We start from the raw sequence: 955,434 nt of genomic DNA on the forward strand, positions 1-955,434 counted from the left end.
GGATGCCCTAAACAAAGGTTACAAATGGGAAATGTGGCCCACACAGTGTTTTTAATTTTCCAACATTTAAAAATTGGAGGATTTCACATTTAAATATTCCAGATCTCTCTCGGAAAATCTGAAAGACCAGCCTCACGTGATTCACAGGCACGGGACGCGGGCTGGTGCCGAGCAGCTGCGCCTCCTTTAGGTAAAGGCACCATTTTCCAGCCTCCACAGTTTCCAGCTGGCCGGCTGCCTCACTCACACCACCCGGCTCCTGTCTGAGGCGGCTTCTGAGTTGGCTCCCCTGACTCTAAAATTTGCTCTGGGATAAGCAAGAGCAGCAGAAAGCTACGTATTGAGAGAGTATGACATTGGCCGCCTTTGAGGATGGAATCGCTCCTGGACGTGACATTATTCACCCACATCGAAGAACGCTGGTAAGAAACCCACGGAGTGGAGCCGACTGCTGTGCTCACGGTAAGGCTATGCTGAGGCTCTGGGCCTCTACGTTACATGGTTTCTTCTCTATGAAGGCACATGGGAGAAATCTCTCACGGCCTCGGCACCAGGATCGCTGTAGGGGTGTTTCTCTTGAAGGTCAGCTGTATGTGTGGACCACGTGGATGCCGCCGTGCAGGACTGTCCCTGTGCTCAGCACCAAGCTCGCCTCTCAGAAGCACTCACCCGTGGCCTGCCTTGGGGGCTTCCCTTAGGAATGGCTCCATTTTACTTCTTAGTCTTGTTTTACTCTTTTTCCTACTTTTATCTTAGTATAAGGCTTGCATCTTTTGAGAGTAGGACCTTCAATCTTTGTTAGAATAAGGCAGTTTCTGTACCCTCCATATACCTGATTATAGCACCTCCTAAAATGTGTTGTACTTATCTTTTAGATATTCGTTTCCTTTACTAGATGATGAAGATGGGACTGCATTTTATTATCACCGTGTCACTAATACCTAGCCCAGGGACTTGCACATAGTTGGCATTTAACAGGTGTTTGGAGGATGAGATTAGAGCTATTGGAGAACTAGCACAGCAGGGATCCACGGAACACGTGGAGCAGGGGTTCACAAGGCAGAACTCAGACCAGAGGGATGGAAGGGATCAGTTGGTGTGTTCTGTTGTCCTCTCTGACTTAAGGAACATTCCACTACTCTGGTTATAATATCACCTAAGTATATTGAGTTTGGAGAATTCACAAGGGTTTTCTGGCAGGGTAGAGAGAAGATTGGCTTTGGAGCTGACTTAGGAGTTTGAAACCCAAGAATGTGTATGTTTCTTTTCTAAATGATTGTGGGGATTCTGCTTAACCTTTCTGAGCCTCATGTAGTTTTTGGTTCCAGTGGATCTTTAACTACCTTATCATTTTACACTGTAAGTGAACCCTTACATGGGCACACCTCAGGATAGAAATCTGAGAATACCTATCATAAAGCAGATATACATAGACATATTAAAACTTATTAAATAATTTTATTCTTTTCTCCTTTATATTACTAACAGTAGCCCAGTGTTCAGCATTTTAGAAAACCTGAAGAAATAAAAAAATTGGGGGTTTACCCAAGCATGTATAAAAATATATATTCAGATAAGCAAATATCTGCTCATTACACTGCCCAACTTTAAGAGTGCCCAAAATAAATAAATAAAATACCTGCCAGTCAAATGAGAGGGCTAGATGGTTTTGCTAAAATTCATCTTAACATCTTTAACTGACCAACATGTACTAATGAAAGGCAAGTTAAAGTTACAGCCGGTTAGTCTGAAAGAGAACATTGTGGGGCCACTGTGTATTCCTTAAGCAGAATCTGCTTTGTGCTAAGAACACAGCTCGGTTTCAACAGTAAGCAGCAAAAAAGTTCAAGAAAATTTCCAACTTTTCTAATAACCGCCTTATAAAAGAAAGGAAAAATACAGAAAATATTACCACCTTATAACAATGGCCATGAAAATCGGAATTGTAAGTTTACAAAGCTTGGATAACAAAAGCCAACACAGTAAGATCCTTGGTTAGTTAACTCTGATTTTTAAAAATCTACAAAACATAAAATATTTGCTTGCTGGTACAACAGATTTAACCCACGAGCAATCACCTGAACTATCTTTTCCTCAAGTACTTTAACAGTGCAAAACGTCAGCTGTCTCAGCTCACACATTCGGTCACTGAAGGCTGAAGATGAACCATATCAGGGAGGTGTCGCTGCCAAGGAAAATGCAGAGCAGCCCCAAAATACAGTGATTCACTCCTATGCCAGCGTCTCAAAGGGAGAGAGGCAGTTTCTTATAGAAGAGGTGAAATAAGTAATTCAAAATGTCCATAAGCTAACATAAGATACAGTATTGAACCTTTTGACACAAAAACAAAGAATAATTATATTGCTATTTGGAACAGTATTCAACGTGGACGAGGAGATCCCGGTGTTCGGTGGCTGGATACTGTATATTGCACTTGGGACATTCCACCAGGCTTTCGTTTAGTGCAGCAGTGGGACTTTTTGGTGAGGCAGCTTTTACTCTGTTTTCAGACTCTCCTTGGAAAGTGACTAATGGCTCTGTGAAGGCAAGCTCACGAAGCTGCTTCTGAAAAATAAATGTATAGGAGTTAGTTATGAATTACCCAAATTACCCAACAAGTACTAGGGTTGGCTGTTTACACGGATAGGCTTTATTAAAATACTTAGAGCCAAACATAAAGGTAGCACATTACCCGTGTGCAAGGCTGACAAAAATTGGCTAGTTTTGTAAAAGGGCAAGTTCAGCAACAAAAAAAAATAACATAGAATTAAGAGTAGCAAAAAATGTTAGCAGATCAAACAGGTTACACACAGGAATGATGAAAATATTGCATCTTCGTGACTTTCCTTTTTCATATTTTTCCCCCTGAGGAACTTAGAATAGTTGATAAAACTTAAAAATGAATATTTTACGGCATACTCTAAAGATGATAGACAGCAGGGACACAAAGAAAAGTACAGGAAAATGAGGAATTATTTTGTATACCCTCCAGCTTCCTATACTATGAAAAAGAGTAACAGAAGTAAGTTATAAATTTCAATTTCAAATAATATAAATGGTCAAAATCAATGACGTACCAAAGAACAGAGTCAAAATATATTTTGTCTTTTATTCATAAAGAAGCTACAAATGATTTTTTTAACAATTATTTTTTTCTCTTTCAAAAACTGAGGAATTGTAACATTTCACCATCTGCAAATATTCTGCAGTACTAGGATCATGTATAAGAGATGTGCTAATGGGACACACACACACACACACACACACACACACACGGGTCCTAACAGGTTTGGTCCAAAAGCTTATTAGATGAAAATAGTAAGTCAAAATCACTTCCTCATAGAAAAAAATCTTATGTTTATGTTTTAAAAGATTATGTGTTCAAGGTAACCCACAAAATGTGCTTAGCTCAATATGCCTAAAACAGTGTATTAACAGGAATAATCCATTATCACTAAAAATGGCATTTCTTTCTTTCTTTTTTAAACAGAAAAACATAGTTTCAGTTCAGGATTTACAACTGCGCTCCCTACCCCCACTGTCCCCCAGGGCAGCCCTGTGTCATGCCTCTAGAATCCCATGTTGGGGTGGGCAGAGATGATCCCAGGTAGCACTACGGCTGGCATGATGCAGAGGCACACAGTGGCCCTCTTTCCAGTGCTCTGACTCGATGCTTCACATGAAGCAGGGGTTCTGCCTACCGATTTGAGAAACAGCTGTTCTTAAGCTATATCCTCCTAGTTTGGGAACTGGTTTGATAAATCAATGGAAAAATGGCAGCAAGAGAAAGAAGAAAATAAGTTTTAGTTTAACGATTCCCAACTCACCAAGGATTCCAACTGTGTTATTTGATTTCTTGCTTTTCGGAGCTCCTTAAGAATTACGTGCAGTTGGTGCCGCATATTTTGACGGTCAAGTTTTTCATTTTCAAAGTCTAATGTACATGCATGCATCTGGAACAAATGCCCAGGGCAAGACAGTTATGGGTTAATAGATACTGTCCAGTTCTCTTGACTAGATGCTTGAATGTTTTTATTAGCACAAGAGGCAAGCATTTGTGCCCTCACAGCAAGAAATCATCCGAATACACTGAGATGTTGATCAATGAAGAAGCTACAGTTGAGGCTTTGGTTTATCCAAGGAACGAGCCAATGCTTGAAGTATAGGTGAGTGAGGAGGAGCTTAAGAAGTTGCTGGTTGGAATTTCTTCTCCCCATCCCCCTTTCTGTGGGGAAGGGGAAGAAAGGAAAGAGGTGGCTATTCCCTGGTTTGGAATACACTAAAAATCTCTGGTCTGTATTCTGAGAATGAATGGTATCTCTCTGAGTTCTACTTGAAGTTATAAGATCCTGCTGGGGGATCCTGCTAGGCTAGAGTAGGGACTACAGAAGCCATGTGGGGAAGAATAAAATTTGCCAAGGCCAACATCACCCTGTCGAAACAACTGCCATCCCGGCTCAGAGAATCTGGTTTAGCTTATAGACAGGAATATATGACTAACAGACAGTCACTTAAGTTTTTGTTGTTGTTCAAGTTTATTAAAAATATCTTTCAGGGGGCACCTGGGTGGCACAGCGGTTAAGCGTCTGCCTTAGGCTCAGGGCGTGATCCCGGCGTTATGGGATCGAGCCCCACATCAGGCTCCTCCACTGGAAGCCTGCTTCTTCCTCTCCCACTCCCCCTGCTTGTGTCCCCTCTCTCGCTGGCTGTCTCTCTCTCTGTCAAATAAATAAATAAAATCTTTAAAAAAAAAATATCTTTCAGGGGCACCTGGCTGGCTCAGTTGGTTAAGCGTCCTACTCTTGACTTTGGCTCCGGTCATTATCTCAGGTTTGTGAGATTGAGCCCTGCATGGAACATGGGCTTGGAGCCTGCTTAAGATTCTCTCTCTCTCTCCCTTTGCTCCTACCTCCAACCCCCAAGCTCAGTTGGTTCCACTCTAAAAAAAAATTTTTTTTTTATGACTTTCAAGTGTTTCTTCACAGAATAGTGTAAACATGAGGAAACATTCCATTTCCTAGCAAGTTCATTCAAATATAGCAGCAACCCCAATAGGTACCTGTTGTTCCAGCAGAGCTACCCTTGTTTGTTCCTCTTGATGCTTTAGCAGAGACGTGTAAAGAAACTGGACCTGTCAGATGTAAACAGAGCCAACACTGTCATATCCGATCTTTCACTGCGTGAGCTGGGATGCAGGAGAGGCTCACCAATCTCACATCTCTATTCGGGACCACACCTGCTCCGGCTGAGTCACTGCAGCTGCCTGTCCGATGGCTATCTATACACGCAGCTGAGCAGTCCCACCCTGGCTGAGAGTTCCCTGGGGCACAGACTGCACGTCGATGAACAGCACCCAACTCTGCAGCGCACACCCCCACTTTCCTGTAAGTTCTGACATCCACTAATATTTCTGAGTAGGATAACAAAGTGCCTTGCCTGCCTTGCCCGCAGAGGTGGGAAAAAATTCCCGACCACTTCTGCTTAATCTTTTGTAAATACCACTGCTCGCACCTGTAAGCAGAAGCCAGGGTGGTAAAGACTAACAAGGCAAATGTTACAGACAGCTTTTTAATCCCTCTCTCAACTTTTGGATGATGTTTAAAAATTACTTCCTGTTCTAATAGTAGCAATAACTAACATCTACCCAGCCCTTGACTTTAAAGCACTTTCACATTCTCCCAGTTGACCTTCCCAAAAGCCCCAGGAGGTAAAAAGAGACTGTGGTTACTAATTTGACACATCAGTGACCTGCAAGTCAGAGAAGGTAGCTGATTTTCCTAAGGCCACACATCCTGAACTAGAGACCAGGTGTGAACCCCTAAATAATGTTTTTTCCATTATTCCATGCTGCCAAGCAAGATTTAAATTAACGGTTTCTGCTGAAGTAGCATGCAATCCTAATCATTCTGCCTCAGGAGCTCCACCATCACTGACAATGAGGAGAGTGAGAGCACGGAAGGCACTGCGTGAAATCGCTGGAGCACGCGATCGTTGTGATCCAGGCGCCAGCCCGGGGACCAGCACTGACTCCCCGCTTAGCTGCACACCTTCTGGCTTCTCACACACATCTGCCTCCTCACGGAGAGCCTTTGTGTACGTGAGCTCCTCCACAGCTTCCCAGTCGCTCACCTCACTGGTTCCTTCTTGCCAAAAGGCCTTTGTCCAAGTACCATCTCCAGCCCCCAATTTCTCCATGTCATGTTACCCTGCTTTATTTTCTTGAATTTACTTGGTTATTTAGGTACTGTCTTATGGTCTGTTTCCATTCTAAAGAAGAGTCCCATGGTAGGCCAGGAACTTGTTTTGTTCCCTGCTGGTTCCCTAGTGGTTAAAATAGTCCCTGACACTGGTAAGTACCCTGACAATTTTGAATTTGGAATCATGGAATGTTTTACTGGTTAGGCTCACCTGAGATAAGAGCTCTTCAGATCTCTTCTTCTCTTCTTCAAGTTTTTCCCTAGCAATATCATTCTCTTCCTTGAGCCTTTGTATTTTCTCTGTTTTCTGCCTATCATCTTCCAGATGTTGTACATCTGCCTTTCTTTGTGAACACAAGAGTTTATTTAAATCTTGAACTTCTTTTTGGGTTTCTTCATATTTTCTTCGAAATTCACTAAGTTCAAAACTCAACTGAGTTATGGTCTGTCGTTCAACCTCAAGATCTTTTTTTGCATTTGCCAAAAGATGGTTGTAATATTTTTGCTTTTCTTCTTGAAGATAACCTATGACAAACACATCGGGGCACAACACACACTTTATATGATAGATAGTATTCCTGAGAAGTTAAAACTAAACACATTTCTATAAGATCTTACAAAATGAAGAGTCAAGAGATAGGGCTGATATTTGATGGAACAAGAAAAAGTTCAGGTATATTATTTGAAGTTAACCTAATAAATAGAAGAACTGGAAACAGTAATATAGCTATTCTATGGGAAGGGAAAGTAATGTCTAAAGAAGATAAATCAACAAATGGAGACATAAGCTCGTTATTTATATATATAATTACCAAAATTAAAAACAAAAATGTTATGAGTACTTGCCCTGATGGGATGGGGAAAGAGCCATTAAGATGGGAAGGAGAGGGAGGGGCAGGCCCTTCTGTACTACTATTAAATTACTTTAACAAGAGCTTATATTACTTTGATAAAAGACATACAGACACAGAACACTGTATCGTGAAAGAAATAAATTACTTAGCCCACCACTAAAATCTTACTTTTATGTGTAATATTCTTATAAAGGCATTACAATAAAGTAATTTTGTCCCCAATTCTTTTTATGTTTTCCTTTTTACCATTAGCTCCATTTTAAATATTCAAATGTGAAGCTCCAAGATTACGAGGCTGCCTTTCTTTGGCCTTCTCTTTATATAATTCAAAATTCAAAGCTTCAGTCCCATTAGTGCTGTCGGTCTTTTAACAAGTGCTTTGTATGGGGGTTTCTCTTCTTAGCTCATCACCTAGAACTGCTGAACCTATTTCCCCATCTGTAAAATGAGAATAGTGACCCCTCTTGCCCCACCTCTTAGGGTTCTTGTGAAACTCAATGCCAGGGAAGCTGCAAAGCATTTAGCAAAAAGATTTCATCCTCCCTAGGAGCCTTATTTTCAGTTCTGTGGGAGATTCGAAAGACTGAAGAATCATCTATAAGATGTATTCTTTCTCCTGGGAGTGATACGAATGTGTGAAAGGAAGCAGAGTAAAAAGATAATCAGTGACAAGGTCAACTCTAGGAGAAATGAAGTTGGAGAAGATCTTTGAAGGTGGGGAAGGACATGCATGAAGGAGAAAATTTAATGTGCCTTCAGAACTGCCAGAGATCCATTACCCTGTGCCTCTGTCCCCTTTTTTCAGAAAGCAATGAGAAAACAGACTTGCTAACATGGTCTTTCTTACTTCAGAGTTATAAGACTTGCTTAATTCACTTTCTAACACATTTATAAAAATCTAAAGTTGATGAATCTCTCCTTTTGGAAAATGTCAGGCAGGCCTACCCCAAAAGAACGTTTTTATACCAGTACCTTCTGATTCAGCCTTTTTTGTCTGCTGTGGGAGTGAATGAGCAGCTGTTTCTGATTTCTGTTCCAACTCAAAGATCTTGGCTAAAAGTCCTTTTACGTAGGCCTCCCGCTGCTGATCATACACAAGCCACTGCTGATTTTTCTCCAGAGCCTCAAAATGAAAATGAAAGCAAATCATTAATAAAATAAAAAACCAAAACCTTAAAATGGATAAGGGAGCTCCAGTGATGTAGCCTTTCCCAGTACAAAGAAATTCTCATGGGTCGTATAGAACTCTAGACCACCACTACATGGCTCACAACCCGGAGATCCATTCTGACATCAGGCTCCTTCAGAGCACCTAACACCACGGCAAAGTCAAGTTTCCATGGGGTCAAGTTCATTTGTCTGCCATCTCCTATACACAACTTGCTTTGCGTCTGTCCGTGTCGTTCACCGTAAACTAGAAGACCTCTGTGGCAGATGTGGACGTGTGCTGCTCCAAACAGAGATTTCCGCCCAATCCACAATGCTGCTCAGGAGCTCCCCATGCAGACAGGGACATAGTCAGACTTGCAGCTTGGTCTGCTGGTGCTCCCGCCCAGTCCTGCCACTTTCCTTCTCCTTCACAGATGCTGCTCCCCCATAACCTGAACTCCAAACTCCATCTCATGGCTGCTTCTCAGAGAATCAAACTTAAAGAGCCGCCCCCCTCTTTATCACCAATTCTTATCCTTTACATCTCTTACAACTCAAGTAAAAATCCTACACTGTGATCACTCACTTGGTTTGCATGGGGGCTTATGAACTTGACATATATATCTCTATGTATTTTTAAAAATTATTTTACCAAACATCTTCAGCTTTTTATCTGTGGTTACTATGTTTTTCAAATAGTAAGTTCCTTGAAGTGGCAGACCGTGCTCTTCTGGGAGGATTCCTGGCTTTGTATATAATATGTGCTCCAGAAATCACTTGGAAGATAGGATAACATCAATAAAGTAGGCAGTGTCTAGTTAAGTTAGCTGGTAGCAGGGAAACTGATTCACTTTACTGTTACTGCTAACATCAGTTTTTCATTTGGGCTGTATCTTTCCCTCAAGAAACTAGACATGCTCTGATAGCCTTACCTGGCCACCTAGGCTGAGTTTGAAAACCTGATACCACCTGATCTGTGGCAAGACACTGGCAAATCCTCACATAAGAAGCTACGTTAACTTTAGTGGATAAAACAAGGTGGCATATGTGGACAAAGGTATGTAGGTTTATGAGGTGATGTATTATTATCAACCAGGACAAATTCATATTTCCTCTGATTCTCGTCTCACTGTTCTTAACCACTTGATCCTTGGAAATTCAGTGAAAGGCAAAGCCAAAGGAGTCTGCCAGGACAGCCCAGTATCTCCAGCAATCAGCCCAGTATCTCCAGCAATCCCCCCTTGCCCCTTACCCTAGTTTTGTTACTGAAAGTGGGGCACAGATTCAAGTTGAAAGCTAGCAAAAAAGACAGTTGTCTGGTGGTGCTGGGGGAAAAGCCTAGAAATTCTTACATACCAACACCATGGCAATGAGATAATAAGTCTTCTCTCCTTTCTAACCTGGAAGTTCAGTCTAAGGAGATGGGACTGTCCCTTTCTTGTTCTTTGTTCCTGAGAGCCTGGGGAAGTAAGTCTTAATTACCATTTGTGTAGAGAGGCCATGTACATCTAAACCTGATGTCACACATGTAAAATGTTACGGACGAAGCGTCCCACAAGGAGGCCCACATAGTGACGTGAATACCCCTTCACGATAGCCACGCTCATTTGTACGGAGTCCTTGGCCCTGGCACCTGTGCTATGACCGTCTGCCCCCACAGGAATGCCTACTTGAGCAATGTTTCACTGCTGGGTCTTGGTAAATCCTGGTTTTGGATTAAGAGAAAAAAGAAAAAAATGTCTCCATTTTCTTCTCGACAATACAGATCCTCAGTTGGAAGGTGATTTCCCCACTATGAGAGTAAGAGGACACACAGGCTGTCACCAAAAGCTTTAGGTGAATTAATACAATGATCACTCTGTTTTGGGGGGAAAAATAACTACTCTTAATAAGTTCAGTTCAACCTCTCCCTTGGTCCTCCAAAGTGCTAAATAGTTTTAATTATATTAGTAACAGAATTTTTGAAAGCTTCATGACACCACTTGCTAAAACTGAAGCCATGTTCCCTTAGGCTAACATTAAAATGGTCCACAATCTGCCTCTTCCTACCTCTTCAGGTTACAGCCTGGCCATTTCTGGCCTCCACTGCCACCTTGCTGTCCACACAACTATACACACCCTCTGTGCCCAGAATGCCTTAGAACTCCTCCCTGTATCACCTGTCCACTTAAATCCCACCTTTTCATCAAGTTCCAGTGCATCCAAGCTTGTCTTTCAAGCCTCCTCACCATAAGTGCCCTCACCAAGCTCCTCTCCTCTGTAAGCCAACAGTAATTTTAATGTCATTCAATCTATTTTGCATCTTGCACTCATGACCTTGATTGTGTCCTGATGATAGTTCTCATCTGAACTAGATCATGAGCCCCTGGACAGCTGGGCCCAGGCTTGTTTAGATTTTGTATAGTTCCATTCATGTGTTTGACTTTTCCATAGCAAGTAGCTGCTTGATAAACAGGAACAATGGTGATGACAGGGAGTGGAGAAAACAATGGTTGCCAGAATCAGCAAGCACCCATGCAGGTCTTTAGCCCCAAACTGAAGTTTGAGAGTATTCAGGAAGGGAGAAATGGCATGAAAGAATCTAGAAGTTCCTTATACACAGTAGAACAATTAGAATGATTCAGAAAGAATCAAACACTCTCAAAAAGCTATCACTCATAAACTAAGGAATAGATGAAAATGAATTTCAAACCCTTTTGTAACAGAACTAACATACTATTTCTATGATTTTAACAAGTGCATAATATGTACCCCTTATGTCATAATTCATCCTAGACCTGTTGAAATCTATTATCATCAATGGTTGAAGTGGCAGCCAGGATGTATAATTTCATATCCTTCTGGGGTGCCAAAAAAAGATGGTACAAACATAAAGTTCTTGACAAAAAAGTTGCCTGGTCAAAGTGGACTGAAGTAAAACATACATACTGGAATACATTTTCAAAAGTGCTTAATTATTTTTGAATCACCCTGCATTTGTTGAAAATGTACTGAAAAAGGAGGGACTCTCCTCCCCCACAAGCTGGCATCTCACCCCAGAGGGTGAGGTGTGAAAAGTGGTAAGGAACATACTGGACATTTTCAGTTGTATACAAGGCATCTTCTTTTAGGGTAAGAATTTCTATCTGTTAAAGATATAAATGGCTGAGCTTCGAGTCTGAAAAGATCTGTCTATATAAAAACTCTTTAAATCTAGAGAGTTCCTCTAACCTTTGGTAGGCTCTTTCCATGAGCATCGTGCAAACTCATGAGCATCTAGGCATGGGGCTTAAAGAATTGTCTGTGTCTGTTTTCTGTAGAACTAAGAAATGGATTAGAGAGACAAAGGCAGCCTCTGGAATCAAAGATTTAGTCCAGGGCCCTCCAGTCACTTGGCCACACACTTTTCTCTCTGTACCCGTCAGGCAGTTATAACATGAGTCCTCCTCACAGAACTTAAGAGTTCATTTGTAAGGTGGAGATAATAATGTACATCTGCTCTGTATTATATACTCAAATTTAGTCGCCAAAAGAGGTAGTGTTGTAGGACTCAGAAAACATACACATATCCAAATATCTATAAATCATATGTGTTAGATGGTAAAGATACCTAATTTTATATCTAATTTTAAATTTGTCCATCTTTAAGAAACATTTCAATATAAATAATTCAAGTCAACAATGGATGGTAATGAAATTTTCTTCTTTTAAATAAACCTGTCCATACATTACTTAAGTATGAAAAACAGAACTCTGGGATGGTTGAAGATTTGAGGGGCAATATTCTGAAAGGCCAGGTGATGGCGATGTTACTTCAGTAAAGTAGTCAACATTTCTTTTCCTCCAGGTCTCTTCTCACTGATTTCTGCATTTGTTTTCTTCTCTAACCAGTATCAATAATAAATGGATTTGATCCATCAATAAATGCTGATATTAGTTTTGCATCTTTAGCGTCATCATTGTATTGTTATCTCTTGAAGCCTTGTGTCCTCTACACATCTGTTAGGCATGCATTTAACATTTCCACTCAAGTTACCGATAAGAATATGGAACAGAAGTGGGCAAAAGTGAAGTTCTGTGGAATGCTACTAAAGCTCTTCCTCCTGGCTTCACTGGGATCTGTTTTATGTTTCTTGGGCAAAAACTGTAACACCGGTTAAAATGTTAGCCTATACCGGAGGAATAAAAAATGCAGGTCAATTGACGAAACTGGAATATGGATGGTAGATTACAAAGAAGTAGAGCGTCCATGTTAAATTTATTAAAGTTGCTATCTGGGGTCACCTGGGTAGCTCAGTCATTTAAGCGTCTGCCTTAGGCTCAGGTCTGATCTCAGGATCAAGCCCTGTGTCAGGCTTCCTCCCCCATGCTTCTCCCTCTGCTCCTATCCCCACTCATGCTCTCCCCCCCCCCAATAATTAAATAAAATCTTAAAAAAAAAAGTTGCTATCTCTACCGTAATCATATAAGAGAATATCTCATTCTGGGGAATATATACTGAAGTATATAGGTTTAAAGGGCTGTAATATATGCAACTCACTCTCAAATGGCTCAGAAAAAAAATATTATGTGGGACGGAGCAGGGTGGGGGACTGAAAGAGAGGTGTAAAATGGAGCAAAATGTTAGCAATGTTTGAATTTTAGTAAAGAGTATATGGGTGTTCTACATACCATTTTCATTCTTATAACTTTTCTGTAAATTTGAATTTTTTCCAAATAGAATAATATTTATCTTCCCTAAATTCTGTTTAAAAATTAGATTTTCAAAATTAAGAGCAAGAAATGCCTATTTCAACTGCCTCTTAGCATATCTGGTTTGCAAGTTAATAACGCTGTACAATGTTTACAGTACCAACTCCATGTAATTATTTCAAAATGTCAGTCAGACGTAAATGGTAGCTGAGGAATGATACAGCTAGGCCTTAAGAAAGGTAAACATGAGTTTTTAGGGCTTATTTTAGCATAGCAAATACTGATTCTTAAAATAGGTGGGCAAAGTGCTCCAGGAAGCTTTGTGGGAGCTTGGAGGAAGGTGAGGGACTGGAACTGCCGAGCTCTCAAAGCAGGATAATGTGGCAGCGCCTGTGCTCAGAGGAGTGACAGGTTGCTTTCCCTGCTCCCTAGTCTTCTCCTGGGCTCACAGACAACCAGAGCTAAACCATCTCTTGCTCCTCAAATGTGTAAGTTAATGAGGCAGCTGGGAACGTATTGGAAATGCAGAATCTCAGGCCTACCCTGACCAATGAATCAGTATCTGCATTTGATGAAGATCCCCTAGGCTTATATGCACATGAGAGTCTGGGAGGCCTTGCTCAGCCTAGACCATTTGAAGGTGAGTTGGGTTAAATTTTACTCCACTTATCTAAAAGCCTTTCTAAAGTAAACAGAGCAGGGGCACACAATGTGATCCTTAAGTAAGCCGGGAAGATAAGATAGATAAAAGATTGGGTATACATGGGTAACATTTCAAAGTTACTTTCATACAAAGAATTGTCATTATCTAAAAATAAATTTAACGATATTTGAAGCAGTTGATGCTGAGAAGCCTAAAATTATATATAAGTTTAAGACAATAGCATATATTTTCAGGTACTAATAAAATTCAAATGTTCTAGACACTGGGCATATAGCAGTGAAAAAAACACAGACACCCTTCCCTCATTAAACATATACCAATGTAAGACTCATATAATAAAGTAAATTTGTAATATATTTATTTGTAATATATAATAAACAAAGCAGAACATATTGTAAGTTTAACAGTAATAATGTGATGAGGAGAAAAGTTACAAAGCAGGAAAAGGTAATAGGAATTGTCCGGGAGCTATAATTTTAGAAAAGGTGGCTAGGTAACCCTCTGGCCTCAGCCCCACTCCCCACACCCCTCCCACCCAAGAAAGTGACAATTGAGTATTATATGATGAAGTGAAGAAGCGGGTCATGAAGATATCTGCGGGGAACAGGATGCCAGGCAGAGGGAACAGGAAGAAAAGGCAGTGTATTGAAGGAATAGCCAGAAAGCCACCAAGGCTGGAGTAAATAAGGGGCAAAGCAGGAGGTGTGTAGTAAATTACTTATAGATACACGCATCTGGTAGGTACTGATACACACGAAATGATAAAGGTCAGTGTATATACAACACAAAGAACTTACTTTGAAAGATTTTTAAAAATTATGTTTCTTCTTTCTTAGTTACCTATAAGTGAATTACTTTGATAAGACTACTATAGTACCCCATGATACAGACACGCAACAGATTTAAATTCTTTTGAAGATCAAATAGATAGACCTCAAGACACACTTGCTAGATGAAATAAAACAGGAATCTTAAGAGCAACTTAGAGCAGGGTAGACTTGCCAGTAATATTTCTGGAATCAAAACACCTACCTACTGGCCTAATAATTAACTCCAGAATTTTATACTCTGTGTATCTGATATTAAAACTTGAAAATATCCACTGAATAATAGTCCTATGTCCTCAGTTTATTCAGTTCTCAATGAAACACATCAAGCTATTTAAGACATAAGTTTGAAATAATATAGCCTTACCAAATATCTAGAATAACCTCATACCAAATTCTACAGAAAAGAAGTACTGAGTATGAAAGAATGTGTTTCCTTTTCAAACTACGAAAGCAAATCCTGGTTCCAAGGGAAGAATTTCAAATGAATGAGTACATCTTGCATGGATAAACAAAAAGAGAAGAAACTATAAATTAAATTACACCATAATAATACAATAAGATTTAGGTGAAGAAGGAATGTTGCTGAGCTATTTGGGTGATTTCTAGGGCTTTCTCACCTAATGAGACCATGACTAGAGGAACTAGCCCTCTTGAATGCCTAGAAAGAGACTTATAGGTAGTAACCTACGGAGATGATCTCAAACCATTCAGTTCTCCATCTCCTCAACGGACTGTTCTCAAGTCACAGCATCAACTCTGTCAATTTCCATGAAATTTCAGAATGAATGAATGAATCTTCTCTTCCTATAACTTAATAAAAGGAGAGGGGCACAGGGGTGGCTCAGGTCATGATCGCAGAGTCATGAGATCAAGTCCCACATCGAGCTCTGCGCTAAGCATAGAGTCGGCTTGTCCTGCTCCCTCTGCTCCTCCTCATGCTCTCTCTCTGTCTCTCTCAAATAAATAAATAAAATCTTTAAAAAAATAAAAATAAAAGGAAAATGAACTTACATCTTTCAGCTGTATTTCCATTTCATGAATATCACTCATTGATGAGTTGAAGCAGCTAGTAGCCACTGTCTGAAATAAACCAATATTAGTTAATATCATAAATTTAACAAGAGAAGTTTCCTCATTATATCTGGGTTTATTACAAATTGTATCCGAAAGGAAAAAAATCTGGGTTTAAAGAAATGACAAGTACCTGTGATAAGCGAAGTGTGCTGGCTTTGCTTTCAAGTTCAGCAAGCCTTGCGGTTGTAGCAGACAACTGTTTTTTCAATACATCTGTCTCTTCAGACAAGGCTTTCAACAGCTGTTCCCTCCTTTCGCCTTCCTTCGTTTTCTCCTCCAGCTGTTCAAGCAATGCAGTATTACTGTACTTGGCTTTCAGCTGCTCTCTGAGTCTCTGTATTTCTTTGTCTTTCTCTGTGAGGTGATAAGCATTCTTTTCCCTCTCAGCTTCCAGGACTCGAATTTTCTAGATATAAACTAAGAAAAATCTTAGAGCAAAGCCAAGTCAAACATGAAAATAAACAACATACAACAAGTATTTATGAAGGGTTTATTATATATCAAGTCAGCACTATACTAGACACTAGGGCCAAAAAGAAAATGAAGCCAAGGTCCTACGCTCAGAGAGCTCACTGAGAGGTAAACCAATACATTAATGCAGTATGATAAGTGCTATAGTTAAGGTATATATAAAATGGGACACAGACACAGAAAGGAGAAACCAACTCTGTCAAGAGTGGTAAAAGAAAGCGAAAGAAAACCTGGCTCTCACATGAGTATCTGATAATCATCCTTCCATCATACTAGTTGTAATCATCTTAAAGTCTAAAAGTAGTCATACAAGAGAGACATGCTCATTAATCAACCTGAAGCAACAGAACTTAAAAATTACAGAACGTTACAGCTGGACAAAAATGCATTCACTAACTAGGTTTTTTGTTGTTGTTGTTAATAAATGATTTAGTATCAAATGTAAAAGATGATCTTCAAAGGACTGTTCACATTTTCAAGGATTTAAAAGATAAAGAAGGCATGCTTGTTAAGCTGCTGACATAAGGAAGAAAGCAGCTCTGGAGAGCCAATTAAAAGTTAACAGAATGCCTTTACATGCTAACATGGTAAAAACAACATAAAACTACAAACTCGCTTGGGGGTGGAGGGGAGAAGCAGTTGTTCAAATATAAAATGGGGAAACTGAGTTAGATGACCCTGTGAAAATGATGAGGGGATTTTAGTTGCCTCGAGCCTAAGATAAGGCGGTAGTATGAACCGTTAAAAAAAGAAAGAAAAAAGTCCATATAATTTTAGGCTTTTGGAGAGTACAGCATCCAGATTACTAGAAATAATAGTGCCATTTCAACCTGTGTTTGCCACCGTGCACAATATTGGGTGCATAATTCAGAAGGAATATGAACACGTCACAAAGTGTTCAGGAAAGTAACCAGGATGATAAGAAGCTAGAAACATTGAAGAGTATGGGGCTGGTCTACAGAAAAGTAAGAGAAAGCAAGATTTCCTCGAATATCTGAAAAGTTGTCATATAGATAAAAAATAGACTTCTATGCAGCTGTAATAGGTACAGTTAGAACAAACAGGTAGAAGTTAGAGGAAGTTTAATTTTAATTGATTATAAAGGAACAAAGTTTTGACAACCAGTGCTTGTCAAAAGTGGAAAGAACTGGAAAGAGATCTCTCAGGGAAGCTATTAGATGCCATCACCAGATTGCAAAATAATCTTTATGTCTAAAAATTGGTGATAGATCACTTCTCAATGCTTGAACAAGTATTTACCTCAATATATGCTGTTAATAAATCATTCAGTTTTGTAATGTGCCTATAAAATAAAATTTAAAGAAATCCAATGATACTATTTAATACAGGTCATTTATTTTCTAACTATGAGCAATAAAAGAACTTTTGCAAAATTAAATTAAATTAATGATTAAATTGTAAATCTACTAAGTTCCTAAGTGCTGTATTGACTCTGCCATAACAAACTGTAAATTAGAGAATCCGAAATAGAGTTTAACAGAATGCAAAATGTCAATATATGTAATGATTTTACCTCAAAAGATCTGAAAACAAAGATTACTTGGAAATCAACCAATATATATATAATGAAACGGGTTTTTAAGCACTCACGTTAAAATCTGAACTCCATTAAACACTTAGAAATTATTAAATTTGATTTTTTACATTTAGTGAATGAACAGAAAAGCTAAATTATATCATTATTGGGAAAATACTTTCTCATCTCCTACAGTAAAGCTTATTACAATTTTAAAAGGTTTTTAAGGCCACTCACCTCCAAAAGTCTATGTCTGTCTTTATCAGTCAACTTTCCTTTTCCGCTTGTGATTTCATCCACTGATGTTTTCAAGGCTGCAATTTCTCCCCTAAATTTTTCTAATGCAGTTTCTGATTTGGAGTTACTAGGCTTTGATCCCCATTTGCCTTTAATTAAACCTTTGGGACTTCTGGAAGACATTTCTGAAACTGTAAAAAAAAAAAAAAAAAAAAAAAGTGATGGGTAGTAAGGAGGGCACGTATTGCATGGTGCACTGGGTGTTACACGCAACTAATGAATCATGGAACTTTACATCGAAAACCAGGGATGTACTGTATGGTGACTAACATAATTTAATAAAAAAATATTATTAAAAAAACCCAAAAACAACAATTATACTTTATTAGTCTAAGTTTAAAAGGTCAAATCTCAGGCTTGAAAAGGTCTAGTAACCTATTTACTAAATAGAAGAACATTACTATCTCAATAGCAGTGATATAGCCAAACCAGTGGGATACAGGAGAGGGACTGGGAAAGGCTTCTGGCTTGCTAATATCAATATTTATTTTTTAATCTGGATGATAGAAACATGGGGAGAATTCACCCTTTAAAAATATTTCAACTTATCTTGACACACACTGAGTAATGTACAGAATTGCTGAATCACTGTATTGTACACCTGTAACTAATATAACATTGTATGTTAACCATACTGGTTTTAAAACAAAAATGTTTTAAAATATGTTAACTTGGATGCTTATGTTTTGTGCAGGGTTCTGTATGTGTATCATACTTCAATGAGAAAGTTTTGTTTAAAAAAAGGGATCAATGATTAAACTATTAAGGCTGAATGAAACAGATCACAAAGACATATTTTATGCAGGAATAAAAAGCTAGTGGTAAATGATATAATTCTGAGAACAGAGGCACTGAAATGTCATTACCTGACATGATATGTCCTGTTTTAGAAGATAGATATAGTTTAAATCTATGTAAATAGTCAGCTGAGAGAGTCCAGTACGCAAAAGTGAGAATACAAGATCAGGAAAAAGAGGCACAATACTCAAAAATTAAGAATAAGAGGCCAAATTAAGGAGAAGCTTAAAATCTGCTAACAGTATTAGTTAACAGTTTAGAAGAAGTGTGTATTAACTCCAGGACCAAAATATATAGTGAAACATACTGTGTATATAATAAAAGTAGCTTTAATTAGGGAGATTAAAGCATTTCCACCTTATGGATCCCAAGATAGAATAATGTTGGTGACTGAGGAATTTAGAGGAATATGAGACTATTCATGCATTCAAAAAATATTGGAAGATCTAATTTACCAGGCAGCACAATAGGTGCTGGGTATAAACTGGCAAAGAAAAAAAAAGAGAGAAAGAGAGAAAGAAACAAAAGAAAAAGAGACATGTTCCCTTACATAATGGAACTTTCAGTCTAGTAAAGGGGGCAAGAAATAACAAAGACACAAATTCTCAAGTTGTAAAGATTCTCAAGGTGTAAAGTTAAAACTATGTAGAAAATGAAAAGTAGTGATAAGTGATTCCAGTAAAAATTGAGAAGACCTACTTTGATAAGGTGGTAGGGGAAGGCCTCTGCAGAAGTGACTTTTAGGGTCATCCTGTATGAAATCAGAGAGCCTGAAAACACTAGAGTTATGTAAACTGAGTTGAACAGACCATCTAGCAAAAGGCTCGTCCTGGATTTTTGCCCATTCAAGGTGACAGACTAAGATAACTAGTAAATCAATTAAGGCTAATGCAAGGTTATGGTATCTTGAGAACCTGCTGCCACAGGAAGTTCTTCCCTATATGGTTCTGTTAATAACACATTTTTGACTTGGTATAATGGGTTGATAAGACAGAAGACTACTTTTCAGCCAAGTCACTGAAACACAGAATGGTGGAACTATATAGGTCAGTAGAACTGGAAGGAACCTATGGACACTTGCTTCCTCACCTCTGGACAGAACTCTTCCAATGAATGACTCTCTTGTTTCTAGCTTCTGGACTACACCCTGCTGGGATCTCCCAGCTCCCCACCACTTAGTCCTACCAACCTCCTTTCCCTGTTTTTTCTATTCCCGTCAGGCTGATAGTCACAAGGTTCACACTGCTCAAACTTTGACCCACTCCATCTTCTTCAGGAAGCCTTCCCTCTGTATAAGCTAATATGCCATAGGACACAACTGTTTACTCCCACCCTACATCCGCTTTTTTAATTTGTTCAACAGTTGTTTCAGGGGCCGAAACTTGAGTTATTTTTGTCACTCACAGCACCTAACAGCAGCTGCTCAATATACATTTATTGATTGGCCAAAGTGATCTTAGACATGTTGGACGGGAGGTGACCAAACTGGGATCCAACAACCTACACAAGGTATGGATTGCAGGCCACATCGTTGCCAAGTTGAGGCAAATCTTAAAAAAACGAAGCGCCTGGGTGGCACAGTCGGTGGTTACAGCTCAGGTGGTGATCTCAGAGTCCTGAGATGGAGCCCCAAATCAGCTGCATGCCGGCAGGGCTGCTGAAGATTCTCTCTCCTTCTCCCTCTGCCCCTCCCTCTTGTGCATGGGCTCTCCCTCTCTCTCAAAATAAATAAATCTTAAAAAAAAAAAAAAAAAGGTCTTACAAAAACCCTCACATAGGAGCTACCTGGGCAAACAGGGAGGCAAAGAAAATCTGCAAAATGAGGCACTTTTTTTCACCTCTAAAATGAAGATGTTTGTAGAATAGACATGAACGTGCTTGCTAATCGGCAAAATGATGTTCTCACGAAAGACCTTGGCCAAGTCACTTGGCCTCTCCGCGCCAAAAAAAAACGGAAAGAGGATAATAATACCCACCGCAAAGCTGAAAGGAAGGATCGACACGCCGATGGTCGTGAGGCTCCCAAGTTTGTGCCAGGCACGAAGTAAGGGCCAGGAAAAAGGGACATATATCAGAGCGGGCAGAGATTGAGTCCAAGCCGCTGATCCCGCCTCCCTCGCCGTCCGATCTGGCCTCGGGGCTGCGGGTCCTGGCCGCCCTTGTCACCCTCGGCTGTCGCCTCCCCACCGCCAGCCGGCACCTGAGGCGAAGCCCGGCGTTCGCGTCAGCTTAGTCACACCCTGCGGTACGGGCGCCGCTTCCGGGAGTTTGAATCCCGCGGCTGCGGGGCGGGGCACGTCACTGCCGGCGGGGGCGCGGCCGGCAGGAAGGGGGCGCGTTACGTGCGGCGGGCTCGCGGCTCCCCGATTGGCTGCGACCCCCAAGGGGGCGGGGTCTAGAACTTGGACGCAAGGGGGGACGGAGGTGGGTCTGAGGGAGCTGTGGCAGAGGCGGGACCGAGGACGAAACTCTTTTCCCTGGGTCGGCAGTCCTATTCTGGGGCTTTCCCTGGGCTTTTCTGAAGATTCAGACCTCAGGCTCGGTGTTTCTTTGTAAGGAGCTGATTTGTGTTTGTCTGCTTTGGGGATGAAGCACATTACTGTGTTCAGTGAGCTAAACCCACTAACTGAACTCGGACTAACTCGTTATCCCTGGGCATACTTTGCCCTTCTAGGTACCAGTTTTGCCCGTTATAGAATGGGAGACTGCATTCCCTAAGGGAGGACAGCCCGTCTTCCCATTGGGCTGAACCTTTCTCCTGCCAAAAGTCAGGGGTGGAGTGCTGGGGAGTGTAGCAGGTGGGTGAACTGATAGGCACGCCCAGACTGAACTCAGATTATGAGTCCTAGAGGAGACTAGGCAGACGCTTGCTTCAGATTGCTGCCCTCTGGCTTGATGTCTACAGGTCAAGTCTGGGTCATGCTTAGCCACTTTAGGGGCTTTATTGCTAAAACGAAGAGGCAAGAGTGTTTGAAAGAGCCTAACCTTTCTCTCTTAGACGAAGTGTAAACTTACCCTCTGGTAAATTTACTTACTAAAAGGATACAGTAGCAAAACGTCCTAGGAAAGCAGTGTTAACTGCTATGGTTAACTCTAGATTAGGACTGCTTTTAGCTCCTGACTGTCTCTTACTGGATGTGTGATCTTAAATAAGTTATTTAACCTCCCTGAGCCTGGGCTTCCTCATCTGTAAAACAATGCGAATAGTATCTACCCTATAGAATAGATGTAAGAATTACATGGGAGAATCTGTGTAAAATGCTTGCCATTTAGTAAATGCTCAACTGACATTAGCCATTATTACACAAGAAGCAACAAACCCCTAACATAAAAATATTTATGTAACTAAATAAAATGGATGAGAAGCTGTGTAGAGAATTTTAAAGAATTTTTTTTTTTTAAACACAGGAAGATAACGTTTGGATCCTGCTTCGAAGGAACTCACAGTTCTGATGGAAAAGTGAATAGAATTGGGCTCTTTCACATCTGTTGTGTTGAAGTATAAGATGGGATTGGGGTGGGAGGATGTCATGGCAAAAGACAACAGTGAATGTTATGCATTGCCCACAGTTGAGGCAAGGGCAAAATTAGTTTCCATAGAAATTTGCAAAAATTCTTAGAGTGACAGAGAAAGAAATCACCTCACTCAGTTTTGAGCCAAATGGGGAGTAAAGAAGGGAGGGAGCTGGGGGGACTGTGTGAAGAGGGCTGGCACCCGGCACACCGGTAGCTTGGTGCCTGGTGCCTGGGCCTGCTGGGCCAGACACCGCAATTACACATCTGCTCCCAGGCCCCTCTCTTCTGGTGGGAACTCCCCCTGTGACTGGGGACCCCTGAGGAAGAAGAGCAGGCAGAAGGCTCATTGGCCCCATGGCTTGTTTAATTTTGTAATTGTCATTATTAGACCTGAAAAGTCAATGTTTGCTCTTAGCAGATAGGTGCTGCCAGGCATGAAGTGTGAGGAGCTGTAGTTTGTGTAAGGCCTCACAAAATTGCTAGTACTTTGATGTTGACAGCTTAGTCTGAGGGATCATAGGGCAAGGACTCAAACAGAAATGTAACAGCCAAGCAGACTGGATCTTTATTTCAGCAGGTTAGCTCGTTTTCATCCCAGTAGGAAAATCTTGAGAAACCAAAACAGTACCAAAAGCTTGCTGAATGTGTTCAGCCATCATAAAAGGAAATAGTGGAGCTGTTCTGCATGAATATAATCAACACCTTTGAAAGATTAGGTCTTCCAAAAGGATGCTGATGAATGGCCGGAGCCTCACCAGCAGATACATCTGTGTTTTCCAATACAGCTTTCTGCAGTGATGGAAAACTTCCTTCTGCTCTGTCCAATATGTAGCACCAGCCGCGTATGTGGCAACTGTGATTGAGGAACTGAATTTTTAATATTATTTAATTGTAATTTAAAAACTGGTAGTTGATTCAGTTATTGGAAAACTTTTAAGTATGTTTGGAACAACTTGGCTATGCAAACCTTTTTTTTCAACTGTAAATTTTATGAAATCTACATACAGATGTATTTCTAATGAAAATTTTGTTTCTGAATTGAGCTGTGTGAAATACACAGCAGATTTCAAAGACTAAGAATTTTAAAAAAGAACGTAAAGTACTTCACTAGTACTTTTTTAAAATTATTACATGCTGAGATGGTAATATTACAGATATATTGGGCAAAATAAAATATATTAAAATTAATCTCACTATGACTGTTTTTTACTTTCTTTACTTTAGAAAATTCAAAATGATAAATGTGGCCTCTGTTACATTCCTATTCGACTGACACATACTGACACTTCAGTATGCACACAATAAATGTTCTTTAAATGCAGGAAGAGAAGGACCAAGTAAATTCTTGCCTCCTTCCAATCCAATTTCCCTTCAGTAGGGATTTTTTTGGAATAATGCAGATCTAATCATGTCACACATTCCCCAACACAAACAGTAAAAACATTTTATTGGCCCACCTTTGTTCTTGGCATAAAACAACAAACAAATCCCCAATTTGTTTTCTCAGGCTTAGCAGGGCTAGACTGACCTCCCCAGCCTGGTCTCAAACCAGCCACACTAGACACCTTTGATTCCTTGACCAGGCAGCATTTTTCCTGCCTCAGGGCCTTTTCACAAGACTTTTCCCATCTTTATGCTCCCACTATTATCTCTTTTCCCTTTCAGATCTCTGCTTGATCCTCACTGCCTCAGGGAAGGCGTCCGGCCTGCCAGAGAAGGGGATTTCCTCTCTTTACAGCCTACTTCTTCAAAGCATTCACTGTAGTTATAATTCCACATTTCTTAGTCATTCTTTGTTTTAAGGAATTTTTATATATTTTTAAAGATTTTATTTATTTATTTGACAGAGAGAGCACAAGCAGGCAGAGGGAGAGTGAGAAGCAGGCTCCCTGCTGAGCAGAGCCCTGGGCTCCATCCCAAGACTCTGGGATCATGACCTGAGCTGAAGACAGCTGCTTAACCGACTGAGCCACCCAGGCGCCTCTGTAAGTGATTCTTTGATTGGTGTCCTTTTCCTTCACTAGACTGCAAACTCCTTGAGGAATTTGTCTGATTTCACTCACCACTATATCCTCAGCACCCACCATCACAGTGCTTGAACAAATTAGAAAGTTAATAAATATTTGCCCTATGAATGAATGAATGAATGAATGAATGAATGAACGAACTGATCTGGCCATCCTCTGCCCTAGACTACTGTAGAGAAATAGATAAATTCTTTACTCTCCTCCTTTTTGTAATCAATATTCATTAACAGGTACAAAAAGCCTCATTTTTGAGCCCAGCACCTTCTCAGCGTCCACCCACTGCTCTTTCCTGGATTAGAAGAGTTCATGCATGGTCAGCCAGGAAGCGCTGCATTCTAAATCGGTAAATAAGGAGACACCCTTAGCATTTAGCTGAGATCAAAGCAGCCCTAACAGTAAGTAACATGTTTGAAAGCCATTTCCTGGCCAGGTTGGGCAGATTGTTCCTGCTGACGAATCTCATTTAGGAGAGTTGGTTCTCAGTTCGTGGTACATTCTGTTTGAAGAGAGCAGCTCCTTGGGCACTGACTGCTCTGCCTGTTTTAGCTCCTTTTAAATTAATTTTCAATCTGTGGGGTTATTAAAATGTTTCATTTGTATCAAGAGTATTGGTATGTAATACAATCATTTTGCTTCCGGGCTGAAGAATGCATCTCTAGTAAGTCCCCACTGCCACTAAGGCATGGTGTTAAGGAGGTGGGGGTGTGGGTCTAGAGGCAGACTGCCTGTGTTCACACCCTGGTTCCACTCACTGTGAGAACTTGGGCACTGCTTAACCAAATTAGGCCTCAGTTTCCTCATCTGTAAAACGGGGGTGATAAAATAGTACTTATCCCATAGGATAGGGCAGTGGAAGGATTAAATGAGACAAAATAAAATGCTTAGGGTAGCATCTGGCACATAGTGAGCAATCATTAGATGTTAGCTGTTATTAACAGAACAAAGAAGCCTCTCTGAGCAGGTGCCCACCTAGGCTCACTGCTCCACTGTTTCACCTCACACGTGATGTTCCGCCAACATCGAATGGCTTGAAATTTCTAATGCTCACCACGTGTATTTGTTTAATTCTATTTCAGATCATACATATGTCGATTTAACCGTTAACACACACATCCCTGACTTAACAATTTTTCAGCTTTACGGTGGTGCAAAAGCGATATGCATTCAGTAAAAACCATGCTTTGAATTGTGATCTTTTCCCAGGCTGGCACTATCCGGTACCATCCTCTTTCATGAAGCTGGGCAGCCGCAGTGAGTTGCAGCTCCCAGTCATCCACACCATCCCAAGGGCCAGCAACCCATACAACTTACAGCCATTCTGCTCCCACATAACTGTTCTGCTTTTCACTATCAGTACTGTATCCAAGAAATTTCATGAGATAGCCAACACTTTGTGTTAAGTGATTTTGCTCAACTATATGCTCATGTAAGTGTTCTGAGCATGTTTGAGGTGGGCTAGGCTAAGCTATGATGTCTGGTAGGCTAGGTATATTAAATGCATTTATGGTATTTCATGTATAAAATATAAATATCAACTTAGGATATTTTCAGCTTAGGATGGGTTTATTGAGATGTAACTACACTGTAAGTTAAGGAAGATCTGTACTCAGTCCAGCTGCCACCTCCTCCAGGAGCCTACCCTGCTTGCCCTCACCTGAGCTTTTAGACAACTATCTTCTTTGTCTCCCTCTATCATTGCACTCACCCAGATGGGCTATAATTATCTGTGAATTTCTTGCAGAGAGGACATGTGTCTTATTCATCTTTGTAGTTGGCATTGTGCTTGGCACCAAATAGACTTCTACTAGCTGTTAGCTGAATACAGACACATGTCCATGCATAAATGAAGACTCTTACAGAAGGATGATTAGGAGGCATTTGTTGATGAGGAATTGTTTTTTTACATAAAAGTGAGCACAAGGCTTAAAATGATTCCACTTTTCCCTGGTCTTTTTTTTTTTTTCCCTAGGTTTATTTTAGAATACGTTCATAGTGAGTTGGAGAAGTTCGGATTCATTCCTATTTTGTGTTTAGCTCCTCAATTGCCTTGAATAATGACAATATAATGGTGCCAAGTGTTATAAAATACCTTGTCCCCTCCTGCCCCCCATGTAGACTTAGTCACTGCCAGGTGCTTTTTTAAAGAAACAAAATTTAAATATACTATATATTAAGTTATTTAGAAGTCACATTTACTGCTATGCAAAACTCTATAATTAAACTACCAAAAATAGTATTTTTGTTCTAAAAATCATTTTAGTTATCAACTGAAATAATTCTTTAAGAAGTATTTCAGGAGAGAGTCGTAACAATGGACCTCTGTGCATGCCAGTTTGCCGTTAGGTAATACCTAAGATTCTGAACTCTGTTATTGGAATAAGATATTATGACTTTATCTTCATTTCTCTTTCACTAACCTCTCTTTCCAATCCTATTACTTGGCTCCTCGCATCAAGATTTTCCGCTAAGACTCCCCTCTCTTCTATTTCTTTTTCTCTGCCCAAAGCAGTAAATGATAGACACGTGAGACCTGGCATGTGGTCCCCACTAGCTGTAGAGTTCTGCCAGGTCAGAACTTGGGCTTATTCTCCACTGAAGTGCCAGCACAGACCCCCCAACCCCCCAGAAACATAGAAACAGACCCACACACATCTACCCATCTCTTTTATGACCTATATTTGGAGATAGGACAAACTTTTCATGAATGGTATTGGAGCAATTGGATATTCATATTTGAAAAAAATGAAATGTGACCTCTGACCTTGAACATGACACATAATCAATTACAAGTGTACTATAAATCTAAATGTGCACGATGAGGGGCGCCTGGGTGGTGCTGTCAGTTAAGTGTCCGACTCTTGGTTTTGGGTCAGGTTGTGATCTCAGGGTCATGAGACTCTGCGCTCGTGGCAGAGTCTGCTTAAGGAGTCTCTCTCTCTCTCTTCCTCTGCCCCTCCCCTCCACCCCCAAATAAATAAATAAATAAATAAATAAATAAATAATCTTAAAAAAATAAATGTGCAAGATGAAACAAAATGCTTCTAGCAGATAATATTGAAGAATATCTTCATGATCCCAGGGTAGGAAAGGATTTCTTAATATGAAAAATATATTAATCATAAAAGAAATACTGATAAATTCAATTGTATTAAAATTACAACCCACAAGGGACATAACAGCTCCTGTAAATTAGTAAGAAAAACACAGAGAACTCAATAGGAAAGTTGGCAAAAGATTTGAACAAGCACTTCACAAATTAGGACAGGTAAATATGAAAAGGTATTCAACCTCATTAGTAACCTGAAAAATGCAAATTAAAGCTCCAGTGAAATATTATTTATAAGCTCACCAGATGGGCAAACATGGAAAAATCTAATACTGCCACCTACATGAGCAGGAGTTCTCACACACTGCTCATGAAACTTTAAATAGTACAACAGCCAGGGAAAACAATTTTTGAATTACCCACTAATTCTGTAGAAATGCATATGCCCTTTGATACAACAATTCCATTCATAGGTTAGATCCTAAATGTGTTCATGCACATTTGTAGCAGGAAACATGCACAAGCATGTTCACAGTAGCCCTGTTTGTAATAGACCCGAACTCTGGATAATCCAATGTCCATCAAAAGTAGAGTGGATTAATAAAATGAATGAAATGAAATGCTAAATAGCAAAGAGTAAACAAAGTAGTTACATGGATGGCTCTCAAAATGTAATGTTGAAGAAAATAAGCCAAATACAAAACAATTCATACTATATGATTCCATTTCTACGAAGGTCATAATATATCAAAGAATTCTTTCTGTATGAATATAGGTATGTGTGTATTACATACATAGATTTGTATATGTTTGTATACAAAGTTTGTAATATATAAGATAATTCATATTCTCATATAAAGGTCATAATCAAAGGGGTAAACACTATAAAGAAAAGAACAGAAATTATTACCATAAAAATCAAGATAGTGGTTACCTCTGGGCAGAAGGAGGTGGATATGACATATAGGATAAATAAGGGGTTTCTGGACTGCGGGCAATGTTCTCTATCCTGACCTAGATGTTCGTTTGTTAAATGGTCACATTTATGTTCTATGAATTTTTCTGTAATATATTTCACAATGAAAAGGAGAAATAAAAACCAGCCAAACAAAATAACCATAATTTTGCCTATATTCCACCAAAATATAAACTATTTAGTCTGTGTGTCTAAATATATTTAGTCTAATATAGTCTCTTTGTCAATAATGTATATAGCATTGTTCATTGGTTGTTTATATAAGCAGTTGAGAAGCTCACTGAGACAGAATTCCTGTAGATAAACCAAGCTTTTTCAATGCACTTGAAGTGTTTGCTTACAAATGGTCTTTTCGGGTGTGTGTTCAAAAGTAGAAGGAACCCTGTGCTCTTTTGCCCTAAGTTTTTGGCCTTTTCTTCTGAAACAGTGAGATCCTGATTTAAAGCCAACTTGCATTAGAGGAAATGCTATGAAATCACATCCCAGCATGAAAGTCTGGCTGTGTACGTGTGTGCCTTAGTGCGTGCTCTGTGCCAAGGCCCCACACTAAGACCTTTATCTTATGACAACTCTACCTTCACCCTTACCTCATAGATGAGATAACTGCAGAAGGATGGGGGGAGTGGTTAGAAACTTGCAAGGTGACATAGCTCAGAAATGGTGAAGCAGGGATCCGTACTCAGGTCTGGCAGGCTACTAACCCCAGGCATCCTCTAGGAATCTTACTCGTGGTCAGACTACACCGACTAACAAACCCTCAGGGGCACTAGATTGTTTGTTTGACCAGACTGTAGTCAGCTCCTCTGAACCTTCCCCTGGGCCCATCTGTGCACTTCCTTGTAAAAGTCTGTTTAACCAGAACCCCCCACCCTCCGTATCTGATCACTCTTGATTCCTGATGGGGTTTCTCATCCTCCCCAGTCACCCAACTAATGTCTGGTCATCCTGATCTACCTTCAGCAAGAATCCTGTTAGGTCTGTTTAACCAAAACCACCATTCCCCCTGATGTTTCTTCCTAATAATTTCGCATCCACTGGCCCCCACACTGCCTATAAATTCCCGCTTGCCCACGCTGTACTCGGAGTTGAGCCCAATCTCTCTCCTCCACTACAAAATTCATTGCAGTGGTCCCTATAGCTATCGCGATGGTCTCCTTCCTTTGAATAAAGTCTTACCATGCTTTAACAAGTGTCCCTGGATTTTTTTTTCTTTAGCAAAGGAAGGGAAGACACTGCTGGGGGTTAGCTCTGAAAAAGTGGAGAGCCACTTCTCCATTTCCATTGAAGACTGTTAGCACGTTTTGATGGACCAGGAAAACCTAAGTGCCCAGCTGTCAGCGCTTAAGGATTTTTGAAGAAATCCCATGCTGAATTCTTTTGTAAACCAAAAGATCAGCCCCCAATCCACCAATTTTGCAAATCCATGTATTACGGCCTCGGGATTGGATTTACTTGCAATAAACTCAGTTATTCCTCTGCCATCCAACAGGGGGCACCCTTTAACTGATTTTTTTTTTTAAACACTTCTAAATCGTTGCTGAGTGGGTGTGTTCGACAGCATGAGAGAAGAAACAGCAAAAATTAAAAAAAATTAAAAAATTAAAAACTTAAGTGAAGCTTTAAAACTCCATGAAGCTCAGAAAAGAATGAAAAGGGATAGTGGAAACCCAATCAATTCGGTTTCACGATTTTTTGCTAAAAGGCAGCAGCGTCGTGGTGGTCTTCTGACCTGGCCGCATTTATTAGCGCCAACCCACTTCGGTTTCATTTGTTGCACATAATTATTTTTAGTTGAGGTTTGGTCCTTTTCGCTTCCACATTTCCCAATTCATAAACGGGTGCCTGCGGCACTGCGGGGGCCCCGGGAGTTGGGGTGTCAGTTTACACGTAGCCTTCGGTACACAATCCGTCAGAGATCCACCCATTTGCCTTTCCCCCTGCGCTCCGAACTGAAGAGATCTGCCTTCCCCCTTCCCCCTCCTCCCTCCCCTCCCCTCCCCCTGCGGTGTGGTGCGGCGCTCCCAGAGCCCCAGCGCAGACTCTGCTCAACTCCGTTTGCTGGAACTTGCTTTCCGCCCAGGAAGAGCCATGCTTCGGGTGATAGTGGAATCTGCCAGCAATATCCCTAAAACGAAATTTGGGAAACCGGATCCTATTGTTTCTGTGGTTTTTAAGGGTAAGGAAAGTTTTCTTCTTTTTCTCAGGTCCTGTTGTGGAATGTGAAGTCTCGTGGGTCACACTCTGACAGTCTGCCTTTAGTCGACAGATACAGCGAAGCCTCTCTGGCTTTTGCTAGTGTGTTACCTGTGCAGGTGAGGGGAGAGGACCCATTTCCGTGGAAGGCATTACATTTTCCCCAGGGTTTTAGACTCATGGAATGAGTGGATGTTTTAACTCTAATAATGTGATTTCTGTAAACCCATGTAGGGAAAAATTTGTTGATCCCTAAGTTTTAAGTTTCAGAAAGGCCCGTGTTGGTTCAAAGTAAGTTTCAGCAGTCTTGTATGCATTTTTATTGTCTCTGCTTTCGAGAAATGGATGACAGAGGAAAAAGTGTAGTTAAGTTGTTCCAGGTACCATTATTCCATAAAACAGCCCACTCACTGCCGCTTCTTCGCCGACTTCTGGGAGCTGGGGTGAAATTACTTCGGATTAGTTTGCTTTCATGTTGTTTTGTCCTGTTTTGTAATTGTTCTTCATCTCTCCAAACTTGGAGAGTGTGTGTTCCATACTTTTGTGTGTGTCCCATAGCTTTTAAATTGCTCATAGAGGAAAGATCTCTGAATAAAGCAAGTCTGTAGTTTGGGCATCTGCTTAGGTCTTGCTGAATAACCTTGGGCAAGTGACCTCATTTCTCAGGATGTCTGTTCTCTTTTCTGTAAAATCAGTGAGGAGGGTTTAGATTAGATCATCTTTACAAGGCCTACCATAATTCCAAAAGTTTATTCTTTTATGACACTGGATTACAGTGGAGGGGGACAGGAGTGGCTAGAGTGACGGCTTACTCCCAGGCATTGTAAGTGACTCCAGTTTTGCTTGGGGTGATGTGTCTAAATCTGAGTTTAGGAGCTTTATCATTTTCTGGTTGTCCAAGGTCACTGATAAGATTGCCAGCTCACTTCTTGGCAGGAGGGAGGAGAGCCAGAGGGGAAGACAGAGAAAGTAGGAGCCTTGATGGGCACAGGGTTCCTGACCACGCCTTTGACCACACCTCGAGCATTTCTCTCTTCCTCCAGGAACCAACTACTTCTGCCTTCCAGTTTCTGGTTTATCTATGCCTTTCTCCTTTCTTTAGTCTGTTTTATCTCTCTATTTCTCTTATCAAACCTTTCTCTATAAGGATGAGCAAGAAAATGAAACAAATGAAACCCAAAGCTGTCAAATGGTTTAGTTTAAAAAAAAAAAGAGAGAGAGAGAGAGATTAGAAGGCAAAAGTTCAATTCTTAAAAGGCAATGTGATTTGAGAATCTGGTTGGTGAATATCATGTAGTCATGTTACGACAGTGTTCACTTGCACGTATTAGTTGCTTTTAAGTCTTTTGTTTTTCCTTGAAGTAATTGCGTAATAGGGACATAACATGAAAAGTTTGTACCTTCACCATTGACATGTAAAGACATGTAAAAATATATTGGGTTCAGCCTGGTGATGTCATTATTTAAGGCAAGTCATACAGATTATAGAGGAATAGAATTTAACACTGGATTGAAATCTGACTTATATTTTGTCTTCCTTGTATATGCAGCATTGGTCAAACTTTTAAATGACTAAAAATATGCTTGAGGCTATCAACATAAGCACTCAGTGGAAAGTGGAAAACTTCAGATAAATTGGACAAATGTAGTCTGTCCAAACAATTATATTTACTAGATCCTTTAAACTTGAGTCTCTTTTCCAGTCTCCTTTGGTTCTGCAAACTAGGTGGTAGAGTCAGTCAGTCATTCATCTGACAAGCAACCTGACAGCAGAAACAACTCTGAGCTCAGAGTAGGAAGGCCCAGACTCTGGCTGATATTTCCTAAATGACCCAGATTTACCACCCAGGCCTCCAGTTTCTGAGCTGTGGAATGATGGGCACTGATCTCCTTGAGGTTCCTTCTGGCTGTCAGGTTCCATGTGTTGCTCTCATCAAGATGTGGAAGGCAGAGCCTCAGGTACTGGAGCAGATGCAATAACAGAAATGGCCTATTTCTTCCTCTCAGTCTCTTTCATAAACTCTGGTGAAGGCAGACCCTTTCAGGTATGCCTCCCAGTTTTGACACTGTGTATAATTAAGTAACATTAAGTGCTGACAGAACTCAGGATGCTTATTACAGTGATATGTCCACCTGAGGGAGCAGGGAGTAGAGCTAGATGGGCTTCACAGTGTGGTGTTCCGGGGTGAAGTGTGGAGAAGAAGAGGGAAAAGCCCTAAGAGAAGATCAAAGAAAGCCCCCATGTTTACCGAAATGTGTAAAATTCTGACCCGTGAGTACATAAAATGGCAAGGTCAGGGCAAAAACCAATTCTCCTCCAACTCCAAGATGGTAGGAAGGATGTCCAGGTGATGGGTGTTAGGGGTGATGACTGACTGTATAGACCCCAAGGCCCCGTGAGACTGTAGTTACGCTGTAGTAGAGAATGTGCTGCACTGCCAACCAACTGGTTTAGAGTTGACCTCAGTCTTTTGTGTTACAGCCTCTCCTGAGGTTGACTACCGAACTTCTTAGGACCTGGTAGGAGCCAGGAGGATTTGGGAGTTACCGGAGTCCTTGAGAGAATGTCATGGATGTTTCGCAGTGCAGGAGTAGGTTATGAAAACAATGAAGCTTATTTGATTTTTCACATCGTTAGGGTGCACCAGCTTCTGGAAGTTATCCCTGAATCTTCAGGCCAGAGCATCTGCAGGCCAGAGGTGGCCATTCTCTCGAGTTCCATGCAGAGAGCCAGGCTATGAAGCTGAATCTGGCTAAGATTAGATGGGATGGATGCCTAAGGCTTCTCTCAACTCCAAGACTTCATGATTCCCCCAATATAACAAGCTTAAACATTTTTTTAAAAATAATATTTAAGACTTTTTTAATTAAAAAAAGAATGTAATGTAAAAACAAAACAAAAATGCAGAAGGGATTATACAACTCAAAAGTAAAAATCCTCACCACATTCCTCCTATTCTTTCTTTCTGGCCTTTCTTACTACCTAGGAATAACTAGTCAGAACAGTTTGATTTGAATTCTTCTTGACTTTTTGCTATAGACATGGAAGTTGTTGCAACACCTCCCTGTTAGCCGTGTTCCTGCTGCAGTGGATACTCTTACAGTGCATATCTTTGTGAGTGTGTGGATTTCTGAAGGACAGATTCTCTTTTTTGTTGTCGTTGTCTTTTTGTGTTGTGGCGTTGTTTTTGGTTTTTTGGTTTTTTTCTTTTTTCTCTTAAAGATGGTTTTGCTGGTTATTGCCATGTATTCTATTTTCCCTTTGGCTCATCTCTTGCTTTGGTGTCAAATGTTGTAGCATTAGACTGATGGGGAGGAAATTTTCTTGCAGTCCTTAATATTGCTATGCTTTTACAATGTGACAACATTGCGTTCATATGAAACATCCAGCTCCTAGGGTGCATAATTGTTGCAATGATCGCATTTTTCTCATTCCATCCTTATGATATTGTCCATTTCATTAGCCAGAATTTTCTGTTCTGGTCTTGTGTAGATCATTGTCTTGTGAAATGGCTATTATCCAAATGGTCACCAAATAATTGTCACATTATTACCTATCTTTCCAGATGCCTGTTATGTCATTTGGACATGTTTTTGGAGTGAATTTCTAGAGATTTCTAGGACGTCCTTTCAAAGAGCTTAATCAATTTTGTAGTCTTAAGGAAATCGCTTGACCACTCTGAGAACCCTTTCTCTTTCTTCTTCTGAAAAATGGAGTTTTAATGGCTTATCTGAAGGGGAGTAGATCTGTAGAGATACCCCAAGGCTGGGATTTATGCAATAGAGAATTTTCTGACTATTTTAAGCAAAAAAAGCAGTTTGCTATTTGAAAATTTGCAGTTAAATTTTTTAAAATAACCTTTTAAATAAGCAGAAAAGCTATGAAATTCCATGTAAGAAGAATGAAGTATGATGGGGGAAAGATCCAGTGGGTCTCATTCGCTGTCATCTGTGAAGGCAGCTGGGAAGCAGTCCACATGGTAACTTGGTTTACCCAGATACGGCATAGGACTACTCAAGAAGATTCCCACAGGTTCAGCTGACAATCATGCCATGCTGGTACTCCCATAGAACCACTGTCCTGCGTTTACTAAACACTCAAGAAAGCAGAACTGTTAAATCTGCTGAGTCATTTCCCTCATTTCCGGGAGTGCAGAGCTTGGAGAATCACACCTAAGGAAGGTGGCCCCACTCTGTTGAATGAAGCATGGGATCTCTCAGAGGTATACTTAACCAAAGGCACATTTTACAGGCTCTCAGTCATTTACAAAACGACAAATGCCTTTTAAAAATGAATTAATGTGGTTTTTTCTTCCCCTCTCCTACAACATCTCTTACTTACATGCATGCCCTCAAGGCATGCCCGAAGTTGCTGGTTTGTCTGGTTTAGGTTTACTGGTGAGTTTCTCCAACCCCATGGGATTCAGCCCTGCCAAAAAGGAATGATATTTTTATATCCTCTGCAGCCCCTACCATATCATCGATGTTGAATACACACTTTATATGTTGACCATGGAAGCAAGAGCTGGCAGGAGATTTGAGACAACTTAGTGCAATAAAGTCATTGATTCTTGGTCCTGAAAGGGACCATCAGAAGTCTGCCAATCTCCCTTCTTTCAGGAAGAATTAAACTTAATATTCCCTAAGGTGCTTTGTGGATGAAGCTTGGCAAAGGGTCACTTCACACATTCCTTTTTTTTTTTTTAAGTTTATTTGTTTAAGTAATCTCTACACCCAACGTGGGGCTCGAACTCATGACCCTGAGATCAAGAGTCACATGCTCTTCCAATTGAGCCAGCCAGGCAGCTCTGCACATTCCTGAACACTGAGCATAATCAATTCCTAGCACGTGTTACCCAGGGGCAGATCAGTGGTGTAGTAATTTTTGCATTCCTGATGCAGCAAGGAAAATGTGAAGCTGTTAAGCTTTTAAGGTGAAAATTCATACATGAACTATTCAGTGGCCTATAATGCATAATGCATGTGCCATGACATGGTAATGATCGCCTGTCCTTGGTGTAGTTTCTATTGAACAATTGTCCTGTTGAGTAGGGGTGTGCTGTGAGTGGCTCTGAACACTCAGAAACAGCTGCTTGGACAACTGGCACCTTAAGATTTATCAGCCAACTTAGCATTAGGTGTTTGGTTGCAAAGCCTATTGTGCATTAGTGTGCAAAGGCCCTGGGCTTTGGAGCCAGGGAGGCCTGAATAAAAATCCCCCATTTCCCATCCTTTTTTTCCTATGTGTTCATGGGCAAATGAATTAAAATTTTCAGCTTCGGTGTTCTTAACAACATCTACTACTTTATAGGGTTGTCTGAGGATTAAATGAATATACATGTGAAATTGCACATGGGAACCCTAAATTTCTTTCCCCATTTGATAGCATTTGCTTTTATGGAGATCTGTAAGTACCAGAAAGTGTGTGAGAAATAAGCCTAGAAAAATATACATAGCATGGTTTGGTCTTCTAGGCCTAGGAAATCACTGAGTTAGAACACAAGCATGAGATACAAACCAGAAGATGTATGGAATTGCAATGTGAGAGCAGACAGAAGAGGAATAAGCTCTGTGGGGAAGTATCACTTGACTCGGTCTTAAAGGATGAGGAGATTGGATGGAAAAAATGAGAAGACATGCCAGGCTTCAAAACAGCACAGAAAGGCTAGGGAGCCATGGGCTTGTGTGGTGAGGTGGACAGAGGGTAACCAGTGTGGTTAGGGATTGCACTTTACTCGTAAACCAGTGGGGAGACACTAGGCAGCATTGTGGAAGACAGATTAGTACTAGTGAGGGTGACTAATGAGAGGTTTACTGGTTGAGGCAGATGCTTTGCAGGGCAGAGGGAGTTCATCCCAGGGCTAGAATGAGAAGGAAGGAACTCACATAAAAGATATTGAGAAAGCAGTCTGACTGAATTAAATAAGAAAACCACACTGGGCAGGCTCATTGGGCCATCCTTCCTCATACTCTTCTGTGAAATGGGCCTCAGGCTGCCCTCCTCCCAGCTGGAGTGTTCACTCTGTAGGTGAGTACAGGGCTGGGTGGGGTGGCACTGCAGGAGGCCAGTATGAGAACCTGAGCTACCTGAGACAGGAGGGAGGGTGCCCATGAAGAGAGAGAAGAAAGGCATAGAAGTAGAAAGTGAAAGGGAAGACAAATTTTGCTGTTTTCCCAAAGGCCACCGGGGAGTGTTTCTAACCAAGCTGAGCTGTGGTCTCATTCACATAAGGTCCTTCTCTCCCTACCTGGTTGGCCTGTCGGAAAGATGAGGTGTCATGGCCAGGAACTGCTTAATTGTAAGGAATACATCCCCACAAGCTTGCTCAAGTAAAGTGTGGTTTTGTCTTTTTGTTTTTGCCCCAAAGCTAGAGAGAAATCTCCCAGAATCTAAATTATGGTCTTCACAGGAGACAGAATTGTGTCAAGCAGGGTGGCGTTCGCTGTCTCTCCCCCAGGGACTATGGGACCTCATACTTCCCTTCCTCCCTGCACATGATGTCCATTTTCTCTTTGCACACTGGCTGCCTTCACAGAATCTCTTACTCCTACTTCTCTGTAATTGACAGCATGCATGGGGCTTTGGGTTACTATGGAGATGACTTGGTCCAGATTCTGTATCTCCTACAGCCTCGGTGTCTCTTCTTTGAGGAAAAGATACCAGTTGGCTCAGTTTTGGTCAGGTGTTCACCTGGTCCAATCAGCTGTGCCAAGGGATACAGACACACAAGACAGGTATCCCAGATGCCTCTACTACACAAGCTGAGCTTTGAGGGCCTAGACGTTGAACTACCTGGCCCACCTCCCTCCAGCTGGGGCATTTGATGCTTTGCCATCTTTAAGTTGCTATCTGACCAACCCCACTCCATCCTCTTCTTTCTGTAATCAACACAATACATGGAAAGTGATGAGTTTTGGACTGGGGAGACTAAGTTTCACTCTTGGATTTGTCATTGGGAACTAAATATTTTTGATCATATTTATTATCTAAATATTTCTGAGCCTTTATTTCTTCATCTATAAAACAAGGAGAATGATACATACCTCACAGGGACATTGTAAGGATCAACAATGATAAAATATCTAAAACACTATCATAGTGTCTGACACATAATACAGATCTTCCTCGACTTATGATGGGGTTACATCCCAATAAACCCATCATAAGTTGAAAATGCATTCAGTACACCTCAGCTACGAAACACCATAGCTTAGCTGAGCCTACCTTGAACATACTTAGATCACTTATATTAGCCTACACCATCTGGACAAAAGCATCTACCACAAAGCCTGTTTTATAATAAAGTATTGAATATCTCATGTAATTTATTGAATACTGTGCTGAAAGCAAAAAACAGAATGGCTGTCTGGGTGCAGAATGGTTGTAAGTGTATCAGTTGTTTGCCCTTGTGATTTTGTGTGTGCCTGGCAGCTGTGGCTCCCTGCCCCTGCCCAGCACCATGAGAGCACCATACCGCAGAGCGCTAGCCCGGGGAAACATCCAAATTCAGATTTCAAAGTGCATTTCTACTGAATGCGTATTGCTTTTGCACCATCATAAAGTTGAAAAAATTAAGTCGTGCCATCCCAAGTCAGGGACCATCTGTAGTTGTACAGCAAACACTCACTTCCTCCCCTTTTTATGTCCCCACTCCCTCTCCCACTGCTGGGGTGGGGCATACAAAACCCTGGGGGCCATCGGAGGGGTGGCCCAGGCTTAGATGAGAAATGGGACGCTTGGTAGCTGTGGGCGTACAAGCAGGTGGAAGGCAGAGCCAATGTCTGATTCGTCTGTGGGGACGCGCTGTAACCCCTCGACCGGGCTCATGATAGGTTCTTTGTTGTTGCTGTTGTTTTAATTATGGCTGAATGTAGACAGCATACACACGACCACTGTAATCATGTTTAAATGTACAGTTCCGTAGCATTAAGTACATTCATGTCCTTGTACTATCAGCACCGTCTTCAGCCCCCAGAACTTTTCATCTTCCCAAACTGAAACTCCGTACTCATTACATAATAATTCCTCATCCCCCACTGCCCCCACCCACAGCCCCTGGCAACTATCATTCTATTTTCTGTCTCTGTGAATTTGACTCTCTGGGTACCTCATTTGAGTGAAATCATTCGATATTTGTCTGTTTGTGGCTGGCTTATTTTACTTGGCCCTAATGTCCTCAAGGTTCATCTTTGTTGTAGCCAGGTGTCAGAATTTTTTCTCTTCTTTTTTTTTTTTTTTTAAGATTTTATTTATTTGAGAGAGAGCTAGCAAGAGAGAGCACGGGCCAGTGGGAGGGGCAGAGGGAGAGGGAGAAGGCAGCTCCCTGCTGAGCAGAGAGCCCAACGTGGGACTCAATCCCAGGACCCCAGAATCATGACCTGACCCAGAGGCAGACACCTAACCAACTGAGCCACCCAGGCGCCCCAGAAGTTTTTCTCTTCATAAGGCTGTATGTGTATGCCACATTTAGCTTATCCATTCATTCATCAATGGGCACTTGGGTTACTTCACCTTTTGGCTATTATGAGTAATACTGTTTTTGAGTTTCTGCTCTCAACTCTTTGGGGCATAAAAGCCCAAAGTAGAATTTCTGGGTCATGTGGCAATTCTATGTTTAATGTTTTGAGCCACCACTACGCTGTTTTCCATACTGACTGCATGATTTTACTAACATTCCCACCGGCAGTGTACAGGGTTCCAATGTCTCCACATCCTCACTGAACACTTACTTTCTGGTTTTGTTTTGTTTTGTTTTGTTTCCACAATGGTCATCCTAATGGATGTGAACATTGTAGATTCTTAGCAAATCCCTGTTGACTTGAATTTTCAACTTACACTTACCTCAGGAACTCAGAGTGAGGCTCTCTGCAGTGTAGTCTGCAGCCTCAGTGGCCAGCAGCAAGGCAGCCGTTCCATGATGAGAAGCCTGCCTGGCAGGGGCCCAGCAGCAGCCTGAGAGAGGCTGATGGCCTGTTAGCCAGTGGAGCTCTGGCTCTGTGATGTCTGCGTGGCCGAGGTCATGCCAAGAGCTATAGCAGAGCGGAAGGCAGATGGGAAATAGCCTTGGTCTCCTGAAGTGCCAGGCCTTCTGGTTGGTCTGGGCTCCCCAGGGCAGGGCTGGAAACAGAGGTCCTAACAGGTCCCTCCATATAAGTCTCTCCTAACATCCTATACTCCTTGGTGGCTCCTGTCGGAACACACAATTATGTATTGCTGGCTTACTTGACTTCTGTCTGCCACCTCCATCAGACAGTAAGCTTCATGAGGTCAGGGACGATCTCTTTCCCCAGCACCTAGCTTAGTGCTTGGCAGGTAGTAGATGAGCGATAATAAGTAGTTATCGAATGAATGGCTCTAGCTTCTCACCTCATTCACTCTGGTCGTGTTACCAGACCAAAGTGGGTCCCCTCCTTAGTGCATTATAGACAAAGACTACACCGTGTGGAGTTGCCTCTCAGTGTCATCTGCATTTGTACAAATAAGGAGATCATGGGAATAATTGCAAAGGCATGGGAGGCTCCTTTTATTAGGGCTTGGGATGAATATTCAGAGGGGGATTTTATCGTTAGAGTGAAGCTAAGCACTTTCTGGTTCATCTGCATACAGATCCTCAAATGTTTCTTTTCCTGTTTCAGCAATTCGTTCGTTAGCTTCTAAAAGGTGAAATTGACAGGCAGAAACTTCTGGGAGTTTCCTGAGCTCAGGAAGTCAGTCCTGAGTTCAGGGGGTCTATAGTGAATTCAAGGGCCAAGGGGTCTCCATGTGATAGTCAGGGTCTCACAGTCCAAAGGGACCAGATGGGACCAAACGGGACTGGATCCCTCTGCCCACAAACTACAAAACTGATCTTGAATACATAAGACTTCAGAGTTTCCACAGGCTGTTTGGGATCCATTAAGTTGCACCACAAAGGAAGCTGGAAGGCAGAGGAGCCCCAGTCCACCTCTGATGGTGACAGGAGGACTTTGGTCTTATTAATGGCAAGAAACTTGTCTGAATCTCAGTCTTCCCAGCTGAAAAGTGGGAATAAGACCTACCTCTGAAGGTTTTAAAAGTCAAATAAGATGATGTATTTAAGGTACTTAGACTAAAAATAGATGTTTACTGGGGGCACCCGGCTGGCTTAGTTGGAAGAATGTGCAACTCTTGATCTCAGGGTTGTGAGTTTGAGCCCCACACTGGGCGTAGAGGTTACGAAAAATAAATAAATAAACTTAAAAAAATAGATGTTTACTCTGCTTATCTCTTGATGTTTGGCTCTCTTTGCATGTGGCAAAGTGAAAAATTAGTGGTCTAGGTTAGGGACTAAGGAAGTAAGAAGTTTGCAAATCAAGCGAGGACAGCTGATGCCAGACTTCTATGCTCTCCTTTCCCAAGTGAAGCTGCAGATACAGAAAACAGGTCTAGGTTGGGTGCACATTTTGTCAAAACAACTAGTCTGTGTGGTGATACTAAACAGTTTTACTAATTTTTATTTACTCCATCACTTATTTGTGTGCTCAACTCAAATTTAGATCAGAGCTGTCTCCGGAAGCATTCCAGGATGGTGGAGATGCTTGAGATCTGCCCTGTTCACGATGGTAGCCATGAGCCACATGTGGCTGCTGATGTCTGAAATGTGGCCAGTGTGACTTGAGGAACTGAATTTTTAATATTTTCTAGTTTTCATTACTTTAGATGTGCACAGCCACGTGCGGTTATTATAGAGCACAGATAGCGGGAGGACAGCCGCCACGGTGAGGAGTCCAGGACCCTGTCACTCACTGCTGCCTGGCGTCTTTGTACCTCAGTTGTCCATCTACGGAACGGGCAGGGTAACGGTCCCCACCTCAGAGGGTAGCTGTGATGATCAGCATGAGTAAAAGGGAAGCACATACGTAGAAAATGCTGTAAGCATTCATGGCTACATAGGTCTTCTGGAGATTCTAGCTTGGGGGGCGAGGGGGACCGCCTGAGTACCAACCACTTGCTATACCACCACCACTTATTAAACCCTGACACTATGCCCACACCTGTGCCTGTTGTCTTATTTAATCCTCATGGGCATTTTTAGGGAGTAGGTCTTACTATCATCTTCATTTTACACATGGAGAAACTGAGGCAGGGAACAGTCAGGATTCAGCTCAGGACTGTCTGATTCCAGAGTGTCCATGTGCATTCCCTGATGTCAGCATGGGTAAAGAGGTAACACAGAGCCTCTGCCTAAAAGAGGTTAAGTCAAGGGGTGCCTGGGTAGCGCAGTCCTTAAGCGTCTGCCTTGGGCTCAGGGCGTGATCCCGGTGTTATGGGATCGAGCCCCACATCAGGCTCCTCCACTGGAAGCCTGCTTCTTCCTCTCCCACTCCCCCTGCTTGTGTTCCCTATGTGGCTGGCTGTCTCTCTGTCAAATAAATAAATAAAATCTTAAAAAAAAAAAAAAGAGGTTAAGTCAAATCACGAACGCTCTCTTTCTGCTCTGAGTGGATTGAGTTGTTCAGTGTGTAGCGATCCTTTGGACCCAGCCTGAGAGAGAAAGAGCATGTACCAAGAACACAAAAACAAAAAAAAAAGAAGAGAAACAAAACCCGGCCTTCCAGGGGTGAGTTTCCACAGGGTAATGAAAGCCTTTATGACTTGCCGTGACTCAGAAGCTCAGAGCTGACATAGCTTGGCAGTGAATCATTCCTCTGATAATCGAGTTGGAGCCATTTTATTAGTGGGGACTAAAACTCTAACGTGTTACATGAAAAGTATTAAAAATCTAATAATTGAGTGGCAGGGGAGACTCCATTACCTCACCTCCGCTCCCCCTCTGGTTTATTACCTTCATCATCTTTTACATCCCAATAGCACAACTTACACTTTTTTTTTTAAATCCTTTTCCCTTATCTCCCTTTCATGTTTAAAAAATAAAAAATTTTTTTTGCTTACATCTCTTCATGGTCGGAAATCACTGGCTGGACAGTCCCGGTCTCCTTCCCTTCTTTTGTTTGCTGTTGTGTCTCCCTACTGCTTCTCACAAACATAAATTCATTCAACAAATATCAATCAAGAGTGGGCTCTGTCAGGCTGTGCGCTCAGCGCTGCAGATCAGGTCAGGAACTAGCCAGACTTGCCCCTGCCCACATGCAGCACACAGTCCAGCTGTAAATCCAGCGAGAGGTCAGTGAATTCGGAGTTCAGTGAGTTTAAACTCCTGGAAAGTTTGAACTTTTTTTTTTAATTTCATCATTTGCAGACTGTATTGATGATGAGAGCTAGTAAGTGCACCAGGTGCTTCATATATATATTTATTCACTTAATTCTCATCAAAAAATGAAGTCCCTCTTTCTGCAGTTGAAGTCCCTCTCTTTATGGGTTTGGGAAGGGCAGGTTGCCTTAGTCAGGTCCTGAGGCAGGTTCCAGGCAGAGCTGGGACACACCCGCCCACCATGTCAGGGGCTGGGCCTGGGCCACGTGTACTGTCGGCCCACCTGGGGTAATGCACATACACAGGCTCAGGGCTCAGACCCCCGTGGCTGGCATCCAGGCTCTATCTCCTTCCCGTTGTGTTTCCTTGGGCAATTTCAGCCCTGGGGACATCTAGCCAGAGCAGTGCCAGGGCCTGGGGCATTGGTGCTTGTGGGCCTGACACCTTTGGCCTCAGAAGCCTCCTCTGGGGCTCTAAATGCCCTCTGGGTTATCCCAGTGCGCTGGACATGTTGGGGTGGCTTCCGCCATGTGACAGGGCTTGAGGAAGGGGCCTCCCTCCAGGGCACTAACAGTGTGAAAAGCCCTTTCCTGGGCTTGATCAAATCCGTCCTTCACAACAAGTCTGGCGGGGGTCCAAGGCATGGACTGTTTATACTCATTTATCAGATGAGATAGAGCTTCAGAGAGGTCAGGAGTGGTCAAAGCTGGTCAGGCAGGACGAGGCGAGGAGAGACTAGAACCCCAGGGCTGAGTCGAAGATCCGTGCACTTTCCCACTGCTATGTGCGTGTCTGGCTTTCTCTGTGCTTGGCATCTCTCGGTTAAGTCTATACCCATCCCATCCCGGACACTCCCAGTTCCCAGCTCTGCCTGGTACCTGTGGCAACTGAGCAGCCGAGCTCGCTGAAGAGCCCAGAGGTCAAAGCCATCCCCAGTATAGGCAGGAGAATGGGGGACAGTGGATTAAACTGCTGGTGATGGCAAAAATCCCATTTAAAGAGATTATTTACTCTGGAACACTGGGATCTGAGGCTCGGCTAGAAGTTTGTTGCCTAGAAGGGATGGAATTGAATTTTCAAGATTTTTACTCAGTGTTTTGTGCTGATTTTCAAAATGCTTTTCTGTGACTATTTTGTTTTCTGTTGATACTATCACTTGGAATCAGGGAGGGCAGAGGAACTGCATCCTCTTCATGTTGTCTGATGGAGGTAGTTTATGATCCTGATTCTGATCCAACACAAGGGGGTGTTGCCTGTGTCCTAGACACTCTCACGTTTTCTCGTCTGATCCTCAATGCACCTGGGCAGGGTGGGCTTCTTCATCCTCTTTTATCGGGTACTCAGGCCTTGAGAGGCCCTTCTGGAACTCTAGGAGCTTTCCATCTCCTCAGGCTGGGTTGGAAGTGAGTTTGCCAAGTACCAGCCTTCATTCATTCTCTAGGGAATTGTCCCAGAAGCATACCAGGTGAGGAAGGAGAGGTTAAAAGGCTGGGAGCCAGAACACCGGCATGCAAATTCTGGCTTTGTTTCCTACTAGCAGGTGACCTTGAACAAGCTACTTAGTTTTATTGCACCTCAGAATAAGGATAATAATAGGAAGGGTAACATACACCAAGCCCTTAGAAGAGTGCTTGGCAGACTGTGAGCCCTATGAATGGTAGCTCTTATTCCTGGGTATTAGGGACCAGTATTTATTAATGAAGAAATGTGGATACAGAGTTGGGTAACTGGCTCAAAGTCGCACAGCTGGTAAGTGGTGAAAACATAGCAGGTCACCTGGCATCCTCGGCCCTCCGTGGAGGTTAAGAGCACAGGTTTGGAAATGAGGCAGACATGGCGCTGCAGCTCTGCTCTGCCACTTACTGGCTGTGTGATCTTGGGCAAATCATCAACATCACTGGAACTCAGTTTTCTCATCTGTAAAATGGCAATACTAACACCTCCATTGTAAGGATTAGACATGAATGGGTTTGAAGTGCCTGGGGCCTGGGTGGCTCAGTTGGTTAAGCACCGAGTCTTGGTTTCGCTCAGGTCATGATCTCATGGGTCATGGGATGGAGCTGCGTTGGGCTGTGCACGCAGCAGGAAGTCTGCTTGAGATTCTCTCTCTCTGCGCCCCCAATAGATGCATACATCTTAAAAAAAAAAAAAAAAGATGGAAAAAAATAAGGTGCCTGGCACAGAGTAGATGCTCACATGCAAAATAAATGGAGGACTGCAAGAGTCACGTGATTCGGTTCTCCACCGAGGCAGCCAGTCCAGGTGCCTGTCCTACCTGGTGTCCCTCCACCAGCAGCCCTGACAGTTGGTGGAGCTGGAACACAACCATCCCCAGGGTCAGCTGTTAGGAGTGGATTCTGTAGGGGTTGTTCAGAGTGACTGGGCTTCACCGCAGTTCCCTTGGAGGATTTGGTTTTGATTCAAGAACTTGTTTGCCTGTACGGGCATCTCCAGAGGCCAGTGGGGCCTGGGGTCTGGAAAGCAGAGAAGTAACCCTGTGTGCCTTTTTCTTTGGGCGTTTCTGTTTATCAGAGCTATCAGTGACTTTTTCAGAAATGTACAGAACAGCCTTGCTTTGTATCATAGTTGCCATTTGGCCAAAATGCCTTTCCCAGAACCCGTTTGACAACATAAAATGGAGCGGTAGGGCAGCCAGGGTTGGAAAGCAAGAAGTCAGAGACGGACCTTTAGCCAGGTAGAACTGGATGGGCCACCTGTCCCTGTGCTCCCCCCAGGTCCCTCTAAGTCCTGAGGGTGGAGGAGTCTCCTGGTGGCCCTGCCCTGGCCTTTGCTGCCCTCTGGTTACTGTGGAAATTCTCCAAGATGCTGGTGGCTGCCAGGCTGAATGCCAGGGAGGAGCAGTCACTGCCCAGATGCCAGCTTGCCCCAGACCTCGGAGGTCTGGCACAGAGCCAGGGGAGAGAACTGCTCCAGCAGGGCTGAGCCTAGTGTAACTGGGTTCTTGCTACGGTGACTGGGCCCTGCCCTCCAGGGAGGCTCCACAGCCTGGGAAAGCCCCTGGGGCACACAAGGGGTCCTAGGGTCCTGCCCAGGTGCCGCAGTAAAAAAAATAATAGCTCCTGTTAGTTCAGTGCTTCCTGTGTGCTGGGCCTTGTGCTGAGCACCTTGTATTCATTTTCTCACTTACTCATTAAAGCAACCCTAGTAATAATACTTCCATGAGCTTATGAAGTTAAATTCACTCAAATCATGGAGAAATTACTCTGAGGGGAATAACGATAATAATAAAATACAGTTCCAGCCTTCAAGGAGTCACTGTCTGGTCTTAATCCTCCTGTTACTTCCATGAGCACCTGGCATTGCTTTTTATATTAAGGTTCTCCAGAGAAGTGGAATGCATAGGGTGTGTGTGTGTGCGCGCGTGTGTTGAGACCGAGAAATTGAGAGACTTATTTTAAGGAATTGGCTCATGTGATTATAAGGGCTGGCAAGTCTGACATTTGTGGGGCAGGCCAGCAGGCCGGAACCTCGGGCAGGATTTCTATGGCACAGTCTTGAGGCAGAATTCCATCTTCCCTAGGAAACCTCAGTTCTGATGGTGTGGATGAGACACACGCACATCACAGAGCACAATCTCTTTTATTTAAAGGTGATTGATTGCAAATGTTAATCACATCTATCAAATACCTTCACAGCAACATCTAGACTCGAGTTTGACCAAACAGGTGGCACATAGCCTTGCCAAGTGACATGTAAAATGAGCCACCACACGGGCCCTCTCAGCATGGAGGTAGCCAGTCCAGTCCTAGGAGGTCTGGGGATCTCTGGAGCCTTATCCCTAAGGGTCCAGCACGCTGTGTGGCAGGCGCACAGCAAAGGAAATGGCTCTGTGCAAGAGGGCGTGGTGGCTTGGCAAGGAATGTTTGTTCACTTCTCTGGAAACTTCATTCAGAGGTTGGCATGCAGGTTAATTACTGCAGTGGTGACCTTCAGTGAACAGAGAGAGAAGCAGGCAGGCTTGACTTATCAAAAAACAGGAAATGTCCCAGAGAATGCCTTGAGTCATGGTCTGGAGTGTTCTGTGCATTTGAGTCAGTTGTTCTGTTCTGGGCTGAAAGCATTTAATTCCTGTCCATAGGAGGAAACAGTCATCTTCATAAAATTAGAGATGAGAGCAGGGGGAGGTAGGTGATGTGGAGAAAGGGAAAAGAGCTTCCCGTGATTTCATCTGATGTTTAGCACCCGCAATTTAGACTTTTTTTTTAAAAGTGGTGGAATTGAATAATTGAATAATATAAATGTGTGACTATGGCTGCTGATAAAAGCATTTATTTACTTTTGTTTTTTGGCTGACATATTTATATGAGCGTAGACTTTCAATAGCATGTAATGTACACACATTTTGATAAAAATGAGAGCCTCCTTTTTAGGAGTTGAGCTGAGTTTCTCCAGAAGGGGAGGAGCTAATGGTAGCGATGTCATCATTACTTATTAACTAGGGAGCTAGGAGGAACAGCTGTTGAATGCGCGGGCTATAGAATCAGACTTGTTCTGAGTTGGAGCATTTCTGCCTGGCTCTGTGATCTTGGGCAAATTACCTAAGCATTCTGGGCTCAGTTTGCTCATCTGCAGATTAGGGATAATTTACCTCTTGGGCTTGCTGGCAAGGTTAAATGAAATGACGTATGTGCAGGGTTTAGCACGGGCCTGGCTGAGAGAGAGTGACCCCCTCAAGGGTAGGACCATCGGTACCAGCGCAAGTGCCGGGAGCAGCCACAGGTTCCACTGGAGCAGTCCCACCTGGTCTGTGGTCACCTGGCATCTGCAGGCAGTCGGCCGCTTCCCTTTGTTCTCAATACACAATGGAATCCTGCGTTCAGGAACATGTATGAGAAGAGTTATTGCACAACTTGGTTTTCCTTGTGGGATTATGAACCTCTTGAAGTTATGAAGCCCAATGTCTAACACCCTCTTTGCTAAGTGGCTTGTATCAGCCAAAGGAAGCTTGGCTTAGCTTGGCTTTCACGGCCTCACAGGGCGACCATCACCTTCCCACACAGCCTGGTTGCTTCTCCTCCCTTCCATGTCCTCTTCATTCCAGACACTTGGGCTGTGCAGTGTCCCCAGACATAAGTGTTCTCTCCCCTGTCGCAGATCCACCCACCCTATTGCCCCCACCTGGAATGACCTTTTCATCCCAAATCCACCTTTTCAATTCATCCTTGTTTTCCAATCCCCAGCTGCCTCTGCTTCCTCTGTGAGGGCTTATCTGGTGCCCCCAGGTTGAAGTCACCTCCCGTTTTCATGTGTACCACCTCTGGTGGCAACTGCAGCCTTCTCCTGTATCAGTCACCTGTGGCCGCCTCTTCCTCCGTGCTGGAGCGCCTGAGCGCAGGCGCTTCGTATCTCCCACAGTGTCCAGCTCGGTGCCTGGCCAGTGAGATTTCAAAAATGTGTGTTGGATAGAAGAATGAGAAAACTCACTAATGTTAGTGGAAGAACTCTCTGAGTGGAGCATTTGCATGGGCTGAGCTACGAGGTCCCTTTGCCTGACCAGGGCAGGCATTATTCCCATTATTCACCCTCTGACAGGAGGAAGCTCCGACATGAGAATGAAGCAGGCGAGAACATGGTGGGCTTTTTGCTGTTTGCTGAAAACATATGTCAGGATTCGTTTGGCTCTTGCATTCAATAGCCCATGAACTTCATATGTGAAATGTTTGGAGACCGAGAACTATCGTGTTTGTACTCTTCTGTTTCTCCAGTTCCCAACACATAGTAGGTGCTTAATAAATGCTTGAAGATGAATGAGTGAACAAGTGACCCTCCCTTTTTCACACCCCTCACCTCTGACTCTGGAACAGTCCTGCCCCTGTTGGGGAAGGGGAGGAGCATCTGTAGTAGCGGCTCGGCACCAAGACCCCTGTGCAGCATTTCTTCTCATATGCTGATTCCCAGGTCAGTAACCAGGCTGGGGATTCAACTCCAGTGAGCAAGTACTGGCTTTTTCCACAGGCTCTCTGGAGCCCTTGTCCCTGCCTTCGCTCCTTGCCTGGAATCTTGGGGACTTCGGAGACTGAAGTTTTGCTTCGGTACTGTCCTTCAGTGACCCAAGTCCTGCCTCAAGCCCCCGGGTCCAATTTCCGTAAATTATTTGCTGCTTTCTCCTTGCTTTACTTACTTGCTGTGACCTCTTGCAATTTCCCGTCTTTTCTCTCGAAGGTCTGCTGTGATCCCAGGGTCCAGATTCACTCTTTCCTGACTGAGTTCTCCAACCACCCAGCCCTGGTTGTGGCAGCAAGGGTGGTGGTGAGCTAGAGGGATAGGAATGGTACCATTTCATGTTGTACAAAGCAGGAATTCCTAACTTTTGTGAAGGCCACAAACTCATTTGAGAATCTGATGAGATCAATAAACCATCTCCCCAGAAAAACTCACAGATGTCACATTTTGTGTGTTGGAGCAAATAGCCTTAGAGAGTCTTCAGGATACTCTCACACCTGACCTTGGACTTTCCTGTGGCCATTGCTCTGGATGTCAAGCCCATCACCCATCTATGTTTATGCGTTGTCTTCATCCAGTGCTTCCGACAGCTCCCAGTGAGGCACTGTGCTGCGCTGGTGAACACGCACCGAGTTTGGGAGCCAAGGAGACATAGGTTCACATTCTTTTTTATTAGCTGTGTGACCTGAGGCAAGTTAAGCAGCTTCTCTCAATTCTTTGGCTGTAAAATGGGGATGAGAATGTTAACGTTGCAAGGTTGCTGTAAGGATTTAGAGACGCTGCAGTAGAATGCACATCCGGGCCCCTGTAGATGATTATTTAGAGGGAGCTGCTACCATTGTGGAAAGAAGACATTTGTCCAGTTCTGTCAGTTTAAACTTCCCTTGGCTCCTCTTTCTCTCAAGAGGACTTGCTTAGGGGCGCCTGGGTGGCACAGTCGTTAAGCTTCTGCCTTCGGCTCAGGGCGTGATCCCGGCGTTCCGGGATTGAGTCCCACATTGGGCTCTTCCGCTGGGAGCCTGCTTCTTCCTCTCCCACTCCCCTGCTGTGTTCCCTCTCTCGCTGGCTGTCTCTCTGTCACATAAATAAATAAAATCTTCAAAAAAAAAAAAAAAAAAAAAAAGAGGACTTGCTTATACTGTAACCAGAGAGGAAAACTGAGAGGTTTCCATCAGAAGGCAGGAGGGCTGAGTAGGAGCAAATGGCAATGTGGAGGGGACAGTTTAGCCTCTCGGTGGTGTCGGAAGCAGATCCGTGGAGGGGCTCTGTAGACCACCTGGAAAGACCACAGTTAGAACTAATCAGTACGGGTCCAGGCGTGAGCCGATGAGCAGAGTCATGGTGAAGTCTGGAAGGGGAAGCCGGCTGGGCTCTGGGAGCCACTCAAGTGGAAAAGTTAATGCTTAGCAGAGTGAGGTGGTGATTCATGGCTTTACTATGCTGAGGTCTTGGAAGAATGAGGTGGTTAGTCCCACAAAGGGCCTGTGTTGGGAGCCTTAGGAATATGACATTCAGCTGAACAAAAGCCACTACCTTCTACATTGCACTGCAGTAGAGGGGAAACTGGGGAAGGTTCCAAGTGTGGCCACCAATGAGAGGCTGCCTGGTGGGTTTAAAAGCTATCCCTGCCGCTTGCTAACTGGGTCACTCTGAGTATGTCACTTCTCAGTTTCCTGAGCTTCTAAAAGGGGATGAAAATTATACATATCTCCTAGGGTTTTTAAAGAGATTAGATGATGTGAGATCATAGAAAATATATACATTGGTCTCGGCCCCCTTCCCCCACCCCCTTCCTGGCACTGAGCTAAAACCCTTATAAATTCCTACGTGATAGGAGCAGGGGCATCTTTTGTTCTAATGAGGTGACTCTGGGTGGTCTCCTGGATGGCTCCTGGGTGGAGACCCGTCACCAGGAAGATGAAGCCATGATGAGAAGCGTGGGATTACGGTCCCGCCCACCATTCCTGGAGAAAGGGGCTGGAAATAGAGTTAATAATTAATCTTGCCCTCGTGGGGAAGCCTCCATAAAAATCCCAAAAGTATGGGGCTCTGAGAGCTTCCAGATGGGTGAACGCATGCGTGTACTAGGAGGCTGAGGCACTCCCACTGCTGGGGCCAGAAGCTCCCAGACCTTACCCTATGTATCTCTTCATCTGGCTGCTCATCAGTACCCTCTATCACCTCCTTTAAGAAACTGGTCAACATAAATAACCTTGTCCCTGAGTTCTGTGAGCCGCTCTAGCAAATTAATTGAACCCGATGAGGGAGTTATGGGAACCTCAGATTCATAGCCTGCTAGGTCAGAAGCACAGGGGACACCCTGGACTTGCTCTTGTCATATTAACCCTTAACCTGCGGGATCTGACGATGTCTCCAGGTAGATAGTGTCAGCATTGAGTGAAACTGTAAAACACCCAACTGGTGTCACAGAAAATTGCTTGTGTCACAAGTGTTGTGAATGTTCTTTGTGAAGGTAAAGGAGAAACAGAAGGAAAACTGTTTTGGTTTGGTTTGTTTTTTTTTCCTGAAAACAGATGAACTCGTGCTTACAAAGCATTTTGTACTCAAACACTAGCTTTTATTTTGATAAGTATTTGGGAACTTAGAGACCCAACAGATGCCTCTGCTCTTTGGACTTCTCTAAGGAAACTTTAAGCACCAGCTGGATTAACATTTATTCATCCAGGAAGGTGACATAACATTTATTCATCATAAATAAAATAAATAACATAAATAACATTTATTCATCCAGTCTCAGATACAGAGAAAGAAACCTGTAATCTTCAGGAAAGGTGAGCCTGAAGTAAGGGAGACCCTACATTTTCCGCAGGTCCTAGAAAGTGTCCATCTACTAATTACCTTGTGCCAAGGCCTCTGGGAGGGAGTCCAGCCCAGTCTTGGAGCTGTGGGGTGTTACCACATGCAGAGGTGGCATGGGCCTCAGCGTGGAAATTGCAGGTTATATTGGATCCAGTGCCAAGTATTAGCTCGGAAGAATTAGCTAAGAATTTCTCAGCTCCTTTGAATTTCAGTAGCCGCATCTCTAAAATGGCGACAACTGCTTGTCAATGGTTAGCTTTGTTGTCTTCTTTCTGCAACAAGCGGGAGACACACAGGCCCTGGGTAACCTTGGTCTGTGGGAGCTGGTGAGGGAGAGACAGGGGATCACAGCATTTCCATGATTTTGAGTCCCTCATCCCTAACATCTTGTAGATCTGGGCATGGGAGAAACATTTTAGGCCAAAAAAAAAGCCATTCAGTTTGGAAAACTTTGACTCAGGTAGCCCCGACTCTAGGCAAATGAGTGGGGAAATGTGGGCACACAGTTGGCCCTCAGGGGAACACTCTTTGAATGGACGAATGAATGGTACATGTTCTAGGAATATTTTTAATTAATTGATATCTCTTATTTTTATTTGCAGATGAGAAAAAGAAAACAAAGAAAGTTGACAATGAACTCAACCCATTCTGGAATGAGGTAACTTCATATTTTTTTTTAACGTTGTTTCAATGGTTAAGCTACATCTGATTGTCCTATCTTCGGTCAAAGGTTAACTTTTCCCTTTGGAAGAAGAATCTTGGCATTGTACCCCCACCCCTCCATCTCCCTTTGCGGCCATGGAGACAGCAGAACCGTTCAAGGAGACGTACCACAAGGATGTCTCCTGTATGGTTGTGTGGAGAGCGAAGGCTGGACAGGGAGTGGGAGGGCTGGGTTCGAACCTGGAGCAGCCTTGAGCTTGCTGAGTGACGTTGGTCCAGTTATGTTGCATGTTGGAGGCGCATATGTAGGGCAGGGGGTGGGGATTAGATCATTTCCGGAGTTCCAGAGGGAAAGCTCCATATTTAAAAACCTGTCTGCATGTAACTAATCAAGAGCCATTACTCTGGCTGAGCAATGACATTTATTGTTTTTTCTGTTTTGATAAAGTAATATATCCTTAATGTAGACATTTTGAAAGCTTCCGATCAATGTAAAAAAATTTACCTTTGTACCCACCCACTATCCAGAAGCAACTACTCTTAACATCTGGGATATATCAATATATGTTTATTGAATAAATATATTTAATAAAATATGTGTTGAAATTAGCAAAGTAGCATCGTATAGCACATATGGCTTCTTATCCTGTTTTTTCTTACTTTATATTCTAGGCATACCATATCATTCCATTCAGAAGTATTTTTAATACTATACAATATTCTATAGAAGGGATATAATAAATTTATTTCCCCCACTGTTGATTTTATATCTGTTTTATAAACAGTTCAGTGTTGAATATATTTACAGATATGTGAAATTTTTAATTCTTTCCACTGAATAGATTTTCCTATGCTGATTAATTTTTTAAAAGATGATCATTAGCCCATTACTTTTTCCAAAAGCCAGTGAAACCTTCCTGGATAAGCACAGTGATAAATGTCTTTGTTATTGTCACTGAGTCACCAGGCTGTGAAGACTTCCCCTCACCAACTGCATATTTCTCCCCATGACTAGTTGCAATGTTTCTGTAAGTAAAGACTTTACCTTTTCATTTAATGAGGTGAAGATGGAATACCTTTTTAATGCCTTTCTGAGAAGCAGAAAGTTGAGAGGCAATTCTCCTTCTTTGCAATTTCACTGGAACCCAGAACACAGCCGGCTGGACTGCCCGCTCTGTGAAACCAAGAGGCCAGTCTGGTTGGTCCCTGTGAACACTGTGGATCCTAGCATCTTGTACAGAGCTCCAAGAATAAAACAAATGGAAAAAATGTATACATACACATTTAATGCTTCAGGTTTTGAGTAATCCTAACATGCTTCATTATATTTGGTCAATCCATGTGGCCGATGGCAGAGAGGCATATGGTCATGTGAGCAGACATGTCCTCTGCAGGGCATCACCCATCTCGCCCCATTTTGTTTCCAACATGTATTTTTTTTAATTGCAAATGTATTTATCAAGTAAACTTCCCAGTTGTAGTTTTATAACTGAAATCTAACCCAAATGAAATGCCAACCCCAGACCCATTGGGGTTAGCATTCTAAAATGAGGTCTGACACATTCTCCATCTACTCCAAACCCATTACAAGGAGAATCAAATCATCAGTAGACACTGCTTTATTTAATTCATATATTACATAATCGATCAAAGGCATCAATGGTGTTATATTGATTTTTTTTTATGTTTGCCATTAGATAGCAGTTTATTGCATTAAGACTAAGGTCTCATCTGACTACAAATTGATCATGGTGGGACTTAAAATAAAGTGCTGATGCATTTTAGAAAATGTTTTTTTAGGTTATTCATCTCTTTGATAATAATATGATTAGGAAGAGCAAGTAATTTAAAAACAACCAGTGAAAAAAAGCATTCATTTTATTTTATTCTTCTAACCCATTGTGGTGGGCACTAAGTAAATTCTCTGACTATGAGATGGATTTGGTCACTTGTCCATAGTCACAGAGCCTAGAAAATGGGAAGCCAGAAGTCACCCCCAGGTCCTCTGAGGCTTAGTCTGGCTTGCCTTCCCATAGCCCTCAGCAGCCTTCAGGTTTGGAATTTGGTCACTTCTAACTATAGAATTGAATAATTCAAAAGATTGTCAGAGGTGAAGATAATAACCCGACATTTAGAATCAGGTATGTCTTGTTATACTCCCCAATCTTTTTAACAGCTTTTTTTTTTTATAAACTTTCTGTGGACAGATTTTGGAGTTTGACTTGAGGGGTATACCACTGGACTTTTCATCTTCCCTTACAATTATTGTGAAAGATTTTGAGACAATTGGACAAAATAAGTAAGTTGATTTCACCTATTTTTCTCATTTTACATATTATCTTACTGTTGTTTATTTTGTTGAAGGACATATCATTAATAACATTTTTGTGATATTTCCAATATAATTGTGCTTCAATTCCATGTCCCACCCCCACCCCCCACAACCTTCTAAGCCAATATCAGATGTGATTAACTGATCACAGTGCCTTTTCTCAAACTTCTGTACAGTGGTCCCCTCTTACCTGCAGTTTCAGTTACCCATGGTCAACTGAGGTCCAGAAGCAGATGATCCTCCTTCTGAAATATTGTCAGAAAGTCAGCAGTAGCCTAACACTACGTCACAATGCTTACATTGTTGACCTCACTTCATCTCATCATGTAGGCATTTTGTCATCTCACATCATCATGAGAAGGATGAATTATAAGTAGATATTTTGAGAGGGAAACCATATTCACATAACTTTTACAGTATATTGTTGTAATTGTTCTGTTTTATTGTTAGTTATGGTTGTTAATCTCTATGTCTAATTTATAAATTAAACTCTATCATAGTTATGTATATATGTATGGAAAAAAGCATAGTATATAGTATCCACAGTTTTAGGCATCCCCTAGGGGTCTTGGCACATATCCCTATGGATAAAGGGGGGGACTACTGTTTTCCTAAGAGGCTGCAGACACTAATCCACCGTTAATATATCCAATTTGGCACCTCCTGTGAAACCTTTCTTACATTCCTGAAACATCGTTAACTGCATATAATCACTTCCTACCTCTGGTGTTTTTTTCTGAGCTGTAGCTATATTAGACATAAGGAAAATCATTTCTTCTTCTGATTATGTGTGACCATACATATCTCATTCAAGTTCTACTTGCAGCCCCACTTCCATTTTAATGTCTTATTGGCCTTTTAAACGCAACTTAGATCCCTGTCACTTCTACCAGTTTCAAATAGGGAAGGGTCATGATGGTGCCTGTGGTAGCACCGAGGGTTGTCCCCTGATTAAAGCTGGGGGACATCTGAAACAGGTCTCTATGGGACAGAAAGACCTCAGTAAATTCACCCCAGTCCTTGATCTGGATTTTGGCCTTATAGCCTCAGAAGCCAGCCTTAGGTTACCAGTTCAAACTAACCAAGCTTACACGAAGCTGATGCTTAAAGCCAGGTTACTTACTTGTTATTTTCAAGGGGAAATAAATGCCTGGTGGGAGGGCATCTTGATCAGTGAATTCTCCTTTGTGTCTTCCTGCATGGAAAGCCAAATTACTCTATATCCTTGATTATAAGATGTCATTAACCATAAGATATATTATTAAATTAGTAAGAAGTTTGGGGGTGAGGAAGAAACCTGGTATTAAATGTCCATATCAGTGTAAGTAGCATCCAAGTTTTTAGTAATGTCAATACATTTAAAAATGTATGTCTTAGCCTTAGACACATTTGGTATAATCAGAAGGCTGCAATGAGAGGAATAAACTAGAAAGAATTAGTTGAGGTACAGGGACCATATGCTGTGATTTGCTTGGGACAGTCTTGGTTTATTGTCCCAACACAATGACTAATAATAACTCTTTTGCTGTCAACAGTGGCTTGGTTTGGACAGTAAATTAGATGGTCACCCTAGTGGCTGGGGTCTTCTACTTAATGGCGTCATGCTAAGAGAGCCTGGACAGATGTTTACCCCCTGGTCAGTGCTTTGATAGGTACTATGCATGTTCACCTTTGATGAGATCTTTTCCCCATGTTCCATTGCTGACCAGTGCCCCTTGTGACTGATGCATTTTTTCCTTAAGCTATATAAGTATACTTTGGTAGGTTCTGATCCCACTCTACTGGACTGAAAACCATTGTAGCTTTAAAAGTTATGTTGTGTATCTCAGCTTTGAACCAATGATATGATTATCTGTCCTCACTCAACTCCCAGAGGGCAGCTTCATCTCCCATATCACAAAATTTTGGGGAAGTGGGTGGTCAAACCTCACTGTAGCCTCTAATGTGTTACTAATAATAACCCTTTTTGAGGATAGTCCAAGATGGCAGAGGAGTAGGAAACCTTAGTTTCATTTGGTCCCAGGAATTCAGCTATACAGCTATCAAATCATTCTGAACACCCGTGAACTCGACTGGAGATGTAAGAAAAGAATAGCTACATCTCTACAAATAGAAAAGTGACCACTTTCTGCAAGAATGACAAGACAGAAAAACTCACCTCAAAAAAGAGAATAAGAGGCAGTACTGACTGCCAGGGACCTAATCAGTATGGATATAAGTAAGATGTCAGAACTAGAGTTCAGAAATGATTATATAAATACTAGCTGGGCTTGAAAAAAGCATAGAGGACACCAGAGAATATCCTTTTCTGGAGAAATAAGAGAACTTTAATCAAGTCGAAATAAAAAAGGCTATTAATGAGATGCAATAAAAAAGGAGGCTCTAACTGCTAGGATAAATGAGGCAGAAGATGAATTAGTGATGTAGAAGATCAAATGATGGAGAGTAAGGAAGCTGAGAAAAAAAGAGATAAACAACTACTAGATAATGAGGGGAGAATTTGAGAGATAAGTGATAACATAAAGCAAAACAATAGCAGAATAATTGGGATCCCAGAAGAAGAGTAAAGAGGGGGGAGAAGGCATATTTGAGCAAGTTATCATGCTTAAAGGGTCTATCCAACAAAAAGATCTAACAATTGTAAATATTTATGCCTCTAACATGGGAGCAGTGAATTATATAAACCAATTAATAAGCAAGTTAAAAAAACACATCGATAATAATACAGTAATAGCAGGGGACTGTAACATCCCACTCACTTCAATGGACAGATCATCTAAGCAAAAGATCAACAAGGAAAGAAAGGCTTTGAATGACACCCTGAACCAGATGGACTTCACAGATATATTCAGAACACTTCATCCTAAAGCAGCAGAATACACATTCTTCTCTAGTGCACATGGAACGTTGTCCAGAATAGATCACATCCTGGGTCAGAAATCAGGTGTCAACTGGTACCAAAAGACTGGGATCATTCCCTGCATATTATCAGAACGCAATGTTTTGAAATGGAACTCAATCACAAGAGGAGGGTTGGAAAGAACTCAAATACATGGAGGCTAAGGAGCATCCTACTAAAGAATGAATAGGTCAACTAGGAAATTAAAGAAGAATTTGAAAAGTTCATGGAAACAAATGAGAATGAAAGCACAACTGTTCAAAACCTATGGGATGCAGCAAAGGCGGTCCTAAGAGGGAAGTACATAGCAATACAAGCCTTTCTCAAGAAACAAGAAAAGTCTCAAATACACAACCTAACCTTACACCTAAAGGAGATGGAGAAAGAATAGCAAATAAAAGCATAAACACAGCAGGAGAATAAAATTAGTAAAGATTAGAGCAAAAGTCAATGAAATAGAAACCAAAAGAACAGTAGAGCAGATCAATAAAACTAGGAGCTGGTTCTTTGAAAGAATTCATAAGATTGATAAACCCTTGGCCAGACTTATCAAAAAGAAAAGAGAAAGGACCCAAATAAATAAAATCACAAATGAAAGAGCAGAGATCACAACCAACATCGAAGAAATACAAACAATTATAAGAACATATTATAAGCAACTATATGCCTACAAATTAGGCAATCTGGAAGAAATGGATAAATTCCTAGAGACGTAAAAACTACCAAAACTGAACCAGGAAGAAATAGAAAACCTGAACAGACCCATAACCGGCAAGGAAATTACGGCAGTGATCAAAAATATCCCAATAAACAAGAGTTCAGGGCCAGATGGCTTCCCAGGGGAATTCTACCAAACATTTAAAGAAGAATTAATACCTATTCTTCTGAAACTGTTCCGAAAAATAGAAATGGAAGGAAAACTTCCAAGCTCTTTGTATGAGGCCAGCATTAGCTTGATCCCAAAACCAGGCAAAGACCCCACCAAAAAGGAGAATTACAGACAATATCCCTGATGAACATGGATGCAAAAATTCTCAACAAGATACCAGCTAATTGGATCCAACAGTACATTAAAAGGATTATTCACCACGACCAAGTGGAATTTATTCCTGGGCTACAAGGGTGGTCCAACATCTGCAAGTCAGTGTGATACACTACATTAATAAAAGAAAGGACAAGAACCATATGATCCTCTCAATAGATGCAGGAAAAGCATCTGACAAAGTACAGCATGCTTTCTTGATTAAAACTCTTCACAGTGTAGGGATAGAGGGTACATACCTCAGTATCATAAGAGCCATCTATGAAAAGCCTACAGCGAATATCATTCTCAATGGGGAAAACTGAGAGCTTTACCCCTAAGATCAGGACCATGGCAGGGATGTCCACTATCACCACTGTTGTTCAACATAGTACTAGACATCCTAGCCTCAGCAATCAGACAACAAAAAGAAATAGAAGGCATCCAAATTGGCAAAAAAGTCAAACTTTCACTCTTTGCAGATGACATGATACTTTATGTGGAAAACCCAAAAGGCTCCACCCCAAAATTGCTAGAACTCATATAGGAATTCAGTAAAGTGGAAATCAATGCCAGAAAAAAAAAATCAATGCACAGAAATCAGTTGCATTTCTATACACTAAGAATGAGACAGAAGAAAGAGAAATTAAGGAGTCAATCCCATTTACAATTGCACCAAAAACTGTAAGATACCTTGGAATAAATCTAACCAAAGAGGCAGAGGATCTGTACTCAGAGAACTATAGAATACTCATGAAAGAAATAGAGGAAGACACAAAGAAATGGAAAAACCCATGCTCATGGATTGGAAGAACAAATGTTGTGAAAATGTCTATGCTACCTAGAGCAATCTACACATTCAGTGCAATCCCTACCAAAATACCACCACCTTTTTTCACAGAACTGGAACAAATAATCCTAAAATTTGTATGCAACCAGAAAAGACCCTGAATAGCCAAAGGTATGTTGAAAAAGAAAAACAAAGCAGGTGGCATCACAATTCCAGACTTCAAGCTTTTATTACAGAGCTGTGATCATCAAGACAGCATGGTACTGGCACAAAAACAGACACACAGATCAATGGAACAGAATAGAGAACCCAGAAATGGACCCTCAACTCTATGGTCAACTAATCTTCGACAAAGCAGAAAAGAATATCCAATGGAAAAAAGACGGTCTCTTCAACAAAATGGCGTTGGGAAAATTGGACAGCCACAGGCAGAAGCATGAAACTGGACCATTTCCTTACACCATACACAAAAATAGACTCGAAATAGATGAAAGACCTCAATGTGGGATAAGAATCCATCAAAATCCTAGAGGAGAACAGGCAGCAACCTCTTCAACCGCAGCTACAGCAGCTTCTTGCTAGACACATCGCCAAAGGCAAAAATGAACTGTTGGGACTTCATCAAGATAAAAAGCTTGCGCACAGCAAAGGAAACAGTCAACAAAACCAAAAGACAACCAACAGAATGGGAAAAGATATTTGCAAATGTCTTATCAGATAAAGGGCTAGTATCCAAAATCTATAAAGAACTTATCAAACTCAACATCTAAAGAATGAATAATCCAATCAAGACATGGGCAGAAGACATGAAGAGATACTTTTGCAAAGAAGACAACAGACACATGAAAAAATGCTTAACATCACTTGGCATCAGGGAAATATACAAATCAAAACCACAATGAGATACCACCTCACACCAGTCAGAATGACTAAAATTAATAAGTCAGTAAACGACAGATGTTGGTGAGGATGTGGAGAAAGGGGAACCCTCTTACACTGTTGGTGGGAATGCAAGCTGGTGTAGCCACTATGGAAAATAGTAAGGATATTCCTCAAAAAATTGAAAATAGAGCTACTGTGTGACCCAGCAATTGCACTACTGGGTATTTACCCCAAAGATACAAATGTAGTGATCTGAAGGGGAACCTACACCCCGGTGTTTATAGCAGCAATGTTTACAATAACCAAAATATGGAAGGAGCCCAGATGTCCATCAACAGCTGAATGGATAAAGAAGATGTGGTATATATATACAATGGAATACTACTCAGCCATCAAAAAAATGAAATCTTACCATTTGCAATGACATGGATGGAACTAGAGGGTATTATGCTAAGCAAAATAAGTCAATCAGAGAAAGACAATTATAATATGATCTCACTCATATGTGGAATTTAAGAAACAAAAGACGATCATAGGTAAAGAGAGGAAAAAATAAAAGACAAAATCAGAGAGGGAAATAAACCATAAGAGACTCTTAATCATAGGAAACAAACTGAGCGTTACTGGAGGGATGGGGCAACTGGGTGATGGACATTACAGTGGATGCATGATGTAATGAGCACTGGGTGTTATATAAGACTGACGAATCACTGACCTGTACCTCTGAAACTGATAATACATTGTATGTTAAAATTGAATTTAAATTAAAAAATAAATAGCCCATTTTCTTCTTTGCTCCCTTCTTTCTACAAATGGTATCACTATTTATATTCTGGATCACTCACTCCAATAAAAATATAGTGCAGAATGCATATGTAATTTAAAATTTTCTAGTAGCCACATTAAAAAACAAAAAGATGAAATTAGTTTTAATAATATAATCTATTTAACTCAATATATACAACTTTTTATCATTTCAATATGTAATCAGTATTTTAAAAATCATTGAGACATTTTACATGCATTTTTTTTTTCTTACAAAGTCTTTGGAATTCAATGTGTCTTTCCCACTTATAGCACATATCAGTCCAGACTAGCCACATTTCCAGTGCTCCCTTGCCACATGTGGCTGGCGGCCACATATTGGATAGCACAGTTCCAGACCACTGGGCTCAGAACCTCAGGTCTCTCTGGATCTTCTTCCTTTTACAACCTATCCAATCTGTTGCCAAATCTTACTTTTTTTTCCTTTCCATTGCTTGTGCCACGTGTTTCTTACTCTTGGCCACAGCCACCAGCCTGGTTCAAGCCTTTATCATTTTTTTTTTTTAGATTTTATCTATTTATTCGACCAAGATAGAGACAGCCAGCGAGAGAGGGAACACAAGCAGGGGGAGTGGGAGAGGAAGAAGCAGGCTCATAGCGGAAGAGCCTGATGTGGGGCTCGATCCCAGATCTCCGGGATCACGCTCTGAGCCGAAGGCAGACGCTTAACCGCTGTGCCACCCAGGCGCCCCAAGCCTTTATCATTTTATGCCTCTTCTATTTCAATGTGGTGGCAAAGCCTGGCTTTGGCTCTTGTCTATGTTTCACACAAAATTCTTGCTTTCCTGAAGGAAATATGCTTGAGGGAGAGTCAGAAAAGAAACAAATACGTTAAGAACTATATAATAGGTCAGGAGCTATGGAGTGATATAGGATAAGGAGAAAACTGTTATATGGTATGGCCCATGAGAGAAATAAAGCAGAGTAAAAGGATAGAGAGTGATTGATGATGGGGGGATGATCCAGTGTTATGTGAGGTGATGATGAGGTAACAATTGAGCAGAGACCTAAATAAAGTGAAGGAATGGGCTATGCAGCTGGTGGGGGATGGGAGGAGGAATATCACAGGCAGAGAGAAGGCAGGAGTGTATTTGGGGTGTTGGAGAAACACCAAGGAGGCCAGTGAGGCTGGAGCACGAACAGGAGGAGCTGGGTGGGGTAGGAGATGAGATCAGGAAAGCCGAAGCACGTATGGCTTTGTGAGCCACGGCACAGGCTTTGGAGTTCATTCCTAGTAGAATGGGAATCCATTAAAGGGGGTTCAGGGTGATCTAGCCTATATTTTAAAAGGATCATTCAGGCTTTGTGTGCAGAGACTGAATATAGCAACCAGTTAGGATGTAGGGAAACAATACTGGGAGACTATTATATATTCATTTTACACCTGGTGAAAACACAGGGGGGCCCTTGGATGACAGCAGTCATGGGAAGAGGGCAAGTCCCCACCCGACGGTTCAGCTTGGCCCTTATTTTGGATGTTCGCTGTGCCTTTCTGGAGACAGAGTTGAATGGCAGTCTGTCTGATCCTGACATTTTCTTCCTACATTTGAACAAAGAAAATATGGTGGGTCCTGATAGAAGAGGGTCCTTCTAATGTTTGGGGCTCCATGCATCTTGCTGAGACATATTGTACTTGGTGTTACGCTATCTGCTGAGCAAAATGGCCAAAGGAACCGGTCATTACTGTGGCATTATTATGATGGGAATTTTTAGGCCAGAAAAAGGTAAATTCTAGGCAAAATATGAAGCTGGTGTTCATTACTCTTTCAGCCTTTCCTTCCCCTTCTTCTGGGAGGTCCCCCTCCTCCTGACCTCTCCCAGGCACCCAGTGTCTGTATTTATGTCCTAAGGCTCCCACCAGCGTACCCACCCCAGCCTCCCTTCTGAGCCGTATCTGCACCCTCTGCTAAGCCTTTTCCCAATAGCACGTACGTCCCGTGTCTTAGTCCTTCAGGGGCTCACTGGTTGAAAGGAGCTTTCTGAGAAGCTGCTCCAGGTTACAGTGGGATGGACACTAATTGTTTATACTGTGTTAACTTCCCAAGAACAGTGATCTGGGGACTGAGGCCACTGGTGACTCATCTGAAGAAGTGAACAAAATGGGAATTTTTGGCCCTAATGGCAGGGTCCCCAGGGGAGGTCTTTTTAATTGGGAGATGAGCTCTGTGTCCTACAAATGTCACCGGGTTGTTGGTCACCATCTTCCAGTGAAAGCCAACCCTGAGTCGGCTTTGGAATGAGCAGTGCGGATGATAATGCCTCTGTGTTGTCTGTGCGCTTACTGTGCTAAGCCGCATGCTTGCGGCAGGAATTGTGAACTTTGACCTTGTTGCCACCAAGTAAACAATGCGTCCACCTTGGTCAAATTTGCCCATAAGTACGTTGCAGGAAAAAAAAAATTTAAACCCATCTGGGAATACGCAGTATGTTTGTCCAAACTACTTGTGTATTTTGGCCCCAGATTTCTTTTCTTAGCTTCTTTACTAAAAATTTCGCCTTCAGGAATCTGCTCACTGCTCAGTGTGGGAACTTTTTTTCACCAGGAAGTACAGGGTGGGGGCAGAGGGTTTCTCTACCAGCTTAAGGAATGTCTTGCCTGTTGATGTTCCTGTTGCCATGGAAACTAGTTGTGCAAACACGGCTCTCGCTCTGCATCTGCTGCTCTGGGCAGCAAACAGGTTTGCCTGTACACCCCTGCCCACACCCACCACGCACTGCCAGGGCCAGCCCGTGCAAGCAAGGCACTGGGGCGTCAGTGACATCCCTCCTCGGGCGCTGGGAGCTGGCTCGGCCATTCAGCGCAGGCTCTGTTCTTCCCCACTTCATTGTCCTCCAACCAGCCGTCCGGGCTGAATGAGGGTGAAAGAAGAGCCAGAAGTGCCTCTTGGTCATGTGATGAAAATGAAATATTTTTAGCTGAAATGTCAGAGTAGAAGGATTTTCCCAGCCGCTGAAGAACAGGATTTCTCTCTGTGGACAGGAGGTGCAGCCATCACCTAGTGAGGACTTCGGGAATGCTGAGGGCTGGGCCAAGCCCCATCAGTGCATTATCCTACTGAATCCTCACAGACACACTCTGAAGCAGGTCCTGTTTTTCCCCAGAGAGGCTTAGTATTCTGCTCAAGGTCACACAGTAGGTGTGTGTCAGAGTCAGCATTTATGTCCAGGCCTGTGTCCTTGATTTTTACATTATACTGAAAACCTCAAACCACCTGTAGGAACCAACTATAGATGGAATTACTGCTTAACTGTCAGCTAGAATGGAAGTAATTTTTCTTTCTAATTTTGCAAAAAAAATAACAGCCAACAGAGTATTAGTAATTCCTCCCTACTTAACAGTTTTAAGCAGGCATTTTTATACTCTTGAAGAGTCAGTCACTTATGCTCATGTTCTACGATGGACAAGATACATTTGGAAAGTATATCTCATCTCATGTGATCTTCATGGTGACCTTGAGAAGTGGAGATGAGATTTGAGGCTGAGACCCTGACCGCCTGGCATCCTGGCCCTGCTGTCACTCCACCTGAGTTCCTAAAGAAGAGTCAGCTTTAGGAGCCTGGAAATGCAGGAATGAAAGGTGTTTCCAAGTTTTCAGGTTAGCATGCATGTGCATGCTTGTGTGTGCTCACGTGCCAGGGAGGAAAAAGAGTTACGAGTTAGGGCTTCTCCCCCCCCCTCCCCCGTTAGGGCTTTTGTACTCACTGTTCCCTCTGCATGGAATACTCTTTCCTTCTAACTGCAGTAGATGTGAAGTGTTGTCATTTGGCCTCCGCATCTGGGACCGCCCACCCTAGAGCAGCCCCTGCCGTTGCTCTCCAGCTCATGGCCCTGCCTTATTTCCTCAGAGCCCCTCTTGTTAGTGAGCTCACATGGGTGTAGGAATGATGGAGAGAGTCCAGCTGGGCATGTGGACATTTGTGTGGATTTTAGATAAGGACTCAGAGATATGGCTGGTCCACATTCCCGCTTCATCTAGCTCAGTTCACCACCATCTGACATGGTCTTATCTATTTGGTTATTCACTTGGCCTTCCCCTACTGGACAGTGAGCTCCACATCTGTCTTGTTTGCGTCTGTAACACCAGCGCTTAGCACAGTGCCTAACACATTATAAGCTCTCAGTAAGTGTTTGTTGAATGAATTAACAAGTAAGTTCATGATACATGAATGGAATCGAAAGTATCTTGCATTGGACAGTTAGCCCACCTAGTAATGGGTCATTGATGTGGAATCTGTCCAGCCCAGCTGTCTGGACAGCCTTCTGGTTCCAACTTGGGTTTAAGCTGCAAAGGAGTCAACACGAAGGGGTCAGATCACAAGGGAAGCAAACACCTGTCCCAAAGTTCCTACCTTTCTGTAGAGAGATGTGGAGCTTACCCCTGAGCTCAGAGGAAGGAAGGCAGCAGATCTAGTGCTTGAAAGCTGAGATTCGGGAGGCAGACAGAGACTGCCTGGAGACTCAGCTCTATTGATGACTAGTGGTGACCTCGGGCAAGTGACGTAACCCCTCCAGGCCTTGACGTGACCATAGTTTGGACATTCTGCTTGCACTAAGATAACATAACAGGGACCAGATCTACTCTCACCTGATACACAAAAGAGCTAGAGAAAACATATGTAACCATGGTTTCAGATATTGAACACCAGCAGCACGAGACAGTGACTGCCGAGAAAAGGGAGGTATATGAAATGAGCCCTTTCAGCAACCAACTTAATGCCTAGAGTGCGTTCCCAGGCTGCAGTTCAGGGAGAGGGAAGTCAGGTAGGTCCCAGTTGTCTCCCAAAGTTGGGGACATGCAGGTGGGAGGCTGGAGCTACACACACACACACACACACACACACACACACACACACCCAGACTGGTACCAGGGGCTACAGAATTAGGAAAAAAAAAAAAAAAGACAAGCTTGGGTTGTGAAATATACTGACTCCCTGAGCAAAGGTTTGTGGCTTTTTTGGGTTTTTTGTTTTTGTTTTTTATTAGAGAAAACAGAGACTGTGGTTGGAATGAAATTAATTTGGTGGAGAGGTATGGTATGGCTTATGAGAAAATTTCATTTCCTAGTATACAGAAGACCTTGTCTTCAGTCTTTTAATACTTCGGTTTCTCCTAGTGGTGAGACACTCACTTCTGACATTGCCACGTGTAAACAAGGTAGTGGGATTTGTGCAGGTGGGGCCACCACCTTTCCTTCTTCCGCTGTGGTTGGTGAGGAGGGACGGACAGCCCCCTGGAGCAGCTTCTCAGACTGTGTGGACATCGAAACCAGAAGCCAGTGTTACCGTGGCATGGGGTTCTCAGTTCGGTTCTCCCTAGTTCCATATTTTCAGTAGAGCGGCAGAACTGTGAAAAGATCAAAACTGGCTTGGGCTGGCTGAGTCCGGGTGCTGGAAAGGCTGAACCCCCGTGTGTGGGGAGGCCAGTAAAGTAGCTGCCACAGTCCTGCTGGCATCCGTTCACATCTCATGAGGAAGTGAAGGTGGCCCACTGCCCTGGAGAAAGACACCCGGAGAGACTTGAAAGAGAAAGGCATTTCACAATGACAAGAGCTGTGTCTTCTAATTGCACTTGGAGGACCATCTCTTAGGAGAGGAAGCTTTACAACTTGGAAGTCATTTGCAAGGTTATTGGACTATCTTCAGTGATGTATCAATTAATGTCTTCATTCGACAAATAAGTACTAATGCCTCTGTGTGCCAGACACTGCCCTAGGCACTGGGAGTACACTCCATGCCTTTCACGGGGCTTACATCTGAGTGGAGGGAACATACAGTGTATCAGATGGTGGTCAGTAATGATGAAGAAAAATAAAGTGGGGGGTGAAGAGAAAATAACGAGATGTGTGCATGTGTGTATGTGTATGTGTGTGTTGATTTAGATGCGGTTTTTGTATGAGGAGTTGTTTTGGGGTCTGTTTTATAGTGAAATACCTTATGAAACTTATGGCTTTAAAAACTTTATTCAGATTCCACTAATAGGGTTTTATGAGAATTCAGTTACAGCTGAAATTTACTTCTGGCCTAACCCTGAAAATACAAATTGTTTTCCAAAAAGACTCTTGGTATACACAGCACCGGAGTTGGGGAGGGAACAGTTTCATGTTCAGAAGAGAAAGGACTAGTCTTAAGAACTTTGCATAACAGAAATGGATGTGGGTAGTTACAAGGGATCTGTTCACTCCTGCCTGCCTACCCGTATCCCTGCATAGACAGCCCACCTTCCCGTGATTTGGGCTGTGCGTGAGCTCATACCAGCTTTCCCTGTAAGTACTGGCCTGCTGTCACGTGCTTCTTTTGGATCCCTTTTTCTAGAGTAGCGTCTGAAATAATAAAAAGTAACTGTTAAGGGGCGCCTGGGTAGCGCAGTCGTTAAAGCGTCTGCCTTCGGCTCAGGGCGTGATCCTGGCGATCCGGGATCGAGTCCCACATCAGGCTCCTCCGCTGGGAGCCTGCTTCTTCCTCTCCCACTCCCCCTGCTGTGTTCCCTCTCTCGCTGGCTGTCTCTCTGTCACATAAATAAATAAAATCTTAAAAAAAAAAAAAAGTAACTGTTAAGCACTTACCACATCATCCTTACAATACTGTTAGGTAACAGCTGCCATAATCCTTACTTTACAGGCAAGGAAACTGAGGCTCAGAGAAGTAAAACAACCCGTATACGGCCTCTGGTACAAAGAAGAGTCTGAATCAGAAAGCTCTGCGTAGCTGCAAGTTCTCAGTCTTTCTTATTCAGTCTCCCTTACCTTGTTTGGCCCAAGTTCTTGATGAAGGAATGAAGGAATGAAGGAAGGAAGGAAGGAAGGAAGGAAGAGAAAGAAAGAGAGGGAGAGAGAGAGAAAGAAAAAGAGAGAAAGAGAGAAAAAGAAAGAAAGGAAGAAAGAAAACTACCACCTTGATTCTAATGGCTGGGGGGATTAGACAGAGACGGAGCCTTGGTGTTCCCTTATGCTGCACAACAGGCAAGCACCGATTCTGATCCTTGAGGACTGAAAAAAACAGGAGAATCGGTCAGGTGAAAATAGCTAAAGAGCAGGTTACACTCATTTAGAAGTAATTACCGAGCCTCACCTGCATGCCAGGCATTATTAGGCTAGCTAACCTGCTCCTTGCAGCCTCAAAGTGCCTCACTCCGGCCTAGGTGCCTCCCTGATCGGGAGAGCTTTTGGTGCAGAGGCCTTGGCTTCCCCTCAGCTCCTTCGCTGGTTTAAGTGACGCCATTTGCCGCAGGCAGCAGGGTTGGGAGGGACTGGAAAAAAGGAAGTTGTTGCCGGCCCTGAATCCTGCAAGACCTGCCACAGCCTCCAGACTAGGTCAGTGCTTCCAAAACCCAGGAACGGAGTTTGTGAAGAGTACAGAGCACAGTCCTACCCCAGAGGGGCTGGTACACAGCCAAGCTTGGGAGTCACGATTTGATGAACAGGACAAAGGCCCCAAGGCTCTCTGACAAGCCTGGTGTGGAGTGAGGAGGCGAAGCCACAGGAAAGGTACAGATAACTAGGCTTGCCGAGTAGGTTTTATTCGAGTTTTGTTTACTAAGCCCACTTCTCAAATGTGAACCCGTGTTATGTTGAATGTACTTTTAAAAATTACCTGTCTCCCTCTCTCTGGATCTAGCTTTGCCAGCTGCCTTTCCTACCCCACCCCCCCTCCTCCACCCATCCCTACTTTCCCGCTGCCCCTGAGAATCACTGTTTTAGACCATTGTTTCTCAAACTTCCTGGGTATAAGAATGAACTAAAGACAAAGTCTGACTCAGGGTCCTGGGAATCTCTGCCCTAGTGATTCTGCTACAGGGAGGGCTGGGGAACCACCACCTCAGAAATGGTGGACAAGCTAATCCAAAGGGCCAGGGTGGGCAGCTTGGGAGACTCAGGAGGGTTCCCCCCTGGTAAAGTGAATGGGAGACCCAGAAGATGCCCTTTGAGGGGTTTTGGCTTACAAACGGCTTCCTGTGATAGGATTTGCTATCATGGTTGCCCCAGCTTCTCCCACCCATCTGGTCGTAAGCAAGGTATAAGCCCGGCTCCCCCACCTTTGGGTGCAGCTGTGGGTCGGGGTGGGGCAGGTGAGGACCTTGACTGGCCCTGGGGAAGAAGTGTGGGGACGGGACGGGTGATGGGGCCAAGCGAGGGAACCCCAAGGCCACACCAGCCTGGTCTGGTCGAAATGACAAAGCCTAACTGGCTGAGAGCCCAGGGCTTCAAAGGGTGGGCATGACTGGCCCTTTCAGGGTTTCTACAGGGGACCTGGGAGCAGCTTGGAGAAGTAGTTGTCCTTCACACAGGTGGAGACTGTTATTCCCTCACAGGGGAAGGAAAGTTGAGACACACTGCAGTCTGTAGGGGCGAAAACAGTACAACACGTGATTTCGTTTCCAGAGTCCAGCGTGTTTTTCCTTCCCTTCACGAAGGAATTTCCAGTAAACCCTCCTCCAGTAATCCATGTGGGCTGTGTCCCTCCTGCACAGAACAGCTTGATAGATGTGAGCTCTCATGATTAAGCACTCAGCCAGCAAAGCCCTTACTCACCACAGTGGCATGTGGCTGTTAGCGTCTGTGCCTATGCTAACGGGGAGAACGTTCCCCTTTTCTGTCTTTTAAACAAACTAGACTCTGTTTGAACAAGTTAAGTTCTTAACCAACCCTTGCATGACTAAGTCGACTAGTTCGCAGTCCCACTGCTCAGAATTAGTTCCATGTTGCACGGAGACCCTACTCAACACTCTCTAGACGTTCCAGAGATGTGAGGGGTAAGAGCAGGACTGGCTTAGCCTCACTTCAGGATACATCTGCAGCGTATTAGTTCTGCAAATAAAGCTGGAGAGCAAAAGGGCCTTGAGATTCTTTCACTGTAAAGTTTCCTTTTGAGACGTGGTCCATCTGTTTTAGTGTTGGGTGGAGTCCACGGGGAGACTTATTTTTCCATGCAAATTCAGGGCGAAGCGTGAACAGTACTGTCCCACGGTAACATGTCAGCATATTTATAGTGTTAGTAATGTGAAAGAAGAAGGGTTTCTTGGTTTAGTGTCACCTCCTTTAAAGGAAACTGGCTTGTGGTCCTGCTGCATTGTTCTTGTCCCCTGTGTAGGAGGCCGGGTCATCATTTCCCAGCCTCTCACAGTAATCTGTAGCCAGGCAACATTGAAGAAAACAGCCCACGCCAGGCTGGCGGGACCCTCGGAGTCCTGCAGAGCTCAGACTTGCCCATAGGGGGCGTTTTCTCCAATTTACAGTCAAAGCTCTTAGACATAGCTGCTTACATTTTTCTTCAACTCAACCTAGCTGTTAAAAATATTTTGGGGAGTTAAAATCTTTCCAGGCTTTCTTCTACACACAATGTCTTTACTTGAGAAAAAAGAAAGTAAAATTTTCTTTTAAATCACCCCCCCCCATAGAAAACCAAAGCATCAGCATTTTATGATGGAAAAAACAAATCTTAAGAAATGGGACTAAGGGTTTCTGAAAGAAGGAATTGAGGTTTGAGTTAAAATAGGCTGCTTTTCTTTTACTCCATTCCTGGCCTGCTCTCTGTTACCACCCTCTACAGCCTTTCAGAGAGAAGGGAAAGTCGTGGACAGTGGCTGAGTCAGAATGAAGGCTGTAAAACCATTCAGGGCCAGGAAGGGCCAGTGGATGGGCTTCATGTCCCAGATGAGTCTGTTCTCTCCAGTTTGCACGAGGCCGCACTCCCTACTGTCTTACACTGTAGGCCACATTTCTGTGATTGGCCTAACCTTTCCCCTGACACTGTATGAATTTAAGCTTGACCCACGAGCTTATAGGCGAATACACTTGAAGGCAGAAACCCTGCCTATCATTCTGGATTGTCCAACATGGACGTATTTTAAGATGTATTTTTCCTAAGTCAATGAACAAGGACTTTAAGAGAAAGATATTGAACATGAGACGGTTTCCTAAATAGATCTATGTAGAAAACATCACATGTACGAGCCTAGCTGCAGGCTTTAATAGCTGAGAAGGGTCTGAGAAATTATTTACTCCAAGCCACTCATTTGCAGCTAGCGAAGTGGGCTCAGAGAGTTGGGTGACGTAGCCAAGGCTGGAAGGAAGTTGGGACACCGAGTTAGCACAAGAACAGAAATTGTCTAACCCAGGGCTTCTCAACCTGGGGCGATTTTACCCAGCAGGGGACCATTAGCAAAGTGTAGAGATGCCAGTGCGTTGAGGCCAAGGGTGCTGCTGAACATCGGACAAAGCCCAGGCAGCCCACCAAAACAAAGAATTGTCCAATTCAAAAGGTCAGTAGTGCCAGGGTTGATAAATGCTGGTCCAACCCCAGGCCAGCCCTCTTTCAGTATTGTCCCCGCGTGCTATACTTTCTTTTCTCCTAAGAAGTATTTATTGCTGATAAGAGTTTCAGGTCATCTTGGCTTCAGCAAGAGCAAATCTGTACGTGTCCAAGTGTGCAATGTTATTATTTTAATCGTGTAGTTAGGTTATGAATCATGGAACTGTGAGGAATAAGATCCAGTACGTGTTTCCACGTCTTTCAAGGCGCGTACCTCATTTAGACCTTTAATACCAGTCAGATGAGTTTTGAAACTGGTTTTCCCGTTTTGTCCTAAAAACTCAATTAGCCAACCTCATGGCTTACTATGCTATTTTTAAAACTTGGGGAAGAAATGCTCATCAGGCTTATATCATGTGAGGCTGAGGGAGACGTGGAAGAGATTTTGCCAGGGACTCTCGCTTTGTGTGGGAGGTGTACTTGTTTCATCTGGTGGCAATGGAGTCTTGTGTAGACTCTTGTCCTCAATATGTCAGGGGAATTACAATCCAAGTGAGGAGAAAACACATTCAGTTTTTAAAAATCTGCAAACAGTGAGTGAACATACTCATCTGAGAAATTACTCTAAAAAGGTTCCATCCATTCTCAGCGTTGACTGGGAGACCTAATTCCTGTATTGACCTGAAAGGGCTGAAATGTTCACTCTTCACCCCCCGGAGGCAGAATTTGTCCTTTCCATTGCCAATAACCGACTTTACTTGCGATACGAGAAGGGATGAGAATCCATCACAGTTGTTGAGCGTCTTATGTGGTGTTCTGTCGAAGAACGTGTGTTGTTCCAAGAAACCATGTGTAGTGCTTCATGCCATCGGGTAGATTGGGTGAAAGAGGGTAGCAATTTTCTGGTCTTGTGCAGGATAATATGCCTGTTCACAGAGAGTGAAGTCACTTACTCATACTGTTGAGTCTGTGGATGTATGCGGTTGAGTGACTGACCCCAGAGCTACAATCTAGTTCCATTTCTGAGGTCTGAGGGGGGCAGGAGAATACAGATTACATCCGTTCAGAATAGATGCTCACACATTAACATCAGTTTTCACTCGTGATGTTTAAAGAAACGACTACATGTGAAAATAAAAGGAATATTTCCCCACAAGATGAACTCTCCTGATTATTACTTTTGCCCAAAAGCCCAGAGTTATGTTTTATGCTCAACTATGGTTTCTTCACCCTGGCTTTTTGATGTAAGGAATCTCTTCTTTCACTTTGAGGATTCGACGCTTAGTTTTCTATTTTTATGCTAATGATATTCATGCTATCGTATCTGCCATTTATTAGTATCAGTTACTGCAAATGTAAGCTAGGTATAAGTAAATAATATTTTAAAATTCTTCCTGTTTCTCTTTTCCTTTTTCGGTGTCCATACTGAGAGCACACCTGTGGGCTTCCTTTGCTTTTTGATTGCATTTCACAAAGGGAACTTCTTCAATTCACCCAATCTCATACCGTGTTATCCATTATAACACCCAAAGTACAAACTATATTCTGCAGGTCACATTCTTATATTCACTAACTCTCAGGGGTTGTGTGTTCCATAAATTTTTTTGATCATGTGCCCTAATAACATGTTTTGGGTGTTCATTCTTTGTGTAGATTTATTTATTCTTTCCTTTTAAATATCTATGAATAAATGAACTCTGTTCCAAACACTGGGGTGAGAATAGTGAGTAGAAAAAGCAACAATCCGTGCTTTAGGGGCCTGACTGTGGTGAGCAGGGACACATGTGTGCCTCTGTACCATTAGGTTAGGTGCCCTGAGGGGTAGCTGGGTAAGTGGTGAGGCTGAACATCATCCCTCTGGTTCCAGGAACAGGGAGAAGGACACACATCCAACCAGAATTAGTGTACAGGTTAGTAAGTTGGCCTCGTCACTGAACTAGCAACCTATTTACACTTGCAGAAGGTCTCCCTGGGGGGGACATTTTCACAGTGGGCAGTTTTGATGGGTCTTTTTACATTTATATTACAGAGGAATGCTTGGATTTTGTCCTACTTTTCTCTCTTCTTGGATTCTGAGGGGTGCTATTCAATCTTTGTCACCCATTCATGTGTCGTCTCATTCATGACTTGAAATTTCACGGGCACCATAGTTAGACTCTTGAAATAACTCCTTGTTCTGGAAAAGTGAGGTTTATTGCCAAAATTCCAAAAATTCATTTCACAGTAAGTGATTTTAATGATAATAGATGAATGAGAAGGGCATCAGGAGATCTGCTGAGTCATTGGAAGCATGCCTGTCACCTGGGTTACTGTGTGCTCTCTCGTTTCACCTGCAGGTTAATTGGCACTGCCACCGTAGCCCTGAAGGACCTGATTGGCGACCAGAGCAGATCGCTGCCGTACAAACTCATCCCCCTGCTAAATGAAAAGGGGCAAGATACTGGGGTGAGCACTTTCTCTTTTGTTGAATGGTTTTGAAGTGAGATAAGTAAGCAAAAAGTTCATTAAGAAAAGTGTGAAATTATAATCGGCTCATCACACACACACACACCCACAACTCACACACCCCTAATGGTTTTGATAACAGGTCCACTTGCAAATGATACAGCCTTATCCTACACTTGTAGTCACAGAGCCAGTAGATTAGATAAACTTGATTTTCTGTGACAGAAGAAAATGCTATAGAGTGAGTGGGACCCTTTCTTGGTATAGCTCTGTGCATATCCCCTTGGGTGTTTACATTTCTGTGGTGAGCATAGCTCTGTCTCAGACGCTCTCTGAAGCATTCTGTAAGGTATTTCATTAATATTACCTCGTAACATCAAGATGTGAATATCATGATGTTTCTCATTGATTGGCAGCTGTCTGTTTTCTGACCACAGCCTCCAAATAAGTACATACTGATATTGTCTGATGCAAACCCAGAATTTTCTTTCTCGAGTGCACTTAAAAGAAATAAATGGACTCAAAGCTCATAGCTCTCAGATTTCATTTGATTGCTAACCGCGCTCATAAAGCCACCATGCCTGCCCCACTAACCTCTAATACCTTTATTTTCCAATTCATTTATTTTGCTTGGGAGCATGGGCAAAGAGAGAAAATTTTATACTAAAACAGGCCATCCCTGTAGGCAAGAATGCAGATTAGGCTTCTCAAAGCCTATTCACAATGTTGATTTTGTTGGTCTAGGTTCCAAAACTTAAAGGTTTGCTGTAAATCAGCATTCTAATCCTAAAACGTAAACTCAGAATGTCGTCTGTCATCTATTGTTCCAAAACCTGGCTGAGAGAAATGATACTTAGGAAAGATGCTACAAGTCAGTGAGGTGTCTGGCTGGTTTTGTCTTTGTTTTTTTATTTTTTTATTTTTTTAAGATTTTATTTATTTATTCGACAGAGATAGAGACAGCCAGCGAGAGAGGGAACACAAGCAGGGGGAGTGGGAGAGGAAGAAGCAGGCTCCCGGCGGAGGAGCCCGATGTGGGGCTCGATCCCACAACGCCGGGATCACACCCTGAGCTGAAGGCAGATGCTTAACCGCTGGGCCACCCAGGCGCCCCTGTCTTTGTTTTTTTAAGCACAGAAGCAAGCACATGTAGAACTGGAGCACTTCTGGGAATCCGGCGTTACCAGGAAATCACCGATCCAGAAGTTGAGCCATCCATGTCCTCTTCTAAGTTTTGAAAGTCTGATTCTTCACTTAAGTTTAGCAGTTGAGCCCCTCAGTGCTGCTTACATTCGACCTTCAGGTTATGGCCTGGGTCTTTGGCATAGGTAGCCATGGATGCTGCTTTTATGATTATTGGCCACAAAACTGTGGTTGGGAGCCTCATTTATTGTTCTGCTCAGTGTCTCCCAGATCTCTAGTTCCTAAGTTTTAGCCACAGAATGTGCTGATCCACGAGGGAGTATTCACTGATGAACAGACAGATAAGAAAAAGGCAATATGGCATGTGTGTGTGCACCCACACGTGCGTACACATACTAGTGTTTATCACGTGAAGCACAAGTGGCAGGTGGAAGTATGGGATGCCCATTTAAATTTGAATTTCAGATAGTGAATAATTTTTCAGTAAGACTATGTCCTAAATATTATGTCTGTATTTTAACTGGTAACTTGGGTGTGTACATGCAGGCGTGTGGGTGTGCGTGCCTGCGCCATCCTTATCTGCAAAGGATTCCGTCCATCCAGAGGTTTGTCCTTCCTCATTTTTGCTGTTAAAATTCTTTTCTTTTGTGAGGGATGGGAGTTAAGATGGCGGAGGAGTAGGGGACCCCTTTTTCAGCCGGTCCCCTGAGTCGAGCTGGATAGGTACCAGACCAGCCTAAATAACCACGGAATCAGCCTGAGACGCAGGATGATGCATCTGGATCTCTACAAATGAACATCTCCAGCGCTGAGTATTGAGGTACCAAGAGGGGAGCTGTAAACCGTGCACGGATATCGGAAGATAAACGGAAGGGGGAGGGAGCCGCCGTGTTTGGGCGCCGGGAAGCGGCAGCCACCTGCACGGGGGAGCGGGCGGACTCACAGAGGGTACCCGCGAGAGAGCGGACTGAGACCGGTGAGCCGTGAACGCGCGCGCCACCAGGCATCTCCCGGAACACCGGAATCCCGGTGTGCTCACGGGATCCAGACTGAGACCGGGAACTCCCGGAGCGCGCGCGGGGCGGCTGGCGGCTGACGGGCCACCTGCACGGGGGAGCGGGCGGACTCGCGGTCGGCACCCGCGAAACAGCAGACTGAGACCCTGAACCGGGTGCGCGCGCCACCAGGCTTCTCACAAAACTCCGGAATCGAGGTGTGCTCACCGGGCATAGACTGAGACCGGGAGACCCGGGAGCGCGCGGGGCGGCCGGTGGCTGGCGGCATTAGAAACACAAAGGACAGAGACGGGGCGGCAGGTGGCTGGCGGCATTAGAAACACAAAGGACAGAGACGCGCCGGCCCTGGAAGTGAGGGCAGGGTCGCCGAGTTGGTGCGCACATCCCGGGACGCCGCAGGGTTGAGCAGCACCAACAGTAACAGAGTTAAAGTGGCCAGAACATCAGTGGAGAACGGGCCGCAATCCCTCTGTTCTGCGACAATGCAGCCTCTGCTGCTCTGACCCTCAGAAGAGGCATAGCCGGCCGCCAGGGAAAGCCGCCAGAGAACAAAAGCCTGGAAATACCGGCTCAGAGAGTGCCCATCCCCATCCTCCCTCGCAGGGGCACGGAGACTCTACCCAAACAGGGTTGCCTGAGTATCGGCGCGGCAGGCCCCTCCCCCAGAAGGCAGGCTGAAAAATCAAGAAGCCCACAACCCAGGCGCCTGGGTGGCGCAGTCATTGAGCGCCTGCCTTCAGCTTAGGGCGTGATCCCAGCGTTCCGGAAAGAAGTCCCTCATCGGGCTCCTCCGCTGGGAGCCTGCTTCTTCCTCTCTCACTCCCCTGCTTCTGTTTCGTTCTTGCTGTCTGTCTCCCTCTCTCAGATAAGTAAATAAATAAAATCTTTAAAGAAGAAGCCCACATCTCTAAGATCCCTATAAAACAAGGGGCACGGCCTGGGACCCAGTCAATAATTTTGGGCTCTGGAAACCCCGCAACCTCTCTTCATCAGAATGACAAGAAGGAGAAGCCCCCCCCAGCAAAGAAAGGACAGTGAGTCAGGGGCCTCTGCCACAGAAGTAACGGATATGGATGTAACCAAATTATCAGAAATGGAATTCAGAGTAACAATGGTCAAGATAATGAGTAGACTTGAAAAAAGTATTCAGGAAAATATTACTGAGAATATACAATCCCTAAGGGCGGAAATGAGAGCGAATTTGACAGAAATTAAAAATTCTATGAGCCAAATGCAGGCAAAACTAGAGGCTCTGACGGCCAGGGTCACGGAAGCGGAGGAAAGGGTTAGTGAATTGGAGGATGGGTTAATAGAGGAAAAATTAAAAATAGAAGATGGTCTTAAAAAAATCCACGCCCACGAATGTTGGCTACGGGAGATTACTGACTCAACGAAACGATCCAATGTTAGAATCATCGGCATCCCCGAGGGGGTGGAGAAAAACAGAGGTCTAGAAGAGATATTTGAACAAATTGTAGCTGAAAACTTCCCTAATCTAGCAAGGGAAACAAAAATTCGTGTCCAAGAGGCAGAGAGGACCCCTCCCAAGCTCAACCATGACAGACCTACACCACGTCACGTCATAGTGCAACTCGCAAATATGAGATCCAAGGATACAGTATTGAAAGCGGCCAGGGCAAAGAAATTTCTCACGTACCAAGGCAAAGGCATCAGAATTACATCAGACCTGTCTACACAGACCTGGAATGAGAGAAAGGGTTGGGGGAGCATTTTTAAAGCTCTTTCAGAGAAAAACATGCAGCCAAGGATCCTTTATCCAGCAAGGCTGTCATTCAGAATTGATGGAGAAATAAAGACATTTCAGAATCGACAGTCACTAGCCAATTTCGTAACCACGAAACCAGCCCTACAGGAGGTATTACGGGGGGTTCTATAAAAGTAAAAAGGCCCCAAGAGTGATACAAAACAGAAAGTCACAGCCAATACAAACAAAGACTTTACTGACAACATGGCAGAATTAAAAGCATATCTCTCAGTACTCAGCCTGAACATTAATGGTTTAAATTCTGGTTTCAAACGCCACAGGGTTGCAGATTGGATAAAAAGAAATGACCCATCCATTTGCTGTCTACAAGAGACTCATTTCGAACCCAAAGATGCATTCAGACTGAGAGTAAGGGGATGGAGTACCATCTTTCACGCAAATGGACCTCAAAAGAAAGCTGGGGTAGCAATTCTCATATCAGATAAACTGGATTTTAAACTACAGACTATAGTTAGAGATGCAGAAGGGCACTATATTATTCTTAAAGGAAGTATTCAACAAGTGGATATGACAATTATAAATATATATGCCCCCAACAGGGGAGCAGCAAGATACACAAGGCAACTCTTAACCAGAATAAAGAGACATATAGATAAAAATACATTAATAGTAGGGGACCTCAACACTCCACTCTCAGAAATAGACAGAACACCCTGGCAAAAACTAAGCAAAGAATCAAAGGCTTTGAATGCCATACTCGACGAGTTGGACCTCTTAGATATATATAGAACACTACACCCCAGAACCAAAGAATACTCATTCTATTCTAATGCCCATGGAACATTTTCAAGAATAGACCATGTTCTGGGACACAAAACAGGTCTCAGCCGATACCAAAAGATTGAAATTATCCCCTGCATATTCTCAGACCACAACGCTCTGAAATTGGAACTCAACCACAAGGAAAAATTTGGAAGAAACTCAAACACTTGGAGACTAAGAACCATCCTGCTCAGGAATGACTCGATAAACCAGGAAATCAAAAATCAAATTAAACAATTTATGGAGACCAATGAGAATGAAAATACAACAGTCCAAAACCTATGGGATACTGCAAAGGCAGTCCTAAGGGGGAAATACATAGCCATCCAAGCCTCACTCAAAAGAATAGAAAAATCTAAAATGCAGTTTTTATATTCTCACCTCAAGAAGCTGGAACAGCAACAGAGGGACAGGCCTAATCCACGCACAAGGAAGCAGTTGACCAAAATTAAAGCTGAAATCAATCAAGCAGAAACCAGAAGTACAGTAGAGCAGATCAACAGGACTAGAAGCTGGTTCTTGGAGAGAATCAATAAAATTGACAGACCACTGGCAAGACTTATCCAAAAGAAAAGAGAAAGGACCCAGATTATTAAAATTATGAATGAAAAAGGAGAGGTCACGACGAACACCATTGAAATTGGAAGGATTATTAGAAATTTTTATCAACAGCTATATGCCAATAAACTAAGCAATCTGGAAGAGATGGAATCCTTCCTGGAAACCTATAAACTACCAAGATTGAAACCGGAAGAAATTGATTTCTTAAACAGGCCAATTAATTATGAAGAAATTGAGTCAGTGATAAACAACCTTCCAAATAACAAAACTCCAGGCCCGGACGGTTTTCCTGGGGAATTCTACCAAACATTCAAAGAAGAAATAATACCTATTCTCCTAAAGCTTTTTCAAAAAATAGAAACAGAAGGAAAGCTACCAAACTCATTCTATGAGGCCAATATTACATTGATCCCCAAACCAGGCAAAGACCCCCTCAAAAAGGAGAATTACAGACCGATTTCCCTAATGAATATGGATGCCAAAATCCTCAACAAGATACTTGCTAATAGAATCCAACAGTTCATTAAAAGGATTATCCACCACGATCAAGTGGGATTCATACCTGGGATGCAAGCGTGGTTCAATATTCGCAAATCAATCAGCGTGATACATCATATCAACAAGAAAAGACTCAAGAACCATATGATCCTCTCAATCGATGCCGAAAAAGCATTTGACAAAATACAGCATCCTTTCCTGATTAAAACCCTTCAGAGTGTAGGAATAGAAGGTACATTTCTCAATCTCATAAAAGCCATCTATGAAAAGCCTACTGCAAATATTATTCTCAATGGGGAAAAGCTGGAAGCCTTTCCCTTAAGATCAGGAACACGACAAGGATGCCCACTCTCGCCACTATTATTCAACATAGTACTAGAAGTCCTTGCAACAGCAATCAGACAACAAAAAGGGATCAAAGGTATTCAAATCGGCAAAGAAGAAGTCAAAATGTCTCTCTTCGCAGACGACATGATACTCTATATGGAAAACCCAAAAGAAGCCACTCCCAAACTATTAGAAGTTATAGAGCAATTCAGTAACGTGGCAGGATACAAAATAAATGCTCAGAAATCAGTTGCATTTCTGTACACGAATAACGAGAACGAAGAAAGAGAAATCAGGGAATCCATCCCATTTACAATAGCACCAAAAACCATACGTTACCTTGGAATTAACTTAACCAGAGATGTAAAGGACCTTTATTCTAGAAACTATAAATCACTCTTAAAAGACATTGAGGAAGACATAAAAAGATGGAAAGATATTCCATGCTCATGGATCGGAAGAATTAACATAGTTAAAATGTCCATGCTACCCAGAGCAATCTACACTTTCAATGCTATCCCGATCAAAATACCGAGAACGTTTTTCAAAGAACTGGAACAAATAGTCCTTAAATTTGTATGGAACCAGAAAAGACCCCGAATCTCCAAGGAACTGTTGAAAAGGAAAAACAAAGCTGGGGGCATCACAATGCCGGATTTCGAGCTGTACTACAAAGCTGTGATCACAAAGACAGCATGGTACTGGCACAAAAACAGACACATAGACCAATGGAACAGAATAGAGAGCCCAGAAATGGACCCTCAGCTCTTTGGGCAACTAATATTTGATAAAGCAGGAAAAAACATCCGGTGGGAAAAAGACAGTCTCTTCAATAAATGGTGCTGGGAAAATTGGACAGCTACGTGCAAAAGAATGAAACTTGACCACTATCTCACACCATACACAAAAATAAACTCCAAATGGATGAAAGACCTCGATGTGAGACAGGAATCCATCAAAATTCTAGAGGAGAACATAGGCAGCAACCTCTACGACATCAGCCTAAGCAACCTTTTTCATGACACATCCCCAAAGGCAAAAGAAACAAAAGATAAAATGAATTTATGGGACTTCATCAAGATTAAAAGTTTCTGCACATCCAAGGAAACAGTCAGAAAAACTAAGAGGCAGCCCACGGAATGGGAGAATATATTTGCAAATGACACTACAGATAAAGGACTGGTATCCAAGATCTACAAAGAACTTCTCAAACTCAATACACGAGAAACAAATAAACAAATCAAAAAATGGGCAGAAGATATGAACAGACACTTTTCCAATGAAGACATACAAATGGCTAACAGACACATGAAAAAATGTTCAAAATCATTAGCCATCAAGGAAATTCAAATCAAAACCACACTGAGATACCACCTTACGCCAGTTAGAATGGCAAAAATAGACAAGGCAAGAAACAACAATTGTTGGAGAGGATGTGGAGAAAGGGGATCCCTCCTACATTGTTGGTGGGAATGCAAGTTGGTACAGCCACTCTGGAAAACCGTGTGGAGGTCCCTTAAAAAGTTAAAAATTGAGCTACCCTATGATCCAGCCATTGCACTACTGGGTGTTTACCCCAAAGATACAGACGTAGTGAAGAGAAGGGCCATATGCACCCCAATGTTCATAGCAGCAATGTCCACAATAGCTAAATCGTGGAAGGAGCCGAGATGCCCTTCAACAGATGACTGGATTAAGAAGTTGTGGTCCATATATACAATGGAATATTACTCAGCAATCAGAAAGAATGAGTTCTCAACATTTGCTACAACATGGACGGCACTGGAGGAGATAATGCTTAGTGAAATAAGTCAAGCAGAGAAAGACAACTATCATATGATTTCTCTCATCTATGGAACATAAGAACTAGAATGATCAGTAGGGGAAGAAAGGGATAAAGAAAGGGGGGGTAATCAGAAGGGGGAATGAAACATGAGAGACTATGGACTATGAGAAACAAACTGAGGGCTACAGAGGGGAGGGGGGTGGGGGAATGGGATAGACCGGTGATGGGTAGTAAGGAGGGCACATATTGCATGGTGCACTGGGTGTTATACACAACTAATGAATCATCGAGCCTTACATCGAAAACCGGGGATGTACTGTATGGTGACTAACATAATATAATAAAAAATCATTATTAATAATAAAAAAAAAAAAAAAAAAATTCTTTTCTTTTGTGAAATTATCATAACAGTAGATAGTAGTTGTGGGCTTGGGTTAGCTCTCTATGTTGACGCCCCCTAGGAAACTTTTTTGAAATTTTGTAGGTTCATGAAATACAGAAGTATAGGAAACTCTGCCCTAAAGTAACGCCCCATGTGGATGCGCGCGTGGTTCAACATTCGCAAATCGATCAGGTGATACATCATATCAACAAGAAAAGACTCAGGAACCATATGATCCTCTCAATTGATGCAGAAAAAGCATTTGACAAAATACAGCATCCTTTCCTGATTAAAACCCTTCAGAGTGTAGGAATAGAGGGTACATTTCTCAATCTCATAAAAGCCATCTATGAAAAGCCTACAGCAAATATTATTCTCAACGGGGAAAAGCTGGAAGCCTTTCCCTTAAGATCAGGAACACGACAAGGATGCCCACTCTTGCCACTATTATTCAACATAGTACTAGAAGTCCTTGCAACAGCAATCAGACAACAAAAAGGGATCAAAGGTATCCAAATAGGCAGAGAAGTCAAAATGTCTCTCTTCGCAGATGACATGATACTCTATATGGAAAACCCAAAAGAATCCACTCCCAAACTATTAGAAGTTATAGAGCAATTCAGTAATGTGGCGGGATACAAAATCAATGCTCAGAAATCAGTTACATTTCTATACACGAATAATGAGACTGAAGAAAGAGAAATTAGGGAATCCATCCCATTTACAACAGCACCAAAAACCATACGTTACCTTGGAATTAACTTAACCAGAGACGTAAAGGACCTATATTCTAGAAACTATAAATCACTCTTGAAAGAAATTGAGGAAGACATAAAAAGATGGAAAGATATTCCATGCTCATGGATCGGAAGAACTAACATAGTTAAAATGTCCATGCCACCCAGAGCAATCTACACTTTCAATGCTATCCCGATCAAAATACCGAGGACATTTTTCAAAGAACTGGAACAAACAGTCCTTAAATTTGTATGGAAACAGAAAAGGCCCCGAATCTCCAAGGAACTGTTGAAAAGGAAAAACAAAGCTGGGGGCATCACAATGCCGGATTTCAAGCTGTAGTACAAAGCTGTGATCACAAAGACAGCATGGTACTGGCACAAAAACAGACACATAGACCAATGGAACAGAATAGAGAGCCCAGAAATGGACCCTCGGCTCTTTGGGCAACTAATCTTTGATAAAGCAGGAAAAAACATCTGGTGGAAAAAAGACAGTCTCTTCAATAAATGGTGCTGGGAAAATTGGACAGCTACATGCAAAAGAATGACACTTGACCACTCTCTTACACCATACACAAAAATAAACTCCAAATGGATGAAAGACCTCGATGTGAGACAGGAATCCATCAAAATTCTAGAGAACATAGGCAGCAACCTCTACGACATTGGCCAAAGCAACCTTTTTCATGACACATCCCCAAAGGCAAGAGAAACAGAAGATAAAATGAACTTACGGGACTTCATCAAGATAAAAAGCTTCTGCACAGCCAAGGAAACAGTCAAAAAAAACTAAGAGGCAGCCCACGGAATGGGAGAATATATTTGCAAATGACACTACAGATAAAGGACTGGTATCCAAGATCTACAAAGAACTTCTCAAACTCAATATACTAGAAACAAATAAATCAAAAAATGGGCAGAAGATATGAACAGAAATTTTTCCAATGAAGACATACAAATGGCTAACAGACACATGAAAAAATGTTCAAAATCATTAGCCATCAGGGAAATTCAAATCAAAACCACACTAAGATACCACCTTACACCAGTTAGAATGGCAAAAATAGGCAAGGCAAGAAACAACAATTGTTGGAGAGGATGTGGAGAAAGGGGATCCCTCCTACATTGTTGGTGGGAATGCAAGTTGGTACAGCCACTCTGGAAAACAGTGTGGAGGTCCCTTAAAAAGTTAAAAATTGAGCTACCCTATGATCCAGCCATTGCACTACTGGGTGTTTACCCCAAAGATACAGACGTAGTGAAGAGAAGGGCCATATGCACCCCAATGTTCATAGCAGCAATGTCCACAATAGCTAAATTGTGGAATGAGCCGAGATGCCCTTCAACAGATGACTGGATTAAGAAGTTGTGGTCCATATATACAATGGAATATTACTCAGCTATCAGAAAGAACGAGTTCTCAACATTTGCTGCAACATGGACGGCACTGGAGGAGATAATGCTAAGTGAAATAAGTCAAGCAGAGAAAGACAACTATCATATGATTTCTCTCATCTATGGAACATAAGAACTAGGATGATCAGTAGGGGAAGAAAGGGATAAAGAAAGGGGGGGTAATCAGAAGGGGGAATGAAACATGAGAGACTATGGACTATGAGAAACAAACTGAGGGCTTCAGAGGGGAGGGGGGTGGGGGAATGGGATAGGCCGGTGATGGGTAGTAAGGAGGGCACATATTGCATGGTGCACTGGGTGTTATACACAACTAATGAATCATCGAGCCTTACATCGAAAACCGGGGATGTACTGTATGGTAACTAACATAATATAATAAAAAATCATTATTAAAAAAAAGTTGTGGTCCACATATACAATGGAATATTACTCAGCTATCAGAAAGAACGAGTTCTCAACATTTGCTGCAACATGGATGGCACTGGAGGAGATAATGCTAAGTGAAATAAGTCAAGCAGAGAAAGACAATTATCATATGATTTCTCTCATCTATGGAACATAGGAACTAGGATGATCGGTAGGGGAAGAAAGGGATAAAGAAAGGGGGGGGTAATCAGAAGGGGAAATGAAACATGAGAGACTATGGACTATGAGAAACAAACTGAGGGCCTCAGAGGGGAGGGGGGTGGGGGATTGGGATAGACCGGTGATGGGTAGTAAGGAGGGCACGTATTGCATGGTGCACTGGGTGTTATACGCAACTAATGAATCATCGAGCTTTACATCGGAAACCGGGGATGTACTGTATGGTGACTAACATAATATAATAAAAAATCATTAAAAATAAAAAATAAAAAAAATAAAGTAACGCCCCATGTGAAAAATTTATCTCCAGTTTTTAAAATGGGAATAACTTTATTTCCCATAAGTAACTAGTATGTTTCTTCCTTTCTGAAAATGAAAGTTATGTAACCTTTTCTGTTCTCCTTCTTGCCTTGGTTCCTAGCCATCTTGGAGTTGCATTTTACGGAAGATGCAATTACCTTGAACTTCATGATTTGCATATTTGTTTTCTCTTTAACCAGACTTGATTCCCTTTTTTATCCTGTTTTATGAATCACATTGTTATATAATTTTTGTTAGTGGCTCAAGTTATTTTTAGAGAAGAGAAAAATGAAAATAAATTTCAGCAATGAATAAAGAAGTCAGTGTGCAAACAAGTAACTCAACCATGTAAAATGACTGGAGGCCATCTCAAGTCTAGGATGGAGGCTAATTACAAGTTCATGCTTGCTTGTCACAACTTTGCTCCAGTTTGTGAGGTTGCCCTTAGCAATGGTACACTTGGCAACCTATAATAGGTTACTCCTTTCCCGGGCTTTCCCACCCGCCTGGTTCACAAGAGGGTGGATAGACACAATGGAGTGTGTGTGATCCTTCTCCCCACCTCTTCTCACTTTCCCATCCTCCTACTCACCCTTTCCAGAACTCTTTACTCCTGCTGATTTGGTCTGCATTGAGTCTATTACCCTGCACTGATTCCGTCTGCAATGAATTATTTCTACCTAGGCCACCATCGACTTGGTGATTGGCTATGATCCACCTTCCGCTCCACATCCGAATGACCCCAGTGGGACCAGTGTGTCAGTCACAGAAGGTAAGCTGACCCTTTGGAAGGCCCAGCCTGCGCTGGGGGTAATCTATTCAAGACACGCAAGGAGTCTCCAAGAAAGCCTCCTTTGTCATTATACTGTCTGTAGCGCCCTGCCCACCTGGACAGGGCCCCGCGAGGCAGGTGGAGCTGCCCCACACTGGGACATTATAGTTGTTTGTGAGATGCCCTTCAGGGGAGAGGAGGCGGGTGAGACAGCCCCTTACTGACCAGCTCCCAGTGGGCCTGTCCAACAGACAGGCTCCGGTGGAGGATCCCAAGCAAGCTTTGCTTCGGGTTTGTAGCTTCTACCCATGGTTGGAATGTTCCTCGTTGTTAAGCTACAGGAGTGGCCTCTCCTCTCTTCATGTGTCTCTTCACTTCCTAAATGTGTGACCGCAGGCTGTCCTCTCAGTTGCCAGTCTCATGGCTGGTGCCCTTCAATTGGATCCCCTTTCTTTCCTTCAGCCTTGACTCCGTCCCCGCCCCTGAACAGCCCCTTTGTCCTTTAATGAGTTGCTTCCCTTAGCATGACTCACCTCCTGCTCCCTGTTCTCTGACAGGGATTATCGGTCATTCAGGGCATCCGGTGCTGCTCTGGATGGGATTGGGGCTGCTGGCTCTGGGGAGGGCTCTCGGCCTCAGGTGGAGGGAAGTCTACTAGACAATTAGGCCTTTCTCACAGCCAAGTTTGACCTCCTCTGAGCAGTTTTCCAAGGTGATGTGATGCTAAAAGTGTCTGTCCTTTCTCTTCTCTGAGATGCCTCACCAAATACCCATATTTCCCTAGCCCTGGCATGTGTCCCAGGAACGAAGGGCTCCCGTGTCCTGCCACACGTACCTGCTGTCTTGTTCCTGCCAGCCTTGGCTCCTCAGGGCCTGTCTTTACATTTCTCTTGGTTCTGAACTCAGCTCTCTGGCAGCCCAAGTGGTTTACTTGGCACCTGCTGCGCCACCTCCCTTCCTGCCTAATCCCAACCAACCACTGTCCCCGCTCACCCACAGCCCGCGGGTGGCCCATTATTGAGGTTCTGGCTCACTTCTTGACCAAGTACTTGTAAGGGTTTAACGTGGGTCATCTGGTCCCCTCTCCCTTGGGGACAGTCGGAACTGACTTAGGCCCAGCACACCAGCAGCACCTCTGCACGCACCCCTGCCCAGCAGCGCCGTGGGCATGCTGCGTGGTGCTCAGACACTCTCAACCCTACAGGAGCCCTGCAATGGCCCAAGGATAGCCATGGTCCTTTTGCTGCCATGGCAGTAATGACAAATAAAACCCAGAGGAACAGTCCAGTCCAGAATAGCACACCATCAGGGGCTGAACTGACTGGTCCTACCCATTTCTTTCTCACCCCTTCCTCAAAGCATACTGTCACCAGGATTTATATCAGCCTGGGAAGGACAGGTACTTTCTGGCCTGCAAAAGTCAGCCCCCACTGACCAGATACCTGGAATTGCCTCTGAATTGGGAGGATCTGGGTACCTTTTCTCACATTGACATTTTTTCTAGCCAGATTCTATTTATTCGGTTTCTAGAGCTACTGTAATTAAGCCCCATCAACCGGCCAGCTTCAACAATAGAAATTGATTCCCTCACAGTTCTGAAGGCTAGAAATCAAGATGTTGACTGGGTTGGTTTCTTCTGGGGACCCTGAGGGAAAGTTTGTTCTAGGCCTCTGTCCTCGCTTCTGCTGGTTGCCGGCAGTCCTTGGTGTTCCTAGGCTTGTAGATTCACCACTCCAGTCTCTGCCTCTGTCTTCACAGGATGTGGTCCCTGGGTGTGTCCAAATTTCTTATCTCTTGTAAGGACCCTAGTCGTTGGATTAGCCCCCCTTAATCCAGTGTGAGCTCATCTCAGCTTGCTTACATCCTCAAAGACCCTATTGCCAAATAAGGTCACATTCTGAGGTTATAGCGGGGCGTGGCTTCTGGCAGGACGCTATTATCCTGGTGTCCTGGTAGAGAAAAGGCAGATTCGTTGTGTTCGTTCCATTTCAAGAGCCATAACGTTAAATGAGCCCTTTTGTGTTACTGCTTCAGCCAGGCCTTTAGGGAAAAAATAATACTGTGGATCATTCAAGTGAAAGAAGTAAACTTAGAGTTAACGGTAGGCTAGTGCCACACCATTTCTTAGTATTTATGAGCTAAAGGTAGTGGTTGCTGGGTTTCTCATCCTATCACTAGATGCTGCAGTGCTGGGTGATAAATGCTTTAGGGTACAGCTCCTGCCCTCCAGGCACGTTCAGTCCAGGTTTAGAGAAAACGCTTTTTTTTTATCCTGAAAGTGTAGCATCATAAGAACAAGGGCTTTGGGGCCAGACTGGCCTAGGTTGGATTCTGTGTCTGTTGTTAATTTGCTATGTAAACTTGGGTAAGTCACTTAGCTTCTCTGAATCTCTACTTTCTTTACCATAAGGTGGGGATAATAGCAGCACTTAGATCAGAAAGTTGTTGCAAGGATTAAATGAGATAAGGCATAGAAAGCTCAGTGCCTACTGCACAGTAAGTGCTACCTTAATGGCAGCTATTGTTGTTATTACTATTATTATTACTGTTTTTATAAAAACAATTCCAGGTGACGTGTAATCATGAGCTCAGTGGGTGGCGCACTCTGTTTGAACATTCAGATTGTTTCCTCTAAATATCAGAGCTATTGGAAAAGAATGATCTGGCTTGGCCCAAGGTCACGTTGGGATGACTTAATGCTTATTTTTAAATATCTTTAAAAAAAGGAAAAAGAAAAAGGTTGTGTCCTAGTGGACCAAGAGACTTTGAGAATAAGCAGCTTATCAAGCTATTGAGAGTGTAGGGGAAGGTCCCATCTCCTGAGATGGACCAGGGTCAGGCCAGGCTCAGAAACCATGCGATTTCCCTGGAGCAAAGGGAAAAATGGGGAAAAGGGGAAAAAATGTCCTTAGAAATGAGAAGAGCACCAACTCTGAACTTGTAAACCCAGTGGGGAGAAAACCCTTGCCATCCAGGCTCACTTTGCTTGAGGCTCCTGCTCCTAGCCTCCTGGATTGTCTGGGCAGCACTAATGCTCCAGCAGTGTTTGTGGACTGGAAGTTCACCCGTTCTCTTAGGAAGCTCACTCCCAGCAGGCTCTACGATGGCAGTTGGCCAAGGTCTTTCCCAGAAGTTCTCTAGACTCCCTGATACTGCTGGATGGAGATAGGAAATAAACCAGGACCTGGGCTCCTTTTATTTGTATTTGAAACAAAGAGTTTTAACAGGTGCTGGCCAGGAAATGGGCTGTGTCTGCAGGGCAATTTCATTTTTAAGTGTGAGATGACAAAATGAAATTTCATGATTTAAAAAATGAACAGGGTTCTTTGATCTGGAAGTGCTATCTTTGCTCTATGACTATTCACCAAAGCTGGGTCAGGGGTGACATTCTGAATATAGGCTTTGTAATCCAGCTTCTTCAGCATTTAAAACAAATCTTTCAGTATCCTGGGTTATTTGGATGTTTCCAGGGCAAACCTTCTTTGTCTTAATAAGACAGTTCAGTTCAACTAAGCAAAGCTATCTTTGGGGACTCACTACAATTCCATGCTAGGGAAGACGGTAGAGAAAAACAAAAAACAAAACAAAACAAAACCCAACAACTTACAGTCTTGGGGGGAAGATAAGACCAAACAAATATGAGGCAGAGAAATAACAGCAAGACAGCCACACCTCCTGCTATCACGTACTTTAATGACATAAACAGCACATCTGGCCCAGAATTTCTTTTTTTCCCTTCCTTTCAATCAACTCTTTAAAAAAACTTTACCATTCTATGGCAAAGTAGTGAGTCTGCTTCCTCTAATTTATACAGATCTTTACAAATTTAAAAAAAAATTGAACTTGTTGATCTTTTTGAGTACAAAAGCAACACCTGCTTGTAAAAATGTAAACATTACAGAAATATAAGACACAGAAAGTGCAAACCTTCCGCAGTCCCATCCTCCGGAGAGAACCACTGTTCATGATTACTAATACTGATTTTTAAAGATTACCATCCACACAGGGAGTCCTGCACATCAGGAATTTGAAATACTAATGAGAGAACACAAAAGTGAAGATTTTCAGGGAAATTCACCCCTGGGAATTGAAGAAACTAATTTGACTATAGATCCCAGGAATTGGATACCTGAGGGGCTTGTGTGTGTCTGTGTATTTGAGGACTTTTTCTTTTAGAGCAGTTTTAGGTTTAGCACAATATCGAGAGGAAGATAACAGGGATTTCAGATACACACCCTGCCCCCGCACATACATAGTCTTCCCCATCATCAGTGTCACTCTTCAGAATGGTACAGTTTTTACAAAGAATGAACCTGTGTTGACCCATCATAGTCACCCAAAGTCCTAGTTTCCCTTAGAATTCATTCTTGGTGGTGTATATTTTAGGGTTTGGACAAGTGTATAATGACATATATCCACGATTTTAATATCATAGAGAGTATTTTCACTGCCCTGAAATCCTCTATGCTTTCCATATTCATCCCCCCACCAATCCTTTGGTGACTCCTGATCTCTTTATTGTCTCCATAGTTTTGTCTTTTCCAGAGTGCCCTGGAGTTGGAATCCTACAGTATGCAGTCTTTTCAGATTGGCTTTGAGTTAGTAATATGCATTTAAGATTTTCCCATGTCTTGGGGCGCCTGGGTGGCGCAGTCGTTAAGCGTCTGCCTTCAGCTCAGGGCGTGATCCCGGCATTATGGGATCGAGCCCCACATCAGGCTCCTCTGCTATGAGCCTGCTTCTTCCTCTCCCACTCCCCCTGCCTGTGTTCCCTCTCTCGCTGGCTGTCTCTGTCAACTAAATAAATAAAATCTTTAAAAAAAAAAAAAAAGATTTTCCCATGTCTTTTCATGGTTTGATAGCTCACTTTTTAAGCACTGAATAATATTCCATGTCTGGATGGACCACAGTTTATTTATCCATTCACCTCCTGAAGGACATCTTGGTTGCTTTCAAATTTGGCAGTTATGACTAAAGCTCCTATAAATATCCATGCGTAGATTTTGTGTGGAGACACGGTTTCAACCTCTTTGGGTAAATACTAAGGAGCATGATGGCTGGATTGCATGGGAAGAGTATGTTTAGTTTTGTAAGAAGCTGCCAAACAGTCTTACAGAGTGGCTGTACCCTTTTGCATTCCTGCCAGCAATGTATGAGACTTCCTGTTGCTCCACATCCTCGCCAGCATTTGGTGTTGTCAGTCTTCAGATTTTGGTCATCCTAATAGGTGTATAGTGGTGTCTCATTGTTTTAATTTGTATTTCCCTGATGACGTAGGATTTTGGAGCATCTTTTCATATTCTTATCTGCCATCTGTGTATCTGTATCTTTGGGGAGCTGTCTGTTAAGGTCTTTGGCCTACTTTTTAATCAAGTGTTTTTTTTTTTTTCTTGTTGAGTTTTAAGAGTTCTTTGTATATTTTGTATATATGAAGGATAACAGTCCTTTATCGGTTGTGTCTTTTACAAATATTTTCTCCTAGTCTTTGGCTTGTCTTCTCATTACCTTGACATTGTCTTTTGCAGAGCAGAAGCTCTTAATTTTAGTCCAGCTTATCAATTATTTCTTTCGAGGATTGTGTCTTTGGTGTTGTAGCTGAGGGGTTTGTTTTTAAGGAATGCTTTCCTAGAGCTCTTATGTCAAGATGACAAAGATTACAGACCCTGGGCATTGGTGGTTTGACTGCACATGTGTGGTGTCAAAAGTACCTCTTTCATTGACCCATCTCCAAGACTGTTCCCATGACAGAAGGGTGAGATGACCCAGATGACAAGTTTGACTTTCTGAAAACCTGTTACCTTGCCAACTTGATTCACCAGATGTCAGTTAGCTTGAATGGAGTCTACATTACTGCAGCCGGAATGAACTATTTTTAAAACCTCACATCTATTTTTGAAGAACCATCTGTTAAATCTGTGCATTGTTCAACAACAGAAATGCAAAAACTCATTCACAGTTAGACATTGCCACTTCAAATTTATTTCATTCTACGAACACTAAAGTCACTGTGTTTAAAATTAAATTCAATCCAGTTTATAATGATGTACTATAAGTTGGCTAATTGAATTTAAATAAAAAATTCAATCCAGTTGAGAAAACATTTATTGACACCTGGGGCATCAGAGGTGAGAAAGGCGTTTTTTGCCACCAAGGGGCTTGTATTTCAGTAGAAAGGTAAGATATAAACATGAATAAGTATAGGTCAGAGCTGAATATAATAAATTCCTCAACAGAGGACTAAGCAAATTATTACATGGGACACAATTTTTTTTAGGGAAAGCACTTTTTCAGGTATTTTCAATTGTGTATCGTTAGTGCCTAGCTCTAAGTCATTATTGCTGCATAAATGCTTGGTTGGTTGGTTGAATTAAGTGAATGATGCATGAGGAATGGATATGGTTTAAATATTTCTTTTCAAGAAGGGCATTTTGGGGAACACTAGTGAATAGATGAAAGTGACTGATTCATTCAGAGGTGTAGTAAAAGGGAAGCGTGTTCCCAAGGGCTGGGAATGCCAGACTGAGACATTTGTTCTTGGACAGACCATGGGGATCCATGGAACGTGTTGAAGAAGGAACTGACTTGGTCAGAATTGAACTGGAAAATTCTTAGTGTGCTAGACAATGGTTGGAGGCACTCTTTCCGGGACTGGGCCTCTATTTGACATTGTCCAGCAAATTGATTCTATTAGGCCTATATTTTTCCAAGTTTGGTTTTTTTCAGTAAACCAAAGTGATAATAATAAACAAGTGGTTGTTAAATTTTAGACGCGGTAAAAATCATCAAGGGAGATCTTTAAATGTGCAGATTTCCATCACCTACCTCCAGAGGGTACGACTTAGCTAGACTGAAGGGGGCCCCCCACGATCTCCATGGTTAATAGGAACTTCCAGGAGATTCTGATGAGAGCAGAATTTGGAGTTCACTTTAAGAAGCCCTGGAGTTGTGCATTTTACCTGGTTAACATTATCTTGCCCAGACTCAACTGGAGCTCTTTGGGCAACGTTTCCTAGATTGGATTGCAGTTCAATTGATCCAAGGCAGATGCTGCCAAGATTTCCCTGCAAGCTTGTGTTTGTATTAGTGTTTGGTTAGAGTTCTTCCATGATACCTTTGCTCTGATCTATGTGTAGAACCATTCCAGAACATTTTTAGTGCACATATAGTGGTACTTACCCAAGAATCAAGGTGGAGGGTAATGAATTACTTATGGTTGAATGCAGACATGAATTTATGTAACTTCTCACATGTTGGAACCCAGAAAAGTTATTATTCAATGTTACAGCTCAATCAGCATGTTCTCTCTAAAATGTTTTCATGCTTAGAAACTTCCTCTCTCCCATTCTGCTTTGCACTTTTTAACTTACACTGATGACATGACACCAGCCCTTTGTTCTGATTGAGCAGTGACTCTTGGCCCAAGGTAATTAAATTCTGCCTTAACCACTTAAAAGAACTTTGTCATAAGAAGCAAAATTAATATCACAGGCAGAAATTGGCTTTGTAAGGACTCTAGAAAAACAGAGTTGCTGTGACCAGGAAAAAAAAAAGGCATAAAATATTCCAGAAGGAACTCTCCATGAAGGAATGGTGGAAGATTAGATGGTATGCTGGCCCAGTTAGAGCCTAGGTGGAGAGATGAGAGGCCTGGAACGGTGTTGGGCTGCTGGCTGGGGGTGGGGGTCTGTATTACAGGCCAGGAGGAAGCCCAGTGGTGACTGGGCAAGTGTCTGTCTTCTTCAGCCATTCCTAGGAGTTGCCTTCATGGGGAAGCTCTCACAGGATGAGAGTGAGAGTGGGGAGGGCTGGCTTGCAGATCTGGTGACATGTGAGTGACTGAGAGCTTATTCTCTAGTGCTAGAGTAGGATAGCATGGGAGCCTGAGGAGGGAGGTTCATCCCACTGGGGAAGGGCACAGTTGGTCCAGAGGCAGACTTGACTGTATCCTCAGATCTCCTAGGAGCTGCCAGCTCTTCAGTACTGGGTGGGCAAACCGCCAGCCATTGCTGTCACCAGCGATGACACACAGGGGCAGTTTGCAGGAATAGACGCCAACAGTGCATCTTGGGAAACAGGAAGACTTATTTTGTTCAGTTGCTGGAGAGCCATTCCTAAGTGTTAATTGAAGCATCACTTACAACCAAGTGTGGGTCACACAGAGGGTTACTGACCTTCAGAAAGGTCAGTGCTGGCTGCAGTCAGAAGCTTGGTAGGGTTTGACTGAGTGACGTGGTAATTGTTGGAGAGGCAGGATAGCATTCATATAAAGGAATTGTGAAGAGCTTGTCATGGCCCAAGTGGCAGTTAAGAGGAGCAGAAAAATAGAGCAGTAACTATAGGCGGGTGCTCTGGAGTCAAGTTGTATTTGTTTTGGTTTGTTTCATTTTGGTGGTTTTTTGCTTTTAGTGGGCTCTATTTCAGCACATCTGGGGATGATCCAGCTGAGAAGGGAAAACTGATGAGCAGATACAGAGGCAGAAATTGCAGAAGCAAAATCCGTGAGTAGGGAGAGGAGATGAGATCTGTGCACATATGGAAGGATGGACCTCAGGTCAGGAGCACAGACAGGTCAGTGATTGTAGCAGGGGGGGAAGGCAGACAACAGGTGCAGGTAGGAATCTTGAACTTGGAGGATGAAGATATTCTCTTCTGATTGCCTGTTTTCTCAATGAAATAAGTTCATTAGCTGGCAATGAGAAGGGTAGAGAAGGTATTGGAAGCACTCGACGTGCAAAATAGGTGGAATCTCAGAAAGGTGAAGTGATTCGACTCTGTTGGTAAAAAGTGGCCAGGAGCCAGGAACACTTTAAATAGATGCCTTGGAAATATGGTAGGATGGCCAGGGAGTCCTGCGAGTCCACCTAAGCTGTGTGATCATGATATTCAAGTGAGACTAGTCAGGAAGGTGCGTGTTCGGCCAAGTTCAGCTCCTGGATGAAGGGGTGGAGGGAGTGGAGGTTGAATGAGCCGGGTGAGTACCGTAAGCCAGAGAAAGGAAGGAGCTGAGGCGCGAAGAAGACATTGGCGGTGTTAGAGCACAGGCTGTAGCACAGGTCAGGAGAAAACAATGTGAAGGCAGTGGTGGGGAGAGGGGACGGGAAGGTGGTGTGGTCGATAGACTGGGGGGCCTGTGTGGCTGCAGACCGTGGACTGGAGTAATAGATGGAACACTCTGGAAAGATATAAAAGATGACCTCTGTAGGGAGTTGAATAGTGTCCCCTCCAGATTCCTACACAGAACCTCAGAAGGTGACTTTATTTGGAAATGGATCTTTGCAGATGTAATTAGCTAAGATGAAGTCATACTGGATTAGGGCAGGCTCTAAATCCAGTGGCTCGTATCCCTATAAAAAGAGATGAGGATACACAGGGGAGTAGGCCATGTGATAACAGAGGCAGAGATGGGAAGGATGCATCCACAAGTTAAGAAATGCCAGGAGCTCATAAGAGGCAAGGAAAGATTTTTTCTCTCAAATTAATGTCACAAAATATCACAGGCAGGAAATAACACTCTAGGAGTCTAGAAAACAGGGTTGCTGTGACACCTCCCCCCCCAAAACATAAAATATTCCAGAAAGGGGGTATCTGAGTGACTCAGCCAGTGAAGCATCTGACTCTTGATTTCAGCTCAGATCTTTATCTCACGGTCATGAGTTCAAGCCCCACATTGGGCTCCACGCTGGGTGTGGAGCCTACTTAAAAAAAAAAAATCTAGAAAGGACTCTCCGTCAAGGAATGGAAGAGGATTAGATGAGGTGGTGGCCCTAAGGGGGCATGGCCCTGCCAACATCCTCCTTGAGGGTTTGTACCTGTCAGAATATAAATTTCTATTGTTGTGAGCCACCCAGTTCGTGGTTCTTTGTTACAGCCAGCAAATACAAGGAAGCAAATACAACCAGCAACTTGCGATGTAGTCAGTGGGTTCCACCATAACGTTGCCCTCTGTGGTCATGGAGTCATCCTTGTAGATCCGTCCGGCTGTGGTTCAGATCCGCGCCTGGGTCTCAGCAACCAGCCCGCCCGTACAACCACCCACATCGGGTAATGAAACAGCTTGCAGAGAAGGGGTGCTTGGCAGGGCCGAAAGGGCCCCCTCATCCTTTGTGGAACACTTAGGGTGGCGTGGTTGAATGCTGTACAGCTTCCTGCCACATAAAGGGGCGATTTCCTGCTCAAATATCCTGCTGCTGCTGCTGCAGTAGCCATGACTCAGGCCGGTTTCCTCTGACCCATCCCTCATTCTCAAGTCTGAATAGCAGAAGGTATTTCCTAGAAGAAACTGGCTCTTGGTTGCCTGCCGTCTTTCTGAAGCATCCGTTCAGAGTTTCATGAGGACTTACGGAGTCCGGCACCATAAAGGGGTACAGTCTACCCCTCCTTCTCCTGCTTGCTGCCCTCCATAACCACCAACCCCAACTGGAACAGTCCGCAGCTGGGAGGAAAGCCCTGCTTTGGCCCCCAGTGAGCAAAGGGAGTTTGTCTTCATTGTCGGACGTGCCCTACAGGCATCCAGCCCAGCCACTGCCCAGTGCAGAACAGGTTTGCAGCAGGGGACCCTGACCTTCTGTGTTGCTCTGGGGCCGGAGCTCCAGCGTCCAGGTGCTCTTTCCCAAGAGCTGTGCCGCAGCTTTGCACACGGCTGAAGAACTCAAGAACGCGGGGCCTTGTCCACTAGTTCATTCTGCATTCACCAAAACCCTGGGTAGGATCCTGTGTGGTGCTGTCCAGAGCCAGTGTGTTTCATCTGGGGCTTGAGGGAGTTGAGGAGCTCACCTGATGAAGAACGGGAGAAGGGACATTCTAAGACCCAGGCGCCCCGGGATGGGTGGCAGGCAAGCCTTGTTTCTGAAGCCTCTTCAAGGATGGGATAGACGAGACCCAGATTATCTTGCAGAGGGCAAAGGTAGCCCTTCCTACCTTTGGCCTCTCTGGGGTTTCCTGGTGTCCTGACAAAGGTGCTGAGGAACCAGGCGGACAGCAGCTTCTTCCCCACAGCCTGGTTTTAGACCCAGTCTGGAGCCAGTGAGCTAGGATGAAGACCTGGGCCTCACTTCAGCTCAGCTCCCAATAACTAACAGGTCACCTCAGCTTTCTGGCCCTCAGTGGTCTTGTCTGGACGCTGTGGTGAGGGGCACATCAGACCAGGGGATCTCAGTGCCCCTTCTAGCCTAACACTCTGTGGGTCTGTGTCTCCAAAGTGTAGATGTAGAGGGCATCAGGTCAGAGGAGTAGAAGCTGAGGAACAGTGTGGGAAGACACACTTGGGGACATGGAAGGAGCCCATGAAGAACCTGAGAAGGTTTAGTCAGAGTGCTAGGAAGAGAGCTGCAGGCCTCAAAGAAGTGCGTGTGGGTCCTGGTGCCCAGGGCCATGTTCAGTGGAGTGGGAAGACTCAGAAAAGGGCCCTGAGCTTAGCGAGAGGTCATGGTTGACCCTTACAGACAGAAGTGGCTGGATAGGCTGAGCGTGAGTGAGAGGTGGTGAAGGGAGGGTTCACCTTGGACGGAACTCCAAAGCAGTATATGGTGGGGGGTGGGGGGCTTTTACTTCCTTGTGGTTGCCCCTTCCTCACTCTGTGTCCCCCTCCCTCATGCTGCCCAGACTGCTGCAGCCCCCACCCCTACCTCATGCCTGCTCTCTGGTAAGTGTTCTAGTGTTCTGTGCTCCCACCAAAACTGATTCTTAACAGAAGTTAAAAAGAAAGAAAGAAAGAAAGAAAGAAAGAAAGAAAGAAAGAAAGAAAGAAAGAAAGAAAAAAGATTAATTTATTGGGTATTACTTTGTGCTAGGCACCATGTTAATTTTATCTTTACAATACCCCTGTGGTAAATACTATTATTTCTCCCTTTTTACAAATGAGAAAACTGAAATAGAAATTAAGAAACTTACTCAGGCTCATGGCAGTCAAAAGTGGGATTTGAATCTAGGCCACATGACTCCAGAGCCCAAGCTTTAAGAGCTGTGCTACACGGTAATCTGACTGAATTAACTCATACTACAGTGTGAGTGACTGACTAATGTGTCCGCATGGAAATTCAATTTCTTACATGATTTTGCATCGTAAAGGAGGAGTTTCAGAATCTAAAGATAGGGAGTGCAAATGCTGTTATTTTTTAGACAAGGTAGTTGGTCTTCTAGGAGCTCTTAAATTATACTGCACAGATTACCAGACACTTCTTGTCTATTAAGAAAAGCTGAAGTTTGTCAGTGAGTTTGATAGAGTTTGTGAATAAAAGAAAGGGGAGACATAGTAGGCAGAATTGGAGTTGTTTGTTTGTTTTAAGGAGAGAAAGATCTGTGCCTATGAAGGCAGAGGGAAGGCCCCGTGGGGAAGGATCCACTGGAGGTACTCAAGAGGGCAGGGGGACATTTGAGGTGTTTCCAAAGAATCAAAAGGAAGTAGGCTCTCAGGTATTGGGAGAGGCTTCACTCTATCGATCAGGAAACACCTCCCCCCAAACCATTCCCCCCAAATATGAAGGGCAGCTAGGGGGACTAACAACTAGGAGACAGATGTGTGTGGAAGTGACAGACGAGGTGGGCAAAGGGAGAGCATCAGACCACCTTAGTCTACTTGGCAAGGAAACTGGGGATGCGATTCTCATCTGCCACGAGGGTGGAGAGGACATCTGGGAACCAGGAGGCTCAAACAGAAAGGAGGCAGTACAGAAACCTCAAGAGTAAATCTCTAGAGAAAAGACCAGCACTGGGGATGGTGGAGTCGAAGTCTCCTCTGCCAAGGTCCAGTTTCCCCCGGGATTTTCTCTCGTCTCCGTCCTGACCACAGAAAGGGCTCTTGACCTCAGGCTGGGTCCCCAGATCAGAATCGGGTGATTTCTGGTGGGGTCCGACTGAGCCCTCTCCTCTTGCTTTCCCCTTCGTCTCTGGTATTCTCGTGATCACTTTGAATACAGCCTGAATGAGCCCCCTGACGCACCACGAACACACGTTCCTAAAGAGTCACAGCACATCCCAAGTAAGGGTCACCAAGGAGCAGCTCCTTCACGGGCCACCTCAGGAACACTGAGAACTCTGCGTCCAGGAAACCTGAGTTCAGACATTCACAGGATGAGGGCCATCTCTGACAGGCTTCCTTGTTGGTGTTTTAGGAGACGAGGAGGAGGATGGAGGTGATGAAGACAGGTTGGATGGTACAGTCAGAGGCCCCGGGCCCAAGGGGTCAGGTGGGTTGGTGTCGGAGGTCCACCTTGCCCGGAGGCTGACGAAGGGAAAGAAGAGCCGGCGGATGCTGTCCAACAAGCCTCAGGACTTCCAGGTGGGAACAGCCTGCGGGCCCCACATTTTGGTTTTACCACCCTGTTGCCCGTCTTCTGGCAATTGCAGTGGAAGTCCAGTAGGAAGGACCTATTGCTATGAGCAGCAGCCCAACTAGCAAAATGGGACATCAGGGCGTAAACCCAAGAAGAAGAGCTGTCCCTGTCTCTTCTGCATGCAGGGGTAGATGGAGTCGAGCCGGATGAGGCTCTTCAGAGAAAGAAAACTATACCCCTCCCTCCCTTTGGTAGTAGGAGAGAATAGAAGCACAGTAGTGCCTCATCATAGTTCTGGGCTGTTCCTTGGCAGACAGCAGCAGAGTGAGTTAATACATCCCAGGCTCAGGCAGCAGGTGGGAGGCTGGGGTCAGAGCCGTGCCTCCTCTCCCCCTGCCCCCACGGCCCTTTCCCTGACCAGCTCTGGACTGTTTCAGCCCCACTGCTGCTCTCGGCTTCTCCAACTCAACCCCAGCTCCCACCTCGGGAATGAGCAGGGGGGCCACCCCCAGCCTGTGCGCACCTGCCCTGGCCTGGTTTCAGCGATCCGTACAGGCAGACGGGCTGACACGGCTCCTGAGGGTTCTCTCACCCAGCGCTGGGAAAGGATCAGTAACGACAGCCCTTCTGTGCTTGCAGATCCGTGTCCGAGTGATTGAGGGCCGCCAGTTAAGTGGCAACAACATCAGGCCCGTGGTCAAGGTCCATGTCTGCGGCCAGACACACCGAACAAGGATCAAGAGAGGGAACAACCCATTTTATGATGAGGTAAATGGGCGTAATACAGGTTTCTGCTCAGTGAGTCTTTCCTATTTATATGCACCTTCCTGCCTTCCACCCTCTTCTCCCCTGTCCCACGTGGGAGGGGAACTCACGTGCCAACATCTGGTAAAGACAAGGCAGAGTTCCAGCATTCGACATTCTAAGAACCGCTGGGTCTTGAAATCACATGGCCTGGTTCTCAGAGCTGCTGGCATCTTCCTGATGCTTTTACAACAACCCCCCACTGCGCCTGTCCTGATGGATCCTTGCACCCCTAAAGATGGAGCACGTGAAGTCATCTGCATCTGCCTTTGCTCTTTCTAATCAGCAGGATGTCTCTGAGGGATGACTCAGTAATTTCTATGACCGCTTTGCTACCTTAAAAAACACACACACACACACACACAGCTGGCACATCTTCACAATTAAGACCAGTTGATGCTGGACCCTCATGAAAGAAAAAAAAATTATCAAGTTTCAGTCACAGCTCTAAGGCAGATGTTACAGTTTTCACAGGGACAACTAATGGCTGACTTTTTAGAGGTGTCAAAACCTACCTACCTGGCTATAAAAATAATATACATAAAAGGAAAGCAATTAGGCACCAAAAGTGTCTTCTTTTCCCCCCGCTCTCATGCTGAGAATACAGTCCTTCTGCTGACCTCTTCTCTAACACTCCTCAAAAACGCTGAACACCTTCGTAGTCATCTCAGGTATCACAAAGCTCCACTATCAGGACTGTGAGGAGAAAAGAGGTTTGAGGAGGTTTCCAAGCCCAGCCTTGCTCTGCTGAGGATATGCATTTCTGGGATTCCTCAGGCATGAGTCCCATGCCCCGTTCTCTGAGCCCAGGCCTTCCCTGCCATGTTTCCTGTCACCATTCCTCTGAGTTCCCAGCCCCGGCTCCGCTTTTGTTCTTTTTCCTACTACTGTGCATAAAAGGAACTGGTTTCTTCTGTCTGGTGTTCCAGTTTCTCCCCCTGTGTTCAAGCTGTCCCTCCCTTCACAGAAGGCCCATCTTCTTCTCACTTGTCACTTCTTGTTGGATAAGCTGCAGACAACAGCACGCTGCTAAGTTGTGTCAAAGCAGACATGAGACGTGGGTGTGCGCTGGGGCGGGGGGGGGCACTTGAAGTGGACTTCGGGAAAGCCTGAGAGGGGTTCACTGTGGAGGAGAAGACTGGACTGCAGGGAGGACAAGCTGCTGGGCGATTTGACACCTAAGGTGTGATGCATTTATCATGCAGGATGAATATTTACTCAGCTACATTCTGACAAGCTCGGCAAGGATCTCCACCTTAGAATTTTCCCATCATAATGAATTTTTTTTGAGATTAGATCTCTAGACAAAAGGGACGAGTCAAATACCTGAGACTCTAAGCAGATCAATTCAGGAATCAATAAAGGAATTTACTAAAAAAATGAGTAGTTTACCTACATCTTCTTAACCAAGTGATTAAAGTTGTTACCATCAATAACGAGACAAACTGATGTGTGTGTCCTGATGTGATATACCAGAAGGACCAATATCACCCTTGTCATTTCATATCAAATAGCCAATTCGAATCTAATGGTGAGGAAATATTCACACAAATCCAGATTGTAAGATATTCTACAAGACAACTGATCCTGATAGGAAAAAAATAATAACAAAAATGGGCAGCAGCACAATTCTATATAAAAGGAAACTAAAGCTGGGGCCCTGGGTGGTGCAGTCTGCTAAGCGTCTGACTCTTGGTTTCAACTCAGGTCATGATCTCAGGGTCCATGAGATCAAACCTCATGGGTGAGGTCGGGCTCCACGCTCAGCGCAGAGTCTGCTTGGGATTCTTTCCCTCTTCCTCTTCCCCCATCCTCCCCTCCCGCCCTGCTCGCACTCTCTTTCTCCCTTTAAAATTAAAAAAACGGGGGCGCCTGGGTGGCACAGCGGTTAAGCATCTGACTTCAGCTCAGGGCGTGATCCCGGCGTTATGGGATCGAGCCCCACATCAGGCTCCTCCACTATGAGCCTGCTTCTTCCTCTCCCACTCCCCCTGCTTGTGTTCCCTCTCTCGCTGGCTGTCACTATCTCTGTCAAATAAATAAATAAAATCTTTTTAAAAAAATTAAATTAAAAAAAAGGAGGACACTAAAGAGACACAATAACCAAAAGTAGTATGATCTTTGAGTGGATCCTGGATGTTTTTTAAAAAGCTAAAAGAACTTTTTTCAGGCCAATTGTAGGTAATTCAACTCAACTTTCCAGGTCATGCAAGCCCCAAGCCCCCATTTTAGTGAAACTTGCAGCATGAAATAACCTTAGATCTTTATGTCAGTTAGCTAGCATATTTCTGGCCCCAAGAGCAATTCTATCTCATTACATAAACGCTATAGTTGTTACATAACCCTTCTTCCTTTTTCCAGCACGCAAAGGCGAGTTTGCCAAGAAGCTCACGCAGCTTAAGCTTCGGGGCCTTTTTGAGGGCCCTGCAAAGTGTTCTCATGCTCAAACCTACTTTTGGGTTATGTTTTATCATTTTTTAGGAGAGTTCCCAAATTGTAGCATTAGATCCCGCTAAACCTGAGTCCACCCCTGTTAACATTCGAACATCTCTCTCTTCTGTTTTGACAGTTATTTTTCTACAATGTTCACATTACCCCTTCTGAACTGATGGACGAGATCATCAGCATCCGGGTAAGGGGCTACGGGATAGAGAGGTCGTGCTCTCTAATTGCCAGATACAGCCAGTAAGCTTCTCATGGCTCTTCTTTCTTTCAGGTTTATAACTCCCATTCTTTGCGGGCAGATTGTCTCATGGGGGAATTTAAGGTAGGTGCCAACCGTCTGTTTCATTCACCTTAGATGGGCACTTTCATAATGAGGAGTCAGGTTCCTGGACAGGTATCAGGCTGTCCACTTTGAGGACATCTTGAAGTTACGTGTAAGGGATTCACACCATGGTCTTTGCTGAGGGCTGGAATGCCAGAAGGACGTGAATGCCCCAGGGCCAGAAACCAGTCGAGTGTTCTCTGGCCTGGGTGTAGTTAACTTCTAAAGTACAAGACTTACTGTGCCTTAAGGCAAATGCCTGGAAGCTGCCACATCAGGGCCCTCGAAGAGTTCTGGCTGTGGCTGGAAACCAAAGCAGTGCTGCAGAGGGGAGGAGTGCTTGACAGTGGCAAGAAGCCCATCCCCTAGCTTCACTTACCAGTGGCCCCAGAGTCCCATCTGCAAAGCCAATTACTGTAAATCTGGACTAGGAAAAGCAAGCCAAACCAGGAAAGAGAATCAGGGTGCTTTTCCCAGTAACTCGCATTGGAATCAAAGACAAATACTTGGTGGGTGCTTCCCTGCAATTCTGCGTGGATTGGGCTGCCTCTCAAAGGAAGGGGCTCCCAATCATTAGAAGTCCTAGAGAAAGATCTGGATCAGGCATATGTGTGTTCATACCCTGTCTGCCACCACTAGACACATACCAACTGATCCTTAGTTTCCTCTATAAAATGGAATCCTTATGAAGTCTAAGTGGGATAGAATATATAAAACATCTGGTACAATGCTTGGCACATGGAAGTGCCCAGTCGATGGTTATATTAATATTAACACTAGCATTAGCTTGAGGAGAAGGAAGAGGAATACTAGATAGGAAATTGGGCCAGGTGAATTCCCACGGGGTGACCAAAGTCCAAGCTTGCCTGGGACCAAGGGATTTGAGACTTTCTTTGCTTGGGGAAAAGTTCCAAGCAAACTGGGACACACTGGTCATCCTACTTTCTTGGTCCCTTCCAGCTCTAAGACTAGTTAGTTCATTCATTCGAAATGATTGATTGAGGGTCTTCTGTGTGTCATACGTCAGGCAGGGCATTGGGGATACAGAGATGATAAAATGGAAATGTTGTTCTCAAAGAAATTGAAGTCTTGTCAAGAGCCTTATATTTAAATATAATAATGATGATTTCTTTGAAGTGACAAAACTGACTTTAAAATCTGTTTGAGCTATCTTAAATTATCTTTTCCCAGATTGATGTTGGATTCATTTATGACGAACCTGGTAAGTAATGTTCTTTCTCCCCATGAACTTGAAGATTCTGGGAATCAAGAAAATCTGAGGGAATCAATAAAGGAATAAAAATATTTTTTTCTTGATTGAGGAGGGGAAAGGATACTTAGCAGGAACGAATAATAGTAGCTTAATGGGGATATCCTTTTTTAATCTAATGGTGATTATCCTAACATTCACGAGTAGGTAACTTCTCTGTTTTGTGATGATATTTTGATCTTATCAAAATCAAATTATAAAACTAATAGAGCTTAGAGAGCCTTGTTTGAGTGACATCAGGACAGGATTGGGGCTGGGGGCTGGTCAGTGCAAAGCATGGAACATTAATATAGAGATTCATCTGGCAAACTTGGTGTCATTAGGATACTTCAGAGGAAATGATTGTTTATCTTACAGCAGATGAAATCACAGAAGTGTCAGCTTAATCTTTAGAGTGTCCCTGTCCTTTTAATCCTTCTTTATTATAGGTCATGCTATCATGAGAAAATGGCTTCTTCTCAATGACCCCGAAGATGCCGGCTCGGGGGCTAAAGGTTACATGAAAGTCAGCATGTTCATCCTGGGGACCGGAGATGAGGCTCCGGTGAGCCCCTGTGTTCTCTGCCTTTTACATTTTTTCACTAACTAGGGGACCAAGAGTTAAGCAAGTGGGCATCAGTGGTTGTGAAAAGCAGCACAGCTTCCAATCAATGACCCCAACCTTCCAACTCCTCCTATTTTTTGGAAGCTGTTCTTTTCTTCATGATGGAGCTATTCTTCTCGCTCACTTGGTCTCCTTCCTGGTGTCCACGAGTGTGTTTTTCATTCAGTAAAGAGATGTGTGTTTTCAAGACTCCTTTGCATCGTTTTACCTACGGAGTATGGCTCACTTGCCGAATCAAGCATCCCTACCAAAAGGGACAGTTGTCCTTCTAGGAGGCTGGGCAGCAAACTGGGAGACAGGAAGTGCCCACGAGAAATCGGAAAAACTTTAGAAACTGTCTCTCTCTTTCTTTCCTATTTAGTGCTCATAAAATTACAAAAGGCCACGTTATTTTCTTGTGGCGTATTGATTGACAAAACTTCAGAGCTTTGATTTTGCAGACCAATTTCAAGGTTGAATTGGTGGCTGAACTCTTAAGCCCGAAGCACAGGAAATCCTAATGGAAACAATTCCAGTTGGTTTCATTTCATAAGCGACAGTTTGGCTTCTTATAAGTGTTGCTTTTTTCTGTGTCTCATTTGTAATCCCGTCTCCCCAATAGACTGAGAAGCGAGATCGTGATAATGACAGCGATGATGTGGAGAGTAATTTGTTACTCCCTGCCGGCATCGCCCTCCGGTGGGTGACCTTCTTGCTTAAAATCTACCGAGCAGAGGACATCCCTCAGAGTACGTATGGACTTCACCTGCCCCCGGATGGCCCGTTATCTGTGTGATCAACATGTGTTAGCATCTTACCCTGAACAACGATTGGTGCTACCTGTCCTGTTTTTCTTTTTGAAGGCCTTCAGGGGCTTCTTTTCATTCATTCTGGCCCCAGGGAAGCCACCTGGGCAGGTTAATGGGGCAGCCAGCTGGTCACGGATCCATGTTCCTTATTAAACCTTTGGTCCATCCTGCTCCGTCTCTTCCGTCCTCAGTGTTCTACATCTTCTCCTTATTCTAGAGGACACTGAAGAGAGGCCAGCAGGCAGCACTTCCAACTCCTTTCAACCCAAGGGAACATAGGAAATTTTGGAAACAAATAAGTGTGTTTGTTATTAAATTATTAAAAATGGCTGAGCAGAGGGTCGTTAAGTGCCAGTAACTAGTAATCTGTCGATACTGTGTTATGAGGTACATATAACAAGAAATTGGATGCATTTAAGACAATCAGTTACTGTGATTTTACTCGTAGAGACTAGTCCAGACATTCCTATGTCATTGCAGGGGACCCAGTGTTCTTCTGCCCTGCCCAGTGTGTGCTTCCTGCTGGGCCCTGGGACATGGGACCCCTCTCCCAGACCCCAGGAGACAGCACTCTGTCTACAGGCCATGGATCTCTTCAGGATTTGCTACTTTCCCTGGGAACCCGCTCCCTCTCTTGTTTAGCACCCTATAACACTTCCCTCGTCTCTCCTCAGAAATATCTTAAATGAAGTAAATACATTAAACCTCACATTATACTGCCTATGCAGACCAGTTTAATTGACCCCATTCACTTCTGAGTTTGTTAAAACAGAGAGAGATGCTGTTTATAGTTGCTTAAATGTTATTTATGATTATGTTGTTTGTGATTATGCCACGGTTCCTTGAATTTCTCTGGAAACAAATCAGACTAAGCTTATATCATTTTGACCTAAAGCACCTTTTCCAAGTTGAAACCAGGCTGAGTTTTTGAATTACCTCTTACCCTATTTGGATGGACTTTCTTTCTACTCTACGTTTTGCCTCAAGAAATGACTGATTTTCAGTATAATAATTTATTGGTTTATTTTTCAACATGATCTTGTTTGTTTGTTTTTTGACTTTGTGGGGAGAACACCTTCCTCAGCTAAGACAGGATTTCTGCAGTACAATGCTATTAGTGCTTGCCACTTTTTAGAACAATTCTTGTTGCAACTGTTTTCATGTATAGGAGAAAAACTTTAATTTTGCTGAGTGATTTCTATCCTTTTTAAGAAAATCAAGTGTAATTTCTGCTGTGTGACATGTTACTTTCCAGTGGATGATGCCTTCTCACAGACGGTAAAGGAAATATTTGGAGGCAATGCAGATAAAAAAAACCTCGTGGATCCTTTTGTAGAAGTTTCCTTTGCTGGAAAAAAGGTTTGTATGTGATCTAAATGCAGACGCCTCTAGATATAAATATTTAAACCGTTGTGCTTTCCTTGGAGTGAATTCCTGTTTACTCTTTTTTAAAGTAGCCCCCTGATGATCTGGGAGGTCTGCACGAACGTAGATTATCTGAGTTGGAACATGTAGACTTCTCCACGGCTTTATTTTGGAGTGGAAAGTATGCAGGATTCAAATGAGAAAAGTTGATCTTTTGAAAGAGTAGAACAGGAAAACTATGACTAAATTATTTGGATTACCTCTCAGGTCCAAGCATTGTCTTGATCTAAGGCAAGCTCCCCCACTGGCAAAATGATCCCTGGTAAATAAATGTAGACTACGGCCCCCCAACGCCCAGCAGCCCACTCCCTTCATGTTTCTCACTTCCGAGTCCCCAGCGAGCTGCCGAAACTGGAGAGCAGGCAGGGGAGCCCCATCTCAGTCTGCTGGGAAGAGCCAGGGGACTCTTGGTGCAGGCACATCTGTAAACACCACTTTTACCCACAAAGATGTTAAAGATGGGAGAGCAGGATTCTGCAGTAGAATAGCAATGCCCATGGACAGTTGTAGGGATGAAGATCTAGCATCTTCCGTATAGTTGAACCATGTACTTTGAAAGCAAGATTTGCCAAACCCCACACCTATGGCCCAGGTGTCATTTCCTAAGAGAATTGGTGGTGGGGGAGGGGTGGAGAAGCCCTCCATTCTGGAGTGAGATTTAAATTCAGACTTTAGCCCACTCCAGAGGCAGTTAAGGCAAATTCCTCAACCTCCCGGTGTCAATTTCCTGAACTATAAATCAGGATGATACTACTCTCATAGGATTATTAATAAGGGTTAATTAATTAGAGAAGTAATTATTGTGAGCCTACTAAATACCGATAGTGCCCCATATGCTGGGGATAGGGGAAGTCAGCAAGGTAGTCATTGTTTTCCTGGGGCTCCCTTTGTAGTAGAAGGGACAGCAGTTAGCAAGCAGATAAGTAATTTAATGATTTCAGATAGTGCCCAGTCCTATGCAGAAAACAGAGCCGGGGACAAGAAGTGATTGGTACAAAGGGTTGGGGGGGGGGGTTTCCCTAGGTTATCAGATGGGACTTCTTTGAGGAAGGGACACTGGAGCAGACCCGGATGATGTGAGGTCTGGGAGGGAGAGGGCCAGGGGCTTCCAGGCAGAGAGACGAGCAGACATAAAGGCCCCAAGGGGAGGACACATTTGCAGTGAAAGAATCTCCATGTGGCTGTAGGACAACGAGCCAGGGGAAGCGATGAGATGAAGTCAGATTTGGGGTGGGGGGAGATGGGCAGGCAGGGTTTTACCAGCCAGAGTAGGGTCTGGACTTTATTCTGACGTGCTTGGAGAGCTCACTGAGACTGCTACACAGGGTGCCGTGAAAGTAAGGAGGCAGGAGAGGACGTATGCATCAGACAGGAGCCCACGACAGGTGGCGGGGGGGTGGGGGTCAGCATCTGCGCAAAGCTGGGGTGTCAGGATTTACTAGCGGATTGCGTTGAGGCATGTGAGGGGGAGAGAGATGTGGCTGACCGGTTTTGACAGGAGCTGGTTTGGGAAGCAGGGAGCAGGGCTGGTGGGCAGGATCCAAAGATCTGTGTGCACACATTAACGAAGAGCTGCTGCTTAGACATCTGTGATAAGTGCTCAATAAACATTAACTCTTACACCATTTCGCTAATCCAAAATTAGAAATCTGGCGATTGAAAACTAACTTTTAGTGCATAGAAGGAGCAAAGATTAATACTAAACCCACATTATATTTTCCAAATAGTTAGAAGAGAAATAAACTTTAACCAGGCTACTAAGTATATAACTGGTAAGTACGCTGCTGGAGTCATAACCTAGGATGCCTATGTTGTGAACTTATGGAAATTAGAATCTTGACTGCTTAGTTTTGTTTTGATGATTTTACAGGTTTGCACAAATATAATTGAGAAAAATGCAAACCCTGAGTGGAATCAAGTCGTTAATCTTCAGATCAAGGTTTGACTGTTTTTTTTCTTTCAGAAAAAGTAAGACTACCTACTTTAATACTTACTGAATAAGTTGAGAAATAACTACCTTGTTCTGTTTCTTTTTAACAGTTTCCTTCAATGTGTGAAAAAATAAAACTAACAGTATATGACTGGTGAGTTAAAAAATAAACTTGTGTCTAATTCACAATTAAAGAATTAAATGTTTGGATGTTGAGGAATGGTACTCTAGTTGGGCTCTTACTTCTCAGTCTGTTTCTTTTTCTTCCAAAGGGAGGTGATAAATTGCTCCTGGAATCAGGTGTTGTCTTAAAAAAAAAAAAATTAATAGTGGTATTGTTGCAGAAACGCTTTGTGTATCTTGGTTCAATTGCTCATAAACAAAAGAAGGGAAAATGATCTGAAATTGCCCCGAGATAAGAAATCAAGGATTTAAATAGCATTTAGGCTGTCCAAAATAGACTTCAGAAATGGAGTAAACCACTTCTTGGGAAGAATCACCAAAATGTTCCGACAGCTATTCTGTTACGTTTAGAAAGGAAGACAGACAAAGCTACCTATCTGATTGAACGCAAAGAAAATTCATTGAAAGTTTCTGATGGAATTTTAACGAGACCATCCTCCCTCCTAGTGAGGACGGCTATTAGAAGGCCTTTCTTGTGTAATGTTCTAGTTGGATGAGGCTTTCAGTTGGCAGTCCTTAACTCCTTGAGAGTGCACACGGCAACTACCGTCCTCCTCCTCCTCCTCAGCGTTTATTCTGGTGTTAGCTACCTTTTTTTGAGCACTAGTAAGTGCTGTGCCACGTGCCTTAACCGCAGTGTCCCACTTGGTCTTTAGAGTGACGCTATGGGTTAGAGACTATTCATTCATTTTACAGATGAAGATACTAGGACTCAGAGAGGTCAGGTAACTTGCTCACAGTCACTCAGACAGTTAGAGACAGTTGGGCCCCCATCCAGTCTGCCTGTCTCCAGGGTCTTACCTTTGGCAGAACGTATCTGGCTCTTGTGTTAGCACCCTCTTGGTACTATGGCAACGGGGCACTTTGGAAGGAGGATAGTAAGTCTCATTTTGTTCCATGACCGCATCACTGTTTATTGAGGGTCATGGAGGGGTCGTGAGGACAAAAAACCCCTTCCAGTGGTGTCAGCTTGATTTAAGCACTTGAGACCCTCGGGCAACATTCTGAAGGAGCTCCATGGTCTCAGGAACCCTCGGGAATGTGGATGTGGGCCTATGTAGTTGAGGGGACTACTCTGGCTTAGCTTTGCAGTGAGTTGATTGTGGATTGAGCCATCCCAGACTTGCCTGTGGTCACTACAAATGTGGTTACTTTCTGACCTAGTCTGCCCTCTCCAAAGCAATAGTGTAGCCCCAGATACATAGAGAGGCCCTATTTAAGGAATCCTTGGATCCAAATCTTAGGTTACATACCCTGACGGGAAGCTAAGAGGCCCTGTTTAAGGAATCCTTGGATCCAAATCTTAGGTTACATACAACTGACGGGAAGCTAAGAATTCTTTAATGTAGTCTAGGTCCTTTTGGATGAACAGAGAAGACTCAAGACCCATGCATGTGACTTAATATACTTAAACAATTTTTTCTCATGCACTCTGTTTCATTAGTCACTTTCTTTAATCTAATATTATTATACTCTACAATGTATAATATACGTAACATGGGATATTACTATAATACAGCATAATAATATTACACTGTAGTATCATCTTTCCCCCAAATACTGAACCTTTCCTCTCCCCCATGGAGTCTTAGATTTCCGACTGGGTATACCACTGTACAGAATAAAGAAGAGGATGAATTAAGCAGAGAGATGTTATTAATAGAAACCTTATTTTTTATACCTACTATTTGCCCAGCCAGAGACCACTTCATGGGTTAGACTTGCAAACTCTGTGATATCCGTGGGAAGATTAATACAGTTGTATATTCTCGTAATGGGAATACTTGTCCCTACCGTACAGGTACGATTTAGGTTCTAGGTGAGCAACTGTCCTCGGCTGCCCTGCATGTGTGTTACACAGTAGGTGCTTGAATTGGAACAGGATTTTTCTCCTCTAAGGACCCTTAGATACAGCCCAGTGTAGTCATTAAACCGTCAGAGTAATTAGTATGAACATGATAAAATAAGATACATGCACTTATCCTGTGTAATGTGATTATATTACACTTATTATACAATGCATCTGTAGTGGATTCATTCATTTTATGGCAGTGGTATTGACTGACTATTGGCAAATCCCTTGACCTCTGTGTACAAACCTTAGTTTCCACAGCTGAAGTGAATTATCCGATTGATGTTTCTCAGTGGGTGATTGGAGGGCCGTCTGTATCAGAAGAAGTTGGGGTATATACTTGTGTAAACGCAGATTCTTGTTCTCCACTCCTGCCTTTATTAAATTAAAAGCTTGGCGAGGAGAGGAGAGCTGGGGTTTCCATCTGATTCGTAAAGTACAGTAAAGCTTGAGGCCCACTGGGCAGGATGATTTCTGAGGTCTAGGGACTTTTCCAGCTCCACCTTAATATTGTCGAAGTGAAGAAATATATTCATAGGTAGAGGCCTTAACCTGTTCTTTCATGCAGGGACCGTCTTACTAAAAATGATGTCGTGGGAACAACCTATCTACACCTCTCTAAAATTGCTGCGTCTGGTGGGGAAGTGGAAGGTAAGCCACTCAGCAGAGCTGCAACAAGACAGGGGGCAGGATTTCTGAAGCAGGACGCGCTGAGTAGCCACCTGGCTATGGACTTGGTTTCTTAAAAGCCAAATGTGGTGAACCTAGTGAACTGTTCCGGTGATGTTTTGGTGATTACCAGAGCAGTTCATTCATAATTGATAATTGAGGCAACTAGCAGTTTGAAGACTTTGTTTTCTTGCTCCCATGCAAAGACTCTTCCCAGTAGCTATTTTATAAATTTTTGAGTGTCGATACAGACTGCTAGCACACCCTATTTTCTAGAGTGGCATTGACACCAGTCCACCCAAATATAAAATAATACTTCCTTCTCCACTGACTTCCCTAGCAGGAACAAGGATGTCAGGTAGCAATGAGCCGTATAATCTCCACTTCGCTAATAAGCATTGATAACAAATACACTTTCCTTTTCATTGTTCTCCATACTGAGAACTACTTGCCTATACCTGGCATTAGGATTCTGTGCATACACCAGAAATTGTAATAGGAAATGAAGGAGAAAAATGAAGATGGTAAGAGAAAAATATATAATGTTAACATATCAATAATATCAGCAGCTGATTTTTGTTACCAAAACAAGAATAAAAATTCTTATAATTGCCAAGATATTAAACACATTGAATAAATTATGTAAGAGAATTCAAGACAAAATATTGTCTTGAGAAACTCAAGTTTCCTCTCATCCTCATTTTGTTTAAATGGGAGCTTTACAGGTTTTTTTAGAAAATATATTTTTCCAAGCAATATATAGCATGAATAAGAACCTGGAAGATATTAGAGATATCATGAAGAAAATAGAGATCTCCTTTCTGAAGAAGAAAAAAAACCGCAATTAGAAATTCCAATAAAAACAAAATGCTGAAGAAAAAAAGATATAGTTCAGATATAAAGTCGTTTACAGCCATTATTTTAAGCAAATGTTAGAAACAAAGATCCCTTCAGCACGTCCTCTGCTGAGTGGCAAAGGGGACCACACGATTGGAGCTGTAACAAAAGAAATGTAATCACAACTCTTTCCTCTGCAAAGACAGTATGTATAATGGCTGCTACAGTGTTAGCACTACTAATGGTTTTTTTTTTTCTTATACCCTATAGCCAAAGCTCTGAACAGAATATAAATGTTATTGCCCATTGCAATGTAAAAGTACAAAAGATAGAGACTAGAAGTGGAGGAAGGAAGGGGAGAGGAGGAAGGGTAGGCATGCTGGTAGCCTCTTCTTATAAAGTAAGGAACCCAGACAGAAAGACTAGTTCAAATCATAATGGTAACCAATAGAGTACTTAACTCATACCAAAACTGTGTGGGCAAGGGAGCGTCAAAATGAGTTAAATCCATTTATCATTAGCAAGAAGTCATTCAATAATTACCTGGAGGTAATTATTCGAGACCTATCAGTATAAGCATTTTTCTTAGTGATTCAGCAGTAACATCCAGAAGCACTAAAACTGGAAACTGTTACATGCAATTTTCTGCCTTGTCTCTGAGGCCTTCTCTCTCCTTGCAGACCCTGCAGACAGTCTGACAAGGGTCTCACAATGACAAAAGGCAGCAGGCATCCCCCCCACACACACACAAAATAAAGAAACAGATAATGTACCATAAACTACAAGCCCTTACCGGCAAAGCCTCAGACTAAATTAACTGGGATTTTCTGGCCTTGGTCCCAATTAAGTCAGACACAAGACAAGTGCATCTTTTATGAGAAACATGAAATGTTGGTAACTTCACCAGGCCTCTTTTGGTGGCGAGAAGCTCGCTGTTCTCAGATGCCTTAGGGCTGAAGAGATTTGAGTTATTTAATATGTGGTGGTCCTGCCAGTTGCCCCAAAGGTGTGAGCCATTTTGCATTTAACCTTGAGTTTTGTATAAATAACAAAATTTGTAATGTCACTTGGGTCTGAAAATGGGGTTTTTCTGGTGTCACTAAACCACTTACCTGCACTGGGTTTGATTAACTTTTTCAATGTTACAATGCCCATGTTTCTCTTGTTGTTTAACCAGTCATATTTTTACTATATAGATTTCTCATCTTCGGGATCTGGGGCTGCATCATATACAGGTTTATGCTTTGTAATTTTGCTATCTTCTAGATTTTGCTGTTTACTATTATCTTATTAAGATGTATCAATTGTCTTTAGAATTTTTTTTTTTTGACATTTTGCCGTCTCAGAATAGTTTTGCTGGAGTATTAATTTTTGTACTTATGCTGCGTGGTTGTCCTGCATGGCTGAGCTTAACACAAACGTGCTCCTCAGGCTTTGCTGCCGTCTCACGTTTTCACCTAGATGCATACCGGCCTATTTGGTGTCACTGTAAGCAGCTGTTGGTGAGGGACACCTTGTCTGCCGTTGTTGTTTATATCCAGTAGGTAGAGATATGGGGCACTCAATCACTTGTTCAAAACGTATGCAGTAACTGCTCCTCACTTTGAACACGGATCTCTAGGTTGGAAGACACTAAATGATTGTACCTTGAAGGTCTTCATCTTCCAAATAGGGGGGATCATGATATGTCTTTTGGTTTGTACAGCACTGGCCATTCTTTGCAAGTTTGCTCAGTGGTCTCACATTTGACCCTCACAACTCTCCTATTATTATGGTTCCTCAAATACGTGAGGATCCTGAGGTTTACAGAAGTTTGTCATCTTTCAAGTTAGCATGGTGATCCCGGCCACGCTAATTACCCAGGGTTGTGGTGAGAGGGAAAAGAGATATTGGAAGTGAGAAAGCTTTCCAAATACAAAGCGCTATTGTCTGCCTTTGTGTTACTGGCGTGATGCCCCATTCATATTCATTTTTAAAAATCGATCTTTTTATCTTAGCATCAAACTTTATGTGAATATTCAGTAGTCCTTAAGTTTATAAGGAACTTGGCAGATGTGGTAATACTTCATGACTTCATGCATTTGTTCTGCCAATCAAAGAATATTTATGTGGTAACTCCCCATGGTAGAACCAGTCCTTAGTGTTTAGAGAACCACAATAAAATATGGTTGAATCCTTCCCCATCCACCAGCGGAATTTATAATGTCATCCAAAATAAGCAGCTATTTGAAGTTCAAAAATTAAAATGTAAAGTGATACCGTATAGAAATCCAACATGCAAAGGAGCCTCGGAGAGGCAAACGAAGTATGGAAAATATTGTTTGAAAAGTGGATCAGAGGAAAAGGTTGATGGCCAGGCTAAGGAATTTTTGTTCGTTGGAAGTTTGATGTCACAATTGTGCATAAAGTGGGTTAGGAAAATTTGGGGGCAGGAAGAGACTTAGCTTGTGAGACTCGGCTTTCCTGAGAGACAGTGCTGAGGGGTAAACACATAGAAGGAAGGCTCTCCATGCTACTGCATAACCAACAAGTCAAAGGGTTTAAAAACCCTAAAAAGATTTGCTTGGACAAAACGAATTAAGCTCTTGATATCATGATAACACGCAGGAAATCATTATTGACTATATGTGTCTTCATCCCTGGAAATTCTTAATGAAAAGCAAATACTCATGACAAACAACATCAGTCACCCATGGGAACTGGCTGGGGGTGCATGGGGCTTGACCAGATGGGTGGTGTACTGGAAGGTACCCTTGTCTGAATTATGAAACTCAAGATCTGGGCCTAAATCTGTCATCTTCATGGACCTTTGACAAGTCATGTCACTTCTGTGGGCTTCAATTTGCCCATCCATAATGTGCCGTGACTATGGTGTAAGAGTTTTACTGTCCATTCTTTCTTGAACATTCTGTGATTCAACTTCTGGAAGTGACTTCCTTTTCTCACTATGGATCTATGCTTTAGTTTCTCACAACAGATATTCTAGTACAAGGAAAGAAATCTAAACCCTATTAATTATTAATAATTAATCAGTCAACTTTGTCATGTTCCATATGGCGGAGTAGATAAAACCAAACCAATTCATATGTCCAGATATAATAGTCATTTATTTCATTCTGCTCATTTGGTAACATGGTAGCACGATCCAGAGAAATCTCTGTTGGAAAAATTCTTGGTCCCTATTTGGGTTTCACAAGAAATTTCCAGACAGGCATGAAATATGGCCCTCCAGGGTGTTACCAAATCTCACTCTTAGGCTGTCAGTTATCACTTTCCTACATCTTAATTTAACTTTTTCTTTTCTCTTGCTTTCTTCACTGAGATTGCTGTTCAACTAATTTCTGCTGGGGTGCATGGTTCCTACCTCATCTCAAAAGTGCCCAAGCTCATTTACACATGTATAAGAGCCTCAAATAAAAAGAAATTGCAAAAAAAAGAAACATACTTATATACAGTTTGGTCAGCTGTTCACTAATGGGCATTCTGCTCACCTGTCACATTTATCTTTCTCCCTTACATTTAAGCATAGTGTTGGAAAGGGCCATAGAGATGATGTAGTTAATTTCTCATCCATAGGGGAATTGTCTTGATGATAATCCTGAAAGTCTTGGCCTCAACATTTCCTCTGTCCCCAGTGCAGTCTGTCCCATTGTTTGACACCTCTAATTGATAGAAAGATCTTCCTTATATTGAGTGAAACAAAGAATGCCTCCTTGTAGCACCCCTCAGTGGTCCTTAGCTTTGCTTTTGGAAACAAGTTCATCCTTTTTCCATGTGGGAGCATTCAGGTGGTTGGAGGCAGACGTTATATTTTCCCATCTTCACCCACAATCTCCCTTTGACTCCACTATTTCTTTACATTGCCCTCATTTCCCCTCATTGCACTGGGGAGCACTTTTGCTAAGACAAGGTAGCAGAAATATGGAGCATATTGGATATTCACCAGAGGGAGAACGTTATGAATGGGAACTTTATGTTGCTTAAAAATATTATATGGTCATAACCATAGGCAGACAGTTCATCGTTATGTATGAAAATTTTAAATGTCTTGTATTTTTTTTTAAAGATTTTATTTATTTATTTGGCAGAGAGAGACAGCCAGCGAGAGAGGGAACACAAGCAGGGGGAGTAGGAGAGGAAGAAGCAGGCTCCCAGCAGAAGAGCCTGATGTGGGGCTCGATCCCATAACACTGGGATCACGCCCTGAGCCGAAGGCAGACGCTTAACGACTGAGCCACCCAGGCGCCCCAAATGTCTTGTATTTTTAATAGCATGTGCCATGTTTATACTAACTACTTTAGACTAAGTGGCATTTTTTGGGAAAAATACAGTTAATCTGATATACATCATTTAAGTGACTTCCCCAAACTGTATAATCTTTTACCCCAATTACCAATGACACATTTAATTCAATGCCACTTATAAACTTGCAAAAAATGTGAAGATCAACTTGTCTTATTATTCTTTCATTTGAATAACATTCTCTTTCTGTAATAAGTTTACCTGAACTACCCCAAAAATGTTTTTTATTTAATATTTTATAGCAATAAGAAAAGGGGGAATACGGCAAGTCTCACAGTGCTTATCATTTGTGCTAATACAACTAACTCACAAATTAGAGGAAAATACTCTCACTCAGCGAACTAATAACTAATATTTATTTTAATAGATTGAGTGTTAAAAACCTAAAATGTAATAATGATGTTATCTCTCAGCAAATACAGGAGAAACAGAGGTGGGCTTTGTTCCAACATTTGGACCTTGTTACCTGAACCTTTACGGAAGCCCCAGAGAGTACACGGGATTCCCAGACCCCTATGATGAGCTAAATACTGGAAAGGTTAGTTTCTCATTTAAGGTTTGTTATTAATGAACACCAATTAATGTGATTCTTTCTTATAATGGTTATAATTAAGTCTCATATCTAGGGGACACACACACACACACACACACACAAATACACACATAGATCCGACATGTGACTGATCAAGGTTGAAAGACAGAAGTCCCATGCTCCTCAAGTCTTTGAACATAAGGTTAGGAGAGGATCCTGGAGGCCAGCTGATTTGGCAATTACGAATGCATGGCATGGCCATTGCCCTGGTCCTGCAGTTAGGGCACATGTCCATGATCAGTGCTGGCTCTTTCCTAATAAGCAAATGTGTGTTGCCTCAGAATTCTGTTCCACACTGTGTTCTAGGAATATGCCAAATGATTGGAGGTGACATGCCTGAAGAAACTGTTCACTATCCCCAATCCAATCCAACATCTTCCTTTTATAGATAAGGATATGGAGGCCCAGAGATGGGAAATGCTCTGTCCAGCACGTTAGAAGTAATGTCTTTGAGTCAGTTCTCAAGGCCCAAGAAAGGGACTGGGGTAGAGAGAAAGTCCTGAGGAGAGCTGGGCTAAAGGACTGACTGTGGAGGTGGAAGCCTTCCCTTACTCTCCAGAAAATTCTATTGCCAGCACTGCTAGGTATAGAGGGAGGAGTATCCGCTCTTCATCCTCATGCTCAGCCGCACCCAGAACATCTTCCTCTTTTATTTCCTGGCTACTCTGAGACTTGCCCTGGTTGCCAGCATGACAGCCTTCCCTTCCTGAAAAGAGGAGAGAAGGAGCCAAGTTATGCAGATAAATGCAGCACTGCTGTACTAAGGTAGGGTGAGGGAGACTTTGAGTACCTTCTACTCCCACCCCCAGCCTCCAGAAACCCCTTCAGGATTTAGAGCATGGCTTGAAAGCCTCTGACCTCAGTCATGGCTAAGATCCCTTTCAACCCTGGCTCCCCTGGGTCGCTTTGGGATCCTTCCTGAAGTCACTGGCTTTTCTTTCAGAAACCAGAGACCCAAATCCAACTGAGAGAGTTACTGGCTGACCGATTTTGGAGGTTAGGGCCATGGGAAGGAAACACGAAGTTGTAGCTGGATGAGCCTGACTAGAGAAAGAGTTCTTTTTGCTATTGTTCATACCTAGAGGAATAATCCTGTGTTGTTGCCTTTCAGGGGGAAGGAGTTGCCTACAGAGGCAGAATCTTGGTTGAATTAAGCACTTTTCTTGAAAAGACACCACCAGACAAAAAGCTTGAGCCCATTTCAAATGATGATCTGCTTGTTGTGGAGGTAAGTGTTGGAGTGTGGATGATGCTTGGTATGGAAGAGGGTATGTTAGAGGACTGGTGGCGGGATGGCTCTTACTGGCCTGCCTCAGCAAGTGGGGACATCCAGGAACTGAAGGGTCAGCTATGACGGAGTTGGAGAGAGACCGAGTCAGAACAAGGACCTCTTGATCTAATTAGCACCCTCTTGATCTATCTAAACTGAGACTTGCTTCATTTTTTGTGCTGTTTGCTTCCTACTGAAAACTGGCAAGAGTAATGATATCCCCAAACTGAATGGCCTGTTTGCCGATTGGGATTGTTTGGTTGTGGGGAGGTGGCCGCAAGAGCCATCCCAAATGGTGTCGGTGCCACCACTAATCATTTCCACTTTCAGAAGGAGGCATATCTCAGACTTCCCAGCATGTGAGGGGATATTTATATTAATGCCCACATTACAACAGCTCTGAGCGCCATTCCTCCTGGAAGGCAGGAAGTCTTCCAACTTCACCTCCCCAACCATTTCTTCTTCTCTTTTTTTTAATCAGCTCTTTCCCCTCTATGGAGACAACTTAGGCATAACACCCATGATCCATATGGTAGAGAGCTACAGATGTAGTTTTTTCCTAGTAAATTCAAATGTCAGTGTTATTAACTCAAGGCAATAAATACCAAAAGAAGAATATTATTATCACGAAACTATTCAATGCCCCATTTTTTTTTTGTCTATGAGTTGACATCTACAGTACAGATTTGTTAACATATGTGATGGATAGCCCAGTATTAAATTAGCCCTGTCTCTTTTGCTCACTAAATCATTTCCAACACACCCTATACCATTATTATGGGTTTTTAAAAATAAATTATGCTAGTTTATTTGTATGTTCACTGTATAAGCTTAAGGTGCCCAGTTGTGTTGATGTGGTATATTTATATAAGACAGTATGATTTTTTTTCTTTATAAATGATTTTTTATTATATTGTGTTAGTCACCATACAGTACATCCCCGGATTCCGATGTAAAGTTCGATGCTTCATTAGCTGCATATAAGACAGTATGATTACCACTGTCGTGTTAGCTAACACTTCCGTCACGTCACATAATTATAATTTCTTTTTCATGGTCTTGGGAGATAAATCTCAAGAATTACCAAGTCTCTCTCCATCAGTCTACTCCTTATCCCCCTACCTATCCCCACTGATGTACAGACACATAAATAATACCATTTGTGACTTAAAATACCAGTGGTGCCATAATGCCATTCTTAGAGTTAACGTCAATGGTTTTGACTACTCTGGAGTTATCCCAGAGTTTCTGATGTGTGGTCCGGAGTGATTTTGCTGAGCTGAGATGCTGGTGGGTGCACCTAGCCAACCACCCAGTGTGTGTGTCCGGGAGAGAGAGGTTCTGTGCTTCTGTGTTCCTGACACAGTGCACAGCTCTTACTTAGGTCTGAAGGAGTTCCCCCCGCCCCCGCTCCATGTTTTCAGTTACTTTGTTACATTCCATGGAGGTGATGATAGAATACTGTGAATAATCTTGAATTTTAGGGCTTGCTACAATCTCAGGAACATCATCCTTGCAAATGATAAATCCGCCATAGCATAGTAATAAAAGGGGACCGTTGAAGACCTTGAGTGCTGGACTTATCCTGATTTTTCAAACCTTACTCATGCAGAATAGGTTGCAAATCAGGAAGTGTCTCTAGAAGAAGTGTATGCTACAGGCTCAAGCAATATAAGCTCATTTTGTTTTGGTTTTTTACTTGTTAGACACAGAGCCAGAAGCAGCAGGTTCCCCCAGTCAGTAAGGTCCTGGTCAGAGTCTTTCTCTCCACCCCACAGCACCGTCAGCTCTGAAGTCCAGGAATTGTAACAGATTTTAACAAATTTAGGAAAGTGGGGGAGAGGGTGCGTGGAAAAATGGAGCTGCTTACATGCCATTTGCTGTGAGGGTCATGCAAGAAAATGGCTAGAAACCACCCAAAGGCCTCCATGGACACAGCTGGTATGGCATGCGTGTTCTGGACTTGAGTTGTTACAGATCAGCTCTTGAGGATGCCAGCTGGAACTTGGGCTTAGGCAGAAATGCTGTCATGGGTTCTCACAGTTACAGTGCCTCTTTTGCTGTGTTCTATCACCAGAACACAATTTAAGTCCGTGATCCTTCCTTTTATTAGAAGCACTCATAATGGAGGAGGGAGGGAGAGGGATAGGAAGATGCTCGACAAAGTATGGCCACTAGAAGGCAAAACGGAATTAGGTTTTTTACTCCAAATAATTACATACAAACAAAGAAGCATAGGTCATAAATTTAATAAAAATAAAAGCAAAAAAAACCCAAAAAACAAAAAAAGAGGGGCGCCTGGGTGGCGCAGTCGTTAAGCGTCTGCCTTCGGCTCAGGGCGTGATCCCGGCATTATGGGATCGAGCCCCACATCAGGCTCCTCCGCTGGGAGCCTGCTTCTTCCTCTTCCACTCCCCCTGCTTGTGTTCCCTCTCTCGCTGGCTGTCTCTCTCTCTCTGTCAAATAAATGAATAAAATCTTTAAAAAAAAAAAAAAAAAAGAAAGAGTCAACAATATATAGTGTCTACAGTATATGTCAATCATATAAAAGAATGGCTTTTTAAAAACTGAAATAGAAAACAGTGTTAGTTTTCTTTGATCCAATAATTAAACCCAGACAGAAAAATGGCTTATGTCATAAATTTAATAAAAGCAAAAATGAAATCTCTACACCAAAATCCCAGTAACATTAAAAAGCAGGAGAGAAGCTGAGATTCTGAAGACGTAGTCACAGTTCAGGCAACCAGGAGCCTGGCAAGAGGGTGAGCTGAGCAGATTTGCATTAAGCACCAGGAGGGTTAATGAGAGCAGTCAGCCTAGGAGGTTGATCCTGACCCTTTTCCCATTTCCAAAGATCCCATGTTCCAAGTCCATGCAAGGAATGAAACTTCCAGTAGCGCTGAAGAGGGACACTTCCTTGCTATAAGATAATAGTACTAGTATTCGCTCTTTGACCCTGGTTCCTGACACTGAGCTCCTAAATCTCTGGGATTTCCTGGGTAGTAGGAGAGTCTTTTGTTCTAATGAGATGACTCATGGGCTCTTAGATTGAGGCTGTTCTTGAGAAAGACCAAGCCATGATTAGAAGCTTGGAACTTTCTGCCCCACCTCCCGTTCTCAAGAGAGGGGCTAGAAATTGAGTTAATGATTGATCAGACTTATGTGATGAAGCCTCCATAGAAATCCCAAAAATACAGGATTCAGAGAGCTTCTGAGTTGGTGAGCACATAAAGGTGTTGTGAGAGTGTTGTGCCTGAGACGGCTCGTCCTTTCCACATACACAGCTCTTCTACCTGGGTGTCCACCTGTAACCTTTATCATATCCTCTTATAATAAACCGGTAAACAGTAAGTAAACTGTTGTCCTGAGTTTTATGAGCTGCCCTAGCAAGTTAATCAAACCTGAGAGGAGGTCATGGGAACCTCCAATTTATAGACGACAGATCAGAACCTGGACTTTCAATTGGCATCTAAAGTGGGGGAAGGGCAGTCTTATGGGACTGAGCCCTTAATGTGTCTCCAGGTAGATAGTGTCAGAACTGACTTAAATTGTAGGACACCCAACTGGTGTCGCAGAATTGCTTGGTGTGGGAAAATCCCCCCACACGTCTGTGTCAAAAGTGTCGACAGTGTGGTAATCCTCTGAGAGTAAAGGAGGAACACAGGAGCGAGAGTGAATTTTTCCTATTCAGTTGCCAAAGAGCCCCGAGCTGTCCCACCTCCTTAGAACCAAACCTGGACTGTTGCTCCAGTCAAGAGACCCTCTGAGAGATGCAGGCTGGTAGAAGAAGATCAAGTGTTGCAATCCCAGCCCTATCCAGACACCTGCAGACTTCTGGAACCTCATCCTGGCCACTGAAGCACCCCATTGTTTTGTCTCCATCATCTGAGATCTGTTCCTAGACAACCTCCTTCCTACTCCTTCCCAGTCTTTTTGCGTGGGACCTGACTTACTTCGGGAGTATTTTATGAACATGCATTCTGTCTTCTATTCAATTAGAACCTCCTTGAGTTCTCCCATTAGTCTGGCCTCCGTAAGTGCTCAATATATATTGCTTGAAATGGCACATTCAGATTCTCCCACCAGCTCCACCAGTGGTCAGCCATCTTTAGTAAACAGACCAAAGGTGGCAAGTAGGGCAGTTTTCTTTGGCACAGTCTCCTTGTCACTGACCCTTAATGTCCCATGCCTAGTGGTCGCACAGCCACTTTTAAGAGCTGTTAACTTGTTACCTCTTCTCAGTATTCTGCTTAACAAAAATTTCCCCCTTCCCCAAATTTACTCCTGAAACTCTACCCTATCCCACCTCCCTCTACAACATGCACTGGTCTTTGATGATTAGAAAGAGAGCCCCAAGGCCCTACAGAGTCAAAGAAACATCCATCGTTGTTCAATAGATTATAATTTACATTCTTTAACTTCCCTGTTTTTAGCAGTTTTGCCCCAAGATTACTCAGGGAACGAAAACTGGGGCTCCAGACTTCTCTAAACCCTGTTGATTGTTCCTACTTCTCTCCACCTCTTGGAGCCCAGAAGGCACAGGGGAAGTGGGAAAGGGCTGGGGGAAGGCCGAATTCTCAGCTGCACTAGTCCAGAGCCTGGCTTTGGGGTGGGTGAACAGATAGTAGATCACCTGCCCTTGTGGAGTTTGGACCTGCGAAGTGGTCCAAGGCGCTGCCCCGTCTGGGGCGGCTTGCTCACAGTGTGTGCCGGGCTGTTGGCAGGTGTGGTGATGGCCAGAACCCAGATTACTATCTTAGAGCTCAAACTCTCCAGGGTGAGTTGAGGGTCCTATCAGGGCTTCTGCGGGTGACTGCAAGCTCTGCTCAGGAAAATCCGGGGAGATCTAATGGAATCGTGGCCACATAGAGGTGTGCAAGGCAGTGTCAGCCCAGCCGGAAGTGGCATCCCCACCCCTTCCAGAGCCTCCCCAGGCACCTTCTCTCTTCTCTGCAGCCCCTGCATTAGCAGATGGCTCCAGCTTCAAAACTCATTGTTGTTTCTGGGCCCTGACTTAGCCCCAAATTACATTTCGTATTTTTGCTCTTTCCCTTCTCTTCTATCTTCACGGATGGTTTACAAAGAAGAAGCTATGCTGTATCTATAAGTTCTGACTAATACAAATTACTTCCTAGTGTCTAATTGTCACACAGTGTAAACCAAACCCAGACTTCCCATAGTATTCCTGAACCATGGATAGTTCAGGAGGATTAGGCGTACTACTTAGTGGGTAGTTAAGGGGACTCCTGACAAATGAGAAAAGTCTCCGACACCATGTCTCCCAGAGTGACAGTGGACTAATGAAAGGAAGATTTTAAGTTCACAGTGCTAGGCAGAGTCTCTGGGATGGGGGGCCCGGCTCTAAGTATATTTTAAAGCCCCTCCGGTGATTCAATATGCAGCTAAGATTTCAAACCAATGTTCTGGAAAGACTTTCAAAAAAAATTGAGACACTGAAGGATTTCTGATGAAATGCTATTGGAGGTTTCCATTATACCATGTCAAAAATTCCTTTAACCAAAATGGAGATTTCGCAATAGTGGAATGTCCTGGGGTTCTTCAAGACAACAAACTACAGTCACTGTCAGATGTTCTTAAAACAGTCCTCAAGAAGTTGAAAATAGAATTACCATGTGATCCAGAAATCTACTGCTGTGTATATACCCAAAAGAATTGAAAGCAGGGACTCAAATGGGTATTTGTATACCCGTGTTCATAGCAGCATTATTCATGATAACCAAAAGGTAGAAGGAATCCATTGATAGCAATCCATCGATAGATGACTGTAATCTGTACACACTGCTAAATTTATTACACAAAGATGCCATTAGAAGTGGCTCTAATGCCTTGGCAGCCTATATAAGCAAACCAGAACGTAAGCCTATGAATGCCTCAAGGTTAAGAAATCAAAACCAGGGGCGTCTGGGTGGCTCAGTCAGTCAAGCGTCTACCTTCAGCTCAGGTCTTGATTACCGAGTCCCGGGGTGGAGTCCTGCATCGGGCTGTCTGCTCAGTGGGGAGTCTGCTTCTCCCTCTCCCTCTGACCCTACCCCCTGCTCGTGCGCTCTCTCCCTCAAATAAATAAAATCTCAAAAAAGAAAGAAAACAAAAAGGCAACAAATAGCAAATAACCAATTAGGCTTTCCCAAATAATGTGCCCACTTAAGCTATAGCCAGTCAAATAATTCCCTTGTCTTCCTTCCCCATTTGCTCTATCAAAGTCTTTCCCCTGGGTCTTGCAGATGGAGCACTCTTAACCACTTCTGCTCTGTCACTGCCCCATCAAATATGTTTGCTCAAATAAAATCTTAAAAACTTTAATATACCTCAGTTTATCTTTTGGCAATATAGTGCAGAATTACTCAGTCTTAAAGAGGAAGGAAACTCTGACACATATGCAACAGCCTTGAGGACGTTACACTAAGTAAAATAAGCCAGTCACGAAAGGACAAATATTGTTTGATTCCACTTACATGAGATACCCAGAGTAGTCAACCTCATAGAAACAGAAACTAAGTGGGAATGGGGAGTTGGCGTTTAATGGGTACAGCGTTTCAATTTTGTAAGATAGAAGGACATCTGTGGATGGATGGTGGTGATGGTTGTTCAACAGTAGAATGACCCTGATGCCTCCAAACTGGACACTTAAACATGATTTAGTTGGTGAATTTTATGTTATGTGTGTTTTACCACAATTTAAGAAAAGAAGAAGGTTTTGAAATTATTGTCTAAGTACTTCTGTAAGTGAAAGAACACATTCTTATGCAAGGCAGAAGACCTACCCGTGATCGTGATTCATGTAATAGAATAAAGGCCATGTTATGAATGAATAACAAAAGAAAGGAAAATCAGTTAATAAATATCCTGCAGGGATCAAGTGATTTTTGTTAGCTTCCTGGAGGTGAAAAGTGTCATTCCTTTGCTACTTAGATTATGGTACACAAATTGGTAGCAAGGTAGGGATGCAGAAAAGCAAATCAACAACAGTCATCATATGCCGGTTTGATAGCAGCGTGGCCTCCAAATCTCAAATTGAAGGACTGCAGATCTGGGAGTTCCTTCTCTAAGGGTGTTCAAACTAAACTTGGTATGGTGAGAATTTGTCAAACAATTCGAGTATTATCCTTCCTTCATGGGTCTCCACGAGTTCTCTAGTGAAGCACGTAGCCAATGTGGCTACGCTATAGTAACCACTAGAGTCTCACCCCAAGCTAGGGCAAGTGTCTGCAGAGACCAGGTGCCAGTAGGGACCCGGAAAGGTTCTCGATGTGAACAATATTCCGTGGCAGAGTGCCTAGGACATAATGAAATACAGCAGTTTATAAACCATTATATGGCTCTGTTTGACTAAGGAAGGCAAGGTACCCAAAGACCAGTGGGGATATGATCCACAAAGAAGGAGAGATGCCATCTGAGCAAGGATTTGGGACAGGAGGTGGATTCAAGAGACTTGAAGACCCACATGAAGGAAGGCCTGAAGGGCTCACGGTCGTGTCTGCTAGGCTGAAAGATCCTCATTGTGGTCATTGTCGGCCCTGTGTTCAGCTCCCTCACACACATACACTCAGGAAGCCAGTAATTTTTTTAAAAAGGAAGGAAAAAACAACGTTTGATTTCTATTTCAGAAAACAGAAAAAAAAGTTCACCTAAATTCACTTATTTTTAAAACCTTACGGTAAAAATCTTTATTGTTTATAAAACTCTATTGTTTTTTATTAGAAAATTAGTACTTAAATAATTCAAACAATTAAAAAGGTAGAAGGTAAGGCTAGCCATAATCTCTTTACCTTCCCCAACATAACTGTTAACAATTTTATTTCTCTTCTTCCAGATTTCCTTCATGCATATGCCAATATTAAAATATTCAGTGGGTTCACCTAAAAATATCTTTTTTCCATGTTTGCACATATGGATGTACCTGTCTTTTTGTTAACTTTATTCCATTATACGGCTGTAACATAGTTTGCTTAACCAGTGACTTATTGATAGACATATGTATTGTTTTCATTTTTACTCTATTTCAGTCAACACTGCAGTGAACATCTTGGTACTTCTATCTTTGCCCACTTGAATGAGCACAAGAGAAACTGCTAGGTTTAAGAACATTTTCTACTGGCATATAATTCAATACCAATTATTAGGTTTAAAACTACACCTGCTAGAAACCCACATATGAATAAGAGCAAAACAAGTTTCACTGAGCCTCATGTCTGCTCATACTTTATAGAAATACCAGCGAAGGCGGAAGTATAGCCTGTCTGCCGTGTTCCATTCAGCCACCATGTTGCAAGATGTTGGCGAGGCCATTCAGTTTGAAGTCAGCATTGGGAACTATGGCAACAAATTTGACACGACTTGTAAGCCTTTGGCATCAACCACTCAGTACAGCTGTGCCGTATTCGATGGTAAGACTCCCTCTAACCATCTCTCCTTACATGTTTACAGTGGGTGCACCACAGGACTAGAAGCACCCGGCATATTCTCCCTTTGGCAGCCATTACATTCAGCATATGGTCTGTGGGAAGAAAAGGTTGAATGGGAAAGAGAGGTGTCTGGAGTTCAAGTACCTTCAAGACTGGTCAAACCCAAGAAGTCACAGGCTCTTTGCCAGGGTCTGAACCTTAGCTCCCCCTCCCATGTCCAACTTTCACACTGGCTCTGCCTTGTAAAATCATAAGATGGCAACTTGCTGAACTCTGAGCTTCCCCAGATCAGCTCCTGCTCTGCCCAACGCCACCCAAACAAGCCCCAAACTACTTTTAGATTGAGTAGTTGATGTGGGCAGGACTCTGGCTCAAGCCCTGGAAAATCTATCTTCTGGTCTTTATTCTATGACTCACCAGCACTATGACCTTAGCCACATCACTTAATTGTAACCTTCAGTTTCAGCCTCTTCTCCAAAGTTGCTGTGAGGATTGAATAGCTGTATTTGAACAAAGGTGGATGGGAAACTAGTGTATAAAATAAGTCATAATAGAAAGCTGAGTATGAGAATGCTCTAGTGAAGGTATCAACAAATGGTTTGAGAGTATACAGAAAGAAGAGAGAAATTCCAACTGAATGTTCCAACAGTATTGCCATAGTTTTTACCTAAATTCTGTACACGCAGTGTTAAAATATAAAATGTGCTAGAAAATGTTGGCTGATGATTCTTAACCATCGTAAGGCTCTAAGTAATACCAAACCCCATGTATCCAGCTAAGGCTTTAGAAAACAGAAAATTCTTTTTTTTTTTTTGCCCCAATTCCAACAAAAATATTTATTTAGAATAGCAGGTGCAGACACATACAATCTAACCTCTTATGCTGTGTATTTTCTGCGGCCATGTTACGTAATCATCAGTGATGTTCAGACACATGATCCTGAATATTACAAGATCCTGAAATTGTTGTATTCAAGTTATTAGGGTATTTTAGAGAGATTTTCTAAACAACTATCCCTCAGTTCCTTCAGATAAAACTTAAAAACCAGATTATCCCAAACCATTCCTTGTACAGATCAGTCAGTATTCCAGTTTGCACATCTCTTAATAATCATGCTGTTTAAAGGTCCAGTGTTCACTGACTCTCAATGTTCTACACCAGGGAACTACTATTATTACTTGCCTTGGGCCCACACAAAGCCAGTTGTTACCCTGACTTCATACTGGGAGGACATTAGTCATCGTCTGGATGCGGTGAACATTCTCCTAGCCATGGCAGAACGGCTGGTAAGTTTATCTTTTCTACATTTCCTTTCCACCAAACAGTAAATTATGTGTTAGTTTTAGGCTAAACCCCTCTAACACAAGACCTCAGATATAGTGATAAGCAAGATAAAAGCTCTTTAGTAACACAGTTGAGGTAGGTGTTCCAAGGCTGGTATGGAGGGTCTTTGGTACTGGGGACCCAGACTCCTTCCCCCTTGTTGCTCTGCCACCACTAAGGAGTTGTCATTGTGCGCATGGTTGAGGCGGCTCACTGCTATACCTGCCCTCCAGCCTGAGGGAAGGGGAGTGGGGAAGTAGATGACACAGGCCTTTCCCTTGAAGGGAAAGACCTAGAAGTCACACACTTGACTTCTACTCATTCGCCATTGGCCGGAACAGTCACACAGCCACGTCTTACTATAAGGGAATTGGGAAATGCAGTCTTATGCTTGGGTTGGCAGATGGCCGGATGAAAGCCCTCTTACTGAGGAAGGGGGTGGTGGATATCGAAGTAGGAGGACAACCCACAGTTTCTGCCACAATGAGGTGTGGCGTGGAGAATGGCTCACTCCAATAGAAACATGCAGTCCTTAGAACCTTACTGCTAAAGGAGTAAAAATCTCCACTGTGGGAAGAGGTGGGCTCAGAGGAACCAGAGCCTGACATTTGATACTCTTTTTGTAAACTAGAGGACCTTGTTTGGAGGTTTGGGGGTACCCTCTGGTAGAAACTGCATAGATGTGGTATCTGTAATTTTCCATCTAGTTGACGTTGAGGAGGAGAAGGGACGTATGGTTGGGAGATTTCTAAGTAAGTCGAAGATATTAAATTACGTCTATCAGGTGCTGATAAAAGCCATCTGTTATTAGAGTTTTGATTTCCAAATTAAATTAGTATTAATTTTTTCTAAGATCTAACCTCTGTCAGGGCAGGACCAATATATGTGGGGGTCCTGAAATATACCTGATCGAAGAGTCCATAGCAAAATCTAAAAATACTGTTTTATTTATAAAGACAATATTGAAGAAGAATTGTAGGTTTAAGTTAACATAAGCGTAATTGTTCACGTAATAAAGCTGCAACTGATATGCAGTCTAGTTGTGGTATTAACTTCCAGTCCTCCGTCTTGAGGGGATTAGTAAGAAATTGGTCACCTCTCTATTCTGGGTGTTCTTCAGCCTCATTCATCAACATTGACCAGGCTGTCCCTATTCCATGCTAAGCTGGATGGGATGGCGGCTTCCCGTGATCAGGACTTTTGGTAATCACGGAGGACCCTCTCTCCATCCGTCTGTCAGCAGATGCTCGAAGTGACACAACAGTATGTTCCGGGCTCATCTTGCACTCACCTGCCCCAGCCCACATCGCCATTTTCCCGAGAATTCTATTTCCTTTTAGAATAGCGTGTATAAACCGACATCTGGGCATCAGAATGCTGACTGCTGTGTAGATGTCATTGCCTCGAGGCCTTCTCAGTGGACAGGCTTAAACACAAGCGCGCACCCACACACCATTCACAAGTCAGTGTATTTCTAGATCTCTCAATATGTGAAAAGCAATGAATTTATAAGGATAATTCCAATTCCGTTCTAATATCAGAGGTTTATTCTAGCTTTCCCAGTTTCTACAGTTATAACTCCTTTCTCCAACAGTGAGAAACCTCATTTGGTCATTTGTTAAACCCTAAAATCCATAGAGAAACCACTGTGAAAAACAAACAAATTTAGAGTTTGATACGTTCATGGTTCTTTTCTTTAAACTGAGAGAGTATCATTCAAATATTATGTTCAAAAGTTATTTGGGTTAGTTTGGTGTACTTATGTTATTCATCTGTAATATAGGTCATTTGTTTCTGTTTTGTATTCCATGTTGGGGTTCCCTCACCCATCTTTGTTGGTTTTATTTTATTTCCTTTCTGAATACATAAAATACCTACGTGGTTTCGAAGGTCGAAGGTAGAGGAAACATTGTCCTATAACTTGTACATGTCAGCATTGATTGCATTTTGAAGGCAAGTAAATAGTGTTAAGCTATGGTGAGCATTTTTTAAATGTAAAAAAATTAAATGCTCTGGTTTTTCGGTTAAGCCTTTTGTGCATTTTTTTCTTAAAGATAAACATTAAACCTTTACTGAGTTTAAGGGCATGATGCACAATGACCAATTATTTTCTCTTTCCAAACTCTCCAGCAATTGAACCTAGAGGCTCTGAAATCAGGGATGCAAGGTAAAGTTCCTGCAAGCCAGCTGGCCGAAATATGGTTGAAGTTGATCGATGAAGTCATAGAAGATACAAGGTACGGTGATCTTGTTCCTATCTCAGAATTCCCGGTCTTGCTCTTCTCCCTAAAACTGTAAGACTAAAAGAGTCACCAGAATTGTTTCCAGTGTTTGCCTGAAAAATGAATTTGAGTTAGTCAAGATTCTCAAAAGGCCCTAGTCACTGGGAGGAGTCTCTGAATCACCACCAGGAAAAGCACCACTTTCGGATTCCATGCCAATTCTAAAGCAGCCTCGAGAGGCTGAGGCCCCTGCAGGAAACATATCCCAGCAGGCCCAGGCCTGACCCCTCCCGCCAATCCTTGGGTGCCTACTGCCAGAAGAAAGAGGACTCCTGTCTCCCACAGAATATGGGGCTTAGGGGTGGAGCATTGACTTTGCCATTCAGAATAACATTCCTAATTCACAAACACAATTTTAGAAACAGGCTTTTTACTTGTCTTTTTTACTGAATGCCTATTGAACTCTGGCTAAGTTTCCCTTCACAAAGCCAGTAGATTTGACTTGAGCCAAAGAACCTTTTATAACTGACTTGGGGAAACAGCTCAGATCTGGGCATTTGGAAATCAAAGGGGGAAGTGATTCATTCCAAACTCATTTTAAATATTGACTAATAGTGCAGTGGACAGGGAAGTTACAAAAGAAAAGCATATTGAAAACTTCTCATAAGCAGCGAAAACCAGGGATGGTCCCTACCCCGCCTGCCCCCCCCCCCCCCCCGCCCCTCCGCCCAGGGCTAATGTCCTCGGTCTCCCTGTCGTCTTGTGCCTTCTAGTGGTTTCGCTGGGTCATTGAAACGCAGCTGAGATCAGATCAAGGCTAGGCTCTAGTTTCAATTCAGAGGTTTTAAATCTGGGGCTTAAGAGGTCATCTCTCCCAGTCTCCTTATTTTACGGGTGAGGAAACAGAGGCCCAAGGAGGTGAAATGACACATCTGATGCCCAGAGTTGGGTTTATCCACACAACTTTCCCTGCTATATGCCTCACATAGACAAGTCTTTACTGAAGGTCTCATGTGTGACTTTGGAGCCAGCAGCTTCCGTATGCATTTTTGCCTCAAGGACTCATTCCAGGGACTTAACTTTCCAGTGCACTGCCTTAATTACTAATGCAACCAAATAGAAACACTTGGTAATACTTTCGTGTAGAAAATTCTGTGAATTTTAGGGTTTGCTGAGCAAAACACAGAACTATTTATATACACAGTTTTTGAACCAAGTAGATGTGAACTGTTTTTGAAGAATCAAATGGAATCTTTTTAACTTGATTTAACAGGAAATTTGTGTTTATAAGAAGTCACGCTAGGATTTCCTTCATTTAAGAAGCTAGGGGACATTCGAATCAATGGAATTTCTAGGTAGAAACAATGTGAGTAGAACTTCCTGGAATTGGTGACACGCTCACCCGGTGGCCCCACCAGCTGCCGTGGTGAGAGGAAGACTCTGCAGAAGAAGGTGAATTCTGGCCCCAGCTCAGCTCTTCTAGACTTCTCATTTTAATGGGCGCTTTGCCTCCACAAGTGGTTCTTAGCCTTTTGGGAACTAATGGGCCCCTTTGAATGTCTAATGAGACTATGAGAGTGAGGAAGACGAAGCTTGAAGATGATAGCCACTCTGCAGTCAGCATTGTTCTAAGTGCTCTCCGTGTGTGAATTTATTTATTTCTCCAGCAACCCTAAAAGACACATGCTGTTTTCCCACATTTGAAGATAGGAAGACAAGAGATTAACTTCTCAAGATCACAGAACTAGTAAATGGTGGAGCCAGGATCTGTACCCAGATGGTCGGCTCCAAAGCATGCGGCCTTTATCATACGCCACACTGCCTGCCAACACAGGCACAGACTTTTTAAATAAGTTCCAGGGGTTTGCAGACCTCCTGAGCCCCCGCCCGCCCCCTCCACGGACTGCCTAGGGGTGCATGGTCCTTAAGAACCCTGCTGCTGAATGCTCTGTCGTCTGCCTTCCCCTCCTTCGTCTTGCGGGTCTGTACGCTGGTTGTAAGACGCAAAAGAAAGGAAGGCCTGTTCCTCCCAAACGCTGCAGCTGTTTCCATCTTCTCTCCCGTGACTCCACGGGCCTGGAGTCAAACCCAAGAAATTGCTTTGGAATTTTCATCCCCCCACCCGACCACATTCCTCGTGAGAGTCAAGGAGAGTCTGCCAGGCAGGTGCCTTCTGCCGGTGCCGCATACACTCAACTTCAGCTGAAACATGCTCATGCTGATGGAGGTGGGGAACTGGTGCGGCTTGCAAGATGGAAGTCAGGCATCGGTGAATCGGACAGCTCTGAAGCCCAAAAAGCTATTCTGCAGGCTATCTGTTGCTTCTCTTTCTTTAGGTACACGTTGCCTCTCATGGAAGGAAAAGCTAACGTCACAGTTCTTGACACTCAGATCCAAAAGTTGCGGTCCCGATCTCTCTCCCAGATCCACGAGGCAGCTGTGAGGATGAGGTCTGAGGCCACAGAGGTGAAGTCTACACTGGCGGAGATTGAGGACTGGCTTGAGAAATTCCTGCAACTGACTGAAGAGGTAGGACTTTCAAAGTACTCAAAGGTCACTTGACATGGAAGAGGGGTTCTGTGGAATGGCTCCACGGCTAGAGAAGGTGGTTGGAGAATCCAGCACGTTATCTTGGATATGGAGCAGAGCTGACAGGTGGTGAAACCAAGGAGTGACTGGGCTGGATGCTAATGTGTAATGGCCTGAGCATTACTGAAGTGAGGACAGGAGAAGAATTTTGAGTTGATGGACCTGGAAAGGTCTTCAAAGTAGAGAAATCATTATCATTGTCATGATACAGTCAGAGAATGCCTCAGGTAGAGGGATAAAGTGGCAAATCTGTGTGGCTTAGAGGGTGAAGTGCCACCTTTGCCTGGGATTGGGAGGACCTGCTTGTGAATCCTGGGCCTGCCATGTGTAAACTTGGGCAGCCTCTCTAAGCTCCAGTTTCCCCAGATGCGAAATGGAGATCATTGTAGTACTCACTTCACAGCCCTGCATGTGAAGATTCAAGAAGAAGATGAATATAGAGGGCTTAGCACAGTGCGGGGCACGCTGTGGTGCTGGATGCATGTTGGCGGCTATTAACCTCTGGGAACCGGAAAACCGAGAGAGTGGGGGACCCCTCCCGTTCAGGTGGAAGGGGATCGCAGTTTATCTGTGGATAGAAGTACATTTGCAAAAACATGGGATTAGAAGTAATTTTTGTTTTCTGCTTTCTGTGCTTTGGGACTTCCAAAGTTTCCTGTGGTGAACTTATATCACCGTTACAGTCAGAAAAAGGTTTTTAAAAAACTAGATGAACATCTCAGGTGTGGCGAACCCTGGATTGTGAGCTGCAGATGCTTTGTCCGTGTCCTGTGCCATGTGTGAAACCCGTAACCCCGGACCGCTGTTGAGGGTTTTCTTCAAATGATGGGTGAGAGGAGAGGGGTATTTCCTATAATACCTCTCAGAGCTGTGTAGGTCAGTCTTTGGGCAGGTGGAGCACCCCCTCTGCTGCACCCTCTTCCTTCTGGCCTGCCGCAGTGGGCCTCCCAGCCTGCAGGCTCAGTGTGGTCCCCCAGAAGATAGGTGACTCAGAATTCAGGTGGATCCCTAACCACAGAGTTTCTTTGCTAAGGGGAGCCCCGAGGAGCCAGCCTGCAGCGTGTCTGGTCCCTCTGTATGCAGACTCACTCCAGCTTTGCTTCCTTTTGCAGCCACAGAACAGTATGCCCGACATTATCATCTGGATGATCCGGGGAGAGAAGAGACTGGCCTATGCTCGCATTCCTGCACATCAGGTTTTATACTCCACCAGCGGGGAGAGTGCGTCTGGGAAGTACTGCGGGAAAACCCAGACCATCCTGCTGAAGGTACAGCTTCATCCCTGTGTAACGCGAGCTACTTAATGCAAAGCCCGCAGTCCCGAGAAGGGGCTGCTTTCTTTGCTGATCGTTGTATGACTAGGGAGATCGTGATAGTTCCGACCCATTTCCTGGCACCTTCCCCTAGGGCGGTAATTCCTAGAGAGTGGTCTGGCGTCTGTTGGCATTCAGTCCAGGACACTTCTGTAGAGATCTCTGTAACACTAACATTAACGTGACATTGTGAATGCTGTGCTTTCTGGCATGAATTTTCCTGTTATTTCTAATGTCTCATGCTAAGCAGTGCTTCCTCCCCTTCCCTTCTAGTGAGTGTGCAGGAAGTAGGAACAAAAAGCGAAAGTAATATAGCTAGTCCATGCAATCTATGCCCTGACCAAATGGATCCTCGGAGTGAAAACTTCTGAGAATTTGCTGCTTTAGGGCAGTGGTTCTGAACATTTTTAGAGTCACAGGCTCCTCTAAGAACCTGATGAAAGCTACCGGCCCTCTCTTCTAGAAGAGTGCACATCTCACGTGCATCCAACATTTAACACGTGGTTCAGGAGCTACCTAGACCCCCTTAAGCCCATCCCAGGACCCCGCATTAGAAACTGCTCTGTGTGTGCTTATGGAGAACCAGGGGAGGGCCTGGGGCTGAAAACCAAGAAATCAAAATAGTCCCAGAGCTGCCTGGTTTGACATTCCTGTCCCTGGCCAACCCCAGCCCAGTTCTTCGGATTTGGGGGAAGAAATAAAAATCAAGAAGAGAAAAAGCAGTCAGGGTAGAGTGTTCTTTTAAAACAAGGAGATATCTACTAACTTTTAATAAATGTACTCATTGTTCTTTAATCGGGAGAGTTAAAATAGAACCAGAGTGATTAACTTCCTTCAAGTATCTCTTGGAGGAACAAATTTTACTTAGGATAGAACCACAATTATAATTGTGTCTGTCAGCAGTCGGTGGAAGCAAACTGACTAATAAATAAAATTTTGCAGTAGGTGGGACAGGAGGCAGCATGGTGTTTTCAGTATTAGGTTTTAGAACCCAGTGGATAAACAGCAAAATGCTTTCAAGACAATGTTGTATGTAGTTATTGATTTTGTTAACACTCATCCAGTTTAGGGAGACATTTAATTCACTGGGGTTTTTTGCTGGTCTTGGGACCCCTTTATACTCAAAAAAAATTATTGAAGACCCCAGAGAGCTTTTGTTTATGTGGGTCATAACTATCAATATTTACTGTAATAGAAATTAAAATGAGAAATTTTAAAAATATTTATGTTTTAAAATAACAATAATTAAACCCATTACATGTTAACATAAATTACGTATTTTTAATAAAATATAACTGTATTCTCTTTACAAAATTAGAAGAGTGTTTTCCATTTTTGCAAACCTCTTTAATGCCTGGCTTCACAGAAATATAACTGGATTCTCATATCTGCTTCTACATTTAATCTCATAAAATAAGTTGGTTGAAGTCTATGAAGAGAGGGGCGCCTGGGTGGCTCAGTTGGTTAAGCATCTGCTTTCAGCTTGGGTCATGATCCCGGGGTCCTGGGATGGAGCCCCCCACCCCAGCATTGCTCAGCGGGGAGTCTGCTTCTCCCTGTGCCTCCCTCTACCTCTGCCTGCTGCTCTCCCTGCCTCTGCTCTCTTTGTCTCTCTGTATAAAATCTTTTTTAAAATTTCTAAAAAGAAAAAAAAAGTATATGAAGGGAATCAGGCCTCACATAGATATGTAATTGGAAAAGGGAAAAGTATTTTAATATCCTTTTCAGATAATTGTGGATACACGTTTTTGGTATAACACCAGACTCAAGTAGTAGCTTCTAAAAGGTGATTTGCAGCATGGAATTTGGAACTGTATGCGTGAACTTTTCATTCTCGGCTGCATTGAAATCCACTGGTTTATTTTGTACTTTGAATGGTTCTATTATCCATGCATGATTTTGCAACATTTAGCATTGATCATTTAGAAAACATCAGTTCATTGAGTTATGCAGATCTTCCTAACGTTGACACACTTCATCTTACAACATTGAAAGAAAATCACATTAATTAATATCACTCATCAGAAAAGTCTTTATGTATCAGGATGCTATCAAACTTACCATGACAGATACAAGTTTTCCAGAATTCTTATTTTTACTTGAAAGCCTGAATTTTATCATTGGCAACAGAATACAGTCCATTATTGTCCTTGAAGTGACAGGCTTACTTTATGTTCAAGGAAACATCTGCCCCATACTCAAGCCTGAGTAACCATATTTGTCTGTCAGTTGCTGTTTCAAGTAAAAAAGATTTCCATTTTTAAAAAAAGGCTAATTCAGTTCACATTTCAAGCAATTGCACAAGAGCTTTTTCTTTCCATTTCGTTAACAAAATATTAAAAAATGTCACAGGGGCGCCCGGCTGGCTCAGTCTAGAGCACGTGACTCCTGATTGCGGAGTCATGAGTGGAGACTACTTTAAAAAAAAAAAGGGGGGGGGGGCGCCTGGGTGGCACAGCGGTTAAGCGTCTGCCTTCGGCTCGGGCGTGGTCCCGGCGTTGTGGGATCGAGCCCCACATCAGGCTCCTCCGCTATGAGCCTGCTTCTTCCTTTCCCACTCCTCCTGCTTGTGTTCCCTCTCTCGCTGGCTGTCTCTATCTCTGTCAAATAAATAAATAAAATCTTTAAAAAAAAAAAAAAAGTTTAAAAAAATGTACTCAAGGATCATGATTTGATAAGATTAGTAATTTTTACTGTTTTATTGAGGGAATTGATAAGTAAGACTAGTATTTGTTTCCTTCTCATGAGCACGGGCTCGGGCTGGCCTTCCTGGCCTGATCCCCGCTGCAGCGCCCCGAGTCTCAGCCACGTGCTTTTGCACCGTCCACACCGTGAAAAAGACCAGGAACGTCTTGGTTTTATTAGGAAAATAGTTTAACTCCATGAACCTCCTGGTAACGTCTCAAGGGCACAAGGGCTCTGTGGCTCACATTTTGAGAACCGCCGCTTTCGTTGTTGTTATAATCTCTGCTGTAGGGTCGTTTGGAAATAGTTTAGCTACGCAAACGTGAAATTAGACTGGGGAGAGCCGCGATCAGACGTTCAGTCCGCTCTGCGCTTGAACGTAACGTGCCAGCCTGTGCTGCCCCCGCATCACGTTGTTATTGTGCGTCTCACAGTATCCGCAGGAGAAAGCCCACGGACCGAAGGTGCCCGCGGAGCTGCGAGTGAACATCTGGCTGGGCTTGAGTGCTGTCGAGAAGAAGTTCAATAGCTTCGCGGAAGGAACGTTCACCGTCTTCGCCGAAATGGTACATTCAGTGACATCACTATCTAGTCCTCTTGGTGGGGGGGTTCCTCTTACTTGTCATCCTTGGAGAAAACATTCATCCCTCAGCACCCAGCCATCAGCCACAGCCGTCAGCACTGCCTAAAACCCCATCCGAGGAACCTTCACCTGGGGAGCTGGGGAAAGATTGGCAGGAGGTTTTGTTGTCCATGCTGGGACCCTCGGGTGTGATTCACACATAGACAACCCAGTAATGAGGGCGCTGGGGAGGTGCAGACCTGGAGAGCTGTGCTTGGAAGCGGGGGTCTTTGGACAGCAGAAGACGCATTCCTCACCTAGGGAAAGCCTCCCTAAGTGATTATAAAACTGCGTATCCTGTTGAAGATGCCGACCGCCAGGGCCACCCCGGTGATTCTGATTGTGTCACTGAGTGAGGGATTAGCACCAGCAATGATTCCTGTGTGGGTGGACGTGGGGCCTCAGTGGACCACTTTGAGAAACAATGAAATACGTGGGAGACACAAGAAGCGCTTACGGCGCAGGCTTGGAAGTGCCATTGGTGTGCTGGAGGCCACAGGGAGGGCCCTGGATGACAGGTATTGATGTGCGGTCAGCTGGCAATGTGGAGTGGGGGCCTCGGGGCACAGGTAGGAGACACTCGCTCCAGCATTCGTGGAGGGTTTCTGGGCATAGGCCTGCCCTCCAGCTCTGAGGCTAGAGCTAAGCTGGAAGAAGCTAGTACTGAACAAGGATCAGCCAGTCCAGGGCTCCCTTTCATCCTTTCCCATTTCTAGATCCTTCCCTGCATAGCTCAGACTCTAGTTCCAATTCATGTTAAAGAGACGATCCATGCATTTTAGTTGCATGACTCTAGTTTCTTTAGATTAGCACAACCTGTGGGCACCAGTAGGGGCACATTAATAACAATAATGGACATTTCACTGGTTCTTGCCTTCCTGTGCTAACAGTAGACCTCAGTTCTCTGCAGAATCCACCAGCACTCCCAGCCCCTACTACATTTCTGGAGGTCGCTGAGGTACTTCACCTGTGCTAACGGTCTTGCCAAACTTCTTGACTAGATTTTACTATAGCCATCCTGGCTTCCAGACAGAAGTGGTGGGAACACCCTGCTCCTCCACTCTGTGTCCTTGTCACTTAGAAACCAAAGGAGCCATGCACATGCTCCCAAGTCTCACAGCCCCTTGTGACAATAGCTCTTCTTTAGCTGCTTCCTTGAGCTTATCTTCTTTCAAGGCTCAGAACCCATATCTGAGACAGGTACTGGTGTGTCTGCTTAAACCCAATTTCCCCATCAAACCTCTACTCAGACTTCTTCCTTCTTCAATCTCAAACTCCCCTGTCACTTGCAAATCATCTTTTCAATGGGCTTATCAGCAGAAAAATGGAAGTTTCAGCTCGCACCCAAAGAGGGACACTCACCACTGGCAAATCTCAACCGTTTTGATGGTTGACAGAGTGAAGAGCAGACCATTGCAGATTTACAGCTTTGAACTTAGACAGACATGCCCTGTAAACAAGACTCTGTCTTTGCCACTAAACCTGCTTCTAGAAAGGTCTTGGTCTTCATCCCCACTACATTCCAGAGGGGATGAAGGCACAGAGCTTTTAGACCCCATAAAGTTTGGGGCCTTAAAGGACCTTCATATGTTAGACAGGTTCTTTGTAGACTGCCTGGGAAATGTACCATCAATTATAATGTTGATTCTGTGGGGAAACATGCCCCAAGTTCTAGGCAATAGACTGTTTATAAATAAACTCTTAGAAGCCCGCACATTCATAAATTGAGGACTTTATGGGTATTTAAAAATTAGGTCCAGAAAACCATTTGGAGACATTCAATATAATAATGGAGACATTCAATATAATAATGGAACCACTATTTATAAAGCACTTTCAACTGCACATTTGAACAATTCTATGAGAACTGGTGCTATTATCCCCAACGAACAAATAGGAACACTGAGTCTAGAAAGATGAGTGATTTACCCCCAGTTGCATAATGAGTAGCAGCCCAAGGTAGGTATGTACCTTCTAGGTATAAAGTTTTTTCACTTTCTACCATGGTTTAGCTTAAATGGGCTTAAAAATTTATGGGTGGGCTTTTTTCCCTTCTCTCTGATGGTGTTTCTCTAATTTGTTTTTAACAGTATGAAAATCAAGCTCTTATGTTTGGAAAATGGGGCACTTCCGGATTAGTGGGTCGTCATAAATTTTCTGATGTCACAGGAAAAATAAAACTCAAGAGGGAATTCTTTTTGCCTCCAAAAGGCTGGGAATGGGAAGGAGACTGGATAGTTGATCCTGAAAGAAGGTAAGTTTTTCCATTTTCTGAGAAAAAAGGATGACAATGAAGCCTTTTCCTAGAAATTGCTAAATGAATCTTCTCCATCATCATTCTTGGTAATATTTATGTAATACCCACTGAGCATAAGTCCATAGAAACTTAAAATATGTCATTGGTGCCCCATAATAAAATAAGGAAATATAAAAACAGCTGGTACTAACATTTAAGAACTTATTATGTGTGAATGTAGTACCAGTGTGCTAATCACTTTACTGAGTCTGGCCTATAGCCCTACAAGGTAGGTAGTGTCAAAAATCATGAAGGGTCTGAGATTTTTAGCTTACTTGCAAGTTAACAAGGTCACCTGCCATACTTCATGGATGCTGGCAGGAGACACAGGACTCCTGGATCAGAGACAAAGGACTTCCTTGCCAACAGCAATAGCAGTACCAATAGTAACATCTGCTGTAGTTCTCAGAGCCCCGATTCCCACAGGGCGACAAGAAGATGGTCAGATGACACTTAAACATGAAGTGGTTGTGTAACAGGAGAGGAACCTGAGCTTAGGGAACCTGAATCTTTTATAATAGGTAGGAAGCATGCTGGCCCTTTGCTCGCGAGAGAAAGAGAGACACTATCTCTGTCTTCCAAGGTTATTCCTCCTATAAATAGCCTTGACGCCGCAGAAACACAAGAACTCATAGAGAATTACCTCCCAACAAATAATAGCATGATCTCCACTTTACAGGTGAGGAAATGGAGACCTACGGAGATTAAGTAACTTGTCCAAAGATACATAGGTTGTAGGTGGTACCAGTCTAGCCTGGGCACCAAAACCAGCACTCAAGTATGATGCTGGAATGTCTGTAAGAAACAGTAGAAGGTATGCTTTAAATGGGTGACTTGTATGATATGTGAATTGTGTCTCCAAAGCTTGTTATTAAAAAGAAAGGAACAGTAGAGGGGAGGCAAGCATGTGTCCCCTGTGGTTTGGGTTTCTGAATGTTGCCAACAGCTCTCGGAATCAGAGCTCCGTCTTCTCTACCTCATGACAGCATACTTGAGTTTGGAGGAAACAAGCTTGTGAAGTTGGATTTCAAGGCCTCAAACTAGAGTTTTCCTCTCTGTCCACATTTGTTTCTTGTGATCACAGGCAGTAGGGAAGGAGGGAAATGAGTGTGCTGGGTCTGGTCTGGTCTGTTAAGACCCCATGATTGCACATGATTGCTTTTAACCCATGACAGCTTGCTTTGGATAGAGTTGGGATTGCTGGTGAGGAGAAGGGAAATGGCATTTGAATTGGACAGAAGGAAGGAAAGTTAGTGAGGACAGGGAAAGGTGGAGGCATTGTGTTTGGAAAAGCGGAAGGTCAAAGCATGTCAGGGCTCGATGGGGCTCCGGAGGCGGCAGCCAGGTCTTCTGCTCTCCTTCTCTGGGGCCCAGAAAGTGATGGATGAGCTTAATTTGTACAAATAGTTGGGGCCACTTCTATTCTGATTTCTTTCCGGTGCTTGATTCTAGGGGAAGATTCGGCAGGGAAAAGATGTCAGGACGGTAAAAGAAAAAGAAACCTCTCTTGAGTGGGTACCTGGCAGAAGACTTAAGTCAAAGTTGGAGCCTCTTTACTTTCCTTTACGGGTTGTCAAAATAGTTCCAAATCCAAGAGGAAAATTGGCATGGCCGAGAGTCAGTATGGGTTTCTTAAGTATCTAAATGGAGTCTGGAGTCTTAAATGACCTGGTTTGGCCAGTGACCTAGGAATTATCCAGAAAATTTAAACTCCTCCTTTCAGTTTGTGTTACGTAGACCATGCAAGCTGTGAGTAAAAATTTCCACACTTGGCCTCAGGAGACTGTCTCCACTCCATTTTTTAAAATACGGGGAATGAGGGTGGACAACATCCTATTCTTTTGAACTGTTAGCCAGGCGTTTCGCTGCAAAAAAGCTGAACGGCCCCGAAAAACAAGAATACGGAGCACGAGGCCCGTGAAGGAGCCGCCCACAGGGCTGTTTTCCCAGTCCCCACCCTGATGACCGAGAAGGGGCAGCCCTGCTAACGTGAGGAGTCCCTCCGTGAGTGAGGTCTCAGTGTTCTCGCAGGCCCCTTCTTTAAAAGAGCGCCAGAAGTCGTTAGCAGGAAGGGTTCCGTGGAGAACCCAAGCCCTAGCGTCAGGAGGGAACCGGTGTGGGTGTGTCCCGGGCACGGGGCGGAGCGGGCTTGTTGGCCGCCGTCGCTCCTTCGGTAACGCGAGCCTCGCCCGCAGCTTGCTGACTGAGGCGGACGCGGGTCACACGGAGTTCACGGACGAGGTGTACCAGAACGAGGGCCGCTACCCGGGGGGCGACTGGAAGCCGGCCGAGGACACCTACACCGACGCGGTGAGCGGGCTGCTCCCCACGGACAGCCTCAAACCCTCTTTGGGACGGGATCTGCGCATCCACCGGCCACAAGGCGCGGCCTCCCCTCCTCTTCTGCTCCATCTCGTGCTGACCTTAGGCAGAAGCTACGCAAGGACCTCTGATTATTTTCTCCAGAAGAGACATGGGTCTGTTTAACCAGATGTTGGTACATGGTGAAGTTTGAGTCGTGCAGCTTTCTTTATTGTAAATATTTAATTATTTAGCTAGCTTTTAAAATCACAACAAATGGGATGCGTATGTCTTTAAAATACTCAAACAGCATAGAAGGAAATGAAAAGTAATTCTTCTCCCAGATTTACATTCCACCCCCCAGTGATAACCGTTGAAAACCCGTTTCTGTACATATTCACCTATATAACTTCCTTTTCCCCCCGCACCTAAATAGAATCAACGACTTGTATTTTTCATGTAACGATATATCCTGGGCACTCTTCGGTATCAATACATGTAGATCTATGAGCTTTCTTTGAAAATGCCTGCACAGTGTCTTATTATGTGCACCATCTATAATTTATCTAAATACCCTCTCCTCGTGGACATTTTGATTTTTTTTCCAGTCTTTGGTTTTCTCAAGCAGTGCAGCCGTAAACATCCTTTTATACATTTTTATTCACTTCTGCAAGTTTATGTCCAGGAGAGATCCCTGGATGGGTTTGGTCAGATTTCAGTGCATACGCAATTTTGATAAATATTGCCAGACTGTTTTCAAATAGGTTGTATAAGTTTGTATTTCCAGCAACAGCGTATTAGGGGGCTGTTTTCCTGAACACTCACTACCCCCACCACACCAGCTTTGTCAGCACCCTGATAGCCTTTCCATTTTCCCTCTTAATTTAAAGTGAGGCTGTGGGGCCCCTGGGTGGCTCAGTCAGTTGTGTCCAACTCTTGATTTTAGCTCAGGTCATGATCTCAGGGTCATGAGACTGAGCCCGGCTTAGGTCATGATCTCAGGGCCATGAGATCGAGCCCCATGTTGGGCTCAGTTCCAGGCATGGCGCCTGCTTAAGATTCTGACTCTCCCTTTCCCTCTGCCCCTCCCCCCCCACCTGAAAATTAAATAAATAAATAAATAATTTTTTAAAATAAATTAAAAAAAATAAAGCCTGAGCATTTTTCCATGTTTATAGACGACCTTTATTCTGTTCTTATGAAACTTTTTTCATAACTGTCAATTTTAATGTAGTCAGTACTTAAGTCAATATTTAAACTAAATCTTGCTCAGTCTTAAATGATTAGCATCTAGAACCTCCAGTGACATTACCTTGTACTTGAAAACGTGTTTTTCGTGCTTTATTCCTTCTTTCCAATATAACTCCTCATAAAGAGAGTCACGCCATTTCATAATATTAAGTTGAACCATAAGAAATTGCTGATATTTGACCATTTTTGATCTACAACAACAATTTCCCATGGTTCGACCCAACATACCCCCCAATAGTGGAAACAGAAGTTTTTCTAAAAAACTAATCTTGTGTAGCAGCTGTGATAGAGATTCGCGATTCCTGAGTCAGCTGTGAGTACCATGGTTAAGTGTGAGGCATCCTCTCACCTTTGCATCTTATCTGACACTATGGCTTACTTTTCTTCATTTTTGTTTTGTTTTTACTTTCTAAAGAATGGTGATAAAGCAGCATCACCCAGCGAGCTGACATGCCCTCCAGGTTGGGAGTGGGAAGATGACGCATGGGTATATGATATAAACCGGGCAGTGGATGAGAAAGGTAACATTTTAGATCTATTACCTGGTGGGGTCTCTGCAGCAAGGCCCGCGCTAACCAGAGTGAAGTTTCCTTGAGGGGAGGAGTCCTACTTCTGTTGGGCTGTGACAATCAGGTCTTGGATATTACCTGTGACGATTCAGATGCAAAATCTGAAGGACAAGGAAGTGCTTGGACAGGTGGAGGGGGCGGCAAGAGTGAAAAATACAGGATCACAGTGGACCAGGTGTCTGCAAGTTGAGATGCTAGGGATCCAGGATGAGAATTTGGGAGGGAACTGGAATGTGGATGTTCTCTATTCTAATCACACCCCATAGGCTCCCTGGGAACAGCACACTCAGGACCCTGGGGCTCAGGAAGAAGGACTGTAAAATGCCTTAAAAGGCATCCTCTTCATCAATAGGGTTTTTTTCTGAAGTGTAATTAACACACAATAATGTAGATTATTGACATAGTTCCGTTAATGGTGTTTATCCTTTTCTATGAACAGTAATCTGGAGTTAAATGAACTATAACATTTGGACATATCAAAAGAGAAAATCTGATTTTGTTTTCCTTAGAAAGAACAAGCATGGATAAAAAAAGGGTTCAAATAGATCACAAATTCCTTGCGGATCTTGCACATACCAAGCCTCATAATAATAGTTAGCACTGATTGCGCACAAACTATGTGCTAAGCACAGTCCCAGTGATTTGCAGGCATTATCTTGATGAATTCTTTTTTTAAAACTATACCTTTATGCTGGGGAAATTGGGCCATAGAAAGGTTTACCTGCAAGAACTTTTTTAGTAAATAGCCAGCATGTGGTGATACTGGGATTCAAGCCCTGCTGTGTAACCACACAGGCCACACCCTTCAGCCCCGTCCCAGCTGCCTCTCGCGCTTTGCTTTATTCTTAGATGCACTTAACTACCACGAGTGACTTGAGGGATGAAAGGAGAGAATGCCCTGGCCGCAGAGGAAGTTGTTTGGAGAGGCATCCAGGGGAACAGAGCTGTATTCAGTTTGGCTGAATTGCAGCCAAGTGGAAAGAGCAGTGGCATTCACTGGTACCGGAGAAAATGTTGGGGGAGCAGAGAGAGTGGATGTTTCCAGGAAGTTTACCTGACAATCTGGCAAATGCATCTCTTTGGGATAACCATTTGCAAACTCTGTTCCAGGCTGGGAGTATGGAATTACCATTCCTCCTGATAATAAACCCAAGTCCTGGGTTGCAGCAGAGAAAATGTATCACACTCATAGACGGCGAAGGCTGGTCCGAAAACGGAAGAAGGATTTAACACAAAGCACTTCAAGCACTGCAAGGGTAGGAGCTGACGTGGGAGGGAGCTAGGCCGGGGCCCCAAAGAATTCCATCCCTTGGCTATTTCTACAGAAATCATTCACCAGTAAGGGGCCGAAGACCCTCCCTGCTCTCAAAAATGCACTCCCCACCCCAACCAGCAACAACACATTTCCTGGGAATGTGTTAGAAATGCCTCACACCAAACCTACTGATTTAAGAATGCCAGGGGTGGGGCTCAGCAGTCTGTTTCACCAGGTCTCCCAGGTGATCTGAAGTAGGCTAAATGATGAGAACCTCTACCGAGTAGTAATAGAAATCATTCTGGTAGCATAACGAAGGAGTGGCAATAGTTCAGTGAATGAGATACACAAGGACTCAAATCTTAGCCTCATTTCCTTTCTCATCTGCAAAACGGGCGCAATACCATGCTTTTAATTAGGGCATTAAATGAATGAATGAGCCGATGAATGAATATTTCTTATTCAACTACCCGTATCCTGATGGAGTGAGAAGCTCCTAGAGGCACTTGACTCTCTCCTTCCCTATGAGAGCACCAAGGGGATACTGAGCCACTAGTCAGAAGGCTGGAAACTTGGCCCAGTTCTAACCAAAAAGTATCACTGAGACTTTGGTCATGTTCCCTAACCTCCTCACTCCTGGCTACCGGAAATATTTCAAAGCCACTGTTAACACTACTAGAGGCTCAATTACAAGATTGTGCTTGACCTAGAATTATGTTTATTCAAAGTTGGAAAAAAAAAATCCTACAATGATGATAACCCACATAGAGCTCTTATTTCTGAGATCATAAATATTATTTGGTATTATTTTGCATTTATTAAATCTAGTCCTACTTTTAAGATATTTACATACACTCTCCACCAGTCAGTGTCAGCTACACGAAGGCCAGGACCCAGTGTTGTCTTGGTCTTCGCTGCTTCCTCAGCTCTTAATATAATCCCGTCACATAGGAGACACTCGTATTTGTTGAATTGCATAAAACATTGAAAACTGAGGGCATTTATATATAAACCATTTTTAGGTTAAAAAGTCCTATCCTCATAAGTTATTAGTTACTACAGAAGTAATAAACTCTGATCTATTACTTATTAGTTATACCAGCTACTATCTTAGATGAGATGTTTAAATCCTGGGGAGGGTGGTGTCATTTTTTCCCATATAAGGTAGAAATAAAAATGTTTTCCAAACTGTATCACAATAACAATGTCTTATGAGCTAACGAAGTAAGGAAAGCAATTTGAGAAAGAATCCATTTTCCTAAAAAAAAAACAAAAAACAAAAAACAAAAAAACCATGTTCCTTAACCCTCCCCAAGTCTGAATAAGGCGCCTCTCGTGACGGTATAGGCACCACCTTGGCACCATCTCATTCCGTGTCAGTTGCCTGGTTCTCTCTCCATAGTCCCACAGTCCCTCAGCTCTGCAAGGGCAGGCAGCCCGTCGACTTTGTTCTTTGTTGTATCGTGGGCTCGTAACACAGTGCTTGGAACAGAGTAGAGTTTCAATACCTATTTGTTGATGGACCAAATAATCTGCTTTATCAATTAAGGGATATTACTGTTGTTGTTACGATGATGATTATCATTAGCATTTAAAATTGTACTTCTTTTCTAGGCCATGGAAGAATATGAAGACCGGGATGGCTGGGAATATGCTTCTTTAATTGGCTGGAAATTTCACTGGAAACAGCGTAGTTCGGATACCTTTCGACGTAGGCGCTGGAGAAGAAAAATGGCTCCTTCGGAAACACATGGTGCAGCTGCCATCTTTAAACTTGAAGGTGCCCTCGTAAGTAACAAGTACTCAAAGCTCAATTAATATTGGTGTAGGGAGCATAGAGGAGTGTTGGAAACACCACTGACTCCACAGGGACCCCTCTAGTGCTGCAGGACTGCAGATAACTTGGGAGAAAGCTACACATCCTAGGTGCTCAATAACTCTTGTTGCATGAATACACCGTGAATATAGGAAAGGTTCTATGAAGTTGTACCGCAGACACACCTGCTTAATGGTGTTTCACCCAGCATTTTCCAAATACATCTGTTCTAAAACCCTTGCTGCTGTTAACATCCCAGGCGCAGGTTCTCTGGATTATAACTTGGAAACTACAACTGTTCAACAAACCAAGAAAGTTAAACATGCAGATGTGAGAGGGAGAAAAACAGAAGGATGGCTCACAGAATTAGAGAACAATTCATATGGAAGCACAATAAAGAAGGCAGGGAGGGGAAAAGCGCAAAGATGGAAGGAATGAATAAGAAAATGGCAGTGGTCCGTCCAAAACAACATGGTGGTCGGGAACCATTTCCAAACGCAGCCTATTTTTATATTTCTGCACACTGACCCTGCTATGTTCTTCTGTTGCTTATTGTCATCCTCCCCCCACCCTTTTAATCCCCTTATTTATCCTTTATGCTTTTCCTTGATTTTCAGTATCAGGATTTGGTAAGCCTGGACTTGAGGCAAAAGACTAGCTTCAACCTCTTGCTCTGTTGCTTTCCAGCTAAGTGACCTTGGGCAAGACACTTGCTGAGTTGGACTTTATTCATCTTTAAACATGGAGTGATTGGATGAGAAGAGTCTCTTTCAAAGCCACCATTCCATTTCTTTGTAATTCTTGCCTCTTTGTTTAGGCATAGGTAACGGACCTTTCTGCCTCTTTAGGGTGCAGACACGACTGAGGACGGAGACGAGAAGAGCACGGACAAGAAGTACAGCGCCACCGCCGTGTTTGGGGCAAACACTCCCATCGTTTCCTGTAACTTTGGCAGTAAGTTTTAAAGGATTTGTGCATTCCACCGCTATGACTTATCTCAAGAAAACTCTCTGAGTCACTGACTATGATTAAAATGTCTTTATGCAAATGCGACTTTTATTTCCATCACTTGATGAAGAGGATTTTTTCCAGATACAGTTTTTAAAATCATATTTGGGGTGGAGGGTTGTCAAATCATTGACTTTGACATAGTTTGTCCAATATGTACTCATTCTATCTATTAAGCTCCCCAAAAGATTGTTTTAATTAGAAAAAGAGGTTCAAAAAGTGAAGTAAGGGGGCGCCTGGGTGGCTCAGTCGTTAAGCGTCTGCCTTCGGCTCAGGGCGTGATCCTGGCATTCTGGGATCGAGCCCCACATCAGGCTCCTCTGCTGGGAGCCTGCTTCTTCCTCTCCCACTCCCCCTGCTTGTGTTCCCTCTCTCGCTGGCTGTCTCTGTCAAATGAATAAATAAAATCTTTAAAAAAAAAAAAAGTGAAGTAAGGTTGGTTCCCATGATAATCTTTAGGAATTTTGGAATGAGGCAGACTTTCTTTGTAATAATAATAGCTAATGCTTAGCTAGGGCTTAGCATGCCAGGCACTGTGCATATATTAACTCATTTAATCTTCAGAACTACCCTCGGAGGTGGTATTATTGTTGTCCTCATCTTAGAGCACTAGAGACAAGATTGCAAGTAGTCCGATTCTCAGAATAATGTGGGGGCAGGGCTGGGAGTGCATATACATTAATATAGGGATGAGGAGTGTAAAGATTTTGAACTATCAAAAGAACTTTTAACAGATAACGGCTTCCTCGATTTGGGGCTGAAATAGCATAGGAAGCCCTATCTCTGTATGTCTTGCGAACGAAGTCTCATCATCAGGGTCTGTGATGACAAGAGTGGCCTAAACGCAGGCTTTACAACAGGAGTGATGTTCTCCTGAGTGATACACTTGCAGCGAGCTTACTGTAGTATTTTTAAAGTTTTATTTTATAGGAAACAGAACTCCTTTGGGAGCACATGTCATCACCATTATGTGTGTGCTTTACTGTGGGGAAGTAGATTTGAATGACCCATTTATCTGAAACATGGATTATCTCCAAATATTCCAGAAAATTTGCAGTTTATGATGCTACGTTTCTTGTGAGTAACCCCCTCCTGTTCTTTTTAGGGGTCTACATTTACCATCTGCGCTGCTATATCTATCAAGCCAGAAACCTCATGGCTCTAGACAAGGATAGTTTTTCAGGTAAAGGGACGCAAGTCTCCATCTTATGTGTTATTACATAGCAGGCTAGCTTGGTTCTACTTTCATCAAGTGGATGCTTTTAGTAATTTCTCATAACAAAAAGGCTCTCCGTGTTGAGATGAGTTTGATTTGTGTGAAGTAAACTGCTCAGTCATTAAATAATCACTGAGGATGTTGAGTACTATTGCTGGGTGCTGGAGATACACAGAAGATACATGGCCTTTTAATACTAATAATCAGTAATTGATTAAGTAATAAAAAGCACCAAAAAGAAAAGCAGTTTCTGCTCTCTGCTTATACATACAGCTCTGTATATGTGTATGTGTATATGTGTATATATATGTGTGTATATGTGTACGTGTATGTGTGTGCATATATGTGTGCATATATGTGTGTATATGTGTATGTGTATATATATGTATGTGTGTATGTGTGTATATGTGTGTGTATGTGTGTGTATATATGTGTGTATATGTGTATATGTGTATATATGTGTGTATGTATACATGTGTGTATATGTGTATGTGTGTATATGTGTATATATGTGTATGTGTATATGTGTGTATGTGTATGTGTGTGTGTATATGTATGTATATATGTATATGTGTATATATACATGTACATACACACACCCTGGGCTCTTGGGCTGATGGGTAAATTAAGATCCTTTATTGTAGCTCTCTCAAGTTGACAAAAAGATTACAGTTAGCCCATTTGCCTACAACACCAGGCTTGAGGCAATGTGGAGTCCATTTGGACCTCTCTGTGGCCTGTTCCCCAAATTCCCTGCACCATAAAGCCAGGAGACCCAGCTCGTTTCATGGCCTTTGGACTGGTTCTAAGGGGAAGGCTGTGGGCAGGGCTGGGGAAAGGCCGGGGGCTGCTGCTGAGGGTCGGTGCTAATGCTGGGGGATCATGAATAGTTGAGGTGCCATCTGGGTGACTTGGGGAGATTTCCACTACAGGATGCAAAGGCCAGCAGCGCTTTGACGGGAACGACTCTTAAAGCAGGTGCCTGACACTGTGGCATGCTCACATCACTCGTGAGGTGTGCTCCGAGCACTCAGATAACCAACTTGTGAATGGTTTCCTTTTCTTACAGATTAGAGCAGATTCCAAGTTAGCCCTGTAATACGCATCTCCAAATGGGGTTCGAAGTCCTTTCTGAATATTCACCACCAGGGGGCACTCGGTCATTGAAAGTCACAGTTACAGTCTTCATCCCAATTCTGGACCAAAGTTGCATAAAACTCAAGCACGTTCCTTGCGTTTTGCGATTTAAGACAGATGATCGGAGCAAAAGCGAAGCGCCCCATTCGTGCTATGCTGCAGTGCTGAGCACGAAGCAGCCTCTCGGATGATGCACCGCTTTCAGCTTAGACACCAGGCTGCAGCTCGGATGGGTCGGCTCCCGGGCAATTGCAGTTTTGGTGAAGTTATTTAGCATGGAAGAGAAGCAGATTGCTTCTTTTTTACTTATCTTTTTTCAGCTTTATTGAGGTTTACCTGACAAAGTTGTATATTTAAAGTATACGACGTAACAATCTGGTGTACCTTACGAAAGCTTCCCACAACTACGCACCGGTCACCTCACCTAGTTACTTCTGTGTATGTGAGACAGACGCTCAAGGTCTCCTCGCTTAGCAAATTTCAGTTACACGATACACTGTTATCAACTGTAGTCCTCATGCGATACATCAGTTCATCTCAGAACTGAAATTCGTACCCCTCTACTCACCTCTCCCCATTTCCCCCAGCCCCTGGCAAGCACCATTCCACTCTTTGTTTCCAATAGTTTGATTTTTGAGGAGGTGGGGGGGACCACCACATAGAAGTCATACCATGTAGTGTTTGTCTTTCTCATTCTGGCTTATTTCACTTAGCATAGTGCCGTCCATGTTCATCCATGGTGTCACAAGTGACAGGATTTCCTTCTTTTTAAAGGCTGAATTATATACATACAGACATGTACATACCACATTTTCTTTCTTCAGTCATCTGCCACGGATGCTTAGGTTGCTTCCATGCCGTGGCTGTTGTGAATAATGCTGAGTGAACGTGGGAGCACAGGTAGCTCTCTGAGAGAATTATTTCATTTGCTTTGAATAAGCACCCAGAAGTGGGATTGCTGCATCATATGATGGTGCTGTTTCATTTCTTGGGGGAAACTTCCATACTGTTTTCCACAGTGGCTCCACCTGTCTACATTCCCACCAACAGCGCACAAGCCTTTCCTTTTCTCCGCATCCTCGCCAACACTGGTTATCGCCTGTCTTTTTGATACTAGACATCCTTACGGGTGTGAGGTGGTATCTCATTCTGGTTTTGGTTTGTGTTTCCCAGATGATTAGTGATGTTGAACAGCTTTTCACGCACCTTTTGGGCATTTGTACGTCTCCTTCAGAGAATCATCTCTGAGTCCTTTGCCCATTTTTTAATTGGTTATTTGGGCTTTTTGGTTTTTTGTAGGAGTTCCTTGCATATTTTGGATAGTAACTGCTTATCAGATGTGTGGTTTGCAAATATGTTCTCCCATTCCATGGCCTTCTGTTTTGTTGATTGTTTCCTTTGCTGTGTAGAAGCTTTTTAGTTTGATGTACTTCCACATGTTTATTTTTGCTTCTGTTGCCTGTGTTTTCGGTGTCAAATCCAAAAAAATCGTTGCCAAGACTAATGTCAAGAAGCTTACCCCTTATCTATTCTTCTAGGAGTCTTAACGGTCTTGGGTCTCATGTTCAAGTATGTAGTCTATTTTGAGTTGATTTCTGTGTGTGGTGTAAAACAGGGCTCCAGTTTCATTCTTCTGCATGTGGCACCATTTATCAAAGAGACTATCCTTTCTTTATTGTGCATTCTTGGTGCCTTTATCAAACATTCATTCTGTCCTTTCTCCACTGTGTATTCTTGGCACCTATGTTGAAAATTAACTGATCACCTATGCATGCATTTATTTCTGGCTTCTCTGTTCTGTTCTAGTGGTCCACATGTCTGTTTTTATGCTAATACCATACCGTTTTCATTACTATAGTTTTGTAATATAGTTTGAAACCAGCAAGTGTGATGCCTCCAGCTTTGTTCTTTCTCAAGATTGCTTTGGCAGTCTATCTCCCAGGTGGTGGTGAGGGTCTGTGATCAGTGCAAGTGGAAGATGAGCATATGATTGAAATGAGGGGTCTTGGGGACCTACAATTTAGCCATGGCCTCACAGTTACTCTCTTTTTCTGTGTTAGATCCATATGCTCATGTCTCCTTCCTCCATCGAAGCAAAACCACTGAAATCATCCACTCAACTCTGAATCCCACATGGGACCAGACCATCATATTTGATGAAATTGAAATCTATGGGGAGCCCCAGACAGTTCTACAGAATCCGCCCAAAGTCATCATTGAACTTTTTGACAATGACCAAGTGGTAGGTAATTTAGAATTTCTAAGATGGTTTGGCGAATGATGGAGGTGTATTGGGATATTTGTTGGGGAATTTAAAGATTGCTTGTTCTCTAGGGCAAAGATGAATTTTTAGGACGAAGCATGTGCTCTCCTCTGGTAAAATTAAACTCAGAAAGAGATGTCACACCCAAACTTCTCTGGCACCCCGTAATGAATGGAGACAAAGCCTGTGGGGATGTCCTTGTAACCGCAGAGCTGATTCTGAGGCACAAGGTACTTACTGAGTTCTCACGCATATATTCTTTCCTAATAGCTGCTTAAAATACTTGCTAATAATCCTCGACACCATTTGCTTGAACTAAGGAGAGGCATTGATAGTTTCCATGTCTGTTTTACAGGATGGCTCCAACCTTCCCATCCTTCCCTCCCAGAGGGCGCCAAATCTATACATGGTCCCCCAGGGGATCAGGCCTGTGGTTCAGCTCACTGCTATTGAGGTATGCAGCTCCCTAAGTTTTATTGATCAAGTCAAATGGCATAGCTACAGAACTGGACTCTCGTAGGAAATGGAATCTTGCTACATATTCTCTTGCTGTCTCCAACTTCCTATACAATTTGTCCAAAATTTTGAAATATTCATGGAAACAGAAATAAGAAGAACAGGTCAATTCCAGTATTCGTGAGGGAATCTAGAGTTCTCATTTACGAGGAGCCAGGAGATTTCTGAGTTTCCTGTGTCAGCTGGAGAGCTGGGAGAGTGAGGGCAGACTGAGAGCAGTGTGTGTGTGTGTGTATGTGTGTGTGTGAGTGTACGAGCCGAGAGCAGAGGACCAAAGAGGGGAGCCAAGGTGGAGAGACGGATGGGAGCAACGGGAAATGGTGACATGTCAGACCATCAGAGCAGACACAGGCTGCTGGAACTAATGGGTAGCTTCAGGGACAGGGTCTGGTCCACTCTCAAGGTCTCCCTCTTGTCCAGGCAAGCAGCTGTTACCTTGAGATTTCCCTTCTCGGGCCATCTTGCTCAGAGCTCCCAAAGACCAAAGCAGATGGCTTTAAACAACAGCTTTTGTTTTCAAATGTTACATGTCAGACACTGTGTTAAGGAGTTTACACTTGATCCTCAGAATGACCCTGCGATAGGTAAGACTGTCAGTCTTGTTTGCTGACGAGACACAGAGAAGTTCCAAACTTGCCAGGGTTCACGGCCAGGATCTGATTCCTGCACCCTTCACTGCTCTGCTTTTTAGCCGCTCAGGCAGAAGAAAAGGGGCAAAACTGTTTTCTCAGCATGACCTAGGGGCTTTCTAGGATAATAGTCTCAGAGATTTTAAACAAATCTGCACAAGTCAATCTTAAAGAATTTGGCAGTTATTAAGAATTTTTTGAGTATTATTTGTAATATACTGAGTTTTCCTCCTCTCTCTTTATACCGTTTTCTCAGATTCTAGCTTGGGGCTTAAGAAACATGAAAAACTATCAGATGGCCTCTATCACCTCCCCCAGCCTTGTTGTGGAGTGTGGAGGGGAAAGGGTAGAATCAGTGGTGATCAAAAACCTTAAGAAGACGCCCAACTTCCCGAGTTCTGTTCTCTTCATGAAAGTGGTACAGTATCAAGACTGCAAAGGCACATGCGTGTTGCGTAGCTGAGTTGTATTCGAAATGTGAACATACAGAGCTCGCACCCCCTGCGCCCCACACACATGTAGTTTGTATGTTCCAGACTCACAGCAACTGGAAGAACCCTGCCTTGGATTCAGCTTGTCAGTGACTTTTCTCCCTTAGATTCTCACACTGTAGTAATGGTTTCTTGAAACTTCACACATCCCCAGTGTTACAGAAATATTTATGAAAAATACTTACGTGTTTCTCGAATAACCTTGCCATCTATTCAGCTCTCAGGTACAGGTTTTGGTCCCTGCCCTGGAGGGTGGAACCCTGACCCTCAGTCCTGCCCCTGCAGGTGTACGTGGACCGGAAGCCTCCAGATAGGGACTAGCTGGCTGGGGAAGGGGCAGCTGCAGGGCCCCTTTGGGGTGGTGGGGACCATGACATGCTCCATCTCCCGTGCCCACTGCCCAGCCCCTCCCCCAGCCCCGAGTTCTGGTCTGAACCTAGTCTCAGTCAGCGGGAGTGAGGAGAGCCACTCCGTCAACCCCAGCTTCTCCTCGTGTGCAAGGCCAGAGATGAAACTCTCTGAACCCCATACCGGGCGCACCCTGGGACCAGCCCATGATTCCCTAATCAGACAGTGTCACCGAGGCCACTGAATCCCACATGGATGAACAGGAGGAATCAGGGGGAAAGGAGCATCGTGTTTGTATGCTGAACTTCCAAGGCTAAAAGATTCCCAAGCCACACGGTTCCCTTGGAGATTCAGTTTTATCTCAGTTACTTGGCAATTCTAACTCATTCTAAGTGCACGCCGACTCTGCGTCCTGTTAGAGACCACAGCCGGGTACTGAGGCACTAGGCTAAGCAGTTCGCACACAGCAGTTCCACAACCCTCCTATTACTGAGGACGTCACCGGGGCCTTGAAGAGCTGAGGTCATGGAGCTCGGTGGCAGAGCCAGGACCTGACCCCAGGCAGGCTGGCTCGAGGCTCACGCCCTTAAGTACGGCACTGCTCGCCTCACGCACACATTCCTGAACTCCTTACTTTGAGTCCCCGGGGCTACACCAAACGGGCAAACAGAGTCTGGGCCGGTGCCTTTGGTCTGGTACGGAGGAGTGACGCCTGCTTCTGTGACCCCAGTTCTTGCCCAAGGAGGAACTGTACATGCCCCCGCTGGTGATCAAGGTCATCGACCACAGGCAGTTCGGGCGGAAGCCCGTCGTCGGGCAGTGCACCATCGATCGTCTGGACCGCTTTCGCTGTGACCCTTATGCAGGAAAGGAGGATCTTGTGCCACAGCTGAAAGGTGAGATGAGTGTCTATAAACATCATGTGATCTGATTTAATCTTTACCAGCCTCCTCAAGATAAAAATAAGCAAGCAGATGAGGAAACAGTGTGGCCTGCAGTGGGCTCTGTAACTTTCCCCAGGTAATAGAGCTGGTAAGTGGCAGAGCTAGGTTTGAACTCCCACCCTGTTCCGGGGGGATCCGGGGCTCAAACTCCTACCTTCTGAAGTAACCTGTCCCTGGCTGAACATTCGATGTCTCTGCAGGAAGTGTGAAGGGCTTCCTCAAGTTGTCCTGTAGTCAAGCAGAGAAGACAAACAAGGAAATAGAAGGGGTTGCTTTCCAGTGTGATAAATGTTTTGATGCGGAAACCCAGGGGTCCCCTCATGAGCACTGAAGCGGGGGGAGGATTTTTATTCCGTGTTGTTTTCCATCTGTTGTCCTCATGAACACGTCCCGTTATTGTGATATAGTTGGAAAAATGTTATTCGTTCTTATCTGTGGAGGAAAAACCGACACCTGCTGAGTTTAAGTGACTTGCCTGAGGTCACATGATTAATAAGTAGATGACAGAGCAGGGCGTAATGCTTACCTTAGGGCCCCAAAGAAATAATAGGTAACGAATAGCATTTTGTTATTGCCATTCAATAATGACTCGTTTTTAGCTTACTATGTGCAGGGTCCATGTTAGGGGCTGGGGACACAACAGGGAACAAGGTCCCAGAGGCCCTGGCTTCATGAGATTAGGCCCCATGGAGAACTGGCACACACTCATTCAGCTGATCATTGGTGCCTCAAGACTGAAACAGATGTTTTCTGTTTAAGCAGCTACACCGCTAACCAGTTCTATTTAAATCTAGAATTCTAGAAGGTTTGGTATATTGATTTTACAGAGCATCTGAAACTCATCTGTTATGTGGGTCTAAGTATCCTGTATCCCTGATTCAGAGAAGAGGGAAAAAAAATAAAATCCACAAGCACACTTGGGCAAAAAAAAACCTACATGAGTTTACCCAGAAATTTCCCATACAGAGCGTTTTGTATTGAATTGATAATACTGAAAATAGCAACATTTATTATAACAACAGGGGTTCTTGTAACTGCAGCATTGTTGTATTTGGGGCTACTAAAGGGAGAGAAACCGTTGTCCTAACATTTTTTCCTAGTGCTTTCATGAAACAAAGTTCTTTGATCCAAATGTGTGAAATCACAAAATCTGCAGCCTTTCTCTAGCCTCCAAGTGTGGACCTGTTGGTGTCTGTTGGTCAGAGGGCTGGATAGGTTGGGCCTCAGGCAGAGGTCTCCTGGTTAGTGACTGTATGTGATTAATGTGAAGTGTGGTCAAGGTTTCAAAGAAGTCTTCGAAGAGGGAAATCCTTAAGGAGTGGGGGGTGGGGGGACCATAATGTTCCCAACACCCGAATCTGTTATTTTAGATCAGTCTAGTCCTTTCTTAAAACCAATAATAGGGTAAGAGTTGAGGAATGTATTTGGCTGGCTGAATGTTGGAAGCGTACAGAATGACTTCCCTCCTATTCTTGAGGCTTTGTTGCCGTGAGGTTGGTAAAGCAGAGAGCTGGTAAGACGGAAGTTGTACACAGTTGTGTTCCTGCTTGCCTGCCTGCCTGGCTGTCACGTTCTGTGTTGTGTGTGTGTCAGGAGTTTTGGGGGAGCCCTGTCTTGGAGATGCAGAGACTGTTGATAGATATGGGGGTCCTACATGGGTATAAAATGACCTAGCATAGCAATTGGAGTATCGTAGATGTTCAGTAAATGTCAGTCTCCCCAGTGTCCCCCTGATCGTTTCCAACATTCACTGAGCATTTACTCTGCTCTGGGCTCCAGTATGTTAAAACACAAGCTTTGAGGTCACACAGCCCTAGGTCACCTACTTCCACTTCCTAAGTGTTTAACCTGAAGCAAGTAACTTGCCTTCTCTTAGCCTCAGCTTGTTTTCAGTCTTGATAACGGGGATAATGGTGCATACTCTGCAGGATTATTGAGGGATTAAATGAGATAAAGTACGTGAAAGGCTTAGCCCACTGCCTGGCACATGGTACCTACCTAAAAAAAAATGTGTCTTCCCTCCCATTTTATGTCCTACATGGGTGGGTTAAACAGAAAGTTCTTCTGGCTTGGCAGTTCATTCTGTGCTGGCCTCCTGTTGAAAGTCTGACTGCCCAGTGCCGTCTTCCATAAAGGGTAGACGTACCCCTCACCCACACCCCTACCCTGGGTTGAGGCTTCGGTGGAAACAAACCTGGTGAGCCCAGGGGTTACCCTTGAGCCCTTGTTCTAATCCCAGGACGTGGAGCCCCAAATACGGCTGATCCTTGAACAATGCAGGTGTTAGGGGCGCTGACCCTCACGCAGTCAGAAATCCGTGTACAGCTTTGATTCCCCTAAAGCTTAATTACCAATAGCTTCCTGTTGACCAGAAGCCTTAAATACCAATAATATAAACAATCCATCAACACATATTTTGTATGTCGTATTATTATATACTATATTCTTACATAAAGTAAGCTGGAGAGAAGAAAACATTAAGAGGGGGGTGCCTGGGTGACTCAGTCGTTAAGTGTCTGCCTTTGGCTCAGGGCGTGATCCCAGAGTCCTGGGATGGAGCCCCACATCAGGCTCCTCCGCTGGGAGCCTGCTTCTTCCTCTCCCACTCCCCCCACCTGTGTTCCCTCTTGCTGTCTCTCTCTGTGTCAAATAAATAAATAAAATCTTTAAAAAAAAATAAAAGAAAACATTAAGAAAGTCAAAAGGAAGAGAAAATACATTTATAGTACTGTACTGTGTCAAAAAAATCCACATATAAGTGGACCCACACAGTGTTCAAACCCGTGTTGTTCAAGGGTCAGCTGTCTCCTGGGAATTGCGTAAAGCCGGGGTGAGGCCTCTTCCCTGTGCACACCATGGGAACCAGGGCCAAATGAGCCATTGCGGCTTCAGACCTGAAATGTGCAACTGTTCATCCTGCTTTGCTTTTCCATGTCTTGGGAACAGATTGCAAGAAACTGAGGCTCCTATAGGTGTAGGTTCCCCTCTCCCCCTACTTCCTTAAGACTTTTATTGACACAATTGACACCATTCTTTTTTTGAGCACCTCCTATGTATAGACACTGGGCTAATTGTCCAAGACAGGAGAAAAATGGGCCATATCGTTCCTTAAAGATGTCTAAACATACATCACGCTTTGGGAAAAGTGATGAGTTACTGGGTCACCTTCTCCATTCGGGTGTGGTCCTCTACTCAGGAAGTCCCACCCATGAGGAAACTCTGCCTTCCACTGTGACTGCTGAACTTGGACTAGAATGTTCATTCCTGTATTTCTCTAAGCATCTTAGGTGAGAAATTGTCTGTCTTGCAGCCTCCCTTCTGTCGACCCCGCCCTGCCGGGACATCATTATCGAAATAGAAGACACCAGACCATTACTGGCTTCGAAGGTAGGTTTCAGAACTGATCACTGGATGATGTCAGTTTTATTTTTCAGGTGGCCTAGGCATTGGGAGAATTCAGTCAGACAACCATTCAATGCAATTAAAATAACAATAACAAAACCAGTTTATCGAGGTTGAATAAAGAATCCAAATCTTATACTTAAGATGACGTTGGGTAGACTAGTGTCCTCTGCCCTGGGTCACCCAGGATACTTAAAATAGGACCAGGCCCTACTCTCCAAGAGGAAGAGGGCCTAGTAGACATCAGTATATTTAAAAATCTCTCCATGTGATTCTCATGTGCAGGCAGGTCTCAGAACCATTGGTGTGGACAGCCTGAATGATACCATTTGCTAGAAAGAGACATTTCAGGAGACAGTTTATAGCACAGAACATTCAGAAGAGGGATGCATGTAGCACAGAGGTTTTCCCCCTACACAACAGAGAAGTGTCACAGATTTTTAATGACCCAGTTTGTCTGGGTATGGGATATCTTAGATTTTATACCCACTGTGGTTTTGAAGTGAAGAAATTGGTGGAAATGCACACTCAGGACCCTATTTTAGAACCATTTCAGCCAATTCTACAAGAAGGAAAGGGGAAAAAATTTTTTAAAGGTCTCAGTCCAGAAAAAAGAAAACATCAAATATCTCCCTGTTTGTGTTGGCATTTAGGATGGACTTTCACAGCATGTTTTAATGTGCAAACTGGCCAAAAAATGCACATGATTGCACTTTAATATGTTATGTCCATAAACAGTGCCTTTTAAAAAATTCGCTTCCTTCCCACTTCATTAAGCTCACTAATAACGGGACCATATTAAATTTGGTCTCCACAACCAGCGCTGCGAGCGATGTATCCGATTCTGTTCCCTGGGGATCCACCCCAGTCACAAACGACAATACCAAATTCGCAAAACGACGCGTTCACTCTGTAAACGACCTCACATATTCCCAACAAAACAGTAGTAGCCTAGGGAGAAATTAGTGATTGCACATATAAGACCTTTATAGACATTTTCACAGCCGCTCTGGGAAAAGGCAGATTTAGGTCCTGTTCTATAATCTGTCTCCAGGTTTCTTACTTCCCATTGTCAAAGGATTCTTATTCACGCCTGCTGTGTACTCAGTCGCCCTGTGTGGGGGGCGGGGCAGGGGGGCCAAGAAGAACAAGGCCCATCTATGCCGATATTCTCACTCATTTCTTAGTAATAGTTAACAGATGACTGGGTTACCGTAGCAACACATTGTGAAAGTTTCATTTACATCATGGAATCTGAGTTGCAGTGTAACAGGATCGGGGGTGAGAGTATTAGGTAGTATTAGGTAGGTAGTATTAGGAACCACCATTGTTCAGGCAGGAGTCCGCCTTTATCCACGGTTTCGCTTTCCGTGGCTTCAGTGACCCACGGTCAGTGGCAGGTCCGGAAGCCGATGATCCTCAGAAGGTCCGTAGTAACCCAGCGCTACGTCACAATGCCTACGTCATCCACCTCACGTCATCTCCCCACGTGGGCATTTTATCATCTCCCAGCATCACGAGAAGGGGGAGTTCAGCACAAGAAGATATTTTGAGAGAGACCCCCACATCCACATAGCTCACTACAGTATATTGTTGGAACTGTTCTACTTTATTCTTAGTTATTCTTGATCTCTTACTGTGCCTACTTTATAAATTAAACTCTACTGTAGGTATATGTGTACAGGACAAAACACAGTGTATCTAGGGTTCGGTACTACCCGTGGTTTCAGGCATCTGCCAGAGGTCTTGGAACGTATGCCCTGCAGATAAGGGGATCGACTATACCGTAAATGACTTTAATCAGCTTGCTCTGCCAACACCTCGCTGAGGTGCTTCGTGTTGATAAGAAAGGCTGGTTGGAGTCGCCCCTAAAAAACTGATTCCGCCCGTTCATCAGGGAAGACAGTACACATCGAGGCAAAGTGAAATGAACCAAGGCGAGGTTTGGAAGAGCCAATAACAATCTTGCTGCTGGGCATGCATTACATGTACACGTGATGTATGTTCACGCTCCTTCTGCTACCACTGACCCAGTCTGGGTAAATGGAGAGGGTGGGTCAGACTCACTGTGCTGTTGATGCGAGCTGGAGGCTAGGGATTTGGGTGACAGTCTCGTGCTCACCGTTACCCTGGGAGAACTGTGGGAGTTCTTAAATTGGGCTCAGCACTACCACCAGAGAGGTGAGAAAAAAGTACATGGGGCAAGCTGAGAAGTGCTTGCTGGGTAGCACGGACATTCCTCTATGGCCATTTCAACACTTACCTTCCAATTCCAGTGCTTAAGCAGTATGTCAACAGCACTCAGCAAAATGGCTTCTCCAAGGACAGTGCATGTATGTATGTATGAGAAGGAAATGCATGAAGCTGCTTGGGACTGCGGGAACCTTGGGCTAAAGACTGGACTTCTCCTTCCAGATTCCTTCTAATACCAGATTTTGGAGTGAGAGGCAATCTTTAAACAATGTGATTGTTCTAAGCCTAAGGGAGACTCTTACCATGGAGACAGCATTAAGCAAGTTACTCCAGTTAACTTTTCTGCACGGACTAATGAGGTGTGAATAGATTCTCCCATGTTAATCCTAACGTTTAAAATCAGGCATTTGTTTTCAGTTGCACTTTCTAACTCAGGCTCTTCTTTTCTTTGAAATTATTTCAAATAGCTGAAAACAGATGTGAATAAACGGACTTTAAAAATCTTTTTTAAAAATTCAGGAACCATTCAGAATGTGAATGCACTTTTGGCATAAAAGGACTCTCTCCAAAATCTCAATTTGGCTGTGTTTTAACTTTTAATCCTACTTCGGGATGAATCTAATATAAGGAATTGTTACATGGGTCTGTCTCTCTGCCTCTCTCGGCAATGCTGTGTGCTGAGTAAACGTCAATCAGAAAACAGTGTGCTTACAGAGGAAGCCCGTGGCCACCTCATACAACAGCTGTAGGGAGTGCCTGTAATGAGCTGTTCTCTCCTCACACGAGACAGGAACTGGAAGTTAGGATTTCAGAAAGGGGGTCTAGATGGCAGTCCATCAGCCTGCCCCTGAAGGTGAACTTGGGTGATGTACCAGTGGGCACCAAGCGAAAGCTCAAGCCCCACGTCCGAGCTCACCATTCTCTCCTCTCTGGGATGTGCCCTGAGATCAGGGGTGGATTCTCCAGGCAGAAGCTCAGATGGAAGCATTTGACCATGAGAAACTTGACTTCGTAGAACAGTTTGGATGTACAGATCTGTATTTGAGGCTATAACACAGGCATGGGGAGAAAGCAACGAAAGGTACCCACAGCCATGCTAGACATGAATATCCCATGACAGCGGTTTTTGAAGGGGTAAGAATCAGGCCAAGTTGAGGAATACTTTAGGAGCTAAATGAAATGAAAAGTTTGGGGGAGGCCGACGAGCAGCTGCACGACCAGGCACCCCCACACACCTCCCGTCTTGTGGCCACTGTGCTGGCAGACAGTGAGATTCTCTGACTCTAGAAAACATGCGATGTGGGGGGCTACCTCCAGCCTTTTCATTTTAATGCTCTTTGTAACTATTTGCGCATTTTCAGAGAAGATACCAATAAGGTGTGTTTAATTATGAGATCATCTTGAATATTTTAAATAATCTATCAAAAATGTTGATCATATAAAGCATGCATGAAAACTAATTTGTCCTTCTCTCTTTCTCTTCAAATCTAATACTCATGGGGTCTCCACATCCGTGTGACCTTCTGTGGTTTGCCCTCTTCCTGTGCATAATGTAATCAACAGCTAACAGAAAAGGTAACTATTATACACGCTTTGCTAGATTTAAGATTCATTTTAGATTTTCTGCCTATAACTGATATATAAAGAAACTTGTTTTAAACCCAGGGCTGGGTTACTGATATAAAGGGGAAATCAATGTGTGTGTGTATGTGTACACATATACAGTGCCAGATAAGAAATAGCTTTTCTTGAATGTTCCTTCCTCCCCCTTCACCCCCACCCAGACTGAGTGTGCAGTGAGTGGGTCTGCTGAGGCTCTATTCTTGTCAAAAACTTGAGGGGAATTTATAGCAACCTTTGATGAACTATGGGCTTCTGCAGCTCAAAAATGTTTTACAAGGAACTCTGATGTGCTGTCCCCTCTGCGCAACCAAGAACCACCCATGTAAACCAGAGGTTCTGGACACTGGCTGCACGTTGGAAATGCCTGGGGAAGTTTTGAAAGCATATTGGATGCCCACGACTCACCCAGGCTGATTGGATTACAATCTCCAAACATGGGTTGGGAGCCACTGGTCTAAAGTAGGACCCAAAATGCCTCCCTACTTTTGTTTCACATTTTATCATTTTTAATGTATTTTTTAAAGTTATTTATTTGAGAGAGCATGAGTGGGGCGGGGGGACAGAGAAAGAGGGAGACAAGCAGACTCTCCACTGAGTGCAGAGAGGAACACGGGGCTCGATCCCAAGACCCCAAGACCATGACCTGAGCTGAAACCAAGAGTCAGATGCTTAACCAGCTGAGCCACCCAGTCACCCCACATTTTATCATTTTTAAAGCACTTTCTCCTAATGACCTTATTTAATTTCCATAACAACTCTCTGGAGTAGATGGAGACAGGTAGTGTTATTATCCCGCTCAGTGGATGAAGAAATTGAGGCTCAGAGAAATTGGACAACTTGTTCAAACCGATACAGCTTGGAACATGAGGGTATGGCTTATAGTAAAAGATGGGACTTGAATTAGAACCAGTTTTCCCACCGCTCAGCTTAGCTTTGTTTTATAATGCAGTGCTGGCTAAAAAGGGTAACAAAATGAAATAATAGAGAACATATATGGGAGTTTTATTTATTTGTATATATAAATATCAAGTCAACAGAATAAAAATGTAAAATCACATTAATGAAGGATATAACCAATCATCTAGGATAGCTGTGCACATTAGAGCCAAACACATTTCACTGGCCACCAACAATGGTCATTTCACCTGCAGCTTCCCGGTAGAAGAACGGTGAATGCTGAATCCATTGTGCATGTCAACAAAAATGCTATACTATCCCCTGTTTCAGGGTCGGAAGTACCTATTTCTCTTATTACAAGTAGGTTTTCTGCATTGATTGCTAATCCATGTCAACACTCAAGATTTTTCCATTTTGGTGTGTCTTTCATTAGGAGGAAGAAATTGTTGACTGGTGGAGTAAATTTTATGCTTCCACAGGGGAACATGAAAAATGCGGACAGTATGTTCAGAAAGGCTATTCCAAACTCAAGGTACCTGGGCCTGTGCTGCTGTGGTTGAGGGATTGGCATCCATTAAAACTGACCAAAAGGTCCAATGGAGGAACTGATGGGGAAGGGCCAGGAGCTCCTCAGGCTTCCTGGAGAGTCCTCTTGCAATGGGCTTTGGCTTTGCCAAGATTCCAGGAGCTTGAGGACAGCTGTTGATTTATGGTGATGTGACTGCCACTTGGGGGCATGGGGGCATCTCATAGAGGGTTGGAAATTGGCACCACACTGATGAGGCCAACAATGATGCCGTCTGACCCAGGGAACCCTAAAAGTCATTCTCTTGCAGAACAGCACGGAATATGCCAACATGCCTTATTCTGTCCCACAAACGGGCATCCGTCTCACTAGCTGAAAACTTGATTCTGTGACATGGGTATAACATTCCATCACTACCGTGGGCGCGTGTGGCCAGGAGGAAGGCGAACTATTAAGCTAGTTAGATCTGGCTACCTGTGATCTCTTGAGCTAATGTTTTGAGTTTCCAATTCTTCATGCTGGTGTTTAGTCTGTAATTCGCTTACGCAGAAGCAAATGCTAAAGTTTTCAGAACGTTGCATGGCAGAAGAACTCTTTAAAATGGGAAATATCTAGCCATTAAAATTATTTTCCCCATCAAAGTAGAAAAACCCCACATATTTTCATGTTATAACATCTCAGTGCAGCTTAAGAAACACCAGCATGTAAAGAACCACTGATTTAGAAAAATGATCCCACCGGTCGAGCAGATCGGTCCCAAATCCTCCTTCCCTCCCTTCCTCCCGTCTTCCTCCCCTCTTTCTCATTCTTGTTCCTCCTCTTCTTCTGGTGGTTTATGGATATATAATTTACATACAGTAAACTCCATTCCGTGGGTTGTGATAATGGTAGACATCTATGTGAACCACCCCCCGAAACAAGACAGAGAACACTGCCATCACCACAGAGGACTCGTGTGCACCCCTTTCCAGCCAGGCACCCACCACCTCCCATCCCGCCCAGAGGCAGCTGACCTGCTTTAGCACTTTGCCTGTGGGTCGCTTTTGCGTGTTTGTACTTCACAGAAATGGGCTCATCCCGTATGGATTTTTTGTGTGTTTGGCTTTTCTAGCCCAACACGGTCATTTTGAGATCCATCCTGCTGTCCTGGGTATCAGTCGCTTGTCCCTTCTTACTGCTGAGCAGTGGTTCACCGCGTGGATACACTGCTGTGTGGGTATCCACTGTCCTGACGAGGAAGCTGCTTCAGACCTCCTCGAACCATGTGGACACGCTTCCATTTTTCTTGGATAAATACTTAGGAATACAGTCGCTGCATCATAGAATAGCTGGATAGTTCACTCGAGACGAAACTGCCAGCTGTTTTCCCCTGTGGTTGTAGCATTCTACACTCCTGCCAGTGATGGAGGGTTCCAGCAGCCCCGTGCACATGCCCAGGCCCACTGGTATCATCAGGCTTTTTGATTTTAGACTCCACCTGTATTCTAATGAGAAATTAAGAATCTTCGGTTGGTTTTCAGGTATACGACTGTGAGCTAGAGGGTGTAACAGAATTTGAGGGCCTGACAGACTTCTCGGATACTTTCAAGCTCTATCGAGGCAAATCAGATGAAAATGAAGACCCTTCTGTGGTAGGAGAGTTTAAGGTGAGCAAAATGTGGGGTTTTGTGCTATTTCAAATCCACCTTTCATGCCCTTATAGACCTAGGATAAAGGACAACCAGCCACTGGGGCAGGGACATGTCCTCTGACATCTGAAGGATGCTAGAAGCTGATGATAAGGAAAAGGGCCACTGGGGCTGGGGGTAGGACCCTGCAAGCCGTTCTCTGTACCTTTCTTTTGCCCTGCCCATGCCGCCCAAGCTTGGGTCCTGCAGATTGAACATCTCCAAGCCGCCGTCTCCCCCTCCCGACCGCCTCCTCCCAGGCTTTCTGCAGGTGCCCTGCTGCAGCTTCCCGACTGATGGTCCTCGCCACCTTTCTGTCCCACTCCAGTCCATTCCCCACGCCGCCCAGTCTGATCGTGCTTCTTGTCTACCAAAAGATGCTGGGTTACCACGGCTCAAGTCTCCTCCACTCCTTCCTAAGGCGGCGCTGGCCTTTCCCAAGCAGCTGGGCTCCCTGGCCGCCCCGCCCTGCCGCTCAGGACCTCTCCCGAGCCCCAGACACACCTTGTCCTCTCACAACTCAGAGCCTTGGGACAGGCTCTTCTGCCTTCCCTCTTTGTGGTCTGACAGGCTCCTACGTATCCTTTTCAAGGCGGCTCAAGTGTCACATTGTTTGTGAAGTGCTCCCCTGGTCGCTTCTGGTGGCCAAGTGACTCACTCCCGCTCTGGGCTCCCACAGGTCTGGTTCCAGCAACCCTTAAAGCACCGTCCACAGGGCAAGTGCGGCCTTGGTGCCTGCCCCGCCCCCGACCAGGGGGGGGCAGATCCCAGGCAGCTGTGCTGCTACTGCTGCCCCTTCCCAACAGCAGACCTTGCTAATCGCTGGGAGCTTCCTACCCTTGCCGTACTCTCCACATCCTTGTCCCCTCGGCGTCCCACACGCAATCCAAGAAGGCTGAGAGTCAAACCTATTTCACATCCCCGTGCCAGACTGGGTTTCTTGAGTTCCTGTTTGGGTCCCCAGTACCTGGCACACAGTATAGTAATTGTTGCTTCGCACTGCTTTGCTGAATGAGCGTAGCTGGAATTGAGACCCACAGGATCTGAATCCAACTGGACTGCTTTCTCTTGTGCTTAATAAAGCTGGTTTCAAGATAAGGTTTATGGCCTTTCAAGCTGGCCTGCTGGCTCACTCATTCAAAAAGCATTTCTTGCACCCTGGCGACATGCCCAGCTCGGTGTTAGGTCCTGGGGATAGAGTGATGAACAAGACATAATTCCCACCCTCAGGAAGCTCCCAGTCTCAAGAACGTAGACAATAAATAGACAAGTATAAGGCAGAGGTCAGTGCTGTAACAGAGGTGAGGGCAGGCTGGAAGAGCGAGTGTAGGAGACACAGCCAACCCAGAGGCAATCAGGGAGATTTCCTGGAAGAGGTGATCCTTTTTAGTTGAGACCTGAGGGATGAACAAGAGCTTGCCTGGGGGTTGGGGTGCTTACAGAGGGGACGCCATAAAAGGGAAATCATCCTTTGTCCTTTATTGGGTTTGAAAAATAATCACTTTTATTCTGATCTTCAATACACGGTGCAGAGTTTCACTCCTCCCCACCTCCTTTGCCACCATACTGATCCAACTCTTGCCTGGATGTGTGCCTGGCCTCCCTGCTTCGCCCTGCCCTTTCTTCTCCCCTATGATCGGTTCAGTACTTACTTTCATCATTTCACATTCCCCACTGGAATGATGCAAAGTGTAATCGACCTTGTTTCTTCCACAAAAGGCAGCCCTCGCCACCCAACCCCGCGGCCCCAGAGGCTGCCCGGAGCGTACACTGTTGGGAGGGCAGGAACCCTCTGCCCAGGCCACCGCGGCCCTTGTAAGGACGTCTGTGTGTCTCTCTCTTAGGGCTCCTTCAGAATCTACCCCCTGTCGGATGACCCCAGTGTGCCAGCCCCTCCCAGGCAGTTTCGGGAATTACCTGACAGCGTCCCGCAGGAATGCACGGTTAGGATTTACATTGTTCGAGGCTTAGAGCTCCAGCCCCAGGACAACAATGGCCTGGTAAGAGTTTGGGTGTGGGGCCTTCTCCTGTAGCAAGATAATTACAGTCATCAGCCACAATAATTGTCATGTTCTTTCTTTTGGGGCGTCTGTTATCTCACTAGGGGAAAGATACTCTATCCAAACAGTGTATTCAGGAGGACTGTCCCAACGGGGATTTATCTGAGAGCTTGACGGGGCTTTGGATCCTCTGGTTCGTGCTTCTCATTTTACAGATGTGACCTCGGGGAGATTTGCAGGGTCCCTCCTTCCTGCCACCGCCTCTTCACCCCACACTGCTTCTCGGCAGGCAGCTGGCTGTGAGCCGCCCAGAGGGGCACGTCGCTCACACCCCGGCCAAGGCGCGGGTGCCCCAGCCGCCAGCTTTCCGTCAGGGTGGGAGTGGGTGTGGAGGCTCCCCTGACTCTGTCCCAGAAACTGCCTTGAACGTGCGCCCCATGGTGACACAGCTTGCCATCTGTTTTGTCCCCGCAGTGTGACCCTTACATAAAAATAACACTGGGCAAAAAAGTAATCGAAGATCGAGACCACTACATCCCCAACACCCTCAACCCGGTTTTTGGCAGGTAACGAGCATTTCTAAACGTTTTTCTGTCATTCGGTTTTCATGGCTTCTGTGGTGAGGATGTGACGTGTGCCAGCCTCTGTTCTAGGGCCATGATTACAAACTAGACAAACATCCTAGGCAGCAGAGCAGGTAGTAAATACGTGAGCGCACACGCACAAGTGGAAAGTGCCATGAAGAAAATAAAGCCAAGTCATGAGACGGGCTTCTCTGGGAGAGATGTGCTCTGAGCCCAGGAGGACGAGGGGGCAAGGGCCTGGGGTGGGGGTGGCACAAGGCCCGGAAGTCCGGTAAGTCTGTGAGTTCTAGACAAGGAGGACAGGCAGCGTGACTTACCTGTAGCAACATGTTGGTTCTCCCTCCCAGAATCCAGTTGGGGCTCTGTCCTCTGGGACATTCTGATTCCACCATTTTAATCCAGTGAATGTATTAATGACCCTGTTAGCAAAACTGAGGAGGGGGCAGAAAGTGATGGGGTCAGAATGTCTCCTGTTCCTGAAGACTCTTGAAAAAGCTGTGGTTTCTTCATCGTTGCCACTTTAGACGTGTTTCTGGGCTGTGACACTGATCTCACCCAGGGGAGGAGACCCTTCTCCGGGCGAATGCAAATCCACGGCACCCCTAAAGGGAACCCATATTTTTCAGCTATCAGCTTCATCCACATTTAATAATAGCTCATATTTGCCGAGCTTTCACTGGGCACGTGCCCTCTGCTGAGCCATTTATATGTGACATCTCAGAAATGTCACTGCTCTGAGGTGCTCTTGTTCATCCCCGTGTGACAACAGAAGAAACTGAGGCACAGAGTGAACCGGTGCCACATGTGCTTGGCTGGTAAAAGGCGGAGTCGGTATTTGAACCCAGGCCACCTGGCTGCCGCAGCTGTGCAGTATCCACACCAGGCTCTCTGGCTGCCACTATCACAGGTTCATGTCCATATGCAGCCTCCCAGCGGGGCAGGGCCGAGGTCAGCAGCCCCGCCTCCCGGGTGAGGGAAGCGCGGTGCCAGAGCTCTGTCGACAGAGCTAGTACATGCTAGAGCCAAGATTTAGGTAGAAATTCCTGACCAAGCCCCAGGCTTTTCCAAACACCCTCGGAAATGCTTCACATTCATGGGAAAGCCATCCCGTGTAGCATAAATGTTCTTTGTACAAAACACTGGTGAAAATGGTGTTATTTTCCCAGAATCTTGCCAAACGGGAGGATACTTTGCTCTTATTTGATGTGTGGCCTATATTTTAATTTCTGGCTTGATTACCTCGCCCATCCTCTTCTTTTCAACTCGTTTGTTGGTTTGTGTCCTTTTGCATTCTGTCCTGTGTGCATGCGTGTGTGTATGCACGCGCGCGCACACACACACACACACACACACCCCTGAAGTCTTTGTCACTCAGAGTCAGGTTCACACACACTGTTCTCCCTCACACATACTCATACCCTGTGACATACGCACAGGACCTCACGCTCGCTCAGCTCCTGGGTACGCTCATGCACGCATGCGCAGACACGCACACACCCACACACCTCTGCTGCACACCCCAAAGCTGCATGCCGGGGCCAGGGAATGGAAGTAATCCTCTGGCACAGCAATATGATCATTTTCCTTTTCTTCCGCTGATCCAGCCCCGAGGTCTAGACAGGAAAAGGCATGCAGGGCAGGAAGGAGGGCTCCATGTGAAGGAGACAGGGAAGCAGGGGAAAGCCAGCTTTTACGGGAGAAAGGCGGCCCTGTCTGAATCGCTCGTCTCAGAGGAGCCAAGCACAGGCTTAATTAAGTGGCAGGAAAAGTCTTGCTCAGAGCCACCCTGGGAGGAAGTGATGCTGTCGGGCTCTGCTCAGCCAATCCGTGCCTGGGGTATGGGCAGATTCCCCTGCAAGGAGATGCTGGCTCTGCAGCCCCTTGGACAGCACTTTGTCGCTGGCCTCAGCCTTACGGGGGTGACTTTCTTCTCAGCAGAGACCCTCAGGGATTCTGGGGAATTCAGAAAGGAGCAACCTTTCTTATGTGCTCAGCCATCGTTCAGCATATTCCTAGCCCATCATAGCAACATCCAGATCAGAGTTCAACAGAATGTTGAACCAATGTTAATTGGTGTTCCAAGAAAAAAAGTATTCTTTCATCAAACCAAGATACCTGGGTTAAAAAAGATAATAACTGCAGGACTTCTCAGAGCCTTTAGTTTGACCAGAGGCCTCCAAAAGAAGTGGTTTTCAACCATATTTGACCAAAGAATTCTTTTTCTCGAGGGACACATATTTCGTGTCCCTTGGAATCCAGTTCTAAAAATGTGATATTATGGGGCACGTGTGGATTCAGGGCTTCATGTGTGGTCATGATTCCTGCGCCTTTTCTCATGTGGCTACCTACCTCCTGCAGGCCCCTGCCTGGCTATGGCCATCTAGAGAAGCCACTGAGATTTAGCCAGGAGACATCCTGGAAGCTTTCCTCCAGGGCCCCAATGGCACACACCTTCTGCTCAAACGGATTAACAATCCTGGCTTTCGGGGCAGGAACCAGTCCATACGCCAGAGTGCAAGGAGAAGAGGGAAGGGAGGGGGGAGGCCTCTGACCATTTTCCTACAACCAAATTTATTGAGCACCTACTATGGGACCCATACCTGTGTGGATGGTACAAACATAGGACCAAACCTCTCCCATCCGGAGCTTCCGCCATTTCTGTTTATCACCCTTTCAGAACCTACACCTGCCACAGGAAGTACTCTTTGTCTCAGTGTGTTTGCATTTGAGTATGGATTCCAAAGAAAGGCGTACGGCAGACCAGAGGGCCTGGGTGGGGGGACTGAGCCGCCTTGGTACCTTGCACATCATACCTTGTTGGTGCATCCCACTCCCACCCCCGACCTGGAGCGCTTGTCGGGGAGTCAAGGATGTTCCGTGGGGCAGTGGTCTCTGTGGAGGCAGAGGGAACATAGCAGGGGCACAGATAGGGGCTGTAAATCAGGGTGCTGTGTCCTACTAATCTCCCAGCTGGGTGCCCCAGTTACTAGGCATGTGATAATAATGTTAATAATAGTATAATGAATAACTAACATTATCATAGCTACTGGGTTTTCAGCGATGCAGTCATGTCAGATGCTTTCTAAACGTTGCTCCACCTGACCCTTACATCAACATGGGACGGTAGGTGTTCCTGTGACTATTTGACAAATGAGAAAGCTGAACACAGGTGAACTAACTGGCCTAGGGCCCCACAGCTAGTAAGCAGCAGGCTGGGGTTCAAATGTAGGTATTTAAAGCCGTGCTCTTCCCCTGAGCAAACATATAACCTTGTATGGTTCTTATTACTAACGTGGACTGCTTGTTAAGTGCCCCTACCCACTGCCCCCCACCTGGCTGTCCCATTCGCCATGTTCTCCTCCAGCAGCCGTAACCACCACCTGGGGATTCCCTGCACAAAGCCCTGGGGCTTTTTTTTGAGAGGACTACGTAGAATCATGGAGATGCTAACCTTGCATTTGTTTATTTAGAATGTACGAACTGAGCTGCTACTTACCTCAAGAAAAAGATCTGAAAATTTCTGTCTATGATTACGACACGTTTACCCGTGATGAAAAGGTGGGAGAAACGATTATTGATCTGGAAAACCGATTCCTTTCCCGGTTTGGGTCCCACTGCGGCATACCTGAGCAGTACTGTGTGTAAGTTGCTTGGGCCACACCTGTAGACAGTTTGCTCCATCCGACATCAGTACATGGGGAAGCCTCGGTTCTCTACTTCAGTGCCTGTCTTCACTGAGCCACTGCGCCTTTGAGTCAGATACATATTGTTTTTAATAACAGGATTATCTTTGGGAGAATAGGGCCATAGCATTGCCCACCTCCAGGGCAGTGCCCCCACCCCCGACCCCTGATCAATTTTATGATGTCCCTCTTTCCCTAAGTGCTGTCTGGCATCTTCCTACAGTGTCTAATGAGATACAGCTTGCAATTTCTAGTTTATGAGCTTGCCTATTGTGATACAGTTTGTAGGCAAACCCCTCATTTTTATGGAGGAGGAAAACTGGGGGGAGCAGGGAAAGGATCAATTGGCTGAGGCCAAAGTAATTGTGGATTTTAGGTCTGAAATAGATTTCTAGACAAGAGCCAGAGGGTAGAGCACATTCCCTGCTCCCTCGTCATGTGGGCACGCCTGTAAGTATAGGCCTATATACATATGAATCTAAGAGGGACCTCTGTGCACGTGGTAACTCTGGGTGTGGAATGTTCTTCATAGTTCCGGAGTAAACACCTGGCGAGACCAGCTGAGACCAACACAGTTGCTTCAAAATGTAGCCAGATACAAAGGCTTCCCACCACCCATCCTTTCTGAAGATGGAAACAGAATCAGATACGGAGGGCGAGACTATAGTCTGGATGAATTCGGTGAGTGTGCATAACCGTAGACCTTAAGCTGGTTACAACCCATCTCTATTGCTGGATCTGCTTGACGGGGGGGCAGAGCAGTGCCCTAATTATACCACAGGAGACTACACATATGACTAACAAAAGCCCCATTATAGCAGAGTTCTGCTGTCTTGTCAAGTGTCAAAATGTACACATTTTCTTGTCTGTCTTATGTTTCACTTGACCTTTTTAGGTCATAGCCATTTGAGCTTTGAACACAAAGTTCTAGTAATGAACTGCTTTCTGTGTAATGCATAATTAGTTCATAATTTAGCTTGAAAGTACTCAGGTGGTCGTGTAAGAATTTCTCCTCCAGGCTTAGTCCATCGTTCTTCCAGCCCTTCCCTGAGAAGAGCCAGGGACGCGGGGGGTTGAAGAATCCTCTGAGTTCACATCTGGCCCATGTCTGAGCTTGGGGTCTTGTTCTTTCTCCAGCAGTTATTTACAATACAGTCTGTCCTGACACACAGCCAGCTAGCTGCACTATAACAAAGCCTGAGATAAGCGTCCTAGAGCATAAGAGCTACAGTGTTATTCAGCGTTTTGTAGGGAGGGAGGGCTTCCCAGAGCGGGTGGCAGTGGGGCTTGCCTTGACCGGCACGCAGGCTCTCCAGAGAGGGCTGAATACAGACCCATGGGAGTGAAGGTGCTTTCCCAGTCCTCAACTGTTTATTCTTGACGTTGCAAGAAACTGTTTTGTCCTTCCATTTGAAGACGACTTAGTCAATACCAGGGATGATGAGATGCTTAGGAAATGTTGAGGTGAACTTGCAAGAGGGACTGGGAGTTAACTGTCAAGCAACATGGCCTCATAGTCAAGAGTACCCCCAAATAACTCTCCCAAAACTGTCTCAATCACCAGGCTCATTCCAGTTACTATTGTTACCCAACAAATCACCCCAAAACGTAGTGGCTGAAAAATACCCGTTTTGTTTTGCTCATAGTTTTGCAGGTCAGGAATTCAGGAAGGGCTCACGGGGCGGGGTTCTCACCTGAGCTGCTCCTGTGGTTGGTTGCTGTCAGATGTTGGGGGCAGGGCAGGGCTATAGTCATCCAAAGGCTTGACGGAGCCAGGTGTCCAGGATGGAGGCAGGGGGAGTGTCCAGGATGGCCCGCGCACATGGCCGCCGGCTGATGCAGGCTCTTGGCTGGGGCTAATGGTCAGAACACTTCCTCAGGCCCTTCCAAAAGGCCCGTATCCAGATACTCATGCTCCCTACATGGCAGCTGGCTTCCCTCAGAGCAAGCATCCCAACAGGGCCAAGCAGAAGCTACGTGGTCTTGCCTGCCTCGCCTGAGAAGTCACCCAGCATTCTCTCTCCACACTTTAGTGCTCAGATATGTCTCTAGATTCAAAGGAAGAGGACAGAGCCTCCACCTCTCCAGGGGAGAGCTTCAGAGAATTTAAGGGCCGATTTTAAAATGCCACAGTAATGCTAGCTGCTGGAACAATTAGGCTTCCACGTGTCAGTGGCTTAAAACAACAGTTGATTTCTCTGAAATTCACAGTCGGTATTCCAACAGGCAGCAACGCGTCACGGAGCCAGGCCCTTCTATCTTGCAGCTTTTCTTCAACTCAGGCAGCTCAAGTTGCTGTTTCTTCTGCATCCAAAAGGGAACAGCACCTAGAATATCTTTCACAAGAGGGTTTTATGTGCCAGGTCTAGAAGCGACACACGCCACTTCTACTTGTGTTACATTCGAGCCAGACTTGGTCGTGTGGCCACACCTAACAGCAAGGGAGGCTGGGATACAGAATCTGGCTGTGAGCCTCTGCCAGAAAAGTAAATATAGGCTGCTCTCACATACACATTCTGGTGTGTTCTGGCCCCTTTGCTATTGGCAGCCCCCAAGTCAGGTGTAAGCCTGGTTGTGGCAGGGCCCATGGTCAAGAGCTATTTCTGTCCATGACTCCTTCACAGATCCAAGTTCGCACACTGGCAGTGCCTGCCCAGTTCGTCCTTCTGGGATAAAGGGCTACGTGCCCATCAGGGCAATCTGGCTGAACGGTTTGCAGATGCCAATCTCTGTTTCAATGCCATTTTCCATTCCAGAAGCCAACAAAATCCTGCACCAGCACCTCGGGGCCCCTGACGAGCGTCTTGCCCTTCACATCCTCAGGACTCAGGGACTGGTCCCTGAGCACGTGGAAACCAGGACTTTGCACAGCACCTTCCAGCCCAACATTTCCCAGGTAAAAGAGCTCTCCTGTGAAGACCCATCATCCACATCCCAAACAGTGGCAGGAGCTGACCCAGATTTGCCTCTGTTCTCTCTTCTGGACACTTTTAGATACACAAGAACTAGAAAGGCAACTCAGATTAGCTTTATCCCAAAGGGGAATTTAGTGTAAGAATTTCCAGGTAACTCACTAAATCCAGGCAGGAGGGTGACTACGGCTCAGAACAACCTTGGACCAGGATCTTTCCCCATCTCTTGATTGTTTCTCTCTCTGAATCTCTGTTAGTCTGCGCTCTTCCTGTGATCACCTTTCTATGCGTCAGAATATTGTAGAGCATTTCTAAGGTTTTTATGTTATAATGTAGCCCCGTCTACTTCCAAACAAGGAAAGGATGGGTTGCCCCAGCTTGGCCCAACTGTCCACCGCTGGTGGGCGGGACCAGGTGGGCAGGGTCTGGGGAAGCACTGCGCTGGGCCCCACTTGGGTGAGGTGGTTCTGAGACCAAAGGGCCAGGGAGGAAGCTGGGCCACAGTGCGCCAGGTGGCTCATCACAGGGACCACGTGGATAGTGATGCGGGAGGAGCAGTCTCCAGAGAAGCAAGGAGAGATGTGGCAAATGACAGAACAATCTGCGTGGAAGCTTGTTACAAGGAAGATTCCCAGGCCAGGCCTGCAGAGGTTCGGATTCAGTAGGTCCGAGGTGGGAGGAGGGGGGCAGAATCGGAGTTTTAACAAGTACCTGGGGGGTTCTAATGCAGGGGGCTAGGAAATCACATTTAAATAGTAATCCAGTGGATGCAAATATTGTTGACAATGACCACACAACTGTGGACAAGCTTATCTCCAAAAAGTGGCCACAAGTGGCCTGGGCTTACTAGTTTATTTTGTCACTCATTTCTTGCTATTATTCTGTTCCACGTTTTCATTTCGTCCTTTTCTTTTTTATTCTTTCCCCCCAAAGAGCCCATTCCTCCTCCTCTCTCCCCTCCCACCCCTCAACTGAATAAAGTCTCAAGAAATTACAAAGGGAGGAAGATTTCTATGAATCCACACCTCCCTTCCACTTGAACTGGACAGACTGTGGCTGGGCCGTAGGAGACACCCAGATGCCTCATGTTTTGCTTCGTGCTTGATGTATTACCTTGAGCCCTAGAGGTTAGAGAGAGTCAGGACCAGAGGAAAACCTATCCCTTCTCAAGAGTTCCAGTTAACTCATTTTCATCACCATGCATTCGGAAGCCAATCTAGTTTCCTTGGTAACCTTCTTAAAGACCAGTCTGAAGGTATAGTCTACAAAACATCCAAAAACAGTTTGGGGAATTTAAGTTGGTTCATATGGTTGGTATGGTTTGTTAATGGCATTCCTAGCCTGTCTGGAAGAGCATTCTAGTCAGATAGATGGCCGTGGTCTATGGCAGTGGGAGACCTGAGCAGAACCTCACCAAGATGGCACCACAAGTGTCATTTGGGCTTTCACCTTTCCCCTTCCTGTAAGATGCCTCCCCGGTAGTGGACACTAGCCAGCCGATGGCAGGGAGTCCTCAACTTTGGGGAATAGTAATGTTCTTGCCGTTGTTTGGGTCTCTCCTTTGAAAATGCCATGTTGTAAGATTTTATAAATTAAATACCATTTTACATTATTTTGGTTTTCTATCTGGAGGTAAGTGGAGAAACCTTTGGGTGTCACAAAATCAGGACTGATAACAAGTAGGCAATGTGATGAATAGAGTTCTGAGCGAAGGACCCAACTTTCAAGTCATTGTAAGAGGGTACGTGTGTGTGGGCGGGGGGGGGGGGGTTGTGTTAGCGATGGGAAGCCCTCTTTTTATTAGCCAAGGGACATTCAGACTATGATAGAGGTGGGCACATGCAGCCATCGGAGACTCCTGGTGAGAGTGGGAAGTGGTGGCCTAAAGGACAGTGAAGACCGATGATGTATCCCGGTTTGCTCCTCTGCTCTACTTTTTTACTTTCCATATGGACTAGTAAGTGGGCAGGCAAGAAACAATTTCACCTAGAAAATCTGAAAGTTACAGTCTCTGCCACTCATAATACAACTTAATTTCTTTTTTCATTTTTGAATGATTCAGGGGAAACTTCAGATGTGGGTAGATGTTTTCCCTAAGAGTTTGGGGCCACCAGGCCCTCCTTTCAACATCACCCCCAGGAAAGCCAAAAAGTAAGTAGTCTTGAGACTGTGCTACATTGGACTGGGGTCTTGGTGCAGGACCAGAGAAAAAAGCACCTTCAAAATGTGCTCCTTTCAGATACTACCTGCGTGTGATTATCTGGAATACCAAGGACGTTCTCTTGGATGAGAAGAGCATCACAGGAGAGGAAATGAGTGACATCTATGTCAAAGGGTAAGGTTAGCATGCTCGTTTGCCTTTGACAGACAAGGAGTGAGTGTCACCATTATTCAGGGTGTCCTCTAGGATCCTTGGTCAGGTGAAGCTGTTTCATTCCTTGCGTGCCGTCTGCTCAGGGAGCGAGAACAGAGAGAGAAGAGAAATCGGTATGGATCTTGTTTATAAGCAGAGGTATCGAGGTTTCATGTTCCACCCCGATCAAAGAGGTTGAGTACAAACGGCGTAGTGATTAAAACGCCAGACTCTGGAGCCAAACGACCTGGTACTTCCCCTACCAGCTGGGCAAGTTAGTGAGCTTGAGGTTTCCCATCTGCAAAATGCAGATGAAGATAGTACCCGCTGCTCTGGGATATTCAGAATAGAGTTACTCAAAGCATTTAGGACAGTGCCTGGCAGATAGTAAACATTGTGTGTGTTAGGGTTGTCCAGAGAGACAAGTAGTGTGTGTGTGTGTGTGTGTGTGTGTGCATGCACGCACACACACATGTGCACGGGGGGGGGGGGGCGCAGGGGAGAAAGAGGAGTTTGTTATAAGGAGTTGGAGCACATGATTCTGGAGGCGGAGAAGTCCCACGGTTCTGCCGTCTGCCAGCTGGGGGCTCAGGCAGCCGGTGATGTAGTTGAGGCTGACTCCTCCTTCCTCTGCCTTTTGTTCTATTCAGGCCTTCAACAGACTGGATAAGGCCCACCCACACTGGGGAGGGCAGCCTACTCACTGAGTCCACCAATTCAGGTTCTGATCTCATCCAGAAACACCCTCACAGACACACCCAGAATACTGTGTCATCTGGGCACCCTGTGGCCCGTCACGCTGACACAGAAAATGAACTATCCACTGTGTGTTAGCGATTAGAATTACCATTCCACATAGACCAAGTTTGGTTCTTTGATATGTAAAAAATAAGATTTGTTGAAATTTAATATATTCAAAAAGTGATAACAGAGTTTCACTTATGATCCCAAGTGGCCTTCAATCAAAACTTTGTCGAAGACATAATTACTATCATTTGAGTTCACTGTAAACAGGGAATGTTTCATCAAGTTCTTCATTATTCTTTCTCATTTTAGGATCTTATTACCATTCCCCAAGGAAAACTAATCCTAGCTAATTATATATATGCAAATTTATCTGACTGTCGTAAGCATTTTTTTTTCAAATCAGAGAAACTCAAGGAATACTGGACTGAGAGAAAAAAACTAATCAAAGAATAAAAGCACAACCTAAAGTACCATGTCCTATTTGGAATTAAAATCTAAATATGCAAAAAGATGAATTATGCATAAATAGTATGCCTAGGGTAAACTACTGCATGCTGATATGATATACACAGTATATTACTAACCCCAATACACACTGTTTACTCTCTGTCACAGGATAATGGACAGCTAGGACACTTCCCGTGTCAGACGCATACAAAGTTACACATATGTGTACACAAAGAGAGTCGTTGTTTAACTTGTTTTAAAATAAAAATGTGAAATTCATATTTAGAATTCAATATGAAAAGATTCAGGAAAATAAGAGAGGGGAGAGCTTATTTAAGGGGTAAGCGGTCTAGGGAAGGAGGATGGTGGCACTTTGGGGACCTTGTCAGGACGTGAAGTCACCGAGGTCCTAGCCAAAGAGTGTGAACTCTCTTCTGCAAGTTAAAAGCTTAAAAGTGGGGGCGCCTGGGTGGCACAGCGGTTAAGCGTCTGCCTTCAGCTCAGGGCGTGGTCCCGGCATTATGGGATCGAGCCCCACATCAGACTCCTCTGCTATGAGCCTCCTTCTTCCTCTCCCACTCCCCCTGCTTGTGTTCCCTCTCTCACTGGCTATCTCTATCTCTGCCAAATAAATAAATAAAATCTTTAAAAAAAAAAAAAAAGCTTAAAAGTGAATAAAGATGAATCTTTCAACTAATCTCGCTAGTTAATTAGCAAAAAGGACAACTATTGTAGTTGATTGATGTTAATACCATTACTAATAATCAGATCTAATATTAGCATGTGACTTTCTAGTAGTCTCCGTGGTCCCTTGAGGCAGAAGAATAGGCCTGGATTTTGGAGTCAGATCAACCAGGGCTTCATAATTCTTAATTAATACTTAATTCTGTCCATTACTGGCTGTGTGATCTTGTGGAAGTTAATTATTCTGTCTGGACCTCGGTTTCCTCATCTGTAAAACGGAGCTAGTTACGTAGCTGTTGGGAAGAATAAGACAAGGCATGCTGAGTACAGCAGATGATTAGTAACACAGTTAAGGATTTCACCCTTTCCATTCTGGCCCTTCTAAGCCACCATCTTCCATTCTGTCCTCATGATGACCATGGGAAGGGAGCGCATATTGTTAACCTCATTTACAGATGGGCGAGGAAGCCCAGAATGGTAAGTGGCAGAGTGAGTTCATAGCCCGGCCTGCCTCCTACTGAGAATCTCTGTCTGGGGTGGGGGGGAATCCAGGTATCAGTCTTTTCTTGTTGTTTTTTAAACTCCACGGTTGATTGCAATGGGATTCTCATGGGCTGTCAGTGTGGAGAACCGTGCCCTCCTCCACTTCAGCAGTCTAAAATCCAGCGTTCTCCTAGTTCCTAAACTGGCCCCTTCCCAGTAGCAGGCAGATATGACATCAGTTTCTTCCCCCACACGTTCATTCATTCCTTCCTTCAACAGGCCTACTACCTGCCAGGCACAAGCCACAGGAAACTTTTCAAATTGTCAAAAGTTAAGATGTTAAATTGTTTATGGAAATGAATTTTCGTTGATATACACATGGAAATAACAGCTTACATCTCCCTTGCTGGTCTCGTTAATGCGATCATAGTGAATCTAAGAATAAAAAAAACCGTAAGATGAGTCATGCCTGTTTTGTTTGCTTAAGTAAAATATGGAAGAGGAAATGCTAAAATTTTGAACTAACTCATATTCATTAAGCCTATCAGCAGTGATGACAGACACTGATGAGTTATAGTTAGGAAGACTAGCATCATAGCCAGCAAGTTTCAGCGTTCCCAAAATAGAAGCTAAGTTGTTGATATTTTCCAGAAAATGTCACCTTATCCTTGCTAACTGAAGTCTAAAGGGTTTCCTGCTTTGGTTTTAGAGGAATTATATTTTATTTGGCTACAACCTGTGTTGGATGCAACAGAGCACCTCCCCTTCATAAATCACCTCCAGCTCCGTAGATAACTGGAACCTGCCCAAGAAAAGTGCATTAATTCTCCTGCCCTTCGCTCCCCTAATCACTGCACAGTTTTGCGGCTAGATTACCTGTCAATCACGTGAAGCTAAAGTCTGTTTGCTTCTGCTTTTCAGCTGGATTCCTGGCAATGAAGAAAACAAACAGAAAACAGATGTCCATTACAGGTCTTTGGATGGTGAAGGGAATTTTAACTGGAGATTTGTTTTCCCATTTGACTACCTCCCAGCTGAACAACTCTGTATCGTTGCTAAAAAAGTGAGCTCTGATCTATGCCCATGGGAAGTGGGTGTCATGGGTCTGCCTTAACAGATACAGGGAACGTAGGAGCTACTCAGCGCCTCTGAGGTCATGTCCGGCTCCCTCTTGATGCAGATGGGGAAGCTGAGACCCACAGAGGTGCAGATACGTGCCCAGGGTAACGGAGCTAAGACAGCTCTCTGTGCAGTTCGGAAGGATCAGGAACACAGCTGTCCTTTCCCAACATGGGTAACGGGGTAAAGGATCTAGTAAAGGGTGGACCTCAGGATCTTGTATATTCAACCACCCAAGTGTGTTTTTATGTCACAGGGAGACTGATTTCTTCCCAGATAAGCAGAACTGTTTGACTCATTAACCCAACAGAGGCAAGATATTAAAGTAGGTGAAATTTCCCTTTTACCTTCTTCATTAGACCTCGGCATGTGCTTTACCTCCTTCAGAAGCACTTCCATGAGGGTTCAAGGCCCTCATGGTCTTAATTAGTAAGACTCTAGTTACAGAACTCAATTCAAATTGGCTTATACCCAAAAAGTGATTTATTGGTTCACATTACTAAAAAGTCTAGGGTTGGCTGGCTTAGGAACGTTGGATCTCAGGTTGAACTGATGTCTTTAGGAATTGCTCTCACTTTCTCCACCCTTCTCTCTGTCCTCTCCCGTGGACCTCATTCCCTAGTGAGGTAAGATGGCTGCCTGCAGCCCCAGCCCTCCTGCCCACCTCCTGCCCTCCCAGCAACCTCAGCAGAAAGAGAAAAATCCCAGAGGGTGCCAACCAGAGTTCTGGAATTGGGCCTCCATGTCTCTCTTTGGGTCACGTTCCCATCCCTGAACCAACCAACGTGGCCTGGGGATGCAGTGCTCAGACTGGCCCAGCTCTGGAGTTAGGGACAGAGTCGTCAGTTCTTCCCAAACTGCATGGACTTGGAGAGTCCCCAAGGAAAATCTGGATGCTTTTTCCCCACAAAGGAGGCCTGAAATCTGGGCAGGCAATAATGAGAGATGTCTTTTATAGATTCCCTGTCTCATTCCTGCTCCCCACATTCTGTAAACTTTTCCTAGCTCCGGCTGCTCACCTCCTCTCCCCACGCCTGATCAAAATGCACCTGCCTCATGTCCCACCTAGCCAGACCCTACCCTCCGCTGGCCCTACTCAGTGCTGCTGCTGCAGGGAGCACTTTTCCATGCCAAGTGAGAGCAATGCCTTCAAAGGGCACTTTCTAGAGATACAGAGGCTCGACCTGATGTCAAATCATGCACACTTCTAGATGGTGAGGGATTTAGGGTCAGGTAGGCCTTTCCTACCTACCCACATCTAGCGTTGGACCTTTCAGTGCCCTGCGTGCCACCTGGAACATGACCCCACACAAGACAGTCAGGCCAGCCAACAGCAGAATGGGCTTCCTAGCCCCTCAGAGCCAGGGCCCCTGAGCCCTGCAAAGGGCAACATTTCTGGAATGTCATCTGAAAAACAAGAAACAGGGGCACCTGGGTAGCTCAGTCAGTTAAGCATCCGACTCTTGATTTTGGCTCAGGTCATGATCTCAGGGTTTTGAGATCGAGCCCCAGGTCAGGCTTGCTCTGGGCGTGGAGTCTGCTTAAGATTCTCTCACTCCCTCTCCCTCTCCCCCACTCCAAAAGAAAAGAAAAGAAAGAAAAACAAGGAAAAACCCAACCATCTTTCTTAAATTCATGAAACACTGGGGGAATCCCATTCTGCTGGGGCCTGCGGCATGCAGGTATAGTAGGCTGTGGAGGTGTTACTATGGCCAAGATTGTTCAGGCAGAGGCAGAGACCAGAGGTGAGAACTTGGAGGACCCTTACCCAGTCCCCCTCCACCTAACTTTAGAATGAGGAATCTGGGGGTCTTCGTTGACCACAGCATGTAAAACAAAGCAATATTTTCAAAAGCCAAAAATGTCAGGACATTTGAAATCTACGCTGATAAAAGAGTGAAAGCTGAACCCCCGTCTCCTCACCCCCATGTGAAATAAGTGTGCTCAGACATCCGTGGTGGGGGGGGAAGGTCACAGAGCAAATGTGACACCCCAACAGGTGAGTGTGTGGGCTGGCCTAGAACAGCCTGGCTTTGGGAGGTGAGTCGGAGCTGGCCATAGTGGTCTGGGGCAGGGGAAGGGGGCAGATATACTCACTCCCCAAACCCCAGAAGTGGCGGCAGGGAGTCACACCAATGGGAACATGGGAGGCCGGCAACCTTCTGTTTAGAATTGCCTGGGACAACCTTTTTGTCACACAGCTGGTGGCCTTGAGATTTCCTGGGGAGCCTGGCTGCCCTCCATACCATGGGGTGGAGGGTTGAGGGCAAGGGGGGAGGGGGTGTTTTGCTGAGGAAAACAAAGGCCCCATGCCCTGATGCTGGGGCTTCAAGGAGCCAGAGGGGAAGGTTTCAGAGTCCAGTAGTCTGTGTCATTTGGTTTTTCTTTCTCTTGTCATTTTAGGAGCATTTCTGGAGTATTGACCAAACTGAATTTCGGGTCCCACCCAGACTCATCATTCAGATATGGGATAATGACAAGTTTTCTCTGGATGACTATTTGGGTAGGGCTTACCTTTGGATACTTTTCTCTAAGAAATTTTACTTGGAATTGGCAAAATCATTAAAATCTGGAATCAGTGATTTGAATCTCCAGTACCACGAGTAATTAAGGGTTGGGGCACACTCACTGCCTGGATGTCCTCTGGGCAGTGTGGCCTGCCTGCTTGCTGTCTCAAACCCTCTGAAAATTTTGTGCAGTGAATGTTGCCCTTTTCTTCAGGCCCCACCCACCTTCAAGGGCCCCCAAGGAGGCTCTTGGACCAGCTCTGGTCTTGCCATGAACACTCAAAGTCTGTTTTCACAAGCGAATGCTACAGCCCTGCCTCCACGTCCAGACCACTCACTCTGCCTCCTCAGCACATCAGAATGGGCACCCCCCTCCTGCAAGCTGCTCTCAGCCCCCTCATGTCACCAGCCCTTGTTGTTTCCCTCAGCTCCATCCTGCTCTGCGGTTAAAGGCCCTCGTTAAACACCCCCCACCCCACCACCACAATAACATAATGCTCTTCTGAATTCCCTCTCCCAGGCCCTGGGTCTGCGTCATTGGCCTGCTGTTTATCCCTCCCACTCTTTATATACAGGCCTTTGCCTTCCCTGGAGTTCTCTGGCTCCCCAAACCCCCTCCTCAATTTACCCCCCCCCCAGTTGAAGGTAAAAAGCTTCAACATTCACCTTTCAGCAAGGTATGACTCCGAAGCCAGCACGAGCAGCCTGTGCGCTCACGGTGCCTCTGTTCAGGGTAGCTTGAGACTGCTGTGGGCACTTTGCACATCGAGTCTATAGCGGTTTAATTCTTTTGAGCTTGTAGAAGAGCTCTGTTTATCTTTGAGAAATAAACCATGTCACCCTCCTCTGTGAGATGCAGAGCAGTGGACATTTCTTCTACCACTTTCCATCCTGTCTGGAAGGACTTTTAAATGTCTACTGGGATCCTTTTCTCTAACTCACCCATCACCTGCTCAAAATCACTGTCTGCCTCTCCTCTGACAAGAACATTCTGTTCACTTGTGAACAATGGCTGATCTACTGAAGCTTATTTGGGTCTAATTGTTTCCTTGGCTAGGTTTCCTGGAACTTGACTTGCATCGCACCATCATTCCAGCAAAATCATCAGAGAAATGCAATTTGGACATGATTCCAGACCTCAAAGCCATGAACCCCCTTAAAGCAAAAACCGCCTCACTGTTTGAGCAGAAGTCCATGAAAGGCTGGTGGCCCTGCTATGCAGATAAAGATGGCTCTCGCGTGATGGCTGTATGACTATTTCCCAGTTCTGGGTCATTCATTCCTTTTGTCATTTAGGCTCTGCCCTCTCTCAATCGATGCCAGATAAGATAAGGAAGTGTTAAATTGATGAGACCTCACGTTATAGGAATGGTTTGTACTAGGATCACAAGAGAAAGTGGCCGATGACAAGAGCATATGTTTGGGGTTGTGTGGAAGGTGGTGGAGGACTGGAATGGAAAAGCTGGGAGCCCGAGTGGCTATACTGTATTTCTTGAGGACCCTCCTTCACCGGGAAGGCTGTTATCCTGAGCTTTTGGTACAATTCAATACAGAAAAAGGAACTTCAAATTCAAACTCTTCTTGTTTAAAAAAATAAATTTAAAAAGGTGGAGGAAACAGGGAGCCCTGACATCCACTGGACACAAAGGCCGAAACTTACAAGCAAATTTGGAGAGCTCCCAGATAGAGTGTGATAGAGAAGCACGAGTCCGGGTTACCATGCCATGTCACAGAAGACTACCTCATTCATCATGTACTATTGCTATTAATAACACCTAACATCCTAGATCATTGATTATGAGCCAGCCAACATGCTAAGTGCCTCACGTTCATAATCCTGTTTTTGAAAACAACTTGAAGGTCTAACTTACATAAAATGCACCTATTTATAGTGCACAATTCCATGAGTTTTGACTAATAGAGACACTCCTGAGACCACCACCAGAATCAAGATCCAGAACATTCCCACTGCTCTAGAAGTTTCCTTGTGCCCTCTGCAGTCTACTATTCCCTCCACCCCTGGTCCAGGAAACCACTTAACTGTTTTCTGCCACTACAGAGTAGTTTACACATAATCTCGTTTAGTTCTGACCAATTCCAGAAAGTAGACATTATCTCCATTTTGTAGATTCAAGAAACAGGCTGGGATATAACATTATATGTTAACTATGCTTAAAAATTTTTTAAATTTTCTTAAAGAATAAAAAAAAATACTGAGCTAGGTAAAATAAAAACCAGCCCTCAAAACAGGCTGGGGGAGATGTAGCAACTTGCCACAGACCCCTCACTTTGTCTGACTTCTCAGCGTGGGAGTCACTTGGCTCCACCACCGAACCGTTGGTCAGGGTTGGGGTCCTCAGACTATTGGTGACCTAGTGGGCATTCCGGGGTCCTAGAAAGCCCGTGACAAGCCTGGCCATAAAGGTGGGCAACTTTCTAGACCTCTTTCAGCTTCAGCATCCTCAAGTGCACGTGAGGGTCGTCACAGTACCTGCTTTATAGGGCTGCTGTGAGCCTCACACAGGATTATCCACATAGAAGCCTTAAATGGTGTCCAGAGCATCGCTTAGGAACCCGTTTGAACGCAGAGGCAGCATTCATTCGCTCGCTTGTTCATGCGTATACAGTGTACACAGGTACCCACGGAGTGCCCTCCCTGCTCCATACAGTGGGGCGAGCGTGGCTAAGCGGGAAGCGTGGAGGCTCAGTTAGTGCTACGTGGTGTTGTCAGCAGTATTTAGGTTAATCTGATCCAAATAAAGTTACAAAGGACTGTGTGTGAGCAGGCAAGGAGATGGATATGAGAAAGTTAGAAGATGGGCTTCAGAGAATGAGAAGCAGCAGGGGGAGGGAAAGCAATTTGTCCTCTCAGATTCCCATAAGGGGTCAGTTCAGAAACACATGGAAGAGGAAATGTGATGAAATCTCTTGAGGAAAATTTAAGGCAATCTAAGGATTATTTTACAAGAATAAAAAACATTGCTCAGGGAATACTCCTTGGGTTGAAATGAAAATATTTGTGAAACGTGATGTCATGTGTTTAACCTGTTCTGCTTTACTGAAGGGGAAAGTGGAGATGACGTTGGAAATCCTCAATGAGAAGGAGGCGGACGAGAGGCCAGCCGGGAAGGGACGAGATGAACCCAACATGAACCCCAAGCTGGACCCACCAAAGTGAGAGGCCCTCTTTGTTCTCCATGATGTCTGATCCCCAAACACCTGCAGTCTGAAAGCCCCCTTCCAATACATTTAATGGAATGGATTCAGCGTTGTCTTAATTTTGCACTTAATGGGGGAGGTGGGGGATGGAGAGCTTGCTGATCCAGCTTCATTTTAACCTTTCTCCTTTCCCACAAAACCAAAGTCCAGAGTATCTTCAGCATCCTGGGAGGCCATAAAACGTTAAAAAATCTTTCTCAGCCAACTAAGGGGAATAATGTCTTTTCTTGACTTTATCAGTATTATTAATTGTCCTTAAAAGTGTGATAGGTTCCAAGGTAAAAGGGCTGTCCCACCCGAGCTGGGTAGGTAAAACCATTTCTTTGCAATGCAGCCGACCGGAAACCTCCTTCCTCTGGTTCACCAACCCGTGTAAGACCATGAAGTTCATCGTGTGGCGCCGGTTTAAGTGGGTCATCATCGGCCTGCTCATCTTGCTGGTCCTGCTGCTCTTCGTGGCCGTGCTCCTATACTCCTTACCGGTACAAGTCCTCGGCCTCACGTCGTGGCTTTTTGTGTGTGAATGATGGCCCGTCACTCACCTTGGTTCTTGCCTCGGTTGCTGTTCGGGAGACTGACCTACTTAGCGGCTGTGGCGCTGCAACCCTTCAACCCACGGGAAATTTAAAGTGATGTGTGTTGTGATGAGAATGACAGTCTTAGGGTATCATGAATTACAGGCAGAATTCCTGGTTCGAAAAAAATTTTGGTTTCAGGAATTCTAGGAGAACTCCTTCAGACCCTTAGTAATGTGGGTCAGGATAAAGCCAGCATTTCTGACTGATCTTCCTTGTCCCAAACCATCCTGCAAGCTAACTCTTTATCCTAGCACCCACAGATCCCCAAATGTGGGCTCAGTATAGGTCTACATTAACCCTGAACTTAACTTTAACTAGATTGGGTAATCTAGCTAGTTCCCCCCAGCTCCCCCGCAGGTATTGCCCTCACCTGCCAGGACACCTTTGCCAGTGCTAGTCCCTTGCCCGTACTGTGTCTATCAAAACTTTACTTGTTCTTCAAGGCTTGCTTCCCATAACCTCTCCCTTCAGTTTTCCTCCATCACCTCAGTCATAAGCGCGAGTCTAGATGGAAGGTTTGCTGGTGTGCCTAGAAGTCGTACCTTTGTTCTCTCATTCAAGGGATTTATTGAGCATCTACTACAGGCTAGGAATTGGGATGTTGAGATGACCAAGGCATGATTTCTTGGCCACGAGCAGTTCATGGTCTGGGGACAAGCAGACATATGAATAAGTAAATTGCTACGAAAGGCAAGCTTTTATAGAGACAGGAAGGGTGAGCACAGGATCCTATGGCTGAGGGTGGTTTCACCAAGGAGGCGAAGCCCATTTTGCCAAGTGGAGAAGGGACAGTCCAGGCATTTAACGACTCTTCCTTCGATTAGTATTGGTAATAATACAGCTGTTTTGTGTAGGGTAACATTGTCACAACCACAACAGCAGAGATGTGAGGTCTCTATTTGTCCCCAGTATCATACTTTGTTTGTTAATGCACACGTACACTGGTTTCTACTTGCCAGCAGTCCAATCTGTCTTGACCATTTAAAAAACAGTAATTTCTTCTTACTGATTTAGAGTCTGTTGATTTAAACCAGTGGTTCTCAGTGGGGGGCAGTTTTGCTCTCGGGAGGGTGGCTGGCAGTGTCTGGAGACATTCTGGTTGGCACACGTGGGAGGTGCCACTGACACGGGGCAGATAGAGGCCAGGAACGCTGCACACACCGCAGTGCACAGGCCAGTCCCTGACGGTGAAGAGTCAGGTGGTTCTAAATGTCAGTAGTGCCAAGGCTGAGAAACCCTAACATAACTATTTAATTTTTTAACATTCTTTCTGTTTTCTTTTTAGAATTATTTGTCAATGAAGATTGTGAAGCCAAATGCATAGTGAAAGCAAAATGCTTCTTTTCAAGTCATCCAGCAATGAGGGAATCCTGTCTCCCTTTATGGACCGAAACCAAGACCGATTTTGTTTGTGTCTGACACTGATCCCGGCAAGAGGCTTGTTAGGGTTACTTCACTGAGGCCGGGAGTTCCCAGAGGGTCTAGGTCCTGAAAAGTCTGGCCAACAAGCAACATTTTTATTATCTTTTGAAGTATTAAGTTTTAACCACATTTTTCAGGATATTTTTCAAGGTGGCTGGTTCCATTTAAAAAGCATCTTTTTTATGGGTCCTTAATTTTATAATTTTTAGAAATTGCTGAAATCAAATTAGACAATTTCTGCATCTTAACTTCATATACTACTTATTTGCAATCAACAAAAAGGACTGTGCGTTATAAAATAGAATAGTCAGAGTCATTCTTATTTATGCCTGCAACAATTTTTACAATATTTTATACAGATGAATGTCATGAGACACTATTCCATCTCTGTGATGAACCCAAATAAAAACATTTCATCTTCGATACATAACTGTCATTGTAGCTGTGCGCTGAGCTGGGAAGAGGCGGTTCCTAGTCCTCTGGGTCTCCGTGGATGGAGTACTACAGCATACCACTCGGCCATAAACTTTTCATACATGTGCTGCCAAATCTTAGCCAGTGGGCCAAACTGAGGCTAATAAATTATAAGCTAATGCTTATTAAAAATACTTATTCTGTGCATGGCATTGTTTCAAAAGCTTTATGTGTATTAACTCCTTTAATCCTCAAGATAATCCTATAAAGGTAGGTAACATCAACCCCATTTTACAGTTGAAGCAATGGAGGCACAAAGGTAGAAGTAACTTGCATAAGGCCATACAACCAATAAATGGTAGAGCTGGAATTTGAACCCAGGCAGTCTGGGTTCTTTCCTTCTTAACTTCTCTTAACCACCACACTATTCCACCAGTGGGAAGTCTATCAAGAGGGGCATGGAGCTGAATGGTCAAGTAAGGAATGACAGTAGCAACCAGTGTGGCTCCCTGCCAACACCAAGCACAGTCAGCGTGCCTTCTAGAACATCGTCCTGATACTACCTGAGATCATGGTGAGATCAACAAACAGTTCTACACACAGAACCAGGAGGAGCAAGAAATGGTACAATAATGCTGATGCTTCTGGACATTTAGATAACACTATACCACCATGCTGTCTTTGCATTATTGCCGAATTGTTTCCTATTTTGAATATTTTATGTTCTCCCCCAAATTTTAACATTCTAAGTGTGCTTGATACGTAAAATGGTGGAGAGCCACAGCACTATCTAAATCAGAATGCTCGCCATTTCCCCCAGGCACCTTGTACGCTCCTCCCCGCGTCTGGCCATGTGATCACCCACCCGAAGTGCCTCCATCCACCTGCACTGGTGGCAGCTCTGCCCGCCCTTGAAGTTCTGGTTCAGATGCCACTTTCTCCGGACACCTCTTAGGCCCCAAAGCGGTCCTTCAATATCAGATGCAAACATATTATCACAACCTTCCTGAAGAGAGATGTTAAAAGCCTTAAAAAAATGTTTGTGCCCTTTGACCCAGTAATTTCACTCCTATTAACTCCAAGGAAATGATCAGAAAGGCAGCCAGAGGTTCATGTACAAAAATGCATGTGACACTGTGCTTTATAATGGTACAAATCAGAAGCAACCTAAGTGCCCAAGTGGAGGGGAATGGCTGAATATATGGTAAAATCCCTATATTGGTGCAAGGATTAAAATATATCAATTTTTAACATTTTGTTACTGACATCGGAAAGTGCTAATATGTGAGACGCAACCCCAAGAAATCATAATACAAATCTATACAAAATAAGCCCCAAAATACATGGGTGTCTATAAAGAAATGCACCAAAATATTAGCAGTGTAAGGAGCTTATGCAAGATTTATACTTGTGCACACTGAAATAATTTATAAAAGCAAATCAACATTGGAAGTTCCTAACAATTTTTCCCCTAAAACTAAGAGATCGAGTTTGAGAAATATTGCTATACTCTGTTTCACCTTGTAGCGATATAGGTGTGGCTTGTTTTCGCAACTGATTGTAAGCTCCTTTAGGACAGAGGTAATACCTGTGAGATCACCTCTGGGTGCCCCAGAGCAGCAGGCCTGGATTTGTATCCCTGGCCCTGCCTCAGACTCGTCTGCATCCTGGGAACAATAATGCCTCTCTCGCGGGATTAAGGTGAGAGCTGAATGGGCTCATGTATGGAAAGCACCTTTACAACATCTGAGGCCTGGCTGGTACTCAACACCAGAGTTGTTCCAGTATTGCATCAGACTGGTAAAAATCTGATGTTCTAGTTCCAAAAGCAGATAAAAGCAGACTCTTTTCCCTCTAAGACTCACTAAATAGGATAAAAGTGAGCAAGAAGACTGCCTTCCACCTCCTTAAGACCAAAAAAGAAGAAAGTGGGGGTCTCGAAGTCAGGAGGAAGGAAAACAGGTCTATTCCCACCATTTCAGGCTGCAGTGTCAAAGCCAGTATGTGTGGCTGGTGGCAGGGACACCTGCATTGTTCCAGTGCTTTCAGACTGCTCCAGTTTGGAGAACCCCTGGGCCCTCCCTGTTATAGGGTTGACAGGTGTCATCATGACGCTCATTATGAGCAACCAGCTATTGACGAGCTAGACTCCTAACCCTCTGGAGTCACACTGTACCTACACCCAAACTGCTACTTTCTTAGAACATCACATCATCTTGCTTATAATTAACAGGTTGACAGCTTTCAGCTAATTTAGGGGACACTCTAAAATGATGTAAGAGAGACAATGTCACTTAAAATGGAATTTTCCTGGAGGAAAAAAATGGGCTCCACAAAAGAGCACTGCCCCAGCCAAGGTCATTATTTTGAATATTTAACAATCAGTATGGCCCTGACGCCAGCCAATCGGAACAGAGGCTTTACCCCATCACAGTGGAGAATGGCTATTACAAACCTGGAACTGCCTCACCAGCACGGATACTAGCCTTCCTTCCAGGGAAGCCCACCCATACACTCTCCCACAGTGCCGCCCTCAAGGAACACAGGCATACCTCGGAGATAGTGCGGACTCGGTGAATACACAGCATAATTATAAGAGCTCTAGGATTTTTGGCAGAGTAAATGGGCACTGGTTTCAACTTTAAGTCACCAGCTGCATTAGGGGAACCTGTCCTTGGAAGCTTGGAGCCAGGCACTGACTTCACTCTAGCTGTGAAAGTCCCAGATGGCATCCTCTTCCCATATAAGACTGTCTCCTCTATGTGGAAAAATGTGTTGCTGAGTGCAGCCACCTTTACCTTAGCCAGAGCTGCTGGATAACTTGCTGCAGCTTCTTCATCAACACTTGCTGCTTCACCGCTATGTTATAGAAACAGCTTCTTTCCTTGAACCTCACGACCCAACCTCTGCAGCTTCCTCACCTCGCCCAGCCTTCAGAGAATTGAAGAAAGTTAGGCCCTTGCTCTGGATTAGGCTTTAGCTTAAGGAAATGTGGCTGGCTGGATCTTCTATCCAGACCCCTAGAACTTTCTCCATATCAGCAATAAGGCTGTTCTGCTTTCTTATCATGTGTTCACTGGAGTAACATTTTGAATTTCCTTCAAAACCTTTTCCTTTGCATTTGCAACATGGCTAACTGGCTCAAGAGGCCTAGCCTTCGACCTCTTTCGGTTTTCAACATCCTCTTCCGCACTATGCTTAGTCATTTCTAGCTGTTGATTTAAAAAATAAATAATAAATAAAATAATAAATAAATAACATGAGAGATGTGCAACTCTTCTTGGAAGCCGCTATAGGGTTATTAACTGGCCTGACTTCAAGATGGTTGTCTCTCAGGCAATAGGGAGGCCTGAGGAGAGGGAGAGAGATGGGGGAACAGCCAGGCGGTGGAGCAGTCAGAACACACACACTTATTAAGTTTACTGTCTTACATGGGTGCAATTCATGGCACACCAAAACTGTTATAATAGTAACATCAAAGAGCGCTGATCACAGATTACCATAAGAAATAGAATAAAAATGAAAAAGTTTTAAATAACCAAAATGTGATTACACAGAGTGAGCAAATGCAGTTGGAAAAATGGTGCCAATAGACTTGCTCAACGCAGGGTTACCACAAACCTTTAATTTGTAAAAAACACAATACCCATGAAGTGCAATAAAGCAGAGCATGGTAAGATGAGGCTTGCCTCTAGTTGCTGAGTAGCTCAACGAATGGCTATAAGGAAAGTCCTTTCCTCCTTCGCCTTCAGCAGACCTAACTGGAAAGCATGCACATGGTTCTTTTGAGTAAGTGGCTGTGGAGCTCTATTAGGAATGAAATAATTCCCAGAGAGAGTATTAAGCTGGCTTTCTGTGTAGCACCCCTCCCCCTTCCTCCCATCCCCCCAGAAAAATGCTTCATCTTGTCAAAAGATAATGGTCCCTCATTTGAGGTTGTTAGCCGCCTGGTGACCTATAAATGATAGCTAAAAGCTGGAACTAATCACAGTCCAGTCAGATTGTCGCTTCGCCGTGAATTAAATAGCACTTAGTCCTAACCGATTCTAGCAAGTGCCACCATTACCGTTGGAGCCTTCATTAGGAAAATAAATCTCCATCAGTGTCTTGGGGGTGACAGGGAACTGAAAATCCTGACAGGCTAACACTTGATTTTGTTTTGTTCTTCCTTTCTCATTTTAGGGCTAGGGAAAAAATAAAAAATATACATATATTATATATTATATGTATATATATATATATATATATTATATGTATATATATATCACAATTAGACCTGTGCGTTGCTTTAAGGAGCTATTTAAAAGGTGAGCCGAGTTCTGAAGCCCATTTTGGAAAGGGAGCGGAGGGTCGCTGAGCAGTCTGGCTTTCCAGCTGCTGGCCAAGTGGCAGCTCTTTGCCCCTCTGAGTTCACCCCGGCTCAGAGGATTGTTTGTCCAAAGACTGGAGCTGACTTGTTTCACCACTGTTGAGCAGATGTTATTACAAATACAAGTAGAAGGCAAGGGTGCTTTCCAGAAACTGCTGTTCAGTTCAGAGAAAGTACAACTTGACAGCCATGTGGGGAACCAACACTGACAATGATCTCAAAGTTTAAAAACCCTCTACAGTTTAAATATTTCATGCTAAATAGATTTCTTTGTGAGGCCAATACATTCAGTACTCTGGACCATATGCACATAGCCTCCCAAAGCAGATGGGAATTCCATTCCAAAGAATGCTTTTCAGAGTCTGCTTGATGTGGAATTAGTTCATAATGGAGTCGATGTTGTAAATAGATTAAGCACCCGCCATCTTTGCAGCCGAGTTTTGTGTTTGTTCAGCGTTGAATGGCAACTCCCTAATCTTTCTCAGGTTAAACATAATGGTGTCCCAAGGAAGATCAAAGGAAGGCAGCTTTTCCCTTGGATATACATCCCCGAAATGAAATGCCAGAGTTCATGAAGTTCAAGAAAAACACAAGAGAAATGTGTAACACGGACTAACTGCAAGACCTAATGAGTAAGGGAATGTAATGAAAAACACAGGCCCGCCATATGTATAGTCAAACTCATAACTCCAGGGGTGCAACTTCGTGGGGGATACAGACTCCAGATTTTTACTATCTAAATAAACTTAACAAGAAAGAAAAATTATAATTTTTTGAGCTACTCCACAATAAATTGAATGCTTCTCAGGGCAACCTGATTTTGCCAAAGTTTATCTCAACTTCTTAAAAAGGCCCATTCAGCCCTTGACTAATATTAATGTGCTACTTCCATGTGTTTTCACAAAATCCTAGAGCCAAACCCGTAATCCTCTCCCCGTCATATTTCAGCTAAGTCCTGCCTCGGTAATTATCAGGAAGAGGACCAGGAATATCCAGCTGGATCCCGATGCGGCACGGCAGCCTCTCAGAAGGGGTTTCGCTTGGGTCAACAGGATAAACAGAATGAATGGATGGAATCCTGTCTTCGAGGCGGCAAGAGCGTGGGGCCAGGGGGTTCCAGACGTCTGGAAGCCTGTGAGCTCAGCTGGGTCAGTCACGGCATAATGCTGTGACTTTGGGTATCCCGTCTTCAACCTCTTTCCCCTCCTTGGTGAAAGTAAATGCTGAATTAAATGAGCCTGTCTGTCCCAGCTTTGTTTATGGTTCCACTTCTCTGGGGTTTGGTTTCCTCACCTGTAAAACCAGGACGATAATCCTCGTGGAATGATTATGAATATGACATTATTTAAAATACGTGGAAGTGTTTAGAACAGTGCTGGGGACAAAGCGAGCACACAATGTATTTGAGTCAGTTATCTTAATCATCGTCCTCATCGCCACAGGACAAGAACAGCCAAACAGATATGGGCCCAAGGATTTCATCTATGTTCTCCTTTTGCAAAATGTAGCCTGAGGAAGGATACGAATCACTGCTATCCCAAATGATGCTGATTACCCCCAAGTTCTAACTGCATGTTCTTAAGTAGTGAAAGCAGGCAAAAGTACTAAGAGAATAAGCCAGTCCACCTGCCCCTGACCAAATTCAACAGAATTACCATATGATCCAGTGGAATTCCACTGCGGGGTGTACACCCCCAAAGAACTGGAAGCAGAGACTCAAACCTGTTTGTACAGCCAGGCTTGTGGCAGCAACATGCACACAGCTGAAAGGTAAAAGCAGCCAAATGTCCATCGAAAGACAAGTGGATAAAGCAGATGGGGCACGGGGATACAATGAAATATTCTGCAGCCTTCAAAAGGAAAGAAACTGTGACCCCTGCGGCAGCTTGGACAATGAACGCATAACGCTTGAGACACAGCAGGAGGGCATTGTGCCAGGTGAAATAAGCCAGGCACAGAACAGATACTGCAAGATCCCACCTACGTGGGGTACCCAGAGTATCAAACTCCTAGAGACAGGAGGAGACTGGTGGCTGCGGGGGGCTGAGGAGAGGGGGGAAATGGAGGGGTTTAATGCGGACAATTTCAGCTTTGCCAGATGAAAAGCCTCTGTGAGAATAGTGATCGTGCCACAACGGGAATGTACCTCTGGTACCACTGAACCGCACACCTAGGAATGCCAAGTGTATGTTATGTATGTTTCACCACCATAAAAACAACAGGCAGAGAATGAAAGGTCCGTTCAGACAGACCCTTCCATGAACTCAGGGGACCTACTCTTCTGCTCCCTGTGGATCCAAAGGGCTGGTAATACTTGCTGACTGACCATGGGGTGAATCCTGTCTCATAACCAAAGCACAGGTCACAGAAGGGTCTTTGGATAGCTAAATCCAGGGCTCACAGATTGGATTTATTTGGCCCAAACTGCCTTTTTTTGAATTAGGTGTCCATACTTTAAAAATAAGAAAAATCTATGTTAAAAATGTTTTGAGCTTTTCTTAACAAATTATAAGGTCTGCTAATATTTCACAGTGAAAAAAAAAAAATCATCTGGAAGCCTCCAGGCTGGGTATGTTCTCTGTCACTCCCATCACAGCCATGCCCCTGCCCTGCTCCATGCCCTGCCCTTTAGGGCAGCACCTCCCTCCCTCCCTCCCTCGTGGACCCTACTCACCCTCCCCAGCTGCCCCAAGTCAGCCACAACCCCAGATTCCAGGGAAGTACAATCAGCAGCTTTCAAACAGACTCCTGTCAGAAAAGAACATGTGAACAGCCAATATGGAAAGAAGCTCACTCTCATTACTAAGGAGGAAAATACAAAGGTAAAGCCACAAAGAAGTATCCTTTCCCACCTCTCAGATGGGCAAAAAATTTAAAAGTCTGACTTCAAAGACTCACGAGGGACTGAACAACATATATATTTTTTACATAGCTGGTCAGAGTATAAATAGGTTAAAACCACTGTGGAAAACAATGTGGCACGATCTGCTAACAGTGACATTCCCTGCTCTGTGACCCAGCGACTCCAAGCCTCAGCTTATACCCTAGAGAAACAGCGACACCCGGGCACCCGCAGACAGATACAAGGAGGTTTGAAATAGCAGAACCCTGGAGAGACCCCCATGTCCATTAACAGCAATTGCGTAACACGGTGAGGTGTAGTTCTATAACAACATATTCTAAAGCCCTGCATGAATGAACTGGGAATGAATCACAGCCACACATGACGTGCTTAGTAACAATGCTGGGCAGAAGAACAAGTCTGAGAAGAATCCCTACAGCATTCTTTCTTTTATATACAATTTAAAAACATGTAACACCAAACATACTGTTTAGCGGGGCAAAGACATGGTAAATCTACAAAGACAAGCAAATGGTTGTCAGCCTTGGGAGATGGAGCTCTTTGGGGAGGGGACGAGATGGAACCAGGGATGGGTTCCCTGAGGGCTCCAAAGATAATGGTAAATGTTTCTTTTTACCCGGTGGTGGATGAAGGGATGCCCGTTCATGGAATCATTATTATTTATATTTCATATGTCCTACACAGATACTTTTTTGGAGCCAATATGTAATTTCTCAAAAAATTTAAAAGTTGTTTCTTCTCCCAAAATGATTGGGTCATCGCACAGTCCACTGAGGTTAAACATGACAAACGGCTTTTTGAGGCACTCAAACTCATGGCAAAGTTGATCTGGGAGCAAACACATGGTAAGTCTTGTAAAAGCTGTTTATCGCAGTCATTCAAAACCTCAGGTAGAGAGAGGTCAGAAGAGTGTCAGTCTGGGGTGCCTGGCTGGCTCAGGAAGTAGAGCATGTGACTCTCGATCTCAGGGTTGTGGGTTCGAGCCCCACACTGGATGTACAGATTACTTAAAATTGTTTTTTAAATCTTTTAAAAAAAAAAAAAAAGGAAAGAAAAATGTCAGAGTCTAGTCAGGAAACGGAGCCCACATCAGAGATTTCATTCAGTGGAGGCACCTCCCCTAGGAAGAGGGGGACAGAAGAGGTGGGGCGCTGTCCTGGGGGAACAGGGACCTCAGGGGGGACGCAGGCACTACCAGCCACACTGCCCAAAGCAGAGTGAGAGAGGGTGAAGTGTCCTGTCTCTTTATTCCTCCTGCCTTCAGTCTCCGAGAAAGGCCTCCCATGAATCAGCCATAACCTAAGAAAGGAGAGTTTGCACAGTTTGGCCCCCCCACATGTGGAGGACACAGGGCAAGGAGGACAGCGAATGGAGTGGAGCTGAGTGGAGCCCGGCAGGACAGGGAGAGGCACAGAGAAGCTGCAGCAGCCGGCTCCTGGGTGTGCATTCTCTTATTTAATCTTCGCCATGACTCAACTGGGTAGGTTCTCTGTTGTTTCTCCTCTACATAAGAGTACGGTTCGGAGAGGTGAAGTGATTGGCTCAAGGTCATCAAGCAATTTGGTGGTGGAGTCAGGACTGAGACCTGGACGATCTGAGTCCAGAGCCATTCCACCGGCTGATGCCACTTCTTTGTCTCTGCCTAAATGGCTTAGGTCAGATGAAATAGTAACAAAATCGACCTGGGGGATCAAAAACTTAAGGATTAAATTCAACTATTTAATGACTGCTTTCTCCCCACAGGGCCACATTTGTACTTTAATTTCCATTCCAGGACGTTTATCAATCCTACGCCATATTTGTCTCAGGGAATGAGAGGAGGGCTTCCACAGTGAAACCAGTTGACCTTCCTAGTCACACTAATTCCACGTGTGCCTCAGTGAGCCTCCGCTCCTGGCTCCCACTGGCTCACGGTGAGCACGGTGAAGACCTTGGATCGGAGCTCACATCAGCTCTGCAGACCGGAAATCCAAGGGACACTTCTCCCCTTATATCTATAGCCCAGAAGGCCCGAACGTGCCCCCTAGGAATTTCTCTTTTTTCTCATTATTGCTTTTAAGATTTTAAAATTAATTCACATTCATTATAGCAGCATTGGAAAATCCAAAAAAATATGAGAATGAAAATTTAATATATTTATCATGTCACAATTATGAGAGAACTACTGTTAATATTTTGTAATACTTCCTTCTGGTCTTTTTTTTTAAGATATAAAATTAGGATCCTGCCCCCAGAACTTCCCTGCTCTTGCCTTCGCAAGTCTCTAATTTTGTAGTTTGCTTATCTTCCCCCTCTTAAAATTGTATTTCTTAAACATTTTTCCACATCATGGAAAAAAAACTAATTTATAACAGCCATTTAAAGTTCCATCATATGCATCTACTATAATTGAACTAATCCCCTATCGTTGGACATGTGTTGTTTCCAATTCTTTGCTATTTTAAGTAATGCTGCTTTAAACATCCATGCACCAAGTTCTTTGCCTACATTCTGGGGCCTCTAGGTCTATTAAGCTATTAACATTATAAAGGCAAGCGAGTGTTTGTCCTGTTCACCCAACCTAGCACATGACACAGAGCAGCCATCACTGAATGAATAAATGAATGGGTGAATGAATGAATGAGCTTCTCATTAGTTCTTTAAGTAAATCCCTAGAAGAAGATAAAGTTTTCACGATGTTAAAACAAGAGTAGGAGAAAGACAAATACGTCAATTCTAAGAATCAGTGTGGTTGCTCTTATTTAGGTGTAAAAAGTGACTTGGAATGTTCAGGAAACTAAGGTGAAGGGAACACTATCATACGGCTGTTTTTAGCTGGTTGGTAAAAACATACCAGATCCTCAGAAAAAGCGAAGTGATTTCTTAAACCAAAATATGATAAAAATGTCTCTGTAGGATCTTCATCCAGCTCCTCACATTTGCTAAGTCCACAATAAATGTTAGTTGGTGTTGTTATTATTTATAAAGTACAGAAATAACTTTTGTAACAGCTTTTAATAAAAGCCAGAGCACGACAGGAAAGCACATTCCTTTGAAGGATTGTGTGGTTATGGCTGTCACGTGTAACTATCGAGAAAAGAGTACAGCTTTTAAATTCTTTCCCAAGTATTCTTCCTGCCCACCAGATGTTTGATCGCCAGCTGGATGGTGATGCTCTCTGGGGAAGTCCGGCCTCACAAACTGGAGATACACTGTCCCTGTGAGCCCCACCTGCAGATGGAGGCATCCAGGGGTCCCTTACACTAGTTGGAAGCCATGTCTTCTCAGCACAGGAATGGGTCCAGGCCAATGCCATGGTCCTGTGCTCTGTCAGTCCCTCCCCCAGCCTTACCTGTTTCAGACATTTTCATCAGCACCCACTTTATCACTCTAGACTTGACTACACGCCCAACCCCTGTGGCCTGGGAAGGCTGGCATATTCAGAGCCCATGATGGCATAAAAATACTAATAATGGTGATAATACTTCTTTCCCAACAGTCTTGACCTCAGAACAAAGATATCAGTGCTGGGGACACAACGAAGCTGGCAGGATATCTTTGCGGTACTTGAGGGGAGATGGCTGCCACCAGGCATTTAAGAAAGACCCCAAGGAACTGTTGAAAAGGAAAAACAAAGCTGGGGGCATCACAATGCCGGATTTCGAGCTGTACTACAAAGCTGTGATCACAAAGACAGCATGGTACTGGCACAAAAACAGACACATAGACCAATGGAACAGAATAGAGAGCCCAGAAATGGACCCTCGGCTCTTTGGGCAACTAATCTTTGATAAAGCAGGAAAAAACATCCGGTGGAAAAAAGACAGTCTCTTCAATAAATGGTGCTGGGAAAATTGGACAGCTACATGCAAAAGAATGAAACTTGACCACTCTCTCACACCATACACAAAGATAAACTCTATAAATGGATGAAAGACCTCGATGTGAGACAGGAATCCATCAAAATCCTAGAGGAGAGCATAGGCAGCAACCTCTACGACATCGGCCACAGCAACCTTTTTCATGACACATCTCCAAAGGCAAGAGAAACAAAAGATAAAATGAACTTGTGGGACTTCATCAAGATAAAAAGCTTCTGCACAGCCAAGGAAACAGTCAAAAAAACTAAGAGGCAGCCCACGGAATGGGAGAATATATTTGCAAATGATACTACAGATAAAAGACTGGTATCCAAGATCTACAAAGAACTTCTCAAACTCAATACTTGAGAAACAAATAAACAAATCATAAAATGGGCAGAAGATATGAACAGACACTTTTCCAATGAAGACATACAAATGGCTAACAGACACATGAAAAAATGTTCAAAATCATTAGCCATCAGGGAAATTCAAATCAAAACCACACTAAGATACCACCTTACACCAGTTAGAATGGCAAAAATTGACAAGGCAAGAAACAACAATTACTGAAGAGGATGTGGAGAAAGGGGATCCCTCCTACATTGTTGGTGGGAATGCAAGTTGGTACAGCCACTCTGGAAAACAGTGTGGAGGTCCCTTAAAAAGTTAAAAATTGAGCTACCCTATGATCCAGCCATTGCACTACTGGGTGTTTACCCCAAAGATACAGACGTAGTGAAGAGAAGGGCCATATGCACCCCAATGTTCATAGCAGCAATGTCCACAATAGCTAAATCGTGGAAGGAACCGAGATGCCCTTCAACAGATGACTGGATTAAGAAGTTGTGGTCCATATATACAATGGAATATTACTCAGCTATCAGAAAGAACGAATTCTCAACATTTGCTGCAACATGGACGGCACTGGAGGAGATAATGCTAAGTGAAATAAGTCAGGCAGAGAAAGACAATTATCATATGATTTCTCTCATCTATGGAACATAAGAACTAGGAAGATCGGTAGGAGAAGAAAGGGATAAAAAAAGGGGGGGTAATCAGAAGGGGGAATGAAGCATGAGAGACTATGGACTCTGAGAAACAAACTGAGGACTTCAGAGGGGCGGGGGTGGGGGAATGGGATAGACTGGTGATGGGTATTAAGGAGGGCACATATTGCATGGTGCACTGGGTGTTATATGCAACTAATGAATCATCAAACTTTACATCAAAAACCAGGGATGTACTGTATGGTGAATAACATAATAAAAATATTATTATGAAAAAAAAGAAAAAGAAAATATAAACAGAAAGAAAATTGAAATTTCTTGAAAAGTCACCACCAAGAAATGACCACTGTTAACATTTTGGTGTATCCTTCCGTATCTATATACAACTTCATTTTAACGGCTTCATGTTGTTCCATTGTTTAGATATACCAAACTTACAGCATATCCAGTTCTAAGACACTTGGTCCTTTCTTGTCTTTTACTACTATAAAAAGAGGTGAAATAAATATTTTAATCAAGAAAAAAAAAAATAAAGACCCCAAGAAGGCACCTGCTTGTTCAAGCTTAGCCCAAGCCCCTAGGATGGACATTTCTGGGGGGCCTCCAAGGCCTCTGGGGGCCATCTCTATCACCTTGTCTAGAGTCTCTCTCTTCTCTTTGCTCCTCCTCTTCTCCCCTCTCCCTTTCTAGTTCTTTCCTACCTACTCCTTTCCTCTCTGTATCTCCCGTCTCTCCATGTAGGTCCTTAGCCTCTGCACGTGTTATTTCAGAGGCTGGTACGTTGAGCTGAGAAACCTGCCAGCCAACAGACACAGAGCCCCTGTCTTCCTATGTCTGTGTTCCCGAAGCACCCTGCCTTGTGCCTGGCCCATGATGAATGCTCCTCACTGAGTCCTTGAATAAAGTAGGAAGGACAGTGGTGCTGAGTTCAGTCACCCCGAGTGACACTGCCTCTGTAGGAAGGAATGATACATGGGTGTGCGGTGAACTTTTACCTCAAGTACCTTAATACACAGGAAAATGGACTTTAAGCCTGGGCTCTACCTATAAGTGTGAAGCTCTGTGAAAATCTTGCCTTAATTTACACATTGATTCTAATCTGTAAGTTCCATTTCACAATCTTTTTATTTTAATCAGATTTTGGTGCTTTGTCTAGTATAACATCAAATGCAAACTGCCTATACATTTTCATCAAACATGGAGGACTTATTTGGGGTAGTCCAACTCAAAATATAGGCTCTGTGGAGTATGGGATACTCTCTGCGGGTCCCTTCCATCCTGGAGAACCTCCAAGAGGGAGGCTACCATTCTCCCCTCTCTAACCCCCAGCTGCCAGTGAACTGCTTCTCACACAGGCTCTGCGTCAAGTGCTCCAGGGTAAGGAGCAAAGAAACGTACGCATGGATGGACGGATGGATTTAATAATGATTATGGTTTACCTGAGCAGTGCTAAGGAGGCCAGTTCAGATAAAAATACAGTTGTAAATAGCAAGTTTAATTGCTAATTCACCTCCCCCCACACACACATACTCAACACCTCTGTCAATCTTTATTACAAATTATACTCCAGGAACATTGTCCATGTTTTCCTGCACCCCGTGGCACAGATACATGAGGATGCCTTCCCCCAGTTGAACGGATCTGTATATCTCCTCATCTAGCACAGTCCTGGTCCACAGTTGGTGCACGGAGATACATAAAATCCCCATACTCAACAGCTCTAACCAACTCTCATGGTGCTCAGTGTCAGCGGCGCAAACACATAAACAAACCATTAAAACATGATATGTCTGAATGTCCAGAGCCAGACAGGCTGGGGTCAAGTCCTGGTTCCCTCATCCCCCTTCCTAGCCAAGTACAAGTCGTGCAGCCACTCTGAGTCTCAATTTCCTTTCTCTGCCGTACAGATGGTAATAATAGCCCAGGCATTAAGAAGTTTTTTGATAATAAAGCACTTAGCACAGTGCCTAAAATTCAATAAATGTGAGTTATTATTATGATGATGATGATTATTTCAACAGAGGAATATAAATACATTAAGCATGCATCTGGAAATGTGGCCTAATGCACTGCAAAGGAGAATATTCTGTCAGAGAATCAGCCAAGATTTCCTTGTGAGAAATGGAAGGGTGCAAAGGCCACTTGGGCCACATCTGTATTTCAAATACTGTCCACAAGATGGTAGCAGCGGCCTCACGTTCTCACTTGGCCCAGAAGGCATTCCATTCAGGCTGCATTCCACCGAACCCCGCCCCAGACAGGCATCTCTGGAACATATTTTAAGTGGAAGGTGACCAGCACCACAAGTAAAGGATGCCCTTCCTTCTGGAATGCTATAGAAGTCTGACTAGACAGACAGCGACGCTCTGGCCTTGGGAAAAACTACCTGTCCATTCATTTTCCCGTTCATTTCCTTCAACAAATATGTGGAGACCCTACAACATCCCAGGCATCGTGCAAAGGAATATAGCCGAGAAGGCCGCACTCTCATGACCTCCTGGCCAGTCACACACAAATCAGAACGCTGTAGATCATAAGAAGATGTCTCCCATCGAACCGAAAACGACAAGCCGGTGAAGTGTGGAAACACACCACTGGAGGTCAAGCAAAGAAAAACACACATGCTAGGAGTCCACGTGGACTCTGCTTTGTGGGTTGACAAGGGTGAGAGGGAATTCGAAGTAATATTAGTTGGTAGGATGAAATCATGATTGCGGGGTTTTGCCCCCTGTGAAATTACTTATGCTCTCCCCACCCCACCCCATCCCCTTCAACCAGAAATCTGGGCCAGGCTAATGGAAGCTGTCACCTGGAATGTCTGGGGCAGTTGTACAAGGTTACATTCCAGGCTCCACGCAAAAAAAAAAAAAAAAAAAAAAAAAAGCCAGCAATTTGCCTTTTGTCAACTGCAAATTAAAGTAATTTCCATTCAGAGGGTTTCTCCTGCTGGCAGTGAGCACCCCAAAACACCAGGGCTGTCTGCAGGCTGAAGGAGCCCCCGGGGGCGTAATCAGGGGGTGGTGTGCTGGGCTTTTCTTTCACTGCAGCACCAAACCAAGTGGGCCTTAAGTGGGGCCTGGAGGTAGGTAACAGGGACAGATGTGTCTTCAGTTCTTTGTTGTACTTTCTAGAATGTGGGACAACAGTGACCCTCACCTTTAAAAAAAAAAAAAATGAAGAAAAGGTATATTTGTGTGTGCTGCCATACCCAGTGCTACAACGACAATAAAACACAGCCAGTATTATTGAGAGCGCCACACAGCCATGATGCTAAGAACATTCCAGCCACACATCCCTCTGTCGTCAGAGAAGGTGAAATAAATATTATCATCCTCATTTACAGATGAGGAATTTGAGGCTCTGAGCAGTTTGGAGAAAGTCACCAGTATTAAGTGATAAAGGCGGGATTTAAATCCTCTTTTGTCAAACTCCTGAACCTGGATACTTTGCCTACACGGAATCAACCAAGTGTAGAGGTGAATAGAGAAATGTGTTGCCACCAAAAACAAAGTAGAGGTTATTCATTCATTATTTACAGAGCACTCACTTGCATCAGACACGAGGCGTACAAAAGTAAGTACTGTCAACTGCAAATTAACCTTCATGCAGAGAAAGTGCTGCCACAATGGTCCAAGGTTGGAGACCAGAGGCAAACAGACCGAAGAGAGAAGCCAATGCCTGGGGTTTAGATCAAGAGCAAACAGACAAAACATCTTCAGTGACTCCTAGAAGGCAAGCTTTATGTCCCTGTGAGCACTTGTCACCCTGGAAAGAGCTATGACCTGCCCCTACCCCCTAACACACACGCCCACACCCCCGTCTGTACCCAGAGCCAGTGCCTGGCCGGGGACACTGAAGATTCCAGAATCTTTCCCATCCTGCACCCACTCCCTCATGCAGCTTCCACCAGAGTTCTGTACTGTGTGACCTCACAGGAACTCCATCATCTTCCCCAACCTTTCTGGGCCTCCTTTTTCCTCATTTGTTGGACGGACGACCTGAGGTCTCTTCCAGTTCAAACATTTCTGAGGCTGCCATTTACTGAACACCGTCTACGCCCCAGGTGCTGCTCCAGATGCTTACAATCACTTCCTTATTTAATCCTCACACACACCCCATGAGTGAGTGTGGCACCCCCATTTTGTAGATGAGCTTTAAAACTCAGTTATCAGGTGACTTTTCCAAGGTCATACAACTAGTAAGTTGGGTACCAGGATTAGAAGCCAGGTTGGCCCACCCGCAAAAGCCACACTATTTCTCACCACCTCTAAGAAGAAAAGGCGAAGGTTTACTTTGTCCTCTGGGTCATTAAGCCTCCACCACTGCCCTGACTGTTCCTCTTTACACAGCTCTCTTCTTGTCCTTGCCTTCATTCTCTTTCAGCCTCCTTGCCTTGTTTCTGGGAGACATCCATAGCTGATGACGTGCTCTTGCCCCTCCATCATGCATTCAGTATTCATGAAGAGGGCACCTGACCTTTGGCCGCCTCAGATCCTGTGCCCCCAACTCTAGGCACCTCCAGCCCCAGCCCGGATGCCATGTATACCTGTGGAAATACTCTGCCTCCAAAATCTTGAGCTCTAAGCTCCTGTCTCCAGCCACAACCACCGCCCCATCACCACCCTCACCAAGCCCCATGGGTTGCTGGCCTAACTTGACTTCAGAGAACCCTCAGCCACTTCCCCTGCACCTAAATCCTCTCAGCCCTCCTCCCCGCCACCCCTCAAAATACCTCTGAATGGATTCCTTCCTTTCTAACTTAAATACCACAACAGCTTAACATGGTCTCTCCTTTAGTTTTTCCTCCCCCTGTCCCCCACCACAGCAAGGCCACCTCCTCTCTAAGCTGCATGTCCCCCTCTGAGCCACCTCCTCCAGGAAGGACCTGTCTTTCTCAACTATTTCCTTCCCTCTGCCATCTTCAAGCTCTCCCTCTCTTTGAGCATCTCTCCCCACCCCCGGCTTGGGAAATGCCCCCAACTGGACCAAAGGTGAGGTTTCTCCCTTTGGCTATTTTTGGAAGACTCACTCTCCATACCCTGTTCTTGTGATGACGTCTGAGTACCCATTTCACTCCCCTGAAGTGCCACCCTCCAGATACCGCCAACTGCAGCCTCTAAATCTAATGACCTTTTTCTCAGGGCTTATTCCTGGAGAAGTAGAATCTGCTGTCAACCTGGATCCTCATGACTCCATTGCTTTCACCTTCTCCTTCACATCACCTTTCAGCTCTGTTTCCTGACTTCCCTGAGCCTCAGTTTCCCATCCACTAAAAGAGGAAAATGAACACCAACATCATAGGGTTGTTGCAGGCATTGAATGAGATACCACGTGCCTAACATGCTGAAAGGGCCTAACTGGTTATCACCGCCAGTGTGGCTTTTCTCCTATGTTGGGAGCATCTCTCTTGATTTCTCAACCTCTATTCCACCCCACAACAGCAAACACTGTAAGGCTCTTCAGGGTAGAGATCCTCCCTGCCCTGAGAAAACCCAGGAATCTGCCTTGCACGCAGTAGGTGCAGAGTAAGCCCCCCGTCGATGGTGATGACTGCCTTATAACCTCGAGCTACTTCCCCAGGCTTTCAATTTCAGTAAACCACAAACACTGTTTCCACCACGGACTTGGCTGTTTAACGGTTTCAATCCTTTGAAAAGGAAAATGACTCCCTTATTTTTCACTTACTTTCTGGTGTTAGAGCCCTTTGATGTTCCAAAGGCCTTTCAAGAAAGCCTCTTTTAGTAACAGGACCTTGGTTTTTGCCACAGGGAAGTGAACTTGAACCCCAAAGGTTGAGCTGGGACCCTGGAGTCCCAGGCAGGAGTTTTTTCTTGCAGGCTCCAGGCCTGACCTCGGCCCAGAGCTCCGAGAAAATGCTATTTGCAAGCTCTTCATCCTTCTCAAAGCTGTCATTTTCGTCAGCCTCACTGGGCATTTTGACAAATGCCTTTGCTAATTACTTAATTATTTTGGCCTGCACAAGTGTGGGGGCTATTTCCTTAAAGAAAAGAGGGCTTAGCTAGTCCATTCTTATCCATGCAAAGCTTGAAAGTAGCCTCCTTCAATCCTATTAAAGTGTTTGGCTAACGAAGCACCCCTACCAGTCAAATTAACTCAAATACATTATGATGCAAGAGCTCAGAGGCACAAAGCCCCCCCTCCCCAAAGCCAGGCTAAAGCTAGCATCTGTTTTCTTCTGCCTCTGGCTTGTTTCTTCTAGTTCAAGCCTCTTTTGCATGGGAAAGAAACCTGTGCCTATCTTGCTGACTTTCAATTAAAGAAACAATTAGGCTAAATGGCGTCAATGTGTCCCTGCGGGAATTAGCCAGGAGTGTGAGCCTGTCACCCAGGCCTCAGCACAGCAGGGTGTGCTCTGGCGGGAAAGTGGGGAAGACATTCTGCCCGGGTGGGAGGCTCCCCCCAGTCTGGCCAGCCCTGACCTTCTTAGTCTCTGGAAGAATCTTGTGTCCCTAAGAAGTGCCCTCTCTGAGCATCCTCTCTCTCCAAATAACACTCAGCATCTCTGCCCCACACAACCTGGCTGCGGAAAAGGCCCTTGACCAGCTCATTGGCTCAGGGAACACGGGAGGCCTAAACAAACTCAGAATCAAGCCCAAAACGCAAATTGTGCTTGGAGGTGTGAATTATCCACAGTGGTCCACCCTGATCAGATAAACAGCCAGCGGCCCCAGCCAGAGGCCAGCATCGTGCCCGGCACCTCACAGTTGCCCAGTAAAGGGCGGCTGGGTGTGGGAGACAGCTACTGCCCTTCCACCAGCACACCTAGCCTGCAGGGAGAGTGCAGTCGGTGCACAGTTGAGTCTTGGTGGATCCCTGGAGGGGGCAGGGGACTCACAGGGGCTCCAATTAGGGTTGACCCAGGTATTTGTTTGCACAGCTGGGACCAGAGAAACTGAGCTGACCCTGGGTCTTTCTCATGAAAATGCAATGAGGGCAGAGCTGCCCCTGAAAATACCAGCATGTTGCATAGAGCGGAGGATTTTTCACAAACTCAACTAGCCTCAGACTAAGGGATCTGAGAGACACATTCCCATCTCTGTGCCCAAGGAAAGAGGCCCAGCGAGGGTGAGAGGTTTGCCTAAAGCCACACAGCCAGTTAGAAAATCTGAAAAGCATGTATTTCATTTGCTATGGTGGCTGAAAAGACAAAATTCAAAGGGATGAATTTAACCACGAGTCTATAGGATCTACAGGAAGAAAACTCTAAGGTTCTAGTGAGATTCATAAAAGGAAACTAGAGGAAATGAAAAGACACGCCCTTCTTTTGGATGTCATTCTCCCTAAATTAATGTATATGCTCAATGCATTTCCAGTCAGAATACCAAGAGGACTGGGGCATGATAAAATGGTATTAAAATGTATCTGGAAAAATAAACATCGGAAAATATCTGGGGAAAGAATAATGAGGTGGCACTACTCCTACTAGTTATTAAAATACATCATGAAACAAGAATAACTAAAACCGTTTACAGTGGAGAAAAAAACAGTATAACAGAATAGGAAGGGACCATAAATAGACTGAAGTACACGTGGAAATTTAGTTTATGATAAAAGCGGCACTTCCATTTAGTGACCAAAGAGAGACCATTCAGTCAATGATTTAGGGTCACTGCTCATCAGCTGGGCAGAATCATGAAGTTAGACCCCTACCTCGACCTTTACACCCAAATAAATTTTAGTTGGATGCAAGATTTAAACTGTAAAAACGAAACCATATAATGTCTCAAAGAAAACATGTAAAATGTATAATCTAAGAGTGGAGAAGAACTTCCTAAACAAACTATGAAACCCAGAAACCAAAAGGGAACAACCGATACATTTGACTACAAAAAAATGTACAAACTCTGTAGGGTCAATATAAATGCCATAAACAAGGTAAGACAGACAACACTGGGGAAAAGTGTCTGCAGTCTGTGAGTCACATAAAAGGCTAGTTTCCTGTTTTACACAGAGTGCACCCGAATCAGCAAGATCTGCAAGGACAGCTCAACAGAAGAACAGGCAAAGGAGGTGAACACGCAGTTCACCGAACAAAAGATTCAGGGTAACCTGGTGAAACTTACAATGGCACCACTCCCACTCCTTAAACAATCTCTCCTGTGGCTTATTTTCATCAGAAAATCCATCGGTGGAATTTTTAGTTGTGTATTTGCTTAAGATTGTCACTGTCAGTTTGTTCTCCCTGAGCCCCCTCCTCAGTGGGAAGTGTCTCAGGCACAGCCTGCAAAGCCAGGACAACCCCAGCAGCCACCTCCCCTGCCTGCCAGTCCCCAAAACCACCGCCAACCTTCCTGCTGGGAGGCCAGGTTCCAGGGCAGGTGCCATGTTGCCCTCCTGCCCTCCAGGAAAGGAACAAAACCCACACCACTAGAATGTCACCGACCATTCTCGCCACCTCCTGTCAATGCCTGCCTCACTGCTCCCAGCTCCCACACTAGCTAGAAATGTGGAATGGATAGTTAACACTCACCACGGGTTTAGGTTTCCTGCAAGTCCAGCAGCCTAGAATGCAAAGAACCCAGAACCGAAGTAAAAAAAAAAAAAAAAAAAAATGCCTCTTAACAGGGGTCATTCCTTCCCTCAGAGGATCGACTGTCCCTTGTCACTTCTGGCTTTACACACAGTCCCATCAAGGCTGGCCGTCCACTGATTTCTCAGAGTACGGCGTATTAAAGACATTTACTGGAGTCTGCCCCAGTAAACCAACGGAGGGCAGAAAGGCTGGTCAAAGGCACAGAAAGAGGAGGGCAGCACAGAAGTGATGCCTCAGGGACAGATTAAAAGATCAAATGAGGTTAGCCATGCCGTGTTTAAGAAGGCAAGGCATATGGAAGATCGGTAGGAGAAGAAAGGGATAAAAAAAGGGGGGGTAATCAGACGGGGGAATGAAGCATGAGAGACTATGGACTCTGAGAAACAAACTGAGGGCTTCAGAGGGGAGGGGGGTGGGGGAATGGGATAGGCTGGTGATAGGTAGTTAGGAGGGCACGTATTGCATGGTACACTGGGTGTTATATGCAACTAATGAATCATTGAACTTTACATCAAAAAAATAAATAAAAATTAAAAATTAAAAAAAAAAAAGGCAAGGCAGTGTGTCATCCATTTGAGAAATAAAACAATGTTTTACCCCAGAAAGAATCAGCCTTAAAGTCACTGTGGATCATCAATAAATGAGGTATTGATGAGGCTCGAAGTCAGTAACTCCCCTACTTATTTGTTTTCAGCACAGACCATGTGGCAGAAGCAACGTGAGAACCAAGGAGCCGCACACAGAGAACAGTGTGGAATCAAATGAAACGTACAGCCGTGGTCTGCACAGGAACAAACAATACGTGCTTGGCATAAACAGGAAACTCAAAGGATCAAGTTTCTGTCCGTTTATGTCACTTAGAGTGTTTTCCTGTTACCAGTTAACCAACTGTACACTGGGGAATCACAACACCCGCCCCCAAAGCTTTGTGGCCAGCCTTAATTCAGGTATGTCACAGGCCTTGCTGGCACCTGGCAAGAGGCAGACAGGGAATAATAGGAGCTTCATTGTTATTGTTCTTGTGTGTTTTCTTTGTGTCAACTTCTCAGTTTCCAGGAATCGGAGTCTCAAAATCAATCAGCATTTTTCCTTATAACATTGTCCTCAATCTCCCTCTCTCTTTCTCCCTCTCTCTGTCACCTACCCCACCCACACCCCCAACCCCACCTACACACCTTAACACAATTTCAAACACAAAGATTCTGTATTCTGGGGTGTTCCTTGGGTGATCACAGGCTAAAATCCTTCGTTTCCAATGCCCCCAATAATCGTAATAGCTGACCTGTGTGCTGGGCACTGGTCTCATGACTCCACAGGAACTAACTCATTTAATCCCCACAACTAGCCCCCATTTTACAGATGAGGAGATGGAGCACAAGGAAATTAATGGCATTAACAGGTCTCAAGGCAAGGAAGTAGGCCAGAAAAGGACCGCTTTGTGAAAAAAAGCATGAACAAGTGTGTCCTGCAGACTACCATTAAATATAAGCATGCACACGCACGCACGCACACACACACACAGATATATGGGGTGGGGGGATTTGGGAACAAGGAGTAGGAAAGACACTTGCTTTTCACTTCTGAAATTGTAAGGTTCTCCCAACACAAGCTGCTCACTGCTCTCTGGAGTCCTCTGCCCCATTAACAGGTTCAGACCTATCTCCAGGCCCCCAGGCCCCACCGCACACAAACCAGCCATCTTGAGGGCAGAAGTGCCAGGCTGCGCCTGCTTTAGGGAGGAGACAGCTGGACCCCACGTCACAGGCTACAGAGCTTACTTCCAGAAACCAACAGTTAAGGGTGACACTACCCCCCAACTCAGGGGTTTTTCTTATCTGCACCAGGCCTGAAGGCAGACACTGCCCCCCCCTTCACCTGATTTCCACTGTCAGCCCTTCCTGTCAGAGAAGACAAAGGCTTGCATTCCACAATTAGCAACAGAAGGTTTAAAATGCAAATTCATGGAGGAGCTCACAAACCCTTGTGAAAGAGTTTCCACTTAGGTGTTAATTATTTCCTCCTCCTTCCTGGGCTGGGCAGAAGGAGAGGAGGGAGAGACGGGAGTGGGAGAGGGGAAGAGGGAAGAAAGCCTGTGTGGGCCCCCCTCACCCATGGGCTCTGGGGGGTGGGGGAGCTATGAGTGCCAAGGGTGAAGGTTAGGGGGGCCTCCCTAGTCACCCCTCCCCACACGGAGCTGAACTAGCCAGAGGGACCCCCCATCCCCTCCCCTGTCACCATCTCCCTCAGGAGCACTTCTCTAGACTGGGAAAGCTGGGCAGAACCACAGAGGAACCCAAGAAATAGCGGCCTGACCACTCCTGGAGGAGCTGCAGACCTGCGTGCCCAGGAGCCCAACACAGGTGCCATCTGAAGAGTTCTCTGTCTGGGTGGGCTGCACACAGACCTAAGTGACCTGAAGGGTCTCATTCCCTGCTGCACAGACAGTAGGACAACTGAGGGGAAGCCACCTGGAGAGCAGAGGAAAGTGCTAGCATGGTACCCAGAGCTGATCAACCCAATAAATGATAACTAATACCTATGTATCTTTTGGCTTAAAAATGGCAGGACTAACACATACTTATTCAAACATTACAGGAGAGTATAAAAGTAAAACTCCCCCCTTCCGACTACAGTTTAGTGTAGGTTTTTCCAGAACTTTCTATGTATATATAATCAAATACATATGGAGAAAGTTTTACAATAATAAGGTCACGTTCTATTTTTTGTCCTGTGGCTTGTTCTTTTTCTCCACTCAGTAATATATTGTGGATATCTTTCCATATCAGTGCATTTGATACCTATGGTTAATATCATTTAAATAAATACCTTGTAAGCAGTTGTTTTCATTATTTTTCTGATTCTAAAAGTAGTGCATATTTAAGGGAGAAAACTTGGAAAGCATGCAAAAGTATAAAGAAGGAAACAGAAGCACCCACAATGCCAGCACCCTGAAATACCCACTGTTCCCACTTTGCCTGCTTGGTAAGGGCTAGAGTCCCAAGGACCTGGAGGGTCCTGTGGTGCCAGTACTGATGGCAACTAGTAAATGAGCTCTAAACGGAACCAGGTGCTGCAGCAAGTGTTATCCACAGTCCTTAGCACTAACTTGCTTCAGGCACATGCTGGGATACAAGTGCAGGGCCTCCCGATAACTACAGTGCTGGCATTGCCCACTTCCTACAGGAGAGGTAGCTGCCCTTATTATTCTATCAACCCTTTTGCTGGTTTCTTCTTTCTCCCCAGGAAACGTATCACAAATTCTTCAACAATCTCCTCCTTCTCCTTCCCACCCAGCTCCATGAACCAGAGACCATCTCTCATTTATCGGTGCTGTGTCCAACATATGACCAGCTCCCTGTAAATGTCTGTTAAATAAATGAATAAACTAAGCTGATATGCATGCACCCCACCTCCTGGCCTTTGCTTATAACACTTTCCCTGCCTGTGGCACGCTTTCCCTCCATACACTGTGGCCATGCTTAGGGCTTGCTTCAAAGCTCATTTCTTCCAAGCCTTTCCTGGCAGGCTCATTTCTCTTTACTCAGACCAGCCCTCATTTCTCTATATTTTGATTTTTGCCAATCATTCACCATATGGGCCAGCGTTACAACCTCATTCACAACATATATATTTTTTCTTTTAGAAAGCTGAGCCAAGGGAAACTGCTTTGGTGGGTTGTATTGTTTCAGTCTCAGAGTGGAGGTTAGAAGACTGCCTGTGTGATCTGCCATACTTTCTCTTTCTCGGCCTGGTTTCCTCTTTTGTAAATGAAGAAATTGCCCTACAAACATTCTGTGGTTTCTCCAGAGTGCCAAGTTGTATGATTCCAGACTTGGATATATGTTTCCATTCATTTCCTAAGAACTTTCATTTTGATAAGAAGTCTCACTTCCTGAAAAGACTTCATGAATCTGGGTTCCTGGCTTCAATTTTAAGACTCTGCAGTTGGAAAACACAAAATTGCCTTCATTTAATTAGAGCTGATTTTCAAAAGTGATTCTTGAGTTTTCTAATTATTCTTTCTTGTTCCACATCATAGTTGTAATTTATGACATACGGACAGCGCCTTACTTCTCAATGACTTAGTGAGAGCTGGTGATGCCTCCTTGTGCTATCACTTTTCCACTTCACCCAGAGAAGTTCTGGCTTCTGCTGCCTGAGAATCTGGCTCTGATGCTGATGCTACCACAGTTATCAAAGAAGTCAACACCTTTGAGATCCCTGAAGCTCTGAGAAGCCCAGTTTCCTGAGCTCATTTGTATTTCCCTTCCCCCACCACCTACAGCTCCAATTACACCAAACCTAGTGTCTCTTTCCATGACAAGCATTGCCTCTCACCTTCTCCCAGCTAGATTAGTCCCCAAACTTGTCTATGAACCTATGTGTGCTTAACTTCAGTTCCTATATGTTCTATTTCTAGAAGTTCTATTTGGTTCTTTTTCATATCTACTAGATTTTAGAGTTTATTATTCCCTACAAATATGTTCAAGTTTATAACTTATATAATAAACTTGTTTTATAATTTGTCTCCGATAATTTCAATATTGAAAGTAAGTGCAGGTTTGTTTCTACTATCTGTTGTTTCTCTTGATTTTTACTCTTGTTGCATCTCTTGTGCAAGCTACAGTCTTCAGGGAGAAAACGCTTTAAATGATAGACAGCAACAAAATCCCCCAATAATTCTTAAACCCAGTAATTCACAATCATCTTGATGCAGAAAAAAGGGATATGTGTTGGAAATACATGTGTAAACCCAGGATCACCTGTCTGCTGGAATCAGTCTACTGAACTTTTTATCTCATCTCTTTGTACAGCTGACCTCCTACGACCTTTCTTCCTCATCCTTGGCTATAACTCACCCACTGCCCTCAAGTTTACCTTACAATTGTTATGTGATGTTCCCAAAGGTTATCACATCCATTACTACTGTGATTCTCCCTGTAGTCCTTTGAGATAGGCAGAACTAGGTGTTTTTATCCCCATTTTCCAGACAATAAAACAGTTTCCATTAGCTCAAATGTCTTGCCCAAAGTCAGAAAGGTAAAGAATGGGGAGAGAGATATCAGATCCTGGTGCTGTTTTTCCCCACGTAGCATCTGTTCATTGGTGGATTACACGCAGCTGACCTCCCAAACCAAACCACTGCATTTCTGGCCAAGAGACATTTCCTTCCAGCAGTGAGGTTGAAAAACATGACATTATGGGAATGAGCCACACTTCTCCTGGTCACTTGAACTGGCTGGAGGGTGACAGCTCCTCCAGCATGGCCCTCAACGCTCTTTCAGTGAGACCTGGGTTCCCACACCTAGCCAACCCCGAAGCTCTTGTGATTTCTCTTGTGTCCTGAGTGAGAGGAAGAGCAATCACGTAGAAGGGATGGAAGGAAGGAGGAGGGACAGACCTCATTAACATGAGCTGAGGAACTGGGCCTGTTGGGTCAGATCTGTTGAAGCTGAAAGCCCCTAGAGAAATGTTGCACCTACTTGCAGAAACCTTTACAGCAGGAAGAAGGAGAGACAGACCAAGGAGTCCTGGAAAATGAGGTTTTAGAAAATGCCTGCAATAGTTTGAAAGTGGACATCTCTGAATGGCTGGAACGCTCCCCTGGGGTGTGAGAGGTAAAGAACAGTAAACACCATTTTGAAAGATATCCCAGCCTCTCTGTCTAGCTGATGACTGTTGGAATATGAGGACCCAGAGGTATAATGGGCCAGACACTTTTTTCAGTAAGCAATCTGATAGGGATACAAAAGAGAGGGACTTCTTTTAGAGCTGTGAGGACCCTTAAACCCCATGAAAGGGTGTGTGACACCAAAGTCAGACAGACCTGGTTCACATGCAAGTTCTTCAGTGACTGGCTGGTGACCCTGGCAAATTAAGTTCTCTGAACTTCAATGTCTTCATCAACAAAATAGAAAGGAGCAACAACAGTATCGCCTATGTTATAGAATGATTTAGAGAGAATGAAATGACCTGAAGCATATTAAGTGCATGGCAATAGCTAGCTAGTAGCGCTGCCCTTCCTTTTATGAATGAAGTCACTGAGGTTCTTAGAGGTGACATGCCCCAGGTCATCTAGGACAGACTGCCTGATGGGTGGTCATTACAGTAAAGCACTTATTTGGGTTTTTAAAAAAATTTTCTCAAGGATTCAGTTTCCTCTTCCATAAAATGGTTATAAAATATATTCTCAATACTTCATCCAAAACCTTGGAGCCAGGTGTGTTCAAAGCTTAGAAAGTTCAATGTGAGAGGTTCCTGGGTGGCTCAGTCGATTAATCCTTGGACTCTTGATTTCAGCTCAGGTCATGAGCTCAGGGTCATGGGATCAAGCCCCTGGTTGGGCTCTGTGCTCAGCACAGCACAGCGTCTGCTTGTCCCTCTTCCTCTGCTCCTCTCCCTGCTCTCTCACTCTCTCTCTCTCCCCACATCCCCTCTCGAATAAATAAAACCTTAAAAAAAGAAAAAGAAAAAGAAAAAGAAAAAGAAAAAGAAAGAAAGAAAGAAAGAAAGAAAGAAAGAAAGAAAGAAAGAAAGAAAGAAATGAAGTTCACTGTGAATGCCAATCTCCAGAGGGGTACAGGGCAGAACCCAGTAATCAAACACATTAGTATTTCTGCAGCAAAATGTGAAAGAGTTTACATTAAGTGGGAGAAATAAAGATTGCATATAGTTTAATGTTGGTTCACCAGGTTTGCTAACCTGCTAACCTGAAAGTTTAATAAGAATAATTTTGGTTTATAGAGCTCTGAAATTTCAGATTGTGGACCTGTGATGCCTACTTCAGATGGTCTGAAGGATTCCACAAGATGGTCCACCTCAAGTGGCTGGCATAGGTGGGAGCTCTGTATTAAAGTTAACATCATCATCCGCTGGTCCAGTGCTCAAGCACAGAGCTACAGACTGTTAAGTCATGGAGAACGTCCAGGCAGGAAATGGTAATCTCAGAGACCCTCAGGAAGATGTCCTACCCTAGCACTCAGTCCAAGTATGCCCTTCCTGCAGGGCTGAGGAAGATATGAATGAGAAGGGGGCAATGTCCCATGAAAAGCTCCCATAACATCAGTCTGAACCATGAAGCCCTTATGAGCTTCCTTAAAGCACCATTAGAGTTCTACTGGGTAGGAGCCCAGATTCTGAAGCCTCTGGAAACTGTGAAGGTTATTTTAATTAGAGAATAAGGGGGCTGATACTCTAATCCAGAAACTGAAACCTTAAGGGCCAGGCAGGTAACGTAAAGGAACAAAAGAGTTGGGTGTGGCCTATGGCAAGTGGAACAATCCCTGCCCATCCCAAAGGGAAGATGCCACCCACTTAGAGCCATTGGTTTCCATGTGGTATTTAAGCCTTGTGCTGCCTGACCCTTTATAAGGGACTCAAAATCTCAAATATGGCTTTTTACCTGGTGGCCACTAATTTTGTTTTAATTTATTTATTTGGGGGGCAGAGAGAGGGCTAGGGGAAGGACAGAGGGAGAGGTAGAGAATCTCAAGAAGATTCCCTACTGAACACGGAGCCCAACGTGGGGTTTGATCTCACAACCCAGAGATCGTGACCTGAGTCAAAACCACAAGTCAGATGCTAATATTTTTAAACAGTGGACAAGCCCAACAAAATGGCTGTGGACCTCTGATCTAAACAATCATAGTGAGAATAATTTAACTGAGAGCTGTGTGTTAGGCAGTGCCCTACAAATACAATGTGCTTATATTTAATCCTACAGCAACACTATGAAAGAGAAGCTATTAGTGATATTTTACAAAACAGGAAAATTGAGACTCAGATTACAACATTACATAAAAATGGTTAATGTCCTACAAGTCAATAAAACTGTAACCTTGGGGGCTCTCCTTTCTATAAACAGAAATCATTTACATCCCTACTAAAAAAACAACTTATCAGTCCTCTACAAGTTAATATTCAAAGTTACAGAGTCTGGACTTTAAGCAATAGTTGTCTTAGTCAGCTCAGGCTGACATAACAAAATACCACAGACTGGGCCGCTTAAACAACAGAAACTTATTTTCTCACAGCTCTGGAGGCTTAAAGTTCAAGATCAAGGCCCTGGCCAATTCAGTTTCCGGTGAGGGCTCTCTTTCCGGCTTGTAGATGCCCATTTTCTTGCTATGTATGTCCTCATATGACCTTCTTTGATGCATGCACGTGGCGTGATGGGGAGAGAGAGCTCTTTGGTGTCTCTTCTTATAAGGACACTAATACTCTTGAATCAGGACCTCACTCTCATTTACCCTAAGCACTTCCTTAGAGAACCCATCTCAAAAGATAGCTACAATGGGGTTAGGACTTCAACATATGAATTTTGGAAAGACACAAACATTTAGACTGCAAAAGATAATAAATAGTAAGTCAAACAAAATGATAATTCCTTAGAGCATAAGATAGTTGTGAAGTTAGTTTGTTAGACAGTTCTCTGACACTGAAACAAGAGCATGCGATAAACCTGTCTTATTTCTAAGTTTTAGAAAATTTTTCTTAACAAGAACTTCGAAAGAAAATCTTAATGAGCCATCACTTGATAACTCAGAAAAGCTGTTTTGTTCATATGAAAATAAAAGTTAACACTGAAAATTGACAAATGAATACTAACAAAACTTCATCCACTGATTCTCTTACTAAAATAGTCTTCGTATCCTTACCAAACGTGCCTGCCATTATGCTTCCTTAGGAAAGGCTGGAATTTTAGCTTCTCTTTCATTGGTTACATTTTATTTTATTTTTTAAAGAATTTTTTTATTTATTATTTTAGAGAGAGCATGTGTGAGCACAAGCAGAGAGAGGGGCACAGGGAGAGAATCTCAAGCAGACTCACTGCTGAGCGTGGAGCTCAAGAAGGGCCTGATCTCACGACCCTAAGATTATGAGCTGAGCAGAAATAAAAAGTTGTATGCTTAACTGACTGAGCCACCCAGGCGCCTCTCATTGGTTACATTTTAAATTGGTGATTCCTTTTCAGAATCACTACAGCTTCTTGCTAAGCTTTATGCAGTCCTCTAATTTTATTTAACAGACCCCACATTTATGAAGCACACATCACCGTGCCTGGCATTGTGCTCAGGCTTTTGAATATGCTATACAATTTAACCGTCCCGTTTGCTCTGTGAGCTACATGCTACTGACCCCATTTTAAAGATGTGAAAACTGATGCTCACAGCTTATAAGTAGAAATGCCAGAAATCAGACTTCGACTTTCTTACTCCAAGTCTGCTGTGCTTACCATTGCTTTGCAGTTTAGGTGCTAGGGTTATTTCCTGAGAAGACTGCAACAGTGATCATTTATTAATTAAACAAATAGGTGTTCAGCACTAAACATCATATTGGTAGTCACTAGAGCTAAAGCAATGAATACAATCCCTGTCCTCACAGACCTCACAGCCAAGGAGGTAGCTTACCTTATCCATTTTGTGTCATTTCTCTTTCAGTTTCAGATAGTCACATGCTATAAACTTATTCCAGAATTTCACGTTTACACTCTGTTTGGGTTCCTTAGTCTCTGAAACCTGAAACACAGGCAATTTTGCCAAGGAAGCACAAGGGCATGGCTAGAGCCCCCTAGATGCCTGAGGATGTTGTTTCTCAATGGCACTGGTGTCAAATGCCTTCGGTATTGAATTAAGCCAGGATCATCAATACATGAGAAATGGACCTCCAAGATTATTTTATTCCTAAATAAGGACTGTCTTCCTGGGTAGTCCATTGGAATTCTTTCTGCTTCCCTGAAGGGCTCACTGGCAAATACTCTTCCTTGGATTTCAAAGAAAAAAAAAAATGCTCTTTAAAGATGCAGTACAAGAATGGGATTCCCGTCTATATTCAATTATTTTTCTTCATTCCTCTAGCTCTACTACTTATGATAGCAAGAGAAGAAAAATCACATCCATTTAATTCCACAGATGGACAAAAACCTCAGAGGATTGGCTTTCCTCTATAAACAAGGAACAAATACACAGTGATATTGTAAAGACAGAAGTCAAGACTGGGCCATTATTTCCAATTAAAAAACTATTTCCAAACTCAGCAACTGAACTCCTACGTGGTGGAAACTCAACAGATGGATGAAGGGATGGGTGGGTAATTAACTGAACTAACGCTTATAGTGGCTCTTGACTCAGTTTTTCTCTGCTACAGAGGAAAAGTGGGAAGACTTTCTGGCCTGGCCAGGCATAATTTGGGCAGTTTTGTAAATGCGGGTTCAATCTCAAGGAAGTACCTAGGCACTTGCTATCTGGACCTCCAAAGACAGAAATCGAGTTTGTTGGAGCTGATCATGCCAATGGGCTAAAAACACATGAGTGTGACCTGACTCATACCCATGAGTTCAGTGTCCTCTGAGCTACTTTTATTCTTTATTTTGTATCCATAGCATTATTTCTCCAACCCTGAATAACTGGGCTTACTTGATTACATTCAGCATATGTCTTCTCTGGAGGTTTTATTGCCATATTATTGTTCTCACTAGCCTGTTTATGCCATAGAATGAAAACACTCGATTCTGAAAAGGACGGTGTGTTTTTTTGCATGAAGGAAAGAAAGAGTCATAATTGGTTCTGATTGTTAAACATGAAGAATAGGCCCTGTCATCTCTATTTAAACTCCGTGAAATGAGAAAACGAAGTTCCACCTCTGAATGAATAATCCATATTGCCTAAGTAGAGTAATTATAAAGGGATAAGTAGAGAGCAATGGAAGGAAGGCTAGAGGCCGTGATGCAGCATGATGGCAAAACAAATGCTCACAATGCCGCTGAGCCTCCCAACGCTGCTCCTGCTCGGCTGCTCGCTGGCCGTAGGGCCTCCAGCAGGGCCGTGAACCGCTCCATCCTCGCCTCTTCACCTACAACAGAAGGGGATGGATCCCGAGGACCTCTTCCTACTTTAGAATCTTGCTTTTCCCACTAAAATCTTGCTGTTTACTAGCATTGTGGCTTTTTCAGAGGAAAACTCTTATAAGATCCTTATTTCGGGTAGAAACTAGCTGAATTTTCCCTCTTCCTCTGGCTCGGCCATACCTTCCTTTCAGCCCCAAGCCACCTTTCCTCTTTCAGCTTCTTCCGTGTTATTGTTCTTGCTGCCATTGACTTTGTCTCTCCTTTCTCTTGACACGTTCTCCTGGGCATTCCTGCAGCTTGCTGCAATGTCAATCTCAGAGAAAACTGGGGGAAAGAGTTGTGAACCCCTATGTTGAGTCGGAACAGATAAATAGCACGTCCAGGGGAAAGGTACTTGAGGTATTTGCCTCTGAGGTAACTGTCATTAGCCAAGGTTTCACATAAGCACTTTCTAATATTTGAGTTTTTAAAATAGAACCTTCATGAGAATGCTTTTGACCCCGAAATTCCCCTCTAGGAATGCACTTCACCAGAGTGCAAGACTATAGGTTCAGAAATGACCCCCGGGGCACTGCTTGGAAGGGTCAAAATGGAAACAATGTAAGTGCTCTGCGAAGGTTAGAAAAATCATGGTACATCAGGCAACAGGCGGTCCATTTGGGCTCCATGATGTTTCCAGGACACTGAGCAACTTGGACACCTTGTTCAAAGGTCCCATTAAAGGACCTAAACTCTATAACAACTTTCTTTGTATGGTGCAGAAACATGAGCTTCCTACTAATGTCATTTAGATATTAGTAGGGAAAGGCCACAATGCACTACTCCCTTTTGTAAGTAAGTGTGTATGCCTATAAACCTCTCTTAGAGGTGAAAGATCAGACTTTCACCCTCTTCCTGAATGCATCTTCTGTCCAGACTAACTGATATCTACTGCGCCCTTACTAGGAGTGCTGGGTGCTGGGGCTAGAGAAATGACTGGATTCCTGGCCTCCAAAGGCCATAGAGACCAAAACAGAAAATGATAGTGCAGTGTGTGTGCCTACTATGAAAGAGATAGCCTTATGAAGCAGTGTTAATGTGGGATTTGAGGTGGGGGGACAACCTAATCCAGGCTGGCAGGAGACAGTGGGGATGAGAGGTGGAGGTGGGGAGAGTAGGAGCAGTGAAGAAAGGTTTCCCAAAGGATGGCCCAGAGCTCAGGCCACTTAGAGAGACTGGTCTTTCCGAGATCACGCATACTTGGCAGCTGGTGCCCAAACTGCCTCACCTTACATTCTGTAAGTCTGCAGAAGACTTCTCTGTGACTTCCTCCTTCCCCTCTTTTCTCTTTCAGCTCAGCAAGAGGCACCTAGCCTGTTCCAGCTGGTCCCTCTGGACTTCTCATTCTGATACTCCCAGGACAGTGTGGCTAGGTGTTCAGTGTTAATTGTGAGGCCTGAACTCAGTTTCCACATCTGTGAAATGGCATTGACCATAGCTTCTAAGCAACAAAAGCAAAAATAAACAAGTGGGACTACGTCAAACTAAAAAGCTTCTGCACAGCAAAGGAAATCATCAACAACATGAAAAGGCAACCTACTGAATGGGAGAAAATATTTGCAAATCATGTCTAATAAGGGACTAATATCCAAAACGTATAAAGAACATAAAAAAATCTGATTAGGAAATGGGCTAAAGGTTTGAATAGACATTTTTCTCAAGAAAACATATAGATGGCCAACAGGTACATGAAAAGATGTTCAACGTCACATCACCAGGGAAATGCAAGTCAAAACCACAATGAGGTATCACCTCACACCTATTAGAATGGATATTATATATATGTGTGTGTGTGTATGTGTGTGTGTGTATATATATGTATATATATATATAAATTTTTTTTCCTAATTGTGGTAAAATAAACATAACATAGCACTTTAACCATTTTAAAGCATGCGATTCCATGGCATTTAGTACACTCACAATGCTGTGCAGCTATCACTGCTGTCTAATCTGGACTATTTTCATCACACCCAAAAGAAACCCATACCCGTTAGCAGTCACTTCCCATCTGCCACCTCCCAGCCACCGGCAACAACTAATCTGTTTTTTTGTGGATTTTTTTTTTTTTACTATAGTTAATGCATAATGTTACATTAGTTTTGGGTATACAACATAGTGGTTCTACAAGTCTATGTATTATGCTATGCTCACAAGCGTAGCCACTATCTGTCACCAAATGCTACCACAATACTGTCGACTATATTCCTTACGCCATTACTTTTCTTCCCATGACTTACTCATCCCATAACCGGAAGCCTGTGTCTCCCACTCCTCTTTACTCATTTTGCCCATCCTCCCTCCTCCCCTCTGAAAACCATCAGCTCGTTCTATGCATTTATAGGTCTGATTCTGCTTTTTGTTTGCATATGAGCCCACAATTCCACTACAGGGTATTTACCCAAAGAAAATGAAAACAGTAATTCAAAAAGATACATGCACTTCTATGTTTCTTACAGCATTACTTCCAATAGCCAAGATATGGAAGCAACCTAAGAGTTCATCAATAGACAAATGGAAAGGAAAATGTGGTATATGTATGCAATGGAATATTACACAGCCAAAAAAAAGAATGAGATTGTGCCATATGTGATCATATGGATGGACATAGAGGGTTATCATGCCACTAACCTGCTTTTTGTCTCTATGGATTTCCCTATTCTGGACATAGCACATATTTGGAATTACATAACATGTGGTCTTTTGTGATAGACTTCTTTAATTGAGCATCATGTTTTCAAGGTTCATCCACGTTCCACCATGTATCAGTACTTCATCCCTTTTAATGACTAATATTCCATTGTGTGGAGAGACCACATTTTGCTTATCCATTCATCGGTCTGTGGATATCTGGGTTATTTCCACATTCTGGCTATTGTGAACACTGCTGCTATGAACATTTGTGTACATATTTTTGTTTGATCATTGGTCTTTGATTCTTTTTGGTATATACCCAGGAGTAGAATCTCTGTGGCATACAGTAGTTCTGTTTAATTTATTAAAGATGTTTTCTTCTTATCAAAGACAAATCTAGGGAAAAGCTATCTTAGAATAAAGAATATGAGCTTTGGGACCAGAGAAACCTGACTGAATCTCAGCTCTTTGGCAAGCAGCCAGTTGCCCTGTTAACCTTTCTCCTACACAGTTGGTGGAAGAGCAATACCTCAACAATCACAGCATTACTAGTAAGCAGTTATGTGTGTAACACTTCACTATGTCCCAGACTCAGAAAGGAAGAGGAATTTCTCTCTCTTTTTTTACCTGAGGCCAAGGCTTTACTTAATATGCCTCAGGCTCTAAGCAGAAGTGGTGCAAATGAGGTAATGTTGAGTAAATAGTTGACTCTTACCAGCTCCCAGCCCCACCTGCTCATCAAATTAGGCCTTGTTTAACATGTCCCCTCTCCTCCAACACTTCTTTTCCAGAATTCCCAATGGACTCTGCTCATGGTCTTCTGCCTCTGCAAAGCACCATGCCCTGTCCCCACCACACCACCGCCCTCTGCATGGACTCTGCCGGTGGTCCCCCCGGACCTGCAGAGCTACCCTTCAGTCTCAGCAGAATGGAAGGGAGAGAGGGCAACTAGCCCTCTCCCTGCTCAGTGTGATGTTTTGTTCCTTGGGCTCTGAACCAACAGCTCTTGGGCACAATCTCAAAAAATCTCTCTGGCAGAGGGCCATCTCTATGACAGGCACACAAAAACAGTGACCACTTCCTCCGTTCTTCCTCCTTCCCCCAGGCACTACTGAGAGAAATAACAATGACAAGGAAACGCTGCACCCTCTTCCCTCAACCAAGAACCAAACTGCTATGCACATCAAGTAGGCCTTGGGGTGCAGGGCCAGCCCGTCCCCTCCCGGTGACACCTCGGCTCCAGCTCAGCATGGACAGCAGCTTTCACCAACAGTCTCAATCAATCCACAATCTTTTGAACTAGCTAAGTTTATTCCATTTCATAGATTGTGGAAAAGTATCATAGTAAGAGATGTTCACTATCAAACAGGCCAGGCCAATGCAGCAAGCCACAAATTCAGCGAAACCCCATCCATCATCCTTGGCCAGGGATTTGGTTATCTTAAGGCACATTGCTGGAATGCCTGGACACCTGCATATAAACTTCCCTTTGAGGCTTCCTTTTTCTGGTTAATTGTTCAAGGATAACCCTGCTGATCCCCTATCTTTGTCGGCTATGGTCTTTTATGACCCCTGATAGGATCCCAGACCACCCCTTGGTATGTAAAAGTTTTAGACAACTTAGGGTCTGTGAAAACAGATGCCAATCTTGGCTCCCAAAAGGCTAGGATGGTAGGAAAAGTCAGGGTCTGGCCTAGTTGTGTTGTTTACCTTGGCCAGCAGGAAGAAAATGAGGTTCTGGAAAACATGGATGTAAAGAGCCTGCCATCCTGCCATCCATTATGCATGGATGAGGGGATTTTGAGATTTAGATAAACTTGGGCCAAGATGCTCTCCCGGTTCTATCCACCTTTTTAAAGGAGCCCCAGCACACAAAGCAAGCCTCCATTTCTGAGCGGTACATGTTGGTACCTAATCACAAGTGGGGAAACTGAAGCTCAGAGAGGCTAAACAACCTGCCCAAGTTCACACAGCTCGGCCAAGCCAGGAAAAGACTGCCCCAGACCAAGAAGTTAGAGTTGGAACCCTCATTTCAGACCAGGATGGCAAAAGAACTTTAACTCCAACTCCCAAAGTGGTGCCCTCTTCTCGGCCCCAGGCTACTGCCACTTCCCAGGACTTGTGAGGAGAACTCCAGGGGTCCCGGACCTGTACAGGAAATGATCACGTCTTCCTTTTCACAAACCTCTAACTGCAATTTAGCATTTCCTTCGATCCATCAATGTTAGCAGAACCTGGGACTTTGTAACTGAAATCATAGATATTGTCATATCATATTCTAGTTACTATACATATATCAAAATATTGTTTACACTCATAACTGTTTCAAAATTAAGGCAGTTATCAGGCCTGCTCCTACATCTTATTTACTGTATTAGTAAGGGAGCTCATGTATTTCTATATCACTATTTGTTTTTAAAATATATATTGATAATTATATATCAATACAGTTGGTTTCCTTTGTGATTATATCTAATACACACACATATGTATATAATTTTATGCATTTTAAAACATTTTTTTTTTTTAAAGATTTTCTATTTATTTATTCGACAGAGATAGAGACAGCCAGCGAGAGAGGGAACACAAGCAGGGGGAGTGGGAGAGGAAGAAGCAGGCTCATAGCGGAGGAGCCTGATGTGGGGCTCGATCCCACAACGCCGGAATCACGCCCTGAGCCGAAGGCAGACGCTTAACCGCTGTGCCACCCAGGCGCCCCTTTAAAACATTATTTGGCACATTATTTGCAATAGCCAAAAGGTAGAGGCAGCCCAAGTGTCCACTGACAGATGAATAAACACGACATGGTATATACATACAACAGGATAGTATTCAGCCTTGAAAAGGAAAGAATGTCTGACACATGCTACATCATGGATGAACCCAGAGACATTATGCCAAGTGAAAAAAACAGTCACAAAAGGACAAATACTGTATGTTGCCACTTATATGAGGTACCTAGAGTAGACAAATTCATGGAGACAGAAAGTAGAGTGGTGGTTACCAGGGGCTGGGAAAGGAGGGGATGGGGAGTTAGTGTTTAATGGATACAGGGTTTCAGTTTTGCAAGATAAAGAGAGTTCTGTGGAGAGCTGCACAACTATGTGAACATACATAATGCCACTGTACTATGCCCTTATAAATGGTTAAGGTGGTAACCTTTATCTTATGTGTATTTATCACAATTAATATTTTTAAAAATGGCTGGCAAAGCAATCCACAGATGTCAGGGACTGCCAAAGGAGTGTGTGGCACATGAAAAGATTAAGAATGTTGCTCTTAAACAATAATGAAAATGACGCATTCTGTGATACAAGAGGGTCTGTGTCCCATCTGCCATGCTCTACCCATAAAACTTCCACACTCCCCTGCTGCTTATAAAATGGAAGGAGTCCAGGAGCCTGAGGACCTATTTCTATCACTTAGTAAGTGGGCAACTGTGAGCAAGTCACATAACCTCTCTCAGCTTCCTTTGTTTCAAAATGGAAAAGATCATCCCTGTCTCTCCTTCTTCATGGAGCCGTGGGGAAGATAGGGGAGGTGGCGGCATCTGTGACTGTCTTCACTGTCTACCTTGTCCTTGACCTTCCTCACTGATCCCCCTCATCCACCATGAACTGCTTTCCCCTCCCCTCAGCCTGCAGAACCTTCCTGCATCCTGCCCCACAGAGTCATTGTTTGTAAAAAAAGATTTTATTTATTTGAGAGAGAGAGAGTGCATGCGAGCGAGCACGAGTGGGGGGTGGGGGGCAGAGGGAGAGAGAGGAGCAGGCTCCCCGCTCAGCAGGGAGCCCTACAACACGGGGCTCGATTCTAGGACCCTGGGATCATGACCTGGGCTGAAGGCAGACACTTCACCGACTGAGCCACCCAGGCATCCCCACGAAGTCATCTTTGACAATTCTGGCGGAAGTAATGTGAATGTGGAGGTAATTAAAGGTGAATGTGGAGTGTTCACCTTTAATTAGTGGGTGATCGTTCACAGATAAATATATTCCTGTCCTTGACCAGCAATCAAGACCAATGGCTTTGGCGTTAGAGTCTGGGTGTGACCCCTGGCTTTGGCACTGACCCACAGCTGTCCGTCCTGGATGGAGAGCAAGCTACTTTAGAGCAAGCTATTTTTTTTTTTTTTTAAGATTTTATTTATTTATTTGACAGAGAGAGACAGACAGCCAGCGAGAGAGGGAACACAGCAGGGAGTGGGAGAGGAAGAAGCAGGCCCATAGCGGAGGAGCCTGATGTGGGACTCGATCCCATAACGCCGGGATCACGCCCTAAGCTGAAGGCAGACGCTTAACCGCTGTGCCACCCAGGCGTCCCTAGAGCAAGCTATTTAAAGAATATGAAATAGGTTGATAATAGTCACTTCAATACAACTATTGTACCAATCCAGTGAGATAATAAACATAAAATGCCTGGTACAGAGTAGATATTAAGTAATACTATTCTTATTATTCTTGGACAATAAATACCTTCAGGGCATAGATTTTAAAAGTGTGTACCCTTGCAGAACCTTAGACATGGTAATAATGATTGATCAGCCTCACAGACTCATAATAAATATTGGATACATAGATGAGGATAGAGAAACATCGTTTATAAATTATTTGTCCAAAGATATTACTCCTGGACTTCACCCTATGAGGTGAGCTAAGCAGTATTAGGATTCCCCTACTGGAGGGTCAGAAACTCTAAGAGGTAAGTAGTATATTATCATTATTCTCATTATCCCAAGTACACAGAGAAACAGAACACAGCTAATGAATGGCAGATCCCTCGGCATCCTGTCTCCAGAGCCCAATTCTTAGCCTCTCCACTACACTGCTTCCTAAATGGACATAAAATGCAGCTACAATAAATACTACAGAGTTAGACAAGTCATTCAAGCAACAAGAAACAGCATAAAGCCCTCTCTCTACCTCACACATTCTAGCCCTTTGTGTATAATCTTGGGCAAGCCACAGAATTCTCAGCCTCTAGGTCCCCACTTGTAACTCAAGATAATGCTGCTTACCCTGAAGGGTTAGTGTTAGGAGTCAATGCGGTATAGATGCAACACACCTGGCGCACAGTAGGTACAGAATAAACAATATCCCCTCTCTCAACCCTTGATTGGAGACCCCTGGCTTTGGCAATCTCAGGAGAGAACTCCGTTTCAGAGAGAACAGCACATGTTCCTATCTGATGGAACACCCCCATCAGCAGCAGGAAGCTGGAGGCAGAAAGAGGGAGAAGAGCAAGTCTCTGCTGGCCTGGGTCCAGTGGCTCTTTTGAGATGCTATGGAAGTGAACAGAAGAGAGGCTGGACCCAATGGATGGCTAATTCCTGGGCTCTTGACACCCTGTTTGGGATTTCCAGTTATCTGTGTTCACGTGCATAGAGCAGAGGATGAGAAGGTGAAGTACGGATAGCCGTGTGCTCTCCTGGCCTGGTGATGGGAGTAGAGGAGGAGGAGGGTTAGAGGAGAGAGTGGGCACTGGGAAATCAGAGCCAAGTCAAGTCTCGTTCTGTAGGCTCAGTGGAATTTGGGCAGCCTCCTGACGTCTTCAAACAACCTGGCTCTTTATATAGGCTCCCCTCTCTACGCCGTGCCCATTGAACTGCCAGCCCAGCCAGGCAAGTCCAGTCCTTCCACTACCCCACTGTGCTCAGTTCAGCCGTCCACGTGCCAAGGGTATCTACTCCCTGTCAGTGAATAGTTAAGCCTGAAATCTCCCTTTCTCTTTCCTCTTTTTTTTTTTTTTAATGATGATAAAGAATTACAATTGGCTTCAAGAGGTCAAAGCATTCTTTATGGATGGCCTCAGCCAAGAACCCCCTTGCACATAGCCTGCCGCAGACCATTTTTGGAGCCGACTTTTTAGCTTATGATGCAGTATGCCATGGAGGGAGGAAAGGGGAGGAAAACAGTAGGGCTGGATTCCAGAGAGAGAGCATATAATATAGGTTGAGTAGACCCAAGACTGAAGGTCTTCTGAGGGACATGCGGGGAACAATTAACCTTCAAGCCAGTTTCCTCTCCAAGTGTGGTCACAAGCCACTTGCATCCAAATCAGCGGGAGTGTTGGTTAACACTCTACTCAGCGTTACACTGAATCAAATTCTCTGGGGGTGGGACCCCTTAAGGTTCATTGTCAAAGCAGCCCTACCCCAGCTCTGATGAGCTCTTAACGTTTGAGAACCACTGCTTTAGATCTTAGCCACTTCAGCCTAGAACTGGCATTCCACCTTTCAAAACTGGCTAATTCCCACGTGCCAGGGGCCCCCACCTCGAACCCCACAGCATGTCCCCTCCATCATCACACCCACCTACCCACTGCTTTTCCTTCCTATCTCCTCATGTCTAACTTGATGAGCACATAAGCCTCAAACCAAACTTGGTATTTTAAGAATAAGACCTAGAAACAAGAATTCCAAAGAAAGAAAGAAAAAAAAAAACCAACACTCTGTAATCATACTTTCTCACAAGGGGGAATATAAAAATGGATATAAAAGGGCCCTTTCATCTCGACTTTCTATAAATGTTTAAAATAGGGTTGGTGATAATTAATGTTTCTATAAGTATATGCTTAAGAAGTCGTTACAATCAGCCTTTGTCTGCTCGGAGCTGGCAGCCTGGACCCACTGCATTTCAGAAGGGAATGCTTGAGGGTCATTTCACATTGCCTCACTCCTGGCATTCCAAGAGCTGCTATAATTCTGCCAAAGAACATAGAGGGTTTCCCAGTCAAGTTCCATCCTGATTTTGATTATTGTTTATCTCCAGTCCCTGTCTGAATAGTCGTAGTAAAATAGAGGAAGTTTTACTCCTGAATCCGAGGTCAGCTGGTAATGAACCATGGTTTCAATTGCATGAACAGCTGCTTCTTTTATAAGCAAGGAGGGTTCACTTACAGTTCAGGGTAACACAGAAATAATTTAAAGAACAAGGATGCTTCTATTCATTTCTTAATTTTTTTTTATGTTTTTGAAACATTTTGACATTTGAGCAGCTGTAGAATGTGGATTATTGACTAGACTCAACAAGGGGAAAAAAGCCAATAAAGTTTAAAAAAATAAGTTATACAATATTTCGTGACCCACCCCCACACCCTAATCATTATATAAAAATTTCATTTGTATAGATTAAGTTTAAATAATTGACCACACATTTTTATGAAGGTACAACTGAACATTTAAAAAATTTTTTATACCACATACCTCCAAAAAGTTCCAAAAAATAAAGCAAACCCTCCCTCCTGTCTCCCCCAAACACTATAATGTGAATTTTTAAAATGGCTCTTCATTGAAAAGTAAGACCTAAAATGGAACATTTTAAGGTTTACATTTTCATGTTGCAAACATGTCTGGCATTTAGCCAAGAACAGTAGGGCACATACTGTTATGTTCTGAATCTGCGAGGACCTGGAGGGTCACACAGCCCAGACTGCCACCTGCAGAAGGAACAGCTGCCACGTCCCTGACAGCCAGACACAAGCCTAGTGACTGAATAGGCATGACTAGTGTCAGGGAACAGCCTCTTCCACTGTCCTCAGTTCTGCTCATCTGCCTTCAAGTTGGCATTATCTCTCCAAGTCAAAAATGTATGGACCCTTAGAGCTGGAAATTCCACTTGTAGAAATTCATCCAACACTAGACTTGCCCAGATGCAAAATGGTGTTACATACGAAGTTCTGCAATGCAGCTCTATTTGGAAACATCCTAAATAGACCAGTTACATAAAGTATGGCAGATCAACCCCAAATGTTACTCTGTGCCAGGCCTTGTTCTAAGTGCTTTGAATGTATAAATTAATTTCATCGTTTTAAGTACAATTTTATCATACGATTGTTGCTAATGAGAAACCTAAAGCAAAGTGAGATGTAGTAACTTGCCTAAGATTTTATAGCTAGTACATGGTGAGGCTAGAATTTCAAACCAGACATTCATTCATTCATTCATTCATTCATTCATTCAACCATACAGTAAATATTTATTGCATGCCTCATGCAACACACCCCACATGGCATTGGAACAAAGTCCCTGTTGTCATAGAGCTTGGTTTCTAATGGGGGAGATGAACGACAACAAAACAAATGCATACGTATTGTGCCACGCTGTGCTAGGAAGAAAAATAATGGAGGGTAGGGGATACAGGATGATGGAGGGGTGCCACTCTGATGACGTGGCCTTTTTGTTTCACAGACCTGAATGCAACAAAGGAGCTGCAACACTAACCAGGGCCAGTTTGACTTCAGAACGTGCGAGTTTCCCCAGTAGGACTGAACATCTCTCAGCCAGTCACACAACAAAGGCCACTCTGTGTGTAGGTTTCAAAAGTTCTGCAAGTTTTTCTCTGAAACCATATGTGAGCAGTGGGAAGAGCCTGCGATCACTTCTGGAGACATACACATGTGTCACGTTTATATACACACCTATTTTCTGGAAGGACACAGAAGAAACAGACAACAGTGGCTGCCTCCAAAATAGCAAGGGAAGTAAGACCTACTTTAACTATATGCCTTTTTGTATATTTTGGATTAAAATTTTATTATGGGTCGTTTGACATCTACAAAAGAATATGTGCAACATATATGCAGGTTATGTAGTACAGTTTTTTAAAATAAAAAATGCAGACAAATCCCCCCAGAGAGTGTACCTCGCCACTAGAACATTTTCAGCACCATAAAGGCTGCCCGTGGGCTCTTCCTCTACCCCATTCTTGTGTACCCCTCCTTTTCCCTCATAAGTAACATCTTCCTGAATTTCATGTCTATTATTCTCTTGCTACTTCTTATAACTTTACTGAGATATAATTCATACACCATATTATTCACCCATTTAAAGTGTACAAGTTGACAGTTTTTGTTATATTTCTAGACTTGTTCAACCATCGCCACGATTTTGAAACATTTTCATTACTCCCCAGAAAAGCTCTACACCCATTGACAGTCACTCCCTATTCCCTCCAAGAACCCCCCACCCCAGCCCTCAGGCAACCGGCAGTCTACTTTCTGCCTCCCTGGACTTATTTATTCATTTCATAAAAATGGCATCACTGCAACTGGCTTCCTTTACTTAGCATAATTTTTTCAAAATTCATCCATGTTACTGCATGTATCAGTACTTTGCTTCCTTTCATTACCAAATAATATTCCATTGTATTGATATACCACATTTTATTTATCCACTTATCAGCTGAAAGACAGTTGGGTTGTTTCCATCTTTTGGCCATTATGAATAATGCTGGCTCTTACTATCTTTTAAAAATAATTTTATCATACAGATATAGCTTTAAGCAATATATTGTTTCATTTGGCTTGAATTTGGGTTTATAAAAACTGCACCATGCTATATATGTAGTCTTCTACAACTTACTCTTTTCATGTCAACATTAAGTCTCTAAGATTTTTCCATATTGTTGCATTTATCTGTAGGTTTTCCACTTCCATCGCTATATGCTATTCCATTGTATGAAAATGCTATAATTTATTTATCCATTCTCCTGTTGGTGGACATTTGGCCATTTCCAGTTCAATGCTCTCACAGACTTTCCCAGAACGTTCTTATATGCATCTCCTGGTGCATGTGTGCAAGAATTTCTCTGGGGTAAATCCTACAAGGTGGATGGCTAGGTCATGGAGTATGGAAATGGTCACTTTTTCCAAGAGGTTATATCACCAGCAATGTGTAACCATTTCTACTGACCCACATCCTTACTTGGCATTAACACTTCTAAATTTTGTACCATGTGCTTACAATGCCTTTTCGAAAAAATAAAGCAATTTTTTTCAGGGCGCCTGGCTGGCTTGGTCAATACAGCATGCAACTCTTGATCTTGGGGTTTTAATTCGGGCCCCACATTGGGTGTGGAGATTACTTAAAAATAAAATCTCTTAAAAAAAATAAGGCAATTTTTAAAAAATCCCCTCTCTCATTCAGAAGTCAAGTCTGCTGTCCTAGAATCTAGCCACTGACCCCTGCTCCATTCTTCGGAGCTATACACAGCAAATATAAATCCTACTGTCTGAAGTGCCAACCTTCTACACGCTTGAAGATAACTACCTTATTTGTCTAATCCAGTCTTCTCTAAGGTATCTAGGTAAGTCAAGGAGAGAAAACAGAAGTTAGGATTGGATATACCCTTCCTTGACTAGATGTGGAGCAGAATTCCCTAGTCCCTTAGAAGGCTGATAGGATCTTTGTCTAAAAAGGAGCTCTGTGAGGGGCTCCTGGGTGGCTCAGTCAGTTAAGCATCTGCCTTCGGCTCAGGTCATGATCCCAGGGTCCTGGGATTGAGTCCCAGGTTCGGGCTCCCTGCTCAGTGGAGAGTCTGCTTCTCCCTCTCCCTCTGCCCCTCATCCCCATTCGTGCTCTCCCTCTCTCAAATAAATAAATAAAATCTTTAAAAAAATAAAAAGGAGCTCGGTGGTCAGTGAACCCAGAAATGCTGGGCTAACACCAGTGAGGGCATTTTCTTGGCTGCAGGACTTCTCAGAACAAGTTCACATTATAAATTTCTGAGAAAGGTCCTAGAATTTAACTGAGCACCTTCTGAGAAACGCTTAGGCCAAGCTGGTCTTCAGACAAAGTGGGAACTTGGGTCTGTGGTTCTCTTGACTTCTTTTTATTTACTTTGTTTTCTTTAGACTTACGTCTTCCTCCCCCCCCAATCCCCGACCTTTCCACCAAAAACATTTCTCACAAGAAAAAATTTCATATCAGAGATTCAGAACTGTAATGTGAACTTTTATTCAAGTCTTGTCTTCCCCGGGGGTTTTAGCCCTCAACTCCAGCAAAGCAGCTTTGAGCCTGGATTAAAGTGAATCCCAAAAAGAAGAGGTAACCTCAAAGGAAGTACAGAAAGCGTTTTCCTTTTCTCCTCCTAACTCTGCTCATTGCTGTGGTCAGAAAATGCAGTTCCAAATGGCAAAAGCCAAGTGAAATAGTGCATAGCGCACAGTGTTTTATCAATGGTCATGGACAAATATTCTGATAAGGACTGTGATGATAATAATGAACATTTCTACCTTACAGGTAACATGATATTAGCCCCCTAACACCCCTGAGAACTAGATATTATCTTCATGTTACAGATGAGGAAAGTGAATGTCTGTTCCAGAAGTTTCTGTCTGACCCCAAAGTCTGCACACTTAACTCCTTGTTCACCCACCCTCACAGCCAGCACAGGCCTTGTCAGTTACTGGCCTTATGAAACCTGCCATCTGTGACTTCGCCTGATCAAAAGCACGACAGCTTTCAATGGCCTTCCTGGTTTTCCTGGAATACTAAATGTTCCATCTCCTTATAAACCCACTTGGGCTTCTAAGACGTAATTCTCAGCTAACCTCTCTCTGACAAGAAGAACACTCTGGGCTTAATTTTGGGCCTCTTAAATTTTTCTATGACCCCAGCCATCTTCTTAGAAGGATTAAACCAAATCTGTCTGCTCTTCGTGGATCCAGATCATGATTCCATTCTCAACAGAAATCTGCCAACAAGTCTTCCCGGAGACTGATGTTCCACCATGATGTTCAGCCTGAAAATTACCCATATAGAGCACTTTTCCTTTTAATCACCACCGACGGTTCACTCTGGCCCGAGCTTACCCTGAACCCAGTTATCTGGGGTTAGACATAGATTTCAGAGCAGTCAAGAATGCCAGGGAATCCAAAGGAGGAGCTCTCCCCTCTTGGTTTTGCTTTCATTTGTGTTCACAGACACCTAGCATTAAAAAAAAAGACTGGGTTCCTGGATCCAGTCCTGGCTTCTTGAACCTCCATCCCTGACTTTGCCCATGTCACAACACCCATGGGGTTCAGGAACAACCATGTGTGTCCCCAAAATTCCGATGTGAGAAGAAACACTACTATAGTACTAAAACAGTTTCAGAGCGCCTGTTCCCAAACACTGCCTTCTGGATAAATCTGCCTCATTTACAAGTGCTGCTGTCCTCAATGGTCATTTCTCTTTCTTTTTAACAAAAAGACAAGAGAACAAATCTACACTTTTATTTATTTACTTTTCACTAAGTTTAAATCCTTGAAGGTATGGCATCACATGGATTCTGTGGCCAAGGGCTTTAGCAGGAAGGTTACTTTGGAATTTGGCATGAGCCATGCCAGTTTCCATAACCACGAATTACTTTTCCCCGGATTACTCTGGTTTTGTTCGGCTTGCCACCAGGAGTCACTGTGTTGTTCTTTGCTTTGTACACATAAGCACATCTCTTGCCTCGACAGAACTGTTTCATCTCAAGCATAAACACCTCCAACTTTAAGAAGAGCCGTGTGCTCCCTCTGGTTCCAGAGAGTGCCCACCCCCCGCCAATTACAGACAGCAAAAATGGCCCTAGACCACAGCCTTCAAAATATTTTTGTCATTTTAGGAGTCCTGTTCCCAGCAGGCCTCCATAGACTCCAAAATGGCCCTCAACAGTCATTTCTATGCCATCTGACTTTGGCCATGACTAATAGGACCAGGAATGACATCTGACTCAATAAGGGGACCGTCCATAAACCAGCCAGCAACCGTCCATAAATCAGTCACACCTTGTAGGGCCTGGCTCAAGAGAATGAGGTTCCTCTCTTGAGAATTTAAATGAAGAGCCTCCAAAGGAAATGGTCAGGTGTCTGCAATGGTGGCACTACCATTGAAAAGCCAGGAGAATGGACACAGGGCTAGCCATTTATGGTTATGTGCAAGGAGAGATTTGGGAGAAAGGAGAAACTGAAACCACACAGGAAAGCCAAGGACAGAAGAAAGGGAGAGTAGACATGCTAAGAAAAACCAGGAAGCCATTAGAGAGGGAGAAAAGAGACAGACCCTTGCAGAGACAAGCCCTTCTTCCTAATGGCTCCGGAGTTTCCCATCCTAGTCCTAGTGAAATGTGGTTGCATTGGGCTCTTTACCACAGATTTTATTGTGTTTTCTTTTGGGTTCTCATAACGAAGGCCCTTTTTCTGGAACATATTCACGTGGGTCTATGTTCTTGGAAACCAAAAGGATTCTGAGTAGAATCCCCCAAACTCTAAGGACAAGGGTCTACTGCCCCACCAGTTTGGCCCAAAGCAAACACACCTAATCCATTTAAATCCTGGAAGCCCCAATGAAGAGAAAGGAAATTGCTAGGACACTTAAGACTTAAATTTTTAAGACTTCATTTTTTTCTGTTTTTAGCTTTTAAAAGGCAACACAGACATGCAAATATACACAATGATTTTATCTGGTATCTTATAATTCCACAGTCTTGTTAAAGACAAAGAAAACATATTAAACATAACATTATTTTCACATAACATGACTGTGTTTGATGTTTAAACACTGAAAATTATATTTATTTAGATAATAACTACGAATTGCCTTTAATATTTTATCCACTAAATTATAATTTCCAAGAGGGAAATTTAGATTTCCCGTATGATTTTTAGATTTTAGATTTTAGATTTTCAGTATGTTTATTCACTGCTATATCCCTATTCCCAGTACCTAGCACATAAATAATTGATGAATGAATTTTAAATAGCCATTATTTAAAAGATTTTATTTATTTGTCAGAGAGAGAGCCCAAGCACAGTGAGTAGCAGGCAGAGGGTGAAGCAAGCTCCTCATTGAGCAGGGATCCCGATGTGGGACTCGATCCCAGGGCCCTGGGATCATGACCTGAGTCAAAGGCAGATGCATAGCCAACTGAGCCACCCAGGTGTCCCTAAATATCCATTTTTAAATTGAGTTACAAGGTAATAATTTTTAAGGATTTTTCTAGATGAGTTTTTTTTTTTTTTTTTTAATTTTTAGTTCGCTCAAGTCAGGCAAAACCTGATAGCAAAAGAAATCATCCCCGTTATCACAAGGTCCTAAATACTGCTGTCTTTTAAAGACAAGCAGACACTGAAAGTGTTAATTTGTGGGGAAAGCTCCAAGGAAGAAATAAAGGGAGAAAATTCCATGACTTATTAGGCATATTTTTCCCATAGAGAAATTGGCCTAAATGGCCCTCTCAGATTTTCCACTTCACCCAATGCTTGACTTTTATTGTCTGCATATAAGCCTAAAAATGGGGGGGGGGGGCAAACCGAGATAAGCTGGAGAGACTGTGGGGTACACTGCAGCCCCCTGCACTCTGAGTCATGGTTAGAGACCCATCTCTGACACAGCCATGTGACAAGAGCTTGGACCTCAGCTCTCTCACCTCCAAAGCGGACAGAAAAGGGAACAGGACAATCTCTCATTTCTTTGAGCTCTAATCGTCCCTGATTCCAGACTGCTCGCTTTCACAGATATATTCAGTACTTTGCTGTATTTCTAGACCGAGACAGTTTCCTTCCCACATGGCAGAGAAAAAGCTCTCAGAAGCTAGGGGAGATGGGGGCTGGGTCCTGCTGAGAACTTGCCAGCCTGGCAGAGGCAGGCTCTGCCTGGAAGTCACCCAGACCACATTCCTGATCCAAACACTCGGTGTCTGTGACATTTGAAAGTACCTTTCCAACTTTGAGACCCAGGCTGTGGGTCGACTATTTAATCCATTCCAATGCACGGAGTATTACTTAACACTGCAGACTTTTAAATCAGACAGAAGAGATTTTTACCATCAGATGACAAGATCGATCAAGGATAAATTTCTGAAGTGTGTTTTTACTTTTATTCTCCATTTTTAGGTGGAGATACACCTAGAGTGGGAAAGTTCCTCAGAGGTCACCTGTCCTGATTTCAAGCCCCATTTCCAGATTCGAGGTACCTGGGCATATTCCTAAAAATAGATTCTGGGGCGTCCTTCAGATTGACTGAGTCAGGAACATGGAGGGTAGAGCCCAGAAATCGGCGATTTAACAAACCCGCAGGTGATTATGAGGAGCAGCGGGGTTTAGGACACAATGCCATGAATCTCAGCTTAGAATTCTGGAATATTCCTGTGGAAATGCAACGCTCTGGAGAGCTGATCTATGGGAACTTGTTTTAGAGGTTTCAGACATTTCAGATTTCCTAAGAAATAGCCATTCCAGAGCGCCTGGGTGGCTCAGTGGGTTAAGCACCTGCCTTCAGCTCAGGTCGTGATCAGGGTCCTGGAATCTAGTCCCACATTGGGCTCCCTGCTTAGCGGGGAGCCTGCTTCTCCCTCTCCTCCCTGCTCCTGCTCTCTCTCACTATCTCTGTCTCTCTCTCTCTCTCTCCAATAAATAAATAAAAATCTTAAAAAAAAATAGCATTCCAAGGCTGAGACTGGGGCTCAGTCACCCAAGGTGAGACACCTCACCCCACCAGATCCCAGACAGGTGAGATGAGTCCATCAGAGGCAGTCGGGAACAGATCTCCTGGAAGGTTTGAATCCTTTTCCTTTTTCTGTTCCCAGAAAGTGTGCCTGTCCGAGGCAACAATGCTGACCAAGCCTCGACTATGAGCTCGGCTGGATCAAGTGGACGGCGTCAAACAGGTTTCCATGCACTTGTTTGTAGCTCTAAGCTTGCTTCCCCCTCTGAACTTCTTTTCCTGAAAATCCTGAAGTCTATAGAAAAGGTGAAGAAAATAATTCAACGCACATCTATATATTCTTTATCTTCTCAGTTAACATTTTATCATATTTGTGCCCGACTGTTTCTTTCTTCCTCCATTCTCTTCATATACATACTTTTCTCCCCTTCCAAATCATTTGGCAGTATGCTGCACGCATCACAATACTTAATAGCTGAGTACTTTTGCATTTGTTTCCAAAAAACATGAACGTTGTGCTACATAAACATTATATCACACTCAGGAAATTTCATATCTATATAGTACTGTTATCTAATCTAGGGTCCATATTCAGAGGTCCCAAATTATCCCCCAAGTGCCTTTTATAACTTTTTAAAAATATTAATGATCCCACCTATGATCACACATTGCATTTAGTTGTGGTAACAGCTTTTTCTGTCTTCCATGATAGTGATATTTTTTAAACATGCAGGAAAGTTATTTTGCAGAATGTGCCTCAAATTTGGGTTTCTTTCCAAATGTGATTGTCTCTTAATGATTAGGTTCAAGTTAAATGTTTGGCAAAAATACTACAGAGGTGACCTTGTGTCCTTATATCAGAATACACACATGGTCAGTTTGTCTCCTTTTAGATGATAAGTTTGACCATTTGACACAAAAGTACTTTTTTTCCTCTAATGAGTAGACATTTACAGAGTGATATTTTGAGACTGTGTGAAAATCCTGTGCCCTAATGGTTTTATCCAGTGGTTGAGTACCCAATGATGAAACTCTATTGCTTCAGTTATTGAATGGCGATTGGAAAATGACCACTTCCTAATTTTGTTATTCCTTTTACATTTTTTTGGTGGCGTTATTCTATGAAGAGCTTTCCCATCTCACTCCACACTTTTTTATTATTGTTATTATTATTATTATTTGAATAGCTCAATGGACTCATCTTTTATTTGATGTCATCATTTATGTCTTTCACTATTCTTTTTGATGCTCCAATTGACCCAAACTTGACCAATATGAGCTCCTTCGAGATGGCTCCTATGTTTTTTTGACATCTCCTCAAGGTTTTGAACACTTCCATACTGGCATGACAAGACATTCCAGACGCACCTTATATTCTCCCTTCTCTAGCCCCGGAATTAGCCGTCTCTCTAAGGAGTTCTGGTAGCCTTCGAACTCATTACAACTGGAGCATCATTGCTTTGATGCCTTTGGAGTGAAAAGAACTAGGAAATACATTTTTAATGTACTATTTTTAATGTATTTTTGTACTATTTTTAGAACTATTTTTAATGTACTATTACTTCCAATTCTAATCTAACACCAAAAGTACTTCCCCTCCTTCCCCCATTCCATAGTCCTATCTCCCTTCCCCAACAATAAAATCCTAACTCACCCAAATACCAATCCATTCACTCATTTACTACAATATACTCAAAATAGCTTAGGAATTACTTCACCACAATCTCTACTGACCACAAACTGCCTAAGTTAAGGGGAAGATTTTTGCAGTTCAGTAATCCTTGGCTTACATCCCACCAAGGGTGTGCAGTGAGAGTACTGTATTCTCAAGTTCCTTGGACGGGTTCTTTGTTTTCCTCTGCATGGTTACATTGTCACTTTGATTTACAGTTAGGCACAACCAAGCTTTTAATAAATATTAAGAAAAGCTCAAGGTTATACTCACAGACAGAACCTACAGAGCAAAGACCCATGGTGCTAATTCCGAGAAAATTCATGCATTCAGTCATGGAGGGGAGGGGGGGCAGAGGGGTACCAGGCTCCACATCCTTATAGGATAATGGACCAGGACTCTTGAACCTCCTTCACATGACATGAAAGGATCAGCAAATGAACATGCACACATCCACAGAGCTAATGCCAAGTTCCCCAGCACAGACCTTTCAGCACTGAGGTCTCACAGTTCTGATGCTTCCTTGATTTAGGGAATGGAAAGCTGTGTATGGAGAACACGTGAGACAGACAAACAAGGGAGACAGGGAAGGGACTGAAAGAGAGGGGGAGAGACAGCCGAGGAGAGAGAGGGGCAAACAGAGACAGGGAGGGTGGCACCAACGTGGAACCAAGGCTGTGTAGCGTCCCGCAAAGCCCAAACTGCACTGGACCTGAATGAACCTTCCCTGAAGTCTCCTCTTTACAGAGGGGGTGAGTTTGAGTTGGAGGACTGGCCCTCCTGTCAGGGCTAATCTGAAGTTGGGAGAACTGCAGCCAGCTCTGGTGCTCCACAGTTGCAGACGTGGGCTAAGCCTCTGGTCCAGCCAGAGAGAACCAGAGAGACTCAAGCCACCGCTGCGGGCGGCAGGGCAGATGCCTGTTATCAGGGTGCCACAGGGGGGTGCTGGCGTCCTTGTAAGACTGTCTTCCTAGTTTTCTGGGTGTGAGTCAGCTCAAACTAGGGACCTTCACTTCCGGGGCCATGCCATGGTCAGGGAAGAAGGAGAAGAGCTGAGTCCATCCTTTCTTTTTTTTTTTCTTTTTTAAGTGTGGAGCATAATGCTGGGTTTGAACTCATGACCCTGAGATCAAGACCTGAGCTTAACTGACTGAGCCACCCAGGTGCCCCTAGGTCCACCCTTCTGATGTCTACTTTATGCTGTCATGGCACAAAAGGAAGCCAGAAAATTCCACACCTGATTTGGGAATGAGAAATCTGGGTGAGGGACGAAGATGAAGAATTGCGGAAGGTCTGCCATTCCTGCATATGGGCTTCCCCACCCTCCTTGGCCCTGCTCTCCGCTGGCCAGCCTGCGCATGGAGGGCCCATTGTGCAGGGCCGGAGGGCTATAGCCCTGTGGAAGAGTTCTCCCCTCTGCTCCTCCGCTCTACCTGCTCTCTGGAAAGCAGTTAATACATATTCCCTTGGTAAGTAAAAACCCAGATGTGGTTTAAAATGTGATTCCTCCAAGAGAAATGTGAATTTCAACAACAGATCGTTAGGTAGTAGAGGCTAGAGCGATAATGGTGGGAAGTCAGACAGGCTTTTCCAAGTAAAGTTGACATTCAGGACAGGAGCTTCTAGGTCTCCCTTCAAATCATGACATTGACCACTTACGAAGCTGCCTCTCAATGGAAAAACAAGATTTGGGGGATACTTGGAGAATTCTATTTCTTCCTAATTAATCTTTTGAGTTACCATAAAGCTTGAGGGTATGAGTAAATTCAAGGGGCCCCATAAAATTTACTTCAGCAACAACCAGCGAAAATCTCACACAAGTCTGCCTAAGATATTCCATCCAATCACAGCATGAAATCATAGCATTGATAGGACCCAGGCAAAGTAGAGTCTTACACCCCCTCCATCCGACCTATGCTTGATCTTTGATACAGAGTGAAACGTTGGCATTGTTCTTTATTGGAGACAAGTAAGAGAAGATGGCCAGACATGGTATGGACCCAGACCTAAGGTAGAGAGGAGATGCTGCTGTCACTATCCTCTGAGCTTTCCTGGTTTCCTTAACCCTGGCCAGGAGGTCTAGAGAGCCAGAGGTCCTCAAGAAGAATGAGGGGAAGGAAGCCTCCAGAAGCACCATCTCTGGAAAAATATGAAACTGGGAGACGAGCTGACAGGTTTACTAATGGGAAAAACTGTTCTGAGAAACACTGTTGATGCACTGGAGGATATGTGGAGACTGAGCCAAAGGTTCAAAGAAATCTAAACAATGAAAAGAAATGAGCAGTAATTAGCCCCAGGAAACTAAAAATTTATACAAGAAAATAAATGTCATAATAGTACACCACTTGGCTCAGCATTAAACAAGACTAACGGTGTTGGGTTTTTTTTTTTAAGTTATAAGCTTGTTAGCATAATTTGACTTTTTAAACTGTGTTCAAGTATTATTTTGATAAAAGCTAATTTGAAAAGCTTTTAGTGACTTTAAAATCATCTTAAATTTGTTAGAGTAAGTATATCGGACCTGATTTCCGTGTGGCATTTGGCAGGAAGTTAGATGTTGACATCCAGTGGTTTTGTTCTCTTACCTCTTTTTTCCAAAAGGTTCAAGTTCAGAGGGAAGTCAAGGCCTTGGAATGTGACATCAGATCATGTTTCCTTGAGGCGAGGGAACATCCAAAAGTCACCCACAGCTCAGGGCACCCTGAGAGCATGAGGCATTCTTGTGAGCCTGAAATTTCCCTGGCAGGACAGCCCAGAGGCTGAGAGGCAGTAGAGGGGTTCTAGTGCAGATTGACAGTGTGGGGTGAACTCTAACAGCTCATTCCACTCCCCACCCTTCACCCTTGGCTCCAGTTTACTCGTGCTAAAACTGCTAGGGCAGGGAAAGGCACAAGACACTTAACTACCATGTCATTCAATCACAGAAGTTTATCGATTACCTCTTATCCCTACTGGTCACAGGAGTTAAGCTATGAACCAGACTCACAAATGCTCTGCCCTCATGTGGTTTACAGTCTAGTGGGGAAGGCAAGAAACCAGGGAGCAGGCAAATACATAATTCAAATTGTTGGGATAAAAAATGGTGGCAGGTACGGTGTGGGGTACCTATTACATGGGATGTGGTCAGGGAAGGCCTCTTTGAGGAGGTGATTTCTGAGCGGAGGTTTGAGTGATGAGAAAAAGCAATTTGGGTTTTATCCAAAATGCTGCGAGGAGAGGGGATGTAAAGGACCATGAGAGGGTTTTAAGAGGGAGCAGTGTGATCTGGGCTGCTTCGTGGATTTAAAAGCATTTCCCGGCTGCTGTGGGAGGACAGCACGGGTGAAGTGGGGAGACCCCATGAAGGCTGGTACTGCCATCCAGGCAAGTATGAGGGTGGCTGGAGAGGAGAGGATAGATTTGTCAGGAATTCAGGGGCCTGAAATACTTCTGCAGTTTCTTCCGGCTGGAGTGAGTCCATCACCACCTTCAACTGGGCTCAAGAAGAGTTTCCTCATCTCGCCTTAGAAGCACTGGGGCCACCAAGCCATAAGCAGCGACTAAACGGTGGTGACTCCTAAGGAAACCGCAGACCCAGATAGAGCCTTTGTTCACTTTTTAAAAAGGCAACCTTTTCACCAGGCAAATGCAGAGCTACACCAGGCTAGCAGTCTGGCCCGTGAGGATGATGTGAATTTAAGGCGGCAGTGCACTGACTGCTCGAATGGTCTATGGCAGCTCTCTCCTCCAAGCAAGAAAGGTCCGATCTTAAAAGCTAAAACAGAGACTTTTCAGTCTGAAAGGATGACAGTGCTAGGAAAAGGGAAAGGGGAGGGTGTGGTTAGAGACCTCTCTGAAAATCCCAATGAAGCTACGGATGCTCTGGAACCAAAAAGTACTCTAATACACACACACACACACACACACACACACACACACACCATTTAGCATTCTGTCAAAGGGTGACAGCCCCCCCATCAGCAGCATGGCCAGCTTCAGTCCCTCATCCAATCCAACTGTTTCCTTTCAGGAATGGGGAAACTGAGGCCCAGGTAGGGATCTACTGCTGGCCCAAGGCCATAGCTGTGAAATGAAGAGGCAACGCAAAGATCTAAGTTGCTTTACCTCCCCAGGCTCCAGGGACCCAAGCACACCTGGTCAGCCTCAGTCTACTGCCATCCTCGGCCTCCAGGGACAGCCCAGCCTCCCAGCCCATCTGGGTGTCCTTGATCCACTGCTTGGTCAGAAGCACCATGGGACAGAGGATTTCGGTCTGTGCCTGGAGGGAATGCTCAAGTACCTCAGGGAGGAGAATTTCTGACTTTTGCAGGAGAGGAATTAGTAGCCTTTTGAAGAGGAGATTTCCTTCCCAGAAAATGAAAGTTAGGACTGGCTGTGAGATATCCCTTGGCTGTGCCCCTGCCCCGAGTCTCCTGGCCCAGCTGCCCGCCCCCACACCCCACCCTAGGATCCTGCAATTCTCAGGGAGCCCACCACACAGTGACAGCCCAGCCAGGCTGGGGAGGGAGGCACGGCACCCAGGAATCCATAGCAACAAAAGAAGGGAAAGAAAGTGGGAGTGGGAGGGAAGGGAGAGAGAGAAAGAAGGAAGGAGGGGAGAACCAGAGGAGACATAAAGGGGAAAAAGAGGGAAAGCAGATAGGAGAACAAGGTTGGCTTCAGGCTCATTAACCTTAGGACACTGTCTGGGATCCAGACTCCTCCTCACCTCCCCATTCACATTTCTGGTCTATGTCTGTTCGACCCCATCTATTTTCATCCATTCATTCATTCATTCATCAGTATTATTGAATGCCAGGCTTTGTGAGGAGTGTTGGTACACAGACATGAGCCAAGCAGGCCAACGCCTGCCTTTGTGGAGCCCAGACAGACAGACAACAGTCAAATATATAAACAAAATACAAATACAAAATAAAAAGTCCTAACAAGCCCTAAGAGGGAAAAGAATAGCCACTCTCTGAACACATAATGGGGGAAACAGACATCATATTTTGGAGTCCCAGGGCCTGGAGGATGGCCTTCCTCCCAAGTTTTTATTTTGAAAATTCAAACCTATAGAAGACTTACAAGAATATTACAAGGAATACCTTTTATCCTTTATTTAGATTCACCAACTGTTAACATTTTGTCCAAACATTTGCTCTCTCTACATACATCTTTTTTTGCTGCACCATTTGAGAGAAAGTTGTAGATATCCTGACTCTTTACCCTTAAACATTACAGCATATATATTCTAAGAACAAAGATATTCTAAATAACCACAATGTCTTGTCTCACTCAGTAATTTTAAGATTAGTAGCATCAATATTCAGGCTCTTATGAGCTGAACTGTGTCTCCCTAAAATTCACACGTAAAAGTCCTAACCCCCTGGGACCTCAAATGTGACTATTATGCAGAGACAGGGCCAAACTTAAAGAGAGGTACTTAAGGTAAAATGAGGTCACATGCATGGGCCCTAGTCCAATATGACCATGTTCTTATAAGAAGAGATTAGGACACAGATGTGTGCATTCAGAGGAAAGGCCATGTGAGGACACAGTGAAAAGGAAGCCATCTGCATGTCAAGGAGAAGAAAAAAATCAAATCTGCAGACACTTCGATCCTGGACTTCCAGCTTCCAGAACTAAGGAAAATAAATGTCCATCGTTAAGCCACCCAGGCCGCGGTATTTTATTATGGCAGCCCTAGCGGACTACTGCACAGACCGTAATCAAATTTTTCTAATTGTCTCCATAATATTCTTTATATCTATTTTTTTTTAATCCAGGAACCACTCAAGGATCACATGTTGCATTTGGTGGTCAGTCTAGTCTAGCACAGCTTAGAGTGTCTCCATACATCTAGAACCACGTTTTCTGCCTTTTTCTTTCTTGTCTGTCCTGTCATTGACATCTTGGAAGAATCCAAGACAATTAAATCTTGTACAGTGTCCTCCCGTACCAATTTGTTTGATTGTTAGAGTATGCTTTACAATTTGGGGCTTGGGCACTGCATGGGCTATGCTGTGGGGATGAAGTGCTACTGAAAACGAGCAGTGGGCATTCCAGACTGAAGTGATAAAAGCCACCGCTCGGAGCACCTGCTCTGTAGCCGGCAGTGCTTGGAGTGTTTCGGGCGTCCTCCATGCACAGAGGGTGATGGGGGAGTGTGCAGGGGAAAATGCAGGGCTTTGGGAATACAAAGGGAATCTGTGGCAGGGAGGAGGACGAATTCAAGGATGGAAAAGATAAACTGAAGCCACTTTAGGAACCCTCAGAGGTTCCTAGGAAGGCTCACTTTAAGAACACTGAGAGGTGTCTCAGGGGCCATGCAGAGTCAAGGACATGCTTGTGATCGGAAAGCCCAGAGGGGTTGGGTGGCCTACCCAAATCACACAGGGAGCAGCAGGGCTAGAACTGAAGCCCAGGACTCCTGACCCCTAAGAGGGGTCTACACACTGTTAGTACTTTAGCACAAGTGCTTACTGGATGGTTAGAGCACCCCCTTGGGAATCACTGAGCTCAAGCCCAGGGAGGAGGAAAGATGAGACATAGAGGACATTCATGGAAATCACGGAGCTCGTCAGTCTCCAGAGCCTAGCTCCAGAATGAGATGCACTTGTGAAGTTCCTGGTATACAATAAGCTCCAAATAACCATTTGTCACCTTCCTCCCTTTTGTTCTTTTGCACACCTTTCACATTGCCTAGCTCATCTCCCCCAAAGAACAGCCCTACACAGCGATTAAGAGGATGTTCTCATTTGAGAAATTTGGAAACCTGAGGCCCAGAGAGGTTCAGAAACAGTTCACAAAGGAGTTCACGATGGGGTTAGGATGGCATCGCAGATTTCCCAGGGTCCTCCAATGTGCCCTGTGTCTCTTAGACCTTTCAAATTCCATGACATTCCCTTACCTCTCCCCAATTTGCTGTGTGAGAATGGAGTTAAGCAAAAAGGTGAAGCGAATGGGGGCTGGGCTCTAGATCTGCAAAAGGATTTTTTTTTGAAGACAACAATTCCTCTTGCTTTTCAAACCCATTCATGAGCCCTGCGGCAGCTGTGCCAATCACCTCCTGGGTAGAGACACCGAGCCCAGCTGGGCCCAGCCTGGAGGGCAGGGATAGCCAGGGTTCAGTGTGTCATATGGCAGGCACCACTAAGTTCTAAGACCCATGTGCGCCCAGAAGCCCCTTCCAGGGAGCCAGTGCCAGGTGAAAATGGGCTAAACCACAGCCCAGCCTGTGGGAGAAGAAATGGTCCCATGGCTGCTGGCCCTGAGGGAGGATGGGGCCTCTGCCAGGTCCTGTGATTTTCTCTGGAGCCAGGCCCTGCAGGTAGATCCTGAGACCCGTGTGAGAGCCTGCAGGCAGTCAGGCCATCCACGCCTGTGCCAGAGGGAAAGGCTGGTGATGGAGACAACCAAGTTACGCCCCAAAGCCTTGGGGCTCACCTGGACTACACATGGCACGGATCGTTAGGAGACACTGCAGACCGGGCTTGGCATCTCCAGGGCCCGTGATGGGCCAGCAGGAGAACAAACAGGAGAGACACAGTCATCAGGTTCAAATCCCCTGCATGTGCTGCCCCACCAAAAACAAGCCACTCAGTCATAGCACTCCCCCAACCCTTTCCCACATTCCCCTTGTTCTTGGAGGGAAGACACTATGGCATATCGTCATCAACAATGACTTACTGAGGGGGACAAAGGGCCAAGGGAGACCTGATCCTTGCCACAAAGAAGCTTTCATAATGAAGTTGCTGAAGAGGAGGTCAGTCACCATAGCACTTTGAGGGGTTAGTTTATGGGGAGAAAAAAAAAGTGACAAATAATCCCGACAGTACTTGCCACAAAGCAAGAGCTCTGTATAGAAATGAAATACAGACAAGAAAAGAAGAAGGGAGGGAGAGAAAGGGAAGGAAGAAAGGGAAAGGGGGGGGAGGGAAAAGGAGAGCGAGGAGGAGGAAGATACTAGAAAACAGTGACCTTACTACAATTGCTTATAATGCTTCGATGCCAACAGGATATGCTCTGAGTTCTGGTATCAAAAGGCCACAGAACACTGCACCCTAGGGAACCACCCAACCCTCAGGCACACAGCCACACCCACACTATCCAAAGCCATATCCACCTAGGCAGACTCCTGACCTCAGTCTATAGTCTCAACCCCCCAAATTCCCCATAGGTCTACAAGGACTCGTTCAACATCACCTCTCCATTCGTCACTCACCCAGGCACCGGGATGGACCATCCCCACTTGCCACCACCATACCACACTCAAATCACACCTTCAAACACACAACCACATCCCCAGGGATACAGCTGTGCACACAACCCAATGTACAATCAAAGTCAAACATGGGATGACCCTCAGACCAGACAACCAATGTCCCCATCCCTCTCTGTAACCACATTCACAGCCACCCTCTCTTTCCACCCAGAATCCACACTGATGGTCTCTGCTTTGGCCCAATTCACAGCCAAATCCAGTAGCTGGGACTAGACTGGCTGGCAGGGACCATATCCCTGTCTCTAGTTCCAGAGTGTCAGGTGGAGACCAGGGCTAGACTTTGTGACAGGCATTCCTGCCCTCCATTAAAGTTGTCTTTGCCCCTCAAAAGAGTGTGTGTGTGTGGGGGGGGTAACTGGAAAGGAAGAAAGGGAGAGACAAAGAAACAGAAGAGATATTCAACCGAAGCAACAGGATGGCCTCTCTGCCCTGAGCCTGAGTCTTACATCACCCCTGCAAAGAGGAGAACATTCTTAAAAAGCAGGCGTCTGGCTCTTGGACAGAGTCTTAGGTATACAGGTTCTAGAATGAGGTAGATGTCTGGAGCAAAAAAAAAAAAAAAAAATCTGCCTCTCAGTAATCTCAAGGGACATTTCCTGGTTCCATTAAGCTCCTCAGAGCAGGGTAAAAATAATAAGAAACACCATTTCACATGTGAAACACCTTATTGATATTGTTGTCATGTTATTATAACCATGGACTTCCCAATCCATTACTTCATTTTATACAACCTATTTTATTCGCAATGTCCCAGCTTCTGTGCACTCTTGGCCAGGAAAAAAGAAGTCTGGGTTCCAGTTCTTGGGAAGCCCATTTAAACTCCCAGACTGTCAGATTCCTCACCTCGAAAATGAGGGGATGATCCAGACCATGCCGAGGCCCCTCCCAGATTGAGTGTTTTATGCTTCTACACCTCTAGAGCATCAGTGCCCAACAAAAATATCAAGCTACACACACAATTTAAAATGTCCTAGTCACCACATTTTAAAAGTCCAAAAAGTAGGTAAAAATATTTTCATAATGTATTTTATATTTAACCCAAAATATCCAGATGATTAGCATCTATCCAGTAATCCACAAATAATTATATTAATTTTTTTTACATTCTTTTTTCATACTAAATCTCCAAAATCTGGTATGTATTTTACATTCACAGCACATCTCCATTCAGATGCTAAATTTTCACTGGAAACACTTAATCTGTTTTTAGATTTCAAAAAAATGTACAGTTGTAAAAGTAAAAGGTATGATCCACATACCTAAGCTGTTCCAAACATATTTTTTTAAATGTTTCCAATACCTGAGTCAAGCATCTGTTTTTTAATTAAAAGTAAATGAAATGTAAGGTTTCAGTCTTCAGTGGCACTAGCCACCTTTCAAGGGTAACCTAGCAGCATGCGGCTGGCTGGTGGCTACCACACCACACAGCTGGGCAATGGGGACTAGTGCATGGGGGTGTGCAAGGGGGCCCAGTGAGGGGGGTGGGGGGTATACTCATCTCTGCTCACCCTCCCCCTGGAGCACTGGACACACTACTAGTTGAGAGTAACAGGGAGTGGAAAGGAGCCCAAGCCAAAGTCATTCCATCAACACCTGCCCCACCACCTCGCTGGCACACGCCAAGAAGCCAGAACAGGGGCTGACCCACCTCGCCCACGGAAACAGTCTCCAGCTCCTTTCCAGGGAACTGTTGCCAACGTTTCCAGCTCAGACGCAAAGGCACGGGCAGGCGTCTGAGCTTCCTTTCCTCACTCAAAGGAATGCCCGCCAGGCAGCCGCCCAGGGCGGCAGCCCAGACTCTACGTGTCACATCGGGGATTTGGGCTTTATTAGCACAAGTCAGATGCAGGATGGTGGGGGCCTGGGGTGGAAGGCAGGTAAGGCATTAGCATCAGAAAGCAAGGTCAAGAGGACACATCCACTTCAGGCTCTGCATTCTATACCCTGCATTCAGGGAAAGTCTCTGGATTTCAGAGACACCGCCTGGAAAATCACAGCCCTGAGGGAGAAGAAGCCTCCAAAGACACTTGCAGAATGATCCTTTTATGCATCCTAGAGCTTTGGGAAAAGCTTACCTTAGCAGGGCCTTCACACATAGTGTTGTTACCTTCATGGAAAAACTGAAACTCAAATAAGTTAAATAACTTGCCCAAGGTCATGCAACTACAAAGCTAAAACTCAAATTCAAGTCTGTTTGACTCCAAAGCCGGCACTCTTTCTACTAATAATACCTAATAATAGTAGGTGACGTTTAGTGAATGGTGTCATGTGCCTGGCGCCATGACAGATGCTTTAGAAAAGTGAACTCATACAACATCTCTCTGAAGGAGGATCTCATGCCCATTTTACAAATAAAAGGGGAGGGTCTTTCCTTGCCTCTTGCTAGCTTCTGGTGGGTGCCTGCAGTCCTGGAGGTTCCTTGGTTTGTGGTAGCGTAACTCCAATCTCTGTTTCTGTCCTCACACGGCCATCTTCCCTGTTTGTCTTTGTGGCTCTTCTCCCCTTCTTCTAAGAACACCAGTCATATTACAGGCTCACACTACTGCATACGACCTCATCTTAACTAATGACATCTGCAACAACCTTATTTCCAAATAAAGTCACATTCTGAGGATCTGGGAAGAACATGAATTTTGGGGGGGAACACTCTTCAACCCATTTCAGGGGCCAAACTTCAACCAATGGGGGAGGTGAGTAGGTGAGTGAATACTCCAGCCACCCCATACTTTGGTGGCACAATTCTGAGATGTGCTGCATATGGTTTCCCAGAGAGACTGAGTCTCCGTTTCTCACAAGAACCCTCTCATTAATGTCCCCATTATTGACTTTTCTCATTTCTGTCTCACTTTCCCCCCTTCTTCATTTGGGTTTTTTGGGGTCACCTCTCAGAGGAACTACCTGTCTCCAGGTTTGTTTTACGGAGAATCCAAGTGATTGACTTACTTTAGGTTAAGTGTAAAAAGAAAATAAACCTCGGGCCCTAAGTCTTTTCAGTAGGCTCTGCCTCACTCAGGCAGCCAGTAGACTTTTCAAGGATCATAAGATGACTTGCTTTCTGTTCCACACTGATTTAAGTAGACGTCTGGGGCCCGTAAACACTTTGTAAAGGACCCCCTGTGGGAAGGACTGGAGTTGGGAGACATGAGATACACGTCCAAAGATGGTGGCTCAGTCAGGCAGCTAACCCTTAGTTTCATCTCTGGTCATAATCTTGGAGTCCTGGGATTCAGTCCCATGTCTGGCTCTGCGCTCAGTGGGGAGTCTGCTCAAGGAGTCTCTCTCCCTCTCCCCCTGCATGCACTCTCTCTCCCTAAAATAAATAACTAAACCTTAAAAAAAAAAAAAAAAAAAAAGATGGTGGCATCATGTAAAATGATTTTGCTACCAGTTTTATAATCAATGTTGAGAATTTTATCAGTCATGCCCAAGAAATGGTACCAGCATCAAGAAATGTTTTATAAACCAAGGAAATCCAATATACTAGCAACAGAGGGAAAACATAGGAAAGGAAGAATATAGAATGATAATAATGTAAATTAGGAATTTTCCAAGCAACATTCCATGCAATATCTATTGCATCCATCAAGTCTACGGTTTTGTTCACAATGGGCTCATCCATCACCTGGTCCAACATTTTCAAAATGCATCCTACAAGATTTTCCTGAGGAAAAAAGTTTCCCTGGCCCAATCAAATCGATGTATGCTGATTGCTATTTACGCTTCCTAACAATGCACAGTCCATATGAGTATGTTAAATTTTCTAAAATCTTGCTTTTGGAAATAAAATTCAGGTTAATATTGCTCCCCAAACTTATTTTGCTATGAAAACTTCCCATCATGCGCTATCTATTTTATATCCTATAGAGCCAATATTCCAGAGGATCCACTTTGGGAAATCCCAATCTATTTGACCAGTATGTGTGCCAAAATGTCTACTCCAGCCCATAGGACTCCTACTGCAGAGTGCTCCAGGGTAAAACTGTCCTTTTTTGTCTACATCTTAACCCATCCCAATCTCCAACCTCCTTTCTTCCTTTTTGTTCCTTTCTCCATTTTGGCTTTGGTCACATGGATTCCTGACGTGGCTAAAGCCCCCACCATCATGTGCCTGACATATCCTCTTGCCTAAGTCTCCCATGGTTAAACTGAGCTGAGCTTCTGAGTGGCCGCTTCATTCCTAGCTCTTCCAGGAGAACAGGGCAGGGGAGCCTCCAGGTGATAGACATCTACACAGGAAGGACTCCACTGCCAATGAGCATCTGTGAGCATCCACAAGCAGTCAGCATGATTCACATCCTCCTGCTTCATTAGGGACACAGAAACCACTTTCCAAACACAGGGTCTGTCATGGGTTGAATTATGTCCCCCACCCCAATTCACAGGTTGAAGTCCTAACCCCAGTATCTCAGAATGTGACCTTACTGGGAAATAGGGTCATTGCAAATATAAACAGCTGAGGTCATACTGAGTACAGAGAGTCCTTAATCCAATAAGATTGGTGACCTTATAAAAAGGGGAAATTCGGAGACAGGACTGCACACAGGGAGATCACCATGTGAAGATTAGAGCTCTGCTGCCACAAGCCAAGGAACGACCAGAAGCCAGGAGAGAGGCCTGGACCAGCTCTTCCTTAGCACCTTCAGAGGGAGCATAGCCTACAGACACCTTGATCGTAGACTTCCAGCCTCCGGAATGTGAGACAGTAAACTGTGCTGTTTAAGCTACTCCATCTGTGGTACTTTGTTATGGCAGCCCCAGAAAACTAACACATGGGGAAGAAATCTCCTCCTAACCTCCCATTCCCTATTCACCTGTTCCTGACCAAACCCCTGTGGGGAGGGGTGGGGGTGGGGGTAAAAGACAGCCTTGGCAGCTATGCGGATAGACTCGGGACCCTCCTCTGGCTGGCTGTTTATGTCCTCCTGATTTCCACTGTGTCTCTGCCCTCTGCCCTGTCATATCCCAGGCTCTCATAATGAGCAGGAATGGTCCCCCCAGCTTCCCTCCCAGTCCTCTGGGCTCAGCACAGACCCTGACAAAGGAGCCATGAAGGTGGTGGCAGCGCTGCCTGGCTAGAAAAGCATCACTGAGAGGTATGCGCTGAAGGCCAACCCCAGGGACAAGGATCCTGACCCCCTCCAAGAGGCAGCCAAAGCTACTGGCCTTCCCTTCGCACTTCATCAGGCTGGATCTCTGCCTTTGGGGTATTGCCATGGAGATGAGCAGAATAAGCTGCCTGTTTCTAAGAGACAGAGCCACTGTACTGGCGGCATCAGATAGACCGGGTTTCTCAATCTCGGCACGACGGACATCTGGGCAGGATACTTCTTTGTTGCAGGGCTGTCCTATGCATGGCAGGACGTTCAGCAGCGAGTGGCCTCCACACTAAATGCCGTTAGCCCCACTCCCCAAGTTGTGACAACCAAAACTGTCTCCAGATGTCTTAGTCTGTTCAGGCTGTTATGACAAAATACCACAGACTAGGTAGGTACCTTATAAAATACAGAAATTTCTCACAGTTGTGGAGGCTGAGAAGTCACAGATCGAGGCACCAACGAGGTCACGTTCCGAAGAGGGCCCTCTTCCTATTCATAGCTGGCACCTTCTTGCTGTGTCCTCACGTGGCAGAAGGCACTAGCAAGCTCTCTGGGGCCTCTCTTAAGGGCACTAATCCCATTCATGAGAGCTCCACCCTCATGACCTAAGCATGTCCCTAAGCCCCCTCCTTTAACACCATCACATTGGGCACTGGGATTTCGAGATACAAATTGCAGGAAGGGGTGGAGGAAGGGAAGAAGCATTCAGACCATAGCACCAGATGTTGCCAAATGTCCCCTGGGGTGCAAAATCACCCAAAATTGAGACTCCCTGAAATGGACCAATCTTGATACTCTCTAATCTAAGGTCCTCATAATCTAGGTCCTTGCAATCTGAGGCAATTTTATTATTTCAATGATCTTAGGTTTTAAAAACCTATTTACCTAATCTCAGTTATATAAGAAAAACACACAAAGAAAAAAAATGACTAGAAGAAAATGTTAATCATTGTTGTCTCTAAATGCCAAATAGTAGATTTGCCAGTGGATTGTCTTTTCTTTCTACTTTTCTGGATTTTTCTTGTATGTGGTATATTGAGCATGTATTCATTCACTCTATACTTGGAAAAAAAAAAAAACCCTATTTGGTGACTTGGGCATTTTCACGTTAAATACAATAGTAAAACCCTATGCACACATGATTTAAAAAAAAAAAAAAAAAAAACCTAATTAAGATAACCAAAGCAAGATGATAAAGGAGAAAGAGCATGGTTTTCGGTAACTCCCACTCACTCACTAGCCATGGGGCTACTGTTAATATCTACCCTGCTAGGCTGAGCCAAGCCTGAATGTGGGAATATTTGTAAAGCATCTAGAGAATGGTAGGGATTTAATAAATGGCACTTGCACAATTTCTAGACTCCCTTTCAACTCGAGGACCTTAACACCTCTTTATTCTCTGCCTGTGCTAGTGTGGAATCTTCCCAATAGAGAGAGTCACCAGCATGTCCTTGCAAGGCCCAGCAGAATCTCCCTGGGCAAGGGAGCCCTTCTTTCCAACACTTCCAGACCCAGGACTCTTAGGAAGGGTAGAATGGCAGTCATCGCTATCATTAGTATTGTGCCAGGCACTGTGCCCCCTACTTCTCACACATCGCCTCTCATCTTTCTCTTGACCACCATATAAGGCAGGAATAATGATCACCTTTTCAGCAATGAGGCACCCAGCTCAGGTTATATAACTTCTCCAAGCCTACACAGCTGGTAAGCAGCAGGAGTCAGCATCACATAGTCCAACCCCCTCATTTTACAGGTTTAGATAAAATGGAAGCTCAGAGAATGAAATGACTTGGTGCCCAAGGTCACCCACGATGCTGCGAACAAGAGACAGATTCTTAGTGGCAGTGTAATAGTTCACAGAATACACACGGGCAGTTCCTACAGGAGTAGGAGGAAGGTGGAGATGCCAACATTTCACTAAGCAATTAATGAAGTCACAAGGCAAGGATAAAATCATGGTTTTCAAAGTAAGACCTGGAGTCAGACAGCCTGAGTTCAAATCCTAGATCTATCTCTTATCAGTTATATTATCTTTTTTAAAAGTTTGTTTATTTATTTTTAGTAATCTCTACACCCAGCATGGGCCTCAAACCCACCACCCAGAAATCACGAGTCACATGCTCTTCCAACTGAGCCAGCCAGGCACCCCGGAGCTGTATTGAAGAAACACTGGGTAAGTTACTTAAAGTCTCTGGGTTCCCATTTCCTCATCTCTTAAGAGGAAAATAAGAATGTATTTAAGAATAAATAATTTAACCCATATACACACTTGGACTATACATGCTACATAATGAACTCTCAACAAACACTGGGTGTTACCAAACTATGCACAACGAACTACTAATAAATCACTCAGTGACTAAATTTTTAGTTTTATTCCTTGCCAAAAAATATTCTTCCCACTATTTAAAGTAAATCACTATCATTGTGAAAATTTCGGAAAAAAAAGAGAAACATGTAATGGTAATATAGCAATCATCCAGAATGGTGACTAATTAAAAACAACAACAAAAACCTTTTTTACTTTGGGAAATGTCAAACATACACAAAAGTATAAAGAATAGTATAGTGAACCTCTGTGTCCATTCATCCAGTTTTCTTATATACCAGCTCCTGGCCAATCTTATTTTATTTAAAGCCTCATCTAATTCTCTCCCCTTTCACTTTCAATCTCTTACAGCAACTAGCACATGATATAACTTCATCTTTAAACATTTCAGAATGTATCTCTGAAATAGATGAATTTTTTAAAGTTGTATTACCAATATCACACCTTAAAAAACTAACAATAAATATTTAATATCATCATATTACCAGTCAGTGGCCAAATTTCCCCCAGTTGTCACATAAATTTTACATAGTTTATTTGAATCAGGATCCAAATTACATGCACATGTTGGATTGGTTAATGTTTCTTCAATTTCTTTTAATCTATAGATTCCCTCGCCATCTCTTCTTCCCCTTGCAATTTGTTTGTTTGGGAAATTGAGTCATTTGTCCTGTAGAGTCTCCACAGTTTGCGTTTTGCTGATTGTATCCCTGCGGTATTACTTCACATGTTCCTCTGGACCGTGTGTTCCTTGTAAATTAGTAGTTCTAGAGGCTTGGTCAAATTCGGGTTTAATTTTGTGCCAAGAATGTATTATGGATGGTGCAGTGGACTTCCACTGGAAAACACGTAATGTCTCTTGATCTGATCTTTTGAGAAGTGAGCAGCCTTTAATGAGCACAGCCCAGATCCACAAATTTTGTTAGAGTGATATTCTAAACCATCGTTACTTTGTATTTTTCAGCTGGAATGTTTTTGTAAAAAGAAACTTATCTTCATCACAATGCACAGTCTACATAGGAAGGGAAAGAGAAATGCTTGACTCTTTCCCTGTAATGGCTAGCTTTCGAAATAAAGATCTCTAATATCCTCCAAAGGTGACAAGCAAGTTCTGTTGCTGTGGTTTTGTTTCAGTGTCATTACTGGTTGGTATCTTTATCATCAACTCATGGAAATGAGCACATTTTACATTGTTTCAGTCATTACAGTTATTATTCTCACAAATGCTTACATTATCTGAAGTTTTTCTTCTTTTTCTTTGCTCTTAAGTAGTATTGATATTACCTAATCTGTAAAGGTTTGGTAGAGTTTCCCTGTGAAACCATTTGCGCCTGGTGCTTTTTTACTGGCAAACTCTTTAACTATTTTTTCTATTTCTTCTATGGTATCTGGTCTGTTAAGACTGTCTCTACTGGGATCACTTTACATAAGTTATTGTTTTTCTAGAAAATTACCCATTTCACCTAGATTTTCAAATATTTTTGTATAGAATTGAAAGAAAAAAAAGTCTCTTATGTTTTTATTTTAGATTTCCTCTGCTTTGATGGTTTTCCCCAACCACCCACTGCTACCATTTCTAATTTAGTATGTCTATGCTTTCTACCACTTTTTTTTTAATTAGTTTAGCTGGTGGTATGTATTTTGTATTGATTTTTTCAGCCCTGAGCTTATTTATTAGTTCTACTCTTTTTCTATTTTCTAACTCATTAATTTCTGTTTTATCTTTTTTGATTCCTTTCTTCTACATCCGTTTGGCTTACTTCATTGTTCTTTTCTAACTTTTTGAGTGGGGTGCTGGATTCATTTGTTTTCATTTGTGTTGATAGAGGTATTTAATGCTAAACTTTTCCTCTATTGACTGCTTCAGCTGAATACCATAGAGCCGATTATTTGTATTTTCATTATCACTTTCAAGAAATTCTATAATTGCATGTGATCCTTCTACCTCTGACCAACAGCTGTTTATTAACATGATTGGTTTTTCTTTAATTTTCAGCTGAAGTGGTCTTTGTTTTCCTATTTGCTAATAATTATTAGTTTCAGTTGTATTTAATCAAAGACTATTCTTTCTGTTCTTTGGAATTTTCTGAGGTTTTCTTTGTGGCCCAAGGTATGGTCACTTGAGAAGAGGCTGTTTTCTCTACTACTGAGGTTTAGATTTCCACACAGACCTCTAAGAGCTACCTTACTGGTTATGAGTGTCAATCTCTGATATCTTTACTGTTTACTTGATCTTTCTGGGATGAGATATATGTATTTAAATCACCTATTAGTGGGTTTCTATGTCCCCTGCATCCCTGCATCTCCAATTGTTAGTTGCATAAATATTAACAATTGATAGACCTTCCTTGTGAACTGTTGCCTCTAACCTTTCTTTGTCTCCATAATGCTTTGTGGTTTAAATTTCATCTTGTCAGATATCAAGACTGCAACTCTACTTTGAGGTTTTAATTTGCATTTAATATTTCTGTCCATCCTTTTATTTTTAACCTCAGGACCTCTTGTTTTAGGGGCATCTCTTGCATACAGCAGAATGTTGGATTTTGCTTTGTAAGCAAAACTGAAAATCCTTCTTTTATGTAAGTAAGTCATTTACCTTGATTGATATGATTGATATGTTTGACCTCAACTCTGTCACCTTACTTTATCTTGTGACTAACTTTTAATACAATTTTTTATCCCTGTAACTTTCCTTCTAAGTTTGTCATGCCTTTCCTGGGCGAAGTTTCACATGATTCCCTCTTGTTTCCACCACCCTTCATGCTGTTTTTGATGCTGTTTTGTAGTTCACACTGATCATATATCCACCTTGTGATCCTAAAGCTTGGAAACCTTCTCAGCCTGTTAAAACACTTAGAGTCAAAGCATTAGTCGGCTGCAGTGTGTTCCATCACGAATGAAGGAGTTGTTTGGAGAGACTCACCCAGCTTGCTTGACATAGGAATGAACCCAGAGTTTGGAAATTAAAAGACAAAGGGTGTTAGGAGAGGACAGCAATGTTTCTGGGAGCACTTCCCCCAACTTAATGAATTACTAGATTTGTGGCTGCCCAGCCCGTTTGGGTAAGTCTTTCAGCATGTGGACTCAGAAGTGTCATGGGCTTGCGCCACTATATCCTCGCTGCCCTTTCCGTGAACTGTGACACTTCCTGTCACCAGTTTATTTTCACTTCTCTCCTGGCAGCTGTCCACTGCAGTCGGCATGCATTTGAAATCATTTGCTACTTACTTGAGAATTCACGCTAGGGAGAAAGGGAAGAAAATAACCATTCCTGGGGACACCACATCGTCATGAATTTGAAAGAAAAATCAACACTGCAGAAAGCTCATTTCCACCTTTTTTTTTTCCACCCAAATGACTGTGGATTAAGGACCCAGAGAATGCCAAATAAACTGTAGGAAAAGGGAAAGAAAAGTTCAAGTCAGTTACAGGGAGGGTGTGGGGTTGCCATAAAGAGGCTGCAATGTCTTTGGAAGCCCCGCTCCCGCCATGCCCCCCTCTCACGGCTGCTCTGGGTTCAGTGCCCACTGACCCACCACAGGCGGAAGGTGCTTGTGCTCAGGATTTTCTTAGTATTTTCTGGAGAGCTTTGGTTTGGTCTTCAATGTGTAAGTTTTGTTGTTTGTAAACTAGAAACAGGAAGCTGAGGTTGGGTGGGAACCTCAGAAGAAAGCAGTATGTTAGTGGTCATTCCAAGAACTTGGGTTTGAACAGTCTTGGGTTCAAATCATAGCTCTGACACTACCTGTGTGACTTCTTGAGCATCCGTTTCCCCATTTAAACAACTAGGAATATATTATCATAGAGGGTTTCAGTACGTCTTAAATGAATTAAGTCAGTGGTCTTCAAAGTGGAGGCCCCAGAGCAGCAGCAGCAGCATTACCTGCCTATCTGTTAGAAATGCAAATTTTCAGGCCTCAGCCCAGGCCCACCGAACCAGAAACTCCAGGGCTTAGCCCAGCAATCCGTGTCCTGAAAGGCCCTCCAGGTGATTCTCCTGCCCACTGAAGTTTGAGAACCACTGGTATAAATAAAGCATCTACCACAGAGTCAGCAACATAGTAAGTCCTAGATAATGGTAGCTCTGAGCCTTGCTCTTATTTTGAGTTCAGTCTAAATAAATTTGATTGTGCCAGAGTTAACTCCATCCTGACTTTCTGTGATGTGCTTATGGGAGACAATGAGGAATCATTTTTTCCAAAGTGAGCTGGAGTTGGATTTCTGTCACTTTCAACCAAACAAGTCCTGACGAATATATACCAGAAACAGAGGTTCCAGAGCAAGGATCCAACCTGTGTCCCCCACCCATGTTATACAGACGTGGTCCTATCTAAGACTGGTGAAGCAGGTACGTGGGGAGCCTATGGGCATGAGAGACGGAAGTGATCCCTTTAATTGCCTCCCATCTACCCATTAGGACGGGGCCCTGGAAGCCACCAAAGTCCTTACCCTAAGAATTTGGAATTGGGATGGAAGGAGAGTTACAGTCTCTGACTGTCTAGAACTGCTGTATATGAACTTTGATACAGTGGGTAACTTTGCATCTGCCCCACAGGCCAAATATAGAAGGAGCCAGCGTGCACTGTAACTGTCACAGAAGCCCAGACAAAGGCAGAGCAAGAATTCCCTAGGTTTATGCACATTTCCCACTTCCCAAATCCACCCTGCCTTGAACCTTGGTACATTTCTGCTCTTTTAATTTAGTAAAATATTCTTGAATCTCAATAATAAATTATCTGTCTTTGCTTTTAAAGTTCAAGTGTATTTCTCTTACTTGCCTCCAAAAGAGCACAAACGAATACACAATCAAATGTAACACAGTCTCATGTGCAGAACTCCTGCACGAGTACAAGGGAGGGCACAGTGTAGGCATTACACCAGGTTTACCCCCATTTACCCAGTTGGAATATAAGACATGATTAGACTGGAAAACAAAACCATGCAGAATGGAGAGGAGGGAAACATTTTGAATCAGCATTATGTGGATGGATAGGCTCTTAGAACAGCACTGGGGAGACCAGATACCTGGGGGGGGGGGGCACCTAAGGGTGACTGTGACAAGGCCAGGTGGGAACGTGGGTAGGATTATGACTTAGGAGGTGTCTGTAACTCTCCTTATGGATGGAAATGAGAAATTTTGAGCTACTGCAGCTCCCATTATCTAACTGGCTGGGAAAACCACAAAATAACTATTAGCTTCTATTTCTTGTGAACCTTTTGATTCTTCCTCAAACATCAAGTCAGCTTTGTGTGACCTAATAGAGATGAGCTCCATCCTGATCTAGCCCAAGCCAGGACTTGCTGTCACTGAAACAACAGTCCAACAACCAAAACGTAATTACAAAATCTTTATCCTTCTGCTCCCCCTTTCAACACCATCAGATATTATGGATACTGTTTAAATAGCTCTTTATATTTGGTCACCCATCCATGCAGGCCTCCTTGAAGATGAACTCTAACCCTTGGTCAGACGACCCGAATACCCCCTGCCTTCCAACTTAGAAGTCGATGGTGGTGCTCTATGTTCCTGCCTTGGCTTCTGTCAAGCACCAGCAACTGGGTCTTCTGCCAACTCCCTCCTTCATCCCTGTCATGATCTAATTTTCAGGCCCCACCCTTCTTGGTCTTAGTGTTCCTGAAATTCCACAAGTTCCCATTCTGAGAAGGTAATTCTTTTATTTCTTCATTCACTTATTCGTTCATTTATCTTTAGTCTAAATTACTTGTTGCATAATAAATCATCCCCAAAATTTGTGGCTTGAAACAGCAATAGCCACTGATCATCTCTTATGGTTTATATTGGTTGGCAATTTGGGAGTGGCTCAGTTGGGCAGTTCTGGCTTAGAGTCCTTCACGAGGTTGCGGTCAGATATTGGCTGGGGCTGCACTGTCTGAAGGCTCAGCTAGGGCTAGAGGATCCAATTCCCAGGTAGCTTGCTCTCATGATTGGGAAGCTGATGCTGGTTATTGGTTAGAGACTTTGTTCCTCTCTACATGGGCCTCTCTAAAGCACTGCTTGAGTGTCCTTGTGACATGGAAGCTGGCTTTCTCCCCCAGTGAGCATTTCAAAGGTGAGAGAGTACCAGGGAGAAGCTGTATCTTTTTTTGACAGTCTCAGAAGCCACACAGCATTACTTCTGCCACATTCAATTTGTTAGAATTGAGTTACCAACAGCCCACATTCAAGGGGAGGGGAATTAAACTCTACCTTTTGAAGAAAGGCACATCAAAGAATTTGCAGACATATCTTAAAATTACCAGAACAACCAAATATTTCCATGGAAATAAGGGGGGAAAGACTATAGTTCCTTCTTCTCTTTATTCGATATTGAATACCTATAATCAGGGAAGGCAACAGGATTCAAATCCTGTACCAATTCTCCATATTGCTAGTAGATTCCAGGGGCATTATGTTGCAAAGGGTTCTGAGGTCTTATTCAGGTCCAGTAGGAAAGATTGCCATGGTTGATTAGCGATGTCTGCCATAAACATCAGAGCAGAGAGTGCTGGTGTGTGAGTCAAGTGTTTGTTACTTCTGTGGCAAGTGTTCAACCTTGTGATAGGGACAAATGTGAATATGGCATAAGCCCGGCTCGCCAACTGTTTACAGTCTATTTATTGAGGACTCTAATGGGTATAGTGAACTACTCACTGAATTCCATTCATCCCTTCTTTCACAGTGATGCAACTGTAGCTAGACACACGGCTGCCAGCAGATACATTTCCTACTCTCCTTTGAACTTAGGTATGACCATGTGACTATGTTTTCTCCAAAGGAGAAATAATATATGCCACTTCTAGCCTAAATGCCTTAACACTAGGCTATACCTAGGAGATGATGGAGAAAAATATGGAAGGAACCAAGGTCCCTGAACGACCATGTGGTGTACAGCCACCAGCCAACCTGAAACCTGCCCTGGACTTTCACATGAGAGAGAGTTAAATGTTTTTGATCCTTTAAGCAACTGGTCCTACGGACCTTTTTCTTACAGCAACTAATATAACAAACACAGATGAGATAGATAATAAACACTAGAAAATCTTCACATAGTACAAAATAAATACACAAAAGACATCATAAACCTATGCAAGGACTAAATGAGTCCTACAGAATATTGGTGGTATTTTCAACAGCAGTAACACCTACCTGTAAATGGTAACGACTCCTAGAATTGTTGTGGGGCTTAAATGAAATCATACCTATGAAGTGCTTTAACCCAGTGCATGAAAATAATGTAAATGCTTGAGAAAAATGGGCCATTTTTTCTTATAAATTAACTTATAAACACTGGCGTCACGTTCAGGCAAAAAAATGTATACACCAAACTGTTTTTTGTAGCTAAATGCAATTCTGGTTCATTATTCCATTTGTTTTCAGGCGCAGGTCTATTTCCTGACCATTAATCCGTTACCTGATAGGCAAGCAGGAGGACATCTAAGGCAAGAAAGCTAATGCACAGCACGGATGTGGCCTCAGTTTCTGAGGAGTTCAGTATAGTTGTAAAATTAAAAAACCAAAACCATGAAAGAAATTTAAAGCATTAGAAGTAAAATCAATTATTCTAGGTCTGGGCCAAGGGAGTCTAAGTATCGGACATGTATCAATATTTTTGAACAGAACTGCTGTATAAGCAGTAGTTTCTCCATGACGAGATGCACTTCGAAGAGAAACACACACTACACAAATACACGATGGCAGAGAATGCCCCCTCTGCTTCTCAGAGATCCCTCAAGGAAAACAGCGCAATGCAATTATCAGGAATTATATGCTTGGTTCTTTCTCAGCATCAGGAAGAAATATATTATTTGTATATGCAATATACATGTACATAATATGTAATACTATCATCCACAATTAAATTGTTAATATCTCCAAAGGAGCCCTACCTTTTTTCCTTCTGCACACTCTTTTGAGACCTGGGACTTCCTCCAACAGTCACTGGGCTAATGTGTGAAAGCTTCGGAAGCGGCTGCAGGTCTCAGCTGTGGGAAATGAGACAAAATATATGATTAGTTCCTGCCCTCACTGAGCTTACAATCTTACTGGATGCTCACACGGGGAAAAAACGAAAGCAGCACACACAGCTAATGAACGGTTAAAATACACAGCCCAGGCTCAGTGCAGCTGGAGGCAGAGAAAGGATTTCTCCTTGGGAACTGGGTTAGAACCATCAATTGTTAGTGCTAGAAGGGATGATGGACTTGGTATTGGTTTTCTTCCCATGGTTAGTAACTGCGAATTAGTCCAATTCCTACTCATACTGCATAAAAACATACATTCCAAAGCCAGGTAGAAAGACATGAAAATTCACTGCAGATTGTTTTCTGACTGGACAATGAGAGGGATTTTTTTGTTTGGGGGTATTTTTGTTTTGTTTTGTTTTTGGAATGGGGGTTGGTAAGAAGAGGGAGATGGGTAGTAAAAGAAAGGACAGAGAGGACTTTTGTGTCCCTCTTTCTGGCACAAACTCAGAATGCCCCCACCTCACCTCCCTTTTGACTTTGGGTTGATTCTACTCGAGTCTCTATTCAAAGAGAATCAAATGAACATATTTAAAGTGTCACATAGCCTTCCAATCTATTTGTTTTTACTTGTATATAAACTATCAAGGATTTCTCACTGGGATCTGAAGCTTTCAGAGCTCCCTTCCATTCCAAAGATGGCTTTGTCTTTTGAAAGTCTGAGAAATATCCTTTCAGCTGTATTTGAGATGTGAGAGAGTCAAGTTAGGGTAAAAAAAAATTTTTTTTTAGCTTAAAAAAATTCTCAGACATTTTTTACTAAGCCATAAATCAACAGTGGTTGAATTAAAACAGATCAAGCTTGGCTTGGAGCTAGACCTCCATGAGGTCTCTGGCTAAGCTTGAAGGGAAAAAAAAATAAGTTAATACTTTTTTAAAAACCAACTCCTGTGCATGTCCAGTTGGAAGAGAGCAAATTCCATTTAATGAGACCCGGCTCTTCTAATCGCCCCTACATTTGTATCTACATAGCATTTCTGTGTGTTGGCCCAAACCTAGTTTTCTGTCCCTTTCCTTACACATACACCAAGACAAGGAAGAAAATGGAGCTGATCAGGAGAATCCAGAGCCCACATTTAAGACAGTGTGGCTTGCCCAGGAATTGGTACCTAATCCTTAATATTAAATTCGGTGAGAACATAAATATTGGGTCTTTGGTCCCTGGCTTCCAAGCAGTAGCTTTCAGAAAGAGCCATCCATGATGGTCCAGTCCCCAAGACAAAATGTCTGAACCCTGGAAGGATGTTATATAGGAAGCTTAGCATCTCTCTTTCTCCTGAGTGGGTCAAATCTAATGGAAACATCTTTGTTTTCAAAGCTAAAAAACAAGCAGAAAGTCATTATGAATGATTTTCAGAGGCAGCATCTGTACAGAATCATGGCATCAACTGTTTTGATCACAAATCCTTTGAACACCTCTCTGAGTAGCAACATAAAAGAAGTTTCCAGAGCCACTGAGTTTTTGAGGATGCATATTATTTCCTAGGCACTATAAGCAGTTGCTTCTGTGGGTCCACAACCTTGAACTTGTATTACTTAAGTAATATAAGCATTCTATAATTGTATATGATTTTTTCTTGTCTTCTTTCTTTTGTAACATTATCATCCATAATTAATTTGTTAATATCTCCAAAGGAGCCCTACCCCCACCCCCATCTCAAGTTATAACCATTAACTGATTTGCCTTGCTTTCTTTTTGACTGATGTAATGAGCAAAACAGTTATTTCATGGGCAATTGAAGTCCTGGAAAGCTAAAACCCAGAGAGATACTTCACTAATGTTTATATAGGACAGACAAATATCTATTAGACCTAAAAATCTCTAGTGGATTAAGTTACAAACATAACTATAACAACATCACAAAGAAAAGGAAAAAGTCTAAGTACCAAAAAGGTGTATTTAGTCTCTGATCTTGACTATCAACCTGTTGCGCTTTGGCTCTTTTAAGCAAAGTTTCAAAGGAAAAGGTCTTCACAGACCATGTTAATACACTATTTAGCCTATAAGATATTAACCTTACTTACCCTATAAGATGACTAAAAGTTACAATGACTTTAAGGCATGTGCTGATTCTTTCTTGGTTCTCAGAACATCAAGTCTCTGCTAACTTCTTTCTAAAACTCAACGCCAATCTTTCATGGAAAGTTTTGTATCTTTTTTTTGCAGCTGCTCTAACTTTTTTTTTAATAGATGATCTTTTTTTTTAAGATCTTATTTATTTGAGAGAGAGCGAGAGAGCGTGGGGGCAGGGCAAAGGGAGAGAGAGAATCTCAAACAGACTCTGTGCTGAGCACAGAGTCCAATCTCACAATCTTGAGAGTTGAAATCAAGAGTCAGATGCTTAACCAACTGAGCCAGCCAGGCACCCCTCTGCTCTAACTTTTGTAGTAGAAGCCTACAATATTATTTTATTTCCACAGTTTCTGATTCTCTTCCTCTAGCTACAGAGATGTGTACTGCAACCAGATATGGAATCATAATTTGCATGTGTTAAACGCATCCATTCACCAGTTCACAAATTAAATGTATTTCAAAAATGTGTTGTTTGGGGGCACCTGGGTGGCTCAGTCATTAAGCGTTTGCCTTCGGCTCAGGGCATGATCCCAGGGTTCTGGGATCGAGTCCCACATCGGGCTCCCTGCTCTGCTGGGAGCCTGCTTCTTCCTCTCCCATTCCCCCTGCTTGTGTTCCCTCTCTCACTGGCAGTCTCTCTCTGTCAAATAAATAAATAAAATCTTTAAAAAAAAAATGTGTTGTAACTTCATATGCTTTTCCTCCCTCAAAGACCATGTTATGAATGACAAATACAGTCTAAATGGCTCTTAGAAATGCACTGCTATTATTATCAAGCTTAATGATAAGTTGCCGTCTAATTTCCAATTATTTAAGTTTGTTATTTATTTAAGTAATCTCTACACCCCGCGTGGGGCTTGAACTCACAACCTGCGATCTGCTCTTCCAACTAAGCCAGCCAGGTGCCCCTAATTTCCAATTATTTCTTTGTGTTACACCTGGAATTCCAAATTTTAACTGAGAAATTCAGACACAGGATGACATCTTTCCCAAGGCAACCCCAGAAACTAGAAGAGGGCCTCCACCCCCAAACCCCACCCCCAATGCCCCAGTAGCGAAAAGAAGTTTTTCTTTCTTTCTTTTTTTTTTTTTTTAAGATTTTATTTATTCATTTGACAGAGATAGAGACAACCAGCGAGAGAGGGAACACAGGCAGGGGGAGTGGGAGAGGAAGAAGCAGGCTCCCAGCGGAGGAGCCTGATGTGGGGCTCGATCCCACAACGCCGGGATCACGCCCTGAGCCAAAGGCAGATGCTTAACAACTGAGCCATCCAGGCGCCCCGAAAAGTTTTTCTCTCTGCTCCTCTTTCCAGATCAGAGACAAAAGAGGAAACATTATAGTATCGTGGGTAAAAGATAAAAGTAATGTCTAGTTTGGCTTCACACAACCTGTGGGAGCTTTGGAAAGTTATAAAACCACTGTGAACTTCTGTTTCCTCCTAATACTTCCCTCTGCCCTAAAATGAAGATAGTAGTATCTATTCACTTGACTGTTGTAAGAATTAAGTGAGATAAGGTATAGAAGGACCTTAACACAATGTAAGTGCCCGATGAATAGCAGGAATGATTTTCATCCACCTGGTCCCCTCCCACGTAGTCTCAGTGGTGGGAGAGGACTTCATTCCCATCTAAATTCTTCCAGTCCCTCCACAATGAGTCAGGTGCCCACCCCAGACCCCCTGTACTATCTTTGCAGTGAACCTTCCCCCAACAACTGCAAGTCCAACATAGATTTCTTCAGGTTAAAATAAACAAACAAAAAACACTGCTTGTGTTTACAAAGATGGTTTGGTAAGCCACAGCTGCCCATCCCTATTGCCAATCAGTTCCAGCCACAAGCCAAACTGACAGTAAATGCAGGACCCTTCACCAGACTATGGAGTAGGGCGAGAACAGGGAGAAAGCTGCTGGTCAGGTCAGTTTGGCTTTCTCAAAAGAAAGAAAATGTTGAGATTGGCACATTTGATGATGGCTAAAAAATAAACATTTAGGTCATCTTAACCACGTTTTAAATATAGATTCTGGTGCTGGGTCCATTTAAAAAATAGTATCAAGATATTGTCTAGACCAGTGTTTTCCAAACTGCAGAGTACAATCCATTAATACAGTATAAAATAAATTTAGGGAGTTACTATCAGCATTTTTAAAAAGAAATAGAATAGAAAAAAAATAGAATACATCAAACAAGGTAGCAGTTTTGAGTCTAGTTTCACGAAACCGGGTTCAAACATAAAATGTATTTTTTTTTTATTGAAGGCTGCAGTAAAAAAATTTGAATGCCGCTGATATGGACAGATTCTTCAAAGGGACTGTTTTCTTGCTTAAGTATTATCTACATTGAATAATACTGGGCAATTCAACTGCCCAATTTCAATAAATTGAAATACAATTTATTTTGAAAGTTCACAGAACCAGAAAGTACCGCTCCTGCACACACACACACACACACACACACACACACACACGAGAGACAGACAGACAGACGGACGGACAGACACAGACATCAACAACTTGAGTTCTAGCCCAGAAAAAAAAAAACTGTAAACTTTGTTAGATTCAGAGAGTCTTCAGGGTTCAGTTGCCTAGGACAGACTATCAAGTCAAACAGAATTGAAATGTACCAAAAAAGTAAAGCAGATGTGGTTATAAAAATACTGGAAAGGATTATTTGGTATTTTATTTAAAGATGGAAGATGAAATGATCCCTACAAATGGGAATGATGGGTGGGGGGCAAATGGTACTTTTTCCAATAGTGCCTGGTACATAGTAAGTACCCAATAAATATTTTTAAATAAGTGAAAATGACAATGTTACAGGGATAACCAGCCATGACTTTCAGAAAGCACTTGTGGGAGGAAAAAAAACCCAACCCACAACTCTTGGGAGGTTTGACCGATAAAATGACATTTAGTAAGAGTCGATGGAAAACAATGCTCTGAGTAATTCCATATTCTGGGTCTGAGAGAGAGTATATGTCCTGGTTATTCTCTAAATTCTACCCACTCTTGCCCCACCCAATCCATTTTCTACCTTTTTCTGTGTCCTGGGATACAGACCCCTTTAGGGATTGCATCCTCTATCTCCCTTGGCCATCTGGCTTCTGGTGGGGTTTGGCGAATGGAGATCAGCAGGTGAGATCAGCAGGTATTTCTTTCTGCTCCTATTCTGCTTGACCATCAGATTCTGGTGGAGGCTGCATTCCTCCAAGGTTGTGGTTCCCACTAGTCCCCTCTCAGGCTCCAGCTTCACCTACTCTCCAGTAACACTGGCTCCTCCTCTCACCCCTCCAGGCTCGGAGGTGGTACTGGATCCCCACTGTCGCTAGTCTCTACATGTCTCAATTTCCCTTGTCGATTCTCTCAGCCTGATTACCCCTCTAGGAAGTGGTCATTTCCCAAAAGTCCCCTAATTTGAAACACAGGGGGTCAATTCTGTTTCCTGCCCGCGCTCTTAGAAGTCCTATACCTAAAGCATATAAGATTGGCTTTTTTTTAATTGAAGAAGGGCACAAAATATATAAGCCAACAACTTTTCAAAGCACCATTCCACCTATCTTTAATAAATGAAGAGGTATTCTAAGCTCCTGAGAAGTCTCAGAGTCCTTGTCAATAGTGTTTAGTCTTACAAAGAACTGTGAGCATTTCAGTGGGTAGGCTTCTGGTTGGTTGGTTTCTGGATAAAGAGAAATGTCCTCCGATGAGACACGAAGGTTGATAAGGCCAAACTGGAATAGTTGTCTGGAAAGTGTTTCAGTAGGAATATTCAGGCCTCAGTGCAGGAGGAAGGAGGAGTTTGATGAGTAGGGAAAGGGGAGATGGAAGGGGTCTGGCTTCCTTGTACCCAGAGTTTCCACAAGGAATGGAGAATGAAAGGATAATGTTTCGGACAGTGCAGCAGGCAAGGAAGGCAGAGGCACAGCTACGAGAAGCTCCTGGGAAGAGACTGAGCAAGTCCTAAGCTGCGCCTTCATGAAAGCCTGACCTGGCTGCAGAGACACTTCTCAGCCCCTCTTTCCCTTCATTCCTCGCCCCTAGTCACCACTCAACTATCTCACTCTTTTTTTCTAGCTGCCGGATGAACTCAGTCACCCTCTTTCAGCAATACTCTTTTTTCACTATTCCTGGATTTGTAGACTTGAGTATTTTCTAGAGTTTTCCTTCCAAATTAGCATGACTAAGGTGATGGGGAGGTTGGTACGATCAGAGGCTAGGTACAAACCAAACAGTGCAGAAAGTCAGCAGTCTGTGCCCAAGTGCAGGAAGACACACCAGGGCAATGTGCCTTCTTACTGGTGGAAGCGAGCTTCCTGAGTCCAGGGACCACATCGGTCTTGTTCATTGCTGTCTCCCCAGCGCAGAGCACAGTACAGGGCACATAGATTTTCAATGAATACTAATGTAGTGCACCATGGTGTCAGAAACCAACCAATAGTTTGTCTAAAACATCTCTGGGCTAAGCAATGAACCTAAAAGTCAGGTGGGCAGACTCTAATAAAAAGCATATTCCCCTAAAGTTAAAAAACGTTGTGACTCCAACATGATACGCTTATGTCCCAACTTGAAATACTTCACCAAGAACTGGAGCCTCCACTGGGGAAGTTCCTTGGCCCTACAGGGGCTCGTGTGCCCCCTACTGCCCCTCTCCCCAGATGAAAGGGAACGCATCTGGCACATGCTGTTAACCAGATGTGCTGCAGGAACCAGCATAAAGGTCTCCCTGTGCTCACAATTCCTGTCTAGGAAGTCAGAGAACTTTTGGGAAATGCAGAGAAATGGCCAAATTGGTTTGCCATGGAATGTATAAACCCAACTGACCCCATGATTGGATTTCATCCTCTGACCACAAGAGTGCCAGGCAAGGAAAATGACTGAAGTTTTCCCCATCTAGGGCTGATGAAGACAAACTGATTGACTTTAAACTTTTAGGTTTTAATTTGCCCTCTACCCAGATGGGCCCCAGGGATGGACGGAACCATCCTTCTCCCCTGGAAATTGGTTTAACTTTTTTCTCTCTGGTTTCTTTGAAGGTGGTATTATCTGATGGAACTTTTAAAATGTAATACATACTATTTTTCTAATTATAAAAGAAGTACATATTTATTGTAGAAAGGTCTGGAAGTCCCAAGAAAATATTTTTAAAATAACATCTAAAAATCAACTGCAATCCCTCCACCCAAGAGATAATCTCACAATTACAAAATTGACATTTTGGTATATTTCCTATTGGATTTTTTATATGAGTATGTGTGGGTACAATGTGTATTTTTTTTAAATCAGGACCAATATTTTTCTAGCATAAATTACCCTGTTACAAATAAATATTCTGGAACATAAACTTTCTCTACACCTCTGTCTACATTTCCCCAGGCCTGATTTCTAAAAAAAGCAATTAGTGAATCAGACACATTTTTGAGGCTCCTGATACTTGCATATTGTTAAATTGCCCTCCCAGATGGTTGTACCAATTTTTGCTTTATCTGGTGGTATGATTTTATTTTTGGAGGAAGTTCGCTTTCTTCCCTCAGAGTGTTCTATGTGTTACGATTCTAGGGCAGGGTAAAGCTATTGAGTGATACAATCCATCTGTGGTAGCAGATGGCATCCTACATGGACTTTTCTCCACTACAGGTGAAGAGGTGAGTTAGACCATCTCAGGAATGTTTCCACCCAAGAGTCAAAGTCTGTGTATGCAGGGGTCCTCAGCCTCCCACCCCTCTCAGTCATTCAGGTACCAAGGGATTTTTGGCAGGGGGCACTATTAATATGTATTTCATTTATTATAAGCACCAGTATTTACAGCAGTATTTATAACTGTCAAGGGAAAGGCCTTGAGGTCTGGTGCTTGGAGAAGGCAAAAACACTTCCCATGGAAGGTCGCACAGTAACAGCATTTGGGTGTGTCCGGATTGGGTAATGAATCCAGATTTCTCAATGTGGAAGCTATTTAATGACTTTGGGCTATCCTAACTTCTTTTTTTTTATTATTTAAATTCAATTAATTAACATATAACGTATTATTAGTTTCAGAGGTAGTGGTCAGTGATTCATCAATCTTATATAATACCCCGTGCTCATTACATCATGCGCGCTCTTGAATGTCCATCACCCAGTTACCCCATCCCCCCACCCTGGGCTATCCTAACCTCTGATTCCCTTTCTATGTTTGAAAATTTCTACACCAAATGAGCTTTGGAACATGCATTTTCTTCACCTGAAAGCCAGATACTTCGTTTTCCAGTATCGCTTGCAGTAGGACAGGGACATGTGATCCAAGCTGGGGTAAGCAGATGCCCACCCCAGACTCAGATTGGGAGCTGCTGACTCCTGAAGCAAGATAAAGAGAGCATTCTTTCTGCAGTAGCAGAAGAGGCAGGAACAACTGGTTTCCAAATGGTCGCAGTGATGGCAGCAGCTCCCGGGGTCCAGGGCTGGTGGTCCTCGGAACAGTTCTCTGGTGTGGGTTTGGCTACAGACCTTAGAGCATTTGTTCCAAGCCTGTTCCTGCCCTATTTTCTAGGCCTGTCCCCTAACCTTACCAGTGATTCTGTCAGCTCCTTGATATCATTTCCACAAATTCCTTTTCTGCTTAAATCAATCCGTTGCTTGTAACCAAGAGCCTTGACTGATATATTAATAGACTCTTCACACTTGGTGTGCTCATCTATAAAATGGGATTATCAGTGCCACTTCAGAGCACTGAGATCAGGACTAATGAAAGAGCACACGAAGGCACCTAACCTGACACCAAGGCACATAGTAGAAGCTCAAAATATAGTGGATTTTCACCACTGTTTTCAAGTTTGTGACGCTCGGGTTACCATGCCCATAGAGATCAGAATGTGTTGGGTAGAAGAAAAAAATCAAGCTGTTTTAATCTCAACTGTAAATATCACTATCATCATCTTGGGTATAGCAGTCCTTTCTCTGTGCCCTTCTGCATTCCCAGCAGCATACTCGGCAACCCACATACGTTCCCTCTAATCCTCACAACACTGCAGATCCTCACATTTCCATTTTACAAATGAAGAATCTGACACTCCAAATGGCTAACAAACTGCCAAAGTTACCCCAAGGAATCTACGCCCAATGGAGCAGATACTGGAGAAATTTTGCAAAGTTTAGAGATTTCTCAGAAGGACAGAAGAACTTGAAATATAGCCATATTTAGACATCCATATATGACCAATTCAACCATTCTGACCATATTGGAACTATTAAATGGTTTGACTGAGATTTTGGAGTTGAAACCCTGACCAAGACTCGTGGGAGTTTAGTCAAGGGCCCAAATAACTGTGCCTCCATTTAGACCTGAGAGTCTCAATGGGTGTGGGACGGTGTTTATCAGAATGATCTTGCGAATTCTTTCAAACCACACATACCTGCCCTCACTACCACCCCAAAGGGAAGGGACTGAGTGGCCGCGGCTACACAAGAATATCCTGAGACCAGTCTCAGATGGCTTGCAATTTAGGGAAACACATGAGATTTTTTGTCATGAAGACTCATAGTCCAGCTTTACTGTCTCTAGGCGTGAGGAGGGGAAAAAAATCTCAAAGGTCAAAAATAAAAATACTAGTTTCGTACAGTGCAGCTGGAGTGACATTGCAATGACAGGAAAATGTAAACTATGTGAGAGAGGAAGAGTCAGACATGCACACAGACAAGCTCTTCTCAAAGTGGGAACTCCAGAGCTCCAGGCGTCTGCAAAGAGATGCCAACTCCCCCAGCAAAGGCCTTGTGCTGCTTGCAGGTCTTAAAAGCCAGGCTATACTTTGGCTTCTGAAATGAAAAATTATACCAAAAGAGATGCCTGATTTTTATTAACTATCTTAAAAGGAGTCTTTCACTAATTCTAGGGAAGATATTTTGCTTGAGTGTTTTCCCACTTTGGCAAATACAATCCAGAGGGGCTGGATGGAAGGGGTTTTGCCCTGGGCAAATGGTTGAGCCCAAAAACCCTGCTGACTCCAGGAACAATTTAAAGAAGAGGGAAGAGATTTCCTTGAATCAATATGGTGAAGCCAAAATAAATGGCTACTCTGGTTCTCTTGAAAAAACACTATTGCATTATTTCACAAAGAGATCTCTGATGTAAGGGACCAGACAGCGTACTAGGAGACACTGGGTCCGGAGTCAAAGAGACTGGACTATGGCCTCGAGGCTCTGAAGCCTGTGGCTCAGCCACCATGTGGCGGGAGCCGGGGAAGGGGTGGAAGTGGCTTTGGACAGGAGCCACCCTTCACAGCATGTGAACAGATCTGGGTTTTGACAGATTAAAGATGACTCCTGCAGATAGGGCAGGAGTGGGTGGTGCCAGGGCACGCACCCAAAGCTCTCCGTCAACAGTGGCAAAGCAAAAACACACATGGGCAATCCTGGATCCACAGTGAAGATGTTGGAAGGAAATCTTAGCAAAAAGCCAGAGCAAGAGACGGGAGCAATAAATCAGGCCGGGAGAAAGTCTGAGTTGAAGGACGCTGCTGCCTCGTCTATCACTCCCCGGCCAGCGGAAGCACACATGGGTCCCAGCCGGCATTGACTCTAGCACCCTGCCAGTTTATTCTGGCTCCAAGAAAATGAGAACATCTTGGCTAAACATGTTGGGGGCAGTGAGTGATTTTCAGTAAAATAATTTTTCCCCAAAGGGGAACTGAAAGCCTGGGGCCTCTTACATCAGGCAAAAGCTCTAACTATAGCATGGTGGCCTGGTGCTGAGGCTTACCGGGACAGTTCTCATCATCCCAGAAAGCTGATGGAAAAGAGAAAAGCAAGGCAAAAGAACCAGTCCCCATCTCTCAGAGATGTTTCCTTGGGTACCACACTGCTGATTAGAAAAAGAAAAATTAGGGGCGCCTGGGTGGCACGGTCGTTAAGCGTCTGCCTTCGGCTCAGGGCGTGATCCCGGTGTTCTGGGATCGAGCCCCACATCAGGCTCCTCTACTGGGAGACTGCTTCTTCCCTTCCCACTCCCCCTGCTTGTGTTCCCTCTCTCGTTGGATGTCTCTTTCTGTGTCAAATAAATAAATAAAATCTTTCCAAAAAAAATTAATAGTGAAATGCTAACCAAAACTCCCCAGTCACTATAGTAGAGTGGTTACAAGCCTAAGATTTATATTCAGGCCTCTGAACCTCAATTTCCCCATCCATATAATAGGTGCAATAGTCCTGCCTCATAATGTGAGGATTAAACAAAGCATAAGATCTGACTGTGGCAGCTGAGATCATTCACAATCACTTCAGAAAAGCAGTTTTCCAGGAGGAACAGCAGTTCATGGGAAAGATGTTCCACTCTTTGAAATACCTAAGTGAATGGCCCAAGAAAAGCAGGGAACAATTAACTTACTAGTTGTGTGTTGGGAGAAACAGACGGGAAGGGAGGAAGAAAGGGAGGAAGGGAAGGTGAGATCTACGTCGTACTTTTCAGACTTTGCCTCCTGTAATCTGCCCCTCACCATGAGGTCAGAGAGACCTTTATAAACCCAGATCCCCTCTGACCAGATTTTTCCCTGGTCCAGAATTTGCACTGGTTCTCCACACTCTAAGGAAAAAGTCCTACATTCCTTATACAAGGGCCTATATACTAGTAATTCCCTCCCAGTCAAGTTTCAAGAACTACCTCCAGTGGTTCTCATGCAGGGTGGCCCTGATTCCCCTCAAGCCCCTCTCACTCTGGGGCTTCTGGAAATGTCTGGAAGGCTCTGGTTGTCACCATGGGGTGCTAAGTAGGGAAGGGACATAAACCTCGTGCAGTGTAACTGAGGAGTAGACAGTGTCCTCTAACAGTCCCGGCCAAAATGCCAATAGCAGCCCTGCTAAAAATAAAAAAAAATTTTTTTAATTAAAAAAAATTAAAAACCGAGCCCCTCTGAGTCTTTGTCCCTGCGGTGTCCCCTGCCTAAAATGTTCTTCCCTTCACTCCATGCCATTGGACTTTCTCATCCTCAAAGGCCAAGTTCAAAACTGATCTCCTCTAGGAAGACCTCCAGGACCCCTGAGCTCCCCCAAGGCAGAACTGACAGTTCTCTCCTACACTTCGCTCTGACTCAGCCTTTGCAGGACCCCTATTCACACCGGATTAGTTGGCACATTTGCCTCCCCACACCCTGACACAGTGAGGCTCAATTATACATACTGAATGAAGGAAGGAAGGATGACCTCTAGTTCTTTTGCTCATCCATGAGCACATGGAAAAAAATTCTGGAGGGCAGGAGTCCATCTTCTCCAGGAAACTGCATGGGAGTCTTGCAGGGTGAGCTGTGAAAACACATCGCTACCAGCATTCTTCAGCTCCACTGCAAGCTGTGTTGCTGAGATGTCTGCTCTTCTCTTGACTTTTTTCTGTGAATTGAATTATTTTTTCTGGGTCATTAAAAGTTGTTTGATTTGGTTAATACCTTATTTATTTAACAACAGATTCCACGCTGGAAGCCAAGTTCAGGAACTAGGAGGCAGGGTTGCTATTTCTTTGATAGAGATCTCCTTGGCTCCAGTAATCTTAGTCCGGGCATGCTCTAGGAAACAGACTCAAATTGAAAATTTGGATTCCTCAGGGAGGTGCTACAGTGGTGGAGACAAACATATAAATAACTATATGAAGCAGAAGGCTGTTGGTGCTGAACAGAGGGACAAGCACACAGTTAAAACAGAAACAGTAAATAATACGTGGTGAATAAATAGAAACCAGCAATCAGTTGAGAACAGAGGAGACAGCAGGGACACAAGTTATTCATATAATGATCATCTTTGTGTTAGCTTAAGAGGCAGCCCAAACTGTGATTATGACATTTGATTACTGTCTGACATTAGTTAGTTGCCAGATTCATACCCTTCAATCCACTGTGCACCCTGCCACAGGTTAATATTCTGGAAATATACTTCCAGCCTCCACCCCCATGCTTAATTTTCAATAGCTTCCTATAATCTATAGACCAAAGCCCTTAGCCTGGCATCTGAGGGCCTCCCTGAGCCCTCCCAGTGTGAGCACCACACCCTCCTTCCCAGCCCCTGCACTGACCTTCCACTCTGGGCAAGGTTTTGCACTGGTGGAGAGGCCCTGTCACTTGTGTGATTTGATCATGCTGTTCCCGCTTTCTAGAATGGCTTCCCCTTTCAACACCTCCATATCCTGCCTTTTTAGCTTCAACTTCCCCTACACTCAGTTGCTTAGATTCCCAAAGTCAAATCCTCCCAAACTGCACGGCTGATTTTTTCAGCCTGGGTCTGAGTTTGGCAGCCCTCATGGCCAATCAGCTCTGGTGTAAAGGATGGATCGCAGGATCCAGACACGGATACCATGGGCCACTGCCTTCAGCATCACCAAGCAGGCTCATGTCCCTGAGAATGGAATAGAAGTTGAGAGGTGCATAGCAAATTGAGTTTGTTTTTCATATTTGCTTTTCTCATCACTGACAGGTTTCACAAATGATCCTGAACTTAATGAGTCCATTAAAAAAAGAACTTTATTCTTTTTTGCAAAGTCCTGTTGGATGGGAATCCAGGTTCAAAACCTTGCCATCTCATGGCTGCAGAAAGTATGCTGGGACCCACCTGGCCAAGGATGTCACCTCAGGACAGCCTGGAACTTCTCAAATCCATTCCACAGCATGAAAGTACAGACCCAAGCTATCTTCCTGGTAGCCCATGGCTGTCCACAAAGGCAGCCATTTCTGTCCCCACCACCCAAGGACTCAAGTGAGGACCCCCACCCCTTGAGGCCCAACATTAAGGGAGCAGGCTCCCAGACCATCTCTGCCACCTCGTACCTGGGTGCACCCAGTTACATCATTTAACCTCTGGGCCTCTGTCTCCTGAATTGCAAGCTACAGATCCTAGCTCATACCTAGCAGGACTGTTGAAGGATCACAAATAGTATATATGAAGATACTGATGCAAAGAAGATGACAAGTTACTGCTAGTTATGGTGACCTCTGAACAGCTTTTGGGGGTTGGTCCTAAAAACTAACAGAGAGTAAAATCCATATAGGCAGGTAAGTCACAGGGACAGAGCAGAAATCCACAATGAGTGAAAGTTGGACTCTTTCTGCATCTGAAATGCTGCCCCTCACCTCTATTCCCACCACTCAAACACCCTAAACTCAGCCTTTCCGAAGCCTGTGCAGACCCCTCAGAAGTCTTACTTCTTTCCTGCTTTCCCACACATCTCTCTTTGATTCTGGGGTCACTGCCATACACACTTCTATCCCTTGAGAGCCCACACCCCCACTCCTCCGTTCTACAGACATGACCAAGAGGCACAGACCAGACCACAGCCCCCATTTGCCTCCTTCACCCCCTAGTGTCTCCCCTACAGCAGTCTCTTTCTCTCCCCAACCAACATCGGCCTGACGGATGCCCATCGTTCCCCTCAAGCGCATTCTCCATAAACGCTTTCTGAATGAACAAAAACTCCTGTCATTATCCACTATCTTACAAGTCCTTAAAAGAATGCCACCAACTCCCCTCATGTACTGGCCTCATCAGGAGACACACAGCCCCACTATGAAGGGCAGGTCAACCAGAAGCCAGGCTGTCAAATCTGGGCAGCCCAGTTCACCCAGCCACAAAGGCAGTGATCCCTGCTTCCCCTTCCAGCCTTACACCCCAGGAAGACAGACCACCTTTAACTAGGTCAACCAAATTCGGTCTTCACTCTACCCTCTCCACCTTTATTGTTGCAGTTCTCAGTTGGAGGCACTGAGTTTATTGTGATGATTTATGTCTGGAAGATAAAACAATGTTTCACCGATTCTTGACTGAACTGGACGAGACCTTCTCGTGTGGAAAAGCACACTGGTAAGGACAATAGGATATCATTATCTGACTGTCTCTACTGGGGGATTTTTCTAAGAAGTATCCTGAGCTGGCTAGAGCAAAAATCCTGGCAACTTAGAGACAAAAGTCAGAAAAGAGGGAAACTGCTTTCAAAAAGCCAGTCTCATTTAGCTCACAAGGAGCCATCTGTCACAGGACTTGACCTTCTCACCCCTTCTCTTCCTCTTTGCTTCCACAAATGACCGAGCACAACTTTCCTCTCCTGACCCACAGACCAACCTCTTGGTAAATAAAGGGGAATAAACAGCTGCCGTATGAAAACTCACCTTGCTCAGACCAGCCCCCTTGCCCCAAACTGTCTGCCTCAAGCTGTCCCTTCACGTGTACACGCTGCACTATAAAAAACAACGGAAAACGTGTTTCCTCGTAACAAATGAAGAAAATATTGATGCGACATGAAGGAATGTCCCGTGGTATTGAGGACGCGCCGGGAACAAGCTGAAGGACACCCTAACCCAAGGGAGTTTGTTATCTTGTTTGCTTTACCCCTGAAGGCAAAACTGCACAAACACAAGGCTTACAAAATGAGGGGTTCTTGAACTTCGTGTGTGTGTGTGTGTGTGTGTGTGTGTGTGTGTGTGTGTGTTTATTTGTAGGCAAGTGAAAGCACAGCATTATTCTCATTCCTGTGAAACTTTCGCTTCACCTACACTTGTGTAACCAGGTCAAATCAAGCCTGAGTTACATGAGAACGTGGATTCTAAGTTTAACAAATACATGAAGTCATGACCCTTTTGTTTTGATATGCTGCCGGTTCCAGACAGGCAGAAAAGCCACCACTAAAACCAAGAGGTATACAAGACTTCACAATTTATTAAGAAGATTAGCTGGCCTTAGTTTGTCCACTAATGATTAGTCACAAATGTTCCCTTGGAAGCCTCGGAGGTCAGGTAATTCAAAGAACAGTTTGGTTTAATTTTGTTTCCCTTTCTTTTTGATGTGTTACAGTACGCTGTAAATTAAGGGCTGTTTCGCGTACACCCGTTCCTAACCAGATTACATACAATAGGACAAGCCCACCTTAAATATTGTATGTTTTTTCACTTTCCACTATATTTGTAGAACTGCCTGCTGTGAAATTACAAAGTTCATGGTTCAGCTGAACTTTTGAACTCAAGTGAGGATTTGACACAGCAAAACAATCTAAATGAACCCAACACGAAGTTTTCATAGTCGAAACTGCTTTTCAGCCCATTGTCTGGGGTAATTGGGTAGGAAAGTTCTTTATTGATGTTGTAAAAACTACCAGTTTAATAACAGGCAGAGGGAGTGGAGAGGAGAGGAGTGGATGTACCTTGGAGCGTCTAAAATCACACTTCTTTGCGAATTCACTGAACTCTACCTGACCCCATGAGGAAGGTCTCCCCAGGATAACCCACCAACTCCGGGGTTTGCGACTGAGTGGCTGCAGCCTGCCAGTGCTCAATACCTCAGAGCAAATGACTTCTCAAAATGCTACATGAAATGATAATATTCATTTTAAAATCATTGCAAGAAATAGTAGCCACTACAACACATCAAGTGTCTACCAAGTACCAGATCCTTTACACGTATTTTCTTTCATTCAATTGTCACAAAAACGTAATGAGGCTGCTATTACGGGTTCTATTTTGTAGATGAGGTAACTGGTACCGGAGAGGTTAAGCAATCCGTCCAAGATCACACAGCCAGAATGTGGCCTCTCCCTGCCTCAATTTTCTCGTCCGCAAAACAAAAATGTTGGACAAACTGACCTCAGATTTGGGGTTTTGGGTGCTGGATTATGCACATAGAACAAGTGCAAAGGGAAAGTTCCATGTAGAAGACAGAGAACCTTCCATTCACGGTGGTTCATTTAACCCTCTCACAACCAGCGAGGCAGGTAGGGTGACCCCCACTCTACTGAAGAACTGAGTTTCGGTGGGCTAGTTGATTCGCAAGGTCCCACAGCTGGCAAGAGCAGTTAGGATAAAATCCCTGACTTTAAAGCTTATTCTCCCTCCTACCTCTTGACAGCAAAGTCAATGTGATGTCATTCAGGTTTCCTTGCTTCCACATCCCAAATTTTGATTGAGCTTGAGAGTTAAGGGTTGGCAGGCTGAGGCTGGGAAAGGTTTGTTTTGCTTGACTAAATGTCTGATTGATTCCTGCAGAGTTTTTATTTTAAAACCAAAACATCACCTGCTAGATGTGGGAGCAGATGTGCCCAGAAAGCTCTCCCTCAGCGTGGTGCTAAACTCCTGTTACCAGTACACGCCCACCACCCTGAGCGAGGTAACCAAGAAAGTCTGCTGGACACCGACCATTGAGATAAGCTGCATAAAATGTTTAGTCTAGTCCTTTAGTAAACACTTAACAAAATTACGTATGATTATATTTTTATTATTCCGCCTTTGAAAATAAGAACATCGGCACCCCCACTCCACACCCCAGTCACACGGGTTCCAGCAGGCTTTCTCTCTTACGTTCTACATATGCCTCTTATAAACAGGTTTGGCTTTTAATTGAATGTTTCATCCATTAATATTTAATGTAATTACTAATTTATATGGGTGTAAGCCTACCATTTTACAATTTGCTTTCTTAGTTGTCCTGCCTGATCCATGTTCCTTTTTTTTTTTTTTTTTTTTTTGCCTCCTTTCACGTCTTCTTTTGAATTAATCCAATACTTTATTACCCCAACAGTCCTACCATTTTGCTTGGAAATATATACACTTAGACTAATTTTTAGGGGCTACCCTACAGATTATAACATGTACCCTTGACTTACAAGTACTAGTGTTATTTGATACTTTTACTCCTTTCCTATTAACCCCTTCTATACCATGTTATGCCGTGATTATGTATTTTAACTTTATCTATATAGATGACCCTTACATAACACAGGTTTGAACCGCACTAGTCCACTTATACATGGATTTTTTCAATATATATATTGGAAAAATTTTTGGAGATCTGCAACAATTTGAAAAAATTCGGACAAGCCACATAGCCTAAACAGACCAACAAAATTTAAGAAGGTTAGTTATTATTGCTAGAATACAGTATCTAATACATATAGCATACAAAATATGTGTTAACCAACTGTTTCTGTTATCAGAAAGGCTTCCAGTCAACAGCAGGCCATTAGTAAAGTTTTGGGGGAGTCAAAAGTTATGTGCAAATTTTCAACTATGGGGGGGCGGGTCCCTGTCTCTACTCCCGCATTGTTCAAGGGTCAACTGTATTTTGAACCACTCTATATATTACGATGGTTTATATAGTCAATATTAATTTAGATTTACCAAATATTTGCCTTTTTGTTGCTCTTATGCCTTCCTGCATCTCTGAGCTTCCATCTGGGATAATTTTTTCTCTGCCTAAAGAACACCATTTCATATTTCCTTTTTTGCAGTCTGCTGATGATATATTTTCTTAACTTTTGTTTGTCATTCTTAAAGGACATGTTTTGAGGTTTAGAATAGTAGGTTGGCAGCTCTTTTCTTTTAGCACATCAAAGATATAATTTCATTGTTTTCTGACTTCCATTGTTTTATTGCAAAGTCATGCATTGTTGCCTTTGAGAAGTTAGATGTTAGTCCAATTGTTGCTCCTTTAGGTAATCTATACTATCTCTGGCTGCATTTAAGATTTATCTTGTCTTTGGTTTTCAATAATTACTGATGTATCCAGGTGTGTGTTTCTTTATATTTAACCTGTTTGCACTTGAATCGGGGGCCTGATGATTTTATCAGTTCAGGAAACTTTTCAGACTTTATCTCTTCATATGTCACTTCTTTTTTTTTTTTTTTTTTTTTTTTTAAAGATTTTATTTATTTGACAGAGATAGAGACAGCCAGCGGGAGAGGGAACACAAGCAGGGGGAGTGGGAGAGGAAGAAGCAGGCTCATAGTGGAGGAGCCTGATGTGGGGCTCGATCCCAGAATGCTGGGATCACGCCCTGAGCCGAAGGCAGATGCTTAACCGCTGTGCCACCCAGGCGCCCCGTCATATGTCACTTCTGCTGCATTTCCTCTCCTCTGTACTTCTGGGATTCCAAAAAAATTCAAGTGTTAGATCTTCTTCTGTACCCTTTATGTCTCTTATCTCTCTTACCCTCTCATCTGTATTTTCTACCCCCCCTTTGTCTTTTTATGCTTCATTCTGAATCTTTTCCACTGACTTATCTTCCATTTCATAAGTTCTCTCTATATTCTATAGAGCCTATCAACTGAATTCTTAATTTGTGTTGTATTCTTTAGTTATAAAGTTTCTATATGGTTCTTTTTTAAAAAAATATTTTATTTATTTATTTGAGAGAGATAGTGAGAGAGAGAGAGCACAAGCAGGGGAAGCATCAGTCAGAGGGAGAGGGAGAGGCAGGCTCCCTGCTGAGCAAGGAGCTCGATCCCAGGACCCTAGGATCATGACCTGAGCTGAAGGCAGACACTTAACTAACTGAGCCACCCAGGTGCCCCCATCTATTTGATTCTTTTTCAAATTTATTATGTCCTTTATTATATTACAGTTTTCAGATCTCTGTCAAAATTTTCAACCTTAGGGGCACCTGGGTGGTGCAGTCTGTTGAGCATCCAACTCTTGGTTTCAGCTCAGGTCACGATCTCAGGGTCATACGATCAAGGCCCACATTGGGCCCTGTGCTCAGCATGGAGTCTCCTTGAGATTCTCTCTCCTTCTGCCCCTCCTACTCATGCTCTCTAATAAATAAATCTTTTTAAAAATGTTCAATCTTGTCCTTTATTCCTTTGAATATTAAGCATAGTTATTTTAAAGTCTGTGTTTGAGAATTCCAATATCTAGAGTCCATATAGGTCTGTTCTATTATCTGTTGTTTCTCTTGGTATCATTCATGTATGCTTGTTATTTTTTTACTGTGTGCTACATGTTATATCTGGAAAATTACCTGTAGAATTATTTTGAAACACAGGGCATTATCTTCCTCTAAAGAGGATTTGTATTTACTTGTTACATAGGGGCACTAGCAATCCCAACTTACCTTAATCCAATTTCAAGGACTGATACCATTCAAAGCTAGATTTAAAAAGCCCAAAGTTCCCTTTTTCTCCAAATGTAAAACCTTTGAAGATTTCAACCCCAAGGGCCTGTGGTGAGAGGGAGCAGCCAATCGTTTTTATAGCTGAATTCCAATTTTTGTTCCCTTAGTCCTATCAGACTGTTAAAAGTGCTGATCAGCCTCTCAATCACCTTGTCCAGATTCCACAAACACCTCAAGTGCCAGGATCACCTTTCTGGATTTCCTTCTCTTGTATCTTGGACCAGTAGTTCTTTACTTTCTTTGTCTCTTTGATGCTTCCAAATGATCTTTTTAAAATATATTTTGTTTAGCTTTCTTAGTTATCCTCAGAAGGACTGATCTAAATTACCTCATCTATAATTATTGATATTTGAAACTTTCAAATTTTTTTTAAAAACGTTCTTTACTTTGGGGCGCCTGGGTAGCGCAGTCGTTAGGCGTCTGCCTTCGGCTCAGGACGTGATCCCAGCATTCCGGGATCGAGTCCCACATCGGGCTCCTCCGCTGGGAGCCTGCTTCTTCCTCTCCCACTCCCCCTGCTTGTGTTCCCTCTCTCGCTGGCTATCTCTCTGTCTGTCAAATAAATAAATAAAATCTTTAAAAAAAAAATGTTCTCTACTTTGAGATTGTTCTCTCTCTAGACTCTTTTTTTTTTTTTAAGATTTTATTTATTTATTTGACAGAGAGAGACACAGCCAGTGAGAGAGGGAACACAAGCAGGGGGAGTGGGAGAGGAAGAAGCAGGCTCCCAGCAGAGCAGGGAACCTGATGCGGGACTTGATTCCAGGACCCTGGGATCATGCCCTGGGCCGAAGGCAGAAGCTTAATGACTGAGCCACCCAGGCACCCCCCTCTCTCTAGTCTCTTTGCATTAAAGTGCTTCTCCTTTAATGAAGTGATGATCAAAGTGAAAGAAAGTTTTGTTTTGGTGTGTACTGTTTTTAACATATTACTGACAAAAAAAGAATATCAATCTAATATCAGACTTCAAAATTATTTTGAAGTTCTAATAATTCATAAAATGATTTGTAAGTCCAGGAAGCACTGCATTACTATAACAAACCTATAGTGTAAATATTATCATTATTCCCATTTTATAAATGAAGAGACTGGTTCATAGAAATTTCATACTATAATTTGCTCAGGTTGGTATAGTCAGAGGGTGCCTGGGTGGCTCAGTCAATTAAGCATCTGTCTTTGGCTCAGATCATGATCTCAGTGTCCTGGGATCAAGCCCCACATCAGACTCCCTGCTCAGTGGGAAGTCTGCTTCTCTCTCTCCCCTTCCCCCTGGCTCATGCTTTCTAATAAATAAATAAAATCTTAAAATAAAATTTTTTTAAAAAGATGGTATAGTCAGCAACAACTGAGTCAGATTTCAAATCCAGGCTTAATCTTTCTCTGAAGACTGAGGAGTAATTTTAAAATTTTTAAATTCTTTATTATAATTAAATATACATAACATAAAATTTATCAGTTTAAATGTAAAGTTCTGTGCCACTGAGTACATTCGCACTGTTGTACAACCATCACCACCATTCATCTCCAGAACTTTTCCTCTTCTCCAATGGAAACTCTGTACCCATCAAACACTAACTTTCCATTCTTATCTTCCTCCAGACCTTGGCAACCACCATTCTACTTTCTGTTGCTACAGATTTGACTACTCTAGGTATGTTATGTAAGTGGAATTATACAATATTTGTCATCTTGTGATTGGCTTATTTTTATTAGTATAATGTCTTCAAGGTTCATCCATGGTATAGCATGTGTCAGAATTTTCTTCCTTCCTAAGGCTGAGTAACATTCCCTTATTTGTATATACCACATTTTGTTCATCCATTTGCCAGCTGATGAACACTTGGGTTGCTTCCACCTTAACTTTTTTATTTGCAATTTATTTTATTTACAAGCATTAGAACCTTCATCCATCCATGTATTTATTCATTCATTCAACAAATATTTGTAGTTCTTATTGTAAGCTCGGGAGTTTACAGGTGCGTCAAGATAAACAAGGTTCTTGCTCTTACACAACTTTTATACTGGTGGGGAAAGGAGATGATAGACAAACAAATGTATAAGTAACCAAAAAAGTCAGTGAGTATGATAAACGATATGCATAGAATTAAGATAGGGTGATGTGATAAAAGGGAGTTGGGGGCTACTTTAAACAGGGTGCTCATGAAAGACATCTCTGAGAAGGTAACACTGAATGTAAAACAGGAGCCAATGTCTAAAGAGTACTCAAGGCAAAGAGACAGCAAGTACACAGACCTTAAAGAAAAAAATAAGCTTGTGAACTCAAGAAAAAAACAAAATCCTATGCTTCAGTCCCAGTGAATGAGAGGAAGAGAGGAATGAAGTAGAAATGGTAGGCAGTACTTTTTAAGACAGGAAGTTTTGATTTTTTCATAGTAGGATGGAGTAGTAGACATGTAGGTGTCCCACCCTTATCTTCTTGGCATTCACATCTAAACACAAAAGACTGCTTACTGTGGCTGTCTGCCTGAGGACTGCATGTAGGGCAGGCCAAAAGTTCTGGGGATTGATGCCCCTGGAACCCTCTCTCTGGCAGGGCATTGGTGGATAAGTGCCACCACCATTGCAGGATAAATACAGGGAGTTGGTGGGTAAACATCCTATCATGTACCAGGGGGGAGCAGGTAACCGAGGCATGGCCTCACTGTCTCTCAGTGTTCCTCAGCAGATGTGAGCTTCAGCCATTGCTCATCATTTAGTAACACATCCTTTGTTGGCTTCTATGCTTCACATCTCCACTCCCTTACAGGTTGTTTCCTGGGATCATCTCCCAAAAAAACAAACTAAAATCACTAAGAATCACACTAAAAATCCTTATCTTACAATCTGCTTCTGAGAGAACTCAAACCAAGATAGGAAGCCATTGTAGGAAGTCCAATTTAAATTTTTAAAGAATCACTCAGGAACTTCTGGCTTCCAGTAAGGATGGAGGACCTTATATTGGACTATCCTTCTTATCAATAATTATGAACCCTGGGCAAAACAGAAATAACAACAGTTCAGAGGCACTAGAGAGCGACCAAACCAAAGCCAACAGAAACTGGAAGGGATAGACTCTAAAAGATAGGAACTGAAATGGATGAAATCTACTTTATATAGGTTTTCACCTGAGGGCACTCCTCAGTCTACATGGTGCAGGATAGATGGAGCTCAAGCGGAAAGTGTCAGTTTTGTCAGGCTGAGGAGTCGCAGTTTGGAATTCAGGGCTATCATAGCAACTGCAAATTGAAGGAAACCATGAGTCCAAAGCAGGGCCCTCATACTTTCCATATAAATTCTCCTCAAATCTTTGACCAATCCCCAAGCCTGCCTGCCTGGGAAAATCTACAGGAGCCCAGTGGAAAGTAACAACTGGAGGACTGAAAAAACTAAGTAGCTATCCAGTAGGGGGATCTAGAGTTTGAAGTTCAAGTCGCAACAAGTTACAGGGAGTTGGTAAACACCTTGAGCCTTCCATTGAAACCCAAAAGGGCCACACCTTAGGGTAAGGATCACATCCCAATACTAAAGGTTATGCTTTAAAACTAAGGGCAAAACCCAAATAAATCCACTCTAACAAAGCATAAATCAAGCCCCTACAGGATCAAGGTGTTCTCCACTAGAACCAATACTCTTGTAAGATAAAAATTCAATACTCTTTTAAGACAAAAACACACCCAGAATCTCTGTGATGTATTTTCTGGTTTTTGCATTTTGTCAAACAAAAATTACTATATATGTGAAAAAAGCAGGAAAATGTGATTAAGACATGGAAAGAAACAAAAGCAGTCAAAAGAAAAATCCAGAGATGACCAAATGTTGAAATTAGCAGACAATTAAAAAATAACTGTGATAAATATGAACAGATAATAAAAATAAATAAAACTGACAAATAAAATGGAATTTATTGGAAAAGATGAAAATAATGTGTGAAGAAACGGAGAATTTCAGGAAAGATATGGAAACTCTAAAAAAAAAATAAAATCAAAAGGAATTCCTAGAACTGAAAAATATAATACTTGAAATAAACTCATTGAGCATTAAAAGCAAGTTTGGCAATATAGGAAAAAGGATTTATGAACTTGATGACAGGTTAATAGAAATTACACAAACTGAGTAACTAACAGAAAAAAGATTGGGAAAAAAAATTGAGCCTTAATGACCCCTGGTAAAGTAGAAACTGCCCTAATATGTAACTGAAATCCCAAAAAAGGAGAAAGAGAACTAACTAGAAAAATACTTCAAGAAATATTGGCCAAAATTTTTCTTTATTTGATCAAGTCACAGATCTAAGATACTAAGGAAACCCCAGAGAGACTAAAGTCAAAGAAAGCCACACTTAGGCATATCAAAGTAAAATTGCTGAAAACCAGAGATAATGGTAATATCTGCAAAGCAGTTAGAGAAAAAAATGTATTACATATAAGGAGACATCCATAAAAATGGCAGCAGATTGCTCATAGGAAACTGGATTTCAGAAGACAGTAAAATATAATTTTAAAATGTTGGAGAGGAAAAAAAACCTGTCAATCTAAAATTCTGTATCTAGGGAAACCACCCCTTAAAAATAATGGTAACATCAAGACATTTTCAGATAAAGGAAAGCTGAGAGAACTCATCACCAGCAGAACTGCACATAAGAAATGCTAAAGGAATTCTGAGGTGGAAAATGAGACAAAATGTAAATATGGATCTATACAACATAATGAAAAGCACTGGAAATGGTAAAAATATATAGGTAAAGAGAAAAGACTATTTTTCTTCCTTTCTTAAGTTCCCTAAAAGATAATTGACTATTTAAAGCAAAAATAACAAGAACTTAAAGTACAGTTTACAGCTTATGTTAAAAAAAAAAAGAAGAAGAAAAAGAAAATAATTGCGGGAGAAGGTAAATGAAATCAAGTCGTGTTTCAAGTTTCTTATATGCAAAGGGATAGAATATTAACTTAAGGAAGATTGAGATTAAGATAAAGATGCATATTATAGTCCCTAGAACAACCATTAGGAGAATAAAACAAAAAGATATAACTAAAAATTCAATATAAGAAACAGAATGGAATACTAAAAACTTTTTTAGTTAACCCAAAAGGCAGAAAATTAGAAACCAAGAAACAAAAAACAGAGGGGACAAATAGCAAGATTATAGATTTTAACACCACATATCACTAATTACATTAACTATAAATGGACTAAACACTCCAATTAAAAGTCAGAGATTGTCAGACCCAACTTTGTGCTGTTTACGAGAGACACCCACTAAATATAAAGGCACAGACAGGTTGAAAGAAGGATGGAAAAAGATATAAACACTGACATACTGACATCAGATAAAGTATACTTCAAGACAAAAAGAATTGCCAGAGATAAAGTGGGACATTTTCACAGTGATTAATGAAGAAAATATAACCATACCAACTGTATATGGACCTAATAACGGGGCTTCAAAATACACAAAGCAAAAATTGACAGAATTAAAGGGAGAAGTAGATAAATCCACTATTACGGTTAGAGACTGTAACACTCCTCCATCTGTGATTGATAGCACAAGAAGACAAAAATGTAAGTGCATAGTTTTCAACATCATTAAACAACTTGGTCTAATTAGCATTTACAGAGCACTGAACAACTGCAGAAAACACATTCTTTTCAAGTGCACATGGACCATTCACCACCATAGACCAAATACTATTACCCAAACCTGAAATCCAATATTAGACATTCCTATTCTTAAAAGTCTCCTGCCACCCTGCTCTACTGCTTCTCCCAGTTGCTTTGCAGTTGCCATCCCCTCTCTTCTTCATTCTTTTCTCTCCCAGCCTATTCCTTTATAATGCTAATCAAGTTGATTTTCATGTTTAATCCCTTAATTTTGCTAACCCACACTCTCAAAATCTTATCTTTTGCCTAGACAGGCTGAAATACTGTTTCCAACCTGAGGGAAATTTTTGTTTCCTGCTGTTATTTTATTTTTCACCCAACTCTTTTTTACAGCAGTTTGTTCCATATCAAGAGTTCTGGCCATAAGCTGGCTCTTTGAAGAACTTCATGATGATCTGAGGTCCTCTTACTCTCTCTCCCCACCTGTGGGTATACACCATGGCTGAGATGGGAAGACACACTCAGTAGACACACCAGAGTACATTAAATTCATAATCTGCTTTCCTACATTGCTGCTTTGAAATTGCCTTATTTCAGGCTAGGGTGAGTTTCCCAGTGGCGGTCATCCATGCTGTGATGATGTGCTTCCCCAGAAGAGGGAAGTGGCTGATTCCCAGGAACCAGCAGTAGCAGACAGGCTTGGCTCCTAGGACAGACAGCATGGCTCCTCATAGGCGGAGTGGGAAGCAGAGAGGCCAAGCCACAAACAGGAGCAGCCTCAGCAGACACTGGGAGCTCACAAACCCAAAGGCCAGGCCTCCCACAGCCACACCACGCAGAGGACTCCTCACTCCAGGCAGCCCAAGTGGGGAGCAGAGCCACTAGCAGAATCTTCTACAGACAAGATGCAGCATGAGAACCATGACCCACCCACTCGAGGAAATTCAGACTGGCAAAGGAATAGCTTTTCCTAAGTGAATGACATGCCAATCCTCTAAAGACAAGAGACTTCAATACATCTTCCCTTGAAAAAATAAAAAAATTTTCATACCGGTTAAGAATAATAGCAATTCCTGTATTATTTCTAGGCATTTTACTAAATGCTTACACACATACTATTTCTAATTCTCACAATAATCCTGTGTCATAATGTGAGGCATCATTATCCTCACTTTACAGATTAGGAGACTGAGGTCTGGAGAGATTAAGAAACTCATCCAAAGAATACAGCTGGGACATAGTGGAGAAAGAGTTAAAAATGAAGATTATTTGTTCTAAACCCCACACCACACTGCTTTCTCAAGAATCCCCTTAGAAGCAACAAAGATTCATTGAACACCCATATCTATAATCCTAAAAGAAACTAACTGCTTCTGGCCACTTGAAGAACCTCCCAACTTCACTGATACTCTTGCCTTTGTTCTCCTCCCTTCCAATTCCTTGTTGTCTCTTAGCCAAGTGGCTTCTGGATCCAATGTTATCCCTCTGGCCCTCAGCTTGTCCAGTTTAATACTTCCCCCGAAAAACATGAGATCTATTTTTCTAGGCTCAAACTTCTGACACCCTGCTAAGGTCTTCCTTTTCACTTCTGGTTTCTGGTCAGAAGACCATGCCTAGACCCAGTGTGATTTGTAGGACTGTGACAATTGACAGTCATCATGCTCAATATAAATTTAGCCCCTCCCACTTCTGGAACACACAAAGGAAATGATCTCACAAAGGCCACCCATTAGAAGGCCAAGACTGCTAGAGTTACCTTTTTTCTTAAATAGATTTTATTCTCTAGAGCAGTTTAAGGTTCACGGCAAAATTAAAAAGGAAGGTACAGAGATTTTCTACATACTCTCCACCCCTACATTTGTATAGCCTTTTCCACTGTCAACATTCCCCACCAGAGTGGTCCATTCATTACAACTGATGAATCAATATTGACACATCATTATCTCTCAAAGTCCACAGTTTACAATAGGGTTCCAGTGTTAGCTTCTTAAAAAACAAATCTCATCATGTCATTCTCTTGCTTAGAAATCTCTGTTGGACCTCTGTTACTGAAGTCCACCTATCTCAGAGAACAGATCATCGGGATCAAACCACCTACTCCAGCCTTTACGTTCCCATCACACTGAATTGCCCATCTTTCTCCAAGTAAGCATGACCTTTTATATCTCCATGCATTTGTACTTACTGCTTCTTCTGCCATCAAAACCCTTTCCCCATGCCTATAGGATTCTAGGTCTAACCAATTTTTTCTGAGCTCCCATGGCTTTGCATATATCTCCATAACAGTGGTTCAGTGGAATCCAATTCAATAAATACTTCATGAGGAACCACAAGCTGGGGAAAGAGCTAGGCATTGGGGCCATAAAGATGAGATAGCCAGAGTCTGTCCTCAAGAAGTTCCTAGCCTAGTGGAGGCAATAACACCAATGCCATCATCACAAACACATCTATCAAAAAGTGCAATACGATTTATGGAAAAGTTAAATATGAAAGAGGAGAAAGGTCATTTCCATCTGGGGAAATCAGGGGAACCATCACAGAGGTACATGACTCAAGCACAACTGGGTGAGTATGAATCTATGGATAAATGGGGTAAGGAGAGAATATTCCACAAGACTATTTTACACAAAATCAATAAGGTAAATATGCATGTATCTTTTAGCATTTCTTGAGGAAAAATGAAATCGGACCTATTTCGTCTACAGGATCCATTACAGAATTTTGTACCAGATATACTTAGAATAAACAAAATTAAAATTTATTGTGTAAAATACAAAATGGGGCACGATATTTCTTTACCAAACAAGAGATAATCACGATTTGCTCTCTTGAGATCACCCATCACAACTAATAAATATTTAGACCAAAAGCATCACAAGTGAATTCTACAAATCAGAACACAGCATTATCACAGGCACAAAGATGAGAATTCAGTAAACCATCCAAGGTGGTTGGTGATGTGGCACATGATAAGCAATTGGACTGGCTCAATTTGAAAAATAATCTACTTACAAGAAGGTAATCTGTTGCCAAAAAAAAGAAAGAAAATATACAAATGGCGGCGGGGTTTTTTGTGTGTTATTTTTCCTTTAAATGGCAGACAGTTTTGATCAGATCATGCAGAAAGATGAAAATTAGAAATTTTGGAAGTTATGCCTTGCCTCCAACTGACTTATGCTCAGGCTTTACTACCCCTGAAGCTGCCCCAGCTATGCCAGTTGCAAGTTAATCACCAAGCACAGAGAATACTTCGGAGCCAGAACCAGGCTCAGAGTGTGTCCTGAAAAGGATGGTAATGGCAGGTGCTTAACCAACTAAATTAAAATGATTTCTCAATAGCAGTGGCTCTGGGATTTCAGTATATGAGCAAATCGGTGACAATACTCCAGTTAGAAGAGTAAGCTGGGGGCTTTTCTTAAGAGCAGTATTTTTGCTTAAACTGATTATCTGGAATACTTTTGTGAAGTTTTATAGAGCTGTGGGGAAACCAAAGCCCCCATCCATCCCGTCACATAAGCCCATGTCAGGCACCACTACTGTTTATCAGTCACCACCCAGATTTTCAAAGGAGTGGTCTACACCACTGTATCTCCTTCCCTATCTCTCTTTTAAGCCAATTTCTACTCCAACTGAGGCCATTTTCTCAAAGGTCACCAATAGCCTCTATTGGACAAAAAAAAAAGGCATTTTCAAGTTTGTTCTCTTCAGCCTCTTCATAAAATTTATATTCTGACCATAGAATCTATAACCTTCCTGAAATTCTGTTCACACTGCCAACCTTGGTTTCCAAGGAAATACAGTACGCTGGTTCTTTTTCTCTGTCCTTTCCCAATTATTCTCCATTCTCCACCCCATCCTTACAGACACATGAGAATTTCTCAAAGTTAAGCTTGACCTCCTGTTATTCGTTCACTTCGGTATCTCCTTTGGGGTTCACCTATGCTGAAGGCTTTATCACCTTCACACACAAGACACCGAAAACCTTAGCATTCAGTTTTGAAGACCCAAAAGAACTTTCTTTTTATTTCTTGTCATATTTCATTGTTTAGCATTTGTAGCCCAGTGCTAGTAGTGGGGATGATATGTGCATCCTTGCTTATTCCTAACTATAGTGCAAAGACTTCTAACATTTTATCATTTAGTATTATTAGTGTAGGTTTCTAGGAGATATCCTTTATCAGACTGAGGAAGTTAGCTGCTATTCTTATTTTACTAAAGGTTTGATGTGTCTTTGCTTGCTCTTGGGACATTTTTGCCTTTTTGTGTGGTAAAGTACACACAAGATAAAATTTGCCACTGGTGATATTAAATACATTTCCAGTGTTATACAACCATCACCACTATCTACTTCCAGAACATTTCTATCACCCAAAAGAAAATCTATGCCCATTAAACAGTTGCTCTCCATTCTCTCCTTCCCCTGACAATTATCAATCTGCTTTATGTGTCTGTGCCTTTACAGATTCTGGATATTTCGTAAATGGAATCATACAATATGTGACTTTTTGTGTCTGTTTTCTTTCATGTAGCATAATGTTAAGGTTCATACATACTGTAGCATGTATGCACTTCTTTATTCAAATATACTGTTTATTCACATTTGTCTATCCACTTGTCAGTTGATGGATATTTGGGTTGTTTCCATCTTTTAGCTATTGTGAATAGTGTTACTATAAACATTTATGTACAAGTTTTTATTTGAATACCTGTTTTCAGTTCCTTGGGGTATCTACCCAGGAATAGAATTATTGGGTCATATGGTAATCTTATATTGAATTTACTGAGGAACTGCCAAACTGCTTTCCATAGTGTCTACACCACCTTACATCCCCACCAGCAATGTACAAGAGTTCCAATTTCTCCACATCCTTGCCAACCCTTGTTATTTTCCTTTTGTTGTTGTTGTTGTTATTATAATAACTATTCTAGTATATATGAAGTAGTATTTCATGTGTTTCTGATCTGCATTTCCCTAACGATTAATGATGTTCAGGATCAGTTCATATGCTTGTTGGCCATTTGTATATTTTCTTTGCAGAAATGTCTATTCAAGTCATCTGTCCACTTTTTAATTAAGTTGCTTGCTTTCTTATTATTCAGTTGCCAGTGTTATTTATATATTCTGGGTACTAGATCCTTGTCAAATGTATGATTTAAAAATATTTTTTCCCATTCTGTGCATTGTCTTTTCACTTTGATAGTGTCCTTTGATGTTTAAAAGTTTTTAATTTTGATAAAGTCCAATTTATCTAATTTTTGTTGTCACTTGTGCTTTTGGCATCATATCTAAGAAACCCATTGCCAAATCCAAGGTCATGGAGATTTACAACTAAGTTTTCTCCTAAGAGTTTTATGGTTTTAGTTCTTATATTTAGGTATTTTATCCATTTTAAGTTTCTTTTCTATGGTGTGAGGTTAGGGTCAACATTCTTCTTTTGCTTGTGGATATCCAGTTGTCCAGGCACCATTTGTTGATGAAACAATTTTTGCTCCATTGAATGATGTTGGCACCACTGTCAAAAATAAACTGATCATAGGTGCTGGCTTTATTTCTGGACTTTCAATTCTATTCCATTGATCTATATTTTTATCCTTATGCAGGACTGTTTTTATTACTTTAGCTTTGAAATTAGGAAGTAAATTCTGAAATTGGGATGTGTAAGCCCTCCAATTTTGTTCTTCTTTTTCAAAATTCTTCTGACTACTCTAAGTACTTTGCAATTTCATGTGAATTTTAGAATCAGCTTTCCTATTTCTACAGAAAAAGAACAGCGGAATTTTGATAATGATTGCATTGAGTCTCCAAACCTCTTTGGGTAGTACCGCCATCTTAACAATATTAAGCCTTCCAATACATGAACACAGGTGTCTTTCCAATTACTTAAGTCCTAATTTCTCTCAGCAATGTTTTGTAGTGTTCAGTATACAAATCTTGCATCCCTTGACTAAATTAACTTCCAATTATTTTGTTCTTGTTTTCAGCTATAGGAAAAAGTGTCCCTTTTATTAAATGCTTTTCTCAATCTATGATCTTATGATTTTTCCTTTAGTTTGTGAATATAGTGAATTACATTGATAGATTTTCTAAAATTGAACCATCCTACCTTACTTCATCATGGGGCGCCTGGGTGGCTCAGTCGTTAAGCATCTCCCTTCAGCTCAGGGCCTGATCCCAGGGTCCTGGGATCGAGCCCCACATCAGGCTCCATGCTCCACTGGGAGCCTCCTTCTTCTCTCCCACTCCCCCTGCTTGTGTTCCCTCTCTCGCTGGCTGTCTCTCTCTCTGTCAAATAAATAAATAAAATAAAAACCTTTAAAAAAAAAAACCTTACTTCATCATGATATGTTATGCTTTTCATACACTGCTGGATGAAGGAAGGAAAGGATGGAAAAAAAGTTATCAGAGAAATGGGAACCAAAATCACAGACTTATTGACTGATTGGATGTGAGAGCTGAAAAATAAACAGGGATGATGGCTATGTTTCTGGTTTGAATAACGGGGTTGACTACTGTACCATTCACTCACATGAGTGGGAATATATTTGGGAAGAAGATAAATTCTGTTGAGGATACACTGAGTTTAGATGTCTCTGGGACATCCAAATGTGTTAAGAGGGTAGATGCTAAGGAGTTTAGAATATTGATCCAAGATTGTGTGAAATAATGGGCCACGAACTCTCAACTGGAAAAGGAAATAAAAACAGGAGTGAGGTGTAACAGCACTGTTAGTTGTTTATGCAGTATCCACTATCCCCTTCTTCCTAATAAAATGCTGATTCTGTTGGGGAGGCCAAACTCCAAAAAAAGAAAAAAACAATCAAAACGCCAACCTTATTTCTCAGACTGCCTTGCAGCTAGGGGTGGGAAGTCATTTGACATAGTCTGGCCAAAGAGACAAAAGCAGAAGTTACTGGGTGGGGCTTCCAGGAAAGCTCTCTGAAAAGAACTGATGTGGAGGGTCTAAGCCCCTCTTCCAGAAAAGCACAGTTGAAATAAAACCGGTTTGCATAGTGACTCATTTGGGGGTGATGGAGGCTGCTTTGGTGGCCAACACATCTGAAAGGGATTTGGGGAAAAGAACCTATTTTCTACTTAATTCTTGGGTAAGGAATCTAATAAATGGGATGACTAAATACCAATGGAATCCAAAGTTCTGAAGGAACATTCTCATTTGCCAGATCCATTTATTCCTATTTCTATTTAATGTCCTCAACTCTGAGTAAGAGACTCCTTCTTCATTATGAGGTAAGGGGCAATACAGAATGATAATTCAGACCATAGGTTTTATGAACTTAGATCTGGATTCAAGTCTCAGCTCCATAAGCTCTGTGGCATTACTTAGCCTCTCTGAGCTTCAATTTTCCCACCAGTTAAATAATAATGGTAATGGTAACAATGGTAAATCCTTCCTTGTAGTATTGTTGGGGGTAAAGAATAAAATGAAATGATGTGTGTAAAATATATGGCATAGTACTTAAATATTAGCTGCTGTTTTAATAATTATTAGTATTATTATTACTTATATAGTAATTTAAGTATACTAAAGTAGTTACTGCATTTTAAAGATTTATTTTAGAGAGAGAGAGCCCCAGGGAGGGGCAGAGGGAGAGGGAGAGAGAATCTCAATCCGACTCCCACTGAGCTCAGAGCCCAATCTCAGGACACTGAGATCATGACCTGAGCCAAAACCAAGAGTCTGATGTTCAAGTGACAGCGCCACCCAGGTGCCCCAAGTAGCTATTGCACTTTAAAAAAACATTTTTTGGAAAGGCCTCCATTCGGGTTACCTGAGTGGACAGCATCATTTGTAAACATCCAAGGAAGTGATCATGGCACCTAATGACTGTAGAACCTCAGGGAACAGGACTAGAAACTTTGGATCACACTGTCTGCCTCAAATGCAGAACTGGCCTCTACGAAGTGGTAAGGAAGTATAAAGCAACTGGGCAGTATCAAGAGTGGCATCAAGCTCCAAGAATGGGAAAGGGAGGGGAGAATCTCAAGGAAGACAAGGTGACTAAGCGGGGACACAATGGCCTCTTCCACTGTCTGGGTGCTCAGGAGGCTGGCCCAGCTACCAGCTCATAGCAGTAGACAGAGGGTATCTCTGGCCTCCCTCAAAGAAAGTTACACCTGTCATCCTCAGGCAATGAAATAGTTTCTGGTGGAAATAGGCTTTCCTAAGATGACTGAAAAACTTACCACAAGAAACTTCAGGGTATGAAAAGGAAACGGGTTTCTCCCTTCAAGATTCTAGATTCAAGACAACTTGAGAAGCAGAACATGGCCTGAAGCCTACACAGGGTACCTGGACCTGGGAAGATCAGACTGCTCCAGGGGCCAGGAGTGTTACAAAAGCCCTGACCGGGAGTGGGGCTAATAGTGACAGGCTGGGGCATGAGCGGGTTGACTAGGCCACATAAGAAGAGGAAAAAATGCCTGAACACAGGGTCTTCCCTGGTATAGCAGAGATGTCACTATTCTGCCCAGAACTGCTTGGATCCCAGCACCCTCTCCAGGCATACTGGCTCCCAGTGTGCTTTCATTCCCAACAGCACCTGTGACTCTTTTGATGAAGGGTTCCCCTCAAGCTATCAGAATTGCTTTCCCTGGGTGCCCTGGAGAGCCAGAAGTGCCTGGGAATTTATGTCTCCCTGAAGGCATCCCTTAACCAATGACAACAGCCCTCATCAGGACAATCCAGGAATGACCCACAAGTCTCTGAGCTCCCCTGAGGGAGCTCCCCTGAGGGAGCTCCCAAAGTTAGTCTCTGTGGGATTTTGCTTGATAGAGCACCCTTGGCTGGCTTCCTCCCTTCCCTGCCCCATTCCCTACTTTCTTCTGGCTTTCCCTGGGAACACTTGTCAACAAACCACTTGACAAGGATCTCCCATGTCTCAGGATTTGTATATGAGGCACTGGGTGCCTCACAGCAATGGTGCCCACTGCCATGCTGCTCACAGATATACACAATAAATAATTAGAAAGAGAAAGAGACAGAGACATTTTGGTGTGACCTAAGCCACTTTTGTCCATTGACAAAGAACCCAGGCCCGGGCAGGCCAGCATATGGTCAAAAGAGAAGGCTCACTAGAAAAATCATTGTAACCTGGGGGCAGATAAAGCCAATACTTTGTCCTGTGGGTAGAATTTCCTCTTCATTTCCTTTTGCAAACGCCTCCACAAACCACAATGGGTTGGGTTCAAAGTCTCTTTGACTCAGGCCTGAAGGAAGTTCAGTGTCAGGTCAAAAAACAAAGAGAGGTGAGAGATCATGCATACAGAGGGGGTCCGAGAGTCGCTGTGGCCACAGAACACTGCTATTCAGCCTCTCCTGGATAGCCAGGGGAGGTGGCACTGAGACCAGTGCCCCAAGGTTGACAAATATTCTGCCTCCTTCCAATCTCTTCTTTATGTTTCTGCCACAGTGACCTTTTTGGAATGGAATCAGGGAAGACGGTACAGAGAAGGTGGCATTTATGCTAGGTCATTGTGGTGGGCAAAAAAAAAAATGCCCCCCCCCCCAAGATGTCCACGTCCTGATCTCCAGAACCTGTGCCTATGTTCCCTTATATGGCAAAAGGGACTTTCCAGACATGATTTAGTCAAGGATCCTCCGATGGGACATTAGCCTGGATTATTTGGGTGGCCCAATGTAGCCATAAGAGTCCTTTTAACAGAGACACAGGCAGATCAGAAAGAGATGTGATGACAGAGGCAGAGGTCAGAATGATGTGGCCAACCTCTCGAAGGACCACCTTTATTTTAGTAACATGAGACCCATTTCAGCTTTCTGACCTCCAGATCTGTTAAGAACTGTAAATAAATTTGCTTTGTCTTAAGCCACAAAGTCTGTGGTAATTTGTTACAACAGCATTGAGAAACGAATGCAGTCATAAAGGATTCAGAAGAGTTTCCTGAAAAAAAGTGAGAAAGCAAGACATTTTTGAGAACAAACTCAAAAGCCATGATTGGTGTGGCAGACATGGTGGGCTGAGGATACTGCCAATTCCTCCGTGTGCCAGAAAACCTGGTGGTGGACAGGGTCTGTTGCCTATCCAGCATCAGGTCCTCCCTAATTTCTTCTTAACAAAATCGCAGTTTTGCTCAGATCCCTCCTTTCCCCACATGAAGCATGTGCCTCAAGGAAGCTAGCATCACCAACCGCTCAGGGATAGAAGGCCCCAGCTGCCCTGATAGTGATGCCAGCCCCCCACTGGTGGCTGCTTGGGGAGTGGGCTGAGCCCAGTTCTGGCCAATGAGAGATGAAGGGGAGAATGTTCCTCCTCTCTTCATCTTGGAAACCCTCCAGCCATCCTGCTACCCAGCTTGAGGACGAAATCAACACACGAAGAACAGAGCAGGGAGGCGAAAAGAACCTGGCCCTTGACTGATATCACTGAGTCCTTGAAACTAACAACCTGTGGTCTCCCTACAAGGTGCGCTTCCTGGATTGTGAGACATCTTCCCATTGTTTGAGTTGCAGTTTCTGTTACTTGCAGCCAAAAGCATCCTAACTGATGGAGCTGATTTTAAAAGGTTGAGGCCAGATTACAAAGGATTTGAAGGTCACAATAAGGAATGAGAAATGCAGCTACCTAACATCAAGGGATTAGACATTCTCAGCAGGGGAGTGACCTTCTAACTTGTGTTTCGGACAAATGACTGTTAGTGCACTGAAGTCAGTCTTAGATGGGGGAGACCGGAAAGAAAAGGAGGAAGTGCTACCACAGCAGTTCCCCTTGAGGGAATACACAGGTCTGAATGAAAACAAAAGGGGTGTCTGGGGTGGGGAGATTGAGGAAGGACCAGACTCAGGAACTTCAGAGCCCTTGGAACCAGAGTGCTTGTGGAGGATGAGTAGCTGGAGACAACAGGAATTTTTAAAAATATACTCATTACTATAATCCCAAGAATTAAGTATCTTAAATGCCTTTTAATGTGTACCCCTGTATTAGAGGGAAACCTTGAGTCTCCTTCCCCTCCACCTTCAGTGGGGTTGGAGCTTGTATTTAGAGTATGTCAAAAGAAATAGTAATTGAAGTCAACACAGATGTTAAGAGTAAGATTAACACCCAGAAAAGCTGCAAGTCCATAACCCTTCCCCAAAGAAAGGAACCAAGATGTTGCTGTTTCTTCTTCTGTCTCTCGGACATGTACGGAAACATATCCCAGCTTAAACACCTGGAAATATACCAGGGCCTATCCTCTACTTTTTGTTCTCCTGTTTTCCATTAAGGGACAGCCCAAGCAGCATCCTTGGCAATGACATTAGCACTCCTGCAGTTGCCATGCCAGTGTACTTTTCAATTACAAACATTTCATTTCAGATTTTTGCCCCAGGTCAGAGATTGTTTCTCAGGTACAAATGTCATCATAGCATGGAAATGGGACGACAGAAAGGAAACCCAGAGCTCACATATTCCAAATGGCACCTGACTTCTGGCTCTCCATTGGTAAGAAAATACCACAAGCTGTTAAGAAATGATTAATAATCCTAAAACTGTAAAGTGAAGAGTGATCAACATCACCACGATTTGAAGTATGAAGAGTATCTGTGGACAATCTGCACGTTTAACGTCATAAAAGATGAACGATGAAAGATTTCTGCTTCAGAAGCAGCTAAGGGTTTACCTTCCCCTTCAGTCTGACTCCCATCCAGCCCCTATATTTATATATGTTAATATATTACAGTTTGAGATTTTCGGGTTATATTTCACAGGTGACATTTTTAATCTGCCTCAAAAATGTAAACATAGCAAGGGTGTTCTGCAGACACACTGCCTGGAGCAACTGTCAAATGGAAAATTCGGTGGAAAGTTTAGCCTGTCTCCAGTTTAACTAAGTGGAGGAATGCTACAAAAGCAGGTGTTGTCTGACACAAGCAATAATTATCTTTCACCTTGATGGATGTTAGTTTAATCTGTTCCTTACATGGTAGCTTGGTCTCAGCTGACTGAATTTAGTGCCAGAAAAGCAGATGAGAGGGTGAGTGTGGCTGGTATGTGACACTATTTATAAGACCAGGCTTTGGGGACAGTTTTGATTGATTTTCATAAGGGGATTTAACCATTTCTCCTGTTTGCCCAATAAATATTTAAATCTAGATAGATATCACGGTACTCTGTTAATATACTAACATTTGCATTAATGGATTTTTTAAAGTTTCATTGAGAGGATGATTTAATTCAATGACTTTAGCAGAAAAGAGAAAATGACTTACTAGAACATTTTCCTAAGACACGAACAGACCCTACATATTAAGGCTCTGGGATAAATTACTCAGCTAGCGGAACTGCAATGTTAGCTGGAGGAAGGTAGAAGAAACACCTTCCAAATGCTGCTCATAAGGAGACTTATTCAAAATCTTTCAAGCTGGAGGACTTATAATTGGAGATAGCACTCATACAGCCAGCAGCCCCAGAGAGGCCTGTCTACGCTGAGGGAGAAGCAGCATTGTCACTGTAGGACACCTTTTCAAACTACCAGTAGCTTTTTTTTTTTTTTTTAATTCAAGAAGATGCTGATCTTGGCACTCTTTCTGGACACAGTTTTGTCAGAAGGGGAAATGGCCTATCACCCCCAAATGTCAGGAATACATTATATGATGATTATAGATCATCTTCAGAACAAGGTCAGTGAAGCTGACCAAGTTCGATTCATGGAATAGTTAGGCTTCTCCCGTGACAGTCAGTAGGGTGCAGTGGGTAAGGCTGGGGCCCTGGGTCACCCGGATCTTGGCTCCTTCCCCCACCATCTGGGTGGCCTTGAGCAAGGCACTTTCCTCATGTGCAAAATGGGGGTGAGGATATTGCTTACTTCACAGGATTTCATATTAGTTTTAGTAAACATACATGACCCTGTGGGGGATGAAATGATGAATAAGAGACACATACGCGCGTGCGTGCTCTCTCAAAGAACTGAAAACACAGTAAGGGAAGCAGAGGTCCATGAATTATTGCAAAACAAATGGGATAATGACCAAGGGTAATGTGTAAATAAAGAATCTGGGAGCAAGAAATGATTTATCCCAACATGAGCAAGGATCTTGAAAAATGAGTAGGATCTCAGCAGCATGGGGATTTCAGCAGTTGGGGGAGACAAGCTGCTGGAATGAAGACGTGAAGACAGTAATCTCCCCACTGATTAAACAATGTGAAGAAACCAAGCAAGGTTTTCCTACCATATACCCCTGCACCAAATGCAAAGCACAGGGAGTAGTGAAGGCTTTTTAGAAATACTGTTCCCATTGGCCAGGTTAGGGTGCTTCAATAAACCCAGAGCAGAGCCATCAGTTTAATGCTTATGAATCAACCACGAGCTTTACACAAGCCAGTGTCTTCTCTAGGCCCAGGCTCAGAGACCACAGGGACCAAAGACCTGGAGAGACAGCTGGTGGGAAACAGACCCTGTATGCACAGTACTCAGATGCCCCTTGTTTTGACAGTTATAGACATACTCCAAACTGCCCAGTCTTTTCCCTCGATTTCACTCCCAATGACTCCCTCCAGAAGTTTCATCTGGGAGATGCTCTCAAACAATAATAGCTAACGTTTACTGAGCACCTACTATGTGCCAGGCACTGCTGCAAGCCCTCTACCATCTGAGAGGTAGGTACTACTATTATGCCCTTTATGGAGAGGCAGAAACTCATATTAGGTGAGTCTAGCTATATAAAGTGCAGTCCAACAGCTCTTGCTGTGCCTCACTGCCCTGTAACTGCTTTGGCTGCTCTTGTCCTAACTCCCACAGGATGCTACCAGGGCTGCCACAGGGCTTCTCCTGACAACCCACGTCCAGGGATCTTCTCCTGTTCCCTGGGGTTCCTGCAGCAGAGGTCTGGGCTTCAAGTGATGGCTCTTGCCTTAGCACCAAGCTATTTTCCAGAGTACCTTTTGGCAAGGGGGCCAAGAGGGAGCGGGCATGGGAATGGAGCCAACATGCACCTGCATTTCCCCTAGCTCTGCTGCTTAACCTGTCTCTGCCAAACTTCTTCATTCCAGGTGACTTTCCTGGGATTTCATGGTCCTCTCTGGAGCCTGACCCCCTTTGGAGACCCCCTCCCCAGGCTATCAGACAGAACTTAACATGTCGAAACCTAAATTGTGAGCCAATTTCAAGTCTCCCCTGCAGGTCCCAATAAGATGAGACTGGACCTCCAGTTCAGTATTCCTAAATGGTCCATGAAAGAAAAGGAGTTTCCATAACATTCTGTGATAAGAGACCCTTATGCCCAAAGCATACAGAAGGTTCTGGAGATGGTCATCTCCACCCAGCCCCAAACACCCATACTCCATGTAGAAATAGCCACAGGCCTGTAATTCTGAGGACTTCCTAGAGGCCCAGGTCTGTGCTGATGTCTCTGGCAGGAGACAAAGAAAGCCCTGCCTCACCACACCTGCCTATCTGCCTCACCTACCCATGCACGCCCAGGATGCAGCTTCTGCTCTAGAGCCAGGGCAAGATGGTCCCAGAATTATTAATATGTAGTAACTAAGTCAGCTATGTTTGCCAATAAGCACATGATGATATTAAAACTTCAGTGTTACGAATGTAATAATATCTACCATTTATTGGGCATTTCCCACGCCAAGCAGTTTATAGAGTCTAACCCATTAATTCTCCCAAAAGCAGTAATACGCCAGTATTATTCTACCCATTTCAGTAACAAAAACTAGGGCTTAGAGAGGGAAAATTGCTCGCTCAAAGTTGCACAACCAGCAGGCAGCAGAGCCAGAATTTACACATGCGTGGTCTAACTCAGAGCTGAGCGCCCTGTCTGGCGTGCTCTAGACTCTCTCCTTAACAGACGTGAAAGTTAATGGCGTGGGTTAATGAGCTTCAGACCTACTAGTAAATTCAGGGGCATGAATCCTAGTGTAAGAACTGGATTTCTCATTTGTGTTTTCCTGGGAAAGCCTTCTTATCCACTCAGCCTGCATGAGGGATAATACGTGCTTTTCCTCCCTGATCCACACCCTCCAGGCCCCCCCGTCTCTGGTGACCCCTCAGCAGCCCTAGCAGCCTCCTTCCTTCTGAACCACTTAGCACCACGGAGCAATGTAAAAGACTCAGTTCCCTGTAGTTCTCCTCATCCTTAGCATATGAAATACTGAACAGCCCCTAATTCCCCTTCTCATTTTTCTTATTTAATAAATTCAAGTTCTGGGGCGCCTGGGTAGCGCAGTCGTTGGGCGTCTGCCTTCGGCTCAGGGCGTGATCCCGGTGTTGCGGGATCGAGTCCCACGTCGGGCTCCTCCGCTGGGAGCCTGCTTCTTCCTCTCCCACTCCCCTGCTGTGTTCCCTCTCTCGCTGGCTGTCTCTCTGTCAAATAAATAAATAAAATCTTAAAAATAAATAATAAAAAAATAAATTCAAGTTCTGGTTACCGTCTCAGTCCTATCTGCTGCTTCCTTTTCCTCTCCCACCCCTAACTGGGTAGATGCCCCTTGCCTGTTCTATTCCCAAGTTCAGTCCTGAGACATCTATTCTTCCCTACCCAGAGGTTTTAAACCACAAAGCCAAGAGCTGGCAAAGTCTGCAGAAAGGCCCAGCACAGGCCAGCTGCAGAGCTCGCAACCAAAGAAGGCGTCTTCTCCACTAGAAATGTCCCCAAGAAAGATGGCTCTGATCTCCCTAGATGCAGCCAGGAGAAAGTAAGGGCCCAGAGCAGTCCCTTCACCCACTCTGGGGGAAGGAGGCAGACAGCAGGGCCAGAACAGTGAGGGGTGGCATTTTAGGAACTCTCTGCCCGGGTCAGCAGACAACCTGCAGATCCAAAATCCAGACATGGAAGTTAAAAGAGCTTCATGGGCCCCACCCATGTTAGCGGAGCCAAAGCCACAGAACCAGAGTGATGTTAGCCCACAGCTGGAGTAAAGTGATAGTTTTGGGGAATCAAAGGCTCAGAAGGAATGAGATGATCAGACCTTAGTGAAATGTCTGCAGTCAGGCAGTAGGAGTGTATCCTATCCCACTGTGGTCATAGTGCACCAGCCATGAGGCCTATGAATTCTTCTCTAACCCCCACTTCCCAAACCCTCAAGGAGACCAACCCTTCAATGATGGTGACTCTAAGGTCCTTTCCCAGATTCCCTTGTTTCCTCTCTAATCTCTTTCCTACCTCCACTCTCATGAATAACTGGGTCTTCTCTACCACCCTGGTCTTCCCTCCAGGTCGTGGTTCCATTTGGATGGGTAGAGCAGATCCTCGAGTTCCTCTAGAACCCTAGGGGGCATCAGATCTTTCATGCTCTCCACAGTAAACATCTACAATACAGACAAATACTTACTTGGTAATAGTGGCCACAACTCTGAGGCATTGTCTTCCTCACAAAGACTCTTTCTCCACCCTAGCAAGGATGAGAAGAGAAAGGACAGAAGGAGATAAAGGGAGAACAGCCTAACCCGCCGTTCATTCATCACCCTAGCAACTACTTAAATGTTAAGTGTCTCAATCCTTCCAGAAGAAGTGACCAACACGGTGCCTAACACATAATAAACACTCAATGAATGTGCTGAGTTGAATTAAAATTTACACATTAAATTTCTATCTTTAAAGTTCCCAGAACCTAAGGAGTGCCAACAAAGCAAGCATTTTGAATGCACATTTATACATCCCCACCAGGAACTTATATAGAGCATGAATCACATTGTAACAAGTCCAGTGTAATGGCCCAGAAATAAATGTAGTAGATTTTCAAGAAAATGGCAAAGCACATCAGTAGTCCACAAACCTAATGGGCCTCTCCCTCATGCCTCTTCCAGCTCACCATGAAGGCTGGATTCCTGAAGATTTCATTCCAGGGCCAAACTCAAGTAAGTCAGATGCAGGTAGCTCTCCTTCCAGGAAGGCTCTCCTTGGTTATAATCCAAGGACGAACCTATGGTCAGACCTAGCGACAGACCCAAATCCAAAAAGTCTAGGGTGGGAAAAGAGGGACAGGAACACACACTAAGTCCAGTGAAGCTAGACTAGAAGAACAATGAGAATTTAAATGTGTGAGTGTATTCATTATTACACACACACACACACACACACACACCTGTGTACACATCCATAGTTTTTCTTTAAGGGCAGAGAGTGAGTGCAACCCCACACTCTGTACGTTTTGACAACTATAAGAAATAGACAGAAATGAAAATTGACCACAGATGTTTGCCATGAAGTTTCTGCAACTCAACATTTAGTTGACTTAACCATATATTTTTGAATGCTTACTACATTCCCATTCTAGGGCTAGAGACATGAAGATAAATGTAACATTATCTCTGCCCTTGAAAATCTTACAACTTGGTGAACTATTGCTTCCATTTCTGACTTCCATTTGCAGTCTTTTGACCAAAAAGGTTACACAGTCCTAGAACAAAAAATTTGGTATCACAGTCAGTCTTTATTACTGCTAAGCCAACCACAGAAAATTAAAGTGAGAAATAAAGGATAATAGCAATCATTTCTTGAAACCACTTTCTAGGTGCCAGCCACTATGCTGAGTGCTTTACCACATATTACCCCTTCGCATACAACAACCACGTGAAGTAGGCACTATTACTACTCAGCTTTACAGAGAGGGAACAGAGGTGAAGGAGATGAAAAACTTGCTCAATCATGCAACACATGGTAGAGCTGGGATCTGGACCCAGATCCATCTGACACCAGAGATGCAAACCCTGAACTGCTATGCTGCATTATCACCCAGAGTGACATACTGGCTATTGAGGACATCTCACAAATCATGTCTTATTTGACTCTGGAATGTAACTCCAACGAATGAAGAAATAATGCTGATGCAAGTATGTGAATGTCAGGAAGGACTGTAATCCCAAACAATTGCTTTAAAAGGTTCTAGAAGGCCTCCTAGACTAAGTGGGAACTAGAAGATGAGGTGGGTAGATGGAAGAGCTTGGCTGGGAAAGGGAATGACAATTCCAGTACGTGAATATATATGGCTGGAGCAGAGAAAATGAGAGATTGGGTCAGAAGGTTAAGGTGGGCAGAACTAAGGAATCTTTCTTGCAGATGACATGGAACCTTTGGAAGATCATGAGCAGGTAAATGGCACACAGGAAGCTGAGGAGGCAACTGAATGGGGGTGGGGGGAGGAGCAGTAGACAACAACAGGTGGATGGGAGAGGCCAATGACAAAGTCAGATAAACTCGGATGGGAAATGATGGGATGGGGTAAGAAGGGGTAAGAAGACCTGAACACCCTCCATGGACACTTTCTATTACATCTGAGCTGTGGCACTGAGAAGGGCATGAATAGGAGAAGGGAGGGTGGAGGATGGAAGGGAAGGAGGGAAGGAGGAAGAAGGAAGGAGACTTTAGTTGGATTTGGAGGCTGACTGCATGAGAATGAAAGACAACGAGGAGACAAAGAGGACCGACTCCAAGTTCAAGTCAGCATGGGGTGTCTGGATGGCTCAGTGGGTTGAGCCCCTGACTCTTGGTTTCGGCTGGGGTCATGATCTCTGGATCCTGGGATCAAGCTCTTCATGGAGCCCCATGACTACCGACTACCAGCTCCACACTCAGCAGGGAGTTTGCTGCTTCTCTGTCTCTCCCTCTGCCTCTGCCCCTCACCACCCAGCTGGCACTCCCTCTCTAAAATAAATAAACCAATCTTTAAGTTCAAGTCTGTGCATCTTGAACAATGGTGTTGTCAATAACAGAAAAAAAGAAAAGAAAACCAGGTTTGCTGGTTGGGGTCTGTGTGTTTGTGGGGGGTGGGACAGCAGAAGCAGAGATGAGTTTTGTGTTTGCATGCTTAAGCTTAACATAATAAAACCATCATTTGTGAATATTCCACATAAGCCTAAAGCCTGGAAGAGGTTTTGAGGCCAGACTACAAATTTGGGAGTCATCTACTTCAAGAGAATAAAATTGTTCTCTGAGCCTAAAGCAAACAAAACAAACAAAAACAAAAACAAAAACAACAAAAAAACCAAGACAGAACCTGCAGCCTTTCTGATTATGCCCCTTATTTAAAGTGGGGTGGACTTTGAAGGGTAGAAGTAGTCGGGCCACTATCAGTCATTGTCCATTTGACAAGTTCTGAATTTGGCCTGGAACATTATCTCATTTTATTCTCTTCCCCACAGCCGTGTGAGGAAGCCACTATTTCCCCATTTCACAAGGCTCTGAGTGGTTGATTAGATTGACAAAATCATACAGGTTGGACATCAGCAGAACTAGAATTAGAAGTCAAATGGGATTCCCACATCCAGAGGTGCTTGTGGTTGCAGTCACAGAGCTGGGTCAGGGGCATTAACTTATTGGTTTATTCAAAGGTCAGAGTCAGAATACTCCTCTGAACCATTAGCCACCAAGCACAGACCCACTCCAAGACTCTGGAATGTGGCTGCCAGTGTTCTAGCTTATAATGCTGGGCCATAAATCTCCAAAAGCTCCTGGGAAATTCTTCTGTCACAGGTATTTTGGCCTTGGTAAGACAGCCATGGCCCATTCAATCCCTCAGATCTGAATACAACAATGTTAGCAGAAATGGCTACCTTTGATAGTGATAGCAAAGATTTTTCAGAAATCCTAAGAAAGTTGAACAAAAGTACTGTTCAAAACACAAATTAATTAAAAACCCATTTATGAAATCAAGCATTCACAATTTCCCATGGAACATTGTCTAAGAAGTCTCTCAGGTGGCAAAGCAGCTCTGAAGCCATTTACTGAGAGGTGTGCAAAGAGTTCTTTTTATACATACATACAGCATGTAAGATCCGAGATTCTTTTATGTTAATTAAAAATGCCAAGTTTGATTCTATAACACATACTTCACTCAAAGACAATCATTCTGCAAAGTAGAGCCGCCAATAATTGGATCCTTCTACAGCCTGGCACCTTTCTTTCCCCTTGGGAAGGAGCCGTCTCCTAGAAATGCAGACAGCTCGTCCCCAGACACAGGGAGTCGTCACCAGCCTCTAATAACTGCTTGTCTTGCCAGGAAGACGGGCAAGCCAGGGCAAGCGCATGGCCTGCAGCATCTGTGTCCAATTCACTCTCCTCAATAAGCAAACTTTCTTCTTACCCTGAGAGTGCGGCAGATATCAGGCAAAACCATCTCGTAAGCTCAGACCCAGCAGAGGTCCATCTGGGATGCCACCCGCCATTCATGGCTTATGAAAGGTTTTTACGGCAAAGAACCCTTCACTGCAGCCCTTCCATATCTCCCATAGCCCATGGCTTTCCAAACCTCTCCCCCCAAACACCCCCTCCCAGGCAGCCAGCACCCCACCCAGCATCAGCTACTTGGGTCATGCAAACACTGTTTCAAATGGACCTGTCCAAGAATCCTGCTTCCATGGTGGGAACTGGAAGGGAGTTTAAAAACCTAACTTTGAAGTCGTGAAAAATTACTCCTGACAGTTTCTGAATGAGCAGAGTTGTCTTTGGGAGCAGAGTTGTATCCATTCATTCATCAAACAATGAGCTACGGCTCTTTCCCGGGGTGTCAAGATGTTTGTTTGGTTTGTTGTTCCTGTTTGTTTTTGTTGGCTTCTACACTCATACAGGATTTGGTTTTGCATAGCAGATTCCCCAAATGCAAGAAATTTTAAGATTTTTATGATTTCATCGCTAAGTGCAGCCTTTCATGAAGAATTCTGGCCACCTAGTGCCTAGGTAATCTACACGATAGGAGCCTCATTTGGGGAATGAAAGCTAAAGACAAAAGATGGCAGGTTCATTCTCTGAGGAGAAAGAGTAGTGGGCTCACAGAAATGACTGTCCTTTGCCAGCATAAGCCAGGCTGTAGAAACATCCATCCTAACTAAACAGCCACATGAACGTCTTGGCATAATGGATTAAGGATGAGTTTTTCTTGTTACTTAGGACATTAAAGAAATCTCTTTTCTGATTTTTTTTCACACATGTTCTTAAAGGCAAGGACAATGTCTCTTGAGTGCTTAGCACTCAGTAGTAGTAATTCCCATTCTACAAAAGAGGAAACAGGCTCAGAGCTAGCGTAACAGCTAGTATGTGGCAGTGTCAGGACTCAAATACATGCCAGTGGCCAGCTCTCACTGATTTCTTGCCCTCTCCGGGTCTTGGAACCAGAGTAAAGGCTCTGAGCTCAGCCAACCCTAACCATGTCCCATGGGCTCTATAACAACTTTTCCTGTTTTATCATTCTCCTCCCCACCAGCCTCAAACCCTCTCACCTATATTAGGTAGAAGAACATAGCTCAGTGTTGGGGTGGGGGTGTGGGGGAGGGGGAAGAGAGATACTTATAAGCAGTTGAGGGTCTGTTTCTACATATAGGCAAAGATGCGTGTACATTACCATTCACTGAGTACCTATCAGCTAAAGGGCATCCTATGACCTGGTATAGAGAAGGTATTCAATTAATATTCAGTGAACAGAAGTCTGAAGAAATTCACAAGCAATGTTTTAAAAATGTTAATAACGAGTTTCTGCATTTATATCTTTGAGGGGAGCCCCAGGCACTGCTAACCAGCTCCATGACCCCAAAGGAAATGTTCTCTCTGGCACCAATCCACTCATTTGTAAATGAGAAGCTAGTCTAAGGGGACTATTTGGCTCTTCCTATCCAAACATCATGGGAATCTATAATGCCAGTCTGTGAATTTCTTATCCTCAGGAAGGGGCCCCCTATGTCTGCTAGATAGCTCTGCCACTCCTTAGCCATCCTGGGCGCTCGGTAAATACCTGCTGAGTGGCCACTATGCAAGCTGGCTAGACTGCAGGGTTAGCCAAAAGAGTCAAGTTTCCTAGAAAGTGAGTTTCTGTCAAATGAATTCCATTTTTCTCCTGGTTTACATTGTCCAAAATTAATTTTGCTTGGGCTGCCAGGAAATAACAGCTGTAAGATATAATAAAAGCACACTCAGAATGTCAGCAATCAAAAGAAAAGTATACAGATTTCCATTTCCAGCAATACAGTGGCCTAGGTATCCTGAAACACTATGGCTACAGAAAGAAAAAAAAAGTTTAAAATGCTAAACAAAAGGGGTGCCTCAGTGGCTTAGTCAGTTAAGTGTCCGACTCTTGATTTCAGCTCAGGTCACTCTTTTTTTTTTTTTTTAAAGATTTTATTTATTTATTTGACAGAGACAGAGACAGCCAGCGAGAGAGGGAACACAAGCAGGGGGAGTGGGAGAGGAAGAAGCAGGCTCCCAGCGGAGGAGCCTGATGTGGGGCTTGATCCCATAACGCCGGGATCACGCCCTGAGCCGAAGGCAGACGCTAAACCGCTGTACCACCCAGGCGCCCCTCACCTCAGGTCACTCTTTATTTCACTTCAGGGTTGTGAGATTGAGCCTCATGTTGGGCTCCACACTGGGTGTAGGGTCTGCTTAAGATTCTCTGACTCCCTCTCCCTCTCTATGAATGAATGAATGAATGAATGAATGAATGAAATGCTAAACAAAATATAGAAAGCCCTCCTTTAAATAAGCAAACAAGGTTCCAAGAAAATAAGGGTATTTTACCTCCCTGAGGCCAAGGTTGAAGCAGGAGACCAGAGCTAGGTGACTGCCTACACTGGGGGCATCCATGGATCTGCAGGTATCTCATAGAGTGAAGAGCCAGACCAGCCTGCAGAAAGCCAGGACTCAAGTAGCCTATTCCCTGAGAAAAAGGTAAATTAGAAGAAAACCCACCCAGCAGTGGCAGACAACAAAAAAAAATGGTCTGTCACAGCCCTGGCTCTGGGTGAAACTAACAATAACAAAAATAACAATAAAATTTTCCCGAGATTTTATAACTACAAATTTGACCATACACAGAGATTTGGGGCCACAAATTTTAGTATCTACATACTACATCTAGTATCTACCTTGAAAAAAGGCAAGGAAAATTTCACTTAAAATAAAAAGTTTCAGCAAATGAATTCACAATCAAAAATTACATAAAACAAAAGGAAACAAGCCACCAAGAGTGAAAGCCACAACAGAACCTGATTCATAAAGACTTCAGGTATTAGAATTACTGAATACAAAACATAAAATAAGAATGCTTAATATGTTTTTAAGAAATAAAAGAATCAAAAACACAAATAAAAATACATCTGAAAATAAACCAACTATAACTTCTTAAAATTAAAATATTAAAATTAAAATTTTAAATTCAATGCAAGGGTTAAACCACAGGTTAAAAAAAAAAAATCACAACTAAAGAAACCAAATAGGTCTGAAGAAATTAAGCAGAAGACAACACAAAAAGAAGACCAAATATATGAAAGAGAGGGTAAGTAAACAAAAGGTTAGTGAGAAGATCTCACAGACATCTAATTGGTATTCCAGAAGGTGGTAAAAGAGAATGTTGAGAATTTCCCCAAACTGATCCGATTCCAATCTCTTATTCAGAAATTCCAACGAATTCAAAGCAGTGAATTCTAGACCAAGAAAGGATGTTAAAAGTAGCCAGAAAGCAAAGATGGAATCCTTCAGAGGAATGAAAATTAAGCTGACTGAAGACTTAACAACGACAGGAGTCAGTAGACAGTGGAATAACATCTTCAAAGTACTGAGAAAAAATAACTTTCAACCTAAAATTATGGACTTAGAGAAACTATTTTTCAAGAATGAGAGTTAAGGTATTTTTAGGTAAACAGAAATTGAGAAAATTCACCAAAAGACACTCACTAGACGTGCTTCTTAAAGGCCATACCCCCAGAAGGAATATGTCCCAAAGGAACAGCTGAGCTGCAAGAAGGGGGATGAAGCACATGGTATACAGGTGAGTAACTAAATAGTTCTGACCGCAGAATCACTACTAATAATGTTAACAAGAAGCACTTCACTTTCCAAAAACATAGCCATACTCCACTCTAATATTTCTCTGAGTAATATTCATTCTTAAAAGAAACCAAAGTGGAAACACAGCTTTAACAAATATTTTTACCCCTTCCCACTTCTTTCCTCAAGCCTCCCTGCCTTCGTTTTCTCCACCTTTGGGTACAGAAAGTTAAAAGCTGAATTGGCCAAACCTTACCTAAAGATAGACATGGACAATAGAGAGAGTGTCAAACACCATAAAAAGATGAGCCAGGAAATCTTTGGTGGCCCAAGTAAGAGCACTTCGGGCAGACTGCCGCGGTTGGGAGTAAGACACAGTAAGGGGTGAGGGAGAAGTCAGTAACAGGTGAGGTGTGAGATGTGGGGTTGGTTCACCAGAGGACAAGGACAAGCACCGGGGTCCAGGAGAACCTTGTGCTTCTGCAAAGAGCTCTTATAAGCCCCCACTCTAAAACTGGAGGAGATCCTTCCCAGAGTAAACCAGAATTCACTTAGCAGAAATTCCAACTTCAGGAATACATGAATTGTGTGCAATCCCAAAGAATTAATGTCCTTCTAAGACTTATTTCTGCAAGGTTTGTTTTAAGCTGATACTTTGAGTGCTGACTCCATACCAGTCATAGAGCACTTTAGATTACTGTTTACTCCTCAAATGAACCTTATGAGGGGATTACTATTTTATTCTCACAAGGAAACCAAAGCTTAGAGAAGTTAAATAATTTGCCCAAGACTGTGGAGCTAGTAGGGGATCAAGTCAGGATCTGAACCCAAGGTAGTCTGAATGCAGAGCTCACGCTCTTAATCACTGTTCTTTTTTGCCTCCCTAACTCTTTTTCACTACAGAATCCTATTTACATTTTTTTAAAGTGCAGGACTCCACGTGATAATAAAGCAACTTTGTGTGTATATATATAACATATTACCACGTATATATTTTACATAATATATTACTTATGAAGATTAATTATATTATATATGTATGTTTTACTTGATTTATTTTCTTTAATTTAATAGAAGGCAATGACTTAAGGTCTTTCACCAACTCGGTGACCCACAGTGTGGGGCATCATTATTTGAGAACACTCTATGTCTCATTCATCTTTGTCTTCTTCATCTTTAGCACACAGCAGGTGCTTCATAAATGTTTGTGGAATGAAGTTCTAGGACTTTCTCAATAGCCTGTATACATTTCCATGCTTTTGGGTGAAGACTGCTTAGAGATTTAATAGGTTTAAGAGGTGTTATAGGGGCGCCCGGGTGGCTCAGTCGTTAAGCGTCTGCCTTCGGCTCAGGGTGTGATCCCGGCGTTCTGAGATCGAGTCCCACATCAGGCTCCTCCGCTGGGAGCCTGCTTCTTCCTCTCCTACTCCCCCTGCTTGTATTCCCTCTCTCGCTGGCTGTCTCTATCTCTGTCAAATAAATAAATAAAATCTTTTAATTAAAAAAAAATAAGAGGTGTTAGAGTATGCCAGTAAGGTTAGGGAAAAAAAACACAATAACAGCTTTCCAAAACATAGTCCAAAAAGCTCTGACAGCGTCAGGAGAGACGGATTCTTCTTCCCGTTCTGTCGTTAGTTACATAGCTATTTCACTTCTCTGCAGTGGATAAATACTGTGGCATAAAACCTTTAACCACAGTGGCCCTGATTTGTACCACTTGCCAATTTCCATGGTATAAATACTCCCACCCTGGCTGATTTCCAGGTAACATGCCACTACTCGGCCCCTGACATCTGTACCGACACCACTTTGAACACAGAGCTGTCAAGAAACATGCAGTCGCCCATCATTTTCTAGTATTTCCACCCTTCACATACAATAGACACAACCCCAAGAGCTTCAACTATAGTAAAATAAAGTAAAATAAATAACTAGCAAGTGATGAGTTTTGAGTATTTATGACCTTTGTTTACTTACTTGATAATTTATTATAATTTACTTATGTTTATACAATTTCATTCTTCAAATGGCTGTATTTAACCACATTATGAAACTTCTGAAAATGTAACAACAGCCCGCGCCTGCACTAGCACAGTCCTGCTGCCCTAGATCTCATCTTTCTCCTCTACAAAATTCTAGGAATCATCCAAAGAAACGACTAAGGATTTGTGCTTAGTTAAAACCACAGGAGTATCTACCACATTGTTGTTTATAAAATCATAAACTATAAACAAATTAAGCCTCTGACAAAAGATCAACTAAAAACAACAACAGACACGTTCACTGAACACTTACCGTGTGCCCAGCGCCACAGTCACCTCCTCGCTAGTCTCCAGTTAACAAAGTCACCAATTGACCACTGATCGTTCTGGAAAACATCCTGCCGGTAGCGAGCTGAACATCTGGCCTAGTTGGCCTCTCTCCAGTAGACGGTTCCTACAAGGGAGTCTGTGCTCCTTAAAAGTAAGGTGTGCTTGTCCCCAAGCTTGCCTGTGCCCACTCACTTGTTACAGTGTGTGCTCAAATTAACTATTACATACTGCAAAGAAGTACGTGTGATGAGAGAGTGTTACTGTTTCTCTGAACCTCGTTTCAGTGCTTTGGAAGGATGGCTCAAGAGAAAAAAGCTTGAAATTGGGTGTGAAGAGAACAACTCAAAAGATGGGGGAAATCATAAATTTAGGAGACAGTATACTCAGAGTACACACATATACTTAAAAAAATTCTTTGCTGTTTATCTGAAATTTGAATTTAAATGAGTGTCCCATGTTTCACTGGCCACTCTACTGGTGACCCCTCTACATACTTCTTATCCTAACCACTCCAAACATCAGCTTCACCCAAAGGAAACTATTTTATACTTAGAGTAACCTTTGTGTCCCTACAGACCTCTGTCTGCCAGCGGAAAGAAAAATCGCGCTCCTCCTCTAAGACAAGGGTTGGGCCTCTTCCAGCCTGCAACCAGGAGCTTCCCTCAAAGGTGGCCTGAGCAGCCAGCTCAGTGGGAGCCAGAGTCCACGTGAGGTCCACGTGAGGTCCACAACGCTCTCAGTGCTTGGGGGTAGTGAAAAGGCAAGGCATGGCCCAGAAGACAACCCTCACTTATTTGACACTTTTGCCCAGGACTAGCCTAGCTCTGAACTAGGGCTGAGAAGCCAACCAAAATTTCCCACAAGACCCCCCCTGTGCTCTTCTAGCAGCTCATCTCATACCTCTGAAATCCCTACTCCTGGATTAAACAACCCATCTTCAACTGCAAATGAAGTCATGTATATATCCTTCAGATGAGTCCAAATTCCACTGACACAGGAAAAAACCCTTCCCAGTCACGTCTGCCCAGAATAGAAGCTGAGATATTGTCTGAAGGTGCTAGAGCATTGCACAGAACACATGTGTGCACTTTCCCCTTGTCTTACAGACCATCTATTTGGATGACGCATTTTGACATCCCCATGAAAGGTGGAGTGGCTGCTGCCGCGAGGAAATTGCCTATGATTAGGAGAAAATGTGAAAGGACAGGAATGCCTCTTTGGAGCACCTCACACGCAGTAATGGCTGTCATGAAAATGACCCCAATTTTGCATCTTCTCACTGGGGAATGAGAGAGGAATTGACTTCCCAGCCTTTTGAAGGGGTATCCTTGGTGTTAGTTTTGGATGTAGGGGGTTTCTAACTTTCAGGAAAATCTATAGGGTTAGGCAGAGGTGGCATGAAGGCCCAAAGCTGGAAACCACATCTTGGATTTTGGTGACGGGGAGTTTAACAGTGATGCTACTTGAGATTAGAAAAATTGGAGAGGGTCATAACAGGATCATTAAAATAAATGAGGGACCTCGCGGGTAGAATTCTCTGTTGCCGTTAAATAAGACAATGAAGACTAGTTAATGATGTAGAAGACATTTGATACATAATTAGGTGAAAAGTTGCAAAACGTGTACAATAATTACTCACCAAAATGTGGACAGTGGTAATTTCTGAGTGATAGAATTACTTCTTTTTAACTAATATTCATTTACTTTTTTAAAAATAACTAACATGAATTGCTTTTGTAAAAAAAAAAAAAAAGTTATTCTATACATATTAAACACCTTTCAACACTCCAAAACCAAAAAAACTGTGCTTTTAATTCAGGTAAAAAGCAAGGAACCAAAGATCTATTAAAATCAAATCATGGCAAGGAAATTCAGCAGGGCTTCAAACCATTCTCTACATAATAGAAATATTTTTGAAACTTCAGATTCATAGACTCCCCATGAAGTCAATGAGGGTAGATGTGAGCTCAAAGATCACAATGATAACACATCCAAAAGTTAGCATTCCCAGAACTCTTCTTTACTCTGCACCAGGCATCAGGCTAAACACTGAATTACCTCACTCAGTCTCTTAACCCTATGAAGTGGATACTACTCATTATTCCCAGTTTTCAAGCTTCAAGATGTAAAGTGCCTTGCCTAAGGACCCACAGCGAGTAAACAGATGACCCTGACCCCTTGCCCTGCGTACGAGCAAATACTTGCCTCACTCTCCAAGTGACGCACCTCTGGTGTCTATAACAAATAATGTCTCTCAGCCATATTAGGCCAGCACTCTGACCTGTCAATCAAGATTTTTTTCTATTTTGATTATTAGAAAAAAGAAACTTTAAAGGCACAGAGAATCCGTGTACTTTCTTCAGGAGTTCTGGGGGAAAAGTCAACCCAGGTCTATAGTCCTGTGCGCCAGAACGAATGCTAACAAGCACCAAAAAAAGGTAGAGTCTGGTCAACCAGCTGGTTATTCGTAGAACAGCCAGGTGCTTAAAGGACTTAACTGGATTGCTTTTTCAAATATTCTAATTGGTTGCTTGACTTCAATTCTCCCCTTCTATTCCCTACTTCTATTCCTGCACCAATCCTCCCACCCAGGGAGGAAGAAAATCAAGGTGGGTATATAATAAATACATTCTGCACAACAGGGCAGGGAATGCAGACTAACAACCAGGTGTTTCTCTACACAACAAACCATCTTTTGATGTTTGTTTTCATTTTGTTTTGTTTTTTCTCCCTGAACTGATACTCTGTCTTGTTCATTAAGTCAAGCCTATTTGGATATCTTTCTTGTCTTTGAAAACCATGACAACCTAGAAATACACTGGCCCTCTACGGCTGCACTCTTCGAGATCCCCTTCCCTTTACCTGGACAAAAGTAATACAATCTTGACCTCTAAATCTATAGGTGTTTGCCACCAAGACCATGAAACATGCCACTTGTGAGACTTTTAACTCGTGAAATGATCCCAACAGCCCAGATCTCACTAGCAACATGGCAGTGAGGTCTATTTAGAAAGAGCATAAACAAGCCAAACATATGAGGAAGCCGATGCCTTCCTCACACAGGCCTCCTTGGATTAATCAGGGAAAGGGTGTGTTTCAGGAGTCTAGCTTAAAGGGAGTAAGAAAACTCATGGCTTCATTCCATAATTCTTACTCGCTACTAACGCCGTGAGGCCAGGATGTGTGTTTAAAGCCTCTTTAATTCAAAGACCTGTTATCTTTACTTGACCTTATTTCCTGTCATTGGCAAGAATCAAGCTGCTTCTATTCCCCCTAATAGCCATATAGTATAACTCTTGCTGGGAACAACCGCTGTGTGTACCTTCCTTTGTGGCAGGCCCCAATCTTGGGAAGTAATATGTCTGTTTTGAAAAGAGTCATTTACAGCCTGCTGTTTGACCTAAGGGATCCAGAAGCCCACCCTTTTCTGGCCTCATACACTGTATTTCCTTCCTGAGTTTTTCGCAGGTTTAATGCAGCACAGGTGGTGGTGTGTTTCCAAACCAGGTGTCTGAGGCTAAAGACATTTGCTAAAATATTCGGCTTGTATCTTTCTTTTTCGCTCGGAATTTAGCACTGTGAACTGCTGAGACTTGGTGATGGCTTTACTTGATTTTATTACATTTTTGACTGTCCTTTACACGGTTTTTCCTCCCTGCTGTTTACCACTCCCTGGAGATGCTATAAAATCCTTGCAGTTTATTTACCCACACTTCTCAACGTAGTCTCGATGCCACACACACAAACCGACCACTCTCCAGTTGATTGGGTATAGGGCTGGGGCTGCAACTACTTATCAGTTTAAACATGAAGACATCAGGGTCCAGAGATAGTAAGGGACACCCACTCAACCCCCATCCACCCACCCCTTCCCTCCCCCACCTCCCTACCAATAAATAGTGTCATGTAGTTGATATGACAGGGAAGGCCTGAACCCTGCCTGGTTCTTTTTGACCTCACAATGGTTGCTTCCGTATAATAGAAAACTTTTTACTTCACAGTGCTATGAAGACCAAATAGAGTTGTGTTCATATTAAAGCAGTACATATTTATATATGTTAAAAATAAAATTTCATTTCTGTTTATTTGCTTGTTTAGTGTCTGTGCTCCTCACTAGACTCTAAGTTCCCTGTGGAAGGAAATCAGGTAGATGGAAACCTAGCTAGCACCTTAAACATAGTAGGAGCTCAAAAATTTTGTTTAAAAAAAGTAAATAACCAATTTACAGATGCTAAACAGCATCATGGGGATGAAATAATCAAAATCAGATTACAGAAAATTCTATAGGACAAACATCAGTTTCTTCAACAAATACATTTTTTTTTCAAGATTTTATTTTTCTGAGAGAGAGAGCATGTGCACATAAGCGGGGGGTGGGGAGGAGCAGAGGGAGAAGCAGACTTCCCACTGAGCAGGGAGCCTGACTTGGGGCTTGATTCCAGGACCCCAGGATCATGACCTGAGCCAAAGGCAGATGCTTAACCAACTGAGCCACCCAGGTGCCCCCAACAAATACATTCCAAGACAAAAAAAAAAAAAAAAAAAAAAAATGGGGAAGGAATCTATAGCTTAAGAGAGATCCAAGGAACCTATGAATCAGATGTGATGCGTGGCTCTGATTTGAAACAACCAAATGTTAAATTGCTGAGATAACTGGGAAAATCTCAGACTGTATGGATGGTTAATATCATTGTTATTTTTTTTAGGTACAATAATAATATGGTGGTTGTGTTTAAGAGTACCTGTCTTTTAGAAATACATACCAAAGTATTTACAGCTGAGCTAAGATGTTGGGAATTTTTTTTTTTTTTTTTTTTTTTTTTTTGAGAGAGAAAGAGTGAGTGGCAGGGGAGGGGTAGAGGGAGAGAGAGAATCTCAAGCAGACTCCCCACTGAGCACAGAGCCCAACATGGGGCTCCATCTCATGACTCTGAGATCATGAACTGAGCCAAAATCAAGAGTTGGATGCTCAACTGACTGAGCCACCCAGGTTCCCCAACATGTCATAAATTTTGTGTAAATAATCTGGGGGTGGGAGGGGCAATTGGGAATAGAAAGGAAAGAAGATTGGCCTCGAGGTGATCATTGCTGAAACTGAAGGAAGTCTATCGCGGGGGGGGGGGGGGGGGGGCTATTTTGCATTTTGTATATGTTTGAGATTTTCTATAATTATTTAGAAGAAAGGAAGAAGGGGAGAGAAAGGAAAAATGGAAAGAAGGAAAGATCCCACCTTTGCAGTCAAACTTGGGTTCAAATCTTGACTCCCCCACTTATCAGCTATGACACTCAAGGTTACTACTTATCACCAGCCAGTTTCCTTAACTGTGATGGGATTAAAAATAGCACCTGTCTCCTAGTAAGAATCTAATGAAATCATATATGTAAAGTGTGTCTAATAAATAGCATGTAATAAATGGTAATTGTTATGAAGACCGAATGTTAAACATGTTATCCAAGTATAATCAGCGCTAAAAAGATTACACTCTAACAACAAGAATAACTAAAACTGCAGAATGCTGAATAGAGACCATGCACTAGATATTCTACAGTCAAAATCCTAGATGTTCTACAGTCAAAACGCATTTAATCCTCATACTTAAAGTGAACCCTCTCTAAACAAGATTTAAAAGTTTGTGGTAGGGGTGCCTGGGTGGCTCAGTCGGTTAAGCGTCTGCCTTCAGCTTAAGTCATGATCTCAGGGTCCTGGGATCAAGTCCCCACATTGGGCTCCCCGCTCCGCAGGGAGTCTGCTTCTCCCTCTCCCTCTGACCCTCCCCTCACACCGCCACCCCTGCATGTGCTCTTTCTCTGTCCAAACAAATTCTTTTAAAAAGTTTATAGTAAATAGTGACATAATAAAAACTGGCAAAAAATGATGGAAACTTACTTTTTGAAAATGAAATAAATAAAAATAAGCTTAATGTGCCTTATATTAAACCACATTTGGAAAATAACAGTAAGTGTGCTCTAATTCATAGAACAAACAACAAATGACTAAGTTTTGAGGTTTTCGGTGCAATTCTTCTGACAACATTATATAAGAGCATAATACTAATATCTTTCAGTTCACATTTTATTTTGTAGCATAATCATAAAAAGAATCATTCTCACAAAAACAGAGGACCTCATCCATTTTCTTAAGTCTTTTTAAGTATCTCATATTCAAATCATTTTCTTTTGAATCATCCTATCAATTTTCTCTCCTCCAATTAATAAGTGAACAAATTCCGCCAGATTCATATTTGTTAATGGCTTTCTCTGAAACCACAGGAATTCTTCAACATCCCCCTTCAGAATGCTTCATGAAGTCCTGCATCTTTGCAAGATTTATTTACAGTTTTAGTTTGGCTAGATGCTGATATTGGGTAGGGAGGAGGGGGAAAGAGGTACTCAAAGAGGTATTAATTTTACAAATTGTTAGTTATTAAGAATTCTGCTCCCCTGTGCAACCTGCCAATTGTTGGGACTAGAATACTGGATCCCCCATGACCTCCTCTTATAACTCCAAGTTTCACATAAATCGTGCATAGCCAGATACTACTGAAAAGCATTATTAGAATTGACATTTGAGTATTTCAATCCAAAATGGTTTACACCTAATTATCTTTCCAATTCCCCCAAACCTCTATTTCTTTTTGATTATGGATGTAGATGAAAGACTATCCTCATAAACCCATTCAGATGGACAAACCTGGGAAGAGCTCCAGGGGCTACCAAAGGCAACATTAAGAAGTTAAATATGTACCTTGGCCTTTTATAGCTCAGTGTTTTGTTTTGTTTTGTTTTTTAAAGATTTATTTATTTGACAGAGAGAGAGACAGCCAGCGAGAGAGGGAACACAAGCAGGGGGAGTGGGAGAGGAAGAAGCAGGCTCCCAGCAGAGGAGCCTGATGTGGGGCTCGATCCCAGAATGCCAGGATCACGCCCTGAGCCGAAGGCAGACGCTTAACGACTGAGCCACCCAGGTGCCCCTATAGCTCAGTGTTAACCAAAATTCACTCCTGCCGCTTAACCAGAGAATTCCTTTCAATCAATCCATGCAAATAAATAGTTCAGCTCTAACATACAAAGTAAAATAGGGAATGTCACCACAGCAGGCAAAATATCATTGTATTTTTGCCTTATCCCCTAATGTAAAAATAATCTCCACTGATTATTTTAAATAATGTCATAATGTAAAAAAACTCTGAACAGTATAGGACAGAGATCAGGGGAAAGTACACCAATGACAGATTTTACTTCCTAAACCACATAAAACCTTGCAAAGATAAACTGCGCATAGCCAACTGAGTTTATATCCATAAATGTGAAAATCTGCCTACACCAATGTTGACCAAACTTGCCTGAGCACATGGGAATTAGGTTTAGAGCCTGTTAAATGTAGACTCTCGGGCTCCTCCTACAGAGATTCTAATCAGTAGTTCTAGGAGGAGAGCCCAGGAATTGATACATTTTAACAAGCACTTCAGGGATCCTTAGGTTCACATAGTTCAAAAACCACTGACTTGGTCAAATTAGAACTTCGAAAGTGAGGATGGTCAAACAATGAACCGAGGGCCTACGGCTGATCTCTGGCGTCAACACGGAAAGTAAACTGAAATAGGCTTTGGCAACCCACAGATGTTAGGCTGGATCTTGGCTTTGTCCTTTACTTGCCGGTAGCCCGTGAACAAGCAGCTAACGTTATTAAGCTTCTTTTTCCTTGTATATAAAATGGGTGTAACATCGACCCACAAGATTGCTATAGAACTAAATAAGGTAAGTGAGAGCACTCAGCACAACATATGACAGATAGTACTCAGTGTGCTCAATTTTCCTCTTCTATTTTGCTGGAAAATGGACCCAGCAGAGACTACAAGGCAATAAAAGCTCTGAATGTTGGCACACTTTATATGGGTCAGGTGCACGCTGCCATTATCCTCCTCTGCCAGCCCCTCCAACAGCTGCTTCCCATTCATCCCCCGCCCCACAATCACACAGGACTTCCTGGGGTGAAATTAGACACAACCCAGCTGTATTGTGCCAGTGGAGCCACCTGGTGACAGGTATGAAGAACTGGTCTTCCCTTCCCTCCCCACAAGGGGCTCATCCCCACGCTGCACTCCTCCCCCCCCCCCCATTGATTCTGTCACCATTTTCCCCTTCCATTACTACCATCAACCATTACTTTCACATGAAACCTCCAACTTTTCTTTCCCTTCTTTTGCTCAGAGACCTCAGAAAACTCTTCCTCTTACCTGCCCCCCAACCCTCTCTACCTGTGTTCCATCTCGGCACCAAAACCAAGCTTAATAGAGGCTGATGAACAGAAGGGCAGCCCTAGGAGCTCTTCCACCTGAACCACAGAACAGAAGAGCCATCTGTTCCAAAGTTGGAATAAAAAGCATTGCTGTCAACCTGGCAAGGTCTTAATGGTGCCCAAAAGTTCTCCTCAGGATCACTCCAGAAACTTGTGCCTCTTTCTTAACCTTTGAGAGAAACTTTCTCAAATACCAACATTCATGATCAGTCACATGCAATTGCTTTTTCCTCTTTTTATTGCTGCTCCTGGAGGTGAGAAACCCTGGCCCAGGCTCACCTGGAATCACTGGGGCCCACGAATGTGAAGGTAGTGATCTTCCCCCTACTCTGAATTGCTTCTTGACACTCACTCTGGTGCACTCTTCAGAGGGGAGTAGAGAAAACCCTGGAATTACTGGGGGGTTTCTCCCCTTTTTTGTCTCTCTTTTCTCTCCTCCCCATCCATTGCTTTTCGCACTTCCCAATTCAGCACCACCAGACCTGGATTCAAATGACGACAGTATGACTTACTAGGTGTGTGACATGAAGTATATTTCCCTTCTGGGCCTCTGTGTTCTCATCTTTAAAATGGGAGTAGTGACAGTACCAATTTCATAAGGTCATTGTGAAAATGAAATGCATTAATAAATTCAGAAGAGTGTGTGTGTGCGTGTACGTGTGCACACAGCGAATGTGTGTCTGTATATCTTGCACTTAGCATCATGGCTGGCACAGAGTAAGTACTCAATAAATGTTAGCTCTTGCTTTTTAGTTTCTTTGTGTCTTTCACCTACGCTAGCATGGGCTTGCCAGCAAACCTGGGAGAATATTCCTGGGCTCCTCAAGTGCCAGACTTCTTCTCGCTACTGCCAGAAGATGTGTTAAATAAAGTCGCAGCAGAGAAGGAATGAACAAGTTTTTGTGGGGTTAAGGAGCCTGCTGTACTTCTCCTACGAGAGATTCACTTTTCTTAGGTCCTATTTTCCAAACCATGACAACTTCTTCAAGTCAGGAACCAACAGATGCAATTTAACCTTTGAACACACTTTAATTTTTTACCCAGAGTAAGGATACATTTTAATTTTCTGAGTATAAACAAGTCATGATTATTGAGGATAATATGGGAAAACACAGAAAGGTTCAAAGACGATGAAAATCACCTGAAATCCCCTCCTTCCAGAGAAAACCACTAATAACATTTGCAATCTTTTCCATATGCATATATCTGTTTGTTAAAAATATACTCCTACCATTCTTTAATTTTTGTTATATTTTTATGTTTTGCTTTTGTCATTAAGCTTATATAGTGAATACGTCCCAGGATTAAATATTCATAAAAAATGACTATATCGTAATCCTTTATGAAAATACACCATAATTAACATAATCTTCATTCCCCCCCCCCCATTTTATACAGTTCAAACAACCTTGAAGTGAACATTTTTATCAGAAATTTTTGTTCTCAGGACGCTTGGGTGGCTCTGTCGGTTAAGTGACTGCCTTCGGCTCAGGTCATGATCTCAGGGTCCTGGGATCGAGCCCCCCTGGGGCTCCCTGTTTACCAGGGAGTCGGCTTCTCTCTCTCCCCCTCCCCTCCCCCTGTGCTCTGTCTCTCGCTTTCTCTCTCTCTAATAAATAAATGAAATCTTTGGGAAAAAATTTTTTTTTCTTCTCAATTCTGAGTTTTTGGGGGAGGTGAGTATCTATCCAGAGGGGGACTGCCAGGGTCAGAAAGGAATACCTTTCTTAAGACTGTTGGCAGATACTGCAAAATCTTTCAGGAAGGTTGTACCGCTTAATAATCCCATCAGCAAAGTCGGAAGGACCTAAAGGCTTATTTTTAGTCTCTGGGTCCTGGTGAATAACCCCTGTGGTTTCTGACTAGAGGTTGTGAAGGGCTACTTACCGGAGCACTGGAGAGGGATGGACACGGCTTCCCGCTGCTTGCTTGCTTCAAGAGAAGCTCAGGTGGATTAAAGAGGCATCATGCTTCAAACACCTCCTATGGCCTGACGCTACCCTGAATTTCTCCACCATCTTTTTATGAAACTCTAAGGCACCTGCATGCAAAACAACACCGTGAAAGCCACCATCACCTAATTAATTAACTAACTGAGCCCCTCACTGTTGCCTCCCTAACACTAAGCGCAAGTAGTAACTCTGCTCCTTTGTCGCTCGGACGTCCGCCCACCAGCTGTCAGCTCCACGCGCGGCCATCTTGTCTTCCGCTGCACTGTATGCCCCGCCCCCGGACGGCTGCGCATAGGGCAGGTGCTCAGCTCACGCTGTTGAATGAATGACTGGTCTTGTCCTTCAAAGAGCTTTCTATACCACACGTGCCCGCCAGGTGCTTTTTTAAAATTTAGATATAGATACTTTATATACACATATTTAGATTAATAGCATTTTGTTACATCGAATGAAGCATACAGCAGCTCGAATAAGTCCTGTCACAAAAGCAGTAAAACCCGCTAGAACTAACTTTGGGAATCAAGGTATTGAGCCTAAACAAGCCACAGTATTTAGTTTGTTACCTTATATCCCTTGTATATCTTGGAAACTGCCCCCGCCCCGGGTTTACAAGTGTTATTTTGGGGTCCATAAACAGATGAAAAATGTTAATACTGACTTATAATACAGCCAGTTATTCTATCACCAAGCAGGGTGGAGTTTCTTGGCTGGCATAGACTATTTGGTCCTCGGCTTTTCACAACCTGCCCAGGTGTAGAAAGTCACTGGAAGCAGCACCACCAGCACGAGGCATTAGCCCTACCCCTGCTCCACTGCCTCAGATCACTGGGTTGGAACTCAGTGCCAGATTAGAAAGTCATATTGGCCTACGAGTCACCCCTGGGGTTCCAATTCTAGTGGGAGAGTCTAGCTGTTCCATTTGACCAACTGAGATGTTCGCAACCCCATGAGGCTAGTGCAAGCTTTTAAGAGAATTTGTTTGCTGTCATTTAAAGTTTGAAGTGCCCAAATGAAATGCATGTACCCCAGCCCCCTCACTAGTTGTATGACTCTAGATGAGTTACTTAACCTGACAATGCCTCAGTTTCCTCATCTGTAAAACAGGTCTTAACAGGTGTCTTCCTCATATTGTCTTCAGGAAGACTAATGAACAAATACGTGAAAAGCTCTTAAAATAGTGCCTCACACACAGTGAGGACCAATGAAAAATCGCTATCGTTGTTATTGGTGTCCCATGGTCATCATCCCTTCCTGATGACATCCCCTTCTACTCTGCCTCCCTCAGCCCCACCCTCACCCCTACCAGTCCCTGCTCACATCTCAGTCATTCAACAGTAAAGACCTCTCAAGCACCAGCTACTATGCCAAGGGCTAAGGACACAATTTGCCATTCTCTTGGAATCTAGTACAAGAGACAGACAAGAAGCCAGGCAGTTGCACCTGCCCTATAAAAGCTAGGATGGGGGTAGAGGTGGGCTGCCTTGGGGGGCATCTGACCCACGCTTGGCATACCAGAATAGCTTTCCTGAACAGAAAGACCCAGAAGATGAGCAGAGATGAGACAGCTGTGGGGTCACAGGAGATGAATGTGAAAAAGAACTGTAGGAAGAGAGCAGAGCACACGGAAGAGCCTGGAGACAAGAGAGAAGGCAAGGCCAGGGCAGTAAGAAGAGCTTCTCAGGGCAGGGAAAGCTGGGATGCTGGGAGGGGCATAGAATTCTGAGGGAAGAGGATGTTGAACACAGCAGGGCCAGATCATCTTAAGGAACTTAAGGGCAAGGGGGAACACTTGAAAGATCTTGAGCAACGTCGTGAGGTGATTATATTTCCATTTTAAAACATGGCTCCAGGGCGCCTGGGTGGCTCAATCGTTAAGCATCTGCCTTTAGCTCAGGGCGTGATCCCGGAGTTCTGGGATCGAGCCCCGCGTCAGGCTCCTCCACAGGAAGCCTGCTTCTTCCTCTGCCACTCCCCCTGCTTGTGTTCCCTCTCTCACTGGCTGTCTCTCTCTGTCAAATAAATAAATTAAAAATAATAATAATAAAATCATTAAAAAAAATAAAACGTGGCTCCAGCTGTTGAGTGTTGAGTGCAGATTGGATTGCACAAGCTTAAAATTGGGCCACAGAGACCAGTTAGGAGGCACAAGACCCAGGTGGGATGGTGGCCAGATCCAGGATGTCAGTGGGAACTGGGGATGGAGAGAAATGGGTGGATATGTGAGATATATAGGGGATATAGGGGGAGAGTGAGCCAGCATCGTGAAGGACTCGATAGTGGTCCGGAGGAGCCAGGACCCACCCCCAGGCCCTGACCGCCCTGGATCCTGCAGCTCCTCCAGGTCCGCCTGCCTGTTTCCTGCCTCCACCGCTCCCACAAGACCCCAGCCCGGCAGCCAGACTCTTCCCTAACACCATCCTAAATAAGTCCTCTCTCATCCCCCAAACCCACTGGGATTCCTCATCGTTGGAAACTCACCTGGAAACACGGCGGCACCCACCCCATTTCTCACTCAAGCAGCAGCCCTGCCCTCCATCCCCCCGCCCGCCCGGACGGGCATCCCAGGCACAGCGCTTGACCATCCTGAAGCCTCCGCCTCAACAGCACCTCCTCACAGGGGGCTCCCCTGAGCGCCCCCGCTATTCTCTCCGTGGCACTGGCGATCAGTGCGCATCTGTTGTTGTCTGCCTATTCCCTGCCACCACCACCCCCCCGCCCCGTGCACTTTGAATGTTGGACCCTGATACCTGTTTTCCATCATCTCCCAGATGCCTAGCACTTGCCCGGCACATTCTGGCGCTCAGTAAAAATCTGTGGAATAAGGAATGAGTGAAGAAAACACAATTTGTTCCCAGCCATTAGTTGGGGCAATTCCCTTCACAATCCAACACTTGTGCTCCTCTCGAGCTGCATCTCCAACCTTTCTCCTACACTCATATACCCCGCCAGGCACGTATGGACGCGTGGGCACATATACACACACCACACACATGCACATACACAATTTAGGCTCAACAATGCCAACCTGACTACAATTCCCTAAGTACCAAGCCTGTGCACACACAGTTCCCCCTATGGCCCTCCTATCAGTCCAGTCAACTCCTATCCATCCTTCAAAGCCCAGCCCAGATAGTACCACTTTAGGAAGGCTTTCCTCACCACCCTGTCCCAGCTCAACTATTCTCCCCTCCCTCTCTGCTCCCTCTGTACTGCATGATCATTGCACTGTATCCTGTATATGAATTCTCTGCACGTCTCCCCTAATAGACTCAACTGAGGGCAGGCTCTATCCTTCTGGATGCAACTCTGGAGTGCCAAAACCAGGCTTCTGGAATAATACTACACGTGTTACACAGGTTACCTACCTCTTCCTCCCCATCCTGAAAGACCTGCCCCAGCCTCTCGAGGCCTTGGCACCAGCAGGCTTTCTGCTTTCAGACATGGTGCTGACTGTGGATTTGGTCTGCCTTGTCCGTGCCCTTTGACAGCTAAGGGCTAGTGGCAAATCACAATTCCTCCATTCCCTTCATCCCCACCATTTTCCTACAGGTCAAAGCAAATACAAAAAAAATGCACAGAGCAAACAAGAAGCTAAGTACAATGGCTTCCTCTGAGAGGGAGCTGGGCTCTGAGGAGAGAAGGAGACTTGGGTAAATGCCTTTTGCTGAATTTTACTATGGAAATGTATTAGCTCTTCAGCTACGTTGTAATAATAAAGTCATTAGTAAACAAAATTTGCGACAAGGGCAGAAAGTCTTGAGGAGGCAAAGGCATCATAGGTCAGGGGCCTCCAGGAGTGTGTGGCGCTTGTCGGCACCATCTGCTTCCCCATCATTCCCACCCTCGAGCATCCTCCATCGCGGGATGAACAGAGACAGCCCCATATCCTGACACCAACACCACCAAACAAACAATAGGGAGAACTGGTACTGTCCTCTGAGTCTACCTGACCCAAGAGTTCCAGATACTACCCTACAGGGCAGGAGAGAAAGTTCACACACCCATAAGGAATGTGCCCTGAGGATTGGCTATCCCCAGCGGCTGTGTCCCAGCCCCCCTCCCCCCAACCCCTGGGGAAAAGGGCAGCACACCCCTTTATGGGCCACAGGGCTGCCGAGGCATGCACAGCTACCCATGCGCAGTGCAGTCAGAAACATGAGCACCGGATACCAATGTGGGTGGAGAAGAGATGAAGGATTTTTTGTTCTGTTGGTTCAATGGTGAGTGTCTCTGGGACACATCTCCCCATCCCGACCTCTGCATACGGAGGACCCTAAGCCAGGTAGGCCCAGTTCCTGGCCACCGGAGGGGCCTGGAACACACAGTCCTGTCATCAGAGCAGCGAGTCTAGGGGCCGCTTGGTGGTCTACGCCAACTCTTCTCCCAGGGAAAAGCAGCTCCTGTGTCCGCAGGGTTGAAGGAGACCCCTTCGTGGGCTGGAAAATGGGGTGCCTTGTTTGTTTTATCTGTACCCCTTTATGAACCTTGTTGAAAGGTCCTGCGTCAAGCCTACCTTTGGCCATTCTGTCTCTTCATAATTATGCACAAGGCGAGGAAAAGCAGCCACTGTAACTCGACACTTGGCAATTCAACTTGGCCACCCCAAATAAACTGCCAGCCTGAGAATAAAACATCCCACAACAATGCAGGCCCGATGGCTATTAGGGTGATTTACTCTGGACCACATGAAGTTCAGCGGCCGGGAAAGAGTGCCGAGCCTGAAATGGTCTTTCACGCTCTTGTCGTAAATTCAGATCATGGCTTCAAAGGTGGTGCCAAAGTATTGGTAACCCAAAGTCAAGGGGCCTAGGTTTTGTTTTCCAGGGCAAAGGGACACCATCAATGATGGGAGAGCTCTGTGGAGGTGACCCAGGGATGGGTTCCCGGCCACCTCTCCCCTCGCTGTGTCCCTTTGGCCGGAGGAAGGGGCATAAAAGGTGTCAGTGGCCCCAATGCTCGGTAAATCACTGGGTGTGAACTCAGCTGGGCTGGGTGATGGCCTTCAGGGCCCTTTCTCCTAGAGGCCAAGCCCTGCAGGCCCCATCCTCAGTGACCCCATGGATGGGTCACCAGAAGTGTGAGACCAGACAGCCTGCTCAGTCACCAGAAGGGACCTCTTCCAGGGTTAGGGAGAGGTGACAGGAGAAGATTCCTCAACCCCCCCAAAAGAAATGGCCTCCACTGTCTCTCTGGATGGGAATTTTATTTCCCAGAGCTCCCAGGAAAGCACCCCATGCCGACACCCACAACTTCATATTCTCCGACATTCATTGAGCTAGGCTTTAGGTCAGGAACAGTGCTACCGAAAAAAAATTTTTCTTTGTTTCACAACCAAAAAGACCAATGGGAAAAAGTAGATATACTTTACATGAAACAAGTATTAAGGTCATTCATCAATAACAGCTCCCATCTGTTAAGGGAATGCTTTGCCCAATATAAGAGGTAAATAGGATTAGAGTTGCCATTTTACAAGAAACTGAGGTCAAGAACCTTGCCCACAATTTCACAGTTAGCTGCACGTAGGCGTGTCCATGCTCTTTTATATGACATTGCCACATTTAATTTATATTTAAAAATTTAGAATTGGGGGGCGCCTGGGTGGCACAGCGGTTAAGCGTCTGCCTTCGGCTCAGGGCGTGATCCCGGCGTTATGGGATCGAGCCCCACATCAGGCTCCTCTGCTATGAGCCTGCTTCTTCCTCTCCCACTCCCCCTGCTTGTGTTCCTTCTCTCGCTGGCTGTCTCTATCTCTGTCAAATAAATAAATAAAATCTTTAAAAAAAATAAAAATAAAAAATAAAAATAAAAAAAAATAAAAATTTAGAATTGGGGATGGTGCATTTACACTTAGCAGGTCATTTTAAGCATAAAAAAACCACCAAGTGTTTTAACCATTTTTATGCATTTATTTTATTTTATTGGATGTAGTTGAGAAACAAGTTGGCACAACCTCTGTCTTAAGACGGATATTTATTAAGTGGGGAGATTTATAAACCTGCTGGTGACCCAAGGGGGCCCAGCGGTTCAGGAGACCTGAAGTCCAATCCCACAATATCATTCGCTTGCTGTGTGATCTTAGCCATCTTCCTCTCCCTTTCTGTGCCTCAGCTCATCTTCCAAGATGAGGAGACTTATTTCTCAGGCTTCCCAAATCAGTTCTGGAGTTGGAGTTTTCATCAGTGCACTGGGAGGGGAGCCTGCCACCTGCCACCCCAGCCTGAGCAGGTAAAAATGTTCAGGACCCATTACTCTTGCCTTACTACTCTTGTCAAGCTAGATTTGCATTATACTGGACCTGTAGAAAAGCCTCAAGTTTTATGTAACACAAGCTTCTGCCACTGACACGGCCATAATGGCCCAGTCCAGGGATGGCAGATAAGTTTTGTTTGCATTTTATCCAGTCAGGGGACAGAAATCACACCAGTTATTTTAATAAACGGAATTTAATACAAAGAATTACTAATTAGGTAGCCAAAAGGGTAGAAAAGAATTCTGTCATGGAGGTAGCAACCATACAAAGCAACTACCACCCCTACAGTCAAGGCCCAAAGGGAATCACTAAAACACAGAAGCTTGGATGAGGAGCCCGCAGAGACAAAACTCTGACCTCTGAGGAAGGGGCTGGCAGGCGGGTGCCCAAGTCTCTTGGACATCTCCACACCCCACACTCAACATGTCCCATCTTGAACTCTTCATCTTCCCTCTCCTCCTGACGTTGACCGTGGTCTGCCTTCTCTACCCTAGTGAATGTTACTTCCACCTCTAGTCATCCAAGAGAGCTCCTTCACTCTTGTTCCTCACATCCAGTTGATTAGGAGGTCCTGTGACTGAACGCCCTAGCGTTGCCTGCCTCCATAGCCCTTCTCTCCTGGCACCTTGGAGCCACCATTGTTTCTCATAAGGACAACCAAATTCTCTTACAACACCTTTCCCTGCCCTTCTACCTTGCCCCCTTCCAGTCCAGCCTTCAATGCCTAAAACCAATCTGAAGGTATTAAAGTTCCTTCTTCGAGGGCTCCCTATTACCCCTGCTCTAGTGCTGGAACTTTGGCAGGACACACAAGGCTCTCCATGAGCTGGAGATAACGCCCTGAACTATAGCTCTATCCCGTCACTCTCTGTGCTGCCTGCTGCCTGCTGCCTGCTGCCTGCCCCAGCCACGCTGAACTACTCGTGCTTTCCAGTTCCCACTGCCCGTGGCACCGTTTTTTTTCTGTCTGCATCTGGAAGTCAGGCCTATTTTTACAACTCTGTTTCTAGCCCCTCCTCTGTGAAGCCCTCTAGGATTCCCGACCTCTTTGATCAGACTTGATAAGTTCTTCCTTGAGGCAACTTCTGGCATCTTTTAAAGCATTGCTCTCTGGAGATGTTATATTAATATCACCAAAGTAGACTTCAAAACAGAGAATACTAGAAGGGAGACATTTCATAATAATCAACGGGGCAATTCTTCAGAAGGTATAATAATCTTAAGTGGGTATGTACCTAATAATAGAGCTTCAAAAATCATGAAGCGAAATCAAAAGAGATAAAGGGGGAAATAGACAAATCCACAATTGTAGTTAGATATTTTAACACTCCTCTCTCAGAGTCTGATAGAACTAGACAGAAAGTCATAAAGGACACAGAAGACAAAAGCAACCACATCAAGTACTTTGACACCAATTTGAAAACATTTGTGCAGTTTCTTATAAAATTAAACATACATCTACCCTTTGATCCAACAATTCCACTCCTAGGTATTTACTCAAGGAAAATGAAAACATACGACCACAGAAAGACTTGTTCACAAATGCTTCTAGCTCTTTATTCAGCCCCAAACTGGAAACAACCCAGAAGTCCTTCAAAGGATGAATGGATTAACAAACTGTGGTTCGTCAACAACCTAGAATATACTCAGCAGTAGAGAGGGACAATACAATGCACACATCAACATGGATGGCTTTTTCTTTAAGATTTTTTTTATTTTTTATTTTTTTTAAAGATTTTATTTATTTATTTGACAGAGAGAGACAGCCAGCGAGAGAGGGAACACAAGCAGGGGGAGTGGGAGAGGAAGAAGCAGGCTCCCAGTGGAGGAGCCTGATGTGGGGCTCCATCCTAGAACACTGGGATCACGCCCCAAACTGAAGGCAGACGCTCAACAACTGAGTCACCCAGGCGCCCCAAGATTTTATTTTTAAGTAATCTCTACACCTAACGTGGGCTCAAACTAACCACCCCAATATCAAGAGTCACATGCTCCACCAACTGAGCCAGCCGGGTGCCCCAACATGGATGACTCTTTAAAAACATTGTACTGGGGCGCCTGGGTGGCACAGCGGTTAAGCGTCTGCCTTCGGCTCAGGGCGTGATCCCGGCGTTGTGGGTTCGAGCCCCACATCAGGCTCCTCCGCTGTGAGCCTGCTTCTTCCTCTCCCACTCCCCCGCTTGTGTTCCCTCTCTCATCGGCTGTCTCTATCTCTGTCAAATAAATAAATAAAATCTTTAAAATAAATAAATAAATAAATAAAATAAAAACATTGTACTGAGCAAAAGGAGTCAGATCCCAAAGATACTGCATGATATCGTTTATACAAAGTCTAGAACAAGCAAAACGAATTACAGCGATGGAAAACATATTAGAGGTTGGCTGGAAGAGGGATTGACTCAAGCAGACAGGAGGAAACGTCCCAAGGTGACAGAAATATTGTATTTTTTTGTTGTGATGGTGATTACACAGATGTATACATTTGATAAAGCTAATTGAGCTGTTCACTATAAAATGTGTGCAATTTAACATAAATTATACCTAAAAAATGTTGACTATCAGGGAAAAAAAAAAAGAGGCTGTGAACTGTGAACATAAATGGTCCAGCCACTGCAGAAAACAGTGTGCTGGTTCCTCAAGAAGTTAAACATGGAATTACCATCTGACCCAGCAATTCCACCCCTGGGTATGTAGCCAAAAGAACTGGAAACAGGTACTGAGACAGACACAGATACAGGCATGTCCAGAGCCTCGCTATTCACAACAGCTAAAGGGGAAACAGCGCAAATGTCCATCGTCAGATTGCAGTGACGGTGCCATGGTTTCAAGATTGTTGCATTTGTATACTTAACATGTGCCACTTATGGTATGTGAATGATTCTTCAAGAAAGCTGTCAAAATAATACAGACATGACAAATTTTTGAAATCTGCCCAGAATCAGCATTTCCGTTCAGAATTTCTTGCAGCAGGTGTTTTCCTGGTCATTTCTTCTCCCTGCTGCACAGAAACCGGGATGGGACAGGAAGACCTCAGGCTCGATCCCAACCCCGTGCAGCCCAATGTGGGCTCCAGGACCTTTTCAGCTCCCTCCCTACAACCTGCCTGCAGATTCCCTAGAAAGGAAAAGCTGATCCCCAACCCCTACTTATGCCCCCACTTTCTGCCCTTCTCAGTGTGGACCCCCTTCTCCTGCTCCAGGCCCTTTTCTCCTAGGCTGAAGACAGCACCTCCAGGGCCCTCCCTGGTCCCTAAAGTCCCAACCCAGCCCCCTCTGTCTGTTACTTCCAGGATGTCCCCTGCTGTCCCTGCAAGGAGATTGAAACAGTTTGGCTCCGCTTAAAGCTCTGTTTTCAGGAAGGAGTTTGTCACACATGCTAATGAATGGCCTGCATGACTGAGCAGACACAGAGGCAGAAGTGGGGTGGCCTCTAATGAATTCTTCCTGGCCGCTTCACTGATAAGATGCTGACAAACAGTTGAGTGGGGCCTCTCTGCCAGACTTAGGCATCACCTTCCCTGGCAGCTAAGCCCCCAGGCCTGTGTGCTTCTAGGGAGCTTCTGGACTGGGGCAAGGTAGGGACGGATGTGTGGGCAGTGTGAGCACGGTCAGCGGATGGGGCTAGAGGGCAGGCGGGGCCCAGCCCCTGATGATTCCCCCAGCATGCCCGACTTCTGGACTCCTAAGCCATGACCCAGGGGTAGCTAAGCAACTTATAAATGGTTTCAACACTTCAAGAGAAGTCTCTTCTCCCTCCTTCATCCTTAGTGGGTTTTTTCTTTTTTACAACAGTAGTTCTTATGTATTGTACAGCATTCTGCAAATAAAGAAAACACAGAAGGGGTGCCTGGCTTTCTCAGTTGGAGGAACATGTGACTCTTGATCTCGGGGTTGTGAGGTCGAGCCCCACACTGGGTGTAGAGATTACTTAGGAAATAAAATCTTTAAAAAAAAAACAAAAAACGGAAGAAAATGAAGCCACTATGATGTGATTCTATCACCCAGAGATCTCCATTTTCATTTTGCTTTCCTTTCTTCCTTCCTTTTTAATGCATATGTTTTTATTTATTTTATTTTTTCTAAGATTTTATTTATTTATTTGACAGAGAGAGAGAGAGAGCCAGCGAGAGAGGGAACACAAGCAGGGGGAGTGGGAGAGAAAGAAGCAGGATCCCAGCAGAGCAGGGAGCCCGATGCAGGGCTTGATCCCAGGACCCTGGGATCACGCCCAGGGCCGAAGGCAGATGCTTAACAACTGAGCCACCCAGGCGCCCCAATGCATATGTTTTTAAAATCATAAGCAGGATCATAATAATGATGGTAATATTTACTGAGCAAGTGCTTACTCTGTACTAGGCTATACTAAGCACTTCACATGGATTATCTCCTTTAATTTTCCCAATAACTCTGAGTGATGATGTAATTATTACCCCCATTTATGGAGTAATTGAGGCTTAAAGAAGTTAAGTCGCTTGTCCAATGTCATCCAGCAATGAAATGGTGGAGCTGGGATTCCAGCCCAGGGAGATCTGGTTCTAGAACCGGATTCTTCACACTCTGAAACTGACTCTCCTGCAAACCTCTTTCTGTGTCCTTCGTCTTCCATCTCATTTTGGGTGACGACACAGTAGTCTATCGTTCAGATGTGCCATAATTTCCCCAAGCCCCTATCAGAGGACACTGGGTTGTTTTCAATGTTTTCTATAATACATTCTCCAGTGAGCATCCTTATAGTTAAATATTTGCTCAAAAACTAAAATTAGAATTTTGAGGTCAAAGCATATGGATAATTTTAAGGCTTCTGGTACATGTTGCCAAGATTGTCCTCCAAAAGTAATGACCAAATTATACTTCTTACATCCGTATCCACACTGGACTACAAAGTGAGTAGAGGCAGCTCAAATTCTGCCACATGAATAATAAAATTTAGATCAATTAGGGGCTCGGGGTAGCCTAACCTTTTCCAGTGGAAATTCCATCTTCCCAGAGTAGAGGAGCGGGAGCCAGATGTGGGGCAGGGAGGATTCTAGCACCAAGAGCTCAAGACCAACTTCTGCTTAACCGAATCAGCTGAGTAATTCTAAGTTTCTCAGAAACGCCTGCTCACGCATGGTCACAGAACAGTCACTGTCCAGGAGGAGTACAGCGTGTGCTATGTCCATGAGGCCCTCGGCTGCTGAGTCCAGCTGGCAGCAGCCCCGATTAGGGGGAGGACAGACAGCCAGGGCTCAGGACTCACAGGTTCTTGTCTCCGCCCCAGCATTGCTTCTGAGGATGAGCAAGACAGGCTAAGCTTCGTTTCCTTCATCTGCTACTGCAGGGGGTGCTAACGCCTGGAGTTCCCACCCGCCGCAGTCCCCTATATCCCAGAATAGGACAAATCCTTGCCTCATGGCCCCACACTCCCACCCTTCAAACCTCTTCTTCAGGAAGGGCCTGATCCCTTTTAAGGGTTTACCTGATTTTAAGGGCTTGTCAGATCCACCCTGGATAATCTCCTTTTTGATTAGCTCCGAGCCAACTGCTTAGGGACCTTAATCACATCTGCAAAGTCCTTTCTGTCACATAATGCAACCCAATCACAAGGCAAGCCCACCAGAGTCACAAATCCTCCCTCATTCAGGAGGAGGGGCTGTATAACACGCACACGTCAGGGGTGGGAATCTGGAGGCCATCTCAGAACTCTGCCCACAACAGCGACTGTGTGGACAAAAGAGGAAATGAGGAATGAAGGAACGCAGACATCGAGTGCTCACCTGTGCAGATGGAAAGGAAGAGAATGGTCCATATGGGCACTAACTCTGGGATATACCCCAGAAATCTGAGCTGGACAGACCGCAGGCTCACTTCACTCTTCAAGGAGCGGGGGCCAGGATGGTTGCCCCCTTCTCCCCAGAGGGTTAGCTTCTATAGAAGGCGAATGTGTGATTTGTTCTCTGAAGTTTGGAGCAGGGGTAAGTAATAAAAATCCAGACAGCAGTAAAGACAAAAAGGACATACTTTCTTTGTAGGGCAACACACTTTGATTCCAAAACCCCATTTCCCACTTTCCTTCCCTACTCCCACCTTGTGGGTGTTTACACTGTCCCCTCGGAGAAGCATCGTCTCATGGAGTCCCACTCTGCCTGCTCGGAGACTGCACCTGCGAAAGCAACATACATTCACCCAGCCATGAAAGACGATCCAGGAAACCGCCACCAGCCCACACGGAGCTGGTCCATGAAGAAAGGCAGGGCCTTGGGTCTCCTCTCTGCGGCCCGTAAAATCACCCTAATCCGTGACCACATTACTCCCAAGTATCACACGGGCCCGGACGGCTGGACAGGAGCTAAACCACCGGAAAGAATATTCTCAGGGGGGAGGCTAAGACAACCTCCACGATCCGTGGCCCTTGGGCCGGAACTGATGAACCCTGAAACCAACCCTGGCCTGGGGGTGATTCCCCTGTGTGTAACTCAGGATGCATATCTCACCTGGAGGCCCGAGGGGTGGCCATCCTGGCCTGCGGCCAGTGACAACTCCGCCTCATCCAGCCTTACGCATGCTATCGGCTTCGGGCACAGGAGCCCCACCTCTGTCTGAGAAGCCCTTGGGCTGAAGTGTGTACTCATTCGCTCATTCAACAGTGTTTTCTGAAGACCTCTAATGGGCCAGCTACCTCGTGCTGGGAGCCCGTGGTATAGCACCGTAAAAAAAATCCTTGTCCTCAAGGACCTTACATCTGGTGAGGAAGAGAGGCTGTTAACAAGATAACCAAGTAAATAACAGAACTTATTAAGTGGTGGTAAAGTGCTCTGGGGGAAAAAAAAAAAAAAAACGCTGGGAAAGGGGAGAGGGAAGGTCCAGGGGAGGCCCGGGGAGGAAGCAAGCAATTTTAAATAGGGTAGGCAGGAAGGCCTCCCTGAGAAGGTGACATGTGAGCCCAGTCAGGGCTTAAAGGTGAGAAAGGAGTGAGTCAGCTGGATAATGGAGTAGCTGCATGTGTAAAAGCCTGAGGCAGAAGCCTGGGCTGCCTGTTTGCTGAACAGCAAGGGGGCCAGATGCAGATGGAGCAAGGCGGTTAGAAACAGGAGATGGGACCAAGAAGGGGGTGGGGGGCGCAGCTCCAGAGCACAGACCGCCTCCTCAGACATTGTCACGCCTTTCTTTGGCTTTTATTCAGAGTGAAATGGGGGCCCTGGCAGGGTTCTGAGGAGAGGAGTGCCATGACCCCACTTGCATTTTTAAGGGTTTCTTCTGGCCCCTGTGTGGAAAACAAGCTATGGGGGTCTGCAGGGGTGGGGCTGCCTCCCTGGGCCAGAAACAGCAGGTCAGGCCCAAGGAGCCTCAGGTCATGAGATATTGGCCCCCAATAAACAGATCTGGAGTAAGTGAATTGAATGTCTGGGTCTAAGGCCAGCTGAGGGTCTGTGAAAAGCATAAAGCAGGAAGGGAACAAGGGGACATGGTCACCAGGACCTCAGGAGGCTGGACGGTGGCTCATGGATCAGCCAAGTAGAAGGAAGAAGCAGGGGGTTTTAGCAATCTAGCTGGCCAGCAAGCCAGTAAAGTTCCCTTCAGGAGCCTGTCCTCCCCAAGCACTGTTTTGTTTTGTTTTTTTCCACTCACCAAATACTTACTGAGTTCCTACTGTGTAGCGGGCACCCTGAACACAAAGCAGTAAATGAGACAATCAAGAGCTCACGGCTTAGTTGGAAAGACAGTCAAGTGATGGTATAAATAAGAAAATAATTATGTTATGTTGAAGCCAAGTGCTGGGAAAGATACAGTGTTGAGATAAAATAACTGAGAAGGTCTCCTAAGGAGATAATAGTTCAGGTGAGGAAGAAGAGTATTCCAGGCAGAGAAGACAGCATGTGCAAAGGCCCTGGGCAGAGGCAATCTTCAGTGTCCCTAGGAACCAAAAGGAAAACCCTGTGGGTCAGAGTGAAGCAGGGGCCTGGGTACTTCCTGCCCAGGTGGTCCAGGACTGTGACGGGCTGCAAGAGGGAACGGGTTGCAGCTGCCAGGGTGCTCGGGGTAGCAGCTGCATGTGGGTCCTGAGCTCCAGCCATGCTCACTCCCTGCAGAGACTCCCTGCCAGCATCAGTGGTCCCTGGCCTGACTCAGAACGAGCAGCAAAGGGCACTGTACCCATTGCTAAATGGTCCAAGCATTTTAATAGACTCATACCTGAAAGTGTGACAGGAAGTGTAAGAGCTTGCTTACTGTTCTTTATCCTGTGAGAATCACATTTCTGCTCAAAAACAGAGAAAGGAGAGAATAAAAACACTGTATTCCTTCCAGGTAGATCTCCGAAATAAAGGGATTCTATATCTATATTCTTAGCTCCATTTTTGGGTGAAAACAGAAAAGGGAAAAACGAAATCCATGGAAATGCCTTTGCCATACACTGTTGTCAGATCACATAATCTTCCAGTTCTATTCCAGCTAGCATAAAACACGTGTAGCTAGACATAGGACATCCCGCTAAGAGAGGGATGCTACTTCTCTTTCTCAAAATAATAGGAAAAGGGGACAGAACTCTTCTAGACAATACAAACTGGCAAACAACACTGCCAACAAGAAGAACCAAACCCTCTCTTCGGTGATTCCGAAGTATCACCAGCAGCATCTTTCCAACTCACAGTACTCTCGTCTCCTCTCTAGAAAGCCTGGAAGCCACTCCTGCCATGCCCACAGGTGGACCTGACCCCAGGAGGACCAAAAACTCTCACCCAGGAACGTGGATTGCAAGCCAGAGACAGCTTATCAGTCTTGGCAAGTAGGTACAATAAGAGGTAGATCTACTCAAGTAGCCGCCCCCTCCCCAGCCACGTCCTGCCTTATGCTCGGGAAAGGGAGAGCTGTCAACTCCACAAACACGAAGGAGCTCCTTCTCTGGCTGGATCTGGGGAACCAAGTATAATCTGATAGTATACATGGTCTTGGTCTTCCAGGATTTCCATCCAGCCGAGGAGAGAAACACGTTAGCAAAATCCTTGTGCCATGCCGGAGAAGATGCCAGCCAGACCGGAAGGACTTAGACAAGCACTTTTTCCTCTTGTGCCTCAGTTTCCCCATCTAGAAAACAACTCAAGCGCCTCTTCCAGCTCTACAGCCTGTGGCTCCTAACGACAAATCAATCTGACTGGAAGCTGAGAGGCAAATGTCAATTTCCCACCTGTTTGGACTGAATGTCTGTGCCCCCCCAAACACACCAAATCCACATGGTGAAACCCTGCCCCCAGCGTGACTGTATTTGGAGACACGACATGGTCTGTGAGAACATGCTAAAGGTTAAATGAGATCCTAAGGTCCTAATCCTTATAGGTCTGGCATCTTCCTAAGTAGAGGAGGAGACAGCAAAGCGCTCTCTGCCATGTGAGTACACAACAGGGAGGTGGCCGTCTGTGAACTAGGAAGAGAGCTCTCACCAGGAACTGAATCGCTGCCACCTTGGTCTTGGACTTTCCAGCCTCCAGAACTGGTGAGATAATAAAATTCTGTTGTTTAAGCCGCCCATCTATGGTATTTTGTTATGGCGGCCAGAGTGGACTAAGGCATGACCTCTTCCTCAAAATTGGGTGTGGGGCTCATACAGCGATAGTTGCCTGGCATCACGTCCTGAAAGCCCCCCCCATGCGTGGAGCCTGCTTCCAAGACAGCAGCCACCAGAAGCATGAGCAGGAAGGTTCTTTGGGAAGCCCCAAACTCTGCCCTGCCCTCAGCCCTTGGCCACTGCACTAGCAGGATCTGAGAGCTGAAAAAATGTCTGCGCATCGGTCTGGCCATCCATCCAGCCTTCTCTGTGGATTCCTGCTGCCCTCTCGGTGGGGAGAGGAAGCCCCACTTGGCAAACAGGCAGGCTTGGATGAGGGAAGCACAGCCCAGGACTGAGTGGCCAAGGAGAACTGGCCCCTCCTGACTTGTTCCCCCAGGCTTTCCTGCTGGGACTGGTGGAAAGTGCCAGACAGGCCCCCATGGAGTGCTGCGGACTGGCTGGCCCCTCCTCCATCCAGGCTGCAAACACCTCCATTTGCATAGCAGCTCCGCACCCCTCTCTTCCCTTCCTTCATCTCACTTGACCCTTTGCCTCCCCTGAAGCTCACAAAATGCCATTTCATTTCATTTATGCAGGAAGACCACCCTGTTCATTAAGATGGAAGACAGAGATAACAAAGCAGATCTTCGTCCTGTTTGTTTGTTTGTTTGTTTGTTTTAAGAATGAAAGCTATTTCCTCAAAATCCAATTTTTATCTCTTTTTTTTAAAAACATCTCAGCTTCCCTTCATAGTTCCCTCTCTCTCTTAGGCCTTCCTCGTGCTCTGTGCCCTTTGGAGTTACCTCCTGAAGAGCTTTTAAAAAAACAAAACCACAAAGCCTTGCTCTCTGTCCCTTGGCTCCCCAGCTCCATGGATTCCCTCCCCCCTCCCTCTCTGGCCAGTCCACCTCTGGCTCATGCCCCTCCTCCCAAGCTCTCAGGACCCCACCCGAGTGACATCGTTCCCTCCCTGCAAACCTGTCTCCACCAGCTAAGCTCTTCTGAGACGCGGATCTGGGTGCCAGCCTGCAGACACCCTCACCCCGTGTCCTGTGGGTCTCCACTCCACAAACCCAACTACCCCTTCCCCCAAACCAGTGCCTGCTCTTGGTCCCCATCCCTCTCAGGGACCTCACCTGTGCCCAGTCACCATGGCCGTCAAGCTGGGGCTCCTCCTGCTCACGAGTCCCTGACCCAGAGCATCACTGAGCCCCAGCACATGCACCTCCAGATGTCTCTGGCTTCTGTTCCCTCCTTGACACACCCAAGCGTGCCCTCACTTCCTCTCTTATGAACTTTTCCAATAACCTCTCAACCAATTCCCCAGCTGGGGAACTTGGAACCGGTCACTTTACCTCCTTGAGTTTCAGTCATCTACTCTTCAAATTTGGTGTAATGACACTCACTGCAAAGGGCTGGAGGGGAGAACCCACTGTGGTCCCAGGTATAAATATAAATCACTTAGCACCGTGCTCAGCATGTGCCAAACAAATGTTAATCCATCTCTCCTTCTCCCACTTCTGAAGCCCCGTTCTCCAGCCTGTGGTTTACCCTCTAGAGACAAATCTGATTTCTAGAGTCCTGTTTGCCAAACACACCCTGCAATTTTCTGCTTCCAATCATCCAGCTGCAAAAGTATTGAGTGTCTTTTTTTTTTCCATCTTAAACCAAGTTGATATTGTATAAAATTATCTGGTTATTTTGATTTATCTAAAATATTCAGATCAGGAGGATACCTGAATTTTTAAAAATAATTATGCTTTTTTAAAGCTTGTCTCAGGAAGTTTTTATAAAACCAAGTAGAAAGAACTCATTCCCGTTAGGCATTACCCTTCCTTCCCACTCTGCTTTCAGAAGGATTTGCAATTCAAATTGAGGATAAACTGTATTTTCACTTAGAAAAACACATTCCCTCTAGCAAGAAAATTCTCTTTTGAAGAAATCCCTGACCAAAGAGCCATATCTTTATATGTGCTACAATTTAACAAGAAAATGCTATTGATCTTTTCTCTTTATATTCTTTTGCATTATCTCTGTAACGATGGACATTTAGAACTGCACAATCTTTCTCTCTCTCTCTCTGTGTCTCTCTCTGTCACACACACACACACACACACACACAAATCCCTTTGTCTTTTCAGATTTTTTCCCCAAAAAGTCCCCACAAACAACAGAGCTCGGGTTAATTTAAATTAATTTAGCTGACATCAGCTCAGGGCCAGATCCTCAGTGTCAAAATGAAACAGAAAATTGAATATAACCCATACTTCAGCTGAATTATCCGACAATTGCCCAAATTTCTATATCCCCTAAGAAAACTACTTTCAGATGAATATGGAATTTCTTCTATAGCACGTTGGTGTGTTAAGTAAAGGGGACAGATGGCTCTAGAGTGTCGAGTGGGGCTCAGGAGCGTGGATGTACTGATATCTCTGAGTTTCAGTTTTCTCATCCAGGGGTGTTGTAAGGATTAAATTAATTCACTCATGTAAAGCGGTTAGGATAAGGCCCGGCACATGCTAAGTGCTCAGTGACAACAGGAATCATTATTATTCCAGACAAAATCTGTATGGTTCCAAGTACTAGGAACCTGGAGGCAGTATAATGTAATGATCAGAGACTTTCTGCTCCGACAGCCTACGTTCAAATCCTGACTCCATTACTCACTAGCTGTGTGACTCTGGGCAAGTTACATAGCCACTCTGTGCTTCAGTGATACCATCTGTAAATAAAGCATTAAAAATTGTACCTGCATCAAAAAAAAAAAAAAAAAATTGTACCTGCATCACAGAAATGTGAGAATGAAGTGAGACAGTGGAAAATACTTAGCACGTACAGTGAACGCTCAATAAATTTTGTGTTATTTTTCCTTGCATTCTACAAAAATAAAGTTAATTGAACTGCTTCCCCAACAACAAGGACGCTTTCAAAATGGTAGATTTTTCCACTTCAGTTAATTAGAAGCCAAGTTACCTCACCGTACACCTCCTATTCAAGCGACGTCCCCCTCCATGTCTGGCAGGGCCCCTTAGACCAAAGGTCAGACAGGCTCTCTCTCTGCAATTGGCAGCCCGCGCGTGGACACGTGACCTGAGCTCAGCCAATCAGACGCTCGCTACGGGCAACTCCGACACTGCTTCTTAAAGCAGACAGAGGGGGATGGGTGGATACGGGAAGGGTGGCATCTCTGGTTTTTCTGTCTCCTAAAATGCATAATTACAAAATCAACACATGACCTTTACAACCAGAAGAAGCATCCATAAATATAGTCAGAAAGTATGATTAATCTCTTTGCAAATCATCCGCCTCGATTCTCCTTGTCAGTTAGCTAAGTCCCTCTGCAGCTTGTTCTCCCCACGTGTCATAGGCATCCCCCAACGGCAATGGATGTCTACGGGACTCACTCTATTGTGGCTCCAGACTTTTCCATAATATAAATGCCCCACTATTTTTTTTCAAACATTCCTCTTTGGACAGGAATCTTTCGGATATCCATTACACTTGTAGATGCACATCCTCATTGACCCAGCAAGCCCCGTTTCAGGAATCAGTCCCACAGAAGTAAAGCACTACCTTGCACGTAAGGCCGCACATACAAGGATATAGTTAGTGCATATTGCTTGCAGTATCAGAAACTGGAAAGAACCTAAATGCCCAGCAATCTCCCCTGATCTATGTGGTTTATTGCATTTAGTTTGGGGAGGGGAGAAAATTCAACTGTGAAAAGCGTGTAATGAAAACCACTACTCAAACCCAGGTGAGAATTGGGAATTTTAGATTCCTTCCAACAATGAAATTGAGACGCTTTTCATTTTTGTGGGTTAGGGGAGGCGAGAAGAAAAAATAACAGGCGTATGTCAAGGTCAGATTACCACAGCACAAATGGGTCATTGTTAGGTCTGTATTACCCACATGGACAGCAAATCTGAATCCTCAGAGAACCCAGGTTCAAATTTTGCTTCCATCCAGAGAGTCTCAAACTACATTACGCATAATATTCACCTGGGACTCTCTGCAAACAGACGGTTGATTCCGTAGGCCTAAGGGGCGGCCCGAGGTGGCGCATCTCTCACAAGCGACAGGGTGATTTGGATACTGCCAGCTGGGGGACCACACCTTGAGGTGTAAGGATCTGACCAATTCACATTTGCTGTCTGAACTGAATTCCCCTCATTTGTCAAATAATGTGGTTGATTAGGGTGCCCATCCATGTGAGTTTTCCCAGGACTATCCCCGTTGTTGCACTGAAATCCCAAGTCCCAGGCAAACGAGGACCACTGGATTAGATCAGTCAGAGACCTCAGCAGCTGAAAAGTTATGTAAGTGAATGAAGCGGCAGGTTGGAGACTTTGGCAAACAGAAGAGCTTCAATGCCCACTCTCTCAAGCTCCACCCAAGATTCTCCAACTTGCAGTCTTGGCCCAGATGACCCTGTAGAAATTCTGAGAAACTCTGTAATAGATTTTTTCTGATGGTAGCTATAAATGTCCATGGGTGATGGGTCACAGTGAAAATATTGGAAATCAATGACTGTCCAGGAACGAGATGAAAATGGCTTAAAGAGAGGGCAGAAAAAGAGTCTACCCGTTCATTCAAAACCTGACTCTGGTAGCCAGCCTGCCATGATTCTCATCCCCTGGTTGTCACATCCTTCTGTGGCTGTCTCCCACCCTGGCTAGGGCTAACCTGTATAATCAAAAGGATATTGTGATGACAACAATACTGCAAAATAATTTTTTTTAAATAGGATATTGTGGAAATGATGGGGTTTGACTTCTGAGGCCAGGTCATAGAGGCTCTTGTCTTACTGCTTTTTTAGATCACTTGCTCTGGGGGAAGCCAGCCATCATGTTGTGAGGATGCCCAAACAGTCCTATGAAGAGATTCACATAGCATTGAGGCCTCCTGTCCACAGCCATGTGAGGGAGCCATTTTGGAAGTGGATCCTTCAGCTTTAATCAAGCCTTCAGAGGATACAGACCCAGCCCACATCTTAACTGCAATCTTATGAGAGACTCTGAGATGGAACCACTCAGCGAAGCCACTCCCTACCAAGCACTCTGAAAATTCCCCAAGGACCAAAGACCCAAGAAGTTGCAAACTGGCAGACGGCAGGGCCACAAACAAGTTTTGTTCTGCCTGCATGTGTTTTTTTCTTTTTAATGTGAATTAATTACCAAATCTAAAAACCAGGTTATTCCCATGCAAATCTGGATTCCCAGCACCTCCTGAAAAATTAGAAGCACTTTTATTCCTGCAGATCGAGGATAGGCCAGGGCCAAGCAGCATCTGCCCCTTTCAAGGGGACTGCTCTGCCCTACATCAGCACACCCTCTGCCTCCAGCTGTCGCTCCCCCTGGCTGGTGCCACTTGTGAACGTTCCATGCGGGCCCTCCGAAGTCTGTGATCCTTGACTTAGAGATCAGAAATCTGTTCACCAGTGATTCTCAAAGTGTGGTCTGGGGACCAGCAGCAGCACCTGGGAACTTGCTAGAAACGCAAATTTGGGGGTCAATCCAGAAATACTGGGGTGGAGCCCAGTGATCTGTATTTCAACAAGCCCTCCAGAGGATTCTGAGGCATGGGGAAGAACCATTGTTTCTCACAAGTAAGGTCTCTTGCTTTTGGCCACCGTATTAGTTTTCTATGGCTCCCATTAAAAAGTACTACAAACTTGGCGGCTTGGAAGAGCAGAAATGTATTGTCTCACAGTTCCAGGGGCTAGAAGTTTAAAACCAAAGTGTCATCTCCCTCTGAAACCTGGAGGGGAGTTCTTCGCTGCCTCTTCCTGGCTTCTGGTGGTTTGCCAGCCACCTTCGGCACTGCCTGGACCGTAGAGACATCACCTGAGCCCTCCATCTCTACACTCTTCTCCCTATGAGTCTTCCCATCATCTTCTCTCTGGGTGTGCCTGCCTCTGTGTCCAGATGCCCTCTTTTAATAAGGACACCAGCCATATTGGATTAGGGCCCACCCTGAGACTTCATGTGAAGTCCGTTATCTCTGTAAAGACCCTATGTCCGACTAAGGTCATTCTGACACACTTCCCGAGGGTTAGGACTTCATATTTGAGCAGGAGGCTACAATTTAACCATAACAGAAACCATTTTCTGCTGTGCAGAAGAGACTCGAAATGCCGGAGGATCTGGCTCTGCCAACTTGCAGACCGTGCCCCCGGTGCCGTGCCCGGGAAACGCCAGCGGTCTGTGCCTGCTGCCAGGCTGCGGGTGGGCTCCTGGGCGGCCACCCCACGCCAGGTTCCCCGGGCACTTCTGCGGGCCCGGGCACCTTCAGAGACGTGGTGAGGAGCAAGAGTCTGGGAGCGACTGGACCTCAAAGAAACTTATCACCTGTTCTTTTTCCTGCCACATGTATAAATAAACAATACAATTTTTTAAATGGAGGGCTCATCGTGCAATGTACTGAACTCTGGACCGCCAGTTCTCTGTTGCGACTTTGAATTTCTCTGAGCCTCAGATTTCTCGGGTGTATACTGCGGGGCTTGTACGACCAGTGCGTAATCTCCCCTCCAGCTCTAAAAGTCCGTGACTAATTGACATTAAAAGAACTTTCCATTTCAGAATACCCAATTCCCTCCTCTATCATTAAACAAGCCACTGTTACATTGCCCAGTATGTCTGTGTTTAAGGAGTCGGTTCATGTGCTTTGTCAAGTATCTCTTCTAAGCAAAGCAACTTGTCCTCTTTTTACAATGCATTTGAGCGACGTGAACCCCTTAGTTCAGATAAAAATCTTGAGGCATCTGCGGTCAAGCGAGCGAGTAGATTTCCCAGCCCCCCGGCGGACGCGGAGGGGTGGGGCGGTGCTGCGAAGCCTCCGCGTGGGTCAGCTTCTGTGCTGCGGGGGCACGGTGCTGAGCACTGCAACACGAGAACTCTCACCCAGAAAACTCACCACGTAATCCAGGGCTAAACTTCCACCCTGTCCCAGGTTTCTAACTCGAGCTGACTCTACTTCAAAAGAAGGAAAGCTTGTTTGGCCTAATACCCGTGAAGCGCCGGTTTCAGGAATGTGACATGCTGTTAAACCGCAGCCAGGCAAGCTTGAGGCCGCTGAGATTTTCCAAGGATGAAAGTTTCACTTTTCAAAGAAAAACACGGCACCGCAAAGCTGGAGAGACATAAGGTGACCGTGTTGATTGGCCCCAAGAAGCTCACTCTCCCAAAGAACACCTACTATGTGTGGGCGCATTCCGGGAGGCACAGGAGGATGGGCTCCGTGTGCGAGGAGGAGACCCAGTTGCTGCCTAGGGCGAGCTCTCAGGAGGCCGAGGGAAAGGACCGCTGGGCAGAGTCTGGTGGCGGCACATGGCACCGAGGAGGCTGGGGAGCACTGGGGGAGAGCGGCAGGGCACTCCCCTCAAAGCCAGGGCAGGCGGCCGGTCAGCATGGCACAGCCGGGAGAAGCCTGGGCTGCTGGAGCAGGTGTGAGAGCTGGAGCTGGACACGCTTGGTCGCGGGGCAGGAAAGAGCGTCCCCAGCAATCAACACAGGGGACTCGGCGTCTCTGGGAGGTCACACGTCAGGCCCCCTGTGATCCCACCTTCACATCTGGCTCTGAGGTGTGGCAGAATGGTCCACGAGAGCTGCTGAAGGCCACTGGAAGATGAGGTGGGGGTGTCCTGTCTCCCTAGATTGGAGTTAATCTGCGTTTCAAAGCGAAGAGCCTATCTGGGGGAAATCTCAGAGAATCACACCTCCTTAATTTTGTAAAGGAACTTGGGGGTCATTTAACCTAACTTCTCCCTCCACGTCCCAAACCTTATGGTGGGTTAGTTTTCCAGCTTCTGTTTGGAGGCCTCCACCGACAGGGAGTTTGCTTGCTCAGAAGGTAACCTGGGTCATCACCAAAGGGCTCTAGTTGCCTCAAAATGCTTTCCTTTTATGGTGCTAACTTCTTCCTTTCAACTTCTCCTAAGTGCATGCTCTGTCCTTTGAAACAAGCCTGGACCTGTATTTTCTGCAACAACCCTTGAACTATTTGAAGGCGGGGCCACCAAAACCTCTCTAAACATCCCTTGTTCCTTGCGTGGTACTTTTGTGGGATGGCTCCTAGACCTGGTTAAGGTCATCTGAATGCGGCCCGTGTCCTTCAAAACATGTGCTCTCCCCTTCCCAAAACGGAGAGCCATTTTCCAGAGATACTGAGAGCAATGTAGGTCAGATTGTGGGCTGTCTGTGGGCAACGCTGGAAACCTGAGCCAGCTGGCCTCAAAGACCATAGATGGTGGCCACTTCAGGAACTAAATGAGGATCCAAATCTACACAGCCCGGGGTGACACTTCCAGAGGAGACAGGCGGCCTTGACCGGGCCTGAGGCCGAGTACTTGCTAAGCCTGGGAAGTGTGTAGCCTCTCATTGTTTGGGGTAAAAGGCCCTGAGCTAGAGTCCGTGGATGCTGGATTTCATGGACACTGGTGGGGAAAACCACTGGGCCCTGAGCTTGGCATAGAAGGGAGAAGCCCGCCCCCTTGTGGATCTCTGGGGGGTGGCAAGGTGCACAAAGCGCCCTGAAACCTCACGATGAGGGGTCTAGGGGGAGTAGCCTCCTGTCCCTGCTCCCATTTACCAGTTGCTTCTGGCAGCCTGCAAGAGGACTGTCACAGGGCAGGGGAGTGGTAGTGGGGAACACAACGGGAAGTTACCAAGTGGAGACCCCTGGGCCTAGCTGTCCAGCAACAGAAAGTTGGAGATAAATCAGGCAGGTGTGATTAGCTGTTGAAAAAAGAAAGGAAAAAAAGGGGGGGTGGGGAGGCTGCAGGAGGCTTTTCCTGATTCTGCCACTTCCTGGGTGGCCCCAAGCAAGCCACAGTCCCTCAATGGGCCTCCCAGGGCCAAACTGGGAGAAGGCTCCATCCCTCTAAACACTCATACATTAGAGACCCAGCTGGAGGCTTTCACCTGCCAGTACTGACAATAGTCTGTCATTGATGGCACCACACCTCTGACTGAAGACAAGAGGGGATGGGAGGTGGCCAGGGCAAGGGCATAGGAGAAACAGGAGGCAGAGGGCACCAACTTCGGCAGCATGGCAGGCCCACCAAGGTCCCGGAGAGCACTGCACCCTTCCAGCACGCCTCAGGAAGCCCCAAAGAGTCATTTCTCACAGTGGTCTCCCCTCCTTCTATACCTTGGGCCAGTTCTATCTGTAGAACAGTGAACTCCTCCTGAAATGCTGCTCTGCTGGGTGATGCCCAGACACTGACCCAGAGGTGTCTGTGTCATAAAACGTGCCTGCCCAGCTAGACGTGGCCCAGGCCTATTGAGTGTTCAACATGGAAGCCCACAAACATGGCTTCTGCCTCACACCCAAACACTCCCTTTTTTTTTTTTTTAAGATTTCATTTATTTATTTGACAGAGAGACAGTGAGAGAAGGAACACAAGCAAGGGGAGTGTGAGAGGGAGAAGCAGGCTTCCCACCAAGTGGGGAGCCCAATGTGGGGCTCGATCCCAGGACCCTGGGATCATGACCTGAGTCAAAGGCAGACCTTAACGGCTGAGCCACCCAGGCTGTATGAAACACTTCCAAACCGCCTTTACTCAGCACGAAGCGTATTATCAGAGAGTGTGTTTTTAACGTCTTTGCAAGGTAAATTCTGCACTACTCTGTAACCGATGAGCATAATGGGGCGAAATGTAACCTGGGAAATGCAAGCCAGAAGTGCTTTCCTCAAAGCTCTCCAGATAGAAAATAGAGGTGGATTTAAGAAATTGAATTCTATGCTAAAATGGTTCCGATTCTCTTCTGCAGATGTTCACAGGGACGCAGTCAGGGAGTCACTGAAGATGTTATTTTGAAACGCTTAACTGTCCTCTGACAAAATGAAAGATGTTGAAACCCTTATAAAATGGCCTTTTAAAAATTACCTGAAATAATGTCCTCAGGCTAGCGGGCTTCTAGCTGGAAGCTTCTGGGGCAAACGTTAGTAGGGGAGGGGTCATCTTGCACACCAAGGTGCACTAAAGCTTTGGCTGAAACCAAATAAGCCTGTAACTTCTCATTAAAAAATAAAAACATGATAAGGTTATTATAAGACATTTAAAGTTATTATGTAAACACCCCTGAAAAATTAGAGGATTCCAGGAATATAAGTACAATCCAAGTTCTCCCTAAAAAATAAAGTCAGGTAGAACTTGTAACTCTAATTGTAGAGAGAACCCTTTTCAAATACCTATTTGGACCACCCAGTTTCTGCAGTATTGCCAAATTCTAAAATTGTAATGAAAATTTTAAAGTCCCAAACCTACAAGGCATCGGAGGCTCAGCGAGCAGATTGTGCCATTTCAAAACTGGGAATGTGCTTGCGTCAGCAAGTCACCGGGGCTAGCCTTTCTGGATTGGGAGTCTGGCCTTCAGTTCAGAACATGGCTATGCCAGGGTCAGAAATGTGACCATACTGCGCTTTCACGGAGGTTAGCCAGGGTTCACAGGGTCAGGACTGGGCCATTTTATCAGTCATGTCAGGCTCACACCCTATTGCCTGGCATAGATAAAAACTTTATCTGTCAGCTTGCTAAATCTGCTCCTCCTGCCTTATTTTCAATAAAGAAAACCTGGACCAGCTTATCTAAACAGGAGGCCAGCCTCTTCCAATACTGTTTTCATATGCAACTTCTGGTCTCATTTTGGTCAATAACCGTCCATAATCAGAGTGACCGGCTTTCTCTTACCTGAATCCTTCAGAAAAACAGTGCTGGCACTATGCAACAACATGGATTTATTATGTTTATTAAACATACTAAGTTTATGGCTGAAGGTGTTATGTTAGAGTATGAGAGTTCTCAAAGTATTACCTTTTCAAAACCGTCTTTCCCTAAAGCAAAGCAAGCAAAAAAAAAAAAAAAATCTAAAATTAACTTCAATAGGTATTTCTAAATAGGGTATCTAAACCATAGAAACGTTTGCAAAGGACTAACTCACACACACATACATTATGTTTTCTAATAACGGTTAAGAGAAATAACAGCGAAAGTTTCTTCCTCACAAAAGAATAGATATGCACAGATAACAAATAAAGCCATGCAGGTAGACACTTGGAAATCGGGTTAAATATACAAATAGAAAACCAGTGAGCTTTCCCCACAGGAATCTTAAATGCAAGACAAACACCTTCAGATTTTACTTTATTTGGAAACTATCCAAATTCATTATTTTAATATTTAAAGACTGTGGTACTGTAGTAGACACACATAAATATTATAATATACCTTTAGAAATTAAATATAATAAAATCAACATGACACTGTAAAAACTCATGTACACTTCAAATAGGTCTGAGTTCTGGGCGCTCGCACCCATCAGATCTCCCCCTGGAAATGGGTGAACCTCGCAGGGAGACCATCCACAGGGTACGCGGTGGGACTGGTTTTCATTGTAGGAGGTCCATTTAGAAGCTGCCAGTCACAATGCCTGGCCAGCTCCACTGTAAATATTTTGAGAAGCATTTTTGCAAACTCCTTCCCTACACAGCTCCTCAGCCCTCCTCCAAATGGAATGAAGCTGAACCTGGATGCGTCCTCCGGGTGAGGCTGCAGAAATCGGTCAGGATTAAATTCGTCCTTGTTGGTGAAGATGTCTGCCACGTCGTGAGTATCACAGATACTGTAGATAACATTCCAGCCCTTGGGAATCTGGTAGCCCTGCAAAAGATGATGAAGGCCCCAGGACTGACAAACTGGAATCTAACTTTCAACAACAAAAAAGCCGTCACTGATAACCGGAGGAATTATGAGTTGAAAAAAAAGAGTGTGAGGAGGGAGACAGGACAGACAGACCTTCAGACTACCGAAACACGTGTCCACCTGGGGCAGGATAATGATATCAAAAGCGTAAGAAATGTAAGTCAATGCACAGAGAAGCCAAGGGGAGATTTAAAACCGCAACAAAAGGAACGGGGTGGGGGGAGCGGGAAGAGAACTTTTAACTTACATTTAATTCAAAAGTCTTAAGAGCAACCCGAAACCCTCCTGGAACTGGGGGATTCAGTCGAAGGGTCTCTTTAATAACACACCCGATGTATTTAAGCTGTTCCAAAGTTTCCATGTCCAACTTGTTGTCTTGATTGCTCTTGCAAAGTAAACCCTATCAAAACAGTCATACAGAGGTGAACGGTTATTTTGTGCTCCAATAAAATCAGCCCAGCAGACGGAAACAGGGCTTAAGTGGCGGCTAGACCCAAAGGGCCCATGATGGGAGAGGGTGAGGGGGAAACTGAGCAGCTAATGACCATTTGCCTCCGCCCCTTGGCCCAAATCCACTATCTATTTACAATTCCAAGAGACTGCTGCTCCCCACTTAGAACCACAAAGCTTCTCCCCCCCAACCCCGCCCCCATCACCACCACCTAGGAGTCCCCATTCATCCCCTTGAACAGACAAATTCAAGAAAGTGGAATCTATCTGAAAAATCTCGAATGTACTGCCAAAAGTGGAGAAGGGGTAGGAATACAAGGATCAAACCCTTCCTGAGTGGGATCGAGGCTCAAAGTTCCTTCCTTTTTATTCACAAAGCTAATTCTCTTTCCCCAGCTGCCCTCCCATCCCTGGGCCCTGCACTTCAAAATATTCGGAGAAGGCGGCACACTTACATATTGGCAAGTTGGCTAGGGAGCAGCTGAATTTCTTAAGCTAATAGGGAACCCCAGTATCCCCCTACCTTACTCTTTAGCTCCTCTCGAACTTTCTGGAGAACATGGGGGTAGAGCCCAAGGTAAGTAATCAGAGATGTGGCCGCACTAGCTGTGGTTTCATGTCCCCCAAAGAGGAGTTCGGTTGAAGACTGCTTTAGTGCCTAAGAATGGAAGAAGACAAGCGTTTTTTACAAGTGTGCATGCAATTTTACACAGCAATTACTTAGAACCAAACTGAAAGTTCTGGAAAGATGAGAAGGGCTAAAAGTTTGCGGACAGAAAGCCAAGGAAAGCTACATTTAAAAAAAAAAAAAACCAAATGCATGGTCCTTTTAATTCAGCTAGAGCAGGAAAGCCAGTAAAATCTCACTACACTGGGAATTCTTGAATGAAAGCTTTGGTTGTATTAAAATCGCCCAACATTCTTTATTAACATTTTGCAAATTCCAGCTTTCCCTGTAAAACCGGGTAGGGCTGGGGGACGCTCCCTGTTCCACTGCAGCCTCTGCCACAGCTCTCCTGACCCGGTGTCTCAGCCTTCCGGGTTCCGTCTCCGGTGTCTGGGCGGTCTGCCCACTCTGGAGTCCGGGCGTGCGCTTTGGGCTACCGCGCTTGGAAAGCCGGGGGACCAAATTCCGCAGCGCCTCTTCCTGAAGTCGCCCCTCACCTGCATGTCCAGCCTCTCTCCCCTCTCCCACGAGTGCTCGATCAACAGCTGCAGCGCATCTTTGCAGCCGCTACCCGCCTCGGCCGTGCGCAGCCCGCAGATCTTGGCGCGAATGTTCTCCTCTATGCGCGCGTGGATGAGGTTCCGCGCCTTCATGCCCTGAGCGCAGAGAGCGCACTGCAGTGAGCAGACGCCGGGCCCCGCGCCCCCGCGCCCCCAGCGCCTCACCCTGCACGCTCCCTCACCCGGTACAGCCCGCTGAAGGGCACGTCGATGGGCAACGAGAAGAGATTGCGGGTCATTTCCTCGAAGGCCTCCACCAGCTGCTGCTCCGCGTCCCCGCCGCTCGCCAGCCGGGGCTCACAGCCCAGCAGGATGCGCATGGCGATGCGGAACATGAGGCGCTTCACCTGGGGGTAGACCAGGAGGCCGCGCTCGCCGCAGCTCAGCCACTGTTCCAGGCAAGTGCCCACTTCCTCAGCGATCACTGGCACGTAGCACTGGAGCGCCTCGCGGCTGAAGGCCCGCATAATCACCTGAGCTCCGAGGAGGAAGAGTGTTAAAAGCGCCCCCCCCTCGCCTTCCGGGATCCCCTTCCAGCCACCCCCACCCCCGCCAGACCCAAGGCGCTTCCCGGCCAAAGTGGCCGTGAGCGGGTCACCTCATGCAGCTAAGGCTCGCCGGGCAGCCATCTCCTTGAACCCCTGCTGCCGACGAGGTCCCCCTGCCTGTCCAGGCACCGCCACCCCCGCCCTCACCTTCTTGCGCTGCTTGTGAGAGGAGTCGTGCAGGTTGGAGAGGCAGCCGGAGCCCAGGATGGTGCGCACCGACGCGGGCCAGTGGACCGACACCAACCGGTGCTCCCCGAGCAAGATGCGCCGCACGTTGTCGGCGCCCATCACCCGCACCGTGGGCCGCCCGAACAGATGCGTCTTGTAGATGAAGCCGTATTTCCTGCGCTTCATCTGCAGGAACTTCCTTCGCTGGGAGAGGAGAGCGGAGGAGAGAGGCGGGCGTGAGGGGGCGCCTCGGAGCGCCTCGCCTCGGGCTAGCCCCGGTCCTAGCCGTACTCACCTCCCTCTCGGGGACGTCTACCCCGGCTTCATGGAAGCCCGGAGCCGACTCGGGCTCCTGGGAATCGTCCCGTCCCGCCCAAGCTCCCTTACCTGTAGCACCATCTGCAGTGTTTCCCCGAAGAAGGGGAAGCCCATGGTTCCGGGGGGCAAAGGGAGGGCGCAGCTGCGGTCGCGGCCGCTCACGCAGTACAGGTCCCAGAGCTTGATCGCGGCCAGGAAGAGCAGCAGCGGTAGCACGAAGGTGCAGAGCGCACTGGCCAGCAGCGCCGGGAGCCCCATGGCGCGCTGCGGCCTCCCGCGCCACCTGCTGCCGCCGCCAGCGCTCCCAACCCCGCCGCGCACCCGCTTTATAGGCGGCCCAGGGTGCTGCCCACGTTAGCTTGGTCAGACAAATTAGTTCACCTAAAGTTCATCTTTAATTGCGGATTGGGCCCCTGGCTCCTCCCCCCGCAAGGCGCTGCCCAAAATCTTTAACCGTTTGTTCCACGCCGAGGCAGAGGCGGCACGGTGGCGGCTTCCCTCGGAGCGCGCCTCCTGGGGTGCGGGGCTAGGAGTAGCCTGCCTCCCCCTTACAAGGTGTGCGGAGCTCCGAGAAGGCGGCAGAGGCCCACCTGGGCTCCTGGGAGCGGGAAACTCCAAGCCCTGGACTTCCAGGCAGTCTCTTTGGAATCCCGCCCCCCCCCCCCCCGCCAGGTCCGACGGGCGGTCCCAGGCCAGAGCTGCCTTCAATGGCTTTCCATTCTCAGGCGCCGCGTGGGCTCCCTTCCACCTGCTGGGGAAGCAAAGGGAAGTGCATTCAGGAACCGACTAGCTGCCAGATCCCACACTGGGGAAACTGAGGTCCAGAACGCAGAGCAAAACGCAAACCTCCCGATTCTCCCGAAGATCCCGCAGAAGAATCCAGGGCCACGACCTAAGCGAGAGTCGGAGGGGAGTCAGACCTGATCTACGGATCATGGATCCCAGCTCCCCAAACCCCTCAAGGAGGCTAGCACTCATGAAGTCCTGGAAGGTCCGACTTAAGGGTACAAGAGAGCTTCCAAGTCCCTCAGGTCTCCAGGTACAACCTTGCACAAGTCTGAGCCCCGACTCTGACGCCCCAGTGGGAGACCGCGGGGGCAATTCATCCACCGAGAGGCAGCCAGCGCTCCGCGAACCCGCCGCTGGCGTCCGGATTCCGAGGGCCCTGGGAGTCACAGCCCCAGCTAGGCAGAAGGGAAGAGGATCCTTAGACCTGGGCTGATAAGGTGACAGAGATAGACGAAGGAAAGCCTGGGAGTCTGTACTTCGGGATCGGCTCCATCTCTACTTGCATGACCTTGAGCAAGTCACCACACATCCTTGCGCCTGTTTCCTTCTTCTTAATATGAAGGCGGTAATTCCCCGATCTGTCTACACCCCGGGGCAGTTGAGAGTTTGCAACTAGGGACCCTTAGCTGCAAATACTTTTCCCGGCAACGCGCGCTAGGTTACTTCACCCGGATGACCTGGACTCGGGGCCCACGAACCTTCCTCCGCTCTCCCAGCTCCCGCCCACAGAAGCCACCCAGGTGAGCGGGGTGCTCGACCCTCAACCCAGGCCTCTGCCGGCCCCTAATGGGAGTGTTGAGGGAATCCGTCCTTCTGGCCTTCGTCCAACTGCAGTCAGCTGCTACTGCAGCCAATGCGGGGAGCTCGGACACTGCGGAAAGTGCACGTGCGCACCCCACTTCCCACCTGGCCGGCCCACAGGCATCCCTGGTTTCAGGGCTGAACGCACCAGCAGCGCCGAAAACGAAACATAAACTCGGGCTCTTGCAGGAGCACGCCGCACGCCTTGGAAGGCGTCCCTTGGAAATGGAAAACTCTTTGATCCTAAGAGCTGTTAAATACGTGGCCCTCCCACAATGGTCCCCAAAGCCGGCGGGAGTGGAAAATGTCTGTGGAGTGGTAGGGACCGCACGGGCCCGCAACGTTCCCAGCCGGAGTCGCCATAGGGCTTGTTGGACTCGTGCGTTTCAGAGGCTCTAGGGAAGGGTCTCTCCCGCTGTCATGCCTTCGCACGATTTGGCGACTGTAAACGGTGCCGGCCAACTTCTGGCACCGGCGGGAACGCGGCGAGACGCGCCAGAAGTAATTCTCAGAAATTCTGGGCCCGCCCCTTTCGAGACCGTGTTCGGGCCGGTGAGCAAAACCGGCCAGCGGGGGCGTGACCTGGGGCCCATTCCCAATCCTCTGCCCTGACCTGCCTGTGACCCCTGCAGGCCGGACCGTGACATCCGAGTGAACTCTGCAGGGCCACCTCGCCAAGTTCAGCGCGCGCCGGGTCACGAGATGAGTGGGGCCTGCGTTCTGGAAATTGCCGGGGGAGGGGGAGAATTTTAATAAATCTGCCCATCGAGACCCGCGGGGGCGTCGGGCAGGAAAGGATTAAATGTGAGAGTGAAGATCATTAAAGAACATCTTGAATGGAGGAAGGGGGTCAATAAATTATCAGCCCGATAAGAACTTCCATTAGAAAACTTGCGAAGCTTTCTTGGGTGGTGGTGGGCGGGGAGGAGGATTGGTTCACTGGAAAACAAAATATTTCCAAGATGTTTACAAAACAGCCTCCTTGTTGCTAAGGGTTGGGGGTGGACAGTAGTTTTTTTTTGCTGAAGGAGGGGAGTGAGGACCCAGAGGTAGACCGGAGTCAGGTGAGCTCTGGCCGCTGAAGGACCCAGCCTCCACCTTTCCCCCTCAACCCCTTCCTACCTCCTGAGCACTCATTCCTGTCTGGGGGTGCAGGGTTTTGTACCTGCTGTTTCCTCGGCTTGGGGAGCTCCTTTCCCAGGTCACCGGTGGCTGGTTCCTTCCCAAGTTGAATGTCACCTCCTCACAGAAGTCTTCCCTTCCCACCCTGCAGAGCTTAGCCCCAGGTACTGTGTCTTACAGACCTGTTTTATTCTGTGGAGAGCACTTAGCACCAGCCCCAATTCTGGTGCTCTGCTGGTTTATTGTCTACCTCCTTCATGAGCATATGCGGTCCAGGAGGGCAAGAACCAGAATGCTCCTTCGTAGGAGAATCTGGAGGTACCACAACAGGAGTTCAGGTGTTCCCTGAAATTACTGAACAGGATATTATCAATGGGAAATTGGAGCTGCCCCTACAGGAGCCTATAGTGAGTACAGATCCTAAAACAGGTAAACCAAGTTTCTTGGAACCACCTACACCTGAAACCTCCTCCCCATATTTGTCTTCTCTCCCCCTATCAGAATCAACCCCCAGTCCTGGTCCTCCTGCCCCCTCTCCCTGATGGGAGCTTCTCAGCCCGGATGTGGTCTCTGCAGCTTCAGGAGCGCCCTGAGGGCAGGCCCCAATTCTGCCACTTTTGTTGGCTCCAGTGCCTGCCGAGCCCGTGGCCTGGCGCCCGGTCTGCGATCAGCAGTGGGTGATGAATTGCCCTGGATGGGGGTTATGGCGGTGTCAGCCGAGCTCGGAAGGGCCCGCTGAGCTCTTGAGCTACCGACCATGCCTGTGCCTGCTGCTTCCCCCTTTCCTCTGGCCCCGGGAATCCACCTTAAGCATAAGGTCAGGAGGGCACCAGCTTCCTTCTGGTTCACTAAGGGGTCAGCTCGGGGCCTGGGCGGCAACTTCCCTCACTCACCCATCATGTCCAGCTGCCCTGGACTGTCTGAAGATGGGTGGCAGCTTGCACTGGGCTGATGGGAATGGTGACACTTGGAGGCTCTCGGCTTTGATTTAAACACTGGAGGAAACCTCTGTGTTGGAGTCCTTAAGCCAACCTCGCGATCACTATGAAAGGACAAAGGGCTGAGCCCTACCTAGTGGCCACAGGCCCAGAGGCTGGAGCAGGGAGTAAGCGATGAGGTGGAGGAGAGCACAGGCCAAGGAGTCCAGGAGCCCGTTGCTAGCTCCTCCGGGAAGTCTTCTGCCTGTTTCTCCTAAGCAAAAGAGGAGGTGGAGCTACAGGGATAATCCTTAGCCCAGCTCTTGGGCTATGCTCAGGAGGAAAGCTCTGGCTACTCTTGGGGGGGGGGGGAGGGGGGTCTTTCGTGGGTATCTTCCAACCCCTACCCCACACCTTCCCACCAGGGAGCAGCTGCTCAGCTAAGCCCTAGCCTCCTCACTCAACTGCTGCCAGGAAACCTCTTGGCTGGCCTTCCTGTTTGGGGTAGAAATATCTCAAACCTCTCTGATTATGTCTCAACCTCCCATAAAAATAATCCAACCTTAGAGACACCTCTATGTGCCTATTCCCCCCCTGTATATATGGGAAGATTAAGCCCGTTCTTGAAGTAGGAATTTTTCTTTTAAGAAGTCGCCAGCAGAACAATGATGTTGAGCCATTTAGAGCCCTGGAAGCGCCCACAGTTCTGAGTTTCCGCCGAGACTGAGACCGGTAGAGTGGCCTCGGCGCACCAAGCCGAGGTCAGCTGCCTGAGGGCCTTCCGCTGGGCGCCTTCTCGGTGTGTCTTACTATGGCCCAAAGCCAGGCCGGAGATGCGCTTCCTCCCAAGGGTCGCAGGTCCAGCCGCATTTGCTGGGTCTCTGGCACCGTCCAATCCTGCCCTAGCAATCCGCCCCGCCGCCCCAAGATCCAGGCAACCCCCCGGGCGTGGCGCCGGAAGGCGAGGCCCCGCATCTCCTAGTGAAGATCTGTTCCCTTCATCCCTGCTTGGAGATCCTGGGAAAGGCTTAGGCTAGGCTCACGACCTTTCCTTCCTCAGGGCGCAGAGCGCAGGGGGCACCTTGCCGCCGGCCTGAGCCCTTCTCCGGGGCGCCGTGGCTCCGGCTCGCGCTCCTCCTCCCTCGAAGTCTGGCACAGAGCTGCATTTGGTGACCGTTTGTTGAACGAGGGAGCGAGCGCCCGACCCGGCACTGAGAAACCGCAGATGGGCGGCGCTGACAGCGCGTCGCTGCCCCGGGCCAAGTCCCGAAGCGCAGAGGCTCAGAGGCGTAGCCCATCTCGCGCTGCCGAAGGCGCGAGCGGGTGGAAAAAGAGCCGCAGCCCGTCCGCCGGGTGCACGACGGGCACGGTCTGCATGGCGGGGAAGGCAGGCGTGGCCAGTTCCCAGCGCGCCGTGCGCACCAGCTCCACCGCCAGCAGCTGGAGCACCGCCTGTGCCAGCTCCTGGCCGAGACAGCTGCGCGCTCCGCCGCCGAAGGGGACGTAATGGAAGCGGCGGGAGGCGCCCCGCGCATCCTCGCCCGCCGCGCCGAAGCGCTCGGGGTCGAAGCCCTCAGGCGGGCTGCGGTACACCGCGGCCGTCTCGTGCGTGTCCCGGATGCTATACATCACGCTCCAGCCCTTGGGGATCTGGTAGCCCTGTGGGGAAGTGAGGAGACCCGCCTGACTACGAGGCGCTTGGAATCGGGTCCTGAACCCACCCTCCGCCCCGGGGGCCTGCAGTAACGCACGTCTAAGCCGCAAGCTAGGAGAACGCTCTGCGTTCCAATTTCAGCTCCTTCTCCGGTGAGCTGTGTGACCTAACGCTGGATACTCAAGCTCTCTGACCCTGTTTCTTAACTGATAAAATAAGAACAAAAACGCCCGTTTTGTTAATAACGGTCTGGCATATGTATTAAGGATCACTAAATGTGATCTATTGGTGCTTATGTTTCAGTGTTTTGTTTTTGTCTTTTTTTCCTTCTGACATTAGGTCAAGAGACCTAAGTTCTAGTTTTGCACCTACCCTCTGCCTGGGTGGGAGCAACACAAAGGACAGGGACCCTCATTGCTCTACGGTCAGCCCAAGAATAAAGCTCTTCTTTGCAGTGAACTGAAAACTGACTCTCTAACAGTACCACCCCCAATCCATTACCTGCACAATATTTAGGTCTGGTAGCCACACTTCAAGAAGATGCACATAGCAATTAAACCCAGGCATCCTTAAAATGTTGGAAGGCAACTTTCATGTTTCCTCTACCCACCTCCAGGTTTTTCAACTATTCTACTTTTGGATGTGTCTTCCAACCCCCCCCCCCCATCCTGCTTCCCTAGCCTGAACAAGGAGCATGCACGCTCGCTCGCTCTCTCTCACCTCTCTAGACCTCAGTGTTCCTACTGTAAACTGGAGGATGGCTCCCCTCTACTCCCCCTGGTGGACCTGTGCTCCCCTTCCTCTGTTTCCCTTAGAATGTAGAATGAAGTATGAATTCCAAGAGGCAGCATCCAAGACACTTCTAAACACCTCACTAATCCACCCACCTTTGTCTGGATGGTCTCCTCTCTGCTGGTGTGCTGTCCCCATCCTGACCCTTCACTGCTCCATGTCAAATGGCAGCCCCTAAAATGTTTTGGGTTATTCAGCATTGAGGAGCACTGTCTTCCTCACACCAGTTTGGGATGAAGCTATTGGTCCTGGCCTCCTTTCTCTCCACCATGAACTCCTCCAGGGCAGAATGCCAGTCGCTATGGTGCACTGGACCCCTGGTATGCAACGCACCACGGAGGTTCGTTCAGTGTTTAAAGTAAGGCTCAGGGAAGGAGGTGCCCAATCTCTGCCTGCAGTGACAGCCACTCAGGCAAACACCCTCAGTTTGGCAAACGAGGGCTCCACTGTCTGATGCTGCCACTGTGTCTCACAGCCCTGGCGCACCACCTGACTGACGTGTCAGAGCTGGAAGGGACCAAGGCCACTTCCTGCTAGAGGGTAAACTGAGACCCAGAGTGAAGAGGGAATTGGCCAAGGTCTTACAGAGATGGAGCCAGGCTGGGGTAACAATGAGCTCGTGAGGGAGTAGGCGAGTGGGGTACGGGACACAGTGGGGGGCTCTCCTTGTTCCCCACTCACACTGGCTAAGGAGGGGGTGTTGCGTGGAGAAAAGTATGTTTTTATTCTAAAACAGCTCTAGGGTGCTTGGGTGGCTCAGTCGGTTAAGCGGCTGCCTCCCGCTCAGGTCATGATCCCGGAGCCCCCGGGACCGAGCCCCGCCTCGGGTTCCCTGCTCAGCAGGGAGTCTGCTTCTCCCTCTGCCCCTCACTCCGCTCGTGCTCTCTCAATCGGATAAATAAAACTCAGTTCTAACTGAATTGGCTGGCCCTCACCGCTGCCGAAAGCCTCTTCCTAGCCTTGTTGGTTCGCCAGGCGCCGGGCTTCGCGCCCCTCAACCGTGGATCCGGGGGAATGGGACCGAGCTCGGCCCGTTTCCTGGGCGGAAAGCGAAGGCTCGGAAGGGAAGAGGTGGCCTCGCGGTCCTAATCCCCCGGCCCCGCCCGCCCTGCCCCACGCCAGGTGGCCGGGGGCGGGGGGCGGGGCGGGCGCGCGCACTTACGTCGAGCTCGAAGGTGCGCAGCGCCGTGCGGTAGCCCCCGGACACCGGCGGCAGGAGGCGCAGCACCTCCTTGACCACGCAGTCGATGTAGCGCAGACGGCCCAGCGCCGCCAGGCTGAGGTCGGGCTCGCAGCCGCAGTCGGGCCGGGGCCCCGCGCCGCCCCCCGCGGCCCCCGCCGCGCAGCCGCACGCGCGCCCCAGTCCCTGCGCCGCCAGCTCCTGCCGGATCTTGGCGACGGCCGCCGGGTGCTGCAGGAGCAGCAGGACGAGGGACGTGCTGGCGCTGGCCGTGGTGAGGAAGGCGGCGAAGAGGAGCTCCACAGCCGTCTCCTGCAAGACAGCCGGGGCGGCGCTGAGTCTGTGGCCGCGGGCCCTGGCCGCAAGGCCTCGCCGCCCCAGGGCTGGGAAGCCAAGGGCCCAGATTTACCGTGGCGCGAAAGCCAGAGTGGCGGCTCCGAGCGCGAGCCCGGAGTCGATCGAATCCCAAGTCGGCCGCTAGAGAAAGGCCCAGACAGCAACGACCGAAACCAGGATCTTTGGAAGGGCTTCCAGAGACAAGGCTGGGAGCTTACTCAGTGTGCTGTTCTTTGTGCTTGAAGTGTATTAACTCCTTCGATTCTCATCCCAACTCTGCGAGGCACAATTACTGCCCTTGTTTTTACAGGGGCGGTGTAGTCCAGTGCTGTTAACCACTTGGTGATGCTGCCGGCAACCCCTGCGGGGCGTCCTGACCGCGAACCGGAATGGGGGTGGGACGAGGAAGGCACCCGCAGCAGCGGCGCCAGCCTCCACGCAAAGGCGGCATCACGGCTTCCTCCTCCCACTTAGTGGAGTGGTCCAGTGGGTGATGACCTCTTCCCAGTCTGCACTGACCAAGGACAGAGGAGGGCCCTGGTGGCTTCATCCTCCAAGCCCTAGCCCTCACCCTCACTGCCTCGCTCTGCCCTCCCAGCTCCTGGTGCCACCCACAGTTTGTGTTTATACATTGATTTGTGTGATCATAGGATGAATGTGTACCCCTCCCCTCCGGCACAAGGACAGGGGCTGTGTTTTGCTCAGAGCTATCTATCTCCTCAGTCCCAGCAAAGAACCTGACACCAAAGAGATACATCATAATGTCTCTGGAATGAAACCCGGTCCAAGTACAACTGCCTGTGCTGGACAACATGGGAGCCGAAAGGTCCTTCAGGACTAGGCCTCATCTGCCTGGCCTGCCCCGGAGGTGCAGACCAGAACTGAAGATTCCTGACCTGGAGAGCGTTGTCATCCCCTCCCCAGCCCTGTCAAGCACTCCCCTTCACAGCAGAGAACTGTTCCCATCCAGGGGCTCTCCCAGGACTCATGAGCCCACTGTTCATCTATCTACTTCTAACCCCCTGGATTCTTCCAGATCGTATAACCACCCAGAAGTCAGGGTAAAGATTATTAGCCCCATAATGAAAAGAAGAAACTAAGGCTGAGCCCTACCATTCATGGCTCTTGGAAAGTGGGACATTAAGGTCCAGAGAATGACTGGGAGTTCCTTTTGGAAGGGTTGAGGTGTTTCCATTTCTAACCTTCCCATGCACCCCCAGGCTCTCCATTCCTTTTCGGGTTCTCCAGCAGGTCCTGGGAGCCATTCCAAAGCCATTCTCTTTTCCTCCACTGCCTGTGCTCTACATATAAATGGGGAGGAGCTCTAATTCTCAGGGGAGACCTCGAAGTGGCAAAATAGAGGTTAAAGGTGCCAGGTGACAAAGTGCCTCATGGAAGGAGAGTGTCAATTTGGGGAAGAAGAGGGAACTTCAAGGAGGATGTGGAGCTTGACCCAGAGCCCTTAGGGTTTGTAGGGAAAAGGAGCAGAGAGGGCCTCATAGACAGGGGGGACAGCAGAGGCAAAGGCATGGAGTGACAAGAAGGGGGTGGGGAAAGTAGCGCTGTTTGTGACCAGAACCTGTAAGCAAGGGCCTGGGATTCATGCCTTCCACACTCTTACAGAGAGGGATGGTGACTGGCCCAAGGCCACAGAGCTGGTGTGTAGGGCTGAGCTATGACTGGAACCCACATCTCCTCCCCCCGCCCCCCCTCCCACCGCCCCAGGAGTGCCTGTGGCTTCAAGTGGGGCCAAACAGAACCCTGCTGGGGGCAGGATGCAGGGTGTGTTTGGAGACCTGCTAGGAACGTAAAAGGAGAAGTTGAACTTTCCCATACCTACCTTCAGCTCCTGCACTGAGAGCTCCTGGCCGAGCTCCCTCGTGCTGCGGATAATCATGTCGAGGGCGTCACCTGGCTCTGCAGCCTTGTCTTCACGAAGCTTCTCTGCAATAGCATCCTCCAGGTGCCGATGCAGCTGATCTCGTGCCCGGATGCCCTGATGCATGGGGAGAGAAGGCAGATGGGGCAGGAAGGCCGAGGGGGCCAAGACTGTATACCTGTGCCCCAGATCTTCCTGGGACTGTCCTGGCTCTGAGATCCAGGTGTCAAGCTTCTCAACTTAGCTCCATGTGTGGCACATAGTAGGGGCTCACTGAATGCTCAAGAACTTATCCACTATCTTTACACATAAGTCTCTCTTGATTATCACGTTCCACCTTGGAAGCAAGGCAAGCAGTTACTGTCATCCTCAGAAGAGGAACCTGAGGCTCAGAGGGGTCAAGCAATTGCCCAGTCATACAGCTCTCAGTGCCTAGGCCTGGCACAGAGCCTAGTCAGGTGGAATCAGCCCATTGCCCTTTCCCTGCACTAGACTCAGGCAGGGGCAGTGGGCACCAGTGGAGAGAGGAAAGCACACTTTGATGCATCCAGAAAAGCTCTGGCTTAGAGACCACTACCAGATGTTCTAAGCATTAGCCTCTGTAAGCTGGTAGGCAAGAGGGTAGAAGTTCAGCGAGCAAGCATAGCCAAAGCATCTGAGCACTTGGGTTTTGAGACCATAGGAGATCAGGCTCGAATCCTGCCTCTGCCCCTATGAGCTGTGTGATCTTGGGTAAGTCACTTAACCTCTCTGAGCTTCAGGTTCTTCACCAATAAAAGAAGAACACTTTGCAGGCTGAGAGGATTAACTCAGAAAATGTATTCAAGGCGATCAGCCTCAGGCATGCACCTTCATACATAACTAGTATTTTTATTCAGGTGAGGAAAACCAAGGCATCGGTACAGTGAGAAGCCCCAGCTCACGGAAAAAGAAAAGTCAAATGCAGCCTCCTAGTTGCCCGGCCCATTGCTCTGAAGTCTGAAGAAGCAGCGGTTCTCTGATCCGGAACTAGTGGGCCCGGAGCCACCGACGCGGAGCCGGGCGAGGAGCCGGCACCCACTCCTCTCCAACCCAGGCTAGGCCGGGGGAATGTCTGCGGCGCCTGTGCTCCCATCGGTTCCGCAGCCACCCGGGCTTCCAAAGAGGCGCCGGAGGCCAGGCCAAGGGGCACCGCTCTGGGGTTGGAGCTGGGCTGATTGGTTGGGCGGCCGCCACCGAGACCCAAAGTCGGGAAGCCAGCTACTGGTGGGTCTGGAGCGCATCCCGGAAGGCGCGGCCCAGAGATCTGCGCCCCCACCCCCACCCCGGGTCACACAGCGAATAAAGACAGGTCAGCCCCGACGCCCACCGCCCCACCATGCCACCTCCCCACCCTGGACCATGCCTCGGTACCCCCTCGGAGGTGACGCGTGGGGCGCGCCGAGGGAGCCTCGTCTTCGCCTGGAAGACCCGCCCACGCTGGGGATCCCCAAGAGGAAGGTCTGAGGCCAGAGCGGCAGTACCTTGCGCAGGCCGCTGAAGGGAACGTCCAGGGGCAGCGAGAAGAGGTTCTCTACGAACTGCTCGAAGGTCCGGGCCAGCTCCGCGCACTCGACCTCGTCCAGCCGTAGCCCCAGGAGGATGCGCGCAGCCATGCGAAAGGTGAGTGCCTTGGCAGCCTGGTAGACAGCAACTGGCCCTCGGGCCGCGCACCAGGAGCGCACCTCGCGCCGCAGCGCCCCTTGCAGGCGGGGCACGAAGCGCTGCAGAGCCCCACGGCTAAACACACGTGCCAGGACCTGTGGGGAGCCCGCGGGGTCAGCACCGGCCGCGGTCCGTCCGGCTTCCTCTGCTCAGCAATTCCAGAGGAGCCAGAAGGCCAATTTCGGTCCCTTTCTCCTCTTCAAAGCTGCCCGGACCTAAATGTGCCGGCTTTTGCTCTCGCCATTCCCTCTAGATCTCTGATGTATACAGTCCCTCCCAGCCAGCCAGCCAGCCTCCATATGCCACTTCCTCCAGGAAGTCGTCCCCGGTCCCTCTCCTAGTCTGATTTTTCGCCAGTCTGGTATCAGAATCACACATAGAAGATCGGAGGTGAAATGTCCCTAAAGTCCCATTTCTGGCTTTATAAATCAAAGCGGAAAAATGTAAGGGACTGGCCCAAAGCGATCACTGGTTAGCCAGGGGTCTCTGCCAGCTTCCAAGTGTGCCCCTAAAACCTAGCCCCAGCCTGGACCGCATGTCTGACGTCCCAATGGCCCCTTCTTCGGTTTCAGCTCACCTTGCGCCGCTGCCGGTGCGGCTCACCAACTGCGCCAAGCAGTGAGTGCGAGCCCAGCAGGATGTGCGCGCTCTGCGGCCACTGGCTGCGCACCAGGCGGTGCTCGCCCAGCAGGATTGTGCGCACGTTCTCGGCGCCGCTCACGCGGATCACCGGCCGGCCCAGCAGGTGCGTCTTGAAGACTGTCCCGTAGCGCTCCCGGCGGGAGCTGTGGAAGCGGGAGCCCTGCGAGCGAGGCGGAGCGAGGCTGGGGCCGCTGGACCTCGGCTGGGGGTCTGGCCCAGGGCCTCCCAACCGCCCCTTGCTAACAACTCCCTGCTCCAGGCCGGCGCGTGGCTGTACAAAACCGAGGCTCAGATGTGCCTCGCGACTATCCTAGGGAAATGTAGTTGCTCCTGTTCCCATTGGTGAGACGAGGAGGCTGAGGCTCAGAATGGGGACGTGAGAGCCCCAAGCCTCACGGCTGAGAAGTGCCCCTGATTCCTGCTTCTGTGCTTGCAGGGTATTGGGCGAATGCTTCTCCGAACCCCTCTGTTCACCCTGGCGTGTGTCGGGCCGTGTTTAAGTTGCGCTGGGGAGAAACTCCGGCAACATACGACCCCTTCAAGGGAGCCGCTGAGCAAAGACGAGGGCTGTGTATGCTCTCTGGGCCCCTGAGCGACAGGATGTGGCCGACTAGGCACCCTGGGAACACCGTGAGCGAGGAGGGTCCAGTGGGAGGGAAGAAGGGGCCGTGTTGGGGTGCGAGCACGGCGGGGTGCGACCTACTCACCTGAACTAACCAGTGCAGCGTTTCGCCGAAGAAGGGCCAGCCCATGGAGCCCTTGGGCAGGGGCAGGGCGGACGCCCGGTCCCGGCTCAGCGTCCAGCGGAGCGTCCAGAGATGCTGGGCCAGGCTGAGCAGCAGGCCGGCGCCCAGGAGAGCGGTGCCCGCTGCTCCCAGCACTGACAGGCAGCTCAGCCCCCAGGGGAGCATGGCGAGTCTGCGGGGATCTGGCGGCTCGCAGCGCCCGGGGCGCGAGAGCTGAGGGGCTGGGAGCGCGCAGTGCTCACCTGCTCCGTCCAGAAAGGGCCTGGGACTTGCGGGCACAAACCGAGATTTACAATCTCGGAAAAGGACTTCGCTCTAGAAGCAGACTGGTAGTAGAAGGCGGCAGTGACCACACGCCCTGAGGGAACGTGCCTTCCTCTAGTCCGACGGCTTCTGGGCCCCAATGCCAGTCCCTCGCTGGGGTGCCGGCTGCCTCGGGACTGCTCCCGCCCGGCATCCGCCGGTCCCTCCCACCTCCTCCCCGGGTCAGCACTCCTTCGATAGAAGCAGCAAAGGAGAGCAAACAGAGGAGCAACTCACCGGTGTTGCCAACGTAGGCTGCGATCACCGGGGCTGCAGACCCCCGCCCCACCTCCCTCCCTCCTCGGCCCACCCAGGGCACATTTATATAGATGTTGGCTCCCTCCCTAGGGACCGATCCCGATTCACACGACGTGACGCGACCATGCATATTTAAAGCGCTCGGAGCAGAGTAATGATTGGAGGCGGTGGGCAGCGGCACGCTCACCCGGGGGCTAGGAGTAGGGAGTGGCAGCCGCCGCGGCGCTCCGGCTGGGCTGGGGGCCGCGCCCCGCGCAGATCCTCGGGCGGGGCCTGCAGCTTCCCGCCAGAAGTTCCCGGCTGTACGCCGCCGCTCCGCGGGTGGGCGAACCCCGCGCCCCGGGCTGACGCGGGCTCTCTGGCATCCCCGCCCTCGAGGCTGTAGGTGTCCTTCCCCTGTCGGCACTCCAGGGCTGAAGGGCTGGGGTCTGTCCCCTTTGCTTTGTTTCAGGGAAATTGAGGTCTTCGTTGCCTGCCTTGCATTGCAAGCACCTACAAGCAAGACCCGGGGTCGAGATTCCCCGACCTCCCCACACCAACCCCGGTTTCTGATCTACCACTTCAGGACCCCCGCAAAAGACGGTAGTATTGTTGCCCAAAGCTTCACTGAGACACCCTAATCCCAGCAGAAGCTGGTATCTCGGGGCGCCTTTCCGGTCTCTAGTGCTGAATTCACCGTTCCCTTCCCACTCTGAAGGCCACTCCACCCCACCCCGGTCGGTCTACCTGGTTGCTAGTCCGGTTTTTTGTGTCTGGTCCCCTGGGCTCTTGGCGTCCCTGTCCCCTACAATGCAACCCGAGGGTTGGCGGGGAGTGGCAGGAGTGTTATATGTATTAGAGAAGAAAGTGAATCGCACACCATCATAGCTACGAACCCACGGTGCTCTACTCCAAGCAGTACAAAGGCTGCGTCTCTCCGGATCCGGGGACGCCTCAACCAAAGCCAGGGGGACATCCCGAATGCTCTGCAGGGGTGCGTAAGGCGCGCGAGGGGCAGCCACATTCCAGTCTTCAAAAAAGAGCTAGCTGTTCACCGCTCCTCTTCTAACTTCCAGATTTTATTGTGCCTGAAGCATTACCATATTTTCCATGTAGTGTTTTTTAAAACGTGAAGTACTTTAGGACTGAGATGGTCAAGAGAATAAATGCTTATTATCTTTGTTTTGGTGACACTCCTCATTCCGATAACTAGGGAGTAACAGTTCTTCTGAAGGAAGCAGTTGTTTTCAATCAGGAAGCTCTGAAGAGATGCAACAGCGATGCATTTTCAACAACTCGCTCAACCTTTTTAATATTTCATCACAAAATCAAGAAATGTACATAGTTCTTTACACTTATTTTACAAAGTCAAGTGTAAGTTTCTTACAGGCATAAATCCTGAAAATGCAAAAGGAATATTCAGCATAAATACAATGAAAAGAAAGTTGGGATCAGGTTGATACTACCATTTGGACCCAGTAATTTACACAGAAGAAAATGTACATTCATGTTAGATTTTCCAGAGTTCATTTGGTTTGGCTTGTTTCCATACTGAGGAGAGGTACTGAGACCTGCTATTTGAAGAAAGTAACCTGACCCCTGTGGTAACTTCTGTGTGTAGGAACGAATGTACTTAGCACAAGCAGCACCTGAAGTGGTTTATCCCGCTTCATTCCTGTCCTCTTTTAACTTGAACCAAACCAAACCAAGTAAATCCTAGAATGGGGTCAGCTACAAACAATACAGTTAGAAATATTAACCCTGCTAAACAGAAACAACATTGCATCTTTAGGAAAGCCAAACACCTTTTCTTCATATTCAGAACGATTAAATTAAAACACCCAAGCAGAACAAATAATTCACATTCTTACTGAGTTAAATCAAGGTTGATTTCAGGGACCTTTAAAGATTTGCATATTTCCCTCACAGAGTCTGCAGAATTGGGAAATTTAGTCTACTTAAATCATATTCAGATGAAAATAAAAGTTAACAGTTACAAAATGACAGTGAAATACTCCCATATCAGACGTGATTACATTTCAAAACCAGATACTGATGAAAAAACCAGAAAAGTCATTCATGTCTGAATAGAAAAAAATACTTGTATGCAGAGGCATATAAGGTTTTTCGAATGTATTTACAATCAGTTTCATATACAATTTCTGACATGATTTATATATTACGTTTTGCCTTTTTTTTTCCGTAAAAGTGAAAAAAAATTGTCACACTTTCCATATATAAAATAGTATCCAATTATTTAAAAATCCATACAAATGATATTTTTGTTTCTTGTTTAATCTCTCATCAGTGTCTTTTTTCTACTGCATTTTTAAATTCTGCAAACAAATTACTGTATCATGATGCTTGTTAGAGATCAATGTTGCATCACAGATTTGGTGTCACTGAGTGCAGTCCAAGTCTATGTGTGCTGGGACATACCATTCACCAAACTTCTCAGCTGTTTCACGACTGTCTCTATCAACTTCTGTTTGTCTCGATCATTCTTCCTGAACTGAGCAAATATATTGTTCTTTTTGCTAGTATCCTTCATCCTAAAAATATATGTGAATGAAGAGGCTTGGTAAAAGGAAATTAAAAGCTATGCTGTCACAAGTAAAATATCTTGGCATGCTCTGAATTACCTCTCGCTAATCCTTATGCTTGAAAAATATACTTAAAAAAATAGGTACTAAGAAAAATACAGAGCAACTACACAAAAAATTAGCAGCTTTATTTTACATTCTATACGAAGTGGAGTTTTTGCATTAGTATGTAAAACTAAAGTATGTTAAATTTGCTAATATCATACTATTTTCTAGTATTGGTCCACAATGTACGGTAAAATACATACCCTCTATGCACTCTGCAAATCACATTCATAGCAAGACAAGGTGAAAGAAAAATAACATTAGAAAATTTAAAGCAGCATTTTTTTTGGGGGGGTCCTCAGTAGTGTTTCATGGCATGGTAAAATAAATTTACATTTATTTTAAACAGTTCCTTTTGTCCTCTGAAATCAAATATATCACAGATATTTTGAAATGTAGGAAAATAATATACATTTTTAATTCAAAAATTGAAAATATTAATAGTGATACCTAAAATGAAATATAATTAAGTGAAAAGAAAATCTGCCCCATAATGAGAGGGAAAAGTAACACCTAAACTTCTATTTTTTTTTAATTAGACAAGATGCACTAAAATTTTGTTCACATCAACAGAAACTGCAATCTCATAAAACTACACCAACACCAGGAAAGAAAGAGGCTTATGTTTTGGTCATTAGAATGGACTGAGCTTTTAAGCTCCATTTAGACATTTCTCTTTTGTTGAAAATCTCTAGTTGTTCAATCATCACTAAATCACAAAATGCTAAAATGTTATACAAAAAAGTCTTCAGAATATACTCACTTCTCCAAAAGAATAAGAGCGGTGTTTGGATTCACCCGAAGGTACTTAGAAGCTGGCTGTCCATAATCAGCTAGATAAGTAGACCAATCCCAAACCATAAACAGGTCAAGGAGCTGAGGAAGATAGGGCAAAAATGTTAAACCAACTTTTGACTATTTACCCATAGCTAATACATACAGTATATGCCATTCTTGATCCACTTTACTATGACCTTCTTATAGAAGGAAAAGAATAAGGAATTCATTTTTAAAATTTTATCATTAACTACACTTTATAGCCAAAACAGTACATAGTATCTTTTTACTTTTGAAATTACTAAAATTGTCAGGGGTTGCTTTTCTAACACAATACCTGATTGAATTCTCAAACAACTATAAAATAATGAAAACACTATTAATAGAATTATATTAACACCCGTACCTGATGTATAGAGATTTAATCTTTACACGTTATTCAGTTCATACTCCAATTTAATTAATAAGGGTTGGTGCTACTACCTGTTTGAAGAATTTCAAAGAACTTAAATTGAACCTTTTTTCTTAGAGGTTAAGTATGTTTACCTTTCAGAGAAGCCGTTTGTACCTAGACTTTTCCCAAAGTAATTTAAACCAAAAGCTCAGATAATCTCAATTAAGTGCATTAAACAACCTCTGCTGGGTTCTCCCTGGTGATAGATCCTCAGCAGTATTATGAAATGAGGGCTCAGGACTCAGCCTGTTAACTCTAGGCAATCATTTTGTATAAACAAACAACAACAAAAAGAAGCCCTCTTGTATTCCGTAGTGTTTTAAAATTGACTATTTGCTTTATAATCTCCAGTTAGAATTGTTGTCAAATATGGAAGTAATCTTTTAAAAGCAATGCCGTGCCTAAACCAAAGCACCAAACTCCTTATCCAACTTTAAAACCCTAATCTCCTTTAAGCCATTTAAAACCAACTTCCTATCCCCATTTGAATTGTTTCAGAAAGCTAAATACTTTACTTACTACCTTCCTTCAGTTTTTATATTATTCTTTCTTCTTGTTTTAACTCACTTTATAAGTAAGGGGTGTATTGGTTTTGCTTGCAATTGAAGGAAGCATTTGTATTTACTCATAGGATATGTGAGCCAACCCACAGACTCTGGGAGGGATAAAACTACTGGGGTGATTAAAAACTAAAGAAAGGTTACAAGAAACTAGCTCTTCTTTAGGAAGGTAATGGACTTGTCTGACTCTTTTCCCATCCAATATACAACTATCAGTAGAGACGTTCCCATAAAAGGGTGAAAATTCCATAATGAAAACAGTAACTACTAATACTAAAAGCCACTCTATTTTCTTTTGGACAACATTCTAGGCTATATCAAAAGTTAAGATATTGGTACAGAAACTACACTGAAACAATGTTAAAATAATATACTGTCTGAAAAAGAAAAGTTATTTAAAGTTTAAATTTATTTAAACTTCTGTGTAATTTTTGACTGTTGCTTAGCAACAAGCAACTTTCACAAAGAGGGAAAACTTTCACACACACTGATGGTGAAAATGAAAATTGGCATTAACATCTCTGGAATGTGATTTTATAATACATGTTTAAGAACTCTATAAAAATGGCCCTTCCCTTTGATTCAGTAATCCTGGTTCTAGGAATCGAACCTCAGGAAACAATAATAAAGGTAGAGAATAATGATGTTAATCTCAAAAATGTTTAACTGTGTTATCAAAAAACTAAAGGAAAAAAAAATCCGAAAACAGCCCAAATCTCAATATTAAGAGAATGGTTAAGTAATGAGGTACATCTATCTGTAAGATGAATATCATGCAGTTATTAGAATCGATGTTTACACAAAACTTTAAATATCTTGGTAAGATGTTTGTGATAAATGTTCCTATTAAAATTACAAAAATACCCATCAAAAAAGAATGGGAGAACATTTTCGAGAATGTTAAGAATGGTTGCTATTTGTGTGGTGGGGGTTACGGGTAACTGTTACTGAATTCTTTATTTTCATAATAGTCCACAATGGCCATGTATTAACTCTAGAGTTAGAAATAAGGTTTACATACTTATATATTAAAATAAATTTCAATAATAAATACTCCTCACACAGTTGTTTAAAAAAGCCTCATTTTGAAGGATTCCTCTTTTAGGTGTTTAAGTGTGTGTTTGCACATGTATGTGTGGGCATGCGCACAGTCAGCAGAAAGCAACGACTTAATACACTTGCTGTAATCTCCCTCTCTTTCCAAAAGGCATTAGCAACATGACCTTTGGGATTTGGAAGAGGAAGAGGCCTTAAAATAAGTCTCTTTTCCTCTTGGGCGGATCTACCCCCAGGTGGGAAAGGAGGAGTCCATTTAATGAATTTAAAACCTACACCAACTCCAACAGTGACTACAGAACTGGTTCTCCCACACAACAGCACAAAAACACACTCTCCTAGAAAAAGAAATATTGTGCTTACAATTTTCACATGTGGTCAGATACTCATGTGCAAATCTCTTATCACCAGAAGTTACAGGAACCATACAATTTAACCTGCCTGCCTACATGTAGACAAGTCTTCTCTACATGCTTTTAAACTTACACTAATATTCTATAGAAACACACATTGTATATCATTAACTTGTAGACATCTATGGAAATCTGCATAAGATTGTACATTCACGGTTAAGGAACTCATTGCCATTGTGGAAAAAAGGCCAACGTTCTAGATAAGATTCATTTATTCATTCAAGAAATATTGACTGACCACCTATAATGTGCTAACTACTGTGTCAGGCCAGAGATACAGTACTGAATGAGACAATAGTCCCTGTCCTTCAAGAGTTTACCTTTTCAGTGGGGAAAGTGGGGAGGTGATAGTTAACAAGGAAACAAGTAATGTTTTGATGTTGACATGAAGAAATTATAAAGGAAAAAAAACTACTCACACAATCCTAGAAATTTAAACTACAGTAACACATGAGGAAGCCACAATCAATTTATTTTTAAAATTTTTTAAATTTTTTCTTTTCTTTTATAGTTTCAAGTTTTTATTTAAATTCCAGTTAGTTAACATACAGGGAAGCTCAATCAATTTATTTTATTTATTTTATTTATTTTTTATTTATTTTTATTTATTTATAAGATTTTATTTATTTATTTATTTGAGAGTGAGAGAGCACAAGGGGGGGGGGTGAGAAGCAGAGGGAGAGAGAGAAGCAAGCTCCCCGCTGAGCAGGGAGCCCTACCCCAGCTCCATCCCTGGACCCTGAGATCATGACCTGAGCTGAAGGCAGATGCTTACCAACAGAGCCACGCAGGTGCCCCGCTACAATCAATTTAATATTAAGACAGAAGCTGCTGATTTCTGTAGGAGCCAGTGACTGCTTGCTCATTATTCCCAGCCCACGGAATACAACAGCCCAGCTGCTGTAGACTCGAGCACCATTTCTATGTCTGTGCCCTAAAGGATGCACGGATACGGGTGCAGAGGAAACATCAGGCCGGAAGCATACTGCCCTCCTATTCTGATTTCTCATTTCCATGTGTGTAAGGATTTTTCAAATGCATAATACTGCTTTTAGTAAGTAAATAGAAACAAACTTCCTAAAGCTAGGCAGGCAAATGCACGAAGTGTGTCCAGCAGAGTGTTAGCCACTCAGTAGCCACTGAAGAAATAACTTACTGATTGATGATGCCAGACCGTCCCAATTGTACCCAAGAGCTTTTTCATAGGCTTTTCAGAGTATAAAAAATGAGCACCCTACAGACTTCTTTGGCTTATGTTCACAGCTCTCTGAAAAAGGCCAGTTTTGGCCTGTGGGCAAACTAGGACAAGTGATTGTAGTCAACTGACTTCCCTGGGGCACTGGTAAAGAAAACAGATTCCCTCATGATAAAGACCTGGATATAATGTTAGTAAGAGTTAAATGATCTTCCAAGAGAAAAGCAGCACTAATATTTCTGAATGGTCTACCGGTGTCCCTCATCCATAATTACTACAAGGTCCTGTTTCACTTTTTTAAATTGAAGTATAATTGCCATACAATATCCTATGGGTTTCAGGTACATATCATAGTGATTTGATATCTTTATACATCACAAAATGATCCCCAAGGTAAGTCTAGTTACCATCTGCCACCATACGTAGTTATTGCAATATTACTGACTACATATCCTATGTTGTACATTACATGCCCATGACTCACTTATTTTACAACTGGAAGTTTGTACCTGTTAATGCCTTTTACTTATTTCACCCACTCCGAAACCACTCCCCACTCTGGTATCCAACAGTTTGTCTCCTGTATCTCTGAGTCTCTGTTTTGATTTGTTTTGTTTTTTAGATTCCACATTATAAGTGAAATCATACAGTATTTGTCTTTCTCTGATTTACTTCACTTAGCATAATACCCTCTAGGTCCATTCATGTTATCACAAATGGGAAGATTTCACTTCTTTTTACGGCTGAGCAACAGTCCATTGTGTATATATACATCTCACAGCTTCTTTATCCATTTATCTACTGACAGACACTTCAGTTACTTCCACATCTTGGTGACCGTAAATTATGCCACAATGAACATATTGGGTGCATATCTCTCTTCACATTGGTGTTTTTGTTTCCTTTGAATAAATACCCAGAACTGGAACGGCTGGATCCACACCCACTGCGGAGCCCGACGTGGGCTCGATCTCACAATCCGAGATCATGACCCAAGCCAACATCAAGAGTCAGATGCTCAACTGACTGAGCCACCCAGATGCCCTGGAATTGCTGGATCTTATGGCAGTTCTATTTTTAATTTTTTGGGGAACCTCCACGCTGCTGTCCATGGTGGCTGAACCAATTTACATTCCTACCAGCAGTGCACAAGGGTTTCCTTTTCTCCACATCCTTGCCAACACTTGTTATTCTTTGTCTTTTTGAGAGTAGCCATTCTCATAGGTGTGAGGTGATATCTCATCGTGATTTTGATTTGCGTTTCCCTGATGATTGAGCATTTTTCCATGTGCCTGTAGGCCGTCTATATATCTTCTTTGGAAAAAATGTCTATTCAAGTCCTTTGCCCATTTTTAAACTGGATTGTTCAGGGGAGGTTTTGATATTCAGTTGTGTAAGTTTTTTTATATATTTTGGATATTAGCCCTTTATCGAATCTATGGTTTGCAAATGTACTCCCCATCAGGCAGGTCGCCTTTTTGTTTTGTTGACGGTCTCCTTTGCTGTGCTTCTCAGTTTGATGCAACCCCACTTTTTCACAGTTTAAAGGACAGTTCTTCTTTCTTTCTTTCTTTCTTTTTTTTGGATTATCAACAGAAGCTTTATTTCTCACTGCTTGGAGAATAATTGTAGGGTACATGGAAAGAGGGAGGGAAGGACGGAGGGACTGTGGGAGAAGGAATCCTGAGAGGAGGAGGGGCTGAATTGGGGAAGATGAGAAGCACGTACAGGGCAAAGAGGCAATTGGACGATAGGAGATACTGAATGGCGGAGGGAGGGAAGTTATAGGGGGCATAAAATTCAGAGTCAGCCATGGGGGGGTGAGTTAAAGTACAGTTCTATTGAAGTAAAAGATGTAACACAAAACTAGCACATTATTCTTGGGTCCTACCTAACGTTATGCCAAGCCAGAATTATGCAATGAGCCCATTTTATAGGCTGCTACTCATGCCTGCTTTGACCAAAAACATGATACCTGGTCTTTAGAATAGTTTAAAAAGAACATGCCTGCTCTGGAGCCGGAGTGTGATAGGAAGGGAGGAGGAAACTGGAGTGGTGCCAGAAAAAAACACTGACGCTCACCTTCACTGTGCACTCCGTCAGTCATAGCCTTGGGGTCTATCTCTCACATTTGGTCAGGTTTCACAGGATGCAGTATATCCTCAATATTAAAACCTAAGTTATGGAAAACCTCACTTCTCTACCTTAAGCTTTCCTCCCTTTCGGATGGCAGTGCACAAATAATACATTTGCTATTAATTACACAAAATCTCTCTCAGTCTTGTAAATAAACAGTAAGACACAGTCTCACAGGTGAATTTATTAACATATATACGTGATATTCAAAGATGTAGATCAAACATGAACAAAAACAAAAATCTTCCCTAGATTATTCAAAAGCAATTTTACAATTACTTATTAAAGGATAAAGTCAGGCATATTATAATGAAAATTGGTATTAAGTTCTATAAATGGGTTTGTTCCAATAGTCAAGTAAAATAATTCTACCTTAAATCCTTTTGGGAAGTAAGCAAAGTATGGATCATACAAAAATGAATAGCAAAATAAGATGCCTCGGCTCTATCTCATCGTGATTTATAAGATTATATAAAATTAGTATCCTAACTTCTTTTTTTCACCAAGGATTCAAAAATACCCTTCATTACTAATCTGATAACATAAAGTGGACTTATGCCAATATCTGTAAGTGAGTTGTAAGTTTCACTTCCTCAGCATTCCCTGTGTGTGCCCAGCAAACAAAAAGATTTAGCTTAAGGAAAATATGGTTGCATGGGTGGTCCCATTTATATGCTCAAAATAGTTGAATCGCTTCAGAATCACTGAAGAATTCGTTTGTGTCAACGCATCTGGCTCGCTGACAGTTTCTCCTCCTAAGTCTTACTCCCAGTCTCCACCCAAGAAACTTGGGGTCTCAGACCTGTTGAGATCACTTTGTGCAAATGACACAATGAATCTAGGCCGACTTAAAACCCTTCTGTGGAACTCTTGAAGTGACTTTTTGCCTTTGTAAAAGTGAACCCAGAGTGCCAGGTCATTTTTTCCTTGAATCTGGTTTAGCTTTCTTTGTTTTGAGTCTTTTGGGTTTTGCTTTTGAAGCACCTCAGGGGCAGTGACCCAAGACAGAAGATAAATAAAGCTAAGCCAACCTCAAGAGAAAAGCAACTGGGGATACCAGGTTTGCTTTTGTAAATGTGAACAGTGACCTGGGGGCTCAGGGTCAACCTTAGTCCCCCAAATTCCCTTTTCCAAACACAAAATCCACCTGGGACCTCAGAGTTGCTTTGCAGCTTCCAAAAGTAAAGCAGATCATTTTTCCTCTTCCTCCAAAACGCAAAGCCAAGGCAAGGGTTCCTAGAGCACTTCAGAGACTTAAACAGCAATGAAAATCCTAAACCATAATATAGCTTTAATTAAGAAATATGAGCAATTAGGTACTGGGGATTCAAGAAAAATGGGTCTTACTAAATTAGTCCCAATGGGGGAAAATATAAGTCCTTTTTCTAAATAGATGTTGAAATCAAATGATAAGCTCAATATGATTTTTAAAGCTCTTGGCTTTACCCCATTTCCAACTATCCTAAAACACCACATATGAAAAACTCCACATGAAGCACAGAAGTTTAAGTAGCAGCCAGAAAGGGCCTAGCCAAAAACTGTAAAATAGCAGTATCGTCCCTCTTCTCACCTCACTTTTTGCCCTCAGGTTTTAACTGCCCTCAAGCTGCCTCTGTTCTCTGATACACCTGACCCCTAACCCATGCCTACCCTCTTCAAATGCCCCATTTGCCAAACCCGTTCTCAGCCAGCCTTTCCACTCCCACCTATGTAGGACCAGAAGCAAGCTCTAGGCACAGCACTCTGTAGAGACCGTTTAAAGGCATCAATCTCTTCAGGTCATTTCACTAGGGTGAACTGCACACAGCAGAAGTAGAATGTTCTCAAAGTATTTTTGATGGTAAGTTATATAGTACTCCTAGATAAACTCCTTGGGTGGGTTTGGAATTTGGGAAAAGAGGCAAGAAATGGAATTTACTCAGATTTACACACATCCACATTTGCTTTATCTTTAATTTTTTGGTCACTATCATGGCTAAAATGGCATACACATACATACATATATATGATTTTATATGGTTAATTTCTTTATTAAAATTAATTTACCAAGTAATACATGGTTAATAATCATACAGAGCCTATCATAAAGACCAACAGTCCCTTGCCCCACCCTTCCCATTCTTAGAAGCAATCACATTTAACTCCTTCTGTTTAACTCAGTGTCTCTAAATACACTTATTTTTCTAATTTTTGATTTATCAGCTTGCAGCTATCACGTATGACAGTTCACCTTACTTACACAACCTTCTTATTTTTTATTGTGATCACAATTTTTCTCTATTTTTGCTTTTATAACTTTAATATAATTAAACTCCTATTTCTTGTTCTGTTACTTTTACAAAAATTTTTAAGGGAGCTTTGAGATGTATTTCACATATAATTCATCCATTTAAAGTGTACAAATCAATGGTTTTGAGTATATTCATGGAGTTGTGCAGCCATCTCAATCAATTTTAGAACACTTTTATCACCCCACACCATTAGCAGTCACTCTCCAAACAGGAGTCATACAACATGTGGTCTTTTGTAACAAGTTTCTGTCAATTAGCATGATGTTTTCAAGGGTTGTCCATGTTGTAGCATGTGTCAGTACTCCATTCTTTCTTATTGCCAAATAATATTCTACCGTATGGATATGCCACATTTGTTCATCCATTCAACAGTTAATGGACATTTGGGTTATTTCCATTTTTTCAGCTATTACGAATGATACTGCTGTGAACATTCATGTACAGGTTTTTGTGTGGATTTATGTTTTTGTTTTTCTTGGGCATATACCAGAGAGTAGAATTTGTTACATAAACTTTTAAGAGGATCTTTTGACTCTCCATTTAGTAATATAAGAAATTAACGCTTTTTTTTAAAAGATTTTATTTATTTATTTGACAGAGATAGAGACAGCCAGCGAGAGAGGGAACACAAGCAGGGGGAGTGGGAGAGGAAGAAGCAGGCTCATAGCGGAGGAGCCTGATGTGGGGCTCGATCCCATAACGCTGGGATCACGCCCGGAACCGAAGGCAGACGCTTAACCACTGTGCCACCCAGGCGCCCCTAGAAATTAACACCTTTAATGAATGAATTTTAAAATAATTCTTTGGCAACTGGGATTTAAATTATTTATATTACATATTTAAACCCAAATAACAATAGATATTTAACTAAAGTTTCCTAAAAGTTCTTTATAAATGCTGAAAGACGTTAATAAAATTATTATCAAGAATTTTTCTAGCTTCTATTTCTGAAAAGTGAAATCCCTATAATTATCCAAAATAGAAAGAAAATTTCAGTTTCCTCCGGTACATTTTCCTCAAATAGTTGAGTACGATTTTGATTTTTATAATACCTTTGCATATATACTTGGCTTTTTTTTCTTCAGTCATGAGGATACCTACCTAATTCAGCTTCTTGATATTAAAAGGTGGGTTATATATTGAACAATAGCATTTACCTAATTACCCAAACCAGAAATCTGCATTCAGTCTGTTTTGGTTGAGACCGGCAGGTGCCCTGTTTGCCTGTCAATGTGTTTGTTTTTAAGTAGGCTCCATGCCCAGTATGGAGCCCAGTGTGGGGCTTGAACTCACAACCCTGAGATCAAGACCTGAACTGAGATCAAGAATTGCACACTCAACCAACTGAGCCACCCAGGTACCCCATCATTCAGTCTGTTCTGACTCCTCTCTTTCACAACTCTGGCATCTAACTTATTGCCGAATTGTGCCAATTTAACCTCCTAAATATTTCCTGAATTCACTTGCTTCCTACTTCTGTCCCTACTACTACTACTATCCTAGTTCAGATATCATAATCTCTACCCTGGGGACTTTGGTGTCACCTACCCTGCTCTGCCTCTCTCTTCTAATACCCCAGATCCATCAATCTCCACACTGCTGCCAGAGAGATCCAGTTAAAATACAAATGTGATCACACCATTCACTTACTTAAAACAGTCAATGGCTTCCCAACTTCTTCAAAATAAAGCTAAGTTCTTTAACATGAAATGCAAAGCAATCTTGCACCAAATCCAGGTTGTTGGGGAGAAAGAATTCCCTCTGCCCTTCAATGTCCTCCTAACTGGACTAAGAATCATACTGCAATGAGACAGATTAAGTGGAGAAAATTAAATTTAATAGCTTACCTATGGAGAATCTACACAGACATGAAATTTCCAAAGACAATGAGGCAACATGAAGCTTATATGAGCTAGAGACAGCGGTAGTGTCTGAGGATACAAAGGGAAGAAGGACCATTAGCAGGAAGGTAAAAGGAGATGTTTGGAAAACAAAGGTTGCCCTATTATGCAGAGAAGTTTCTTAAGTAAAAGGGAGTCTCTGTTAATAATTCTCTTCCTGGTACAATCAGGCAGTTGAGGGGGAGGTAAGGAGCTTTTCCTGTATCTGCTGGGTTTTGATTGCTTTTAGCCCAAAATAATGTTCATGCCAAAGTGGCCCATCTTGGGGTGGCCAGCCCTTGGCCCCTACAAGGTCAACCTTCTGGCTTCCTCTTCTGCCCTATAATTTAAGCTCCTAAACAAGGAATTCTCTTAAAAACCATGATGACCCCTAGAACATTGCTCATTTTCTTTCCTCTGTGTGGAGTCCCCTTCCCCTCCATCACCCATGTAACCCTTATTTATTCCATAAAATTCAAATTTCTTAAAATTTAAATCCTGCCTCTCTCAAGAAGCCACCCTCCCCCCCCCCGGGCTTGGGTTGGGTTTTCTGTTTCTTTCATGTCCTCAGAGCACCTGCCACATCTCTGTCACAGGATTTTTCACAGTATATTGATGTGTCTGCCGACCCATTAAAGAATTAAATAGCAATTCCTTTCATAGATTGGGTGATTCATGGCTATTTCAGCCCAGTCTCTTTCCAGTATCCCAGCAGTTGAAGTGCCTTTACTTCCTCCTAATAATGTACTTTGTAAGTGCCTCGAACCTGGCAATTTGTGTTGCTTATATCTGTATCTTCACATTTGGCCCAGTACCTGGTATACAGCAGGCACCAAGTAAATGTATGTTGAGATGAACTGTATTATGTTACCTTGTGACACAGAATTTTATAAGTCTACACTGAACTCACATCTTATATACTAATAGCTATGTTATTTACTTTAATGTGAAATATTAATTAAAACATCTCTGAATTTTTAGTAACACCTTATAATTATTCTGAAAGCTAGAATAGTCTATTTATTGACTGATTAATTTGTGCTATAGAATACACTAAAAATATTTCACAACCAAAGTTCTGCTCCCGAGATTACCTTTTGCAAACCAGTGATGCCACCATCAAACATGTTAAATAAACATTCCCAGGTCATACATTCAATTTTCTGTCCAGATTCATTACATCATCTGCCACACTTATGTAACAAGTGGTTTATGTAATTACTTTACCAATAAAGCTCTTACTTCCAATACTCAGAAAATCAAACCCTGAATCTCATGATGAGAGGTGTTCACTACACTTTTGACTCTTTCTGTAAACCATTTTGCTTTATTAAAGCTATGGAGAAATAAGATCTGCTTGTATAAATTGACTGTGTAAGACCTAGAACAATGAAGGAAGACAATATGAATTAGACAATGAAGAAAAATTATATGCCAATGTGTCTATACTCTAGGATATAGTACTTGCTTGAATGAAGGGAGCTAGACTAGGCTGAAGCTTCATTATGTACTCCTTTAAATGCACTTTAATTAATAAGAAGAAAAAAGAGGGAGGGAATAACCACTTTTTAAAAATTTGTGAGTCTAAGTGGATGTTCCTCTCCCCTCCTCCCCACAGTTGCGATTTAAAATAAGGCAAATGAAAGCCTGGAGAATCTAACAGATGGATTAATCTAGTCTTCAACAAAATCAGTCACATACATTTTACTCTAAAATTTTAGTAAGTCAAGCAGTAGATGGTATTTCTAATTTGCCATTAGTTATAAATACAGACTTTTGGCTTTTGAAAAAAAACAAAGCTAAACTAAAACTAAAATCAGATACTTCAGCCCCTAGAGTCATCTTATCATTCTATTCTTTAAAATGGAACTCAGGCCATTTGAAATAAATAAAACAAACCAAGACCATTAAATCCCAACGACTATAGGAGGAAAAGGAGGATAGTTTCTATGGTAATACCTTAGAAGGCAGTGACAAAAGTGCAGACCCAGTTCCAGTCACTGCATAACAAGACTTCACTTTGGTGAAATGGGGAACTTAATTTCAGATATGTATCTCATTTGTTCTGCTTTCTAGAGATATGGCCTCTGTTTTATGTCCTAATATATAAATATAGATGCTTTACCATTTTGCCATGGGTTCCCAAAGGAATGCAGAGTTAGCTAGATAAACTACTATACCCACCATGAGGAAATACAGAAAATAAAATCTCTGTGGTCTCCATTTAAGACAAAGAATATTACACTATCTCAGTGACTATTTTATTTAAGGGGGCTTGCATCCTCATTCATCTCTTTTTGTAAGATTTAAAAGAAAGATTTTGTAATCTTTATTTAAACAACTTAAAAAGGTATGTATTTAGTTTACTTTTCCAGAATCTAAAAGGCACTTCTTTTACGCTAGACAATTTATTAACTCTTAATTATCCCGTTACTTCCAAACCTGATTGTATACGTAATTACCTTTTACAGGTATACTAATTTGCTCAATAAACATGTCAGAACACTTGTGCTTAGTTTGGTTCAACAGATAAATTCAGTTTTTCCACAGCCTCAAGGCATAATTAAATTTGAAAAAAAAGGGCAGTTATCAAACTCCACTGAAGCTGATTCACTAAGGTCGGCGTACACAGCAGGTAGCCATGGCTTACTTTGGGGCCTGATGCTTGCCTGAGTGCTTCATTAATAGATTTCTGGGACAGGGTAACAATGACAATGCTGTGACATTCTGACTAATGCGGGTAACCACATGAACTTCAAAATGGGCAACAGACAAACTTTAAGATGAAGCTTAGTTGAAAAGCATCTATGGGTAAAGACCTATTGGCATCACACCTTCACTATGGGTTACAGAATTAAAATATAAAAAGAGAAACTAAATAAAAACAGCAGGGGAAGGACTTATCTTCTTGGGAAGATGAATGCAGCCAGTGGAATTAAATAGATTGTGATCTAAGTCCTACAATGCTTGCATATGAATCTGTATAATGGGAGTGCAAAAAGAAATCCCTACCTGACCTCTGGATAACCTAAACAGGAAATTAGGACATTTCTAAGCAAACAGGCTGTGTCATCCTGTTAAAATAATTGTTTCCATTGACGCTTGGCATTAACATTGTACATTGGGCCATCAGAAAAAACTCAAACCATAAGAGTTTCTTCCTTGTAATACATAAAACAGAACTTGGTCTAGAACCCTCAACACAGTTGAGGGGGAAAAGTCTGTTGATAATTAGGAGGACAAAGAAGGGGAGAGAGGGATAACAAACAGGTAAGAAAGTTGGGAGTATTAAGTATTTGCAGATTGGCTGAAAATAAATTAATAAAATATTTTAAAAGTTTTATTTATTAAAGTAATCTCTACACCTGACTTGGGGCTCAAACTCACAACCTTGAGATCAAGAACTGCATGCTCTATAGACTGAGCCAGCCAGGTGGCCCCATAAAAGGAATTTCATTTTAATAAGACTCTGGGGTAATAAGAGAGTATTCAATGCTTTTAAGGAAATAGTCAACAAACACTACAACTTAAAATGAGTCAGCTTTTCTTTTTTTCAGAATAATTTTTTAAAAAAGATTTATCCACTCACTTGAGAGAGAGCGTGCATGAGAGAGAGCAGGGGTGGGGCTAAGGAAAAGGGAGAGTCTCAAGCAGACCACGCTGAGCACAGAGCCTGACACAGGGCTCGATCTCAGGACCCTGACATCACAACCTGAGCCAAAACCAAGAGTTGGACGCTGAACAGACTGTGCCACCCAGGCACCCCTTTTTTCAGAAAAATTTTTAAATACTTGCTATTTGGTCACAGTGCTTCAGGATGTTGGAAACTGGAACCACTTGGTTAGGAAAATTGAGCCCCTCCAATGTCTCACCTAATCAATATTCTATGGATATTATTTGCTTATCTGATTATATTTCACTTGGAAAAAAAGTAGTTTCTTATGATACCAATAGTGTATTTATTCTATGCCCTATTAAATTCCCTCCCAACTCAGTTAAAAAAAAAAATCAAGCTACTTTGATTTTGAATTGATTATTTAAGGGAGTGATAAATTCTGGGTCTCAACTTCCTGTCCTATAAAATGAAGGGGTTGTATTTGCATATGACAAGCAGTCAATTTGACACTAGCAATGAAATGATGATGGTGACTGTCTTTGGATTCAAGGAGTTCTTCAGTGTGATGGAAGAAATATTCACAAAAGCCTAATTATGAACTAAGATGCTAATTACACTGACGGAGTTATGTACAGTTTATTATTAGAGCATCCAACCTTGCTCGGGGGGTGAGAGGTAAACCCGAGAAGGCATCTGAGGTAGTACCCAAACTGAGTCTTAAAAAGGAGTTAATCATGGGGCGCTTGGGTGGCTCAGTCAGTTGAGCGTCTGACTCTTGGTTTCAGCTCAGGTCATGGTCTCAGGGTCGTGAGATTGAGCCCTACGTCGGGCTCCACACTCAGCATGGAGCCTGCCTGAGATTCTCTCTCTCTCCCCCTTTGCTTCTCCCCATGCTTGAGCTCTCTCTCTCTCTCTCTCAATAAATTAAAAAAAAAATTTTTTTAAAAAGGAGTTAATCAAGGGAAAGACAGTGGTATTTCAAGCAAATGGGACAGCATAAGAAAAGGCACAAAGATGAGGAACAGTTGTGCTTATGGGGGAGTGTCATGCACTTTAGTTAGTGTTGCTAAACTTATCAGTAAGGGAGTAGTACAAATGGGCTGGAGTAGGGGACAGGGACCAGATCATAAAAGGACATGTATGCCTTGTTCAGAAACCCTGGGAAAATTCTAAACAAGAAACCTCACATGGTCAGGCTCATCCCTTAAGATAGGCAAATCCAGCAGCTCTATGAAGAGTGGATTTGAGGAGAAAAAACTAAAGACAGGAAAAATAATTAGGAGACTGTTGTGATAACCTTGAAATACACTGGGATAAACAAATAGGTCCTTGGGATTGAGAGAGGAGGATGGATAGGTAGTAGGCAGGTAGTTAGGATGGAAAGAAGGGGATGGATTTGAGAAATATTTAGGAGGAAAATTCCCTAGGCCATGATGATTGAATGTGGGACATGGCAGAGTGATGCCATCAACCAAAACAGAGAACATGGAAAGATCTGATTTGAGAATGAGGGAAGATGATGTGCTGACAGTTTTGGCCACATAGGATGTGGGACACACATCCCAGTGGAAATGTCTACCAAGCAACTGCATACATATCTAGGGCATACAGCATTTGTGACAGAAATTTGATGGAGAGTGGATGAGTTCACCCTGGTAGAGTGTATGAAGAGCAGAGTTCTAAGGACAGAAACTACAGGGATACCAACATTTAGGGGGCAGGAAAAGGAAGCCACAAAAAAGACATAAAAAGAATGTTAAGAGAGTATAGCCTTTGAAGAAGAGAGATTTTTTTTTTTTTTAAGATTTTATTTATTTATTTGACAGAGAGAGAGGGAGAAGTGGGCTCTCCGCTGAGCAGGGAGCCTATGTGGGGCTTAATCCCAGGACCCTGGGTTCATGAACTCAGCTGAAGGCAGATGCTTAACTGACCGAGCTTCCCAGGTGCCCCAAAGAAGAGAGAATTTTAAAGAGGATCAACATTATCAAACACAGCAGAAAGAACCAATAAAATAAGGGATAAAAAGGTCTTCTGGCCCTCCCTGGTGCCCTAAGTGAACGCTGTTTGAGCACTGTGGCAAAGCAGAGAGTAGACTGAGGAATGAAGGAGATATGAGGAAATAAGGAAATAATTATAAATAATTCTTTTTTTAAAAAAAGATTTTATTTATTTGACAGAGAGAGACACAGTGAGAGAGGGAACACAAGCAGGGGGAGTGGGAGAGGGAGAAGCAGGCTTCCCTCTGAGCAAGGAGCCCGATGCGGGGCTCGATCCCAGGACCCTGGGATCGTGACCTGAGCCGAAGGCAGACACTTAACAACTGAGCCACCCAGGTGCCCCTAAATAATTCTTTTAAGGAATGAGGATACAATGGAGGGAAAAAAAGAGATCGTAAATGTTAGAATGAGACTAGAGAAGATATCTCCCTGCCCGCCCTCTGTCTCTCTCTTGGGTAGGAAAGATTTGCACATGTTTTTAGGCTAAGGTATTGAGGGACAGGATAAAGCAGAGGAAAGGCAATTGAATAATAAAACAAGTTCCACAGAAACATAGGGTCATGGACATTGGAAGATGAGAGAACAGTGAATAAAATGGTGACCTATAATATGAGTCTGAGGAAGGAAAATGAGGATACATGTGAATATAGATAAAATACTCGATTGCAAAAGCAACAGTGAGGGGCACCTGGCTGGCTCAGTCAGTGGAGCATGCGGCTCTTGATCTCAGGGTCGTGAGCCCCATTTTAGGTGTATAGATGATTTAAAAAATAAAATCTTTTTTAAAAACAAAGTAACAGTGAGAGATTGGTGGTGACAGAGATGAATAAAGGAGGCTCAAATGGGTTGGAGCTTTCACTCAAGAGTGGAAAAACAATGGTCTACAAATGGAAATGGGGATGAGAACAGGATCTCTCATTCACACTGTGTAGCCCGTGAAAGAGTGCTTAGCTCCCACTAGAGGGCTACTGGGTTGGCATACCCCCACAATTCTAAGATGAGAGGGGAAGAAACTATTCTGCCAAAGCACTGAAGCTGTAGGGACATTCACGTTGAAATGTCTTTGGATGGCACACCCTAAGAAGAGAAGTGAAAAGATACGGAGTAAACAAAACAACGAGTGAATGAGACATTAAAAAGGTCAGGCGGCCAGAAGAAGTGGAGTAAGATGTGGAAAGAGCAGGGAGAAAGCACCTCACTTGAATGAGTAATCAAACATTTTAATCTTCTAGAAACACCAGGTCTCAGGAAGAAATGATGAAGGCTGTCATGAGGTTTTTCAAAAGGGCAAAGAAGCCTCTATTTGAACATGGACTTTCTCAAGACATCAAGAGCAGCAGCAAGGGTCCTGGTAAAGGGGAGAGTCTGTAGGGTGTTTGGTTAGATTTTCTTAAGCACCTTCCAATTCTCAAGTCTTAGGATTTCATGACCACGAAAATCAGTGAAACAAAGACTGAAGATAACTGAAAGACAATCTGACAATTAAGACAACACAAGAAGAGTCAAAGAAAAAGTAACACTCTAGGGACTAAACTGTCACTTATTATTAAGTACTAAAGCATTGTAATATACACCTAAGAAGGAAGTTCAGGAAAAAAATATAAATTATTTTTAAATCAAATAATTCCTTCAGCAATTTCATCCTTTCAATATATATTAGAAAAAATTTTCATGATGACACATATCCACTTGGCTCTTAAAAGGTCACTACTGAACAAAACCCCACTAAATTTCTTTTAGTATATGGTTTTATAGATACAGGATGTGGAATGCACCCCTTCCAAATGCTACCTGAATGTTAGCAGTGTTGAGTTCTCTCAGCCATCTAAATATGAGGATGGGTGGCTCTGTTGGCCCCCAAAGTTTCACTCCTAAAGCATGGAGTATGTACATGTACCTAGTTTTGGGGGTATGTTTGTTTTCACTTTTCAACCAATTTATGAGTCCTTCAAGGGCAAAGATAATAGCTCTTACTTCTCCCTCAGGTTACTCAGTAAAAGCTTGTTGAACTGAACTAAGTTGTAATTCATAAAACACTTTGAGAAGCCAAAGTTTAAGGATTGTGTCTTTTCTGCAACAAAAGGAAAATCGGAAAGCTTAAAGCACAAGAAAAAGCTTCTAATTTAAACCACTGGAAAAGCTTTGCATAAATATTGTTTGAGTCTGACCCTTTCACACACAGATTACCTTCGATGGCCCCTGAGAGAATGAGTCTCTACACAAAGTTCACTAAGCACCTACTGTTAATTTTTCTTTATCTCCATTCCAGACCATTGGTCGTATTTGTGTACAACTTTTCACTTGAACATCTCATTCCAGTGACGTACAGGCTTTTCTAAACTTTATAAAAGGGAAACTGAGCTTCAGAGGGATTAAGTGTCTTGTTCAAATTTATATGTAAAGTAGGATTAGGATCTAATTTCCTCAATTTATAAGTTAAGTGCTTAAAACAACCAGATTAAGATGACTTAATTCATACAAGATTTCCTTTTATTTGTATGTATAACCAACCTGCTTTCAAAAAGAATTCTTGGTAAAGTTTTTTAGAACACTGTTGTAAGATTCACACTGGATATGGTAAATATTATAAAGGCAGTCCAGGGAATTTTGTCTTATATAGAGAAAAAGATCATATTAGTGAATATGGTGGTTTTGGTTAGAATACTCATTAGTATGTTAAACAGTGCAATAATTATTGCTGTTTTTCTGACAAAGCATACAAATGTTTAAACTTCTCATAATCTATCCTCCCAACTCAAAGAAATCTATAATAGAAAAAGAAAATGTTTCCATTCAAAAAAAGAAAACAATTATTAGGGAAAAACACTCCTTATGCATGAATAATAGGGAGTTTGGCAAAAATGTGAAATTGATGTTGAGAGAAGAATAAAGTTCCCTGTTGAATAGTGCCAATACTGAGTTTATATCTAAAAATTGGTTTAATGAATGTATATTTATAAAGGAATGTATATATCTAATTAGTTTAATGAATGTATATTTATAAATTCATTTATAATGAACTTATATTTATAAACTTCCTCATAGTTTAATGAATGTATATTTATAAAGGCCAGCTATCACTATCCTTCATTGCTGGTAGACTATTCTAAAAATTTTAATCTATCCCTTTCAGTGAAAAAATTAGAAAGAATATTGATGATTAAAAACATTTAAATTTGGGACTGCCTCTTTACATTATACACCAGCTTATGATTCCCAGGCTATGGAGAAAAAGATGTACTTCTTGTATAACACATCGAAAATTTACCTCAAAATTAATCACAATATAATAATGTTTATATTATAAATAAGAAATACTCCATATTTGCCCAAATACACACTTACATGAATAATTTTTTCTCATAAATCTGTTATTTTTGTTTATAGTCATATTGCTAAGTACTTCTCTTAAAAATAATTCTGACTGGTATAACTTTTTTGAGTGTTATTTTCATAGTACTCAGTAATTCCACTTTGAAAGACCTACAGAAATACTTACACAAGTGCCCAATATATATGTATAAGGATACTAACTGCAGCATTATTTTTGTGTAGAAAAACTGGAGAGTCCATAGATGTCCAACAAAAGGGGTTTATTAAATAAATTATGGAATAGTTATACTACAGAACATTGTGAAGAAATGAAAAAGAATGAAACAGATCTATATTTATCAATATGAAATCATGTAGTGTTACAGGGAAAATGTAGCTTATAGCATAAACGATCCTCTTATCCCCCAAAAGCAAAAAAATTCTACAGGTGTGCACACAGTAGGTGCTTTTGTGTGTGTGTGTGTGTGTGTGTGTGTAAATGTACATTTTATTATTTTTTTGTTTTTTTATTATTTTTTCAGTAAGCTCTACACCTAACGTGGTGCTTGAACTCATGACCCCAAGATCCAGAGTCGCATGTTCTACCAACTAAGCCAGCCAGGTGCCACTCAATGTACATTTTAAAAGATCTGCAGGGAAACACAATGATGACTGAGAGACTGAAGAAGAGGAAAAAATAAGAGCTTTCTCTTTACATTTTTACATGTCTGACTTTTTGTTTTAGACAGTGAATGCAATGTCATTTTCCTGATTTTGATAACTGTAGATAGCTATATAAAAGTCACCACATGGGGAAGCTGGGTAAAGTATACATGGGACCTCACAAAACTGTATTTGTAACTTCCTGTGAGTCTGTAATTACTTCAAATTAAATAAGAAAAAACAGCAAGCATGTATTATTTTTGTAACTGTTTAATGGTGTTTGTCTGCTTTTTTGTTTTTCTGGTTTTCAAAAAATCATTTTAGAGGGTAATTTTCCAAACTACAAAACAGCTCTAAACTTTACTCGCAAAATAATCACAAAAATCTATGAGTTCAAAATTTATATCAATAACTGAAAGTATGAGCATAAGTCACATATGTAGTTAAACACGTCAACCGTAAACCTTCAGAATTATGACACTGGAACAAAAAGGGACAAAAAGGCAAAAGTCATTTAGGTTCAGACTAATCCTTCATAATCTAAGCTCTTGCAAAGGGCAGCATACTTTTCTAATATCTGGACCTTAGGGTAAACTTTGTGAGATGTCTCGTCTTGTTTGTTCAGGAGTAAACCCAAATACATCTTCCTTTAATTCTTTGGCACTTCAAATGAATTTAGGATTGTCTAAGGAAAAAAATGCTTGCGGGAGGAGCTGTGTGAACAAGCTTGTTGTCCTGCTACTATATCTAGTCAAGCATTCGGATACTACAACTTTGGCAAATCCCATTAATACTTTAAGAAGTCAAAGACTTTAAAACTTCTAAAGAAAGTTCCTGTGAAGTAGTCACAGGGGCAAGTTTAAGCAAGCAGAGTGTGTATACAATATAGTAACAAATATAATGCAAACAAAAGAAGATTTGTTTAATTATAGTGGAAATAATTGTTATTTAAAAGTGCCTCCTTCCTCATCATAAAAGACCAAACTGGACTAGTGGCAAAAGAATTGTATGTTATGATGCCTTAAGATTAGGAACAGAAGACAGAAATTTCAAAGTAAAGTCTTGGCAGACGCCCAGTCTCCACAGCAAGAATTATGGCCAAACAATTCCTTCATAAGTTCCAAGTCTTGTTCATGTCCCTTTAGGTAGACTCCAAAGTTGTTCATCTTGAGTCAAATACAAGTATATATATTTATCAGGGTTCGTCTATCTTTCTGTGGTGAAGTATATCTGAACTTCTTTCCTAAACGTTATAACCAGTTGGGTGTATAGTAGAGAGAGATGATCAGACTACGTATAAAACGGTGGAAGTGAGTAAGTGAGGGGAATAATGAGAACAAGGACGTGGGTGTTCGGAGTATTTCCCTTACCAAACAAGACTATGACAAGAACTATGCTCCTTTTAGGTCACCGTGATGCAGATCTGGCACATTGGCCTCACCATCACCCTGAAAGTGAGCTAAGTGCAAGAGATGGTAACTGCTGACTCCATCAATTAATGACATCTGTGCAATGAGGCATCCTAAAAGTCACCAATTTTAGCAATGAAGATTAAGCACCCCATGAAAAACAACTCTCAGAAGTAAACTGTACAATATTTTTCTTCACAGATTTCCTTAAGCCATTAAAATACACAGTGAAATAGTTCAGGAAACAGTTTCCCAAGGTCATACAAGAGTTATGAAGAGAAGGAGGACTCCATTCTATTTCATGATTTCCTACAAAAGAATGTCCTCATCAACACACCATTTGGATACTTCAGTGGCTTTCTTTTTATACTCCTTAATTTTTATCCTTTAGCCAAGATATCCTTCTGAATCTACTAGTCTTCAACTTTATCTTCATTGATCTCTCAAACTGTCTAGTTCTTATTTTATTGTCTACTGTTCAATTCTGTTTCTTCAGTGGCTGGCTATGGAAGGCACTTAAACATTTGTTGAATAAATGAATGAGTTAAAGAAGAAATAAATGAAAATCCATACATATATAATGCTTTTTACAGCAAACAGTTTCAGCATTCTACTAAAATATGTTTAATTTATTTACACACTGTCTTCTTCCAAAGGGGTTTTAAAAGGCAACTTATAAAAATACTTGTGAGATAAACACAATAACTGAGAAAACTCAGGGCCAAGAAAAAGTGAAGGTAGAAGATGAAGTAAGTACACAAAATGCACATGTTAAGTCCACATGAAGAAGGCACTGTGAAACATTGTGAACCACATCATCAGTAATTAACAGCAAACAATTATCAGTGGCTAGACTACCAAAATTATCATCTGTTCATCCTGATTCTGATTTTGTCCATTTCCAATCTATTCTCCTCAGAGCAGCCAGGATAATCTTTTTTTTTTTTTTTTTTAAGATTTATTTATTTGAGAGAGAGAGAGAACAAGTTGGGGGGAAGGACAAAGGGAAGAGAATCTCCAGCAGACTCCAAGTTGAGCATGGACCCCTATGTGGACTCAATCTCACAACCCATGAGATCATGACCTGAGCCGAAACCAAGAGTTGAAGCTCAACTGAATGAGCCAACCAGAAGCCCCCAGAATAATCTTTTAAAAATGTAAATCAGAGTATGATACTAAACTGCTTAAAACCCTTGAATGGCTTCCCATCATATTTAACATCCCAAACTACTTAACAAGGCCCTCAAGGCTCTACATGATCTGGCTCTGATAATCTTCCCAATTTCATTTGCACCTCTCCTTCCCTTGCTCACTACTTTAAAGCCTACTATTATCCTTTCTCTTTCTTGACAGCACTTTAGGACTTTGCACTTGCTCTTCCTTCTGCTGCCAGGAATGCTATTTCCCCATATCTCCCAATTTCATCCACATATCTACTCAAATGTCATCTCGTTAAATGTGTTCCCTGACAACCCAATACAAAGGTACCCCTTGCCCCCAGTCACTATAACATTGACCTGTTTTGTTTTTCTCACAGGATCTAAATCTATTTGAAATTCTATCTAAAACTGTTTAGAAATCATCACTTTTGGTTGTGGATTTTCCTTCAACAAAATGAGATTGTGAGAGTATGGGTCTTGCCTATCTTGTTCACCACTGTATCTCCAGCATTTAAAACAGTGCCCAGAGCAGGTGCTCAAATATTTGTTCAGTAAATGAAGAAATATCTGAAAATAGAATAGCTCTTGGTGATCTGGCTTAATCTGGGGAGCTTTCAGTTTCCCTAGAGCAGTGAGGGCTGAATAACTGTTTTTAGTTCACTTAAAATGCCTTTGAAAATCTAAAAACACTGGACCCTCTTCTCAGTAAAATACACATACAAACAAAATTTTGTATGAACCTCCTAAAATCAATCCCCAGATTAGAATCCCTAATCCACAGGCATGTAAGGGCCTTTATGCAATGCAATCTACATTTAACCAATTCTTGTCAATGAAGTTAAAGGCTGAGAGTAAAAAGAAAATCAATACAACGCTACAAATCATTCCTAACAGATTTCTCTACAAAGTAATAGTATATAAGAAAAGTCAAATGAAGAATAGCCATGGTTAATGGCTGCTTAGTCTTCTCATGTAGCGCATTGTATTGAGAAGCCCAGATTTGCAATTCATCATTTAAAAAAAAGGTATATGTGTTGATGACATACATAGTAAGAAAACAGATTTGCATTTATGTTTGCCTCTTTAAAAAACAACTAAATGAGATCATACTGGATCAGGATATAGATAGAATAAGTCAAGTTCCAAGAACTGATTAAAAAAATAATAATAAAAGAACTAACCTGAACTCTTTTGGAGGAAGAGAAATTTCTGTGGGTACCATTAATAAAAAGATGTGTAGGGTCACAAAATGACTCAAAAATGTATTCTTTCTTTCTTTCTTTTTGAAAGAAGGCATAATTTAAAATGATTTATTTATTCATTTTAGAGAGAGAGAGAGAGAGAGCATGAGCAAGGGTAGGGGCAGAGGAAAAGAATCCGGAAGTCAACTTCCTGCTAAGCGTGGAGCCCAGACACAGGGCTTGATCCCAGGACCCCGAGATCATGACCTGAGCTAAAATCAAGAGTTGGCCACTTAACCGACTGAGCCACCCAGGAACCCCAAAAATGTATTCTTTAAATTACGTCAGATCAAAGAAGCAACAGAAGGTAAAGAATATTTTTAGGTGTAAAACTCCTCCTCTGCCTGCCAGGGAGGACTTGGTGTCAGATAAAAAAAGATCAGCTGAACAAAGTAGCTTTTGTCCCCTACCCCTTCTCTTCTATAGCTATAGGTGCTTACAGCTAAGTTAATGTGTAAAGTAAACCATCTGGGCAAAAAATTTCTGTAAGTTCTAAAGGACTTCGAACTTTTTTCATCATATTTTTAACACCACTAAACAGTAATACTATTTTCTTTGTGAGAGTTTTGGCTTTGTTTTAATGTTCTTATTATGGCAAGTGTTAGATTTTCTGTCTCAAGGAAAGGTACAATTAACCTGAAAAAAGTCACTTCAATTATATTTCCTTTCTAATACTAAGAGACATTCTTTACAACTAACAAAATATAGAACTTACCTTGATCATTTTATCAAAAGATCTCTCCTTCAAATTTTTCCCATCTTACTTATAGTGTATTAAAGAAAAAAAGTAGCAAATATATCATTTTCATCCAAGTATGCATACTGTGGCTCAGTAACAATAGTCCTGATGATTCACTAAGGAGTCTGACAACTGTTAGAATTTGAACTCCACATGAGCTGGTATTTTAATTTCCCACTTAAATCTTTTCATTCTTCACAAGCAATCTTGTGTTACTGTTTCATGCTTCTTAAAAACAAGTTATTCTGTATGACTGACTGACTGGTTTACTGCATCTAAGCAGCATTAATCCTCTGGTAATTATCACCCTTCATAAAATCCTCCAAATGTTTTTTTTTTAAAAAAAGGAAGTTTAACAAATTATTGTTGAAAACTATTTTTCATTTTTGTATTATTTGTATTTTAATATTTAAATTTCATCTATCTACTGAAAGACTTATCTATTTGTTATCACAGCCCTCTGTTTTAACCAGGTAGTTCTAAGAATCTATAGATTAAAGTAATGCAAACAGCGGTCTAGGTAATTCAGGGTTAAACTGTGTGCCGTAGAACACTGTTTTGCAAGACAGTAAGAGATTTTCATTTCTGAAAAGTATTCAGTACTCAGGTTTGGGGGGAAAAGGGAATACACCTTTACTCTAAGACTTCTCAAAGCCTTTAATGTGCTGATGAAATTTTGAATTTATAAGAGAGGGACAAAATATATAGGATTTCCTAAATTTATTTGACCATAATCTACTTTCTTTATGACTCACTGTTCCAAACAACAGTAGTTTAATAAATGCTCCTTTATTTAATTCTGTTTTATATTTGGTCATTGCTAATCACTTAATTAAGGTGTATATTGCCTTTGTCTAAATTCTTGTAATTCTCCTGTCCAGAATATTTCTTTATCCATAAAAGAATAAGCAGTTGGTTTTGGAGTGATAACAACATTTCTTAGAAATAACCTATGTTACTATTTTAGTATCCCTAATGATGGCTGAGATAAGTCAAGAATCGTTATACTTTTACTTGAGAAAGCACAGAAATGTGTCATGCATTTTTAGAAATACTCATCAAAAAACGGAAACAGAAAAATAAAATTTACTGCTTTTAAAGAATGTTTGTTTATAGAGAACAGGAACTTATACAGAATACCTCAATTCCTAAGAAAGGTGTTTCTGTACTTCAAAAAAAAATGCTTTTGAGTATAGCTAAAAGATTCGTATTCACTTATTCAACATTTATTAATTGTTCACTATGTGCTAAGAATAGCGTCTAGGCAATGGATGTACAACAGTGAACAAAAAGGGCATGATTCTTGTCCTCGTGGGCATGTAATTAAGCTTTTTTCTTTTATATTGCCCATATTATTATGAATACTTACTCTAGAATTGTTTTGTTTTTAAAAATACCTTTGATGTGGTTAAGACTATAGTTAGGCTGGTACTAAAAAACCTCAAACCTACAACTAATTTGCTAATGAGGAATGGCATGAACCATGAAATATAAGCATATAGTTAACTGGAAGGCAACAGAAGCCATTTTACTTGTACATTAGAAGCACATATCATTTATGTCTCACAGTCTTGTGTTTTACAATTACTTTACATTAAAATGCTATGAGATCTAGTTCTTTTCAAAAATTGGTGCTGGGTCAATTGGATAACCATACAGAACAAAATGAGTCTTGAACCTCCACTCCACACCATGCACAAAAATCAATTCCAGATGGACTATAAACCTAAATGTGAATGGTAAAACAATAAAACTTTTAGAAGAAAACACAGAAAAATATCTTTATAATGTCAGGGACAGGCAAAGACTTCTTACACAGGACATTAACAAGAACTAACCATAAAGGGATAAACTGGATTTCATTAAAATCATGAACTTCTATTCATCAAAAGACACAACTAAGAGTAAAAAGACAAGCCACAAAGCAGGAGAAGATATGTGCAATTACATATACTTGACAGAGGACTCACATTCAGAATATACAAAGAACCTCCACAAATCAGTAAGAAGTAGACAACAGATAAAATGGTAAAAAAAAAAAACCCTGCACAGGTTATTCACAAAAGAGGAGATTCAAATGGACAATAATATATGAAAAGGGATTCAATTTTATAAGTCAAATAAAAAAGTACAGATTAAGACCACAATGTAAAATTACTGTATACCCACTGGAACGGCTAAAAAGAAGAGACAGATAATACCAAGTGATGACAAGGATGTAGAGCAACAAGAATTCTTCTACACGCTGGCTGAAGCATAAACTAGCACTCCGTTGTGGCAAACTGCTTCACAGTGTCTATTATAACTCATCTTAGGCATGCCCACTGAATTAGCACTTCCACTCCTAGGCAGACACCTTAACAGAAACGTGTGCATATGTTCACCAAAAGACACGCAAACAAATGTTCACGTTAGCCCAATTTCTAAAAGCAAAATTTCAATCAACTCATATGTCTTATCAGTAGTAGAATGTATAAATTATGGTATGTTTGTATAATGGCAGACCTCACAGAAAAGGGAATGAAGGAACCACAACTACATGTAACAACATGGATAAATTTCACAAACATGTTGAGCTAAAGAAGGAAGAACCTTCTTAAAAATTAAAGCTACATAATTTCATGTATACAAAGTTCAAAATCAGGCTGAATTAATCTGTGGTGTCAGAGGTTGTGACAGTGGTCATCCTTTGAGAGGGAGAAGGGTAATGGCTGATAGAACAGTAAGAGGTAGGATGTCTTTCAAGGTACTTACTGGTCAAGTTTTCTTTCTTGATCTGGGTATTACCGAGGTGAATTCACATTGTGAAAATCAGCAACAGTACACTGAAGAATTGCCTGAATGTATGTTTACGTCAATAAAGCTTCTATTTGAAAAGTGCTATAAGATCCAAATATATTTTGCACAATTCAAATTCTCTCTCAAATTCTCTACACATAGTTCAGAGGAATGTTCATTCCTCTTTCCCCTGGTTTGCCCAAAATCAAATACTTGAAAACAAGATCTGGGGCACCTGTCTGACTCAGCCGGTAGAGCATATGACTCTTGAACTCAGGGGTCATGAGTTCAAGGCCCACATTGGGCATGGAGCCTACGAAGAAAAGAAGAAAGAAAGAAGAAAAGAGAAGAAAAGAAAAGAAAAGAAAAGAAAAGAAAAGAAAAGAAAAGAAAGAAGGAAGGAAGGAAGGAAGGAAGGAAGGAAGGAAGGAAGGAAGGAAAAAGAAAGAAAGAAAGAAAGAAAGAAAGAAAGAAAGAAAGAAAGAAAGAAAAAAGAAAAGAAAGAAAAAGAGAGAGAGAGAGAAAGAAAGAAAGAAAGAAAGAAAAAAAGAAAGAGAGAGAGAGAAAGAAAGAGAGAAAGAAAGAAAGAAAGAAAGAAAGAAAGAAAGAAAGAAAGAAAGAAAGAAAGAAAAAGAAATCAAGATCTAATCCTAGATGGGGAAAAAAATATTATGAGGTCATTTTCATGACACAGGATTGTAATAGGAAGAAAAAAATGGTATATCTGACTCATATCTAGGCTAATAGGAACCACATATTTGATTTTCCTCTAAGGCTTTAGACTATATATTCCCAGGTTTTTAAAAGGCTCTTCCTATGACAAAGTATCTAGTCTGTCACGAGTTGGAATTCTACGTGCTCTCCAATTGTGTCTAAATCACCATGCAAAACTCAAGGCACAATCGACCCCCAAAGTATCTAGTGTCTGTCACGAGTTGGAATTCTACGTGCTCTCCAATTGTGTCTAAATCACCATGCAAAACTCAAGGCACAATCGACCTCACATTGGTCTACCCCAAATATCACCCTTACACGAATGCAGTCTAAGAATTCCCAGCAAATTGTTGGTTTGTTTGGAGGCTAACTAAAACTACCAGATCTTTTTCATATTATGTCAGATTTCTTCCAACTTATATATCTTTAAATTAAATTTAAAAATATTAAATACAAGGGGGTGCCTGGATGCCTCAGTTGGAAGAATATGCAACTCCTGATTCCAGGGTCATGAGTTTGAGCCCCATGTTGGGTGTAGAAATTATTCTAAATAAATATATAAATAAATAAAGCATTTAATATTTTCCTTGCTAAATTTATTTATTTATTTTTTAAGATTTTATTTATTTATTTGACAGAGAGAGACACAGCCAGCTAGAGAGGGAACACAAGCAGGGGGAGTGGGAGAGGAAGAAGCAGGCTCCCAGCGGAGCAGGGAGCCCAATGCAGGGCTTGATCCCAGGACCCTGGGATCAGGCCCTGGGTCGAAGGCAGACACTTAACGACTGAGCCACCCAGGCGCCCCTCCTGGCTAAATTTAACCTTGTTGGTTTTCACATCACTCAAGCAGCATTGTTCACTTATCACTACTAATAGCATGTTGAGTCTATAGGTAACCCTCTTAGCTTTGTGTCATCTATACATATAATTTGTATTTCTTCTATGTATTTATTATCCCAGTCATTATTTTAAAAATATGTTGATTTCAAACTATCAAAGATAGACATCTAGAAGGTGATGCCAGAGTCTTGAAGCATTTCCCAAAGTATGTTTCATGTAATACATTCCAAAATGAGTGAGGGAGGTGTTCTGTGATGAGTTTGGGAAATGCTGGGTTACCAGAGAATTTCTCAGTCCTTACAATTCTAATGTACATGGTAAGTCTCTAAGAGGGAATTAGAGTATAAAGTGTTTCTCAAACTTGGCTGACTTAGAAACTCCTTTAAAGAAGTCTTTTCTTATCCTGAGAAATCACTGTTCCTGGAAAGACACTTAGAGAAACACTACTCTGGGGTGATAATGATACAAGAGCCAACTTCTATGGGCAAATTATTGTTTTATTTTTATTTTTTTTAAAGTAGGCTCCACGCCCAATTGGGGCTTGAACTCATGACCCTGAGATCGAGAGTTACATGCTCTACCAACTGAGCCAGCCAGGTGCCCCATGAGATTGTCTTAGTAGCCTCAAATCCACCTAACTGCATTATCCTCCAACCTACCTAAACTTCTTCATATTGTCAAAAGATTATCAACATATTGTCGAATGCAGCAATGATATATCTTACTAGTCTAAACTTATCACAAAGTGAAACAGAATTGGGTAAAGAGGCTTTAGTATTAGGATTAGTAAGCCATGGATGCTCAATCTACTGTGAGAATTATGTTCAGTAAGAAGCTATAGAGATGAGATATATATTTTGAAGTTTCCCACAAAATTGGCTACATCTTAAAAATTCTGGTGATGAAAAACTAATCTTCAGTTATATAAAAACTAAAATTCGGTTATATGGGACATCTGCTTTTCTAGTGATATTTAGTGAAATATTTCTGCGTATTAAGTTATAGGGGTGCCTGGGTGGCTCAGGTGGTTAAGCATCTGACTTCAGCTTAGATCGTGATCCAGGAGTCCTGGGGCTGAGCCCCATGTGAGGCTCCCTGCTCAGTGGGGAGCCTGCTTCGCCCTCTCCCTCTGCCCTCCCCTCTCCCCCTCCCCTACCTGTGCTCTCTCTCACTCTGCTAAGAAATAAATAAAATCTTAAAAAAAAAAAGGGGGGGGGGCGCCTGGGTGGCGCAGTCATTAAGCATCTGCCTTCGGCTCAGGGCGTGATCCCAGCGTTCTGGGATCGAGCCCCACATCAGGCTCCTCCGCTGGGAGCCTGCTTCTTCCTCTCCCATTCCCCCTGCTTGTGTTCCCTCTCTCACTGGCTATCTCTCTCTGTCAAATAAATAAATAAAATCTTTATAAAAAAAAAAAAGAATGAGTTATAGGGGCACCAGCCTGGCTGAGTCAGTAGAGCATGTGATTCCTAATCTTGGGGTCACGAGTTCAAGCCCCAGGTTGGGCTTAAGCTTACTTAAAAAAAATGAGTCATAGAAAATTATCACTAAATTCTGTATAGTATATAAAGAATATTATAATAAAAATAGTTTGAAATTTTTAAGGTTTTCATACGTCAAAAGAATTTTATATATTCATCTGAAATCCATTCGAAAGATTACATTTAACAAAATAGATGGTCTTTGTAAAAGAAAATAGACACATGTAAGTATACCGAAGTCCTTCTTTCAGGGAATTAATTTCAGAACTGGGGGTAGGAGGATGATAGGGTTTACTTATAAAAAAAAAAGTTTACACATACAAATCATATTAAAACAGCACATTTAAAATTGATTGAGACACTATATTCACATAATGCGGTACCAGTACCACTAGTCCTCCGCATTGTCTGTGGGCTAGTAGACCTTAAGATGTTGTTGAGATAACTGGCTTCCATTAGCAAGCATGTGATTGGCAGGATGATAAAGTCTTTTCACTCACAGGTCAGCTATTTCCTTTTCTTTAAAAGAGGGCAATTCTGATGATCCATCTTTTAGCTACAGTCTCTCATTGAGTCCCAATTCTCTTGCCTTCAGCTTTGATATGGTTCTAACTTTCCTCTTGTATCAGCTCATACTTGTCATCAACTCCTCTATTCAGAACAGCAAATATCAGGAGTTTGACCTCAGGGCAAAGTCCGGGTGGGCAGGTAAAATCTGACCACTGGACCTACTTCCTAATCTTTCATACCCAGCAATTCATGAAGCAGTATCAAATTCAAACTAAAAAACAGAAGCATGACCCCTTATAAGTACTATGAAAAGGGCTCTTTTGCCTTTCTAAGTACACTTGAAAAGAACTGTCAGCTACCCTATTAAGACAGAAATGGATCACAGGCTAGAAAAAAAAGAAGGAAAATGCAGAAACCCAAATGAAATGTAAATAAAAGTGTTAGCACCCTCTTTATGTTTGGTGATATAGTACTTCATATAAAAATATTAAAATAACATTCTATGAAATGTCTTCATGAAGTCAGGAACATTAAATCACTAATGAAACTTTAAGGCATCTTTATTTAAATAACACTGACATCTGATACAAAAATCTTCTATCGCCTCATTTGAGACTTTAAAGACTAATTTTATTTTCAGTCAATTCCCATACTTGGCATTTCACCACTTAACTATTTATAAATTAATTTGAGAAACAAATGTATGTGAAAAATAATTATCTTTGTCGAGTTATTAAATCCAAGCCTCTAAAATGATGAAATTCAAGTATGTCTCAGTGGTCCAGCAGCTAAAGACAAGAGTTAGTTGCATCTTCTTGTTTCAGAATGCAAAAGTACAAAAATAGAGTATGATTAAATTTTAACAATAATTAGGAAAAATTATTTTAAGCCCCTTTTTAAAACTAGAATACATTAAAAATTACCTCATTAAAATTTATCTACTAGTAACCTACACTGAATACTAAAGAGTATACTTTAAAACTGTGTTTTATATTAAATAGGTATTTCTACATAAATCTTTAACAGTTCTACATGTGTCATAATAGATTTCAGAATTCTAAACTTTTCTAATAGATTTTTTTGTATTCACTTAAAAGATTCTTAAAAAATAACATTGATGAGGAAAAGCCAACCGGGCCTTAATGCCTGGAAATGCACATACTTAAAAAGTAAATTCAACCAAAAAGACTTGAGATGTTTATTAATATAAATGTACAATGTAAGTGTGCCTTAATAACAATTCCCTGGTGAGGGAATGCTTTACATATGCTTGTAAAGAGGCCTTCTTTGGTGTCAAATGATGATAGTCTTTGAAGGAGGAAAGTACCTGGGATTAGAGTTTTAATCTGCATTGAACCAACCTCCTATTTGAACAAATCAAATAACAGAATCTTTACCCACAGTTTCAAATGTGGTCCTATTCACAGTCCTACAATGTGATTACAAACTAGTTAATACCATACAAATTCATACAAAACTGACAAAATATCACATAATAAATTTCAAATTTTCTGAGAACAGATTATTTGTATATATTGGGAGATATCCTCAAATTATATACTCTTTGGTTTGGAGAACATATTTATGTCCTTGTAACAGGGAAACCTACCCCAGTAAGTGGCTATAACCTAATTAAGAAATGAACATACAACCACGCTTATTCCCAGTTTGCTAAAGGACTCCATTTTCTGTATTAGATCATCTTGTTCAGGGCAATAAGACCGCAACAGAGAGAACTCCTTCTAAAGCAAATAGATCTACCTTCTATATGAAGGACATCTTTGGGTAAACTGGAATAAAAGTTCAGAGTCCACCTTCTTCATTTTCTACTATCTTCTCCAACTTAGTAAGGATGATCATTTCTGGTTTGGCATAATACATGAACACTGACTGCAAACAGAAATATTAACGTATCTTATATGTTCAGTGCTTTACAGATAAAAAACTGGGAAATAGGGATAACATTTTCAGTTTCCTTCTCAACCTGACTTGAAGATACACCATTTATATCCACATGACTCACTGTCCTGTAAGTATTTCTATCCAGTTCGTGGGGGTTTTGTTTCTTTAAAAGAGTTTTAAGCTCCACAAGAACAAAATTCTCTTTTACATTACTTTTGTGTCTATTTCAACTGTATCACACCTCTCCAAATAATCAGTAACTACATAGTAGTTCATACATATTTATAGAAGACTGGTTTGGAATTAAAGCAAAAACAGCTGTATTCTCACACATTCACTGAAACTACTCAAATTGGTCCTGCTCCAAACATCACTGTGGTGGTCTATTTGCATCAACAATGAAGACCCATCTTCGGGCATCTCCATCTCCAAAGGGGATGGGACCATTAATAGACTGATATCACAATGGCTTTGTTGTTTTTTTTTTTTTAAAGATTTTATTTTTAAGTAATTTCTACACCCAATGTGGGACTTGAACTCACAACCCCGAGATCAAGAGTCCCGTGCTCCACAGACTGAACCAGCCAGGTACTCCCGCAATTGCTTTGTTCTAATTCCATCTCCATTTGGTTCTTCTTGCCAAGGGCAGCAGGCATCCTGTTGTCAATTCTGAACCCCTGAACCCTCTACCTTGGATCTACCCCTCCTCCATACTCTTGTGCCTCCCAGCTCTATTAAACTCCTTAATCCTAGGATTAAGAAAGAAAAAGGAGGGGGAAAGAGGAAGAAATGAATAATAAGAAAATATGGGGGAGATGGAAAAAGGGTAGGAAGTAAATAAAGAAAATGACAATAAAGATGTCAAAAAGTAGTAAAATGATTAGAGGAGATAAAAAAATTATCATATTTGTTACTCTACTTAACTGACCAGAAAAGAATTATATAAATGTATAATTACCTTTTACAAAGCAGTTTTGTCCTTTTTCATGGAGGCATACAGAAAATTTACTTTATTTTTTAAGATTTTATTTATTTATATGACAGAGAGAGAGACAGAGAAAGCAAGCACACAAGCAGGGGAAGCGGAAGGCAGAGGGAGAGGGAGAAGCAGGCTCCCTGCTGAGCAGGGAGCCCAATGTCGGGCTCAATCCCATCCCAGGACCCTGGGATCATAACCTGTGCTGAAGGCAGACACCCAACTGACTGAGCCACCCAGGCGCCCCCAGAAAATTTACTGAAAAACCATTCTTTACCACAGTTTTAAGCAAGGGGCTCCTTTCTGGGTTGTAATAATTTACATTGAACTTGGGTCCTGACACTAATTATACCACCAATTTTCATAATAGGACCATGAAATCATTAAGAAATACCTCAAACTTCAAGTGTCATTAAACCAAAGTATAAAGTTAAAGTATAAAGTCATGTGCTTAGCAGGTAATGAATAAGTTAAATATTCACTGATAAAAGCGGTCCATGAGGTTGAAACACCAAATAGAGATACAAGTTCAGAGAGAAGGGTCAAACATATAGTTATAAAAGAAGCACTTTTCCAAAGAAAAAATTGTTTCAAGGCAAACAAGCATTCTGTAGTGTTAAAAAAAGAAAAAGAAAAAGAAAGAGAAAGAGAGGCAACAGTAGAAAACAAAAAATGAAAGCTACATTATTACATCTTACTTGTCTGAGGTCAATGAATGCTAGCTGCAGGGTATCCCCCTGGAATCCTGGCACAGGCTCAGAGCTGGCAAACACTATTAAAAAAAAAAAAAAGTAAAAACAAGATTGCAAAATATACAAGAATTTAACCACTAAATTAATTTCTACTCATTACAAATGTATTATAATATTTACATGTAACCATTTCAAATGAAGACTATTTATGACTTTCAATTTCCACTACTGAGAATGTTCTCCACACCCATTACCACAAGTATTTTAATAATTTTAAACTTCTAATCTACCATTTAATCACTGTAATCCTTAATTACAATAAATTTAGAATGATTATCCCACATAAAGTTCAAGAGTAGTAATATACTTCAATCAAGAAAAGTTTTCTGACTCTATTTAGCCTTAGGTGAATGATTATAGAAGTATTTTGAAACTATACCAACTCCATGGCTGTCAACATATTTCAAAACTTCTCCTTTGTTACAGAACATACTTATAAAAATCCTACCTCCAGCTAAAAGCAATAATGGGCAGACACATAAAAAGTCAGCTTTACATGCAGACAACAGGTAAAGTGTTCTAAGTAGCAAAATGAGGATGATGCAGGAATGTCTGTTCATGTCTTCTAATAATTTTTTTTCCATAAAGGAATCCTACCTCTTTAAAAACTAAAAAAATATTTTCGGACAAGACTGAAAAATATTTCAAAAGATTTTTTTCTTTTCTTTTTTTTTTTTTTTAAAGATTATTTATTTTAGGGAGAGGGGAAGGGGCAAAGGAAGAAGGAGAGAGAAACTCTAAGCAGACTCCATGCTGAGCACGGAGCGGGACTCTGGACTCCGGGATGGATATCACGACCCAGAGATCACACCCTGAGCTGAAAGCAAGAGTCAGACGCTTAACCAACTGTGCCACCCAGGAGCCCCTCAAAAGATTTTTTTCTATAATTTTCTTGTACTTAGACATTTTTAATACTAGTAACATAGCTTGTTTAGTTAAGTTGGAGACAATTCCAATATTATTTTGAAGACAAAGACTGTTGACTCACAAACCTATCATTTTACATGCAAGCTTCTCTGATACAAGTAAGAATGCCTGCAAGCATTCTGTGTTTTCCTACAAAACATTACAGATTTTCCATTTATAAATTTATCTAAGCCAATATTTTAGAAGCCATTTAAATTTGCACCCTATATATATAGTTCTTGGAATAACAAAAAATAATTCTTAAGTTCAGTGTATTATGTGTGAAATATAGTTTAGAAAGGCTCAGAATCATATATTTAATTTTAAATACATGAAAGCCTAGCATAGCTTAATTTATCTGGCATTTTTAGGGAATGAAGATGCCAAAATAAGTTTTTTTGTTGCTGTTGTTTTAAGATAATGTTAATTTTTTAATCTTAAGCATTTTTGATGGAATTTTAAACTGTAACATAATACTTCCTTCATTTTTAAACTTTTTTTGAGTATTCTAAATATTATTTAAACATTCCTTAATTCTCTGGATTACTGTTAAGAATGCTTTTTATTCTATACACTACAGTAAATTCTGAGGGCTGCCATATTAATGCCTCCCTTTTTTACATTAAATAGATTAGAATGCTGTACTGTTTGAGTTCTTATGTCTAGCTCTTACAATTTTTCTGCCTTCTCTCTTGCAGTTTTAACATAAATTCTTATTCTCTGCTCTCTCATTCATCTTATTAATATGCTGCCTTTAGTAGTCTTGAGCTGGCCAGTCAGCTAACTGACTACTAGAATTGTGTCTAAAGTAAGAGGAAATACAGCCTGAGCAAGGGCCTCTCCCACAAATAAGGTGATGAGTTCTATATATGCTTTTGAGTATACGCACTTTTCAAGTAGGAATAACCTTTTTGTTAGTCAGAGGTACACCATTTTTTTCCTTTACTTCTTGGTTCTCTCCTATGTACTACGTATAGTTATAGCCATCAGATAGGTTAGACTACATTCACTTTTCTCAGGCCCCCTTTTCCAGAAAACTAAGATTTATTGAGCAAATCTAGCCATACTTTTCATTATTTAGTATAATTCACTCACATCATTGTCTTTTCATACAATGAAAAGTGGCATACTTTCATACTGTGGTGACCCCATCACCTCCAACCATGTCCCAAATAATTGAGTTGTCTTTCTTTAGTACCAACAGGTCTTTTTTTTTTTTTTTAAAGATTTTATTTATTTATTTGACAGAGATAGAGACAGCCAGCGAGAGAGAGAACACAAGCAGGGGGAGTGGGAGAGGAAGTAGCAGGCTCCCAGCGGAGGAGCCCAATGTGGGGCTTGATCCCAGAACGCCGGGATCACGCCCTGAGCCGAACGCAGACGCTTAACGACGAGCCACCCAGGCGCCCCTCAACAGGTCTTAATTGAAAAATAATAAGCAAAATTACAATTACCTATTAAAAGTAAAGGTTTTTTTTTTAATTTAAAAGTAGTTTTCTTAAGACCACCCAGCATATTGTTGGCTTTCTTGGCCCCAGTCTCAGGCTACTGTTTCCAAGTAACAGTTAACTATGAGTCAATCCCTAGTGGTCTCCAACCAAGTCTGTAAATATTGGCTCAGCTTCTACCATCTCCACATATACATATACATACACAGAAAATAAATACTTCCTCTAACACAGGGAGACTTACTTTATATATCAGGCATAAAAATAAGTTCAACTTCTATTACACTTGCAATCATTATTTACTTTATCTCCCAGAATTTTTCTGCACTGAAAATGATCTGTCATTTTCTTTTCTCTCAGTTCCTGTTTAAGGTACTATAGTTTAAGCACCGTTACTTGGCATTAAACCAAAGAGCTTAGTGTCAAAATCATAACAATCCTATAAATTTATATAGCACTTTATAGTTTACAAAGCAGTTTCTCATACACCACCTACTTTGATCATCACAATAACTTATTTTAGTAAACAGGACATGCAAATGATGGATCAAAAATCTTAGCAGCTAGAAGAGACACTCTCTTTGAAATACCTCCACCAGTCCCCTGAAGGCTTGGCTTAAAAGTCACTTAGTCCTTCATTTTATAGATTCAAAAAATTAAAAGTGAAATGACTTGCCCAGGATCACATAGCTAATTTTCCTAGCATTCAATCCATTGATCCAGAATCTGATTAAGTATTTACCTCTCACCTTTTATCCTCTCACAAGAACCTAACCAACATTGAAGTGCAACTTACTAGTTCATAGCTCTTGGGACTTTTTCTCAAATGTTTCTTAGGGATAGGAGACAATTTAGCAATCTCATAATCATCTGGTACAGAGGACATTTCTAATTATTTGCTATTTAATTTGTTCAATGGCTTCATATTTTTTCCTTTACTTCTTTAAAACTAAAATTCAGTCAATCCTGTTGTTTCTATTTTCTGAAATAACTTCGGCCTAAATCTGCCTCTATCTTAGTTCAAGCTATTACCTATTTCTTGCTTGCCTGCTAACACACACTTTTACCTGGTTTCCCTACCACCTCTCCATCCACTACTCCTAGTGTGATTTATGTAAGATGTAAATGTAGTTTGTGCCACATCACAGTTTAACATCTTTCGATGGTTCCCCATCATCTTCATGATAAAGCAAGACAAATAAGGTCCTTTATAATCTGGCCTTTGTCTCTCTCTCTAGTCTCATCTCTTACCGCTTCCCCAGGGGTACCTTAAACTCTTTCCATATCAAACTACCTGCACTTCCTTGCATACACAACAGTCTCTTTCCACAGTATTTGTGATCCTTCTGCCTGGAGCAGCCTTTCTCCTCTTCTTTTCCATCAGAAAGCTCTTACTATCCTTCCATTCAATCACCACCTTCAGTGGACGACTTCCATTATCCTGCAGGCTGGGTTAGTCTTCCTCTGTGTTCTCACTACAATTTCCTGTGCACAGGCTAACCACACCACCCATTTTGCTGTAATTGTTTATCTGTCTGGGTCTTCCCACCTGGCCATGAACTCCCTGAGGGTAGAGAATATATTTCCATTTCTATATCCTTATCACTTAGCACATGCCTGACATATAATGAGTAGTCAACAAAAGTTTCTTAAATGAATGAAGGAAATGAACAAATGAACAAATAGATTCTAAAGGAATGCTGTCCAGTCCTGGTAATCGATACATAATGTAGCTTGCTGATTAGATCATGAATAGAGCTGTCCAACAGAACTTTATGCAATAATGGAAATGTTCTCTATCTGCACTGAACTGAATTTTTAATTTGAATTTAATAGTCACATACGAATAATGCACTATAAAAATGTAACATTCTGTGCGTATATATTGTATTTATTTCAAAATATTTGAGGATGGCTGAGAATACCTCTAATGTTTTCATCAATTAAAACTAAATTGAGGGGCACCTGGGTGGCTCAGTCATTAAGCGTCTGCCTTCAGCTCAGGTCATGAGCCCAGTGTTCTGGGATCGAGCCCCGCATTGGGCTCCCTCCTCAGCGGGAGGCCTGCTTCTCCCTCTCCCACTCCCCCTGTTTGTGTTCCCTCTCTCGCTGCCTCTCTGTCAAATAAATATATAAAATCTTAAAACAAACAAACAAAAAAAAAACCCTAAATTGAGAGTTCTTCCACTAAACAAGAAGCTTGTGAGAAGCAGAGATCATTTCTTTTACCTTTATATAATTCATGTCTGGTGTATAGGAAATACTCAGTAAATGTGTTGAATGAATGAATAGTAATACAAATAATTCATTTCTATTAATACTGTCTAATGGTCCCGATAATTCTGGAGATAGATTTCAACCTTTGAAGCTTTAATGAATTGAATACTAATTTTGGAGATGCTTTTAAGTATTGTCTTCAGATTCCCTCTTGGCTCACCCAGATCCTTATTTTATATATGATTTGTCATATTTGGGGGTTTCTATGTTCTTTGCCCTTCGGTCATCTTTTTTTTTTAAAGATTTTATTTATTTATTGGAGACAGAGAGAGAGCATGAGCGATAAAGGGATGGCAGAAGGAGAGAGAAAAACAGACTCTCCTCTGAGCAAGGAGCCTGACTCAGGACTCAATCCCAGGACCCTGAGATCATGACCTGAGCTGAAGGCAGACACTTAAATGACTGAGCCACCCAGGCACCCCCCCTTAAAGTCATCTTTTTATTATTTTTATTAAACAATGCCTACTTCCCTATTATGATACCTGTGTGTCATGTAGCCATGCCATGAAGGATATATTTTTTAAAGATTTTATTTATTTATTTGAGAAAGAGTGAGCAAGTGAGCAAGCATGATCTGGGTGAGAGGCAGAAGGAGAAGCAGGCTCTCCGCTGAGCAGGGAACGTGATGCAGGGCTTGATCCCGGAACTCTGGGATCATGCCCCGAGCCACAAGCAGACCCTTAACTGACAGCCACCCAGGCGCCCATGAAGGATATTTTTTAAAAACACACATTGATCCTGTTCTTCCAATAAGATATTTAAAAACAGTTTCCAGGAACAAAAAACTGTTTCTTAGGCTTTCTAAAGTTTTTTTAAAAAAAAACATTTTAAGTAATCTCCGCACTCACCGTGGGGCTGGACCCTATATCCCCAAGATCAAGAGATACATGCTCCACTGACTGAGCCAGCCAGGGGCCCCTAAAGCTTTTTGCTTTTGTTTTTGTTTTAAATAAAGCTAGTCTAAATCTTTGGGATTTTTTCTCTTAACGGTCCAATTTGACCATTTCTTTTTTGAAAACAAAATAACTTCATGCTATACTCATTTCCTCTTATTTTCTGCCAGAATATGGAGCTTAATAACAATAAATGAGCTGAAGTTTAAAAATACCCTGAAAGAAAGACTAGAAAGGGAGATGTCTGATCTTACTGGGAAGGTCATTTATAACAACAGAGTAAAACTCTGCTATATCAGCCTAACTAGGAAGGAGACAAATCTGAATTAATTTAGAAGAAACTGAAAATGAAAAATAATACATGCTAAGTAAACTGTGATTATAATGACAAAAAATGTCTTCCAAATTGGCCATCTCTGAAGTTATAAGAGAATAAAGAATATCTGTAGGCAAAAACATGAGTTTTTTGTACATATAACAAAAAAATTGTATCTTCAGGATCTACATATAGATGTACAGGGTCTGGCATGGGGGTACAAAAACTGCTAAGAAGTCAGGCTGTAGGGGCGCCTGGGTGGCTCAGAAGTTAAGCATCTGCCTCTGGCCCAGGGCATGATCCCAGAGTTCTGGGATCGAGCCCCACATCAGGCTCCTTTGCTGGGAGCCTGCTTCTTCCTCTCCCACTCCCCCTGCTTGTGTTCCCTCTCTCGCTGGCTGTCTCTATCTCTGTCAAATAAATAAATAAAATCTAAAAAAAGGGGCGCCTGGGTGGCACAGCGGTTAAGCATCTGCCTTCAGCTCAGGGCGTGATCCCGGTGTTATGGGATCGAGCCCCACATCAGACTCCTCCGCTATGAGCCTCCTTCTTCCTCTCCCACTCCCCCTGCTTGTGTTCTCTCTCTCTCTCTCTCTCTCTCTCTCGCTGGCTGTCTCTATCTCTGTCGAATAAATAAATAAAATCTTAAAAAAAAAAAATCTGAAAAAAAAAAAAAAGAAGTCAGGCTGTAAGGGAGCAGCTGGGTGGCTCAGTTGATTTGAGCATCTGACACTTGATTTTGGCTCAGGTCATGATCTCAGGGTCCTGGGATCCAGACCCGCATCAGAGTCCCTGCTCAGTGGGGAGTCTGCTTCAGGATACTCTCTCTCCCTCTGCCCCTTCGGGCACGCTGTCTCTCTAAAATAAATAAATCTTAAAAAAAAAAAAAAGTTGTCAGGCTGTAAATATTTATCCTGGCGTGAAAATATATAATTTTCCCTGAAATTAAATACAGAGAGAATAAGTCCTTGAACAATCTTGTCCTGGGCAGACAGTTATTTTTACTGTAAGGCAGAGAATGTGCATTATTTGGAAAACATCTACAAGGATATTTAGAACTGTCAGGGGTGGGGGTGGGGGGACGAGGAAGAAAGAGTCATAAGAACAAATGGACCAAAAGATTGACAAATGATTGAGAGAGGGGGTGAGGAGGCTAGGCTAGTCTCAAGATTGCTCGTAGATGACAAGGCAGGGGCATATAAAATGGAATAATTTTGTAACTAAATAAATGACTGAAAATGAATACCAGTAGTCTGCACATTGAAGAGATTCCTTATAATTCTATTTCTTGCTAGATCTTAAGATTTAAAGTAGTTAGTTACAACTCAAATTTTGGCTAGGCAAAGAAGGTATCCAGTGTGGACCAGATGTGTCATTAGAAGGAATGACTAAGAGCACCATCTAGTGGTTTTTCTGGTGGTGAAGAACTCATGCCTGGGAGTTGGGGGTCTTGGCATTCTTGATTCTTAGATTTATTGTTACATGTGTTTGGCAGCAGTGGGATGTAAGCCTCTAGGACCAAATGCCACTCTACAGTCATCACTTCACTTTTATTTAAAGTAGTATCTAGTCATCTCTCTTGGAATTATATATGGGCAAAGTAGTCTCAATCTGATATCTTAAGTGCCATTAAAACCAGGACCAATTCAGAGATGCAAATAGTATAATAGCATCCAGTGTACTCTAAAACGAGACACTGAAATATTGTTCTATGGCATATATCCACATGATTTCCCCTGAATCCTTTTATTTGGAGATATAGGTCTTTTTTCAAGGTTAAAATTAGAGGCCCTGAGGTCAAAGCCATTAACACATATCTGTGTGCCTGTGTGCATGTGCACACACACTCTCTCACACACACACAACCTATGAAAAGCCTTCATCTATTTTTTTTTAAAGTGGGCTAAGCCTTTATCCAAAATGAAAAAGACCAAGGTCTTTATATCTAGAGATTCACGTATTCCTCAATAATTCACCAGTGAAACAGAGACCAGTACTTTTCCTAGTATCTGTGGATTTAAGATGTTTGTTTTTTTTTTAAAGATTTTATTTATTTGACAGAGATAGAGACAGCCAGCGAGAGAGGGAACACAAGCAGGGGGAGTGGGAGAGGAAGAAGCAGGCTCACAGCGGAGGAGCCCGATATGGGGGCTGATCCCATAACGCTGGGATCACGCCCTGAGCCGAAGGCAGACGCTTAACCGCTGTGCCACCCAGGCGCCCCAGATTTAAGATGTTAAACTCTAAGGAGTGGATAACCTCATTTAGATATTTATACAGAATGTATGGAAAAGGACATTCTAGATCTATTTTTGGGTACTTCAACTCTTTCCGATTGCCTGATGCTTTGGAAATATTCTGTATTTTGATAGTGATGTAAAAGATTTCTGAGATACCTTTATAAAAACCTAAGAGGACATTTTGATCTTTTCCTCTATGCATTTGCATTTATAAGGAACCTCTACTGGGGGGTCCAATACGTAACAGTTGTTTAGTGAGCATAAAACAAAAGCACACATACAGATTTAGAACATCTGCTTCACACCAAGAGTGGCCAATGCTCTTCCAACTAAGAAGCAATTTCTCTTGAAGTTATACAAAGTCTATTATAGGACAAAAGATTCCGTGCAGGGGCGCCTGGGTGGCACAGCGGTTAAGCGTCTGCCTTCGGCTCAGGGCGTGATCCCGGCGTTATGGGATCGAGCCCCACATCAGGCTCCTCCGCTATGAGCCTGCTTCTTCCTCTCCCACTCCCCCTGCTTGTGTTCCCTCTCTCGCTGGCTGTCTCTATCTCTGTCGAATAAATAAATAAAATCTTAAAAAAAAAAAAAAAGATTCCGTGCAGCTTTTAGAGGAGGCTACATTTGCAATTCCAAATGGATACCTTCCTGACTTCTCCAGTCAGGTAGCTATAGCAACATTGTGATTACATAGGCAAGTTAATAAAAAGTATCCACTTCATTCATGCACAGACCCTACCTTGTATTCTTAATCTATACAACTTTTTATTTAAATTAGGTCTACTTCTTATACTTTCCCACAGTACCCTATACTTTTTGTAGAATTTAACAATTTATAGGCATATTTAATAGTGCAATTATTTAATGATTGTCTCCCCCTGGGCTTAAACCCCAAGACGGTGACAACCTTTCCTGTTTTGTTTACCACTATATTGCTAAATACCAAACACATAGTGGATAAGAAGGAATTAATTAATGTATGACTCCAAAGCCCCACTTTTGTTTGCCTTAAATTTTACTGCCTCCCAATCTTAAACTAGGATGCATCTTGGAAATTATCAATTCCATATCCCATATTTTATAGGAAAAATTGAGGCCTCTCGATTGTTGAATGGTTTCAAAGCCACTTGCCCAAAGCACAGGCAGAGCCAGCACTGGAACCATGGTCTCAACTTCCTGACTTATGTTCAGACCATCTTAAGACTAATTTGAAAGAATTTTTTAAAAAGTTTACATAAATGGCACTTGGCTGGTTCAGTCAGTGGGGTGTGTGTCTCTTGATCCCGGAGTTGAGTTTGAGCTGGATGTAGAGATTACTTAAAAAATAAAATAAAATCTTTAACAAAAAAGCTCTATATAAATTAATATGATTCTACATTCCTGAACTCAGACATTTTATCAAGTTTGACCAAGTATGGGTTAAAAAAAAAGGATCCGGGGCGCCTGGGTAGCGCAGTCGTTAAGCGTCTGCCTTTGGCTCAGGGCGTGATCCCGGCGTTCCCGGATCGAGTCCCATATCGGGCTCCTCCGCTGGGAGCCTGCTTCTTCCTCTCCCACTCCCCTGCTGTGTTCCCCTCTCTTGCTGGCTGTCTCTCTGTCACATAAATAAATAAAATCTTTAAAAAAAAAAAAGGATCCAAAGAAAAATGATCAAAAGGGTATTAAAAATAATCCCCTAAGAATATATTAAAGAAACTTTAACTCTTTAGCTCAGAGCAGGTAAGATTTAAACGGTTATTTAAACATAGTCATCAAATATGTGAAGAATTTTTATAAATGATCTGTTATGTCTGTATCAAGATCTTAAATGATCTTGAGTTGAAGTATAGTGTATTGGTTGGCCTTAACTTTTTGACAACAAAGGCAGAACTCTAATAAAAGAGACAAATGTAAATTATAGAGACTTCCTGATTAGTTACTTTGCTCATTTTTCAACAAGTATGCTCTGAACATAGCATTCTGCAAGGTGCCTACAATTACAAATTCTATGTTGAATTTAACTATCTATCCTGGATGTTAAATCTCTTCTCTTCTCTCTCTGCTCCCCTTCCCTTTCCTCTCTCTCCTTCTCCCTCTTCTCTTCCTTTTCACACCTGCCCCTAATCCCCAAATCATGAGATGCATTCTCTAGCTCTCTTTCACTGGATGATTCTAACCATCTTAATATACCCAACTGTATCTTTACTTAATAATTTTGTGTATTTTCTCTTCCAAAATGTCTGCAATCCATCCTCTTCTCTTCATTACCACTGCCCAAAGTCAAGCTCTTTTTATCCTTCACAAAAAAAAGTTCTATAGTTTCTTACCAGGTCTGCCTACTTGCAGTATCTCATTTCAGTTCAATTTCCACATGACACAGAGCTAACTTTCTATGACAGATTTTATCATATCATAGTCCTGATTAAAAAGTTTCAGTGCCTCTCTATTGCTTATTAAATAAAGTCCAAGCATTCAGGAGTCTAACTTTTTCCAGATGTATCTTGCAATGCTTTCATCATGCATCTTGTAGTCTAGCTACACAAGACTGTTTGAAGAGTCCTTAGCATTCTCTCACCATAGTGCTTTTGTCTATGCCATTCCCTCTGCTCAGAATGCCCTTCCCTTTTTTTTTTTTTTAAAGATTTTATTTATTTGACAGAGAGAGACACAGCGAGAGAGGGAACACAAGCAGGGGGAATGGGAGAGGGAGAAGCAGGCTTCCCGCTGAGCAGGGAGCCCGATGCGGGGCATGATCCCAGGACCCTGGGATCATGACCTGAGCCAAAGGCAGACGCTTAACAACTGAGCCACCCAGGCACACCCCTTTCCCTGCTTTTGATGAAATCTTACTCATCCCTTAAGACTCAGCTCAAATTTCACCTCTGTAATAGTCAATCTCCTCAACCCCACGGAATGAAGAATTGCTCCCTCTCTACTACAAGTAATACATACTTATATAAAGAATTGTTATTAAAAAAAGAACTGTTATGTTCTATTATAGTTATTTACATGTCTGCCTCTTCCCAACCAGATTATGAGATCTTTGAAGCTTGATTCATCCTGGATTTTTCAGTATATACCAGGTAATAGGTTCTTATTAAACATTTAAATAAACGAATCTTCCTATGAATCAGTTGGCTTTATATGGGAAAAAAAGTCAGTTGCAGACTGAAATTTTAACTCAAGCCAATTTAACTCACAAGTATGTGTGTCACAAGGAATATCAGCAAAAATTATTTAAGAAGACAAGTAAGCACACAGATGGATCAGTGCTAATTCTTTCCCCACCAGAACAATAGAACAAACAAAAACTAAAAGCACATGGTTGAACGATGACAAAAACGAAATTATTTCCATCTTCCCATCTTCCCAACTTCAGTGAGATGTCCTTTTTGTTTCTACCTGTAGACTGACACTCTAAGGCCTAGGAAATATATGTATAATGTTTTCACAAAGTAATGATGATGGAAAAAATTAACATTCTGCTTTCTGATCAAACCCAATTAAAGGAAAATCTAACTTAAGATAAAGGCCATTCTTTTTTTTAAGATTTTATTTGAGAGAGACAGAGAAGGGAGGGGGAACACAAACAGGGGAAGGGTTGAGAGAGAGGGACAGGCAGACTCCCCACTGAGCAGGGAGCCCCACAGCTAAATCCCAGGACCGGGAGATCATGACCTGAGCCGAAGGCAGAAGCTTAACTGACTGAGCCACCCAGGTGCCCCATATAAAGGCCATTCTTGTTGCTTATATTTCATGCTCACTTCCAATTGCTTAAATTCTTTGACTTAAGCCCTTCTTAACTAGCTCAGGATCTCTGATGGTTCATGGTCTCTAATCCCTGCTCCCTGACTTCCTTGGACTCTGCATCTCTTGCTAGTACAACACAGACTATAAGATTTTATGTTAATCTCAAGAACCAGTCACAGTCTTTTAAGTAATGATTTCTGAGTCTCTTGAAGAGAAAGTAATTATTATGAGCCAATATGCCTTTATGAAGAATCAGAGTAGTATCATTTTCTTCCTTTAAAGGATAGACTGATTGATAAGAAAAATCCAATGGTCATTATTACCCCTCTATGCCAGCAAAGCATCTGACAAATTTGCTCATTACTTTGAAAAAAACCATGAGTTAGACTCAATTAGGGAATTAGTAACTGGTTGAAAAAAACTCTTAAGATACCCATACAATTCTGAATAATGGATCTAAGTCAATATGAAGGGAAGGTCCATATAATGTGGTATTCAAACTTTACTGTGCATCAAAATCACCTAGGGGGTCTGGTACCCAGAGTTCCCAATTCGGCAGGTGGGACCCAAGAATTCACATTTCTAACAAGTTCCCAGGTCCTCATCTGGGGATTAGGTTTTAGAACCACTGATGTACTGTATCTCATGATATAGATTTAAGGTTTTGTTCAACATTTTGCTAGTAACCTTGTTATATAAAAAGCATGATTACAAATCTGCAGATGATATTAAATTTTGATATAAAAAGACCTCAATAGGTTAGTTGTGAAACAAATCTTAAAATTTAATAGGGGTAACTTTATTTTTTTATTTTTTATTTTTTTTTAAAGATTTTATTTATTTATTTGACAGAGATAGAGACAGCCAGCGAGAGAGGGAACACAAGCAGGGGGAGTGGGAGAGGAAGAGCAGGCTCCCAGCAGAGGAGCCTGATGTGGGGCTCGATCCCATAACGCCAGGATCACGCCCTGAGCCGAAGGCAGGCGCTTAACCGCTGTGCCACCCAGGTGCCCCAATAGGGGTAACTTTAAAATCCCAAAACAAAAACCAACCACATAAGTATAGGATAAGAAAAACAGAGCTTAACAATCACACACACACACACACACACACACACACACACACACACACACAGATAGAGAAAGAGATATACACAAGTTTTAGAAGACTACAGCTTCAATGATTCGAGAGTATACTCTGGCAACCAAAAAAGGTAATAATAGTTTGGGCTTTAGTAATAGAGTACAGACTATGGAATAATATATTTGATAGTCCAACTGCAGATTACACTGATTCCCCCCACACCTGGCCATCTCTGTAGTCAACTTTGGGTATCAGACATTAAACAGAAGGTAGTCAAACCAGTTTATTCAAAGAAGAGCTTTGGATCTAAAATCATATCACATGAGAACAGTAAGAGGAATTGTTGATGTCTGGCCTTCAGAAGATGTGAAAGTATGTAAGAGCAGTTTTCATATAATTAGCTTGTGTGAGGATCTGTATTTTCTCTGTATGACCCTAAGCAGAACTGCCACATACAGACGGCATCAGACTGCTTATTATATCTGGGTGTCCAGCTGAGGAGAGGAAAGGGGAGCAAGGGAAGCACTGACATCTAGACCACATTTCATTTGATAAGCCATGTGCCCTGGAGGGGGTTGAGTCAGGCTGGAAAAAAGGTAAACTTTTTCTAATTCATATAAAACAGAAAACTCTGGAGGACTTTTTCCTTTTAGCAGGGATACCATTTCTAATTTGCACAAAGGCAGTGGTAACTGTAGCCAAGGCAGAACTAGTTCCATTAAGTTTAGAGAAAGTGATTTCACCTCACTGGAAGAAATTGATAGAGTGATACATTATATGGAAACACAGTTTGTGCAGAGTACTTAGTCCTCCAAACTGGATGTTCAAGGACTAGCTAGACAACTACTTGGCAGGGTTATTTAGAAAGGATTTCAAGATAGAGGAGTATGTGTGTGTTTATTACCAGGTAAGTGGTGAAACTCAATGATCTTTTAGCTTTTATGGTTCTACATCTGAATTACCTATCTTCTCCATATCCCAATTGACTCCTACAGTATCCAGATCCCTTCTCTTCACAAATTTATGATGCATTTTAGCCTTCCTCCTACCTAGCCAAATTTCTCTTCTCCCTTCCCTGCCCCTATATGTATAAAGCATACACACTGCATTAATACTGAAAATAAAGTTCGTATTTTTTAAAAACTGCTTTTTGGGGCACCTGGCTGGCTCAGTTGCTACAGCATATGACTCTTGATCTCCAAGTTGTGGGTTAGGGACCCACACTGGGTGTAGGGATTATTTAAAAATAAAATCTTAAATTAAAAAAAAAAGAAAAAAAACCTGCTTTCTTCCAGATTTAAAAAACAAAAATACAACTTAAAATAAGATGAAAACTTAATTCTCTTAACATATTCATTAGAGAAAAAGCTGTTTCATTTTTAAGTGATTTATGAATCGGTCACTAAATTCCTGACTGGGGGCAGAGAGTTCTTTTGCACCAGAAAGGGGGTGGGATAAACATGGGAAATGTAATGTTGGCTTGTATTTGTTCAGTAAGTACTAAATGCATGATGCTATATTAAGTAAGTAATGATTAAGTAATACATGATAAGTATTAAGGAGCAGAGCCAACCATAGGCATAATCTTAAAGGAAGCTGAATTATCTTCTGTGGTTTGTCTTTGAGTCCTGGTCTCTCCCCCTTTCCATATCTATAGTACTTGAACCTCGGCCCCCCATTAGACTGGGGTTTACCCTTCTTGAACTTAAACCTAGATTTCTGAGTTTGGGCTCATACTTAGGACCCTTTCTTGGTCTCTTCCAAGAGAATAGTGCTGTAAGAAAACATCAGCATTTTAAAAGGAGCCTTCAGTAATTCCACGCAAACAAGTCAACTAAAGGTACAAACTATCTTATGGAAAAATGGTACACAGAGAGACAAAGATTTTGGGGTTTATGTGACTTTCTGTAAGTACAGCTAGGCTAGCCTTTCATGGAGGGGGGAAGAGAACAGAGAGAAGATCTAGGTACCTAAAGTTGCCTAGCCAAACAGTAACTTCCATTTTTGAACAAAAAACCTGAGAAGACACACCCAAATGCCAATAGAGGGTTCAACCACCTGATTATTTTGCATACACATTAAAGATGTAATAATACAAAATACCTCAAGCAATATTTATGTAAGATGTTTACATATGTAATGTCATACTGGAATGATCTTAATAAGACAACCTTTACAGAACTTTCAAAAAAATCAGTTTCAAACTATTTGTAGAATGGAATAACAATTATTTTGAGCTTAGAAACTTGTAAAAAAAAAAAGTATTTTTTGATAAATATTTAAGATACAAAACAAATACCATTTTATTCTGAGACAGATACATAATAAAGGTTTTCTTTTTTTCTTTTATTTTCTTACCAAACTAGTGAATAAATGTTTTCTAACTAGAGAAAATAGAAATGCTTCCTAGGAAAAGAAAATAAATCTACCTCTTCCCTAAGGAAAAACTTTATTTTCCTTTGTAAATAAGCATTTCTTTTTTTTTGAAGGAAATAGGTAAATTTTAAAAAATTTCAGACTTATTTTTTTGTGCGGTAAACACTGATCTTGACCAAACAGCTTACATAATTATTCTCTTTAATATTAATTGTTTTTCCTAGCAGAATGCCTTATACACAGTGGGCAGACAAATATTTGATATTTGTTGAAAAAAATCAGTCTTGCTTCAGTTGCAAAATATATTATTGCAAAATTTGCCTCAGAAAGACATTTTATAATCCTTCTTGTGCCCCACTGATTTTCAATTTATCAACAGTGGCACCTGACTGAATTGTCAACCAGGGATTTTCATCATTTAATTGGAATGCCATTCACTTGAAAGCAATGTTTGAAAACTGCTCCGTATATTTACGTTCTATATTTAAAGAGTTATAATTTAAGGGTGATAAAACCCACATCCAGAAGTATATATTACAAAGCTAATAAACAAATAGCATATCCAGTTTTGAAGCAGACTGGCTAATGTCAACATGAGATTACAGAATCTGCTCGCATCTTACCTAAAGAAAACAGTGAAAAACAATAGCAAAGGTAAAGGCTTAAGAAATTTGGGGGGAATGAGAACCAAAAATTCAGAATATAAAAGAAGCTTCATTTGGAATGCAGGGCCCTAAGATTATCCCTGAGGCAAATACCTAAAAAGCTACCTATCCAGAAAGAATGACAAACTTAGAATGATTTCATTCACTGATGACCAATGTTAAGAGTGTCCTGGCAAGAATGACCAGAAAAAGGAATAAGAAGAAAAATGAATCATCTTTTCAATTATCCCAGTCTGTATTGCCACTTCAGTGCTTCTAGAGCTCTAAGACCCCTAAATTGAAGCTGAGATATTTTTATCTTCATGGAAAGAAGTTGCTTCAAAGGCTGCTGAAAATTTCCGATTCAGGCCTTTTCCCTCTCTTCCTGAACCACTCTTTTATATACCATTTTTTTCCATATAATTTAAATATCGATTCCTAGAAATGCATGAGATTTAACCAATAAGGTACTTACATTCACACTGTATGACATCTAAGTTAAATTGCTGAACGGCTCCCATGCTTATCTGTTTTAACTCACTGTCCAATAGCATCTGCATTAAGGATGTTGACAGGTGCTGGCAGGCTGACATGCAAGCAGTCTGGGCAACTTTCCCCTGTTTAAAACAAATATTAAAACCAAAATATAAATAAACAAATAAGCAAACACAGAAGTACACCATAAGTTATCAGAAAAATTATATACCTGACATTCTTGTTGTTGCCATTTTGGGGTACAACAGTGATTACTGGCCTTTCTATTTCTGTATTCTAAGCAGCTATGCCTTCTAGCATAAGAATTAAAATTAATATTCTTGTTTACTTGTCCTTCTCAGGACATAAATGTCATTAACATTCTAAATGAACCCAGGATAATTAAAAGACAAGTAAAAAACCCATGATTTATTATGTTAGATCTCTTGAAATGTCTCAAGTATTTTTAAAAATGCACATTAAAATATGGCATTTATGACATAAAATAATTATACTGACAGAACATTTTATTCATGTAATGCTCTTTAAGTTCTGCTTTATATAATTAGCCAAGCCAGAATAAAGGAAGTTAATAAACACTATAATTTATTTTTACTTAAACTGTACTTAAAATTAAAAATATACTTTGAGTCATAAGTCCTTCTAATCAGAACATCAGTTTGTAACATAGCTTCAATTAGCTGGGGGGCTTACCTACCAATATGATTTCAAAATCATCTACAGATCTATATTAGTTTTTAAATTTAGAAATACGTGGTTAAATAAATTACGAATATTTGTGGTGTTCTTTCACTACATATATTATTGTAAAATATTTTCTACTATAATAAGCTCCTAAAAACTACATAAATTTTCAGTGATAGCCTTAAGGCTATATTTTCTTAAAAATGATAAAAATCAGTAAGTTTTAATGTTTAACCTCTAGATTACAAAGCTGAATCCCATTACAGTGTCACTTTTAGTATAAATTGTTTCTTTAAACAGATTTCGTATCCCAATTAAAAGTTTAAAATATTATGAAGAGTCTTTCATGTATAGTTTTCCAGTGTAATACTGCTCCTAGTATTGCTCTCTTCAACCACGATCATGTGATTTGGTGATGGATTGACTCCTGTGATAGATTCAAAGATCTATGAAAATGGTCAGAAATAATGACTTGGAAAATGTGTCATGGTTTGCCTCATTTGCATTAATAAATATTTACTCATTGCTATCAGATAATTATGTTTTTTACTACTTTCACAAAGGCCAATAAAGCTACAAAATCATGAAAAGAAATCTCCTAAACATAAATGTTTCACTAAATTGTTACAGGAATGTTTACAGAGTTGATCTGTTAGAAAAGAACATAAATATATTTTTAAGATGATTAGAACATTTGTTCATTAAACTACACATTTAAAACCAGACTAGAAACTAAGCAGCTTTTATGAATAAGTCTTTAGTATTTAGACACTATGCAGGGAAAAACCATATCTGAAATAGAATCTCAATTTCTTAATCAAAAACTTTAGAGATAAAAGCCAGTGCAAACAATATATTTGACAGATACTGATGAACTGCCAAAAAAGAATGTAACAAACAATGCAAAACCCAGCATGCTTCAAGATCTCTCAAACCCAAGAGGAATTAGTCTGGGAGACATGCAGCTCCATTCCACAAGCACCATAATATCAATATGAATGGGAGGGGGACAAAAATGTAGAAAAGGGAGAAATCAATGGCATGTAATTTAATTACAATGTAATAGGCTTGAGAATACTTAATGGAAATGTGATTTTGACCTAATGGAACAACTATTGCATTTTAGTTTCATGTACTTCTCCATCCAGTCAGCTCCATGTCCTACTTACGTTGCCCCTATAATATACTAACTGCAAAACAGATTAATAAATTGCCCCCTAAAATTACTTTTATATTCATTTTGTAAGTAAACACACTGCACAATGTAAGTGGTATAATTTTAAGGTGACCTTTAAAATTCAACATGGGTTCAGATGTTACAAATGACTACATAACAGTAGTACTGGAGTCAAAAATGATGGTAAGAGTACAGAAATACAGGCTATTCCATAAACTTGGTAGAAATAGGTAATGAACACACACACATGAATTTAGCTTTTTGTTTAAACAACATATGTAATAATAAAACCCTAATACCAAATTTCTTCTGATTATGCATATTAAGTACAGGCTTATTGTTCTCAAAGATCTAAGATTAAAATATTTATAAAATATTTTATAAATCTTCAAATGAAATAAATTCTTTCTATAGCCCAAAACTAAAGTTAGTATCAAAGGTTTGGATTCTTTAAATATTTAAAAAGTTATATTCTATAAGATAATATAGTTTTTAACATGTTTACTTCCTAACTATAAAATGTGCACAAATATCCTTAAGTCCATCTATTACTTAGAGAGAAAATGTTTAACATTCCAAATATTTGCACACCCAAAAAATACCTTGGGCAATTCATTTCTGATGCCTATGACCCTTGGTATACTTTGGTATAACCAAAAGACCCCTTTCTGAACATCATTATTACTAATACCGTGGACAATCTTAATATTATCATTTTCTAGAACACAATTAATCTAAGTATGTTTGCAATTATCTTTAAAACTAGACTTTTTCATTAGAAATTTTGTTTTTTAACAAACAAAACCAAAATAATTAATAAATTTCAAACACCTAGAAATTTCTGCAGCCCTCATCTGAAAAATTGCAACTATTATTAACATTTTCTTTCTCTTTAACACAAAGTTCAATAAATAAGTAAAAACACCTGCCAAACTTTTAAAGGTAACTACTTTTTTGCCCTCCTCTAACATTTTGCTAAAAAACAACTTGCAAAGAGAGAAAACCCTTAGACAAACTTCTTAGATTTCAAAGGAACTTGTAAAAGAGAATCTGCTGACATATTAGATCCTTTTTGCATTACCCAAAAGCTTTTCTTCTAAGAACAATTGTGGTAAGGAGACATTTGGCTCCTAGGAAATTCCCAAAGGGTCAACCATATGCATCCTTCCATGGCACCTTCACAGTGCTGCTTTCTAGATCCATGTCTCAAAAGCAGCTTTCATCATTTACTTGTGTGTCAGTCAATATGATTTATGGACTGCATTCAACAAAGTCAAAGCATATAGAATGAGAAATATGACTACAATCTGCTAATTTGTTTTGTATTGAGCCACTTAAGAGTCAAAGACCTGATGTCAGACTGAGACCAGCAACACAATTAACCAGTCGGTGACAGATTCATCCATCCTCCCTGCCAGGCTGTGCCAATCAAAGACAGCATGAGGCGACATTTGGTGAAATCAGTAAGAAAACTCATTCTCTAAGCAACCTATGTGAGACCTTGATTGACACTTTTTGAATTTAGTTTGTGGAACACAGCCACTCTTTACCCAATAGTCCCTCACTGCAAGCTGTGAAATAAGGCTTTTAATGCCAATCACAGGAACAATAAACCACAAACCACCAACCCTTAGTTTAAAAGGAATCAAGAAAACACATCTGTTTGTATGTCAAGCCAAATTTCTAAAATAATTTACTATTATAGATTAGACTAAAGATATTCCATTTCCTTTGAAACACCACAAAATGACATGGTAACAAAAATACAGCAGATTTTATTAGATTATGGCTCAAAACTGTTTTGGTTTCAAAGTAATGTTTTGATAGATCTACTCTAATATAATAATAGGAGAAATGTAGAATACTTAAAAACTAATTTGACACATTTAAATTTTCATTTGAAGTTTTCATTTCTGTCTCACCATTCTCTTATTTCAAAGATCTAATATAAAAAGAAAGGTCTGATTTCAACAGTAATTATTTGAAAGCATTTTTCAGTCTGCTTTCATTCTCTCTCAACTACATTTAACATAAAAATGTGCTCTTGAAATCACAACCATTCTTTCTGTATTGGTCTCCCTTCCTTAATGATCCCAGGAGAATCCATTTTACTTTATTTATATTCCCACAAAAGGTCAACTTTGCACAATAAATGACTTTTTTATTTAAGTAAAAAGAAATATATAGACTCAGAAATATTGTGCATTGCATTTATTATTCTTTAAATTGATAACAGATTTTGTTTTAAAAGGTTATGTAACTCTTGTCAGAAAAATCTGGAAAATTGAAATACAATCATGGTCAATTTGAATATTAAATCTAACACTGGCAAGAAAACGTATTAATTAATTCTGATTCTGTACAGCATTTTACAATTATTTAAGTTATTAATTTTTTAAGTTATTTAAATTAAATAAAATATTGCCATATTATTCAAACTCACTGCCTCTCAGTTTGCTGCATAAATTTCACTTGGGACTGTGAAATAGTCTTTTCAGAGGAAAGGGAAAAGAAAAAGGGAAGCATTGATGAATTGGTCAGTCTCCTAAAGGCCCACAATGTATACAGCCTTTTTTAGACAAACAGACTGAAAGAGTGAGGTCTTTCATCAAATGTAAAGTAAACACTAGAATTAGAAATAAATTCCTTATACGCAACTAATGAATCATCAAACTTTACATCGGAAACCGGGGATGTACTGTATGGTGACTAACATAATATAATTAAAAAAAAGAAAGAAAGAAAGAAATTCCTAATTGAAATATGAAAAAAGATGCCTAGTTGAAAAGTAGATATTTTAACTTAAGAAATTTATTATTCTTCCCTCTGTTTTATATAAAAACCACTAATCTAAAGTTTTATTATATAAAACTACATCTTGCTCTTATGTACAGAATGCTATTAAATAAATCAGGAAAAAACTATCTAAAGCATTAATATAAAACATGAAAATTTCCCCAAGATGACTTCACAAAGGCACAAAGATTCTATATAGTAAAATAGGCTTCTGGCTGAACACTGCAGCACTGACATATATAACACTGAAATGCCTCAGATTCCCAATAATACGGAATGGATGAGTTATAAAGGTTTAAATATCAAGATGAATTCCTTCAGTGAGTTTTAATAATAACTTTAACCCTATCTTGAAGACAGACTTTTGAGATCATGCCAAAAACATTCATAGGTCTACCAAAATATACTCAACTCTAAACACCTCTAACATTCTCCAAAATACCCCTTTTACACTTCTATATTCCTTGCATACTCTTTCTGTCCCCACCTAAAGTAGCTTTAGCCCCAAAAGAGGTGGTTACCACATCCGTTAACCATAGTCCCCGTAATGCAGTACGAATTCCCATTCTCCTCCTGCTTTTCTCCTCCTAACAATTCCAAATCAGAAGGATATGAGACAGTAACATAAATGCACGCTCTTGGGGACACACACACACACACACACACACACACACACACACAAAGATTAAATAGAACACAATTATCTTAAAGTTGGGGAAAAAATTTCCCCAAACTGGGAAAACGTTAGGACAGCTGTAATATACGGCAACTTCTCTTTCACTCAAAACTTCCTTATCCGAACCACTGGGCTGATCAAATTTTGGCCACCTTTTTATTAAAAAAAAAACAAAACAAAACTTTTGAACATGGCCTTAGATGATATGTAATATCCAGACTTTCAGCTTTCTGCAGATATCACTGTTGATGTCATGGCAGTTCCATGCTATCTTCCAACTCATTCCACCTTTAATAGGTGGGGAAAAAAAGGAAAGATAAGCAGAGTAATAAAAGCCTAGAAGAGGTCAAGGTTTTAAAGAAATGCCTCTGCTTCCAAGCAATTGATAGTATCAGAAATCAAGATAAAATGGTGAAAACTGCCTGCACTTTCGCCCAGACTGGCAAGAAGAGGAAGTTAGTTTATGCTGTGTGGGAGCCAACAGGGATTATTCCTGATTCTTAAATCTACTCGATAATAGCAAATTGGGCAGTTAGGCATATGTTTAAGTAGGGAAGCAATAAAATATTAAGGCTATATAAATTTTCTCACTTGGCAATTATAAGAAAAGCAGGGGAAATTAAAGATGAGCTCTAATTTTCCCCGTGGTGACTGAATACTATGGCTAAGCCACAGAATTAAGAGCAAAACACTGGAGCATCCCAGAAACTGTTGTAAAAGCAACAGCTCTGTGACAGCAGAGTCATATCCTCATTTCTTTACATAAGCATCCAGATCAGAGTATCAGGGCTATTTAATCATTAAAATGTACTAGAGTTTGCGATCCCACTACAATTTAACATTTACAAAGAAGTTGCCAGAATTACTAATACGTCAGACAATATAAGTACTTTCCACATGATCACTAGTGAAATGGACAAAGTCACTCGAGCCAACTGACCCTTATTAATATATGTAGGTAGGCAGCTGACATATCATAAATCCAGCCATATATATACAAGTATAATGCAGAGCAGGCCTTTGTCATTCAAGGATTTAAATTTAGGTTTCGACTTTTTAAGAATCTCAGAGTCCAGTACAAGTAGGGCTTCATTTGCTGAGGCACAGATTTGAATAACATGCTCTGTGAAATGGGTATTGGCGGGTATTAGTCAAGAGACTGAATGCAAAGTCCCGACCTCCTAACGCAATGTGGCTTCTGTTAGTTGACATAGATAAAATAACTCTTGTTAAGGTCTACACTTTTCAGTTACATTTCATAGCATTTTCTGAAAGAAATTATATGGCATAGTAGTATTCTCAAATTTGAAAGTTCTCAAAGTTTTGGGGTATACTCACAGAACATCCAGGGCTTTCTGAACAAGTAATTTCACGGGGCTGTCCTAGACTGTGGGAATGGGGTTGGGGTAGATACTTCTAGATTCACTTCTAGTTGAGGAATGGGATTTTTAAAAGAATAAGGGAAATGTATCAAGTGGAAGGAGGATATATATTAAAATAAGATGAAACCTATACAAAGTGGGAGGGAGTGATCAAGGTAAGTTATCTAATTACCATTTTTTTTTTCTAGAGACAACCTTGCAAATGATATTCAACAATACTCCGAGAGTGAAGAGTAAGTCCTTACAGACATCTACAGTAGGCCTTTGCCAACTGCTCCTTTCTTGCTTCCAAAGAATTGAGAGAGGCTTTTAATCTCAGTGCTACCATTTAACACACAGATTTTCATAAGTAAAAGATCAAAAAGAACATGACAGCTTTCTTACAATGCCAAAAGTCTCCTGAATGAAAGAAAAGGAAGGGATTAAAATGTTGCTTATCTTCTGAATTCATTCCCTATATGTGGTATTTGTCTGAACATGCTCCTTTGGTGGGATTTTCCAAAGTCCAAAGTCCAATCTCCTTAGCTTTCATATATAGTACCTTACAGAAGTTTTTTTATAAGTATATATTAGCACCTTGGCCTGCTGAATTTTGTTATCTCTGACCTGCAAACATAACTGTAAATATAAATGCACCAAGGCTGTTCCAACTCTCCATGAGCTCTACCCTCACCCTGACTTCCTTTTTTGCTGTCTTTATCTGCTCACAATAAAACATAATTCAAACTGGAACAATCTCTTATCCACATATTTTAGTCCTTTTCCTTCTTCCCCAATTTCAACTTTTGTCCATTTAACTTTGGGGGGAAATTATCTTCTATGTTTTTCTTTCCATTGTGGAATACAGGTTAAAGGGGAAGACACTATTTGGATTCCTAGAACTTTACCATTCCTATCTGCAAAAACTCAGTTAACTTTCTAAACATGAATTCTCTGTTGCCACCTGGTAGTAAAACTGCCAGATATTGCATTTTCATTTGTTTGTAGTACTGAATCTTCCTGCTCAGAATGGCACTCTTCTCATAAAGCCAGCACCAGCAATCTAGTCTATTAACACTGATAGCTGTTAAAAGAGTAAAGTTACAGGATATTCGTAAGTGTGCATATGTATGCACGTACATACATATACACACATTTAGTCCAAGGGCTGATAATAATCCATTCTAATTATTTTCATTTTATCTCCCTGATCTGTTACTTATTGGTCAGGTCTTCGAGTTCTCTCCTAATCCACTAGCTTTCTACTAAATCTCTCATGCTGTTTCCTCCTAAACTAAAAGCCTTCTATTACTACTACTTCTTCCAATTATGCTCTAAATCAAAATACTGTTTTCCACAACCTCTGACAGTGGGAAATATTTAAGTGTTCTATGCTACATACACACATAAGACTTACAACTTAATGCAATTAAATCTCTCACCAAGATTAGCATCAGCATCAACTTAATAAATACTTAGAAGGATTAAAGTTATAAAATTCAACTACGTTCATTTTCAACAAAGAGTGAGATTCTTTTTTTTTTTTTGGCAATTAACTTATGGTAGTGAAAATCACTTAACTGTTCAATTACATTAATGAAAGGCTTAAGAAAAAACTTAGGGGTGTCTGGCTGGCTCAGTCGGTAGAGTGTATATCTCTTGATCTCAGGGTCATGAGTTCAAACCCCTTGTTGGGTGTAGAGCTTACTTAAAAAAATACATATTAAAAAAAAAACTTAAGAAAAAATATAAATTCAGGGCACCTGGGTGGCTCAATCGTTAAGCATCTGCCTTTGGCTCAGGTCATGATCACAGCGCTCTGGGATTGAGCCCCACATCAGGCTCCCTGCTCAGCGGGAAGCCTGCTTCTCCCTCTCCCACTTCCCCTGCTTGTGTTCCCTCTCTCGCTGCCTCTCTCTCTCTGTCAAATAAATAAATAAAATCTTAAAAAAAAAAAAACATATATATATATATATATTCTAACAGTGGGCTTTGACTGTTTTCAACTTTTTCATTTACATTGTCTCTTAAAGTTCTTTAATTCTCTCCAATGCCCTGATGTACTGACAATGGTTTGTTCTTGTTGATTTCTGTGTACTTGGAATTAACTTTTTACAAAGTATGCAAATGGATATCAAAAATGTCATTGATAACCAAAGACAGAACTATCTCATATAAGTAACTTTTTCAAAACACTGAACACCCAAGTGCCAAACCTTTTAAAATTTCTCATGCAAATTTATACAAAACTGATCCCCAAATCTATCCCTGCCTTCTTAAATACAGGACAAGAAACAATTTGAGGGGTTTTTTTGGACAGCAGGATTAGTATCACTTCTGAACACGACTTCTGTATTTTGAACATGTATTTGATTTATCTGCAGGAAACCTGTTACCAAGCTTAACTAAATACTTAACAATTACTACAGCAAATGAAGAAAAAGTTGGAAGTGAAAGCCTGAGGCTTTCTCTCTTCAATGGGACAAAAAGTACTTGGCCTTAGTGCCGGGAATTCACAAGGGTTATTTTGGTGCTATCAGGTCTTTTATTGTGTTTAAATCACTACTCAATTTACAGGCATGAAGAGAGTTGTAGTCTGAAGTATTATGTTATTATTTCATGGAGATGTGCAAGGAAAGAGTAAACATACAAATATTTCTAGTCAGTACCGACACCACCTTTACTAAATAATTTTCATATAGACATTTTCCAAATTTTTGCCTGTGAATAAGACCACGAACTTTATCTTCAAAACTAGGAAGTATTCTATATTTCACAAATAAATTTGATTTAAAAATTCTGATTTTTGCAGTATATTTTTTATACTCTCTATGCATACAAGAAAAAGGCTTTTGTAAGTCATTTCCCTACTATTTCTCTCATATTAACTTAAAAAATACTTATCAAGCATTTCCTCTGTGTAAAATATTGTTTAGGTGCTACAGAAGAGACAATGAGTGGATAATAGTTCCTGACATAAAGGGATTAAATTCTAATAGCGGAAAGAAGGCAAGTCTTCAAACAGGTATAGTATATGACAAAATATAAACAGTACTATAAAAGTGGGACAAAGTATCCACATATGGTTAAGTGGAATTAGCAAATGCTTCATGAAGAGGTAGCATTAAAGATGCTTTTGGAAGAGATTCAGGATTTTTACAGTTATAAATGAAGCCAAGATAGAAAATAAAAGACAGATCCAGGACACAATGAATTTTCCACTCTGAACACCCATGTGAATAATGGTCAGAAATGTGTCTGGAAAGAGTCTGAGATAATTTCTTTTCATTAACCTGTCAAATTTTTACTTTAGATGAACAAGAGACTCCGAAGCTTTTCAACAGGGAAATACGATTAGACTGTGCCCTAGGAACAATAATCTGGCACTGATATGTATGATGAACTGAAGTGAGGAGACACTACTGGAAGAGGCTAATTAGAAAACAGTTATAATAACAAAGATCTGAATTTCAATAATAGGAATAGGAACAGAAAGGTTAGGAACATTTAAATTTCAAATGCTAGATGACACTTTTTTAAGGTAAGAACTTGTAAGAACTTTTTCTGCACAGTCAGAAAATATTTATGAGTTCCTATTCTGGCCATCAAGAGCTCACAACTGGAGGTGGAATGGAGCAACAAACACAGTAAAACGTAAAATATGATGAAGCCATGATAAAAGGTAAAAGCTGAGGCATTTCAGGAGAGCAATACTGGGTTTGGAGTGAAAAAGAAAAATCTGTACTAGGTCATCAATCATACTGGATTATGCACCGAGGTAGATTTCTACTAGTGGAGTTTGGGATAAGGTCTGTAGAGAAAAGGTGTTCGGGAAAAGCACAAATAGTCTTATAAGCAAGTAATAATAATAACTAATATTTTAAAGTGCTTATTATATGCCAGACACTTTTATAAATATTTTATGTATACTGTCTCATTTAATCTTCACAAAAATCTATAGGCACATTGACCTCATTTTACAGATGAGGAAAATATCTGCAAATTTTACCCTGTCATGCATGAGGTGACCACAGAGGTTTCCCAAAGCACTAAACTCACCACAGATGCACTGTAATATTAACTTTCACAATCAAGACCCAGGAAATCCTCCTGACTGCTTTACCAAAATAAGCACCATTACCTTCAAATGCAGGTTTCCACAAAACTACAATCATATGAAAAATAAGGCCCAAATAATTAGGATTACTATAGGTAACTAAGCAGAGAAAAATAAGCCTGCAGGAAGTTCACTATTATCTAATTCACATGCTAGCTTTGGCTTGTATTTACTTACCGACATGGCTGCATAATCTCTGCTGTTAGTCTGAGAAGGAAGTCAGCCGGGCAATCAAATAAAAAAGGAAAATGTATTCCAATAGCAGCAGAAGCAGTGTTCAAAGTAGCAAAATATACTACAAAACAAGCAAGCTGGCTCTGTGTGTTTGCTATAATTTAAAGGCATTAACTTATTACATACCTGTGATCATCATTTTATTTTGGGATTTGTATGTGAATTTTTACATCCACACCAATCAGATAAATCCTCCTCCAAACTTCTGTCTACCTAATCAAGTAGTCAGTATTAAAATACCAAGAACTTTTGCAGTTACTAAATGTCTGCTGAACCGGCAAATTTAGAAAACACCAACTCTTTGACAGGGTTCTTTGCTATAGAGCAGCTGTTCTCAAATTTTAATCAAAAAATGCAGATTTCTAAGCTCTGGAAATTTTAATTCAGTTAGGTATAGAGCCAAGCACTGGAATCTGAATTGTTAACAAGTATCTCTTCCTGCAAATGATTTTAATACCAAAGGAAATAAAATGTCTGTTTCTTTACAAATAAAAAACTGCACGATTCTGAAGATGTTTAGAAAGGATAAGCCAGGGGCGCCTGGGTAGCGCAGTCGTTAAAGCCTCTGCCTTCAACTCAGGGCGTGATCCCGGTGTTCCGGGATCGAGTCCCACATCAGGCTCCTCCGCTGGAAGCCTGCTTCTTCCTCTCCCACCCCCCTGCTGTGTTCCCTCTCTCACTGGCTATCTCTCTGTCACATAAATAAATAAAATCTTTAAAAAAAAAAAAAAAAAAAAAGAAAGGATAAGCCAGTAAGCTTCCACATAATCTGCCGCTATTGTTTAAAAGGAAATACTCAAGGAAAAATGGCACGTTAAATTATCTTATAATTAATCATGTAAATTTATTTTCTCCCCCAAAAGTGAATAACAACTCAAAGCAAAAAAACAAATCACTGGTCTCAATTTAAATATATATATGCTCCTGAAGTTCTGTACTAAATACATAGTACTAGCTTATTCCTTTAAAATATTCGGGATTTAATTAATTCCTTAAAATAATAAAGATTAATAAAATTAACTAAAATAGCCTGAAAATGCTGTTTAATTTTTAAGAACTATCTAATTTACTTTTCAAAATCTGAAAATAAACTATATAATATTTAAGCACTATTTACCTGAAACATGAACTTAACCTTATTATATTATGTCAATAAAATTCAAAATTTATTTATTAGTGGCAGTTGAACATCTGGTATAGCCTACATTGAAGGTGTCCCTCTGTGTGGGAGGCTGTCCTCTTCACCGAACACAATGAGTAAAAAAAAACAAACCGCAAGCAGGAATAGAGGAATAGCCTGCCTGATCATCCTAATTAACCCTAGTAAGCAGTGGGCTGGGAACTGTGCTAGCCAGACAATTCTCTCTTCTGGGAGACTGGACTAGACTCCAGATAATCTCTAAGTCCTTTCTAGATTTAACTTCCAATAAAAGTCAATAAAGTCAGGCAACAACATTTAACATGAATACCATGTAAGTCATAGGACTTGGTATGCTTTCATCATAGTTCACATCGTATCATTTTTATGACTTACAGGTAATAAATCAGATCAATGTGATTCATTACCATTATATATTTTAAAAATTAATATCCAAATAAGGAAAACCAATTTGTAAGCATATATATACAATATATGGTTATGCTTTCACTAGATAAGCACTAAAATGCATTCAAAGCTGCCTGTGCCATGATTTTAAAACTACAATCTGTATTTTTCATACAATTCTTTCTGGTGTCACATGAAAGAGAGGGTGATTAAAACCTCTGATTGTACAGTTGACTATTAAAATTCTCCTTTACAATTTTCAGTCAAGTAAAAAAGACATGTAAACCCACATACTTAACTCAGAAAAAAGTCTGAACGAAAGAATAAAGAACATAAAAGGGTAGGGCTAAAAGAGAAAATAAGGTGCCAAAACGAATAAATCTATGTTTAGGTTGGGACTTTACATCTGTATGAAATAATGATGCTTAGAAACACAATATTATATATAAGGCCCTTAGAGATGACCTAATCCAATCATTTTACTTCAAAGAGAAGGAAGCAGGTTGCTCAGAATCAAGATGGTAGACTAAGTTAATGTCTTTGCGTCCCATTGACCCTGAGATACAAGTGAAATAAAAAGCAGGGAACTGCAAAAAGGAATAAATGTTTAATAGCACAGGAAATGATTTCTGGAAGACAGAAAGCACATGAAACAGAAGAGAAAGACACTGCCCATTATCTGCTAACAGGGAACTACAGTGGAGCTGAGAGCCAGCTGTACATGAGAGGTCCAGAGTCGGCAGGTATGAAAAAGGACAGAAATGAAAAATGGGATGGAGGGGCATCTGGGTGGCTCAGTTGTTAAGCGTCTGCCTTTGGCTCAGGGCGTGATCCCGGCATTCTGGGATCGAGCCCCACATCAGGCTCAGACTCTGCTGGGAGCCTGCTTCTTCCTCTCCCATTCCCCCTGCTGTGTTCCCTCTCTTGCTAGCTGTTTCTCTCTCTCTGTCAAATAAATAAATAAAATCTTTAAAAAAAAGAAAGAAAGAAAGAAAAATGGGATGGAAAAATAGGGAAGGTCATTGAAGATTTCTTGAACAACTATGCCAATGATCCTTTAACTACAGAGCACAGGCAATTTCCATAATGAAAGAACATTTGAGGCTTCTGGTATAGATGGAAAGAAAGAGGGAGGGAAGGAGGAAGAGAGGAAAAAAGAGCTCTGCTCATTCTGGCATGGTGTAGTAATAATGGAAAGAGAGGCACAGAAGGCTACATAATTTATGAAGCTCAGTGCAAAAAGTAAATGTGGGGCCCTTTGTTCAAAAACTATTAAGAATTCCAAGAAAACAAGAAATGAACACCAAATCACATGCAGGACCCTTCTAAACCCATGTAACTGCATAGGTCACACATACATGAAGTTGGCCCTGAAGAGAGAAGGCCACAATCTCATGGTTAGCTCCATACCTGAGGTGAAGAATCCTAGGCAAAATGATTTTTAAAAAATTCCCAGTCGATTCCTACTCAGGAGAAAAGTTTACCAAAAAATAGGGTATTTACACAGTAGCAGAGTAAACTTGTATCAGCTCTCCAGGACTTCTTTGTTAAAAGAGAATGAGCAAAATAAAGAAGCAAAAAAACCTGTTCAAGGGTAACATAGATAATTTAAGAAACTGAAATACCTATCAAAAAAAAAAACACAAAACCCTCTAATATTCAGGAAGATTTGAAAGATAATATATTCATTTTTTTTTTTTTTAAAGAACAGTACCCTATGACAAAGGAACACTTAAAAACAGAAGTGGTTCGGGGCGCCTGGGTGGCTCAGTCGTTAAGCGTCTGCCTTCGGCCCAGGGCATGATCCCGGAGTCCTGGGATCGAGTCCCACATCGGGCTCCTCTGCTGGGAGCCTGCTTCTTCCTCTCCCACTCCCCCTGCTTGTGTTCCCTCTCTCGCTGGCTGTCTCTATCTCTGTCAAATAAAATAATAAAATCTTTAAAAAAGAAAAAAAAAACCAGAAGTGGTTCATTAGAAATTAAAAATTAACAAAATATTTTACAAAAGGACTGAAAAATAAAATTGGAAAAATCTCCCAAAACACAGAACAAAAAGTTAGATACTGTTTCTGACCAAATCATGTATCTTCATTTATTATTGGATATATATTTGTTTCTCACTTAAAGAAAGCATGTTTCAAAACTATATATGAAAATTAAAAATGCAAATTAAAGACTCAGTGGCACCAGATACATTTAGTAGGGAAGGAGACTATGGCCCTAAGCATAAAGAATTTACAAAGGATACTAAATTAGGCCATTAATAAGACACTTTTGGCTGGAAGCAAAAAATTAAGCCAACGGAAAAACCCTTCAAAGTAAACACCTAAAAAGGGAAACACCTTAAAAGGGAACTAGAAAGGGAAGTAGATACAGAAATAAAGATCAAATAACCATTTCCTCGTTTTCAAAGTGGTTCCTACTATAATTTTATTATTGAACATATACTCTGATTTATTTCTTGAGTTAATCAAAAGTAAATCATTTTTCTTTGGCAATGTGATTTTAAAATCTATACCAAATATAGTGCTATGCTAGTAAATGTTTAACAACAATTCTCTGGGAAAAAAGCCTTTATTCGTAAGATTTGCTGATTGCCATGGTCTATCTACTCCTTCCTATGGCTACCGATGTGATGTCACTGAATGCACAGCTGAGAAGAAATGTGCGCAATAGGCTCTCATAATAATTCCCACCACTATTTTAAAGCCATTTTCTCTCAGTAGGAAGGCATCTCTAATCTTAGAGTAAAAGATATGGGGAGAAACGATACTATTAACAGATATTCTTTGATTTTTTTTTTTTTAGAAGATTTCATTTATTTATCTGAGAGAGCGAGCATGAGCGCACAAGCAGAGGGAGGGGTGGAGGGAGAGGGGGAAGCAGACTCCCTGCTGAGTGGGTAGCCCTGTTGCCACCACAGGGCTTGATCCCAGGACCCCAATATCATGACCTGAGCCGGTCAGTCACTTAACCGACTGAGCCACCCAAGCGCCCCAATAGATATTCTGTTAATAAACAGCTTTTTAGGGGCGCCTGGGTGGCACAGCGGTTAAGCGTCTGCCTTCGGCTCAGGGCGTGATCCCGGCGTTATGGGATCGAGCCCCACATCAGGCTCCTCCGCTGTGAGCCTGCTTCTTCCTCTCCCGCTCCCCCTGCTTGTGTTCCTTCTCTCGCTGGCTGTTTCTATCTCTGTGAAAAAAATAAATAAAATCTTTAAAAAAAAAAAATAAACAGCTTTTTAGAGACATCTATTCTTAATAAAGATGCCAAAGATTATTCCTCATTATTCCTAAAAATCATGTCTATTTTTTATTATTATTCATCACAAGACTTCTATTAGTGCAGAAAACCAAAAGTTAAGCATATTTGAAAGCAAAGGAAAACATATCTTTCTTGGAAGAAAAGTTGGTGCTTACAGTTCAAACAGAAACAAGATTAGTTTATTTAACAACTCTAGAGTAATAGCAAATGTAAGCACAGAAAATTATATTATGGGTAAAAATAAAATAGAGGTCTGAGAAAGGAAGAAATATGAGCAAATTGAATCATGAATGCATGATCTTCTATTTACTTCTGTAAAAGATAATCATTCGTTACTATAAAATCTGGGTAAATTGGGTCCCCTTTGCAAATACACATATCAAGAAATTAAGGAGCCATTACCACTTATACATATCCTCTAGTGGTTGCAAATCAGTAAAATTTCCTTACTGAAACAAACACACGATTATTAGCATTTATGAAGAAAGGAAATATTCATTATTCTTTCTAGAAGCAGACCAGTGCTGGGTCTTTAGGTAATACATTCACAGTAAAATGTCAGAGTTCCATTTGGCAGTCTTCACGAAGAATAACTAGGTATGCTCAAGTTGCTCAACAACCTTTTCTATTTACATATGTGTAAGTGGTGAATGAATGTTTAATGCTTTTTGAAATTCCTTTGGTTTTAAATTTTCTAGCTAATACAAAATCTTATTTTAAAAAAATAGGACTTATAAATTAGACTTAAATTAAGTCTCATAATTGCGCAGAAGAAAATGACTTGAAAGTATGAAAGAAAATACATGTCAAAATGTTAACAGTGGTTATCCTTTGACAAGTTAACAGGTAATTTCTTTTTTCAAATGGTTTTTTTGTTTTGTTTTGTTGTTTTTAAAGATTTTCTTTATTTTACAGAGAGAGAGAGAGACAGCCAGCGAGAGAGGGAACACAGGCAAGGGGAGTGGGAGAGGAAGAAGCAGGCTCCCAGCAGAGGAGCCTGATGTGGGGCTCGATCCCAGGACTCTGAGATCACGCCCTGAGCCGAAGGCAGACGCTTAACGACTGAGCCACCCAGGTACCCCGTTAACAGGTAATTTTTATTTCTTCTAGACAGCTGCATTTCCTATTGTAAGAAAAAAAAATACTAGAAACAAGAAGGGTTACTTACACATCTGAAAGAGTAAAAACTGTTGATTTCAAGAATATTAATTTAGGGATGAAATAATATTTACTTCATGTACTAATCAGACTTCACTGGCATCTGTTAGCCATTATAAGCACTGTACTCAAGTTATAATTATTCATATAAATATGCTTTATAAAGTGAATATCTTTCAAAATTAAAGTTTTTAATGGCTACATAATGCAAAAGTAGAGAACTCAGAGCTAAATAATATCAAGCTAAAAATGTAGGCATAAATATAAGAAAAAAAAGTAAAGCATATTAAAATGAAACTAATACTATTAAAGGCCTTAAAACAGTAATAGAGGAAGAAAGGAGAAGAAAGGACAAAACTAACATTTATTAATAGTTCTTACTTTATGCCAAGCACCCTGCCAGGCAACTTTTTTACACACTATTTCAATTTATCCTATGATAGTCCTATAGGAAAATGGATTATGCCTATTTTGCAAAAGGTAAAAGGTTCAGAGGTTAAGCAACTTGCCAGGATCCCACAGCTAGTAAATTACAAATCCAAGGTTCAAACATAAATTGTTCTAACTCTAGAGCCCATCCTATGCTCTCCTCACTTCAGCAACCTGGCCCCCAAGAACAATAACAGATAAATGGGTTCTGCTTTAATTGAATCATAAAAAGGCAAGTTCCCCTGAGGCAGATAATGTATTTAACAGGGCAGCTTAACATTTTGGGTAATGGGGCAATACCAGTCATAACTGCAAAATACTGCCTATTTAGCTTGCTGTTGATTTCTATGGTCAGTAGAGAGCCTGGCTTCTCTGCTAGAGCAAGGGGAAATGCAGATGAGTAAGTATTTTAATATGGAAGCATATTAAATTACTTTACTTTTCCATTTCCTGCATAAACTTGAACTGGCTGAAACAGTGCAAGTGAAGAGAAACAGGTGAGGGACGTAGTATACCAATTCTCTCACTCATCCAACCCTACAAAGTATCTACAGTGAATATTATTGCTGGTCATGGAAATCCTACAGCTTTCTATAGCTACCACAATGTAGTTAAAAAGCGAAAATAACAAAGTTCTTTCCCTGGGCTCCATCAAAACCATTATGATCCATTAACTTCTATTGTTTTCACCTTGTGAGCAGAACACAAAATTCTATTGGTTGGATTATGACTTTTTTTGAACCAATGGAACCTTTACCAGGCAATATGGTCAGCAACTGCACATTATGATTATCTGTGATTGAGAAAATACTCTTCCGCAACAGTGGCAGGAACTGACAAAAAACTATGCAGTGAAGCTAGGAGTGGAGCTTTTAAACTAGGTGTTCTGTCTTACGTACTTTTTAGGGTTGAGGGGTGAAAGAGTCAGCTTTATCCCTCAGACTCAACTTTTGTGTCAAATTACTTGCACTAATGACCAACACTTGCACTATTTGAAAGAGTGGTCCTTGGTCTCACGGATCCCACTGACTCTAACTCACTGCACTGACTCTGAACAATGTCAAAACTAAGATAGATAGGGAACATGGCCACTACTTAACTCTTCATGTCTAAGTAGGATAGCTACTTCTGCGTAAGCTGACTGACTTGGGACTAAATGTGACAAATAATCTTCTGAAGCTTCTTTGAGAATGAAAGGAGTCAGAACCGGCCCCTCCCTCCATCTGGGTCCAAGGGTAACCTGAAACTAAGGAATCATTTTCAGCTTAAAATATTCAAATGGGGTGACTGGGTGGCTCAGTCAGGTAATTTGATTTTGGCTCAGGTCATGATCTCAGGGTTGTGAGATTGAGCCCCACGTCAGGATTCTCCCTCTCCCTTGACCTGCACTCCCATGCTCTCCCTCTCTAAAAAAACACATCAACAAAAACATTCAAATAAAAATGGTAGCTTATATAACATATACTGTTTAGAAAAATAATACATTTAATAATACTGCCTCTGTTCTTTGCTTAAAAGAAAACAATATAGTTGAATATACAGTTTCAGTGTTTCAGAGAATTAATATACTAAGCCATAATACAATTATCAATGCTAGCTAAAACTTATTATAGTCAATAATTTAATATTTTTGCTTGGAAATTATGTTTCTAGTTTATTCCTTGAATAAGAATATACAGTTGTTAGGTCCATTTTCTCTTTTCTTAGCTATGAACAATAATTTTCTATTTATTTGATCATACCCTATATTTATTGTTGTATTTGTTGGTGGCATTGTATAAAAGTTAATTTCCTTTACAGAAAAACTCTTGTTAGATGACATAAAAATCCAAAATGGCATAGGAAGAATCACCTAAAACTATACAAAATATCATAATAGATTACGAGTGATCTAGTTAGGCCAGGAGTCTGTTTCTCTCTGTGTTACCACAGGACACCTTGAGAAAGCAGGATTTCCTTCCAGATGTTAGCCTCTTGAAGTGACGTATTTGCCCTAACCATTTCTAACATATAAACTCTCTTAATTCTACCCAATTTATGCACAAAATTCCTCCCCATCACATTGTGCCAAGCTGTGAAACAGATAATGCAACATAAAAATATGATATGTGTATATCTGTGTATATGTGTGAGCACACACATATGTACATTCTTATAGATTGCTTTTGGCTGGAGATGTATACTGACAATGTGAATTCAAATTAACTCAAAAATTACTTAATACATAGTATATGAGGAATACTTTTTTAGAAATTAGTTGAAACAAGAATTAAACATATATACAGGTTCCCTTTCTCAACACAAGGACAGCAGATAGGAATATAATATAATCCCTGGGTAAGCTTCTAAAAGTTCTTTGGCACAGATCCACTATTAAAATCTCTTTAGGAAATTCTTCTATTTATTTCTTAGCAACACCTGCCTTCAACTATTCTAAATGGCCCTCTTACGATGGAGACAGAGTAAAAAAAAAAAGGAGAATAACTTTTTTTTTTTTTTTTTTTTTTCATTTTAAGCAGGAGAGATGGTTGGAGGCAGTTAGGTAGGCTTCAGATTAAATACTTTATTTTTGTGTTTACAGCTACACCTTTTCTTTCCTTTCTCTTTACATTTTATTATTTCAAACCAGGTTTGTTTGGGTTTTTTTCCCCCCTGTGTTCAGCTACATCTTATTATGAAATAGTCAACAAATTTTTTCCTATTTTATTTGTACAAAAACTATTCCACTCATGTTTTAATAGTAGTTCTATTATTTTTGAATATACCTAATGAAAAGCATTTCATCCCAACATAATCTCTTTGGTCTTTGCATTCCTCATGCAAAGAATCCAGTATTCCAGCCTATTCATACCCAATGTCCCTGGTATTTATATATTTTTTTAATGCTTCATCAATAGATTATTCAAAATATAGATGCACTCTGACTATATATCAGGATAGAACAATATTCTAGTTTTACTTTTAATCTCCGGCCTAAACATATCCAATAATTTCTTGGCCTTTCTAATTGGAAAAGTCATTGATTATATGAGAACTACTCCTAGTAGAGTTTATTTCAATTTAAGTCTACACTGAATTTCAGGGTTTTGTTTTGGTTTTGGTAGAAACAGAGTTGTAGTTATTTTGGTTAAAAGTCAAATAAATTAAAACTTGAAACAACTGGCTAAGTTAGAAGTCTTCACAAACGGATTTATAAGAATGGAAAGAAAACATTCAAGCTAGGAAGTTGGTTTGAACAAGTAAACCTAAAACTAAGATTAAATTCTAAGATATACTTTAGTAAGCAAAACTATAATACACTATTTTGAAATTTTTTATACTTACAGGCAAATGAGTAAACACTTGAAAGATGCTTCTCAAAAAATTAATAAGATCCATTAAATAACCACTAGCTCTTCCATCTGGCTCAGACATGGTCCAGTCATAATCAGCAAGCTGAACAAATTCATCAATTTTTTGATTAAGCTTGGTATATATTTCTCCTTCTGCTGCATGTCGGGCATCCTGATGAGGAACAAAACAATAAAAAACAAGAAATAGTTATAGAAGCAGATAACAGAAAAAGCTTTTTTAAAATTCTATAATTTATTTTATATTTTTCCTTGGTCTATTATTTTAGTCATTTATTTGAAGTCCAAGAAAACTACTGTTTTTTTTGGCTGATAGTAGTCTATTTGACTGACACCATACTCCCCCCCAACCTCATTATCACCTTTTCATCTTTATGTGGTAGGATAATTTATGAGTTATTAATTCTGAATTGTTCTCACAGCTTTAAGAAGTCCCTTAGGAGAAACAGAATGAAAAAACAGAACACAGAAGACCACCCCTGTCCACTGACTGAGAAAAATAAAGTCGGATGGTCACAGAAAAAATGGAATAGTTGCTGGTGTTTTAAGTTGAAGAGGAAAAAAAGAAAAGAAAAGAGATAGTTAACTTCTCAGAGGAGGAAAAAGAAAGGATGGGAATGATGCAAAAACACCACAGCAAAGATCTCCAAACATTCTCTCCTTCACAAAAGCAACAAGAAAACTAGGAAAAATTGTCAAAGTCAACTTTTCTAGAACTCTGGAAATTAATTCAAAACTTGCAGCAATCTAAGCAGTGTTCATTCAAGAAAAAGAGCTGTATCTTGGGGAGAAAACGAGCTCTACAGGGTTTTAATGTACCCTTATTTCCATTTTTCCTCCCCTGCTCCAGCTCCACAGTGTCCTTGAAAATCAACATCCCACAACTGTTTTATAAACCAATAGTCTGACAGTCATCAAAGGGGACCAAACGGGGTTGGAGATCCTTCAAAAGCACATTCCCAGAGAATTATCATTATTTCAACTATCTGATGGTTCCTTGGAAGACCCCACTTATGGGGATGTTTTAATTTTATTTAAATTGGGGCCTGTCCAGTGCAAAACATCTCTTCTCTGCGGACATTCATTGAAAATAATTAAAGGCAATTGTTTAACATCACATATGCCTGAGGCAGTGCATAACAGGGCACACAATCAGCTAACTAAAAAGCTTTTTAAAGGAAAAACTGGGGAATGAGATATCCATAGATAACTCTGAAAGGCTCCGACATAGTCCAGGGAATCTAGAAGACTATGTACATGTGTAGGGCTGTGCACCAACTCAGAAAAGACCACAGTCCAGAAGCAGAAGAAGACTCTGAACTCTCACCTATGACTGACCTTGAAGCCCTGTGCAAGCAGGAAGTGAAGGCTAAAGCAGAGTTGTCAAATTCCTGAGTGTTGAAGGTATGCCCCAATACACACAGAGTTCTTCAGCAAAGACTGGGGAACTTATTGGTTCCAGGATTCTAAGGAAATCTGTGTGCAATCATTAGCTCACCACAAAGCTAACCAAGCAGAGACTTCAGTGGTCACAGAGGAAAAAGAATATGGAGTTTATAGAATTAATTCAGAAAAGTCACAACCAGCCAACCACTAGGAAAAAACAACAAACAACAAACCTTGGGAAGAGAGGAGAATCTGATTTCCAGAATTACCACAATATATTATTTAAGTGTTGTGTTTTCAACAAAATTGTAAGTGACACAAAGTAACAAGAAAGTATGACCCACACACAGGGAAAAAAAAGCAATCAACAGAAACTCTTACTGAGGAGGTAGTCATCGGACTTATAAGACAAAGACTTTTTTTTTTAAAGATCTATTCTTTTTTCTTTTTTCCCCTGAGAGAGTGCATGAGCTGGGGCGGTGGGGGGTGGGGAAGCAGACTACCAATTGAGCAGGGAGCCTGAAACGGGGCTCAATCTCACAACCCTAAAATCATGACCTGAGCTGAAACCAAGAGTCAGGCACTTAACCAACTGAGCCACCGAGGTGCCCCAAGACAAAGACTTTAAATCAGCTATTTAAAATATGTCCAAAGAACTATAGGAAACCACATCTAAAGAACTAAAGGAAAATACAGCAATGCCTCAAAAAATAGAATATAAAAAAAAGACAAATTTTTTTAAAAATAGAAATTCTGCAATTGAAAAGTACAATAAATAAAATGAAAAAATTATTACAGGGGTTCAACAGATTTGAGCAGGCAGAAGAAAAAGATTTGATCAACAATATAAACAAACTAGACTTAACAGACATCCATAGAATATCCCACTCAAAAACAGTAGAGCTTGCTTTATTTTCCAAGTGCACATGGGATGTTATTGAGAATAGGGTGTATGTTAGGCCATAAAAAAAGCCTTAAATGGACTGAAATCATACAAAGTATGTATTTCAAACACAATGGAATGAAATTAGAAATTAGTAACAGAAGGACATTTGGGAAATTCACAAATATGTGGAAATTAAACAATAGTTCCATTACATAACCAACGGGTCAAAGAAGTAATCAAGATCAAAATCAGAAAATATTTTGAGATAAAACAAAAACAAAACAAACAGAAAAACACAATACCAAAACTAATGGGGCTTAAAGAAAGCAGTACTTAGGAAAAATTTACAGTATGCATGCCTATATAAAAAAAGAAATAAGATCTCAAATCAATCACCTAAACTTTCACCTTAAGAAACTAGAAAAAGAAGAAATGGTGATTGTGGGTTCTCACTCAGACAACAGTACTCTGAAAGAATGGCATGAGGGAGACTGGGGAACTGCAGACTAGGCATTGTGGTCTTTGGAACCAAGGCACAAGATCCCCATTTCTAAGTTTTCTCTTAAAGACTCAAATAAATTTATGGAGCATCTTGAAACTTAAAACTGGAACGATCTCTGCCTTTCTCTCAGGTTTTTTTGTTTTTTTGGGTTTTTGGGGGGAGTGCTGCACAAGCCCCTGGAATACTTTGTACAAACACCTTAAGGAAGATGAACAACTTACCATCCTGAACAGTAAAGCATGAGAGCTAAATTTAATTTGATTTGGGGGGTTGGGGTTGACAATGTAACACTTCTGACAAAACTAATACCTATTTAGATTTTTGACTAAGAGGAGACTTCAGTATCACTAACCATTAGTAGTCACATACTCTATTTGAATGTGGTTTAATCTAATATACAGTTTATTTCATGTCTATGAAAAAGATCACTATAAGACTACATTGAGATGAGTAAGACTGCTTCCACCCTCAAGGATATCACAATCCAGGGAGAGATACAATACTGTCGCCCCTCCTTAACTTACAGTTTCACTTTCTGCAGTTACCCACAGTTAGCCACAGTCCAGAAGCAGAAGCTCCTCCTCTGACATACCACCAGATGGTCAACAGCAGCCTAACACTATGTCACAATGCCTACATCATTCACCTTACTCCCTCTCATCACATCAGCATTTTATCATCTCACATCATCACAAAAAGAAGGGGAGGTACAGGGTAAGTATAATAAGGTATTTTGAGAGAGAAAGACCACATTCACATACTTTTTACTGCAGTACACTGTTATAATTGTTCTATTTTATTATTAGGTATTAATCTTTTACTGTGCCTAACTTATAACTTAAACTTTATCACAGCTATGATATATAGGAGAAAACAATACATATAGGGTTTGGTACTATTCAAGGTTTCAAGCATCCACTAGGCACGGTTGTATCACAAAATATGACGAGTGCTGCAGTACAGGTTTAACAAAGCATCCTGAGTAAACAAAAAAGGAAATAATTACTACTTATTTGATTAAAATCTTGATGGAGAGGATGTCAGGGACCTTTACTAGGTATTTTGGTTTGTGTGCCTTAAGAAATTTTCAGGAGAACACGTAAGAGAAGGTAAACGTGAACATTCAAAATGTGCCATTTTCACATTTTGATGCTTTTTCACCTCCCTCCCCAATTTTCACAATATCTAACCACTTGCTACTCACTGCCACACTGGACTGAAAGAAAAGCAACTACTGGTACTCATCTTCCCATCTGCATGCCTGTTTTCATAGCATGATTAGAATGGGAATACCAAGAAAGATTCTTCTTCTCTCCCCACTCAGAGACCTAATACAAATTGGACATAGACAATACAAACTTTGCACAGCGTCTCTCCTAAACTACAGAATAAAGTAAAAATAAACACTACGTTATGTAAAACAGGAATTTAAGATAAGCTAATATTAATGTCATTGACTGAAATTTTACTGAAGCACTACTACCTATGTGAGTAGCAAATTAGTTCTGACCCAAAATAGTTATTTCTAGGAACTTAACCTGTTAGTATCTATTAAAATTTTTAAGGCAATACAAATTTACTCAGAAAAACCTGAAGACTGAGAAGCTTAACATCAGCGCTTATCAAGAACACATTATTGGCCACTATAAATTTGGTACTCTGAGTAATGTAGCTACAAAACATCCATTGACAACTACACTCCATTAAAACAGGAAATTTGTGTCTGTTTTTGTTCACCTAGAATACTGCTTGCAAAAGAGTAGGCAATAGATGAGTACTTGCTAAAATTCCCGCCTTTAAGTTTATATATAACCTAGTTGGAAAAGAAAACTACCGCAAATAAAACAAGCACAGAATGAATCAATACTAACAAATTAGTGCTGGGTATATGTCTAGTAATAGTATAGCAAAAAAGGAGAGACCATGTGGGCTGGAAAAGAGCTTTATGCCACTTGCTGATCCAGTTACTATTACTGAGTAACAAGCTACCCCAAATCTTAGTGGCTTAAAATAACAAGCATTTTATTATGCTTAAAGGTTCTAGTGGTTAGAAATGCAGACAGGGAACAGTGCAGATAACTTTGCTCCACTACATCTAAGACCTCAGCTGGGGGTTGGAATCATCTGGAGGTTCTGGCACCTGGGATGGGTAGCCTGGCTTGGCTTCCTCACAACACAGTGGCTGCAGGGTACCTGGCCTTCTTACATGGCACCTCAGGCCTCCAAGCATGTGTGTTCCATGCCTGGAATAACTAGAATAAGGTGGAAGTGCCATTGCCATTTAAATCCTAGCCTCAGAAGTCTCACAACATTATTTCCACTGTACCCTACTAGTTAAAGCAGTCGCCAGCTGGCCCAGATTCAAGGGGAGGGGACACAGATCCCTACTTTTCCATAAGAGAAGTGTCAAGGAATCTGAAGCCATTTTAAAAATCACCATCTTCAATAAATAAATAAATAAATAAATAAATAAATAAATAAATATCACCATCTTACTAATAATGAATAATGGAGAAATGGCCCATAAAGAATATGCACTATGGGTTTGAGAAAACAGGATGCGTTTGAGAAAACGGGATGGTTTGATTTCCACTTATCTTTACATCTTGAGCAGATTACTTTTGTAAATCCTATTTTTCTCATCTATGAAAAGAGAATCATCATCACAACCTCGGAGTGCTGTTTCGAGCGATCTTCTGTAATTAATGTAATATACCTAACAGTACTTGGCAGCCAGGTGTTCAAAAAAAAAAATGCTTGTTTCCCTATACTCGTTAGTGTTGGGTACCTCGTAATGCTCAACAAATGCTTACTGAGTGAACTGCATGGAAACAACCAGCAAATTGAAACCCCAAGCCATCCAAATTGCCCAAGTTAGCTTAACTTACTGTTAGCTACCTACATGTAACGGAGAAAAACATCAGGTATTAAACATTCACAGGATTTTTTTTTTAATGAAATGGGAGAGAAATGAAAAAGGGGGTCACATTTAATGTGCATTAGCCACGGCAGTAATATATATCTCTAACACACCAGCATTGGGAACAGATATCCAAGATGGCAAATGCTTAGAGCCCACAGAACTACACCATAACACATTTTTATTGATACCACTTAAATGCCAATTTCTCAAAACAATATAAATGTTTATTTACCACTTTGCATTTTGCCCCAGTGTTCACAATCAGCTCACTCTACTTCGTGTCTCACTACCATTACGGAATCTTTTTTTTTTTTTTTTTAAGATTTTATTTATTTATTTCTCAGAGAGAGAGCAAGCAAGCGAACACAAGCAGGTGGAGTGATAGGGAAAGCAGGTGGAGTGATAGGGAGAGCAGGCGGAGGGAGAAGTAGGCTCCCTGCTGAGCAAGGAGCCCAATGCAGGACTTGATCCTAAGACCCTGGGATCATGACCTGAGCCAAAGGCAGATGCTTAACCGACTGAGCCACCTAGGTGTCCCACCATTACCGAATCTAAGCAGATAAATATAGATCACTATAGAGATGAAGCTAGACTGCTATTCCAGAAGGCAGCCTAAAACTCAGAACCCTCTAGTTATTCCATAATACTCAGCACACTTTCTTTCTATCACAAGGCAAAGACAACTTGGAGTCTGATGGCCCCTATCCTTTACTACACCTATCTGTACTCAAACTGCTCTATATGATTTTTCTTGCTTTTCTGGGATGCCTCTCACATAGGCAGGAAGGGAAAGAGATGTCTGACAAAATTTTAAAAATCAGTTTCAAGAGACTCCTCTCCTTCAAACTCATAGAGCTAAAGTACTTGGTAAAACTTTATATATATAAATTTTTAAATGGCTATACCTTTAAAATCCAAGTTTATTATTTATTTATTTAGTAATCTCTACACCCAACATGGGACTCGAACTCACAATCCCAAGATTAAGAGTTGCATGCTCTTCTGACTGAGCCAGCCAGACTCCCCAGTGATACACTTGATTACCCTTTTTACTATATAGAATTTTATTAAAATAAAGAAGATATTATTTCACATTTTCCTGGATTTTTTAAAAGCAATTTGGGACAATTAAAACACTAACCAAAAGTTGAGATGGAGAGAGAAACCAAATACCTAGAAATTTTGAAGTCATGAGGGAAAAACCCTGTATGTATCTGACGAAAGAAAAATTATAAGAATGATGATGAAACCATTCACATTATAGTGGAATAAATTTATTATAATTATATGCTTTCTGGATAAAGTGATTCAAAGCCCACTAATTTTCTGAAAAGGAACTAAGAAAAATAAACCACAAATTTATTTATTCCTTTTTGTTGTTACTATCTAGAGCTCTGCTAATTACAGTTGACCACTGAACAACACGGGTTTAAACTGCATGGGTTTGCTTATATACAATTTTTAAAAAATAAACATATATACAGTACTGTAAATGTATTTTCTTATGATTTTTCTTAGTATTTTCCTTTTTCTAGCTTACTTTATTGTAAGAATACAGTATATAATACATATAACATGCAAAATATATGTTAACTGACTGTTATCATTAAGGCTTCCTGTTAACAGTAGGCTATTAGTTAAGTTTGGGCGAAGTCAAAAGTTACATGGATTTTTGGGTGCCTGACTGGCTCAGTTGGTAGAGCATGCGACTTTTGATCTTGGGGTCACGAATTCAAGCCCCACATTGGATGTAGAGCTTATTTAAAAAAAATTTATACATGGATTTTTAACTGTGGGGAGGGGGTGGGGGGTGGGGGGAGCTCAGCATCCCTAACCCCTATATTGTTGAAGTCAGCTATAATCTATTTTTTTGAAATGATGCCAAGAGCAGGTTCCACTTTTCCCAAAAACTATCCAAGTTAAGATGACTTTTCTCAACATAATAAATGTAATTTGGGGTAGGGGTATTTATATTTTTTAAAAGTTCATTAGCACTTTCCACAGGGTATAATAGCAAACAAAGAAATCTGAGGCAGTAGGTAGCTGTGCTATGTGAAAGAAAAATTTCAGACAGTAGTCTTAGGCAGGAACATGTTATAAATTCAACACCTGAAAGAACCTTGCTAAGGGTTAAGGATTCTGCTTGCTTTGTAATTCAGGCAAAGATAATCATTAGAAAACATGTACATGAACACATGAACTGACTCACTACATTTTATTTTCAAAGAACAAGAGCAAGGAAAGAAACAAAAAGTTTTCATTGTAACTTTTCTTGTATTTATACACGAGAATACACAATTATTTAAGACATTTCTAAAAATTATTTCTAACTGTAATTTAGACACTAAGAAAATTAGTTTGGACTTCCTAGTAAGTTCTACCATAGTTGAAACCAAAATACTCTCAATCCTATGACCTCACCAAAAAGTCAGGAAAAGATCAACTAACTCCTAAATTAATTTTTAAAAAAGATTTAGCTTATAAACAAAGCAATTAATTCTTCCTCTGCTTGTTAAAGAAACAGCGCCCTCTGGAGGCAGAAATCTAGCATAATTTGAGAACTATTTTTCATTTCAATATGTTAAGAATTAAATGTTATCATACTATCAGTGGTTTTCAGCCACAGGTGTGCAACAGAGCTACCTAAGGAATTTTTAAAAACATATACATACACAAACTCCAGCCCAGACCTCCTGGAACATGAACATGTGCGTTTTACATAGAAGTTAAGTCATACTAGCTAAACATTTTAGGAAACATCTATGATTTAGTGTCTATCACCCATTGCCCCTTCTTGGAACAGTCCCCAATGTATTTTGGAAAATCACTGTCCCCTTCCACAGCTCTATCTGATCTAGATTGGACTGAACCTATATCTAGCCCCAAGGATGAATCCTGATGAATTTAGGTCAATTAGCAATTATCACCCTCTTACCCACAGGGTGTTCCATAGCAGCTAGTAGAGGGACCCACTTACTCTTCCTCTAGACGACAGGGCATGAGGATATAAGGTTTGGAACTGTAACTGGGCAGCCATTTTGTTATCAGAAAGAGAGAGCCTACAGCTGCTGGGGCACCACGTACAGCCTGACGATGAGGCCAATATTACCAAGAAGAGCTGAAGGAGGAATAGAGAAACTGGGTCCTTCGTGACATCTGCTGAGCAATGGGCTTCAGCCTCACATGAAATCTTGCCTATTCTTGGAATTCCAGGTACATTTAGCTAAAAATTTCCCTTTATTGTTTAAGGCAGTATGAGTTGGTTTTTCTGTCAGTTCTTGTCAATTTTCTGTTAACAGCCCTGATTAATACAAGTATCTTATTTAAAACATTTTATTCGATATGTCAAAAAAAAAAAAAGGTTAACATGTAATATCACTCACTTGGAGCAAGGGAAACATTTCTTGACATTTTTCTGATCCTTAAAAATTTAAGCCAGAAATGAAGTTGGGGCTGTCAAAACGAAGTAGTTACCCTCTCTAGCTATTTTCTTCCTGCACTCATTCAAGAAATGATGCTCTAATAATCTATGATCTTGATCTAGAAATATTAGTAGCATTTACCATCTAACTCATTAGCCACTTTCACTACTGCCACTGTAAACCGAGGAGGAAAAAGTAGGCATGACTAAACACAGAACCCTAGTAATTAGTTATGATGGGGAAAGAGTGTGATTGCAGCAGTAAAAAAGAAATCCATCTAAGATAACTACAGATTTTCCAGGAAAGGAGGCAAGAAAATGGTACTACCACTGTAAAAAATTAGGCAGAAAGAAGATGCAATTTAAGAAATTTTTTTTTATTTAAATATTTTAGATGTCATTGTGATGATCAGGGGAAGTTGTTTTATTTTCATATTTGGTACCTAAAATCATTCAAAAAACAAAAAATGATTTGCTTGCTTATGCTTCAAATTAATTTAGTGAAATGGCTACTTTTCACCAGATTTTTTTCATTATACTATAATACTATCATTAAAAAACAGAAGTTGTTGGTTTTAGGATATGTACTGTGCCTTATACACACACAAGTCATATATTATGACTTAATAACACTCTGGATTAAACAAAACTTGAGATCTGCTCCATAATGGATTAAGAAGTCAAATGTAAAAAGCCAAGGAAAACTTACATTAATTAGAAGACCTGAAGCTTTCATAAAGTTTAGAAATCTCTTTAAAAGGTTTTTCTTCATAAAAGAACATAGTCAATATAGAGAATAAGTCACGGATGCATAATCTCATAGTTCTAAAGTTAGCAGGTCATAAATAGTCTATTATATGTTCCCTTAGAGATACAGGTTACTGTAGGAGTTATAGTTAATTATACCAAGACAATTACCATGGAGTAAATCCAAAGCACTTCTTACAATAACTAGAGTTAGATAATATAAGCTGAAGTATCACATACAAAGCTACGGCCCAGTTGAGGGATTAAGAAGCTAAAAACAGAAATTTAAGGAACCTGACACCAACTTATTCTAGAATAAATTATATTTTTCTCCAGAATAACCATTCAAAACACAATGAAACCAAAGCTGACTTTTAAATATACTATGCACGCTTATTAATACAAAATGAATAAATATGATTTTATATTCCTTCTTCTGGGTAACTGTATTTTAAGTTCAGTATCTCTGCTTTCTAGCTTCTGTGAATGGGTTTACACCAGTTCCTCCCTTCCCCCCATCTCCTGATTGCAAATGTCTTCAAGGTCCAGGAAGGTAACATGAATGAATATGTCAGGCAAGGTGATTGTGGCAGGCAGGATGGTTATAAAGCACGAATCTCATCTAAAGGTATTCAAATTCAAAGCTGTACAAAACCAAATCAAATATGTCTGTAGGACCAAATTTATTTTTTATTTTTTTAAAAGATTTTATTTATTTATTTGACAGAGAGAGGCACAGCCAGCGAGAGAGGGAACACAAGCAGGGGGAGTGGGAGAGGAAGAAGCAGGCTCCCAGCAAAGCAGGGAGCCCGATGCGGGGCTCGATCCCAGGACCCTGGGATCATGCCCTGGGCCGAAGGCAGACGCTTAACGACTGAGCCACCCAGGCGCCCCAGGATCAAATTTATTTACTTATTATACACTGTAATTATTCTTCGTAGTTATTTGCCCTTTTGATTAAAAAATTCTAGTGGTTAAGAACCATCCCAGTTCAGCAACTAGCACAGTGCAACAGAAATATATTTTTGCTCAGTAAATATCATTTAATACATCATCCCAAGCCAAAACTAAATAAAGTTTAGGAAAAAAAAACAACTTCCAAGCAATTATCACTTTGTTCACAAGAATGTCTTTTGGGACACAATCAGAACCTTACTGGCTAAAGCCTTACTTCATTTTTTAAAATTTTTTATTTTTTGTAAAGATTTTATTTATTTATTTGACAGAGAGAGAGAGCAAAAGCAGGGGGAGAAGCAGACTCCACACTGAGCAGGGAGCCCAATGCAGGGCTCGATCCAAGGACCCTGGGATCATGACCTGAGCTGAAGGCAGATGCTTAACTGCCTGAGCCACCCAGGCACCCCTAAAGCTTTACTTTAGACAGGACAAAATATTTTATTTCTTACTCCTTATCAAAGCAGTCTGTCCTAGAACAACCTAATTCCTTATACAGCTACTTCACTTCTAGCGATATACAGGAAAGGGTGGTACTTGCGTACTTCATTTATTGTGCTTCACAGATACTACATTTTTTACAAATTAAAGGTTTGGGGCAACCCACATCAAGCCAAGTCTATCCACACCATTCTTCCAACAGCATTTGCTCATTTTGGGTCTCTGTGTCACATTTTGATAGTTCTCCCAATATTTCAAACTTTCTCATTATTATTCTATTTCTTATGGTGATCTGTGGTCAGTGATCTTTTTTCTTTTAAATTTTATTTATTTATTTGAGAGAGAGGAAGAGTGCGAGTGGGGGGAGGGGCAGAGGGAGCGGGAGAAGCAGGCTCTCCACTGAGCAGGGAACCCAATGTGCGGCTCAATCCCAGAACCCTGGGATCATGACCTGAGCCAAAGGTAGCCTACTTAACTGACTGAGCCACCCAGGTGCCCCGGTCAGTGATCTCTGATGTTACTATTGTAATTGCTGTGGGGCACCAAGAATGGCGCCCTTATAAGTCAATGATTTTAGTGATTAAATGTTGTATGTGTTTTGACTGCTCCATCAATCAACCATTCCACATCCCTTCCCCTGTTCTCAGGCCTCATTATTCCCTGAAATACAAGAATATTGAAATTAGGCCAATTTATAACCCTACAAGGGCCTCAAGTGTTCAAGTGAAAGGAAGAGTCACACATCTCTCATTTTAAATCAAAAGCTGGAAATGATTAAGCTAAGTGAAGAAAGCATGTTGAAAACCAAGATGGGCCAAAAGCTATACTTCTTGCACCAAACAGCCAAGTTGTGAATGCAAAGGAAAGGTTCTTGAAGGAAACTAAAAGTGCTACTCCAGTGAACACACAAATGATAAGAAAGCACAACAGCCTTATTGCTGATAAGGAGAAAGTTTTAGTGGTCTGAATAGAAGATCAAACCAGCCACAACATTCCCGTAAACCAAAACCTAATTCAGAGCAAGGCCCTAACTCTCTGCAATTCTGTGAAGCCTGAGAAAGGTGAAGAAGAAAAGCTGGAAGATAGCAGAGGTTGGTTCATGAGGTTTAGGGAAAGATGCTGTCTCCATCATATACAAATGCAAGGTGGGGCCCCTGGGTGGTTCCGTCAGGTGAGTGGCCAACTCTTGATTTCGGCTTAGGTCATGATCTTGGTGTCCTGGGATTAAGCCCCACCCATGTGGGGCTCAACGCTCAGCAGGGAGTCTGCTTCAGGATTCTCCCTCCCCCTCTGCCTCTTAACCCACTGTCAATCTTTCTCTAAATTAAATAAATAAACCTGTTTTAAAAAGTGCAAGGTGAAGCAGCAAGTGCTGACACAGAACTACAAGTTATCCAGAAGATCTAGCTAAGAAATGAAGGTGGCAGTACTCAACAACACATTTTTCCATGTAGAGGAAACAGTGTTATATTGGAAGAAGATGCCATCTGGGACTTCCATAGCTAGAATGAAGTCAATGCCTGGCTCCAAAGCTTCAAAGGACAAGCTGACTTCTCTTGTTAGGGGCTAACGCAGCTGGTGACTTTAAGTTGAAACCAGTGCTCATTTACCATTACAAAAATCCTCATGCTCTTAATACTAAACCTACTCTGCCTGTGCTCCATAAATGGAACAACAAAACCTGAGTGACAGCACATCTGTTTACCACAGGCTTACTGAATATTTTAAGCCTACTGTTGAGATCTACCGCTCAGGAAAAAGGTTCCTTCAAAAATATCACTGCTTTTTGACAATATACCCGATCACCCAAGAGCTCTGATGGAGATGCGCAAGATTAATGCTGTTTTCATGCCCGCTAACATCACATCCATTCTGAAGCCCATAAATCAAGAAGTCATTTTGGCCTTCAATTCTTGTTAAGAAATACATTTTGTAAGGCTATAGCTGCCATACGTAGTGATATTTCTGATGGATCTGGGCAAATTCAACTGAAAACTTTCTGTAAAGTATACACCATTCTAGATGCCATTAAGAACATTCATGACTCATGGGAAGAGGTCAAAACATCAACATTTAAAGGATTTTGGAAGAAGCTGATTCTAGCCCTCGTGGATAACTTTGAGGGGTTCAAGACTTCAACGGAGGAAGTAACTGCAGATGTGGTAGAAAGAACAAGAGAACTAGAATTAGAAGTAGAGCCTAAAGATGCGACTGAGTTGCTGCAACCCCATCCATATAAAATCTGAACGGAGTAGGAGTTATTTCTTACGGATGAGCAAAGAAAGTGGATTCTTGAGATGGAATCTACTCCTGGTAAAGATGTGAAGACTGCTGAAATAATGGCAAAGGACTTAGACTGTTACATAAACTTAGTTGATAAAGCAATGGCAGTGTTTGAGAGGATTGACTTCATTTTTGAAGAAAAGCTCTACTGTAGGTGAAATGCTAAAATAGCACTGCAGGCTACAGAGAAATCATTCATGAAAGGAAGAGTCATTTCATGCTGCAAACTTCACTGTTTTCTTTTTTTAAGAAATTGCCACACACCAAACCTTCAGCAATCACCACCCTGATCTATCAGCAGCCGTGAACACTGAGGCAAGACCCTCCACCAGCAAAATACTACACCTTGCTAAAAGCTTAAATGATGGTTAGCATTTTTTAGCAATAAAACATATTTTAATTAAGGTATGTACATCTTTTTAGACATAAAGCTATTGCACACTTAACAAATTCTAGTACAGTATAAACATAACTCATATATGCAATGGGAAACCAAACAATTCATCTGACTCATTTTACTGATATTTGCTTTATTGCAGTAGTCTGGAACCAAGCCCTCAATATCTCCAAGGTATGCCTGTATAGGTTTTGAGCTAGAATCAGAGTCTTGAATAATTTTAAAATCTAGTTTATAGATTATCAAGCATTATTATAGGTCATTATAAACTGGATAATTTTCTAATGCTCAAATTACCTAAATTACCTCCTTTTCCTTTTCAAAAGGGGGGTGCTACACTTTAACTTTCTGGTTTTCAGGGGCTTAGGACCTCAAAGGTGTTAAAGAATGGCTTGGGGCTTTGTAGTACATCCGCCACTTCTTAGGTAATCTAAGTTGTCTGTCATCAGGTTTCCAAATTATCTGATATAAATAGCTTTTTTTAAGTACTCCTCAACCATTTCCTTCCCTATTCTATTTCTGCTTTCCACCACCTTTATAAGAGGCACTTGCTATAATTACGTGATTAACTGATTATAAACAGAAAAACAAAGCTGAGCACCATCATGTATCAGTGAAGTTGAGGTAGTCTATAAATTTTGTTGATCTTCCTCCTTTGCTTATATAGAACTGCAAAATGCTTTTGTTTTTGTTAGCTTTTATGTTTTTGGTGAAGTAGCATCCCCACTATTTACTTTTCTGTACAACTGACCTAATTCTTCATTCTATTCAATAAATATTTAAACTTTTGCTTTTTTCTAATCTACCTTTTAAGATTTTATGTCATTCAAATGTATTAAATCAGCTGCAAGCATAAAGCTACTTTATATAGCCCTCTCTAATGAGGGCAGATAAGAGGAGAAGCTGGAGGAAATGGGTAACAAAAGAAAGAAATGTTACATGCACCACCTTTACAAAATGACAATCAAGTTGCACAAACAAAACAAGAAATTGTAACAATCCACCAATAACACAAAAGGCTATATATATATCAGAATTTGAAATGCAACTGATCAGTCAAGAAGTAATACTACACGTGTTCTAGCAAAGCAATAGTATATCAATTTTACATATGTAAAATAATGTAACAATTATAATTTAAATAAGAAAATCTAAAACTTCCTAATACTTTACTTATATTAGTTTAAAATGTATTATACCAGTTTATGAATATATATCTTTAATAAAAATTAATACAAATTTTATTTTACTCATACAGTAATACTTCAGTTATTCAGAGGCCACATATGCAGTTAATAAACAGGAAGGAAGGAAAAAGTCTCTGAATAGTCATAATATTGGCATTATAGTTCACACAATAAGTTGTAGTAAATTCTATAATGGAATGCTACACTGGTTGAAAAGAAACAAATTATAGCTAGATGCAATAACACAAATGAAATATCCCAAATTGTGTTGAGTGATAGAAGTTAGATACACAAAAAGATGCATTCTGCATGATTCCTTTTAAATAGAGCTCAAAAACAGAAAATACTAATCAATGCTGTTAAAAGTCAGTACTGAAAAAAGAAGAGACAGTGGCTGGGAACAGGGATGAGGGAGGCTTCTACAATGCTTTTAATGCTTTATTTCTTCATCTTGTAATTACATGGATGAATTCACTTTTTTTTTTCAATTTAAACAGAATTTATTTTTTTGAGCAGTTTTAGATTCACAGCAAAATTAAGGAAAAGGTACAGAGATATCCTATACCCCTTGTCCCCACATCTGTAGTCTCCTCTGCTATCAAAATGGCCCACCAGAATGGTATATTTGTTATAATCAATGAATCTACATGGACACATCATTATCACCCAAAGTCCATAGTTTACATTATGGTTCAGTCTTGGTGCTGTATAGTCCATGGGCTTGGACAAATGTATAGTGACATGTATCTACCATCAGAGTGTCATACACAGTAGTTTTATTGCCGTAAAAACCCTCTGTGTGCCACCTATCCATCCTCCCGCCACCAAACTGTGGTAACCACTGATCTTTTTACTATCTCTATAGTTTTGCCTTTTCCAGGATATCACATAGTTTGAATCATATAATACACAGCCTTTTCAGAATGGCTTTTTTTTCACTTAGTAATATGGCATTCTTTAAAGTTCCTCCATGTCTTTTCACAGCTTGATAGCTCACCGCTTTTTAGTACTGAATACTATTCCATTGTCCAGATACCAATATTTATCCATTCATTTACTGAAGGACATCTTGGTTGCCTCAAGTTTCAGCAATTAGGAAGAAAGCTACTATAAATGTGTTTGTGTAGACATAAGTTTTCCACTCATCTGGGTAAATAACAAGGAGTGTAACTGCTGGATTGTGTAAGAATATGTTTAATTTTATAAGGAATTGCCAAACTGTCTTCCGAAGCAGCTGTACCATTTTGCATTCCCACAGCAACAAATGAGAGTTCCTGTTGCTCCACATCTTTGCTAGTGTCTGGTGGCGTTAATGTTTTGAATTTTAGTCATTCTCCAGGATTTAGTTTGCAATTCCCTAATAATACAAAACATCTTTTCAAATGCATACTTGCCATTTGTGTATCTTCTTTCGTGAGGTGTCTATTCAGGTCTTTTTCCCATTTTTAAATTGTGTTGTTCATTTTCTTATTGTTGGATTTTAAGAGTTCTTTGTATACACATTTTGAATAATAGTCTTTTATCTGGTCATGTCTTTTGAAAATATTTTCTCCCAGTGACTTGTCTTCCTACATTCTTTTGACAATGGCTTTCACAGAACATAAGTTTTTAATTTTAATAAAATACAGCCAATCAATTCTTTCATGGATTGTGCATCTAAAAAGTCACTGCCACCCAAGGTCATCCAGATTTTCTCCAATGTTAACTTACGTCTATGACTGAGTTAATTTTGAGTTAATTTTTGTGAATGGTGTAAGGTTTGTATCTAGATTCATTTCTTTGCAGGTAAACATCCAGTTGTTCTAACACCATTTGTTGAAAAGACTCTGCTCTATTATATTGTCCTTGCCCCTTTGTCAATTATCAGTTGAATACATTTATGTGGGTCTATTTCTGGGCTCTCTATTCTGTTCCATTGATCTATATGTCTGTTTTTTGGCCAATAACACACTGTCTTTATGATAAATCTTAAAATCAAGTACTGTCAGTCCTCCAACTTTGTTCTTCTCTTTTACTATCATGTTGCCTGTTCGGGGTTTTTGCCTCTCCATTAAACTTTAGAATCAGTTTCTCAATATCCATAAATTAACTTACTGAGATTGTGATAAGGAATGCCTTGAATCTAAAGCTCAAGTTGGGGGCACCCTGCAGGCTCAGTTGGTAGAGTACGTGACTCCTAATCTCAGGGTCATGAGTTTGAACCCCAAGTGGGGAGTAGAGTTTACTTACTTACTAACTAAATAAACAAACAAATAGATAAAGTTCATGTTGGGAAGAAATGACATCATGACAATATTGAGTCTAACAATAAGAAAGCTATTAACTTTTGTACATTAACCTTGTATCTTGAAACCTTGCTATAGTTGGTAATTAAATTCCAGAAGAGTTTTTTATTCTTTTGGATTTTCTACATAGACAATCATGTCATTTGCAAACAAAGATAGTTTTATTTCCCCCTTCCCAATCAGCACATCTTTTATTTCCTTTTCTTATCTTACTGAACGAAGTAGGACTTCCACTATGATGCTGAAAAGGAATGGTGAGAGGGAACATTTTTGCCTCGTTGCTTAGTGGGAAAGCTTCCAATTTCTCACCAGTAAGTATGATAGCTGTAGGATTTTTGTAGATATTCTCTATCAGGTTGAGGAAGTTCCTCCTGGGGCGTCTAGGTGGCTCAGTCGTTAAGCATCTGCCTTCGGCTCAGGTCATGATCCCAGGGTCCTGGGATCGAGCCCCACATTGGGCTTCCTGCTCGGTGGGAAGCCCGCTTCTCCCTCTCCCACTCCCCCTGCTTGTGTTACCCCTCTTGCTGTTCCTCTGTCAAATAAATAAATAACAAATCTTAAAAAAAAAAAAAAAGGAAGTTCCTCTCTCTTCCTAGTTTACTGAGAGCTTTCTCATGAATGGGTGTTGAATTTTGTCAAATGCTTTTTCTGCATCTATTGATATGATCATGTTACTTTCTTTAGTTTACTGATGTGATGGACTATGTTAACTGGTTTTATTTATTTTTTTTTTTACTTTTTAAAAAAGATTTTACTTATTTGAGATAGAGAAAGAGCAAGAGATAGAGAGCACAAGCATGACTGGGGTGGGGGGGGGCAGAGGAAGAGGGAGAGAGTCCAGTGTGGGGTCCATCCCAGGACCCTGAGATCATGACCTGAGCTGAAGGCAGAAGCTTAACCAACTGAACCACACAGCATCCCATATTAACTGGTTTTAAACAATTTTTTAATTGAAGTATAGTTGACACACAATGTTACATTAGTTTCAGCCGTATAACATAGTGATTTGACAAGTTCATACATTATGCTGTGTTCACCACAGTGTGGCTACCCACCATCTGTCACCATGCAATACTATTATAATACCATTGGCTATATTCCCCACGCTGTACCTTTCTTTTATCCCTGTGACTTACTTATACGTTAACTGATTTTTAAATGCTGAACTAGCCTTACATACATGGGATAAATCCCACTTGGTCATGATGTAGAATTCCTTTTACAAGTGGTTGGATTCAATTTGATATTTTGTTGAGGACTTGTGCATCTATGTTCATGAGAGATGTTAGTCTGTAGTTTCCTTTTCTTGTAATGTCTTTGTTTGGTTTGGGTATTAGGGTAATGCTGGACTCACAGAATGAATTTGGAAGTATTCCCTCTGCTTCTATGAGAAAGAGACTGTAGAGAACTGGTACAATATTTTCCTTAAATGTTTGGTAGGATTCATCACCAAATCCATCTGGGCCTGGTGCTCTTTCTGTTTTAGAAGGTTATTAATCATTGATTGAATTTAATAAATAAATACAGACCTATTCAGATTGTCTATTTCTTCTTGTGTGAGTTTTAGCAGATCTTGTCTTTCAAGAAACTGGTTTGTTTCATCTAGATTATCAAATCTGGGGGCACACAACTGTTAATAATCCTTTACTCTCCCTTTCTTCCTTGACCTACATGTTATTTAGAAGTGTGCTGTTTAAAAAAAAAAAAAAAAGAAGTGTGCTGTTTAATCACCAAGTATTTAGGGATTTTCTGGCTTAGCTTCCTGTTATTGATTTCTTATTTAATTCCACTGTGGTCTGACAGCAGACACTATATCAGATTTCTATTCTTTCAAAAATTTTAAGGTGTGTTTAGAATATGGCTCTCTTGGTGAATGTTCCATTTGAGCTTGAGAAGAATGTATATTCTGCTGTTGTTAAATGAAGCAGTCTATAGATGTCAATTATATCCAGGTAATCCATGGTGTTACTGAGTTCGACTGTGTCCTTAGTGATATTCTGTTTGCTGGATTCGTCCATTTCTGACAGAGGAGTGTTGAAGTCTCCAACAATAACAACGGACTCATTCATTTCTCGTCAATGTTCTATCAGTTTTTGCCTCACATATTTTGACCCTCTGTTGCCAGGCACATGTACACTGTGGATTCTTACGTCTTCTTGGGAATTGACACCTTTCCTCTCTTTATCCCTGATAACTTTCTTTGCTCTGAAGTCTGCTCTGTATTAATATAACCACCCACTTTTTTGATTAGTGTTAACATCACCTATCTTTCTCTATTTAGTTTTAATCTATATGTGTCTTATATTTAAAGTGGGTTTTGTAAACAGCATATAGTTGGGTCTTGTTTTACTGATCCATTCTGATAATCTCTGTCTTTCAATTAGTATTTTTAGGCAATTGATGTTTAAAGTGATTACTGATATAGCTGGATTAGTATTTACCATTATTCGTTACTGTTTTCTATTTGTTGCACTTGTTCTTTTTCCTACTTTTGTGTTTCACTCTTTTTCTGCCTTTTGTGATACTGAATATTTGTATGACTCCATTTTATTTCCTTTCTTAGTGTATCAGTTATGCTTTTTTTTAACTTTTTAGTGGTTGCCCTAGAGCTTCCAGTATACATTTATAATTATGCCAAGTTTACTTTCAAATAACACTATACCATTTCATGGGTAGTAAGAGTACCTTATAACAACAAAATAATCCCAATTCCTCCCTCCCCTTGTATCATTGTTGTCATTCATTTCTCTTCTACATAAACATACATAAGCATGCATATACACACAAAGCATACATAATTGAATACATTATTACCATTTTAACACACTGTTATCTGTGACAGTAATTAAGAATACAAAAAATAAAAGTTTTCATTTTGCCTTCATTTACACTTTCTCTGATGCTCTTCCTTTCTTTATGTAGATCTGAGTTCCTGACCTAGATCATTTTCTTTATCTCTGAAGAAATTATTTTAACATTTCTTGTAAGGCAAGTCTACTGGCCACTAATGTCCTTAATTTTTGTTTGTCTGATAAAGTCTTTCTCCTTCACTTTTGAAGGATAATTTCACAGGATATAAAATTCTAGGTTGGTGGGTGTTTTTCTCTCAACACTTTAAATAGTTCACTCCATTCTCTTCTTACTTGCATGTTTTACAAAGATAAGTCAGATTAATTCTTATTTTTGTTAACTCTAGGTAAGGCATTTTTCCTTCTGGCTTCTTTCAGGATTCTTTACCTTTAATTTTGTGCAGTTTGAATATGATATGCCTAGGTGTGATTATTTTGGTATTTATCCTGCTTGGTGTTCTCTAAGATTTTTGGATCCTTGGTTTAGTGTCTGATGTTAATTTGGGGGAAATTCTCAGTCAATACTGTAGCAAATACTGCTTCTGTCCCTCTTTCTTTCAAACATATTCCCATTCTGTATATGTTTACCTTTTGTAGTTGTCCCACAATTCTTGGATATTCTGTTTAATTTTTTTTTTTCAGTCTTTTTTTCTCTTTGCCTCTCTGTTTTGGAAGTTTCTATTGACATATCCCCAAGCTCAAAGATTTTCCCCAGCTGTGTGTACTCTACTAATGAGTGCATCAAAGGCATTCTTCATTTCTGTTATATTGCTTTTGATCTCTAGCCTTTCTTTTCGATTCTTTCTTAGACTTTCCATCTCTCTGCTTACGTTACCCATCTGTTCTTTCATATTGTCTACATTATCCATTACATCCTTAGCATATTAATCATAATTTTTAAAAAATTCCCCATCTGATAATTCAAATATCCCTGACATAGCTGAATCTGGTTCCAATAATTACTCTACCGCTTCAAACTGTGCTTTTTGCCTTTTAGTCTTCCATGAAACTTTTTCTTGACAGCCAGACATGATGTACTAAATGAAAGTAACAGCAGTAATGTGGTGGTAAGGTGTGAGGGGAGAGGAAGTGCTCTATAGTCATGATTAAGGTCACAGGTTTTTGCTTTTGTTTTGTTTTTTAATTTTTATCATTTAACTATAGTTGACTGGTTGCAGTCTTTAAGTAAGCTTTGCCCCTTGGCTATAAACTTCACAAGCGCTTCCTATTTCCACCCCTTTGGTGGAACAGGATGGCTACAGCAGCTGGAGTTGCATATTTCCCTTCCCCCAATCTGGTTAGGCTCTGATAAAACCCCAGTAGTTCAGGCACTGGTACATAGTTTCTTTTGAGGTTAGATCTTGTTAAGAAGAATAGAATACTTGAAGAACAGAATGCTCTGGTGTATTTCAAAATGGTTCCTTTTCCTTCCCCACTGCTGGAAGCACAAGATTATTCTTAAGTCTTCACTGCAAGAAGCTGGTAGAGCTCCAGGAGGGACAACTCACAAAAGTATGAGCCCCACCCAGACTGGGTCCCCTTTGAGTTTTAACTCCCTAACTTGTCTACACTGAGCCTCCAGCAATTCTTCAACAACAGTTCAGGTTTTCCAATACTATTTCCTGTGGAAGTTTCTGCTCCATTAAGTTGTGGTTCTCTGTATTTTCCTGTCTCTCTCCAATTCGGGGGACAGCAGTTTGCCCTGTGATCTCATTTCTCTGACAGATCAAAGAAAGGTTGTTGATTTTTCCGTTTTCTCAGTTTTTTACTTGTCAGGACAGAGTGACAACTTACAAGCTCTTTGCATACCAGAATGGAAACTAGAAGTCTGTGTTTACCTCTTAATAATTAATTGAGCTATATATAACTTTTGCATTTATAAATTGTGCATGCTCATATATATATATATATATAAGAGCAAAGTGTAATATAGATTATATTTATATTTATATATATATATAAATATTATATATATATGTATAATATTTAATTTTAAAAGATTTTGTAAAAGTCCACATACCATGTCCTTGCTGTATAGGATGAGAATTTCAAACTCTTGATCAAAACCAACTTAACCACTGTCACTTTAACCATATTCTAAAAAAAACTTTGCTACACAGTCATCAACAGATTTTAAAAAGGCAAATTAGAAAAAGAATCAGAAGCATATTCCTTCTAGGCACTTACAGTTGGAATCACTGCCAGGCCTCTTTAGAGTGGCAGGTTGGAAAAACTCCCTGGAGCAAAGCTAAAGACCTCTGATGCCAAAGAAAAAGAACTGGGCCATTTCTCTACTGTATAGATTAAAAAGGTAATGGTATTCCCATTTCCCCCCTCCATTCTGATGCAAATCTTTTCAGTCAGAAGTCTTAAAGTAGCTCTCAGTGTGGGTCCAGGTTAATTTCAAAAAGCTGAGGTACTGCTTGAGGGTAGAACTAGTTACTTAACTTCTTTTGTATCACTCACAGATTTAGCAAAATGAAAAGCATGCTAACAAGAGAGTTTATATAATATTTCATAAAGTAAGCAAATGTTGTAAAAATCAAGCATTTTGTGTGTGCATCTGTGGTTTTTTTGGAGGGGACACAAATGGAGGTGTGGGTAAAAGAATCGTTAAATGCTTATTTCCATAATCATTAGGCAACTAAATAGGAATATGTTTGCTAGGGTCACTGGACTGAAAAGAATTAGGCTAAGAGGTTAACTAAGCAATCCATGCTTATGTCTGTAATCAAGACTGTACCTTAATCAGCTCTGTGAAAGAGGTAACAGACTATTCCCTAGAATGGAAATTCCCCCCAATCCCACTCAATAATTCACTTTAATATTGATTTAATAATTCTCACTGTTGAATTGCTTCCTTATATCATAGTTTAAGACAAATTCCTCTTGAAACAGACCCAAAAGTAGAAATGAGCACAGCTCTTATTCTTTATCATAAAACAGAAAGGGTTTCATGAAAACAAGGATGCTCTACTATTTGTACAGGCTGCACTTGATTACCTGATTTCCAAAAAAACCCAAGGGGTATTCTATAGCAACCGCAGTTTCAACTAAGTATCTATAACTTAAGGGACCACTGGAATTATGAACCACAGCTAACATTTCTAGACATTCCCTCCCAACAGGCAGATTTGGGAAAGTATAGTTCCAAGACTCCTTAATCTAAAAGCATCATGTTCCAGTGTCTTGGTTCTTTGACTTATAAATGAAAGGAAAATTTGCTTGAAGATCCCTAGATATACCAGATGTAAAGGCAATGCATGTTTTAATGAAAGTACAGAGTAAGCTTGTTAAATTTAATGTTAACAGCTAAATATGCTTACAACTCCAGTCCTTAGTAAATCTCTTCTTGACAGTGTATGAGTAACACATGGATGTAAGGACAGAGAACAATAATGAAAAAGAAGAAAGAATGTATAAAATCTAATATAAAAGAAAAGAATTTGTCATTGGATTAGAAAAGTGTACAAAAACTTGGGGACTTTCTTCCCATGTTATAGTACTTATGACACCATGTTGTCAATGTCTTTTTATAGTTTTTTCTCCCATGAACTTCTGAAGGGCAAGCATACATTTTTATATTCTCAGCACCCAACAGAGCGCTCAGAGCATAGATGATGTACAACAAATGACACTATGCTAAGTATCCCCTTTAAACTTCATAATAATTGTAATGAGGTAGGTAATACATCACTACTCAAATTTTATAGAAAAAAACCTGGGAAAACATTATAGTTGAAGAATGTGCCCAAATATTGCCCTTAATTACTGTACTATACTATCTGAATACATGAATGTCTGCTTTGTCAAGTTCCTGTCTCAGTTTTAATAACTAATTTCATCTATTTGCTCACTCAGATATCATCTGCATTTGTACCTTATGCATCAGGATGACTATATGAGCTCAAGAATCACCAGAAAAACATAAGATTTGGGGACCAACCAGATAATTTTAGGAGCCAAGAGTCATTTCTGGACTTCACACTTTCGAAGTGTGGTTACTGTTGACATTAGCTATTTCTAAATACAAGTATACTGAATTTTTTAAACGTAAATGATTGTACTATAAATAAAGGAGACAAGGTGGGTAATTTATAATATATCAAGAGCAAAAACATGATAACTCTCTAATAAAAAACTTAGAAAGGGCTATGAGGTTGAACTAGCCAGCCTACGAGCACCTGGGTGGCTCAAGTTGGTTAAGCATCTGCCTTTAGCTCAGGGCATGATCTCAGGGTCCTGGGATTGAGCCTCTTAGCTGGCTCCCTGCTCAGGCTCCTGGCTCATCAGGGAGCCTCCTTCTCCCTCTGCTCCTCCCCCAGCTCATGCTTTCTCTCTCTCTAGAGATCATATAAATAAATATTAAAAAAAAATTAAACTAGCCAGCTTAGTTTAAAGATAAGAGATCAGTAAGTGGTTTATATTAATTCAATAAATCAACCAATGAAAGGGATTTATATTACTAGACTATGCCAGGGTTTCATCTATATGACCCCAAATCAATAAAATTATAAAATGGTTTATAAAACAAATTAATGAAATTATTTAATCTTCCATTCTGCTTAAAACAAACATTAATTAATCTTTTGGGATATCACAAAGTATTATATAAACAGAAATCTTTCCATTCAGAAAAAAGTAGGGGGGCGCCTGGGTGGCACAGCGGTTAAGCGTCTGCCTTCGGCTCAGGGCGTGATCCCCGCGTTATGGGATCGAGCCCCACATCAGGCTCCTCCACTAGGAGCCTGCTTCTTCCTCTCCCACTCCCCCTGCTTGTGTTCCCTCTCTCGCTGGCTGTCTCTATCTCTGTCGAATAAAATAAAATCAAATCTTTAAAAAAAAGAAAAAAAAAAGAAAAAAGTAGGACTTTGGTAACATGTAATAAGGTAATATTTATTTTTCTTCAGGTCAGAGTTAATAAAGGATATAAAGCCAGTCTTACACTTATCTAATTCATCTTACATTTTTAATTTCCAAACACAACATGTATATACACATTACATATAAAATTAATTATGGAACTGTGAGACATTAATGGAAATCCAATTAGGCTGATTTAGCAATACCGTAAGCCTTCAAAACATGAACAAAGTGTAATATAGATGTAGAAAACCAATATATTTTTCTCCATTTTAGTGAGGATGTTAAAATGTCAAAAGGAAACTGACATCTATCTGCTTGTTGTTGACAATGATTATCTCTAATTTTCAACTGTTCAGAATATAATGGAATCAAGTATATGATAAAAATTGTCTTTAATTTTTAAAAGTTTGTTTACAGTAATGGAAATAAAAATTTTGGTCAGATTTTTACATACCTTAAACGTAGAAAGTCCATAAAGTCTTGCGGTATGAACAGTCTCTTGAGAAATGTTTGTAATGTTAGTTATAAAGTCCTCAAGGTATTTGCAAGCTTGTTCCAAGTGTGTTGTGTTTATGATGATCTGCACTAGCTAGAAAATACAAAATGGATCGTTAAAATACACATTACCTGTACACAAAATCATTTGATTTTTGAAAATGAATTATTACTTTCAGCAACTGTACCATTTCTGCATAATTATAGCTTTATAGGATACAACGGATTATCTGATTTCAAAAGCCTGCAGCAAATATTATGAATGCTAACATTTAAAAAAATAATCATGAATCTAACTGCCAATTAACTTAGAATAACTCTCAAAAGTACTTTTCCAGGGGCGCCTGGGTGGCACAGCGGTTAAGCGTCTGCCTTCAGCTCAGGGCGTGATCCCGGCGTTAGGGGATCGAGCCCCACATCAGGCTCCTCCACTGTGAGCCTGCTTCTTCCTCTCCCACTCCCCCTGTTTGTGTTCCCTCTCTCGCTGGCTGTCTCTATCTCTGTTGAATAAATAAATAAAAATCTTAAAAAAAAAAAAGTACTTTTCCAAATTTTACACACTTACCAACTAAAAAAATGAGAATTATCACTTTTCATATAAAGTCTGGCAATCATAAATCTACATATATATGTTCTAACATCTTCAACTATCGACTATTCTCCATGTAAACCCTTTCCCCTCACATAGCTTAAATTTACACTGACCAAACAGTTTCACTTCTACTAATAATAAATTTAAAATAGATAGGGTGCTGAGTGGCTCCGTCAGTTCGGTTAAGCTTTGGAGTCTTGATCTCGGCTCAGGTCATGATCTCAGGGTTGTGAGATCAAGCCCTGTATAGGGCTCTGCATTCAGCAGGGAATCTGCTAGAGATTCTCTCTCTTCCTCATCCTCTCCCCCTCCCCCCATATGCCTGCACCCTCTCTCTCTCTCAAATAAATAAATAAATCTTTAAAAATAAATTTAAAAAATAAAACAGAAAGCTAGTTTTACAGGATGATGTTTAGCAATAATTAATTCACATAGTTTTTTTCATATAATGAAAGATTTAGCTATTAAGTATTTTTTTAACCTACCTCTGTCAAACCTATATGAGGTTTTCTAATAAGGTTCAGTAAACAGCTACTCAAAGTTCTGGTCAGCAGCAGATTTGTAGATTTTCTAAGCATATCATCTATTTCTGTTGAGCTAAAAATAAAGGTTGATTATTATTTCACTTTCCATAAAGGTACAGTTAGCTTCCTAAATGATTTAACACAGTTTATTAAAATAATTTGCTCCACCTCATTCTTTTATATCTTTAAATAAATTACCCAGATTCATTAGATCCCCAAATTCAATTCTGTCACAAAAGTGACATTTTCAACAAAGTAGAATGTTCATTTATGGCATAATTTAAATGTATTCCATTAACCATTACAGTAAAACCATGGGGTACTTAGTATAAGGAAATAAAATTATTCTTAAATTATGACTCCACTATGGGACGCTTCCAAAGACACTTCAAATACAACTATAGCTACAATTATTTTTTAAATGCAAATTGATGTGAGCTCTTTGTAGGTATAATTAATTACTAGATTTAACTTTAATATAACTAAATTATCCATGTCCACTGATATTTTTTAAAAAGATTCAAAGAAATAAACACTATTACCTTATGCTAGTTTTAATTTGGTGCAAAGAAAAAAAGAAAACTCTATGATATTTCTTAACATTCTAAAGATTGCTAGGCTAGCACTAACAAGCCTTTTATTTTCTCCTAACTCCTAGGCCTTCAATTTAAGTAAACAATGACTTCTTCATATATATATATTAATACATATAGCTTCATTATCAAAAGGGTTAAGCTGGCTTTAGACTAAGTTTTCTCATTCTCAGTGCTATTAACAGGAAGATACTTCTTTGTTGTGGGGCTGTCCTGTGCTTTAAAGGATGTTATTAACAGTGTTCCTGGCCTCTACCCACTAGATGCAAGTAGCACCCTCCCCCCTAAGTTGTGACAGCCCAAAGACATTGCCAAATGTACCTGGGGGCTCCAGGTGGAATTACTCCAGCTGTGAACCACTGCTACATAGACTAAAATTCTAGCATCTTTTCTCTTTCATTAAAACATTACACTTAATAATCTATGAAGCACAAATATTTACTAGTTTATATTTATTTTTTAATTGCAAATAGAGCAAGATTTGACAAAACACAGGTACTTCTCACAACTACTCCAATGTTCTTTTTTTCAGTATCTGCTAACCCTAACTCTCACAGACCTAAAAGAATATTTCTCTGATTCTTTACAACTAAAATCAAGACTCCCCAGACATACCAGTAGGGTTTCAGGGTTACTTGACATCAAACTCTGAGACAGAAAACTCTTTCTAATCTATTATCAGTGTCCTAGAATGATCAGTGTACTCACCCTGTTAAAAAAGCGGTGGCTGCCTACTCCTCTGGTTTCTGACACACTCAAATTATGCTTAAAGACACCCTGAACAGCATTCTTCTCAGATGAAAAGTTATCCAGTATAGATAATGCCTTCTGTTTAATTTCCCTGAACTTCCTTGAATGCTGAGTCAATGCATACTTTTTTCTTGCATAAGTAAAAGCAGAGAAAGAAAACCTATAAGCACCTATGTCCTATTTGTGCTAACAAGATTTACCCGACAATGACCAGTATTACCCCCATCAGGTTTTTATCCTGACTGAGCAATTTTTTTCCATAACTCCTTGTCCTTTGAGCCTATAAACTTGTACTCTTCCTATATTTTAAAAAACATTTCATAATTAAATCTTAATTATAATAAATCTCTTAAAATATTTTATAGCTTAAACTCTTATGCAAACTGAAAATTTCTTATAGATCATATTAGGTCCAGATATTTCCTCTGTGACCAGATAGTTGAGACTCTGAAGTCTCTTCATGAAGTCATTTCATTCTCCAGCCCTACTTTTATTCGTATATAAAAAGAAACCCGAACATTTGTACTAAAAAGCTCTGAAAGCATCTTCTGGTTCTAAAAATCAAACTCCAAAATATATTTAAACATAATAAAATAGCTTTAAATCCAGAAAGTGATTTTTCCCATAACTTTTTAATGACAAATAAAAAACAAAGGAACTCTAATAGCTCAATTTCAGGTTACAGATAAAAATTTTTTAAATAAAAATATATGTCAGTAACCTGATGATATACAATAAATTTAGACTTACGTATTTTTAAATTAACTATGCTGTGCTGTCTCTGTAGTCTGAACTGTCAATTCTCTTATTAACAAAATGAAAATAGCCAATGTATTTAATAAAGCATAATTTTAAAAAATGTAAACATAGAAGTCTTCTTGAATGAATAACTTATGATCACAGAGAGTTCATTAGAATGACTAGATATTGAAATAACCAAAGTGACAAATATTTTCTTCAAAGACAGAGGAAAAAAAATGACAATCTTTTCTGCTGTAGCATTAGTCCACAAAAGTGACTTCCTAGAAGGCTAGGAGTTCATATACAGAAAGAGTCAGAACTGAGGTGCCAATTTCAGTTCTAGTAAGCCATTAGGGAGGCTTTAGGGAAAATTACACATTTTATGACTAATGACTTTTATCTTTGGTGTTATAAATGCAATAGAAATATCAGATAACAATTAGATACCCAATGTCTCTCCTCTGTAAAAAAAAACAAAAGTTAATCCCAGACTGCTAAGTTTCTATACTTTCTACAGTTTAACAATATCTTAATTAAATATCAGTCCTATTTTTCAATAATCAACACTTAGATTCAGTAATAAAAATGTGTTAGGACATGCAAATTGTATACACTACCAATTTAAAAAATGTTAAAGTAATCTACATTTTAAGTAAAAGATGAGGGGAACCAACATTATAGAGTCAACACTGCAGCTTCAAGAATAATTCTCAAATATAACATTTGAGCCAAGTTGTAGGATGACTGTTAAAAAGGTACTTCCTGTTTCTCCCTTTCACATGCATAGGTTTAGAACAGATAAATACATGCATCACTGTTTTCAAAGATGACTAACTATAACCAGAATCTATTTGAGAGTACATAAACAAATTCAAGTCCACCCAAAGGTAGGTCAAATTCTAACTCCAACTTCTAATTATTCACAAGTACAGGTTAATATCAGGCTCTTAAATACTTCTTGTTTATGTTCCTTCCTCTTCATCACCACTGATTCTATTTCAGTCTTCCTTTATCTCCCTTCCTGAACCACTGCCTTCACCAGTTCAACATGACTATTTTTTTTAAAGATTTTATTTATTTATTTATTTATTTATTTGACACAGAGAGAGACAGCCAGCGAGAGAGGGACACAAGCAGGGGGAGTGGGAGAGGAAGAAGCAGGCTCCTAGCAGGGGAGCCTGATGTGGGGCTCGATCCCAGAACGCTGGGATCATGGCCTGAGCTGAAGGCAGATGCTTAACGACTGCGCCACCCAGGCGCTCCTCAACGTGACTATTTTTTTAATCCCCCTCCAATCCATCATCCACAATGAGGTCAGAGTAAACTTTCTAGAATGTAACTCTAATAATGTCATTCCTTACTTAAAAATTCTTCAACAATTCCCTGATGCTTACAAAATAAAATATAAACACTCCAAGCTCTAGTCTCACGTCTAATTTTGTAGTATCCCATTCTCTCTGAAGTAACTACGTGCTTACCATATGCCAGGCACTATACTGAGTGCTTTATAGACCTGCATTACCTCATTTAATTCTTACAACCACCCTATGAATTAATTCATTCATTTTACAGATGAGCAAACTGCAATTTAAACAAATTAAGTGACTTGCCCAACGTCCTACTAGAACTAGTGAGTGCCATCATCAAAACTCAAACTAAGGTCTAAGTCTGAAGTCTACATTCTTAACCACTGTTATTATATTGCCTCTGTTCAAATCAAATGTTAAATGAAAAACAAGACAGGCATAAATTACCTGTGGCTCTCAGACAATTTGAGTTCCACTACTGAAAACTACCACTGTAGTAATTTGTTATTTGTTTTCAGTTAATACACTCCTATTTATCCATTGGTTTTCAAATGCTAGATTATATGGTGTGTACCGTGTTGTGCAGTACAGAGAATTTTATGATTAAAGTTAAAAGCTAATGTCTTTGAAATATAACTTAAGAGACTTTGGTATAAGAGGTGGTACAATGAAGCTTAAAGAGCTTAATGCAGTGGTTCTTCAAGTGTAGAGTGCATCAGAATTACCCAGAGGACTTGGTAAAACCCAGGGCCCAACCCTCAGAGTTTCTAATTCTGTAGGTCTGAGATAGCATTTCTAACAATTTCCCATGTGACGCTAATGCTGCTGGTCTGGGGACTACACTTTGAGAATCACTGGCTTGTGAGAAACACATAGCACAGCAGATGCCATGCATTAGGTATTTATCTTCCTTTCTTCTCCAACTCATACATTATTCAGGAACAAAAATTAAGAAATCTTTTAAAGCATCTCTCTATTTGCAAGGAAAGAGCAGTGTAAGACCTAAAATAAGATAACTCTTTTACCCTGGCAGAACACACATTTCTTCCTCCATTTATTTATATGCTCTTTAAATCCAAAATAGTGGTAGCTTACAATAAGAGACACAGATACAATAAAATAAAATAAAAACAACTACTATTTTTCTGTTTCAGCTTGAAAAATAAACTACTGTTATACCTGAACTGCCTTCATGCCTTTCTTATGACTTAAAATTCAGAAGAGTTTCACTGAAAGGTATTTCCTGCTATTCAGTATACAAATTCAGAAGAATGAAATTCAGAGAGGGAGACTATGAAAGCCAGCTTCACCACTTTCTCCTCCAGAGCATATTCACAATTAGAAATATATCATGTGACTATACTGCAGGGTCCATTTGGTAGCTGGAACAAGAGTGGCATAAAGATTAATGTTCTAATATTAAGTGGTAGTTTCTTAAATGCCAGACACTTTCATTGATATGGGAGTCAGAAGACCTGTTCCTTCATCCCAGCTCTCAAACTAACTAGCTGGGTCATTCTGGATGACATAGCCTCTCTGAGCCTCAGTTTCCTTGTTAGCAAAACAGGGATAATATCACATTTCCCAACTCCATAAACGTAGGTTATTACTTTCATCACACCAAATAAATGGTATTCTCTCGTCTAAAATCAAGTTCGCTACTGCTATTAACAATTGCTGTACTGCTCTCTGTTACTGAATATGATACCAATTCGCTGTAACATTCTTTAATTCCACTGAATTTTTTGAATCCTCACTTTAAACCTAATTAAGGAAAAACAAAACTATAAAGAATATCAGTTTTTGACAAGTGAATGACACAAAGTGGGGATATTATCTAGTTATTGGTAACCTGAGCAATAGAAAAACTAAAATAAATAAGATCTAAACAACTAAAAAAAAAAAAAGGAAAAAAAAAGAAGGAATATTGGAAAACAAACTTAACAACAAATGCAAGGTGTGAACCTTATTTGGACCCTAATTCAAATATACCAATTCCAGCAGCCCAGGTGTCCATTGATAGATAAACGGGTGAAGAAGTGGTGTGTGTGTGTGTGTGTGTGTGTGTGTGTGTGTGTGTGTGTGTGTGCATACAACAGAATATCATTCAGCCATAAAAAAAGAATGAAATCTTGTCATTTGCAACAGCATGGCTGGAGCTACAGACTATAAGGCTAAGTGAAGTAAGTCAGAGAAAGACAAATATCACGTGATTTCACTCATATGTGGGATTTAAGAAACAAAACAAATGAGCAAAGGAAAAAAAGAGAGAGCAAGAACAAACTGCTGGTTATCAGAGAAGGGATGGGTGAAGTAGGTGAAGGGGATTAAAGAGTATACTTATAATGAGTACTAAGTAATGTATAGAACTACTGAATCACTACATTGTACATCTGAAACTAATACACTGTATTAACCATACTGGAATTAAAATTAAAAACTTAATAAAAATTCTACAAAGAGTAACAGTAGCAAACTGTTATTAGCAAACAAACATACCAATGGTAAAAAGACATCTTGGGAACAATCAAGAATATAGTGTTATGGACTAGGGAATTGATATCATGGAATAGTGTTAATTTTGTCAAGCGTGATGGTTAAATAACGAAATGCCTTTATTTTTTTAGAAACACATACTGTTTCTAGGGGTAAAATGTCATTATTTCTGGAATTTGCTTTTTAAAATACTTATCAAAGGGGTGCCTGGATGGCTCAGTTGGTTATGTCCAACTCTTGGTTTCGGCTCAGGTCATGATCTCAGGGTCATGAGATGGGCCCCACATGGGGTTCCACGCTGAACACAGAGTCTGCTTGGGATTCTCTCCCTCTCCCTTTGCCCATTGGGTGTGTGTGCTCTCTCTTTCTCAAATAAATATTTTTTAAAAATAAAATACTTAAGCAAAAAAAATTAGGAAAATAGGGCAAAATGTTATTGTTACAGATGCTGAGAACACAGGAGTTTCCGATCTCTATTTTTATGTAAGTTTGAATACTGACATTACAGAAAGTAAAAAAATATATGACATCAAATTTACAGCAACTTAACCCCAATGTCGCTAAAATATGTAAGCCTTTCCAATGAGATAATAATCCATTAAAGAATCAAGGCTTGAAAATCAAGTGTTAATGTTTTGTAAAAAGAGCTATGATAAAGATATATTTCTTATTAGTAAACTTACCTCCGGTGAAGTGACTCTGAAAATTTCAGGCTAGCGTAAATAAATTCTTTAACTTGAATATAAATATGAGGCACTGACTGAGACATGGGAAATTTCTTTGGGAAAGATTGCTGTAGAAAGAAAAACAAAGTTAATATTGCTTTTGAAATTTTAGAAAAAGATATTCTAATCACCTAAAAATATAAAAAAATAAATCACTTTCATGTTTGAATAGGAAATAAAAGCATCTCAAAGTCTATTATATTTGTTATGCTTGAGATTTTTTAAAAAACCAAAAAATTTTTTTAAGATTTTATTTATTTATTTATTTATTGAGAAAGAGAATGAGTGGGGAAGAGGGGTAGAGGGAGAGAGAGAGAGAAGCAGACTCACTGCTGAGCAGGGAGCCCAATATGGGGCTTGATCCCAGAACCTGGAGATCATGACCTGAGCCGAAGGCAGACACTTAACCAACTGAGCCACCTAAGGTGCCCCAAACCAAAATATTTCTGAAGAAAATAACGTGGAAATTGACCTGTCTCTTAAATCATATAATCAGACTTCTAAGAAGCAGAGAAAGCATATATCAACACCACTGTATATTCTGACAAAGGTATCCTGCGAAAGATGCCTAGCTGTCTGTTGATTTGCATTCATAGTACAAGAGTCACGTTGGCCATGAAAGTTATGGCCCTCTTCCTGGCTTAGTATCATCAATTGATTCTAAAGATTCCCCTTCAGTGAAGGCTTGACATCAATTCAACGAAACATCCATTTCATTCCATAACTCCTCTAGTACCTTACAGCAGCGCAGCCAATGGTTTACAGGGTGCTTTTTGGCTAAACTGCTTTATCAGCCAACATCTATTAGCAAATTCTCAGTCTCTAAAAGGTAAATTCTCTCCAAGATTTTTACCCAAAGCCCCTATTTATACTTAATAAATTCTAATCTATACTTCTATCTTCATATTTGCTGCAATTTAGTTTAACCAGTGAAAGTACCCTCACTCACCAAGGTGTCTAATGACCTCTTAGATGTTAAATCCAATGGACTGTTCCAGCTCTCTTGTTACCTGATTTATCTGAAGTATCTGACACAGTTAGCTCCCTCCTGCTTCTTAAATGATCTCTCCTTCCTTGGCATCCATGCTCCAAACTGATTTTTCTCTTATTTCTTTATCTTCTCTGTACCTCTTCCTCTAGCCAACCCTTAAAATTATTGCTATGCCTCAGGGTTCTAGCCCATGTCTTCTCTTCTTACCACACGTACTGTCCTTGGATGATCTCATCTAACCTCATGACTTCAATCATCTTGCAAGTACCAATATCTCCCAAATCTACAACTCCAGGCTACTCTCCTGAAGTCCAAATCCATATATCTAACTACCACTTAGACACTTCCATTTGGCTGTGACATTTGGCATATACTCAGTAGATCTAACAGTGAAATCATCCTTTCCTTCTAAATCTGCTCTTCCTGTGTTTCCTATCTTAGTGAATGCTACCATCCTTTAAGGCTGAAACCTGGTTATCATACTTGACCCCTCTATCTTCATCATCCCTCACATGCAAATAATCACCAACTCCCATTGTTCTCCCCACCTAAACATCTCTTAAATCAAATTCCATGGCAGTGACTCCCACTCAGGTCACCAATCTCTCTTACCAAGATAACTGCAACAATGGTTGCTGGTCTTCCAGCCACTAGTCTTACTCTTCTCCAATCCATTTTCCACACATTAGCCAGATCTTTCTTCCTCCCTCCCTTCCTTCTTTATACTTCGTTCCTTCCTTCCTTGTACTTCACTTCCTTCCTTATACTTCCTTCCTTGTACTTCCTTCCTTCCTTGTGCTTTCTTCCATCTCCTGTACTTCATTCCTTCCTTCCTTCCTCCCTTCCTTCTTTCTGTCCTCTGTCTTTTCCTTCCTTTCTTTTTTTAGAGAGAAAGAGAAAGTGAGCAAGGAAGAGGTGGCCACGGGAGAGAGAGAGAATCGTAAGCAGGCTCCATGCTCAGCCAGAGCCCAGCCCAGGGCTTGATCTCATGACCCTGAGATCATGACATGAGCTGAAATCAAGAGTCGGACGCTTCACTGACTGAGCCACCCAGGCGCCCCCAGAGAGATCTTTCTAAAGCACAAATCTGATTATGGTTTTACTTCTTACAACCCTGTTGTGACTTCTCAGTACCCCTCGGGATAAAGGTTGAACTCTCTAACACTGTTTAAAAGGGCTATTATAGTCTGGCCCTTTCTACTTCATCTTCATTTCTTGATCTTTGTCTCTTGTGCTTTATCAACCTTGCACTTCATACAACAGAATTAGAGCCTTTCTGCATGCTGCTTCCTCTATCTTAAGGCATGCCAAATTCTGTGAATTGTAATGTCCTGATTATCCCTCACTTGACTATAAGCTCCTTGACAGCAGAGACCAAAAAACCACCAAATAGCACAGTGTCTACTATATAGCAGGTGAATGATAAATATTTGAATGAACAAAGGTATTCTTAGGTACCTCCAGCAGAAGGAAACTTAAACTGGCTGGTAATGAAAACATTCATATACACAGTGTATCTCCATAACTGGTAGAGTCAACCTTTCCAAATTTGGAGACTCATTCAGGAGTACTACAAAAACCAACCAAAAAGTTGCTATTCTTTAAGATCACCTGATAATAATGTAAGTGCTAACTCACCTCCAATTTATGCTCTACAGAATAATGAACCCAGTACTATTTGAAAGACATTTCAGCTTTAAGAATTTATTTTAATGACATTAAAGACAATATGAATATGTTCTTGTTTTAGCCAAAGGGTTCTAATCAAATTAGCACTGTTATCTGCAAAAAGACAGATCTTTGTATATATGTTCAGTCTTACTACTTGTTTACATATAATTTACGTTGAAAATATAACTAGAGTTTTTTGAGAGACAGTTTTACATCTTTTCTAATAGTTTTAATTGAAAATTATACTCAAATTAGGGGAAAAAATGGAGTATACCCAATGATACCAAATTATACTAAATAATTTAATGAGATTTCTTTTAAAGTTTGCACATTTAAATTTTCCATGTAGCTTTTACTTCAACATTAGTTCTTCTTTTTAATAATATATGAACCAATAAATACAACTCCTAACGAGCTTAATCTTAAGAGGTACTACATATTTTGGAAGCACCCTACAAAGTCAAACTTCCTTTTAACTATAAATCTATTTAGAATAATTTATTGTAATTAGAAAGGACATTAGAGATTATTTAGTTCAACCTTCTCATTTGACAGATGTGGCACAAATGTCCAAATAGGGTAAGTCATCTACCCATAATAAGTCACAGGCAGAGCTGGCATATGAACCTGGACCAAATCCAATGCTCTTAATACAGACGCTATAGCCTGAAAAAACTTATTACCAATAACTAAAACAAAATAAAACCAAGCTACAACGTATAGAATGTAAAATATTCTGGTAGAATGTAGAATATTCTGGTCTTTTGTGTGTATTAGAATACAACTATTATGTACATGTGATGGCAGTCTTAGCTATAATCTAAAAGCTATTTTAATTGCATTTGATTACGTGGTCCTATATTTAGTGACTACTACACATAGTATTCCTAGTTCATGTATATAAAAAAAATAAAAATTTATAGTCACAGTTCACACAATTCATTCGAAATTCACTGTTGTTCTTCATTGTGAAGAAATACAAACGTAGAGAAGAGTTCGAAAATAATAAAGAAGAGTAAAGAGGAAAAAAAAGAATAAAAAAGTGACAATAACAGAAAATACAATACCCTTTTCCCAGGAGAGCTGATTTTGCCCAGAGATACTGGATAGGTACAATTGTGTGCTTGTGTGCAGGTATGAACACACATATGCAATCATGTGTGTTCCCACAATATGCTACATGCTGGCCTATTTTCTTTCTCTACCCTGGCTTTTGTTCAGATATCTTGCCTCCAAAAATACATATTCCTACTTCAAGAAAAAAATCTACAGTTGGCAATTGCCTTCATACACCTCTAATTTAACCAAGATAAACTTTCTGCAGAAGTATATTTCTAGAAAAGAAAACACAAAATAAGATCTTCCGCAGTGATGAACATTTCAAATAAATTCTCCTCTCTTTCCCTAGAATATATTCTTATTTCTATAATCTACTTAACATTTACTTTATCTAATTTGGAATCCACATAATGTTACTAATACCTGTCCTGGGAATTTACCTAACATTTTGGACAACCGCTCCTAGTATCTCCAGGAAAGTCCCTTCTTAACTTCACAAAAACAGTAGTAGTAGTAACATAATCTTTAAAAGTTAATAAAACATTATTCGTTTTCTCAAATAACATAACTGCAACAAAGGTCTCAAAAGAAGCCACTCTCACTTAATGTCAGGTTAATATTATGTAGCAATAACTATTATGAATTTATGTTTAAGAAATTCTTGAATTAAAAACTAGCTTGTACCTTTTCAAGGTCTGGATCTTGAAAGGGAAATTTACTGATGACTACTTTATATTCTTCTTCATTAACAATAGGGATGGGGCTATAATTATCTTCTTCAAAAATGTCCCTGTTAAGAAAGAAGAATTGAAAATTTAACATTAAAAAAACATATCACTAGAGCGATATAAGACAATACTTAAAAAAAAAAGACAATTACTGTAAAAGCATTTTTATTAGACAATTCTAAAATTCAATACCAAATAAACCTTGTCCCTCAAAATTCATATGCAATCTCTTCTTCCCATTTGTTTTATATCCTCTCAGCACTTTAGTTGTAGTTTTTTATTCTAGAACAATTCTTTTTTTAAAAAGATTTATTTATTTAAGTAATCTCCACACTCAACGTGGGGATTGAACTCACAACCCCAAGATCAAGAGTTGCATGCTTCACCAACTGCACCAGCCAGGTGACCCTAAAACAATTCTGAAGATGTGCAGTCTGACATTACAGATAAAGGGCTGATATCCAAGATCTATAAAGAACTTATTAAACTCAACATTCAAAGAACAAATAACCCAGTAAAAAAAATGGGAAGAAGACATGAACAGACACTTCTCCAAAGAAGACATGCAAATGTCTACCAGACACATGAAAAAATGCTCAACATCACTAGCCATCAGGGAAATACAAATCAAAACCACAATGAGATACAACCTTACACCAGTTAGAATGGCAAAAAATAACTAAACAGGACACAACAAATATTGGCAAGGATGTGGAAAAAGGAGAACCCTCTTACAGTGTTGGTGGGAATGCAAGCTGGTACACGCAAGCTGGTACAGCCACTTTGGAAAGCAGTATGGAGGATCCTCAAGATCTTAAAAATAGAGCTACCCTACGACCCAGCAATTGCACTACTAGGTATTTACCCCGAAGATACAGATATAGTGAAATGAAGGGGAACATGCACCCCAATGTTCATAGCAGCAATGTCCACAATAGCCAAACTGTGGAAGGAGCTGGGATGTCCTTCAACTGATGAATGGATAAAAAAGATGTGGTACACATATACAATGGAATATTATTCAGCCATCAGAAAGGATGAATACCCACCATTTACATAGACATGGATGGAACTGGAGGGGATTATGGTAAGTGAAGTAGGTAACGCAGAGAAAGATGATTATCATATGGTTTCACTCATATGTGAAACATAAGCAACAGCACAGAGGACCACAGGGGAAGGGAGGGAAATCTGAAGGGGAAGAAATCGAGAGGGAGATGAACCATGACAGACTATGGACCCCGAGAAACAAACTGAGGGTTTCGGAGGAGAGGGGGGTGGAGGGATGGGGTAACAGGGTAAAGGGTACTAAGGAGGGCATGTGTTGTGATGAGCACTGAGTGTTATATGCAACTAATGAATCACTGAACACTACATCAGAAACTAATGACGTAGTATACAGTGGCTAACTGAACATAATAATAAAAAAAAGATGTGTAGTCTGAACAAACTCATTATCTATAACTAAAAACAAAGCCATGAAATGAAGAGTATTCCAGTGTATTTCTTGATAGGAACAATTCTCTAACCGTAAGTCTTTTCTCTCTTCCCAACTAGATCATAAGTTCCCTGAAGATGAAACAGTGTCTTCCATTTACTTAGTCTTTTCAAAGTGTCGTATTTACAAAAGGACTTTTTATATTTAGTAAGGCAGAGACAGTTACTATTCACCCAGTACACTTGTGCTCTCCTACACAGCCCTCTTGCAAAGGCACAGTTATATCACCAGTTTTGGCCACTGGGTTGTGAATGGAAGTGATAGGTGTTGCTTCAAGCCTAACTTATGAGCTAAATATGTGACTCTCTTTCCCATGGTAATAGGGAAGACCACATGTTGAGAATGTAGAAACACAAATGCAAACAGCCTGGATCTTGGACTACTAGACCCACTAGGGACTTCTGTGTGAGAAATAAAATGTCTGTGTTCATTGGCCAAGATATGGGGGATTTTTGTTATCGTAGCATAACCCAGACTGTCCAAATATACTTGCTGTCCAATCATCAACTTTCTTTTAATCAATAATTCAGCTTGACTAATATTTATTGAGCACCTATTGTGCGCCAGGTTCTGGGTAATTGTGATGAAAATTCCTTACTTCATGAAGATAAATGCAAAATCTTTGTTCTCAACCTATTGGAGATACAGATAGGAAAACAAATAATAATGTTTATAATAATGTGTTATATAAATAGCACAAAGGAAGAAATGGTTAAGTTTATCAGAGTAGGTGGGTGACATCTCATGGAAAGTTTTATAGAGAAGCCATGAGCTCTGTAGAGTCTTTCAAGATGAAAAAGAAATACTTCTAATCAGATTATGGGAGAACAGCATTTCAGAAAGATGGAACAAAACAAGCAAAAACATAAGGGGTAAGAAAAAGTATGAGTGTGGGAGGGAGTAAACCATAGGTAATGCAGTCCTACTGGAGTATCGAGTATACAAAAGACAAGGTGTAATGAGACCAGGCAGGTGGACAAACTGAGGCACCCAGATTTTATCCTGGAGTACCATTTATAGGTTTTAGGCAGAGAAATGTCATAGGTCCACTATGTGGAGGATAAACTGGAAAAAGGACAACAATGAACAGATGCCAGTGCAAAATACTGAAGAATAATCTAGATAAAAGGTGATAAGGATCTGAATTAAAGCTGTCCTAGTGGGGGCAGAAAGGAGGTGGCAAAAACAAGAGCTTTAAGAAGTAGAATATACAGACAGGATTTAAAAACTAAATGAGAATTATGAAGGAAGGTGTAATCTGGATGTATCTATGGTTTCTAAACAGGGCAAAGGGACAAATGATGTTAAGTGTCACCTCATCAGAGACATTTGCTGAGGTAAGGAAGATCTCAAGAGGATGCAGTTTCCACAGTGGATGATTGCTATCTCACTGATAAATGGTCTAGGGTCTTGATGAGAGACTGGAAATAAAGGCACAGTTTTGTAAATCATGATGGTGAACAAGGTAGTTAAAATAAGACTGTGTGGGCGTGGGGAGAAATAAGACTCTGTTCCCTAAAATATCGTGAGAGGTTTCACCTAATTCTATTTCTTTCTAAACAGTGTTTTAAAATAAGGGGTTAAAAGGAAAATTATACTATAGAGAACAAACAGACGTTTACCAGAGGGGAGGGGAGTGGAGGGATGGCTGAAATAAGTAAAGGGAATTAAGAGCACATTTATTTTGAGGAACACTGAGTAACAGAATTGTTGAACCACTATACTGTACACCTGAAACTAATATAACACTGTATGTTAACTATACTGGAATTAAAATTTTTTAAAAAGGTAAGTTACAGGTTAAGAAACTGCTAGAAGACCATAAACTACTTACTTTACACAAATGCCAAGGAATCAGTTAATATGCAAGGAGAGATAATTTATTGAATAGTACATTCACATTCTGAAAATGTTAATGTAGTCTTAAAAGGGACTGTTTACTAAGTTACTTTGTGTAAAGCACTATACTTGGGGCTAGGCAATCAAGAATATAAATATAGGCTTCATTCCCCCTTCTGATTACCCCCCCCCTTTCTTTACCCTTTTCTCTCCTATGTAATTTAATAATTTTGGAAGAGTTAAGATGGCGGAGGAGTAGGGGACCCCTTTTTCAGGCAGTCCCCTGAGTCGAGTTGGATAGGCACCAGACCAGCCTGAACATCCACAGAATCACCCTGAGATGCAGGAAGGTACATCTGGATCTCTACAAATGAACATTTCCAGTGCTGAGTATTGAGGTACGAAGCGGGAAGCCGTGAAACCGTGCACAGATATTGGAAGATAAACGGAAGGGGGAGGGAACCACCACGTTCGGGAGCCAGGAAGCGGTAGCCACCTGCACGGGGGAGTGGGCGGACTCGCAGACGGCACCTGCGAGAGAGCAGACTGAGACCGTAAGCCAGGGAACGCGCACCACCAGACTGAAACGGAGCACTGGTGTGCTCACTGGAACCAGACTGAGACCAGGACCTCCGGGAGCACACGGGGGCAGCTGGCGGCTGGCGGTGTTAGAAACACAAAGGACAGAGACGTGCCGGCTATGGAAGCGAGGGCTGGGACGCCAGGTGTGGGGTGTACATCCCGGGATGCTGCAGGGTTGAGCAGCACCAACAGAAACAGAGTTAAAGTGGCCAGAACATCAGTGGAGAACAGTCCGTGATCCCTCTGTTCTGAGACAGAGGCTGAGATTCGGCCACTGCTACTCTGACTCTCAGAAGAGGCACAGCAAACCGCCAGGGAAAGCCACCAGAGAACAAAAGCCTGGAAATACTGGCTCACAGGGTGCCCATCCCCATCTCCCCTCGCAGGGGACACGGAGACTCTACCCAAACAGGGTTGCCTGAGTATCGGCGCAGCAGGCCCCTCCCCCAGAAGGCAGGCTGAAAAATCAAGAAGCCCACATCCCTCAGATCCCTATAAAACAAGGGCGCATGGCCTGGGTCCTGGTCAATAATTTGGGCTCTGGACAACCCCGCAACCTCTTCTCATCAGAATGACGAGAAGGAGAGTCCCCCCCAGCAAAGAAAAGACAGTGAGTCTGTGGCCTCTGCCACAGAACTAATGGATATGGATATAACCAAATTATTAGAAATGGAATTCAGAGTAACAATGGTCAAGATGATGTGTAGACTTGAAAAAAGTATTAACGAAAATGTTAATGAGAATATAGAATCTCTAAGGGCGGAAATGAGAGCGAATCTGGCAGAAATTAAAAATTCTATGAGCCAAATGCAGTCAAAACTAGAGGCTCTGACGGCCAGGGTGAATGAGGCAGAAGAACGTATCAGCGAATTGGAGGATGGGTTAGTAAAAGAAAAAGCTAAAATAGAATCTGGACTCAAAAACATCCACGCTCAGGAATGTAGGTTATGGGAGATTACTGACTCAGTGAAACATTCCAATGTCAGAATCATCGGCATTCCTGAGGGGGTGGAGAAAAACGGAGGTCTAGAAGAGATATTTGAACAAATTGTAGCTGAAAACTTCCCTAATCTAGCAAGGGAAACAAACATTCGTGTCCAAGAGGCAGAGAGGACCCCTCCCAAGCTCAACCATGACAAACCTACGCCACGTCACGTCATAGTGCATTTCGCAAATATTAGATCCAAGGATACAGTACTGAAAGTGGCCAGGGCAAAGAAATTTCTCACGTACCAAGGCAAAGGTATCAGAATTATGTCAGACCTGTCTACACAGACCTGGAATGAGAGAAAGGGTTGGGGGAGCATATTTAAAGCTCTTTCAGAGAAAAACATGCAGCCAAGGATCCTTTATCCAGCAAGGCTGTCATTCAGAATGGATGGAGAAATAAAGACCTTCCAGAATCTCCAGTCATTGACCGATTTTGTAATCACGAAACCAGCCCTACAGGAGATATTAAGGGGGGTTCTATAAAAGTAAAAAGGCCCCAAGAGTGATACAGAACAGAAAGTCACAATCGATAGAAACAAAGACTTTACTGGCAACATGGCATCATTAAAATCATATCTCTCAATACTCAGTCTCGATGTAAATGGCCTAAATGCTCCCATAAACGCCACAGGGTTGCAGATTGGATAAAAAGACATGACCCGTCCATTTGCTGTCTACAAGAGACTCATTTTGAACCTAAAGATACATTCAGACTGAAAGTAAAGGGATGGAATACCATCTTTCACGCCAATGGACCTCAAAGAAAGCTGGGGTAGCAATTCTCATAGCAGACAGATTGGATTTTAAACTGAAGACTGTAGTTAGAGACACAGAAGGGCACTATATTATTCTTAAAGGATGTATCCAACAAGTGGATATGACAATTATAAATATATATGCCCCCAACAGGGGAGCAGCAAGATACACAAGCCAACTCTTAACCACAATAAAGAGACATATAGATAAAAATACACTAATAGTAGGGGACCTCAACACTCCACTATCAGCAATAGACAGATCACCTAAGAAAGAAATCAGCAAAGAAACAAGAGCTTTGAATGCCATACTTGATGAGTTGGACCTCATAGATATATATATATATATAGAACACTGTACCCCAGAACCAAAGAATACTCATTCTATTCTAATGCCCATGAACATTCTCAAGAATAGACCATGTTCTGGGTCACAAAACAGGTCTCAACCGATATCAAAAGACTGAAATTATTCCCTGCATAGTCTCAGACCACAATGCTCTGAAATTGGAACTCAACCACAAGGAAAAATTTGGAAGAAACTCAAACACTTGGAGACTAAGAACCATCCTGCTCAGGAATGATTCGATAAATCAGGAAATCAAAAATCAATTTAAACAATTTATGGAGACCAACAGGAATGAAAACACAACGGTCCAAAACCTATGGGATACTGCAAAGGCAGCCCTAAGGGGGAAATACATAGCCATCCAAGCCTCACTCAAAAGAATAGAAAAATCTAAAATGCAGTTCTTATATTCTCACCTCAAGAAGCTGGAACAGCAACAGAGGGACAGGCCTAATCCACGCATGAGGAAGCAGTTGACCAAGATTAGAGCAGAAATCAATGAATTAGAAACCAGGAGTACAGTAGAGCAGATCGACAGGACTAGAAGCTGGTTCTTTGAGAGAATCCATAAAATTGACAGACCTCTGCAAGACTTATCCAAAAGAATAGAGAAAGGACCCAAATTAATAAAATTATGAATGAAAAAGGAGAGGTCACAACCAACACCAATGAAATTGGAAGGATTATTAAAAACTTTGATCAACAGCTATATGCCAATAAATGAAGCAATCTGGAGGAGATGGAGGCCTTCCTGGAAACCTATAAACTACCAAGACTGAAACAGGAAGAAATTGATTTTTTAAACAGGCCAATTAATTATGAAGAGATTGAGTCAGAGATAAACAACCTTCCAAATAACAAAACTCCAGGCCTGGACGGTTTTCCTGGGAAATTCTACCACACATTCAAAGAAGAAATAGTACCTATTCTCCTAAAGCTATTTCAAAAAATAGAAACGGAAGGAAAGCTACCAAACTCATTCTATGAGGCCAATATTACCTTGATCCTCAAACCAGGCAAAGACCCCATCAAAAAGGAGAATTACAGACCGATTTCTCTAATGAATATGGACGCCAAAATCCTCAACAAGATCCTGGCTAATAGAATCCAACAGTACATTAAAAGGATTATCCATCATGATCAAGTGGGATTCATCCTTAGGATGCAAGCATGGTTCAACATTCTCAAATCGATCAGCGTAATACATCATATCAACAAGAAAAGACTCAGAAACCATATGATCCTCTCAATTGATGCAGAAAAAGCATTTGACAAAATACAGCATCCTTTCCTGATTAAAACCCTTCAGAGTGTAGGGATAGACGGTACATTCCTCAATCTCATAAAAACCATCCATGAAAAGCCTACAGCAAATATCATTCTCAATGGGGAAAAGCTGGAAGCCTTTCCCTTAAGATCAGGAACACGACAAGGATGCCCACTCTCGCCACTATTATTCAACGTAGTACTAGAAGTCCTTGCAACAGCAATCAGACAACAAAAAGGGATAAAAGGTATCCAAATTGGCAAAGAAGTCAAAATGTCTCTCTTCGTAGATGACATGATACTCTATATGGAAAACCCAAAAGAATCCACGCCCAAACTATTAGAAGTTATAGAGCAATTCAGTAATGTGGCGGGATACAAAATCAATGCTCAGAAATCAGTTGCATTTCTATACACGAATAATGAGACTGAAGAAAGAGAAATTAGGGAATCCATCCCATTTACAATAGCACCAAAAAGCATACGTTACCTTGGAATTAACTTAACCAGAGACGTAAAGGACCTATATTCTAGAAACTATAAATCACTCTTGAAAGACATTGAGGAAGACACAAAAAGATGGAAAAATATTCCATGCTCATGGATCGGAAGAATTAACATAGTTAAAATGTCCATGCTACCCAGAGCAATCTACACTTTCAATGCTATCCTGATCAAAATACCGATGACATTTTTCAAAGAACTGGAACATATAGTCCTTAAATTTGTATGGAACCAGAAAAGGCCCCGAATCACCAAGGAAGTGTTGAAAAGGAAAAACAAAGCTGGGGGCATCACAATGCCAGATTTTTGAGCTGTACTACAAAGCTGTGATCACAAAGACAGCATGGTACTGGCACAAAAACAGACACATAGACCAGTGGAACAGAATAGAGAACCCAGAAATGGACCCTCGGCTCTTTGGGCAACTAATCTTTGATAAAGCAGGAAAAAAATATCCAGTGGAAAATAGACAGTCTCTTCAATAAACGGTGCTGGGAAAATTGGACAGCTACATGCAAAAGAATGAAACTTGACCACTCTCTCACACCATACACAAAGATAAACTCCAAATGGATGAAAGACCTCAATGTGGGACAGGAATCCATCAAAATCCTAAAGGAGAACATAGGCAGCAATCTCTACGACATCGGCCAAAGCAACTTTTTCATGACACATCTCCAAAGGCAAGAGAAACAAAAGATAAAATGAACTTGTGGGGCTTCATCAAGATAAAAAGCTTCTGCACAGCCAAGGAAACAGTCAAAAAAACTAAGAGGCAGCTCACGGAATGGGAGAATATATTTGCAAATGATGCTACAGATAAAAGACTGGTATCCAAGATCTACAAAGAACTTCTCAAACTCAATACATGAGAAACAAATAAACAAATCATAAAATGGGCAGAAGATATGAACAGACACTTTTCCAATGATGACATACAAATGGCTAACAGACACATGAAAAAATGTTCAAAATCATTAGCCATCAGGGAAATTCAAATCAAAACCACACTAAGATACCACCTTACGCCAGTTAGAATAGCAAAAATTGACAAGGCAAGAAACAACAATTGCTGGAGAGGATGTGGAGAAAGGGGATCCCTCCTACATTGTTGGTGGGAATGCAAGTTGGTACAGCCACTCTGGAAAACAGTGTGGAGGTCCCTTAAAAAGCTAAAAATTGAGCTACCCTATGACCCAGCCCTTGCACTACTGGGTATTTACCCCAAAGATACAGACGTAGTGAAGAGAAGGGCCATATGCACCCCAATGTTCATAGCAGCAATGTCCACAATAGCTAAATCGTGGAAGGAGCCGAGATGCCCTTCAACAGATGACTGGATTAAGAAGTTGTGGTCCATATATACAATGGAATATTACTCAGCTATCAGAAAGAATGAGTTCTCAACATTTGCTGCAACATGGACGGCACTGGAGGAGATAATGCTAAGTGGAATAAGTCAAGCAGAGAAAGACAATTATCATATGATTTCTCTCATCTATGGAACATAAGAACTAGGAAGATCGGTAGGGGAAGAAATGGATAAAGAAAGGGGGGTAATCAGAAGGGGGAATGAAGCATGAGAGACTATGGACTCTGAGAAACAAACTGAGGGCTTCAGAGGGGAGGGGTGTGAGGGAATGGGATAGACTGGTGATGAGTAGTAAGGAGGACACGTATTGCATGGTGCACTGAGTGTTATACGCAACTAATGAATCATCGAACTTTATATCAGAAACCAGGGATGTACTGTATGGTGACTAACATAATATAATAAAAAAACATTAAAAAAAAGAATATAAATATAAAGAACACTGGTATTCACAATATATTTGGAGAGAACCACACACGATAAATAAACTATAACAATAGTCAGACTACAAATTCTATCATGGAAATAGCCAAGTTTTAATTACTCAGTACTGATGATAACTTTTACTTTTTGTCATTGTTAGGTTGTCGCTTCACTACTTGTAAAATCTTTGAAGATTTAGGTCAGGAATAAGAAAAGCTTAAATTCTGCTGCTTCTCTTATTTGTTTCGAGATTTTATTTTTAAGTAATCTCTACACCACCCAACAGGGGGGCTCAAACTTACAACCCCAAGATCAAGAGTCACATGCTCTACCAACTAAGCCAGCCAAGCGCCCCTCTGCTACTTCTTAAAAATCTAACCAAAAAGCATTATCTAGAAGTGTACTGAAAGTAGAAATCAAAATACATTTGGGAATTATACATTACAAGTGACATGCTATCATTCATTATCTTCCCCAACTACAAAAAAGGATAACATTAATCCTATCTTCATCTAATGAATCCATTAGCTTCTCAGAGAGAAAACAATAACTCACGGTTTCCCCAATCTTGGGGAACAATCTCATTACTAAAAGTCTTTTTTTTTTTTTTTTTAAGATTTATTTTATTTGAGAGAAAGCGAGAGAAGGAGAGAGCACACGAGCTCAAGTCAGGGGGTGAGGGATGGGGGGCAGAGGGAGAGGATCTCAAGCAGATTCTGCACTGAGCGTGCAGCCTGATGTAGCGCTCGATCTCATGACCCTGAAATCATGACCTGAGCCAAAATCTAGAGTCAGATGTTTAACCAAGTGAGCTACCCAGGTGCCCCCCTCATACTAGAAGTCTTATGATACATAAGAGAAAAAAGCTGGCTCAATACAAATCTATCAACAATTGCAAAAACAACTGGGCAAGTTAATAACATCAACCCTATAAGTTAAGATTTTATATATATCAGTATATATAAAGATTTTATAAAGATGTCATATTATATCACATTCTATCATTGCATATATATTACAGATTACCACCCCATCAATAAGTACTACCTGTATTTCTAAAATATTAAAGATAAAAAATTGTTGACACTTTATACATGTTTCATCAAGACTGTCAACTGTCCACTTGAGACAACATCCTAACAATAAAACCCCTAAAGATTGTTAATAAAACAAGTGCAAATAAGTATTTATTTGGTTGGTTTCAACAAGAGTATGTCACCTTGTGAATCACTTGGGTATTTTTAAAAGATTGAAGGTCAACTCCATAGTTTTGAAAACTGATGAGGCAAATGCCAAACTGATGTTAAATCCTGTCACATATTTTCTGTTTTAATCTCATCAAGTACTATTGCCACATCACTTCTATCACATTTTGGTGACCTAGATGTAAGATCTCAAGATTTACAAGTTTTTTTGAAAGAAAGAAAAAAGAAAGGAAGACAGGGAAGGAGGGAGAAGGGTAGGAAGAGGGAGGGGAAAAAAGGTTTTAGCATTAGGGAACAAGTTTCCCTTTTCATGGTAATACAAAATTATATAGATCTTAAAATACTTTGTCCATTCCCTGCAGGCAAATGACTAAAGCAAAAGTAATTTTCCTAATTGGATGCTTTAAAGATTTTAAATCTAGTTGCGTTTTTTCCAAACAAAATTTAAAAGCTATAACTCTGTTTCTGATACTAAATACCTTTGAATGCTTACAGCCTTATATCTAATCATTTACTGGGGGGAAAAAAACTACAGAGATTAGAACTAAAAGTAATATAACTAAAAATTTATTATAAATGGTTCAGCCACTGTGGAAAAAACAGTATGCTGGTTCCTCTTCTTCAATTTATTCAACATAGCTGCCATATAATCCAGCAATTGTACTTCTGGGTATATATCCTAAAGAACTGAAAACAGGAACTCAAACATTTATTTGTACATCAGTGTTCACAGCAGCATTACTCACAAGAGCAAAAAGGTAAAAATGACCCAAATATCCACAGATGGATAAACAGATAAATAAAATGTGGTCATATCCATACAACGGAATATTATTCAGCCTTGAAAAAGAATGAGATACTGATAGATGCTACAACATGGATGCACCTTGGAAACATTACGCTAAATGAGATAATCCAGACACAAAAAACCAGACAAACACTGTAAGAGTCCACTTATATGACGTAGCTAGAGTAGCCAAATTCATAGAGACAAAGTAGAATGGTGATTGTCAGGGGCTAGAAGAAGGGACTAGGGAGTTAATGTTTAATTGGTACAGCTTCAGTTTGGGAAGATGAAAAAGTTCTGAAGGATAGTGGGGATGGTTGCAACAATATAAATGTACTTAATGTCACATTTTAAAAAGGATAAAATGGCAAAATTTGTTATGTAAATTTTACTACAATAAAAAATTATTATAAGCATTTTTCATTGCTAAATGTAAAATCAATCACTTTAGCATTTGACAATTTTTTTCACTATTACATTAAGGTTCCATGGCTTTTGACTAACCTGAAAACTCCAGCCCATTTCTTAAGAAGTGTTTCATTGTATTGATCTCTTATTTCAAATAAAAGGTCAAAAAGTCGGTTCACTGGAAAACCATAACCCTAAAACACAACAAAAGCATATAAACAAGTCAAATAAGTAAATATATTTATTAGAGAAATGTTGGGAATACTGAAGAATTGTTTGAAAGTGATCACTATACCATATATTGTATGTCATTCCAACAGCATGAAAAGATATCCTTTTGACTTTCTATTAGGTTGCATTAAGTAAGAAAGAGTCTAGAAAGAGTTTTATGAAGCTGGAATAATTTTTCAATTTCTACTCTCTCTTTTCAGTCTAGATTACATTGTTATAACCTTAAAAAGTACTGGAAGTCAAAACTGGAGAAAAGTTCAAGATTAGTGATCTACATAATGGTGTCTTGGAAAATGATCCCTAAAAAGGATAAAAGAAGAAAAGGGAATATATTGTGTCTAAAATACGCTGGTTTCCCTTTGCACCTTCAATTTAAGATCAACTTCACTGTATAGGGAAAATGTACACCTTTTCATCAAACATATACTTTCCAAAACTATTCCTTTCCAACTTCAAAGTCATTGAAATTTTACCTATTTCAGGACCAAAGGCTTCTGCTGCATCATAGTTGTCCCTTTTCCCTTCAAGGTTTCCCACTTATTTATTCTTGATCCTACTCCTGCAGGAACTGCTCCATGGACTATCTATTCACTATAGTCTTTAACTTCCACTAGTTCCTTTCTCTTGGCTAAATAAATATGCTAATTACCTCCCATATTTAAACCAAAAAAAGTAAGAAAATACAAAAAAGCCCTTCCTCGATTTGCTATGCCCTGACAGATGCCTCCTTTTGTTACTGTCTTCATAGCCAAACCTACTACAATATAACTGCTGCTCCTATTCCTTTAAAACTGCTCTCAACAATGTCACAGATTATCTCCTAAATATAAAAGTCGATGATCTCTCACTCTACATTCCCTCTCTTGAAACTCAAGTGCTTTGAATTCTGTAACACCACTTTCTCTCTTTGCTCTCCTCTTACCTATGAATAGTAGTCCTTCCAGTTTCCCTTTTTCTTCTATCTCCATCTTTAGATTTTTCTTCTAGGTCTCTAGAATAATCTGACGTCTAGTGACTTCAGACAATATTTTCTCTGATTATTCTGAATCTACATCTCTAGTTATGCCTCTGGAAGTTCCAAATATTTAATTCCAACACCTGTTAGACATCTCCAGTCAGTCTGCCAACAAACATGCTAAAGTTAACTTATCTCTTCCCTTTTCAACTAAACAAAGAGCTTTTCCTATTTCTTATCTGTGTTAATAGTTCTACCACCAATCCAGTTTATCAGGAAAGAAACTTGAAAAACGTCTAAATGACCCCCCCCACAAACATATCTAGTCAGTCACCAAATTCTTTTGATTTCACCTCCTTCACAAATCTCAAATCTATCACTCTTCTCCATCATTTATTTTTTTCCAGAAGTATTCCCAGTGCCAATGCCTTATTTTGGTCCTTCACAACTCTTGCCTAGACTGAAGTTCCAACCATCTGTCTCTTTCAACTCAGTCTATTGCCAAGACTCTCCAAATTATCATTTAAGATACAAATCTGATCATACCATTCCACTGGTTAAAAACTACCGAAGACTTATTAAAGTCCCACAAGTCTTGCCGTAATTTGGGTCAAACTACCTTGTCAGTTTCATTATCACTATTTGCCCTTCTTTACTCACACCCACCTACTACAGCTTCTTCACAATCGAGCTGCTCGACCAATCTCATGCCCACCATACTATCCCTCGATCTGTAGTTTACACATGCTATTTTATTTTCTCTGCCATTCATGCCCCTTTCTTGATAGGTACCTGCTGAACTCATCTTTAAAATTCCAACTCACATTTCAACTTTCTATACAGACTTTCCCAATCCTGGAACCAAAGTTAGACATTCCATCTTCTGCGAACCCAAAGCTTTTTAATATACTGCCACTTTAATATGTCTTATACATCTTATTTGTTTACAACTAAACTATAAATTTCTTGAAGGATTTTTATATCCCACTGTCTTACTTTTATGTCTTCTATTGTTTTATACATCATCTAGCTATTAGTACATGGTTGGTGCTCAAAAAATGTTAGTAAACGAATCATAACTGTTTACTTTTGATTTGCTTAATAGGCAATAAACAGAACTATAATATGCTGGTATTACTTTTTAATGTTATTGTTTAGTCAGCTTTAAGTAATAAAATGAAATATGAAAAGAAAATTTTCCTTAGGGTGGCAAAGTGCCAATTTAAAAAACTAAGTATCGTGCAATATTCTTTAGTTTTTCTGAAAAGACCCTCCCCAATTCTTCAATTAAAAGGTATAATATGAGGGGTGCCGGGGTGGCTCAGTCAGTTGTGTCCCCACTCTTAATTTTGGCTCAGGTCATGATCTCTGGCTTGTTGGGCTCCACGCTGGGCATGGAGCCTGCCAGAGAGTCTCTCCCTCTGCCCCTCCCCACCACTCTTTCTCTAAAAAAAAAATTGTAACTTGAAAAGTCAGCATTTATTAATTATGTATAAGACCCGACTAATACTCAGCTTGTCAATTTTCAGTAGAATGAAAACACTGCAAAATTTCTAAATAAGTAATAAGGATTGGTTTATCTTCCTTAATCTTATTTCAAAGCAGTAAGATTAGAAAGGTATACTTACAAGGGTTTATACATCCATTACTGTTTTACTTTCTAATACCTCTCTTACCTGAATATTGTTTATTACTCTTCTCCAATTCTCTAGAGATCCTTGGAACCACACCACATATTCTAAATTCAGTTGTACTCAAAGTACCAGTTCAGAACAGTTCATTATGGTTTACAATGGGAGCTTGTACCAGAATGTAAATCAATGTGGCTAATCTAGATCAAGAAAATCTTGCTACAAAATAAATGCCAGTTGAGCTAAATTTTGTACTTAGTGATGTAGCTGATTTACATTCTGACAGAAGCTCCTTTTTTGCTATGGATCCATAACAGTTTATGGACTAGTAACCCTTTCCAGACCAGTCAGTGGTATCCCCAGCATGCTTTGAGTAGTAATGCTTTTAGTCATTAAAGATAGCAAAACTCCTTCAAGTTACTTAGAGATAGGCCTAAAATATTAAGGTAGTTTCCAATAAAACTTACCAAAAGTTTTTTGTTTTTTGTTTTGTTTTTTTTTTGCAGAGGAATCAGTATTACAGATACATTTGTCACAAAATTTGTGAAAACAAAAAAATCCATATTACCCTAGTGTTATAGTATAAGGCAGAGAAACTAATAAAGATATAAGACAATAAAATAATTTACCAAAGGAGTACATGGAATCTTCTTAGTTTTAAGAATAAGGTAGACAACTATTATTCTAGGATGGAAAGATTCTTGGATGAAGCAAATCGTTTAAATTAGCATTTCCCGAAGCATATTATATGAAGCTCTAGATCTACAAGACGTCATATGGGGGAAAAAAGATTCAAGGGTCAAGTATATTGGGAAAATGCTGCATAAGCACCTTCCTTTTGGAATCATATGGTATAAATTTGCTCTGAGAAAGGCTTTCAGTGGAGATACCTGTTTTACTTCACTTATTTCCCAAATGTTTAGAACACAGAACTCTTTTTAAATTAATATCTATTATCACACTTTGGAAAATGCTAATCTATATTTCACAATATGTTCTTCCAACCATAAAAATCCCAAAAGTTTAAACATGAAAACAAAATGCAATCAATTCTTGACCATCCACGATGAAGAAAAAGGGACACGCTGAAAACTCTGATACTGAAAAGGCATTGAGTTTTGAGACAATTCAATTTTAATCTTATTTTTAAAAAGAAAAAAACAAGACACAAAGAAGTGAAGTGATTTGCTCACAGTCATAGTACACCTGAAATTAGGAAGGAAATGAGTGGATACAGCTTTCAAACTGTATGTTTTCATATTTGTTATCACACTTAAAACTCAAAACAATTCCGAAAACTAGTAATAAACCCATTTTTACCAATGAGGATCTAAAGCTTAGAAAACTTGTAAACATACAATTAGTCAACAGCAGAGGTGGAATACAAACTCAGGGTCTTGTGTGACTCCCAGAGCCCATGCTCCTTGTCTTAAGGCAGAACTTATATCTTCTCATTTCTAGTTCAGAGTTCTTTCTACTACACCATGCATTTTTTTAAACTACAAAAATACTTTATCTAAACAAACAAAAACTTTAACTGAATGACCAATATTTTAAAAGATGGTAATATTTCCTGAGTTCTGTCCAAGCTTCATAATCAGGAAGCAGGGAAGAATGAAAAATCTTGGGTAAGAGGGAATACCAATACATAAGCAAACATCTGGTTATTACTAATTTACTACCATTCGTCCATAATAAAATAAATGAGCATGTTCTATATTTTGTATACCTTCAAGTAGTCAAAATAGCCATTAAATGAATATTAGATTATCACCCACCTGCAGAGTATCTGCAAATATTACAATGAGATTCTTCAGCTCCAGAACAAGATCAGGATCAGTACAGTAAGACTGGGGGAGAGAGGTTGAGGGATGAAATACAAACAAAGAAGCAAATAAAAACCTGAGTCATTTGGTTAAAAACAAATAAAACCTGAAACTGTTCCCTTCGGTATGCCAGACTTATAATAAATTTAAAATCTTGGTTATTAGTTAGATCCATGGCTGGTTTCCTCTATTCAGTAAAAATTCTTAGGGAAAGACCATAACATAATGTACCTGAAGAATCTGTATTATATGAAAAGAAATTTTCCTAAAATATGCATGTGCTAACCTTTGGTCAAAGCAATGATGCTTATATTTCTAAGTCTCTAGATTTTAAGGAACTAAACTGAAAAATGGTTTATATATCGATCATATATTTTTACTTTTCTATTATTTTGTATTCTCTTATAAAAGAGACATATCACTTTTTTCCAATATAAGAATGACAATTGATCCCATGTGGGGCACCTGGGTGGCACAGCGGTTAAGCGTCTGCCTTCGGCTCAGGGCGTGATCCCGGCGTTATGGGATCGAGCCCCACATCAGGCTCCTCTGCTATGAGCCTGCTTCTTCCTCTCCCACTCCCCCTGCTTGTGTTCCCTCTCTCTCTGGCTGTCTCTATCTCTGTCGAATGAATAAAAAAAAAAAAAAAAAAAAATCTTAAAAAAAAAAAAAAAGAATGACAATTGAAGTATTTTCTAATTAATTCACCAAAAGAAACTAATTAGTTTCAAAGGGATAGTGAAACTTACTCTGTTCCCTTAATAGCATTTAATAAGATTTTTAGTGTGATATGTTGCTTTTAATACCTTGTGACTTTGTATTTGATGTCATATAATTAACAGGAAGCATACTATAATTTTACATATTCAGGTCTGAATGTAAACCATGATAAAACATATTGTTCTTTATTAATATGTTAGAAAAAGTTATAGCTCATTGGACAAATACTATATAAAGAATCTACAATCCTATAAATAAAAATGTAGTACATTTATAATCTAAATACTATATAAGCTAATAATCCTTTAAAATATTTTCAATCTCTATTCTCAGTAATAAAATTATTAATAATAATTACAATATTTTAAGTATGGGGAGATTTTACTGAAGGTAAACTACTAAAACTGTCTTAAGAAAAAGTCTATAATAAGCAATTATTAATTTCAACAATCTTTATAAATAACACTAACATCATTTCCACAAAAGGTATATTATGCAAATATTTGATTTTATTTTCATTCATTAAAAAAATCTCTCATTACATAAAGGTTCATTATTTCAAATGAGTTCAAATTTTGACAATTGCATATTTTTAAGAAATCTGTAATTGTATTACTGCAAACACATTATAAATGTCAAAGAACAAGTTCAATTGAGTTTTAATGGTGGAGTTTATTTTGGAAACAAAGAATTTGGAATGATAATTAAAAACCCTTTCTTCACGGTGCTTTTCAGTGATCTAATGAAGAGGTCAGTTGAGACTAATGAGACCAGCCTAATTCTTCATTTCCTATAATGCTGGACTAAAAGTGCCTTGGGAAGCCCCAGTCAGCTGCAAAAGCACAGCCCAGTAAAGCCTAACATAACTACTTCCAAATCTGACCTGTTACCAAAAAATGCAGAATGACAGAGGCATGGTTTTCTTCTGACATTATACATTTCAGAAGTTCCTGAAGTAACTGAATTAAAAATTTAGTAACATAATTTGTCTGACTTACTGAATGAGCTCTAAGGACAGCAATTATCTTTGAGAGGGCCATGTTCCAAAGTTCATCAGTGTATGCCCTGGTTACTAATCCTTGGGTCACATGTAAAATGTGATCTTCCACCACAAAGAACCTAAAAACAATAATTACCAACATCGTGTGTTAAAAAAAAAATTAAAGTCCAAATAGAAAACAAGCAGTTCTGACATTTAACATAATATAAAAATAAGTTATTTCCATATTAGATACATACCCTACAATTTGAGTGAAATATCTTCTATAGCCATCAACTGTTTCATGCTTCAAATGAAAAATAAAAATCAATTTAAACCAATAAATAATGGTAACATAAAAGTAACTTCCAAGTCACTACAACATTTAAATATTTAGAGGGTTTGCTGTATGCTGCACACATTTTTAAAGCACCAGAGATACACTAGTAAAAACCAAAAAGCCCTTACCCTCATGGAACTTATACTCAAAAAAGGAGACAGACAATAAACAAGTTAAAAAGTAAATATGATTTCAGAACCCTCTTCTTAGCAAGCTAGTTCAAGCCACCATAATTTACTTGTGCTATTACATCTTTCTCCTACACAGTCTCCCCAGCTTTCAGGCTTGTTCCCCATAGTCTATTCTCCAGATACCTATCAGAATGATAATTTTCAAAGAGTAATCAGATCATTATATCTTCTGCTAAAAACCTTCAAATGACTTTATATCTCATTCGTAATAGAAGTCAAATTCCTTATAAATGAGCCATAATTGCCTGTTAATAATTTTAACAAAAGGCATACAGGAAAATAACTGATTATTTGAATTTCATTCTTAGAAGTTTATTACATGAAATATTTCATAATTTTAATTAAGTTCAAATGTTGTATTTTGCTATTTCATAAATGCAATCAAAATTTTCAAACATCGGGGGTGCCTGGGTGGCGCAGTCGTTAAGCGTCTGCCTTCGGCTCAGGGCGTGATCCCGGCGTTCTGGGATCGAGCCCCACATCAGGCTCCTCTGCTATGAGCCTGCTTCTTCCTCTCCCACTCCCCCTGCTGTGTTCCCTCTCTCGCTGGCTGTCTCTGTCTTTGTCAACTAAATAAATAAAATCTTTAAAAAAAAAAAAAAATTTCAAACATCTGCAGTTTTTTTAGGTTGTGGGAAAAGAAATGTTTTTACCTTTTAGCTTTAAAATACTATGATCAGAGAGAAAGGAGTTTACATAACACCAGATGTTTGACACTTCTTGAGAACTTGCTTTATAACATGCATATAGTCACATTTTACAATGTGTCATGTGTGCTTGAAAAGAAGATGTTTCTATAGTTGATGAAACAGGCTTCTACATGGTTCATTAGATCAAGTCTATTAAGCATGTTGTGTATTCTTATTGATATTCTATCTACTTGATTTATTAGAGACATGCTTAAAAATCCACTATGGATTTTCTATTTATCCTTTTAGTTGTGGCAATCTGGCATTACACATTTTTGAGTCAATGTTATCAAGTGCTTATAGGTTTCAATTATCATTTTTTAACAATTCTAAGACATGCATATTTTATTTTTTTATCAGTTTAGATCTTTTTATATTATATGAAAGTATATACTCTGTTTCTACTCTTTTACTGGTTACTCCAAAAATTATATTATGCAAACTTAAATAATCAAACTAAAATCAATATTTTTACTCTTCTGGACAATTCAGCAAATTGTAACACAGTTTCATTTCATTAACTCCCACCTCAAGTTTGTACTTTTGTTGTTGTGCATTTTAATTCTATCTCATTTTAAAATCTATAATATTTTATTAACATTACTTTCTACAGTTGACATAGATTCGCCCACGTATTTATACTTTTTTTGCTATTCATTCCTTCCAGCATCTCATATCTTCTTTTTTTTTTTTAAGATTTTTACTTATTTATTTGACAGAGAGAGACAGCCAGCGAGAGAGGGAACACAAGCAGGGGGAGTGGGAGAGGAAGAAGCAGGCTCACAGCAGAGGAGCCTGATGTGAGGCTCGATCCCATAACGCCAAGATCACGCCCTGAGCCGAAGGCAGACGCTTAACCGCTGTGCCACCCAGGCGCCCCTCATATCTTCCATTTGGCATCACTTTCCTTTTGCCTGAAGTAAATGCTTTAGAATTTCCTTAGTAAGGGTATCTTAGTAGCCAACTCCCCTCTTCTTTGTCTGAAAATGTCTATCTTTGCCTTCCTTTCACCAGATATAGAATCCTAGGTTAACAGTTATTTTCCTTTAGCATTTAAAATATTTCATTGTTTTCCTTTCTTGTGGCTAAAAACCTAGGAGCAAGACTGCTGGGTTGTATGATAAGTGTATGCTTAACATTATAACAAATTGCCAAACAATTTCCAAAGTGGCAGCATAATTTTTATACCACCAGAAGTGTATGAGAGTTCCAGCTGTTCCACATCTCACCAGCACTTGCTATTATCAATCTTTAATTTTAGCCATTCTAGTAGGTCTGTAGTGGTATCTCGTTGTGGCTTTAATTTGCATTTCTCTGATGAAAAATGGTACTGAACATCTTTTCATGTGCTTATTTTTCATCTGTGTATCTAGTAAAATGTCTACCTGGATCTCTTATCCATTAGTTTGTCTTTAATTATTTAGTTACGCAAATTCTTTGTATATTCTTAATACAAGCCCTTTGTTAGACATGAGTTTTGCAAATATTTCCTCCCTACCTGTGCCTTGTCTTTTCACTTTCTTGACAATGCCTTTTGAAGAGTTTTCATTTTGATGTTCAATTTATCAATCTCTTCCTCTTATGGTTCATGCTTTATGTAACTCATCTAAGAAAATACTACCTAACCCAAGATCAGAAAAACCTTTGTTTTTCTAAAAGTTTTGTAATTTTAGCTCTTGCATTTAGGTCCATGATCCATTTCTTGAATTGCTGAGGTAAAAGTCTATACTCATTTTTTTACATATAGATAATTTAATTATCTCATGATCAAAAGACATACTTTGTATGATTTCAAGTTTTTTCTATTTGTTGAGATTTATTTTATAGCCCAGAATATGATCTATCTTGATAAACCTTCTACATGCATTTGAAAGGCTTATGTATTCTGCTATTTGGGCTGGAGTATTCAATAAATGTCAATTAGCTCAAGTTAGCTGATACTATTTTTCAGGTCTTCTATTTTCTCTTTATCTTTGTGTTCTGCAGTTTAACCATATGGTCTCCCAGAGTGTATTTCTTTCTATTTAACCTACTTGGGATTCCTTGGGCTTGACTACCTAAGTTTCTATTTCCTGTCCATAATGGAAAATTCTCAGCCATTATGCCCTCCAATACTCTTCTGTCCCACTTGTTCTATCCTCTCTTTCTGTAACTCCAACTAGATATGTTAGACTTTCTCTCTGTATCCTCTCTGTCTTCTGTATTTTTATCCTCTTGTCTCTCTGTGAGGCTTTCTAGATAATTTCTTCAGATCGACTAAGAGAATTCACCAATTACTAAACCCAATATTCATAAAATTTTTAAGTTTGATTAATACATCTTTAATTTCTAGGTATTCTACTTGATTTTTTTTCATTTTGGTCATTCTTTACAGTTTCTTGCTCCCTATTTATATCAGCAAGCTTGTCTTTAATTTCTTTAAATATATTAAATAGAGTTATTATATTAAATGGCTAATAATTCAAATACTGAAATTCTCTTGGGATTTATTTCTGTTGCCAATATTTTTAATGATTCTCATTTGTTTGATAATTATTTTTTTTAAAGGTTTTATTTAATTGACAGAAAGAGACACAGCAAGAGAGGGAACACAAGCAGGGGGAGTGGGAGAGGGAGAAGCAGGCTTCCTGCTGAGCAGGGAGCCCGATGCAGGGCTTGATCCCAGGACCCTGGGATCATGACCTGAGCCGAAAGCAGACGCTTAACGACTGAGCCACCCAGGCGCCCTGATAATTATTTTTTACTGTGATTTGCTAATTTTCCTTGAAACTATGACATGAAAGTTCAGAGATATGCACTTGCTTCTACTAGGCAATATCAGCATGGAATAACTTCAAACTAAATTTTCAACTTGAGATTTTTTTTGACTATTCAAATAGAATAAATTTGGTTTGCAAACACGTTTGAGAAACGGCCTGTTATGTGTTCTCAGAGATCTTTGTCCCCTTGTTCCTTCAGCACCGACACTTAAGATAGGCAATTTCCCTATACTGTTTAGAAGAAAGAACGGAGAGGTTTTGTTAGATTTTTTTTATAACATTATATCTATCTATCTATCTATCTATCTATTTATTTTTAAGTAATCTCTATATCCAACAGGGGCTCAAACTCATGACTCCAAGATTAAGAGTTGCATGGTCTCCTGACTGAGCCAGTGAGGTGCTCTGAGATGTTTTTGATCTCTAGATAATCCTAATAAAGAGCCTCTAATTATGTGGAGTCTGCACTTTCTAAGGGAGACAACCTCTTATCAGCTACTTTGGGTGGCTCTGGGCTTAGGCCTCTGTATTCCCATGTCCTCCAAATTCATGCTTTCCCATTCAGCAGATGCCCCTAAGATAAAAGCCACAACTACCGCTTCATTAAACCTATCTATTTTTTTTTAAGATTTTATTTATTTATTTGACACAGAGAGAGAGCACGAGCAGGGTGAGTGACAGGCAGAGGGAGAGGGAGAAGCAGGTTCCCTGACATGGGGCTCAATCCCAGGACCCGAGCCTAAGGCAGATGCTTAACTGACTGAGCCACCCAGGCACCCCAAATCTATCTGGATTTCTGCCTTCATTTAGGTTTTCCTGTTTTGTTTTATAGTTGGATATATTGGTGTATAAGTTACATACAATAAAACTCACTTTTTCACGCACTGTTTCTATCAGTTTTCACAAACACATCTAGTCACATATTTATCACCATAACTGACATATGGAGCAATTCCATATTCACTTAATTTTTGTCCTGACTATACTTTTCTACCAAATCCTCGGTGCATTTAAAAATAACTTTAAAATTTTTTAAATGTTTTATCCAGCATCTTTGTTTTTTCACTAGAACAATTTATCAAACTACATAGTCCACCATATTGTCAGAAATGAATTATCACTCCCTGATAGTTTGAATATCTACTTGTTTATATCTTTATTTATTCACTGCCTATTTTGTTTACTATCTATCTTCCCTAAGAGAATGTACGCTCATGAGAGAAGGAACTTACCTGTTTTGTTCACTGCTGTACCTTTAGCACCTAAACCAATTATTGGGAATGGTAGGTATTTAATAAGTATTTGTTGTTGAATGAATAGTAATACATGCTTTGAAGAAATTAAAGCAGGGTAAGAGGCAAAAAGTGACAACAAAACCAATTCAAAATTTTCACATACTTACCATATTTGATTGGGGTTGCAATACAAGTCTTGCTTGTTTCTTTCTTTGTTTTCGGTAATAATTTTCAAATGTTTCTTCATCACCCTAAAGTAAAACCAGCAGAGTAATGAAACACACACACCTACAGAACAGATAACTTTTTGTTTTTGAGGTTTATTTATATATTTGAGAGAGAGAGACAGAGCATGAGTGGGGGGAGGAGCAGAAGGAGAGGGAGAGAGAGAATCTCCAGCAGACTCCCCACTGAGCAGTGAGCATGATGCAGGACTTGATCTCACGACCCTGAGATCATGACGTGAGCCAAAATCACGAGTCGGACACTTACCCAACTGAGCCACCTAAGCACCCAAACAGATAACTTCTTTACCCCTAAGAGTCATTTTAAAATTTCGAACAAATGGAATATAAACACTGAAATGGTTTTTGTGTGTTTCAATGGAAACTGCATCATTTATATCATATCCTTTCAGGTTATCGGATTCTAGTTCTGTTCACTGTCTTTGAGCTATTTTGCATCTCTTTCTATGTTTAGGTAACTGATAAATAGTATTTTGTCTGGTAATGATTTTAATTGATTTCCTCCCTCTTTAATTTTGCCTCCATTTGCAATTCCTCTCAACATTCCTTTACTCCATATAATTTTCCTGTTATATGACTTTTTCTGTGAACTGATTATAATATCTCTTTGGTTCTCTCACATGGAAATAATAAAAAAATTCTTTAACACGTGCAAACAAAACAAAACAAAAACACTGAAATGGTATTTCATACTGAATGTCAAGAATAAGTTTTTGGGGGCACCTGGGTGGCTCAGTCGTTAAGCATCTGCCTTTGGCTCAGGGTGTGATCCCAGAGTCCTGGGATTGAGCCCCACATCAGGGTCCTCCGCTGAGAGCCTGCTTCTTCCTCTCCCACTCCCCTTGCTTGTGTTCCCTCTCTCGCTGGCTGTCTCTATCTCTGTCAAATAAATAAAAAATCTTAAAAAAAAAAAAAAACCTCTGAGCTGCAGATTTAGTGAATTTAATTTACCGATATATGCCCCCCCTAAAAACTATTAGCAAAGCCAGTCCTCACAATCAAACTTCTATTAAGTCAATTGTATTTACTATCCCTCAGGAAAAGTCTAACTTAACACTTCAATTCAAATAAACATGTTAACATGCATTGTGGAATATTATATGATGAAAACCACTAAGAAATAAATTATAAAATTATGAAAGTCATCAAGATTAAGATTATTTAAATCCAATACGATTGTTTTATCCATTCGTGTACCTTAAAAACAAGGTAATAAATCACTTCTCATTACTTAAATGCTGTTTCTCATTAGTTAATTTATAATAACGCAATGTAATATGCAGACAGAATTCTAAGTTATTTACAAAAAGAGGAGTACGATAAAAAAATACAATATGCCTTCAGTAAATGTGTGGACATATATAACACTTTAGTATTAAATTTTGGAAACAAGAAAATAAAACCAAGTATAAAAGTCAGGAATAACATATGAATTTTGTTAGAGATGGTGATCATGCTAGAAACTAATCAGGCTGGCAGCCAGCTTTTATTTTAATATGAAGTCAAAAATATTACACATGTAACTGGACTTCCACTTATGATACAATTTGACAAAATGGCTTTTAACAGTTTTTCTGAATCACAACTTCTATGAAAGAATGGGTTAGTCAATGTAACTTCAAAAATCTGGCAGCCCCAGAAAATACTCCAGTTATGTTTAAAAGATTCCGCTTCACTAACTCATATTATTTTAGATGTTTAAAGGTTTTTCTTTACAGAAAATGACACATAATAGGGATGAGTATTAAGATTAGCCAAAAGCACTGTTTATATATAAACACACAGGACACAGTTTTGCATTCAAATTTTCCTATGTTCTTACTTCTGTACTCTCATAGTACTCCCTCTTAAAAGCACTATATTCATTGTCAACAGCTGGGGAACAAAAGAGATCAGGACCTTAAATGAAAACTGTCATTACTTCCACCTATGTCATTACTACCTACCATATATCAGAACTAAGAATAGCTCTGGACAAAATACAGTGTTTTTAACATGGTTTATCCTTTTCTGCACAAGAAAAGAAAGAAAGAAACCCTTCCCTTAATTAATCATTAAAGGACACTTCTTATTTGTCGTTTGGAAGTTTTTACACATCAAGACAAGGCACAATGGTCGCAGCAGTGAAGGATTAATACAATGGTATCAGTGAATGATAGGTATTTCTTTTATGAAGTAAGTATGGTATGGGGCGCCTGGGTGGCTCAGTCGTTAAGCGTCTGCCTTTGGCTCAGGGCGTGATCCCGGTGTTCTGGGATCGAGCCCCGCATCAGGCTCCTCCACTGGGAGCCTGCCTCTTCCTCTCCCACTCCCCCTGCTTGTGTTCCCTCTCTCGCTGGCTGTCTCTCTGTCAAATGAATAAATAAAATCTTAAAAAAAAAAAAAATGAAGTAAGTATGGTAGCCTCCAAGATGGCCCCCAAATATCTCTTGTATAGTCCCATCCCACATTCTACCAGGGTTGATCTGTGTGACCAGTAGGATGTAGCAGAAGTGAAAGTGGGGTGCCTGAGATGACTTATTCGGTTAAGCTCCTGACTCGGTCTTGGCTTAGGTCACGATCTCAGAGTTGTGAGATCCAGCCCTGCATTGGCCTCTGCGCTCAGTGGGGAGTCTGCTTCTCTCCCTCTCTCTGCCCCTTTCCCCATTCATGCTCTCTTTAATAAAATAAATAAATAAAATCTTAAAAAAAAAAAGAAGTAAAGGTATGTCACTTCTGATATTACATTATAAAGGACGTTACGGCTTCCATATCAGCCTCCCTCAGATCACTCATTTTAGGGAAGCCAGCTGCCATGTCATGAGGATTGTCAGTCAGCTTTGTAGACAGCCCATGTGGCAAGGAACTGAGGCCTTCTGCCAACAGTCATAACAGAAGCAAATATCCCAAGTCCTGTCAAGCTTCAGAGGACTATAGCCCTCACTGACATCTTGAATGGAACCTCATGAGAGACTGTGAGCCAGAACCACCCAGCTAAAGCTATTCCCAGATAGCTGACCCTGTGAAATAATAAGCAATATCTTAGGTAACTTTTCTAGAAACAGACACCAAGTGATACAATAAGGAAGTGCTCAAAAGGGAGACTGTTCAAGAAGTGAGAAAAGCAAGAGAGGGAATGAGAGGAAGCCAATCAAAGGTGCTGGATTCAGCCAAAAAAGTCTTCAAGAAAACAGGCTTCAGCCTGATACCACAGTAAAACTGTAAAGGATAAGTTATACTGCAGAGGGACTTTTTTTTAAGGGGAGAAACATGTTCTTTTATTGATGCAATACATCCAGTCACACCAACAACTGACACCCTATGTCATGGTACAGCTTTGTACTCAGAGTTCATCTCAAAATACCAAATATCATAGTTAGAGTATGGATCAAATTGGGAAAATAAAGGAGCAAATGCAGGCACAGTGTCAGGTAGATACTAGAACTGATGACCCAGAGAAGTGCACGCTGATGTGAAAGCTCCTTAACACATGTACAGAAAATGTTCTAACACTGTATCTCAAATATATATTCTAAAGTTTTAAGCCTTTGCCTCAACTATAAAAACAAAATAATATGTACTATCTAGAACACCTAAAAATTGCAAAACACTATAATAATACAGCATAAAGATCCATGCTCCCCCCAGGGCTGAGGACTCTGAAGCACTTCCAGCTGTTATGAAAAGAGATACAAGGGGATCTGGGCAGAGCACCCCAAGTAAGAGAAGGGAGGCTGGGGTTCCCAGACAGATCATTTCTAGGAAAAAGCAGAAGATCTAGAAATTCTTTCCTTAAAAATTCTAAGCCAGGACCCTTTGGAAAGCCTTTAAAATCCCTGAAGTCCCTAGGACAGCAAATCTCACACTACCTTCAGTATTCCTTATTTTAAGAAAAATGGTCCCTGAACACACAAAATTTACAATACAGCCAGCTAAGGAAATTCACATAGCTCTTGGGATTTTTCAAAGAGAAGCTTTTTTCCCCCACAGTATACCTATTTTCCTTTCATAGAACAGACATTTCATCAAACAGAGCTTGGGAAATGCTACCTTAAGGATCTTGGACATGGAGTTCTTTGGCTAAAATGGTCTTACAATAAAAAAACCTAGTCCTGGGGGCACCTAGGTGCTCAGTCAGTTGAGCATCTGACATATGATTTCAGCTCAGGTCATGATCTCAAGGTAGTGTGATTGAGCCCCATGCCTAGCATGGAGCCCGCTTAAGATTCTCTCTTCCTCTGCCCCTCCACCTCACCTCACTCTCCCTCTCCAACAAAGAAAAAAAAAAAAAAGCATAAAAAAAATCAAGTCTTTTAAATACTATGTATTAATGAAACCCTTCTACAATAATCCTTTATCATTTACTGAGTGATACTATATACTGAGTACTATGCCAAGCACTTTATTATTTATATTTACTCTAATACTCAACATAGCTTTATAAATTGTTACCCATATTTTGCAAATAAGAAAATCACCTGAGAACATAATTTGCCCAGTTACTACTAGAAAGTAGCTTAAATCAAATAACAAATGAAAGGAAAGTAACTATAGTAAGAAGAAGGAATTAGCTTTACTAAATTCTGGTCGTTTTACTTTTACCAATTTTTGGTCATATACACCAACCGGAAGTTTTCATGCTAATGAAAGTTTATTTACATTCATAGAATAGCAGAACATCATTTACACAGTAAAAAGGAAAAAAGTCCTGCCTGAATTAGTCAAAACTGATATCTTTTAATAAAAATGCAGCTTTCTGAAGTTTATAAATCCTATATATTACAAAGATACAAAAATATATAAAGAATTAAGTTACTGAAAATTATAAATCAACAGTTAGTTACAATAACATAAATTCTGAGAGTAATCATTTATTTTGAATATTTGACTATTTGAATCATAGATTATTTCTGAAAAATCAAAACCTGACTAGAGTCTAAAACTTCCTATCATTGTATTGGTTCTCTATCACTGACTTTAAATTATTTTGATCATTTAGTTGTGCTGTTTTTCTAATTTTAAATCATGAACAATGAAACATAATTTAATACCCAATGCATCATTCTCAGGGAAGCCACACTGAAACCTCACATAATATTGGTTCAACACTTTTTTGCACCAGGTATAAAGATATATTGTTTTTCAGAGGGCTTAGTGCCTGTTGATATAAGCTAAGAGGGTAAAGATACATAAAATAATTTTATTAAAAATTAAGTGTGGTGTTAAAGAGCCAATTACTAATTCAGCAAATCTTTATGAAATATCAGATGCAATGAAAAGCACTAGGGCAAGAGCAATACACAACACTCGCATGGTCACTATCTTTGTAGATCATACAGACATAGAAGAAGGATAATACAAAGTAACAGAAGTGCCTATGGGCACTCACTGCAGTTTACTGGGCCCATATAAATTAAGCATTATCAAAGCCAAAAATCATTCTTCTCCACCAAACCCAAAAACCTATATGAAAACATCTAATTGAAAGGAGTTTTAAAAGAATCAAACCACAACACAGGCCACTTTAACAAATGAGATAATTAAGAACTTCATAAAATACTAAATCTGAAAAGAACCTGAGCAGTTAAAGTATTTTATAATCATACACATTTGAAGAACTGTTTCATCACAGAACAAACTAAAAGTATTACTGTTTTTATACAATAGTACAATTTATTATAGCTTTAAAAAGAAAAAAAATTTTACATGTCTATTCAATAATGCTCAATACACTCGAAACATCACTAATTTGTAAAACAGTAAGTTTACATTGATATTGTGCTTATTGCTTTTACCTCAGTTCATTAGTACAGAGTTGGTCCTGTCTTTTAATAGAGGGCTAAAAGAAAAGATGTTAACTAAAGAAGATAATTCTATTTGCTCTAATTAACATAATTACCATTTCTTTTCAATTATTTCAATTTCACTTTAATCCAATTTCAACCTCAAAACGCCTTAACTATAAATGCCTTCCGTAGTCATTTTCTAAGTGCTGAAAGAAAAAAAAACCAAAAATTCTGTATCTAGCAAAACTACTCTTAAAAAGCAAAGGAGAAATTAAGGCATTCCCAGATAAACAAAAACTGAGAGAATTTGATGCTAGTTGACCTTCCCCGAAAGAAATACTAACTATAGCCCTTCATGCAAAAATAAAAGGACACTAGACAGTAACTCTAATTCACATGAAGAAATAAAGAGTTCCAGGTTAAAGTAATAGAGAGGTAAATATAAAGACAGTATAATTTGTAACTCCATTCTTCTGATTTAGAAAACAAATGCATAAAGAAATAATTATATTATGGTTTATAACGTATAAAGATGTAATTAGTATCTCAATAATAACACAAAGGAGGAGGATTAATATGAACTAAATTGTTTTCAGGTAAGATGTTAAATGTAATCTCCAGGACCAACATATATATTATATGTGCGTACATATACATGTTAACTATCATATAGTATATTTATATATTTTTATATATTTGTATTACATATGTATATATAACTAATATATATCTATTTATGTTACTAATCTACATTATGTTAATGCATATATAAAATGGTTCATAAGAAAATATCCATTTAATGCAAAAGAAGACAGTAATGGAAGAATAGAACAAAAAAGACATGATCTATTAAAGCAAATGGTAGGCATAAATCTGTCCATATCAGTAATTACATTAAATGCAAAAGAACGAAACACTTCAATAAAAAGGCAGAAATTGGCAGACTGGATTTTTAAAAATTCATCTATATGCTATTCTACAAGAGACACACTAAGATTCAAAAACGCAAAGAGATTGAAAATAAAAGGATGGAAAAATATACCATGTCAACAGTAACCAAAAGAGAGTTAAGAAGTAGTTATACTTTTTATCAGCCAAAATAGACTTTAAACCAAAAAATACACGAAGAATGACATTTTATAACGAAAAAAGGTTAATCCATCATGAAGATATACCAATTTATAAACATATATTCACCTAAAAACAGAGCCTCAAAAATGCATGAATCAAAATTGGCAAAACTAAAAGAACAGATAATTCAACAGTTAACAGTTGGAGACTTCAATATTACCACTTTTAATAACAGATAGACAGGCATAAGACCAACAAGGAAACAGACCTGAATAACAATATTAAATCAACTAGACCTAACAGATGTCTACAGAACATACCACCCAACAACAGCCAGATACACATTCTTCTCAAGTGCTCATGGAACATTCTCCAGGATAAACCATATGTTAGGCCATAAAACAAGCCTCCATAAATTTAAAAGGACTGAAGTCACAAATACGAACTCTGACCACAGTAAGATTAAATTTGGACTTAGTAACAGAAGAACTTTTGGGAAATTCATAAACATATGGAAATGAAACAACATACTCCTAAATACCTGTGGGTTAAAGAACAAATAATAAGAATTTAGAAAATATTTTTGGACGAATGGAAACAAAAACACAATATACCAAAACTCCTGGAATGCAGCTAAAGCAGTGGTTAGAAGGAAATTTATAGCTGTGAATGTCTAAAGAAGAAAGATCTCAATAAATAACCTCAACTTCCAACTTTGTGAAAGAGGCCAAGACACAAAAGACCACACTTACTATGATTCTATTTATTTGAAATATCCAGAATAGGCAAATCCATAGAGAAAGAAAGTAAATGAGTGGTTGCCAGTGGCTGGAGGTAGGGGAGAATGAGGAGTGATTGTTAATTGTTAAGAGGTTTCCTTCTTCAGAAATGAAATGTTCTGGAAATAGTTTTAAAAGTTGCACATCCTCATAAATATGCTAAAACCACTGAATTGTATACTTTAAAAGGGTAAATTTTTTGGTATATGAATTATATCAAAATAATGTTACTATTTTTAAAAAGAATTGTTTAACCAAAAATGAATGCAATGTAGAAGGAGCAGGCAAATATAGAAGCAACATATTTAAAAGCAATTGTGATACAGTAGTACAAATGCAAGAAGGGTGAGATGGAAGTATACTATCATAAGGTTCTTATAATATAGATGCGGTGATACATCACTTGAAAGCAGACTATGATAACTTAAAGAAAAAGTAAGTGCCTTACTCACAGGGGATATTAAAATATTTATGCATGAAGATTTACAGTTTACAGAGCTTATGGTCAGCCTTTAGCAAAGCAGGCCTAAAATGCTTAGATATCTTTTTTATTAGACAAATATTTATGTGTATATACATATACACACACACACAATATACATATATGAAAAATACTCACCAAAACAGAATAAATGTGCAAACATCGGTAAACAGGGGAAAAATCAACCAGATCCTGAACAGTTAAGACCTGAGAAATAAAACCACATTTTTTATGGCATTCATTGTTTATTATTTAATTATATTTGTGAAATAACATAATTTTTTTCTGATTACCAAAGTAATACATATTAATTACTCTAAATGTAGCCAATGCATAAGACTACAAAGAAAGAATATAAAACCCAATTCTACTTCTGGAGACAAGAACTGTAAGCAAGCTGGTATACACTTTTCCCTTATTGTTTCTTTTTTTTCCTCCCCCATCTTCATTCTATTTATTTATTTTTCTATTATGTTCAATTGGCCAACATCATTAGTTTTTGATACAGTGTACAACAATTCATTAATTGCATATTAACACCCAGTGCTCATCACAACACATGCCCTCCTTATAAAACTACATCTTAAAAATTATCAAACTTGGGGTGCCTGGGTGGCTCAGTTGGTTAAGTGTCCGACTCTTGATCTCAACTCAGGTCATGATCTGGAGGTCATGGGACTGAACCCCACAACAGGCTCCACGCTGGGCATGGAGCCTGCTTAAGATTCTTTCTCTCCCTCTCCCCTGCCCTACCCTACACCCCCACCCCCACACTTACTCTCTCTCTCAAAAAAAAAAAAAGAGAAAATAAAAAAAGTCTTTCTCTGGGCGCCTGGGTGGCGCACTTGTTAAGCGTCTGCCTTCGGCTCAGGGCGTGATCCCAGCGTTCTGGGATCGAGCCCCACATCAGGCTCCTCCGCTAGGAGCCTATTTCTTCCTCTCCCACTCCCCCTGCTTGTGTTCCCTCTCTCACTGGCTGTCTCTGTCAAATAAATAAATAAAATCTTAAAAAAAAAAAAGTCTCCCTCTCCCTCTGCCTCCCCCCCAAAATTTTTAAAAATAATTTTAAAAATAAAAAAATAAAAATAAAAATTATCAAGCTACTAGCTTACTGTTGGATAATATAAGTTAAAGACAGCAAGGAGATTCATGGACTTCATGTTACAACATTTATCAACTATAAAAACATTACGATATACACACAATGCTTTGCAATTGCTTTGGCATTTGTTCAACAGTTCATTCTTTACATATTTACTATTATTGTTGAGTGTTTTCGATTATAAAGTAATTAAAGGAGAGAGACTGTGTATCTCAAACATGCTTGGGAGAAGAGAATATAGAGATTCTCTGAATATTGATTAAAAAAGAACAAAAAAGTAAATTTCAAAAACATTAATTTCCAGAGACTAATCAGGACACACTAATTCCATATTAAGAAGTCATTAAACTGTCTAAGGCAGTTCATTTGTCTATATCCCACACAATATCAGACATTCACTGCATGTGCACACATACATGTGTATATATATACATGCACATTCACATTTATACAAACATATACATACATATACACATGTGTGTATAACACACACACATAAATACATATAGTTTCACTCATCCTCAGGCATATAGTAGAAACATACATACTGAACTCCCAGTTGTTCTCCCATCACAGAGAAGGCCATGGGCACATATTAATATGGCTTCTTTTATCAATTAATAAGTTCATACTGTGCCCCGACTAAGTCCTTAGAAAAAGAATTTAAAATCTCACTGACAAGGCAAAACTTATAAATAATAGGCTCCTCATGATACTAACTAAATTCAAAAAAATTCAAAGGAAAAGCCAAAAAGTAGGCTCAACAGAATACCCTGTATAGAGAGTAAAAGAAGCAAATAAAATTAGGAATAAATTCAGATATAGATGAAAGAAAGTGAATACTTAAGGATAATTTCAAGTTTTCTAGAGCCAAGACTTTTTTAAGCATTAAAAAACTTTAATCTACTAGAACCATTTTGCAGTATCTCAGCACAAACTGAGAGAAAAAGTAGGCTTTCCAGTATTCGTCTAAACAGTAAGGTCAAGCCATCATGAAATTAAATGTTTGCCACAGATAATTAAAATGAGTGATCACTACTCATTTTAATCATTAAAAAATCATTACATTTACAATTTTACTGCTAATCATGGCAGAACACCTAGGTTCAACTATCCATGGCCTATAAATATAATCTAGAATATATCCTATTTATCTGTCAAATTTGCAGTCTTTCAGGTGACACATTGCCCTAATAGCTCATTACAAATTGATCTACATAAATTCAATTTGCACATGGGAAGACTGAGAATCACAAAGACATACATTACAACTCAAAAGAAAAAAATTCATGAAAAAAAGAAGGGAAGAAGAAAAAGAGAGAGGGAAAAAGGAAGGAATGAACTTCCATCACCTCCTCCTCATTCTCATCCTCTTCCTCAAATCCACGTTTCAATTCAACTTCATTCCTTTCTTCTGGAATCCTATCATTTATGTACACATTCTTCACAAACTTTACATTATTTTGCTTCTGCAGAACAACATTGAAGGTTTTCTGCTGTTGTGCCTATTTTAGAAAAAGAAAAATTCACATTATTATAACACTTATGGTCAAATGGGTTCAAGAATTTCATATTTTCCTATCTTTTTAATGGCTTTGGGTGTAGGATCTGATGTCTTATTTTTTTATTCATTATTTATGCTCTCATTCTTCTTTCTGAACAGTTGTGCCAGGGGTTATCAATATTATTTGAAAAGACTAAGAATCAACTTGGTTTTTCAATCCTCCCTAATGTATTTTGTTTTCTATTACACTGACTTCTACTCTTGTTTCCTTCCATTTTCTTTTTTCAAATTTTATTTTACTGTGGTAAATATATTTAACATGAGATCTAGTCCCATGTTTTAAAGTGTATATGCGTTATTACATAATTAACATATACTGTTATATTAATATATTAATAATATAATACATACTTGCTGGCTATAGGTACCGTGTTGCACAGCAGACCTCTAGAGTTTATTCATCTTAACTGAAACTTTATGCCTGTTGATTAGTAACTCATTCTTCCTCCCCCCAGTTCCTGGCAACCACTATTACACTCTCTGATTCTATGAATTTTTCTACTTTAGATACCTCATAATTTCCTTTTTAGGTACTGAATAGTATACCATACACCACTGTACATATCTACTGCATTTTCTTAATCCATTCATCTGTCAATGGACATTTTGTACTGTTTCCACATCTTGGATATTGTGAACAATGATGCACGAGCTTCCTGCATCATACTGTAGTTCTATTTTTAACTTTTTGAGAAACGTCTTCAAAATAGAGCTACGCTATTTTGCATTCCCTCAACAGTATGCAAGGTTCCAATTTCTCCACACACTTGCCAAAGTTGTCCTTTATTTGTTTGATAACAGCAATCAAGAGAGGTGGAAGGTGTATATCCCATTGTGATTTTGATTTGCATTTCTCTAATGGTTAGTGATGTTGAGCATTTTTTCATATACCTGCTGGCAATTTGTGTATTTTCTTTGGAGAAATGTCTATTCAAGTCCCTAGCCGATTTTTAAGTAAGGTGATTAAGGTTTTTTTGCTTTTGAGTTGTATGTGTTCCTTAAATACTGTGGAAATCAATCCCTAATCAGACATATAGTTTGCAACTATTTTCTCCCATTCTGGGGATTATCTTTTCACACTGTTGATTGCTTCCTTTGATATGCAGAAGCTTTTTAGTTTGGTATAAACCCACTTATTTAGTTTCTGTTGCCTGTGCTGTTTGTGTCATATCCTTCTATTTTCTTTGAGTTTAATTTGCTATTCTTTTTCTAACTCCTTCAGATGGATACTATATCATTGATTTCAGCCATTCTTTTCTAATTCATAAATTTAAGGCTATAAATTTCCCTTAAATATGACTTTTGTTGCATGTAGCAGAAGTTTTGCTATGTCATACTTTCATTACAATTCAAAATATTTTCTTGTCTCAGTTGAGTTTCTTCTTTGACCTATGGGTTATTTAGAATTTTATTTCTTAATTTCCAAACATACAGGGATTTTCTACTTATTTATTACTGATTTCTGGAATAATTCCGATATGGTCACAGAACATACTCTGAATCATTTCAATCCTTTGAAATTTACTGACATTTGCTCCATGGACCAAAATGTTTTGGTAAATGTTCTTTAAAAAATGTATATTCTGAAATCATGGAATACAGTGTTACATGTGTGATTAGGTCAGGGTTGCTAATCATATTATTTAAAAGGACTACATTTTTATTAATTTTGTCAACCGTTTCGAGCAGTTACTGAGAGAAGTGTATTAAAATCTCCCATTATGATCAAGTTGTCTATTTCTTTTAATTCTGACAATTTTTGCTTTATATATTTGGAGACTATGTTTTTATGGAAACAAATTTAGAATTACTTATTTTCCTGATGAACTGAATCTTTTATCACTATGAAATGTTCCACTTTCTTCTACTACTAATTTTGTCTTAAAGTTGGCTTTGATATTAGTATACATATATCAACTTTCTTTTCATTGATGTTTGCATGATGTATCTTTTCCATCCTTTTGCTTTCAACCTCTCTATATGTTTATATGAAAGGTATGTCTCCTGTAAGCAGAATAGAGATTTTCAAACTCGTATCAATTCCCCTCCAAACTTATATATGGTTGTTGTTTTGCACTGTTAATTCTATAAATATGTAACCCCATAAGATGTTTTTGTTTTATAAAGCCAACACAATATATGCAATTTTACACAAAATAGTTGCCCTTTCTGTTTATGCACTACATCTCTGGGTTTCTAACTGGGATAATTTTCTTTCTGTCTGAAAATAATATTTCCTTTATGTAGGTCTACTAGAAATAAATCCTCTAGGTTTTTATCTGAAAGATATCTTCATTTCACCTTCATTTTTTTTTCTTTTTTTTTCTTTTTTTAAGTAAACTCTACCCACAACATGGGGCTCAAACTCATGACTCTAAGATCAATAGTCACATGTTTTACCAACTGGGCCAGCCAGGCACTCCCATTTCACCTCCATTTCTAAAAGATATTTTTGGTGGGTAAACAATTCTAGGTTGACAGATAAGGTTTATCAGCACTTCAGATATCAGCTCGCTGTCTTTTGGCTTCCATTAATTCTGTTGAGAAATCAGCTAAAGATTTTACAGCTCTTTGGAAGGCAATAAATTTTTCACTCTGGCTGCTTTTAAGATTTTTTTTCTTTCATCTTTCTAACATTTTACTATTATATGCCTAAGTATGGGATTTTTGTATTTCTCCTGCTTAGAATTCATAGCATTTTTTGAATCCAAGGCTTCAAGGTCTGCTATATTATTTATGTCCATCTCTCTTTCTTCTCCTTTCAGGACTATGATCATACATATTTAAACCTTCCCATCTTATACGTCTTTAAACTCTTTACTTTCCATTCTTTTGTCTCTCTGAGCCTCAATTTGGATATTTTCCTCTGACCTAACTTCTGGTTCATTAATTCTCTCTTCAGCTGTGTCTAATCTGTTCTGCCAAGTACACACTGAGTTCTTAATTTGCAAGGTATTTTCAGCTCTAGAATTCAGATGGTTTGCTTTATGGTTTCCAATGATCTGCCAAAATTCTCAATCTTGTCTTATAATTCCTGGACTATGCTAATTTTAAAGTCCATATCTAATAGTTCCATTGCTTAGACTTTGTTTCCCATCCTAGAGTTAGCTTTAAATCAATTACCAAAGAGTATACTCCTCTTCATTTCTGTGAGTCAAGTCAAATAACGATCCAATTATTTTAATGACCTTTGGTTTGGAATATTGTCAGTTTTAAAAAAGAAAGTACCACTAATTCTTTTTTAAGTGAAAAGCCAGCTACATAAAATTAAAAATACCAGAAAAATTAAAAAGATATGATACATTAATGAATGTACATAAAATATCCTGCCTTAACGTCAATTGATTATCAGTAGTGAAAAAAATGTTTAATTTTCTGAAGCCCTGAAGTTACATGGGACCATTTACTTCCTGAGTTGGCATATATGTGTGTTGGTGGGAGGGACTGGTTCACTCTTTGGCCAAAATCCCAACTCTATGAAATGTCTACTAACCTCACAGAAGGAACTATAGTATCAAGCTGTCCAAACTAACTTTGTCATTGGTTTTCTGTTTTCAGAGTATAAATCATGTTTTAAAAGCACTGCTTCCAAACTGTGTTATGTACAAAACTAACATTTCACACAGTATCTACAAATATTTCTTGAAAAAAGATTCTATGCTCCATAAACAAGTGAAACCATATAATGGTCTTTCTCTGCTTGATTTATTTCACTTAGCATAATCTCCTCCAGTCCCGTCCATGTTGCTGCAAATGTTGGGTAATCGTTCTTTCTGATGGCTGAGTAATATTCCATTGTATATATGGACCACATCTTCTTTATCCATTATGGAACATAAGAAATAGCAGGGAGATCAGTAGGAGAAGGAAGGGAAGAATGAAGGGGAGGGTAAACAGAAGGGGGAATGAACCACGAGAGACTATGGACTCTGGGAAACAAACTGAGGGCTTCAGAGGGGAGGGGCGTGGGGGATTGGGATAGGCCGGTGATGGGTATTAAGGAGGGCACATATTGCATGGAGCACTGGGTGTTATACGCAAACAATGAATCATGGAACACTACATCAAAAACTAAGGATGTACTGTATGGTGACTAACATAATAAAACATTTTTTAAAAAAAGATTCTATGCTCAAATTAGTTAAATAAACATTATATATTTATCCCTTTTCTAGATTTACAATTCATAACGAAAGAAATTATACTTAAGGGGCGCCTGGGTGGCACAGCGGTTAATCGTCTGCCTTCGGCTCAGGGCGTGATCCCGGCGTTACGGGATCGAGTCCCACATCAGGCTCTTCGCTATGAGCCTGCTTCTTCCTCTCCCACTCCCCCTGCTTGTGTTCCCTCTCTCACTGGCTGTCTCTCTCTGTCGAATAAGTAAATAAAATCTTTAAAAAAATTAAAAAAATAAAAATAAAAAAGAAATTATACTTAACTTTATCCAAAACTTATTTTACCATTTAGTCTCCTGTTTTCCCCTAAAGGATATTATTAAAATGTGTGCCAGAAAATATAATACGGAAAATGTGAACTGAGACTAGGAATTTTAGGTATTTAATTGTTAATTAAACACCAGACTACTCATAGTAGATTCATCTCTCACAAGAAAGAGGAAAAAAATAAACACTACAAGTACAAGCCTGTTTTTTCTTCTAAAAAATTCTCCCTAGAGAAGCTGAGACTCAGCTCTAAGATGCTTCAAAAAACTTTTGTGCCACTCATTTTAGGCACGGTACTAGATCCCAGAAAGGTAAAAATAAATAGGATATAATCCCTCACTTAAAAAACTCACTGTCTAGGGGGGCCTAAGTGGCTCAATCAGTTAAGCATCTGTCCTCAGCTCAGGTCATGATCTCGGGGTCCTGGGATAGAGCCCAGCATCGGGCTCCCTGCTCAGCGAGAAGTCTGCTTTTCCTTCTCCCTCTGCCCCTCTCCCCTGCTCATGTGCTCTCTCTCTTTCTCGCAAATAAATAATCTTTTTTTTTAAAGATTTTATTTATTTATCTGACAGAGACAGCCAGCGAGAGAGGGAATACAAGCGGGGGGAGTGGGAGAGGAAGAAGCAGGCTCCTAGCGGAGAAGCCTGATGTGAGGCTTGATCCCAGAACGCTGGGATCACACCCTGAGCCGAAGGCAGACGCTAAACGACTGCACCACCCAGGCGCCCCCGAATAAATAATCTTTAAAAAAAAACAAAACCCTCACTCTCTAGTTAAGGATACAAAGTAAATAATTAAAATATAGTGTGAAAAATATAAGGGATATATACACCAAGGAGCAAGTGACCATATTTTGTTGGCAGGAACGAGACATAGGAAGGCAGATTTCACAGACAAAGTTATGCCTAAGCCAAGTTTAGGGAAAAAAGCAGGAATTCTTCAGACATGAAATTTGGGAAAATGGAAAGCATTGCAGGAAGAGGAAACAAATTGTGTATTCAAAAATTTGTAAGAGATCCAATACTGTTATATCACAGGAAGAAGGAGTATCAGGAGATGAGGCTTTTGTTTCATACTGAAGAATTTAGATTTAGGTAAAGGGTCACTAGGAATCACTGAAGAGAAAGTGGTCATGCATTTTAGAATAATAAACAAATGGACAAAAGACTAGAGATAGGGAGAATAATTAATTTGATATAACAACAGTCCAGGTAGGTAGAGAGGAGGATACAGAATCTACAGATATTGAGAAGCAGAATTGATAGTTCCCAAGTAGAATTTAGAAACAAATTACATAAAGAATATAAATACTCCTGAAAAGTCTAAAGTACTCCCCAGTTTCTGGCTTGTGAGAGTAGGACATATTACTATGTGACATAAAAAATATAGGAAAAATAGATTTTGTAAGAAGATAGTGAGTTTACTTTTAGAAATGCTAGGCTTGATGTGCCTACAGGACATTCAAGAGAATATATAACAAGTAAATCCACAAATGGGACATGAGATAATGGAATTAAGACATGATCAGGAAAGGTTTCTGTGATGAAAGGTCTGTTTAAATTGCAGAGGTAGGGAGCTTGATTCTTTTTACAAGAAAATAATGGTAGTAAACTAGGAAGTCTATTCCCTTTCAGTAGGAAATTCTCATAAACCTCAAATCCCAGGGCCCATGACTTGGTGGACTGCCTAGGCAGAAAGTCCAAAACTGGTCTATGAAAAACAAGTCAGAGAAGATAAGTTTAACAATGAAACTTAGATTGTATAATAGAACATGAACTTTAAACTATCGTTTACATCCTTGGCTGAAAAAATCTTACCAAGTGATTGTGTTTTTTATCCTCATGGCATACATAGAACTCCTTGCCTAGACTGAGGAGAAAAAGAACTGAAAACACGGTGATACTAAAGACAAGAATATACTGTTGCAGAACTCTCCAGTGCAGAAAAACACTGACTAATCAGAGGCAATCAGTCAGAAAGACTTAGTATCCTGAGTAGATACGGGAGGTGCTACAAGAAGAATCAGAGGCTCCCCTGATTCTCATTTTATTATAAAATGCATCAGTCCTATTAGCATCCTGAAGTGTCAACAATGGAGGAGAAAGATGATCACTTCAGAGAAAAGCTATGAAATCCCACACTTCATTCTACCTTAACGGTGAGGTAATATCCACTCTTTCGATTTTACTTTCCTAGGGCTTTCCTAACCTACGTAGTTCTCTGGGATAATCAGTCTCTAGGCTCAGAATCTCTGGATTTTTCTGAATTCTCTAGTTTCCAATCTTATTCTCTTACACTTAACTTGGTCTTTATCTTTTCCAGCTTACTAATCTGAAATTCCAACTCCAACCTGCTGACCAGCACTGCTACCATTTCTTTTCCTGTGTTCCTGCCCATAACTAACCATATCTCCATCGTTCTAATGGTAGGGAAAATGGCCTCAGGCATAGCTTCCAAAGAAAAGACAGGAAATAAATTTGGCTCACATCCTCTTTTGTAACTTGTTTATTTACAGCAAATAAACATATTGTTTTATCAAACAAGTATTTAATCTGAACAAAAGATAATTTGAAGATCATATCTGCTATAGTCCACCTATTGATAAGCAAGTTAACAGGAAATTCTTTAAAAAGAAGCAAATTTAAATAATATTATAGTACAGGTCCTACATTAATATATATGGTTTTCATTTATTATTAAAGTGATCCTGATAAAGAATTTTCAAAATCTATACAACTTCAAGGTAAACAATTTACTAAACAAACTTATTAAATCTATTAAACAAATTAACATAAAATACTGTGCAAAGCTGAAACAATTAATAGAAACATATTGTAGATTATCTGATTTATAGATAATTCTTTGAAAAGTTAAAGTAGGGAGGAAGTTTGTGTACTGAATTTTAATTTCCTCTGTTGTGACAACAGTCTGATACAGATACACTTCTTTAATCAGAAAATAAAATAAAATAAAATAGGGGCGCTTGGGTAGCGCAGTCATTAAGCGTCTGCCTTTGGCTCAGGGCGTGATCCCGGCGTTCCGGGATCGAGTCCCACATCTGGCTCCTCTGCTGGGAGCCTGCTTCTTCCTCTCCCACTCCCCTGCTGTGTTCCCTCTCTCGCTGGCTGTCTCTCTGTCACATAAATAAATAAAATCTTTAAAAATAAATAAATAAAATAAAATAAAATAAAATAAAATAAAAGCTTCTTGGGAAACCCTGGCCAGAGGAGAAGGAAGAGAAGGTCGGGCCTGCAGTACCATCTGTGGTTTCCGCTCAGGTCCCACCCAGCCCATATCCCTCTGCCCTGCCCTGCCATACCTGAAGCTTCTCTAAAGTAGTTTCTAATATTTGAGGAAAAAATATTAGGGGTTAGAAAGCATGTTGAGCACTGTTTTATTTCTATGACACTGTGATTATTGGGAGTTTTAGCTAACTCAGAAATTTTAAGTTATAATCATTTTAAAACTTTTTATTACTAAAAATTTCAAATACAAGTAGATTAATATAACAAGCTCGTAAGTACTCATCACTTACCTTCAACAATTAATATTTATACATTCTTGTTTCATCTATATACTTTTACTCACTCATTTCACACACATACACCCCAATTTTTTACAACTTTGAGGTCAGATTTATATACGTTGAAATGTACAGATCTTAACCGTACAATTTTGACAAGTGGGAGACAGAACATTTCTGTCTCCTCAGAAAATCCCTTTGTGTCCCTTCCCAGGTAATTGCCCCACCCAGAGGTAACCACTGCTATGATTTTTTTCACTTTAATTAGTTTCGCCTGCTTTAGAACTGCAACATAAATGGAGTGACACAATCTGTGCTCTTTTGTGTTCAGCTTCTGTAGCTCAGCATAATGCCTGGAAGGTTAATATTTGTTGTTGTACCTATGGGTAATTTCATTCCTTTTTATTGCTAAGTAATATTCCATTTTGTTTTTATATAGCACAATTTTTGTATTCATTCCCCTTTTGATGCCCATCTGGGTTGTTTCCAGTTTTAGGCTAACTGTGAACAAAGCTGATATGAACATCACAAGGACCTGTTTTCTTCATTTCTCACTGGAATTATCTAGGAGAAGAAATGCTGATTCAAAAGGTAGGTACATTAACCTTACAACTGCCAAATCTTGTCCACTGTTTTGTCTTTTTATTATTGAGCTGTAGGAATTGTTGCTTCAAAGATAATACTTTTAAAGAGAGCAATTTAGAATCTTAGAGTAAAAGGAATCCCATCTGCCTCTGTGGCTATCATGGTTCAGCTGATTTTATACCAAATTTGGCTGCTGGCATAAGTTAATATAATACCACATACATGGGAAGATTCCCAACAGACAGACAGGCTGATGAGTCAAGTTAGATTGACCTTACTTAAATACGGGATAGCTACAAACCAAAAGGAAATGCTGATTAAGTCTATTCTAAACAAAATTCAGGAAAGATATGAAAAGGATAAAACTAAACAAAAATAAGTATTTTATGTAACTAAAAACAAGTAAACTCTGGAAATATTCTCTTAGACTACTGAATAACATTAAATTAAAATTTTCCTTTTTAATCTCACCTGTTTCATTGCTGTTTCACCTATTTTGTCAGAATGTTTTCGAATGCTTTCCAAAAAGTCTTTGAGATCAGACATGGAGATTTCTTTAATATCCTCACGGAGTTTAGGAAGATTTTCTATCATTAGCTGACAAAACCGGTATTGACTCACTCGGGGAAAATACACATTCTCTAACTGTTCCATAGTTTTTAGAGCAGAATAATACCTGTGAAAAGTTAAGAAGAAAACTCTATAAAAAGTTATTACATTAATATTCAAGTTAAAATAATTAACCAGTCCAACACTCCAATCAAAAAGGACATAGTTAGGGGTGCCTGGGTGGCACAGCGGTTAAGCGTCTGCCTTCGGCTCAGGGCGTGATCCCGGCATTATGGGATAGAGCCCCACATCACGCTCTTCCGCTATGAGCCTGCTTCTTCCTCTCCCACTCCCCCTGCTTGTGTTCCCTCTCTCGCTGGCTGTTTCTATCTCTGTCAAATAAATAAATAAATAAATAAAATCTAAAAAAAAAAAAAAAAAAAAAGGACATAGTTAAAATAAGTAAAATTACCATTTATTTCTATTTATTAAGCATCAACTATAAACCACATGAACAAGTTTGCAGGCTGAAAATTCGTGACTTATACTAATATACAGTTTCCTTATTTCACTTCACCTAAATCTGTAACATATATAACACCTAAACCTGTCATCACAATAACTTTTTTTAAGATTTTATTTATTCATTAGAGCGAGAGCACAAGTGGGGGTGAGGAACAGAAGGAGAGGGAGAAACAGACTCCCCAGTGAGCAGGCAGCCCAATGTGGGGCTCAATCCTAGGACCCCGGGATCATGACCCAAGCCAAAGGCAGACGTTTAGCCAACTGAGCCACCCAGGCGCTCCAGTCATCACAGTATCTTAAATGTATATATATAATAGTTCCAAAATTTTTAATTATAATATTTATTTGATATGTGCTTTCATAATATCTCTCCCATCCACATACCATCACCTCAGAAAAGTAAAGATTTAATACAAATTAAAGTAAAATGTATTTTAAAGACACTTTTTTGAAAATTTTACACTATTTAAAGTACTTAGAAATAATATTAAGTATCAAAAAACCAAGTGAAAAATCATAGTGATTTATTTTCAACTCAACAAATACATACTGAATGACATGGTGGGTTGCAGTAATTAATAAAATATTGCCTATGCCCTAGAGAAATTGACATGTACTTTCATATACATACTTTGATTTTCTCTAGACTTCCACAAGGTAGATGTGTCTGGCAGATATTATATTAATACTCAACAGATGAGAAACTGACATAAAAAGTATACAATTTGGCCAAGATACTATAATTAATTGGTAGAAAAACTGTAACTGTCAGTTTCCTACAATAAAATTCACCACCAAAATCCACTGAAAGGAGGTAATTTTTAATTTTTAATTTTTATTTTTGTTTTTAAAGATTTTATTTATTTGACAGAGAGAGACAGTGAGAGAGGGAACATAAGCAGAGGGAGTGGGAGAGGGAGAAGCAGGCTTCCTGCTAAGCAGGGAGCCCGATGCAGGGCTCGATCCCAGGACCCTGGGATCATGACCTGAACTGAAGGCAGACGCTTAATGACTGAGCCACCCAGGCGCCCATGAGGAATTTTTTAAATTAATCAAATGATATTCTATACTTTCCCATTATTTTGGATATTAAAAATGAGAAAAGGCATGATCTAGAGAACAAAAAAAGTAATACACAGGTAAAATGAAAGACTGTAAATTCAAAAGCTATTTAAAGTTATTAACCGATTCTCTAGCCTATATTCCCAAAGAGAGAGTATATTTTGCAAACTGTCACAAAATCTAGCACTATTTTAAAAATTAGATGCCTAAATTTTATCTTGGTTATTTAAAATCATTAGAACTGTCATAAACAAATAAAATATACATTTGGTCAGAAATGAACATATTTAGGTGATAATATGGGTGGGAGAGATGTCATTACAATTATTTTGATAATACCTAAGACATTATAGACTTAAATAAAGTAAAATAATGAATAATATCTTTTCTGAGTAAAATAACATTTTATATACAATAGGTCAGTCAATAGTCAAAGTGTACTTTTTGGTCCTGCCCTATTTCTTGTTTTGCTGTGAATTAGATATATTCTGAAAGTATTATTTCCACAACGGGTAGGCTTTCTTGAAAATTCATGGTAATGCCTATAAGGTATTTAAAGTCCTAAGTGACAAAAGCTAAATGAAAGTATTACCAGGAGTTTCTGCAACATCCAAAGACACAATCAAATGACTTCATAATACAATTGTGCCTTCCTTCATGCTTTTATACCTCTCACCTCCCATCCTAGGCTTCCCAGTGTCACTGAACCATGAAGCTTTCCTAGCACCCACACACGAAATCCAGAAATGTGAGCAGCTAATGCCAGTGGGCTGAATCTTCAACTAATGAGAAAAGGAGGCCAGAAGATAAATTCCCCTTTCCTCTTCCTGGATGAAACGTCCTGAATTTACAATAACACACAGAACTCTAAAAGTTCTTTGAAACTGATCAACATTAAGCACCACTGGCTAACTCAATAACTCAACATCATATTGCTCTCCCAAGTTTGCCAACTCATTTCCCTTTTACTCAACTCTGCTTCTCAGTTTCCGTAGGATTATACTCCAAAAAAAGTAGTAAAATATAAGGTTATACCTCAGGCTTTGCTTTCTGGGGAACCCAAGCTAAGACACACAGCAAGACTATATATTCTTAGGCAGAGAAAAGAAACCAGAGACCAGACCCTGAATCCTTCTAAAATTTGGCAACAAATCTCCTAAGCTTTATATTCCTAAACCCAAGCAAAATTTCCACAATAGATTACCATTCTCTTTTGGTATATATGATGCTATTTTTTAAAAAATTGTAACAGTAATCCATAACCACTGGAAAAATACAAAACTATAAAGGAAAAAATAAAAAGCACCATCTGATACTACCATATAATAATTACCTCAGTTTGGCCCCAGTTACATTCAGTTGTATATCTACAACATTTCCAGGTCTGTATGCTGGTGTCTTATTTAAAAACATATCATGGAAACTATCTTTAAAATTATTCTAGAACAAATTAATACCCTACTTGTAAGTCAACTGTAAAAATGTAATGATGTCCTCATAATTGGAATTTTTTTAAGTCTGATTTTTTATTTTTTATAAATAATACTAAAGTAAATTTCCCCCTATATCAAAACCTCTACCAAGATGTCTGCTTTTATAAATATGAGACATTACAAAAAAAATTATGTGTCATCCCTAAATGGAAAACATGTGACTACTCTCATGGTACTCTGGCCCACAGGGTACAAATTATGTCACTGTTCTTACTTCATTTGCGTTCTCTCGAGCATTTCCAATTCACCAAAGTTTGAACTATCATAGAAGTGGTTACTTCAGTCTCTACTATTCTAAATACAGTGTCCTGCATATAAGAAAAAATTACAAGATACATAAATAAGCAGAAAAATGTGATCCAAAAGTAAAAGAAAAAGTCAATGGAAGCATACATACAGGTGGCCTAGATCTTGGAATTAACAGATGAAAACTTTATTGTAAATGTTATAGACTCTAGGAAGAAAGAGAAGTTAATATGCATGGAAAGATGGGAAATTTTAGTAGAAAAACAAATTACAACAAGGAATCAAATGAAAAAGTTGAAAATAGAACAAAATATCAGAATAAAGAATTCATTCAATGGGCTTAAGAGCAGACTAGAGATACAGAAGAAAAAATGATCCAACAACTGACAGCCATTTTGCAAACTGAAACACACACACAAATACACAAAGAATAAAGATAGGAGGAATAGTGTCAATAGAAATAGAAATCAATAGATCAATAGAAATAGACTCAGGAAAGTTTAAGACAGGTCCAAAAAAATTATTCAACATGAAACAAAAAAAAGAAAAGAGAAAAGGAGGAGTTCTTAGAAATTATGGACAACATTAAATAATCTAACATACATGTAACTGGAGTTTTCAAAAGAAAGGAGAGAGAGAAAATAAAGGAGAGAGAGAAATTATGGACATTAAGTAATCTAACATACATGTAACTGGAGTTCCCAAAAGAAAGGAGAGAGAGAAAATAAAATGCTCATATTTCTGGATTGCGTGTGTAGGTGGCTAAAGAGAAATATTTGAAAAGATAAGAACCCTGAAATTTTCAAAACTGATGAAAGTTATCAACCCCCAGTTTCAAAATAAGCTAAACAAACCCCCAAGCAATATAACTACAAAAAAACCACAGCTAACCACGTCATAGTCAAACTTATAAAAACAAAATATATGGAGGCCAGAGGAAAAAAGACCAGAGGAAAAATTACAAATCTTGTAACACCAATGAGAAGCAAAAAATGGAGAGCAAAAAATGAAAAAAACATAGTATTTAAATTGTTGGGGGGAGGGGACCCTCTAAAAACCCAGAATTCCCTGATAAAAACTACTGTTCAAAATAGAAGTAAAATAAACACATTTCCAGAGAGAAAAAGCAAGAAAATTTTCTTTAGCAGACAGATGTACTATAATAAATACTGAACAAAATTTATCATGTCAAAGACAATTATGCCACTTAGAACCCCAGATCTGCAAAAAGGAAAAAAGAGCAATAGAAAGATTAAGTGGGTAAGTATAAAAGAATCTGTTTTAATTATGGTTAATGTGTGTGTGTGTCTGTGTGTGTGCGTGTTACAAGTAAATTATATTAAAACAAAAATACAACAAACAGGATGGGAATAAGTACAATTATTCTAAGTTTCTTATATTGTTGTTGAAGTATAACATTATTTGAAAGTGAACTGTGATGAGTTAAACATGCATATTGTGCTCTCTAGAGTAGCCACTAAAAGGTGTATACCTAGTAAGTGAATAGAGCTAGAGATAAATACGTATATACTAAAACAAAACCTCAATCATGAAAAGGAAGGAAAGAAAGAAATACATCAGGCAAACAGAAGACAAACAGAAGATAATTAATTGAAAAGTCAACCATAATAATAATTACATAAATATAAATGGTCTAGGAGTGCTTGGGTGACTCAGTTGGTTGGGCGTCTGGCTCCTGGTTTCAGCTCAGGTCATGATCTCAGATTCGTGGGATTGAGCCCCACATGGGCTCTGCACTCAGTGGGGAGTGTGCTTGTGATTTTCTCTCTCCCTCTCCCTCTGCTCCTCTCCGCTCTACTCTCTCTCTAAAATAAATAAATAAATCTTAAAAGTTAAAAAAAATGGTCAAAAATACCATGTACAAAGTAGAGATTGCCCACTGGATGAAAAAAGTAAGACCCAACTATATGCCGTTGATAAGAAACACACTTTAAATATAAAGAGTAGGGTTAAAGGTGAAAGGATGTCAAAGATATACCATGAAATATCTAATATAAGCATGCTGGAATAACTAAAATGACTACATCAATACCAGGCAAAGTTGAATTCAGGACACAGAATATTACCAAAAATACAGAAGGCCATTTCATATGACACAGAGTTAATAAGAATATAAAAAATCATAAATACGAATGCATCTAATAACAGAGCTTTGAAATATATAAAAGAAAATTTAAAGAACTAAAGAGAAAGTAGACAAACCACAATAGTGGAAAACTTAATGCCGCTCTCTTACCCCTGACAGAACTGGCCAACAAAAAAAAGAAACACTAAGGAAAAAGAAAATCTGAACTGCTCTAACACTAACGTGACTTAACTGGTATTTCTAGAACACTAAAGCCACAACTGCAAAATACGTAGTCTCTTCAAATACACATTAAATATTCACCAAGACAGATGATATGCTGGGTCACTAAACAATTTTCAATAAATGTCAAAGGTTTGAAAACATACAAAGTATGTTCACTCACCCAAGAGTATCAAACTAGAAATTAATAATAAAGATTATAATATATCCTAAAAGTCCCCCAAATATTTGAAAATTAAACAATACACTTGTAAATAAACCAAACGTTTAAAAAAAGGAAAATAAGGAGCGCCTGGGTGGCTCAGTCAATAAACCACCTGACTCTTGATCTCAGCTCAGCTCATGGTCTCGGGGCGTGGGATCGAGCCCCATATTGGGCTCTGAGCTCAGTGCAGAGTCTGCTTGTCCCTCTCCCTCTGCTCCTCTCCCCATTCTTGCACTCTCTCTTTCTCTCAAATAAATAAATAAAATCTTTGGAGAGAAAAAAAAAGGAAAATAAGAAAATATTTTACACTAAAAGATAATAAAAACATTTCAAAATTGCACCTAAAGAAGTTCTCAGAGGAAAATGTATAACTTTAAATGTTTGTAATAAAAAAGAAAGGCATATGGCTGGCTCAGTTGGAAGAGCATGTGACTCCTGATCTTGGGGTTGTAAGTTCAAGCCCCATGTTGGGTGTAGAGATTACTTAAATAAATAAATAAAAATTTTTAGAAGCTCAAAAAAACCCAAATATATTTTATCTTTTGTCATTTGAAAGTCAATTGTGATATATATATAGTATTTGGGTACATCTTAAACTTTTTTAAATATACTGATTTTCCTATCCTAGAGAAAATGTTTCAATAGAAGTTAAGTTTCATTACAGCTTTTGTTTGTTTGTTCCTAACTTAAATTGATATACTAATGTCTAGGAAATAATAGTCATTTGGGGGAGAATTATAGTCATTTTAAATTAAAATTCACTTATTTCACAGCATATTTACTGTTCAAATCATTTCAATAAACGACTGAAAACTTAAAAAAAGAGGCATTAAATTACTGTTCTAAATTTCTACTTTTTGAAAACAGAAAAAGAACAAATTAAACCCCAAGCATAACAATGGAAATAATAAAGATAAAAACAGAAATCAAAGAATAAACACACTCAAGTATTAGATCTTTGAAAACATCCATAAAATTGATAAGCCTCCTGTCATATAAATCAAGGGAATAAAACCACAAATTACTAATATTGGGAGAGACAAAGATGAACATTACTATAGATCCCATAGACATTAAAAGGGTGATAGGACAATATTATAAATAAGTTTATGCCAATAAATTCAACAACTCAGATAAAGTGGTCAAAGTCCTTGACAAAACATAAGATACGAAAACTGACTCAAGAAGAGATAAAGTCTTAATAGCTCAACATCTGTTAAAGTAATGGGATTCATACCAAAATTTTGCCAGTTGGCTTTGCTAAGAATACAGCACTCTGAGCTTATTTCAAACTGGTTACTTTTTTCTTTTTTTGTTGGTATTTTTCTGTGATCCTTACTCTGGGAATCTGGTAGGGCTCCTGAAGCTAAAATTCACGAAAGAGTGGTGGGCTTCCTGGACCCCCAGGAATTTATCTCTTAAGCCAGTACCGTTCAATCACCTTTAAGTGTTCCTACCAAGGTCCAGCAATGTGTTCCGCTCTCAGTAAACTGTGACAGTCTCTATTTGCCTCTCTCTCCAATTCCAGGGGTAGCAGAGTGCCCTATGACCTCATTTCTCCAATGGATCTAAAAAAGGTTTTTTAGGGACCCCTGGGTGTCTCAGTTGGTTAAGCATCTGTCTTCAGCTCAGGTCCTGATCCCTGGGATCGAGTCCCACACTGGGCTCAGCAGGGAGCTTGCTTCTCCCTCTGCCTGCTGCTCCCTCTGCTTGTGCTCTTTCTCTTTCTCTGACAAATAAATAAAATCTTTAAAAAAAAAAAAGTTTTATTTTCAGTTTGTTTAGCTCTCTTCTTGTTGTAAAGACAGGAGTGATTACTTCATAGCTCTTTACATGTGAGACCAGAAACCATAAGTTCCTTATTTTTATAAAGTTTTTTATATATTGTGGTTATGAGTCTTGTCAGAAAAAAATCTTGGAAATGTTTTCTCCAAGTCTGTGGCTTGCCTATCAATTTTCTTAAAAGTGTCTTCTGATGAATAAAATTTTTTATTTTAAGTCCAATTTCCAATTTTGTATAGTAGCTTTTTGTGATCCTTCTAAAAAATATATTTGCTTACCCCAGATAATGTGAAAATATCTTCCCACATTTTCTTATAGAAGTTCTATGATTCTGGTGGAGAACAAACACAAGACCCAACTATACGTTGTATAAAAGGAACCACTTTAAATATAAAAATACAGAGAGATTAAAAGTTAAGGGATGGAGAAAGATATACTATGCTAACACCAATCAAAAGAAAGCTGGAGTAGCTACATTAATTTCAGAAAAACCAGACTTCAGAGCAAGGAAAGTTATGAGAGATAAAGAAAAGCATTACATAAATGATAAAATGATTAATCTCTAAACAGACAAATTCACTAATATAGCAAATTCACTATATTCACGTACTAGTACAGTCTTCAACTTCAAAAGTCCTCTAACAGTAATTGACAGATTCAACAGGCAGAAATTTAGTTAAGAATATGGCTGAACTGACCCCAATGTTCATAGCAGCATTGTCCACAATAGCCAAACTGCAGAAGAAGCCAAGATGTCATTCAAAGGACAAATGGATAAAGAAGATGTGGTCCATATATACCATGAATATTATTCAGCGATCAGAAAGAATGATTACCCAACATTTGCATCAACATGGATGGGGCTGGAGGAGATTATGCTAAGTGAAATAAGTCAAGCAGAGAGAGACAATTATCATATGGTTTCACTCATTTGTGGAACATAAGGAATAGCAGGGAGATCATTAGGAGAAGGAAGGGAAAAATGAAGGGGGGGGTAAACAGAGGGGGAAATGAACCACGAGAGACTATGGACTCTGGGAAACGAACTGAGGGTTTTAGAGGGGAGGGGGTGGCGGGGGATGGGCTAGCCCAGTGAAGGGTATTAAGGAGGACACATATTGCATGGAGCACTGGGTGTTATACGCAAACAATGAATCATGGAACACTACATCAAAAACGAATGATGTACTGTATGGTGACTATCATAATAAAAACAAACAAACAAACAAACAAATAAATAAATAAATAAATAAATAAAATAGGATTAAAAAAAAGAATATGGCTGAAATGAAGAGCACAATCAATCAACTGGATTTAACTGACATTTACAGACTACTTCATCCAACAACAGAATATGTATTCTTTTCAAGCTCACATTGAGCATTCACCAATACAGACCATATTCTGGGCTATAAAACACACCTTAACAAATTTAAAAGAATAAAAATCATACAAAACATCATACTTAATGATGAGAAACATAATGTTCTTCCCCAAGAGATCAGAAACAGGCAAGGATGTTCCTCCTTACACTCCAATTTAACCATCATACTGATATTCATTGTTAATGCAGTAAGACAAGAAAAAGAAATAAAAGGTAATCATACTGGGAAGAAAAAAAGAAAAGGCTTGTCTGCAGATGACATGATTATCTATGTAGAAAATCCCAAAGAATCAACAAAAAAATTTTCCAGAATAATGAATGATTATAGCAAGGTTGAAGAATACCAGTGTAACATACCCACGTCAACTGCTTTTCCGTAAACCAGCAAGGAACAACTGGGATTTGAAATTAAAAACACGATACCATTTACTTCAGCACCAAAAAATGAATTATGTATAAATCTAACCAAATACTTAAAAGATCTATATGAAGAAAACCACAAAACTGATGAAAGAAATCAAAGAAAATCTAAATAAATGGAGAAATATTCCATGTTCATCAATGGTTTTCACAAAAATTAACTCATAATGGGTCACAGGCATAAATGTAAAACACAAAACTCTAGAAATTAACATAGGAGAAAATCTAAGTGATCTGGGGTTTGGCAATGAGTTTTCAGAAACACCACCAAAGCATGATCTATGGAAAAAAACTAGTAAGCTGGACTTCATTAAAATTAACAATCTTCTGTTGTAAAAAGACACTGTTAAGAAAATGAAAAGACAAGCCACAGAATGGGAGAAGATATTTTCCCATATAATGATATAAACAACTCAAAAAACACTTAAAAGTCAGCAGTAAGAAAACCACCAACCAAATTTAAAAGTATACAGAAGATCTGAAAAGATATCTCACCAAAGAAGATATACAAACACCAAATAAGCATATGAAAAAATGCTCAAGATCACATGGCAATAGGGAATTGCAAATTAAAATGAGATATTACCTACATCTATTAGAATGGCTAAAATCCAAAACACTGACAATACCAAATCCTGGTGAGGGTGTGGAGCAACAGAACTTTCACTCATTATTATTGCTGAGAGTGTAAAACAGTAAAGCCACTTTCGAAAACAATTTGACTGTTTTTATAAAGCTAAATACAGTCTTTCCAGGGACACCTGGGTGGCTCAGTCAGTTAAGGATCTGCCTTCAGGTCGGGTCATGATCCCAGGGTCCTTGCATTGGGCTCCTTGTTCAGCATGGTGCTTGCTTCTCCCTCTACCTGCCGTTCACCCTGCTTGTGCGCGCCCGCACAAATAAATAAAAAAATTTATTTATAAATAAATAAAATCTTTTTTAAAAAAAGCTAAATATAGTTTTTCTGTATGATCTAGCACTTGTACCACTAGGTATTTATCTAAATGAATTAAAAAGTTACGTCCACACAAAAACCTGCACACAAATGTTTACAGCTGGCGTTATTCATAATTGCCAGAAATTAGAAGCAACCAAGATGTCCTTCAACAGGTGAATGGATAAACAAACTGTAGTACATCCATATAATGCAATATTATTCATCAATAAAAAGAAATGAGCTATCAAGCCACAAAAAGACATGCAGGAACCTTAAATGCATATTGCTAAGTGAACAAAGCTAGTCTGAATATGACATACTGTATGATCCCAACTATAGGACATTCTGAAAAAGAACTATAGAAACAGTAAAAACATCAGTGATTGGCAGTTGCTGGAGGGGAGAGGAAGGGATGGGGAAAGAGATGAAGCACAAGGGATTTTTCAGGCAGTGAAGCTATTCTGTATGATGCTGTCATGATAGATATGACATTACGCATTTGTCAAAACCCTCTGTACAGCACAAAGGAGTGAACCATATTGTAAACTATGGACTTAACAACATGTCAATATTAGTTTATGAATTGTAAGAAATGTACTACACTCATGCAAGAAACTGTGAGGAGAGAAAGATACATAGGAATTCTGTACTTTCTGCTCAATAGGTCTCTAAACCTAAGCAAAGGACTTGAACAGACATTTTACAAAAGAAAATACACAAATGCCCAAATAGCAAATGAAAAGGCACTAAACATTAGTCATCAGAGAAATGCAAATTGAAACCATAATGAGATATCATTTTACATGTACCAAAATGGTTCAACTAGAACAGACTGACAAAACTTTATGTTGGCAAGGATGCGCAGTATCTAAAATTCTCATTGGCAATGGGAGTATGAAACGGTACCACCATTTTGGAAAACTATTTAATGGTTTCTTATAAAAGGTAGCCTACATCTACACTATAACCCAGCAATTCTACTCCTACACATATATTTAAGAGAAATATAAACATGTGCCTACAGAAAGACTTGTCTGCTAATTTTACGACAGCCTTATTCATGATACCTCCAAACTGAAAATAACCCAAATACCCACCAACTGGTAAACAGATTAAAACTTCTTAGAACTAAATACTACTAGCAATGAAAAGAAACAAACAATTGGTATTTGCAATAACAGATGAATCTCAAAACATTTGGAGTGAAAGATACTAGACAAGAAAAAATATATTCTATGATTCCATTTATATCAATTCTGAGAACATGTGATAGAAATCAGAATGTGGTTATCTGTGGAGGGAAGGAAGAATCGATTGGGAAGGGGCATAAAGGGTGATGGAAATGTTCTGTATCTTGTTTGGGTGGTAAGACCAGAAGACAGTATGAGAAAAGTGTTTGGGATAGAAATAATGTTCAAATCTTGATCTTGGTGGTTATAAAGGTGTACTCACTTTTTAAAACTTCATGGAGCTACAGACTTATGATTTGTGTATTTGGGTCTAAAAAATTGCTAAGCAAATAACTTAAAAAATAAAAAACTGCACCACAGAGTAAATATTTTACAACACATTTGACAGAAAAGGAGCCAATCCCTGAACTAAGCAAAGATTTTAAGCCTGTTTCAGACATGCTGAACTTCAGATAGTAATGGAATATCCACGTGAAAAGATTCAACAAGAATCAGAGATGTCAAAACCAAGCTTGAGATTCAAGATTCAGATTTGGGAGTCATCAGAATATAAATCCAGATATTTTAACAAATGTGAAGTGATATTAACTCACAAAAAACGTTTTTTTGTCAAATCAAACCAAATATACCTGTGGGCCATTTGATTTTGTAGGTTGCTAATTTGCAACGTCTAATGATCACCAGGAATAACATTTGCCCATGCCCTTTATTTTACTACCCCATACGGATATTTATCTTAACAAAAATATGGCACAGCACCAGAAGTGGGGTCCTAAATATTTAGTGTCATGGCAGCCTAGATACATGCTTTTTAACCTTGACTCCTTGAAACTCCAATAAAACAACATGAGATTTTTCTTTAAAAGCATAAGCCTACACAGATGAAGAGAAAAGGAGAAGAGGAAAGTAAACTTTTAGAATGTTGAAAGCTGACGGATATGTGGTAAAAAAAAAAAAAATTCAGATCTGAGAAAACTGGATTCTAAGGCAAGAGTTGAGAAACCAAGAATAAACTTATCTATTCTCTAGAATCTCTGAAAATGTCAAGAATTGATAGGAATCCCACTACTTATGGAAGTAGGAGTGAAAGGAAGGCTAAAGTAAGGAATATTGGTTGTAAATCTGCTTAAGCAGCAAACTACTCCAGTCATGTGAGCAACAATCAGTCCCCATTTTGGCAAAATACTGAAGAGACTAAAACAGATCATCTCTGAATAGGTAGGGAGACCACCCAAGGTTGAAGGTAATAGTACTGATCTGAAAACAAGAGGATTAGTAGAGCATAAATATACTAAACGCTCTCTTCCTCAACTCAGCTCCCACAATGCTGGCATTCAGATCTTTACCCTCCAGATAGTAGACTGGAAAAGTCTCCTCCAGGGAATCTGAGCACCCGCAGGAGAAATAACTCCAGATATTAAGACCAAAGGCTCACCAACTAAACAGCCCAGCTAGATAACCTCACAGTGAAATTCACAATCAACAAGGCCCACCCACATACCCAGAGCTTCCAATGATGCATCTTATGTCCACTACACTAAAATATGAGTGGTCAACCAAGGAATTATCTGACATCTGAGAAACACCTCTACCAACAAAGTCAGAGATAAAAATAAAATAAAAAATAAAAAACCTGGGGGGAGGGGACTTAGTGGAAACAAACTATATGCAAGGAGATATATAAATAGATATGTCTAAAATCTCACAGAAGTAAAGACAAAATACTGTTAGCATACCCTAAAAAGAAGAAAATAAAGGAAAAGAAATATTTGGAGATCAAAAAAGTTTTTAGAAATTAAAAATCAGAGACCAGAAATGAAATAAAATCAACATTTTTGGAAGATAAAAATGAAGAAATATCCTAGAAGCAGAGCAAGGAGTCAAAAAAATTAAAAAATGTTAAAGAAAAGAAAATCAGAGGACCAATCTAGAAGATTAAACATCACTATCTGTCCTAGAATCAAGAAACAGAAAGAAATAAATAATTCAAGAAAACTTCTTAGATCTTAAAGACATTATCAGATCAAAAAACAGTTTCCAGGGGTCCCTGGGTGGCTCAGTCATTAAGCGTCTGCCTTCGGCTCAGGGCGTGATCCCAGAGTCCTGGGATCGAGCCCCACATCAGGCTCCTCTACTGGGAGCCTGCTTCTTCCTCTCCCATTCCCCCTGCCTGTGTTCCCTCTTTTGCTGGCTGTCTCTCTCTCTCTGTTAATAAATAAATAAAATCTTTAAAAAAAAAAAAAAAAAAAAACAGTTTCCAGATTAAATTCCAGACAGGTTCACCAAGTACCCAGCACAATGGAAGTAAACAGGCCCATATCAAAGCACATCATCAGGAAACTACAGACCACAGGAGAAGGTTCTAAAAGAGAAAAAAAGGTAGGTCACAAACTAAAGATGAGAAATTAGAATGGCTTCAAACTTCTCAACTGCAACCCTGGAAGGCTAGAGGGTATGAGAGAGGTGTGTGTCTGGGGCAGGGGTTATTAATAAGCCCACACAGCAAGCAGATCTTGCTTGCTTGTTTCTAAATACCATTACTAAAAGGAACTAGGGTACCTTGGAAAATGGCTATTTATAGGTCTAGGGCAAGAAAAGTACATGTGAGCCTGGAACATATTATTGTGTGATAACCAAGAAAGTACTCAAAGACAAATGAAGACACAGAAATTGGCTTGAGGGGTTCCCCTAGCCAAATGTGGTACAATTTGAGCATCAAAAAGAATAATGAAAACAAAAGATTATAACACACTTATTTAAAAAAAAATCCATGAGTCTATAGTGATAATCAGAAAAAGAAGATAAAAAGAAAAGGGAAATAAAAAGAAAGAGCTTTAAAAAAAAAGAAAAGCTCTTCTTTATATTAAGAAAGACAGCTAATAAATGTCAAAGGAATGAGAGAATTATAAAAATCACCATTTTGTAACCCCAATATAATAAATGATTAAAGCAAGAGGGGCATCTGGCTGGCTCAGTCAGAGGAGCATGTGACTCTTGATCTTGGGGTTGTGAGATTGAGCCCCACATTGGGTATGGAGATTACTTAAAAACAAAAAAATATTAAAATCTAAAGCAAGAATCCTAAAACCAATGAGTGGAAGGTTGTTAAGGAAATAGGACTCAAAATATCACCCCACAGATTACTTAGTAATTGCAAAGAGAAAAAGATACTTTTTCAAGTGATCTGTAGACATCGTCTTAACCAAATAATCAAATTTAGCATAACCTAGAGACAATCTAACAGTATGTGCCTCCTGATTTCATACAGTGAGTGGTACACAATATCACTTATGTCATACTCATACCCAAACCAGTTCATCTGATTCTTCTAATCATGAGAAAATAATTAAATAAATCCAAAATGTCCTGGTCGACAAGACAACTGACCTGGACACTCTCATGAAAAACAAAGAAAAACAGGAAGACTGTTCTAGATTAAAGGGACAAAAAAGTACATATCAACCAACATTTCAGGGAGGAAATGAAGATATAAGACATCAGGGGGATAAATGGGGAAATCTTAATATAAATATTAGATCATATTATTGAAAAATATATAATGCTCCAACCTGAAAAATAGTGAAGAAACATTAAAAGTTATTCAAAGACATAAATGTAAATACCAAAATAATGCCTTAAAAGATTTGAAAGTTTTTTTGCCCCTAGCAAGAAGGAATGGTGAATGGAAAGTAGGGACAATGCTGCCTGTGTTTCTTCAACAAACATATAGAACTATATTATCTAGATCTTTAAAATATAAGGATGTACAACCTTGATAGAAAAAGACAATATACATATATATGAATATATATATACATATATATATACACACATGCACACACATACACACAAATTGAAGACTTTCAGGATAGTTTATGGTTCGTGTATTAAGAAGGAAAAAATAACTACTAATTAGTATGAATTGGTAAAGGTCAATAAAATTCAGTGTTTAGCATTAGAAAGCAGGACATACACAGATATCTGAGTATAGATTTGTACATAATGTACTGTGATAATTAAGCAATTATTAATAAACTAAGAGGAAATCATTATTTCTCTATTGCAAATGTAGAATATTCTCATTTATTCTGATTTTTCTGTTACTTTAAAACTGTTCATCTTTAAGACATTTTAAAAATTATTACACTAATGATAATCAATAAACTTCTTCAAATGATTCTTCATTTGTCATGTGTTCATTTGTGTTAAAAAACAGAACACGATCTACAGTAGCCCAGTCTGTCAAAATATCACTACCCACACTGCTTTCACTGTGTGTTCCCACTATAAACACTTAGCCTCTGATTATATGCAATGTTCACATGGAAGCTAATCAGTATTTTTTCATTCCTGTTCAGTTGTCTATTTGTCCTTCAACAATATCATCAATCTTTGATTTTACTTATAAAGGACAAGGATCAACAAATAAATGGCTAAGAATTGCTTTATTAGATGATTCTGATGGGCAAATTGCATGAAAAAGAATAAAGGTAGAAAGCAAAACTTCACATGACTCACTATAATTTATAGTAACTTTATCCATGATTTCTTTAACAGAAAAGTAAAAGATTCTTATTAAAAACAGTAAAGAAACCAACTCACCTTTTTGCACTCATCTGTTCTTTTAGCTTACTGTACATTTCCAGCACTGCATTAAAAAATATAACTTATTTTAGCTTTCAAAATGAGAGAAAAATTCAGATGAAAAAATTAAAGCAGGGAAGAACCTATTATAATTCATTAATTTTCTCTATATTTTAATTCAGGCTTATATCTTCAAATAAAATTTTATACATCAAGTAAGTAAAAACATTTTAATGTCCTCATATGGTGAACATCACATTATATATGTGAACACATTATCTGGAATTTGGAACACTTTCATATGCTGATACCTATAATTGAAACATTAACCTACTAACAATGATCATATTCAGAAACTTAATAGTATCACTTCCCTGTAGTGTAACTGGAAGTTTGGACTTTATTCAAGAGACAAAGTTGAGCAAGTGAGATTGATTAATTTTAATTCAATATATCAAATAAAATACATATACCAAAAATAAACCAAACATAAAATTTTACACTAAACTGACAAAAAAAAACCCTCAAAAGTTTAGAGATTAAATTATAATAAAATCATAAACATAACAAAGCAACTTTGTTTTAACATTTCTATTACAGACTCAGAAATGCAATTATTCAATAAAATTGTTATAAGCTTCAGCAAGAAAACACACTGCCACCAAAAATGTTTTAATGCAACTACCAGATCACCATTTATCCTTAGTAGAATTTCAAGGTATAAAGTGAGTAAACTATCATTGGCTCATCAAGCCAGCTTACATTTTCAGACCAGAGAGACAGACACTTTTTTCCAGATTTTCTATTTTGGCTACTTCCCAGGGGTCCTCAAGGTTACAGAAGATATTTAGTTCACTTGTCTGAAAACCATAAAGCTACAATGGTGGCAATAGTGAACCACCCTAGCCCTGTGATCCTTATGTTTATCTCTATCACAGCGCCTATATTGTAAGGCAGTATTTCTCACATTTTCCAACCAAAACATTAAACACATCACCTGGGAAAACGCCTAAAACTGCTGCTTAAGTATAAACTTTCTTTGAAGTCTCCTGTTTTATCTCAACAATTTATGTAACTTTCCTATCTTATTTTCATATAAAAATAATGCTCTCCTCAAAAATAATCAAGTAAAACTAATGTACCAGGAAAATACATTGTTTACCTATGACTTCTTATATCCTCTCATACCCCTCCTAAACCAAGGAGGCATTAGGCAATTATACAATAATTAAGCTCACTTATCTTTATTCACATTAGATTGTAAGATACTTCAGAGCTTAGACTATATCATTTTCAACTTTATATTTCCAATATCTACCATAATGCTGACACAAAAAAGTATTTACGAGTGGATAATTAGATAGAAGGCTAGATGGAGGAAAGGAGGCAGTTCTCAATGTGGCTATTAAGAACACAATGTTTACATGAATTCAGATCGTCTGTCCAGCCTTGAAAGCAAAGACAGTAGCAGTAACAAAAGTCTACCTCTACTTCCCTTTATTTCTCTATTCCAAAAAGCCCTCCAGGGGCATAAGCCAAATTCAGCTCTTTCTCATTGCACCAGTACCCAATTTTTTAGGCTTATTACCATTCAGGGACAAAGCAATCAAACTTAAAGACTGTCTTCATGGCTACTTCAGTGTATCTAATGGTGGCAAAGAGGTATTATTAAACATTACTATAAGGAAGTAGGTTTCTCAACCCTGAAACTGAACATAATAAGCAGAATTTTATTTACTCAAAGTTAATGTGCAAATATCCATGGTCCAGAGATTAAAATGAATAGAATTTCAATGATTCTAAAAAAAAAAGAAAAGTTATTCTCACAAGGTCAGAAAACAATGTTTTTTAGTTAATAAAATCTGCTGACAGTTTTAACATACAATTTGTGTTCTAAGCTAAATTTACATTATATAAATATTATACAAAGCATCTCATTCTATTCCCCTGGACATGGAGGTTCAGGTTCCTTCCTAAAAAAAAATAAGTTTAAAAAACGGGATAGTAAGATGGATACAGCTCACTATATGAGAAAAAGATGACATACACATTGTCTTCCTTTTGTATGAACAGGATACATCAGGGGAAGGAAAATACTGGTGAGTTTCTTCAGAATTTATTTGATGTCCCAGTAATATCTGAGCCATAACAGAGAGATCAAAAACTCAGAAACCTAAAAAGTCAGTCTTTCCAAAATATAAGAGTAAAGGCAAAACCAAAGAAGGGAAAAAACCTAGCACTTCTGAATGTTTTTTTACTTTATCAGCAAAACGAGACTGTGAGCAAAGCAAACCAACTTGCTTAAGTGACAAACAGAAAATAGTGGAAAATCAGAGGTAAAAAATTAGGCGAATTAGGAAAAGGCAAGGAAATGTAATCAAAAGATACTCTCCTCCATGGGAAAGTATTCTGAGGAAAAACAAAAAAGCAGTGGGAGGGGGGTGAGGGACAAAGGACAAACTAGGCAGGAAGGAAATGGGAGAGGTACAGGTTGTTCTAGGAATCTGATGTGACAGATTATCAAACAAAACTTTATAAGATAAGAAAACCATGAAAATTCAAGGACTAAAATAGATAAGAAAGATAACCATGAGCTTTTGGGGGCAATCACCAAAAAATCTGTAATTCCCATAATGAATAAAGACCATATGCTATCATTAAATTATAATTTTACCAAGCCAAGCATTACATTATAGACAAGTTTAACTCACCTGGAAGGCATAACTGCAATTTTTCTACTACTGTTGTAATGTTCCTCTGCTGAATTCTACATCGAATAATATCTTCTGTTTGGACTATCACCTTAGAAAAGAAGAAATGCTCATATTTTTAAGCAAACAGTTAAATTGCATCCACATATTGAGTATGCAAGAAATGTATCATATTCTAACCTCCTTTCCAGCATCTTGAAATCTTCGGTTGGTATCAGTAACTTGCACCTTAAAAATAAATTCACCTTAGTTAGACAAATATGCATAAAACTGCCCTGATATAACTGCTCACCCTTGTAATCAGATCATGCTTCATGAGAAACTTAGAACAAAGAAATGCAAATTCAAATTAACTCTACAGCTTGAACTTGAACTTTTGATTGAAAAGGGCTTTTGTTAACTTCAATTACTTATGACAGTTCTTTTTAACAGATTCTGTGGCAAACTTCTCAAATTTAATCTAGATTTTTGAACTTTACTTGCTTCTCTAAGTCTGTCAAACAATTCAAATCACTGACCCAATTGACCACTGGTCCCCTTTTTGATAACTTCAATGAGGTCTATGTGCCATTCATTGTCTGTATGAAATGGTGATTGCATTTTATGGTAATTAAACATTCATACTTTGCTGAATGCAAACACTGGGTGGTTGATTAACATCAAACACGGAAATTTCAATCCACAGCAACATTTTAATGCTGCAGGTGCAGACAAAGCTCAACCTCAAATTTTCCCACATATTAAGTGACTCATTAGGTCATCATAGTAAGGAAGCACATTCTAGTTTATTAAAAATCTCATTAATTTCTGAACAAAGATGCTCAGTGACCTCATTGATGCTGTATTTGGTCTCTTGTTATCTGAATATCCTTTATGTAATAGTTTTCTGATCATAACCTTTAGTGAACCGGGGTCATTTTATCTGCTAAATTCTCCAAATGTAAAGAAAGATAAATAGGCAAATTCTTACAACTAAATACTTTTTATTCTGACTGAACAAATTCAGGTCTCATTTAATAAATGTTTTTTGCTGTGTGGCAGAAAATACAGACCAATTTTCTTTAAGAAAATTATGCTCTATTAAACTAAAAAAAAGTTTCAATATTAAATAATTTTGAGAACACACTCATTTTTTTTTTAATTTTTAGAGGATAGCTTTTTACTATGATACTAATTGCCATTTTTAAAATTCTAAAACTGCAAATGAGGCCTTCCTTTGTATGAACTTTTTTAGTTCATTTCCCTGCATGGAAAGAAATCCTGTTAAGTCAATGCATTACTTGCTTTACAAAAAAGAGATTACGCCTGTCATTAGCATGACAACTATGTTAATAGAGCATAAAGAGCATTTCCAAATATACACACTAATTCCCTTCTTGAAAATAGTACATTTAATAATGATTTGTACATAGGCACTACAAACTAATACTTCACAAATTTAATGAGAGCATTAAAAATAAAGAGAATTTTAAAATATTTCTTACCTTCAGTTTTTCTGCATCAGTTCTTACTTTAAGGAGCTCTGTAATAGCATCTACAAAACCCTGATGATGAAAATTACACATCTTTTCAATTTCCTTGTCATGATTACGGATACAAGCATCTAACTTTTCCATGAACTTCTTGTGTGCATTTGGTTGGTCATCATACACAGACCTGAATGTACACAAAAAAGAAAACTAACATTAACTTCCCAGTTCACCAAAATTTATCCTTTATTAAGCCCATTCTTTGCAATAGCTAATAATTTTTTTTTGCTTTGTAATCAGTATATTAAGGAGACATTCATACATTTCAAGAATTACTTAATTCTGATATCCAGATTTAAGCCTGTGAATATGACTTTTAAATATACAATTAAAGCCATTCATCATAGTATGATATAGTACCAACATTAAATTACAGTTATTTCAGAATATAAGTTAAATTGTTTAAAGTAAGCAAGCCTGTAACACACCTAAAAAACACCTTCCTATCTCTTACATGCAAATTACTTCTCCAGCACAAAGGTCTCTTCACTCTAAATTACCCTGCTCCCAAAGTCACCACTCTGAAGCTTACCATGGTCCAAAGGGAAGGGGAAAAAATGTCATCAGGACTGATATATCCAAAAAACCCAAAAAACAAAAAAACAAAACGAAACAAAAAAACGATGGCACAGCAGAAGGGAGTGCAATTCTACAAGTTTGAGCCCTCAAGCAGCAGCATATTACGATAAATCCTTTCTTTAGAAAGGCATCATTTCCATCACTGATACCACAGGCCAATTTACATAGCAAGCTATCTTCAAGTAACAGCTGAGGCAACAGAATAAATGCAGAGGCATCACAATGAATCCCACTTAATAATATAACCATGGATCAACAATTCTCTACATATTAAGTTCTTTGATTGCCAACTGAATACAAGTTTTAACTTCATAGCAACAGCTCGTAATCTTTTTTTTTTTTTAAAAAAGACTTATTTATTTCAGAGAGGGAGAAAGCACAAAAGGGAGAGGGGGAGGGAAAGGGAGAGAGAGAATCTCAAGCAGTCTCCATGCTGAGCACAGAGCCTGATGCAAGGCTCAATCTCAGGACCACAAGATCATGACCTGAGCTGAAACTAAGAGTTGGACGGTTAACTGACTGTGTTACCCAGGCTCCCGCAAGGGCTGATAACCTTAAAATAAAACTGGATTGATAGTACTGTCACTAGTAGAAATCATTTGTATGAAAAATAATTTCTTTTTGTACTTATTATTAAGTGAACCACAAACCCTCTAGATATCTGGAAACTGTCTGGATATCAGGAAATAAAGGTCTGAGGCTCAGGACATGAGTCTTTAGCATACTAGTGTTCAAAAAAGAATCACTGAGTGAATGATTAAAGAATGATGAACAAACTCCTGATTTCTACGGTACTTACTGTGTCAGGACATATTCTAAGTGCTTTATATATTAATTTTTTAATCTTACAACAAACTTGTATAAAGTAAGTATTATTATTACCCTTGCTTTACAAGTTACAGATTATGTAACTGCTGTAAATTCCACACTAGCAAGGGACAGATGAGTATGAATCCTGGCAATCTGGCTCCAGAGTTCATATTCTCAAACACAAGGCCATACTACAGTCACCACAATGTTCTCTAAATATGGTGTACATATTCCTACTGTATCTCAGCTCATGCTATCTCCACATAAAGGGCATCACCTCCCTGCCAACCACCATTCAGAAAAGGATTAACTTTGCCCAAGGAAAGGTTTGGCCCTTGCCCCCAGCTCCTGGGAGGTAAGCCTTCAGAATGTCCTACCTGATAGTTGTCTTTACTTGGGGGCTGTGGGCAATGCCAAATAATCAAGGCTAGCAAAGTGGTTTACAATGTGATTTAGAGTGGATGGGGGCCTTCGGCCACATTGTATCAGCTCCAGAGAGTCTACAGACTAAGGGTAAGCAACTCACGGCAGTCACCCATGTCTATGTGACCAACCCCCAGGAAAAATCCTGGACACAATGGCTTAGGTGGTTGGCAATGCTCCATGATTACTGGCACACATCATTGCTGAGAGAAGTGCTGTCTACATGACCACTGGGAAAGGACTACTGGAAGACTCTGCTTTGAACTCTCCTAGGCCCTGCCTTATATGACTTTTCCTGATGTTAATTTTAATCCGTATTCTTTTGCTGTAACAAACAGCAACTGTGAATATAACAGCTTTCTAAATTCTATGAGTACTCCTAGTAAATTACTGAACTTGAGGGTAGTCTTGGGGACCTCCCAAAAATGTGCCCCCCCCAATCTGCTGCCTATTGTTTGAGATTTAGTTCAATTCCCATTTCCTCCAATAGAACTTTGTCAATGATTTCCATGCCAAGTAACCTCTTCATAAGCAGAATAGGTAAATTTACACTCCTTTCCACTCATTGTGACATGTACATACATTATATTTTGTACTGTAATTTAAACCTTTCAAATATACATCCTATATTTTGTTTCTTCATATCAATCATAAGCTTCTTGAGTGTAGCCTCCATGTTATAGATTTTTTTTTTAAAGATTTTATTTATTTATTTGACAGAGATAGAGACAGCCAGCGAGAGAGGGAACACAAGCAAGGGGAGTGGGAGAGGAAGAAGCAGGCTCATAGCGGAAGAGCCTGATGTGGGGCTCGATCCCATAACGCGGGGATCACACCCTGAGCCGAAGGCAGACGCTTAACTGCTGTGCCACCCAGGCGCCCCTCCATGTTATAGATTTTTAATGAGTACATATTATAATACTAGAGATAGCAATATTGGGTAGCAATTATTAAAAATTTGGGCCTTTAAGAGCTGAGCTGGAACTAGGCTCTGATTCTGGACATCTTCTCTTTTCTACCTATGCTACTCTCTCAGTCTCATCCAGATTTGGAGTTTTATATTCCATAAGAACACTGACACCTCCCAAATTTATGTTTCTAGCCCCAACCTCTCCCCTGAACTTCAAACTCATATATTTCTCCAACTGGGTATCTGATAAGCATTTCAAATATGTCCAAAATGATTTCCTACCTTCTTCCTCAAACCTGCTCCTCTCAGTCTTCCTTCATCTCAGTAAACTCCATTCTTCTAGTTGCTCTGGCAAAAAACCTTGAAATCACCCGACAGTTCTTCCTCTCGCTCTCCCCACCAAAATAATCCAGCAAATCCAACCACATTTTACAACCTCTACTGGTGCCACCCTGGACTAAGCCACCATCATCCTGCCTAGAATGTTACCATAACTATGAACACATATTGAAGTAATATATATACACACATTTCTAAATTTTTTTAACCTATTTTAGTACAAGTTTGTAATTTATCTGGCTCTTAAAAAACCAGGTAGTAAACAGAACATACCCAAAGAATTGTACTCTCTTTTTTCTGTTACAGCTGTAGCATTGTAGCAAAAATCTAAGAGATATTTCAGGACTGCCCCACTACAATGTCCCTCCAAAGAGGGTTTGCCTCTGTTAGTGCAAAAGTAATACTGTTATCTCTTTAAAAAATATTAATAATAAACAAAAAGAAGAAAAACAATAGTTATTTTCCAGAAGTCTATTTTATTCTAGAAAGTTATAGTCCATCTTTTGGTGTGTCTTTCTAATTTATTCTCCAGATTTTTAAAAACAAAACTACTTCTAATTTATAATAATTCAAGACACTGCCAGTGCATCTAGTATAGCATCCCAGGTGAATGCCTCTTTTTCTACTGAGGTTATGAGTATGGAGAAAAGCAGTATCAGAACATATGCAATACTCACCCCCCATTAATAGAAAACCAAAGCATGAAATGGGTGAACTATTTATATCCCATGCCTTCTGCTGTTAAAATAGAACTGTAAGCCCCAATAAAAATACCATTAAGGAATCAGTCCTGTGAATGATCCATCTTTTACTACAAAGTCTTAGTCTCTCCTGACTCCTGATAACCACTTGCTGCTACAGACATAAATACAAGCTGCAGCCCAAGCTGATATAACCTGCGTGTCACCCATAATCCATATCAATGAGATCATTCTGAGCAGAGTACACAGAAATAAAAGAAGTGGAGATGAGGAAACATTCTAAACCACAAAAATAAATTGCATTTTTTAAAATGTACTGAAGGCTCAAGCAAGTGCCAGAATCCAAAATTCATCACAAGATAGAATTTGGCCCTGAAAAGGACCCTAGGAAGTTCCTAGTTCTGACTTTCTCAACTTAATAGATGCAGCACAAATCTAAGAGCCAGACACAAGCACTCAAAGTGGAATGAATACATGTAGTTGATTTCACCCTCTATCCACTCTGGTGAAAATATTAGAAATAACTAGTCCGAAAATTTGCGAATAAAGCCAACAATAAATAGGTGAGAGAATAGAGACAAACAGGAAAGGAGAAAGAGTGGATATGCATAGGAACATTGGAAAAGGGAAAAAAGCAAAAGCAATTCCTCTCCCAAGTATTTCCTGCACCATATACATAGTAGGAATTATCCATCTTTCCTCTGAAGGGACCTACGTTTAATTAGAGATACCTTGGAAAGACAGTGGAGGGAGGATATGGAAAGCAGAGAAGATGTGCACTCCCTGTCAACAATTCCTCACAGTCACTGAACTGACTAAATAGATGTCATATCTGCTGCTTCTGGCTTAATGTGGTGAAGATAAAAAAAACACAGTAACACACCAAGTACTTATATTAAGTACTTTGCATGCATTATCTCATTAATATTCACTACAGCTTTACAGGGTAGACTCTATTAGCATCCCAAAGTACAAATGTAGTTTGGGAAGATGAAGACTTTAAGTCCAAAGTCACACAGTAGTAGGGCCAAGATTTAACCCCAAGTCTACCCGATTCCAAAGCTAGCGCTCTTAACCGTTATGTCACATAAACTCTCCAATCAGAAATGGTGATAAGCAGCAAGGAATGCAGAGAAGTTATGGGCATAGCAACTAACCAGATCACCTTTGAAGATCAACAATTGAGAATGACTCGATAGGGAATCCCTGATGTGCACTGTTGCACCCATCAGGTGAAATCATCCAACGGACAGAAAAAAAGGATGAGAACTGGGGCATAGCTAATTGTTAGGCAGTATTAAATTACAAATGCAACAAAATATAGAGGAGCAAAATACGAAGTAGAGAAAACTAAGGGCCCTTTACTTGTCTAACCTCAGCCGAAGGCTCTAAAAAATCTATTTTTTCTTGTCTTTGAGTGACAGTTTTTATTCTTTGAAATTGTGATCTGTAGGACAAGAAAGGAAATACCATTCAGCACTATTCAATCTTTGAACCCTAAGTCAGTTAACAGTTTTATCCATCTAATTATTAATGTACCAAATACATGCTGTACAAGCAATATACATTTTTAATGAATCTTTCTGCTTTTAAAATGTTCCTCAGAATGCTATAATGTCTACCGGCAAGCCTAATCAAATCCTATAAACAAATACACACAGACATATGGCAAAACCAGAAAGCTGGTAAATTTTCCACTATCCCACATCCACTAAGGTTATAAATTAATGCTCCATATACAGTTGAACCTTGGACAACGATTTGAACTGCATGGGTACACTTTCACGCAATTTTTTTTCAATAGAGTATAGTACTGTCTCTTCCTTAAAACTTTCTTAATAACATTTTCTTTTCTGTAGCTTACTTGATTGCAAGAATACAGTATATAATACACATAACATACAAAATATGTGTTAATTGACTATTTATGGTATCATAAGGCTTCTGGTCAACAGTAGGCTCTTAGTAGTTAAGTCTTTGGGAGTCAAAAGTTATATGCAGATTTCCAACTGCACAGGGGGTCAGTGACCCCTAACCGCCACATTGTTCAAGTGTCAATTATACATATAATAACTTCAATGTAAGAGAGTTCAGTCTTCCCTTCCAAAAGCTTAGCACAATAAAGCCTTACTTCTACCAAAATGTAAAGCTAATCACGCCAAAAGGCAGATGTAAAATAAATTTAAAAGAAGGGATGACTTAAAAACTTCATGCGAACAGAAAATAAGGATAGAGTATGCTACACTAAGAGATTTTAATTTATATATTTTAATTTTAGCAAGTAGGAATGCATAAAAACAATGTATGTGTCTTAAAATCATTGCTTAGTACACATTTCCTATCTTCAATATACCTAATCTTCCACTCCAAAGCAAAATGTTGAAATATGAGTTATCATACATTATTTGACCATCTGATGTATCAGACTTATAGCATTTAAACAAGTAAATCATCTTTCAGAAATGCCTTCTTGAATTGTATGTACAGGGCTCCACCTAGTGGTAATAAAAGAGATATAAGAAAAACTAAGAACATTAAAATGTTAAAATTGCTTCTTTAAAAATTAACGTTATCAAATCAAATGTCTTAATGGAGGAACTCAGACTACTTCAAGTTTTGGGACAAATACTCTATTCTATTAAGAAGATAAATGATTTATTAATCATTCCAGTTTTTTTAAGGAGAACATCTTTTTGATGGAAAACAAATAACATTCACGAAATATTATGTGAAAAAGGACTCTTTTATTAATGGAAACACATTAGGATATTTTTTGCCAAAAGGCACATAATATTGTTATACCATTTTCAGTATCTTTTTCTTTCACCATACTTTCACTGTAAAAAAAAAAAAAATTCCAGAACAATAACTGTAAAGAGCATAAAATGTACAGGTTTCTCCTACTATCTGAAGGTAGAGAGCTCCTATGAAACCAAAATCGTGTAGACTGAAGAAGCAATTATTACTAATTTATACAGAAATATTTTTGAGCGTTCCCAGACCCCCCCAAAAAAACCTCTCTTAGGTTTTTCTGATATATCTTAGAATACATCTCGCTAACAGATGTACAAAACAAAGATAAAACGCAGATGCTCACAGACACAGTTCAGAGCTATGGCTGTTTGATGCTAAGTGTAGATCCCCAGGAAGGAGCTTGGCAGTGCCACTCCTGCTGCTCATGCTGCTGACTGCAATTTTCACTTTCTTTTTTCACAAAAGCAAAAATCCTCTTTGGATTTCTTTCAGTTAGTGGAAACAGGTATTAATGTAGGTCTTTTGTAAAAGTGAACTGATGTAACATAAACTTTAAAAAAGCAGGGGATACCTGTATTTATTTGCTGAGAAATGACTTTTTAACTTCTAGTAAAATGTTTACATTTTAAAAAAATTGATAAAATCTCAAATACCCAATCCAATTTCCCTAAACTTCCTGTATTTACTGAAGCACTATAGTTTTCTAGACAGAATAAAAATGGCCTTTCTTGATCTCAGAATCCTTCATTCTCCAATAGAACAGATATTCTATTGCATAACTACAAAAGAGCATAGCCAAGCCTACACAGAATAATGTGAAGATACTCACCTAAAGTCATTACCGTTAAAATACTAAACATTGGCAGACTTTCCTGTGAATTTTATTAAATGTCAACCAACTGCTGTTAAGGAAAAATTACGAAATACCAAATCTTAATTATTAATGATTAGAAATACAAAATTAAGATTAGTATTTAGACATTAAGTTTGATATGACATTTGAAACTGTTTAAAGAATAGCAAGGTAATGGATTTCCAAAATACTGTAAAGCTAAAGGCAAAAATACTATTCAAGAATCCCTGGGCATTAACACCGCATTTACTGTTGGTGTCAATACTTTCTACAAACTTTTATCAGAAAAGAAATGTCTGAAACACCTGGGTGGCTGAGTTGCTTAAGCATCTGCCTTCGCTAGGGTCATGATCCCACCTATGAGGTGCCTGGGATTGAGTCCTGTATTGGACTCCTTGCTCAGTGGGGAGACTGCTTCTCCCTCTGCCCCTTCCTGCCACCCTCCCGGCCTGCTCATGTGTGCGTACACACACGCACATGCATGCAATCTCTCTCTCTCTCTCTGATAAATAAAATCTTTAAAAAAAAAAAAAAGAAATGTGCACTGTTTTATCTCTGGTAAAACAGTATCAGCTACTTCTAATCTCCACTGGATGATTTTTAATGTCGTTTTTAAATTTTTCAAACATTAACCATATTTTCTGCTAGCTCTTAAAATGATACATTAGCCTTAATTCTATATTTCCGGTAATAAAAAAATTGCTTTTACATCCTTTCAAACACTCTTTATTCTTCCAGTCCATAACCATTTTTACTATCCTTTCACCAGTGTTTCAAATGTCATATCAAACTTAATGTCTAAATACTAATCTTAATTTTCTATTTCTAATTATTAGTAATTAAGATTTGGTATTTCATATTAGTGAGACTGCTTATGATACTTTAATAATTTCATATTTATACTGAATGCTTTTCAGATTCTAGGTACTGATCTAATTAGTACTGAAATTTTGCTTACTAACATTTTGCTACTAACATTTTGCTTACTAACGTTTGCATTTTGCTTACTGACATACCTTTTTCTGAATATTAAGTAAATTTATAAGACAATTAACCACTCTATTATCAGCTTTTGACAAATTAAATATTCCTAAAAATGATGCTATGAAGATAATGTTAAAAATAATAATAGAAAAACTAATCAGAAAATTTCAAAATCTGTGAGGTGCCTGGGTGGCTCAGTCGTTAAGCGTCTGCCTTTGGCTCAGGGCGTGATCCCAGGGTTCTGGGATCGAGCCCCACATCAGGCTCCATGTTCTTCTGCGAGCCTGCTTCTTCCTCTCCCACTCCCCCTGCTTGTGTTCCCTCCCTCACTGGCTGTCTCACTCTCTGTCAAATAAATAAATAAAATCTTAAAAAAAAAAAAAAAAAAAGAAAGAAAATTTCAAAACCTAATAAAACCGGGGCACCTGGGTAGCGCAGTCGTTAAGCATCTGCCTTCGGCTCAGGGCGTGATCCTGGCATTCCGGGATCGAGTCCCACATCGGGCTCCTGCGCTGGGAGCCTGCTTCTTCCTCTCCCACCCCCTTGCTGTGTTCCCTCTCTCGCTGGCTATCTCTCTGTCAAATAAATAAATAAAATCTTTAAAAAAAAAAAAACCTAATAAAACCATCCTATACAATACAAATTGCTTGCTAAAACACTCAAAACGTTTGTTTTTTTTTTTTTTTAAGATTTTATTTATTTATTTGACAGAGAGAGAGACAGCCAGTGAGAGAGGGAACACAAGCAGGGGGAGTGGGAGAGGAAGAAGCAGGCTTCCAGCGGAGGAGCCCAATGCAGGGCTCGATCCCCGAACACCGGATCGCGCCCTGAGCCGAAGGCAGACGCTTAACGACTGAGCCACCCAGGCGCCCCCCTCAAAAAAAATTTTTTTAAAGATTTTATTTATTTGACAGAGAGACAGCCAGCAAGAGAGGGAACACAAGCAGGGGGAGTGGGAGAGGAAGAAGCAGGCTCCCAGTGGAGCTCCCAGCAGAGCAGGGAGCCTGATGTGGGGCTTGATCCCAGGACCCTGGGATCACACCCTGAGCCGAAGGCAAATGCGTAACGACTGAGCCACCCAGGAGCTCCCCCCCAAATTTAAAAACAGATTTTGGGGGGCACCTGGGTGGCTCAGTCAGTTGGGCATCCAAATCTTGATTTCAGCTCTGGTCATGATCTCAGGCTCATGGGATTGAGCCCAGCATCACGCTCTACACTCAGCAGGGAGTCTGCCTGAGAGTCTCTCTGTTTCCCTCTGTCCTTCCCCTCACTAGCATGTGCTCTCTCTCCCTCGATCCCTCCGCCTCTCTCTCTAAAATAAATAAATATTTTTTTTAAAAAACACATTTTTTGTGCATCAGTAAATTTGGTAAATTCAACAAATTGGTTGTGCAATTCCCTTCAGGAGCCTTTAGATTTAAGGTGCCCAAAATTTCAGCAGCACCCATGTGAAAAACAAAGAGCTAAAATATTAATCAAAGATAGCAAATGAGTTATCATTTGGGAGAGGGGCCCCCCTTTTTTTTCTTTTAAGCAACAAATAGCAAATATACCATCTCCCTACCTTAAATGCACAAAAGGCTTGCTTAAAGTATCACTTGATATTGGAAAAAATACATGTAATTCTACTTAGCAATATAAAATAGCAAGAAAAAAGTAGTCAATATAAAATTATCATACCCAGTACTCCTAACATTTTCCCAACCATTTTATCAAATATATCACACATGAATAACAATGTTCCCATAACTTTCCCTGACACTCTGTAATCCAAGAGTAAATAAGAAATGAAATAGCTCCAAAACAGTAACACCTGGATAAAGACAAAGGAGTATTCTTTCCAACAATGTTCATTAAGTACCAACCATATGCAATAGAAAGTGAAAATCAGGTGCAGAAAACAGACATATGCACAGTTAACTTTAACACAGAGGTTTACTGATCCCTATATCATTAAAAATTTATCTGTACTGTGCATAATTCTTCAAAAAGGTAGGAAAATAAATGAAGTAGTTTTACAACATAGGTCCAAAATTCCTCAACATACTTTCCATTGAGAGGTGGGATCTATATCCCCTACTTCTTTTGAATCTGGGCAGGCTTCTGAGTACTTTGACCAATGGAATATGACAGAAGTAATTACATGCAACTTCGGAAACTAGAAAAAACCATGCAGCTTGTCCCAGGATTTCTTTAGACACCCACTCTGGGGAAAGCCACCCAACATGTAAGAAATCTATCCTTAAAATGCTGGAGGGACGGCTGGGTGGCTCAGTTGGTTAAGTGTCTACCTTCAGCTCAAGTCAGGATCCCAGGGTCCTGGGATCGGTCAGCATCCAGCTCTTGGCTCAGCAACTGGCTCAGTGGGGAGCCTGCTTCTCCCTCTGCCTGCTGCTCCCTCTGCGTGTGCACTCTCTCCCTCTCTCTCTCTAACAAATTAAATAAATAAATAAATAAATAAATAAATAAATAAATAAATAAAGTGCTGGAGAGACCACATATGTGAACACTACAGAACGACAGCCATATCAACTGCCAGCAATGTGAGTAAGTCATCTTGGCTGTGTAGTCCAGATAATTTCAGCCCCAGTAGCAACTAATATCTGACTGCAACTGTACGAAAAACCCCAAGTCACAAATGCCCAGCCAAATCTTTCCTGAATCCCTGAAAAAAGGTTTACAAGTACAATACAAATTATTTGGACATCAGCATAAAATATGTAAATTTGATAATTAAATTTAAATATTTTCCTAAATAATTTCTTTTTTTTCCTTCTATCTCTTTTTTCCTTTTGGCACTAGTCCTTTTTGGTACTGACCATAACTTCTTTTTCCACTGCAGGATGCCCTTTCCCCACGAGATATGCCTCAATCTTTTTTTTCTTTTTTAGATTTTATTTATTTATTTATTTATTTGAGAGAGAGAGAGAGAGAGAGAGATAGCAAGAGAACATAAGCCAGGAGGAGAGGGAGAAGCAGGCTCCCCACTGTGCAGGGAGCCCGATGTGGGGCTCTATCCCAGGACCCTGGGATCATGACCTGAGCCCGAAGGCAGATGCTTAACCAACTGAGCCACCCAGGTACCCCAATACGCTTCAATCTTAATATTCCTTCAAAATTCAGCTCCAGACAGTTCCTTTAGGAAAATTTCATCAATAACCACATTGGATAGTAACTTACCCATTACCTGAAATTTCCCCCTTTAATTAATTTATATAACACTATCTTTTTAAAAATTTATCTTTTATTTATTTGTATAACACATAAAATTTATTCTCTAATTATTTAGTGTATATTTCATCTTCTAAATTCTTTGAGAACTGAAGGTGTCTTCTGTTTCTATGTTCAATTCACAAGTGCCGAAACAATGTAAAGAAGTGCAAATCTTAATAAAAAGAATAGGGTCACTAGAGGGCACCCTTCACCAAAAAGTATAAATCCAAATATTTTCTTTTACTACTGCATCAAAACATGGTGTGAATCTCATACTCAACCAAATTAACAAAAACTATAAAATCAAATAATGTTTCCTCTTTTTTGAAGCTGCTTTATCCTGATACCTATTACTTTAATATAACAGTTAAAAGTAGAAAAGAACCATAAACACCATAAACATTTTCTGACAATTCCAGGCTCATAATTTTTGGAAGACCTAGAAAAGCTACCATCATATAAGTAGATCCTGAAGTAAAAACAAGAACTTTACTAAACTGCACAATATATTAAAAATGAAAGTCACATATAGATGTATTTAATTTGAACTTCGGAAGAAAGCATTCAAAACTATACATTTTAAAAATAAATATATATTAATAAACAATTTAATTTTTATAATGTTTTTCAAAAGACAAAATATTTTAACAAATAAGTATAATTCACAAATAGTATGGAGGAAAACAAACATGGTTACCCTGATATAAGGCTGATCTCAATCCCCACTATTGATCCTGACCACAGTCCACTGCTGTTGGTCATTTCACAGCTTTGCAGAGACAAGAGTAAGATGAGAAGAACAATTCCGTGTCCACTCAAAAGCAGAATGTAATTAACAAAAATAAATAAATAAAAATAAGCTTTTACTTTTGTATTAGTACTTTGCAATCCACAGAGCAATTTTACATAGTACATCATTGCATTTGATCCCAAGAACCCTTGGGAAATAGGGCAACTGGTTTTATCTCTATCTCACAGACAAAGGAAATGAAGGTCTGAGAAGTTAAAGATTTGCTCAACACAATGTTCCTACTAAAAAGGCCAGAGTGGAGTGCCTCAGTGGCTCAGTCAGTTGAGTGGCCTGAGTGGCTCAGCTCTTGGTTTCAGCTTAGATCATGATTTCCAGGTCCTGGAATCAATATGTGTGATGGGCTCCATGCCCAGCGGGAAGTCTGCTTAAAAATTCTGTCTTTCCCTTTCCCTCTGTCCCTCCCCCAGCGTGTGTTCTCTCTCTCTCTCATAAATAAATAAATCTTTAAAAAGGCCAGAGGCAGGTATACAATCCAAGTCTCAGACCCATAAGGAGTGTTGGAAAATACTGCACAAGAAAAGGTAAAAGCAGCTCACTGCACAAAAATCACCATTCTGTTGCTGAAATTATTTACCTTAAATATGTCAGTAATAGTGTCATTGCTCATGTCTAGAGTATCTTTGCTATTACTATGGCAATGCCTCTATTAATGAAGTCTGAAAATTAAGCTCCTTTATAATAAAGTTGGCAACACCTAGACATCAACAATATATACACACACTCTCACAAGCCACACAAAGAACAGTTGTCTGCCTTCACATTCAGACATGACAAAAACAGAAAACAAAATAACAAACACACCATTGCACACAGATTCTATTAGGCCTGATCTACCAAACTAAAAAGAACCAGCCCTTCTTGTAAGACAGGCCTAAAAGCAAATTTGACTTACATGCTTTTTACCACAGGAATGAATGAAAAGATAGGAATGAAAAGGGAGGGTAGGGAATGATGGTGGTGTTTTGGTTTTTTCATCATTTAGAATTGGAAAAAGAATATGGAGAAGATAAAAGGTTAGGGATTTTTCCTGCATCAAGCAGCCCCCAACTCCTGGAAAGAATAAACTGGAGACTGACCTTACTAAAGTTACCAGAGTCCTGTATCTGAGAGCTGCAGAAGAATAAGGAACCTACATCACTTTATTGTGAGTTAATTTTAATATCTGAGCCTCCTCTGACCAAGGACAAGTTTAAAATACAGGACATTCCCTCCCTGAGTATAGTCTTAGTCACATTCCTTACCATTCCCAATCTTAATGTAAACCTTGCCATGTTTTGGTTTCTTTAGTTAAAATTTAATAATGTTTTTACACTGCAGCTTTCATTATCTGATCGTCTAAATTAGAAGGCAAAACATAATGATTAAGAGTACAGGCTCAGAGGCCAAAGGGTCTATGTTCACATCTAGCTGCACCACTTACTATGTGCCTAAGGCAATGACCTAATCTATCTCTACCTCAATTTCTTCATCTGCAGAATAGGTATATAATAATGGTACCTCATTTGCTTCTTGTGAAGATTAAATAATACATTTAAGTGTTTAAAAGAGAGGCACACAGTAAATGTTTAATAGATTTTTATCAGCTATTATTATCTACATGATTACTTTTACTTTGGGAACAAAGATCTTAGGAAATTATTTTAGAGTTAATATCACTGCTTATAGAATTTGACAAAAATAAGAACTAAAGGGACAACAATAAGAAAATAATCAAACAGGATGAAAATTTATACAAGGCAATTTTAACTTCATTTAACAAATACTTAATACTCAAAATTTAACTTGTTGAATGGCATAGATTCGTTCAATATTCAACAAATAAATAATATTTGTCATTTCAAATATAAGAATATACTAGAATTAATGTCAATTATGATTTTCCTTCAGTAGTAGGAAACAACTGTTTTTTTAAACCTCTCCATTCTTCTATATTTTTCAAGCTTTCTATAAAACAAAAGGCTTTTGTTTTTCATTTATTCGGTTCATAAAGTATTTATTGAGAGTCTGCTGTACCCAAGACATTACGCTATGTAACATGGTCAGAACTAATCAGATATGTATAACAATCATAGGCCTCAGGGACAATTTCATTAGGCCTGTATTTAAGACATGTATTTAAGACATACATATTAAAACATACATTCACACACAACTAAATAACACTGTATAGCATTTTAAAAATCCATGGTATAAGAACTCAGACACAAGAAAAAAATTACATATATATATATCCACCTAGAATACTATGTTCTAAGATGCAAAGATTTCATGGAGGAAATGAGACCTAAGGTGAGAATTCAATGATAGGTAATATTTGAGTAGTTGGAGAAATAAGGAGAGGGGAATCAATCATGGGTAAACACAGGCAGAAAAGGATATGGCACTGTGAAAAAGGCAAACAGTTTAACTGACATGAAGGACGTACAAAGTAGTGGGAACTCTATTATAACTCTTAGTTATATTTTATTTAATCTTTATTTGGACAGTGGCCTGGGAGTGGCAAGATCCTCCTCTGTGATTTTGATCAAAGATGGATCCTCTCCCCAGAAAAGTTCACAAACACAACTGTAATATACACTTTCTCTCTGAGAACTGCTGACCATCTACAAAGTTGGAAAAGCAATACAGTCTTTTCCACTCATAGTACATTGCCCAGAGGTGTACAAACTTATCCAAACTGGTTCGATCAAATATACTCGTTCAGGAATTTTGAACTGGAATTCAGAGACAGTCAGCCACATGTGCCAGATTGACATATGGAAGCTGTAGGTGGTCATCCTCCACTAAGTACAGAGAGAAGCAGAGAAAGCTACACTTCAAAGGAAAATGAAGACAGAAAAAGAAACACAATCTTCTACCTCTTTATTTCAATCTTTTAAAAAGCATGATTGCCTTTAGAATTTTGTGAGACCCAGTAAGCTTCCACTATTTTTTTTTTTCATATTTCCTTAAGCTAACTCAATTTGGTTTGGTACCTACAACTAAAAAAAAATCCCTAAGACACTTATCCATGCACACACCCACACATACATATACATTTCTTAAAATTGTAAGGGGTTTACAAACCCCCTCATCTGACCAATAAATACACTAGAGTACATCTTCCCAACTGAATAAGTTTACAGGCATACCACAATGACCATCTCTCAATTTTTCTGTTTGTGCCATGACATAAAAAATGTGGGAAGTATTATCACAAGATAATCCATAAATAAGAGTCTAAAGATAGTTTAATTTAATACACTCCTGAGGAAAAGAACATGTCAACCAGGGGTGGAGGGAGGAGGAAGAGAAGAAGGAAAAGGAGGAGAAACAGAAACAGAAGCAGAAGCAGCAACAGCAGCAGCAGCCGCCGTCTAGCTTTTACACCATACTTTTTATTTTTTCCAAAACATCCACAACATTGTACAGCTAAGTAAAGAATTCAGGATATGCTAAGTATCTTAAAATACACTGCTGGGGGGAGGGGTGCCTGGATGGCTCAGTCAGTTAAGCAACCCACTCCTGGTTTAGGTTTAGGTCATGATCTCGCCATCATGAGATCAAGCCCCACGTCGGACTCTGCACTCAGCGCAGAGTCTGCCTCAGATTCTCTCTCCCTCTCCTTCCCACAACTCACACTATCTCTCTAACAAATAAATAAAATCTTAAAAAAAAAAAACACTCTTAGGTAGCTAAACCAAGTAGGTATCCTGAATATCGAGAGTGAGTTTCTAGCAACTCCAGAAGGAAAAAAAGTATATAAACCCAGAATCCAATTTCTTTCATCACAGAATAGTGAAAAAGATTTATTTAAAAATGTTCACCTTCTGTGTTATCTCCCATGAAATATTTCAGCTAGTCTGCCACATGTACTCTTAGCATGCTTTACAAAATAATGCCCAGGTGCTTCCTCTAATTCAATTGAAGACATTCTGTCAAACAATTTTTTAAATGACAGAGTCATTTAAAAGTCATAAAAAAAAGGATACAATCATATCTTAAAAGGCCATACAACCTGTCAAAGCATCAGGCTTTGCAAAGGCAAAAAATACAGGGTGATATTCCCTGTATTTTTTATGTTGAATTTTACTTGCCTTGTCTTCCTCTATATGCAATTTCTGTGACTTGTTCTCACTAACAGTATCCTGTTCCCATGCATAGGAAAGAGCCTAGTAGAGTTCATTGGTTAGCATTACTTCCTATAACTAGGGTTGACATTCTAGAATACTGGCATTAACACTTACCGCTAATTCTGGGTAACAACAAAGTACAATGATAATCGCTAATGGACATCCTCCATAGTGAAACGTGAATTGATAATCAGCTAACACAGATTTGCAATAGACTTCCTCCTTCCTGTTTTTACACTCCTGACCAGAGATGTCTCTTCCTGTTGACTTCTGTGCTACTTGGTAAAATGCAAAAGATGAGAAATTGAAACATCCAACACATACAAAATTGTATTTGTCCTCTAGAATAACAAATTGAATTGCTAAATAAATTTTAATTGAAAATCCTTGAAGCAGATTAAAGAATGCAGATGTAGACTGCTTCCTTAGACTTTGGAAAATCAAACAAAAAATGTGAAGCTCTCTAGAGCAGATCTAATGTGCAGTTTGCCTAATAGCTTAAGAGATGATCTATATACTAGAGGGTACTATGCTAAGTGAAATAAGTCAGAGAAAGAAAAATACCACATGATTTCAATTACATGTGGAATCTAAAAAAACAAATAAATAAACGAACAAAAAGCAGAATCAGATCTATACTTACACAGAATAAACTAATGATGCCAGAGGGGAAGGGGGGAAGGAGGAGAAGCAAAATAGATGAAGAAGAGCGGGAAATACAGCTTCCAGTTATGGAATGAATGAGTCTCGGGAATGAAAGGTACAACATCGGGAATACAGTGAATCCAATGGTACTGTATAGTATTGTATGGTGAAAGATGGTAGCTGTAAGCATTGGCATAAAGTATAGAAATGTTGAATGGAAATGTACACATTAAACTAACGTAAGATTATGTGTCAACTATACTCAAAAGAATGAAAATAAATTAACATTCTAAAAATTTTTAAAAAGGTAGAGTCACCAGGAAATCCCTGAAAAACATGAGCAATGAGGTAAAGCTAGCCCTACCAAATATAACAATAAAGCCTCTATAATTAAAAGCATGGTATAGCACATGAATAGACATATGGACAATGAACAGAATAAAGAAACAAAAGACCCACCACATATGAAAATTCCATAAATGATAATAGCAGCACCTCAAATCAATGTGAAAAAAATATGCTTTTTAAACAAGAGGTTTTAGGATAGTTGGACTGCCATATAAAAAAAAGATAAAACCAGGACACCTGGCTAACTCAGTCGGAAAAGCATGATCTCAGGGTTGTGAGTTTGAGCCCCATGTTGGGTGTAGAGATTACATAAATAACAAACAAACTTAAAAAAGAAGCTAAAACCTGGAGCCATTCATTACACCATACCCAAAGACAATTCAAAAAAGAACAGAAATGTTAAAGTAAAAAATAAAACCATACATGTATCAAAAGAAAACATGAGTGGATTCCTCTATAACCTGGTACTATGGAAAACTTTCATATGCCTCAAATTCAGAAGAAAAAGATTGATAAATTTCATCTTCATAAAAATAAAAAACTTTTGGGGTGCCTGGGTGGCTCAGTTGGTTAGGCGACTGCCTTCTGCTCAGGTCATGATCCTGGAGTTCTGGGATCAGGTCCCGTGTGGGGCTCCCTGCTCAACGGGGAGTCTGTTTCTCCCTCTGACCCTTCCCCCCTCATGCTCTCTCTTTTTCTCTCCCTCTCAAATAAATGAATAAAATCTAAAAAAATAAAAATTAAAAAAAAAAAAACTTTGCATGGAAAAAAAAAGCGTAAGCATAGTAAGAGACAAAATGAAAAAAAAAAGTTTTCAACTAATGGCAAAAAAATTGTGAAAGATTTTGAAGTGGATGAAAATGATTACTCTAACACATACTTGTAGATGATCTGTGCCTTTCAGTGTCTGGCCTATTTTAAATCTCTACAAATTGTAGAAAACTGAGAATAAAGCAAATTATTCTTGTCCAGAGAAATGCAAGACATTTTGGTCTGTGGAATGCAATAGATTACTGCCCTGCAGATAGTGACCAGCTGTGTCTCTAGTTATAAATCTATTTCAGCATTCCCAAATGCCTATGTTGGTTTTTTGCCATTGTCTTTCAAACACTGTAACAGCTCATTAGTTCCCTCATTAATTAACAAATTAAATAAAACCTTTGGCATCCATTAATTTTATATCTGTATAAAGGCCACGATTTTATCTTTTTTGAAAACTACCTTTTAATGGTTTTGGAGGTTCCACCAAAATGCCCAGTGGATTTGCCTGGCACAGACAAGAAACTGCATTGCCAGAGAATTGTACCTCACGGCTGCCTAAGCTTAGGTACCTCTTTTCTTAGATCCCAGAAGTAAAACCCAAGTGGCAATATACATTTAACTTTGCCGACTCTTGCTTTTCTGGTCGTCGTTGTGTTTCCTCTCTATAAATTGTACCTTTGGTTTGGTTTTTAATTACTGCATGGCCAATAAATTATTACTCCTAAGTGGTAACAATGACTGAGAATTTGGTTTTATGGCTTGACCACTTATTTGGTGATCCCTCTACATGGATGACAGAGATCTCTTGGGTAAAAGATAAAAGACACTCTGGCTTGGTAATCTTTTTTGTCTATTTGTCTATTTTGAGCTCACATCAGTTAAGAATTTCATGCCCACTAAGAACAAGTTTTTGGTATCTGGACCAGTGACATTTGTTTGTTTGTTTGTTTGTTTGTTTCATCTCTACAATTCACGTCTCTTGACCTGGGGTGAAATCATAGAAACAAAGCTATAACGCTTTATATGTGCAGTTCAGAAAGGCTTTTACCTCTCATTGGTTAAAGGAACTCTGTTCTGACTGGCTCACCAGTAAAAAAACTAATAATAATAAGTACTTGTATAAATAGAATATTTGTCAAATTCCCAGAAAACAAGTAAATTAAACTTCTAAAAGTTTAAATGTGCTAGACTTTAAAAAAAAACTATTCTTACAGGAATTAACTCAGAAACATTTTTAATTTTTTAAATTTTATTTTTCTTAAGTAGGCTCCATGCCCAAAGTGGGACTTGAACTCACAACCCTGAGATCAAGAGTCTCATACTTTACTGACTGAGCCAGCCAGGAGCCCCTTGGAAACATTTTAAAAGTACAAGTTCACATAATTAAAGTACAACTTTGGCAAACAAGCCTAGTTTGATAACTTTGCTTTTATGAAAAAAAGCTATTTATTTTCTCTGACTAGCCATTTAATTCTACTTGGTTTTGTTTCTCCTAAACACATATTTACTTTTCAGATAAGCTAACATTAGCCTATATAAATATTTCAGATGATTAAAATATAAATTTGTGCTCAACTAAGTTGAATCATTATTCTGACAAACTTTTTTTTTTTTTTTAAGATTTTATTTATGTGAGAGAGAGCACAAGCGGGGATGGGGGCAAAGGACAGAGGGAGAGGGAAAAGCACACTCCCCACTAAGCAGGAAGCCCAATGCGAGGCTCGATCGCAGGACCCCAGGACCATGACCTGAGCCGAAGGCAGATGCCCAACCAACCGAGCCACCCAGATGCCCCTCTGGCAAACTTTTTATTACAACATGTATTGACACTGATTTCCAAGATCTTTAGGCAGCTTAAAACTTCAATACTAAATTAAGAGATAATCACTGGTTATCTAGTTAATTTTTAAAAATAGTAGAATTTTACAAGACTGATTACTAAGCATAATTAACTCTATAAACTGTTGCTTATTTTTATATGCTGTAAAGAAGCTACATTTTGGGGACATGTTAATGAAAATGTTCATTTTTGCCACTTTAAGAAGGTATAAAGGGGGGCACGCAGGTGGCTCAGTCAGTTGAGCATCTGACTCTTGATTTTGGCTCAGGTTGTGATCTCGGGGTCGTGGGTTCAAGCTCCGCATTGGGCTCTGCGCTCAGTGCAGAACCTGCTTGCCCCTCTTCCTCTGCTCCTCCCCACCCCCGCTTTCTCTCTCTCAAATAAATAAACACATAAAACCTTACCAGAAAAAAGTATAAAAGGGGCATCAGTGTCTGCAGAGAGGTGTGTGCTCATGAGCTTTGCTAGCCTGATAAAATGCTTGTTGTATACAACAGTTCACAATGTTCCACCTCTTCCACCTCAGTGCTTTAATGTGAAATTTAAATTAAATATAGTTACTTTGGTTAAAAGTTTAAATCATTATCAGAGGTTGAAATTACACTAAGACCAATAGTGACAGAGAAATACAACTATGTACAGGCTTTTATTTTTCAGGGAAAAAGTGGTTTTGTCCTACAGCAGTTCTCCCATTTTTTGGTCTCTTTACACTCTCAAAATTTATTAAGAACTCCAAAAAGGTTTTATTTATGTGGATCATAACTATCAATATTTACATTAGAAATAAAAACAGAATTTTTAAAAAAATCTATTGATTGATTTGAAAAGACCAATGATGAACACATTATATGTTAATGTAAATAAACTCAGCGTTATTTGAAAATGGTTTTGTTTTTTTTAAGTTAGCTCTGTGCCCAGTGTGGGGCTTTACCTTATGATCCCAAGATCAAGAGTTGCACACTCCACCAACTAAGCCAACCAGCACCCCTGAAAATGATTTTGACGTGACAGATCCCCAAAAAAGAATCAATGCTCTATAGTAAACTGTTTCAGAACATGAAAGAATATAAAGAACAGCAAAACATGGAAAATGAATTGTATTTGCCTTAGTTTACAATATCTGATTCTAATAATAAGCTATAAAATGTATTTAAAATTTAGCAACATTTGCTCAATTTTGTTGGGCTTGCTTCCTTGGTTTACTGGTTAATGACTTGCTATAAAATGAAAGGTTATTCTTTACCTTCTGTGTAATCTACCTAGATAGCAGCAGAGGGTCCCTTTTGCCAGAATAATTTTCTATGCTTCACATGGACTTTATTATATTCTTAATTATTTAATAAACAAACAAAAATGTTTCCTCTCAGTTATGAAAGAACTAAGGTTCTTTACAATAAGTTATCTATGTTTATTTTTTAAATACTTCAATTTTTAAATTAAATCAGTACCCAAGTATTGCTTCTCAGGTAACATCTGGTAACTGCTTTGGTTTGTCTTCTAAAATTTAAGGCCTAAATAGAGAAAAAAATAAAATAAAACTTTCAAGATATATTTTACACCTAAAACTGTCTTTGAGACTTCCCAGAGCAACTCCGCTGTTGTTTATTCTTTCAATTTATAAAGAGAGAAATGCTAGAAATAATTAGGTTTGTTTCTTGTGCTATTGTAGTAAAACTTGCACTGGAAGAGTTGTCAAATTCGAAGAGAGGTTCAGCCTTCCTATGTTAAATACATATAGGTAAAAAGTGTCATAATACAAACATTTCTGAAATTGTACTCTTTATGGGAAGTCCCTAAAGATTTGTCAATTTGTTGGGATGCCTGGATGGCTCAGCTGGTTAAGCAGGTGCCTTCGGCTCAGGTCATGATCCCAGGGTCCTGGGACCGAGCCCCACCTTGGGCTCCCTGCTCAGCAGGAAGCCTGCTTCTCCCTCTGCCTGCCATTCCCCTACTTCTGTGTGCGTGCTCGTGCTCTCTTGCTCTGACAAATAAATAAAATCTTAAAAAAAAAAGTCAATTTGCTAGCTGTTATTATGTTTCCACTAGCCAAAATGTTTAAAGTAGTAATGCACTGTACCTGAGAGAAAATTTTACCATTCTGATATTAGTTACAGTAATAAATTAAACATAACAATTAAACCTCTATCACGGGATAGTTTTTGTTTTACTCTGATGCTTGCCTAAAAAGCTCTGCTAAAAGCTGTAAGTCAGAGTTCATGTTTTCAACAGTGCAAGACAGTATCAGAGCCTCATGGCACTTCAAACTATTGACTTTCATAAAATAGACTTTTTAAAAAATTAAACAGAATAACCATATGACCCAGAAATTCCATTCTTAGATATATAGCAAAAAAATATTGAAACCAATATTCAAACAAAAACTTGGACATGAATGTTCACAGCATATTCATAACATCCCAAAGGTAGAAATAACCCAAATGTTCAACTGATGAATGTATAAACAAAATGTGGAATATCCATACCATGGAATATTATTCAGCCTTAAAAAAGAAAGAAGTATTAATACATGCTACAACACTGATGAATCCCAAAAACATTATGCTAAAGTGAAAGAAGCCGGACACAAAAAGTCACATATTACATGCTTCTATTTAAAGGAAATATCCAAAGTAAATCCACACAGACAAAAGGCAAAATAGTGGTTGCCAGGGACTAGAAGAGGAGCGAGGAATGAATGCTTAATAGGTACAGGGTTCTTTCTGCAATAAAGAAAGTTTTGGAATTAGGTAGAGATTATACAACTTTGTGAATGTACTAAATATCAGTGAATTATACCTTTAAAAATGACTTATTTTGTTTTGTGAATTTTACCACTATTAAAAGCAACAAGAAGCTTCCAGAGCTCACAAAGCTGCTTCCTAGTGAAACAACCATAATTAGTAAAAATTATTTAAAACAAACCAGAAAAAAAAAATCTGAAGTTTCTGGAATTTGTCCTAAGAGCATACAGCAAATGAAGAAACATTTATTCAACAAAATCTACTAAATATTTGAAAAGAACACTAAGAGTTTGTGGCCCTTAAACCATGGCCCACATCCTTCCTCCCAAACCCCCGGCTCAGCATGACAGAAGCTCCACCCTGGGTGGGTATGGCTAAGAAGGTAGGGCTTCCTCTCTTCCCAGGTTTCATTCCAGGATCAAAAAATGGACATGCATCCAGCATTTCCCATCCTTCTTCCCACCAGGTTTGTGTTCCAGGTGAGTGTAGCCAAGAGGCTAGAGGCTCCCTTCTTCTACCCAGTCCCCCTTCCTCCACTTAGGCCCATGAAAGAGTCATAGAACAGAGACTCTACCACAGATGAAACAACCAGGAATACTAGGATCCTGACTGCCTCACCTCAACTCACTCACAGGACAGAAGCCACTGTGAGTGGCAATCTGAGCAGAAAAGAATTTACTACCCTACCAGAGTCATGATCTTAAAACAAAGATGTCTAAGGGTGCCTGGGTGGCTCAGTCCATTAAGTGTCCAACTTCGGCTCAGGTCATGATCTCAGGGTCCTGGGATCAAGGCCCGCATTGAGCTCCCTACCCACAGGGAACCTGCTTCTCCCTCTCCTCCCTGCTTATGTTCTCTCTCGTGCTCTCTCTCTCAAATAAATAAATAAAATCTTAAAAAAAAAAAAAAAAAAAAAACAGAACAAGGATGTCTAAGAGAAGCAAGCCACTGTTCCTACCCCCAACTTTGGAGAAGTGGCTCATAGATTATACCCACAGAGAGATGCAGGAGATAAGTACAGAGAGCTCTCCCCAAAGTAAGTGACTTAATTTAGAACAGAGTGTGGGGAAGTTCAAACACAAGCCACTCTTAAAAACAATGGAGATTTTCGTGGTATACTTTTCAAAGGAGGCTGGTAGCTCATGACAGCAACAAGCTAAATCATCGGTCACCTAGTTTACCAAAGAGAACCATGGAAAGAAAAGGTGGAGAGCCCTCCTGCCATCAGAACATATCTCAGAGATTGGCCTGAAAAACCACCACTGCACTCAAACACATATTTGTACACCATGTTCATAGCAGCATTGTTCACAACAACCAAAAGATGGAAGCAATACTACTGTCCATTGATTAATGACAAACAAAAAATAATGTATACATGCAATAGAGTATTAGCCAGCCTTAAAAAGGAAGGAAATTCTGACACATACTATGCCATGGATGAACCCTGAGGGCATTATGCTAAGTGAAATAAGCCAGCCACAAAAAAGACAAATACTGTATGATTCCACATATATGAGGTACCTAGAGTACTGAAATTCACAGAGACAGAAAGTAGAATAGTAGCTGCCAGTGACTGGTGGGAAAAGGGAATAGGTAGTGTTTAATGAACACAGTTTCACCTGTGGAAAATGCAAACATTCTGAAACCAATGCTGGTGATGCCTGCAGAACAATTATGAGTGTACTTAATGACACAGAATTGTACAAGTTGTTAAAAAGGGAAATTTTATACTATGTACATTTTATCATAATTTTGAAAAACAAAACACAAAAATCAAGGTTAGGAAAATTAGGCAATTTCATCCATTAGAAAAATCATTGAGCCAGGAATAAATGTGAAATAAAGAGATAAATGAAAAAGTTGTATCATTTATTCCTTCAACATTTATTGAGTACAATCCGCTTGGATGTGTTCTAGCTGCTGGAAAGTGCAGTAAATCCCTGTTACCTGTGGTGCATTCATCTCTGAGCTGCTAAGGACTCACAGCTGCACCCTCCTCTGGAGACCTGCAAGTGGGAGGCACTCCATCCAGTGATGCCTGGAAAGTCATGCCACCCAACACACACTTTGGGGGCAACCTGCAGCCACTGACAGATTTTTGGAGATGAAGTAAAAGTGCAGCCCCCCGTGACTCAAAGTGAAACAAACTCTAATGTCACTCAAGCTCCAGAGCTCCCCCTGGAATCAGGCTGAGGCTGAATCAGTATCAAGAGTCACTACAATATATTATCTAAACTTTCTAGTTTTCAAGAACAGCAACAGTAACAAATTATGAGATAAACAAAGAAATAGAAGACTGTGACCCGTACAAAGAAAAAGAAAAAAAAAAGAAACAAAGGAATGATGACACTGTCTAATAAAAGAAAATACTGATAAAAAAAAATTATTTTTATGGAAATTCTGGAATTGAAAAGTCAATAACAGAAATGAAAAAGGCATTAGAGGATTTCAACATTAGATGTGAACTGGCAAAAGAAAGACTCTTGAAGACAGACTAATAGAGATTATACAATCCAAAGAACAGAGAGGAAAAAGAATGAAGAAAATGAACAGCACTTCAGAGAAATGTGGACACCATTTCTCATACACATGATGGGGGCACCACAGTAATATTTTATGATGGTGAAAATGTCAAAAAATATCTGAAGAATATTTGAAGAAATAATGATTAAAATTCCCACTCTGATCAAAAACATTAATCTGGACATCTAAAATAACCAACGAACTCCAAGAAGTATAAACACAAACAGACCCATACCCAGGCACATCGTAGTAAAAGTAATGAAAGACAAAGAGAACACCTTGAAAGTAGCAAGAGCAAAAACACTTATCACACACAAGGTTATACCAATAAAGTTAATAGAAACAACAGAGGCCAAAAAAACTGTGGGATGACATCTTCAAAGTGCTAAAAGAAAAAACTGTCAAACAAAAGTCTAATATCCAACAAAACTAACCTTCAAAAGTGAAGGTGATGGGGCTCGGGTGGCTTAGTCAGTTAAGCGTCTGCTCAGGTCATGATGCCGGGGTCCTGGGATTGAGTCCTGCATCAGGCTACCTGCCCGTGCTTCTCCTTCTCCCTCTGCCCCTCTCCCCAGCTTGTGCTCCCTCACTCTCAAATAAATAAATAAAATCTTGAAAAAAAAAAAAACCTCGAAAGTGAAAGTGAATTAAAGACATTCTCAAATAAACAAAAACTGAGAGAATTAGTTAGCAGCAAACCAGCCTTACAAGAAAAACTAATGGAGGGGCACCTGGGTTGCTCAGTTGGTTAAGCTTCTGCCTTCAGCTCAGGTCATGATCTCAGCGTCCTGGTATCAAGCCCTGCATTGTCAGGCTCCCTGCTCAGTGGGAAGTCTGCTTCTTACTCTCCCTCTAGCCCTCCCCACCACTTGTTCTCTCTTTCTCTCTCTCTTAAATAAACAAAACCCTTAAAAGAAAAAAAAAAAAAAAGAAAAACTAATGTAAGTTCTTCACAATCAAAAGAGCGAGCCCAGATGGCAATATAAACACACACACACACAAAAGAGCACTAGTAAAGACAACTATGTAATTATAAAAGGCAGTATAAATAGCATCTCTCTTAACTGACTTAAAAAGCAATTGCATAAAACAACATGTACATAATTCTATTTGTGGGCCTAACATATAGAAATATAATATATTTGACAATAAGAGCACAAAAGCGATGTAGGAGCAAAGCTATATTGGAGTAAGAAAATGACACAAGATGACAACCTAAAACCCAGCAAAAAAAAAAAGACAATCAAAAAATAACTGAGCTAATGTAACAAACTCTGTATTCTTGTCAGCTTAAAAGAAAACATAAAGTTATATAAATAACAATTACAACATGTATTGTTGGGTTTGTAACATAGATATAAGACCTATAACAATAATATCACAAAAAAGGGAAAGAGGGGTGCCTGGGTGGCTCAGTCAGTTAAGCATCTGACTCTTGATTTCAGCTCAGGTCAGATCTCAGGGCCATGAGGTCCAGCCCCATGTCTGGACTCCATGCTGGGCATGGAGCCTGCTTAAGATTCTCTCTCTCCCTTTCCTTCTGCCCCTCCCCCTGCTACACTTGCAGGAGTACACCTGCCCATGGTGTACTTAAAAAAAAAATGGTAAGAGAAAATAGAGGTATATAGTAGTAACGTTTCTGTATTTCACTGGACTTAAGTTAGAATAAATCTGAAGTCGATTCTGAGAACCACCAAAAAGAAATAATTTTAAAAGATACTGAAAAAAATCATTAAATTAAAATGTTATACTGGAAAATACTTAATAAAAAAGAGTACTACAAAGGGAACACAGGAGCAAAAAAGAAATGTGTCAGAGAGAAAACAAAAAGTAAAATGGCAGTAAAATAAATCCAACTATATAAATAACAATATTAATTCCATAAGGAGATTAAAGAATTGAACCAAAACGCAGACTGTTGGGGCAACTGGGTGGCTCAGTCGGTTAAGTGTCTGACTCTTGGTTTTGGCTCAGGTCGTGATCTCATGGGTCATGAGATTGAACCCCACATCAGGCTCCACACTCAGCAGGGAGTCTGCGTGAAGATTCTATCCCTCTGCCCCTTCCCCCACTCTCCCATTTGCTCTCTCTAAAATAAATAAATCTTTAAAAAATTAAGAAAGGCTGGTGTGCCTGGGTGGCTCAGTCAGTCAAGCGTCTACCTTCAGCTCAGATCATGATCTCAGGATTCTGGGATTGGGCCCTGAGTTGGACTCCCTGATCAGCAGGGAGTCTGCTTCTCACTCTCCCTCTGCCCCCCACTTGTGATTTCTCTCTCTCTCTCAAATAAATAAATAAAATCTTAAAAAAAGAAAAAAGCAGACTGTCAAACTGGACAACAAACAAGAGCCAACAATATGCTATCTGTAGGAGGCAATCTTTAGATTCAAATATAAAAACAGGCTGAAAGTAAAAGGACAGAAAAAGACATATCATGCAAAAAGCAACCATAAAAATGCTAGAGTGGCTATACTAATATCAGACAAAACAGATCTTAAAACAAGTCTACAGATAAAGAAGAATATTTTACAATGGTAAAATATCTATCAACCAGGAATATATAACAAGTATACACATAGAGAGCATACTGACAACAAGGCCCAAAATAACATGAAGCAAAAACTATCCATTATATTTAATAATGGATAGAAGGAAACAGAACATCAAAAAGGAAGACTTGAACAACTATAAGCTAAAGAGACCTAACAGACATCTATAGAATTATTCCACCCAACAGCAGGGTACACTCTTCTTAAGTGCACATGGAGCATTCTCCAGGATAGAGCATAGTTAAGCCATAAAACAAGCCTCAATAAAGTTAAAAGAACTGAAATTATATAGATTATGATCTCTGACCACAATGTAATGAAATTAGAAATAACAGGACACTTAAGAATTTCACGAAATTAACACATTTCCAAATAACCAATGAGTCAAAGAAAAAATCACAAAAGAAACTATTTTTTTTCAAGGATTTTATTTATTTACTTGAGAGAGGGAGTATAAGCAGGGGAGAAGGGCAGAGGGAGAAGCAGACTCCCCACTGAGCAGGGAGCCCGACATGGGGGCTCAATCCCAGGGCCCCAGGACTGTGACCTGAGTCACCCAGGCATCCCATAAAAGAAATTTTTAAAATACTTTAGGAGGAAGTCAAAGAAGGGCTTAGCGAGAAATTTATAGTTGCAAAAGCCTGTATTTAAAAATGACAAAGATCTCAAATCGAGAGCCTAAGTTTCCATCATAGGGCAGCAATAAAAAGAAAACCAACACAAAACAAGCAGAAGAAAGGAAATAATAAAGACTAGACACAAATGAAATAATTAGAAAACAACAGACAAAAATCAATAAAACCAAGAGTTACTTGGTTTTTTGAAAAGATCAATGAAACGGACAAATCTTTAGCTAGATTGACCAAGAGAAAAAAGAGAGACTCAAATTACCAAAATCAAGAATGAAAGAGAGGTCATTACTACTGACCTTACAGAAATAAAAAGGGTTATAAGGGAATGCTATGAACAATTGCATGCTAACAATTTTGATAACCTAGAAGAAATGGACAAACTTCTCAAAAGATACAAACTACCAAAACTGACTCAGAAAGACTAGAAAATTGAACAGATTTCTACAAGAGATTGAATCAGTAACAAAAAACCTCTCATCAAAGAAATGCTAGATGACTTCACTGATGGATGCCACCAAATATTTTAAGAATTAACACTAATCCTTCACAAACTCTTCCAAAAAGTGTAAGAGAAGGGATATTCCCTAACTTACTCTATGAGACCAGCATCACTCTAATAACAAAGCCAGATAAAGACATCAAAAAGAAAACTACAGACTTCTATTTCTTATGAATATAGATGCAAAAATGCTCAACAAAATACTAACAAACCAAATCTTACAATGTAGTAAAAGGATTATATACCATGACCAAACAGGATTTATCCCAGGAATACAAGAGAGATTCAACAGTTTAAAAAAAAAAAAAATCAACGTACCACATCACATGACTAAAACAAAGGGGAAAAAAAGCCCACATGGTCATCTCAATAACCAACTCACTCTATGAGGTACTATTATTCACATACCAAAGCCAAAGACATCGCCAGAAAATAATAGACCAATATCTCTTGTGACTACACATGCAAAAATTCTAAACAAAATACTAGCAAATAGAATCCAGCAACATATAAAAAGGATTATACACTATGACCAAGTGGGATTTATCCCCACAAATGCAAGGTTGGTTTATACCTCACAATTAATGCAATATACCACATAAATACAATAAGGCATTAAAAACCACATGATCATCTCAATAGATGCAGAAAAAGCATCTGAAATACTGAACACTCTTTCATAATAAAAACATTGAACTGGGAATAGAAGGGAACTTCTCCAACCTGATAAATGACACTATGAAATTCCCAGAGCAGCACGAGTGCCAGTTGTTCCACCTCACCAATACATAGTATGGTCAGTCTTTTTAATTTTAGACATTCCAAAAGCATGATTCAATGTTGTAGTTTTAGTTTACATTTTTCTAATGACTAATGTTGTTAACCATCTTTTCATGTGTTTATTTGCCCTGTGTGTACCTTCTTTTGTGAAGTCTCTATTTAAATCATTTACCCATTTTTTAATAGGATTGTTTGCTTTCTTACCTAGTCTTAAAGACTTCTTTTATACAATTTGGACACTTTTTTGAGATATGTGATTTTCAGGTATCTTCTACCTGTCTGTGGCTTTTCATTCCCTTAATAGTATCTTTCAAGACCATGTGTTCTCAATGTTGACGTCTAATTTACTTTTTTTTCTTTTATGGATTATGCTTTTGGAATAGTATATAAGTAATCGTTGCCTAACCAAAGTCACAAAGATTTTTTCCTATGGTTTCTAAGAGTTTTAGTTTTCCATTTTATTATCATTTTTTAAAGATTTTATTTATTTGTCAGAGAGAGCAAGCACAAGCAGGGAGAGCTGCAGGCAGAGTAGGCAGAGGGAGAAGCAGGCTCCCAGCTAAGCAAAGAGCCCAATGCAGAACTCAATCCTAGGACCCTGGAATCATGACCTGAGCCAAAGGCAGACGCTCAACTGACTGAGCCACCCAGGCATCCCTAGTTTTGCATTTTATATTTAGGTTTATGATCCACTTTGGGTTACTTTTTAAATATAGAGTATGGATCAAAGTTCATTATTTTGCATATGGATATCCAACTGTTTCACCATTATTTAAAAAGATTATCCTTTTCTAATGAACTGCCTTTATACTTCTGTCAAAAATTAATTGACCATATGTGTGAATCTATTTATGGACTCTCTTATTCAGTTTCACTGATGTATTTGTTAATCTTGATGCTAGTACCACACTGGCTTGGTTACCATAGCTTTAGAAATAAACCTTAAACACAGGTAGTGTAAGTCCTCCAGGTCTGTTCATCTTTTCCCAAGTCAGTTTGACTCTTCTAGGTCCTATACATTTCCATGTGAACTTTTGAATTAGCTTGTCGATTTCTACAAAAAAACTTCTGCTGGGATTCTGACTGAGATTGTCCAAACCTAAAGACCAATTTGGAGAAATTATCTTCTTTGATAGTTTGCATCTTTCAAGGAATTTGTCCATTTCTTCTAAGTTGTCAAATGTATTGGCATGAAATTATTCCTAATACTCCTTTAATGTCTGTAGAATCTGTAGTGATGTTACCTCTCTCATTCTGATACGGTATCAGGAATTGGTAGTTCCTGGTAATTGGCATCTTCTCCCTTTGCTTCTCTTAGAGGTTTACCAATTTTACAAAAGAACCAGGTTTTCATTTCACTGACTTTCTGTTTTTCTATTTTCTATTTTATTGATTTCCACTCCAATCTTTACCAGCTCCTTTCTTTGGCTCTTATGGATTTCATTTGTTCTTCTTTTCCTTGTTTCTAAGTTAGAAGCTGAGGTCATTAATTTGGAACCATTCCTTCCCAGTAGAGAAGGTTAGCATTATAAATCTCTAAGTATTATTTTAGCTGTGCCCCACAAATTCTAACGTGTTTTCATTTTATTCAGTTCAAAAACACTTTCTAATTTCTCTTTTGGTTTCTTCTTTCACCCAAGGGTTATTTAGATGTGCATTATTCAGTGCCCAAATATTTGGGTATTCTCCGGTTTTCTATTACTGACTTCTAAACTAATTCCACTGTGGTCAAAGAACCATATTGTATGCCAGCCCCTGTGAAAAGTGTGTAACATGCTTCTCATTTAATCATCAGGAATAAAAAGTAAATCAGGAAAAGATGAGGCTAAAAAAGTCTTCCACTGAGAAAAAAAAAAAAAAGAATAGTAACAACATTGTAAGCCAACAGGCCAACTAAAAGATAATTCGGAAGTAACAAACATTAATCTTTTTTAAAGATTTATTTATTTGAGAGAGAGAGCGTGAGCAGAGGGAAGAGGCAGAGGGAGAGAGAGAAGCAGGCTCCCCGCTGAGCAGGGAGCCTGACGCTGGGCCTGATCCCAGGACCCCAGGACCATGACCTGGGCCAAAGGCAGACGCATAACCAACTGAACCACCCAGGCACCCCACAAAAATTAATCTTAATACCAAAATATTTACAGATAAATTGATGTCCAGGATTTGCTTCAAAATAATGCAGGGTGAGGGAGAATGGATAGGGGAGCAGATCGAATGGCACTGGCTGGGGGTTGAACTGAAGCAAGATAATGGCTTCATGATGGTTCATTTCACTATTCTACTTTTTATCTTCCGATAAAAAGGATTTTTAAAATTTTAATATTAACAGTGAAACGCAGGTAAAAAAACAGTAAAAGCTTAAACACTATTCAAGAGAAAGGTCTGCTAGCAGTGCCTTCTATGTGTGTGTAGAGAGTCAGCTTGTAAATGAGATGACAAGTGTGTGTGTGTGTGTGTGTGTGTGTATATATATATATATATATATATATATATATATAGGATAAGTATGAGTCACTGGAGTTGGCCAAAGAAAACAGCGTAGGTTTCAACAAAGTGAGGAGGTGACACAATTGCCCAGCAAAAGAGAACAGAATAACACTGTGAACACATATACTCTATTTGTGTCACAAAAGTCTTTCAATATATTTCAAAACTTTCTTCTAAGTTAATTTCATCTCTTTTCAAAGATAGTGCCTAGCATTTTTTTCCCAAGAGGAAGTATCTCCCTCATAACCCATACTATTTTCAAAAATTGGCTGTTCTGATAATTATACCACATACTGTTCACCAAGCAGTGAGGAAAACAAAGCTTCCTTTTAATCTATGTTTTCTACTTTTGTTACCAAATGTATAGCGTTTTATGAAAAGAAATCATTATGCTGGAAAATTAGGGAAATGTACTAATTACGCTTATCATATCACAGCAAGAACTTCATGTGACAAAAACATTTATCAGGTGCCTACCACACGCTTGGTGTTAGGGATACAGTAGTGAACAAATAGGCAAGGTCTCTAATGTCCCGGGCATCTAAATACCCACCCCCTACCCAAGCACAGGAGTAAGAAAACTGAAGTTCAAAGAACTTAAATGATTTTGTCCATGACTGCAGACTTTGCCAGCGGTAGGACCAGGGCAAAACAGTCCAGACTCTCAGGGCAAGGTGGATTTACATTATAATTTGAAATAGCTTCACTTGATACAACATCCACAGGTCCACAAAACATACAGCACTTCATTTCTAAGTGTTTCCTGAAGAGAATTATAATGTTAAACACAATCACTCCTAACTTCCATACGTGAATGATTTCATTATCATCATTATGAAAGCTAAAACCTTATATTTAAAAGGCACTTTTTGAAGTTTATTTATTTATTTGTAAATAATCTCTACACCCAGCAGAGGGCTCGAACTCATGAAACGGAGATCGAAAGTTGCATGCTCTTCCCATTGAGCCAGCCAGGCGCCCTTAAAAGGCACTTATTCTTGACGAGAATGCTTAACCTAATCTAATGGATCACACCAGTGCCCGGCTAAAATTCTATTATTAGGGCGGTAGGTATTCAGTCTGGAATATTCATTACCTAGTACTATTTTTAAAGGGTGGAATTTTTTTTAAATAAACGGGAAAGTTAATGCAAAATTAATGAAACGTTCTAAGTGAGGAAAAGCTTCCCTGACTCCAGAAGGCTCACCGAGCGAGCGCTCGGTCACACTAGCGCGCTCCTGAGCATCAGCTCCTCCCCGCCAGCCCACGTTCCCTTCTAGCCCACTCCGGCCGCGCTGGGGGATAATGGTGCCGGCGACTCCCGCTCAATTTCAATTCTCCCACGCCAGCTGCAGCCCTGCGCCCCAGGGTTTCCACCTGCGGGTGCCTCGGCATCTCAGTCACGCCGGCTGCTGGCAGTTAACCTTCGCCCCAGCACAGCCGCCCTCAGCCCAGCTGGGAGCCCGGGAGGCCCAAGGCGCGTCCTCGGGACCCCAGGCCGCCAGGGCCGGGCGGCGCCGCAGATCCCGGGGTCAGAGGGGCCGCGGCGGCCACACCCACCGGCCGCGCGGTGACAGCTCCCGGGGCTGAGGCCGGCCGTGCCGGCAGGTGCAGCCGCCCGTTCCGCCCCTCCCCGCCCGGGTCCGGCCCAGGTCTCTGCCCGCCGACCCGGAACGTCCCCGCCCGCCGCCGCGCGCACCACCTGTCGGTACGCTCCGCGCGCGGCCGGTGGCGGACACCCCGCCCGGCTCCTGATGAACGGCCAGCGGCGGCAGTCCGAGGTCCCAGAAGGATGAGAGCTTTACCGGAGGGTGGGCCCCACGCAGGCGGTGTCGGTGCTCTCAATCTCCTGCAAGATCCGTTCATGCTCCGGGACGGTGCCCAGACCATCGCCATTCTCCGCCATCTTGGCTGGAAGCTGAGGAGCCGGTGAGGCGCGTCGCCGCGCGGACAGCGGGGACGAGCGGCCTGAGGCGCGCGCGCGAGGGGGCGGGGAGGGGGGCGTGGCGAGCGCAGAAACAGCGCGGGGGCGCGCGGAGGGTGTGGGAGGGGAGGCAGCATGCGAACACGCGACCGGACCCAGGTCTCAGCTCCAGCACCTGTCAGAGCGCAGGGTGCTGCCCGAGGCGAGGAATGAAGACGCGTAGCTTTTCGCTTTCCCCCTCCACTTGCCCCTACTTGCTATGTAGTGACTGGCCTGGCTTTACCACATATTCTTGTATTCTGTGTGCCAGACTCTCTGCTAACACGCTCGAGATACCTTAATAATGAGGCAGGTCGACAATTAAATAATCAACTTCGACCTGTAGTAAAAGCTGCGGGAACATTTAACAAGGAGGCCTGATGTACACTGGGAGGCGGAGAATCAGAGAAAAGAAAATGTACACTCCAGAAAATCAAAATTGTGTGTGGGAGTAAGATTTATTTTAGGAATGTACCAAGAAGATCCCAGCTGACGACCATGACTGCCGCTCGGGGTGCATTCATGTCTCTGCCTGCAGAAAGTTCTCAGTGGCCAGTCACCTTGTAAATAAGTCACAAGCACCAGGAAAATTAAATGACGAAAAACTATGACACTTTATGGCAAAGATATTGAGAGGTCCAGAGCAATGCATGACTTCATGCCTTAGGCCTTGAAATCCTTGAACCCAGTGCCTTCCAGTGGTTGTAGCTGGGACGAGGAGGGGTGGAAGCTCTTGAGAGGGGCAGGCATCAGAGAGATGGGAAAGAGGTGGGTGGCTTCCGCAAAGTACTAGTGTAGAAGAGTCGTGTTTAATGACTTGTGGGACACCGAATAAACCAGTTTGTCATGACCAAAGCAGTGACTGAGGAAGATAACCAGGGAGTGCAAACCTAACCCTGTGGTGGGACAACTGTTTTCCTGTCCCCATTAACCCAAGGTTCTGAACTCCCCTTTGAGTGAACCAAGCTCTTTACTATCCAGTTGTGTCACTTACCCTCTTCAGTGAGCTTTTACTAGAAGCTTACCTCCATTCTCCTCCCCACAAAAATTCCTGGGAGGTGGTACTGCACGAGCTCTGAAGACTAGTATCCTCAATTTAATTCCCTGCTCCCTCACTTCAGGGCTGAGTGACACTGAACAAGAACCTACTATCTATTTGAATTTCCCCATCTGTAAATGACCACAATTGTATCTACCTCCTATCCCTACCTCATATTATATTAGTTTGCTATTGTTGCTGTAACAAATTACCACATAAACTTAGTGCCTTAAAACACTCAAATTTATTATCTTACAGTTCTGTAGAAGTCCAACAAGGGTCTCACTGGGCTAAAATCAAGGTGTCAGCATGACTGTGTTTCTTTCCAGAAATTTCATTTCCTTACCTTTTCCAGCTTATAGAGGTTATCCAGATTTCATGGCTCATGGCCCCCTTCCTTAGTCTTTAAAGCAGCAACATTGCATCTTTCTGACCATTCTTCTGTAGTCACCTCTCTCTGACTCTGACGTAGGCCATCAAAGATTCTCTTCTCTTAATGACCCCTGTGATTAGTTTGAACCCAACCATATAATCCTGAATAATCTTCCATTTTAAGGTCTTAAACTTAATCACTCTGCAACATCCCTTTTGTGATGTATGACATATTTACAGGTTTCAGGGATTAAGACACAGAACTCTTTGGGGAGCCATTATTCTGCCTGCCACATATAGTAAAGACCCAATAAACATTACTAACAAATATAAATGCCCTCCTTTCCATTAACCTGAAATTTCTGTCCTCCCTGGAAAATTCAACTCAAATATATCTCCTTCAGAAAAGTTCCCTTATCTAATCACAGCCTTTTCTGCTAACTCTAGATTCAATTTAGCACATTTGTCCACTCTACTACCAACTGTTTTAATAGTGTGCTGTTATTTTGATTAGCTCCTTTTCATACATCTGTGAGTTTTGTTTGTTTTTGTACACTTGGCCCCCAGGGAATCAAAATGCAACTGACCTTAGTACATTACTGGATTGGAAGATTAAAGAAGTTCTGCTACATCCAACTGCGCATTCTACCAAGAAACCCCATCACAAGCCTGTTTCCACTGTCTCAATGGTACAGAAGAATCCAGATATTCTCTGGAAAATTCTGCTTTCTCACACTACAAGAATATGCAAAACAAAAAAGTCTCTTCCCAAGGCCACCAGCACTGTCACACTATGTTAAAGACCTTAAGTTCAGAGTTGAGTTGTTGTTTTTTTTTTTTAATTTTGCCATTTCCTATAGTTCCCCATGGAGTTCTGCATGTGGCTAAGAGAAAGCTGGAGAGGTTTTGAAACCAGACAATACTGAAGCTCTGGAGTAACTGGAAACAATTCAGGATGAGTTAGAAAGGAGCATGCCAAACAGGTCTGAGCATAAGGTAGGAGTTTGATTAATCTGTGATTGGTAAAAATTTGGAATTAGAACAATTACCAAATTGTAAAAAGTTCATTTTTTCAAATTTGCTCTTTACATATTGACATCAATGTAACATTTTATATGGCTGTATTCAGTTGCCTTAATAGAAATCTGTACTAATAACAATGTGTACCTCAAATTCCATGAAGCCCACTTGTATCAAGGGCTTCAACGCAAGAAACAGTATTTATGGACTTTGTTTTTATATGTTGAATTTTCTCCTTAAATCAAGCCAAACCCCAGTACCTGGACCCCATTGTTTGGGCTCTTCATGTCATGGTTTCCATTGAGTAGTAAAAAACTGAATTTTTTTCTTAGCTGACTGCATCTACAAGGATTGAGGCACCTGGTGTTAGCAGATAAGAATTGCAGGTTCGGCTCTTGAGAGAAGAAAATAAACCTTTTGAAAATTGAGCCTGAAACCAAAATATATAAAATGAAGACAAATATTATATCTTCCTACAAAGAGAAGAGGAAGCCAGTTCCCTCCGCAGGAAATGGCAGACCATCCTAGCTCAGTCGGTATGCATGGCTAGAATTCATTATTCTGAAGAATAAAGCAAGGTGAAGAGAGCAGGGCAAGTGGTATAGGCTGCCTTCTTATTTGGCGACTGTTTCCTGATGGAACATTCCTTTTCTGACCATTCACTACCCAAGACCTTCTCCTCATCTCTTCACCAATGCTGACATCATCTACCCAAACCCAGCCCCTATTCTGGGAAGCCAGCCCCGTTTTGGCACTCCTCACTCCAGGCCTGTTTCAACACCTGCCCATAGAGATTACTTCAACATAAGCAGCAGTATCTTCCCCTCAATTCAAGTCAAGACAGAAGGAAGTCCATATACCACTTCTCCTTCTGAAACAGCTTTTGCTGCTTCCCTTTGTGACTGCTGACAGTTCTGTTAGCACCTGAAGTTTTTTGCTAAGAATTTAAAGCTAAATGTTCTAGATAACTATACAAATTTTAACTTCAGACACAGATATAATACATAAATGTGCAAAAAATGCCTATTCTAATTCTATTCTAAGTGATACATTTCTAAAATATAAAGAATTTCAGCTATAGGCCAAAATAAAAACCATAATAGCTATATATTGAGCACTACTTGCTAAGCCCTTTATATCATCTAATTTAATCTTTACTAACTTAATCAGTAATTTAACTGGGAATTTAATTAATACTAATTTTATTGAAATTTAATTTAAACCTATGGGGGTACTTTCACTATCTCCAGTTTAATATGAGGAAACAGACTTACAGAAATTAAGGCACTTGTCTGGCGCCTGGGGTGGGCTCGGTGGGAAAAGCATCTGCCTTTGCCTCAGGTCATGATCCCAGGGTCCCAGTCCCATGTCAGGCTCCCTGCTCAGTGGGGAGTCTGCTTCTCCTCAGCCCTTCCCCACCCTGTTCATGTGCTCTCTCTCTTGCTCACTCTCAAAAATAAATAAATAAAAAATCTTTAAAAAAGAAAAAGAAATTAAGTCACTCGTCCAAGGCCACACAGCTAGTGAGCTGAAGAAGATGGAGCTGTTAACCAGTTCCTGTTTCTCCCATTAATAAAAAAAGTCAGCCAAGAAGCATGTTCCAATGTTGTTCTATCCATGGGATAGATAATTTAACCAGTCTGGTCTAAGGAGGTTGGATGATTGTGGGGCACACACAGGCAGACTGCACATGCATACTGGGTTATTTTTCAGCCAGTGGATTTTGACTTCCACAGATCCACTCAAAATCTCACTTCAGGACTACTGGGAGGAGAAAGGTAAACCAGGAAGACTGGCAGGACAGGCGATACATTCTGTGTAGGAATGCATCCATCAAAGTAGGATTTAACCTGTAAATATGCTCTCAGGCGTTAATGACTTCTACTTTGAGGCACTTGTCTGCAGACTCAACAACCAATCTTGGCAAAGCTCCTCCCTCAGAAGGAGGCTGTAGAATGCAGCTGCGCTGGTCTGGTAAATTGCTTGGGTTCAAATTCCAACTCATCTTTTACTAGATGTTGGGCCTCCACAAAGAGCTAGTGAACTTGTCTAAGCCTCTTCAAGTGTGAATTAGAGACAATAACAGCTCCTAGCTCACCAAGTTGTGTGGGGATTAGAGATAATATTTGCATAATGTCTAGCCCAGAGCTCAATCAACATTAGCATTAGAGACCAGGACTATCAGACATTTATTTTTAAACCAGGAAGCCCAGAATTTAGCTTCCTCTTTGATAAAATACAAATAAAAACCAGACACAAAAATGTTCTTTTTGTAATCATTAACCAAGTATCCTCCTTTTATATCAGGATTTTCTGAGCCTGAATTTCATTTTTTTGAATGCCTGATAGGTGGAAACTGCCTGAAATTTGTTTCCTGCTATAGAGGAGGAAATGGGAGCATGTCCTTAGGTTAGACTCTTGGTTCCAGATCCACTTAAGTGATCCCTCTGGATCTCGGAGAAGTCAAGTGCTTCTTTGTTGTCTTTGGAGGCAGTGCTCCTCCTTTGAGGCACATATTGTGGTGGTAAACAGATTGCTGAGTCTCTCTCCACTTCCTGGCACAGGGACAATGTCTGCTTTGTTGGCTGTCCAGCCCAGTTGATAGTTAAGTGAATGATCCACATGCAGATACTTCTGATGTTAAGCTTGATGTAGTGAAACCATGTTTCATAAGGAAGGGTACATCTCTACAGAATGACTCTGTCCCTACTCCTGGGAACCCCAGAGCTGACTTCCTGATCTTCACCTTCTCAGGGCTTGGCTAACATCATTCAGATGTTTCCTAAGGAGTTTGAAAGTCCTACTTAATGTAACTGTAGAACTGTATCAAAATGTAAAGGAGAGGCAGTCTTTACACATTGGGTTTTTTGGGTTTTTTTGTTTTTTTTTTAAGATTAGAGAGTGAGAACATGAGAGGGGAGAGGGGAGAGGGTCAGAGGGAGAAGCAGATTCCCCGCTAAGCGGGGAGCCTGATGCAGGAGGTGATCCTGGGACTCCAGGATCATGACCCAAGCTGAAGGCCTTCACTTCATCAATTGAGCCACCCGGGCAACCTTACATTGGCTTTAATAACTAACCTTTCCTGGTGCCTTTTAGCCACTCAGTGTTTGGGGCCATCTTGACGGGGGCAGCCCTTCAACTTCTGCCTTGTTGGTGCAGTGACCTCAAGTGGCCACACTCTGTAAGTGCAAGAGGATATGAACCAAGCCTAGTCAGGCCTCGGGGGGATTCCTGCTGCAAAAACCACGTCCAGGAGTCTGTTGTTCCATAAAGATCTGGATGCCATGGTGGAGAACAATAGAAGGAAATTTGAAATTGGAGCCAAATAAAGTCAGTTTTTCTGAAATATGGGCCAGTCCTCAGAGAAGTTCAAAAGTAATTAGCCTCTGGTTCTGTTCATTCAACAACCGTTTTTACTGAATGCTTGCTGTGTGCCAGGCTGTGTGCTAAGCTCTTAGACAGGGCTGGTTCATTGGTATCTGACCTATGTGGTCGCTCTTGGCTTAATGCTCTGCCATCTTTATCTTGTAATTCTTAATAATTTCCGAACAAAGGGGCCTGCATTTTCATTTTGCATTGGGTCTGGCAAATTATGTCGCTAGTCCTACCCTCAGAACAATGTCCTGAAAGCTCCATTGGCTCACCCATCCCAAAGCTAAACACTTTCAAGTCCATTGAGCAATTGAAGAGTAATATTATTCTGAGTTCCATTCTAGCTTTTCCTTCCTCTTCCCTCCCACTCCCGGCTTATAACATCAACTATTTTTTTCTTCTCTTTCTTCTCCTCATTGTTGTTTTTTTTCTGTTTATCCTGTTCAATGCACTCTCTATTCCTCACTCCTGCCCCACTTAGCTTCCCTTTTTCCTTTTGCCCTTTCTCTCTCTTCTCTCACTTGTCCTATTTTTCTTCTTTCAGCAAAATGGATTTAGAAATGTAACTAATGTAATGAAATAATAATAATAGCTGACATTTACTTCCTGGCCACTCTGCAAAACAGCATCCCTGGACCTTTGTAGCCCTCACCCTGTTTTGTTCTTCATCATAGCACTTAATACCACTTTTTTAAAAATATAAAACTATTTATTGACCACCGTTTACCAGTATTTACAATAGACAATATGCAGTTGGATAACACTGGGACTACCGAGTTATTGTTTTCCCTGGTTTTTGCTGAACCAGTAACTAAAATAGTGAGAAGATTGAGCCTACATGTAAGGAATGAGTTGGGGTTAAGAAAAAACATCCAGGTCAAGAATTTAGATTACAGACATTTGTTCACGCATTTATTCCTGCAAGTCCTAAATTGCCAACATCTCTAACTATCTGATTATGATTAGGTTTCCACAAAGTCTTAGACATTCCATGAATCATGACCTTTTAGTCAATACAGCATAGGGATTTCAACTTCTAGAAAAGGAATGGTTATGAGCACCTGGGTGGCTCAGTCAGTTAAGCATCCAACTCTTGATTTTGACTCAGGTCATGATTTCAGGGTCGTGGGATGGAACCCCATGTTGGGCTCCTTACTCAGCAGGGAGTCTGCTTCTCCCTCTGCCCCTCCCCCTGCTCGTGTTCTCTCTTTCTCTCTCTCTCTCAAATAAATTAAAAAAAAAAAAAAAAAAAAGACTGGTTCACTAGAAGGAACCTTTAAGTTTCCATTTAACTAGATTTTGTTACCTAACTAAAACACACTAGGACTTGTCTAGTTTTCTCATTTGGGTGGGGAGGTTGTTGGCAGTGATAATATTTTCCTTTTAGGGATCTTGCAAATAAACTTGCATTTATCTGACTGTAGATATGGATATGGATTCTGATATGGCTGCTTTTAAATTGTCCAATTTAAATTATTTACATTATATTTAAATTGTCCCATAAATTACAAAATTTGAAAGGCTAAAGCTTCAGGAAAAATTTAAATTTAACTTTAAAGTGATTTATTTCTTAGGTTGCTGAAAATGATGGCATCCCAGAAACAGGGTTATTCATGGTTATAAAATGCTGTTTTTGTTTCGGTGAATGTTAAAAAAGAAAAGAAAAGAAAACCATTTACATATGTATTTGAAGTACACACACACACCAAATAAACAAAAAGCCTAGAATGGTCCTCAGGCATATAGAATTTAAATTCAAATTCTGATTAACAACTATGAAGATTTCCCCCAACATTTATTCATTTATTTTTTTTTTTTATTTATTTATTTGAGAGAGAGCACAAGTGGGAGGAGGGACAGAGGGAGAGGAAGAGGGAGAAGCAAACTCCCTGCTGAGCGCAGAACCTAACTCCCCGGCTGGATCCCAGGACCCCTGAGATCATGACCTGAGCCAAAGTCAGACACTTAACTGACTGAGCCACCCAGGCGCCCCTCCCCCAACATTTAGAAAAGGTGTTCTCTAATGCAAGGGAATAATATACTGTGGTCTCAAATATTCTTTTCCGATAAAGGAAGCAACTACAGAAAGCTTTTACTTCTTCAAAGTAACCAGTGCTATGGATGCAAAAGTCCCCAACAACTCCCCCAATACTACTTCAAAATAAACATATCAAACTTAGTTTCCATTAGAATGTTATTTCTTCACACTGATAAATCAAAAAACCAAGACTGAGATTATATATATGTGTGTGTGTGTGTGTGTGTATGTGTGTGTATGCCAAGTTAGTCTCTCTTCATAAAAAGCAATTACAGGGGTGCCTGTGTGGCCGTCAGTTAAGCATTTGAGTCTTGATTTCGGCTCTGGCTATGATCTCAGGGTCACAGAACTGAGCCCTGCATCAGGCTCCACACTCAGCGAGGAGTCTCCTTTTCTCCCTGTCCCTCTGCCCTTCTTCACTCTCTAATAAATAAATTTCTAAAAATTTTAAAAAAGCAATTACAGTTGGGGCACCCAGGTGGCTCTGCCAGTTAAGCATCCAACTCCTGATCTCAGCTCAGGTTTTGATCTCAGGGTCATGAGTTCAAGCCCCATGTTGGGCTCTACCCTGTGTATGGAGCCTACTTAAAAAAAAAAAATTTTTTTTTTTTTAAAGCAATTTCAATTTAAGGACCCTTCCTATTTTCCTCTTTTGCCAGCACCAAGTCTGCATCATCTGAACCTTTCCATTTCATGAGAGACTTGAATTCTTCTCAGCTGTCTGTGGCACCAATTATTTGTTCAGGACCAAGAGCTCCAGCAAAGCCTCTTGGTTTATCAGCAACATCTCTTTTCTTCTTTGATTTGCTATAATCAGATTCACTGTCAGGTAAAGACTGTCTTTTGGTACCACCTTTTTCTTTACCAGCTTTCCAGAATTAAGAAATGCTTCAATTAACTCTGGACAATCTGAATTTTCTTCAGGTTCCCAAGTATTGTCAGCATCTGTGAACCGCTTCCCCTTCAGGAAATACTCCACCTTCCCATTCACCACACGGTGCCCAGTGCTTTTTCCACCACAAATTCCTCAGGTTCTGCCTCTTCTGCTTTTTTACTCTTCCCATTCTCTTCCCCCCCCCCGCCCTTTTTTTTTTTAGAGAGGGAGGGAGGAGGGGCAGAGGGAGAGGAGAGAGAAAACCTTAAGCAGACTCCTCACCCAGTGTGGAGCCCGAAACAGGATTCAATCTCACGACCCTGAAATCATGATCTGAGCTGAAATCAACAGCCAGATGCTTAACTGACTGAGCCACCCAGGCGCCCCTTCTTTACCATTCTTTGCAATCTAGTTTAATTGGAGGCCATTTTTTATTGCAGACTTGAGCTATTATTCACCACCCCCTAGCAGCCCAAGGTCTGCAGTGTCCCAGGCCCCCGCATGCTTCAAGCTCCAGCCACATCTGAGGGGGAGGGGCCTCAGAACTGCCACAACACCACTTTTTTGTTTATTCCTAGCTCCCTTTACTAAAATACAAGCTCCCTTTGAGCAGGGACTGTCCAGGTCTTCATCTTGTTCTATCACCAGCAAAATGATCAACTGTCCTAGACCACTGCCTGCCACACTGGAGGCACTCCATAAACATTTATTTACTGAATGAATGAACAAATGAGTGAGTGAGCATTTACTATGCATGAGGCATTACATTAAATATATTTCATGCCTAATTCATGTAATCCTTTCAGTGGCTCTATTAGTAATTGAACCTACATCCTCTGGCTCCAGAGTCCATTCATTTAACTGGTAAAGAAACAAAACTGTCTCCCTGGTTAAAATATTTGGTTCCCAGATATAAAAATATTTTTTGGCTTTTCTCTTGTGTTGCACTGAAGATCAAACAGTGAATGCTACCATTTAAATGTTCAGAAGTTTGGCAATTACACAGCTCACTCTCACTGGGGCTTTCCTGAGGTGCTGCAGACAGGTGGGCCTCTGTCATGGTTGTGCCCACGTTTATTCCTGGACAGTTTCTCTGGACTCCATATATATCCACAACGTGTAGCACACTACACCACTCTCACCAGAGATTAAATGAGGTAATGATATTACACTAGTATAAAATATAAGCATTAGTAAATATGGTTTTGAAAAAGGGATACCTCTTTCCCCTGAATATTACACAACCAAAATAAAATTCACATTACTCAGTATTTCCCACTTACTCAGAGTTTCAAGATTTTTTTTTAAAGATTTTATTTATTTGACAGAGAGAGACATAGCGAGAGAGGGAACACAAGCAGGGGGAGTGGGAGAGGGAGAAGCAGGCTTCCCGCTGAGCAGGGAGCCCGATGTGGGGCTCCATCCCAGGACCATGGGATCATGACCTGAGCTGAAGGCAGACGCTTAACGACTGAGCCACCCAGGCGCCCACAGTTTTAAGATGTTGTGTTTGTTTATTTCAACACTGTATATATTTATTAAGTTATACTGGAATATATATCCCAGATGTAAATAAGATGTAAATAATAATAATAGCTAATATTTATTGAGCATTTACAATGTGCTAGGCAGGCATTGTGCTAAGCACTTTGTATATAATAACCATTTGAGACGCGTTGTATTATAATCTCTATTTTAGGGGCACCTGGGTAGGCTCAGCTGGTTAAGTGTCTGCCTTCAGCTCAGGTCATGATCTCAGGGTCCTGGGGTCACACCCTCCTCACTCAGGCTCAGTTCTGCGCACAGTGGGCGGAGTTTGCTTCTCCCTTTCCCTGTCCCTCTGCCCCTCTCCCTGCTCGTGCTCACGAGCTCTCTGTTTCTCACATAAATGGATAAAATCTTTTTTAAAAAACTCCTTAATCCCTATTTTATAGTTTCAGAAACTAAAGCCAAAATCAAACAACTAATAAAACCTGGGCCTTTGATGTTAATCAGTGTACTTAATGGGGTAAGATCTAAGAGAAATCTTACATTTCTGAAGGTATATATAGCAAGAGCATTGTAAAATGTCTACAGGTGTTAACTAGTTATAATTTTAGTATGTCATCCCCAGATTTTATTGTATACAGTTTAGATTATCAGTTGGATTTTTTTAAATGTTTTCTGTCCTTTCCTAAAAGCATGTTCTCTTAATTCCTAAAAACATTAAAGTCAAAGAAATAACAATATCCTGTTTGCTCTTAAACTGGTAAAACTTCATGGTCAGCTTTTGGAAAAGAGCCCAAGAGAGTCTGTGAATACAAGTGTAAAACAATTATGTTATCATAAAACAATTACAAAAATTTCTTCTGGTACGTCATCTTGTACAATTCCCTTTTCCTCCTATTTTTCCCAGCCCTCTGTAAGGCCTTCTTTGGACATGTCCCCTTTCTCTACTTCCCGCTAAGTGTGCAGCACCCTCAACCTGCCCTTATCTTCCCTCAGGGTCAGCTATAGCAATAAAACATGTTGTGACTTGTGAACCCAAATGGTTTCAGACATGCTGTGACTTCAGGACCTGTTCTAAGAGGCCAGCAACATACATGCCAGACCCCAAGAGGCATAATGAGCCCAGGCAACATCCAGGTTGGAGTCAGGACCCATGGGGTAGGGCACGTCTAATGGGCAAGGCCTGGCAGCAGGAAGTTCCAGCGTGAACATGGTAAATGTTACGAACATGGCTACTGCCCTATCCGAAGTCCATGGCTGCCATCCCTAATTTATCAGAACCACTTCAGTGTGAGATTCAGGCAACCACTTCCCATGCATTGGAACTGATCTGCTGCTTGAGACCTAGTGCCCATCCTTGTTAAAGGAAGTCGGTTGGGCTGAACAAGGCCAGCGTTAGTACTTTCCTTTTGTGTGGCTCCAAACAGCCCTTAAGCCTACCAAGGACAGGCATGCCCCCAGCTTCAGGAGCTGCAAGGAGCTGAACATATCTAAGCCAAATGGAAGGACTGGAGTCAGAAATCGAAAGTCAGAAAATCAAAAAAGAATGAGAAAATCCCGTGGCAATTAGCGTATGGTGGTAACATGATGAAAACACTTACGCGCAGGGCAGAAGGCTTAGGGCAGCAAAACTGATTCCAGCTGCCACCTGCTGGTGAGTTTCAGCCTACCAGCAATCTCAACGCCCAAAGCAAAGCCATGCTAAGGCAACAGAGGCACTAGCCCCAGACATTTCTCAACATTTCTCCCTTTTCTCTTAAACTCACTCACCATCTGCATGGCTAATATCAAATTCTGCTTTCCTACCCTGGAATTTTATTCCCAACCCCACTGTTAGAGCTGCCTGCGATGTCTTTAATGGCTATTTCTCTGGCAACACAAATCATGGAAAAATATAGTATCTCAGCTCTTCCCAAAACTCTCTCCTTTAAACTTAATACTATAGGCAGCGGTCCCATTTCACACAAAGAATGAAAACAACCACAGGACCTCAGAATCATCTGATTCTTGTCCACTTTTCCACAAAAAAAGAAAAAAAAAAAAAGAGCCAAAGAGCACACCCAAGGTCCCACTGGGGGAGTCAGGCAGGAGACAGGCTGACTATCTGGGAGAAGCTTGCTCTGGGAGCAGCCAAGTGTGAAGTTGGAAAGAGGGGGAATGCAAGATAGGCAGAGTGAAAGAGACTATGGACTACTGACCTTCCCCAACAGCATGACTCCTGGTCTCAGCAACCCCCCACAACTCCTCAGGAAGAGGAGACCCAATCCGGCGCATGAAGTGTGGGGGTGAGCGCTAGGAAGCTTGCACCCTGTGAAAGAAGAGCTGCTGAGTCACCCTCAAATGACCTACGCAGAAACCATGTCTGAGTCCTGAGTCACTGAGCCCTGGGGAGATCCCCTTGTTAGAGAAGCAAACCCCACCTGGCTCTGATCTGAACCCTGACCTTGAGCAGAACACCTCAGACTCCCTACCTGGAAAACAAGGTGGGCAGGGGAAGGAAGCTAACAGAGTTGAAGAGTTTACGACAGGAAATGTTTGTTGAAGCAATGCCTTTCTTCTGTGACAAGTGAACAGGAGAGCTCTCTCAACTCCCAGGCGCAGGGCTTTCCCTGAGAATGTTTCCTCCTGTATTGCCAGCCCTGTCCTCTCAATGTCCTAACCCGTCCCTCACTGTCCATTCCAGGGCCCCCAGCAGGGCCTGTGCAGCCCCGCTGGCCTATCTACGTCCAACTAAATCCAGTCTCCACCATCTCTGCTTTAGAGCTTGTAGCTATTCAAATACTTCCACCACCTCCTCTTCTTCCCTCAAACGATGACTTTCTCTCTCAACTGCCTTCTTTCTTTTGCTTCACAAGGTCACCATTAATTCAGGAGCTCATATAGGTCAGTTCAACAAATATTTATCGAGCTACTCTGCTGGTAGACTCTTCTGCTGAGGATGCAAAGGTAAAAGGAAGATACGTTCCTGCCTTCAGGAATCTTTCCACCTGAAAATGGTTATAAAATAACAACACACATGCTTAAAGTCAGAATAAATGTCCTGGGTTCTTTGCGGGCTTCAAAGGATGAGTATTCACATGTGGCTGGGGGATCAGGAGAGGCTTCACAGAAGAAAGAGCATTTGAACCAGGCCCTGCAAGACAGGTTGCAGGGCTATGGGTGAATAATAATAATAATAATAATAATAATAATAATAATAATAATACAACCATGGACACAGGAGGAAGAAAATCTCAGAACACATTATCAAACAGTAAACAGTCTAGTTCAGCCAAAATGGAAGTCCTGTCTTGATTTTCCAACCCTCATCTTTGACCACGGGAGCTGATGTGTTCTGTAAGAACAGCGGAAAAGAATAGATGACATCGGAACATCAATGACATGCACACATATGTGCAAAAAAGCATCAAATGCCAGTCTAAGAAGTCCTCATCTAATCAATGATTAAAGCAGAAGTTTAGGAAAACTAATTTTAGTTAATATTGTCCCAGATAAAGGTTTATTAAGAGCTCTGTGTCTACCCTCCAAACAACATTGGGATGTTTTAGCAGGAGCCTTTGCAAAAGAATGTTCTGACCCCTTGTTCAATAACCCAGACATGAAGCTAACAGTAGGCACTGCAGGTCCACTCTGGTGGCCACAGGGCAACACCTGGAGAAAATATCAACGTTGTCTGCCCTCTTGAAGGTGCCACTAGGAGAGTGCTGTGATAGCCAGATCTACACTGATTTCTTCTTTAGGAAGACCAGGTATAAGACCAGGAATATCTGTCCTAACAATAGAGGGTACGAAAGCTCCAAGATCCAAAGCAGCAAGTCAGGTCCAATACCACGCAAGACTAGCCAGGAAGATAGGTCCATGGCTGGATGACATGTGTGGGTGTTAACCACTGTTGTGAGACCAGGGAAGAGGTGGAGAGGGTCAGCTGTTGAAGGCCAAGAGATCTGAAACAGCAACAGCAGCAGAGGCCACAGTAACTAACATATATCTAGGTTCCCCTCATCCTTTTGTTCCCCTTTAGACTTCTGATCTAGCCACCAGGCAAATACATAAGTTCTAGAAGGAGCTGGTACAGTATAGTTTGTTCCATATGGAAAAAAATTATTCAGTTTCCTATTAGTTAAAAAGCTCTGGTTTCAGGGCGCCTGGGTGGCTCAGTCGTTAAGCATCTGCCTTCGGCTCAGGTCATGATCCCAGGGTTCTGGGATCAAGCCCCGCATCGGGCTCCCTGCTCAGCAGGAAGCCTGTTTCTCCCTCCCCCACTGTGTCTCTCTCTGTCCCTCTCACTGTGTCTCTCTCTGTCCAATAAATAAATAAAATCTTAAAAAAAAAAAAAAGCTATGGTTTCTTCTACCTATTAAATAGGGTAGAAATTACCTTCCCTTCTTCATGGGCTGTACATGAATGCTTGGATAAAATGAAAGTGTAAGGAAAAATTGTATAGATTTGTAATTATTTCACAACTGCACCTACATCATATTGAAAATCCAAGAATCAACCAATAAATATCAATGTCTTCCCATGCCCCCAACACTACACTAGGCCCTTTGAAGAGATTCAACGTATATTTAATGCAAAACCAAATTTAAATATTTGGGAGAAATTTACTCATATTTAAACTGTAGTGTATTTCAAAGCAACAGGGCCCTAACCCTTTCTGAGGGTGCAGAGACAACACCTCCCCCCAAAAAATCCTTTTATTTAATCAACAAATATTAGTCAATAAATATTTATTGACTGTTGCTATCAAATTCAGTGATTGCCTTTCCCACACTGATAGGTGTCAGTTACAGGCAGGCAGTCAGAAAGAATTAAATTTTTAAAGCTGCCCTTTTAACATAAAGATACATGGTCTTTCATTTTAATCCTGTTCTTGAAATGTGCAAATTAATCCCCATATTACCAAAGAAGCTATTTTTAAATGTTACATGGAAAGTTAAAAAAAAAAACATATCTGAGAGGACACCATATACCCCAGGAGCAACAATGCAAATAAAGATTTTACTTTTTTTTCCTAAAACTCACATCTACCCAAATAGAAATTGGTTTCACTGATATGTCTCATTGTTCTCAATGTTTTTCACTAAGCGATATTTTAGAGAAAACCACTGAAATCTTACATAAATGAGATGGGATATCTATTCAGAGAGGGCAAGAGGCCCCTTCTGATCTCTTGAAAGTCATTTCTATTTTTTAAACCTTGTGGTGATGAATCAGGAAACAAATATAATGCAAAAAAGAGTTGACTGTTTATTATAATTTCTCTGAAGAGGTAGAGATTAGTATATACAGAATTGTAATCATTTTTCAAAAATTATTTTTTATTCTGTTATAGAGAAAAGCATAAAAAGAAGTGAATAAGACTGCCTTATCACCACTAAGGGAGGAAAAAATATAAAGGAGCCCTACCTTAAAGTCGCTTCAATGGGCAGCTCGAAAGACTGAATCTCAGCCAGGAGGTTCTCATAATTTTGATCTGGGTCTTCTTCCAACATTGCTTCACATGCCCCTAGTTTTCCAGCTGCAGACATCAGATTTTGAGTGCAAAACAGTTGTAATTTATAAAAGAAATGTGATTTTTGTTATAATTATTATAAGCGTTCTGTGTTCACCCAGAGTAGCAGCAAAAACTGAGCTCACAGTCTGACTTCATGCTATCAAAATCTTTGCTTCCAAGAATGTGGCACAGCTGTTGCTGTCCTGTCTCTACTTATAACATTTTACTTATTATTAACCTTGACACAGTTCAGAAAGTTCCTGCCTGATGTCTGCTATGTTTATTTATTTGTTTCTCAGAGATAGTAACTGCAAACTTCGGTAGGAATTAGAATCATTACACTATACAAAATTATTAAATACAATTGACTTCTCAGGGCACATATTTTAATATTACTTTTGCTAAATACAAGCCATGCTCCTAGTTATTCCTGCAACTATACTGTTGCCCACAAAACCCCAGCAGGTAGCTTGTCCAGGAAAAATATAACACCTAATAGGATATGATTTTGAGGCCACTGGGTTAGTTCCTTGGTTCCCCATGTCCTTCACTTTTCCACACACTTCTTCATGTGTGTGGTCCATTTACAGAGCCATTCCTTCTTCTGTCCCCTGCTCAAATACAAATGCTCCTGAAAGCAGTTAGCTTCTAATCCTTGTTAGTAACTTGGGCCTCACTATGCATGCGTTTGCCAGATCCTTCCTGCAGAACAGTTTTGATGCGAAGAGAGAAAACATGAAGATGCCAGGATGTGAAGGGGGCCGGTTGCCACTGAGAGGAAGAAAGAGTGCAGGAAATAAAGGCCCAAACTAGCAAGGGAAAATGTGGCCCACAGCCAGCCCGAAGAAAGCCTAAAAAAATTAAATGGGCACGTGATTCTCATTACCATTTGCATTAGATCTTCCTTAAGTCCAAGTTTAACTTCATGCTTTCTTGCCCATGCTAGAGGGATGGCTATTTAAAGGGATGGTATTTAAAGGGATGGCTAGACATTCCTCCATATGAATCTATTTTTTTTAAGTTTTTATCAGATTTTTAAATTTTACTCTGTAAAAACATTGAAGTTATTTCTCCTAAAGATGTAGTGTTCATATAACCACAAGGCCTATGTCATAAGCTGCACCAGTTTTTCACTTCTCCCTACATCCATACCCTTGCCAGTACCTCACTGACGGCCCCACTTGACCCATGACTGTGGGCTTAGCCTGTGACTTCCGCTGGCCAACCATATACGAGCTGAAGGGACAGTGTATGAGCTCTGAACCGAGGCTTGTGAGGCCTCGCTTATTTCTATTTGTCCTCGTATACCTCTGCCATCCCCTGGGAACACTACCCTGCCTAGCCTGCTGGTCCAAGGATGATGAGAGATGCATGAAGCAGGTCATCCCCACTGATTCACAAAACAGCAGGGAGAGGCGTATATTCCCATCCAGCTGCAGCAGTTTGAAGCAAAGCCTCCCACCCAAACCTTAGGTAGGTCAACCATATGCCACTGACCCACAGTCACAGGAGCAATAATAAATGGTGGCTATTTTCAGGCACTGAATGATGGGTTATGCAGCAACAGCAGATCAGTGCAGTGTTCTTCATTCCAGCCCCACCAATAGCTTCAGCTCTCAGCACCCCTGTTCGTCCACTGCAGGATGGAACGGTGCAATAGGATACACCTAACACCATTTCCCTCCAGAGAAAGTGATGATGCCCTCCTCCGTGACTCCACACAAACCAGTCATCTTCTATCTTGTGTTAACGTCATTTGTGTGGAAGGTTTTTAAATTTATACCAAATTATCAGATTATTTAAGAACAGAATGTCTCTTTGATTCGTACTTGTATCCCACATAACACTTAACACATTGCCCTGTATACTGTAGGTGCTCAAGAATGTTTATTGAATGAATGATAGCAAAAGCTAATAGCGAAGAGTTACCTCTGCCTCGTTAGGAAATGTTGGTCCAAATTATCAAACCAAATTTATCAGAATCTGAGAATATATATATATATATATATATGAGAAATCACTCTGGGGGGCACCTGGGGGGGCTCAGTCGGTTAAGCGTCCTCTTGATTTCAGCTCAGGTCATGATATCAGGGTTGTGAGATCGAGCCCCAAATCAGGCTCTGCGCTGGGTATGGAGTCTGCTTAAGAGTCTCTCTCTTCCTCTCCCTCTGCCCCTACCCCCTTCTATCTCCCTCTCCAAAAAAAAGAAAAAAGAAAAGAAAAGAAAAAAGAAAGAAATCACTCTGGTCATAAGAGAATGTTGGTCATCACTATACTATGCTGTAGAGAACAATTCGTAAGTAATGCCACTCTACCCATGAACATATATCTCTGATGATCCATCCAGCCCTAAGCATCGTGCAGTTAAAAAAAAAAATTGATTCTTTTCCCCACATACCCCAAATTTTTGTTTTTAAAATTTTATTTTTTTTTAAGATTTTATCAATTTATTTGACAGAGAGAGAGCCCAAGCAGGGGGAGCAGCAGAGGGAAAGGGAGAAGCAGGCTCTCCACTGAGCAGGGAGCCTGATGCGGGGTTCGATCTCAGGACTCTGGGATCGTGACCTGAGCCAAAGGCAGATGCTCAACTGACTGAGCCATCCAGGCGCCCCTATTTTTAAATTTTTCAAATTTACAGAAAAGTTAAAGAAGAACACGCTGAACAGCCATATACCCTTCACCTGATTCACCCATTGCTAACATTCTGCCACATTTGCTTTCTCTTTCTCTCTGTTTTCTCAAGGGGGTTTTATACCGTAGGCAAATGCTTTTAATATATATTGTGAGAGGGGGCGCCTGGGTGGCTCCATCGGTTGAGCATCTGCCTTCAGCTCAGGTCAGGATCCCAGGATCCTGGGATCCAGCTCCGTGGGCTCCCTGCTCAGCGGGGAGCCTGCTTCTTCCTCTGCCTGCTGCTCCCCTTGCTTGTGCTTTCTCTGTCAAATGAAGAAAATTTTAAAAAATCTTTGAAACAATAATAATATATACTGTGAGAAAACGGTTTTCCTTTAGAGTATTTTTCAAAGAGTAATAGTATAGCAGTATACAACAGAGTAGCATAATTAATAAATCACCATAGCTTTGACTTATTGTTACTGTATGACCCTGTTCCTACTACGCAGCACCGTCACCCTCTTCCGGTACAGCTCCCCCCGCACAAGATTCAAGGTCTTTCAACCTGTTGACCCGGCTGCCTCCCTCTGCTCCTCAGCTCTCCCTACCCCTCCTCTACTTCCACCCCACTCTCTTCTGCTCCTCCCACTTCTGTTAAGTGAATTTTCCCTCTGCCTCTTACTTTCTTCTAAGCTGTGTAAGACCCAGGCAACAACTTCCTGTTTCCACTGGCTAACCAGCATCTTCCTTTTATTCAAAACTTTCCTTGAGTGCCATTTCCTGCCGGAAGTCCACACAGATTGAATGAACAGGAGACCATCTCCTCCCGAAAGTAACAGTTAAGAAAAACAACCTCCCCTATCCCATAGTGCTGACAACAAATTCACCAAATAAGGAAAAGAAAAGGAGGAAATGGAAACATTTTAAACAGATATATTCCAAGATGCCCATAAAAGAGACTGGTGTGTGTGTGACTGGAATGTTCCTGGTCTCCACCCTTAACCTCTCCTCCCAGCTGCAGCTCAAACTGTTTTGGACTATTTCCTAGGATCAACCCTGACCACGGACAGGAGCCGTTTAAGTGGCCCCGGGCCAGTGGTTCTTGTTCCTTCGTAATCCCAAGGCAATGCCTGGAGGCCTGGAGTTTTGTTTTTTTTTGTTTTTGTTTTTAAGAGAGAGGGAGAGAGGTGAGGGGGTTAGGGGAGGGACAGAGAGAATCTTAAGCAGGCTCCATGCCTAGGGCAGAGCCCAATGCAGGGCTCAGTCTCACAACCCTGAGATCATGACCTGAGTCGAAATCAGGAGTCACACACTTAACCGACTGAGCCACGCAGGTGCCCCTGGAGACATTTTTTAATGCCAGAACTGGAGGTAGGTAGAAGCCAGAGATGCTGATAATAGAGTACACAGCACAGTCCCCCAACAACAAGGACTTACCCATCCCAAAATGCCAATAGTGCTAAGGTTGGAAAATCCTGCCCTGAGCTGATCATCAGGCTATGTGTGGTGTTGCCCTGTTACTGAGGCACCTGACTGGGCTTCTTTCTTCCTCTGAGAATGAGTCTCTGTCTTACTAGTCTGCTAGGAACACTAGTCCCTCTAGAACTAACAACCAACCTTTAAAAAAACAAAAGCTTATTATTCAAGTAAAACTTTTTGAATAAAACTTTTTGAATACAAATTTTTTTAAAGTGGTCTTTTTAATTTAATTTAATTTTGAATAAAAAATTATTTTATTTATCTATTTTATTTATTTTTTAATAAAAACTTTTGGGAAAAAAAAAACCCAGGGGCACCTGGGTGGCTCAGTTGGTTGAGCATCTGACTCTTGATTTCAACTCAGGTCATGATCTTAGGATCTCAGGATCGCAAGATCAAGCCCCGCACTGGGCTCCACGCTCATCGGCTTGAGAGTCTCTCTCTCCTTCCACTCCTCCCAGGACTCGTGCACTTGCGCCCTCTCGCTCATCTTTAAAAGCAAAAAAACTCAGTCTTTTTGAGGTAAGCAGAGATTGGGTCCTTATTGTTTTTCTGCTACTGTTACTATTCCCACAGCAATTCACACATCATGGCTGGCACAAGTTAGATGCTCAATAAATATTTGTTCAATAAATTATCTTGACACAGCATTACAGTGCTTCGTAAGTAATCAGCAACCAATAAATATTTAAACTTGATATAACAGTTTATCTTACAAAGGCTATTTCAAATAAAAATAGACAAAAATTGTTTTAGTTAAATTAGTATTATTTTTCAACATTAGAAAATCTCTCAAGATATCAGTTCAATTTTAAAACTGTAGTATTATACTAACTAAAATTTAAGTAAATTAGAAAAAAATAAATCCATGCTCACTGAAAAAAAAAGAAATAAGGAAATCAAGATCCAAAAATAACCAGTTACCAATTTTATGTATATCCTCCCAGATATTTTTTCATATATTTAAATACATAATTTTAAAATAAAATTGCCTCATGCCATAATAAAATAAAATAAAACTATAGCATTACTATTTTCAGGCTACTCACAGCAATATGGTTTGTTATAAGAAATTAGGGTTTTTTTAAATAATTTTTATTTTGTTATATTAGTCACCATACAGTAGAAATTAGTTTTTTAAGACATATCTATGGTAGCCAAAATAGTTCACAGAGCCATTCCATATTTTTTCTATCATCTTCAAAATTCAGGATGTAGTATTTCATTACAAATGGATCTGTATTCTCAATAAACTTTCAATGGATCTGTATTCTCAATAAACTATAGTCCTACTATTCTTTGAAGAATAAAATTTTTATGTAATTAAGAAAATCGTTTTTAAAACTTTTTTTTAAAGAATGTATTTATTAATTTGAGAGAGAAAGTGAGAGAGATTGAGAGAACAAGTGCAGGGAGGGGCAGAGGGAGAAGCAGACTCCCTGCAGAGCAGGGAGCCTGACATGGGACTCGATTTCAGGACCCCTGGATCATGACCTGAGCCGAAGGCAGCCACTTAAATGACTGAGCCACCCAGGCACTCTAAAAATCTGTTCTAAGTTTCCACTATAACTCATCACATTTTTCTGTTTACAAGATCTTAGAGGACATGGTGTTTCTGTGAATGTTACAGTATCATTACTGTTATCTGAGCTTCTATTCCCTGGAACATGCCATAGTTCTATGCATCTGCAAAACTTTATACATGCTGCTTATGTCTAGAATACTTTCCCCAAACCTGTTTTCTCATCTGTAGCACAGTGATGATACTTAGTAGCTCCTACCTCATAGGGCTGTTATGAAGGCTATATGACCTTTTTTTTTTTTTTTAAAGATTTTATGTATTTAGCAGAGAGAGTGCACCAGTAGGGCAAGCAGCAGGCAGAGGGCCAGGGAGAAGCAGGCTCCCCGCTGAGCAGGGAGCCCGATGCGGGGCTCGATCCCAGGACCCTGGGATCATGACCTGAGCTGAAGGCAGACGCTTAACCGACTGAGCCACCCAGGCATCCCGGTCACACGACCTTTAAGCATTTATTAGGTAGAGCTCTCTGGAGAGTGTGACACCGGATGAGCATCAGTGTCAGCTGTTACTATGATTTATCTTTCGAGGCTTAGTTCAATGCCACCTTCTTGTATACAATGATTTGCTACTATCGCCCCATAACTCTTTTGAGCATGTGGTCTTTATCAAATCTCTGATCCCTTAGTATCGTTTTTGTTATATATTTATCTACCATACTGGACTAGGAGCTACACAAAAGTAGGGAATGGACCTTTGCTTCTTTATATTCAAAGCATCTGGCGTGATGCTGGGCACGCAGCAGGCATGGACTCAATGATTACTGAGCAAGGGGAAGACTTAAGCAAGAATGATGGAAACAATACTGACTTTCCAAAACGAATGTGAGTAGTGCCCACTGCTTAGCTAAATCGATATTTTCCCCATTTGACAAGAAAATTCTGGACTAATTGTTTCAATTAACTGTGATTTTTCCTTTTCTTTACCTTCATGCAAATCTGGGGTTTCATTAACAGAAGGCAAAGGTAAAATCTCTAATGCCTACAATGTCTGTTTCTCGAGTTCTCAATAAACAGAATTGCTATAGAATAAGTAGCTTCACCAAGTAAATATTTGGAACCTCATATCTCTTCTGTTTATTATGTTGGGGTCTTCTGATTGAAAATTTTTAGGGTGCCCTTCTTGATCATTTCCCAAATGTAAAATCTTAAACATTTGAATCCTGGTCAACAACAGAATCAAGTCTCAGCCCTATGGTCGTACAGCTAGATTATGGCGCTACCTAGTGGTCAACTTTTGGCACATGGTCTGTTGAAAATGGTTCTTGCTCTTCTAGGTTTTAATTTTATTTTTTATATTGGTAATTGTAAAATGTCATTAGAAGTCACTAAATATCTTGCTCCCTTTTTTCTAGCATTTCTGGCAACTGTTCAATGTGTCCTTTACTCTCCATTCCTCTACTTCAGAGCCCTTTATTAGAACTGAGAATTTAAATATCTGCTACAAGGCTTATTATCAAGCTGCCGAAGATACACTTTCCTCCCACGGGATAACCAGGATCTTTAAAGTGAGAATTCAGGACACTAAGTTCTTTGGGCCATGCTATGAGAGGGTAGGCCACCTTGTGCCCCCTCTGAGCCCACGCCTGCCCCTCTGGCAGGCAGCCCACGGCAAATGCACCCCTCCTTTGCACACATTCTTCTAAACAATCATTCTCTTTTCCCTCTTTTGAAACCAAACAATTCCCTCAAAAATATGGTTTCGGGCATAAAATAGGAAATAGTACTAAACAAACGGAAATGTTTTGCTTTAAATACTGAAGCCATTTGTTTACATTAAGAAATAGTTTGCATTCAAAGCCCATAATTGAAAAGAAACATGAATCATCAATCACAAGGGGACTTTATAGATAAGAAATAAGTGCCAGCCCAAACAATTGTATGAAACGCGAACAACCCTCGTTGGGAGCTTTTGCTGAGTCATTTTTCAGGAAGTGGGCTGTCCAGGGAGATTTTTACAGGAGGAACAATCGACAATATTTTCATATTAATAACCTCCAGTTACTTTATTGTTCTCAAAACTTTTGTTAATGAGTATTTTCCTGTTTGGTGAAGAAAAAAACATTAATCAAAAGACAAAGCCTAATCTGATTTATTTTTATGTGTTTTGGGTTCTTTTCTTCTGGGATATTAAATATATTTCAGTAAAAGTTGTAAAACATCCTCAGTCACTGAGTATAATATCAGGAAATATTTTGTTTGAGTCTTTTTTTGTAAACATATGTGCTATAGCATATATTGGATACATTCCTTAGAGCAATTCCAAACTACCATTTTGGGATTCAAATTCCCTTCAAGCAGCAGCAAGGTTTCCACTTGGTTTGGTGTCTGCCTCTTCTGCCTGACTCCTCCTGAGACCTCTCAGTTACCCCTCAGTTAAGGGACAAAGAGTGTGGGCTCCTGGAGACCAACTAAAAGATGAGGCCATTCACCCAAGGTCTCCTCAGAAAACAAGGTCCCCAGCAGGCGTGTAAGGAACAGACAGGGTCAGAGTGTTCCGTGGAGACTCCCATGTATACACACTTTTTGGCCCATCCGCAAGCATTGAGCCTCTCTTTCTCTCTTAGCTTATGAATGAGGGTTTGTGACAAGGAGCTTAAGTCACCTGCCCATGGGATTAGGGGAAGTAAATTGTGAAATAAGATCATTGTGTGATTGTGATTTCTGTTAGGATAAACAATTATCATGCTTGTGGTCCTGATTTAACACAAATATATTTCCCACAACATGCCCCTACCCCCACCTGCCACCGCCACTGAGCCCCGGTGAGAAAGCCTCACCTCGCATGTACAATGTAGCAGCTTTCCTTCTGTACTAGATGATAAACACAGTGGGTCTGGCTCTGCAAGCAAGTAAGAAAATCAAAGCAAGCTTCTGTGCCGTGTAGCAGTTACATGCACAGACACTGGAGTTGGACTGTCTGGGTTCAAATCTTACCTCTGCTACTTATTAGCTATGTGACCTTGGGCTTTTTTCTGTACCTGGAGTTTCCTTATCTACACAATAGACAAGCTGCTATCTCATAGATTTGTTGGGGAGATTAAATTAATTAATGCAAATAAGGTATTCAGAACAATGCCAGGAAAGTAAAAAGCACTTTAGAAGCATTAGTGTTATGTCACTGCTTAATAAGGAATGATGTTATGAACCGCTGAGGATGATTTTTTGTTTTTTTTTTAATCAACTGCCTTATAATTTTGTTATGGCGAGTAGAGCTGTTCTTCTCTTTCTTTTCCAGTGGACACACGTAGATATTTCTCTGATGCTCAGAGTTTTGAAGATGTCGGTGACCCATAAAAATGTTAGGAGACTACAGTGCTCATAGGTTTATTATAAAGTTATTTCCTATGTACTGATCTTTATGTTTTGTTGATTTATTATTCACCTTTTAAAAGAAAACTATATATTTAAGAACCTACTATGCACCAAACCCTTGAGAAGCTCACAAGCCAGTGGAGAAATTTCTTCTTTATTCCAACTGGATCGAGGCAGGGGGGCAAAGGGGTCTAGGAGTGAGATACCTGCAGTCCACACACACACACACACACACACACACACACACACACACACACGCACACACACTTGCTGGGAGAATCCACCTGCAGGCCTCAGGGTGACGCCTGAACACAGATATAACTGTAGGGCTCAGAACCACTATGTGATGCTGCCGCCCTGGTTCACTGGGGCTTCAGAACACAGGACCATGCTTTTAACCTGAATCCTGGAACCTTCCCTTCTGTGTGTAGCCCCAGAAATAACTGTCTATTTGGTCTATTCCAGGCTCCTGGAGTTTATTTTTGGGAGTGAAGAGAAGAATCAACATTACAAAAAGAACCCCAAATCCTGGAAAAGAACCTCAAAAAAAAAAAGAAAAGAAAAGAAAAGAATCTGATAAAACACTGCCATTTTCTTATGGGTTTCCCTCATATCTCTCTGGCTTCTCCTCAGCCTCCTTCCCAAGTTTATTTTTATCAGTCTGTCCCTTAAATCTAGTTGTTTCCAGGCATCTGTCCCCAACTGTCTTTTCTTCTTACTCTATTCTCCTGTAAGTTCATCTTCCAGTTGGGTGTTGATGAGTCCCAAATGTAGACCTACACTTGCACTTCTCTCCTAAGCTCCAGACTTCATTTCTAACCACCTACATAACATCTCTCCCAGAATAGCCGGTCACTCGCACTTGACATTCCACATGTCCAAAACCGAACTCAGTAACTTTCCTCTCTTAGTCCCTTTGGGCTGCTCTAACAGAATACCATAGACTGGGTGACTTAAACAACAAACATTTATTTCTCACAGTCCTGGAAAACTGGAAGTCCAAGATGAAGGAGCCAGCAAATTCAGTGATGGTGACAACCTGCTTCCTAGTCCATTATGGCCACCTTCTCACAGTGTCCTCACATGGCAGAAGGGGCAGAGAAGCTCTCTGGAGTCTCTTTTATAACGGCACTAATCCTATTCATGGGGGTTCCACCCTCATGACCTCATCGCCTCCCAAAGGCCTTACCTCCAAATACTATCACATTGGGGATTACATTTCGCCATACAAATTTGAGGGGGACACAGACTATATATAGTACTCTCCTCCCACTTTAAGCCACCAAATACCTACCTATTAAATATGATGTTATTCCCAAAATAGATATGTCCCAAATCAATCTCTGCCTATCTCTGATCCATTATGTCTGAGCCTGGTCACCTCTGGGCCTTTGTAGCTACAGTTCCCTTTATCTGGAATGCCTTTCCATCTGCCAGTTTTGTGCACAAATATCTATGTACTCTCCAAGACTCGAAACAGCCCCCTCTTCAAAGCCACCCTAGGTTCTGGATCGTACTGCACACAGGACATAATTTGGACAGAGGATGTATATATTTTATTTCCAATACTAAGCTATGAGTTCTTTGAAGACCACCTCTGGGCCTTATTCACCTTTGTAGTTCTCAGAGCGCTTACTACAGGACCTCATATGTAGAAGTCATAAATATATGTTTGCTAGAATGATTCATAAAAAGGAATCTGTGTGTTTTAGAGCAGTTAGTTACTTCTTCTTCCACCCACCCTTTGTCTTCAAATTTCCCATCACCTACTATCACTTTTCTGGATTGGTCACAACTCAGAAATTTTGATGTTGAAAATAGTCTGCCTCACAAAATGTTTTGGAGTATATTTGGCTTATAAGGCCTGACACAATCTGGCTCCTTACAGGGACACCTATTGTAGAGTAAAAACTGAGCTAATGACTAATATGAATTCCTTCACTTCAAACGCCATATGATAAAAAAGAAAAGTTTCCATTTATACCAGGTTTTACAGGGTTATGGTTCAATAGGTGATCTGTATGCTTCCTTTTTACTTCTAAACACATGTGTTCCTTTGTTTCTCAGGAAGTAATCATTATGTAGCCATGGAAATCAATGAGTGCAAAGGAAATGTTGCAGGGGAATAATGAAGCCGACTAACTCAACTCCACAAAAGTTGGTCACATCCTAAAATAATTAAAATACAACGATCCAAAAGTTCTTAGAGGAAGTGTTAATCGGTGCTTGGTATTTTGACAATAACTTGTACAGTATGTGAGAGCATTTCAAAAATTCTTAAGCATTTATAAAACGTTATCAAGATGAATGAACAAATATTTATTGAGTGACTACTATGAACAAGGCCCTTTCACATGTATTCCCTCATTTTATCATCTCAACAGCCCTATGGAATAGCGATTTTTGGTATTATTTCCATTCTACAGATTAAAAAAAAAAAACTTAGATTCAGAGGTTAAATGACTTGCCCACTTGAAGGAACTTGAAGCACTTGAAGGAACATGTTCTTCCCACCCATCAGAATTCATCTTAGGGATGAATGATGCCCAATTCCCATGGTCTGAATCGCAAGAGGGACTCAAATAGAACAAACACCTCCCAATCAACTTTCCACACTTATAAGTAAGATTCAACTGTGTCTTTCTTTGCCTAACTAGGCATTTGTAAATCATCAATATCCCATCAGTAAAACTGACACAACAATCTTTTTTTTATTTTAATTTGTTTATTTTAAGTAAACTATACCATACGTGAGTCTTTAACTCATGACTGCAAGATCAAGAGTCTCATGCTCTACAGACTGAGCCAGACAGGCACTCCATAATAGCCAATCTTATTATTCTTTTTCATTTAGATTTTGTAATGTTAAAATTTTCATAAAGGTCCAAAGTTTGTGTTATACAGGAATTTGTTTTGTAATGATGTTTTGTAATGATGTTACCACTGTGAAAATTAACACCAGTGGTAACAGTATTTTAGTTTTTATTTAGAGTCTTAAAGCAATGGAGTTTATTTTAGGGAAAACCTATGGACTCAGTCTCATTACTTTATAAGACAACCTTATCTTTGATACAAATTATATTATTAATTTAAGTCCTATGCTGTTTGGCATAAGTTTATGTTGCCCACTTATTTTGACCAATCATATATAGTTCAACACAAAAAAAGTTCCTTTAGAAGTGCCAGGTGTATAAAACTCAGTTGCAAAACTTTGGCCGCATCATTACTGACAGTGTAGAAATGAATGTGTCAAACAAAACTTTAAGGAGATTTGCTTTATCGCAAGCAACCAATCACTGTCATTTATTGAGGACCAGTTTTGTGCTTAGCACTACGCTAGGTTCTGTAGAAGATCCAGAAGAGCTACGTGACAAAGTAATTGGTAGAAATTATGTTAAGCTTCAAGTCACAAAGACGAGAATGCCCTTTGCTCTCTCAGGTAAAAGAGTCCAAATATGGACTAGGACAGTCTAGGGCAACTCCATGTCACCAGACACTCAGACTGCTTCTATATTTCTGTTTTCTGTCTTTAGCATGTGGCTTCCACACTCAAGGTCATCTCAGAATGCAAAATACTGCTGAAGCTCCAGCCACCAAGTCCTCGATTCAGGCAGCAGGAAGGAGGGTGGGATAAGGTCAAAAAGGATGGAACCAGCTGTGTGTCCCCCTTACTTAGGAGTTTTCCTGGAAATCCCACCCAGCAACTTCTGCTTTTATCTCATTGATCAGAAGTTTGTCACATACCCACATCTATCCACACATGAGTCTGGGAAAGATAGACCAAAAGATATTTGCTCACAATGCCATTTTGAATGTAGTTAGAATTCTATCACTAAGGAAAATGGAAAGAATAGGGAAATGAATATAGGGGAGGTACCTATAATAGCAGCCAACAAATGTGAAAAAGCAGAGGGACAGCAGAGCCCAGACAAAAGATCTAAGTCTTCAAAATGGAAGAAAAACTGAGTTGGAATCTCAGTTCTACTACTTACCAGACAGAGCAGAAGCAGCAAAACCAGCTAGAAGGTGGTTTGAACCAGGGTGGTAGTAATGGAGAGGGAGAGAGGTGGTCAAATTCTAAATACATTTTGAAGGTAGAGTTAACAGGATTTGTTAATGGATTAGAATGCAAGGTATCAGAGCAAGAAAAGATGCCAAGATGTTTTCATTTAAGCAACTGGAAGAATGGAGTTGCCACTGACTGAGAGGGGAAACGCCATTGGAGAAGCAGGCTCTGGATGGTGGTGAAAGGAGATCAGATGCTTGGATATTGATTAGGAGATTTTAAGTTGGAAGTTGGACATATGGTGTGGAGAACAGGGAAGTGGTACAGACTGGAGGTATAAATTTAAAAGTAACTAATATACAGAGAGAGAGACAGTATTTAAGGCCCTGACTGGATGAGATCATCAAGGCAGTTAAGTGTAGATGGAAAACAGATGAGATCTTAGGACTGAGACCTGGGCACTCCAACACAGAAATCACGGGAACTGAAAGAACTAGACAAGAATGAGAAGCAATGAGGTGGGTGGAGAATAGGGAGCGCAGTGGAAACCATGTGAGGGAGGTAGCTATGTGAAAAGGGAGTGACTTCTTCTGATGCTGCTGATTGGTCAAGTACGATGAAGACTGAAAATCGACTCCTGCATTTGCTGCACTTGCCTTGTAAGGATGGTTTCAGTGGGTGATGGGGCTGAAAGGGGAAGAGGTGAGAGAAGAAAAATTGGAGACAGCAAGTAGATACAACTTTTTTGAAGAATTTTGCTGTAAAGAGAAGAGGAATGGGGGAGGGATATACTGGAAGGGAAGGAGGATTGAGAGAGTCTGTTTTTATGATGAGAGAATACTTATATGGTACTGGGAAAGAGAGTGGAAAATTGATGCAGGACAGAGGGGAAGAGTGCCTATAGCAGTGTCCCTGACTGAGTAGGTAAGGAGTAGAGTCTCGTGTACACATGGAGTTGTTAGCCTTTGTAAAGAGTACGGGCAGTTCACCCAGAAGAGCAGGAGGGAAGACAGTCTATGAGCCCAGATGCTAGTAAGTGGGTAGTTGTGGTTATAGGGGCTATGGAAGTTTCCTTCTGATGGGTTCCATTTTCTCAGTATCTAGGAAGCAAGATCATCATGGAAAACAGTATATAGTTTTGGTTTAAGTTTTGAGAAGAGGGGCGCCTGGGTGGCTCAGTCATTAAGCGTCTGCCTTCAGCTCAGGGCGTGATCCCGGAGTCCTGGGATCGAGCCCCACATCAGGCTGCTATACTGGGAACCTGCTTCTTCCTCTCCCACTCCCCCTGCTTGTGTTCCCTCTCTCACTGGGTGTCTCTCTCTCTCTCTCTGTCAAATAAATAAATAAAATCTTTTAATAAAAAAACAAAAAGTTTTGAGAAGAGAAGAAAGGGTATAAAATCATCCCCTTCCAGCAGAGCAAACAAATGAAAGGCCTAGGGAAATAGAGTCTGATTGCTGGGCAGCTATAAGAGTCCACTACAGATGAGTGATCAGCAATTTAAAATGAGACCAGTTGGCTTGATGGTGTGTTTTTCTCTAGCTTCATTCAACTGTGTGGAATGGAGTAGAGAAAAGTTGAATTTAATAAATGTTGTGGTTTAGCTAAGTAAGTTTAACCAAGTAACAGAGAGACAAGGGAATCAAGAGTATGTTCAAGGGAGTGATGAAACACTGGACCACAGATTTAAGCTGAGTAAGGAGGAAAGTGAGGACATGACAAGAATGAGGGGCAGTGAAAATACAGTTGGATCAGTGGATCTTAGGTTCCAATGGAGTTGAAGGATTGTTGGGCTTCGCAGTGTTTGAGCGTCCACAAACAAATCTAAACCTTAATGATGCCCAAAGATGCTAGAACTGCAGGGCTTGCCAGTGTGAGCTCTCACATAAACTCACCCCAAAATAAAAAAATCAGCCTTCCATAAGCAAAATAAGTCAGTCAGAGAAAGGTAAATACGCTAGGATTTCATTCATATGTGGAATTTAAAAAACAAAACAAATAAACGAAGGAAAAAGAAAATGAGAGAGAGAAAAACCAAGAAAGAGATCTTAACTATAGAGAATAAACTGATAGTTACCAGAGAGGAGGTAGGTGGGGGGGGATGGGTGAAATAGGTGATGGGGATTAAGAGGACACTTATCATCATGAGCACTGAGTAATGTATGCAAGTGTTGAATCACTATATTTACACCAGAAACTAACACTGCATGTTAACTACACTGGAATTAAAATATAACAACTTAATAAAATTTTTAAAAAAGAAAATAAATCAGTCTTCTTCCTTCTCAATCACTGACAAGAGAGAGTGACCTCATAATGTGGCATGATTAAATCTTGTTGCTGGATTCCAGATTTTCACACACTTCCTGCCATTTCCTGCAAATGGCAAAGTAGAGATTCCAGTGGGCTCTCAGACATGGCAGAATGCCAGGTCAACCAAAGAATCTCTCATTTCTGTAGCCTGAAGAGAACTGAACATCAGATCTCAGGCGGTCTATTGTGTTCATCAGATTTCAAAGCAAGGTCACATCTGTTTTAAGCTGTTCCATAGGAGCAAGCTTGCGTTTTTTTGAGCCCCACTCTTGCCTCGAGTGTGGAATGGAGCAATAAACCAGAACCTCTCTGGCCAAGCTCTTCAGACAGCAGCAATGAAGAAACTAACACCTTGGACATGCGAGAAGAGAAAAAAAAGCCCCAAATCAAACATCTCAGGAAAACCATGCTTTCCGAGTGGAGTATCAGGGCCCACTTTTCCCAGCCAGTATCAAACAAATGTTCTCCCAAGCATCTTCATATTATTGACTAACACCACAAAATATCATAAAATCAAAAGGGCATTTACACAAGTCATGCTGAAATTTTTTCTTTCTCTCTCTGCCACTGAAAATCCAAAGTTTCTTTTAGTGTCTAAATTAGTGACTGCATAGTCAGGCATTTTCAACTTCCCTTATACAAGTCTCTTGTCAGGACTTTAGGATTTTAAACCTTTATCTTCATTGAATAACACAGGCCTGGAAGAGAGGAAATGGTCAATTAATAGCCTTTTTTTTTTTCCCTTTCAGCTTTAAAAAAAAAAAATCTCCCAGCAATAAATATAGCTGCAACTATACAGGTGTTCTGAGTAAATATGAGTTTATTTGATTATAACAAGCAAAACCAGCAAGTAATGTGTTTTGCTTTCTTGAAATTAAAAAAAAAGCCACTTAAAAAGTTTAAAATAAGCATCAAAAAATTTAAAAAAAATAAGCATCAAACATTACTCCTCTTTCACTTTTTTAGTCAAGTTCTACCATAATTAAAATACTTGTCACCCTTCATAAATCCCAGATCCTATAAAAGGTTGAGCTTAGATTATAAGGTAAAGATTTGCCGTCAGAGAATGGAACTGAAATCAGAATGTCCCGCTTCTGTGAGTTTAAGAAAAAGCCTTAATGGTTCTTTTTAGTGTGGGGTTTTGGGCTGAGTAGTATTTAAAGCACTAAACTGTCTCTCCAGTATTTGAGGGGATTAAGTTTAGAGTTCATTGTGTTGACTGTCTTTTGAAAGATTAGATAGTTTGGTTAGGCTCCTACTGACCATGTAAATGTCCCAGTGTTTATTGACTGTCTGCCGTCATTATCAAAGACTGAACACAATCGACACCTTGTAAACAGAAATCCCATTATTTTTGTGGTACTGATAAGATTTACTGAGGATTTAATTTTTTTATGATTGACTAGCCAGTTAAAAATATTAATACAGTACAGGAGAGCATGATAAAGGAGTATGTATTCAGTCAACAAACTTGCCCTTTTGTTTGGAAACTACAATCTCATTTTGCTTGTAGGTGGTAAAAATTATTATCTGTACAGTATAGTGCTCTATTTAAAAACACTTCTTAAGTACATTTGGATGTGTTATATGCATTTCTACGAATCCTTCAATGATCTGCAAAGAGTTTTATGTTTTTATAGAAAGATGTCTTAAACTTTTCAGTACACAGATGGAAAAATTCTATAGACAGTGTAATTTACTTCAGGAATAGTATAAGGACTTGTTTGTTGAATAATTTGGGCCTGCATTTAAAAATGTTTATTGTTGTTATTGTTGTTTTCATTTATTTGTCAGAGAGAGAGAGAGCACAAGCAGGGGGAGCAGCAGGCAGAGGGAGAAGAAGGATCCCTGCTGAGCAAGGAGCCTGATGCAGGACTCGATCCCAGGGCCCTGGGATCATGACCTGAGCCGAAGGCAGAAGCTTAACCAACTGAGCCACCCAGGCATCCCTAAAAATGTTTTAATCAGGGGCGCCTGGGTAGCACAGTCTTTAAGCGCCTGCCTTCAGCTCAGGGCGTGATCCCGGCGTTCTGGGATTGAGCCCCACATCAGGCTCCTCCGCTGGGAGCCTGCTTCTTCCTCTCCCACTCCCCCTGCTTGTGTTCCCTCTCTCGCTGGCTGTCTCTCTGTCAAATAAATAAATAAAATCTTGCAAAAAAAAATAAAAATAAAATAAATAAAAATGTTTTAATCAAAATAAAATTTGGCAAGCATGTATAGACGTGTTGCATTTGACCACAGGTAAAAATCCGAGGGATCAACGTTAATTTGATTCTGAATTCATTGATTTCTGCCAGGGAGTCGCCATGCAAACTTCCCTCCCCATCTCCAGTAAGTTTGTGAAAGATGTGAAAGGCGGGTAAAGAAGTGCACCTTCCCTGGGGACCCATATGGGTCCTCAAGAAAAGATAACTTCGACAGCATTCACTTTCATGAGAGCGAGGAGTAGCCTTGCTGCAGGAAGAACTAGATGGGATCTAATGTGCCACAGACGCAGAAAGACAGACTTGGAACCACAGTTTGGCCTGAGAGAAATGGAAAGAGTGCCCCCCCACATCTTCGACTGCCTCGGAATCAAACATAAATTACTTCGTATAAAACACAGTATGTTCACAATTAAGTCCCAGCACACTTTCCCAGCCTCATCAGCTCCCAGCCTTCCCACCTTGGGCCTCTGTTTTGGCGGCACCCTGCTTCCTCCCCACCTGACTTGAAATATCACCTGCTTCCTCACCTTTTCACTCTCAGGTCCAAATGTCAGCTCTTCTGTGATGTCTCTACAAACTTCCTCAAACACCTCACTTGCTCTCCTGTATGCATAGATTGCTTGTCATCTCTGTTTGCCCAGCTTCCCCACATCTGTAAGCTCCTACAGGGCAGGACAAATCTTACTCTTTTTATGACCCCAGGGTCTAGCATATACTACGTGCTCAATAAATGTATAGGGCAGGAAGAAATAAGACACGTACCCATACCTTTGCTCACTCACCCGCCCCCTTCTATTCCACTATGAAGCTTACCCATCAATTAAAAAAAACTGTATTTTGAAGACTTCCCTGACCAATGATCTCCCACCTCTTTAAACTCCCGTAGCACCTAAGTGAGAATTACACAATTGACACTTAACAGACTTGTGTCCTCACCTTAGCTGTGTTTTCATATCTATGTGTTATTTCCCCAAACACAATCAAAGAGCTCTTTGTGGTGGGGGCGGAGTCTTTAACCTCCTCACATCACCCACAAGGCCTAGCAGTGCTCAGTTTAGGGTCATTACCTACCAAGATTTTGTTGATTAAGGAGGAGAGAGGGAAGGTCCAAAAGGTAACCAGGAAGGGGATTTTGACAGACTTAGTGAAGGAGGGCACATTCAGGACCGCCCAGGCCCAGACAGAGGTCAAGCAATGAGGAGCAGCAAGCAGACTGCCCCCAAATCCTCAAGCACTTCAGAAGGAGACAAAGTAAGTCCACCACGTGTTTAACAAGGGGGCGGGGAGGACTGCACCTAAGCTAATGACAAGCCAGAGTGTGGCAAGTAGGAGCAAATGTCCACAATCAGCTGCTGGAGACAAATCAGGCAAAGAAGGGAAAGTCAGAAAAGTGAGCACTAATTATGTGCTAAGCATCTGACATACATTCTTTTTTTAAAACACCTTGCTTGAGATATAACCCATACCCTACAATTCAGCTATTTAGCCAAATTCAGTGCAATTCAGTGGTTTCTATTGTATTCAGAGAGTTGTGTAACCAAAAGCACAACCAATTTTAGAATAGTCTCATCACCCCCAAAAGAAACGCCGCGCCCACTAGCAGTCACTCCCCATTTCCCTCCTAGCATCACCCTCCCACCCCCGCCTCCAGCTCTAGGCAACCTCTACTCTGCTTTCTGTTTCTACAGATTTGCCTATTCTAGACATTTCATATATAAAGAATCATACAACATGTGGTATTTTATAACTGACTACTTTCACTTAGCACAGATTTTAAGGTTCATCTGTGTTGTGGAAAGTATCAGAACTTTATTGTTTCTTATTGCTAAGTAGTATTCCACTGTGGATATATGACATTTTATTTATCCATTCAACAGTTGATGGACATTTCAATTGATTCTTGACATACATTCTTTCATTTTTCTCTCCCCAATACTTCTGGGAGGTAGGTATTAGCGTCCTGGTTTCACAGATGAGTAAACTGAGCCTCAGAAAGGTTAACTACCCTGCCCCTTCATGTAAATAATGGCATCGAGATTGAACCAGGTCTGCCTGAGTCCAGAGCCTCTATGTTTAATTACCACCTGTTATTGGAAAAACACTGTCAATGGGGGGACGTAGATCATGCCAAATTCTAAGCACTCATAGAGATCATTGATGTTCCCCATCTTTCAAGGAACTGAGCTATAAATTTTAGAACGTGACAGTTGTGTGACATAGCAGAAAGAACATGAGCTTTGGAGCTAGACAGTCTTGAATCTGAATCCCATATACCAGCTTCATGATTTGGGGCAGTTAGTTTAACTCCTCTGAGCCTCCATTTATTCACCTATAAAAATGCAGATAATTCCTATCTTGGAGGATTAAACGAGCTCCTAAATATAAAGTGCCTGACGTATAATAGGTAACCAAAATATGGTAGCTATTCTTATTATCCTTTGTTTGCAGAGGTACCAAAAGCAAGTAAAATATATACACATATACTTCCCTCATAGAGAGGAATCTGAGGAGGTTGGTTTGGGATATGCAGGAGTAAGAAATCCAGGCAGAAGTCTCCAGTGGTAGGCAGACAGAGATAAGAGGCAGGAGCTCAGGTGAGAGGTCAGGGCTAGAGATACAGACTTGGGGTTATCAGCATGGCGCTGAGAGTTGAAGCTGTGACAACTATCTGGGTTGAACCAGGCAGAAAATAAAGAAATGAGTCCAATGCCTGAGCCTTGGGATGTCTACAATTAAGGCCAGGAGAAGCAATAGCAAACAGTAAGGGTTACAGAATTTGGAGGTATGTAGTTATACCAGAATAGCATTTAATTTTGGAAGCCAAAGGAGAAAATATATTCAAGAAAGGGTAAGAGATAGGGGAGAAAGTTGAGACGGTTATGTTGTAAAAACGTTTGCAATAATGAGAGCTGAGAGTAGGCCATTGCATTTTGTAGTCAGGAAGTCAATGTGACTTAAATGCTGAGCATTTATCCACCCATCCATCCATTCATTCCTTGCTCATTCAGCATTCACTGAACACCCGTAGTGTGCCAGGCACTGAACTATGCCTCTGAGAAACACATGGAGGAAGCACAATCGCTTGCTGCACTAAGCATGACATAAAATGGAAAGAAAGTTCAATGTCCTGAGACCCTTTCTGTGCATGAGTTGGGTCCAGCAGGAGATACTATCTTCATGGGACAATTGTGATAGAAGGATAGAGATTTAGCAAATCAGGAGGAAACTGAAGGGCATGTCAAAGGCAGGCTGAATCAAGACAGGCCTTTTAGTTTAATTTTAATAGGGAGATTAAAGAGGAGAGAAAAGAGAATGCTGATGCATTTGGGTTCACATATTTGACACAAATGTCATCTGGAGGCTTCTTCTTTCCTTGGTTTACAGTTGGGATATTGCTACTTGAGTCTACCAATTTTTGAAACTTGGGGTGAATATTTTAAAGTTGACACTGCATTTCAAGTGCATATAATAATCATTTCTTTCCAAGAATCTTCACGGATACAGAATTTTTTTCTCCCCAAAATTTGAGTAAAATGGATCCTTGAAAACAATGCACTGTGTTTATCCTTTAGCACAAGGGGACAAGTTTTATTTTGTTTTTTTTTTTTTTAAGATTTTATTTATTTGAGAGAGAGAGAGAGAGAGAGCATGAGAGGGGGTAAGTGCATAGGGAGAGGGAGAAGCAGACTCTCTGCTGAGCGGAAGCCTGCCTCAGGATTCCATCCCAGACTCTGAGATCATGACCTGCGTGGAAGGCAGATGTTTAACAGACTGAGACACCCAGGCTCCCCCAAAGGGTCAAGTTTTGACCCACTACAGAAACCATAGATGCCTCTTCTTCCCCCATTCCCCAACCTCTGGTCAAGGTACCCCACAGCAGAGAAACAAATTAGGGAATGGGGGTCAGGATACCATGGCATCATGCTTGTGGCATACTTCCTATTTATCATTAAAACAAATAGTTAAAGAACAATGAATAAAAATCAATTCAGAAATTATGGATGGGCAGAATGAAAAAATAGGCATAATGGAAATGGAAACACTTAAAGTTAAGAAATAAAACCAGAAACCCACAAATTAAAAGCAAAACATTGTGACACATTCAATACTAAAGGGTAAAACAAATTGAAAGAGTTAAATAAAAAAATGTTAGGAAGAACTTAAACTTGAAAAAATTGAATGAAAAAAAACCATAAGAATAAAAAAGACTAAATATCAACAAGCTAAACTAACAATAAAACTTTTAAAACTAGATGATCTGAAAATGTTGGTAACATTAAGATAAATAAAAAGAGAGATGATAGGAACAGATTTTTAAAAGTCTAACCAAAATATTCCAGGAATAAAAAAATAATAAAATGATAAGGTAAGAGAATAAAAATAGGAAATAAGAGGGTAAATAAATTAAAATAGCAAAGAAGAAACCAGATTAAAAACCAAAAACTCATGTAAAAGAGTAAAATTATATCTAATACTTAAATGCATAAAATTAGTGAAAATCAAGAGAAGAGAAATCAGAATTTTAAAAACACATTAGCAAAATATGTGAATATTTTTAAGGCTAAGGAGTTAAAAATAAATCTCTGGTAAGAATTAAACACACATCTACAGAGAAAAATGGTCAAGTAGTGTCTGTTCCTAACATGATCCTCTGGGTTGAATGAAGCTGCACCCACCCTGGTTCCTGACGGAGGGTGAGGGCAGAGCCAAGAATAATAGCAAAGCAGACTTTCTCTCCTCCACCTTGTTGGGGACACAGTACCATGCCCAGGGTGCCAGGGCAGCTGGGAGAGGCCAGGCCCTCCAGGATTCTGCTCCACCCTGTAAAAGTTCTTGAAAGTGGGAACATCATAGGACAATGGGCAGTAGAGTGAAGGACTCACAGGGAGTTAGCAGGGTCTCCCTCTCTCACATATCAAAGGAGGCATCAGTTAGGTCAGGGTTCGCTGCAAGTAATAGAGATCCAGAATAAAAGAGGGTTGAATAACCTGGAATTATATTTCTTTCTCATGTTACCATCCAGAGGTAAGCCCAAGCAGAGATGGTAATTCTGCTCCATGAATTCCTCAAGGTCTTGGGCTCCTTCCAGTTTTCTGCCCTCCGTGCCTAGGACCCTACACTTAGACCTTGTCCTCATGACCCAAAATGGAGCTCCAGCCTCTCCCTCCAGAAGGAAGGAAATAAGAAACGGCAAAGGGCATATGCCAGTTAGCTCTTAAGGAAGGTTCCCAGGACTGCCCCACAGCACTTCCACTCCTAGGTCATTGGCGAAAAATAAGTAACGCTTAGTGACAAGGGATGCTGGAAGATGTAGTTTTCATTTTGGGGGGCACGCACACAGCTGCAAATTTTGTTTTGGTGGAAAGTGAGAATAGATACTGAGGGTCAATTAAAATTCTCTGTCCTGGTAGGCTGCAACATCAGAACCCTGCTCCCTTCCTCTCCTGAAGAATGTGCATTTATTTTGGGTGAAAGCCAATTTTAAATGTCTTTGATAACCCACATCATGCTAGAGGAATGATGACTCCTAAAATTACATGAACAAATAATGGCATAAATATGAATGTTTCCACACACTGTGAGAAGGGTCATGATTTGATCACAAGATGCCAATGCCTTACTCTCCTCTAATATGTCAGGAATCTGAAAACGAAGCTATTATCCAGTTGTAAAGACCCAAGGTTGCCTCTTGAGACAAAGGAAGTCATTAGATTTCTGGTTTGGTTTCTGCCTCCTATTTACTTCCCTGAATATCCTGCCCTGAATAAGTTACCCACCTGGATAAGCAGCCTTTCTCCCCATTTTCCCCTTTGGAATATTTCCTGTTGGACGCAAAGGAATTCACAGGGGAATTTAGAAGAATGTACAGGTCTCCCATTATGCTTTCAGCACTATATTAGTGACCAAGGAGTATCACAAAAGGAAAAGCCTTTGGGTCCTGTGACAAGAAGTTGTATTTATAGGGCCTCAGTTTACTTCTCCATAATAAAGGGACTGAACTGGATCTGGGGGTTCTAAAGCTACAGTCTGTATAAGCATACACTAAGTAGCTGGTTTTAAAAAGCCAGATTTCAGATAGATGATTAAATTTTAATATAACAGTATCGCTTCGGTGATATGATTTCAGACTCCACACTGCAATTACCCTTCAAGAAACTGTTACTTGGGGCGCCTGGGTGGCTCAGTCAGTTAAGAATCCGCCTTCAGCTCAGGTCATGATTCTGGGGTTGTGGAATGGACCCCTGAGTCAGGCTCCCTCCTGAGCCAAGAGTCTGCTTTTTCCCCTCCCTCTGCCCCTCCCTCCATTGTGCCCACGCATGCTCTCTCTCAAATAAAAGAATAAAATCTTGAAAGAAAAAAAGAAAGAAAGAAAGAAAGAAAGAAAGAAAGAAAGAAAGAAAGAAAACTGTTATTTGTCCAATTTTGGTAAAATATAAAAAAAAATCACAATTATCTGAGAATGCTATTAAAACATCCTTCTTTTTTCCAACTGCATACTTGTATGAGACCTACCAGACTTCAACCAAAACATATCACAACAGATTCAATCAATGCAGAAGCAAAAAAGAGAAGCCAGCTGTCCTTAATTAAAGCTAGATAATTAAAGAGATTCGCAAAACTTTTAAATGATACCACTCTTCTTACTAAATTATTTGTTGTTTTGGAAAATATAATTGTTCATGAGATATATATGTTAATGTGATGGTGTTATTGTTATTTTTAAATAGATTGATAAATAAATATTTAAATTTTTAAAACAAAAAAAATTCAGAATCCAAGCTTTCCAACCTCCCCCGCCACACCACCACCGTGAAGGTTTCTGGTTCAGCAGGAATGAGTTTGGGCCTAAGAATGTCCATTTTTGATAATTCCCGCAGGTGGTTCTGATGCAGGTGGGAGCTCTCTGTAGCCCCTCCCACCCCTAATTGTAAACAGGACAGAAAAGAAGAGAAATACATTACTTGAAGGGCAATGGAGAGATTTCCAAATGGTATTTTTGTTTCCTCTGAGTAATTTCAGGGCCAGTCATGTGACCTCCCCTCACGGAGTTAACTCTTCAGAGTGTCATGGCTTCCTCACCTGTCCTTAAACCTGCCCATCTGGCCAGTGTGCATTTAGCTATGTTTGAACTGAATGTTTCCTTTGGTAACCTTCCCCCATTATAGTCATTTCTCAAAGAATTTATAACCTTCAAGGTAAAGGTCCCTGAAACAGGACTCAAAGGATGATCTCCACCATAGGCTCATTAAGACCACTTCAGGTACATTAATGTCCTCAGTCCCCAGATTTATTGCAACATGGTAAAGCCTCTTTTTAGAAAGCATACTCTTAGTTCCATTTATCCAGCAGGCTCTTCCAGGAAAGAGATCAGAAGTAAAATGATTTGAGATAGAACCAAAGAATTCCATCTTTTTAATTAGTGTGTTAAACACAGGAACACCTAATACAAATATTTGACTACGTGGTACAGCATTGGCTCTGAGGTCACCAGGGTAAATTTATAGGAAACTCTAAAGGCCCTCACAATAATTGTCTTGGGTTATGACTTCTCGAATTGCTCTTCATTGCCAATAGCACTGCATTTGGACATAAATAAAATTTGCTGAATTAGGGCACTGCTCTGGTTAAAATGTTTAATCTTCACTTTAACTGAGTTGTGGTCATCAAGGCCCTTTTGTTTTGTGGAAGAGGGTACCTTTACACAAGGTAAGTTCTTTTTACACAGCCTAATGACTCACTAATTTAAAATCCTTTTTGGATAGATGCCAGGCTTGTCTGGTCAACATGGGGGAGGGGAGGAATCTGTTTCAAAAATACTTCAGGTTAGTATAATTCCACAATGCATAATTTATAATTGAACATATTATGTAAATGGTTTCATTACATGCTTCTGTGGGGAGAAAACTGCTAATCACATGCTTAAACAGTATCTGCTTTGCACAGAAATCTGTCTTGCAAATGAGATTTAATATATCATCACATGATGCTTTATATCATGGGCTCTGGACTGGTCTACGTCTGATGTGCCAAATTTGTTCCTTGTCTGAAATAAGAGGGAGCTGTGCTATGGAAAGAGAAGGGGCAAAGAACCTTGCACAGCCAGAACAACACAGGGACAAAGAGGACAGAGGATAAAAAGGCCCAGGGAAAGGGTATGGAGTGGAAGAGTGTGTGTTCCGTTTCAGAGCATCTTTAAATGGACCTCTACCTTTCTACTAAGTTTTTACTCAGGGCTATCTTTATTTTTTTTTAATTTAACAATTGCCTTTTGAGAGCTGTATAAGCCATTTCCAGCACACCTTTGAAGATTTATTTATTTATTTTACAGAGAGAGAGAAGGAGCATGAGCAGGAGGGGCAGAGGGAGAGGGAAAAGGAGAAGAGAATCTCAAGCCAATTCTGCACTGAGCGCAGAGCCGGACATGATCTCACAACACTGAGATCAAAACCTGAGCTGAAACCAAGAGTCGGACAATTAATTGACTGTGCCATCCAGGTGCCCCTCAAGGCTATCTTTAAATACTGTGTTAGGTAGAACCCTGAAATTGCTACCTTTTACAATACATTTCTCCCATACCACCCCAAAGATTACTGCCCACCCCCTACATAGTACCTGAAAGTCCTTATTTCATCTTTGCATCTCCAGGGCCCAACCTAGTGCCTGGCACTTGGCAGATACTCATTAAAGGTTTGTTGAATGAATGGATAGGTAGATAGAGAGAATAGAGAACCATCAATTTAATACATCTTTTAACGTACAGATCTCCTTACGAAGGTTAGAGGTCTTCCGGTTATTATCATGAATGTGTATGGATTGGATTAATTTCATTCCTTGGGAGAAATTTAAGTGACGAAGAATTTTGGAGTATGAGACAGTAGCGGAGAAGCAAGGAGAAGGCAGACCTGGTTCAGGACATCACTGAGCAGCCAGAAGCAACAGGAGGGCTGTGAGTACCTGGAGGATGGGGGTGAGGGTGTGAAGAATCCCAGTGAATCTTCCAAACTGGGATCACATCATTGTTCTGGTTGAACATTATATCTCTCCTGGACTTTAAGAAAATTATTTTCTTTCTATTCCTCCTCTACCCCAGTTTCAAGCCCCTGGGAAACCAAGTTACCCTCTAGCAAAGAAATGCTTGCAATTACTTATTTTGAGCCTCTCAGGGGGAAAAGCCGTAGCTCCAAGAGAGGACTCGGGGAAGTCAGAGAGGCATCAGCAGTGGCTCTCAGCCATACAATTTGAACAATTTATTAATTTCCCAGTCTCTGACAGACTTGTCATCCTCCTTTCTGAAAATGATGTTATTTTCACCATCAAAAAGAGGTCATTGCATTTATGGTTGTTCTAGAAATAACAAGAGTAAATTAGAAATAGTCTGTCCATTGATGGGGAAATAGTTCAATTATAGACTACTATGCAACGGGTTAAAAGAATGAGGTTGATAAATCGACCAACATGAAGAGTCCTCAAAGCCAGTTTCTTAAATGAGAAAAGCAAACTGGGAAAAATACGCTATCTCACCAATTTTTAAAAAGCACCCATGTCAACAATATATTTCTGGATGTATGAATATATGTAAAATAATACAAATAGATCTAGAAGCACCACCCTGCTAACACACTGCTCCTGGAGAGGAGATTAGGAGCAGTCAAAGGAAAATGGATCAAAGGTAACTTGTGGGGTACCTAGGTGGCTCAGGTGGTTGAGTGTCCGACTCTTGGTTTTAGCTCAGGTCACCATCTCAGGGTGGTGGGATCGAGCCCACACTCAGCAGGGAATCTGCTTGAGATTCTCTCTCTCCCTCTTCCTCTGCCCCTCCCCCTGCTTGCGTGCACGCCCTCTCTCTCTAATAAATAAATCTTAGGGGGAAAAAGATAACTTTTGCTTTATCTGTATCAGTGCTGGAGACAAAAGAAAAAAAATCAAATTATGGCTTTTCCACTGGAAAAATAAAAGGGGAGATATTCAGTAATCACTCATTCACATTCTGGTGGGCCTCTCATACTCTTGCCCTACTGAGTCATTATCACCAAAGGCTAGAAAGACACAGTCCATGTTTCTGTTGTCCAGTACAATTGCTGCATATGTCTAATGAACACTTGAAATGTGGCTAGTCCAAACTGAAGTAGGTTGTAAGTCTAAAAATGCACTCCAGAATTCAAAGATTTAGTTAAAAAAAAAAAAAATCTCATTCATAATTTTGTGTGTTGGTTACATGTTGAGATTATATATTAGATAAAATATATCATTTAAATTAATTTTATTCATTTATTCTACTTTTTAAAATGTGACTACTACAGGGAGGCCTGGGTGGCTCAGCCGGTTAAGTGTCTGCCTTCAGCTCAGGTCATGATTCCAGGGTCCTGGGATGTAGCCCTGCATCAGGCTCCCTGCTCAGCAGGAAGCCTGCTTCTCCCTCAGCCTGCTCCTCCCCCTGCTTGTGCTCTGTCTCTCTCTGTCAAATAAGTAAATAAAATCTTTAAGACAATAAAATAAAATAAAATGTGACTACTACAAGAGTTTAAGTCACATCGTGTAGCTTGTTACATTTCTCTTGGCTGGTGGCTGGTCTAGGTGACAAAAATTTTAAACATGCCAATACCTGAATAATCCTATTAAATTTATACAGTAAACAGTTTTTTTCCTATCTAGGAAAATTTAAATATATGCTTCATCAACTTTGGATCCATTTTGGCTAGTTTACACTGAGTAGATATCTCCAAGACTTCATACAGAGCTTCGATTTCTCCATCTGTAACATTACCTTGCAGGATGATAGTGAAGATTAGAAGAGATCACCTATTTGAGGTTCTTAGTCTGGAATTGTCTAAATATGAAATCATCTTTGGGCTGGACATAGAAACCAAATTACCTTCTACTTCTCCCAGCCATCACATTCAATGACTCCCCCCCCCTTTTTTTTAGAGAGAGGAGAATGGAGGGGTAGAGGGAGAGGAAGAAAGAGAATCTTAAGCAGGCTCCATGCCCGGAGGGGAGCCCAGCAGGGGGCTGCTGTAGGATTCCTTTATTTATTTTTTAACTATTTATTTATTTTTTATTATTTATTTATTTATTTCAGAGGGAGTGCACGCACACATGTGCAAGCAAGAGGGGGAGGGGCAGAAGGCGAGGGAAAGAAAGAACCTCAAGCAGACTCCATGCTGAGCAGGGGGCCAACACGGGACTTGATCCCACAACCCTGAGATCATGACCCAAGCTGATATCAAGAGTCAGACACTTAAGTGACTGAGTCACCCTGGTGCCCCTCAATGACCCTTCTAAGGCCCAATAAATGTAAGTACTCTCATTCTCCTTCCTCAACTCAGTACTAAAATGACACTCATTCAACTCTTGATTGCTCCACACAGATTTTTCAATAATTTTTTCAAGTTCACTCCACTTAATTTATTATCTATTTCTGTTTCCCCCCCCCCCCCCGCCAGGGTTTCTTCAAGCTTTTCATCATATTCTTCTAAAATTAACACCTCATTCTCAAAAATCTTCATTTTCTCAGCAACCTTCCCCAGGTGACCACCTTCTCCCCTCTGCCCTTGCATTGTATTTCCTGCAAACAACATATTCCTGGAAAACCATTTATTCAGACTTAGTGATTTGGACATAGCCATTTATTTGATTCAACCATCTCCTTATTGTTCTAATTTCACTTTCAAATTCTATTTCCTTGGTTATTTGCTTCTCAGATTACAGATCACTTTTTTCCAGAAAGGAGGAAAAAAAATTGAACACATGTCATAGCACTGAAGTATTTTCCCCAATCCTTTCTTATGAAAGTAGTTCAGCTGAAACTGTACGTTTAAGATCTGTTCAATTTCCTGAAGGCAAACTAAGCTTCAATTAAAAAAAAAAAAAATTGAGCCAGCCATTTTTTTTCTCCTCTAAAGAAAACAAAAGTTTCTCCCTAGTCCTCAGTTGATATTCCTAACAAGGGACCTTACTAGACATAAGGAATAACAATAGCTAACATTTATAGAGTCTTTGTTATAAACGAAGCACTGTTCCATGCACTTGACATTTAATATTTTTTAACAATGATTCCCCAGCCTGCTCAAAAGGAAATTGCTGGGTAAAAGTAGTAGTTCATTACCTTGTCTTCTATTTGCTCTTTTTTCTGTTATGTACCAGGGAAAATCTTGGTCCTAGGTTTCCCAATCCCTGGTTTTGAATATTCACACCCAAAGTCACTAATCTTTCTTGTTAACACCTTGTAGTTGGCCCTTGATTAATTCAATCAGTGATTAGCACTTCTACAATAAGTGTTAATCTCTCTTTTAAAATACCTCAAAGCTCGGCCCTTTATTGAGGCTTTCTGCCCCAATCACAGTATACAGGAGAGGATTTCCCTATTGTGAGTGATATCTACAAGGCATTTCCCATGCACACCACCAGCTTGGGAAAGGCCTGCTTCAAAGTCCTTTGTGCAATCACAGCATCGAATCATGGGCTCACGTTTGCACCCACCACATGCAATAGACTCCAACTGTGTACAGCTATTAATTATGCTAAGAGCAGGGGGCCAGCTACTTCAACACCAAAAGTGCATAAAACTCCAGAAGGCGACCTCAGCAGCTTAGTCTGGGCGGAGGAGATTCCCTGCTAGGCACTGCTCTCTGGTTCCCAGCCGCGCAGACGCTAAACTGGTCAAGCATGAGAACTAGGGCCTTCTTAGAAGCAGCCAGCGCAACCTCAAGTGCCTCAGCTGGCAGGTGTGAAGGCCTTCAGCTCCCCAAGAGCAGTTTCCTCCCTGACAATGTATGAACTAATGCATAATTTCGGGGATGTACCCTGCAATTGTCCTTTCCATTTCACAAGTGAGGCTACGGGTTTACTTTAGAGGCATTTGTCAAGGCTCACACTCTCCAAGTAGCAAGTCCTGAGAAGGCACCCCACGTGAAGAAAGACAAACAAGCTAACTCTTCCTTTTCCATTTAAAAGAGAACAGCTTTGATCTTAGTTGCATGGTAAGTGGTCAGCTTTCCTTGCAGGCTGTAGTTTCAACACTTTATAAAGTTTTGTATAAAGGCCAACTTCTCCATGCCCTCCACGACTTGTAGCCCCAGGGGAAGAGGGCTCTCCACATAAAGGGATATTCTAAGAGAGCATTCCAACTAATTTAAATATTTTTCTTTATAGCACAGCAGTGATGTCACAACCCCACCTTTAGGATGCATTTACCCATTAGCCCATTCTTTCCAGTCATCAACTCTTTGACACAGCAGATATCCTCATTCCATTTTACAGATAATGTGAAAGCCCAAAGAGATCCAGTGACCTAATTCACATAACCATGTTACTGAGTGGAGGGTGATTTATACTCAGGTCCCTCCAGCTTAGGTGGCCAAAAGCATAACCATGCTCTGTTGGGCTCGTTTTCAATCAGTGGGATCAGAACTTGGTATAAGCTATTTATCAAGGGTTATCAAGCAGCAGAGCAAGGGTTAGGAAAAAATCAGAAAGCATTACGGTTCACTAGGTTAAAGGGAAAATACATTTAAATGCACATTCCCAGATCTCACTCCATGGCAGAACCAAAGGACTTGAGGACCCACAAGCCACAAGCCATGTGGCTCTACTTCTACCAATGGTGGTAGAAGCCCATTACACAAAGACCCATGGAACTGGGGAAGAGAGAAGTGGGAATTCCAAAGCAGGAGTCAAGGGCAACCATAAGTGAGTGCATGCTTTCACTGCACTTTACCCTCACGCTCTCCTAGACCAGATGGACCTGGACTGATGCATGGTTCTTGAGCTTTAAAGTAAGACTGTGGAGGTCGGGTGGGGGGATGCTTATTAAAACACAAATTCCTATTCCACCTATTCCTATGTATCAAAATTCATGAAAGTGAGATCTGGGAATATGCATTTAAACAAGCTTCCCAGGGATTCTGACCACACTTGGAGAGGCAGGGGCCAGATTGCTGGGGAAGGTCTGCAGGTGTGTGTGGCTTCCTGCAACCAAGACAGCTCAGCTTGCTTCTGCACTGAATGAGAGCAGAAGAGCAAGAGAAAGCTTTTGCATGAGCTGAAACAGGAAAAGACAGTTATTATAAGTGTGCAAATCCAATGAGAAAATGTCCCAACTTTTCCCAGAGAGGGCTCCAGCCCTGCAGAGGTACAGGCATGTGAGCTTAGAGGGAAGACTTGAATACCTGGACATCTACTACCAAACCCAGGCTGTGGACCAACGAACAAGGTCCTGCTGTAGTGGGGAGGGGAAATGAACAAGAGAGAGCAAACCAAGGAAGAGACTTTCTCTGTATTTTATACCTCAGCTTTCATTCTAAATGCTACTCACACAAATACACAAAACATGTTTAAAAATTTTTAACAAGAACAGCAGAAACCTTCACACTCTAGGAAAGAATAAGCAAATTCAGGAGCGCCTGGGTGGCACAGCGGTTAAGTGTCTGCCTTCGGCTCAGGGCGTGATCCTGGCGTTATGGGATCAAGCCCCACATCAGGCTCCTCCTCTAGGAGCCTGCTTCTTCCTCTCCCACTCCCCCTGCTTGTGTTCCCTCTCTCTCGCTGGCTGTCTCTATCTCTGTCAAATAAATAAATAAAACCTTAAAAAAAAAAAAAGAATAAGCAAATTCAAAGAAAGGATATACATGAGTTATTATTTGTTGAGACAGGTAAGCAATGACAAAGCTCAGCCTTAGGAATTAAAGGAAGATGTCTGTAAAGGCAGGATGGAAACACTAGGGATTATTTTGGAAAACTAATAAGAAGACAAGATACAGTTGATATCTTACATGTCCTCAGTAAGCCTCAGATCCCTCATCTGTAAAGTGGGAATAATAACATAACTTTTGATAGGGTTGTTGAGAGAATTAAATGAGATCATGACAAGTTAAACAGGTTAACAGACATATAGTAAATGCTAGTTATTATAGCTCATATCATAGGATTGTTAAGTGGACTAAGTAAGGTAATGAAAGCAAAACTCTTGGCATAGCACCTGCACACCATAAGTAAATTATAACTACAAACACTATTATAAATTGTAAAATAACAGTAGATAATGGAAGGCAAAAATAGGAAGAAAGAACAAGGGCAGTGAATAGAAAACAGTAACAAATAAAGTAATGTAACTATATCAGTAATCAGTTTAAACATCAATGGTATAAACACATGAATGGAAAGACAGAGATCATCAGAGTAGATAAAAATATAAGACCCAACCATATGTTGTCTACAAGAAACCCACTTTAAATATAAGGACATAAATAGAGTAAATGGATCGAGAAAAATATACTACGATAACACTAATAAGAAAGCAGAAGTGGGGCGCCTGGGTGGCATAGCAGTTAAGCGTCTGCCTTCGGCTCAGGGCGTGATCCCGGCGTTCTGGGATTGAGCCCCACATCGGGCTCCTCCACTATGAGCCTGCTTCTTCCTCTCCCACCCCCCCTGCTTGTGTTCCCTCTCTCGCTGGCTGTCTCTATCTCTGTCGAATAAATAACTTAAAAAAAAATCTTAAAAAAAAAATAAGAAAGCAGAAGTAGCTATATTAATTTCAGACAGAGCAGACGTCAATGCAAGAAAAATTATCAGAAATAAAGAAGGTTACATAATGATAAAATTCTCCAAGAAGACATAACAATCCTTAATGTGTATGCACCAAACAACAGAGCATCTATCTACATGAGGTAAAAATTAATAGAACTGTATGAAGAAACAGATGAATCCATTACCATAGTTACAGAGTTGAACACTCCTTCAGAAGTGGACAGATTCAGCAGGCAGAAAATCAATAATGACACTGTGAACTTAACATCATCATCAATCAAGTGTATATAATCAACATCTATAGACTTCCTCATCCAACAAGAGCAGAATACATTTTCTTGTCAAGCTCACATAGATCATTCACCAAGACAGATCACATTCTGGGCCATAAAACATATTTCAACAGATTTAAAAGAAGAGAAATCATACAATGTCTGCTCTCAGACCACAGTGGAACTAAACTAGAAATCAACAACAGAAAGATAACTGGAAAATCCCAAATACTTGCAGATTAAACAACACAATTCTATATAACCCATGGGTCCAAAAAAAAAAAATCTGAAGAGAAATTAAAATAATTTTTTTAACTAAATGAAAATACATTTTATTAAAATTTGTGGGATGCAGTGAAAGCAGTGCTTAGTGGGAAATTTATAGCACTGAATGCACATATTACAAAAGAAGATTAGAAAATCAATACTCTAAGCTTCCACTTTAGGAAACTAGAAATAGAAAACCAAATTAAATCCAAGTCAATCAGAGGAAAATAAATAATAAGAATTAGAACAGAAATCAATGAAATTGAAAATAGGAAATCAATAGAGAAAAATCAATGAACCCAAAACCTACTTCTTTGAAAAGATCAATAAAATCCCTAAGCATTTGGCCAGACCAACTAAAAGAAAAAGAAAGGACACAAACTACTAATGCCAGAAATGAAAGACAGGACATCACCACAGATTCCTTGGGCCTTAAAAGGATGATAAAAGAATATTATAAACAACTCTATGCCCACACATTTGATAACCTAGATGAAATGAACAATTCCTTGAAAAACACAACCTGCCAAAACTCACACAAGAAGAGATAGTCAATATGAATAGGTGTATATCTATTAAAGAAAGTGAATAGGGGCACCTGGGTGACTCAGTCATTAGGTTTCTGCCTTCGGCTCAGGTCATGATCCCAGGGTTCTGGGATAGAGCCAGCATCAGGCTCCCTGCTCAGCAGGAAGCCTTCTTCTCCCTCTCCCACTTCCCCTGCTTGTGTTCCCGCTCTCAATGTGTCTCTCTCTATCCAATAAATAAATAAAATCTTAAAAAAAAAATTGAATAAAACAGAAAAGTGCCAGGCCCAGATGGACCCACTGGTGAATTCTACCAAAAATTTAAGAAAGAAATTTTATCAATTCTCTATCCTCTTTCAAAGGATATCATCCTTCAGAGGATAGAAGCAGAGGGAATACTTCTGAATTCATTCTATGGGGCCAGCATTACCCTAATACCAAAACCAGATAAAGATATTGCAAGAAAAGAAAACTGCAGGGGCGCATGGGTGGCTCAGTCATTAAGCATCTGCCTTCGGCTTGGGTCATGATCCCAGCGTTCAGGGATCGAGCCCCACATCGGGCTCCCTGCTTGGCGGGGAGTCTGCTTCTCCCTCTCCCACTCCCACTGCTTGTGTTCCCTCTCTCACTGCCTCTCTCTCTGTCAAATAAATAAATAAAATCTTAAAAAAGAAAAGAAAAGAAAACTGCAAAACAATATCTCTTATAAACACAGATGCAAAACTCCTCAAGAAAATATTAGCAAATTGAACCCAACAATGTATAAAAGGAATTGTAGGGGCGCCTGGGTGGCACAGCGGTTAAGCATCTGCCTTCGGCTCAGGGCGTGATCCCGGTGTTGTGGGATCGAGCCCCACATCAGGCTCCTCCACCATGAGCCTGCTTCTTCCTCTCCCACTCCCCCTGCTTGTGTTCCCTCTCTCACTGGCTGTCTCTCTCTCTGTCAAATAAATAAATATCTTAAAAAAAAAAAAAAAAAGGAATTGTACACCATAACCAAGTGGGACTTGTCCCAGGTATGCAAGAGTGGTTCACCATTCAAAAATCAATTAATATGATCTATCATATCAACAGGCCCAGGAGGAAAAATCACATGACCATATCAATAGATGCAGAAAAGGCATTTGACAAAATTCAACACCAATTCATGATAAAAAAAAATCTCTCAGTAAACTAGGAGGAGGAGATCTTCCTCAACTTAATAAAGAATAACCATAAAAAAACCTACAACTAACATCACACTTAATGGTAAGAAACTTAAAGCTCTCCCACTAACCAAGAACAAGGCAAAAATGTCCCCTCTCATCATTTGTTTTTAACATCATACTGGAGGTTCTGGATAATGCAATAAGAGAAGAAAAGGAAATGAAAAATATACTCACTGGGAAGGAAAAAATAAAATTGTCTTTGTTCAAAGATGATATGATTATCTACATAGAAAATCTGAAAGGACTGACAAAAAAATCTCCCATAAATAATGAGTGATTATAGCAAGATTTCAGGATTCAAGTTTAATATACAAAATCAATCTCTTTCCTATAATACCAGCAACAAACAACTTGGGATTCGAAATTTAAAAAACATAATACCATTTACATTATCACATATTATATTACCCCCCAAAAATGAAATACTTAGGTATAAATCTAACAAAATACGTACAAGATATGTGCAAGAGGAAAACTACAAAACTCTGATGAATCAAAGAACTAAATGAATGGAGAGATATTTCATATTCATTCATAGATAGGAAGACTCAGAATTGTTAAGATGTCAGTTCTTCTGGGCACCTGGGTGGTTTGGTTGGTTAAGCGTCTGTCTTCAGCTCAGGTCATGATGCCGGAGTCCTAGGATCGAGCCCCATGTTGGGCTCCCTGCTCGGCAGGAAGTCTGCTTCTCCCTCTCCCTCTGCCGCTACCCCCTGGCTCATGATCTCCCTTTCTCTCTCTCTCGCTCTCGCTCTTGCTCACGTTCTATCTCAAATAAATAAAATCTTAAAAAAAAAAAAAAAGATGTCAGTTCTTCTCAACTTGATTTATAGATTTAGGTTATTCCTCATCAAAATCCCAGCAGGTTATATTTTGTAGATTTTGACATACTGATATTAAAGTTTATATGTAGAAGCAAAAGACCCAGAATAGCCAACACAATGCTGAAGGAGAAGAACAAAGTTGGAGAATTGACAATACCCAGCTTCAAGTGTTACTATAAAGCTGCAGTAATCAAGACAAGTGTTGTATTGGCAAAGAATAGACAAGTAGATCAATGGAGCAGAACAGACCCACATAAATAGACCCACATAAATATAGTGAACTAATCTTTGACAAAGGAGCCAAGACAATACAAGAAAACAACAATAGTCCTTTCAACAACTGGACATCCACATGCAAAATAATGACTCTAGATAACAGATATTATACCTTTCAAATTAACTCAAAATGCATCATAGATCCAAATGTAAAACACAAAACTGTAAAACTCTTAGAAAATAACATAGGAGAAAACCTAGATGACTTTGGGTATGGCAATGACTTTTTAGATACAACTCTAAAGTCGTTATCCATGAAAGAAAGAATTTGTAAACTGGACTTCATTAAAATTAAGTTCTACTCTGTGAAAGACAAAATCAAGAGAATGAGAAAACAAGACCAAAAAATGGGAGAAAATATTTGCAAAATACATATGTGAGAAAGAACTGTTGTCTAAAATAACACAAAGAACTTTAAAAACTCAACAGTAATAAATGAACAATCTTACACTGTGAAGAGCATAGCATTATGTATAGAGAAGTGAAATCACTATGTTTTACACCTGAAACTAATGTAACATTGTGTGTCAACTATACTCAAATTAAAAAAAATTTTTTTTAATGAACAACCTGATTAATAAATGGGCAAGAGATTGGAACATACCACTAGAGAAGATATATAGATGGCAAATAAGCATATGAAAAGATGCTCAACATCCTTAGTCATTAGGGAATTGCAAATTAAAACAAAAATGGGATAACACTACACACCAATTTGAATGGTCAGAATCCAAAACACTAACACCACCAAATGTGGGCAAGGACATGGAGCAAAAGGAACTCTCGGGGCACCTGGCTGGCTCAGTCAGTAAAGCATGCAACTCTTGGTCTCAGGGTCGTGAGTTCAAGCCCCATGATGGGTAGAGAGATTACTTAAAAATAAAAATTAAAAATAAAAATCTTTGGGGCACTGGGGTGGCTGTCATTTAAGTGTCCAACTTAGATCTTGTTCTCAGCATGATGGGCTTGAGCCTGCATTGGGCTCTGTGCTGGGCGTGGAGCCTACTTTAAAAAAATAAAATAAATCTTCAAGAAAAAAACAAAACAAAACAGGAACTCTCACTCGTTGCTGATGGAAATGCAAAATGATACAGACACTTTGGAAGACAGCTTGGTGGTTTCTTACAAAACTAAACATGTTCCTACCACATGATCCAGCCATTGTGCTCCTTGGTATTTACCCAAATGAGCTGAAAACATATGTCCACACAAAAACCTGCATATGAATGTTTATAGCAACTTTACTCATAACTGCCAAAACGTGGAAACAACTGAGATTTCCTTCACTAGGTGAATGGATAAACTGTGGTATACACAGACAATGAAATAGTATTCAGCACTAAAAGGAAATGAGCAATTGGGGAGGCTATGCCTGTATGGGGGCAAGGGGTTTATGCAAGATCTCTATACCCTACATTCAATTTTGCTGTGAACCTGAAACTGCACTAAAAAATAAAGTTTTTTTTTTAAATATATAAATAAAATGTCATAATTATCACAGAGCACTTGGTCTTCCAAAATGCTTTCAAATTTATAATGAAAATTTTATTTATTTATTTATTTATTTTTAAAGATTTTATTTATTTATGTGACAGAGAGACAGCCAGCGAGAGAGGGAACACAGCAGGGGGAGTGGGAGAGGAAAAAGTAGGCTCATAGCGGAGGAGCCTGATGTGGGACTCGATCCCGGAACGCCAGAATCACGCCCTGAGCCGAAGGCAGACGCTTTAACGACTGCGCTACCCAGGAGCCCCGATAATGAAAATTTAAAAATATCCACATGGTGACCATGTTATAAAAGAGAAATTTAAAAGACCAGTAGTCTTAACGTTAGTGCCCAAGAAAACACTGAGGAAAAAATTAATAACCCAATTTTCAAACCCCACAAGAGAACAAAGTACATGATACTGATTTTATCAAGAAATTTCTGGTCAGGGGCACCTGGGTTGCTCAATCAGTTAAGCATCCAACTCTTGGTTTCAGCTCAGGTCATGATCTCAGGATCATGAGATGAGCCCTGTGTCCAGCTCTGTGCTCAGTGCAGAGGCTGCTTGAGATTCTTTCTCTCTTCCTCTCCCTCTCTCTCCCTGTCTGCCCCTCCCTGCACTTATGCATGTGTGCACGCACGCTCTCTCTCACTCTAAAATAAATAAATAAATAAACAAATAAATAAATAAACAAACAAACAAACAAATGTTAAAAAAAAAAGAAAATTCTGGTCAGGCAAAGACGATAGATTATACAGAGTAGCAGCTGCAGAGCAGAATTGATCTGGCTAATTATAGTGAGACTTTTGTCCCACATCCTTCAGCTTGCTAAAAGGTCAGGAAATAGGAGTTTGGTGACATTGTTCTTGGTTGAAAAGGCAAAGATTCCCACTGAATTAAACAACTGAGGAGAGTTTAGAGAAGTTATTAGTGGGTCCAATGGTATTTAAAGGGTCTATGGGGTAGAGTCTTTAACACAGGAAAAAAGAAGGACACTGCCAAGGCTGTGGAAATGTCAGAGGGAACAGGTATGCTAACAGGCAACCCACTTTGGCAGGTCTTAACCACAGCTCTCTGAGAACTTCTCCTGAGAGGCCCTGACCCAGCTGGAGAAACACTGGTCTGGATTGTTCCGACCTTGTTGAAGTAAGAATCATGTGAAGCAGAAACAAAGACCAGATATGTACTTCTCTTCTTGCTTCCCTGAGTAGTCATTCATTCACTCTTCCTTCATCAGTATATACCGATAGAGCACCTCCCATGATCTAGGCTGTGTGCTAGGTGCTGAGGTGGCATCAGTAAATAGAACAGAGTCCTTGCTTTCATGGAGGGAGATGGAGACAATAAAATGATAAATAAATATGAAATAACATGTCAGGATATGAGAGGGGCTATGGAGCAGAATAAGGCAGATAAAGGAATAGAGTGATGAGGTATTGGGGTGTTATTTTAGATGAGGCTTCTCTGAGGAGGTAAAGTCTGGGCAGAGACCTGACTGAAGGGGTTTTTAAAGACACAGATTCAGTAGTATCATCCACAGGAACATGATGAAATATTTCTGTAGGTATTCTCAAATATGAACTGAAAAGGGCCGCCTGGGTGGCTCAGTCGGTTAAGCATCTGCCTTCAGCTCAGGTCATGATCCCAGAGTCCTGGGATCAACCCTCGCATTGGGCTCCCTGCTTGATGGAGAGCCTGCTTCTCCCTGTCCGTCTACCATTCCCTCCCACTCATGCTCTCTCCCTCTCACTTGCTCTCGCTCTATCACAAATAAATAAATAAAATCCTTTTAAAAAAAAGTATGAACTGAAAAGGTGAAAATGTGGTACACAACTGAAAACAAGAAGTTGGGACAGGGAGACTAAGAAATGACAAGCAGAAGAGGATGGTGAAGTTTGGTATCAGACAAACCTGGCTGGGTTTGAATCCCTGCCCTGCTGCGTGACCTTTATGAAGTTACTTAACTTCTTTAAGTCAGCCTCAGTTCCCCCATCTGTAAAATAAGGACCAACTAAAATATCAACTTTCCTGAGTTATTATAAGACTTATAAGAATTCAATGAAATGATATATATGACTATCAAGCCCAGTGCCTTGTCGTACTGTAAAAGTTTTAAAATGATAGCTATTATTATTTACCAGAATGTGACAAATTAGTTAGTTTCATTTTCTTGCCCAAAAGAATTAAAAAAAAAAAAGATTGGCATGCTTAAAAGAGAAGAGGGGTTTTAATCTAGAATCTATGGACCTGTATCTTGAGGATGAGAGTGTCCATGGATTGGTTTTTAAGATGTCTGTAAATCCCTGAAACTGTGTGTAAAATGTGGGAGAGTATATGTGTATTTTTCTGAGAAAAGTGTAGCTGGCTTTCATTACATTCTCAAAATAGACAATGACCTCAGCAGCTAAGAGCTATTGCTTTTCAAGCCAGCATTTCACTGTCTTTGTTGTTTGCCTGATTTTCCATTTCAGGTTAGTCTAGTTTTCTTTTTTCTTCCTTTTTTTTTAAGATTTTATTTATTTATTTATTTACTTACTTACTTACTTACTTACTTAAGAGAAAGAGAGCAAGAGACAGAGCATGAGCAGCAGGGGGAGGGGCAGAGGGAGAAGCCAACTCCCTGCTGAGCAGGGAGCCCAATGTGGGACTCAGTCCCAGGACCCTGGGATCATGACCTGAGCCAAAGGTAGACACTTAACTGACTGAGCCACGCAGGTGTCCCTTATTCTAGTATTCTGATCACAGAGGTGTTTTTTCCACCCCAGAACAATGGAAGTTTTAAAAATGAATGAAAATATTTAAAGGTCTCTCTCTCTACCGTCTTATTAGTTTAAAGACATTATCTATTGGTGATTATATTCTCTCTTATTCTCCTTTTCACTAGCTGGAGCTAGAAAGTGAGTTCCTATTCACTTTGATATTTCTTTCTGAAAGATGCATCTTTTCCTTGGGTTGACTTTCTGATTCTATGCTTAAAAGAGAGTGCTGCTTTATCATACTCCTTCTTACCTATACAGCCTAATTTCCATTTTTTCAATGGAATTTTCTTTTATTTATCATTTGTGAGTACAGCTGAAACCCAAGTTGTATGAGTGATACACTCCTTAAAAAGAAGAGAGAAAGGAAAAGAAAAAAGCTATGCAATTTGAGTCTATTCACAATTAGGGACTAGATTTAGAACGCACAAAATATTACAGTGAAATTTACAAATTTATCAGAAACTAGTACATATCAATTGCAACTTGAGGAAATGACACCTTGTTTTTAACACTTGCATACAGTTTTCTTAGGTCTTTTGCTACACTGGTCATATAATGGACTGTCACTGGTCCCTCAGGTTGCCTGGTTGATTCTCTGGTGAGAAGTTAATATCTGAAGAGTCTGGGCCCCCTGAGAGAAGAGACGCTCTGAGGACACTATTAAGACTCTTGATAGCAAAATCCACATCTACCTTAAACTGGAGTAGGCACACAAAGAGAATTCATAGGCTGGAGCAACTAAAAAGTCTAGGAGTCAATTTCTAAATTTAGACTCAACTGGACAAAGGTCCCACACTCTCAGGCCCTCTCTCCATCTGACCTCTGTATCTCAAAAAAGCCCCATGCATGTAGGGGTCCTGGTAGATCAAGGCTTAAGTTACCTTACAGACAGCACTCCCAGCAAGAAGCCTTCACTTTCCCAATAACTCCAATGGAGGTTCTTGCAGGAATTAGGGCCATCCTGCCTGTCCTTCCTACACATGGCTTGTGAATGGGGATGCTCCATCTGATCCTCATGGGCTGAATATAGGAAAGAGTGGATTCCCCAAAGAAAAATAGACGTTCCATAGCAGCTGCTGTCCAGTGCCACTCAACATATATTCCCCCCTCTTCCCTGCAGAGAATTCTCATTATTCGGGTAGAATAGAGACCTTAATCTAAAGAAAAGTTTGCTCTTATCCTGACCTCCAGGATGAATTATGATTAGAAATCTTATTCCTTCAGCCCTATGATTGGTTTAGGGGTGGTCAGGTGATCCAGTCCCAACCAATAAGAAATAAGCAGAGGTGTGCTGAGTAGAGCATTTTGGAAAGATGTGCTTTGCTGGAAAAAAGATCTGGCATAGTTCTTTTGCTCTTTTACCCTCTACCCTTGTTTCTACTTGGAATATGAATGTGATGCCAGGGAGGCAGCTGCCATTTTGTCACTATGAGGCAACGAGCATGAGGATGTACACAAACACTGCCCCCCCAAAGCTGGTAGACCAGAAAAATAGAAATTTTCTGGGTACCTGATAGCTCCAATGAACCCCTGCACTAGCCCTGACTGTCAACCTCCAGCTTATTATGTGATACAAGAAACCCTTATTTGTTTAAGCTATTGTTGGTTGTTTTCAGTTACTTGTAGCCAAATACAATTCTAACCACTGTAGATGCCGTTACCAGAAGAATAGGGAATGGATGCTGGGCAGTCAAAAACAACGAATTTTCATCAAAGATACTGAAATACAGTAGTCCCCACCGTATCTGGGAAAGATACATTCCAAGACCCCAAGTGGATGCCCAAACCACAGACAGTACCGAAACCTATATAATATGTTCTTTCCTTTACATACATGCCTATGATAAAGTTTAACTTATAAAGTAGGCACAGTGAGAGATTAACAATAACTAAAAGTAGAACAATTATAACAATATCCTGCAATAAAAATTATGTGAATGTGGTCTCTCTCTCAAACGATCTTATTGTACTGTACTCACACTTCTTGTGATGATGTGAGATGATAAAATGCCTACATAGGGGTGCCTGGGTGGCTCAGTCTTTAAGCGTCTGTCTTCAGCTCAGGGCGTGATCCCAGAGTCCTGGGATCGAGCCCCATGTGGGGCTCCCTGCTCTGCTGGGAGCCTGCTTCTTCCTCTCCCACTCCCCCTGCTTGTCTCTCTGTCAAATAAATAAATAAAAATATTTAAAATAAATAAATAAATAAAAAATAAAATAAAATAAAATAAAATGCCTATATGGTGAGATGAGTGAGGTGAGTGACATAATAAGCACTGTAATATAGCATCAGGCTGCTACTGACCTTCTGATGATACATCAGAAGGAGGATCATCCCCTTCTGGACCACAGTTGACCATGGGTAACTGAAACTTTGGAAAGAGACCGTGGAAAAGGGGAGACTACACTACTAATAACCCAAGGTTGGACTTTTCCATTTCTTCAAATATGTACCAGGAAACCACCCCCTACATAATAGAAAGGAAGAGTAAGAAGAGGTGGAAAGAGGATGCAGAAAGGAATATGACAGGGTATCTCAGATTGATTTAGTTCACTTTTTTTTCTCACTGAGAACACATAGGATGATAAATACCCATTCTACCAATTAAAGATGAATTTGAGTGAACAAGTTCTTCTTTTAAAATGTTAATACCAAGCTGCCAAGGAAGCTTACACCCAAAACAGTCAAAAGAGAATGGACTTTAGAACTGCGCTCAAATTCTCTCTCTGCCACTTATTAGCTATGAGACCTATAGCAAATTTTACTTAACTGAGTCTCAGTTTCCTCCTGTGAAGATGGGGAAAATGACTTCTATCTTGTAGGGTTGGGATTTTTTTTTTCCTCCCTTAACTGCATTTTCAAAAAGGAAGTTTTATTAAGGCATATTATGTATCACTGGTTAAAAGGAGGTTATATTCATGAACTGGGGCACCTGGCTGCCTCAGTCAGTGGACCATGAAACTCTTGATCTCAAGGTTGAGCTCAAACCCCACACTGGGTGTAGAGATTAATTTAAAAATTTTTTTTTCATCTAAATAAATAAATAAGTAAATAGAGTATATACCCAGGAACCAGTACAACCTAAACCTTTACACCTAGAAACCATACTCTTTTTCTGAGTTTCATTAACCTTTCAATTGTTCACATTCATTTACTCACGCCTTATTTATTGGACCCCTCCTATGGGCAAAGCACATATATATCTAGCATACATAATTTTACATTCTTGTGAGCAATTTGATCACTGGTTCAACAGCAGGAAACTTGCTATGTGTTGCCTACTTACTATGCATATTCCATAAACAACACCTACCAGATGCATAGTGTCAACACCCCACATGAATGTAACCTTCATCCCCAAGCTGGGATTTTTGTCATTTTTATCTCTTGCTATATCCCCATCATACAGAATAGTGCTTGCTATATATTGGGCACTCAATAAATATTTGTTGAATGGATGAATGAATCTTTTACCTCTGTTTGGTTTCTATGATAGGTAGACCTTCTTCCTATTTGAACCTTCCTATTTTCCTAAGCATGTTGAAATCTGTTTATTTCCTGAGGTTCACATGAGGCTTAAAATTGTGAAATAAAGGGAAGGATGTCTGCTGACTTTAGTCACCTTAAGAGAAGTGGTAATACACTGAAAATGACACAAATTATAGTTCAGCCCAGGTCAGGTCAAATGGACATAAGCCAAAGATTTAGTCATTCTGAATTGCCACATCTTTTTAAGACAACATAATAGCAATGGCCAGGCATTGTACTAAGTACATTATATATATGACCTCATTTACTCCTTCCAACAATCCTAAAGGACAGGTGTCATTACCCCCAATTTACAGATGAAGAAAGTGGGATTTAGAGAAGAAATGTATCTAAGATCAAGCACCCAGATAGTAAGTAGTGGAGCCAGCATTCCAACTCAGGTCTGTTGACTCTAGAAAATTGCTCTGAACCACTTTGCCACATTGCTTTATCTGAAAACCAAAGTCCCTGAATAGGAAATAGACCTGTACAGATGGGTCATAAGGTGCAGAAGCAACCAAATTTAATCTTGAAGTAATCTTGACCCATGGATAAGAGATGGTCAAGATCCAAATCTCAGATTATTATTCATAGGCATCCAACACCATTAGTATCAGGCTCTCACCCAGGAAAGGGGCAGAACTTTCCCCACTGACCAGCTGTTACTTATTTTAAATACCATCCCTGTGAATGATTCTTTTTTTTTTTTCAAAGATTTTATTTACTTATTTGACAGAGACAGCCAGCGAGAGAGGGAACATAAGCAGGGGGAGTGGGAGAGGAAGAAGCAGGCTCCCAGCAGAGGAGCCTGATGTGGGGCTCGATCCCAGAATGCTGGGATCACGCCCTGAGCCAAAGGCAGACACTTAACTACTGCGCCACCCAGGCGCCCCCCTGTGAATGATTCTTACTCACATAATATCAAAGTAGGTCACTGGAGATCAATAATATTCTACTGGCCAGAAATATTTTTATACATTTTTGCAGTTTTTATTATAGAAAATTTCAAACATATCAAAAAAGATAGAGAAAAGTATGGCTATCCCCCACTCAATGAATGTAATCCATTCCTAAAAATGTTCTAAATGAACAAGAAAAATAAGCTTAGGTAAGTGTTTTAGTTTGTGAAGCATGCAAAGTATTGCAGATTGCATGAATGGAACAATAAAAAATTTATTCTCTCATAGTTCTGGTATAATGGCAAAAAGTCATTACACCAAAAGCAAAGAAATCACTCCTTAAAAAGTGGTATAACTTTTTCAAGAGCCACTATGATGAAAAGTCATTAACTGAGCAATTATTACTTAAGTCTGTACAATGAGCCTCCAAGCTTCAAGTCACCCAGCTTCACTTTTTGACCTATGGCTTGGTATCATAGATACATAATAAAGGTAGCTAATTTTTTCTTCTGGCACAGAGTGAAGGCTCCATTAAGTATTACTTACCACACAGTTATTTCATTACTGTGAGGGATTCCTGTGACATTGCTGGTATGGTTACCCATGCTTGGCCGATGAGACTATCAGACTCTAAATCTAGAATCTTCTTCCAGGGATGCATCTTCCCTGGGCACAGCTCAGCTCAGGAGTCCCTCCCCTTCTCCTCACACCCTCAAGCTAGTTAAAAGTAGCCCTCAAGTTGATATTTGAAGAAAAGAAAAATGTAAAGCTGAAGGAAGAATTCACCAAACTATGTGAGCAAGTGGAAGGTCTGGAAATAGCTCCACATATCAAGCATGAGAAGATTTTCAAAAGCAGCATGGCAGCTATGCAAATATGTTGCAACAAAGAAATGAAGAAAATGATAAGATGATAAAACAACAGAATGAGATGAAAAGGGAGACAGCGTTTAAGGAAACAAATCAAGGGCCAAAATACTACTAAATATTAAGAAAATATAAACTAAAGGGGAAATAATACATATTTGCTAAAAATTGAATTATTAATGCAATAAATAGGCTTTAGTTTTGCTTTTCAACAAATGCAAGGAAAACTTCAAAGACATTAAAATAAGTAGAGAGAAAATAATAGAAGTGGAAGACAGACCAAAACACTCTGACATAATGACAACAAACATCCCTGAAGCAGCAAACCTAACAAATAATCAGAAAAAAATGTTTTAAGTTCTAAAAGAAAATTTCCCTGACATAAAGAAAGAATTACATCTGCATATTAAAGGAGCACACATGTTATAAACAACAACAACAAAAAAATGGTACAGCACAAGCAACACTGAGATGTATCCCAGTTGTAACTGAACTTTAAGGACAAACAATTCTTCAGGAAAATAAGCAAGAAAAATAAGTACAAGGGGTTTTGTTTATTTTTTTGTTTTTGTAAGCCAAGCAGGCTTCAACCTCTCCCTGGTCTTATTTCATGCCAGAGGTACTGAAACATCTGGAAAGACAAGCTGTCATTCATCTATAACAGTAACAAGCAAACATCTCAAATCTGAAAATAAACAAACTCAGAGAAAATAACACACATGAACCCTCCTTAGAAAAAATATTCAGTGATGACTCAACCAAAAAGGAGATAAATGGAGAGGCCATGGTAAAATACCACATTCAGTACCTTTTGTCAAAAGACAAAAGAGCAGGGCATCTGGGTGGCTCAGTCAGTTAAGTGTCTGCTTTGGCTCAGGTCATGATGCCAGAGTCCTGGGATCCAGCCCTACATCGGGCTCCCTGCTCAGTGGGGAGTCTGCTTCTCTCTCTGTCCCTCCCCCCTCTCATGCTCTCTCTCTCTCTCTCAAATAAATAAATAAAAATCTTAAAAAAAAAAAAAGGCAAAAGAACAATATCTACCAAGTTCTAAGAAAAAAAAAGTGTGACTCAAGATTTTATATCCAGACAGGCTGTTTTTTCAAGGTAATGGAAAGACACTCTCAACACTACACATACTCAAGGAATACAGCTACTGTAAGCTACTTTTGGGGAAGGGGGGCTACTTGATGAAATCCGCACAAACCAGAGAGGAATGAATTAAAGCAAAGAACTCAAGAATGAAGAAGAGATGATTAAAAAAAAAAAAAACTGGTGCAGAACACTGAATTCACTTAAATATAGAACAAAGATGATTAACCAACTGTGGAAATTATGGTTACAAAAGAGAATGTAAATATTAAAAACCATAACCACATAAAAATGAAATGAACCAACTAGACCCAGCAGAGGAAGAGGAGATACAGGACTGTTTAGTGTACTGATGTTCTCAGCTCTCCTAGGAGGGCATGAAAGACACTCTAAAAGTGCACTGTGAAAGTGAAAAAAAAACCAGAATGACTCAAATCTCTCAATGGTTATTACAATTTTTTCCCCCAAATCTTAGGCATATCTTTAAAGAACTAATGTTCCTTGTGTTTTGGCTTTTTTTAAAGACTTCATTTATTATTTATTTGAGACAGAGAGAGTGTGAGCGAGAGCATGGGGGGGGGGAACGAGGTGGAGTAGGTGCTGGGCAGTGGGAGAAGGTGGCTCCCTGCTGAGCAGGGACCCCAAAGCAGGGCTCCATCCCAGGACCCTGGGATCGTGACCTGAGCTGAAGGCAGACAATCAACTGAGCCACCCAGGTGTCCCAGAACTAATGTTCCTTATAATAAACAAACATTTAAAGTTCAATTCCCTCACTTTCACTTTTGTTACAGCTTCACTTTAGTTCCTTTTTCCTTTGTCAAATTTAAATAGGATTAAAATAGCACATTGAGAATGATCCCATTCCTAACTAGCAATCTTTTTTTCTGTATGTACATAGGATGTTGGGAGCAATGTTCTCCCTTATGACAAGAGTTAAATGGTAGGTTTAGGGGCAGTTTTTCTTTTTTCTTTTTCTTTTTTTTTTTTTTTTAGAGACAGTGTGTGGCAGCGGGGCGGGGGGGTGCAGAGGGAGAGGAAGAGAATCTCAAGCAGACTCTGCACTGAGCTCAGAGCCCAACACTCAGCTCGATCTCATGACCCTGAGATCACGACCTAAGATGAAACCAAGAGTCCAACGCTCAACTGAGTGAGCCACCCAGGTACCCCAGGAGTAGTTTTTCACATTTCCTTGTCTTTTGCTATATTCTTCTTCTCCTCCTCGTTTATTTTTTTTTTAAGATTTATTTATTTATTTATTTATTTGACAGACAGAGAGAGAGAGACACAGCAAGAGAGGGAACACAAGCAGGGGGAGTGGGAGAGGGAGAAGCAGGCTTCCCGCCAAGCAGGGAGCCCTATGTGGAGCTGATCCCAGGACTCTGGGATCATGACCTGAGATGAAGGCAGACGCTTAACAACTGAGGCACCCAGGCACCCCTCCTCCTCCTTTAAAGTGGACCCGCGCTGTGTTTACAAAAATAGCAATCAGTATTCCAAAATGTAAAAGCAAACAGGGAAAAAAGTTGGGTCAATGCACAGAATCTTTGCCATGACTCACCTGGTTATGAGCCCATAGATAGGACTTTAACAACCCTAGGTCACATAAATCCTTTGTAAAGAGAAAACACCAGTTGCAAAGAAAATGCTAAGCACGCAATGGTAGTAAAGATGATAATGGACAAGGCAATAAGAGGGCAACCTGAAAAAGTGGCACAAACTTTGGTCTGGGAGTCACAAGACCTGACTTCTTGTTCTCGTTAGGGACTTATGCTTCCTGTCAACTTGGATAATCTCCATGTCACCTTAGATACATCACTGAACCTTTCTGAGCCCCTGGTCCAATACTGCAATATAGTCCCATTTTTCGTGAAAAAGTATGAATATGTGTTTTTAGGTAAAATATAATGATATTTAAATTTTGGCAACTAACCCAAAATATTTTAAACATTACAGGGTAAACTGAACATATCTGAAGTCATGGGCTTACCACTTGGTGACCAACAGCATTCACATACCCCATCAGGACAAAGGTGGACCTAAAGGACACTTTCCAGGAGTCTGCTGGAGCCAGCTCATACCCACCCACAAGAGCCAGTTGTGAGTCAATGACATCACATTGGTAGCTTGAAAGCAGCCATGGGGTCACAGTATTTACACCATGGAAATCAGAGCTGCTTGTGAAATACTTACTATAGTCCACTGTAGCTATCTGTACCAGCTGATCCTATGGTTATTATATGTTATGTCAGAACCAGAAGAAATCTAAGATATTCAGTAAGAAATGAAAAGTTAACCAATCTAGCTAAGGCAAAAAGGGAAAATTTTTTTTATTTAAATTCAATTAATTAACATATAATGTATTATTTGGTTCAGGGGTATAGGTCTCTGATTCATCAGTCTTATGTAATACCCAGTGCTCATTACAACACATACCCTCCCCAATGTCCATCACCCAGTTACCCCATCCCTCCACACCCCCTCCCCTCCAGCAACCCTGTTTGTTTCCTATGATCAAGAGTCTCTTATGGTTTGCTTCCATCTCTGGTTTCGTCTTGTTTCATTTTTTTCCTCTCTTCCCCTATGAGCTTCTGCCTTGTTTCTTAAATTCCACATAGCAGTGAGATCATATGATAATTGTCTTTCTCTGATTGGCTTATGTTGCTTACCAAAATAGAAAAAGGGGGAAATTTAATTGAAAAAAAGGACTGAACTACCAAACCTTAGGGAAACCAGAAATGTGGCCTTCTGATTAAGACAATAAAAAACAGGGGTGCCTGGGTGGCTCAGTTGGTTAAGCATCAAACTCTTGATGAACTCAGGTCATGATATCGGAGCCGTGAGATCGAGCCCCCTGTGGGGCTGCACGTTCAGCACAGAGTCTGCTTGTCCTTCTTCCTCTGCTCTTTCCCCCTCCCCCTGCTCACATGCTCTATCTCTCTCAAATAAATAAAAAAATAAAATCTTAAAAAAGAAAAAAGACAAGAAAAGACATAGGATTGTTTGCCACCTCTCTCTCCATCACTAGTGTTGGCCTCTCCATGGCTCTTAGCTTGCTTCTCCCTTATAGCTTCAGTGTGACAAGATCAAGACTAGAGGTAACAAAGAGAAGCGCTTGCTCCCCAAAAGCACAGGTCTGCTGCTGGCACATATGGTTTCTTCTTCCTCTGGGCTGAGGGAGCCCCACACCAGGGTGCACAACAACTTAGTAGGAAACATAGGCTGGGTTTCAACCCTTAATGGCTCCATGTCGGTGCCTGGGTGCAGTGCACAAATTGCACAATGCAATATACATATGGCACATATACAATGGCACCATATGAACACATTCTCCAAAAGTGGTATTTTTCAATAAGCTTTAGCTAAGATGTTGATGTAATGATGTTAAGAATGTGATAAAATACAATAGAGAAGGAAGAATTAGTTGGTTCAAAATAGAACTGAAAGTATCCATAGTTAAGCTTGGAAATCCAACAGAAGGGGGGGGTCCCCTCACCCTCCCCCATTTTATAAACTTTGCATTTGGGAATAATTTTAGATTTAAGAAAAACTGCAAAGTCAGAGTTCCCATCCCAAGAAATGGAATGACCCAGATGAAATGCTTTTGTAACCTTATTGAAACTTGCAAAAGTATAAACATATGATTTCACTTTCTATTTAGTACATCAGCAGGAAAAAAAAAAAAGGTGAAGGTTGGCTTTAAAGTTCAGAATCTTGTGCTAAATTTGTTCAAAATTGTTTTGAAATAGTCGCCAAGTGGTTACTTCCCCATACTTATCTCCATATAGTATCTTATTTTGAAAATAAAGCCAAAGGAAGGAAAAGACTATTAATAATTATGACAAGGGCAGTTCATTCATTGCCTTCATTCATTTGACAAGATTTCCACAGCTTTTGATATGCCCCAAGCATATTAAGGTAGAGGGTAAAGAGTGAGGTGGAAGACAAGCACATCTTTACCCTGTTGGAGCTTCTAGTTCAATGGAGACAGGCCAAAGATACAAAGGCCTAGAGAACAAGGGAAAGAAACATAAGTTTGTGAAATGGAATGACTGGGTAGGACCTGTGACAAACCAAAAAGAAGACATACTAACTAAAGTTCTTCAGGTTTAATTTTAGGAAAAGCAAAAATCAAAAAAAAAGTCTATGTGGGCCGTGGAATACATCTGTAGGTACATTAGGCTTATACACCATTTGAAACATTAAATGAATAATTGCAAAAATAATTATATAAGTGGAAGTAAAGACTATGTTTTCAAGTTTAAGATGCCATGAGGAAGTCTAGTAATGGCCCCGACTACATTTTCTCAGAGACCTGAATGATTAGTAGAAGTTAGTTAGGCAATAAGGACTGGGGAAAAAAGATTTTAAGATAAATATAACAGTAGAGGGGATAGGATCTTTGAAGCTTCAATATGACTGAAGGCCAGAGAATAAGGGGGGAAAGTACCAAGAGATGAGCTGAAGTTGCAGGGGCCAGATAATGAAAGACTGCAAGGGTGTGTTGAAAATTTCCAACTTACTCCAAAACTAATGAATATTCATTAAAGGATTATAAACAAGGGAGTGATTTGCCCCTTCATGTGTAGTTAGAAATCTACTTTGGTTGGAATGTGTTGAACTGGATGGAGAGAGAGGTCAAGATTGCATGTGGCTGTAACAGTCAAGATGCTAACACGATAGTTCGAGTGAATGTGTTGGGCTTGGACCAAGGGGCTGATGGTCGAAACGGAGAGATATTTTATCATTTAGAATTAGGACAGTTGTGACAGAAAACTCCAAATTACAGTGACCTGGACAGATAGATGTTTATGTCCCTCTCATATAACTGATGTCTGCATAATTGAGTGATGGGCATTAAGGAGGGCACTGGATGTTATACGCAACTGATGAATCACTAAATTGTACCCTTGAAACTAGTAATACACTATATGTTAACTAAATTAAATTTAAATAAAAGATTTTTTTAAAAATAATTGAAGTCTGCGCATAGTCAGCCTAGGATTAGATTAGTAACTCTACAATTACCAAGGACCAGATTCCCTCGATCCTGTTTCTCAACATGTGACTTCCATCTCCTAGTCTAAGATGGCTGCTCTAACTACAGCCATACTGTTTTCATTCCAGCCAACATGAATGAGAAAGGGAGGGGAAAAGGTATGTCTCCTCCCTTTCAGAGCACTTTTAGAAATGAAACATGATGCTTTTAGTGAAAATTCATTGGAAAGAACTTACAAATATGGCCCCATCTGGTTGCAAAGAGTGTTGAGAAATAAAATGGTCACTCTAGAAACTACAGATCCAGCAAAAACTCAAAGTTCTATGACCAAGGATGAAAAGAACAAACATTTGGGGACAGTCAACATCTTCTGAAATAGAAGTAAATAAAGTTGAGATATGTTTTAGAGAAAAAATTAACAGGGTTTAATGATCAATTTAGTGGGGGGTAGGTGAGGAAAAGAGAAGAAACAAACCTGATTTCCACTATTCTGTCATAATCAACTGAATAAGTGGTATTACCTTTCTGGAAATAGAGAAAAGAAAAAAGTAGCAGATCTGAGGCAAGGAATAAGAATTAGCTGCTAGGAGCATGTCCATCCAACCAGCAAAATTATAAGAGAAACAACTTATCAGTGTTCTTGCATACCCTTTCAGAGATGTTCTATGCCCATAGATACTCTATGCCATATAGGCATGTGTGTGTATGTGTGTGATCTGTGTGCATACACACATGTACACACACACAAACACACTTTTTTTACAAAAATGATAGTTTTCAATTATACCATTACACACCTTGAATTTTTCACTTCATGTGCCAACAACATAGATTTATGATTTTTTTTGGCATTTGTCTTTTAAATCAATAGGAAATTAAAAGTAGAGTCATAAATAAAAAATGCAATAATATTGTTTTTCTATTTGCCTGTATAATTAGATTTGCCCAAGATTTTTATTTCTTTGTATGGCCTATAAAATTGAACCTGAGAACTCCCTTTAGCACTTCTTTTTTTTTTAAGATTTTATTTATTTATTTGATGATGGGAGAGAGAGAAAGAGAGCACAAGCAGGGGTAGCAGCAGAGGGAGAGGGAGAAGCAGGCTCTCCACTGATCAGGGAGAAGCAGGCTCCCCACCTCTATCCCAGGACTCTGGGATTGTGACCTGAGCCAAAGGCAGATGCCTAACCGACTGAGCCACCCAGGCGCCCCTCCCTTTAGCACTTCTTGTACAGCAGGTCTATTCTTAACAAACTCTCTCAGCTTTTGTTTATCTGGCAATGTCTTAATTTTTCCTTCATTCTTAAAGGATAGTTTTGTTGGGTGTAGAATTCTTGACTTTCCCCAACATTTTTTTTTAAGATCCATTTATTTATTAGAGAGAGAGTGTGTGCACATGTGCATGAGCTGGGGGAGGGGGGGTAGAGGGAGAGAGAATCCTCAAGCAGACTCCCCACAGAATCTGATGTGGGGCTTATCAAGACCCAGAGATCATGACCTGAGCCAAAAACCAAGAGCCGGCAGCTCAACCAACTGGGCCACCCAGGCGCCCCTCACCAACATATTGCCTTCTGCCTAAAAAATTAGTTGTTAGTCTTATTAAAAATCCCTTGAACATAATGAGTTTCTTCTCTTTAACTGCTTTCAAGATTCTGTCTTTACAATCTTTCAACAGTTTAATTATAATGTGTCTCAGTATGAATTTCTATCAAATTGGGAAGTTTTTGATCACTATTTCTTTAAGTAATATCTTTGCCTCTTTCTCTGTCTCCTCCTTCTGGGACTCCCAAAACATATACATTGATTGGCTTGATACTACCCACAAGTATTTTAGGTTCTGTTCACTTTCCTTTTTTCTTTTTTTCCTGCTCTTCAATATGGATAATTTCAATTGTCCTATCATTAAGTTCACAATTTGTTTCTTCTCTCTGTTCAATCTGTTGTTGAACCCCTCTAGTGAACTTTTTATTTCGGTTACTGTTATTTTCAGTTATTTGCAGCTCCAGGATTTCTATTTGGGTTCTTCTTATAATTTCTATTTCTTTGTTGATATTTTCATCGCATTCATACATTATTTTTCTGGTTTCCTTTAGCTCTTTGAGCATATTCAAGACTCTCAATTTAAAGTCTTTGTCTAGTAACTCCAGTGTCTGGTCTTCTTCATAGATAGTTTCTGTCAGTTTATTTTTCTCTCTTAAATAGGCCATGCTTTCTTGTATCTTTGCCTAATTTTGTGATTTTTTTAAATTGAAAACTGTACATTTGAATATTATAATACGGCAACTCTAGAAATCAGACTTTCTTCCTTCTCCAGGGTTTGCTGTTCTTGATTGTTGAAGGCCACAGGTGTCCATTTCTCTGTGATTTTTCCAAGCTGTTTTTGTAGAGACTGTATTCCTTGTTGTATATGGTCACTGAAGTCTCTGGTTTTTACCTGCGTTCAGATAGTTCTTTGAAAGATTCCTTGATGCCAGGAGTTAAAACACCAACCAAACAAAAAATAAACATCTCTCCCCTTCTTTGCAGATTGGCTATGTTGGGGCACTCTTTTAACACTTAGCCGGTTTCTTAGAACTCTAACTTAGCCTTCACCTGCTACTTGCACCAAGCCTAGAGATCATCCCAAGTTGAAAGATGGGGTATGCCTGGGTCTTTCCTGAGGATGTATCCTGTCTTGGGCATGTATGTGGCTTTCTAAATTCCCCGGTATATATGTGGGCTTTTCTGAATGTCCTAATTTTCAAAAAAAAAAAAAAAAAAAAATCCCAGCTTTCCTCGTAAGCTGTAGTCAGTCTACTATATGTCTCAACTGTAATCTTTCTGCCCCGGGGAAGCTGCAGGTTGTTTTGTTTTGTTTTGTCTCACCTTACAATGCCTGAGCAATGTCTGCCACTTTTCTGCCCTGAGTAATTTCTGAGTTACAGGAAACACAGACACACCTTGTGTTAGTCCTTCAGGTAGTCTTCAGACAGAGTAGAACAGACAAACACAATGACTTGCTAATAAGGTCTGCTCTTCTCTCTCCGGAACCAAGGCCAAAGTTCCACACTGGGAACTTAGGCTGCTATCTTCAAAACTGCCACTTCACCAGGGAGGGGGTGGGGCAAGGGCAAGGAAAAATGCCACAAAGATTTCCTACTACTTTTAATTTCTTTTTCTTGATTCAGCATTTGCTTTGCTGTTCTAATTTTTTAAATATTTTCCAGAGTTCTGACAAAGTTGCCTTTACAATTTTTAATTTTTTTTAATGTTTCTGCAGAGGGATGTGTGTTTGGAGCTGCCTACACTATGCCAATGATATCACCTTTTGGTAAGCTTTCAACTTTGAATTTTGAAATAATTTCAAGCTTTTAAAAAAAATTGCAAAAATAGTACAAAGAATTATTCTACTGTTCCTATAGCTTTCCCAAATGTTAACATCTTTTATGATCACAAAAATTTGATCAAAACAAAGAAATTAGGGGCACTGGGTGGCTCAGTCAGTTAAACATCTGCCTTTGGCTCAGGTGATGATCCTGGGGTCCTGGGATCGAGGCCCATGTCGGGCTCCCTGCTGAGCAGGAAGTCTGCTTCTCCTTCTGCCTCTCCCCTCACTTGTGCTTCCTCTCCCTCTCTCTCTCAAATAAATAAATAAAATCTTAAAAAAAAAAAACAAGAAATTAGTATTGACACAATACTATTAGCAAATACACACACCTTATTCAAATGTTTCCAATTACCTTACTAATGATCTCTTTTGGGTCCAGGATGGAATTCAGGATCATTCATTTCATTTAGTTTTCATGTCTTCCTAATTTCCCCAATCTGGGAGAATTCCTATCTTTTTTTGTCTTTCATGACCTTGACAGTTTTGAAGGGCACCATTTAGTCATTTAAAGAATGTCTCTCAATGGTATTTTCTAATGGTTAAATTCAGGTATACATTTTTTAAAGAATACCCCATAAGTGATATTGTACCCTTCTCACTGCATCATATCAGGAAGCATATGATGTTGATACTGCAAAGATAGTTTAGAGAGTTTTTAGCCTGTTTCCCCTAATGTCAACATCTTACATAAACATGACATCTTTGTTAAGACTAAAAAATTAACATGGGTTATTAACAATACTATTAACTATAGAGTTTACTTGGATTACCAGTTTTTCCACTATCCTTTTTCTATTCCAGGACACAATTCAGGACCTCACATTGCATTTAGAGGTGGCTCCTTTTTTATGTGAATATTCTCTCACTAACCCGTAGCACAGGAGTCCCACCCCTTCCCTCTCCAAATTAGAACCTTGATTCACTAATAATATGGTTACCAATGGCTACCAAGTTTCACTTCTCACATCTCCCCACCACAAGAGAGGAACTGCCCATATTTTCTGTGGTTCACATTCAAAAATCCTAAAGAAGGATTTTGTTTGGATTGACTTGTGACAAATGGCTTCCACTAGAACAACCAGATAGGACTGAGAAGGGAGGGTCTCATAATGTGACATAGCTACTAGGGGCCTACCCTAAGGAAGCAGAACTGTTCCTGCAAAAGGGGAATCATTGTAAACTGGGCAATGACCTCATTGATGGTAACCAACTAGTCCACTCACTTCATTTCACAGATGAAGAAACTGAAATCTGAAGAGAATAAGTAACTTTCTGAAACCCAGGCCTCCTAATTCCCAGTCCTAGACATTTGCCTCTATATCCCTAGAATTACCATGATGGTGGTACTAATCCCAAGAATTAAAGAATCTGAAATTAGAGGCAACCTCAAAGTTTTTCTAGCTCTTACTGACGTATGAATTTCCCAGTGTAACCAAGCTGACTTCAGAGTAAAAAGAAGTTATTTGTGTTTATTTTTCTCCATTGGGATTTTGAAGTAATTCACATTTAGCAGGGTAGGATGCAAATTGTTCTACTTAGCAAAGAATTGGGTGGAGCAAGGGTGAGGGGTGAATAGAAAGATATCCATCGACAGGTTTGTTAAACAACCTAGACTAAAATCATATAATAAAATACCATACAATGTATATGTGTGATGACACAGGAAGCTGTTTCACAAGTCTTGAGTGAAAAACCAAATTTAAGTAAAAGGTGTGAATAGTGTAAACCCATTTATGTGGGAGACAATGGGCACAGCAACTATCACCACACTGTTAACAGTCTTCATCAATGGCAGGTGGGATTACGGAATATTTTTTAGTTTCTTCATTATACTTTTCTGTAATGTTGGAATTTTTAAACAATGAATATGAACTGAAGACATTTCACTGAGTGAAAGAGGTCAGACACAAAAGATCACAGAGTATATGATTCCATTTGTATGAAATGTCCAGAATAACCAAGTCCAAAGAAACAGAAAGCAGATTAGTGATTGCCAGGGGCTGGTGTGAGGGAGGATGGGGGGGGTGACTACTTAATGAACATGGGGTGATGAAAATGTTTTGGAAACAGATAAAGGTGAGGGCTACACAATGTGAATGTACTATTTTAAATGGCTGAGTTATGTTCTATGAATTTTGCCTCAATTAAAATAAAGTCTTTTTCCTGAAATGAGGAAATCTCAGTATCCACATATGTTCTACTATGGGCTTTGGGCAAATTGTTTATCTTTGCTATGTCAGTTCATCTATAAAATAAAAAGAATTGAAGCAGCTGGTCTCTAAAATTCATTGAGGCTCTAGCACCATGATTCTAGACACACTCAACTTTTCTTCATTCTCTTGTAATTCAGGACGACTGCATAAGCTATTTTCTAACATCATACTGCTGACCTAATATTAAGAGAAAAGAAGAGGTAAACCACTACTTTCAAAGATCACAAATGTATAGATTCATCTAAGCCCAATAATTAATGGCAAGTGATCACAGAAAAAATGTGAGAGCAAGAAAGTCAGAAGAGTAAAGTTAATAATCACAGGTAACAGGTACTGAGTATCTTCCATGGGCCAGCCACTGTGTTAGATGCCTTATGAATATTACTCATATTTTCACAGGCAAGCCTTAGAAGAAAACCATAAAAGCTCCAAAAGGGTAACTTGCCCAAGAATGCACAACTAGTAACAGGCAAAGTGGTGTCGAAACTCAGGTCTATTTATACTCCAAAGCCCCTGTTCCTTCCACTTGTTCATGCTGTTTTCCAAAAAGAAAAAGCACTCAAGGAAAATGACCTGATGCTGAAGGAAAGGAAATGCAAAAGCAAACTGGAAAGAAAAGACGAAAGTGAAAAGGGAATGATTAATGAAAATTCAGGATTATCCTTATGGTTGAGAGTAGATCTAACCCTAGCCCATGTTCCCCCTGATCCTCTGGTATGCCTTCTGTATAATTATGACAAACTGTTCTTTTACCATAATCTGCTAAAAACAAAGTTTCACTGAGTTTAAAAAATCTTATACCTGTATTTCCATGAAGGGAGTCTAAAAATCACTGGATTGAATATTACTGATTGGATATTATTTTGTTCTTTCATTTTAACAAAGAAAGGAGGTAAACAGAAAAAGAAGTACCCTCCAAAATAGATAAAGAAGAGATAAATAAAAAGAATTAGAATCGGTTGAAAGAATCAGTGAATTTTGGAGGATAAAATAGTTAAAGAAAGCAAGTGTACAAGTTACTAAGATAAAGAATCAAAGAATCAAATACAATTACTATCAAGTAATTTTAAAGCAGTTAAAACTGTGCAGGAGCAGTACAGACCAGATATGGTTTTCCCAGCATGAGAAGTTGTGTGATAAAGGACATTTAAAGTTTTGGGAACAGGGGGCAAAGCATGTCCTAGACCTTCATTTGCAAAGGACACCAGACTGCTGACTGGTGAAAGTCACTTGGCAAAAATCAGGGAAGAGCCAGTGGACAAACTGGTTGGTGAGTCTGGAGTGAATGATTACTTCATCATGGAACCAAAGAGGGAAATGGAAAAGGGAAGGTGGTTAACACTCTAAGAATGGCAGGTTTGACCATCAGCCAGAAGAAAAATGTTTTAGAAATAAGGTAGGTCTAAAAACTCTAAGTGAACTAGTTTTCAAATCAAATGATCAAGTAAGGAAGGAAATCCTCAAATAGTGGAAAGAGAAAAAACAAACAGCATGCACAGAATCAAAGAGCCAGAAAAGCCCACTACATGTGACTGGATGGGTTTTTATTGTTTGTGGCAGCCCAGTCGAGGAACAACCAGATCTGAAATCTAAACCACACGACTGCTCATCAAGCTGGCTTGCTATAGGGCTACACCCTAGAGCCTATCCATCCAGACTGGAAAGGAAGAAGTAAAATTATCTGTATCTACAAACAGTATGATCAGATATCTGGAAAAGACTAAGGAATCTACCAAAAAATCTAGTAAAACTAACAGCAAGGTCACAGAATACAAAGTCAACATACCAAAATCAATTATATTTCTATATATAAGCAAAAAATTGGAAATGAAAATTTTTTTAAGTTCATGTACAATAGCATCCAAAAACATAAAGTAATAATAGGTGTCCAGGGGGCACCTGGGTGGCTCAGTCAGTCGGACATCCGACTCTTGATTTTGGCTCAGGTCATGATCTCAGGGTCATGGGATCAAGCCCCCCATCAGGCTCTGCACTCTGTGGGGAGTCCACTTGGGATTTTCTCTCTCCCTCTTCCTCTGCCCCTCCGTCCCGTACTCTCTTTGTCCCTCTCTCTAAAATAAATAAATAAATCTTTAAAAAAATAAATAATAGTTGTCCAGAATTCTCTAAGGTTAAAAATGAAAGTGACTACTTTCTTTGGCCTAATAAACACTCAGCTATCATGGTAACTATTGTGTTAGTCATGAGGTAGGGAAGAGGAGAAGGAGGGAAGAAGAGGGGACTGACATTTGTTTGAACTTTCATTTTGGGGTTGTCAAGTTGAGAAATTAGAACAGATCAAGGCAGAAAGATAAAGATCAGCTAAGTGATTCTGGATCTCAGCCTTCCATGTCCATAGCCTTAATTTTATAAAAAATCAAGGGTTTCGATATCCAGAACATGCCATTGAGACTCTGGGTGTAGAAAAGGTGAACCTGAGGAGGTCTTTTAGTCTGATTAAAAGATAATTTTTCTTGTTACAAAGATGCAACTAAGATCAGAGAGGTGCCTGGGTGGCTCAGCCGTTTAAGCATCGGTCTCTTGGTTTCGGCTCAGGTCATGATCTCATGGGTTGTGGGACTGAGCCCCCGAGTGAGCTCCACACTCAGCAGGGAATCTGCTTGAGATTCTCTCCCTCTGCCCCTCCCCCCACTCACTCATGTGTGCTCTCTCAAATAGATAAATAAATCTTTAAAAGAAAACACAGGGGCACCTGGGTGGCTCAGTTGGTTAAGCGTCTGCCTTTGGCTCAGGTCATGATCCCAGGGTCCTGGGATCAACTCCCGCATCAGGCTCCCTGCTCAGTGGGGAGCCTGCTTCTCCCTCTCCCTCTGCTGCTGTCCCTACTTGTGTTCTCTCTCTATCTGTCAGATAAATAAATAAAATCTTAAAATAAATAAATAAATAAAAATAAAATAAAGAAAACACAAAGATGTAATGAAGATCAGATTTCTTTCCTCTGAGACCACCGACTTACAAGAAATAAGTAAAGCAAAAATAAGCTATAACTGCTATTCCCATTCCATGCCTAGTAGGAAGAAAAAGTGAGGTTCCTACTCCAAAAGTAGTGAAGAAGGTTATAGTTTCTCATCGCTTCAGTCAGGACTCAGCATCCATTTAAAAGGGTAGGTATTGTTATAGCCACCTCTGGGCTCCTAAGAAACCAATCTCCCTCATCTCATCTGGGGAGATCCAGAAATTCTGCCAGCAGATCCCAACTGGCCTAACAGTGGCTTCACAGACTGGGTGCAGTCTACCAGTTCTTGATGCCCAGAGGAGAAAATCATGGGTTATCCCACTTTGGGGGTTAAGCAGGATATTATGACTTACTGAGAGTGGCCAGATATTAAGGAGCTGGCCTGCCCATGCTCAAGTCATACATTGAGCCTTTAAAGATTCACCATTCAAAACCAAGGACAATCTTATATTTCAGGTATTGTACATTCAGGTATTCAGCATTTGCCCCTAAATTCAAACTGTTGCACTATAATCAAATTACATTTGCTTGATTCAACTAATTCTGGAGACAACATAGAGACTAATCTCATTTAAAAAAGGCAGATGCATGGGAATCATAGCCTGAAAAAGGGACGTGTGACTCAATCCTGGCCAATGGGACCTGGGAAGGGGTGGATATCTATAGGCAAGCTCCTAGGAAGTTTTCCTTCATGATCAAAAGAGAAGCTTGAGGATTTGGGGTAGGAGAGCCCTTTTTGGACCTTCGGGGATAGTTGTCTATAATATGATGACTGGAACTATGGCAACCATTTTGAAACCATGAAAAAGGCAAGTTGAATAAAACATAGCAGAGAAAGTGTCTGTGCCAAAGACTGTGAAGGCACTGCCCAACCTGGGAATACCCTATCTTTAGATATCATATTCTAGAATCATAAACAATAAATATAAGCCATCTTCTAGTAAGCATTCTGAAAACATCCTGATGCACAGGTCAATAAGAAAAAGACAACAGAAAATTGGATAAAAGATACAAACAGAAAACTCACATGAGAGGAAATGCAGAGTCAAAAAACATCCTAAAAGATGCTCAAATTTGCTAATTAAAAAAAAAAACACCCACCAATGAACAAGTTTTTTTGCCCAGTTGATTTATAAGATTTAGTAATACTAGAGTTGATAAGTATTGAGGAAACAGGGCTCCTTAGGTTTCTGAATAGATTGCAAGCTGGCACACTTGTGCACAACTGAGCATAGTTTATTAAAATTTGAAATGTGCATACCCTTCAGCCCAACAATTCTACAGAAATACTCACACTGCACACAAAGATGTTTGCACAAGGATGTTCAGTATTGCAGTTTGTTAAGCCAAAAACAAAAAACAAAACAGAACAAAAAACCCCACAAACCTTAAATAGTCCAAAGTCCATGAGTAAGGAATTAAGTAAATAATTTATAATCCACTCTACTGTGGAATAGCCACAGTCATACAAAATAATGGGATAAATCTGTGTACACTGGCATTTGAATCTATTCAAGATATACTGTTAAGGAAAACATGCAAGTTGCAGAAAAGTAGTTATGCGTTCCATTCTCATTTTTTTTGGCTAAGTAAAATGCTTTAATATGTACTGAAATAAATCTGGGATGGTATATAACAAAGAATTATCACTAGGAGGTTGATATGAAGCCCTTCAACTTTAAATTTTGTATATTTCTGTGTTTAGGAGTGTGTGTGCATGCATGTGTTTATGTATTTATTGCTTTTGCAATTTTAAAAAATATTTTAAGCTAATCTAGCAACAGGAAGATCTGGTCTTCCATTAGTATTCACTACTGTTCTAAGAGAGCTAAAGTCAAATGTCTCAACTCTTCCCAGATAACGTGGAGCCCAAGAGGCTAGATCCCGCCTGGGAACCTGTCTCCTGTGCAGAGCCTGAGGGTGACATGGAGCTGGCCCTGTGGCATATGAAGGGGATTCCAAAGACAGCATCTAGGGACAAAAGCTAAAGAGATAGCCGAAGAGCTCACCCTAAGGGGCCAGGCAGAGAGGCAAAATCCACTGGATGAGAACCTCTGACACCAACCCAAAGCCAGTTGGCACCAAAAGGAGGGTGGTTGTGGTTCTGAAGTGATCTGAACAACTGAGGTGAAGTGTGGCTCACAGGGCATCTGCTACCTCGGAAGCCGGAAGGGAGGAAACCATGAGGTAGGGAACCATCAGTGAATAACCCAAGTATAAAGAAGCAATAAAGCATTATGCTTGTTTCAATTTCCTATTTAGGATGGTTTCAGATTTTAAAAAAGGAAAAGAGAAAACATTTACCTTCTTAAATTATAGTTTTTTAGGTGTAACTTAATTTCTTTCCAGTCATAGGTCTGTGAAAATTTGCATACTGCCTTGATGCAAATAATTTTTTTAAGAGTATCTCATTATACTCCATTGGCTCGGAGGGATTTTATAGAATCAAGCCCATCCGTCTTCCTTTGACTTGTGATTTTGGTAAATGATCATCACATGGGAGAGCTGCTGCAAGATGGTGCCCCCAACTCCTGAGACATGGGGCTGGGAGGTCGAAGATCCCTTCACCATTTCTATCCCCCGAAAGCTGTTCGTCCGGGCCCTCTAGGGCAGTCAGCCGTCGCCCAGTGCAGCCGAGCTGGGTGAGAAGTCCTTTTTAGGCAAGACATTAAAAGGAGTTGGCTGAGCAGATCTAAAACCCTTGGTCACCAGGGCGGAGCCAGCCCTGGGGCAGAAGTATTACTTCACAGTTGCATGGGCTTCCTGTGGCTGCCAATAGAGGCAGCATCTGGCAGCCAGCCCACCGCAGAGAAGAGGGAACTCCGCGGAGAAGAAACTAGCAATGAGGCCCCAAAGGTGGAAGTGCAGCCTGAGAAACTTGAGCGAGCCTGGGACTGCGCCACCAGCTTGCCTTGCCACTCTGCAGAGCATGGTGTGGCCTGCGGTACCCCGGGTGCTTTACAAGACCAGCACGCCTCCTACGGTGAGGCCAGCCCGTAGGCACTTGCCACACATTATTTAATCCCTATCATTTATTCCATATCATAAGGCGATGAGGCAGGTGCTATTATTTTTCCATTTTTCAGACGGAGGAATGAAGCTCACAGAGGTAAAATAACTTGCCCGAGGACAGACAACCAGGCAACGGAGGCACCAGGATTCAGACCCCCTGTGTGGCCAGTCCAGAGCCCAGACTATGGCCACAGCACCTTCGGCTTTCAAGTGAAAATCAAGCCGATGAGGTAAAGGTTAGTGCTGCCTCCAACTGACTCTGGGGATTGGAGCAATCTTGTCTCCTCCCCTGTAGGTAATATTTTGGGTTTCCTTCCTTGCACACAACCAGGCAAATGACTGCAATTCTAAAAAGAGATAAATATAAAAACAAGAAGTGAAACACTGCAGACACCTGAAACCCGACCATTTCTGCAAGTTCGAGCTAGCGGAGCCGCCACACAACAGAAATAGTTCTGTCCTGTTTAGATAGGCTTTGTTTTGCTACATGGCTGCATATGCAGCGAAGTGATATCAAGTCCTGAGGGTCCACTCCTTTGATGAGTTAAACACACAAAGGCCTACATTTTGATGTAATCTGATAGCATGTAGTTCAGTCCTAGACAAACTGCAACTGTGAGGAAGTGATAAACCCAACTTCCTGCACAGAGCTGCCTGAGATAACACTTTCCATGGACTGGAAGAAAAAAAAGAGAGAGAGAGAGAGAGACATGATTGCTACAGAATTTTAAAAGAACGATTCCATTCTTAATAAATAAGCCCTTTTCCATGAGGCTCCAGCAACGACTGAGTAAAACCGACTGCAGTCAGGTGACTGTGTAGTATTTCCACATATGACTTAATTCTGACTTTTATTCATTGACGATCTCGGGCACTGGAGAGTCACTTGATCTTTCTCTTAAGGATACTTTAGTTCAAACTCGAAATCTCAGGTATCTTCTTGGCCAAGAGAACATCCCTGCAGTTGACCAAGAACTCACATTGGGGCAACTCACATTGCATCCCACAGAGTCGTTAAAGAGGTTGATTCAGTCTGGATAAACACACATTGGAAATGTTGCCAACTTACCGAAGGACCAATAGCTATTTCCACGATGCCAGAACAAGGTCAGAGACACAGTTTCACTAAGTGGTTCTCATAAATTGTGTCATATATAAACAACCAATAAGAGCTGACTGTGCTGGGAATTTTCTGTGAGGGCATTCATTCATTCACTAATTTAGCAAATAGTTACTGACGGCCTACTCTGTGCTAGGAAATATAGGAGCAAAAAAAGAAAGAACTAGCCCCTTCCCTCAAGGATTAGTTAGGGAGACAGGTATTAAAGTAAACATACAAATACGTGTAAATCACAAAGTATATTGAGTGCTCTGAAGAGAAAAGGACAGGGTGGCCTGATTTCAGTTTTGGATGGGGTGGTCACTTCCCTGATGATGTGCTATTTAGGCCTGAGTCATCCAAGCAGACCAAGGGTGAGGGAAGAGAGTTTCAGCAGAGAAAACAGGCCATATCAAGGTCTTGAGTTAGGAAAGAACATGGTGCCTTCAGGAGCTAAAGGAAGGCCGTGTGTCCACAGTAAATTAAACAAGGAAGAGACAGGCTTATGACATAAGCCTGGGAAGTACAGAGGAGCCAGGTCAGACACGGGCCTTGCAGGCCACGGAAAGGAGTTTGGCTTTATTCTGAGCACACTGGGGATCATTCCACAAAACACCCCTAAATCTCTAATAGTGTTTTGCTTCTAGATTGTTTTCTAGGCAAGGATCTCTGAGAAATGCAGCAGCCCTAACATTCTTTGGGGGGAAATTGTGAGATAAAATCTCTACAGGTAATTTAGAGCATCAAAGGTATTCCCCTCAGTTCAGCCAGTTCAGTCAAGCCACAAACTGGGAGGGGAAAAAAAATCAGGATGATAAAAAATTAATGAATCCCATATCCTTTTATTATTTTAATATGATTATAGAGTCACATGGTAGCACTCTAGAGATCGATTGGCCATTTGGACCAATCTTTTTGTTTTACAAGAGAAGTAAGTAAGGCCCAGAAATGGACTTTGGAGATTCCTTTGCTGCCATCACTGGGATGGAAAAGTGAATGTGCTGGTGCCGAGAAGCTCACCAGCCTGTCGCTGAAGACCATGGAGCTGACACGCCGGGTTTCCAACATGCAAAACCAGTTTCAAGTTTTCCCTCCCTAGCGCTTCTCGATGTTTTGTTTTTTTGTTTTGTTTTGTTTTTTTAAGGTTTTATTTATTTATTCGACAGAGATAGAGACAGCCAGCGAGAGAGGGAACACAAGCAGGGGGAGTGGGAGAGGAAGAAGCAGGCTCATAGCAGAGGAGCCTGATGTGGGGCTCAATCCCATAACGCCAGGATCACGCCCTGAGCCGAAGGCAGACACTTAACCGCTGTGCCACCCAGGTGCCCCTCGATGTGTTGGTTTTATTCCACACAGTCAAGTGATTTAAAGAGCCTTAAAGCACAGGTTAATAAAAGTCATTTTTTCCTTTCATGTGTATTTCCAAGTCCAGACCCTGTGTTTCTGAGAACCTACTCTGTGTAAGCCCCATTGGCTACCTGGACCTCGACTCGAGGGAGTTTGAAGTACTGAGTATGATTAGAGATTTGCTTTTCATTCTGAGGCTGCTGACAAGGGATCCTGGCTTCTTTAACATGAAGCTACAGAACTTGCTGGTTTGAGACTGAATCATGTTATTAAAGAAAAAGGATTGACACCTCCAGAAGCAATGAGACATTACCTTAGCTATTCTGACAGCTTTCCACTCAAGCTGACTGAATTCCTGCTATGCTGTAGTTTTCTTTTTTTATTTTTTAAAGATTTTATTTATTTATTCGACAGAGATAGAGACAGCCAGGGAGAGAGGGAACACAAGCAGGGAGAATGGGAGAGGAAGAAGCAGGCTCATAGCGGAGGAGCCTGATGTGGGGCTCGATCCCAGAACGCCAGGATCACGCCCTGAGCCGAAGGCAGACGCTTAACCGCTGTGCCACCCAGGCGCCCCTATGCTGTAGTTTTCTGACCTCGGTACAGTTTCATTTAGTTGACCTCAGATAAAACTCCCTACCTCTCTGGGCCTCTGCTTCTCTTCAGATGATGCCTAAGACCCTTGCATGCCCAATATTCTCTGTGTCCAAGACAAATCAAAAAAAGTTTGGAATCTTGACAGAAAATGCCCTTAGTACCATCACTTTAGGATGGAAGGAAGGAACAAGAGAGGGAAGGAGAGAAGGAGAAAGTGGGGGAGGAGGAGAGGGAGGGAGGGAGGGAAGGCAAAAAGGAAGGAAAAGAGGGAAGAAAACATTAGTGAACAAACTAAGGAAGGAAAAAGGGGAAAAAGCTGTGCTTTCCAAACCTCTCTGCAACCTTAATAGAAACACACAGGGCTTGAGCTGTGAATAAGTTATTGCTTATTTAGCCATCAAAACACAGCCCAGTGAAGTATACCTAAGAATCCGCGGCAGATTTGACTCTGGATACCTTATGCTTCAGCAACTTCTGTTTAAGAAAACAAATGAAGTTTCAAGAAAAAAATTGTTAGAAAAGAGCAATGCTTTTTTCTTTTAAATTTGAAATACTTTCTATTGCAAAGATTTTGTGAATCGGTGACATCTATGAAAATCAATCACCTAGCACGTAGTAAATGCTCAGTAACTGTTAATATAATGCTCATACTATGGAGAAACAGAGAGCCCAAAATCCAGACCTCTGAATTGCTATGTGATTTAAGCAGGTGTCTCCACCTCTCTGAGTTTGTCTTCTAAATTTTTAAGAGGAATGGTTTGGATTGAATTAAATGAGGTGGTATTTAGGGCTTTTCCAGCTGCTATTCTCCAAGTCCATTTCTAATGTGTTAGGGCCCCCATGTTTGCATTGAACATTAATATCATTTTAATGAAAATAACTTTGGGGCACCAGGGTGGCTCAGTTGGTTAAGCATCCGACTCTTGATTTCGGCTCAGGGCATGATCTCCATCCGGGTCCTGAAATAGAGCTCCATGTGGAGTTCTGCACTGGGAGTGGAGCCTGCTTGAGATTCTCTCTCTCTCTTTCTCCCTCTCCCCTTCCCTCCCTCCCTTCCTCCCCAAAAATGGAAAAGAAAATAATTTCTTTCTCACATCATATTATTTTTTTAAACTTTTTTTTTAAAGAATTTTATTTGTTTATTTGAGAGAGAGAGAACACAAGCAGGGAGGAGGGCCTCCACACAGGGCTCGATCCCAGGACCCTGAGATCATGAGGTGAGCCGAAGGCAGATGCTTAACTGACTAAGCCATCCAGGCACTCCATCTCACATTGTATTATAAAACACCTACATAACTGTGCAGATTTTGGAGCATTAAAATTAAAGAGAAGTAAATGGGATTAACATTTGCTTAAAGGACCAATTGTAAGGGCAAATTTTGGGCAACTAATTAAAATGTAAATCCTCTTAAGAAATGTCAAGTTAGGGAGTCTGGTCCTAACTATGCATTGTGGTATTTGGAGGATCTCAGCATTTCCCCAAGCTCTGCTGGCTCTTAATTTCAATCACAACATCTGCTCAAGACTCAGGACTTCCTACAACTCGATTTTTTAAACACCCATAGAGGACTGCCATTTCCCTGAGGGCTTCTCTTCAAGTAAAAATGTTTTGCCTCCCAAATTGAGTCAACACATCTGTTCCTACCTATCTTAAAAGCTTCATCAATTCAATAATTGTCCAAAAGGAAGAGGGAAAAAAAAAAAAAGCTATTGTGTGATGAAAAATTTTGGCAAATCTTATGAAAACACATTCTTAAAACATCTCTCATTTCTGAGAAACAAAGTAAAATGTATGAATTGTTTTTTGTTTCGTGACTAACAAAATGATTCATTGCTACAATGAGGTATTTTGACCATATCTACATAAAACAAGTATGAACATTCAATTGAAAAAATAAAAATAACTCAATTAGAAAAATAAACTTTGAGTACCTCCTCTCTAAAAGGCACTGAACTTGGCCTCAAAACACTAGGCAAGTTGTCATACTCAAGTTTAAGCTATTTACGTGTTAGCTGTAGCTTCTATGCATTAAGAAGATTCTTTACAACTCCTCTGTCCTAACACAGTCGCCACCAGCCTCATGTGGCTATTGAGCACTTGAACTGTGGCTGGTCAAAATGAGATGTTTTATAAGAGTAAAATGCACACTAGATTTAGGAGACTTAGAACAAAAATAGAATGTAAAATGTTTCATTAATTTTATATCAATTATATATCAAAATGACACTATTTTGAATACGTTGTGTTAAAAATATATTGTTGACTTAAATTCATCTGTTTCCTTTCACCTTTTTAATGTAGCTCTTAGAAAATCTAAAATTACATATATAACTTGAATTTGGTTCACGTTATATGTCTTTGGGAACTTCTGGCTTAGACTCTTGTCTTATTGTTTATTCTAAGGCTTAGAATCCACCTAGGAGTTCTTAGTCACAAACACTTTATTCTTATTTCAAGAAAGATTCTGTCTGGTGTGGTCTTATAGATTTGTAACTAGAAACTAAACTTGTAAAAGTACATCTGGAGTGATGAATATTTATTTAAATGAAAAGACATTCATATTAAATTTGGTGGGGAAATAAAGGTTTAAAAACAGTATATAATGAAAAAAATACTCATCCTCACTTATTTTTTTTTTTTTACAATTTTATTTATTTATTGGTCAGAGAGAGAGAGTGCACAAAGGGGGAGCAGCAAGCGGGAGAAGCAGGCAGAGGGAGAAGCAGACTCCCCACTGAGCAAGGAGCCCAATGCGGTACTTGATTCCAGGACCCCGGGATCATGACCTGAGCCAAAGGCAGACACTTAAACGACTGAGCCACAAAGGTGTCCCTCATTGTCACTTATAATTAAAGAAATATAACTAAGACAAAATAAGACAAGTATTTAGAAGTTTCATAATACCCATTATTGATAGTGATGATGGGAAACGGCATTTTCATATGCTATTTGTGGGAGTATAAATTGGTACAAGCTCTTCAGAGGGCAACTTAACAATAGCTACCAAAATTTACAATGTATATACCCTTCGATCCAGGATTTCCATTTCAGAGATTTTATCCTACAGTTATATGGACACATTTATGCAAATTTTGTAATAGCAAAAGACCACAAATGATCTAAAGGTCCATAAATAGGCAACTGAATAAATGTTCATATACTGGAACACTATATTGCCAATAAAAATTATGACAGTCTCAATATTAGTAGTAGTAGATTAAGAATTATAATATTAAGAAATAGTAAATAAAAAGGCACAATGCAAGAATTATTGACTCAGTTATGTTTTCTGCCATCAGAATAGAAGTTTAAAATAATCATTAAATTGAATTATAGAAAAAAGTTATATTTTTCTTCATCAGCTGAATTTGGGAGACTAAACATTTATTATACCTGCTACACTTGTGTTTATAGAGGTCCTTCTGGAATCAGGACAGATTGAAGAGGAGCAGGACTAGAAGGTATCTTATGTAAGGGCCTGGTACATGGTAAGCACTCTATAAATTCCTGCTGTTATATATGAATAAATTATTCATAATAATTCAAGCTAAAAGAGACACAAACTAAACCAAGGTAGTGATAGAAGGAAAAAAGAGAGAAATGAGCCATGTGGTAGCTATAGGAAAAGCAGAACTGACAGGATCTCTTGACTGAAAGCAGGTAGGAGCTGGTAAGCTAGAGCAAGCCTTCAGGATAATTTCCAAGGTGGGCTGGAGGAGCCAGGGGGTGATGGAGCCCATCTCTGAGTCAGGACACTCAGAAGAATGTGAAACTTTGAGGAAAAGATAAATTCAGTTTGGGACATTATAAATTTATTTTTTTAAGTATTTATTTATTTGAGAGAGAGAGAGAGCAGAGTGAGAGAGGGAGCATGAGCAGAGGGGAGGGGGAGAGGGGGAGGGAGAACAGGCTTCCCGCTGAGCAGGGAGCCTGATGTAGGGCTTGATCCCAGGACTCTGGGATCATGACCTGAGCTGAAGGCAGATGCTTAACCGACTGAGCCAGCCAAACACCCCAGGACATTATAAGTTTAAAGAGTCCTATGAATCTCCAAACATAGCCACTGAGTAATTGGATCCATCTCACCAGAATTCAGTGGGAGAGGATTAAGTTAGAGTATGTGGCCTCACTGTAGGGATAGTGTCGTAGTTAAAGCTATGGGTTTGGATGAAGCTTCTCAGGGAGAGCTAAGGACGAGACCAAGGGAACACAATGCTTAGAAGGTGTTATGGGTTGAATTGTGTCCCCTTCCTCAAAGCCATATGTTGAAATCCCAATCCCCTCATTCCTCAGAATGTGATGTTATTTGGGAACTAGGGTCACAGAGATGTCATTAAGTTAAGATGAGGTCTAGGGGAAGGGAGGCGAATCCAATATGACTGGTATCCTTATAAAAAGGGGATATTTAGACACAGGGGCATGCACACAAGGAGAACACCACAAGACAATGAGGAAGACATCAGGGTGATGCTTTTACAAACCCAGGAACCAACCATGCCAACATCTTGATCTCTGACTTCAAGCATAACTGTGAGACAATGTAACTATTGTTTAAACAACCCAGTTTGTAGTACTTTCTTATGACAGCCCTACAATAAATACAGAAGGTAAATAGAATGAAAAGTGTACAAACCACATTCAGATGGTGAGGTCCAAGAAAGGAGGAAAGCCAGAAAAGCATGGCAACACCAAGCCAAGAACAAGAAAGAATTTCAAAAGGAGGTCATGGTCAACAAAATCAGATGTTTCTAAGAAGTCAAGTAGGGAGACAGAAAAGGTGACCTCTGACAAAGCAAGAGAGAGGTCATCATTGACCTTGGGAAGAGTATTTTCAGTGGAGTGAAAGAGATGGAGGCCGGCTGTGGTGGAGTAAATAAGATGTGAGTAAGAAAAATAGGCTTTTAGAAGTTTAGAGAAGGAAAGAAAAGGATAGAAAGCAAGTTAAAGTGAGATAATTGGGTCACATATTTCTTTAATGAGGAAGATTTGGTACAGCTACCTGACAAGGACAGTGAGCCAATGGAGAGGGAAAGGCTGAAGGAGAAACAGAGATAGAGATGATAGAAATGGAGATAGAGACAGAGGTGAGAGCTGGAGATGGTGATGGAGACAGAGATGAGGGAAGGAGATGAGAGAGGAGAGATAGAGAAGTGGGAGGATGGGAAAGGGAAGAGGAGAAATAGAGATAATGGAGACAGACCTAGAGATGAGAAGGAGATAGAGATTGAAAAAGAGAAGGAGAAAAAAGAGAAGGCGGAGAGGGGGAGGAAGGTGAGGGAGGTGAAGGAAGCAGAAGGGGATGAGGGGAGCATGGGGGGAAGGAGAAAGGATCTCGAGGACTGCAGAGAAGCCATTCTGATGGCTGGGTGAGTGTGGTCAGGGACAGCCACAACACATTTCCAGCAAGAGTGGCAGCAAGGCCAGGGTCAGGGTCTGGGGCGCACCACTGGGAATGACAGTGACAGAGGCAATGAGGCCCCCTGAGGCATCCAGTGATGGTGGGTGGCAACAGCAGCGTCCTCACTACACTGATTTTGACTATGGCCCTGGCTGCTGCCCTTGTTCTGTTTTCTGAGCTACTTCTCTAGCCTCTCTAGGAATTCTGGGAGCTGCCCACCATCTCTGTGGTTCATTGTTTTTCTGTTTTGATAAATCTGATAGCTTCCGTTGCTTACAACTAAGAATTTTGCCTATTTCAATCATGCAAGATGCTGAGTACTTTTTAATCCTCCCAGCAAATCTGAGAGGTAGATTTATATTATCATCTCCATCTTCCCAATGTGGAAACTTAGAGATAAAGAGCTCAAGTCATTTGTCCAATGTCACAAAGCTAATAGATAACACAAGCCCAACTCAAGCCCAGAACTATTTGCCTCCAAAGCACTCAACCATTGCATTCTACTACAGCAAGCTCCATGGTTACTATGACCACAGGCCCTCTACACCATCCCTACCGCGTCCGCTCAGCTCCTCCACGATGCTGAGATGGAGTTAGGAGTGCAAGAGGCTACTGAGGAGAGGGAGGCAGCTGTGAAAGATAAAGGAGGATGCTGGAGGAGGCTGCAGGACTGGGCAGGGAGAGCCTCAGATCACAGATCTGACAAAGTCTCAGCCGGGGCTTTGGTCTCAAAACGGGGCTTTGGAGCACAAACACTGCGCATTCAAGAAGTCCCACATTAGACAAAAAGCTAGCCCTGCCCTCACCATGCTCTGTCACAGGCTCAGGGCTGCCTGGGAAGAGCACAGCCACCACTCCAAATCAAGGGTGGATGCAACTAAGTGCACTCCTCCCAGCTGAGGCTCGGGGGTCTTTCTTGAAGGGACAGCCGAGTGGCGCACATCCATTGCTGCCACACCTACCACTCACCTTCTTTTCTCTTGAAATACTAGGGATTAAAAAAAAAAAAAAAAAGAGGGTCTCCTGCTGGCTCAGTCGGTTAAGCGTGGACTCGATTTCAGCTCAGGTCATGATCTCAGGGTTGTGGGATTAAGCCCCACGTCAGGCTCCATGCTCATTGGGGAGTCTGCTTCTGTCCCTCTCTCTCTCCCTCTGCCCCTCCCCCCACTCATGTGTGCGCAGGTGAGTGTTCTCTCTCTCTAATAAATAAATATAAATCTTAAAAAAAAAAAAACTTTTAGAGAATGCCATTCTGCTCTCCCTCCACCACGGTTTGTATGGGATTTGGGTTCTCACTGCACCCACTCTGACCTACTTGGTCTTACACACATCAGTGATCCCAAGTCTTCAAAGAAGTAAAAAGTAGCTGCACCTCAAACAACACCACCAACAACAATTATACTAGAGATAAATACTCATTTATAGTTCTAGTTCACTAGCAAAACTTACCTTTCATGTACCTCTGAGACTTCGAATCTCTTTTTCCAGTTTTGTACTGATACTTAAAGGAATCCAGCAGCTCGTATGTTGTGTGAATGACCAGGCAACTTCTCAAAATGGCCCAAACACTTGTTGATGGGACAACATTATGGAATACATTAAACCTGAGTGAAGCTTCAAATGGCCATCCCTTAGTGTGGCTGCTTGGAGTCTGTTTCTCAGTGCTAGTGAATCCAAATTTGGAAGAGAGAAAAATCATTCTCTTCACAAACCTTTACTAAGCACCCACTATGTATCAGACACTGTACCAGGTGTTGAAGTTATAGTGGTTGTGGTGATTCTAAAATATGTCTGCAAATTCTTTTACAATTATCTTTTCAAATGATAGAGCTAACTCCTCTGCCCTTGAGTGTGGGTGAGACTTAGTGACTTGTTTTTAACAAACAAAATGTGGCAAAAGTGGCACTATGACTTCTTAGACTAGGTCATAAAAGACAATGTGGCTTCCTCCTTGATCTGTCTTGGATCACTCACTCTGGGGAAAACCAGCTGCCATGTCATGACAATGCTCAAGCAACCCTACGCAAAGGTCCACATGGTGAGGAACGGAGTCCTTCCACCAACAGCCTTGTGAGGGAACCATCTTGAAAGCTTCAATTAAGCCTTCAGATGACTGTAACCCCAGTAACACTTTGACTGCAACTTCAAGAAAGACCCCAAGCCATGGCCATTAGTCAAGATTCTCCCAAATTTCTGACCCACAGAAAGTGTGAGATAATAAATATCTATTGTTGCTTTAAACCAGCAAGTGTTGGGGTAATTTGTTACATAGCAATAGATACTGTGGTAGATAAGACAAACATGGTTCCTTCTCTCATTCTGGGAACAGGTAATAACCTACTGTTGCACAAATGTAGAAACAATATTAGTCAAATCATGCCAGCAAATCTGTACAAATACCATGGTGTTCCATCAACACGAAATGTGAAAAGGAGATGTTATATTATTATATTGACTGTGACCAGGATTTCAATTTGGAGTCTGCTTTGTCACCCAAAGATAGAGCGTGTCTTCATACCATGATCATTGTAGAGACAGTGGCAAATGATGGTGGACACTGGGGCTATAAGATCTAGTGAATTCAGGTCAGAGCAAATGTTATGGCAACCCAACCCTCATGCAAATCTTGATAAAGGGAGAGCCGAAGCCAAGAGTCTCACAGAGAAAACTGGTCTACAAAGAATATACTGCTGAGAAATGCAAAGGCAAGAGACTATGTGTCTACAAGGAGAGAGAGACACGAAGAGAGCCTGATGACTCTTCATCTCCTGTGAGCCAACTGGACTTTCAGGAATGCATTCCGTAAGGTATTCATTTTTTTAACTCAATTTCCTTTTTACTTGCACTAACTGAGTGGGCTAAGTTGTGGCATTTAAACAATCTCTGAGATACTTCTCCCCAGCCTCCTACTTGGTCTCCCTGCCTCCAATATCAATACTCTCCAGTGCACCTCACATGGGAAACTAGAGGAGTCTTCTTCAACCACTGCTTCATTATGTCACCTTCTCCTCCACATACACACAAACCTTAGCTAGGGAAGTTCCCACTTGTACAGGTAAAGTATCTCAGCCTGGCATTTACGGCTCTCCACTCTGGCTCCAGCTCACCTTTTCATGACTCCCCTACTTATATCTCATCTTTAGATAAACTGAAAACCCTGAAGTTCCCCCAATGTGTCTTGCTTTTCAGCTTTCAAACCTTTTGTCAAGTCTCAACCTGGAAGCTCATTCCTCCCCTCATCTACCTCATTTTATTCCAGCTATCCAACAGAGACGTTCTTAAATGCTTCTCCATGAAACAGTTTCTAATCCCCTTAGCTGGTATAGTATTACTCTCTTCTGGATGCATCATTAATGACATTGGTAGAATATAAGTCCTTTTCTGTCTATACTGTAATTACATACATATGTATGTAGTTCATCACCTCTACCAAGCTTCTTACAAGCTTCTTGAAGACGAGAACAGAGTTATTCATCTTTACATCAACTTGGTCCTAAGCCTCCTTCTCTTTTCACTTTCTCTTCTCTCCTTAAATGATCCATGATATATAACTCTATCTACCATCTACACACTGATACCTCCAGCCCTGACCTCTTCGCTGTGTGCCAGACCTCTACAAACACCTGCTACATGACTTATTCACATGGGTGTCTCAAGGCTTTCACCATCAAGATGTTCAGAGGAAATTCATTATAGTGCCCCCACCCAACTCAGGACTCCTCCATGTTTCCTTTGTCAGTAAATGCCACCCGACCCCCAACCAGACATCTAATTCTACAAGCCAGAATCTAGGGGTCCTCCTTGAACTCTCCCACCGGTCAACCACTGTGTCTAATCCAGGTCTTACCGATTTTACTTAATAGTATTCAAACCCCACAACTTTCCTCCATCTCCACTGCCACCCCATGAATCCAAGCTATCATCAGCTCTCACCTCGTCTACCATCTTCTGTCTGGTATCTTAACCAGCCTCCCCACATCAACTCCAGCCTCATATCTCCAATCCATCCTAGGTCATACGGATAGAATGGCATTTGGGTTTTAAAACTTAAATCTGGCCAGGTCATCGCTATGGGTTTAAAATTGTCAATGACTTTCCATTGTGCTTAAGACAAATACCCAGGTCCTTAATATAAAACTGACCACAGGGCCCTCCATCATCTGGCCCATTTACTTCTCCAGCCTAATTTTGTGCTCAATATTTCAGTCACAGGGGACTATTTTCAGTTCCTCAAAAGTGCCCTCCTCCCTACAGCCTTGACGTCTTTACACATGCTGCTTCTTCTCATTCCATCTACCGCCTTTGCCTTATCAATTCCTGTTCATCCTTCTAGTCTTAGCTCAGACCTCAGCTCCTCAGAGAAACCTCCCCAGACCAGATCTGGTCCCTCATTTACAGGAAGTCAGCAAAATCCCAGGCTCCTTCTAACTTCTTTCTCTGCCACTCTTAATGCCTGACGTTCTTCCTCAGAATTAAAAGCTGGGCTACTGCCCCTCCAATATGGCATTCATAGTCCAGGCAGAAAGAAAGGGAAGGGTAAAGGACAAAACGCATGTGCCAATTGGACTCATTTCTTTTTATCAGAAAAACAAAAAATGGCTTTGCTAGAAGCCCTACATAGGAAACTTTTACCAATATCTCTTTGGCTAGATTGGGGTTGTGGCCACTCTAGCCTCAAAGGAGTCTGGGAAGGAACGTGTTCTTAAAGAGACATACTGTCTTAAACACAACTGTAAGTCTGATAGTGAGAAATAAGGGGATACTGGAGCTATGGAGGCCAAACAAGAGTGCCTGCCACACTAGCTACAAACAACCAAAATAACTGGATTTCAAGGTTCTGACCTAATCTCAGAAGCCTAGATGAAAGTGATCTTTTTCAAGGTAGAATTGTGAGCAAAGAAATTTAGGCTATGCATGTATGCTGCTAAGCTATATGGAAGAAAAGTGAAAAATTCTATAACAAATACATGGTTATTTTATCTATATAATACTAAATTAATCTGTTTAAGCCAAACATATGGAATAATCTTCCCTCTTTGAAATGCTATTCTTATCACTGTATATTCTTTATTTATTTATTTATTTTTTTTTTGTGAGAGAGAGAGAGCGTATGCGCACAGGAGCAGGGGGCGAGGAGGCAGAAAGCAGACGCAGAGAGAGAGAGAGAATCTCAAGCAGGCTCCACACTCAGCACAGAGCCTGACACGGGCTCAATCTCATGACCCTGAGATCATGATCTGAGGTGAAATCAAGAGTTGGACACTTAACCAACTGAGCCACCCAGGCGCCCCTTATCGTTGTATACTCTTTCTTAAAAAAATTAACTTTGAAGAAGGTGTCACTATCAAAACTTAAGCCTTCGGTTAAAGCCTGCTGCCCTGATGTTAACTCCTTCAATCATGTGGTTTCATTCACACATTCCATGCAGATATTTGTTCAGGTACAGAGAGAGGAAATGAGACTCTCCACACATCCATTAAATTAAAAACGTGGAATAAGCATGTAGCCAATTCAGCTGTAGCTAAAAACTAGGAAATCAGAAGACTATGTATGAAGAATTAAGAATGCAAGGGATTTATAGAGTGATTAAGCCCATTCTAGACAGAATTTAGAATGAGGGAAGCAGAGTGATGTGTGGGGAGAGGTTTCATCAACAAGGAAATGACAAGTTTGATAACTCTGAGCAGGGACAGATGAAATATGGAACATAGGCAACAAGAATACAGCAAACAGGACATGCTTACTCTGCAGGGGAATCTGTTTTTCAATTAGTGCCTTTAGTTAGTTCAATTCAACTAATAGGTATTGACCATCATCTATGTGCCAGAAATTCTGGGAAAAACTAGTATTCTTCACTGCCCTGCTGGGGAGGAAAAAGAATACTATTGCTAGATGGAATTTCGGAGGGCACATATTCTTTCTTCATTTTATTACTTTTTTTATTCATTTTTTAAAAAGATTGTATTTATTCATTTGACAGAGAGATAGAGAGCACAAGCAGGCAGAGCTGCAGGCAGAGGGAGAAGCAGGGTCTCCGCTGAGCAGGGAGCCCGACATGGGCTCAATCCCAGGACGCTGGGTTCATGACATCAGCCAAAGGCAGCTGTTTCACTGACTGAGCCACCCAGGTGCCCCATCCTATTTTAAAGATAAGAATATTAAGTCCCAGAAAAATTAAATGACTTCACATTGTCACCATTAGTCAACAGAAAGCCATGGCAAAATCTAGGGTCTTCAGAGTCTCATCCAAACAAAATCCTTAAGACCTAGAGAGACGCAATCTCCATGCCAGGGCAGTTCCCCACTTTCAGAGAGGATGGGGTTTTGTTGTTGCTGCTTTTGTTTTATTTCTTTCTTACAAATGATTTACCACACACAAAGACATGCCATTCAGAAATTCTCCCTGATTCTCAAAGTTGCCATGATATTTTTCTTCATCATCATCAAGCACGTATCAGCAAGCTTGGGTGAACCTACCCAATGCTGATCACTCTACTCTCCCCCCCATTTTTCTCATACCACTTCCTCTACCCTCCCTCTCTTCCCTTCAGGACCTCCACGCACACCCACCAGGTTGACCTACCCTTGTTAATTAATGGTTTCAAGATGCTCTAATGTTAGGGGTGCCTGGGTGGCTCAGTCCTTGGGCGTGTGCCTTTGGCTCAGGGTGTGATCCCAGAGTCCTGGGATCGAGCCCCACATCAGGCTCCCTGCTCCACTGAGAGGCCTGCTTCTTCCTCTCCCACTCCCCCTGCTTGTGTGCCCTCTTTCGCTGGTGCTCTCTCTCTCTCTCTCAAATAAATAAATAAAAAATCTTAAAAAAATAAAAAGTTAAAAAAAGAAAAAAAGATGCTCTGATGTTATATCAGAGTCTATGTCTCCCAACTACCTTTGTAAGCTCCAGAAAAACAAACTTCTCAGGAACTCAAGGTTTGGAATGAGAAGAACCTGGTTTCCAACTGGAGCTCTGCCATTTACTGTGTAGCCTTCGGAAAATTATTTAACATCATTAAACTTCAGGCTCTTTGTGTGCTTAATGAGGAAAACCATACCTACTTTATAAGAGTGATGCAAGGATTTAAGGAGATAACGCCCTACAAGCGTTGAGTGGTACAGTTACACACTGGTATAAAATCGGGGCTCAATACATGTTTATTATCACTTTTTTATTTGTTCCCACCCTCCCTTCTCTCCAAGGAATACCAAACCTGTGTCGTTGGTCAGATCTGGGTTCAAATCTTAGCTCTTTCACTGACCAGGTATACAACCTTGAGCAATTCTCATTACTTCTCTGAGCCCCCTTAAACAAAGCCTGGCTTATGGGCCATACCCAATATTTTCTGACCGAAAAAGATATAAATTCCCTATAAATAACACAGAGATGATAAACCTCACCTCACATGATTGTTAAAGGAGTTAAATGAGATGATGTAAGCCAAGTACCTGCTCTGGTCCCTTTAGCTTAACTGATGGACTGATCACCTTGGAAGGGGGTGGATTCATTGGATGCTACATCAAGAGTCTTTAATTCATATGATATCTTATTATTTATCTATATTTCTTTATTTATTTCCCTCAGTAGTTCCTGGGGGAGGGTGTGATAAGGACATACAACACCTCTCTTCTCCATCTGACTTGTAGATCAACTGAGAAGTAAAACAAAGGACAATCAGTTAAGGTTCAAAGTATCCTCTCTATTAAGCTGATATGAAGACTGGGTTTATGTGAAGTAAGAAGCCTCCTCGCACTGAAGCTGTTAGGCAGCCTTAAATACTCCGGAGCACTGGACCACCTAAGGCCTCCCCATCCTCACCCCACAGGGGAGACCTGCCCATGGAGGAGCAGATCAAAGTGTGTAGTCTCTACAGGCAGACTGCAACCCAAAGAAAGAATGGGAGAAGAAAGATAGGCCACGCATGCTCCTGTCCCCTCCCATTCAGGTAACTCCATCTTCCCGGGGGGGGGGGGGGGGGGAGTGAAGGTGGGACAGAGGCCAAGAGTGTTTGGGGAAAACCCCTAGTCTTGGAAACAAAAAGGTGGCAAGACGCATTCCAAGCATTTGCAGTCTAACAAGCTCTATATGCAAAATGGATTGCATAGGCTTCCTTATTCCCCGTGCCCCCACCACAAGAATTCAAGAGTACGGGGAATAGAGGTTAAGAGCCCAGCCTGGAGGCAGGCTGCCTGGATTTGAATACAGGCTCTGCTACTTACTAGCTCTGTTTCCTTGAGCAAGTTATTTACCATTTCTGGGCCTCCCTCTTGTCTTCTGTAAAATGCAGGTACTGATGGGGTGTTTGTGAGGATTAAATGAAAGGTCTATAAAGTGCCCGAAATAGTAAAGGATAAGAGCAAAACAAATGGGAGTTATTATTACAGGTTAGTTTGTCTTATAAAAGCTATGGGCTCCTTAGAAGAAAAGGTGAAATAAAATGCCATGCCACTTAAGAATTGCAAATGAATTATCTAATTAATCTCCCTTGAACCCAAAGCAAAAAATAATTACAGTCAACTCTTGATCATACTTGTGATCTCAGGACCATGAAAACCATGTCTCAGTGACATTAGCTCCTGCCCCAAAGTCCTACTATTACCTTCTTCATCCTGTTCAACTGAAGTCTCTTTTATCCCCTCCAAACTAAATTACACACAACTTTCTTGTCTTAGTCCTTTTAAATTACTGCCCTCCCTTATGGGCATCAGTGCAGATACTGTCAAAGAGAAAAATCCTATGAGATTTTGTATATTCTTAGGTCAGAGCTTTGGCTGAGGTTAACACAGATAAAAGGCCAGGGTTGGTTTGGGGTTTGTGACATCAGTGTGAGTCGTGGTTACACTAAGAAAGAGTGGTCAGTTGTACTCCTCAAGAAGGATTCCTGGCCATCAGTTATACATGATGAGGGTAACAGATATTTAAGGAAGGAAAGCTGAGAAAGATTCTAAATTGAAGGAGACTGGAAATATTTTATGGAAGTCTGAAATCTGTGTGGTGGGTGCTCTGGTCAGGATCGAGACCTGAAAGCTAACTGAATAGATCTCTTCTCCTAAAACAGGAGCATAAGATGGTGGTAAGATGTGCAGGTTTTGGAGTCAAATAGACCAGGTTCAAGCCCCATTTTTAGCCACTTCTTTGTTAAATGACCTTGAGTAACTCAAACATCAGTGTCCCTATGTATAAAACTGAGATAAGAACACCCCCTTATAAGACTTTGAGGAGAATGAAATAAAGCAACGTGTATAACATTCTTAGTACAAGGCCCTGCACATATCTGTGTTCACTAAATTAAAATTATTGATACTATCATACACAATAATAATAAGATAAGGGGTTAATATCCAAAATATATAAAGCACTCATATAACTCAATAATAAAGAGACAACAAATTTAAAAATGGGCAGGGGAATTAAATAAACTTTCCTCCCAAAGAAGACATCCAAATGCCCAGCAGGTACTTGAAAAAATGCTCAATATCACTAATATTCAGGGAAATGTAAGTCAAAATCATGATGAGATATCCCCTCACACCTACTAGAATGGCTGTCATCAAGAAGACAAGGATAACAAGTGTTGGCAAGGATGTGGAGTAAAGGAACACTTGTGCCCTGCTGGTGGGAATGTAAATTGGCACAGCCACTATGGAAAACAGTATGAAGCTTCCTCAAAAAATTAAAAATAGAACTACCATATGATCCAGCAATTTCACGTCTGGGAATATATCCAAAGGAAACAAAAACAGGGTATTGAAGAGTTACATGTAGCGTTATTCACAATAGTCAAGATATGGAAATAGCCCAAGGATCTGTCAAAGGATGAATGGATAAAGAAAAAGTGGTATACATATATACGATGGAATATTATTCAGCCATGAGAAAGAAGGAAATCCTGACATTGGTGACAATATGGATAGAACCTGACTACATTATGCTAAGTGAGATAAGTCAGAAAGACTCTATGGTATCATTTAAATGTGGAATCCAAACAAGCCAAACTCATAAAAACAGAGAATAGAATGGTTATCACCAGAGCCTGAGAAATGAGGAAACAGGAGAGATAGTTGTTTAAGGGTACAAACTAGCAACTAGTAGATAAGTCCTGGAGATCTAATGCATGGCATCGTGATTATAGAGAACAATACTGTAGTATAAACATCACACTTGCAAAGAGACTAGATCTTAATTATTCTCACCAGGAAAAAAGAAATGATAGTTATATGACGTTATTAGAGGTTTTAGCTAACAGTACAATGCCAACTATATTGCAATATATAAATATATCAAATTAACATGTATACCTTAAACTTACACAATGTTACATTTCAAGTAAATCTCAATTTTTTAAAATGGAAACCTTTGGGTTAATTCATAGATGGCTTTGGGGCATCTGGGTGGCTCAGCTGGCTAAGCCTCTGTCTTAGCCTCAGGTCACGATCCCAGGGTCCTGGGATGGAGCCCCACGTCAGGCTCCCTGCTCAGCGGGGAGCCTGCTTCTCCAACTCCCTCTGCTATTTCCCCTGCTTGTGCTCCCTGGCTCTCTCTCTCTGTGTCAAATAAATAAAATCTTTTTTAAAAAATTCATAGATGGCTTTGTAACTATTATTTTCTTCATCATTTTTTAAAGATTTTATTTATTTGAGAGGAAGAGAAAAAGAGCATGAGTTGGGGATGTGGGGAGCCAAGGAGAGAGAGGGAGAAGCACACTCCCCATTAAGCAGGGAGCTCAGCACGGGGCTAGATCCCAGGACCCTGAGATCATGACCTGAGCAGAAGGCAGATGCTTAACCAACTGAGCCACCCAGGTGCCCCTATTTTGTTCATCATTATGATGAGATGATCCACTCAACTCTAGAAACTAAGTCTAAGAAATGAACCGATAATTGAAAACTATTACTGTTTCTTCCCATTATTTCCAGTTACGTGCTGGCAGGAAGTTTCTTTTCTTTTTCTTTTTTTTTTTTTAAAGTAATCTCCACCCTAATGTGGGATTCAAACTCATTACCCCAAGATCAAGAGTCACATGTTCTACTGACTGAGCCAGTCAGGCACCCCTGGCAGGAAGTTTCTTTTTTTTTTTTTTTTTTTTTTTAAAGATTTTATTTATTTATTTGACAGAGATAGAGACAGCCAGCGAGAGAGGGAACACAAGCAGGGGGAGTGGGAGAGGAAGAAGCAGGCTCATAGCGGAGGAGCCTGATGTGGGGCTCGATCCCAGATCGCCGGGATCACGCCCTGAGCCGAAGGCAGACGCTTAACCGCTGTGCCACCCAGGCCTGGCAGGAAGTTTCTTAAGCCATAATATATACCCTTTAAATCTTATGCTTTTAACCACGATATGGTTGAACCAATGGATTTCCTATGTTGAACCAATACTTGCATTCTTACTGCCATCAAAATCTTAAGGCCTTTGGGCGATAATCATATGTCAATGTAAGCTCATCAACTATAATAAATGGACCACTCTGGTGGGGGATGTTGATGACGGAAGCAATGCACGTGAGGGGGCAGAAAGTATACATATGGGAAATCTCTGTACCATCAACTCAAATTTGCTGTGAACCTTAAACTGCTCTAAGAAATAATGTCTGGGCTCCTGGGCAGCTCAGTTAAGCATCCAACTCTTGGTCATGATCTCAGGGTCATGAGATCGAGCCCCACATCCAGCTCTGTGCTCAGCACAGAGTCTACTTGAGATTCTCTCTCTCCCTCTCCCTCCTGTTCTGCCACCCCCCACTTATGCTTTCTCTCTCCCTCTCTCTAAAATAAATAAATAAATTCTTTTTAAAAAAGAAAAGAAATGTCTATTAAAAAACAAAGACCTGAAATCCCTCCGATGGGACTTCCACTGAGTCAGTGGGAGACATGAAGAGCACAAATGGTAAATTTCACAAAACTTCAATGTGACAGGGCAATTTTAACTCTCTCCCTTTCCATTCTTTTCCTAGCTCTACCAAGAGGGCCACCTCAAGCCACGTGATGCCTCTGTGGGTCTGCAGTGGGAAGCCTGGGGGAAGAAGGCACCCTTTCCTCAGGGATGTCTAGCCTCGGGCCAGGGTCTTAGCATGGCACATGGGACTCAGGCTGGATGCAGCTCCAACCAGCCTCCTCAACCAGGTGTCTTTGTGCAGTACACTAACTGCATAACAGTACACGGCAGCCCTAGTTAGCCATCACAGTAATTTTGAGTTACAGATTTTTATCCTTCCTCTGCCCAATAAGAAATGAAAGCAGTATTGCTTCAGGTAGTCATGAAGCAGAGGGAAAGAAAAAAGTAGATGAGAGTCCCACAGAGGAGATCTCTGAACAGTGGAGTCGACTCTTATGAACTCTTCATCTTATTTCTCCTAGTCTTAACCCACAGCCTCAGCTGAAAAGCCAAGAGTATATTTACATAGGCTGGATTCAACCACAAACTATCTGAATTAATGCTGGAGGACCTGGACTTGACTCTGCTCCACTAGAGCAAGAACAGTATTTATTTTTTTCTCACTGTTGTTTTCCTAGCTCTCAACCCAGTGCTTGGTAAGTAAAAAAAGGTTTCAATAAACATTTATTGGCTGAGTTGGTGTTTTTATAGGGGAATAATAAGGCCAATTGCCGCGCTCCTTTCACAGACATGAGAACATTTCCCTTACAGCGTAGGCAAAATAAAAATGCTTCAAACATTTTTCAAGTCCATAGGTATCAAGAAGGAAGGCAGGTGAGAGAGACATGTACTTATGAAGTCCACAGCAAGCACTTTGGTGGTTGAGAATCTGGACTTTGGAGTCAGAGACCTGGCTTCTAATCCTAGCTTTTCCATCCACTGAGTTGGGGACACTGCACAAAGTGACTTATACTGTCTCAGTTTCCTCATCTCTAAAATGGGGATAATAATGCCCATTCAGCAGGGTTGTTGAGAGGATTAAATAATACCACCTATTAGAAACATGTAACACAGTTACCAGCACGGAGTAAACACTCAATAAAAGGCAGCTATCATTAACGTTTCTATATCCTCAGAAGGCTAGGGAACAAGTAAAGTAAAAGAGGGTAAAATTATGCACATGTGGCAAAATCTTGACCACTGGTGAATCCAGATAATGTGTATAGAGGTTTGATGTAGTGGTCCTACTTTTACATACATTGGGGATTTTCCATAAAATTTTTAAAGTTAAAAATCAGAAAATACACACAAAAAAATTGCCTCCCTCTAACCAAATATTCATTCAAGACTACATTTCTTCCCTCAGTAAATCAAACAGTGTGTGCAGGACATTCCATGCCATCTGTGTGGGAAGCTGGAGTCCCTGCCCTCAGAGAGCTTATAGTGTAGCTGGAGACAGACATTAAATACACAGTCACTCAAATAAATCTATAACCACAAGAAGATGCTCCACAGGAAATGTGGAGGAAGAGACAGTTTAGAGAAGTCAGGAAGGCCCCTCTGAGGAAGTCGGATGTAAATGAAGACCTGGGGGGCTTAGCTGGACAAAGGAAGAGGGGAGAGCTCTCAGGTCCAGCAGCCACCATGGATGGTCCCAAAGTAGGGATGGAGGGAAGGCCAGTGTGGCTGGAGCAAAAACTAAGGAAAAATGTGTCTCGGGGGAAGACTAGACAGCTGGGCCGGGCTTTGGAGACCCTGCTGGAGCTTTGGGTCTCGGTCTTCTGTGTATTGGGAAGCCTCAAAAGTGACTGACTGACAGCTGTCTTGTCACTCAGTAGCAGCGGCTGCCTCTGGGGAACGGAACTGGGAGATAAGAGAGGTTGAAGGAAGACAATCTTCTCTATGTATGCTCTTCTGTACTGTTAATGGTTTTCTTTTCTTTTTCTTAAAATTTTATTTATTTGTGAGAGAGAGAGAGTATGAAGAGGGGATGTGGTGGTGGGAAGGGCAGAGGGAGAGGGAGAAGCAGACTCCCCGCTGTGCAGGGAGCTCCACTCGGGGCTCGGCTGGATCCCAGGACCCTGAGATCATGACCCCATCTGACAGCAGACATTTAACCCACTGAGCCACCCAGGCTCTCCCTATTGATGGTTTTCTATGAAAAACAAATCAAGGGGTGCCTGGGTGGCTCAGTCAGTTAAGCATTGGACTCTTGATTTCGGCTCAGGTCATGATCTCAGGGTCGTAAGATCGAGCCCCAGACTGCCTCTGTGCTGAGCACTGAGACTACTTAAGGTTCTCCCTCTCCCTCTCTCCCTGTCTCTCCCCACTCCACCCACCCACTGCCCCCCACCATGTGTTCTCTCTATATATATAACAATAACAAATCAAGCCATCAATTTAAGAGGAAAAACATCCCCCACCCTCAAAGGAAAAAATATCTAAATCACATATAATGAGAGGCGCCTGGGTGGCTCAGCCAGTTAGAGGTCTGCCTTTGGCTCGGGTCAGGATCTCAGGGTCCTGAAATAGAGCAGAGTCAGGCTCTGCACTCAGCAGGGAGTCTGCTTGTCCCTCTCCCTCTGCCCCTCCCCCTGCTTGCACGCTCCCAATCTCTCTCTCAAATAAATAAAATCTTTTTTAAAAAAATCACACATGATGAACACACACATTGGGTTACACAGCAGTAGAGGAGAAGACAGGCTGACAACAGACTTCAGCCCAAACAAAAGCTTTCCCAGTAATTGTTTGACTACAGCTTTCCTCGTGTTTTCCAGGGGTGCAGCCTTTCAGAAGGCCCAGGGGGGTGGTTTCCAGAGAGAATCCGGAAATTTTGAGAGCCCTTTCAGGCTGTGGCTTATGGAGCGCTACCCAGGAGAGAGTACAAGGAGACCACGTTCAGGCACGCACAGCATGGCTGACTGGCTCCTGGATGGTTCTGGGGGAAGGGGGGATGCAGGGTTTTCAAAAGCCCTTGAGAGGCCTTGCTCCAGGTTTGGGGGAGGGCGTTCAGAGCAAGGCAAAGAGGATACCTATGGTCAGTGGTCAAGAAGGGGCCTCAGGGGTGCCTTGTCTTTAGGAACTGACATGCTGCTCCCTGCAAAATGTAGGAGCTTATTAAAGCACTCAGACAGCAGCTGGCTAAGGGTTGATCTTGTTAATTCTGGCCTCACCGTGGCCTCTCCTTACCTCCCTCCTTCCCATCTTGTTCAACCAATCATTTATTACCATTCTCTTGAAGATTTTGTGACCTGCAAGAGTATGGTTCACAATATATAAATAGTGGCTTTTGCTATGCAGTGGGATTGTCAGTTATATTGCTACTTTTCCTTTCTTGTTTTTAATTTTTCTCCAGTAAACATGTTTACTTTTGTAGTACAGAAGGGCACATGGAAATCTTCTCCAATATCTGCATATAATTTTGCCACCAAGAAATTGGAAAATACAACTATCTCCTTGTGCTTTTGTACTAGAAATATAAAATGAACAGAAACAGGGTTTTTAGGACAGTTCCAGGGATAGATACTGCCAAGGCCTCAGACCTATGTCCATACTTTTTTTCCTCCCACATTTCTCAAGGATTAAAGGTTCAACTTATTTCTCGATTCTCCAGCCCTACATTCACCACCCCCACCCTATTCCCCTAACACCTGCAAGCTAGGGCACCCTCTTGAACCATATTCTTCACTTCAGCTGCCTTTATAAATGAACTTTCTAAACTAGGAAAGCAATACTCCACACCGCTAAGCAGAGGCAGTTTCACTAAGACAGATGGAAACAAAGAAATGGGACCACACTCACTTGAAGATTTGCATAGGCCCAGACACTGAAAGCTGGGGCCTCTAGAATTCAGCCAAGTTGTTCTTACAACTCCTGAAAAGTCACCTCTCCCCTTGGTCCCCAGACCCATTTAATGATCCTCTACCCCTTTAGGACTACAGCTGGATGCATAAGGGCTGAAGGCCCGCCCCAGGGTCAGATTGCCTGGGTTCAAATCGACACGCTGCGAGTTCAGCTCTGGCGACTTGAACAAATCACTTCACTAAACTTCTATTTCCTCATCTGTAAAATGTGGGTAATATCTGAATTAAATAAGATAATGGGTGTGGTGCCGAGCAAGCACTTAATAAATGTGGGCTTTCTTTTTTTTTTTTTTTAAACTATATTCCTTGTTATACTTTTCATCTCTGCAACTTATTTATTTTATAACTGGGAGTTTGTACCTCTTACTACCCTTCACCTATTTCACCCATCCCTCTACCCACCTCCCCTCTGGCAACCACCAGTTTGTATATCAGAATCTGGTTTTTTGTTTGTTCATTTGTTTTGTTTTTTAGATTTCACATATAAATGAAATCATTTATTTGTCTTTCCCTGCTTGGTTTCACATATTCACTTATTACCCTCTAGGTCTATCCATGTTGTCACAAATGGCAAGATCTCGTTTTCTATGGCTGAGTAATATTCCATTGTACATATACTACATCTTCTTCATCCATTCATCCATGGATGGACACGTGGGGCTGCTTCCATATCTTGGCTATTGTAAATAATGCTGCATAAACATAGGGGTGCATATATCTTTTCAAATTAGTGTTTTTGTTTTCTTTGAGTAAATACCCAGTAGTGGAATTACTGGATCATATGTTATTTCTATTTTTATTTTTGTTAGGAAACTCCACACTGTTTTCCACAGTGTTTGCACCAATTTACATTCCCCACCAACAGCGCACAGGGTTCCCTTGTCTCCACATCCTCGCCAATACTTATTATTCCTTGTCTTTTTGATACTAGCCATTCTGACAAGTGTGAGGTGGTATCTCATTGGGGTTTTGATTTGCATTTCCCTGATGATGAGTGATGTTGAGCATCTTTTCATGTGTCTGTTGGCCATCTGGATGTCTTCTTTGGCAAAATGTCTATTCAGGTTGTCTGCCCATAGACGTGAGCTATTTTAAATTTCAGTAATTCTGCCACTATTGCTGCCTCTCACCCCACTTAAATTGCTATTATTTAGACATTTATTTAAATTAAAGAATATTCATTTTATCTCTGAATAATTTGAGGAATTTTGTCTAGACTGCCTCTGAGGTGTCACAAACCTAAGGGAGAAAGACTTCTCTTTAGCAAGCTGTTATTGATAAGTTGTTTAGTACAGTGTTCTGTATAGAAGCAGGAGAAGGGGACAGTGTAGACTGAAGGCCTCCATGTAGAGAGACCAGGGAAGGAATAGTTCAGGTGAGAAAGGGCCTGCTGGAAGAATTAAATGTTTCATTTTGTCTTAAATTATATGATGGAGTGGGGTCAGCAGACAGGCATAGTAGGTTATTTGAGATTTCACAACAATACACTTAGAACAGTGGTTCTCAACTGGGCAATTTTATCCCCCAGGGGACACTGGGCAATGTCTGAAGATGTTTTTGGTTGCCACAGAGGGTTCAGGGGCCAGCTCCTGGCATCTACTAGGTAGAGGCTAAACATCCTATAATACATGGATAGTGCCCCACAATAAACAATTACCCAATTCAAAACATCAGTAGTGCCAAGGCTGAGAAACCTGGATCTAGATTTCCACTCTTTTGAGAGAAATGCATACTTACCTTCCTTTGCCTTTAAAAGATGAGTGCTCATTGAAGTTATTTATTATTAGTGTTTTCAAATATTTTTATCCCTGACAGTAAGACAACGTTTTTCAGGTTCAGCTGATTAAAGCATCTTCCTTTCCTTCCACTGCTTCTGGCGCTCATCTTCCCTTACTTTCTGCCCTCACCCTGCAAACACTTTCTTCATGTGAAGCAAGGAATCGACAGGCAGGAAAGCAGTATCCACATATGTTAATGATTACACGATATCCCAATAAAATTCCAGGCCTGGTAGCCTTCTCATCAATGCCTCTTTAGATAAGTCAAGACACTTCACCAGCATGGGCTTCTGTCCAAGCAGATTAAATTAGAAGAGCTTGTAACACACTACAAAAAACCTTATCAACATGATTAATCAGAAAGAGTTTTACTGGGTTTGTTAATGCGTTTCAACAATCCAACAACTGAGGAATGTGACTGCTGGCTGTTGACCCTAGTAACCCAACACCACTACGCTGTGTTAAATTGATAAATTGGTTTAAAAGAATGTTTACCTCCCTTTACTGTATGACTCTCTGCTTGGCATCATTTTATAAGAGGATGAATCTGGCTTTCAGGAGTCCAGTGTCTTTGCCTTAGTCTAGTAAGGCAAAAGAAAGGCTCACACACAGACTTAACTTAAAATGAATGTATTACCCAATACTCTGGAGACCTGGTCACCCCAAAGCCCCTTCAGGGCTAAAGGCTGTATCCCTTCTCAGAAGCTGCCCCTGTACTCATATCAACTAAAGGAGAAAAACAAAGGTCTCTTCAGGAAGCCATGAGCCTCTCAGGTGGGAACACTAGGACATGCCCTCCAATCACAGTCTTCTTCCAAACTACTTGACTTTGGTAGCTAATTCAGATCTGAGACCTACCGTGCAAACACAAATGGCATTCCAGACAATCAACCATCACTGACCAGGAATTTAAGTAAAACAATCGCTTACTGGCATTGGGAAGAGCCACTGAATGCAGGCAGCAAAGGCAAAGGGGATGGCTTAAGAGCTGAGTGTTTGAAAGGAGCTGGCACTGGGGTCAGGCCTAATGTCTTAATGACTAACGACAATTGCTACTGCTCATTGAGCTCTTATTATGGCCATTGTGCAAGGCACTCTCTCTTCACTGGATCATTTAATCCTTGCAGACAGTATTATGATACTTCCTTGATTTGCAGATGAGGAAATGGAGGCTCTGAAAGACTGCACTGTCAGCCTTCCTTGAAAGTATCTGGAGGCAGGGGTTAGGAGACTGCTCCCTGGGCAAAATTTGCCTGCATGCAGGCTTGAATTAGTGGTGGGGAAGGCAAGGCACAAAGGCCGAAAAGACTTGGAGAAGAGCCCTGAGAGAGAATGTAAGACACCCAAAGCTGACAAGGAAGGGGATGCCTTTGGCATTTGAGGTAAAACCAGGATAGAATCAGGTAGTCTGGATGAGAAGAGCATCTGCAAGGGTCCAGAGCTCCCAAGTGTGGAATGTAACTACTTGTGAGATAAGGAATTACTATAAGCATTAAGTAACAATAAGTCACTTAAAGAGAAGGATGTTGGCTTTTCAGTTCAAGATTGGTTGTATGGATTTAAATCAAAGGGGGAATAATATAATTTTGGTGCTAACGTTTTTAAGTTGCTACTTCCTTTAAAAACAAAACAAAACAAAACAAAAAGGGGGTACCTGGGTGGCTCACTCAGTTTAGCAACTGATTTTTGGTTTCTGCTCAAGTCATGATCTCAGGGTCATGAGATCAAGCCCCACATTGGGCTCTGTGCCTAGCCGAAATCTGCTTGGGAGTCTCTCTCCCTCTCCCTCTGTTCCTCCCCCCTGCTTGCTTGCTCTCTCTCTCTAATAAATAAATAAATCTTGAAAAAAAAGACAAAACAAAGAAAAAACAAGTCTTAAGACTGAGATGCTTAATAGGGAATTCAGCTAAAATTTAGGGACATTGTTTTGTTTTCCATGGTATTTATTTTTACACTTACCTTCCATTTAGGTCAAGTAATACTGGTTACCTACTTATGGTAATAATTTAAAGTTCTCTCTGTGGCTGAGGGGATGTGGTAACTGGGTGCTGGGCATTAAGGAGGGCACTTGATGTAACGAGCACTGGGTGCTATATGCAACTGATGAATCACACTAAACTCTACTTCTGAAACTAATAATATACTATATGCTAATTAAGTGAATTTAAATAAAATAAAAATAAATAAACAAAAGGTAAAAATTTAAAAAAATAAAGTTCTCTCTGCTGATGATTTTATTTTATAAGTGACTTGATGTAAAGAAAACTGACTAAGTGATAGGAAGGGTGATGCATGGATATGGCAAAAAGTAGGAGACTGGTCTGAGAATGACTGAGTTAGGTAACACTGCAGTTATACCAGATATATTTAATGCCTGGTATAGAATTAAGACTAGGAAATCAAAGACTCATCAGGAGGGCTGAAGGAAGAAGAGAAAGATTGAGTATCAGATATTTACAAGGGAGAAAAGAAACAAAAGAAAGTCCCACCTAGAATTTGTATGTTTGGGAAATACTCTGAAAAGCAATTTAGCACAAGTTCTCTTCGTCTAAGGGTATACAATGCAATAGCGACTAGATAAAAAGGGGAAAATCTTCCAATAAACTGGCCATTTTGTTTACATAAAGGGAACTGACAGCAAAACACACTCACACACACCCAGATGCCTGAGGTGAGTAGCTGTTTTGGTATTATTCTGAATTGCTCTGTGCAGGAAGAGAACTCCACTGTTGTCCACTGGAGACAACACTGATCTTTTCCCTGCAACAAGGGAGCAGCTTTGCACATGGTGGAGTTTGAGGGGTAGTGTGCACTCTTCATTCTCCAACAAAACATGCTCACCAGCTTCCCCACTCACAGCCTCAGGTCTGACGCACATGCCATTTGGTTTATAAGTAGAAGCAGGAATTGAAATTAAGCCACCATCAGCTGTCCATGCCTCAAGTCAAACCAGTCTCAAGATGAGACCATGAACCCTGGATAAATGAAAGAGTCCTTGCAGAAGGGAGGCCTTGGATAGCTGAAGAACTTGAGAGGGACGAGTGTGGATCTCCAAGGGGAGAATGGTGTGGTCACACAGCCAGAGGGCCACTGAAGGCCATTTTGCCTGCTTCCCTATTTTGACCAGGGTCGTGCCAGCTGGGATTAACATGAACCAATCAGCTGGTCTTTGTAAATGATAGCTTAGTTTGTTGTTGTCAAATATTCCAAAAGTATAGGAGACTGGAGGAATATTCTAACAGGCATTTCTTTATTCATCACCCAGACTGAATAACTATGATCAATTTTTTAGCCTAAGTCCATGAGCCATCTTTGTAAAAAGTGTTGGAAGTGTGTTTCCTCAGGGGGCTCTGGGGTAAATCTTGTAGTAAAGGAGACCTTAGATATCATCCCAGGCAATCCCATTTTACAAATGTGGGGCCGGGGGATGAGGGAAAGAAGGCTGGGAGTGGTCCAGTGACTCACCGGAGGTCTGGGGTCTGCACAGAGCCAAACCCCCTCCCCCCGCGCTCCCCACTCCACTGGAAACCCACAATTCTCCAGCTCTCTGCCTGCACCTTCCTCTGCCTCTTCCAAATCCCCAGGCCTTGCCCCAAAGCTAGCTACTCTTTCTTTTTTTCTTTTATTTCTTTTTTTAAAAAAAGATTTTATTTATTATTTGACAGAGAGAGAGAGAGCACAAGTAGGGAGAGCGGCAGGCAGAGGGAGAGGGACAAGCAGATCCTTCCAAGCAGAAAGCCCGATGCCAGGCTCGATCCCAGGACCCCAGGATCATGACCTGAGCCGAAGGCAGAAGCTCAACCAACAGAGCCACCAGGCGTCCCTATTTATTTCCTTTGTTTAAAGTCAGATTAGGGGGGCGCCTGGGTGGCACAGCGGTTGGGCGTCTGCCTTCAGCTCAGGGCGTGATCCCGGCGTTCTGGGATCGAGTCCCACATCAGGCTCCTCTGCTATGAGCCTGCTTCTTCCTCTCCCACTCCCCCTGCTTGTGTTCCCTCTCTCGCTGGCTGTCTCTATCTCTGTCAAATAAATAAATAAAATCTTTAAAAATAAATAAAAAATAAAGTCAGATTAGGATTTACTGGTCTCCTCTCAGGAAGGCTCTTTGGAATAGGGGTAGCTGCTGACACAGGGGTCGGAGAGCCATTGTGCTTCTTCAGAAGTCATAACGACACCAATAATAATGATGATGATAGCTAGCATTGACTCAATGCTCACTGTGTGGAGCCCTCTGCCAAGTGCTCTGTGGGCACTGTCTAGTTAATCTTCACATGAATACCTGGGGGTCATTCCCATGATCCTCACTTTAGAGATGAGATAACCAAGACTTCCAGATGTTAGGACTTATCCATGGACACAGCTAGAAAGCTCTGGGACGCCATATACTGCTGACCCCACTGGGGCATGGGTGGAGATGATGTCCTTTGCCAATGAGACTCCTCCAATCTCCTCTATTTCCCCATAACCTGAACCAAGAGGATCCCCAGGCCTGGCTGTTCACAAAAAGGCCCTAGGGAGTTTGTTAAAACTAAGATGCTCAGGCCCAGTGTGCACCTATTGACTCAGAGTGTTCTAGTCTATAGCCCACGAATCTGTCTTAAAACAACTTCTCTGGTGCAGCAAGTGTACGCTGGGCCTGGGAACCTCTGTTGAAGGCTGTTGACTTTTCCGGGCGACTGAAGCCCAAGAGTCTAAGCTTTGAGACCTCCTGCCCTTCTCTTGCCTTCCAAGTGGACTGCTTATGTAGTTCCATGAGAGCGAGGGTGCTGTGCTGGGACTAGGGTCCTATAAGATGCCTGGTTGCTTAAGAAAATTCAGACTTCTGGGCCTTGCTGCCACTTGCCCACTGCCCAGAGGGAGAGTCGTTACATCCCAGTAGAGGCCAGGTGGGGGGTAGGGGAAGGCACAGCCACGGCCAGCTGCCACACCCTCTCCTTTCTGAGGAGTCACTCAGACCCCTGTCAGGCAGCTGTCCTCCTGGAAGAGAGATGTCCTTCCATGTGTGGCCATCAATGATTCCAGTCAGGTGGTGTCCCGCAGAGCCTGGGGTCAGAAAGTCCCCAACAGCTTGGTCAATATTATTGAATTGACGTCACAGCATCCCAGGGAAGACAGAGCCATGGAAGGTTAGCCAGAGGGTCTGAGAGTCTGCCTGTCATATGATGAATGGGAAACTGAAGTCCAGAGGGAGAAACAAAAGCAAAGCATCTGTATTTTGACCCATGTTTATCTATGAGAAGATTCAGGCTCTGGGATGTTGAGAGGCTTACCCTGAATCAAAGAGTGTTAAATAGGCAAGTAGGTTAGCTCTCCAGAACAGAATGGCCTTTGGGTTTACCAAATGAGCTTCTGCACTGTGTGAACATCTCTCTCTCTCTCTCTGTCTTTCTGGTACATATTGATTAGGTAGGCTTGGACAATATGACACCTGTGTCAATGGGTACAGAACTATTTGGAAAGTCATTCTCAGGAAGCATTACACATATTGCCTACACTTCATCCTTATACACCCACTTCCAGGACTAGAATTGAAGAACACACTGCTGGGTCCAAGCACATGATGAATCTGGGACTTGCCACAGCCTGGGCCTTCTTCTTCTTTTTTTTTTTTTTTTTTTTAAGATTTTATTTATTTATTTATTTATTTATTTGTCAGAGAGCACGCATGCACGTGCATGAGTGGGGGGAGAGGCAGAGGGAAAAGCAGGCTCCCCTCTGAGCTAGGAGCTGGATGTGGGATTTGATCCCAGGACCCTGGGATAATGACCTAAGCCAAAGGCAGATGGTTAACTGAGTCACCAAGGCGTCCCAGCCTGGGCCTTCTTAATCATTTCTCTTTCCACAATCGTATCTGATTGGCCATTATTAAGTGGTTCTTCAGCTTTGTCAGCTCCACCATTATTCAATCCAATCCCCCCTTTTCTCTAATACATTTTTAAATTATAGACAGATCAAGTGCCACATGGTTTCTTGCCTATGCTGTAAAGTCTCCAGTTTTCAGGAAAGTAATAGCCAATATTCACTGAGCATTTTCTATGTACCAGGCACTGTTCCAAGCATTATACATGACTTATCTTATTGAACTTTTGCAACAACCTTTTGACGTAGGTACTATTATTATCCCTACTTCATACAGTAAGGAATCTGAAACTCAGAGAAGCTCTATAACTTGCCTAAGGTCCTGCAGCTGGGATTCAAATCTGGGCACACTTACTCCGGGACCTGCCTCCTTCACCATCGTGTCTCTCATAATTCTGGAAATAGGATTTCAGATATTGAGCACCATCTACCTTATAAAAATTTCAGTGAACATTTAGTGAGTGCCTTTGGTAGGGAAGGTCCTATAGTGTTTATAAAGATTTAAGAGATAACCCTTCCTCTTACAGAGAGCCAAACAGGTATTCAATTAATATAATAGAAGGCAGACAGTCCCTAAGGGCAACACTGGAGGCACTGATCAAGTGCAATAAAAACACATAAAAAGGATAGTCAACAAGCAAGCAGTCAGCAATGACTTCCTGGAGGAGGCGGCATAAGTAACCTGCTTAAATGACAAATAACACACTACTGGTAGAGATGGGGGACTGCAGTCCCTATCCGCCAGGCCTTAAGGTTTAGTGAGTGGGCTCAAATCCAGACGTCATCACTAACTACCTCTGCAGCTTCATCTCCGAGCCCTGGGCTCCTCATCAGCCCAAGTGGAGGTAGTCACGTGGACCTTTCAGGGCTGTGGTGATCGCTGTGGGCATAATGCATACGAAAATCTAGAACAGCACACAGGAGGGCCTCACTGATGTGCTGTTCCCCTTTGGGTTCACTGAGTCATTTCAGAACCCAATGCTCTGGGGCCACTGTCCAACAAAGCCCAGTCTGTGTTCCTCTGAGAAAGCAGTCTTCGCAAGACTCTGCTTCAGTCACATACTCAAAAGCAGACCACTTCAACTCACAGCAGAGTTTGTAAAGGAAATGAGCACTGAGGCTTAACTTCAGTGGTGTGGTGAGGAGCTACTGTAATAGAACAAATGGATTGTTTATCAGCTTTCTATCTGTCCCTAACAAAACCATGGGAAATGAGGCGTGAAACTCCCGGGTTTTTAAAAAAGATGACAAACACTGGCTGATTTACTGGAGTAGAACATAGTGAGCCAAATGTTTAGTTTTGCATTAAACCTATATCTAGCATTTTCATTAAAAGGGGCAAAATGTAGGCTTTATTGATGCTTCAGTGCCCATCTCAGATTAATGCCTAACATTTAAAACTGTGCATGAAATTGCAAATGTATCAGCAAACACATAAGAAGGGTCAGACTAAGTGCTGTGTGCTTATTCACAGCCAGCCACCTCTGAGGCTGCCAACACGTTATTGCGGGGCTTATTTGCCCCACACTTGCCGAGGCTGTGAATAGTTAATATCCCTGATTACTTAGTTAAATACCTTTTTAGACTGAGAAAGAGAGAGGACATGGAAGAAATAGGGATCATATAATTTTTGTGTAATGAACAATTAAGTCATGATATCCTTCTTGATTTATAGTTGGTATTTCCAGGGCAATGAGGGTAGTATCCTTCTGAAAAAAGCTGTTAGCTTCCTTAATCATCATTCATGGCCACAGTTTAGCTGAAGTAACTAAGGAATAAAAAGGACTATGGACCTTAGACTAAAAATAATTATTTTTCAAATAGAACCTAATTTATGCCACCACCAAGACAATAAGATGAAAATTTCCCCCATTATGAGATGAGAACTTTTTTTTTTAAATAATATTAAGTCTTGATTCAGTTATGTTTTATATGTGGTTATCTAAATGGCTGGGGAGAAACCCTGTAATAGAAGATATTTCACTACATAGAGTAATAAAGAGTAAATGTTATATAAATGAAAAGTGATATAATTTAGAACTGGGAAGCAGGCTAGTGTAATTTTATGGAAGTAGGTTTTGGAGTCAGACTCCTTGGGTTCAAATCCCGATCTGGCCCTTGCCAGCAATTACCAGTTGGCAGACCCACATGAATATGGATTGGTGGAGGGTTAGTTCTTCAAAGGGAGGGAGGTGGTGTCCCAAGATGAGAAATGAAAGGGATACAAGGAGATGGAAACAAGATATGTCCAGGCTACTTGTAGCTGAGGGGTGGAGGGCAGGAACCAAAGGCCACTCTCAAATCCACAGGACAGACCAGGGCCCAGAAGCTTAATAATTTAAGGTTGAGGCTGAAGATTCACTTCAGGTTCACATCCAGCCTTACTCTACATCCAGCCTTACTATACAACAGCAGCTCCATATTTGAGGTGGGCCCCAAACACCTCAGGGATAGTGACCACTGGCCATCAAAGCAAGTCATACAAACTTAGTATCCAGGAAGAGATTTATGATTGGTTTCAGAGAAAGAGGTGGGGTGGGTCAGAGCTGAGACCCAGTGGAATGATCTACAGTCTTCCAGACACTTTATTTTGACCCTGTGTCTCATTCATTTAGGTGTTCTCTCTGAAGTCATAGCATACAAGATTAGATACTAACTACTGACTTGGGCCATTGCCAAGTGCCTCAGCACCACCCAGCACCCCTAACCAATCTGCAGGATGGTTTGCTTCTTGGAATACCCACAAGGATTCTGATACTTTCCTGAGGGATCTCTGCTCTCAGTTTGGTTTCCATGTTCCCCAGAGAATAAAGCATCAATATCTAGGCCTCTATTTTCCAACAGAATTCACAGAATAGCAATTCTAAGGGAAATAATGGGTTCTACACTAGAGGGGTTCCATGACCAAACAAAATTTTTTAAGTAATCTCTACACTCAACGTGGGGCTGGAACTCACCACCTCGAGATCAAGTGTTGGATGCTCCACCGAATGAATCATCCAGGAGCCCCTAAACAAATTTTAAAGATACATTGTTAAAGCTAAATTAATTTTTCTATTCTGCAAGACTTCTCAGAGCCTTTAAGATGTTAACGTTTCATGTAAATATCCAAAAGAAAATAAGATATGCCAAATTTCCCGAGCTTATATGACCCCAGCGTCTTTTCTTTGCCATATCTCACACTCTGTGGAGCTGGTATTTTTCTAACAATTACTTTGGAAACTATTTGTCTAAGCTTGGAACTGGGAAATTCTACTTCCACGTAGGATGTAAAAAGCCTCAAGGGAATGCTGCTCCCACACCAGCAACAAGAGAAAATATGGATAATCTAGAAAACCCTCACTTTGTTGAGCCCATCAGAGAACTGAGCTGCAAAGCAACCAGGGAACTCAATTCTAAAAGATGATCAGCCCTTCTGAGGAGAGAGACAAGACACACCAACTATTTCTCTTGTGGCAAAGAATGGGAAGAATAGGTAATTGCCACAGAACTGGGTAAGAAGAAAATTTCTTAAAGCCTGAGTGTAAGGTAGCATGACAACTGAAAATCCCTAAGCACTCCAGACATAAAAGAAATCCCTAGCTGCTCACCATCTCATTTCCGTCGGCCTCCACTTGGTATCCAGAAGAAAGAGCATATGCAGGCAGTAGACCTAAGAGATCCTTTCTCTTGGTGGTTCAGTCCCGCAGCCACTGCCAAGGTTTGAGGGTGGAGTAGGAGTACCTAGTGAAGCCCGTTGACACTCTGAGCCCTGTGTGAGGACAAGGTGGTATTGTCTGCCCCCCATGCAGAGGCAAAAGACACACCTGTGCCCAGGACTCAGCTCTGACACAAAACAGAGGTCTGCTGCCACTGGGTGAGGGACGGCAAATTCCGTTGGGTCCAAGAGCCCCCACCAATTCAAAGCAGAGTCTGGTTTAGCTGGGGAGAGATAAGGGATATCACAGTGGTTACTAGGGCAGACCCTGAAGTCAGCCGGACCTGGCTTGGGATCCAGGATCCACCACCTAATAGCTATGTGAGCTTAAGCACATCATCAAAGTAACCGAGCCTTCACTTTCTTATGTAAAATAAGCATGATAGTAATAGATCTGCCACAGAGAACTGCTAGGAAAACTGGAGTCCTGCAAAACACAGCACAGCCCCTAGGATACGGGAAGCGATCAAGAAAGGGCAGTTTTTGCTTTGATTACAGCAGTTGTTGCAAACTGATAAAGAGCAGTTGAGAATTAGTTGCCTAGGGTTGTCATAACAAAATACTGTAGCCGGGGTGGCCTACACAACAAAAATGTATTTTCTCACAATTCTGGAGGCCAAAAGTCTGAGCTGAAGGTGGCAGCATGGCTGGGTTCTGGTGAGAAATGTGATCCTGATTTGCAGATGGCCACCTTCTCACCATGTCCTCACATGGCCCAGAGGGCAGAGAGACAGAGAGAGTTAGATCTTTGATGTCTCTCCTTACAGGGTCAGTCATCCCATCATGAGGGCCCCGCTCTCATGATCTCATCTAAACCTAATTATCTCCCAAAGGCCCAGCTCAAAATACCATTAGGGGTTAGGGCTTCAAAATACAAATTTGGGGAGGGGACGCAATTCAGTCCAATAGCAAGTTACAAAGAGCACCTTCCCAATTGCAGTACAAATCAGTTGTTTCTACCTGACGGTTTTTGGTTCCCCTTTTTTCTGTTAACATCTGCCTATTTTTCCTCTAGGAATCCACTTACACACTCTCAGTTCACGTGTTTCAGGTGGGGCTGACGCCTCCCATGCCCACCTTAAAGGGTGGGGACATGACCCAGGCATGGCCAACAATCATATTCCATCTCCAGGCTAAAGTGATCAGTTCAGAGATAAATGCATGTTCAGCAAGGCAATTCAATGAGAGAAAGTTCTGGAGATTTTGATGTGACTACTGGGGAAGAGAAACTCTTCTAACTCCTGAAGCTGCTAAGGCTGGAGTTTCTAACTGTGAAGACAGACCCTGCCTGAGATGGAAGCCTCTGTGTTCTGAGGAAAGAAGAGCTGAGAGGTGACGATGGGGTCCTAAAGACATTGTTTGAAAGCTGGACCATCGAATAATTTACCGAATTAATATCTTTATAACATGAAATGAACCTAAGCATCATCTCTCAAACCAGTTTGCTATTTGACCCAGTTCAACCTTTATTGTTTCAACACTACATCAGGAGAAAATCTTTGTGACCTTGGATTAGGCAGAGTTCTTAGATACAACATCTAAAGCACTAGCCATTAAAGAAAAAATTGATAAGTTGGACTTCATCAAAAATTTTAAATTCTGTTCTCTGAAAAACATGGTTAAGAGAATGAAAAGACAAGCCACAGACTGGGAGAAAATATTTGCCAATCACATATCTGACACAGGATTTATATCTAGAATATAGAAAGAACTTTCAAAATTTAATAAAAAGAAAATAAACCAAAAAAAAAAAAAATGGGGGAAAGATGTGAACACTTTACCAAAGAAGACAGACAGATGGCAAATAAGTACATGACAAGATGTGCAACACCATTAGTCATTATAGAAATGCATATTCAAACCACAATCAAACACCACCACACATCTTTTAGAATGGCTGAAAAAAAAAACCCACCAAAACCTGACAAGAAGAAGTGCTGGTGAGAATTGGGAGCAACTGGAACTCTCACACAGGGCAGGTGGGAATGCGATATGGCACGACCACTGCAGCGGACTGAATAAACGTCCTCCTCAACATTCAGGTCCACTCTGAACATCAGAATGTGACCTTATTTGAAACTAGAGTCTTTGCAGATATAATTAGTTAAGATAAGGTCATCATTCATTAGGGTGGGCTCTAAATCCAACAACTGGTGTCCACAAAAGAAGAGGAAAGGACACAAAAAAGACGCATGAGAGAAGACCCTGTGAAGACTGAGACACAGATCAGAGTAACGCAGCTGCTAGCCAAGGAATGCCACGGACTGCCAGGAGCCACCAGAGGTAGGAAGAAGCAAAGAGAGATTCTCCCCTAGGGCCTTCGAAGGGAGTATAGCCCTGCCCACACCTCGACTCCAGACTTCTAGCCTCCACAATTGTGAGAGAATAGAGTGCTGGGATTTTGGGGTTTTTTTTATTTAAATTCAATTTAATTAGCATATATTATGAGTTTCAAAGGTAGAATTTAGTGATTCGTCAGTTGCATAGAATACCCAGTGCTCATTTCATCAAGTGCCTTCCTTAATGCCCATCATTCAGTTACCTAATCCCCCCACCAATTCCCCCTCCAGCAACCCTGTTTGTTCCCTACAGTTAAGAGTCTCTTATGGTTTGTTTCCCTGTTTTCATCTTATTTTATTTTTCCTTCCATTCCTCTATGTTCATCTGTTTTGTTTCTTAAATTCCACATATGAGTGAAATCATATGGTATTTGTCTTTCTCTGACTATTTCACTTAGCATAATACCCACTAGTTCCAAGAGTGCTGCTGTTCTAAGCCATCAAGTTTGTATTCGTTACTGTAGCTTTAAGAAACTGGAAAACAAACAAACAAACCAGTTTGGCAGTTTCTCATTAAATTAAACCTGCATTTATTCTGTAACTCAGAAATCCCACTCCTGGATATCTACCCAAGTTAAACCTTACATTCACACAAAAACTTTTACATGAACTGTTTATAGCAGCTTTATTTGTAATCACCCAAAACTGGAAACAACCCAAATGTCCTTCGAATGGTGAATGGGTAAACAAAGTATGGCACATGCATACTATGGAATAGTACTCAGCAATGAAAGGAACTAACTATTGCTAAACATAAGAACATGGATAAATATCAAATGTATTATGCTAAGTGAAAAAAGCCACACTCAAAGGGCGATACACTATATGTTTCTATTTATATGACATTCTAGAAAATGCAAAACTGTAGGGACAGAGAGCAGATTAGTTATCAGGGACTGGGGGTCAAAAGAGGGGCCGACTACAGGGGGCAGTGTGAGGGAGGGAATTTCTTGAGGGGCAGAACTGTTCTTTATCCCAAGGGTAGTAGTGGTTATACAACTCTACACATTTGTCAAACCCATAGATGTTTATACAGCAAAGAGTGAATTTTACTGAATGTAAAATCAATCAATCAATCTACATCAAAGATGTAGAAGCATCTTGCCAATATAATATGTTTGTGTATTTGCTTTCAAAGTCATGCACAGTTATGATGGCAAAATATTCATTTGCATATTTGTTTGATACACCTAAGGTCACCGAAATTTCTTTCAACAACAGTTTAGTTGAAAACATCAAGCATAACCCATACTCAATGGTTTCCTGTCCAGTGAAGGAGACTAGCAGGAGCTCACAGTATTGACAATGTGGAGGGCTTCAACAGGAACCACTTTTGAGTTGTTGTGATAATAAATCAGATTTGTGTAATTTTCTCAAAATAGAAAATAACCTCAAAACATCCATCTGAAAAAATAAGATCACAAAAAGAGGAAGGTAGAGGAGGATGCAAAACTGTCTGAATAGTAACAAACCTTAGAAAAATTAAGTACTAAATGTGAAAGGAAAAAATGGGTTTCAGTATATCTATTACCAGATCAGTTTGACTGTGGGTTCCCAATTGAGAAATGTTTACTAGTACAGATTTCTAACCTTTTACCTAAAAGAAAACAGTGTTATTAAGCTCCAGTGGCCCCTCCTCTTTGACAGAGACAGGTATATAATTCTTAAGAAAGTAGGTTCTGGGGTTAGATAATCTTAGTTTTAATCTTAGATATACTACCAGATTTGTAACCTTGGCCATATCACTTAACCTGTAAAATGTAGATATTAATATCTATATTACAGAGTTGTCAAATGAATCATATAACATAACGTGTAGTAGTATCTGGAAGACAGTAGTAGTATCTTCAAGATAATAAAACCTCAGCCAAAACAATCTTGAAAAAGAACAAAGCTGGGGGGCGCCTGGGTGGCACAGCGGTTAAGCGTCTGCCTTTGGCTCAGGGCGTGACCCCGGTGTTGTGGGATCGAGCCCCACATCAGGCTCCTCCGCTATGAGCCTGCTTCTTCCTCTCCCACTCCCCCTGCTTGTTTTCCCTCTCTCGCTGGCTGTCTCTATCTCTGTTGAATAAATAAATAAAAAATCTTAAAAAAAAAAAAAAAAAAAGAACAAAGCTGGAAGACTCACATGTTGTAATTTCAAAACTTACCAAAAAGCTACAGTAACCAAAATAGTGCAGTATTAGCATAAGGATAGAATCTAGACCAATGGAATAGAACTGAGAGTCCAGAAACAAACCCATACATCTATGGCCAGTGTTCTTCGATAGGGGTGCCAAGACTATTAGATGGGGAATGAATAATCTCTTCAACAACGGGTGCTGAGACAATGGGATATCTGCTTGCAAAAGAATGAAGTGGGACCCCTACCTCATACCATATATAAAAATTAACTCAAAATGTATCAATGACCCAGATATAAGAGCTAAAATCATAAAACATAGGTCATAAATCTTTATGACCATGGATTTGATAGTACATTCTTAGCTATGACACCAAAAAAGTGAGCAACAAAAGAAAAAATAGGTTGGGGGGCGCCTGGGTGGTTCAGTCATTAAGCATCTGCCTTCGGCTCAGGGCGTGATCCCAGGGTCCTGGGATCAAACCCGCTTTGGGCTCCTTGCTCTGCTGGAAGCCTGCTTCTTCCTCTCCCACTCCCCCTGCTTGTGTTCCCTCTCTCACTGGCTGTCTTTCTCTGTGTCAAATAAATAAAATCTTAAAAAAAAAAAAAAAAAGCAGGTTGGGCTTCATCAAAATTTAAAATTTTTGTATGTTTAAGGACATTATCAAGAAAGTGAAAAGACAGATGTGAGGGCAATCTGGCTGTGACAACTGTCACCCCATTGATCACCAGGGTTGATTCAGCTGATCTGGCTGGCTAGGCCCGTCTCCCCTTCCTCCCTCACCATTCCATGTGTATCCCTCCCAAAGCTATGTACTCCGTTGAAGAGAACAACCTTCCTGGATAGAGGAGGACTGTTCTTCGGTCAAGGGTATACAAGTAGCTGCCCTCCCCTGCTAGAAACTCCAAACAAGCTCTCGAGAAAGTGAAAAGACAACCTACGTTATAGAAAAAAATAACCGCAAATCATATACATGATAAGGGTCAGTAATATAATTAGCTTATCCAGAAAATGTAAAGAACTCTTACAACTCAACAACAAAAAGGCAAACAACCCAATTTAAGAATGGACGAAACACTTGAAACACATTTCTCCAAAGATATACAAATTGCAAATAAGCACATGGAAAACGTGTTCAACATCATTAGCCACTAGAGAAATGCAAATCAAAACCACAAAGAAATAGCACTCACATCGACAAAGATGACTACAACCCCCCCCCAAAAAAAAGGAAAATGACAAGTGTTGGCGAGGATGGAGATGGAGAAATTGGAATCCTTGTACTTTGCTGGTGGGAATGTAAAATGGTACAGCTACTATGGAAAACAGTTTGACAGTTCCTCAAATTGTTAAACACAGAATTACCAGATGACCCAGCAATTCCACTCCTAGGGACACACCAAAAATAATTGAAAACAGGTACTCAAATACTGGCACACACATATTCATAGTAGCGCTATTCACAATAGCCAAAAGGTGGAACCCATCCAAATATCTATCAACCAATAAATGAATAAGCAGATTGTATATACAATGGAACATTATTCAGCCACAAAAAGAAATGATGTATTGATACATGCTACAATGCAATGAACCTCAAGAACATTATGCTAATGTTTTAGAAGCTAGACCAAAAAGACCACACCTTGTATTATTCCATGTATATGAAATAACCAGAATAGGTAATCCCATAGAGACAGAAAGCAGATTGGTGGCTTCCAGGATCTGGGCAAAAGAGGGAATGGGGAAGTGCCCGCTTAATGGGTACAGGGCTTTATTTTGGAATAATGGAAATGTTTTGGAACAGAATAAAAATGGTGGTTGCACAACACTGTGATCGCATTAAATGCCATTGAATTGTTTACTTTTAAATGGTTAACTTTATATATTATATGAATTTCACCTAAATAAATAAGTTTTGCTAATAAGTATGAATTATATCTAGGAAATATTTACCTTTACTATAAATATTTAAATAGAGATTTAAAAAAAATAGAAAAAATACAAGCCTCCAGTAAATTTGCTATTCTTTTCATCTAAGCTTTGCTTAATACATACACTGAAGTAGTATAATTCAAAATATGGATGGACTGGAGGTCAGAGCATGTGCTCTTGCATGTCAGATGATTCAGATGGTGAAGCACATAAAGTTTCCTAAATTCTTTGCTTCTAAAAATTCAGTGCTTTATACATTCTGCTAGCCCTTTCATCCGTGGTACAAAAGTTATGAACGGGAAGAATCTGCTGTGAAGGCTAGCTCTTTATTCAAAGGGCTAGCCCACACCTTGGGAGAAGGAGAAAGTTGATTATATGGAAGGATGAACAGGAGCTCTCACCCTTGGGCTACAGAAAGCAAATTCTAGTCCTTAAACTCCGCTATGGATGTATGAAATACAGAAAACAAATTGTGAGGGCATGATCATCAATCCAAAAGCCAACATATTTTTAGATATTTAACATATTAAAAGGGCTATAAAGTAAGGATTACTGAATAAATGGGATACTTGGTGAGATATTTTAAGGAAAATTTTTATTTGGTTCTTCACTGCATACTGTGGGTCAAAATAAATTCCAGGTAGGGGTAATCAGAAGGGGGAATGAAACATGAGAGACTATGGACTATGAGAAACAAACTGAGGGCCTCGGGGGGGGGGGGGAATGGGATAGGCCGGTGATGGGTAGTAAGGAGGGCACGTATTGCATGGTGCACTGGGTGTTATACACAACTAATGAATCATCGAGCCTTACATCGGAAACCGGGGAAGTACTGTATGGTGACTAACATAATATAATAAAAAATCATTATAAAAATAAATAAATAAATAAATAAATAAATAAATAAATAAATAAATTCCAGGTAGATTAAGAGTTAAATGTAGAGAGAAGGGGGGGCGCCTGGGTGGCACAGCGGTTAAGCGTCTGCCTTCGGCTCAGGGCATGATCCCAGCGTTATGGGATCGAGCCCCACATCAGGCTCCTCCGCTATGAGCCTGCTTCTTCCTCTCCCACTCCCCCTGCTTGTGTTCCCTCTCTCGCTGGCTGTCTCTATCTCTGTCGAATAAATAAATAAAATCTTTAAAAAAAAAGGTAGAGAGAAGGGAGATAGAGGGGAAGGAAGAGTCTTAGGAAGAGTTTTTCTAAGGCAGGTAGATGCTCATTTGTTCTCTGAATGAGGAAAGACTTTCTAAGCTTAAGAGAAATAAAGGAAATCACAAAGAAGATATTGCTACGTTTGACTACATAAAATTTCTCACATAAAAATTATAAACATCTTGGGGCACCTGGGTGGCTCAGTCAGTTAAGCATCTGCCTTCAGCTTGGGTCATGTTCCTGGGGTCCTGAGATGGAGCCCCACGTCGGGCTTCCTCTTCTCCCCCTCCCTCTGCCACTCCCCCTGCTTGTGCTCTCTCGCTATCTCTGTCAAATAAATAAATAAAATCTTTAAAAAAAAAACTTTAAGCATCTTTTTTAGAAACTGAGAAACATTTCTGTAATAATAAGACAAAAGTCATATCTTCCAATATAAAAAATTCAAATAAATTCTTATGAAAAAGACTGAGACATGAAACACAATATGCTAAAGAAGAAAAAGAAATAGCATATAAAATAATTCAATTTTTGATTAAAAAAACTAAACATAGGGGCGCCTGGGTGGCACAGCGGTTAAGCGTCTGCCTTCGGCTCAGGGCGTGATCCTGGCGTTATGGGATCGAGCCCCACATCAGGCTCCTCCGCTATGAGCCTGCTTCTTCCTCTCCCACTCCCCCTGTTTGTGTTCCCTCTCTCGCTGGCTGTCTCTATCTCTGTCAAATAAATAAATAAAATCTTTAAAAAAAAAAAAACCTAAACATAAAATTATAATATATCATTCTCCTCCTATATAATTAAGAAAGATTAGATGGATAAACAAAGTTCCCCATTGGTAAAGGTATGGTGAAAAGAGCCTTGTTGTCTACTGATGTAAACTAATAGAGCTTTCCCAGGAAATAATTTCACAATATTTATCAAATATCCATCCTTTTGACTCAATGAATGATTTTCTATGAATGTACTCTAGAAGGAATAAAACTGAAATGGAGGTAAATTGTGCTCATTTTAGAAAAGTTTATAACAACAAAACAATGTAATACAACCCAATAATAAAAGAATTAAGAAATTAGGGCATCATTACATAAGAATATATTATGCAATCATTAACATGATATTTATAAAAGAAAATATTTATTTATATAAAATATTTTAAGGGATGCCTAGGTGGCTCACTCGGTAGAGCATGCATCTTGATCTTGTGGTCATGAGTCCAAGTCCCACATTAGGCATAGAGCACATTAAAAAATAAAATAAAATAAAATATTTTAAACAATTTAAACAAATTGTATGTTCAGTATAATCTTAATTATGATAAAACATAGTGAATTGGCCATATCTATTTAGATAAAAAATGCACATACCACTTGATTCAGCAATTCCAATTCAAGGAATTTGTCCTAGATATGCTAAAGCAGAAAGACAGAAATGTTTGTTAAGTGAATGGGTGAATTAATTTAATAATTTGATGGAAGAATCGTAATCAATGTTTGAGTTCATTTAAATACTCTATTATTATGTATACGAGACATTTATTGAAGCATTGTTTGTAATAGCAAAAGGGTGCAAACAACCTAAATGTACATCAAATCAGTTAGGATTCAGACATAAAAAGGAATACAATCCAGACAGCACCAAAGAGAGAAAAGAGAGAAAGAGAAGAAGATGCAAAAGATGAAGAAGGAGGAGGAGGATCAGAAGGAGGAAGGAAAGAAGGAAGCAAGCAAGCAGGGAGGTAGGGAGGGAAGGCAGGCAGGCAGGCAGGCTCTGTCTATACTGATATGGGACAATCCTCAAGATCCATTGCTAAGTAAAAAAAAAAAAAAAAAAACTAAGATAGAGAAAAGAATATAAAGTACATTATGATTTGTACTCAGGCAAAGGAGAAGGAGATATTTACAAATGTGCTACGTAGAGATCATCACTGGAAGACCACCAAGGAAATCACTATGAGACTGCCTCTGATGGGTGAACCAGATGGCTGGGGTAGGGAGGGACACTTACTTTTTACTACATTACCCTCTGTACTATTTACACTTTTAACTATTTTTTAACTATTCAAAAATAATTTTAAGATTTTTTAAAAAGTCATAATTTAAAATTATTATACATATAAACATGTGGGGAAAACAACTAAAGAAAATATCCTAAACTTTCTATGGAGTTTAATTCCTAAATTGGTTGGATTATAGGTGATTATTATTTTCTCCTATACACTTTATTTTTCAAATATTGCACATTGTGAATGTAGGGCTTTTATAACCAAGATAGATAGACAGACAGACAGACATAAAAAGATTGGGTCCTTGTGCAGTCCCCGGAAGCCTATTTAATCCTTAAGTAACTGGAATAGCCCTTCTCTACAAGGCAGATAGTAGAAAGCAGTTACAATTGTAGTAATGAAAACAGAAAAAACAAAGTTGAATAACTATTCCTCTTAGATGTCAGTAGAAGAGGTCTGTGAAGATTCCAAGGCATTTCTGGGCACTTTCCCTAATTTTCATTTCAAGAATTATCATCTTTCTTTTCCTTGAAGAGGCATTTCATTGATCTAATCAGACACTCCTCAACTTTACTTGAAGGTTTTTTTGTTGTGTTTTTTTTGTTCTTTTTTTTTTTTTGGCTCCAAATAAAAGAAAGAGAAAAAGGAGAAGAGGAAGGAAGAGCAGGGTTGACGGAGCAGGAAGAGGAAGGAAGAGAGCTGGCCAACCACAGACCTGCCTGAGGTGGACAGAGTCACCTGAATGAAACCAGATGAGATGGGCAGAGGCATGGCCTCAATGGGAAAGGAAGGACATGGTGAGGAAGAGATGACAGCTCCGCGGATGGGATGTTAGATAATGTCATTTGCTCAGGACACTTCACCACGTTGAGGGTGAAGCAGGCACATGGGCCAAGGATGACAATGAGGAAAGAAGAGACCATGGGGAGGCAATTCTATAAACAGGGTTGCCTTAGGTGGTTATTTATAACTTTGGAATGCCTATGTGTCATTAAACATTTTGCTGTGGACTGTTTGATTAAGAGCTTTTGTAAAGCCAAACTCAGGAACTGAAATGGTATGGAACCATTATACAGCAAGAAAATCATAATTATACTTGGAATAGAAACAGGTTTGTCTTTAAATATTGGAAATCCAAAGGGTGTTTTTTCCCTCTGGTTTTCAAAGTCACACTACTGTGTCTTACTCAAATTTACATACCCAGTGCTTCTCAAAGTCCGCTGGCACATAGCAGGTACTTAGTAAATGTTTGTAGAATGAATGGTTGAATTAATTTAATAATTTGATAGAAGAATTGTAACCAACTGGAAATGCTTTCCCAAGAACTCTTCCCTAGGGTAAGCTGTGATAGGCTTTTCTAGAGACTGAGCCTTGATTCAGCCCTAGAACTGAGAGCAGGTAGAAGAGGCAGCCAGCTCAGGAATTTACCAGATGGCCCGTGAAATGAGAGATTGCTTGCACCCTTCAACACCTCAAATGCATAACCACTGAAATGTAAGAGATTAATGTGTTCTGTAAGAAGATATAGAACAGAAAAATGCAGCATCTTAGTGTTAGGTGAAACATTAAAGATGACGCAGTCCAAGCCCCTCATTTTATGATGAAGAAACAGACTCAGAGAGGATAAGTGACATGTCCAAAGTCACAAAACTTCCAAAGCAAACCCAGGACATCTTTCATAGTACCTTCGTAATCATAAACTGCAAAGTAACAGGAACATAAAAGTGGAGTAGGATGCAAACTAATTTCCTAAAATTTTTGCATAAAAATACTCTAAGTACAGAGAGACTTTATGTCCAGAATTAAAATAAATTTGAGGTTCTGTTTCACTCACTTGACTCCTCACTTAGCTTTCTTATCTTAAACGACTATGTGTAACAACATAAACAAATTAATCTTGGAAACCTGTCTTTAGAAGAAATTTTTTTTATGTGACGAGACAGGTTTTTTATTCATCAAAAGTTAAAGCAACAGGCACATTTTAGAAGAATTTTTAAAATGTAATCTTCCTAAGGGGCACCTGGGAGGCGCAGTGTGTTAAGTGGCTGACTCCTGGTTTCAGCTCAGGTCATATCTCAGGGTCATGAAATAGAGGAAGGTGTGGGGCTCCATGCTCAGTGCAGAGTCGGCTTAAGACTCTCTCTCCCAGGATCATAGGGGAAGAGAGGAAAAAATGAAACAAGATGAAACCAGAGAGAGAGACAAACCATAAGAGACTCTTAATCTCAGGAAACTAAGGGTTGCTGGAGTGGAGGGGGGTGGGAGGGATGGAGTGCCGGGTGATGGACACTGGGGAGGATATGTGTTGTGGTGAACGCTGTGTGTTGTGTAAGACTGATGAATCACAGAATTGTACCCCTGAAACAAATAATACATTATATGTTAATTAAAAAAAAAAGACTCTCTCTCCCTTTCCCTCTGCCCCTCCCCCCAAAAAATTCTTTTAAAAAAATAGTTAAATTTAATCTTCCTGAGTGGAAAAGGTAGGAAGTAGCTAAGCTGATATTCCCAGTTCTGATATGTGACAGGTTGCAGTCATTTCTTTCCTAACAAAACACCCTGGTCTTTCTGCCATCTTTCCTTCTGTGCACCTAGTAGTCTTTTTATTTTTTTTTTTTAAGATTTTATTTATTTATTTATTTATTTGAGAGAGCACGAGAGTGAAAGAGCACAAGCAGCAGGGAGCAGCAGAGGGAGAGGGAGAAGCAGGCTCCTCATTGAGCAGAGATTCCGATGCAGGAATCAATCCCAGGACCCCAGGAACATGACCTGAGCCAAAGGCAGATGCTTAAGCGACTGAGCCACCCAGGAGTCCCCAGTGTACCGGAATCTTAGAATTACATATGGATTATGCCTTTTGAAAAATAAGTGCCTGGGCGCCTGGGTAGCGCAGTCATAAGCGCCCTTTGGCTCAGGGCGTGATCCCGGTGTTCCGTGATCAAGTCCCACATCAGGCTCCTCCGCTGGGAGCCTGCTTCTTCCTCTCTCACTCCCCTGCTGTGTTCCCTCTCTCGCTGGCTGTCTCTCTGTCACATAAATAAATAAAAAATCTTTAAAAAAAAAAAAAAAAGAAAAGAAAAGGAAGTGCCTGGTTATAACACATGAACAGTGATACTGTTTTTAAATGTTCATAAATTGTGCAGTACAGTTTTTTATGTCCAGATGGATTATTTAAAGTAGCATGAAAATCCATACAATCAACTACTACACAGCAGTTGGAATGAACAAATAGCATCACACAATAACATGGATGAATTTTACCAACAAGAAAGTAAACTATAGAAGCCAGAGGAGAAAGAGAACACACTGTATGATTCTATTTATATAAAGTTCAAAATCAGCAAATGAATCTATGCTGTCTAGAATCAGGATTGTGACAGGGCACCTGGCTGGTTCAGTCAGTGGAGCATGCGACCCTTGACCTTGGGTTGTGAGTTTGAGCCCCATGTTGGGTGTAGAGATTACTTCAAAAAATAAGGTCTTAAAAAAATAAGATCTTGAAAAAAGTTTTAGGATCAGGATAGTGGTTTCCCTGGGACGGCCTTGGGGATAGTGACCCAGAGTGGGGCAAAAAGTGGGCTTCTAGAGATCCGGTAGTTTCATGTTCTGTGTCATCATATGGATCCCAGGTACATGGGGTATCCATTTCGTGGATACCATACACCATGATTGTGAACTTTTTTGAATGTAAGTTATACTTTAACAAGAAGTTTCCTTAAAAATTAAAATAAAACTGACACCGTTTTAAAAAATGATTTCATTTGTTAAAAACACATATTTTAAAAACATGATACTTCAAAACACTTCCTGAAAAGTAAAACCACACAAATGTAAAGAGATTTTAGTGTCTCATGTTCAGACAAGACAGATAATACTGAATAATGGCTAAGATTCAGAACTATATATTCCAGAAATTGCAGGCTTATATTCCCTGGTTACCACTAGCACTGTGCTTTTCTTAATGCCTGAAATAACATCTAAACAAGGGGCAGCTGCTTCAGGCAAAATGGCATTTGGGTGATTTTAAAGACCTTAATGAGGTCAGGTAATTGCTTGGTGAAGCTAAAAATTTTACCTTCAATTAACTAATCAACAGCTCCATACATCATCATAACTATCTCACTCCTTCCACCTACATACCATCGAGTCAATATACGGGAGGCAGGTGTCTAAGAAACCACTTCCTCTGGACGTCTGAGCCTGCACTCAGGGGCCATTTTTTAAACATTTATTGAATTAGTCTGGTCTAATTTACAATTAATGGAAAGTCTGTAGTAATGCAGATTCCATAAGCAGCTAAGGAAGGCTAAAACTTTGAACCAGCATGTGAAGCAAACACATTTTATGTCCCTTCTACAATTGTTTCTTTGAAATTCATGAAATACTTAAAGAAATTAAAAACATTTGGGTTTTCCTACTTCCAACTGCTAAATGGATGATGTCAATAAAAATAGTAATAACCAGAAATGGTGTCATTTTTCAGTAAAATAGGGATTTTCAAATAAACCTCTTGATTGAAATTGAGAAGTGTGCATGTGAAATTGAATGAAATTGCCAAATCTGGAGGGAAAAAGAACCAATACAAACCCACAAAAGCACTTCCTCTTCATATTCATGTCGGTAAAAAGAGGGGGAAGCACATCTTCTTTTAGTGCTTGTAGGCTTAAATAGACTTAATCACGTCCCCCACCCCCACCCCACCCATGCTGCAGCCCAGCGGGCTCTCCTCCACTTGCAGGCCCTCTCCTGCTTTTTGCTGTGCTCCTGGAGCCATCCAGGAAAGCTATGTTTCCATGGCCAATGAACAGGAACATAGTAAGAGTGCACAGCTTGGAAAGGGGGAGAAATGTCTCCCCTCTCCACTGGGGAAGGCAAATGGTTTTCACTCTCATTCTGTAGTACAACATTTATTAAAATCTTACCAAATACCAAACACAGTGCTAGATGCAATGGACACTAGAGTAAGCCATTGCATTGATCTATGTCCAGAGGCCCTTCTGGAACATTCCTCAGGGAGTCAGATGGAGAATAAATGTAATGATACTAAACAGTGTATATAATAGGAACACCAAACAACATGGACCAGTGGCAGACTTTTAACACTTTGAAAAGTATGAAGCATATTTTGTAATGTTCGTGTCCTCAGAAGACTGGAATAGTGCTCCAGTTTATTGGTTTCCTGGTGTAATAGAATAACGGGCTACACAGACAGAAACTGCGTTATCTCCTATATTGTACTGTAACCCCTTCCAGATTTCATGCTAAACTTGAATTAAGGCAAAGAGGCTGCATAAAATGAATAGAAACCCCCAACGCTCTTCTTATAGCTCGAATTATACCCTGCTAGATACATTCCCAAGGCCACAAGAGATTAAACAAGGAAGTTCACATTACAACATTGGTAATAGTAATTGAGGGTTTGGGCTTAACTTCTTGGTGATAGTTTCCTTATCTAGAAAATGGGCTAGTAACAGAATTAACCACATAGAGTTTTTGTGAGGATTAAACGATAGAAAGTATGTGAAGGACTTACATAATGTTAATATGTTAATACATAGTAAATGCTAAATATACATTCATTCATTTAATGCACACTTATGGAGTACCCATTATGTGTCAGGCTGGAGATATACAGCAGTAGACAAAACACAAATATCCCTCATGGTGTTAACATTTCAATGAGGAGAAATAAATAATAAATAAGTAAAAAATATATACAATCATAGTAAGTGAAATAGAGGAAAGCAAATCACGGGAGGGGAATAGGGAAGAGGAGGTTGTTATTTTAGATTGTGATTTTAGGGAGGCTAGGGCAGTCCAAGCCTGGGGGACATGAGAGAGCCAGCCCTAAGGCTGTCTGGGGGAAGAGAATTCCAGAGGGAGGAAACTGCAAACCTAAAAACCCAAGAGAGCTATGTGACTGGAGGGGTACAGGACTGGTCCATAATCGCTTCTTCAAAATTCTGGAGCCAAAAACCTCTGAAGATTCTAGTCATACTTACTCCCTGCCCTCTTTCATCTCCAGATCTTCGAACACAATCATCCCTCTCCCTGGGATAGCATCCCATCTCCTTTTCTGTGCCAAGAGCCTCTGGAGTGCTCTGCCATGACTTCCTGTGCCTGCACCTTATAGCAGTCTCCTCCGGTCACCCACATCACATCTCAGTGCTACTCAGGGCTTAACTTCTAGAGGGAGATAGATGATAGATAGATGATAGATAGATAGATAGATAGATAGATAGATAGATAATTTTTTTTTTAAGTAGGCTCCAGGTGGGTCTTGAACTCAAGGCCCTGAGATCAAGACCTGATCTGAGATCAAGAGTGGGACGCTTAACCAACTGAGCCACCCAGGGGTTCCAGAGGGACACATATTATTACTTTCACTATTATTGCTTATCCTGGTCCAAAAAGGGAAAAAAAAAAAAAAAAAGCTAAACTAAAGAACTGTCCTTGGAGGGATGAGGGTAGTGTATTAGGACTCCAGCAACATCTTCCTCAAACCTAGAATTTCCACCTGAAAACTGAACATTTCTATATATTTGAAGAAAATCTTGGCCCTAATTGTGACATCTAAAGAACAGAGACTAGTCATTTTTTATTCCTAATGGGGAAATAAAATGAATGAGGAAGAGAAATCCTGAAAGGGGGCGGGGTGCAAGTAGGTGGAGTGGAGAAAGGAAATGATTAAAAAGAAGTAGAGAGGTGAGGAAGGATGAAAGGCAGAATTAAAACTACAAAAGAAAAATATAAACAAGTTTCATGGAGACAAACTGAATAGGCATTTCTCTTCCTGCAAGTATGGGGGAGGGGGGAGTACCGTTAACTTTTTCCTGCAGTTGTCTTTGGAGAGTGACAAGATTTTTGAATAAGATTTTGAATGATACCAATCTTCCCTATCAAATTAGAAAAAATTCTAATGGTTAGAAAATATGCTTATTATTATTATTTTTTTAATGACAAGCTGTCTCGTTGCTTTTCATCTGGAAAATCGCTTGAAATTGGCAGTGAACTCCCCTCTCCTTTTCTTTTTCTTTTCTTTTTTTTAAGTAGCTACACCAAAAAGTGTTCACCCGCCTAGAAAACCTCGCGGCAACCGCCGGATGCTCCAAAGTCAAGATCCTCCGCAGACAGGAAATGCCTTTGCCAGCTCCAAGGTCTCCTCCCCGCAGCCCTCTCCATTGTCTGCAGAGATTTGTGTACATCTGACTGAGAAGGTTTACCGACTGCTACAGCGAATCAAAGAGCCACCTTAAAAGAAGGGAGTCCGTGAGGGCTTTCTAGTTTTTCTAGCTAACATCTGGTGCCCACTGTATCCCAGGTATGATGCTTGCTGTCAGGTGAGCAGCCCACCTCTCTCGGACCTGGGCTGAGAATTCACGTTCCCCAAGGCCCCCAACCAGCAAGAGAGCCATTCTTCCAGCCCTGCTCTTACCCACGATGGTATAATTCCTGACATTGGGGTTCCCTCAGCCAGATCTGAAGAGGTAGCTGCAGTTCTGAAGACCCTGGATCTCAGGTATTTGGTGGGTGGTAGGAATCTCCAAAGTGCTTGTCATTTGGATTTAACAACAATACCAAAAAATGTATCAAGGGACAGAATTCGATTAGACAAATACAGAATCCAGCTGGAATGTCATGAAACCCAAAGTGAAGGAAAGGAAATGTTGAGACAACATCTGATTATTTTTACCACAAGATACCAACTCCTAACCATTTAGAAGCATCCTGGGTGACTCTTTGGTTCTCCACAATTCTGTCCCATGTCAGGAGTCACAAAAGTCTCACCTCCACTCACAGATTTAAAGGATCATTGATTATTAGATTTTAAAGAAAAATCAAAAGGGTGAGCTTTCAAGCTTGAGTTCCACAAGGCAGTATAACTGGAATGGGAATTTTGGTAAGGGCAGTCTGTCCCCATCAAAGTGCACTTCCCCCAAGTCCAAATACATTTTCTTGAATCTCTGCCCTGCCTCCATTAAGTAAAATGAATATTCACAGCAATGAAACCACCAAAGAAAAAAAAAGTTGTCAGAAATGTTGAAAAAGAATAGGTACTTTCACTATCAGAGATGGTTTCCTCTTTTCCCACAAGATGTTTTATCAGCTTTCACCCTGAGAAAACCATAAAAAGTAAGAAAAAGAAACCTTATGCAATAGTTCTCTAAATAAAATACTACACAGCATGCTAGTCATCCCTAAAAGTAATGTTGTTTAAAGAGTCAAAGTACATCATCCAACAAAATCAATATCCTATTAAGTTAGAAAGGGTTCTGAATATCAAAGACCAACGAACTGAATAACTTAAAGTATAAGTACATGACCTAGGGGATTAATCACACACTGTCATGGTGAAATTAGGGCAATTCTTCCAATCATTAACGTTTTGCTTACAAAAATGTGCTTTTCTGTTTGACTTTCTGCTAAATGATAACTGTTTTCAAGTTGAATCTCCTGATAAAAAGAGTTAAAAACAAGACAGGAGTTGTGCTGTAAAGGTCATACATGCTGCTTCAACATGAAATAGCCAAAAGACAAACAAATGAAAAAATGCCTGGATTGTAGGAAGAATTTGTAAATATTCATTGGCAATCTGAAATGGGGCATTTTGAAAACAGTTAATGCCAACCTGTACCCTGAGAATACTGTACTTCTCGGGTGAACATGCTCTTGATTCTTAAGACTATGTTTAGATTCAGAATATGAGCAACTTGAAGAGGGTTAGGAATAGTTTTGTTTTATTTTTTTTTTAAAGATTTTATTTATTTATTTGACAGAGAGAGAGACAGCCAGCGAGAGAGGGGACACAAGCAGGGGGAGTGGGAGAGGAAGAAACAGGCTCATAGCAGAGGAGCCTGATGTGGGGCTCGATCCCATAATGCCGGGATCACGCCCTGAGCCGAAGGTAGACGGCTAACCGCTGTGCCACCCAGGCGCCCCAGGAATAGTTTTAAACTAGAAAACACCCTGGATTCAAGAAACTGTCTACTTTAAAACAAGATTTCACCCTTCAACTTTTCTAGTGTCAATCAATACATGAGCCTCTATTTCTCTGCCTGATCATCACGATACAGTTATTCTCAAGAATAAACATTAACCAGAGGTTATCTCCAGGAGCGAAACACACACGAACTGATTTCAGAATTGCTTTAATTCAATATTAGGCCCACAAGCCTCCCATTCTCCAAAAGTCTGATACAGACAGTCCCATTTTCAAAAGAGACTGATTATGATCCTTGACACCTGGATGTAACCTGTCAGGCAGGGTCTGGGAGTTTGGAGCCTGCAGCTGGTGGGAAGGGAGACCCTCCAACTGGAGGTCTATTTTGGGCTCCAACACTGAGAAGACACAGAATAGGGGGAACCATAAAAATAAAGAGCTTGAACTGAGTTGGGAATTTGGGGACTGGAAAGGATCACATAGATCAACTAGACCATTTCCATTCCACAGATGAAAGAACGGGGGCCAAGAACTAAAACTCCAACCCAAATTATTAAACTGCCAGGCCTATTCACACCTTTCTGCTTAAGGACCTGGTGCTAATTTTCTCAGAAATTTAAATTTGCAGGCAATTCCAGAGGCTTTCTTGGAATCTAAGGAGGCAAGCTCTAACAGCTCCCTAAAAGCAATAACCGTTTTACTGTCTTCACTGGAGTGCCCATGTCTGGGGAGTCAATAGCCCTGGTCAGCCGTTCGAGGGGCAGAGTCATTCCTTCAGGTGCCCTCAGGCAGGAGGCACCCACTTCCGCAAACAACTAGAGGCCTCCATGGAGGCCCAGGCTAGAGGACGAGGTTTCTGGACCTCTTCCCCAACAGGGCCCTGGCTCCACTAGGCAAGCAGCCGGAGGCAGTCCCTGGGCCAGTCAGAAACCTCAGGCTGTCCTTCCTCTCAGCCCCACAACCGCCTTACCTGGCACTGCCATTCTCCCCTCAGTAGCCCTTCCTCAGCCCTTCCGGGTCCCACAGCGTCAGACTCTGGCGCCCACCGGCCTAGGTGGGCCCCGCTTCCCTCCTTCTCCCTTTCATTCCTCCGGCTCCCGCGCTGGGAGGAGTTACTGGGCGAAGGGAAGCAGGTGAGAGAGGAGTGAGGGGGTATGCGGGCCCCACCTGCTCCTACTCGAGGAGCACCTTGGCGGTTCTCAAAGCGCGGTCCTCCTGCCAGCCGCGTTGTCATCACCTGAGCACGTGTGGAAGTGCAAATTCTCAGTCCCCCCCAGACCTACCAAATCAAACTCCGGCGACACGGCTGGTCAAGAGTTTCAAGAAACTCTGCGGGTGCTTCTGAAGCTCGCTGAAGCTGGAGACCCGCGGTCTCGGCACAAACTACCTCCTCGCAGGCTCCCCCCACCCCCTCCGCGGACCCCCCTACCCGGGCTCGGCCGCCAAGGGATGACGCAGTGTTGACTCACGCCGGTCAAGGACGGCGGCCCGGGCCAGCCTGGGAGCCGGGGCTAATCGATGGGGTTCGGCGGCCCCGCGCTCCCCGGCGCAGCCGGCCTCGGCCCGGGCTCTTCCAGCCACCTGGAGAGCCGGGGTCCCAAACCCGCGGCGCTCGGGGTGCGCGGGCGGTAGCCTCTTCCTAGCGCGACGCACACACGACGAGCCCCTCCCCCGCCCCAGCTCCCCTCCCCCTTCGAGGGAAAGTCCCAAATCTACTTCCCCGGGCGCCCCCGCGCCCAGACCCGGGACGCGCTGCAAGTAAAGGTGAGAGATGTGCGTTTGTTTCACTGTTAGAATGAGAGGTCCCTCGAGGTCAGTCGTCCCACCGAAGGGTTTATTTTATACACAAGTTACTCATTTAAAAAAAAACACCATTTTGGTCATTTTTTTTTTACAGTGAACAATTATATATACACACATTATAAACACTGATATAAAACACATTATCTACAGTCTACTTACATTTAATTAACCTGCTACTTCTAGTTCATCTGTGATTAATTTTAGTCACCGACGAGTCAGTTTCTCTGCTTGAATTGGACTGTACTATTCCCTTAACTCCTTGGTCATAGAAGGTACTAAGTGATAGTGCAAAACAAGCATTTAAGATTCTTATCAACTATATCTCTCTGACAAAAAGAACACACACATCCCCGAGATAGGAGCTCTGAGATCATACTGGATTTAAGGCAGCAGTATAAGAATGTAATATAAAAGTAAAGGAAGTTTCCTTTTAAAATATTCCAAGGCTGCCCTGAAATGTGGGCTCCCTTACCAAGGCATACCTCTGGATTTGGGGTGCCCTTTCGCTTTTCCATTAAGTGGGATGTAGATACAGATTAAAAAGTCATTCAAGAAGATCTTATTAAAATCCTTAGTTATAACTTAAAAATTTAACAAAAAAGTTCAAAATTACTTTCTATAAATAGAAAAAACAATTTACCTTTTTTAAAAGGGGGTGAATTTAACCAGTGAAGAGTCCCTTCATCATATAATCTACAATCAGTACAAAAACCATTTAAGTCAAAATTAAGGTTTCAATGTAAGTTTGCTGCTTAGCCAGTGCACCAAATATTTTAGGTTTCCAGAATACCAGAAAATTGATTCCCTTTCTCATAGTTTTCCAGTATGTCTACTGAGATTTCTGTAGCCAATATTATTCCCAAGTCCAGTTTTCTGAACATGCCAATGTCAGTGGTCATCATCCAGCATTAAAATAGCCTTTATCGCCCTCAATGTCCACTTCCTGATCGGAATCCTCTGAAATTTCTGACTCAAGGTCTTCCTGGGAGGCAGGGGAGGGTGAACATTGAGAGCTATCCAAAGCACCTTTATTCTGCTCACTGGGCAAGTCTTGCCTCTGGTCACAGGGATTGTCCAAACTTTCCAATTCTTCTTTTTTATTACTTTGAGGGTTCTCCTGAGTGAAAGGAATGAAAATGGAAATTGGTAGGCTCGTGCAATATGGAGACATAAGAGACATAAATCAAAATGTGTTTTCATTCTCTATCTTTAAATTTTTTAGTTTATTGCTTTCAGCTATAATCTTTTTATTCAGAAAATACATACTTGTGCTTCTTTCTTATTTTGGGAGAAAATTACCTGTCATTTCAAAGAAAGATTATTCTCTTGCCAGTTAAGAACAACCAGTCACAAATATAACTAAATGTATTGTGTCAAATGAACACTTAGCGCCAAGCCCATAGTCATGGCCTCAAGATTCTTAAAAGTTTAGGGGAGGGGGAGATTAGATTACTACAGATACACACTATCTTCATTCTTCAAGTATTTTTAAAACCTTGCCAATTAACAGGGTCTTCCAAACATTTAAAAAATATGAATGCTAAGTAGTGAATTTAGGGAAAGTTTCAAAATTATTAGACTGAATCCTTTTTCATCCATTTTCTGGAGTAAATTTATAAACTTATAAATACGCATAACAAGTTACAAAGTCATGGCAAAGGTAAAAATGCAGAACTGGAAGAATGCTGCCAACTTAAAGGGAGACAATTAACTACAATTTACTTAAAATCCAGAGGAAATTTCTGGAAAATATATTTCCATAATACAAAGAAACCACTACTTATTTTTTATTTTTTTAAGACTTTATTTGACATAGAGAGCACAAGCAGGGGGAGTGGGAGAGGGAGAAGCAGGCTCCCCACTGAGCAGAGTCTGATGTGGGGCTCCATCTCAGGACCCTGGGATCATGACCTGAGCCGAAGGCAGATGCTTAACCAACTGAGCCACCCAGGGGCCCCAGGAACCGCTATTTTTAAAATCCCTGGTAAATTACAGTCAAGCCTTTGACCAAGAACTAAATGGGTGAATTTTTAATCCTATTTGTCTAAAATAGACATAAACAGTACAAAGAAATATGACATATTCCTAAGGATTTTATCTAAAGCAAGACTATAGAATATATTTACCAGGCTTGCAACTAAGTAAGCAATAGATGCACAAGGTCAGAGGGAATCTACAAATTTTTAAATCATGTTAGAATAATGAAGTTATGGAAAATTTATTTTCTGTCCAAAAGTGCTCTTTGTGACACCATCTTATTTCTAATGAAAAAGTTATGATCACTAAATTTTAAAATGCACCCTGCTTTCAATTTCCCCACTCGTATTATTGTGTTCAAAAATATTTTATTCTAAATTGTACATATACTGGCACATGAACAATTGAGCAATTGTCAGATAACTTTGGAGAAGACATCCAGATTGGAACATCAAAAGCAAATCTTTAGCTTTAAGTCAATAGAGGTTTTTCAAAAACTGAATTAGCCTTTACTTTTTATCACATCTTGCGTAACAAGGTCATTGGAAAAAAGACTGTTAGTAAGTTTAAGCTACTTTCCAAATAGGCTTGTATATTTTCTTACGTGTCTTATATTCATTTTAAGAGCTGGCATTAGATGGGAAATAATTTTAAACTCTTTGATATTTAATTCTTCTAAAAAAAACCGTGCAAACAAGACTTAGAGGTGTTTATTTCCTTATATTTACCCTTGAGCTCTGCCTGGTTTTATTATGGCTGTGTAAATAAAAGAAACAATTTTCTCCCAAAGATAACTGCTTAAGTCATTTACTGTCAATTACTTTATCTTTCCTGCGTTAATTAGATAAACAACATATGGGGTTTATAAAACAATTAGCCCGGAGTTTTACCAGCCAGTGTGTGAAAACCCAAGCATAATTGATATAGGAACTGCATTAGGTGCTTTTAGCATTACTGCCACCTGAGCAACTCATCCTGAATTTCAGCAGGACTATTTGCCTTTTTAATCAAGGTGAAGAGGTTAAATAGTCTCTCAAATGACTTTTGCATACAACCCATAACAGGCCTCGCATTGAGATAACATGATAAAAATATTTATTTCCATAGAAACAGAACCATGTCGATACCTGTTTCAGTCTTCTCCATTTAGCGCGTCGATTCTGAAACCAGGTTTTAACCTACAGGAAAGAGAGAAAGAAAACTTGCCACGAATCCAAGAGACCTGGGGAGTAACGGAGAAGCTGATCGGCGGCTGTCGACCGGCCAGAGCTCTGGGCATTAGACAGCGCGACGCGGCAACGCCCGAGCGCACGGTTGGCGACCCGTCTGTCTTCCGCCCCAAGACCCCCGCCCCGGGAATCTGCCCCGAGCCCGCAGGCGCGCTCACCTGTCTCTCGCTGAGCTGCAGCATCTTGGCCAGACGCTTCCTCTCGGGCGGAGAGAGGTATTTCTGGGTCTCAAACTTCTTCTCCAACTCGATGGTCTGGTCGTTGGAGAACCTCACCTGGCCGCCTTTCCTTTTATGCAGAGGCCTCTGCAAGAAAGGGCTCCAGAGCAGGGGTTTGCCTGCAGGCAGAGAGAACAGCGGTTACTGACAGCCCTGGAGCGGCCAGGCCCTGGGGGTGACTAAGGGGAGCAGGGGACGCAGGACACTCAACCAGACATGTTCAGATACAGCCACCCAGAAGGACCCAATACGTTCCCCCAAGACACATGCATACCCAGAGACAGAGACACACCCGAAGGCACACACAACTACACTGCATATGCACATAGACCATCCTTGTACACTCACAGACGCACACAAACTGTCATCGCACCCATAGCTGATTTCAAAATCTTTTGATCCCCAAAAGAACACCCACTATAATACCAATGACACTCTTTAACAAGTCACTCTCGAATTTATACATAACTTTTTGCACCTCTAGGCCCTCTCCCTTGGTGAGCCGCGCTTTCCAAATACCCAAGTGTGTGTATGTTGGGGAGGAACCGGGCTGTTACACTCCGCAAGGCGTTCCGGTCAGGAGCCGCCGGCGGGAGCCTGCTCGGGAGGCCCTCGGGCCTGGGCGCCGACGTTAGGCCGCCCGCGGAGCTTCCAATCCTGGCTCCAGGGCGCTGCGGCCTCCTCTGATTTCACACCCGGCGGCGGGGGCGGCCAGTTAAAGCTACCCCGTGGGCTATGGCAACATTTCCGTCAATGTGTTTCCTGTTGGTCTATCTCGAAAAGCCCTTTGCTTCCTCCTGCGCGGTCCCCACAGTAACCCAAGGAAACCCAGGGCGCGCTCTGTGAAAACGTTCGCCCCAGGCCCGGCCCGGCTGAGGGTCCCGCTCCGGCCCCAGCAGGAGAACAGAGCCGCGCTGGGGCCACCGCACGAAACCCTCGAAGCTGGAATCAAATATACAGTAACTTAAAAAAAAATGCTAAAATATAATCCCCTTCAAATCTTAACGATGAGAAAGAAGGGTGGAGGGCTGAGCTAGAGGCCGCGTCATAAACATGAAGACCTTAAAATGTTAGTTTGTCTCTAGGGTCCCCACAGAAGCTGCCAGTAGCAGAGAGTCAATTTAAAACCCTGGTGGCCCAAGGCAAGGAGCCCCGTTTCTTTATTCCCCCCGGGGCTTCAGATGCCAGAGCCGCCAAGGGCCACCGGGAGTGCGGGTAACCATTGGCTTATTTCTTAGGCCGCGCGCTAAGGGGACAAGCCCCGCGAATACCATATGCCCTAGGTGTCCCCGCTGCCGCTACTACTCCAAAGACCTGTCAGTCAGTCCGTCTGTCCGTCCGTCGGTCTGCAGGCCTGCCCCCAAACGCTTTGAAAGCTGGCATTGTTGGGTTTTTTCCTCCAGATTTTGCTTACGTCAGGCTTCAGACTAGTGCAAAACAGCTTGGGGGGGGGTAAAAAAAGGAAGCAACTGGTTATTTTAGCTGCCATAAAGTCACATCCCACACAGAGGAAATGAACAATATCAGAAAAACGGATCCCGGCTATCAGAAGTCGAGTGTTTCCTGAATTTGTCTGTATTGAGGATGTCGATAAAATAATCAGCAGCGTGCACTACTCCGGGGGAAGGGTCTGCTTCATGCAGCCAGGAAAACACTTAACAGCTTCTGAAACCAGATTTACTCCTATCGAGAACTCAAGATTTCCTGTATGAACGGAAAGGGTCAGGCTCTTTCACTGCACAAGCTTGTTGAACCAGGTCCAGCCTCGTAACCACCGGGGCCCAGCAGCTATCCCAGCCCCGCAGGGCCGGACCGGGGCGCCTTGGCACTCCCTTCCCAGTCCCTCCAGCTAAGGGGACCCCACCCCGAGCGACGCGCGCGCCCCGGGGCTGCCTTCGGCCTCCAGCCCCCGCGGCAGTGCCAGAGGTCTCGCCCGGGCCCGCGCGCCCCGACGCCTGCAAGGTGCAGGAAAACCAATCTGAGTCATGGTGCGGTCAGCCCCGGCCGCGCGCCACTGGGGCCCGCGCCTCCTGTCCCCGCGCGCGCCCGAGAGCCGCTTTTCGATCGCTTTTGCCACAACTTTCTATTGCCTCCCCCTCCGCCCCCGCCGCCTCCTGGACGCTGCCACCTGCCGGGTGGCGCCTTCCTCGCCGCCGCCGCGGCTCGGCCCCGCCATGACCCCGGCCGCCTTACCCAGGGGGTCGTGGCGGAGCAGGGCGTGCGTGTAGTCGTTCACCGTCCGCGGGAAGGGGTACAGAGGGCCCCCGAAGCCGCCGGGTCCGTAGGCAGCGGCCAGCGCGGCGGCGGAGTGGTGCGAGAAGGCGGGGTGGATCGGCGTGGGCTCGTACACCGGGGTCCGGTAGGAGGACACGAGGCTGGTGAAGGAGGAGTTGGGGGACGGCAGCGTGGGGGCGGGGGTGGGCGCGGCAGGCCCGCGGCCCAGGATGTCCTCGATGTAGAACGGCGTCGGGTGCGCCGGCTGCAGCAACGGCGTGGGCGCGTACAGCGGCACCCCCACGGCACCCGCCGCAGCCGGCCCGGGGTGTGGGTACTGCATGGCTCCGCTGCGCTCCGGCCCCTCGGAGAGCTGGCGGCCCGCGCCGCGGCGCTACATTTATCCGCGCTCCGCGCTCCCGGCGATAGGCTCTGCCGGCCACGGGGTGGGGCCGCGCTCTCTGGCCCCTTCCTGCCGCCCGGTCCCTGCGGCCAATGGCGCGGAGCCCCGGGAGCCGCCTCCCGCCCCCACCCTCGGCCCGCCCCCGCCGGCCGAGCTCCCGCCCCCCGGGACGCGCTCGCCCTCAGGCTCCTGGGACCCTGCGCCCCGGTGCCCGGCCGCCGCCGTCGCTCGGGGCTCCAGGCACCCTGGCCCGGGAAGCCCTCGAAGGAAGCCCAGGACCACGTCTGTCGTGGGGAGACACGAGGAAAGTAGCACCTGGAACACGGACTCAAATAGTCCCAGCTCCTGCCGGGAGGCAACTCTACCGAAACTCGGGGGGGCACTGGTCCAGGCCCGGGCCCAGGGTGGCAGCAGCCGGTCCCAGGCGCGGGGCAGCTAGACTCGAGCCTGGCAGGCGTAGAGGCCACTGGCAGAGCCGCGCCTTCGCGGGCCTGACAGTATTCTCCCTGTCGGCGCGCTCCCTGGAGTAACGGTGGCACTGGCTGTTGCCCGGGGCGTCTCCGGAGCTCGGAGCTCTGAGGGTTCCTGGGGCAGCTCCAAAGAGAGAAATCCAGCCCTTAGCTACGTCCCAGTTGGGGTAAGGACGAGTAGACTTCAGGTGCTCCGGACTCGTGGCCGCTCCAGCCCATTTCATTTGTGGGCTCCCCGCGCTCAGCCACTTCCGTGAGGACGCTGACAGAACCGCTTCGGGAAGGAATCAGGGGAAAGCCTGGGTCGTACGGTGCCAGGTAGAAGTTATGCAGTTTACTCCGCCACAATGGGGGTTGCTCTGTGTCCCCTCTCCCCGGGTCCTGGGGGTCGCAGCTGCGCGCAGCACCGCTTTCCCGTTTTGCACGTGTTTTCTATTGAATCCGTGGCGCTACCCCTTGTGGCCTCGGCTCTGTGCAGCTCCACTCGCCTGAGGGGCAAGGGGGCATTTTCTTGATTGACGCCCTCCTGCGGTCGTCACACCTCGCGGTGAGCAGTTTCTGCTAAGGTCCTCCATTAATCGTGGAAATACACATTTCCCAGCTTTTCAACTGAGATATTTTATTTACATCTTGGAACTATTTCTCGGACTAAAGCGGGGTCGCAAAGAAGAGCGGACTGGAAGCGGGCTGGCCTGAGTTCGAGTTTCACTGCGCACATTTCTGTTGAGCAACTACTCTGTGCCAGCAGTGAACAAGGCAGATGCAGTTCCTGTCTTCACGCAGGCAGGAAACAAATTTTAATGCTGTGACTTATGTGTGTGCTAGGAAGGAGAAGTACATAATGATCCGAAACCTAATAACCAGGGGACGTCACCTAGTTGGGGGAGGGGGCGTGTTAAGGAAGGGAAAGTATTCTCCAAGGAAGTGATGTTTGAAAAATGAGAAGTTCTCGAACAACCTAGAGAGGGACGAATATTCAAGGAATAGCATGTGAACGTTGTCATTTCAACTCTGGTCAAGTCATCTTCCCGAGCTTTCTGAAACATTTGAAACTTAGCCTAAAGGCTCCTAATCTTTTGAGGGTGGAGTCATATGCATCTTTCAGAATCTGATGACAGACAAACACAGTGAGTGTGATACGCTATCATTTGAGTTAAAACGTTAGGAAAGGGTAAGGATATTTATCTGTGCTTTTGTTCTATGGGTAAACTATCCCTGGAAGACTAAACAAAAAACTAATAACATTGGCTGTCTATGAAGAGAGAGGTGGAGTTGAAGGGAGAATTTGCTGTATACTTTGTGATTATTTGGAGAATTGAACCATGTGGATGTGTGACCTAGTGATAGTATAAGTAGGTCCTTGAAGAAGTGGCTGATTCTAGGTCTGAGGCAGGAAAAGTACAAGGTGAGCTCAAGGCATCTTGTGCTAGAAACCACAGAAAGGAGACGGGCAGACCTGATGAGTCTTCCATTGGCCAAATTTGGGGTGGTTTAAGTATCAAAAGCACATTTTGGATTATAGCACATTGAATATAACAGTTCATAGTATCACTCTCCATAGCGATGCTCAGAGAGAGAGGGATGGTGGATGGTATGGCTGGAAGGATGCCAGCTAACAAATATTAAAAACTTGATAAAATTTTAAAAATGTAATCATTTTTCAACAATCATTTTGGTTGAGAGGGGGCACCTGCGTGGCTCAGTCAGTTAAGTGTCTGCCTTCAGCTCCGGTCATGATCTCAGGGTCTTGGGATCAAGCCCCACATGGGCCCTTTGCTCAGCAGGGAGTCAGCTTCTCCCTCTCACTCTTCCTCTGTGCTCTCTCAAATAAATAAATAAAATCTTAAAAAAAAAAAAGAAAGAACCATCAAGTGAAATATTGCTGAGGATGAGGATTTTCAAAACCTCTCATAGTATCACACCAATTGATTAGATTCTGGATTTTTTTTTAAAAAAAAAAGGTATGAAAGACATTTGGGGAGCTTATAGGGAAAAACTGAAAATGAATTGTATGTTAGATGACACTAATAAATTAATGTTCATTTTGTTACGTATGATATTGGTATTGTGGGTAGAATGTCCTTATTTTCGGGAGGTGCAGAGTGAGGTAGGAGTGAGGGTCTTGACATCTGCAACTTTCAAATAGTTCAGTACATACACACAACATATATATATATGCACAAACCATTATACACACATGTATAGATAAATGAGGAGATAAAGCAAATTAGAAAATCCATTGGTGAATTTAGGTGAAGAGTATACTGATGTTCATTGTACTAGTTTCAGCTTCTCTGTAGATTTCAAATTTTCCAATATAAAAACTTTTTAAAGTATGATTTTAGATATTAAAAAACGAAAGCAGTCTCGTTTTTTTAAGGTAAAAATTATTTGATATATTCGTGAAGTCTGCGTACAAGTTCAGGTAGAACCTTGTCCCTGGAAGCCATCCATGGAGGGCTGTTTGCAAATCATTGGTCCCTCTGTGGTCCGGTCTGATGTGCCCATTCCACCAGTCCTAATTCTCATCCCCTGGCCTGATGGAGAAGGCAGGCAGGCAGGTGCTGGAAGACTGTGAAAGTCAAGTGTGTTCTTCTGTGTACCAAGGACAGAGACAGGATTTGGGGACAAAGAAAGGACAATTGTTATCTGAAGCTCAAAGGAGCCTTCGAAAGTTATGTTTGGGTCTTCAAAGATTGGGACTTCAGTGAACTAAGCAGGTGACTGTGATTATTGTTTTCTCACAACATGTCTCTCCCTCATTTTTGTTTCTCCTCTTTTCCTGCCCCTTCTACCTGCAAACAATTGAGATGATCACTCCAATCCACATAACGCCTTTACAGTAAATCACTAGCCAGCTGTTATGCTCCGTCTTCAAAAATAGTATGGGTTTACAGTTTATTCTGTGCATGACTCAGCCACCAGCCAAAAAAAACAAAAAACAAAAAAACTAAATCTACAAACCTTCCAAAAATAAATATTAAAATGCTAGGAAAATAATCACTAATATAGGAAAAGGAAGCACCATCCCTTTCTTTGATTGCCACAGACCCTGGGAGGTAGATGGAGATCTTAAAAGGCATTGATAGAACATTCCAGCTCTGCTACATAACGCTCACCAGCAAATTGAAGCACTTAATTCTGTTAAGCTATATAACACCACTTCTTCTAAATCCAGTCATCAGATCCATGTTCATTTTGTGATAGTTAAAAAAAAAATTACAACCACATTTATGAATGTCACATTTATTGAACTACATAATTTTTAATATCACTTGTGTATGTTTTATAGTTTGTTTTATTGTTTTAAAAGTCATTTGGGGCTCTAAAAGAACTAGGTTTTTCCGAAGTTGTCCTTATAATTTTTTTTCACACAGTCAGAACTAATAAAACAAAACTGTTGTAGCTATTTAATTCAAAATCTCTTGGAGTTTCAATATTTTTTCTCTGCTGGATACTAAAACCAATAAAGCTACATGAGATTTTAATTATATTCTGAATTAAACAAGACTCTCTCCAAAAATTTGGCACCATTTATTTTAGTCACTGCTATTATAAAAGAGACCAACCTTTGTAGGAAGAGAAGGTGGGTCTCACCTCTAATTTATCTAGTAAGAACTTTGGTAATTGTTTTGCAACTTCTTTTTTTTTTTTAACAGATAAACAGTATGTTTATTAAACGCATTAAGACACATAAACTACAAATAGACAAATCAACTTATTTTCAATAATTAAATATACATAGAGGTAAAACACTAAATTAGCTAAAGCTTGAAAGCATGGTGGTTCAGTCAGTTAAGCATCTGCCTTCGGCTCAGGTCATGATCCCAGGGTCCTGGGATCGAGCCTGATATCTTCAGGTTCCCTGCTCAGCTGGGAGCCAGCTTCTCCCTCTCCCTCTGCCCCTACCCCCACCACCGCTTGTGCTGTCTGTCTCGCTCTGCTCTCTCTCTCTTCCTCTAATAAATAAATAAAATCTTTTTTGTAAAAGTTCTCATCACAAGAAAAAAATTTAAAAAAAAGAAAGCATCAGTGGATTTTATTATAGCAATTTGGTTCTATTTTTACTTATATTAAAAGTTTTATTACCTTCAAGTATTGGAATAACTAAATCATTGATTAAATCACATATCAAATCATTGTATTACATTTAATTTAAAACTTGACAAAATCTAATTATTGTTTTAGGGCTTTACTAACTTGCAAAATACTAATGTGATTAGATAGAAATGTCTCATCTGTGTCATGGATGGGATCAGAGCTCTGGAACACATGGGCAATAATCACCATGACATCGCTTCAGTGATGTCCACATTTCACATACTATACCGTACTTAGCACTGTAATGTGTGTGTGCTGATCATGGAAGTTTTGGTGAAGCTTATGCTATTTATTTGCCCAATTAAAAAAGTAAGGAACTCAATAATAAAAAGGGAACCCAATTTTTTTAATAGCAAAAGATCTGAATAGACATTTCTCCAAAGAAGAAACACACATGGATGGGGCACCTGGGTGGCTCAGTCAGTTAAGTGTCCAACTTTTGGTTTCAGCTAGGGTCATGGGATGGAGCCCCCGTCCGGCTCCACACTCAGTGCAGGTCTGCTTGAGAATCTCTCTTTCTCCCTCTTCCCCCCATCCCCCCACTCGTGTGTGTGCCCTCTCTTTCTCAAATAAATAAATAAATAAATAAATAGATAAATAAAATCTTCAAAAAACAAATGGCCAATAAGCACATGAAAAGATGTTCTATGTCACTACGTATGAGGGAAATGCAAATCAAAACCACAATAAGCTACTACTTCATACCCACTAGCATAATTTTTTAATCAGGAAATAACAAACGTTGGTAAAGTAGTGCAGACTTAGAATCCTCCTCCATTGCTGGTGGCAACGTAGAGCGAAGCAGCTGCTCCAGAGACAATCTGACAGTTCCTGACAAGTTTAAACATAGCGTTGCCATATGACCCAGTAGTTCCACTCCCAGGTACATACCCCAAAATGAAAATGTATGTCTGTACAAAAACTTACACACAAATGTTCATAGCAGAATTATAATACTCAAAAAGTGGAAACAACCCAAATGTCCATCAACCAGTGAGTGGATAAATAAAATGTGGGGCATCCTAGCAATGGAATATTATTTGGCAATAGAAAGGAATGAAGTACTGATCCACGCTACAACATGGATAACTTTGAAAACGATCACCCTGTCATGCAACCTTATTAACTGTATGATATTTTTACCAGTGTTATTGAGAAACAATTGACATACCTCACTGTATAAGTTTAAGGCATACAGCATGATGACTGGATATACACATATTGTGAAATGATTACCACAGTAGGTTAAGGTAACACCCATCTTCTCATATAGGTACAATAACAAGAAAAGAAAGACGAGAGAAATAATTATTTCTGCTTGTGATGAGAACTCTTAGGAGTTACCCTCTTCCCGACTTTCCTGTACCATGAGCAGTGTTAGCTACAGTCATCACGTTGTACATTGCATCCCTAGTACTTCTCTATCTTATAACTAGGGTTTTGTACCTTTTAACCATCTTCCTTCAATTCCCCACCCTCCACCCCCCACCTTTGGTAGCCACAGTTTGATCTCTTTCTCTTAGAGGTGTTTTGTTTTGTTTAGATTCCACATGCAAGTGAGATTGTATAGTATTTGTCTTTCCCTGTCTGACTTATTTCTCTTAGCATAATGCCTTCTTAGCATAATGCCTTCAGGGTCAATTCATGTTGTCATGGAACTAGAATTTCCTTATTTTTTGTGGCTGAATAATATTTCATATATTTATCCATTCATCCATTGATGACACTTAAGTTGTTTCCATGTCTTGGCTGTTGTAAATAATGCTGCTATGAATATCATGAGAGTGCAGATATTTTTTTGAGGTAGGGTTTTTATTATCTTTGGATATAGTCCCAGAAGTGGAATTGCTGGATCATATAGTAGTTTTATTTTAAATTTGGCGAGGATCCTTCATACTGTTTTCCATAGTGGCCTTACCAATTTACAATACCACCAACAATACACAAGCATTCCCTTTTCTCCATATCTGTGCCAGCATTTACTGTCTCTTCTCTTTTTTATGATGGTAATTCTAACAGGCATGAGGTGATATCTCATTGTGGTTTGAATTTGCATTCCACTGATGAATGATGTTGAGCGTCTTTTCATGTACCTGTTAGCCTTTCATATAACTTTTTTGGAGAAATGTCTCTTCGGGTTCTTTGCTTGTTTTTAAAGTGGATTGTTTGTTTTTTGTTATTGAATTGTATGGATTCTTTATATGTTTTGGATACTAACCCTAATCAGATATATGATTTGCAAACATTTTTTCCGTTGTTCTTTCACTTTGTCGATTTATTTTCTTGTGCAGAAGCTTTTTGGTTTGACATCATCCCACTTGTTTATATTTTATTTTGTTTCTTTGAAAACATTTTGCTATGTGAAAGAAGCCAGACACAAATACCCCTGATGAACACAGATGCAAAAATCCTCAATAAGGGGCACCTCGGTGGGTTGGTTGATTAAGCATCTGACTCTTGATTTGGGCTCAAGTCATAATCTCAGGGTCATGAGATGGAGCCCAGCGTAAGGCTCTATGCTGGGCATGGAGCCTGCTTAAGATTCTCTCCCTCTCCCGCTGCCCTTCGTACACACCCTCTATCTCTCAAAAAAAAAAAAAAAAATCCTCAATAGAATACTAGCAAACCAAATTCAACAATACATTTAAAAAAATCATTCACCACAATCAAGTGGGATTTATTCCTGTGTTGCAAGTGTGGTTAAATATCCGCAAATCAATCAACATGGTACATCACATCAATAAGAGAGAGGATAAAAATTATATGATCATTTTAATAGATGCAGAAAAAGCATTTGACAAAGTATAATATCTATTCATGATTTTAAAAAATCCCTCAACAAAGTAGGTTTAGAGGGAACATACTTCAACATAATAAAAGCCATATATGAAAAACCCACAGCTAAAATAATCCTCAGTGGGGAAAACTGAGAATTTTCCCTTAAGATCAAAAACAAGATAAGGATGTCCGCTCTCACCACTTTTATTCAACATAGTACTGGAAGTCCTAGCCACAGCGGACAACAAAAAGAAATAAAAGGACTCCAAGTCAGGAAGGAAAAAGTACAACTTTCACTATTTGCAGATGACATGATACTATATATAGAAAACCCAAAAGACTCCACCAAGAAACTGCTAGAATTGGTAAACAAATTCAATGAAGTTACAGGATACAAAAATCAATGTACAGAAATCTGTTGCACTTCTATACACCAATAATGAAACAACAGAATGAGAAATTAAGAAAAGAGCCTGGGGGCAGGGGGGATGCTGGCTGGTTCAGTTGATGGAACATGCAACTCTTAATTTCAGGCTTGTGGGTTTGAGCCCCATGTTGGGTGCAGAGATTGCTTAAAAATAAATCTTAAGGGGTGCCTGGGTGGCTCAGTTGGTTAAGTGTCCGACTGTTGATTTTGGCTCAGGTTGTGATCTCAGGGTCATGGGATCAAGCCCCAAGTCAGGCTCTGCACTCAGTTCAGAATCTGCTTGTCCCTCCCTCCCCTCTGTCTCTCCCCCCAGTTGCACATCCACATACTCTCTCTCTAAAATAAATAAATAAATCTTTTTAAAAAATAAAAAATCTTAGAAAAGAAAAGAAAACAATCCCATTTACAATTGCACCAAAAATAATAAGATACCTGGGAATAAACCTAACCAAAAAGGTGAAAGACCTGTACTCTGAAAACTATAAAACACTGAGGCAAGAAATTGAAGAGTACACAAAGAAATGGAAAGACATTCCATGCTCATGGATTGGAAGAGCAAATATTGTTAAAATGTCTATGCTACCTAGAGCAATCCTCCACAGATTTAATGCAGTCCCTATCAAATATCATCAACATTTTTCTCAGAACTAGAACAAAGAGTGCTAAAATTTTTATGGAACCACAAAAGATCCCAAACAGCCAAAGCAATCTTGAAAAAGAAGAACAAAACTGGAGCTATCACAATCCCAGATTTCAAGATATACTACCAAGCTATTGTAATCAAAACAGTATGGTACTGGCACGGAAAAAGACACCATTGATCAATAGAACAGAATAGAAAACCCAGAAATAAATCCATAACTATATGGTCAATTAATCTTCGACAAAGTAGGAAAGAATATCCAATGGTAAAAAAACCAGTCTCTTCCACAAATGGTGTTGGGAAAACTGGACGGAAACATGCAAAAGAAACTGGATCACTTTTACACCATACACAGTAATAAATCCGAAATGTATTAAAGACTTGAATGTGAAAGCTGAAACCATAAATACCCTAGAGGAGAACACAGGCAGTAACCTCTTTGGCATTGGCTGTAGCAACTTTTTTCTAGATACGTCTCCTGAGACAAGGGAAACAAAAGCAAAAATAAACTATTGGGACTACAAAAGCTTCTGCACAGTGAAGGAAACAATCAACAAAACTAAAAGGCAACCTACAGAATGGGAGAAGATATTTGCAAATGACATATCCAATAAAAGTTTAGGTTCCAAAATATATGAAGAACTTACAAAAACCAACACCCAAAAAACAATCTAATTCAAAAATGGCCAGAAGACAAATAACATAGTTGATTAGCAAATTTGGTATGTTATACATATTATTTACTGTATTCTTACAATAAAGTAAGCTAGAGGGAAGAAAAAGAATGATCATCTCTTAAGAGATGGTATAAGAAATAAAAAATAGTTTTAAGGAAAAAAATTGGCAGATTCTTCCTCAAAAAATTAAAAATAGAGGGACGCCTGGGTGGCTCAGTAGGTTAAGCATCTGCCCTCAGCTCAGATCATGATCCCAGGGTCCTGGGATCAAGTCCTGCAATGGGCTCCTTGCTCAGTGAGGAATCTGCTTCTCTCTCTACCTGCTGCCCCCCCCCCAATTGTGCTCGCTGTCTCTCTGTCTCTGACAAATAAGTAAAATCTTTTTAAAAAATTAAAAATAGAACTACCCTATGATCCAGTAATCACACTACTGGTTATTTACTCAAAGAATGCAAAACACAAATTGGAAAGGATATATGCAACCCTATGTTTATAGCAGGATTTTTTACAATAGCCAAATTATGGAAGCAACACAAGTGTCCATCGACAGGTGAATAGATAAAGAAGATGTGGTATAGATATACAATGGAATATTATTCAGCCATAAAAAAGAATGACATCTTGCCATTTGCAACAACATGTTTGGAGCTACAGAAATAAGAGAATAAGTGAAATAAGTCAGTTGGAGAAAAACAAATACCATATGATTTCACTCATATGTGGAATTTAAGAAATAAAACAAATGGGGGCGCCTGGGTGGCACAGCGGTTGAGCGTCTGCCTTCGGCTCAGGGCGTGATCCCGGCGTTATGGGATCGAGCCCCACATCAGGCTCTTCCACTATGAGCCTGCTTCTTCCTCTCCCACTCCCCCTGCTTGTGTTCCCTCTCTCGCTGGCTGTCTCTATCTCTGTCGAATAAATAAATAAAATCTTAAAAAAAAAAAGAAATAAAACAAATGAACAAATGGGTAAAAAAAAAAAAAGGGAGAGAAACCAAGAAACAGACTCTCAAGTATAGAGAACAAACTGATGGATGCCATGTGGGGGGCATGGGTGAAATAGGTGAATGAGACTAAAGAGGACACTTACCATGATGAACACTGAGTAATGTAGACAATCATTGAATCATGGGTGGTGGCTCAGTTGGTTAAGAGTCTGCCTTGGCTTAGGACGTGATCTCCAGGTCCTGGGATCAAGCCCCACATCCGGCTTCCTGATCAGCAGGTAGTCTGCTTCTCTCTCTCTCTCTCCCTCTGCCCCTCCCCACTGCCCATTCTCTCTCTCTCTCAAATAAATACATAAAATCTTTTTAAAAAGGGAGTTACTGAATCACTATATTGTACACCTGAAACTAATATAATACTGTGTGTTAGGTATACTGGAATTAAAATTAAAAAGTTAATAAAATGTAAAAAAAGGAAATAGAAAACAAGAGGAAAAAAGGAATTTTCAGAAGGAATGAGGACAAGAGCAGCAATCATGGGGCCAATGGCAGTGGCCTTGCTGTGGTGACAGCAGCAGTGGAAGTGACAGGGGTAGGAATGAAAAGCAGCATCTCCTATACTTGGTGGCTTGGGCATGGAGCTGTACATAGTTTGGCACCTTTCTCTTTCATGGTCTTCAGGAGCGATGACTGTGGAAAGGGAGCAGGAGGGTGTCACACGTGGAGTCACAGCTTTGGCAATGATAGGAGGCTAGCCACACAATGACTATCAGCTCATGACTTTCCACTTGATTAAATCTCCAAGGCTGGAAGCCTACACCACGTTTGCTACATGGTCCAGCAGATTAGCTCCATTTTATAGTTGAGGAAGTAGGCTCAGAGAAGTTAAACAAGTCGTACAAAGGCACAGAGCTAATGAACAACAAAACAAGGTTTTAACCTCAGATATGACTCTTAAATAAGAACTTTCTGTGATTCAATAAATCCTTGCTATTGGCTAAGCGATGGTAATGTGTGAAAGTACTGTTTTTAAACAAGAACCCCATATCTATCACTTTATTCCCTGGGTATGCACCCATTCCCTGATGATCGAGGATATTAAAGTGAAGAACGGGAAGTCTCCATGAAAGCAAAAAAAGAGAGCAAAATGATTGGATTAAATCTAAACCTATAAGCAAGTATATATTGTCCATTATGATCGGGCACATACATAAGTAGACACCGTATGTGTAAAATTATTAACCAGTTAGCACGTTTAAAATAAATTTGATTTCTACCCCCTTTTATTTGAAAATTATAATTGCACTATGTTATTTCAAGCTCCGTATATTTAAAAAATTTCAATTATAGTTTAATTATCCAATATTTTATTTTAAATAAGTCATAGATACATTTCATGTAAAGGATAGGAAATAGGCCTATTATATGCCTTCACCAAAAATTCAGGAAAAGATTGTTAGGCTCATCAATCCTATTCTTATTGATAAAAAGAAAAATCAGTGATTCTGAAAGGGCAGCTTGATTTTGTTTTCACTATCCTAATTTTGAGTTATCCAACCAAGTGATGTACATAATTCAATGAGAAAAGAACAACAGCCATTTGAAATAATGTATTTTTTAAAGATTTTATTTACTTATTTATTTGACAGAGAGAGAGAGAGCACAAGCAAGGGGAGTAGCAGGCAGAGGGAGAAGCAGGCTCCCTGAGGAGCAGAGAGCCAGACTTGGGGCTCGATCCCAGGACCCTGAGATCATGATCCGAGCTGAAGGCAGACACTAACCAACTAAGCCACCCAGGCACCCCAAAAATAATATTTTTAATAGAATATCTATGAAGTCGTTTTGCTAGTATCTCTTCTTTCTCTTCCTCTTTGGGGGAAAATGTCTCAAGTGAGATCTGCTGCTTATGTTCCTACTGAACGAAAGCCACTTCATCAGATACTGCACCAAGCCAAGGGATGGCAACAAGATTTTAAGTTTCCTTCAAAACAAAAGCTTTTGAGGAAGGGGGTTCGAGTAAACCTAAGAAGATATCAGATCAAATTCTTACTTTCCTAGGTCTCTTCAAGTACACATTGGGGAAGTATCTTGAAGGCATAGAAGGTGACCAGAAAGACTGGGAGAGACTTTTGACTGGCAAGAGGCAAGAAGAAATGTAAGTAAACATAAAACAATTTCGTTTAAGAAGAGTAGAATAGGAACAAAATAGGTACATATTTGAAAAGGAAATCTCTCTTGAACTCAGTTCCACTATTTGACAAATCAGACAATGTTAATGCGAGATTACACTTTTTTTTTTTTAAAGATTTTTTATTTATTTATGTGACAGAGAGACAGCCAGCGAGAGAGGGAACACAGCAGGGGAGTGAGAGAGAGGAAGAAGCAGGCTCCCAGCGGAGGAGCCCGATGTGGGACTCGATCCCGGAACGCCGGGATCACGCCCTGAGCCGAAGGCAGACGCTTTTAACGACTGCGCTACCCAGGCGCCCCGCGAGATTACACTTATTCTGCTCCTGCCTAGGACATAGAATTGCCTTGATTGGAAAAAAAGCAACAATAATCTAATTAGAAGAAAGCCATTTTAAATAGAAAAAACATAGATAATGAAAAGGAAAGAGCTCTACCACGCAAACTAACCAAATGTGGCTGGATGGTGTCTCCGGCGGTTGAGTATCAGACTCTGGATTTCAGCTCAGGTCATGAGCTCAGGGTCGTGAGCGTTGGGCTCCACACGGGGCATGGAGCCTGCTTAACATTCTCTCCCTCTCCCTTTGCCCCCTCCTCTCATGTGTACTCTCTCTTAAAAAGAAAAATTAAAATTTAAAAAAGATGACTGGATTCTCTACATTAACATAAAAGTTGACTTTAGAATAAGCAATATCACCAAAGATGGGGCGCCTGGGTGGCTCAGTCGTTAAGCGTCTGCCTTCAGCTCAGGGTGTGATCCCACCTTCTGGGATCGAGCCCCACATCAGGTTCCTTGACTGGGAGCCTGCTTCTTCCTCTCCTACTCCCCCTGCTTGTGTTCCCTCTCTCGCTGGCTGTCTCTCTTTATCAAATAAATAAATAAATAAAATCTTAAAAAAAAAAAAAGCAATATCACCAAAGATAAAGAGGGACACCATATGCTGATAAAGGGGTCAATTTACCAAGAAGTATAACAATTCTAAATATGTATGTACCTTACAATGGAGGTGCTAGAAACTGAAAGAACAAATAAACACGTTTACACTTATAGAGAGTTCAACATTTTAGTTAACAGAACTAGACAAAAAAATCAGTAAGGCTAGAGAAGACCTGACAACCTTATCAACCAACTTGACTTAACTGACAGTTATAGAAAAACCCATCCCATGATAGGAGAATATATTCTTTTCAAGTTTAATATTTTACTTACACTTAATTACCAAAGTCTAATATTAATCAGAACCTTTACTACCTCCCACACAACCAAAGAATCTTAGAACCCCTTAACACAGGGTACCTGGGTAGCTCAGTCCATTAAGCATCTGACTTCAGCTCAGGTCATGAGCTCAGGGTCCTGGCATTGAGCCCTGGGTCTGGCTCTGTGTTCAGCGGGGAGTCTGCGCCTCCCCCTGCTCATGCTCTCTTTCTCATATAAATAAAATCTTAAAAAAGAAAAAAGAACCCCTAATGCCTCTTACCCTTCTTCCATCTCATGTGCTATTCTTGAGAATTGTATGCCCTACAAAACACTGTTACTGTTTCACAGTGATTATTTACCTTTTCCGATCCATTTATATTTTCCATTGCTCTTTATTCTTTCCTACATCTCTGAGATGCCATTTGGTATCATTTTCTTTTTGCTTAAAGAACACCCTTTAATATTTCCTTTAGTTGCCAGTTTGGTGGTGACAAAATTAATCTTCAATGTTTTTTTTAGACATAGAAGATGCCTTTAATGCACCATCATTCCTAAAAAATATTTTTCATTAGGTATAGAATTCAATGACGACAGTTATTTTCTTTATTCCTTTTTTTTTTTTTATTAAGATTTTATTTATTTATGTGACAGAGAGACAGCCAGCGAGAGAGGGAACACAGCAGGGGGAGTGGGAGAGGAAGAAGCAGGCTTCCAGCGGAGGAGCCGGATGTGGGACTCGATCCCCGGACGCCGGGATCACGCCCTGAGCCGAAGGCAGACGCTTAACGACTGCGCTACCCAGGCGCGCCTTCTCTATTATTTCTTAATTTTTTATTTCACTTATCTCCACTCTAATCTTTATTGTTTCCTTCCTTATGTTTGTTTTGAGCTTAGTTTGCACTTCTTTTGCAACTTTTTTTTTTAAGATTTTATTTATTTGTTTGAGAAAATTGAGACTGCGGGTGGGGGAGGGGCAGGGAGAGCAGGAGAAGGACAAGCAGACTCCCACCCTACTGAGCCACCCCGGCACCCTTCTTTTGCAACTTTCTTAAGGCGGAAGATCACTAACTCAGGCAGGTGCTATGCAAACCATGGCTGTGGCTTATTTTCAACAAATGCCCCAAGAAAAAAGGCTGTTCACACTGAGCAAGGTCGGAGTCAGGTCAAATAAAGACTGGCCCTTGAATGCAGGATTTCCAGAGAACTGCCAGATAGGTCAAATAATAACAGTTATCTGAAAATGGTGTCTTCAGGGAGCTCCAAACCTGATCCACCCCAGGCAGGGGCTGCTAGGCTACTGGTTTTCGCTGTGATTGTGGGACTGTTGGTTTTCAAGGCTAATGAGGAGCTGGGGAGAGTAATGAGACTAGATAGAGTTAAAATACCACTAAACTCATCATTTTAACCAAATTACAACCTTCAAAAAATATAAACAAATAAATGCTCCTTGGATTATTCCAAGCCTTTGGTTAATTGCCAGAATTCTGAAACATTGGGACAAATTCTCTCCAGCTCTCATTGCTTTTATGGAGGCCCTTCCTCCAGCATTCCTGCTGACTTTATCGAAGTTCTGCATTACTTTGAAGCTGTCATTCCACTGTCTTGCTTCCTTTCTTTCTATTGCAAAGTCAGCAGTCGGTCTAATTGTTTTTCCTGTGAAAATAAGGTCTTTTTTCACTCTAATTACATATAAGATTTTTTCTTTATTGTTGGCTTTTAGCAGTTTAACTATGGTGTACCTCGGTGTGCCTTGATGTTCATCCTGCTTGAGATTTACAGAGCTTTGGTCATTCTCTCTTCTCCCTTTGGAGGCTCTAATTACATGTATGTCAGACCTTTTCACTATACCATTTTTTTTGTTTGTTTCTTGACTGTTTGTCTTGTTATATGCTTCAGTGTAACTATTTTCTTCTAAACTATCATACACTTTTTAAAACTCCCTTTAACTCTATTCAGCAAACTAAGCCCATTCTGTGTTTATAATTTGTTGTATTTTTCAGTTCTAGAATTTCCATCTGACTTTTTGTAATTTCCAGTTATCATCCAAAATAGTTCATGTCTTTAAATTCTTTAAATGTCTGATTTTGAAAGATCTTATTTGCAGCTCCATTTGCTGAAATTTCTGATTTGTTTCCATTATCTTTCTTTTTTTTTTTTTTTTTTTTTTTGGTTTAGGTCTGTCTCCTTGTATACGAAGCTATTTTTCAAAGGAGTAAAAAACAGCTGTGTTTTATGAGCAAACAATGTACACATTTTTATTTTTTTAGAGAGAGACAGAGAGAGAGCATGCGAGTGGGGGTGGGGGAGGGTTTTTTTGTTTTGTTTTTTTTAAGATTTTACTTATTTGAGAGAGTGAGTGTGCCATCTTGTTCTTTTCTGTTTTTACTCTAGCTATCCTTGTGGATATGAACTGGTGCCTCACTGCGGTTTTGATTTGCATTTCCTTGAAGACTACACTCTTATGCTTTCACGATTCTGTCTTGAGCTTTTGACAGTTTCAATATATAATGTGTCTTGTGGATTTCGTGAACTTCTTGGATGTAAAGATTCAAGTGTTGTAATGAATTTGAGAAGTTTCTAGCTATCGTATCTTCAAGTAGTCTTTCTGCCCATTTCTCTCTTCTTCTGGTACGCCCATTTTGAGAATGTTGGTATGATCCATTGTGCTCCACAGGTCTCTTAAGCTGTTTATTTTCCTCCATTCTTCTTTCTTTCTGCACTTTGGATTAGACCATTTTGATAACCTAGCTTCAAGTTCGCTGGTTCTTTCTACTGTTCACTCACGTCTGCTGTTGGAACCCTCTAGTGTTTTGTGTGTGTGTGTGTCTATATTTCAGTTTTGATACTTTTCAGCTCAAAATTTGTATGGCTCTTTTTTAGTTTTACTGATATTCTTGATTTGTTGAGACATTGTCCTCCTGAATTCCTTTAGCTCTATGAGCATATTTGAGACAGTTCATTTAAAGTTCGATGTTTATGCTTCATAAGGGATGTGTGTTAATTTCTTCTGTAAATGGGCCATACTTTCTTTGCATACTTCTTAGTTTTTTGTTAAAAATTTTTAGTATTGGGGCACCTGGGAGGCTCAGCGTTCAACTCTCGGTTTCAGCTCAGGTCATGATCTCAGGTTTGGGGGATCAAGCCCAGCATTAAGCTTCCCATTCAATAGGGAATCTGCTTGAGATTCTTTCCCTCTTCTCTCGCTTCCCCTCTACCCCTCCCCTGCTGGCGTGCACACACGCTCTCTCTCCCAAATAAATAAAATCTTAACATTTTTTTAGTATCACAATGTGCTATTCTGGAAATCAGCTTCTTCATGTCTCAGGGTTTGTTTTTGTTGCTTACTGTGGCTCTAACGGTTTGTTACTTTTCTAAACTATTTCCAAATCTCAATTCTTTTACTTAAGTAGTCTCTGGTCTCTTTTTGCTTGCATTCAGCTAGTATTACTGCTGCAGATTTCCTTGAATGCCAATAACCAAAACATAAAACAAGAAAGAAAAAAAAGAAAGAAAGAAAAAAAAATCCTCCCAGTTTTTGTAGACTGTTGGAGCACACTTTCAGTGCTTAGCTAGGCCATTTAAAATCTGCGTTAGCTTTCACTTTCTGCTTGTGCTGAACCTAGAAATAAGTCAGCAATAGTGAAAGCTTAGGTATTCTCTAAGTACACAAACTGGCCTGGACATGAGTGGTTTTCTCAATTCCCCAATACACATTTTCTTTGAAAGGCCTAATTTCCGTAAGAAATTCTCTGCTGTCTTTTCCCTCTCAGGCTTTAAGCACTCCTTTATTTTACCTCAACTATCATCTTTTGCTGCAGTAGCAGCAGGTTGTTCATTTGCCTTGTCATAGTTTTGAGAAATGCCTGCCACTTTTCCACCTGGGTTGTGAATTAGATGAAACGGAGGCAAGTGCCTTGCTCCAGGCCTTCAGATTGCCCCAGACAGCACCATTTTTTGAGATTAAGACATCCCCTGTGCCCTCAGGACCAGTGAACAGGGTCCCCCCACTCTGAGAATGTGGGTTGCTGTCTGTCTTCAAGACCACCATGGAGCTGGGAAGGGGAATGGAGCAAGGGCAAATGAAACACCAAAAAGATTTCCTCGTTTTTAGCTTGCCTTCTCTTGATCGAGCACTTGCTGGGTTGCTATAAACCTAGTTCTGACCAAGTTGTCTCTGAACATTTTTGCCTCAGGAAGAATGAGTCCTTGAAGCTACCTACTCTATTTTTGCTGATGGTTATTTTTTGAGTGCTTGATAGTGTATATGAAAAATTGTAGAGCTAATTTAAGGCTTGGGATGTTAAAATTGTCCAGCGATTTGGGGTGCCTGCCTGGCTCAGTCCGTGGAGCTTGTGACTCTTCATCTCGGGGTTGTGAGTTTGAGCCCTATGTTTGGTGTGGCACCTACTTAAAAAACCTCTCCAGTGGTTTACTTTTGCTCGTCACTTGCATTGGCACTCTTAGAGAACTTTACATCGTCAGGAAACAGATACTTACAGCTGGACATCAGGCCCTGTGAGCACCGATCTGTTTCTCATTAATCTTATCCTCGGGGTTAGTTCTTAGAGTCCGACTGAAGGAGCCGGGGATGTTTACTAAGGCCCTTCATCCTAGGTGGTATCTGTGTGGAAGTATATTTAGGAATTTTGGAACAATGTAAACAGACCCCACTGCCAAATAAGAAATAATAGGGCAAGCAAGTTAATATACAAACCAAATTTATTAATGGAGTTACTGAGGGCAGTTTCTTTTGTTAGATATTATCCATAGCTTATGTTGACATCTGATTTTGCAGATAATTGTATCATTATTTTTATTAAGGCAATTAATACTCTGCAAGGTAAATTTAGTTCCTTGAAGTAGCAAGTTTTCTAATTCTCCAATTAGGTTTGGCTTTACTTAGCTACCACAGTCAAATCTCTCTAAATTTATACACTTAACTTGATGTAGGCACAAAATTTTTTCTTTGCCTATATTCCTTCTAAGTGTACTTGCTCTTCATGCTGAAAAATCTCAGCTTCCAGAAATTTGGCTGCTAGATCAAAATTGTCAGGACCCTTCTAAGGGTTAAGATTTCACTAAAGAAAAATATACATATTCATATTTTATTATATACAAAGAACAAAGTTTCATCAGGTAAGCAAAAGGATATAAATTATAGTCATAATTAAGTTTCAAAAAGCCCTTAAATCACTGGGACCTTCCGCACAACATATAGGCCTCAGAGCCATTAATCAGAGTTCTTGGTGGTTCTCCCATAAGAGTAATCTATAAGCTAGAGAAGCTGGCTTTTTACAAACTCTGTGGGGGCTAATGCGTTAGGCCTCATAAAGGAATGCTTTTACATCTAGGAGAAAACAAACTAAAAATATTGAAGGAAGGACTACTTCTAGAGTTGTTTATTTTTGACAGTAACTTTAGAACCACAGAAAGTGTTAAAGACTTCTAGGTAAAATTCACTTTATCTCATAAAAATGGATACCATTTTGTAGCTCTACAAATGGTTTGGTCACAAATGAAAAAGGAGAAAGTGAGCTGAGAATGCAGAATGGGAAAGTCTAGGGAAGGAGGTAAGCAGATACAGACATAATTCAATCATAGCAAGAAAAGTACAGAGATGGTCCTTCCCAAGACTGAGTTGGCAATATTTACCCATGTAAGTTAAAGCCTAGAAGAACAGTGCAACTTCTATATATGTGCTGCCTCGTGATATACAAGAAAAATATTTTTCCTTTTTTTATTATTTTTCTTTTTTTTTTGAGAAAAATATTTTTCATTTTTTAGGAAAGGGCTATTTTATATCAAAAGCTAAAAATACATATTTACTCAATGCAAGTCCCAAATAAAACCCAACTTAATACACAGTGAACTACAGGGATGACAGAAAAATGAGTAGACATATTAAATCCAACTAAATTTACAGTATTGCCTTGATATTCTCTGCTAGTTTTTTACTATACATAAGGCTCAAGTTCTGAAGTTATAGGTTTAATTTTTCATTTTTCTTAAAAATGGAATCACCAATCCTCAAGTTAACTAAAGATTTATCTGGGCTCGTAGAGGTAGTCTGCTCCTTGTAACAGAATGCTCTGTAGTTTCTTCCACTTTAGACCTCTCCACTGAATTAATGCTTCTGTTTTCTTTGTCTTTTCCATGTGATTTTTTATGCTGTGGACATAAGGGGAGAAATTAAGTCAATATAAAGTAACATGTGATACATATTAGCTACACTCTATTTTCAGAGTTCTCTGGGTTACAGGCAAGAAATTAAGGGTGGAAAAGGCTCAGCACAAATTGGAGCCAACAATTTGTCGGGCAAGTAGGAATGAATGCCTTCTTCATCTTACCATCAATGGAAGGAGTGAGGTGAAAGAATTATTAAGTTTCTGCATGATTTTCCAAGGCATAATTATAGATTTTACTGTAGGGCAGGGTTTCTCAACAGGGAGCAATTTTACCCCCCAGAGGACATTTGGTAATATCTGGAGACATTTTTGGTTGTTGAAACTAGGAGGTGCTACTGGCTTCTAGTGGGTGGAAGCCAGGGATGCTGCTAAACATCATATAATAACGAGACCGTCCACCACTGACAAAGGATCATCCAGCTCCAAATGTCAACAGTGCTGCTACTGAGAAATCCTGCTCCAGGAAAACGGAGACCTGATATCATGCAAAAGAGGCAGTTCTATTTTAGGGAGAGAATCTGAGCTATGGCTACCTCAAGACATTTTTTTAAACTGTATTTTACCTTTTCTCTTAAACTTATTTCATATTTTTCACTTTGGAATTCTCATATTTGCCCATAGAGAGCTTTAGGAGACTAATGACATTCATTACAGAACCTATCATCCATGCTGAGACAAATCATAAATCAACTTCAGAATTTCAAACCCAGAAAATTTCCCCCCATGAGGCTGCTAGCAGGGAAAAAATAATTTTCAGACGTTAGCTGAAGGTCTAAAATCCAATCCCAAATCTTTTCTGGTACTGTAGGGCCTTCCCTGCCATAGCTGAACCACTAAATCTAGCCTTCAAAATGCCATAAACAGTAGTAAAAGGATTTCCAGCTAGGGCATTAAGTAGTCACTAGAGTTCTCTTTTCTTAACTTTCCTTAACTTTAAAGATAGAAGAGAGGGTTGAAAAATGAAAAGAAATGTATTTAGAGTTCTCTCGTAGTAAAGAATAAAGCAAAAGGTAGGAAGGATTTGGGGATAAAAGTACCTTGAGGCAAAGAGAGAGGAATTCAACAGAAATTAAGCTAGAAGTTTTAACAGCTTAAATCACAGATGGAGGGTCGTTAGGCCTTGGTGGGAAGATCTGTAAGTCTATGAGGTACACGAACATACACTTATCCGAAACAGCACTTTGACTGTAAACTGTAGACATCAGTGTCCTTTGTGAGAAAATCCTTCCTTCACAGAGTGTGTCTAGGCTCAGGTCTTCCAAATAAAGGGAAAGATGCCGGGCAGTTTATGGTGCCATGCCCCCAACAGTGTCAAAAAGGAGTTAGGAAAGGTCACAGGGTTTAACTGCACAACATCAAGGCAGGTGAGGAGCTCAGGAAACATGGGGGACTCCTTAACAAGAGAAAAGCCTCAGGTAGGAGTAACTATTGTAACGTGAGAGGCCTTCAATCTCTGTCTTTTAAACCTCTTGGCTTTCAAATCTGAGTATGAGCAGACATAGGCTCCAGGACTTTGTGTCAAAGGCGGAGGGAAGAGAGAAGTGACTGCTCTCAGTATCCGTTCTGCGTATGCAGGAAGCAGATAGGATGGAGAGTAAGTTAAACTTTGCCTTTAATTTTCCTACAGAAAACCCCTGATCAATGATCATATTTGTGTAAATAATTTAAATCAGAAAAGTTAACAAGCTATCCCAAAGGAATGACAACCCACTCTGCTGTTCCACCCGTCGAGAGTGACGGCTTCACATCCAGCAGCCAGTGACTGACTTCCATCAGATGTGGAAGGGTTACGGGGATCACGTACCTGGAAAAACGGAACCCCACCACCTGACGAACAATCCACACTAGCATCCACAGCTGGCTCCTGGCTTGGAGGTTCTTCAAGAGAGCGCCCGAGAACTGACTTTTCTTCATCCAAGTCCTAAAATAAGAAGGTGATGAGGGAGTGATTAAGTCCAAGGACTTAAAAATCTTCACAAAAGTAAGCGCAGCTTTCTTCTTTGAAAATAACACCATGTCCACTGTATAAAAGTTAAACCTCAACCAAATTAGTAGGAAGTGTAAAAAATAATAAGGGGTGCCTGGCTGGCTCAGCTGGAAGAGTATGGGACTCTTGATCTCGGGGTCACAAATTCGAGCCCCATGTCGGGTGTAGAGATAACTTAAATTAAAAAAAACTTTGAAAATAAAAAAAAATAATGAAAATAATCCCAAATATGTTTTCTCATAGAGAAGTACCTGTAATAAAATGTTAAAAGTCGTAATCTCAGAATAGGGGGATTACAGTTTATTTTTTATTTTCTACTCCCAACTTGTCTGTCTATAATTACCACAGCTAAGAGCACAGATTGTGGAGGTCTTCTAGGTATCAATTCCAACTCCATCCGTGACTTGGGACAAGGTAATTCTTAATTTCCTCACCTCTAAAATGGGGATAGTACTAGCACCCACTTCATAAGGCTACTGAGAATATTAACTGAATAAATATATACGTAAAACACTTAGAACAGACTGGCACATAATAAGCACAACATAAATATTGGTTATTATCATTATTACTTGAATAATAAAAAATAGCCAGAGTAAAAGCAACAGGCTTAAGGGTAAAACGACTACCATTAATGCGAAAGGGTAGGATTTAAGGGCAAAGAATAAAATTCTTCATATGAAGTTGATGACCTAAGGAGTTTATGCAAGAGTTCTAAAATTATGATGCTTAAAATTTTACCTGACTGATGTCTTCCTTGCTGTTTTCCGAACAGTTCAGCATCATTAACAGTTCAGGCTGCTTCCTTTTCAACTGATCAAGGAGCTGTTCACGTGGTTCGGTTCTCACCAGCGTTGATGGGTAGAAGTAATTCTTCCTCTGTGGTGTCGTACCTTTAGTGGACATTACATAAATGGGAAAAAATTGAAGTGTGGGATATGAGTAAGATTTTTTTTTTTATATTAGAATGTATACTTCCCAATGAGTCTCTGTCTTCCAAAGATCTAACCATTGCCGCACATGGGAATCAGTCTTGTTACTTGTCAGGCATAGGTTGCTTACAACTACTAGTTTCTAACTTGACAAATGATCTTAAATAGACTCAACTATTTTCAGGATTCAGCCTACCCCCAAACATGAAATTATCCATCTCTGAGGATGTACAAAAGATGGGTTGTAGGCTCTAAAAGGAATCGAAGTGTCCTGAGAAATGGCAGCATTCCTGGAATAAGAGTACAGTTTTCCCCAAAAAGATCTTGAGTAGGATAATCATTTCACTGTAAATTTGGTGGCAGCTAAATATTAACCAATTACATTTCTTTTTTTTTTTTGATGATGATTTTATTTATTTATTTGAAAGAGAGGGAGAGAGAACAAGCAGGGGGAGGGGCAGAGTGACAAGCAGACTGCCCACTGAGCAGAGTCCAACACAGAGCTCAATCCCAGGACCCTGAGATCATAACCTGAACTGAAGTTAGATACTCGACCTACTGAGCTACCCAGGCGCCCTCCAATTACATTTCTTTATAATGAACTCATGCTCTCGTATTTTACACAAGCACTTGCCTTTTTCCTTAACATTTATATTCCTAATTTCATTGAAAAGTGGAAATAAATATTACGGGACTCTTGTGGAAAAAATAAATGAACATTCTTTAGCATCATCTCCTTTTAGAATTGCTATATATATATATATATATATTTTTTTTTTTTAAAAGCTTTGAAGCATAATTTACATACCATAAAATCTACTCAGTGATTTTTAGTAAATTTACAGGGTCTGCAACCCTAAATGCAATCCAAAGAATAGTTCGATTACTCACCCTGTTAAATAGCTTGCATACCTTCTTTCATGAAGGCTACCCTAAATCATTATAGCCTAAAATGGTCTTGCCATCTGACAAAATGAGAGGTACACATAAGAAAATGCACAATATGGTGAGCTTTTTCCATTAAACTAGATTTATGTAATTACATTCCTCTACTATCTTTGGTATTAAGATGCCTTTTTACAAACTGTGCTGAATAGATGGTTGCTGGTTTTCTTTTTATTTGCTTTTAAAATATCTTCTCTTTGGGGCACCTGGGTGGCTCAGTTGGTTAAGTATCTGTCTTCAGCTCAGGTCATGATCCCAGGGTCCTGGGATAGAGCCCCATGTCAGGCTCCCTGCTCAGTAGGTGGTCTGCTTCTCCCTCTCTCTCTCTCTCTCCCCTTCCCCCCGGCTCCTGTACACTCTCTCAAATAAATAAATAAAATCTTTAAAAAAATAAAATAAAATACCTTTTCTTAAAAAAAAAAAATTCTCTCCCTCTGCCCCTCCCCACCCATCCCCACTCCTCCACTTCTGTGTGCTCTCTCTCTCTCTCAACAAAATAAAAATAAAGGGGCGCCTGCCTGGGTGGCCCAGTTGGTTAAGCTTCTGACTCTTGATTTTGGCTCAGGTCGTGATCTCAAGCCCTCCTTGGGCTCTGCTCAGCCTGGAGTCTGCTTGTTCCTCCCCCTCTGTTCCCACCCCGCTTGCACACACACTCTAAAATAAATAAATATCTTAAAAATAAAAATAAAAAAAAAATAAAAATCTTTTCTTAACAAAGCCAGTTCCCTAAATATTTGTAAAAATTTATTGATTGTAATGCCCAAATTTCATGACAAGTACATGTCACCTAATCTTGATCGAAGATATTTTAGGGTTCCACCTTTTCCATCTGAGGTGACTACAGTGAGATGTAAATTCCTATCAGGCAATGGCAGGACCTGGTTTTTCTGAACATCTAGCACAGTACAAGGTTGACTTCAACTTCAAAAATATTAACAATTCTCTTTCCCTTTAAAGTACCTGTTGGGATATCCAGTTTCAGATCCTGTTGTAGAAAGCAATTAAGCTTAGTCAAACCAATTTTTATGGTTTCATTAAGTTGTAGACTTTGTGCCATTAACTTTCCTTCATCAGTAGTTATCTGACCCAAAAATATGTTACGCTGGTTCTCATTAGTTGCTTTATGTCCATTTAATTTTTCAGTAATCTCTGAACTTGCAGCCTCACAACCTTGGTTTACAACCTGTAAATGATACAGATGAGCTTTCATTATTAAAATCAAAGTTGTGTTTTAGGCAATATATTATTTCCTCTTGAAATTTTCCATAGTAAAAAGTTTTAAAAACACATGCAAAAGTAGAGAGAATAGCATAATTAACCCCCCTGTCTTGACTACACAGTCTCAACATTTATCAACACATGGGGTAGAGATCAAACAAGATTAACCAATACTGCTCCTCCTCCCATAGAATTATTTTAAAGCAAATCCTGTATCATTTCATCCATTTATTTCAGCATACATCTCTAAGAGTTAAGAGCTTTTTAAGATCACTCTCACATCTAAAAAACTTAACACTGATTTCTTTATGTCAAAGGTCTAGTCAGCATGCAAACTTCACCAATTATCTCAAATATTTTTCACAATTTGTTTGAATTTATCATTAGATTTGGTTGCTCTACCTTAAGTAGATAACCTATAATTTATCACCCAAACTGGGATACTTTTCGGGGTGAAAAGGGCCATTCTTAATAACAATTACCTCCAAACAAGATATGTAAATGAGGACTCTCCCAGGCAAACTGGGTCCTAAGACCCTCTAGTCTTAACTCTTTTAATACAGGATATCTTTCCTCATACTTTTTTAATTGTTTGGCAAGAATATTTTGTAGGTGGTGCTAAAAGCACATATGCCTGGTTCTGTCTCTCATGTTAAGATTAATCAGTTGGGGGGCGCCTGGGTGGCTCAGTCACTAAGTATCTGCCTTCGGCTCAGGTCATGATCTCAGGGTCCTGGGATGGCGCCCCACATCGGCATCCCTGCTCAGCGGGAAGCCTGCTTCTCCTTCTCCCTCTGCCTCTGCTTGTGTTCCCTCTCTCACTGTCTCTCTCTGTCAAATAAATAAAATAAAATCTTAAAAAAAAAAAAAAAAAGGATTAATCAGTTGGGGGACCTAGCTGGCTCAGCTGGTAGAGCATGTGGCTCTTGATCTCAAGTTTTTGAGTTCAAGCCCCATGCTGGAAGTAGAGTTTACTTTAAAAAATAAATAAAATTAAAAAAAAAAAAAGGAAAAAAAGATTAATCAGTGAGTTTGCATGTAATCACAATACTAATTATAAAGTTCTCTATCAAGGGGTGCCTGGCTGGCTCAGTCAGAAGAGCATGAGACCCTTGATCTCAGGGTCATGAGCTTGAGCCCCATGTTGGGTGTAGAGATTACTAAAAAACAAAACAAAACAAAAAACCGCACAAAACTTTTTAAAAAATAAATTAAAAACCCCCCACAGTTCTCCAACAGTTTTTATCAAATGGTATACACAGTAATTAATGTCCACGGGGATTATCTCACTAGAATTGCAAAATGATGGTTTTCAAATTCTGTCATTTCTTCTGCATTAGCTGGGATCCTTCTATGAAACACTTTTCTTTCTTTTTTTTTTTTTTAAAGATTTTTAAAATTTATTTATGAGACAGAGACAGCCAGCGAGAGAGGGAACACAAGCAGGGGGAGTGGGAGAGGAAGAAGCAGGCTCACATCAGAGGAGCCTGATGTGGGGCTCGATCCCATAACACTGGGATCACACCCTGAGCCGAAGGCAGACGCTTAACCGCTGTGCCACCCAGGCGCCTCGAAACACTTTTCTTCATCCACTATCCTGCTAAACCATGATAGGATTCTTTTGGCAAAGACATGTGGATGCTCAACTGTTTCCCGTTACTTACCAGTTTTCAGAATAATGCACTGCTTCCCTAACATGATCCAAAGGATCATTCTTTGCTATTCTTTCCACAAAGAATTTTAGCAAAGTCCTTTTATAACACAGAAAGAAAACCAAGCCACAAAGGGCTCATCAAGTGTTAAGATAAAGCAAACACACACACCAAACCTATCAAGTATCCTTTGAGCAATCAGAACAATATCCTGTATTTAAAGTAATAAGAGGTTTGAATTATATTTAAAAAAAGGGTGCCCTTAACTGAAAGAACTAACAAGTCAAAAACCAAGGATAGACAGGGCAGATCAGACACAGGAGTTAAATAATTTCAAGCTCTAAGAGATATGTACATGAAACTAGATCATGCATAAGCATACCAACTATTATGCTTAAAATCTTAATTCATTATTTTAAAATATTATCTGTTTTGAAACCAATTCTTCGCCAAGAATATTTAATTTTCCGATTATCACTACTCTCTCCAAAGTAGGTTCCAATTACAAAGTTATTACCTCCAATAAGTTCTGAAGTTCTTCTTCCCTTTTATTTAAGCAAGATATCCACTGTTCAGAAAAAGAAAGCGTGCTTGCGTTCAGGGCCTCACATCTCTGCTCGGTCTCTTGAGATACTACTTCAAAGTTGCTACTGAGTTTATCACAATGTTTCACAGACCCTTCAACCAATTTTGTACCTTCTTGGTTAAAGTGTCTGAGTTCCTGTGATAAGCCATCACAATCAGCACAAAATTGTGTACTAAAAGAGGTTGTTTTGCTGATAATATCCTTAGATTTCCTATAGAAAAAGAGAACATTGTTAAAATGGAAAACTAAGACTCAAAAGACCTGTAACTTGCCCAAGATCACACAGTGCAAAAATGGCATATTTGGGGCGCCTGGGTAGTGCAGTAGTTAGGCAGCTGCCTTCGGCTCAGAGCGTGATCCCGGCGTTCCAGGATCGAGTCCCACATCGGGCTCCTCCACTGGGAGCCTGCTTCTTCCTCTCCCACTCCCCCTGCTTGTGTTCCCTCTCTCGCTGGCTGTCTCTCTGTCACATAAATAAATAAAATCTTAAAAAAAAAAAAAAGGCATATTTGAACCCAGGCAGTCTGGCTCCAGAGCCCATGTTCTTAATCAATCTTCTACATTGAGAATGGATGTTTTGGCCAGTGTCTTTTCACTGCAGACTGACATCATATCTGCCATTAAATGACCTTTGGAAATGACCTCTTTTCCATAAAACCTCTTCCAGCTCTCTTCCAGATATGATGCTTTAATTTGTACCTCTTAGAATAATGACTATAGTTACTAAAATAAAATCTGCCCCTGTGTTTTATTCCTCCTACTAGATTATGTTACTTAAGGGCATCACCTGCAGCCTCTAGTCTAGTCCCTAAATTGTCCACAATCAGTCTATCATTCTGTTCTTAAGCAGTTTTGCCTTGCCGGTGACCTTAAATAAACGGTAAAAATTATAAATGTTATAAAACCAAGTTAACTGGGGCTCCTGGGTGGCTCAGTCGTTAAGCATCTGCCTCGGCTCAGGTCATGATCCCAGCATTCTGGGATCAAGCCCCACATCAGGCTCCCTGCTCCGCGGGAAGCCTGCTTCTCCCTCTCCCACTCCCCTGCTTGTGTTCCCTCTCTGGCTGCCTCTCTCTCTGTCAAATGAATTAATAAAATCTTTTAAACAAAATTTTAAAAATAAAAATAAATAAATAAAACAAAGTCAATTATAAAGCTTTCTAATAATTGAGATTATATTGGGGTGTGACAAACTATACACCTAGCATACACAGTTCACTGCAATATAACCCTGATAGAAAACTAAAGTCCTCTCAAGACTTCAGAGTTCAACTTCAGTGAATGAAAGTTACCCTCCATTACCACTAGATGGTACACCATGCGAGGAAACCAAATGAGTAAGCAAAAAGTTTGAAAACCAAAGTTCCACTACAGGTTAAATGGAAATGATTGAAAAAGGAAAAGAAATTCAAGTGATAAGCTTGGAAACTATCAACACAAACCTAGTCTTCTCAAGGAATCATAACCTAGTTGGAAGATCAAATTTATTCATGAGTGACTACAATCCATGACAATAAGTGCCAAAGGCAGTGAGTGGGTCCCAAACTTCAGTATACATAAACCTCCCCTAGATTCCTGAGCCCTACTCCTGGCTGATTCTTTTACACCGTCCCTGGACGACACTTTGAAAACCACTGGTAAAGGCAATAAACGTCAGGAAGATAGGAAAAATGGCTTGCAGACAGCTTATAATTATATCATAGTTCCTTAGCCATTTCAATCCTATTCTAGTATTCCCTTCAGAGCTATTGAAAAAGCCAGAAATCCTTAAGTCTAGACACTGGAAAAAAACATGGGGAAACACTTTCTAGACTTAGAGTCTAGAAAGAAGAGTTCAAAATGGGGCATGATAAAATGAATAGAATCAACAATAGAATCGAAAAACCTAATGATAGGAGTTAGGTAGTAAAATAGGTGATAGCCAGAATTCTAGAACAGCACTGTTCAATAGAATATGAGTCACACAATTAAAAAATTTCTAGTAGCAAAAAAAAAAAAAAAAAAAAAAAATCTAGTAGCCACATTAAAAAAGAAAAGAAAGCAATCATAGTAACAATGTCCTGGGTGTATATAGCATACACAAAAGCAAAATATATGAAAACAATGCGTAAGAGATGGGAAGGAAAAATTAGGAATATACTGTTATAAGGTCCTTTTATCACACATGGAACAGCAAATACTTGAAAGTGTATTAACATTATTTAAAAATGTGTATCATTAATCCTAGAAAAACTACTTTTAAAAAAGGTAATTTAAAAGTATAAACAATAAGAGGTGCTTGGGTAGCTCAGTTGGTTAAGTGTCTAACTCTTGACTTCAGCTCAGGTCATGATCTCAGAGTCTGCTTAGGATTCTCTCCCTCTGACCATCCATCCTCCTACCCGCCCTACTGCCGCGCTCATGCGCACTCTGTCTTAAAAAAAAAAAAAGGGGGAAGAAAAGTAAAAATGATAAATCAATAGAAGAGATAAAATGAAAACATAAAAACACTCAACTTAAATTAGGAAAGGAATAAAAGGAAACAAAGCACAGAATATGCAACAAAGAGAAAACAGCAAAATGGTAGATTTTAATCCAACCATACCGATACTTTATTTTTTATTTTTTTTAAAAGATTTTTATTTATTTATTTGACAGAGAGAGAGAAAGCCAGTGAGAGAGGGAACACAAGCAGGGGGAGTGGGAGAGGAAGAAGCAGGCTCCCAACGGAGCATGGAGCCCGATGCAGGGCTTCTGGGATCACACCCTGAGCGGAAGGCAGATGCTTAATGACTGAGCCACCCAGGTGCCCCCCAACTATACCAATACTTTAAATGAGAATGGTCTAAACACACCAGTTAAAAGTCATACATTGTTCAGTGTGATGAAAAAGCAAGACCCAATTACATGTTATCTGCAAGAAATCCACTTTAAATATATAGACGTAGGCCAAAAGTAAAGGGATGGAAATACATTATATGCAAATAGCAATCAAAGGAAAGCTAAGTACTTAATATTAGTTTCAGACAAAGTAGACTTCAGAACAAGGAAGATTATCAGGGATAAAATGGGATATCACATGAGGATAAAGCAGTCAGTCCTCCAAGACGTATCAACCCTAAATGCGTATGCATCTAACAACAGAGCATCGCATATATGTAGCAAAATCATAAAACTGATGAGAAACAGACAAATCTAAAATTGTAATTGGAGATTTCAACACCCTTCTCTTAGTATTTGAAAGAACAAATAGGCAGAAACTCAGTAAGAATACAGATGACCCAATTAACACTATCAATCAACTAGACCTAATTGACCTGTATAGAACATTTCATCCATCAAAAGCAGAATACAAATTTTTTTCATATAGGTAGCACCAAACGAAGCATATCAGAATGCAGGAGCTCTGAAAATAAAATTGTCTTTGGAACCAAAGCTCACAGAACTGGGCCAGGACCTTCACATTAATCCAAAACAAAAGTGAATGCCTGCCAAAAAAGAAGACTTAAATACGATTCTGAATCTCCTAACGTAATAACCAAAATGTTCAAGATACAATCAACATTCCAGAAAATCACAACTTGAATGAGAAAAGACAACAGGTGCCAACATTGAGATAATTCAGATGTTGGAATAATCTGTCAAGGATTTTAAAGCAGCCATATAAAAATGTTTCAATGAGCAATTAAAACACTTTTAGAAAAAATTAAAAAATCTTAGCAAAGAAATAGAGATTAAAAAAAAGAAGGAAATGAAAATTATAAAACTGAAAAACCCAATAACTGAAATAAAATACCTCATTGAATGGGTTCTACAGGTTAGAGATGACAAAGAACATGAAGACAGTTCATAAAATGTACTCAATCTGAACAACAAAGAGAAAATAAACTATCTATAGCTTCAGAGACCTATGGGACCACAGTAAAATATCTAACATTTGTGTCATCAAAGTCCTAGAGAAAGAATATAGAGCTGAAAAATGTTCAAATAATGGGTGAAAATTTCCACAACTGCTGACAGGCATTAAGTGAACAGATTCAAGAATCTGAGTAAATCCAAATAGGATAGCCTCAAAGAAATATATAAGACACCATAATATAATCAAACCTCCAAAAACTAAAGGCAAAGAAAAGTACCTTGAAAGGAGCTCCAGAGAAATTCCAATTAATCATGAAGGCCAATCCCAACTGAGGGACACTGTACTAAATAAATATTCTATGCTGTTGAAAAAGGAAAGGTCATAAAAGACAAACACTATGAAACTACTCCAGATTAAAGGTGATTCAAGAGACATGATAATCAAATGCAATGTGTGATCCTAGATTAAATCCCAGAGCAGGAGGAAAATCTTTTTCTTTTCCTATAAAGAACATCAGTGAGACAATTGGCAAAATTTGAATTAAGTCTGTAACACTAGATAATAGGAGTTATCGATATTAATTTTCTGATTTAAAATAATTATATTATGGTAATATAAGAAAGTATCCTTATTTTTAGGAAATACAGACTGAAGTATGTATGTATGTATTCATTTATTAAAGATTTTATTTATTTATTGGACAGAGAGAGACACAGCGAGAGAGGGAACACCGGCAGGGGGAGTGGGGGTGGGAGAGGGAGAATCAGGCTTCCCGTTGAGCAGGGAGCCTGATGCGGGGCTCGATCCCAGGATCCTGGGATCATAACCTGAGCTGAAGGCAGATGCTTAAAGACTGAGCCAGCCAGGCGCCCCCAGACTGAAGTATTTAGGGGAAAGTGAGCATTATGACTACAACCTATAACAGCTAGTTCAGTAAAGATATCTATATATAAAATATTAGAGGGGGCTGGGAGAATGAGAATGAGAAAGCAAACATAATAAAATGTTAAACAAGTAATCGGGTTGATAGTATTTGTACTGTTTGAAGCCTTCTATTCTGAAATAGTTTCAGGCAGAGAAAAATTGAAGAGAATTAAAAAGTGCTTACTGTTCTGTGTTTTCTTGGACGCTACTAAGTGGTTTCTGGATGTTTTCACACTTTTCTTCCAAGGCACAGAATCTCTCTGCCCAAAGATTGATTAACTGGCAAAGTTCCTATAAGAAAGGTGCGGAAGAGGAAGAGGTTGAAATTATGACACCTGAACTTTTCTTCTATATTGACATGAAGTATTTTCCTACAGCTGAGTATTATACAAATTCTTAACAAGAGAACTTAAATTCCACTTCTCACCCATAGAGGAAAGCAGTGTAAATGATATTAAAAGGATAATATTAAGGGAATTTTTCAAAAAGTAAACAATTAGCAAACTTTGCTATCTTAACTATTAGAAACAAATTACTTTCGGTGTACCTCAAAACTAAGCAAATACACCAAGATGTCCCATTATGCTCTGAGAACCACTTTGACAGGTATACAGCACCAGTTGCTTAACTGGTAACACTACTAGAAGAGAAAAGTAACGGTGATAATCTGATGGGTCAAGCAGTCCAAAAATAGTATTAATTATTTAAGCTGAAACATTTTACAGTATCTAGCTGGATCATATTAATAAAATATAATTTTACCTTTGCTCATACTTGGCATCTTCAAAAACAAGTTCTTATAAGGCACAGAACACGACAGGGATTTAAACTTACAAAATGAAGAAGCTACACTAAAGGCCAAGAAAGAGCTGAACATGCACCCAGCATTCTTACTGTTCAGTCTATTAGTTGACCAACATCTCTAAAATACACATCAGCTGACAATACACACCCAAGACTGATTATGAATAAAGTCTGTCAGTATTTTTACTAGTCTCAAAGTAGAGGAAAACGCAGATATTATTAGATTTCTCTACATGTAGACAGATGTTCAGAGTTTCACATAATTGTTTTGTTAGTGCTAACTTCAAGTTCTAGAATATCTGAGAAACAGCTCACTTAATAAATTTAAATTCTGTAAAGCCAGGGAAGTCAAATCATTCATGTTAAAATACTTTTTGGATAATAGGTGTTTTGCTTGTTTTTAAACAGCTGCTTATCAATTTTAAACATTTCAAAACAGCTAATACATAAAAAGTTGATCTACCTAGAACATATGCCTGAAAAGTTATAGACAGGTTGATGCAGAGGTATGAGAAACTGCTATAATTTCAAATTGCAAGATTATGTTCTAGAAACAGAGCTACTCAAAAGCGGATGCCTTTCAGACACTATAATCACCACTACCACTCTCAGAGGATCTAAATACTCTTACGTGTTTCAAGGCCTCGGTTTCCTCATTAGAAAACTAGGCTAGTAATAGACAGGATAAGCACATATTGAGTGGCTCCAGAAACGTTAACGATTATTTTTACTAATTTGTTGTTAATCCTTTCTCCAAAAAGTTTCATACTTATCAACTTGGGAAATGAATACTCTGACTTCAAAGTTATTTTAACTCTTGCCTAAAAATCTTGGATTTATTTCCTTTCTCATTCTGGATGACATGGATATGAATTCCATCTCCCTTACTTCCAAAGAAAAAGAAATCTTTATTACTCACTAAATCATGTCAATAGTTTTATTGACCAAAGGGTTCTGTCACGTAATAATTAGCCTCGTTTAATAAAACTTTAAACATTTATTACTCAGGCCTTGGGAACACCAGGAGTTGTTTTCCATATATCTGATCTTTACAGATTATGACTTCCCTGGTTTGGAGGTTTGGTTTCAGGTTTAAAGCCTAATGCAGTAAGGAACAGCTTCCATGGAGGAAGGTAAGTTGTGAATTACATTTACAATCAATCAGTAAAAACTAAGAATTGTATTAATTGGGGTGCCTTGGTGGCTCAGTTGGTTCTGCGTCCGACTCTTGGTTTCAGCGCGGGTCACGCTCTCACATGGAGCCCAGTGTGGCCTGCTTAAGATTCTCTCTTCCCCTCTCCCTCTGCTCTTCCTCCCACCATGCGCATCCATGCACTCTGTCTCTGGCTCTCTCTCTCTCTCAGAAAAAAAAAAAAAAAAAAGAATTGTATTAATTTGCTATAATTCAAATGTCTGACATAAATAAGACAAATTAGTGACAGGATACAGTTTATGAAAGATAGTAAGTATCCTTGTTACCCTAGAAAAATAATAATTTACCAAGTTCTACTGTAGATATATATTCATTGTAAATGCTATAACCATTTTCTTCTAATTGCACTCCCAAAGGTATCTTTCTCTAGCTTCATCTTGGTGTGATGAAAGGATGATCTTATCTTTTTTTTTTTAAAGATTTGATTTATTATTTATTTGAGAGAGAAAGAGAGAGTGTGAGCAGGGGAGGGGCAAAGAGGGAGGGAGAGGCAGAGAATCTCAAGCAGACTCCCCTATGAGTCCAGAGCCTGACTTGGGGCTCAATCTCACAATCCTGAGATCATGACTTGCGCCGAAATCAGGAGTTGGATGCTTAACTGGCTGAGCCACCCAGGCACCCCTCTTGTTTGTCTTATAGAGCTTTAGCATAGGGTTCTAAATCTAGCAAATCCTAAAATATTAATTGGTCAAGAAAAATATTCTTAATTATTTTGTATTAATTATTGTTATAAGCAAGAGTGGTTATGGTTTTTTCAGGTTTCTAAATTAGTTCTGCAACATTCAGATTACATAACAGGGATTATCAAGTTAAAGATTATAAAATTTCCTTTTTACGTTCCCCAAATCACCTAAATGAGATACCTGTGAATGGATTTTTTTTATTGTCTTCAGGTCTTCAGTTAAGTTTTCACACAGCTTCTGTGATTCAGCCAAGGAAGAAAGTGTATTTTCTTGTAGCTCGTGTAGATTGTTACACAGTGTACTGAGAAAGCCATCCATTTCCTTTTTCTGATCTTCTATCTTTGAAGGAAAAAGTTAGTTTCTTTTAATTAAAAAAACATTTTTTTAGTTTTTTTAGTTTAATGTTGGGTTTTTTTTTTTTTTGAACACTTATGAAACAGAATACATACAAGCTAGAAAACGGTATGCAGAGAAGTCTTCCCTCTCCAGCCCCTGGAACCCCAGTTCCACTCTCAACTCCAAGAGACAATTATAATCATTTTTAAACATTCCAGAGATATTTTATTCATATTTAGGCATATGTGCATGCAATGCGTGTAGACATGAATGTGCGTGTCTTCTTCACCCACCCATGGTAGCATGCTATATATGATACTATGTAAACGCACACTTATCATGAAGATCATTCTCTCAATTTTCCTAGCCATGATTCTGTTGATCACATCAATGGCAGCGAGCATCCTATCTCCTCCCAAATCACAACCCATGGCTTTTCCATGTATACAGATTTGGCCACAGATTGAATTTTTTTCTTAAACAACAATTAGATTTTAAGAAATTAAGAGCATAATATTTGTTACCTTACTAGCCACTGTCAATGAAGTCTTGAAAATATGCTTTAGTTGACTGTTGATTTTCAGTATAGACACCATTGTGGGGGATAAAACTGTTTCCAGTGAAGTTAGAAGGTCAGTCTTAAGTACATCCTGGTTAAAAAGAATATTTTCACTTCCATAAACCTGGCTGGTTAAATGACAGTATCTTAAATACTTTGTTAACACATGCATAGTGAAATTCTAAGTTTCCATTCTCTAATCTTTATAGCCTATAGAGCCTATTTGTTTCTAGAGTTTCTATTCATCAAGTTACTTAATCCTACTTATAGTAATTAAGAAAATGGTCATGTAGCATACGATAGATTCTTAAAAGTCTAATGCAACAGAAGTCCAAAGAATTCAGAAGAGGGGAAAATGACAATCATTTGATAAGATTTCAGCATGCAAATAAAGGGAGTTTCTTAAAAAACTGCACAAGTACATTTTAACAAATTTCAAACAAGTTAAGGTTACTAGTCAAAAAGGCTAAGACCAAATAGCCTTCAAAGATAGGCTTTGAGCTGGAGGTATTTAACTTTGAAGACCTGGTGACATATTCTATTATATGTACCAACTGAGCATCTGTTAACTTTGTCAAATTTGGGTGACTGATGAAATCTATCAAATAGTGTCATATAAGCACTGAATCTAGGCAGTGTCAACTAATATTTGCAGTTATTCACTTGGAAAATGTTCAACAAACATCATTAGACTTAAAAGGGAAGGCAGAGAAACTAAATGAAGAAAACAAGAAATATGGCCAAGGACTTCCTAGGCAAATCATACAATTACAAAATAAAGAGTATTACCCAAATCAGTTATGAAGGATATAATACTAGTATAACTGGATGAGTGGCTTCTATAGAACTATGAAAAAGAGCCTTACAGCTAAGAAGGGCTTGATCACACAGATATGACTCCAAAAATTGTCATATGTGTTCCCAGAATTCTAGCAGTTCTTTTTCTTGCACTTTTCCGTATTACCATAATTTTAAAATTAAACATCTCATAATCCCCTCTGGTTGGGTCAACTGTAACACCAGTATAACCATTCCAGAACACTTGCGGAAAAGATGATTTACCAATTTCTGAGCGAACTAACAACTCATGGGTTACCTGAACTGATCTGGTGCTAAACTTGCCCTTTCTAGTTATTAGGCTTATTAATTCCTGCTCTTAATGTTACAAGATATAAGTGAAAAGAGTTTCAAATGTTGGTTAAATGCATTTGGAAGTTAATCTTTCTGGGAGAGAAAAAACAGTGGAGAGATTTGCTTTTAAAAATATAAATCTGGGGGGTGCCTGGGTGGCTCAGTTAGTTGGTTAAGCGTCTGCCTTTGGCTCAGGTCATGATCCCAGGGTCCTGGGATGGTGCCCTGCATTGAGCTCCCTGCTCAGCAGGGAGTCTGCTTCTCCCTCTCCCTCTGCCCCTCCTCCCCACTGTGCTCTCTCATATGCGTACTCTTTTTTTTTTATATAAAGTTTTTTTTTTTTAAAGATTTTATTTATTTATGTGACAGAGAGACAGCCAGCGAGAGAGGGAACACAAGCAGGGGGACTGGGAGAGGAAGAAGCAGGCTTCCAGCGGAGGAGCCTGATGTGGGACTCGATCCCAGAACGCTGGGATCACGCCCTGAGCCGAAGGCAGACGCTTAACGACTGCGCTACCCAGGCGCCCCATATGCGTACTCTCTTTCTCTCAAATAAATACATAAAAATCTTTAAAAACAAATTTTATATATTTATATATAAATATATAGATATAAATCTGGGGCACTGGGTGGCTCAGTCAGTTAAGCATCTGCCTTCGGCTCAGGTCATGATCCCAGAGTCCCGGGATCAAACCCCGCATTGGGCTCCCTGCTCCCTACTTCTCTCTCTGCCCTTCACCCAGCTCATGCTCTCTCTCGCTCACTCTCAAATAAATAAAATCTTAAAATGTATACATAAATGTACTCTTAAAGTGATGTTTATAACCATGTCTGTAAAGCTTAAAATGAAAGAGCAGAAAACATTGTTTTTGAAGACTTAGCAGAGTAACACTTGAAAAATACTTTAAAATATTTACTAACAATCAATGTCTGAAGTACGGTTTTACTTTCTGCTGCTAATGATTGTTCTTTAAATATCATATTAGATATCTGAGAAACACGTATAGACACATTTTCTGGAACAGATGTGAGAGATCCAAGTGCTGTTGTAGTAATTGTGTCTAATGCAGAGACACTGGAAGACAGCAGGTTACCTACACCAAAAAAAAAAAAAAAAAAAAAAAAAAAGATACAAACTTTGACATAAATATATTAATACAGTTAGAAGTACTTTAAATAGGTTGAGAAAATTATATCCTCGTGGAAATTTATAACGAACTTAAAATAATTGGCTCATTACATCAGCTAGGGAATATTTCAAATATAAATTACTTTCTAGAGTATTCTGCAAGCACATGACATATTTGTCAGTTTATCAGACCCATCTCTATAGTTCACAGTAAACCAAGAATCACTGTGATCTCCAGCTACAGGCAATCACAGTATTATAGTAGGTAAAAGAGGTTATAAAATCAATAAACCAAACTTAAGAGTGGTTGGCTTAGAGCGACTAGACTCTAGGGGATTTTTACAAATTTTTACATTTCTATATCTTACAAGTTTTCTATAGTGAAGATAATACTTTCATACTAAAAAACTAATACTTAAAAGTTTTTCCCTGGGTGCCTAGGTGGCTCAGTTGGTTAAGCCTCTGCCTTCCTAGGATCGAGCCCTGCACCAAGCTCCCTGCTCAGCAGTGAGTCTGTTTCTCCCTTTCCCTCTGTCCTGCCACCAGCTTGTGCTTGCTCATTCGCTCTCTCAAATAAATAAATAAAATCTTCAAAAAAAAAAAATGAGTTTTTTTCCTCTAAATGAAGGTAACAACAATGGGTATGGTTAAAGCTTACTTTATCAAAAACAGGAGAAAAAAAAGAAAAAACTTTTTTTAAAACAAATTAAGATTTGTTTTAATTCAAAGGCAGTAAAAGCATTAATCCCTAGTCTGAACAGACAGTGTGTGCATTGGAGGGGACTAGTGACATGGTCACCTGAGTTTTTTAAGATATTAAATGATCAGTTTTGAAATTAGTTTCACACTTACCACACAAAGACTAGAATAATTAGAAATGCTTGAGCTTACCAAACAAAGTCTTGTGAGCCTCTAGCATGGCCTTTTGTTTTGAGCTGCTATCCTTAATTAATTCTTCCATTCTACTAAACAGACTATTCAGGTTTTTGCCAAAAATATCCTGAGCTTCTGCGTTGTGCTGATCAATCGCCTTCTTACGATCCAGTTTGGAATGGAGACCAGATACATCTTTTGTAGTTTCTTCAACAGTGGTAAGCAACTAAATATGATTTTTAAAAATAAATGTTGATAAGATGGGATGTGACAAAAAGTCTAATGAAAATATCTGTGTTACATAGTATTTCTCCTGATGAGAACTAGTAAGTTTTAGACATGCTCATTTATCCAGTTGCCCAGAAATTTCCCCTCATCTAACAATCTAGGCAAGGAAAGTGATTTTGCCAACCTAATAATTATGCTTCCTCACAAATTCTTCTATTATGCGTTACTATTTCCTCTAACATGAACCTAATAAACAATTCTTTCAACATCTCCCATCATTAGAAGGTGCTAAATTCTTTATGACTGATTAGTTGCAATCATGACCAAAGGGGAAAATATTGCATCATTGTTCTCAATGTCCCTAAAGTACATTCAAATCCTTTTCTATATACAAAACTTCAGGAATGTTTTTTTCTTAAGTCAGAAACTCTAGTGAGGAAAATTCAGATGAAATAGTAAAATAATGTTCTTTAAATTGGCAGAAATATCATTTGGGGTGGATCAATAGAATTTCACAGTTAATGCTTAAGCAAAGAAAAGTTACTTCTACCCATTCTCTAATTTCTACTTCTACACATTCTCTAATTTCTAACTTCTAATCTCTAACTTCTAATTTCTTCAATGCAAGTACAAATCAAAACAAAAGACAAACCCTGCTGGCAGCATCATGAAGTTTCTCCTCAGTACTTTCCAAAGCTGATGTAATATACTCTTCTTCAACAAGCTTTAATTTAGTTTCTTGTAAATGTTTCTGAGTGGTTTCAAGTTCCTGTGTCTTATTTTGCAGGTCAGATTTACACTGGTCAAGTTCATTTTTGTTGTCCATAAACAACTCTGTAACCTATATATAACATATAAACATTTTTTTAAGAATTACAAAATGCTGAACTGGTTGCTGAAACACCTGGCTAGTTCATAATATAATAAGACAAGAATCAAACAAATTATTTCCATGCAAAAGTTGTGACAAGTAGTAACAAGTTACCAGGTAGGTTAGTGCATTTTATATAGTATCTGGTCTCTTTCTATAAATTCATTAAAAACTTTGAGATTAAATAACAGGTCTAGTGTAGTGGTGTTAGCTCTTTAGGTTCCTTTCAACACTGACAATGTGAGGATGGCACAGAAAGGTCACGTCTCGCCACCTTAGTTATTCAACATCTGGTTTCTCCTAACATCTGCATTCCCTCATCTAATACACATGTTAATGAAATCAGTCATTAATAATGAATGTCTCAGCATTCATTATTTAGCTTTAACAATAAAACCACACAGTTCAGTTAATTTCTTATAGTGCTGTCTTAATGTGTCAAAATAGACAGTTTCTTCATCATTGATTATAGTAAAATTAGGATACAACTTAATTTTAGTATAAGAGTCAGCAAGAAAAAAAAATCTTAAAGAAAAAATACTGGGGGGGGGGGCTGGCTCAGTCAGTAGGGCACATGACTCTTGATCTCAGGTTTGTGAGTTCAAGCCCCACACTGGGCATGAAGCCTATTTAAAAAAAAAGAAGTGGCTTGTCTGAACTGAGATATACAGATGAAGCACACATGGGATTTCAAGACTTAGTACAAATTAAAAGAATGTTAAAAAAAAGGGGGGAGGGGTGCCTGGCTGGCTCAGTCTAAGTAGAGCATGAGACTCTTGATCTCAGGATTTTGGGGATGTTAAGTTCAAGCCCCACAATGGGTGTAGACATTACTTAAAAATAAAAAATCTTTAGAGGCATCTGGTTGGCTCAACCAGTGAAGCATGCAACTCTTCATCTCAGGGTTGTAAATTCAATCCCCATGTTGGATGTAGAGATTACTTAAAAATAATAAAATCTTTAAAAAATAAAAATAAATTAAAAATCTTAAAAAAAATCAGGTCCTTCAAGTTCTGAAATTTTCTTTTAATATTTGCTTTTCATGTAACATGTAGTACTGTTTTGTTTTGGGTTTTTCATTCAATACTGTTTTAAATGCTTACCCTACTTAGCTCCTCCTCAACGGCACCAATTTTGTCAATCAATTCTACAATCTGTTCCTCTTGAACAGTTAGTTTTCCACTCATGGCTCTAAAATAAAGGTTAATATGAAGTTAACAGTTAATATTTTTTTCTAATTCCTTTAAGACTTATTCTAATAAACCTGTGGCAGTTACACATCATCTCTACCATTTATCACTATGATGATGATGCCCAAGTGTCAATAAGCAACGAATACAAATTACCAAAACCGAATGTATTCCTTGTCCTTGTTTTATAAATGGACTATTCTTCTTGTGACCTCCATTTTGAAACTGAGAATCCCTACCTATGAGGGAAAAAAGCATGTGTATGTATAAAATTTGAGAAGCTACAAAGCTGACAAAGGACTGTAACTCACTAACGTAGAGATAGGGAGGGATACAACCTAAGTGTCTGCAATCAGGAATATGGAGTATAAATGGACCCACAAAATCCAAGAAAGGCTTGGGACATGAAGGCGTCAGGTGTCACAGGAGGAAGGGGTGAGATAAGGGGCTAAAATGGAGAAGTGAGTTAAAGTATATATACAAAGCAATTATACCTCCTACCCCTTGCACACATACCCCAATATGCACCCCAACACACACCACCACTGATGTTTTACTAAAGTTATGCAAGAGGTAATGAATGGGGAAAACATGGGACCTCTCTATTTTTCTTGCAACTTCATGTGAATCTATAATTATTTAAAAATTAAAGTTTTTTAAAAAATTTTTTAACTATTTGATAACTACCTGTTAATGTCAAAAGAAAAAGAAGCATTTACAAGAAAGCAATAGATATAAAGATTTTAGTTACTGTCACATACGTAAATTTTATTTCAAATACCTTGTTATCAGAAAATGATTATGCTTGGAAATTGATTTCTATAGCCAAGGTCTTACCTAAAATTTTCTTCAGAAATGTATACCCCATTTTTCTCACGGGCTGCGGCAAGATCCCGTTTCAGTCGCTCTATCTCTTCTGTATATTCCTACACAAGAAGAGCATTGTAGAACATTGTAGGTGTCAATTTAGCATTTAACTTTTTTTTCATTCATTTTTGGGAGGATATGTAACATATAAAACATGCACTTAGCCCTTTCATGTTTTTTAAAACATGAAAAAGAATAAAAAGTCATAATACTTTTCATTCAATATTTATCTGTTTAGAATAGAGTCTTTCAACAGCTTAAATAAATAAATAAATTCTTCAAAAAAAAAAAAAAAGCCATATAAAGAACATAAACTACAGACTGGGAGAAAATGACTGCAAACCACATTTGTGACAAAGGACTAGTATCTAAAACATATTAAGAACTTTCAAACCACAAAATTTTTAAAAATCCAAATAGCAGGGAGCCTGGCGGGCTCACCAGTGGAGCGTGTGATTTTTGATCTCCAGGTTGTGGGTTCAAGCCCCACGCTGGGTGTAAAGATTACTTAAAAACAAAATTCTTTTTAATTCCTTTTTTTTAAAGGCGGGGGGCAGAGGGAGAAGGAGAGAGATCCTAAACAGGCTTCACACCAAGCTCAGAGCCCAAAGCAGGGCTTGATCTCATGACCCTCAGACTGAGACCACGACTTGAGCCAAAATCAAGTCAGACACCCAACTGACTAAGCCATCCAGGCGGCTCCCCCCAATTTTCTTTTTAAAGATTTATTTATTTGAGAGAGAGACAGAGAGAGAGCACAGAGGGAGAGAGAGAGAAGCAGACCTATATAAGGCTCAATCCCAGGACCTTGAGATCATGACCTAAGCCAAAATCAAGAGTCAGATGCTTAACCAACTGAGCCACCCAGGCACCCCCCAAACTCTTTTTAATAAAAGTATTAAAAACCCAATTAGAAAATGGGCCTAAAGACATGAATAGACATTTCATCAAAGAGGATATGCAAATAGCAAATAAGTACATGAAAATATGCTCAACACCATTAGCCATTAGAGAAATGCAAGTTAAAACTATAGTGAGATATTTAGCACCTATTATATTCATCAGAATACCTAAAATAAAAAATAGTTACAACACCAAATGCTGGTGAACATATGGAGTAACTAGATCACTCCTACATTGCTAGTGGGAATATAAAATGGTACAGCCACTCTGGAAAACAGCTTGGCGGTTCTTTAAAAAAAACTAAATATTCAGTTACCATACCCAACAACTTACACTCCTGGGCAATTATTCCAGGAAAAATGAAAATTTATGTTTACACAGATACCTATAACCAAAATGTTCGCAGTTCTACTTATAATTGTGAAAACCTGAAATCAGCCAATATGTCATTCAACAGGTAAATGGTTACACAAACTATATGTACGATATATACATACCATGGAATACTACTCAGCACTCAAAAGGAAATACCTACCAATGTGCGTAACTCAGGTGAATCTCTAGAAAATTCTGCTTAGTAGTGAAAAATGCAATCTTGAAAGTTTACATACTGTGTGATTCCATTCAATAACACTTTGAAATGGGAAGTTTAGATATAGAGCACAGATTAATGGATACCAGAGATTAGGGAGAGGAGGTGGGAGTAGGAAGGAAGTGATTATAAAAAGGCAATATGAGGGACCCCTATGGTGATGGAACTGCTCAGTATCTTAACTACGGTGGTTGATCCACAAACCTACACATGTGACAGAATCGTACAGAACTAAATACACACACGCATAAATGAGTACAAGGGAAACTGAGGAATAAGATGAATGGACTGTTATTAATGTCAATATCCCTGTGGTGATACTCTACTGTAGTTTGACGAAATGTGCTAAGGATCTTTCTGTATTATGTCTCTCAATTATCTCGATGAAAACTTCAATTAAAAAAAAAAAACCCAGGGCGCCTGGGTGGCACAGCGGTTAAGCGTCAGCCTTCGGCTCAGGGCGTGATCCCGGCGTTGTGGGATCGAGCCCCACATCAGGCTCTTCCGCTATGAGCCTGCTTCTTCCTCTCCCACTCCCCCTGCTTGTGTTCCCTCTCTCGCTGGCTGTCTCTATCTCTGTCGAATAAATAAATAAAATCTTTAAAAAAAAAAAAACCCTATCAAGAAAAGGAAGACAAGGGGCGCCTGGGTAGCGCAGTCATTAAGCGTCTGTCTTCGGCTCAGGGCATGATCCTGGCGTTGCGGGATCGAGTCCCACATTGGGCTCCTCGGCTGGGAGCCTGCTTCTTCCTCTTCCCTGCTGTGTTCCCTCTCTCGCTGGCTGTCTCTCTCTCACATAAATAAATAAAATCTTTAAAAAAAAAAAAAGAAAGAAAAGGAAGACAAGCCAGACTGGGAGGAAATACTTACAAATCATCTCATAAAGGCTTGTACCTGAAAGATATGAACAACTCTTTACAACTTAATAATAAGGGACGCCTGGGTGGCTCAGTCAGTTAAACGTCTGCCTTTGGCTCAGGTCATGATCCCAGGGTCCTGAGATTGAGCCCCACATGGGGCTTCCCTGCTGAGCAGGAAGCCTGCTTCTCTCTTTCTCTTTGCCCCTGGCCTCCATTCTATCTCAAATAAATAAAATCTTAAAAAAAAAAAAAAAAACCAACTTAATAATAAGAACACCAACTAAAAATTGGGCAAAGAATTTAGATAGAACTTTCACAAAAAAGATATACAAACAGATAATAAGCATGTGAAAAGTAGTTCATATCATTATTCATTAGGGGAATGCTAATTAAAACCACGCTGAGGGTACAATTATACACTTATTAGAATGGCTAACATTAAAAAAAGACAGACTATAACAAGTGTTGGAGAGGATGTGGAGAAACTGCAACCCTCACACATTCACTGCTAATGAAAATCTAAAGTGGTACAGCCACTTTGGAAAACAGTTTCTTAAAGAGTTAAACATAAACTGTGCAACACAGAAATTAAACTGCTAGGTATCTACCTAAGAGGAATGCAAATACATCAACACAAAGATTTATATGCTAATGTTCATAGCAGCAGTATTGTTAATAATCCAAATGTCCATCGACTGGTGAATGGATAAACACGATGTGTTATTATCCATTTAATGGAATACCATTCAGCAATAAAAAGAAACAGTCTATTAATACATGCTACAACATAGATGAAGCCCTTATGTTATGCTAAGTGAAAGAAGCCAGATGCAAAAGATTAAATATTGCATGATTACATTTAAGCAATGTCTGGAAAGGGCATATCTACAGACAAAAAGTACATCAGTGGTTTACTGTTTGCAAAGGGGCAAAGGGGAACGTTATAGTGATAGAAATTTCCAAAGTAGATTGTAGTGATGTTGCACAACTCTATAAGTATACTAAAAATCATTGCATTGTAGGCTTACAATGGAGTGTTATGGAAATTATACCCTAATGTGTAGTAATTATACCACATTAATGTATGGTAATTATATCTTAAAGCTAGAAATAAATAAATATTCAAAATGTAAATAATTGCAAATTTTGCGGACTTAATAGAGCTGGTAAAGTCACCATATTAGCATTAGAAAAAACATTTTAATATATTAGGTAGTTAATTAAAATCATTAGATGAAAAGACTCACCACAAGGAAGTGAACAAATCTTTTAACAATTATCTATTTCAGTCCTTATTTTCACATTTGTCAAACAGTACATTGCTCCACAAAATTCAGTTACCTTAATAAGAGCTCTTTTGGTGAGTTTCTGGTTAACTTCAGGCTTATTTAGTATATTCTTTGCTCTATGAGCATATTCCAATGTACTCAGTGTTTCCTATGAAGAAAAGAAAATGCTAATTACTAAAGATATAAGAACAATGTAGTTCTGTTTTCTAAAATGTACTATAAAATAACTTACAAGAAAAAAAAATAACTTACAGAAAATAATTTATGGTTATATCTAACCTAAAAATCTATCACCCACTAGGACCACTATACCCAATCTTTACAAGGAAGTTTGTTCAAAACATCCTTTCTCCCCTTCTTTCCAACTTTCAGGGTCTTCTTAGGGCAAATTATCATAAAGTTGAAGACCCCTCCCCCCTGCTTATGCACACACTCTCTCTCTCAAATAAAGAAATAAAATCTTAAAAAAAGAGAGGGAGGAGTCCAAGAGGCAGAGGAGCAGGAGGCTTAAATTTCATCTGGTCCCAGGAACTCAGCTAGATAGCTATCGGACCATTCTGAACACCTACAAACTCAACTGGAGAATGAAGAAAAGAATAGCAGCAACTCTATGAACAGGAAAGCGACCACTTTCTGCAAGGAACCCAGTTTAAAACAGGAGTTGAGGGGCGCCTGGGTAGCGCAGTCGTTAAAGCGTCTGCCTTCGGCTCAGGGCGTGATCCCGGCATTCCGGGATCGAGTCCCACATCGGGCTCCTCCGCTGGGAGCCTGCTTCTTCCTCTCTCACTCACCTGCTGTGTTCCCTCTCTCGCTGGCTGTCTCTCTGTCACATAAATAAATAAAAAAAAAATCTTAAAAAAAAAAAAAAAAATAAAATAAAATAAATAAATAAATAAATAAAACAGGAGTTGAGCTCCAGCTCAGCGTTCCAAGATGGCGGAGGAGCAGGAGACCTAAAGTTCGTCTGGTCCCAGGAATACAGCTAGAGAGCTACCAAACCATTCTGAATACCTATGTACGCAACTGGAGAATGAAGAAAAGAGTAGCAGAAACTCTATGAACAGAAAAGCGACGACTTTCTGCAAGGAGGAGAAAAGATGGCGGAGGAGTAGGAGACCCTTTCTCAGCTGGTCCCAAGTCGAGCTGTATATCTACCAGACCATCCTGAAAACCCACAGAATCAGCCCGAGACACAGGAAGATACACCTGGATCCTTACAAACGAACATCTCCAGCGCTGAGTACTGAGGTACGAAATGGGGAGCTGTGAATCCGCGCACAGATATAGGAAAATAAACAGAAGGGGGAGGGAGCCTCTGCACTCGGGGGCTGGGAAGCAGTAGCCACCTGCACTGGGGAGCGGGCCAGACTCGTGGACCGGCACCCGTGAGAGAGCAGACTGAGACCGTGAGCCTGGGAACACGCGCGACCAGATTGAAAACCGGAGCTCTGGAGCGCACACTCGAACTAGACTGAAACTGAGAGCTCGGGAGTGCGCGCAACCAGACTGAAAACCGGCGCTCCAGAGCGCATGCAAACCACACTGAAACAGGGAGATTGGGAGCGCGCGCGGGAACTGGGGGCAGCTAGCGGTATTAGAAACACAAAGGACAGAAACGAGCCGGCCCTGGAAGTGAGGGCTGGGACTCGGGCTGTGGGGTGCACATCCTGGGATGATGCAGGGTTTTTAGCAGCACTGACAGAAACAGAGTTAAAGTGGCCAAGAGAGCTCAGTGGAGAGCGGACTGCGATCTCTCTGTTCTGAGACAAAGGCTAGGATACGCCCACTGCTGCTCTGACTCTCAGAAGAGGCACAGAAAACCGCCTGGGAAAGCCGCCAGAGAACAAAAGCCCGGAAATACCGGCTCACATTGTGCCCATCCCCATCCCCCCTCGCAGGGGACGGGGCAACTCTACCCAAACAGAGTTGCCTGAATATCAGCGCGGCAGGCCCCTCGCCCAGAAGGCAGGCTGAAAAATCAGGAAGCCGACATCCCTAAGGTCCCTATAAAACAAGTGCACACTGCCTGTGTCCTGGTCAATAACTTGGTCTCTGGGCATCCCCGCAACCTCTCCTCCTGAGAATAATGAGGAGGAGAAATCCCCCCCAGCAAAGAAAAGATAATGAGTCTGTGGCCTCTGCCACAGAACTGATGGATATAGATATAACCAAATTGTCAGAAATGGAGTTCAGAGTAACAATGGTCAAGATGATGTGTAGGCTTGAAAAAACAATTAATGAAAATATTAATGAGAATATAGAATCTCTAAGGGCAGAAATGAGAGCGAGTCTGGCAGAAATTAAAAATGCTATGAATCAAATGCAGTTTAAACTAGACGCTCTGACAGCCAGGGTAAATGAGGCAGAAGAACGAATTAGTGAATTGGAGGATGGGATGGTAGAAGAGAAAGTTAAAACAGAAACTTGCCTCAAAAAAATCCAATCTCAAGAATGTAGATTATGGGAGATTACTGACTCAATGAAATGTTCCAATGTCAGAATCATCGGCATCCCTGAGGGGGTGGAGAAAGAGAGAGGTCTAAAAGAGATATTTGAACAAATTGTAGCTGAGAACTTCCCTAATCTGGCAAAGGAAACAAGCATTCGTGTTCAAGAGGCAGAGAGGACCCCTCCCAAGATCAATGAGAACAGGCCTATACCACGTCACGTCATAGTGCATTTCACAAATATTAGATCCAAGGATACAGTATTGAAAGCTGCCGGGGGAAGAAAATCCTTACGTACAGAGGGAAAAATATCAGAATAACGTCAGACCTGTCTACAGAGACCTGGCAGGCTAGGAAGGGTTGGCAGGGTATTTTCAAAGCTCTAGTTGAGAAGAACATGCAGCCAAGGATCCTTTATCCAGCAAGGCTGTCATTCAGAATTGATGGAAAGATAAGGACCTTCCAGGATCGGCAGAAACTGAAGGAATTCACAACCACCAAACCAGCCCTACAGGAGATATTGGGGGGGGGGGTTCTATAAAAGTAAAAAGGCCCCAAGAGTGATACAGAACAGAAATTTACAATCTATAGAAACAAAGACTTCACAGGCAACACGACATCATCAAAATCCTATCTCTCAATAATCACTCTCAATGTAAATGGCCTAAATGCTCCCATAAAACGCCACAGGGTTGCAGATGGGATAAAAAGACATGACCCATCCATTTGCTGTCTACAAGAGACTCATTTTGAACCTAAAGATACATCCAGACTGAAAGTGAAGGGATGGAAAACCATTTTTCATGCCAGTGGACCTCAAAAGAAAGCTGGGGTAGCAATTCTCATATCGACAGATTAGATTTTAAACTAAAGACTATAGTGAGAGATACAGAAGAACACTATATTATTCTTAAAGGATGTATCCAACAAGTGGATATGACAATTATAAATATCTATGCCCCCAACATGGGACGAGCTAGATACACAAGCCAACTCTTAAACAGAATAAAGAGACATATAGATAATAATACATTATAGTAGGGGACCTCAACACTCCGCTCTCAGCAATAGACAGATCACCTAAGCAGAAAATCAACAAAGAAACAAGAGCTTTGAATGACATATTGGACCAGATGGACCTCATAGATATATATAGAACACTACACCCCAGAACAATAGAATACTCATTCTTTTCGAATGCATATGGAACTTTCTCCAGAATAGACCATATACTGGGTCACAAAACAGGTCTCAACCGATACCAAAAGACTGAGATTATTCCCTGCATATTCTCAGATCACAATGTTTTGAAACTGGAACTCAATCACAAGGAAAAATTTGGAAGAAACTCAAACACTTGGAAACAAAGAACTGTCCTGCTCAAGAATGATTGGGTAAACCAGGAAATCAAAAATCAATTTAAACAATTTATGGACACCAATGAGAATGAAAACACATCAGTCCAAAACCTATGGGACACTGCAAAGGCGGTCCTAAGGGGAAAATACATAGCCATCCAAGCCTCACTCAAAAGAATAGAAAAATCTAAAATGCAGTTTTTATATTCTCACCTCAAGAAGCTGGAGCTGGACCAGAAGAACAGGCCTAACCCACGCATGAGAAAGCAGTTGATCAAGATTAGAGCAGAGATCAATGAATTAGAAACCAGGAGCACAGTAGAGCAGATCAACAGAACTAGAAGCTGGTTCTTTGAAAAAATAAATAAGATCGATAAGCCACTGGCCAGACTTATTCAAAAGAATAGAGAAAGGACCCAAATTAATAAAATTATGAATGAAAGGGGAGAGATCACAACCAACACCAATGAAATAGGAAGAATCATTAGAAACTTTTATCAACAGCTTTATGCCAATAAATTAAACAACCTGGAAGAAATGGATGCCTTCCTGGAAATCTATAAACTACCAAGACTGAAACAGGAAGAAATTGATTATTTAAACAGACCGATTAATTATGAAGAGATTGAAGCAGTGATCAAAAACCTACCCAAAAAAAAGTCCAAGGCCTGACGGAGTCCCTGGGGAATTCTACCAAACATTCAAAGAAGAAATAATACCTATTCTCCTGAAGCTGTTTCAAAAAATAGAAACAGAAGGAAAACTACTAAACTCATTCTATGAGGCCAGTATTACCTTGATCCCCAAACCAGGCAAAGACCCCATCAAAAAGGAGAATTACAGACCGATTTCCCTGATGAATATGGACGTCAAAATTCTCAACAAGATCCTAGCTAATAGGATCCAACAGTACATTAAAAGGATTATCCATCGTGACCACGTGGGATTCATCCCTGGGATGCAAGGGTGGTTCAACATTCGCAAATCGATCAGTGCGATAGATCATATCAACAAGAAAAGAGTCAAGAACCATATGATCCTCTCAATTGATGCAGAAAAAGCCTTTGACAAAATACAGCATCCTTTCCTGATTAAAACCCTTCAGAGTGTAGGGATAGAGGGTACATTCCTCAATTTCATAAAAACCATCTATGAAAAGCCTACAGCGAATATCATTCTCAACGGGGAAAAGCTGAAAGCCTTTCCCTTAAGACCAGGAACACGACAAGGATGCCCAATCTCGCATTATTCAACATAGTACTAGAAGTCCTTGCAACAGCAATCAGACAACAAAAAGGGATAAAGGGTATCCAAATCGGCAAAGAAGTCAAACTATCTCTCTTTGCAGATGACATAATACTCTATATAGAAAACCCAAAAGACTCCACCCCCAAACTACTAGAACTTATAGAACAATTCAGTAATGTGGCGGGATACAAAATCAATGCTCAGAAATCAGTTGCATTTCTATACACTAACAATGAGACTGAAGAAAGAGAAATTAGGGAATCCATTCCATTTACAACAGCACCAAAACTCATACATTATCTTGGAATTAACTTAACCAGAGACGTAAAGGATCTATATTCTAGAAACTATAAATCACTCTTGAAAGACATTGAAGAAGACACAAAAAGGTGGAAAAATATTCCATGCTCATGGATCGGAAGAAGAAACATAGTTAAAATATCTATGCGACCCAGAGCAATCTACACTTTCAGTGCCATCCCGATCAAAATACCAATGACATTTTTCAAAGAACTGGAACAAACAGCCCTTAAATTTGTGTGGAACCAGAAAAGACCCCAAATTCCAAGGAATTGTTGAAAAGGAAAAACAAAGCTGGAGGCATCGTGTTGCCGGACTTCAAGCTATACTACAAAGCTGTGATCACAAAGACAGCATGGTACTGGCACAAAAACAGACACATAGACCAATGGAACAGAATAGAGAACCCAGAAATGGACCCTAGGCTCTTTGGGCAACTAATCTTTGACAAAGCAGGAAAAAACAACCACTGGAAAAAAAGACAGTCTCTTCATAAATGGTGCTGGGAAAATTGGACAGCTACATGCAAAAGAATGAAACTTGACCACTCTCTCACACCATACACAAAGATAAACTCCAAATGGTTGAAAGACCTCGATGTGAGACAGGAATCCATCAAAATCCTAGAGGAGAACATAGGCTGCAACCTCTTTGACATCGGCCACAGCAACTTTTTTCATGACACATCTCCAAAGGCAAGAGAAACAAAAGATAAAATGAACTTGTGGGACTTCATCAAGATAAAAAGCTTCTGCACAGGCAAGGAAACAGTAAAAAAAAACTAAGAGGCAGCCCACGGGATGGGAGAAGATATTTGCAAATGACACTACAGATAAAAGACTAGTATCCAGGGGTGACTGGGTGGCTCAGTTGTTAAGCATCTGCCTTTAGCTCAGGGCGTGATCCCAGAGTCCTGGGATCGAGTCCCACATTAGGCTCCTTCGATGGGAGCCTGCTTCTTCCTCTCCCACTCCCCCTTCCTGTGTAGCCTCTCTCGCTGGCTGTCTCTCTCTCTGTCAAATAAATAAAATCTTAAAAAAATAAAAAATAAATTAAAAGACTAGTATCCAAGATCTACAAAGAACTTCTCAAACTTAATACATGTGAAACAAATAATCAAATCAAAAAATGGGCAGAAGATATGAACAGACACTTTTCCAATGATGACATACAAATGGCTAACAGACACATGAAAAAATGTTCAAAATCATTAGCCATCAGGGAAATTCAAATCAAAACCACCTTGAGATACCATCTTACACCAGTTAGAATGGCAAAAATTGACAAGGCAGGAAACAACAAATGTTGGAGAGGATGTGGAGAAAGGGGATCCCTCTTATACTGTTGGTGGGAATGCAAGTTGGTACAGCCACTTTGGAAAACAGTGTGGAGGTCCCTTAAAAAGTTAAAAATTGAGCTACCCTATGATCCAGCCATTGCACTACTGGGTATTTACCCCAAAGATACAGACATAGTGAAGAGAAGGGCCATATGCACCCCAACGTTCATAGCAGCATTGTCCACAATAGCTAAATCGTGGAAGGAGCCGAGGTGCCCTTCAACAGATGACTGGATTAAGAAGATGTGGTCCATATATACAATGGAATATTACTCAGCCATCAGAAAAAACGATTACACAATATTTGCAGCAACATGGACAGGACTGGAGGAGATTATGCTAAGTGAAAAAAGTCAAGCAGAGAAAGACAATTATCATATGGTTTCACTCATTTATGGAACATAAGAAATAGGAAGATTGGTAGGAGAAGGAAGGGAAGAATGAAGGGCAGGTAAACAGAAGGAGGAACGAACCATGGAAGACTATGGACTCTGGGAAACAAACTGAGGGCTTCAGAGGGAAGGGGGGGTGGGGGACTGGGATAGGCCGGTGATGGGTATTAAAGAGGGTACATATTGCATGGTGCACTGGGTGTTATATGCAAGTAATGAATCATGGAACATTGCATCAAAAACTGGGGATGTACTGTATGGTGACTAATATAACAAAATAAATATTAAAAAAAAAAAAGAAACTAGGAAAAAAAAATCTTAAAAAAAAGAAAGAGAAAGAAAAATGAAAAAAAAATTTAAAGTAGTGACCTAGAGCTGGGAGTGGGAGGAAATGGAGAGTGATTCCTAATGGGTTACAAGGTTTCTTTCTGGGGTAATGAAAATGCTCTAAACAGACTTTAGTGATGGTTGTACAGCTCAGCAAATATATTAAAACCATCGAATTACATACTTTTAATGGGTGAATTTAATGGTATATGAATTATATCTCAGTAAAGATGTTTTTTAAAATGAAAGGGGAATTAGAGACCTTATAAAACCTTTTCTAACTCCATTTAAAGGAAACAATCACAATAAGAAATTTCACCATCTTTTTTGCTTCTCTTGGTTTTACCACATGTTCTCGCACATCCAACCCCATCTTCAGTGCCCTCTAATAACTTCTACAACACTAGCATTCACTTAACCCACTTTTAAGTCCTTAATTAAATCTCCATACCCCGCCCCCCCTTCAGGGTCCCTGCTCAGTAGGGAGTCTGCTTCTCCCTCTACTCCTCCACTCCACTCACTCTCTCTCTCAAATAAATAAAATCTTAAAAAATCTTCACACCCCATGTAACCATCCACTGCTAATGACCACAGCAATTTCTTTTGAAGACTGTGTGGGAAAAGCCATTAAGTAATTGGCTTTTTAAGATTAAAAACTCTGCCAGGAAGAAGAAAGACAATTTTTTCCAGTGGTGTCTTCCTCTATGTCCATGTGCAATATCCAGGTTCTTTTACTCTTGCTTAGAATGAATAAAGCCAATTAATGAATTTTTTAAATATGTGATAAAAAAATAAAAATCAGGAAAATAAAATAAAATATATGATAGCTAAATAAGAATTATAGCTCCTACACTTGCAGATACCTATTAAAGAGCTTACCTCAAGATTGAGAGATGCAGGAGAAATTGTTGCAATTATAGATGTTCTTGTACGTCCCCCAAGAGAATCCTGGAGGATTCTAGTTAGTTTAGACTCTCGATAAGGAACATGAGGTGTTCTTTCTACAAGAGCAGTAATAACCCTTCCCAAAGTCAAAAGGGATTGATTGATATTTCCAGCTTCCCGAGCTCTCTTGTCAACTGCTCCAGAACGGCCAATGTTCTCACTTCCTGCAAGATCAACCTTGAATTTCACAAATAAGAGTAAGTTGTTAGTTCCATTGGATTTGGACACAACGACTTTCATTCTCAAATGCAATATATCAAATAGCCAGCAAGATAATTTTTTAATAATTAACAATCCACTACAAAGCTAATTACCTAGTGACTTCAAAATATTGTCTAGAAGTACAGAATTTCAAGCTGCTCTGAGGTGGTCGAGAATGAAACAATTGAGGGGCACCTGAGTGGCTCAGTCCATAAACATCCAACTCTTGATTTCGGCTCAGGTCATGATCTCAGGGTGGTGAGATCAAGGCCACATTGGGCTCCTCGTTCAGTGGGGATTCTGCTTGAGATACTCTCTCCCTCTCTCTCTGCCCCCTCTCTCCTCTAAAATAAATAAATCTTAAAAAAAAAAAAAAAAGATTCTCTCTCTCCCTCTCCCTCTGCCCGCCCCAGCCTCTCTCTCTCCCTCTGCTCCCCCAACCTCTCTTCCTCTAAAAAAAAAAAAAAAAAAGAAAGAAACAGTTGAAAAGAACTCCCATATGATCCAGCAATCCCACTTCTAGGTATATTATCCAAAGGAAATGAAATCAGTACCTCGAAGAGATACCTGCACCCTCATGTTCAATGAATTACTCGCAATAGCCAAAATATGGAAACAGTGTCAGCTGATGAATGAATAAAGATATGGTATACATATACAATGGAATATATTTATTTAGCCACTAAAAGAAGGAAATCCTGCCATTTGTTACAACACGGATAAACCTAGAGGACATAATCCAAAGTGAAGTAAGCCAGACAAAGGACAAATACTGTATGATCTCCCTTATGTGTAGAATTTGTCAGGGTGGGGGGTTCACTGAAATGGAGAGCAGAATGACGGTTACCAAGAGCAGGGGAGTGGGGAAGAAGCAGATGCTGGTCAAAGGGTACAAGCCTTCAGTTATAAGATGAGAAAACTCTGGGGATCTAATGTACACTATGGTGACAACAGTTAATAATACTATACTGAAATTTCTAAGAGTAGACCTAAGCGTTCTTACCCTCCCCAAAAAAGTAACTATGTGAGGTGAAGGATATGTTAATTAACCTGATTGTGGTAATCATTTCACAAAGCATACATATATCAGATCATCACATTGTACACTTTAAATATGTAATTTTATTTGTCCTTTAAATATGTAATTTTATTTGTCCATTATACCTCAATAAAGCTGGAGGAAAAAAAGAGAGTGAAACAGTATTATTAAGGTAGATACTTACCAAGTTCAACTTTCCAATTTTAACAAGCTCCTCTCCATCAATTGTAGTTTCTTTCATATGTATTGTAACAGAGAAAACTGAGTGGGAACGACTAGAAAACAAGATCAGGTTGCCTAGTCATTACAATGTAAAACATTATTTGCTTTCTATAAAATATTAAAAAGAGCAAAGAAAGATAAAAATCCACAAGGTAGAGAAAGATAGTATCAGAGAGGAGACATTAATAAGATTTTGGAAGACAAAGGGTAGACAGAACAATGCTTAGGTTTTTGCTTCCTTGTACCTGCTGCCTACAGAGGGGACCCCAATAAGAAACTACCTAAAAGACTTAGGAACTAGAATTCTCAGACCTCTAAAAGCTGGCTGTGGGGTTGGGTTGGGACGGCTGCCTGGTATGTCAGAAGAGAAGGCTTGCAATCAATCTTCCTATTTATAAGAATCTCTTGAAATAGGTCATTACTATAAATTTAAACAGTACCACAGAAACCATCAGATTACTTGCCTTCAGTGTCAACTGTTGTAAAATATATTGTTTTGCTTTGAGAATTCATCAGAAATAGTTAATACCCTCTCTTGAAAGGCAAATAGTAAATAGCAATGATTACAGAAATACTACCAGATAATTACCACTAGACCGTAAAGTGTTCCAATGTCTACCTTATTCTATGTACTGACATTCAGCTTTTATCTGAGGGATACAAAAATTATATAGACAACCAAAGACCTCTTTTATTCCTGTATCAATGACATTAGGTGAACAACACTGTTTGTTAATGTCAGTGATGGGTAGTGAGGAATATGGTAATTTTTAATTTTATTTGTACTTCTCGTGTTACTTGGAAAGTTTTACAATAAGAATCACATTTTATTTATTACTTAAAATTACAGAAAAGGAGAAGGGCACAGGAAAAATATAAAGAAACTATAAACCTGAATTCAATATACATTTTATATTTTTCTACTAGTATTTACCCATTCCTAATCCAAGATTATGGAATTAATGCAATTAAGCATAGAACTCAACTCTGATTTTGGAAAATTGAATGTTTTCCTTCACTTTTCCACATACATTCATAGACCTTTACTCAAGTCTACATATAAAAACATGAGTCCAAGAGGGCCCTGGGTGGCCCAGTCAGTTAAGCGTCTGCCTTCAGTTCAGGTCATGATCCCAGAGTCCTGAGATCAATTAAGTCCAGAGTTGGGCTCCTTACTCAGCAGGGAGTCTGCTTCTCCCTCTGCCCCTCCATATACCGGCCCCCTCCCCCGTCATGCCCGCATGTAAACTCTCTCTCTCTCTCTCAAATAAATAAAATCTTAAGGGTCTTAAATTATACAAATTTATGAAAAAGCAGGAATTTCTTTAAAAGGAAGGTATTTAGAGAAAAGAAATATTACCCAGTCTTAAACTCATTCCTCCAAATTCTATATAATTTTTTAAATGGAAAGCTATTATAGGAAAATTTAATTAAAATAATAAAATCACCCATAATTTCATGACTTTCATTATTTTCACATTACGTTATTTTTCTTCTTTCTTTAAATGCATACACAATTTTTTATAGAGTTGCAGAAATTTCCAGTTATAAGAGAGCAAAGAAATAAGAGAGCTAATTCTTTTTTTTTTTTTTTTTTTAGGTTTTATTTATTTAAGTAATCTCTTACACCCATTGTGGGACTCAAATTCATGATGCCGAGATCAAGAGTCACATGCTCTTCTGACTGAGCCAGCCAGGCACCCTGAGATCTATTACTTTTCTTTTCTTTTTTAAAGATTTTATTCATTTACCTTACAGAGAGAGACACAGCGAGAGAGGGAACACAAGCAGGGGGAGTGGGAGAGGGAGAAGCAGGCTTCCTGCTGATCAGGGAGCCTGATGCAGAGCACCATCCCAGGACCCTGGGATCATGACCTGAGCCAAAGGAAGACGCTTAACGACTGAGCCACCCAGGCACCCCCTGAGATCTATTTCTAATAATTATTTTATAGGTCAGGGAAAGTGATATTCAGATAAGTTCACTTATTTACCCGAAGTCACATATTTGGTTAACTGCAGAACTAGAACTAAACACAAATATCTAGCTCCCAATCCATAGCTCTTTTCATTACACTCTGAATACTTCCTTCATTACACTCTGATGCCCTTTAAAGACGAGCAGAGAAAAAAATCACCTGACTTAGTAAACTGCTTTTCTACAATTTGGGATTCATTCTATACAGGGTGCTATCAAACATGCCCCTTTCTATCCTGGAAAGCCAGTGTTAGTGACCATGTCTTCCCATATTAAACAAAGTCATCTGAAAAAAGTTTAAATAATGTACAACCTAAATATATGTAATTTTTGTCAATCATACTGCAATAACGCTGGGGAAAAAATTTAAATGAAGCCATTTGACTTTCTTCTAATTCTTAAACCATGGGCTTTCAAACTTTGTTCTAGGTATCCATGGGGGCCCCAAAAAAGTGCTCAGGGAAAACCTTCATGGGGCTGAGGAGGTAAGCCTCCAAGCATCCCACCCTCAAATCGACTACAACAGGCATGTATTAATCTAGGCTTTTTTTTTTTTTTTAAAGATTTTATTTATTTATTTGACAGAGACAGACAGCCAGTGAGAGAGAGAACACAAGCAGGGGGAGTGGGAGAGGAAGAAGCAGGCTCCCAGCGGAGGAGCCTAATGTGGGGCTCGATCCCGGAATGCCGGGATCACACCCTGAGCTGAAGACAGACACTTAAGGACTGCGCCACCCAGGCGCCCCTAATCTAGGCTTCTGTGTACGATTTCATTTGAGAAAAAATAATCTAGTTTATAAAGTTTAATACTTCTGCTCGAATTCGACTTGTCTTTGTTCTCCTTTCAGCATTCTTCCAATACTAGTGCTTGCTTCTAAATCTCAAGCCAGTTACTAAACCATGAAATGAAGCATACTTACAATCTAGGTATGCGACTCACATTCTTTGACCTGCCCCAATTTGACTTCCCACTTTAAAAAGAAAATGGAGTGGTAGGGTAAGGACACTAGCTTTCTTACCTGGAGTATGCATTCATCAGAGTTGCTGCAGTTGTCCGTTTTGCTGCCCCCTTTTCCAAAATCTGATAGACTTCATCCTTGTTGTGTACTGTAATTTCTTCTAAACCTTTAATTATCACCCCCCTCTGACCAAATACAAAAGATCATCCATTAGACTGGTAAAAAGCATATATATACCGATTTCTCAAAGCATCACACATTAAAATCCAGAGACATTTCATTCTCAAAGACTGAGTTACCTTATTACGGGGATCATCAAACATCTGTAGTCTCTCAGAAACATCAGAAGATGGATTAAGGAGATCAAAAAGTTCTTCATTATAGATTTCCAACAGAGACACTTTGACTGAAAATTCAGTACCATTATCAGTAAGTTTCTCAAAAATTTGATGAAGAGTACGTGGAATTATACCAGCCAAGGGATCCTGAAATTATAATATTAAAAGGACTAAAATAAAGGAAGAATGCCAGTTACTATGGCAGTTAAAACACATATAACAAGGAACTCCTTTATGATATATTTAAACACAGCTATGTCAAGGGCGCCTGGGTGGCTCAGTTGGTTAGGCATCGAACTCTTGGTTTCAGCTCTGGTCACGCCCTCTGGGTCATGGGATCAAGCCCTGAGTTGGGCTCCGCACTTATCACGGGGTCTGCTTGAGGTTCTTTCCTCCTTCCTCTCCCTCCCCCTCTGCTCCTCCCTCCACTCACATGCTCTCTTCTCCCTCTCTAAAATAAATAAAATCTTTAAACACAAATATTTCAAAACAAGAAAAAACTAACCAAATATTAGAGAAGCCAAATCATTTATAAGAGTTTATTCATCAGTAATTATTTTTCTTTGTATCTTCCACAAGTCTGTCCTATCCATCAGCCACTTCATGCCTGAGTATTACATAGAAACCAACTGAACTAACCTACTTAGAAAGCCAAGTTTAATAATTCTTTCTAACTTGTCTCATGAGAACATTAATAATACTACCATGTTAACAGAAAAGTGGCCCATCTAACAGTATATTTCCTAATTCTAACTTAAACACAGTTGTTTCTCAAATATCTAAGCATCTGTAATAAAATTATTATGAATTTCTAAATTTTGAAACTGTCCTTTAAGCCTATTCCTTATTTCCTATGGTTACAATGCCATAAGTTTATTATCCATGCTTAAAGTTATTAATGCCTCAACTATGTAACTGCTAGAAAAAAGGATCAACTTAAATGTTAACAATTTGGAAAATTAACTTAGTCATTAAACTCACTTAAACACACTAGATGAAAATCTTTGTAAAACGTACTATGTGCTTTCTATACTATCCAACAACATACTCTTAATTTCTTAAATACTCAAGGTCATTGTTGATGAAATACCATGCTGCCCCTGGCTATGTTAACTTTATGACACTCACTCCCACACTGCAAAGCCTTCCCTTTCAAGCCGTACTCACATGCCAATTTTCCACAATATCCTGCTCCAACTATTCTGTCCCAAACAGACCCCTCTCTTATCACTTAACCGTGCCATATGTATTGGTCCTTTCTCTCCTAAAGACACTACGTTTCTTAAACAGGAACCATACCATACACTTTAATTTTACTAAAATAGTAGTTTATCCTACCATCATGTTTGACATGGGTATACTGATCTTCTCTATTTCAAGAAAGCAGTTTTCAACCAAGTTTTTTATTCAGTTATATTTCAGCCACTTTAGAAACAGAAATCTATTATAAACAATAAATACCTCCTCCCAAGTGTACTCTTCATTAGGTGACCTCTCACCTTCCATTGTAAAGGTTTTTCCAGTGCCAGTTTGGCCATATCTGTCAAAATTAACAAAAGTGGTAAATAGAAAACAAATACATGCATTTAAACTTTTTCACAATTTGAAAAACAGTGTTTTACTCACGCAAAAATAGTGCAATTATAACCCATAATAACTTCATCCAGAATTGGACAAACAACACTTCGGTAAACATCAATTTGTTTAGTAGAAGCTCCAAAAACCTATCCAAAAAAAAAAAAAAAAGAAAAAAAAATCAAAGCAATTCTTCAGTTAAAAAATACTTCAAAATTACTTTAAGAATTTTGTTTTTAATATATTAACTCATTCAACCCAATAGAAACCATTTGACAACTCAAAGAGTCAATTGAAACTTGGAATTGTACACTAGAACCTAGAGGAAATATGTATATGAGAATAACTTTACATAGTAACTAATAAAGGAGTAGCAGCATTTTAAGAAATAGGGACCAGGGGCACCTGGGTGGCTCAGCAGGTTGGGCATTGATTTTGGCTTAGGTGGTGATCTTGGGTTGGTGAGATCAAGCCCCATGTTGGGCTCTGCACTCAGCACAAGTCTGCTTGTTACTCTCTCTCTGCTCCCACCCCACTCCTGCACATGCTCTCTAACAGATAAATAAAACAAAAAAAAAAAAAAGAAGAAGAAGAAGAAGAAGAAAAAGAAAAGAAAGAAATAGGTACCATATCAAAAGTATATGTTTTCCTTGAGCTCTTGTCGGCCAATCCTCCAGTTCGTACACTAACTTCTTTTCGTACATGATCGCATTCTACTACAGAATGGGCATTAGCTTTTCGTTCTGCCAAATTAAATGGTCTATAAAAAGAAATGTACAAAGTTATTTAAAAACTCTTAGTTATATTACAGATGACATTGTCATTAATACCTTAGACAATAACAAAGTGAAGTTTTTTGACAACACTATTGGTGACAAGGATAAATGGGGGACTAAATGATACTGCTAAAGCAAACAGCAGAATTTTTAGTTTCAACTCCCAGAAATAAAAAATAGGGTTTTTTTTTTACTTTCAAAGACATGTAAAACATGACAATTCTGACAGCTTCTTGGAGTAGATGCTAACACAATTAACTTGTAAAAAAATACGAAACTTATTTTTCAGAATTCTATTTCCACTATTCCTAGAGTCTGAGAAAGTTAGGTTATGATGTAATAGAAAGAACATGCCAAATTTGTGTTCAAAATACTAACCTGTCAGTTAGTACTAACCTGGCACAAGATAAAAAATAGATAAAAATAATGACAAATACACTGAGTATTTACCATGTGCCAGGTACTCACTACTCAAAATGCTTCATATGTGTTAACTCGGTTTGTCTTAGTGGGGAATAGCAACATAAAACAAATGATGATAAGAGAAGTAATGTTTAGAAAGGGTATGTAAAGGGTGCTATAGGAATATATAGCAAAAATGTAATTGATTGGGACAGGGAGGGGTGGAGGAAGCATGGGTGATGGGAGAGACTCCCAAAGGAATTAATCTTCTAAGCTAAATTCCTTCTTGGGCTTTCAGTAGAGTGAGGACTCTTGATCAAGTCTGCTTGGACAATGTAGCCCTCTGTGCATACTTCCCCATTTGAAAAACGAGGCTAAGTAATAGCACCAACCTCACAACGTAGGAAAAGAAATCCTGCTTAGGGGCGCCTGGGTGGCTCAGTGGGTTGAGCGTCCAACTCTTGATTTCTGCTCAGGTCATGATCTCAGGGTTATGGGATTGAGCCCTGTGCCGGCTCTGCGCTGGGTGTGGAGCCTGCTTGGGATTCTCTCTCCCTCTCCCTCTGTCTCCCCAACCCCCTACTCACTCACACACGTGCCCCCTCTCTCTCAAAGAAAAGAGAGGAAAAGAAAAGAAATTCTATTTAGTTTACAGTTTCCCAATGGCTCCTACTGTGCTTGGCACATAGCAGGCATCCTGGTATCTGTTAAACTACATAGCTTAATAAATGTCATCCTAAGAGGAATGATGGAAGAGCTGAAAAGAACCATAGTCCACACAGTGGCATCATTCAGATATGTATATACTTAACACATATCTGGGCCAAAGAGAGAGATGTACTCTTGACCTGAGTTCATTTTTCCCATTCAGTATCACATATTATGAAAGGAAATGGCAAATAGGAATTTATCTTTCTCCTCATCATTAGACAAACCAAGTGGCTATTTATTTTAAAAACGATAGAACATCCTCTGGCATGCCCCATCCCTAGTATATTTTTGACAGTCAGAAAACAAAATTTGTGATCCTGGGAAATTTAACTCACCAACTTCCAGGTAATATATAATAATGCTATCGATTGTCAAATGTAGTGAAACCTACACAATGAACATAAACCAGGACATGCAATATTATTAAAAGTTCAACAAACCTAAGTCAAAACCAACTTATACTGAGATAGGCCAAGAATATCAAGTAGAATGAATTGTTCTCATGTGGTTAAAGCTTTTTCAGTTAGTCTATCATTCTTAGCATCTCTCAACTAATCTCTTTGCCTGGATGTGTGATGACGTTAACCAAACGAATACCACCCAAGATGTCACAACCAAGTAGTAGATATTCACACAGACCACACATTTCTAAAAGTTATCAAAACTCACACTGAAGAGCTTTAATAACTATTTGTACTATAATGAAAAGTACTGCCAAGCCACTATATTCCTAACCAAACTTCTCTAATTAGAAATTGTATGGTTCCTGCTAATTACGTTAATAAACCCATCAGTTTGTTGGCCTCACTACAGTTACATTACATTCATTCATTCGTTCCATAAGTATTCACCAAGTACTTATTATGTGATAGACATTTGTCTAGGAACTGAGGGTATACCAGTGAACAAGACCAAGTTTCAAAAAACCCAAAACACCCAAGTTCCTATTCTCAGGGAGCTTTTATTCTAGTGTTATAAATAGGTATATCGGGTGTTGATAAATTAGAAATCAAAGCAAATAAAACAGACTAAGTGGGATTGGAATTGATGATGGGGGATAATGGTCAGTTGCTATTACTATTTTAGGGTGGTCAGGGCAGGCTTCTCTTCTCTGATATTTAATGATATTTAAGCAGAATCTAAAAAGTGAGTGAGCCAGTCATGTAGCTATTTTGGTGGGAAAGCTTTCTAGGCAGAGTAAAATTGCAAAGGCCCCAAGGTAGAGCCTGGTAGATGAGGGGGTGGTGGGGGTTTGGGGAGGGCAGGGGAGTTAAGTAGGGTGTAATAAAGATAGCCAGTAGCTAGACCATGTGAGGGGTCTATAACCTTCAATCTGTGGGCCAAATCTGGCCCTTGTCTTACCAGAGACCTAGAATGATTTTTACAATTTTAAAGGATTGTTTAAAAAAAATCAGATTCTGCAATGGTAGCAGTTTTTTGGCACATTCATTCTACCACTTAAACATGAAAACAATGGAACACACAGTCTTACTGATTTCAGGTAAAAGATGTCCAGCAAAACAGCAAGCACCAACAAACATAGCCCAGGCAAGAACTGTGCAGCAGTTGAGACCAGAGGCCTCCATAAAAGAACAAAGGTTTCAATGGCATCATCAGACCTCATGTTCTACTGTGAGGAGCATGCCAGGAGTGACTCTTTGCTGACAGGGATACCAACTTCAGAAAATCTTCTCAAGGATAAAAAAACTTGCATCATCTTATAGTGGAATAGTGAAACAGTTCTGTGTCTCTTCCCAACAAAGCAAATTACAAGCAGCTCCTTAAAGAGATCTACCTTCAGCTTATTTGGGAACCACTGCGAATAACTTAAAATGCTCTGAACTTGGAATAATGAACTCTGAAGTCTTCCTTTTCCAAGTTGTCCTTTCTCGAAAACATCCTTTGCTGATTTAATGCAGAATCAACAGTCTTGTTTTCCGTTTGGTAACTATAGCATCACATTGGGTCACTGTTTAAGGAAAGCTTGTCTAGGCCTTTTTTAAAACACAATTATATGCTTTTAAATATATGAATGATTTATAAAAGTTCAGGTCTAAATTGCTAAAGCACTCGTCTAGATTAAAATGCTAAGATTAACTTACATCCTAAAACCTTTATATTATGTTCTTAATAGGACTTATGCTTACACTTATACAAGTGGGAGGAATGTTTTGCATACGCGTGTCTTTGTATATACATGTATCAAAGCCTATTTCCTTATAAAAACTTCTCTCTATAAAAACTATCAGTTCCTCAATTCCAGTTATATATATCCTTCTCTTGAACTGTGTATAGGTAGAATAAAAAATTCTCTTCATATAGTTATAATACAAGTAAAGAACATCATAAAGATTGTATTCATTGTAACAAAGTAATAAAGTTATCTCTCTCTTGAAATCTTGCTGACCTTTTAGGTTACAATAAACTGTGCCAATTAAAAATGTAAAACTAAAAAAAAAAATCAGAGAATATGTAACAGAGATTACATGTGGTTTGCAAAGCCTAAAAAACTTTAAAATACTGACTACGTGAGACCTTTACAGAATGGGTTTGACAACCCCAAGGGCCTCATAAATTGTTTATTTTCTAAAGCTTAAGGACATATTTGCCCTAGGAAAGATATTTGAAAAAGAAAAGAAAGCATGAAAAGAAAGACATCTCTTTATACAAAAATTATTGTAAATAACTAGACACAACCTAAGCACTTTTCATTAGTGACGAAGTAAAAGAAATCTCTTTTAAGGTAAGACTTGAAATGTATGGGGATAGGGGCGCCTGGGTGGCGTAGTCGTTAAGCGTCTGCCTACGGCTCAGGGAGTGATCCCAGGGTTCTGGGATCAGGGAGTGATCCCAGGGTTCTGGGATCGAGCCCCACATCAGGCTTCTCTGCTAGGAGCCTGCTTCTTCCTCTCCCACCCCCCTGCTTGTGTTCCCTCTCTCACTGGCTGTCTCTCTCTGTCAAATAAATAAATAAAATCTATGGGGATAATAAACATGAATAATGTTTTATTCCTGGGTAGAGGAAGGGGGCTGGAGAGGGATACAATGGGGCTCCAACTGTAATGATTGTTTTGTTCCTAATTCAGGTGATGGATACACAGAAGTTTGTTACTTTGTTCTCTACAACTTATTATAGGTCTGACATATTTTGTAACTAACAATAAAAAAGAAAATTAAAGAAAATAAAACCATCCAGAAAAAGTAATATTGTCTGGCCTTATTAAACGATCAAAATAATCTAAAAATTTGCGTTTGTGGGGGTCTGGCTGGCTCAGTAGGCAGAGCATGCAACTCTTATCTCCAGGTTGTGAATTCGAGCCTCACACTGGATGTAGAGATTGCTTAAAAATAAAATCGTTAAAAAATAAATAAATAAAAATTTGCATTTGTATTACAGTCTGTTAATTTTTTTTTTACTCTTCAAAAGCAGTAACTATTAACAGAAGCCCTGGAGTGTAACAAGTAAGTGGTCGAACTTAACATTACCATCAAATTTCCTCTCTGACACCTAGTTCAGAAAGCTAGCTATTATTATCTTTGACATCTACAATTCAAGTCACCAAAGCTGAGGAGGCAATAATTTAAGAAAGTTTGTTCACACATTTTAAAAATAACCCTCCCCCCTTTTTTAAATTTTAGAACTTTTGGATTTACAGAAAAGTTGCTGATAGTTGGTAGAATTTTTAAAACAACAGCAACAAAAACAGACAAACAAAACCACACATAGACCAGTAAACTGTGGAGGGTTTCTAAAAAGCTGAATAAATCAATCTATAATTAAGAACAGTTTGTATAACAAGTATGTTCTTCCTCTACTGGTTAATTTTAAAATTGGGGAGTTATTTGGAAATCAATCTGGGCAGAGTTGAACACTTTCACCCACTCACCCAGAAGAAACTATCTCCCTTGGTCGAAGGAAGACCAACTTGCAATATAATCAGAAAGCTATACTGGCTAAAGTTGTCTCCTTTTAAAAACATAAACTCACTCTATAAGCTAACACTTAAAATTTAAATACAATGATGTTTCCTTGTTTGGTAGGGATTTTAAAAATATTGCATCTAGAAGAAAGAGAACAAGTGATCGATTATGCTTTTAGAGATGATGGAGAGGACGGTAATGCCAACATCAGTACTAAAACACCTGCAAAGTAGGTATGCAGTCTTACTTCCAAACTGAGAAACTGCAAGGAGTGGCATATAAAAGCGCCACCTAAGTCTTTTCCAACAATAGTTTTTTTAAAAGAACACACTTTTCCCTAAAGACCGGCGACCAAATTCTCCTTCTGAACAGCAGTTTAAACTATAACCTCCGATACAAATACCCTTTCTTCTGAAACAGACACTAATTTACTCCTCACAGCAATCTGGTGTCATTTTCATCGACCGAATGCAGAGAACTACGAAACAGGAAGGTTTGCTCCCCGCAGAAATTGAAAACAAAGTTCCTCTCTCCGGACAGCACAAGAGGGAGCCCAGCAGCAAAGCCAGCAAAGCCCGGCATTCCCAATCCTGCCGGATTCGCCCTACCTGCATCTCACCACCACCTGGATGTTCTTTCCCTTCTCCTCTTTCTTCTTCGCGGAGGAATTCGGCTGGGACGCCATGACGATCCCCGCGCGAAGGTCAAGGCCTGGCTGCGGACTCCGGAGCTGTGGGGCGCGGAGGGGCCTGCGGACGGCGCGGCCCGGGTGCCCACCTCCCCCGCCGGGTACTGGCGCGGCCGGGGGAAGCCACGCAAGCAGCTCGATGTCTCCGCTCCCCACCAGCGGATCTGACTGATCGAGGCGTCTGTCCCGCAGTAGCGGGAGCCTCGGAATCACCAATATCGTCTCCGCCCGAAGCCTCGGAAACCGAGCAACGACTCGGCGCCTCAATTTGAAAAAGGAGCCCAGACGCCAAGCCAATAGCAGCGCGGGCGCGCGAGGCACCATGGGACGCGGTGTCGTCACCAGAGCCCCCGCCCCCGGGGCGTGGCCCGCGGGAAAGTAAAAAGCTGGTCTGTCCGTACCCGCCTGGAACTCGTAGTCCGACGGGAGAGATGCACGAGTTAACAGTGTGACTCTTCAACGTGACCTTGCCCAAGTTACATAACGTCTGTAAAACCAAGATTTCCTTATCTTCAAAATGTAAATAATAGCAACCATCTCAGAGGGTTCTGTGAGAACTGATCCAGCGCGGGCAAATAGCTTAGGCTAGTACATGTAGTGTCAGGAAAGCTGCCCACGATTATAATTACTATTAGCGAATTGTACGACAGTGTTATGGAAGCACAGAGGAGAGAGGTCCAAAGCGAGCCCCTTTCTCGGAGGCTGCGTCCAGAATAGCCTTTAGTAACTAGGAAGTGTTAAGAAATAAGGTTACTACGAGTACCAAACCGCGATGAAAGGGATGTTAAATGTCATTTTTAGAACTCTGAATTTATCCTTTCATTGATGAGAAGATGTCACCGTTGAATGATTCCGAGCAAAAGGCAGTACCGCACTTGCCTTTTCGGACAACTGTTCCGGAACGACTGACGCAGGCTCAGAGTGCGCTTAGCTCCCTCTACGTGGCGATGAACCCCGCGGGCATCTCAAGGAGGTAGCGCCAACTCCCGCCGAGGTCAGCCTACAAATCCCAGCAGGCAGCGCTCTCTGGGCCCCGCCCCCGCCGGATTACCTCCGGCTTTCCGTAGACGTACTGCGAGCGTCCTGGCGCTGTTTGGGGTGACTGGACATCTTCGGGTATGGGACCCAGGCCCAGGAAATACTGAACCATGGGCCTATGCCCCAGTTGGCTCAAGGAGCTGAGCTTCTGGGTCACACTTAGCCCATAGGAACCTAGGTATCATTTTATATTTTTAAGTAAGGGCCGGATGGAATGGAAAACTCTCAGGCGCCCTTTGTGTTTCTCCACTTATTAACCTTCTGCATTCCCCTAAGGAGACCTCTCAGTATCCGGCTCGGATCGCTGGTCACCTTCATTATGCAAAGCCAGGTGTCTGCTGTTGTCTGTGGTGGCTCACCAGCATCTCAAAATGGACCTGTACAAAACGGAACTCTTTATCCCCCTTATTGCCACCCTAATCTTCATCTGGACCCATGGCACTAACCAGACCTTTGTTTTTTTTGTTTTTTGTTTTTTTTTTTTTAAGATTTTATTTATTTATTTGACAGAGATAGAGACAGACAGCGAGAGAGGGAACACAAGCAGGGGGAGCGGGAGAGGAAGAAGCAGGCTCATAGCAGAGGAGCCTGATGTGGGGCTTGATCCCAGAACGCTGGGATCATGCCCTGAGCCGAAGGCAGATGCTTAACCGCTGTGCCACCCAGGCGCCCCCTAACCAGACCTTTGATTCCTTCGTCCTCCACCACGGCCAGTGCATTCCTATTGGTTTTACCGCCTCTGCCATCGCTCTAGGCCAAGTCTCTCTCTCTTTTTTAAATTTAAATTCAATTAATTAATATATAGTGTTATTAGTTTCAGAGGCAGAGTTCAGTGATTCATCAGTCTTATATAATACCCAGTGCTCATTATATCACATGCCCTCCTTAATGTCCGTTACCCAGTTACCCCATCCTACCCGCCTCCCCCCCTTCAGCAAACCTTCAGTTTGTTTCCTATGATTAAGAATCCCTTATGGTTTGTCTCCCTCTGTGATTTCCTCTTGTTTTATTTTTCTCTCCCTTCCCCAATGATCCTCTGTTTTGTTTCTTAAATTCCACATGAGGGAGAGCGTATGGTATTTGTCTTTCTCTGACTTTTTTCGTTTAGCATAATACCCTCTAGTTCACCTATGTCATTGCAGATGGCAAGTTTTCATATTTTTTGATGGCTGAGTAGTATTCATCTTTATACATTCATCTGTTGATGGACATCTGGGCTCTTTCCATAGTTTGGCTATTGTGGACATGGCTTCTATAAACATTGGGGTACAGGTGCCCCTTCAGATCACTACATTTGTATCTTTGGGGTAAATACCCAGTAGTGCAATTGCTGGGTTGTAGAGTAGGTCTATTTTCAACTTTTTGAGGAGCCTCCATACTGTTTTCCAGAGTGGCTGCCCCAGCTTGCATTCCTACCAACAGTGTAAGAGGGTTCCCCTTTCTCTGCAGCCCCACAACATATGTCATTTCCTGTGTTGTTGATTTTAGCCATTCTGACCCATGGGAGGGTGTATCTCATTGTGGTTTTGATTCATATTTTCCTTATGCTGAGTGATGTTGAACATTTTTTCATTTGTCTGTTGGCCATTTGTATGTCTACTTTGGAGAAATGTCTGTTCATGTCTTCTGCCCATTTCTTGATTTGATTATTTGTTCTTTGGGTGTTGAGTTTGGTAAGTTCTTCATAGAGTTTGGATACTAGCCCTTCATCTGATAAAACATTTGCAAATATCTTCTCCCATTCTGTCAGTTGTAGGCCAAGTCTCTTATCTCTTCTCGGAAACACTGTCCTTAACAAGTCTCCCTACTTCTGCTCTTTTCTCCTTTCCCCACTGCATTCACTCTGCAAAGGGAAGTAGCCTTTAAAAGAATCAGACCATGCCCTTCACTTACTTTTTAACCTCACAATGGTTTCTCATTGAACTTAAAATAAAATCCAAACTCCTGACCATGTCCTGTGAGGCCTTCATTATACTGCCTTTGTGTATTCCAACATCAACTCCAGCTACTAACCACATAGCTCACTACCATGCTCCAGAGCTTCTAAGTGCTCTCTTGCAGCGAGGCCTTTGCATTTGCTGTACCCTCTGCCTGTATCCCTTTTAGTTTGGTTCTTTGCATGACTTACTCATTCTTATCCTTCAGATCTCAGCTCCACTTTCTCTTTTAAAAGGCTTTTCCTGGCCACTCTATCTAAAGTATATTACTCCTATTTCAAGACCCTGTTTATTTTCTTCATAACACATATTATAGTCTGTGATTACATTGTCAATGTATTGTCTCTCTAGTCTGCTAGAATGTAAATTTCATTAGGGACTGTGGATTGTCTAATTCAATGTTGTTTTCTTAGTGTTCTTTTTTTTTTTTAAAGATTTTATTTATTTATTTGACAGAGACAGCCAGCGAGAGAGGGAACACAAGCAGGGGCAGTGGGAGAGGAAGAAACAGGCTCCTAGCGGAGGAGCCTGATGTGGGGCTTGATCCCAGAACGCCAGGATCACGCCCTGAGCCGAAGGCAGACGCTTAACGACTGCGCCACCCAGGCGCCCCTGTTTTCTTAGTGTTCTTGAACACAGCCTTACATAAAGTAGTCATTCAATAAATATATGAGGAGTGGAAGGAAATTACTTAACCTTTCTCTACATTGGTTTCCTTATCTGTAAAATGGAGATAATAATGCTTACTATTATTGTGAAGATTAAAATAATAATATGTATGAAGTGGCTAGTACATAGTAAACCAAAAAAAAAAAAAAAGCTAATTTCTTTTTTTCTCAGGAAATACCTAAACAATGTTTATATTAACAGTCATTTGGGTCAATGCAAGAAATTCCAGGGTCTCCATTGGGTAATAGTTATAGCTTCCATTTATCTAGAGTTACAATGTGTCAGACTCTATGAAAGGTTTTGTATGCGTGATCTCATTTAATCTTCAGAACAATTCTCTGAAGTAGGAACTATTATTTCTCACTATTTTATCAATACATAGGTCAAGTAAGTTTATTGTCTGTGCTCATACAGGTAATAAGTGACAGAGAAGGAACTCAGAATTCTTTCTGATTCCAAATCACAGGTCATTCGTTAACTTCTATCTCCCCCACCTATCTATTCTTCCTCTCAGTGCACATGCATTCACTTTCATCACACCCTTGTTGGGTGCTTGACTATCATCCAGGCAGTGAAAAGATAGTCTGTATTATAGTTCCTGCCTTCAAGACTAAGTCTAATGGAGACAGCCAGGGTCTTATGGACATTTGTAAGAGTTTTGTTACACCACACGGGTGGCTGTCTCTGATATGTTATTTTATACTGCCTCAGTAGAGCCCAAACTACTCAAGCTAATCAACACTTCTGTCTTGAAAGTCTATGATTAGAAATTATTTTTAGGGGCACCTGGGTGGCTCAGTTGTTAAGCGTCTGCCTTCGGCTCAGAGCATGATCCTGGCGTTCCAGGATCGAGTCCCACATCGGGCTCCTCTGCTGGGAGCCTGCTTCTTCCTCTCCCATTCCCCCTGCTTGTGTTCCCTCTCTCACTGGCTGTCTCTATCTCTGTCAAATAAATAAATAAAATCTTTAAAAAATAAAAAAAATAAAAATAAAAAAAAGAAATTAACTAAGAATAGTTAACCTGGATTTCACCAAAGCAACATCACTGCCCATGTATTTTGTTCTGGCATTTTCCTTTCAATAGTGTATGCACTTCTTATATATAAGTTAATCGATTTTTATTTTTCTTAAAATAAAATGTGGACATTGTTTTGAGATTTAAATAGTAATAATTCAGGGCGCCTAGGTGGCTCAGTCGGTTGAGTGTCTGCCTTCGGCTCAGGTCATGATCCCAGGGTGCTGGGATCAAGCCCCACATCAGGCTCTCTGCTCAGCTGGGAGTCTGCTTCTCCCTCTTGCTCTCCCTCTGCCTGCAGCTCCCCCTGTTTGTGTGTGCTTGTTCTCTCTCTTTCTCCTTGTCAAATAAATAAATAAAATCTTTTTTAAAAAATAGTAATAATTGGCTTATAACAAAAAGGTATTTCCCTGCCTTATCCCACTCCAGTCCCTCCAAATCTCTACTCCAGAAGCAACAATTTTCAATTTGTTTTAGCTATTTTTTTCTAGTATTTACACATTTCCATTTTTGTAAGGAATTTGTATCTACTGTTATCTTTTGACTACTCAGCTTTGGACTTTATTTATTGACTTCCTGTTATGGAAGATAAGGTTGGTTATCAAATGTTATGATCTCCTCTGCTTTCCCTCCCCCATACATCCAATATTACAATATCTGTTACATTGAAAATCTATATTTAGGTTATTATGCCTATTCATAGCTGAGCATTTCAGACTAGTGAGATTATGTTTTCTTTCTTTTTGTCTATCCTAAAGTTAATAACTGCCTAGTTTTGTTTGCTTACTTTTCCTTGTACATTTCCAAATTCTTCCTACAGCTCCCAATAGTCTCTCACTAAAATTTTCTGCCAATTCACACATCAGAAATCTATCAGTTTCAGGTTGTTTCTGATTGGATTGCTTACTCTAGACTTGCAGCCCAGCTGCCATCCCCAGGTTTCCTTCTTTTTTATCCCAGGAATTCCTTTTGTCTTTTTCCTGGGTTGGATATGTTTTCTGGATTTCATTTGCGTATTTTTTCTTGGTTTACTCCATTTTTTAGGTGGATCACATCCTGAAAAAGAGTGCAGAGGAGATAAATTCCTTGAGAACTTGCTTGTTTTTATTCTACCCTGACATCTGATTGTTAGGCAGATTATATGGAGAATTCCAGAATCTAAGTATTTTACTTCAGATTTTTTTCAGGGAGTGTGTGTATTGGTTTCTTGTGGCTGCCGTAATAAATCACCACAAACTTGGTGGTTTAAAACAGCAAACTTATTTTTTCTTTCGCAGTTCTAGAGGCCAGAAGTCTAAAATGGACTGCGAAACAGTCTGGCAATTCCTACACTTAACACATGACCCAGCAATTCCACTCCTAGGTATACATACAGTAAAAATGAAAATAAATGTCAGATAAAAATCGGTATGCAAATGTTCAATCACAGTATTATTCCTTAACCACTGCGCCACCCAGGCGCCCCCACAGTATTATTCCTAATAGCCAAAAAATAGATTAAAAAATTGTCCATTCTTTCACGGTTCTGGAGGTCAGAAGTCTGAAGTCAAATTCACGGGGTCAAAATCAAGATATCAGCAGGGCTGGGCCCCTCTGGAAGTTCTAGGGGAGAATGTTCCTTATGCCTTCCAGCTTCTGGTGACTGCTAGCATTCGTTGGCTTATGGCACATCACACCAATCTCTGCCTCAATGCCTTTTTCCCTTCTGTGTCAAATCTCCTTCTGATTCTCTCTTATAAGGATACATGTGATTACATTTAGGGTTTACCTGGGTAATCAGGGATGATCTCCCCATATCAAAATTCTTAATCACATCTTCAACGTCCTTTTTTGCTGTATAAGGTAACATTCACAAGGATTAGGAAGTTGACGTCTTTTGGGGAGCCATTCAACCTACCATAAGAAAGAGGTCATAAAAATATTTATTCAGCTACTGTCCCGTTAAATGTCGTAGTCTGTGCTGATAAAGATCCTGGATTTATATTCTAATGGATTAAAAAAAAAAGCTTTCATTAACGGTTAAAAAAGCTAAAGCAAAGACCCCAAGTAAGAGTAACTAGTTATATTCTGTTCTCGTATCAAAAGTGAAAATTTTTCTTTCTGTGTGCTGTCATTCTGGATGTCCAGCTGTCAATGGTTTTATTGTAGATCCTGTTTTTATCCATCAGAAATATAGTCCTCCAATATTTGTGTAATTGTCAGGGTTATATAATTGATTTAGAGACTTGTGGGAAGTCATAAAACAAGGCTAGAGTAGAAGATCGTGATTATTCATTAACTGCACTCATTAATCACTTCAAAATAACTGAATTTTGAACTTTGAAAAGCTCTTTTACTGGGACGTCTTGGTAGCTCAGTCATTAAGAGTCTGACTTCAGCTCAGGTCATGATCCCAGGGTCCTGGTATTGAGCCCTGCATTGGGCTCCCTGCTCCATAGGGAGCCTGCTTCTCCCTATCCCACTCCGCCTGCTTGTGTTCCCTCTTTCACTGTCTCTCTCTCTGTCAAACAAATAAATAAAATCTTTTCAAAAAAGCTCTTTTACTGATTAAAATAATCATTAAAATAATTGTTCCCTAATTAATATTTATTCTACAATCTATAATTTAATCTATAATCAGTAATTGTTCCAAAAGTACTTTTAAAATCTCAATGTGGAGATACTACCTCACATTCACTAGTATATTAAAAGCAAAAACAAAAAACAGATAATAACAAGTGTTGTAAGGATGTAGAGAAATTGGAATCCTCACATGTTGCTGATAGGAATGCAAAATGGTGCAGCCACTTTGCAAAACAGTTTGGCAGTTCCTAGACTTACCACATGACCTAGCAATTCCACTCCTGGGTATTCACTCAGTAGAAATTAAAACAAATATCCACATAAAAATTTGCATCCAGGGGCACCTGGGTGGCTCAGTCAGTTAAGGGTCTGACTCTTGATTTCCGCTCATGTCATGATCTCAGGGTTGTGAGATTGAGCCCGGTGTGGCTCCGTGCTGGGCTCTGGGCTGGGTGTGGAGCCTGCTCACGATTCTCTCTCCCTCTCCTTCTGCCCCTCCCCCCATCTCTCTCCCTCTCTCTCAAAAAATCTTAAAATGGCAAATCTTATGCTATATGAATTACAGCTCAATAATAAAAATTCAATGTGATTTTTTTTTATTTAAAATGGAAATACTCTTGCTATCTTCTCTGCATAGTGATTCATTTTTAAATATAAGTAGTCCTGGGGCTCCTGGGTGGCAAAGAAGATTAAGTGTCTGACTCTTGGTTTCAGCTCAGGTGGTGATCCTGGGATGGTGAGATCAAACCCCATGTCGGGCTCCGAGCTCAGCGTGGAGTCCGCTTGAGATTCTCTCTCCCTCTCCCCCTACACCTCCACTCATGCATTCCCTCTCTTTCTGGAATAAATGAATTTTAAAAAAGGAAAAGTATCAAAAGCATATGTGATACCATATAATAATAAGTTTTTAAAAAGTGCTGGGGCTCCTGGGTGGTGCAGTCAGTTAGGCGTTCAACCCTTGGTTTCAGCTCTGGTCATGATCTCAGGGTCGTGGGATTGAGCCCCACCTCCAGCTCCATGCTTGGTATGGAGTCTGCTTGAGGTTATCTTGCCTTTTCCTTCTGTCCTCCCACTCGTGCTCTCTCTCTCTCTCTCTAAAATAAATAAATCTTATTTAAAAATAAATAAATAAATAAATAAAGTGCTTTTGGCAAAAAAAAAAAAATAATCTAGACACAAACCTTACACCCTTCACAAAAATTAACTCAAAATGGATAGCAGATGTAAAGGCACAAAACTATAAAGCACACAACTATAAAACTCCTAGAAGGCAATATAGGAAAAAAATCTAGATGACCTTGGATTTGGTGATGACTTTTTAGATACAACACCAAAGGTACAATCCATGAAAGAAATAATCAGTAAGCTGGATTTCATTAAAATTAAAATTTTCAGCTCTGTGAAAGAGACTATCAAGAGAATGAAAAGATAAGCCACAGACTGGGAGAAATTATTAGCAAAATATGTATTTGAACTATTATACAAAGGATGGGAAGAACACTTCAAACTCAAAAATTAGAAAACAACACAATTATAAAATGGGCCCACATCAATGGGAGGACTCCTTTCACAATGTATACATACATCAAATCATCACATTGCACACTTTTTTTTTTTAGATTTTTAAAAAAGATTTTGTTTATTTGAGGGAGAGAATAGTAGCATGAGTGGGGGAGGGGCAGAGGGCGAGGCAGACCCTCCCCACTGAGCTCAAAGCCTGACATGGGGCCCCATCCCAGGACCCCAAGATCATGACCTGAGCCGAAGTCAGACGCCTAACCAACTGGAGCCACCCAGGCACCCCAATTTTAAGATTTTATTTTTAAGTAATCTCTACATCCAACGTGGGGCTTGAACTCAGAATCCTGAGATCCAGTGTCACATGCTCCACCTATTGAGCATGCCACATGCCGCCACATTGTACACTTTATACATAATTTTATCTGTCAGTTATACCTCAATAAAGCTGGAGGGGGGCTGGCAAACAGGCAAAAGATCTTAACAGAGACCTGACCAAAGAAGATACACAGGTGGCAAATAAGCGTGTGAAAAGATGCTCCACGTCCCGTCCTCAAGAAAATGCAAATTGAAACAAGATAAGATACCCACATACCTATTAGAATGGCCAAAATCCGAAACACTGACGGCACCAAGTCCTGGTAGGAATGTGGGGCAATAGGAGCTTTCATTCACTGCGGGTGGGAATACAAAATTGTGTGACCGCTTTGGTCGTTTCCTACAAAACGAAAGATATTCTTATCATACAGTCCAGCAGTCATGCTCCCTGGTATTTACCCAAAGTAGTTTCATGTTTACATAAAAACCTGCACACAGACGTTTAGCAGCTTTATTCATAATTGCCAAAATAACGGAAGCTACCAATATGTCCTTCAGTAGGTGAAGGGATAAACAGTCTGTGGTACCTCCAGACACTAGAATATTTATCTGCACCCAAAATCGATGAACAATTAAGCCGTGAAAAGGCATGGAAGAAACTGAAATGCGTATTATTAAATGAAAGCAGCCAATTTGAAAAGGCTATGTACTACACGATTCCAACTATTTGACACGCTGGAAAAGGCAAAATTATGGATACAGTGAAAAGACCAGTGGTTGCCAGGGGTTGGGGGAAGGAGGAATGAACAGGCAGAGCACAAAGGATTTTTTTTTTTTTTTTGAGAGAAAGAGCAAGAGCAAGTGTGGGGAGAGGGGCACAGAGAGAGGGAAAGAGAATCTTAAGCAGGCATCACACCCAGTGCAGAGCCCAATGTGGGGCTCAATCTCACAACTCTGAGCCCAAGTCAAGAGTCAGCCGCTTAACTGACTGAGCCACTCGTGCACCCCTAGCGTGGAGGATGTTCAGGGCAGTGAAAATGCTATGCAATATACTATAACGGTGGATGTATGTGATTATACGTTTGTCCAAACCCATAGAATGTACAATACTGGAGCCCCCCATCAGGCTCTTCCCTCAGCAGGGAGTTTGCTTGAGATTCTCTCTCTCCCTCTTCCTCTGCCCCTCCCCCCAAATAAGTAAATAAATAAATCTTGAAAAAAAGAAAAGGAACATACGATACCAAGAGTGACCCCTAATGTAAACTAAGGACTTTGGATGATAATGATGTGTCAATGTAGGTTCATCCACTGTAATAAATTGATGGTGGGTGAATATTGATAATGGGGGAGGCTATGCATGTGTGGGATCAGGAATCTATGGCATATCTATATACCCTCCACTCTTCTTTTCGGTTAATCTAAAGCTGCTCAAAAACAAACAAACAAACAAACAAACAAATACATACATAAAGCTATGGTGCCTGGCTGGCTCAGCCTGTGGAGTATGACTCTTGGTCTTGGGGTTATGAGTCTGAGCCCCATGTTGGGTGTAGAGATAACTTAAAAATAAAATTGTATATTTTTAAAATAAAAATAAAGCCTTTAATCCCTTGGAAAAAAGATTCTAATCATTTCACAGGGCTTTATTCTTACCTTGACAACAAAGAAAAGCATTTTTAATAGGCATCCTACTATCTTAGCACAGAGCTGCACTTCACTGAAATATAAATTTGTGTTTTGTTCTCCCTGCATTTCCTTCCAATCAAGTAAGTGGGCCTTTCTGAATAATTGAAGGATGACAAATGTTTGCTACTGTCTTGGACTTTCTATTTGAAACCTTTTGGAAATTACTAGTAATCTGGAGAAATGAGTGTTTTATATAACCCACCAACTCATTAGCATTTTTATCTTCAAAGATATTAGTTTATGCCCATGATTATCACTGCAACTATATGTCTTTAAAATTTACCCTTATAATTATTACAGCAGATATGATTTTACAATCACAAACATGGGTGATTTGTATAAGAAACTTCCCATATTAAATATGACCCTGAAAAAAAAAATGACCCTGAGTTCTTCTTCCACCTGGAAACGTCAGTTTCCCTCCCACATTCGCACTCTGGGATATGAAGAGGTCCAGGAGTTCCACACAGAGAAAAACATGTGTGGAGAGCCTTCCAGGCTTTGATTTATACAAGTTACTTCTGAGATGCCTATTTGTACAACTGCAACTAGTTCCTGAAGATCTGGGAGCCCTGCTGCCTTGGTGCCACCATTAGGGCAAGGGCATTTTTGCCCCGAAATTTTAAGACAGTGTTTTCTAGTTTCTGCTACTGCTGAGAAGTCCAAAGCCATTCCAAATCATTTGTATGTGGCCTCTTTTTTTTTTTTTTTTTTCCTCTCTGGAACTTAAGCAATCTGCTCTTTCCCTCGAGTGTTCTGAAATTCTGTAATGACATGCCTTGCCTATTTTCACCTATTGGGATGAGCATTTGGTGAATACTTTCAGTCTGGCGACTCATTTCCTTCAGTTGTGGGAAATGTTTTTAAGTTTTTCATTGAGGGCACCCGGGTGGCTCACCAGTTAAGTGTCTGACTTTGGTTCAGGTCATGACCTCTAGGTCTGGGAATCAGGCCCCAAGTCGGGCTCCTTGCTCGGCAGGAAGTCTGCTTGTCCCTCCACCCCTCTCTTATCTCATGCTCTCTCTCAAATAAATAAAATCTTAAAATAAATAAATAAATTATTAGTCGAACATTTCGACTTGTTTTCTCTGTTCTCCCTTTCTGGAATTCCTATGTATATAATAGCTTTCCACCACCTAGTGATTACCACTATTAATATTTTGATGTACTTCTTCCCAATTATCTCTCTTTATATTTTTAATAATTGAGATCATCATTAAATATGTAGTTTTGCACCCTGAATTTTTATTTAACATAAGCATTCTTCCAAGCCCTTGAAAATTGTTCATAAATATTTTTATTTGTATGATCTTTTAAGGCTCTTGAGCAACATCAATGCAAATCTTTGGTAAACCGTTGAGGAGTACTTGACTTTAGCTATCTTTTTCCATAGTTGCCAGAATTGTGTTAGGTTCTGTCGGTATGCATGCCAAAGAGAACAAACAGTATGCCGGCATGTCCTTATAAACTGAGGGAAAAAACACAGTTCATGAACTGTTCATAAGCCTATTAAAAAAAAAATCCCAAAATGCTTATTTATAGAGTTCCCCAAATCCAAATTGGGGTTGCTGCAGTGTCCTAATAGTAGAATCTCAGTAGGAAAGGTTAGCTGTGAGAGAACAGGAAAGAAGAGGTTTCCAGTTCTCTGGCCTTCTGGTAGATCCCAGATTATGCCAGACTCTCTCCTCTCCCAAACCATTGCAACTGATATTCTTCCACTGTCTGGAGTCTTTCCCTTACCTGATCCTATAACTGGCTCCCTCTTACCTTTCAAGTTACAACGTAAAGGTCACTTCCTCAGAGGAAAGGCTCCCTTCCCCAACCACTCTATCTGAAGTAGCCCCCAGAACTCTTTCATGAAATTCAATTTCTTTCTTTCTCCACATAGCAAAAGATGTTGAAATTTTACCCTTCAGGTTTTTCGTTCTTTGCCATTCCTCAGAACCCTTTCCTAGAGAGCAAAGATGTCCAGGAGAACTAGGATTCTTACAGCAGGAAAGCAAAGAGAGAAGGGGATATTCAGTGTTTGCAACTTTCAAAATAGGCTTTTAAGGGAAAGCCCTGAGAAGAGCCCTAAGTAAGACAATGACATAAGGAGAAGCAGATGACTGCCCCTCCACAACCTGCAAACTCGAGTTGAGAAACTCCTGGCTGGAACGTTAGATGGGACAAAAGGGATTTAGGAAGAAGCTGATGGAGAATAGAAACTGGAGAGAGAGAGAGAGAGAGAGAGAGAGAGAGAGAGAGGGGAAATTCTAGGAGAGGTTCTGGTGCGGGGAGTTTAACCCATGAGAAGGGCCACAGAAGCTGGCTCTCCATTGACAGCTGCCTATGCAGCCCAAACACTGAACACTATGCCCTAAGTTTTTGCTCATCTCCCACCTAAATGGTCCCAGGTCTACACTCCTGTTGTCAACAGCCCAGGACATGAATGAGCCCTCTTTTTTTTTTTTTTTAAGATTTTATTCATTTGACAGAGAGAGATACAGCGAGAGAGGGAATACCAGCAGGGAGAGTGGGAGAGGAAGAAGCAGGCTTCCCGCTGAGCAGGGAGCCCGACGCGGGCTCAATTCCAGGACCCTGGGATTATAACCTGAGCCGAAGGCAGACGCTTAATGACTGAGCCACCCAGGCGCCCCATGAATAAGCCCTCTTAATATAGCTGGTGAGAACTTGCCACCTCCCCCACCGATGGGCACTAGTGATGATGGAGGCAAAGTCCCAGAACTGTTACTTGGGTGAAGCTAGACAGCAGGAAAAAAACCCACCTTGGTTACATTATTATTATTATTATTATTATTGTTGTTGTTGTTGTTGTTATTTTAAAGGTTTATTTATTTAATTATTTGAGAGAGAGAGGGAGTGCATGAGCAGGAGGGATAGAGAGAGAGGGAGAGAGAATCTCAAGTGGACTCCATGATGAGTGGGGAGCCCATCACAGGCTTGATCCCAGGACCCCGATATCATGACCTGAGCCAAAACCAAGAGTCAGAGACTTAACCTACTGCACCACCTAGGCGCCCCACCCTAATATGATTTTAATTATATTATATAATTGTTTTATATAATTATTAGTTTACTTGTTTCTTTCTCTCGCTATAATGTAAACCCCACAAGAATAGAAATGTGGTTGCTCTTTTCTCTGGTGTATCCTCAACATATAAAGCAAGGGGTGGGCCCATATTTGTTGAGTGGATAAATAAAAAATCATAGATTTTTTACATTAATATTTCAATATTACTGTCCATAAAGCGACTCAAACTTACCTTCAAGGACTAGCAAGTAAGTCATTTAGAAAAAGTCTTAAAGAACAAATTTATAATTAATAAATCACTTATATAGAAACATCTTTAAAAATTCATGTTGCTTTTAGGTATTTTATTACCATAGTACTGTATTTAAAACTACCATACATTATAAAACTTATTTTTTTAAGTAGACTCCATACCCGATGTGGGGCTTGAGATTAAGAGCCACATGCTCTATGGACTGAGCCAACCAGCCACCCCATAAAACTTTTCATCATGGAAAACTTCAAACATACAAAAAAATAAAGAGAATAGTATAATACCCCCCCACCCCAGCATTCATTATCCAGCTTCAATAATCGTCAGTTCATGGCCAATAATATTGTTTTATCTATATTTTCCCCTCTTCCCTCATCCTCCACTGAATTATCTAAATTGAATCCCAGGCATTGCATTATTTCAGTATATATCTCAAAGAACTCTAAAAAGAAAAATCCACAGCCATTAACACACCATCAGAAGTAACATGATTATTTAATATCATCAGATTTCTACTCACTAGTCTCACTTTTCTGATTGTCTCCTCAATGCTTCTTTTTCATAATAGGTTTGCTCAAATTAGGATTCAAATAAAAACTAAACATATAATTTGGTTAATGTATTTTTTTGTTTTCCATTTTTTAAATTTTTTAAATTTTATTTTAAGTAGGCTCCACGCCCAATGTGGGGCTTGAACTCGTGACCCCTGAGATCCAGAGGCATGTGCTCTAGCAACTGAGCTAGCCAGATGTCCCCTGTTTTGCATTTTTAAATATTATCTTTTGAAGGTGTTACTGAAGTGCTCCAAACAGAAAAGTAAATAAATCATAAGTGTACAGCTCAATTTATTTTCAAAAACTGAATACACCCACTTAAAACATACCCCAGAAACTCCCTTTATTCTTTCTAACTACTAATCTGACTTTTAATACTGTACTGTAGATTAGTTTTGCCTGATTTTCAACTTTACATAAATGGACTTACATAGTAAATACTCTTTTGGGTCTGGCTTCTTTCACCAGGTTTGTGAGATTTGTCCATATTTTTAAGTGTAGTTTTTGTTTGTTCATTTTAATTGCTGAACATATTCCATTGTGTGAATATTCCCCAATTCATTTTTCCTGTGCATTTTACTGTTGATGGGCTTTGGATCGTTTCCAGTCTGGGACTATTATTGATTGTGCTGCTGTGAACATTCTAGTACACATATTTTTGTGGATGCATGTTTACATTTCTGTTGGCTATATAGCTAGAAGTTGAATTGCTAGGTCATAGCATATGCATATATGCAGATTTAATAGATATTACCAAATAGTTTTCCATGGCCTATCTGTCTGTCCTCATGCCATTATCATATTATCTCAATTACTATAGCTTAATAGTAACTCTTAATACTTGGTACTATAAGTGTTCCAGATTCTTCTTCCAGACTGGCTTGGGTCTTCCCAACACTTTGCATTTTCATATAAAATTTTATGAACAGCTTGTCATAACTTGTCAATTCTAAGTCCCCTTTAATGTATAGGTTTCTCCTTCCTCTCTTTATTTTGTAATTCAAGTCACTTTTCCTGTAGTGTTCCAAACATTCTAAATTTTGCTGGTTGTATCCTTATGGTGTGGTTTAACACACCAATGCCCTGTATTTCCTATGAATGGTAGTTACATCTAAAGGCTTAATCAGATTCAGCAAACATGTAGTTGACAAGTGTTAACTAAGCACTGTGCGCTTGCTGCCAGATGAGATACAAAAATGTCTAAGACATCATTCCTAATCTGCTTCTTACAAGCATGGAAGATTAAAATTCAAATAAGTGCCTTTGGAGAGAGGCGAACTACTCTAGCAGCTCAGATCAGAGAGTGGTTACTTCCAATAAGGTATGTGAGGAATGGAAGTGAGAGAAAGTTTTGCAAAGACAATGCTATTTCTACTGGGCTTGAAAGTTGCTAGAGATCTGACAAGTTAGTATTGTTATAAGCATTAACTAGCTGTGGCAGCTCTGTTAATTGCAGTTAGTAGGGGGTGGGGGTAAAAGCTGGAAAGGTGGGGGTACTGAGTTGAGTGGTGGCCCCCAAAATATGTATCCATGTCCTAATTCCAGGAACCTGTGTTACATTATTTGGAAAAAGTATCTTTACAGATGCAATCCATTTAAGGATGAGATGTGATAATCCTGGATTATGTGATTGTTCCCTAAATCCAATGACAAATGTTCTTGAAAAAGACAGAAGAAAAGACACACAGAGGAGAAAGCAATGTGAAGATGGAGGCAGAGACTGGAGTGATGTGGCCATAAGCCAAGGAAACTGGCATCCACAAGAAGCTGCAAGTAGCAAAGAATGGATTCTCCCCTAAGACCCTCTTTAGGGAGTGCAGCCCTGATAACACCTTGATTTTGGACTTCTGGCTTCCAGACTGTGAGAGAATAAATTTCTGTTGTTCTTAGCCACTAATTTGTGATAATTTGTTGCGGCAGCTACAGGACAGTATACAAGTGGGTTGAGGCTATATGTAATACTGTGGAATTTTACCTTACGTTGCACTAGGAGTGCTTCCACATCTCTGGTACCTCAGTTTCCATCAATCCAATGTTTGCCTTTAGCTGAAACTGCATTAAAAAAAAAAAAATCCCTGTAGCTCTTAAATGAAGCATCCATTTGATTAAGGGAACCTCCTCCTGAATTCCTATTTGAAGCAATAATGGAATTCAAAGCATTGTTCACGACTGCAGCCTTAGGTCCGCCACAACGGAAACCTAAAGGTACTCAACTTAGGGAGTCACTATCCCTAATTGTACTTTGCCCTAAAGACCCCCATAAACTGGAAATGTAATCGAAAGTCAGATGCATAACAACTATTAGGTTGTTCTTGGATGCACAACACCATAAAGCCATCAGGGAAAAAAAGTCTTGTGTTATAATAAGAAAACAAATAGTAGAAGTACTATATATGTGTGTGGTGCTGTTTTAGTACGGCCATAGTACATAGTAGGAATTTCTACTCTAGATTTGAAAGTCCACGGAAGCCTTTTTTCGCCGTGGCGAGTCCCATCTCCCCCTTGCTTTGTGAGGGGCTGCTAACTTTCCCCAGGGTCCTCGCCTACCTCTCGTGGTCCCCCTGATCTAACTCCCTCCGGGGCGCTCTAGAGGGAGCCCGCGGGCCGCGCGCCCACCACAGAATCGTACTCTGTGAGGCCGCCTAGTCCTCGGACTTCGTTCCAACACCTGCACCGCCCAGAGCGACTGCCAATGGGGGCGCCTCCGCAAACATGGCCCCTTGTGCTCTCACAGTATTCGTGACACTCTGCCCCCTACACACACTTAGCCAGGTACACCTCGCCGCCCTCCCATGTGCGCCCCGTGTGACCCAGCCGGTAACCCCCAGCCTGGGAAAGCCCGGTTGCCGGGCTCCCGCCGCTCCCCGGGCCGACTCCGTCCGGCTCGCAGGCTCGGGCCCGGGACGCCCGCCTCCCCCGCCCTATCGGGTTCCAGGCAAAACCCGGAGCGCTGGCCGCTCAGCGGCTCCCGGGAGGCGGCGCGGCGCGGTGGAGTGAGCATGCGCAGTGGGCAGGGCCGGCTCCCGGCGCAAGAAGGAAGCGTCCGCGGTGCTCCCGGCGGCTGCGCTGGGGTATGCGGTACCGGCTAGCGTGGCTGCTGCACTTCGCGCGGCCCAGCACCTTCCGCTCGGTTCTCGGCTCCCGCCTGCTGTCCCCGGAGCGCTTCTGTGGGTAAGCGGAGCGGAGCGCCCGGGCCCTCGGGGCCCGCGGGTCACGGTGGTTTGGAGCTCGGGTTGCAAAGTGGTGATTCAGCACTTAAAGCCGCCGCCGCCGCCCCTCACGCCTCCAGTCCCGCCGGCCTGGGGCCCGGACGCCCGCCCAGAGGCCGCCCCGGGGCCCGGAAGGGCGGCCGGCCGGGAGGGAGCGCGGGGCCTTGCCGGGAGAGGAGGGCGCCCCTCGGGCCGGTGAGGGCGGACGGGGACTGTGACCCGGGGTCACGGGGCGTGTGTCACAGTGCGGGGGGCGCGGGCGCTGACGGAGTGACCCCGCCGGCTCCCGGGAGCCGTGCGGTGCCAGTCTCCTGGGAGTCTGCCCGTGAGGGGCCGCAAACCCGAGTCCGACTGCCCCTGGCCATGGGGTAAAGGAATCCGAGTCTAGGGAGACCGCTTCTCACCCTCCTCTCAGCCCTGCGTTTTTTCCATGGGGACGGAGTTTCCACTACTATATGGAAATGCCTGCTTTGGGAACCGTAAAAGTTTGCCTGCCTGCGCCTTAGTGAGTAGACGAGTGTTGGGTTTCCTGTCCGGGGAAATTCGGGAGCCAAAAGATAGCTTGGGAACCATCAAAGCAGCTCCCTTGTTTTACACCTGAGACAACCGAGGCCCAGAGAGATTGTGTGATTTCCCAGTTGCAGGGCTTGTGGCAAAAACCAGGATGGGGACGCGGGATTTTTTTTTTTTTTGCCATCCGGTGGCGTGCTCTCTCCACTTCGCTGCTCAGTGTATACTGGAAATACATAGCCTTGTAGTGAACGCTTGATGCCCTTTACTGTGAATAGAGAGGAATTGGCAAAGAGGGGCAGTATGGTCTTAGACGTATCATTTGAACCCCTCCTCTGGTTTTAATAATATCTAGAACCTGAAAAGTGCATTGCACTGTGATAGACCCTCTGTGTAAGTATGTGGTCTGTCTTCCAAGGAACTTTGACTTCGTTTGAGCTGATTAAGATGCCAAGAGAGTATAGCCAGCAAAAAAGGATGTGTTTGACTAGGGTCAGAAGATAGGCAGTATGGGCAGTGCGTGCTTTGGGTGCACAATTTAGCGCAGAGACAGAGGAGGAGGTCTGGGCTGGCCTTTGAAGGAAAAGCAGAAAGTGGGTGGGAGGGTGACAGTGGTGGTTGTAATCCAGTGGTCGGGGCTGGACAGTGAGCAGATTAGTCTAGTTGGAGCCTTAGAGAATTTCTGTGGGGGAATTAGGAGGAAACAAATCTTGTATTATAAAAGTAGGATAATGCTAGCCTGGGCTTTGAATGTTAGTTGGGCTTTTCCAGTGCAATAGTATTGGGAGCTGTTGAGAGTTTTTGAGGTGGGGAGTGATCTAATGAAACTGGTAATTTAGGAAATTAGTTTGGTGGCTAACAGGTTGTAAGGGAGTGGAGAGATCTGAAGCAGAGAAATTGGTTGGGACTTAGTCTTTCCTGACTGAACTAGGATGGTAGTAGTAATGGTGCTAAAAAGGCCAAATGCAAATGAGAAAATCTGTAGAACTTGTTTTCCCTCTTTCCCACTCTATGCAAAATCCACAACAACGTGGATAAAGATCCCTGAGTTTAGATAAAGAAGTGGGTGTGGTGAGCATAGGCAGGGTACCTCTGTGGGCCTCCTTCAGATCAGAATTTTTTTTGTACTTCGTTTGTTGCTAATAGGCTGTGCTTAGCTCCATATTGTCTCCAGTGTACAGAATTTGGAATTTTATTTTATGTTATTTTTATTAAATATTTTATTTTAAAGTAATCTCTACACCCATTGTGGAGCTCAGACTCACAGCCTTGATGTCAAGAGTCAAATGCTCTACTGACTGAGCCAGCCAGGTGTCCCAGAATTTGGGATTTTCAAGAAAGCACCAATTTTATACAACAAAGAGGTTTGTATGTTCTATCTACAATCCAGTTTTCTCTGTGCTTTTTTCCCATTGGTCTTCACTTTCACTGATGAAGTTCAGTGCATGGGTTGTTGAACTGCCAGAGCTTCAAGTTAAGGTTGTTCTCAAAGGAAATTAAGAAGATTCAAAGATAATGAGATTGACTATCTAGAAAACTCTACATTAAAAATTAGTGATTGATGGGGCACCTGGGTGGCACAGTCGTTAAGCGTCTGCCTTTGGCTCAGGACGTGATTCCGGCGTTGTGGGATCGAGCCCCACATCGGGCTCCTCCGCTGGGAGCCTGCTTCTTCCTCTCCCATTCCCCCTGCTGTGTTCCCTCTCTCGCTGGCTGTCTCTGTCACATAATAAAATAAAATCTTAAAAAAAAAAAAATTAGTGATTGAGGCTATTAAGGAAAATACAGGTCCAATCAAAGGGATCAGGGTATAGTTATAGGAAGGAAAGCTACCATCCGAAAGTACCCATATTTAAATCTTAAGGAAGGTAATCCTGTACAAAGTAGGGAGATGTAATTTTTTTTTTTAAAGATTTTATTTATTTATCAGAGAGAGTGAGAATGAGTGGGGGGAGCTGCAGGGAGAGGGAGAAGCAGGCTCCCCACTGAGCAGGGAGACTGACGCGGGACTTGATCCCAGGACCCTGGGATCATGACCCTGAGCCGAAGGCAGGTGCTGAACCGGCTGAGCTACCCAGGCGTCCCAAAGTAGGAGATGTAGTAACAGAGGTGGTTACAGGGCTATTTATTGGGAGAGTTGGGATTTAACCCATGTCTATCTGGAGCCAGAGCCTGAGCTTTTAACTGTAATACTGCCTTTGCCAGTGTTGAGGCATTCATTCCTGTTCTAACTTTTGAGAAAGAGATGGTCTTAAAGCATTCCTATAAGATTTATTCACAGCTTCATTGTCCTCTATTTAGCCATATTGAGTAAGTTGGGACTGTGTGTAATTATCTGTACTGTTGGGGGAACCTAGAAGTAATAGCCCAGTCCCTGGCAACTACTTGAAACACCTGTGCATTGGTCCTCTCACTTTGCAGGCAGCTCTACTTTGCATTTTTCTGTTCTGTGGGTGTAGGTAATAGTGATATGTCAAATGGACTATTAAGATCCAGGCTTTTAAATTACTTTTTTTTTTAATGGTACAATCACTATTTATATATGTATGTATGTATATATGTATGCATGTAAGCAAGCTCTGTGCCCCCCATAGGGCTTGAACTACTGACCCTAGAATTAAGAGTCACATGCTCTGCTGACTAAGCCAGCCAGATGCCCCCAGGCTTTTAAATTACGTTTAACCAGAAGAATATCTTTTAATGGTCCAAAAGGAAAGGATGCCCTTGAGTATCTTTAATTAGCATTAGCCCAAACCATACACAGTAAAAAATTACATTCTGCTTTTCTGCCTTTAAGGTTAGGGTTGGGGATAATACCAGGGAGTAGTGTGGGGAGCAGAATTTCAATATGTTTTCGTAAGAATTGATTTCCTTTCTGTTTTTCTTTTTCTTTTCTTTCTTTCTTTCTTTTTTTTTTTTTAAAGATTTTTACATTTTATTTATTTATTTGACAGAGAGAGACAGCGAGAGAGGGAACACAAGCAGGCGGAGTGGGAGTGGGAGAAGCAGGCTTCCTGCTGAGCAGGGAGCCGGATGCGGGGCTCGATCCCAGGACCCTGGAATTGTGACCTGAGCCGAAGGCAGATGCTTAATGACTGAGCCACCCAGGCACCCCTCCTTTCTGTTTTTCTATTAGTATTTTAGATCTCCTAAAGAGGTACCCTGGTAATCAGCCTACCTTTCAATCAGGGTGACAGGGCTGACACACTTTCACAGGGGTAGATCCTCTAGATATGCTGGATGGAGGCTTGGGTAGGCCATTTCTACATGGTTTTTCTTGAGTCAGCCCTCACTCTTCTCTGTGTGTTCCTTTAGCCATCATTTGAATATCTGTTTTGTAGTGATCACTCACTGTTGTGCGCTCAGCACTGGGGGGGATGCAAAGAGTCAGTGATAAATTCTGTCCTCAAGGAGCTTTCAGTCAAATAGTAGATCCACTTCGTACTTATGATCTTTTACCAAACAGCTCCACTTTTGTGTTGTTGCCTCTTTTAATTTATTTTGAAAAGCAGCTCAATATTTTTATTATAGTACTCTTTCTTTTAAAAGTGGGACTTAGAAATTGTTGTAGCATTAAAAGCTATAAAAGCTTTTATTCCACGCAAAGAACTATATAGTTTCTCTCTGCCAATTAAAAATGTGTAACTGTTTTAAAAAAAAGAAGGTGGGACCCACAAGCTGCTCCCTGAGGGGAAGGTATCACACTCTGCCTGACATGTTTATTGCATGAATTAGTGAATGGTCTGTTTTCAGAACCAGTTTTCTCTGTTGATTTCCCTAGTTTTGCAAATATTGGTGTTAATCATTTTCTCAGTTTAACTTCAAAATTGGAGTAATCTTTGCATCTCTTTTTCTTGCCCTATTCTGAAGACCAGACTCTTGAGTCTTTCATCCTAAAGTTTCTTGAAGTGAACTTAATCTTCCATTATCCTCCTAGTTTAGGCTATAATTATCTTCCCTGACATCTCACATCTACATGTTCTGTTTGTGTGTGTGTATGTATATTTTAACTCCAGTGTAATTAACATATAGTGTTATATTAGTTTGAAGTGTACAATATAGCGATTTAACAATTCTTTTTTTCTTTTTTAATGATTTTATTTATTTATTCGACAGATATAGAGACAGCCAGCGAGAGAGGGAACACAAGCAGGGGGAGTAGGAGAGGAAGAAGCAGGCTCATAGTGGAAGAGCCTGATGTGGGGCTCGATCCCATACCGCCGGGATCACGCCCTGAGCTGAAGGCAGACGCTTAACCGCTGTGCCACCCAGGCGCCCCCGATTTAACAATTCTGTACATTACTCAGTGCTCATGGTGATAAATGTACTCTTAATCCCCTTCACCTATTTCACCCATTCTCCTCCGTCCTCCCCTCTGGCAACCACCAGTTCTGTATATTTAAGAGTCTGTTTTTTATTTGTCTCTTTTTTTTTCCTTTGTTTTTTTCTTAAATTCCACACATGAGTAAAATCATATGGTATTTGTCTTTCTTATTCTTATTGACTTATTTCACTTAGCATTATACTCTCTAGATCCATCTTTTATTGCTTATGGCAAGATTTCATTTTTTATGGCTGAGTAATATTCCATTGTCTGTATATTCATGTATCTTCTTTATCCATTCGTCTGTGGATGGACATTTGGGTTGCTTCCATATCTTGGCTATTGGAAACAATGCTGCAGTAAACATTAGTGGTACATACATCTCTGTAACTGATTTTTCCAGACTCTTGTCTCCCTACTACTTGATCCTTATCATCTGGTTAATTCTAATATACCACTTTCCCCGTGCCATTGTCTTGCTTAGAAACCACCAATGGTTCTGCACTATTTAAAGATCAAGTCCAAACTTCTTGACCCAGCATTTAAGCATCTCATAAGCTGGCCCTGGCCTAACTTTTCTAACTAACTTTCCTCTTCTCTAGTCATACCCACCCATTTCCTGTCTCTTGTATCTGAGCTGTTCATTCCCAGTTCTCAAATGCCCTCTGTCTTTGCTTTTATGACTAAATCTGTCATTCTTTTTTAGACCTTATTTGGGTCACACAGTTGTGTTTCCTTTTTCTAAACAAAGATTTATTCGGGATTTTGAAACATCCATTTGACATTTAACCATATACTACTTCATATTTTTTTTACTCTAAATATCATACATGGCAGAGTATATGGGATAAAGAAGAAAAACAAACACCCAGTTTAGGAAATAGAACATTTCGCTTTTTTTATTTTTTATTTTTAAGTAGGGGGGCTTGAACTCACAACCCTGAGGTAAAGACCTAAGCTGAGGTCAAGATTCAGACACTTAGGGGCACCTGGGTGGCTTAGTCGTTAAGCGTCTGCCTTCGGCTCAGGGCGTGATCCTGGCATTATGGGATCGAGCCCTGCATCAGGCTCCTCTGCTGGGAGCCTGCTTCTTCCTCTCCTACTCCCCCTGCTTGTGTTCCCTCTCTTGCTGGCTGTCTCTCTCTGTCAAATAAATAAATAAAATCTTTAAAAAAAAACAAAACAAAACACTTAAACAACTGAGCCACCCAGGTGCCCCGGAAATAGAACATTTCGGGTAACTCTGAAGCTCTCTGTGTTCACCACAGAGAAGTGGTGTTATCCTGTATTTGGATAGTAATGCCTTGATTTTCTTTATACTTTATCAATCTGAATATATTCTTTTTTTTCTTTCCTGAAAATAAAAGTGTTTTTATTTTATTTATTTTTAAATTTTTAATTTAAATTCAATTTAGTTAACATATACTGTATTATTAGTATCAGGGGTAGAATTTAGTGATTCATCAGTTGCATATAATACCCAGTGCTCATTACATCAAGAGCCCTCCTTAATGTCTATCACCCAGTTACCCCATCCCCCCACCCACCTCCCCTCCAGTAACCTCAGTTTGTTTCCTAGAGTTAAAAGTCGCTTATGATTTGCCTCCCTCTCTATTCTCATCTAATTTTAATTTTCTTTCCCTTCCCTTATGTTCATCTGTTTTGTTTCTTAAATGGTACATATGAGTGAAATCAAATGGTATTTGTCTTTCTCTGACTTATTTTTCTTAGCATAATACCTTCTAGTTCTATCCATGTTGTTGCAAGTGACAAGATTTCATTCTTTTTGATGGCTGAGTAATATTCCATTGTGTATATATATGCCACATCTTCTTTATCCATTCTTCTGTTGTTGGACTTCTGGGCTCTTTCCATATTTTGGCTATCGTGGACATTGCTGCTATAAACATTGGGATGCATGTGCCCCTTGGAATCAGTATGTTTGTATCCTGTGGATGAATACCTAGTAGTGCAATTGTTGGATTGTAGGGTAGTTCTACTTTTAACTTTTTGAGGAACCTCCATACTGTTTTCCACAGTGGCTGCACCAGCTTGCCTTCCCACCAACAGTGCAAAAGGGTTTCTCCGCATCCTCACCAACATCTGTTGTTTCCTGAATTGTTCATTTTAGCCATTCTGACTTGTGTGAGGGGGTATCTCATTGTGGTTTTGGTTTGTATTTCCCTGATGCCAAGTGATGTTGAGCATTTTTTCATGTCTCTGTTCACAATTTGTATGTCGTCTTTGGAGAAATGTCTGCTCATGTCTTCTGCCCATTTCTTGACTGGATTTTTCATTTTTGGGGTGTTGAGTTTGATAAGTTCTTTATAGATTCTGGATGCTAGCCCTTTACGTAATAAGTCATTTGCAAATATCTTCTCCCATTCCATAGGTTGCCTTTTAGTATTGTTGACTGTTTCCTTTGCCGTGCAGAAGCTTTTTATCCTGATGACGTCCCAGTACTTCATTTTTGTTTTTGTTTCCCTTTGCCATGTCTAGCAAGAAGTTGCTGCACCGAGGTCATAGAGGTTGCTGCCTGTGTTATTCTCTAGGATTTTGATGGTTTCCTGTCTCACATTTAGGTCTTTCATCCATTTTGAATTTATTTTTCTGTATGGTGTAAGAAAGGGGTCCAGTTTGATTCTTCTGCATGTGGCTGTCCAGTTTTCCCAACACCATTTATTGAAGAAACTGCCTGTTTTCCATTGGATATTCTTTCCTGCTTTGTCGAAAATGAGTTGACTGTAGAGTTGAGGGTCCATTTCTGGTTTTAGGATTATTTTTCCAGTTCTGTGAAAAATGCTGATATTATTTTGATAGGGATTGCATTGAATGTGTTGATTGCTTTGGGTAGCATCGACATTTTAACGATATTTGTTCTTCCAATCCATGAGCATAGGATGTTTTCCCATTTCTTTGTGTCTTCCGCCATTTCTTTCATAAGTTTTCTATAGGTTTAAGGGTCCAGATCCTTTATCTCTTTGGTTAGGTTTATACCTAGGTGTCCTATGATTTTTGGTACAATTGTAAATGGGATCGATTCCATGATTTCTCTTTCTTCTGCTTCAGTGTTAGTGTATAGAAATGCAACTGACTTCTGTGCATTGATTTTATATCCTTAGACTTGGCTGAATTCCTGTATCAGGTCTAGCAATTTTTTGGTGGAGTCTTTCAGGTTTTCTACATAGAGTATCATGTTGTCTGCAAATAGTGGAAGTTTGACTTCTTCTTTGCCGATTTGGATGCCTTTTATTTCTTTTTGTTGTCTGGTTGCCGAGGCTAGGACTTATAGTACTATGTTGAACAACAGTAGTGAGAGTGGACATCCTTGTCATGTTCCTGACCTTCAGGGAGAAGCTCTGTTTTTCCTTTTTGAGGATGATATTTGCTGCAGGTCTTTCATATGTGGCTTTTATGATATTGAGGTCTGTTCCCTCTATCCCTGCATGGCAGAGAGTTTTTATCAAGAAACAATGCTGTATTTTGTCAAATGCTTTTTCTGCATCTATTGAGAGGATCATATGGTTCGTATCCTTTCTTTTATTAATGTGCTATATCACATTGATTGATTTGCAGTTGTCAAACCAACCTTGCAGCCCAGGAATAAGTCCCACTTGGTTGTGGTGAATAATCCTTTAATGTATTGTTGGATCCTATTAGCTGGGATCTTGGTGAGAATTTTTGCATCCATGTTCATCAGGGATATTTCTCTCTAATTCTCCTTTTTAGTGACGTCTTTGTCTGGTTTTGGAATCAAGGTAATGCTGGCTTCATAGAATGAGCTTGCAAGTTTTCCTTCTATTTCTATTTTTTGGAACAATTTCAGAAGAATAGGTATTAATTCTTCTTTAAATGTTTAGTAGAATCCCCTAGGAAGCCTTCGGGCCCTGGACTCTTGTTTGTTGGGAGATTTCTGTTACTGATTCAATTTCTTTGCTGGTTATGGGTCTGTTCAGGTTTTCTATTTCTTCCTGGTTCAGTTTTGGTCATTGATATGTTTCTAGGAATTTATCCATTTCTTCCAGATTGCCTAGTTTGTTGACATATAATTGCTCATAATATTCTCATATAATTGTATTTCTTCAGTGTTAGTTGTGATGTCTTCTCTTTCATTCATGGTTTTATTTATTTGGGTCCTTTCTCTTTTCTTTTTGATAAGTCCGGCTAGGGGTTTATCAATCTTAGTAATTCTTTCAAAGAACCAGTTCCTAGTTTCATTGATCTGTTTTACTGTTTTTATGATTTCTTTTTTTTTTAAAGATTTTATTTATTTATTCTACAGAGATAGAGACAGCCAGCGAGAGAGGGAGGGAACACAAGCAGGGGGAGTGGGAGAGGAAGAAGCAGGCTCATAGCGGAAGAGCCTGATGTGGGGCTCGATCCCATACCGCTGGTATCACGCCCTGAGCCGAAGGCAGACGCTTAACTGCTGTGCCACCCAGGTGCCCTTGTTTTTATGATTTCTATGTCATTGATTTCTGCTCTAATCTTTATTATTTCTCTTGTCCTGCTGGATTTAGGCTTTATTTGCTGTTTTCCAGCTCCTTTAGGTGTAAGGTTGTGTGTTTGAGACTTTTCTTGTTTCTTGATGAAGTGATTATATATATATTTTTTAAGCTGAAAGTTCTCACATTTATTACTGAACCAACTTACCAGTGTAGAGGCATAATAACAGAAATATCATTTCCCTGATAAAACATATCTGTTGGCCTGGTAGGAGGGATGTTTACAAGAGTGATAGGATAGGAACACATGATCTTCATGCAGCTTAAATATGTGTGCCAGTTAGGTGTGTCTTCTCATGGTGTGTGATGCCTTACAGACCCAGCTTGGTTCTTCTTCCGTGCCTCCTCTCGAAGTTGTACCTGAGTTTATTACCAATTTTCATCAGAATTCACTGGGAAGTGGGACGATTCTGCTTTTGTTTCTTGGCCAGGAATCACGATTCTGAAAGTCTTGTGAAAAGACATGGTGAGAAACAGTCAGCCACACACAGCAGGATGGTGGTGAAGAGGAGAAAAAGCCAAAGTGAATATATTCTTAAACAGTATACTTTTTAGTTTTTTCTGCTTTTGATCTTCGTAGAAAATTTTCTTCTCTGAGTTACTTTTTTTTCATTTAAGCTTGTTTTGAGATTCACATAGATATATGCGTTCACTGCTGAATGGCAGGTTTATGTGAAATGCCACGAATTATTTTTCTGTTCTGTTGTTGATGGAGATTTGGGTTGTTTCATTTTTTTTTTTCCTCCTGTCACGAGTAACCCATGTTGTTGGCATGTCCCAATACCCAATCTTTGGAATCTTCTCTGCATACACTCGATTAGGGTTCTCGTTCAATCACATTGCTTTTTTTTTTTTTAAAGATTTTATTTATTTATTTGACAGAGAGAGAGACAGCAAGTGAGAGAGGGAACACAAGCATGGGGAGTGGGAGAGGAAGAAGCAGGCTCCCAGCAGAGGAGCCTGATGCGGGGCCCGATCCCAGAACGCTGGGATCATACCCTGAGCTGAAGGCAGACGCTTAACGACTGTGCCACCCAGATGCCCCTCAATCACATTGCTTTAAATATTATTTATATATGCTTTGTCCACTATGTAGCCATGAGGCACATGTGCTTATTTAAATGTAAATTAATGAAAATTAACAATTCAGTTTTTCAGTCACCCTAGCTGCATTTCACGTCACATGTGGCTCATGGCTACCATATGAGGCAGAGCAATTACAGAGCAATTATCATCACTAATGTTTTGTGAAACCCACCTGATCTGTATTCCAGTAGTTCCCAAATGTATCTCTCTCCCCTGAATTTCAGATTTAGGTAATAAACTTCCTACTCATCATTTTCCTTGGATGACCAATATATATCTTAAACTTACCCCGTTCAAAACCTGCTCCTCCCACCATCTTCTCCCCCATCTCAGTGAATAACATCTCTATTCTTCCACTTGTTTAGGCTAAAAACTTGGAGTCGTCCTTAACTCCTTCCTTGTTTTCATATCCCTCATCGATCAGCATATACATCCAGTTTCAGACCACTCTGCCTGCCACCACCCTGGTTCTGATCACACTCTTTTACCCAGATGCTGTAGTAGCCTCTTAATCAGTTTCCTTGCTTCTGCACCTGCCTCGCTCTGTATAGCTTGTTCTTGTCACCACAGGTAGCATCGTCTTTTTGAAATCCAAGTCCTGTATCTTCACCAGTGAATGCTTAAAACCTGTGGTTGATCCCCATTTTGCTCATACTTAAAGACAAAATCTTTATAATAGCCAGGAACGCCCTGTGGGACGTGGCCTCTCATCACCTTTCTGATCTTGTTTCCAAAGTAATCACTCTCACCCCATTCTAGTCACACTGGTGTATTTACTGGACTCAGTCTTAGATTATTCTCACTTCTTTCCCTCTGCTCGGAGTGCTCTTCTACCATAGATATCAGGGAGGGCTTCACAGAGAGCATAGGGTTTGAGCAAATGTCTTTGAAGGAAATAAAAACTTTGGGTGAACAGAGAAGGGGAAGAGAGGATATTTTAGAAGGAATAGTGTTAGCAAAAGCTCAGAAGTAGGACAATTCGCAATATAGTCAAGGGACAGTATTTTATCCTAAAGGAAGTGGAGAGTCTCTGATACCTTTTGAGCAGTACAGTCACATATGAAAACTGTGTTTTTGATAAATCTGGCTGTTTTTTGGAAGCACAGTTGAAATGCAGGCGGAGACAAAGGATAAAGAAGAAGTGCATATAACAAGGAAAGGAGAGTATCTGCAGAGGGTGTGTGTGAAAGATTTCAGCAGCTTTGATTCAATATGGGGGGAGATGGAGGAATCCCAGAGGCCTAAGGTCTTGGTCCTGAGTGACTTCTTGATTAGTGCCGAGATGAGCCTTGGCTAGGAAGGCCGCCACCAAGGTAGGGAAGGCTGTTGTGGGGAGATCACCTCCAGGCAGTGGGAGAAAGTTCAGTTAGGTGAGATGTTGGTCCTGGCTGGTGGGGGGCTGGTGTTCTAAAGGCGTGCCAAGAGAACAGGTTGGTCAGGTGCAGTGGTGGGGCAGTCTTGTAGGCACTGTTAACCATCTTGTAGCTAGATGTTAACCATCAGGAAGATAGGTGACTCAGGGTCCCTCAGGGCAGTGAACAAGACTGAGCAGTCCTTAAATACCCAGAACCAAAATGGTGATCCAGCCTGCAGATTGTAGTTAAGGAAAGAATTCATCTGAAAGATCAGAACCTGGTTGATGAGTCCTGAACAGGAGTGTCTAAAATTTCCACTGTTTAAGGGTAGGAAATGGGTCCAGAGCCTAGAACAAGACTAAGCTGCAGTGAAGGCTAAGTAGACTCAGCTATGAGGCTCTTGATGTTGCTGTTAATGTGAACCATAAGCAATTTATTTTTTAAATAAATTTAAATAAATACGGTAGCTCATATTTATTGAATGCCTGTTGTGTGTTTTGCCTTATATTTGGAGCTTCCCATATGTTGTTTGATGGCCACAGTAATTCTGTGAGAGAGGTATTGTGGTTCTTTTCTTTTTTTCAGATAAGGAGATTGAGGTTCAAAGAGGTTAACTTGCTCAAGGATACACTAGTGAGTGGCTTAGCCAGAAGGAATCCAGATGGACTCAGTTAAGAACCTCAGGGGTTGGTCATTATATTATTCACCTCCTTAGAGGTAGCTTGGCATCTGTAGTAGAGATGGGGAAGTCAGAACAAGGAGGTTTTGGAAGGGATAAGCATGGTATATGGTGAGCTGGTGATACTGAGTCTGGAGTTATTTCTGAATAGTGAATGGGTTTGAAGCATTTGAAATATGGCTGGACCTTGATAAGAAGGTCTGAGCTGATTTCCTACATCAGATAGCTGTGTGTAGAGATGACGGTTGAAGACACTGAGATGGGTGGGTATATGGGAAATATCTGTATAGAGATACAGAGGGCCCAAGTTACACCCTGAGGAATGCTGACATTTAGGGATGAGGAAACAGAGTTGGAGACGTTGAGGGTTAGAGAGGCATAAGATGATATCAGAAGTAGAATGGTTAGAAGTGTCCAGCCAGAGAGGTTTGTTTTGTTTTTGTTTTTGTTCAAGATTTTATTTATTTATGGGACGCCTCGGTGGTTCAGTCAGTTAAGCATGTGCCTTCGGCTCAGGTCATGATCCCAGGCTCCTGGGATCAACTCCTTCATCATTCTTGCTCAGCAGGGAGTCTGCTTTCTCCCTCTGCCTTCTGCTCCCCTGGCTTGTACTCTCTCTCTTTCATAAATAAATAAAATCTTAAAAAAAAAAGATTTTATTTGAGAGAGAAATAGCCAGAGAGAGCAGGAGTGGGATGGGGGTGGGGTGGGGAGGAAAGGGAGAGGGAGAAGCAGACTCCCCACTGGGCAGGGGGCCTGACTTGGGGCTCAATCCCAGAACCTGAAGATCATGACCCGAGCTGAAGGCAGATGCCCAACTGACTGAGCCACCTAGGTGCCCCCATCCAGAGAGGTTTTAAGCAGACTGGGGGCCTTGGGAAAAGACCAAAGACCATTTCACTGGTAACCTACAAATAAAGGGGAAAGAATAGAAGCCAAGTTTTATGGGGCCCTACAGAGTGACTTTAAAAAAAATGTTGGTATTGAATTGGAGAAATTAGGTAGTAGCTGGAAAGAGCAGGGTTGAGCAGAAGTGTGGTAGGAGAAATAGGGAAACTGGTACTGGTGGCCAAGAGGAAGAAGCTAGTAGAGGAGAATAATGCCTAAGGGAAGGCCTGGAGAAAGTGGATGTGAAGATACAGGTGAAGAGGGTAGCATTGGAAAAATAAAGATTTGTTCAAGATAGGTCTTGATTTAAAAGGGTAGTTGCTTAAAAAGAATTAAAAAAGGTAAGTGATCCTTAAAACTCTGGGCCTCAGTTTCCTCATTTGAAGAAGGGATCCTTCTAGTTTAAGTTCTGCCATTTTTCTCTGTGCTGTTAACACCAGCAGCTAAGAAAAAAAGGTCTGGATTTTTTTAGGAATGCTCCCAGGGTCTAGTAGGGAGAATGGGTTTCAGCTCAGTTAACATGGTGATTCTTTGCCCAACTCTACAGGCTATTTTAGGATCTCTAGAGTTATATTTGGAGCCAGGACCTCCGAAGGAGCAAGGATCCCCCATAATGGTATCGCTGGCACCTAGCACAGTGTCTGGCACATAGTAGGAGTTTAGCGTTTGTTGGATGAATTTGTCCAGAGACATGGGCTCCTGAAAGTAGGGGGAGCCCTAGTCATAAACTCGATTTAGTTTTTGCTCACAGTTTGTCAGTGTAGCTAGTAAATAGTATTTGTGTGTGTTTTCTTATAAAGAAATTAGAGGTAGGAGTGTGTTTGAAAGATTTCTTGTGTTTCTGAGTAATTCATAGGAACTAAGGTGGTTTGAAAAGGGATCGGACATAAGGACAGGACAGTGTGGTGGAAAAGAGCTCTACATTACAAAGGCTCATTTCCACTGGATTCTAGTGTTGTTTTTGTTTTCACAGAAAATAGTTTTTATTTAACACTTTGGAAATCCCACTGTGATTAGTTCTGTTACTATTAGCATTAGTTTTCATTTTATTCATGTTTTATTAGGAATGGATTTTTTTTTTTTAAAGATTTTATTTATTTATTTGACAGAGAGACAGCCAGCGAGAGAGGGAACACAAGCAGGGGGAGTGGGAGAGGAAGAAGCAGGCTCCCAGTGGAGGAGTCCGATATGGGGCTCGATCCCAGAACTCCGGGATCACGCCCTGAGCCAAAGGCAGACGCTTAACGACTGAGCCACCCAGGCGCCCCAGGAATGGATTTTTAATTGAGGAAGTTTGGTCCTTGTGAGTTAAAGATAGATACGAAAGATAGCTTAAATAGTAAAGTTGTGAGGTTAATACCAGGTTTGCAGGTTGGTGTCACAAGATCTACTTTTATTTATTTATTTATTTGCTATTTATTTATTTATTTATTTATTTTTAAAGATTTTATTTATTTATTTGAGAGAGAGCGCACACAAGGAGGGGGAGCAGCAGAGGGGGAGGGAGAAGCAGGCTCCCCATTTATCAGGGAGCTCCGTGCAGGGCCTGATCCCAGATCCCTGGGATCATGATCTGAGCTGAAGGCAGAGGCCAAACTGACTGAGCCACTCAGGCGCCCCAAGATCTACTTAATGCTTTTCTATTTTTAATGAATTATAAATCAGAAGTAAAAATTATTGTACAACTAGTATGTGTCAGCATTAACTTAAGTGCTGTGGATATAACAGTAAACAACAGAGACAAAAATCCCCATTCTTCTAGTGGGGAAGACAGATGATCAGATAAGTAAAGTAAATGTTTATTTGTCTTAAAGCAGTATGGAATTGAGTGCATTTAAATATCCTGATAGTTACTTTTGTAGAATTAAAAATCTTTAGATTTAGTCAGCTCTAGAGTAAAGCAGTAGCTTACTCCTGGCCTTATAAAGAAATGAAGCATTTCACGTCAGTGAAACCTTGTCCTGTGAAAGTTATTTGCTGTATATTCTACATTTTTTAAATGTTTGAGGTAAAGTTTTTTAATTTATTATCGATATTTTTATAGACTTTGAAACAGAGTATAATAAGCATAATTTAACATTTGATTATTCACATCTATTTTTTTTAGTTTTTTTTTTTTAAAAGATTTTGTTTGACAGAGACCGCGAGAGAGGGAACACAGCAAGGGGAGTGTGAGAGGGAGAAGCAGGCTTCCCGCCAAGCAGGGAGCCCGATGCGGGGCTCGATCCCAGGACCCTGGGATTGTGACCTGAGCTGAAGGCAGACGCTTAACGACTGAGCCACCCAGGCGCCCCTCACATCTATTTTTTTAAGTATAGTTTACACACAATGTTAACATTAGTTTCCGTTATACGACATAGTGATTGGACAAGTCTATACCTAGTGCTAAGTTAACCACAAGCGTAGCTACCATCTGTCACCATACAACACAGCGCTATACCATTGACTATATTCCCTGTGCTGTACCTTTCATCTCCATGACTTGTTCATTTCATAGGTGGAAGTCTATATCTCCCGGTCTCCTTCACCCATTTTACCCATCCCCCGACATGCCTCCCCTCTGGCAGTCATCAGTTCTCTGTATTTATGGGTCTGTTTCTGCTGTTTGTTTTTAGATCCCACATATAAATGAAATCATATGGAATTTGTCTTTCTCTGACTTATTTTTACTTAGCATAATACCTTCTGGGTCCATCCATGTTGTTGCAAATGGCAAAATCTCATTCTTTTTTATGGTTGAGTAATAGTCCATTATTACACACACACACACACACACACACACACACACACACACACACACCACCTCTTCTTTATCCATTCATTTATCAGTGGACATTTTGATTGTTTCCGTAACTTGATTATTGTAAATAATGCTGCAGTGAACATGGGAGTGATTATATCTTTTTTGGTGTGGGGTGGGCGTGTATATCTTTTTATTCTCTTTGGGTAACTAACCAGTAGTGGAATTACTGGATCATATGGTATTTCTATGTTTAATTTTTTGAGGAAACTTCCATTCTGTTTTCCACAGTGGCTGCACCAATTTACATTCCTAAAAACAGTGCATGAGGGTTCCTTTTTCTCTACATCCTCACCAACACTTAATTCTTTTTGATTCTAGCCATTCTGACAGATGTGAGGTGCTGTCTCTTTGTGGGTTTTTTAATTTTTAATTTAGAGAGGGAGCGACGGTAGGGGAGGGGCAGAGGAAGAAAGAGAATCTCCAGCAGACTCCCTGCTGAGCACAGAGTCCAAGCAGGGCTTGATCTCACAACCCTGAGATCATGACTTGAGCTGAAATCAAGAGCCAGTGTTTAACTGACTGTGCCACCCAGGTGCCCCCATTGTGGTTGTTTTTTTTTTTTTTTTTTAAGATTTTATTTATTTGAGAGAGAGAGAGCTCGAGTGTGGGAGAAGCAGGCTCTCCACTGAGCAGGGAGCCCAATATTGGGCTCTATCCTGGGACTCTGGAATAATGACCTGAGCCAAAGTCAGATGCTTAACCGACTGAGCCACCCAGGCACCCCCCTCATTGTGGTTTTGATTTTCATTTCCTTGATGGTTAGTAATGTTGAGAATCTTTTCATCTGTATGTCTCCTTTGGAAAAATGTCTGTTTAGCCTCTCTGCCCATTTTTAAATTGATTATTTGTTTTTTTTGGTGTTATATAATTTCTTTATATATTTTGTATATATGTATTTTTTAAGATTTTATTTATTTGTCAGAGAGAGAGCACAAGCAGGGGGAGTGGCAGGCAGAAGGAGAAGCAGGCTCCCCGCTGAGCACGGAGCCTGATGGGGGACTTGATCCCAGGACTCTGGGATCATGACCTGAGCCAGAATCAAGAGTTGGATGCTTAACCAACTGAGCCACCCAGGTGACCCAGCTTTCTTTGTTTTGATGAGGCTATCTCCTGGTTTTATTTTAAGTGGATTGAATTGGTTGCGGTGGTTCTCATCCATTATTTTTGGATGATAAAGTCAGAACTATAAACTAGTGTGTCTTCCACCCTTGACCCTGTTGACATTTCGGGCTGGATAATTCTTTGTTGTGGAGCCCGTCCTATGCATTGCAGCATGGTTAGCAGCATAGCATCCCTGACCTCTATTCACTAGTTACCAGTTTCACCCTTAGGTTGTGACAGTTCAGTTGTGACACATTGCTAAATATCCTGCAAAGTTGTCACCTGTTGAGAACCACTGACATAAATAGTCGCTTGCCTATAGCAATTATAAAGGGATAATTATTTACCTGTTTTTCTGATAGTCTCATAAAATACCATGCTATTACCAGCCTGTCTAGTGAATGTTTTTTGCCTCTAGAGATGACAACATACAACTGGAATTTGCATGCGTATATAATAAGAACGCTGGTAATAACATGGTGGTTACTGAGGTGGGTCTGTTTGCATATCACCCCCATGGGACCATAATAATGATGATTATAATATAAGGTTACCATTTGTCAGTGCCTACTGTGTACCAGACACTGTGCCTTGATGAAGTTTTTTTTGTTTTATACCTGTTTTACAGTAGAAATGCTATGAAGGCTGCTCAAGTGTGATGGAATTTTAGTGACCTCTGTCAAGTTTAATAGACTCATATGAACACTTCACATGACTTTTTTTTTAAAAAAAATTTTATTATTATTAGAGAGAGAGTCTGAGGGAGGGCCTCAGAGGAGGGAGAGAGGGAGGGGGAGAATCTCAAGCAGACTCCCTGCTGAGCATGGAGCCCAGTGTGGGGCTCGATTTCATGACCCAAGCCTATACCAAGAGTCATAGACCCCAATTGACTGAGCCGCCTGGGCACCCCCACCTCACATAACTTTTTTTTTTTTTTGAAGATTTATTTATTCATTTTAGAGAGAGTGTGAGTGAGTGGGGAGAGGGGCAGGGGGAGAGAATCCAAGCAGACTCCCCTCTGAACATGGAGCCTGACGTGGGGTTTGATGTCATGACTCATGAGATCATGACCTGAGCCAAAACCACGAGTTGGGTGCTTAACTGATTGAGCCACCCAGGCGCCCCTTCACATGACTCTTGATTGGCAAAAACTAGATGAGGCCCAAAAGCCCAGTTTGACCAGAAGAGTCTAATAGTATCTAAGATCTGGGCAGTGAAGGGGTCATTTCATAAAGGTGAAGGTATATAATTACTGAGCACTTGCTGGAAGTGGTGAGTGGGTCAGTGCTATCATGGAAAATCATTTCAGGACAGAGTCGAGGTCTAGCTTCGTGATCTAGCATTATCTGAAGAGGGCAGAATTCTCTGTCAGAACCACAGGGTACACATGGTTAGAACTGAGCCCTCAAGTGGAGGTATACCCCTCTGTGTAGAATGAGTATTTATGGTTTGCTTTTCTTGGAAGACTGTCTTGAGAGAATTAGGTACAGGTTGATAACTTCTTACCTTGTGATTTGAATTAATCTTTAAAGTTTTTTTTTTTTTTAATTAATTTATTTGACAGAGAGAGACAGCCAGCGAGAGAGGGAACACAAGCAGGGGGAGTGGGAGAGGAGGAAGCAGGCTCCTAGCGGAGAAGCCTGATGTGGGGCTCGATCCCAGAATGCCGGAATGGCGCCCTGAGCCGAAGGCAGACGCTTAACGACTGTGCCACCCAGGCGCCCCTGAATTAATCTTTAGAGACCATGACAGTGATCTTTGAGCTGTCCTTGCTGTTTGTTCTGGGATCATGGAGCATCTATGAGGAGGATGACCCACATGTTCAGTTAATTCTGAGTTTGAAGACATTTTAACTTTTTTTTTAAAGATTTGTTTGTTTGAGAGAGAGAGAGCATGTGCACATGTGCATATGGATGAGGGGAGGGTCTGAGGGAGAGAATCTTCAAGCAGACTCCCTGCTGAGCTTGGAATCCGAGGTGGGGCTCAATCCCACTACCCATGAAATCATGACCCAGCTGAAACCAGGAGTCTAACATATAACCCACTGAGCCACCAGGTGCCCCAAGAAATTTTAACTTTATATAGTATTCTTTTTGTTTTGTTTTAAAATAAAGAACCTGTTTAATTCATATCCTGTGTTAGAAGTTGTTTGATGTAAATGTTGAAAATTGTTGAGGGGAGAATTTATTTGAAGTTTGATCATTTTGCTTTTGTTTGGATTATATTTATTGCTTGTCATTCTTGGTTGGTTGCTGGGAGTATCAAGTTTTATTTTTAAATCTTAACTGGGGTCTAAAGTAAGTAATTGCTCCAAAGCTAATTTTCATATCATACTTAGTGACTAAAGACTTGAGTTAAAATATTTAACATCATACTTTATTACTGACTTAGTTAAATTGACTCATGTTGTACTTATATGGGCCTCCTATTTCCTCTGGCCAAGATGACATCAACAGAAATAGTTGTCTCAAGACACACTTGAGAAGGGTTAGATAATTATCATTGTTTCTTAGTGAACCTTCCTAGTTTAGCTACTTCTCAGTTTCCATGTGGCACCATTTCCAAGATGACTTTTTGTGCATGATAAATTAGCCTCGAGTAATTCATGTATCTCCTTCCTCCTTTATTTTATTATGTTTGATATTTTAAAAAACTTTAAAAAAACTTTTAATTGAATTTTCACAAACCGAACATACCTGCGTAAACAACATGTGACCAGTGCCCAGAAGCCTCCCTCATGCTTCCTTCTAATCACTGCTCCCTGCCCCCAGGGGAAACCACTATCTTGACAAAAGGCTTAGCTTGATTTTACTTGTTCTTGCACTTTTTATAAATGGGAGGATACAGTATTTAATTTTTGCATAAAGCTTCTTTCACCCAACCTTATGTTAATGAGATTCATCCTTATTGTGCCTTGTTCTAGGCTTTTCATGTTCACTGTTGTATACTGTTTCATTGTGTGACTATATAACAGCTTATCTTTTCACTGTTAACGGACATTTGATCATTTCTAGTTTTGGCTATTGTGAATCATATTGCTATGAACATATAAATGCATTTATTTTAGGTATATATCTAATGTATGAATTGTTATGTCATATTGTCAGCTTTAGTATAGACTGCCATTTTTTTAAAGATTTTATTTATTTATTTTAGAGGGAGCGTGCCCGTGTGGGCAGAGGGAGAGGGAGGGAGAAACCCAAGTTGGCTCCGTGCTGAATGTGGAGCCCAACGAGTGTGGAGCCCAACGCCAGGCTTGATCTCAAGACCCTGAGATCAGACCTGAGCCAAAACCAAGAGTCGGACACTTAACTGACTGCGCCACCCAGGTGCCCCTGGACTACCAGTTTTTAAAAAATGGTTGCACCAATTTGCATTCCCACCAGCAATGTATGAGAGTTTCGGTTCCTCTATAAGTTCTGTATCACTTGGTATTTTCCATCATTATCATTTTAGCCATTCTGGTAGGTATGTACTGATAGCTCGGAAAATCTGTGACAAAACTCAGCTGTGGATTTGGGGCATCTTGAGATTAACTGTCACGCCAAGCTCATGCACCCACCAAAGCCTTGATTATCGTCTCTGAGTAGAGTCCTTCTTCTTAGGCTGAGTATGATCTTTAGTCTGCGTTCAAAATTAGCAAATACCCCCAGAGAAGAAGACAAGTGATGATCATCAGCTCATCCCAGAGGGCTCTCCCAGCTCTGGGATTTGCAGTTCCTCCAATCCTCATTTCTTCCACAACTCTCCAGTATCTTTGAAAATGTGATTTTCTAATTTATCCTGGCTTTTTCTGTTTATTGAAGCTGAATTTGGTTGCCATGACCTATAATTATCCTATCCAGAAATGGAAGTTGTCAGAGATTCTTGGGGTTTTCTGTGTACATGTTAGGGAGGAAAAATTTTCTTCTATCCTTCAAAGGTTCTTCTGGCTGGTCTAAGAATTAAATTGACATGAGACAGATTAATAGGAGAAATTCAAATTTAATTTTGTATGTGTAGGAGCCATACACAGATGAGAGGTTCAAAGACAGAATGGTAAATTGAAGTATATATGCCATTCCAGGCTAAGGAGTGGGTTGAGGCCTGGGGCCTCAAAGAGGAGGAGGGCAGTTCGCAGGGCAGTAAGAGGAACAGATGTTTGAAAACTAGGTGTTTGCCCCCCATACGCATGAGTCACTCAGATAAAATTTATCTCTGGTAATAACTCTACTTCTGGGGAAGACCCCCCAATTTAGAGTCTTCTAGGTAGTTATGGGATGGGCCAAAATTTCTCTTGAGCCTGCAGGGTCTTGATTGCCTTCAGCTCAGAATAGTCCACATGCCAAAGTGACACATTTTAGGGAGACTTGCTCTAAATCCCTTCATACGTAGTCATGTCACCCAAGAATAATGTTAGTTGCTTTTCCCCTTTCTTTCTCGTGTTTATGTGTTTTCTTTTTCTTGCATTAATTGGACTGGTCAGAATCATTAGTCCATTGTTGAATAGAAGAGAGGATAGTGACATCCTGTTTGTGGGGAAGGGGGTTGTGGGTGTCTGCATTATTTTACCATTGAATATGATAATTGCTGTAGTTTTTGTGGATATTTTTCAGATGAAGGAATTTTCTTCCTTCTATTTCTAGTTTGCAGACTTAAAAAAAAATAAATTGTTGAATTTAGTTACTTTTTCTGCATCTACCCAGATGATTGTGATCTTTCTCCTTTTTATCTGTTAATGTGGCTTACCGTATGCTTGGGAAAAATAAATTAGCCATAGCCCTACCATGTAGTGATTATCATCATATTCCCTTTCATGCATGAGATAATTGTACACACTCTTCTTCCTCTTTAAACTTGCTATACATTTAATCCTGCCATATGTTTTCTTTTTTATTTTTTTAATTATCAAAGTATCGTGAGATAATATGGTTCTCAGCCCAGGGACTCTGGCAGATTAGAAGCATTCTTCCTGGCTCCTTCTACTACCTATGGGAGAAAGGAGTAAAAGAACTGGAGCATTTATTTTGACCTATTTTAATTTTTGTTTCCTTGTTTTTGTTATTTGGGATTGTAAGGGGAATGGGGTCAGGGAAGGGCTCTGGGGGTGGTAACTGGGAGCTGAGGAAGAAAAGCCATATATGATTTCCTTAAGTAACACCTTGTGCTCCTCCCCTTCCCACGCTTCCTCTTTCTCTATAGTTCCAGCTCTGCCACAAATCAATTGTGTAAATGCCCTTAGGCAAGTCACTTAATCACTGAGCTTTTGTTTCCTCTTCTGGGGTTGAGGAGAATGACCATCAACAGCTGCTATGACCTGTCCCTTAGGGAGAATGGGAAAATTAAATGAGCAGTTTATAAAGCATAGGATACTTTAAAAATGAGAGTAATTGTTAGTATTGGTTTTACACTGTGGCATCTTAAATTTTCTAACAGCCCGAAGGCTACCTGTGGGAGAAGGAAGAAGGTGTGAAACCCTCAGTCCCCCAACTACAACTGTAAGAAACCTGTAGTTCAGTAACTGTGTGGCAAGAGGTATAAAATGGAGGTTTTGTTCATGTGTTTCAACCTCCATAAAGCCCCCTAAAGTGTTCCATGTTAATCTTGTCACTTTTGAAATGAACAGCCATTGATATGTATGCACCAAAACTAAAAATTTGCAAAAGCACTTATCTCTGAAATGATGCTGCTGTAGGATTTCTTTATTTATTTTTAAAACTTTCTTTGTTTCAGAGAGAGAGAATGCACACGCACAAGCGCAGGGAGAGGGGCAGAGGGAGAGGGGGAATCTCAAGCCAACTCCACACTGAGCAGGAAGCTGCCACAGGGCTCTATCTCACAACTGAGATCATGACCTGCCCTGAAATCAAGAGTCAGATGCTTAACCAGCTGAGCCACCCAGGTGCCCCTGTAGGAGTCCTTTAAATTGTAACCACCCTTATTCATTTAAGGTTCATTATTTCTTTTCTTTTCTTTTTTTTTTTTTTTAAGATTTTATTTAGTTATTTGACAGAGAGAGACAGCCAGCGAGAGAGGGAACACAAGCAGGGGGAGTGGGAGAGGAAGAAGCAGGCTCCCACTGGAGGAGCCTGACGTGGGGCTCCATCCCAGAACGCTGGGATCACGCCCTGAGCCTAAGGCAGACGCTTAACGACTGAGCCACCCAGGCGCCCCATAAGGTTCATTATTTCTTGGTAAACTTCTTTCCAGAGGATGCAGAGTTAGAACAGAGGACATTCTGCCTGGAACAAAGAAAAGCAAAGCATCTCATCACAGGAAAATAAGATTTAATTGACAAGATTTTAGTTTATATACACCTTTATGATCTAGCTGGTGTATAAGTGAGGTATGCTGGTCCATATAACTGAAGAGCCATGGGTATATGCTTCCCTGAGAGATGTGATTTTTTAGGTCAAGTAACATGAATAGTATTTGAGAATATGTGATCTTATACTGAAGCATCCTAGGGCTCATACCACCACTGCCTTGATATTCTCTCTTACCTCTGTCTTGCTCAGGGAAGAAAGGATGTTTATGGTGTGGTTCTCGTATCAGGCGTTTTTCTCTCTGGGTGCCTTCTTCCCATTCAGGAGCACCGTAGGCAAGCTCAGCTTCTGTATGGTTTTAGGAGTGGGTGGATGGATTCCACAGAAGGGAGGTTTTGATTTATAATTTTGCTATTAGCATGGTCATTCACCTGTTTGGGTTTATAGGTCATGCATTTAGAAATTAGAAATAGATGATGTCTGGGGCTATGGGGGTGAGTAGGGAGCAAAATGCAAAGTAAGATTTCTCAATCTGTTAAATAGGCTGTGAAACACTTAAAAGAGATATGAGAAAAAAAGACTGTAAAAGATCATCTGAGTAAAAGATTATTTGCATAAAAAAATTTCCTCTTGGTATGGGAATTTGGAAATGACCTGTTTGGGAATTTGATTTTGCACACCTGCAGTTTAGGTCTTTACTTGTTTAGATGAAAATCCATGCTCTTTCAGGGAGAGTTCTGGTTGTAGTTCTATTAACACCAAGGTCTTGTTTTTCTGCTTTATGCCTCCTGTTTTTTTCTCACCAACAGCCCTTTGCTCAGGTATGTCCTTCCTTTTATTTGGCATGCTTCCACTTACTTCCTCTCTTTCCCCCCTCTCCCCTCTTAGAGTTAGGTGCCCCCATTTCGTTATTCCCATAGAGCCCTGGGAACAACAAGAGTTGAGTTCTAATTGTAACTTTTTGCTGTATGATCTTGGACAAGCGGTTAAATTCCCTGACCTTCAGTTTCCGAATAAGTAGGATGAGGGGAGAGCCCACTTAGGGATCTTGTTCAAATGCAGATTCTGGCTCAGTGGGTTTCTGGGGGTTTCTGATGTTTTGAATTGTTAACCAGCTCTCAGAAAGGGCCAGTGCTGCCAGTCCATGTACCGCTCAGGACTAGATAAAGTGTAATGACTCTTCCAGCTTTTACCCATTATGATTTTAGTCATTGTTTTAAATTCTGAACAGAACTACAAAATATGCTGTAATTACTAAATCTCTCTCCAGTTTATCAGAATGCTGAACACTGATAATGTTGTGCCTTATAAAGTTTCCAATGTATGATAATGTTGCTAAAGTGGAAAGTAGTTTTATTGCTCCAAAGATTTTGACTTAGGTTAAAAATATCGAATACGTGTTGGGAAAGCATTTGAGTTAGCACCAACCTGTCATCTGAAAGTCAGAATTACTCCTGAAGGCTTGATGCTAATGAGGGAGCTGGGATGTGATCTCATGAGTATAAATACAGAGACAGGCAAGCTGTTGATGAATTCATCGTCAGAGGAGTTCCCGATCATTTCCTTCAGTTCTCCAGAAGGTGAGAATCACATTGTTGTAGGATGTGCTGATAGATAGGCTGTAGGGATCCAGACTATGCCTACTGAATATAGATTGCTGGGGATGGATCTTGTTTGAAGATGTTGGTACTTTTTCTTTTGGCTTTTACTTCCTCAAGAAGTCATGATATTTGATTTGGTAGCATTGCCAGCATAGAAATTTATAGTTGTCCTTGATCTCTTGTACAAATGTCTAAAAGTAGTTGGACCAATTTTTGTATTTGACTTAGAGATAAGTTCTTCTCTTTGTGCTCAGCCACAACAGGGATATCAATCAGGCAGGCCTTCAATATCTAAATGAGTTCTCTACATGCCTGTGATGAACTCTGATGGTACGTATTTTTTTCCTCTAAAAAAATGAAAATCTGGACAAGGGGAATGGAGTCTATGGTGGAGGGTGATGAATTTTTCTGATGAATTTTTCACCTCCCACAGAATAAGATCATTCGTCCTATGAAAGTGAGCTGTATTTTATCTCCCCACCACAGTTGTGGGTTGGACAGAGTTTTTAGAGCTCCATCATCATCAGCATTACATTTTAGTCATTTCTAGCCTGTGCTGCTTCTAGGTCAGACTAATTGGGGCAAGCACAGTAGAGGGAGTTAGGTGAAAACAATGGCAATGGAATAAAAATAAATAGCCTTTGGTTTTTGCTCCCACTTGGTTAAATTCATTATAAGAATCCCAACCCCTCCCTGCCTCTAGTAGAGCCTTAGGGGAAAGAGCGTAGGCTGTGGTCTGTGGTACACACTGAGCTTTCCTATTTTCGTTTAATGCTCCCCTTCTTCTTGGGGGGTCTTAATGGAAGCTGTCTCATGGTTTATTTAATCTTAACCCAGATTAAAGTCCTTGAAATCAGCTACGTACTGAAGGCATTAGTTGTAGTCCAAACAGATCGCCCTTTGGGAAATACCTTAGCCAGTATTATTATCCTTGTGCCCCTCTTTGGAGGCTCAGGTAGATCATTTTCTGTTACCCTCAGATTTTTTTTTTTAACCACAAAACACCTTTTTTAAGACTTTGCACTCAGATATTTTCATCTGTCTTGAACATCGAACTTCAGAGGCTTGTGACTAATGAAATAGAAAGGAGTTGTTAATAATATGCTTATAACTTCCAAATTGCTTTTGAATTTTCCAATGGTGATCTTATAGCCCAAAAATGTTAGCATTATATTTTATGCTTTGTTTTTCAAGAAGTAATTTTTACTAATAATAGGGTGTGACTATTAGCACTGTCTATATAAAGTACTATGTGATTTAAAAAAAACAATTTTATATATTTAGTGTGACGTATAGTATTTTAAAATTCCAGAGTCTTCTCAAAAGAAGATCTAGAAGACATTCTTTTTTTTTTTTTTTTAAGATTTTATTTATTCATTTGACAGAGATAGAGATAGCCAGCAAGAGAGGGAACACAAGCAGGGGGAGTGGGAGAGGAAGAAGCAGGCTTCCGGCGGAGGAGCCTGATGTGGGGCTCGAACCCAGAATGCCGGGATCACGCCCTGAGCCAAGGGCAGACACTTAACGACTGAGCCACCCGGGCGCCCCTAGACGACATTCTTAATTGGAGCAAACCTCTTTGGTTTATCAGTTGTTACTCAGAAGAATAGTTAAATTTCAGAAAGAAAGGTATTCTGATAAAAGCAAACCAGATTTTTCCCTCCCTTAATTTCCAGATATTGTAACACAAAAAATAAAGGTTTTATTGATAATAATAATAATATGCCTATTTTGGCCCTTCTGATTTACCTTTAAATCTGGACGTCTATCGGTCTTTAAGGAGCAGACAGATATACTACTTTTGTCTTCCAGGTAAGAAGAAAATATGCTAGCATAGGGTCATTTTTCCTCTTGGGATTTACCTGATTAGTCTATTGGACTATTGAAAATAACAGGCTCATTTTTGTCTCTTAGATCATCCCCAACATAGACAAAAATAGCATCTACTCTTAGTCTCAAAAACATATATGATCCCAGACTCTGGAACATCCCTTCCCTGCGCTAATACCAGACAATACTCCTACAGAATTCTGTGTGCTTACAGCCTCTTCCCATCTTGGTAACTCAGCTTTCCTAGAGAGGAAAGGAGAGGACTATAAGAGGATGGGAAGTCCTTTGTAGGAGAACTTACTTAACATCTTTGTTAAGACAACTGGACTATTCCTGCTCTGGCATTCAGTTCTTCACCAGATAATAAAAATTACTGGGGATCCTTCCCATTTTTTATTTGTTTGTATGTACTTTTTCTTTTCTTTTCTCTTTTCTTTTTTTTCCTGCCTTCATAGTGTAGCCCAGGTCTTTTATTTTGTATCAGGACTTCACAGTTTTTTTTTTTTTTCCTCATTGGGGGTTGTCGTCCCCTATGTTCTGAGCATGTGCATGTCAGACCCATGAGTTCTAGCTCTGTTCTATCTTTGAATATCATCAAGTTGAGCAATGTTTTGGTTGGTCCAATAATAATCTTTACACAACCTCTCATCTTACTTTAGTAAATATTTCTGAACTATGTGGGAAAGGGTTATTGGTAATTAAAAACCCATTCTAGATCAGCACACTGACCAGCTCATAACCCAACCTATCCTGTCTCAAATCCCCATCCCAGGTGCTCTCCTAGATCAAATAGGACTCCACAAAAAAATATTGTTTGCATTTCTCTTAACAAAAGAAGGAGGGGTAAGAGGGAAGAGAGCAATGATTATACCTTGTAGATGAGCTATAAAAAAAGTTTCCTCCAGATATTTTTTTATCTGTTGATGTATTATATGGGTTTGCTTGATATTATTGTTTATTCTTAAAAAAAAATTAAGCCACAGTGCAACAATTACTACTTTTTTTTCTTTTCAGTTTCCAAGAGAAGACTTACAGCAAGATGAATAATCCAGCTATCAAGAGACTAGGAAATCACATTATCAAGTCTCCCGAAGACAAGCGAGAATACCGTGGGCTAGAGCTGGCCAATGGTATCAAAGTACTTCTCATCAGTGATCCGACCACAGATAAGTCATCAGCAGCACTTGATGTGCACATAGGTACAATTTAAAATTGTTTATTAAGCTTGGTTATGTTTTCTTGATCTAATGTTGACATTCATTAGAACTCTCCATATGTGTGCAAATAAAGACCTCCTAGTTATCAGTTTGATGTACCTTACTTTGTACAATAGCCCTGTACAGCTATTGGCAATCACATTTGTCAAAATAAAATAATTTTACATTTATTTTCCAAGACATTTTGTTAGGTTCTCAGCTAAGGTGACCTTGCAGCAAGGAAATTAATTCCCATCCTTTACAGTAGCAGTGGTAATGCTTTCACTTTTGTACACTTTTGGTACACTAGGAAATATCATATTTTCTAGATTCTTCTGTGCACATTTCCTCCACATTTAATGCAGTTTTAATCAAGTTGATTCTTACCTATATGTACGTAGGTGTGTTTCTTTTTTTCCTCTCTGAAAAGCTTTTATTTAACTCAATGGCATTTTAAAATTGAGGAAATAAAGTAATAACCATCATGTGTTGAACAAATAATTATTGCCAAGTATGACATAGTGCACTTTGCAAATATCATCTGATTTGTATTCGCACACCTCTCTAGTTTAGGTATATATAGAAAAAGTGACTGAGGCAAGATAAAGTATTGTGCTCACAGTTTCACAGTCAGCAGAGCTAGTAACCCTAAACCTATGCTCTTACCACTACACTGTATTATCTCCTGCAATAAAATGTCAGAGCTAGAAAGTTCTAGCTCTTATAAAACAGTGAATTCAACTTTCTTTCCCTCCAGTGTCATGTGTGAGGAAACTAATGTCCAGGGAAGTTAAGTAATCTGCCCACAGTTACCAACTAATTAATATCAGAAGCTGAGGCTAGCATCTAACCAATACCATTTTAGCCTGTGCCTAACTTTCTCTGATTGTATGGTTACGGAAGTTCCAGATCATCTGCAGTCCATCTGTATTTTATAAATTTCAACATAAAAAAAAAAAGATTTGTGGTATGTATTTTTTTCTTCTCTTTCAGGTTCATTGTCAGATCCTCCAAATATTGCTGGCTTAAGTCATTTTTGTGAACATATGCTATTTTTGGGAACAAAGAAATACCCTAAAGAAAATGAATACAGCCAGTTTCTCAGTGAGCATGCAGGAAGTTCAAATGCCTTTACTAGTGGAGAACATACCAATTACTATTTTGATGTTTCCCACGAACACCTAGAAGGTGCCCTAGACAGGTAATGCCAAATACCCTATGAATTATCCAATGTTATGCACTTTATTACTTTAATAGTAGTAATAGTTACTATTTTTACAAAGATGTCTTCACAGCTTTATAGCTTAACAAAAAGTATTTTAACCAGTATTTTCCCCTGTGTTTTATAAAAAAGAAAAAAATAATGGGTGATAGTAAATATTTATTTTGTGGTAGAGGAAAAATAATGGCGTGACTTTAAGCCAGTCTTCAGCCCTACATAATATTTTATTGGCTTATGAAATTCTTACCAGCTCTTCCCATTCTAACTGGTATTCCATATGAAGCATGTCATGAAGAATAAACTGTAATAGTGTCATGGATTTCTTTCAAACATGCCCCTATTCCAGAATGCTAGAACTTAAATATTCTGTTCTCCTTTAATTACTCTAGTCTCAGGGATACTTAGATATAGAACTTTTTTTTATGGGAGTATAATTGACATTGTTTTAGTTTCAGGTATACAACATAATGATTCAATATTTGTATACATTACAAAATGATCACCATTGTAAGTCTAGTTACCATCCGTCATCATACAAAGTTGCAAAAAAATTTTTTTCTTATGAGAACTTTCTTTTTCTTTAAGATTTTATTTATTTATTTGACAGAGAGGGAACACAAGCAGGGGGAGTGGGAGAGGAAGAAGCAGGCTCCCAACAGAGCAGGGAGCCCGACGCGGGGGTCAGTCCCAGGACTCTGGGATCACGCCCTGAGCCGAAGGCAGACGCTTAACGACTGAGCCACCCAGGCGCCCCATGATGAGAACTTTTAAGATTTGTTCTTTTGCAACTTTCAAGTTTGCAATGCAGTATTATTGACTATAGTTACCATGCTGTACGTTATATCTCCATGACTTTTATAACTGGAAGTTTGTATCTCTTGACTCCTTTCACTCATCTTCTAAATCCCGTCTTCTGACAACTGCCAGTCTGTTCTCTGTATTTATGACTTTTATTTTGTTTTGTGTTTTACATTCCACATATACGTGAGATCATATTTGTCTTTGTCTGACCTATTCACTTAGCATAATACCCCTAGGTCCATCCATGTTGTTGCAAATGGCAAGATTTCTTTTTTTCTCTTTTCTTTTTTACAGCTGAGTAGTATTCCATTGTGTATATATGCTGTATTTTCTTTATCCATTTGTCTATCCATGGACACTTAGGTTGTTTCTGTATCTTGGCTATTGTAAATAATGCTGCAGTGAACATAGAGGTTTTTCCAAATTAGTGTTTTGTTTTGTTTTTTTTCCTTTGGATATATACCAAGAAGTAGAATTGCTGGATCATACAGTTTTTCTATTTTTAATTTTTTGAGGGTGGTTGTTCACAGTGGCAGCACCAGTCTACATTCTCACCAACATAGGGGTTCCTTTTTCTCCACATTCTTGCCAACACTTGTTATGTCTTGTCTTTTTGTTAATGGCCATTCTGACTGGTATAAGGTGATATCTCATTGTGTGACACAGAATGTTTTGACCAGCAGTTTCAACCATGGGGACATTTTGTGAAAGTATTTTCTGGAGCAGGCTCCATTAGGCCAATTTAGTTTCTTGGTAAATTTTCAACACAGCTAATAATTTCTAATTTTTTGTCCTATTAGTGATGTGATTCATTATCCAAAGTGTAATTTTTCCTTGGTAACTTTTTATTGTTTTCTATATTTCCAAGAAGGTGTAATTCTGCAGCCTTTTGACCGGTCTGTAATGAATTTTGACTTAGCAGTTTTAGTAATAGCTTTATTTGCTTACTTGTATTAATAATAGTCATCATATTTTTAAAAAACCTAGTAGTTTGAATTTATTCCTTAGCGGAAAGAACATTAACAGGGAATAGACATGGGTTTGGGATACATGGCTGGGTCATAGTAGCCTGTTTCTTACTTATTCTAGATTATGTTTCAGTCTTTAGGCAGCAGCTTTGAGGTGTAATCATCTTTTGTATGTATTCCCAGAAGACTTCCATTAATGAGTTCCCTGGGATCATACACTGAATTTAATTTCCTGCTTTACAAATGCTACAGCAGATGTTCATATAATCTCTGTATGATGGAGGATGTCTGTTACTTGACTCAGAGGATTTAAAAAAAAACAAAAACACTTGTATAAGAGCATCTTTTTTTTTTTAAGATTTATTTTAGAGAATATGTGCATGGGGGGAGGGGCAGAGGGAAAGGGAGAGAGAATCTTTTTTTTTAAAGGTACTTTTATTTTTTTTATTATCTTTTTATTTTATTTTATTTATATTTGACAGAGAGAGAGAGAGCACAGCAGGGGGAGTGGCAGGCAGAGGGAGAGGGAGAAGCAGGCTCCCCGCAGAGCAGGGGGAGCCCAATGCGGGACTCGGTCCTGAGCGGAAGGCAGTCGCTTAAACAACTGAGCCACCCAGGCGCCCTGGGAGAGAGAATCTTAGGCAGACTCCGCACTCAGTGTGGAGACAGTCACGGGGCTCCATTTCACGACCCTGAGATCATGATCTGAGCCAAAACCAAGAGTTCGACACTCAATAGACTGTGCCACCAGGCACCTCATAAGAGCGTCTTTTTAAAATATTAATTATACTGTGTCATTATCATGACCCTTTATATGGACCTATCCAGCTATGGTATGTAGCTTTTAGGCACTTTTACCAGCTTAAACATATTGAGATAGGTAAAAGAGGTTACATGTCTTTAAATATCTGTTTCCACGTATCTTTGATTATAGACTCCAGATAGATGGACTTTTCCTTTGGGTTGGTATGTGTAAAGTACTTAGCACAGTATGGTATTTTCTGTGTGCATAAAATAAGTATCAAGTAGTGATAACAGTCTCTGACAGCTGGACTGTGAAGTGCCGTTGCCGAGACGTCTTTAGATCCAGGAGTCTGTTAGGCCCTATTCAGACAGCCTCTGCTTGTGGCTTCATCTGAATTCCGGATCTTGTTTTTATAAGATGCGGTCTAAAGTTTCTTAAGATTTACTGTATGAAATCTTGCTTTAAATTGCAGCCTGATACAGGAGAGTTAACTTATAACTAAAGTTATTTTATTTTTTTAAAAAGACTTTATTTATTTGAGAGAGAGCATGAGTGGGTGGGGCGAGGCAGAGGGAGAAGCAGACTCCCTGCTGAGCGGGGAGCCTGATGCAGGGCTTGATCCCAGGACCCGGGATCATGACCTGAGTCGAAGGCAGGTGCTTAACCAACTGAGCCACCCAGGTCCCCCACTAAAGTTATTTTAGTTTAAACTTTAGTACTACTACTAAAGGATAGCCTCAAGAGAAGCATTTGGTTACTTATATGAGAGTTACATGCCATGTTATTTGTTGAATCACTGGTTATAAAATTTTTAAATTCTCTTAATATTTTTTAAAAGCCCATAATGGTATCTTAGTCAAACTACTGTGTCCTAGGATTTTCATTCCATTATTTTTTCCCCACTAGTTAAAGTTTGTTTTTCTCCATAAGAAGAAAAGATATTCAAATAGAGCCTTTAAAAAGTAGGTCACTTGGGGTGCCTGAGTGGCTCAGTTGGTTAAGTGTCCAGCTCTTGATCTCGGTTCGGGTCTTGATCTCATGGTCAGGAGTTTGAGCCCCATATTGGACTCCACGCCCAGCGTGGAGCCTACTTAAAAAGAAATTTTAAAAAACTAGGTCACTTAGTTTGACCTAAACTGTCTAAGTGCAATTGCACCTTAAACTGTAAATTTAAGATTTGCCCAAGAACTGTCACCTGCCTTTTCCTTTTTGGGAGAATTAGCTGTATATAACAAGGATTTTCATGACTTGCCAAATTGCGTATATTAAATAGATTGCTACTGTCTTTGTAAGTCTTCCTTGCCTTTTTGCTGTTGTGATATTTTGATTTATAGTAAGAACTATATATTTGGTCTTTCTCCCTGTTCCTGGCCCCTATCTCCTAAAACCCTTGGAATTTCCTAAGTGATGAGAGTTTTAAAGGTGTCTTTTGGTATGTTAATAAGGTGACTTTGGGGAAGCCCTTAGGTAACTTGATGGGAGGCTGGTTTCCAGAGCAACTAGCCCTGTGATTGTAAGGTTGGAACTTTCACTCCTATCCGAAGACCTTCCAGGAGCGGGAGGAGGGGCTGGAGTTCAGTCACCAATGGCCTGTGATTTAATCAGTCATGCTTATGTAATGAAGCCTCCATAAAAACCCAAGAGGACAGGGTTTGCAGAACTTCCGGGTTGGTGAAAACATGGAGGTTGGGGGGAGTGGCCTACGTGCCTCTTCCTGTGTACCTTGCCCTGTGCATCCCTTCCATCTGGCTATTTCTTAACTAAATCCTTTATAATAAATTGGTAATCTAGTAAGAAAAACGTTTCTCTGAGTCCTATGAGCTGCTGTAGCAAATTAATTGAACCAGAGGAGGTGGTGGGAACCTCTGATCTGTAGCCAGTTAGTTAGAAGCCCAGGTACAACTTGGTCTTGGGATTGGCATCTGAAGTGTGTCGACTGAGTATATTTTCACTGATGTCTCTGGGGTAGATTGATGTCTCTGAATTCACGTATGTCCAATATTTTTCTTCTGTTACTTGGAACTTACTTTGCATTTCTTTTGGTAGCAATGGTAGTTTTTTGATTCTGTAGAATTCATATTTCTTATCTGTTAAGTTTCAAACATATTTTTTTAAAGCCTACTCTTTTAAAATAACAGCTTTCAAATTGTTAATTGTGTTTCATACCCTTAGGTTTGCACAATTTTTCCTGTGCCCCTTATTTGATGAGAGTTGCAAAGACAGAGAGGTGAATGCGGTTGATTCAGAGCATGAGAAGAATGTAATGAACGATGCCTGGAGACTCTTCCAGTTGGAAAAAGCTACGGGGAATCCCAAACACCCCTTCAGCAAATTTGGGACAGGTTTGTCAACAGCAGCTTTCATGCATTAGTTCTCTCTGACCTCATTTAAACCCATGGCCTCTTTTCACAGTATTGTGTTTTACAGTTCAGGTTAGAGGATTTTAGAACTCCCCATTCCTAGTACCCTGTTCTTTTTAAACTCGCAGTCCTGAGAAAAGGTTTTTATATTGTTGCTACTCCCTGTTATTGCTTACCATACCTCTACACTTACGTTATCTGTCTGGTCCCTGTATAGGCACTCATATTTGTGACTTGTGACCTGAAATGAGACTGAAGCTTAGGTGTTTGAGCTTCATGGAGAAAGTGATGGGTTATTAAGAAGAGTGATCAAATATGAAGTAAGTTTGTTGGATAAGAAGATACAGAATGGAATTCAGAGTTTAGAAACAGTAAGAATGAAGTTACTCTAACACGTGGCTAGCATTTTGGCTGGTAGTTCAAAAAGATGTCAAATGGGCTCTTGTCAGTGGACTTCATACATAAAACTTTGGGATGATATTCTTAAAATTGTGGTAATAATGACCTAAGCAATTATTTAGCCATCTAGAGGATGTACTCTGGCCATCATTCAAACAGGGGTCTGAATGTTGAAGGAGCACAGCCGTTAGAGGTGTGAATAGATGTTAAGTAGCATTTCAAAGAGAGAACAGATCCTTGTATTCTGAAGTATTCCTTCCAAATAGAAGTGCTTTTTTTTTTAATAATAATTTTTTATTATATTATGTTAGAAGTGCTTTTTTTACTGCTCACTTCAAGGCTTGTTGAGTTATTTTGCTCCCATCACTTCCACCTCTACTCCCTGCACATGCCTGGCATCCTGATGGGGATGACTCTGTGGGAGCTTGAATGCTGTAGGAAACACACCAGGTCCCTGCTCTCAGACTGCTGCAATGCCCTGGAAGGAGATTAGAGGTGGGGATGACAGGGAGTAGAATAAAATAAATGTGGAGATTCTTGATTTCATAATTGTACTCTTTTTCTTTATTCAATTTTTCATTAAAAAGTACATGTTTAATTTAAATATTTAAACAGTGCAAAAGTATTTTTAAAAAAGAGCAAAAACAAAAACTCTCTTTTCCTCATCTACTCCTGCCAGTCCCACTCACCAGATGTAATCGTTGTTAACAGGTTGCTATGATTAAAATACTGCTTTGGGGATTATAAAATGGCATAAAAATAATAGATTGTTGAGTGCACTTACAAATTTATGCATCTTATATAACTTAATTTGGGAACATTTTTTAAGACTATAAAGACAGCTTTCTTTCAGTTTGGATACCATTCCAGTATATCCCAACAGCAGCCAGGGAATTATCATAGCTTTGCAGAATGAGAAGGAGTTTTTATTTATTTATTTTTTTTAGTAATTGCTACACCCAGCGGGCTTAAACTCATGACCCCAAGATTAAGAGTCACATGCTCTTTTGACTGAGCCAGCCAGGTGCCCTGAATTAAGGAGTTATTTATTTAATTTATTTAAAAAATAGGGGCGCCTGGGTAGCGCAGTCATTAAGCGTCTGCCTTCGGCTCAGGGCGTGATCCTGGCTTTCTGGGATTGAGCCCCGCATCAGGCTCCTCCGCTGGGAGCCTGCTTCTTCCTCTCCCACTTCCCCTGCTTGTGTTCCCTCTCTCACTGGCTGTCTCTCTGTCAAATAAATAAATAATAAAAAATAAAACAAAATAAAAAATATATTTATTTATTTTAGAGAGAGAGAAAGAGGGAGCAAGCAGAGGGAGAGGCAGAGGGAGAGGAAGAGAGAATTAGAGGAGTTTTTAAACATTGCGATTAGAAGCAGTGATATTATTATATTCTTTAGACTTATAGTACTTGGCACTCAGTATCAACATCACTGCTAAGATGAATACTATGGTCCCTAAAACGCCTGTGTAATGCTGAGTTGTTTGAAAGGTGGTTTTTGGGTTCACCTAGGTGGCTTAGTCAGTTAAACATCCGACTCTTGATTTTGGCTCAGATCATGATCTCAAGGTTGTGAGAGATTGGGCCTCATGTTGGGCTCCATGCTAGGTGTGGAGCCTGCTTAAGATTCTCTCTCGCCCTCTCCCTCTGCTTCTCTCCCCCTAAAAAAGAAAGAAGGAAGGAAGGGAGGGAGGGAGGGAGGAAGGAAGGAAGGAAGAAAGGAAGGAAGGAAGGAAGGAGAAAGAAAGCAGGTGGCTTTTGTAGAGAACATCAGCATGCATGGTATATTACGAAGGGGATGTGAGTTGTAAAGAAAACAAATTTCAAAGTCATTACATCCAAATGGTTGTTGTCCTTTAAGTAGTCTCTCTGGTAAGTTAGATTACTTGCACCAACAATGCTGCTATTGTGCAGAACATGTTGGAACTCCTCTTTCAGAGTTGCTTTCTTTTAAATAGCCTCCCTGGTGACAAATCATAATCAGCATAATCAGGAAGCTGCCACAAATCTTCCAGAAATAAATCCGGTGAATAAGGCGGGTGATATTACTTCTGGTCACAAGCAAGGAACAATTTAAAATGTTCTAGGGGAAGGTTTCAGGAGTGATGGGCGAAGAGAAACATTGAACGGTCATGTATGTATGGATGGATTCTGAGGGCATGCTTGTTTTTAATAAACCACTGATAAGGCTAGGCAGTTAGTGAAGTATAAGGTAATATAAACAGTTAAGAGATGACTGAGCCAGACTCAGTACAAAAGTACAGAAAATGCGATAGAAGTAATGCAGATGCCAGGTTACCTTCTGATTTTAGAAGCTTAAACTAGGGGCACCTGGATGGTTCAGTCAGTCAAGTGTCCGACTCTTGGTTTGGGCTCAGGTCATGATCTCAAGGTCTTGAGATTGAGCCCCACATTGGGCTTCATGTTCAGCAGGGAGTTTATTTGAGAGTCTCTCCTTCTGCCCCTCCCCCTACTCGTGCAGGCATGCGTGCTCGGACACGCACTTTCTCTGTCTAAAATAGTCTTTTTAAAAAATTATTTTTAAAAGGAGTATAAATGAACTTTTTGGAGTAGAGGTTCTGTCCATTTTTAAGGTCACAGATATGTTTGAAAACATATGATATGTTGGAAGATATGATGGAAGCTGTATACCCTCACCCTAGAAATGACACATATAACATTTTACAGAAGTGATCCTTGAAAAAGAATCCTTGTCAGAAATTTATACTTAGTTTACTTCTGTTACTTTTAGTGACTTTAGATGTTTCTGTGTATGTGGGTCATTTTCTCCATCAAGGGATTATGTTAATAATAATACTTAAAATACTAAAATATATTTAAAACATTATTATTTAGATAAAGATATCAGGAAAAGCTAAGTATTTTTATTGTTTATTTTTTTAAAATTTTTTAAAGATTTTATATATTTATTTGACAGAGAGAGACACAGCGAGAGAGGGAAGATCAGCAGGGGGAGTGGGAGAGGGAGAAGTAAGCTTCCTGCTGAGCAGGGAGCCCAATGTGGGGTGGGGCTTGATCCCAGGACCCTGGGATCAACACCTGAGCTGAAGGGAGACACTTAATGACTGAGCCACCCAGGCGCCCCTAGCTGAGTATTTTTAAATGAACAAAAGCCAAGCATTGTGTTATTTATTTTTAAAAAAACTCTACAGTAAGATGTTTCTCCTTTATAGTGGTTTTTCGTGCTTCAAAATAGTATATAGATCAGTTGCTTTCAAACTTTTTTGTATACAGTCCACTGTAAGAAACATGTTTTACTTAACAGCTCAGAGCACATATATGTGTGCTTGTGTAAGCAGCTAAAAATGAAAGTTTTACCAAACAATATCTATCTAATATCTTGGTCCCTCTGTTATATTGTTTCTTTAAAAAAAATTCTGGTCTGCCAATATTTTAAATTTATTTCATTATAATCAATGGGCCCCAACTCAAGTGTTAGGCAGTCATTTCGGTAGGCTCAGAAAAAGCATTTGTTAAAGCTCAGCACTTGTTCATGAACAAAAACAGCAAGAGGGGTGCCTGGGTGACTCAGTTGATCAAGTGTCCTGATTCTTGATTTCGACTCAGGTCATGATCTCAGGGTGGTGAGATCAAGCCCCACCTTGGGCTCCGCACTGGGCGTGGAGGCTGCTTGAGATTATCTCTCTCTTCCTCTCCCTCTGCCCTCCTTCCCCACCCCTGCTCCTGTGCACGCACTGTGTGCAGGCACGTGTTCTCTCTCCAGAAAAACAAAAAACAAAAAATTCTTGCGCTAATAAAAACCTTCATCAAACATAATTAATGATAGGGTTTCAAAAGTATTTCCATTGAAAGGCAAAAACAAAACAGGAATACTGTGTAATCACTTTTTCGTTCAGCTACCATACTATTGTTACTAATCATTGCAATAAGGGAAGGCAATGTGATATGTAAGAGGTAGAAAGGAAGCAAAAGAAAATTTATTCCGTGATTGCATAAAAATATTCAAGAAAATCTTTAGATCAACCATTAAAAATAAGGTAATTCGCCAAGGATGCCAAAAGACAAGAAACACTAAAATTGCATTCTTGTATCAATAGTAATCAATTAGAAAAATGTTACAGGAAAAGTGATTTCACTTACATATAAAAATATCTGTAAGGTATTTAGAAATAAGTCTAACAAGAAATGCAAGAAATATATAGTGCATATGAAAGAATACCTGAGTAAATGGGAAGATAGACCATGTTCATGAATGGGTAAACTCAGTATCACACAGATGTAAGTTAACCACAAATTTATCTTAATCCAATGCAGTGCCAGTTGAAAGCCCTAGTTTTGTTTTGTTTGTTTGTTTGAGGAACCTGATAATCTGATTATAAAGTTAGTAAGAAAGGGGGGTGCCTGAATGGCTCAGTTGGTTGAGCATCTCTTGGTTTCAGCACAGGTCATGCTCTCATGGTCATGAGATTGAGCCCAGTGTCAGGCTCCCCCCTCAGTGGGGAGTCTGCTTGAGATTCTTTCTCTCCCTCTCCCTCCACTCCCCCGCTGCTTACATACTCTCTCTCTCTCAAATAAATCTTAAAAAAAAAAAAAAAGAAAAGAAAGAGTAAAGGCCAAGAATAGCTAAGATGCTTTTGAAGAGCAACAAAGGACTAATTCTACCAGATACCAACACTTAGTAAAAGTTCTAGTTGTTACAGCAGTGGAATTGGTGCAAGAATATAGGAAGATAACAGATTATAGACCTTAGAAATATACCTGCACATATATGGAAATTTGACCTAAGACAGAGGTACGTTACAAATAGATGAAGAAAGAGGAAAATGCCTGTGTAGAAATAAGTGGATTAGATGCTCGTCTCATACCATACACAAACGTAAATTCCAGGTCAATTAGACCTAATTATGGAAAGAAACTTTTACAACTTGTAGAAGAAAATATAGATTTTTTTTTTCATCTTAAGAAAAGCATTCTTAAAGGGGAAAAAAAAGAGACAAACCAAAAAATAGACTCTTAACTGTAGAGAACAAACTGGAACTGATGGTTCCCAGAGGGGAGGTGGGTGGGGATAGGTGAAATAAGTGAAGGAGATTAAGTGTACACTCATAATGAAGAACACTGACTAATATGGAATTGTTGAACCACTGTACTGTACACCTGAAACTAATATAACCCTTTATGTTAACTGTACTGGAATTAAAAATTTTTTGAAGTGTTATTAAGCACATAAAGCACAAACCATATCTTTTAGAGATAAATGTAAATCATAGGTTTAAAGATAAATTTGACTTCATTAAAATTTTAAATTTCTGTTCAATAGACCTAAAAGCAAAAGATAATCCACACACCCAGTGAAGATATTTGCAAAGCATATAACATAAAAACTTCCGTAAGTAAATAAGTAAAAGATAAAACAGCTCGTTAGAGAAATAGGCAAAGGATATGGAGTTTACAGCAGAGGGCATTTGAGTAAACATTAAAAAGATGTTCAAATCATTAAAATCAGGGGAAAATAAAATTAAAAAATAAAATAATGAGGGGTGCTTGGGTGGCTCAGTTCGTTGAATGTCCAACGCTTGGTCTCAGTTCAGGTCTTGATCTCAGGGTTGGGAGCTCAAGCCCTGAGTTGGGCTCCATGCTGGGCGTGGAGCCTACTTAAAAAATTAAATTAGAAAGAAATAAAACAGATAACATTTCACACCTATCGGGTTGGCAACAATCGAAAGTCAGGCAAAACCGAGTATTGTGTTGGTTAGGATGTAAAAAAAACAGAGACTCATATGCTGTTTTTGGGAAAATAAATTGGTTCATCCACGTTGTAAAGCAGTTTGGCAATATCTGTTGGAGTGACGCTCATGCCCTTTGACTCAAGGAACCCGTTTCTTGACGTATACTCTAGAGAGAAACAACTTTAGTCATTGTGCGCAGGGAACATATATAAGAATGTTCAGGAAGCACTTTTTGAACTAGTGAAAAGTAGGAAATGACTAAATGACTGCTCACAGTTGAATAAATTAATACATTTTGGTCTGTTAAGACAGTGGAATATTCTATAAAAGTTAAAATGAGTGAACTAAAGCTCAAGTGTCCAAACCAGGTAAAGAGCAAAATATTTTGACCAAAATGTAAGTTGCAGACTGTGTTTTGTGGGATAGCTTTCTATAAAATTTGAAAACAGGCAAAACAGTACTGCATCTTGTTAATGTCTATATGTGTATGTAATATAGTATAAAATATGCATGGGAATGATTAAACACCAAATTCTTTTTAGTATCTCTGGGAGTGAGGAGAGAGAGACAGGAGGAGAGGGGAGGAGAGACTGCCTCTGGGAGGAAATAATTTTGTAACAAAATATGACAATGTGAAGAGTGATAAAACTGGGTAGTAAGTACATAGGTGTGAATGGTGTAATTCTGGATGTTTAAATATTTATAAATATTTTACAATTTTAAAATTAGAAGAACTGTGGAATATTTCCTTTACCCACTTATCTGCTGAAAGGGAGAATGAAAGGCTGACAGGGTAGCACTTTTCAAGATGAGCAGGAGAAAGCCTCCTTCGGTGCGGCAGGGCTGTTCATGTGTTTACTACTTAAGCTTGTCTGTGTCAAAAGAAACCTACACGTTACCTGTCTTGTTCTAGTAAGCATTTGGTTTTGTAAACCTTTGTCTGACCAAGTGGGACAAGCCTTTAACTTGTTGTCCTTTTTCCTGTGTCTTGGGTTCCCATACTCAGAGTTTCACATTCTCAACTGACATCTGGCAAGTATTTTTCTGTTTGAAGTCGGTAACTGTGTCAAAGTTGTTTTCATAGCTACCGTGTGTTAAATCTGTCTCCACACACATGTTTTCATTGAATCACTGTATGACTCTCCTAGCCTCGGACTTCAGCCAGGAATCCCACCTCCAACTAGCATATTCCTAGGTGATTTAAAGTTCGGCTTCCAAAGTTGGGCAGTACTCGAGGTGAATATTTGCTCTGCCACCGGCCAGCTCAGAGACTCTAGGCAAGTTTCTTAACGTTTGTAAGCCTCAGTTTCCTCCCATATTGGGTTGACACGAGAATTAAATGAGGCTGTACATGTGAAGTGGTTAGCAAAAATAATTAATTTAAAGAAGTAATAGTAGCCTTCACAATAACCATATCACAGCTGTGAGAGACATCCAAACTTTGAAAAGGACCCTGCCACGAAAGGTGAGTTGGTCACCAAGAGCGACGCGAAGTAGGTTTGGTGAGCTGACTATAGGGCAGTATGTTCTTAGAGGAATGTTGTTCTCTTGGTGTCCACATTGGCTTTTTCCTTCATGTGTCATTACCGGTGCCTTTAGTTTTAGTTCCGTAGTTCCTGATAAATTGGATGCCATTTATGCATTTATTCATTCATTTCGCCTCTCCATGGGATACAAGCAGGAGCAGTTGGATTTTTAAAAGTAGTTTAGAAAAGGAAAGGGAAAACCTTAGTTGTTATTTTTTAGTGATCTGCTAAACATAACACCACAGACACTGTGGGAACAACTGGATTTAGTCAGCTGGGAAGGAAATAAAAGAAGGAGGTCAAGGAGTGGATGAAGGAAACAAAACAGGCTCTCCTTGTTGTATAGGTGGAGTGGAAGACAAAGTGGGCATGTGGAAAAAGAGGGTGGGTGGCTCTGTATTTTAGGGACGGGTGCCATTTTTCTTACTTGTTATTTACTCGAGTATGTTTTGTAGTATGTGCCACAGAATTCTAATAATTTGAGTAGGGTGTTATAAGTTAGCCCAGATGATGTCTTTCTCCCTTAGTTGACAGATAATTCTTTTTTAACCCCCCTACATGTAAAGTACATTAGAATATGCAAAGAAATGTAACCAGTATCTTTACATTCAAGGTGTTTATAGTTGAGTTGGAGACTTAATGACAAACCCAGGATTTCCCTGGAGTATAAGCTCGGGTTTGATTTTCCAGGATCATTATCTCTTCTTTCTCTTCCTCTGCACTAAATTTTATTGAGTGCTGTGCTAAGTACTTTTCCTGGATTATTTAACTTAATTCTTACAATATCCTCAGTAGGTAATGCTCTTATTATGTTCGTTTTATAGATGAGTAAACAAACACTAGAGAGAAGGTCATTAAATTGCTTGGGGTCACTCAGCTTTTAGGTCCTGGAGCCGTGATCTGAAACCAGATCTGGTGCTTTTAATCACTGTTCTATTCTACCTGCATAGGGTTCCCTGAAATTGAATTTTCCAGGACCTTGGAGATGTAAACTGAATTCTCCTGAAGGGTAGGTAGGATTTTCCTTAGCAGAAGGAAGAGCCATTCAAGAGGAAAAAGCACTAGTATTTATTGTATGAGTACTAAATGCCACAGACTGGGTAGGTGTTCTACCTAATATGATTTCATTTAACCTTCACCACCAATACTGAAATTTCATCATGCCCTTTGACAGATGCCAAAACAAACAGAAAATAGCCTGTGGGGCATGCAGGGAGAGGGAGGTAGGGTGATAATAGAAGTTTCTGTATAGGTTAGAAGATTCTATATCAAGTCAGTCTTAAAGCCTGTGTTCTTTGCCATAATGTTAGCTTGGCCTCAAAACCGTGACAAGAAGAAAAGACTAAGGAATGAACGCAGTGACTTTTAGAGCACGTGACTTAGAATCATTTAGTTATAAGAAAGGACACTTTTCCATAGGAAGAGGAAAGAACAGGTGGGAAAATGGATTAGAACTGAAAAACATGAAATATAAACCAGAAGGAATTGAATGACTCCTGATCTTGGGATGATGATAATGACACAAAATCAGACCCTGACAACAGTTAATCATTTACCTTTTCTCCAGTCCCTCCATTCCTTTCTCCTCTTCCTTTTTAAATGGAGACTTTAAAACCAACAAAAGTAGACGAATACTATAGTGAACCCCATGTATGCATCACTCTGCCCCTGGCCAGTCTGGCTAATTCCCATTCACCCTCTTGTTTATTTTGAAGAGATCCTAGACATCATATCCTATACTCACAAATATTTCAATATATGTCTCTGAAAGATAATGACTCTTTTAAAAACAACAAAAATAACATTATCACTAATCTCTAATATCTAGTTTTCAGACTTCTAGTTGTCTCATAAAAATCTAATTTTTAAATGTATATTTGGATTAGGGTCCACATAATGTTGAAATGTTAGTAATTGATAGGTCTTTAAATATCTTTTGGTTTATAGGTATAGGTTCATCCTTCATCTCCCTCCCCTTACCACCCTAGAATTTTTTTATTGAAGAATTAGGTTGGTTGCTCTATAGAATTTTTCATAGCCCAGATTTTCCTGCATGCATCTCAGCAATGTAGTTTAACATATTCCTCTGACCATTGTCACAATTTCCACAGATTGGCAGTTGGATATAGAGGATTGATCAGATTCATGGGGTTTTTTTGGACAAGACTTCATAGGTAGTGATGTGTTCTTCCATCAGGGCATATAAAGTCTAGTTGTCTCTCTATTTGTAGTGCTGCAACCATTGATTCTCAATGCATCACCTCCCTAATTTTAATTCAGTTTTTCTCCTATTTGAATAGTAGTTGTTATAGGAAAGGCAGGACAAATGCTTGATTCATTCCCTTCATTTACAGTTTTCAAAATAATGAGTTGGTTCCCTAGCATCCTTGAATGATGACTCATTTGTTTGGACATTACAAATATTTGATATGTTTCAGCCCACTTCATCATTTAATATTCCCTAAATTTTTCCATGGATGTTGTTACTGTCTTGTTTTTTTCCCTACTAGGATTTGTATCTATGGAAAACTAGAAATTTATGGAAATCCAGAAGTGGATTAATCAAGTGTACAGGTGCTTTTTTAGGACATTTACGAGGTTTTCACTTCTAGTTCTGTTTCATAACTTGCATCTTGTAGGTACTAATCCAAGTGCAGGAGAATTGCCCTTTTTAATTTTATAAGAAAATTCATATGTGTCTCAAAAGGCTTTAGTCTCTTCCAGGATTTTTAAAAGATTGTTATAGCAGGAAGAAAGAACTTACTTAGAAAAAAAGGTTTATAATACAGTCAACCCTTGAACACTGTGGGAGTTGCACAGTCCCCTGTCTGAGACAGCCAGGTGCCTCTCTTGTGTAACTTTTGACTCCCCAAAATCTTAACTACTAATAATCTATGTGGACCTGAAGCCTTACCAATAACATTAACAGTCAGTTAACACAGATTTTGTATGTTACATGTATTGTATACTGTATTCTTACAATAAAGTAAGCTAGAGAAAAGAAAATGTTAAAATCATAAGAAAAAGTACATTTATAGTATTTATTTAATTGTATTTATTTACACATGTACTGTATTTATTGAAAAAAAGTCTGCATAGGAATGGATCTGCAGAGTTCAAACCCGTGTTGTTCAAGGGTCAACTGTAATTTCAGGTAACTAGCTATAGATAATATATAATATAACTTCTAGAATCTTGGGTTTTCAGAGAACCTTTAAGATTTTCATGGTTATAACTATCAAGTTGACCTTTCCTTGAGAACCTTATCAGACGTACGGTTGGAGACCGCTTTAATCTAAAACTTCAAACTCAGTCTTTCCTACAATGTAAGGAATATATTCCTGGCTTCAGAATTTTCCAGGGAAATAAATTCAGTATTTGTATTTATTAGTACTGAGTTTGTAAGCTTTTCTCTTTTTAATAGAATTTAAAGTAGTTTTTACAGTGAAAGTGAAAGATCGTATTTACTGAGCTTTATAGTTTACAAAACCTTTCGCATCTCTATTATCACTTTTCATCAGCTTCATGACAACCCAGGTTAATATTAAATAATTATTGTCTGACTGGGGCTATGCTAAGCCTTTACACGGACTGTTCATTTAATCCTAGCAATCTCGTGAGGTTGGTTCTCTTATTATTCTTAGTTACAAATAAGGAAACTGGGGTCTAGTGAGGTTAGGAAACTTGCCTGTGTCTCCCAGCTGGGAAACATAGGAGTCAGGGATTGAGCCCCAGCTCTTAACAACTGGGCATGTATCCATATTGCCCCTATTTTGCAGATCAAATAGATGACCCCTTGGAGATATTGAGAGATTTTTCCAAGGTTGCTTAATTGATACATGATGGAGTCAGGACAAGAGAACCTGAAGCTCCCAGTGCTCTCTCCAGCAGGCCAAGAGTGGAAGTATCCTAGTCAGTAGCCCTGATGTCCTGTCTGCTGCTGGAGCTCCCTGGAGTGGTAACAGAGCCAGAAAAGTAAGAGTCAGGATTTTGGTAGCAGCATTTCAGTTTGATAGGAATGTCCTCACTGAATTAGCACTAAATTAGGACAGTATGTGTCTGGAGACTGAACTGGTTGGTATTTGTTCTCCCAGCCGTATTCACATTGTTCTCCACACATGGATTCTTAGGTAGAGGAAAGTCATCTAGACCATTTACTGAGCTTTCTTCTCTACTTCAGTACCATGGTTTCTGTGATATTCTCAGAAGCCAGGAGTCCTTCGTACAATTCACATGATAACCGCAGTAGCTGCTGTTTACTGTGTGTTTATTTTGTTATACATCAAGTACTCTGTTGAATATGTTAACATTTTTACAGATTTATTATGTCATGAAAGAGATAGGTTCAAAAGCATTTGCCATATCATTCTCTACATAGTACTTAAAGACACAGAGCATTACATGGGTGCCCGGTGTCTCAGTCGTTAAGCGTCTGGCTTTGGCTTGGCTCATGATCCCAGCGTTTTGGGATTGAGCCCTGCATTGGGCTCCCTGCTCAGCAGGAAGCCTGCTTCTCCCTCTCCCTCTCCCCCTGCTTGTGTTCCCTCTCTTGCTGCCTCTCTTTCTGTCAAATAAATAAAATCTTAAAAAAAAAAAAAAAAGATACAGAGCATTACAAATACAGGTTGAGCATCTGATGTACTCTTCTCCAGTTGCATTTTCCTCCCTGCTTCTGGGACGTAACCACTATCTTAAGTTTGGTGACTGACAAGTCTCATGGGGTTTTGTTTGTTTGTTTGTTTTTTAAATAGCTTTTTTTTTAAAAAGGTTTTATTTGTCAGAGAGAGAGCAAGAGAGCACGTGAGAGCACAAGCAGGGGAGCGGCAGGCAGAGGCAGAGGGAGAAGCAGGCTCCCCGATGAGGAAGGAGCCCAATGGCGGGACTCTGGACCCTGGGATCATGACCTGAGCCGAAGGCAGATGCTTAACCAGCTGAGCCACCCAGGCGTCCCTAGTGTCATGTTTTTTTAAAAGAAATATCACTAGTCGTGTATCTATCTCTGAGCAATATGTTGTAAGTTTTTAGTTTTACAAAAATGGTATTTTATTATGAGTAGTCTCTGCCACTTGTATTTTTTCATTGCTGCTATTTGAAAAATTCATTGACTACATCACTGTTTATCTGTTTTCCTGTTAATGTACTAGTGCTGCTATGAGCATTCTTGTACTTGTGTCCTTGTGCACAGAGTTCTTTAGGGTCACATGTATCCAGCAGTGGAATTACTGTGTAGTAGGATATGTACATCTTCACATTCAGTAGATATTGCCAAATTGTTGCTTATTGCAGTTAATTCAATTTCTACTTTCTCTTGCAATGGTTGAGTTCTCATTTCTCTGCACCCCTAAACAGCAGTTGCTATCATCAGACTTTCATATTTTTGCTATTTATTGAATGTTAAATACTACTCTTAAGCTTTTTTACATGAATTCTTTTTCTAATTTGGTGTAAACCTACCAGTGTTAGAATCGAGATTGAGCCTAAGAGAAGTAAAGTAACTTGTTTAAGGTCGTGCAACCAGCAGTTGGTTGAGGCAGGATTAGATGAGAGCTCTGCGAACCCCAAAGCCAGTGCCTGTTCCTCTGCACCTCTCTGCCTAAGAGTCATGCCACCAACACTAACAGAGTTCAGTTGACTTAAGGACTAATTACAGAGTCCTGTGCTTTATGTCCTGCTTTTCCTTTCATTTCCTCATCTGTTTCTTGAGAAATTCCATCAGCTAGCCTTCCTGTTTTTAGTAAACTCTTTTAAAGGATTTGTTATAAAAGGATTAATAAACTTAATGGCAAACCTGACTCTTCGGCCCATTTGTCTTTTGGATTTTTAAAATTATTATTATAAAGGTGTCTGGGTAGCTCAGTCGGATAAGCGTCTGCCTTCGGCTCAGGTCATGATCTCAGGGTCCTGGGATCGAGCCCCCCGTTGTGCTCCCTCCTCAGTGGGGAGCCTGCTTCTCCCTCTCCCTCTGTGTGCTCTCTCTCGCTCACACTCTCTCAATTAAATAAGTAAAAAATCTTTAAAAATATAAAATTATAATTATATTTACAAAACAGCATCCACTTATTAGCTCCTAATTTTATAGGTCCGAAGTCTGGCAAGGCATGGAATTCTCTGCTTGGGGTTTCACAAAGCTGAAACCAAGATAGTGACTACAGAAAGTTCCCACCTGGGAAGAACATCTTCGAAGGTCATTCTTAACTATTGGCAACGTTCAGTTCCTTTTAGCCCTAAGACTGAGAACACCATTTCCATGCTGGCTGTCAACCAGGGGCTGCTCCGAGCTCCTAAATGTCACCTGCATTCCTTGCTACATGGTCCTCTCTGGCAGTGATGGTGCCGGTCATTTCTTTCTTACTCTTTGAATCTTTTACTTCTTCCTCTGTCACTTGCCAAGGAAAATGGTTGTTTGTTTGTTTGTTTATTTAAAAATTTTTTTGGTTGGCTAGTATCCATGTTTCTCTGTCAGTGGATTGAGAGCTGACTATCCTGATCCCAAGAGAGTCATGGTAGAGAACCTCTTCCTCTTTCTGATTTGGGTACCTCTGAGGTTATGGAACTGCCATGCTGGGCTGTGTTCCCAAATGGACTGTAATTTCCTTCTGTCATCATGTATTAGAAAGAATGAAAACATCTAGGCAGCAAAGACATGAATATGTAGATTCATAGAACACTATCTATTTATAGCTAAAAGCCACTTTTCAGAGCAATGTTACTGATATCTGTTAGCAGTTTGGCCAGAGATCTTGTATCATTAGATTTAGGACCTCAGGTGAGCTAGATTGTTGTTGACAGTGGTTCCTTTGGCTCTTTTTTCATTTTAACTTTGTGTTGTAAAGTATAGTAAATATTCAGAAAAGTGTGTGTGGTTCTGATAAATTATTCTTGTTTTTACTTTTGCTGCTATTTGAAGAATCAAGTAAATGAATGTTCTGCTACTATTTATGTATGAATCACAGAATTTTCAAAAACTGAGCACACTATGGAACCAGCAGCCTGTGAAGAAACAGAGCATTACCTGCACCTCACTAGCCCTCTTTGTGCCCCTTTGTAGTCACTATCCATCCCCTAAGGGTAACCTCTGTCTGACTTCTAGTAACCTAGGTTAGTTTTGCCTGTTTTTATGCTTTATAAAAGGAAATGAAAAAGTATATACTCTTTTGTGTCTGACTTCTCTCACTCTACCTTGAGGTTGTGAACTTTATTCATACAGTTGCATATAAACATGGATTTATTTAGTGGATTATTCATTCTCTTTGCTAGTCTGGTATTCTGTTGCAGTTCTTTGGCTCATTTTAATATCGCATTGTCAGTGTTTTGCCATGATATGTATTTTAGTGTGTTTGGGGTATATTCCTACTTTATCTCTCTTTTTATTTTTATTTATTTATTTAAGAAAGAGAGTACGTGTGTGCGAGCAGGTGCATGTGGGCACGGGGAAGGGCAGAGGCAGAAGGAGAGAAGCAAACTCCCCACTGAGGACAGAGCCACAACCCCGAGATCATGACCTGAGCTGAAACCAGGAGTCGGACAGTCGATCGACTGAGCCACCCAGGCGCCCCATCTCTTATTTCTAAAATGAGCCTAAAAATAAAGGATAGGGACTAGAATGGTAGGATATTCAGGTGCATTAGAATTAAAGCAGAATGTTCTAGAGGTGGCCAACCTGTAGCAACTTTTAAGTTCTAGATGGAGGCCATGATCTTGGTCTTCATAAGCTTTGATCTGGGGGCTGTTTTTTTTTAAACCCAGAATATTGACCTGATTGTGAGTAGGCAAATCAGATCACATTTAGACTAAAAATCTGGTTTTGATCTGACACTATCGCATTTATAGTCTATTGAAGTAAAACTTAATTTCTCCAAACTTGAGTGTCCTGGTGTGTCATTTAGTTCACATATTGGTGTGTGCAGATCTGAGTTTTGCAGTCTAAATGGCTAAGGAAACTGTCAGGACTAGTACCTCTGGAATTGTAGCTTTCAGAATCTTCAGTTAGTAGAAAAGGAAGGCACTATCAATACTCACGTTTTACCCTAATATCAAATCATTACCCAGCAAAAAGTGCTTTTTCTTCTGGATACTTTTTTTTTTTTTTAAAGATTATATTTATTTATTTGAGACAGAGCAAGCACAGTCGGGGGCAGAGGCAGAGAGAGGGAGAAGCAGACTCCTGCTGAGCATGGAGCCCGAAGAGGGACTCCATCCCAGGACCCCGAGATCATGGCCTGAGCCGAAGGCAGACACTTAGGTGACTGGGTCACCCAGGCGTCCCTCTTCTGGATACTTTTAAGAGCACCTGAATCCCTCCGGTAGAGTGAGGGGATGTCTCAGGACCCCAAGTAGAGCAAATCTGGCATTGAAATGCATCTTAAGTGAGAAACTGAGGGGACTAGTTAAGAACCTGAAAACTTGACTAGCAGGCTACTGCTAGTGAATATTGAGTACATTTGATCACTTTGTGATTAGAAAAAGTTTAATGAGCACTTGCTAGGCTGTTGCTTGCACATACTCTGCACTAGATATGTTGATTCAGGCCCCAAGCAGGACATCTTGGCTTTGGACTATGTAGCTGTACAGGGCTAAAGCCTGGATCTAAGAGCGCCATCTGGTGGTTCTCTCTAGATACCCAGTTTAATGAAAGGGAGTCTTCTGATGCCAGTTCAGCACAGCCATTATAATGACCCAAGGAAAGAAAATATATGAAAAATGTGTTTTGCCATGAAAGACAGCAACCCATTTAGTATTGTAAGCAGGAACAACAATAAAAGTTGTTATACGAGGATTTTAGGATATTTCTAGTCAAGATGCCATTTTTGGGGAGACACCAGTCATTAGAATTCCATCTCTGAGTCCCTAAATGGCAGGATTTTTATTAGAAAGGTAGTACTTAGAGATTGTGAACATTTGCTTTTGACTTGCATAGTTTATCCTAATTGTGTTAGTTATTAAATTTCTTAAGAGAGCTCTGTGGTGTATGTGTGTGTATATATATGTATACACATCGCTTTAGACTTATAAAAATAGCATTGCATCCTATTTTTATCAGTCTAGATCAAATCCATGAGAATTCACATCACAAATTTAATGTTTCAGCCAAGAATAGTACATTTCTTTCCACAAGTAACTTGGCAAGTTCCAAAAAGATCCCTCAGTGAGTTTCTTCAATTAATTATGGAGCACATAGGGAATTGAAAATTAAAGTAAGTGTGAATGGAGGCCATGTAGATCTCATTTGTCCTATAAGTGCTCGTAATACCTACTATCTCATAGGGATTTTAAGGTGTATAATTTTCATAAGGCCCTTTAAGTTCCTGAGGGAAAACTCTCTGTAGTTTAAAATGTTATTAATTTGTATTCTTCTCTCCTGTTTATCCAGCTTACATTCAGGCATACTAATTAGTCATGATGTGTGTTAGCTAGAACTCTGTTTTTTAAGTTTACTTTATAGCAAAGTCAGTAATAATTCCGTAACTTTAAAGTCCACATTTTTTTTTTTCTAAGAAATGTTTTTCTTCTTTTTCAGGTAACAAATATACTTTAGAGACTAGACCAAACCAAGAAGGCATTGATGTAAGACAAGAGCTACTGAAATTCCATTCTACTTATTATTCATCCAACTTAATGGCTATTTGTGTGCTAGGTCGAGGTAAGAATCCTTAAAATTTTTCATAGAATTGGATAATCTAAGTTTTCTATTTGTCTCTTTCAAAGTATTGGAAGAAGGATATATGGCCTTTTATCTGCTCAGAGGCTTTCGAAAATGATCTCCTTGTTGGAAAATATGTGGAGAGGAATTTTGTTTTTAACTGTGCTCAAAAAAGGAGTATAGATGATTTAAAATGGAGACCTGAGAAAAATATAAATTACTAGTAGGTATTATAAACATATAAAAGCAAAGAACGGAAGTATAAGGGGAAAGATTAACAGATTCAAAAAACTAGGAACAAGATTAAAAGGCAGATGAAGCGGGGGGGGAGGGCAGATACTGATACACTGGAAAAATGATTTGGAATATAATCAAAGGTTTGACTTTTTATTTATTTTCCTATTATTTTTCAATTTTAATTTTTAAAGTTTTTATTTTAATTCCAGTTGGTTAATATACAGTGTTAAATTAGTTTCAGGTGTACAATATAGTGATTCAGCAATTCCGTACATCACTCAGTGCTCATCACGACAAAAGTACACTCCTTAATCCCCATCACCTATTTCACCCATCCCCTCACTCCCTTCCCCTCTGGTAACTATCAGTTTGTTCTCTGTCATTATGAGTCTGTTTCTTGATTTGTCCTCCCCCCCCCCCCCACTTTTTTTGTTTCTTAAATTCCACATATGAGTGAAATCATACAGTATGGTCTTTGACTGACTTATTTCACTTAGCATTATATTCTCTAGCTCCATTGGTATTGTTGCAAATGGCAAGATTTCATTCTTTTTTATGGCTGAGTAATAATCTGTTGTATATATATACCACATCTTTATTCATTCATCTATCGATGGACACTTGATCTGCTTCCATATAAAGGTTTGACTTTTTAAATGCAAATTAACTAAAGACAATTTAGTGTTTCCTCCTGTTAAATTACCATAATTTTGTTCTTGTTTTTAAGCAATACTCATTATGGAGGAGCAGTGCCTTTTTATATTGGTGATGGTGTATACAATTTATGCAATTGCTCTAGACTTTCTGGAGAACAGGTTAACAAGGTGCATCACCCTCAAAAAGAATGTTTTTATTTCTAGAAATGCAATCTAAGGAAATAACCACAGTTGTTCGAAGAGGTGATACACTAGGATGTTTCTATCAGTATAGTATTAGTGAAAAGTTAGAAATGATCTGATTGTTCATTAATAGAAGATGGGTTAAATAATGATGTTATAGCTATGTAATAGGGCATCTTATAGAAAATTGCATCTCTTCTCCCACTTTCTATTCTCCTATCTCCTTTATTTTTCTTTACAACATTTATTACCACCTGACATAGTAAGTATTTGTTTATCATTGTCTACCATACTAGAAAGTAACTTACTTGAGACTAGAAGCTGTTTTGTTCACTGCTTTGTCCCCAGTGCCTGAGTTAGTGCTTGACACATCATAGGCATATGGTAAATATATATTGAATGAATGAATAATTTTATGACAGCGTTTTAATAACATGGGAAAATATTCTTGATATGTCCAATGGAAAACGAAAGCACTCTGTAAAAACTATGTGCTATATGATCCATTTGGGGATTTATAAAAAATTATAATAGACATATATGGTATAGACATAAGACAAAATTGGAAAACATATACTAGCAATTTAATGTGGTATAGTAGTTGAGAACTCATGCTCTAGACTCTTAGAGCTTGAGTTTGAAGTCCAGATGCACCACCTACTTAGCTGTGTGGCCTTGAGCTAACTGAGTTACTTCAGATCTCTGAACTCTAGTTGTTACATTTTTAAAATGCAGATGTGCTACCTCATTACCGGTTATGAGGTTTAATCAAGATAATGCAAAAGTGTTTAGCATGGTGCCTGGCACATGGCAAATGCTCCATAAACGGTAGCTACTTTTAGCATCCCATAATCATGAGATTATGAGCGACTTTTTCCTTCTTTTTACATTTGTTGTTAGCTTTCTACTTTTGGCAAATGTTACATTTGTAAGTAGAAAATAAACAACTTTTAAGTTGGTAATAGGAACCAGGATATAAAATGGGTCCAAGGAGTGAACCCAATAAAATAAAAAGTGTATCTATAATTCTGTGTGCTTGCTAACAGTAGCTAGTTCTAGAGTGTTAAATATCACTTGGTATTTAGAGCCTCGTCCTGGGAATATTTTTGTCTATGTTACATTGAGATGAAAAACGCTTCATTTCAGTAAGCACTTATGGGGCAAGTAATAATGACAACAGATGAATCAGGCAGGAGGCTTGCCTTCCTTGTTCCCTGTTTACTGGACGTGACAGAGCGTGTCTGAAAGATACAGATGTTTCAGTTCCGATTGCATACACATCACTCTCCTAGTGTGACTGACCTGTGCTAACTTCAGTGGACTTGATGAGGGGCCTGGGAGAGGTGTCCTTGCAGCACAAGAGGTATGAGGAGGAAACAGGATCTCTCAGAGGATTAATAGAAAATCCGCTCCTTCTTCTAGGATGAGGGGAGAGAAAGAGTAACCATGTGGAAGGATCTCTGTCACAAAGGGACAAAAAGGTTTTTCTCTGTTCTCCCACGGGACCATCCCTCTAGTTGTGGCAGCACTAATTACCTGGAAACTTGGCAAATAGGTAACTATCAAGTACAGTACAGACACTGGGATTGCCAAGTCCTCGTGATGTAATGACGAAAGGGACTCAGTTCCCTGATCTCCAGTAGCACACTGCTTAGTGGAGAAGACTGACTGCAGTATCATAGAGCTACTGTACCTTTAAAAAGCTACATTGTACACTTACACTTTTAGGGTAGAAATAATCAAAAGGCACACCTGGTAGAGCCTTGCTCAATAAAGGGCCTCGCTGTTGCCAGCACCTCAGGTTGATCCACCTTGGTTTACTGCCCACCTTGTTTTAGATCACATGTTCCGTCTGTGCATAAATCTGCCATCCCTTGCTCCAGATACACCCACTCCATTCCTGAGTTTACTTGTCATATAACAAGAAGCCACTGGTCTGCCCTGTATTTGGCTCTGGACATTTAGAGGTCCTGAGTACATGTAAAAAAGAAATTGAAATAAAAATATGTACATTTAATAAGTAAAGTGCAAACGCCCATATTCGTAGGCCTAAAAGAGAATTTCATACTATATAAAGGCAAATCTCGAAGAGTGATTAAGTGCTCTTTAAAGAGTTCATGGAAAAGTTCAAAATGGGTCATAGAATATCAAGGGGAAATTTCTTATTTGATCTAAATGCTTCCTGACAGTAACAGGTGATGAATGTTTATACCATTTATAAATAACTTATTCTTGAGGAGACAGAATCAAGGTGAATGGTTATCTTGTCTATGAAAAAATAACCTTTTGGGCACCTGGCTGCCAAGTTTTTCTTTTTCCTCCAATCCTGTGATGACAATGCCCTCTCCTCAAAAATCTCACCTTAAGTCATTTTTGTTATACTTCCAAAAGTGGGATTTTGTTAATACACTCACATAGAAGTATGCCCGTTAAAAAATTGAGATTGCCTGCAGTTTTCACTAAAGAGAGCTTTGAGATATTTTTGTTTCAGCACATAGAGATCTCTCCCTAATTAGTGACTGCATCAAATTCTAATGTATAGACATTTCACAATCTTCACATGCTCATAGATGTTTAGGTCATTTCCAGTTTTTGTTGTAAACAGTGCTGCAGTGAACATATTATACATCTTTATAAGCTTTTCAAGTATAACTTTATAAAAGAAAAAGGTAGGTGATAACATAGAATAACTTAAGTGGCTATATCATTCTACCAACAATTACAAGTCTTTGAATGAGTTTGGCACATCATGATACAGAATCATATAATGTTAGACCTTGGAAGGGACTTGGGATCATCTCACCCAGTGTTCTCATTTTATAGAACCTGAAGCGGTTAAGCAGGTAGTCAGTTGATGCTGTTGGTGAAGCCAGGGTTAGGATCCAAGTCCTCTAGTCTCCCCACCCAGGATTCTTTTTACCATTTTGTACTCTTTCCCCACAGAATCACTCACAGACTCTAACATTTGACTTTCAACAATGGGCTTAGATTGTGTCTATTTATAAAGTATATGTTATAATCTATCAGCTGATGGTTTAGCCTCTGGGCAATCGTAGATTAAATAGTTTTCCAAATGCAGCCAATTATTCTATTACTGTTTTTAATACATGTTTTAAATTTATTGCAAGACAACATTTGTGAAACAGTTACAGAGCTAGACACATGTGAGGTATAATCATTATCAGTATTGCTTAGCTTTAGAAGTTACACAGGCACTGACGGGATTGAACAGAGTGCTTCAACTTCTTCAGATGCAGCTTTAAAAAAAAATCGTAAGTTTTCTTTTTAATAGTCTGAAGGTTTTTCAGGAGATCCTAAGGTTTTGTTTAGCTTTATTGAGATATAATTGACATGTAACATTGTGTAAGCTTAAGGTATACAATGTACTGATTTTATATATGTATATATGATCTTAAGGTTTTAAATATTACCTGTCATGTTATGATTAGTTTAAGTTCTGTTTTCATTGTCTGTTTTCTCACAGAATCTTTAGACGACTTGACTAATCTGGTGGTAAAGTTATTTTCTGAAGTTGAGAACAAAAATGTCCCACTGCCAGAATTTCCTGAACACCCTTTCCAAGAAGAACATCTTAAAGTAAGTGCATGTATTTCTGATATATTTTTTTTAATTCAAGAACATAATGTATGCCTAGTTTACCAAAGAGTAGATGAAAAATTTTGAAAGTTTTATTCATCCCCCCCCCTTTTTTTAAAGATTTTATTTATTTATTCGACAGAGATAGAGACAGCCAGCGAGAGAGGGAACACAAGCAGGGGGAGTAGGAGAGGAAGAAGCAGGCTCATAGCAGAGGAGCCTGATGTGGGGCTCGATCCCATAACGCCAGGATCACGCCCTGAGCCGAAGGCAGACACTTAACCGCTGTGCCACCCAGGTGCCCCTATTCATCCCCTTTTTTAAAAAAGATTTTATTTATTTATTTATTTATTTGAGAGACAGAACGAGTGGTGGGGAGAGGCAGAGGGAGAGAAAGAGAAGCAGACTCCCCACGGGGCAGGAAGCCTGATGTGGGGCTCAATCCCAGGACCTGGAGACTATGACTTGAGTCAAAGTGGATACCCAACCGACTGAGCCACCCAGGCACTCCTGTTTATACAGTTTTTAATATTTGTTTGGATAATTGAATCAGTTTCACATTTATTAGGGATATGTATCACCAAAAAGATATCAATATATATCTGATCTTTCCATACTTAAAGTAGTTTTGGTAGTTATAGCCTTGATAAACTGGAGAGGCTGTTCTCCAGTGCCAGAAGGCAAGCATATCTGGCACCGGACATGGGCTGTACATCAACTGTTATGAGAGTCCACTTAGAAAGAGCCCGGGCCAGTTATTCTTTGTGGTCAGTACAATTTTCTCTGGCAATAGATTCTCTTTTGAATTTGGGATTTTTCCATGAAAATTTGTATTCTTCATAGTTTATAAATCCTTTATTCAGTAGGAGTTGCTATAGCTAATCTTTCTTGATTTTTTTTTTTCCCAGCAACTTTACAAGATAGTACCCATTAAGGATATTAGGAATCTATATGTGACATTTCCCATACCTGACCTTCAGAAATACTACAAATCAAATCCTGGCCATTATCTTGGTCATCTCATTGGTCATGAAGGTCCTGGAAGTCTCTTATCAGAACTTAAATCAAAGGGTAAGTCTTTTGGGCACCAAATTCTGAGGGTAGTACCCCACATCCTTTTACTCTGGCTCCCGTTTTCTCCTAGATATTTTTGTGTGAAGGAACATTTTTGGATGAGACAGTTTTGGGTTTTTGGGAGAGTGAGGTGGTGGTTGTTAGTGTGCTTTTGTTTTTTTTGCTTTGGTTTGTTTCTTTTCCCATAATTTGTTTTACCCTTCAGTATTGTGCAACGAAGTTTAGATTTTTCAAAAGATACTGTGCTACATGTTTTAAATAATAGAGAGGTTCAAAAGTAAAAGCTCATGTTGGTTATTCTTTACCATCTCTGTACAATAATGGTACACATAATTTATTCGCCTGCTCTTATCTATCAGACCAGAGGGTATGCTAGGGTCTAGTCAGTAGATGATTTCCAAGGCTCCTCTCAACTCAGGCTCTGCTTTTATGTAACACTTAAGCAAGGTAGTTTACTCTTGCCTGGGAACTGACTTGAAGAGTCCTGAGGAAACCTCCCAACCCAAAAAATCCCTTCAGTCTTCCACAGTGTCTGAAACAGTTTTTCTGAACCGATTTTTGCTGCTCTTTTCTGCAAGTGGTCCATTCTATTATCTTGGGAACGTATAGCATAAATTAAAAAGAACATTCTTTGTCCTAAAGGAAGCCACACATATAATCTTGTTTTGATTTCCTTTGAATATTACAGGTTGGGTAAATACTCTAGTTGGTGGACAGAAGGAGGGAGCCCGAGGTTTTATGTTTTTTATCATTAATGTGGACCTGACTGAGGAAGGATTATGTAAGTATTGACCTTTAGGCTTTTAATGAAAATTAACTTCTTATGATACATTTTTAAAAATTTCTTAATGCTGTGGATCTGTTTTATGTTGTAAAGCCATAAAACCTCTAATTCACACAATTCATCCATTGTATTTTTCATGTGCAACTTGGCCTTCATTTCATGGTGATTTTTCCTCCTTAACGACTTGTCATTATGTTGCACTTGTGAAATGCGTACTTGGCTTTTCATTGACTCATTAACTTCCCTCAAATCCCTTCTGTCACATGTCCCAGAGCCTGGAGGGCCATGTGTGGGACTCTAAAACCTATCTCAGGGGGTGAGGACTCCATTTCTACTTACCTGACTTTACCCTAGGAGTGAGCCCACTGCTTTGAAGGATTCAAGGACTGAATGGTTTTTAAGTGTCCCCCTTTTTTCCAGTACACGTTGAAGATATAATTTTGCACATGTTTCAATACATTCAGAAGCTACGTGCAGAAGGACCTCAAGAATGGGTTTTCCAAGAGTGCAAGGTAAGTTTGTTTCACCAACATTTTTCTTAAGGAAATTTTTCAGAAAACATACATATGTGAATTAATTTAAATTTAAGGTCCAGTGAAGGGCGCCTGGGTGGCTCAGTCATTAAGTGTCTGTCTTCTGCTCAGGTCATGTTCCCAGGGTCCTGGGATCGAGCCCCGCATCGAGTTCCCTGTTCAGCCAGCAGCCTGCTTCTCCCTCTCCCCCTCCCCCTGCTTGTGTTCCCTCTCTCACTGTCTCTCTGTCAAATAAATAAATAAATCTTAAAAAAAAAAAATTTAGGGCCCAGTGAAACTTTTAAAGTTCCGGGGTTTTTCTGTTGTTATTTAAACTCTAAAATCTTGCGATGCATAGTAGCTTTAGTTAAGGCTTAGTTGTACTCCTCTGATTACCTGCCTGGGGCACAATTAGGGCTAAGGCATCAAGTAACCTTTTTTTGGAGGGAAAAAGAAATTGCTTTTCTATCGCTCAGAAGAAAGCCATTAGTTTCTTGAGCTTGTAGCTATCAGGGTGTACCTTACTGTTCGCCTGAAGCTTCATGAGCCTCATCATTTTCAGATCTGCTGACAAAAATCTATAGTGAACTTTCAAAGAAATTGTGAATTGTTGTATATATGATTTTGTTCTTAAAAGTGATTTTATTATTGTATGTATGGAAAAGCCTGGCTGTCTCTTACTATTTTTTAATAAAACAAAAGTTCTCTTTCTGAAATTTTTTTATTTTTTAAGATTTATTGATTTGAGAGAGAGAGTGCACAGGGGAGAGGGACAGAGGAAGGGGGAGTGTTTTAAGCAGACACAGGGCTTGATCCCACAACTCTTGAGACATGACCTGAGCCGAAACCAATTGTTGGACATTCAACCAACTGCAGTACCCAGACGCCCCTTCCAGAATTTTAAAGCATTCTTTTAAATGTTTTATTAAAGATATGTACTTTATATGTAAGGTCTATTGAGATTCTGAAATGTATTTTAGGATGAGAGAAATCCTTTTTACTTAGGTAAAAGTTTAAAGGGATACTCTGTGCTTGTGGAACGTACAACAGAAACTTCTAATCTGGGTGCAGTTCTCTGAATGGGTCAACAAAATGATCATCTGTACAGCTGTTGATCTTGGAAGGTTCTTCCACAGTTTTCCTAATTCTTTGACTAATAGTTTGAATAATTAGGGCTAAAGAATCATATTCTGGGGGCGCCTGGGTGGCACAGCGGTTAAGCGTCTGCCTCTGGCTCAGGGCGTGATCCCGGCGTTATGGGATCGAGCCCCACATCAGGCTCCTCTGCTATGAGCCTGCTTCTTCCTCTCCCACTCCCCTTGCTTGTGTTCCCTCTCTCGCTGGCTGTCTCTATCTCTGTTGAATAAATAAATAAAATCTTTAAAAAAAAAAAAAGAATCATATTCTGTTTTGGTTATTTTCATTCATGTTCTGTGCATTTCTAAATCAAGCATAGCTGATTTTTTCTGATAAAGTTAAATATGGAGTAGAAAGTCTGTGGTGCAAACTAAACACTAAAGAAAGAACATTTTTTTAAAAAGTATTTCTAAATAGTAGTTGACTTATGTATAATTGGATTAATTTTCCATTTTAGGACTTGAATGCTGTTGCGTTTAGGTTTAAAGATAAAGAGAGGCCACGGGGCTATACCTCTAAGATTGCAGGAATATTGCATGTAAGTTTGTTATTTTACGTATACATTGGTGTGTAGAGTATTTTCATGATCCTGCATATATTACCTTAGTACTACATGAATGATAAAAATTAAAGTTGAAGTATAAAACTTTAGACTTTGTAGCAACCAGGCAAACTCTGATGTCAAACCATGCTTAAAATCTTAATTTTCATCATCCTAAAAATTATTATCTATAATGTTTTTCATTACAGAGGCATTTTGCTTCGTGGATTTAAATATTTTTCAATCTACAATGTGTCAGATGCTTATTATGTGAAAGCTATATAGACCATCTACTTTTCTCCACTTCTGTTGCTACCACACTAGTCTGAGCTACCATCATTTCTTGCCTAGACTACCATTATAATCTCTTACCTGGGGTCTCTGTTTTCCCTCTTGTTCCACACTATAGTTTATTTTTCCAGCCTCGGTAATCTTTTGAAAACCAAAATCAAATTGTTTCTCTTCTCTGTGTCAGGTCCTTCAGTAGTTTCCTATCGGAGTTGAAATAAAATCCAAAATGTCATGTTGGCTCACAAGGTGATCTGGCCCCAGCCTGTCTCTCTAACCGTTTTCTATATAACTCCCCAACCCATCTCCCCCATTCTCATTCCCCTCCAGTTGTACTGGCTGCCTGGCTGCCGAATCTTCAAGTGTTAAGTTTATTCCTCCCTCTTGGGACCTTTTACATTTGCTGTTTTCTCTACCTGAAATTCTCTTCTCTCTTGTCTTTGCATGGCTGGGTTCTTGTCGTTTGGGTTTTCACTTAGGTGTCTCTTTCTCATAGAGACCTTCCCTGACCTCCCAGTCATGCCCTGCCCCTTTTTAATTCATAGCACCTATCACTATAATGAGGCTGTTTGTTTATTGTCTGCCTCCCTCCCAATTAGAATATAAGCTCCTTGGGTAAAATAAGTGAAGGGAATTAAGAGTGCATTTACCTTGATGAATACTGAGTAATAATATAGAATTGTTGAATCACTGTATTTATACATCTGAAACTAATATAGCATTCTATGTTAACCATACTGGACTTTAAAAAAAACATCAAAAAACTTTAAAACTCTGGTCACTCCCTCTCCTAACATACATGTTCGTTATTGTTTTGTATTTTAGTTCAGCCTTGAGTCTTAATCCCCAAATGAATTATCGTTATTATTAAATGTATTATTGTATGGGAAAAAAAAAGGATATAAGCTCCGTAGGGAGCAGGGACATCGTATCTGTTTTGCCTGGCACAGAGTAAATGTGCATTAAATATTTGTTGAATGAATGAATCAGTCTGTCTCAATATAATGGAAGTTGCTTTTACTAATAAAAAATATCTTCGACATTATTTTTCTTCAGCAGCCGAAAATATAAGCCATTCCCCCCCCCCACAAGAACTTTCTAAATGCTTTTCTGATTTCAATCATAGAAATTTGAGAGGAAATTCTGTTTATAAAAATGTATGTACTTTATATTAAGAATCCTATAGGTGTCAGCATTTCACTATCAAATTTTCTTCATTAACAAGTATTCAGTTTTTAGCCAGAAATATTACACTTTTCCCTGAAAAAAATACGATTTTGCTCTCAATAATGTAAATGTATTTGGGGATTAACCGCAAAATCAGCCTGCAACAGGAAACTGCTTCAAGTGTGGTAAGAAAGAAGAAAGAAATTTTTCCAGTGGAGTAAAATTTAATTGAAGGAGGATGTGTGGGGGTGTGTAAAATAATGGGTTCAGTGTGTTAGAGATTAGTTTGCTTAGTAAGTTAGACTCTATAGTAGCCTTGCACATTTTATTTATCTATTTATTTTCCTTTTAATAAGTATTATCCCCTGGAAGAAGTGCTCACAGCTGAATACTTACTGGAAGAATTTAGACCTGACTTAATAGAGATGGTTCTCGATAAACTCAGACCAGAAAATGTCCGGTGAGTCACTTCACAGATTTTACTGCTACATACTAAATTTTCAGTAATGATTCAAAGTTGAAAATTTGGAATTGTGAAGTAAAATGCTTTTAAACTTGTTATCGAGCATGATTAAAGTAGAAAGAAGAGTATAATGAAGCAATAACAAACATCAGCAAATCAGTACCTGACCAGCCTTTGTTATCCTTAACCACCCCTCCTCACTCATCCTCTCTCCACTCTAGATGATTCTGAGGCAGGATCTCTAAAACATGAAGACTTTTTTAAAAAAACAAAACAAGGGGCTCCTGAGTGGCCCAGTTGGTTGGGCATCTGACTCCTGATTTTGGCTCAGGTCATGATCTCAGGGTCCTGGGATCGAGCCCTGCATCAGGCTTCATGCTCAAGAAGGGAGTTTGCTTGAGGATTCTCCCTCCCCCCTCCCTTTCTCCCACTCACACACACACACTCTCTCTCTAAAATAAATAAATAAATCTTTAAAAAAACCTAATCATGATTTCATTATCATGAATAAAATGTAACAACAGATCATTAACCTGGCTTCATCCTAACTCAAATACCCAGGGTATCAGCTTACATATCTGACTTCATAAAGAAGTGAGAACACCCTCTTTTTTCTTAAGTGGAAGTAAGGATTACAGTCTCATAATCCTTCTCACTGACCAGTGATTAACCAGGAGATCAAAAGTTGGAGGAGTTCTTACAGGAACAGATACTCTTATTAGAGGAGGTTCAGCCCTAAAGAGCTTATGAACTATCCCATGATATTTCTGCCTTAAAATTGAATTTCACCCATGTTTTCCAAAGTGAAATAATACCAGGAATATACTTAAGGGACACATATTTTGAATTTTTTGTTTTTCTCCTCTGTCAAGCACGTATTTCCAAAATTCTCCTGGGAACTTGGAGATTGAGTAAATATGTGTTTTGGAACAGTCATTTTATGAATAAAATCAACAATCTGGTAGAAGTTTTTGAAGAAGAAAAACCCTTCTGACAGAACTATTCCATCAAAGGTCTTTTTCCTAGTTACCATTGTTTGTACTTTTCCAGACATGTACTAGCAACAAATGATGGGAAAATTAAAAGAATTATTATTGGTAGTGATACAGTGTGATAAATACAATAAAATGACATAGAACTAACTCTACGTACACATTCTATCAATACCATTTTCCTAGTTTAGGTATTTTACTATAGTTAATGTAAGATGTAACTGTTGAGGGAACTGGGTGAAGAGTACATGGGACCTCCCTGCATTATTTTTGTAACTTCCCATGAATTTGTAATTATTTCAGAATTGAAAGAAAAATATTTACAGTAGCAACAAAAATGTAAAATAAATAGGAATGAATTTAATCAAAGATAAGCAAGACTTCAACATACAAAACTACAAAACAGTGCTGAAAGAAATTAAAGACTTTGTTAGGAGGCTTGCTATTTAAATTCTCTCTAGTCTGATTCCTGGGCTCTGTGTAATCACAATCAAAATCCTAGTAGCCTTTTTTCCTTTTAGTAATTGGTAAACTGATTCCACAATACCCATGGGCATACAAAGGACCTGGAATATCCATAACACACCTTTTTTTTTTTTTTTAAGATTTATTTATTTTAGAGAGCAAGTGTGGGGTGGGGTGGGGGTGGGGGGAAGCGCATCGGGAGAGAGAATCTTGAGCAGACTCCATGCTGAGCCTGGAGCCCAATGGGAGGCTCGATCCCAGGATCCTGAGATAATGACCTGAGCTGAAACCAAGAGTCAGATGCTTAACCGACTGAGCCACCCAGGCGCCCAGCCATAATACTCTTGAACATAAAAACAAAAGTTGGAGGACTCAAGCTACTGGATTTGAAGGCTAACTATAAAGCTACGTTAATTACAGCATTGTGCATTGGCCTGAGGATCAAAAAGAAATCATTAGAATAGGACAGAGTCCAGAAATAGGCCCACACATATATGTTCAGAGGATATGTTCAGAGGATGTCTTTTTTGTGGTAAAAAAAAACACATAATATAAAATTTACAGTTTTAACCATTTCTAAGTGTGTAATTCAGTATTATATTCATATTAAATATATTCATACTGTTGTGAAGCAGATCTCCAGAACTTTTTCACCTTGTAAAACTGAAACTGTGCCCATTAAACAGCAAGTCCTCTTTTTTCCGTCCCAGCATCTCCTGGTAATCACCATTCTACTTTGTTTTCATGCATTTGACTACTTACATACCTAATAACCAGTGGAATCATACAATGTATCTTTATTTCACTTAGCGTAATGTCTTTAAGGTTCATCTATGTTGTACTATGTGACAGGATTTCCAGTTTGACAAATTATATCTACAAATACAGCTATAGAGTCTTGGCCACATGCCCTGCTTAAGTCATAAGTAAATCTTTTTTTAGGAGAAGTTCTTGCTGAATCCATGCAGGTCCTAGGATATTGTCTTCTTGTCTAAATGTTGGTAGTCTGACAGTTGACTAGAATTTTGTGAGAAGTCAGTGCCTATGGCTTACGCTTTTTTAGGCTCCATTCCTTTCCCTTCCTGAAAATTAGAGCATTTGTTCATCTCCATCTCCATCTTCTGCCTCTTCTCCTTCCTCCAATATTTCTAAAAGGTGGTGGGCAGTGATCCTACGGGATTTGTTAGTTACCTAAGCATCAGAGAATATGAGTGATCTGCGTTGGAGATGTGAATTCATTTGAGTTACTTGGCTGGCTCACTCATTAATCCTGGCCTGGGTTTCAACCCCCTTTTTCTTCTGTTGTTTGGTCCACCTTTGCAGTTTAAAGACCCATGTTTTTTCTTTTTCTCTTTTTTAAAAAGATTTTATTTATTTATTTGAGGGAGAGAATGCGCACAAGCGGGGGAAGGGGCAGAGAGAGAGGGAGAAGCAGGCTCCTCACTGAGCAGAGAGCCCAACATAGGGCTCGACCCCAGGACCCTGGGATCTCGACCTGAGCCGAAGGCAACTGCTTAATGGACTGAGCCACCCAGGCACCCCACCCCCTCCCATGTTTTTTCTAAAAACAAATAAATAAGAGGTCAGTAGTCCTGTCATCTGCCAACCTGAGACCAGTGTATCACATTTTGCTTTAGGTCTTGTGTCCTGTTGGATTATGAGGTCCTTTAAGGTAAGAACCGTGTTTTTTTCAGATAGTTACCAAGGGCTGAACAAAAGTTGGTTGACTTCTCTAAGCCTTTAGCCTAACCTTTCTTGATTTCTTCTTTCTTTAAAAGCCCTTTTAAAAAGTGGGTTTTTGTTTTTTTTTTTAGCATTTTTCATGAACCTCAATTTCTTCAGCACTGTGGCCTTCCTGTCACAATTCTTTAAGTTTGGCTTTGGGTCTCATCAGTAGATTTTTTTTTGGTACTTTCTTTCTTCTTTGAGGCATGTCTTTTGAAAATATGATTTGATATCATGGTATTGTAGATTCTTCTAGTGGAAGGCTAGAGTTCATCTACTTAGAATCCTTATTTAAAAAGTAATGAAACTGAAGCCCAGAGACTTGCCTAATTTAGATCTTAACTGTGATTTTGGCAAGATATCAAAGAACATGAGTCAGAGTATTGACCAGAATCCAAGTTTCTGATGGCCAGATCTATACCCTCTCTACTAATTTTGTTTGAATTCATCACAATTACCCTTGAAGCCTCTTCTCATTCTTGGATGTCTTTCCACCTTTGGTCTCTCAGGGATTATTTGCAGAAGTCTCATGAGAATTCATATCTGAGGAGCCATGTTCCCTTTTAATGTCTATAGTCAGGATACTTATTGTTTCTGAATGAGTCCTGTCCAGCTTCAACAACTGTTCATTTCCTCTGAACATTTCTAAATGGCTGACTGAAGTCAGTGGTGGGCAATCATTCTAGCCCACTGTTTCACTGTTGTAAGTTTCAGTATAAAAAGAAAAGTTGTTTTTCTCTCCTTTTTCCAAGGACCATGTTAGTACCAGATCAGCAATCAGTTTGTGGATAGAATTAAAGAATAGCATTGTCACACGCACATACACACACAAACACATACACAAACACACTTAAAAAACTCATCAAGATTATTTTTAAGCATAATTAGATTTCCAGCAGATAGTCTAAGGATGTGACCGTATCTGTGCTAGTTTTTCTCAGCTGTCTGCAGTTATATATATTGCAGCTCTCCGTGGCATACTTAGATTATTGTGCCTTCTCTTCTCTCTTTTTCTCCTAACTTAAGTCTCTTGTGCTTTCACATTCTGGTTTGTAGATTTCTATGTAGGTTTGATGTGTATATACTGTCTCTTCTGTTACTCCCATTGCTTACCTTTTATAATTAATTTTTAAATAGTCTTTCGCTGTATGTTAAATTCCTCAGTGATACACTAGCTCTTGTTCTGCAAAGGTATCTCTCTTTGTTAGGCCAGTATTTGATGTTTGCCTTGTTTGAGGGAACTGTGTTCATCTATTTCATATTTACTTGCTTAGGGTAACATTTCATATGTTACCCGTCATTTGCTGTGGTATACAGCTATCTAAATCCCTTAGGATTGTACCTGACCAATCTCCCCTCCTCTCCCCCTTTCTAACCTGAGCATTACTGAGCAGCCTCCAGTGTCTGTTGCTTTCTCTGTCAGAATTCATCCTCCAAAGCATCTGGCAGCTTTCCCTGAGCTTTTTTCAAAAACTTTCTCTCTCAGGACAGAGTTTAAAGTACTCTTGTTTCAGGGGCCATGTCCACTGCCAAACGAATGCTTCAGTGTTCACAAGTTGTCATCAGTCGCTTGTACATTATTCTGATATGTGGGCTGTCATTTAGGGAGACCAAAGCCATCTACGTAACAGACTTGTCCAAAATCAGGCACCTCATGGAAGAGAAGATGGTAATACCACCTGTCTGTAGGTTATTTTACTTCCTAACACAGTTTTCAAAATTCTCCTTGAGAATCAGTCCATTCATTTTTTAGGAAGTCAGCAGGAGTAGAAGCACTTTCTGGGGCTGAGTCTTAGCAGGCTCTGTCATGTATTGAATGAATGTCCATAACAAACATTACATGTCCTTCATGTGGCCATGTGAGTTCTATACACACTCTACCTGTACCCCTCAAAAGGAATTCTCAAGATGCCAACATGGATCACTTCTTCTGGACATGATAACAGAACTCTTCCATCCATTAAGTGCTGTGATTCCTCGCTATGTTTCTATGGAATATATTCTTATTTAGCATGTTTTCTAGAACTGGTAGTGGTCAGAGGCAGCTAGGCCAGATCAGGAATACCATCAGCTGGGAGATTAGTCAGCCATACTAACGGGTGGGTTAGTCAGATTGCTTATCTCTACCCTAAAGCGGGCAGTAAGACCAAGTCCAGCTAACCAGGGTAGAGTATTTTCTCTAGAATAAATAAGAAACAAACAGTGGTTCAGACGGTCAGCCGTTGAAGTTGCGAAGGTCCGACGAGGAGCAGGAGCACATTGGAAAATGGGTGGGTATTCAGTAGAGGGGAGTTTTCATCTGCGAGGCAGACATTCAGAGGCTAGAACCAAACCTCTGAGAGGATGGGTAAGAACAAGTAGGAACAAACGTAGACCTTGTTATTTGAATTGAGACATTAAGGAGAAGTGGGATCAGTAACAGGACTGACTTCATGGCAAGCCATCAAAGCTCTTGGCCTAGAGCTTCTTTATCCACATAGGATTCAAATAGGATTGGTCCCAGGCTGGCATCGAGTCTGCTGAGAGGATGGCAGTGATTCCCACTTTGATAATTACAAGGTGGCAGAGGCAGAAATGTCCCTGGTGACCCTGCACGGGGACAGGAGTTTTGTGGTACAGAACTGCTTTTGCTACTGTTCTTGTAAATCTTCTGTTCACATATCTTTTGACATCATTTTATCTCTACCCTCTCTCCCTGAACTTTTTTTTTTTTTCCTTCTGACTTCTCTTCTGGGCTATTCTGTCTGCTCATCAATGAAAGCTTTTAACAAACCAGAACATAGGAGAGGTGTTTCTGGTCTTGCTTCCTTTACGAAGGCCAATGTACATGTACTAGATGTATTTGATGGTAGTCTCTGGCAGGAAAAAACCATAGAGCACAGACTTAACAAATAATAATAAAAGTGTGTTTTGGTTTTTTGGATATCTGGATGAGCCAACAAGGGTGGGGTTTTATAGCCATTTTTGTTAACCCTGGGCCTCAGCTGTTCCTGGGAAGGAGTACTTTGTTTTGCTTTTTTAAAGACTGTTTTTCAACTCACTTTGTTCCATTTTTTCCCTAGCTACTCTTCTTTTAAAATTTTAGTCAGTAGCATTACCCACAAGAGTCCTGCATGCAGTTTTTCACGTTAAAAATGAAGGGCTCTAACCCAAGAGTAACAGAGACCACGGTCAGAAACCTCTATACATGATTGCCTGTTTTGACTAAGCCTTATTGGATTTACTGGGTCTTAGATACCCACCCTGTTCTTGGATATTATTTACATTTTCATGACTCAGGTTGTATAAATGCATGTATACAAGAGGAGTTTATAGTGTTTGTTTTTTCTATTTACCTTTAGGGTTGCAATAGTTTCCAAGTCCTTTGAAGGAAAAACTGACCGCACAGAAGAGTGGTACGGAACCCAGTACAAGCAAGAAGCTGTACCAGATGAAGTCATTAAGGTAGGGTTTGCTCATCTGTGAATAAACTTCATGTGTGAGGGACACATGAGAGCATGAGCTCTCCGGATCAACCAACTCACAGCCCCGAGCATAGATACTGATGGCTCGCAGCTGTCTGTACTGTCCTGAGCAAAGGGAACAAGGAGCTGGCGAGCTGGAGCTGAGGTTTTTGCGTGAAGAAATGGCACTGTGGCCACCTTCCATGTGTCTGTTAGGTCAGCAGGGCTGACAGCAGACTCCCCGCTTCATGCAGTCAAAGATCATTGAAATCCAAAGTACACAGAGAAGCAAAGGCACCAGAACAGGCAAGAAGAGATGGAAATAGAGAGCATGAAAGACAGATAGAACGGCTCCAAAGGCCTCACGGTCGTGCTGTGTGTACAGGTGGGAACAGTCTCTGGGATTCATGCTGTCTTCACTTCAGGAGATGCTGTATTATATCCCTCATATTGTCTCATTGCTCTTTTTGTCTATGTAAGGGAATTAGAATTTGTTTCAAAACAGGTGTGTTTAGATAGTTTGTTATCCCATACGTTAGTAGTCCAGATTTTGTTTTTTGAGTCTTACCTACTGTCTGGTTTTTTTTTTTTTTTTTTTTTTTTTTTTTTTTGGTTTTCATTGTCACCATATCTTTGAGATTGTGTCCTTTATCCATGGGAAGACACCAGAAAGCCTTGCTCTGACTCAATTCTAGTTAAAGTTGAGTAATGAACATTTCTTAAGTGTACCTGTGTAATACAGAGAAAAGAAGAAGTAGTTTCAGAAAATCATTGCTGGTACTCTCTGACCTATTCACAACATAAGAGAACATTGGAGCCCTTTCATATATGAAAATATCCATCTAGCTAAACTGTGAGCAATGCTGATCTCCCATGAATTAATCCTAAAACAAAAGAGAAACCCTATTCACCAAACTCTGATGACAGCAAACCTGCCCCGAATGGGAATTTTTTTTACAGATTTTATTTATCTATTTATTTATTTATCTTTCTATCTATATCTATCTATCTAATCTATCTATCTATCTATCTATTTATTTATTTATTTATTTTAGAGAGAGAGAGTATGCAAGTGGAGGGAGGGACGGGGGGAAGGAGAGGGAAAGAACCTGATGTGGGGCTCTCTCTCACGATCCTGAGATCATGACCTGAGCCTAAACCAAGAGTTAGACGCTAACTAACTGAGCCGCGCAGGCGCCCCCTAAATAGGAATGTTTTTTAAACAAATTTATCTGGCGGGGCGCCTGGCTGGCTGAGTCAGTAGAGCATAAGACTCTTGATCTCAGGATTGTGAGTTCAAGCCCCATATTGGGTGTAGAGCTTACTTAATTAAAAACAAAACAACCCAAATTTATCTGGGAGTTTAGCAGTGAAATTATTTTCTAAGTGTTTCCCAGCCCCTACTATTCGGCCATCGGGAGACCTAAGCTGCTATTCATAATACGGCCAAGATCCCCACCATCCCAGTGCCAAAAAACATAAACTCTGGGACCAAAATAGAACTGTAGAAGCAGCAAGGCTGTGCTAGATCATCTGGAGACCACATTACTGAACCCGGGCTTATTGGCACTTGGCTGCTTTTTTTTTTTTTTTTTTAGTAATGAAGTCTTATAAGTAATAATCCAACAATCACTGACCTGTGATCTGTCCCACTTAGCTTTTGGAAGTAGCTCATCGAGCACATCCAACCTGCAGGTTGTATCAACCTTGTTGCACAATCCAGGCTTGGGCTCCTCTTTTTCTTGACCTTGTGCTTGAATTACTGGTTTACTTGGAGATTCACATGGTCATCTGGGACAGTTGTGGACCAGGCCTTAAGGAGCAGTACTGAAGTGAAGGAAGCCTCTTTAGTCTAGCTTTCAGGCCATACATGGAGGTAACTTAGTGCTTCTGAAAGTTTAATTCTTCTGTAAATGACCTGTTATCTACCAGTTACAGGAATATATCCCTGTGCAGATTATTCTTCCTTTATTAAGGAGCTAAAGCCAACGTGATCTTCATATGGACCAAGTGGTCTCTCAGGTTTCTGTAGTCACAGATTGGCCCTTAGCCTCAGCTGATCATTTTGGAAATATGTAAAGAGGAAAGATGAATAAGTACAAAATCTTGATTAGTAACAGAGAGACCAGCTCAAGTTTCACGAAAAGCCATCAGTGGATCTTGGGAGTGGAAAAGAAAAGCTGTATAACATTTATCCCCTTAATATTTGCCTAGATATTATGCAAAAGGACTATTTTAAACTTTTGAATCCAACTTTATTGCTTTTGTGTGTGTTTTTTGTTTTTCATCCAGAAATGGCAAAATGCTGACCTGAATGGGAAATTTAAACTTCCAACGAAGAATGAATTTATTCCTACAAATTTTGAGATTTTATCATTAGAAAAAGAAGCGACACCATACCCTTCTCTTATTAAGGTAACATGTTAGAATCGGTGATTTTTAAATATAGTGGATACAACTATTACACACAGAAGGAACTGGAGACATAATTTCTTGCATTTGGTACTATGTTGGTTTTGGGGGCTCATATCCTAAGAGCTATCAGAAAGTTGTAGAAAGAATTACTGCAAGGAATATTAAAAGGCTAGAAAAGTTAAAGCAAACAAACTACTAAACAATTCAGAATCTAGGGTATTGTTTTCTTTGCAGAAAAGAAAGTTAAGTCTGGACTTCAACCACAAATCTGAAAGTTCTCAGCCTAGTTTCTGTATTCACTGAAGACTGAGTAAGGAAGTTGATTTGCGCCGCATCATGAAAGTTAGAGATAAAGAGAATTTCTAAACCCTGCAAGAGAGCATATCCAAGGGAAGCTGTTGGATTTCCTGCCCTTAAAAATAATTCTCAATTTGTTAGAATGGCTTTAGGAAATTGATGAGAACAAGGAATTTAGGAAGTTAATAAGCCAGTGAGAACGGTGATTGAGAAATGGGGCTTTTTTTTTCCCCCCAGAATGTTCTTTTTGTGTCATTGTTTCACACCTTGAGTAAATTGTGTAGAAAAATGGATCAAATTATTACTGCACATCTTCTTTCCTAAATTCACTTTCTAAACTCACCACAGTAGACATACATCTTTCTTTTTCTTTTCTTCAAAGGACCTAACATTCAGATTAACGCAGTGAGATGAGAGTTAGTGTTTAGAAACTTGAAATTTATCTCAAGCAACTAGATTATTAACTAGACAACCATTTTTCTTTAAAAATGACGTTTTAAGGGAGGAGTTAAGATGGCGAAGCAGTAAGGCGAAGACCTAAGCTTGCCTCATCCTTCGAACACAGCTGGATAAATATCAGATCATTCTGAACACCATAAGAAATCAGTCTGAGGACTGAGAAAACAAAACTGCAAGTGTACAGGTAGAATTGTGGAAGGTAGGAGCCGTGGAGAGTTGATTTGGGGGAGATAAGAACTGTGGGGGCTGTGGAAGGGAGGGAGCCCTACTTAGAAGTCTCGCACCGCCAGGGTCATGCCTGGCTTAGTGGTGCTCCTGTGGGGAAGGAGGGCAGACACCTGGGAGTAGACAGTGTAGTCTGAGGATCCCCTGGGTCGCAGGGGGAAATAGTTCCCCTGTTTGGAGTGCATTTAGGAGTGGCAGCAAGGCCTCTCCATGGACAGAAGAAAGGGTGGCATCAGTGTGCTGCACTCTTCCCAGGCATAGGAGCAGGGATACCAGCTGAGGGCAGCGAGTCTTAGTGCCTACTTTTGGTTCTGCTTTGCCATAAACTCTGAACTGCTTCACGGTCCTGCGACCACTTTCTTGGGATTGGCCGCAAGCAGCAAAAGTGGGGAGACATCCTCCCCCAGAGGATCAGTGCGGGGTGGTGCTGCAGGAGTCCCTAAAATTTGGAGTTTAGAAACCCAGCTGTGTGCTGAGATGAAACAGCTTGGACACAGACAGGCTGAAGGCAGGGACTTGACGGAAGCTGGGGCACAAGATTGTTTGCTGTTCTGTGAGGGCTTCCTGAATGAGTGGTGGGCATGAGCTTTCTGCTTCAGGGATAAGAGAGCATAGTGAAGCCATATCCCCCAATCTTCCCACCACCCCCACCCCATCAACACTGACTGATCTCAGCGAGCAAGTGGAGATTGGACCCACTTACACCAACTCCCCCCCCCCACCCAAGGCAGGTGCATCTGTACAAGGGCAAATAGGCCTGAGGAGTGTAGCAGGCCCTTCCCCCAGAAGACCAGCACAAACCCCTTGAATGTACCAAGTCTACTGATCATAAAGTGCTGCAGAGCTTCAGCTCTAGGGGAAATAGGATCCCTTTTGACAAGCAGACCAAAACATACCTAGGATCTAGTTTTTTGTTTGCTGTTTTGTTTTTGGTTTTTTTCTGGACAAATAAAAAAACACAATAGTCCACAATTTTGGGGATGCAGCAAATGCAGTCCTAAGAGGGAAGTATATTGCAATACAGGCCTTCCTCAAGAAGCAAGAAAAGTCTCAAATATACAAGCTAACCTTATACCTAAAGGAGCTAGAAGAGGAGCAGCAAATAAAGCCTGAAGCCAACAGAAGGGAAATAAGAAAGATTAGAGGAGAAATAAATGATATACAAACAAACAAACCAGAATGGGTCAACAAAACTAAGAGCTGGTTCTTTGAAAGAATTAATAAAATTGATAAACCCTTAGCCAGACTTATCAAAAAGAAAAGAGAAAGGACCCAAATAAATAAAACCATGAATGAAGGAGGAGAGATCACAACGAACACCACAAAAATACAAATAATCATAAGAGAATATTATGAAAAATTATATGCCAACAAACCGGACAATGTGGAGGAAATGGATAAATTCCTAGAAACATACAAACTACCAAAACTGAAACGGGAAGAAAATAGACAATCTGAACAGACCTATAATCAGCAAAGAAATTAAATTAGTAATCAAAAATCTCCCAATAAACGAAAGTTCAGGGCCAGATGGCTTTTTCTAAGGGAATTCTACCAGACATTTAAAGAAGAGTTAATACCTATTCTCAAACTGTTCCAAAAAGAAATGGAAGGAGAACTTCCACACTCCTACAAAGCTCGCATTACCTTGATCCCTGCCATTATCTCTGATGAACATGGATGCAAAAATTCTCAAGATACTAGCAAATTTAATCCAACAGTACATTAAAAGAATCATTCACTGTGATCAAGTGGGATTTATTCCTTGGCTGCAGGGATGGTTCAGTATTCACAATCAATGTGATACACACATCTATAAAAGAAAGGATAAGAACCATATGATCCTCTCAATAGATGCAGAGAAAACATTTGACAAAATACAGTATCCATTCTTGATAAAAACCCTCAACAAAGTAGGTATAGATGGAACATACCTCAACATCATAAAAACCATATACGAAAGACCCACAGCTGACATCATTGGGGATACCCACAGCTATCCTCCATGGGGGAAGAACTGAGAGCTTTTCCTCTAAGGTCAGAAACGAGACTATTTAACGTAGTACTGGAAGTCTTAGCCTCAGCAATCAAGACAACAAAAATAAATAAAAGGCATCCAAATTGGCAAGGAAGAAGTCAAACTTTCACTATTTGCAGACAACATGATACTCTATGTAGAAAACCCAAGAGACTCCACCAAAAAATCGCTTGAACTAATACATGAATTCAGCAAAGTCACAGGATATAAGATCAGTGTACAGAAATCTATTGCATTTCTATACACCAGTAATGAGGCAGCAGGAAAAGAAATCAAGGAATCGATCCCATTTACAATTGCATCAAAAACCCTAAAATACCTAGGAATAAACCTAACCAAAGCGGTAAAAGGTCTGTACTCTGAAAATTATAGAACACTTATAAAAGCAAGTGAAGAGGGCACAAAGAAATGGGAAAACATTCTGTGCTCATGGATTGGAAGAATAGACATTGTTAAAATGTCTGTACTACCCAAAGCAATCTACACATTTAATATTAATCCATATCAAAACACCACCAGCACTTTTCACAGAGCTAGAACAAGCAATCCTAAAATTTGTATGGAACCACAAAAGATCCTGAATAGCCAAAGCAACCCTGAAAAAGAAAAGCAAAGCTGGAGGCATCACAATTCTGGACATCAAGCTGTATTACAAAGCTATAATCAAGACAGTATGGCACGAGCACAAAAACAGACACATAGGTTAATGGAATAGAGTAGAAAACCCAGAAATGAACCTACAACTATATGGTCAAATAATCTTTAACAAAGCAGGAAAGACTATCCAATGGAAAAAGACAGTCTCTTTAGCAAATGGTATTGGGAAAACTAGACAGCCACATGCAAAAGAATGAAACTGGACTGCTTTCTTATACCTTACATAAAAATAAACTCAAAATGGATGGAAGACCTAAATGTGAGACAGGAAGCCATCAAAATCCTAGTGGAGAACACAGGCAGCAACCTCTTTGACCTTGGCCGCAGCAACTTCTTGTAGACACGTTGCCGGAGGAAAGGGAAACAAAACCAAAAATGAACTATTAGGACTTCATAGGATAAAAAGCTTCTGCGACAGTGAAGGAAACAGTCAACAAAACTAAACGGCAGCCTACAGAATGGGAGAAGATATTTGCAAATGATATATCTGATGAAAGGTTAGTATCCAAAATCTTTAAAGAACTTATCAAACTCAACACCTAAAAAACAAATAATCGAGCTAAGAAATGGGCAGAAGACATGAATTGACATTTTTCTAAAGAAGACATACAGATGGCTAACAAACACATGAAAAGATGCTCAACATCCCTCATCATTAGGGAAATACGGATCAAAACCACAATAACACCTCACACCTGTTGGAATGGCTAAGCACACAAGAAACAACAGGTGTTGGCAAGGATGTGGAGAAAGGGGAACCCTCTTGCACTGTTGGTAGGAATGCAAACTGGTGCTCTGGAAAACAGTATGGGGGTTCCTACTCTACCATCCAGCAATTGCACTACTAGGTATTTACCCAAAGGTTACCAAAAATACAGGTTCGAAGTGATACATGCCCGCCGATGTTTATAGTAGCATTATCAACAATAGCCAAACTGTGGAGAGAGCCCAAATGTCCATTGACTGATGAATGGATAAAGAAGATGTAGCATATATGTACAATGAAATATTACTCAGCCATCAAAAAGAATGAAATCTTGTCATTTGCAACTCCGTGGATGGAGATAGAAGGTATTCTGCTAAGTGAAATAAGTTAGAGAAGAATACCATACGATTTCACTCATATGTGGAATTTAAGAAATAAAACAGATGAACATACGGGGGGAGGAGGGAGTAAAAATTAAAAAGAGAAAAAAACCGTAAGAGACTCTTAAAGATAGAGAACAAACTGAGGGTTGATGGAGGGAAGCAGGAGGGGGATGGGCTAGATGGGTGATGGATATTAAGGAGGTCACTCGTTATGATGAGCACTGAGTGTTGTATGTAAGTGATGAGTCTCTGAATTCTGCTCCTGAAACTAATACTGCACTGTATGTTAACTAAGTAGAATTTAAATTAAAAGTTTGAGAAGAAAAAAATGACATTTTAATGAGTTATAGGTTAGGTTATTCAAAGAGAAAGCTTGTTTACCTCTCCTATTATTTGTTGTTTAAATAGGTCTTCTCAAAGTAAACTAAGGAGAACATTTATATCTCTTGTCAGTTTCAAGAGTTTTTAATACAGTGTGAGTGAAGTAGAGAGTTAAAGTAGTGGCTTATTTGTTCATCTCTGGCTGTGTTATCTATTACAACATAACAAATTCCTCCAAAATTTAGGAACTTAAAACATTTATCTCCATGCAGTTTCTGAGGGTCAGGAATCTGAAAGTGGCTTAGTTGGATAATTCTGGTTCAGGGTCTCTTATTAGGTTATAGTCAAACTGTTGGCTGGGGCTTTAGCCTCTGAAATTTAGTTGTGTTGTTGTTGGCAGGCCTTAGTTCTTCACCACATGGGCCTCTCAGTAGAGTTGTTTGACTTGGAAGCTGGCTTTCTCCAAAGTGAGTGATTCAAGAGAGAAAGTGGGTGATCAAGATGGAAGCCACAATGTCCTTTAGAATCTAATTTCAGAGGTACCATGCCATCACTTCTGTCATAGTCTGTTGCTCACATAGACCAATCCTGGTTCACTGTGGGAGAGATGACTGTCCCGGGATGTGAATGCCAACAGTCAGGGACTGCTGTAGCCCACCTTGGAGGCTGGCTGCCACATCCTGCTAAGGACTCCTGTGTCTGTCTGCAAGTGTTCAGAAAGACTGGGATAGGACAGTTGGTATTGGCTTCTCCAGTTTATCTCTTCCTCTGCTGGGTCCCCATCTCCCTCACCCAGGGGAGACAGAAGGGTGATTTGATTTCTCTCCGCTACCAGAGTTGGCAGTTTTCTCTCTTCACCTTCCCACCTGGTGACCCTCTGAGTATGCTTCAAGGCCATGAAGCTCTCAACATTGCCTCTGTCCTACTCCTGTTGAGGAGTGTTTTGATTGAGCTTTTTGCCAAATGTGCCCATGTTTTATTAACCAAATTGTTTCTCCATCACAGGATACAGCAATGAGCAAACTCTGGTTCAAACAAGATGATAAGTTTTTCTTGCCAAAGGCTTGTCTCAACTTTGAATTTTTCAGGTATGTAAAATGAATCTAGCCAAAAAGTTTCTTACAAAAATCAACAATCCCATTCCTAAAAGTTTTCTTTGCTTCCGGGAGGACCCATTTGTAGAAATGAAAGGAACTAGAGTTATGTTGCCCAGACCAGGGAGGGCTGCTGCTGGTAAGGGTTATTGTAAGAGTCAAGGTTGTCAGTTCTTCCTTTGCACTGATGAGCACACCCTTTAACTGATATGATTTATGTTAGCAATTAGGAGGACCTTCCTAGCCTTCAGGGCTTTGGAGTCTGGGGAGGCTGTAGGCTCACCCAGAAATTTCATACAGGAAAGACTGAATAATTTGAGGGTGTTTTCTCTTGTAGTTTCGGTTTTGTATTCCTGAAACTTGCCCAGAGGAGGAAGTAATAGTTACTAAATGGTGTTGAGTCTTTTCCAGCCTTTAAACATCTGAAGCCCTTAGATATTGTTTTCTCTGTTCTTGGCATGGTCACTTAAAATGATTTAATTAAAACGGAAGAACATGTTTAGTAACATTTATGAATACTACTGTTGGAATGATTTCTCAATATAAATCTACAGTTCATCTCTGTCTCCTTTTATTTATTTGTATAGTGAAGTATATCATCCAGTTCAAATTTTGCTTTGTGAGTTTATACTTCATAATTTTTTTTAAAAGATTTTATTTATTTATTTTAAAGAGAGAGACAGCCAGCGAGAGAGGGAACACAAGCAGGGGGAGTGGGAGAGGAAGAAGCAGGCTCCTAGCAGAGGAGCCTGATGTGGGGCTCGATCCCAGAACGCCGGGATCACGCCCTGAGCCTAAGGCAGACGCTTAACCGCTGTGCCACCCAGGCGCCCCTGAGCTTCATAATTTTTTATTTAACATTCAATGGTGTGTGTTTATGAAATAAACCTATCATCATGTAGTAATATTCACTAATTTTTATTTGATCGACTTGACATGAAATTAAAGCTAAATGCATTTTAAATGTTTTGGAATAGGGAAAAAGAAACTCTAAATAGAAAATTCGTATTTCACCAACATGTACAGCTGAGCTTGTAGGGGGATGTAAACATTGTATTTTATAGCACAAGATTCATGGACTTACCTGGAGCTTGCTGAGATTGTTTACTTTTCACACTAAACATGAACTGTCCAGCTATGGCTTATTGTTGGTAGAGAGCATTACAAAGCTGGTTTTATTTTTTGATATTCAGAGTGATATTTGTAGCATTCCAAGCAGCTTGTCACTACTTTCCCATTTGACTTCTATGATTATGAATTTCTTTACCTTTTGAAAGCCCATTTGATATTTTTGCATTCTCTACACTACCCTGTGCAATTCTTACTATTAAAAACGTCTGCTTCCCGAAAGTTCCTCTCTCCGTGTTCTGCTCTTCCTAGAGGTCACACTGTTAGGTTTCTTGTATATTCTTCAAGACATTTTCTGTATGTGTACACCTTTTAGTATTTTGAGAAATAGGATTATTTTATGCATACTTAGTTACAGTTTTAAAAACTCTGATCCGTATTTAAGCATATTGCACCTGAATACAAAATAATATTTTTTTAATTAATAAATGAACCAGAATTTAAGCATTGCGGTTGAATCATGTTCTGTCTTACAGCTCACCAGCACAGCTGCTGTGCATGCAGCATTTTAGGACACTTAATGGAATTGCATTCTAAGCTTGAGCCATATGGCTCTGAGCTCCCAGACTTCACTTTTTCTGGCTTTTCATTTCCACCTGAAATTGGCACATAGGTGCATATGGGGCTAAGCCCTTCCTAGATTCTCTTTTATTTGATAATTTTGCTTTTGTGAATTGTGCTGTGAGTTTCTGAGCAGTTGTTTGCCTAAAGAAGGAAGTGTGTCATGTATATAATACAGTACTTTAATTGTACTATATACAGTACTATAATTGTCATATATATAATACAGTACTTTAAAAAATTCAGTGACAGAGCATCCATTTAGATTTTCCAGATGGAGAATGTTTATGTAGTTATAGAATTTTCTCTTTGAATTCTCTTAATGGCTAAGCCTCTTCTATTTTTGCTTCATTATCAGCTTTGATAAAATTGTTACCTTTGCTGTCAGTACATTAGTTGTATTTACTGTGCTACAGATAGAGTGAAACTTTAATTTGCTGCCAAACAAGCCAAGTAGGCACCTGGCCTCAGGTCCTTTGCACTGGCTGTTTCCTCAACCTGCCCCACTCAGATGTCCCAGAGCTTGCTCCTTTGCTTCCTTCAGGTCTAGGCCCAGATGTCACCTTATGAGAGAGGCATTGATTAACTATCTTATGTAATTAGCAGTCGTCTCATCTTACTACCACCACCCTTCATTCCTATTCTTACCCTGCTTAATTTTTTTCATAGCACTATCCCCACTCGATTTATTAAAATTAATTCTCTCCTCCAACTATACTATTAAACTCTGTCAGGTCAGTGACTTTGCCTGATTTTATTCCCAGTACCTAGAGAAGAGCCCAGCACTAGGCTCTTCAGAGCCATACCTGCTTCCGTGTATTACAGTAGTAAGCGTGTGATACACATTTGTTGAGTGAATGACTCTTACTTGTTTGTCATAAAGGTAAGCAGTGTCATATAATCGAGTGAGCAGGTCACTAATTCCGCCACTACCAGCCCAGGTGACATGTGAAAAGCCGTGTTTCTTATTTGGGAGATGATTCAAGTTAGGTGATATCTGTGGCCTATTTAGCTCTTGTACTCTGATTGTTTCCTCATTTTGGTTGCTTTTCTTAAGTATTTTTTTAAATTTTAATATTTTTTCCTAGCTCTGTCTGCAGTCATATGGTGGGAATTATCAGTTATTTTACTGACAGTGCTGTAACTTCATTGGTTTAGCGGGAAGCTCAGAGATGAGCTCACATTTCACAGGTCTCCGTTTTTCTTGTTTAAGTTGAAAAATCACAGCACACAAACTTCTCAGTCTCATACTCATGTCCCCCCACGGTATGGCTTGCTTAGAGGGAGGACGACTTGCAAATGCCTGATGAGCTCTGTTGGCCATGCCTCCTTCTTCTTCTTTTTTTTTTTTTTAATTTATTTTTCATCTTAAGTAAGACCCAGTGTGGGACTGGAGCTCACGACCCCGAGATCAAGAGTCGTGTGCCCTTCTAACTGAGCCAGCCAGATGCCCCACTATGCCTCCTTCTTTTAGCCTAACACAGGCATGCCTTTTAGCCTGTTCCCACTCTGTACCTGCCCTGAATTTCTGACTTGCCCGTCTGGCCACACACCATCTGGGGCAAACAGTTGCTTCTCCCTCCTCACCACCACCAGCACACATGGCATATTTCAGGCTGCTTTTTCAGACATCTTGTATTTTTTTGCCTCCCGAGAAGAACAGACTCAAGAATTCAAACCATATCTTCAGGAAATGATATTAACCGATGTTCAGTTTCTTGATCCATCTCAAAAGGCCACATCACATTGGGAAGTAATAAATCAGCTATTTTACTGTCAACATTTTCTTCCAGCCCATTTGCTTATGTGGACCCCTTGCACTGTAACATGGCCTATTTGTACCTTGAGCTCCTCAAAGACTCACTCAACGAGTATGCATATGCAGCAGAGCTAGCAGGCTTGAGCTATGACCTCCAAAATACCATCTATGGGATGTATGTAAGTACCCACGTCTTAGAGCCTTCCACTCATCAACATTTTTTTTGTATTGATTTGATGGAAGCATTTTTGATTGAGGATATGAGTTTAATTTCTTTTTAAAAAAATATTTATGGCTAATCATATTTTCTCATCATTTAATTTTTCAGTTAGCTCTTATTCTAAGTATTCAGTGATTACATTCACATTATGCAAATTTTCCTTGATTTCTGTTTTTGTTTTTTTTTTAACATCTTTCATCAGATTGTCATATTTTTTCTCCTCAAACAAAATGGGACCCTGATTGAGGTTTAGATCTCACCCAGTCTCTATGTGAAATCTTGGTCTTTGACAACAGAATGATGTCTTCCTGCCATTGTAAAACATAAGGTTGGCCGATTCTGTTTCCCTAGAAATTCAGATCATGAGGCTGCATATCCATACTCTTCGGTCATGTTTCTTCATTACCATGCCACTGCTTGAGGTATCAAAGCATTTCTTTTGTTTTTCTTTTTGTTAGTCGCTACATTTATGCTGATCCTCTCCATTGCAACATGACATACCTGTTTATCAGGTTATTGAAGGATGATTTAAAAGAGTATACATATGCAGCACGCCTCTCAGGTTTGAGCTATGGCATTGCATCAGGAATGAATGCAATACTTGTAAGTAAAATGAAAACCAAAGAAAAGGCGCCACACCATTTAAGCATTCTGTTGAGCTTGGGAAAACTATTAACTTCTGCATTTTTAAACAAGAAGGTTGATGGTTTTTTCCTTGCACCTTTTTAATGATTGAAGAACTCAAATTAGTAGTAGTTCCACTAATGAATGATTCAGTAGAGTTTAGTGCAATTTGTGAACATGTTTGTGTGCTACATTTATTTGCATGTTCCTCTGCTTGAAATGTTTAACATATTAATTCTGAAGGCATGTTGTTCTTTCCATGCTTGAGTGTATTAACATCTGTAAGTGAAAAATATCTGTAGTTATTGTTGTGGTGCCTGAATTTCAGTCCTAATAAGTTTCCTTTATTTTTGCTGACAGCGGTAGAAAGCTCCTGTGGTCAAATACATTTGATGTTTTCATTTAATTTATTTTGTAGCATGCACCATTAAGTACTTTTAAGTGTGTTTTAAAATAAGCATTATTAAAAACATCCCAAGAAATAACTAGGTTTTTTCTCCTGAAATTATTTCTGATGTGTTTCCAAAACTTTAATCTCATTTACAAATTAACATCCTTTCTATGGCACACATTCATCTGCACTGTTCTTGAAAAAATAGCGTATGTTTTAGTAACAACTAAAATGAGAGCATGTGCTGTGTACTCGTACTCCTCTTTGTAAATTCTTATACAAAAGATTTTAGGGTTTTAAAGTTTTATTTTGTAGTGCTTTTTTTTTTTTTTTTTAACACAAGTAAAATTTCCAGTAGCTTTTATCTAATGTGTAAGTGTGTACATACCTAACCATTTTCGGAGTCTAGGGAAATTTGAAGCTCAGAGATCAAAATAATCTCCAAATAGAAAAGTCAGAATCTATTGTTGATTTTTTGCTATTGCGTTTTAGTAGCATATTACCATTAAAATAATTTTTAATTTATGACAAAATGAGCTTTCTGCTAGTTGTCATTCTGATTCCCGTGGTACATGATATGCTCTTCATGGCCTCACTCCTGAGGTTCTTGTCTATCATTTTGTATTAGGTAGAGGCTTTTAGAGGTATTCCAGTTGCAATGTGTCCTCTATTGCTGAGGGTGCCACCGTGTGGAAATATAATAATAGGCATCCCCTACTTTTCCAGGGTTAGCTTTTGGAGACTATTAAATTGTCCCAAGGCAAAAGTCCTGATAGTACAGACAGTGTGTCTTCGCAGCACATCTGTTTTGCCATTGGCTTTTGATACATCGGGAGAACTCATCAAACAAGCAAGTGGTGAGATGTATGGATCCTTTTTGGGCAACACTGAATGACAAAAATGGCAAAGTGCCACAGAAGTATATACACCCACACACAAAACTGGGGCCGCCTAATTTCACCAAAGATGATTTAAAAAAAATACTTAAATATAAACAGTTTTGAGATATACGTAACAGTTGGCTAGATGATACTACTGGTGATTTTTATCTTCTTACCACGTTTATAAAAGCTTTAAGCCTGCCATTCCTTACAAGTTATTTTTGAAGATTAAACCTAGAACACATTCTGCAGTTAATTTTGATTTAATGAGAAATTTTGATATGTGGTGTGTTCTGCTGTAGTTTGGCGTCAGGTGAGTTTTCCTATTGTCGACTTTATTTAGGAATAGCAAAATTAGGCTTTTGGGTTATTAGTAAATAAAGATGGTTAATGTTCTCTTCCTAAATTATATTTATGAGAAGATAAAATAATTGAATTCTCCTTCACTTTTATTTTAATATACCTGGCTTTGGGATTTTCTTAGTGTTTAAAAATCAAGCTTAAGGTGTTTATTTGGAAGTTTTTTCGTGATATTTTTAGACTTCTAATACCCTGAACTCTTTTTTGTAGCTTTCGGTGAAAGGTTACAATGACAAGCAGCCGATTTTGCTAAAGAAGATTATTGAGAAAATGGCTACCTTTGAGATTGATGAAAAAAGATTTGAAATTATCAAAGAGGCAGTAAGTTTCTGAACTCATTTTTGTGATCTTGTTGTTGTTCATAAGGTGGTAATTTTGTCTTATTGTGAACATTTCTAAGAGGACAGGAGGAGAAGCACTACTAACGCTATGGCAGTGCTCTCACTCTGTCTTTGCTAAGTCCTGTGCTCTACCCAGAAAATGACCCTGGGTGACTCAGGGACACCTGACCCTCAAGAGCTGGGAAGGTTGCAGCACTGACTTTCAGAGAGAAGCCTGAGGTGGATCTAGTAGCTGTGAGGGAAAGTTTCATCCACCCTCCACTTCAGAAGGACACATGATTCTGCAGACTGAGGTCTTCCTGCCATGAGAACCTTGTCACATTAGGGCAGACTATTTAGGCTTGATGTGTCTTCCACTGAAACTCAACTCACAGTTGGCCTGATAATGGAAATACGGGATGGACAGCTATTTTAAAAGCCAAACTGTGACCTTAATTGTACACCAGAAGAAAAATTACCATTTTCAAATGTAGTTTTCAGATAAAGATCCAGTATCTTGTGTATAAGTGGACATGCTGCTTGCTCATAGAGACTTTTGGAATGGCCTTGTGGTACAGAATCAAAGGATACCAAGAGATGCAGGCCCTGAAAACTGGGGACTTATGAGGGTAAAAGAAGTCCCATAGTGAGGACACTTAGACCACATGTCAGGTGCTGGGGATAAAGCAGCAGCCCAGACAAAAAAAAAAAAAAAAACATACCCTTTAATTTAAGGATCAGAGAGTATTCAAGTAAGCCCCATTCTAAATTACCTCACTTCCAAAAGTAGAAGGAAGCAAATATTCCTGCATCCCAGTAACACAGGATTTATGCAGAATGAAGTTTGATTATAGTTGATCTTTTTAAATGAATTTGAGGACTTATAAAATTAACGAACCCATGTCTCCCTTCACTAGTATATGCGCTCTCTTAACAATTTCCGAGCCGAGCAGCCTCACCAGCACGCCATGTACTACCTCCGCCTGCTGATGACGGAAGTGGCCTGGACGAAGGATGAATTAAAGGAAGCCCTGGATGGTGAGACTTTCTCTACTTATAACCTTCTTCATTTTTTTCTAAAATCATTTTGATTTATCCTGATATCTAGTGTTTATGCTTTCTAATAACTTAGAGTTTTTTATAAAAAACTGTGGTGGCCTTCAAAGTGGCTTTCATATTCAGGCAGTGTAGCCACATTTGCTGCTTTCAGCCTGGACCCGTAGCAGTTAGTTATTGCTGTTGATAGATTTCTGCAGGTGACTAAAGGTTTGACCAAAACACTTACCTTGTTGATGTTGAAGTTTTCAGAAGAGGATAAAGGTACTGAGCTTGAAAGTCTTACCATGTAGGAAGTGCGCTCAGGCATCTTTAGATCTGTTCAGTTAAAAACTGGAAAATGTGTAAAGCCTAAAGAGTCGTTTTGTTGCTTTTTTTCTAAAATCTTAAATCTAGTTTTCAGAGGTTTTGCTTGAAAGCCCTAAATTCCTTGAGGACAGTGATTATGCCTTCTTTTTATGCTTTTTATTTGGTATCCAGTATAAAGTATGTCCTCAGTTTGCATCTAATGAATGCCTAGTGAATGGAATGAAATTACTTAGGATTATTTTATTGGAAAGAATGTAGACTGATAGTACCCTTTATTGTTTTATCTGTCTTGCTTCTCAGTATTACTTTACTAATTAATCTTTTCCCCCACATGCTCAGCAGTAAAAGAATACTGTTGAATTTTTAATGACCTTTTATGATAAGTCCTTACTTATACTTATTATGTAAGTATAATGCTTTTGATGTCTTCAGTGACAAATCAAGAGCAGAGTACTGACAACATTTTATTGGTTGCCTCAGACATTGGATAGGCGTATAGATTTTAAAATTCATTGACTAGAACTAATGCATTTTTAATTTGGCATTTTAATATACTTTGCAAAATGTTTGAGTCATGTCTAGTTTAGAGTGAGAATTTTACCTTTTTTTAAAAAACACATAATTGATTTAAAAACTGTTTTAAAACTTGAACTTGTACTCAGCATAATCAAAAAGCAAAAGTTTTGGATTTTTCCCCCCCTTTGTTAGATTCTGGGTCAGACGGTATATAAATTTTAAGCAGAATAAGCTCTAAAGTATATCATAGGCATATGAAACCTAAAATGTGTTTTTTATAGAGAAAGCACTTTTTAGGTTGACATTCTCTGCTCAAATAAATAATCCTTTTGTTGTGACAAAATGTCACAGGAATGTTGACGTGGCTTAACGTGGAGACATTTCAATGTGAGAGGCTGGCTGCCTCAGGACTGTAAGTCAGTCAGCTGTCCAGGTGCCGGGTAGCAGGAACCTCAGAGTTCAGTTTGGTCCAACAGCATTTACCGACTGCTGTGCAGCAGGCCCTAGACTTCAGGTGCTTGAGATAAAAAATGATCAGTTATAGATGGGGTTTCTTGGATCAAGGAGTTCCAATCTAGCGGCCAAGCCTGAATGTAAACAGATTATTGCAGTATAGGCAAAAAGAGTAGGTGTTGTGGTAGAGATCTGCAGAGAGTGCTCACGGGGTCTGGAGAACAAGGGTGCACTTCAAGATTAGTCAGACCAGGGGTCAAATGCCAGCTCTACAACTTCCTAGCTTGATGCCTTTGGAAAGAAACTTAAATTTTCTTCACTTTGGTTCTCTCACCTTTAAAATGGGGATAGTAGTGCATAGTTTGAGGCTTATAAGATAACATATATAAAACAGCAGACCCATAGTAGGCACTGGTTAATTCCCTTCCCATGTCTCTTTGAATTCAGTCACTGTTTTTGGCATCCACTGCAGCAGTTACTAGTATGATGTCCTAATGGAGAAGGGACAACTCTTTCTTATTGAAGAATCAAATCAATACATGGAAAAGGAATGAGGGGAACAGAAAATCACTATTATGATGCCATAATAGTAATTGATACAGGCAATGTACACCATTGGATGCTAAAATTAATGAGTAAGGGAAAACAGGATATTTGTATAGTCTCAAAGTGTATTTCCCCCCATATAAATATTTACTAATCACAGTGGGAAAAGTCAGCATCGATGGGCAGGTGGCTTTACCTGTGTACTTGTAGGAACATACATGAGTTACTCTGTTATAACTGAAAGATGAAAACAGTGCACTCACAGTAAAGACAGGATACACCACCGTAACCACGTGGTGAGTGTTAACATCATCAGGACAACAACATATCAACATCATGTTCCCCTGATATGTGTTGATAAGGGCACATTACCTCTGTGGTATTCTTCCTAGTAGTTGAGTAGTTAAGCTCAGTTTAATCATGGGAAAACACTGGACAGACTTAAAGGGCATTCTATAAAGAAACTGAACAGTACTCTTCAAAAATCTTAGGGTCATAAAAGACAAGGAAAGACGGAAACTGTCATAGATTAGAGGAAACCTACAGCACTAGCACATAACTGTGTTAGTGATTAATATTGTAATATTGTTAATTTCTTAGTTTTGACCATTGTACTGTGTGAAAAGATCTTAATATTCAGGGAAACTGGGTAAAGGGTATACAGAACTCTGTACTGTTTTTGTAACTCTTCTGTAAGTCTTCAAGTAGCTCAGGGTGGTTTCTTTTGAAACCTCATAGACAGAACTCACTATTTTTTACACCTTTACAGATGTCACCCTTCCTCGCCTTAAGGCCTTCATACCTCAGCTCCTGTCACGGCTGCACATCGAAGCCCTTCTCCATGGAAACATAACAAAGCAGGTGGGTGGTTGAGGTTCGAGCAGACTTTTATGGACCAGTGTAGAGATTTTCTTTACTCTGGCCTAAGACTATTCACCACAGTGTGATTATAAGCACGTTAGTGTTGACTTCTCTGCTCTATGGAGGAAGGTAGGACAGCATATCGGGGAGTAGAATCATGGTGGTTAACTTTGGACCTACTTTTGTGGCTGCTTCCTCTGCTCTTGCCTGTCTTGTGCAGTCACAGGAGGAAATGGGAGTAATTACCCCTACTCTGTGTAGGACAGTAGGACTGTGTAGTGGATAAGAGCACATGGTGTGGAATCAAACTGCATTTAAATCCTGACTCTGCCACATACTAGATATTTATTCTACCGAAATGTGTTAACCTTTCAGTACTCAGTTTTTTCCATCTGCAAATTAGAGTTTAAAGATTAAATTAAATGGTACATGCTAAATGTTTAGCACATGGAAAGGTTTCTGGAATTCCCATTCTGGAATTCTGGCAGCCTCTCTCAAGACTCCGTGCTTTCAGGACGCCTAGGTGGCTCAGTTGGTTAAGTGTCTGCCTTTGGCTCAGGTCATGATCCCAGGGTCCTGGGATAGAGCCCTGCCTCAGCTCCCTGCTCAGTGGGGAGCCTGCTTCTCCCTCTGCCTGCTGCTCCTCGTTGTGTGCTCTCTTTCTCTCTCTCTCTCTCTCTCACAAATAAATAAATAGAATCTTTAAAACAAAAGACCCCACACTTTCCCTACTACTCTGCTGTATTGCCTCCAAAACAGTATGCCGAAGGGCAGATGCTAATAAGTGGCAGAGACAGGAATTTTTACTAAGGTCAGATTTATTTATTAAAGATTTTATTTATTTATTTGAGAGAGAGAGAGTGCACGAGAGTGGGGGGAGGGGCACAGGGAAAGGGAGAGAGAGAATCTCAGGCAGACACCCCGCTGAGCACGCAGCCCAGTGTGGGTCTCGATCTCCCAACCCTGAGATCATGATCTGAGCTGAAACCAAGAGTCAGATGCTCAACTGACTGAGCCACCTAGACACCCCAGTTTTATTTTTTAAAAAGCCATATGCTCACTCACTTCCTTTGCTTTGCTATAACCCCAAGTGTTTGTGGTCAGGGTCATTCACTTGGGACCAACTTTCCATCACCAGTACCTCTCCAGCTTAGGTGGTACCTTTTCCCGCAGCATTGAGATCGCTGTTGATGCTGGTCTGGGTCTGTTTTTCTTCACCTCTACCAATTGCCAATTGACATTCAACTTTTATCCATTTGAATAGGATCAAATATATTTAATGTTTAAAAATCCATTTTTATGATAAACTAGTTTTTTTCGTAAGTGTGTTGTTTTCATATTGCATGGGCCGCCACCCAGTGTACTATTTTTATTCTCACAGACAAGACAACATTTGTGGTTTTATAATGTGCCGTGCCCTTTTTCCACAGGCTGCGCTAGGAATTATGCAGATGGTTGAAGACACCCTCATTGAACATGCTCATACAAAACCTCTTCTTCCAAGTCAGCTGGTTCGGTATAGAGAAGTTCAGCTCCCTGACAGTAAGTTGGAATGTCTTAACTTTGGGAACGGACTACTTTGGCATAATGTTGTGGGTGATTACAGGTGGGTTGGAGTCACTTGGGTGATAATGTATAGTTTTATGGTAAAGATCTCCTGGGATCCTCTACTATTTATAGAAGTATGGTTAAAGAGAAGTAATTCTGCGAGAAAATTCTCTGTAGGAAGGCCAAAGAGGTGAAATTGGAGATAGGCAATTATTTTGAAGAGAATGACATTGGAATTGACTGGTAGTTGAATGTAGAAAAGTTAGGAAGTAAAAAAGGTACAAAGCTAAGGAAATGTTGACTGTGAAGCATGAAATAAAATCTATTTATGAAAAATGGAAACTAGAATCATAATACTGAATTGGAAGCCCATAGGAGTCTTTGGCAGAAGTAGTTTTAGGAAACTCACAGGTGCAAACAAAAGCATGTATCCATTACATGCATATTTCATAAGGAATTAGCATAAAAGAATGGGTAATAATTAATACACTGGAGTTTGCAGTGTTGGATTACTTTTGTATTGACAATGGTTTCTTTTCATAGAAAAACTCATTAAGCATCATTTTTAGTTATTGTTCAAAATTATATAATAGGTAGTAAATTAGACTGAGGATGAGAAGCATTGGTTTTTTTGTGTTCTTTTGTTTTTAGCTAAATGTGATTGTTGGCTGTTTCCAGGCATGCGTGGTCTGTGCTCCACGCTCCCCCTACACACACACACACACACACACACACACACACACACACACAAACACAATTTCTTCTGCCTGAAATAGTGCTCCCTTTTCTTCTCTCTTCCTTATAGACATCTATACCCTATTCTTCCACACCCCATCTTACAAGCCACCTGTTCCACTAAACTTTTCCTAAAACTCCCAGCTGGAAGTAGTCCTTCTCTTTGGACCTCCCAGCACAGGTTTTTCTGAAGCTCTCCTGGTTGAAGCCACTGAGCACTTCTTCTCTTGTGTTGGGATTGAAGTGCATCTCCATTTCTATTGTTAGACTATACATTTCCTAAGGTTGGGGGCTGTTTCTGGGTCCTTTGAGAAGCTGCTAAAGCTACTCCAACATGGTGTTACCTCAGGTTTGTTCCTTTCTCACCGCTGCAGGGCAGAGAAGATTCAGGATGTGCCAGTCAGAAACCATAGCACTTGGGCGTCGGGGAAAGGGAGGCCAGTCCAGAAACAGATTTTCAAAGTGAAATCAGTCTTTCACACCTTTTTTTATCCCACTTCTTGCTTTCTCTCTGCTCTCCTAGGGCCTTATCTCTTTTGCTTTCCAAGTGCACTTGCAAGTTGTTCCATGCTCAGAAATAGCTCAGTTCACATTCCATTCTCCAAATGCTGGGTGTTAGGAAATCATTCTAATTTAGCCAATTGACCAGGTGTGACTGTCTTACACAGTTCTTCAGTTAATTCTCCAGAAGACAATATTTGTAATTTAAAAAGAAAATTGTCAGGCATTGTGAAGGAGGAGACATTTGGGGGTATATGTGAAAAGGCTAGAAGTTGGGAGGGGGGCGGTCACAGTAGCCTTACACACCATGTTCCCCTTCCTCTTGTGGTAAGAGGAAACTTTGTGCCGCCAGGATACGATCAGAAAGTGTGACTGTTGGTCAAACTTGGATCTGGTCAGAAAAATGAAATAGGTGAAATACAACTCCAGCTATGTGCCTCCCTTCACTGTTGATGTCTAAATCACCATCTGTAAGTGAACAAACGTTTCATTACTACTCTGAGATATCTTCTTTGGGAATCTTATACTAAGTACTAAACACTGTTTATGCTCAGTCACATTGACGGCTCATGAAGTAAAGTTATTAAATCATAAAGCATGATCATCTCTTTGTAACTGTTATGCGTTGCTATTTGATCAACACATCTGAGTTTTAGTCTTTGCTCTTTTCCACCATTGCAATGTGGTGTCCTTAAACAAGTCCCTCTGCTTCTCAGGGTCCTAGTTTCCTCATCCCTACAGTGAGGTATTAGACTAAGTTATCTCCAAGCATTATATACATTTGTGTAAATTTCTGAAATGATCTTTAGTGTGTTGATATTGAGATTAAATGCTAAATAGAATGTAGATATGTCGAAATGTAAGATAATAAAGGCACAACTAGTAATTTTATTTATTTTCCTTAATTTTTTTATTATTAACATATGATGTATTATTTGTTTCGGGGGTACAGGTCTGTGATTCATCAGTCTTACATAACACACAGTACTCACCGCAACATATACCCTCCCCAGTGTCCATCACCCAGCCACCCCATGCCTCCTACTCCCCTCCCCTCCAACACCCTTCAGTTTGTTTCCTAAGATTAAGAGTCTCTTATGGTTTACAACTAGTAATTTTGAAAGAATTGTTTTTGTATGTTTATTAAAACATAAGTGGTATTTCCGTTGAGGTTCTTATCTGTATCAGCTAGTTCTAATCTAGTACATACATTAACTTATATTTTGTATTAACTGTGGACCTTACTTAGCATTAATACTTAGCCATAAAATGGGTCTTTTGTAAGTTTTTTGCCCTTTAAATTTGATGAATGTTTATTGAGGGCCTGCCAAGTTCAAATCACCGTATTTAACTAAGGAGTCCCTTAGGTAAGTTAGTTGAGTTTCACGTTCTTTTTTTTTTTTTCCATAATAATATTTTTTATTATATTATGTTATTCACCATACAGTACATACCTGGTTTTTGATGTTAAGTTCGATGATTCAGTAGTTGCGTATAACACCCAGTGCACCATGCAATACGTGCCCTCCTTACTACCCATCACCAGCCTATCCCATTCCCCCACCCCCCTCCCCTCTGAAGCCCTCAGTTGAGTTTCACATTCTTAATAAATTAGTTGCAGTTTGGAATTGCCAAAAACACCAACCAAATAGAACAACTTCAAAAAGCCAGGCAAAACATTGGCTTTATTAAACCGTAAATAAGTTTTTGAACCTGTTCTCTTTTTGAAACTTCCTAGGAGGATGGTTCGTGTATCAGCAGAGGAATGAAGTTCACAATAACTGTGGCATCGAGATATACTACCAGACAGACATGCAGAGCACCTCCGAGAATATGTTTCTAGAGCTCTTCTGTCAAATCATCTCCGAACCTTGCTTCAATACCCTGCGTACCAAGGAGCAGCTGGGTGAGAGGGAAGCGGGGACTAGTAGGAGACCGTAGACTTTGAGCAACCCTTGTCCTCAGAAAACATTCTCCACATGTACAGTCCCCTTGCATGGTGCTGCAGTTGCTATATCGAGAAAGGCTTGTGAAAACCTTGATTATGGGGAATCCGCCTCTAAAAAATAAGCAATTAACATCTTTTGGACAGTAAAGCAATTCTTAAGGAGAAGACTGTGCGTTTACAGTACATACATGTCAATAAAGGATATTTTGGATGGGGGAGAGGGTGCTAATTGCAGGTTATTTATTATGGAAGGCAAGCCATACAGAGAAGCTTAGATTCATGAAACTTTGGGTTCCCTGAGGGCAGGTATTATCTCTTATCCATCTTTGTATCCCAAGCCTGAGGCATATAGAAGGTACTTGGTAAGTCTTGAGAAAATGTTTCAGGCAGAGTTTTAGGCACTATTAAAAGTCCTGGAGATCCTGGCAGGTTTAATCAATGAGAAAAGAAAGAAGCCCCAGTAATGACTGGGAAGAACCAATGAAAGAGGATTTGGATGAGTCTTTCCAGGTATTTTCATTTTTTAAACAACCACCACACTGGATGCTGGTCATGGAAAGTGGGTAAGCTATGAATGGTCCTTCCCTTCAAGGAGCTCACTATCTGATCAGCAATGAACAGAAGAGAAGTCCCTGCCCTCTCTGAGCTGCCATGATGGCGGGGGAGACAGACCATAAACAAACTATAAAGGAATAGTTACCATGCAGTGTGGTAATGTTGCTAAGAGTCTTCAGAGTTCAAAGGTCATGCTGAAGATAGTGACTTCCTCAGAAGTGGGACCCAAAGACACCACAGCTGTCAGAGATGTGGTTCAGGGCAGAGCAGCTGAAGGACAAAACCCACAAGCTCAGTTTGAAAAAGCTGTGGAAGGGTGACAGTGCGTAGCTCACAAGATGACAGCGGAAGTGTAACCTTCTGTTACTCGGTCTCTCGAGACTTTTAGTCCGAATAGAGTTGGTCCAGGAATGGATTCACATAAAGAACTTGGATGTGAAAGGAAACAGAGCTGGAATCCTGGTTAGGGGATAAAAACGAATTCAGGCTGTCCTAGGGGTGGGAATGACTTTCACATAGACTGAGGATGATTAGCTGGCAGACAGGAGTTGTGGGATGTGAGGCTGAATAATGGAGAGGGTTTTTTCCTTTTATTTTTTTATTTTAATGTTTTTTTATTATATTATGTTAGTCACCATACGGTACATCCCTGGTTTCTGATGTAAAGTTCGATGATTCATTAGTTGCGTATAACACCCAGTGCACCATGCAGTACGTGCCCTCCTTACTGCCCATCACCAGTCTATCCCATTCCCCCACCCACCTCCCCTCTGAAGCCCTCAGTTTGTTTCTCAGAGTCCATAGTCTCTCATGCTTCATTCCCCCTTCTGATTACCCCCCCTTTCTTTATCCCTTTCTTCCCCTACCGATCTTCCTAGTTCTTATGTTCCATAGATGAGAGAAATCATATGATGATTGTCTTTCTCTGCTTGACTTATTTCACTTAGCATTATCTCCTCCAGTGCCGTCCATGTTGCAGCAAATGTTGAGAACTCGTTCTGATAGCTGAGTAATATTCCATTGTATATATGGACCACAACTTCTTAATCCAGTCATCTGTTGAAGGGCATCTCGGTTCCTTCCACAATTTAGCTATTGTGGACAATGCTGCTATGAACTTTGGGGTGCATATGGCCCTTCTCTAAACTACGTCTGTATCTTTGGGGTAAATACCCAATAGTGCAATGGCTGGATCATAGGGTAGCTCAATTTTTAACTTTTTAAGGGACCTCCACACTGTTTTCCAGGGTGGCTGTACCAACTTGCATTCCCACCAACAATGTAGGAGGGATCCCCTTTCTCCACATCCTCTCCAGCAATTGTTGTTTCTTGCCTTATCAATTTTTGCCATTCTAACTGGCGTAAGGTGGTATCTTAGTGTGGTTTTGATTTGAATTTCTCTGATGGCTAATGATTTTGAACATTTTTTTCATGTGTCTGTTAGCCATTTGTATGTCCTCATTGGAAAAGTGTCTGTTCATATCTTCTGCCCATTTTATGATTTGTTTATTTGTCTCTCGCGTATTGCGTTTGAGAAGTTCTTTGTAGATCTTGGATACCAGTCTTTTATCTGTAGCATCATTTGCAAATATATTCTCCCATTCCGTGAGCTGCCTCTTAGTTTTTTTGACTGTTTCCTTGGCTGTGCAGAAACTTTTTATCTTGATGAAGTCCCACATCTTCATTTTATCTTTTGTTTCTCTTGCCTTTGGAGATGTGTCATGAAAAAGGTTGCTTTGGCCGATGTCGTAGAGGTTGCTGCCTATGCTCTCCTCTAGGATTTTGATGGATTCCTGTCTCACATCGAGGTCTTTCATCCATTTGGAGTTTATCTTTGTGTATGGTGTGAGAGATTGGTCAAGTTTCATTCTTTTGCATTTGGCTGTCCAATTTTCCCAGCACCATTTATTGAAGAGACTGTCTTTTTTCCACTGGATGTTTTTTCCTGCTTTATCAAAGATTAGTTGCCCAAAGAGCTGAGGGTCCATTTCTGGGTTCTCTATTCTGTTCCATTGGTCTATGTGTCTGTTTTTGTGCCAGTACCATGCTGTCTTTGTGATCACAGCTTTGTAGTACAGCTCGAAATCCAGCATTGTGATACCCCCAGCTTTGTTTTTCCTTTTCAACAGTTCCTTGGCGATTCGGGGCCTTTTCTGGTTCCATACAAATTTAAGGACTATTTGTTCCAGTTCTTTGAAAAATGTCCTTGGTATTTTGATCAGGATAGCATTGAAAGTGTAGATTGCTCTGGGTAGCATGGACATTTTAACTATGTTAATTCTTCCGATCCATGAGCATGGAATATTTTTCCATCTTTTTGTGTCTTCTTCAATGTCTTTCAAGAGTGATTTATAGTTTCTAGAATATAGATCCTTTACGTCTCTGGTTAAGTTAATTCCAAGGTAACGTATGGTTTTTGGTGCTATTGTAAATGGGATCGATTCCCTAATTTCTCTTTCTTCAGTCTCATTATTCGTGTATAGAAATGCAACTGATTTCTGAGCATTGATTTTGTATCCCGCCACGTTACTGAATTGCTCTATAACTTCTAATAGTTTGGGCGTGGATTCTTTTGGGTTTTCCATATAGAGTATCATGTCATCTACGAAGAGAGACATTTTGACTTCTTCTTTGCCGATTTGGATACCTTTTATCCCTTTTTGTTGTCTGATTGCTGTTGCAAGGACTTCTAGTGCTATGTTGAATAATAGTGGCGAGAGTGGGCATCCTTGTCGTGTTCCTGATCTTATGGGAAAGGCTTCCAGCTGTTCCCCATTGAGAATGATACTTGCTGTAGGCTTTTCATAGATGGTTTTTATGAGATTGAGGAATGTACCCTCTATCCCTACACTCTGAAGGGTTTTAAACAGGAAAGGATGCTGTATTTTGTCAAATGCTTTTTCTGCATCTATTGAGAGAATCATATTTTTGAATTTTTCCTTCTGGATAAAATCTATGACCCTGATAGATTTGCAAATGTTGAACCACCCTTGCATCCCAGGGATGAATCCCACTTGGTCATGATGGATAATCCTTTTAATGTACTGTTGGATTCTATTAGCCAGGATCTTGTTGAGGATTTTGGCGTCCATATTCATTAGGGAAATCGGTCTGTAATTCTCCTTTTTGATGGGGTCTTTGCCTGGTTTGGGGATCAAGGTAATATTGGCCTCATAGAATGAGTTTGGTAGCTTTCCTTCTGTGTCTATTTTTTTGAAATAGCTTTAGGAGAATAGGTACTATTTCTTCTTTGAATGTGTGGTAGAATTCCCCAGGAAAACCGTCCGAGCCTGGAGTTTTGTTTTTTGAAAGGTTGTTTATCATGTTTCAATCTCTTCATAATTAATTGGCCTGTTTAAAAAATCAATTTCTTCCTGTTTCAGCCTTGGTAGTTTATAGGTTTCCAGGAAGTCCTCCATCTCTTCCAGACTGCTTAATTTATTGGCATAAAGCTGTTGATAAAAGTTTCTAATAATCCTTCCAATTTCATTGGTGTTGGTTGTGACCTCTCCTTTTTCATTCATGATTTTATTAATTTGGGTCCTTTCTCTATTTTTTTGGAAAAGTCTTGCCAGTGGTCTGTCAATTTTATTAATTCTCTCAACGAACCAGCTTCTAGTTCTGTCGATCTGCTCTACTGTACTCCTGGTTTCTAATTCATTGATTTCTGCTCTAATCTTGGTCAACTGCTTCCTTGTGCGTGGATTAGGCCTGTCCCTCTGTTGCTGTTCCAGCTTCTTGAGCTGAGAATATAAGAACTGCATTTTAGATTTTTCTATTCTTTTGAGTGAGGCTTGGATGGCTATGTATTTTCCCCTTAGGACTGCCTTTGCAGTATCCCATAGGTTTTGGACCGTTGTGTTTTCATTCTCGTTGGTCTCCATAAATTGTTTAAATTGATTTTTGATTTCCTGGTTTATCGAATCATTCCTGAGCAGGATGGTTCTTAGTCTCCAAGTGTTTGAGTTTCTTCCAAATTTTTCCTTGTGGTTGAGTTCCAATTTCAAAGCGTTGTGGTCTGAGAATATGCAGGGAATAATTTCAGTCTTTTGGTATCGGTTGACCAGAACATGGTCTATTCTTGAGAATGTTCCATGGGCATTAGAATAGAATGAGTATTCTTTGGTTCTGGGGTGTAGTGTTCTGTATATATCTATGAGGTCCAACTCTTCGAGTATGGCATTCAAAGCTCTTGTTCCTTTGCTGATTTCTTTTTAGGTGATCTGTCTATTGCTGATAGTGGAGTGTTGAGGTCTCCTACTATTAGTGTATTTTTATCTATATGTCTCTTTATTGTGGTTAAGAGTTGGCTTGTGTATCTTGCTGCTCCCCTGTTGGGGGCATATATATTTATAATTGTCATATCCACTTGTTGGATACATCCTTTAATATAGTGCCCTTCTGTGTCTCTAACTATAATCTTTAGTTTAAAATCCAATCTGTCTGCTATGAGAATTGCTACCCCAGCTTTCTTTTGAGGTCCATTGGTGTGAAAGATGGTATTCCATCCCTTTACTTTCAGTCTGAATGTATCTTTAGGTTCAAAGTGAGTCTCTTGTAGACAGCAAATGGATGGGTCATGTCTTTTTATCCAATCTGCAACCCTGTGGCGTTTATGGGAGCATTTAGGCCATTTACATTGAGACTGATTATTGAGAGAGATGATTTAATGATGCCATGTTGCCAGTAAAGTCTTTGTTTCTATAGATTGTGACTTTCTGTTCTGAATCACTCTTGGGGCCTTTTTACTTTTATAGAACCCCCCTTAATATCTCCTGTAGGGCTGGTTTCGTGGTTACGAAATTGGTCAATGACTGGCGATTCTGGAATGTCTTTATTTCTCCATCCATTCTGAATGACAGCCTTGCTGGATAGAGGATCCTTGGCTGCATGTTTTTCTCTGAAAGAGCTTTAAAAATGCCCCCCCAACCCTTTCTCTCATTCCAGGTCTGTGTAGACAGGTCTGATGTAATTCTGATACCTTTGCCTTGGTATGTGAGAAATTTCTTTGCCCTGGCCGCTTTCACTACTGTATCCTTGGATCTAATATTTGCGAAATGCACTATGACGTGACGTGGTATAGGTTTGTCGTGGTTGAGCTTGGGAGGGGTCCTCTCTGCCTCTTGGACACGAATGTTTGTTTCCCTTGCTAGATTAGGGAAGTTTTCAGCTACAATTTGTTCAAATATCTCTTCTAGACCTCCGTTTTTCTCCACCCCCTCAGGGATGCCGATGATTCTGACATTGGAACATTTCATTGAGTCAGTAATCTCCCGTAACCTACATTCTTGAGCATGGATTTTTTTGAGTCCAGATTCTATTTTAGCTTTCTCTTCTACTAACCCATCCTCCAATTCACCGATATGTTCTTCTGCCTCATTCACCCTGGCCGTCAGAGCCTCTAGTTTTGACTACATTTGTGGCTCATAGAATTTTTAATTTCTGCCAGATTTGCTCTCATTTCCGCCCTTAGAGATTCTGTATTCTCATTAACATTTTCGTTAATACTTTTTTCAAGTCTACACATCATCTTGACCATTGTTACTCTGAATTCCATTTCTGATAATTTGATTATGTCCATATCCATTAGTTCTGTGGCAGAGGCCACAGACTCATTGTCTTTTCTTTGCTGGGGGGCACTTCTCCTTCTCCTCATTCTGATGAGGAGAGGTTGCGGGGTTGTCCAGAGCCCAAATTATTGACCGGGACCCAGGCCATGCACCCTTGTTTTATAGGGATCTTAGGGATGTGGGCTTCTTGATTTTTCAGCCTGCCTTCTGGGGAAGGGGCCTGTCGCGCCGATACTGAGGCAACCCTGTTTGGGTAGAGTCTCCGTGTCCCCTGCGAGGGGGGATGGGGATGGGCACCCTGTGAGCCAGTATTTCCAGGCTTTTGTTCTCTGGCAGCTTTCCCTGGCGGTTTTCTGTGCCTCTTCTGAGAGTCATAGCAGCAGTGGCCGAATTTCAGCCTCTGTCACAGAACAGAGGGGATCGCGGACCGTTCTCCACTGATGTTCTGGCCACTTTAACTCTGTTACTGTTGGTGCTGCTTAAGCCTGCAGCGTCCCGGGATGTGCGCCCCACACCCGGCGACCCAGCCCTCACTTCCAGGGCCGGCGCGTCTCTGTCCTTTGTGTTTCTAATGCCGCCAGCCGCCAGCCGCCCCCACGCGCTCCCAGAGCTCCCAGTTTCAGTCCGGTTCCAGTGAGCGCACCAGAGCTCCGGTTTTCAGTCTGGTGGCGCGCGTTCCACGGCTCACGGTCTCAGTCTGCTCTCTCGCGGGTGCCCTCACGAGTCCGCCCGCTCCCCCGTGCAGGTGGCTGCCGCTTCCCGGCGCCCGAACGCGGCGGCTCCCTCCCCGTTCTGTTTATCTTCCGATATCTGTGCGCGGTTTCACGGCTCCCCGCTTCGTACCTCAATACTCAGCGCTGGAGATGTTCATTTGTAGAGATCCAGATGTATCTTCCTGCGTCTCAGGCTGATTCCGTGGATGTTCAGGCTGGTCTGGTACCTATCCAGCTCGACTCAGGGGACCGGCTGAAAAAGGGGTCCCCTACTCCTCCGCCATCTTAACTCCTTTTTTTTTTTTTTTTTAAGAAGAAAGAATTACCTCCCAACTTTGTAACTGTTCTTCAGAGAGCTCTTTTGCTCTATCCTTAGGAACTTAGGATATCCTAGTTGTTTATATTTCTTCAAAGGTGGATAATATAAAGCCTGAAAGATTTTATTGCTCTGATAAGTAAGTCTTGAAGGACTAAAAGTGGCTTGAGGCTCAAACGCCAAGGTCCTGACTGGCTGGTGGTTGTGTTTCAGGCTATATCGTCTTCAGCGGGCCTCGTCGAGCCAATGGCATACAGGGCTTACGATTCATCATCCAGTCAGAAAAGCCACCTCACTACCTAGAGAGCAGAGTGGAAGCTTTCCTAATCACCATGGAGAAGTCCATAGAGGACATGACAGAAGAGGCTTTTCAAAAACACATTCAAGCTTTAGCCATCCGCCGACTAGACAAACCAAAGAAACTATCCGCAGAGTGTGCTAAATACTGGGGGGAAATCATCTCTCAGCAATACAATTTTGACAGAGGTAAGGCAAAATTAGGGCCCCGACATTTATGGGTTATAAGTTTCACGTTTGAGGACACGGAGGCCATTCTACAAAATGGTACCCGTCTGGTAGGTGATGTTCTGGGCTAATTGGTGGGGGTGCGGAGTGCATCACTTCTAAAGAACCATTTTTTTATGTAATAACAGTTTTTATTAGAGACTTTATCTTTTTTTTCCTCCTCTAAAACTAGAGGTGGCTCTACCTGTATCTCATAGTAATGCAGTAATAATAAATCTGATTTCACTTTTTTGTGTTCAGTTAGTGTGCCCCTGAGGCGCAGAGCACAGATATGTAGATATCTGTCGTCGTCCCCCCCCCCCCCCAACACTAAAAAAAGAAAAAGGAAAATGTGCAGATTGAACTCTCCTGAGATAAGTGCTGCCCTGAGGCACAGGGGTTTAAACATTTGCCGGCAGGGATCTCCGGAAATGTGTCAATGCCTTTACATTTGGGGCAGCTGTGCTCCCTGCAGTCTCCTGCTCACGGGCTTCCTTCTACAGCAGAGATGAACAGCGTGGGCCGCTAAGCCGCACTGGAAGTCAGGGGGCTGCTTGTGTTCTCATTCTGACACCAGCAAGCTGAAGGTCTTGGTCAAGACGCCTTTTGGGGGGCCTCTGTTTCCTGTATTTTAGCCATTGGTAATAGTACCTACCATGTCTTGACCATTTGCCATGTGGGTAACATCATGTTACTGTCATTCATCATTTTCCTCAGTTCTCACGACAGCCCCTTTCAGTAGTTATGAACCTCAGTTTCGAGATGAAGAAACAGGCTCAGAAAGATTGACATGACTAGCCTACAGATCCAGTAGCTCCTCAGTAGAGAGCCAGGATATCTTCTGAACTCTTCATTTGATATTTATCCCCTTACTACTTGCAGGCTTGGTGATCACTTAAAAACAGGGATACCGAAGAGCACCGAGTGAAGTATATTGTCATTTAATGTAGTATTCTGGGCTACCTGAGATGGAAATACTAGTGAATTATTGTTTGATTGCTTTTTCAGACAATACAGAAGTTGCATATTTAAAGACACTTACCAAGGAAGATATCATCAAATTCTACAAGGTAGGCTGAACTTACATGTTTAGGTTTTGACTTGTAAGCAAATATTATTTGTGCCGTGTCGTATGTTACTGCTTTGAACCTGCTGCCCTGCTTAGAGCTGCAGCCTCGGTCAGCTCGCCTTCTCAAGGGTTCTACCTGCGAAGCAGCAGCAGGAGCTTGTGTGGCTTCTGAATGAAGACCTGGGGGACTAGAGCTTCTAAACCTCTAAACAAAATAGAGATTAATAGGAGTATTAATTGAAATGAGGTACATGAAGTGATTGGCACTTAGCATTTAATAAATGGTCTCTTTGGCTGTTACCTCTTCAGTAGTAATTCTCAGCCTCAGAGTTTTTTAAATGTTTTAATCAGAATGCTTTAAATCGGAATATGTTTTCCTCGTTGATATAAGTTTTAGTTGTGTTTATTTATTGCTTCAGACTGTTTGCTTTGTGAAGGTAGGTATCTGTTCCCAGTGGCTTATGAGAAAGGGTGATCATTTTCAGCTCTTTTTCGTTTCTAAGGCATTCGTTCAAGGCAGTATTAGTTCTGGGTGTTTAAAAAGAGTGATGTCCTAATATAACTTGCTCTAGTGTTGCCATAAGCAATGAGGATTTTTTTTCTTTCCCTCCACAAATTCTATTCATTTGAAATTACACGTAGTACCTAATTATTGAATTTGTAAGACTAGCAGTTATAAGACTGAGTCTTTCTTGTCTTAAAAAATGAGAGTTTTATTACCAAGCTTAAGCTAAGTCTACAACATCGTTTCCCTAGCTGTGTTCCATGGTAAACTAGTGTTCCCCAAGATATTAGTAGGGGCACCTACAAGAAAGGGTTTCATGACCATGTAAGTTTGGGAAAGACTGTACTCTTTATGCTTGTTTTTGGAGAATCAGCAGTGTGTTATGTTAGCATTTTAAAAGTTCTAAGAAACCCCATAGTAAAGATTTCTTTAGCCTAGCATTTAATTTTGAGTAACAGAACTTTTTTTTTTTTTAATGATTTTATTTATTTATTTTTTTTTTGGAGAGAGAGTGTGTGTGAGCAGGGGGAGGGGCAGAGGGAGAGAGAGAGAATCCCAAGCAGACTGAGCACAGAGCCCAACACAGCTCGATCTTACAATTCTGAGATCATGACCTGAGCCGAAACCCGAGTCGGATGCTTAACCGAAAAAAAAGGATTCATGATAAATCACTTTAGGAAGTTTTGTTAGGGGGCACCTGGGTGGCTCAGTCATTTAGCGCCTGCCTTCAGCTCAGGTCGTGGTCCCAGGGTCCTGGGATCGAGCCCCGAGTGAGGCTCCCCGCTTAGGCGGAAGCCTGCTTCTCCCTCTCCCTCTGCCTGTACTTCCCTGGCTTGTGCTCTCTCTCTATCAAATCAATAAACAAAAACCTTTTTTTTTTTTTTTTAAGAAAAAAAAAAGTTTCATTAGTCAGGAGCACCTGTGTGGCTCAGTTGATTAAGCGTCCAACTCTTGGGTTTCAGCTCAGGTCATGATCTCAGGGTCCTGGGATGGAGCTCCACATTGGGCTCCCTGCTCAGCAGAGAGTCTCCTTCTCCCTCTGCCTCTCCCCCTGGTCGTGCTCTTTTCTCTCTCTCTCTCTCTCTCTCTCTCACTCTCAGATAAATAGATAAATAAAATTTTTTTTAAAAGATTTTATTTATTTGACAGAGAGACAGCCAGCGAGAGAGGGAACACAAGCAGGGGGAGTGGGAGAGAAAGAAGCAGGCTCCCAGCGGAGGAGCCTGATGGTGGGGCTCGATCCCAGAATGCTGGGATCACGCCCTGAGCCAAAGGCAGACGCCCAACGACTGAGCCACCCAGGCGCCCCAGATAAATAGATAAATAAAATCTTAAAAAAAGAAAGAAAGGAAAGGGAAGGGGAAAGGAAAGAAAGAAGGAAGGGAGGGAATGAGGGGAAGGAAAGGAAAGGGGAAAGGGAAGAAAGATAGAGATTGTCCAAAGTTGGTTGGGAAATTGAGACTAATCTGAAACTGAAGAGGGAGTTACACTCTATTGATAAAGGTTGATAAGAGGGCAATGAAGGTTTAGGTGAAAAGGGATTGTGAATAGATCTTTGGAAGCAAACTTAAGAAACAATCTGAGACGATCTCAGATGAGGGACTGTGTGTTACTGGAGGCAAACCTGGGCTGAGCTCCTAAAAGAGGCTGGAAGGGCCAGCGCAGGCCCGTGGGCCATCCTGCCAGCTAGAGGGAGCCACGGTGGCATTTGTTGTGCAACATCATCAGGGTTTCCATTGCAGCTGCACAGGACCAGGCTTATAATAACTGGTCCATAAACAGTTATTTAGCTGATTTGGCTTTGTCGATGATCTCTCCCTCTGAGGGTATACTCAGGGGAAGCTTCATCAAAGCTTGTGTTTTCCCTTTGGAAAAGACAGATAATGGTCCAGCATTAAGGAAAAGTTCAAGAGACACTTTCCCATAGGATCTACCAACTCACCAGTCCTGGTGTTCATGGTATGACCTAGGGAAGTCCTTCATAGCAGCCTGGTGGAGTGGAGAGAACCAGCTTGCTTCTCTCATACCATCATTGTGAGCTGTGTGACTTCAGCAAGTCGTCCTACCTCCCTGTGTCTCATAGTCTGTGTCTCTAAAATCAGACCGTTGTGACACTTAGCTTACAGGGAATCAAGTGTGCTGATGCAGGAGAGTGCCTGATGCAAGGTGGGACTCGACAAATGTTCATTGCCTTTCTCTTTTGGTAGATGAGGAACCATGGTAGTGCCCTGGTGCAGAATCCAAGAAGGTTCTTAGAGGAGCAGGTTGTGCCCATCCCTTGACTAAGCTCTGGCCATTGCCTCTGTAGTCACTAAAGATCAGCAGGGTGTAGCCCTGTGTCACACCCCGATGAGTACTAGGCTAGGTTTTCAATCCCAGCCCAGGTACTTATTAACTGTAGGAGTTTGAATACATCACTTAACTCCGTGGACTCCATTTTCATTTATAAAATGGGGTTAATAATAATTCTTGCCTACCTTACCTAATCTTTGTAGAGTTTGAAGGAAATACTCAAGTGAGGGGAAACATCTCTCTGTTTCTCACTATGTGAGAGCTGATTCTTCATATATGTAAAAGAGTACTTCATTTTAAGTTCCTTAGTGGGCCAGAAGGGTGACCCTGCTCTTCCTTCTCCCCAGGAAATGTTGGCAGTAGATGCCCCAAGGAGACATAAGGTATCAGTCCATGTTCTTGCCAGAGAAATGGATTCTTGTAAGTATTGAATACTGACTTTTTTTAAAGTATAGTTTAAGGCACATGATGGTTGTCCCTTGCCATCGGCACATCCCTTAACAGAGCACCAGAGAGTAAAGAGGTAGAGAAGGGGACTAATTGGAGGCAGGGTCTGCTCTATCAAAGCAAAAATAAGGGGCAGAGGGAAATGAGGCAGTGAAGGAGAGAGCCAGCATTAGGTGGCACAGTGCCAAGCTGGTCACAACTTTTCAAGAAAACACAGCTAGTTACTAGTAGGACATCTTTGGAGAAGCTATGTGGGACCACTGCATGCAGTTTATCTGTTCAGTCCTTCCCATCTTCTGTCTCTGAGTTGCCAAGGTTTACCCCACAACCATTAGCTCCCATGGCCTTCTGGGTTGTTTTACTGGATCCTTTCTGGTGGTCACACCCTCAGGGTCCAGTGAGGCCAGGCATGGGCACCAAAGTTGCTGTGGGCAAGGCTTTATAGCCACAGTAACATCATGAACCATCACTGGGGACAGTCGGGATAGGAGGTAGGACCAGCAGTCTATGTCTGGGGAGCAGACAGCCTGAGAGGACATGGGCCTGGTACAGTTTCTTAATGAGCCAAGTCCAGTTTCAATTTTTTTTTTTAAGTTGCTCTTGTATGCCGGTATTATTAAGTAACTTTCATTTTCTTCTAGGTCCTGTGGTTGGAGAGTTCCCATGTCAAAATGATATAAATTTGTCACAAGCACCAGCCCTGCCACAAGTAAGAAATGCAGATGTCATCTTAGATTGCATGGTTAGAGGACTTCCTACTTGGAAGGCGCTTGTTCATCAGGACACATAAGACTCGAGGTTTCAGGTCACCAGGTGTTTGAGCCCCTGCTTTACATTCCCCGTAAAGGCCAGGTCACCATTCTGACAGCTCCCAGGGGTCATGCCTTTGTCATCTGTGGAAAGACTCGGCCTCTGACCTTCTTTGCCTTTGCTTCTAGTTGAACAATTATGTTGCTCTGCAGCGAGTTATCTCCAGCCACGTCTGTACCTAGCCCCTTCCATGGTGCCAGCGTATTCGAATCATCTGGAAAGGCTGGCACTTACTGGCAGCCCCTGCCTAGTGCTGGAGACTTGCGTGCTAGCTCTGTGTCCTAGCCCTTGCGTGGCCAGAGGAAAGCCAAGGGTCTTCTTTCTGGCACTGGGTCCCACTCAGACACTCCCCATAGGTTTGCATAGACCCTCCCGCCTTGCTGAATCAGGAAGATCAGATCGTAATGTGGGGGGCAGAAACTAGTGTGTATGTTAAAAAAAAAAAAAAAGTCAATGTCCTAGTCAGTCTGCTTTTTCAGACTATAAACACTAAGAGAACTTTTTTTCTTTGCAGCCTGAAGTGATTCAGAACATGACTGAGTTCAAGCGTGGTTTGCCACTGTTTCCCCTTGTGAAACCACATATTAACTTCATGGCTGCAAAACTCTGAAGAATCCTCAATGGGGGGAAAGTGCGGGTGGACGCATCCCCGAGTCTTCAGGGGCTCGGAAAACAACCTCGGCCACTTGAATAGTTTCTGGTTCACTATTAGAGAGACAGGGAAAAAAAGGAGTTTGTCAAATGTCATTATGTAGAAATATTAAAAATCCAAAGTAATGAGATTACAAAATCTTATAGATGTAGAATATTTTTAAATACATGCCTCTTAAATATTTTAAGATTTTTCTTTTCATTACTAAGAGGAATTTCCCTCCTATAACAGAACTTAAAATGATGAATGATATTCCTATAGACTCCTCCCTTCCCTACTCTGTAAAATAGTCACTTGTCAGAAGACAATATGTTAGGTTGTTTTTTTTTTTTTCTAAAAGCCTCCTAGGTTGACAGAAAAGGCTTTAAAACCTTTAGAAAGGTAATACCTTTTTAAAAACTGATTCTCAGATTTACTTTCTACTTGGTGGTTTCATGTAAATCAATGGAGAACATTAACATTTGGCAGATAATGAACAAAGCAAAGTAATTTCTTTTATTAGTGAAATTGCTGATTATATAAGGCATGGTTTTAATCTTTTTATAAAATTTGAACATATTTTTTATTCAAACTAGTAAAATGCTGGAAAACCCTAAACACCCTACTTATTTACTCTAGAAATACAGACTTACCTTACATCAATTTTGTCCCAAACTGAATTTCTCAGGATTACTGTGATTTCTTTCTTTCTGATTGAATTATATTGACATTCTTGTTCACAGTTGGTTTGCAGTGTTCCATCAGTTTTTACCTTTTCCCATCAATAACATTTATTGTATTTATTTAATGAGTACAAATAGGGTCAACTTCAGATCCCACTGAGTGTGTGACATGCTTTTCCAACATCAGCTATTATAAACACTTGTAACTTTTTACTACCATAATAATTGCAGTCAGTATATGAACCAAAATATTTGCCCCATTATGAATTTAAAAGACAACAAGTACAAAGCCACCTTTTTGAAGGTATAAAAAATAAAGCCTTGATTCTTAAATAGTGTGATCTCCAGAAGACTCTAAAAATCCCTTTTTGCTACCAGTCTAATATTGCCTTAAGTGTTAAGTTATTTTTTGAATATATAAATATAAACATACAAACACAGATGAAGACTGGAGTGGACTTTTAAAAACTATTTTTTTCATGAGATACTATTTTAGATGAAATTGTTACTGTAGATTTAACAGCTGTTTTGAAATATTTACTGTTATTAAAACTTGCTTCAAGAGAAATCGTGAATATCCTTCCATGCACAGGCACTAGTAAACAGTACGTGGCCCAGTTGTCACTAACTCAGGCAAAGTACAGAATGGCATATTCTCAGATGACATCTTACCTCTACGTGAGTGGTTTGGCCAGGACTTCTTTCCGTAGAGTCATGTCTTTTCGCACCTTAGGTTTTCACATTCGCCATTTCCCAGATAATCTATATTTGGGGCAAGAATGATATAATCACAACTGCGGAGGCTGCTTTAGAAAGCGGGGCTCCATTTCTACTGTCAGATAAATGTGGTGCTGTACCCGTCTTTTTACCCCGACCTTCAGGAGCTTCCTTGTGGGAAGCCTGTCTTCGTCCATCAGAAGGCGTGTGAGCCGTCACCTCCTTCTGGTTTTATGCATTTGTAGACTATGCAGCTTTTCATCAAACTGCAAATATATACAAGAGGGATCTAAAATTAGCCCTGAGTGTTGAAATCCACCACTGTAAGAGTAAATAACCCACCTACCTTTTCTGTGGAAAATTATGTGCTATTGAGTCATTTTTAGCTCTTTTTAAAAAAAAATGGGTGAAATTTAACAGTGTCATTTTTATGAGAAAGTCACATGAAGAAATGGGAAAGGAATCTCATGTAGTCTTCCAGGAGCCTGTGGTTGTTGTTCGGGGTGTCCCAGCATTGTCTGGTTTCCAAGGGGGATCGAGAGCTGCTGTTGAATCACTCAGGCAAACTAATGGATTCATTGAAATGGGTCCAAGCTGCAGTCCATGAGCAATAACAGACTACCCCAGATACTGCTGTTTACTCAGTGCTTAGTAAATGAGATTTGTGGGAAACTAAGTTATTAGTTACTTAGGACTTTTTTAAAAAGTCTTCTTTTGGCCTAGTTGATGTGGAAGGGAGAGCATGTGACACAGCCAGTATGGCAGAGTGCTGGGGTAATCCTGTTTACAATAAATTGCCTGAATTTAACCTCTGGCGTTTGCATTTGTATTATTTTTACAGTTTTAGTGGTCAGCCTACCTCTCAACATCCCAATTTGACAATATTTCTTGCTTTCATTATTCCTAATGCAGAAAGCAGTGAATTGGTTTTTAAAAAAAAAAATTTTTTTTTAATGTATCTGGGTGACAGTGATTTAGCCAAATAAATGGGTCAGTTTCACACTCATGAGAGTAGATCGCTTTTGTCAAAGGAATCTTGGCGTGAGAAGCTGAGCTCCTTGCTGTGCGTATTGTCACTGACCCCAAGCCCAGAAAGATTTGTCCTTGGCATTACAGGGAGAAAAACAAAAAGGGTAGAAAAACATTTCCTCTACAGCTAGTTTTGCATCTTCTCGCCACATCTCCAGCATCGGGTTAGGCAGATATCTTGTCCACTCCCTGGCTTCTGACACCCTGCCAAGATAATCTTTCTACTAACGTGGTTGCCAGCTGGCTCACATGGGCATTTCAAGAGGAAATGTGCTCATACCTCAGTTTGCAGCTAGACAATGGTGCGGCCCACGCAGTCAGCACTGTGCTCAGGGATGATGCAGCAGGCCTCTCCGGAGGCCCAGGGCAGCCCCAGGTTTTGTGGCATGGGGCAGTTTTCCCCTCTCACGGTGCATAGGGGAATCATGTGAGCTTCCTACCATATTCTCTAATAGAGCTTCGCAGAATGTTTAGGTCTATGGTGAAAACCAAGGATTCTCACACACTCACCTCCCCTTTGTAGGGGCGGTTCCTGCCCTCCTAATCCTCCCTGGCAGGGCCTCCGACCAGTCGGCTCCTGGATCCCAGGTATTCTGTGCTGCCTGTCAGATGAAGTTGATTGCCCTTGTCAACCCGAGGCTCCTTGTGGCAGCGCCTGTTGGAACGCTGAATTGCTGCTATTCTCACCCAAGGCCAGCTCTTCAAAGATACCATATCATTTGGGACCACTCATGCCCTAAGAGAACATTAACCTCACAAAGTACTTTTCTAGATTACAGACCACCCTCAGAGACATCTTCCACAATCTACTTTTGACACAGAAGGACAGTGGTTAAAATTACCTTCGTCATGCCAGTGTTTCAGGGTGGGAATAGGCTCAGAAAGGCTAAGCAGTTGGCCCAGGACCGTGTTAGGAAGCACAGATTTAAATCTCCACTCTGATCTTTCAACTCGAGACCTCATTGTTCCCTGTGGATTTCCTATAATAAGACCTACCAAGTTCATGAATGTACTTGTGGAACAAAGTAGAAAAGCATTTGCTTTTGCATTTGTATGAAACTTCACCTTTTCACACGTGCCATTTTAGTCTCCCAACCTTTGCCCGGCTTGGAGGGAGTGAGGTCAGATCTCACAGCGGAGGCATGTCCCGTCCACGGTGGTTTCCACTCCGCTGGGCTGTCTTGCGGCCAGTAAGAACTGCCTGCAGGATCCCTGTGTTTGGGTTAATCCAGACCATTGCCTCCTGGCCTGCTAAACGCTTGAATCAACGCAGGCCCTCCTTTCCGGTGCCCCTGGAGTGGTGAGAGTCTCTGGGATCCTTAAAGAAATTGAGGAAAGGAGTGCCAGGAAGAGTCCAGCTCACCTGTGACCCCAGCACTAAGAGACAACCGCGTTTAGATCATGGTTTCTTTGCAGTCTTCTTCCTGTGCATATGGGATGGGGTCAGATATTCGGTGTTGGAACTTCTTCCTTCAATGGTCTATATTGAAATTTTTCCACGTAAATACTCTTGAGGTACAAAATGTGATTTTGTTTTTGTTGTTGGGTGTTTGGTGTCATGTACTGTCGTTTGTTTATCAAATCCTCTTTGTAGGATGTTTAGGTTGTTTTCAAACTTTGTTGCGTGATAAAGCTTCTTGTGCTGAATATGAGTGTGGTTTTCTGGTTATTTCTTTAAATTGCTGGGTTATAGAATATGAATATATCATTTAACATTTTTCAAAAAATTTTACATCTTTAGAAAAGTGAAAATAGTATAATAAATTCCCATGTCTTCACCGGTTTTATGTCTGCTACGTATTGCTCCCTCCCTCCTTTAAGTAGGTCGCAGACATCATGACTCCTTACCCCTAAATTGGCCATCAAGTCTCTCCTAATAACAAAGGCAATGTGTAGTAAGGAATTTGGCCTCACCCAAAGGAAGGACCCGCCTTTGTCCCCTTTGTCTTTAGGTAAACTTGACAAATGAGATAAATTTCTTGAAAGACACAAATTACCAAAACAGACATGAAAAGAAATAGTTTGAATATTCCTGTATCTGTTTAAGAAATTGAATTACTCTTCTTCCCACAAAGAAAATTCTAGGCCCAGATGGCTTCACTGGTAAATTCTATCATACATTTAAGTATGAAATTATACTATCGTATGTAATATTTTAGAAAACAGGAGGGAACCGTATTAAAATATTAGCAATATGAATCCAGCAATGTGTAAAAAGGAATTTTTGTACAGTTGATTTTTAAATATTATACAAACCTTACTTGACAAAGTGGGGTTTTCTCAGGAATGCAAGGTTGGTATAATATTTGAAAATCAATTAGTATTATTTACCATAATAACAAAATTGAGAAACCATGGGATCACTTTACAAAGTTGAGTAAAAGCATTTTACAAGATTCATAAAAGCTCTCAGCAAATGAATAGAAGGGAACTTTTTCAACATAATAAAGGGATTTATAAAATACCTAGTGGTAACATATTTAAGGGTTTACTGTTGAACACTCCCCCCACCCGCAAGATCTGCACCGAGATGAGGATGTATGTATGCTCTTACCACTATTCGAACTTGTATTTGAGGTACTAGTCAGTACAGTAGATTGGAAAGGCTGAAGTACAACTGTCTATTCACAAATGACATGAGCACGTACAAAAAAAAATCCTAAGGACTAAAAAAATGCTGCTACTAATAATTAACAAGGTTTCAGGAGATAAATCAACATTAAATCAATTGCATCTCTATATACTGTCAACAAAAATCAAATATAATTTTCCATAACTCCAAAAATTAAGTAGGGTTAAATCTTTTTAAATGGGGAAAAGCTATACACTGAAAATTTCAAAACATTACTGAAAGTTTTAAAAGACCTGAATGAAAGGATATTTGTGTCATATCCAAGGATTGGAATACAGGATTTTTTGGCAGATATTTATGAATTGATTTCGAAATTTACATGGACATACAAAGAATCTTGAATAGCTAAAATAATTCTGGAAAAGAAGAACACAGTCTGATAGCAAATCTTATATAAAACTATAGTAATCAAGGGGCACGTGGGTGGCTCTGTCAGTTAAGTGTCCTACTCTTGATTTTGGCTCAGGTCATGATCACAGGGCCGTGGGATTGAACCCCACATCAGGCTCTGCACTCAGTGGGGAGTCTGCTTGAGATTCTCTCCCTTTCCTTCTGCCCTTCCTCCCCACTCTCGCAAAATAAATAAATTTACAAAACCCACTATAGTAATCCAGATAGTGTGGTATTGGCCTAAGGATAGATAGAGATCAATGGAGGAGAATAGAGTCCACAAGTAGATCCCCAGGTTGATTTTAATTGACTTGACAAAAATGCCATGGTAATCCAGTGAGGGGAAAAACAGTCTTCAACGAATGCTTCAAAATCAACTAGATAGCCTTGGGGGGGGGGGGGAACTGAACCTCAACTCTAACCCCGCAGTATATACGAAACTCAAAAAAGATTTAAACAAAAACTAAACCTATACAATTTCTAGGGGGAAACAAAATATTTTTGAAGTTTGGTAGACAAAAGTTTCTTAGAGTGCAAAAGGCACTAACCACCAAATTTTCAAGTTTAAAAATGCCTATTGTTTAAAAGATACCCATAGGGACACCTAGGTGGCTAAGTCGGTTAAGTGTCTGCCTTTGACTCAGGTCATGATCTCAGGGTCCTGGGATCGAGCCCCATATCAAGCTCCCTGCTCAGTGCGGAGTCTGTTTCTCCCTCTCCCTCTGCTGCTCTCCCTGCTTGTGTTCTCTCTCTCTCTGTCTAAATAAATAAAATATTTTAAAAAATAAAGTAAAAGATACCCATAAAGAAAAAAAGCTGCAGACTTGGAGACAATATCTGCATCACTTAAATCAGACAAAGGACTTATAAGAATACATAGGGGCACCTGGCTGGCTCCATCACTACTTTGGAGCAAGATAAAAGCAGCTTAGCTATTTGATCTGTGCCTACTGCGGTCACAATAATTGCAGTTTAATCAAGATGGCCATTTCCCAGGACGCCTGGGTGGCTCAGTTGGTTTAGCATTGGACTATTGATTTCTGCTCAGGTCATGATCTCAGGGTTGTGAGATCAAGCCCCTGAGAGGCTCTGTGCTGGGCACGGAGCCTGCTTAAGATTCTCTTCCTCCCTCTCCCTGCCCACCAAAAAAGATGGTCATTTTCCTTCCTCTGTGTGTGTGTGTGTGTGTGTGTGTGTGTGTGTGTGTGTGTGTGTGTTTTAAAGAGAGGGAGGGAAGGAGAGAGAATACCAAGCAGGCTCCATACCCAGCGTGGAGCCCCATGTGGGGCTCGATCTCACAACCTGGAGATCATGACCTGAGCCAACATCAAGACTCAGATGCTTAACCAGTTGAGCCACCCAGGCACCCCTCTGTGTATTTTGTAAGGCATAGAGGCTATCAGTCTATTACCTTTGGCCAAATCCCCAAAAGTGACCAGAATGGTGACTAGATGAATTTTACTGGTTAATCTGATTCTTCAAAGCCTTTATTATGGGTGACTAGCACCAGTTTTGAACCAGTATCTGAACTCTGTCTCAACATTTCACACACCCTAATTTCCCGAAACATGGACCTCATTAAGGAAATTTAGGCTTTTTTTTTTTAAGATTTTATTTATTTATTTGACAGAGAGAGAGACAGCCAGCAAGAGAGGGAACACAAGCAGGGGGAGTGGGAGAGGAAGAAGCAGGCTCATAGCGGAAGAGCCTGATGTGGGACTCGATCCCATAACGCCAGGATCACGCCCTGAGCCGGAGGCAGACGCTTAACCGCTGTGCCACCCAGGCGCCCCAAGGAAATTTAGGCTTTGCTTAGACTTGTTTCATCGCCAGAGGCTAAACTTCCATAAATGTGAGCCTTCATTATGGCTTTCTGAACCTAAGGCTTGAGCTAGCATAGCCTAACCTAATTAATAGTTAAAAGCTTGGTTAGTTTGGTCCTTTGATTCTAAAAGACTTTTTATATGTAGGTGGGGTCTCTGGCTGACTCAGTAGGTAGAACATGTGACTCTTGATCTCAGGGTCGTGAGTTCAAGTTCCACGTTGGGTGGAGAGATTAGAATACTTAAAAACAAAATCTTAGAAAAAATGATAGATACGTTCAATGTGCAACTAAAGAGCAAGAGAAGCAATAAAAATTAAAGCTGCAGTGCACGCCTCTTCCATATGCATCAGAATGGCCCAAACTGAAAGACTAACAATCCCAAGTGATGGTAAGCAGCTGCGTCTCACGCCTGGCTGCGGAAGTGTAAGTTGGTGCAACCACTTCGGGAGAACTGTCTGGCAGTATCTCCTAAAGCTGTCTGTCCCTCCTGATGACTACATCTGTTAACAATTCAAAACATTACTATCCGTGGAAAATGTTTTGGGAAGCACTGCCCTAGGTCCTTGCTACTCAAAGTATGGGTATCACCTGGGAATTTGCTAAAAATGCAAGAATCTTGGGCCCTACCCCAGAATACTGGAGCAAATCTGCCTCTTAACAAGAAGCCCAGGTGAGTCATATGTACAATGAAGTTTGAGGAGCACTGCCAGTGACCTCTCATCAATTAAAACTCTCCCACTGGAGTGAAAAATACAAGGGAGATTTAATTTTTACAAAACTATTTTTGAATATCCTGGGGTTTTTTTAAAACTTTTTTTATTGCACAAAATGGTATACAGTTCAATGAATTATCACTAAGTGAACACACCTATGTAGTGACAAGTCAGGGCAAAGAAATAAAGTACCTACCTACCTTTTTTTTTAAGATTTTATTTTTAAGTATTCTAATCTCTCCGCCCAACGTGGAACTTGAACTCATGACCCTGAGATCAAGAGTCACATGTTCTACCTACTGAGTCAGCCAGAGACCCCACCCACATATCTTTAAAAAGTCCTGCTGCCTGGATCCTTTCCCAGACCTGATTGAAGCGGTCTGGGAGGGGCCTGGGCATCCAGACAGTTTACAAGCACCACTGGCCTGAGAACCACGGCTGACGTTGCAAAGACGAGGTTGTCCGCCAGATGGAGACAAAGCACTTCTCTGTGGCAAAGGCTCCCCACACACAAAACCCATTCTCTGACTACATCTGTAACCAAATTCCAATTTCTGTCATGTACCGAGCAGGGCAAACATGTGGGAAGATAGGTAAAATTATCCATGGTACTGTTGCTTGCCAACCACAGATATTCTTGCCCCCGCTGGGGAAAATTCCAGGAACCAATTTAAAAAATAACGTGTGGCTAAAAATATATCCTATTCACCCAACCACCTGAGCTAGCATCTGGAAATATTTTCTAACCTTTTCCTAGCTCGCTTTGATAAAGTAGACCATATAAATTAACATCAAGACTGCAAATTAAAAAGGATGGGACTATAATAGAGTGGACATTTTTGAAATATGATCACTCCAAAAACTATGCAAATAGAAATTGACATCAGTATGAGCAAATTAGCTTAAGATATGCTCACTGGATTTTAGGAAATATACAAATATGATAATGTAACATACATTTATTCTGAAGTCTGAAATACTTGGTTCGTAGTTTTCAGCTTTCAGCTCTCCCATCTCTAAGCTCTGTCATAGAAGCTGTAGAAGATACAGGCTTGATCTCTGTCCTCTTGTAGCTGCAGATGGTCAGTGAGATGTAGGTAAAAGCCACTTGGGAGGGCTTCCCATCCAGAATAAAATGGCAAAGACGTAGTACAAGAAATTATTTTTCTCCCTTGTCCCCCCTTCCTCCTGCCCCCATTTTCTTAGAGACACAAAACTTGGAGGTGAAATAACCATCACTGTCCATGAGATGGCAAGTATGAGGACAAAGCCAGTGTAAGTAAGGAGGACAGGCTGGAGGAGCCCAGATCCTTCCTTGAAGAACATTATCTGAGCTTCTAAATGCATAGTTTGACATATCACCTGGTTATAGGGTAATTTCAACAGACTGATGCTGGAAAATCCAGGGTGTCCCATCACTCTGCTTGACACAGCCTGTGGTTTCTGCAGGGTACGCACCAGATCAAAGCACACAGAATAGCGCTGTGGCCGAACACAGTCAACAGAATAGAAGCAATGCACCAATGAGTAATAGACAACAGGTGTTTTACATTGACACAGGCCTAAGTTGGTCTTAAGGGTAGATGGCAAACAGGGATATCTAATTGGGAAAAGAACTAGAAAAGAGTAAGGTTTCTACATTTTGATTAAGCAGAGTGACATTTTGCTGTTTGATGGCCAGGGTATTCAGGATGATTGCTGTCCTGTGGTCCATAGGAGGATTTTGTGGAAGAGAATTTCGCAGAATACAGGGGCTGTTTAAAGAACCCAGGAGAACTGAGATGGCAAAATGGGGGTAAGATACGCATATGATGTTGTCTTGGAAAGGTCATAAAGGCAAAGGGGGCCCCTCCCTGGGGCACAACCTAGAAAGGTGTCCCTGAGTTGTGTCATATGTCGGCTCTGAGGGGGTGGGGACGGTGCACTTCTAAAAGGCAAAGGTAACCGACTATGAAGTAGGAGGAAGTAAATCCCTTTATTATCCCTTTATTATTTTTTTTAGAGAGAGAGAGCTCACATGAGTGGGGGGGGGGGCGGAGGAGGTATCGGGGGGGGAGGGACAGAGAGAGAGGGAGAGAGAATCTTAAGCTGGAGCCTGATGCGTGGCTCAATCTCAGGACCCTGAGATCATGACCTGAGCCCAAATCAAGATTGGGACCCTTAACTGACTGAGCCACCCAGGTGCTCCCCTAAATCCCTCTAAATGTTGAATTTCATTAGGGTTCACTCCGGATACTCTTCTCACTTCCATGCCTTAAAAAAAAAAAAAGACTTTGAGAGAGGACAAGCGGCGGGGGGGGGGGGGGGGGGCAGAGGGAGAGGCAGACTCCCCCCTGAGCAGGGAGCTGGTCAAAGTCCACACCGAACTCAATCCCAGGACCCTGAGACCATGACCCGAACCGAAGTCAGACGCTTCACTGACTGAGCCACCCAGGTGCCTTCTCACTTCCATGCTTTTATCACTTGCTGGAAACTCTCACATCTTTATTTTCAAACCTTTTCTGCCCCCCACGATTCCTGCTGCCTCCTGATTATCCACACCTGGGTTTTTGCGCTGTCATTTTAGACTCACCATGGCCAGAAAGGAACTCGTTACATTGGTGTCTTTGTCCTTCGTGTTCCCTTTCTCGTTCTCTCTCTGCATTTTGACAACTACTTACTGCGCCGCTGGGTCTGCGCCCGCGGCCGTGCCAGCGCCGGAGCCTCGAGGGCCTGCGTACCCAGAGGCGCGGCTGCCACGGAGCCGACACGCACCCAGTAAGGACATTGTTCCATCTGTGAGGACAAAGGGACGGACACAGGGTGTCATCTGAGATTAGGGGAACTTCATGTCTCCTTTAGCAAAATTTTTACCCACCCGGTCACCCAGGCTAGAAAACTGGGCTCTGTCCTTTCCTTTCCCTCTTACATTCATTCTCAACCAGCCACGTCTTGCCTCTGTGGCCTTGTCAATATTTCTCAAGCCCAGATCCTCTTTCCCTTCCTCATTAGCCTCGTGAGACTGTCTCCATCTTCTATGTGGACCATGCATGACTCTTTGATGCCAGACTTTGTACACTGTCTCCCTTGCCCTGCACTCCACCCCATCCCTTCCCAGCCTGCCTCCAGTCAGCTTTCTCCAAAACCTCTATCTGACCGTGCTGCTTTTCTGCCTAAAGCTTTTCTAGAGGTTTCCCTACTTATGTCAAAAATCAACCTACTTTTTTTTAATTAACAGATTTTATTTTGGGAGGAATAGTTTTAGGTTCATAGAAAAACTGGGCAGAAAGTACAGATTCCAAAATACCCCATTTTACCCCCCAACACAAGTTACTTTATTATTAACTTCTCACATTAGTGTACATTTGTTATAATTGATGAATCGGTATTGATTCATTATTATTAACTGAAGTCTATAGTTAACATTAGGGCTCACTCTTTTGTGTTGTAAATCCTTTGTACAAAAGGTTTTTGTACAAACACGTGTCCATTATTACAAAACCAAACAGAATAGTTTCATTACCCTAAAAATCCCATATTCTGCCTATTCATCTATCCCTCGCCCAGAACCTCTGTCAACCACTGATCATTTTCTGTCTCCATAGTTTTGCCTTTTCCAGAGTGTCATAGTAAGGATAACACAATACATGGTCTTCAGAATGGCTTCTTTCACCTAACAATATACATTTACATTTCTTTCAAGTCTTTTTTTGGCTTGATAGTTCATTTCTTTCTATTGCTGAATAATCCATTGTTGGACGTACCACAGTATATGCACTCACCTACTAAAGGACATCTTTGTTGCTTTTAAATTTGGGGAATTATGAGTAAGACTGCAGTAAATGTGCACGTGCAGGTTTCTGTGTGGAATGAGTTTTCATCCGGGGAACTACCAAGGAGCATGATGGCAGGATCATATGGCAAAACTATGTTTAGCTCTGTAAGCAACTACCAATCTGTCTTCCAAAGTGACTGTACTATTTCACATTCCCTCCAGCAATGAATGAGAGCTCCTTTGGCTCTATTTTCAGGCCAGCATTTGGGATTGTCAGTATTTGGATTTCAGACATCCTAATGGATGTATAGTGGTATCTCATTGTTTTAATTTGCAATTCCCTAATGACATTTGATGTTGAGCATATTTTAACCCACTATTTGCCATCTTTGGTGTCTGTTCAAATGTTTTGTCCACTTTTTAATAAGGTTGTTTGTTTCCTCATTACTGAGTTTTAAGAGTTCTTTGCATAATTTGGCTACAAGTCCTTTACCAGATAAGTGTTTTTGCAAATATTTTCTCCCAGCCTATAGATTGTCATTTCATTCTCCTAATGGTGTCTTTCACAGAACAGAGGTTTTTAATTTTTTAAAAAGATTTTATTTATTTGAGAGAGAGACAGAGAGAGAGCCAGAACTCTCTCTGAGCAGGGGGGTAGGGCAGGGGGGAAGGGCAGAGGGATCAAGTGTGACACAGGGCTTGATCCCAGGACCCTTTAGCATCAGTCTGTTGATATTCACAAAGTAACTTGCTAGGATTTTGATTGGGATTGTGATGAATCCATAGATCAAGTTGGGAAGAACTGATATCTTGACAATATGAGTCTTCTTGTCCATGAATATGGACTATCTTTCCATTTATTTAGAACTTCCTTGATTTCTTTCATCAAAGTTTTATAGTTTTCCTCATGTAGATTTTGTACATATTTTTATAATATGTATAATCCAACCCTATGTTGTCTACAAGAGACTTATTTTGGATTCAAAGACACAAAGAGGATGACAGTTAATGGAAGGAAAAGATATTCCATGCAAATAGTAACCAAAAGAGAGCTAGGTTTGCTATTTTATTGTAAGACAAAATTGATTATAAGTCAAAAAAAGTTATGAGACAAAAAAGAATATTATTTACTTATAAAGTTTTGATTCACCAAGAATATGTAACAATTTTAAATATATGCACATCTAATAGCATAGCCCCAAAATATATGAAGTAAAAACATACAGAACTGAAGGGGAATATGCAACTACAATGACGGTTATTTTAATATCCCATTTTCAATAATGGATAGAACAACCAGACAGAAGATCAATAAGGAAAGAGACGACTATAAACCAATTAGACTTAAGGGACGTATACAAAACATCTCATCCGACAATGGCAGAATATACATTTGTCTCAAGTACAAACAGAACATTCTCCAGAATAGACCATATGTTAGTTCACAGGTCAAATCTTAATAAATTTTAAAAGGTTGACATCATACAGAATATCTTTTCTGATCACAATGGAATGAAATTGAAAATCACTAACAGAAGAAAAAGTGGAAAACTCACATATATGTGGAAATTGAACAACATACGCTTAAGCAACCAATGGGTTGAAAAAGAGATCACAATGGGAAATTAGAAAATACTATGAGGCAAATGGAAATGAAAATCTAATATACCAAAAATTATGGGATACAGCACAGCAATGCTGGGGGGGATTAATAGTTATAAATGCATACATTAACAAAGAAGAAAGATCTTAGATCAATCACCTAACTATAGACCTTAAACAATTAGAAAAAGAAGAGCAAACTAAACCCAAAGGTAACAGAAGGAAGGAAATAATAACGATTACAGAGGAGATAAGTGAAATGAGAATAGAAAAATAGAAAAAAATTAACAAATCCAAAATTTGGTCCTTTAAAAAGATCAACAGGATTTGTGGGCACAGAGCTGTTCATAACATTCCTTTGTTATCCTTTTAATGTCTGTGGGGTCAGTAGTAATGGCCTCTTTTTCATTTCTATTAGTCATTTGTGTCCTCTCTCTTTTTCTTGGAAAAGAACCGGTAGCTAGGCTAGAGGTTTATTGATTTTACTGATCATTTCAAAGAATCAACTTTTGGTTTCTTTGATTTTCTCTATTAATCTCGTGTCTTCAATTTCACTGAAAAAACAGAAATCTCTGCTCCAATTTTTAAAAATTTCCTTTCTTCCATTTCCTTTGGATTTAATTTGCTCTTCTTTTCTAGTTTATTAAGATGGGACTTAGATGATAATTTTCGATTTTTTTTCCTAATAGATGCCTTCAATGCTATAAATGTCCCTCCAAGCACTGCTTTTGTTGCATCCCAGATTTTGTAAGTTGTATTTTCATTTTCATTTAGTTGAAAACATTTTTAAATTTCTTTTGAGACCTCTTCTTTCACCCATGTGTTATTTAGAAGTATGTTGCTTAATCTTGTACTTTTAATAACAGGCCTGCTGGTTCTGTCCATTTCTGATAGAGGGGTGCTGGAGTCTCCAACTTTAACAGTGAATTGGTTTCTTTCTCCTTGCAGTTCTACCCAATCTTGGCTCATGTATTTGGGTGCTCTGCTGTGAGGTTCACTCACATTAAAGATGTTATGTCTTTTTAGTGAATGGACTCCCTTTTCCTTATGTAATGCCCCTCTTTATCCCTGATCATTTTCCTTGCCCTGCCCTGGGCCACTGTAGACTCTGGCGTGGGAAGACTCTCCATCGCTTTGTGAAGGAATGGACCATCCCTCTTTTTCTGAGGTTGTTGTAGATGACCTGCTGTCATCGACAGAGGAACAGCCAGGAACCGGTCATGAAATGTCAAGCATCAGTGTCAGAACTCCGGGCCTTTTCCGCATCAACACCCACTCCCGCGGTGGTCTTTCGCCTTGGCTTAATACTCTGAACGTTCTGCAAGACCACCTGCAGTTCTGCCCAGAGTCTAAGGTCTTTTCACCCTGAGTAGGCAACTTGCAAATGAATTTTTCGTTGTGTAAAGTCTCCTGGCGCTTCATCGCCTCTTACAGCTCCGCCACACTTGGCTGCCCTGCGTTCCCAGTCCCGGCGCTGGGGCTCAGAACTGCGGCCGCGAGGACGTCCACAGCCGGGCGTGGGGCGGGCAGGTTCGGAACCGGCCTCGCGCCCATTGCGGCGGTTAAGGATATTGCGGTACGTTAGGAAACCGCGGTTGGAAAGCCAGTCACCCTGTGGATTTCCATCAGAAATCATTCCATTACTGCGGGACTGGATCTTATTTTGGGTACCTATCTTGCAATCTATTTGATATTGGGGGGAAGAGATTGAATTTTTTAAATGTATTCTTTTTGCCAAAAAAGTGAGACTAACTAGTTCCCAGTAATGAGTCTGCCAGTCTAGATCTGTGGGTGGCGGCTTGATGTGATTTACAGAGGCGCTGAGCTCTTCAAGCACTGGAGCGGGGCTTAGACTTTGGAGCGGACAGATGGGTTTGAATTCTGGTCATTTATTACTTGTGCTATCTTAATGCCAATTTCTTCCTCTTTAAAGGATTGCTCAACTATGTCTATGCAAAGGGCTGATGGATCTTGGTGAATAATAGTGGATTATTAAGTTAATCAGATGGTCACCCCACGTTGGCTGCTGTTTCAGATGTCTTTTCATTGTTGAAACAGATGGACACATTCCTTGGTGCCTGGAATACCTAAGTTGGCTATAATTCACCCCTGAACGTTTGCTTATGCACATAAGTAACACTTGTCCTTGTAAAGAATTCAAAACATAAATCAGAAGAAGGTCAAGGCAGTCTGAATGCTGCACCCTAAATTAACCAGTGGGATTCAGGGAGCCTAGTGGACAAGGGGGCCAGGGGGTCCCACCATCTGTCAGCAGCTCACTCGGTCCCCTGTTTTTCAGCACAGCTTACTGCCTGCATGGGGAGCCTGGGGCCCTGAAGTCCAAAGTGTCATTGGACGAACATTTCCAGAGTAAACCTGGGGTCTTCTGCCAGACAGGAGCGGATATGGGCTTCTGACCACCCTGTATTCACACTTCCAGGGACTCCCCGGACATTTCACCCACGTGCCCTCCGACTCACGATGCCTCCAGTTCAGAGCTTGAGAGGGACCCGTGGCAAGAGGGCGGTTGCTCACAGCAGCTCTGCCTCTGGGGGCTGGGGCTTCGCTCATGTTTGCTCAAGGGTCACTCCGCCCACATCTGCAGACTTGCTTCCCAAGGTTCTTGCTCTGTCTCTCTGCCACTTCTATTTACCCTCGCGGCTTCACCTTTCAATCCAACCCCTTTACTATTATTTCAGTGGAGTTATAGGAGGGAGTGGGGGTAGATGTCCATGTTCATTTTTTGATGATTAGTGGAAAGTGTCTCAAAATTTTTACATTTTAATGCATTATTTAAGCTTCATTTAGTGTCCTAGACCCCTTAGAGCAAAGTCACTATTTTGCTGTGTGTGTGTGTGTGTGTGTGTCGAGGATCAGAGGGCATCAGCGCTAGACTCGGATCCTTAGTTGAGTCTTAATTTTATGCTATTAATCACAGATTGAATCTCCCTTACTCCCTTCCCCTCATATAGTTTTAAAATCTGTTCTTTCACATATTGACATAAAATCTATGTCAAAGTTTATTTCTTTCCAGGAACAAATAGAACCTTCCTTGCCTGGAACTTAAAATGTTTCCAGAAGACAGTAGGACCTCTTCTTTTTTTGTTAAACATGTTTTTGTCCCACTTTAAGAAAAACTAAACCTTAAAAACTAAGAAGACATTGTAAAGAAAACAAAATTTACCAAAGCTCTCACAGATGGAGGGTTGTAAAAATAAATCTATAATCATTTCCATTTTTATTCTCCATTTCCTTCTGATAGGACTTTAGAGTAGTTACTTAAGTCCATTTATGTTTGTCATCCAAACAAACAGAATCAACCCATGTTAAGTGCCAGTTTTATTCAAATACAGTTGTTTGTTCAATCCAGATTCTCTTGGGTATAAGTAATAGAAACTTATCTCAAACTAACTGGAATTGAAAAGGTAATTTGCTTGAATACCTGGAAATTCCAAGGGTTTACTCAGCTCTAGTAAGAGCTGAATCCAGGGGGGTGTCAAATGATATTGTCAGGATTTGAGTGTTTGTCATATCACAAATATTGTTTTATAAAAGTTTTATATGCTGTTGACAATATTTAAACAAATATCTGAACAAGTGTTTTCATTTAAGGTGGTTCCCTCAGGACATTGATTTTTCTCTTGGATTTTCCTTCTGGTAGTGTGGATCCGAGCCACAGAAGGAAATCAGTCTGGTAATTTTATAACTCTAGGACATTTGCTGGTCCCCATCTGATAGACTTTTCTTCTGGATAATTGTGTGTGTATTCTTTTAAGTCTGCTCAGCATCTGCAAGCCCTTGTGTGTTTGCTGTGTCCCCAGCCTTATTAGTCATAGTGGGATGCAGAGGCTGCCTCCCCCAGCGGCAGAGGACAATGACAAATGCTTGCTTCCCCAGATTCCCTTGCAGCGATCGCATGGTCAAGTGCCTTGCATGGACTCAGGAGCGGGAGCCTGTGACTCAAAGAGGTAGGGACTGGGAGCCTCTACTTGGATCGAGTTCCTACAGCAGTCGAGGCAGTGGGATTGGGGTGGGATGGAGGCAGGGCGCAGTGCTAGAGACGTGGATGGTGCGAACTGCAGGGCCTTTAGCTTGCTGCTTCTGCTGCTGGTGGGGACGCCCGCCCGCGACGAGCTGTGCCGGGTGGTAGTGGACACTGACCCTGTGTTCCAGAGAGCCTGGCTCTCCATGCGCATTGGCAATGTGGCGATCTACTCAATATCATTATCATAAATTCCTTTCCTGTCGAGATCAAGCTGAGTTGGTTTCTGTCGCTTACAATGGAGACCGTGAACTGAGGGCCTTCTTTTCCTCGGTGCTACCTCTCCTTTCACTCTATACTTATTAATTTGCATCTTAGATGACTTCTTTTGGACTCTGCTGCTTGGCTCTTCTGATATTAGCTGGAAGAGGGGGTCCGGGAGAAGAGACAGAAGAGGACGGAAGGCCCTCCTGGGCCTGGGAGGCAGAGAGGGCCGGGCCGGAGGCCCCTCGGAAGTCATGCCCTGCTGGCTAATTTCACAGGTACGAGCTGCCGGACACAGGGACGCGCTCCTCTTCACTTTGCTTCCATAATCCTGGTCCTGTCCACCATCACCAGTCCCCTGGATGATGGCAATATTTCCTGGTGTTCCCTACTTCTGCCCCGGTCCCCAAACACTTTACCAAACACAGGGATCCTATTAAAACAGTCAGTCAGTTTGGAGCACCTGGGTGGCTCAATTGGTTAAGAGAACGACTCCTGATTTCAGCCCAGGTTATGATCTCAGGGTTGTGAGATCGAGCGCCACATAGGGCTCTGCGCTGGGCCTAGAGCCTTTTTAAGATTCTCCCTCTCCCCCGCCCCCTAAAAAACCCAACAACAAATCAGTCAGCTTATGTCAGTTCTCTGTGAAAATACCAATGTCTCCCCATTCCTCTCAGATTAAAAGACTTACAGAAGCCTGAAGTTTCCCTCCCCCACCCAAACATTCTTTTTACTATGTGTTTGATCCTGGGGAAAAATTAAGTGCAGGAGGGTTGCTGGGCAGTGGGGAGGGGGCCCTGGCTGGGGTGCCCCTGGCCCCACACCTGTCGGGAGCCAAGCCATGCCCTCCTGGACCCATTGGAGCATCTGGACAGTTCACAGGGCAGGAATAGGCAGTACAGGGAAGAGGAACCCTAGATCTGAGCCTTATTTCTCACGAACAGAAACAGCAGAGAAATAAATTGAGGGCTCCAGTGGCCACCACCGGCCAGCACCCGTAACCATCCAGCAGTGAGGCTGGCAGACAGGGAGCCACTTTGCCCTGCTTGTCCCCAGCCCAAGGATGGACCCCATTGTCGGGAAGCGACAGCTAGGGAGACAGATTGATGAGGTAGCAGGTGGGGTGAGACAAGGTCACTGTGGTGGAACTAGAGAGTGTCCAGATCAGTGCAAACCAAGGGGAAGAGGATGACGGGCAGTGGGTGCTTTCAGACAAAGTCTCTCCTAGAGTGGAGAATGCTCAGTGTCCCTGTCACTGCAGAGACAGATAACCCAGTGGACCCCAGAGGAGCCCTGCAGTCAGTCCCCTCCACACTCCAAGACCTGGAGGGCGGTGGGGAAGGTGATGGCACAGGCTGGAGGAAGGGGACAAGTACCCCTTTCATAGCACCTTGTGGAGAAGTGCCTGGCTCTGGGGAAGGAGGGAGGGCGGAGGGCTTGGGGCGGAAGGTGGCCAGAGCCCCCCAGCCACACCTCTGCAGCCCCAGAACAGTGCCAGCCCACCATAGGGGAGGAGGGGCTGGTGGTCTGCCTGGAGGGAAGACGGGGAGAACAGGGTAGGAGTGGAATGGGCCTGGGGAGGCCCTGAGAGGGCTCCAGCCCCGACCACCACTGGCAGGAAGGCACGCAGCTCGCACTGGAGCAGGGAGGACAGGTGGCCGCTGGCGCGACAGCCAGCAGTCCGCACCGGGGAGCCTTCCTTCTGCCCCGGGAAGCTTCCCCCCGCCCTGGCTGCTGGAGGGTCCGCCTAACGCGGTGAGGGTGGCGTCGGGGCTGCGCAGCCGGGCTCCCACAGCCTCGCGTGCTCTCCCTGCCGCTGTGTCTGTCCCCCTACAGGGCCGGCAGGAGCCGTGTCGCCGGTGGTGGTGTGGCCGTCCCCTCCCGTCCTCCGAGGTCGTGGAGGCGCGGGGGCGCTGTCGGGTGGAGCGGCGGCCGCCTCCCGCAGCAGCTCGGGGCCCCACGGAGCTGTCACCTCCGTCCTCTCGGTCACCGCCGTCACCTCCGTCCTCCACCTGCAGCGCGGCCGCCCGCAGCTCCTTCTCTCGGCATCACCGGCTCCGCGGCCGCCACGGAGCGCGGGTGTCGTCTCTCGGCCTTTGCGCTCGGGCTCATTCGGGTTCCTGTCGGCGACCGTCGGACAAATATTCTGCCTGTAGATTCGAAATGGAACCGCCCGAAGACGCTTCCAGGGGCCGTGCGGCCGCAGGCAGAGGCCGGGGTCTGGCCGAGGGCGGAACCTCCGGGTCTGGCACCTGCCGGGCGGCCAGCAGGGGGCGCTCCCTGTGGCCACGCGGGGCTCCACCTCCCGGGGACCGGGTGGGTAGAGGGGAGGCCGCAGGCGCCTGCTGGGGGCGCTGTGCCGGGCGGTGGCTCCTCACAAGCACTCTGCAAGGGTGCAGCCCAGAGGCCTGACCCGGCCTTGGGTTCCCGGTTCAGGGGCCTGGGGGCCGGTGGCAGAAGCAGGGGCCGGGGGCCGGGGCCCCGGCTGGCTTAGGCTGTCTTTGCTGTTGTGCATGGAGGCCTGGCCGAGGCTGGTTCTCTCCCAAAGTGAGGAATTCCTGCTCTGATTTGTGCTGCTGGAGAGGCTGGTGATGGCAGCGGGGACGGGGCGGTCTTCCCCTCAGACGGGTAGAGGGCTGGCAGGCACGCGGGCTGCGCTGTCGCCTGGTCGTCCTCGGGAGCTGCGTGGCTCCTCGCAGCGGTCCTGGAGCAGCAGTGAGGGTGGGAAGGGCTTGCGCTTGGCAGAGAAGGTGCTGGCCCTGGGCGGTCGGAGGGGAGCTGCTGTTGGGTAGGTCAGCTGAAGGCGCGGGCTTCAGGGAGCGCGGTCACCCTCGGGTCTCTTAGAACCCAGGGGCGGAGATGCGCCATTGCCTCACGGCCTTTCTGGCCTCTGAGTCCCCGATCTCTCCTTCCCAAACCGCGTGCAGTCCGCCGAGGGTCCTTGTAGCCACAGACTGGCTCCTCGCAGGCCTTTGGGCCGTCGGATTCATGACCCCCGCAATCCGTGGAGCCTCCCCAGGATCCTCCACCTGCCGCTCTCACTGGGGTGGGAACGAGCAATGTCTCAAGCAGATTTCCACGTTCCACGGGTGAGAATGGAATGTGATCTATTCTGCCCGGTACCGGCCCCCACGGCTCCTTGAAGTTCCGTCCCTTAAAAGGCAGGAATGTGTGGACCAGTGTGGTAGGATGACTCCCTCTGGGTCTCCCCTGGGCGAGCTGGGGCAGCACGAGGGCCGGCCACAGACGGCGTCCGGCTTGTTGGAAAAGGCGAATTTGCTGCTGAAGCCAGAGTTTGCGATCGTGATGTTCCCGTCAGCTTCCAAGAGCAGGTTTTCCGCCTTCAAGTCTCTATGGACAGCGCGGCTCCGGGTCGGTGTGCACCGCGGCCACCGTGGGATGGAACTTGCCTCAGCCTCGTCCCTTCCCTGCTGCCACGAGCCACTGGCTGCTCGACCCCCCTCCGCCGCCAGCGCCCTCCCTCACGAGGCCTCGTCCAGTACTTCCCTGTGTTGGGGTGACCGGCGCCTTCCTGATTCCTGCTTTGCGGGGAAGTCTCCGGAGGCAGGAGGAGTTCTGCCGCGTCTCACCCGTGATCTTCGCGGCCTTCGCCTTCCCGGCCAGGAGGTGCTGGGCCAACCTCCCCGCAGCTGAGTCACGCTTGCCAGTGGCCTGGACGAGACCGCTGGCAGTACGAGTGAGTGTCCCCTCAGCAGAGGTGGCTGAGAGGCTCCGCAGCTGTTGGCCCTGCTGCGCTGGGAGTCAAGGTGTGCCAAGGTCGGCTTACATTTGGGAAAAGCTGGGGAGAGGCTTGGTCCAAGTCACCTCAAAAGAAAATCAGTTCAAAGTTCACCTGAGGAACTGATCTTTGGAATCAAAACACAATGCCAGACAAAAAGCAAATATCAACAAACTATAATTGAGTGAAAAACTGTAAAAAATGATAAAAGTAAAAATAAAAGAAAAATGAGAAAAACAAAAGAATAGGGTGGTGGGGGTAACCCAACAACCAAAACAGACCAAAGTGCCAAGGAGGAAACAAGCTAACTTTGGTCAGAGTCCTTCAGGTCGCTGAAAAGCAGCTTCCTGAGCTACAAAGAATGATAACCTAAGCCCAACTAAGGATTTATTTGGTTGTTGGAATTTCAAAAACAATAGTTCCGTATGAGGTTATAGGAAGAAACAGACCTATCAACAAGGTTGGCTGGGGATTACCCACAGTGGTCTTATCCCTTTCAGGCCCAAGTGAGACCCTTTACTCTCTCAAAATTATTGAGACCCCAAAGAGCTTTTTGTTTATATGGGTCATGGCTATCGATATTTAACTTATTAGAAATTAAAACCTGCAGGATGCTTCAGTGCCTTTTTATTTCTAGATTGAAAAGCTGTGCTAATTTTGGCTTTTAAAGAGCTTATAATGTCTACATTTAAAATATTCAACCCTTTAAATGATTCCAAAATGATACCACAACTTAACTGGCATCATGATCCTGTGTAAGAATGTTCTGTTGGGTAAGATACAATAAGGTCCCTTATCAACATTCGTAATGCTGAGGCGAAGAGAGCTGTCCTCGTATTTTCATTTCTTGTTTACAGTTTTGCCCTGTTTCTTTGGAGTAGATGCTCACCCAGGAGCCGGAGAACTCGCCATGCCGGTTTCAGCGTCTGGAACCCTAGAGGTTGCAGCTGTGAGCTGAGCAGGCACGTCTTCTTTCTTTTTCAGGCAACAATCCCCGTGCTCCGTGTTGCTCTTATTCAGCGTGGGATGGGGGAGAGGGGCGTCTGCGTGGAGGACCTGCCATTGCTCACCGTGGAGGGGGGAACCAAGATGCCCCTGCATGATTTTTAAACATTTTATTGAAGCATACTATACAGAAAAGTGCACACATCGTCAGTGTGCGGCTTGGTGGCTGTCCACACATCGAACACACGCACTTAACTAGCATCCAGATCAGGAAACAGGACATCACCAGTTCGTCCCCAAGCCCCATCCTCCTTTCCAGTCCCTTTCTCCACAGCGGTGTCTTCCCACGGCATAGATGAGTTTTGCTTGTTTTCGAACTTTGCATAAACGGAATCACAGTATTCTTTGTGTCTGCTTCCTTTGCTCACTGTTTTTGTGAGATCCATCTGCGTGGTCTACTTTGTTATTCTAAATGCTGTAGAGTCGCCCTCGTTTACCCTTTTCACAGTTACTGGGCATTTGGGTCGTTCTCAGCCGCCGGCTGTTAAGGATGGTGCTGCTCTGGACTTTGTTCCAGGCTTTGGTGGACATCTACATGGCTTTCTGTTGGACATATACCTAGAAATGGAACTGATTGCTTAAGAGGTATGTGTGTCTCTAGTGTCAGTACACGCCGCATATGTACCGACTTACACGCATCAGTACTCATTCCTAGTGTTGCCTGGCTTTTAATTTTAACCTTTCTGTGGGCGTGTGGTGGTGTAGCATTGTGGTTTGAATTTGCATTTCCCTGATGATGGAGTAGAGCACCTTTTCAAATGCTCATTGGCCATTTCCTTTCCTGTGAAGGGCTTGTTCCAAGTCTTCTGCCCATTTTTCTATTGGGTTGCCTGCAGTTTTCTTACTGGTTTCTAAGTATTCTGATACAGTTTGGGTATGGATTCTTTGTTGGCTCTGTAGCCTTACCCTCCCCCCACTCATCCCTGTGGCTCTGATGCCATCTCCTGCTCTTTTACCCATTGATCATCCCCTTCCCGCCATTGACTTCTTATTCCTTGAACATGCCCTGCCAGGCACACTCTCGCTCTACACTGGCTTCCATTTCTGCCTGGAATGTTCTTTCCCAGAGATCCACATGGGTCTCTTCCCCATCTCCTTCAAGTCTTTGTTCCACCATCCCCTTCTTGGTGACGACTTCCCTGATTTACATATGTGGTCTCACAATATCCTTCATACATTGTATCTGCCACCCTTATCCATCACTTAAAAAAAGAAAAGCTTTCTACCAACAGAATTTTCAAACATACACAAAATTAGAATAGTATATAAAGGCCTTTCCTCATGTATCTATTATTCAGCATCAATAATTAGCATCATTTTTGCAATCTTTATTTTGTCCATAACTACTTCAGTCTGCATCTTTAATAGATAAGTACTTTTTTGGGGAACAGTCACCACACCATTATCAAATCTAACAAAATTAATAGTATCATACAATGTTAGCCCATATTCAAATTTCTCAGTTGTCTCAGAAATGTCTTGTTCTAGTTGATATGTTTGAATTAAGGTCCGAAGTATGTACATCGCTTTAAATTGTTTCCATGGCAATATTACCATCCAAAATACTATACATTTTCCATATTCATTTGCTTATTGTCAGTCTCTCCCAACTGAGCATCAGCTGTAAGAGAGTAGGATTTTTGTTTTGTTCTTTGCTAATTCTTCAGCACTTAGTAGGCTTGAATAAATGTAGAATGAATGGATGGACAAAGTTGGCACTATTGGCCCAATAACCCCAAGAGTATTCTGTGTCACCCTGGTCGGATCTGTTCCTTTCCAGCTCTAAAACTTTGGACAACTTCATGAGCTTCAATTTTCTTATCTGTGAAATGGGCCTAATACCAACTTTGCAGAATTATTATGGCAATTAGACAAAGTATGTGTACAGGGTCTCACACCCAGTATGCTCTCAGTAAAGGTATTATGTTAACTGTAACTGCCTTTATAAGGCGTAAGCAGGTGAAGGGTGTGTATAAGGAATTTGGCCTTGCCAAAGAGGTCTGGCTTTTGTTTATGGTTCCTGGGAGGTAACCTTTAAACCCTTGGTATTTCCCAAGGGTTATTCATGGTAGGCCCCTTAGCTCACCCCTGATAATTTATGCTGAGGTGACTCCTCGGGGACTGCTTAGGCCAGGTGATATGAACCTGACCTCCAGGGAGTGGTGTGTGGCTGGAGTCTGAGCTCACAGCTCATGGGCAATTAGTCACTCATACCTCTGTAATAAGCTCCCAATAAAAACTCTAGACACTGAAGGGTGGGTGAGCTTCCCTGGCTGGCCAGACTCGGTGCATATTGCCACACATTGCTATCCATGCCAGGAAGGTAATGCATTTTGAGGACAATGGAAGCTTCACACTTGGAACCCTCTCGGGCTCTACCTTATGTGCCTCTTCTGGGTAATTTTGATCTGTATCCCTTTCCTGAAATAAATTGTAACTATGAGTATAATAGCTTTCAGTGAGTTCTCTGATTCCTTCAAGCAATTGTTGAACTTGAGGGTGGTTCTGGAAGCCTGAACCTGAAGGTGGTGTCAAGGCAAGCAGGACAGCCAGGTTCTAGTCCAGGCCCCGCTAACAGGCTGTGTGAACTAGGACGAGCCATTTGGCCACAATGGCCTCAGTTTGCTCATCAGTTAAATGAGGAGGGTAAATAAAATTGTCTGTTGGTTTCTTTAAGGTCTGTTGTTAAATGAAGTTCTTTCCTTCTCAGGGAGTGTGTGTGTCTGTCTCTCACACACAAACACACACAGGTATGCAGAAACCACGTGAGAGGCCACAACACCTTTACTGTTAGGTGAAGACAACAAGAGACCATTTTCCTGGAGTAGTTGAGCTGACCTGATGAATTAACAAATCGCTTCTTCCCTGTTCCTGGAGAGAGTCAGCTGTGCTTGCTTCCTGGGTTGACAAATGTCTGCAGATGCTGGGTCTCCTGGGCCATCACGAGTTTCTTCAAGTGCCTCCTGAGGACCTGCACGGAGGTTTGCCCCACACCAACCCTCCCAGCCCCACCCCCATATCTTCTCCCTCCCAGACTCCGGCTCATCCTCCACATCTCGCTTAAAGCCTGGAGGAGAGAGGGGTAGTTAGGGCTTCCCTGGGATCCCCCACTACTCCAGAGCCAGGCTTTAAGTCTTGCATATTCTAACACCTGCTACCAACCTTTGAGCACTTGTTACGGGTCAGGTAGAGTCTTTTCATAATTCACATCATTTCACATTCAGAGCTCTGAGGGAGAGAGATTATTATCCTGATTTTACAGATGAGGAACCTAAGGCCAGAGTGGTTAAGCAACGTGCCCAAACACAGATGAAAAAGTAGACATGATTCAAATATGGTGCATCCCAAAGTCTGAATCACTCATTCTGCTGTTTTCTGGGGCCTCTTTGACAATGGGATAGCAGACTTGAAATTGGGGCTGGTATGGTATGGTGGCTTGATTATGGCCCCAATTTTTCACCGCTCTGTATCCACACCTTGGGTAGTATCCTTCCCTAATGACTCTGAGTTTGGCCTCAGGAGGTGCTTTGGCCAATAGAATGTGGTGGCAGTGACTGGTATGTCAATTTCAAGCCTACAGCTGCAGAGTCCTTACATACTTGTGTTCTCTCTCACTTGGGTGTCTCTCACCATCTTCCAGAGAGGATAAGGAGCACAGGCGAAGCAGCCCACCCTAAACCAACCTAAACCAGGCTGCAAACCTGCCCAAATGTGGGAAAAAACTCAGCCACAATCAGCAGATCTCACAGCTGATAACTGTCGCAGAAATGAGCACAGTCAAAAAAAGAACCACCCAAATGACCTGTAGATTTGTGGGCAGCAATAAATTCTTACTGTTTTAAGCTATTGATTTTGGAGTGATTGGTTATGTTGCAATAACTAAAATACGAGGAAAACTTAGTTACGAGTTTCATCATTTTTTAGAGCAGAGAGAACTTCTAAAATCCTTAGTTCCTCTGATTTCTTCTCTGGCCCCTTAACACTCTCCTTCCCTGTGTTCCTTTATACCGTCTCTAACTCAAAAGTAACCCCGTCCTCACCCCACCCCCCAACCCCGCCTCGTCTTTGAGATGAACGTTCCAGTCTCTCTGTGCCCTACTTGTTAGCCTGCGTGTCCTTCCTGCTCCACAGTAGCTTGCCCTCCTCTCAGAAGCCCATGGTATAAGGGCTGCCTGGGTGTCACAGTCGGTTAACTGTCCAACGCTTGGTTTTAGCTCAGGTCGTGATCTCAGGGTTGTGAGATCAAGCCCCACATCAGGCTCCATGCTGAACACAGAGCCTGCTTTGGATTCTTTCTTCCTCTTCCTTTCCCCTCCTCATGCTCTCTCTCTCAAATAAATCTTTAAGAAAAAAAAAAAGCCTGTGGTATTTCCTTCTTTTTAAGGCTAAATAATAGGCCACTGTATGTATATACCCTATTTTATTTATCCATCTACTGACGGACGTTTAAATGGACTCCATACGTTGCCTGTTGTGAGCAGTGCTGCAGTGAACACGGGAGCACAGACGCCTCTCTGAGATTCCACGGATGAGCCTGTGGACATGAAGTTACGTGAAATAAGCCAGTCATGGGGCACCTGGCGGCCTCAGTCAGTGGAGCGTGACTCTTAAACTCGGGGTCATAAGTTCAAGCCCACATTGGGCATGGAGCCTACTTAAAAAAATAAAAACGATTTACTTAAACAAAAATAAGCCAGTCAGAGGACAAATCCTGAATGACTCCACTTACTGAGGTACGTAAAACATAGTCAAACTGATAGAATCAGAGAGCACGGTGGAGGTTACCAGACGCTGGGGCAGGCGGGTGGGGAATGAGGAGTTGTTCAATTGGTAATAACATCTCACTTCTGCAAGATGAATTTGCTCCGGAGCTGTGCCCTGCAGCATATGGTGCCGATGGTCCCCGATACCGCGTGATGCGCTTAAAAATTTGGTGAGAGGGTAGATCCGTGTTAAGAGTTCTTATCACCAAAACAAAACAAAGGGACACGAGGTGATGGTATGTCTATTACTTTGATTGTGGTGACGGTTTTGTGGGTGTCCCTATATGCCCACTCTCATCAAGTTGTATATTAAATATGTGCAACTTCTTTATATGCCAAATACACCTCAATGGAGCTGTTAAAAAAAAGCAGCAACAGCCCATGAAACAGGTGAAGCCAGTCCTTCGGGCACAACTGTAAGCTGTGGGCTTTGATTAAACTGGCCTGTTGCTCCACAGGAGACTGGTGAAGCTCGTTTCCCGTTCTCTAATCTCGCGTGTTGGGGAGACGAGGGCAGCTGCTGGAGAGGATACTGGAGTTCGAGGTGCAGAAGCTCAGGAAGAAAGGTAAGCCCCTCTCTCTCCTGGTGTTCAAGCCTGTGCCACGGTTCTGCATGCGGCCCCCGGAGGCCTGCTGGAAGGAAGCGCTGTTCTCGCCGCCCTGAAAGTAGCTGGCGGCCCAGGCCTCCGGAGCAAATCCAGCTTCCTCCCTGGCCCTGTAGTCTCTCCCATTCTTCCTGGGTCAAGGAACCACCGTTGCCTGGCGAGGCACCCTGGCCACGGGTTCCTGTGCTGTCCAACTGTTTTCTTCTGAGAGCTCTGAGCGGACGCAGAAAGTGACATCACATTTTAACGGGCGCCCTCCGGTTGCCGGTCTGCAAGGACGCAGGGCAGGGCGGCGAGACGGGTCAGGAGGTGACGGGTGGCGCCTTAGATGGGGCTTGGGTCGGGCGGGGCCCGCAGTGTGGTGAGATGGGGTTGGATTCTGGATATATTTTGGGAGGAGGGCCAGGGAGAGTTGCTGATGGATTAGCTGTGGGGACTAAAAGAAAAAGGCTTCAAGATTTGGGGACTGAACAACAGGAAAGGCAGAGATTAACGGCGGGGGTGGCGGGAGGAGGAGCAGGCTGGGATGAGAGGAGGAGACAAGGAGCTCCAACCACTGGACTGGGGATCCAGAAATCAAAGCCCTGATACCAGTTCGGCCACACAGGACACACAGCAGTTACCGATCATTTCTGCGGGCCAGACCCTCTTCTAAGCACTTGACACACATCTTCCCATCCTCCTCACCACTGCAGCCCCAGAAGGTAGATTTCTTCCTTGTTTTGCAGATGGCAGGAAATGGGCTCAAAGAGGTTAAGGGATATGCTGCCTGGGGGCACACAGCAGAAACGCCAGGACTCTAACCCCCTGTGTCTAACTGCAAAGCCCGAGCTCCCAGCTTCTGAGCGGGTGAAAACCGCCTCCTGAATCCTATATTCACTTTGACCTGCTGGGGTCTAATCAAGGGGCTAGTGGGGAAGTTCGTTATGTCCTGGCTCTGTAAACGTGCCTAACGGGGGCCTGTGCCTCCCTCTCTGAATGAGGACATGCGGTGCTGGCAGTCAGCGCACCGGCTTTGGGAAGCAGCTGCCCTGAAAAGCAGGGCGAGGAAAACGCCAAGATGACCCACATTCTCAGTTTGAGAATATTGTGATGTATTATGAATGGGTCCTTCTGAAGTATGGTTTGAACACGTAGCTAAATAATTCATTCTCTGATATGAGGCGTTTTGAAAGCTAGGCTCTGATGGAATAATATTATTTCTTGTGAATTGGAACATTCCATTAAATACGACATTACATTCTTTTCTGCCATCTCCAGCTTTCTCCTTGAGAAAAAAACAATCCTGAATTTTTCTGGAAAGCAGAGGCTCCCAAGCGCCCTCACAGGGGGTGTTTTGTCATTAATAAGCCAATCTTACTGGGAATAAGAGGAAAAACAGAATCTTGTTATGGGATTTTCACTCGCATATTAAGACCTGACCCTCCACAGGGACCTGAAGTGCTCAAGGCTCTGGTCTCTGAGCTGGGCCAGACCTCTGTGTGAATCCTGGATCAATGGCTTACTAGCCAGGGAACCTGTTACAGATGCAGGGACCATTTAGGAAACGTTTCCTGTTACAGATGCAGGGACCATTTAGGAAACGTTTCCCTTGTGAGTTACTTAAAAGTGCATTGTTTAATTTCCAAATATCTGTGGAATTGATAACTTTTCTACTGTGTTAGCTTTCTAACTTCATTCCGTTGTGGTCAAAAACCCTACTTCCTGCGATTTCAATCCTTTCATATTTATTGAGGCTTGCCTCTTTTCCTGTTGTTTTTATTCTGAAGAGTGTTCTGTGCTTGAAAAGAATGTATGTTCTGTGTCATTGGGTGGAATATTCTATAACTGTCAGATCAAGCTGGAAAGCGCTGTCTGTATATCCTTCCTGATGTCCTGTCTAGTTGTTGTAGTTCTCATTTCAGTCGTCAGCTTTTCCCCCCACATATTTTGAGTCTCTATTAGGAGGTGCGTAAACCATTGTAATCATCCTGTCTTCTCGATGTCATGACCCTTTCATTACGATGGTATATCTCCCTTTGTTTCTAGTATTATTTCTTAAATTTCATTTTGTTTGGCATTAGTACAGCTGTTCCAGTTCTCTTTTGGATCCTGTGTGCCTGGCATATCTTTTTCCATCCTTTCACTTTCAAATTATTTGTGTCTTTAAAACTACAATGTGTCTCTTCTATGGAGTGTGTAGTTGATCTTGCTTCGTTTTTAATCTATCCTGAGAATTCCTGTCTTTTGATTGTGATATTTAGTCTATTCATACTTAATTATTAATATAGTTGAATTTATAATCAGCCACCGATTTTTTTCACTATTTGTTTTTTTAATAATTTTTATTTTGTTATATTAGTCACCATACAGTACATCCCCAGTTTTTGATGCAACGTTCGATGATTCATTATTTACTATTTGTTTTTTGTATGTATTATGTCTTGCTCATTTTCTGACTTTTGTATTAAATATTTCTGGCGTATCATGTTTTAATTCTTCTGTTGACTTTTTTTCCTGTCCATTTAAAAAATCTATTTCTTCAGATTGTTTTCTCAGTGGTTGCTCTAGGATGGTGGTTCCCAGCTAGGGCTGGTTTCCTCCCTCAACCTGGACATTTGGAAATATCTAGAGACCTTTTAATTTGCCACAACGGCGGGGGGGGGGGTGGGATGGGAGAATGCTACTAGCAGGAAGAGGCAGGAATGATGCCAAATAGCATACAGTGAAAGGGCAGCCCACCGCAAAGGAACAATCACCTGGCCCAAAATGTCAATAATGCCAACACCTACAATACACATCTTAATGTATCACGGTCTACTTACAATCAATACTGACTTAATTCTGGCAAAATACAGAAACTCTATTCCAGGGGCTTCTGGGTGGCTCAGTCAGTTAAGCATCAGCCTTCGGCTCAGGTCAGGATCTCAGGATCCTGGGATCAAGCCCCGGATCAGGCTCCCTACTCAGGGGGGAGCCTGCTTCTCCCTCTCCCCCTGCTTGTGTTCCCTCTCTCACTGTCTCTCTCTCTGTGTGTCAAATAAATAAATAAATCTTTAAAAAGAAAAAAAAAACTTTATTCCAGTAAAGCTCATTTCCTCCCCCTCCATTGTGCTATTATTGTCATTTTTAATACAACTATATATATTATGAATCCAACATTACAGTGTTTTTATTTTTATTTTACTTATGCATTTTTTACATATTTTTATATTTCTTGGGTAACTTTATTGAAGTATAAGTTATGTCCCATAAAGTTTACCTGTTCAAAGTGTAGAATTCAATGGTTTTTTTATTATGTAATCATATTTTATAATAAATTAAGAGGAGAACAGAAAAGCATTTATATTTATACACTTTTTTTTTTTAAGATTTTATTTATTTATTTGACAGAGATAGAGACAGCCAGCGAGAGAGGGAGCACAAGCAGGGGGAGTGGGAGAGGAAGAAGCAGGCTCACAGCGGAGGAGCCTGATGTGGGGCTCGATCCCACAACGCCGGGATCATGCCCTGAGCCGAAGGCAGACACTTAACCGCTGTGCCACCCAGGCGCCCCTATACACTTTTTAAAAAAAGGTTTCATTTATTTAATTGACAGAGACAGCCAGCGAGAGAGGGAACATGAGCAGGGGGAGTGGGAGAGGAAGAAGCAGGCTCATAGCAGAGGAGCCTGATGTGGGGCTCGATCCCAGACCGCCAGGATCACGCCCTGAGCCGTAGGCAGACGCTTAACGGCTGAGCCACCCAGGCGCCCCACATTTATACACTTTCTAATTTTCCCGTATATTTAATATTTTGGGAGCTCTTCATTTACTCTTGTGGATTCAAGTTACTACCTGTGTGATTTCCCGTCAGCCTGAAGGACTTCCTTTAGTATTTCTTAAAATGCAGGTCTACTAGCAACAAATTCTCTCTAACGTTCTCTCTCTCTCTCTTTTTTTTAAATAATTTTTTATTATGTTATGTTAGTCAGCATACAGTACATCCTTAGTTTTTGATGTAAAGTTCCATGATTCATTGTTTGCGTATAACACCCAGTGCACCATGCAATACGTGCCCTCCTTAATACCCATCACCGGCCTATCCCAGTCCCCCACCCCCCTCCCCTCTGAAGCCCTCAGTTTGTTTCCCAGAGTCCACAGTCTCTCATGGTTCATTCCCCCTTCTGATTACCCCCCCTTCATTCTTCCCTTCCTTCTCCTACTGATCTTCCTGCTATTTCTTATGTTCCATAAATGAGTGAAACCATATGATAATTGTCTTTCTCTGCTTGACTTATTTCACTTAGCACAATCCCCTCCAGTCCCATCCATGTTGCTGCAAATGTTGGGTAATCGTTCTTTCTGATGGCTGAGTAATATTCCATTGTATATATGGACCACATCTTCTTAATCCAGTCATCTGTTGAAGGGCATCTCGGCTCCTTCCACGATTTAGCTATTGTGGACAATGCTGCTATGAACATTGGGGTGCATATGGCCCTTCTCTTCACTACATCTGTATCTTTGGGGTAAATACCCAGTAGTGCTATGGCTGGGTCATAGGGTAGCTCTATTTTTAACTTTTTAAGGGACCTCCACACTGTTTTCCAGAGTGGCTGTACCAACTTGCATTCCCACCAACAATGTAGGAGGGATCCCCTTTCTCCACATCCTCTCCAGCAATTGTTGTTTCTTGCCTTGTCAATTTTTGCCATTCTAACTGGCGTAAGGTGGTATCTCAGTGTGGTTTTGATTTGAATTTCCTCCAACATTCTCTCTTTGGGAATGTCTTCCTTTTGTTTTCATTTTTTTTTAAAAGATTTTATTTATTTATTTGACAGAGACAGCCAGCGAGAGAGGGAACACAAGCAGGGGGAGTGGGAGAGGAAGAAGCAGGCTCCCAGCGGAGGAGCCTGATGTGGGACTCGATCCCGTCACGCCGGGATCACGCCCTGAGCCGAAGGCAGACGGCTAACCGCTGTGCCACCCAGGCGCCCGTTTTCATTTTTAAAGAGTAATTTTGCTGAATCTCTAATTATTTGTTGACTTCTGTTTAGTACTTTACGGCACTTCACTGCCTTTTGGCCTTGTTTCTGATGATGTATTATGGTTCCTCTGTACACAGTGAATTTTTTTTCTCTTGTTACTTTCAACATTTTCCCTTTGTTTTGGCTTTGAGCAATTTGACTATGATGTGTCTAGATATGGATTTTTTGTGTGCCTATTTTGGGGTTTGTTGAGCTTTTCCATAAAATTTGGAATGATTTCGGCCATTATTTCTTCAAATATTTTTTGTGCTATTCTCTCCTCTCCTGCTGGGACTCTCATTACACATAAGTTGATTTGTTTGAAGTTTTCCCCACAGGTCTTTGAGGTTCTATTCATATTTCTTCATTCTCCCCCCATCTTTGTTCATCAGACTGGATAATTTTTATTGATCTTTTAGTTCACTGATTCTGCCTCCTGCCCTCTCACATCTGTTGCTGGACCTATCCATTGAACCAAAAATTTCATTTGGGTTATTTTATTTTTCAACTCTAGAACTCCATTTGTTTTCATCTAGTTGATATTTTTTATCGATATTCACTATTCCCTGAATTCCTGTCATTATATTTTCTTTTAATTCTTTAAATGGTTTCCTTTAATACTTTGAGTATATTTAAAATCCTTGCTTTGAAATCTTCATCTGCTGGTATCAACATTTGGACTTATTCAGAGTTTCTATGGAGAGCTTTTTTCCCCCTTTGTGTGGAGCACATTTTCCTGTTTCTCTGTATCTCTCTCTCTCTCTCTCTCTTTTTTTTTTTGTCGAAAGCTAAAGAACATTTAATGTAATAGAATACCTAGAGATTCTGATTTTTTTTCCCTGAGCACTTCTTTTAAATGCAGGGTTTTTTGTTGTTGTTGTTGTTGTTTGTTTTTATTTATTTTAATTTATTTATTTAAAGTAGGCTCCATGCCCAGTGTGGGGCTTGAACACATGACCTGAGCTCAAGAGTCACGTGCTGGGGCGCCTGGGTAGCTCAGTCTGTTAAATATCTACCTTCTGTTCAGGTCATGATCTCAGGGTCCTGGAATCTAACCCCCATAGGGCTCTCTGCTCAGCAGGTAGTCTGCTTCTCCCTCTCTGTCCTTCTCCCTCTGTGATCTCTCTCGCTCTTGCTCTCTCTCAAATAAGTAAATAAAATCTTTAAAAAAAAAAAGAGTCGCCTGCTCCCCTGACGGAGCTAGCCAGGTGCCCCTCCTGCGCACTTCTTTTAGTTTGTTTCTTTGTTTTGCTTTGGTTTGGTTTTAGTAACTTGCTTGGAACTGTTCTGCAGAATGTGCTTTTCTTACAGCACATGGCAACTGAAGTCTCCGCTCAGTGTTTTCATTCTGTTTTAGCCTGACTTCCTAAGGGAAGTCCCTGTGTCTACGTGCCTCAGCCCTTAGCCCTTGACTCAGGCAGACATTGTGTTTAAACACTTGGAGCTCCTAACAGTTTCACCCCCCACTGTTGGGTCGGTGGGCGGGCGCTCAGAGTTCAGGCAGTTCTTCTGTCTCAGCTTTTCCATTTCCCTGTGTCCTCTCTGGTTTTCCTGAACGTGTGTGTAGTTTCCCAGCCAACCAGAGAGATGTAGAGCTCTTATTTAGGCCTTTTATTGCTCTACGATTTCCGCAGGAAGACCTATGAGATTTCTGGCGGATCCAGCACTCGCCCCAACGGGGACCACAGCCGCGGGCAGCCGGAGGGGCACATTTTCTGTGTTCATTTTCTAGGGAGCTTGCTACTTTCATTGACGATGTTATCAGGCAGGGACTTTCCACTCTCCCTACCAACTCCAGTTTGCCCCGACTTGCAGCCAAGCCGTCCTGCCCTGGTTGAAACAAGGGCAGCTGTGAGCTGGTGGGCTGAAGCAGACTCCCGGTATTCTTATACGAAGTTGTAGACGGTTCTCTTGGAATAAATCCCTCTCAATGGGTTGTTTGCCTTTGGATGGTCTCCACAGCATTGGCATGATTTGGTTTTGATAATTTTGTCCAGTTTTATTCTTGTGTTTTGGGAGGGAAGATTTGTCTACTTCATTCTGTCCTAGCTGGAATTCTAATTTCTGCCCATTTTAAAGTTTTTAATATCCGTGGTCTAACTTCTCTCAAAAAGGCTTTACCAGCAAGATTTTAAAGCACAAAAAGATAGATTAAAAAAAAAGATATTTATTTATTTATTTATTTGAGAGAGAGCAAGAGTGAGAGATCACAAAGGGAGAGAGAGAAGTGGACTCCCTGCTGAGCAGAGAGCCCTATGTGGGGCTGATCCCAGGACCCTGTGATCATGACCTGAGCTGGAGACAGGCACTTAACTGAGCCGCCCAGGTGCCCCCAAAAAGACAGACTTTTACATTTTATATTGGTCCTAGTTATCCAGATGTTGCCTAACACTAATGGGGACTTTTTACTTGGTTTTAGTAGTAAAACTCATGCTCTTTAATAGATTTAGCATTTTTTAAAGCTTTCATGGAGGATAAACAGAAATTGGAGAGTGACCTAAAGAGTTTCAAATAATTGCATATAAATATTCTTTGCCTCTTTCTTTACTTTTTCCCCTCCTTGGTGTGTATCTCCTCAGTTTCCATGGGAATATGGGTTTGGGAAGAAATCTCATCACATCGGCTTATGTTCCTAGCTTAGAGAGATAGGGACAGTGGGTAAGAAGTATCTTGAAAAGGGCATATCTGGCCCTACTAAGCTTTGGTGAAATGAATCCAGATTTCACAAGACAAACTGATTTGGTAGTTTGGTAGTAAAGATAATGCACACATAGTAATTTTTAAGATCTTATACAATACCAAAAAAATGAATGTATATGGTAAAGAGTCTTCCTTCCAACCCTGTCAGGTCCAGGTCCCCACCTCAGTGGCAACCAAGCTTACCAATTGTTTGCATTTTCTTTAAGACATATTCTATGTAGATTCAAGAATGTGAGTATGTGTATCCCTTTTTTACACAAAAAGTAACATTAAAAAAATTTTTTTGAAATAATTTCAGACTTAAAAATAAAATTGTAGGGGTGCTTAGCTGGCTTAGTCAGTGGAATGTGCAACTCTTGATCTTGAGGTTATGAGTTCGAGCCCCACATTGGGTGTAGAGATGGATTTTTTAAAAAAATCTTAAAAAAATAAAATTGTGTAAGTAGTACAAGAATTCCTGCATACTCTTTCTACAGCTCTCCCATGTGCTAACATCATCTATAACCACAAAACAGTTATCAAAACCAGGAAATTAGTATTGACACACTATTCATAATCTGACCTTATTCAAGTATTTCAGATGATCTCTTGAATTATATTTTTCTGGCCCAGGACCAAATTAAGGATTATACATTGCATTTAGTTTTCGTGTCTCCAAATTTTCTCCAGTTCTTTTCTCAGACTTTTTTTGTCTTTCATGATCTTGACACTTTTGAAAAAGCACTGTCCAGTGATTTATAGGGTATCTTTCAATTTGAGTTTATTTCATGTTTCCTCATGGTTACATTCAGGTTATACATTTAAAAAAAAAAAAAGAATACCACAGAAGTTAATTTGTGTCCTTCTCATTGCATCATATCAGGAGGCATACGATGCCAATACATCCTATTACTAGTGATGTTCACTTTGAGCTGTTAGTTAAGTGGGATGCACCAGATTTCCCCACTGTAAAGTTACTATTTTCCCCTTTGCAATTAATAAGTGTCTTATAGAGAGATACTTTGAGACTATGTAAATATCCTGTTTCTATCATACGCTTACCCGCAAATTTTAGCATTGATAATCCTTGCTTGTAACAGTTATTACTATGGTATTTGCCAAGTGATGATTTTCTATTCAAGTCATCCCTTGTACATTTTTTAATTGGAATTCTACTGTAAGGAAAAACTTTCACTTTTCCTGCAATTTAAAGTTTATCCAACTATATAAACAAGGACTTATATTTTACTATGAGCAACAATCCACCACCATTATTATTAATTTCATTGCTCAAACTATACCAGATTTGGCCATTGGGAGCTCCTTCACATCATCTCCTGATTCATTCTTTGTTCTATTTTAAGTCCCCTAATAATTTTGATTAATGATTAGAATATCTTAAATTTACACTTGACAATTCCTTTTTTTAAAAGATTTATTTATTTATTAGAGAGAGAGAGAGAGAGCACACAAGCCAAGGGAGGGGCAGAGGGAGAGAATCTCAAGTAGACTCCCTGCTGAGTGCAGAGCCTCATGCCAGCTTGATCTTACAGCCCTGAGATCATGACCTGAGCTGAAACCAAGAGTTGGCGCTCAACCACCTGAGCCACCCAGGAGCCCCTACACTTCACAATTTCTAAAACAATTTCACAATTACGTCACATGATCCTTGTCAGATGAGGCTTATATTATTTCAGCACAAGGTAGAATTAATTGCCTGTGCCAACCAAACCTCATCAAGGATCTGCACCCATCTACCCCCAACCACAGTCCACTGAACTAGGGATGGATACTTTACTCAAACAGCCATTTCAAAGACCAGCTAATATTTTATACCCTGATGGACATGAAACAAGCAATCAGATGTTCTATTCTAGAGTCTACTTAAGAGACTGAAAGCATTATAGTTAGTTGTGGGGCACTCAGACTGGAAAATGAGGGGCTCCAAGAAAAAAGAAGGGAGGAACACAGGGAGAAGCAGAAACCATCCAAGAGACATGCTCACACTGCCCCCCAAAAGAGACAAGAAATATTGCCATGAAGCCCTGCTTCACCTTCCTTCCTGTGCTTGGCTTCTGTGTGATCCCTCCACCTTCCCACTGAGTATCTGCACACGCACATTTGACCTGGTGTGACTTGAGTAAACCTTGATTTCTTTAATTTAATTTATTTTAATTTAATTTAATTTAAATTTATTTGAGAGAGAGAGGAAGAGAGAGACAGAGACAGAGATAGCAGCAGAGAGCACAAGCAGGGAGGAGAGGGAGAAGCAGGCTCCTCGTTGAGCAGGGAGCCTGATGCGGGGCTCGATCCCAGGACCTGGGATCATGATCTGAGCCGAAGGCAGATGCTTAACTGACTGAGCCACCAAGGCACCTCTAAACCTTGATTTCTTATATCTAGAAGATTGTAGACTAGAACAAACCCATTCTAAAGTGGAAAGCCAGGCCTTGAGTATGTCCTGAATTCCACAGATGGTTGGCTATAGAACTAGGCCCCGAGTCCCAGACTGCTGCTCTGTTCTCAGCAAATCTCCAAAACAGCTTTCAAGGGTGGTATTTTAGAATACTTTTAAAGTTCTGATTCTGTTCCTCTAACTTAGGATGGAACAAGGAAATATGAAAAGCATTTTGGCCCATGCTCTGGGAATTTTCCTCTGCTAAATCTCATCATAAATGTTCTTCCAAAAGACAACCATGGATCATATTCATTATCAAGGTTCAGAGAGAAAAAATTGGTTTTAAAAATTTGATATGTCCGGGGCTCCTGTGTGGCTCAGTCAGTTAAGCGTCTGCCTTCGGCTCAGGTCATGATCCCAGGGTCCTGGGATTGAGCCCCGCATCTGGCTCCCTGTTCAGTGGGGAGTCTGACTCTCCATCTTCATCTGCCTTTCCCCTGTGCTCATGCTCGCTCTCTCTCTCAAATAAATAAATAAAATCTTCTAAAAATTTGATAGGTCCAAAATATTACTATATTAGTGATCTGGCAAGATAAAATTTTTAAAAGATTTTATTTATTTATTTGACAGAGAGAGAGACAGCCAGTGAGAGAGGGAACACAGGGGGAATGGGAGAGGAAGAAGCAGGCTCCCAGCAGAGGAGCCTGATGTGGGGCTCGATCCCAGGACTCTGGGATCACGCCCTGAGCCGAAGGCAGACAGTTAACAACTGAGCCACCCAGGCGCCCCAAGATAAATGTTTTGATTTCTAGTATTGCCAAAGATTGTCTCCCTAAGTGGAGTTTGACAGTCACTCAAACACCATAACTTTGTCTTACCACTTTCCTGCTTAGACTCACTGGCTTTCAAGCCATTTCTAATGAACATCCCCTGGTGCCTAGATCCGTTTGTCCTGCAATCCAATCTTGCATGCCTAAAAATAGCTTTCTTTTATGTTTTACCCTGGCTTTTCAGATCTCCCTAGAGGTCTCTCATCTGGGCCCTTGCTTCTTGTCTAATTACCTCTGTCCCGGAACCTCTACCAGGCAATTCTCCCTCCCCCACATAATGCAAACTTTAACCCACTTCAGCATCCACTAATTGGAATTTTTTTCCTACCCTAGCCAGATAGGGATACTCTCAAAACCACATGGAAAGGGTACAGGCATTTTTGTCATGCTTCCCTACTCCCATATGTACCTCCTACTTGGAGAAACGATGCTCTGGAATTATACTACTGGGGATTATTACCTCCAGTCCTGAAGTCCTTTTGATCTTTCAGTATTTTTTGTTATGGATCTAATACTCCTGGGAGTGTAAATATCATACACGTTCACTACCCTGCAGTGCCATAGGACGGAACAAACTGAGCTCAGTGTTCTGATGGAGGGGTTCACATTGCGCCAGCTCCTCAGAGAGGACAAACATTGTAAATGTCATACAAAGAGCTGCAGTGAAATCAGCCATGGAAACCATGTAGCATAAATTAAAAATATCAGGGACAGAGTAAAAGTAACTGTCTCTCAGAGAGAAAATAAAAACCAAGGAAATCTGTTAATGCTTTGGTGACCCTCAACCTAGGAACCTAGGACATTTCTGCTGGTGGTGTATCAATATTGGTCCTGCCTGTCCTCCTGGACCCATCCATACTTTTGACTCTTCTTTAGTCAAGTGATGTTTAGGCCATGGTTGGTTGAGGTTTCATTCTTGTTAGCTGATTTTTTTGAAAACGTGTCCAAATTAGAGCCATTCCTCCCTGGCAACCATTCAGCTTCTTTTCCTTGTTCTCACTCTGGCCTCAGCTCTTCTCCTCCGTGCTGCCTCTTCTCTTGCTTGATTCAGAATTTGTAGAAGAGAATTCTTAGGGGGGGGGATGCATAAGAGTCACCAGAGTCCCAAGAAAGGTAGTCAGATTTGGTTGCAAGTAACAAAAACTCAACCCAAACTGGTTTAAGCAACAAAGGGAATGTATTGGTTCACCTGTCTAAAAAGTCCAGGGGAAATTCTGACTTCAAAGCCACTTGATTCAGAGCCTCAAACAAGGTTATTTGAGCCTGGCCTCCCTTTATCTCTCAGCTCTGCCTGCCTCTGAGTTGGCTCTATTAAAATGAAGGACCTCACCTCACACCTCCCAGCCCCATCCTTGGTTCACACTGGATCATCTTACAGTCAGTGGTCAGGAAGTTGAGATAAGTTAGATGCCCCAGAGCAGGGCCAGCCTTGCCCAAATCTGAGAATGGAGAGGAATGGCTCTCCTCATAAGAATCAGGGTGCATTTTTGCATTGGGGAATGAAGCTAACAGGAAAACAACAACAGATGCCCACTGTATAGGCTTAGAAGCAATAAGCCCACCCTAGGACAGTGATTTCCAAGCTGTAATCCATGGGATGACTATCAGATTCACCTGTGCTCTTGTTTTTTGTTTTGCTTTGTTTGACGCACAGACCTACTGAGTCAGAATATCTGGGGATGGGGCTTTGCAATCAGTACATTTATCAAGCTTTTACCATTGACTCAAATTTGCAGCCAGGTTGTGAATTACTGCTGCAATTCATAATGTTGGTTCAGGACCAAGGATAGCGGTCCAGATGCCCTACTCCTGACAGACCATGGTGAGTTTGCTCTTTCAGGAGAGGCCTGGGGGAAATGGGGCAGGGCTCCAGGAGGGGGAGAGAATCTCCAAAGGGGGCCTCTCCTGTAAAAGCCCCTTGTTAAGGCAACACCAGATGAAGGGATATGAAACTGGTCTTCTTTGCCATTCAGATCTTGCTTTTACTGTTCAGAGCCTTTGTGCTGGTAAAGCCTGGTGCTTGCTTTGTCCCTTGGCACCTGGATTCAAGGCCTTGCAAAATTTAATCTTCATCATTACCTTGATACAGCAATACATGTATAGCTGCTCCCTGTGAAAGAGGTACCACTGAGAAAGGGAGAATGCAGCTGCTGGTTTAACTGTCCATCTTTATCCAAAAAGTTGTGTAAGAGTGGGGCAAACGTTTTAATATCTATCAGTTTAAAAAGATCAAGGTTGTTAGAGCAGAGGCCTCTCTCAGATCTCTTGGACGTCAGCAGCCCCTAAGAAAGCCAAGCTAGAGTAAAAAACCCTACCCTACTGTCACCAGGAACTACCTGTCCACATGTCCTGAGGATGGATAGGAGGTGTCGATGTGTGGAGACCAGTTCGTGGTGGAATTCCAGGGGTGCCTTTATGGATCTCCTAGAGTCCATTCCTCATCCTTCTGTGAGCAGCACCTCAAGTTTCCTGTTGAGAAATCACCTCTTCCTCATGGGGAAGTTGACCAGAGATTAGATGTTCTTTAGGGGCTCTGCCCAGTGCTTCCCCAATTGCAGCATGCACAGATCTGGGCAGTCTGTTGAAATACAGATCTTGATACCAGAAATCCAGGGTGGGGACTGAGATTTTGCATTTCTAACAAGCTCCCAAGTGATGCTGAAGCTGCTGGCCTAAGTACCCATTCTCAAGCACTTGGCAGTCAGGCAGTTCTGGATTCTGGAATTTGAATCTGAGCTGTGTGTTGAAAAGCTTGGCGGAGCCCAGGCCAGACCTTTCTGCTCTTAGACTTGGTTCCTGCCTCTGTCCTTTGTCACTGGCAGGATCCTGTCTGGTTCTGGTCTGGGCTCTCCAGCCACCCCTCCCACCCTGTGAGCTCCCAATATCCCTGCTTAGAAATCCCCTTCCCTTCAGTCAGCTTGGTTTCTGAAGGATGTGAACCAAAAATCCTATATGATATGGTATCTGAGCCTCAGTTTCCAAGCTATAAAAGTTTCTCAAGCTATAAGCTTCCTTATAGTTTCCCAAGCTATACATTCCTAGTGAGAAGATATTCATAATATTAAAATGACCTAGATGCAGGCCCTGCCCTGAGGTGCTGCTAGTCTCTAGGAAGTCCTAAATGGAGGCTCTGCCAGGAACCCTCATGGCCCTGCCCCCCCCCCCCAGGCTCTGCTTAGGGCCAGGTAACACATTAGGATAAAAGAACAAAGGAAGCTATTAAAACTTTCAGCTAAGGGATTGATTTTTTTTTTCTAATTACCAGTTAATCTTGTTCACTCTTATTTAAAATATAAACCATTTGGATTTTCTCATGTAAATAGTTTAATGTAAAATTCTTCACATATGAAAATGTACTTCCATTAACTGACCTGTCTTGAGGTGGTAATGATAGAATTTTCTTAATTATTACTTTCTCAATTTACCCTGTTTTTGCTTTCTTGAAAAGTGATGATAATCATAATACTAGGGACTATTTATTAATTTTATTCATGGTAAAAATTAGGAGCCAATGTTTAATGAGTATTTAGGTGTGCCAAGTAATGAACTAAGCAGTTTATATAGTCTGTGTCATTTAATTCTTACAATACACCCTATGATTTTACAGCTGGGGAAATTGAGGCACAAAAAAATTTGGCAACTTGGCCAAGGTTACAAAACGGTGGAGTTGGAACTGGTATTTCTAACCCAGGCAGTTTAGATTCCAGAGTGCATCCTGGTAACCAGTATGCCAGACTCGAGATATGCTTGCACAAATGTGTGAGAAAGAAACAACCAAAACGGATTGAGTCAATAGGGCCTGATGTATCCAATACCATAGAACACGGGGCAACTATTAAGCAGCCAAGAGAGACCTACATGAGCAGACATAGAAAGAAGTCCAAGATACATCATTGGTGAAAAAAGTATGTTACAGGATAAGCTCATGATGTTTTCAAAAAACCCAAAATACATGGATGTCTTTGTATCTAAGTATAAAAAGGTCTGGAAAGTAAGGTACATACAAAATTAACTCTATGAATTAGGATGCGGAAGGGTGGACATTTTTGCTTTAAATTTTGATATGCTTCTATATCCACTGAATTTTTTTTCCAACTAGCACATAATATTTAGGAAATTAAGGAGAAAAATATTTTTTTGCTCTATAGAAAAACAAACAAACAAACAAAACCCTGGGAGAATGTACTCCAAACTATTAACTGTTGTCATTTCTAGGGGCTGGAGAGGGGGATGATTTTTGTTTTCTATTACATATTTCTGTAATGTTAACATTTTTCAAGGGGAATGTATTAATTTTACAAGGTGAAAACCACAATATGTATTAATTTATCTAATATTTAATTAGTATTAATTTAGTATTTAATTTTAATTAATTAATGTATTAATTTTATTGTGGTGAAAACCACTATATATATATATTACAAAAGGTATTTTGCCTTGGTAAGGAGACTTGATAAGAAATCCATGGCATCCTGTTTTGAGAGTCCAAATTGCATTTTCCCCTGCAACGTAATTCCTTATTCCCATGTATCACCGTTATTCTAATGAAGGTGATATTTCATTTGCTAAAATGAATAATATCACCCTATAGTTGAGATGAACTGTGTTCAGATTGCAGGGATTGGGCATTTCTTCAGTTGGAATCCTTTACTGGGGCCCAGACTGCAAAGTACAGCAATCAAAACAAAATGTACAGAAGTGTTGAATTACTGTATTGTACATCTGAAAGTAATATAACACTATGTTAACTGGAATTAAAATTAAAAAAAAAATAAAGCAACAACAAAAGAACCCAAATCCCCTAAGGCTGAAGTCAAGCATGGCCCTTCTTGGCTCATACACAATTAGTGCTACCTGAAGAATGCTCTGCAATACGTAGTTAAGAGTCCCAAGTCCCCAGTGAATTATTTTCATTTTTCTTTATTTACTTAGACTCCTGTGAGTTATTTTTATTTTATTTTAGATTTTATTTATTTGACAGAGAGAGCACGCAGAAGCAGGCAGAGCAGCAGGCAGAGGGAGAGGGAGAAGCAGGCCCCCCACTGAGCAGGGATCCTGATTTTGGGGGGAGGGGGCGCGATCCCAGTACCCTGGGGTCATGACCTGAGCCAAAGGCAGAGGCTTAACTGACTGAGCCACCCAGGTGCCCCCTGTGGGTTATTTTTAGAAGAGATGATGGAAATATCAAAAGCTAATAGAGGCAAAACAAACAAAGAAATAGAGGCTAGTAACATGTGGAAAATGGAACTGAGGAAATACTTCTATATCAGTAGAAGTTTTTACAACAGGCACATGATATTGAGGAAATTAGGGAGCAAATAGGATAGGCCAGGGCTGACTTTAACTTTTTATTTTGCTGTTTTGTGTTTGGATTTTTAAAAGGAATAGCATATATTACTTCACAATAATTTATTTTTATAAAAAAGAGATGATATATTTATATTGTCCATGTGGTGTTTTTGAATCCATGGTAACTTGGGGACTTTCTTAGACTGTTTCTTTTTTTTTTTTTTTAAAGGTTTTATTTATTTATTTGACAGAGATAGAGACAGCCAGCGAGAGAGGGAACACAGCAGGGGGAGTGGGAGAGGAAGAAGCAGGCTCATAGCGGAGGAGCCTGATGTGGGGCTCGATCCCGTAACACCGGGATCACACCCTGAGCCGAAGGCAGACGCTTAACCGTTGTGCCACCCAGGCGCCCCTCTTAGACTGTTTCTAAGTTGACAAAATGAAGTGTTCATTGATTAAAAAAAAAAAACTATGTAGAATTTGGCCATTTCTATAATCCTTTGCATTTTTAGACAATCATTATATTCTAGAGAAAGGGTCAGATTTGTCAATAACCAAAGAAAGCCAAGTACTAGGAGGAGAGAGCAGGGTACGAAAAGACTTCCTTCTTGGTACCTTTATGATGAAAACTTAGGAAATCTATACTAGATCCTGGGAAACATGGCATGTTAAGGAGAGCATTCTCTAAATGACACTTCTGGTAGCATGTGTAACAACCTAAAGGAAAGGATCAATTCTAGCTGGAGCCCAAGAAATAGTCAATTCTCTGGGAGGATGGATGTATCACAGCCAGTCAGCACAGAGCCTGGCCTGGGGTTGGTCCTTTGCAAAGAATGAGATGCGAATCAGTACTGTGTATAAAATTTACTCACAGTGTAGACTCTTAGACTTGTGTTCTAATCATGATGCCTCTCGTTTACTAGTGTATTGGCCTTGGCTGAGTTACTGTACCTCACTCAGCCCCATTTCCTCACCTATAAAATGGGCATAATCATAATTATATTTAGTTTTCAGGACTTGGTAAAGATTTAATGAGGTAATGCATGTGAATTTAATGAAGTGCCTTGCACATGACAAGCAATCAATGAATGATAGCTTTGCAAATTGTATTTCTCTTTTGGATTTCCAGTTTTAAGATGAAGAATAGGGGCGCCTGGGTGGCTCAGTCATTTAAATGTCTGCCTTCAGCTCAGGTCATGATCCCAGGGTCCTGGTATCCAGTCGCACATCGGGCTCCTTGCTCAGCAGGGAACTTCCTTCTCCCTCTGCCTGCCGCACCCCGTGCTTCTGCCCTCTCTCTGATAAATAAATAAATAAAATCTTAAAAAAAAAAAGATGAAGAATAAAAGACTCTCCTCCCTAAACCTTGTAAATCATTCTAGAATGAAACAAAACCAATGAGGAATGAAAACACAAATTGCATCTTTGATGAAATTGTAAATGCAGCTACTCTGTATGAGAACAGAAAGCTGATAATGGA

General features: G+C 41.1%; 8 protein-coding genes, 4 long non-coding RNA genes and 2 pseudogenes across 26 annotated transcripts; 6 read left to right on the top strand and 8 right to left on the bottom strand.

The window, feature by feature from the left end:
• Positions 1-1,441: 1,441 nt before the first annotated feature.
• CEP55 (centrosomal protein 55) lies at positions 1,442-20,795 on the bottom strand. Its single transcript, XM_026481671.3, has 9 exons — positions 20,519-20,795; positions 17,685-17,875; positions 15,570-15,845; positions 15,377-15,445; positions 8,024-8,174; positions 6,409-6,722; positions 5,060-5,131; positions 3,828-3,953; positions 1,442-2,565 (listed from the first exon to the last, which is right to left on the bottom strand). Exons 2-9 carry the CDS (start codon positions 17,865-17,867, stop codon positions 2,365-2,367), a joined length of 1,392 nt encoding a protein of 463 aa, XP_026337456.1. The 5' UTR covers positions 17,868-17,875; positions 20,519-20,795; the 3' UTR covers positions 1,442-2,364.
• Positions 20,796-20,976: 181 nt separating this feature from the next.
• Positions 20,977-27,093, top strand: LOC130543088 (uncharacterized). The gene is made up of 3 exons (XR_008958120.1): positions 20,977-21,094; positions 23,906-24,043; positions 24,316-27,093. It is a non-coding gene; the product is annotated as an uncharacterized LOC130543088 (long non-coding RNA).
• A 2,941-nt stretch (positions 27,094-30,034) lies between these two features.
• Positions 30,035-188,866, top strand: MYOF (myoferlin). Of its 6 annotated transcripts, XM_026481667.4 has the most exons (54): positions 30,117-30,283; positions 51,857-51,912; positions 54,125-54,216; positions 73,251-73,359; positions 85,346-85,433; positions 98,543-98,709; positions 99,344-99,472; positions 102,078-102,140; positions 102,225-102,275; positions 103,467-103,497; positions 103,974-104,089; positions 104,751-104,877; positions 106,193-106,296; positions 108,233-108,301; positions 108,403-108,446; positions 110,896-110,978; positions 113,030-113,068; positions 116,549-116,673; positions 117,839-117,955; positions 126,225-126,402; positions 127,582-127,706; positions 129,874-129,980; positions 132,302-132,494; positions 133,667-133,822; positions 136,987-137,118; positions 139,265-139,428; positions 141,666-141,780; positions 143,438-143,543; positions 144,702-144,847; positions 146,461-146,634; positions 147,511-147,616; positions 148,776-148,853; positions 152,084-152,265; positions 152,358-152,516; positions 152,642-152,740; positions 153,688-153,849; positions 155,001-155,166; positions 158,525-158,601; positions 162,373-162,384; positions 163,763-163,861; positions 165,376-165,501; positions 167,367-167,522; positions 167,997-168,088; positions 171,577-171,747; positions 172,322-172,470; positions 174,546-174,685; positions 176,764-176,852; positions 176,941-177,036; positions 180,337-180,478; positions 182,938-183,037; positions 184,099-184,289; positions 186,106-186,215; positions 186,595-186,742; positions 188,124-188,866. In XM_026481667.4, the coding sequence occupies exons 1-54, from the start codon at positions 30,196-30,198 to the stop codon at positions 188,160-188,162; spliced, it is 6,183 nt and encodes a 2,060-aa protein (XP_026337452.2). In that variant the 5' UTR covers positions 30,117-30,195; the 3' UTR covers positions 188,163-188,866. The 6 variants fall into 6 exon arrangements, with proteins under 6 accessions (XP_057164879.1, XP_026337452.2, XP_057164881.1 ...); XM_057308896.1 differs by having other exon boundaries at positions 30,035-30,283; positions 186,595-188,866; XM_057308898.1 differs by lacking the exon at positions 162,373-162,384.
• Positions 188,867-352,117: 163,251 nt separating this feature from the next.
• On the bottom strand, positions 352,118-355,804 carry LOC113243079 (cytochrome P450 26A1). The gene is made up of 7 exons (XM_026481505.4): positions 355,472-355,804; positions 355,064-355,288; positions 354,551-354,841; positions 354,306-354,464; positions 353,665-353,799; positions 352,939-353,091; positions 352,118-352,649 (listed from the first exon to the last, which is right to left on the bottom strand). Exons 1-7 carry the CDS (start codon positions 355,658-355,660, stop codon positions 352,308-352,310), a joined length of 1,494 nt encoding a protein of 497 aa, XP_026337290.1. The 5' UTR covers positions 355,661-355,804; the 3' UTR covers positions 352,118-352,307.
• A 4,508-nt stretch (positions 355,805-360,312) lies between these two features.
• On the bottom strand, positions 360,313-368,443 carry LOC113243078 (cytochrome P450 26C1). The gene is made up of 6 exons (XM_026481504.3): positions 367,905-368,443; positions 367,133-367,357; positions 366,375-366,650; positions 364,834-364,989; positions 362,640-362,969; positions 360,313-360,690 (listed from the first exon to the last, which is right to left on the bottom strand). Exons 1-6 carry the CDS (start codon positions 368,106-368,108, stop codon positions 360,313-360,315), a joined length of 1,569 nt encoding a protein of 522 aa, XP_026337289.1. The 5' UTR covers positions 368,109-368,443.
• Positions 368,444-369,768: 1,325 nt separating this feature from the next.
• EXOC6 (exocyst complex component 6) lies at positions 369,769-713,929 on the bottom strand. 4 transcript variants are annotated; one of them, XM_048218941.2, is made up of 23 exons: positions 713,849-713,929; positions 594,885-594,996; positions 544,970-545,141; positions 543,666-543,713; positions 543,486-543,576; positions 540,793-540,838; positions 524,540-524,744; positions 515,307-515,459; positions 512,991-513,059; positions 504,679-504,762; positions 499,558-499,604; positions 499,317-499,437; positions 497,551-497,622; positions 493,052-493,149; positions 480,934-481,039; positions 476,487-476,596; positions 469,878-469,989; positions 468,760-468,894; positions 443,153-443,332; positions 422,368-422,509; positions 405,927-406,000; positions 371,895-372,007; positions 369,769-371,035 (listed from the first exon to the last, which is right to left on the bottom strand). In XM_048218941.2, the coding sequence occupies exons 2-23, from the start codon at positions 594,968-594,970 to the stop codon at positions 370,903-370,905; spliced, it is 2,397 nt and encodes a 798-aa protein (XP_048074898.1). In that variant the 5' UTR covers positions 594,971-594,996; positions 713,849-713,929; the 3' UTR covers positions 369,769-370,902. The 4 variants fall into 4 exon arrangements, with proteins under 4 accessions (XP_048074898.1, XP_026337449.2, XP_026337448.1 ...); XM_026481664.4 differs by lacking the exon at positions 713,849-713,929 and having other exon boundaries at positions 594,885-595,157; XM_026481663.4 differs by lacking the exons at positions 594,885-594,996; positions 713,849-713,929 and adding an exon at positions 579,115-579,252.
• LOC113243173 (uncharacterized) lies at positions 579,001-582,711 on the top strand. Its single transcript, XR_006408045.3, has 3 exons — positions 579,001-579,238; positions 581,544-581,679; positions 582,036-582,711. It is a non-coding gene; the product is annotated as an uncharacterized LOC113243173 (long non-coding RNA).
• Positions 587,720-588,229, bottom strand: LOC113243085 (chromobox protein homolog 3-like; annotated as a pseudogene).
• Positions 713,930-714,378: 449 nt separating the features above from the next.
• Positions 714,379-720,459, bottom strand: HHEX (hematopoietically expressed homeobox). Its single transcript, XM_026481659.4, has 4 exons — positions 719,986-720,459; positions 717,733-717,911; positions 717,473-717,523; positions 714,379-715,485 (listed from the first exon to the last, which is right to left on the bottom strand). The coding sequence occupies exons 1-4, from the start codon at positions 720,347-720,349 to the stop codon at positions 715,267-715,269; spliced, it is 813 nt and encodes a 270-aa protein (XP_026337444.1). The 5' UTR covers positions 720,350-720,459; the 3' UTR covers positions 714,379-715,266.
• Positions 720,460-720,592: 133 nt separating this feature from the next.
• LOC123000197 (uncharacterized) lies at positions 720,593-742,222 on the top strand. The gene is made up of 3 exons (XR_006408032.3): positions 720,593-721,197; positions 732,507-732,603; positions 741,646-742,222. It is a non-coding gene; the product is annotated as an uncharacterized LOC123000197 (long non-coding RNA).
• Positions 738,535-787,047, bottom strand: KIF11 (kinesin family member 11). The gene is made up of 22 exons (XM_026481658.4): positions 786,712-787,047; positions 780,921-781,053; positions 780,345-780,442; positions 780,180-780,258; positions 778,680-778,865; positions 778,441-778,565; positions 775,409-775,499; positions 773,919-774,161; positions 765,681-765,776; positions 761,955-762,043; positions 761,031-761,118; positions 759,709-759,897; positions 758,847-759,054; positions 757,748-757,920; positions 755,661-755,786; positions 754,981-755,139; positions 752,285-752,391; positions 747,270-747,549; positions 744,843-745,065; positions 742,747-742,898; positions 741,823-741,939; positions 738,535-740,001 (listed from the first exon to the last, which is right to left on the bottom strand). The coding sequence occupies exons 1-22, from the start codon at positions 786,786-786,788 to the stop codon at positions 739,870-739,872; spliced, it is 3,171 nt and encodes a 1,056-aa protein (XP_026337443.2). The 5' UTR covers positions 786,789-787,047; the 3' UTR covers positions 738,535-739,869.
• On the top strand, positions 783,510-784,274 carry LOC113243169 (guanine nucleotide-binding protein G(I)/G(S)/G(O) subunit gamma-12-like; annotated as a pseudogene).
• Positions 787,048-791,493: 4,446 nt separating the features above from the next.
• On the bottom strand, positions 791,494-804,257 carry LOC113243077 (uncharacterized). Of its 2 annotated transcripts, none has more exons than XR_003312072.3 (4): positions 803,351-804,257; positions 796,126-796,204; positions 793,219-793,343; positions 791,494-792,506 (listed from the first exon to the last, which is right to left on the bottom strand). It is a non-coding gene; the product is annotated as an uncharacterized LOC113243077 (long non-coding RNA). The 2 variants fall into 2 exon arrangements; XR_008957947.1 differs by having other exon boundaries at positions 796,126-796,248.
• Positions 804,258-804,344: 87 nt separating this feature from the next.
• On the top strand, positions 804,345-912,276 carry IDE (insulin degrading enzyme). Of its 6 annotated transcripts, none has more exons than XM_026481655.4 (25): positions 804,345-804,546; positions 832,526-832,710; positions 833,701-833,908; positions 838,616-838,785; positions 855,958-856,080; positions 860,641-860,753; positions 861,662-861,824; positions 862,516-862,608; positions 863,032-863,123; positions 864,718-864,798; positions 866,613-866,716; positions 873,243-873,345; positions 875,637-875,759; positions 881,851-881,933; positions 885,422-885,566; positions 888,074-888,184; positions 889,101-889,221; positions 891,833-891,924; positions 893,355-893,466; positions 896,447-896,614; positions 904,024-904,296; positions 905,323-905,384; positions 908,528-908,600; positions 909,269-909,336; positions 909,952-912,276. In XM_026481655.4, the coding sequence occupies exons 1-25, from the start codon at positions 804,449-804,451 to the stop codon at positions 910,045-910,047; spliced, it is 3,060 nt and encodes a 1,019-aa protein (XP_026337440.1). In that variant the 5' UTR covers positions 804,345-804,448; the 3' UTR covers positions 910,048-912,276. The 6 variants fall into 6 exon arrangements, with proteins under 6 accessions (XP_026337440.1, XP_026337441.1, XP_057164246.1 ...); XM_026481656.4 differs by lacking the exon at positions 885,422-885,566 and adding an exon at positions 886,066-886,210; XM_057308263.1 differs by lacking the exon at positions 804,345-804,546 and adding an exon at positions 804,755-804,779.
• Positions 912,277-955,434: the final 43,158 nt, after the last annotated feature.

This window comes from Ursus arctos, unplaced genomic scaffold, assembly GCF_023065955.2.
Source record: "Ursus arctos isolate Adak ecotype North America unplaced genomic scaffold, UrsArc2.0 scaffold_7, whole genome shotgun sequence".
NCBI classification, from domain to species: Eukaryota; Metazoa; Chordata; class Mammalia; order Carnivora; family Ursidae; genus Ursus; species Ursus arctos.

What these genes read in the sequence shown, in the direction of transcription:
- IDE (XM_026481655.4), top strand. Translation starts at nt 804,449, where the DNA reads ATGCGGTACCGGCTAGCGTGGCTGCTGCACTTCGCGCGGCCCAGCACC. An exon ending in GCAATACAATTTTGACAGAG is followed by an intron (nt 904,297 to 905,322) that starts GTAAGGCAAAAT and finishes TTGCTTTTTCAG; the next exon opens with ACAATACAGAAGTTGCATAT. An exon ending in AAGCACCAGCCCTGCCACAA is followed by an intron (nt 909,337 to 909,951) that starts GTAAGAAATGCA and finishes TTTTCTTTGCAG; the next exon opens with CCTGAAGTGATTCAGAACAT.
- CEP55 (XM_026481671.3), bottom strand. Translation starts at nt 17,867, where the DNA reads ATGTCTTCCAGAAGTCCCAAAGGTTTAATTAAAGGCAAATGGGGATCA. An exon ending in CTGAAGAGCTCTTATCTCAG is followed by an intron (nt 5,132 to 6,408) that starts GTGAGCCTAACC and finishes TACATCTGACAG; the next exon opens with GTCCAGTTTCTTTACACGTC. An exon ending in TAGCTCTGCTGGAACAACAG is followed by an intron (nt 3,954 to 5,059) that starts GTACCTATTGGG and finishes CATTTGTTCCAG; the next exon opens with ATGCATGCATGTACATTAGA.
- KIF11 (XM_026481658.4), bottom strand. Translation starts at nt 786,788, where the DNA reads ATGGCGTCCCAGCCGAATTCCTCCGCGAAGAAGAAAGAGGAGAAGGGA. An exon ending in CTGCATCTCTCAATCTTGAG is followed by an intron (nt 765,777 to 773,918) that starts GTAAGCTCTTTA and finishes TTTTCTTCATAG; the next exon opens with GAAACACTGAGTACATTGGA. An exon ending in TAAAAAAAATCCATTCACAG is followed by an intron (nt 752,392 to 754,980) that starts GTATCTCATTTA and finishes CCTTTCTTATAG; the next exon opens with GAACTTTGCCAGTTAATCAA.
- HHEX (XM_026481659.4), bottom strand. Translation starts at nt 720,349, where the DNA reads ATGCAGTACCCACACCCCGGGCCGGCTGCGGCGGGTGCCGTGGGGGTG. An exon ending in GCTCCGCCACGACCCCCTGG is followed by an intron (nt 717,912 to 719,985) that starts GTAAGGCGGCCG and finishes CTCTGCCTGCAG; the next exon opens with GCAAACCCCTGCTCTGGAGC. An exon ending in AATGGAGAAGACTGAAACAG is followed by an intron (nt 715,486 to 717,472) that starts GTATCGACATGG and finishes CCTTTCACTCAG; the next exon opens with GAGAACCCTCAAAGTAATAA.
- MYOF (XM_057308896.1), top strand. Translation starts at nt 30,196, where the DNA reads ATGCTTCGGGTGATAGTGGAATCTGCCAGCAATATCCCTAAAACGAAA. An exon ending in CAGCTGTGCCGTATTCGATG is followed by an intron (nt 126,403 to 127,581) that starts GTAAGACTCCCT and finishes GTTCTACACCAG; the next exon opens with GGAACTACTATTATTACTTG. An exon ending in ACCCCCAGGAAAGCCAAAAA is followed by an intron (nt 176,853 to 176,940) that starts GTAAGTAGTCTT and finishes TGCTCCTTTCAG; the next exon opens with ATACTACCTGCGTGTGATTA.
- LOC113243079 (XM_026481505.4), bottom strand. Translation starts at nt 355,660, where the DNA reads ATGGGGCTCCCGGCGCTGCTGGCCAGTGCGCTCTGCACCTTCGTGCTA. An exon ending in GAGAGAGGCTGGACATGCAG is followed by an intron (nt 353,800 to 354,305) that starts GTGAGGGGCGAC and finishes TTCCATTCTTAG; the next exon opens with GCACTAAAGCAGTCTTCAAC. An exon ending in TTAAGACTTTTGAATTAAAT is followed by an intron (nt 352,650 to 352,938) that starts GTAAGTTAAAAG and finishes CATCTTTTGCAG; the next exon opens with GGCTACCAGATTCCCAAGGG.
- EXOC6 (XM_026481660.4), bottom strand. Translation starts at nt 579,205, where the DNA reads ATGGCGATGGTCTGGGCACCGTCCCGGAGCATGAACGGATCTTGCAGG. An exon ending in CTGATGCAGAAAAACTGAAG is followed by an intron (nt 543,714 to 544,969) that starts GTAAGAAATATT and finishes TTTATTTTTAAG; the next exon opens with GTGCAAGTTACTGATACCAA. An exon ending in GAACAGATGAGTGCAAAAAG is followed by an intron (nt 524,745 to 540,792) that starts GTGAGTTGGTTT and finishes AACTTTTCACAG; the next exon opens with GTATTATTCTGCTCTAAAAA.
- LOC113243078 (XM_026481504.3), bottom strand. Translation starts at nt 368,108, where the DNA reads ATGCTCCCCTGGGGGCTGAGCTGCCTGTCAGTGCTGGGAGCAGCGGGC. An exon ending in CGCTGCACTGGTTAGTTCAG is followed by an intron (nt 367,358 to 367,904) that starts GTGAGTAGGTCG and finishes CCTCGCTCGCAG; the next exon opens with GGCTCCCGCTTCCACAGCTC. An exon ending in TCTCAGTGCAGGAGCTGAAG is followed by an intron (nt 362,970 to 364,833) that starts GTAGGTATGGGA and finishes GCTGTCTTGCAG; the next exon opens with GAGACGGCTGTGGAGCTCCT.